The sequence below is a fragment of the Molothrus ater genome, chromosome 1 (assembly GCF_012460135.2).
Source record: "Molothrus ater isolate BHLD 08-10-18 breed brown headed cowbird chromosome 1, BPBGC_Mater_1.1, whole genome shotgun sequence".
Lineage (NCBI taxonomy): Eukaryota > Metazoa > Chordata > Aves > Passeriformes > Icteridae > Molothrus > Molothrus ater.
In genome coordinates this window covers 76,461,120-77,614,552 of record NC_050478.2, presented here as the reverse complement: position 1 = coordinate 77,614,552, position 1,153,433 = coordinate 76,461,120, and the positions used below count along the sequence as shown (strand labels likewise).

The 1,153,433-nt window shown below is 35.6% G+C and overlaps 1 protein-coding gene and 1 long non-coding RNA gene across 14 annotated transcripts; one reads left to right on the top strand and one right to left on the bottom strand.

Moving 5' to 3' along the window:
* Positions 1 to 83,084: 83,084 nt before the first annotated feature.
* LOC118701986 (uncharacterized) lies at positions 83,085 to 126,163 on the top strand. Its single transcript, XR_004982618.2, has 4 exons — positions 83,085 to 83,151; positions 85,253 to 85,310; positions 114,586 to 114,742; positions 126,082 to 126,163. It is a non-coding gene; the product is annotated as an uncharacterized LOC118701986 (long non-coding RNA).
* Positions 126,164 to 425,266: 299,103 nt separating this feature from the next.
* CDH18 (cadherin 18) lies at positions 425,267 to 918,549 on the bottom strand. 13 transcript variants are annotated; one of them, XM_036400351.1, is made up of 15 exons: positions 918,226 to 918,549; positions 812,586 to 812,683; positions 716,692 to 716,777; positions 607,452 to 607,531; positions 588,721 to 589,201; positions 554,946 to 555,240; positions 548,349 to 548,468; positions 490,578 to 490,745; positions 478,437 to 478,624; positions 474,311 to 474,564; positions 461,140 to 461,276; positions 448,756 to 448,877; positions 442,183 to 442,300; positions 431,457 to 431,708; positions 425,267 to 430,254 (listed from the first exon to the last, which is right to left on the bottom strand). In XM_036400351.1, exons 5-15 carry the CDS (start codon positions 588,946 to 588,948, stop codon positions 429,752 to 429,754), a joined length of 2,385 nt encoding a protein of 794 aa, XP_036256244.1. In that variant the 5' UTR covers positions 588,949 to 589,201; positions 607,452 to 607,531; positions 716,692 to 716,777; positions 812,586 to 812,683; positions 918,226 to 918,549; the 3' UTR covers positions 425,267 to 429,751. The 13 variants fall into 13 exon arrangements, with proteins under 13 accessions (XP_036256244.1, XP_036256318.1, XP_036256253.1 ...); XM_036400425.1 differs by having other exon boundaries at positions 425,267 to 430,242; XM_036400360.1 differs by having other exon boundaries at positions 607,452 to 607,528.
* Between the last annotated feature and the right edge of the window lie 234,884 nt (positions 918,550 to 1,153,433).

Sequence of the window (1,153,433 nt, the reverse complement as noted above, 5' to 3'; positions counted from 1 at the left end):
TTTTGAATAGCTATGGAATATGAAACTGGTATTTTCATTGAACCAAAGCTGTTAAACTCCCTATGTATCCTAAATGGTAGTTGCTTGCTAAAAGTACATTATATGTGGATCTTCTCAAGCTTGAGAGGTGGTCCCATGGGAACTTCATGAAGTGTGAGGTCCTGCAGCTGGTCTGGGACAGTCCCAAGCACAAATATGGGCTGTGCAGAGAATGGACTGAGAGCAGGCCTGAGGAGAAGATTGATGTGACCCAGCAATGTGCACTTGCAGCCCAGAGAGCCAAATGTATTCTGAGCTGCATCAGAAGAACCATGACCAAATGTCAGGGAAGTGATTCTATCCTTCTGCTCCATTCTCAGGAGAACCCATATGGCATCTGTGTTCAGCTCTGGGACTCCCAATGTAAGGACTTGGACCTGTTGGAGTGAGTGCAGTGGGGGGGCCAAAAAGATGATCAGAGGGCTGGAGCCCTGCTTCTGTGAGGACAGCCTGAAAAACTGAAGTTATTCAGCTTGCAGAAGACAAGGCCCTGGGGAGGCCTCTTTTCAGCCTTCCAGTACCTAAAAGGGCCTACAAGGAAGCTGGAAACGGATCTTTTAGAAGGACATGTAGTGACACAACTAGGGAGAATATTTAAACTTGAAAGAGGATAGATTTAAATTAGATATTTGAAAGAAATTCTTTACTGCAAGAGTGGTGAGAGTGGAACAGGTTGTCTGGAGAAGTAGTGGATGTCCTATCCCTGGAAGTGTTCATGGTCATGTTGGATGAGGCTTTCAACAAGCTGGTATAGTGAAGGTGTTCCTGCCCATGGAACCTGATGTTATTTAAGGTGCTTTCCAACCTAAGCCATTCTATGATTCTAGGAAATTAAGATTTTCATTTTTTTAAATTTTGTGCATCAGTGTGCAACTCTTAGGAATTTCATCTGCCTCTTTGCTTCTGAATAATACATCTTTTAGGCTCTTCCTGCAATTTTTCATGCCTGGTTTTCATTCTTCATACCCTGCATAATTCATTCATCAATACTTTTTTTGACATTGCTAGTGACTCATTTTTTTCAGGTTATCTAAAAGTTATTTGATGTATCAAAGTTATTTGACCACATGTCTCTGGGAAGGCCAATAGTGACTTCATCCACTGAAAGAAAAGGCTACGTATTCCTAAGACTGGTTCCTTTCTTTTTACAGATTATTTCTCCCAGTTGAACACTTTTGCTATTTTGACATGACTGCCTATTTTGCAGGAGGCTTATGCATACTTGATTCCTTTAAGATTATTTAATAAGTTAAGATTTCAAAAATGAACCACATGATAACCTTTATAACTAAAGTTTAACTTAAAACCAATTCATATGTTATTAGCAGGTAAATAGTAACACATGACAAGAAAATAAAGCCTACATTGTTTTCCTGCAGGTTTTAGGATGGTTTCCTCTTTTGTTTTTATTTTTCTTTTATTTTTTTTCTAAGGAGAAAGAATGGGAAAGGTAAAGGCTCCCTTAATCATTATTTTTCTTCCTCATGCTGATTATTGCTATCCCTTCCAAAACAGTTACTGCTAAGTTTATATTTTTAACTTTTATATCCTTTGCACCCAAAAGTCATTGTTGTGGGCGCGTTGTGTAAAATATTATGCCCTGACCTAAAAGACTAAAGACAGGGATAAATACTTGTATGTATTGTTACTTAAAACAAAAGAGGCACCAAAAAACAGAATTTACCTGAAATTTTTGCTTGAGGCAGAACTGGGAAATTTGTCTCTATAGAATCTCACCAATCACTGCCTTCCTGTTTATATTTTCTTTCATATCAAACTCAGTATCGTAATTATGTCAGAGCTTTAATATTGGGTGTTACTTCAGTTTTGTAATGCAGAAGCAAACCATAAATATTTTGAAGAGAAAGCAAGAAATAAAGTGAGAAGTGTAGTTTCTTTGTTATCTGATGATAATATTGTGTTGCATGCACAATCTGCCCAAGGCAAACTACTTTGAATATATTATTTTCAAAGAAAACATAATGTCTTGCAGCATGAAAACTATCATGAAATCTGAACTGAAATTTAAAATACTGGCAAGTAGCTCATTTTAGTTTTCACAGATTATGCACAATGCAACATTATGAGGAATTTCTTGCAGGTGAAAATTTAATTTTACTCAATGCATGACATTTTCTAGCATCTTCCCTGACATAGTATTTCAGCACTTGTTATTGTGTTTATTGAATCATTATACAATTTCCTTGGGTAGCTTTACAGCACTTAGTGAGAGCTCAGCAAGAATGATTCTGATGCTAGAATGATCAGACTACTAGAATGGATGCCATGGCAGCTCATACCAGCTGCTGGGCTGTGCCACTGGCTTGAGACAGTCACCGTGAAGTTGGTTTTATTCATCAGCATTCCTGTTGCAATTTTTCTTTATACTGCATCCCTGTCCTAGCTTTCTATGTCTGTTCTCAGTAATGCTTAATTTCTTTCCATGTTCTTCAGCAGCATTCTGATTCTTACATCCATCCATCTTGAACATGTCCAAAAGATGAGACATTAAATAAATGAGAAATTATGATGAAAGCACAATTTCCAGAAAGGCTGACCTTTCCAAGAACTGTCATGGTCATTCAGAAAAGGTTTCAGTAGATGTGACTGTCTTCTAAAACACTTTTTACTTTCTGAAACATTTTTTTCTTGTAATTGCTTCAAAGGTACTTAAAATTCAAGCGGACAAGGCATGGGATTCTGCTTCTCTCCAGTTCTGCAATGCATGTGAAAGAACCTGCCCTCAAAAAGAAGCAGTTTAATACATTATGTATGAGAAAATGTAGCAAAGTGGAAATTAGTGTATACAGTAGGAATGTTTGAAAATTAAAACACCTGGCCATTTTAATGAATAGGATTTTACATAGCTGTATTGGGAAAAGATGTATTAAACAGAATATATTTGTAATATTCAAGTACAAATGCATTTTATACAGTGGGACTATAGAATGATATGTTTCTATCTATTTTCTTGGTGGAATGCTATGTGATCACATGGCTCTGTAGAAAATCCCGTCCCTGATCAGGAGTCAGAAATATTTTTTGAAAAGAAAAAATAATTTTATGTTTAATAGCAAAATTTTTCTCAGGTAGAGGTTTTCTCATGGAAATTTAAAACTTTTGGAAGATTTAATACTGAAACAAGTCAGTGTTTCGACATGCTATAGATATAATGAAATTTTTTAGCAAGCCAGAAGGATAAGATATATGTAATTTATAATGCCTCTACAGTTCATCCCATCGATAATGTCTGAAATTTTGTAAAAGTATAGAAGCACATTTTCCACACATTTTACAAGGTTTTTAATGCATCTTGCCTAAAAGCATCTAGAGAAAGGCAAATTTTTGAGAAATATACAAGAATGTTTAATTTAAGTATAGCTGCAAATAAGAATGCTTCCAAAACAGGGCATCTTACAATTAATGTTTAAGAAGCCTTCATGATGACATTTGCTCTGTAGAATTTTTGTGGCCATATTGTCAGTAGTGTGTGAAGGGCTAGCATCTTCTTATCAAATTATTTCCTGAAGTCTGTAATTTTTTGAAGCTACAGTTATGAGCTCTTTGATCATAAGAAGAGGCCAGTTTTGTATAGCTATTAATTTATTTTTAGAAAGCAATTTGTGATCCTAATTTTCAATTTTGGTATAAAATTTTATGCTGATTTTTTACTTTTCATCTTAATTTCCTAGTTTCCTGAGCTTGTTGTTAGTAACATAAGAATTGTAGTAAAATTTGTAAAAATCAAATCACTGCTGAATATATTTAGTTTTATTACAAAGATGTGAGTATTTATTTTGGGGACTTTACTTTCTGAAAAGCCATCAGCCTATAATATTGTATAAAATTAAAATATGGTTAAAATTATCACTCCATTTCAGGTTATGTCAGTTTGTTTCCTTGGGAATGTGTGAGATTAAAAACATATCCATATATCTAACTGTTCTTCAGGAAGCTTATGAGAAGGGGTAACAATTTGGTAGTATTTGTCAAAAATATCTGTTGAAAAACACCATCTATTTCTTCCACGCACTCAAAACTCTCAGCAACGTTTGCACTGATTTTGATTGCCCTTTTAAATGTTTTTGGACTGAGATCAGATCTGGAACATATCAGCTGGAAAGTTTTTGCATGATAATGAAGCAGTAACTGAAAGAGTTTGATTATAATAAAAGATGAAATTCATCCATACTACATCCTTATTATCACAGACGCTATTGAGATCTGACTTACAATATACTTTAGAACTCAAGTGTACCTGCTAAACATTGCATTCATTACAAACTGCATATTACTAATTTAATTTGAAGGAGGACTGATTCCAGTTATGATACCAACAGCTGTGAATGTAAAAGTACAGAGATGACTACCTCCATTATCATTAAAATTCATAGGAGGTGGGTTAAGCAGTTCACATTTTCATTACATTGTTTTCCTGTAGCAATCAGAATACTGTTAGACTTGATGAAAATGCGATATAGTAAAGAGCCTTAAACTGCGCTCGTATTTCAAATTTTAAGGTGCCCAGTAAAATATTACAAAATTGATTATTTTTTTAATTCCTTTTACTTTTCTAGGCAGTAAATCCACAAAAGTCCCAAAATTCTTTAAATTGCCCAGTGTATGAGTGAAATGGGTCATCCTAGTAGTCACTGGTGAATATATACACACACACATATATATATATATATATATATATATATTGTTTCCATGCACCTTCCCTACAAAGTTCAGGTGACTGGCAGTGTTTTATTCTATCTGCATTGGTGGATATTTTACATGTTTTAATGTTGAACAGGACTTGCTTCAACAAGTCATTTGTATTAACAGACTGATTCATTAAGTTGGAAAACATCCGGAGAAAGCTATTTATTTTTGAAAGAAAAAAGAGGTGTGTTATCGCAAAACTCTTGATTCCTTTCACACAAGACAAAAGCATCCACACCAGCTGCTATTTTGATTTTCGCCATTCCCATAACATTGCTCTCCTTCTTTTCCCATTTGCATTAAACTGTTTAATTGGCCAGGGATCAAATCACTGTCTCTAGGTCTATAATGCTAAACTGACCATTCTCAGGATTGTTATCCTGTGCTGCTGTCATCTGGTGTGGAATGGCTGTCAGCCATGCTGCCAAGCTCTCTGTTGGGAATAGTCCTTATCTGTGACAGCTCTTGAGGCACAACCAGAAATGGTTTGAGAGAGTGCAAGCTTGTTTAGGATGAAATCATGACAGGGACTCTTGAAACACTCTGAACATACACATGCACATAAAAGTAACAAAAAAAAAAGTGCCTATTCTGGCAGAGTTTAATTTATTAATAGGGACATGGTAAAATAGAGTTGATGCTTATGGCACTGAACTTTAGTGTCACTTGATCCCAAACTGAACCTTGCAGCCAAGAGATTTCCTCAAAGAACTTTGTCAATAAGGCAGAGGTATCAAGTATCTAAGGAAACTCACTGCATTGAAAAAAGAAATCCTGAAGAGAGGAGCATCCAGCCCTGAGGACAGAAAAGATGCTTATTCACTGCTGTAGGTCTCTTCCACATTGCTTCCTCCTAGAACTAGATCATCATCATCTTTATCTTCCAAAGACAGCCCCTTCTTCCCATTTATAAACCATGGAAGCAGCAAGAATGAAAATGAACTGCTGTTAAACCTCTATATCTCCTGTTTCATACAGCAAATGAATACAGCAAAACTTTACAATAGTGATTTCATCCAAATCTAAGGCAGATCAAAACACATGCCAGTCTTTTAATTAAGCAGTGTAGATGCCTGGTTCTAGAACAGAAATACATGGGCACAAATTCTTGACCAAATTCTGCAGAGAGTAATCCAAAGTTAACTGGGTGGAAAGAGAAATCCCCATTAAGATACTCACATACAGAAAAGAGGGAGATCTGATACCTTGATTACATATATATATATTTTTCTTTTAATGACTAAAAGGTATAGGAATGGAGCATTTTAAGCTATGTAAAATTTTAAACTTATGGAAGCAACACATAGATTTTCAAAATATCCTTGCTTAGCAGAAGACAATAAATCTTCACAACACGTACAAATAAGAGGATGATCTATTGTAACTGCAGTGAAGTTACATTGCTTTCAAATTTTCATGCCCTGTTAATGAATACAAAAGATATTTAATGTGGGATGTCATTATATCAAGTACTGTTAAATTCTATCAACTCTTCTACTCTGGAAACCAAATGAGCTATTCCTCATTCAAGTTTAATCTTCCTACCCAGAATATCTCTTGCCTGAGACCTCTTCCTCCCTAAGGGAAGGAACAGAGACAACTCTTACAGCGCAGTTCCTGTTGTGTTTCTCACAAAAGATGGTCAAAACCCTTATTTGGCCAAAAATTAGAGCACCATCAATTAAGCCATATTTTTTGGCTTTATCATACCATGCCAGGGATTAACCAAAATGGAGTGATCTATTAAATCAGAATTATTGTTATATTAAATATCCAGCCAAGATCTTTGTTTTAGAAAGCAAGAGGACAACATTTCACAATATCTGAATAAATCCAGGATAGCCTACGCAGGCCTCCAGCAAGGAATTTGAGCCAATGACAACTGTGAAATTCATTTTCCTCAACCCTTCCAGGTTTGTCCTTAGTACTACACTTATGACCTCATTAGAATTAAAGAACCAGTTGTTAGAGATAGAGAGAAGATGATAGAGTGAACAAGTAGTGTCAGGCTATGCAATCACTGTATAATGGTGCAGGTTACTGAAAATCTGTAGTAAAATAATAATCAGCTTCCACACTTCAGAGCTACTACAGTATTATACATCAACTCTGAGATGAATTAGCTGATAAAGACAAAGAATTAGCAGTTCTTCAGTGTAGTCTGTTTGTTTATCTAAAGGAAATGGCTTTAGACCTTTTTCTTACCTTTATTTTCTTCACTTCTTGAGTCTAAACAAACAAGGCTTTTCATCTTCATTTCTGTCTCCTGTCTTCCTCAGAAGGGGAGTGATAGAGGGGATTAGTGGACACCTGGCATCCAGCCAAGGTCAACTCATATAGAACAGCTCTGCAGCTCTTACAAGGTGTATAGGTTCATTCTTAGAAAACAATTTCAAAATGTACTTTGCATGCTTGAAGACAGTGCTTAAATTCTTGACTGTCTTGGAATTCAGTGATAAAATATGAAACACTATTCTCAGAAATTTTCATTTAGAACTCTTAAAAAAAAATCAACAACCAACCAAAAAATCCCAACAACAACAACAACAAAACCAACAAATAACCCCAACCCTCCCCCTCAAAAAAACCCAATAAACTTAAAACTCTTACAAATTCAGAGCAGAATGTAAAAGTATGGAAGCTAACATTAGACCCTGAGATCAGCTCATTTGGTCTGAGTATGGTGCTTATGACACTAAGTTTGTGGGTTCAATCCTGTAATGGGCCATTCACTGAAGAGTTGGACTTGATGATCCTTTTGGGTCCCTTTAGGCCATTCTGTGATCTGATAAGAAGTCCAGCAGCAGATGGAGAATTTCTAAAATAATTTGCACTGTGGCTAAACTGAAAGCAAACATTTAAAAATCAGACACTTAGATTAACTTGAAAATTTATTCATAGATTTATAGAACTAGACACCAAAAGGATAAAGTTATTTTCATTGTGTTTGATCTTCTGTAGCTAAAGAATGACAATTCCTGACTTATACAAGGAGGATAATTCTTTGTTATATAAATTGGAGAACAATATTGAATTCAATAACTCATGATTATGGAACCTTGTGTCTTAATGCAATATAAATAATTTTGATTCTGGGAACATTTAATATAATTTATTTAATGCATAATGTTTGACAAGGGAAGATATCTTTTTGTGTCTTACAACTTTAGCTCTTACAAGTGCAAAAATGTATTTGCTTAGTCGTAATATATTAATTCATTTAGTTAACACATTTGTAAGTCAAAAGGCTCTGAATTTTTTTTGTGTAATGAGGGATGGAGTTTGCATATGCTGGACAACTTTTCCATTTAATGTTAACATCAGAGAGCTGTTCTATTGCACAAGCTGGTGCAATTGAGCTTTTATTAATAAATTACTTTCAGTCCAATATAACAGTTGTTTTGTTTGGTCTTTGGTAATCGATAATGAGCCCAAATAAATAATCTTCGGAACTATCTGAGTAGCACAAACACAATCACATAAAAATAAGACCAAGAAAATGCATAATGGATTATTAGAAAATCAATCTTTTACTAATTTTAAGTCTATTTCTGTTAAATATGTTACCAAAAGAGTTAACTTGGGCCCTCAAGTAGAATTGTTTAATGGACTGAATGGTAATATTCTCCTCTTATACAGTAAGACTTATAAAGAAAATTCAAAGGATAGGCCAAAAGCTTGGTCCAATATTATAGGTCATGTTAGGAGAAAAAAAATCCATTAACTGGATGGGGTAAAATGCAGTAAATTTAGTTTTATTCTGAGGCTAATGAAATTGCTGTAGGCAGTAACGCAGCAGGGAAGATGTAAATAGGCACAATGACCAGCAGAAACCCCAAGGTCAATGCTATTGTCCTTATTAAGGACTCATCCATAGTAAGAAGTCAGGGTACACTTGGGACCCTACATGGATGATGCAAATGTGATCTGGCTACCATGTGCCATTTCCCTCTGTACTCTTAACTATTTCTTACTGGAAAAATTGTACACAAACTTTTCATAGATAAGTGAATTCACTAGGACCATATTTACAACTCAGGCTGCAATTTAATGCAGGGATACGCAATCTAGCTTGGAATGAGCTGGCTTAATTACAGGAAACATTGGAGCATTGTACCTGGGTAGGTACAGGTCTGCTGTTAAAAGGGGAAAGTCCAAGGTTCTTAACATTTTCTAAATTCTCAGGAAAAAAAAAGAAAGAAATTGATCTTCAAATTGCCTTTGCTTTTCCACAGTTATTTTGTGGGAGATGTGGTGATAGAGGTCTTTAGAGAGTTAACAAAGTAGTATGTGGAAGGAAGATATGGCAGAAGTTTAATGGAGAATAGGCTAAACCATATTAAATCTGTTAAAAACAAGCACCCAACAAGTCCATGCCAATGAGGTAGGCCAAAGGTCAAACCACAAAATCAAGCCTAGATCAAGGACACATTAGACATGGATGAAGATAGAGTGGCAATGCAGCCTTTTCTTGTTCAAGAAATTAACTAATATATCTTTTATTCCTTTCATAAGAAGGAAAGGAGTGAAAGGAGTTTTTGGGTTCAAAAGCTCATCTGGTTGTTTTTGGTTTTTCTTTCTGTTTTTTTCACATTTCAGGTTTTGAGGTTTTGTTTTGTTTGTTTGGTTTTTTTTTCACTTCATTAGTCTTGTTTCTAACAGATGTTTGTTGGGCCTTCTCACCAACAGCAGAAATTTCAGAATATTTGCAGCTAATTATTCTGCAATCTTCTAGTCTCAGTGAGAACACTGGAATGTTCAACATCTTGTATCCATATTCCTGTTATATATACCATATCATATTTGCTTTGTTTTTTTTTTTTTCAGCATTAGGTGAAGTTGGGGACCCCCTACAATATATGTAGTCTTTTTCTTCTCCCTGCTCTGTATTAGCAAACTTGACTGTTCTAAGTGTATTAACTTCTCTCAGTTTCATTTGCAATACTCCCACCTTGTTATCCTAATGTTGTTAGTTCAGTGCTGAAAGTGGCTTTTTTCTTCAACTCAGGAGGGTGTAGGAGCCTCCTGTTTATGACTTAATATATGAGCTAATTTTAATTAGGAGGCACTATGCCCTGCTGATTCATAGGTTTCAGCATCCCTGAAAGATCTATGTTTTTTTTCTTGTGATTGATAATACTTCTAGAATGTGACAGAAATCTCATTTTCATCCCCCCAAAAATCAATTCCATTTAATTTTGCATACTCTATTTCAAGCTTTAGATAATTTTGAATTCTAATAGTCCTTTGATATTATTACAGTCCTCTGGTGCTGCTATTTCTAGCAATCATAATAAACACTCCCAGAAAGATGGAATGCATTATTTCACAGACACTGTGTGAGGCAATAATTCACTTGTAACATAAACAAACCCCTCAAAACACAATACCTTAACATCTGAACTGTATGACAATAACACAGATAGTATGCTGGAGGAAGTTTTAATGCACATTTTTAGCACTTTCTAGAGTGTTTCTGGAATATTGGATCTGGTTTTAGGTACCCCAAAAGAAGAAATATGTTAATAAATTGGAGTAACCTGCAATTTAGTGGGGCACAAAAGCACTGTTCAGCTTCAAGAAGAGATGGCTACAGAGGCACATATTGAAAGAAACAATCTAAGCTTTCTACTATGGTGCATTTTCAACAAAAAATATGAGACTACATTAGTAAATTTAAAGTAGTAGGTTCAGACTGGGCAGAAAAACAGATTGGATATGTTTTCCTGAGACTGGACTGGCTATTTTGGAACTTTTGGGGAATGCTGCACTTAAGACCTTCCATGTTCCCTTGTCTTCTTTACTCTTCAGTGCTGCTCTGTTTGATTCCACCTGCCTGCTTCCTGAACAAGCCTCAGGCTGTTTCCTTGAGGCCTGAGGTCTGGGATCTGCTGTTTTATTTCTTCTTTGCCCTTGGGATCTTCATATCAATTCTTCATGCTCACTATGGCCAAGGCTGCCACAGATTGCTGCAACCTCACGGTATCATTATTCAACTTTAAGCTGGAGCTCATCATAGTTGATGACCTTTGTGCTTTTAAAATTTGTACTCATAACAGAAGGAATATACTGAAGAGTATCTCCTGCACAGCTTAATATTAACTTATTTTTGGGGAATGTTTATTCATTTGTAGAAAATAGAAAAAAATGACAAAATGACAAGGTGACTGGAATCAAGATGTACACTTGTGGGTTTATTATTTTTTATTTGGCTTGTGATGGTTTGTTTTTTTTATTTTGTTTTGTTTTTGTTGTTGTTTTTTTTGTTGGGGTTTTTGTTAGGGTTTTTTTTTAATTGATGGAGGACACTAGATGAATATTTCTTGTAGCTGATGTAAATTTCCTCATCTTTCTCCAGCTTTTTAAGAATGAAGTAGTAAGGCTCATAACTGTATGCATGTGCTGTTTCAATGCAGGGGGTCTCTGGCTTCTACAGTCCTGTATCATCCTTAAATCATGTCTCCTTGAGATTGTGCAACCCGGCTCTCAAATAAATTGCTTTGTGTGGCAGGTAAAGCATGCTTGACATTGTTAATGATACATGGGGAGGCCATTAAAAAAGATAAGTGCTGTTAAATAGACTCATAAATGGGTCTGGTTCATCCCTCACTCCAATTTTATTAATGTGTCAAAGCAGGGAACAATCTCCTACATAAAACAGTGAGTCACAGATCATAGAATGCTAAGAGGTTGGAATGGACTTGAAGATCACCTGGTTCCCACCCCCCCTGCGCTGGATGAGATGTTCATTATGAGTAATTTGCTTTCCTGTTAGACAAAATTAAAACCATAAAATTATCAGAATAGAAAGGTTTGGGAAATTATTCATTATAATGAATATAAGGGGATCAGGGAATAGTATGTAACTAAACTAGCTTCATGGCCACTTGAATCAGTTCAACACCTTCCAGCAATGTAGACAAATTGAGGGCAAAGTTAAGTTTCTTTCTGCAGTGTTAGCTTATACTAAGCTGTAACAGATTCTCTGTTATATATTGAGGATTACTGTTGTGGTTTAGATAACTTGTATATCATTAATTTCCTACAAAAATGTACTCTATACAACTTTTGCTATTTAATTGTAGAATTTACTACAAATTCATGTGGAATACCCAGCTGATATAAGTTCTTTTATGGTACCAAAACATCTGAGCATTCCTGATAAGAGTTACTCCTTTAAAACTCTGGAAATAAACCAAAACTATTCTCATTTTACAAGGGAGCTTCTGACTGACAGAGAAGTAAAGGGACTTACTACATTTTATATTAATAGGCCAAGGATGAACAGCCAGCTAAGCCAAGTTTTCCAAGGAATTCCAGTGCTCAACAGAGAAAAAGAACGATCTTTGAACCATGAAAGAGTCCTTAGCAATATAAGAAGTCATGCTGCAGTAATTTTGTAGGTATATTGGCCTATATTTTCTGCATTTTGTTAAAAGTGGTCAGTGCCCCATTCTGCTACTCTACACACCTATCTAGTGGTTCAACTAAATGTTTGCTTATTATAGGAGTGCATTTATCTAGTGTAAAGGAATTGCACTGGTTTTAGTCATAATGTCCCCCACGAGCAACTCCTGGAGCAAAAAAGAATATTTATTTCATGGCAAAACACTCCTGCACATCTATCTCAGCTTGCTCTGAGTGTACTTCTGCCTTTCTGGACCAACATAACTAAATCCTTCTCTGAGAATAGCCTATGTGAAAATATTCTGTGCCAATTACCCTACTCCGTGGTGAATCCTTTGTGAACAGATGCTAAGTTATTCATCCGTGGGCAGCACTTTTCCCTCCAAGGTATTTCCTGATGATTTATGCATATTTGCTAGGATAATGCCACCTGCTTTCCTTGTATCCAGAGGGTAGGTAGGCAGGGTGGGCAGACCCCTAACTCTTTCCTCCACAACAACCAGGATATCCATTAGTATCACTTTTTTATCTATGTCCCTCCTTAAAGTTGCCACAGATGATCCAGAAAAAGTCAACTTGATGTTTAGGAGACTATTCATGGAACTGAATGTGAAGAATTCCCTTTATGTACAGGCTGCTGTGTTTTGCCTTGGTATGGCCAAAGGTAATAAATGAGGTAATTTTAAATTGTTTTCACATCATGGAGGCAAGGGGACTAGAATAAGCAACCAGTGTATAATAGAAGTTCCCAATTTTTATATGCTGTTTGCCACTGCCAAATAGGATGAGAAAGCATGTGTAGGAATGAGGTATGTCAAAACTAAACTGTGGTGTCAGAAGGTCATCATTACCAGTGACATATTCTTGTTTTTGAAATTTTTCAGGAGTGGAGAGTGGAAGAATGGTTCTCAGGGAACAGTAGCACTGCCAGTTATGGATCATGTGCTAACTGTTAGGCTGGAATACAAATATACTTCCATTGATGAAGATCTACGTGTTTTCATTCTAATACTTAGAGGTTGAATTTTCTGAGTTTTCCAAGTTTCTGAGTTTCATTTTCCATTTCTATCACCCAATTAAATACTCTTCAAGAAAGCAAATGGCTATGGTGGACTGTTGTTTTGCAGTTTTCCTCTAAGTTAGGCAAGTTCAATCTTCCAGCTGGGAAGGGAAAAATGAGGGTCACTGCTAATTGAATACATTATAAAGACAACCTCTGCTATGTCAGAAGTCTCTTACTTTGCTTCTAATGTCTCACATGTGCCTTGCTCCCGTGGGTTAATGAAAAAATTTTGCTGTAGTTGCTGAGCCTCAGTTGTATTTCTTATCACTTTTCTGTACAGTGTAATGCTTTATAACATTAAAACATGAAAATATCCCTCTAATGCTATCTGTATGCTTTCTGTTATCTGTAGCTATACTAAATTATTTTGTCTTCAGCTTAGAAAATCAGTGGTTTTGTAAATATTTCATAGCAGTGAGTTGAGAATTATCCGAATGCAAATTGGAATCATCCATCACTGGATTCAACATTTGTTATCTGTAGAAGCTGGCTGTCTTATCTGTGAACTTTAAGGAGTAAAAGAGTTTAAGCAAACTGCTTCCTGAGATCTAATCAGTTTCCAATGGAGCTTTCCAAATTTCAGCTCTGTCCTCCATTTTCTTCATTCTAATTTAGCTGTGGAAACTAGCTATACCAGAGAGAAAATAAGGACATAGATCCTTCTTCTATTACATCTCCAGCTCATTTACTGCTTCATTCACAAGACTATTTCCCCTGCCTCCTCTGCTATGTTTTGTTCAACTACTGTTCCTGGTTTAAAGTCCCTGAGAAGTGCATGTGTCAGAACTTTTGAAAATCAAGTGTTAAGTGGTTTACCCATCTTTCAGAGGAGCACAGTATCTACCAAAGTAATCTCAGAGACCAGCTGCATATTTTTGAAAACAAACATCACTTCCCATTTGAAGGTTCCTGAAGCTTATATCAGTGAATATTATCTCATTGGATGGCTGCTTTGCAATTGGTAATTGCCTCCACAAACAACAGAAATGTCAGATGAGGCAGAAAAGGAGTCAATAGAATTTTTCTTTAAAGGAAACTAAAAATTGAAATAAACTGTTACTGGACAAACTAGTCAACATCCCTTAACCCTTTCCACTTAAGATTAAGGCACTGAACAAATACTTTTCTTATCTTTCACAGTTATTTGCAAAGCTGAGTATTTTCTCTTGTCTTGTGAATATTGGTGTTATTAGAAGTGAGAAAGCAAAGCACAGGAAGTGAACAGTGTTTGCTCTTTAGATCTTATTGTTAAATATGTTGGGGTTTTTTTAATATAATGTTAAAGAGTTTTAAACAAAGGAAAATGTCTCAGTGACTATAGTATAGTTATCCCTGTCAGGGGAAGAAATTGCACTTCATCAAATACTTTCTCATGGATTTAGGGAATCTCTCATATTATTGTCCTTTCAGCCTCTTTAGCTGATAGTGAAATGATACATCTGGAGAGATGGATATTTGTTTCTAAGCTTTTCTTTAAATATGAAAACAGAGAAAAGAAATTGAAAGTTGCTTTGTGTTTCTGTTGTCTTCAACATGAAGGGCTACATCCTTTTTCTCTCCCATTTCAATTGCTTTCTACATGGAGGAAAAGCTATTTAAAAGCTGGAGACATACCAATGTTTTTGCTGAAGTAAGTTTGCATGGTACATTTGGCAAATGTATTCAAATTTCATTCCCTATGTAACATTCTGTTGTGTTTATCCTAACTAATATGTTATAATGTTAAATTTTTTTCTGAAAGTAGAATGAAAATGGTAGGAGAGGTAAATTAAGAAACGTGACAACTATTTATAATTTCATGTTGTTTAAGCATGAGGTAATTAGATCTTACTGTGCTTAATCCATCCATAAATGTGAGAACATTCACTGCTGATTAATTGCATCTCATAAGCATTCGGTTGCTGCACATATGATTTAAAATGTCAAGGAACACAGTAAACATTTGTAAGTTTTCTTTTTTTCAACATGTACGCAATCCTTTTATAGAAGCAGCCAGAAGTTCTCTTTCATAGATAAAAGGACTACATTAATTATGTTTAGAAATAATTTTTAACATTATTCTACTCCTATCCTCTTTGATTAGCATATTGAAGACTATACTTTGAAATATTTTCCTATTTTGTGATCGACAAAATACTGACTATGCTAATCTAATCTCCTTATATATTTTAATGAGGTTTTAGAGTGAGAGAGGTAGTAGACTAACATGGACATTCCTTCTTTCAGTTTAGAATAGCATATGAAAATGCTCAGATAGACTTCCTTATTGCGCTCTTGGGAATATAATCCTTTCTGAACATCTCCAGAAGTGGTGAAATACTGACTTACACATACATTCAACTCTTAGACAAACTATGTGTCCTAAGGTAATGGACTTCACTGTAGGAACTTTGTAAAATATTAATTTAGCTGAGAAGACTGAAAATTTATTGATTAGTGGGCATAAGGCTCAGGAATGGCTCTAACTAATTTTTAACAAGCTCTACTCAAGAACAAAGCTGTTTGCATATTAGAGAAAAAAGAGGTTTTTAGAGGAAAACCTCTGTGGAGGTTTTTTGGTTGCTTTAGAGTTAGTATGCAGTATTTGTGAACAATAAGGCCTATACCCTAGTTATAAGTGATGACTAGTACCCCACCTCTCCATTTCCCTGGTTCTGATGAAAAAACCCAGTCTTCTTCTGAGAGTGCTATGCATTAATGAAATCTAATTCAGAGATATAACTAAAAATAGTGATGAAAAATCCCTCTGTGGCCATACTTTCTTTACATGCATTCAAGGAAAAAAAAGTGTGCTTCTAGATTTGTATATATTGCCATAAACCCTAGAGTTATGGTGAAAAAGAATGCAGAAGCTGAGGTATTCCTCCTCATCATAATATTTAAGTGTGTGGAACATAATATTTAGATGTCTGATTATTTGCTAAAGACAATGTTTAATTCTACCAGACATGAAACTATTTTTTACTCTCAAATAACTTCTTTACACTGCTTTCAAAGATTAAAAATTAATGAAAAAAAGTCATTGGAGAGTTAAAATTGAATTTACAAAAGTAGTAAATTTAATTATCTGAAAGTATGCATGCTCTTGGAAGAAAGTATGAACAGCTCTTGAGGTTATCACTGATTCATATGCATACTTGCAATGAAGTTTTCAAGAAAATTAAACCAAATTGATCATAGAATTATAAAATTACTTGGGTTGAAATAGACCTTAAAGACCATCTAGCTCCAATCCCCTACTTTGGGCAATAACAGCATTCACTAGACAACGTCACTCAAAACTTTTAACCTGACCTGGAACATTTACAGAGATGGGGCATTTACAGCCTCTCTAAGCAACTTGTTCCACTGCCTGACCATCCTTACAGTGAAGAATTTCTTTCTAATACCCACTCTAAACCTGCCCTCGTTCAATTTTAAGCCACTAACCTTGCCCTATTACTATGTATCCTTGTGAAAATTCTATCTCCAGCCTTCCTGCAGGCCCCCTTTAGGTACTGGGATAGGAGACCACAATAAAGTCTCCCCAGAGCCTTCTCTTCTCCATACAATAAGCTGAATAAGCCCAGCTCTGACAGCCTGTATTCATAGAAGAAGTGCTCCAAAAGTTTGATCGTCTTTGTCATGCTCCTCTGGACTCACTCCAACCAGCCCACATCATACCTATGTTGTGGTTCCCAGAGCTGGACACATTACTCCACATTACTCCAGGTGGGGTCTCAGGAGATAGGAGTTGAGTTGGGAAAAACAGTTCCTTCACCCTGCAGGTCATGCCCAGCCTGTATTTATGCCTGGATTGCCCTGATCCAAGTGCAGCACCTCACACTTGGTCTGGCTGAACTTCATGAGGTTCATATGGGTCTACCTCTCAAGCCTGTCATGGTCCTTCTGGAAAAGGGAACATCTAGGATCTCATACACTCCCAGAAGACAGAACAGGTGTCAAACTATTTGGCATGTTGTTAGTATATGTTATATAAGAGATAAAATGGGAATAAAGCATGTCACTATATTCAGTCTGAAGTGCAGGACGTGGTCTCCAGACAGATGTTTCATATTTGTGCTACCTGTTTTACTCCCCAGTTTTCATGAAAGCTGTGTAAAGAGGGAGGTAGATGGTGGCTAGGTTTTCCTCCTGCTTATGATCATTGACAAGAGAAGCTCAACAAAAACACTTCTGGTGGTGTTAGTTTACTTAATACAGAAAAATTTGATCATGCAATAATGTGTTTGCACAGAAAATAAATATTTGTGGAAGATATTGTTGGTTTTGAGGTTTTAAGTTGGAAAAAAACCAAAACTGTAATAGATAGGGAGAAAAAGGAATTTGTGTGGATAAAAGAGAAAAACATGATTTTACATCTGTAATGAATATTACCAGTGCAAAAGGTTTTATGGATAATGCAGAAATATTACTTTTCAATGTGTAGGTTACTGCCAAATTGGAAACCATCACTATAAAATAATTTATTTTGAGCTAGCATTTTTTTATTTTTTAAGTAAATGGCTGAAGGAAATACTTTAAGAGAGTAAATGACAAATAATGTAAAAATACAGTCTAGATGGGTTTCAGATTTCAATGTGGATACTCAAAGTGTCTGTGGGAATTAAATCCGATTCATGCAAGCCTATAGAATAGACAATTAAAGTGACTAGGAGTACCTCTCTTTGCAGAAATCTTTATGAACATTTATGTATTTACGTGGAAGTTTTAGACTAACTCTAAAGTTAGTCTAAAACTCTCAGTTGCAGAATGGCATAAGAAATATCACAAAACTAATGGTACCTAGCAAAGTACAACCTAAACTGACAGTGCTGCTCTTCCTTAAATATTTTACTGCATCAAAAATTTTATGCAGTAAAGCACACATTTCTGAAGCTCTGAGTAACAGATTTTAAATCTGGAACTGAACACAAACATTTCCTTGAAGACTGCAAAAATCTTATTGATGTTTAGATCTATTCACGTTGAAAACAAATGAGGATGGAGAGTATGAAAAACATCATTTAGCTCTGGTTGACTGTTTGAAGTGTCATCCCTCTTAAATTATGCAAAGTGGTGGAAAAGACAAAAAAAAAGTCAGTGTCAGACATGTTTCATTATAGAAAAAACTTTTGGAAAAGGTGTTTGTGCCTTTCCCTGAGAATAAGAGTAACTGAGCAAGCTCATCTCAGATGGACAAACAGACTAATTTGGAGCCTGCAGAAGGAGTGAAGGAAATGGTTTTGTAGTAAGTAACATATTATCTGTGGTAACCAGACGGAGTGTGCTGCAAGCAGCAGGGACTGAGTAAAAAAAACCACTGTTTTTCTACACAGTTATCAAAGGATAGACTTGATTTTCAGGTTTTCTATTCAGTCTTTTTCACTCTCATTAGGTTTTGGTAGTCTCGGTCTTAGCTGTTTAATTACTTGTGCTGAAAATCCATTATCTTTGAAAATTATCTCACCCTCTAAACCTCACTTCTTGTGGAGTGTCCTGGAAGTTTTAAAGAAAGGCTCAGACAATTGCTGCTCAGGCCCTGAAGCTGTGAGTCTGTATTGCTAGGTCTGTTAGTCAAATCATCCAGAATGGCTTGGAGCAAATTAATAAATATCTCAAAAACAACAGAGGAATATTTTATTTATGTTGCTGTTTGCAAAGATATTAAAGAATTGTTCAGTGTCTGTCACAGACAGCAGTATGCACTTTAGAAGAGTAGAAGAAAGGGTAGTATCATCTTTAGCTTGGGGAAAAGCTTTAGGGAGAAGTGGAGAAAATCCTTCTTCGACTCTTCATAAAAGAAACAGAATTTCACAACTCTACTTTTTCTTGTCTAATCAGTCTTTCCATACACATAGTGCTTGTGGGATTTTGTTAACTGACTTATTATTTCATCAGACTGCTAATAAATTTTTTTAATAATAATTTGTCTTATTTCTGTTTTCATGTTGCGGAGTTCTCGACCTTGCTACTCTTTGTGGCTAGGTCTTAAATTTACAAGAAGTTAGACCATAATAGCTAAGCTGTCTTCAATAATGTTGAAAAATATTGTCTGCCACTTAGTTTAAAAAGTTGTTATAGTTTAAAAAGTTGTTATAGTATCTGTCCAGTTGTTGAAAACAATGAAGAAGTAGCTAAGCAAATAATAAGATATTGAACTCCACAGTGTTTGCTTTGAAACCACCGTGGATGTTTTTACCATCTTGGCTGATGGTAAACTGGATTTGATAAAAATAGATTTCCACTTTCCCAAACTTGGTTTGGGAAAAACATCAGCAGTATCCCTCACATGCTTTTCATTCACTAGGACTAACCCTAATTTCCAGCAGTCAGGGTACCTTTATCTGGAATAGCAGCAGTTTTTTTAACTCCATATTTACCTTGACTTCCCATGTTGTCCCTTCTAAAAATTTCCAGGTGATTTTGGGTAGGAAACCAAGATGTACTTTAACATTGTTATCTTCCCTATACTGGCAGTCTGGATAAAGAGCTAAGGACATTTTTTGGGCAGCCTTTCCCTCTTCTGACTGTGACAGTGGTCATTGCATACTACCAGTGCTCTTGAGGGATGGCTGAGCCAAAAGGTGCTACTATTTACCAAACTTAAGTATTTTGCTTATGGGCTTTTAAAGCTTAAACATAGACTTTTAGTCCTCAGATGTTTTAGTGCCTCTGCTAATTTCTGCAATTGCAGCAGCTGAATAATAGATAAAACTGACCTGTGAATACACAGGAAAGGGTCTTTGCCACTCTGCGTCACATAATTACCCTTTAAGTAGTTTCTGGAAGATGCGCGTCTTAAAGAAAAAAATAAAAAAGAACCCTCAAAAGCTGCACAAATAACTTAAACCTTTGTTAACTTGATCAAACTTTGAACTTTGATAAGTTGTTTTTTTTTTAAGTTCAGTAGAAGAGGAAATGAAATACAGTGTAACATATAGCAGTATTAAAATACGACAGAATAAAGATCTTTGAGGCTTAGTTAAGCATTATCTGTTTGTTTTGGAGATTTTTTTCTGATAGTGACAGCTGAAGTTCAACCTTGAGAGAAAGAATAAAAGCCGAACTACAAAGGTGAGTTTTTTTCTCTGCCACAGAAACAGTTAATGTTAGCATTTTGAAGTAACTGGTAATATGATGAAGAAAATAGGTAGAGTGCACTTCATGTTTACAAGGTACCCGTTCTCTAATTTTAACTCTGATTTTTCTAAGATATGCTTTCTATCTGTAACTTACCCCTATGTATTTGTAAGGTTTATATCAGACCTTGTCAAAATAAAGTTTTAGAAATGCTGTAAAACTACAGTATGAAATTAAACTCTTTAGGATGGCTGCAGTTTTACTGATAATGACATTTTTAATAGATGCATGAAATACTAGTACAGAGATATAACAGATGTGCATAGGAGGTCTGTACTTCTTTGACTACATCTGATATATTTGTGAAAATCAGGCATAGGTCAAGTGCTTTATACACAATAGATAATTAATTATGTATTAGCAAAACGTAGGTTTTCCATTTTGGCTTTCCTCACACAACTTTGTAGTGGCACAGAAATCTGCTGTTTTTCCAATAGGTCATTAAAACGTATCTGAAATAAAGTCTTAAAGGATGAGCTAAAAACTTAGTCTGTAATTTACAAGCCTACACATTACAAAACACATGCAAAGAAGAGAGGATCTCTTGTACTGAGTAAAGATTTAGTAGTATGGTCTTAAAGGTTATAAGGCGACGCTGGCTCTGGCACCTCAGGCAGCTTACTTTAAGTTGCAAGGATGCATTGTTGGTTGGAGTGTGCTGAAGTATTATTGAAAAAAACAGCAGAACACACACAGAGTACAAGAAAGTGTGTTAAAAGCAAGTAGTTAAAACAAATTTATTGCGAAGTCACTGTTTTACCATTACTGTGGTGTAAAGCCCAGTCCAGCTCCAACTCATGCCTGTGCTTCACTTTGGAGATCTGCTGCTTCTTTCAGAATAAATTCAAATAGGCACTCTGCATTAAGTGTTGTTTCATATCATTTTGCATCCCAATTAATGACCTAGACCACGTGACTAGTCTAGAAACAAAATACCTTTCTTAACTGTGCCTCTCACATGCTGGTTGAGCTGAAATATTTTATGTTTTCCCTCTCATCCCATTTTGGAAAGCAGTATTACTTTCCTGTATTACTGTTTTCCTTTATGAAATGATTTACCACACCTCAGTGAATTTACGAGAATCACTGAAAAGTGTGTGAGTATCCATGTATTAATGCTGACATAAATATCAAAAGAGAATTGTGCTTCAATTTGTAATATGGGTTTAAGTCATATGCTAAAAATATTGTAAAAATAAGGGCGGTTTTTAACCCTGTACTGGTGAAAAATTGCAAATAGTTCTGGGGGTCATTGTTTGTTTGTTTGTTGTTTGTTTGATTGATTGTAGGCCACTAAGAAAGTTTTAAAGGATTTTATTGGATTAACTTCTATTACCTTTCTAAAAAAATAATCAGTTAATTTACCTACTGATTAAACATCTTCTATGCCTCTCTAAATCATTCTTAATTACAAAGGCTGTTTCCATAGTTACAATTTATATCTTAATTTCATAGTAGATTTCTTTCCATTTATTCAGCTCATTTCATTTATCTACCTTATATTTTATTTGAATTACACATAAACTTCAGAGGTGCTTATCTCCTACAGCTTTTAGGAAGGAAAAACTGTATTAAGGCAGAGATAAAACTGTTTAGCATGCTGCAAGTTCAATTATCATGGATAGACTTCATTCCTTAATAGAAATACAGGCCTTTGAAGAGGATCTATAAGAAAATAAGCAAAAGAATCAATTAGATTCTCCTAGAATTGAATAAAGAGCCATAAGCAGCATTTAAAATGTGCTATAGTTTTTAATAAATAGCCATAATTTTTCCTGTTTGTGAAAAACAGATAAGTCATGAAGGCATTTAAAACATTTCTAAACAACTTTAATGATCAAAGAAGCCCATAAATATTTTAATTAAAGTTGAAAAATGTTGTTCTTTTCCCCTTATTAAGCACATTTCTTCACAGAGGGCAAATATATTGGGAGCAAATCTGAGGAGAAAGAGTTGAGGGTATTTGTTGACAAAAGCTCAACATGACCCATTGTTGTGTTGTGTCTGTATAAGTTGGACTGTTCTGTTCCCCCCTATCATGCAATGGTTCTGCCCTGGTTGTCCCTTCCCTCCTTTATGCTGCCAGTTATCCCAACTCCTCCCCAGTTGCCTTGGAGACTAGTGCGTCCTCTGTCCATCACTCGGCGCTCCCACTCTTCTCTCTAGAACTCTCTAGAAACTTCCAGCTAGAGCATCGAGTGAATGGCTCAGGGGCCGGGTCCCACCCGGGGCCCCACCCTCAAGTTATCCCCATTGGTGTTCTCCCTAAATCAATCTTTTGTATTCCACTCCCCTCTGAAACCCTATTCGTCCAAGGACTGACTCCTCCCTTGTTTCCCTCCCTCCTTATAAGCTGTTGCAACTTCCCTCTCGCTGTTTTGCTCTCGGGTTCCTCTGGGACCCAATAAACCTGGATTCACCACAGCTGGAGAGCGCTCTCTTATTTCTGCTGACTGTAGCCATAAGCCAAGCCACGTCCTACCACAAGGTCACGCTGCTGTCATAGCACAGAGTGTTTGCCTTAGGGGCTGTCCTGAACCACGGAGATCGGGGTAGTGCCCCCGTACTGCTAGCAGTGCTGGATAGCTGGCCGCGACGTCCGAGAAGGACAATATTTCTCCAGGTGGACAGCTTCAACCCGTCAAGATTCACCCACAGCCCAGGAGAGCCAATGGTACACTGGGCATGACCAGCAGGGTGAAGGAGGGGATTCTGCCCCTCTAAGCCACTCTGGTGACTCCCCACCAGAAGTGCTGCATCCAAATCTGGGGTCTTCAGTAGAGGAAAGACATGGACCTGTTGAAGCAGGTCCAGTGAAGGGACATGAAGCAGGAGCTCTACTCCCTCAAAAGATGAACAGAATGCTGGAGTAAATCTGCTAGATTGAGACTTTCTAGTCCATAAACATTTAATAGAAATGATCCAGCAGCTCACTTGTGAATAAAATATTTATTCTATGGCTGCACACGAAACCTTTAAAATCTGCTTCATCCTTATTGTTACACTATCATAGCCAAAAGGCTTTAAGGTTATTTGCTAAGTTTTTATACACTGAGTTTAGCTTTTGGCAGTCCCTGCTGTTTGCTATTGCAATGTTGAATTAGTCAAGAATGCTGGGAAAGAAGAGAAATGCCAAACTTGCAACAAACCTCCAACATTTTAAGTGATAGTTTATGACCAGTCTCATACTTGGCCAAAAAATAGACTGTGAAAACTATTTCCCACCATCCTTCTTAGTTTGAAAGTTGAATTGTTTCCCGGAATATCAAAACCAGCTGGGGCTAACCTTTTATCAATTTGTTGCTTCGTTAGCAGTGCTGAAATTACTAATGTCCTCCAGTATATCTGAAGGAGGGTCCAAAGTAACTCTTTGGTTGCAAAGTTTAAGGTGTGAATTCTAAATCTTCCCCTTACTGCTCAGCCAGTCCGTGGGGAAATCCTGTGCCCTGAAGCTTAAACTTTAGGAAAGGTACAGACTGAGCATTCACTGCAATCAGCAAACTGGCAAAACTGTGTAGTTCCAGAAGTCATATCAATCTAGCCGTAGCTAGAATGTATTCAAGCTGGATCGATAAATGGCATGCTAGATTTTTTGTTTTCATGGCATTAAGTGACTGCATGATGTCAAAAAGGGTTTTCTGCACATTGATTGCAGAAAATGCCATTGTGATGTTGTCTAAACTACTTCAGTTTCCAGCACAGCAAATTGTATTTATTGTCTCTTTCTTAATTTTCCTCTTTATTCAGGTAGTTCATTCTGTGACACATTTATGAGAGCTTTCTTTCTTTGAAGTACCTAGATTTTGCTTTAGGATACATCCCAATAAAAGAGTAAAGCAGTCTGATCCCTAAACTGCTTTCTAGACAGCAGGGAGTAAAGGTGAGGCAAAAGATTTTATTTAAGATTGGCCAAAGGCAATGAAGAAAAAACAGTGCATGCATATTTTGCTTTCACAGCATCCCTGGCATTCTCATTGGCACATTTGCTACTCTTTCATGATTTTGTGTCGACAATGATGTGTGTTCTAAAACTTTCTGGAGACAAATGAGGAATTCTTATTGGTTATGATGGCTTTTTAAATCCTTGCACTTTCAGTTATTCTTGTGATTACATCATGAAAAGATCATCTCCTTCTCCTGATCTTTCTTTTCTCAAGAAGGAAAAAGAAGTAGGTTTCTCCAAGGTAAAACCCTATAACTGATAACTTTCCTGAGTAAATCTTTGAAGCAGATATTTTTATTCTCAGATATTCATATGACCATTGTGAGTGTATAACTTATAAGTGAGGTTAAATTCTATTTAATTTCCTCCTCCTTGAGATTTTACTCCCAGATTTATTTTTTTTTTTTATTGATAGGATTTGAAAGACATTATATTGGATTGTCTGTAGCATGAAATGTAGGCAACACTCCACACTCTTTACCTTTCTAAATCTAGGTGACTTTCCATAATGAAGAGGCACTCTAAATCATCGTTCTTCATATATCTCCTCTCTGTGTGTTCATGTAATGTGCTTCTTTATGTGGATTCACATAAGAATGAGTGATGTACTGGCAATGGAGTATACCAGTGGGCAACAAACTACTTATATTGCCTGAGTCACCATCGAATATTGTGTTTATTGACTTGCAGTGAGGCTCTCTGATTGACAAAATGCAAGCTATGTGACTCAAATGTTCCTAAAATAAAATAATCCAATGGAGGATAATCCATGAAATAGAATATTTACTTTAAATCCTCCAGAACTTGATTGCTTTTGTTTTGGTTTTAAAATCACTTAAGAAAAACGAGGGAAGAGCAATATTCCAAATTTGTCTCTAGCACTGCAAAAATCCTTAGATTTGATACTGATTTCCATGCATAGCAATTACTATCATTCTTTTATTTTTTTTTGCAATGTAGAGTTGAGTTTGAATGTTACATGTGGAATACATATTAAGGTAAGAGCTAGCATCTTGAAATACTTAGATTTGATCTATAAATTTATAGCTTTCCAGCTTCCTTTTCATTATTGATTTTATGTAAGTCTAGAATGTATGAGCATTTATCTGGTATTCTAATGAAACTGAAAAGGGGACTGGACTAGAGAAAGTAGCAATAGCATTTTTGAAATGTTAATATGTGTTGTGGGTTAATCCCTCTGGCAATTAAAACCCACACAGCTGCTTGCTCACTCCTGCTGTAGGATGTGGGAGAGAATGGGAAGGATAAATGGGAGAATTTTGGGTTAAGGTAAAGATAGTATTTAATAAGGAAAGCAAAAGCTGTGTGTGCATCAAAGCAAAATAAGGAATTTATTCACTACTTCACATCATCATATAACCCCAAAATAGCAGGGCTTTATCATCCATAAGAGTTAATTAAGGAGGCATACGCCATAACTCTTAATATACCCCCCTTCTTTTTCCAGCTTTTATTGCTGAGCATGATGCCATTTGGTGTGTGATATCCCTGGAATAAAGCCTGTCTGCATAAATGGAAGTACTGAAGCATGATCCTAAAACAATGTAATTCTCCTAAGGGAAAGAAAGGTCACATTTGTAGTCTCCTCAACAAACCAGGTGGAGCCAGGTGGGCATCTGAGGTACAAAGTGTTGGGCTGAGTGTTGGGCATGTCCCCGGGGTGGGGGCAGAGTGTGACAGTATCCATGCTTGCAGGAGGTGTGGGCTGGCACACCAGGGCGCAGGGCTGCAGGAGCAGGTATTGAGCCTCAGGGAGGATGAAGGGCTCAGGACCAACACAGAGGCTCCGTGGAGATGAACTCCTTAACCCCCAGCATCACTGCACAGGCTCAGTCAGAGTCCTTGGCCCAGGTCCCTGCTGGGCTTCCCTGTACCAACTAAGCTGCAATGTGTGCCCAGCTGCACAGGCAGATGGAACAAAGGACCACCTGTCCCAGCTGTGTACTCTTCTAACTTCTTGCATCCCCCAGCCTACTCTATGATGGGGTAACATGAAAAATCAAAAAAAGATGTTGATGGTCTGTAAACACAGCTCAGTAACAGCTAAAATATCAATGTGGCAACAAAATGGCTAGCAAAGCCAAACCACTACTATATCAGCTGTATGAAGAAAACAAACTCTATCCCAGCCAAAACCAGTACAATCCTGCCCATAATATTGTATTTAATGTCTTGCAAGTAAAGTGCTTGCTTAACTCAGCATAACATTCCCAAAATTTCTACCAATTATGCCTGAAAAATTGCATACAGAGGAGGGCAACAAAGCTGGTGAAAGGGCTGAAAAAAATGTCCTATGAGGAGCAGCTGATGACTCTGAGCTTGTCTAGTGTGAGGAGAAGGAGGCTGAGGGGAGCAGTTTGCTCTCTGTAGCTTCAAGATGAGGGGAAGGGGAGACAGAAGTGCTTAGCTCTCCTCCTTGGTATCCAGTGGCAGGACACATGGCAATGGCTCAAAAAGGGGAGGTTGAGATCAGAGGTTCAGATTAGAGTATAGGAAACATTTCTTTACCTAGGGGGTGGTCAACTACTGGAACAGGCGTCCTGGAGAGGTGACTGATACCCCAAGACTGTCAGCCACCTCTCCAGGAAGCCCGTTGAAGAGGAGCTTGTTGAAGAGGCACCCCTAAGTAATGTATGCTGGTCAGCCCTGAAGTGTCAGGCAGTTGGACTATTTAATGTTTGTAGGTCTTCTCTGGAATTATTAAATTCTATTCTGTTCTGTGAGTTCTTTGCTTGGGAATGTCACCATTTAGTTTCTCATACGATGTTTTATTATTATTTATCTACACTATCAGAATGCTCAAAGCACTTCTATTGTAAAACAGTTCCCTCTAAATCAGCCTGAGTTATAATTAATGGACATTAAGGCAAAGACAAGTCTGCACCTTGGGTCTCAGTTTCAACTCTACAGGTCTGCAACACTCACTTCTTCCTGCTCTCTGGGGCTGAAATGTATGGAGTTACATGGTCCATAAACCACTGGTCTGTACTGCCACCTGATAAGGCAGGACAGGCTCAGGAAGAGAAAGTTTTCAGCAATTCTTTGTTTCTCAATTTAAGCATGTCTTAATGGTTTCCAAATGTATGCATTTGTAATGAAAATGGGGATTTCAGATGACATGAACTCAAGTTCAAAGGCTAAACTGCAGTCCCTATACCAAAAGCCAGATTTATTCTAATGGAGGTCTTCAAGTATTTATCAATCTTCCTTCTTGTTCACTCCTACTCAACCTTGTTCTTAAAAACCTGAACTCTAACAAATGAATGAAGATGAGTGCCCCTCTTTCCTTCATAGACCTACACCTGACCCCTCTTCCCCTGGCTGCTCCAATTTAGCTTAGTCAATATAAACGGAAGGGCCAAAATATGTCAAAGTCATTACCAAACACAAAAAAAACCCTGTAATGAAAAACATTAGACAATACTAAAACATGGTCTCGCTTCTTTTTTTTCCTCCTGCTTTTGGAAATCTATTTGAAAATCTATATTTGAACTGCTGTCTTATAGCCACATCACATTCTTCACCATTCTGTTATGGCTTCTTTTTATCTTTTTTTTCCCCACGGGAGTAAATGTGTATAATTCTATGTCCAGTTCTGTCAGTTCATTACTTTAAAAACAATTTATGTCAACAAGTTATGTATTTCAAAACATCAAGCCTCTTGCCTCAGAATGTAAGCACTTTTCTGGTCACAGACAGTTATCTTATACTACTTCCAAAGAAAAATCTGTCATATTGATCCTATTTGCTGTGATTGAAATTGAAATATTATCTGAAGAGGCTAAGGAATGAATATGTCCTTATTGAGTTGCAAGTAGCAATTATGAACTGTCTTTCCTTGTTTGAGTAGAATATATTATCAGAAGAAAAAACTGAGACTTATGCTCAAAGCAGCTATCATTAAAGTTTACTTCAATGAAACAAACTTTCTCTGTTACCTGCTTCAGAGTGATGGTTGTAGCCTTCATTGCATTTAACTGCAGGTCTTTCAAGTTCAATTGACAAAACTGACATCAAAATGACAAAGAGAGTACTTTATCTATTTTGAGATGTAAGTAAGTTTTTGGGTTTTTTTTTTGTTCTTATAAAAAAGACTTACTCTATGCTAAACGATCTCATAAATTCACTTTGTCTTATTCATCTTTTGCTATAATATTTTAAGCAAAGTGACATTTAAGGAGTCATATCTTACCTGCCAGCACAGATGAATTAGTTTAGAATGTACATTGAGCGGTTAATTTATGAAGGACTGCCTGTGTCACTGAAGAAAGTTGACTATCATCTAGAAGCTCTGTTCCCAGTATTAACCTGTACATGATGAAGTGTCTCATATTCTTAGCACATTAAGTTTCAGATATCATTCAACCTAATTCTCTTTTTCCTAACTTTTATAAGGATGTTTATAGGCCTTCAAGGTATAGCTGTCAATGTTCTCAGACATGCAGTGAATGGAAGAATAAAATGGAAATGTGTGGCTTGACTGAAATTTTCAGTCACTTGCACTGTTTTGAATAAGGATGCTGCAGCAGCTGGTGGGTCTGGGTCAGAAAGAACAATAGGAAGAATTGTTTAATTTTGCATACAAATTCCATATATAGGAAGTGCTTTTATATACCTGTCTTTTTACTCTGCCTTGTAGAATAGAAATTTGAAATTGCTTTTACTTGAGTGGTCTCTACAGCAATTTGTCTGCTATTTGGTAGGATAAACTCTGGAAGATAAAATGAACTAGGGTCATGCCTGACGTTTTTCCTACTCAAGTGGGAGGGTTGAAGTATAATCTTTTCTATATTCCAGACGTATTATATGCATATATGTGTATTAGAAATGAGAAAAATAGTCACAGTAATTCCAAAATATTTCATAAGTCTTTCAAACATGAAGTGATATTTATGTGACAACCATTTATTTGCTTTGGCTTACACACAATAGCTGAGCTGTTTTATATGGTCTTCACCAACACAAAATAAAACACGTTTATTTTAAGCATTAAATTTCAGCTGACTAGTAAAAACTCATTAAGATGCCTGGAACATTATACTTCATTAAGATGTAGAAAATTTGATACTTCATGGAAGGGGCTATTGGCTTAATGGAGTGATTGCTGAACTTCCTTATCAACTTACTCATCCTTATAAACTGTCATTTTTTCCTGTTATAAAAAAAATACTTCTTTCCAACACACCTTTTGCATGACTTTGAAAATGTGTTATGGACTACTAAATTCAGCCCAAAAGTGATCATTCCATAATTGAGCATTGTTTGCTGCCTCTCTCTTTCAATAAATGTTTTAAAATTATGTTAAAGGTCCCTCCTTCTCTTAGTGGGAATGGCTGTTTACACATATTACTAAAAGTAAAATTATTGTTCCAGAGGAATAACTGCTTAAGATTTTAAATTTTCAAAAAATGGCACAAATGCAAAAGTAAGAATTTAATGAGAACAATAAAAACAAAAGTTCAATCAGAATTGCAGGTTATAATTTGTTAGTACAATAATATGTTACTCTAACAGGAGAATAAGTGCACATCTTTGTAGTAAACCCAGTAAGAATTATATTATTTTTCAGGATGTCTCTGATATGTGTCAGTTTTCAAAGAAAAAGTGCCATGTGGGAGAGTATTATAAATAATTTTTTCCTAGGTTGTTAAAGTGAAAGGACTAGATACTCTACAGCATCAAGCTTTCATTTCATGTTAGCTGTCCCAAAGGGTTTATTTGTCATGCTAGGACAAATAAGGCAAGTATCTAGTCTAGCATTTGTAAGAAGGATTGTGAAGTCCATTTAACTCCTATTGCTGGTATGTTTTCAGACCTGAATTGTCTTTTTGGCTAGTTATTTCCCTTAACTTCCCACAGTCCTGTCTACCCACTCATGCACTTGGTGTTATTTTGGGTGTGCTCAAAAATTGTAGTGTTATCAACAGACAGAATGAATAACTGGACACTGAACAGAAAGTGAATTATTTTTCACCACAAGAGATACAAAATCACTTAAAAACTGATGCTTTATTTTTCTACCTAAAAGTTTTGAGTTTCACATAGGAAAAAAAATGTTATTTTGTTCCTAACTGAATATAATTTGCTACTGGCCGACAGGAAACCTATCTACTGGGAAATAAACCTATCTTTTTTATCTTATTCTCTGTTTTAGCCACACTACTTAATGGCAAAATCTTTTTTAGTATAATGAAATTACATACTAAATAGTCTGTAGTAATTAATGTTTTGGCAGTACATATTTTGAATGCCCCAAGAGAGGTCACATTGTTGGGTCACAGAATAAATTAAAACTAGAACAGCACTCTAATCAAACCACTTCAATATTGGCCTTCAACATAGTAATATTAAGTGACCAGGTTACTGAGACTGTAAATTACTTGTGCAGTCTAAATGAAGGCAGATGAAATTTTCCAGTGCAAGGTGCCATCCATGTTTTGGTCTCTGAATACTGCAGGGAACTCTGGGAATGCACCTGCCAGTGTTAAATAATTTATGCCAATCTGAACCTACACGGAACCAATGTGTGCCAGGCTCTTTCTGTCATTATGAAATTCTCCATGCAACTGCTGGCAGTGCAGTGTTGGAGGTACCTCCCTTAATTTCTAAGAAGCCAGCTCAAGAATGAGAAGCTACATTCTGTGCACAAAATCTGTGGTTAAATTGCCCAGGAAGTATGTTCAGACAGCCATGGATAAACTACTTCTCTCTTTCAAGCCATCTGGTTTACAGCAAACACTGGTATTTCTGTGCTACAGTTAAAATTACTGTGTGAGGCCATTAAGAGATGACAAGCTGAGCATTAAGGCAGTAATTTGCATCAAACACTGAAGAATTTTCATGACCTTGATTTTGCATAATACTACTTGGAACAAACTGAAAATAAAGCCCAGGCTATGTGAAATAATTAAGAAAAAAAGTGAAAAAACCCCCAAAAAAAAACAAATTAAAAAAATAAACCAAAAACAATGTTGTGTTTTACTCAAATCTCTCTATAAAATGCTATTTGTTAATCATCCCATTTTTTGCAGTTCTTTTGAGAGGCTTTACATTCACATGCATTCACATTTAATTATGAAATCAGTGGCATTTGATTAAGTAATTTCAGATTTCCACCATTTGACAGCTTCTCTTTTGCTCTTTGTAGAAGATTTTTTTTCTAAATATTCCATAGCTGTATTAGTGGGAAACTGCTTCTATTTCAAGGTGTGTAAAGGCCAGTCTGTGGATGCTCAGAAAGCTGGGATGGGTGCTGGCTTTTTAAAGGTAAGTTGCAGATGAAGGGATATGTATTGCTTATGACATTGACTGTACAGCCTGTTTAATGTATCATGTTTTTTTTTACTGTATAGGGTTTTTTTTTTCTGAATAGTTTTGTTTATTATCTGCATGTTTACCATACTTTCTGGAGTTGACTGACTGCTCTTAAATTATGTTTGTCTCAGAAAAATAAAGAAGCTTGAAGATAGTTAGAGACTCTAATTTCTAAACTGACAAGAATTAATTCTGTTTATTATAGCCCTGGTGCTGTATGTCACTTTTCAGTACTGGAACTGATGTTTCCAATGTTAGCAATGTTTTCTTTATATTTATTTTGGGGGCTTTTTCATTTTATTTCATTTGAGTCCTGTGCACTTAAAAACTTCATGTTGTAGGGAAGTCTATCTTTTGTTATGCTTATCTAGAAGCTGGTTTTCTAGTATCTGGGGGTGGAATCAACTTAGTATACTACCTTTATAAATCTAATTAACCGCTTGTCTGCTTGATGTGTACAATTACCAGGCTGATTCCATTTGTGAGAACCACAGTGGCCATTAGGTTTTTTGTTGTACTGATGTCTGTTGTATTTAGAAACATTAAAGACTTCTTCAGATAGATCTAAGACACCTTTCTTCCAGAGTTTCAACTCGTGTTGATTCCTATTAGTGTACATGAAGTGAGAAACAGCTTTTATTTTCCCCATGTTTCTAGTGTTTCCTCTTAAACTGCAAACACCTGCTCCTAAGTGAGGTTTTATAAACTGAGGGAACTGAGGGGAAGAGTGAATTTCATGATACTTATTTCTGGAAAGAACATTGCTGCTAAGTTCTTTTATTTATTTATTCATTCATTTATTATTTATTTATTATTATGTTGAATGGAATATAACAGGATATTTTGGTGGTTCCACATAATTCTAGGTGTTTTCAATTTTGTTTTTTAATTTTTATTTTAAATTAAACTGAGAATCACTGAATTTGGACATCTGTAATACACCATTTAGACTAGTAACTGACCAGCCAACCAACCTGGTTTTAAGGCAAAAGTCTACTTTGAGCTGTTCATTGATGTGTTTGACAATTGCAATTGCATGTTCAAAAACAAACCTTTTATATTTGGTGGTGATGACAGGTAACAAGGGAATGTTTTTCCACACAATTATTATTTGGAAATATATCGTCCACTCATCTTCTAGCAAGAGTCACATTTAAATATTTGACTGTGACATTAGGATACCGTTGAATAAACAATGTATGAAGCAATTAAATTATGGTGCCTGAATGTGAATATCTGTCCTATCTCCTCAGTCAGCTGTCTTTTTCTGGGCTGAAGAAGCTTTGATGATTTTATTTTTGAATGTACAGTGTTGCCTGATATCAAAAGACAAAAACTCTTGCAACAGTATTAAAAAGGTAAGACAAAAAAACAGTTATTTATTGGAAGCCCACAGGTGCCTCCCTAGTTATGGTTTGTGGGCACACATGACACTGGATTTCTACAGTCTTTATAAGTTTAACAAATTCGTATATTTTACAAAGAATTATCCAATTAGAACAGCACTTGGTTATGTAATTTGCCTGCCCCACTGGAGTTGATCCAGAGCTTCTTTGCCCCATTTCTTGTGTCTTAGACTCTGACTAGGAAACAGCATGTTTTCCTTGTAGGTTGTCTTCTTGAAAATAAGACTAAACAGTATTTCAGGAATGTGTTGGAAGGTTAACTTATTACTCTAAAATCTAAGAGAAAGGATAGGAAAAATACCAGCAGCTATGTAACCCTGTATTAATAATCTACAAAGCTACAAAAATATGACAAACATATAAAAGCAGAAATCTTTAAGCATCAACAGAATCTCTTCCAACTTTGGCTATCCTTTTCCACTCTTCTCTAAGATTTATCCACTCTACTGCATCCTTTTGAAGGCCGGGAAGAGACTATTCACAGTTTAGAGATTGCAGCCACTGGAAACTTGAGCAAGCCCATAATGATGTTCTATCTCTCACAAAGTTCCTTCCTAATTGTCCCTAAAACCTGATTTGCTTCTTAGACCACTGCAGGATCCAGAGTCGATATTTCCATGAATATCAAGGGCTATCTAAGAGATCATAATCTTATTTAAGGGTAACATGACTTGGTGTTTTGGGGTGTGCATGTTTCTTTCACATTTAGGTATTTAGTGTTCTACTGAATCCTACAGAAGTTCTTTGCAGTTCTTCAGGGATGACTTGTATTGTCCCTCTTTCGAACTACTTTATCAGCAGTCATGATCTTACTCTTCCTCTTTCTCAGTTTTTTTACAGTGTGTACGACAGCCCTGATCCTAGCAAAAATTCATAAATCTACTGGCGACTCTCTCTATGGTGAAATAGAGAGTTAACTCTCACTTTCTGTCTTTTAACCAATTACTTATCCATGCAGGATCGTTTCTTCGCAGGCCAGAGGCCCTTTACTTCCTAAAGAGCATTCAATGAAAGCTTTCAAGTACAGTCTCATAAATTCAGTCTGCCTCTAATAATTTTGATCTTCATTATTCCTAGACTTGCTGAAATATGCAGAGGAATCCAGTGATTCTGTGACAAATTATTGTTATTATCCTTTTTTACTAAAACTCATGTTCTCATCCCAAAATGTAATTTTTAGTCAGGTGACCAGACTTCTGGTCTTTTCGCTCATACCTTCTATTAGGATTTTCCCACTGAGAATGTCAAGCTTAGAAACCTAGTGTTTCTTGAGTCTCTGACTATTTTCCAGTTCTGTGCTCTGAAAGGGAAGAGGTTAGCTGTTAAGCTATTTCATTTTTAAGATCCCTAGGTGATTAACACCTGGCCTTGGCAGTTTGTTTCCTTTTATTGATTTCTTCCACAACCTCTCCTGCCACCACTTCATCTTCTATTCTGCCCCTGCACATAAGGAAAAGCTCAACAAGAACAAATACAGAAAGTACATTGCTGGTATGTATTTTCCTCTTACACATCAGCTTTTATATTGGGACTTTTTACTACTCTTCCAAGTTATTTGGTATGTTTCCCTAGCAATTACTCATTTTTTGTCCCACCTGGCAACTGGAAAATGTGTAAACTTACCCAGAAAAAAAAGAAACTTTAAACAGCCTCTGACATTTTATTCCAGGAAGGTGTAAGAACCATGACCAATACACAACTCTAATCTCTCCACTCTCCATAGTTACTTTAATCTTACTGATTTAAGGTACAAAAATAAGATCCTATATAGAGGTCTGAGAAGTTTATTTTGCATGTGTTGTGGTTGAACTCTAGCTGGAAGCTAAGTACCTCTCAGCTGCTTGTTCACTTCCCCCATCCTCACCCATGCTGGGATGGGGAAGAGACTCAGAAAAAGGTAAAACACATAGGTTGACATAAGAACATAAGTTCAACAATAAAAATATCAAAATCAGGAGAAGCAATAATAACAACAAGACAAAATAAGAGTTTCAAATAGTGTATTTATTGAAGCCCATTGGATTATATTTTATATGTGTTTAACAATGTAAATAAATTATTATTTGTGTATGACTTGGAGTATGTCTGCATAAGGAATTCTTGGGAAAAATATTTTAAGTTTAAAAAAAATAGGAAGCTAACAGAGGTGACAGTATTAACTAACAGAAGCTTTGTCATCTTGCAGGAAATCCTATTAAAACATAAGAAGAAAAAAAAACCCAAACAACCCTGGTCAAATACTGGTACAGCTTTCTCAGGAAGATTTTGGGATCTTCATCCTTGGACATATTCATAGCCTGAGTGAACATGGTGCTGGTCAACCTGCTCTGGATGATCAACTTCTCAGTAGCAGGACTGGACTGGATGATCTCCAGAAATCCCTTACAACCTCAACCATTGTGTGTTTCTGTAGCAGAAAGTGAGATTACATTTCTTACTACAGTAGGCACATTGTGTTGTTTGTCTGATTCCTGTTATAGGGACTCAGTTTCAGAATTAATTAAGATGAGGAAATACAATTGAATGTCTTATCAAGAGAATATATTTCCTGAAAATGAGAAGTCTGAGAGAGCTTACAGAAAATCCATTATTAATCAAATTTTGAAATCTAAAATATAATATGATTTTGACCTAAATCATGGAGAATTCATGTTTAATATTTTATTTCAAATACTGTAAATAATATTATAGTTTTGGGCAAAAGCTTTCAGTTTAGTGTTTTTATGCATGTAGTTTATTTTGGTATGGAAGTATAGATCCTGGTGTTATTTTCTGCCTTTGAGAAACCTGAAAGTTTGCTTCAAATATTTATTTAAGATTTATTTAATCAATGGAGGCTTTAAAATTATTTTTCCCTTATCTTTTTTCACCTCAATAAATCACCATGGACAGTTTGTATTTTAATGTGCCTTTCTACCAAATCTGGATTTGCGGGGTTTTTTAAGAGGAGGAAGGGAGAAATGTGCCTCTAAGAAGGAAGGCTAAGTGGATTAGTAATGATGAATGGTAGTTTTTCTTTAATGTTGTGCTGTTTTTGAAAGTAAAAGGAACAAGGCAAGGGAACTACCATGAAATAAAATAAAATAAAAAGTTGAAATAAAATAAAAGTTTATAATGAAAACACGGGAAAAATTGAGATTTTAATTTTTTTAGGTTTACAGACTTTTTTTTTACCAATCTTGGTCATAACTGATGCTGGATTTTTTTTTTTCTTCTGTTGTAGTGTCTGAAATGCACTTTGCTATGCAATTGATGCTTTATGTGTGCCCTCTGCCCTTACACAAACTGAAGTATTGAATTAAAAGCTTTGAGAACTGTCAAGTTCTAATGGCATGGCAGGAAACATTTTCTTCTTTTGCAGTCATGATACTTCTGTTACAGTGATAATGAATGCTTCTCCTAAGAGATGTTCAAAATTCAAATCAGAAGAATAAAAATTTGAAATCTTGTCATTTATAATTTAAACCACTTTGGCCATAAATATTAGGCAAGGGCTCTAAGCTTAAATAATTTAAATTCCAATTGAACTACGGAATTTGATTTGTTATGATAGTAAGCAGAGCACATTTGAGTGGTTTCTGTAGTTTTGCTTTAGATAATGGTGATATGCTTCACTTTTTTCCCCAAGCAATGGGAAATTTTTGAACTCCTTGATTAGCTGAGTAGGTGTCTATAATGATAAAATGGTAGGTGTTAAGTGTATATTAAATGTATGACAATTAATGTGTAGGAGTGAAGTAGATTAAAATATGAAATTTGGAATTCTCTGATGTGGAAAAATATCTTATTCATCTGTATTCTCATCATATTAACATCAGAACTCAGCTGATGGTGATTTGTTTAAAAATAAAGATCAGGAAATATTAAACTGTTTGAAGTCAAGTTCTAACATTCTCTCCATTTGCCATTTCTGTTCTTTAGACAGACTCTTGTGGGCAAACTCTTGTTTGCTGCAAGGTAGTAGAAAAGATGTGAAATGAAAGAAGAGAACACATCAGTGATCCTTTCCCTGGGCTAGGAAGCAGGGAAGAGGGCATCTGGTATCCAGGGGAATACTTTGTGTATACTTCCTGAGTGCTTTCCTTGAGTATCCTGTTGGTAAAGCAAACTCACTTGATACAAGAAATTTGGTGAAGGAACAAACCCACAAATCTATGTGTGTTTCTAGAAGTGATTTTCATTTCTTTATGGCAGGCTGTTAATATATTAAGATGGACAGGATGTCGACTTGGCTGTCAGTTCAGGACCAACAGACCTTTATTTTTAAAAGAGCCTTAGAAGATATTTACTGTCACATACATAATAGATTTTTATTTAACAGTATTTCTTTAGAGTCTCAATCCTTAACTGAATTTTACCTAATTCTTGAGTTTACCTTGACATATCTTGGAAAAGTTCAAACTTCACTTTAGCACCATGTAAAATTTGTCTGAGATGAAGTAATGCAAAGAACAAACACAGTCAAAATCACAGGCGCTTTGATATTTCTTGTTAGTTGCAGGCAGAGTAGCAGTGTACTTAAGTCATCATAAAATCTTTGGAAGTCGGCATTTCCCGTATATTAGGCACAAGTTTTGGCAGCAGGTTGGGCTCTGCCGGCGCTGCCCGGGCCGGCCCCAGGCGGTGCCAGCGGCTGCAGCGGTCCCAGCGCAGGGCACGGCTGAGCCCCTCAGCCCCGGGGAAAGCCTGGGCAAGGGAGGGCAAAACGCTGCCCGGCAGCCAGGGCTGAGCCAGGGGAAGCGAGCGAGAAACAGCCCTGAGAGCCCTGAGGGGACAGCGGGAGCAGGGCCGGGGGCAGGAGAGACCCGGCAGGGACGGCCCTGCGGCCTGGGAGAGAGCCCGGCCGGGCTGGGCTGGACCTGCGGCCCCTGGGACCGAGCGTGACCCCGGTGAAGCTGCTGCTGGCAGCCTTGTTGGGGGAATTCTGAACACACAGTGATATTCATGATGTGCTTCTGGCTGTTTGGAAGCTATGTGCACAGAGTTCTGTTGACGTAAACTCAGGGAACAGTAAAGTAACATGAAAGTAAAGCAAAGACCCTTCTTCAGAAATACATGTTTTCTGAGGAAGGGAGGATAAAGACCAAGGAGGGGCAGAAAATACATTAAATGAAACGTCAAAATAACATCTTGGGGTGTTTGATGACCATTTCAGCAGCAGCTGTATCCAACTCTCTGTTTCAAGGCAACATGCTCCCAGTGTCAATATTCCATTCTGTAATGCTTTTCTGCTGCACGTTGCACTGGTAAAAGTTAAAGATAACACATTTCTTGCTTATTATGTCAATTGAATCATTTGCCTTACTGTCTCTCTTGTGGGATGGTTATGACTAGTGATGAATTAATGGATTCTTTTCAAATTAAGCAGCTTTTTAAGAAACAATTAAATTGTAACCTTCACTCGGGAAGAAAGTAGAACATTTTCTGTACTGAAGAAAGTGTACTCAGTGCTTTCAGAGGTGGCTTTCTCTTAATACAAATACACCAAGGAAATTACATTTGCTTCAGTGAGGCTGGAATCCCAGGGGAAGAGGGTGTCATATATTAAATTTTATGGGAAAAAGTACCCCAAAACCAAAAAACCCCAAAACCACCAAATACCAAACCATGGCCAGACAATAAATAAAAACCAAAACAAGACTCAAGTTTTTAAGCTCCTTCTGGGAAAATTACTGTTTAAGCTTTCTCTTGTATAGTTCTTGTAGCTCTATGAAGAGAGTATTTGCCTTTCCATTCCTGGGAAGTAGGAATTCGGTCATTGAATATAGGCAGTATTTATGGTGGAAAGTCATCTGTTGTAAAATATGTACTTTTAAACAAAAACACTCCTATCTTATTCAATGCATGAAATGGATGGAATAACGACTTTTTGCATTTGGGATTTATTTAATTTTTCTGTCTTGGAAGGATGGCTGAAAAATAAGTTCATTATGGAAAGTTCACGAAAACAGCTAAAGACTTAGAAAATTTGTCTTATAATTCAGTCTTTAAAAATTATGTGGATATGTTTACTATGATTAGTGGGTTATTTGATGATAGTCAGTACTTCCATGGAGGAAAAAAAATCATTTAAGAACTTCCCATTCTACCAGGAAAGAACATAAAAGAGTCAGTAATGAAGCTAATGCTAGTTAACATTTCACATCAATATAGAATACAAAAATTTAAAGATGAGAGGAATAAAGAGAACAATGTTTAGTCAGTTAGATATCCTTTTGACTAACAGCTGATTTGAAGGAAAATACTGCATTGTGGCACTTGCACTGTGACATTGATGTCTGGTAAAGCAGAAACAGATCTCAATTCCTCAAGTAGAAATTAGTTTGGAAAAAAAAATGCCTTTCAGATATTTGTGCCAGAGGAATTTTTAAAATTTGATTATAATTACATCAACATAGCAAAAATAGATTAGTCACTGAGGGATCTTAGATTTCTTGCAAAGATAATAGTTCTCAAGTTAAAATTTTATTTTGCATTACTAATTTAGTAAAAATCTATTAAAACTGAGCATTCAGAATGGATTTTACTTTAAAACTGGATCAAGAGTTTCTGAACATTGATTGTGACTATTGTATCAGATAATGCTCTCCCAAAGAGTTGCTAATAACATAGCAACATTCTTTAAAATTATTCAATACATACATTTCCCCAAAACAGACATTCTGTGAAGTATATTTGTCCGCAATATTTTAATAAATCACACAACTAGTTAGAGTCTAATGATTTTACATAAGCAAATGTGTGCATGGAGGGTAGCCATGCAAAAGATGTTTGGTCTTGCTGAATACCAATTCTTCACCAGGAAAGCTTGGACTTCAAGCAGTGAAATGTAATGTGGCCTTTCCCAGGTGCCACTTGAAATCTACATTCCCTGGTACATGTTGGTGTCCTCAGCAACAAAATTTTTCTTCAGGATTTATAGTCATGATACACCCCCAGATATGTGATGTGCTGACAAAGTGTAATGTTGGAGCTATTCAGTAAATAACAATCTTGAAAAATGTGCTGAAAATTCCCTATTGCTGGTAAAAGTGGGCTCTGCAGTGCCATTACTGTGTGAAACATGCTGCTTGTCAGGATGTGTGAAGAGGACAATGAAGACCACTGAAAAAACTGAGAAAAACCATAAACTGAAAATACTTTTTGATGATAGTATTGAATCGTGGTCTCCTAATCACAAGACTAATTAGCAAAAATCAAAATCTTGACAGTGAAAGTGCCTTAAATACAAATGGAGAACTGCCATGGATTAAGAATCAATCAGAGAGATGGCAGAATATCTCTGCAAAATGAAGAATGTTCTCTTTCCCAGGATGCTTTCTGTGCCCAGGCAAGGAATTTGGAGCTTATGACGTCAGAAAGAACAATATCAGTGATCTGGTTTTACCTCCCGCATAATGCATGATATGAAAATGTCAAATACTAATTCCTGTTTGAAGCTGAACATATTTGAAAAGTTTAAATTTCTAGACTTATTTCAAAAGTCTGCAGCAGTAGAAAAATTTTTAACAGTCACTGCCAGATTCAGGATTTTATGAGAAGAGGTTAACATAACTATTTAAATCTGCCTTTGCTATCTCTTGATTCATTTGTTAGATCCTTTTGTTGGAAACATGTCTCTCCCTTCACTTAAGTTTGCCCCTGAAGCTCCTTACTGGCTCTATGTCTTGGAAAACAGAGTTTGTTTTTCTTTCTTTTCTGTTTGACCACCGATTAAAAGTAGGCTATTTTGATCTCTACCTCTAAGCAAAAGTGTAGTCGTACCAGTCATTGGTTTCCCTGGGTCTGGATTGAAGGCACTTGAGACAGTAGTTCATGTTCGGACTCAGGTGTTTATTATTTCTTATCAGTAAAACAGTCTCACTACTGTGAGTTTGGCAGCTTTTCATTAGAAGGCACAAAATGGCCAACAATCTCTTGTTACAAGGTCTTTTAAGACGAAACTATCCAATTAAGAACTGACACCTAGATTATTTTCCCTTTTAACCCAATAACTGATCCAAAGAGCCCAAAAATGCAGACTTTTCTGCCCAATTACAAAATGCCACCCAAACCCATGAAGAAGGAAGAAGAAGCATGAAGAAGAAACCCAGGACAACACCCTGTGCCCGCCATCTTGCTTCCATCCACAACATACTAAAAATCCAAAAACCTACATTTCTCACCAAGTGATGCACCTACGCTACTCCCTCTAATCTATTTCACACTTTTGTGGAGTCTAGTCTACCTTGAAGTCTAGGAAACTTTCTCCATGAATGAGGGTCAAAGTCAGTGCTCCCTGGGGGTCAGGGCACCCCAGAGCAGACAGAGAAATATTCCAGGTGCCCTGGGTTTCTGCACAAAAGAAATCATCAAAATGACACATTCTTTTTAGTAAAAACCTCATACAATTTTTATATTCTTTGGTAATGCATGAATAGCTAGTCATCTATCCATTAATGCTGGAAATCAGGTTTGAACATCAAATGAACTATTTTCTCTTTCATAATTAAAATTTCTAGACAAATGCTACCAAACAAGTGACATGAAGTTTTGTTTACATGGAATTAAAAAGAATTATACCCAGAGCTGTTTGAAAATATTTTTAGTTTTAAGTATAATCACTAGATTTTAGACATTTTAAGTAGATTTAGACATTTTTTAGTAGATTTTAATCAGTAGACTTTAGATTTTTACTGTAGAGTGCAGTGAGTATAAAAATATTGTAAACATACTTGCCTTTAATTAATTCTTTCAAATACAGAATCAGCAGAGAAGTGCATACATTTCTATCAGAAATACCAGAAGGAAAAAAAAAAGTATATTTTTAAGGAATGACAGTGATTTAGCACACTTTTAATTTATTAATATGAATAATAGAAATCTTAAGGCTCACTTAGACAAGATGTGTCATTTTTCTGACAAATAGTAAATCCTTAGGGTATAAATCTACTTCTCGTATCTGGAGAAGCATTTACGGCTAATATTAAACCTTTAATAGTTAGAGGGGCACAGTAGGAAAAGTGGTGGTGAAGTATATACATTTTAATCAGATACATTTTAATTGTAAGAAATTAGTACAGAAAAAATAATACTCTTGCAATAGAAAGAATAATAACAGATGAGAAAAAACTAAATTCTTTTTATGCTATTGCAAAAATATATTTTATAAGTAGTTTGGGGTCTGAATTCCAGGCATAATTAATTCAGAATATGTATTCAGATGAAGATTAGAGAAAATATTTAAAAGAATTGTAAAGATTTGAAATATTTTAGACTTTCTTAGATTTTTCTTATGAAGCCACATATAGATCTGTGCTAATTTATTGTGCTTTGACATCACTGCATGTGAAAAAAAAAAGAGGCAGAAAAATATTTGAGGTTATTCAGGTCCTGATTTTTCTTTTTTCTTTCTTTTAAGGATAGATATCTGAAATCAACACATAGGTATTGTTAAACTGAGTGAAAGAAATATACTAAATTTTCTTACCCCTGACCTGCAAGAAATGGCTGAAAAGCTGTTCTGCAGAATTCTTAGCAGACATTTTGATGTAAAGGTCAGGAAAGTTCTCAGTCATTATATGTTAAATAAATATTTAATATGTAGTATTTTGTGATCAAAATAGATTTAATTCCTCTATAATCCTAAGTTAGTCAGTCTTTCTAAGCCTTTGCATGCCACTTACAGAAGACAGCTTATGATTTTTATTTCTTTTAAAATTATTATTCTACTCTATCTCTCTGGCAGTTCAGAATAGGGATTATTAGTGCATATGAAGTGGAAGTGATCTTTTGATTCTAGTTTTCCAGCAATATGTCATTTAGCCCTCTTCTTAAACTTAGCAAATTCCAAGGAGCAGTCAGCTTTCTGCATGTCATTTACTCTTGCCTTTCTAGGTTAAAGGTTGCGTATATTCCTTCTGTGCTTAGACCTATTTCTGCCATATTTCTGTGTAGTAATTCTTTCCTGTCACCTTTTGTGTCTCCAGGTGAAAACAGTCCTATTCTTCTGGTCTTCACTTACAGGATAAGATTTCCATTTTTCATATTTCTCTTTGATGAACATGCATACGCACAGGTGGACCTGATATCCCAAATAAAACTCTCTAAGACCTCCTGCACTGAGTAATTCTTGCTCTCTGATGAAAATATTTATCCTAACATTAGGATTATATTCGTCTTTGCAACTGCACCAGAACGCTAATTTACAGTCATCCTATGCCATGTACCATGTTTAGTGCTTTTCTGTAATTTTCAACTCTAGAGCTTCATAACTGAAGGGTTTTGTGTTAACCAGAAAAGTGAGTTTAAATTTATTGTAGTAGTTTTTTCTTTATTATTATTACAGATGCTGACAGAAGGGGATACAAGAAATTTTGTGGCTTGACATTTTCCCCAAGCAAAGGAAGAAATGTTCAACACAAAGTCTAAATACATTTAATTGTTACTAGTGAAGTAATATGGAGTTTTACATTTAATGCTGTTGTGATAGACCAATAAACAAAATAGCTATATCTGATTAGAGATGAAGATTTACAAACTGAAAAATGCTCTTATAATATCCTATATCTTTATATCTTTATATATATGTAGAATTAAATGGTCCAACAATGCTCAAGTCTGGACCCTGAGTTCTTCTTTGGATATGAAGGGAGTAAATAATCTAGAAGAGTTTATTTGGTGCTGACAAAAAAAGTATTTTCAGAAACAAGCATCAATTCTCCAAGTTCAGGCTGCTGGGCAGCTTTGACCACTGACAGTTTTATGCTCTAGACCTACCATGGTTTGCTGATAAAGGTTTGGTTTTTTTCAGCCAATGTGTAATTCAAGAGCTCTAACAGATTAATTTAGCATGTTATATGTAAAGCCTTCACAAATTATGTTGTTTTCTAAATATTTGTATATTATTGTTTTCAGAATATGTTTGAAAATATTTATTGTCTTCAGTTTTCTCCTACTGCCCGTAATATTTCTTCTCCAAAAAAAATTAAGTATGGTGACAAGTTGTATTCTTTCCAGATTAATTTGTCAATGTTTGTTCCTGAAGCATGTATCCTGTGCAAAGTGAAAACTTGGTTAATTGATGTTTTCTTAATTTTTAATTGAAACATTCTTCAGTAACCAGCATCAGTGGTCTCCTCTTGACATTCCTGAATTATGACATTCTAAAACTCAGTTCCACATCCTATTAAAGTACTCATGTGTATCATCACTAGACATATTAAATAAGTTAATTTAGAAATAAGGCTTATTAAAGTTGGGGTAAAATGTCTTATCCCTTGACTATTTAGAAATGAGTGGAGGAGAAAAAAGAAATGATGAGTATGTCCATAAGTTTTTCCTTTGAGTTAAGATTCTCTTTAAATCTTCTGTAACAACTTATAACATCTTTATTTCATCTGATTTAAGATTTAATGTCAATATAAAATGCCTAAATGTCAAGTCATGGCCAACCATATTTAACAACTGCACAACTGACAACTGGAAGATATTCCTATTTGAGCTCATTCTGAATAAATGGTCATCTGCACATCATAAACCAGCATCTCAGCAGGAAACAAAGCAAGCGTGAATATATCTGTAACTGTATGCTTGGAAGGTTTTTGAATAAATAACAACACTGTGACAGAAATGTTGAATGTTTTCAGCACTTAAGAATGTGGTGTGCACAGTAACTGAATGTGTGTGTGTATGTATTTTTATATTTATATGTGTATATATATATTTGTGTGTGTCTATGTATATATACATCAGAGATTGTGGGATTGCCTTGATGGGGTGCCTGCAAGACTGACAAATCAAACCATTTAAAAAAGTTAAAACTGGATTGATGTTCATTAAGGGTACACATGAGCAGTGGTTTGTTTTTAATGACCATCAGTCATTAGATTCTCAGAGAACCAGTCCTTAACTATCTTGCTTTGATCAGTACTAAGTGAAGCTCACCAGGATTGATGCTGGCTCTCAATGCTGACTGTTGTCTTGGTCCTCATTGGTCTTAGCCATGAAGGTTGAGGTCATCAGGCCTGAGAGCTGGAAACAAAATGCACATAATTTTCCTTCATTTCCTTCCCTCAGCCAGTGTAAGGTTCTTATTTGGTTGGGTTTTTCCTTTTTTTTGGTTGGTTTTTTGGGGGTGTATTTTTGTTTGTTTTCATTTTGGGTTTTTTTGTTGGGTTTTTTGGTTGGTTGGGTTTTTTGTACTTCTTGCATCCTCAAAAGAATAGAGGAAGATCCACCTGTTCCAGGCGTTTTTTTGCTTTTGCCAGATGTCTTTCTTGCTTCTTCCAACTCTTCAGTTCTTAAATTCCACATTTTGCAGCATACACATTTTTCTGTGCTCTTGTGTAGCTCTAATGCTTTTTAATATGAGTTACTATGAACTTGCCTAATCAACATCTGCTTAGAGGGGCACCAACACCCTGATTTTTCTGCACTTGCTTTATGGAGCTCCTAGAGCTCATTCTCTGTGCCAAGGACAACCAGGGACTACTGATGTGCCCAGTATGCTATGCTGACCTTATCCCATCTCTCCCAGGTCACGGCTACTCTGAATGTTGAAACAGAGGAAACTTTCACAGTAATGAAATTAATATGCTCAAAATCATCCACAGATTTAGAAACAGGACAAGAATTCCTCCTACATAATTTCAGTAGAAAGAAAGAATTTTTTGCCTTCACACACATATCTCCTTCCATGCTTTTTCTTCTCAATTTGTTTTTGTACTTATGTATCCCTCCGGTATTTTAATGTCTTATGTGGCATTTGAAGAAAGTTGCAAATAGATCCAATATAGATATATAAGATATTCCTCCCTCAAAATACATTTCCTATTTAAGTAGTCTACTACTACTGGTATTAATGGTAGCTGTGTTTCCTCTTTTTTTTTTTTTTGCCCTTTTCTCTTGTCCTACTCCTAATGAGCAGTTTCTGTGGTTAGTGTCTGAGAAAGATTATGGAAGAATTTAGGAATGAATACACTACAATAAAGAACCTTTTACAGTAGAGACAGTAATATACATAAATATTTATCTTGATTTAAAGAATATTAGACTGATTAAATACTGATATAGTTTTCTTCACTTAAGAAAGCATAAAAAGCTTTTTATATAAGGCCAACTTTTTGAAAGTCTGCTTGAATTTCTTCCAGTCTAATCGGGTCCTTAGGAACTGTCTGACTCCTACAAGGAGAAATGTGTGTTGGATAATTTTTGCTTCCATGGTTCCATCTCCTCTGTAAAATAGGAGCGTTGCTTCTCTAGTGCTACATGTTGCCAGATCTTTACTTTTCTATGTTTTTAACTTGCTATGGTGCTACTCACTGCCAGAATTTTGCTGTGGATTTTAAAGACCGCCAGTGTCACTTGTGTTTCTAGCAGGTGATTATTATTTCATGAGTGAACATTAGAGAAAATGTTTTAGGTGATTCAGCCTTTGGAATCCAGTGTTGTTGGTATGCATATTGTGGTGACGTTCATTTAAGGTTACACTAACATTCTACAGAAAGGCACATGGATAGATATAGTAGATTGGCTAATGGGAAGGAATGCCAGGAGTTACAGTGCTCTAGATAAACAGAAAGTGAAACTGCCTTTTTCAAAATATACTCAGACAGCTTTCAAGGCTTTTTCAGGTATGTTATACACAGTAAATGCTAAGTAAAAAGCCTGGAGAATAAGAAGTCAACAATATTAACCTCTGTGGAAGATTTTGTGAGGAATCATACTATTATAATCAGATTAGCTGACAGTGACATGCTTTGGTTTATCCCAAGCTGGGAAAGGATGGGTTTAACCCATCAACGCTTCGGCGCTTAGGGCATTCCTGTTTGTCTTCTGTTTCAAGTAACAATTTTGCATCATGCATACTGTTGTCCAATCATCTGGATGAAATTTAAACATGGAAAGGAAAAAAAAAAGAAAAAAAAAAACAACTTTACCTGTGTTGTCATTTGGAAACTGTTCATTATTGGTTTTGGCAGACAGTGAAATTAATGTGTCAGAATGTTATCTGAATTTTTCAAAGCATAATTAAAGTGGTTTCTAGCTTTAAATTCCAAGATGCTGTAAGTAGTTCACTTTTAAAACTGGCACTTGGGAGTATGAATTAATTAAAATTCAAGTATACTGAGGTTTTCCATGCAGCCTGGAATTTTTTCCATTCTCCTATGAAAATGCACAAATTTCAGAGGTGATCAATAATGTTTGATAAAGGTAAAAATTAAAATAAAAAAGAGATAGGTTTGATAAATGAAAATCTAGCTGATTAAAATATAAAGACTAAGGATAAAATCCAAGACGGCTTTATTTCCCATTACCTAGAATTGTAAAGGATTATATGGAGAAATTCCTTTTCAAACTGATTTTTAAAGATTGATCATTCAGTCCTTTAGCTGCATTGTAACTGATTGTGTACTTTAATGACATCCCCACCTTTTTGCTGGTTTTATTCTTAGTTTTATTTACTGTTTCTTGTTACCCAGTGTACTTATTATCTCTTTCCTACAGAAACAGGCTTTTTAGATGAAATAGTAATCATAATTATTGTATGTTATCATAATCTATTATTCTTCTCTTAAAGAAACAGAATTGGAGCTACCATTGTTGAAGAGACAGTGGTTGTGTATTTCTAAAGATAACATCACAATGTATATACTTAAAAAACATTTATGTCCATAATTATCTACGAGACTAATCCAGAAAAGTATAGCTTCTTTTCCTCATCTCTGTTCAGAAGTATTCTCATCTGGAATATCTACAGAAATACCCTAAATAATGGGGGAGACATGTTCAGTCTGGATTATTTTAATCTCAAAGTATGCACTTTCTATTGTTGTCTTTCCAAGTCTTCACCCAGCATTTCACTGGTCATGCAGTGGGATGTGTTATTCAATGGTGAGACAGGACAGAGTTAACCATCAGTTTTAATTGCAACAGCACATTTGTCACATTTCTGCTGATAGCTCATTGCTCATATTTGTTTTCTCCTGATATTACTAAATGGAAAATGCAAAATTATATAAAGGAGTTTAGAAAATGGGCACTGTATGCTTAATGCTTCATTTTTTTATGACATGAACATGTAAAAAGTAACTAATATACATGTAAACTAATGAACATGCAAAAAGTAACTAATCTTTTAAAAAGTCTATATATTCTGAATGAATGCAAAATTCTAGATCTTCCTAGGTCTTAAAGTGAGATCTTAAATGGTCTTTCATACTCCATCTTCAAAAGGAAACAAATAGATGATACTGAGAACCCTAAAATTATTAACTGTTAACTGTAATTTCAGGTACACTTTTTTCTCAAACACAATTCCATACAACATATACTTGCATTATGTATGAGCCTAAGGAGTAAACATAACATTTGGTGTGTTTGGTAAGATTTTAAATCAGGAAAAGCAAACAAACAAACAAGCATTGAAATTTGTATTATTGGATGAGATATAATAGTGGAAGAAATGGATGCCATTGATGTCAAGTCAGGAAAACATCCTAGGATATATAGTAGATAACCATATTTTTATTGAAGTATGTCTAATACTGTTTTTGTTAAAACATCAGGCTTTGTATAATTGTCTGTAGTGCTTTTCCCCCTCTTTTAATGAATAAACCTCAAAAAGTATGCACTGTAACACATAACAGCTAGCAAAGTTTCATATAATTTCTTTTAAATCAGGGAGGTGAGTTTTTCAGAAACATACCTTTATAGTTAGAAAAAGTGTTGTATTTTCAAATAATTTTCTTTACATATTTGAGTCTCTTTTATTTAATACAGTTTATTGCTAAAAATGTCATTAACAAAAATATTACTAGAACCTTTGATACAATCATATACTTGCTTGGTTCATTTGAATTCTGACTGTTTCTAAATTCTGTTTTTCTGTGGAGCAGAAACCTCTGTTCAAAGTCCAAATCTGTTAGGTTTTGTTTCTTAACTACCGCCAAAAGTAATGCCTTCCCCCTTTAAAATAGTTTCTCTGTGGAATTCTATATGGAATTACTTAGGTATATTTCAGTAACATTTTCAGTCTCACTCAGTTGAATTTATTTGCAGTTTCTTTATAAAGTAATGCCTTTAAGGTAAAGAAAATCATTGGATATAAACTTAATTCTTAATCTCTCCATAGGGGTACTATATTAATTTATTTCCTTTAAAAATTATATTACAGTTATATTACAGTTTTACTACAGTTATACTACAGTTTCAGTACTGTTTATAACAATTTTAAAAGTACCATAATAAGAAAAAATTTTAAAAGGTATCTCTTTTACAAAAACTGTATCTGTCAGCTGTTGAGCTGATCTGATTTAGAGATCAGCACAGTTTGAAATTTGTTCAATATATTGGATGTATCAGACAACAAATGATTCAAGATTTACTCCATTTTCCTCAGAATCAGTAATTTCTATTTGCACAGAAGAAATAGATATTTTTAATAATATATGTTTCTCAATGGAGATTTCTGACTCAGGGTATTTAGGTAGGTATTACATTTTTGCAAATAATTGGCATGTATCTGAAATTATATCAGAAGGCTGGTGTGAATTTGCATGCATCATTATAGGATTAGTGAAAGTTTAGTGGATATGCAAGGCTCAGTTTTAAATAGGGATCCAATATACTGCCCTTGCTATCTACAGGTTGGATTGTGTTATCTTCTTTGTGTTCTTACTCCATTACCATTATCTCAATATTGAGGAAAATGCTTGTAATATGCATGCTACAAGCATCAAACTGTCTTTCTGAACTATCAGAAACTCAGTGGAAAACTCATAATTTTAAAAAATGCGATGGTTTACATCAGGAGGCAAAATGCAATTGTAAAGGTATTGTATGTTGTTGGATGTAATATTCAAATTAACAGAAAAATATTGCAACTGTTCATAAAAGAATGTTGAATAAATGCCTTTTAATGGAAACTGTCACTGACACATCATTTAAATTTTGTTCATCTTGAGGAACATGGAATCATAGAGTGCTTTGGGTTGAAAAGGGCATTAAAGATCATTTAGTTCCAAATGTTCTGCCACATGAAGGGGCATTTCCACTAGGTTGCTCAAACTCCCATCCAACCTGATTTTGAACTCTTCTGGGGATGGGACATCCACAGCTCTTTTGAGCAACCTGTTCCAGTGTCACAAATTCCTCACAGCAAAGAATTTCTTTCTAATATTAAACCTAAATCCATCCTCTTTCAGTTTACTATTTAGTTTATCCTCTCTCAGTCATCCTGTACAGTTTATTATTGTTACATTTTCAGCGGGTTTTGGGAAAGCCTCACAGGGCTGTTTGGTTTATTTGTGCCTGTTTGTTCTCTGAATGTTTTATACTGAAAATCCAGAGAGAAAGTCCAATCTATAGAAAAGGTAATAGAAATAAATTACACATTGAGCAGCTTGCTCTTAAATACTTCAAAGAATATTTTTCATCTAGTCAGAAACTTTTGCTTGGAAATGGTTCCCAACATCATTCTATTAACTATTCCAGCCTTAATACTCAGGCATTATTGCTCGTGGCCTTGCCACCTTTTATTGCCTGATATGACTCTTCAAATTTCTTTTGGATTTAGAGAACTACAGAGAATCCTAATGTCTTTGCAATTGGGAAGAAAATGATGAATCCCTGAAATTATAGTCAGACTCATGTTGTCTGCTTCTATCTTTTACTAAAAAAAAAAAAAAAAAGATTAAACATACATTTCTATAATGTTTCATGGTTTGAAAACTCATGGATAACACCTATATTGAGGATTCATATAATGCCTATATATTTGATTCTTTCAAAAGACAAAGTACTCTTGAAATTTCACACAAGACCGTGCCTCTTATATTTGTTAATCAGAGTATCTGTGAAAAAATTAAAATGTGTGAACAGGAGTTTACAGGCAGGAACCTTATCATCTACTTAACAACACAGAGTTTTAATCTGACAGTCTTCCCCTGAAAAAAAAATATTGCATGACTATATGTGTCATCCTTAATCTCAATTTGATCCAGGTGATGTCTAACAAAAATCCTAACAAAAATAGGATTTGTTCCACATGCAAGGTGTATTGTGTATCATCGTAGCCTGCAATATCTTTCTCTGTAAAGCTGTCATCCTATTCTTCTGATAAAGTTTTTAAACTTCTGAATTTAAACTTTCTATTCATTTCCACACCTTTGTTCTCTCCATATAAGTGGTTTTTATTGGTTTTGCATTTTCTCCTTGGACGTGTAATAGGTATTTTGAGATAGAAGTAACCATGAAATTGAAGCCTGATTTGGCTATTTTTTTTCCCTACTTAGGCCTGATTCTCAGAATAATTTGATTTGACTTATATAAAGGACTTCAAGGAAAATGAAAATTTATGAATTTTAGAGGAAAAGCAAATGTCTCCTAGGAGTGCTTTCCCCTCCAGATTTGAATATATTCATGGAAAAATTCTGAATAAATTACCAATATTCTATTAGTACTTCAAAATTTGAATGTTTTGATTATATGGGTTCTTTACCAGAAAATAGTGGTGGTGGGCAAAAACCTTAAACAGTCAAATCCTAAAAAACAAAAGCGGGAACATATCCTTGAGTCAAGAGAATAGATTTATGCATCTGTGGGTTTTTTTGCTGAGATTTAGAGATTCTGTGTCCTTTTTATTTAGGCACTTTAATATCTAAAAAATTGAGAAGCAAAGCTTACACTACTGAAGGTGTAGTAGCAAAGAGATTGCAAAAAAGAAAAAGTGTAAACAAGGTGATGCATAGTCTGTGACTCCACTGCTCTTCTGCAGTAGCTGTTTTCCTAAGAGAAAAATTGTAGTAAAGCAGTTTTATTCTAATTAGTTGTTCTATTACTTTTTCCTTGTACTGCAGTCAGGAACTGACAATTCTCGATTGTTTGCTCCATATGCACTCATAAGGCTTCACAGTAAGTACAGGGAACTTACATTTTCTGCGACCTTATGGAAGAAATTCAAGGACAGGAAGTCTGACATTTTCATTACAGGTTTTTTTTGCCTCCCCATTAAAATAATCCATGAGACTATAGCATAAACGTAAATCCTAAAAGGAGAAAATATAAGCAAAAGATTGTTAAAAATCAAACCCTCATTCTTAGCTGTATCCATATATTCTGTGCTGCTGTTGAATCTATACTATTCTCTTTTTCACAAATGCCTACTGATGCATATATAAATGCATTTGGACACACTTTCTTTCATTGTATTTACCTTTGCATCTTTAGAATCTTGACTGAAGCAAGAGACCTTTCAGAATATTTTGAAGAGGAAAAAAAGCTTCTAGGAAGCTCGTACACTAAATAGGTAATCAATCAGTCATATTGAACGTGGACATTTAGTATTAAACATTATTATTACCTATTGTGATGTAGACTGCATTTATATGAAAACAAAATATATTGGCTTTTCTTCTTGACACATAGGAAAAGGTAACGACTTTGGTGCTTCTTTTGGCTGTAGCTTTTTTATTACTGAATATCATGAGAAGCACCAATCCAATGCACAACTGAACTTAGGGGAAAGGAAGAAAAAACGGTGTTGTTTACAGTCTCTTTTTATTTCTTTCCTTGTTGAAAAATGTAATTTGAACATAGCTGTCTGTGTAATCTCAGCTGAAGGTATCTAGATGAAATACTCAGGAAACACTGAGTTTCATTTTGGCAGTCCATTCATGCAAGCTGACACAGATAGGTTATTTTTCATATAAATGAGAAACTCTCTGAGCACAGAAATATTTCCATTTTTCACGGGAATTCTCTAACTTCTGATTTGTAGTACAGAGTGGTAACATTGCACATTGTCTACTGTAAGATAAGCAATTGCTCAGCTTTGGCATGAAGAAGCATACTTGTTTTAAATTATCAAACCCCTTGTAAACTGCTGTCTATTTAAAGTTGTCTTGTGTGCATTAGCAGCATTTACACAGCATTGCCTATAATGACTTTCCCTTGGCATTTTTTTAAATTTTAAATTACTATTTAGTAATTCTCCCTCTTAACCGATTGCCAATGGCAGCTGTCATGCTAATTTACAGTAGATGTAAGCTCCTAAAAGTTAACTCTAAAAGGTAAGTTGGTTCACCTCCTTGAGCAATTGAACAATTATTCCTCTTCCAAGAGGTTCTGCACCTCCTTCCTGCAGTGGTAACTATCAACATCTAGGCCTGTGCTTTAAAACTACAGTGTCTGTGTCTGGTTTACATAAAATCAACTTGTAATTATTGCTTCCATTCTTACTTCTTGCTTCCATTCTTACTTCCATCTTTTACCTTCCTTGTGCTTTCTATTTCATTCTTAAAGTAATTTCCCACTCATCAGCTGAGTATTTTCAGCTGGGGTGGAGAGAAAGATATGAGGGAAAACCAGAAAAATTCAACTCTCATGCTGATCCAGAGAGGCATAAAATGGTGAGACAGTCTAAAATAGCCAAGACCAAAGGAGAAAGCCAGGACATCTCAGGCACTTTGAATTATACTTTTTTTTTTGCTTAGAATTGAAAAACTGCCTTTAGGTTGGTACAACAGTGTTATGAGGTTTTTAGTTTTTGTTTTCTTTTTTCATAATTTTTCCCCAGGTTACAAGAATTTGACAGTTTTTAAAGTCGAAATTTTGGTTATCTACAGTTTTTTTTACAATGGACTATATTGATCAATGTTTAAATGGGCAACCTGACTCTTCTGTCCTTCCTTTTAAAAATGACATGGAGAAGGCAGAGGAAAAAAGTACTGAGGGAATAGTTTAGGCAAATGTTTTATAATTGCTTTGGTGAATGACTTCAAATTATCACCTTCTCAGACTTAAAAATTTTCATGAGGACTCAGAATTGCTACAGCACATTAAATGCTGATTATATTTGCAATGTATTAAAGCTTGATTTCTTTTTGGTCTAGAAGACATTCTACTAACACAACTGGATATGTTTTAGGTTGGTAATCTTTGATAGTTACTAATATCCTTACTATTAGGATGAATTACTTTGCATCTCCACTACTCAGCATGAAATTTTCTGATTTTTTCTGATCATGTCATGAGATTTTCTGAGTTTTACTATATTACTGAATCTAGCATTACTTGTAATATTTCAGTAATGCTTCTACAGACATTTAAAGAGGGTGATGCATTTAATGTATTGTGCTGCCTTTGGAAAATTTTCCCCAATTATTCATTAATACTCATTGAGTCACTCAAAGGGCAGACTCCAAACAAATTTTTTGGTCAATTTTTTGCATATGTTACAAAGTTACATAGAGTTTAAGGAGCTGCAAGCAAGTAGTAAAAGTCAGCTGGTGATATGATCATGGACATTAAAAGTTGTGACTAAGGAAATGATTTTTATTTCCACTTTTACTAGTAGACTAGAAAATATTAGACTTCTTACCCAAAAGAAGTAATGGAGAAGGAATTTTCAGACTTTTCTATTATGCCAATGGGTATCTGTTACAAATTTCAGTGAAGTCAGAGTAGTTTCTTAGTCTTCTTTAGGTTTTCTAAGCTTCCTTCCTTACTATTTTCTTTGGCTAGGAACTGTGTAGGCTTTTTTTTATCTGCGTTTTGTAGTTAGAGATAGATTTTTTTGTTTCACCATGAATGAAGTCTGGAATAAAGAAACTGAACAGGAAAAAACCGAAATATGTTGGTAGTAATGTGGAAACCAGGTAGCAGGTAATAAAATTGAGCTATCAGCACCTATAAAAGTGGAAGAAATGTGCATGTTTTTCCATTACTATCAGATTATATTAGACTCAAGGAAATGACATGAGAAACAAAGCAATTATTAGCCTATAAAATCATATAGAGATGGGAAAAAATGCGGCAATGTGTTAATATTTCTGTTCAGCCTAGAGCTGAACAGTTTTTGATTGCTGCTAAAAGTTAAAGGAAGTTGATGAGAAAGCAGAGTACTGAAAAAGTTCAAATGCTTCGACAACTGACAGTCTACAACATGATGTAGCAGTGAGAAAAATGTGTTTGTTATGTTGCTGTACCTTCATCCTAGCATCCTCACTCCTTTGGTGACCCAGATGAAGTGTTAACAGGATGTATAGATCGTCCAGTAAACGTGTGAGAAGCCACACTGCATCTGTCACTGTCACTGAAAGCAAGTGCTGAAGGAAAGGGGTCGGGGGGAGCACTTGTTTTGTGGGCAGGCTCTGGACAACGGGTGAGGCAGCCCTGCCACACCGCTGCTGGCAGCTGCTCGGGAGGTTTGCTCCTCAGCTGCAGAGAGCTTTTCCAATCACAGCAGTGACAGCCAGCTGACTCACAATACAGACTTCACAGATCCTGATATCTATCAGCTTTGCAAAAGCTTGCTCCAAAATTCAGTGACCATTTATTTAAAAAACAACAAGAAACAAACTACCCCAGGAAGAATTTGTTGGAAGAGAGATTGCAGTTATCACAGGTATCAGAATGGGACATTTTGAAAAGTCTATCTGTGTCTCAAGACCAATATCTGATTCAGATGAACTTATTATTAATAGTTGCATCTGTTTTTCAAGTCTAAAAATCGAAAGATACTCAGTTTCTTGATAATTGTATATTAAGTGCTATTGGAATACACTGTTTTTCTGTAGTTGTCAACAGTGGAAATGGGTTTATTAATTTCATTCATTTTTCTAGTATAACTAACTGTAATCAATAGTTTTTTTGTATAAGATGCATCTATTGCTTTATATTATGATACCGAAGTTCATCCAAGTATTTTAGTTGTACATCTTTTAAAAACATCATGTTTTATTTTTTCAGACATAATAGAAATCCTTGTCTCCTCTGGAACTAATTCTGATACTGGATGTGAAAAAAATTTCTTCAGAAGATTGCCATATTCTCAGATAAAACTTTCTTAAACTCAAATTTTAAACAAAAAATTTCCTGGAATGATGGCATCACAAGAGACTTTAAAAGCTGTCAATCCTTATTAAGTTGAGCTTCTGAAGCTGATAAAAATGGGACCTTACTCCTACCAAAAAAGGCAATAATTGTTACCATAGTATTTTGTCCCACAAAATCTGCTTGATTGTAAATACTTGCTAGAAGACTAAATACATGTGGAAAAACCTCAATCTGAAATATTTACCACAGCTAAGAGAAGTTACTCAGAAGAGCAGTCCCAGAGTTTTGCTCCATATAATTTTATAGGTAAGACTAATCTTTTTTTACTGTCTGTGTGGGGAGCCTGCAAAGTCTGGGTGGTTCAGTAAGGTACATAAAATTGAGTAACATGAAACTCTTGATTAAAAGAAATAGGTAAAAATGCAATAAACAATGGCATTATGGATGTCACAGACACTTCAAAGTGTTTGATATAGCAAGAAAAAAAAGGAAAGGTCACTAATATAAATCAGTAAATTTGAATGGTCTTTTAAAATTCTGAGTTATAGTCATGAATAGTTCTAAAAATCCTTGAATCTTAGAATAGTCTGGGCAGAAAGAGAACCTTAGAAGTCATCTGGTCCAACTGCCCTGCAATGAGCAGGGACAGGGCATCCACTATTTCTCTGTGCAAAGTGTTCTGGTGTTTTAACACCCTCTCCATAAAAAAAAAAAAAACCCAACTTCCTTATATGTAACTATCTTCTAGTTCAAAACCATTACCTCTAGTGCTGTCACAACAGGCCCTGCTAAAATGTCTGTGCCCATCTTTCTTGTAGGCCCCTTTAAGTACTGAAAGGATGCAATTATGTTACACTGAAGCCTTCTCAAGGCTAAGCAATCCCAATTCTCTTAACATTTCCTTGTAGGAGAGGTGCTTCAGCCTCCTGATTATTTTACAGCCCTCCTCTGGACTTGCTCCTACAGATCTGTCCTTCCACTGCTCGGGCCCCCAGAGCTGGGTGCAGCACTGCAGGTGGGGTCTCACCAGAGCAGAGCACAGGAGAGCAGAGCAGAGGGACAGAATCCCCTATCTGGCCTGGCTGGCCACACTGCTTTGGATGCAGCCCAGGACACTTTTGGCTTTCTGGGCTGTGAGTGCACATTGCCAAGTCATGATCAGTCTCTCCTCCATTTTCATCCTCAAGTTCTTCTTGGCAGGGCTGCTCTTCATCTCTTCATTCCAGAGCCCGTATTGATACCAGGGATTACCCCAGACCAGGAGCAGCACCTTGATAAACCTCAAGAGATTCCCATGTGCCTACTTCTCAAGCTTGTCCAGGTCCTTCTGGATGCCATTCCATCCTTCAGGCTTGTTACCTGAAGCACTCAGCTCGGTGTCACCTGCAAACATGATGAGGCTGTGCTCTATCCCACTGCCAATGACACTGATGAAGGCATCATCTGTTCCAGTCCCTGTGCAGACACCACTTGTCACATTGGGATATTGCAATATTGACCACTATGCCCTGGATGAGACCATCCAACCAATTCCGCATCCCACAAGTAGTCAATATTCAACAATAACTGCTGATTCTTCAGTCATGCAGTGAATTGATATTTTTAAGCTTCCTTCCCTAAACAAAAGAATTGTCTCTAAAATATTGTTGTTCATGTCTTGCAAATTATATTTAAATAAGTACATTTTTCATTAATAAAGAATTGGTCTTACTTTGCACGGTTCAGAAGGTACTTCTGCAGGAACCCTTTTTATTTACATGTCAGGAGAGTGTTCCAATTTTTCTCATGTGTTCCAATGGCTTGTCATAGCTAACCCTGTCAGAGTTATGATATATTTGGATTTAGTCCTTGAAGTAATGTTTTATAATCTTTCAGGCAATACTGAAGAGTCCTATTGCACTTTTATTGCTTTCATGTCTTCATTGTAGCTAATACTTTTTGTCTTCACCCCTACTGAAAAGTACATTGCTCTGACAGTGACAGTAAAAACAGACATTGGTGTGTCAGTGTTGTGAATATGTACACTGTCTCGTTTGCTGCAACACAATTCTTAGCATGTCTTCTGTCATTTATTTTACATGCCCTTAAAGTAACCTGGGTAGAGGCTGAATTCTTTATAGCTCATGAACAGGGTGCATAAAAGAGTGGCTGCTATCCACACACTGCAGTCAACAGGAGAGGCAGAGAAAATGGAGTTGAGACACAATGCCTCTCTGACCCAAATCACAAAACAAGCACAGCTAAACTAACATCATAATTTGTGCCACTAGAGGTCACAGCAAACTTACTACCTGCCCAGAGCAAAAGGAAATCAGAGAAATAAATTTCAGAGACAATTATTTTCCTACTCTCTTTTCAGGACAGCACTGCTACTTGCAGACAATTTATAATAGGTTTGCTGCCATAGCCTCAGACTGATCATGTTGGGAAAAAATGAAAAATGAAACACGTACGTACCTTCTATTTCAGAACTAGAATGCCTAATTGCAATAAGAAAAATGTTACAGTGTTAATTGGGATCCTTTGGTATTTGGCCTTTTTTATGCAACTTAAATAACTCAGAACTATAATGGAAAAATTGATCAAGACAGTTTGCTTCATGACTTTATAGCAGTTTAAATTTTGACCTTAACTCTCTGGCTTTATTATAATGAAATGTGACCAGGCTGTTTTTCTGTAATATTTGAGTTTAATTATTATGGGAATCTGATGCAAAATAGGACCGTTCTAGGTACTTTAAAGTAAACTTGAAAAAAAGAAGTGTTTATTAAAAGGTTAACCTTTAACTTCAATTGTTTCTATTTGTTCTCTTCCATTCCTCCATGCAGTCTGGCAGGACCTGCAATAAATTAATAATATGTTTTCAGTTAATGGAAGCTCAGTATTTGCAAACTGACTTAATTTTTCCTTTGAATCAAAAAATAACCTGGGATGGAATTGGTTAACACTTCATATCTACTGCACACCAAAATTTCTATGTGAGCAGAAATTACAAGATGAAAACATCATACTTTGAGAAGAGACTACATTTTTCTGTGAAGCAGAAGCAAACAACTCTTGTTCTTGAGGTTGCCTAAGTTGCCCTTAAGGCCATGGATTTAGAGAGGTCTGAGTACTGTGCAGCACCACAAAAAAGTCACTGGACAAATGAAAGAACCTAAGCATAGAGGCTGTGCTTGAGAAGCTTATAATAACTAGCTTGTCAATAGGGAATTAAGCTTTGTTCTATTTGTCACTTTTAATTTTTTTTTAATGTTCATTTCAGGAAACCCTTACTGTGTGCCTCACCCTTGATTGCTAAATATCTGTCTTTCTTCTTCCCCACACCAAACAGATTTTAACTGTCAGATAAAAAAAAAAGGAGAACAATCCTCACACATTCAAAATATGTAAATATTTTATAGACAGATCAATATAAAATAATAATCAATCAGTCTAGATTAAGCGAAAGCCGAAGATGATAAACTTCCTGCCCCGCCACTGATTTTTTAGAAAGGGGTATTGTACATTCCCTTGTGCCCAGCCTTTTTTTTTTTGAGGAGAAAAACAGCTGACTTCCTCAGAAAGGAAATTATTTCCTTTCCTGATTTGAGAAAATGAAAAGAGTAAGAATTTTAAAGAAGGTGGAATTTGGAGATATAAAGTTCTGCTGCTTGTTCAAAATTTAGAATAGTATGTGGGCTGACACTGATTGACAGGATTTTTGTTTCATTTGGTGAATTTGCAACTTTCAAAATTGATAAAGTTAAAGGAAGAATGGAAATACATTCCTTCAGAGATATTAACATGGGATGAATGAGGCAGATTCTTTTAGGAGCTCTCTACATCTTGTTGCTTCTATGCATGTGAGCTTTTTGCAAAATTGTAGCTCATTCCAAAACATATCTATAAGCTTCCCTCTTCCACTTGCTTCCTCTCAACCCTTTCCCTGACATATATATCCTATATATGCAAATGCACTCACATATGTTAAACCCACATCTGCATTTCCAAGTTAGGTATTCATGAAGTAACTCTCACTGCATGCAGAAAGAGATCCAGATTGTTTGTAAACCCAAACAGATGACACTCAAAAAGTCTGTGCTGGGGAATTCTGCTTCATCCACATGTTGCCTGCAGAATAATTTCCTTTTATTTCCCTTCAGTTTGGATCTTACTGGCTTAATACAATAAATTCTACTATTAGATGAGAGACAGAAAACCAATTCTCTTCAGTCTATTGTTTATTTAGGATTCAGCTCTTTTACAGGTAGAAAAGTACAGTCCACTTAGCCATTCCCAATGAGAAAATATTCTCTAACTTTGATCTTTCTTCTTGCCCTGAATTTACCTCTCTGAGCTTTTGCACAAGTTTTCAGATGGAACCAAGCTACACAAAGTTTTAAGGAGGCAGGTAAATGAGGGATTTATTATAAAGCATAATTACATTCTTTTTTTCCCTCTGTCTTTTGAAATACTTAATAGGATTTGATTTGGGTGTTTTGATTGATGTTAAACAGTAAATTGACATTTCTCTTAGAGTTCTATTTTATAATCACATTTCAAAGGTGGTCTCAGAGCTGGCTTTTGCTTCATGAAGTAAATACTTTTTTCCCCCAGATGGAATTTCTTCATATATGATGACTTTTACTTGAAGTTTTATTGTGCAGTCCTTCACTTCATAAGTTTCTCACCTTAAGTTGTTCTCATTTGTTCTTGTCCATTCTGTTCTGAAAAAAAACAACTTTAGTAGAACACTTCTTCTGTTCCTCACCCTGTTTTTCCAAATGTTAAGCACAACAAACCAAAGTGAAAATTGCCCAGTGGCCCTTCTCCACTCCTGCACTTTACTTCCCTATCTCCTAAGCAATTATTTATCAATGCAGTGACATTGTTTTTATGAGAGGGCTGTTTCATTCCTTTCAAAACCTTTCTTAAAGGCATTTTAGAAAAACAGGTAGATGGCATGTAATGGATGATCTCTGTTCCTGTATCTGTTAGACCCCCTCAGAGAATTCTAGTAGGTCTGAACATTTCCTTTATGGCCATTTTCATAGCACCTGTAAAAGATGTCAAGCCAGTTGTTACATGTCTCTCATGTCTAAATCTAAGGCTTCATTTCATCTCTTTAACCTAAATATTTCCTTAAAAAGTCATTGCTGTTTTCTAATACTCTGATCGTCTCACTATGTTTATTACACTCATTCAGTTCAAATAGGATGATTAAGGTTCTTTTATACAGTTAAGGTTTCTTCTTTATAATTGAAGTCTCTTTGATCTGCCTACAGTAGAAACTCTTGCCCTTTTCAGTTGGGCAGTAAAGAAGACTATTGCACCTTTCAGTATTTCACCTTTCCCATTTAAGCTCAGAATTTTCATTCATATGGATTCTAACTTGCTTGTTGAGTTGTTAGTCTGCTCATGAACTTGATTTTAATCTCTCTTTTAAAATGCAACAATCAAATACTTAATGTATTTCTAGACTCTGTTTAGACATATAGTTTAACACACTAGCCCTTACGTCTTTAAGCGGGACATTTGTTCAGATCAACAGTCTGTGGGCTTAGTAAAAAGAAAAAAATGGATTTTCTGATGATTATTGCTTCTACTGTCTTTAAGATATAACAATTCAGTCATCACACTTATTGCAGAGAATTGGAAAACAAGCATTCCTTGTCACAGAAAACCCTCACCTTGTTCTCCAGTAACCCCTATCACCTAAGACCAAGTCTTGAAGCAAAGGTGGATTTACTTTTTTGGTGAAAGTAGGCTTATTTTGTTGATGAAGCTGTGCTATTAAGACTATCAGACTGATGGACCCAAAATAAGATTTGTGATTGAGTGATGTTTTTTCAGAGCATTTAGCCAGCAAAAGCCCTAATTACAGCATTCAGGCCCAGTGCTTGCTTACATACAGTGCACTTTACCCCATGGCTGGTAAGAACAAGATGCATAAGCACTCCCTGAAGCAAACAAATTTTTCTATTTACAGCAGAGATCCTGTCATCAGTGTGCCACAGAGTCAGGTTCTCTGCTTTTTGCTTCTCTTTCCTTGCTGTGCTTTGAAATGACTGGGGCCGCTTTTCTTATGCATGATACCATAATCTGTGTTGTCTTTATACACTAATTTTGCTCTGAATACATTTTCTAAATAGGGCCCTGTGGGGGACTTATCTAAGTGGAGGCTTGTTTTGTGCATTTTGAATGATTTTACTTATGCCTAATATGCTCAGAACAGCCAAAGTAAAATTGCTTTTGATATTTCCAGTAGCGAAGCTTTACTTGCTTACATAATTGACACAAATAGAGGCAGCAATGGTTTCTAAAGCACCTAAGTTTCCAAGAGGGGATTTTGTGTTTGCTTGTTTGTTTGTTTTCCCTTTAGACTTTGTCTAAACTCCCTATTAATATCTGTTGAAAATTTTTCCTATCATCATCAATTAAATTCAAGTTTAGCCTCCAATTTCCTGTTGTATTTTTGAAAACCTAACTTATTGTGCTTTGCTTGCTCATTTAGCAAATGAATGCACCATACAAATGCCCAGATTCTTTGCATGTATTTGTTTATTACTAGAATATAATGCAAATAGTAATTATGACATTTTTTCTTTTACACAATATAATAAATTTGATGGTTCTGAATTTTAATGCATAGTTTTTGCTGTTTAGAAAACAAAATTTATGCTAAAAGAAAAGTGCCATTCTATTAGTTTTTTCACAGAGGACAAAAGTGTCATGATGTGATCTTGAGGTGGACTTTTCCTTGTCTTGCACCAACAATTTCATAGAAATAGCTGATGTTGCAGAACCTAGAACACTTGTTTCTGTCCAGTATCTGTGCCAGACATCTCTCATATTCTTCTGTACACACATTTCTAGTGTTCTCTTCTCGTCCTCCTCTAATTTAAAACTTTATTCATACTCATACCCTGAATGGTCCAATGATAATGTGTTGATGTTTATCAAATTCATTGTCTCTTACATGACAATCTCTGCAGAAGAAATTGCTTCAGAAATTGCTTTTAGATGGTAGTGATTTTCTTTGTGCATCTCTCCCCTTGGGTGATCAAACATTACAGATGCTGTGAATTAATTTGGTGCTCTGCTGTGTGTACAACCACTGTGATACTACAGCACTGCTTTAACATTATTTTTTCTTCATCACAGCGTGAATGGAAAAACCCAAACTATTTTTAAAAACCTCAGGAAGAGAGTAAGAATAAAAACATGCATTAGATGTGAATCATGTGTTCTTACAAAAGTAACTATCCTTGAAGTTAGAGGAAAGCTAAAGGGAGGGACTTTAAAGCTTTTTTCCATGTTAAAGTTTCTGGATTAGTCTTTAGATACTGAGTTAAGATAAATATTTCTACACATCAAAAATTGTGGGCAATAGTAATACGAAGAACAAAATTATACTTAAGACAGCTCTGTGAGCTGATCTGTTTTCAAGTGTTCACCTGGCACATATTAATGTTGGGCTATGTAGTGCTGCATGAAAATTACACTGCTTCATTTTGAATGAGTTTCTACTTCTAACCCCAGGAGCAGGGAGGCATGGTCATGGTCATCTTGCTTCCATCACCTACATACTCACAACCACTGCTGGGGAATGTCTTTGTGATAATGTATTGCTGAGTGTGTCCTCGGACGTAATTTTTTCTTTGTGGTACAAATACGACTTATGGCCTTCCTGGCATTTCTCTGCCTTACTACAGATCACAATCTATTCTGTTTAATCTCTCACTCTCCTTTTGACTTCCTGTACTTTGTCCTCACTCTAGTGATGAAGGCTGCCATCGGCCTCTGCACGTGAAAGAGATGGTAAGAAGCAATGAACCCCATGAAGGTCTTATTTTTACACTTCCAAAGTGAGGATTTGCTGGCATTCGTGCCTAGTCTTTGGCTCGCCTCTGTCCCACATTTAATGGAATTCTCCTCAACCGATTGATTACCTTTAAAACTTGAATTTTCTCATCTGAATGGGAAATCACAAACTGTGACCTCCTAAAGGCAAAGTTTTTCCAAACATTTAAAGATGCATAGACACATAGATGCATACATATGTTCTTGTGCTTTTCAGACTAATGACAGACCAACCAAATTTCCAGAGTACATCAAATCAAAGCATAAATATAAAGGGCAGCTCATAGCTGCATCAAGATAGAACGGAATCTGTTTTATTTGGTGTCATCTTCTAGGGTTTCCATAATGAATTACCACCTTCATTGTCCCAAATTTTTCTCAAATTGTTGAAAATGAAAGGTACATTTCAACATCCAGTGAGCTACAGTGTTCCATTTAAAGTCTCAAGGTCTCAGAGATTAAGACACCATTTCTGCATGACTCATATAATTCTAATACTTTTTACACACTATGATAAAACAGAAAAAAGAGGAATGCATTCTCAAAAAATATGTATGACTGTGTCTGGGTACAGCCATATTAAGAATAAAAATTAACAGGAAAATATTAAATATTCTTGCCCTGAAAGTAAATCCTTATTGCTAGATTTTTTTCAAGAGGATTTTCTGTTTGTTTTTGATAAGAAGATAGTAAAACTATACAATCTTTTCCAAGAATTTCCTCTCTGTACATTTAAGAACCACACAGAAAATTGGCAAGTCTATGCTTTAATGCTTTGCTAAATCTGTATCAAAATCAGAGACTCCCTCATATGTGCAATCCACTTCCTTTTGCCCTGAGGAGACAACAAAGAAACAAAACTTTATGCACTTAGATTTCTGTTTGTTTTCAATTTTCAGTACTAATAATTGTCTACGATTCTCTGTCCATTTGTCCTTTATGAGTCTGACTTGATCGAAACATTGTTCCCTCCATCCTTATTCCTTGTAAGTTAAAGATGGATCAGCACTATTCTTAAATTTTTGAATACTCTATTCTATTGCTTCTTTTTCATGTTAGTAGGACAAATGCTTATAGATCAGGAATGTTTTTAAACTGTCTCTTTCATTTCTGATTGTAATTCTATATAAGAATAGAGAAACAAATACAACCAAATTAATGCTACACAGGCTGGATTCTTTTAAGTCCTAATTTTGCAGAACTGAAAATAATTATGGGTAGCCATCTAAAATCTGAAGCTGTCTGGAATAATGATACCTTTTAAAAGAATATTTACCTAGTAAATGTCAAAAATCTGCATTCTGAGGTATGACAGTAAGAGTGGTTAAACACTCTCTTGTGCATTCAACTCCAAAAAATCTGAAGAATTTGAAGGCAAAGGAAAATCAGAAATTAAAAAATAATCAGCATGATTGAGAAGAGCAGGGGAACAGTTATAAAATGATCAGAACAATAAAGAGGGACAAATTATAAGACTATCTATTGTTTTTAAATTTTCTGTTAGGTATTTCTTAACTCTGTTAGCTTTTTATCAAGTTGATAATAAAGTTTGAAAGAATCCTAATACTGCTGTAGATTCATTTCTTGACTGAGTTGAACAATACAATCAAAAGAGGGAAAGATTTTTCAATAAATTTTGATTTCGAAAAAACCAAATGACACTGTCATAATGAAAGGTCAGTCAATATTTTCTATTTCAACAATGTTCCAGAATGTTCAAAAGCAGTGGCTATGTATCAACTATATATATAGAAAAAATCAGGACACAAAGATGATTTCTATCTAAAGTGATTTAAACATCTTTATGATTAAAAAAAAATTGCAATTAATTAAAATTATTTTTAATAACTTTAGAAACTATGAATAACAAATAATATCTGTATTCCTGGTGGATGTCAAACCATGAAGTCCTCTTCTGGTGTTCAGATAGGATAGGCACAAGGAGACCTGAAATAAGGGAAAATATTCAATCCAGTGAATAGATCAAGAATTTCAATACTCTCAGACAATTAAAACTCATTTGCCTTGTGTTTAGTGCTGAAGAGATAAGTTTGGAAGGTAGGCTGAATATGCTAAGAGATAGCTTCTCTTTTTCTAGGATACAAAAGTATCACTAACAGGACATCAGTGATAGAAATAAGGTTCACCTTTTCAACTCTGAAGCAATATAATATTTGTCACAGCTGAATAAAATTTAGTGTGTTTGCAGTTTTCATTATCTACTGGAATAATGTTAGGATCCCACTCCTGAAATAATATTAGAGTCTGATTATTAAGAGATGCTTTTTCTGAATGAAGGTGTAAACAAGTCCTTACGCCGAAGTCAATAGTATGGATTTTATTTATCAGTATGTGAGAGAGGGAGATAGAGAGAGATAGAGATTATAGTCACCAGCATGTGAGTTTCATATCTCATGTATCCAGAGCCCTACATGAAGTTCTCACAACTTGGTGTGGCATGTGTGTAAGCAGTTGCTTCCTTTCCTACAGTTTGCCATGGTGGGAATTTTTGTATGAATATAACTGCCAGATCTGCTTCATCAGGCCTGGCATCTTCCTGTGTCTGAGCTTTTCCTACAGTCTGCACAGTGGAATCTTGTCCAGTGTTCTAATTCCAAACCTTTCACCTCCATATAGGCCTGAAATTAGCACTTTCCTGTTTGCCATCTGAGACTGTTGGAGTAGCTTTTCTTGTGGGAACTTCCTTCTTTGTCACTATTTGAGACAATTCATTGCATTCTTTAAGTTGTAAGAGTGACAGCTGTCTCTAGCGCCTTGCCAATGTCCTTCAGTTTCCATGAAGATTTCTTTTGTCCAAAGGCATGAGAGAATCATTATTTTTGTTGTTGTATTCTACCCTGATCTACTTTTTCTTCTTATGCCACCCTTCCAATTTCTTCTTCTCCTCTGTTTTTACTCTGCAGAAGCAGTACAAGATCCTGTTATGCAGAAGTCTCAATCACCCGCGTCTCTATAACTTTCATATCTCAAACAGAACCAAGAGTGACAATCTACTTCAGAGGAAATTCAAAAATTAAAAAGGATAGGTTTGCAGTGTCTGGTCTTAATTCAGCATCTTAGTCTTTTTTTATTTTATTCAGCTCCACCTGCTTACTTTGTTTAGATTTAGTACCTTAATTTTCTCAAAAATCCTAGAAGGGCGACATTTCTCCTATTTTGGATCACAGCAATATTGAAAATCATGGTTTTACAAACATCCTTTAAAATGAAAATGAAGAAAATATCTTGAAACTTTCACTGAATTCTCAGGCAATAGTGCTGAAATATTTATCCCTGCATTTTCCCTGTATCGTTCAGTAGGCTTTTTCTAAAAAAAAATAGGCTTTATTCAGTAAAGATTGCTAAGACACTACAGAAAAATTAAAATAGCCTATTAGGAGTTGCTGGTCATAATTGCCAGGTAAAGGGAGCATAGATAACTCTTACATTTTTGCTAGTTAACAATAATTTAAGACACACAATAAATATACTGTGCCAAGAGCACCATTTGGTGTGAAACACTGTGGAGAGGAGGACTTACTAAAGGCAATAGATAAACTCATGTCAGGTTTTTTAAGGTATAGATATTTAATTTTATTGCCTTGTCCTCATGAAGACTTTTAATCAAATCTCTGTTACAGTCTTCTTCTAATGGGAGGAAAATCCCAAAATTTTGAGGTTTGTACTTTACTTATCTTTTGGTCTTCCCTAGAACTGTTCATGGCAGCTTAAATAAGTGATTTATTTTTCCATTGAATCCCCATGATTTATTTTCAGCTTGGATTGAGTTTCTTAGCTTGTAGATTAACTGTAGGACAAAAAAAAAGAAAAAAAAGCAGCTTGGATTAGCTTTGATTATTTTTAAACCTCTTTTATCAGCTGGTTCTACTTTTCTTACATCATAGATCATATTAAAAAAACCCACAGGTATTGTAGATTAAAATATAAACTCACATGCCAAAAAAAATTAAGACGTTTTTGTCTTTTTCCATATAATTCATTGTTCCGCAATATTGTAGATCTTATTGTAGAACGAATTTTGCTCTTGTCAAACCTTAGGAACAAATTGGACTTTGAAAATTGTTTAAAATAATTTTACATAAGGCATTTATATATCTTTTTTTCTTCAAACAGCAAAAATATTATAAAACTAGGACTATATTTTTCCGTTTTCATCATCTTTTGCTTCTTCTGAAAACTGTTCTTGGGTTAAAGTAAAAAGCATATTATTAACATGGCATTTTTTGACAGTGAATACACTGTATCATTAACACATTATCAAAAACATCTATAAATTTTTTAAGAGTTAAAGAAGTAAAGTTCAAAGTCTGTGGATTTTTTGGCATTTTATTTCATTTTCCTGATTCCTTGAGAATTCAGAATGGAAATATTTGCATTTAAAAATATAAAATTACTTCTGAGACACTAAAGTCTTATTTTCCACAACACTTTCAATTTTTTTTCTTTGAAAATATGTATTTGCTAATCAAACCAATTTGAAATACATCTTGAAAACATTTTTTGTAGATTGTTTACCCATCTCTGCCAAGATGAATAGTCAGTTTGAAATAAAAAGCTCAGTTTACACACTTGGAAAAATGAAGTATATTGTAGGAAGCCATCTATAGGAGTTTTTCTGAATTATCAGAGCTCAGTCCTTGGTCTCCATTTTTTTTCAACCTGTACCCTGATATTATATCTTTGTTTGCACATTGGTGTCAGTTCTCACTTTGTTCTTATGACTGTTCTCTGCAACAACCTGGACCCATTTTTGTAGAACATATAAAGTAATATAGCTCCACCCATTTCACTGCAAGGTGAATGACACATGAGGATTTTCTTCCATCTGTCCATTTATTCATGCTCTTCTTTGCTTCCTTATTTGCACTCTGAATGTATTGGAAAAATCAAGCAGGTGACATTTTCAAAAAGTCAAAAATTTGATGAATATATAATAGCAACAGTAATTCTTTCATTACATCATCACTAGCCATGTTCATATTTTATTTAGCTATCAGAGGACTTAATCAATTCTCCCATTTAGAAAACATGTACATATTGAAGTCCAGTCTGCCTTAATTTTATTTTCCCTGGTTTGATCTCCACAAATAACCGATAATCATAGAGTCATTTGGGTAGAAAAAGAAGTTTGTGATTATCAGATCTAATCATTAATCCAGCACTGCCAAGTCCACCACTAAACTGCATCGCAATAGCCACATCTATGTGTCTTTTTAATACTTTCAGGAATGGTGACTCCACCACTTCCCTGGGCATCCTGTTCCAATGCTCAGCAATCATTTCAGTGTGGAATTTTTTCCTACTACTCAATCTAAACCTTCCCTTGAGCAGCTATACGTCATTTCCTCTTGTCCTCTAACTTGTTATCTGAGAGAAGAGACCAAACCTCACCTTTTGACAGCCTTCTTTCAGGTAGTTGTAAAGAGTAATAATAATAATAATAATAATAATAATAATAATAATAATAATAATAATACCCTTCTTTCCTCTAGGCTAAACAACTCCAGCTCCTTCAGCTGCTCCTCATAAGACTTGTACTCCTGATCCTTCACCAGCTCTGTCCAGAAAAGTTCCAGCACATCAACACCTTTCTTTCAGTCAGGGACCCGAAATGAACATTTCAGGATTCTAGGTGTAGCCTCACCCTATTAACAAAAGCTAGTGAATGTAATGCAGAAATTCTTTAGTTTGGCCTAGATAGTTTAGAGAAACAGGTTAAAACTGAAGATTAATTCTAAATTTGATCAACATACACAAATTTGGGAGTTACTCTCAACTGACTTAGGAACACTGGGAAAATTGAGGAGTGAATAACTACTGTGACACTTTGACTTTCTCGAATGTTCTTTACAGATCAATTCTCAAGCCTCTAAGAAAAGCTTTGTCCTAAAGGCTGATGTGCAAGATAAAAATGAATCATGAATACACTGTAGCTAAATAGAATCAGGGAAGAAATTATGACAAAAAAGAATAGTAGAAAATTTTCCTGAGATTTCAAAGATCATTTTAAATTGTGTTAGAATTGATTTCTAGTTCAGAACCTTTTTTCTTGAACTCATTAACTTGGGAGAAAATGAACCATGGGTCTTGAGAGTGATTACATAAAATTGTAGTGAATATGAACAAAAATCCCAAAATAAAACAGATTGTTTTTCAAAAAAGATATGTCAAGTTTTCTGTATTCTAAGTCAGATTGGTGACAGTCATGAGAGCACTATAGCGATAACTAAATACTAGAAGTAGAGGGGTACATTGATGTAATAAATCCTTCTGAGCAATGTAGGTTGATTCCTATTAGCAGTGCACAGAATTATTTTCTTTTTGCTGTAGTTTTTGAGATAAATCAAGTATTTTTTGTTATTACTTTAATTGTCCTGTATATGGGATTTTATATCTAAGTGACTGAGTGATTGGGTTCTCTGTTCAGAGTGACATTACATTACCTTGGCTATTTCTTAAAAAACTACTTTTGCTTTTTTGGTTTAGATTAGAAAAAAATCAGTTCTTTCTGTATAATTTCTGAGTAATAGAATATCTCGTGACAAAAGCTGTGATAACAGGTCTTATCTATACTGCCATACAAACCTAATTACCTGAAGAATGGTGATGTGAAAAGAAAAATGCGGGAGGAAACTGGCAATGGTTTTGCCCAAATGTTTGCTAATCCCTTGCTATAAGAGCAATGATAGCCTGGGGTAGATCTTTCCAGTAGGAAAAGTAGTACTGGGAAGCCTGGATAGCCTTAAAATTTGAGCTTGAGGTCTACTAATTCCCCAAAGTAATTTTATAAATCAGTCTTGCTGGAGCAGATTTCAAGGACTCAGGTGTTCTGGAATACTAAAACTTAATTTTCTCAAAAAACTATTTGGCTAATTACTCTCTTTTTATCAGAGATTTTTTTATTATTGCAGTAATATGGGAAGTGAAAAACACCACAGAAATTGTCCTGTATATCTATTTAATAGATATAAATATATCTCACAAAAACTATTTAAACAATTGGGAGACGGAAAATGAGATGATGCAACAAAGATACTTTGTAATCTCAGTTTTGGAGCTTACTTTATCTAAATTCTGTTACTAATGCTGTTCTCAGTGATCCTGAATGTCATCACTTTACTTTGATAACTAAGATTGGCAGTTCTAACAAAAAAGCTGAGAGATGCATGCTTAATGAGACTGAACTTTTCCCATCTCTGGAGGTATTCCTCTTCAGGTCAGGACTTAGACGCATGGATGGGTTAGTCTAAGAGTGTTTGCATTATTGTTTCTAATCTAGTATTCATTCTCTGGATTTACTAGTGCAGAAATTATTCTTCCAAGCTTTCAATCTGGCAAACCTCATTAGTACTAAAGATTTCTAGTATGTATAGGAAAAAATATAAACCCTTTGCTTTCATTTACCTTATTGGTAATGTAAGACAGGATAAGTTAAATACTGCAGAACAAGAATATCCTCCCAAAAAGTAACCTTTTCATGATAATTGCAGCTAGAATTGATAAGAGACTCCTAAAATCCTCCTGTTCCTTCCCGGTCAATCCTGCATCTACATCCTGGCAGAATTCTTACACATACAAACAATTTAATCTCTCTTTTTAATTATTAGAGACCAAGCAGTGACCTATGATATTATTTGCCCACCCAGTCCTGCCCTATGATTCCCACAATTGCCACCTTCTAGCTCTTGAGCATCTGAGCAACACATTCCTCTCCCACAACCTTTACAATCTACTTTCATGCATTTTGTAAAGCACCCCTGAGTCACTGCATGCTTTACTCAATTTACAGTGTCCTCAGCACAAACTTACTCCATGCAAATGTATTGAAACTGTTCATTGTACATTTACCTGCTTGAGGAGAACAGTTTCACCAAAAATATTTTGAAGAAGAAATTAAATGCATCAATTCCAGTTCAGTTCTGTCTTTAACATGTATGCTTTTATCCCTGAAATGTCTATAGTAGATAGAATGAGATCAGACATAAAAATCACATCTAAATTAATTTTTTCTCCATATTAATTTTATTGACCTAGGACTGCTTAAGAAGGGGTATGGATGCACGTCTCTTAAAAGCCCAAGAAGTTGGAGGTGTCTGGTTTCAGCCACAATTAGAAAACAAGGAAAAAAAAAATTCACTGATCTCTGAGGCTTCTGCAATGGAATGAAATTGGTTGACTGGTGTTGTCCTAACTAATCCTAGTAAACCCCTTCTATTCTTAGTACTGAGAGCACTGTGGGAGGGAAGCAGCTGTAGCGAATTCACCTGTGCGACCTGGCAGCCAATTTTCAATAGAAAGTCAGAGCAAGTATTCTCAACTATCCTCAAGGTAAACACTAATAATCACAGGTACTTGGCATCAGCTTACTGGCTTCATCTCTTCCAGTATCCTGTTGTAGCTGTGCCCAGAATCCCTTGTTTAAAGTCAGACAAGAGAAGAATGAGACAGAATTTGTGAATCCATATTGAATTGCATAGAGAAATGTCCTAACTGATCTAAGGTAGTGCCTGGCTACATCTAAAATATGTAGTATCTGACTGGGTTTATTTTTCTCTCACCTGCTGACAAATCCTTTCTCCTTCCATCACAAAGTACTACAAGTGTAGTATTAAAAAGGACACAGATTCATCTTGTCTGCTACTAGCTTTCTGTGAGTCATTTTTATGTATATGCTACTTTCTGATGAAACTGCAGGATTTGTAACATTCCAGTGGCAGTGGATAAAATCATTCAGTGCTACTATGTGCCATACTTATTAATGTGCAAGAGTATTTTAATGCATAAGCAACACCACACAAATTGCCTCTCCTAAGAAGTAGGACACCATTCACTCCATTTAAGCTTCAGCATAGGAGTAACAACACATTGAGATAATGGAGTAAATTATTCGTGTAAGTTGGGTTCCTTCCTTCCTTCCTTCCTTCCTTCCTTCCTTCCTTCCTTCCTTCCTTCCTTCCTTCCTTCCTTCCTTCCTTCCTTCCTTCCTTCCTTCCTTCCTTCCTTCCTTCCTTCCTTCCTTCCTTCCTTCCTTCCTTCCTTCCTTCCTTCCTTCCTTCCTTCCTTCCTTCCTTCCTTCCTTCCTTCCTTCCTTCCTTCCTTCCTTCCTTCCTTCCTTCCTTCCTTCCTTCCTTCCTTCCTTCCTTCCTTCTCCCCTCTCTTTTTGCTTATGAATTATGAGAAGTGTAGTTCTACGAACAAAACTACCTCTGTCTTAGTGCTGACTGTGCCAGATGCTTCCTAGTTTTCCATCTGATCCCACTGGGGGGAGAAAAAAGTAAAACAGTTGTGTAAGATTGCACTAGCCTCATTGTAGTGATGCCTTAAGTTTTAGCTTTCATATTTTCCAGAGTCTGTACTGCATTAATATATAACTCTGAACTTCATATAAAGTAAGTCAGGAAGTTCTCTTCACAATTTAATTAGACAAAAAAATAATTTTCCAGCCCAGTAATCAAGGACACCATTGCAGCTTTGATCCCAAAAAAATATAAACAACAGCAAATTGAGGAAAGCAATCTGGGAGGATGGGACTTCAAAATCTGAAGCTGTAATTGGACGATTAACCCCAATAAGTAAATGGACCAAAACTTATAAAAGTGTGAAAACTTGTGAGGCAGTGTCCGTCTTGGGTGTAGCCTTGGCCAGGCTCTTGTACTGAAGGTGGATCTTTTGAAGGCCTTTTTTAATACATGCCTACTTTAACACTGTCTAGCCTCTGTTCTAGGTAGCCTCTGAAGGCATCAGTAGCTTTCCACTGTATTTATTCTTTCAATTATCCTGTTATGGATTCCTTAGACTTTGCTGGTTTTATCTGAAAATTACAAGGATTTACACTATCTATATTTTTTGTGCAATGTCCTAGGGATTGCATTATACCAAACACATTTGAGAAGAGACAGTAAAGTTCAAAGTAAGATCTGGGGCTCAAAGAAACAATGGAGATTGTTGGAAAGCTAGATTTTGATAAAATCAAGGTCAAACCTAAAAAGACTAAAGCATGATGGAAATCAGCTGAAGAATGTAGACTTCAGAGTCAGCCTACAGACATACGCTTGCAGTCTGTGCTGCATCTGGATTTCCAGTTGTGCCAGTTAAATAAAATGGCTTAAAAACTCAAGAATAGACTAGAATAGTCTGCCACTTCTCACCTGTACAATTGTAGCTCATGTTCACTCATAAACATTTCCTTTAAATGTATCACCAAATCACCTACTGAAAATCAGTGAGTTGGTGAAAGAGAGGAAGGTAACCCTTAAGGAACAAATACAGGAAATGATGTTATGGAGTTCCATGGAAACTGAATGTCTCCATGAGCTGTGGACAGCAATACTGGGCAAGACCTGGGCACTGCTTCCTTCGTCCATTCTGTTCTCAAATCTTCTCAGTTCTGGCCATCCTGCTGCCCTCCTCTCCCCTCCCTTGCCTTCTCAATTTCCCCTTATTGTCTTCATTTCTTGAGAGGGCATTTAAATATTTTTCAAATTTTCCAACGTTTCCTGAGTATTCTTGAAGCTAGCCATCTTTGATGACATAGAACAAAGTAAACTTTCTGGTTTTTGAGTCAATATTGACTAATTTCTGTGGATACTATGACATTTTCCCTGTGTGTCTACATGCCAGCTCCCCATATGTGACAGGAGGCGCTCACATATTAAAAATCTCATCTGCCCTGCTGACAACCTATTTGTGCTGTATCTGTTACTGCTGAGCTTACTGCTTTGTCTTTGTGAGTCATTATTCTCTTTGATTCCTGTTGCTAAGAAGTGGCTGTAGTAACCAAGCTGTTTATGTACTTATGCTTTGAAAGGGAATCAGAACTGTTAAAAGTCTTTATTGCTTAAATCCTCCTGTGTAATATCATTCACGTCCCCTCATAATAGTGAGGATTATGGGATCTAATCATAACTCCATGGGCATGAATCTCAACCTTGATATATCTTGTAGCTGAGCTGCATAATGTCTAAGAAGCATTCAGCTCCTGCTGCGCTCAACATCTGAGCAACAAGAGAAGTCTTCCCATAACTCATACCTCTATTGTTATCATTATTGATATTAAGACTTCATTATTTTAATGCTCAGGTAATGACTTTTTTCATTATATTGCTGCTCAATATACAGTTTCTGTCATCATGGAGTTAATGTTTTTTAATCAAATAAGGGAAATGAGAAATTCTTTCTCATCTGCTGATTTTGGTATAATTAAGTAGTATATTTGTCTTTGGATGTTTTACTGCAAAAATGTGGCAGGCAGTCAAGTGTGCCATTTAGGAACATTAAATAATTCACTCCTCTGAAATTTTATCTAACAGCAGTCATTTTGAAACCCATTAGAATGGGCTTCATCAATAAATAAATAGCATATCAGCCAGTTTCTTATTATGCCAAAGGAACAATGTTATATTTAAAGTGTTCAGATATATCAGCTTTCTGAATTTCATACATCAGAGATCTTTATGCTTCTCCATAACCTAGACTGCATTTTAATTTATTACATTTCTTAAAAACAGAGTACTTTTCCTATGCTTTCTCATTTCAGACTCTTCCTTGACTGCTAGAACTATGCAGTTGCCATTTCCAAATAGTCTGTTTTTCATTAAAATCATTATTGGTGAAAGCAAAAATCTAACTATTATGGAGCCCCAGACAAAATAATCAAAAGCAACTTTGAAAGGTTAGCCTGTCCAGTCCTTCTTCACTAGGAAAAGGTTTTCATAAATTTTCACTGGTGCTCCTTTCAGTTATGAATTTTACCCTGAATCTTTACTGAAGCAAAACTGGACTTTTCATTTTCAGCAGTCTGCCCTTGTCCACACACACGCATGCACACACACACACACACACACACACACAGACACACAAAAACACAGATGCAATTATGCAATTAGTTTCAGAGGTTGTAAAAGAGCTGTACTTATTCTGATCAGGACCACAGCCTGGATGTCTGTAGCCAAAGCCTCCAGGATATGCTGTGGCATTTGTATGCCCTTGGTCAACATGCTTCTTGGAAAGGGCATGACAGAGTCAGATACAGCACTACCTCACACACCTACCATTCATTTTCTCTCTGCTTTGCCTATCAAGACAGTATAAGTTGTAAGTGAATATAATTGGGAGCTGGCTAGCCTATCTCTTTTTTTGCACTGGAAAATGATTTAATCTGGGCTGAGGTAAGGTGGGCAGCTCTCCTGTACAAGAAACAAATAAGGGAATGAAGAATATGTGACCACTAGTCCTGACTTGAACACGTATTGTCAAAAATTTAGATATCATTGGAGGAGGAGAAAACTGAATTAAGCTTGTCTACTTAATACTTGTCTTCTGCATTATGCTTCACCAGGAGATGTCCAGGTCTAGGGTATTACTTTACAAGTATTTTCAGTATGAAGTTGCAAATCAATGATGAACAGAAACTTCTATTGAAAATAAAGTGAGAATTTATAAGGTAAAAGGCAGATAGTAAACTTTGGTCAAAATTTGCACTTCTCTACCCTATCAAAATGATATACTATACTCACACTTTTGAAGATAAAGTTCCTTTACTTCTGTCCTTAAAAATGGTGGCTCATGAAAAATGCAGCATTCTTTTAAAAACAAGAATAAGATTTTGGCACCTATGACACATAATCTTGTATTCCTGCAATAATACCTAGAAAACTGAAATATGCTGAAAGTTTTTCCTTTCCCAAATATGCTGGTAGGTTTCCAGAAGCTGTTTATAGATTTTTGGGACTTGTACATTTTTGTAGAAAATCGAAGAACAGTTTTTAAAGTTTGTAACAGTGTCTTTGAAGTAAAGAAATACTCTGCACACTACAAACTGACAAGAACAAACTGGGTTGTCACAGCTTTTATTAGCCTTTCTCCTTGACAGCACATCTCACTGACTGTTAGGCAACCTCCAAAATAATTTTGTGCATGATCTGAGATGTGATAAACTATCTCTCCCTGTTACTGATGTTCTCTTTCTGCTCAGAAGGGTGGTATTAAATCAGATGGAATCTGAAAGGCAGGTTATTCTTTAGCAGTACTAACACTCGGTGTGTCAAACAGTGCAAATCATGAGTTATGAAGAAGAGCATAACAAAAGGGAGTAAAAAACATATGCAAGGGAGAGAAGATTTGTTGATTACTCAGTAAAATCTCACACACCTGCTGGTTTTTTTTTTCCTGTGGAGCCACAGAAAAGGGTATGAACTCTAAAGAAAATGACAATTATGCATTGAATGATGTTTTAAAGTAAAAAAAAAATTATAGAGCATTCAGGCTTTTTACTGGAGACAGCCTGGTATACATTGGCTATACATAGATATATATTGTAACTTAATGACCAGTCATCTCTATTGCTGTAAATCAAGTGTTCTTTTCAGACTCAAACTGATTGCCTTCTTTGGAGGAAACTGGGGGGAGGAAATCAGTTTCAAGGAAATTGATTTATTTCCTGTCTTCTCTTTTTTGGATGGTGGTAACATTTCTTCGCAACACTTTGCAATTTTATTCTCCACTTGTATAAACTGGTAATTCCCTTACCAATTTTCAGAAAGAAAATGTGCAAATGATCTGCAAGTTACCGCAATGTGATGGATATTTTGAAATTGGCCACGCTTTACTCCTACACTGAAGTCTGTGATTAGTGCTGCTTTTGCCATGGCTGTGCCATCCTTGCTGTGTTGGTAAATCCCTTTAGACACAGGTGGAATGCACCAATCAATGTCACTCTGCCAGTGTGGTTTATACCAGCTTCCACAGTGATATGCATTAAACAAACAATCTGCCTCACTTGTAAGCTTATCTCTTTACACATGTTTTCCAGAATTAGCATGCATGAACTTCTCACATCTGCAGTAGCTGAGTTTCATATCATCAAAATTTTATACTGCAGAGAGCACATTGCACAAATAGTCTTTGAGAAAATAGGACTCATTCTATTTGATGGATTGAGGCAGGAAATCCAGTGTTGACACTTCTGAACCCTTGGAAGGACCAGAAACACACAGTTTATGGTCACAAGTATTTACTTCAGTGAATCTGTTCCAGCACTTCTATAGCTGATAAGCTAAGATGTGATATGCTACTGTCTGCTTTTTTTTCTTGTTTAAATAACATTCAATTGTGAGATTATACTACCAATAATTTTGTTAGGAAAGTAGGGTGTTGTCTTCCTTAATTATTATTGACAATGTGATACGCTGTGTCATTGATTTTTGCAAAGATCTCCAAAAATAAGTTTTTGTTAAAATGCTCCATATGGCTGAAAAACTTCCCAGCTGCAATTAAAAAGGATTAATGGAATTTTACTGATATGATATTTTTAAATGGTAAATTTTTTAAATATAAAATTTTATTTTTCTTATAAAACTCCAAGGGATGCCAGGTGCAAATAGAATTAATCTAACCTATTAACATATGGTTCTTACAGGTCAAACTGTTTCCTGTTATGGCATTATTTTTTATCACATTAACAAAAAGATCACAGAAATATTGTAAATGCAACAGTGATTGAAAATGCCAACATAATCAAAACATGATTCTTTTTATGGCCCATTCTAGCTAAATTTCTTTCCATGTTTCCTTATAAAAACAGACAAAAGAAAATTAATCTTACTTTACTGTTTCTTGTGGCTAAGCAATTAATTAGAAATATCCATAAAATTCTAGACACCTAAATAAATCTTTTAAATACAAACCCATTTATTTTCCCAGTCTCTGTGACTATAATATATACTAGGTTGATATGGAAATGTGCATGATTTCCTAAATATTTCTGTTGTCTCTCTTCCTGTCCTGATGTGCTCAACAACAGGAAATGACAAATCTTCTTTTAAGATTTATCTCATTTAATATCATATTTGTTTGAAGATCGGTGGGTACATGTTAACTATAAACATATCTCCCCCATACGATCCAAATTTTCTATAATATTAACTTTTTCTTTGATCCGTGTAGGCAAATCAGCAAAATACCAGTCACTTGGGAGAAAATTTTGAGGAAAAAGAAAATCGGATTTCAAAAGCTATAATTCTCATGTGCAGTAATGCAATACTCCTGTACTGAAGGTTTTAGACAGCCTGATCCTACAAATCTGTCAAAACCAAAATTGCCAGCATACTCATCTTATGCTCAAACACTGGATGTATTCAAAATGGAAGTTTCTCTTGGCTGTGCAGTGGCTTATGGAAAGGCAGCAGAACTGGTTCTAAGAACAGTTAGGGACCCTGAAAGACAAGCTGGTAATGTAAATGGGGTTCTAGAGTGATTGAGTGCTACTCAGTGAGTGAATCTTTTCCTTTATTCTGTAGGCCTGACCATGCAAAATCATCACTTCAATGCATTTTTGTTGTGATTTCCTGCATGCAGCTAGTCACAACTTCTAGCAGTATGTTAACAATACACAACTGACAGCTGACTGTAATAAGCAAACTTAAAAAGCCTGAAAGATCATGTGTGGAAAACTGTACCTTTATAGCATATGTATCCATAGAGGGCACTTTATAAAACTAGATCTCAAGGAGGCAAATTGTTTTAACAAGGCATTTTGCAAGTATGTGCAGAGTCATTGACTTGCAGTATATCCTTAACAGATATTAAAGAAGTGTGTCTTAATTAAACTCTTTTTCATGACCATATTTGCATTTTAGTGTTTGTGTTCCTGCTTATGAAATAAAGCAATGGATGTTTAATGTATTGCAATTCTACAGATGCACTCTTGTAGCTGTTTTATATTCCTGTAGTTAAAATTCCATTACCAGTTTTAATGTAATCTTCTAGTTCATACAAATGTTCACAGAACAAAATGTTGCAGTCTAGTATGCTGTCAATAAAGTAAACACAAGCTCAATATAAAATGTAATTGAATTCACCAGTTACAAGCAGATTATTCCCATCTCTGGTTTTTTTTTCAGTAGTTTGCATAAAAATACAAGTATAGTAGTAGAGCTCCACCGTTAATATTGTTTGCCCAACAGTTTGAACAGTTCTTTTATGAGCGTGAAAAACAGTTGTCATACTCTGTTGTGTGATCCTGCTTATGTATGAGAAGTAAAAATGCCTTTTATTTCCAGGAATGCCAGAAGAACGAGAAGGCACTAGGCAGTTACTGACTTTGATCAACTGTTAATAATGTCGTCTCTGTCTTCTGCTTCTCTTCTTGTTTACAACTGTTTCTTCATGTTTTCTAGTGTCTTTCTCTATCAGACAAAGATTTTATCCCTTATAGAAATCACTATTATGGTGTTCATTTGAGGAAATGTACTACCTTGTATAGTACTACCCTGTCATGTTTATAAATAGTTTTTATTGCTCTGAGTTCATTATCTGAAAAGTAGTCAAAATACTTCAAGACTTTAAAGAGGACCATGATTCATTTTCAGATCAAAGTTAAGATAATTATATTTTTAATGCATACACTAATATATATAACATATATATTTAATATAATTATTACATATTATGTAAAATAAAATAATATGAATCATTATAGAAAAGGTATTGTAATATTTATTATGTTTTGTAAAAAATCATAATATGGCAGTGATAAATTATTCTTAGATACATTTTTATATGTGTTTTATATATCATATAATAATATATTATCAACCCTAAATTCCCAAGATGCTACTCATAAGATTCACACAAGTATATGAATTTTTGTAAGAAACTTAATATTGTAGAACACACACAAAAAAGAAATATATAAACAATGCTCTCTGATTATGATATTAAATATTTGAATAGTAATTTAGTTCAAAATGTAATATGCTTGATTATGACTCTTTAAAAACCCTCTCAGCCTTTCAGAGGAATAGAAAAAAATGTCATCTTTAGCCAAAAGATAATTAATTATTCAGAACTTAAATGAGGCAGCTATATTTTCTCTATATATATATTTTCCATATTTCTTCCTCTTTCTCAAATTTATTATATCTTTTAAAGTCCTCTGTTACATATGATTTATATGAGAAACAGTATGCCGTGATTTCAGAGTGTTCAGCTGCTAGATAGTGATGTGTCCTTGGCACTTTCATACATTTTTCATCCATTTTTTCATATCTGTGACTCATGTGTGTTTCCAACGCTTTTCTTCTAAGAGAGAAACAAACAAGCTTCTGTTTCCAGGGGAATGTGGTTCTCCTGTTTTCATTCATCTATTTCTTAAAAGCCATTAAACCCTTTCATGGGTGGCCTTTTTTTAAGCTTTTTTATCTTTTAGAGTGAGACGTATGTTTTCAACAGATATTCTCAGCAACTTTTTCATTTACATTGGTCTGTTCCAATGAAACCAGAGGCTTGAAATTCCTCTTATAAAAAATAAATTTTGTGTTTGGATTTAATGTGCACTTTTTAAATAAATGATAATACATATTATTTATTTTTAAGTAATAATTGTTTCACAAATGCTGCCCAAATGGCTAGATTCAGAAGACTTATAACTTATAGAGAAGTAACAAAAGGAAGAAAAGTATCTAAAGCATTTTTTTGAAAGGTTTCAAATATGGGATTACACATTTCAAAAGAAGAGAAGCTATAACTTCATAGGTGCGGAAAGCAAGATGCACACAGAAGAGTTTCACCAGGAGGAGAAGCAAAGAGGTCAGAGTAAAGAGTGCTAATCCATATAAGAAAATAACTGGTGGTGGCTCTTGTTGATTGTATTGGAACTGACTAATTCAGGTCTATTTTTCAATTTAATTATTAACCTGGTTTGTGGTATGGAATGAGAAAAAAGTTATTTTTTATTTCAGAGTTGTGCATTGCATTTCTATGAGATTCATCTGAGTTGCCAAAGCTCTTATTGATGTCTTTATTAGGGCTGCCAACATTGCTGCTTCCTTTGAAGTCTTTCAGGTTGATGGAACTCAGCATCTTTCACCTCTTCCTGTGTGCTGAACATGGGTATGGGTCATTCTAGTGTGGTGGTTCAGTCCTGGCTAACAGCCAAATGCCCACCCGGTCACTTCCTCGCTCTCCCCCTCAGACGAGCACATGCAGGAAACAAAACGAACACAGGAAGATCATTTAGCAATTGTCATGGGGAAAACAGGGTCAACTTGGTAAAATTTTATTTACTTGAACAAAATTGATTTAATTTATTGACAATTAAAATAGAGTCAGATGGTGCAAAACACCTTTTCCCCCACCCTCCATTTTTTTCCATGCTGAGCTTCATTTCTTCATTCCCAATTCCTCTACCTTTTTCTCCCAAAACAACACAGAGGGATGATTGAGGCTGGAAGGAACCTTTGGAGATTCTTTAACTAAATATACCACAAAAAAGTGGAAAAAGGCAACCAATTACTGAATCAATATTTGGTGCTTGTGAGTCATAAAAAGAGACCAAAACAGAACATAAACAGCTGTGGGGAGGGTGTGAGTTATTCTTGCTTGATTGGGGGTGTTTTGGGAGTGGGGTTGTATTTGTGGGATGGGTTTTGGGGGGATGGTTGAAAGGGAGGGGTGGTATTCTGAAAATATTAACAGCTCTGTTCTTCTATTTGCCATTTTTTTCTGCTTGTATTGTCCTAGCACCATGCTGACTTCAGCAACCACACAGTGCTTACAGTTCTTGCAGGAGATCTGCTTTGCTCTGTATGTTGCCATCTGGAATAAGACACTGAGTTTTTACAGTATCCACCCAAGAGATTTTCTTCTAAGCTGAATTATTAGAGGCTTAGCCATCACTGCAGAATGAAAAAAGGAGAAACTGGGAGCAGAAAGGTCGAAAGACAGTGAAATATCATGTAACTGAATGATAAACAAGTAGCACACCTAAATCTGAATAGTTATGTTTTGCAGATATATTGGAGAAAAGCAGAACTGGGAAGTCAAAAGCTCTTGGCTTTCATAATGAAATATTTCTGGGACAACATCATCCTGATGCTCAGGAAGAAGCTGATCTCAAGCCCTCTGGTTCTCAGGGATACAACTGGCACACTGCTGACTCTCCAGTCTCAAGCCATGCTGGGAGTCAGCTGTCAGTGGTTAGAAGAAAAGATTTCATACCACTTTCTGTGCACTGTGATATAACAAGTCATCCCCATGCAGTCCCTTTCACCATAAAAACATGAGTACTGATTTATATTACTAGTGGAGAAAGCAATTATGAGTGATGACCTCCCTAAGGCAACCTGCAAATGGGGAATCAATCAATCAAGACTACTGGAAGGAGAATGTTTCTTCTCTATTTCTCAGGAGGATCTTGCACAGAACAGAAAGAAAGAAGAAAGAGACGAGTCTCATCATCAGTCCTCTTTGTTTTGGGTTTTTTTTTTTTTAAGCAAGTTGGCTCATTTTAAATTGATGAGTCAGTTTCTCAGTTCCTTACTTTCTTTTTTCCCACATCTCAAAAACAGAGATGAGGAACCACAGCGCTGCCTGTGCCATACTGCAGGTTTGAGGAGAAGGAGGATAAATGAACAAAGACACAGAAGCAAAGAGATAGGAAAGCAAAGGTATGGAGTATATTTGATGTATGAAGATTAAATTGTCTGGGGTAGAGCAAACACACTGAATTAAAACTGTGGTGATTGTGAGACACATAACTTGCTATTTTCTTTAAGCATAAGACCAGAATAACTTTTCTCTAATTAGCTATATAGATTTTCATTTTTAATGAAAATAAATGCAGTAAATAGGAACACAGCCTTGAAACGAGACAGAAATTGTTAGCAACTTAATTTCTATACTTAGAAAAACTGATATAATGAAGAAATGAGACATTGGTCACTATATTTACATTTCTAAAGTAAGTTGTCCTGAGTCTCAGCAAGTAGCTTTTGCCTCTCAATGTTTTCAGTAGTGTGAAATTGAGCTGTTCTTAATCCTGGCTTGTCTTATTTTAAGCATCTAAGATATATAAGAAGAAATGCTGTGGAGAAAGCTTTCCTCTCAGGTGTCATTAAAGAAAGCACTGGGACAATCTGTCATAGTCTAACTTTTAAATGTCTAAGTGAATTGTGGTGTGATCCACTCCACCTCTTAAAGATGTTTAAGCAGACATCGAATTTTCTTTTCAGCTGGCTATTTCATTATGTACATTAAATCATTACCATGGGAAAAAGAAAAATCATAAAATTATTAAATTTAAAAAAAAGAGATTGGAATCAATCAAGAAGAAAATCTCCATAAAATCTTCAGTCTTAAGTAAATAAAAAGTTAAAAAATTGTCCTTGTCTCTAATGTTTGTTAGACATAGCTAGTGGGTGTCTGCTTCCTAAATTTTGTGTTGAGTTCTGATATAGTTCTAAAACAACTACCACCATTTTCAGTTCTGAGGAAAAAATAGCCTGTTAGGAGTTACTGCAAATGGGATGAAAGTGAAGACTTCTTTTTTTTTATCAATTAAATGCACTCTAAATTTTAGAAAGCTAAAAAACCCCATACTTCTCTATGACTAGCATACTTTCCCTTTTTAGCTTATTATCTTTTTTTTTCAATAGCATACAGCTGGAATTTTTAGCTTGTGGTTTAGATTTTTGCAACATTAATATTTTTAATTAAGTATGGGATTCATCATCAAGACATGACAGTCTGCCTTTCTTATGAGAAGTGATAAAGATTTATTTAGGTGTGTAGTTTTATATCATATGCTATCTTTCCAAAATGTTAAGGTAATTAGACTTTAATGTTTCTTTTAGGATGCACAGGATAAGAAAATCTGAAAAACACTGGCTTTTGTTCCCAGGAAAAAGACCTAGGAGGTCTCACAATAGACTGAAAATGTAATTCTCTTGCCCTACAAAAGTACATAGAGCAATAATTCAGATTCATATCCCTGAAGCCCTAATAAATTGAACACAAAAATCATTGTTTCCCTCACATTGCAGGATTGCAGATTTATTGACCTCTTAATAGTTAACAATCTTCTTGTTTTAGTCAACATGATAATTCTACTTGTTGATCTTGGCATGCAATATAGTTCTTCCAGGTAGATGATAATGAAAAGTTTCTCTGTCTTACTTTTGCTATATATATTTTTTTTATTGTGTATTCCAAATATAGTAGCAGTGCATTTAGCTCTGTATGGTAGTGCAAAAACCTAATTTGGTTGACTCAGTTTGTGAGTTATAACTCTGTACCACTTTATTGGATTTTTTTTTCTTGTCATGAAAGTTGGTTTGCTGTAGTAAGAATTCCTATTCTTGCAAGGGAGAGTCAGGGGCACAAAATAGAAAAGTCATTCACTAAAACAAAGCTCAGATTAGATAAAGCAAGAATAAAACTTGGTTTTGGAACACAACAAAGGGAACAATAATATATTTCTTCTGTGAAGCATGTTGTCTTTTTATATCTGTAATGTTTCTTTCCCTTTTATTTTTTTTTCCATTTTACATAGAAGGAAATGAAAAAAAATATGCAGACAGCAAGTGTGAATCCTCTGGCAAATCAGCAAGCAGATATATTTCATTTGGCATTTTAAAATCAAGTTTAAAAAGAAAGTAAAGACAAAATTTCTGTGATGATTTTGTTGGAAGCTGCATCAGAAGGACTTTGTAAAATGATATTTTTTAGATTGAAATTTACTTCAGTTTTTTAAGCCTGCTCTACTTTCAGGTTTCTTGCACAGCTGAAATAATAGAATGAGGATACTCTAGATTGGATACACATAAAGGTATGGATACATGTTGCCTTGCCTTTCTTTTTTTTCCTAGTTGATATTCCTATCCCCCTAACAATAAATTTCCCTTCTTCTGAATAAAGCTTAATCTTTTTCAAAGGGTGCATTGTCTGACTCCACTATTGAAAAGCTGAATCTCTGTTTTGAAATGCTTGAGTCAACATGGATATATCACAAGAAGTTTAAGAGCTGCTTCCACTGTGATTAATAAAATTAAAGCTTTCTGAAATGTGCTATTCTCTGTGCAAATCATCAGACAGAAAATGGAGAGAGGAAGTGGCAGCACCATCTGCCATGTTGCAAGCAGCATCAAATAAGGGTGACTAAAGAAAGTGAAAAGCAATTCATTTGCTCATCTCATCTTACCTCCCCTCCTTCTGCTGAGCAAAGTTGCTGGATCAAACTATGCAACTAGAAGATTTAGTTGAAAGTGTGGTCTTTTCTCACCTGTCTTCTATTTCTGTATAAATTTTTGATTATTTTATTTAGAGTAGAATTTGACATGGTGAAACCAGTGGGAATGGGCACCTTCCTTGTTGTCTGTTCCCATTGAACTTATGTTATTTTTTATTATTTAAGATAGGCCAGTCCTCTTAAATTAATGGCAAATGACTACATTTAATACAGACCTCCTTGGAATTTTATATACATGAAGTACTAGGAGAAATTTTGCTAATGCCTTAGAATACTGGAAGAAAGAATTCACTGATCTTGGAATTCATTATCCAGAAGAAAGGTTTTCAAGGGTTTTTCACAGGAAGATTTCACAGGAATCTTCCCAGGAATAGTTTATGCAATTTAAGTACAGAAGAAAATCAGGATCACATTTCAGGTAGGGCTGAAATGAGTCCTTGTATGTCAAATGTGCATTTGTACTTGCATATTTTAAAAACTGTTAAATTTTCTTAGGAATATAAGGTCTATGCAATTCTTGATTTTAATATGGATAGCAGGATTTATTGCAAGTAGTCTTGATTAATACTGGTGATCAGATCAGGAGGCATTTTTTAGAAGGGACACTTCTGGCTGGTCTATTACAGATATTACTGCCAAAACACTGTTCAGAAGCCTATCAACTAGAGAAATGATTGTGAGAGAGTGGGCATAAGAAGCAAAATAAATGTTGTTCTCAGATTTGGTTCAAGGCTTGAGATTCAAGGGAAGGTTTCTGTTGACATAAGAAATGAGAACACAGCTATTAGTATGGTTTATGATGAGCAGTAGAATTTTAAGGCTGACTGATAGCCTTGATGTGAAGCTGGAGGTTTTAAATTTAAAATCTGTCAAGGAGAAGGTTAAGGCTTATGCTTTATTAGGAGTGACAACAAGATACTAGAAAGTATTGTGTGTACAAATAGTGAGCCTATGCTTTGAACATGGTTTTCTGCATAACTTTTGCAGAAGTCTGACATCATGTTTTAGGGTAAAAAAAAAGTCTCAGTTATTCTTTTCAATGACAAATGACATAAAAGTTGTGAGAAAAGAATTAAATAGTGTGACAAAGATCATCTATGAGATCCCATTAGTTAACCAACTTTTGAAATTCCTTGTAAACTTTTTTGAGTTATTGTTATGGGATTTTTTGTTGTTTTGTATTTAGAATTTATTTTAAGAGTAATGCACTATTTTTTTCCATTGGTTGTCACTGAGTTCATGTACATAAATATACAAAAAGTGAACTCTCCACATTGTGCACTTCTCACAATGGCAAACTTGACTTAAAAATTTCTTTAAAATTCCTTTTGGGGACACAGCACATATAACTTTCACTGTCCATAATTAACAACTTTCACTCTTTCTCTTTCATAGAATTAGCATTTTTCATTGGTTGAATGCCAAGTAGTTGTGCTGAAAATTAAAATTGATTAGAAAAGAAGATAAAATATCTGAAGCTCTTCAGCCATGCAGCTGTCAAATCTGAAATCTAGTGGAAAGTATTGTACAATTCCTGCATTTAAAAGAAATAAATGAAAGAATGTTTGCATTGTTTGTTTGAATTGTCATCTTTACTGGTATACAGATGAGCAGACAGTATTTCAATTATAAATCCATTTCAACAACAATAGCTATTCATTTTTGCTCATTAAAATAAAAAAACCTTAATAACATATGATGTGACACTTGGATTTTTCTATAATTGCATATTTATTCATGAGGGACAATGCATATGCCAGATGTACAAAAAAATAGGACTTTTTTTTTTTACATGGGTTTGAAAAAATATTTCTAGAAATAAAATGCATGCCTATGTGTGTTTTTGTTTGTCACCTGTCTGTTTATAAATACAACATGTGTGAGAGTATTCCAGACACATTCATGTGTGCCTGCTGTCTGTTCACGTGTTTTCAAACTATTGTGATAATAAAGCCTTGTATATATTTAAGGCCTTATAAATACAGCTTTGAAAGCAGTTAGCTGGACAGGTGGCATAGCAGCTGAAAGGTGTTGTTATAGAATGTGAACAAACAAAGTGTTCTTCAAGTTGGTACTTAAAATCATACTCTAATGATCTATTGTGTTAACTGTTCTGAAAAAGCTGCGGTACCTATTATTTTATTGATCTTCCTTAGTGCTTCAGCCTTCTCAACTGTGATTCATAACTTTAGGTTGCATGTCAGATATTTAGAGTTGGTGAGAACAGCAATGAGTTTAAAAATCTGAGCTCACATTATCTATGTAGTGGCTAGTCTTCCAGTATACAGAACCTCACCCCTGACAAACCACACAAGAACTATAAAAAGCTGTATCATTCATGCCTTAATGGACTGTAAGGCATCAGAATAACAACATTAAACCCAGTATGCTTCCTGAGCAAATGGCTTAAGCCTTCACTAGTGGAATTAGTTCCTTTCACTGGAAGAGGAAGCTGCCCGTAAACTGTGAATTTCTCCTTGCTTTTTATAACAGATTTGTGGTTGTGATAGATTGATGGAAGAAACATTACAGATGTATATGGCTATGTTTTCCATCACTTTCACAGCAAGAAACTGGAAATCTGGATTCTGAACTTCTTTTCAGAATAGACTGCAGCGAGCCATCTTTGCTTCTTTCTCACACATTTGGTTTTGAGTGTGCCACACACAGACTGCTTAGATTTGATATTTGTCCCTTAGCCTGAAAGGATAAACTACAGAAATATATTAATATGGATATCATGAAGCAAGGTGTAAGATGAATACATTATGTTTTAAGAGTCTATGTATATTTGAAATTATTACAGTTCTTGTTCATCTGTGTTGTTTTACCTACAGAAAATGGGAGCAGGCATTTGGACATTCCTTAGAAGTACAAAAGCTCAACAGCTAAACTAAGCTTAATCCTTCATTTCACTGGTTAAGAATTTAACATTGTTTTGATTTTATTTAGGACTGGTCTGGATGTTATTTTAGACATTCTGCAAGAAGAGATAATCTTTGACATAATATAAACCAGCTCTTTCTTGTTCCAAATAGCTCTAAGATGTTGTTTCAGGAGTCTCTTAAGACTTCAGTTATTTCTTTCAGCCCTGGCTGATATTAGCAACTCAGAAAGATGTGGAAAATGTACTTGCAATATTTTTAATCCTAAATGCATTTTTCTTTGGTGAACTTGTTTTGATTACACATTAAATGATTCCCTAGCTTATCAGTAACAGTATCTTGGCTTCACCACCTACCTCTTGCTCATTTCAGGAGCTCCATAGACAAGCAACTACTGTAGAATATGTCTAAGTGTACCTGTCCTACACTCCTTCTGTGCCCCTATTTCTCACTACATATTTGCAGAGCTGAAGCTCTGTTCTCAAATGGGGAATTCTTTGTGATGTACAGTCTTTGATTTTCCCTGAAACATTACTGTCATGTTACTCATTAGGTTCCTGGCAGTCCCTCTAGCACACACACAACATATCTCTGGTGAACTGACCTACACTGGCATGAGGCATGCCTTGCTCAAGTACAGCTGAGTCTCTCACAGCTCCATCCAATTCGTTTTGCTTTGTGTGCAGCTGAAGCACTGAGTGCAGCTGTAAACACTCTCTGGACCATAAATCTGGACAGTGCAGCACATCCTGAGTTTTAATATGCATGCTTTCAACAGCAACATCCTTATGTGACTGTTTTCCATATCAGGTGCCAGCTGAGAAAAGGTAAAATTATCTTTAATAAGGGTTTGTTTACTTTATCCACATATTAATCTGCCTTCTGCAATCAAAAGAGTAGGTGAAGTTGCAGATGGACAGGGAAGGCTCTTAACTGCAAGGGTACAGAATAGCTCTGGGCATTTGTGATCTTTAAAGTACAGCCAATATTTTCCTCTGCAAATTTCTTCAGAGTCCCTGAGCTGTAACACCTTGCTTCACTGGAACCTCTGCTGCCAACCTTCCTTCAGCAAGTGCACAGAATATTATGGCAAATCATGGCTAATTGCCACAGAATGAATACTTACTGCTTGCTTGTTTTAGTGCTCATATTGAAAATCCTGTCTTGGATGTGAAAGTATGTTAATACCTTGTTAAAGACAGGAAATATTGCCAGGCACATATTTCCAGGTTATAAGGAAGAAGAGTAATTAGACATTTTTCTGTCACTGCAAAGTTCAGCATCAATAAAAGCTTTATCTGTGGTAGTTTACAGGCATGATCACATAAATACTTTGCAGGCTTATTACATTATCAGTTTCTAGCTGCTTGCACAGCCCTCTTACTGGTAGGTGGAGAGTGAAAAGGCAGTGGGATTTTTCTCATGAATTTCATTCCATAACCTGGAAGTTTACTTTGAGTTGTCACAAAGCCTTTGCTTTCTCTAACATAAATTTGCAGACTTCATACTAAGACGTTAAAAGGTAAAATAGATACTAGTTAATTTTAACGTAAAGCTTAAGAGTTAATGTTAGTAGCAATAAAATCCACCAGAAAGCCAGGATATGCAGCTATAGGCATCACCATGAGAAAATTTTCTGAGTTTGGAGGATTATGCAGCATGAAACCTGGGGATTTCTGAGTAGGAAAGCTGGTTCTGTTTAGTGTTTGTCAGTACTCAGGGAATCATTTCTCTGTGCTGCCTTTACTTCACTCCTCCTTAATACCTAAAACTGCCACTTGCAAAGAGATTATCTCCATGTATTAGTACCTTCTCACTTATTTTATAAACTATTCCAGGAAGGTGTCAAATATTGACTAACTTCTTCCAGGAGTAGCAATACTAACAGTTTCTTGTAACTAGCCAGGCAGAAAAAGACAGGAAATTGGCTTCCAAATAATGAAAAGATGGGGGTATTTCTAAATTTTCAAAAATATGACTGATTATGTCTTTTTTTCATCCAACCTATCCATGTAACTCCTCTCAATTTGAGTTATTTAGGTTTATATTTTTCAGGGGTTTTTTTCTCTAGAAAAAAAATACTTCTGTTTCATTGTTCCATTGCTATTTCATATCAAATGGAAAATATTATGTAATTTATTATTCTAAAAATATGGTATTTAAGATGCTCATATTTAGTTGTTACTACACACTATGTGAACAAACCAATACAAAGAAATCTCATTGACATGAGTGCTTATCTTTCATTATATTAAAAAAATGCAATCACAAACTTATTCTCATCTCATAACTTTAGGTACTTGTTAACACCCAGGATTATTAATACAGTGCCTCATATGCAGTTTGTTCCTCACATTGGAACATTGTCACTACCACTGTGTTTTATCACTGTTAAGGGACTTAAATTGCTTTTTCTTCTTGTGTTGTCTCATCTGTCAGTGCAAAATTTTTTATTTCTCTATTTGAATTTATTACAAATTCTCACCAAAAGAGCCTATAAAAGGTTTCACCATTCAAATATTTTTCTGTAAGTTCAAGTATTTGATACAAATTTGTTCTAAATTAGGCATGTTTTGGTGTTAAAGCTGCAGCCATCTGTATGCATTTTTTAATAGAACTTCTTCAACAATAAAGATTGATCATAAAATGTAAAACATGTGCTAAAATATGCATGATACCATTCTAAAATTAATAGTAAAATCTTATTTTTCTAGTCTCTGATTTATTAATCGATATTTCATCTCATCTTTTGTAAGATCAAAGAGAAAAAAATTAAGCAACAAGGGCTTAAGCAAATTATTTTCATTAATTTGCTGTATCTTTTGTTGGATAATAAAGCAATTCAAGCAGCAAGGAAGCAGAAGGTTTTTTTATGAATACCATCTCATGGAGCCAAAAAATTCTTTGTCATGTGAATACATGTATAATACATGTGAATACATATAAATATTTATATTCATTATTGATGCATTTAAGTTATGAAATAAACAAGAGAGATAAAACAAATTAAGAAAGGTAAAAACAAAGCCTATATATATTTTTTTTTATATAGATATTCTCTATATAACTAGAATTCATTGTATTTGGTTTGTCTCATTCCAGATATACTGCTCATTTTATTTAATTTGACAGTGTAAAAATAAATAAATAAATAAATATCAGTACTGCATTTTTGTGTTTGTGGATCATATCACAATATCTAAATGTCTTATGACCTTTTGTTGAGTCTTGTGACTCAAAAGAAGCTTCTCCAGATCCTGATGTGGTATGACAGTCATGTTACTTGAAGAAGAGAGGAAAGAGTAATTTTATCACTGACTATTTTACATATAGAATGAAAGACAGAATAGTATTTATTCAGATTCACATAATAATCTTATTATGTAACCAAATCTATGTACTTTGTGTCATCTTTCTCAATGATAGGTGATGTATAAACAAGGAACTGATTTATTCATCTTTTTTAATTCCAATGAAGCTGGTGCATGAATTTTTCTTTTCTTTCTTCTCAAAAGGTTATACATTAAAGAAAATGTCAGTAATCCTGGCTTGCAGGCATATGCTATTCAGCTTTGCCTCAAAGGTAATCCTTTCTTGTAAGCCTTCCTCCAGGATGCACAGACAATTAGTTTAAGTGATTTTGAATTGTCAAGTAATGAAGGACTAGAAGGTATTATATTTCTTGGAGCTTATTTTTCTGCTAGCTATAAAAATTCACCTTATATTGAGATTCAGTAGGAAAGATGAGTGCAGAAGAAAGACTTGAGGATATTTGTAGATGAAAAATTAGACATCAGCTTGCAATGTGGACTTGCAGCCCACAAAGCCAAATGTATCCTGGGCTGCATCTCAAAAAGTTGACAGCAGGTCAAGGGAGGTGATTTTCCCCCTTTGCTCTCATGTGAGACCCCACCTCGACCTCAAGTGATGTATCTAGTTCTGCAGCACAGGAAAGACACCAACCTGATGGAATGGATCCAGAGGAAGTCCACAAAAATAGATTTAAATTGAATATAATGAAGAATGTTTTTTGCTATGAGAGTGAAGAGACACTGGAAGAGATTGTCCAGATATATTGGGGATTTTCTTACTTTGGAGGTTTTCTGGGTCAGTCTGGATGGAGCTGTAAGCAACCTGGCATAGTGAAAGACATCCTTGGCCACAGCAGGGGGCTTGGAACAAAAGGGGACCCACAGGTTTGCCAGTGTGACCTTGGTGTTGGGGAGGGCCATGTGGCAGATGATCTTCCATGGCATCACATGGCACGTACAGGATAATCAGGTGATCAAGTCCACTCAGCATGGGTTTATGAGAAGCAGCTGCTGCTTGACTATCCTGACCTTTTTCAGTCACAGAATCACAGAATAATAAAGATTGGAAGATACCTTCAAGATTTTCTAATCTGACCATCAACCTAGCACTACCACAGTCACCCTTGGATGACCTACATCTCCCACATAGTGGATGAGAGTAAGGCTGTGGATGTCATTTACCCAGACTTTACTAAAGTGTTCTTCAAGAATAAGTATTGTAGGGTACAAAACTGTTGGAAAGGAACCATCCATATTAATAGTTTTTCTACTCTTCTGTGGATAATAACTTAGAAGCCAAAAGGAACATTTCCCTCACTAGAATATCAAATTCATATTTCAAACCATGAGTTTTTCTTTCCTGTGATGCCTTTCATAGTAGATGGGCACTTCATAAGATGTAATAAGGCAGGGTGCATTATATGAGGTATGTATATAATGTGCACCTTAGTAGATGTCATTATGTCATTTTATTTCACTGCAGTAGAAGGAAGAGAAATTGACATTTTCTTACTGATTGGGATCTGAATTAAGACATTGTGGGTTTCAATTTAGGTTTTATTTCAGGCTCAAGTTAACAACTATTTTCTATTTTTTTTCTTTTTTTTTCCTTTTTTTTTTTTTTTGCATTTATGCTGGTTTTCCATTTGGTTACCCAATGAGATACCAGAGACACCTCAATATGAATTTTGGAACCTCATCTACACCCTGTGAAGTCTTAGCCAAAGCTAACTGTACCAGCTCTGAGGGAGGGTGAGAGACAGCAGTAAAATGTGGAGAGTGAAGAGGCACTATTCAGGTTGAAGAGGTGGCCCATGTTTTATTTACAAAATATTCAGACCTAAACATTGCTTTGGAAAAGTGTCTATTTCCTGCTGAACTCCTTTTAAGGAGTATTTTATATTATATTTTATATTTTATATTATTTATATTTTTTTGATATTTTTTAGTAAGAAGCAGCTTTCTTGAACTGTGTGTTGAGTTGATCTTTGACAAAGAACTGAGTACTTTCCAAATTTTGCTTTCCTGCCGGTGAAACAAAGTAATATTTATTTCCTGCTGGTCTTACTGTTAGGTTTTTGGATACACATGTCTGAGTCATAAGCCAAATTTCATGTTTCTCTGCTACTACTTCAAAATGATAGTGCTCTCAATGACATGTACCCATCCTTCTATCTTCCATTTTCCACTTGCTCAGCATGTCTTCCAGTTACTTTTTTAAAATTTTCAGTTTATTCTCTTTTGTGCAGAAACGTTCATACCCAGGGAGAGTTGAAAGGTATTTAACAGCTGTGAATGTGTCTCCCTGCTGATGACAGAAAATCACAGTTCACTCAGTTAGGGAGGTGTTTCATTGACCTAAGTAATGCTGGTGTCCAGGCTAGCATGAAACTCCATGTTCCAGAGCAGTTCAGAAGCCTTAGGATTGTGATGATAGATAAAGCAGAGGACAGACAGACATCACCAGTGTCAGCAAGAGTAACAAATATGTTAAATGAGACAGACCCAAGAAGAAATACTGAGCAGCTCCAGCATGATCTTGCAGTGAAAGAGGCTTACAATTGACTGAATAGGGACTTTCCACAAGGGCATGCAGTGATAGGACAAGAGGAAATGGGCTTTAGCTGAAGGAGGGTCGATTGAGATTAGGGATTAGGAAGAAGTTTGTTATTTTTTCTGTGAGGGTCATGAGGCACTGGAACAGGTTTCTGAGAGAAGTTGTGGAATCCCCATCTCTGGAAGTGTTCAAGGTCAGGCTGGATGAGGCTCTGAGGAACTGGGTGTAGAAGTAGGTGTCCCTGCCCACAGCAGAGGGGGATGGAATTAGATGATCTTTGAAGTCTGTTCAAATTCAGACCATCCTACTCTGTGAAAGCTGAAAAGTCTTCATGGCTCTGACTGACTTAGGTTTAAGCTGGAGAAAAATTCTTCCCTGTCCCCAAAACTATTGATCAGGTTCTCACTGAAAAGGATACTGTGAGAGATATTACTACAAGTCCTATGTCTCAGACCTGTTCATATATCAGAGCACATGCATGTCATTTCCTGGTCCTTTATCCAACCGTGCTGAACACCCTTTCCTTCACAAGAAGATGAGAACTGATTTCTCTAATCTTCCCCAACTCATTTGAATAAATTGACATGACAGCTTCAAATGTAGAAGATGGGAAGGAGAATACCCTTCCTTATCTTTGTAGAAGCAGCTGAAATCTTGAAGTGTGACATGAAAATACAATTTCCTTTTATACACCAAGATGTTCAGTTTTCTTTTCCTGGGCTGGAATGGATGGGTGAACAAAAGAAATAGCACAGTTCTGTCTTTGTCATTACTTTACTTTGGTAAAAAAATTATCACGCTATCAAAGAGTGTACTTTATTTTGTTAAGAAGTTAATGAGTTATCATGGACCATTTGATGCTTAACAGCCAAAGTAAGAGTTAATAAGACTCCTAACTCAGTGCCAGACTTGGATATCTTAGGTATTATATTACCCAGTGCATTTAGCAAAATATAGCTAAAATTTGTACCCTCTGCTCATGAGGGCAGGGACCCTGGGACAAGGGAAATGGAAAGGGCTTAGATGTCTTTTGACTTCTTTGCCTTCATTTTCACAGGAAAATTGTACTCTCAGGCTGGCTGGTCAGAGCCTTTTGACAGAAACTGTGGGAATGAAACACTCCCCAGAGCAGCAGGACAAAGGGATAGAGTACCCAAGCAAGTTGAACATACACCTATGGGAGCAAATGTGGCGCTGGCAGAGCTCACCAAGGTTGATGTGAGGCTCCTGCTACTCAAAAGGTTACGTGTAATGAAGGGAAGTTTGTGATGGCTGGCCAAAAGCAAACCCCTCACCCTCTTCAAGACAGGCCAAGAGGATGGGCAAAGAGACTACAAGACAGGAAGTTTTTACACTAGTTTCTTTTCAATTCATATATTACCTTTGGCAGAACTAAATAGGTTTCCAAATGGCAGTACTCTTGCTACTTAATACTGGATATGTGTGTGAGAGTTAATATGCATGTATTCTGTTTTGCTCAAACACAAACTCAAGTAAACTAAACCTTGTGTGGTCTTCTGAAAATGTGCTCATTCTAAGCAAGACAAGGAGCATTGCTTTCTGAATTGTATTCCTAGCATACCTCTACTCTTCTTTTGGGAGCAGGGGAGATAGAAGGGTTGTTGCTAAGCAGCAGCTGTCACCAGAAAGGTCCATGTGTAATATTGTGGTAGTGGATTAAGTGCCACTGAAGTACCTCTCTTCTGAAGACTTTCTGTCTGTTAACTGTTGAAATAATTTATAGCCATGTTATTCAGCCTGATGTGTACATCCATTTTCCCCTTTCCACCCATCTATATTGACTGTGATGTCTGGTGACTTAAGAGCTGTCTATATTTCTTGATGTTAGTATTCTGAGGAAGTCTGGCCCTAGAGCCAGGCTGGACAGTGCTGGAGTAGAAGTCTACCTGTACTTACTTGCTACTCACTAATACGATCCCCAGTCCTACCATTTTGTTAAGAAAAACAAAGTTAGCTGTATGAGTAGCTCCTTAATCCTTGTCTTCTTTTCCCATAAAAAAAATCTATTTTCTTTCTCACAGACAGAGTTGTTACAGCCAACTCACAAAATACTGTTTGCAGGAAATACTTCTGAGAACAATTTTTTTCTGCTCATGAGAAAGTTATTTCAATAAATACATTTAATGAAAACTCAAATCAGAGCAAGTACCATCTTTCCCACAGGAAAATTAGTCTTGATTGGGCACCACCCACTTTTCTTAAACTGACTTTGAGGACTGCAACCATACAGGCATGCTAATGCTGCATAGGTATTTTTAAAAGCTACAAAAAATATGATGTTATTTCTTACAGAACTTTTGTTCTGGCTTTGAATTACTGCCTACAAGAAATTCAGAGGTTTTATTACATTCTGATGGGCAGAAATTACAGAAACACTCATGTAAGACGTAGTAATGTGCTTTGGAAAGACAAACAACTAATGCCTTCTCATGCATATGGATAGTTGTGACTAAGGAAAACCCTTTGCCACTTGGAGACTTTTTCAGTTGTATTCAACCTTGATATTTGGCAGTGTATTTTGAAAAGATGTGTTAGTTATGCACTATAGCACCAATAAAATCTTGGGAAGAAATGAAATATAGAAAAATATCACATCCACAGAGGATGTAGCTGCCTGAAATTTACCTGGGGATGTGGTCCAGATGGCTATGGGAGTCATACTGTCCTCTGACATGAAAAAGCTTTTCTTGCATTAATTGGTATTGGGTGGTACAGACTGCAGGTGTGAATCTGCTTTCTAGACACCCCCATATTATATATATTTTTTTAGCTCTGAATCGTTTCAACTATTGTTGAATTCTAAAACCCTCTTTATGGACACTTTAATGAAGACTGATTTTTTTGTTCTTCTTCTTCAGAGAATTTCTAACTTGATCAGTTTTATCCTGAGATATGTTAAATTGCAGTACAAATTCCTCTGGAGTATGTCTGGCCACTGAAAAAAACCCCACAAAATATGGATAGAACCGAAACCATGCTCTGAAATCTAAATTGATTTTACAATTTAGTGTCCAGCAGCAAGTGCATAAAAACCTTGACAAGAAGTGATTACAGTAGTTTAAACATTTTATGACTCTGGTCTGCTGATTGATTTAGTCAGAACTTGGGGTACTATTCCTCAGTACATGTTTCTGGAGGAAAATAGAAAGCAAGACCTGCATTTGGTTCCACTCCTGAGACACTGATACAAAAGGCGCAGTATTTCAGTCAAAGATTACATCCTAACATGAGTGCAAAATATATGTAAACTCTCCCATTTTTAATGTCAGGGCAGTGAGAAATGGATAAATTGCATAAAGCCCAAATCAGATAAAATATATGTTATAGCATCCATCCTTAGTTAAGTAATCAGTTATGCTGTCCTAAGGCAGACTTAACCTGACTGAAGGCAACTGTAGTTGTGCATATGTCTGGAAAAGGGAAAAGAGGTAAGGAAACCTGATGTGTGGAAAAATGTGTTAAATTACAGTTAGATTCTGCAGTCCCCAGAACATTTTTTTTTTCCATTCTGTAAACCAATTTCTATTAATCAAAGTCCACATAAACAGTTAGCTGATTATTTGCTTGTTGCAGCTTGTCTGTGCTCCCAAACATCGATCACCTTGACAGCCTTTAAGAAGATAGTGTGGGAAGTAAGGAACACTGAACAAAGTGGGTGTATTGACACCCAGTACCCTCCTTTGTGATCACTGGAGTGGCTCAGGCAGGGCTGGAGTGCACAGCAATAAGATCAAGGGGGACTGATACTCAGTGATATAGGAGATGTTTACTCCAATGCATATCCCGTTTTAGTTTGCAGTCCATCGTGCTTTAGTACAACTTAGCTTTTTTAAACACTCTGTATATCAGTATATTCACATTTTATTAAATTTGGGAAATTGTGCTTTAGTCAGTTTTTAGACCACAGGGACTCACAGACTATGAAAGCTTATCTTCGTTTATCTAACTTTTTATTGAACAGAACTTATACATTTCTTTTAATTTAAACTGTCACTAGTATTGGGATCATCTCGTCATTTAAATTTGAATTAAATATTTAAACAATTTCTCCAGCTGACCAATTTAATTTTTGCCTTAGGGATTGGGGGTTAAATGATGTTTTGGAACTTAAAATGGACAAAAATTGAGCTGAGCTCATGTAAAATAAGCTGAAGTTTTTACTTATGACTTAACTTTTGTATTTAAAATAGTATAGTTTTAGCAGAAATGGCTACAGATTTCTAATACTCCTTTTAGGGATTGCAGAGAGACATGACTAGCATATGAAAGATTGTCAGATTAAGATCTTTTGAAATTACAACTATGTTAGTGTGATTATTATTTATTTTGCAATGCACTATGCATATATATAGTAATCCTTCCTTATATTCCTTATTTTGTGCTTTAATATTTAGATATATAATTCTGAAGTTATTTAGTAACAATATATTTGTGTAGAACTGGAAAATTATTGACTAAAATATAAACCAAACTAGTAAGTTTCTCCTTTTCGACAACCAATCAAAATGTTTTTACTTTCCTGAATTTCAATAAAATCTTGCATCATTAAACTTCCTATGATTTTCTTTCTTCAGATTTGGAGGCAAAAACTTTTTTAATTCCATTAGAGTTTGTACAAAAAGCTTTCAATTAAATTAATTTCAATCATCCAGGAGCTTTGTTTGTCATATTGAGCCATTTAATGTTTACTTTTCTTGATTATTCGTTATTTATTATTATTGTTATTTCTTATTTTTTTTTATAAGTCTCAAATACTCAGACTTGGATGTCTAAATATTTGAGACTTGGAGCTCTCATATTGAGTATGTGATGGGGCTGTGAAATATCCTAGAGTATGTCTTTTGGTAGGGAAGGTGGGGCTAGAGGCTAGAGGTTACTAACATTTTGAGATCTGTTGGAAAAATATTGAAAAACCTCTAATAAACCCCAAAAAATGATTAAATGAAAAGTGTTTGGTAGAAAAAAATTAAATTCTTTAGTTGTTGCCAGTGATAGTTCATTATAATTTACTCTGGTATATTTTGATACACTTGATAAGGACAAGACCCTTACCTGTCCTGTAGTGTCTGGAATGTGGTGGTAAATCAGAGACATTGAAGGTTATTCTGTGAGAAAGTTTAAACAGCACTTAACAAAACCCTTCCTAACTGAAGTTTGGGAGGGGTGTGTATGTGGGTATGTGTGTGTGTTTATTATTAATAACTCTGCAATATCTCTATCTTTGCTTTACTTTCTCTGGAACCAGTGCAGCTCCTGGTAGTTCTGTGGAGTTTATTGTTGTTGCTTTTGAGAGAAAACCTGGGATAAAGAAGGCTTGCTGTGTGGTTCTTTTCAAGGAGATAATTTGGTTTGTTGCCAAACCAAAGTGGAAAATGACACGGTCTCAACACCATGTTGAGCTCATCAGGGTGATATAGACTGTGTTCCAGAATCAGACACATGTATCTGCCAATAAATGTTATTGAAAGCAAAAAAAATGAAGGTAATAATATTAGATTTAATTTGAAAAATAGTAACAATTCTTCTTCTGGTGTATTCACACTATCCAAGACAATATTAAGGTGCTCTATCCTAGCATGCAACATTGACACAGGATTCTAACAAAGCATCAAAGATATTCATTGCTCAATTTCAGAAAGATGGTTTAAAATAAGATAGATATAGCAGCTTCCTTGCTGTGCAAAATTTCAGCTATGATTCTTATACTCCTCTGTTTATTCCCAGCCCTAAAAACTCTTCCAGTGTTCCTGGAAGCCCCTGTATACTCTCCTCTGGTGCAGTGGGATCTCTGCTTAAGCATGGTGTCTCTCTCTCTTCTGGGAGAGGCACTTGTTTCTGCCATGACACCCGTTGATCAGGAGCAGCCAGACAAGATTCCCTGGACAAGAATTATTAATATTTTCACCTTCATCAGCAGATGGAAGGTCATGGAAATCTTTGGAAAAACTCTTGACTACCTCATGTGAATTAATGGTATATGGGCTATGGTAGTTTGACAACAGGGCATGGCACGGAGATTTGTAATCCTGTCAGAACTGTAGTGGATCATACATAGAAAAGATGCTTTTTTTTTTTTGTTGTAAAAATTAAGGAACTGACATATTAAGCTTGCCTTAAATAAATAAAGGTAATATATTGATTATAGACTGAGAAGGTGATTGGAAGATAGAGCAAAAGCTGTTTATTCCCATAGATGAGATCTGCGTACAGTTTATGACACTTCCAAATTTGGAAAAACTATGAATGCAACTGCTTAACTCAGCTTCAAAGAAACAAGTATGTATGGTCACTTGCACTTTGCTAAGATGCTATACCCTCTTTTCTGGTCCCTGGCATATTTCATAGTTAAATTCTCTCTTGCAACACTGTGCAACTTTAATTTAACCTCTGTGATGCATATGTTGATTTTTAACAGTGAAAGAAGACTCTTTCTCTGCAAGTACATTTTCCACAGATAAAGCAGTAAAGCTATCCTGCAAGTTGTGTGCTACCTGTTCAATAATTATCTAGATATCTGAAAATGTTGGTGTTTGAATAAGTCCTTATATATCAGATATCCAGCAGTTCCTTGTCTTTGATGTTTCTATTCGAGTCTGTGAACTGGACTGTGAATTTAAAAGTCAGTACTACTGGGCAACTGATGAGAGTTAGTGAAAATACCTTCCTAAACTCTTTGTGGTCATGGTCTCTCTCCAGGTGCTATAACAATTCTGTTCAAAGGTGTTATTTTTTAAGCCTGTATTCCCACGAGGTAGCATGTAGTTTCTGAGGGAGTGTTTTCAAGTTTAATCCCTCACCATGGAAAGCATTGTCATTCTTACATCTGACATTCAGAACAGATTAGGTGGTCTTCTTTTCAAAAATCTTCCAAAAAAGAGGGAAATTACCAAGGAAAAAATTTGCAGGATTAAGGAAAAATATAAAGGAGACCTGACAAGGATTAACAGACTTTATTATTTATTAACAGTAGGTCATTTCATGTGTTCACTTGTGTTTGCAAATGTAAATAAAAATGGTAGGGTTTTCATTTATTCAGGTTTGTAGATTTTTAAAGGAATGGAATGTAATCAGCAAATGAGTCTTTGAATTAATGTTTAGTACGCACAGAATACATCTGGAGACTTTGTACGCCTCATTCAAAGTAATTTTGAGCAGTTACAGAGAAAATAAAACCTTCCAAGAGTTTTTATATTGGCTTTGTTTATAAAATAAAATTATTAAGAAATGAGAAGAGAATGTGGTGCAGTGGGATATATAATTTGCATTTGTTTTTTTCTAGAAGCATTTACCAAAGTAGGTTGGTAACAAAAAAACAGCTAAAAATTTAATTATGTCTCAAGTGGTTTTCAAATTAAATATAGAGTACGAACTTGAAGTTGTCCACAGTACTTGTTAAGGTAAATACAATATTAAATATTGAAGATTAATGTCCCTACAGTTTTTTGATAACACTTTTTTTTTAACTAGGCAAGATAGTCTTTGTTTTCTTTTTCTATTTTCACTTTAAGATTTTTTCACAGAAACAGGATGAAGTGGAATTACATATGAGGTAGTTAAAAAGCAAGATTATTCCAGTTTAGAGAAAGCAAAAATGTATTAATATGCTTTATGTAGCAGAATTACTTGCTTTGTCATAAAATATAATGTTTCCGTTAGTACGAATTATATTAATTATATTAATAATGTCACTGACATGAATGACAGTGACAGCAGACAGTAAAGCAGATATTGGGTGCTAGACATTATTTTCAACCTATTCTCATGTGTTTGTTTTCATTGATGTGCTCTGGTGATTCAGGACAGACACCAATAATTGTAGCACCAAAGCTGGAAAGGGGGGAACTCCTGCTGCTCTTGGATGTAGAATACATCAGTGCATTGGGTCTGGCTGAGCTGGAGTTAATTTTCTCTAATTTTAATAATCCTATCTAAACTAAATTCCAAGATTAAAGAGTTTTTAAATTTTTTTTTTTTCCCTGAGATCACATTTAGAAATCCACTTTCTCACTTGAATCTTTAGAGTATTTACAGCTTTTGTGTGTCAATATTTTTTATTTTATTAGTAAAGGTTTCAACATTAATGCCAGAAAAAAACAATTCCTTGGTTCTTTCTTGCCTTGAGTAGTCTTTTGTTCACTTTGAGAAAACTTCGTTTTCCTCCTCTGTCTGTAATAGAATTGCAATAGAAGAGCACTGAACTGTCTTTCTTGTTTTGCCCATTGAATAGCCAATGTAAGATAAAAATTCACCTTATAGATTTTTCTCTTTCTTTGGACTATGTCTCTCTATTGCCTTTCAATGTTGAATTTTTATGAATGAAAACGAATCCCCTCACCTTTCTATGACCCTGTGTGTTTTCGTTTTCTTTCATGTAACTGCAAACACCATCTTCTATGTAGGGCCAAAAAGCAACCAACAAAAAAAGAAGTGGCAATAATCTCTAGGTAAAAACAGCAATACAAATGAGCTATACATGTAATTTTCAAATCCTTTTGACTAAGAATCCATTCAGACATGACTTGACCCTCAGCAGCACAAAAATTTGGACAAAACCGTACCAGCCCCCTGCTGCTTTGTGTTCTGGGATCCATTATGGCTGTACTTGCTTGAAGTCTCAATCAAAAACTATCATTATAAGGAAGTATTGGAGTTTGAATCTGAGATACATCTACTCTTACTTTGAATTCCAGAAATTCTTCATGGAGTATGTTAGCCAAGACAGTAGCTGTTGCACTATCTCCTTTATATTAAGTATTACTTTTGGTTTCCAAAAAATTTCCTGCAGTACCAAGGAAAGAAAAGCTATTAAAACACAAACTCATGTGTATTTTGAATATTATATTTCACTAATTTATTATGCCTTCAAAGTATGGAAGGAGAAATATTACTCCTGTCCTATTTTTATTCTTAGTTTAAAAGATAACAGCTTTTTAATTAAAAATCACAAATTATATCTTAGTTTTTTGAAAATCAAATAACTGCACAGAGAAAATATTTACAGTAATAAGCTTCTTTCCTCTACACAAAAATTTTGTCTGAAATGCGAAGGTCTGCTTTTGTCACATTAAAAGACACTTTATGACTATCATCCAGACACGGCAAATGACAGCTTCTATTTACAGATCTAAAGCTGACTGACCAAATCAGCTGTCTGAACAATTCTATTCACAGGAAAATCATTCCATTACTGCACATGACAACTCTTCAAATAATCAGTCACTATGAGACCAAACAATCCATAGGTGGGGGTGATGGACAGCAGAAAAGCATAATTATATGGACAAAATGAAAATATAATAATGGTTTTTGAAATAAAAGGACAATTATTAGTTGAACATATTTGTTTGAAAAAAGTTTTCCTAAATTTTTGAGGGACTTGAACAAAAGGAACAAGCAGTGGAGAAGCTGCATTAACTAGTGGATTAAGGTCACAAATAGATATATGCTTTAAGCCTACTCTTAGTCATGTGCATCTAATAAATAGATATATAAAGGAGGTCTTGTAGCTGAGAGAATGTACATATTATAATAGGATACCTCTCTTGTCAGTTTTTGTTCAATAGCACTGGCAATTAACAATTTCTGCTTTGTAAATTTCATAAAGTACTTGCTGAAGACAACTGCTAATGGAAATTACATATGAATATATGAAAACCTGAATGGCAACTGATACTTGTTAATAACAGTTCTTGACATTTTTCCCTCCCCAATTTCTCTTGCCTGGTTCTGAGGCTATGTTTCTATTTCTGAACTGATTCTATTAATTAATGCTTTGTATTATTACTGCAGAGTAACTTATTTTATCAGATGTAGGAAGCAAAATTTAAGGTACAGAGTAAAAACATGATTAAAAAAAGTCTTCTTCTTCTTCTTCTTCTTCTTCTTCTTCTTCTTCTTCTTCTTCTTCTTCTTTCTTCTTCTTCTTCTTCTTCTTCTTCTTTTCTTCTTCTTCTTCTTCTTCTTCTTCTTCTTCTTCTTCTTCTTCTTCTTCTTCTTCTTCTTCTTCTTCTTCTTCTTCTTCTTTCTTCTTCTTCTTCTTTCTTCTTCTTCTTCTTCTTCTTTTCTTCTTCTTCTTCTTCTTCTTCTTCTTCTTCTTCTTCTTCTTCTTCTTCTTCTTTCTTCTTCTTTCTTCTTCTTCTTCTTCTTCTTTTCTTCTTCTTCTTCTTCTTCTTCTTCTTCTTCTTCTTTTCTTCTTCTTCTTCTTCTTCTTCTTCTTCTTCCTAAATTCTCTATCATCATTTGCTGAATCCCCTCCTAAACTATGTGCAAAAATATTAGTAACTGAAAGTCTGCCGTTTTCTCTAAAGAGTCATCCTGGCTCAAGCTGCAACAGGGTTAATTTTTGCAGAATGCAGTCAGGGGAATGACCAGGAACCAGAGGCCATTTTATGCCACCTTGCATAATTTTCAGGGGACAGGGAAAGGCTGAATTCCTTCCCTTCTGAGTCAAGTACTGTGGAAGAGGGAACAGTCAGGGAATTTCCATGGAGGAGGGAACAATCAGGGAATTTCTGGGGAGCAGAGCCATCACATGTGAATCATTCACCTCTTTTCTTGTACACTGTCATTAGTGTCATTGCTCTTACTTGTGATTTTCTGAACTCATTGCTGTTTCCAGTAAATTGTTGTTATCTCAACCCATGATATTACCCTTTTCTGAGTCACATCCTCCCTTCCAGTCCACCACTGGGGGAGGGGGATGGGAGAACAGAGAATGAGCAAATGGTGCCTGGTTTTAAGTGTGTTTCAGAGCGAATGCTAAATTGGGGACTAGCATTCCTAAATCACGACATAAGTGGACACACTTAAGAACACAGATTTCATCTTTCTTGCCTAACGGAGCAATTTCTCCCCAAAACAAGTCTGATAAGGTCAGTTCAGTAAGGCATTTCTGAGATGCTTTTCATTCTCACAAGAGAACAAGCATTGTCATTACCATGGTCAGGGGTGGTGAACAATTTTCCATCAAAACTGTCTTTCTAAGGTCTTCAGAAAAATGAACTGCTTGTGTGAAACAGAATAATAGCTCATATACACACATAAAGGAAAAAAATACAAAATAACATTTTTTTTGTGTTTGGAAGTCAGTTTCTCATTGAACTTTTTCAGACTTAATTGCATCAAAAAAGTATTTGCCTTGCATGCTTGAGAAAGCTTATCCAAATCAATTGAGTGCGGAAATAAAAGGGATTTACCCAACATGTCAAAGTAAGATATAAATAAATGATCAACATGTTCCATTTCATTGCAAGACAATATCTTACATTGGACCATCTCTGGAGAAAGTATGCGAGCACAGGTAGCTGCTATTAAATAAGTAATTCACTGTAGGTTTTTTTTACAGTTTCTGCAGTCCCGTGCATGTTAAATGCTAAATGTGTTAAAATGTATTAGCCTCAGTGTAGACCCATATTCAAAATTAAAATGTCCCTAATTTAATTAAGCTTAATTCAGTTTGAAGTCTGAAGTAGACTATATGGAATTAAAGGCATTGAAAATCTGAATAAAAGGATCAATATGTGGCTTTAATTCATTTAATTACTCTACTTTAAAAGTTACTTCAGATTAACTTTCTTAAGTGTTTCTGCATTGACAAATTCAATAGGTCTTGAGTCTTTAGATGTGGCTTTATCATTAATTATGAAATTATCTGTTCCTTCCTTTGCAACCTAAAGAGCTTATGGCATAAGATGTAACTGTTCTGAAACCAACACAAAACATAGAGAATAAAAGCACAGAATTTTTTATACCCTGGCACTTCTTTTTCTCTGAAGCTTTTCTAATCATTGAAAAGTAAACAGTAAATTTATTTGACAATTAAAAATAATCTATTAGTAGTCAGAATGTTGCAAGTCATTCAAATTGTTTATTCTATCATCATTTAAAATGGACTGTGTTTCACATGAATAAAAGGCAATATATGATATTTTTATTATGATTTTCTCTCAGCAGATTAGGTTGTTTCTTAGTTTAGGGTAACAATGAATATTAGAATAATTAAAAGTAATAACAATATTTAGACCAGAGGCATAAAAGGGTCTTTTATATTATTTTTTTTAGGTACACAAGGATTTATTGTATCATTTCACATGACTAAACTGGAATAAAATTTGTGTTACTGAAGTAGTGTCACATGAGTAGCAGAAGAATTCAGGATCATACCTCTTTTCAGGCTTTTGTTTAACCATGATTTCAAGGAAACATATTTTCCCCTTATTTGAATTTATTTGAAAGGCCTCATAATTTAGTTAGGTGACAGAGATGAACCTTGTGTCAAATTATATGTAAAATCATTATTGTTAGCATCTGTTTCCCTTATGCCAAGGTAGGTCTCCAAAGGAATGGTTTAATGGAATTCAGCAGATAGGTGTTCATCAGTTTTTCTTGTAGGATGTCCTTTTCTGTTGTTTACACCATCATAAATCTATCAAATCTTGACCTTAAATAGAGCTCCTGAGTGTTTCAGAGGATGTTAAAGAAAGGACGTTTTCTATTTGTTGGCTTTATAGCATGGAGGCAGAACTTGTTGGAAAATGTCATTTCCAGAGAGATAATAGGTGTCACTGTTAAAAGAGAAGGCTATGTCAAATTCATGCTCTGCACATGTAGTTCAGAGCATGAATTTGCTTCATTAGTATTAGTTGGTCAGGTTGAAATATAAATGAAATATAAAATATGCTTACTAAATTTTAAGTTGAAACAAACCTGGAGAAAGGTGCAGGTGTGGAGGATAAGAAGATTAGAATTCAAAGCCATCTGGATAGTTTGGGAAATGGCCTGAAAACTGGATGAATGTACAAAGTACTTTGCACAGGAATAATTAATAGCACATATACAGAAACAGGAGCAAAAGCTTGAGCAACTGTTATTTGAAAAAAAAAATCAGAAAATTAGGATGTCATAAGGAGGTGAATAAATGACAGCTATATTGAAAGAGGCACAAAGATTGTATTATGAAAAAAATAAATTAAAAGATATGCGACAAGAAATTTGAAATAAAACTCCTATGAAAAGGAGATGTATGTAGAGCCCTTCCACCAACACTGTCTAGCTTCAAAAAGGCCTAGAAAGCCTCCCTTTAGCAGATCTCTCATCCTGAACTGACTGTGCATGGAGGCCATACATAGTAGAGCAAGATTTACTCTTGACTACATTGTCTTTGGCCTGCTCTGGATTGGTAATGCCTTCCTGAAAACACTACTGAAAATACTGGGGACTGCCCATTGAGAAGGAAGAGATTTGAACATTCCTTGGAAAATATCCAATGATTTCACTAAAAAGTATCAGGGCTTGAGAGCACATCAAGAAAAATTAAATTTGTTACAAGAAAAAGGGGAATACAGAAGGGATGAAGCACTCTTCAAGAATGTTAGAAGCTGATGCAAAAGGGAAGCGAAAGGTCTATCTTCCCTATCTGCCATACCTAGAAATATGAAATAATGGACTTCTGTTGCAACAAAACGAAGTCAAGTAAAATATTAGGAAAAAAAAATATAAATGAAACACTGAAAGTGCTTGGTGAAAAGGCAGTCACATCTCCATCACTAGTCATCCTAAGAAAAGGATGGGAAAGGATCTGCGAGTACTGATGATGCCTCATCTGGTATGGGGAAGGGAGTAATGCTGTCTCATTGAAATGGGAGGAAAGAGTAATGAAGTCCACTTGCAATTTTTCATGTAATTTACTGGAACTTGCTGACACTTGCTTTGAAGCATAAACAAAAATGTTTATATTATTACGTTTTTTAAAAGAATTTTTGTTTCATTCAGGAGTGGTATTCAGCATTTTCTTAAATTCTTTTACTCTTTTTTTTCTTTTTTGTACATTTTAGATACTTGGGATATATTCTCCATGTTTATTTATTTCAAATCCAGTGAAAATATTGATGTAACATAAAAGGGTTTTTTTTTCAACAGAGCCTCGCGTTATAAAGATGAGGTTTTTTTTTTCTAGGGTCTTTTTTGAAATTTTTAGATGAGTTCAACAGAAAGACACATTATTATTATTATTATGATTAAAGCAAAACATTAGGAGATCTATTTCAGGAGTAAGGATGTTCTGCATTTTTCTTACTCTTTCTTCCATCTTCATTTAGATAATTTAGATAACACATTGTCAGCTTTATTTACAAAATTCTTAAGCCATTGAAACAATTTTTCATTTGCAAAGTATCAGTGTTTGGAATGATTTAGTTATGGATGAAGTATTTGAAAATATATTACTGTTATTTTCTTGTGTTTGGATTGCCTTCTTTGACTCTGTCTTCGTTTAAATTAATTTATAAAAGTAACAGAAACCTCTTTTATACAAATGCCCATTTTGTTCAAATAATTTAAATGCTTGTACATCAAAATTATATTTTCTTGAGAAATTGGCTTTTATGCATAGACAAATTATTTTCAATACTTTTGCCTCAAATAACTTTTTTTGCATTTTATAAGTTTTAATTTGAAAGATCATTTACTTTTACTAAAAATATTATTATAGAGGAAATAAAAACATGTAGAAAATTAAAAAATGCAGTTATAGATCACCTGAAATAAGTATGGTTTCCTGAAAGGTATAAAGCACTGAAGTTGTGTCTGGTTGCTCTAAAGAGATTAACTTCTATTTCCTCGGATGTAACCCACAAGGTGCTTATTACATAGGAACCTCTAATGATATGACAGAGCACTATTTCTCTTGAAATTTTACTTTAATTTGAGATTACATTGTCGTCTATTGAAAAGGTATATTGGATCAGAAGGTTAGAAACACACAGTTACAAGGCACTCTTTCTTACAGAATACTTATACATGCAGAATACTTATACTTTCAGTTTAGCGATAATACAGATAAGTTTGAATACCAATCTGAGTCACAGAATCTCTAACATTGTCTAGGTCCTTTGTTTTCATCTAACCCAAGATGCTATCTGTCCATGAGAAAGACACTGGCTCTCCAACAGAAACCACAGATGTGATTATATGCCTCACTTTTCATGTTAGTTTTCCAGAAAAGTGCAAACCCAAATGCCAAACACAGCTCCATAAATATAAAGTAAATATCCTTCACAGAAATGCATTGTGCCACACAAAGCAACTGAAGAATTATGTCCTTGGTATTTTTATTTAGCAATCCATAAATTAATAAGCAGTTTTAGTCACAATGTTCATGAATCCATTCCCAGCCCATGAAATTGAGATGCTGCTATCAATTCATGCTTTGTACAGCAACACTCTTAAGTTGTGTGTTGATTGACTTTTGAATAGGAATTTTGAACAATCATTCACTTGTGGGGAAAAATGACACACGACCTTTTAAACTGTAGCTGTAGCTGCAATGAAGCTGCAGTGGAGCCATAACTCTGTCACCTTCTAAATGGCATTTCTTTTGAGTGTTTGCTTTACATCCCTCTTCCTCTGAAACACTTTTGTGTTCTGAACTTTTTTAGTGTTGTATATAAGCTGAATGTCTGCATCAATCATCCTGGTCAGAGGGAAAGGGTTTGAAAAGGCCAGCCAAATTAAGCATTAACCTTTTGTTTGTTAACCATTAACAAATGGCTAAAAAAGCCACAGCCAGGAGTTTGACTAATTAACCAGGACTTGCTTTGAGAGAACTGGTCTACAGCAGGCTGGTCAGGTTTCATCTGCCAGAGATGAAGCGTCTTCAGCCATGGGCTTGCCAAGTTGATGAAGTGGGCTCTATCCATCCCACTCCTACCAGTTAGATGTTACAGCCAGAAAGTGTTACCCTGAGCCTGGAAAGGGATCACAGGTCAGGAGGACAACACCTGAAGGGCAGTAGCAAAAAAAATTCCAGCCACCCCATCCAATAAGTCATTTCATTGGGAGCTCAACTTAAATTCCTCTATGCAAACTTGTATCATGGGGAAAAAAAAACCAAGAAAAGTTAGAGATGTGTATAGGGCTGTGATCTTACTGGCATCATAGAGACATCATGGAATGGTTCTTGTGACTGGAGTGTTGGGTTAGAAGGATACAGATTCTTTAGGAAGGATGGGCAGGGAGATGAGGAGGCAGTGTTGACATCTCTGTCCATGACCAGCAGAAGTGCATGGAGTGCTGCCTGAGGATAGATGAGGAGCTGACCAAGAGTTTCTGAGTCAGGATTAAGTGGAGGACATGGACAGGTGACACTGTGGTGGAGATCTGCAAGGGGCCACAAGACCAGGTATATTAAGTGGATAAAGCCCTCTATAGAGAGATAGAATCAACTTCACATTCACAAGCCCTGATCCTCATAGGGACTCTAAACACTAAAATATCCATTGTAAGGACAACACAGCAGGGCATAAGAAATCCAGGGGTTTCTTGAAATGCACTGAGGATAAATTCTTTCTCCAAGTGACAGAGGACCCAGCAAGGAGAGGTGCTATGCTGGACCTTGTTCTCATCCATGGACATGATGATGAGGAATGTGGAGCTCAGGGGCAGCTGACCACAGAATGGTGGCATTCAAGATTCTTAGGACTGGGAGGAAGTGCACAGCAAGCTCATTCCCTGGACTTCAGAAGAGAAGGCCTTTACCTCTTTGGGGTCTGTTTGGTAGAGTACAATGGACTAAAGCCCTGCAAGGAAGAGGGCTCCAAGGAATCTGGTTACTATTCGAGGAACACCTTCTCCAATCTCAGGAGTGATGAATTCCAGAAAAGAGGAAGAAAGGCAAAAAGACTGGGAAGCTTGCATGGATTAACAAGGAGCTCCTGGACAAATATAAACACTAAAAGTAAGTCTACAATGGAAGGAAGGACACGTAGTCTGGGAGGAATACAAAGAGGTAGTGTGAGCCATCAAGGATCAGGTTAGGAAAGCAAAAGTCCTATAGCACTTAACCTGGCCATTCAGGCAAAAGAAAAAAGGATAGACTTCTATAGTTGAGCTGGTGATAAAAGGAAAACTGCGGAAAACATAGGCCCTCTTTGAAAGAAAACGTAAGATCTGGTGAGCTGGGACATAGACAAGGCTGAGGTACTCAAGGACTATTTGCCTCAATCTTCACCAGTAAGTTCTCTAGCCACACTACCCAAATCACAGAAAGCAAAGGCAGGGATTGGAAGAATGAAAAATCACATGTTGCAGAAGATCATGCTCTTTATTATCTAAGGAACTAAAGCTGCACAAGTCCATTGCACCTGCTGCGATGCACTCATAGGTGCAATGAGATGTACCTCATGGTCCTGAGGGAGCAAGCTGAGGAAGTGGTTGAACCAGTCACCTTGATATTTGAAAAGCTGTGGTAGAACACAGTGAAGGACTTTTTTCCCCCCTTGTCTTGTGCTCTGCCATTGAAGAGGTGTACAAAAGAAACTGTAAGGCACCATAGCTGATCGGGCACAGGGGACCCAAACTTACCAAAAGGGATATTCCACACCACAGAACATCATAATGGACACTTTTATGTCCAGTAGTCTATTTTCATTAAAAAAATGTGTGATGCTTTTTTTGAGTTTCCTATGTGTTTTTCCAGTGTTGTTAAAATCAGCAGACATGAATACTATGGTAAATGGATGGATAGACAGACATGGTTTGATAAACAGCACATATAGAGAAAACACAAGCTTAACCTCCAGCCCATTTACAGACAGGAATTATCAGTTAAAGCAAAGTGGATTAAATTAATAAGTGCATCAGAATTTTAAGACAGCATGAAATATATTACAGCATACAAAAATTGCATGCCTTGCCGCAGTCAAGAATATCACTATGATTTCTGTCTTAGTCTACAGAAGTCATACAATTCAGTATGTTTTACTTCTGAGTAATACAGACCATTCCAAGAGAATTGTAATGAAAACTTATCATGCTATAACACAGAAATTCTTATTAATACTTTACTTTTTCAGTTTTGGAGGGAATATTTCATCTCACTTTATTCTATACCTTCAGTGAACTTCTGTGCAATGACCACAGGAGGTTTTGGAGAGTTTAAAATAGCTATTTTGTATGAGTGCTATTGTTTCATGTATGTAAGTGAAATATTTGGAGGTCTGGAAGGAAATCCTTTTATGAATTAATCAAAAGATGAGCTGTCTCTCCTTTTTCTGTAGGAAAGCTATACTGTACCAAGCAAAGAGATAATACATCTCTGGCTCAGAACAGAAACTTTGGTGTCTTAGGAACGCTCTATTTTTTCTGCTTGGTTGGTTGTTTGGTTGCTTGATTGGGTTTGAAATGCACAAAAAAGATAATAAATGCTCTTTTTGATTTAACCTGCTCTGGTAGTTGATTTGCTGTCAACTGAACTGCTCAAAATTACTCAAGTTCTCAGCATATCTCAATGCTAGGTGATGTGCCAGTGCAAAGACAGGGTTTCTGAGCAGCCTTCCACCATATTTATCCATTTAAATGTTTAATCCATTTATATGTAGATTGCTAGCCTGGTCATATTTTATCAGACAGACTTAAACCTTCATAAAAACATAACAAAAATTCAACACTGAACAATTTAGAGGAGATTTTCCACTGTGTGAATATAAAAGCAGGTAAGCAAATCTGTGCTTCCACATACACATTCAAATAATGCATCCCAGGATAGATCTGGCCTGAAACTTGCATAAATAAATTAACATTCCTCTGTCACTGAAACAGTTGTCACTTTTCAACATACTGGGCTTATTAATGTAGGTGTAATACCTTCATTTAATGTATGCTCTGATGGCATGACATTAATTTCCCACATTAGTTTTAAACTTTTCAAGGTGGATTTTTTTTGTTTTGAGTAAAAACTTAGCCTAGAAATAGATCAATATTATCTTTTTTGCATAAGGCATTATGTTAAAGGTACAGGAGTATGCAGGTTACAGAAAAGGGGTATTTACAGGACAAGAAATTTAATAATGAAAAATTTTTTTTAGATTTTGTTGAAGGTTTAGCCATATTTATGAATGTCTATAATATGAGAATTTATCCACTATAGTTCTTTCTCGGTTCATTTTTCATTTTATTAATTCCTCACGATCATCTCCAAAAAACCCTCCCATTTTGAAGAATTTTCCTTAAAATACTGTTTTCATTGGTGGTATTGTTATCTCTGATTTTTTTTTTAATTAGGTTTCTACAGGAGTTTAGATGATTTTTGTTTATTCAAAATTTAATGAGAATACTAACACCATTGCCAATTTTAATTATTAAACTTGAAAGGGCAAACATGATTTACACTTATTTTACCCTCCTCATAACTAACTAGCATCTCAGCCTTGCGGCTATGCTTTCAGACATCTTTGCATTTCCATTTGACAGCAGAAGGTTGTAAGTCACTCTCTGGTGTGAAATTTGTTTCTTATTTTCTGACATTATAAGAGGGTCTTATAATCTGCAGACTAATCAGCCTTAACTACAGATTTCATACTCTGCTCAGCTCAAAGCTTTAATTAAATGGCTTGCTAAAAAATATCATGCATCACTGAGATTTTTTTCTATTCCTCTTTGTATTGGTTCTGTGTTAGGCCAATTACTACTGGTGCATTGGTGAGGAATTTTATATATTAAAAAAATACTTGATAAAGATCACAAGATTTCTGTTAATATAAATGCATGTAGATGATGCAAGATAGCTTAAATGGCAAATAACTTTTTTTCAAATACCTTCATTTCTCACAGCATTCATGTACATTCTAGCAGAAAAGAAGTACCATGGACAGTTTCTGCACAATTAACCATTGAGAATTTGCTACTATTGCTTGCAAAAAAAAAAAAGGCAAAAATATGTAGAAAAAAATGAACTCATATTATAGGTATGATTTTAATATTAAGCATTAGAATGATGATAGTAGAGATGACTTGTGGGTAGAGATAAACAGAGATGTCTAATAAGGGGAAGGAAAAGGGTTAGAGCCTTAACTCGAGATGGAACAAACAAGAAAAGAATTGCATGGAAGCTGGAAATAACATAGTGCATGTGTGATAGCATAGCTGATAGTATGGAGAGAAACAGTGTATCTTAGACCCTTATTCTGATATGTGCATTTTTGATCCTATATTTTGGAGTAGCTTTTAGATGGGCCAGATAAAAAATGTTCTTGCAGATCTAAGATTTTTTTTTGGAACTGATTTCTTTTTTATCCTTTCTCTCCCAGAGAAGGTGGAAACTGGATGTCTCTGATTCTGCAACTGTGTCTGAGCTCATTTTCCCTTTTAGTGATACAGTCTGGGAATTCAGCATCTATGATTCATTCCTCTTCCATGGACATATCATCAATATCATCTTACCTATTCTTGGGAGGAAGATTTCAGGTATGGAGTAAGTATGACTTTCCTTAGGTGTTATAAGTTTCCTAGAACTTACGGTTATTGTTATCACTTCGTAAGCAGCAGATGTGACTAGGAATCCTTTTCTTTTATACCTTGCACAGGTAGCTCTGCATAAAAACCATTAAACCTGAGGAAATTACTATGAATGAAGTAGACTCTATTAAATTTGGCAATTAAGCATGAGTAACTGAGGAAAGGCATGGTGCAAAAGGGAAAAAAAGGAACTGAAGTCAGCTGCTAGTCTTTCAGATTAGCATTTGTGCTAGGGAGGGATATACTGACCTAATAACTCAATGATCACTTTATGATCTTCATAGAAGTCTAGTAATCTAAATAATAGACTGTAGCACTAAATCAATATAATCTGTAATTCTGCAATGTGATCTAGACTGCCAAGACAACTGACACATCAAGGTTCTTGGGGTTTGATTGGTTGGTTGGGTTTGTTTGTTTTTAATATTTATGAAAGAAATCCAATCTTTACATATGGTAAATAAATAATTGAAATAGAATGGTACTTACTTTGATGGCTGACTTTTATAAGTACATTTTCAACAAAAACAAGGACGTTTTCTGATGCAAATTCCTAGCACAGCTAACCATGTAATTAGGATATGGGAAAAATGAAGATTAAGGACCTTTAAGAGTATACAATTTTATTTGCTACTTCTTTTTATTTGCCACTCATTTTCTTAAATAAATGTTTCTGTCTCTGCACCATTCTCATATCTGACCATTTCTACCATTTATATTTATGTACTTATTTATTTTTACTTAAATAAAGATAGCATTTAAGTCCCCTCATATTTTCTCAACTCCTTCTCAATGCAAATCCTTATTTGCTTATTATTCCTTAATATTTTATTTTCGGACACTTTCATGACATGGTCTTGAATCACAGAATCTTCCTGATGTCACATTTCTGTGGTTTATTTAATCTTCAACTGCCCCTTTGTAATTTGGTCCGGTGTCCTGCTTTCTGCTTTGCTCATGTGTTTTCACAACTTCTTCTAACCTCAGATTCTCTCTTCTTCTCCTTTCAGACTCTTTCTCATCTACCCTTTCTCCCTTCCCATTGCCTTAATTTTGTAGTTTTGCTTTATTATTTTTCTTAGATACTGTCCCAAATTTCAATCATAGTCTTCATAGAAATTATGCATTTGGTAATCTGTGTGTAAAGTTTCGACAGACTAAAAAGTCTTTTTGAGAATGTTGTAAGATTTCTCTCTCCACTTTTCATTGTAATTTGCAGCCAATGGCAAATTTCCTAAGGGGGACTGATGCAGGGCTTGTAAGTTTATGCATTGTCTGTGTATGTCTTGCCAAGTCCACATCACTGATTTCGTGAAAGTGTAGAATCATAGAATTGTAGAATCATTAGGTTTAGATTATACACTCAGTGCCATGTACAGTCATTTCTTGAACACCTCCAGGGATGATGACCACCTCCCTGGGTAATCCATTCCAATGCTGAACCATCCCTTTCAGTTAAGTTGATGCCCAACCTGAACCTCCCTTGGTGCAACTTGAGGTTGTGTTCTCTTGTCCTGTTGCTTGCTGTCAGGAAGAAGATGCCGAAACTCAGCTCTCTACAAACCTCCTTTCAGGTAGTTGTAGAGAGAGATAAAGTACCCTCTGAGCCTTGGATTTTCTCCAAACTAAATAAACCAGCTCCCTCAGCTGCTCTTCATAGGACTTACTGTTACACCCCCATCACTCAAATCTAGGGCTAAACCAAGGTTCTTTTGCTTTGGATAGGTGCAAAGGAGAAAAATCCAACCAGATATCCTCAAGAAGTAAAAATACACAAAAATTTACTGGCAAATTATGGAAAATTAAGGAACTTTGGGAAAAGAATAAATACTGCATAACATCCCTTATTACAGCATAGACTGAGCCCATTTAATATAGAAAATCTTATCTTGAATATAGAAAATCTTATTATAAAATCTATCTTAATGGAGGACAGTTATCCTCCATTAACCTAGTCGATGTTAATGTTCTGTGAGAAGAGAGAAGAAAGGGGCAAAACCAGACAGATGGGAAGGCTATAGAAAAACAGATACATAGCTATTAACTCCTGGTTTAGGAGCATTGTAAAACTCCAAGATGAAGGTAGGGTTAAAGGACAACATGCTCACCTTGTGGTGACCCTTCTTAAACCTTTCTGGCCCATCCTGTGCCTTCCTCCCAGGAGGGACTTTCAGTCTCTTGTCCATTCAGGCACTGGGTTATGCAAATCTGGGGCTGTCCCCAGTGTGCCATGATTGACAGATGCTGTGGGGCTGGGAGGTATTGGGGGCTGGGTACCACTTCACCAGAGCAAGATCTGACTCACCCTCTGCTAACATTCCAAGACCCCAAGATGTCTTGAAACAGATCACATTTTCCAGTCTCTGAAGCTTATTCACTAGACCCTTTGCCAGCTCTGTTGCCATACTCTGGACATGCTCCAGCACCTCAAGGTCTGTCTTGCTGTGAGGGGCCCAGAACTGGACACAGGATTTGAGGTGTGGCCCCACCAGTGCTGTGTACAGGGGGGACAATCACTGCCCTGGTCCTGCTGGCCACATCATTGCTGATACAGACCAGGGTGCCTTTGGCCTTCTTGGCCACTTGGGCACATGCTGAATCATGTTCAGCTGCTGTCAACAAGCAGCCCCAGGTCCTTTTCCACTGGGCCACTTCCCAGTCAGTCTTCCCCCAGCCTGTAGTACTGAAAGAATTGTTGTGACCCAAATCCAGGACCCAGCACTTCACCTTGTTGAACCTCATTGGCCTTGGCCTATTGATCCAGCCTGTCCAGATCCCTCTGCAAAGCCTTCCTACCCTCGACCAGATCAACACTTCTGCCCTGCTTATGTCATCTGTGAACTTACTGAGGGTGCACTCGCCATCCTCATCCAGATCATTGATAAAGATACTTAACAGGACTCACCTAAACGCTGAGCTCTGGGGAGCACTACTAATGCCCAGACCCAACTGTATGGAAATACATTCACCACCACTCTCTGCCCAAGCAATCCAGAAAGTTTTTAACCTAGACAAGGTAAACACTGAATAAAAAGGAAGAGACTAGAAGAATCTTTCAAGTAAAAGTGTCCTTACAGGGCAGTATAAAAATCTAAATGCAAGAGAACATGGGCACTAAAATTTACAGAAAAGCTCTGTGTGACTGGATTCACATGTGTGCAAAAATCAAGCACAAATAATTCTATACAGTTCATGTGTCTAACTTACAATGGAGAAAGCTACAATCATTTATAGTACTTGTCTTTAAAGGATTTGCTGTGCTTTTTGTCATTAAAAGGATTTTCAACCTAGGATGCTGGATTTAATACCTATTTATGTCTTGTTATCAATATATATGACTAGTATAGGGAATAATTTTCTTAAGCTGTGTCAAGTTGTTCTGATGAATGGTTGATATCTGGGTAACTTTTTTGTGTTCTTAAAGATAACACTTTGATTTATCACTAACTGAAGTGGGTATATGCAGACACGCTGGAGAAAATTAATTTCTTTTTGACAAGGACATGTAGAACAAATTAAAACATGAGAAGAGCAGGCATATTTTTAAATATCTCTGTAAGTATTCTTCAAGAAGTATAATTGTAATCATACTTCTAAACCAATTAAAAACAAATTATGTATTTACACATCTGATACAGAGTCTATAGATATATTTTTCTGTATTACTTGACTATGAATTTGGTAACAGCTCAGTAAATATTCTCTTTTGACTGGTGAAACTGTAGCCAGTGCTGCAGAAAAGATTGGAACACAAGCAAAAAATATTTTTCTTTAATGAGGTTGTGCCTGTCTAATGAAAGACACTTCATCATTAATACAGATAGTTTCACATTCAGCTACTTTGTTTGTTGATTAGAATCTGTAGCTCTAATTGGTTGTGCAGGACAGTTATCCTCCATTAACATTAGCCAGCAGATTCTTCTGATATCCAGCATAAAAGAAAACTACAAGAGCTGCTGCTTCTTATCATCCTGCCTACTGACTCTAAATTGGAATGGGTTGTATTATTTAATAAATTGCACAAAGAAGTCAACAGTCCTCTTTCCCAAAGCTGGGTATATCTTCCATAAAGCTTTGGATAATTTGGTTTATCATTTTTGCGTGGATTTTGCATGTGCTGAAAATTGATTTTGAATTTGATTCTTATGCTGCAGATATACTCTAGATTAAAGTGAGGAGAAAAGTAGAAAATTATAGCCATCTAAAGGACTAAACAGTGAATATGTTTAATTTGTTTTTTTCTCCAACTGGTCAACATTCTACATTGATCCTACAATTGTATACAACCATAGCATTCTGTATCCCAGTCAAGGAAAAAAACAGAAGATTTGTTTGCCCCCTTTTGTTTTGCATTTGAATGCAAAACCACTGCAATTACAGACACAGATGTGTGCTTGGTTTTTTCAGTTAAAAAGAAGAACATCATGGTGTAAAAGATCCTTGTTGGGGGGAAAATAATAACAAAAACAAGTGTTGTCAATTTAGTCCATTCAACTTGTAGAATAGGTTGTTGGAATTCTCATAAATTTTTTATATTCCAAATCTTTTTTAAAAAACACTGTTTGCACCAATGCAAACACATGAATTTATAATTAGAATTAAAATCTTATCTGTATAAAATGAATTATTATTAGTTTAGTATAAAAAAGGATTATTAATAGTTTGCTAACAGTGATAACAGTGTTTCACGGTCAAATTATGTAAAGTTAAAAACAGATGTACATGAAGTTTCTAGTGAATTTTTCTTTCTCTCTTCTCAACTTCATTTCACTTGGGTGTGAGCCATCAGTTTGGGGGAGCTTTTTCATCATCCTACGTTCCTCATGAGTGGAGTATGATGATGCTGTTAGTGGTTTCTCCTCACTGCAGGACATATTGGAGGGCACTTTATTTTTGCTAGCACAAGATGTCTTGATCTTTATTGGTGTGTAAGTCCACATTATATTCAAATATACCATCTGTGATGTGTTTTTTTTTATGGAGACTGGTGCTGCAAGTCTCCCAAGGGTGCCTTCCTTTTACCATTGATTAGCTCCTGGTGAATTGTTTAAAACCCTGTAGACACTGTGTGCCTGTAAATTCAGATCCCCTGCTGTAATCTCATGCTGGTTTTCTTCCATATTCTATTTTATCAGCATCGTAGATATCTGTTCTCAGAATACCTGCTGACAACAAATAGGCCTGACATCACACAACTGTACAAATCTAAACAAAAGCTAAAGAAAAATAACAGTGAGCTGGTCATTAGATAACTGCTAGTGCAGCCAAAAATAAATCTTCTGGCACACACCGAAAAGTCTGGGTGAAACTTGACGAGTCCCAAGTCCTTTCTGTTAGCCTATCACATTGCCTGTGTCCTGTTACAAGCAATGTCAAAAAACACCATCAAAACAAAACAGAACAACAAAACAAACTACCTAACAAAACTCCCACAGACTTGGGCTATTTTTTAATTCATTGTCTACTTCAGGGCATTGTGAGCTGTAAATTTGCTTCTTCTCTTCTCCAAATTTTACAAGTACTGTCTAAACATCAAATTGATCATATTTTTCACCTGGGTGATGACTGGATGAGTGTTTCATCACTTTGCAGAAGCTGTGATGTGTACCTGACTGCAGTGTCAGCATAAGCTCATAAGTGGGTGAGGGGGGAGCATGAGGTACAATTTTCCTTTACTTTAGCTGGGCTTTCAACACCATCTCCCACAATTATTTTTTTAATCTAGGTTTTCATTATAGGGTCTGGATTGCTAGACAGTAAGAGGGGTAAAATTTGTTATAGATTATTGGCATCAGAGGGCAGTGATAAATAGGTGATGCTGGTGACACATAGAGTACAAAAATTACATATCCAGTTTCACAGTGTTATCAGGGACTTGGAGGGGGTTCCGGATAGCACAGTTACCAAGTAGGTGAAAAATTAGAAGTTCTGCCCCTGTGGAGCACCAGTGCAACAGCACAGGCTCATGCCTACTTGTCTGGGAGCTGTTCTGCTGGAAGGGACCTGGAGGCCTTGACCAACAGAAAGTGAATATGAGCCAGCAGCGTGCCCTGGCTACCAAATGGACAACAAACTGCATCCTGGGCAGTATTCGCAGGGGTACAGCCAGGACACTGAGAACTTTTTTTCTCTACTTGGCACCTATGAGATAACATCTAGGTACTGCATCCCATCTTGATGCCCCCATCCCTGTCCCTCCCAGGAAAGCCACTGACAATCTGAATCAGGCTTGGCAGAGAGACCTTAAACTGGTCAGGGATGGAGAAGTTTCCCTGGGAGAAGAGGCAGAGGCACCGGGACTTGCTCATTCTGGAAAAGAGGTAACACCAAGATGAAGCCAACAGCAGCTTCTCAGCAGCTGTAAGGAGTTAATCAGAGACAAAGTCAGGCTCTTTACTGTGGTACATGGTGGGAGAATGATAAGCAGTAGGCACTAGAAGAAACAGGTAAATCTTAGACTGAATGGAAGAGAAAACCTTTTCTGCTCAAGGATATCAAGCAGGAAAACAAGTATTCCAGAGATTTTGTACTTGAGACTCTGTCCTTGGAGATGTCAATATAAAGCTGGATAAGTGCTGAGCAATCTGTTCTGACCTCAGACCTGATGATGCTATGAGAAGGAGGTTGGACAAGACACCCCCTGAAGTAATTTCCAACCTGTACTTTTTGTGACTTCTGTATCTACTGTCTGAAAGAACAGAACTAGAACAGTATTTACAGAAAATATTGTTATTAAACCTTGTATTTTTAGCCAAAATCAAAGTTATATCCTTAAAATTTGCATATAGAACAATATCTGTTGGAATATCCATGGAATTCTAGCAATTGTCTGCAAAATATGTAGTTTTAGATGTGGATAAGACTTTTATATTCTCTTCAGTCACTATAGAATGAAGTAATTAAAATCCATGTAAAATACCTGAGAGTAAAATTCAATGAATATTCATAGCTTGATAATAAAGTCATTATATCTACTAGTTCTCAAAAGTATTTTGCATGTAGTAGCATTATGTAATTTTTGGTAAACTGGAATTTTTTCCTATTTCTGTGCATACATTTGAACTTTTTTCACTATTTTGGGGTGCTGCTTTAAGTAAAAACATTCTTTCTTCATGGACTGTTCAGAAGCAAGAACAGGTGATTTTTATACGCAGATTTCAGCTTTTCACAGTTTCAGCTTTTCAGTTTGCTGGATTTACAGAACTAGAATTAAATGCACACAACTACTATTAAGAAATGTACCTGGAGAGGTATTAAAGGCTAGGTATTCATTTGCCTGTGTGCCATTGTAGTGGAATCAGCTGTGCAATAGTAACCAGATTACTGCTGATACAGCTGTTGGGAGGAAAGCGTTAAAATGGAAAGATTTGGTGAGGAGGTTTCATTCAAAGGGGCCTTGCAGCTGGGAGGGCTAAGAATATCAGTGTGAGAAAACACGTATTGTGCCTATTGCTGATTATCCTCTGCCTGTTTTGAGAAGTAGAATTTCTGCAGAGATAACATAAATGTTATCAGATACTTGAAAGGCATTTTCACAGACAGGCTTGAGCCTCCTGCTGGGAGAGAAAACACAAAAGCCCAGAGCTTGTAAAAAGCACAGAAGTTTTTTGATACAATGGGGCAAGCAGTGAGTCCCTCCCCCCCCAGCCTCTGCTCAGGGCTAGGATGAAATGAGCCTAAGGGAGCCTGTGTCCCCAAGTGTCTCTGTTGTCCAGCACTTTTAGCAAGGTAATGAAAGAAATTTGCTCTCTGCTTTTCAGTTGTGCCTTGGTGATCACCCTGGTTACCTTCATGCATTGATTCACACAATAATCAATCAATCAGCTGAATGGGAGAAAGGACCTGGTATCAGACACTCACATAGGAGCCTACCTAAATTCATAAATACATGTATGTTGACTATAGCTTCACAAATGCATTTGAATATTCTGCTATATTGAAAAAAGACATTTTAAAGTTATCAGCCTTCAGAAACCTTCAGTAAGTGATGATATTCATGATCTTTTGAGTTGAAAGTTATTGATGTATTGAATGATTTTGTTTAATAGCTCATTGGCAGATATAAAAGGTAAGTGCATTAGGCTGAGGTGGAACTCTTGAAATACTTTGCTTGTGAACAGGGTTTGTGTTTATGGACAAATCAGTGTTGTAAAATCCATATGTAATATTCTTAGTATAATGTCCTTTATATATGTAGGCAGAATTCTTATTCAGCCTATATTTAGTCCATCACAAATGTAAGCAGGTAGTTCTTCCTTTCACAATTGTGGGCTGCAGGCCAGTGTTAAGTTCATGGGTCCCCAGACTTAATTAGGAATATGTCTGATCATAATAACTGTGAAGTTTATTTTGTCTGTTTGCTGCTGTGGACCACACTGTAAAACTGTCAGTGGAAACAGAGCAAATAAGCACCCTGAACTTGTTCAGTGCCAAGATTTGATCACAGCTACTGGGTGTTACTTCAAATTTTGCAGAAATCCTGCTGTTTAGTAGCCTATGCTCTAACAATCGACACTAACCATCCTCATGTTAAAGTTCCTTTATCTTTAGGTACGTAACTTATTTGCATAGAACATTTGTATGTTCTATGTGTTTCCCTCCCAGGAGCTATGGAGTACATCATTATATTAGTTGGAGTTGGTAGCATAGTTAAATGGAAAATAATGCTAGAGATAGACACAATAGCAGTCTTTTGTATTAGGGGTGACATTTACAGTTAGACTTCAGAATAAACAAACAAAATACTTTGCAATGCAAAATAGTCTAGAAGCCATTGTGTTAGAGTGTATTACTTAGTATTCAGGTACTGTGAGGCATTGCCAAATTCCTAGCTTTAGTTGCTAAGGGTACATCTGTTTTGGTGTAAGAAGTCACACTTTGTTTAAATATAGTAGTTATTCAAAGAGGTGTAGATAGGAAAAAAACCAAAATCTGTGTTACTCTGATTGTTTATTAAATCTAAACCTCAAACTAGAGGTAATTGAAGATTTTGATCATTACTCAAGAAGTTTATTGTCCAGTCCTGAATGAAAAAACTTCAGTTAGGAAACTAGTTTTAGCTCTTGGTTTCATAAGTAGGTTAATTTTCCCAAAATTAAGTGTCTGCAGCCTACACATAGATACCACCTTTGGCTCTCCTGTAATGGAATGAAAATGATATTCCAAGAGATAGTAATTAATCCTGTTTTGCAGTGAGGCCTCTGTGGCATGATGCACTTATTTTCCTGAATTAAATTTCAAGTCCCTGCTATTTTCTTAGCAAAAATCCTGAACTATTTTTTTTAGCATATCCAGTAGTACAAGTATTCCCAAACTGGTTCCCTAAATTAATTGTTTGTTCCTGCCTATTAGCTGTTTAGCCCCAGCTTGCTATACTAAAGAACTACAAACAGGAGTAGTAATGTAATCTGAGAGCTCATCTTTGGGTTTCATGGCGGGAAATGTAACCTTTAAGATCAAATAATGCCTCTAGGGTTTTCTTCCTAAGACAAGCCTGAAAGAGTAAACAGGTACAAAACAATCACTAAACTTGAAGTGATTCATGATCAAGAGCTGAAGACTCAGTTCAGAAGTAAAACACACACACACATTTACTTACAGACAGAGTATCAGTTACTTTTGACAGCTGAGCTTGAAAAATCACCGCACCAAACTCACTGCAGGTACTCGAGGCAGACACCTACACTGGGGTGCAGGGCTAGTAGGCTAATTTCTCTTGAAGAAGAGGCAAAAAATTATTAATTCTGAAGATAAATTGACGTATGCTTTGCTCACTGAGCAGGACTCATGATACAGTGCTCACTACTTCACATCTGCTGTGGCCAAGGAAAATCTTGTTGACCAAAAGCAGGGCCGACCAAGTGTATTTCAGTGAATACATTTCCTAGCATTACATTTCCGGTGTCTGTGTGATAAAGTATGCAAAATGATACAGCTTGAAAGAAACTAATGAGCAGACACACGAACTGAATTACAAAGCAAATTTCAGGAAATAACTTCTTTCAAACACAGGCGGAATTGGGTAATCAGTCACAGATGACAAAGGCAATATTGCTTTTCAGAGTATGTACTGCATTGCAGCACATAATTAACACCTAACATTACAGAGCTCTGGAGGCAATTTTGCTACAGTCAGAGGAAAAGAAAAAATTGGTGATTTCAGACCTGGTTTGTGAACCTGAAATCTAATAGTATTTCTTCAGTGGAATAGGAAAAAAAAAAAGAAAGCGAATGCCTACTTCCTTGGTGCTAGCTACTTCTTTTTCTAAACTTACTTAAAATCATGAAATTGTAATCCCTTCCAGTTCCTATTCTAATCTTAGAAGTTTCTATATACATTTTATATCTAATCTGTCTTTCTCTGGGCCATTTATATCACAATCTATAATTTAAGAAAAATGCTTCATTTTCTCTTCATTTGGACTCTGAAATTTGCCCATTTATTCACCAGCTTGATTCCTGGATCAGTTATGAGATGTCCCTTGGAAGGCTCCTAATTTTTAATAGATAAATTTGTGTGAGAGGTTTTCCATCCTACTGAAAAGAGAAGTTCAGAACTTCAGAGAAAATGGAATATCTATCAGTCAAACTGCAACCTAGTGAATAAGGGGTGAATTTCTCTAGTGTATTATTTCTTTAAATTTTTAATAGAAACTTACATAAATATGTGCCAAATGATGTTGATCCTAAGTTGTGATGGTCTAAGAGATCAAATAATTCAGACTGTTGATGAGGTTCGTTTGATATATGGCAATATCTTAAACTTGGAAAAGTATCTATTGAAAAATGGAAAAGTATGTTTTCTTTCTTGAAGCAAAAGCATATAATGCATGTCAACAGTGAGGTCTACTGTGAAATTTAATGACAATAGTCACTTGCATTTATACACCAACCCTCATTCTGAGTCATGAAGACTTATAGACAGAGACTCAAATTTCTGTACACTTCTTACGTTTACAAAGATACTAAAGATAACAGAATTTATGTCTTTTGTTTTTATTTAAGGTGATTTCCAAAATATTTCTAAAGAAGTTATGTTGTCATTAATTCTGTATAGTATTTTAAATATTTAAGATAATAATTTGAATATTTTTAATAGTTAGGTTTGTTAAGACAAACCCTCAGAATTCCATAGTATTTACATTTTCACATACTAGAAATGTACCTAGATCTGTCTACTCATGTATTTGGTCTGAATTATTTCAAGTTCTCAGAATTTTGGGTGTTTAGATGGCCATCTTGGGACTCATTCTTGTTTATCTAATTTTTTACCTTTTGTTTATTTCAAGAAAGAAAAGGCAAAGAAGAAAAATGAAAAATGAAAAAAGTTCCTGTCAGAATAAGAAGGCTTAGACATCCATTCTTCCTGGAGGGCAGGTAACCTCTCTCAAACAACTCTCCACCTTTTGCTGTCAATGTATTGACGTGTTGCCAATTGGTGCCAAAGGCACACCTCTGTAGTTAGCATCACCTCTACTACAGAACTGACTCTAAAGGTTTTTGTGTGAATGTTTACACAGCTATGTATGCATGTATTTAAAAACGTATGACCAAAATTACTTAACCTGCTCACCGTTAAGAGCTGGGAGACCACTTGAGAGTGTGATCTAGAGGCTTCTCCAATAGGTACTCAAGTGTGAATATTGATTAAAATCCTATTTAAGGGTCATTCATCAAACTACTTTTCTGTTTTATCTGTAGTGTTCCCAATGATATATGAACAGAACGCAAAGCAAAGTTCTGAAAAAAAAAATGAAAGAAAAATAAATCTATACTTCTGTTAGTATTTTATTCATAGAGTGAAGACCATGATGTGAGTGTAAGCTGCTTCTTCATTAAGTCCATCCAATCAAGGACCTTTTGCAGTGCCAAAGGCAACAAGTAAAGAGGGAGATGATAAACAAAATCATATGGAGACATAAGCTTAGTAAATCAGGGATAAAGGATACATGGTCGGATATTAAAGTCATCAGTTGCTAAGGGATAGGCCATCAAGAAACTCAACACACATCTTTGAAGAGGGCCACATGATAATTTTAACTGAAACGAAGAAGGAAATGAAGGGAATATGGGGGTTTGACATATTCGGTGACATTTGTGGGTCCATGCAAAACTTAGGAAGAAATTTTTAAGCGAATGGTCATGAGGAAGAACAAAGTTGCAGAAGTTTCATGAAACTTCTTATTTCTAATGCTGTAGCTTTCAAAGAACAACTCTTTTTCTAACCAAAATACCAAAGACCATACCAAATTTTTCTGGAAGAAGTATCTTTTCTCATAAGAAAACATTTTTTTTCTCATTTAATATATTTGGTAGTGAAAAATAATGAATATAAAATAATGTAGTGTCAACAAGAGAAGCAATATTAACATTCATTGAAAGCAAATATTTAATTATTTGACAGATGACAAGCATCAAAGGACTTCATCTCTTCCTACTCTCTTATTATGGGGAAAGTCATATATATATATGCAAAATATGCAATTAAAAAAGCTATATAACATCAGGGAGTTTTTTTCCTGTGTTGAAGAATAAATTTCTCTTTGTATTTAAGACTTGTCATTTGTTTCCTAGTGCAGGAATCAATAAGTTCTGTAAAATTTAGAATTTTCCTAGAAAAGAGCACTGTTCCTACTGTAAAATTATATTCCTGAAAGTTGAGACAAAGTTATTGTTGTAATATTTGGGTTGGAGTTTTTGGTTTTTTTGGTTTTTTTCGCTTTGTTTTTGGTTTGGTTTAGTTTGTTTTTTTGGGTTTTTTTTTTTTTTGGGGTTTTTTGGTGTGTGTTTTGTGGGGTTTTATGTTTTGTTTGTTTTTTGTTGGTTTTGAGGGATTTTTTTTTTTATTTGGATTTTTTTGTTTTTTCTGTGTTTTTTTAAACTTTTTTTTTACTTCTTTGTTATTAGAACTTCTATGTAGACTTTTCTGGGGACAAAGTGAGATAGGTAATGTTTTACATTCTTTCAGACTTTGAGCAGAACCTGTTGCTTGTAGCACATCTTTCATTCTTTGATTTTTGGTGTTGACTGCAAAGCATCCCAATAGAAAATTCTTTAAAAAGCATTTTCAGCATTAAGAAATGTCCAAGAAGATAGTTTATAGAAAAGATATGTCACATAGTATTCAATTAGAATTTTGAAACAATGGCTAGAATTTCAAAAATTTACCATTTTACTCCATCCTCAAACTCCTTTGAATTTGAAATCATTTCAAGTTTTCCTTATCTTTCTCCTTATCAATTACTTTGTTGATACTGAAAATCCACTTTCTTGAAGGGTTTTTTATATGTTATATAACACAAACCACTTTGGGTCAGAGTAGAATATCCACCTTTTTAGATTTTAAAATTGGTACATGTGTGAGGTAGAACTCTATCTATCTCATGTTCTTTGTCCCAGACTTTAGATGCAAAATGAAAGCTTTATTATAAAAAAAAATTCTCCTCCTACAGCTGTAACTATTTTTTTTTCTGGATCTTGTCAGTTACTGATGGCTTCATTTCTGAAAATGTTCGTGTACTTTATAAAGTGAATTACTACCTACTTACTTCTGCTGGTTGAACAAATTTGGAGGCAGTGAACAAATATCTAACATGCAATTTCTGTTGCAAGCACTTTTCTTCCACTATATTTTTTAAATATAGAAATCATTATTAATCCAATTGTGCAAAATTGAACTCCTTACAGAATCTTCCTGGAGGTTTCTTCTTTCTATATATCCTGTTAATCATGTTTGTGCAGAAAAAGGTGGATTGTGCCTACAACACTGATATTACTCAACCATGAGTAAAATCTGTTTCAATAGTATGAAAACAAATGCTCCCTTTGGAGAGTCAAAAGTGATCAAAAGTTAGTTTTCCTCATCTCTCCTGTTCTTTGTTGGGAAGTGGACTATGCTACTATGAGAAATACTAAAAGCAGTGAAGTCAATGACACAAAAAGGAATAAATTAAAAACACTGATAAGCAATGAAGTATTTACAATACATCTATTTTGAATGTCAGTTATACCAGCTGGAAAGATGAGGTAAATTCTTTGCAAAAAGCTCTTGTACATTGATTTTAGTATTATTGAAAAATCACTTAAATGTGGTAAAAAAAACACACCAAACCAAACCAAACTAAACCAAGCCCTTACTGTAATGAAGATTTTTTTTCTTCTATTATTTTTGATCAGTATTTTTCTGCTGTGAGAGAACTGGACTACATTAGCCAAAATATTTTGCTACTATTAATTATTTCTAAAGCTCTACAGCTGATTACATGGACAAGTAATTTTTCCAATTAAACAGATTTTTAAGTTTTCACATTCTCGCATTTCAAAGAGCATCTAGATCATTGTGAAATAAAAGGTAGAGATGGGATGAGTTACCGAGTCTGCAGATGAGTATTTTTCATATCCAAAAAGACCCATGAGATTCTCTCACTCTCTGGAATAGAGTTGCATACAATTGACAATATTCATGGTTACAGATCTCCAGAAACCTATGAATTGCAATTTTTAGTTTTGTTACAAATTTTCATGTTTCCCTGTTTTAGTGCCCCAAATTATAATATGGTGACAACCTTTAAAGTGCTTTGTGAGAAAAAGCTCTCTCGGTTATTAATTTAGTGTGGTACTGTGAGTTGAAATATATTTTGTTCAGGAGTTCCTAGTGTGAATGTTTTAATTGTTCAGCTGTGTTGAAAGGCATTTGATGTTTTAAGGGATTGAGGGAAAACTAATGAAATAACAGTAAGACTGAAGGAAGAGAAGTTTTAATTAGCACTTTTATTCCCACATTTGAGTATGTTCTGTCATGTTGTTGAATGTGACACTTTACCAAAAACTAGAATATTTTTGTTGAGTAAAATATGAATGTTCATTTTCATGCATCACCTCATGGCTTTCAGTCTTCTGAACAAACTGTGCACTGACTGGAGGACATTTATCTTTATGCATGCAGCATTTTCCATTGTCATTATTAAGCTTTACTTGTAGTTTGGCAGTGAGCCTATGGAGCAGCAGTTAATAAAATAACTTATTTCTTCAGTGTGACAATTCTAAATTCATTTTCTCTTACAGTGAACAAAAATGAAAGAATCAACATTTAGCAACATAATTCATAAGAATTATGAAATAGTTCATAAGAACATCCATAATTGTAAAAGATTACATGACGTACCTGTTGCTCACTTTCCAGTTATTATTGCTTATTCCCAGAAAATAGACTCCAGTTTAGAGTTTCCATTTAGAACCACTGTTCTAAATGTAGTGCTCACTGTTCTAAATGTAGTGCTCTTACAGGTGTATAATAAGTATAATTCCAAGTCAATATAATCAGTATAATTTCAAGTCTGTTTATTCACAGAATGAGTTCACTCCACTTCAGTGAAATATGAAATGGCTGATCATCTATTTTCATACTTATTTCAGTACTCAGGTTAATTAGCAATATGAGTTCTTGTGAACATTTTATACTCATACTTCAAAGCTGGTTTCTCACTGACATCCCATTCATGTCCATGGGTTTAGTGTCTACCTTTTCTAAAGCTATCTATGCTTTTTAAAGAGCTATTCCATCAGTTCACAGAGTCTCGTGGATTCCACAGCTACAATAAAAATGAAGCTAAGGCTCAGGTTTCAATTAATTTAAATCTCATAAACAACAACAACAAAAAAATCCTACTGGAGTGAAGATAATAAGTGTATAAAAGCAATTCATTTGGAAGATGGTAGACAACAGAGTGACAGCCCTTTGTGGTTGTTTTGTTTGTTTAACATGTAGACTAATGTTAGAAAATAATACAATTTGGAGTGAATATGTCACCAGAACCATATCTAACGTTTTGAAAAATGAGCTAGCACCTCTATAGTGTAGATCACAATCATTCTGTCCTGAGCAAAAAAAGGCCTGAGCAAAAAATTGGTCTCAAATTTGAAGATTCATCATGTTTGACTCAAGAGTGCTCAGATTATAGATGAATCACAGTATAAAACACAAGAACATATGTTAAGCTGAAATCTAACACACTCTTAAATATTTCAGAGAAACATATAACCATGAATACTTTCTGGTGCTTATATTTACTATCTCATTCCTCCTGCTCCATTACTTTGAGATACAGCCCTATAATAGGTATTCTGGAAAACAGAGCTTTAAGAATCCAGCATGAGCTACTTGCATCAGGTTATTACATTTTTTTCAGTAGCTCATTCCTTTCCAGACTAATGACCCCAGATTCAGACATTTCAGGTATGACTAAACCAAGGAAACAGGGCTAACACTCTGGGGGCACTACTTTGCATGCCCCTCCATGGCTGCTCTTCTTGCACTCACCCTGGGGTGATTTTAGTCTCTGTCAAATTGGTGCACTCTGAAATGATGCCCAGGCATGATTTCAGTGACCAGCATAGGACAGGGGCTATGTTACAATCCCCAGCTTGTAACATGAATTACTTATGTCTGTCTGAGAGAAAGGTATGTAACTATATGAAGACAAGCTCAATTTCATTATTTGGCTTTACAGGCAGAGAACAGTTGCTGACCTGTTGTACTCAGTACCATAATTTTCAGCTTTTGTGGAAACATTGATAAATTCCTTTGAGCAATACATTTTAGAGTTTATCTTTTTTGTCCCACAATAGATTTTAATCTGTTTGAAAAGATAATCCCTGTGCCCTGTGTATTCCTTCGTCCTCATGTTAAAAAAGAAGTCCACCCTTTAAAGAAGATGGTTTCCTTGCTTCTCTCTTCTCATTGTTTTCAAGGGTGGCACATCCATCACCTCTCTGGACTACCTGTTGAAATAATTCACCATCCTTATCGCAAAAATATCTTCATTGTATCAAATCTGAATCTACCCTCTTCTAGTTTAAAGCTGTTGCCCTTTGTCCAGTCACAACAGGTCCTGCTAACAGACTGAATCCTTCTTATAGGGCTCCTCTAAACATTGAAAAGACACATTAAGGTCACCCCAGAGGCTTCTCTTCTTCCCCCTTCTACCCTGACAGACAGGCCTAGTCTGTATACGAAGATAGGAAAGCCTACTTCCAGTGTGAACAGTCATTCTTAAGACTTTGCAGTTGAGGTAAAGAAAGCATGGACATGTTGGAAACTCTTTGAAAGAATCACTACTTGGAAACCTCCACTTTACGAAGACTTTGTGCTGTAGAACTGTTGAAATGCTAATTTGTTGCCACATTTCTCTTCACAGAGAAAAGCAAGGCACAATTCTTCCCAAGAATATTTCTGGGTTTCACATTCTCTGAATGTCAGAGAAAGGAAAAACAATTCTTATCATTTGCTGTGCTTGTGTTTGTGCCAAAGTAGAATGCAACATGGAGGTTGCTTACCCAAAGTGATGGTGTTTTGTTTCCTTGGCCTATCAGGGCCAAGTGTGTGTGTATCGGTGTGACCGTGGTCACAGGGGTTTTCAGGTGAAGGAGGAGACGAGAATGTTGACTTTATGTTTAGAAGGCTTGATTTATTATTTTATGATATATATATATATTACATTATAACTATACTAAAAAAAAAAGAAGGACAGGTTTTCTCAGAAGCTAACTGAGCTAAGAATAGAAAAGAATAATAACAAAGGCAACTCTCCCAGACTCTGTCCAAGATAGCTCAGGCTTTGATTGGCCATTAATTATAAACATCCAAGATGGGCCAATCACAGATGGACCTGTTGCATTCCACAGAAGCAGATAACCATTGTTTACATTCTGTCTCTGAAGCCTCTTAGCTTCTCAGAAAGAAAAATCCTAAAGAAAGGATTTTTAGTGAAAAGCTGTCTGCGACATATCGGGACTCTCAGCTGACAGTCACAGGATTCTGTGCAGTGATGTGCAGAGTTGAGGGCTTGGCAGATTCAGTTTACATGTAATGTAATATAGTGTAATATTGAATAGAATAATACAGTATAGTAAAGTAATTAATTAGTCTTCTGGTAAGATGGAGTCAGATGCATCGTTTCTCTCCCCTTGTCAGGGTTGCCTGTGAATTTGATACTCATTGACTCTGGTATTAAAGAAACAAGCATCTATAACCTGTTAAAGTTAAAACCTTTCTTTACAAAGTCTGATATGGATTATTTGATGGGTGTTCTTGCCATGGATGCACAAATGTAAAACTCCTATGCTTTGAAATTTGATCAAAGGAAATGTTCTTAGGTAAAACAAATTCTTTTAAATTGTTTTGACTGATTCACATGGGTTATAGGTAGTCTCATTTCTCAAGGAAAAAAAACATACCAGAAAACTCATGGGAGAGAGCCTTGAGGAAAAAGTAGTCACATGCTGATATTTATTGGACAGCAGCAACTAAGGAATTGATGAATGAATATTATGAGATAAAACTTCAGAGAGAAGAAGCAAATTAGCACAGAAAGAGGAAAATTAGAGAAATCTGATTATATAGTGCCCGAAGAATATATAGGCTTGAGAGAAGTCAAGATAAAAAACAACTTCTAGAAATAAATAGAACAATTTCTGAGCAATAGAAGCCATAGCATGTAAAGTAAATTTGAGCAGGAAAGTGTCTGAAATTAATTGGTCCACTTGGATGAACAACCAATGAAATCTGAGAGAAAAAATAGCCAAAATAAAATGTGTCATTGAAAGAAGCAAGACTAAAAACAACTTCAAAAAGCGAAACAGAGCCCTTAACTTGATTGTAGTGTCTAACCACATCAATTGGGAATGGATGCTAGCATTTCTGAAATGAAGAAAGTAGTTCTTTAGTTCAGTAGTAGGTGTGAATGAAAAAGCCAACCACTAATCTAGATTTATGCACTTGCATATTAGCAAATCAACTCATAATAAGGGCTATCGGTATAAGTATAAATATATTTAAATATAAATTTAAATATATATTTAAATTTAAATATAATTATGCTCAGATTTAAAATATACTGCATTGACTTCCACTGGAAATCAATTGAGAAAGTATTTAGTGAGCTGGAAAATTCTTAATATTTTCAAGAATTATTTATATTAGAAAAATTCTTTTCATCTGTCTAATATTTCTCTCCTGAGCAGTAGGCATGAAGAACACTGTAAAGTGTGGTGAGATGATACTGTTAGGATGTATTTAACTGCATAAACCACAAGCACATCCAAGACCCAGATGCGCACTCTATATACTGACTTTTGTGAGAATGGAATCTGAACATACATATTTTTTCTCTATGATTTAGAAAAATAAAAGTAAAAGCCAGCTAGGGACAAGTTCTCAAACATGGACTCCCAGAAATGTTTGAACATTTCTGAACAACATTGTTAAAATGGCTGTTTGAGCATAATATACAGGCTCCCTAGTCTTTGGTAGCAGTAGTATCCAAAATGTCTTAGTACATTAAATGCCACTTTATTAAAAGTACCTGGGAAATTAAAATTAAGAAAACTGACTGGGAATTCTTCAGCAATTGGATCATCATGTGCCAAACTGTGTATTCTCTTTTAAGTGACCCAGGTCAGGTCTTGTCTAACAAAATGATTTTTCTTCACAATCTTCAAAAGGACAAAAGAATGTTACTTTGCCTTATATTTACACTTTTACTTTGAAGTGTCTGAAGTTTTCTTGTTACTTTTATCCCTATCCAATCACTTTTAGAGTTCATGGACTTTCAAGTGGTACTGTTACATCTAGACTCAATGACCCCATAAACTTATAAAGAATTTTCCAGAATTCTTATCTCTGGTCAATGAATCTGTTGACAAAACCTACCATTCTGTGTAGTTCAGACATGCAAGAAACCATATTTTTTATAAGCCTAAAAATTTATTTCAGTGTGAAGTATGACCATTAGTTTTTGCCAGTTATGTTATAGGAGATAATTTTAATAGGTCAGAAGTTTGGAAAACCAAAATGCAACAAAAGAAATCACTATCTTTCCACAGACACACTTCAGGCTAAAGGTGGCCTTTGAGTAAATTCATTGTGATTTTTTTGTTCAGCTCTAATTAAGGTTTTCTGCTAGCAGGAAATGTTTGCTACATTATAAAGTCACAGATTACACAGAATTGAATCTTCAGCTCTAGTTAAATGCTATAAAGTTTTGGTTTATTTGATTTACACACCACAGAAACTTATTTTTCTTTGGTTTTCATAGTAAAGTATTTTAGTTTAATAGCAGTGGAAAAATGTCAAATGTTAGGAAGCTATTTTTTCTTCCTACTGTTTTTGATGACTCATATTAAAAAATTATTACCATATAGTGTGTTACATATCTATAAACTTTTAAATTTTATTCTTTATTTAGAGCTGCATAGCTGTTTTATTGATATATGGGAGGTGACACAACCTTGTTTTGTGGTGGTGGTGATAACTTGCCATTAATACAGCAATAGGAAGCAAAATTTATTTATCCACATGTTCAAAGACAGACCTTCAAAGTGAATTAGCAAAGGCAAAGTACTAGAAAATAGTAAACACTACACATACATGATACCTTTTCAAATATGATTCTATTTTTTCCTTCTAATGGCTATTGTTGTTAGGCATTTTGTTAATATGGACCAGTGAGAAATGTGTTAAAAAACTGGTGTCATGGACTTTAATTTATGAGTGCAAAATTTACCAACTTCAATAAATAGCTGTTTTAATTAGCAACTTCCCAAAATTAAAGCAGTTTCTCCATGTTCTCAGCATAAGGAAATAAAAGCATACATAAAAATTACCCCAAGAAAATTACAGAGAAGGATGAATTCTGAATACTTCTAGAAGAAGAGTAAAATTTTCTGTGGTGATTAGATGAAACATATAACCTACTGGGTTTTTTTGATTTTTTGGGGTTTTTTTTTTTGCAGAGGAACCAATTCCAGAGAATGAAATGATATTACTGTATCTTACCGAGCTAATAACACTCAGTATTTTTTCTCATTATTCTAGATTAGTATTTAACTGTTCTCAGAAAATTTCCGTCTTGCATAGACACACGTGTACACTCTCTCCTTCTTTAAAAGTGGTATGTGGCCTAGTTCTGATCCATCAACCTGCTTTGTGCAACTGCATCTAAGAAGAAAAACCTTCAAAAAGCAACACATCTGCCTACTGGGTTACTGAAGGATTCATCTTCAAAAAGAATCTTCAAATGTTTTTTACAATTGCCAAGAAATTTGTATCCCGTTAATTTTCCTGTTCAGTTTTTTACTTTCTGGCAGGTTGCCACAATCTAAACCACCTTTTGGTTAATGAGGTAAAGCTGATTTTCAAACATGGAAAGTACTCACATAAATATTCAAAAGAGAGAGATGTTGATTAAAGAGGAGTTTGGTAATCTCTTCCATTACCTCCTATTGGGAACTGTAATCCTAACATCCCCTTTACTTTTTTGAAGACCTGGCAGTTAAAGCTCAGTTAGTGACTTCAATACACAGGCTCTGCTGTCTTTGCTGTTAAATTAGGCAGCACATGAAGTCAGTATATTTTGAACTCAGATTATATTTTAGCCATGTAAGCTAATTAATAAAGTGACATTTTAGTGGTACATTTTTTTCTTTGTTGTAAAAAATGTCACATGAATCTAGAGCAAGGAATCAGCAAGACAATTAAGATAAAATTTTCAAATATAATTAGAAAATAAATTTAATTTCATAGAATGGTAGAATTGTTAGGGTTTGAAGGACCCTTAAAGATCATCTCAGTCCAACCCCCCATCTCCCCATGGGCAGGGATGCCACTCACTAGATCAGGCTGCTAAGGACTCCATCCAACACTCCCTTGAATACTTCCAAGGATGGGGCATCCACAACTTCTCTGGACAAACAGTTCTGGTGTTTCACCATCCTCTGAGTAAAGAATTTCTACCAAAATATATAAAGGCATGAAATCTGATCTCCAGTGTGCAAGTCCAGTGATGATTACTGATGTGGGGTAGAAATTTGTGTTTAAAGCAATTCAACCTTGAACCTCTATTGGTACACTATATTTAATATTATACCACTTCTAAAAGACTCATCCTAATTACATATTGCCATTCAAACTGTGTGCACTATTTTCTGTAAATCAATAATGTTCCTCCTAAAATTTATTTTATTTTTTTCTCATTGTCTGGCACAACCAAAAATGTACACACACATGTATCCCCTCCATATATATCTGGCTATTTTGCCTATTTCTAACTAGTAAATATCCCAAGCTAAAAGCACCCTTAATTAGAATTGAGGTTTTAAAACTAATTTCAATATAAGATTGATGTTGCAGCTACATTTATGCTAAAGTAATTATTTGAAATCGCACAAATTAAAAATTGCTGTTTAACAGTAGTGTCAAAGAAAGCATATCAGTGTTCAAATGTTAAATAACATTAGCTTATTCAATTACTTAGAGCCTGATTCAAAACTTTCCTGAAAAATTTCTTAAAAGTCTCAGTTAATCTACTTTGATTTATATTTATTTTTTGTTTTGTTTTGTGGTTTTTTTTTTTTTTTTTTTTTTTTGTGTTTATTTGTCTGAGGCTTTTTGGTGTTTGCTTTTTCTTTTTTTTTTTTTTTTTTTTTAATAAAGCAAGCTGAACATAATTCCAGTTGTCATAATTGCAGTTTGAAGTTTTTGGGGGAGTACATTTTAAGTCAGGTCAAAATCTGAACTCTTAAGTGTAGTATTGTATTTTCCGAATTATCTTGCTCATGAATCTTATTAAAACATCAGAGATTTTTAAATGTGTGTGTGTGCTGTGTGATATCACTAGTATTTTCTCCTTCCTTGAAGTCACAAATAATTTTGTTGAAATTAAATACATGGGATTTTATGCTTTTGAAAAAAATTGATCTATATCGCTGATGTATGATGATAATTATGCAGAAACATGGAAAAAGAATTAATAAAGGTGTTTATTAATTAACTGTGATCTTTGTGCACTTGTGTCAAATGTAAAACATCTAAAATTGCAATGTGTACAAAAAAGGAAATTTTGCCCAGCCTTTTGGAAATGTTTATGATAAGTAAATAAAGCTTTCTTAGTGTTTTAAAGTTGCATTTCTTCTGAAATAAAATTAAGTAGGTAATGTATTGGTCACTGACCTTTAGTTAGATATTAAATTTCTACTTAGAACTATTTCAATATTAACATTCTGTGCATTCAGTAGTCACATGCACATATAAATGAACATTTGGAAATGCAACACTTACAGTAACTGTATCTTTAATGTGTCTTTACATTTTTTGAGCTACCAGTTAATAAAAAAGCAATGTGTATCTGTACAGGGAATGACAGAATCCTGGTGACATCTTGAAAATCATTAAGATTTCTTTGCAATTGAAGCAGTTTTTTCTCATCTCCAAATACCTGTTTTCCTGACTCAAGACTGAACTGCATTAGCCAAGACAGATAGAAGCCAGATAGTCACCAGCTTTATATATATATATATAATGATACCTTTTTTTTTAGGCTGTAACTGCTGGTCAGATTGCTCTGCTCTGCTGAGAGTCATTTCTCTTCCCATAGCTTGAAAATCACCCCTTTGATTTTCAAGCAGTTCCATTTCCAAGTTTCAAAGTGACAGGAACATAGAAAAATGTAGGAATGGCCATGATTAAAAGTTTATTTTTCAGGTGGACTTACTAGCATTGGATCTGCATTTACAAATGGACCTGCATGATTCAGATCAGAAATGGTTTGTGCGCCACTGGCTCAGAGCACAGGTGACATTACTATGACAGCTTCCTCATAAACCTACATCAAGGTCTTTTTTCTTTTCTCATATTTGGCTGTAAATCTTTTTCTTATTTTCAGTGATTTCTTCAAGTCCACAGCATCTATTCTCTTCCACTGAATTTGTTTCTGCAGATAGCACAACACATTTTGGAAATAATATTTACCAATTTCAAATGAATGCACAATGGACATGGGAAATGTGAGAACTTTTAAAGTTTGAAAATTGCAATTTGTTCTCACTTTTGATCCAAGAGTCTCCAGTGAAAAAGTTGCACAAAGTTACTATTGACTTTCTAACAGCTCTCTGCTGAAATCCAACGTGTAGGCACTAAAGGCATGGACTGGTTAATTGCAGGTATGAAGCACTGATATATCTTGTGGTGTACAAAATTATGAATTTTTTTTGGGGTTTATACACAATTTTTTGATCAAAGAAATTTAAAGACATTGTGTACCTGCTTTTTCTTCCCAAAAATTTTTCCCTACATTGAAAAGCCAAAGGTATTTAGAAAATTATTATTACTCTGGATGCCTGGATAAGTGATAAAGTCATTAAATTCTGTGTATATTTTTCCCTAAGAACTATCATAACTGTTTTCTTGAGTTATGATGCTAACTATGAAAACATCTAAATTGCATCACAGGTAGTAATTATCCTAAGATTTCATTATTTTTAGCCACTTCTATATAAAAATCTTAAGTAGACAATTGCAATTGTATGCTGGCACCTCATTTTGTTTCATTTTTATTTTCTCTCTTCTCTTTCCTTTATCTGATTTTAAAGCCTCTTTCATTGCAGCATCTTACTGCTACTAATTTTTTGACACAAACCTGTGTTCTTGGAAGGTCACATTTTAAATTTTGGAGACATTTTTCTGGCCATAAATTGCAATCTGCCATATTAAGGAAAGATCATGGCATACAGTACTGTGTGATTTTTTTTTCCTCTTCATTATCAGTTAATTTTCTGAATTTCAGGGGATTATATCAGGTTCTGATGGCTCCAATTTAATATTTATCACAGCAGTAAAGGTGCACTGAAGTTCCTTATACATGAGAGGAATTTATTCATAACTGATTTCTGCCCTAATAAAAATGTTATCTGGTATTAGTACGCTTATATTTTGTATTTAGGGGGTCTAAAAATGCTTCCTGTGTGTTCTCCAAAACCAAAATGGGATAAACTAAGTCAATGGTTTTCTACATTTGCACAGAATTTCCTGAGTTTGTCGTCACAGAAGAATGCTTCCTCTTTTATTCTGTGATTATATTTGAGTATTTAAATATTTGGTGCTGAGGTATTGACTGGACCAAAACCACGCTCTGACTTACACCTGATGAAATGCAGTATTTCTGCCTATTTTAACTGACAACAGCTTTCTCTCAATAAAACAGCAGTCTACAGAGAGATAAGACCTTTTTTCTGCCTTGCCTCTTTCACCTCCCAGTGCAAAAATGTGATATCTGTGGAGGCTATGGGGGATTATGACAGAAGTAAATAACACAATCTCCATTTTAATAACTCCTTGAAGCAGGGCCTGCTGGTTTTCCCATGCAAGGCACTTTCTTTTTTGGATTTATTTTTTTATGTCCTTCTTATCTGAAGCTAAACTATCTTCAGATTTTAGTTAGTGATTTTTGGGAAATGGGAAGGATAACAATAGTTGTAATACACAGACCCGATTTTAAACTGTGTAGGAAAGTTGTGGTAGGAAAGAAAGGGTCGAGGGGAATGAAATTTGATTGCTCTGAAAAAAGAAAGGGAAAGGAGAAAGTAAGGAGGAAATTCTGCCCTTTGACTGTTATAGGTCATTTAATCAAAGTTGGAAAAAAGATAAATCTGCTTCCTAAATATTTGGTTGTAAAATGCACAATTAAAAAAGATCTTAAAGACTTAAATATCAGACACAATCCTCAAAACCACAATGAAAATCTTTACACATCTAATACCTACCTGTAGGCACTTGAAATTTTGTCAGTGAGTTAGTGTCCAGACAATTTGCTTCCAAATCTTTCAGTATTTGGTAGCACTGAGGGGCTTAAGGCATCCTGAATATTTGCCTTCAGCTGGAAACATCTGCATAGGCATTTCACAGAGACCAATCCAGAAAGTGTGTCCAGAGTGAGAGAAGCATTGTGCATACCTCCTTTTACTAAAAAAGCAAGTGGTGCTGCTTTCCCCACCAGAATATCTGCTTCTACCTATACAAAATATAGTAATGAGCATTTAAAATTAGAAACAGTTCTTGTCTACTGTTGTTTGGACATCTTCAAAAAATTTCTTTTTATTCTTAAATTGACTCTCAAGTGGCTTACAACAAAATTGAACTCTGGCTAATGTTAATTAGTCTAGCAATATAAAGACTTTTTACTGTAAACAATTGCTATCATATGTTTCGTAGTCACAAGAAAAAAAAAACAAAACAACTAATTCAGCTCCAGAACCTCTACCTAGAAGCAGTACAGTCTGATGCAAAATTATAATGTGATATGAGGATGGTTGAGATATGTGCATGGATGTTATTTATCTGAGATCACATAAAGCACAAAAGGATTTTACAGCATGAATGATTACTCTGACTCTGAATTACTGTTATTTACTGCAATATCCTCTTGTAAGATTTTGTGGAGTTCAAAGGAACATACAGGCCTTCAGAAAGGGCATGAAATGGAGAGTGATCTGTTATATGAACTGTAAATAATAAAATAAAATGAATAATTAAATAAATAAAATAAAATGAACAATTTTTAGTTGTGTTTTGATGTATGTGATTGCAGCTTATGAGAATACATAGCTTTTCTAACTTTCCTGGTACTTTTAGAGGCAGTTGCTCACATAATTGTTATCAAATTATATTACAAAATTATGTAATTTTATATTAGTACAGAAAATTATTGTTATTTAGATGGCTCTAGAGAATGGTCCTAGACTGTGCAGTTCATCCCCCAAGCTTGTTTTACACCCTTTGTACTCTGTTGACTTATTCTACCAGATGATTCTCCAGAATATCATCCAATTTAGATTCCAAGAGCAGGGATGGTCCAGAGCATGCCTTTATCTACAGTGAATCTTTGTCATTTCATATGCAAAGCTGCAGGTGTACTCACTAAAGAATCCCATGCATGGTACTCTACTTTTGGCTAAGGAAGAACATTATTTAGAGGGTAGATATTCCTATGAGCACCATCTGTGTTGTTGCTGGTAATTTCACTGTGAATTTGCAGAATGATTCTAATCAAACCTACTATTCCAAACTTGAAACAATTTTTAAATGGGAAATTAGAGAAATATGATTAGTAATTTCTGGTCATTCCTAAATTCTTCTGCTACAATTCATCATATTACATCAGCTTTTTATGCTTACTAACATTGGGGAAATCACAACCTCCCTGTCCAACTGAATCTTGAAGCAAATAAGAAGCAATCAAAATTGAGAAGAGTTCTCATGCTATTTTAAACTAGAAAAAACTTAATTATCACAAATTAATAACTTTTTTTCTCATTCCTTAGATAATTTATTGTTTCCTGTAATTTTTAGCAAATATGATTAAATATTTAAATACTGTCTTAGCTTGCTTCAATTTTAGTGTTTCTTTATTAAAATAAGTGCAGATTTACCAATCAAGACAATTCTCCTAGACTATGTTAGTGGTTTTAGTATTGAGTGTCCTTGCTACAGTCTAAAGGCATAATACTTAAACATATAAATTTACATAGTTATTAAGATAGATGCATCCAACAGCAGAAGTTTTTAATTTTACATATCTTAAGTATCTTAAAATTCTTTGAAATATTGTATCAGGATAGAAAGAAGAAGAAGAAGCAAGTGAAAAAATTGCATTTGTCTTTGTACCTTTATTTCACGTGCTATGTATGACAAATGTGTTTTGTGGTTTTGCAAGAAAATAATGGCATGACAAATAATTATACTCGTTCTACTTTTATTTCTGGTTTTCCTCTCTGAATTTTTCTTACAAACTCTTCTATTCCCCTGACCTGACCAGTTATGGTCATTTTCTTTTTCTGTGATGTAGCAAGCAAAGTTTTTGCAGTCGTTGTACAAAATATATCTCTTTGTGGTCGCTCTCAATGTAATTTGCTGCTCATGAGACAACACTGCCACTGAACAATGAATGGTTTGAGCAACACAGGGTTTAGGAGAACAAATTAATCAAGTACAGGAGCAGGGGTAACAAACTAAAAATAACCTGCCTAAGAACTATTCCCCAGATCCATCTGAATAAGTACAGTCTTCCAGAGCAATATAACCATTGGCAAGAAATATTTTATAATAGTTATGTGAAGGGTTTCCAATTAGCCTATTAAGAAATTTAGGAAAGTTCTGCATTTCTGCTTACTATCACAATGATTTCAGAAATTTTATTGCTTGTGCAGTAATATATGTCTATGTTGTTAGCTGGGTGTGCAGCTGCTGATTTGCACAAAGGACTCTACCTTGATAAACCCTGAAATTAAATGTGGGAAATGTGTTTTACCTATAAAAGCAGGTTTTAGCCAGTTCAGTATGAATTCTGGGTCAAGACTGACATGGTAGCACTTGAGTTTGCTCTACATTGGACACACAATTAGCATTAGCCCTTCTCTTAAATATTAATACAATTTACAGAATAACTTCTTACTAGTTATTTTTGTCAAGAAATATGTGTTCTGGATTGCAAGACTAAAATGCCATACATGAGTAGCAACCTGGGCCTTGTCTGATTTTGGGAAAAAAAAAAAGCATCTTGTTTTTTCAATAGGAAGATTTTTACTCTGTCTTAAGCTCAATATCTACAAGCATAGGCACCCAGTTACTAGTTTTATAATTTTATAATTTGGAATTACTTTATAATTTGGAGATAATACTTATAGTTTGGAGAATTCCGCACTGCTCATATTTGGTTTTTATTGCTTTTGGGTATATTGCTGTTGTCTTTTTGAGATGTAATTTATACCACATCACATCAGTAGTATTTTCATGAGCATTGGAACTATACAAAATGGAGTTGTGTTTTCTTTTAAGAAAGAAATCTGTCATCTTATTGTAATGAGAACTCAATATGAAAGGGAAAGACAGATTTTTGTGGATAGAAATAATGTTTTCTTTTTCTGATATATACCAGGCAAAGATTTTACTTTAATGTCATCTGCTTTATGTTTTAAAACATTCCTACGTGGGAAGAGATACTTGTACAGAAACTTTCTTTCTTTTATTTTGATAAAGCCATTGCAATAAACCTTCAGCTGGTGCCAGTAAAGGTTTTCTAATACTCAAACCCCTGACCAATTGCTGCATATTTTATCATTGAACTTCAGACCAATTAAACACTGGTGATATTTTTGCTATTTCTAGAATTAGTCAAACAGTGGAATTCTCCTAGAAAAAACTAACACTGGGAAGTTGATCTCAATCATCATTGAGAAGGAAAAATTTTTTTTTTCAGTAGTTAGATGAGCTCAAATATTTTAATTGAGTTTGGGGTGGTTTTTTGCAGCACTGTATGTTGGAATTATTTTAGTGTATCAGAAATTTAGACCAATAGAGAATAACTGCAAACTTCATAAAATTTCCAATTATTCAGTTCATATAATAGAAGATAGAAAACTATATAAGTAATAAAATTGAAAGAAAAATTATTTAGTTGTAAGTAATTACAATAAAATATAGTAATTTTTAGTACTGTATTTCTTTTATTTTCATTCATTTTTTGAAGACAGTTATTAAAGTGGTTCAAAGTGTCTAACTGTAAAGTGAAGTTTGTGTATTCAGACTCAGACACGTATACAGTGACTGTTCTGGGTTGCAAGGAAGTTTACCTCTCATGGGTCAAAAGAGACCCATGTTAACACAACAATTTTTCAAGCATTCATGAGGATGTAATCACGAATAAGACATGATCTCTGATGTCTATGTAAAATGAAATCAGCAAATCAGTTCTAGGGGAGCCATTTCTGAAGAGGAGTGAAATGTTTCCAACAAATCCCAAATTTTATTCTAAAAGTGTTAAAATAGGATTTTTCCCTAAATTTTCAGAACTGAATGATTTAATTTTCTTGGTCATTGATACACATGAATTCAGGAAATATAACTAAAATATTTTTTTAATTACTTTAAAATTTGAATACATGCAAATACTGAAATATAAAATGTATTCCAATAACAGTAGAAGGATAAATGGTATAATATAGAGGAAAACAGAGTTTTCGTCTATAAAACAGAAAGGACAAACAAATCTGTAAGCTCAGATCTCCAGGAGCTGTATTTCTTTATTTTACTATGTAAGGTATAAAAAAAGTAGCTTTAAATATTTTTTTTTAATTTAGCAAGAGATTCTTGTCATTTCCCTCAGAAAAGTAGTATTGCTGCTTAAATAGAACTTGGGATATGTTTGAAATAACCAGTTCAACTCTCTTGATTGTTATTCAACATCAAAACAACACTATTTCTTGTTACACTTTCTTGCATTCTTTAAAATAACAATTTTGTCTTTTGGGCTTTCATCCTTCAAACGCTTATTGATTTCTTGTTTCATTCCAGGCATTAGACAAGCCAAGATGTGTAATTTTCTAGAATTGTCATGGTTGTTTCTGAAGTCCCCACAGTTTACAAATATTTATCTGGAGGATAGTTTCTTGAACTGAATTCCATATTCCAAATATTACTCCACTAGAAATGCCCAGAGAAAAGTGCTGCCTGTTTTCTTTCTCTCAAGAAATCTCTGCATATTCAGCCCTGAATTGGAAAGAATTGGCTTTCCTTTTCCATCGTCTCACATTGAAAACTTACAGTTCATTATCACTTGAACAAATTCTGTCTTTTTCTGAGGCTGCCCATCAGGGAGGTCTCCCTATCACACTGATAATTTGTTCTTCACATGGTTGCCTCCTCTTACCCTTTCAGCTCTCTGTTTCAAAGGCTGCATCTCAAAATTTCAAACATAAAGTAAATTAAGAAATAACAATTGTCAGAAATCCCAATACTCTGCATCATATATTGCCATACTGTAGCCATCATATGTACTCCTTCACATAGTACATTGTAATAGCCTTGAACAAAAATATCTCTTGGGAAAAACTTTGACCCACATGCCAAAGAAAGAGATATTAAGCCCCATTGAGCTGGCTCACTAAACCTGGAAATTTCTCTTGCTAATCTACAAGATAGGTAAAATTGCTTTCTGATTTTTTCAGACTGTGGAACAGAGAAAACACATCCATTACAAAAATATAACATGATCTATGACAAGAATTTCTCTCACACAGGTTTTTGGCAAGCTAAAGTGGATAAGTAAAGATAACATCTTTTATCATATCAACTACTGGACTTATCACAAGTTAGAAGGGGTCCATAACTTTCAAAAGCATTCAGGCAGAAAGCAGTGATGGTAGCAAGATTGCACATTTGTTAAGGGATTTACAGGTGTTTTGCAGGTCTGAGTTTCTGTAAAGCATCAGAAACATAAACTTAACAGCAAACACCCACAAAGCATTAAGAAGCCTTTGACAGAAAACGGAAGTTTTAATAGATGGCAGGACTAGAAAAGGGCCTGCCTTGGTTCAATTTCTTGTGATGTATGATTTAACTTTGCTGATTACAGAGCACAGCCTAAACCCAGAGAAGTAATTTGTAGCTGTAGTTGTGACACAGAATGAAATTAAGATAGAAAAGTGGTGATGTTCAGGGGAAACTGAATTTAATAAATAAAATGTCTGAACCTCGATATCTCCCGTGCAAAAAGTTACTTTTTATCTACTGACAGTTGTGGGCAATACAGATAAAATTATCCTAAATACCAGAGATTTTGCAGACTTTGCTGTTTGTAATGTTGCCAATTGAAAAGAAATGCCAAGCACGGTTTCAGGCCTGTCTGAAAACACCAAAAAACAATTTATTGTTTAGTGTTATTTTCTACTTGCATGCTTAAAAAATTAGTAGCACTTAACCTTGTGCACCCTAAATGTATTTGTTACATGACATGTCTACTGAAGTTTTCCAAACTAATATTTCACTCTTTTTCACATGGAGAAATTTTATTTACATAGATAATTTTGGAAATTAAAGACAGATGGGTTTGCAAGTGGCCTCAATAAAAGAGCTATTTTTGACATGTAAAGTTTTTGTTAGATCTTAGCTTGTGTAAAACTGTATTTTGTCACCTTAGGCTATTGTGTAATAACCTAAGGTGACAAAATACAGCTTTATTTTGCAATGTTTACAAGGTTTTATCATGTAGTATAGCACAATCCAAAGACATCTTACTACCAAGAAAATATGAGAAATTAAACATAGACTTTTGTTCAATTTGGAAAGAAGATGTCATTTATTCACTGGAACACTGGGTGTGGGCAATGAGTACTAAGGGTCCAGTGTTAGACTCCCCCATTGACTTCAGGTGAAAATTTGTTTGTGATTTGCATTTAATGAGTTTCAAAATGAAAGTAGTGTAATAATCACATGTAAAAGTAAGGGTGAGACTTAATGCATATTTAATGAAATGTTTCCCCAGACAAATAAGAATTTTACACTTGTCTGGATTTGAATTAGTTTTGGGTTAGAATGCGTAGCTTAACAAATATGTGCAAAAACTCTGAACAAATTGCTTCTTGACATAAGGACAAAATAAAGATGACCCCTAAACTGCTTATTGTAAGGTCCTGTACTCTCAAGAGTATGGTTGTGACTTATATAAAAAGGAAATATTAATCCTCTTGACAAATATTTACAAACAAATCTGAATTTCTCTTTCCTTACATGTTAATGAGAAAGATTGATAGACATGAGGAGTTGAGCAGCTCTGTGCTTATCTCAGGACTCACGGAAGCTTTTTCACATTATGCAGGTGGTGATCTGGCAGCTTTTGTGATTGGAAGATCCCTCGCAAAGGAAACTGTAAGGCAGATAGAAAGGTTTTAACATCCTTCTGACAAGCAAACAGCTGACAGCATCCCCTGATGGTGTTTGTGACATAGATTTGCCAAACACTGTCTCATTTACTTGAAAATGTCAGCAGCTGGAACAGGGAACAAGATGGTGACTAATAATCCTGAATTAATTGTAGCCATTAATTTTAATTGGGATTCAAAATGTTCCTATTTGGTGTACATTTAAATTTTAAATTTAAATTACTAATTAAATTTCACTATGTGTATATATCATCTGAAGCAATTACTGATACTTCTCTCTGAGATAAATACCTCAAAAGCAAACTGAAGAAAGATCATAATTTCCATCATAAACTGTATGCATTTAAATTTGGCATTCCCTTTATTCCAGTAAGGACTGGAAAGATTTAAAAAACACCAAAAAAAGCCAAAAACCAATTGTTTTAATAAAATACATATTTTTATGAAAAAAAATACTCATAATTTTCAGTACACTACACAATAATGCTTAGAATTTTAGGATTCTGGGGTTTGGTTAGTTCATTAGTTTGTTTGTTTGTAAAACAATTTGGCACAAAGGGATATCTCCCGATTTCCTGAAATCACATTAGTATTTGTCACCATTTTGGAAAAGTCAACCATCCAGCCATGGAGAATTTTCTGTTATCTAGATGATTACTCCATGCATTTTGAACAATAAAAAAGGAGATTGCTAAAAAGGAATTGGTTTTGAACAGGATGAATTTTGCACAGAAAAAGGTCTGATAAAATATTTACATAAGAAGAAAAGCAATAGTAATTAAAAATAATAAACAATAAAAATATAATGGACTGTCATCACCTAAAGACTCCTAAGGTCCTAATAACATGTTTTCCAAAAAACTGTTGAGGTATAAGTAATAATACAATTTACCACTACAAGCAGCTCATCATATCATGCAGTAATATGGAGAAATGATCAACCTCTGAAAAGAAACAACTGAGAGTAAAAAAATCCATGTTAAAATGTACAAGGTTATGTGGTGATACGGAGTAGAGATAGAAAACTAAAGTCTTCCTTTCAGATCCTAGTGATCTAGTAGTAAAATCAAAATAACAGTCAGATGTTCTCTATGACAGAACCCATCATATAACTTGCATGTGAGATTTTTAATTTATAGTAATATATGTTAGTCAATCAGTTAGTCCTTCTCTTCAGGTGACCATCTACTCATTTTACTATATTGAAAACATTTTTTTTCCTTTTTATTAAAAAATTCTATTTTTGCTAGGACCTCAGTTAAAAAATGATGGTTGCCAAGCCATGTTATATATCCAGAAAATTTAACAATAGAAGTTGTTTGCTAGAGAGAAATTTACTTTAGATTTTTGGGTTTCGTTTTTTTTGCTCAAAAAGTAAAAATTAACTCTGTAACTATTCCCAAGTTGCTTATTAACTTTTTTTCTTTATATCTAAGTTTACTAGAAAAAAGGTTGCAGAAGCCTTACAGCTCGTCTTCTGATTCTAGGTTTCTTACATCTAGCAATATATTTTTGTTGTACTGGTTTTGGCTAAGGTGGAGTTAATTTTCTTCCCAGCAGTTGTTATGGGGCCATGTTCTGTGTTTGTGTTGAAAAGAGTGTTGATTACGAGAATGTTTCAGTTCCTGCTGAGCAGTGTTTGCACAGTGTCAAGGCCTTTTTGTCTCCTCACAGAACCCCATCAGCCAGGAGGCTGGGGGTGCAGAGGAGCTGGGACAGCCAGGACAGCTGACCCCAGCTGAGCAAAGGCATATTCCAGACCACAGGGCACCGTGCTCCGCATGCAGAGGTAGGGGAAAAGGAGGAAGGAAGTTCAGAGTGACGATATTTGCCTTCTCAAGCCACCATTTTGTGAGATGGAGCTCTCTTTCCCAGGAATGGCAGAACACCTGCCTGCCCATGGGAATTGATGAATGGATTCCTTGTTTCACTTTGCTTGTGCATGGGTTTTTGTTTCCCTATTATACTGTCTTTACCTCAACCCACGAGTTTGCCCACTTTTACTCTTCTGATTCTCTCCCCCATCTTACTGAAGGAGTCAGTAAGAATGAACACCTGCATGGGGTTTAGTTACTTACTGGAGTTAAACCACTTCAAGCTTTTAACAGGGATTTGTGCAGTTCTTTTAATCTATTTATTTTATTTTATTTTATTTTATTTTATTTTATTTTATTTTATTTTATTTTATTTGTGGAAACCCAAGGCACCTGGAATATTTCTCTCTCTGCTCTGGGGTGCCCTGACCCCCAGGGGAGCACCGACTTTGACCCTCATTCATGGAGAAAGTTTCCTAGACTTCAAGGTAGACTAGACTCCACAAAAGTATGAAATAGATTAGAGGGAGTAGCGTAGGTGCATCACTTGGTGAGAAATTTAGGTTTTGGGATTTTTAGTATGTTGTGGATGGAAGCAAGATGGCGGGCACAGGGTGTTGTCCTGGGTTTCTTCTTCATGCTTCTTCCTTCTTCTTCTTGGATTTGGGTGGCATTTTGTAATTGGGCAGAAAAGTCCACATTGTGGGCTCTGTGGGATCAGTTATTGGGTTAAAAGGGAAAATAATCTAGGTGTCAGTTCTTAATTGGATAGTTTAGTCTTAAAACACTTGTAACAAGAGATTGTTGGCCATTTTGTGCCTTCTAATGAAAAGCTGCCAAACTCACAGTAGTGAGACTGTTTTACTGGTAAGAAATAATAAACACCTGAGTCCAAACATGAGCTACTGTCTCAAGTGCCTTCAATCCAGACCCAGGGAAACCAAAAACTGGTACTGCCACATTTTATTTTATTTTATTTTATTTTATTTTATTTTATTTTATTTTATTTTATTTTATTTTATTGCAATCTTTTTTTTAATAATTATTAATGAAGTCATGATTATTTAATTCTGTAGTGGGCCTTCATGTTCCTTATTTTTCATGCTGTAAATTTGGCAAACCAGTTAGGAATATCATTGTCAACAGCTGAATTCATTTAAGAGCTTCTTATGCAAATTGTGAAGAGCACACTGCCATGTTTAGGTTCAATTAAAAAAAAAAAAAGATATTTTCTTTCCTTTCCATCTTGGGGTAGAAATAGAAAAATATGTATATATAAGTAGGAAATGACAATGCAGATCTACCCCTGATATATAGAATGAGTATTTAATAGACTGTGAGACTAATAACGTAGGCATTAAGGAGTGTAGATGTATATGACTTCACCAATAGCATAGAAGGTTTTGTGACTGCAGGAGAAAATCTTATTTCTATTTGCTTGCAACATAGATTGATAGTTTTTGTTTGCTTATTTACTTGTGGTTTTAATAAAGAAAATAACTGTGGTAATAAAAATGTAATGGTGGCATAATGCTGAAATTTCAGGAATTTGCATATTACTGGGCACCTAATTAATATGAATAAAAGAAATGAAGAAGGCGAGATGAGTGCTGTTGAGAGAATGCAAAGTGTCCAGAGAAATCTAGAGAGCACTTTCTGCTCCTAAAAGATAAAAAATATAACCAGCTCATTTGTCTGTGAAATTGAGTGGGTGATGACAGAATCAAATATAAAAACCCTGTTGTGCTACTGTGGAAGATGAAGTGTGTGCTCCAGGCAAAACTCATACAAGAAGAAGGGCAGGTTTGATGAGGCAGAAGAGATCACAGATCTCTCCCTCAAACTTCTTTGTCACAAAAAAATCCCCCCATGCAAGTGAACCTGAATTTCAAAGACGAAAAATCAAGGAAATACAGTGTTGAATTAGAAAACATACATGAATAGCACAACCTAAATATCAAACTTTGCATTGATAATATTTTAAACCAGATGTGAATAAATATTTCTCATTTTATCGTTATAATTCGTATGATTTGGATTTTTTTTCTTCTACACAGATTGTAAGGATCAGCTTATTATTATCATTATCGCTATCATTATCTTCATTCAGTCCTTTTCTGATGGGCATCAAATAAGAAAAGCACTTTTTCTAAGGACAACATTAAATTATGAATGAATCAATATTTTATAAAAGATATTTTGCACTGAGAGACATTAGGACCCAACTAAGTCTCCACTATAATTCTACATTTTATAGAAATTTTTGTATCTCCAAAATATTATACAAATTTCTATTTTCAATGGATAATTTTAGTTAATGAATTACCTTGGCTAAGCAGTCTCTGTCTTGGAATAGCTTCATTTCATTTATTCTGCAAAATTATAGCAAATATTTCAACATTAGTTGATTAAAAACTTGCAGGGATTCAGCCATCTCTGGCTTCCATTTGTTTTTGGGGTTTTTTTTGCATTAATCCATTTTCTTCACATCTCTATAGGATTTCTACACTTCCAAAATATTTTAAGACATTATAGAAATAATTTTTAATTTATGCAGTTTCATTGTGCAGTGTTCTAGAAACAGATCTTTTTGCCCATGGACCTAAAAAGTCTATTTAACAATATTTAACAAAAAAAAAAAAAAAAGGAAAATTATAGTTTTCTTATTATGATTAGCAAAAAGTTAGAGGTTGTAACTAGGCCACTGCAAAAATTATTTAGTTCAATGAATAAACATCAATAGTTACGAAAATATTATAGAAATATTAGAAAAATGAATAGAAATATGAATAAGTAAGAAAAAGCACAGTTTACTAAGTTTTCTCAAAGGAAAGCAAAAATATCTTGTGACCAGGGTACAGCGAAGGAAATAGAAATTCTCAAAACCTCTTTTTTCTTCCTCGAGCATCTTTCATAAAGGCAGTGTTCATTAGTTAGAACACATAAAATTGTTGGTAAGTATGAAAATGAGAATAAGAGGATCCATATCAATAACAAAACAATTTAGGTAGTTGCAGAATTTTTTTTCCACAGAATACCACAGAAAATAGAAATTCCAAACTTCAGAAAATTCTGGGCAATAAATGCATTCTATGACAATAATAAATGGAGATCACACTCACAATACCAAATAGAAATTTCCATATTTGCGTGGAAAGAGATGTGGACTGAAGTATGGTCTGGAGGAAGCAGTTTCACAGAGCCTAGAGGCAGATAAAGAATTATCTACTTTTATACCTACAGCTGAACTAAATAACAACTGAAATATTTTAGTGAGTGTTTGCACCAAAAAGTGATAGATGTTTCAGCTCATAAAATTATTTTTGTCTTGAGTGAACAATCCAACATAGAAAACTGCTAATTATTTCTCTGCTATACTCACCTGTAGTAGATATAAATTAAAACTAAATTAAATTAAAAAATTATTGGAAACCAGGGGAAAATAATGTCATATGAATTAATACTTCATTGTAACTGCAATAAGATATTCTGACACAATCATTATGTTAGATCAACTGCTGTTTATGAACTCAGAATAATGATGTAAGAATCAATAAAAAGGTTCTGAATAGATGCAGACCACATTAGGAAAAAAAACAAACCAAAGCAACCCACTGAGTACAATAGAAACTTCTGCTTGTTGCTTATTGCATCTGATTTAATTGCTAATTATAATAAATACAAAATTGCTTCTAAGTGATTTATATGTAAGAAGTTCATCAGAAGATAAATTTTTCTAGGACTTACAATGCCATAAGGTAAAATAGACCAAAATTGTGGTATTGGAACTAATTATTTCAAATAGTGACAGTGATGACTGAGAATGGATTTTTTCATCATTCCCATTTTAGAGTTCAATAAATTTCGTTTCATTATTGTGTATAAAGCAGGCTTTTAAGGTAGCATAGCAACCTAATATTTTCTGTTGTCGCAGGAGTTTGAAAATAAAAAAGGGAAGAAAAAGGAAAAGAAAGGCAATTACCTTTGATCAAGAATTGCAGTGCTTTAAATCTTAATAAATCTGCACTCAGAACTCTTGATTTCTTCAATAATACAGTGGAAATGGGAAGTCATTAAGAAAACTACATCAGAATTCTTCCAACTATAGATAGAGTTAATTGAGAAAAGCCATGGTCTCAATGATCCAGAAGATTATTGCTTCAAGTTTGGCACTGGCTGTGATGATCTTGAGAAAGACATTTAACTACTAAACAACTAACACTTGATGTTGGCTTTTCTAGCTTATATCACTTGATACTGAGAGTACTCTTAATTTATTTATATGATCATTGAACGTGTTGACTTAAACAGAAATAGCATTTATCATATTTTATTTCAACATATATATCAAAAAGCAGTCAGAATTCATATGCAGATTCTTCTGCTTTTTTATGGACAAAATCAAAATATTCTTTCCTGTGCACAAGAGGTCCAAGGAGATGTGCTGCTGACAATGCTTGAAGAATTTATGTAGTTCTTGGTTTGGTGCTTTCTAGTGTCTTGACAAGATTGTGCCTCCAGCAAAGCAAGGGCATGCCTTCTGGAGGGGAGAGCAGGAGTGAGGGGAAAGGCACACAAAATATGAGATATTAATATTTTAGTAGTGGGGTACTCCTGTGGTGTTTACATCTACTTTTGAAAAATATAATTTTGAAGTGCCAAAGCAAAGGGTGCACTGCCTTTATGTACTCAGATAAATATAGGATAACTCATTTTTAGACAAGTTATGGGCTATAAGAACCCTTCTGGCAGACCCAGCCCAGCCCAGACATCACTGGAAACATCTCATAAAAGTTTGTCTGTTGCAAGTAACAGCAAATTTACTGGGCCACAAGGTTATGTGTTCATTTAGCTCTGCTGTGGAGAGCAGAGCTATGAAGTTTTGTTTTCCATTTTCTTTGTTTTCCCACTGATTCATCAACTCTCAGGTTGTCTGTCTTACTTTTCCCTAAGTTCAGCCCTTTCCGTGAGACTTTGTTCCTCCCACCTCTCAGATATGGAATGCCTGTGCAAAGATGATCCTCTCGGTCTTCGAAATCTGCAGTTGGGATGAGAGACAAAATTGTTTGTAGGGATGATGCCACTTCTGAGATTGCCCTTGCCCACCTTCCAGGCAGGAAGATCATTTTCTGCCAAAATTTGACAGAATACTTTTGCTCTTAAACAGTAAAAACCTGCTTCACTTCCATAGGAAAAAAATCCCTAGGATTCATCTATGCATTAACTGCTCTTAATATCTCAAGCTTTAAGTTCCCTGATGGTCTCTTCCAAAGCTCTGAGAATGTATGCAACTATTTACTTCTTACTTCCTTTGGCAGTTTTCTAGAGTTCTAATCAACATGTTGAGTGAGCAACATTAACTAATTTAATTGCAATTCATTATTTCTTTTTCCTAAATTGTGGAGAATCATAAATTGAGAATTCAGTTTTAATTTTGATATTTATTTTCCTATAAGACATCTTTGACATCACTATTATTGATGGAATTTAAAAATAGAGATATATAATTTTTGTGGGAAGTGCACTTATTTTAGAAGACAGCTCACAACAGATTCGTGTATGAAAATATTGTGAGAAGCATAATAATTCATCATTATATTTCATAAATAACTGGCAGCAGGATGGAAAGGATGATAAAAATGCCAGCTGTTCCCAATTAAGCATTTCATATGGGCTTATTTTCTGCTGATTTCTTTATTCTGTAATTCACTTTTTTTCCTCAAATTTTGCAGTAACAGGAGCTGTAGTCCAACATGAGGAGCAAGGTCTGATTCTGAAATGCAAGGTTTCTTTTGTGGCTCTGAACCAGGTACACAGTGTGTCTCATGATAGCTATCATCTTGATTAAATTTTAATCCTCCAGCCAGGATCATACCTGAGGGTTTGAAATCCTTTCAAAATGTAGAGATATATTTGAGGATTTGATACCCTGTGGACTTTTTCCAAGAGGGTCACATTTTAGTTGCTGCTGAACCCCAAATATTTCAGATAAGGTAATGCTGTAAATCTATTCTTATTTAATGAAACAATTTAAATTAGCTGTCTTGGCAAAAATTAGTAAAATTCTTGAGAGTATTTTTTAATTTAGATCTTTCTGGTGGTTTATTTGGTTTTTTTGGGGTTGGTTTTTGTTTTTTTTTTTTTTTTTTGGTGCCTGTTTGCTTTGGATTTTTTAAGTTCAGTGAAGATATATAATTATGTATGATGTTTAAAATTTTAAGCATCCCTAACTTAATTTTTAATGGAGTTCAATGTACAAGTCTTGTAGAACAGGTTAATTGCATGTTTGTTGGGACTGAAAAATATATGTAGAGGTATATCTTTGCAAATAAGGGAATGCTCAAGGTGACCTACTTGGTGGGAAACAATCTCCTTCCCCCCCCCCCCCAAAAAAAAAGATAAACACCAAGTAGAAGAAGTTAAGAAGTAAATAAAGGCAAGTAATAACAAGATTTGAGATTCTGTAAAGACTCATTTTGCAATTTAGAAAAACAAATTTTATTTTAGAATACTGAAAAATTAATTGCAGTTTTGTATCACATCTGTAATCCATTCAAATTCCTCACACAGGAATTAAATGAAATAAATTTTTAAAATTATTTTAAAAATGCATTTCTGGTGTATGATGCCATGTATAGTCAAGACTAGTTTAATGGCTATCAAGTATTGTAAAAATACTTGACATTAAGATTACCTTCTTATGGCCTCAATTGGTTATAAAGCAAAATGATTTTGCAATAATAATACCACCTTCTTGACTAAAATTCTGCAGGATTTTTATGTTGAATGAATGCTAAATGTATAAGCATATTTCACTCATCAGTCAAGTTCCAGGCAGCTAATTCAACATTAGCTTTGTAATAGAATGTCACATGCTGTTGCTCCGCAGAGCCCTCTGCATTTCCAGTAGCGTAAATCATTTATATGTGCTGGCAACACAGTTGGTCAACTAACCAAGGCCCAGGTTCTTATTTTCAGGCAATGCCCTGATGTCTTTGCATGTTTACCAATCAAGTTTTTAGCACAGCATATGGTGAGAAACTACTGCCAGTTTGAGTTTTTAACTATTTAATTTATATGCTTTGGTTTTCTATTCTTGATTATATATTCATTTCCCTGTAGAACTCTCATCAAGAATAAAAATCCTGTGTGCTATCCAGTGTTCAGATATATTGCATGCTTGGTGGATAACACATTTGAATTGAAATCAGAATTGTTTAGTGTTATGTGCAACTTTTTCTGAATCCATTTCATCTGTATCAAAATTACTGAATTTTGTCTCCTATTATAAAGCACACTATGAATAAAAACATTTTCCAAGACTTATAATGACAGATGTCATTCTTTGTTCTTAAGCCAGTAAGAAAGAGTGGAATGCATGTAATGTAGGGATGAATGCACTGAGTCCATAGTCACACACTTGCTCACTGACAGAAAAGAGACAATTTTACCTTGCTCCTGGATTAATTTACAATAAAACTCACTGTACTTCTCCTAGATATAGAACCTTCTCAGAGTATGTCAAGACTTCTATTGTGCATTCTTCAGTAATACTTCTGAAAATATGTATGATTACCACTAGCTGATTACTTTACAATAAAAACAAAGATGGATATTTAGAACTGAAATGTTCTTCATATTTTGCAGTATTTGAACTTTGTCTCTTTCCAGCATGTGCATCATCTTTCAGTGATATTTTCAAGGAGATGCAATATTCAGTCACATTTTCTGGTGCCTTTTTGTTAGGGCATTGCTTCACTAGCAAGCACTGAACCAGCACATCTACTGTCCTACAGCCCTAGGTCTGCTCCTCGCACTGTCAGCTCAGGCCACAGATACCCATAGTTTAATGAGTTCTTTATAGCAACAGAACACATCAGCTTTTTCCAAATACTTTAATACTTCTGAATTCAGAATAGTATAAACTCCAGAAGATTTGTAGGGAAGGCAGGGTAGTCTCCAAGTATTTGATTTTTAAGTAAGAAGATGGTTTTCTCTGGAAGGGCGTTTTTAACTTTCCTTGGCTAGCATAAGGTTCAGAATCCCAGTCAACACAAAACCTCACATATGATGAAATGGCTGTCTATAACTGTTATGTCCACACACTTTTCCAGTGTTTTTTAATATTTAGATTTAATTTTTTTTTCCTTATTTACTATGTTCCTACTCCAAATTTAAGGTCTTAAGGTGAACTTTTCCCAATAAATAGTTGATCCTTTAAGCTCTTGAATGTAAACACAAAAAAAAGACCAAGTATCCTTCCTTGCATCTAGAATGGCAATTTCATTTGAAAGGGATATTTATATGGAGGAGTGATATTGAACTGTAAATTTCAGGTTATTGAACTGTAAATTTCAGGTTAAGTGACCATTTATCTTGTTTTTCCATCTACTTCTATTACTCATTCCATTAAATGTAATGCAGCTGCACTTGTTACATATAATTTATAATTGCAGTTTTATTTGGGTTGTAGTGGCCTTGCTATGATGTCCTCTATTTGGAGTTTTCACTGCATTGGCAAACTGATTAAAAAATTATAAGGAATATGAAGGTATATGAATTTATTTTCTACTTAAAATTTCAGTTTGGAAATACAGGAGGTGTATTTCATATTTTGCTAGGAAAATAGTCTAAAAGCTACTTAAATTCTTGTCCATATTTGTTGTCAACCAAAATGTATCAATAAAAATTGTATTTTTACCCTAAATACGTATACAGGTTTAAGCTAAGCAAATACTAATACAAGCATAGAAACAGTCTATTTAAGGAAGAAATAGGACCCAGATATTTTTCTTCTAGTTATATTGTTAAATTTCCAATAATTTGAACAATATTTTATACAAAGTATATTCAAGTACCAATTAGTTCGCTACTAGACTGAAATAATATTTATCAAAAAGCTTTTTAGTTCAAGAAATTGCAATTGGCTTTTTTAAAATAAATAAATAAATATTTTATCAATAAATTGCCTTAATGCATCAGCAGCTCATTGACTGCATTGTCATTTTTTGTGGAATAAGATGTTCTAATACAAAGCTTCAGGCTGAGCCAAAATTTCTCACCATAAAAAAAGCTTTAGTAGTCATTATAGAGTGTTAAAAAATTCAGTCAATGACTAGGTGATAGACCATCAAGGAGTAATAATATTAGATTAGAGGGCTTATCAAGCACCTTTTTTAACTTCATTTTTTATTACAATGGAGACCCAGCTGCTTTGCTCTGGCTCTCTCATGGTGTCATATGCTTTCTCTGATTCTCTTCTGTTTCAAGCAAGGAGATCAGAAAGGACTTTTTGGACAGATGGTGATGTTGTGTCTGAGCTGTAATTCATATACAATCTCTGTTCAGAATTACATTTGTGCCATATGCACTGACTTTTACATTCCCTTTGGAAATGCTTTTAAGAACAGGAACAAGCAAGATCTCAAAGTATGTCATTTCTCTTCCCCCTATGGCTATACTAAATGCACTTCTGCAAGGTGCTAATGGACAAAGTGTCTCAAACCTCACATCATATCTCCATAAGGGTGAGATCAGACACAACTGCTGAGGACAGGTCTCCTAGGATAAATAGTTGTGCAAAAGATGGAAATTATTTTATAGTGAGATTAAATTGAAATGAAATATTCAAATTTCAGCAAATATTTGGAGCCAGAAACACTATATCAATTGTCTTCCAAAAATCTGTCCCTCTCAAAAATAAAACTGAACAGAAAGTAGGGATATTTTCCTCTTTATGAGCTGTAATATAAGACTACTTCTTTACCTTTAAGCAACATGGAATGTGGTAGTTGTGCTAGTAGTAACTCATTATAAACAAAAATACAGAGGGGAAATAGGCAAAATACTATATTCAAATAGTGCATGTGTAGTGCAGTTTACACTGAAAGGGTAAAGGTTAGGGTTCTAGTAAAGCAGCAAAACCAACCATAAGTAGGGCAGAAAAGTTAAATTAATTATTGTAAAGGTATAAACAGGCTGCAAAATACAAGGCATTCATTAACTGGTGTAATCAGGAAGAAGGTTCCCTTGTGCAGATTATGCCATTTTTTACCTCTAGAGATGATTTTTCAGTTTCCATGAATCTCAACTGAAAAAGTAAAACCAGGCAGACAAGACTATCAGGTGAGACCTAACCTTACTCATATTTTTAAAATAGCACCAGTTGTTTTAAAAGAAAAGTGTCATTTGTTAAATTTTTTGCAGTTTATGGGTCGAGTCCTTGACTCTTAAAAGAGAATTAGGTAGTTCAATGGTGACAGTTTTATGGCCAGTCAAAGATTTCCCTGTTGCACATAAGCTTCACATGATAAGACTTAACTGCTCTTTTTCACCACCTTTTTTCACAAATGTCTCTCATAACAGGAATATAACTATAGCATCTCAGAGAGAATTAGCCAGGAATAATCTGTTGGAATTATATGGTTACACAAAATATCTTATTCATTTTCCAATCAAAAATAGCAATGCTATATTTTTTCTGTTAGGAGAGCTGAAATGATGGCCCCTTGGGTGTCTGCTTTGGAAGTCCTAAGTTTTGTACACTTTTAGAGCAAAAAAGATAATGCATTGGAAAATTTGATCAGGATCCAAGTTGTTTCATATTATGCAACCTATTATCTGATAGACCTAGACACAGAAAAGTGTTAAGTCTTTGTTTGGGCTTCCAGTAACATGCTAATGCACCATAAGCTGCAAAAGATACTAAAAGGTGCTGTCAGCATGTTAGTGCTTTCAGATAATTCTGTGCATTTGGAGACCTTTTTGCAGACTTCCAGTACCAAAAAGGGACATGCAGGAAGGGCATGCAGTGATAGGACAAGGGGAAATGGCTTCACGCTGAAAGAGGATAGATTTAGATTGGATATTAAGAATAAATTAATTACGTGAAGGTGGTGAGGCACAGAAAAAGATTGCCCAGGGAAGCTGTGGTTGCTCTATTGCTCTCCATGTTTAAGACCAGGCTGAATGGAGCTCTGAGCAACCTGGCCTAGTGGAAGGTGTCCCTGCCTCTGGCAGGAAAGTTGAGACTAGGGGATCTTCACAATTCCTCCCAACTTAAACCATTCTGATTTTCAAAAAGAAGAAAATGTATATAGTAATCTGAAGTGTAGTGGAATATTAAGTACTTCAGACAATGATTTAAAGCTTCTAGAAGAAAAATGTATGTGCTAAGCATGAACAGATGATGATAAAATAATGCTTTCCGTTCTTAGAAAAAGAAAAACAATGAACTTAATTCTGTCTTTTGTTTCCCCAACGCATGGATTTTAATTTTCTCTGAAAAGAGCAGATCAATATAAAGGAGAATACCATTTACTTTCTTTGAATATTGTAGGGTCAAAAAATGCTATTTGCAATGTCTTTTAGGATACATTCTACCACTGCAAAACATACAGCAATTTAATTATCATGTGATAAAACGTCAGGGCCAAGAAACATCATCCTGGATTCATCTAACAACATTTTTTTCTGGTATTCAGATTAAATGTTTCTTTCAGGGTCTTGCTGAATAGAAAATTTTCTATTTGCATAGCAGGTAAAAAAGAAATTAAATAAATAAATATTCTCTATGTATGCGATAGCAAATATATTCCATGGAAACTGCCAGACTATAGTCTATGCTATTTTTTTCCTGAGTGCACTGAGAAAGCTGAAACTTCTATGGGCTAAATACTTTTTGGGTGGCAAGGACATTCAATAAATCAATGAGAAGTCTCTAAAAAGAACAAATGGTAAAGTTTTATCAGATTTATAATCCTATTACAGTAATTTTATTTACTACCTTTTAATAATTTCCAGGATCTCTAGGGATTGGCATTTTTTTCATTTGTGGTCACATAATTTTTGGGCGGTTGTGTATTTATCCCTGATTTGTTTTTCTTATTTGTTTGTGGGGTTTTTGCACCAAACTGAGCACTAAGGACCTTATCTCACCCTGGCCAGCCTCATGGAATCTGATTTTCTCTCTCACTGAGTTGATATGTTTGAACTATTGCCAAGCCAACTTGATCTTTAATTATTCTGGATAGCAATGCTAGCATTATCCTGATTATGCATTTTGGGAGGAGGGATTGTGTATATATGTTATATTTAAATTACTTCAATTAAATGAAGAGAAAATGTATTCTTAATAATACAAACTGCCAAAATCTATAAAGACAGAAACAAAGAAGGAATAAAACAAGATGACATTACTTCTAGCCAGTCACCTTTTGTTATTCAGTATATTGTAAATACCATAGACTTTGCAAACATTTGTTTACATGTGTTTTGACTGCACATTTTCCCATCCCCCTTCTTCCTTCTAGGAAAGGAGAAGGAATTTTATATAATCTGATCTCTGAAGTGAAAATAGTAAAGCAAATCCATGCTTCATTCTTTTATACAAGACTTTCCAAATTTTTCAGTAGTGTTACCTGCAAGAGATCTGAAGAATCAAGGAAAATTAGGCCTTTTCATTATTTCAGGACACCATTTATTTTCCTCTCAAGTTTGAACAATGTGTTCTGTAAGTCTAACTATTCTCCAAGGTTGATAAAAATGTCCAACACAATTTCCCAAAAGAGTAAATTCATCATTGTACTAAGGATGGAGTTCAAACTAATATCTAATACTTTTTCTTCAGATGAAGAAAGAAAATGCTAGTAGCCTAAGTTTTTCAAAGCCACCTTAAAGTTATTTATTGAAAAAATGGCAAAATATCAGAGATATTGCAATCTACTCGATTGTTACTAGTTATCTTAAGAAAACAAAACTGATGCTAGTAGGGCACCTATAACTCAACGGTTGATAATATCACCAGAGACAATATTAGAATTATTACCAGAGCAATAATCTTAGCAGAGTACCACGGCTAAAATAGAATTTCTTGAATATTTAGGTAAATTCCACCGTCATTATTGGAAGCATGCTATTAGAAAAAATTGAGAGCAAGTACCTCATTGTAACAATGACATATGGAATAAGAAATTTGGGAACTGGGAGTAAAAAGTAATGAGAAGCTAATGAAGAAACTAAAGCTTAATATACATTCATAAATTGTGCTCCTGTGAACAGAAATAACCCACAGAAGAGTACGGTAAATGATGAACAGAATTACCTTCTACAGCATCAGCCAAATTGCCTTTATTTAAATCAGAAACTTTCTAAATTCAAGGCAATGTAAATAAAGTTTTCATTAGCAGTGTGTTGCCTCAGTCAAGATTAATTGATTGGCTGTTTGATGAACAACTGTTCAGAATTAAAATCATGAAGAGCTTGCTATTTCCTTTCTCTGTAGTGTTTCTTAGGATAACATACTGGCAGAATTAACACTGAGAATTGAAGTGGTAATGCAAGAAAGAAATGATGATTAATATAAACCCATGTGTTGTATTTTAGGAAACTTAGAAAGATATTTTTGATTAGGGATGTAATTGAATAGTCAATGTCTTGAATGTTAATTCAGAAGATTCATAAGCATATTGTAGCTGTATAAAGACATAGGTGTTGATAGGAATACGTGGATATTTGAGAGGTGGAGTGTGGTTTGTTATTGAATGCAATATTTTTTTTACAGCATTATCATATTGGGAATAATGATGAGCCATAAGCCTTCACACGTTTGTGGAAAAAAAGGAAGAGTATTTCTAATATGCATCTTGCTGTTTTTCTGAAGGAGAAGGAAGAATCTTAAATCCATAGTTTTACTTATTTAATATGTTGTTTATTTTAATCTGGATAAGAGTACATAGATATATATCTGTACAAAATATGTCCCACTTTGAGAAATTAAAATTTTATTTTACATTTTTCTTTCTCCCCCAACTTGTTTGTATTGAACTGTACACCTGAACAGCTCTGTCAGCTCTAAATAAATGTACAGAGTAAAACTTTTTTAGTCCAAATAAAGTTTCCAAATTATATCCTTTCTCAGTATTCAGGTTGATACGATACCTTGAAGGTAAGCATAAATAATCAGCTTTTGCCCCTTATGACTGGAAATTTATGCTAGACATGCCAGAGAACATCAAACTCTACAAAGAGACGAAGCAAGCTCTAGAAGGTGGTGGATATGTCATGGAATAAATGTTAGAGTAATTTGTCAAAACTTTTTTGTCACACTCAAAATATATGGATTTTAAGAGAAGGTCTCAGATGTGGGATGTTTTGCCAAATAAACAATCTTTAACTGTGGTACTTTATAGTCAATTTCTGCAGCATAGCAGAAAGACATTCCAATTATGTTTGGATAGGAAAAAAACCTACAATGTCTATTATTTCTCTTGTTGGCGCATATTAAAATATTGGTTTAAATCTGCATCATTTTAACCAACAAAAAACCAAACTTTTTGACAGACAGTTGCATAGGATATATAAATGATTGGAATATGAAGACAAGAAAAAACATAATAAGTGTTAGGAAACATATGAAATATCCCTCAAATTAATTATTTTTGATAATGAATAAATATTTCTACAAATGCAAGTATTTTAGACCTTTGATGTGGAAATTCAGTGCAAATAAGAATAGCAATGAAAAGGAAAAAAGGGAGATGAAATTAAGTCAGAAAATAAAAAATGTTCTAAGCAAATAACTGACTGAAACTAGCCTCATCAAAACATACATAAATATGAAGTCTTGAATAAAAACACTAAGGAAGTAAAGCTTATTTGGAATTTTTAGAATTTCACATCTCATTTGTCTTTGATATATTTTATTTTTAATTTTTAGAAATTTTTTTTTTTCTTCAGTAAGTCAGATATTGAGAAATTTCCCACTGTACCGGGTAAATTCTTGGACACTGAAAAATTTTGGAGATAAAAACATGTTTCAGAACTTTATGAAAAAAATATTCCCTCTTTGCCATCACTTTTGCTAAAATTGATATCTTTCCTCTGAGAACATGAATCTAATCATTCCTCTGATAAACCTGCTTCCTTTTTCTTATGGAGGGTTAAGAGGCAAAAAGAGTCTTTTTTTCTCACAGTGCTGAATATAAGCACTTCTGCCCATATGGACAACATTGTCACAAATGGTCCATTCACATATCCACAGGGATGATATCCTGCCCTATTCTAGGAAGAAAACCCAAAACCAAATCAACTTAAAAACAACAACAACCTTGCTTACAATAGTGTTTAGGTATGAATGGCTTGCTTCAAAAGGTTGAATATGATTTCCTGTCAATGCTTCTCTGTCACCAATGTTATCATTACATCTACAAAATAATTTCAATTAAGGCAGCACTACAGTAGTTTTTCTAAGAAGTCTTTGGCCTGGAGGAGGAGTTGAAATCTGTTGGAGATGGGCACATGATTGATTTTGTCTCTGAAATACCATACAGTGAAGCATACAGCATGGGGAACAAATGAGAGAAATTTGAGTTCTGCATGTTATATTTGCTTTGAGGTGAAAGAGATGTGGTGGGATAGGTCACACAACTGGAATGCTACCCTGAGTGGATATAAGATTTTTTAGAAAGAACATGATGAAGAAGTGAGAATAGGGAGTCAGTCACCCTTTTGGAAAAGAGCAGTAGGAATTAATTGAGCTCTACTTTGGATTGGATGATGAGCCACTTCAGAGTTCAGGATTAGTGGGCAGACCAAAATGGGTAGTCTTGCAGTGGGTACACCAATGTTTATTATTTCATCTGGCAGAGATTATTTAGGATCAGATGGTAAAAGATGCTCTTCTGAACTTGATATTAAAAAAAAAGGAAGTTCTGGTGGGAAATCAGAAGGTTGGGTCAGCCTTGGATAGGATGTTTAGGAGATGGTGAAATTCAAAATTCTGGGATAGTATGGGGAGATGGGAGTGGAAAATGAAGGTAACAAAAGCAAGATCACAGCTTTAAGCTTTTTTACAAGTAGGTTTAGGCCTCTTTGGAGAATTTCATTGTATAAATTTGTAAAGAGAAGAGGTGTCCAGGAGAATCAGATGGCAGATTGGTGGATGAATCAGTAGTTCTCACTGATTTTTTTGTAACTTTTGTTGGAAATTATGTATTTAATGCTAGAAGTAGAGTGCCAACTGCTTTGTAGAGATGAAAACATTACAGGTCAGAGTTTAAATGAAGGGCTATTTTATTTTGATTATGAGTTCCAAATGTTTGGGGTTTTTCTTAGTCTATTCTATCACAAACCCACGCATGGAAATAAAATATGCTGTGAAATTCAGTGACTCAGAGGTACAACCCAGTCTTATTTTAGTGTGTCATAGGGAGTGTACATTTGCTGTTTCATAAACAAATCAGAGAACTGCTGTTTAAACTTTGCATCTGAAAGAATGATAAAGGGTGAGTTGATGAACCTTTTTTTATGCATGATATTTATAGATATAAAATTCAGATACTTTAAACAGTTTCTCCATCATGATTGCAGATACACTTGGAGACTGAACTATTGAACAGAACAGGATTGTATATTCATAACACAATGAATAGCTGAATGTTACTGTACTATATCACCATTCTTCCACATAGCAATATTCTCAGAATATTGCTTTGTACTTCCCTTGCTGTTAACCAGACTGATCATATATGCATTGATTCTTGCAGTGCTCAAGATCTGCAAAAAATAATGGATAATTTTTTTGCATCTCGGATGACTAGATTAGGGACAGTATTCAGTAGAAAAGAGAGATTTGCCACAGTTGAAACTAACTGTCAGAGGCATCTAAGAGTACCTGAGAAATGTGAGATTATGTCCAGCAATCTCAGGTAGTAGCAATGATGTTGATACAAAAATTGGAAAAAGTAAAGTTAGCATTCAAAACTAAACAAAAAACTGCCCATACAAAAAAAAAAAAAAAATTACAGGACAGTGTTTGAAAAATCAAATTTCATCAAGAGTCTTTTACAATTAAAACTGAGGTCTTGATTTGAGGCAACAGTATTATAAACATGGCAGAGGATGAGGAACTCTTGTGATGGTGCAGAAAACAATGCCTGTCTGACCTGAAAATAAATTAATTAAAAGTAAAAATGATGATGTGACTATAGTCAAGGAATTTATTACAAGTTGAGTTAGTAATGAATAAAAAATGAGAAAAATTGAACCAAAATATACAAAGGAAAATATAAAGTGGAACTAGAACAGCATTGTAAAAGCACTGTTAGAAGTGATTTGAACAGTGGCAAAAATCTTTAGAAGGAAAGCACTTGTTGCTTAGGAATTGAAAAATTTCTGAATTGCCAAAAAAATTCTAAAGGGTTTTGAATGGTTTAAATAGTATCAGAAGTTCTTAAGAAATGGAAGTAAAGAGATCTAGTAATGGTAAAATATAAAGTCCGTGCTGTGACATTTGATTTTACAGACAATCACCAAGATGAAAAGTTATTAAGTGTCAAAACACACTTAAAACACACATATTAAAAAATCCCACCTGTCAACAGCAGGAAAAATATGCCCTTAGCATGACAGGGGACAAAATATGGGGCCATCCAAAAACATATGAGTAGTAGAGATGCTGAGTCAATGAGCATAGATTTAGCTAAAGTACAAATGCGTAAACTTCTGTAAAAGGAGAAATCAGAATTGCCAAGCTTTTGGCCCTAGTGTCACAGGCTGGTTTTGCTTTCATTACTCTGAAAACAAAGGAGAGCTTGAAAACACTGGTAGAGTGAGTCCATGGCAGCTTCCAGAATTTGAGACGGAGCCAATCACAAACAGCACCTGAAGAGTTCATCTCCTACTATGATCATTGTTTTGAAATCCTGTTCAAGTTTTCTTTAAAATTGTCATACTGGATGCCTGACTGTATCACTAAGACATATTCTTCAAAACTGAATATACATGATATCTTTACATATAGTGATAAAAGCCACAATACTGTATCTTTAGTTCACCTTATATTATCCAAGATTTTGTACTGGGGTAACTTGCTTAGTTTGGTGCAAGAACTGCTATGTTAGGAAAAGTATGTAGTCTATGGCTTAAAAGAATGGAATAAGCATATTTTTTTTATATTGAGAAGGTTCTCCTAACCGTGCTGAAAAATATATCAGTTGTTGAAAGTAATATACTCCAAGTGTCATTTCAGTTATATCTCTGAAGAAAATTTTCTATGTTTCCTGTCAGACAAAGAGTTTTCACATTGAATAGTGCTCTTTTGTTCTAGGGAGACACAGGGTTTCTATGTTCACAGGTAGTTTAATCTTCTTGCAGAATTCTGTGTCAAGAGAATTAGTTGTCATAGATATCTCCAGCAAGACAAGTTAGTTTCAAGTGCTCTGAGAAGCTTAGTTTTGTACACATCTTACTTCCCAAATGAAATGTTAGAGCCTGATTTTTATATGTATTCTCAATGAGCAAAGAAGTAGCCAATGGTAGAAGGGCTCCTTTCCCCTTGGGGTGGCAGTGGTCCCTGCAGGCACTGTGGCTTTCAACAGTAACAGCAGCAGCAGCACCAGTAACAGCAGCTGCTGTTGCCCTTTCTTCCATGACTTCAGCAAGAGCAGCAGCAATTGCAGCTTGATTCATGTCAAAAGGAACACTCTCTTTTTTCCCATAATGGAGGTAAGACTGACTCTACTTCTGGCTTCTGAGGAATTGGCATTTTCTCCTGAAACCACGTCCTCTGCCATGGTGATGTGAGCGGTATGGAATTAAACAGTGCTAGGAAACTCCACAACCTTTTTCGTCTCTACCCAGGACAACAGAGAAAAGTACTAATGTGTGATTCTGTGATTCAGTTTTTATAGTACTTCCCCCTTAAACTTCTATAATGGGACTGTCCAGTAGAACAAGACATTTCAGTAAAACAGTTCAGAAATATAAAGTGAAAGTTAGATACATTCCACATGTTTTGTACACTTGAACATCACCTAGAGTCTCTCCAGAAGTCACCACTTACTGCAATAAGAAAAGACTAATTGTATTGCTTCCTGGTCTTATACAATAGAGACTGTTAAAAAAATAAGCTCAGTTGATGAAGTATGCTCATTACATATAGAAATCAAACTAGTAGACAAGTAAATCTATGAAGAAAACACCTAAAATTTCTTTGTGTAACTACTCTTTTCTTTTAGGAGAAAAAGGGTATGCTCTGCTATGAAATGTAATAATAAGAAAACACTATTTTTCATTGTTCCATAAAAGAAGATTTCCGTCTTACCTGGGAGCCTCTGCCAGTCATGGACACAAGCTGTGAAGGGTCACAGATCACCACAATACCAAAATCTGAGCTCAACAGGATGAACGTATCATTCAGAGAAACAAACTCTTACCTTGCTCTCAAGAACTGTAGCTGTTGCAAACCAGCAGAATTTAGGGAGTGCAGAAATCATGAGATGTTCCATAATCTTATGGGCTCTAGGTCATGCCACTCTCACCTATTTACCAGATGAAAACAGCTTTGAACATATTGGTGGTACCTCAAGGCCCTGCTGCTGTAACTCTAACAACGACTTTGCTCTCTGACCCTTCCAAGGACTCAGAAACAGGCACCTGCTGAGTTACTGAGAGCATTCCATTTGCAACCAGAACCATGAATCAAGAAATAACCTGCATTCTGGATCATGCCATCTGATAAGGAAGCCTAACAGGTTTGTGGCTTCCTCCTGTGCATAAGGTCATCACAGATTTTTTTCCCCTCTTATTCTGGACTCCAGTGAGACATGCTACACTATTTAAACTCAGAATGTATTTCTCCACAAACATAAATTCTTTAAAGTGTCCTGTCTTTTTGAAGCAAAAGTAGATGGAAAAAAAAGCAGCAATCTTTATGCAATTGTGATGACCACATATTTTTTACTGCCTAAAGGCGTAAAAGAGCAATACATCTTTTGCAATTTCTCTTGAACCATTAAAACTAGCACTTCAAGAGCTTTTTATTCAATGAAAAGCCTTTGCAGTGTGAGCACCCAGAACAGCTCATGTGTTTAACTTACTCATTAGGCTGTGCAGGAGGGTGAGAAAAAGTGCTTTGGGAGGAAGATAAAGGCATTCCACAATCACAGCATAATGTCAGAATGTCCACACTATTGCTCTAAATGGAACTAAATTAGATCAAATTATGCTGTCAAAGTAAAATGGGACTCAATTTTACCTTTTCTTCTTTTTCAAACTATTTTCTTTATACAAAGTAATCATGAGTTCAGAACATTATTTAAAATTTTGGATTTTCCAGAAAATATAATTTACTGGAAAATGTTTGCAATCTTCAAGGTTAGGAAAGAATGAGTTCTTGAACATTTGGAACGCAGTCATTGAAAAGGAGGCACGAAAAAGGAACTTGAAGCCAGAGAGTCCAAACTGCTGCTAAAAGCTGATGAACTTGGGCCAGGTTGCTCAAGGCTTTATTTCCCTGGATGTGGAAAATATATATTTTATTTCTTTTCTCCTGTTTATTTCTAAATATTTTGAAACTTGAAAAGCAATCAGAATTTTAAAGACTTTATTACTCCAAGTTATACTGTCTTCTAGCGTTATCAAATTTAACTGGCAGACAAACCTTCAGAGTTTAGTTTGCCAGTTAACCCACCAATGAAGTTGAACTTCATTGAAGGGTTCTCTGCAGAATGGAGAGCTCTCTTAAACAGATATTCTCTACTAAAAAGAACCCCACAGAGAGTTGAGCTATTCCATTCCAACTGTCACAAAAAAACAAAAAAACCAAAACAAAAAACCAAATCCACCACCAACCCTCCAAAAAACCAAAACTACAATCAAAAACAAACCCTGAAAAACACCAGGAAATAATAGTTTATTTGAAAGAAACAAAGAAAACCAAAACCCACTAAAACATATATGTTTCCATAGATAAAAATTAATTAAATAAATTTTTTTGTTAACATGTTAAATTTTTTTTCTGCAGCAGTGCTTAATATGACTGCATGTCTACTATAGATAAACACATACAGTATTGGAAAAAAAAAAAACAACCCAACAACTTCTGGCATTTTACATAACTCTGTAGACTTGCCTCTAACCAGCTACTCTAACCAGCTAACCATTTGTATATTTTGAAAACATACAGTTAATTTATTAGAATAAAACTAGACTAAAAACAGAGTGAGCATAGCAAAACCAAACAATAAACATAACAAAACTAAACATCACCACTGAATTAATTCAGTAGTGACCCATACTAAGAATCTATTTGGGCCATGGAACTGACCCCCCTTTTAAGAGTTTCTTCTTCTTTTTGGTCTAAAATGAAAAAGAATTTTTTTTTTTCCTGTAGGTTATGCCATAAATGATCTGCAAGATACATGGCTTCTGATAATAATTTGTATCTCCAGTTGACAATCAGAGAAGTTCTGTGTCATGTAGTGGTTTGCCCAGTTGGATGGAAGTGATTCAGGCATGAAGAGTGGCTACCATTTGGGGTAAATTATGATTGGGATACATGGTTGTATGATGTGTGAACTAATGTTAATTCTCAAACGAAAACCTAAGACTTTGTTGATCGTGTATTTACTAAAGGTATCTAAAGCCATATGCCTTCTTGCTGTATTCATTTCAATTATTTCTTTATGCATGTATTAAAAGAGGACAAGAATTCACTTAATAGCTTGCTTGTCTTGATAGCTCATCAGTAAGAAATACATGAATTGAATTAACAGCAACCTTCATTGACATTATTTAAACTATGATGCACATAAATGAATCTACCCTTTCATTTGTCATTTAACATTTACCATTTTCTTTGATAGTTTCTGAAGTTGTTCCTGAATATCAATTATAACATCTTAAATATAATTTATATCTGTGGTAGAATGCTACTGTCATTAATATGAGCTTGCGTGAAAAGATTTTTTTCTTTCATTTTTACCTAATGTCCCTTTCCAGTTATCAATTGTAGAAAGAAAACACCTTGGGAGAAATAAGAGTTCAAATTGCCACTGTAGAAGACTGTATAGAGAATGAGACTTCTTTCCACCTAAAATACAAATAACAATTTTTTTTTTCCTGGAAAGTTTCAATCACATCTCCTTTGCACCAGTCCTGAATTTCCTTGGGAAAAAACAGTGATTTCCCATTAAATTTTCCTATAGCTCTGATTCAAGGATATTTAATAAGCCAGAGGGAGACCACTAGTATCTGCCAACACAGAAGAGGTTTGATTACTATTTCAGATAGAGGACGAACCATTTAGAATATAAATATGTTTGCTATACAGTAAAACTTTACAAGCATTATGGTAGACTTTAAAATTACATATATTATGAGCTTGATAATTGATAGAATCACTTGAAAACTTTCACATTTTTAAATTTTTTATTTTGACAGATTTTTTTTTTTTAACTCCATGAAGTATACAGCTTTCTGATTGTGAAAGTATTGTTGGTATCCACAGGGAAAAGAGAAATGTCTGTTTATACCTTTCACATGTGTTTCTAATAAAAAGTTTTCTTCTCTGTGAATTTTAGTCAAGAAACTGTCCCAGGGAGATTTTACGAAGCTTGCATCCCCAGTCATCTGTTCTGTTTATGCTGGATATTGAGTTCTGTGCTTTTAAGACTAGATCTGAGAGCGAAGTTGGGGGGGGAAGGAAAAACAGTGGAATTTTTTCACGGCTGTATTAAGAAACGTAGAGATAAGAGCTTCAGCTCTCTCTTCCTTGGTGTGTGTTGTCTGCAGCATGGACAGGGGGTGGAAGAGAGTTCTCCTTTGCTTTAATTTAGATTTTTTAGCTAGCTGAGGCAGAGAAGTTCCCTGGACTGTAGCTTTTTCTTTTCCTGGAACTACTCAAACCTGCTCTGGACTGAAAACCCAGAAAAAACACTGGGAGCTCACACCTGTGGCCCACTGGGGCCCAGGACACTGCATTCTAGCGCCAGTAGGATTGAGAGATACACAGTGAGCTGAGAAACACCCAGAGAGGATTCTCTCTGAACTACAGGACGTTCTGAATTTGCAGTGAGAGATTTCACTGATTAATATTATACATTTTTTTATGTTTGTGCATACTTTTCTTGTAAATAAACAGCTTTTCCACTTTTCTCACAGGAGATTTATGTCACCTGAACTGGTGGGTGGAGGGGCTTCTTGAATTTGCTTTCTAGAGGGACCCCTTTGGAGATTTCCTCCCAAATTTGTCCCAAACCAGGACAGAAACGTATCAAATTCTTTTCTTTCTTAATGAAGTACTACAAAACAATACCCAACTAATTAACTGCAATAATTTTAGAGAACATACTGACATCTCTCTGTGGTGCCTCTACATAAAAATGCAAGTCTATGGTCTATAATGTGAGAATTGTCAAGTAATACATTTGTCTTTATGAGAAGTTTGCAGGAAAGAGACAAGGTCAAAGATGAGGATCATTATTTTTCTGTGACATTGTTCTCTGCATAGTTCTTCACGTGTAACTATGACCACAAAAAAGAACATCAATTTCATTCCCGCTTGTGCCTGAAATGATATGCCCATTCTAATGGTAGTTGTACAGACAAGAGCTATCCAATATAAGGCATAAACATCAGGTAGCTGAATTCTGTGGGGTACTGGCTTATCTTCTGCAGCACCAAGGAGGATGAGACAAAATCATAAAAAATAGCAATAATTCAAAATAATGTAAAGCTACTAGAAACTAGATAATGTATGATTGTGTTAGAAGGAATATCCAGCTCAACAAGGTGAGTCAATCTCCTCAGATCAAGGGCAGACTTTTCACTGATTTTGACAGGAGTTAGTTGAGTAAAGTCTATATAGGATGGTTTTATTGCTGGCAGAAGTATGAAACATACAAACAAAAATAAAAGTAAGGAAAAAAGGTAAAAAGGTAAAAGTAAGGAAAAAAAGATGAGACTGTTGTGCCCATAGCAGAAAAAAGAGTGTCTCACTGAAACAAAAGACTGTATTGTATGATGTTAAAATTTGCTCACTTAGTTAAAAGCCACAATAGTTAGGAAATTAAGCCTTTGCTGCCCTTTCAATTGACTAGGTATTGCTGGATTAAGTACTTTAGAGAAAATAATTGACATAATTGTTAAATTAATGACTGGAAGCCAACATCTTTTAAATTAATGCACATAATTTGACAGCTACCTGTGCCTTGTATCTGTGTGTGTATTGCATTACAGAGAAGTTCAGTGAGTTCACAGCCTTCTGGGAGAGCTCTGCCTTCCATTTACACAAATGTGAGGACATTAGCACTAAACAGAAAACTACTTTGCCATTAATTTTTAGATAAGCCATTTTTATGTTTGTGTTTTAATATGCTTATCATAGTTTTGTGGTCAAGTAAGACTGGATAGTGCTAACATTATCTAACTTGAAAGATCATATTCAATGCAGAAGGAAGCATGCAGATAATTTTAAAATATTCACTGTATACAACAACAACAACAAACAAACAATAAAACCAAATCAAGAGACATGGATTACAAATAGATATGTTTAAAAATGGTTCATTTTTTAGTTAGAAAAATTCAGGTTTTGAAACTTGCAATCCCGAATTCTATTTTTAATGTAAATACCTGTAGTAAGATAGATTAACTAAAATCCTTGTAAAACACTCATTATTTACTTCAATTGTATCAATGAGCCTGTTTCTTCAAATGGCATCAGCATTTATCTATTTAATAAATATTATCAAAGAACTGTAGACACTGATAAATGAAAGAATTATTTTGACATTTATGGGAATTTCTGTTAAGTTTCTGAATAATTAATAGGAGCTTAAAAAAGCACAAAGATATCTAAATATAGGCTTCATTTTTGTATTGGGATACATGCTTTTACCATGTAGCTTTGAGGTGATTTTGTTATCTAGAATTTGTTTTAAAACCCAGCCAGGTCATTAATGACTAAAATATCTGCTGTCTGTGATCAGACTTTAGTCAAAGGACTTGAATGTGAGTATTTCCAAATCCTGACTTTTCCAGGGATTAAATAATGTTAAGCTAGTATGATCACTTGCTCTTTAAAGATAATTCCACTAATACCTCAGATGAATTGGCAAGACTTACAATGTTCTACCATTCCTTTTATCTCTTTTGTGAACAGATGTATAATTTCTTGCCTATGAGACAAGTGTGCTGTTTGTCAGGGCCACTGAATTCAGCTGAAATACAGAAACAGGGAAGTTCAGCACACATGCAGAAGTAAACCAAGGATTTTAATGTCAAATGTACTTTAAGTGTGTCTTCCTAGCATTTTAAGAAAGACATTGTAACATGGAAATAATTGAGAAAAACAGTCATTCATAAGCATATAATTTACAGATTTTGAAACTGATCAGTAATGTGTGTTTTCTGTGTAAAACTTTTTGATACTCCAAAGAAAGCAGATAACATTTGTATAATGTTAGCTTATGGAATATCCATTATAAATGTGGTAGTGGTAGTTCAACGTGGGGGAAGGTTGCATGTGAAACTGTTAATCTTGACCTAAATTTTTGAAGCCCCAACACTGGTAACATTAAAAGCCAGGTTGGATAAATCCTGGAGCAACCTTGTCTAGCGGAATGTCATTTTTATATTGTGGCACCCAAAACTGGATTAAAGAGTAGCATTTAAGAATTTTCTGGAGAGACAATCTGAATAGAACTGTGAATAGTTTTATGAGTAGGACTGCCCAGTGTGGAGAGAAAGAAACTTGTTATAATAGGTCATAAGCAAAGGAAGATTTCACATCCCACCATGAACCCTTACTGAATTACATGTTTGAATTTCTCACCAGAAAAATAAAGGTGACTACTTCAGAACTATTTTTTTTAATGTATATATATAAGCTTTTTTTGAAAATGTATATATATAAGCCTTCAGATCTAGTCTTGTAGTTGATACTAAGTCTTCTGGAATAAATCCTTTGCTTGTTGTACCAAGATTTGTGATGCTGAAGACACAGTGATGTGTGGCAGGATGCTGTATGTATGCCATAAAAACAGCCTGATGTGTTTGCTTAAGGAAACCAAAGGACACAGATGAAATATCATGAAAGGGATCTCCCAAGAGAACTATATCTGCTAATATGTTTAACATAGGCAGAAGCTGGGAAATAATTTGTGCCACACTTCAGAGAGTCACTGATGGATGGGAGAGAGATGGTATAGACAAGTATATGTGTTGGGCAGGAATTCTATTTTAAAAATGCATTAACTCTCACACTTTTCCAGCAAAAGCAGATGGCTGTGTAACATATTGCAGTTCAAAGAAAACTCAGATTGCCACTGGAGGATGTTCCCTTGAGTAATGAAGCTGGTTATATATTAAAAAAAAAAAAGTATAGCTTACCAGTTGCCTGAAATAAAGCAGAAGCAGCGAGCAATAGACCTTATAAAAGAGACTGACTAACCTAATGTATTTAATAATGTCCTAAAAAATGGCATTAAAGATAGTAGCGGATTGCAAACCTGCAACCCTGTGCTGTAATTTTGTCTGCAATTTAACATTGACTTATCTGATGCCTGATGGAAGCTGCGTCTTCCCCGAAATGCACTTTCAACTTACGTGTAATTTCTTTTTGAATAGATAAATAGAAAATAACATTTATTTTTTGAAAGACAAAAAATATATTCATAAAAATTCCATTATATTGAATTTAAGAGCAGGTGAAATGATGTGAAGCTGAGTTAGTAATTGAATATACAAAAGCAAGATTAATAAGAAGATTTAGATTGACAGCCTTGAAAAAACCAGAGCTGCGTGTTCACAATGTAAAGGGTCATTGGCTGTATTTATTGCAAACATAATTGTTTTGTTCTATGAAGCAAAGAAATAGCTTTGTTTATGAGTGTGTCCGCATATTTGGCAGCATTGTCTACAAGCATGCCAATAAAGAGCGTACAACACATGAATTCCTTTCATATGTAAAAACTTGTGAAAAAAAAAAACTTTTTTCACAAGTTTTTTTCATCTATAAGAAAATAAAAATATTGCTTGAGATAACTGGAGATAAAATTTGCCAGACAATATAAAAGAACAATGGTTCCCACATTTTCAGCTTCAAATTCCATGAGCATCTTTTGAATATATGTATCTGCAAAACTCCAGGATGCATAAAAGTATGGTGAATGACTTTTAAAAAGTCACGGCAGTCAGGTGGTACCCCCAATGACTGAAGAAAATGGAATACTGCACACATTTTCAAAAAGGACGATAAAGAGAACCCTGGGAACTACTGATCAGAAAGGCTCATCTTTGGACCCAAGAAACAAGTCATCCTGGAAGACATGCTGAAACATATGGAAAACAGGGAAGTGATTAGAGAGAGCCAAGATGGTTTCATCAAGGGCAAATCATGCCTGAGTAATCATGGTCTTCAGCAATGGAGTGACTATATCTGTGGACAAAGGAAGAGCTAGTAACATCATTTACTCAGACTTCTGTAAGGCCACTCATACAGTCCCACAAAAAATACTTGCCTCTAAATTGGCTCTGAAGAACTGTTAGATAAGAAATTGGCTGGATGTTCCCCATCTAAGTATTATAGTCAATGCCTCAATGTCGAACTGCAAACCCGTAGTGAATGGTGTCCCTCAGGTGTGTATACCGGGACCAACACTATTAAATATTTTCATCAGTGACATGGATAATGAAATGGAGCGCACTCTGCAAGTTTGCAGATCACACAAGTTGAATGGCACAATTGATTCACTTGAGTAAAAGGATGATGTCCAGAAGAATCTTGACTGGTTTGAAGGGTGGGCTGATGTAAACCTCATGAAATTCAGCAAGGCAAATTTCAAGGTCCTGAACCTGGGTCAGGCAATCCCAAATATTTATATACACTGGGTGAATAACTGATTGAGAATGGGCCTGCGGGGAAGGAGTTGGAGATATTGAGAGGTGAAAAATTATGTATGAATTGTCAAAGTGCCCTTGAAGCTCAGAAAGCCATCATACCTGGGCTGCATAAAAGAAATGTAGCCAGCAAGTCATGGAGCACAATTCTCCCTCTTTTGTACACCGCATGAAATGTCACCTGGAGTAACAAGTCCAGCTCTGGGATCCTCAATACAAAAGAGACATAGACCTGTTGGAATAGTTCCAAAGGAAGGATACAAAAATTATCAGGGGGCCGGAGAAACTCCTGTGAAGAAAGGCTGAGAGAATTATAGTTGTTTAGACTGGAGAAGAGAAGACTCCAGGAAGACCTTATTGTGGTCTTTGAATACTTACAGGGGGATTACAAAAAATATGGATAAAGACTTTTTGCTAGGACATCTAATGACAAGATAAAGGGCGATGTTTTTAAATGGAAAGAGAGTAAATGTAAAATAAATATAAGGACAAAATTTTTTATTATGAGAGTGATGAGCCACTGGAATAGATTGTCCAGAGAAAAAAATAAAAAGTTATTTGGGAAAAAATATATAATTGCTTTTCCTCTAACAGAATAGACAGGGAATTTCTTTTACCCTCGATAGAATCTAGACAGCTCTTGTCACAAAAGGTGATGGTTCACTAAGTGTTTAGTCCACTTAAAATGTTTTCATGACTGTTTATTCAGTAATTAAGCAGAAGTTTTACTTCTTAGCTATTTATTAACTGTTAATTTAATGCAAATTGCTCCAGTAATGTGTTACTATTTCCCGCAGGTAAAGTTGAGCATGGGATAAAGTGGCCTAATTCTTTATAAAGTGGTTAAAAGTTGTGTTCCATTTCTCTGGGGTTTGGTTGTGTGTAGGTTTTTAAACTTCATTAACAAATTCATTTTTCACAGAATCTGTGGTTACTCTTGGTTCATGTTTGTTCCTATTCACCATAGTTGATAATTCAATAAAATATGCTTTCCTATCTTGCTAGGTATTTGCTTTATCACTGTGTATATGGATGAAAAGCACTTCAGTATCATCTCAATGATTTTTACATGAATAGCTGAGTTAACAACCAGTAGTGCACTCAGCAGGGAATGCCATTTCTTGTTTAAAAGACAATAAATTATACCAAGTCAGAGGTATGACAGAAATTCACTAACATAATACAAAAGTCATTAACTCACACTGAGACCTGGCTTATTTCCAGCGATTTGAGTGGAATTTAGCCAATGCTAAATTTGGCCCATTAACTTCTGCATGGCTTCTGCTACACATAAGTTTGTTCATTCTGTATTCAAACATTTTATTACCAAGATTAATAGCCTCTTTCCCATTGCATTAATAATCCAATAGCATGACAAAGAATAGCTAGCACAATGTAAAATGCATAAACTCATTAAAAATAATGACTCTCACACAGTGAGTTGTGCTACTCAGGGATTGATTTCCTGGCTAAAGTATTTTGGTATACTGGCAAAACATCAAAGATTTGTGGGATCTACAACAGACCCTGTAAAACATCTGAATATCATCATACATAGTATCTGTAAAGGTTATCTACAGAATATCTTTCTAATTCTAAGAAATTACAACTTTTATTTATGTTATAAAAATTAACATATTGATATGACTGGATGGCTCCAAAATTCTTTGTTAGGTTATGAAATACTTCGATTTTGATGCTATTTGGCCCAAAAGCCAAGAAGACTTTAATCTTCATTGGAGTAGATGAAGAATTGCTTGAATTAAATGTCGGCTTTCCCTTCTTCGTTATATAATGTTTCTATTAATACTTTTTCACAAAAAGGTATGGTCCGTCTTGAGATAAGGTAATTGCTTAAAAAGAATTTCAGGAACATATGGAATATTTTGCCCATGTTGATATTGGTTTTCAGTACTATTACGTTTACATTTTATTTTCAAAAAATGAGTTATCTTAATTTAGTTTTGAAAATGGCTTATCTGTATTTATGCAGATCCTGTATTTCTGAGGAGAGCAATGCACAGCTGTAATGATTATCAGGGAAAGAAAACAACCCCACAGGGTTCTGCATAGGGTATGAGGTAAAGCATAGGGCAAAAATTTGTGCAACCAAAGCTCAGTTGGAGATGTAGCTGGCCAGAAAAGTGGAGTCAGTAAAAAGGGTTTTTCTCAAATATATTAACTGCAAAAGTTTGTGTAGAAATAACATTTGCCCATTACAGGAGGAATATTGGTACCTCACAAATAGGGACATAGGCAAGGGAGAGCTGTGTAATGCTTTCTTTGCCTCTGTCTTCAGCACAGATGCCAGGCCAAGGATGTCTCAGCGCCCTGAGCTGGCAGATCCATGGCTATGAGAACGATGAATTCCCAGTTGTTCCTGAATTTGCAGGGGATCTGCTGTTCCTCATGGATCCTTAAAAATCTATGGGCCCTGATAGGATTCATCCAAGAATGCTCAAAGACCTAGCTGATGGTGTTGAAAGGCCTCTCTCAAATGATGATTCTTAGTGATCCCTTCCAGCTCAGCATATTATATGATCATCACTCCTGTTTCGTATTAATTTTACTTATTTGCTTATAAAGGTCTCAGAATAAGGGAAAATCAAGTCTGTTTAATAATTCCTGATGACATTCTTATGCCACAGTCATGTTTTTAAGCACACATTTTCTTACAGCTCATTATTTGGCTACAAAGTAACTTTGATAGTCCCATTTGTGATATTGTAACAAAGGAAGAAATGTATGGATTTCTTTACCTGTCCACTATAGCATAATTTGTGAATGTCTATTCAATTGCAATAATGTAATGAATGTGACAATGCAGTTTATCACTGAGTTCTACAATAAGTGATTGCTTCTCATCACTTGAATGGAAGTAGAAATATTAAGATCTCAGCTAACAAAAAGACTGGCGTAGATTGTGCACAGCAGTTGACCTTCATGAACTTGTGTAGTAATTCATCAAAACCTCTAAAAATAATGGAATTTCTTTTCCATTTCCCCATTTTGTGGGAATAAAATACTTAAAACAGGAAGGCTTAAATTATATACTATAAATGCAGTTCTTTTGCATGCAGTCATCACTACGATTGCTTGACTTGAAAATTGTAACACTATATGGGCTTGTTTATTAAGGAAAGGGTTCAAGAAAGGAAAAAAGCTCAGCAGACAGAGAAAACATGACATGACTGCATAATACCCATGCATGACAGTGCTTCACTACCACTTAATAAACTATAGAAACAGTCAAAGGGTCATTAGTTTCTAAAAAAAATCAAATACCTAGCAGACAAGCCCCTAGATGACCTGCCAGTCTTCAATTTCAAGTTCTTTACTGTCATTAAAAGAGCTGAATTCAGCATGATTAATTTAAAAAGCATTCTAGATCACTGTTAATTAGTTGTAGTATGCCTTTTACTCACCTGTCAGTGTTTCTTTCTTTTTTGACTAATGCACTATGATGATAAGTAGTATGTTTTACCCCATGTTTTGCCAACTATACTTTTCAGAATTTTAGTAATTTATTATCATATATATCTATATTCCAGAGACACAGGTGTCATCTTGACAACCATTTTTCAGGATATAGCTTAGCAGGTAGACTTTACATTTTCAAATGTTTGTCCTCTTAAATCCATTTTCCAGATAAGATGATAACTTGAATCTGAACTCTTCTGAAATTCATGGGTCTTCAATTATGTCTAAAAAAGTATCATGTAGGATTTGTAATATCAAAGACATTCTTAAGAAATATAGTCATGTAATGTTTGTGTGGGAAGAATACAAGTGTCATATCTAGAGTTTTTGGCATGACTGAAAGCCCAATATATGTGTGAATAGACAGAGAGTCCTGCAAAATTGATTCTGATCCAACCATTGCTCTGTCTACTGTTGTTTGTGGGCACAAGCAGTCTGCATTAGTGACAGCTGGCCACAAGTATGATGAAAATAAGCTACCCGGTTGGAAGAACAGGGAATATTCTCCAAAGCAGGTCAAAAATGTAGTACAGGTTAGCCAAAATCATGAGTAACAAGACTGTTGAAATGTTCAGACATACTTTTGAACAGTGATGAGACTTTTGGCTGAAAAAATAGAATATGGATGACAGTTGGAAACAATGAATTTCTCAGTGTTTTGAGGCATAACTGACTGGCTTTGGTTAATATGAAGAACAGTTATTTTATTTAAACAGATTGTGTTAAAATATTTGGATATCAGTCAATTTATTTGCTAAGATCAGCTTTCTCCTGATTTTGACTTCCATGTATAATATGGGCAGAGTGGAATGGGTATTTTTGTGTTTCACTGGACACATTGCATTACGTTTTATGATGAGCGTTTGCACTTAAAATAATTTTCATCAAGTATGCTAGCTACTCTACATGTAAAGTTCAATCAGGGTATGTCTCCTATGGTGCAAAATCTATTCTGTTGAGGGGAATCTTTCGCAGTAAGCAGCAAAACTGCATTTAGAAATATGATTACTATTTAAAGAAATCTCAGAGAGATAAAGAGCATGTCTAATAATTTACATCTTTCTTACATGGCAGTGAATAAGCATGCAAAGCATAACTAAGTTAAGTTGACATAATGAAGACATTGATCATTGAAGGTTTTCTGTAGCCAGATGCTTAATTTGATTTTTTTTTGGTTTTATCTTCTAAATGTATTACCCTAATTAGACATCCAAAAATGGATTTTGAAATTGAGTATCAGAGAATAATTCAAGGTTGTTGATGAGTGTATTATGAACAGGTTTTGTTCAGACATTTTGAACATATATATCATTACACCTGTTTCTAAAAAACATAAAAAAGGGTAAAAAGAATAAAAAAGGAGGAAGACTCCAGGAAGTATTGACCAATAATCCTCACCTCCATGCCCAATAACACAATGGAACATATCTTTCTGGAAGATATATTGAAATATATGAACGATAGAGAGATGATTAGAGACAAACTTCAAACTAAGAGTAGGTTTAGATTTCACATAAAGGCAAAATTTTTTACAATGCAGGTGGTGAGACAGTAGAGAAGCTGTGATTTCCAGGTCACCAAAAGAGTTCAAAGTCAGGCTGGATGGGGCTTTGAGAAACTTAATCTAGAGAGTGATGTTCCTGGCCATAGCAAATGGTTGAACTAGATGATCTTTAAAGGCTGTTTTCAACTAAAACCATTCTGTCATTTTATACTATTCCTAAAAATTATATTTTTGTGTTGAAATAAATTGAGGAATTTAATTAATCTCCACTATTTTTACTACGATTTAATCTAACTGCTAAGCACTGTAAAATAGAGTCTTGCTATCACTGGGAATAAAAGGAAATTAATACATTATCTTCTACAAGTAGAGAGTGGAATAAAGAGTAATTGGAAGTTGTTAAAAAGAAACTCTTTCAGCTGGTCAAAATTAATAGTTTATAACATAATCTTTTCTAATAATGATTGAAGAAGTTACTGAGCAGCAAATAAAATGTAACCTCTGACTGCAATAGGCAGAAAAAGTAGAAGAATAATGGTCCCCTGATAATCATTTTGACATTGTTATTGTTGCAAATTAGGATTGAACTCGCTTTTCCTGGCACACCATTGCAGCTGTACTATAAATCCTTACACTTCTTACAAAGAGAATCAGTTTTTATGGTTTAAAAATTTATTCAATCTTATGAGGGAATGCCCTGAAATGGATTCAATACTGTGGTTTCATAAAGATTAACATTAAATGTCCTTTGTATGGTATGGCAAGAAAAGACAGACTTTAACCCTGAATAAAACCATAGGAAGAAACACATATATGTTAACAGACATAAAACAAAACTGAGCAGAATTTCCTAGTCTGATGTCAGGGCTCAGTATCACAGAAACATGGAATCATAGAATGGTTTGTGTTGGAAGGGACATTAAAGGCCATATAGTTCCCACTGCTCTGTTCAGGGACACCTGCAACTACAACAGGTTGTTCAGTGACCCATCCAAACTGACCCTAAACACTTCCAAGGATGGGACATCCACAGCTTCTCTAGGCAACCTAGTCCAGTATTTCATCATCCTTACAGTAAAAATTTCTTCACTCTATCTATTGCAAGCCTATTCTCTTTCAGTTTGAAGCCATTCCTCTTTATTTTGTCACTACATGCCCTTGTCAAAACTCTCCAACTTTCTTTTGGGCCATTTTCAGGTACTGGATAGCTGCTTTAAGCTCTTCCCAGAGCCCTGTCTTTTCCAAGCTGAACTTCCCCAACTCTCTCAGTCTGTCTTCATAGCTCTCTGATCATCTCTGTGGCCTTCCTCTGGACTCATTCCAAGGTATCCATGTCTTTCTCATGCTGGTAATCCCAGAGCTGAACACAGTACTGCAGAGTAGAGAGGGAGAATCACTTCCCTTGACCTGTTAGTCAGGTTTCTTTTGATGTACCCCAAGATATGGTTGGCGTTCTGGTCTGAAATCCTACATTATCTGGTCATGTTGAGTTTCTTTTCAAATCACACATCCAAGTCTTTCTCTGCAGAACTGCTCTCGGTCAATTTTCTGGCCAGTTTGGGATTTGTGACTGGGGTTGCCCTGACCCATATGCAGTCTATTGCACTTGCCTTGTTGAATTTCATGAAGCTCACACAGGCCCGTCTCTGAAGACTGTCAAAGTCCCTCTGGATGGCATCCCTTCCTTCCAGCCTGTCGGTGAACAGATTTTAGGACTGTCAATAAATCTGCTGAGGATGCACTCAATTTCACTTTCCATGTCAACAACATGGATATTAAACAGCACTGATCTCAGTATGGGTGGAACACCACTCTTCACTACTCTCCATCTGGAGACTGAGATTTGATTGCAATTCTTTAAATGTGACCATACAGCCAATTTGATATCCACCAAGTGGATTATCCATGTCTCTCCAGTTTACAGACAAGGATGTCATGCAGGACCATGTCAAATACTATGCACTAGTGCAAGTAGATACGATCAGTTGCTCTTCCCTTATCCACCAACAATTTCACCCTCCTGTACAAGGACATTAACAATTTCAGACAGAATATTTGTTGCAGACCAGCTTCTGTCTTATATATAGCCCTTTAAATACCCTGTTTTCATATGTGCAGACTCCTTCTCTTTAAGTGAAAAAAACATTTGTCAGATGCCTTTGAGTGTCAGATTCCTTCACTATACCAATATCATTCCTTAAGTACTAGAGACATTAGTTCTGTGAAGGATATTTTTATCAGTGTTTGCAACTTATTGAAACTCAAGGTGTACATTTATATGTTGGCAAATGTTTAAATAAGTGACTTCCCTATAGAAAAAATATTTACTTAAACACATATGGTATTATTGTTTTGTTCTGGGGGAAAAAATTAGTACAGTAATTTGGATTTTGCAATTGAAGTTAAAATATTGGAAGGAAATTGAATTTCTGTTATAAATTTGTCTGCATGTGCAGTCTCACGTCATGAAAGATGCATGTCCTGAAAGTACATTTCCTGAATCCCGTGCAAATGCTGTTCTAAGCACTATATCCCTTAACACTTGTCTCAGAACTTATATTAAGAACTATTTATTCTATATAGTTCTAAATACTTGCCTATACTGTATACTTGCTTCAGTATACAGTATAGGCAAAGTATATTAAATATTGAGTAAACCTGAAGTCAAAATTGGGAGATAGTTTCTGCCTTCTGGTATACATGATATGGTTTCATTACCTCTATGTGGATCATCTACATACATCTGAGGAGATTTTATTCAATCAAGTAACTTTACACAATATTGCAGGAAAAGAAAATTTCCAAAATTTCAGGTACCAGAAATCTCTGATTAGACTCAGAAGAAAAGGACCTGGAGGAAATAACAGAGAGGGAACATAAAACTGAGACTGAGATAATGTGCGAGTGAGAAGTAAATCTGATGACTAAGGGGATGCATTGACCTCAGTAAGCAAAGTTTCAAACCTGAAAACTAATGGATTGACAGCTTGGCGGTGAAAAAGGAGAAGAAAAAATATCTTGACAAACAGACTGCCTGATGCATGAATGCTGGACCTTATATAATGAAAGTCATTGGAAGGAAGTTTGGAATAAAGAGAAATCAATTGCTTGTGATGAAAGCATGGCAAGAATAGTTTGTCTTGATTGAATGAAGTACCTTGAAAATATTTTTTTATTAGAATCTGAGTGATGACAACACTATGTCAAACAGAAAAAAAAGTTTTATTACTCCTGAGGAACTGAAAAAAAATCTATTAAATACAATCTTCCAGACAAAGAATGACTTTCTGATAGATTTCCCACAAGTATTTTCAAGAAGTCACATACAGATTTTTACTCAACAGATTTTCATAAATTTTGAGCAACTGTATAGCTGTCTTTTGGCAATAAAAATGTACTATAAAATGTAATATTGGAATCTGGAAATACTTTTCTTGGTGAAGTATCACAAACTTGATAATATTTCTCCACACAAAAATTTCAAGTTCTTGCTTTTTGATCAACAATTAAAAACTAAATTGAGTTAATATACATAGAAATTAAAAAAACCTGTAAACAAACATATGCATACATTCTATTCTTTTTTATCTTTATTATAAGTAGCATCTTCTGGTTGCTTTTTCTTCTCTCTCTTTCAAAACAGAAGCAGTTTTCAGGCTGCTTTGTGCCTACATGCAGTCATGGTGCTTCATTCAACATCACATGCTTATGGCCTTATTCAGTCCTCAGTGAGCTGACACTCCTACCTCCATTTGCCAAACAGGGCATAATTTCCTAAATGTATGAAGTGCATGTTGCATACTGCTTTATCTTAGAAGAAAGTGTAGCAAATAATGTTTCTTTCAAAGTCTGTTTGACATTTTTCATCATAAAATATAATTTTCAATTGCTTAGATAAATTAAGCATCAGGTGAGTGCATGGATAATCACATTTCTAAGAACTTGGTAAATTAATTCACCAAAGCAATGTCTTCCTAAACAGGAGATCCAGATTTACAGAGAAATGGAACATTTCAAGGATGCAAGAATTGAGCAAAACTTCTCCTCTATTGACACGGATGATTCCCTGCTGAACTTTGCTTAAGTTCAGTCTTGTTTTTGATTGTGCCAACAGAATGTGCTGGAGAAGCACCAAAAAATAAACTCATCTCAAATGTGGGGTGGGATGAGAGTAAAATAATAAATGCAAGAGCTAGAAGTAAAAATAAAGAGAAGGAAGGCAGAACTGTAGAAAAACTGTGGGATGCCACTGGCAGAGACAGGTTGAGGAGCAAGAAGAGGGAATTTCATTTGATATGAAAGGAAAAAGTAGTTGTGTGGTGTTGATGTACAGAAGTTAAAAAGATAGCTCTGTGTCTTGGTATGACAACAAGAAACAGCTTAGGAATATTCACCAGGAATTAATTTTCTTACAGTATGTCTTTCCTCATTCCTAGGTGGCTATTTGTACAGATTGCTGTAGTATGTCTGTTTGCAGTCCTGAATGTGAAATATATTTGCAGATTTGAATCTATTCCAGTACCTGGAATACATTTTCATGTTATTTTGCTTGTATTGAGGAAATAGCTGTGAAATCCTTTTATAAAAGCATTCCACTTGCACACCCTTTAGAGGTCCAGTTGCGTAGAGAGTCTTTCAATGTCTGGAGGTATTAAGGTTTTTAATCATAAAAGTCTTCATTGTTGCACTTAAATTCTTAACCCTAATGACAACCAGAAAACAAACAAACAAACAAAAAAAAACAGACAAAAGTCTGGGTTTTTTGGTGCTTTTTTTTCTTTTTTTGAAATGTGTTTTTGAACACAAGAAATCACATTACAAATCTGTCATAATGAATTTTGAGATGATAAACTTAAGCACTCTAAAGATGAGATATAAAGCTACCTGTGCATTATAATTTTTGCTTTTTCTTCCTTGTAAAGTGTACTCTACTCTGAGAAGTTTCCGGTAGCTATATATCAGACATAAATAAAATACCTTCAGTATAAAAGTCTCACAGTTTTGATGCCTCGTAATTATGCTGCAGGAAAGAAATATTGTTTCCATTTTACAGGTAGCACATAAAAGTACAGATATAAGTGTCTTGCCCAAAGCTGCAGAGGAAATCTGTGCTACAGGAGATAATTAAATGTCCCAATATGGCTATTCTTTTGTTAACATTGTACAGTATAATATTGGAATAGGTTCAGACGTTTACACACAAATCCTTGTGCACATACAGACAGGACCTCTGGAAGGATTTATGTGCTGTTTAATATTGTTAAGCAAAAATTCAAAAAGTCAAAAGTTAAGTGTAACAGAGATATTCCATGCTCTTTATTTAATACAGAGGAACTTAATCTCTTGTCCTACTGTCCCACTTTTGAAATCTACGCTTTTTAAACTATGGCACCACTTAACTGAAAGTCTCCTGTTGAAACCTTATACATGAATGCTGAGGGATATAACATTTTAATCCATTTAGACAATAAAGTCAAAATTTGTCCATGAGAAATGTGTCAGGCAGCTACTTAGATCCTTCATTGTCTCAAAGGGAACAACTAAGATCAGTTTCTGAATTGCAAATTTGCAGTAAATATTACCAAGTTAAACTATAAATTTGTGTTTCTCGTATTTAAAGGATATCCTCAATTTCATTGATACAAGTTTTTTGGGGGTCAATATTGCTTGTTTAGGGAACAACTTAAGCATCTTAGAAAGAAGAAATTACAATAGAACAATTCTTAGTTCAAGCATTGTTACAGAATAGAAAATATATTGTCAGTTCTTCTTGTGTATGATAGTCTCTTGCTTATGTCATTAAAACTATACTGCCTCAGTGTTCAGGGAACAATTTTTGTTCACACAAAAGAGAAAAAACTTGTCATATTTAAAGCAGAGAGTAGTTCAATATTTGCTCTGCTCCCTAGTCTATCTTGCCTGGGAGATAATTCAATTAATTCTGCCCTTTTTTGTAGGAGGTGGCCAATATTGACTGAAACAAGGAGGCTGAGATTGAGATTCCATCACCCATGTTTATGTGTCTGCAGTGCAGGCAATTGCATGCTAGTTAATTGTGCCTAAGCTCCTGCTGCAGTCCAACAGCAATAGAGAGTTAACACAGTCAATGAAGCAAAGAGAACTATTCAAATATAGACATCAAAGTTATGGTGAGATAAGCAGTTCCCCATTGTCCACAGCTGACAAGATCTGCATCTGTAACAAGCAGCTAGCCTGCTGAAACTTAAACTGTATGTACCTAAACTTGTGTGTGTCTGGATATAGAGCTGAATACTGCTCTAGGAGATCATAGTTACCAGGGGGCAAAGATTCTTCTAGTGGTGCATACTTCAGTCTGTTGTTCATTTGTAGTCATCTTAGCCCATTGGCCAGCTGATTCACTGCCAGAAGAAGCAAAATTCCAGATGTTAGTCACTTTTGGAAGTTTTACATGAAATGTTACTGTTGTAGTATTAGAAAAGTAAAACAAGTCTCTAATAAGTCCAGGCCCAAGGACATCACATTATTTGATAGCAGAAGTTCATCGGTCTCTCAGGACTCAGGCCTTGGGTGACTTTTTCAGACAGTGGCCGGATTTGAATGCTGTAGACTGTCTTCAGAAGTCCAAGAAAATACTGAATATACCTGTGTCCCTTCTCATACGTAGTGTTTCTTCCTTTCCTAGGAGACCAAGACAGCAGACATCTGCACTTTTCAGCCATTTTTAGCCCAGATGCAGTCAATACTGAAGCATGATCTGTTGCCAAAGATCAGCATTTTATTACAAATATTCTGTTCCTTCTTCAAAGAAAGGGAATGTAAAACCTACTGGTCAAAACCAAGTTGGTACATATTTTTTTTATTATCTAACAGCTTTCAGTGCAATACAGTTAAAAACATGAAAGTGAATACAATCAAATCCCATTGATACATTAATACTAAGGGGTGGAATAGAAAAAGAAGAGGCCACAACACTCACTAAAACCTTAAATAGATATAAAAATACAACAGATTATTCTGTAGTATATATTATCAATATGAACACAGGAAATATTAAGATGAATTGAAACTACTGAATTGAATCTCTTTACACAAGTCAAGAGGTTTTAATCATCCTATTTTTATAACAATATAAAATCTCATTTTACTTTTCGTTTTGTAGGAGTATTCTAGAGAAAGGCCAAACATGTCAATTGCTATGTAGGCAGCAGTATTTTCAGATCTGAATATTTTATCTGGTTTCCTGGTCTTTATGTTTCTTCAGATCTGTTCAGCATGTAGAATTTATACTGAACACTGTGCTACTCCATCAAGATATCTCTGAAGTTAATCCAGTGTCATGCCATCATAATTTAGAGAAAAAAAATGCTTCACTATGCTCTCACAGAGGTTTTAAAAGGTCAGAATTCTCCATTAATTTATAAGAAATGTGGTCATTCTAATTTGTGCCAATAAAGGTCTTTTTATTTCCATGTCCCAGTCTTATGCCATACGATAAGATTCTCTGAGATGTGAATTTATGGAGTAATAATTTATGCCTATATACTGTCGTAGCTGTTGACCTTCAGCCAATTACTGGGTGGTATGTTGAGCTTTATAGTGATTCATTCCTCAGCCATGGTGGTGTAGGTGAGGGAAGGACCCAGATAGCATCATCACAGTAAATTATTTCTCTAAAGGAAATATTACTGCATTGTTCTAGTGAATCTTTACCATTTCTTTATATTACTTTATGCATATAGAGAATAGAAGAGAAGATTTGTTGAGAATATAAGAAAAGATTTGTCCCAATGGTAAATGAAATGTAAGACAAAATCTTTTTGTTTAAGACTTATATACCTGTTTTGATTCCATCTGGGAGCTGAATGCTTCTCAGTGCTGATCCCACATGGGAAATGTCTTCCATCTTTACAGTCATCAACAACAAAACCATTTTCTTTTTAAAAAATATGTTATCAGCTAGAATTTTTTAGATGCAACTTCATTCTCAAAAAGTAGCATTTCCACAAGTGCTCCAAACATTTGCATGACATTACTGAACTTTTAAAAGCACCACTGTAGGAATTTCTTCACCACTAATTCTGGAAAACTGTATTTCCTGCTATTTTATGTTGAATTATTTTGCTTTTATATATGAAGTTTCCTGAAATGAGTAATCATTTTTATATATTAACTACATTTCCAATTACAGTTTCCTTCATTTCCAAATTTTTTTGGTCTAATATGTTGAAGCATAAACCAGATTCACCATGCATCATAGTACTTTAGGCAATATAGCATACAGGATACCTACAACTGTTTCTGTTCTCCTGTGTGAGATTTGGAAAACTCTCTCTCATGGGTGAAATTTCCTCTATCTCCCCAGTAAAGCTAGTGGCAGGGCCCTGAGAGTGCCAACAGGCTCTGCAGACATTTTCTACTGTGGATTTAGCCACCTGTGCTCTAGGCTAGCTCTGACTTGGTGCAGCTATTGGACTCTGACTTCTGTGAAAGAGCTCTGAGAGTAAAATATTTGTCCCCATCTCATGGGGTCTGTACGGAATCAAGGGCTCTGATCTTTTTCTTGAACTGAGCTGGGCTGTGATTGTGAGCCTCGCTTTCCCATTTACTGCCCTGACCACCTACAATGAGACTTGCCTCATTCACATTGCTTCTCCTGGCCTGTGGCCGTTCTAGCTCAGGAGGCCTTGTTGGGACAGGATGAGACTACGTCCAGCTGGGCAGAGGAGGGGTGAGGTGGGCGTCTGTGTAGCCCTTTGCATGAGCCAAGTTAGCACAGCTGTTAGCATGGACCTCAGAGCTCTAACCAACACTTTCTTAAGCAGAAAAGACAAAATGTGACCAACACCTTTTCCCAACCATCAGAATGAGCCTTGAATAGATTTTGTGTATTCAGTGAAATAGAAAGATGAGCTATACAAACGACCTGGTGATCCTCAAGTCTAAACATGACCAGGAATGTCCTGATCATCTTGATGATGGTACTGACAATGGAAACAGCACATGAGGACACAACAGCACGAGCTGAAAACACTGGTCATGTGAGATCCTGGACTGCCAGTGTTCAATGACTCAATCAACCAAAATATTCTCAACTCAACCCCATAACTTAGAAAATTAAAGAGGACACTAAAAGGGGAGAGGCTGTCGAGGGAATCCAAAATCAAGGAGAACCTGAGAAACCTTGGGGGTTTATTATTTTTAGAAGCAGTTGTGCAATGTCTTTGTTTAGAGACTCATAGAAGATTTTCATAGTGAAATATAAAGAATTCCTGAGTAGTTTTAACCCCGCATTTCTTTTTCTTGTTGATACTGAGAGAATTTTTCCTCTAGAAAAATGTGACTTGTGTTGCAATAAACATTTTTAGTGAAGTAATGTTTTATAAATCACATTAATCTACATTTCAACTAATAGCTAGTGTGGAGCTGTGTTTCATTTAGAAATGCATGAAATGCAAGTACCGTTCTCCAAGGAAAGCATATCGCTGGCTTTAATATGGCTTAGGCTGTTATGTTTCAAGGGCTTTGAATACCCATTTTAATTCTTTCTACAAATTATTTTTCATAGCAAAGGATATTGAATTAGGCTATACTTAAAGCAAAAACCAGAATTCTATGTTTTAGAACAAGTTAGATATGTTAGTAGTAAAAGGACCTTTACATATTTTCAAATTGCTTAAATTGGATCACACATGCATTTGAGATACCATTTTGCAAACTCTATATTTCATGAGAATGAAATAAATATTACTCTACATCAATTTACCTTTGTCTTCTAGTAAAAGCAATGCATTTAATTGTCACAAGAAGTAGCAACCCCTGATTATATTTTTGTTTTAAGTGTAGATGAACTTGTAGATCTTCCCCAAGGGTCATGTGAGTATCAGCACCTTTTAAAAACTCTGCTTCAGTAGTTTGATGGTATCTTGCAGATATTGCATAAATTGCATAAATCTTATGCAGGCCTAGAACTTCCTTGTTATTCATTTAATAAGGTTCAAAGACTAGATTAGGTGATTACAGACCATTAGAAGATTAATATCTTTCCAAAAGGAGCAGTTTCTCTCCCAGAAACACGTCTGCGGGGACATCTCCATCCCTGCTCCCGCTGTCCCCTCGGGGCTCGCAGGGCTGTTTCTCGCTCACTTCCCCTGGCTCAGCCCTGGCTGCCGGGCAGCGTTTTGCCCTCCCTTGCCCAAGCTTTCCCCGGGGCTCAGCCGTGCCCTGCACTGGGGCTGCTGCAGCCGCTGGCACCGCCTGGGGCCGGCCCGGGCAGCCCCGGCACTGCCCCGGCACAGCCCCGGCACAGCCCCGGCACAGCCCCGGCACTGCCCCGGCACAGCCAGCACCTGAGCGTTGGCATTGGGTACAGAATCAAATGCTGAATGTCACTTGCTTTGAAAATCCAATTAAACTGGTTCAGACACCTTCTATCTGCTGCAAAAACACCCCCAGCCCAGACTGTCCCCGTTGAGCCCCATCTTGGGGGTCCTAGGCCTAGTTTTACTGTACAAATTCAAAAGTTTCCCTGGGTACATCATGAAAGCTGGAAATGGGGCTGTAGGCGATCAAAATGTTACCTAGTATAACTCCTGTCATTGATACCCAATCATAGACCAGCTAAATTTCTTCCTGAAAATCTGTGTTTTCATTTTCATTTTGAAAGACAGATATAGCTATAATTTCAGTCTTTAAATTTTCTTTATCATCCAATACCCAGCTGTGCCTGACACATTTCTACAATATTTTTTTCCCTGAAGGAGGCAATGAGCTATTCAGTGAAATTTCTTGATTTCACAGCAATGTAGCATAATCTCTGTAGAATTCTTCTTTTTTTCCTTTTCTTTCTTCTTTTTTTTTTAATGGGGAAAATCTCCTTCAGTACTCCCCATGGTATGTTTTGCACAAGAGATGCATTTACTGAAGAGTTTTGTAATTATCAATATTTATAAGACCATGGGAATTACTAACACTCCATGGGGTGCCTAATTTCCAAGTCCTTTAGCATTTTTTTAGACCATTTCAAGAGACTAGTGAGCTAGCTAGTGTGACTGGATCCAACTGAAAGATTTTTGTATGAAACAAAGCTGATATCGAAACATAATGTGGGCTGAACTACTTCCCCTTTTTATTTCTTCTGCATGATAAAAAGGAGTAAAACTAGAAGTGCTATCAATATATATGGGAATAATGAAGCTTAAAGGAGGAAAACTCTATCATCCAAACACAAGTAAATGTGGTTTTCTTACCAAGTGATTAATATTTGAACAATATAAATTAAAGACAAGAAGAGTTCATTTGAGTTACTCTCCCTTCCTGATTATAAATAGAACAGTCAAATAGAGAAGGTAATAGTGATGTCAAGGTGCAGTAGGAAAAATATTAAAGGATATTAAGCTGTCTCTGTGCTGAGCAAGTCAAAGTACAGCAAAATTGTGACATAAAAACCCATGCTGACACATTTCTTTTTCTCTTTAAGATTGGAATTGATGATGTCTTTAAAAAAGAAATCAGTTCTCTTTATCACATAACGTTGTTTAAGGGATTTGAAGCCCTGATTTTGTATTATTACAAACAGTTCTAGGTTACTTTTGGGAAACTTTGTTTTTTTTTTCAAAACATTTGGAAATTTAGAACAAGCTAAGGAAAGCCCACTCTACAGAGTGAGATTTTATATAGTTCTTTCAAGCTCATATCTCATATAAGTTATAAGCAAAAGAAGGCAGATACTGCTAACAAAAATAAATAAATTAATTAATTTCAGTTCTTCTGCCAGCACTAGAAGAACTGTTAATCATTACTATTTTTATCTTTGATCTTAATTGAATCCTTTTAAGGTTAATTATATTATGTTTAACAAAAACCAATTAATTACAAATCAACCCTTGTTTTTAATTCGTCCTCCTAAGGCTGTTGCACTGATTTCATTTTCTAAAAACAATGATTGAGTAGAGGTAAACTGACATTGAAGTGTAGAACTGAACTGAGCAACTGTTGGTTGTTCTGAAGTAATGTGAACTCCCATTGTGTATAGAAAGTACATCCTAAGATAAAGATTAACCTATACAGAATCATATAGAGAAATTGATGTTTTTGACAATGATTCTAAGTGGAAAGGTGGGCTCTTTTGTTATTATTTTAATGCAGCACTCATGCATGTAATGCAGCCTCCACTCTGAAGCCCTGGGGAGAGCTCAGAGTGTCTCCCTCACCCTCCTGGGTGTCTCTTGCCCCTCTTTTAAAGCCGTCCTGGGCCAACCACCTCCATGAGCCTGGGGTAACACATCCCAGTTCTGCTTCCAGCCCCTGGGTCTCAAAGAGACAGCGATGATCTTGGTAAGGTCAGCATAGGAAACATATAGAATACTATACACATTTTTTTGGGTTACCCAGGACAAATGTCCTTGATGAACAAAATAAATATTTTTAAGTGAGCTAAAACGCTATTTTTTTCAGTCCTCTATTGAAGTTTTAAGAAAATGAAATCTCTAAGAATTGTCTTTAATAGCATGCTTTCATCTGTACTGCAAAGTACTTACCACCTGGGAGTGAAAGCTGCCAGTTCTGTTAAAAAAATTTGAAATTCCTTTTTTGTTCTAGAGGACCTAACTAGTTCTACAGCTAACATGAAGATCAGCAGAATTTGCAAAGCACCTCAGATGGTGAGTTTCCTATGGTTTCCTTGAAATCTGTCTCTGGAGATTCCTTGAAAAATCACAGCCTTTATTTCAATGTACATAGATGTTCCCAGTATTTCATTAGATGTTTGTGATAATATCAAGTCTGAAAAAGAGAACTAATTTTGTTTTAAAGACAACATCAATTCCAATCTTATAGAGATAAAGAAATGCACAGACAGTGAAATCCTGCTACCTCTGTTGCTCTTGTAGGAAAACTCAGCAAAGCATCTGCCCATGTTACCATGACTGCTTTGAAAACACAAAACTGCCAAAACTGTCTGTTGCTTCTTGGACTTTTTTCCTTATTTAGGATAGACCAACTATTCATCTCTTCCACTTTCCTTTCCCAGTGTAGTTCAGACATAAAATATAACATTACTCTGTTTTCATTTTAATTCAAAGAAAGACAGAAGAAATGGATGTTATTTCATAGTTTAAGGTGTGTCATAGAGGACCCTGCCATCCAAAAGAAAAGTGGAGGAACAATGATTTCGAGTCAGTTAAATTCTCCCATTATCTGAGCTTTCATTATAGTATCCGAGAACCCACAATTTCTGCACTATCCTTTAAAGGATTATCATGTAGAGAATGAAAATAAAAATTATAAATATATATAGTAACATATACATTAACATTAATAATTTTCATTATTATTTTTTAAAGTATGGTTCTTATCTTCAGGGTGCTAATAGTGGCGAGCACATTGAAAAAGGAGCATGTGGTAGTGTTGAGTGCACTTCACGAAACAGCAGAAAACCCCATAGAGATCAAACCTAGTTAGATAAGATCTGAAAATTGTCACCTTCATCACTACTAGGGATGGAAATTCTGTTAAAAATCTTCTACAGATATGCTAACTTGCAACTTGTATTGACTAATTAATTTTCCTTTCTGTTTATTGTCTTGTTAGGTGTTCATTAAGTATACTTTCTAAAAAGATAACAGCTTCTATCTCTTTCAAAAGAAGTCTGATGTCTAAAAAGAGTTGCCTAAGTGGGAAATTGCCAGTTGTACTGAGATCCTCTCAAAGACCATAACTGGATGATTGCTACATCTGTAGATGGATAGATAGAAAGAAGAGAGATGTAATCTTTTCGGATTTAACCAAAGCTTTTGATGTTGTCTCTCACAGGATCTTTCAGGAGAAATGTCCAGCAAACAGCTGTAAAAACACATCAGGTAGGCGTGGAACTGGCTCATGGGTGAAACACAAAAGGCTATACTGAATAGGGTTCTATAAGGTCTGGCAGGCAATCATCAGTGGGGTTCTTCAGAGCTCTGTTTTAGGCCCTGTGCTCTTTAATATCTTAATAAATTATTTGGATGCAAAGCTCAAAGGAATACCAAGAAAATTTGCTGAAAATAATAAATCAGAGGAGCTGTTGATTCCCTTAAAGTCAGAGAGGTCCTTCAGAGACCTCATCAAATTAGAGGGCTCAGCAACCACCAACCACATGAAGTTTAACAAGGGTAAGTGCCAGATTCCACACCTGGAACAGGGAATCATGAATATATGGACTGATTGGGAAAGCAGAGGCTGATGAGTGCTGCAGATAGGGACCTGGAAATCCTGGTCAATGGCAAGTTGAACATGGTTCAGCAGTGCCCTGGCAGCCAGGAGGGCCAGCTGTGTCCTGGGATGCATCAGGCACAGCATGGCCAGCCAGGCAAGGGAGGGGATTGTCCTGCTCTGCTTTGCACTGTGGCACTCTCATTTTGAGTGCTGGGGGCAGTTGTCATAAATAAAAAATGATTGTAATGGATCTACTGTTACACAATAATTATGTATATATTGCTAATAGATATTTCACTTAGCTATTAAATAGATAATCAACCAGTCTGAAATTCTCTGGGATTCTATTCACTTACTTCCTGCCATCATAATTAAAATTTAAATGAATGTATGCTGCATGCAGGTGTTATATAGTTTGCTAAGTTACTGGTTTGTGTCTGTCTCTTGATCTGTTTTAAAACATATTTATTATGCTATGTCATATACTGGGGATTAGAAGAAAAGGCAGGATTACATTGCTGCTTCATGCCTCCATCAGTGTATCCTTCCAACTGGCCTGTGAGCCAGCTGCAATCTTTTTCTCAAGCAGCAACAGTCACTTTTGAATAATTGATCTACCTTGCCACAGAAAATATTGGGTGTAGATGCTGCTGTTGAGTTTAAAATAAAATCAACAACAGTTACAGTTTCTTCAGTACAAAGGCTGTGGGCTCACATCAGGCACATGAAGCAGCAATTTAAATACATCAAGGCTTTAGCTCTCACTGCAGGTATACTGGCAGTGCATTCCCTCTCCACAGCACCTATGCTGGCTGCCACACTCTACACTATAGAGAGGAACTGCAGTTCTAATGGACCTGGGAATCTGGCAAGCTCATGAGGTCATCTCAAGATCAATGTCATCTCCTAGTCTTTCTCCAACAGTGCTGTTTTCTTTTTGTTCTTCTTGCCAGTTTTTAAATGCCTGCAGCTTCTCATGATTTCTGTGCTACCCAGCTGAATTTCTAAAGTAGATGAATTCTTCCCTTATAGATGAATTCTTCCTATTATAAACCATTTCTCCCATCTCTCTGAGCATGTGGATGAGAAACAGAGATGCCAGAAGGCTTCAGATGAAGAGATGTATGCCAAAAACATGAATAGCTGCCTCAGCAAATGGGTACTAGGAACTGTGGTAGCAATCACAGGTTGACAGAAGCACCCACAGATCCTTTTAACATAATTTTTGGACTCACACATTTTTAGAAGACTTTGATACTCAACAGCAGTGCTATAATTTTTGCATATAGCAAGCAGCTTTTCCCATGAGCTTGGCTTTCTGTTTCAGCTCACAGACTCATGAGTGGGATCTCTTCAATACAGTCAGTGATGGGTTAAAGCTGTTCTGGACTGACACTACCTTTGGGAAAAAATATGATCTTCCTGACTCAGCATAGAAACCAAGGACAACAGAAACCAAGATCTTATTTAAAGCTGTAGATTAAGCAAATGACCACATTATATAAAAGAATTCCACTTGAAGTTAACCTCAAATACAGAGGATTTAGAATTATTTAGTTGAAATCTAAGTCATAAGATAAAGAAGGGCTTATAATAGTTTCTTTTCTGTCTGTGGGACTGTCTTTTGTGAATTGATTTTTTTTTTCTTTTAACTCATGAAACTTTAAGTCAATAGAACACCCAACCATGAATTTTGCAGAACATTGAGTATATAATAATGGTAACCTAATTTACCTTTTGACTTATACTTCTCTGAAAATATCTAATCTACAGTAAAACTGTAAAAAAAACTAAATCAACCCAAAAAGATCATAAGTAGAAATGTATCACTTTTTAAAGCATGACTGTCCCATAGACATATGTATAATATAAACCAAAGAAGTTCCTTTCCCATTTAGTACTCAGATTTTTAGACTCCATGCCATCTCATTTGAAAATTACTTCAAATATAATTAGCAATTATATTATATATAATAGCCCTTGCAGCCAGGATGGCCAACCCTGTCCTGGGGGGCATCAGGCACAGCACCACAAGGTGGGCAAGGGAGGGGATTGTCCCGCTCTGCTCTGAGCTGGGACGGCGTCTCCTCAAGTCTGGGGGCAGGTTTGGGTGCCACAATATAAGAAAGACATTAAACTATTTGAGGGTCTCCAAGGAAGGGAAAAAGGGATTATGAAGGATCTAGAGTGGAAACTCTGTGGGGAATGGCTGAGGTGAGTTGACGTTCAGCCTGGAGGACACTGAGAGGAGACCTCATTGTGGTCTTCGACATCCTACAAAAGGAATCAGAGGGGTAGACACTGATCTCTTCAACCTTGTGGCCCATGATAGGACAAAACAGCATGAAGCTGATTCAGGGGATGTTTAGGTTGGCTATCAGAAAAAAGTTCTTCACCCCTCTGGGGTGTTTGGGCACTGGAACAGGGTCTCCAGGGAAGTGGTCACAGCACCAAGCCTGACAGAGTTCAAGAAGTGTTTGGACAATGCTCTCAGGAGCATGGTACGATTATTATGGGGTCCTGCATAGGATCAGGACTTGGGCCTGATGATCCTGATCAGTCCATTCCGACACAGCGTATTCTTGTATTTTATGAATCTCTGATTCTATTTCAAACATGTAAGGATTTGACTGTTACTGTATTTCTTTCTGCATAAAAGAGATTGGGATAAAGAGGCCAGGAGAAAATTGTGGTTTTTTAGTTTTGGTGTTCTTTTTAAGTAGAGTTAGACTATAAATGAGCATGAGAAGTACAAGTGCTGACTCAGACTTTGTTGGGTACTGTTGACCAGAAGAAGAGGCAGCTAATTTTCCCTTTTCATAGACCGTAAACTTCAGCAGATACACTAATGTTTCCTTAAATTATGCACTTATGGCAGAGAAATATCGCTGTACAAATCTGTTCCTTTCCTAGTGTCCCTTGAATTCTTAGAATTGCCCCATTAATGCTTGCATCTGTCTTAAGCTCACTGACAGGGAGAAGGACAGCATACCAGCAGAGAGCAAAGAAGATTAATATTTTCTAATGAAACAACATGAAGGACTATATATAGGATGTATTTACCATATGTTCTGTAATGAATTTTTTTCACAACAATTTTTTTTCAAAACATGGAAAAGCTGAAATGACATTTTAATTTTTACTACTATAGAATTTGAATTAGCCTCCCAAGGTATGTCTTTTCAATATTTAAACACTTTAGTGTTTACACAGTAGACACAAATTAGGCAATTTTGATCTGTTAAGTTGATGAAGTTGTAGTGAAGCACACATTTTCATGTTCATTCACTTTCCAAATGCCTTTGGAAATTTCCAATTTCCAAAGGGAAATGTGGGAAATGTGCGAGATAATGGTTTTTCCTTCCCAGAAAAGTACCATACTCTTTTAGAGAGGGAAATTTTGTTGGTGCTAAGCAATTCTTTCATTATTTTTGTCTCAATTTCTTTCTTTGCTACAAGTTTTCTGTGTAATTTTGGATATGCCATATAAAGATAGATCAAAAGTTCTTCCAGCAGGAGCCCCTCTGGTGGAACTAGACTGTCTCCACATTCAATACAAAATTACGAGAGTAATTTTTTTAAGGAGTTCACCACTTCAGTTAACCATTAAGTAATGTTGTTTGTCCCTTAAGGTGTAGTATACTTAAATATCAGCAGTTGTGTTAGAAGGGCCGTATCTCAATGCAATGTTGTTAAGGACCTCTGGGATCTGGTATCAGAACAACTTTCTTGGGACTTCTCAGCTCCAAACTCCAGTTGTTCTCCACAAAGTCTCAATGACTCAAGGCAACTGTGACTTCAGAGAGGATTGCTAAAGGTTCCTGAGCCCAGCTGCAGTGCAGTTCTCCGCACTAATCCCAGTTACAGGCAGGCTTCTGCATCTTAGGCTAACCAACCTGAAGCCTCAGCAAATGTGAGTGCTCCACAGCTGCAGAGAAAGAAACACTAATTTTCTGGCAATGATGTACTTGATGAAAAATCCACATAGCATTTCCATGGATGTAGTTGAATTAGTCAGAGCAGTTGAAAGACAGACAGTACATGTTTATGATACTATAAAGGTGACTTCCTGACCTATGACTTCCTGACCTCAATAATTTTTTTTTTTCACTAGTTTAATTCCCAGACTGCTTGGTAATTTTTCTTACCTTCTATTCTTAACAAACATTATTGTTTCTTTGTTGTTCTGGGTCAGAAATGAACTCTTACTGGTTTTTTTTGGAGTATCATAATGGAATGTATTGCCTGCAGTTGTATTGCATCACTCATTTTAAAGCTTTTAGAACAGCTTTAGGAACTTTGTTCTTTATTAATAAAAAAAAACATTCTGAAGCAGTATTCAGAATCCATGGTAACAGATATTTATACATAAAATATGCAAGCGGTAATATTTGCTCATGAGACATAATCACTCATAGTTGATTACATTATAAGTAAAAACTTACCATTTTCAATAACAAGAAGTTGTTTATTATGAATACACATTACATTTTATCAGTGAGTTTATCACTGAGACCCTTATTTCAGTTACATAACAAAGGAAAATTTATTTTATGGGTAGAATAGAAACAGAACAACATTTTCTTTTCTTCCTCTATAAGAGAGTGTTCTTCTACTTTCCTCCTAGCTTGCTCTGACTTTGCCCAAAGATATCTTCTGCTGCAGAATTTGAGGTGAGTAACTAAAGAACAGACTTAAAAGGAGGAAGAATGATTACTTCAGAAGGCATAGTCTTTTGAGGAAACACAGAAGTTTTGCATATTCAAAATAGTTTTACAATTCTGCTTTTTTCAAAGTAGAGATGCAACTAAGTCTGTATTGTGGCATATCTAAAACTTTATGTTTATTTTGTATATCTTATTTTGGTAAAATTCATAGAATCATAGAATATGCTGAGTTGGAAGAGACCCATTAGGATCTAGTCCAGTTCCTGGCTCTCTGCAGGACACCCCAGAATCATGCCATGTGCCTGAGACCACTGTCAAAATGCTTCCCGAAATCTGTCCACCTTGGTGCTGTGACCATTTCTCTGGGGAACCTGTTGCACAGCTCAGACACCCCCTTGGGGAAGAACATTTTTCTAATATCCTGCTAAATGTTCCCCAGCACAACTTCAGGCCATTCCCCTGGGTTCTGTCACTGGTAACCACAGAAGAGATCAGTGTCTGCCTCTCCTCTTCCCCTTGTGAGAAAGTTGTAGACTTGATGAGTTCTCCCCTCAGTCTCCTCTTCTCCAGCCTGAACAGATCAAGTGACCTCAGTAGCTCCTCATACAGCTTCCCCTCTACACCTTTCACCATCTTTGTTGCTCTCCTTTGGACGCTCGCTAATGGTTTTGTATTTTTTTTTATTGTGGCACCCAAAACTTAGCAAATTGTATAACAACTGCATGCAGCATACATTCATTTAAATTTTAATTATGATAGTAGGAAATAAGTGAATAGAATTCCAGAGAATTTCAGACTGGTTGATTATCTCTTTAGTAGCTAAGAGAAATATCTATTAGCAATATATACATAATTATTGTGTAACAGTAGATCCATTACAATCATTTTTTATTTATGACAACTACCCCCAGCACTGAAAGTGAGGGCATCCCAGTGCAGAGCTGAGCAGGACAATCCCCTCCTTTGCCCAGCTGACCATGCTGTGCCTGATGCCCCCCAGGGCAGGATTGGCCCTCCTGGCTGCCAGGGCACTGCTGGCTCATGTCCAACTTGCCACTGACCAGGATCCTCAGGTCCCTTCCCATGGTGCTGCTTTCCAGCCTCTCATTCTCTAGTCTATACACACAACCAGGGTTGCCCAATTCCAGGTGCAGTATCTAGAAATTACCCTTGTTAAGCTTTATATAGTATATCCCTATTATTATGGAATATATAAGTTTTATATTAGTGCTGTAGTTTATACTTGGTGAAGATGCAAATGTAGAGAATATGATTCATGTACTATAAAAATTGAATGGCGCAGTGTGTTCTGTAAAATTAAAAAAGCGTATAAAGTTCAACTGAATTGTGAATGCACTTTTGATATTCCCCTAGTTGCAGCTATAACAGTGTTGTTAATTAAAAAATGTAAGCTGCAGGTACTCAGTGCCACAACTAACAGATGAATGTGTGATTAGAATCAAATGAAGGCAAATTGAATTAATTCCTCCTGGGGTAGTATGGTGTATCTGGCATATACTTCATAGTCCCAAAGCTTAGAATATTGTCTGTTGCACTCTGTGAGACATCCCTGAAATGAAAGAATGTTTGGCAGAGGACCAGAAAGCCACAGGAGAACTTCTAGATTTAGCACTCAAAGAATGGTTGTGGTGCATAACTTTTTAGTATGCTTAAAAATTCTTTTATGCTTATGACAAGGAGTGTGATGTTTCCTCTGAAAAATCTGTTCCAAGTTCATTGGGTTTTTTTGGTGTTTTTGTTTTGTTTTGTTTTTTTGTTAAGATGAGGGAAGGTGAGTAGAGTCCCAAATCTTTGCAATAATTCTGCTTAGCCCAGCAAACAGAAGAAATGTTGACAGGCTGAGTATATACTTTATGTCACTATGAACACATACTTTAAGCCACTATTCACATGTAGTGATCATAGTGGTTTGTGTGATGATGAAAAAGTAGGTCACATGTAAGTGCTGTTAAATCATGATTGATAGTGAGGCTACACAAAAAGATAATCTGCTGATAAATCTTTGCCTCTGTAAAGAAATGAAATGTGGCCACATGGCTGGTAAGACTTACAGGATGGTGTCACTCTGTAATCTAGTTCCCTATCCGGCTAAGCATCTTATCGCCAAGCTGTGTCTTGGAGAGTCTCCTTCATTTCTATCTCTGAGGTAGGGAGTATCTATTTTCTGGCTCCCAGCTAGACAAGATTTTAAATCTGAAAAGCTGGCCATCTTATTGATTCATTGATCTAATGAGATCTGAGTCAAATTCCAAGTTGACTCAATGCAACTCCAGTGTAAATTTGCTGAAGCACTGCTGCTACTTTGTATTTACAAGACATAGCAGAACATGACAGCATTATCATGTCAGGACTGAAACTTTGGTTGTATCCTGATAGTTTTCTGCAGCTTAGAATTAGCAAAAAAGAAAATACAATCATATGATGCCAAAGAAAGTAAACTACTTTACTAGTGTGCAATTTTTATCTTTTTTCTTTAAAGGGTAAGTCATTCAGTAGTCAATCAACCCATGATGATTTTTCAGCGTGATCCTTATTTGTCGCATTGGTTTCTTTCCATAGTTAAAAAACCGAAAAATGAAAAAAAAAATAAAGAAACAGAGATAAAAAGCCCCAAACAGTTAATGTTATGTATATTATAATAATATCTGAATATCACATGGCTGAGGTGTTCAAAAATATTTTGCCTCAGTATTCAATGGCAACCTCTCTCCCCACACTTCTTGAGTGGATGAAGAGCAGGGTGGGGGTTGGGGAAGCAAGGTGCTTCCCACTGAAAGTAAAGATCAGGCTCATGACCACCTGAAGACCCTGAAGGTACATAAATGTTTGGGACCCAGAGTCCTGAGGGAATTGGTTGATTTAGTTGCCAAGCCACTTCTATAATACTTGAAAAGTTCCAGTCATCAGGTGAAGTCCCAGGTGACTGGAAAAAGGGAAGCTTTGTACCCATTTTAACAAAGGGTAGGATGGAGGACCTGAGTTGGGGTAAACCCCAGTATCAACAAATGATGTGGCATGAAATGATCAAGAGCAGCCCTTACAAGAAGGACTTGGGGCTCCTTACAAGAAGGACTTGGGGTGGATGTGAAGCTGAATGTTAGCCATCAATGACAGCTTCCAGCCTTGAAAGACAACCTTGTTCTGGGATCCATCAAAAGAAGTGGGGCCAGCAGGTTGAGGGAGGTGATCATGTTCCTTTGCTCTGGTGAGACCTCACCTTGAATGCTGCATGCATCTCTAGGGCCTCAGCACAGGAGGGACATGGACAGGTTGGAGTGAGTCCAGAGGAGAGATACAGAGATGACTAGAAGAATAGAAAATCTCTCCTGCAAGTAAAGATGAGAGAGATGGGATTTTTCAGCCTGGAAAGGGGAACTCTTGGAGATAACCAAATTGCTGCCCTTCTGTACCTGAGGGAATCCTACAAGAAAGCAGGAGAGGGACTTTTGGCAAGGGTGTGTAGTGACAGGACAAGGAGGAATGGCTCCAAACTGAAAGGGAGTAGGTTTAGATTAGATATTAAGAAGAAATGCTTCACTGTGAGGATTGGAAAAAAACCACTGGAACTAGTTGCCTAGAGCAGTTGTGGAGGCCTCATCACTGAATTGTTCAAGGCCAGTTTGGATTGGTCAGTGAGAAACCTGATCTAATAGAAGGTGTTCTTGCCCACAACAGGGGTGTTGGAACTAGATGATCTTTAAGGTCCCATCCAAGCCAAGCCATTCTGTGGTCTCTTTCATACCTATTGATAGTATTTGGACAAACTACTACTGTATAAAAAATTTTTTTTTTTCAAGAACATGGGATTTCTATGCCAGTGAGTGATTTAATGCCTTGGTGACTGAAGGAAAGTTTAATTTTTAGTTTAATATATTTTTTGCCTCTGGCAGTTTGTTCTGAAATTAGAAGGCAGCAAATGTCAAACATACCTACTTGCCTGATTTGTTATCATGAGAGAGAATTGTGACTCGCATTGCTATCATTTTCCAGTTGAGGTTTTTCTTGGATTCTTATGACAACTATGAAAATGAACCAGTTATATGACGTGTAAGTCTAATGGGTTTGATAATATAATCCTGTGTAGTACTAATGTTCTATTGCACTTCTATCTATTCAATCTACTGCTGTCAAAATTCTGTTTTATTCCTAGTACATGTTTAGCTTCCACAGAAAACTCAGGTGGGTAAAACTGTATCTACGGCTGTGGAGAGAACTAATGTGTTGGCAAGATTGTTGTCTACAATCTTTGACAGATTATGGAGATCCAGGGACTTCTCAATGTGTGGAGGAAGGACAATATTGCCCACAGCCAAAAGGATGATCTGAGGATTTTTAGGCCACCAGCCTCACTTCAGCTCTTGGGAAAATCTTGGAGGAAGCCCCCTTGGAGGTCATTTCAGGGCACATGCAGAAGGGAAAAGTGACTGGGATGAGTCAGCATGGATTTACTAAGGGTTAATCATATGTGGTTTATTGTGTTCTCAGATTTATATTGTCTTTAGCAGGGCTGTTGCAGTCTGGAGAACTAGACAATTAGGTGAATAAAAGTCTGGGTGGATGTTTGGTCCCCAAGAGTACTGCTTAATAGGTCATACTAAACACCTTTGGCAAATGGAATACTATGGTGGTCTACACTGGAATCTTTTTTGTTCACTTTCTTTGCCAACAGCTTCTATTTTTTCAGCACAGAATCACTGAACCAGAAGTGGGTTTATTAATAAAGTTAACTTTATGGGTCAGAGAACATTCACATTATCAAGGACCAGTGTCTTCTCTGGTAAGTGTGACAAGTGATTTCAGAAACTGGTTTTACTGCAGACTATTAATTTATGGTATCAGACTAATGGGAGGTGTCTCACAACTCATAACAAATAGGTGAAAGTCAGGAAATCCAGCTGTTGTCTTTTGTTTGCCCAGTATCTTTTTTGAAGTGTAGTTGCTGCATCTATGATTTAGTGGGTTTCAGTGAAGTTAGTGCTGTCATATAGGACATTTCAAAGGGTTTAGGTGTGCCTCTTTTGCTCACGTTTATTTGTTAACTGAAAATAAAGTTGCAAAGTTCTCAGCAAGATTAAATTGCTGTCAGTGTCTGAGATGTCCAGCTGTGCAATGTGCCCAGACCTGCATCCTAAAGATTTTTTTTTTAATGGGAATATATTTTTCTTCACTCCTTTCTTTCTTTCCTATTGATTACTTTGAAGATAAATTACTTTTCAGGTACAGTCTGTCAATGCAGTGTGATGAAAACGAAGCTGCTTCAGCCAGCACTAGACACTACTGAAACCAAAAAGATAAATTAGTTAACAAACAGAAGGTTTTCTTTCTTTTCTGATATTCTAAGGCAGAACTATATGAGAGAGTCCAAACAGATTTGGATAAATTTAAGGTATTTCTTTTTCATGTCGTATGTTCACAGGTAAATAATCAAGAGACCTATCCATGCAAAAAAGAAATTTGAAATGAAATATTTGTTTTTTGTAGAGGAATGATTTTAGGCTATTTTTCTAACTCTGCATGAAAACTTATGACTCATTAACTTTGTACAGTGCTTAGCTACAAGTACAGTGACCACACATTTTGCCTTTAGTTATTTGTTTTGTTTCCTCATGAATTTTACAGATAACAAAAAAAAGAAAGGCTTTTAAGAAAGTTTTAATTCAAGGACCCCATGAGTTTAAAAAAGATGGAAGGTATAGACAGAAATTCACTAATCTATTTCTAAATCTCTGTTGTAACTATACAATGACTATAAGAAGTATATAATATTATTTCCACCAAAATAATATGTTCTTTTCCAGAAACATAAGCATCTTCTTTTCCATGCTTAGTTCTTGTTCTTTCAAAGTTGAGTTCTACTATTCTCTCCTAGTGATATCATCCATTTTCCATCATTGGTAGATTTTCTCACTACTCCTGAGAGTTCTTTTTTCAAGTCATGAGATCGAAGCTGAACAGATACTATCTTTAATACTCTTTTGGTACTACACTTGTAAACATGTTCCTCCTTCAGGTCACTTTCACTGACAAAATGCTTCTGCTTTGAGGTATTTAAGGTGTTCTTTTTTCCTATCTCTCTCCAACTTCTTCATTGTCCTAGATCTATTATACTGCACCACCGCTGCAGACTGTTTTCCATATCAGGAAAAAAATGCCCAAAATATGTTTCTGTGTCTTTTCTTCCAAGGTATATTCTAGGAGTGTTAAGACATGATAATCAGGCTTTAATAATGAATACTATATATTCTTATGAGGCTTTTAATAGCTTCCTTACTTTTTCTAAGAGACACATCATCTGTAGTTCTCACATGGATATGGAAAGATATCAAGAATAAGGATTTTTTCATCTTGCTATCATGAGGAAATGATAAAATATGTTCCTGGGATTTACCTATGGCAAACATTCCATAGTGCCATTACCTGCAGCTGCTGGAGAAAAGCCCTGTACTGCTTGAGCATACTTACCGTTATCTTCAAAGGCCTTGCTGGAGAGAAATGAAAACTCTGCCCCTTATTATATGAAGTAATATAGAGAAGTTCCTTCCCTAAAAAGGAACTGAAAAAAAAACAGATTAATTTTGCCTTCTCATTTAATTCATTGAAGTTTGTTTCATTCATTTAATTTGTTTCTCATTTAATTCATTGAAACTTGCACAACTTCTGTGTCTATTTAAGAGCTTCTTTGCCTAGTGTTTCCAAAGAAACAACTAAAGGCCTTCTCTTAATACTTACTAGTTAATTGTCATTGAGCAGTGGAAGTTTTTCCAGTAAGAAGATTTTCATATATTAAATTATGGAACATCACATTATAACTGTCATACTAAAAAAAAAAACAAAACCATGCAACAAAAAACCCTGTGATTTTAGTATGATTTATGTTCATTTATACATGAGTACCTGGTAACTGGCAAATGTTAACAGAGCAGAGCATAGCAGCAGCAAATGCTGTCTGCAACACAGATGCATCTATAGTCCACAGAGACTAGCAATTTCTTTGAGAAAACATCCAAACAGGTCAACATAAAAAAACTGCCAGATGGTCATGGCACTGGCTGCTGATGTCTGACACTCTATGTTATTACTTTTTTGACCTTTCCTAACTGGCACTTAAGAACAACTTAAGTTCTAAGACTTCTTGATCTGTTGACCTGTTTTTCATGTGAGTAATGCTTAACACCAATTCAGTGGCTGAAGAGCTCCTATACTTATACAAACCTTAGACAGCATAGCATTTTTTGTTTTGCTCAGGAGAGTTCTACGGCTTCAAGACAAATTTTATTTTCACAGAATCAAAAGTTCTTCCTCCTGCCCTTGACCTGCAGAAGCATATTTTTTTGAAATTCACATTCCATTGAGCCTTGAAACCTCACATTATCTCCCCTCTTTATGATTGTTATTTCATATGTAGAGATGCTTGAATATCTCCTGACAGATTTTTTTTTACTGTTAATACTACAAACTGCTCCAATGAAACTGAGATATTTTGTTGACACTAATAAAATAAATGAATAAGAAAATTTCAGGCAGCTGAAACAATTTTATAATTGTGGAACTGAGGTTCTAAAGATATAAATCAAAAGGTAAATTTTGATAGGTTATAACTTCCTGTTCACAGAAATCATAATTTTTACTAAATCTCCTCCATGCAAACAGATCTATTGGAGTGTTTGAAAGATCTACAAAATTATTTGATTTTTAAATTATTTTACGAGATTATAAATTAACTTGTGTGTTTTCCTAGGGCATAGATAGTATCCTACATGTGAAGTAAAATTAATTGTGTGTAACAATTTTACCATTGAGATTTAAAATCTACCAACTTCACAGGAAACAGCTACAAGTAAGGGCAAGACAACTGACTCTGAATGTCATGGCATTTCCCAGTTGCTGTAGACATTCTGAATACTAAGTTCTTAGCTCCATTTTATTCTTAATGAAACACATAACTTGATTTCTGTCAGTACTAAAAACTATGTTACATAAGAAAAGGGAACCATCTCTAAATTAGTTCATTTAATGGCTCACACTATTGTTTCCAAGGAGTCCAATTCAATGAAATTACATTAAATTTGCCTTTATCTCGCAATATGTTGTCCTGCTTTTTAGTACGTGTCTAAAGATTGTTGAACAATGATACAGTGTCTCAACATATCTATCCACAAGGAAACTCCACTGTTACAGGTGAAAAAGAATACATCAAAATGTCTATTTTTGGCATTTTTTTCCCTTTAGCATAATTTCTCCATTTTATTTTTATTGATTTTTCAAATTTCATGATGTAACTAAAGTCGTATGCCACAGAAGAAAAAAATTCATTCCTAGAAGAGCTGCACTGATTTCCACAGCTTTCCAATGGAGATATTAATGGTATTTGTTGAATTTATGAGATTTATCTGAGATGTATCTGATTTATGAGATTTATTTATTTATTTACTCTAACTTGTATTACTTTTTTTTTCTATAAGCAATATCAAAATTTGCTCAAAATATGAAAATAAACTGTAATTTCTGAAATATATCAGCATCAGTATGACTCAGCCTTTAAAGATGAACAGTTTTCATTGAAGCACATGCAGATGTCTACATAAAAAATAAACTTTAAAAAGTACAGATGTTTAATTTTGGCAGTATAAATTATGATTCAAATAATCTACTAGGTGAACTGTATTAAAGTGACTTTTAGACTTTTACTTTTCATAGTACAAATACTTAACAGTTCCATTTTAAGCAGCTCTTTGACTTTCCACAACTTGTCTTGGAAAGCGGCCTGTACATCAAAATAGTAAAGAGATTTTAAATATATGAATTCTGTCAGAATATGTCATAGGGCTTACAGTATGACCCAAAGTTGCATATCAAAGCAGTGAAAGACAGAGAAATATCTGCACCTTTAAAAAAGAAAAGTTTGAACTTTAATTAAATTTAATAATAATTTAAATTTAATAAAATAATGTTAAAAACTAGAACACAAAAGGTACTGAAAATCTTTTTTTTTTCCAAGAAAATTATAGGCAGAGCTAAAATAGTATGAAATGAAGAAGACCGGAGTTTAAAAAATAGTACACTAAACACATGAAAGGAGCTCAAAATGGTTTCAGGATTTATGTCAATGATTACAAAAATTTATTATGTATTTAAAAAATTTAAGGAGGAGCTCTATTTAATCCCTTTGTTGAGTGCTTATCTTCCACAGCATTAGTTTTAGTGTCCTCACTTGACTTGATGTTGTTTTACAGTGGTATACCATGCTGATTTCAGTAGATTTATTCTGTTTCATGCCATGGTAAATTAAATCGAAATCTATCTCACTAAGCTTCTTCATTGCAAGTAAGGCTACTAAAGAAGCAGTGCCCTTTTGCAAGTTATTTTATATTTTTTATCTAGCATCTATTATGTATGTCAGTAACTTTTTTCCAATCTGAGTGTCACCATTTATCTGTAAAAATAAATTAGGCATGTTGTGTACATTATTTTCTCATAGAATTATTAAACTGGTTGCATAAGATCAATATTGGCATCTGTTTCATGTTGCAGCTTAGATTTTAACTAAATATTTCTTCTTCATGTTTCCCTAAGGATCTTTCTGTACTAAGGAAATAACTAGCTTTATTAAGCATTTGGTTGGTAGATACCAATAGGAAAACCCAAATTGTTTATTTGAGTCAAGTCCTATTAATGACATGGTTTTTTTTTCTGATTATTTTATATGCTGTTGCCACTTTTGATTTCAGATCCAATAGTAATAGTGAACTAAGTAAATATTTGTATCTTCTAGTAACAACTATAAATTGCAATCTAATTATACTCTGCATTTATAAGACTTGAGAAGAATGCTAATGCATGCAGTTACACCAGACCTGTTTCAACAGAAACTTTTCACCACACAAATAAAGATTAGATTACAAAATCATATTTTTTTTATTTTATTTTGCAGGATTTTTTTAAAATAAATTTTGATGAAATTGAAATAAATGAGAAATCCAGTTGGGGGTGCATAGAATGATTCTACAACAATTGAAAATCATATTAGGAGACAAATCTTCACAGAAAAGGTGATTAAGCATTGGAACAAGCTTCCCTGGGAAGTGGTAGAATCACTATCCTTGAAAGTGTTCAAAAAACTTGTGGATGTGGCACTCAGGGATGTGGTTTCGTAGTGAATATGGTGGCTAATGGTTGAACTCAACAATCTCAGGGGTCTTTTCCAGCTTTAATGATTCTATGATTTTATGAAATGTACATCCGAAAGACCTTGCAAATATCTAAAATTGTGATAATTGGTATCATTTTGCCTGTAGACATAGAACAATTTATCAAATAATCTTCACTTGAGATTGGTTTAGACTAGATTTTGGCAGTTAATAAACACAGAAAACTTTACTATCTGCTTTCATTGAAGAGTCCTAACATGAGCTGTTCCCTCTGATTCTTTGATCTAAAGTGAATTCTAAATTACTAGTGAAATAAAGCTCACAGTATTCATAACAGAACAACTGAAGCTATTGAAGCTTTTTTTTTTAACTAGCTTTTTTCTTGTTTAGTTGGTTGACTTTTTACTGGATTTAGAGGTTAGAACATATAATTTTTTTTTTCATTTTCTCTTTATGGTCTTTGTAACATTACCTTTTGAAACATGTAATATGTAGTTGTAAATAGCTTTAATGTAAGCCTCTTAGAAATAGTGCCACTGTCATAATGGCCTGAATTGATATAAAAGTAATCCTTATTAAACTGGAAAGAAATCATGAGTCCTTGATATAAAATGATCTGAAATAGAAAGAATTAACAAGATTTCCAAGGGGTTTTTCCAGTTAACCTTTGTGTCGTGTTACATGTATAATTTTGTTTTCCATTGCAACAAAATATTGGACTTTGAGATTTTAATAGCTACTAAATGAGCACTATTTTTTCATAATGCACAATTGACTAGGTATATTTTAATTCTCCCTCAGAAAAATATTCTGTGCCTTCTAACCCTTTCTTTCTTTCTTTCTTTCTTTCTTTCTTTCTTTCTTTCTTTCTTTCTTTCTTTCTTTCTTTCTTTCTTTCTTTCTTTCTTTCTTTCTTTCCTTTCTTTCTTTCTTTCTTTCTTTCTTTCTTTCTTTCTTTCTTTCTTTCTTTCTTTCTTTCTTTCTTTCTTTCTTTCTTTCTTTCTTTCTTTCCTCTCTTTCTTTCTCTCTTTCTTTCTTTCATGGAAGCACTGTTTTTTGGGCACACCAAGAGAAGCAGACAAAATAGGCCAAGGTTCAGATATATGGCAGGTCAAAGTTTGCATGGATTTTTCCTATTTTTCTTGTCCAGAAATGTCAGTAACACAAAACCTACATACTTTTTATGCTATTCTTGATTTTTTTTTTCTGGCCATCTGAACCAGCAACAGCTCAGCTGGACTTACTTCAAGTTTAATCTGACCAGGAGTCTGACCCTTTGTTGTGGCTTAACCCCAGCCAGCTGCCAAGCCTGACACAGTCGCTCTCTCACTGTCCCACCAGTGGGATCAGGGAGAGAACTGGAAAGGAAAAAGGTAGAAAACTTGTGGATTGTGATCAAAAGCAATTTAATAGGGAAAGCAAATACTGCACAAAAGCAAAGTAAAACAAGGAATTAATTAACTGCTTCCCATGGTCAGGCAGGTGTTCAGTTATCTCCAGTAGAGCAGGGCTCTATCAGGTGCAACAGCGACTTGAGAAGAAAAAAGCCAGCAGTCTAAATGCTGCCCTCTTCCTCCTTCCCTCCAATTTATATATTGAGTATGATGTTGTGACTGCGGTCACGAGGGTTTTCAGGATGAAGAAGTGACGAGAATGTTGACTCCATGATCAGAAGGCTTGATTTATTATTTTATGATATATGTTACATTAAGACTATACTAAAAAGAAATGGAAAGGAAAAGGTTTCTTCAGAAGCTAGCTAAGCTAAGAATAGAAAAGAATGAATAACAAGGATCTGTCCTCAGACAGAGCAAGAGTCAGCTCTGCCATGAGTGGTCAAGAAATCCAAACACCCACAGGAGACCAATCATGGGTCTACCTGTTGCATTCCACAGCAGCAGATAACCATTGTTTACTTTGGTTGCTGAAACTGCAGCTTCTCACAAGGAAAAATCCTAAGAAAGGATTTTTCATGAAAGATGTCTGCGACATGATGTCACATGGTCTGGAATATGCCTTTGGTCAGTTTGGGTCACCTGTCCCAGCTGTCTCTCCTCCTAGGCACCCACAACTTCCTTGCCAATGTGGCAGTAAGAAAAGCAAACAAGACCTTGGCTCTGTGTAAGCCCTGCTCAACAATAACAAAAACAAATCTATCTTTATTCTGATTACTCTGTTCAAATCAAAAGCACAGAGCAATACCAGTCACTGTGAAAAAAATTGACTCTGTACCAGCCAGAAACAACACACCTGTACAATATACTTGGAGGTAACTTCAGTATTTGAGGATTTACTTAGACATACGGTACATCCAATGATCCATTTTACAGTATATTTAGATGAAATTTGTATGCCCAGCAAAATCCTATGAAAAAATTGATCTGTGGGTAACAGTCATATGTAGAGAGAATGATGAGAGGTAGTTGTAGATACCTTGGTTCTACCCTGGAAGAGCCTCAGTCTGGATTTTCTCAATTGATCTGACAGAGTCAGAGGATTTGTGACTTCTCTATAACATGATATTGAGAAGAGAGTCTTATAGTATAAACACCTGTTGGTCAGGTTTATTAAATGTATGAAGTTGTGTAACTTTTATTTAATAAAATAATTGAAAAAAACAACCAATCCATGCTTAACAAATATCTTCAGACTTCATTTTCTCTCATTTATGTTAATGAAGAAAGTGATAACTTTGTGCTTTTCATCTCAAGCCTGAAGTATTAATAAGCAAAAGGATTACAGCTTTGTAATTTTTATTAATAAAATAACTAAAATAGCTAAAATAACTTTGTCAATATTGAAAAATAAGGAGGATCAACCCCTAGGATTATATAAAATTCCTGATCTATTGAAAAAAGTATGAGCATTTCTTGATATGTTTGACGTCAGCATTTTTTGAAAGCAAATGAATGCATACATATGCAAGAGCTAAGTCTGTGAAATAGGTGACATTTCTGAATTTACAGAAAAGAGAAAGTACTAGTAGTTTGAATTCTGCATTTTTTCTATTTTTTCATTACAGCTAGTTTTGGCTTTTTCAATAAATAATTATGCTGCTTGACTCATAAAGCATAGAGAAATTGGAATATTTTAAAAAATCTTTGGAGAAATATTTGTATGCCAAACAGTAACACAATTACTTAAATTAAAAAAAGCCCTACTACTTCATAGTGGAGAGAAGGGGATCACTTTATTAAGGTAGACATAAGATAAGCATTGTTTATTGAGGGAAACTACCTACTGAGAATTTTGTTTTCACTCTGATAGTTGCACAAAGATTTGAGCTCAATGTGATGAGAGTGCCATTGAGAGATCTTCATATGGTAAAAATGATTAGATTTGTGTGGCTTTGCGATCATCAAGTAATAGTAACATTCTCTCATTTTCAGTGCCAGTTTTCAGGTTGTTGACTTTTCCAAGATCAACTGTAACATTATCAAATTAAAATATAAGTAGAGAAAGAACAACAAAACACTAGAAATTTATATTATAGAGCATAAATAAAAATACCTTTTTAATCAATTCAAAATTCAAATACTGGCTGGATGAAGTGCTTAGATATAGTGTGTAATAATGGACTATATATATAATATAGAAAAAAATCTAACTTTTCAACAAGACTTTGCAAGTTAAGTTTTTTTGAACATAAATACTATTTGGTAGACTTCATTGCAACTCAACTCACTTCTAATGAATCACACTTTCAGGTGCTCAGTTGGTCTCCCCCCTTTACTATTACCTTTATGAGCTAGCAGTCAATGCAGTCTCTCTTGGCTCTTTCCATCATGACAGACCATTGGATTTAACTCATGATGTTAATCACATGACCTCTTTCTAAGTTTTTGCATGATTATGTATACTGCAACATTAAATAGTAGATTAACTTGCCAAAATTGGAAATTACTGCCTGCTTTGCACCATGTAAACGTGTAGAATAAATATGAATTTTGCGTACATGACTTTGCTTCTTTATTTTTCTTGATCCTTGTGTTCTCTTTTTAATCTGTTTAACAATCATATGAATTCAGCTCTATGAATTGGGAAATCCTACTGAATTCTTTCAGAAGGAGAAAATAAATATGAATGGATTGCTACTGCATTCAGACAATGTTTTTTTAACTTTTTATTTATCCAATCTTAGAGGAAAATGAGTTGTTTGAATGAATTATTGAGTATTTCACATGAAGATCTTATATTTTCCCACTTTTAGTCTGTGGCCTGCTTTTATAGACTTGCAGCACTAGCAGTTCTCTTGGTGGTGATGTCAAATTTACAAGGTGTGTTATATTAATAAATATTTTACTTATTTTCCTTAATTGCTTATTAGGTATTAAAATAATAGTACCTCACTTAAGATTTGGTACAATCACTAAGTAGAATACTGAACCATCATATATAATTTTAATAAATAAAATTAAACACCTATATGTTAGAACTATCACAACTTGAACAAATACATGTCCAATCTAAATCAGACAACCTGAAAAATATACCTTGAAACTGATTATGGAGCACTTCTTTATTTTCCATTAATTTGAAAAATTTCTTTAAAGATTAGCATTAGAATAAAAAACATGGAAGATTTATCTTCAAATTTCTGTTTACTTCCAAATCAGGTTTAGTGAAGAGAAGTCAGACCTTTTCTATTTTGTTTACATCTTATTTGTGAATAAGTGGATGCTGTGGTCCAGCAGTTACCTTCACCGGAGTGCTGTTAATCTTCAGTAGCCTATGATAGTTACCAGATAACCAACCATCAATTGCTTGTTGTCTTTCTTGTGGAAAATCAACTTTTCTATAAGCTGCTTAGCTCTTTTCTTCCCAAGCTATAAGGCTGCCATGCTAAAACAGGACTGCACAGTCACATCAGTGCAGTTATATAGTTCATACTTAATTTAGAATTTAAGTGCTGCATAACAAAATGTGATATATGCTTTATCTCTGCTGCATCTATTTGTTCCATAAAGTGTTTGTACAATGTTTGCAATGCACTTGGTCTCTTGTTCCTACATATGTCGCAGGAATGAAAGAAAAAACATTTGAATGTCACAAGAAAAAAGCAGCACCAACCAACCAACCAACCAACCAACCAACCAACCAACCAACCAACCCACTCCTCAAAACTCCCCTCCTTCACCCTGCTATTATACCTAGTGAGAGTGAAAACTCTTTTTTCTGTGTCAAAGAGGAGCAAAATAGTAGAGATCCCTTACTGCAGAGAGAATGCTAGGAATTGCAAAGCTTTGTGGCTACCAGAAGTGCTGAATCAAGGTATAATGTATCGAAGTATAATGATGTATATGCTTTATAGTGTATTGATGTTGGAAGTTTTTTGATCTTAGCATCAACTTTCAAGATTTTTTTATAACAGTTTGCTCAGTGAAAGTCCCAAGAGCAAAGCCTTCCTTTCCTCTTGCCTCCTTCAAAACTACTACACTTGGCTTTTATTATTTTAAAGTATGTAACAGAACTGCATAGCATAACCAAAACTATTTTAAAAAAGATCCTACCATTGAGGATCAAATTCAGCAGTGTTTTTCTGTTAGTAACTCATACATTTTGCAACAGGCAATTGTTTGTGACGTTCATTTGCATACCAGAAAGACCGACATTCCTTAAAGCTATTCCATTTTCCATGTCTTTTATTTTTGTATTGCTACTATTGCACCTTGAGCGCAACTGGCAATCTGTCATGATTATAATCACTAGGTAAAATATAGCTATACCAAGTATTTTTGATTAAATAAAGGGGACAGAATGAAGACATGCATCCAAAGGAAGCTAAAAGAATAACTTGAAATTAACAAACTTGGAAAGTTTATTTTATACTCTGAAAAGAGTAAGCCCAAGGCACACATTTTTAATTTATAGAATTCATTGAGGCAGGAAAGACTTTCAACATGATTTCTCTCCTGACACCACATAATTTTCAGGTGCTAGATCCCTTCAAATTACAGCTACAAGGTTGCCAGTGTGCATATGCCCCAGGCTTGGAAATATCTGAGTAAATTGGGCATACCCTAGAGATGAGCTTGCACATCAAGTTAACTGTGAGGTTTCATTATTTATTTGTGCCTGACTCGTCTTTGCTCAACTGCTTCCCATGCCTGCAGCCTTTGCTTCAGTTCTCCAAAGCTGACATACTTATCTATGGCTTTTTAAAATACACATATTTTAACCAGAAGGGGAAAAAGTATTTTAGGAATCCATCCCTGGTTTCTAATATTGTGAAAAAGCAAGTGTGTGAAAAGTTGCAAAGATGCTATAGTGTGTTTTCTGCCTTTAAATAGGGAGGAGAAGGGCAAGAATAGTGCCCCGTCCCAGAGCATCCTCTCTTCTGTGTTTGATTTCCAAAAAGATTTGATCTGTCACCCTTTGCCAGCAGACATGGCCATAAAAAGGGCTTCTGTACAACTGCAGAACTGCAGAAGAAGGCCTAGCAGTTCAGTATTTTAGAATAACACATAAAAATGCTGTGGACATGACAGAAATTCAGGTTCAGATTTAAGCTTTGTTGAGTGCCAAATCATGGGAAAATAAAATCACATGCATACTCTTTTCCAGTAAAATAGACTGGGTTTCCATCTGCAGTCTCAGGATCCAGCTTAGTGAGCTGCTCAGAATACTCAAACATCCTTTTGATTAGGCTGCTCATCAGATCCACATGGCTAAAGCAAGTCAGCTTCTGTAACCAGCAGCATGCCATCAATATTTTCAGCATCAGGTATTTTTGCTGTCTGACAGATGAAGAAATTTACCAAAGTACATCAGCAGTAGAATAAATATGAGGAATGGTAGAGTTAAAAAAGGGGGATTCCCTATACAATTATCTTACTGCTTGTTTACTCAAATAAATGAGGATTAGCTTCCCATCTTGACCTTATGTCACAGCACAAATACCCACAGGAAGGAGATATAAAAGGAAAGAAAGGAATGGGAAGTCGCTCAGAAGGCATTACTGCCCTAAGTCTTAAAAGATGCCTTTAAAATGCTGTTCACAATATTTCACATCTGTATCCCCAAGTAGACACATTTCGTTTATTTTGGAAGTGGTAGAAACTGGGAATATTGATTTTTCCACAAAGCTGCTTTATTTTGATTCCCTTACACATAATTAATTGTTTAGCAGATGTCCTAATTTTTTTCTGGCTTTTGAGGAACAAACCTATAACAATTTTTTTAAGTGGAACCTTTTTGTTTCAGTTTTATTTGTTCTACAAATTCCTTTAATTTGTTAGGAATTTTTCTCTTTGCTATCCATGCTTGAATTATAAATTTATCCAACTTAATAACTGTTAGAAGTATATGTTTACTGTCCAATTCTGACAAGAAACTCTGGCTTAGTAAACTATAGGTCCTACTAAAGGAATACAAAGATCAAATAAGAAATACAGACCCACAGTCTGTGCATTAATGATACATTAGGACAAACTATTACAAAAGTCCATACAAAACCAAAATAATTGGAAACAACTCAAGGGTATTCAAAGATAAACAGTTGGAGAGTTTAATCCTTTTTTCCCTGATTGCTGTGAACCTTCTCTTGTAGTTGACCAGGTCCTGTTGAAGCAGAGAGTGCTATGCCTGGAGGGTAGCATGTTTCCTCTTTGCTTAGGAGTTCAAACTTCATGTACACCATCTGAGGTTCCAAAACTGAGACCAAAACCAGGAATCACCTTCTCCTTCAGACTCATATTAAATTTCAAATACTCAAATCTCAGCAGACATGTTTCAGACAGTGTGGCTGCATAATTCTCCAACAGCATCATCCCAAGAGTTGCCTTCTAGTGACTTGGTTGGATATAGCCTAGTAGAAACCTGGGCTTTTGACTCTGCAGCCTTTCCTTTATTGCTGATCTCTCTAACACTGGGAAAGATTGGAAGATCTGTGTGAGCCTTTTGGTTTGATGGATCTGTTTCTTTACACAGAAATTCTGTGTGATCATCACGTGCTTGCAGAAATAGCACATCCTACTATCTTATGCCAGCTTTTCTAGCTGAGAAATGTCACTTTGCAGCAGATGCTAGAAAAGGAGAGCTATAGGAATCTGAAATACTGGAAGCTTACTATACATGGTTTTGCTTCCACAGCAGGAGGCCTGACAGTCATGTCTGTGACAGTGCTGGATGTATTAACTTTCCTTTGACTTCCATCTCAGAAGCCCTGGTGGGACCAAAACCTCTCCTGCTGTATTCCCAGTTCCTTCATGATGCCAAGAACATTCCACAGCTTTGAAAGGACTCGTGGCTTGTGACTGGAATTTCAGATGACAGAGAAGTGTCAAGTACAAATTCACTCATAGGAGCCTTCCTCCTTTATAATGTTTATAGCCACACTTGGGAAACAGGACTTCAACCTAGACACATTTTACAAGGGCTACATCATGATCTAGAAAGAGGGAAAAAGAAATGTCTGAGTTTGGGATTGTTTCAAGTAAGTTTGTGTCCATACTAAGTCATTATGATAGACAAGCTTTTTTTTTTTTTTTTTTTAAAGTCTGCTTTTAATCCTCATTTTGTAATGAGCTGTGATTGAAGCAGAGATGTTTGAATAAAGATTTGTTAATTCCTGTCCCTTCCCTCACTTTTTATATCCTTAAAGAGCCTGAATTCTGGAGAGAATTTTGTGACAGTACCTTTCCTTTCTAAAGCATTCTAAATTTAAATTGGAGGACATGCAGTATAATGTAACATCAACTTTATGAAAAGCATGCAATTTTTTTTTTTGTGTTATAACAACCAGGTATGCTTCTATCCTTTTTGCACTGCCAGCATGAGTTGGAGAAATGAAAGACTTGAGATGAGCAAAAAATTTTCCTGAAGAAAAATATGTACACATATAGCAAAGCAAAACCCCCAAAATTTTATAAAACTAATTAGTTATAAAAAATCATTACCGAGCATAAATAAACTTCCTCCTCCATACACACCATCTTTTTAAATCTTAACCTTTTTACAAATAATTTTGAAGTGGGTGTATGTAGGAGTAAAATACGTTTACATTTGACTGCATATGACTAGCAGAAGCAGGAAATTATTTACTTTAACTGATCTGCTAATTATCTGCAAAAATTGCAAAACTCATGTGTTTGAAATACAAATTCCCCAGAGTAATTTTCTGGAGTTTAGGCCAATTATAAGCTCATTATCATTTGTCTTCAGTCTCATAAAACTAAGTTGATAGGTAAGAAGAAGAAAAAAAAAAGAGACAAAGAAACCAGTAAAGACAAAAATTTTCTTAGATGTGTGTTGGACTTGCTCTGTCAAATTATTAATAATTCTACACCTTCTTGTTCCCTTCTTCCCTGTCTCTCCAATAATTCTGATAACTGGTGATTATTTCTGTGGGAAGTCTAATAATGACAGAAATTATCTACAAAATCCTTTAGACCTCGTGCACTAGAAGCAAAATGAATACTGTGTAATAAACCTTGTTTTTAAGAGAATTCATGAAAAAAAAGTTTTTAATAAAAAACATGAACTTTACAGTATATATACCACTGGTAGGAGAACGTTAACATTTGTAACTGTAAAAAGTTACAAAAAAAAGCAAAAGTTTAACCTAACAGTATATTTAGACTAGTTTTTATTTTCATTTAGTAATTTTGTCTGTTTGCAGCAATCATGTGCCAGTTTGGAAGAACCTGTCTTATTTGCTTAGGCTAACTGACTAGCTGTCTGTAGATAGTGCCTGACAAGAATGAATCATTTTCACATAGTTTGATTTTAGTCTCTTAATACAATTTAACATGTTATTTCCCTTTACAAGGGAAATATATTTACAATTTATACCTGATCAAAGAGCAGTTAACTCTAAGGGATTTTTGATGCCTCAGAATATTTTTGACTGCATAGCAGTTCTCTCTATAATTCTGTGGTACAAAATATCATGTTACTAAGGAGATAACCCCCAATAGATTTGTTAAACCAAAAGAGCAGATTTGAAAAAAAAAAGAAGGAACAGAAACATAGTTAAAAAATTGAAATAAATTTCACTGTGTGTCACAGAATATTTCAGGTGGCAGCTTAGTTGCTGACAACACAGCATGAGAAATAAGTGATTTGATTTACAAAGGCCTGCAAAAAAGAAATACCTCAGCTAAAGCTTGGAATCATGTCGCAGACATCTTTTCACTAAAAGTTCTTTCTTAAGGTTTTTTCCCTTCTGAGGAGCTGAAGCCTCAGAAACAAAATGTAAACAATGGTTATCTGCTGCTGTGGAATGCATCAGGTAGATTTTTGATTGGCCCATCTTAGATGTTTATAATTAATGGCCCATCAAGGCCGAGTTATCTCAGACAGAGTCCGAGAGAGCTGCTTTTTGTTATCATTCTTTTCTATTCTATTCTTAGCTAGCCTTCTGAAGAAACCTGTCCTTCTATTTCTTTTTAGTATAGTTATAATGTAATATATATATCATAAAATAATTAATCAAACCTTCTGAACATAGAGTCAACATTCTCGTGTCTTCCCTCGTCCAAGAACCCCTGTGAACACTGTCACAGAATCTTTCTACCTTTTTATCTTTAAAAACTCAATAAGGTTCAGATTTTGCTTATGTGCTGGATGTAAATACACAAAAAAGCACAGTTTTTGTTCATGAACTGTATTAAAAGCACAGTTTCATAGCTTTCTGCATTTAGAATCAGAGGTAAAAGGTTTTGTAACATCACATGTTCATTACCTGTAAAAAAAGAGCAAAGCATAGCTGTATATCTATGAGGTTCAAGATGCAGAGTGACATTAACACTTTTCAATCAGGATTTGTGGAGAGTGAGGCCAGGACATGATTTTTACTTCTCAGGTATTTGGTTGACTGAATAATCCATTCTTAATTCTCTCTACCTGAAAAGTGAGAATTATTCTACACCTGTTGGTCTTCCTGAGTCTGTAGAATCCAAGTCATGAATGACAGAGTCCATAGGGAGGGGTACGCACTTATTGAGAGATAGACAAGAATTGTAAAGTACTGTGGACAGGACAGGGTAAATTGCTGTGGACAGAACAAGATCTCCCGAGTCTGTGGCCATTCTAAATTGAACTAAAACTCAGTCATTTAAAGGAAACAAATTTTTGCATATGTTTAAAATCTTTTGCGTTCCAGACACAGAAGAAATTTAAAAATGCAAAAGAACCTTTCCTCCTCTCTAAGTGAGCACTTTTCTTTCCTGAACACTTAGGAAAGTCAATCAGAATGGCACACTTGATTAGTTTAACAGTTTTAATCCCTTATTTCAAAATTTAGGGAGTTAATAAAGATAAATCAAATCTGTGTCCTCACAAAAGTTTAGTGCAGTTAACCAATGAATTTTAAATTCACCCTCCAATTTAATTCAGGCTGACTTCACCAAGTGTCCCTGAAGATAGTAGGGATGTTATAAATCCCTCTTAAGAACCCAAACTTCTGATATTTTCAGCTTATAGCAAAACAATATATTTAGACAAAAATCATGCTTGTTATTTTGACTGAGAGCTGAATGTTAAACTTTTGAGGGCCAAAGCCTTTTTATCCTGTTTGAACCCCCCCCCCAAAAAAAAACCCATCCCAAATAAAACAAAAAAAAGGCAAATCAAACCTTTCTAAGGTTATGAGACAATTTGAGACCACCTGAACATATAGCCTTTGTCTTTGTTTGCTTTGCCTTGTTTTTTAAATCAGAATTTTCTTTAATCTCATACAAAATCAATACTGGCTTATTTAAGAGAGGTCCTCAGTGTTTGCCACTCACTTGAGCTCTGTTGACTACACACTAGAAATGAAAGTTAAGAGTGTTAGGAAAATTAAAACTGTAGAGTTCAACTGTTGTAGAAATACTCCTTTGCCTATGTCAATTGAATTAGAAGTAATGATCCTCATTTTGATTTCTTATGTGCCCTTTCCCTCCTGTTGAAAAATCAATATTTCTGCCATCATGTAAAAATAAATATTAAATACTGTTTTCACATAGGATTCAATACTTCATTTACTAACTTGGGAACATGAAGACATATAACAGTAAGCTGCCAACTTACACACAGATGAAACTAAAACAGAGGTTTCTTAGCTAGTTTTGTAGGAGTAATTTAATTATTTAAATATGTGAGGGGGAGAGGTAGCTGTACATATATCTAGCTCACATTTCAATACAGAAAGCATAATACTAAATCCATCCAGGATTAATGCTCCAATTTTCACATTGTGTCATCTGCAATATATGACTGGATTTCTGTTTAAGAGAGAAAAAGAATGATTGCATCTGTAAGCAGAGGTGATGCTAAAAGACACATGGATCAGCAAGAAGATGAAAGGAAAGGAAGGAGGCTGTGCCATCAGGATATAGTTTCCTATCTGAGAAAAAATATGGGATATAGCCTTAGAAATTATGCCTCAGAAATATAACCTTCATGTGCATAAATAAGAATATTATATTTTCACTGAATTTGAAGAACTTCAGGAATGTGGGAGGATTAGGAAAGTGAGATAAAGATGAGAGAAATAAGACTGATTACAGGTATCCTTGCAGCATAACTGCTTTTATGCAACTCCAAACTTTCACCAAGTTAGCAACAGAAAACATAACCAAAGATACCATCTCTGTACTATTATTAAACATTGACATATTTGGTCATTTGATATTCTTTGGTCAAAAAGAGAAAGCATGAAAACTTTTCTATAAAACTGAAGCCAACCTTTACAAATTGAATTAATTAAAAGAAAAGGCAAGGGTAATTAATTAAGCAAAATATTCGCTATTAAGGAATATACTGTTATTTAAAGAAAAAACAACATAATCATTAAATAAAACAATCATTAAACAAAAATACCAATTCATCCATGCTCAGTGTCTCAAATTTATGTAGCTGTTGTTGAAGATGTTTTTGAAGAATCATAGAAAATTTAATAATGAAGCACTTTGAATCCAGTGATAAACTCCTAGTGAAATAATTCTTGAAAATAGAAATGTTTCAACTGCAAGAATCAGGAAATATCAAGGCTTCAATAAATGATGCTTGCTGATCCTTTTTTAGTTCTGCTATTTATGAACATTTCAACAGAAACCACTTCAGTTTAAAGAGAAGGGTTTGTATTACTTTAGTTTTACTTTACTAGAATGGTGAAGGTCTCCAAACATTAAAGTAAAAGTTGATAATAAAGTGCTTTCTGCAACCACAATAGTGTTCAGAAGTACTAGTAATCATTATGAATTTATAGTCCCTGTGTTCGATATATGAAATGTGAAGTTTATGTAGCAGAAAAATATTCATCTATGTGGTATGCAATCATGTTTACTATTTGCCATAAACTTTGTAGGAAATAACAATGCTTTTTAAAAAAGCAAAACAACATATGAGCACTCTGCAAGTTTTCTAAATCTACTTTTCCAGAAAGCTCAGAAAACTAGGAGTACTTGCCTAGCCTTGACCACAGAAAGGTTATAAAATATAAAGTGTTCTCGAAGAACAAAAGGGAAAAGAGAAGAAAGTGGTTTTTTTTTTTCTCCTTTCCATTTTCCTGGACTCACTAAGGACATATGCATTGGTACATAACCAAAGACAAGACATCTGAATCAATCAATGGTATGTAAATATATTTACACAATATTTGTTGAACCTGAGGAACTGATTGAGTGGCCAAGCATGGAGTCTACATCTCATTTCTTCCAGTTCTTACCTGTTTTTTCCATTGCTTTGTAGAAAGCCAGGCCTACTGGACTGTGAAATGTCCCTGAGAAGTGCTTTCACTTCTGAGGGTAAACTTTCACTGGAAAGCAAACCCACCAGTTCATTCCCCTGCACTCTAATACCACCACCACTACAAGAAATAAAGTACACATTCCACGTGCACATGGATACAGCCTAGACCACAAACTGTTGGCATTGTCATATCCCAAAAGACCACGGTAATGCAACTTCTGAAATTTCCTCACACTGTATGAAAAGCAGAGTTCCATAGCCTTTAGGTCTGCATAAAAGAAGACATCCTGAGAAGACTTGAGATAGGGTTAGTGACTGGTAAAACCTCTGAGCTTTTAGCTGATGATGGATGAGTGGAAGATGTAGAGTATGATCTGGATGGGTGGAGAGAGTAATGGCTGATGGGAATGGATCTCATACTTTGCACAAAACAGCAACAGAGAGAGAACTCAGTTCAGCCATGGCTTATAATGGGCAATCCAGTGCTATAAAATCTGTGATATTTGAGTTGTGGATGATGACTTTGGTTTTAAAACAGCTTGCTGCATTTCCTGTGATGATATGGATTTGTGGTGCAAGGCTTATTCCTTGGGAAATGAGGAGAATGATTGTATCAGCACCAGGGATGCACCAGAATTTTGCCTATTGTGCTCTCCCAAAAAGTTAAGTGAAATGCCCTTTTAAGTAGAGAGAAATGAGAATGTGTCAGAAGCTTCAATCCTAGAAGTGTGACAGTCCGCTCCTTCCTATTACCTCTGAAAGTTTTGATATAAAAACCTTTGTCAAATATTTGAGTACAAATTTGTTCCTCTCTCCAAAAGTCCTCGTTCTCTGGGAACATTGAGGTGAACTATTATTTTCCCAATTACACTAAAAATTATGTTGGAGTGGTCATGGCAGTATATATCTATTGGGGGGGGAAGAATAAATAGGAATCAGATGGTTACAGAATGTGCAGAAGTTGTCAGTTTTCCATTTTATCATTTTAATTGTTATCGATTGTTATGATTTATGAAGCAGAGGAGTATGCAGGAATCTGGACATAAATTTTTTAATCAAAGATATCCACGGATGTAATATTTGGAGTATTAAAGATTAAAATACTGAAATAGGGAATAAAGGTCTGGAAAATTAGCTTATGGAAGGACTATTCAGATCTGCTGCCGTGAAGCAGGAATAAGAAATCCAAAATGCAGCTAAGCCATTCTGGTTTGAGCTTAGCTGCACAATTACTCACAGATAAATGTCACAATAAAAAAAAAAGTCTTATGAGGCCTTTTGCACAGAGATTTGCAAACTGATTACTTCACTCAGCCAGTCTTAGCAAAAAGCAAGTTGCTTTTCTGTCTGCCTAATGTCTAACCCTCTAGAGGATTATTATTAATAAAATTTTTTTAAGTGTATCTGAATTTGTTCAGGTCTCTGCCTGAACAAATATATTAAAAGTAATATATAAGTTTTAAATTTCAACTCCTCCATTAGTATCCTTCATGTAACTTCTGGCCTATCACAGTTGTAAATTTCTAACAGTAATCTTAATCTTGCTCAAACACATTTTCTGCTATCTGAAAAACTGATACTCAACTGCTGCCGTGAAAAAGGACAAAGAATTGTCCCCATAGAATTCAAACGTGGAAAGGGTCATGTGGAAAGGGTCAAGGGGAGGGTTTTCTGCGTACTTCCAGCTTTTTTCTTTAATGACAATAAAACATTTTTCTTTAGAAGATTATGGTAATACACAGAGTTGAATCTGGGATTCTTTAGTATATCACAACTGCTGTGTAAATCAGGTGCTGTGAATCTCTCCCTAGAGAGGTTTATTTCACTGAATATGAGAGTATAAACTTTTAAGCATTCTAGTGTTAGGCATTTTAATACCACCACTGTCCTACCACCTCCCCAGTTCATTAAGTGCAGAGCAAAACTGAGAACAACCTGAATTAAATTGATGTAAACATGGTAGCAAGCAAAACTAAATTCTTGCTATGAATAGCAACATTTCACTCAGTAGCATCTTTGACACTTTAGAATTGAAATGTTCATCTGCTGCAAAGCCATTTTCAGAGTAACAAAACCAATGTTTGGTCTTTTCCAATCTGGAAGGGAATAACAATTTGCTCCTCTATCTTATCTCTTTGGATTAGTGCCCTGCATACCTCACTGGAAACAGTTAACACTTTTAGTCAAAGCTCTGTTAACCTACTGCCCAGGGTTTCAATGAGATTGAGTTTCCTATAACCTACTTTCTCACTCTCTTCCTCACACTGTACTAAACATGCACATCTTTCAAACTCTTCCTAAATATTTGTTTGGTTGAGAGGTGATTATAGTCATGACAGCAGTTGGAAGTCTTCTGGGCTTTGATACTACTACCATCTGCCTCAAGTAACAACAGTTTCTGAGAATGTTCACTTATTCATGCCATAGCAGCAAGCCCATTTTGAATAAATATTCAGAGAAGGCAGCTTAAGTTATGTGCCTGTATTTCACTCACTGATTTTTATTGAAGCAACAGGTATTCTCAAGAAGAAAATAGCAGAATGATGTCCAGATTGTGCTTTTATTGTTTTAAGTGAGTTTCCAAAACAATAAAAGTCTTCTGCTAGTCTGGAATGGTATAATAAACAAACACAATGGTTTGGCTCCAAACCTGACTGAAAAACTGAAAGTAATTCTGAGTGAGTGAGCAGCTGAAATTTAATCAACAAGCAAATTCAGCCACCATGTGAATCCAAATGCCACTCTGCATACATCTGAGGGTTATTGAGAATATAAGGAATAGAATGACAAGAATGACATAGGAATTGCTTGCAAAGTCAGTTGTTGAAAATTAAAAAGAATAGAGTAAGTAATATTTATTAAAAATACAGCTATCAAAAAGCAGTAAGTTAAAAACTTTATCTAAAGACTGACAGAGATGAGTACAGCTTAAGGATTCAGAACGGTTTGTGCAGGTCAAATAATTTAGTTCTCTGGGTGATATATCCCAGAGAACTAAATTATTTTTTGAGGTAATTTTAAACTATTAAAAACCTAAAACCATAAAATCATTGCCTTTTATTTGTATAGCAGCTAAGATCTGATGAACTTAGGTTCCTATAACAATGTACCTGCAAAACTAACTTGGAAATAAATTATATGAATAGCAGAAATTTCAAGTTTCTGTGTGCAGATAGAAGAGAAACAGTTTCTAATTCTGTACAAACTCCATTTTGGCTTGTATCCCCTTGTCTCAAGTTTTCAAATTGTATTTTATTTTATTTGTTTGTACGTTTGTTTAATTTTTATTTGCTGTTTTACAGCTTTTACATTGCACCTAATTCCTGCTGAGTTCATGAGCTAGATACCCATGAGAAGGCTCCTGGGCATCTAGGAGCCTACATGTCAATCTATTAACAGGTTTTCCTTTACAAAATCCTCAAAGAGTATTTCAGTCCTTTTTTGTCCATTGATGCAATCTACTTATGCTAGGCTCTTACACATGAAGATGGAACATTTCAGTGTTTGGGGGATTAGTCTGGGGTTTGGGAATTGAGGTTTCAGTTTCTTCCTTGATCCTGTTAATATCTGAAGCAAAGCAGCTGGTCTTCCTGTGACCCAGGGGATTAAAATAAGCATCTGGATGCTACACTCCAATCCTTTCATATTTAAGTGTCTCAAAGAATGGAGCCATTATATTGTGAGAATAATTCAGCATCAGATAGGAAATACCTAATATTTCAGAAGAAACTGATGATTTCCTGCAGAATATGTTCATGCTACAAGAAAGGATGCAGACTTCCCTCATAAACCTTACCTTCTTCTGTCTTTCTTTATCTGGAAATAGTATTAAGGGAAATGGTTGGGGGAATCCAGTGTGAAGAGAGAAAACAAAATTGTGAGCACGAAAATTATTTTTGAAAAAACCTAAGCCCTTCTGTTGCTTACAGTAAAACAACCCAGAAAGAAAGACAGTTATCAGAAGAGAGGCTTTGTGACACAAAGAGGGTCCAACTGCATTTCAAGCTTTCTTATCTATTATTTTATTATGGTAACCCAGGACATGAACAGAATTTGTGGACAACCTTAGCAGAGAACATGCTGATTTTATGCCATAAATAAGCACTGTAACATTTTTCATCAGAAGGTGAGCTGGACTTTCTTGGATTATAGTACCTCTCACCTGAGGTAATTTCACTGGAGGTCTGCCCCATAACCCAATGGCAGAAGTTCCCATTGTGTGATGATAGTGTATTTAAATTAAAAAAAAAAAAAAAAAGAAAAAAAAGAAGAGAGGAAGTCTAAGCCGTAAAAATAATCCACTTTGTTTCATGAAGGTCCAAATATTGTCCACTGCTTGTGTACAGCTTGGTCATTGCAGCTATACACTGGACAGCATGGTGGAGGGTAAATCTACCTCCCTGTCATAGCATGATTTTAACTTTTGTTGTCAAATTGCAGATTGCCTTTCAATAGTCTAGTATGGTCGACAATAGCAAAGTAGCTGAAAGATCAGAAAACTCAACATGAGATGAAAAAACATCTTTAGGATGCTGAACAGTGCCTGAGTATCTTGTCCCCATCAAGTTTGTGCTGTCATGTCCATACTGCTCTGGGTTATTGGGCCAGTTAGTGGAAAACTAATTTAAATATGTCTGTGCATTTTCCATTACATATTGAAATTTTCAGTCTGCTCATTCAGAAGAAAATAAATATACATAATGGTTTCTAGGAAGATAAAATTTACTTTGTCTCTGTTCTCTTAACCCAAATAAATTTCTAGCACTGCTAAAAAGAAAAAATAATATGTTGTCAATATACCATTTCTATGTTCCCTCTGAAGAAAATATTTCAAATCATTGTGCTCTCTCAGTCTGCTGAAGTATAAAATTAAGGAATGATTTGACAAAATATCCCTCCTAAGTTGGAGAATAAAGCAAAATCTGATGGATTGAGTTTACTGGGTTTTCTTTAAAAAAAAAAATCATTCAATATATTTCAAATGAAAAAAACCCATGTATGTAGTTAGATTCAAAGACCAAATGAGAATAAAGTTTAAGGGATTTTATGTTATATTCATTTATGCTCTCCATTTTACTATCTGCTAGCTCTCTACTACTTTTTTAGGTACGCTGCCTAATTGCAAACAAACCCTAGACAGAGGAGGAAAGGCATTAATTTTCTATTAGGTTTGTGTGAACAGGCAAGGGGAAATGGAAAGTCACACGCTGCAGAAAAGTTTGCTTCAGGAATTTCTTCTTGATTATATGTCAAGCAGTACACAGATTTCATCCTTGAAACAAAAACAGAGGGAAAATATGTTCACATGGGTGCATTTTTGACTTGAAAATGTATTTAAATGTTTACATTGAAGCTTTTTGCAGATATTTGTTGTATAATGCACAATCCCCTAAAATTATATCCATTTAAAAGATTACTCTTTAGAATAGCATCATTCTGATTTAACTTTCATAATTGCAGCTCTCTGTAACATTTCATGTTTAACTTTTTTTTTTAACAGCACCATGTTCAGTAACAGATTGCAGCGTAGATTGCACTGCTGCTCTACAGGCAGTTAAACACTGATAAGCACACAGCTGAAAGTTTTTAATAACATTTGCTCATTTGTCTGGTTTTAATTTCAAAAATAAACTGTGTGATTTCAACCCAATTATTTGCTTTTTCATGAAATATCCTAATTGGTTTAGAGAGCTTAATGTATTGGTTAATTGAAATATTATCTCATATTAACAATTCTATCAGATTCCCAAGAAGGCATCATTACACCATATAAAAACAAAACAAAATGAAGAAACTAAGCAAAGATCTGTGGAATGTATATTTTGTATCCTACAGATATTCCTAGGTCATTCAAACTTCATAAGAACCTTTCAGTCAAGCTATGAAACCTGAAAATTATTATATTCCTAGGTTTTCAGAGATCTGTTATTAGTTGTGACTAACTCATATAGAAGGTTTTTTTTTTTGGTTGCTTGTCTGTGTTCATGTTCTTGTTTCTGAGATTATTAGATTGTAAAAAAAGACTTGCTGTGTGGTTACATTTATGGAATACTAGGATCCAGGTTTCTGATCCTACAAATAAATGTGCAGTGCTGTACATGCCTGCTCTGCTGATGTGTAGCCCAAGAAGGCTTATGAAGTGCATTCCATACTGCTAGTAGAATGAAAATTCAATGCAATCCCAATGGTGCCCTGGGTTTTTGGCCACCTGGATCTCTTGCCCCTTCCTCAAGCATGGCTGGGTCAATAATGGACCAGTTTATTTTTTCAGGTGCAAAGATGTCAGTTTTTTATCTAAACACCAGAGTTTCACATACAGTTGCAATAGCAGAAATTTGTTTATGTTTTCTTTTAAAGCAATTGCAACTCCATAGTTACTTTAACTCCACAATCATAGAAAAAACTCCTGAGTTTAGGTGTAGTCCATATCAACACAGGTAACCAGGATTTTTTTTTCCCCTGCAGATATCCCTTATTAACTTTACTGACCTGACTGATTTCTTGATTTCAAATGCAAACAATTGGTAGGAAAATATTGTGGGAATCTAACAACTTCTGTTTCCAGAAATGTCCTATATAACTGCTGCACCCAAAGATATATTTCCAACAGCTTTAATCCACTTAATTCCAGGGAATAATGTAGGGGAATGGCATCAGCCTACTCATCCTCTGCCTAGCCAGTGCCCTACATTTGGAAATACCTGCTACAGTCTCCTGGGAAAACAGAATGTTTGGCTAAGAAACAGGCAAAATTTCTGTAAGATCTTTAGCTGATGGCATCTGATACAATAAAAAAATGAAGGGTGAATTTCTTCATGTTGCAGAATTAACACTATAATTTCCACTGATATTCAGCAAAATAAAAAGGAGATAAGCAGATTTTATTTCTCTGATATGAATATACCTTTGGGTTTTCACAAGTACTTTCAACCTTGAAATGTTTTTACCTCTCAGTGTGAGAGGACAAAAAGCAGAAATTTGTTAACTAAATCTATATGAAGATGCAAATGAGAAAAAAATGAGAGAAACTGCTGATTGTGGTTTGTGAGTGTTGAATATTTATAACTAAGCAAAAAATTAATAAATATTATAAACAAAATCATCCCCTGAGGAGAACATATGGAAGAAGGAATAGAAAGTCATAGTGAAAAAGGAGAGGCTGAGATACAGAATCTGATATATGCATTTAATCAATTGTCAAACAATGAGACCAGTACCCAGAGTAATTTGCAAACACTGATTTAGGTAACTTTTGCATAACTCAATAGCTATTTAAATTGAAAAAAAAAAGAAAAAAAAGAAAAAATATTAGGAACTGATTAGTAAAATTAAAGTAATATAAATTATACATATCACAATTAAGCCTCAATCCAATTATCATAACAAAAGAAATCTTGTCAACTAACAAGCATAAGAAAAGATTGAAATATCTCTCTCCGTCTTCAAGAAGACAAAGCACTTAAGTGATTTCTGTTATTAAACTAAAACTGTATAGTTAATTTATCAACTATAGGTTTATATAGTTTCAGCATACATTCAAAAATATAATTAAGCATAGTTCATATTTAAAAATCTCAAAGGGATATACAGACAGTTTTAAAACAGCATATTAATGAAAAAATATTTTAAAGTCAGTATAATTTGAATTTAATTTTTCTATATATATATCCCTTTTAAAGAACACTCCCATCTTTCTTGATAGCACTTACACTAAATCAGTATTGTGCTCCACAGGCAGAAAGGGCAAGAATCTCAAAAATAGAATCCTATAATGGGATGAAATATCTCCTTATTTAAACATGACCATTTTCTCAGTCTAAGGGTTTTTATCCATGTTCATGATCCGAAGTTTGTTATTGCCAGTATAGAGAGATAGACATTTATAAGGCAAGTTCATCTCACACTAAAAGAAATGTCTAAAGTCAGTCAGATGACGCATACCTTAACAACTTTTCTCCCTCTGTTAACTGTGACCTTTCAGATGTATATGCTTGGTTTACCAAGCATATACATATACAAGCAACCACCACAATTAGCCCATCTGTTAGGAATACATAGAAGAGCAGGACATATTATCTTCCCCAAAATCTTTTCTCAGTAATGCAAAAAATCCTGAAACTCAAGCAAATCACAAAAGCAGACAAATAATCCCAAAAACAAAAAGAAGGAAAAGCATATTTACAGTTGAGGTTTCTTTCCATTTTGATAAATATAGAGATAATATTTAAATTAGAGATAATATTTATCAAATATTTGATAAATATTTGATAAATATATAAAGAGAATAAAAAAATCCTGAGGCATTCAAATATAATACTTGTACATTGCTACTACTCCGCTCTTATATTTTCATTTTAATAATTATTTCTTCTAATTTTATTTTTTTTAACAGCATGAGTATCATTGTTAAAACATAAGATCTCTTATAGACACTGCTGGTATTGAGTGAATTTATTGACATTTTAAATAAACATTAAACATGTAATTTGTGAGTGACTGTGTAGGAAGCTAAGCATGAAAGAAACTTGTAGCCAAACACAATATAATATATGCTGAAGTATATGCAATGTTTCTTTATTCCCAGGAAAACATCACATTAAACAGAGTGGGCTTTTTGGTTGTTCTAGAGGAAGACAGGACTTCAATCTTTGGTGTTGAAACTGATGAAATTTGATCTTTTATGGCTCTGTTCCAATGAGATATTCTATGATTAATAAAATAATTAATTGCATGTATTCATTAGGTAAAAAAGAGGCATGACCACAACAAACTATAAAAGAATCTTTTCAAAATAATTGTTCGCCCCTTTATCACATGCTCTCAAAAGTTCATTCTTTTTGAATCCATATTTTCAAGCTTTTCCTATAACCATGAAGGCCAGAAATGTCTTTTTTCATTTCAATTCTTGCCAGCATGACAGGAAACAGTTCAGGAAGAGGGGCCTGTGAACCATGTTAAACTCCTCTCCACCCAACTAAAAGCTTTTTCTTCCAGGGAGTTTGTTCTAGAAGTCTGTAGGCACTGTTGGCACATTTTCAGTGGCTAATAATATGGTGTATTCCAGTACTTAATCTCCACTGTGAAATCCCATGATACCTTGAACACTCTTGATCACAGGAATGAGATGGGAATCAAATGAGAAAAACACAAAATGCAGAAATGCACGATGTTTTATTGAAAAGATTATTTTGCTGTAACAGAACAAAACAAGTAAATAAAAATAATATATAGATACACAGAACATTTAATGAAAGAAATAAAAACAGAGTGTCTGCTTTTAATTTTTTTTTCTTGTATTGACTTAGGTGTAAAAGTAGCAACAGTTAAATTCCAAATGAATTTTAAACTTTGACATGGCCAGCCCGGAAGAGATGAATCTCATTCAAGTTTTAAGCATTGAGTTGTGATGACTTGAAAACCTTCTCACATGTCCCAGTGAAAATTTCAAAATTAACTTAAATTTATTATTAGAGGAGCTAACCTCAGGACAGACCCCTTAATTTATTTTCTAACTGCATTGGCTACTGGCACGATGGAGTCTCAATGCAAGACTAGAAATCCTAGGAATTGCTAAAAGGTCAAGTCTTCAAAAAATCTTCCAGGGTGCTTATAAGCAGTCTGTCTCGAGGTGTGTGGCAGCATCCTAGGTGCCTGGCAGTGACTGGGTTGGTGGGTATGCTCAGAGAGCTGGTGTTCCCTCGGGAGCAGAGGGTGGCTCGGCAGCACTTGGATTGCCCTTTGCCATGCGCTGTGTGGAGCACATGAAGGGCAAATATACTACTCTGCTCTTAAATCCACTCTCAGGACACAGGACAGCACCGCCAAACTCACAAGTTCTCTTTACCAAAGCATCATCTTTCACACATATAAAAGTGAAAGATGTGCTTCAAGTGGCATAGGCACAGAGCTGAAAGCCAACCAAGTAATCTGGAAATGAGATATTCAAGCTGTCTGGGGGGGAAAAAAAAGCCAGATTAAAAAGCCTATACATAAATCAGGAAAGAAGGGGAAGAAGTGGACCGCAAAGGATATTATCAATAATTAACAAACATATTTCAATGGCACAGGCAGCAGAACATTAATAATTTTTTTATTTTGTTAGTGCCAATTTAATATTTTTTATTGATCCATAGATTTTGCATTGTTTCTGGCCATACATCAAAATTTTCAGTGTATACCAAAATTAAGTACCAGCTAGCCCCTTTAAGAACACAGTTAAAATCATATTCTTGCTCTAGGTGTTAGGTGGCACAAAGTGATAAGTGTGTCTTTATTTTTAGCACTTATGAAAATATATTTGTAAACAAAGTTATGTCTGGGAGCTATGTGGGCAAAAGACATGCAAACTGACTGATCTCAACTTCTTTCGTGGGAAAATTGCTGAATGCTGGTGAAGTGAAAAATTGAGAAAAATGCAAATGCTGTAAAATATTTCCTATCTGCTTGAACCAGCAGCAGAGCCTTCAGTGGTGAAAGCATGTCTATTGTCACTGAATGCCAATGGGAGTGCTCTGTAATTTGTTTGCACTAGTGAAATAAAATTTACATTTTCAGAATAAGGAGTGGATTCTATTGTTCTTTTAAGACAAGATCCCAGTTATGAATTATAACTCCACAAGGCGTAATTCTGCCTAGACTGTTTTCAATGCTGACATGCAACTCGTAAGAAATTCAAATGTACTGATTATAATAGCAACAACACAAACACTTAAACCTCTATATACACCTCTTTCTAGAGTACACAGCCTCTTTCTCAGTTGAAAGATACCAGCCAGTGGTTCTGAAAGAGATAGAAAACTGCATCCTGGGATGCATCAAATTCAGTGTAACCAGCTGGTCAACAAAGTTGATTATCCCTTTCTATCCAGCAGTGGTGCATCCTCATTTGAGTAATGTATGCAAGTCTGGGCCCCACAATTTAAGAAAGATGTGGAATTCTTGAATTTGTCCAGAGAAAAGCAACAAGGCTGGTAAAAAATTTGAAAAGAATTCCCTATGAGGAGCAAATAAGGACTCTGGGCTGGTCTAGTTTGGAAGAAAGGAGCTAAGGGATGACTTGATTGATCTCTGCAGCTTCTTGAGGAGGTAGAGGCGAGAGGGAGGTGCTGAGTTCTTCTCCCTAGTATCCAGTGAGAGGATGTGTGGATATGGTTCAAAGTGTGCCAGTGGAGGTTAGGCTGGACACAAGGAAACATTTCTATACTGAGAAGGTGGTCAAACTGTGGAGCAAGTTTGTTAGAGAGGTGGTGAATACCCCAAGTTTGCCAGTGTTGAAAAAGCATTTGGATAATGGTTAAATTGCATGCTTTAACTTTGGATAACCATGAAGTGCTAAGACAGTTGGACTAGATGATCATTGTTCTATTTCAACTGAAATACTTTATTATATTCTAAATTATATTAAGGAATATGATTAAGTTGTCCTTAGTCACTTTTGTTCTTGTATCTTTGACAAGAGTATTCATCTAAATCAACTCATTTCCTTTAAATAGCATGGTGTGCATGTAAAAGTCATACAAGGTTATAGTTAGTACTTATGTGGATCAACACTAAATTTTCACCCCAGGGACACATAATCTGACATTTTCAGTAGATTTATAACATTAAGAATTAGTTTATTAAGGTAGTATAAGATTGTAAGTCTATATACAGTATCAAAGTTTCATGCTTTGAAATGGTCTCAGCATCTGATGTTTCAAAGAGCTAAAAAAATTTTACTGTACGTAGAAGACAGCATGAAAGACTCATTTGTTACAGGGAAGGAGACACAGATTGAAGGATGTGTTGCATAATTAGAAAGAAATGTGATATCAGTGTTATGAAGTGAGTGGAAGTTAAATGTTCCTATTTTCATGAGGATAATGGTTCAGGCTTTTTTGTAAAAGACTATTCAGGATTTTTGGTATTAAATTAAATTAAATTAAATTAAATCATCATGCTTGCGCCAATGTTCTTTCATATATGGCAATCATATAAAACACTCAAAAACTATTTGAAGGAGATAGACTATCAGAGAGACACACAAAACCGTTAGTAACCTTTTATTTTATAGAAAAAAAAGAAGTAAATTTGTTTTATTATATACAAACTGAAAAATTAACCCATATAAGGTGATATTATGCAGGCTGAAGGCATGTAAAATGAAACAGTGATATCTTGACTATAGTGGGAAGCATAACTTACAAAAAATCTACTCTAACAGACAAAATGGGAATCTTAGCCCTTCTTAATGTCCTTTTGCCAGCATATTGAAAAATTTCAGCCATGGTCTATTTTGAAAAGTTCTATTTCTCTTTAGCTATTACAGCTCTGTTTCCTTCACTAGGACTGTATGACCAATAAGGATTTGAATTACTATATTATTTATTTCTTAGGACATCTGGCCAGGAGACATGTATACAATCCTTAAAGAACTGTAGGCTACTTTTTTTTAATTATTGGGATATTTTAAAACAGTTTAAATATTTAAGACTTCTTAAAATTAAGTATTTAATTATAATTTAGAATATATATATATTCTAAATACATATATGCATATTACAGTACCTTCATGTTTCCCAAAATAAGTAAACATTATTTTTATTATAGGGCTAAATTGTATACTTAGCTTGCTTGTTGCAATCCGAGAGGAAGGAAGAGAGCAAATACACACTCCCTAGTTGAACCATTCTTTATCAGTATGTACCTGTAGGCTTACCCTGTGTAGACTATGAAATCTAATCTTATTGTACAAAATGACAAATGAAAACCTGAAAAGCTAAGTGTAAAAGGTATTTTCTGTATTATGGGAGTGGAGATGGGGATGGAAGGAGAAAGGTAGGGAGAAAATGTAGGAGGGAAAGATAATTATAGTGTGTAGACAGTGAGGGAAATGTCAAAAAGCACACTATCAGTCCAAGATTAATATTTGTAGTTTAAAAAAACCCAAGCAACATCTCTCTTTTTTTCTTCTTATCACTCTTAGCTAGAAAGAGTTCTGATTATTTTCTTAATCTTGCAAGAAAAGAAGAAATAATTGTGCTCCTGTCCCTAAGAAGAGAGGAAAACAAATGCTTATATCACCCTTCCAAATGAGATGCTAGCAAGGCTGGAAAGCAGAAATACAGCAATCATGCCAGTACAAGGTTTACTGTGTTAAAAAATTATTTGCAGCAACATTTGGGAAAAGTGTAGCAGGCTTGTTTCAAATGGGTTATAGTAAGTCATTTTTAATTTATATCTATACTAGGATCCAATTCTCAAGTTTCACACAAGATATTACAATTATGTTACAAAACCAGCAGGATCCATGGTTTTGACTTAAGTCTGCAAGGTTCAGCTTGTCTTGAAAGCAAACTGTAATATATTTTGCTTCTACATAAGAAAAAACCCAAACAAACAAAATAAACCCAGATGACTCATATCTACATAAAGAGATAACTCATTTAACAAAAGTGATGAAAGCAGTTTGCATAATCAAGTAATTGTTCCACCAATATATGGATGTACACTTCTTTGCAAATGGATCTCAGTTTATTTGACTTACTTGATATGGGCATATTTGTGGAGTTGTTAGCATGTACATTGATTATAAACAGTGAGAGCATTTAGCATTTTAAATTATTTAATTTAAGCATTTTAAATATTTCAGAAAGATAATATGGGAATAGTGTTGGCTAATGATGTCTGTTCATTCGTGTGTAGCTTTTATTCCTTGACTGAATGCAACATGAAGATCCAGGAGGAAGTCAGAGCGTCTCTGGAGAGCTTGAAAATATTAACTGCAAAGGAGAAGGTCATTTAAGAAATATTCATTTTCTTTTCTAGGTCAAAATCAGAAAGGTCTGCTTCCTCTTTAGACATGCCAAGCTGTTGTGAACTTACCCACTTAGTTACATTTCACATCTTACCTACTTTGTCAATTACTAACATGTTTGAGATATAAGGATTTGAGATCTACTCCTAAAGTGCCTTCCTGAGGTCTTGGAAACCCCTCTGTTCGGCCCAACCTTAATTTCAGTCAAATACAGCCTCATCCTATTTCATGTGACAAAAATATTTATTTTTAAGGAAAGCATTGACATCTTTAGTTTCAAAATTCTTTTTCCAAGTGTCTGTGGTTTTGACTACATAATGGGCTTGTGAGTAATAAATATAAGCACACACACATATATATGTATATATACATATGTATATATATACATGTGCATAATTCATTCTGCAAATATGAGGGTATGAACTATTTGCCTTGTACATTTAGTGGACAGGCATTCAACGCCAGCTCATTACTTCTTAATGTGACAGGACTTATCTGGAAGAGGTGATTATTCAATGATCTCATGTTTGCAGCAAAAAAACCTGTGCTTCTTGAGCTGTCTTTCTCCATATATATATATGGATGGAGATACTGTGTACTAGGTAGCATTTATTGGCATATGGTGTGCTGTGTGCTGACCAGAATTATTTGCTGTATTATGGTCCCACATTTTCGTCATTCACAGTGTCTCTGAGTCATCTGAGCTGTAGTATTATCAGGAGATGTGATTTTGTTCAGCACAATAATCCTGGCTAACTGCAGTGAAGCACCTCACCACTGTTTTTGCAAACTGGTCCAACCTCAACAGCAGGGAGAGATGAATCTCAATTTTGGACTCCCCTCCCCTGCCTGAGAGGAGAGGCAATGCTTGAATCTGTGCCGGGCTGTGCAGACTCGGGAGGAGTTGTGCCTGCAGACCTGTGATGCCCACTCCTGTTACATCTGCAACTTGCTCATTGCCAAGCCATTCACAAGGAAAGAGATTTGGCTTTTAGTGTGAAATCTGCATTCCAAACACCTGCTCCAATTTTTTTTCCCCAGAAAACCAGCAGCCAGGTGGATGCTTATACCTTGTGGGTGGGCTACAGCCATCAAGTCACCTGATGGGTGTCACTGAAAAATACCAGCCCCTAATGCTCAGCAAAATATTCTGGATTTCTCAGAAGTTAAGAAATTCCTCCCTGTCTTCCTTTATTATCATGGATTGTGTGAACAAAAATTAAATAATAGCCCACAAAATTATGAATGTATACGAAGAAAATGGCTACTAATATTAGAAAAAAATTGATCCCAGCTTGTCAGTATTGTGGTCATTATGATGATTTATAGTGTAGGTGAGAAGAAAAGGGGGAGGTGTACCTACAAATAAAAATCTTACAGAAATGTGACCTCTGAAACATTTACTGTAAACAACTGCTCATGAACAGTCTTGCATGCATAACTATGAGGAGACAAGCAAACCAAAAATTATTACCATTTCAATCAGATTTCAATCAGTTTCAATTCAGCTCAATCTATTTTTGTATAATTATTTTGAAATCCACTCAACTACAATAAACGGTCTACTTGGTCAATTTCTCTGAAAATTGCCTTCTCTGCTCTTCCATAGTGCTGTTTGTGATCACAGGAATTATTTTCACATAAAAAAATAATTTTTAAATCAGATTTTCAGTGTTAGATTTGATTACCAGTGCAATTCCTACTTTCCTAGCCTGATCTCACAGACACTTCATCAGCTCTTGTGTCTGTCCTTCATTTCTCTGCCAAGGCAGAGAAAATCACAAGCACAGGAATGCTTTGCACAGCCACACCTGACAGCTCACCAGCAGTTTGCTTCAATCCCCCAACAGAAGCAACACCCAGCAAAACTAAAATAAACTGATACAAGACTACTTTTATTTCCCCACTTATCTACACTGAAATCATCTCTCCTGCTTTGAATTTTCTGGTTGCAGTGTGGGACGTGTTCCCTGTGGACAGGTGAGATGTACACGACGCAGAAAGCAAGTGTGATAACTCCCCTGTAGGAGCCCAGGCAGCTCTCTCGGTACACGTCAGTGAGCTGCTGAGCTGACACCTTACCCATGACAAGGGTGTGTCTTCCTACCCATTGCCTGTAGTCTAGTGCTTGCATTAGGAGTTTAAGGACACAGTTAGTGTTTGCTGTTCTAAACAGACTTCATACACACCCTTTATTACTCTAGAAGGACAAACACTTTAGATTAAACTCCCCAACTGAAACCTCAAGGTTATTTGGACAGAGAAAATGTCCTTTTAGCAGCTGTTGCATCACACACTCTGTTTTGAATCTCCCAGCTTAGAAGATGGGAAAAGTAGCAAAATGGAACTCACTCCAGCATATATGGCCTTTGTTTAAAGGTTTATTTCTTAACTCCAACTCTTGCTATTAAAAAAAAAATAGCATGCCACAGGACCAACAAACATCCATAATTAAAGTCCAAATGGTTTACAATGGGCATAGGATTTCCACAGATTAAATTTGGACAATACTCAAAAGAAAAAAAAATAGCTTAATCTCACATATACCTGCAAAATGCTGGCAATAGGGCCAGAAAACATTCCAGTCAACACTCTGCACAACAGTTTCCTATTTATTGTCTTATAACATTTGCAGAGGGTATATGCCATTTAATGTATTTTTGGCCTGTATTTAGGGCTGCTGACTGCTAACAATGTGGGGAGTCACATTCAACTCTTCTCTTGCTTAGTTGCATAATGTGCATTGCTCAGGGTGCAATGCACTTGGGCAACCTCCACAGCACACCGTTAGCATACCTAAAAATACACCAACTGGCAAAAAGATGTATTCTTGTCCTCTTTCTGTGCTCGTTGTTTATGACATTATTTAGAAATCTAAACATGGAAGCTTGCATTTTGCATTTTTTTTTCCGAATTTGCTGTATTACAGGATTATTATCTCCTATAGTATGCCAAGGAATCCTTTTCTTGTTCTGTATTTCTTTAATCTGGATTTGTTCCTGGCTCTCTCCGGAACAGAGCTTGCTTTCAGAAATCCCTCAGAAGACTTTGTTGCACCAGCCTTTTCTTGCTTATACAGAAAGGCTGCAGGTGTCTGTGCTATCACTTCACTGTCACTGACATGCCAGCAGACACATTCAGCCCATTTTGATATTTCTTTGACAGGCAGGAGTAAAATCCTTCAGAATAAAAGCAGCTCTTTCCCCCCCTTCCCCGACTGCAGCAAATTGATTATTTCTTTAATAATAGTGGTGAATTTTTTCCTTAAAATTTTTATTTTCATCAACACCACCAAAAATGAAGAAGGTAAATAAAGCAGTGAGGTTACAAATGCTGATTTTGGTTTTTTTTCTTTATTTTTCTTTCTTTTTCTTTTTTTTTTTTTTGTTTCTTTTTTCCCCCTACTAGATGCATTTCCAGTAAACACAAGCTGTGATACTTTTAGCTTGTTGGTAATAATCCATTCATGATTTGTTTGGATGAGCCAACCTATTTCTAGGACTTTCTGTCCTCACATACTCCTAGCATTCATCTCCTGGGAATTCTGTACTTAAAAAAAACTCTTTCATAGAATTTCATTAGTACACTTTTCACTAGAGATCTCACCTTAAGCATTTTTAATAGATAAATAGAAAAACAACTTTTCTATACACCCTTGAATTTTTCCCTATACCATATTTACCTCCTTTTGAAGCTAGATCTGGGGATAAATAGTGCCTTTGAATTTCTAAATCAGATATTCTGCAAATTAACCTGTCATTTATGATCCTTTTGAATACATCTGGGAAAATCAACTTCTGTCTCTCCATGGAATCTCAAAGGACTTAAACCACATTTGTATCTCTAAACACAAGCTGGAAACATAAGTCAGACTCCTTTGAAATCCCAGGTTTTTATAAGTTTTCCAGAATAGAACATTAAATGCAAAAAACAACTAAAAAAAAAAAAACACCACTAAAAAAGCCAAAAGCTTTCTTTGCTAAAAGAAAGCAACCTGTGAACTTATAGTCATATATACAATCTGATAAAAAAACATGATTCATTTGATACTTATAAAATAATACTCCACAGGCATTAATGCATTTCATCTTAGCTGGCACATTGGTAGAGAAAGGAAAAGACAAAATAACTCCTGGAGAAAAAGGTTTTCTTTTTGGAGGAAATGGAAATACAAGCTACTACTAAGAGTTAAAATAGCCCTTTATTTTGCCCAAAGGCTGCTCCTATTCTTCTTGTATTGTGTTGGTCCCCAGAGCAGGTAAAATGCTTTAATATAGGTTGAAAATCCAGTGCATGCCAAGCTGCCTATGATCCCCTGTGTCCCAGACAGGTAATGCACAAACTCACACCATGATGTCTCAGTGTCCATGCCCAAGCCTATGGCAATTGTGTGGAATAAGGTAAAGAAAAATCAGAAAACCAACCTGAACCTGAGCAGTCATTCAATTATCCACTCACACAGCTCACAGATCTTTTCACAGTATATTTTTCATGCTGAGTCCTGAAAAAATGCGATAGTTTTTTTTTAAGCATGTGTTCATTATCCTTGCCATCGATTGATACAACAAAGATGTGTGGGAGGCAAGGGTCCTAAAAAACAAGATACCCTTCACCTAGTAAGTAGCCACAGTCAGGCAAAAAGATGTTTAAAGTGCTAAAATTGCATGAAGGTTCAAAAGGTAAACCAAACCCAAAAAACCAAGTCAACAAAAAGATAAACAAATTGAATGAAACCAAATCATATGCACACATAGCACAAACAACCACCAGCAACAACAAAATATACAACAAGGAGCGTGGGGAGAAAGAATTATTAGATCACTAAAATGTGGATAGGATTCAGGCAGTCTCAGCCATAAATCACTAGAGACCAGCAAAGTACACTGGAGAATTGTCACCAGAGGTTTTCCAGTTTCCTTTTTCTTCCAAAAGGTGCTCATTCTTTGTGTCATAAATAGAATAACAGGCTGGACCTCTTCTCCAACATACTACAGCATGAGAGAACTAAGAAAAGAGATACACAGGTCAAAAATGGCAGTTTGGATTGCAAATATCAGCAGCCGGGGGCTATGTACAAATCACAAATGGGACGGGACTGCTGTGGAACGTGCCTTGAGCTGTTTTATTTTTCAGCATCAGTCTCATTACATGGTTATGACAATGGGAAGTGCCACCAGCTCACATCCCAGGCAGCAAACAAAGAACTTAATGTTACAACTTACTTTATAAGTTTTTTGACCAATCACACAAAACAAAAGCCTATTGACAGTAGTTCTATCCAACCACTATAAGCACGCCTACCTTTGGTTAAAACAAAGCTTGCTTATTTCAAATATAATACCTACTTGTAAGCCTTAAAACACAGTGCAGAGAGCTCCATTATTAAGCTTCAAACTTCCTAATATCTTGCTAGATAAACTTTTCTGTAGCTTATGGAGTTATCCTAGACAAGCGTTAATGCACAGAACATTGTTCTATTTGTCCTTGCTTTCTACTTTTTAAATAATTTTTCTGCTGACCTATCTCATGGCTGCTGCCTAGCTCTAATCACAGTTCTACTGTCTCTGAGGCCTGCCTTTTGCAGATTTCCCAAAACCCTCTGACTTTGTGGATTCCCACAGCAAACTGAGATTATTGTTTCATGAATGAAATCAGTGATAAATGATAATGAATGGTATGTGGATATGAAGTCACACTTGCTCTCACTGGTGTGTGCTACAAGTCTTAACCTCATCTATTTTAAGGTGTGCTCCTGGTTTTCAGGTGGAGCTTTGGTGTAAGGACTGTCATTTAGCTTTGAAGCCACAATTTATGCTAGAGACTTTTTTCTTCCCCTTACAACTTCAAAGAGGAAAGATGTTTTAAAGTATCTTGCATACCATAACAGAGGAAAATGAAAACACAATTTTATTTGAAGGTAGAAATATTTGGCAACAAATATATCAGATTATTTTCAAAACCAATCCAGAATGTATTGTAATTTTATTTTCCAAACTGAAATCAGTATTCATGGACATTTTTGCATCTGTTATCTATAAAACTTCTTGTAATCAGAATAATGAAATAAGACAGAATTTGGAAAGACAACCCAGAGAGATTATAGCATTTTCCCCAGAGTGTTGCCTGCTCTTAAAGACACTACCTGTCTTAGGTTACAATGTAAGATGTACCCAAAAGCATGTATTCTATCACCATCATCATAAACTGTTAAAACCAAGTAGAGCAGTGTTCCTCATCTCCTTGGTGAATTATCTTTGATAACTCCAGGGAGATATCTTCTGTTAATGGGCCATTGAGTCTCACTGGATGACTCAAAATTACATCATCCCTTTGTGAGATGCTCTGCCCATGGAGAGGAAAAAGCATCCCTACCTGGATATAATCTGAGAGCTGGAACATCACAGGCAGCCTTTTCCACTGGATTCCCAGAGGAAGACCAGACCTTTCTACAGGACCATTGCTTCAACAGAGCCACATCTATCACTCCAGAAGGACTGCAGCCACCATTTAATTGGACTGCTACCAACCCTGACCAACAGGCTGTCAGGTTGTTTTCTGACCCTGTCAGTATTTTTTACACTATTGCATTTATTTTAATTTTTGTATTAAACTGTAGTTCTGACTTGAAGTCTTTCACTGGTTTGCTATCAAACTAGCACACTGCCAAATATATTTTCCTCTTTAAAATACAGTTTTTTAACTGAAGCAACTTACTAGAAGCAAAAACATGTATTTTGAACTTTCAAAAACCTTAATTAACCACCTAGCTACTTAAACTGCACAGTAATGCTCACAGGAATCAAGAGGATTCTATTCTTATCAGGCGTGAGAGCAGTCATCTCCTCTATAGTATTGCCCTGTTCTACCTGCATATTCCATTCTTGCAGTGCAATGGAATTAATAGTTTCCTTAGTCACACAGGATGAAACACGAATCTGAAAATATGCTAAGAGTTTAGACTGTCCTTGCAATTTGGTACAACTGCTAACAGCACATAATTTTTCCCTAGGAAGAGTGTTCCCAGGTGCACTATTTAAAAACAGTTCCAATAGTTTATGTCATTACCATGGCTCCCTAAATCTGCTCGTTAGTTGGATCAAAAGGTTTCCAATGGCGAGAGCAAATCAAATTCTCTTAAGAAACTCATTCATGAGGCCAGAGTACTAGGTAAAGATCCAGCAATATATTCTTTATTTGCCCTAAATAAGGAAAGGTTAACAGGAGATTTCACAGGGCCAGAACTTCACTTTCCAGCTTCTTAATAGCTTAAAGAGCTGCTTTAAAAAAGGTGATGTTTTTAAAAGAAAAGTTATCACACAGAGTATCTTTCCTCTGTCTACTTTTTCAGCTCCATCTTCTTCTTATCAGATGTCACATATGAAAAATAGTTGTATGAAGATGATGACAAATGAAATCTTTGTCCTAAACTGAGGTAAATTGCTTGTCTTTTTCCTTAAAACCAGACTCCTTTTTTTCATAATCTTGACAGGAATTTTTATATTAGAAAAACTAATTCATGCACAAAAGGCTTAGCATGTGGAAAGATAGCAGAGAGGGGAATCAAAGAGAGATGCAGATGGCTGAGCTGTAGAAATAAAATAGAAGAGGAGTAATACAAAAAAATGCAGCAAGCATAAAAGATATGCAGTAAAACGAAATGCAAATATATAATCAAATGGGAAAGAAAAGGAGAAGTGGACCAACCCCTCTTCAAATATGTTTTTTTGGGACAAAATCTTCCTGGTGTGCCTACTTATTTATTTGTATCTCACAATATCAGACTGGATTATCTCACTGATGAATCATCAATGTACATAACTTTGTATTCACATACTCAATAGGGTCAAAAGGATGAAATACGTAAATAATTAGTATTAAAATTTACAGGTTTTTACAAAACCAGACTTATTGTAACCTACAGTACATTAAAGGGAAATTAGGGAAATCATCAAAAGGTGCTTTTTTGTGGTTGTTGGTTTGGGGTTGGTTTTTGTTTGTTTGTTTTATTTCTATTTAGTCTTTTTGTTGTTGTGTTTGTTTGTTTGTTTTTTTGTTTGTTTGTTAGTTTGGCCCACTAAGAACAGAAAAAAGTGTGGGAACATTTGTTTATGTGGTGATGCTCTGAGTGCTACCGGACAAGGAGTAACTAGACTAGCTGGAAAATAACACCTCTATTTGCACCTGTATGAGATCAGGCCTCACCTTGAATGCTGTGTCCAGTTCTGGGCTCCTCAGGTTAGGAAGAGCATTGAGATGCTGGATGCATCCAGAGGGCAGCAAGGCTGGTGAGGGGCTTGGAACACAAGCCCTGTGAGGAACGACTGAGGAATCTGGGGTTGTTTAGCCTGGAGAAAAGGAGACTCAGAGGCAACCTTATCACTCTCTACAACTTCCTGAAAGGTGGTTGTAGTCAGATGGGTGTTGGTGTCTTTTGCCAGGCAGCACCTGACAGAACCAGAGGACAGAGTTTTACAGAAAGAGTGATAAAGTTCTGGAATGGTCTGCCTGGGAGGTGGTGCAGCCACCATCCCTGGATGTGTTTAAAAAAGACTGGATGTGGCACTCAGTGCCATGGTTTAGTTGAGGTGTTAGGGCTGGGTTAGACTCAATGATCTTGTAGGTCTCTTCCAGCCTTGTGATGCAGTGTGAAATCCCCAGACTGTTTCATCATACCAGTACTTGTGTTGACAGCAGTTGATGAGTACTTGACAAAGACAGTGGTTGTTTAAACTAACACTAAAGTAGAAACTTACATGGAAAAACAGTTTTAAGATCCTAATTCCTTCATATTTGTGACGGTAGCATGATTTTATGTAGTCAACACACCTATATGTGTACAATCATTAATAGGGTCACTACAGAAAATTTATGAAATTAGTGAAGATGGATGCAAGATTATATTAAGTCCTGTTGGGTTATTTTATTCCTTTTGCATCATACTGCATTTTCCCTATTCTTATTCCTGTCACATTTCATTGCACTACATTTTAACATATTCAGTTTGTATTGTAACTGGTCTGTTTGCAAAAAAGTTCTCTGTTTAATCTCTAGAGATACCTGTTTCTTTAAAAGAAAATAAAATCCTGTCTAGGATTTGCAAAGAAATGAATAGATATTTTTATTTATTTAAAGATTTTATCAATATAGGAAAAAAAAACACTTGGAAATTTAAATTGCATAGGAAAGCCTGAACCACTACAGAACACAAAGATTTTGGATAACATTTATTGCAAGAGGCAAACTAAACAGATAACAGATGTAATAAAAGCAAAAATACACAAAATACAATTTATTCCTCAATGATTACATCAGACTCTTCTCTACAGTGCAAACAATAGCCCACAGATCAGGGATCATTAGGAAGCATTTAGCTAGCTGAAGTGCCTAAACATAGTGCCACTGCGATTCTCTGCACCCTTAGTGTACAACCAGCTGCTTCTCCACAATGATGTGGGTATTCTCTTGCCTGTGTCTGACAGCCCTGTGAGGATTTTTCAGACAACTTAGAGCACCTTAATTGGCACTGGATAGCTCTGTTTGGGCAAGAGAATTGCTGCCCTCTGTCATGAAGCATATCACAGATATGCTTTTACAACAGATGATAGTATCTAACCACATAGACTGGATTTGCATTCCTAGAAGAAGCAATGTAAACAACATCTGTGTTTATAGCAAATGCAGCCTTCATCACACAGCCTAAGCTAAGCTATATATTCTCAGAAATCTCCCATGTTTTAGCTCAGGGACTATGTCCCAGAGCCTGTCTAAGGTCTCCTTAGAAAGCTCTACAGCCCCAGCTACAGAAGAAATAGTCAAGAGTGGGGTACTACCAGAGGGTTTCTTACAAAACTACCAGTTTCTTTTCTGTCTGTATCCTCCCTTCTTGCCCTCACAGAAGTCTGCCCCACTAGTTACCAAAAGGCTTAAGGAAATAATCCTTAACTAGTGGGAGCAAGAAAGTGTCAAGTGTGAAATAGGGAAAGAATCAGAAAGTATCTAAGGTGAAAAATTGGAAAAGAAATGTTGTGGTGACTCTAACCTGTAGTAATTTGTTTCCTCACCCATGTGTTCCTATATATGTGTCAACATTTGTGCTTTTGATCCAATATAGCCTATTGCAAAAGGCTTGTGCAAACTTCTCTGCATCATTAAGCTATTTATATCAAGGGATGGATAAGAACTAGCAGCATCAAAAATGAATATTTGCTTCCATAAAGAATGCTGGCATCTTATTAATATTTTTTCTTTGGAGATCGTTATATTTGAAATGGATGTTCATTCAATATGACATTTTCTGTATGTTTCATTGTTTCTGGTCATTGCAAAGTATTTGTGCATAGGAAGAGTTTATTTTTCTTGTGTTCATTTGCTTCTACTGTCTCATAATCATAACAGAACAATAAAATAGACAAGCATCATATTTAGTAAGTAAAATAAATTTTAAAGTCTCCATACAGTTTCCATTTCTTCTTAGTGAAACATTCTGAAACACAGATGAACATACTCTTGTTGGCCATAGTAAAAGTATGGGAATGTTCACAGTCATTTTAGGGTGCAGCCCTTGGTGCTCTGCATGTCTGAATCTCACAACCCATCCAGGTGATTCATTTCCATAGCAGACAACACTGTGGTGTATGCAGGATCCTCCTGCTTGTGGGAACCTTTCTCAATCAGATGTGGTTTCCCTGCCTTCCTGAGCAGAGATTTCCATCCACTTCATAGCATTCCTCATAGCCTAAGAAGATTCCTTAAAAGAAAAGGAAGATGCTACAGTGGCACAGAATCAGCTACCAGTATGCTGAGATGTTTCTAAGTAGGAAATGTTTGTTAGCTCACTGCTGCTGGATCTCATGGAATCATGGCAAGCTGATGCTTCAAATATGAAAAGGAGAACGAGAAAATATCTGGGGAAGCTCATCAAATACTTTGTAATGTTGTAATCTAAAAATCTGAAACAAACTTTTCACAGAAAGAAAGTTATAGTGTCATCACCATGATATCTGTGACCATCTGGCTCTCAGAACTGGCCTGCATTCCAACCACAAATAGCTGAATATTTTAAAGAAAAACTCTGTATTTTGGGCTGTCTCCGTTATTTGGTGTCAAGGACAATCTGTGCTGAAGAGGCCTTCCTGCAAGACTGCTATGTGGCTCCTGAATTATTCTCTGTATACAAGTCAAATCCTTGCTACTGGACAGGAGCCAGCTCTGTGAATGAATGAATGAATGGCTCTGACAACAGCCTTCCAAACCTGAGAGCTGGAGCAGAAAGGTGAGTGTAGAGATATGGGTTATGATATGTGGACATAGGAGGGATGCTATTCTATGCTGAGAGAAGCATCACAAGTAATTTTGGTAACCATTCTAGATTAAGTTGGCTTTTGCTAAGTAGGAGTATGGACAGCGTCCAATTTTAATTTTATTTTAACACTGAAATTATAGTAGTGGAGTGATTAGTGGTTAAAATCCTCCCATCTCCAATACTTGAAAGATATATTTCTGACATTATTTACATAATCTAGCAGAGGACTGAAGATTTACCCCATAGCTGCAGTTTAAATACAAGTTCTGAAGTTCCTTGCCTCCCTTCTTCCTCAACAGTAGTTGAAGTAACTGACCACTAAATCTGGAGCTGCTGTTATATTTCAGCACAAGCACAGGTTTTTCTATCCATCCATCCTAGAGCTAGTATTTGAAAGTCTCATTATGTGCAACAACTGTTCAACTCCATTTACCAGTTAGTCCTTTGCTCCAGCCTTTCCACAAAAAAATAAAGATACTGATAGTTGTATGTGAAGTTTAATCTTCCTTAGAAAGAATAATCAAAGACATCCTGAGAATTCTTTTTTAAGCATTTAGTACATGTTATCCACTGTGATTGTGCTTTTTTGTAATAAAGCTTTCATTGGCATTAGTTGCTGACTTGATAATTACACAGACACAATTCCAGAGGTTGAACTTCACAGCATTTTGCTCTTATGTGATTTATGATCATTGATAATTTCAGTTAGCAAAGGCTGTTCATCTTGAAAGTGATCAGGAGACAAAATTCCAGTCATTTTAATCAAGGAAATTGTCAAAAAGAGAAAGAAAATTAACCTCCGTTTTTCATGTCTGATCACAAGATAACCACAGGGCATCAAATTTCAGGTTATCCTATGGCATTATTATCATCTTCATGCATCAGATTGCTTGGGCACCCTTGTGAATAACAAGAAGTCAGTGATGGTACTGTAATTTAACTTGTTTTTCATTTAGGTAGTAACTCAGAGTTACTTTTAGTAAATACTATTGTCCATTGGATTTCCATATAAAATGCAATAAGCCACATGCTGTTTGTGGAGAAAAAAATAAAGATAGGTTCAATAAACATTTTTATTACCAGACTGATTTGATTTATTTCTAAATGATTTTTTTAATATTTGCATAAAATGTTTCATGTTTGAAGTTAGCAATGTGTATAAAGTGGTGAATATGAGCTTGTGATGCTTGTATTTTGGGGGATTCTTTTGTATTTTCATTTTTTTATTTTTCTTGGGGCAGTTTTAGACACCTGTTCATACTGATTTATAGCCCCTCAAAAAACAATGAACTGTAATATAAGAAATTTTGCTGTAACATAAATCTGCATGTTTTTTAAAACTACATTGAAATGTGATAATTATAATGAATATTAGGTTAATTAACCTCCCTGTTCTATGTTTATTAGTAATATTTTTCTTCTGCAACTGTCATTATCAGTAAAGGCATAGCCAGTTCATCCGTTGAGCATCTTTCCACTTCAGTAAAAATACAGAGCATGATAAATTACACAAGACCAAAATGTTTTGAGCTATGATTTATAGACAATCATTTAAAAAGTAAGTAGAAATATTAAATAGTTGTGACAATTAAACAACTATGATTTAATTAAATAAGCGTCTGGATTGTTACAATTATCTTCAGATATTAATCCTCCTCATTAGACACCTGAGCCCAGAAATTTGGTTTAGAAATCTCCCCAAATTCAGATTAGTCTTCAGACAAGAATAAGAGAAGAGTGGGAGAAAGAGGAAAATTATATACAACCCTCCTATATGGGTCAAGGGCAACAGCAAAGAATTTTTTCCTCACATTTCAGTACATCCACTTACTCTCATGGTCAGAAAGAGATACAGCTGGATGAAAAACTGAGTACCAATCAGTGTTGTGGGTTCAGCTTTCTGGGTGTGCTCTCATATTTCAGTAAAAGAAAAATCTGTTGCAGGAGTTCTGGCAGTGCCTGAATTCCAGCATCTCAAATATTGACAAGTTACCAAATTTGGGAAAGCAGTACTATACCACTTTCAGGTATCCAAGGCAGCAGCAACACTGAGGGGTGCAGAGTTAGCCCCTGTGTGGAGCAGCTGGAGCTGCCCAATGCCTTACAAAGTTGATTCCAGTGGCTCCAGTGGCCCCACCACAGGCCACAGCTGAACATATCAGAAAAAATATTTGCAGAAACGTAATCATCACATTTAAAAATAACATACTCAACAAGTACAGGTATTCATGGGAAAGATAACTTTTCCTGTGGTTAGGATGTATTTTGATTGCCTCTTGAAGCACATTATAAACTTCTACCAGACAATTTTTATAGAAGTTCCTATCAAATTTGTCTTGCCACTGGGTGGTGCACTTTTTTTCTCATCTTTTAGGATTTATTAAATTTTTATGCAAAGGTTGCTGCTTAAGTAGATCTAAGAAGGTCACTCAGTGATAGAAAGGTCTGTATTCCTGCAATAAGGTAAGTGGGAGCCACTTTTATTTATCACAACAGATGAGCGACAATTAGCAGAATAAGCTTAAATATTTTCTTTGACATTATATTATTTCTTAATGAATAAAACATTTAAAAATAACTAGGAAATTGTTTAAAACCTTTCCATCCTAAAATTTAATATCGTAGGATGAGACGTTCATTAAATTTTGACCAAAATGAAAGTAGTCAGTGACCTGACAGGCAGAATCAGGAGCTGCTCACTGTAGACTATGCAAAGCCGTCATGTCCAGGGCACAGCTTCACATATCTCTTCAGGGTTTGCTACTGGTAGGTGGCTGTGGAGCTCGAGTGAGACCACAGGGCTTCTTTCACGATGATCATTGCCCTGGTTCACTTAGAACACCAAAACAATGCTGCACTGATAAGTGTCAGTTCTCATTTTTAATTGTTTTTACAAGCATCCAACTCTACACTTTCTTCAAATGCTTGCTTTCTAACTCTAACTGTTTATGATGCTCTGGGTTTTGGTTGGTTTTTTTTTTTCCCCAAGAGCTGTAAAATGAGAGTTGCAAGAGTGCTTGTGAGGGACAAGTTGACACACAAACACTGACGGTTTCTGAACCCTGCTTCTGTTCCAGAACAGTTCTACTTTATTTTGACAGCCAAATTCTCATTTTACTATTTTGATGGAATTTGTGTATGCATGTAATATATCCTGCTTGCTAGCAAGAGGAGTTCTTTGATAGAAGATATGCAAAGCATAAAGGAAGGAAAAACATTTGTCAGTTGTACTCTGCTAATGTAACTTTCACTCTTAAGTCTAAAATTATACATGATAGACATATAAAACCTTTCATACACGCATAGTACAGTTATTCATACACTATCCTCATCTGTGTTCAAGAATGTATAAATATTTGCACTTGTACTTTGCAATTCTCTGCGTATCTATCTATATCTATCTATCTATATCTATCTATCTATCTATCTATCTATCTATCTATCTATCTATCTATCTATCTATCTATCTATCTCAACATAATATTGACTATGTCCAAAACCATATATCAATAATGTCTACACCCACTTTGCCATTTTATTTCAAAGGCTGAGTGTAAAAACCAATACATATATATGTACACATATAAGTGAACAAAATACCATTTAATTAGTCAGGTTTATGTTTATCATGTCTAATTTATCTGAGCATGTACAAAAATTTATTTTGGTAACTCCTTCCCCCCTCAGAAAATCATGTGCAGCACTAAAATTTTCCAGAGAAAATGTTTATATTGAAAATCATTTTAAGGCTATGGAAATGGCAGTGTACCACTCTCATGCTTTAGCTCTGACTGACAGCTCAGTCTCATGATCTCTTTGTTCACTCTCCCCACAGTGGGATGGGGAACAGAAAGACAAGGTAAAACAGAGAAAATGTTGAAAAAAAGCAGTTTAATAGGGAAAACAAAAGCTTCACATGCAGACAAAGCAAATGAAGGAGTTCATTCATCACTTCTCATGGGCAGGCAAGTGCTCAGCCTTACCCAGGAAAGCAGGACCTAATCACTCATTATGATGACTTACGAAGACAAATGTCATCACTTTCAACAGACCCCCCTTCCTTCTTCCACCAGCTTTATATGCTGAGCAGGATGCTCTGTAGTCTGGAATGTGCTACGGTCTAGTTGAAAAGGCAGCATTAGGTTATACGTTGGACTCAATGATCTCAAAGGTCTTTTCCACCCTCTTTGATTCTGTGGTTCTGTGAATATCTCTTGGGGCATTTGGGGTCGGCTGCTCTGGCAGTGTCCCCTCCCACCATCTTGTGCATTCCTGGCTCCCTCAGTGATGGGTGGTGTGAGGAGCAGAAAAGGCCTTGACTCTGTGTAAGCCCTGATCGACAATACCTGAAACACCTTTGTGTTATCATCACTGTTTTCAGTACCAATCCAAAACACAGCCCCACACAAGTTACTGTGAAAAAAATAAACTCTATCTCAGCTGAACACAATACAGCCACAAAATTCTCTATACAGCCACAAAATTCTTACCTGAGTGTACCACATTCAGGCATGTGAGAGATGTTTTTTGCTTTAAAAGAAAATGCAAAGTTTGATAATGTTTAACAGGCAGGACACATTTTTGCATTTTAAAAATTCCAAGACTTTATTTCTGGGTGTCTAACTTTGAGGATTCTTTTTTCTGTCAGCATATTCCACTTTACATGGAAAAATCATGGACTCTGCAGTGTGCTTAGTGTTCATAAATAAACACCATCTACCATCAGTGGCAATCATGTTGAAAGTTGGATCATGAAAATGCTGACCAAAAAGAAGCCCAACTGCAATTATCAAAAATAAAAATAAGACATGAGTGCTGGGATTTGGTAAGTTTGGTTTCATTTTATTTGGGAGGGTGTTGTGCTTCTAGTTTTTATTTTCCGCAACAAAATCTACCTCTCAAATTTTTCAGTGGGAAAAATAAATAGGAAGGAAGATTAAAAAAAATAAATATGTATGTGTCCTTTTGCCTTCCAAGATCAATTCTGATGTTCCAAGATCACATTCAGTAAGGCACATTCTGTTGTCAGTGTAATGATATTTTTTGTTCATACCCAATCTATATTTTTTCTTTTTTTTAGTAAGTTTTCCTTTTTAAGTTGGGGTCAAAAGTACTTACACTGTGATTGAGGACTGGTTGGTTTCACAACTTTTGAATTTAATGATGATCCATGTGAGTAATTACAGTATAACATTTATTAATCGTAATTTGTTGTTCACTCATTCAAGCAAACACTGCAGTTCATGGCAGTGTCTCCTGCCCATTTCAAAATGGAAGAAGGGGATTTCATTGCTGTGGTGGTTCGACTTTAGCTGCATGCCAGTTGCCCACCAAGTTGCTCTATCCTAGCTCCATCTAACCCATCCACCACTGTCTATTTCAAGGAGATTTCACTTTCACGGCTCTCTCAATTGCAGCATGTTTCACTTTCATGGATAATCTGTGTGATGGCCTCCATGGTCAGGCCCATCTCTTGATCACAAGCCCATCTCCACGTGGCACAAAGTAAAGTAGCAGGAATGACATGAACCCAACAAAGAACGAATTTTGTAAGGAGCAAAGAGAACATGATGATAACCCCAGCTCGGCCAGTGTTGTTGCCCAAGGCTCAAGTGTGCTCTTTTCCTGCCCTGACTACCCATCCTGATGAAATGAAAGTCATGACCTGTTTCTGAATATCTGGTGATGTGGAGGAAGCTCATGAAATGGGAAAATAGTATTTATCTGTATAAGGATGCATGGTAGTAGTTAATGACAGTGTATAAATCTGTATGGTGGGTAGAGAATAAACCATAATAAACCATTTTTTCTCTTTTTGTTCATGTTAATGCAAATTTTGTTTTCTCTTTCATAAACTTCTTTATCCTAACCTATGAGTCATTTTCCATCTCTCCCCTGTCTAGCTGGGAAGGTAAGTGATAGAGCAGCTTGGTGAGCACTTCGTGTCCAGTCAAGGTCAAACTACCATAACTGTATGGAAAAGACTATCTTGACAGCATTTCCATTTGTCAAAAAGACACGTAAATTGATTTGGTTTTGGTTTTAAAATGAATATGCCAACCATATCTGATAATGTCTAATAAAATAACAATTCTTATTCTAAGGAAAACTAATTAAAATATATATTAAATTGAGGAGTTAATTCCTTTTTGTGAAGAACACAAAGTAGGATTCTGTACTGAAAAGGTTATATTTCTAATGAAACAGCATGTTACAATTTCTTGTGCATGTCTGTTGTGCAAATGAAGAAGAAACATTTAATCAACCTATAAATAATTAGAAAAACATAAAAATCATACCTGTCACTACAAATGTTAAGCATTCTGCCCAATACGTCAGGTTGCATCTAAATTGCATTTCAATGCCTGAGATAAAAAACCTTAAAACAAGGTCTTATTATGGGAATACATAAACAATTCTACTCTGTGCTGCAATAACAGGGTCAATATTTAAAGCCATAATTAATTTACAAATTAAATAAAAATTATGTATTGCTCATAAATGTGACAAAATTCTAGCCCATGCTGTTACATTTGAAAAGTAGTGTCCTTCTTGGGTTGATGAAGAGGATAGACTGGGGAAGACAGCTTATTTAGTCTTTACTTGTATTTTGTGAGCTCTAAGAGGGGCTACTTTATGTGGGTAGGGCATGCATTGAAAATCATGGTCTGCACTGTGTTGGAAATGCTTTTTTATCCAAATCCTCAGTAAGATGAAAATGTGAAATTAATATTATAGAGAAGTCTTGGAATCAGGCTGCCAGTCCTGCTCCACAGCAATTGCTTTAGCTCTTGGGTGTCTATTCCTGGGCCCTAAACACTTCCCAGAGAGATATTTTTCTGTCTTCTTTTCTAGGATATAGGTTAGGTTTTTCTCCAAACATACGTTCTATTTGCCTGTAGAAAATTACTAAGTAAGGTTTTGGTATGTGAGCCTGTCATGCTCCAGAACAAAAGAAAACATTTAGGAAGGACCTTTTAGGAAGTGAAAGGTATCCAGGTGGGACTCAGAACAACCTCAAAAAACAAAGCGAAAAATCTACACAGAGTGACACGCAATTGTTGCTTGACTCTAACTGATCTAAACCCAATCTTTTGTTTGCAGATATCAGGTCAGACTTCGCTTCAGTGAACTTCTGATAAAACAGCAAAGTTCTGAGGAAAGAATATTGTCAAGAGGCTGTTAAGATGCTCTGTTTCCAGAATGGGTCTCCTGCTTCCTGGACCTTTGCAAAGATTAAAGCTGATTACAGTGAAGTAAGTCAGTTATCTCAGCAGAATCAGTAGGAAAAATATAAACAAATGTGCTGGTTTGAGCTGGGGTAGTGTTAATTTTCTTCACAGTGGCTGCTCTGGGTCTGAGTCTTGGATTTGTGATGAACACAGGGGTAATAACACAGAGATTTTTGTGTTGTTGCTGAGCAGGGCTTACACAGAGCCAAGGCCTTTTCTGCCTCCCATACATGTCACAGACGTACATGTCAAGGATGTTGGGGGTACTTGGGAGGTTGGGAGGAGAAACAGCCAGGACAGGTGACCCAAAGTGACCAAAGGGATATTTCAGACCATATGACATTACTTTCAGTATATAAAGTGGAGGAAGAAGGAGGAAGAATGTTTGGAGTAATGGTGTTTGTCTCCCCAAATAACTGTTACACGTGATGGAGTCCTGCTTTCCCAGAGATGGCTGAACACCTGCCCACCCAGGGAAACAGTGAATTAACTGCTTGTTTGACACTTGCTTTACCTATTAAATTGACTTTATCTCAAACCATAACTTTTCTAACTTTTACCTTTCCAATTCTGTCCCTGATCCTACTGGTGGGGAAAGTATGTGAGTGATGATGTAGTGCTTGGCTGCTGGCTGGGGTGAAACCATGACAATAATAAGTCATAAAAATAATAGCAAATATCAAGAAAGACACAGAGATCTTGTTTTGAAAAACACTCTCATGTTAATGCAGAATTGCAGAATCAAAACTTGTATGACATTAGGTAAATTTGTACAGGTTAAAATATTGCAGCATGCAAATTTGAGGTGGTGAACTTTTTTGACGGACTGCCTAAAGAAAATATACAGAACTGTTTTCTATTACACTGATTAAAGTTTAGATTAATTAAATCATTAAAAAAAAAATGGAAACATGGCATCTCATTAAAGGCTGAGAAATAAAATATTTTGCAATTCAATTTCAAAAGCAGGCTGTTTTGATCGCCAAAGCTGTTCTTGAACTATTTCTTGTTGTGGCTTAATGCATTGCTGTGTAGGAGCTGAAGAGTAAATGGTGATTAAAGATGACTGAGACATTTTTCAGTTCATTGTTTTCCTCAGCAAAAGGTTATCACAGATAAGAGTTTCAGTCCTATGCTGACAGTCATGCCCAAGCTGGAACAGATGATCATTTCTAAAAATCAATAAAAGTAGAAATCTGGGCATTGACTAGACTAATATTGCAGGCTTGGCTTGCAGCTCCTTTAGTATTTCCAGTCGATTTATTAGCAGGTAATGGCACTGTACTCTCTGCAGTTCTCCTGAGCAATTTCACCATATCTCATCAATCAATCTGTCAATGCATTTTAGAAATTCTACATATTTCTCATATGATTGCCTTTCACAATAAAGTTGCTAGAACATTCATTCATTGTCTTCCATTAAAGTCTAAGGACGTCATTAGGATAACTTCCGAAATCCTTCAGGATATTTGCTTTCAGATAATGAGTATTAAATGCCAGCAGACATTCAACACATGATAAAAACTCTGGGCTGTGGAAAGAATGCATAGAGGATAATGAATTTTAGAGAATGATTCCTGTGAGCAGCGTTCATTTTGTTAGATTCTAATGAAAGAATATAGAGATAGCTTAAGCTGTTTTGTGTGGAACTTGAAAAGTTCTATTAAAGTAATATTTTCAAATATGTTGACTCTGCATGAATCAAAATACTGATTCTTTTTGAAACAATTTAGGAAATTATGTATATAATTTTTTCTGAACTAGTATTTTCAGTTAAAATTGGAGTCAACTTTTGGCTGCATGATTTATTTATATCTTTTTCTTTTTCTTTTTCTTTTTCTTTTTCTTTTTCTTTTTCTTTTTCTTTTTCTTTTTCTTTTTCTTTTTCTTTTTCTTTTTCTTTTTCGAGGAAAACAATGTTAGTTTAGGCAGTGTACCAGACAAATTTAATGACTTCTTGGCTATAACAGATTCACATTCAAGCAAGCAGAAGCTCACACCTGTCCCTAACTGGCCTGCATAGATGAGTCAATATTTCCCAGAACTATGCTCTATGTAAGACATCTTCTTCATTAATTATGAAGTCTGGCTTGCAGCCCTCATGGAGGCAGCCATAGTAGAGTACAAAGGTCTTTGTTTCCGCTCATGCTACTTTTCCTACAGATATAACAATACCAAGAAACACACAGCAAAATATTTTTTATAAAATATATTTGAAATTAAAAGGGACCTGAAAGTTAAAGATGTATTAAAAATGTATAAACAATGTATCAAGGTGTATTGGAGATATTATTAAACAATTAAGAGAAATTTAACCTAAAATTGGTTTCATAGTTTTTATGAGCCCAGGGATATAGCTTTTTAAGAATAATTTTTTTTACATTTATCACCGTCTCTGTCTTCTGATTCCCAAAGTAAAATATGATTATATCTTTTATTCTCAAAATTATCCTTATTGCATTAAGTAGCTATGAGCTGGTACTGTAAGTTCTTAAATATCTTTTTTAAGTTGTCAACTTACCAGTGTTCTTCTCTGGCAATTTATAAAAAGAGACATTCAGATAACCCACAGGTCAAACTAGTCCAGAAATATTTTCCCCCAGTTAATAAATAGGTCTCTCTGCATTTTCTCACTGGGACATGACCAAAACCCTGAAAATTACATTTTCTATAGCAGGTTGCCCTTATTAGCTCTTTTTTAATGACTGAAATATGTGATTCCTTGCTGAATAGAGACTCAGTGGTGAAAATGCTCTGGTATTTTACAGAATAGAGAGGGCAAATCAGTTTTCCTTTCACCTTGAAATCTTATTTTTTGTGTTATCATAGTTTCCAACACTTCAATAATGACACTGGTCTGGCATGCCTTAAGAGCTCACTATTTTTTATCTTGGATGAAAATTAAAAAGGGTACAGATTTACACTGATGTACACATATAATCCTGCAAACTTAAATACTGTCTTTACAGGTCTTCTAAATACAATATGATCATAAGGCTCTCCTTCTGCTCAGATTGTATTTATGCTTTTGGGGGGGGTTGTTTGTTTTTTTGTTTGTTTGTTTGTTTGCATGGAGGTTTTTTTTTGGTTTTTTGCTTTTTTTTGTTTAATTCAAAATAACGTTTGTTGGTTGAACTGAAGCATTTGGTCACATGTTTTGCTGAATGCAGTCATAATTAATGATCTGGATGAGGGGACTGAGCAGACCCTTTTTAAGTTTGCAGGTGCAATCTTGTTGTTTGGGAGTATTGATCTGCTTGAGGGTAGGAAGGCTCCACAGAGGGATCTAGACAGACTGGATCAGTGGGGTTGAGATAGAAAAGACCTGGAGGTGCTGGTTGACAGTGGCTGAACAGCATGTACATAGATGGCCAAGGAAGTTAATGGCCCCCTGACCTGCATCAGCAATAGTGTGGCCAGCAGGACCAGGGTGTGATTGTCCCCCTGAACTCAGCACTGGTGAAGCCACACCTCAAATCCTGTGTTCAGTTTTGGGTCCCTCACTATGAGAAAGAGGGACTACAAGAACAAGTCCAGGAAAGGGCAATAGACCTGGTGAAGGGTCTGAAGTTCAAGTCTGAGGAGGAGCAGCTGAGGGAGCTGGGGGTGTTTGGCCTGGAGAAAAGAAGGCTCAGGGGAGATCTTAGAGCTCTCTAAATCTGCCTGGAAAGGAGGATATAGTGAAGTAGGGGGCCAGTCTCTTCTTCCAAGTAGCAAGCAAAATGCCAAGAGAAAATATCTTCAAGTTGCACCAGGGCAGATTTAGCTTGGATATTAGGAAAAATTTCTTCACTGAAATAGTGGTCAGACATTGAAACAGGTTGCCCAGGGAAGTGGTTGAGTCACAGTAAGATAACTAACGTAGCAAGCTATATACCTGATGATAGGTAGGCCAGTTTTCATTTTACTGGAACCACAATAATACACTGGCCTCATATACCACAGAAAAAAAGGAGAAAATGGTTCTAAACCTTTGGGCAGAGAGTTACTTAATTTTCCCCTCTTAAAATACAAATGATTTCATTTCAAGTTACAGAGAGAAATTCAGTAACACAGGTTAACTGGACAACACTCAATGAAAATAACTACTGAGTTATTTTCTTGATATTTCACTATTTACAGCCCTCTTACCTGACTGTTTTTTTCATGGAACAAGTGCTGCACCAGCTACATGCTTCTGATTTCTATTAACAGCTTGCATGTAGAGAACTCTGACCTACTGTGCCTTGCTGAAGTTGAACGATAATTTAGAAAATAGTTCTCAGACTTGATGACAAGGAAACACTGCTTCTTGCTAGTAATTATGCCTTATGGGAAATGTATGTTTCTAAATTATCTGTAAAAGAAAACCTAATAAGAAGTCCCAGGACAATCACAATCACAATCACTGTGACTGTAGACCCATGTCCAATCTCTTTCTCAATGTGAAAAACATCCACTTTACATACTGAGTTTAGATTCCCCAATCTGTTTTTGCAAGCATCAAATCAATCCCCAACTCAATTAATAAATATAGCATTTGATACATTAGAAATCCAACATTAGAACAGCCTGCAAATAATAATTTAAAAGCTAATAAATTACTGGGATAAATTACAGGGTAAATTACTACTAATAAATTACAGGGATCCCTAATAAAATCTCTTTTTTTTATGTGTCTTGAGAGGTACAAACCTTTCTGAAATTCGTAAATCTCTGTTTCAAAGATCATTACTACCTTTAGCTTATAGAATAAAGTGTCTAATATTAAATTTTTACAGCAAACAACAACCCATTTAAGCAGACAGGAAATATCCACATCTGCAATTAGCCAAACATAGATATTTCAAAGTGAGTTCTCATGTTCACATGAATCTTTGGATGTGACAAACTAATAATGGAAAACATGATAGCAACAGTCATCACACCTCAGGAAATCAAACAGCCCATTAGAGAAGGACAGTAGAGGAGGGACATTAGCAGTGAATGATATGAGTGGAGGATTCCTGTGCTACAAGATCACTGAAGAAAATTTGGTGACACAGAAATGGGAACAGCTATTTTAAAAGAAGCAAATACCAGTAAAGGAATAAAGGAGAAATCAGCAGTATCTGCCAAGCTTGGGAGTGATTATTGACAGGGGCAGGGAGGACTGGGATGACACAGGCTAGTTGATGAGTGTATGAGCCCCCAGCTGCCAAAAGTCAGGAACTGACAAGTCATTTAAAGAACTGGAAGAAAAAGTATCAGGACTGAAATCTGTCAGGACTCTATTTGAACAGCTATTCACTTTTCATAGAATTTTTCTTTCTAAAGATAATCTCACCAAACAAAAAATGTGAAAGAAGCTTCCTTTTCCAAATAACTTAGATTTGTCACTTGCAACACAGACTGAATGACTGTGACCCTGTATGGGAATTCTTCATCATACTGTTCCACTTGTATAAGCCATTATTGCGTTCAGCTGGAGGATTCCAGCTAATACAGTCTCTGTTTATTTTGTACTTTGTCATAACAAAACATTTATTATTTTGTACAATTTACAAGATAAGGCATTTGAAAAAAAGCAGACATCATAAAACGTATCACAGAGCATGTGTAATATGTACTTAGCACATGGAATCAGCATAGTCAGGCTATATGTTTGCAAATATTTACTGAAGAGGAGAGCTCTGCCCTGATCCTGCAATATTTGATCACCAACTGATCCAGTTTTTGTTGACTTTTATGTTTTCTTTGGTAAGGACTACTCTAGCATAATGAAATACACTTTATTTGCCCTGAGAAAAATTTCACATAAAATATTTATTTTTGCATTTATTTTGCATTTCTATGTTAGTCTTCTATACTTAAAAAAAAAAGAACCTATAGTTTTGCATTCCTTTGTAAACAATTTTGATGAAAAAATTAGGGAAAAGAATGAAAGACAAAAAATATCAAGGATATGTTAAAAATTAATTTAAGAAATTAATTTGAGCTTTACCAATCGTAAGAGCTAGATTTAGAAATTAGTCCTAAGTTGGAACAAGTCTAAATATGACATGATGACCTCCAGTTAACACTCCTCAAGGTTTCCTTTGTGAATATTTAAACCTTTTTATTTTCAGGGGAAGATTTCCAAATGTTCTTCTCTCATTTATTCCCACTGTTACTGTTAAATCATGAAGATGTAAAGAGGGATGGTAAATGGTTTCCATTTTGCAAAGTATACTGTGATAACATGTATCCATTGAATAATGTCTATGAAAAATCTTTGGAAAAATAGTTATTTTAGTTTAATTTTTATTAGGTCCTTGGAATTCTGTAATAGAACTGACATGAAACAATAGTTACCATACAGCAAGTTATGAGGTTTTGAAAATCTTCCACAATTTCTTTTGTGTTTCGTATGACAAGTGTGCCTTACTGGGTTGCTCATAGAGCAATGATCATGAAGTGTCAGATATTGCTGGCTGCAGTATACTGTGATATGCATTACTCTAAACAAATCTGCAGTTGTGATCCTGAATTTGGTGCAGATTATTTTTTATTTATTAACAAAGGAATTTGTTTCCACTTTTCGTCATGACTTTTGTGTGATTTATCCTATTTATTTACAGTAAAAGGTATGACATACCCGAATAGCTATAAATAGGTTCCATTTAATGTGTTCTGTGCAGTAAGATAACACCATACATTCCAGGCAACCTGACATCAGCATTCAGAAAAGCTCCTAAAGCTCATATGTGCACTCCCTTGGAATCAAAGACAATACAGAAAAATTCTCGATGATTGAAGTGGTACTTGGTTATCTTTAGAAGCCTCCAAAATGAACATTCTTTATAGGTGCGTAGTGTTCCCTTCAAATTGACAGGCTGTATTTATGTTGAAAAGTTGAAAATGCTAATTTAATGTATCATTTCATGGAAAAATGTAACAAAACTGGTAACTGGTATAAAGCTGGGGGGGAGGATTACATTCCAAGAAGTTTAAAGCCATTTTGCTTTTAACTTATGTAAAGTGTACACAACATCCTACAACTGAGACAAAAGCTTGGTTCAAATGCTGCAAAATTCACAAGTCAAAGCTAGATGTTGTCTATAAACACAAAGAAATACTGTGCTATTAAGAACCACAGGTATGTAAGCATCAGATAATATACTGCATGACTGTGAATACACTCTTCAGAAGAACTAATGCTTAAGAATAATGTTTCATGGGTATATTAGGAAAAATAGTGGTGAGAAAACAGGCTATGTGTGGTGAAGTATTTAAAACTGATAAATACTTGCTGAGAGAATTGTACAGAGAATTCTGTGGAGCAGCAGAGATCTCTTATGTTTCATTTGTTGATAGGTATTGAGATGATGCATATTTTAATTTAAGAAAACCCAAACATTTTCTATTTGGGTCGTGTTTATTTAAAGACTCTTGCGACATGGAGCTTGTAATATCTGAGCAGTGCAAAAAACATAAATTGATATAAAAGTAACCTGCCTGAGAAGACTAACAAAGTTTCAAACATTGGTTCTTCTATGGCCATTTTCTTAAACTTGTTTTGTCATTCATAAGCATCATCATGAAACAAATTAAGTTAAAAAGACCAGGAAATAAACATGATTTCTAAGCAACTGAGACACTGCAGAATGCATAATTTGATCATTTATCCTCCTCGTCTTACTTTGGCAATAAATTGAAGCTTCCTGGAGTTACAACCTTCTTCATCTTGCTTAGCTGCTTGACACATATTTCTACAGAGTTAATAGGTGTTTGTTTGCAATATTTTTCTCTTTCTATGTAAGGAGAGGTATTTTTTGGGCTGTGTTTTGTTCCAGATATAAGGTACAGTAAATGCATGCTCTTAAATAATTCCTTAAATGAACTCTATTTTTGTAAATTGGATTAGTACAGTGAAAGTGAGGTAGAAGAAAACTAGCCAAAGGACAGAAAGGATTTCTGAATAGTTTCCAAACTGTTAATGCTTTTAAGCAGCCCAGCTGGAATTCTTTTTTTTTTTTAAGTACTGATTCCTAATCGAACCATTGGCCTTTCTGGTGGAAGAACCACGGGAGAAGACTGGCACTAGTAAGTCTCCACTGTTCCTTTTGATCTGAAGCACTGTGAATGATAACATTACACCACAACTCATTAAGTAAGAGAACTGTGAAATCAAGAAGTTGGGAAGACAAAGACTGGCTATCAAATGGAGTTTTATCACATAAGCACAAAATGGTTGAGATTAGAAGGGAGCTCTGGAATTCATCTGATCTGACCTCCCTTACACCTAGAGGCATTTGCTCATGACCACATCCAGATGGGTTTTTTTAATAAGGATAGTACCTCCACAACCTCTTCAGGCAACCAGTGTCAGTGCTCAGTCACCCCCACAGTAAAAAAAGTGTTCCTTATTCTTCATCAGGGGTCCCCCACGATTCAGTTTTTCATCCTTGAAAGTTCCAATCATAAATGTGCCTGGAGAAGTACCAATCACAAACACTCAGGAATTTACTCCCCTTTATAATGCAATTTTCCTCAGATATCTTTGATCAACATATATAACACACATATATACACAAACACACAAATATCAGTATATATGTGTATATAATATTGCACCTATATGTGTATGTGTGCATGCATATATATATATATATATATGTATGTATATTAGTGTATATATAGGATGCATGCATACATCACATATTTACAAATTTATACATGACTCAAAAGGTCCACAACAGCATGAGGCTAATGTGAAGGGGTGAACTGAAGACTGAGATACTGGTATTAGATTTTGAAGGAAAAGGTTTTTATATAAATTCCTGGGTACCCACACAGATTTTATGACAATTCATTTCTAAGACTGCTAGGTCAGTTTAAAAATATTTGATGGTATTAGAGTCAGGTGAAAAACTTTTACGTAGATGAAAATTCTTTAAAAATCCTAGATTCTTGTTAGCAGGGAGGTAAGAAAAAGTCATTGGTAACTGCATCTTTTTATTGGTAAATGCATCTTTTTATTGGACTATACAATTTATTTAAGCTATTTTAATTATAGTTAAATGATCACAGTATAAATATGTCATCAGTAACAACTAAGAAAAAGAAAGTCTGTAAAACTTAGTGAATTATGTTAACTGCTGTGCATTATTCTAGTACATTTACTTCAAAAAATAATCTATAAAATATTTATGAAATCCATTAAAATATATAAAGATGTACCGTGTGATATAAGCAGCAATAAAAGGAGGCCGCCTGTTGAAAATATATATATTTCAGTTTTATAAACCATATTTCCAAGGAGAAATTAAAAAATCCATAATAAGCATAATTTAGTTGCACTTTGTGAATAAAATTGTCAGTATTTATTGCTCTGTTGGTGACCACATTTGTTAAAATGCAAACAAGAACCTATAAGTATGATCTATGCAAATAAGTAATAATGTATTATTTAAACAAACTTGAGATCTCACTTTCATTCAAAATCTTTTTGCATTTTCTGTGTCTATATGAAGCTATATACTTAAGGCTCAAAAGAAAACTTATTTTTCTTATATGTTATTAATGAATTTGGTTTATGTATTACTCTATACACAGGAAACATACAACAAATTTCTGTGAAAAGTAGTCTCAGTAGGCACATTAAATATGAGGCTAAACCAGATCATTAACCTTATCTAGTTTTGCAAGATATTAATTAAATCATTAAATTAATTCTTTTCTATTTATGCTAGTGTCAATCACATGAAAAGTGAAACTGAATCCAATTTTTATTTTGTGTGAAGTAGAGTTTTTTCAATTTGCTGAAAACATCTCAAAGACTTGGTTCTCTAGAGGTCTGATTGCTATATAAAAAACCTTATTTGATTCTCCAAAACAAAGAGCAAAGACACTGAGAAATACTGAGATGCATCCAGCCTTTGAAAAATATACTAAATGTGACTTTTCTAATATATCATTAATCCAACTTCACGACACTTTAGCAAATCACAGCATTAGCCTGTTTCACAATAATTGAAATTATGCAAAATCATTTAAATGACCAAAAGTAATATAAAAACCAGATGGAAGCATCAGAAATGAAACACAGAATTCTAAGCTTCTGCGTAGAATCTCTGGCATCATTATGGGGCTTGAATCTTGCTGTGATGTTCTGCAGTTCAAAGATGCTTGGATTTATCTTGTCTTAAGGCATCAAACTCTTTGTCTGCTCCATATTTCTTTAACTAATCTTAACTCTTTAGTTTGACAAAGCTTTCTATAATACAGAGACATTTCAACAACTTTTTTTCTTGCATCATTATTTGAAATGTCACGTTTAAACCAGCATTTTACAGCTTCTTACTGTGCAGCAGTCTTGGGTCCAGCTTGGGTCCGTCAAGGCTACTAAATAAAAATAAAATCCAGACTTGCTCTTAATGTGATGACGTAAGCAGAAACAAGAATAATAGAAACTGAAGGCTTATAAAAATAGAATATAAAATTAGAAAAAAAATTAAAAATTAAATGCTTGGCCTGGTTCCCATCTGGATGTATAAGTGTCATACTGTTTAATGTTTTTTAAGACTGGATAATCTGTAGGATTTATGCAGATGCAATGATATATGTTTTGCTGCAATTATTCCTGCAATGACTGTTTGTCAATATTTATCAAAAGATCCAGCCTTGTAAGATGTTTCCAGCTTCTGATTGCTGTCTGAGAAACCCTAGATTTTGGTGGCGCTTTTCAGTGCACTCTGAATTGAAACATATTTTGCAGAGCCAGCAGGTAGCGCTATTTTTCAGTTTGGGTTCTAGGCTTTGGAAAACAAGTCAGAAGAAAGATGGCAACTTTGTAAATGAGGATGTGGCATCTGAATTTAATCTAACTCAGTGATACCTTAAACTAGAGCAAACCCACTAAAAACTGCAACAAGAGGGTAAAAATGTGAAAGACAAACTTGGCTGCCCATGGCATCAAAATAATTCTTTTGTTCATCTGGAAAAGATTATCCCTAGATCTCATCTGTGAATCAGGAAGTGATTGGTGAGGGCAGGAGAGCATTGTGGTAAGCAAAACTGAGAAAGTCTTGACATAGCAACAAAGAATGGCAAGAACCTGCACTTAAACAAACTACCTTAAATGCTGCCTTATTTTCAGTTGATGATGGGATAATTTTAATGGAAATTCTGTTTGTTGCTTATGAAATAATACATTAAGTAACTGGTCAATAATGTGTGATTTTACTTTAAAGTGTCAGTCTTCAGTGTTGGGATAGCTGTCCCCACCTCTTAAGAGAGGTAGTCCACAGACAGCACTAAGAGAGGTCCAAGAACAGACTAAAATTATTCTGAGATGATGGACACGCCCTCAGGCAACAAGGGTGATTTATACAGTTCTTACCTCATCAATCAGAGAAGTCTGAAATTCATCACAGATCCATTTACTCAGTGACAGGTTACTCTCTTGAAAACCTGTACCCATTTTTTGGGCTTCAATCTTTTTCTGATAAAAAGTATTATTTCTGAAGCAATCTGTGCTGTAGTCCTTTACAGCAGATACATGAGTACTCCAGGTAGAATCATACTGAAAATAGTTTAGATTTGATGGCAGTTGTGTGAACTTGAAATATTTGATGTCTCTATCCTATGTTGTATTATTGAATGTGATATGATGAAAGGTGGACAACCCCAGACACCAGTTCCTTCCTAGTTTATCCAATGTACTTTTGTACACTAGTTTTGTTACCTCCACTTCTAACTTAGTCAGATGATTTAAACTTACTGGTCTAAATGAAGAGCTCTTCCAAAGGCTGATTTTTCTATAGATGGAGGAATTTTTGAACTTCAAATTATTTTGTTTCATATATTTCTGTTTAATATCACATCAGTAGTAGGTTTTAATGTAAATAACTCATTTGCTTTGGATAAATGTTAAAATCAAAATGTATATAAATATGAAATTTCCTCTTTACATCAATTTCAAAAGACATACTTGATGATACACTGAAAAAGCATCATAAAATTTTACTGAGAGGAGACTTGTTAACTCTTAGCTTTTCAAGTTAAAATTAGATCATGATGTGAGTAAGGACTTTTCTTTCCCCATACAGTAGATGTAATCAATGATTATTAAATTAAACAAAAAAAGAACAAAGAAGGCACCTATTTTAATGACAAGTTGCCCTAAACACTCAGAATTTTCTTCACACTCTGTTTTAAAAACTACATTTCAGTACAAATCTCAAAAACTAAAATATGCAACATGTCGTGGTAGGAGAAGAGACGAGATAGCTTACTGACCTGTCATACACAGTAGATTGCATCAATATTTTCCCAGTTATTCTTCTCCGTCAATGCACAACTTCACCTGTGCTCAATGGAGCAGAGAGTACTCATTTACTTTTCAGGTTTTAAAAAGATGTGTATCTTTTTTATTTATGTATATATCCCATATAGATCTGCTTTGTACTACAGAATTGTCGCCTCTTCTTTTTTGTGACTGTCCATAGTGGTTTTATGTCTTGTTACATCTATGTGGTTTTTTTGATTATGTGTTTTTTGTGGAGGAATGTGTTCTGCTCAGAAGCTTCTAAAAAAGACACTTTTAAATAATTTTTGTGGGTATTGTATGGCCTCTTCATCCAAAACAAAATCTAAACATGGACACTATGAAGTCACAAGGCCAGCTGACATCTATCAGAATAAATCACATGAGACTCCATTTTCTTCATGGTGGAAAAAGCTCATTCTTTATTTACATAACTAGATTTTATTCAGTTTTAGAGACCTTGCATGTAACTCCAATTGGTTAGTAGCTTTCTTGACAATTACTTTATTGGTTAGTAAATGGTATTTTACTTGTCTATCAAATCTCTCTACTCTTGAATTGTTTGCATATTTTCTTCACTGGTTCTCATGGGATAGATTTAATGTTTATGCAGGTGTGAGTTGTTTTTCACCCAGAAATAGATTGTTATGTTAACGAACTGTTCACACCAGGATTGCTTTCACATGGGAACTTGCAGTGTTAGCTTGACAAAGCTAGCCACGGATATGACAGGGCAGGCCTGATTTTATAAGACCTTTCATTATCATTTTTCTACTTTACTGCACCAGACATCCCTAATTTTTCCTGCTATTTTGGTTTGTCTGTGAAAAGGTACTGAATTTTACTTGTCCTCCTATAAGTTTAGATGCTGGGCTGTACAGCAAGAACTGAGAATCAATCTCATTTAACAAACGAATAGACATTATTGAAATAGTTCAAGTACATTGTTGCAGTCTAATGGTGTCCAGTCTCTCTCTCACTCTTACCATTTTAAGACAGGGGAGAGAATCCAAAGTATAAAAGTAAGAAAACCCCATAAATTGAGAAAAGGACAGTTTATGGAGAAAAAATACCCAAACATGCACACAAAAAATCAAGATATGGAATTTGTTCACTACTTCTCATGGATAGGCAAGTGTTCAGCCATCCCCAGGATCCCACAAGGGTACATTATGGTTACTAGGGAAGGCAAATGCCATCTCTACAAATGTCTCCCTGTTCTTATTTTCCCAGCTTTGTATTGTTGAACACTGGGTATAAATAAACCTTTGGTCAGTCGGGGTCACCTGTCTTAGCTGTGTCCTTTTCCAACCTCTTATGCACCCCCAGCCTATTCCATGTTGGGATAATATTTAATAATAATTCTTCATTAAAATAATGCCACCATTCCACCATTTTGTTAAGCAGTAGAAAAATATGTGTGATATATGTGTCTGCCCCAAAATCTCAACCAAAATCCACGAAGAGCGCAAACAGTAAAAAAAAATTACAAATTAGTAGTCATCTATTTCAAGAAATTAATGAAATAAATAAAGATAATAAATTTGAACAAAATTATCAAGATTGATTCTTGGGTTATTAATGAATAAAAAAACTACAGCTCTTTTTTATAAGAAATCTAAATTATAGTTACCATCCTTAAACTATAATTACAACATAATTTGGAGGAAAATATTTTATAAGGCCAGTAGAGCTATGTTACAGACTACATTTTCTGTCTAAAAAATATTATCTCTATCTGAATGGCAATGAGCTTATGCTTTCAATGACTATGAACCAAATAATTTATCTTAACAAAATTAGTGATTATTTTTTAAGACAAAATATTTCAGAACTATTGCTTTTTCAGTTTGTACAGAGCTACAATTAAATTTCAAGCTTTATTGTGTAAGTAGAAGTAAACTTGAAAAAAAAAGAGAGCTGTGCAGCTCATTGTCTTTTCAGACTTGCCACCTCTTTGTGATTTCTGTGCATTTTCTGAATCAGTTATTTTCATGCAGTTGTGCAGGTGACTCACACCAACTTTCAACCTTTGAAGAATATTAAGAAAAACAAAGCCATCCCTGGATGTTCTCACAGTTTCCCAAAGAAAAATGTGCAAGGAGATACAGCAAAATGCTTTTACTTTCCATCACATCATGACTAAATGGAATCAGAAGTTATTTGGAGCATGCAGCATGAGGCTACTGGAATAAAAGTGAAGGTCTTCATCAAGTTCTGTGCTACTACAACTGGACTGTTTCTGGTACTTAGCATGACTAAATCTTTCTATTTTAAAGATCTATGGATAAAGGAGATATGCGTTTCTTATCATGGGTTACATATAACCTCCATCTTTGCCTGTATCTCTCTGGTGTACTCCATAGATAAAGAACAGTTAAAATCTTCATCTATGGAAATACATACTATCATTTCCTATTCCCAAAACTAAACGATTTTTTTTCCCTAAAGCAATGCAACATTATAAGCAAAACTAATCAGAAATTGAAGTATACTTTATATAAAATGTTTCTCTGCATTGCAGTACATATGCAGGCTTTCTGTAGGAGTCTCTGTGGCTAATAATGAGCTCATGCAGCAGCTCTACAATCAACTAGACACATGAAGTCTTTCTCCTCTGCCTAATTCTTATTTTCAGAAAAAATCTAAACTCCATATCTTTGTTTTATATGCTGTTTTTCCCCAAAAATTTCATCAATTAATAAAGTTTCTGGAAGGAGCTCAAAGGCAGAGAAATTCACACACCCTGGGTAGGCTAAGTCTGCATAAATGTAAGGTGCAAGGGTACTGTGTTCTAGATCTGAGATCAAGTACCACAGACTGCTTCCAAACCTTTCTTATTACTGTCTGGACTGCAGCCCAGGGAGCATTAACAGGAGTTATCTAATGCATATTTCTTTCTCTTCTGTCTGTATAATAAATTATTCATAAATCAACTGGGCAGTCCCTTTAAAGTAGAAGAAGGATCAGAAAAACAGATTGTTGCTAAATAAAAAGCTTAAGAAAATAAGACTTAGAGTCAGTACAGTCTCTTCAAACAGGAGGGAAACTGGCAAGAAAAGCATCTTCCTTCACTGCCTACACCCTGTGCTCAGGAGGGAGGAAAGACTACTGCAGTGGAGGTGTTTTCTGTCCCTATTTTAACTTACTGCAAGTGAAAATCAGCATAATAACTGCTATGTCCTGAACTGACTCGAACATACAGAAATTGTCGCAAAGAGGATGTTTCTTCTCTTGCTCATCATTTGAATATTGAACTGTAAAAAGTGTTAAAATGAACACTGTGTATTTTATTTCAAGAGTTGAGTCTTGAACACCATTTTTGTCTATTGGCTTTTGGAAAATTGATTTTGAGCACTAGAGCACTATTCCATGTAGATGAATATAGGCACAGTGAAACCATTTTTGAGGTTTTTAAAATATGCTGAAGCTATTCAGGACATATAGTTAAAAAGCCATGTTTTTTCCTGCAGCATGGAAACAAAGGTAAAAAAAATCCATAATGTATTTATAAAAGAAATAATGAGTTTTCACAGGTTTTATTTTGTGTACCAAAATCAGGGTGTCAATAATTCATTGTGGTTTCCACCGGGTCTGTGGATTGGTGTTCCCCAGTTTAGCATTCTGATTGAAACACTTCAAACCATGCTCTGTTCACTCACTCACCCTAACCCTTCTCTTCCCCTGTGGCGGGATGGAAAGAGAACTGGAGGCACGAAAGGTGAAGGTTACAGGTGGAAGTGAGAACAATTTACTGGAAACAGCAATGAGATAAGACGCTGAGGGTAATGGCAGCAATGTCAATAAAAGTGTTTACCAGAAAGGCTCCCCATGCAGAAATGGGTAATGCACAGAAGGATAATGTGCAAACTGCTGCAACTCTTCATGACCAAAGAGACCCTTTCCACTTCCCCCACCACTGATATAAGATTGTATAGGATAGGTCCTTCTGGCTACTTCAAATATTCACCCTGTCCTGGCTGGAACCAGGACAAGATGTTGTCCCGCACATTGTAAATCCAGATTCTTCTTGAAGACCTGCATTCTAGATGCTTCAAATATGTAGCCTATCTATTTCTGGTTTTGATTCCTATGGGATTAAAAGGAGGGAAAAAAAAAAAGTGACATTAGAAGGAAAAATTGAAATGCAAAATGTAATTGCAAATTATCTCTATTGTTAACAGTTTATTACTGATATAAATTTTAAAGGAAAGATTAATTTCTGGTAATACTTGGGAACAGAACAGACATGACACTAAAATATACACAAAACCAATAATTTTATAGAGCAGCCCATGGTTTGTTGTATTTTTTTTTAATTTTCTTCTTTTATTGAAATATTGTTCTTTTGTTTTCCTATACATTTTTCACCAAAAGCACACTTCCCTAGCTCCCTGGAGTATCTGAAAAAGATAATAAAATGCATCATCTGAAACAAACCTGTCACTTCTAGTTGAAAATCTATTATCAGTTTCTATAACACCTTTTGTTGTAAAAAAAAATAAAAAGATTCTTTCCACATCTCCCATATACACCTTTGTAAGCTATGCTCAATAAATTTTGTATTTAGCACATTGCTGTCTATAAAGAATAAATGAAAAAATCTCTATATATACAACCTTGATACTTTAACTATTTATCTTACAGAAAAACAGAACAAACTGAGAGAACTCCACTTTGCCAATTAGCTTCTCACAAACACATCCACCACAGCTATATCTTGCCTAATAATTCAAGAATTATATATTATTTTTATACCTCTCTAACTAACTTATTTCTGTATTCATGATCTGTTCAAGATGGTAGTAAGGAATTCTCTTCAGTGGTTTTTTTTTTGTTTTTTTTTTTTTTTTGGCACTTGTGAATTTTAGGAAAGTTTTCTACTTAACAGGTAAACAAGGAGCTATGTCTGTGTAATACTCATAGGGATATAATATTGTTTTCTTCTGTAAGGCTTCTGGTAAATAAAAAGTTCTGTTTGTTTGGAAAAAAAACCCAACAAAACCAAAACACATATTTTGTCCACAGCTTTCACAGTTATGTACTTGAATATCAAGTTATTATGGTGTCTTCTCAAAATAAAAGCTAGCAGTAGCAAGTTCTTAATGCATTCTGTATTGTATCATATATTGACAAGTGTTTTTCATTGTCTCCTAGTGAATTTGTGATTTTATTTCCCCATTTGTTGTCAGATGTTCAAATTCTGAATAATGACAGGGACTTGTCTCTTCTTGTAAAATGGTTAGTATGCTCTTCTTAATAAAAATTAGAAATTTCTTCAAATTCTTTAAATACCTGTGTTATACACCAGAAGACCTTGGCTCATTATTCTTAATAAAACTTTATTTACTTGGAATTCTTAGGAAGAAATTTGAAGTTTAACTGTACAGAGTGAAGAGTTCCACTTACAAGTTATATGCTTCTTTCCTTTCAGGGCCTGATTTTATTCTCAACTAGTAGGATTAGAAACTTTGCAATGAGTAAGGAGATGTATTAAAGGAAGGAAGCTGTCCAGGGCTATGAAGGTTATATTATTATGTTTTGTGAAAACTGAAGTTGTGCTTCTCTGTGCACTCTAATTTTAGCAAAATTCAAGCTACTTTGAAAAAGATAAAGAGAAAAAGGTAGCTGGTGACCACGGAGGTTTGCTTTCACAAAACCATTCTCTTGACTATTTTGTTCCTGCTGTAATTGTTGTTAGTACTGCAACAAATTAATTAGTGAAAAAGGTAGTTCTTAATTTCACAAAGGGAATTTCATCTTGTTCAATTATTTTGAGAGCTTTTTTAGCTTCTTGGGCTTTAATGATCCAAAGATGTAATTTTAGGATAGAGGTTGAAATCAGAAAATTAGAGCTGAATGGACTGTTTCAGAAAAATATGAGCTGATTTTAATAAGCCACAATTAATTCAGCTGAACAAAAGATAGATATCATTAATGTAAGTGTTCTGATTCATACTCCTGCAATATTCATGCCACATGCTAGGTAATCCCAGCTGTCACTGACACAATTTCACCACAAGCTGCAGGATGGGTGGCATGGCTGTTTTCTCAGCTGCCACAGCTCACAGTTACGCATCTTAAGGTAATATGGAATGAGTGCCAGTGCAAGCTGATATTCTGTTCTGGACTGTCATTTGTGTCTGCTGCAGATGGATGTTTTAACTCTTTGGCTAACATGGTCTGTTGTAGAGGGTGGGCAGGTAGGGAAATATACTGCTTATAAAGCCTTTGCAGAGATTGACTGAGGTTGTGACTGAAAACCTTTCATGCAAGAACAGGTTGACATTTGCATTATCACATAACAAGTGCAGCCAAGAAAGCTTTATCATCCTAAAAGCAGCCTGTTTATCTAGGGAGGAAACAGCCCAGGGAAGTAAACACAGGCAGAATACTGGTGATACCTTTGCTGAGCAAGCAGCAGGTCTCTGTATGTATGTACCTCCCTCTCCATTCAGAGCAGAAATTTGAAGTTAATTTAACTGAGACATTTATTTACTCATAAAATATACTGTAATCTCATTGACCGAAATTAGAAGTAATCAATCAGTATTTAAAGAGAATTATGTTAGTTATGAAGTAAGTTTAAAGTAAGCTAAGTGTCAAAGCTTAAATATATTTCATAGATTCATACCTCTTTCTTACTTCTGTCCCTATAGTACATGCAGTATGAAAATAACGAAGCTTATGTAACTAATGACTTTAACTGTTTTAATAGTATTTATTCCATTTCAATCTGACACTTTGAAGAGTGTAACAAGAGAAATACTTACAATTTGTCAGAAAATAGCAAAGAAAATATCTGTAGTGTGAAGGCAGAAAATATTAACCTTAAAAAGATGTTTGGGAGATAAAATTGTAAAATTATGCTGATGCAAAATTCTATTAAAAATGAATTGAAAATTGCTCATATTCAGTATGTAGAGCTGCTAGTAAGAGGAGAGTTCTGTAGCCTCATGCATTCACAAATTCCCCATTGCTGGTGGAAGAATCTGGAATCAATGTCATACTCACCTTCTGTCGTGATTTTTCTGGCTTCAGGCCAGTGGTGTTATAGCATGTTGTGTCTATTGAATTATTTTTAAATGGTGGTATGAATGACCATGTAATAAGCAGGAACTGTCAGGAAATGTTTGCTGTCTTCCTGGTATGCTTGAATTTTGAGGGGAACATAATTCTTATGTGATAAGAATATAATTCCTAATAAACAAGAATACAAACCTACCTCCATTAGCCATGACCCTTCAACTTAATTCATCCTTAAGAATTCCATCAGAGCAATTACTAACCAGTAAAGAGTGATAACACACAAGTCCTATGCTGCTTGCTAAACATGTTAAATATGTAACAAACACCATGATTACACCTTTCTGGAAACACATCTTCTGCTATGAATTCATACATCTCTCCTGCTTTGATTCTGCAAAAATTATCATGTTTCAAAGGTACATAACTGGAAACAATACATTAAAATTTGTACTTAAAAACATAATGTATATTCAGGCTTCAATTGAATGCAGCTTCCCAAAGTACATACATATAAATATGCATATATATGTATTTCTATATACATTGTATATAAAACATAGTTGGCTTCTTGACAGACGGTAAGTAAAGACTTAATATTACTGCACTCTTAGGTTTATTTCTAATTTTAAATAGTGTCAGTACAGCCTGAAAATGAAGAATAGGCTTTGGCCTTTGCAAAAGGTTTTTCTGTGTCTGTGGAAGCACTAGATGTGCAGTTCAGCAGCAGCTACTGGGAAAAATGTTGTTATGCTTTGCTTATACTTTCTTGCCTGAGGAGTACAGAAGCCTCTCAGAGTGGTGTCAACAGAATGGCTTTCAAGTTAATAGAAAAGTATAGTCAATCTGCTTGGTATTTCTGTCACAGAGCAAAAGGTAGAATTGCATTTAACCAAGCCTCTGTAGTGTTTTTGCATGGTGTGTTCTAAGTGTCATGTCAAGCCCTAGATGAAAAGTAAACAGAAAGGTAAATGAAAAGGAATTCCTTAGAAAGAGTTCAAAAACATTCTGATTAAAAGCATTGCCTGCAGAACCTGGACAATTCAGTGCTGGGATGAAGCCTTTTAGGGCTCCATTTAGGCATATTCAAATGTGTTCAGTTGACCTTGATGAAATTGTCATCCTCAGACACTTTTCTGGGCTGCTAGTTAAACAAACTCCAATCAAGTCACTCGCAGCATTCAAAGATCTTATTGATTTCACCGGTCTGATAAACTCATCTATCTTTAGCATTTTAGGGTAACTTGGGACTGCTAATATATGGTTGCTCAGCTACTTTTCACGTGCAGATATTTTGAATGACAATGAGCAAGTCATCTGATCTGTGTAATTGTTGAGGTACAATGTACCTCCGTCTAAAATTGTTACATGAATAAATATCCTTTCAGGTCTCTTTGAAGGTTGCATACTGCAGCTAGATAACAAAGAATACCTTGGTAAAATTCACCAAATAGCAAAGCCTCTGTTCTCTTTTTATCTTTTTTGTCTCCTATCTTATATAATCCAAGTAATGAGAGTCATACTAAATATTGCAATTTGAAATTTTTATTTACAGCCTTCAAATTTTAAGGTTATTCTACTTTTCTTCCACTAAAGCATGCTCTGAACACCTTAATTTTACTAGAATATAACTTATTTCTCTGAACTGTAATCAAAACTACTTCTTTAGCTGTATGTGCATTTACTTTTAATTCCTGTGTGTCTCTTTTACAAACAGGAATTGGGCTTTTTATGGAGACACAGAGTTTACCTCAGTAAAGTTCTACTTGTGTGTCTTAGCCCACTAAATCAAATTCTATAAACTGACAAATGAAATGGTCTTCTTGACAGCAGTGTATCTACTGTTCTACACATTTTTTAACAAGAGACATAAATGCAAATAATTCAGCCATTTCCTTTATTGTTATTAACAAAAGTATTTATTTTTGCTCATAAAATTTTTAATATCCAGTGCATTATTGGCTTGCCTTATCAAGCTTGAAGTATGGGAGGAAAAATCAGATAATGGGAGAAAAAAGAATATATAGGGGAGAAAAAAAAGAATATAAATTGCAAATAGGATATAATGATTATAGATCCAAATATATTGTCATAAAATTATGCAAATGGGTCATAGATATATGACAACAGGAATATGCATGTACAATGTTGAATGAAAAAAATTGACTTATACATTTGTCTTTAGATAGTTTTAAAATCTTGAAAATTGACATGGAAAGTACAAATGTCTAAAAAGCACTTTCTACCTTCTCCCAAAGCATTGTGGGTGACATCTTCTGTCCATATTTTACTTGAACTTGACAGCTGCAATAGAAAGTTTGGATCACTGCTGTTGTCTTTCTCAGGGAAAAAAATATTGTCTTCTGGCTGGCTTATACACTATACTCAAGGCAACAAGCAGTGGGCTATGACACAGATCAATAGAGAACATTTTATTGCACTCACCAATTGTCCTACAGCGTGGGAAGATTTATGCCACACAAAGGTATTTATAAAATAAATAAGTTTTGAAATACTGCTTTTGTGTATCTGTAGATACTCTTATTTTAATAAAGCAAAATTACTATTTAAATAAAAATGTAACCAAGAATAGAGGTGACATTTCATATTTATTTGGTTATTCACGACTCATAGAGCAATTGGAAGTGCACTGTCTTGCTTTCATCAAATTGAGAAGTTGTTTTGTCAAAGTAAAACATATATCATCCACTTACCAGAATTTTTACACTTGCCCCATTATCAAGTAGGTTTTATAGATTTTGCTAGCAGTGTAGTCTCCTTGGAACACTTTCAGAGTCTGTGAAGAAGAAATTTAAAAAAACAAAGCCTTACAGACTTTTGTAGGAATTGTTTCATGTGCACAAACAGTAATAAACCAAAGGGAAGAAGAAAACCTGCAGTGCAACCATTTAGATCTACATGACTGTAAGCTTGTACAATAAAAACAAGTATAAATCTTGTACTGAGCTAAATGACAAACTGGGCTAATGTCATTCGGTCTGCCTAGTGAATGTGATGTGTGAAATTCACAAAGCTCTCCATGGTACCTCTTTTCAAATCATTATTTGCAATCTTCAAATCAAGAATACTCCAGTGAGGCAAACAGGAATTATATTCACAGCTGTGCAATATTATATGTGTGAAAGACTTTATAGATTGCAGTCCTTACATATTGATGGTAGCTAGCTAATGCCTAGCATGTTGCTTTTTAATGCACTATGCTTAGATGTTTGCTGCAGTGCCTGAATGAATGCATCTTAAATGCACTTTAATGTTGAATTTACTAAAAACTTTATATGGGCATCACCATTCTTTGCACCCTATGACAGCTTGAGTTGCCAGTAGTAAAAAATCTGACAGGCAAGGCCAGTGTCAGAATACTTAGGGAAACTGCCCCAGCCAAATGAAGGAGAAAACAATGCAATGATTTAAGGTCTGTAGTCACCCAGGCTTTCTTAGGAGAACCTGAGGTACTTTGGATGATTTTCCTGTGCAACCAAGTTCATAATATTTGAATTTTCATAATCAAATTTGAAAGGATAAATGAATAAAACTAACAGTGGCATTTAATTTAAAAGATGCAAAGGAATTACTGCAAAGTAATTTAATGTGCTTGTCTCCAGCATGATAGAAAATTTGCTCAGTCAAAAGTGGGATTATGAGAAAAAAAAAGTGACATTTTCTAAATTATTTGATATAACAATGAAAGATAAGAACAGTCAAGTTCTGACAAGGAAAGAATACTGATGAAGGAAAAGCTGATATCTTAGAATCCATATTTTCTCTGTATATAAACTACTGATTAGGTAGTCAGGAATATAATAATTTTCATTATTTTGACAATGAAATCAAACTGAATTAATGAGGAGAAAAGAGTTGCCCTAGCATATATGTGCATGTGTGTGTGCATGGATTATCCCCCTGATTCCATTTTCAACTTGGAAATGAAACAACACACACTTTTGACAAAATACTAATATTAATATAGGAGGTAATATAAAAGTGGATTTTTATTGAAGGCCTCCAGGGGCAGTTATGGAAAGATGTCCACAGAAGCCCATCACCATAGGGGTGTATACAGTTTTATAAGTTTGGTAAATTAGCATAAATGACAAAAAGCACCAATTATGAACACAAGTGGTGATGGAATTCCCCCCTCCTCAGGTCAAGCACCTTCTAAGTCTTCCCCCTCTTGGATGGGACTATACTTTGTTGATGAAAATGTGGAGTTGTATTGCAGCCTTGATAGCCAGGGAAAGATATCCAAGATAGAATAGGGGCCCTTGGAATGTTTTGTCTTTCTGCCCAGGGAAAGGACATGGGAAAACTAGCTGGAATACTATAGTAGGCTACAGGACTCCAAATATATGTGTAAAGAATACAGAGAATACATAAAAGAAAAAAAGACAAAAATCAAAACGGCATCACCCCTGATGCCACTGTTATGCTTCTAGTCAATCCATTTCCACTATATTTGTTAGACATACAGCTCTCAAAGATTGCCAGATTTTCAAAAACTCCTTGGAAAGTTTCTGTAAATTTTTGAGTCAAGACAAAACCAAGTTCTGTTTATTCCAGTGTTCGTGGACCAAGTTGCTTTGGAAATATTTTTGTGTTTTAAAAAATTTGAATTGTGCCTTCAACACTAAATCAATTTGGTGGAGATATTGATATTTATAGGTATTGTGTATATGATTTGAAATCTAGAGCCTAGTATAAGAAATAGTAAATCATGTTAACTTCTTTGGTAGGGATTGAATAGCCTCAGTCTCAGCTGGGAGGCTGTCTATCAACAGCAGTGAATTTTCACTCAGAATTTCACACTTGTCTGAGAGCCAAGGCTCTCCAACTCCTCTGGGAGGGCCTGTACCATCTACCCTGGTGGCTGAACACTCCACCCAGAGGGAGGTGCTGAAGGGAGAGGCTGCAGTGGAGACCATATCTGCCTCCAAAAGGTGTGCGCAAGTGAGGTACCTTCTCTCACAAATGGCTGAGCATCAGGAGACAGTGAGAAGAGGGCTGTGCAGGACCAAGGAGGCTGAGAGGGAGTCGGATAGCTGGTTCCAAGAGCAGTCTGCTGGACTGCACATGGACACACAGCCCATGGCCAAACAGCCAAAACGTCTTCCATCAAAACACAGACAGGAGGAAGCCAATAACACAAAAGAATTGTAGCTTATAATGGCAAGGAGATGCAGGAGGGAAGAACCTCTTCACCACTCTACAGATGGAAAATTAAAGACCTGTCACATCAGGAGAGACACTGGAGCTGAATAAGGCAGCTCAATTTTCTCCTCCAGGTAACAGCCAATGCAACTAAGGAATGGTGACAGTTAATAGTAGCAGGCAACTCTTCTGAGAGGTACAGAGGCACCTATTTGCTGACCTGATGCAATTTCTGGAGAGGTGTTCTTCTTGCCAGGGTCTTGTATCAGAGATATCACCATGAGACTACCGAGCCCACTACACTCCACTATTAGTCACTGCTCTTGTTTTTTATTTTCCACTTCTCTTCAAGATACATTTGTACTGTAATGTACTTTTTCCAAATGTAAGATTATTGTCCTTTGCTAGTTAGGAGTGTTCCCTAAAACCTCCACCTGAAGTGTCAGAATTCATCTGACAAAAGAAATACTATTTAGCAGACAATGTAGGTTATGACATTTTGAACATTTAGGAAGAACTGGTATAAAAGGCACAGTTCCCATTCTTTCACAAGTCATATGACCTTATATTATGATGTGGTATCAGCTGTCTTCCACTCCTGAGCTGAAGGCAAAGTATATTTTTCTCGACTGTGCTCCATTTGTGTTCTGCCTTGTATTTAACCTAGTTAGATTTGATTGACATCTACCTTATTGGAGAAAACCCTGCACTTAGTTTAAATTTGCTGCAGGCCAGGCCAGGTCAATTACAAACGGTCCCAGTGATTTTCTGCCTGAAAAAGTCACAAGTCAAACCTGGAGTTTGAATTATTACCCTAAAAAAGTTGATGTACATCTTTGATGTTGGGAAGGAAGTGCTGGATGTTGACTTGTGGCGATGGGCAAGATGGTTTCTTCTTTGAACAACCATGGAAAAGTTAAGTGCAATAAAAAAAGGGATTGAGCTATGTTTACTAATATTTCTCTGGTAACAGATTTATCAACAATAATGTGTACAACCATAGAGTGACTTGGGTTGGAAGGGACTTTAAATATAATTTTCTTCCAATCCTTGTGTCATGGGATGTATTCAACTAGACCAGGTTACTTGAAGTCCCATCAGACCTGGTCTTGAACATTTCAGGAATGGGGTATACACAACTTCTCCCCAACAACCTGTTCCAGTGTCTCTATAGACCCACAGAGAAGGGCTATATTTAAAGTAAATCTATCAGTTGAAAACTATTGCCCTTCATCCTGTCACTACACTCCCTGATAAAAGGAGTGTAAGACCTTTTTTGTAAGAACCCTTTTAAGTACTGAAAGGATGTGATAAGGGCCCTACATAGCATCCTCTTTGCCAGGCTGGTCTACCCCAACACGCTTAGCCTTTATTCAAAGGAAACATACTCCAGCCTTCGCTCATGTTCATAGCTCTTCTCTGGACCTACTCAAGCAGATCCATGTCCTTTTTATGCTGAGGTCCCCACAGCTGGGTGCAGCACTCCCAAGCGATGTTCAGGAGAATACAGTAGAGAGGGAGCTGAAGGCCGCGCTCCATGATCTTCACTGTCTCCAATAGATGAAGAATCCAAATATCTCATGTTTTCTGATATTCTATCTTGAAAGTAATTTTTGTCATCATTATTTGTTATATATTGTTATTTATAATATTCTGATACTGACTTCTAATGTTTTCTGCCTTTGTAGCCTAATGTGAAAAATTAAAAATTCATTAAGGGCAGAGAAACTTTGTAAAAAGTTCATCAAGAAAACTCCAATTAACAGCATAAATCAAGTGAAGGGCTGCGAAATTTGAATTTAATTTCTGTTCTTTAAAATGTGTATGTACTCTCATCTAGGTGTATGACTTAGGCAGCAGTTTATGCAAGAAATGTTTCACCTCTTTGGAACAATATTTCATTGTTATGGAGAAAAATATTTTATCTTCAATGTATTCCCTATTGTCTTTTTCTTCAAAATAAAGTGCTTGTGATACTGTATATTAAAGGCAGCATAATTTTTTACAACAAGATGTGAAGGAGAGCTATGTCAATCTTCAATACTAATTTCTACAATAACTTTATGTTGAGCAGCTTCTCGTAGCAAAGAACCTACAAAGTATTGGTAACTGAAGTTGACAGATTCGTGTTGTAATGCTAAATCAAAATACAAGGAAATGGCACAGTACACAGTCAAGAAATTTGTGTTGAAGAAAAGCCAACACCAAACCAAACCACAACATACTCAAAAATATTTCAGCAGAGCAAAAAAAAACCTCTTTTCAGGCAGGCAACAGTTGATGCTCTTGCAATATGTTTATTGATGCACATGTGTATGACTGATATCCATGTCAGAAGAGTAGGTCTTATAATAGAGTTACATAATATTTTTTCTTTTAAGAACTAAAAGCAACAAAACAAATAAGTAATTTCTTATGAGAGGTGGAATACAGACTTCTGCATTCATTCTAAGTTGTGGCTTTCTAGATTTTTCAAAGTGACTCTAAGACAATAAGGATTCACACCAATATTTTAAAGGTCTCTTAAAATTGAGACCTTCATTTCTTATTGGATTGGATTGTGTCGCAATTTGCCTTGAAGGAAAAAGGATTATTTGCCTGGTGATTCTGGAAGATATCAAAATATTAAAAGTGTCAAATCTTCTGCCTGCACTAAGATTTTTCATAACTGGTGCAAAGTCAAAGGCATCATTAGTTTTTTCTATACAGGAGGGTTACACCAATATTTCACTGAAACACTTTATGTTTAAATAATCAATAACCTTTCTCTGAAATCAATTGACATTACTATATCTTTGTTAATGAACATGCTAATGTGTAACCATTCATTTAGATATTTAAACTGTTGCTGTGTAAATAAAGATTATTAATCCTCAGTAATGTAATTAAATTCTGTATGAAAATATAACGTCCTATTAACAACAACACAAGGAAACAAAGATCTCACTTTTGTATTTTTTCTTTATCTTCAAAAAGTGGTAATGGGATAAAAGATGCATTAGAATCTAAGGTCATGATTCTGCAAACTCAGATATAGAGTAAATCATCATTGAGGTACATGGCAAAAATTACTTTTTTTTTTTCATTTTTAATGAGTCAGAATGAATAGGTTTGTTTGGATGATCAAATCCTGAGAGTTTTAACTAATAAGACCCCATATCTTATAAATGCTACAATTAAGAAATGAAAGAATAAATGCATGAATAAATAAATAAGCTGCATAAAAACCCGTGTTCCTATACAAGCAAAAAGCTGTCACTCTAGATATCTAGAAAAAAATACTCTCATCATATGAATTGTGGAACTCAAATGCAATTTTTTCAGGCTACTCTGTATGCAAAATGACTACAGAATATGCAGCACAATTTCCTGATGTAGATAGGATATCTGCAATGCAGATCAGAGGAAGGAAATTCTGCCTACGTTTACTATATATATATATATATATATATATATATGTTGATGCATGTTTATGCATTACTTACATGCCTCCTTGCAAAGAGAGCATCTTTCACATAAATAGAGTATTTTTTATTTTATCTACACCTCTAAAAATAAAAAGTGTGATTACTTTGGCACATGTCCACAGCTAGAATCTCTGCTAATAGTTTCTACTCTTAGGTATTAAAGGCAGGGAAAGTAGAAACATGTATTCTTCTATAAAGCTTATTTGTTGAAGAGAGGCATAGTGTTTCACAGCTTCCCTTCTTCACAAGCTATTTTGGTGATAGCTAATGCTCCCTCTCTCTGTCTATCAATCCATTTAACTATCTGCTGTAGCTCTCATATATTCAAGGGTACTTGCAATTATTATTCCCTTGACTTACCACAAGGTTTCAAAGCTAAGGTGCCAGGCAGTTTTTTAAGTTTCTTGAGTATAACTATGCAAAATTAATGGCATCAAGTAGCAGATTAGGTTTCAGGATGAATCAAATCTAAGCGCCTTGTTTAGATTCCATTTCACTGGTTATCATTACAACGGTGACCTGAAACCCACCCCCCAAACACCAAAGTAAAACCCAACAAGAAAAATAAAAAAAAAGCCCATATCATAGGCTTGTATTTTCCCTTCAGATTTTCTATTCTCTTACAGAAAATTAAGAAATGCATGTTTCTGTCTGAAAAGTTAAAACCACTCAGAAAAGAGCAAAAGCAGCTTTTAATTTAGATTGCGTCCAGTGTAAAAGCTACAACAGAGAATCAATAATCTTTCAAGATTGCTGTGTCAGACTGGATTTTTTCATCCTCAAATTGGAGATTGAATGCAGTGGCATCCTGAGGATGCCTCCTCTCAGAGAAAAAGGAGTCGAAGTATCTTAATTTCTGTATTTTGTCTCTGGGTGAAGCAGCAGATCCCAGAGTTTTTTTGCTGAGTTTGGACCTCCTGGAGATCAGAAAAAAACCAACTATTTCTCATAGATGTCACTCTCCAGATATTATGCTTCAGTGTTCTACCTCCTGTTTTCATCAAAAAATCTGCCTCAGACAAATCCCTCTGTGCTGTCTTTGGCACCTAGACTGGCTGTTAACAGCCCCTGCTATGTCAGCTGCTTGAAAATTTTCTCATCCTTATATTTAAAGGCACGTAAACAATGAACTTTGTATTAGCACCTTTCTCTTATTGTTACCACTTTCAGATCCACTGGTACTATTATAAAAACATGGCTAAGTAAAGGAAGTTGTTGCAAGAAAAGCAGAGATAATTAAATTCAAATATTTATTTGATTGTGTTCTGTATTTTCTAATAATTTCTTCATTTCTACTATTTCCTGTCATGTCCTTAAAACCCTTTTGTTTCTCTGTTGCACAAGATTCACTTCCATTTCTCATTGAACAGAAAAAATGCTGGGTTCAAAGTTTCAAGTTTATTGATTAGGTAGCTATTTATTACATTCTGGAGGGAATACAGGCAAGATTTACATTTACTTTTTCTTTACTCATGTATGTCTACTCACTCAATTTTTACTAGATTAATAGTAATAGAATATCCTTGACAAGTCTACTCTCAGGAAGATTTAACTGAAATGACCAACAGATGCTAAGGAGATATTTACAAATATACAGAGGGAGAGACAATTTGGCTGCATGCATCTGATTTCTTCAAGAAACTAGGGTGAAAATGCTGTGTTAAAACAGTTTGATACTGCAGATGGTTTACAAACCTTTTCTCCAAATCCTATTCATGGGGTTCTCTGGTAAAAACCTTACTGAAAACAGTAGATCAGAGCAACAATGAAATGTAAAATTTATATACCCATACAGATCTATGAATTCCAATTTAGAAATATGCCTAGGAGACTTATTTCTGAGAGCACTAAAACTCTCCAGAAAGGGATAAAAGGATCAAAAATATCTTCTGCATGTTTTTTGAAATATTTGTTTATAGTCTTCTACTTATGTTAATTTATACTGAGTTGTTAATGAAGGGTAGTTGACCAAAGCCTTCTTCAGATTAAAGAAAATATTAAACTGTATGAAGGGAAGCAGAGCACATGGTGGAAAATATGTTCTTTCAAAAACTTATGTACAATTGATTGGTGAGATCAGCAGCTGAAAATTCTGATTGGATATTGGTGTATCTATTCTAGTAAATTAAATAATACCAGGCGCTGTTCCCAAGTAAAGGAAATATGTTGTTTCTATGTTTTGAAGTTATCAAAATGGTCTACGGCATTACTCTGGCTGATTGTGATTTGTATCCTTGCAAAAAATTCCTGATTGTATTTGGGGACTCAACAAAGGGTATAAGTAGTTGAGAACAGGCTTTTTTAGTAGAGCCTCCTGTAATGGAGCAATGGGGTTTGGTTTTGAACTAGAAAAAGGCAGATTTAGACCAGGTATAAGCAAGAAAATTTTTGTGCAATGAGGATAATGAAACACTGGAATGGGTGTCCCAGACCCATAGATGCTCCATCTATGAAAACACTCAAGGGCAGGTTGGACAGGACTCTGAACAACCTCATCTGGTTGAAGATGTCCCTGCTCACTGTGGGGGGGTTGGACTAGATGACTTTTAAAGGCCACTTCCAATTCAAAATATTCTGTGAGTGTATGTCTCTTAAAAAGTAACTGTCAAAATAGAAATGAAGTATTCTCTCAAAGAATTCAAAAAATGCAAACTCCAGTGATATGATTGTTTCTGGATATGCGTTACCTATCCATTATATGTCTGGATATGCATTACAACACTTCCCCAGTAGATTAAAGTAGAACAGTCTTGAAATATATGATGACTGAAGGATCCCAACACTGGAAAACTTGTTGGAAGAAGAAATCATTATGGGGTGCCTGTTTGACAGAATTGTGTAAAATGAAAGTGGCAATACTTATGAAATTAAAATGGCAGTAGCTTTGGGAAATTATTACTGACCTTTGGATGAGCCAATATTATCTCTGCCAATCTCTTCTAGTGGATATCTTTGGAGTGAAGGATGTTTGCTTTAACCATATTTTTTATCCTCTTAAGAGAGTGGAACAATGATTTAAGAAAGAAGGGGGGGTGCAATATAAAGATGATGCCCAGTATTACACCTTCTCAGAGGTGCAACTTTTAGAAATAAAAGCCTAAAAAAAAGTCATTAGCAACATGTTTGCAGCCACTCTGTTTTTTTAATAGTATAGACATGGGTCATTTTGTTGTGTATCTATCTATGCATGGATCAGGACACTGGTTTGACCTCTTTGACTCTATGGGCTCATGAGATAATCATGTGAGGAGCAGCTTTTTACTCACCACCATTTTTCCCAATTCAGAATGGCAGAAAAAAAAATTACTTTGAATAAACAGTAATAAGCAGCCATTATGCTTTCTTGCGTCATCATGTCTCTCTTTTGATTCAAAATAGCTAAAATCTGACTACTTTGAGTGATACTGTAAATCTTCTACATATAAGAATTGAAAATGAGGGAGGGTATTGTAATTAAATCCCAATATTGCCAGATGGAATGTGCCTGGGCTAGTCTGGCCCTTGCTGCTTGATCAAGGGCGTCAGCTGTGGTGTTTCACCTCAGAGACACCTTTGGCTGGCTGGATGTTGCAGCTGGTGCTTGGGACAAGTCCAGGCAAGCAGGAACTCAGGTTTACCTCTGGTGGAAAGGCTTTAGGTGATGGTGAAGGAAAAGGAGACAGGTCCTGCTGGAGGGTTTTGATCCAGAGCTTTATTCATAGCCCACAGACCTTTGAATGCTGCAACAGCTCCAACAAAACCTCAAACTGCATGGTCGCCGTGTCTTTTAAACCCGGGGAGAGGGGGAGGGAAGGGGTAGGTGTGCCACCAACCAGGTAGGAGGGGGGAAGTCTCAGGGGACAACTGACACCTGTCTGGCCCAATGTCCCCAGGGCTGAGAGGCATCTTTTGAACTTTGCCAATCATACGACGCCCTTGCTGGCATACTGAGATTGACAGGACAGCACTCAGCAGGAGGCAAGGGGAGGGGAAAGGAGAGGGTATTGGCACACCTGGGAAAGGAACTGGGATAGCTGAAACAGGGAATTACATCACGCTGCAACAGGGAGGTGAGAATGAATATTTATAAGGTTTTTAAAGATTTAGAGTTGTATTGATGCCTATTTCAGAAACAGGTTTTTAGTACAACAACAATATTCATATGCACCAATGGTTTACAAATTATATATACTGTGAGGTTTTTTCTAGATTTTGATAGATTTTGTTACAGCAATCCCTTTTAATAAATGAAAAATTACCTTCCTAGTACAGAAAGTCACATAGAACCTATATATAATACTCAGAACATAAATGATATACTAGCCCTCCATAACAGAACAGATTTTATGTATGATATGCTAAAGGAAATCAGTAATGTGTTAATGAATTTTAAAAAAACCCAAAGTAACAAAATCAAAGTAAAACCAAAACTAAAAATACCTAACAGAATGAAGGCCTTTGAGTCAATAACTCTTAGTCTTTACTTAAAAGTAAAATGAAGCTGCTTTGGCTTTGGAATTGAATATGCTATAGTTTCTAACTGTGAGTCAAAGAAATAAAAAATGTTACAAAAATGATGTCACTGTTTTCAAGTGACAGATCAGTATAACAAATTTGAAGTGGAGGATATAAAGTTCAAGAGATTTTAAAATGTTAACCATTGGCATTTGCTATCCATGTTGTTAAGGAAAAGTAACTTCCAAATTCATAAAAAATATGTATTTGTCTACTAAATTTATTGCACTGTGTTTGAACCCAGTACCTAACCACAGTAGAATAAAAAAGGGGTAAAAGCCTACAAAATATTATCCCTCTCTACAAGCTGAATAAAAACTGGTGCCAAAAAGAGACATCATGGTAATGCTTCTATGTGGGAACTGCTGAATTGTGAGGTCCTTTGTAATCCTCATTCATTTGAGTGCTAGTACATAGGCAGCCAGGATATATTTACCAGGCCAGGTAATTGTAAAGTAGCTTTACATCAAGGATATGACATTTACTTGACATGCAAAGAAAGGCATAGAGTAGGAAAACAGCTGGGGAGTGGCACCGAGACTGCTGGACTTGTGGAAGTGACCAGAGGTTACTAGGTCCTGTTTAGGGACCACAAGAAGGGATGCTTTCCAGAAAGGGTGGGAAGACTGCTCCAATATCAGTGACATTGCACAGTGTCTTTGGTACTTAAGAACGTCTTTAGAAAACAAAGCTTCATCAGTTCTGCTGTTTGGGGAGAAATTTTGGTTTGATATTGTTATGAACAGGGCTCAGTTAATAAACTGAAATACAGGTGTTCAAAATCAGTTAATTTTATGGCCATCTGGCCACAAAAATCCAGACTGAGTACCATGACTGCTTCCTAGGGATTTGGATGAGTTACTACTCCCACTCTTAATGCTGGGTGCTTGTAAGTTAAAAAATACTGTTGAAAAGTACATTGCAGTTGCTTTATCCAATGAAAGGAATTTATAGAAAATATATAAAAACCAAAAAAACAACATTGACTGGCTGGAATTAAACAAGTAGAGACATGAACACATCTGCAGGGCAACGATCTTACTGTCATCACTGAGACATAGTGGGATACCTCCTATGGATGGAGTATTGAAACAGAAAGATATAGACCCTAGGAAGTCTCTAGAAGTGACGATTCTTCCTCATCTTCCCTGCCTGATGATGAGGAAGAATCGTCACTCTCTATGTCAATGACTAGATGGAGTTCATAGAGCTCTGCCTGAGAATGGATGAGGAGTTGAGCCAGAGCTAATGGGTCAGCATTAAAGGGAGGGCAGGGACATGTGACATTGTAGTGGGGGTCTCCTATAGGTTGCCCAGTCAGAAACACTGAGTATATGCAGCCCTCTATAGAGATATGAGCAGCCTCATGTTCATAAGCCCTGACTTCATGTGGAATTTCAACCACACCAGTATCGGCTGAAGGAAGAATACATCAGGACACTAGTGATGCAACCCATTTCTGGAATGCATGGAAAACAAATTCCTTCCAAGTGAAAGAGATTCCCATGAGGATTCTATGATGCTATGCTGGAGCTTGCCCTCAGCAATGCGGAGGGATTTATGGGTAATGTGAAGCTTAAGGGCAGTCTTGGCTGAAGTGACAACAAAATGGTGGTGTCCATGATTCTTAAGGAGAAAGAAGGTCTCACAGTAAACTCACTGTCCTGGACTTCAGAAAAGCAGACTTTGGCATCTTCAGGAGTCTCCTTGGTAGAGTGCCATGAAATAAAGTCCTGGAAGGAAGAGAGGTTTGAGAAAGCCAGTTGATATTCAAGAGTCATCCCCTCCAACTTCACCTGGCAAAGAGGAAGTCAGGCAAAAACACCAGCAGGCCAGCATATATGAACAAGGAAATCCTGGAAAAATCCAAGCAAAGAGGAAGCCTATAGACTGGCAGAGACAGGTAGTCTGGTGTTAAAATCTGACTACTGAGAGATGATTCTACCCAAATTAAGTTGCAAACGAGACCATATGCCAAAGTCAATAGTACGGATCTTATTTAACAGGAAAATATCAGGTAGAGAGATAGAAAGAAAAAAAAAAGAGGGGGGTGGAGAGAACCCTCTTTGCCCAGGATTCTCTCCTGGGAAGCTGAGAAGCCTCAGAGAGGAATGAAAACAATAATCTGATTGCTGCTCCTGTGTTTGCTGCTTTGGAAAGTAGCTTGGACATTGTTTACCAAAAGGTGAATGTTTGATTGGTTTCATGTGAATTGTTTTCATTTCATGACCAATCATGGTCCAGCTTTGTCGAGGATCTGAGGAGTCACAGGTTTTTATTATTTATTCTTGTCAAGCCTTCTTATGTATCCTTTCTCTTTCTTTAGTATATAGTTTTAGTATAGCATTCTTTAATATAGTATAATATAATATAATAAAATAATAAATCAGCCTTCTGAGAACATGGAGTCAAATTCTCGTCTCTCACTCATCCTGGGGGCCTCACAAACACCACAGATAGCTCCCACCCATGGATCAAGTAGCATCCTGTTGACCCTTTTTCACCCCCATCTTCTTGGTGCTGTAGGTCCCAAAGTAATTCAAAACTTTTCAGTATTTATATATTTTTGCACAGAAAGGAATTAATGTATGTTGGCTACACACTTCTCTTATTCTATTGGTTAAATGATTCTGTTTCTTCTAATGCTAATTAGTCCTTTTGAGTCAAGGGGTTTTCTTGAGTCAGTGGGCCTCAATGTCCCCCTGACATAATCACTTTTTACCTAAAATGATTTCAGCACAGTTGTTGAGTAGGTTTTCCTTGTGGATTCTTTGTGTCCATGATCAGTGATATATTCTTCTCTCCCAGCTTTGTTTACCTCCCCATAGGATTGAGATAACACTTGGACAATAGTACCACCTTTATCATATCACAGTGGCTTAATTTACAAGTTTCAGGTATCCTTAGAGAAAAATTCAGCAGGCAGTGAGGGCTTCACTGGTCACAGATGAGCAGTTGCTTCTTTACACAGTTTTCCACAGTGGGAGTTCTTTGGTGGAAACAATGAGACAGGCAACTGTAATTTGAGACAGAAAACTCTGATCTTTTAAGTCTTTACACCAGGGAGGAATGGAGAGAGATTGTCTGAACAGGCAGGGATCCGGCATGCCCTGAAAGAATCAAACTTGGCCAGGGATATTAAGGTCAACAAGAAAGATTTCAATAGGTAACTTGGTGATAAAAGGAAGATGAGGGAAAAAGTGGGATCCCTTCGGAAAGAAATATGAGACCTGTTTACCGGTGACCTGGAGAAGGCTGAGGTACTCAATGATTTTTTCTCCTCAATCTCCACTATCAAGTGCTCCAACCACACTACTCAAGTTTCAGAAAGACAGGCACTGGGAGAATGAAGAACTGCACATTGTAGGAGAAAATCATGTTTGAGACCATTTAAGGAAGCTGGAGGTCCACAATTCCATGGGTCCTGGTCATATACACTCACGGATCTTGAGGGAGTTGTTGAAAGAGGTGGATGAACCACTTTCAATCATATTTAAGACATTTGGCATTCTGGTGAAGCTCCCACTGACTGGAAAAAAGGAAACATAACCCCCCTTTTTAAAAAGGGAAAAAAGGAAGATGTGGGGAAATATAAGCCAGCGAGTCTAGTCTCTGTGCCTGGCATGATCATGGAGCAGATTCTTCTGAAAACTATGCTGAGGCACATGGAAAACAAGGTGGTGGTTGCTCACACCCAGAATGATTTCACTAAGGGGAAGTTTTACCTGAAAACTTATTCGCCCTTGATGATGGAGTAACAGCAGTGTTGGACAAGGGAAGAGAGACTGACATCATCTATCTGGACCTTGTGCAAAGGAGATGATACTGTTGCACACAACGTCCTTATCTCTAAATTGGAGAGACATGGATTTAACAAATGGGCAATTCAGTGGATTAAGGAGTTGTCTGGATGGTCACACTCAAAGAATTGTGGTCAAAGTGGAAAGCAGTGACAAAAGGGATTCCTCAGGGGTCATTCTTGGGACTCCCACTTTTTAAATTCTTTGTTGTCAGTGACACAGGCAGTGGTATCAAGTGCACTCTCTGCAAATTTTTGATCATCATCAAGCTGAGTAACACAGTCGATGCACTGGAAGGAAGGGATGCCATCCAGAGGGACCTTGACAGGCTTGAGAGGTGGGCCCGTGAACCCTCATGAACTTCAACAAATTCAAGTGTGGGGTCCTGCACATGGGTCTGGGCAATCCCAAATACAAATACAGGTTCGGAAGAGAACAGAGGAGAAGGGCTATGAGAAGAAGGGCTGGGGTGTGTTGGTAGATGAGAAGATTGACATGATCTGGCAGTGCATATTCACAGTGCAGAAAGCCAACCATATCCTGGGCTGCACCGAAAGAGGAGTGGCCAGCAGGTCTAAGGAGGTGATTCACCTGCTCTACTCTACTCCAGTCTACTCTCAGGAGGCCCCACCTGCATTCAGCTCTGGAGTGCCAAACACAGGAAAAACACGGACCTGTTGGAGCAGATCCAGAGCAGAGCCACCAAGCTGATGAGACAGCTGGAGCACCTCTTCTTTTGAAGACAGGTTGAGTGGGTTGGGGCTGTCCAGCCTGCAGAAAAAAGAGCTTCTTGAAGAACATTATAGCAAATTTCCAGTACCTAAAGGGGACCTTACTAGACAGCTAGAGAGGGACTTTTTACAAGGGCATGTAGTGGTAGGAGAAGGGGCAGTGGTTTTAAATTTAAAGAAGCCATGCTTAAATTTAATATAAGGAAGAAATTTTTTACTGTGAGGGTGGTAACTAATTTTTTACTGTGAGACACTGGAAGAAGTTGCCCAGAGAAAGCCCTACTTGGAAGTGTTCAAGGCTGGTTTGATGGGTGTTTGAACAACCTGGTCCAGTGGAAGGTGTTCCTGTCCATTGTGGAGGGATTGAAATGAGATGATCTTTGAGGTCCCTTTCAACCCAAACTGTTCTATGCTTCTAAGATAACATTGCCACTATAAACTGCTGAAAGTCAACTTTCATACCCTGCATTGAGAGTACACCATGTTAACAATGGCTCTTTAATGATTTCTCACAAAATGGTCGGTATTTGTTTTTAAACATAGCATATACATAATGAGCAAGTTTCCAAGTTGTTTCTTAAATGATTCTGTGTTTATCACAATAAGATGGATTGAATAAAATTGAATATGAATTTTTAAGCAAGAGATTTTTATCTACTATTTAGTTTTTCCACATAAACTCAACTCACCTTGTTGAAAGCATGGGGACTGTTTATTGGCTCTGTATATAAGGTCTCTGTCAATTTCATATGAATAATCATCTTTTCTACCACTCATTTGATTATTGGACTCTGTTCAGGCATCAGGAACCTATAATATGTAAGATCACTCATGATCAGAGCCCAGTATTTGTCTGCCAGTGTAATCAACTATTCTTCTTATTATATATAAGAAATATTAATGGATACAGGCATATACTGGTGAAGTAAATGAGAGATTTTCCATGGAACAATTGGCCTGGGTGCAAAGTCTCATGATCTTGCCTAGAAATCCTAAAATCAAATTAAATCCTAAACCAAAACTGAAATCCCAGAAACTGATCAGTCATGTTCCACCCACATATAAAGTTATTATGGATAGCTCAACACAGCTGTACAAGCTTACACAGATTTATTTTTCAGCTGGTATCACAAGGTTTTAATTGTTCTTTTATATTGGGTGAAGAAATTGTTTACCTTTGTCTAGATAAAAGGGGGTTTTTTTATCAAAAAGAGTACAAAAATACCTTTTCTGTGAACTGTCTTACAAGCTTTAAACTCTGAATGTTTTTAGTTAAGACTGTAGTTTCTAGATGCTTTTACCAATTGCACAAAGACAGAAAACAAATTAATTACTTTATAAAAGAAGTAACTGCTGAATGATTAATATAATTAATATAATTTTTCCTCCAGTGTTATGCCATTCTAAGAACACTGACTGCAAGACATTTAATTAGCTTTAAGTTGAAATGAAACATTACATTTTGCTTATTAATTATTCATGTATAGTACTTATTTGTGTTTGTTTATTTAATTACTTTAGAAAGGCATCTATTAATGTGGCAAATGGGAACCTCACATTCAATTTGAGAACTTGTTTTTCCTACTGAGGATGCATTTGGTACATGGGGAAGATTTTAATCCATTGGAATAGAATAAGCTGATTTTCCAGCACAGGACTAGAATGTGAGTAGGATGTAAGAGAAAAAGAATAAGTGTAAGGGACGTGTCATAAACCAGTTTGCCATAAATCCGTCTCCTGAAAACTGGTGCCGTGACTGATACAAATGGTATCTGCAGCAGGAAAATATAGGAAAATCAATTTTCAGCTTCTTGTCAAAACATATGGCTTGGTGTAGCAAAGAGTTTGCTAAAATTTGACTCCTGAACTTTTTTTCTTAAATCCAAAAAGTACATTTGAACATACAGTTTTGCAGTGTGCTCCAAACAATATAATTTAAGCTCACTCAGCCATTCATGCTAATCAAGTTCTATAGAAAAGATGATAATTTAGATAAATGCTAGATGGATGCTCTATATCTTTTGCCACTTTTTGGAATTCAGCTATCAATTAATGCTGTTAATTGGTACCAGTATGCAACATAAACCCTGTTATTTAAGAACTTTATTAGAACTTACTCATGTTCTAAGTAGTCGTCTCCATTCCAAAATTAATTTGAATTACGTGGAACCTAATTTGCATAGCATTTCCAAGAAAGAGTTGTTTCCAAGTGGATGAAAAAAATGACTATCATTCAGGAAACTGGAATCTAGGAAAGTGGCCAGGAATGTAGGTAAGCCACCGAATAACTAACAAAAACTTCCCAGAGAATTTTGCATCAAGAGTTCTAGACATTCTCCTAACAATACAAAATTCTTAACAGCAAGTTCAGTAAGTGATGATGCATATACCAGTGGTCCAGAAAACCTATGGAAGAAGATGAAACAATTTATTTCCTTAAGATAATAATTGGAAAAGCAATGAACTTGAAAACTGTATTGGAATCTGGCCTTAAAACAGGAGATAACATATAGAATAGGCCTAGTAGCTGAGGACCATTATTTTACTTTTAATTAATATTAGCCTGTTATCACAGTAATTTCTTAAGCTTTCCATTAGAGTTTTAACTTCATTTGTGCTACTGTTTATTAACAGCATAGAAAGACCAAGGGAGAAAATAAATTTCTCTCATGTAAGAGTAATTTCTAAGTAACCTTGGGGTAGTTATCTTCCAAAAAGTACTTTTGTACAAAGCAAAGCAAATCGTACAGAGATTTAGTTAACTACTTCATGCAGCGCATATAAATACCCTTTAGCCATAAGTATAGACTTTAATGTCTATTATTGTCACTACAGAGCCCAAGAGCATGAGTTTGAAAGAGTTTTGATATGACAGACTACACACCAGGGATCCCTTCTAAGCATCTTTGTAAGCAAAGCAAGAGACAACTTTGTAGTTTTGATCAAAAATACAAACAGAAAAACAAGCCGATTTTTAACATCATGTTGAAATTTCCCTGTGGCACACAGAGAAAAGCTCTGTTACAGTATATTTGGTATATGTATCTGAAGCAGCAATTAGTGCAGAAAGAGAGACGTTCCACAATTTCCACAGCTTCACACTGCCAGCATGCTTTTCCCTGGCAATTAACAGCAAGAAATAATACCTTAAAAAGTGTCAAGGGGAGACAGAGACTTTGATAAAAGTGCAAACTATTTTTAAACGAGTTTGACACTATTGAAATAACCTTTCTCTTTTCCCATTTTCAATACTGTTATATTTTAATACCTTTTTGGTGTGCAACTGTGTCCTATCACCTTCAAATAACTAAATAAATCTTTTATATATTAAGTACCATAACTCAAACATAAACATATTTCCATCAGAAAAAAATTAGTTGTGGAATTTTCCAAACACCAGGAATGTATCCCAAGGAGGAAACTCATTCTTAAATGTTACCTAGAGCCAAAAAAGCTTCAGTTTATCTCCCTGTATTTCAGGAACAGGGTGCTTAACAGTCAAGAACATTTCAGAATTGAGCGGTTAGCTCAGAGAACTTTCTCACTATGGCTATTCACCATGAAAGTCTTCCAGATTCCAAAATATTCATTCTAGGTTTATCTCCTCAACTCTTTCTCCAACAGTGCTACCTCCACGTGGAAATAGCAAGATAGTAGATAGTAAGAATATGAAATATAAGTAAATTATTTTTGTGCTCAGTTCTTACACCACCATAGTCACTCTCTATGAGTCAGCTATATAAGATAAGGAGATATATATATATAATTTTTATATATATATAATATATAATATATTTATATATATAATATATATATATAATATATATATTTTATATATATATAATAAATATAATTTAGTTCATGGAGATCCTATGGGTATAGGCCATCATAATTATCTTCAAAAACACAGAGCTGCTCTACCTACTCCCTGCTATGCACCACTATAACTATAGCCCTCTTGACTTCACTGTCTATTAAAAATGAGTGACCCTTTATGCATGTTTAGGGAGGCTAAATTAAGAAGGAAAAGAAGGGAAATAAACACAAGTGACAGAGAAAGATCAGGGCAAGGCAAGGCAAGGGACAAAAATGACATATGTTGAGCTGCTGCATAGTATGGTAGCAGGACTCACTCATGTAAAAACTATATTTTCTGTCACATGCTGAGTTGAAATCACAAGACTTCAGGAAGAGAGGAGGTCAGGGATTGTAATCTATCAGAATAGTTTATTCAGCTTGCAAATATATCTGGAGGATCATGATAAGGGGTAACCAAAATCTAATTACATTCCTTCAGAAGGCTGTACCTAGCGCCATACTTAGCTCATCCTATCATATACTCCAAAGAATTATTATAAAAAAGGATAATGCAAATTTTGAAAAGAGCTTGTAATAGAGTCTCCCATTCAAATTGCTATGGATTTTGCATTCACATTCTAAAACTGATGTATATATTCCCTATAATGATGTTTATGTTAATATCCTCCCTTCAGTAGAAAGGAACTGAAGCTTGTACCCATATTTCACAGCATGTTTATTCTGAATGTAATATTGTTAGATTTAGTGTATTTTATTGTTAAATTTAGGGTATTTTGATAAAAAAAGGGAAAGTCTGTAGTTTTTTCAATCATCATGTGTTCTGAACATTTTCATTCTTCCCTGTTTATAAAGAACTTTTTTATCCCTTCACAAAAATAAGTAGACTAAAATATATTGTAACATTTTATTGACAACATATGTGTTCCTTTTTCAGTTCTAATAACAGGAAAAGAAAATTACACAGTGGCCAGTGTATTCATTATCTTTTTGTTTGGGTTTTGGTCTCTTTTTTAATAGGAGTAATTCCAAATAACATAATGAAGAATTTAAGAAAGCAATAAATTAGTATGTCTGATTTTTTTCTATGACATTTTAAATACACATGGGATAAATCAGGTGCGTCAGTAGTAATAGGAAAATATTCAATCATCCTTTTATGGATGCAAATTAAAGACTTTTGAAAGCACAGCAAAATGGGTTTTTTTCTGTTTTACTTGTTGATTAAATCATGGCTTCAGAATGCCTTGTATGTAAACCTCAGTTTTTCAAAACCATTAAAAGCTGTATATTTTTTTTCTTTTAGTTTAATGATATGTGTAGGTTGCCAAAGAATAAGAATAGAAGTCATAAATGAGAGTTTAACAATAGGAAAGAACATTTTCCAGCAAAAATTCTCCGAAGATATTTTTTTCCTAGACATTTTAGGGAGGATAATTGAGAAAAAGGAAAACAGGAACTATTCATAATTATAAGAATGAACAGGGGCAATATGATTGCTGAGAAAAAAAAAAAAAAACAAAACTTGCTAAGTTCAGGCATGTCTTCCTGAAGAGAAAGTAAACTAATAGTTTCTTATCCTGGTTTGTTGGTGAGGCAGAGAGCGGCAATGGAAGAACAAAATCAAGTCATAGGGGAATAAATCTATTTGCATTTAGATCCCTAAAGTCTAACTAAGCAACCTCTATGGGCCAGCCTTATTGTCAAAATATGAAATCTGCTGCCTTTTAAGAGATGGCAAATGCATTCTTGTGCATATGGCAGCTAGAGTAGAAAAAGAGAAATAGTAAAAAGAGCCAAGAAGGTATTACCATGCTAAACTTCACATGAGTATGAGAAGGGAAGATCTGTTTCAGTCTTTCACCTAACAGAAATGTACACCAAAAAAAATAAAATGAATAACGCAGAAAGTGTAAATCAGTATTTCTCAATCTGTATACCAGTGAGATAAGTTGCATCTCAAGACTGATTCTATCATTAGAATGGTAAAAGAATTCTGCAGTCAAGAAAAAAATTTCTTGACATTTTCATTCGGTCTGCCACTTAGTCTACAGAAGAATTGAGAGTCCAAGCACAGTCAAGTATAATTTTCCCATTTCTCCATGTAGCAGGATAAGAAACTAAGTCATAATATTCCTATACAAGTAGTTTTGATATCACACAGCCTGAAAACGTCCTCCAATGCCCGCTACTACTAAACCAATGTCCTAGGGTAACTCCTAAACCAAGAAAACCACTAAACCCAGGACTTTTAACAGATTATTTCTTTTCATTAGCTTTAGCCTCCCACTCTGTTTTCTCTTGGGAGTTCCTGGAAACTCCCTCTACATCAATTTTTTATCATCCTTTATGACTTGTTTTCCCTCTCCATTGCCTATCAATAAGACTAGTCATAATGAAGTAATGGAGTGTACAGACAGGATCCAGGAAGGAAATTGATATTCCTCTGAGTCTCTAATTTACTTCTGTACTCTTCTTCCTTCCAGCCGTTAGCAGAAAATATGTCTTTGACTTGTCTCACCTTTTTTTCCCTTCTGCCAGCTAATCTGGAGCAGTGTAGCCCAAAAAATAACTTCTCCATTGTATTCATCTGTGATAAAGTTGTGAGCGTCTCCTCCCCAGAAAAATTTAAAATGTTACCTGTACATTTGAAAGTACCTTCCTAAGAAGTAGCAAGTTGTGACTCCTCCATATACATTTTTTTGGGGTTAAAAAACATATTCTGGATGTTTTAAAGGTACCATCACCATTCTGGCAGGTAAAAACTTGTCAGTTTACAGTGCAATGAGAGAGAAAAAGCATGAAAGAAGCAGGAGAGACATGTAGAACAACAGGTGTAGAAAAACAAGGGCAGGATGGAGTGCAGAATATACAATGAATTACATGGGAGCATCTATACAGATAGAGAACTAGTGCATAAGAACGAGTCATCTCTTCAAACCTGGGAAATGATTAATTTTTTCAAACTTGGATTTGGTCTGCTGTATTGAATTTTGGGTAAATAACTTGTTTTCAGAAATTTGGAAGTAAAAATAAGATTTTGCACATTCATTTTTATTTCAGAACAGTTTAAGGAAAATCCTGGAGGCTTTTTGAAATTTGGTTTGAGATTCCAAAATGTGTTGGGTTCATGATCAGCTGGAAAAATGCAAGAAAATGCCAAAGCTTAGTGCAAAATAGATTTTACTATTTCCCTAAGGGATGGACTAAAATATGTTCCTGATGTTCTTTTTTTATTCCAGAGTACCTTTGTATGTTCTAAACTTATTTTTATCTACTATACCAAAGTAGATGTTCTCTCTTCTTTCCAATGGAGCCCTATAAAAAGAGACAAGGGGATATGAAACCACAAAACATGTGCCTAATGGTAAGACAAAATGTGTATGGGATGAATAGTACTGGATAGAGAAGTGACAGCTTTGTGACAGCTTGAAATGTGTCAACATGGAAATTAATTACACTGATAATTTCCAGAAACAAAGCAAGTATCCAGTACAGGGAAGTGCTTCCTCACTCCCCCTCTAGCTTTACTACATTCAGATATCTCAGTAACTACCAAATGGATTTTTATCAAACTTTTGAGGCACTTCACCTCTGTATTGGACACCAGTGTGAGAAATTTCCTTCTAAGAGTAAATGGCTTGGAAAGAAATAAGCAGCAGAAATTAAGCACTTAAAATGGAAATAACATCTTAACCACAAACTGCTAAACTTGTTCCTCTGTCACCTCAAGCTGTGAGTGCACATCTCAAAAAATATGTGACAACAGGCTGACTCAGTGCTCAGATGAGAGCCACGTAGGAAACACCCAAGCAGAAATTCAGCAGAGAGCAGCATTCCCACTGGGCTACTAGTGAAGTAGTACCTGTGACAGCTGTTTAACCCTATCCAAGACAAGACATAGAATTGTCTTATCTGTCTAGTGATGTAGTTACTCTGACTGTACAGATGTGAAACCTAGTGTTCTGGACTGAGGCCGACTTCCATAGTTTCTATCATCCCTCAACCTCATTTTTTAATGTAATTCTCTGTTTCTTGCTCTGGATGAGTCAAGGTTTAGCCATCAGTGGACAGACATTCAGTGGTCTACACTCTCATTTTGCAGCCATGCAGCAGGAGACTGCTAACTACAGAAGGCACTTCTCAGCCCTTGTCTGTGTCCCGAGACAAGAGATATCAAATGGAGTTCTTAGTCTGGTAGGCATGAAGTTAGGGTTTTAAACAAGACACTTCATTCTAATTATATGACCTCTTTGACTGAAACAGAAAGGCAGGTCTGCCTCCTTTAACAACTTGATTGTCCAATGAGGAATCACATTTACATACTAGTAGGTAAATGGTATGGTTGAACTTCAGTCAACCTGACTGATATCCTTCAGCCTATTAAGATGACATAAAATTACTTTCCAATTTCCAATGAACATTTTGATTTAACATCTGTGCACATCTTTAAAGATGTCAGATTGTGACAATTATTATATATGCTGCATATGTAGAAAAGCTGTTAAAACATGGAAAAGATCTGGAGATCTATTTGCCTGTAATTTATTTTGTACATGAAAATGTGTCAAAAAAGTAAAGGACTTTTATAGAGTCTGATTTCCCCAAAACACAGCAACTTCATCTGAAGTTAGTGATTTCTCTCTCTGAAAATTCAAGCTTTGATTATTTAATTCTGTTCTTGTACTGCTCCAAAACAGTCAATAGTAAATTCAATCTATGTTCAGGTGAGAGCCTTAAGGCAAAGCCTTCCCACATGCCTTGCCATTTGCCCAAGCACTGGGCTTTTTCATTTTTTTCTGTTTTGCATATGTTTTCTGTGTCCTCCGGATAATACTAGCTCAGAAGAACATTTCATAGAAATTTAATGGCCCTTGTCAAGTAGGTTGTTCCACAGACACACATACTCTCTTAACATGAACAAATGTTCATGCTGCTACTAAAACTCTTGGTTAGTATGCTCCTTAAATATCTGTAGACATTCTTGAACTTTGGTTTTCTGAGGAAATTAAACTTACACATTTGCATAGTTTATTCATCTGTCTATCTATCTCCCTATCCCTGATGCCTACTCTTTATTTAATTTATTGATCAGAGTTCAGCCACACTTGGCAACTGGAAAAGCCATTTCAAACATAAATAGAATTCTGAGCTCATAAACATTAGTCAGAGAGTAGAGCTGCAGTTACGGCAGCGAGAGATGAAGTCCTTGTTTGACTCTTCTGCTAGAGAGAAAGGAATGGAATTAATGCACCCTACAGTGTACATACCTCACCTTAATCTTCTATGGGTTCAGTGGTGAGAAGGAAATTGTGTTCAACAGGCCCTATAATTCTTCCTACCTCTTGACTGAGCAAGTTACACTCTGCTCTGCTGTGTCTCTGTCCATATTTTGCTCACCATCTTCACTGCAGGTTTTACTCCTAAACAGAACTGCACAGTGCTAAATAATATATGGGACCAGGGTGGTCTTTGAAACTGGAAAATGGACAGGCAACATACAGTAAGACTTTAATGCCCTGGAGAAGTTACACCTCTGATCAATATTAACAGGACAACCATTACTAACCTTGACTCCTCCTCTTGTGTAAATGATAGAGAATGAATTTTTTATGTATTTCATTAACTGTGCCACTTAAGCAAGTATAAGATACGAGAATTCTCAACCGCCAAATGCAGGACCAGCACCCACATATAGGATTCACAGTCACACTTCTGCTACCAGGGGAGGGTCCTATGGCAATAATGGTCTGTGTTCACCCATTTGTCATAGCAGGCTGAAACCCATATTTAAATAACTAAAGCAACAATAAAGAACTTCAAATATGAAATACAAAACAAATCAAACAAAAACAAATCCACCAGAGAAATTTAAAAAGGTAATCATCACAAATTATTTAGCAGGTTCAGCCAAAGCACTGTGGTGCACAGCCTGCATGTCAAAGCCATATGACTTTTTTTTTTATGTTCTGAAGAAAAAGTAATGTAGCTTCAAATTGCATAGCTTTTGTTACAAGGACTTTATCTCACCAAGTGGTCTCAGCATTTCAATTCCATCTTCTAAAACCTAAAGGGAATTTGATCAAATAACAAATTGATTTTAAAATCACTTCCATGACTTTCAAAAGCATTGCTCAATTTGGGATCCTCTGTTTATATTTATCTTCAGTTCCATTTCTGCACTCAAATTCATGTTGCTGTTTGAGAATAGTTGGCCATTCTAAATAAAGGTACACACACTATCTTTGCAGTATGTGCTGACAAAAGGAGTGATTTCTGGCTTCAGGCTGAAATACTCACTAGAACACAACCTAAACCTAATCCTATTTTACTTTTTGATGTTAGTTATTTAACATTATAGCAGAGTTTCCTTGGGTTTGTATTTAACTCTGCTAATCATGCTAAATGCTAGGTATTGTGGAAAATAATTTCATTACATATAAAAAACAAGGTTTTATAATGAAAGAAAGGACAAGTGTGAGGAAGGAAGGAAGGAAGGAAGGAAGGAAGGAAGGAAGGAAGGAAGGAAGGAAGGAAGGAAGGAAGGAAGGAAGGAAGGAAGGAAGGAAGGAAGGAAGGAAGGAAGGAAGGAAGGAAGGAAGGAAGGAAGGAAGGAAGGAAGGAAGGAAGGAAGGAAGGAAGGAAGGAAGGAAGGAAGGAAGGAAGGAAGGAAGGAAGGAAGGAAGGAAGGAAGGAAGGAAGGAAGGAAGGAAGGAAGGAAGGAAGGAAGGAAGGAAGGAAGGAAGGAAGGAAGGAAGGAAGGAAGGAAGGAAGGAAGGAAGGAAGGAAGGAAGGAAGGAAGGAAGGAAGGAAGGAAGGAAGGAAGGAAGGAAGGAAGGAAGGAAGGAAAATTTTTCCTGCAGCTTCTTGGTACACAGATCTCCTCCTAGTGAAGTTAGTGATACTGATGCAGTACAAGGAAAATTATAACAATGTAGAATCTTTGTGGAAGCATCAGTCAAAGGAAATACATTTCCAGGATCATCCCAGCTAGTAAGAGCAAACTTTCAGACAGAGACATTTCAAGGTATTATAAAAACTACAAACTCAAGGAATTTGATTTTCATGGGCCTAGTTAGACTGTTATGATAATAGTTCATTACTCACATGCTATGCAGGGATAATTTTCATGTTGATAGAAAGGTTCATGGTAATTATAATTTGCTCTTGAAATCTCAGTATTTTCTGATAATATTCCAGAAAGCAAGCATGCCAGATGGAGAAAAGAAAGTCATGTGCAAACATCATAGTCTTAATTTGTAAAGTGCAGTCTATACAGCAATAAAATTAATTTAACATTGCTCTTCCAAGAAGATTAAACAAAAACTTCAGTCTGTATCCCAAGCTACTATTTTCCTTTTAATACTTGAGTGAAATGAGTGAAATTAAAGGTATTCTCAGGAGAAATAGAAGGGCAATTAGAATGCACTTGGAAATAGCTGCATAGGTACCAAAAGACACAGTTCCTCTAAGTAAAATCTGATTTGAAGAAAGCTAAAAATTTTACAAAAAAATTCAACATCAGAAATGTATTTTCTTAGGCAAATAAAGGATATAGGGATTTGCACACATCCTGGAGCAAGAGTAAATTATGGACTCTGAAACAGTACCTAAACTCCTCTCTCTCACAATTGCTGCACAGAGTTTTTCACCCTTTCTTATATGTATTATGACCAAGGTGTCACCAGCCTTGCTGATAGCCTCAGCTTTGGCTACCAGCAGGTCAGTTTTGGAGCCAGATGGAATTGGCTCTGTACAACACAGGGGCAGCTGTTTCTTTCCACAACATCCACCTCTACAGTCTCTTGCTACTAAAAGCTTTCTGCATAAACTCAATAAAAATATCTGTCATTCAAGTTTGAAATAACTTTTTATTAAAGCCATGTACCTGTAAACAGAAACGTAACTTCATTTTCTCATGAGCAGCCTACACAGAGGAGGAGGAGAGACAACTGTTGTATTGCATCTGCAAAGTCCTTCAAGACAGAATAAATCAAAGAACAGCAGCAATGAGAGGTATTTTTCAGCCTGGTGGTTCTTCCTGTCTTCTTGGGGGCCAACGTGGATAAATGTTCTTCCCTCTGCATGTCTGTAGCAAGTTTCCCGAAGATGTGGACAACTCTGTAGGTTACACAAAAACATCTTTCTTTATTTGCTGTTTCAAACTCAGGGGCAATATATGCATCAGCTCTTTTCACTAAGGTTTCCTGCTAACTGCTTAAATATATTGTCTGGAAGATGAGACAATATGAATGAGCAACTATAAAACAGACTGTGCTTTTTGGTTTATTACAGTGGAGGGTCAAATGATACAGTGTGATTCATATAGCTGAACTCTATATAAAGTTAGACTTTGTTTGCTGTTAGGGCAGTAATACAGTAGACTGCTTACACAGATTTAATTGCACCCAATTGTAACAACAGCCCTCAGAAAGATATCATTCACATCTATTTTTTTTGCATATGTGAAGGATGATTATGAAAAAAAGTCAGAAATAGAACGATGTGTGAGAGCAAAACAACAGGGTGTTGTTGCTGAGATGGCTTGTATCCAGCAACAGTACACACTTTCAAGTTATTCTTAAAACTATACGATGCTATTTAGCACATGTAAATATAGATGTACATTATATTCAGTATTAGGAAAGCAATACAGATTATGATAACACAGAATCTAGCATACTAAAATATCTGTTCAGTGTATTGTATTAGTCCTATAAAGTTAGTTACAAGCCCATGAAAATCTCAGGCTTTTTCTATCACCTGAAAACATTTAATAAGAAAATTAAGGCCCAGGTTTCACATTATTGAAGCAAATAGAAAAGTATGTATTGACTTTGAGAGCATTGGTATGAATATTTCAAAACACTTATTTGAAGATCCAGATATTCAACTTTTTTGAATGACAATAACATTAGGATTAAAATATTTGATATCAGAGGAAGGGCTTATTTTTGGATTAGCCTTAAAAAACAACAATCTTTACTATCTGTTACAGCTGAACATACCTCAGTGTTGTTAATTACATTCAGAATTAATATTTTCAAGAGTCAGATTCTGTTTTGCTCTTTTCATGTAAGCTTGATTATTGATTATCAAGTGGATAGATTAGGAAGCCTTTTTGATGTTCATTCAAATTCTTAGCTAAATATCATTGTCTAAATATGATGTATTTTTAATATTCCATTAACGTATTTGGAACAGAAGAGGGATTCATATTTACAAAAATATTGAGGATTTCTTTTATTTTTAAGTAGACATTAATATTTAATATCTGAAGGTAGTCCTAGTGGTGAAAATAGGTATAATAATAATTCAAAATACTATTTGCAATGTCAGTTCCATTTTCAGTGGTGAGGGAAGTAGTGGGAAAGAAGAAAGAAGAGCTTTGTAGCAGCATATTTTTTACTTTTGTCACGCGATGCAGTAGTAGTGCATGAAGTAAGATTGCCATTGCTTCCTTAATATAATTCACCTTACCTTTCACTTGTACTTGCAGAAAATCAGTCTTGCTAAGTTACATAACACGCAATAAGTGCTAGGCTTTTTACACAAGTAGAAAGGATAGTGATTGTCTCAGAGAATTTACTTCCTACTATGTTTATTTCCACTGAAGCTAAAACAAAACTGATTGAAAAAAATAGAAGCTGGGATAATAGAAGAAAGGAAAGGAAACATGAATACCAAAAAAAAAAAAAAAAGAAAGTTAGCAAGTTATGTAGTGGAGAAAAAAATATAGTGTAAAAGAAAGACACAATCTCTAGGTAAAGAATAATTATGGTACCGTCTCTAATGACCAAAAATTAGACTTATCTCCTTGTCTATCAAAATAGGAGGGGAGGCTACAGAACTACCACAGAAGCAGTATCCTTTTTGTATTTTCTGCTCCTAGTAAGTGCTGTTCTGAGGCTTCACCTCATTGGTGTTTCACTCACCATCATTGGACAAGTCCATCTCCCACAGCCCCTGGGGGCTTTGCAGCATTATAGATACTTATATCTTCACAAGGCTTTCTCAACATCTTACAGATGTTCCAAAAAGCAGCTGGTGATAAAATCAAAAATTTGAAGGAATTTTACTATTGAGAGTGGTTGTTCTGACCATTTAGGGAGGGAAATATATTTTCAGAGGGCTACTCAGTTATTGTCTACACAGAGCAAAGAGAGTGAGGTGCATGAAGGAAGGGTGGGCACAGACAAGATGTTGGCAGCAGGTTATAGAGTAATGGTCCACTCTTTCTATCAGCTCACACTGCCCACATGGGCATCTTATGCTGGATTGAAGATTCCTGGATTTTGGCATTGGTAGTAAAAATAGATGCAGGGCACAGCCTTGTTTTCAAGTCAGAGAGAAATTTATGCGAAGTGATTAGTTGTCTTGAAACAATAATCACAGAAGATATCTGAATTTCTAATGATGCAAGTTCCTGAGGGTAATTTGAACTGGGAGCTTTTGGGAGTGAGATAAGGTCCCTCGTGTTGGGGGCAGAATGGGAAAATAGTGTTTCTATGACATACATTTCACTTAAATTTTATGATTTAGCCTAGAAAAGTAAAATAAAATTGCATCAATTATAAAGCTCAGGAAAGTTAGAAAAGCAAACTATCTCTCTGCAATTTTTCATTTCTTTATGAACTGTTATTGTGCTAGGAAGAGACACCACACAATAATCCACAAAGAAATAACAGTTTAATTTCCCTCTTCCTAATTCTTCCCTTTTTGGAAACAGAAGCTATTTCTGAACAAAAACATCCATTCTGTGATCTTAATAACACATGCTTCTGTCCCAGCATGAGATTATGAAAATTGCTTTCAATTTCAGTAGGAGCTGCAATCCTGAAGCACCTCTAAAAATCCATCTGTTTTTTAACCTTTAAAGTGAAACAAAGTGCCCACTTCTGAGCTACTGCAGTGAATTAAGTAAAAATCAATATTCTTTAAAGCAAAAAATTAGGGTGTCTATATTCTGTAAAAACCCCAAACAAATTCACTTAGTTTTCACTGTAAAAGAATAGGAACATGGGTTAAAAACTCTGTTATTAGGGAGGTTTACATTCAAAATTGACAGTCCTCCTTTTAATACCCCAGTCATAGAGGAGCATGAAAGGAAGAAAATTACTAATATTTTTATTTTAGAGAGAAGGCAAAGACAACGGTGGCTGATCTATTTTCAGTGGAGAGGAGATATTAATTATGAAGTCATGTTAGAATATCATTCAGGGTATAAAGGCTATGATTTTAACCTTGTCAGCAGAAGCACATGGTCCCAGGAAAGATAAGGAGCAAACATGTTAGAAGCCTGAAGCTGACCCTATGAATACAGGTTCACTTCTCCCAACACTGTTCAACCTCATCCAAGAAAGAAGCAACTAAAAAACTAAAACAATTATCTGGCATAGGAGCATTTCAGTAATCTTTTCTTGCTTCCGTATAAGTCATACTATTCTTCCAAATATGTCCTGAAATATCAGGAATACCCATCAAAAAATCTCCTGAAATACCTACACAATTGTTGGGAACTGTCTTTAAAGGTTCGACACTGTCGTGCAGTGAAAAAATGGCTGTGCTATGCAGAGCCAATGAAAGAAAAATTCTTTGTAAAGCTAAGAAAAAGGAACTCTATCTTCATCTGTTATGGAGTTATTTCAGATAATTCAGTTACATTCTGAACTAAAAAGGTTAAAAATATTCAGCCAAGCTACAGATCAATCCCAGTCTAAGATTCCCTTAACCCAGTCACACAACAAGATTTCTATACTTTAATTGTTACTTAGAACTGGTCATATTGCCCTAAAAGATTCACAAAATATCTGCCTCAGTCACTCATACACTTAGCTACTAGTTTAGCAACTACCCAGGCCTCAGAAATCAAAAGAAATGGTTCAGTCCCTTGAAATCCCAAAACTCAATCAAGTTGTAATAGCCAATATTGTATCTCGGTCTCAAATAGTATTGATTTTAGCTTTGAAAAAAAGAGTAATTACAACTTAAGAGAAAAAATGCTCTAGTTTCTGAACTTGATCCTCATTTTCAGCACTCAAGCAATAATTCAAGTAATATTTTCTTTCCATATATTTTCATAATTGGATTTGTGTGTCAAGGTTTTGGTATCCAGGGAAGGGGCTATGGGAATGACTTCTGCAAGAAGATGATAGAAGCTTTCACCATGTCCCACAGAGCCAATGCCAGCCATCTCTAAGATGGACCCACTGCTGCTCAAGACTAAGTCCTTCAGTCACAGTGATGGTGCCTCAGGCATAACATATTTAAGTAGAGTGGAAAACAGCTGCAAAACTTCAGAAGGACTTTGACAGGCTAGAAAGGTGGGCAGAGAAGAATTATCTGGAATCCAACAAATGAAAATGCAGGGTCCTGCACGTAGTGAAGGATATCCCCATGCACCATGACTGGCTAGGGCTGACCTGCTAGAAAGCAGCTCTGTGGAGAAGGACCTGGGTGCCAAGAGCCAGAAGTGCAGCCAAGAAGCCCAAAAGTATCCTGGGGTGCATTAGGAAGAGCACTGCCAGCAGACTGAGGAAGATTACCCAGTCCCTCTACTCAACCCTGGTGAAGCCTCATTTAGAATATTGTGGGCAGTTCTGGGCTCCTCAGCACAAGAGAGAGATGGATTTCCTACAGTGGGTCCAGCAGAAGGTGACAAAGACAATCAAAGGATTGGAGCATCTCTTTTGTGAAGACAGGCTGCGAGAGTTGGTCCTGTTCAGTCTCTTACAACCTGCATATCTGAACAGTTATTTTCAGCAGGTTCAAACATTAGCATAAGTTCTTCTAAGCTTAAACTTTCCATACTGAGCATTTAAAAGGAGGCTTTTAGACATTTTGTAATGGAATATGGCATTTCATTGGAAAACAGTCTAATTTGAGGAAAGGTTTTCTTGCTTCTTTCAGTTAAGACTATGTCATAGCAGGCCCTTGTTCTCTGATTTGTTTGTTGGTTTATTGTAAACCAACAGTGAATGGCTGAATATAGGTGAGAAAGCTACTCTTCTCCAGTAGATTGCAATTATAAATGCTAAGAAAATAAAATGCAAAGATAAAATAAAATAAATGCAAAGAAACCATATTCTGGGTTTGTCTCATAAGTTTGAAAGTATTTCGTACTAAAGGATCTCACATATATTCTAGCTAAAGTATGGGAAGAATGAGAATTATTAGCATAGTTGTCTACTCAGTAAATTGCTATGATGTAGCAGTGTGAATAGGCTTTCATCTTGATATCTATGGTATTAATTTGTCTTTTTAAATTTAAATAAATTAGTGATAGTGCTATTATTCATACAGCATTCATGGTTTCAAATGCACTACTGTACTTTGTTTTGTGTAAAAGTGTAACACTAGAGGAACCCTTTGGATGGAGTCCTGATATGCCATTGATTACAGTATTCTGCAGATCACTTTTATTAGAGGCCACCTAACACAACGTAATGAACATTAAAAGTGACTGAAAACATTTAAGCTGCAGAAGTTACTGCGTTCTTTAAGAATGGCTCTCAAACCCACTAAACATCTCTCAGCAGGGTAAGGAGGATGCTCAAGTTTTTTCCGTCAAACTGAAAAAAGAAATTACATTAAAAATATTTTGCCTATTTGTCTTGGCCTCTACAAACATTAGGTAAGTTTCAAAAAAATCTAAAACACTAATATGGCTTTCTAATTTCAGCTTGAGATTGATAAATGCTTTAAATGATTATTTTCTAATTATAAGATTTTACAAGTATTCTTTTGATGATTTAATTTTGTCCTTTTTTGGTCAAGTTTTGAGTTCAAAACATCTGGAATGCTTGTGAAAGATTAATTAAAAAATTTTGGTAAAGGTACAATTTCAAACATATTAAAAAAATCTAATACATCTTTCGATATGGTGTACGAATCAGTGGTGATTTCAGTAGATCAATCACATCTGACCAATATAACTTACATCTCTGGAATAAATACTTAAATAACTTTTCAGTTGTCTGTAGTACACTGAAATATTTCATAGAATTGAAAACAAAGGTATATACTGATTTTCATTTTTAATTCCTTACCTTATCTGTGGTAAATAAATATAGGACAATTGTCCTGGTTCTAGGAAGGACAGAGTTAATTTTTGCATGGCCAGGACCCTGAGGTTATTCTATACTTCCTTACCTCATTTGATGGTGGTGGGGGCAAGGGGTCCCCTTGGGGTCATGCAGTGTTGTGGAGGGAGCTGGCTGTTTCTGTGGGAATCATTTTCCTCTTTCTTGTACCCTCTGTCATTCATATTGCTGCTGTTAATATTCCTTTTCTTACTTATTGCTGCTGTTAATATTCCTAATCTCTTACTCTTAAGTATTACACTTAAGTATTATTTATCCTAATATGAAAATTATTCTTATCTTAATCTGAGATAAGACCTTTTCCTTTTGTGCCTCCAGTTCTCTTCTCCATTCATCCACAGGGAGGAGGAGAAGAGGAGAGTAAGTGAGCAGATTATGGTTTGGAACATTGCAGTAGGATCACTAACTTTGGGAACACCATTCTTAAACCATGGCACCAAATAAATAAATCAAATTCTTCATCTTCAGTGTTTTTTTGGAGAGAGACGGAAAGATGAGGGGCAGCTGAAAATTTCTGCCAGTATGAGAATGTACTTGTTTTTCCAGTAGAGTGAGTAATGCAATTTTCTGTCCTGCAATTGCACAGTAACCCTCATTAAGAGGTAACACAGCTGCTGATTTGATAAGAAAACCTGAATTAAAAGAATTAAAGGAAATTAATAACTAATGTAACCTGTCTACTAAATTATTAATATTAATATTTAAATTGCATTTAATGAATAAATGGTAGCAAAGTGTACCAAAACCATTTTTTAATAAAAGACGAAACAAGTCAAACTGGATCAGCAATAAAACAAACTCAAAACACCACTTGAAAAAAATCAAACACTATGTCACTATTTATTCAGTACACTAAAAATAATTAGTAAAAATTATTCTGATTTCAACACATTTGCAAATATAGAAAATTACAAGCAGTAAGTTCAACACCAACATAGAGCACCATAATGTATTTCATAAAATGCTGAGAGTTAATTGAAAAATCATGACAAGAAACAGAACTGTTGCATTTCAGCAATATATTAATATGATTTTTTAATAAGCAAGTTTTAAAAAGACACATAACTTATATTACAAGAGAAATGAAAACAAATAGTCACCAGCTCTCTAAGTTCCATGTACAGTTTTCTAATTCATAATCATCCTTTACAGTATCCTCAGTAATCAAACAGTTGTGCTCAGAACCGTGCCTTGACAATCATCAGATCTGAGCTCTTCCAGTGCTGGGGTGAGGGTTTATCCCAAGAATTTTTGCAGAAATCATTTTACTTCCTGCCTGCCACTAAATAAGATAATTGTTTGGCTTGTATACTGCATCTACTATGCCAACAGCGCAATGATGCCAGATTTCCGCCAATTTGGAAAACAAGGTACACTAATTACAATTTTCCTGGAAATTCATCCAAACATTTTGGTGGTGAAATCAATAGCCCACCCGAAGTGCACCTGCACCAATGCAGGAGGAAGTTGTAAGTGACCTGCTGTGCCACTTAGGTACTCACAAATCTGGATGGGATTTACCTAAGGGTACTTAAGGAGCTGTCAGAAGAGCTCATCAATCCATTCTCCATCATTTATAATAGTCCTGGTTAAGCAGGGAGGTCACAGATCACTGGAGGTCCCAGATCACTGGTCACTGTAATGTCCATCTACAATAAGGGCCAGAAGAAGGATCTGGGGAACTACAGGTCTGCCAGATTGGCCTTGGTGCCAGGGAAGGTTACAGAACAGATCATCTTGAGTGCAACCACATGGCACATACAGGACAACCAAGGGATCAGACCCGGCCAGCATGGGTTTCAGAAAGTCAGGTCCTGCTTGACCAGCCTGATCTCCTTTCATGAACAGGTGACCTGCCTAAGGAATGAGAAAAAGGCTGTGGATGCTGCCTGCCTGGACTTCAGCAAAGCCCTTGATGTTGTTTCTCACAGGAAAAGCTGTCAGCCCATGGCTTGAACACGTGCACTGTTCACTGGGGTAAAAACTGGCTGGATGGCCAGGCTCAGTGGTGGTGAAAGGAATTCCACCCAGCTGGTATTCAGTCACTAGTACTATTCCCCAAGGCTCTATATTCCACCCAGTGCTGCTCAATATACTTATGGATGATCTGGATGACGGGAACAAGTGTAACCTTAGTAAGTCCACAGATGACACTAAGCTGGGCAGGAGGGTTGATCTGCTGAAGGTTCTGCTGAAGGATCAGGACAGGTTGGATCAATGGGCTGAGGTGGTGTGCTGTTCAATAAAGTGAGTTGACAGGTCCTGACCTTGCTTTGCGAAAACATCATGCAGTGCCACAGGCTAGGAAGCAGCCAAGTGGAAAAGGACCTGGGAGTACTGGTCAACAGTGGCTGAACATGAGCCAGCTGTAGCCAGGTGGCCAAGAAAGCCAATGGCATCCTGGCCTATATCAGGAATTGTGTGGCCGGCTGGACCAGGAAAGTGATTTTCCCCTGTATTTGGCACTGGTGAGGCCACATCCCAAATCCTGTGTTAAGTTTTGGGACCCTCAGTTCAAGGAAGATACAGTGCTGCAGCATGCACAGAGAAGGGCAACAAAGCTGGTGAAGGACCTGGAGAATGAATTATATGAGAAACAGCTGAGGGAGCTGGGGTTGTTGAGGCTGGAAAAAAGGATGCTCAAGGATGACCTTATCACTCTCTACAACTACTTGAAAGGAGGTTTTAGCAGGGTGAGGGTCAACTTCCCAGGCAATTAGCAACAGGACAGGAGTATATATCCTCAGGCTACATCAGGGGAATTTCAGGTTGGAGATCAGGAAGAATTATTTCTATGGAAAGAGTGTTTAAGCGTTGGAATGAGCTGCCCAGGTAGATGATGGAGTCAACATCCCTTGAAGTGTTCAAGACACAACTGGACTCGGCACTTAGTACTATGATTTAGTTGGTGATGGTGTTCACTCAAAGGCTGGACTTGATCTTGGAAGTCTTTTACATCCTTAATAATTCTATGCTGATGTGTCAAAGATGTAACTTATAGCCTATAAAAAATTGAATGGCAAATCAGACATCATTAGCCTGCTTTAGTTATAGCTCCATTTTTTGTGTGCTTTCACAACAAGGAGAAGACAAAGAAAGAAAGGGGGCCTAAACACAAATCATGGTTATACTTTACTTGTTTATCTATTTACGTTCTGAGGGAAAGTGAGGAAAAGGAGAAGGAATGAAGGAAGGCAAAGCAGGCACCATTACTCTAGACTGAGAGCATTGTCAATTCCAGGAATCAGTGCATTTGGTCACCAAAATCCCCAAACATTCCTAGCAATTCTTACAAAATCTAAATGAGAAAAATATACTACAGTAGAACTTCTAAAATTCCGGAGTTAAAACATGCTCATTTACATGCCAAAAAGGAGCAAATATCATTAGCCTGCAAAAGACAATGGAAATATAGACTATAATCTTTTGCTTTATAATTTACACAGATTAAATAGTCCCTGACCTTACATGATACTTAATTGGATTAACACTATATATTTAAGAGTGATAATTCTGTGATAAAGAGAAAATATTCAACTTCAGTATCGTAGTGGAAATTAATTCTCTCCTGAGCATGACATGTTATGTCATCCATATTACTCTGCTCCCTGTTTTTTAAACTGTTCATCTATTCAGACATGAACCAGGATCTGAATAATTGCATTTTTCACTATAGTCGAGGTAATGGTATTATTCATTATTATTGGTTTTTTGTTCAAATGAAGAAATGCAATTGGATATGTACCTGGTAAAAAGAAGAAAAGGGAAGCCTTTGCCCTATTACTAAATTATTTGCAATAAGATAAGGAAATTTAGATAACCTAAATTCTCATCATTTATAACATGTAAATTATAGCAAATTGAATATAAAACTAGAAAAAATAAAGCACATTCTGGTTATGCCAGCTTAAAGAAAGAAAGATTTGTCTCAGCTAAATTTAATAAAGCAATCTTGGGTCTTCCTAACAAGTCAGACAAAGGAATATTAGAATATAGCCTTACTTCCTGAGGGTTTATGCAGGACATTGGACAGATTTTACATATTACTTGGAATCCCCTACTGTGAAAAACTGTTTTTAAAATTCCTTCATGCACTTAGTTTAACATTAAATCCCACATACCTATACAACCTTCAGATATGCCTTCAGATTTCGTTGTGTTAATATCTAAAGTATGATTATTTCAGACATTTCTAGTATTTCCCAAAAAAGTTTCATAAAGCCATCTGATTGCAACTATATATGGTTTCATCACATGTCTTTTCTCAGGATGATCATTTGCCTTTTCCAAATAACCTTGTGGGCTACTACTGATCTGAAAAAACAAGTTCCAGTTTGGCATGTTCCTCCATGCACACACCAGACTCGTCATAAAACAGTGATCCTGTTGCCACGTCCCAAATGAAAATAGCTCTTTTCCAGTAGGTTGCCCCACTGCAGAGCCCTTGAGTTGTTCAAGATCTTCTGCTTGACTAAGCTCTGAAACACAAGTATTCTCACAGTCAATACCATCCCCTTCAAAAGTTGCAGCTACCCACATCCTTTTTCTCAGTCCTTCCAGCCTGAGTCATCGCACACCTTGTCCTGCAAGAGCTTTAGGCACTTTTGGGAGTGCTAGAGCAGAAGTCAGGGTTTAATTTGTGAATAAACAACAAATCTGACCTCAGATTCTACTTTGTGCAGGAGCATGCCTGGAAATACGAGCCCATCAGATGTTGTTTAATATACATAATGGTTTCATGCCAGATATTTCATTGCTGATTTATGCTATAGCTCAACTACTGAGACTTCTGTATTGCTGAATACATTAAAGAAGGCCAACAAACTCCCTCCTGTTTCATAGCACCATTTTTATACATGCTTAGAAATACAGAGGTTTTCTTTCTAGAAACTAGGTTAGAAGTTCACCTAGCCACAAGAAAATTCTTTTTCAGATTTTTCCTCCTTTTACAGAGAAATAGTAAACATACTCTCACTGCTTCCCACCTGTTCTCATTAATGAGTCTAGCAATATCATTAGCTTCAGGCTTTGGATTCAAAACAGAGGCACTAAACAAATGCCTTGACTTGACTCACAATCTCCTCTCAGATTAAAGCTACATTGTTTTCAACATCTGTGTAAAAAGCAGTAAAAATCAAGGAGCTTGTTCTCTGAGCTTCAAACCAGTTCTGACAACACTTTAGTACAAAACCTCAGGCCCTTTTACTAGGGCTCCAATAGATTGCTGAAAATCTCAGTTATATCTCCTGTTCAATGTAAAATAGTTCATGACTCAGTGACCTTTTAAAATAATCCAGAATCAAATGCAATCCTATTTGTATATTATCATCAAAACCACCGTCAAATTTCAACTTTGCAAGGCTTAAATATGGAACAACAAGAATACTGTTGTTAAGGGGATTGTTTTGCCTGTAAGCCTATGATTATATTCCAATCAAAGCAGAATTCTCAGTCTACAAATTCATATAGATAAAATTTGACAAAGGATTTGCATGGACTCTTACCATGCAGGACTGCAAGATTTTGCATATCAGGTTCACAGGGTGTCATAGTGTGACTCATCAGTATTATGGGAAGACAACAGGCTCCTCATCTGCCGCAGCCACTCTTTAGAAGTGACAGCCTGACTGAGTCACGGAAGATACTGAAACCACAGCCTGCTTGGTAGTAACAGACAGGGTGAGTTGTTTGGGTGTTTTTGTTATGCTTTTGTGGAGAGCACTGCCTCCTTACATAAGACAAAGATACTCTAATTCTTTACTTTCTTTGGGGCTTTTAACAGAAGAGACCCTTCATCAAACCAAGAAGTCATCTGAAACTGAAACCAAAACCCATTTTGAGCTTTTCTACCTAGACTAATAGCTGAACCTAAAATGTTACTTTGAATTTAAATAATCTAATCATGTACTACCTTCTACATAAAGAAAAATCCCTTATCTGAAGATAAGAATAATTTACTTTGAACAAAACTAATAATTTTCTATAGTGCAGCACTGGCTAAATTGGATGTGTCATATTTTATTTGCAAAAACATGACAGATTAGAGGAACTTAATCTGAACTTCTAAACAATCTGAGAAGCACTTCTTCTTTTTCTAAAATAGAGCTGAACAAATTATTAATTTGAGGCATTTTGTAATTTAACCAGATATGACTTAAAAAGAATTCATTATTGTTAGTAAACCATAGTAATTATATGGAAACTTGACCTCTTACACTCCTAGAAGGGACCATATCCATGAAGTCTACATTATGAAGTAATATGGAGGAATATGTGTGCATCTGTGACCTGAACAACTGGCACTCAGAACTTGACATTTCCCATGCTTTAAATGATTTAAACCTAACTCAGATCAGCCTAGGTCTGGGGACAAAATGCCCTGAGGAAAAAAATGCCCAGGGTACAAAACCAGGTGCATTCCTGTGATTCATCTGCCAGTTTATTTTTTCCAGATGGGAAATAAGTCCATGTTCTTGAAGTTTATTTTATTATTGTGTCCAAAGTATGGTTCACAGGGGTACCTAGAATATTGATTTCTCCCAGTCCTAACTGTAGGTACAGCCACTATTTAGTAAAGTGATTCAGTGTTTCAGGTATTCTCTCCATTTTCTTTTTCACATAATCCACTAGCACTTCCACACCACTCCCATGAATATTCACTTGTAAATCAGAAAACATCACAGACTTCAGATGCACTAAACAAATGCCTTGACTTGACTCACGATCTCCTCTCAGATTAAAGCTACATTGTTTTCAACATCTGTGTAAAAAGCAGTAAAAATCAAGGAGCTTGTTCTCTGAGCTTCAAACCAGTTCTGACAACACTTTAGTACAAAACCTCAGGCCCTTTTACTAGGGCTCCAATAGATTGCTGAAAATCTCAGTTATATCTCCTGTTCAATGTAAAATAGTTCATGAATCAGTGACCTAAAATAAACTTGAATCTTAAAAAATTCTTTTAAAAAATGGAAAATATGAGAGAGATAGCAGCTACATCTTTAATTCAGGCTTTTGTTGGAAAACCTGGCCTTGCTGCTCACAGCTGGGTCTTGAAAGCCTTTTTTGAAACCATTGGAGTTTCAAATGGTTTCAAAATGGTTTCTGCCCAGTGGTAGACTGTGCTATAAATAAATATCTGTGTACACATTTATTTTTCTTCTTTCACATGCATAAAACTTGGCTGATGAGTTTTAGTATAACCTCCCTTTTCACTGAATTGTTCTCCTTTCTGCCTCAAAGCAGCATTTTAGCTCCTTTGCGTCACATGCCTTGGAGAGGTAAAGAAAAGTGGAAATATTGAGGCAGAGACAAGAAAAGGCACTGCTTCTACAGGGAAGAGGGAAACAAGGCTACACTCTCCTTGTAGCTGCCACTCCAGGCAGATGGACACCCTTTCTTAACACCGGTTTCTGGTATAAATCGCATACTGCATTGAATATAGCAAAAAAAAAAAAAAAGATTCAGATCTGAATTCTTTCTCAGACATGTTGGCATGTATTGACAGCCACGGAGCTGAGTGAAACAATTTCCTAAATGATGTAGATGGGAATATCATCATATATTTAATATTCAGCAGAGTGTTCCTTAATGCACAAAAGAACAGGACAAAATAAACGGTGATGACATGGAAATAATTGTCTGCCTGCAGGCAGTTAATAAACTAATTCAGTTTCTATTAGGCCCTTAAACTTTTAGCAAGTTTTTACTTAATTTAATTAATACTCAACAAATAGTCTACAGCTAGGCAAATCACATCCCAGTGCAACAATGCCAACTGGCATTTATTAATCTACTTTGCTGATGCTTACTTAACATCTTTAAAATGATTTTGGTAAAAAACCACAGTAAACATAACCATCACTTGTGGCTATTCTGATTTATCAGGAATTTTGATTCAGTTGTCCTATACAGGCACTTCTTTAAATGACATGTCTTCCAACTGGAAACTTCTTGATTCTGCTCTTACACCTGTCCACTGCTAGATATGGTAAAAACCTTATAAAAGTATAGAAATCGGAAAAATCTATATTAGATATGTTATATTTATATGATCATTTATTATAATTTCCTAGAAAAACTAGTTTTAAGTTGCTCAAACATTCTTAGAGTAGAGAACCTGGTTGGCTTTTGGTTTATATTATTTTCTGCTAAGAAGAAAACCACATAATTAAAAAAACTTACTTTTTTCTCTGTTCTTAACATCACTTTCCTGTAATGAATTATTACTCAATGCATACATTTGCATGTTGCAACCAACTATGTCCTCAATCTTTCCACAATTTCCTGCAGCATCTTGGTTAGCAAGACACATTTATGACCAAGAAATCACAGTGCCAGAGATGATGAAAACCTGCAAGAAGGAACAGCTAGTGCCTGTATACAAAAACCTGCCCTAGTTTAAAAAACCTTTTCTGTGTTTGTGGCAACCAGGCAAGTAGCTCTACTTAAAGTAAAAGCAAGTTCAGCACTTCAGCAAGGTTGTTTTTTTTTCCCTTCCTTGACTGATGTATGGCTTACCTTCACTGAGATGAGAGCTGAAAAATTGTGTTCTTGACTCAGCATACACACAGAAGTGTATTAGAGAGGGAAGAAAACTGAAATACATTTGGCAGATTTACCTCCTTTAGCCTATCTCTTGCAGTTACAAGCAGTGTGTTGCATTGAAATTATTTGGTGAGGAAATGATGGCCTGGATTTTGAGACAGCATACATGAGGTATAGTGCAAAGTACAGAATCTGAAGTTTGGAGACTATATGTAATATATTAAAGACCAGTATCCATAGGCTGAATATCTAAATAGATCAAATCTTTTTGAATATGCTATTGATATTTGTCTCCAGATACCACAAAAGTTCAACTGTTTCCACTAGTCCTGTCATTTGAAGTAAGAAACTTTGTGCTTTCATACACTACTTCTATGTGTATCTATATATCTATCTCCATGTGAATTCAATCGTTGAAATCCTTGACAGAAAACAGTGAGATCAAAACCAAAGAATATTCTGTGTCTTAGTTATAAAAAAACCACACAGTAATGTGTTACATTAAAATTCCTCTCTTTGCAGTAAGCACACTCTTTGTTGAATAAAGTTTTGCCAGCCTTTTTGTGATTTTCTTCAATCTTCATAGAATTAAATGGATCCAACTAAACATCTGTTGGATTTACTTTTATATGGAAGGTCTTGACAGCTGGCCAGCAGTAAAGCTGAGTTAATAGAAGAAGTAACAATTGATGAATTTCGAGTGTATCCATAGCAAGGAAGAAGACAAGCCTGTCAGCTTGGGAACAGACCAGAAAAGATACATGAAAATTTTTGTAAGTTAGACTACGTGCATAAATAGATGAGTATATGTGCCTTATTAAATTTCTGTAAAACTTTTGCCAATTTTATTGACACTAGTTTCTTTGCACCAATGAATATGATAAGTTATTTGATATAATTAATGACTGAAGATCATACTTTGTTAAGAGTACATGAGCTGGAGAACACGCAGAATAAAAACTTTTTCTTCTTGGACCTGATCATGTGTGTATGTCACATCCGACCTAATGATGACACTTTTATATGGTTATATGTATACATACAGCCTAAGGTGTCTTATACTATAGTTAAAACTTTTTTGCTGATACTCTTTTGGCAAAATATAGTGCTTACAGTAGCAGTTTAGGCAGCTGCACTGTGATGGTTCTGCTGAATAGAATTGCTTCAGTATGAAGATAGAGGTTGTCCTTTTCTTTCCTTCCTCCCACCCAGGCCCACACTTGCTCTCTTTAACTGTTAGCATACTTTTGGTGCAGATTTTATTTAGCATGAAGCTATGGCATAAAGAAGCTCCACCAATCTCCAGTGCTACTAACAGTGCCTGTTAGTAGTATGATGAATGCTAAAATCCTGTTGAAATGCTAGGATTTATCTTTTATTACTTTTCATTTCCTTCATGCAATATAAACCTATGGTGTGTGTATTCCTATCCAGTAGAGCCACACCAGAAGTCTAGCAGAGACATCTTCTGCACTTTGCACAGTCCCAGGATTTGATCAGGAGCTTCCAACAGGTTTTGCAACAGCCCAGCAGGATTTCTGGCATGTGTAACCTGACCAGAAGTCTTATTTGGTGTTGTGATTTAATCCCAGCCAGCTGCCAAGCACCACACAGTCACTTGCTCACTCCCCTATCAGTGGGAGAGGATTGGAAGGGTGAAAGGTAGAAAATCCATGGATTGATACAAAAACAGTTTCATAGGGAAACCAAAAGCCATGCAGGCAAGCAAAGCCTAATGGGGTGTTAATTCACCCCTTCCCATGGGTAGGCAGGTGTTCAGCCATCTCCAGGAGAGCAGGGTCCCGTCATGCATAATAGTGAAAAATTACCCTTGATTTTTATTTGCTTTCTTGTCACATAAACAAATGAAGTAAGAGCATCTCAGGATCTGTCTTGGCTGAAAAGGTGTATGTGAATCAACAATCTCTTCTTTCTCTCACTCCCTTTTGTTGTCATGGAAGTCTCTTTTAAAAGCACACTTTTGCTGCTTGACCTTAAAGACAAGCAAGCATGAAAATAAAGTAATCAGAGTTGCTTTGGTATTTACATTATCTGTAATAAATTATCTCCACATTTCAAAACATCCATGGCAACACATTAAAAACTAAAAGTTCAAAGCATTGGTCCTTTATATGTTCTGCATGCATGTGGTGGTTTGACAGGAAATATGTTTTCTGGGATGTTGGGGTTAGGCCAATGGATGTTCAGATTTTAATATTGGCACCTAATGTGGCCATTGGGACATTGTATCCGCCTCTGAGCACACGGGGCTAAAGCAGGGCTCTGCCCTGGGAGGCTCTCTTGGGTTCTGGTCAGTGGAAGGTTCAGAGCTCCCCTGCCCGGCTGCGGGCTGGGCGGGGCAGGGGCAGCCATGCGGCCGGGTGAGGGAGGCCGGGCCCTGGACAGAAGGGAGGGGAAGGCCCCTGCAGGATGGAAGGGTGGAGGAGGAGCACTGAGAGGCCCCTGCAGGATGGAAGGGTGGAGGAGGAGCACTGAGAGGCATCGGGCAGCCACCCCCCGCCCAGGAGAGACAGAGAGAGAGAGCCTGTGCCTGTGCTTGGCCGGCCGAGAAGGAGAAGGGGGGGTGCGAGAAGGTGCCAGGCTGGGCAGCCGTGGGAGTTCTGGACAGACAGAGCCTCAGATTTTTAACCCTTTTCTTGGATGATGGAAACCTTGCGAATGCTAATCCTCCTGGAGCTGAATGAGAAGAAAGATATAGAGGAGATAAGAGGAAATGGGCCACAAGAGAAATAGAGAAGAGCTTAGGTGGAAGAGATGATGGAGTAGCTTATGCTGGACTCTTTTTGTGTAGCCATGGACAGAGCCATGTTTCCTTGTGATACAGGGACTGCATTCTAGGGGGAGGCAATGCCTCAGGACCAAGAGGGTTCAGAGTGGGTACCCCTCGGTCCCAGGGGGTGAAAAATATGGGGGGGACAGATGTCCCAAAGTTGAGACTGTGCCTTTTTGGAGTGGGACGAAGCATCCTTAAAAGTCGACCCTAGAAGCAGCTCTGGTCCATGTTCAGTGGTGAGAGCGCTGGACATGAAAGGAAGAGGTCACCATTGGCACAAGAAGGACTCCTTCTCCTCTTGATGAACTGAGGATTGAGTATTCTGAAGGGTGGTGCCGGACTGAGAGTCGATGATTTGGGGGATGTATTGTATTGGGAATTTGGTAGGGAAGAGGAGGAGATGTATTTGTGAAGTTTTCATTTTCCTTGTTTGTTCCTTTTTTTTTTTCCTTTCCCTTGTAATTTAGTTAATAAATTTCTTTTCTTTCCTAAGTGGGAGCCTGCTTTGCTTATTCCTGGTCACATCTCACAGCAGAAACCAGGGAGAGAGTATTCTCATGGGGGCACTGGCATTGTGCCAGTGTCAAACCATGACAATGCATAATAACACACAGGTTCACCAAGACTCTACTTCAGGTACTTTAACAAATAGTAATGATACATGGTATCTATAAAACTGAATATTTCAAGCCAGAAAGGAACACAGTAGCTTGGACACATCTAAGAGTGTTGAATTCCAGGGATGAAAATGGAGAAAGAGACAATCTGTCACTATTTATTTTCTTAGCAATAGAAATACTAGTTATGAACATTTTACTGCTTTAAAAGGCACAGAATGCAACAGCTATCTCATGGGTTGTTATATTCTTCGGGAACTGAGAAGAATATACTTAATTGCTACTTGTTAAGTAAAAGATGACAGTAAGAAAGAAGCACTGCACATATTATGTCTGGTGTAATGAAAGGATTTCAGTAGAGGTCTTGCAGAGCCTTTGTGAAAGTTCAGAAGACTGAACTGAGAGCACTTGCAAAAATATTATACCATCAGATACTCTAACTAGACATTTGATCAACTATGTGGATTTTTCAAGACTATTTTAAAGGAAAAGGGAATAAGTTTTCTAATTGTTTCATCCCCTCCACCATGCCTTTTAAATTCAGAACTGCTAAGAAGCCAGAAAAGACAAAAAAACCCAAAAAACAAAAAAAAAACCCCAAACCAAACAAACCAAACTAAATAAAAAAAAAACCAACCAAAAACCAAAAAACCAAAAATAAAACCAAAACATGAAAAGAGAGATAAAGACAGGATGCTATCAAACAGACATCAAATAGTGCAACTTAATAAGAAGTAATATATCTTGGAAGAGAAGTAATAAAGTGAAAAGCAATGGAGAATAAAACAGATTGGAAAAGCATACCAGGCTTATTTTTAATGGCAACTTGAGTTTTCAACTAAACAAGATTTTCGCAAAAAATCTTCTTTCTGATAAAAGCTTAGCTTTTCCACTGCAAAGTCAAGTCTTTTCAATTGAAAATACTCCTTAGATACCTTATTATTGCAATTTATACTCTCAGAGAGAACAAAACACTGTATGTCATGACTGCCACAATAAACTCTTCTATCAAGGAAAGAGATGATGCAGCTTTGATCTGATTTCAATAAAGCCTCATCCCATAGAAGGGAAATGGGAGCATATCTGCTTGAAAATTCCTTCAACATATCAAGGCAGGACTTCCAAATAATAACATTCAATTTTCCTACTGAGTTTTTAATGAAAGGAACTTGGCTTTGAGAAAAGAAAGTTTTGCTAAATAAGACTATTTGCTTTAGAGAGCGTGAGATTATCAAGAAAGGATGCATAAAGTAGGAAACACTGTAAGTAAAACTAGGGTCCTCAGAGCTTTCACCATATTGTTAATACATTATTATTATTATTATGTAGTTTTACACAATTGGCTACAATGAACTACTATCACAACTACAAAGAAACTGTATTAAAGGCAGAATGTTGTACCCTTACTGGTGATTTTACTAAGGACCTCAAGCAGAGAAAGGAAGAAGTTTCTGTAAAAGATGGTAAGCAGAGAAGGAGAAAGAGAATATTCTTTGAAGGTCAAATCTGGAAGAATTTTAAGATAAAGATCTCTTATTGTTCATCAGAACAATATTGGACTTATTTCAAAGAAAGAAATTTCAGGACCTTGCAACATGATATATCATCTAGGACTTCTTTTATTTTTGTTGAAAGACTTATACAGTCTTAATAGTATTGTTATAGCACCTGAAATTCTAGTTGGATATAAGCATCCAGAAGCAGTTTTCAAGGTGAAACCTTGAAAAGCAAAATGAATACTCCTTCAAATGTTGGTAGAAAAATACTCGGATTCATAATTTGAATTTCATGCTAAACTCCAGAAATTGTTTCATGAAATAGAAGTTCTTTTCACCAATAGAAGTTCTTTTCACTTCTCTTTTTTTCTGCAAAAACAAAAGTACATAACCTGGTGACAGCTTCTGAGCATTCTAACTCTAAAGAGAGAGTTTCCACAGTGAAACTGAGAAGACAGTGCATTAATTTCCACTCCTTTTGTAATGTGTGGAAAGTTATTGGTTACAAAGGACCTCCATCTCTTTCTTCTATCTTGCTGTCACAAAGATGTTCTGAAAGTCTAACTCTCCAGACTGCAGCATTCACCTGTGTGTGAAGGAATGCCTGACTGACAGAGCACTTAATCTACAACAGCAAGTTCTGCTTCACTTACTGTTCTATCAGAAACTGCATGTCCTGGCCTCACCCAGGCCACTGCCTCTCACCTCTTATGCCTGTTCATAAAAGGAAGTCTGAATAAATCATGAAGCAGCTCCTGAGTCATCATGGTTTTCTTCTAGATTATGAAGTTTAAATAAAGATTGTGCACTGACATAAAAACTGTGCTCATTCAGGAACTGTTAAAGATTTCCCTTGGTCAATGCCTGAAAGCAGAGAAGAAAGCTTATATGAGCAGTAGCTATTTAAAGAGGAGGATTTTTATCCTCCTTTGCATCTGTAGGAGACCTTTCAAAAAGCTACTTTCAATAAGTATTCTCAGTAACTTCATACTCCAGTAAGACACAATGCTTTGTTCCTTCCTGCCATGTCAGCCAACTTAGCCACCAGTAAACTGACTGGCAATTTTATTTGTACCTTCCCGATGATTTATTGACTCAAATACTTTGTGTGTTTTTATAAATAAATGCTATCTACACTGTGAGTATTTCTGAGTTTGTTAAGAATACCAAAAGATCTTTTTCCTCAGTGTACAATATTACTGTGTTTTTGTGCATGGTTTCAAGTGGCATGCAGGATACAGAACAGAAAAGGAGTATATGAAAAGAAAAGAAAGTACATGGAAAGTAGAGAAAGGTTGAATTAGGGATATTAGGGCAAGATTTTTCTGTCTGCTTTTATTACAAGAAAGTCAAGTTTAAAAGTTCTTGTATTGCTAACAGCTCCAGAAAAATGTACAATTAATATTTCATATTTTTGAATATTATTTATAGAATGTATTCAAGTTTAACATCATATTGCCTTGTCAGTACTCTATTTGGTTTTATACAGCTACTAAATTTATAAAAATTAACACTTGATTGAAATTAAAGTATGGTGTAATACCATCAAGCCCCACTATATACCAATTTGGAAAAAAAAATAACCAACACACTTTAACTTCCCTTTCCTTTCTTCCCCTTCCCTTCCACCTCTTCTTTCTCTGCTTCACTCCTTATGCACTATACTTTTCCAGATTCTAAAGACCCTGAAAGTGAGAATTAGTTGTGAAAACTTGCCTCCTGTTGACATAGACAGGATTGATCAATAACTGGTTCTCCCAGTTGTAGTAATCTCAATAAATGCCTCTGTTTATGAGAAACTACATCTGTCGATAAGGAAAGATTTTCCTATTTTCCTTGAAGCATGCAAGGGAAAAAGAAAAACAGAGGGTTTTTTACGAGTAATTAACATAATTTGACTATACAGCCAGTGCTTTTATTTCAACCCCAAAGAATATAATTGCTTATATGACTAGCAAATCCTCTTCAGAGTACTTGGGTACAGATTGTAAATATAACAAAGACGTTCAAAGAGATTGATTTTTAGTTCAAAGTTTAGCACAATAGTATCTCAAAATTATGCAGATTTAGCAGTTTCATACCATCAGTTCTACAGCTGAATGAGTGACCTCACTAGGGACAGTGGTACAGGCCCTGTCTGTTAAGGCCCCTGCAGTGCCAGCCCAGGATTGCATTGTGGCAAGCAGCCTATAAGGAACACCCAGCCCTTGCATCATTCTGACACTAAAATATTAACTGCTATTAATATAAACTTAATATAAACTCCACTATCAATGTTATAAAATTCGTCACAATTTTCCAATATAATTTTCTTGCTCTTTTCAAGGAAAGTCAACAGTGGTCAGAGAAACTTGGCACTAAATTCTTGGCATCTTCTTGAGCAGTCAAACATATCAGGTAAGAGGTAGTATTTCAGAGATGTTTAAGAGGATTTAGCTTAACAGTTTCTACAGGCTTTATCTGCAAGGTGCCTGCATTAACACATGTTCTGAGTTTGAATTCTTGTCCTTATTAATATTTAGGTTATGTTTTACACTAAGAGCTCACAGGGTAACTGCTTACATAAAAGGCCATACTCCATTTATTTCATCAGACATTACTGGATATGTAGTGTGCATATTCAGAAACTGGATATGCCTTGTAAATTTGCAATAGAATTGGAAGAATGTGTAAGAGTGATATCAACATTGACATAGACTTTTTTTATATTTTCATGAAGGAATGTATCTTCAAATTTCTGAGAATATTACCTTATTTTTCTGATCTGGTTTTCAAAACCCCAAGTGAGCATAAACTCAATCCACAGAAGTTTATGTGTACTCTGGAGGAATTGAACTACTACCAACAAGGCAGGTAGAATTTTCCTGGCTAAGGAAAACAGCAATTGTTTCTCTTAGTTCTAGTGTTTGGGATGCTTCCCTGTCTGACCATCCAGGAGCCCCTCTGGCAGACACAGTCACACCAGCTCTGCTGGGACCAAGGGCCCTTCACAGCTACACAGGCCCACACTCAGTGGCACACCAGGTCTCCTTAATGGCTAGACCCCAGGTGTCTGAGAGCAGAGTCTCAGACATCCAGATCCTCCAGATGATTTAATCTTGGCCAAATAACAAAATAACAGCTCAAACTGAATGACTCCAAGGACGGAACCCGAATGAAGGAACTCCTGGGAGTTTATTCTCTTACAGTCTAAGCTTGGGAAATGCTGGGGGTTATTGGCTCCTGCCTGCCTTTGAGTGTCCAGTCACTTGGCAAGGCCACAGGTCCCTGGCATGGCAGTTCATGGCCCCTTGCTTGGGGCTCCCACCAAGAGCTCAATCTGCAGCTCCACTGTAGCAGCACCCTGAGCTACCTGCGCTATATATATTCCTCAACACTTGTCTGTATAGGAATTATGTAGTCAATAATTCATTCTGGTTTTTCTAAAACACATGACCTTTTAAAACCCTCATGTACCATGGTGGTAGGGCTAGAATAATATGTCTAAACCCACAGAACCTGTTGTGTTGCAGAGTGTAGATCTGCCAGAGGAGAGCACTTAAGTGGGCATTATGTTTTACTATCATTAGAAATTGAATTATTATGAACCTTTTTCTTAAGCAATTAACACCATTTATCACCCAAGAAAAACACACAGGGGTACCATGATAAAAGTTAAAACAAATATTCAAAGTTGGCGTTGGTGAAGTAAATCAGTGTGCTTAAGAGTTATCGCTGTCTTCTAAAGCAAGCAATTACCCAAAATTAAGAGCCCTACATGTTGTTTTTCTACAGAGAAAATGAAAGGATTTGGTATAATTTATATAAGTCTCCTTTTTAACAAATGGAGTATCGAAAATCCTAGAATCTAGAAAGAGGAAAATATATTGTTGCTACGAAATCCAAGCTCCTTTATACTTTATAGTTTTTCATGTCTACCATTTTTCCTTTCTCAGTCAATGCTGCTGGCAATTCAGACATTTCCCTGATATATTCCAAGGTGTTTGTTTTTCAATTTCATGGAGCAGTTACAAAAACATGGGTCAACAAAAGCGTTGTTGTCAGGTTTTTTTCTTTCTTTTGGAATTTTTCTCTTAGGTGATGATCACTTCTCTTTGGAATGGCGTCATCAGGCACTGTTAGCTTGTTACAGCTGTGATAAATAAGGAAGAGTAATCCTACTTATCTGTAAATAGTAGTCTTAAATCAAGAGCATTTTCACATGCTATTAAGAAGAAAAACTTGCAATAAGGAGAAGATAATGGTGTTGGTGATATTTTCTCAGACCTAATTTTTGAGAAATATTATCATTGAAGAAAGCTTAAAATACTTAAGCACTGACTCTCACAGTGATTTTCCCTCATAATGCACCTATATCTCACTAAAAATTTCACTTCTTCTTTGGGCTGGTTGCAGGCACAGTGTGCATATGTAATTATTTACATGACAGAGAGTCTGACAGAACATTAGAATTACCAACATTGTATAAATTATTCAGTAATACAGGCAGGAATATTTTACCTGACATGCTGATATTGTGGAGTCCTACAAGGAGAGTGTGGAGAGGAAAAGAAAAGCCACAGATCAATGTACAGAAGCAAAGATAGGACTGATTAATACCAGATTAATTCAGTAGGAAACAAGACAAGCTTTGTGTTCAAGAATGAAGAAAAAGCCTATTAAATTTATCTTCACAGTTATTTTGTGTCTTACCATCAGAGCATCTTGATGACTCAGACACCAATGCATTTATCCTCACAAAACCCCAGAGACAGGTAGACAATGCTTTGAAAGCCATACCTCAAATATAATGTAGAACATTTATGGCAAAAGGAGAACAGATCTGATATCACAGCATCTTCCTTAAAAAGACCACCTCTTCTCATCCCTGTCTACTTCCACACATGAATTAAAATACATGGAACTGACTATTTGTTTCCTAACTGCTTGACATTAAACTCTCTATTTATTTTCCTTGTACAAGTACATAAGTGACACGTGAACAAGTGAAATAGCTTTGAATTCTGAAAAAAATTTATTTTTTCTTCTATGTCTTTAGAGACAGCTATGGTAGTCATAACATAAAAACCATTGTACAGACTTTTTTCTCTAAAAAACACTTTAAATGAGAAATCTGATATGCTGTTCTAGCCTTGAGAAAATAAATAACTGCAGGCCTTCATGGGTACCAACTTCACTGTCAGACTTGTTATTGGAAAAACAAGTGTTTGAATAGCCTAGCAATGTGGAATGTTTTGTTTCTTCCTTGTGAAATTGTTCAGCATTGGAAAACTTAACCACAAATCCAGCTTCTCGTCTGCTGGAGATGGATCAGTTAATTGATGGTGTTCAGATTGTTCAGTGTGATGTTCAGTGGGAATGTTCAGTGGGACTTTTCTCATTCTCTTTCTAGGTGTCAAGTCCAAGGTACCTATACCTATGGAGTTAAACACTATGGAGACAAAATACAGCTGCTGTTTCCAACAGAGGCTTCCATTGCAGCAGCAGGACCTGATACAGCAGTGGCTACATACCTGAAAACTGAGTGCATGTAAGCTAGCACGCCCTAATTGTTTATTTTTTCTAAAAAACCCCTGCATTAATGTACACCAATGACTGTATGAACAACTCTGTGGGGGTGCAGTAATGAGTGAGTTGGTAGACAGCATGTTCATAGATCAGCTTCATCGTGTGCAATGGCAATGGTGGTAAACAAGGGGAAAGACAGCAGGGATATCAAGCAAGCTACTTGCTAACAGAAAGTTTTTGGAGTAAAATGCTATTAGATAAAAAGAGAATGCTATAACCTATTGACTACAGTCTTCCTTTTTAATCATCTAAAATATAGTAATTATAGGGGATACTTGCTCCACAGTGGAAAGAAAAACAATGAGCACCACAAAAACAATAACCAATATTTACTACACTATCCCTAAAAACAAGTAAGCCAGCAAATTGAACCCTCCAAGCACTATCTTATATTCAAAACTTCTTTTGGAATGAACAGGAACCAGGAGACATATCAAAGATCTCACAGCCAGGGAAAAAAAGCACCATCTGAAACCAAATCAGCTTTCCAATTCATATTTTCATTCATGGTCACATATGCACAAAACAAAGTTTGGACACATTTATATCCTTTCAACATTAGCAGAAGCATTTTGGTCACTTTATGTATAAGTTTGAACTCACAGATGTCTCAAAGCATGTGGTGTGATTTCAGCCCATCTTTACAAATATTTTCTAAGGCACATCATGCTGAACTGCATTGCTCACTGTATGAACTTCCCAGTCTAAGGGTTTCACACATTAAAAAGTGTATGGTTTTATTATGCTCTGATGAAATAATGCTTTCTCTTTGAGGTAAAATACTTCACAGTCTAGCTTCAGTTCTGGTTTAAAACCCTAATGAATACAGGAAGATCCTTTTGATGGCTTCTAGTTTCCTAGTCCTTTGTGCTTTCAAATAGAAAAAGAGATTGCTGTTTGGCAGAAATTCTTATTTATGGGGCTTGCATATAGAAATAGATATGGTTGTAAATTAGACACAGTATTACAATTAATTTCTGTTTTCAAGTAGAAAATCCAGATCTAGTTATTATTCATGTACATCCAATAAAAGCTATAATTTGTTTCAAATATAGCATAGCTGGGACAATTTACTATAATATTTGTTTTCAAAAATAAAACTGCTCTGTGCAAGTAAGAAAACTGACAAGAGATAAAGCCAGGTAAGTTACACAAAGTGCAATTAGATTAAAAGTGTATATTTTTTTAACTTTTTCATTATAGAATGACTATAATATGATGAAATCTGCTCATCAGATTAACTGACATGATAGTTATTGATATATTACCTCATTCAGAACTAGAAAAAGCATAAATCCAGGGCAGCAAATCTAGAGACTCAGAACTTTAAGTGGAGGGTAAATTAAAATTTCTCAATGTAAATCCTTTTTGTCCACTCAGCCATGTGTCAGAGCTAAAATCAGAAGCCCAAATGTCACACAGATTGAAATGTCAATGCTTCAGCTCATCTCTACTTACAACAAAATAAATGAATTTGATATTAAAAGATATGAGACGTTTTAAAAATCATATTTCACATTAATATGCACTCCGGACCTTTACATCAAAGTGTACTTTTCACTCTTGTTTACGAATCAGTGGAAATATTGATAATTCACAGAACAGAAAGAGAAAAAAAAAACAACAAAAACCACCTCAATGACAATGGAGAACATCAGTTGAGAATTTTACCAGCTATCTCAATTTTTGCTTTGACTCACTCATTCCACCAAAATAATTTGATCAAGACTCCACAGATCTTTCAAAAAGACATTTTTCTTTAACTTATTCCAGTGAAAAGGAAGAAATTTAGAATGCAATTATTTTCTAGTCCTGACTATTCATGCACAAGTTTGGGTTTAACAAAGTCTTAATATCATGAAAAAATATCATGAATCTCTTTCAGTAAGCAAAATGATGATCATTGGATTAGACAGGAGCTTTTGCATTTCTTTATACTTCTTGTGAGAGACAAACATCTGTGAACATTCTCCCTGTTATGAATCTTAAAAATTCAAATGATAGTAATATCACATAAAACTGAAGCGATTTAATACATTTGGACTTCTAAAAGACAAAAATACATCAAAAGCAGTGAAAGTAAAAATTATCTTGCAGTAGAAACTATATTTCTGTATATTTATGCACAGACAATGTAATTTATTTATGTATCAAATTGTATGCACAAAAGAAAACCAGATCATTGAGAGTATGAAGCTCATATTAACTGTAATTTCAGCAAAGTTCCAATTATGGACCTACAACTCGTCTACAAATCAAAGAGTTTGAAGCCTTTGAACCCAAAATATAGCCATAACCCTGTAAAAATAATTGAAAGGATAGAATTGTTTATTAACTCCATTGGTTAAGAAGGACATTGTGTGTTTTCAGTGACTCTGAGAGGATAAAAGTGAAAGTAGACAGGATTACAAGTCCACATTAGGACAAAAATTTTGGAGGCATCCATATACATATGTGTGTGTGTGTGTGTGTGTCTGTGTATGGTATTCATACATATCTACATGAATTCAAAAATGCAAATCACATTTGCTTTCTACTGTTGGAGGAAATCTATCTCACCTTCTCCAATAGACCCCTATTCCTTTATAGTATCTGTCCTGGAATAGAATTTTTTCTATTGAACACAAGGAGGAAATGTTTTAACCTGTGAGAAAAGTTCAGAGGAAAAGATGAAACACAAGCAAAAAAGCATTAGCCTCCACAAGCTCAACCACTGCTCTCTGTTCATTCCAGATCGACTCTAGGGACAACATCTTGACTTGCTACCACCAGAAATTGTCAACCTACTCTTCTTCTGAAGGAGACCATAATTGCCTTCTGTTCCCCTTTAGATTTTCAATATCTAAATGTGATAGCGAGAATAGCAGGGCAGTGATGTTTAAGATTCACAGAAATACTTCATATTTTCCTGGCTACTGTGGAAATTATATAAATGATCATACAATTAAAATGGGTCTCTGAAAAGTAAATTAATAATAAAGAACAAAAAATACATTTGAAAGCTGTGTTTGAATGTTGCAACACAAGGGAATGTTTAATTAAAAGATTCACAAACTATTTAACTAGTTCATGAGCTCTGTAAATAAAAAATAACAGAAATCCATTTAAAAAAGTAGCAAAAAAAATATTTTGAAGACATTCACACAGTTCACCTTAGTGCTATGTGGTTCAGGTGACTTCTGACCTGAAAGGTTATGAAATGAATGCTTGTCTTTTTTAGATAGTTCTCTTGCAGTTCTGTATTTCCCCTTTCACATTTAAGCTTTTAGTACATCTGGTGTAAAGGTAAATAGGGAAAGCTGTGAAAACAGTAGTCAGAGGATTAAATACCTCTTACTGGATTTAGTCTTAATCAGTATTTTCTAATTAATATTTTGCTATCCTTGTTGAAATCATAAACATCTGCCCTAGCCATTCCTCAGCTAAATTGTTTCTGATTCTCCTGTTTCCAGAAACAAATTAACACAATTAAGTATGAAATGTTACTATCAAATTAGATATGTTAGTTGAAGATAGGAGCAATCTGACAGATGGAGCAAGTGACTCACTGAAAGTCCCTGCCCCAGTTTTCTCAGTAACACAAAGTTTAGAGTTTTTCTCTGAATTTCTCAACCCTATTTTTGTCCTAAACTCAATTTATCTTTCAGGTTTCTACCAAATAACTTCCAAATCTCCTTCAGTCTCCCCAGTAGCTCAGAACATACAACAGATAATAATGTAGCCAATTACGGGATGGAAACTTTTTCTATTTATAAGCAGCTGAGACAAATTTCTGAGGAACTCCAGTCATGCCCCCTATCTAGAAAAGGCCAGATGCTCACAGTGGGTGCTGGATGATTATCTTGTTTCAAAGACCTAACCTCTATATAGACTTCCCTGGACTTTTGCAATAGAACACAGTAATACTCAAGTTTATTTTCTGTTTGCACAGCCATTAACAAGTTTTCTTACAGGTTTTATTCTTTCCTTGTAATTTTCATGCTTCACCTGGAGAATCTTATTTTTAAAATGTAAAGTCACAAATATATAGCTGCATCAATGGATGTCCTTTTAGGGAAGATGCTGGAATAACACAAAAAAACACCTGTACTCCCACCCTTTTAAAGTTTTATGTTTGGATTTCTGTTTTTTTGTTAAACATTGTGCTGAAATGTATATGGAAACAAAGGAGATGTAATCAAAGGTTGCTGCCTAACATTGCAAAATAAGTTTGATTCATTGATTTGACTTTCTTTTTGTTTATTTGATACAAAACAGAGTAAATAATTTAAAATAAAGAGTTAGTTGCTATTTGCCAAGAATTATTTAATTATTACTCTTTCATGATCTTTTACATAAAACAATATAGTTTTAAATGCAATAATTTAGATCTGCTGTTTCGTCTTAATATCTTTCATACAGAACTTGTGAACTTAAAACATGAATAGGTCAAGCATTTCATGATAAGACAAGCAAAATAATTTTTAGTTAACAAGAGATAGAGTATTTGACAGAAGATAAACCACTAATTCAGTTAAAAAAGATCAACTTACCAGATGTAGGAGACGAACTCTGCATCACTGGGCGCTAAGTTACAGCAAAGGATAACTTAGATAAGGAAGCAGATTACTGGAAAAATTAATGCTGTTTGATATATGGATTCAGTTCTCTGCAAAGAGAGCACTGGCTAGCAAGTATTTACACCCACATTTGTTGTCTTAATATTATTTTTAAGATTGAGTTTACTGGCCACATGAAATATATTCAAAATTCTTCAATTATTTGGAATTGTTACCTCACAATTACTCTTTTAGTGTTCTGAGCATCAAGTTAACTAAATGACATGATACTATTTTCAAAGAGCAGTTTGGGCCAAGCGCTTCTCCCATTTATTAAGAAACTACCATTCCTACCTGCTAAGCAAGTTAGTGTCCCCAGTTCCAGTTTTTTACTTAGATTAGATATTAGGAAAAAATTCTTTACTGAGAGGGTGCTGAGGCCCTGGAACAGTTTACCCCGAGATACTGTGCATACCCTGTCCCTGGAAGCTGGATAGGTCTTTGAACTGCTTGGCCTGGTAGAAGGTGTCCCCTACCCATAGTGATGCCTCATGTTTTAGCTTATACATTTTTCAGACTCTGTGCTGCTTTAGTGTGCAATTCTGACCCTCATTTTAGGGGATAGTAGGCTCTCTTCACAGAATAGGTAGACAAAACAATTCCTTCTCTAGCTGGGGACCAAAGACAAATTATCCAAATCTCAGGGCCAAGAGCATAAACAATGGCAGAATGAAGACAGAAAACAAGAAGGATGGGACTTCATAACCTAAAGCTGTAATTGGACAATTAACCCCAATATGCAAATGGACCAGAACCTATAAAATTGTGAGACCCTGTGACTGGTCATCCATTTTGTGACCATTTTGGGTTCATCTTGGGTGTAGCACTCATTGGGCTCTCATACTGCCCAAGGTGTAACTATTGATGCCTTTTAATAAATACCTATTTTATTCTTTAACTCTGTCTAGCCTCTGTTCTAGGTCAGCCTTCACAAGGCATCAATAGCAGGCAAGTGGGGAATAGGTGATCTTTAAGGTCCCTTCTAACACAAACCATTCTTTGATTCTTTGTAGTATTGATGGTAGCCATCCTTTGTCTCTTTGAATCATCCCAAGCAGGGTATAGTTAAGTATCTTTTTATTCCTCTAAATGTTATAATAGTAAATTATGCTCAATAAAAGAAGAAAGTAGTTATGGAATATTTCAAAGTATTTTTAGTGACTCATGAAAATCAGTGTGACATAAAAGCTTCAAAGTTGTGGGGTTTTTTAAAATATGACTACTTAGAGATATATAGGACTTTGCCAACAGTAATTCAACAAAATTTAAAAGAATTGTCAGCTCAAAGGTTAGCTCCCAAGCTGCTTGTTAAAAAAGGTATTTGTTAAACTAAATTCTCATGCTGCTCTCCTACCTTTGTTCTTCTTGACAGATCTTCCTCAGCCTCAAGATGATCCCACAACAGGTATGATCAGAATGTGTTTTCCTTCATCTTACTCTCCCATACTGTGACAGACCCCTAAGACTGGCCCTTCAAGTTTGCATTTCACAAGGTGCCCTTACAGGCAATGGCTGTGCAAGGTTTTGTTATCAGTAAATACTTTACAGTTAAATCTATTAAATTTATGATGATTTGATTCACTTTGGGTGTGATTTGTGTGACATTCATCATAAATGCTGTATGAAGAGAATTTTTCAGGTTTCCTAATACATATTCCTGAGAGTAGCTTTATACTTCCATTTAAAAAAAATGCCAGCTTAACAAAGAGAAATTTTGCCTTGCCTGACACTTTACTAATGGACTGAAATGGAAGGAAAAATCTCTTTTGTAAAGAACAAGCTCATTATCGAGGAAGTGGTTGGAGGTAGGATAGTTCAGATTAACTAAGGATCAAAACCAATTCAGAAAAGCTGATAGAGAGGAAAAGATGTTTCTGTAGTGCCTTAATGGTTCCCTCCTTTTTTTTGAAAAAAGTAACAGCAGTCATCACTTGAAGTGTGAGTCAAATACAGAGTCAGACTATGTTTCTAGTACAAATGGAGTAATTTGCATTTGACCCTGTAAGGAAATAATCTTCTTTTAGGATTCCCCAAAATTCCCAAAAGTGACTGCTGGTATCTGAGAATCTTTATGTTGGTCAGAAATATTTTGTTTGTATAAGCAGAAAAATAAAACAAATATGCAGATAAGAAAATGGGAGTCTAAAACTCTCAATTAGTTTTGTGGCAAAGAGAATATAAAATCTCTATAATTATGTCAATGCAGTCATCTAAGTTGAATACAAAGTAGAGGTACATAAAATATTCCAAATACTTTTTACTATTATCATCATTAGTGTTCCAAGCTTAATGCATACTTCATTATCTAGAAATTCATGTCATTTGCATTTTAATAGGATTTTATCTGGTTTTGCTGCATCCTTTCTTTGCCTATAATATTCAACAGCTAAAGAGAGTGAATAAAGATTATAGAATTCAAATATACTCACTTGAGTAACTGAGATTTCTTACTTCTTGTTAGTTAAATTTTGACACACCAAAATCAATATGACATGATACTGATACAGGCAATTGATCAGCAAAATTACTTTTCCAAATTTTAAGGCAATTTTCATCATTTATATTAGTGACTTAAATTTGTTTTCCTGAGAGTACACCCTACAGAAAAGAAATTTTTTTTGCTCATTTATACGTTATCTGTGTACAAAGAATACACAACAATATCTTAAAGAATTTGCATATTTTTAATAGACCTCAAGTATGCCATCAAAATATATTCATTAATGTCTGCTTTGTAAAAAAGGGGTGTTAGTAGGCTTGCATTTTTAATATCATCATTCACTTTTCTACTGAGAAGAAATGTATTTGAAGGAAATTAATGCTTTAAACAGAACTTTATTTTTCTATACTCTGATCCATTTCAAGATATTTCCTGTAACTCTTAAACCAGTATTTGCTCTTCTAAATCTACAACACCTATTCCTGATAATATCAGCAATCTGAGTTACGAAAAAAATACAAAATCTGCACTTTATACCTCTGGGCATCAAATTCTATAATTACAAGAGCTATCTCTGTATATGACTATTTTTATCTTTAAAAAAAATCTGACGGTAATGTACACTGTTACATCAAAAATATGTTTCATTAATAAAAGATTCTTATCTTAAAACGATAATCTCTATTTTTATCTGGTATCTTCTCTAAAATTATACAGTAGCTCTCATTGTAGATATAACTTCATAACAATGCTGAAGATGTTTTTTAATAGGACAAATAGATCTGTTGCCACTGTTTAAATTAATGGCCTTTCTTATCTAACTGTGGCTCTTCATGGTAAAGAGGCATCAAGGTCATTACACATTAGGGGAGTTATTGTATTCTCTAAAAGTTTGCATTATTGCAGCATTGCACCATATATATACAGTCAATATTAGTTATTTCCACCATAAACTTGGTGGAAAGCAAGACACAATTTTTCATTAAAAATCCTGAATACATATGAAGAAAATTTATCAAACCAACCACTGAAAATTAAGAATTATACAAAAGGTACCTTATTGTTTTCTATTTTTTTTTTCACCTGTGTTGAGTGAACATTAGAAGGACTTTTCATTTTCGCTTATATCAAAGCAATGTTTTGAAAACTCATTTCACACATTTCTTGGTGTGTTCTCCAGTATTTTTTCCCCTTCCTTAAGGAAGCACACTAGTGTCTTAGCTATGAAATGAAAGCTTATATTTGGGTGAATAATTTGAAAGTGAAGGAATATTTCTCTTCTCTAAGTAACTGTAGCTTTCAGTCTTGTGAGAGCTTCCTGTGTATTTTGGAAATCTGTTTTTTAAGCAGACACGATATCATATAAAACCAGCATCTTTGTAATTCTGTAAAACTAATAGTCTTCCTGAATTTGTTGTTAATGCATTGGTTACTGTGAAAATAGCAAAACCTTAGTCATGAAAGAATTAAAAAGAAATAATGCAACACATTTCAGACCATTATTCTCTGCACAATGCTTCTAGACAGCTTTCCTAATATGCTTGCTTCTAGGTTTTTTACCTAAAACATCTTTAACATAGATAAAAATATTAAAGTTATAAAAAAATCTGCAGATGAATTGCACGTGAACTCTTTATCTGTTTGTCTATTCCCTTTATAAAATTCAGGTATATCTATATTATTCAAGGTTTTTGGTTTTAAACCTTGGTACAAGATGCAGGCATTTTCTGTTTACCTTCCTAGTTTCATAGGCAGCATGATAGCGACTCCACCTCCCTTCTAAGGACCCAGTAAGCTATATTTGGGATTCAAATCAGTGGTATTAACACTGATTCAGTACTAACTAAAGGTTTAATAATTATAGAAACTGGACAGAACATTAAAGTGGAGCTTTTAAGCTAATGCACAACAGGAAAGAAGAGATTCCTGATATAAAAAATAAAAAATTATTATTGTTAATCATAATTATTATCATACCAGAACTTTTAAAAGCAGATGAAAAAAAGGAGCAGGCAAAGCCTCTCTTTTATCTAAATATTAGCCCTTGTTAGAGCATACCATGAAATATGTGAGGTTATTACCCTTTTTCAAAGGAAAGATTTGTCTAAAAATCGATTCTATGCCCTGAAATGGCTAAAAATAGAAATAACTTATTTGCAAAGCATTTTGAACAATAGAATGACCTTCATTCTAAAATGTTCTTAGATAAAATTTGAGAAACTTAAGACCATAATGTATCTGGAAGGTAGCAGAGGTACCCTGAATGGGAAAAAAACCTGGAAATATTTGGACAAATTTTGACTATCAAATGTTACACCACTTTCCAGTTCTGTTTATGCCAATTTTTTGTAATACTAAGGTACAGCAATATTTTATGAATTTGAAAGTAAATTTTGAATTTCACCTACTACTTCTAAGTGGTTTTGAATGACAGAACTCCTCATTGGAGAAACCCCAAAAAAAGAATGAAGCAAGATCATCCAGAAAGGCATGTTTGACTAGATCATGGGGATTTTTGGTGGTAACTTCTAATTGAAATGCTAAAATTGGAAATTTATTATTGTACTTTTTGACAGCAGTGAGCATCATTAGAACATTCCTCAACATCCAATCTCTTGGTTTCAGAAAATAATTGCCTGAGAAAGCTCAGTTTGACAACACATGCTGCATGGTATTTTATGTCAAACCTTGTTCTTCACGGAACTTAAAAGTGGAGAATATCGCCAGTTAACTCAGAATAACTTTCTGAAGCTCACAGATAACAGTATTAAAATGTTTTTCTTGAGATGTATATTTAATAGGAAGTAAGCAGCATGACTGTTCTGAGGAACATTCTGTGTCTGCAATAAATGGGTTTTTAGGAGACGGTGCTTCTATGCAGTACTTAGATCCTAATTCTTTTTTCAAGTCATAGCATGAAAATCTTGCCCATGGGCAAGTCCAAAGAGGTTTACATAAATTTAATTCTAAACTTTAAACATAATCTTTCTATCGGTATATACTTGTTTACTGTTTATGATGCATCAATTAATTTATATATATGGTCCTATTTAATAATGATTCTGAGCTTTCTACCTCATCACTGTGGAGACATGACTGGGAAAGGAATTGATTATACTGTGGTGTCTGACTTAGAAAATTTACATTATCTGTGCTCTCACAGCATTTTCTTTTAAAAGTAGCAGTATAAAAGCAAATAAAACCACAGACAATGGGATAAGCCATTTGTAAAGCTTTACACATGAAAATTCTCGAGATTTAGGTGTATAGTTATTAACTAACTGTAGCCATAGAAAATCACTTAAAAGTAGGTAGTTAATGGAGGACAGTCAACTCAATATGATGTTCTGTGATAGCAATTCTCTCTTTCTAGAGTTGCAAAGCCTGGTCTTTCTAAGTGGGTTAAGAAAACTGTAAGATCCCTTCCAGAATGAGAGAACAGCTGACAATTACAGCTGCAGATTGCTTTGCTTTCTTGAGGCCTCATTCAGATTTTACGGTTCTCTTGCTCTCTTGGTTGCTTTCCTTTCCTGTTGGCTGAAACTGACTGAAGTAGTTGGTGTGCTAAAGAAACAATTAATGCATGAGGACATATGCTGTGTGCATGAACCAAACCTGTGCAGAGCCCCACAGTGCTTTAGCTCCTTGTCATCCCCCAGTATGGCTGTGGCAGGGGGAACACTGGCCTGTGCAGACAGCTGTACTTCCAGAGAGCAACCAAAATGTGGCTGAAGGGCAGCTGTGAAGTTGTTCTGAGATGATGCCAGGACAAGGGCGTATCCCTGGGCAGCGCAGCATTTCGGAGCCCTATCAGGGACAACAGTTGCAATTTCATCTGCCTGACCCACCTTCCCCTCTACTGCTTGTGAAATATGTCAGCATTTATGTTTAAATATGATCGCTAACGAAAGACTTGTTTCTGGAGTCTTGAGTTTCTTCTCACCACTTTTTCAGCACACCTTCTTTCCACTCTCGCATGCTTTTTCCTTTCTTCTTTGAGGTCTGAAATCAAAGCAGCAATTCTATATTTTCTTCTGCAGGCAGCTGTAGGCATAAGGAGAGCCCCAGTCTCCAACTGTGAGCCATCCCTTATGATTTGTGACCCAAACGTTCACAACAGGGATTTAAATCTTGATCTTCCTATAACCCTGAAAATAAGACAGCCAATGCTATAGTTATGTTGGCTTTTTTGTGTGTGTTTATTTGTACTTTTCTTCCTGTGGCTCTTCTCAATGTCAAGAGAAATTGACTGCTTACAAATCATAGTCACCTAGGTTTATGAACTTGCACAGTGTTGTGCCAAGATAAATTTATTTAACTATAGTCTTTCTTCTTTTATCCTCAGAGTATTCCTGGCACAGACATAGATCTGGATGCTGCATTTGTAAGGCACTGAAGAGCATAATTTATCTTTATTTTTTGAAAGCATGCGCATACTGAATAAATAATGCAAAACTGCTTAAAGTTAAATTAGTATAGTCATATGTAGAAATCTAGCACATAAGCAAAATGATATTTAGAGTTTTGTTACAAATATAGTTAATAAAATTTGATTATTATTGCTTTAGAAAGAAATAGAACACTGTCAGAAATAAGATATATCCCAGAAAGCATGGATTTTATTTTTAAGTATAAATCACCTAGTAAGAATTTTAGTAGGTGAAGTTCAGCTAATAATTTATCATATTTTTTTGGAATTTTTTTCCTGAAGGAACTAGAATTACTTTACTTATCATTAATTCCTTTCTGTGCTATTCAAATAGTAAATTTAAGATATCCTGACAATAACTCAAACCCATGAATATTGTAAATACTCTGATATCTGATAAAAATACAGAAATTGTTAAGGAGAAAGCAAAAATTTCTCTACCTAATTGTTTCTTCAATCTTTTTCTATCTTATGGGAAATATAAGAATATTCAGAAGAGCTAAGGCTTACCAACAAAACCATTAAGAATCATGCATGTGATTTCTCCTCTTTTAAATTCCTGTGCTTCACTGTAAAGAGATGACACACAGAAATTAGGCTGCACTACATATCTATGAGAGTCAAATTGCTGGAAGATTTGCCATATTTGTTTTTGGAGATATTCCTATGTGAGCTGAAGCTTAAAAAAAGGTATGCTGTTATTTTCTTTCTATCCATACTTCTTTCTGAAGGTGATAACATTTCAGTCTCATGATAAGGTACTGCCACAGCAATTTACCACATTTTGTGTCCTTTATGATCAGCAAGAGAGGATGCAATTTGCTGAAATGTCTTGGTCTTTCTGGATCATGTCAGCAGAGTCAAAAGTTCACAAAAGCACCTAGCAATCTTCACAAAATCAAACAACTTATCCACAAGCAATTAAATACATATGCATCTTTTTGGTAATGAAAAGTAGAATATTTACCTTGAGAATGCTAGATGAATATATCAGACTTTGGATAAGAGCAAAAAGGTTAAAATTAATCATTTATTTCTATGATTATGCAAATTCAGGTAGCACTTAATTCACATGTGAATGAGAACACATATTATTGTCTATTTTTGGACTTATGCCTGACTGAAAATCTAAAATACTTCAATTATTGCAATCTTGTATTTACATATAAACTTTCTCTGGCATTGTCTTGAAATGCATATGCAGCATTTTTTTGGTAAAAAAAGGATCTGTGAAATTGCTCTTGCCCTTGCTACTAATGCATCAAGTATCTCCACATGTTTCTCACTTGTACTACTGACCTTCATGAGTAAAATAAAGATTAAAAAGCAATAACATTACCTCCTTTCAGTTCCGCCTTAAAATTCATCTCATGCCACACCTGAAAAATATGGTAGTAAATGCTCCATTGATTTAAAAAGCATTTGTCCAATAACGCACCCACTTAACTTGTGTATTTACTACATTAAACTCTCTATGTTATTCTGTGGTATTCATTTAACAATCAGTACTGCTCTTAAGTAATTTGTTGTTCATCTCAGAAATTTTTTCTATACACATTTCCTAGCACACTGGAAATCTCATTCCTAAAGTCCTGATAAGTATATTTTAGGATTACCACAGATCAAATAATGATTGGAAATCAATTTATTGAAATTAATTATTTAAATAGGGGATATAGTGGTATACAGTTATTGTACTCTCCAGAGTTTAAATTTTAAATATTACCCTCATCTACAAAAGGACTTGGTTACCTACTTGCATAAAAAAGGGAGAAAAAACCCAAACATATTAGTGCTCTGTGCCAACCATATAGAAAATAAGTAATATATACCTTTTTATTTTCTTAAGAAGTCCAGGATTTTAATTTCTTCTCTATGCTTTAAGTTCCATTACAGTACACATATCTGTGATCTGAATCTTTGTCATTAATAATTTTTATTAGCAGATTTATGTTTTATCCTCTTAATCAATATCAAAAACTCTGTGTACAAATAAATATCATCCCAGATACCAATCTGTGCCTTTGTAATCATATTTTTTTCCTGTAAGATTCATTTATGAAGATGTCATTGTAAAACCTTTCTTCAGCTCTACTAGAAATGCTTCCTTCCAATGGTTTGGCTTAAACATGTAATATCTGCCTGCAAAAATTATGGAGTGCCAGTAAGAAACCCCTGCTGCTGCTCACTTCATATGCATATATATACATATATATATATATATATATATATATATCTATTTATGCATGTGTTTGTGCATGCAACCCCACCCCCAAAACAACCCAATAATATAATAAATATTAGAAAGTAATTCAAATAACTGGGATTCTAATTTTCAGAACTAATTTTCTTCAGTTCTTCAGTTAGGCCACAACGTTTTTGAACATTCAGAAATCTGATAAAATAATGCAGTCTTACTGAAAATAAAGATACCACAATGTTGCATGAGGAATTGACATATATGCTTTGCTCTTTTCTTCAGCTAGCTAGCAGTAGCTGTTATTTGGAGTTTTAGATCAAAATGGGCTTTATAAAATAAATGTTGCCTGTGGCAGAGGGAGACAAGAGTAGTTTCTATAACCTCATTGATAATCACTGGTGATCTATTGGACAAGGAAGGAGAAGAAAGGAGATTTTAGAACTATAGACATCCTCTTTTTTAAATTCCAACACAGTATCAATAGCTCCATATATGATAGTCCAGATGATGTCTTTTATACAGATTCTGAATTCAGTTTGGCCTTAGCAGGAGATACTGCGTTCTATTTCCCTGGGTTAAACTTGGACTGCTCAGAATAATGAACCAGGACTTTTACAAAAGAATCCTAGAATACCATAAAAATGCCATAGGCCACCCAGAAGTAATAGATAAAAGAAAAGGAAAAAAGCATCACTTTTCATAAGTCTTTGCAATGTTGAAGATCTGACACGTAACATGTCCAGAATTCTCAATGCCCCTGTTACTTCAATCCATTTTTTTAAAAAAAACACTTTTCATTACACAGAAATCATGACACATTTTTGTCTTTTATCTCTTTAGCAGAAGAAAAAAAATCAGCTCTAACTCCTGTGAAGAAATAGATGGAAGCTCCTTTACTGGAGGCCAAGACACCCAGATCAAGATCTATTTCTAAAAACTGAGTCACTTGTTTGTCAGATCAGTGATAGAATTCTCGGAGACTCATTTTTTTTTCTTCCTTTTTCTCATATAATTTTCACAGTATGAGTTAAAAGACTTTAATAAATCTAAGGTACAAAAAGGCTTATAATGAACCTGTCAAGGGGCTTGCTTGTAATTTGCCTGAAAGTACATTATTTCCTGAGAATGTGATTCTGTCTTTATATAATTCTTCCTGAAATGCCCAATGCAGAACCCTGAAAATGGATGTTGACATATTTGAATACCATCCACTGGTAGTTGCTATCCAAATATGCTGCCTGAAATGGCTTAGAATAAAGTTCAAGTGTAAATAAACTTCATCCTGCAAAGAAAAGTAATTTGATTTTTTTCTGAAAAAAAAATCCTTTCTTCTGAAATGGTTGAACCTAGCAATGTATAAATGTATCTTTCTAATTGTTAGTAAGCTTTTAACACAGTTTAAGTACTACTGTTCAAGGTAATGCCATCATCGTTTAAACACTGATACTGTTTAAATACTAATACAAATACTGTATCGCACAATTCATTTTACATAGACAATATCCAGCTGGTGTATGGATCTGTGATTATTCTTCACTACCTCTTTCAGTGTGGCACTTTGTTCAGCACACTTTGTTCTGAGAGTTTCTGGGGATGAGTAAGGCTGGTGCTTCTCTCCCTAATATCCTCTGCAGGGAGTAGAATAATGGGAAGATGATCTGGTTGGTTTAGTGCAGCAGTCTTTACATTTTGTAAATCCCAAATTATACTCAGCAAGGAAGAGAACATGGCTGTTTGCCCTTGAAAGCAGTAGAGGAGTGATCTGTCTGGTTTCCTCTTGTTCCTAAAAGAGTAAAATAAGACAATACTTACTGTGTAGAAGTTCTCTCTTCACAGGATGCAGTGGAATTTAAGTTACATTTAACCCAATGACAGAGTCAATAGATCTAGTCCATAATTAAATTTCTTCAGTTAACATGGCTTCATAGCTGTTCTCAGCAATATGAATATATTTTCTTCATGTAAGATGTTTCCTTCTATTCTAAGTTTTTCTTGATTTCATGAAGAGACACTTTTCAAAATATTTTGACGGCTAAACACTTTTGATGGTTAATCACTGCTATTGAAAAATTATTGCTTCATAATCTGTATTCTAGACACTGAGCAGTCTCAAGCAATCCAATGGCTACAGTGTAACTATCCTCTTTTATTACTGATACAACTGAGATTTCATTTAGTATCATAGAGAATAGCAGAATTTAAGATTATGAGTAATAATGTACTAATAAAAAAAGGCTTACATGAGAAATCAAAATTAGGTGGCTTATCTGATCTGAACCAGAGCAAGATTTTTCAATACTTGGTGAGCATTTTAATCTCATTTCCTTATTCATAAACATGTATGAAGAATCATAGAAGCACATAATATATTGATTTCTGCAATTGCAATTATTTTGGTATTCATATACTAGTATATTAGTTTTTCATGTTGCTTGCTGGGCTCCTGGAAAGTGATCCAGCATTAATTATAAAGCATCTGCACCAACAGGTGAAATGTTTCTAAATGATATATTCTCTGCTACTTTTCTCCCCTAATATCAAAAGTTTGCCAACCAGTAATACAAACCACCCAAAATCTGTCTGGACATTAATGATTGAGCCTCTGGGAAGGTTAAATTCTTTCATAATAAGAGGCTTGATGGATGTCTCAATTCAGATAATATATCAAACACTATGTCTTAACACTGAACCAACTCTGCTGTGGTCAGAATGGGTCTGAGAATATTTGGAAAAAGATTTAGAGCTTCTAGTGCTTTAAGAAAATAAATTATTGTAAGGGACTACCAGAGGTCTTTTCAAAAATAGGTTAGAAATTATTTATTTATTTATTAGATAAGTAGTTGTGAAAGTTTATTTCTCAGACACCTTCTTGCAAATTAAAGAAGGTCACATGACTACAAATATGACAAGTCTATAGGACACTTGTGAGGAGCCAATTCAATTTCGTTATCCTCAACAACAGTTGTCAGAGGCACATCCAGGGAGTGTTGTACATGTGCCATGTCCAGGAGGCAGCCAGGAGAAGATGGAAGAAAGCCTTATCTCTGCGGGACTTTGCCTGGCCACCAGTTCATGTCTCACATGGGACAGGCAGTCGGCAGGGGAACACTGAAGGCACTGTAGTCCAGAGACACTCTCCAGTCAGATAGCAGAAGTTCTCTGCCCGTGGACTGTGCTTGGACATCTCCTGTCAGCAGGCACACTTCGGGAGGAGCCAGGGGCATAAAAAGGTAACTGCGCCTCAAGTTCCAGGGGCTGGTCTGTCCTTTGCCTTTTGACTCTTTGTGGGGCTTTTCAAACTTGCTTTTGGAGTCCTGCCTTTTGACTCTCCTGCCCTCGCTGCCTCCTGCTTGCCCTTGCATCCCTGACCAGTGCCCTACCTCCTTCATCCCAGTATCCCTGTTCCTGCATCCAACCCTGCCCTCCTCCTAGCCTGACCACAGCCCATCCTCCAGGCTCTTGGCCCTCCTGCCTGATCCCCCCTCACCTCGTGTCCAGCTGCTGCAGAAGCAGTGCCCAGGCAGGCACCGTGCACAGCCTTGGGACGTCAACAGCACTTGCTGACATCCGGGGTTAACACTCTGTCTCCCCTCTCCCTCTCTCCCTTACATTTTTATTTCTCTTGCTCTGTCTTCACTAGCCCTCTTTAGTAGAGTAACTCCTTTTATTTTGTCCTTTTTTGCTACCAATAATTGGTTCTCAGATACGTTTCCCTCATTTGGCTTAATTTTGTTCTCAAACATCCATTGTAGTAAACCCCATGGACCTGGGTAAGGCCCCATGGAGAATTGAATAGTAGGAACTGCTGAGACATCAACATAAGTTCCTGTTTTTCTGACTCCCACCCCAAAGCTTATCTCTGTAACCCTATAGGCTATGTTACCTAACCCTTACTCTTGGTCAAGTTTGGATTCCCCTTAACCCTATAAAAGGGGCCTACTTTAGCCCATCTGACAGAAGAAGAGCTGTCGCTGGGACCCTTCACAGACTCCCCCAATAAAACCATCGCTGTGGAACGCCAGGACCTCTCCTTCTCCTCTCTTGTGTCTGCTGCAGCCTCAGCCAAGGGCACCCTACCTAGCAAGCAAGAGCTGAGATCCTAAGAGAGCTTGCAATCACTAAAGAGCTGATAATCACCAAGCTTGCTAAGGGGGTTAGGCCGTGGCATCGGCTCGAGCTAGCCTAGCTTTCGGGCACCCTGTCTCCCTGAGGACTGGGCTCCCAGGCTATCTTGCACTGGTTGATAATAAGGCCAGAATAGAGGCTTTATTATAATCCATCATTATCCTCACAGTCCCCAACATTGGCATGCAACAGCATTATACTGTGGATTGGTGCAATTTTTCAGCTGTGATTTTTTGTCTCTTGTGTTGAAGGATATTTAAAAAAATGCAGTGAAACTATGGGAAAAAAAAAGCCTTAAACCCTCTTATCCAGCCAATAGAAGGCAGCCACACTTTTCCTCCCAGTTAGCCCTCTGCTGATCAGAAGAAGGGCCTGACAGACACTTCTGCACACAGATCTTTTTTATTAATTATGGTTTTTGCTGAGATAATAACACTGAATATCACTGTTTCCTTTTCCTGATACAAATAAAAATGACTGGCAAGTCTTTCTCACCTCCAATGCCAACTAAAAATGTCAGTTAGACAAGTACTAGTTCACAGAGTCTGGCCTGTCTGCTTCCTCCCACCAGCTGATCCATTTAAAGACTTAGATCCATTTCTAGAAAGTGGTAGTACCCTAGCTGTTTGACTTTTTTTTTTTGAGCCCCACTGAGAGCTGAGAGCTCTCAGTGGGCCTCAAAAATTGCTGAGAGCTACTATTGCCATGTCTTTAATATTTTATAAAGTATACCTTAATAATTTGTAGCTGAGTAGTTCACCAAACTCCTAAATATAGATTATTGAAATGATAACACAGAAAAGCTTACAGTTTTGGGGTATTTAAGATAGTTGTACCGAGATTATTTGTTTCATGTTTTTCGACATTGTACTGGAAATAATGATCTGCATTATTTACAAATCTTTCTAGTTGTCAAAGGCAAAAGAATTTTTTTTTCTTAGACAACATGTATACTTAATTTGAGAGACCAATGAACTCTCTTGTATCCCATCCATTTGCCGAAGATTAAAATTTTCTGAAAGTCCATAGTTCTTATAAACCATTAAGAGTACACCTAATCATCTTCTAGTTTATTTTGAAGGCTCAGATCTTGGAAGTCTTTTCAGAATGTATATTTTCCTCTTTCCGTAACAGCTGTTTCAAAATTTTTATTGTCCCAAAAGAAACAAAACTGCCTGCATTTTCAGTCCTAATCATATCACTTCGGGGCATGTGGAACAATCTGTTGCTTATTTTTCAGCACTAGCTAGTGGGATTTAGAAAGGATTGGAAAGATCTGTAAAGATGTTCACACAACCAAACTGATGGATTACTTGCACAGATATTGCAATACTATATAATAGTTCTTCATTCACAGGCATATTAAACAAACACCAAGTAGATCAAGATCACTTGGTGTCCAGTTCTGGGCTTCCCAGTTGGGGAAATATGTTGAGATGCTTGAACACATCCAGAGAAGGGCAACAAGGGTGAAGAGCATGGAACACAAGCCCTATGAAAAACTGCTGAGGGAGCTGGGGTTGTAAGGGCTCAGGGAGACCTTATTACTCTCTAAAACTACCTAAACAGAGGTTTTAGCCCAGGTTGCCACTGGTCTCTTCTCCCAGGTAACCAGTGACAGAACAAGAGATCACAGACTTAAGCTGCACCAGGGGAGGTTTAGGCTGGAGATTAGGAAAAAATTCCTTCACAGTAAGAGTAATTGGACTGGGCTGCCCAGGAAGGTGGTGGAGTCCCGCCCATGGAAGTGTTTAAAAAATGACTGGATGTGGCATTCAGTGCCATGGTTTAGTTGATAATGTGGTGTTAGGTTATAGGTTGGACTTGATAATCTCAAAGATCTTTTCCAACTTAGTTAATTCTGTGATTCTGTGATCACAACTTAGCCCAATCAAATATATGGAATTTAATTCACTGAATGTTACATTTTCATTAATACTTATTCTCTTCTTTCTCTTTGTAATGAGAGAAGCACCAAGAACAGCAGTAGCAGAACTCTACTGACAAGGGTCACTGCACAAGTCACATGTGGGTCAATATGAGAACTAGAATTCTCACAAAGGCTTCTTACCTTTTAGCACACACATAATTTGAAAATCTGAATACAGAAGTGTGTCATCATCATATGATGAAGCTGTGGATAGTGAAGTGATTAATGATAGCATTGATTCTGAAGCATTTACTTTTCAAATAAAACTTTTTATGAATGGAACTTTTTAACTTCAAAACAAGGAGTAGTGGAAATATTGTTACTGATGAGGCATCATGCATGTTGTAGAAGAGTAGATAAGCAGCCTCTAGTCAGCACTCCCGTAAAAACATCACCACTGTTTCTGTGCAGAACACTGTACCAGAAGAAGAGTCATAATTTCATTTGAGACAAAGAGCTAACCATACCTCGGGCAGATAAGATAGCAAACATTTTCATCACTTTTTCTGTGGTGAACTCATTGGAGCAAACATGTAAATTATGACACAGAGAAACACACTTTACTTAAAAAACACAGATGAGACCACTGCCTCAACTGAGAATCTAGAAAAAAATGCATTCATACAAAATTATATAAATAAAGAAAAAACTGCTGTGCATTTTTAACATCTAGTTCCTTTATTTTCTTTGTATTTTTGATACAATATGACTGTGGGTATAGAATGAAAAATGGGAGATATCTGTTAATGTGAATATCACACATCATCACAAGTGGTTTGCTTTTAAACTCTATTTGACCAAAGAGGGAGAGAGAAGAAACATCATCTTCAAGGAAGATAAATCATGTCTCAGTCCAAGGCATGAGAGAAGCGAGGCTGCTGCCGCTCCATGTCCACAGGTTCAACTATTGGCGCGGCTTACATGACTACAGATATAAACAATGGTTTCATTCTGCTCTCATCTCTGTATAAACATGAAAAAAATTCACTGGTGAAAATCCATTGACGTACAATGAGGATCTCTCCAGCAGCTGGGCTGAGTCTGTCCAGTTCCTGGGTCCTGCACCCCAGTATCCCAAGCTGTGCTGGCCCTGGGCATAAAAGGTCCCACTCTGTTGCTGATATGGATTCTTGTACACACACAGGCACACATAAACACTCACCTAGACCTGCCAGGGACTCCCTGGTACCACACCTGAGCCCCTCTGCTCTCAGCCTTAGAGACTCACAGGTGCTCTCTCACACACACAGATGAGCTCCTATGTAACCTAAAGCATTGTACCATGCAAATACTTATTTTAGCAGCAGGGAACATGAAAGTAACACTTTTGGTTGTTTGGTTTTCTTTTAATTTGGAGTAAAGCACCAAAGAAGATTCCTGGGAAATCAGATAAAGCATAACATTAAAGAAGTGGGAGACAGAACTAAAGTGCTTTCTGTAAAAATAAAGAAGTTTTAAAAAACAGAAAAATGTTGAGACTTCCATTTAAAATAACATATGCAAAATGTATTTGCATGTTAAAATAGTTTATGCAAATCTGGGCCAGTTATCATGTTCCTGACAGGTTTTTAATGTGAGATTAACTCAACAGCAATTCTTTGTACTGTTACATTGTTTTTGCTATTTGTTCAGTTCTTTTATAAAAAACTTGTCAGTTCCATTTCTTTAATATTTATTATTTTTAATTAGGTCATGGAAATCATTGGTTTCTTTCAATAATGCATTTTCCCTAGAGTTTTCAATAAAAAGATAAAAACTCGAGATTCGAACAAAACTGCAAGATTCGAACAATACCCAATTATACAATTCAAACTCTAAACTATAAATTCTTTTCAAAGTCAGGAGAGCTTTGATTTAGTCATTTCTGCTCTATATCACTCTTGATTGTTTAGGCTACTAAATAGCTACAAAGTCTCCAGAGAAGACATTATGCAAGTTAATCTTTTTCTTTCACCTTTGTAGCATGGCCTTTCACTGGTTGTTCACACATCTGCTAATTGTGGCATTCCTAAGAGGCAAAAAGGTGACACCTGACTTGTGTCAGGTAGTGAATAGAAGTAAATGTTGAATGAGCACTGTCTTCTTGTTGCTTTCTTAGAAATTCAAGCATCTTCCATAGAAAAATATGCATTCACTATAGTACAGCATAAATCCTCATCAATTGTCTACCATTAATTAAAGGTTTATTCTTTTAATTAGACCTGAAAGACATTTTTATTTTTTAAGTTTTAGTGATCATCCCAGAATAGCCCATCTTACATTTAATTTACCTTGCATTGTAAATAGACCTGGAAATTTAGAAAAACAATGCATTGAACTCACACTTCAGGCCATTTAAGCTGGATTTGCCATACAAAAAACATGCATAAACACAAGAATTTGTGTGATAAAAATTTCCAAAGCATGCTGCAACCTTCATCAGGGACTTCACCCAAGGACTCTTCTTCCTCAGAGTGCATCTTCCGCCTCAAGATTTGTTGCTCCTCATCACCATGTCAGAAAGGCTGAAAGACATTTTGTTAAAAGCCTAGCAAATCTTAATTGCTTGGGAGTACATCTGACTGGCTGACTTTCTTTTTTTTTAATTTACTATTAGTGTGAATTGATTACTTGTTTCAGAGAGCAATGCTAAAGGAAATCAAAAGATTTTTTTTAATAAATAAGTTTTTTGAAATTTTTTGAAGGAGAAAACTCTATTGACATCTGTTTGCATTAAAAATCATAACCTCAGTAAGCATAAAAAAGGACTTTTGAAATTATAAACTTAAATTTTCTTCTCAGTCTTGGGCCCACTTAAACTCAACAACTAGATTTATTTATATTTAATGTCATTTTGAGATGATGCTACAGTTTATGGTGGTTCCAGGATGCTTATCTGAGAGCAGGCATCCATCTGTCCTATGTTGATGAGGATAGCTTTGGAAGCTAAAGCAGAACAAATGCAGTATTAGAAAGGAAAGAAGCAGAGAAATACAAATTAGGTTTGGATATGGGTATGGGTTTGAAGGGCAAAGAAGGACAGGATTGTTTCATGGGGACATTATCTCTCTGTAAAACATGCTTTCTCTAGCTCAGGAAATTCCTGAGGAGCTGGGACTGACAGAAACACAGACAATAAGACAGATCGCCTTAATAAACCCATTTGTTTGTTGTACTCTTTTAAAATATCCAGCACTGGCTATTCTTCAGTACCTACAGGAGCAAGTCAAGGATTTGTTGGGCTTCATTGGGGTCTTACTGATCTGGCCAGTGGTCATCCATGTGGCTCAGACACTGGGCCCTGGGTTTGGCCTCAGCCCTGCTTGGCTGGCTGGAGAAGCCAAGGAAAGGACACATGAGTTTCCAGCAACCATTCCCAGACTCTAGGACAAAATGGGAGCATACTTGAAGAGATAGGGAAGAAGCATTTGTGTCTGGCAGAGTACAGCTCTGTTCAGAAAATGCTCTGCTCCAAACCCTGCTCTTCTCCTGATCAAATTCTGTGAAACCTGCCAGCAAAGCATTGCTTTGCATAAAGCTCTTCTTCTGATCTCCATGAACACTTGTTATCAGTGTAGTATATGGTAGAGATAATTCATGCTATTTATGTATAAAATATTGTAAAATCCAAGCTATGTCTCTGACCACCCCAGCCGGGACCAGAGCCTTATTTTTATTCAATTAGTTCCTGGACAACGTTAAGATAATATCAAGCCTGTTAATGTATGAATGGAACCTTCCTGGGCCATGATCACTGACTTCCTGGAATGTCCAGGCCACTCAAGAGTGATCTGCTCATCAGAGATTGCATCTACTACCGTCGGGCACCACCCTTTACATGTGAATACTGACTTCTCCTGAGTGCTCTGACATCATCTGGACGCCTGGAACCGGACTTTTGTCTACCCCTGCACATGTATGGCCCTGGTTCTGCATGTGAAGGGACACAAAGGAACATTCGGTCATTTCTGCCCCAGGCAGAATAAACTGTATATAAGCTCACTGCGAGAAGCAGTCGGGTTGAACCACAGGGGAGACCCTGACAATTTGTTGGTCTGATCCATGTCTGATCCAGGTTCACCCAGCCCCGATCTCGGGATTGACGCTGCCTTGGCTGTGGGGAGGGTTTTTTTTCTATCTCGAAATTCTATTTTGTTGACGATCTAATAAATCTTTGCTAAAATTTTCTTATAAATTTGGCTTCTGATTTGATCATTTATAACATCAGGTTCCTTATTAGACCAAGTAGCAACATTCTGCATGGAGCCAAGAACTATAGCATTGCTAGTATCCTTCAAGTATCAATGTAATGTTACAAAAAAGAAAATTAAGAAAACTGTTGTCTCAGTGAGGTTTTTAGGAAAAAGCTTATGAAATGGCACACAAATTCTTTGTGCTGGAGCATTCACCACCCAGGAAAAGAAATGAAAGATTTAAGATCCTATATATTCCTAATTCAGAGGCTTATTAGATTTGCATCTTGATTCAGTCTTAATTATATGGTAGCAATGGTCTTTTCCCCTGTGTTTAGTTCTGTGCACTGGCAGGATAATGGTTAGTTAGCAAACAGCTGTTCAATATTTTATTTTGGTCTTGTGCATTTTGTTGATCTATACTGTATTTATTGCACAGTTTTCAACCTCTTTATAAACTCAGAAATATTTATTTACCTCTGGGGTTTTGCATAAAACTAATCATTGCACTATATTTAAGTGTTTCACAGGTATGAAACATTTTCACAATATCCCTGTGAGATGAAGGGCTGTATTTATTACGCCATTGTTACAGATGGGGACAGACAACTTAAAATAAAAAAGTCTGCTTTTTCCTGGAGACCTGTCTGAGACACTTTGCACATGGTCTTCCAAAATACTCTTCCTTTTCACTGCACTTTACACGTTCAAAGCATAACCCCACTGACCTGGCCATATGTCAAACGCCCTGCTGATCCCATCAGTAGATGACTTCTACAGGAGCTATACCCCTAGTTCCTTGCCATCCCAATGTCCCAGGTTTTTGTTGGTTGTGGTTTTTTATTTTATTAAAATATAAAAATCTCATGTAGTCATATATCTTTCCCTCCCCCCTTTGTGTCATTTTTGTTGCCCTTCTCCTTAATTTCTGTTTTAGTATTCTTGAGCTAGGAAACTCTGAAATAATCCGATATTTTTCATGCTTACATCTATGAGGAAGTGCAATTAATTTCATCCATTAAAACCTCTCATTATCTATATTAGATGGTTTTGTTTCTCTAGCAAATGAATCAACAGAGTAAATATATATCTACTCTGCTGTCTTTTGCTATTTTTTTTCCTGCTGAAGCTTTCTAGATCACTTCACTTTCTCAATTTCTATTTATACTATATATTTCCCTATCCACCAAAATACAATGTAAATTGAATGATGTCTGATGCACTGTGTTGCATACTCATTGCCCTTTTAATCTTACTGCAAACGTACTTAATTGGTTGATAAAGGCAAACAGCCCTAAACAATTCACAAAATTACATATACATTTGTCATTTGTGTGAAAAAAACTCAATAGTAACAAGGTTTTGAGTGTATTCAAACTTTTAAAAATATGTATTTTACTTTATTACACAAGATTTGGCAAACTTCATATGGATAAACATTTATAGCTAGATATTTACTGTTTTTAAATGCTGACAATATGGCCAGCACCTGAGTTAAACCTTGAAGTCACTGAATGTTAGACTAACATGCTAATTGTAATAATGGCATTTGTAGAATCTTACCAGTAATTCAAGTTGAACATGTGGAAAAGTGCATTTAGATCTGGTCTTTTTTTTTAAGAATCATTGTGTTAAATATGCCTGCTGTCTCAAGTCAAATCCAAACAACTTTTCCTGTCATAGATATTTTGCAAGATGAATTTTTAGATACAGTGTAAGATGCCAAAATGTTTCACAGGGCTTATAGGATGTATGAAACTGGTTCTGCTGCATTTCAGGCAGGTTTTTTTTCTAGTAGTTCTTTACATACCAGAAAAAGTTTTAAATCTTGGTGTTGCAGTCTCCATAGGTTTACTACTGTGTGTGACACATACTCGTGTGCTCATTACAAAAACCTGCCAAAAGACAATGATGGAGTTTTCTTCACCCTTTTCACGAGTGTATTTGCCTACAGAATGTGTAAGCCATGATGAAACGGTCCTAGTGTGTTTGATGTGACAGTGTTATCCCATATCCTTTCTCTCGGTATGCCCTGCAGTTACAGAGCTCTGTTTTTTTCCTCATATCACCAGCAGACACTTCAGTGGAACTGTGTGCATACCAAATACACATGGCAACACAGGAATCTCAGCACAGTCCTGACACTGGCAAATTAAAGAAGCACAACAACACTTGATTCATGACAGGCACTGCATTTGCAGACAATATTCATGGTCAAATTTTGGAAAATACATTAACTTTCAAAAATTTCTCAGCTTCTGATTATTTTACTAGCCCTAGTTAACATAAGGATAATTGCTTCGAACCCAGACACCTTAAAGAAGTTAAAAATTTCAGAGAACACAATAATGTGTGCAACTGAGACAACATAAAAAAACCCCTGTAATATGGAAATACACTGGTTTAAAAAGGAAATAAAAATAATAAAATCAGAAGTGGACATTTTATTTGACATTCTTGAAATATTTTTTTCCCTGTGAGATTGGTTATCTGACATCTCAACAAAAAACTGTCTTGCATCCCTTTAAGAAAACTACTTGTACTCAGATATATAGTGACCTTCTTTTTAGTAGATCTGTACACATATTACTAAAGAGATAAACATCTTTATCCACAGATTAGAGATTAATAGTGAGATACAATAACTTCCCTTCTTTGTTTAAGACCTATATCCCAGCCTTTAAATATACTTGTGAAAGAAATTGCTCAACTAGCAATATTTGTATAAAACGTATTCCATATGCAAATAGCCTCAAAAGCAGATATCTGGCTTCCAGTGTATGTTGTTGTAAGAGGATCTATATTAATGGCAGCACCAAATAATCATTATAGGAAGTACTGAAGACAAATATATACTTGCAACATTTAAAGAGTGCTTTAGATTTTACATCAAAAATACTGTAGTTGACATGTTAATTACCTATTTCTATGAAAAATGGGTTCTCTTTTAGTTTCTGGCACTTTTTAAATTCTTTGATTTTTCTTACCTCATCTTCCTATTATATCTTCTTTTTATTGAGAAAATATATATAGCAGGATCCAAAAAAAAAATCAGCCCAACAAAGACATAAGAGTAGCACTTCCTGAAATGGAATGATTTGTTTATATTGCATACATATATTCATAGTTCAGCCATTAAATTATTTTTTCTTTTTTGCAGCTACCTGTAGACTGTTTGGGAATGGCAGACACTACTGTGACTTGATACTTCTCTACTGATAAAAGGCAGAGATTCTAACAATAAAATATTAAATACACATGTAGTATTCATTAAAGAAAAAGAATAATACTTTGAAATATATTGATATCAGATTTAAATAATCTAACATCGGAGAATTCAGTCAACCAACAAAGCTGTACAACTAAAGCCTCATTCATGCCCTTTTTCTTGGCCTGTGCTGGTGAACAAGTTGAAAGTGAATCAGAATTAGACAATTTTAATGAATACCTTAGAATCATAATTAACATTGATGTTAATTATTGCATCCATTTAATGAAACATTTTCATCCTCTAGAAATTTCTGAATTAGAGAGGTCTGTAAACCCCTTTTACACTCTTCAACTCCAATTCCTTTTTACCAGTAGTAAGAAAGTTTCACTATGACTTGACAAGAAGCCAGGGAGACTCCAATGGTGAGGAGTGTATATACATTGATAAAATGGGTTCTGGAGTCTCCTGCCTGATAACTGTGATTCATCTGCAGAGCTACACCTGATCAGTGTGTTGACTGTTCAGGTGTATCTCTGACAAGGGAGGATTTTTTTGAGTTAGCAAATCCATTGGATGTGTTTCTGCACACAGTGCCCTGCATGACCTGCATACAGGCGGTAACTGGAGCAGTGCTCAGGCTCAAGGCTTGGATTACTGATCAGCTGGACAGTCTCAGGTCATAAACATTCTAACAGAATAGGCAAGGGTATGCACTTGAACAGAAGCATAGCTTGTTCGTTGCCTCTGGAGAGTAAGGAAGGCAGATGTGAAATAAAAGTGTGATGAAACACTTTCAGCAGCTGCCATGGAGCTAAAGCCTGCTCAGCGCCAAGAATATCTCTGTTATTAATAATGCATGTCAGTGATGTGTGAACTTACCAATACCCTGACAAATTCTACTACCAGTGTTGATGAATGGAAAAAAAATTAAGATATTTAAAATTTTCTTATTAATCATGTGCAGGAAATAGCAAGTAAATATTCCTCCTCCTTCCTTGATTTGTCTTTTTTAAAGCTGACTATGCATACAGATAACAGCTGATTTTCTGGTTGCAAGCTCAGCAGCTGGAATATAAACCCTACCCATAGTGTGTATTTTCAAAGGAAGGCTTCAGAGCTAATAAGTTGGCAAAAAGGTGAGAACAAACATGAGACTGCCAAAAGATGTAATGTTCACTATCATACCCCTAGACAACCTACCAAGCAGTAACATGTCTGACATTAAATCACCATTACTGTCAGTATTATTAGGTTTAAATCTGAAAGATCTCTCAGTTAAATGGCTTTCATACTAATATGCATCCTGATTAAGTGGAGTCTCTCCCTACAGAGTCTGAATTTCTGTCTTTTTATGATCCTATCCTTGTAACAGTCTTGATCTTGCAGCTCGGTATGAAGGTAGGACATCACTGGCTTATTTATCTCTCTGTTAGGAATAAAACTGACTTGTTTCACCCAAACGTTTAACTATTTTTGTACATTTGTTTGTCTGCATTATTTGGCGCTTCACAGAAACCTTGACACAAAATTTTAAGCAATAGTAAATAGATCACAGGAAAACACTGCCCACTGTCCAATTTACGTGTCCATATCTTCTATATATTGTACCCAAATATTTGCAATAAAACGCTTGATATTGTTTAGCCATTAAAAAAAAAGGTAACTGTATCAGAGAGGCAAAAAGAAAGAAAGAACCTGGCATAATGTTCCATAATGTTTCTGTTGCTACCATAACATTTAAGAGAGATGAGGTCAAATAATATCTGCAGTGGTAGATATTGGAACAGTAGGAAGAAGAATCCTTAAAAATTTTAATTCTACATTACTTAGAAGAACTATTATCAGTCAGACTTCACAATGGCTAGAGAGATTAGGAGCCTCTAATGCAGATGCATTAACACATGATCTTACTGACTTAAGTGGGTCTGCACTGATATATTAAATAAAATCATTTAACAGCATTAAAAAGAAACTACGTAGTGATTAAAACATGACAGGTGGCAAGACTTTTCTGCACACTTCCTGGATTGCATTGAGCAAGTATTCTGGCCTACCTCTAAAAAGAAAAGTACTTTGAACTCTTGGAAATTATATCATTGCCAAAAGTTAGGAAGATTTGTATATAGATAACTGCTTAGTAAAAGAAAAATTCCTACTGCTGAACCAATGAGCCATTGGGATGCACCATTTTAGTCCAGAAAAACATTCCTTCTCAATCTATTTCCCCAATTAAATTTAAGAAAATGAAAAATGCTAAACCTTCAACTAGACGTAGAATTAAGTTTTTCTTTATTTTCTAGAGTTATATTCAATCCATGACATTACTGATGTAGAAACTAAGTTGGTATTCTATTTGAATGGACTCTGAGTGTTTAATTTCTTAGTCAATATACTTTGTTATCAACTATTAATTTACACAGATGCTTTGGAATTGATTAATTACAATAATAGTATTAATGGTTATTGTTCACATGAAGGCGATGTGATTTTGATGTTGTTTGAAGTTCTCTTTTGTTTTTGTTAAAATTTATTTTGGAGAAAAAATCATAGTTTCTATGATTTCCCCATTTTTAGCATTTGATTGAAGATTATTTGTTCACACTTAGAGATATATGGCATAGTTTAACAGTATCAGCACTTCTGATGTTTCCAGGGTGTGAATGATACATTGATGTTTATGAAAAAACCTGCATGATATGTGCTTGACAGCTTGGGTCTACCTTCTGTGACACTTTTGACAAAACAGCCTTTCTTAAGGCTTTTATTTTGGAAATGACATTGGGGTGTATCTAAAATAAGTAAATATAATTGAAATAGCACGCACATGGACTAATGCTCCATGCATTCTCTGAGCCAATGAGAAATCTGCTGACAAAGTAAGACTGACATTAGCAAAGTAAGTTAATTCACTACATTGTCCTCAGGGAGTAGCATTGATCCAAACATAGTCAAGTGGATTGAGAGATAAAGTAGTTACAGTAATAGGCAGAGATTTCCTGATGTCTCAAGACAATGAATTTTCTTGCAGTAATGTTTGACATAAAGGTCTTCACTTCTGCTCACATTCGAATCATTATTCTTCTGACTAGTTCTTTTCCTCTGCCTACGTGGTCTACTGGCTGGAATATTGCATAGATATTACTTTAGTGTGAATCTGGACAAATGCCACACTTCACACAAGGACTGTCCACTGTAGACCCATTACTGTAGGGAGCAGAAGCACAATTTGTATAGGAATAGAGTTGGTATAGGACTCATTGCTCACAGAGTTATCTGCAGCAGTCTCATAGTACATGAACAGGGTGAGCAGATCTAGTCTGCTCATAGTAGTCAGGTGTATCCAAGAGTCTACATCACCAGGCGTGTCCATCCCAGTGGGGCAGCTTTGGGTCAAGACAGGAATCTGAGCTGACAAGGGTCAGGATGTGCAGATCTAGAGAAGCAAAACTTACTGGTGAAGCATTATGCTGTAACTTTGTTTTTCCTTGCCTATTTTGAACATCAAAACCATAATTCTGCACTGAAAATAGAAGAGCGAGCCATGGAAAATAAAATCTTGCATCTATATTACCTTTTGACAACCTTCTTTGAGGTACACTTGCCCTGCCTTCTGCCCAGGCACAAACTGTTTATTTCCAAGGCCCTGAGCAGCAATCCAAAACCGCTGCAGTTGAAAAGCAGAGAAAAAACTTTCCATCTGGTGAGGTAGTCTACAGTCTGACATCTTCACACGACCTGCTTATGCTACAGTCTTGTATTATCCTACTCTTAAGCCCACAGGATGGGAGAAATACATTTTGGCCTTGCAGTGAGTGCATAAAAAAACCTCTGCATCTCTTGTTGTCAGCTTACACTTGACAGAACTGAGCTTTTTGCTTGTTAGTGGGAAATCTGTCTTCAGCTTCTGCTATTAGGGAAACCTGCAACCTGAGCAACCTGAGCCACTACAGCCTTGCCACCATGGACACATGAATAAGCAGCATACTCGCCACCTAGATGGGCAGTTTGCACACATGCCTGACATAATTTTATGTTTCAGCACTCACTGCTCACAGGTCTAGCTCTGCATAAGCTCCCTGCCTCCATGACCCCCATGACCCCCATGACGCCTTCAATTAGAGTGACCATCTCAACTAGCTGTGGTGGTTTTGGACAGGAAAATGTACAACTAACATATACACAAACAAGCAGAAAACACAGGCAGAACTTCTATTCTCTGCTTAAAAACTATTTCCCAGACTGCATGAACTTATTATTGTTACTAGTATCCAAACAAACACTGTCAAATTCTAAAGAGACAATACATGGAGCCTCTGACATGTGTGTACTCAAGTGTTTACAGTGTAACGGAGAGGTAGCCTGTTCTGCTTTCTATTTAGTTGGGTCAGGTCTTTGTATCTCAGTGAAACGAGCTCCAACATATGGGAATTGATAATCCCTCAAGCAAAGAGGTCTCACAGCTCAGTATTGAAGGCATTTTTTTAAAGCTGCTTCTCAGTCAAAATTGCCTCTTTTTGCTTGTCTTTTTCTGTAGCATTCTGGGAGATAACAGCCCGAGTCACACATTGTCCTGGATACAGTTCTGTGTGTGGCATCAACAGTGCTGGAATCAGTGATGGGCAGGTGTTATGGCAAGCAGGAAAATATGGTAAAAGTCTATTTTGGAAAAGGTGTCGTGATCTTCCAGGGCACCTCAGCCCAAAGTACTGTAGGATACCAGAGACTTAAAAGCATTCAGTGGGAAGGCTAAGCTCAGATTTTACTTTTAAAGTACTTTCTTCAGGCCAGAGGCATTTCATTACATGCAGGTTCTGTTACCAGATACACAAATTTGTGATCTGAAGGAAATGTATTCTAAGAGTGATTAGATAAAACATGCACTGCTCTTGGATGTTGCACCTTTAGCAACTCATTGTGAACTGCTCAGTCTAGTTTTCAGACTTCTGAGTTTGAAATGGAATACAGTAGCTGTTTACCTGTGGAATACGAAACACTTAAAAGTTCACCAAGGTCTGATGCATGATTTAATCCTTGATTACAAATATATTCTAGTCTTAAAAAGAGATGAATGAGAGAAGCTTTTAACAACAGATCTTAAGGCATATGTCAAAAGGATTGGGTGAGACTCATTTTTGTGGTGCTCAGTAACAGGACAAGGGGCAACGCGCACAAAGTGAAACACAGGAAGTTCCAACTAAATATGATGAAAAACTTCTTTATTGTGAGGTTACAGAGAATTGGAACAGGCTTCTCAAAGAGGTTGTGGAGTCATGGAGTGTTCTCTGGAGATACTCAAAACCTGCCAGGATGTGATCCTGTGCAACCTGTTCTGGGTGAACCTCCTTTAGCAAGGACTTTACTAGATGATGTCCAGACATCCTTTTCAATCTCAACCATTCTCTCATTATATGGAGCCTGAGAATATTACTGCAATCTATTTCAGAGGGACTAGGACTCATTAATTTATAGGCTGTGATTAGTATAAAAGATTCATTACTGCTGCTGAGAAGGAAAAACTGTAATTTAAAATCTAACAGTACAAAAAGCAGAGCAAATGAAAACATTTTCCCAAAGGTGCATGATTATAAGATAAACGTACCTTAAGACTGAAATCATGCAGAGTTTTCTAAAACTTAATTAAGTGAAAGTTCAAGTGGTAAAAGAAAACCCAAGTGGATAAATGACCTTTATTTTGGACCCTGCAGTGTTAGCCTACAGTTTCCTAAATATTATCATTCAGTGTGGTTTGTGTGCCAAAGAGGTGAAAATAGAGAAAAACTTCAACAAATCTGCCTTCACTTCTGCAAGCTAACTATATAAAACTTCCATAAAATCAGCTGATTTTTCTCTGTGACCAGTACTTTTCTGTTATGATTTATTTTTTTAATAAAACATAGCTACTATTTTATCTTCTCTATATGGTTTATTTAAATAATGAGAACTGTACAAAAGAGGTGGGGAAAAAAGGAATAAAAAGAAGGAAAATTACTTTTCCCTTTAAGTTCTAGGGGTCCCTAGGGTTTGCATTTCAATCTCCAATCGGAAAAATTGACTTCTTATTGCTAAGGGAAACAAGAGAATCCATTATCTTTGCTAGAAAATACGAATAGCTTAATCTTTTTCAATTTTAGCCAAGTGGTTCATTCTGACTGTTAACCAGTACATTTTACAGCCCATTGTTCTTTCTTGAAACTTTCTATCAAGCCTCCAGTTTTGATATTTTATATTCTGTCAGACTAATACTAGTGACAGAGTGTGTATTTTCTCATTTTCATCTCAAAATGTGCAAATAGTAGATAAGAGAGTATTAGCCACAACTCTGATGGTGTGTCTGGCTGACTATTGCTTTGGATATTGCTAATTTTGAAATCCTTGTAATTATGTAGGCATCTCCATGTACATTATGTTGCCATGACTTTGTTTCTCCCTGTAGCCTTTTCTTCTGTTTCCCTTTTTCATTTATTAATTATCAGCCACTGCATCATCCCATGCTTTTATTATACATTGAATATTATATATTGAATAAAACCATATTATAAAAGCATTTTAAAAATACATATATTTATAAGTAACCTGTGGTTGCCTTTGCTCCTTCTGTACAATTTTTGACATTGAATAAATCACACATGAGGCTCCTTTCAAGAAGCAGATGTTCTCTTCCATGCACATACCTCCAGTACCCATACATGTATCTTTCAGATCTGGTAGCTTCAAAATGAAGGAAGAAATTATTGAGGTGAAGAAAGAACTTCAAGAAAATCCTGGTCAACTACAACAGATCAGGAACAACAATAGTGATAAGAGGCCCCATTATAAGAGATTTCTATTCAGTGAAATTAGAAGTATGGAAGAACATGAGATATAGGATTCTTTTATTCTTATTTCAGATAGTTCATTTACACCAATTTTAGGCAGAAGAGGTAAATAATTCCCTGTATCTCTACAAGAGGTAAAAAATTCCTTGTATCTCTCAAGTATGTCCTTGACATGGGTGTAGAAATCTATACAAATATTCTACTTTTATCCAGTACCTTTCTTATTTCAGCGGATATATCATAATAGCTCGTTTTATAAGGAATAGAGGAAGAGCATATAATTATTTATGCAATAATGAAATAATCACTTGCCTCAGAACTCACTGAGAACATTCTTAATTTTCTTTTCTTAAAAGTTAGAAAACCTGCTTATTTTTTCCTTCCCTTTAGCGGCTTAACTTCCTAACAAATCTTACCCTTTTGTACAGTTTATCTTTTCTTCTTCATCTTTTTGTTCTCTGCTTTATATCTAACATCTAATGGTGACCTTCATTTAAAGTCTGTACTGTGTTTGGTCTTTCCCTCACAAATAGTGCTGAGAAGTGGATTTTAACAAAGTAAAGGATTTCCTTTGCAGCAATCCATTAACTTTACAAAGGACACAAAAAGCTGCTTACACTAATGAATGTCACTAAAGAGATAAAAAGAAAAATATTTTTTTTCGTCCAATTAATAACATATGTGTAGCTTTGTTATCTCAAGGCTGCTAATCAAGTTTCTGTCAGAGATACAAAAAAAAAAAGACAATTGTTTAAAAATGAAAATTGACAGGAAAAAACAGACTTTTTAGAAAGGTGATCTCTCTAAGGATTGGTATGAGGTTTACCTGCATGACAAGTATTTTGTTAATGAGGCTGTACCTTTTAGTATCAAAGGAATCTTTTGTGTGTCAAACCTTTCAATCACAGACTCAGGATCATTCAGGTTGGTAAAGACTTCTACGAGCACCAAGTCTAATGTTAACCGAGCGCTGCCAAGTCTACCACTAGGCCATATCCCTAACCACTACATCTATAATCTTAACTTTTAAATACCTTCACAACTGGTGACTCAACCACTTCCCTGGACAGTCCATTCTGAAGATTAAGCTTTTAGGTTGATTTTTTCCTAGTATCCAACCTAAACATCCACTGGCATAATTACAGTCTGTTTCCTCTTGTCCTATTGCTTGTGTTTTGGATAAAACAAAACACCTCAGTACAATCTTGTTTCAGGTAGTTGTAGAGATTGATAAGATCTTTCTAATATGAAAAATATACATGAAATTGTGCTCTTTTTTTTTTTCTGTCCAACTTGATCTGGGGAAGATTATTAGAAGTTACACACATATATAATTCTGATTAATATTTTCAATTCAGTATAGATAATAGCTTACAATATAAACATTGGTACAGTAAATTTCTTATTTTATTTTTACATGTGCAAGCAAGAAATTATTTTTGAGGGAAAAAAAACCCCAAAATTACAAAGGCCGTTACTTTGGAAAACAAACCCTTATTCCTACTAAAGCTTAAATTTTAGATCTTAGCAACCTACTACTAAATTAGTATGAGTACATTAAAAAATGATAATAAGACAAAAGTAAAAAATTCAATAAAGAACTTAAAGCAAACTTTTCTTTAAATAAATCTTATGTCCTCAGTCACTGAGAGCATTTTGTTTTAAGGTGTTCTGGTGACTTAAGTTGTCAGACAAATCTGTGTTATCTTTTGGATTCTTCATTCCTGAAGGACTGTAAACAAGGCATCACTTTTTGGATATGGAGGACATAGAAAAGAATGGAGGACATAGAAAAGTATGGATGGCATAGTGGTTGCATTATAAGCATGCCATTCCATACTAAAAAAATCTACATCTGTATCAAGCAGTTCCTCAATTTCTTACCATCATGTAAAAACTGAGCAGATTATACTGTATGCTGCAATTCTTTTTCATGCACTGAAATCCTAAAACTGCCTTAGGAAAGCCTGGGTTGGTTCAGACTCTAGGATTCTCAGCTTAATATCATCAGTTTAAATGTTTAAAACTATTGTCAGAATGAGATAATGAGGATTCCATGTTGATAACATAATGCTCTGTAGAAGGGAACAGGCTCCCCAGGGAACTGGCCAAAGCACCAAGCCTGGGTTCAGGAAGTGCTTGGACAATGCTTTTACATAGGACATTGCTTTTGCATATGGGGTGATTTTAGGGGTATCCTGCACAAGGTCAGGAGCTGGACTCAGTGATTTTGATGAGTCCCTTCCATCTCCGCATATTCTATGATTCCATGATTCTCTGCAATATTTTTCCATTGTTGATTGGTTAAAGTAAATGAGAAATTACCTGTGCTTAAATTATCTACCTAATAGATAAATTAGTTTGATTAGTGTTTAGCATAGAAAGGGGGAGAGAAGCTGAATCTACAATACAAATCCTTACTAACAGAAGCATAGGACAGTGCTTCCTGAGGAAGTGACATTCAATTTTACAAGAAAACCACATCCAGCACTTTTCATACATGCTTTAGTTCTGGCTTTTTTTAATATATTTTTGAATAGTGAACTAGACAGTGAGATGTAACTTGATCCTCACAGAAGAGAAGCATCAGAGTGAATAGTAAAAGCTGTAAATCTAGATAAAGCACCTTGTTACTTAAGGACATAATTTAAAAATTGTTTGAAAAAGCAGCATGATCTTTATGCTGGCAGGAAGGGAGGTTTTGGTTCATAGTAATGCTGGACTTGAATGGTTGTATGGCAGTTTCATCTCCTATTCTACACACTTTGTTCTGTCAGGGTGTGTCTCAGTCTTTCAGCATCCAAAACTATCAGAAGAAGAAGAAGAAGAAGAAGCAGATTCTCTTTCTGCTCTGACAGTTGCTTGAGTGGTTTCCAGTGATAATCTTAACTGGATGTGACATAAAGATTTTGAGTCTTGCTGGGTGTTCCCTTCCTTTTCTACAAGATCATTAATTTGTTTGGTAAGTACCCATAAAAAACTGTATGGTATATAAACCAGGGGTCCTTCATTCTGCAAATCAAGTTACTTTTCTAAAGGTGGTCAGAAAGGAGTAGAAGATATTTCCCAATCATTTCCTAAATGCAGGCAAAATTGCCTCTGTTTCCATAGGACATTAAAAAGGCTTCAGTATGTTATTCAGGTCATCCAGAAAAAGTTGTATTTTGGTTAGAATTGAAATAAAATGTGTTTGATCTCTTGAAGCTACAAATAGACCTGAAATGTGGAATTAAAGGAGGATGACTCTAAGGAAATTTCTATAGGATCTGTTCTATCATTCAGATGTAGTTCAGATGGAATCAATGGAACTGACAGTGGAGATGGTATTTTCCTACTCTTCTCCTCTATCCCTTTGTCTTAAAGCTCAAAACAGGTTTCCGTAGGTCCCTACAATCTATAAACTATTTGTAGTCAGTATCTGTAAAAAAATGAAAAGCACCTAGAAATACAGAGAAAGTGAGACAGAATAAGCAACATCTTTGTATTCCTCCCTTACAGAGAAGTAAAGACTGAAGTTGTTCCTGAGGTCCTGACTTCAAGGATAAAGAATAAAATCTCACACTTTAGAGGTCCAGGCACTTTTCTGAAAAGATTGAAAAAAAAAAGTTTCATCCACAGAACCTTAACTGAGAAGGTAAAGAGAGAATGGCTTTTCACCCTCTCTTGAAGTATCAGATGGGAATCTAGAGGTAGAGGCAGGGCACTGAGGAAGGCAGAATCACTGTTCTGGTGAAGTTCATTAAGTGCTATTTCTATATGACCCAAAATTTTGGAAAATGGATGCAAAGAAGACTAAATCATTGAGAACAAAACCTACCCTGTCTTCTCTTGGAAATATTTTTTTGAGGGTATAAATAAAGAAAGCAATTAGCTGAAAAGTAGCTTAATATGGGGTCATGCTGTCAGAATCCCTATATGTTAAACACCACTGTATCATCCTTAAAGAAGCATGAAAAAAGGTATCAGACACCAGGTACATGTTCATGTCCTGAGACCTCCTTGGGGACGAGGATAAATGAGAGGTCTTGTGGAGTCAAGCTGATGTGCCCTTAAAACTGAGCCATAGTCTTGATGAAGTTTCTGTGATCAGGCATGATGTATGCAAGGTTGTGAGTAGCAATTCTATCAACAGATGTTTGCTGAGTTCCAATAAAACCTTAAATGTCAACAGATTCTGAAAGATTATTAAAAAAATAATTGCATCATGCTAGGCATCTCAGTCAAAATAGTGAATATGGGCTGACATCAGTGTTCACCTATGTCATCTGCAAATGCATGTCTTACACAGGGCTTCCATATTTCAAAATGCTAGGCACTCCAATAGAAACTGATATTTTCTTTGATATTTTTATTCCTTCTGTAGGAAGAAATTTTGCAACATACTCAAACAGGGATCTATGCAGATAATTTATTTCCATGGAGAAAAAATGAGAAAACCTTAAAGGTTTTAATTTTCCCTAAAATGTTTTTATTCAATTGGTTTTGGTTTGCTGTCTGTTTTCCTTGTATATACAACAAAAGAGCTTCTCTTATCCAGTGATAACTTTATTCTTTGACTAAAGTATGGATTTTTAAAAAAATTTATTAATTAGAATTTTTTTTTAAATTCAGAATATCAGTCTTTTTTTTTTTTTGTCTCTCTTATAATCACCCCTAGAGCTAATAAACTAATTTTGTAAGAGGAGGCCAAACTAATCACACCCAAAGGAAATTGAATTTCTTCTCCATTTACAAAAATATATATGTACACACTTCTGGCATTTATTGAAGTTATAAGGTGAATTTTCCTTGCTGAACATCCACCACTCTTCCTACATTTTCTTCACCTTTTTTTTTTCTAAATTTTTGTGTACTTTCTCAACCAAGAATACCAGAAAAAATGCAATAATTATTCTATATATATTAAATGAGCTTCCAAAAGCTCAATCCTCTCCTGCAGGTGTTGGATCTAGGAAAATGCATCAGTTGCAATGCAGCTGCAGTTAGGCAGCAAAGATGCTGTATAGAAAATAATAGAAATGTTGCTTCAATTTCTATACTTTCATTTTAACAAAAGTATTTTTTGCAGGACTTGTTTTATCACTATAAACAGGTATTTCAGTTGGAACTATTAGGTCTTACTTATATTTGTTGTGAGATAAGATACTTAAAAAAAAATAGATTTGTCCATCTTTCCAGAAAAACATTTTGACAGTGTTCAATGTAAAGAGTAGTGCCTATAATTCATGAGAGATTAGGTATTTACTTATATTCTGTGGCTCATCACTAGCAGTGTCATATCATTATTCCAACTCCAGTCACAAAAAGCACAGAGGAAATAATTCTGCTACAAAACAAAGATTCTGCCAGCTTTGTCACAGAGAATCACTTACTGCTTCTTACCCTCAGGGAGAGCCAGATTCCTCGAAAGTGTCTGATGAATCCCATGTGATCTTTCCAAGCAGGACAAAACTCATTTATGCTTATTGCCTGTTAATTTTGCAGTGGGAACACAAGCCAGTCACCATGGGTCTCATAGACCTGCAAGAACTCATCACCATCATCCATGAACCTAAAAGAAAATTCTTACACTTGGACTGGAAAAGATACCATATAAAGTGCCTCAGCTCAGTACAGGGAAAAATACTCTGGGGCATAGTCACACATTGCAGCAGCAGCTTTGTCTCACAGGTCAGCAAAACCATAGATTTCCATATAAATACTTGTATCCAGGCTAAATAAACTTAGTTACCAGAACTGTAGGTCAATTATCATGTCTAGATTTGTAAAATACTAAGTGGATAGTGGAGCTATAGGAAAATTGCCTCAACTAGTGATCTCAAAATGTTTTAAGATCATTATGGCTGGTATTCATCTGGTGCTGATACTGGGACTGTTTACTATTAGAATTAATAGTCTGATGGAGAAGAAAACAACCTCTGGAAATACAAAGGTAAATCCAAGTTGAGAGTAGTGAATGATATGCTGAAAAATAGGGCTATTGTGCAGAAAGCTCTTAGAAGCTGAGGGTTGAATGTACATCACACAATCAAACAAACAAAGATATTTTTAGTTTTATCATTACCAATTTGATTTTTCTTTAGCATAAGAAAATTCTGAAAACTATTATTCTTTGTGTCCTAACCATAATTATCCTCATAAAGAAACCCATTTTATTTCTGTGAGATATAGCTTATATGATCTGCCAATACTTTTCCCAATAATTGTGAAGCATTTGTCCAATTTCTACCACATTTAGCACAGAAGTTGAGAGCTCAAAACTATTAAGTTCCAATAAGTCTCATGAAGACAGGCACAGGAATATAAAGATTATTGCCCCTAATACAAGAAAAAAGTTCTGTTTCAGCTCAGCAGGGTTGCCAGGCACACAGAACATAAAAGCTTTCATGGAGGAGAAAAAGAGTTGAGGACAAAAGCTAAGGTGCTATAAAGCAAGATTGGAGACAAAGTAGTAACAGTTAGAGAAACAGCTAAAAAGCCTGTGTAATACATTCATATGAAATTGGATTTAATCCGTTCTGCTCCTCATGAAATATCTTGGAGTTGGAAGTTTGAAAACTTGTAGCACAAAGTGAGGAAAAGAACAGACACAGACTAAGCTTACAGAAAATGTAAATAATTGACAAAGAAGAAACAAAGTATTCTCCCCCATCCACAAAGAAAAAAGTACAAAGCCACTGTCATAGATTGGGTATGAATCCTGATATTTCACAGAATCACAGAATATGGGGAGTTGGAAAGGACCCTCAAGGATCATCAGTCCAACTCCTGACCCTGCACAGAAGACCCCAAGAGTCACACCATGTGCTTGAGAGTGTTGTCCAAACACTTCTTGAGGTCTGTCAAGGTTGGTGCTGTGACCACTTCCCTGGGGAGCCTGTTCCAGTGCCCAACCACCCTCTGGGCAAACTTGCAATGTGTGATGACTGAACAATCCCAATCCTGGAAAATTTATTGGAAGAATAAATAATTGATGTTACTACAGGGGCTCAGTATGATAAAATTGTGTGAAATGAAAGTGGCAACACTTATACAATTAAAATGTCGGTAGCTTTGACAAGTTATTACTGACCTTTGAATCAGCCAATTTTACCTCTGCCAACCTCTTATAATGGAAATCTTCAGAACTGCAGAGATTTTGATTTAAATATGGTATTTCTACTCTTTAAAGAGTGAAATTATAATCTGTGAAAGGAATAGAATGTGTACCTGATGCATTGGATTCTACTTTTCCAAGATGCTACCCATAAAAATAAATTTTAAAAAAGTTAAAAAATAAAAAAGTATTCAGAATTCTGAAATTTGAAATCCCTTGTTATCTTTCCAGCACACATCAACATAGACTTTTAATCCTTTACATACATTATTTTCCTTCGCATGTTTCAGTTCTTTAGTCTGATGAGAGCAAACTTTCCTCTTTGTGGTCTACCGGAAATGACATAGCAGCTATGAAAATGTACTGCAAGTATCAGACACCCTTTCTGGTGAAATGAAAGTACAGATTGATTTAAGAAAATCATTGAAGTTTTTTAGCTCTACCAGTTCTTGTCCTTCCTCCCTGGTAATTTAATTATCGTTCATGAGGAGATTCATCTGGATTTTTTTAAAATGGCATTCTTGGTTCAGTGGGCAATTGCAGGGTTAAAGCTGCATCTGCATCTTCATTCTGGCAAATGTCTATCCATTTTCTGCACCCGTAATGAAGCATGCTTATTATTCCATGTTAGAAACACTGCAGCTCACAAGATGGGAGAAGCAGATGTTTTCAGAAAGGTCTGGGGACATGTAAATTGAGCAAGATGGAATTAGAGTCTTTGAAGAAGGAACCCAGAATGAAGATCCTCAAGTCCTTAAGGCTTTGTTTCAAAAAAATAAATATCAAGGCCATTTCTTAATTTAGTACTAAAGGGTTTGAGCCGCTACCCTTCTCCCTAGGTATTTACTACCATTTTGGCTGATGAGGTCACCACAGCTTGTGACAAGAAAATGTTAAGTGAAATAACAGATGAGTATATGATCAGACATAGCAAAATGTTTGATTGTCTCTGATTAAAACATTTTCAGCTTTCTCCAATCTAAAAATTTAACTTTTACTGGTTTGAATTAGTTCTCAAAACTAATGTTTGAGGCAGTCTATATGAAAGGGTAGGAGATATATTCAGATGACATAATGGACCACAGGATTTAATTTAAAGCTCCTATTCACCGGACTGGTTTGGATTATCAATGTGTAAAATTTCAGGGGAGGTTTCCTAATAAGAATCAACCTTAGACACATACTTGTCACATTCTCGACCATTCCTTACAAGCCTATCAGGAATATTTCTGTGCCAAATTCAAACACCATCTGCATTAGTAAGTTCACACTGGTGGAATTTACTTGCGGTTGTTCCACAGTGAACCTACACTGATATATTTAAAGTATGATTACCTAAGGCTTTCAGTCTTGTTTAACTCCCTCAGAACAGTATCAGAGCAGATTTCTTTAAAGATAGTAACAATTAGTATTCTACCAGCCTAAGCAGAATAAAATAACAGCTAGGAAAAAAAAGTAATCCTTGACAAAACCCCAGACTAAACCAGATGTTCACTGAATGAGATAGTAAAGCACGCTCATAATTCTGTCTTTGTTTCCAACACACCATGGCAACCTCAGTATCCAGTAGAGGGATGTGTTGTCACTGGACAGCAAATGCTCTAATTTTGGATTTCCTCAGTGCTCTCTTTACAGAGTGCATAAAGTCATGAGGCAAAGAAGACTCAAGGATGAATGTGTACAGCTCCCATGGTCTGTTCTACAGGCATTCTAGTCATGAACATGAGGCAGGCACTACATGAGTGCCAGGAACACAACTCTACAAGAGGGAGAAGAATGAACTTCCTGGACACAAACTTCTACAAATCATTCAGTGTGTGGGCTGCTCAAGGACTCAGATGAGTGTCTTTCCTAATACAGACATAATTTATTTATTTCATGCATTTTTAGATGTCTTTTGGAGATGAGATAGCTAACTCAAAATTGTTTTTCATGAAGTATTCTTGAAGACAGGGAACAGTGATTTTTTTTCTGGATTTGTCCAGATAAAGAGAATATCAGATGACATGAAAACATTGAAGACACTGACTTTAGGAAGAAAAAGTCAGATATGTTTCTAATAATATCTCACATCAAGGTATTTATTGTGACACAAATTAATCAGTCATTTTCCCAATTGATATCACATACTGGGGGTTTTTATTAAAGTTGTAATTCTGAAGGACAAAAGAATAAAGCAGAAACTCCCTAGACAAAAAGGTATCAAAAAAGAGAATTTGTGGTGAAGCAGTACAATCCAATAGTTGCTTGAAATCTTATGGATGAGGCCCATTTGGGAGTATCTCACCCAGAGATATTTGACATCCAGGCAATTTTAGTGTCAATCTTGAGTTCTAAATATTAACTTCCAAATTTGTTGTAAAGATAACTAAATTAGTATAACAAAAATCTAACATCTTCACCCTCTATTCCAAGAGTGAATGATAAAAAGGTTAATTAGTATCTACACCAATACTGACAAATGAGAAATAAATGCTTCTAAATGATGTGCCTGACTTTCTGCCCCTCCATTAAGTTACAAATTATATTTGTGTTAAAATACATTATGATGCATTAACATGTTTGTATGATTTTTCAAAGTTTATGAGTATGAGAGACTGAGTCCCAAGGAACAGTATTGAACAGTATTTCCTCTGTTCAGTCTTGCAGTGACAGAAATGGAAGGAAAAGGCAATCAGCACTGAAGGCATCATGGGGCTTTCAAAGACCTAGAGCAAGACCTAAGGAAACAGTCCTCTACCAAATAGCAGTTGGGTTTATTTTTTGGTTTTTTTTTTTTTTTAATTTAGTAGTAAGCAATTATTTCCCAGGAAATCCTGCTGCAGGTTGAAATTTTGGAAGCAGAGCTGCTACTGTTAGACTGGCATTTCCTACTCAAGAAAGCGTAGTGTTTCTTAGGCCATTTTAAAAGCCTCTTTTAATTTTCACCTGCTTCTTTCCTTTGCTCTGGAAGGTCTTGTGCTTGACTTGCAGGAGTCAGTTTACCCAAAGCCTAGTTTCTACACATAGGAATGACTTGCACTAATAGTCCCTGACAAGGCAGTGCAGATTCTGGACTCCCTCTTCAGTGAGTGCTAACCTAGTGTAGCTTTGGCAACAGATGGAAGAATGCTTCTTGGACTGCTGCCTACTTGCAATCTTATGCTCTTTTGCACGTAACACAGATTTAGAGAAGCATTTTATCAGGAATTTTGTTTAAGTGCTCATTCATGGTGTGAAATCATGTTCACTTGGTCTGTTCTCCCTCAGATTTGGTTGGCTGATTGTTTTATTCATCTGAAGTCCATATCTGTATGACACTGTGATGCAATTCCAGACCAAATACATCCTGTTGAAGCCATTGAAGGATTTTCAATGTCCTTGTCAGCCTAGGAGATCAATGTGAGAAAGGAAAAAAAAGGACACATAAACAAACAGAAAAATCCCTCTTTTTTACACCAGAGGTGTTTGAAGCATTTGCAAAAGGGAGCAAAATATGAAAAATTGAGACAATAAAAGTCACTGGTATGAACTGTAATAAGGGCTCAGTTAAGGCTCAGTAGTTGTAAATAATTGAAAGAATCTGCTAGTTTAATTTTGGTAGGTACATTGAAGAAAGTATAAAAGTATTAGGTAGTTAATGTGATCATCCTTTTTTTAAAGTTACAGGCAGAAAATTGTCTTGCAGGTCATTCAATATCAGGCAGTTCTGCTTTTGTTTCTAAGAAATTATGCCATCCCTCCTAAAAAGTGCAGTTTGGGTCTATTTTTGTTTTCTGTTATGTGGGTGGTATTCTCCAAGTAAGGGCTTCCAACAGAATATGATCTGAAATTGTATGTTCCAGTTGTTTTATATTTGTTTGCTCTAGTTTCGAATTTTAGTTAAATATTAACACATAAATATATTTATATCCACTTGCATTTGGATTTGAGGGGAAAGTTAAGCAGCAGGCCTTTTCAGCAATAGCAAAGAATGTATAAAATATAAAATCAAATATATTTTTTAAATTTCAAAAAAAAATACAAATAAAATTAACTGTAGACTTTTTAAAGTAGGTAAACATGGAATTAAATTCCACATATTTAAACATACCAACAGAAGGAATCTAGGACATACTTACTTATTTTCTATTTTTACATAAATAATTCTGATGTATTCCTTGAAGTTCTGACAAAATGACATGAAATGTGACTATAGGTATTCCACATCATGTGAATTAAGAAAATTTGCAAGGGCTCTTATTTTTTCTGCAGAAATACATGGCATTCAGTGTTCATCACTGTGGGCATGGTCGTTTTAAGAAGAATGTGTTTGCCCTGCTGTTAACATTATGAAAAGATCTGAAAGATTGTCCCATAAGCACGGATTAGTTACTTCTCTTATCAGCAGCTACTGTAAAAAAACCCAAACAAAACCAAACAAACAACAGCTAACAGAGAAAACAAAAGAAAAGCAAAAACCACCCCCAGATATTACTGTAGAGGTACCAGCGTATGTAGACATGTTGCTCCATATTGACAGAGTTCTTTCCAAAGCAGCTGGTAGGCATTGTCCTATCATGACAGCTACTGGCAACCATTGGAATCTGCCAATATGGATAAAAAACCTGCTGCAAATGGTGCTTAGAAGTGTGGAGATCCAGCAGGCAAAGGATAGCAAGCCTGACACTGAGACAGTTTGTTTCATGTTCCTGTGCATATTTGAAGTTACCTACTCCATAGCAAAGAACAATGTTTTGTCCATTTGCCCATTATAAATGGAGTCACTCTGGCAAAACGAGAGAAATCACAGGATATTTGGAGAAGAGAACCTTGGTGCTTGACCTCTGGGGCCAGAATTGCTATTGCTTCCAGCTGGCTCTCATTTTTATCACAAAATATGTGGCAAGAAAAATCCTACAATGCATGAAACCAGAGTTAGGTCAAGGAAGATAAAATAACTGTCCATAAGGCTCATCAAGAGAAAATCTTGCTGTGATTTTGAGAGCAGTGTGACCTGGCTGTACAAGTGAGCACATTTATGGCTCATTTATCAAGTAATGAACCATCATAAGATGTGATGAAGCTCCTTCTTCCCATCAACTCCACACAAATTGAAGAAGCTCTATAACAGGTCTTGTTTCCCAATGCTTTTTCTTCTTGTCTAAACTTTCTTTACTTTAAAACATTGCCTACTAAGCAGCACAAATATCTCCTGTGTTAAACATGATTACACTATTCATAAAATGAACGTTTCACAGACGGCTGCAATAGAAATCATATATTTAGATTTGAAATTGCTGCAATCAGACTGTACTGCAGTTTTAAATCCAACAGAAGATAGATGCATTTTCCTCCTACTCCTGAAAAACAGAATTCACCGCAGAACGAGCTATCTCAGTGAATGGCCATAAGTCTAAGTGCAAAGAACAAGTATGGTTTTGTATACAACACACTTAATTTCCCTTCAAAAACCAGTTGGAAATGTTGCTCTCTTTGATGGGTATCTGATCTGCTCACAGTTAATTTTTTCTAATAAAGAGCATGGCTGGGCAGAAGAACTCCTGTTTTCCTTGCTCTGCCTGCTAACCTCTGCATCCAGCAAAACCCTCTAGAGAGCAAGGGTTAGTAATACCTCTGCAGAGCATGCCTCACACTGCTAAAGTGGGTGACTCTCCTATACATACAGGGGACAGGCAGCAACAGAAAATGAGCAGAAGAAACTGTAAGACCTAAAGAAAGACTTTGGAGAACAATGGGACAAATAAATAGGCAAACGTCAGAAGTGACAGGATGGAAAAACTGTTAGAGAACTAGACAAAGGGTGGTATTTTTGCTGAAAAAATCGTTAACTGAATGTAGGACTAGTTAAAATATAAAGAATGAAGTGAGGAGACGGAATAGTTATTATCAAGTAATTTTACTGTTTATCTTCCCACTAATTTGTCTAAGTCTCTGTGTTTAGAAAAGTGAAATCCTTTGTTGCAATAAATCTTTATGTCCAGAGATGCAGAGCTGTAGTACATTCAATTTATGGAAATGTGTATGAAAATTTTCTGCAGAATTCTGGCATAGTTCTAAACCCATGAACTTCAATAGGAGCTATCCCTGATATGTTTAGAAGATTAAGTGACAGGAATATAAAAATCACTTCCTCTTCAGAGGAAAGAGTTAGTGTAAATGCTAATCTTGTTTCTCTCCCATAGAGGAACCAGGAATAATTGATTATGTCATGCTGCAGTACTCTCCCTCTCTGTCTGACAAGACAAATATCCAAGTCATTTCTCAAAATTTGTTATCAAAACAAACAGAGTGTCTGACAGTAATTTATAACACGTGACTTTAGTTCTGTAGTTTGGCAGCACATTCACCTTAAGAGTTTCACTTCCTTCCTCTACTTGCCTATACTTTACAGTTCCACTCGTTTTGTTAAAATAGCTGTAATCCAGACACCTGAATTGATCTTGGTTAAAAAACAAACTGTGAAGAACCAGGGATTGAGGATGGTTAGTATTACTGTGGTATTCTCACTAAAATATTAACATTCCCTAGGTATCCATTTGGCCTCTGACAAGAAAGAGTAAAGGGGATGCAAACTCCAGCGCAGAGTCAGCACTGAGAAGTGATAAGAATTTCTTTATTTGGTGCTGCTGTTGAGTCTCTTGGCTCATGGATCTGCACCTCAGGTGAGAGTCACGGGACACTCACTTTGCAGTTTGTGAAGAATTGATCTAGGGCACCACTGCTGGAATTCAATATCATTCACAGTATGGTTGTGTAAAACAGCCTGTTCATCCCATCCTGAAGTGACTGATGGCACAAATAGGAGATGGAGGGGGGATTATACACTATTTAGACAAATTAGAATTTTATGAGAAAAAAGAATGCTTCATTTCCTTATTCCATCTTAAACAACCCTCAGCTAAATAGCTGAACAGTTTTAAGAAGAGCTACTTCAATCTAAACTGTGATTTCTTTTCAGACAAACATCTACACTAATAAACCCCCATAGGTGTACAGTAAGGCTGTGAAACCATGATGAACAGTGAATTTCTTTTTTTCTTTTTTTTGGCACAGAAAAAAAAATACCATTACAAAGGGGTTTTTTATATGACCATATTTCTGCAGGGAAAGATTATATCACTTGTAATACAATTCTGTTCAGCTTTCCAACAACAAATCCAACAGTCCTTTCATCTTTCTCTCAACTAATTTTTATGCCCCCTTGGTTAGCAAGGATGTGCTTCAGAGTGTCAATTTTTGACCCTCTGTTCTTTTCAATTTAAAACAAAGTTTGGTGCTACTGGTCCTGGCTATTTGCGTTCTGTCCTTTGTCCTTCTACAGGCAAATCAGGCATCAGGTGTTCTACCAGCTGCTCCCCAAGGGAAGGTGAAAATATTGGCATTTTACCTGCCTTGGAAGAGGTTATGAGAAGTTAATTGTTCAAGATCCCATGCACGGAAGGCACAGTACAGATATAAATTATGAGTCAAGCTGCAGCAACAGAATGATAAAAGGCAATGGCAAGGAGGGAGTGGCTGCGCAGATGTCTAACTGCTTGTATGCAACAGCTGTTGTAATTGAATTTGTGACAAGACCCTGGCATTAATGCAATGATTCTAATAACTGGACACACAAATGAAACCTAAACGAGGAGTTCCCATTGGCAGGACAAACTGAAACAAAAACTGCAATTAAATAACACACCAAACAAAAGAGAAATACCACATGAAGGCAGTATTTAAAAAAACAAAAAGAAAAACAAAAACAAAACCAAGTTTGTGCTAGCAGCATCACAAAAGATTAGAATTTTCTTCAGTCTCCTGAGATTTAGAGTACCCTCCCATCATTTTGAATGAGTGTTCTTCAAATTTCTGAAAATCTTAAGTAGAACTCTGTGTTCTGGAACTGTTTCAGAAGAGGACCAGTCAAGTCCTAGTTATGTCGGTTCACCTAACCTTGCCCATCTTAATGTAAAGTAATCAATAGCTCCTTGCAAAAAATGTACATTTTAGATAACTTTCAGAAGGCTGTTATCAATTTTCTTGACAGCTTTGTTATAATGACAGTTTAGGTTTATTTTGAGTAACAATTCTGAAAGTAGTAACTGAAATATAAGAAAAATTAACTAAACATACTGTTTATAGAGGTATATTGTCTGATTTTCAGATTATTTTTCTAAAGGAACACAGTTTTTTACTTGATCATAATTGGAACTGCATTTCCTTAACATAAAAGAAAAGAGGGATTCAATAAAATGCAAATAAAGAGGGATTCAGTGAAATGCCAACAAAAAAGTATCAGTGAAAATGAATGAGCTGAAGTGTCCCTCCAGAGACAACATCTAGGATGTACCTAATTCTTAATATTAATTATTGTTGGTCATGGATTTCCTAGTAAATATTTGCAATATTCAACTATAATTTTACTTTGGTGCTTGATTTTGCTTCATTGTAAAACTTTACTTCATTTTCAAACTGTATCAATGCCAGAAGAGACAGAATTTCTTATGTATTTAAAAGAAAACAGGAAACCATATTATTGCCCCAAAAATAAAATCTAGGAATTATCGTTTAATACTAGCTTTAATATAATACTTTTTTCCTAATTTTTTTAGGAAGTAGTATCTATTATTATATCATTTTTCTGTGCAAATGTTTTATTAGTACTTAAACAGTAATGCCATTTCCTCTAGGAGGAGGGTGCAGCCTTACCCCAATGCTCAGTGATGTTGTGCAACAGTCAATCTACCAGCTGGCAGTACTGCTATTACACCTAGAGAGGAGCCCCAGTTTGTCCAGGTTCCTTCTCCAAAATGCTGTGTCTGGCATCTATTTTCTCATGACAATACAAATCTTACTGCAGAAAATACAATTTTGATTACCTAGGCTGTTTGTCTGCCAATGAGTAATTAATGCTGTTATCACCTAATCAGCTGTTGTTTAAATGCAGAATGCAAACTACCTCCGTCCTTGGCTTTGTTCTTTTCACTCTGAACACCAGTAAAGACAATAGGCTCTCCGATAAAAATTTCCCATAGCTCAGACTCCGAAGCTATGAGAAATTTCAAGTGTCAGTACACAGAGATCAGGAAGAAGGTGTATTGTGAGAATTTACTTCTTGCTGTACCTAAAGAATTAAACCCTTAAGTATTTTGGTGTATGCATTTCCAAAGCTGTTTTTTCAAGACCTGTGTGAGAATATTTTTATTTGCAAGAATATTTTACTTACTGGTAAAGACTCCTTATAATACAAAATTATTTTAGTAGACACTTCAAGGAACATTCAGCTCATGCCGGGAGACTGAATTTCTTCTGACATTATGCAGTTAACTTAGTTTATGCTGCAGTCTTCTCACTTATTTCACTTCAGAGAACAGCTGATGGATTGCAATTCCTGTGCCTTTTCTAGAGTAAAACCTAGTGCTAACAAAGCTGCAGTCATGAGGTCAATGACAGCAGCATTAGCCCTGGGGCAGCACATCCCAGACTGGACACTGTGCTCTCACAACACCCTCAAAGTATTTCCTCTGCAGCCTAAGACACTGCCTATCAGCTGTCTGCTCAGTTTGCAGCAACACTGGCCAGGTTTTTCACTGTGGATCATCCTCTTGTGCTCTAAGAAACTTTTTCCACTGACCTGATAAAAAAATTGATAGACAACACTAAGCTGTTCCTTTTCCCTTTTTTTCCCTAGAAGTAGAAAGACAATATCTGTACAACAAGGAGTCCTAGTTGGCAGTGTGGAAGACCCTGAGGGAAGATCATATTTTGAAGTTTTCTCACATTTTGTCTTTTATCTATTGATCAGTCAGAATAAGGTCATTCTCAATCTCTGATGCTAGGAAAAAAAAGTAAAAAAAAAAAAACCACCAAAATAATGAAAGCAACCTCTGTCATCTGAGAAGATCTGAGGCAGAACTTAGGTCTCCAATAACAATGACTAACAAATCTGTATGCCTTAAAGACAGTCTGTCTCTCTCTCACATCAGATCAATTAATTTGGCTCATTTGAATAAATGTGTTTTTATATAGTTTGGAATTTACTTATTAATTCGATTTTGGTTGTGTTTTTTTTTGTTTTGGGGTGGGGGTTGTTGGGTTTTTTGTTGTTTTTTTCTTTTTTTTTACAGAATTCTTGACTATTTCCATCCAAGCCTTTTCCAGAGGGATACAAGCCAGGAGCCTTTTCATCATCAAGCATACAGACAGTTACTGCTGGGAGCCTCAGATCAGATCTGTCTGGATTCCTGTACTACAGAGGTCTTTGACAGCTTTTCACAGTAAGATGCACTTCACCTCATGTTCAAAACCCTACTATGTGCTTCAGTGCAGGTAACTCAGAAGGTCAGCCACCAGCAACAGGGTGAATTTTCATTATGCTTGGCCATAGGAGGTGACAGTAAGAGCTGGAAGATAACAGTACCAAACCCAAGATTTAACTGCTTAGTTGTGTGTAAACCAGATACTTCAACTGAGCTTTTTGAACACTGCAGACTTCCTCAGAAAAGAGACAGGAGTACATTTCTGTTTAACTTCATTATTTATGTTGAGTTTACAGCAAAAAATTTTAAATTAGATACACAAGTTAAATATCTAAAATCAGAAATATAATCCCCGTCTCACTGCTCCTCTGCACAAATACTTTTATTTTACTCTCTTTAGTGAAGTAATGAATAGACTTCAAAATATTAGAAAAATCAGAACAATTCAACCACTGCAGACTCCCAGAGCTAACACAAAGCTCTTAAAATGGCATTGACCAAAAGGCCAGATTGTGAATCTTTCTGGAACCCAAACTGATATAATTTTCATTTTTAGAATCAGATTCGCAATTAGAAGAGCTCTTGGTGGTTTATTATTTTGGGTTACAAAAGAAACCAAAATTAAAAAAAACACCTAATTTCCCTATGCATGTAAAAAAATGTATCAAGTTAAGTTTCAGTTAAAACACTGGTGATGTTTCTGACACCTTGCTTTTCTCAAAGGTAAGTGTTTACACTTATTTTCCCACCCCTACAATATTGGAAATTGAAAGTAATTCCTGGTGGTTTGAGTCATATTTGGCAATCTTAACAAGAACCACAGGTTTTTCAGTCTTGAAACTATTGAATCTGAATTCACCCTTATACTGGCTGTTTCACATCAGATCTAGTTTTACATAATTTACATTCTTTCTGGATACATGTTTGAAGCCAGGTACGTACCACTGGGAGTTCCTGTTTTCCAAAACTGGTGAAAAAAATCAAAGCAGAAAGATAGGAGTGTAAAAGTAAGAGCCCACTTGTCCACATATACCAGATCAACAGTAAGAAAAGCCTACATCGTACAGATTTCTTTTCAAATTTCTTCAGGAAACTCCAGCAGTGCTATATACAACTAGCACTACCTGGAGCATAAAACAATCTTTTTTTCCAGTCAAAAGACCAAAAGAGACAGAATTGTTTCAACAGTTCAAGATACAATTAGTTAAAATATTATGTGCTGCAAAAGACATCACACGTAGTGTGGAGTACTGACTAGACACTATTGCCTTCTCTTTTGCACTGTATTTCTTCAGTGTAAATCAGGACATTTGCTTTTATTAACATAACATGGGTGCTAGAAATGCAGATAGGATGTTTTAACAGAAAGGGTTACATCTTTATTGGGGTTTGGATTCTGTTCTGCAAGCATACATAACAAGTGGTTTGGTAATGATAATAATTGGCCAAATTTCTCTTAAATAGGATCTTGCTTAATGTCCATGGGCAGTTATTGGAAGAGAAAGTGTTGAGGAACCTTATAAACCACAATTATGTGGACAAAGAAATAACCCCATAGTATCTCTATCCTTTCATTTTTTTAATTAGGCTTAGAAATTCATTCAGAGTTCAGTGCCTGATGTCTGTTAATGAGATAGACTCTATTAACCGTCTCCTCATCATTAATATATTTGCTTCAGGCAGAGTTGCTAAATTTGAAGAAAGTGTCATGTCAGAGTTCAACTTCCTGAATTTTAATTTTTCTCCAGGGAAGAAATGATGTGTGCCAGGCTCTTATCAGGTTTGATTGATAAGGATCCCTTGGTCAGTGTGCTGGAATGGTTTTTCCTGGCACAAACAAGTGGTTTGTGCCAGCAAAACAAGCATTTCTATGAACCGCAGGAATAATGAAGCCTGACTTGATTCGAATTTATGGTTCAAAGGATTTTCTTACACACACAAGAAGAGTCTCTATTGTGTTACAAAATGTCCTTATGCACCAGTGTTACTCTTTGGTGAGTTGGGATGGATTACTTCCCAAACAGGGAGAGTTTAGCTCTATTTAGGGTACCCTCTTGTATCCAGGCATACAGTTTGATAAAGGAACTTTTAACTCCGCCTGTTCACTTGTCAAATTTGGGTAAAAATCATCATCTCATATCTCTGATACCTGGCATGAAAGTGGTTGTGAGGCAGGGAAATGTGCATAAACATTTATCTCAACGAGGGATACAGTCTCGCTAGAGACTTGCTTTCTCCCTTTCTTAGAGACTCCAGCTTTAACCACCTAGCAATGACAAAGCATCTAATGGGATGCAAAAAAATTAACTTTCTCGAATAATCTTCAAACATTTCCTTACTATTAAATTGAATTTTAAAAAATATATAATGCTTCATTTTTTAAGTTTTCTTTTGAGTTCTCATTCAATTCCATTCTATTTCCTGGAATAACAAATCCTCCAAATCCCTGAGTCAAAGTTTTTTGCACAGTTAAATGGATCAAGCAAGTAACTCATTAAGCTAAAATTAATACTAAATATCATATCTTACAATCTAAGATCTAATTTCCTTATCCTGGCATTCACAGAAAAAAGCAAATATTGAGTCTCCTGTACCTTGTACCTCATTTCCGTTATGCTGCAAAATACTAATTTTCAGTTCTATAAAAATATGGAATACATAGACACTGTTGTCCAGTTTCACTAACTTAATTATAAATTTAACTAGAAATTTTGCAGTGTGTACATCCTTAAGATTTCATCTGCAAGACACCCTCAGAGATAGAAAAACTAAGGAAATGCCAATTTTTTAACCAAATGTTTAGAGCTAGCTGTTGTTAGTTTAGGCTGTTGTTCATTTTCAGTTTGCTAGATCTCAGCCGTCAGTTTCTGTCCAAGCCATCTTACTATGCAAAAAAAAGTATTATTATGGAGAATATTGCTTTACACCATAATTACCATTTGTTTCACCATAGATCTTCATAATCCAGCTACTATTTGATTAAATGTATCAACTCCAATCCTTTTCCCCAGCTTCTCATCTTGTCTAAGAAATAAAAGTTGCAAGTAAAAAAAAAACATCAAGCATTTTAAGAAACATGTGTCTGACTAGACAGTATGAATTGCTCTGGAAATTTCTGTCCCAAAATTACAAACAAACCAAACCAAACCAAACAAAAAATCCCTACAATCCCAACTGATTTTGAAACAAAAGATATAAACTTAGAACTAGAAATTCAAATTCCAAAACAGGAGTATTTCCAACATTCCTTTGACTAACTTGCTTGGAATGTTGTTATTATTCAAGAGTAGTCTGCAGAAAGAGCAATCCATTTAAATCCTTATTTCCTTAATTTTTTTTCTTTATATTCTGTTCTTAGGTTCTGCATTTTTCTTTCCTTATAAGCAGTTGTCTGCATGAATGTCAGCAATTATCCTTATTTCTTTAAATAATACATTTTACAACAGTAGACACAATTTCACATCCTCAGCTTACTTTTTTTTTCAAAAGCTTCTCAGGCTTTCATTAGAGGGGAATGTGCAGACAGATTATTTGAAGAAATTGAACTTAACATTTTATAAAAAATACTACAGCACACAAGAAATGTTGCAAAACACAATTTTAAGTTTTATTGTGACAAACCATAATGAAAACATTAGACTGGGGAATAAGAGGTTCACACCACCATATCTGTTCTACAGACACAGTATAAGAAAAGTGATTCTTGAAATGCTAAGCTCTTTGGCCAACTAATACTTTCAGCAATACATTTTTGCATGTGCATAAAGGTTCTGCTTCCCATTCCATCCATTAAGTAGTCAAGAGTGGAAATATATAGTTCATTTAAATTTTAAATGCAGTCACTATATCTCCATGTCCCTTAACCACTTTTGCCTCCTAACAAAGGCTGTGAAGTTCAGGACTATAAATGTATCCTGAAATGGATTAACCACACTCATGAGGAAAAATCAGTAAATTACCATGTCTTTAAGATGGAGGGTGTCAATTTTTTATGTGGGAGGAAGGTTGCACAGGAAAAATGAGTGAGGGGAAAAACCATGGTTGGGTGAATTTTCCTACAACTTTTATTTCCTCTTCCACATGATGCCCTAATAAAGTGGGATAGGTGTATCAGACTTTTTCTTCTAACTTGAAACATTATTATTACTACAAATACCAATGCAGGATTTTTTAGAATGCTAGAACTTGTTTTAAGCAATTTTTAAGATAATTTGCTTATAAAAATATTATGAAAGTTGCGCTTCCTTTACCAAAAACATCTGACATAAAGCTTAAGAATTATTTCAGTTTTTATATATTATATCTGTTCTAATCTGTATTTCCTCAGGAGGGCTTAGAAAGCCAAACTCAGCAAGTCCTTTTTATTTTATTTCAACTTATATTTACAAACTGTTGAGTAAGTATTACTCTCTGTAATACAGTCACTCAACTAGCAGAATGTACTCTTAAAAAATACTAAAACACTCCAGTTTCATTCCAACATTAAATTTGGGAAAATTTTATCAAAAATATCTGATTAATGGAAATAGTTTGTTAGCTGTATCTGAAATAACTTCACTGCTTGTTTAACTGCAATTTTTTGGTCAGTGACACTGTAAATATAGAATGAAGGTGCTAAAACATAAAAGAAGAAAACAAGTATGTTTCCCCAGTGTTTTTCTTTTTAACTTTATGCTTTCTGAGTATGTATTATATAAGATGAATTATTTGGTCTCACTGTAATAAACAGTATGTGACAGATGAAAAGTCTGCATGATCAGACTAAAAGTTGCATCTTACCCAGTTTCATACATGTGAGAGTGAACAACTAGAGTTAGTTAAGGAAATACCCTTCTCCTGTTTTATCTTTCTAACTTCTAGTTTGGGGTCTCCTAGAGCTTTGAATTTCACCTAGAGTTTTATTTGCAAAAGTCACCTTTTGGTCTCTCCTCCATGTATGTGTTTAGTACTTTTTCAAATCAGTTTAGACTAAGCTGAAAGTGGGGAAACAAACCTTACAGATTTTTTTAATATGCTCATAAATTATTCCTTACTGATCCTCTCTATGATGCTGCCGTTTCTTATATCTAACAAATATTCCACATCCACCTTCCATGCTGAAGACGCTTAGCCAGTGCAGGCTTTCCTCAAGAAATGTTCGTTAAAAATTTATTAATTTTGTTGCTACTTCCTTTTTCCATGCATAATTGAAATCAATTCATATGAGCAGGGAATTGTCATGCACATCATCAGTAAGATAAAATCACAGAATCATTAGGGTTGGAAGGGACCTCTGGAGATCATCTAATCCAATCCCCCTGTCAAGGCTAAATCACTTAGGGCAGGTTAAAACAGAAGGTGTTCAGGTTGGTTTTGCGTGTCTGTAAAGAGGGACACTCCACAATCTCCCTGGGCAGCCTGTTCCAGTGCTCTGCCACCCTTACAGTAAAGAAGTTCTTCCTCATGTTGAGGTGCAGCTTGTGTTTTCGTTTATGGCCATTATTTCTTGTCTTGTCACTGGGCACCACAGACAAGGATCTGGCACCATTCTCTCGGCACCTGACTTGGAGATATTTATATGCTCTCAGTCTTCTCTTCTCCAGATGACACAGGCCCACCTCCCTCAGTCTCTCCTCATCAGAAAAGTATTTCAGAACCCTCATCCTCGAGGGAGCCCTTCATTCGACCCTCTCGAGTTGCTCCTTGTCCTTCTAATATTGAGGAGCTCAGAACTGGACAAAGCAGTGGCCTCCTGGCCACAAGGACCTTAAACTGGATTTTACTCCTTTGAGCTCTGTATTCTATTAGTTCTTGACCCACCACACCATTCATTCATGTAACCCACATTTCCTGGCCTTGTCTATGAAGATGTTATAGGAGACAGTGTCAAAAGCCTTGCTGAAGTCAAGGTAGACAAAATCCACTGCTCTCCTCCAATGGGCAGAATTGACCCATTCTGCCATGACAGCCAGCCTAGCAGGCTGGACCTGGTTCTCCTGGCCCAGTGATTTAAGATTTTGTCAAAAGCCACAGTTGTTGGAACAAAGAGAAATGAAATGAAATGAAATGAAATGAAATGAAATGAAATGAAATGAAATGAAATGAAATGAAATGAAATGGGTGCTGAAGTTAACTGGAACTGAAGAGGACCTGTGGACAAACTGAGACATAATTGGTGGAGCCATCTATGTGCTAGACCTGAAACAAATCAGAGCAGAAACATGGGAGTTGTGAATGACCTGGAGGCAAAATCAAAAGCTGAAATGAGCTGGAGCCATCCACAAAATGGAGCTGCCCATGACCTGTACCCAAAACAAACAGGGGCTGAAACAACTAACTCAAAGCTAACACCTTGATGTCAGAGTTGATAACCAGAGCTGAAATCACTCTGAAGTCAGTTGTGATCATCATAAAGAAATGGTAGAAGTCAATTGCTCCTTAAATGCTTTTTCTGTTCTGTAAGCATCATGTCAATAGAAAGGCATTCCAGTGAGCCAATGGATGAATACAAAAAGCATAAACACTTGTATCTCACAGTCTGGGTTTCTTCCTGTGTAGTGGATATGTGAAGGAAAGTTCAATAGTGCTTATAGAAAAAATATGAAAAGAGATCATTAATTGTCTTAAAGAGGCTGTCAACTCGGAGAAGCTTATGATTCCTGTGTTTGTTCTCTAGGATCAGAATAAGCTACAGACTTATAAAGTTTAGCCCTTTTTATAACATCTATTTATGACCTTATTGAAAAATAGCCTATGATATTGATTCACTAAATAGAAATGCTTCATAAGACTATGCATTAAAGGATGTCTCATTTTCTCACTAGGAAGTTTCTTAGGGGCTGTTAAATGGTTGCTCAACTTTAAGGCTGCCCTTGCTTTGAATGGGATTTGGAACAGAGATCGAGGTAAATAGTTTTGTGACACTATAGGAGAAGACAACTGTTCTGTCAAACCTCCCTTTACAAAATTGGTTTTCTAGCAACTCCCAAAGATGGGAAGCTGTTAGTTTAGTTAAATGCTTCCCACAGTTCATCAACTGAATTAGAGAGCCTGCATATAGGAAACTGCATCTGCATATCTGTATGTGAGATAGAGAGCAGTATCGTATGTTCTCTGTCCACTGAAAGTTTTCTCCTAAAACTAGGTTGTTTACATGGAGAAATAACACAGAAGATATAGGGTACAGAGTCCCTGCACCAGTGGATTGGGACACAAATCAATCTACACAAATAAAAAACATTTGGGAAAGATCTTTCAGATCTAGTCTTGGTATAAAGAGTTTAAAGAATGATTTTCTTTCATTTCAGTTTCCAACTGTGTTTTTGGAGTATAACATTTATACTCAGCTGTCAAATAAAGGCTAAAATGCCAGACACCCTTGAAGTTGTTCAGCACATTATAGCTGCTGCTTCAACCTGTGACAAAACCTTTAAGGGGCATACAGGATTTCATCAGACCAACATTATGTGTAAAAACCACAAAAAACTGAGACTGTCAAATATTGTATGCAGACAGATAGCATGGCGTAGTGAGAATAGCAACTATCTCAGGAGAAAAGTTCCTAGAGGCTTTTGATTAGACAAAAAAAAAAAAAAAAAAAAAGAAAAATATTTCAAAAATCAAGAAAAACTGCCAGTGCAGATTGAGAATTGAAGTGTTGATAAATGTAATCTTATCAACAATAATTACATCTTTCAGAGGCTACAGTAAAAATGTATCAGTTCAATATACTACAGGCAACTTGAACTCTTTATGCTCATGTTGGAAAATGATGGGACACAAAACATTCAGTTTCTGAATACGATAAGACACTCATGGTAACATACCTCGCCTTTCAGCAAGATTGCCTTAGATTTAATGCCACTCTATGTGGCTTTTGAAACTCACACAGAGTTTGTTCAGGCATTTTTGTAATACAACATTTGGACATATCCTTAATGCCTTTCTCATGGGTAGTCTTCAAAGCAAAAAGAGCAGTCCAAGCAAGGAGATGGCTATGGTAAAACAATCAAAGGGAAGAAATAAGGAAGGTAACATTCTTGGTAAGACAGCAACAAAATACCAGACGTAACACAGAGAAAATTATAATAGGATTACACTGAGATTGAGTTTCCAGTAGGGGAGAGAAACAATGGTACAGAGGAAAGTACCGAGGTAGACACTATAGGCAGGCTTATGCCTTAAGTTTTAGCTTTCATATTTTCCAAATTCTGTACTGCATTATTATATAGCTCTGAACTTCATATAAAATGTTTGCAAGTTCTCTTCACAGTTTCGTTAGACAAAACAATCCTTTTCCAGCCTGACAACCAAAGACATCATTGCAGCTTGAGGCCCAAAAACTATAAACAATGGCAAATTGAGGAGAGCAAACTGGGAGGATGGGACTTCATATCATAACCTGAAGCTATATAACTGAGCATTTAAGCCCAACATGTAAACTGACCAAAACTTATTAAAGTGTGAAAACGTGTGACCTGTCATCCATATTGGGCCTGGATATTGCATTGCACTAAGCCTCGACTGGACTCTTGTACTGCCCAAGGTGTCCTTTGAAGGCCTTTTAATAAATGCCTGCTTTGTTCTTTAACTCTATCTAGTCTCTGTTATAGGTAGCCTCTCAAGGCATCAAGGCCAGAGGAGGAATACTTGCCCATTTGCTGGTGGTAAAGTGTCAGTTTACAAGGTCTGTGAGGATCTTTTCATTAATATTTGGAAATTTCTTTAAAAATAATATTACATACAGGAAATCAGACATACCTTAAAAGAATTTCTTTCAGGCAGGGATTAACAGAGAGAAAGCTTTGCTCTTATCCCTGGGTCCTGGCAGAACCCTGTGTCAAGAGATGAGCAGTACACATCTTGTATGTGCTCTTGCTCCGGCACAAGCCTTTTCCTCTTCCCCTCAATATGTCAGTAGTACAGTGTTTCTTTTGTGCACACAGCAGGCCAGACATGATCTGGGAACAGTGGTACTTTGGGACACCATGTTTCTTAAGGTAAAGGAATGAGTGCTGCAGCCAGGTGGAAAAAAAAATACCTAGAAAGACTGGCAAAAAATTTGGAGAATGTGATATAATTGAAATACTGATAAATGTTAGTATAGTAGGAAAAGCCATTAAAATCTACTTGTCCTGTTTGCTATTAATGGGTATTGAAAGCACATCAGAACATAACAGTTTGCTTGCTTTTGGAAATCTGTCAAAGGCCCTATCTGCCAGAGAGCACCAAAGCAGAGACTTTTGGGAGCTTTTAATAAAACTCAACTAGTCCTTCGGGATGCAATTGGATGAGTGGAACTTAATCTGAAATTGGTGCTTTGCTACTATACTGCAATGTAAAGGCTCTAAGATTTAGAAGACATTCCAAGCTTATCTTTTTTTTTAGATTATATAAAAAAACCCAAAAATAATAAAGTAAATATGAAATTTTTGAATTCTCCCTGCATTTCTCAGTTTAATAAATTTGAGAGTGTTTTCTCACTCTTGCCTTCTTACTTATTCAATATTGTGCAATACATACCATGAAGTCATGCTCCTATTCTATATTATTATTTTTATTATGTCATTGCATCTAGGTCCTCTTTAAAAATTCAGATTATAAGAAAATTTACAAATTTATGCGGGAAAATAACACAGAAGGAGCCTAATTGCATGATAGCTCTTCCTACAGAGTTAGAAATAGCTTCATTACATCACCCAAAATAAGATATCATGCAGTTGTAAATTGAGCTATATGGAGTTTTATCAATATTATGAGAAAGAATATTGATAAAACAGGAGAGAAACAGCAAGAAGATCACTCAGAACACTTGGTTCCCCAGATGGAGTGAAGAAAATTAGTTCAAGTTCACAGCTTATGAGGCAACATGGGTATTTGGAAGACATTGCCTTCAGACAAAGGAATGAAGAGCTACAGACAAAAGAACAGGCAAGCCTACATTTGTAGTGTCAATATTATGTTGCCTGCCACACATTAATTTAAAAATAGTTAATCCATGCTTTAGAGGTTTTACACTCTACCTGATAAATAGAGAGGATCAATAAACCTGTATTTACTCTGTTGTTCAAATCTTTTGAACAAAACAAGGGTTTTGAATGAGACTTCCTTTTTTTTCCAGTTTAAATTATATCACAAAAATGAGCCTCCACATACTGTTTCATATATTGTACAGATTTAAGTGTACCATAAAAATTTGCCAAAGCCTTTAAAAAACAGTGTTTCAACAGGACTTTTTAGTTTAACCACTTAGTTTGAACTCCTTGGTGCAAAATTTTTCAGTCTTTTATGCATCTATCTTTTCTGCTTCTACTAGTGTTATCCCTGTGCCTCTAAGCACTGCAAGACATGGAAATTAATAATATTAATTATTTAATGATAATATATTGCATCTTATTTTTCCCCAATCTTAACATTATGACCAAATATTCCAAACTTGTCTATTTCTAGCTGATGACTTTTTCTTCACTGATATTCACCCTTACAAAGCACAATCATGACAGGAGAGAAGCATCCTTTCTGTTTTCATAAGGTACATCTGAGAGCACCCCACTTTGAAATCCTAGGAGGAAAAACATCAGTGTTGCAAGGCAAAAAAGCATCTTATCTTTCAGAGAAGACTTTCTTTCACCTATTGACTGCTATTTCCAGATTGATATGAAGAATAAATGAATGAGCATGCGATTTTTAAGTTCTGCAAAATTTATACATATAATGGAACCCTACTTTTTTTGTTAATATATTTTATATGCTGCTTAATGTTTTCCCAAAAAAAGTTATCCAAACCCACATTTATCCTATCCACCAAAATACTTTTCATTCATAAGATACAATAGTAAGATTTTCTGCAGTTTTTGAGGATTTGAGTGATGCATGACAGTTTTTTTGTAATCTGTACTAATATCATTGTACATCAGAATAACTACTGACCCTTCTAGCAGTGGAAGTATACAAATGACCTATTTTTTTGACAGAATTTCATCTTCTTTTGATCTTGCAATGATCACATGATTTACATAATTTAAAAAAAGAAGAAAGCAACCAAAACCAAAAAAAAACCCCACAAAAGCCAAGAGAATAGCACCATTTTATATGTACAGTACTAGCAGTATAAGCACATTAATTAATAAAAGGTGCCTTTTTTACTAGTATAACAATATCAAAGAACAACCAGAAATTCTGCAGAGTTGGTTTAAAAAAAACATATGCACAGAATTTCTGCTTGTAATTTTGGATTACATTTTAAAACAGCAACAGGTTATATATAAATACATTATTTCTTTCAGCTCCAGACATGTCATCCTCAGCTACCAAGTTCACTTTTGAAGACAATAAATAGAAGAGGAAAATTATTATTTTTGGTAGCTCTTTTCAGGTCTCAACAATTATCTCTTAAGCAATCACTAGCTGAGACAGAAAGCAGCTTTAATGTGTTCCCACTAGAGCATTTAGTTCTGACTGCTCTGTGATCCACCTCAGTAAAAGCAGACATTCTTAGTCTTTTTCTTCTAACTCAAAATCAGCTGCCAAGACTTCATGACACATGTATTTAGAGAAGACATCTCTTTTCAGAATTTACAAAATATTACAAATGGATTCTTTGCCTTCTTGCACCATATTTAAAAATTTTGCCATTAGTCTATCTCTCTTGAACTCAGAGGACTAATGCTGAGATAAAACAGACACAAAATTGGAAGTTCTGACTAATTGCTTGTCAGAATTACTTGTAGCAGAAATGCAGCAGTTCTTGATTGTATAGTTTAATTTTAAAAGATGAATTGAGTTGTCTGACTAGTTGATTTCCCCTAGTGACTTTTTTGAGGAAAAGTTTTACAAGCAAGATAATGTAGCACAAAAAAGTTAAAACAGGAACTGCAGATGAAGAATAGATTTGTCATGGTCCCAAGAGGTTAATTGAGTTCTGTATAAGAACAAGAAGCTAGCATAAGAAAGTACTTTAATTTCATGAAGACTTTTTTAAAAAATATTTTTAGTTCCCTGAACTATGCCCTTATTTATCTAATGAGATATGGCAGATACAAAATGCATTACCTACTAATAGCTACATTTTTACAGTAGGGCCATTGGCTTCCAAATTCCAGTGGGAATTGCAAAACAGTAAGCTGTAAAATAGTGAGCTAGACAAGTTGGAAAATTTAGATTTAGACTCACCAGAGAAATCTGAGTGATACATATAGTCATTGACTGCAAAACAAATTCTGTTTTTTCCTCTGGTAGACAGTATTTGCTGCAGCTGAGAAGAATGAGATGCAATCACCCAACAAAACATGCTGTATAATTTATCAGCTACAAAAATAATGCACAAAAAGATAGCTTCTCAATAATTTTACTTTCCATTAAATAACTCATGCATCGTTGTTTTCTATTCTATAGCTCCAGGTAAGATCCCCTAATTACTTCAGAGACTTCAATTTGGACTCTTTGTCACCAAACAGAATCTTCTGTGAGCCACTCAGGAAGGACCTGCAATACATCTGCTGATAGGCTACCTCAGTTCCCTGCAAACTCTGCAAAATGCCATTTGACAGGAACATTCTAAAAGATCAATAAAGTCAAATACAAACAGAGCAAAGAGCTACATTTGTATTAAACTGAAGATCTTCCTTTGCAACGTAAACTTTTGCCATCTTTAAATACCTTCTGAATATACAATAATTCAACTATCTTGGAGAAAGAAAGCTCTTTTTGCAACAGAATTATTAACATTTTCTAAGCAGATTAAGAATTTTTCTACATGAAAGGTAGAATTTCAGGCTAAAGGCTAAATAAAATAATACACCATGATGAAAGAAAATGTAAAAAATAATATTTCCCACATACACACACAATAGATAAAATTTCATCAAGCTGATTTTTTTGTTTGATTACTTTGAAAATACTTGCTTCCCCCTTATGCCCTTGCAGTAGCAGAGCCCTGAATCTTCCTCTTCATCCAGTTGCATTAAAAAGTAAGTTTTTTGCTGCTTTATTGTTTGAGATATTGTATATCCCAAGGCAGTCATATATACAGTCCTAAAAATCTAGAGTCTTCAGTTCTATTTTGTTGCTGTGCACAGACTTGTCCTGTTCCTTATGATCATGATTCCTGCGCTGTGGCAGCCAGAAACTGAACAGCAATTACTCACCCACCTGTAGGCATGGAGGTGGAAGAAAAGAAACCTTATACTAGTACGCAGCACACTGTACAGTTGTCTTTGAGCAGAGAAGGGTTCAGCGTGTGGAATCTAATATAAAAAGGGTCAAGTTCTTGAATCAAAAGTTCTGTATGCCCTGGGTCATGACGGTTGGCTTTAGGGCCAGCTATCTTCAAGATATCTTGTCTAAAAATACTTGAACTCCTTTGTCTATAACTCACTAATATCAATTGATTAAAAAAAAAGAAATTTAACACCACCATAAAAATCCATTTTAAATGGATTAAAAACCACTAGAAATATTAAGAATATCTGCTGGGGTTTTGTTAGAGTTTTTTCTCTGTTCATTCACCATTGCAGTGGACATGCTCATTTTCTTTGTATTAATATATTTTCTGCTTTCTTTGTAACAGTAGCTCATCCTACCTCATAAATAAAGGCATCAGGAAAGCATAACATCCCAACCAATTAATATGCCTAGTGGCTAGTCTGTCTAGGACCTATGTATAAATAAGAGAAAGAGCATCATCTAGTGAATGATTTGGGACACATAACTTCAGCTCCTATCTAAAATTACTCCATAGGGGAGCCTCTCTGCCTTTCAGCAGTATCTGTGCCTGTCAGGCTCCAATCTCACAGTGATTAGAGTGAGCTCGTATGAAACTCCTCTATGTTTTAAAGCAATGCATGAAGCAAAAAACTTCTGCAATCTTAACTCTGCATTTCAGTTTCAAAACTGTTTTTTCTGATTTTTGATTAGTGGCTACCTAGGTTTAAATATGGGGCAGGGGAGTTATTTTGGGGAATTTTATCCAACAACTGCTGAAGTATGACCTGGTGGTTGCCTAATGCTGCTAGGCCACGAGTAGCCAAATGGTATCAGTCTATTACCTCCACATGATATGTTGCAAAAAAACCCTAGAAGCAAACCCTGCATTTCTGCTGTCAGTATCTAAAGAACCAATTTCAAAGGAAAATTGCACTTTAACCTGGTTTTGTGAGGTCCTCACTCATGCACAAACATCTAACCTATCATTCCTGTAGTTACTTCTAAGACTCTAAATGCCTGGTGAGTTTCAGATCACATATATTTAATTACTGAAGAACTGTTTTGTTCATTGACAGAGAAACGCTGCCTTTTCCCTTGATACACTTCAGTCATACTGAGACCTCATACAGAAAATGGAAAGGTGCATAGGAGTTTTTACACAAGCCGTGAAAAAATCATTATGCAGACACAGTACTGATCTTTTATTCCTTTTTCTTGCTGTTGCTGTCATTGTTTTCTATCTACATTTTTGGCTCAATTTCTTGTTTCTTGTGAATAATTGATTTTATGATATCACATAATTCCAATGTATCCTCATTTCCTGCTTTTCCATTTAGATGCTCTTTATTTTTATTGTTTTCTTTCAAAATAGTAAAAAGTCTTTTGCTTGTTTTTTTTTTTTTTTTTAATTTCCTTTTTCCTACAGCCTTTAGTACTGGCCAAATAGTACCAACAAGTACTGCTCAGGGATGCTTGGACTAGCAGTAAGACAAGGAAAAGAAATCTTGGAAGAAAGGAGATAAATGCATTTTAATTTTCTGGGTCCTGTAAAGTTTCACCTCTGCTCACATTTAATGCTCCACAGGCAAATGTATTTTATTCCCAGACTCTCTGCAAGCGTCTCTACACACAGTGAAGTTTCTGTCAAACATTCCAAGTGTCTGGCCTTCCAAACCAGAATGTAAAGGACACTTTGAAAAATTAAGGTCCTTGTCAGCCTACTTATTTCTAAAACATGTTTTGTTTGACTGCAAGAAAGTATTATTCCATCTCTGCCACTGATTGTGGATATGGCTTATTTCAGATGCAAGTGTTTTGGTATTATCAAGAATATGTAAAGAAAACCAAGATAGTTCAGTGTAATTGTGGGTCAGATAAATTGTTTATACATGTGGTGCTATCACATGAAAATCATTTTAATGTCTGAGTGCCTCCAGGAGTGCATAAGCCATGCATAAATGTTTATCATATTTACCCTCTCAGCTTCAAGAGTCTGTCCATAGAAATGTTGCAGAATGGGGAAAAGCACAGGTTTGAATTCTTTATGTGAGTGGTAGATACTGGGGATTTGTTTGTTTCTTTAGTTTTCATTTTTAAGAAAAATTCAGCGATCTTAAAATTTAAGATTTAAAATATTTTAGACTGACTAGGTCTGTCAGCCTAAATTTCACTTACTATATATTGTCTTCTCTTTCACATATTTAGTCAAGCAAAACTGTTGGGTCTATGCCTCATTTAGTTTTTCTAGAAAACATCAGGTCAGGCTAAAAAAAATGTAGGTATAACTTGGATATAAAAGTAGTTTTCAAGAAATGTATTCTGAGATTGTTAATATTGTATTGTTAATCTTTTAAGAAAGGAAATGAAACCTTTTGTGTCTCTTCACTGATTTCTGAAAAATACATTGTCATGTGTACATCCGTGTTTTAACTATAAGAGTTCATAACTTAGCTCATGCTGCTCTAAAGCAGAAAGCTCATTGAAAATGGACAATATATTTACTTCTATTTCTTTTAAGTGGGATGGTATCTCTCCAGGAACATGACATGCAGCTCAATTGAATCCTTTATGCTCTGCATAGCTAATTGTGAATAGTCCAAGTGATTAATTAGTAAACATGTCACAGGCCAAGATTTGCAATTCCAGATAAGTGAAATCTGAATATTTAGGTGCTCTCAGCTACTTAGGCATTTGAAAATGAGATTTGGACTCCTGTGTCAATTGCATGTTGCTGTTTAATTTGTCCTAAATATTTTTAAATCTTTTGCCTAGAAACAGTGTGCAGCTTTTATAAAGTATATATATACGTTTTTCCTTCTTCATTAGTATTTCAATATATTTATACATACATGTTGAAAGAATACTGAACTTTAAATTACAAATAGTTTATTAGAATTCTATATATTCATTACTTTACATAGATACAGCTTAATCAGTAATTGCTGATATTTTCTGTATTTCATATGTGTCACTGTGCTAACATAGGTTCTATATAATTACTTTTTGTTATGGCTGCTGACTATATCCTGACAAGCATGAATGTCATTTACTCATTAAAATTAAGAAAAAATAATATAGTAGTGTATCATCCGCTATCATTATTTCAATCTTCACACTGAGCTTTTAGGGACTCTCCTAAATGAAAGAGTTTTTATGGTGCTATAAAAGCCTCACTGTTTTTTTTCTGTTCAAAATATCAGATTTTCCTTTGTTGGGAAAAGCAATGGGATACATAGGTATGTTTTTTATATTTAATATAGGATGCTACAAGATTATTATGAAACATGCAAACAAAAGCCAGATGAAAACAAGAAATTTAACTGCCAGAAAGAAAATAAGTAAATTGTAGTAGAGTTCTTTCTATTTGTAAATATTCTCAAAAAGTCTGTATAATGAATCCAATTTCTGAGATGAAACTGAGTTGCATAATAAACTGAATTCTGGGACACAGAAATGCAAGTGCTTGCAGCTACAATTCTAGAGAGATTTTTGAAAGGTTTATGTAGTAGTTTACCTTTCAGGAGCTTCTTACCACATCATAGTATTGGAACAACACTCTGCAGGAATTTAGATGTAGTATGACATCATAAATCATAAATATTTAGTTTCCCAAACCTAGTACTTTCTTAAGAAGCCATATGTCTTTAAAAAGAAAAGAAAGTGTTCAATTTTTATACTTGGTAATCATGAAAAAATTGAAACACAGAAGTATTTTAGGGTCAGACAATCCCATAAGCATATTTTTTTCTTTTATCCTGTTTGATCTGTTCCTATTAGAGCATTAACTTGCAGGTACATCTGCTACATGATGCAGATATAGATGTAGCTGTAAAGAATTTTGTGTTGGTTTGTATCTTTAACCAGTGAACAAATGACTGAAATCAAGAGAAGGAGTTTTGTTTTATCCTTCTGTCTCACTTAAAGCTTAGGGCTTGAGAGTCTATTAGAAGTACACAGTAGGTGCACATGGATAGTGATGGGAATTTCACTGCTTTCACTTCCAATATGCCCACAAGCCAAAGGCTGTGGTCTAGCAGAAAGCCAGTCCAGAAGGAAAGGCAAGATAAAACCCTCCCTGCCAGCCAGCAAAAAGGTGAGTCAAACCTATTAACTTACAGTGCAGAAACATTATCCTAGAACAACATTACTGTCTTGGATGACACAGCCACCTCTCAGCTGAAGTTCCTCTGCTCAAGTATGAAAAAGCAGTGACAACTGAGTGAAACTAAATTCTGAGCTGCATTGGTGTTCATCATTAGGAAACCAACCCATTTGTTTTTTCATTGCCAGACACAGCTTATGACTCTGCATCATTATGGGTGACCTTTGCCTTGAAGCATTTGTGATTTTCTGCACACACACATATATATATACACGTGTGTGTGTGTGTATACATGTATACTATATATATATCTTGTGTGTATGCAAGTGTGTAGTAGAATAATTTGAAAAAGGAAAAGTCTGTTTGTAAAAGTTGGGCAGAATAATGTAAGAAGCAACACATGGAAGAAATTTTAATAATTAGAGAAAGCAGGGGAGACTAGGACTTGTTCAGATGACTCCTAGTGCAGTAAAGAATTGATAAAAGAATAAAAAATAAGATAGAGAAGGAGAAAGAAGAGAATGAGCAATCATCTTCCAGCTCTATTTACATAGACTTAGAATCTGTGCATAAACCTTGGATGAGATGATTTTTAGGACAAAAGCTAAACAATGAAACCTCAGCCTCAAGGAGGCTATAATCCTAATAACATTTTTGTTATTAAAAATCTTGAAGAGGAGAACATTCACAGATATTGTATGTTTCTTCATGTGGAAAAAAAATCACTTTTGCAAATTTATTGGATTTTGCTGAGTGCCAAATTTGAGATCTTTCTCTCAGCAGGATAAGAACAGTAAGATCAGAATGAGATTGTTGCACATTAGCACACATAGGTAAAAATATGTAGTGACATATTCATGTCTGATTTCTGAAGGTTCAAACAGTTAAGGGGGTTAAGGTCAATTCTGCAAGGTAGCTTAGAGAAAACATCTTACGACCTCTTCCTCCTCCTAGTCCTCTGAGGTATTCCAGACCTTCAAAATGCCAGGTGCTTCCTCCATGCTCCCTGGATTTATGTTCAGAAGTGTGTTATGAGCAAAGCCAGAGCATATCTCATATACAGAACCATGCATTTACCAGTGATACCAGTGGCATTATTATGGCTCATATTGCCATATGGCAGAAGCCATTACTTTCTGAGGCAAAGTTATACCTACACAACACACCAGCAACCAAATCACTCAACCAAAATAAGAGGGGAAATTAATCACACAGTTAAATGATTAGTAGTGTACTTTACAGAAGTCACTATTACCTGAACTTCTTTCTCACTTTTTGGTTGCAAATGGTTTTGTGATCCCTCAGGCAAGTGCAGGTGAATGGAATCCATAATGGTCGGTTAACTACATGTTTACAGAGGAAACTTCTTAGGGTCATCTTCAAAATTTTTTATGTTTTTCTTCTTTTTTATGTTGGCGTTTGTCAGTATGCATATTTTCCATTTGGTCTGCAATTCTATAGTGTAAACATGCTTTACCTATCATTGCTTGCTGGACCTTTGTGAGAAATGGTACAGGAAAGTACTGTCATATATGCTCTTGGTAAGCATTAGCTCAAACAATTAAGCATTGGATAAAGCCATTTAATAAAACAAGTTTGAATAAATGCAGGCAGTAATAATAGTGAACAAGGTCTGTAGTTTAACAACAATCACCATTTTGTTTTTTCGAGTTGACTTTAGCCACACAAGTGTTTCATAGCTACTGCAATAAAATATTAAAACAAATCAAGACAATTCCAGACTTCAATTTTACTTTAATGTGTTTGGCACTTTCCCGTGAGAGTACAGAATTTCAGGGAGGAGATTCATTTGAATTCACTCAGAGTTGTGTTTTGCTAGTAATATGCGATATTCTGTCCTAAAAATTAAAAACAAGTGGATGAAACTGTCTAAAGAAATCAAGATTTACCCGTAGTCTTTGGTGGGAATTGCCATTATACGGGAAGCATTAATGTTATGGAAAGTTTCTGCAAATATTTTGTTTGAGTATGATATAGTGTATCATCATCTGGACTTAGTAATAATATAATCAAATAAACATTCTTTTCTAAAAGGCCACTGCCATCTGGTGATTAATGCCTGTTCAAAGCACAGTGATATTTCTTGTCAAGTGAGCCTTTTCTAAATCAATAACACTTAAGAAAGCCCATCTATTATAAATAACAACCTTTTACTTATTCAGTGTTTTCATTCCATTGAGTTTGTTGCAACTTTACTTACCATTTTAGCAAAGCTGGTCTGACATTCCTAACATCCTTGCTAGTGCATGCATAATTAATAGTAAGCAAACAAGTTCAGGAAAATTAATAGTGACAACCAAAGCGCCAAGACATTTTGCTCATCTCTTTTGCCTGTACACATCCAGAAATCTTTCTTAGAGACTAATGTAGACATAACATGGTATCGGAGAATCTCATAAAAACAGATCTGTCTCCAAGAGAAGAAAAGATTGGAAGGACTAAATGGAAAGTTTGTCTATGCTTTGGGTTTATCTGTACCTAGTGCAGCTCTGGAATAATTTCAATATGAACTCTCTAAATAGGTTCTTTCTCTGACTTTCTGGCTTCTAGAAAGGAGCCATTGTTGAGATATGCATTTCTTAATGTGTTAAATTTCTTAAATCTGAAAATACATGGAATTTCCACAGGTTTTGTTTGTTTTTTTTTTTTTTCTGATATGTTTGCCTGTTTTGTTTTGGGTGGGTTTTTTTTGTTTGTTTTGAAATATTGATGGTTGTATCTTTAGTTCAAAGAGCAGTGAAAAGATGGAGGACAAAATAAGAACAGGAAACATTTCCAAAAATCTTAAGATGCTGCTTAACTGCTTTGTGGTTTTAATGGAAGTCTTAATCGAAACAAGTTTGGTAAAAACAGTTCATGTGACAAAATCTATCTGGGTTTTTGGAAAATGGTTTTGTGAAATATAAGATGACAGAAAACTAATAAGACACAAAGCACCAGGCATCCAAGAACAACTGCACTGGAGGCAGAGAATTTGTAAAGCCATGAGTAATGAAGAATCAGTAGTGAGAGTGAGAACTACAGAAGGGTAAAATCCATTTTCTACGACCAGACCCTTTTCAAGTATTTTTGCATTGAAATGAATGATTAAGGAAGGAATGGTGCCAGCAATGTCTGCAGTTCTATATCTAAATTCTCTTTGCCCACGGGTTCAGGTCATTAGCTCCAGTCAATAATACCAAAAATCGCATGGCCTCATAGATTAGAACACTAATCTCTAGTGAATATGTGTAAATTGCTGGATTTATTTCTATTTTAATATGATTTCTGGGCTATGGCAAAGTATTTAAGCTAATATATTTCACCCAGAAGTGTATTCCTAGAAAAGAACAGATGACTGGCAAATTAAGAACTTTAACCCTTCAGAAGTATGCTTCTGTGTATAAAATTATAAGTGTATAAAATTGTAATGCTTTTATTCACTTTCAGTCCTTTAAGTGAAAAGAATGACATGCCAGTATAGCCTGTATGGGTATATATATGCCTGTATTTCACATGTGATTTTTGTAGCTTTAGAAAACTGTATGAAAAGCGCTTCACTACAATGAAGAAGAACAAACAGGAAAACATTCACAAATATCAAGTTTAAAAAGAGCTTCTGGGGTTACATATTTGCATTGAAATATTCATCTATTCAGCTGGCTTGTTTGTTCCTTACTTTTGAAAAAAAGCAACCAATTTTAGACTTGATTTGGGTAGCCAAGTGAACATTTTATGAATTTTTAGGAAAACACTATAGTGCTTCTACAGTGCTTCAGAAACTTTTACAAGTACCATAAATTTATTTTCTGATAATTCTCTTTACACAATTTATAGCATAGATGTAATGTCTACATCATCTCTAAACCAGCCTTATTAGGCATTTTTTACACTTGCATCATTAATTTGACATTATTCTAGGAAAGCATCTCTGATCATCAATTCAGTATATCTGTCACACACACAGTTTCACTTGAGCTGATGACATTTAAATAAATGCACTTTGCATGATATAGAAACCATGACATAGTGTTCGTGTTGCAGAATAACTTATTCATTAGCAATTAGTGAAAACTTCTGGAGTTTAGAAAAAAAGGCAAGTGTAATACTAAATTTTATCTGAGTAAAAGTGCTCAGCTCTCATCCCTGACACAGACTCTAGGTTAGATCAGATGCATATCCTGCAGAGGTAAGCTAGTGCTCCTATCTGGCTCCCTAGGAAAAGATTCAATTTGCTATGTTAAATAAGAAACAGAAAATGTAGCAGCTTTGGCATGTACAGTTGGTCTTACTATAGAACCATGCTTACTATTTAACATTAATTTTGAGGAAATAGATGACAGCAGACCAATCCATGGCCAGTGACAACTGAAGCAACAGATGTGCCCAAAAGACATGTCAAACTGTTTGTGGTAGTCCGAAAAGGCAAGAGGGAAGCTTGCTGGTAGACCACAACGTAGGGTGAGAAGTAAGAGGGGCGAATGCTTTGGTCTGAGGGAGAAGAGTCTTGCTTTATCTTTCCTGTTCAGCTCATCAGCTCCCCTTTCTTCCTGGTGGAGGAGTCTTCATCATCTTTGTGTGACAGAGGTATGGTTGCAGATTTTATCTCTTCATATTGTTTTATCCTCTCCATCATTACCACCCACTTTCCATTTCAATTAAATTAATGTCTCTATTGGCTGTGTCAGAGATTTAATAACTGTTCACATTATAAAAGATGCTTTAAAAATTTTATTTTTACTTCTTTTTGTTTAACTAGCTGTGCTGGAAGCTGAACAAAAAAATGGTTCAATTGATCAATTTTTAAAAACTATCTTGTCGCCTGGTTTTCATTGGCAAATCACTGTAGCAGAAATAGTACACAGAGTAATGATAGATAGTCCTAAAGCAAGTATTTTAAATAACTCAGTCAAAATTCAATCAGTGACAGCTTAAAAACTGAAGCTTACCAAAATGTGGGTATGTCAGAAGGACAAGAGTGTACATATATCAGTTTTATCCACATAACATACTGAGCTCTTTGTGATTTGATTGGGTATAAGATATAGGGAGCTTCTTTAAAGAATATGCCACTGATTTCATTGTACTGTCTAAGAAGTTAACGGCTAATGATCATCCTCTACTGAGTCTCTCTACTACTTTGTTTCAGGTAACCTCTGTACCCAAGCAAAAAATGTTTGTTTTGGAGGGGACAGCGAAGTGGGATATAGGAGACCTAGGTGGAGTGTTTTTGGTTTTGTTTTATGAATTTTGTTTTTATGAATTAGTTATAAAGATCTTCTGAAAAGAGTTGATTGTCATCAATATTTCTACAGACTTTTTAAACTTAACCCAATGTCAAACTTATATCCTTTATATTCAAATTATTTTACAAAAAACACTTCTGCTTCATTTTACTTTACCTTATCTTGCAATAAGGGTATAGAGATTTGGCAGAAACTATATCCTTTTGCCTTACAGATGGTTCTCAGGCATCAGATCAGCCAGGGTGTGGCTGGGCCTAATTTCTGATTATAGCCAATTTATTACTACCAGTCTTGTTGAGTTTAATAAAACTTTCACTATCACTGATTCATGAATCATGCAGTTTACAAATCCAATACATAAGGTCTGGCCAAGTTCCATGAGAGTTTACACAATCTAGATTCATGAATAGTGCAGTTTATTGAAGAAACAGAGCAGCAAATGTTTCTAATTATTATGCAGCAGTCAAATTGATTGCTATAGAAAATTCTATATATTAGGTATTCTTCTTCCTTTTGCTGAAATCATAATTCCCACCAAGATTATAAACAATTTTTTTGCACCTCTATGTTCAAGGATATTTAGTGTTCTTTAAATATCACTGTATTTGTTATCCTGGCTCTCACCCACTGAAGAAGAATTTGCATCACCGAGATATCAAATGCTTCAACCAATCTTATAAAAAGCTCGTTTTTAATAACATTCTTAAATTACTCTGGAAGGATTTTCCCCACAATGTGGGCAGTTTCTTTCTTGTGACCTGGAGCTCTAGTTTCTCATCACAGATCTGAGGGGAGTGGTGGGTGACTACAGATGCTGCAAGCTGTTGATGGAAAATACATAAAGGCTGTAGTTATTTTCTACAAATCAAACAAATTTTATTTATGCAACAAATCTTTCAAGATCAGCCGGCCACTCAGGAGGTTAAGTGAATTAATTGTCTAGCTGTGAAGGAAATGAGAGTTATCTGTGTCTGTTCTCCCACAACCTCCCACTCCACTGGGGGGTCTGCTTTAAATAACAACTAGCAGGGGTTTGGTTGGGTGTTTGCTCATCCACTGAGGCTTCTGTCTGATTTGTTTATGACTGTTTTGCATAACATTGTGCAAAATATCACTTGCACGTCATTTTTTTTTCTCCTTAGTTGATGTTAAAATAGAAGTTAGTATGATAAATAGGATTAACAGAACACTAATATAGAGTCCTGCTGTTTTAGCTGGGTTTGCTTTAATATGAATTCTGAATATGAAGATACATGAAATCACAGTTGAAAAGAAGAACTCCATGAATTTTGATTTTTTTTGTAACACAAAATGAACAGATGACTATCATTACCAGCAGAAAAAAAAAAAAGAGAAAAAAATGTTATGGCAATTAATTTCATAAAATAAACAAAAAAAGATGCTAGGATTAATGAGTTTTTGTAATGCTGTCAATCACAAGCATTTTTTGGTTGCACTACATTTATGTAAATTTTAAATTATTCAGGCTGTGCAACATAAAGAATTTCCAGAAGAGTACCCAAAATATAATAGTCCAGTCCTACAAGTAGTTTGATTAGCCATGCATTATAGCTTATTCAATGTAAGTCCTAAGTTCCTATAAAACATATAAATCAGTTTTTAAAATTATATTATTTATTCATCCATGTTTAAGTTCACAAGCCCAAAATTTTTTGCATTTTCAAAAAACAATGATCCATTAATTTTTCAGCATTAAAGGTGAAATGAGAATTGTCTGCCTACCTGCATGAAAAGTTTTGTCTTCAGATAATAATCTAATCTGCAGAAGTCTGACTGCTTTTGGGAGTGGTGATCTTTTAAAGTGATATTTTAGACAGAATTTGGTACTGTGTTGCCACACAGCTGCATATTGTTCTTTTGGATGCAAGCAAAAGTTCCAACTATGCAGTGATGGTGAGACTGCATCAATCAGAAGTTTGCCTGTGTTCAGTGAAGTTCATTGTTTTCTGAACTTACACTACTTTCTTCATCGTAAGAAATAAAATAGCACTAATATTTTGGATAGATTTATGACTGTATAATGCTTTTACACAGATGCTTAATCTGATATGGGAAGGCATCCTTTAGTAGAATAGACACATTCATGTTATTTTAAACAGCAAATGATAGAATTAGCTAAACAAAACCAGTCATATGTCAGAGATATATCTGGAAACCAGCAAAGGCTTAGAAAATAATTCTTGACTTTATGATTTGGGAGTTACAGAATGAATAATTCAAAATTTGAACATTTTACTTACAATACGACAACTAATTTGTTAACTCTCTTGAGTTTATCAAGTAAATATCAGTTTTTAATTTTAATCAATTATAAAGAAGCTTTATAATTTGTCTTGAAATCAACCATGGCTAAGGTTTTCAGTGCTGAATTTTTTAGATTTAGTGTCCCATCATAAGTATCTGATGAAGCAAGGACTCTACATCGTTCTGAACACCCTCTCTACTGAGTAGCATTAGTCTTAGCCAGCCCCCCTCCTGCTGATGTGGGCCGAAACCAGGACAAGATACAAGGTTTTGTCTTCCAAAAGCAAATTTGGAAGCAGGCTATGAGCTTTGAAAAATGCAGGGGAAAAAAAAAAAAGACGCCATTTAAATTATAAAAAGAGTGATCAGTGCTGGAACAGATGTCTTATCCACTTCCAATCATGTTATCGTGTTTCTTACCAATACACCTTATGTTTTAATCTGAATCTTAATAAAATTAAAGAATGTATCCCCATTCTATTAAGTTAATGAAAAAAATCAGCTGAAATTCAGCTTTTTGAAGTGAAATTAGGGATTGTGTCCTGTTGCTAGTGGGATTTATATGTATTATCATATTACATTGTGAATTCAGTGCTAATATGAATAATAGCTTCCTTAGTAATTTACTTGGTGTTTTCTTCAAAAAATATCCCACAGTTAAGAAAAAAAATTAAAAGGTAATACTCTGACTTTCTTTTCAATGATCTATAATATTGAACAATAGGTCTTCAACTGCAGAATGAGATCTAGTGCCATGCTCAAATACTAGCATACAAATAGTATAACATAACAGAAAACGACACATTATGGTTATTGCTGGCTCACTGACTCAAAGAAAGAAAGAGGTGATATTAATTAAAACCACTTATGGTTTAGACAGGAGAGCTGCCAGGGAGGGGGAAAGTATACAGATAGATAATATCCAGAAGAGATCTAACATTGAAATGATTTCCTCTAATAAGAAAATTTGGTCTGTGACAAGAACAGTCCATTAGCTGACATTACTAGACTAGGCTTCTTCATGTTTCTAGCTGTATAATAATACAGCTAGAAGACAAATGAGAGGCAGAGAAGCTATGACTGCACAGTCAAGCAGATCACACCTGAGTGCATGTGCCAGATTAATACTTTTCACATTGCCTGACTAAAACAAAAGTCAAAGTTCAAGAAAGTCAGTCAAGCAAATGAGGGAATTATAGCTCAGGATGAAAAGATGGGGGAGAATAGGGAGGTATGGTGAATGCTGTTTTACCAGAGGAATTATAAAAAAGTAGGTTTTTTTTTTGATAATGTAATTAATTTTCCCTCTTGTCCCAGGTCATTTAACAAATGGAAAAAAAAGAGAAGTATGTTTTAAAACTACACTTCTTACCTCATAATTTAAGGTATGTGTCAAAACAATTACTGAGTTTTTTACATTTCCCTCAATATATGAAAAAGAATGTATGCTTTGAAATGAGTTGGAGAAATCAGTGGAGGAAAATACAATCTATATTTCCCTAGGACGGGAAAGAAAAACAATTACGATATAGAAAAACTAAGAAAAACTGTAACTGTTAAAACCTTTTTTCATTATTGATGCCAAATTAAAATCATATTCATAACATAATGCAAATATTACATAAATTGTTGTAAAAATCAAATTAGATTATTGTTTTTTCCCATTTAGACATGGAAGCTTTAAACCAGAAGTTTAAAAAACCACAGAGAACAGTGTTGTCAGCTTATTCATCAGAAGCAACAGACAAGAATCAGTGTATTTTTCTTATGTTGCAAGATTTTTGTAGTTCAAGATATGCTACAGGGGTGGTGGTCAGAGCTGCTCAGGTATACACCCTTTTGCAGGAATGTCCAGAATAAAGAAACAAGATTTTTGAAAAGTTCCTCAGAGTAAATAAAACTACACTAGAATAAAAAATTATCAGAAAAAATCAAGAATTGCTAAAAAGAAACTATATTAAAAGCACAGCTTCAAAGTACCCCTTTTTTAAAAAATATGGGAGCCGTAATGAGAGATTAGATGTTTTTTTCATGAACTGCAGATGACTATAGACAACTTACAAAGTGGATAATCACATCAACTAAGAAAAAATCTGCAGGATAGCATGCACATCAGGACCAAAAATCAAGAAAACCTCTTTGTTCCCTTCATTTGTCAGAATATTTATTAGGAAATTCACTGACTACTTTTATGAGATAAAGCTCTTCCACAGCTAATGGTTCTAAACGTTAATTTTTATTTTGAAATGAATAGAAGATAAGCAATATCTCAGAAAATTAGAAATAGTTCAGCTGGGGCGTGAACAAATTCACAGCAGTCCTGTTGAGAGGGATTTGAGGGTGCTGGTGGGTGAAAGGATGGACATGAGTCAGTTATGTCTTTTTGCAGCCCAGAAAACCCCTAAACCACTGGTGTCTTGGGCTGCATCCAAAGCAGTGTGGCCAGCAGGGTGAGGGGGGCATTCTGCTCCACTGCTCCATTCTCATGTATCCTCACCTGGAACACTGCATCCAGCTCTGGGGTCCTCTGAGCAAGGGAAGATGAGGACCTGTTGGGGCAGGTCTAGAGGAGAGTGAAAAAAATTATTAAGGGAATGGAAAACTTCCTAGGAGGATAGGCTGGGGCAGTTGGGGTTTCTCATCCTGAAGAAGGGGAGGCACCTGGGAGACCTTTTTGTGGCCCTTCAGACGTGGGAGTGGGCTTTAAAGAAACAAAGAGACAAAATTTTAGCAGGGCTTGCTGTGATAGGATAAGATGTAGTGGTTTTAAACTGAAATAGGATCAATTTGAATTAGATATTGAGGGTGGTGAGACAGTGGCATATGTGGTATAGGGAGACCATATGTGGTAGATGCCCTATCCCTGATTTGATGATTTGATGATTTTGCCTGTCTGAAACAATCAAACAAAAATACTCAAAATACTATGTATCAATCAGTTGAGGTCCAATTCATAGCAGAACTTTTAAGAAAATAGTCCTACAACTTATTTGTATCAGCCAAAACTCAGTTGGTGAAGATATTTCTCTGTCTATCCAATATTACACCTTCTACAATGCGTTGAGTTTGATGAATAAGTAAACACTGGGATGCTCTTTCATGTGATATTTGTTGGCAGGTTAGGGGAGCATAACCTGACTGCAGTCTCAATCAAATGCATGCAGAACTTATCAGGAAACTGTTCAGAGAATAGCAAGCTGAACATCACAGTCAAAAGTACAAATAATGGGTTGAGTGCTTTTATACAGAAATTGGACCATAATCCTTTATTATTCACTATTTGCAAGCTCCATAATGATGGAATAGCAGGTACACTTAGCAAGTAAGCAAACTGCACCAAAACAGGAGGTATTGAAAGCTGTGTTGGACAGTATCCATTTTGTTCTGTTGATTACACAGCTGTTAGATGCTCTGCTTACAATGCCTTCCATCGATGCTTTATGCACAGCCATGCCACAGCCACCGATCTGCAGACTGTAACCCTTCTTTTTCCTCTGCACTTTACTCACTGAATGCTCTTTCCATGTAAGCACTATACAGAAAACCTATCATTCTGCTTCTGTTTCCAGAAAGGGGGGATAAGGTATGATGCAAATCACTTAATGAGCTTTTACTTGAGTAATAGCTTGTTGGGCTTTTTCCATCTGGTTTGGTTTTAGTTTTTTTTGGGGTTTGGGTTTTTTTTCATTAAAAGCCTTTATATGGATTAACCTTTAACTGAAATCCATACTGAGTCACCATTTATTTTTCACTTGCATTCCTATATTTAAAAAATCAATAAAAATTCTAGAATTAGCACATAAGCATGTCAAATATATTATATACATGAAAATTCTGTAACTATACAAAGGGAAAAAAAACTTGAAACCTTTTAAAAGAGAACAACATGTGTTCTGATTTGGTTTAGTATTTAGTTGTTCAAATTGGGTAATGGCCAAGAAAACAGGGGGGGAAAAAGTACCCTGATGACTTGCTAATAAACTCTAGATCCTGAAATCAATGGCAGGCAAAGGGTCACTGTCTAATCAAGCCAACTACAGGATTTTAAAGCTTTCAGCTACATTCAAAAACATAAGAGGCCACCAACTAAACAGAAACAGAGTTTCAACTCTATTGACATAATGAGCAAAAACACTGTGTCTCCCTTTGGCGAACACATTAGTAAAACAGCAAGGAAATCAACTGATGCTTCAGCACAGAAAAATACTTAAGGAGCTGTAACTTTTCATGACTGTTCTGTGTGTCTATCTGACATGTAATGAATTCACAATGCCAAAGAAGAATATAGCAGGACAGAGGGTTTTTTTTCAATTTGGTCTGTGCAAGTCTGTACAATTAATTATTTAAAAAGGTACATTTGACATATTTGTACTCTTTAAGTCAGTTAACTTAAGAAAGTGGCTATATTTTCCAGAAAATGAAGTATGACTTAGGAAAATTGTCTAAGAAATATAAAGCAAGTTTTGAACTCTTATAGAAGTTTATTTTTAAAATTTTTAACAGGTCTGTACATATAACCAAGACAATTCTTTCTAACCTACTTTTCCCTTCAAGTCTACTTTTGTCTTCAAGTTTAGTTTTATTACAGTGGTCTTTTCAACAGTGAAGCAAAAAAATCCCAGTTAAATTAACTCAAAATTAATTACACTCTAAAAGCACAACTTAAAAATGAACTTGCTCCCATTCAAACTGTAGGTGAATATTTAACACTTTTAAATACTGAATATTACCTCGGTATGCAACTTGAACACTTGACTGGTAAAGAATTTCAGTTGTCCCAGCTGAATGTCTCACATAGTTATCCTAATAATGCCTATAAACAGCCTTAGATACCTGCTACTCAGAGACAGTGTTCATGCACAAAGAATGAGCACTGAGTATGGACACCTTCCTTAAAATGATGTGAGCTGAACGTGTACAATTGTCAGTGTTTTTTCATGGGAACTAACAGAACTACCAGTCCTTGGAAAGACCGTAATCTGAAAAACTGCAATCCTTTGTCAGCTGCAGGAATAAATGTGATTTGACAACATTCAACAGGTCATTTTAATGAGAACCCAAAGACGGGTAACAGTCTTCACATTATCACAGTCAGCTAAGGGTACTAGGATGAAGTAGGATACAACCTGCTGAATGAACTTTAGAGTTAGGGGGAGGGAAAGTATGTGAGTGATAAATGATGCATCTGGATGTCACCTAACACTGTCTCTCAGATATAATGTTCTGAAAGTCATTTCCTCTGTGGCAGTGGGTCAACCCTATTAAATGATGATTTAAGGTACAGAAAAGCAGCCTATATATCTGAGACTTTTATTTAGCACACTTGTATAAGGAAATTGAACTGATCCTGACAAAAATACTAAAAAATTTGAGTGAGCTGGAGCAGTTTTTTTTAAAATGAAAGTTAGAGAATTTAGCTTGAAATCTGAATTTCATCACTCGTGGAGCCAATTTACTATGCATCGTTGACTCTTGACAGTGTTAACATATAAAGCCTTTTCCCTTCAGTGCAATACCTGAATTCTATTCAGAGAAGATATTTTTTATTTATGAATCTTGTTCAGGGGGAAAACATGGACTTTTAATTCAAGCTTCAAATGTGTTGCATGACTACTTTGCTAACACAACACATGGGAATAGTAATATCCATCAAGCAAAGCAAAAATGACTGAAACTATCTGAAAAGTGTTGCAAGAGCTTCTTTGAGCCTTGATCACTTCTGTGGAAAATATGAGGTAAAGGAGGCAATGTTTAAAATAGACCAAAGAAAGAAATTTTTGATGTCTTGTTCTCTGAGCAAAACGATATGTGATTTTGTACAATATTCTAAGCAATTAGATTTAAAGGCACAAGAAAATATATCTCTTTCTCTGCCTGAAATAAAATTTATATTGTCTTATGGCAAACACCATTACAAATGGTGATGTACAGTAGCAACTTTCTCAGGAATTACACCATGTATTATGTTCCAAATACATATTATGTAATATTCATGATTTTGTTCTGCACATGCTGTGGAAGACTACAAAGAAATTTTTCAATACAGAAGGTTTTTTTCTTGTGGGTCATAATTTTTATCATGTTATGCTTAGAGGCGCCTCTATCTTCATGCACTCTGAGAAATTGATCACACTTCTGTTTGTGCTACTTCAGATTCAGTTTGAAGTTTATAGGAGTGGCAAAATCTAATGGCAAGGAGAGAATGACTTTTCCTCTCTGCAGTTCTCCTTGGCTTTCCTGCCAAGCAGAAAACCATTGAATATATTCTCTGAGCTAGATGTATTAAATCACATCTGCTGCCCTCAAGCTATGAAAAGCAACAAAATAAGAATAGCTAGGTGTTGGATGCCAGACACCCACCAAAGCATCTCTATCACTCCCCTCTGCAACTGGACAGGGGAGACAAAATATAAGGAAGGATTCATAAGTTGAAATAAGGACAGAGAAAGATCACTCATCATATACTGTCACAGAAAATAACAGACTTGAATTACAGATATTAATTGAATTTATTACTAGAAACAATCAGGATAATGAAAGCAAAATAAGACCTTAAAGAACTTTCCCCCTCCCACCCTCCCCTCCATCCCTTTCTCAGTGACAGAGTAGTAGTGGAGTAGTGGTTACAGACAGTTCATGGCATGTTGTTTCTTTCTGCTGCTGATGGAGGGGAGTCCTTCCCCTGCTCTGGTGGTTCTTCACAAACTTTTCCAATGAGTCCATACCACAGGCAACAGTTCTCCACAAACTGCTGCAATAAGGGTCACACTTCCATGGAATGCAGTCCTTAAGGCACAGTTCTTCAGGTCCATCAGGACCATTAGGTCATAAGTTCTACCTGGAAACTTTCTCCAGTATGGCCTCCACTGTCCACAGGTCCCTGCCAGGATCCTGCTCCAGCACAAGTGTCACACACATTCATAGACTCCTCTCAGGGATTCTGCTGCTCTGGTCTGGGTTTCCTCCATGAACTGCAGGTGTATTTCTGCATCCATGTGCTCCTCCATGGGCTGCAGGGGGACAGCTTCTTTACCATGGTCTGCACCACAGACTACAGGGGAATCTCAGCTCTGGTGCCTGAAGCACTTCCTCTCTCTCCTTCTCCACTGACCTCGGTATCTGCAGAGATATTCACCTTACATGTTCTCACCCTGCTCTGCTCCAGCTGCAATTACAACTGCACAATATTTTTTTTTCTTCTTCTTAAGTATGTTATCACAGAGGGTTTACCATCATTTCTGATTAGCCCAGCCTTGGCTGGCAGTGGCTCTGTTCTGGGACTGTCTGGAATTGGCTCTGTTGGACACGGAGGAAACTTCTAGAAGCTTCTCACAGAAGCCACCACTGTAGCCTCCCTGCAACCAAAACCTGCTCACACAAACCCAGTATGCTGGGCAAATGTTGCCTCATCCTAAGCCATTTCTTGTCTGATCAGTAAACAGGAGGTAGTTTACAGAATGCAAATTGTAGGCACATTTAATTAAAAGGGCAGTCCAAAAAGCAGCGACATTCTTATTGGCTTTTATAGAAGTTAGCCTGGGCAATATGAGATGAGACAGTCTTTTGGAAATCACATAGAAGTCTCTGCAAAAGGAATGGAAGGCATATTAGAATCATGGATGAATCATGGCTGTGATGATTCTGGCCCAGATGTCCAGACTTTGACAGCAAGGGTGGGCTGCAGGGTTGATCCCTGGGTGAGCTGGCCAGGATTTGGGCCTGAGAGTGGCTGCTTAGTGGTGCCTGTAGCCAGGAAGTGCTGGGCTGTGGGGAGATGGAGACCATCCCTGCTGCAGCATTGCTGGGACAGGGCTGACCCCAGTGCATGGTTGTCAAGTTAAATGCACAAGAACACATTAACATGAATCATTATGCAATTGTCTGCCCAAACTTGATAGAAAAAATTAATCATTAAATTTTTGAAAGCCTTTGAGTTGCTAATGGTTTATTTTCCACAAACTGAAGAATATAAGACAAACAGAGAATTTCAGGAAGTGTTTTTCTGCTCTAGATTTCCTATTTGCTCATATTTCTGCCATACCTGACAGTCAAAGCATACAGTAAGTTAAAATCAAGTTTATTACAAATAAAAAAAAAACAAACTAGCCAGTGGAATTGTATTAGTGGAGTCTGGACCTTGTCCATCCAGTCGTGAAACTAACAAATGAAATCAAGTCTTCTGTTAAGCAGAGGTCTAAGTGCCAAGCAACATAAACAAATACTTCAGCTCCAGGAGCGCAGGAAAGCAGACCTTCTTATTCCCTCATGCTTATATTCCATGATAAGACATCAACAGCCATGACTCCCAAGTGCTGAACTGTGTGACTTCTTCATACAGAAACCTCTTTCTCAGTGCTGTCTCTCTAACAACAGTGTGAATACACTGCAGTTGGATGTGTGACTTACAGCAAAAATTCATTTAGAAAGCCTGCCCTGCTGGGAAGCAGTTTCATTCCATCCAACAATATACAAAAGGTAGCTCATCATGCTGAGCTGCACAAAATTTAGACTTTAAAAGAAGAACAATTCTGATGTAGGTCAGGCTATCCCCGTGCTTCTGCAGGACAGAAGGACAAAATGCATCATTATCTCTTTTCACAGGAGAGCCTTGATTTATAGGCAATTATCTACATTTTGTCTCATATAGAGTGGTTAAAATAGAAAATTTTTGAACAAAAAATGTTTAAATCTCACACATCAGTCATATTTCTTGCATATATAATATTTTGTATGCTCTATAAGGCTCTTAGGTAATGTAGAGACATTAGTCATGACTAAAACATAGATCAGAACTATGGCCACCTCAGTTACTTTGTGCCTCTGAGCACACACCACCCACTGCCATTTCTACCCCAATATGCCCCCAAAATCTTGTAATGCAAAACAATTTTTCTCCAGGAGGAAGGCTATCAGGGTAGCATCTTTGAACCAAAAAAAAAAAAAAAAAAAAATTGAGTCTACTTCAAATGGAAACAGTAGAGCAAGGGAGGCATCCCAGGACTAAGTGCTCCCTTCAGTCTTGTGATTCATCCTAAAAAACAGACACATAAATATAAATACATCACACAGAAATAGTCTAGCTCCAATGTTATCCCCAATGGATAAGAAAGAATATCCCAGTCAGTTAGTATGTATCACCAATCAGAAAGACTTTTTTTTACACCTGATCGAAAAAAAAAAACCACCTTACTTCTATCAAATAAACAGAATAGTAAAGATGATGTATTGAAACTTTTTAGTACAAGAATAAAACCTGTCTGGTTTGACATGAGTGCACGAAATTTCTTGCTCTGCTATCAGTCTGCTTCTCTCCTCAGGCGACTGTTTCTTACTATTTATTCAAACCAAATTTGTAATTTTGCCATATATTTAATATGTTTAAAATTAAACAGTATATCAGGGGAAAGTATGTGTGATATGACTCTGTGGGAGGAGGGGATTTGATTTATTGAGTAAAACTGGATCTGTAAGCAGAACTCTAATATAAGGCTCTTACCTTAGGATACTCAAGCTATTCTAAATGAAATAGAGTTATTTATTTATATGATCAATATTTTCGTTTGCATTTTGTGTGAAGCACATTACATACCTTATGTCTAACTGGGTTTTATGACTGTTTTGGCCAGGATATTAGTGTGAGTTCTGTATAAATAAATAAGCTGTTAACCATGGGTGATAGCTGTCACATTTGCAAATGACATTGACAGAGCTAATAAAATGCTGTAAGCTAGATACAAGCCCTGGTAGAGTGATGAACTTTAAAGACAAGAAACAAATAAATGTTTTACTGATCAAGAAGGAAAGAAGAAATAGATCACTGCAAAACAATCAATACCCCAAAGAATTTTTGTGTATTAGCAGTAAACTCTTCGTAAGCAAAGAATGCAATCTTCATTCTGTAAGAGGTAGTCAGAATTATAAGTTTTAATGTATTTACTTGATATGTTTACACACAGGAAGGCCTCCATAGAGCCATTTACAGTCCCAGTCCCACATCTATTTTACCATAATCAATATGATTATACTGTCTTTTGTTAAATTAAATGCATGCCTTTTTTTTCTCAGTAAGCAACAGGGTTTCTTTGTCTACAAAACAGTCTATTTTTTACATAAGCCCTATAAAATTTTATCAGTGAATTTAACTAAGAGTGATTTTTTAAAAAAAATTAGGCACTGGAAAAAAGATAAGTTATTATAATAAAATCCCTCACTAATTCGCAGGTAAGTAAATGTGCTTTGGCCACACATGTCTTTTCCTTCTGCATAATATGAATAATTTATTTGCTTATTACATGGACAATGTAAAATTTATAAGTTCATATGCTTCAAATATTAATTTCCTTTCTCTCAATTTGTCATATTTGAAGAAGAAGATGTGATAGTTCAAAGTTTTCTTCTAAATTACCACTTTCAACAATGGATGGATTTAAATAGTTAGTTTGGTTTACTCTGAATTTCTCAAGTTTTAGCATATATAATTGGAATAATTAATTTCAAAGTTGGCTTTGAGGTATCCTAATACCAAAAAACCACAGAACTGAATTATTTTCTCAACAGGTATTTTGTCAGCTACAGTCTCATGCATAAAAGGGAAAAGCCCCCTGAGCATCACAGGTGATGTGATTAATAGTTGAGGAACAGAGTGGTTCACATTTCTGCTCTCTTTAAAAATGATTCTCTGAATATTTTATGTGGTTTGTCTGTAATCTCAGCTCTCAGTAATTTAATTAAGTAATGACTCACTTCAGAGCATTTTTAATGGGATAATAGAAGCCATTGGACTGTACAGGGTGAGTGGAGGCCAGCAGTTCATTGACTTCCATTTCATAAGTCATTGGACTTTAAATGAACTTGTGGATTCATTTTCCTGACTAGTGTTATCTACGGATGAGCCAAGTCAGCTGAAGAAGGTTCATGAACTACTTCTTGTCACTGGGTGACTGGCAGATTCAAAAGATGCAGAAGAGGATGCAGATAAGTATTACAGGGCTGGAAATTAAGTGATGGTTTCTTTGTATTCCAAACTGCTAGGCAGGACAATAGTTCAGGTCAACAACACTGTAGCTAAAGAAAAAAATGCAGCTGTGTGACTTCCAAAGCCACATCTGTGATGGAAAAAAGACTGTATCATCACTTGATTTTACCACTTGGTTGTATGCCATGTGAAAAGTGATCTCATTTTGTTTATTTCAAATCTGTTAACTAAAAGCTTATTTTATAGGTCCTAGTTTTTTCTTTTTGCTTTTCTATTGTAAAAAAAATAATAGTAGTTTTTCATTTATTTCCCATATATCAGTTGTAATTTTGAAATTTTTAACTTGTTAGATATTATTCCCATCACTCATTTCTTTTCCATATTGAAGAGCCCTAACTTTTAGAAAATCCTGATATGCATGCTGTTTTGCAATTATTAACCATTTTCTTGATTTCTGTTTGGTTTCTCTTGTTTTTTGAATGGCATTAGCCTGTTTTACTGAGTGGTTGAAATATGGGATCACTGAATTTTTGAAATAGCATAATGACATTTTTAATTGTTTTTTCTCTTATTACCTAAAACATTTTAAAACATGCCATATTTGTTTATATTGGTTTTGGTCCCTACCTAGCAGATGTTTAGTTAGAAATAGCAACTCAAAAATATTCTCCATGAGGAATAAATTTATTCTGAGTTCAAGGAGCAGGTGCCTTTTGGGTAGGTTTTGCTTTTGCCCATTACCTTGTATTTTTTCCATTTCAACCACAGCTTCAATTCATGCAGTAACGATCCACTGATTGCTTTTCAACTAGTCTCAATTGGGTTTTCTAGATTATCTTTGGCTATATCAGACAATTTCCCCCCTAAAAAATGCCTAGCAGTACTCTTTACACTGAGAAACCTTATAAAGTAGCCCTGTACTTTTTTCCTATTCTCAAATCTATCTTTAAGATCATGTAGTTATAAGTTTGATTAAATATTTTTGATTTTTATCAAAATCTTATTGGAAATCCAAATGAAAAAATCATATTACCTTTATTCAAAGGCTTATTGAGTCCTTCAAGAAAACCTAGATTAACCTTCTATATAATTAGGTTTACTCTTAACTTGCATACCTAGGAATTGCCCACTTGATTTTGCTGTTTGTGGCAGCTTCTAGATGTTTTCTAAGAATATTTTCAAAATAGAATGTGTAGGTTTTGGACCCCAGGTTCTTAAAGTACTTAGCAAAACAGGATTTTCAAAGCTGAATATTAAAGTTGAGATTCTAAATCACTTATATTTAAGGTTCCAGGTTATTGAGAAATTATGACTTGGAAGCTTCTGCAGCTTTTATTTTAGCATCTTCTTTTTAGAATACATTTATATATGGAGAGGATTGATTTCAAGAAAGCATATATGAACAATGAGGTCTAACAACTTCTGGACTGGAAAAAAAAATCAATGCTTTACTAATATTAAGGTATTTTCTTAGGGACAGATAGGGAATCAATTACAGAGACAGGAAAGTATATTTGTTTATGGATGCATCATCATTTCTTTCTCATGGAACAGAATTTTGCTTTTAGTATACTAAGCTCAAGAAATAGGGATTCTTCTACTGTACTGTTCTTATATACAAAATATTTGGCTTTGACTCTATATCAGTGCATATACAAAGAGCTTTCTTATCAATAAATGAACTGCAGTTTCATGTCCATTATTACTGGATCCATATGGCTATTCCTCTTTCCTGTGTGCATTGTGTACTTATCCTTTATCAATTTCAAAAAAGTGTAAGACAGACTTTTACTCATCCATAAATTTTCCATTGTGAATAGCTGGATATATCAAGCCACCCAGAAGCATCAAGTTATTTATTCCACTTCTCTCAAAAATGTTTTAATCTTATCTTTTCTTTAGTTCATCTGTCTCTTGGCCTTCAATTCCAAATCATCATCTATTTTATTTTTATTCACGTTGTTTCTGTCAACATTTGGATGTTGTCTACCTCTTGTAGACGTTAAGGTTCCTGAGGCAGCAAATTTCAGCTGGTGTTTGTTCAGCAGCAAGAAGTTCAGATCCTTATCACCCATAAATTCTTTAGTTCCACTGTAATCTGGGAACAAGAGCAGTGATATAGCAAGGGTGGAAGCTGGAAATGGAATGTTGAGCTGAATACAGACATAACTCTTTTACGTAAAATTTGGATGTGTCTGTTACAGGACTACTTGTCAAATCCCCATAGTCAAACAAGAGATTCAAAATAACTAGGGGCAGACAGGCATATGGTGATCATACTGAGTTACTACTTCTTTGGCACTGCCATCATGGAGGTTTTCTGTACCAACACCGAAGTGAGATTAGAAGCAAATTTCCTGTAAAGTAGTCATTTACTGCTACCCCTGTTTACATTTCACATTTCCATGTCAAATATGAACTTGTGACCTTGAAATGAAATGCTCAGACTTTCATATTAATTCCTTGAACCAAGGACATTTACCACCATACACTTATTAAAAGGTCTGCCAAGAATGGGGTGCTTCTGATCAGTGCCAGGAACCATGCAGCCTGCACCATCAACAGGAACTGCACAAGGTGCAAAAAGACAGATTGACCATCACAACCTCTCACATTCAGGATAAATCCTTTCAAGCAGTGATAATGTCTGTCATAAAATGCCTCAAAAATAAGGAGAGTCTTTTCACTTTCAGAGGCCAAAAGTTTTCTTTTCCACAGAAACACATCATAGGAGCATCTTCCTGGCTGTCAGAATCATGTGGAACTCTACCAGACACCAAGTACTCTTTCCACTCACTTAAATCAAGACGTTTCTGTCATTTGATCCATTTTATCAAAAGATATTCTTCCTTTCTAAAATATAACTTGACAACAGGCAGTTTGAGTTCAAGTGTAAACTGCTGTCCAAAGTCACTCACCTTTCAATTGACACACTGCATCTTAGCATGTACACATTAAAACTATTATTTCATTGACCTGACAGTTGAGAATCCAGTGTGGAGGTTGAACATTCAAGACAGCCTAAGATTTTGCCCCTTTTTCTTTTAGGGATAGAGCTTGGATAGCATAAGGTCATGTATGGTGGATTTATGTTCTGTGTTTCATGTAATGTCTATATTTTTTGTGGGTTTATTTTTTCACATCTAGATCTTTGGAACGTCCTTTTCACGCAAGCTAAATAAAGTGTGAGCAACGAAGTAATATTAGAATCACCTAACCTTAAATTTGGTTAGATTTGAAAGAAATAGAACAGAGTCAGCAACGGTTTTCTTATGTACATCATGACCACAGCTTTCTCCAATGCCTTCTGAGCTCTGACAATATTTTGTGTGGGTACAGGCAAATCAGGCAAAAAGTAATTGATTCCTGTAAGTAGGCACATAACTGTTTTCATCTGCAGCCATTTGCACTCTTTCTGCAATCTATAATCTATATCAGAAAAATTAAAATCCTGCTCCAGAAGTGAGGAAGTTGTAGCAGCTTTTCATTAGAAAAGTACAGTCCAAAACTTCCTGCAAAACAAATGAAATACTTTCAAAAATACATGTCGAATTGACAAGACAAAAACCTAGGCATACCAGTGGGAAAATGCTTTTGTATGAGTGATCCAGTATTGTTATTCACAATATCAGCAAAAAAAAAAAATTAGCATAACCTGAATAATATAAAGAAACACAATAAGAACCATATAAATAACTTTTAGTTATGTCCATTTTCCACTGGATTTTTTTTCTGTATTTCCTAACCTACCCCAATTTCATATCACATATAGCTTATGTTTGTATTAACTTTAGGGGCTAGTCATAAAATACTGCAATTTTAGTTCATGAAATTTACAATAAAGATTGTAATACCCCACTGGAAAATCTGACCTGTATCACTATGTACTTCATTTTGTGATGCATTTCTAAAAATTTCTGTGTAATCACATCTGTCCTATGGTATTTATTGTCTACTCTACTACCATTCCATTGCTCTTCGTGCCTCCTATAATTCTCTTTCCTCCCTTATAAGGCTTTACTTTGTAACACTGAAATCAGAAATCTTGCTTTTAAAGTAAGCAATTACTTAGGGAAATAATATCATTTTCTCTGTGACCTCAGACACTAGGGTCTTGGACAATATAAATGCTAAAAACCAGCAAGATTTTTTAAGTTATAATAAAAAGTTATTTGAATTTTGGAATATCATGCAGGAAAAAAAAAGGTAAGAATTCAGCTGTGATAAAGTCCAATCTAAATGTTTGCCCCAGGGTACAAAAATGAAGATTAGTACATCTGGCATCAGATACCACTGAAAAGTATTTCCATTTTTTCAGAGAGAGAAATTCTTAAATTCCCTGGATATTCTTAACTGAGTTATTATATTTCAGTGCTCCAAGTATTCAGTGCAAAAAGAGGGCCTTTGAGGGCAGGGAAAAAAAAAAAGGATCAATAAAGCAGGATACAAAGTGAAAAAATGTATAAGTCATGTTTTCAGGATCCCTCATCCCCACAAATCTTGACTGAAAACAGGAATGCTGTTTTATTAAAAAATAATCATTAAACAAATAGTAAAAATTCATTGAAACTTCTAATGGTATTAGAATTTCTAGTGGGATTATGATCAAGAAATAGCTGAAGTGGGAGATCCCCATGTAACATCCTGCTCTGAAGTCTATTTTGCATATCCATGATAAAATGCTTTGATCAGTTAGTTATTGATTAATCCTTGCAGATTTTGGTGAGAAGTTCTATCAAAGAACTGTCCTTCTGATACTGTTTCCATCAAACTCAACAGAATTGATTTCACAATATTCTGAGGAAATCACTAAAAAAATTTTGTCAAAAAATGCAATGAGTCTTACAGAAAAAGTAAAAAACCCCTATTAATAAAAACATATGAAATAGTCATTTGTAAAGGATAAAATATCAAATAAGCATTAGAGGCCTTTTTCTTTTAGCAGTAAATGGGATTGAATATGTTTATGTGGTGTTGGTCTCTGATACACTTATATAGCCTGAGTTTCTGTTTCACATACAAGATTTGAGAGTTTTACTTTATATTTAGTTTCCTTATCTCAGAAAATCACATGCTGTACTTGCAGTTATATAACCCATTTAGCCAAAACTTAAGGTATACTTTGGCATCCTGCATTAAAAAACCTGCTAAAAACATGTCAGAAAGAACAGTAACATAATTATTTTTATTGTTACCAATATCATATGCAAGAGACTTGTTTTTCAGAGCTGATAATTCCGTTTGTATCATAAAGAAATATATTTTCAAGTTTTCTTCTTTTAAATAGTTGGAGCAGCCAGAGATTTAAAAGATTTTTATCTCAATTACTATTCTCCATGTTACCATTTCTCAGATGAAAATTTGAAACTATCTGGAAAATGCAAGTTTGATTTTTAGAAAAGGTAATATGATTTGCAAGTAGTACAGGTTATGAGCTATGTTTACTTCTTTTTGAGAAATCCAAATGTGGTTTATATGACATAATCAGGATCACACACTTTTTCACTTCAAGCATTGTTTTTGATCAATAGACCTACACTAGCAGAAACAAAATAGTTTTAATAAGAGTGAGCTTTATTTTTCAAACACAAGCAATGTTTGATTTTTGCCCAGCTCAAATCCAATAATGAAGCTGACTGTTAGATGTTTGTGCTTGAGACTTCAAAACAGGACTGAATTTTAAATGTAGGTGCTTTGTACCCAGATCGGTTCCAGAAAATAAAGGGAAGAATTGCTTTTAAATCAAGGATATAATTCAGATTTAAAGAAACAATGCATAATCTTAAGAATAAAGTAGAGAGCAATCCAATTTGTTTCAAGACAGTTAATGTGGTAGGTAAAGTTGTGTGTAAGAACTGCAGAATATCTCATAATTATGTTGACATTGTTAGCCTGACAAATGTATTAAGACAGAGCCATTCCTGTGCAGAATTCTAGCAGAAGATGTAGCAGTTCTGATATATGAGCAGTTCACTTATTTACGTGTACCTGTAAAGAGCTTTCCATTGAGATCACCAGATATTCAGGCATTGAACATGCATGATGACAAAGTCCACTATGGTGGGAGTTCCTGTGGACCCTGATTTTATTCAGCTTTGGCTAGGAATCTATCACCTTCCAAGGTCTTTGTGCCCTATGATCCTCTAAGAGTGCTAATCCCAATGTCCATTTTTGCTTTGAGGGTATCTCAGCTGGATGAGTATATTTCTGCAGGTACTGAATGCCTATCAGCTCTGTTGCACGTACTTCCAGAACAGACCAGATTACGAGACAGATAGTGTGGAAATTCTGTTGGATCTTTGGAACTTCCTTGGTGGACTTGTGAGGAGTTTCAAGAATACAAAATGCTATCTGGAATTGTGAAACCCACAGAAGAAGTCTGCCAAACTCACAAGCCAAATGTTCTAGCTTTTGAAGACTCTCTCCACCTAAGTATAAATGATACATTTGCCACATATACATAAGTAGTATAGACTCCAAACAAAAAACTAAATCAATCAACTAAAAATCAATTTCAGAACCATATAAGATGATAGAAAGCATTGTTAAGACAAAAAAAAATCAATCTTGAATATAAAATATTATCTAAAATAATTCTCAAAATTCTTTTGAAAGTTTTAACACTTCAACTGAGGACTAAAACAAATACCACAAAACCTCCCTGAACTTGTTTTCAGATTCAGGCTGACAATATTTATCTTGCAAATACTATCTTACCATAATTTTTTTTTTCTCTGTTTGTGGTGAGGTACATGTGAAAATTGCATAGTATAGTGGTATACAATCTGAATTGAGTCATGGACAATAAAGTAGAGAAAGTAGGGTTCAACAAGAAAATTCTACTTTTGTTTCTTGTCCACCCTCACTTCATGTTTGAATTTTATGACAGTCTGGGAAAGACAGACTTGTTTGCAGCAAGTTTGTTGTGAGCTTTGGTGACATTATTTTCTGAGATGTCATTTGTTGATAAAGCCTATTAATTCCTTTGAGAAAGAATGATTGACTCCTGTGCGTTTTCATTACATGTGCCTGAGCTTGAGCATTGTAAATGTCCTTGTCTACTTTTGCCTTCTGTGTCAACTTGGGATAACAACCATGGCTTTTACCACCAATTTGGATTCATAGATGTGCAATTCCCCAATTCACTCATGTGGTTAATGTATTCATCCTACAGCACTGTATTTCAGTTTCAGGACAGTGATAGTTGGAGAGGAACAGTTGCTACAAGTAAAAGTAATGAACCATTTAGCAGCTATACTGCATCCTGTTGTAAAGTATCTTATGGTGTCTCTCTCCATCCCCATCCATCTGTAGCAATAATCATGTGAGACAGTCTTTGAAATAGTGGCACCACCAAGGGACAATAGTAGGCATTTTAGATCCAGTTCAAGTTCCCACACCGTTTCTGACACTGGCCTCATTAATACAACTGTGTCACACCTTGGTCATAAAGATGGAGTGTCTGCAGATGTTCTGGTTCCTTGGTGGGCATAAAATACAGGAGTGAAGGCGAAATAACACATTCTGGTTGTGATGCGGAATACAATAACCCATCACCATAGCAAAGAGCACATTTTATTTGAAAAATACGAATAAAAGATTTTGTCCCTTTTGTTTATTAAAAGAAAATGTAACAATTTTCTATCAGTAACACTTGCATAAGGAGGTATACTTTACATTACTCTTTTGTTAAAAAAAATATATATATTTTTGGAGACTTTGGAAAAATAAGAATGGCCCAAAACTTGTAACACACTTCTAATGTTCCTTAGAATGCACTGTGCCATTTATATGTACTGCAAGTACAAGATCTTAGCACTTTATAATCCACAAAGTAACGCTAGGCAGCATCATTTCATATCCTTCTTTGCATTCAGAATATTCCCTTAGTTACCCTTGTGTGAGTTTATGAGTTTGGTTAATTCCAGACAGGTCCAATACTTATATTTTTTAAAGGATGACTTAAAAAAATTTTTAGACCACAAAAATTTTGTAATTCCTCTTAAATACCATAAATAATACTCTCCCATAGATATTTTCTTTCAGTATTCACAATTTAAACAATTGCATCAATTAGAATTAAAACTCAAAAATGTTTGCAGTTATTTTAGTTTTCTAAAAAAACGCAAAAAAATAAAGTGCATAACAGAGTGAAGTTACTTTCAACTTTTACAGTATTCTATGTGTATGTAATAAAAGGTAACACTGATAAACAAATTAATTTGTTTTCAATGTATGAATCTTAATCTAAACGCCAGCTGAATTCAAGCTCTTTCTTGTCTTTAAAGTGCGTTAAACTACATTTTTGACAGATTTTAATTTGACAATTAAGTTTCACATTTTTCAATTCTTATACTGACCATTTTTTCAGATTATTTTAACTTGTTAAGATTACAGCATACCAAGTGCCCTCACCATTACAAGAAAGACAGTTTTTTTGAAGGAATGCAGCTAATTATTTTGGTGGAAATGTACTATTAGTTGAATGGTTGCTGTAGAAATCAAATTGTAAATAGAAAAGCCCTTAAGTATCACTTTGCATGTGCCATTTAACTTTACTCAGTATTTTCAGTTAAGTCAAACTGGCAGTTTTCAGCATTTAGTTGTTAAGCAGCAACAGGATTACTATTTAGGCTAATAGGAAAATATTTGAGAATATGAGTACATAAAAGATCCATGAAAGCTTTAAGCATTGTATATATAATCAGACTTAACCATAAACTGAGAAAAAGTTTCCCACAATACTTTCACTGAATATATGCTGTGTTTAAATCAGCAATGCTACAAAAATGATTGTGCCATCCAGTGTTAATTTTCTTCTACTTCAACATAGAATCTAGGTGAACAGCAAATTTCTCAAAAATAGTTTAAATTTGGTTTGAGGATATAAAGGACTAAAGGAAAAAAAAAAGAGATTGGGTTAATAAAATTTTAAACTTGTTATTTCTGCACTGTGAGGCCTTCTTCTGTGGCCCTGAAGATTTAACATTCTGTTATTTGTCATGCAAACAACACGACACTGTGATGTGTATTTGAATAGAACACAGTAAGCATAGCAAGCATGCAGACATATCATGATAGAAAAGCACATCTGGTGATCACTGTGGATAGGACGCACCAAACAGGACACACCGCAGCATCACAGAAGCAGCGTCTCAACAACGCTGCAGAGTTTCAAAGGATTCAGGTTTCCTGGGGTATGATGCATGTGCTGTATAGCAGCAAAGACAGCACCAGGAATGGCGAAAAGGGAAATATTATTTCTCTGAGTTATTATTAACTTAAACTGACCATTAGCATAAGGAATGACTATTTGCTTGTGTCACTGCACTTCTGTTGCCTGTAAGCCTGAACGTTCTGTGATGTAAATTAAAAAAAACAATGGCACAAACACTGCTTTAAACACAAAATACAATTGATTTTCCCTGCTTCAGTGTAGGGCCAGAGGGAATAGACATAAAGATAACTAATACCCAGTTCTCAAAACTATAATACAACAATGAATGCAATTTTCATGCAGCTGTGATACGAAGTATTATGGTAGTACTAATGCTGAAACATTTTGCTTTTAACACGCTACTCATACAGTATAAAAATTTAGATGTTGGCATAAAGCAAGTGTGACTTAAATAAAAAGAAAATTGATCCTAATAAAATCACACAATACTAGTTGCTTTATTTGGGACAAAACTGAAACATATCCTAGTTCTACCCCCAAAAAAGACAATAAAAGACAACCATTCTCAGCTTGCGTGTAACTCTTACTGCATCTAACTTCACTCTACAGTAAGAATGCCTCCTTAAATGCTTTTCTAAAAGATTCTGTATTTCATAAAAAGCATATAAAAAAATTAACACAAATTATTATACTACTTTCAAATTATCAGCAGAATATCTTAGGGTTCAGGTATTTTTCCCTACTAAATTTTCATGTGGGTTCAGATTCTGAAAGAAAGAAGAGTAATTACAAATTTTAAACAAAATAGTGTAGGAAAAAACAATTCTGGAACTACAGTACAACTAATACTTTTCAGAGTGTAAAAGTTGCTTACAGAGCTACTTGCTATTTTTTCCAGAAGGCTGTTTAAACCAAAAGCAGTCAACTACATCTCAGGAGAAAAAAAAATCTCTTCAAAGTAAACTGATCAGAAATTTCAGTCATGTCTAGGACCTATCCAACCATAGAGTAAAGAAAAGAAGGCTTAATTATCTAGTTCACCTGTGTGGCTCACAGTAGATCAGCAATATAGACTCTTCTTTACTAAGCTGAATATAAGTGGCACCTAAAATGTAGAGGGAGGAATCTAGTGCAGCATACAAATCTGTATCACTCTGCACTCCAAACCGCAGAGTAAGAAAAAAAGTACACAGCTTATACTCTGGATGGTTTTCCAATCAAATGCATACTGAAAGAAGTCAACTTGCCTAAAGTGGAGCTAGAATTAGGAGCAGAGGACTGTTGATAATGATTGTGAGTATTATAGGTCATAATCTCTCATGAGATATTATGAGTTCCTGGTCCTCTCACAGTATTATCACCAGAAAGACAAAGAAAAGGTTAAAATTCCAAACAAAGGAAAAGAAAAATCCAAGTCTGCAAGATGAGGTGCTAATCAGGCTGCTATGTTAAGCAGAACTGTTTAGCAGTTCTGCTGCTGCAATGCTAAAAAAAGAAAAAAAAAAAAAATTGCTGGATTAGGTGTTAAGCAGCTTGCTATGTTAAGGAGAACTATCATTTCTGCAATGCTCCAAAGTTACTAATGTAAGAAATCAATTTACTTAATCCATAGGAACCACAGTAATGGTATATTTCTTTCACTGACTTAAAATGCTCTTGTTTCCATGATGCTTGAAATAGGGAAAAACCATCTTGTTCTGCTGAGGTGGCAAATGCTCTAAGAGAAATAAATATCAGTAGATTGAATTTAAAAGAAAAATGCATCATCATCTTATTCTCCTTGCTTCAATTTTCACAATCCCAATGTCTTACCAGCAGCTCTATTTTGCTTTTAGTCACACACAGAAATAGAAAAACATTGTGATTAAGAACTCTGGGTTTTAAACAGACTGTTGTAGCTTCTGGACTCAGACCAGCAAAAGATTTAAAAATCTTCAGCTCTTGACATAAGTGAAGCACAGTGAACCAAAAAACCATGTAGTTTAATGGTGCTGCCATTGTTGTTTTTATTGAAAAAGCCTATGCTTCATCTGCTTTGCTGCATAAAGAGTACTTTGGGCCTATTCCATTTAGATGAATGATGTTCCCATGAAAAGACAAAAAGAAAAAGTACAATACTGGAAACAACAGTTCCTCTAGCACTCAGTAACAGAGCGGGTCTGGGGTTATGGGCTAGAGCTGTGTTTGAGCTACAGATAATGATGCCCTCCATCTGTTAGCTGGTTATGGATGACAAGATTATGAAGGACATAATGAAATGACAGCTTCTCAATGCAACCTGCTAAGCCAATAAGATTAAATCGTCAAAGGACCATTTATTTAAGAGGACAGGTGTGGCTTATCACCTCTGTAAAGGAAACAGACTGGTAGCACTTCTCACACTGATAGTAAACGTCATTGTCTACCTCATGTTGGGATCACAAGGCCTAGAGCACAGCTAGAAATGCAACATCACAACCACCTGCAAGACATTTGATCCTTTTTTAGCTCTCTTCTCAAACAGACATGACCATAAACTTACTGCAGCTTGGAGCTGTTACGCATATTGCAATAAAAATGTCATTTCTTGGCTTTACTTTAGGTATTGTTGCAGATAAGGTACCAGACACTTTAATGAGCAATTAAAAAGAAATACACAAGGGACAATAGATTCTTTTTTCTGTATTTTCCAAAATTTGACTTTCTTTCAATTGGAGAACCCAGTTTCAAATATGAAAAGGGCACTTGTTCTACAGTAACTGCATACAACTTACTCAGTTCCAAGTACTGTATTCACTTTTTTTTTTGTTACCATTGCTTTCATTATCTGTCCAGTAGTTTAGGAACTTCTCTGTTCTGGGAATTACAACTAAGTTGTTCCTTCTGGTTCTATTTCCCCATAGAGTTCAGCTAGCTTCTTGAACTCAGGTCCCCAGTCTCCAAGGTAATTATAATCCTGGTCAGAGTGTGTCGTTGCTGAATCCAGAGAGCTGATAGACCCAGCTTCTGATCTATGACCCTCATAGGCATATGTCTGCAGGGAGTCATATGGGGGCACACTGGGGTCCAGATCAGCCTCTGCCAGTCTTTGATTAAGGAATTCCTGAACATCTATACTGTCAAGGGTTGAGGAGGGATGATGCCTGGACAGAGGCTTCACTTCAGGCCGAACATCCCTCCGGTATTTTAGCTCTTCAGCAGCAGATGGATTCCGCAGTGCTGTGATGTCAAATGCTTCTGTGTCTTCCTCTCCACCTCCCTCATCATCGTATGTCACAACATTTTCCCGGACATCTTCTTCTGAAATGATCAAAGGCTCCTTCTTGCTACGTCTTAGGGTGATGAAAAGGACCACAATTGCTAAAGAGAAAACTGCAGATATTAGAGTAGGTTTAAAGTTTACATCTGAGTATGTTACAGAAATAGCAGACACTAAGTCAAAAATACAGAGGTGTAATATTTTCAGGCTGGTATTTTCAGTACTGGTATTTGGGATCATCTGCTACTTAGTTTATTAGGGATCTCATAAAGGAGATAAATGGAGATAACATTCTTTCAGGTAAATGAAAAATGAGCAACTAAAGTTAGCATTTTTCAGAAGCATAATCCAGGGCTTTCAGTGCTTCATTAAAACCAATGTTTAGCATATAAATTTAATTATTATGGAAAACATTTCTTTTTTTCTTATGAATATTCAATTTCAATTTTATTTGTAATAAAATACAAAATTACAAGATAAATGTATAACTATATATTTTAAAATAGCCTTCTGACAAGAAAATACTGAAGCAAGCTGTAAAGAAAGTAGGTCTTAGAAAATGTAGTCTTTGGGGAAAAAGTCCTCAAAATATCCTCTCAGTTACACTGCAATTGCTATTATCTCTTGCCATCTCTGTGCAGAAAATCACATGAGTAGCACAGAGTCATGCACGCAGCAAGTTGTGTCTCTGACAGGGAAAAAAAAAAACCAAAACCAACCGCAATATTAACTAATGGTAACATTGGAATTGACCTGGAAAAATAAAAAACCTAAAAAGAGTCAAGAGGAAACACACTTGTAATGGCATTAATCTTAAGAGTCTGCTTATAGTCTCCTATGTCCCTTGTCCCTGTGGATTGTGTTGTGCATTGCTATTAGTTTATCCCACAAAGGTAATTAAGAAATGGCTTTTGTAGAGTGCTAATGATGCTTCTTACAGCATAATGCATTTCAAAAACCTTTGCCCATCTATTTTCTATAATTTTCCACTCTGTTCAAGACATAGTATTAGAGTCCTCTCTTTTTGAAATCTTTCCAAATTATGGAAAAAAAAGATCTCCATTGCTAATTACTTGATGGCCTCTGAAAAAATTTTCTACTGGATTCCAGATATTCTAAAATGTACTTTAAAGGTACTTTTCCCCTATGCACTCTAGCTAAACCTTTACCTTCTAATCACAGCTTTGTGTGTCTAATTGCCTTCTACTACAGGGCAACCACTGTTTCAAAAGCATGCCATACTGAAACCTTGTGCCCTGCCAGATTCCGAGAGGCATTGGAGGGACAGCACTATTTAGTATTGCAAATGGCTCACCAAGAAGGATGACAATGCAGAGCAGGATGGCAATTAAAGCTCCCGTGCTCAAGCCAGCCGAGGAGAGGAAAGCTTCAGCATGGCAAGTTCTCACTCGTCCGTCCCTCTCGCAGGCACAAACCCGGATGGTGAGGGTGCTGCTGCTGCTGAGAGGGGGCACGCCACCATCAGAAATCAAAACGGGAAGGTAATAGATATCTTGAGTGGTTCGACTGTATCTCCTTCGTCTTGTCAGAATACTGGCCGTATTATCTACAATATCAAAACAAGAATAACAATTCAGTGAAGTAAAACATGAAAAAAACAAAAGTTATTTACTGTTTGTTTCCCATCAAATGGAAGCATGGGGCTTCCAAAAACTAGCAAGCCCTAATCTATGAAAATGCACAGTCTAGAATTAAAATTTGCCAAGAAGCCTTTCTGGTCAATAGATGAAAAAGGGGAGGAGTTGAAAAGTAACTAACATTATATAAATAAGAGTACTTAAAACTCTTGTATTTTTATTGGAATCAAGAGAATTTTGACAAACATTTTGGGCCCAATTTGCAAGTCTTTTCATCCTATGCTATGCTGTTGGTAGCATATGAACCCTTGTCAAATTGAATATCTGGAATTATGAGGATAACTATTGTAAAATTTTTGTGCAACGCAAAATCCAAAATCCTCTTGACACTCAGTAGAATATTAAAACTCATTTAGTAAAAACTAAAATGAGACTTTCATGTTTTAGTGTTTATTAAAGGTTTTAAAGTTTTAGTGAGCTTTCAGAAAACATCTGAAAGGACAGTGACCAAAGACACGTGATTTGAAGAGGTCTGGAGGAAGAGGAAGGCAAAGGAAGGCAAAGGAAGAGGAAAAGAGCAGATATTACCTGTTCTAAACTATTAGAGTTTAAAGATAAATAAGAAAGGGGGAGATAGTGACATAAGACATTTTCACCCTTCCATTAACTATGGGTCCATTTGGCATAGACAAGGAAAACCTCGTGATTTATTACACACATATTGCAAGAGCATTTGTAGGCACTAAGGACAGTGCCTACATAGGCCTAGGAAGTTGTCACACATATTCCTTCAAGTCCAAGAAATTAAGAGGCATAAAGAGCATGCAGGGGAAGGAATGTTGCAGCAATAAATAGTTATATGTGTATATAATAATATATATATAGTATATATTCATATGTGTAAAATTTATTTTCAGTTTGTTGCCACCACTATTTAATTACTAGCCTCTGAAAAAAAGTCCAAAATAAATTAAAAAAAATGGAAACAGTGAGAACTTGAAGCACAAGCAGTTGTAGAGAGAGAGAGATGGAGCCTGATAGATGCAAAGAGACTTTAGAAGAAAAGAGCTTTCTTCTTGTATTCCTTGTCACATGGTTTCCAAATTGTGGGGTTATGAGATTGGAGTATTTTAGCAAACAATAGAAGGGTGATAAGTACTGAATACTTCTGCCAGGTTCATCTTCCTATTATGAACCAACAAACAAGAAAATTTCTTATTTTTCCTTACCAGTGTAGTTACACTATTAAATGTCTTTATCATAATCTATGGAAAAATGAAATCCATGTAACTCTGTGAAAATCTAGTGCAAAAAAACAGCCAGTGTGGCATATATTTGCCCATTAGACTGCTGCACACACATTTGAGTGAAAGAGTTAGGTTTTTTTTAAACTGGATACAAGATCTGTTTCAGGTGGTTACTCTTTATGCTATACTTTCTGTCAAGCTCTGTGCAAAATTTTAAAACATTTATTTTAACCCACTTTTGCCAACATTTTATTTTGCATGGCATTTGACAGTGACATTTAGAAAAACTGCCAATATCATCCCACATCGGCATAATATCACAATATATTTGGTAACAGGCTTCACACAAGAAATACATATATTAGCTGGGAAGTGATACAATTGCTGATAAACCAAGAACTCAGCACTGAAGTTCTTTAGCTTTACTTCTGTACATAAGCAACACCCACAACACACCTCCACACTCCCCCCTATTTTTGAAATATGGAATATCCAGCATGGTGAGTTTGTTATAAATTCATTAAGTGTTGTTCTTTCCACTTGGAGTGGGTGCAATATAAGGTATTTATTTATTTACTTATTTGCTGTAGGCCTTGGAGTCCTGCTTCTACTTGTTTATATCAAGTTTAGCTGTTTACATCAAGTCTACTTCTACAATGCTGTATTTTGATGACTGATGACACCTGTCACTTATTACACTGTTATATATACTGTTATACTTTATTCATTCAAGTTACAGAACCTTACTGTAATGAGGTGATAATTCTTTAATCTGAAAAATTTCAAGAGAACATAAGACCATAATGCTGTGGAAGACTATAAAATGTCCATGATATAATATACTTTGCAAAGTTGTTACATATACATCCTGCCCCCAAAATATTTTGTGTTTTGTTGTTCTGGGCCAACTAGAACTCTCACATAACACTCAAGCACAGTCACTGTTATTAACATACACCAACAACCCTTCTCAGGCAGTATGGACAAGAGTGCACCAGGATTTTTTTTCCTGCCTCAACATTATTCCAACAGTCTGCAGATCCTTAAGCATTCCTAAATAGCCTCATGCAGGCACCATGACACACCGTGGCATGTAAATTCCTTCTGCAATATGATAACAGTATGCTGTTGAGCTGCAATACAACTTTCACATTATTTTGTAAATTCAAAAGAGAAAAACCCATTGATAATGAAGTCTGGGGTCCATTGGGTTCTACACAGAGTCAAGAGGAGGTGCATGGCCGAGCTCTGCCCTTGACTAAAATTTTAAAAAGAGTGAATGATCCAGTGCAAAGCTCCAGTATCAGTGATGAAAATGCTTGCTGGCAACAAAAACATCAGAGACTGAGCATAATGAAGAAAAACTGAGGATTCCTGATCAGGGATCTTGCAGTAATTTTAGCGCAGAGACTATTGGCAAAGATATGAAGGAAAGAACCTTGAGATGTGAGAATGTATGCTACAAGGGTAAATGTGGACAGATGGGAGGGAAATTATGAGAAAAAAATATTAAAGTTAAGAGAAAAAGGAAAGAAGAGAAAAAAACTGAAGGAATGGGAAAATTATACAATTCAATGTTACAGTGAAAAAAATGTGAAAAAAGCTATAATTAAACCTTGCTTATCTGGGAGGAAGGCCTTGTCAAACAAAGAACTGATAATTTTATACTGTAAAGAATAAATACACATTTAAAAATAGACTTTTCTTCTCTCAATATTGTATTTTTTTCACTCAATATTAAATTGTTTTTCTTGTACTTTTAACATTATACAACTAACTATAGGATACAATGAAATATTGGTATAAGACAAAATTAAGGAAAAAGGGAACCAGTACAAAATTTTTAATTTCAAAGAACTGCCATGGTGAATTTTTGTTTTTTTATATTCTCTTGGTTAGTAAATAGATTTCTGTAGAAACAGATGTTGCATGACATACCCAGAAGTTTCTGTAATAACATACCCCATGATAAACATTCTCAAAGAAACAGTGTAAAGTTTTTCCTTCAATGAAATTTTAAAAATTTTTAAATATTTTACTCAAATAAAGTATATAAGTAAAATACTGGAAAGTATCTGAACTCTCACATACTATTTTTGTCTCATTAAATTTCTTAAAACATTTTACAAAGAAGATATCTAACATTTTTTCAAAAAAGGAAACTGTGTCTGATTTTCAAAAGGTCACTGAGAATCAAGTATAGCAGATAATTACCAAAGCAAATCATATTGCCATAAGTCAGCGATTACATCTCTGATGCTCTTTTCAGAACTCCATTCTTGAGGACAATCATATGCAAAGGTATGCCAACATAATGAATGGAGAGAAAAAAAGTTTCTTGCAGCCAAACTGCAATATTGACTGCATCCTGAAAACCATCCAACATGCTGGTGTTCTGAGCTTTCAAATTTTAATTGCTTTTGTTCCTTGTCAAAAACCATTATAGAAATGTGTTGAGAGAAGAGCTAGAAAGACAGTAACTTTTAAGAGCTTTGCACAGAGCAAAAAATCTCTCCATCTGTAAAAGCTATAGGAAGCCAAGTATAGAGTCTGACACTGATGACCTAGAAAAGAGTTTATTGAAAAGGGGAAAAAAGTTATATCAACAGCAGTAGTTTGAAAGGGAGCCAGAGGGTTATGCAGTGAGAAATTTCTTTGGTATCTGAAAAAAGATAAAGCAAATAGTTGGGGAAGGCAAGCATATAGGATAGCAGCAATAGAAATAGGATGAGGAGCACCACAGATCTCATTCTTCTAGACCTGGAAGGAAAGATTTTTTTATCTCAATAGATTTAAATGGTGAACTTCACCCCTGAGGAGTATGATAAGAACCAGGACTCACTGGAGATTACAGGATTGACAGCTAAGGAAAATTAACAACTCTCATGTAGGGAAAAAATATTTATCTGATAGCTTGTGTTATACATTGCTCCATTTAATGATCTAAACTTTCTAATGATCTAAACTTACTCCTGTTTGGGCTGCTATTTGCAAATATATCAACTAGAAGCTAAGCTTTTTCTTAAGTGAGTTTGAGGTTACCCATGGGAAATGCTACATGGCTGTAACACAGCAACTCTTCACACTCTGAAGATGTCATAGTTTACTAATCCAGGCTGTACACTATATAAAAGGCTGTTATCACAGTCTTTTTTTCCATCATCTCTGCCTTTTTACATTGAGCTTCTAAGCTAAATAAAGAAATGAGGGCATAGGAAAATCAAGGAAACAGAGATACAATGGTAAGGCCAAGGAAGCTGACTGCTGGAGTGCATTGGAGGATGCTCATTTATTATTCACAATTTGAGAATTTTGTTGACACATTACGCATTAAATGCAGACACAAGAGAAATGGAGGTAAAAGAAAAAAAGTAAAATCCTGTTTATATCTTAAGGCGTGTTTCAATTTTCAGTTCTGCTTGTGTCAGCAGTTCAACTACTATAAATTTTCTGAGAAGTCATAAACTAATTAAAACCAAAGAAGATATATTGGAATGATTTGCATTTCTTACATTTCTAAAGTTGGAGCTGTTAATTTGTTTATGTGAACTACATTATATGCATTTCTGTTTCATTTCTTGATTGATAGCTCTTGTAAATATTTTTTCTCTTTTGCTGTCTTCGAAGCCATTGCCAATGGCCAAGAAGCTATCGTAAGTTTCTAGTTCAGTGGGTAGCAAAAATAAAAAGTAACATAGAACTCATTTTTGGTCTGAAATATAGTTATTTGCTTATAGTTGGTTTTTGAATCACCAACAAGTTGCAGTCCAGAAAAGAAATGCAGAACCTCTACACTATGCACTAAAATAACTTTACGATCAATCTTAGAGCTAAATTTTTTAAAACAAAAAAAATTTCAAAGACGTTCAGAGGCCTGAAGAGGGAAAATGTCTCCCATCTACAGTAGCTGCTCCTGGTTTTCTGTTATAATCATGGTAGAATTCCTTTTTAACTTCCATATGTTGATTCTGTGATAATACCTACTCAGACATTCAATCCATTTACAGTAACAGTACTTCTGTGGACTGTACTTCAGTCACCCTGTGTGATGTTAACTTTGCGCTTTCTCAGATATCATTTCTCTCCAGTTACTTGTCCCCTTCGCAGGATGTTATTTTACAGAAGGTCAGCAGTAATTCACAGTATCACACAACGAGAACAAGCACGACTCTGTGATGTAAATGAAAGCCGGAACTATGCAGGGCGTTTTCCTCTTGTGATGGGTTGCAATGTGGGGGCTTCAATCCAACCATTTTAAAGGCCACTTTAGGTGTTCTAGAACAACTAAGTCCTGGTCTGGTATCTGGCATATTCATTTGCAACTTGCAAAGCTCTGAAGTTCATTCACAGGCACATTGTCCAATATGGTAGGAAATAAGAAGGGCAGAGTGATAAAGAGAAGATTCTGTGAGAAATTCACACTGGGATGGAATCAGTTACTCTCTGGAGGCTGTTCTCTTTCTAAATAACAGCAATGATGAGTAAAATTGATCTTTTTTGTTTTGCTATTTTTTGATCTGTGACACAGGGAGAAAGGTTAATATATATCACAGGCATGGGTGGATGAATACATTAAAAACTTCATTTTATACAGATGCCATTGAACTCATCATGCTCTAAATTTTACAGAAAAACACATCTTCACTTCTGTGGGTGTTAATGAATCTTCTGACATAAAATTAAGAAAATTGAATCTCCAGAATTATAGTATCAGAAAAATGGCATACCTTTATTCCAATTCCAGAATATTCTCCATCACTGGGCAATAATCAAAGGGCCAGATCTTTGAGATAAGTGGGCAGAGGGGAAAAATAAATTGCAAATGCTTTTGTGATATGAAACCTTTGTCCTGAAGAAATAAAAGAAGAGGAAAACAAATGCTAAGCATTCTCTAGGGAGGTGTTCTTCATTGAAAGTAAGCTAAACTTAGACTGCTATCAGAAGTCAGCAATCTCAATTTATTGAAGTAAGAGAATGCACAGATCTCACTGGCAGTGTTGGGTGAATGTGTCCATTATCTGCATAAACCCTTCTTGTCTAGGAAATTTACAATACCACTAAGCATCCATGGAAAATTGTATAACTTGTGATTAAAAAATAGCACCAGCAAAACAGTGCTTTACAGTCAGAAATTTCTCAAGTGCTCACAGTGAACTGTTCTCTGAGGATTCAATCTTTTTTCATCTCTTGAAAAATATTATGTAAGTTCTGAAAGAGAAGTGACTCTACATATTAATGCTTGGAAATATGATAATAATGACACATTCAGATGCATTTTCCATCAGACAAAAAAAAAAGAAAAAAGAAATATATCCACAATTCCTTAGGCATCTGGAAAAATATTATTATTTTTAGGGTAAGAAAAAAAAAAAGTACAATTCTAGAATTCATAGAAATGGATCTACTGGGAAGAACTTCTGTTTTCTTTATTCTGATTTCCAAACAGAAGATGGTTTTAGCCCTATATAATTATGGAAAGATTTTAATGGGATATGCAAAAGTAGATATTTCGGATTATAAAAAGTATGAGTTTATTATATTAGAAAAAGGATTGCAAAATTGTCAACGACAATATCCTAAAAGAGAAAGCAAGGACAACAGAGACAGCAATTAAATGAGTTATGTAGAATCTGATTTGCAATATAAAAGCACAGCAGAAAAAGTACTTGGCTTTTCAGGTTTTAATAGAAATTGTAACAATTTTGTAGGCAAAATAAATTGCAAACAAACCTGTTTTCATTAAAAGAACTTCATAAGTACAATTCTCAAACAAAAAAGAAAGGCTTCTTCTCTGGGTTTGCTCTTTAAAGCTGCAGAAAATTATTACAACTTAATGCATTTTCTTAGTATAAAAAAGAAATTCTTTTCCAGCTCTTGTTCTACCTTGCTTACATGAGCAGAGATACTGCATCATTTTTTTGTCTGTCCTCTAGTTCATACTTGTAAGCCTTTACTTTCTCTGAACAGTACTTTTCAAGTATGTAATAAAAGTTAAATAGCAACAAAGAATCTCTTGTACCTTAAGAATACAGTAGAGAAAAACTATCATAGTCTGTATTTTCCTTTTTTTTCCTTTCAAATTAAAATTGTAGTGCAAACAGAATACAGAAGGGGATCGAGGAACTCAATTTTGCTGGATGTTATATTTGGTATAGCCTTGTCACTCTATCCTGACCTACATTTCCCTGAGGGTTTTAAGTTCTGCATTATGAGGGTGAATACTCCACAAATAGAGATTTCATATTGTGGAGGTTTTCATTTAGAAAATGCACAAGTTCAGGCCCAAGAGATAAAAGCTTAACTGGTCAAATGATCAATTACAGGGACTGAGACTTTAATACCTATTAAATTTGCTGAAGGCATAGAAGATTATTGAGCTGAATAATAAACATGCTGGGATTGTATATTGCTGCAGTCTATACAGGTAGATAGGAACAAAACTACAGAATCTTTCGCTTGTACAAGCCCTAGATTTCAGTCCAAGTGCATAGATATAAGCATAAATATTTTAAGATCCAGTGCATTGCTGTTGAGTATACTGATAATAAATGAATAGGGGTACGTTAATGCAAAAGTGTATTTAGGGTTCAAGAACAAAACTGTTGTTTTGTGTTATGAAAAAAAAGGGGAAAAAATGTCTATTGATATTTTTATGAAATGGAACCCTTTTTCTGAAGAAATAAAAGAAGAGGATGACAGAATTAGAAGGTGACTGCAAGAGAAATATAGTTTTGTAGAGACAGATACAGCTACTATTAACTACCCTTTTCCATGTGAAATCAAGAATTTGGGTTTTATCATTCTACAAAACATTATAAAAATTCTCTTAAGGCAATTTTTGTAGTTTTTTCTTTAAGAAACATAATAATCAAACAAATAAAATCCTTCCAAAATACCAGCCTTTATATAATTTGGAAATCCAGAGCAGCTGTCTTCTGTTCAGAGTATTCTGATTATTTTTAATGCCTGATGCTCAAAAACATGAGTTTTCAAAAGTGCAAACTTGTCAGAGACATAAGAAAAGCCTTTCCTGCCCACCTTCTTTCTGCTATTTCCTATAGTAGAAAGCAAAAGAAATTCTGTTTGTGAATAGAAGTAGATGAGAAATATGGAAGCTGTAAATGCTAGATAGCTGCATGTACTTCATAGGTATTTCACTACTATTTTATGAATAGATTGTGTCACAAAGAAAAGATCCCAATAAAAGACAATGTTTAAACAATAGATTCAAATTGCCTTTTACCAAGCAAAACATAACTATGTATTTACATTTAAGATAAATTTCTTATTATGTTTTGAGTTAAATAGTAATTTTTTAATTATATAGCCAATTTGGAAGTTGCATTTTTGGAGTCTCTGTATGTATAAGAATGTTTATGCAAGGTACTGTAGAAAGTGCATAATTTTATACGTTCTTTGGTGAAATAAAAACACAATGCACAACAGGCTTTTGTCTTAAAAGACACCTTTTTCAGTTTCTTCCTCTACCCTCCGCCCCCCCCCCCGATAAAATCCAATTTAGGGTAGTCCAGACACTGCTTTCTGTTGATTGCTAAGTAATTTCTCGCTGATCTTGGAAAAGTAAAAAAAAAAAAAAAAAAGCTGCAAGTGCTTAAGTGCTTTTATCCAAAGTTGAATATTTCTATCCAAAATATGACATTGCTGCATCAAATGTTTGTTAGAAGTTCATGCCCTCTTCTAAATCTGTGTAGTTAAATAATTTATGTAGCAATGAACAGACATAATACAGACCCAGCTTTAAATATACTCAAAACTATAAAATATCTACTTTGTCACAAACCACAGCTTTAGAAGAGCTATTAAAAAAATTCTTGATATAAATATCTTGTATTGAAATGAACATGCACATGGTCTTTTGCATGAGATCACAGTCTAATACTCAAGGAGTTTATTGGAAACACAGACTAAAATACAGAAATATTTTAGTACCCCTCCTTCATTTGAGGAACAAGTGTCTAGCTTTTTCTATAATGCTCCATCACAATCTGAGTGGGATTGATATATTAATCTGGGAAAGTGCTGGTGTCTCACTTAGGGAAAAGTTTTAATATATTATTTAGCCCTTCAATATTTATGATTATTTATTAATATTGATATATATTTATTGATCTCTTTTGGAACTTGAATATGAAATCCATTTTTATATGCCAAATAAATAGCATGATTCTTTTTCTTCTGTAAGCATAGTTAAACATTGGAACAAATTCTTTAGGAAGATTAGTCAATCTCCTTCCCTGATTGGTTTTACAAACAGATAAAAAATTCTGTAAAGAGTTGTTTCAATATCACTGTATGTACCAAATATAACAATGATGGAGCTAATGCATTACAGAGGACTAGTGATCTGTAAGATCTCAGAATGTATTCCACAGCAGTGCTACAAATACATAAATGTAAAACAAGGCAAATCCCATTCACTTCCACATAGGCATACAAAGAAAGCCCCACAATACACATACACAAAATATCAGGAGCATAATTTAGACAAACATTTAAAGTTTACTCTTATTTTTATCAGGTTGCAAAGTGGAGACAACAAGGTAATACTTGATCAAGAGCAAGGCTGAATTAGGTTTGGGTTTTGGAGGTTAGACAGTTTTTCACTCAAGTAATGTTCAGAAACACTTGTTTGGGAGTCTCCGAGGGCTGTTTTCCATGTGGGACTACCTGCTATGAATTTCTGATTGCAATGTTTAGGAACAGTTTCTTAGGAAGGCATGAAGAAATAGACTACCATCTATTTCTTCCACAGAAGGACCTGATCTTGATGTCATATCTGTAAAAGTAAGCATGGATTCCAATTTTTATGTCCCTTAAGTTTTTTTCTCCTTTAAGCAATAATTGGCAATAACCTTGACAGTACCCAATCTGGTGCTATTCACCTAAAAGCAGAACAAATTTACCCATTTTTCATTAATCTACTTTTCAAAAACATTCCTGAAAGTATGAAGTATAAATGCTAAAATAAAGTAGAATATAAATACAAAATGCAATATATTATTATTCATAGTTTGCAAAATATTGTGTACACATGTCCTTGATATCCAACAGCTCAGTGATGACATGCTACAGTTTTCTGTTTCTGTAAGGAAATGCATGGAAATTATTCTGTTCGATTCAGACAGCACAGACAAAACAGAAGCCCATTTCTTTGAGATTTATGTATTTGATTTACCTTCATTGTTCCTTAGAGTAAAGTTGGGATTCAAAGAAAGTCCTTCATCAAGAGAAAAATGGAATCTTGCGCCATTTGCAGAGTTATCTTTGTCAGTAGCAGTGATAGTCTGAATTACCTGAAATAAAAATTAGCAGTGAATGTGTTGAAATTTGAACTCGACCCACATAGTGCCTGACTTCAGCAGGATGCTCAAGTTTACCTTATTTTAATTTTCTACTTGGCTGCTGCTGAATTCAACAGATGCCGTGACTGGGTCATTAACTTGATTTCTCTAGCAGGAAATATTTCAGAAACCACACTTCAGAGCCAGGTAAAAGCATCTAAAGGATCTATATTTTCTGATCTTTTGATACAGTCAGGACCCAGTGTAGAGATTATCACCATCTGCATTGTATCCTGCTGACTTCTTGAATTACAGTTTTAGCTAAATGTCTGTTTTTATGGAGCCAAAATAGAGGCTGAACTGGGATGGTCTATGTGAAATGTCATCTGCCTGCTGTCCTAATAAGTGAATATACTTCAATATTGGTGAGGAAAAACAACTAAAATATTTCTGCTAACCATATCTCTGCTTAAAATTTCCTGTTAAGAATCAGTTTTAAATTGCCAGAGAACAGAACAGGAAGAACAGAAGCCACTCCTGGTTTTAGTTTAGTTTAGTTTGTCCAAAAGTAACAGAACTGGATGTAGCCAGAACCATGTCTGAGAGAGGTATTTTTGAAAGGTAGGACCTTTGCCTTCGAAAGCCCTGGCAGTGTTTTAAATTTACTTTCAACTAAAATTGATCTAAGTTCTTGGAATGTGGGACCAAACAGTATTTCTACCTCTGCTTTCATTTTCATGCTGTGTCTTGAAACTCAAGTGCTAAAGTGGAATCCAATAAAAGTTGTTCCTCTGATATAGGCAGCAGAGCCCACACAGACTGCTGCACAGAGCTGATAGATATCCTGAGGGAAACATAAAAGTGGGGAGGGAAAGTGCTCTTTTCATAAGAATTTTTCTGTTCAATGTTCAGCTATAGTCTGGACTGAACCCGAAACATACACAGCACAGACTCCAGTGGCTTGGTCTGTTTTAAAACTGAAAGACACCACAGAAATCTCTATGTCCATTCACATAAGAGAAGCAAAACAAATTTATTTTTTTAAACCATGCTCTGGTTTGGGCTGGGGTAGAGCCAATTTTCTTCACAGTAGCTGGTATGAGGCTGTGGTTTTAATTTGTGCTGGAAAAAGTGTTGATAACACAGAGATGTTTCTGTCATTGCTGAGTAGGGCTTGCACGGTGTCAAGGTCTTTTCTGTTTCTTGTACGGCCTCACCAGCAGGGGGTGGGGGTGCAGGAAAAGTTGTGAGGGGGCACAGCCAGGACAGTTGACCCCAAGTGAACAGATGGATTTTCCATACCATATGATGTCATGTTGACTTATAAAGCTGGGGGAAGAAGAAGGAAGGAGTGGATGTTTGGAGTGATGTTATTTGCCTTCCAAGTCAGCGTTGCTACACATGAGGTTGCTCTGCTCTCCCAGAACACCTGCCTGGCCATGGGAAGTGGTCATTTCCTTGTTTTTCTTTGCTTGCATGTGCAGCTTTGGCTCTACCCATTGCACTGGCTTTATCTCAACCCACAAGCTCTCTCACTTTTACTTTCCTGATTCTCTTCCCCATCCCACTGGTGGGGGAGTCAGTGAGTGGCTGTGTGGAGATGAGATTTCAGCTGGGGTTAAACCATGACAACTCAATAGGGTATAATGCCTACTCCATTTACTATATAGAATAAAATACATTGCATTGACTATACACATCTGAGACAACTAACTGTACTTATGATAGTTGCCAATAATATTTTACTAGTTTGTCATACTACTTTTTGCTGAAGTAGAGCAGAGTAAAATCAATTTGAAAAAAACCTGAAATATCTATAATCATGCATATGACTTTTACCTAAGTCATGGCAATACTGGTTGAAAATTTTTGCAAAAGCTAATTTTTCACTACTGATTTTTTCAAAGGTGGCACAACTGTTAGTAACATTATCATGTAAAACCGGAAAGATAGGATTTTCTTAACCGTATATATTTAGTTCATAATGTTGGAACGATATTTGGCACAGTAAGACAAAAAAAGGGGGGATGGAACACTATGTTCAAAATAATCGATTTTTGTTATTATTCAAATACTAAACATGTCATTAAATGCCATACACATCTGTAAAAACTTCAGGTAAGACCATAAGAAAAAATATTATTTTATTAAATATTTTTTGGAAAACCCAGTGTTGTTTCTCAGTGAAATATAAGTCAATTTTCCATGCAGCTTCAGCTTTTATTTGACAGCATGGTGGATAAATTTTCATCCTGTTGCCCTATGCTACATAAAACATTCAGTGACATTTTACAGAATGCTGCTTCAAGAGCATGCCATTCGGCAACAAAAATATCTTTGATCAAGGAGTCTGTGACACATGACTTGTGTAAAAATTATTTGGTTTTAAAACTCAAAATATACTGTCTATATTCCCTGATTTCACACATGTAAATACAAGTATTCCCTGAATTCATGCATATATGTAAAAAGTATAGCACCACATGGGATAAAAGTTTTGCTTTTTCACCTAGAAAATAAATATTTTATGTTTACTAGGATAGGTCAAAGCATTTTTAGAGGCCTGTTTTTAAACAAGAACTTCACACATTTTCAGAAAATATATCTAAGACATTCATTCACCAGTAAGAAACAAAAGTACACGTCATCTTGACACCCAAATGTACTATTAACCCTTTTCTAATTAATTGGCCAAGTACTTAATAGCCTGTTAGCAGACCTTAACATGTACCATGCCAAGCCTGATTAAAATAAAAGACATAATCTCAGCTTCAGTAAAGCCCAGATGACAACACTGATAGGATGAAACTGAAGGGTCATTATATTTTTTTAAAGGCAAGACACGACGAGAAAAGAGAATTTCAGGAACTGAGGAGAACTAATTGAAGAAGACAGAGAGCAGGTGTTAAATTCTACTCAGAATCATTTTAAAATTGAATCAATAAACAAGCAAATATACACATGACAAACACATAGCAGAGGCATTCCTTGCCAACTAACATTGATTTCCTTTTTAGAAGACGGCAAAATGTCATTTTCTTACAGTGGCTAAATTTCACAGTCAATCACAAAATCAGTATATGCTGAGAAGTCAGTATTCTCCAAGTCTAAATGTCATCTAAGATCAAATCACAGCTACTTTGTCTACCTTAATATATAATATCAACCAATATCAACCAAGCTTCTCTTGGAATCTGTTGCAGATGCTTAGTCTATCTTCCCAACTATATGGTTACAAAGTGACCAAAGCTGTCACTTCAGCCTGGAAATGATTGTCTCCTCATAAGCATTTTCTTTCTGACATGCCTTAGGTTTGGTCATTTAGATTTAAGGCTTAAGAATTAAAAAGTTGAAGCTTTTTTTTTTTTTTCCCCAAAAAACAGAGCAGTGGAGAGGAAAAAGCAGGAGACAGCTCTGTGATTAGATGATACTGTGAATTCACTCCATAAAATGGTATTTTGATAACAAATAAGCAAAACCAAAAAGTCCTTCAATGACTATTTACAGGTTAGTTTATCTTACACACAAAAATTTCAAAATAGATGTGCTGAGGAAAGAAATAGTGGATCTTATAGGACAGTGCAACATGGAAGCCCAAGTCAAGCAGATGTCCCTAGAAGTACTGAATTTGTTATTTAGGAATAAATCTTATGAAACATTTTCATAGGATGATGGATAACTTAAAGTTATACTGTCTTTTCAGTGATTCAGAGCCACCCAGCTGGGAACTCTTTATAGCATATGGAACATTTGTCTTCTTCTGCAATCAATTTGCCCCTCCCTAATATTTTTGAACACCATTTTTGTAACATCTGAGCAAGACACGTCCTTTTGTGTTTGGTTTTGGCTTCTGTTTAATGTTACAATTTTTCTGAAACCTTGTTGTGAAATGCAAAAAAAAAAATCTTTCATTACACATATGTAAAGGAGCCCTGTTAGTTGAAGAATACAACATCAAGCTGGTCCAGCCTTTGGTATTAAACTACAGCTTGTAGAGTCCCTCATAGCAGCACTAATCTCAGGTGTTAAATTGCAGTGTGGCTGAGGTCAGGGGTCATTCAGACATGCAACACTAGCTCAGGGAAAAGCACAAGGCTGGCCCAAACAGTGAGCAAATGTTATTGTATCTCTTAAAGATCTTGCCCATAAATTATCATTTGTAAAAATACTATTGGAGAATTAAAATTTTTCTACAAAACATTAGCTACTTACCAGCAACAACAGCCCCAGCAGCCCCAGCAAAAAACATTTCTGAGACAGCTTCAGATTTGCATAATTTACCTTATTATTTATTAAAAGAATTTAATATTTATTGTTTAATAATATATTTTTTTAAAATATCAGGAAAAGTTGAATCAGTTGCAACTAATGCTTAAAAGAGATTTTTTTTCTTACATTAGTTTTTTTGCAAGTTCCGATTATTCTATATTTGCATTTATTTGATGTTTTCAGAGCATTATTTTTAATTTAATAAGCATTTAATAAGAGATATTCAGTTGACAGACAGACATACTTGGATTTTCCAGTGTCTCAATAAGAGCACTAAAGAACACTATACAATCATTAGATAAGAGGGAAGGTTCTTGCACACATAATTGCTCTAAGAACAGGAAATAGGATCTCCTCTGTAAATTGCATATTACACAAGAAGAGAAAGCCACAGTGACTTCCTGCTTACGCTGGGCCACTTGTTGATCAGTGATCAATAATAAATGTGATTTTATAAAGAGTATGATTATCAGCCCACCAAATCTACTCGTGATATTGAATTGTTCAAAGAAGAAAAGAGGAAGGGTTGACATTAAAGACCTTTCAATACTCAGTAGCCAGGCAATACAAAGACAGAGGAAATTCATTATACATAACATAAAGTCTTAACTTCACACACATGATGGTGATCTCTGATCTGACTATTACCTTTAATGATATTGGTGTTATGGCATGCACAGTTTTGTGCATTCCATGCTCACTAGTTAAAAAGCAAAGTCATTCTGAGAAATTGCTATGAAAATACTAAAGATCAAAGCAAAGATTATCATATACTATGAAGCATGAAATATTATAAGAATTTTAAATCACTGCATACCTGCATCTTGAATCTTGATTCTATCTTAAGGTGAATAGAGAGGAATTGGAGAAAGTTTAAAGGCAGAAAAGATTAATGATCAAAAGTCTGGAAGGGCTTTATCACCGATTGCCCCAGTTAAGTAGGACTGACTCAGTCAGGACAAGAGACAGCTAAGGGACAATGTACTAGAGATTTATGCATGTCACAGTGATAATAAATAGAGACCAACTGCACTCTCTCTTTCTCTCCCAAGAGAACTGGTAAATATTGATTGAAGACAGTATGAAAAGATTAAAAAAAAAAAAGGTCTTATTGAAGCATGCAATTAAACTACAATATTTCTAGGTGCATGAAATAGTAGATTCCAAAAATTTATGTTTTTTGTAGGAAAAGTTTGACAGGTTCATATGAGATGGTTATTAAAGAATTATTAAAAATACACAAACCATATTTAGATCAGGAAATGCCCTGCAAATGGTCTCATACCAGGGAAGAATTTGTGGTAAGTATCATACACACTTGGTCTTTTCTTATATTGTGTTTTAGGTACCAGTTTTTGGCTGCTGGTGGAGTGAAGATAACTTTGATCAGGCTACAGTCAGATGATGTATGGCATTTTTATAGTCTCAGCTTTAAAAACAGAAATATGTCACTATGCATTTTTGTACACTCATTTTAAGGATTTGATGAAAATAATGTTATTACTAGTAATACATTCCTCAGGAAACATATCAGCTCATAATTGAAACATGCAACCTGTGCAATAATGCAAAACAAGCACAGTGCTGTGGGTAAAACTCAGTGTATGCAGAAAAGGAAAAGCACTTTGCAAAACTGTCAAACCCCTGGCTGCAATGACGTGCATCAATCAGAGGAGCAGTGGCTGGAGTACGATTCAGCTATTCAGTGGCAGTTCTGGCACTCCCCATCCTCATAGTTGTGAAAACCCATTCAAGATCTTTTGTGTAACAACCCTTTATAGGCAAGGGCAACCAACAAGCAAAGAGTGAGGGTGTGAGCCATGCTCACCAGACACTTCAGTGAGCTGCATTTGAAACATTACTACTATGTGGCACTTGGATGAGAGATGTTAAATCTACTTTTTTCACTTTGTTCAGGATAGTGGCTTGTCAAATTCTATCCCTTATCTAACAGGATTAAAGTTTTACCTGTCTTTACAGAAGATAGCTTGAGTATTTTTTTGCAGCAACAAGAAAGAGATATTGAACAAATGCCAAAATTTTCTCCCTTTTGCCTCATACAATTAAAATTTCAATCAAGTACAAAATGTTAAAGTAAAATCAGAAAGAGTTATGATATTTTCCAAACTTCTGACATATGTGACATTAACAAAGCAATTCTTCTTCATCACTGGAAGAAATATAGCTGTGAGAGTTACCTGACCAGGCTTTGAATTTTCACAGACGACTACATCATAATCTCTGGCAAGCTCGGGAGGATTGTCATTCACATCCAGGATTCTAACACCAACTGGAACATGGCTCACTAGATCAGGATTGTCTGCAAAACACATAGGATGGTATTAAGCCTTTTAAAATACTCAATATTGCATGTAATTCTCAATTTAAAAGTGGTTTATTAAAACAATAACTAAATGAAAACTGGATGCATCTACAGAAATTTAGGTAACAACATAATAAAGCATGTTTGTTGTGCTTCATTAACTGTTTTGAAAAAATAGCAATTAAACTGAGTGGGAAGTATGGCATGAGTCAAGTCACTTAAATCAAATACAAGCTACTCTGGAAATGAAGTGGGAGGAAGCTGTTGTACTTAGACTGTTGCACTGTATGGTGAAAAATGACCAATTTCTTGTTAATTTATGTTAAACTGTTATCATAGTATTGAATTAAATCTAATGCAAAAAATATGAAAGCATCTTTCTTTTTCACAGTTCTTTAAAGGGTTTAGAAAGTAAAACGCAAATATAATAAAAAAACACATAGGCATATAAACTTTCCCCAAAATTGAGTTCTGGTTTCTCACAAGTTGCTGTGGCATTTCACACAGTAGTTAGTAAGTATGGCTTTAGCAGAAGAAAAGAAAGAAAGTTCAGCAGAAGTGAGTCTGGTTTTTGCACAAAGAAAACAATATTTAAGTACCAATGCCTAAGGCTATGATTCGTACTTTCATGGCAGCTCACCCTCAGAAATATTACACCCTCAAAAAAGCACAATAAGAAGAATCCTTTCAACAAGAATACACTTTCCATGAGAAAATGGAAAAAACCACCACCCTATAATTTCTTTCAGTCCATAACACCCTTGTTATTACTTTTAAGTACTAAGGTAATTTTATTTGGTTGAAAGAATTATGTATTTAAACTTTTTATGATCATCTAATACATGCCTTCTGGAATCCGTACAAGTATCAATCAGTTAGATGACAAACTTTATCTTGCATTCACCAACTAAATGAAATTATCAGTAGAAAACTGTAAAGTCAATCATTCAAATGGATTAAAATGGAAGAATGAGGTATTATAGACTGACATTTTAAAAGTTCATGTGTGTGCTCATGAGGAGAAAAAAGAAAAATAAAAGAGAGAGAAAAATTAGTAGTCAAAGCTTCATTCACGGTGAAACTTCATTCACCATGGTTATTTTCATTATAATTAATCCCTACCATGTTTCTGTTAAAAATGGTCATTTAGAAAATGCCTAATATTTGTCACACATTTAATGATCTCTGCTCAGAATTCTGGAAAGCATTGACTTGACACATACTAGGCTTTAATACCACCAGTGATGTAGGCTCCCAGTGAAGAAATATTTGAGAATGTTAAAGTTTTTATGAAAAATGAAGAGATCTCTCTTTTTATTTCATCACATGGGATACTAGGCAAAGGATCTAGGTCTTAGAAGTTCCCTCAGATTTTTCATATTCTCTTTTTTAACTAATATGTGCATATTCACACAATGATTTTAATACTTTTGAAACCAAATAGAAAGGAGATAAAAAAGTCAACAGAAGACTTAACTAACAGAGGAATGCTATTCCAATTACCATTAGCATTAGAAGTTAGAAGAACATGCTCAGAAGACATGTATAGGCTTGCAAATGCCGTTATCTTGCTGAAATTTTCCTTTACTGTTCTTTCCAGTTTTATCTTGAATCTATAAATATCTTTTTAAGAGGTGAACTAAGAGACAAACTGGACTATCTCCACTGTTTTTATGCAATAATGAGGCTCTCTATTGCCATCTATAAAACACCTTTAGTAGAAAACTTTGAGGAAAGTTTAAATGCTGGGGATATATATAAGTGAGGGAGAATTACACTTGGCTGTCCACTAAGTATTTGGGAGAAGGGAGCTATTTATCTATCTTTGCTTTTTTTTTCTGAAGGAAGCAATCTTCTCTCCAGGAGAACATTCACAGTATGAATAGTAATACAAAAAGATGTTTGTTCCTTTATTGAAGGTAGATCAAAAGATTGTGCAGAAGAGCACAGGCAGTACAGATTTAACATTACTTACTGCTCACTTAAATTTAGCTTGCAACTCATTTAGGCAATGCCCTCTGTTAATGTAATCAGACAATGAAATTAAAAAATCCTGTAATTACAATGACAGAATATGATATCTATGGCCCAAAGAAAATTTCGTTTTGAGACTTTGTTGGGGAGGTTCTTGAACATAATTTGTAAGGTATATGAACTAGAAAGTGGTATACATGAAGGAAGGATAGAATACACACAAAGAGACAAGATTCATAAACTATAATGAAGAATTTGAACATTTTAATACTACAGAAGATCTGGAAGAGTTTTAGCAAGAAGGCAACAGAAGTTGTGCTCATCAGATAATCATAGGATTACTGAAAAATCTTAGTTGAAAGGGATTTCTGGAAGTCACTGGTCCGGTTTCCAGCTCAAAGCAGGGCCATCTTCAAAGGTATGAGGGGGCAAAAAAACTATTCAAGAGGATGCAGAAAAAATCAGAGAGGGCACAGAGTAGTGGGTACCACAGATAAAGGACTGCTCTGTAGGCCTGGCATATAGTTACTGGGGAAGAAAAAATCAAACTTTTTATTCCAGTGCATGATAAAAAGAGTTAAATACTTTTGTTTCAGTACAGTGCTGCAGACCTACTTTGCCTCACCTTGAAAGTGTCCTCTTGCATGCCTGTCACTACTACCCAGAGCAATCTTACTCAGTCAGTTAGATTTGCAGTAGTTTTGCAGAGATGTTTTATGGAGATTCAGAAAGTTTATTTCTTTTGCAGCTGTTTTACAGTATGAAGAATTTATAAATACCTCATCAGTTCAAAAGAGCTCTTTATGCACAAGGTAATATTAGTAACTCCCTGGAAGCCAGTACCTCATGGAATCACTGACATTTGTAGGCAATTTCCATACTGACAGGATACTCACTACAAAATGCTAATGGTACAGTATTAACACTACTTACCAAAACAGTCTTGAACAGTGTGCATGCCTAAATTTGCATGCAAGGCGACAGAAAAATTTATAATAGGGGAAGAGAACGAGAAGGAATTGAAGGAAATAAGTTTTTTTTCCTCTTTCTTTATTTAAGTTTTGATTTTGGGAATCAACATATACTCCAGTCTTTTTCAAGAATACAATTTACCTGCAATCTCCAAACCAATCTAATAACTGGCACTTTTAATAGTACATTTTTCTTAATAAGACAAATTTCTTGCAGTAATATGGCAGATTTCCAGTTTTAAGATAATCATTGCTGACATACATTTCAGGCCTGTGCATCACAAAATATTCTGTGTCCTATTAGCATTTGCCTCAAGAGTATATTTTTGGAAATGAATGCTCTCTGTTTTAAGGGGCAACTGAAGCAGAAACACTGCTCTGATTCACCTATGCTAAAGACTTATTTTCTTATGCTCGAGACTTTTCCCAGAATAAATAGTTCTTCCTCCAGAATACTAAACATCTGTAAAGTAAATAAATTTCATTGTCCAGATTCTCATATTCAGATCCTCCATTGGCAAGTCCACTGTAAACATACAGAAGACCCAATTAACAGCCAATGTGAAGCTTTGAATCTTCTATTAGTTTCTGTGGGCAAACTTTTAAATCCCTATTTAGGAAGAAAGATTTTTAATATAGTTACTTATGACTGAGAGTTTCTTTTCACACTAACAAAATTCCAATAGACTTCATAAAAAAATATTCTACCTGAATGACTTTCAGAATAGAAGTCCTGACATTAACAATATTTTGCGAGTTTGTTTATTTGCTTTTTGCTTGTTTTGTTTTCTTGGTTTTGAATTTATTTTTTTTTTTAGTAAGTTAGCTAACTGTAGACTTCATTGTATTCATAGTGTTTACTATATAAGCCCATTTGACATATTTTCAAGACCATACAATGCAAACCAATATTTAGGAAATTCAGCTAGCTCTCTATACCATTATTTCTTAAAGAGAAGTACAAAAGACTCATCACATTCCTCTAATAAAGGTAGTTAGTTAGTTTTAAAACATGAGAACAATAAACATAGATCTAGGAAAGATAAAATATACTACCACAAAAAAGCCTAAGTGATGGAAGAATATCCAACACACAAGTGGGAATGGCAATATCAATAAAATACAGGGTTTAATTCAGGATGATGTATATGTGATAAACTTAATATCCTGGCAAGGAGAAAATTATGCAGAATCTAAGAATAAGTTTAATGTTCCAGTCTTCATTTTAAGGAAGTGAGTACTTCCAAATAGTGTTACCTGAAGATGGATAACAAAAGTTTTTATTTTTTTCTTGTAGCAAAATTTAACTTTTTACTAATAAATATAAAGCTGAAGACACTGCTCACTTCTATCACAGCAGTAGTGATAGCAGCAGCAACTACAGAAGCAATAATGATAATCATAGCACTGCAGTAGATCAAAAACATTTAGAGTTTTCAAGCTGGAAACCCTCTATTGCTGTAATTCAAGCCAAATTCTCAGACGATGTTGGTGTTGACTGCCTGATTAGAACAGGGCACGACAAAACACACTGGCTCTGTGGCCAGAAATGTCCTTTTTGACATTTCTGTCACAAAGCTTCAAAGGGAAGTAAATGCCATATGATTCCAAACTCTATCCCTTCTCTAGAGCCTCACCTTGGTAGCTAAGAAGAGCCATGCCCTATCCCGCTTTCAGATGATAACATAGGAATATCTTCATTGTTGCTTTTCCCAAAGAAACAGGAGAAGAAACTCTAGCATGCCTAGAAGCCAATGACTAAGCCAATATAAACAGGGAATAAGCATTGAAATTGGAATTAGAAGCATAATTCCTTGAGCAGGCTAGAACTGCCTTTCAACAACTGTTAGATTTTTAAAATAGCTTTTTGGTAGGCTTTCTGTATTGCATTGGTAAGCACATTTGAAAAAAAAACCAGCAGATGCTGCTACATCCACATGATTTTTGAAAACATCCAGAAATTGTTATTCCACCACTTCTCTGGGCAGCTTGTTCCAGTGCCTGGCCACTCTGTCAATGAAGATATTTTTCCTAGTATCAAGATGGAATCTTCCCTGGTACAACTTTAAACCATTTCCTCTTGTCCTCTTACTTGTTACTTGGTAGAAGAAGCTAACCCTCACCTCGCTGAACCTCCTCTCAGGCAGTGGTAGAAAGCAAAGGCATTTTCCCCAAGCCTCCTCTTCTCCTGGCTAAATGGTTGGATTCAATGATCCTAGAAGTCATTTCCACCCTTAATGGTTTTATGATACTATAAGTTCATATTGCTGTGATGCATTAGTAGGCAGCTTGCCAAGCCTGAATGTAAACTGTGTATCATTGCTAAGTTTGGACTGGGTACCTGTACTGTGTCCAGCTCTCACCAGTAGAAAAGTAGCAGATATCCAGGTCATTGTCACTACACCATGACCAATACAGTCTCAAAACCCCATAGTTTTGTTTTTAAAATCTACTTTAACCTCTTACAGATTGAGGGAAGACTTTTATAGCAGATTCTATTTTCTGGAAAAAAAAAAGTTGCCAATACCAAAACTCTTTCTGAAACTAAACTAGAAGGCAGAATGCAAGTGAGGTCAAAGATAAAGAATGAATGTGATTTTTTTTTCCTTTGGTGAAGTCAGGGTTTATGGTAAAAATTTTTTTCTGGTTCTATGTGGTACCTATAGAAATAATCAGATATATAAAAAAACAATACAAAACACAGTATTTCCCTCTAATGATACTAAAAAAAAATAAAAATAGTGAATTTCATTCCTTAAGTACATTCTCTATTGCTACTAAAATTTACTAGTTTTGAAAAAAAAAAAACTGAGACCAAAATCACTATGAGGTCATTTTATATTTATTGTAAGAAAAAATTCATTTCAAAGAAAAACTGAGGCAGGAATCTAGCAACAAACTCACTGGTATTAAAAAAATCATCCTGCTGTCCACCAGATACAAATGTTTAGGAGTTTATAAAACTGCAACAGCATTTTGTTCTGATTTAGATGACTTTCTTAAAGATATTGTAAAGGAAACATTTTCTAAAAACTGATTCTTTGACACAAGCTATTAGAGTCATTCTTGGTTATGTGGAAAAATTAAAAATGAGAAAGCAAAGTGACATAAATTCTTGTTCTTTTATTTTTAGTGTTGTATGCCAGGAAGGTATCCCTCCAAAGACTTATTTCCTTCAGGCAATGCATATGTTTCTTTCATGTGTTTCAAAATAAGCAAAAAAATAATTGTGTATTTTTGTCTTTTGATTTCACTTTTTGTAAAATAAATCCGCTTGCCTCATAATAGTATTAACAGAAGTACATACTTTATGTCTCCCCTCTAGCTTCAGTTATCCTTCTCCATATGACAGCCTCATGTAGAGCTACCAGGAGTAATATATTTTAATACCCTACCCAAATCTTAGTAATTTCTTTTCTGCAAATATAAAACGTGAAAAAGAACTGTCAAATTATTCTCATAACTTTGCTATTTAATGATGGTAATATGGGTAGCAATAGCCCTGTGATTCTAAAGAACAGATATAACCACACCTCACTATAAGAATACACTTTATATGTTTATTTTTTGCAATTATAGGACTTGCATTATTCAGCAACTCAAGGGGGTTTATATTTCACTGCTGCATATTATTAGTTGTCTCTGTGGATCCTGTTTTCCTCTGAACTATGTACTGTGTGTTTCTGTTATTGTTTTTACCAACACTTATTAAAAAAAAAAACTACTTATGTTACAATTAGAAAAGACACTTTAATGTTTTGTTACTTTAAGTCTTGTAAAATGACTGCTCCAAACTTTTATTCTGGTGAATTATCCCAAATTTTCACATATTTAAATTGTGAGCAGGGTTTGTTGGCACTCTATTTAAGTGCATTTAAAAGTTATTTCTTTGAGTAGTTTTTTGCTGATTATTTTTTTATTAAAATTACTTTTTCCTGATATCCTTTCCATAGCACATAGGGTATTGCATAGTTTGTCAATTAAGTACTGCCCTAACTCAACACCTTGGCACATTTTCCCCTGAAGTTCATAAGGAATATGCATAGCAAAGTAAATACAGAAGATGTATTAACAAAGACAAATATATTTGTTTGGTTGGGTTGTTTTTTTTTCCAATATCTGAATTTTTTAACACCTTGGAGATTTATGGGCTATTTTTTTTGTAAAATCGACTGCATAATGATGTCTCTTCAGTATTTTGATTTCTAATCCATTATGGTGTCAAAGCTATATATATATATAGGTTCCTTTAACGTGATAATTTTTTGCTGACTCTTGATTGGATTTCATCAAGTCTGGGGGATCTGACAGAACCTGGCTTGAAACACCATTATTTCAGTTCTCCTCTTCTATACAGCCTCTCCACAGCTTTACAAATTAGGAACTCTTTATTGTCCCTTCAATCACAAGTTTTTGCACCCATTGCATTCAAAGTTGGTCCTTTAAGCAAATAGAGGAAAATTGTCTCATTTTCTATTTTCAGCCACTGCAAAGCATTTTGGAGACATTCAAGAGCACCACAACTTGATCCCCAAACTGCTGATGATCTATTAAATCCAGAAATACATTCTACACACTGATAAAATAACCAGCTGCATAAGAGAAATATGTGACAACTTCCCAGTTAAAAGGTACCTTTAAAATCTTTAAAATATAAGCACTTATCTTGCTTTTAAAAAATCACATTTCTAATTAGAAGCACAGTTATTATCCATTTAAATGTCAGTATTTTATGAACTCCAATAACCTTTTGATGTTAACATCACCTGAAAAACATCAAGAAGCTGGTTTGCTCAATTTTCTTCTTTTATTTTCTTCTCCATATTAAAAACACAGTTCCCAGTATCAAAAAATCACAGAATCATTGATTTTGAAGGTGCCTCCATAGATCTGCAAGTCCAACTCCTTTTCTCAAAGCTGGGTCTAGAGTGTACATTGCTCTTGGCCATGTCCAGTGGGTTCTGAATGTCTCTAAGACAGAGAATCCACAACCTCTCAACGTGACCTGTCCAATTTTTGATCAATCTCACAGTAAAGCAATTTTTCTTATTTGGTTTAAATGGAATTTTCTGTGCTTCAATTTATGACATTGCCTCCTGTCATTTTACCAGATACTACTCAGATGAGTCTTTCCTGATGTTGATCATCTTTAGTCACCTCTTAGACTCCCCCAACAGTTATTTAAACACATTGATAAGCTCCTGTTGAGCCTTCACATCTCCAGGCTGAATAATCTGAGCTTTTTCAGCCTCTTCTCATATGAGGTACTCCAGTCTTCATGATTTCATGCTCCTGCACTGGACTTAGCCCAGTAGGTCCATGTCTTTTTTGTATTGAGGAGCTCAGATCTGGGAGCATTCCTCGTGCAACCTCACCAGAGCTGTATGGAGGGGAAGGATCACTTCTCTCAGCCTGCTGACAGCAGGTTTTCTCAACCAGTGCAGAATGGCATTGGCCTCCTTTGCCACAAGATCTCATCACTGGCTCACATCCAGATTTCATCCACCAGGACCTCCACAATAACCTTCTTTCAAAAGCTGCTCACCTGCCAGTTGGCTGTGCATGTGAACTGGTGCATTGGATTATTCCTCTCCAAGTGCTCAACTTTGCATTTCCTGTTATTAAATATCTCTTCAAGATTTAATTTTCCTCTCATCAATCTCTCTTCATTTCCTGTTCAGCCATTTCTCTAGCCTGTTAAGATCTTTCTGGTTGTCAACATGACAGTCTGATGTATCAGCTTCTATTCCAGTTTTGTGTCATTTGCAAAGAGAGTGAGAGTGGTTGAGAAAGCACTCTATTCCACATATCACGTCATTAATGAAGAGGCTGTTGCATCCTGCGTAAGCCAGCAGGAATACTTCCTAGTGATTGGACCCCACCTGCTATCTGGGCTGCTGGTTGCAGCCCTTTGAACCTGCCATTTCAGACAGCTTTCCATCCACTTCACCCTTCAGTTATCTAGCTCATTCTTCTATGTGTCTTGTTCTTACATGAATTTCTCTCAATCTTCCTTAATTCTTTACAGCTAGGGAGGTAATTTTGGAATTTGAATCACTTCCTATCATTGAGTGCTATCATTATAATGAATTCTAATTGACAAATTCTGTTAGTCCTTAAAATAGCTCAGCTTAAGTTTTTCTACTTCCAGAGGGACAGACTATGTTCTTGGTATTACTATGCTATGACTGTATTTCTTTCCTCTAAATCAGTGTTTCATGTGTTATAAAACATTGTGCATTTGCTCTGTACTTTTCTATTCTCATTGCTCTTGTCAAAGACTTCTTTAAAAACCTTTACTAGAATCAATCAAACTATATGTTCTCCCTCTTTCAAATAGACTTTTCTAATCTTTTTTCAAAGAATTCTAAGTCAATTAAATGGTAATAATTCTATGTGAATCTGTATTTTAAAGTATTAGTACTACTGTTAGGATGACTGCTCCTTCCCCCTGCCTCAGATTTAGTCTCTAGATCCTTCAACATAAACTATAGTACTACTTTATCACCTTATTTCCCTAATACTACAAAGAGATTTCAGGAAGCACCACTATTGAGACAATCAAAGCAAATGCTTCTGGACACAAAAATGCTGCTGTTTAAGAACAATGAACGTTAAAGAAAGAAAAGGATTGCCCATTAATTTTTATAGTAATGGTGTGCCTTAAGAAATAAGAGCACAAACAGAAAAAAGCCTGTGGATTATTACATCAGCATTACTCCCACAGAGCAAAGTGGTAGGACTTCCTCAGATTTCAGAGGACACTTGACCAATGTAGACAGTATATATCACATACAGAGAGGAAAAGTGAAAGTAAATATCTTATGAAAGGTTGAGAAAGAATAAGGTTGAAGCATGAAGATATCACACAATTGGGGGTAGAAATATAATGTCGATTCTAAATTTCATTTATGTAAAATAAACCCAGTTACAAATAGTGGCCGAAAGGATGACAGGTGGAAACTGAATTCTATCACTGATATGTAGCACAAAGTGAAGAGAGGAAAACACTTCAAGAAACTAACTACAATCAACACTTTATACCCACAGAGCACCTCTTGTTGTTGAAGGAATACAATCTTTATGGTCCTTGGAGGTTCTGCTGTGTTCTTGGCCAAGCAAATGATGTCAGAAACTGCAAATGCCTTCTGCTGTGTCAGATAAATTTGAGGAATACCAGCCCCACAGCTAAATAACACTTTTGTTATAGCCTTTGACTGATATTTCAGCTTTAGTCTTAGTTTTGCAATACCTTGTGCTTGAGCTTAAAAGCAAAAACCATAAGACCAGACATGGGACAGATAGCACTTAAAGGAAGAGCTTTGGCCATGCACAACATATGCTCCTTGCTCCACCATAAATTCATTATTAAGTTCACAATGGATTTGGAAGAGAACAGTGTTTTAATTTCTAAAATGCTGCAAAAAACCAAAATGTTTGAGGAAGTAGACACAAGGAAAGGCTCTCTGTCATTTAGGCTGCCTGTCAGTCTGTCTGTTATCCATCTCTTCCTCACTACTATATCTTCCTTTTTTCATAAATGAATTGTTTTTCCAACTGACTCTATAGATTTACTTATTTTTTCAACCCCAACTTTAACTGTAACAAAGGCAGTGCAAGAGACAAAAAAATCAGATTTGTGTCTTCCTGTCAAAATTTTCACCTGAAACAGAGACTTCTAAGCAGAGCACCTAAAATTAAAAATAAAAAGAGAAAAAAAAAGAAAAAAAAGTATAATTCTTATAATTTATTCCATTCTGTTTTTGTTATAAACATAATACTCCTTTTTCATACTATTCTCAGCATGATACATGTACCAGCACTCTTTTGATGATGTGAACCAAATAATGTGGAGAAAGCTATGTTTAAGTTTTATGCTATTGCGATTTCTTTCTGGAAAATTATATTTCAATGGTTTCCAAAAAGGGACTCATGAATACTCTTTTTTTCAGTGTCCCTGTGTAGCTTTTAAATTTTGTTGTTTTTTTTTTTTTTTAATTAACAGTATGCACCTGGTTATGATTAAGCTTTAATTATATTTTATTTCATGCTGAATTCAGTTTTATGCTGAACTGAAATGACATTCTATATATGTCAAGACTGTCAAGCACACAGGAGTGCTAGTGTTTGCTTTTTCAAGGAGCTAATCATAAAATTCTAGATCTTATTAGTTACTATAGGGAAGTACTTAGCCCAAAATGTCAATTTATTTGTGAATGTTGGTACAATAATAGGAAACAATTTGTTGTCTTTATGAAATAAATTCATGCTGTTTATTGTGTAGCCTGTGCGAGTGCTGTAGTGGCAGAAGAGATTAAATTTTAACCAAGAGATGAAACAGATGAAAGCAGACCAGGCTAAATAATGTCAGTCGGACCTGTTAGAGGTAAAACCTGTGTTTTAGCATTATTAAAACAAAAAAAAAAAAAACAAAAAAAAAAAAGAAAATGAATATACATGAAAGCATTTCACAGTTTTGATCAAAATCACTGCCACTGAAAGTTGGTATCATGAACACTGCTTAGGAGGATTGAATCTATCAATCCAGAATGGGACTTTTTTTTTCTTCATTTGCCTTGTTGAATTTTTTAGATTTAAAACTTTGACCATGGAAAAATAAAGACCCTGCAATAAAAAAGCTAAAATGAAAAGTTCTTTAAACTCTCCTTGCCTCAAGAAGAAATAAATATTTTTCTCATGCTCCTCAGACAAATGGCTTTTGATCATTGCGGGGCTTGTCTGAGGCAATGGAGATTCACCAACGTTAGAGGACTTTCAAATGAACAGGTAAGTATTTATTATATCTTGGTAATTTGCCTATTAAAAGGCCAGAAACATAATCAGAAACTACTAGGCATCTGTGAAATATAAATTAACATGGGCATACAATTGGCATGCAATTCGCTAAAATAGTTGATAGTAGATACAAGAAGGAAAGATGAATTTCTCAGAAGTACTAAATAGTGTTAACTTCTAAGACATATGAATTGTGAAACATAAATGACACAAACTGTTGATTTTAGGAGAATGAATGCTTAGAAATGTTGCTGGGTAAGTTGGCAGCCTTCTGTCCCATGCAGAGAAATCTGGCAAATTTACACAGATGGACTCACATAGGCATGTGATTTTGTTTAATTGTTCTCTGGAGTTAGATATTCACAAATACACAGAAAACTCTCCTTTATCTGGACTACTTAAAAACCCATTGGTGTTAAAAACATAATATATTAATGTAGTCTTTCTCAAAATCTGAAAGTGATTATTTTCCTTTCTAATTTTTATTTTTCACACCATGTGCCAAATAAATTATTTACCTATCTCAGAAGCAGCCACTGTGATGTTGTACCAAGGTGTCTCCTCTCTGTCAAAGATCTTGGCAGTCTTAATGGTTCCAGTACTAGCATCAATGGTGAAATACCTATCTTCTTCTGTGTTATGATCAATGAAATATCTATGAAGAAATACAACAATAAATATATATTTGTTTTAGTATATATAATCCAAAGTAACAGAAAGCTATATAAGAATATTACTTTCAAGTTTTTAAAATCACAGACATTTAAAAAAACAACCTGAAAAAATCTATAATTTGGAGAAACCCAAAGTAATACTGTATTTAAGTTCTTTCATAATCTTTTATTTCTTTTGATATATAACAATATTTCCACCTTGAGTGACAAAGACATAAATTGCTAACAGGTGGTATTTTGCACAGCAGTATACAACCCTGTCAAAGGTAAGATACACATATATTTTGACTAAAAATCATGAAATGGAAAAGCAGAGAAGAAAGCAGAAACTAGGATATTATTATTCAGCTTATTTGCCTGTCACTGCAAAGCAGTGTGATCAGCCTTGGTTCCTGTTTCAAAGCATGCCTCGCTGACATTAACTTGATGACAAGGTGACACATAAGCCATTTAGAACATCACCATTACAGAGAATCAGAAACATCTGGTTCCCAGAGCAGCCATTGACACTACCCTAGAAGCAAAACTAAACTCCCCTGCATTGCTCCCTTGGCTTCTGGGCACTTTGCTTAGCAGGGAAGCTAAAAACCTTGAAGTGGGTAATGGAAGCAGAGGGAAAGAACACAAAAGAAAAGATTGACAAGACTTTTCTCAAAGCTGGAATTATTTACAATGGCTTTTAACGAATGAAACAATTACTCAACCCTTCCAAGCCTTCTTGACCAACTCCAGAAAAAATAATTTCCTTTAAAAAAGGAAAAATATTATTTTATATACCATAACTACTTTTCCTGATAATTTTTTATTCCTCTTTTCATTCTGTGAAATTCCATATATATCTAATATATGGAAGGCATAAAAAGGTCAAAATGATTTATTTGTCCCATCCAATTGCTCTTATTTTACATTACCAGAATGTAATTCCTAGCTAATAAAAAGAGTGGCATGCATAAAATTTGTGAAGCACAAAACATTTAAAAATAAGTTTTATTTTTCTCTCAATGTACTTATTTATACCAGTTGTGTAAACAAAAAGCAAGCAAACAAACAAGTACTTAATTGAATAATATGTTAAAGGCAGAAGTGATGTGAAAAAGTAAAAGAAAGAAAGCACTTAGGGAAAGCAGAAGTCTGAGTGAGTCACCTTAACTGGTCAAAGGATTGGAGACTCAGTGGAAAAGCCAGATAGGATTTGGTGACTTAGGGTAGATCTTCCTTACTGGAGAGAACCTGAATCCCCCTCTCCTACCTGCAAGAAGTATTTACATCTGCCTTACAGAGTGCTGACTTGCCTTTTGGAACTCCCGTTTTCTTGCCATGTCTCAAGTATTTTCAGCAGCTGAAGAACCACAGATCAGTCACTAGAAATCAAAGTATCCAAACCTAGGATAGAATATCTTTCTTTTCACCTGTTCTCCATCTTTCCTTTCAACATCATGAGGAGTGAAAGCCCTGCTGAATAACTGTTGGAGTTGTTGGAAAGACAGCAGACCTCAGTTCCTACCCATTTTATGTTTTTCTGGAGCAAGGATTGTCCTTGCTGTTTCCCATAAGCTAAGTCAGAAACTATTTTGCAGTTCATTATTAGCAGCATTTGAGAATACCTCATTCCAAAATTTACCAGAAGTACCCAATAAGACACTTTGGATGTGCAAGATGGCAGCTCAAGTTGCTTCAAACAAGTGGACTAAGAAGATCATGATTATGTAGGTGATGGGGCAATTTTTAAGAGTTTAAGTCAGGAAAATTTTTTCAAAGGACATTATTCACTGTATCGCTAACTGAATGGGAGAAAAGCAAAAACCAAAACAGTGAAAAAAACCAAAAAAGCTAGTGAATTTATACACAGCAGTCATTGCAGACACACTTCTGAAAGTTGGTGTGGCTCTCCATGTTTGGTAAACTCAGGAGAGGAATTAAAAGAAAACTCCTGATGAAAATTCATCAGTCACTGATCATGAAATGCTAGATGGTGCAGACATCCAAATAAATTGATTTTACTTTGAGGAATATTGGAATCCTCCGAGGACACATCACAAAAAAAAGAACTAAAATTAACCACACAATTATCCTCTTGGCATTATTTTGTGCATATTTATATGTGGTCCTATTTGTGCAAGCTATAATCACCTCTTTAAGACTGTGCCAGTCTCAGCAGAAAACTTGTATCTCCCATGTCCACAGATAGCATTGCCTTTAACTATTTATAAAAACTTCGAGACAGAGTAGTATCAACCTCTAAAAATCCACAAAGCTGCCATATTTGCTACAGAGTCATGTTGACATCTGAACTTTGTCCAGAAGATACATGCTTAAGGAAGAGAAATGCCCCCATGCCTTACACCTTATTCTTGGCAGCATAGGAAAACTGAACTAGGAAAAATAGTTGGAATGTTTTGATCATTCTACTATTAACACAGAAATAATGGATGTTTGGTTGTGTTGGTCAGTATAGATACACAGATACACAAGCATCTTGTACATGATGAACTAGAAGGTTAAAAGAGAAAGTGTGGGAAGCATAACTGTCCTTCAGTTTTCTTGGAGACCTTTCTCTGGTAGAGTTTACAATCAGTTATGCAAATATAAAATTTAATTACTTCTCTCTTAGTATAGCTTTGTTTTTCTTGACTCTAGGAGCCTCCTGAGAACAACAAGGATTATTTGCTGAAAAAAAGAAATCAAATATTCTTTCCTGACCTGTTCTTATGGAATATGTACTGCAAATCCAAATCTTATAATGCAAGAGTCTCATCCTGCAGATATTAATTACTCTGGACACTCTTTGCTTATTATCAACATCAGGCAGTGACTACAGTGACTATTCTGTTAGTCATTACTGTGCTGACCACAGGGCCATAAAAATAAGGCTTTGTATTTTTTGTAGACAGTAGCTTAAAAATAACAGAATTTCATATTGGGCTTCAATGAGAAAGAAACTTAAATCTAGATGAATGTCCAGCTGCTGTTGTGTGTATACAACTTATGAAAAAATGTTACCTCTTCCTCTGAGCAAAGTACAGAAAAAAAGAAATCTGTCCCAAAAATGAAGCTTGTGTAGAAAAGTATATGCTTGATTTTCTGATAAATTGTGATCATCTAACAATTCATTTCCATAGACATATTGTAAAAGATGGTATTTTTTCCTTTTTTTTAATAGGAACATCTTTTTCCTATATCAGTTATTTAAGTGTGTTCCACAGAAACTCAAATCCTCATTTAAAGAATTTAGGATTGAATTAATAACTTCAATTGTATTTTCTGTGTCATTAATGAGAACAAAATAATCCTGTAGTAACTCATTTTACTAACAGTCTTACTTCAATTTTCTAGAATAATGATTTTTTTTTTAATTTTTCCATGAAAGAGAAGTAGCACTTCCCTTTCATGTGCTAACTTTTACATACAGTTTGAAATATTCACAGATTAACAATTATTTTCTTCATCATTAATGAATAAGGGGGTGTACTTTCTTAGGTTTTCCCATGATTAAAATATTCAGCTCTTCTCCTCCACTCCAGATTCTTCTTTAAAACTGTTTTGTGCATCACATCTAAAGTAGCTATTTGCACTTCTGTTCCCCAACTTTCATTAACATGTCAGTAAAACAAGTTACAGAAGATATTCCCACACAGTAGAAAACCTAGAAATGCTAGTTCTGCTTCCAACAGCTTTAAAAATATTTTGCACAAGAACTCTCTTGGTAGGGCAACTCATTTTTGTCCTGTAAGAGGACATTTAGAACAAGTTTCAATGCTTTTACAAAGTGATGAACAATTTAGACCTTTATAAATATTAGTCACTCATTTATCTACATGTTGAGAATAGAGCACATTCTTGAGCCAAGGATGCTTAACTTAAGCTTCTGAATTTACTTCACCTGATTTAAAAAAATTACTTTCATCTGGATCATAATGGCAACAGAAAGTCATTCCCTTCTGCTCCCACCCTTCCCTCCACATCTACTGATCTGCTTTTCGATGCTTTTTCTAAACCACAAGAAGATATAGTGCAAGTTTTGAATTTCAAAGAGTGATTTCAAGAGAGATTTTTCACCTTAAGTCAGTTGATAGCTTGTGCTCACTTAGAATGCATTAATTCAAAAATTAATTTAAAATATCCATTTGAGATATTTATTTATAGACATTTGCTCATGACAATGCCACGTCATAGCATGTTTATAACCACTGCACATTAAATCTGCACATCAGAGCTGCATGGCACATGTTAATAAAGAGACTTAATAAAGAGACATGCCTAGATAAACAGCTCTCCAAAAACTGTTTACATGCAAAGCAGCAACAGAAACCAATCTAAAATAAACTTAATTAAAAACAATCATGAATATATAAAACTTAATAGTCACACTATCTGAAGATAATCTGAAAGAAATTAAATACCAAAACTGAATCCTGCTAATACTGGGAAATGCAACATATGCCATGTTTTTATTAGGCAATCTCAGTGAATGGAAGTGCATTCCCAGCTCCATCCATATCCTTCTGACCAAAGCAAGCCACTGACTCTTCTGGCTTCGTTCCTCACCTCCTGCCTTTTAGAGAAGCAGTGAGTCAGTGATGACAGATATTCCCCCATTTTTGCTGAAAACTAAAAGCATTTGCATCAATTAGGGTATAAAGAGAAATATATATGAATGATGACCCTTTGGCAGAAGGTCACTATGGAACATACAAATCTGCTTTCAGTATTCAACCTGTCAGACTCCAATAATGCAAAGACTGTTTAAAATGGAGAATTTCAAGGGTCCTAAAGTAGTATAGAAATATTAATGATCTCCAAACCTTTTAGGAGGGCTTCTGAAGCTAAAAGGCATAAGCATTTTCAGAATCTCTCTACCTAAATGGTTGTCTTAGTATTAACACTGGTCTATCACTGGATAGACAACAGTAACAGGTTGTTACTGTTCTGGTATGGCTCTCTCTACTTACTGTGTTTTTAAGGATGAACCTTCAGTTTGAACTTTTTAAATAGTTTTGAGATTGTAAGTTGTTTCTTTCTTTTTTTAATCAAATCTTTAATGTACTTATCTTTTCTTTATGTTAATTTTCATTTATTACCCTATTTATCAACTGCAAAAATGAACTCTGTTACATATTTACACCTTAGCTGCCAATCTCATATTGATAATAAACTTCCAAAGACAAATTTTAGCCAGATGTGAATTCAAAGATCACAGTACTTCCTTGGACTTTGGAGATATAAAAAAATAGTCAGATCTCAAATAACAAGGGAAGCTGCTTACAAAGAATTACTAAAAAAAGTCCATGGGAATGGAACAGAACCTTGTACAACCAATTATATCTTTAAAGACTTATCAGTTAAAAGTCAAATGCCACTGTAAGGAAACCTGTTCAGTTAAAGATTTAAGCAAGGAACTTTACCAGAGAGAGATAAAGTACAGAAATTTTTATTTCATTTTATAAAATGTCTTAGAAAAGGAAGAGTAAGCAACTCCATAGAGTGAGAAAAGGAGGTATACCATTACAAAGACTGGGAGAACCAACCAGCTAACACTCTTTGTGTTTGACCAGCTGGTGAACAACAAGAAATGGCCCATGCTGGGATATAACTTGAGTGTGTGCCTTTTATCTTCTCTCTGCCTCCAGAGAGAAGCAGACATGAGCCTGGGAACCAGCAGCAAAGCCTTGAAGCCAAATGAGGTGGTGGGGAGACATTCTGTTTCCATGACTGTCTTGCACTACAGTAGATCCATTCCGGGGCGAATTTATTTCCTCATAGTTCAAACAAATTCAGCCAGGAGAGAAAAGCAATTGTGAAGTATGAGTCAGAAGTCATGCCAATCGGCAGGTAACCAATTTTCTCCCTGCAGCATGTCTGGTACATTATGGAGACATTAGATGTTCCAGAGCTCCTTGGCAGAAGACTGCTACTGAGAACTACAGCCTTCAGCTGTGCTTGCCAGGTGTGAAAATTGAATACATTTGAAGATAGCTTGGAGAAGGTATCCCCTCTGTTTACTATTCCTTTGCTTTCTTTTCAAACAGATGTAGCGTAACTTTGAGAAAGATACTGTCCCTCTCACAGCATTTAAAGGAAGCTGATTCAATATGCTGTTCCTGCTGAGTTCTCTCTGGTGCTGGCTGCCAGCTGACATCCACCAGCTGATCAGCAGTACCTTGTTGTTTCCATACAGGACTCCTGGCTCTCATGCTGAAATCTCAGCTCAGCCAGAGTGGCAGTGTTCCATGTCCTGGTCCTAGAGATGTGAGTTGCAGGATCCCAGGGGACATAGGGGAATTCACAGCAGTGAAACACTGTCTCCTAGGAAAGTCCCTGAGAGGCAGCCACTGCTGGTTTGAATTTTATGCAGAAGTCAGCTTCCTGCTCCAGTTCTTATTCCTATCCTCTAGCACACTGCTCACCTTGAACACAGGAAATTTGAAACACTGTTCATTTGAAGGAAATAAATGTCTAGTTCTTTCTAGACACTCATCATTTCTAGCTAGCAGTTTCTGTCTGCATGTGTTAATCAGTGATCATTTTTCCAGCTAATTCTGCCAGTCAGAGTAGGCTAAGAACAGGCCACACCCTTCAAGGCATAATTCAGCATTCAAGGCAAAATAAAGGTTTGTCTTCTTTTCATGACTTTATGAATTTCTTCATAGGATTATGACTGTCCAAAATCATTTCAGGTAAATGTGTTGATGGCAGAACTATATTTTATAATATCTGAGTTGCTTTTTATTCAAAATTAACATTCAGATGCTGATAAGCAATAAGGTGCAGTGTTACATGAGAAACACTTTTATTTTCCCCTACAAGCAAGCTATAGCTACAGCTACTTCTTTAAACCTATGCCTACTTTTTTACCTACCAGCTAAAAAATGGTATTCTACTTACATACTATCTTTTTTTTTCCCTCTACATATTATACACTAAACCAAATAAAACCAAGACTGATAGATTTATGCCTATTTAGGCATAGGCATGACCTTATCAAAATGACTATACTCTAGAGACATATGAAGGCTGACTCTAAAACCATAAAAGACTAAATGTCTGAGACATTCTGAAGTCAGTAAAAATTCTAGAAACATAAAGATGATGTTCTGGTATGAAAAATCTGGTTTTCATTGTCAAAAAGTTGATCTGATGGCGTTTCTACTCTCAGCTCTCAGGGAAGGATGGAGGTGGCTCTGGTTGATGTGGGATTCTGACCACTATCCTAAGCTGGATTTTCCTAGTCAGAAGAGCTGTCAGAACATTTTACCAGTTCCTGCTTGAGGACATGGACATGCTTGTTACTGGGAGACCTAAGACACGTAATTTGACAAGAATCAAAACTAATTTGAGGCCTCAGGGGACAAAATAGCAAGACACCTCGCACCTCAACACTGTAAAGAAAGGTTTTATAATGCTTTCTCACTCTGTAATCAGGTGAAGCATTAGTGAAGAAATTGAAGAAAAATTCCCATCTCTCTCCAGCCATTCAAAATAGGGTGCTCTTCTTCTGTCTCAGTTTAATGACAATTTTAGAGAGAACACTGGAAGATTATGATGGTGTTGTGCTTTGAGGTCTCCTTTGAGGAGGGCAGATTTCTTCCTTTGTCTTTACCAGCACAGGCCTGGCAGAATCTGGAAAATCTCATATATTCTCCCCCAGGCATATGAAGGAGAGATTATCACTCTACATGATGGCACTGATCTCAGCAAGCTGCCCTAAGTACAGCCAAGAGAGAGTCATAGACTCATTTAATCATAGCCTGGGTTGGAAGGGATCTTGGATGTCATCCAGTTCCGACCTCTTTGACATGGGCAGTGAGACCTTCTCCTAGACCAGATTGCTCAGAGCCCCATCCAACCAGACCTTATACATTTCCAGGTATGTGGCATCCACAACTTCTCTGGGAAACCTTTTTCAATGTCTTACTACTCTCACAGTGGTGAATTTTTTGCTAATATCTAAGCTCTTTCAGTTTGAAGCCATTCCCTCTTGTCCTGTCACTACATGCTTTTGTAAATAGTCCCTCCCTATCTTTCGTGTAGGCTCCCTTCAGGTATTGGGAAGATGCAATTATGTCACCCCAAGCAGTCTAACAGTCCACCCATTCCATTCATCTCATCCCAGTTTAGAGAAAATTATGTTGTGGGGGACTGTGTCAAAGGCTTTACAAAAGTCCAAATAAATGACATCTGTAACCCTTCCCTTGTCCACTGGTACAGTCACTCCATCAGGGCCACTAGACCAGTCAAGCAGGACTTGTCCTTAGGGAAGCCATGCTGGCTGTACACAAGACAGCAGGAAACAAACTGATTTTATTCCTCTTATATGACATTCAAAGAGCAAGTAAGGCAAATTAAAAAAACTAGGAGAAGGGACTTCTGTATTTTTCAGAAGGGGAGCAGCCTTATCCCTTCTCTCTGCTGAGAGCATAGAGGCTGAATTGATCTCAGAGAAGGGGGAGGTGGGAGGGAACCTTAAAAATATAATTTAATTTTCAGCCCCTCCCTTAGATCCTTTCATGAAGTTGTCTTGCACATCCCTTCAATTTGAATCACAAGTTGAGGATTTACTCTACCTCTAGCAAATTTAAACTTTACATTAGAAAAGATTTTTTCCCAATACTTTATATCTTTAAGACTTTGAGAAATAATAATGAGAAAGCATAAAACTTATTGGTTTTGTTCTTTCATCTACATATAAGCATGCCTCTTAAAATACTGTTTACTGAAAATTAAGATTACTTTCTAAAATATTCACCTTCAGATGAATCTAAAAGATGACTATGTTTTACAATCAATACAGCAAAAGTTGAAATAAGTTTCTCTACTGAATACAGGAATTGAAGACAAAATTCCTATGCCACATTAATTGTTATAATCATATGCACCAGTAATTCATTAATTTTTTAGTATTCTTACTGAAAGAAGGAAAGAGAAGTTTGTCAATTTAAATCAAAGTAGGAGAAGGGAACTATGAATTTATTGGAGCCTCTACACACCAGGTGTGGTGTTGGAAAGTTTTTGCACTCATTAGTATATGCATGTATTTTAACCATTATGATATATCATACATTTTAAGGCAACAACATAAGACTGTTAGAAAAGTGGGAAGCAGGATCATAGCTGAGATTGTACTCTTATTCTTCACCAAACTAGCACAAAATTAAAAGTCAATTTTTAGGACAAAAAAATTATATATATTAAAATTAATTTTTGGTACAAAATTTAAAAAAGAAAAAAAATAAAACCAAAACCAAAACCAAAGCAACAGGTTTATTTTTTTTTCTGACTTCTGTTTCCTATAGCTGATCAATCTTTGTGAATAAAATTCATTATAGCAAGACATATTACAACCTGATTAGGGTCCAACAGAAAATTTACTTGAATTCCAAAATATTAATATAACAAATCAGTCTTCCAGGGACAAAAAAAAAAAAAAAATATAAAGCTGGTTTTAGCCAAGCAATTGTAGACCTTCTGAAAAGGGAAGATGCTTATCTTTCTTATTGTTTGACACTGCTGTCACAGGCAGAGTCCTGATTAGGATCTATTCACCAGAAGTTTTCTGTTAGATACCAGGAAAAGAAAAATTCTTCCCAGAAATGCAAGCAACCTAAGTGGGTGTAAAAAAATTAATACTGGAGGGTGCAGAGGTCTTATCGTTAATGCTCAAAACAGTGATTTACCTCCTGTATCACTACATGACAAAGTAGCACTCAAAGGAGTGGTCTGATGTTACTGTATTTCTATAATGGGATGTCTTATTTCTCAAACACTACTCTTAAGTGTATAAAGTAAGCAAAAGCAAAGGCTTTCAGTTCTTCATAGTACGTTATCAAGCCCGGAAGTTATTCTGGGGGAGCTGGTCTATATCATGGAACTACTTTCACTATTACATCAGAGCTGCAGAAAGTGTTATGGTCTTAAAACTACATCTGAGCTTTTTTCTGAATCACTGCCTTGGAGGTGGCTTGGGGAACAGCTACAGCATCACGTTCCCAAAAAACATTCCACTGGCAGCAGACCAGAGGCAGTTGGAAAGCTCCAAGGATCATGTGGAGTATGAGCTGTGCCTGGGCGGACTCACCACCCAAGGATCACCACCTACAGGAGGATGTCAGGGTTTCAGGAGGCGCTGCCCTGCCATGAGGCAGCACTAACAGACAGGTGCCTTGCCAATTAAAAGCTGTTTGCACCCCTAATCACCACACAGGTTTTCTATGTATGATTACAGAAAGAAAAAAAGATAATTTCTAAGTAGATATACAGGGATTTAAAATGAATAATGGACTAAGAAAATATTGTAATTAGAGCATTTAATAGTCATGCTTTCTTCTGCATTGTGTGGGAAGATACTTTTCAAGATCCACTTGCACATCAGATATTATTATAAGATGTGACTTAACGCTGACCTTTTCAAGCAACAAAAGATATGAGTATGGAGGCAGAATACTTGACACAAAGCAATGAAAGGGGATTAGTTTCTCATAAATGTTCCAACAGGGCAGTAATACTTGTGAATGAATGACAAATAAAGATGTTTTCTGTTGATTTAGACAATAATTTTTAGGTAAATTTTTAAGTGATTTTTAAACTACTCAAAACCCCTTTATATTTAAAATTAATACATTATGAAGTTTTACTATATTTATTTCTTATGCTTTCTATTATATCTTGCTTTTCGCATTTCAGTAGAATAATAATCTTATTCTAAAACAGAGCATTTTAAAAAGTTTCCCTGAAAATACATTTCTATATTTTTAAAGAAAAAAAATCAATCAGTTTGAAAAGAAAAATCTTTTTGAACAGTCCAAATGGCCAGTCAGAAAAGTACTGAATAAAAAGACCCCACTGCTATTAACTACATTTTTTATTAGAGTTCTGCTGGGGTTTAAAGACTAAAACACTAGTACAAGCCCTGGCAAAAAGTCAGTGCCTTCTGAAGACTGCTCAGCTCAGGAACTAGATGAAATCATTGTGATGAAATTGCAGTGAGGAAATAAGGACAAAACCCACTTTGTCTCCCTCTACTGATAGCAGTAGATGATGCTATTTATTTCTGTGTTCAGTTCAAATAACCTAAAAAGATTTCAGCACTATTAATTACCTTAACTATACTTCAACCATTATTCTGTACACAAGAATTGTTCCTGCCATCAAATTAGACTGTTACTTAATTAGGCAGTGAACAAATCAGAGCACTGTATCTCTTTCAGCAGCTGAATAGCAAAGTGAGATGGTTTCAACTGTGCCTAAATGCTTCATCAATCTCATACACGGCAGCGAGTGTCTTCATAAAGTGGAAAGGATGCACAAGTGGATTAGGAAAGGCTGATAAGCAAATCACTGCTCTGTATCTTGCCCTGTAGCCTCACAGTGTTTGGAGATGTATCAGAGCCATTTGGATAAGAAGTGCTGTTCTGTTACTCCCCTGCTACACAGAGATCAGCAGGTCAAGTCCTATCTCTATCTATCTTCCCTGGAGACAGTGGTATCTGCTTTCTATGAAAAGCCCTTGCCAAACCCCACCAACATGTAACTCAGTGAGAACTGGCTCCCTTTTGGTCTTCATGGTTTGGTATGTTACATTAGGACTATATATTTTTCTCCTCTGAGACATAAAGATATGGAAGAAACAACTCAAAAATATGTGTCAATTGAGGTAAAAACATGATTGACAAAAGTAAGAACAATTTTTTCTCTCAATTATATGAATAATATGGATACTTAATATTCTGTCCTCAATCACTGGTTACAAATCCAAGTTTGGAAAAAAAAAGAGGGCAAATACAAAAAGATTAATATTTGAAAATATTTTTCCTTCTGATCCCTCTATCTCCAGATAACTGCCTGCTTCACCCAGAAAATCTACTTCTTGCCTTTTCAGGCTTTGTACAAACTGCTGCTTTTTCCCTTTTGCCAGATTTATCTCTTTCTAGACAAAATTGTTATGGGCAACAGATAGATGAATTATGGACCAGTTAGTCAAATATGCACTTGCCCTTCCTACTCCAAATTTCCATGACAATAATTGGTCTGACTCTGTTAACAGCTTCAGAATCATAGTATTAGAGCTACAGGAATTTGGCAGCTATTTTAGCAAAATTTTATTATGTATGTTACAATTTAGGCACAAATACCATAGTGGAAATTTTTCAAGGGCAATAACTTGCCACTAAGAAATTGCATATATTGATTATCTGACACAAAACATTTTGAATTTTAGAGTATTATCACAAAAGAACCATAAAAATCTGATGTCTTCATTGCTCTGAAAAGATTGTTTCACCTTAATAAGACTATTACAACATACCCAGCAGACTTCAACTCAGTCAGGAGACTAAATCTTCCTAACTACCTGAAGAAAAACTGCTTTCCAAGGATATAATAAAATGATTTTTACAAAGACTATACTATTATGTCATGGAAAGGAAAAGCATCAAAAATGTTTTTGCAGATATTTTTTGGAAACTTTTTAGATCTACTGCCACCTTTGACATATAAAGTTCATATATTGTTCCACAAAATTCATTATTGCACATATTTGATTCTTTTGATGCTCTACTGAAGCTGAAGCATGTAACAAAATATTGGGCTCATCCTTAACCAACGTTTTACAAAAATGATCCTACTTGTCTCTAAAAGGAAGATGTATCTAAACCTATTACTGTCTTTCACAAGCACCTGGGACAACTACAGTGAAACAAGTGTGCAGAGGGCCAGTGCAATTTTGACAGCAGGGGGAAAACCATGCTATGATATTTTAAAAATTTACAGTAGGACACCACTGGAAAATCAGGCCTTTGCTCAGACCAGTCATGGGAATTATAGTGCCAACCAAATAAAGGATGAAGGTTATGTTACTAAATTTAATCTATACAGCCTAATCATGACATTGTTCTGACCTATGTTTCCCTTTATGTACGAAAATAAACCATGTTCCTACATTCCAGATCTCATTAACCATTAAGCTTGTGAAATTCAATGTCACAATTGAATAATTAATCCCTATAATTTGGATTTACTATACCTCACTAAACTGTTTGCAGCATCAGGATCATGTGCTGTTACTGTGCCAACAGGAGTCCCAATCTTTGAATTTTCATAAACTTCCATGACATAGGAAGGCATAGTGAAGAGCGGGGGTTCATCCACATCACCAACGATGACCTTCAACATCGTTACATCTTTGAATGGTCCCAAGTGCGAAAAACGAAAATCCAGGTGAGTATTTGCTCCTTCTATATTAAGTGTATATGATTTCTTTTTTTCATAGTTGAGTGGCTGTTGGAAGAAAAAAAAATTTCTCAGAGACATTCTGTTCTCCAGGTTAGCCTGCTAGCAATTTAACAACATCTTTTCTGTTTAAATTAAATATTTCTTCATGTCACTGGAAAGGGATGATATTCTCTGATATTCTGGCAGCCACTGTCATAGCTTGTATATAGAAGGATATAAATAAAGCAGGATGGTTTCAATTTTTCTCTGCAACAGAATATTGAAAAAGATACTAGTTTTGGAAATAGCCCATGGTTTAGAATGAGCCTCAGATTCTATTTTTCTGATAATGTAGTGTCTGAATTTTGTCACGTTTTGGTTTTAATCAGTAAATTTTAAGTCCTGAAAAAGGTAGAGACTGATGTATCCTGAATTAAAATAACTTCACATCTTAAATAAAAAAGTGTCATAGATAGTGACAGGGACATTAAAATTCTTTTGGGCATCTCTTTTATCCTCAAATGAATAAAAGCAACTTCTCACAGGAAAACACTCACTCAGTGTAAGAGAGCAGATGTAGACTGTCTATTTCCAACAGTTTCAAAACATAGTCATATCATTGAAAGAAGTTGCATATGCGCATATTTATTTTTAGAACAATAATTTTTATTTCATTTATGGCATGGCAGAATTCCACTGATACCAGTATCATTTTGTGTGGACATGATAGTCTATCTATCAAAAACTCTTCATCCAAGTTTAAAATGGTATTTCCTGTCACCCCAAGGAGTGGCAAAGTAATACGTTAGGCAAGACATACAAGGAACTCAATATTTATGGCTTTTCAGTGTCAGTGTGTATTTTGTAGATGAAATCTACAAAAAATTTGACTAATGGTGTATAAGAAAAATTGATCAGTATTTATATACACTTTATATATTTGTTTGATTTCTCCTTTGTATACTTAAGGACAATTAATTAATTCTCTGAACTCTAATAGTATAAGTCTTTTGTGACCTTCATATTCTCTGTTTCCCTTTCCTAAACGTAAAAATAAAAAGTTCTAAAGGCATGGAAATTTACCATAGCCTGGTAAATCTATTACTACACAAGAAAAAAAAGCTAAGTATGCTATTCAAGTCAATTCAAAAAGAAATATGCATTTAATAAATTCTAATTCAGATGTCCATTATTTTTTTTTTTTTTGTTATGAGCAGCCAAGTATTGAGTAGTGATTTTAATTTCTCTGCAGCATGCATATTTTAAGAATAAACAGGTTTAAAATAGGATTGCAACTTTTATCTTTGATGTCTTTTTGGAAAACTCAGTTTATATTGACAATAACTGAATTAACTTGTACAGGAAGACTCATTTCTCTCAGAAAACATGTAAGGAATGACACAAAGTCTTGTAGTTACACAAAGTCTTTTATCTAGTTCTTTGATTAGACAATAACACTTTTTAAAGGGAAAAATCTATGCAGATAATCGGAAAAAGCTGACGTTTTAAATATAGTCAGAGTAGTTTTTTGCTTTCATTTGTTTTTTTTTCTTCCTATAACATCTCAATCATTAGATGATTAGTAGATAGTAGATATAAGATGGGAGACAGACTTGTCTTGTGTCTCTAAATACGGAAAAAAATTCTGTATTTACTTAAAATTATCATTGTCTGAAGATCATTGTCTTCCCCAGAAAGAAAGCAAAACATTTATATTTTAGATTAATTAAACAGAATTTTTGTTCATATTTTCTATTTTCCCAATTAATGATTGTAATTGTAATATCTTTTCATTACAATTACCAACATAACTTCAGCATGTAGTCATTGGCTATTATGATTTTCATGCCAAACTGAAAATGCCAAATGTAGCTCAAGTGACCTGTTATAGGGCTAACTGGAAAATGCTGCTCTGCACTATACTGCAGTTTGAGTTTCTAATATGAGGCTCCCAAAAGGAATCTCATGTTAGGGTAACTGCAACTCCCAAAAAGAGTTACAGAATTTTATGGGAAATAACTATCTGTTTCTTGAACATTCCCAGTTTCATTATGCAAAATTGATGAGACGTGGGCTGTCAGACACTTTTTCTGGGAAACCTGAATCATACTTGCTGACTTGAGGTCAGGAAAGTTCTAACACATTTTTCTGAAAATCATGACAAAGGGGGAGCATGATGACCATTCTTTTTTTGAAGGATAGAGAGAATAGTAGCTTTTACTGGCTATTTGTTTCGGTTTCCTCCAGTTTCTTACTCAAATGAGGAAATGCATGAGGTAAAGCGGAAATACTTCATGACAGTTTGTAATCACCCTTTGTGGAAGGATCTTTGAGACTGAAGAATGGCTCCACAGGTTTGTCAGTAAGAAAGATAATGAAAGTACTGGATGTTTTGGGTCAGCCCAGAATGAGACTAAAAAAGATTCTTACAGTCCTAGCCTTTGCATACAAATAGAGGCACTGAAAAATTTTATTTATCCATCAGAATCTTACATAAGGAAATCTTTAATACTTGGATGCGGATTTCAGGTCATTAGACACAATAATATATTTACTTCTGGCTTTTCTGATGTGCCTACTGTAAATTCTTCTGGAGAAGTACCAGAAGATAAGTCATTCTATTTTACTGTTTTAGAAGGCACTGGTATCTGATATGCAAAACCAAAACACTTCTGTCCTCAGTTTAGATTATTTATTTTGGGTGGGGTCTCAAAGTTTCAGCTTGAAACCCAATCTAAATTAAAAGCAATTACAGCACACAGCATATAATATACTTATTTAACTGCATAAAAGATCTGAGTAAAAAATAAGAAAATAAAAGTAAAAAAAAAAAAGATCAATTTTTTAATACTGTACAAAGGGATAAGGTATACAAGGAAATAATGGAGGTATTGTACACAAATTTTTGTAACTTTCAAGTGCCAAAGTTCTGCTCAACTGGAATATAACATTTCTTAAGCAAAATTTACCTCCTCTTGTCTTGATGTAAAAATGACCTAAATTATTGTCATGTGTATGTAAAAAACAGGCAACGCATGCTATCATCATATTCTAAATAATAGTGAAAAATTTTTTGATGCTACTGTGCCAAAACCAGTAAAAAATGTGATTTAACAAAGTTTTCTATGTCTTTTATTTTGTTGGAAATTCTTCCTTTCTGCTTCATGTTTTGTATATTAATAAATGTTGTAGTTAATGAACAGCAGCCATGGTGAGGGTATAATGCTCATTTTAAAGAAGAAATACCAGATTATGTTTTTAGCTATAACAAGGCCATCATGAAATAAATTCAGTGGTATAAAAATGACAGTTTACATTTATGTGGTTGAAAAAGGTGGGTATTACATAATCTTTACAAAAGACACTGAGTTAAAGCTTTTTAAAATACTGAAAAAGATCTTTTAAATATTTATGAATTATAAAAATAATATTTCCTTGAGTTAGAAACTATTTTTGATATCTTAAATACATATATATCTATGCGGAAGCAAAAAAAATAAAATCATGGTTTAGGTAGTTTTTTATTTATTCTCTTCTTTCATATTTTCTCAGGATTTCATTTATCCAACTATTGATCAAGACCAGAATTCATATTAGTAATTTTGAACATATACTCACTTTTAATTTTTAGGGTGCATGGTTACATATAATTTATATCTACAAGACTCAATAACAACAAACCCACATAAGAACTCTCACCTGACTGGGACAAATATAGGAACTACATATAAATGCAATAGCTTGCCAAGTTACATGTTAAGTCTTTAGCACACTACTGGATCATTTAGATACCAACTGGAAAGTAAATCAAAGAATAACAGTGTATGAAAACTGAATTACATATTCATTGCCACAGATAAAATTTCTATGGCAAGATTTAATCAGGCTGGGGACAAAAGTAGAATTTTCACCCAAATTTTACATCTTCTATGGCTTACCTTCTTCAGAGAGAGAATTCCTTCCCTGGTTTCTTTGTCCGTAGATATGGAGAATACCCCAGCGCCATCACCGTTTATAATCGTGTACTTCATGTCTGCATTTGAACCAGTGTCTGCATCATTTGCTTTGATTTTGCCAACTGCTGATCCAACTTGAGCCGACTCAGGAACATACAGTTGATAATGTTCTGAGGGGGGAAAAAAATGCAACATAATAGCTTGGACATTTTCTAGTCAAACTAAATTAGAGAACCATTACCTACTTGATAGATGTCTGACTCTGGAAGAGTATTTACGTATTTCATAAAGTGACAACTGAAACCTATGCATTTATTTAGAACCCTGGAAGAGTTCAAAACTGAATTATATTTTACTTGGGATGCCTTCATTCCCTACTCAAGATTCAAATTACCTAATGTAGGATTTTAGTTTTCACAGCTATTGCTGTACATTGCATAATAGAGAAGTCACTTCATAATAGTATTTTTACAAGTTTATATTCTTCATAACCAAAATATATTTATTTCACCAAGTTACAACTAAATGCAGGGTCAAGTGAGTACTTTTGAATTGAAAAATATGTTGCATTTTTTCCCAAAATCGAAACATTTTTGCAAGATTGCATCAAAATTTTCAACACATGATTTTTAGTAAAGAAAAATATAATGAATCTTAATGTATTATCATTTGCACAAAAATGTCCACTGCCATCCACAATAAATAAAAATAAACACAATGGGTACAAAGATGTACTACACATTTGTGCCCAGAAACATTTTTCTTTACAACTCTGGACTCCTTTCAGTGTATGTGTAACCTGTTAGGTTAATAACTAGTTAGTGAAATATTTTTTGAAAAATAAGTTTTTTAACTGTCTCTATGCTTTTTTGTGAAATTTTCTAAAAGGTACAAAGTTTTCTGGTGGACAAGAAGCTGCCACATGAAAATAAAAGCAGCCAAGAGACATAATGCCATTATGTAAACCTCAATCTCTGTCTACAACTAGGACAGAAAAACAGCTTCAAGAAGATTTCTCCAATAATGCTACCCTTATAATACAGCAGGGATGATGAACTCTACCAGAACTGAAAAGAATAATTCACATCCAATAGAAGACATGCACATACCAACAACATGCTAATTTCCCATCTAAAAAAACCCAATCCAAATGCCTCCCTAACAGTCTGCAGAGTTTACATCACAGCACAACCACCAACATAGTAAAAAAAGAAAAAAAACTTCTGTCATTACAGATCTTCTGAAACTCTACCAGGTTCCTTTTATGTTCTTTGAAGGTATTCTGTGGCAGTCTGTGCAATAATGCAAAACTGAGTGGCAGGACAGTGGATCAGCAGATTTGAAAGGGGACATATAAAAGTTAACATATTGTTATGTTTTGCTGGGTTGAATCCAGGTAGCAGGACTGCAGAGGTGCCCTTGTTAAGCATGTAAAAAAGAAAGGCAAAATTTAAATTGAATTCAGAGATTAAACCTGAGGTGTGGCAGAAACCCACTACTGGTTGGATGGATTGAAGAAATTATCAACCTACAGAAGCTGCAATTAGAAAGGGAATAGGTACCATCACTAAAATATAACTGCCTTTATCGTCACCTGCTAGAAAACTGAAGATCAATTACACATTTATATAATTTCTTGCACAACGGTTCCTAAACGTATTTGTTGTTTTGAATTAATTTTTTCACACTAGCCAATAGTACTAATAAACATCTAGTGGTGTGACAAGTGCACTTATCTTTATTAATCTAATGGAAAGGAGATTTCATAGGAAAAAAAAATTAATTATTCATTTGGAAATCTTAAGGAAAATAAGAAATGTCCAACAGAACAAGGGAAAATTAGAACTTAACATGTAAAAAATAAAAATATCAACACTGATGTAACAGGACAATTACTTAATTCAATAAAAACTCATAGTTATTACTTTGATGGAATTCTTTGACATGCATGTAAAAGCCACCTATACAAATTTCCAAATAACTGCCCCGCAAAATTTAGTGCTTACAGATGATGTCAACTGACACTTTTGTATTGCTGGTTGCTTTATTTCATATATAAAATTATAATAATGGGATGAGGTTAATTTCAAAATTTACTTAGTGTTAAAATAAATGCAAAATATGGTTTTTTAACACTTTTACTCTTCCAAAAAGGAAAAGGTTGGGAATATAAGAATATTAAGAATATTAAGAATATGTTACATAATCAAGCCACATCAGGAACTGAATGTACTATAATTCAAATTATAGGGTGAACTACTTGGAGACTTTCAAAGAGTTGAGCTTGTTCAAATATATTTATCTACATGACACTATGCTCTGCTTTATAATCACACCCCAAGTGTTAGCCATCTGCTTCAGAAATTTTTTTTACTGATACCTGCTCAAAGATTCTGAAATACTAAAAACTTCAAGCAAAACAAATATTTGAAATAACTCATGAATTATGTCAGTTCTTGTAGAACTGAAATTTAAAAAAATATAGATAGAATTAAAAGAAAATTGTTGAAAAAATAAAAAACTCTTAGGTCAGAAATATCTCCCAACAGGTATTTAACCACTGCTTCATAGAGACAGGCTGACAATATCTCATACAGACATGACCCAAATAGATAAATACAAAAAATACTATCTAAAAAAACCAAACATATAACCACAAAAATGATCATATGTCAGTGCTTTTATTAAGAGCTCTGGGTGTCAGGGGTATTCAACCCAAATCTGACTCCAAATATACATCCGAGATGAACATGTTTTTATATTCTATCGTTATATAACTTTCATGTTAAGTATTAAACTTATATTGTTCTATTGTATACATAGATTTCAGCCAAGCATGGCTTCTCATGGTTCCCCCTTAAATTTCTAACATAGTTTCTCATGATTCTTCTTATGATTATACAATAATTATATTTAGTTACTAAAAAATCATCACATCTAACAATTATATCATTTATCATACTGCTTAGGCAGGTCTAACACAAAGCCTAACATTTCAGAGTCTACTTTAACATTTTCCCAGGTCCCCACTATCAATGAAACTGGAAATGTTAAACACTAAATAGTTGTAAGATATTACTAGCAAGAGGAACTGACAAAAGGCTCAATCAAACACTGGAACAGACTTCCCAGAGAAAAGATCACAGCACCAAACTTGTCTGAGTCCAAGATGGATTTGGACAATGCTCTCAGGCACACACTGTAACTCCTTGGATGCTCTCCATTGGGACTTAATGACTCACATGTGTCCTTTTAAACTCAGCATAATCTGTGATTCTGATTCTGTGTAGTTTTTCTTGGGCATTGGATAAAGAAAATTTGATAGGACACTGTAAAATATGGGATGTGTATACTGTGAATTTACAGTTCTGTATTGCAAACTATAAGTCTGTCTCAACCCTCTAAAACAATTGATTGGGAAGATAGGAGCCCTGTGAATCAGGTATTATTAGTTTATAGCAAAACTTTTCCACCAAATCTGACCATGTTGAACAGATTTTTCTTATTCTTCCAGCATTGCAGACTTCCAGGAGCTGTTGTGAAGCAGAAATCTTTTGGAGATGGTCTAATTTTTCTAGAGGAGCTAGCCTGTTTCTTACAGATCAAGAATCTTGGCTGATTCAGTTCTCAGCTTTTATCACATTCACTCACATGCTTTCCCTTTGATCATGATATGAGGATTTTAATACTCTTTTCCAGGTAATGTACTGTATAGGATACCACTCTGCAGGACTTTAATCTATGCTAATTGAAACATTTTCCAAATTCAAGTATATGATCTTCATCTTTCAATAAACTTTATGGCTTATCCATCATTATACTACAGAAATAATTTATTTGTCTTTAGAACAATATACTTTAATTTCAGCCTACAGGCAACCTCCAATGCTGTATCTTACTCTCAGAAAAGGGAGTTCTCTCTGTCTGAACCACTCAAAAAATAAGTGTAACAGTATGTAATGAAAATCAATTACTATACTATTGAAATTATTGTATTTGTTAATCTATTCTATTCTCTTGATAATTTTGATTTATTTTTATAGATTACCATGTTTTCTTGAACAGCAGACATTACCATATTTAACAATGGGAGGGAGAAAAGACAATATGGAACACCAACTTGGGAAAAAAAAACTTTATCACACTGAGGGCAGGGCTGCTTCTCAGAGGGACCTGGACATGCTGGAGAAATGTGCCAAAACAAACCTCATGACATTCAGAAACGGCACCAGGGGAGGAGTAGTGCCATTCACCAGTACATGCTGGGGCCAGCCAGTTGTAAAGTAGTTTTGCAGAAAGGGATCTAAAAAGGACCTTTCAAGGCTTTACTAGACAAGACTCTAAGTGACTTGATCTAACTGAACCTGCTTTAAGCTGGGCTTTAGGTAATTTTTCAAGTCTCACGTGAACCTATGATCCTGTGGTTTACAAAGGTATATCTCATGTTTCACTGCCTGCCATCTTTGATAAAACTAAAGCAGAGATTCAAATGTGGACTATGCTCAATCCTCCCTGGTAGCTATCTTTGAGAAAGCTATTATTCATTCACAGAGCTGCTTGTTTTCATTACATGTAATAGTTTATTCTGGATTTCTCTTTAGCAACTGCAGTCTTTTTAGAAGCCTATTTGTCACAGTATGTCTTGGGCATATGTCACATGTTCCTTTACTATTCTTATTTTTAATGTAATAAATCGAATTTTAATCCATCATCATTAGAAGTACAGAAACCTTTATGATTGCAGAAGTTCAGTCAATTTTATATCTACTAATTTTGGTCTGAATATTCTTTTTGGTGACAACTTCTCTTTAATGAAACTAAACTAAGAAATTTTCAAGAGGTATGTTTGGCTTACTCTTCTTCCCTTCCAAAATCCCCAATGCTATTGCATTTTCTAGATATATTTGAATGATGAGTGACATTACTTCTTATTTGCAAATATGACAATCAAAAAACTTCAAAACTCAAACCCTTCAAACTTTTGCTTGCCTTGAAAGTCTGAAGAACATAGAAACCTTGGGTCAGTTTAGGAAAAAAAACCCAAATATTCTTCTTTGATGCAAGAGACTTCTTTGGCTGAAACAAGACTTGTACATCTCAATGTCTCTGATTTTTACATCTCAGTATAAAACAGAAGTTATGATTGTGATTAAGATTTTAATCAGTGATGAGTTTATGTTCCATGACACTTTGCCTTCAGAGACAATAACTGAAAGTTCTTGAAAACTTTCTGACTTCAGAATACTGAACTTTCAGTCTTGGAGAACAAAAGTATTCTGTCTTCTGATAAAAATTGTAATGTTTATGCTGCTTATAGCTAAAAGCAGAAACATAAAGAAAACTGAGTTTCTCCAGGATTTTCAGATTTGCTACTTGCCTTTAGGTATTGAATCCCCAAATACATATTTTCTATGCAAATGACATGGGAAAAGCAACATATGCACTCCATAATAATCACTAATGAGGAACTTAATTGTTGGGTGTGATCTGTAGCAGTCTCTAGAGGCTGTGCTCTGTTCAGCATATTTTATGCTATTTAAAGGGTACATGGCTGCATCAGGCAGCTTGGAAAAGCAGAGAGCAATAGCAATACCTGTAAAAGGGTTAAACTCCATTTGGTCTGTGTTTGTTTTGTTGTTTGTATGCTTGCTTTTCCCCGGCACTAGCACAGCAAGGATCGTGATCACACTGGGGCTTAACTTCATAAAGGACATGAAAATTAAGGCTTTCCAAAGAATACTCCTCAAAATGGAGTGGTCCTGCTACCAGTTCTCTACTCTGAGAGAAAAACAAACAACATTCCCTCATTCCCAAAACCATTACAGTCTTATTAAAAAACCCATAGAAAAACAAACAAACAAACCAACAAAACTTGCACTTTTTTTTTCTGTCTAGAGTGTTTTGAAATTATTTTTATATATATGATATATGCAATTAATAATGGATATGATACACAGAAATTCTTATGGACAATATTCAATAAAATAAATAACACTCCATGGTACTGTTATGAGTAAAGTTGATGCACCTAGGTGGTGCTAAAACTTAGTATGTAGACCACATATTTATTACAAGCATTTAAGCTGACTTTGACATAAATATATTTTTCCCCCATCAAACTTCCTGTAATATTGAAATTCCGTAAACAATTCTGTCGCCAAATATTATTGTCATTAATTTTCATTAAAGGAGACTTTTACTACAAGATATTCAATACTCTTGAAAAGTATTATATTTAGTTAATTACATTTTATAGTAAAAACTGATTACAGAAATCACACTTATTCTGCTCAGGAAAGGGAACATCATGAGATTTCCTATGTGATCAAATGCCATTACATAACTCATGTCAGATTTCAGTGACGTATGAAATAATTTGGTAGCTTTAACTTCAAATATTGTGCAAATACCAGAGCATACTATTCTTCTCACAAAAAAAAACAAAAAAAGGAAAAAGACAATTAAACAAATCACTTTAGATAACATTTTCCAGTCTATGGAAGCATACACTCATATGTGTACATATACTTTTATTTCATATGTCTTAACTCCCTTTTGAACCTAATGAACTCATCTCAAGTAATGTATTTCTCATATTTCCAAGGCATCCCACAGATAAATGATTGATTCTAGCACTTTACAGAGATACAGTATCTCTTACAAAGAGAAAAATTTTAAAAAATCACTCAGCCAGGCTTGTCTCTTTTACCACTCCCTAAAACAACTTGTTGTCATCGTGTATCAGTCTTGCTAAGCAAGTGATTTTAAATACTTCTAGAAAATCAAGCCCAAACATACTTGTCTGTTTAAAATTAACACATTCACCAGGTAATATAGGCACACAATGGCAGCTTTCCCCTGTTACCTTTGCTCTTGGCTGTCTCAGTCAGGAGGAAGCTTCTGAAAACTGACAGAAAAAAAAACCTGATACCTGCACCTCATTCTGTTTCTAATGTAACACATTAGCTACTAAAAAAAAAAAAAGTCAGGGGCCTTGGGATAATTCCCTGTAAAGTCGGAAAATCAGTATACTGAGCACCAACTGTACTCACAAAGGAAGTGTCACTCACTAGGCATCCACTTTGAAACCTGAGCATGGACTTTGAAACATCAATCAATTCAACATATATCTACCTTTAAAAAGATGTAAGAAGAAAAATACTTTTCAGCATCACAATTATATTGTGCATCAAAATGTAATAGTCACACAAATAAGAAGTGATGAGCATGAAATAAGGAAAATATATTAGTCTAATTATAATGAAAAAATCTTAATATATAAGCAACGTTTAAAAGTAGAATAATTTCTGGGCTGAAATTCTTCCTAATAATCACTGGATACTGGATCATTGCTGGACGCATCCACATATAGAATCATAGACTCATACAATGGCTTTGGTTGGAAGGCAGCCTAAAGACAAACTGTGTTTAACTCCTCCACAATATACAGGGACACCTGGGTGCTCAGAGCCCCATCCAACCTGGCCTTGAACACTTCCAGGTATGGGACATCAAAGCTTTTCTGGGCAACCTGGTCCAGTGCCTTCTGATATCTAGTCTAAACTTATTAAATTGTCCTCCCTTCTGATATCATTACCTGCCCATGTAAAAAGTTGTTCTCCATCTTTTTTATAAGTCCTTCCTATGTACTGGAAGGCTGCAATGAGGTCTCTCTGGAGCCTTCTCTTTTCCAGGCCGACAATCTGAGCTCTTTCAGATTGTCTTCACCAGTGAGGTGTTCCAGACCTCTCTTCACCTTCATGGCCCTCCTCTGGACCCATTCTAGCAGGTCCACATCCTTCTTGTACTGAGGATTCCAAATCTGGACACAGCACTTCGAGTGGGTCTTCACAAGGGCAGAGTGGAGGGGGACAATCACCTCCCTTGATCTTGCAAGTCTTTTGATGTAGCCCAGGATGCAGCTGGCTTTCTGGGCTGCAAGTGCACATTGACTGTTCATGTCCAACTTTTCACCCACCAGAATCTCCAAGTTCTTCCCCTCAGGAGTGCTCTCACTGAGCTCTTCTACTCTGTTTTCATGCCTGGGATTGCCCTGACCCAGGTGCAGACCTTGCACTTGGACTTCTTGAGCTGCATTAGGTTCATATGTTGCCACTTCTCAAGCCCATAAATGGAACAATGAACAGGATCTAGATTATACTGGATATGCAAAAAATATAATTTAAAAAGGTACAGTTGATCAGATGTCAGCCATTTTACAAGAAACCAGTTATCGTGTCCTTATTTTATTTAATATCTGAGTTCCTGGGGAAACAAAACTTTTGCAATCCTTTTAACTCAATACTCTTCAGTAATTTTTAACCCTTGTCCAATATCAGGCAAATCTAGAAAGGACAGAGACCTAAAACTCATTATGATTCTAAAAGCCTCTTAGCAGCTACTGGCTGAAAAAAGGAGAAAGACCTGCCAAAAACAATCAGAGAAAATTTTTCTTTCCTCAACACATTGGCAGGAGCCAAGTTGTAAAAGAGAAGGCAGATAGCCATGGACTCGTCACCAGGTAGGACAGGACAGGCTGCAGCACACGGCAGTGAAGAGTGAGAGGATGCTGACTTTTCATGACAGGAAATCATGACAGTTCTCATGACAGGAAATAATGAGGACTAGATGTATTACGTGGAACTGGACACACAGAAGGGACCACACTGGAGTATGACTTTCAAAAGAAAATGATTAGCAGATACTTTTACACTATGTTAACTAATGAGTTATATTAACAAGGCCAGATAGTGGATACCTCAATAGCACTGAAACAGAGTTGATGTCTCCTTCTAGGATGTGAGTTTACTTTTTCAGAACTAACAGGAGCGTCTTCATATCACATTCCTATTTAAACATGGCTGCGCACTTTTCATACAATGATATTGTAAAAAGAGAGGCCAAACTAATTATGCATATACATAATTTCACGTTATGTTTACTATTGCCATGAAACTATCAAAAATCAAGCTTTATAAAAATTGTTTTAAGTCATGAATTGCATTTAAATTCTGCTTTATCCTAAGGAACTGAGCTATTTGTATCAAAAACCAAAACCTACAAATTAGAGTGTAGACACGGCAGCTCTAGATCTTCTATGCACTGGCCAGAATGTAATCATTAGCCCTTGATGTACCAAGAATGTCAATAGAAGCCTTTGCTTAGTATGATGGTCTTGATGCTAACACAATCTCTTCATATTAAACAAAGCACTGATAATTTATTCATCTTAAGCAACACCAGAGAGAATTTATGAAAGAAAATATACAGAATATTCTGATGTAGCTCAAGGCTGATAACAGTGCCATTAGAAGATGGAATATCTTCTACCAAATTAGGAAATAAATTTATGACTATGAAATTAGGGCCGTCAGTCATCAACCACACGGATCCATCAGTGATGAAACTAACAAGAACTGAGAGATGCAAAAATCTTCCTATGCAGAGCACTGTCTGTCAGCTTACATTGAATAGATAGTTCATTTATTACTTGTCTCTCAAAAGAAAGGAAATTTATGATGATGTAGGAAAAACAAATCAGTATTATACAAGAGGCACAGGAAGTAATTGATAAACAAAAAATATGTGAGGTTTCCAACTATTCTGCTGAATTCACAACCCCCTTCCTATTTTGGAGACATAGTACTGTTTTGCAATCAGAATTTTTCAGCTGTGTTTCCTATACCAGAAATCAGTCAGACTGATAAAATTATCCAGTCCTGTTTCATATTATTCCTGCAAGATTTTTTTCATAAATTGGAAAACTGTTGCTCTTCTGTTAGGACTTTCTTTGAAAGAAAGTCAGGACTTTTAAAATGAATGCAGAGAAAACCACAATAAACCCTTTCAAGCAGATATATTTATAACCTTTATTTCTAAGTTTTAAGTAGGGATTTAAAGTGTTTCTTTAGGGGACAATTCCTGCATATCTTACTGCATTTTGTATGTCTAATGAACTCTGATCTACCAAAGTCAGAAAGGTATATCTTTTAAATATATACAACAAAGTATATTTATAAATAAAACAAATAATAACAGCATCAATCAGATTTACTTCCCAGCACGTTCTCAAGTAAGGTACTCATACAGATAGAATCAGATTCAAAACTCACAAGTATGGTAACGGAGAAAAGGAAACTAACCAAAAGAAAGTCTGTGGTTTAGCTGAGGCTCAGCCTGTCCCAAGGGTTATACACTCGATTTAGGCAGTTTTGGTTAGCACTTCCCTTGAATTCAATTCTGAATGTGACAAGCCTCAGTAAGTCTCATTTAGCATTCCGTCTAATAAGGAAATTGAAGAGAAATTTAACTGAAAATCATGGCACACAAAGGAAACAGAGGAAAAATAAACAAAGAAGTTATTCCTTTTAGGGTAAGACTCGTATATAGTTCACAATGGTAAAACGGCCTTTTTAAGATCAACTGCATTTTCATTCTTTATTATTAACATGTAGCTACTGCTCATTGCAAGGGGTGTTCTTGAAAAGAGGTAAAGAAATAATGTCTCTCATAACTGTGTATAGGAATCTTCTGTAAGAAAAGAAAGCAGTGTATGTATTCTACAAGTCTTGTTTTAGAAATAATATTTTATGTTAAAAAGAATAAATATTAAAATGCAATTTTATTCTGTCAATAAATTTTCTTTAAATCTGAAATGTTTTGTCATTTTCAATGATATTAGAATCCTTTAGAATGTATAAATTGTAACATGAACATTTTGTATTTCTTTGATTTCTGAAAAAATAATAATACAGATAAATAGATATGGCAATGTACATTTCTGCCTGCCAATCAATTTGCCATCTAAGCCCTTCCATTCGAAATAAAAGAGGCCAGTTCTTGCAACCTAATAGATAGGGATCCATTCCTCCATCCATTGAGTTTGCAGAAAACTTAGGACATTCTTTCTTTTTAATTTAGCTCTTGTTCAAAGATAAGCTTTTCCTTTTGCCTTTCCAATAGTTAGGAAGTATTAAATATAATGATGGATGCAATGAAGAATTTGTGGAACATAAATCAAAAATATTTTACTTAAGGGTATATTTCAAAAGCTTTATGTTTTCAAGTCTTTATGAGGCACAGAGAAGATACTCATTTCTGCAACACTCCTAATAATCCTGCTTGCTGTTTGGCCAGATTTTACACAATGTGTATTGCCAGGGAGCTTTGTTTTTCCTTGGAGCCTTGAGATCTCTACTATTGTTTATAAATCTTTCAATTCAAACAGCTTAAAGCACTTCCTTGTGGATGTACCTTACCTACCAGCCCATTATGTTCTACAACAGCTCATGCAACGTCTGAAACCAGATTACAACATTCTTGTTGGCCTTGAGCCAATATGCAGAGAAAATGCATTTATGTTCCAGAAGATTTTTACATAAATTGTCCACTGAATTCAGAATTCCTACAAGATCCCAGCTACTGTGCCAGATCAATGTGCATCCAATGAGCTGAATAGAAATTAACTTCCTATTAGTGGTCACATTAAGATATTCTATTCTGGTATTTACTCTCATATATTCATGTGATAATATTGTTTGAAATCAGTATCAGCAATTCATTTAACTATGATAAAGTCAGGCTCCACCATTGCTCAACTATAGTGAGAAACATCTTAGATTTTGACCATCTGAAATGTAATAAATGACCTTAAAAGTTTAGTTTGGTATAGAGAAAGCAGAAGAAAAAATTTGATAGATACATATGGAAGCAGCCAAAGGCATGTTGGGTTAAATATTTTAATGAATTGCCTTTTACTGTTATCTACCATAGGAACATCACAATTACCTCATGAGATCAAAATCACACAATTATTGAAATATGCATTTAACAAGGGCTGGAGAATAACCCACATATGAGAACAGTATACCTTTGTAACCCATCTCAATATTATTCAGCGGTTAGACTGAAAGAAATCTTTACTAGTTTCAGTATTTTAGCTATGCCATCTCTGTGTTTTATCCAGAAATGCTGGAAAACTAAAAAATATTGGTGAATCCAAATGCTTTCCAAGCTGCCTTTTTGCCATGAATTTGACTACTAACTGGACTTCACTAATAGCTTCTTACTTCACTGAAAATCAACATGATTTTCAAATCAGTTATATGTTGAAATTGTACATACTCTGAGGAAACCTGGGTGGATTGTCGTTGACATCTGTGAGTGTGATATTTACAGTTGTTGACCCTGACAGCCCTCCGACCTGCCCAGCCATATCTTTGGCTTGAATGACAACGGAATAATGCTCTCTGGCTTCCCTGTCCATATTGTGCAAGGCAGTCCTGATGACTCCTGTGAGGGAAAGAAAACAAACAAACAAACAAAAGATCAGAATTAGCTTGTTCAAGCAAGACCAAAGGCTGGGCATAACCTTTCTTTAAAGGAAAGGTGGAGCTAAGTGGTTAGTTGTTTGTGTCATATATATATACATTTATAAAACACAACTTCAGATGCCTCTAGACAATAAACCTGCTGCATAATATGATACAATTGAAACAGTATTTGCTAAATCAATTATTATAGTATTAAATAATTAATATGACTTATAACTTTCCTGATCCAAAGTTACATTAGCAAAATAAGAGTGTTTTCTCATATAACTCTTCAAATAGCTACTTAATAGAAAAACAAATGAATTGGAACTCTTACCCCAAGGAATAAGACACAAGGTGTTTTCTAACCAAAGGTAATTTCTTAATTAATATATCACGTATCTCTTAAACTATCCAAAAGCTATATTTCCCTATTTGACAAATTTCAAAAAGAAGTATTTTTTGGTTTTGGTACATGACAATCATGTAGATTTTTTTATGCTTGACTTAATTAATAATTGTAAAGTAAAAGATAAGATTTTTACTGTTATTACTATATTAGAGAGAGAAAACCAAAATGGAATGATCCTAAAATTGTATTATTTTTTATCCATTATCATCAGAATTGCTTTTCACATTTAGTTTCCCATACATGTAGAAGCAAAGATTAAAATAAAAGTAGGGAGAGACAACTTGATGTGCACAGCTTCGATTAGGAGACATTTTCCACCTGTGATGATACCTGTAAATTAAACCCAGCTAATTTCTTTGATCACAGACCGACAGAAAAGTCATGGAATTCAGTAAAGAGAAATGTCAAGTGCAGTGGTAGGGAACTACTACACTCTGTGGACAGACCAGCTGGGAAGAAGCTTTTCATAAAAGAATCTGGTGTGGGCCTCAAGTTGAATGAGCCAGTGATGTGTCCTTGCAGCAAACAAGGCCAGCATCTTCCCAGGCTGCATCTTGAAATGCATTGTCAGCCAGTCAAAAGGAGGGGATCCTTCCCCTCTGCTCATCAAATCTGGAGTGCTGGGTGCAGTTCTGAGCACACCAGTACATGAAAGATAGTAATAGACTGGAGTGAGTTTCATAGAAATAAATAAATAAATATGTAAAATGCCCAATTTATTAACATTACATTTTTAAAGAGCTAAAATTTTAGCATAACTTCTATTGAACTCTGAAAGTGAGCTCTTGCCACCAATAAGTACATAGCATAACACCATCAGATGTTGCTTCTGGGTAAATTTTAATCATATAATAATTACTAATGCAAAGAATCTTAAGTAGAGCCTTACTCTACTAGGACAACTTTATATACAGCACAATTCTCAAGCTTTTTTGACTCCCAAAGTTTCAGATCGTGTAAAAAAGTATTTTCCAGAGCATTATCTTTCTTGTATGTTAAAATTACATTCTTCGCATTTCTTCAATAAAACCACTTAAACATTACTACATACAAAATGGAAAATTTAATGTTGTTTATACCATTGTTTCCATTCATTTCTGAAAGCAAATCATACAAAACCAAGGAGATCTGTGCACAAAGAATTTTTTTAAGCATCGACGAAGTTTTAGAATTATTTTAACACAGTTTTGCACTGTAAGTTTCTTTCCATCAGAAATGTAGATTGGGACAAGCTGGCTAAAAATAGTAGACAAGTCTGGTTTAGTACATCAGTGTTTTTTTCCTCAAAATGATACTGTTTGAAACAGATATTTTTTCAGAAATTGCAACATGATATATTGAAAATAACCACAACTTATACACATTATAAATTTAGAAAAGGAAATTTACAGAGTCATTTAGATAAAAGGAACTGCTGTAATTTAAATATGCATTTTCTTAAAAATAAATATGGTTTACAAAATCTGGTACTACTGTTCTGAAAATATATTTTGCTGATAAATAAGAATATGGGAATGTCTTAGAATTGAGAATGCCCTGCTTTGACTTTTCAAATGAATTGTTTTGGTTTTTTACATTGCTACCAAACGTATCATGCTTATGCATATGCATGTAAGAAATATGGGACTTTTTAAAAGAACCTTCCATTTCAACTTGTAACAGACCAAATGTAACATAGTAGAACATGCCTTCTACACTATCCTCCCTAGTACTAGCCACTTAATTTAAACAAACAAAAATTACCCTGATTTATGGTTACTTTTTGATGTTTGCTTCAAGGGGTATGACACTTAATCAAGGCTTGGAGATAGCTAATTAGGATTTGTGGATGACTAATCATGACTAATCATTTCATCTCTGTCACTTGCAGAAGATTCCTCTTCTCTGAAAACTGAGAAAATTAAATTGGGCCAGCTTTTAGTTTCAAAACCTTGTATGCAAAGTTCAGAGTAAGAAAACTAGTTTTAAAGTTTTGATGGGCTGAAGGCAGGGGGTGAGAGAAGATTTAGTTTCCTCTTTTTCCTGGGTTTCAGATCCATTTATACATCCTGAAATCATATCATCAGTATGAGGTATGTAACTAATGTGAGGACTCTAATGCTCTGTCCTTGTCACTAGCAGCTCCAACACTTCTGGCAGTGCAGCACTAAAATCATGCATAATCTCAAGTTTCACTATTGATCCAAAAATGTGTAAGGAGAACTTAGTTGCCTTTTCCACTAAGATAAAATTAAATGATCCAGCAGTTTCTTTAAAGCAGGAATTGCTCCTATCTTCTGTATGCTTGGCAAGGGTTGGTGTACATCCCACAAGACGACAGGAAGTTAATCTTAAGATATTTTCATGACTAAAACATTTACCAAAGACACTGAAAAAGAAAGCTGTCACAGGTTTTTTAAATTTAAACACAACCCTAATTTTGCCTCATATTTTTTAGGCAGCACTGTGACCCTGTTAAGTACTTCTCAGCTATGCCTTCAGTATTTATCCATCTTTGGTAGGAAGGAAAAAAAAATTAAAAAAACCAAAATGTAGACATCATTACAGGTACACCCCATACTATTTCTGGTATTAAGTAAAGAATTTCTACAAAAGTTTGCTATGTCAAAAATCAAATACAACATATGGAAGGGTCAATCTATTGGAATGGAGCTGGGAAGAACACACAGGTTTGGACTTCTGCCCTCACAAATACTCATACCTATTTCCATCTTAAAAATATGAGAGATGGTTTTTTTTCCCACATGAAAGGCTCTCCCAAAAAAACGCATTTTCTTCTAACTTCCTTTATAAGCTTTTTCGCCTCTAAAGCACACCAGTTTTGCTAGGGTTTTTTAATTTTAATCTTTTTTATTTGTTTGTGTGTGACAATTTCAATAGTTTTAGAAAGTACTTTTTCCAATTTGAATTTATATTTCTTGACCATGTATGATGAGAAACCTACTTACTTTCCAATTAAGATTTTAATACCATCTTTTTTAATTGCAACATTTTTATTTTTTATATGAAATACATTACATTGATGATTGATCTTTAATTGACTAATAAACCTATGGTATTTTTCCCCAGTGACATTTCCAAATGAATGAGATCAGAATTACTGTAGAACCATAGAATCTCTTAATGTGAATAGGACCAATAAGGATCAAGTACTACCCTCTGTTACTCACAGGAATAACTAAAATGAAACAATATGTCTTGTAAGTACTTTTACTATCTAATTCTCTTAAACTTGATTATGCTTTTCTTCCTCTTGCCCATAACCACATAAGCCTCCTTCTCAGTGCTGAAAGTTCTTCACAACCTATTGCAGTTAAGAAATTTCTTCATGATGGTCCTGTATTTATCTTCAAAGTATCAGATAAAACTGAGAAAAAAGAACTCTGAGATGAAATATTGATGTATCTACTATCTAGCTATTGTGGATAGCTCTTTGTCTTTCCTTTTCCCCAACACCTCTGGATTTCAGAAAGCCCTGAAAATGACTTCATTTTTGGCAAGTTTTACTTCCATCTCAGGCTCTTTGAATTTATTCTTATTACTGAATTGCAGTAAATGCCTTTTCTTTTATATGAAATTTTCTTAAAGATACTTATATGCTCTGCAGCATCTGACAATGTGTTATGTTGTCTTTTTTAGCATTCTGTGAAGAACCATTTAACTTACATAAAAGAAAAGCTACAACAGAAGGATCCACTGTAACTGAGACTGCAAAAATCAAGACTTTTTTAATTCAAGTGCAGACAAATACTAAGAAAATATCTGCCACAGGCAGGCGCATAGCTATGCATTTACTGAAGTATTTTAATATGTTCTTACCCATTAGTCTGGTACACTTTAAAGAATTTATCTTATTACCTACACAAAATAAGAAGTCATTTACATTCAGTAACCACCTCAGAATTTTAGTCATCTTTATTTTACAGCCTACTTCTTCATGATGTCTGAATTGCCCCAGATAAAACATGGCCTATTTTAATATTTCGAGCTTAGAGGTTTTCTATCTAGTGGGCAAAACAAAAAGAAAACAGTCATACAACTCCACTTTAATGGCAAACTGTTTTTTCATGGGGAAGTAAGTATTTTTTTGATTGAAAAATTTTCATTCTGTTGTTGAAACATGAGCATGGTCACTAGATATTTGATGAAGGGCCAGTAAGTCACATTTGATTCCCCATTTTCAAGTTTCTTATATATCTGTCTTGTCATGATCATAGACAATTATGATTCAAATGCAATTCTAAATATCTATTTAATAGCTAACTAAATGTGGGAGTTTACAATTTAGTGAGAGATTTGAAGTATTGCAGATGGTAATTTTACTAATATTATTCTTTCTTTTGGAATAAAAGCACTATTTTTATCACTGCTTTTTCTAGGGTATGAATTTAGCCTATTTTATTGCAACTTAATATTCTGAACATCTTGTATGTATTAAAACACATTTCAAATTCTAATATTATTCTACCTTGAAAGATAAACCAATTTTTTCCATTTTAAGACAGATATTGAAAAAGTCAGAAAATACATTTTTTTTACTTAAAATTTCAAAATAAAATCAAAATTTAGAACTCTCAATAGACATTGACTTGAATTTGTGATTTACTTCAAAATATAACTGTAAACAGAAATCTGCAATATAAAGTTTATGGTTCAACTCCACATTCTGAATTCTTCTTTAACAAAGATGTTTTTTAATCTAGCCCTTTGACTCAAAACTGCTTTATATAACTAACACTTTGTTCCTTTACAAAGACGTACCTACACACTTAATGGATGAAAGTCACACCACTATAGAAATGACAATTAGTGGCTAATTTTCTTCTCTGGTCATGACTATAGTACTGAAAGATGGCATATCCTTCCTTAAAGAAAATTAACATTGAAATGAAATACATGAATCCAACATTTAAGGACAACTGCTAAAAAAATTAGTACTGAAAAAATAAGAATATTTTAAAAGGCAAATAGTAAACATTTAAAGAAATAGGCTAGAATAGCATTGATTTGGTATTAAAGAAGAGTTGGGTTGACCAGACTGATTGTACTACAATGAATACCCCAAAAAGAAAAAAAATCTTTTAAAATAACTGTTAATAAAAATAACTTTCTCTAACATCTTTATGAGTAACAGACAGAAATTAAAAAATGAAAAAAAGTATTTTTCTGATGCCTCCTAAATTAAGGAATCTGAAGAAATTTCTCTACTGAGTGAAAAATACAGCAATTTATGTGGCAATTGCATGGATACCAACTGTAATCACAGCACCTCTCAGTTTTCATAATGGAATAATCACATTAATTAAATTGAAATTTGCTGCCACAACACCTCCAGAAAGAAGACAATAAACTCCAATGTGCAATATGCAAGTGCTGTAATCAAAGGGATATCTATTACAGAAATAGTCATCCGAAATTTTTGCCAATGCTTGTCTTTTGTTTACTTCTAGTCCACACAGAAAGAATCTTACACTGTAGAGTCCTGGAGGACTCTCTTCCTTTAATGACAATTCTGTATTGGTGATAACTTTTTTCCTACCTCCCAGGTAGCCAATTCATATCCATTTAATATGTGCCTTGTTGCTACTACTAATTGCTATCTATTTAAATAGAATTGAGTGTGGCATGGCAATTACCTTCTCAATATAACCCGTCATTTCACAAAACAAAGAAATAAGGTTTGTTTAGCATGGCCTATTTTCCAGAAAAACACATGGAAAGACATTATTGCTATTCCAATCTTTTTAATTGGCTAAATTCTTTCTAACCTCTCTGTTCTTTTTTTTCTCTTTGCCTAAATTTGCCAGCCTCAAATTGCAAATAAGGTTTGTTTAGCATGGCCTATTTTCCAGAAAAACACATGGAAAGACATTATTGCTATTCCAATCTTTTTAATTGGCTAAATTCTTTCTAACCTCTCTGTTCTTTTTTTTTCTCTTTGCCTAAATTTGCCAGCCTCAAATTGCAAATTGGTTTTGCTTGGCCTTTCAGAAAACTGAAACACATTTAAATTTTGCAAAATTGTTCATCTACTTTACTCTGGGAGAATCTCCTACCCTTCCTAGATTTGGAACTGGAAAACAATTATAGTTCCCCCATTAATCTAATTCTGTTCCTAAAAAAGTCAACAATTCAGAGTCGAGAAAAGTGGAAATTCTGCCATGTTTTATTCATGTGCAGATTCTGAAAAAGACTCCAAAAATATTTATTTCCTCAGAAACTATTTATCAATATGCTAAGTCTGGAAAATTTGCAAGTAGTTTCTTTTGAAGTACAAATTGCACATAACTTCCTATGATTTTTCAGATACAAAAATACAGTTAAGCATTCTTTCAAGCAAATCTCCTATCTGAGTGGTTTTGACCTCTTTTAAAATTGTTTTTCTATTTTTGAACAGGCATTTTTTCCAACAAAATTGCTGAAGATGTGGTATGGAGAAGGAGAAGAAGCCTAAAGACAGACTTAGAATAAAAACATTCATGTGTCTTGGTAACCTGACACTATATATTAATTCTCTGCATAATTGTGCGTGATTTAATAATTATATTTTCATAGAAAACATCTTGGTGATTTTGCACAGAGTCATGAGTTCTTTGGAATTGGAACCCAAATTATTGGCATTTCTGTAGTTCTGAAGAAACGTGGCTGGGAGCCAAAAGGGATAAATGGTCAGATCCTCCACCTTAACCAATATGATGCTCAAACTCTGATGTGTTCCTGCTAATGTAGTAGGCATGTGTCTGAAATAAAGCCTGCATAAAGTATGATACTGCTTCTCTGTTGAAAATGGGTTTTTTTGAGAATTAAATTAAAAATGTACTTAAAATAGCAAAGAAGAACCTGAACCTCAAGGGACAGGGAACAGAATAATTGTTTGCCTCAAAGATGGTAACAAGTGATGGCTGATTGTATAACAGAATGAAATGTTAGGCCAAGAGAGCTGTGGAACCTACCTAGGTACAGATATACATGATTAACATTTATCTTAATGCCATTTAGATATTGAGGCATTCTCCACAACAGTTTACTTCTCAGATATGCAAGCAGAGGAACCAAGCAAATGATATCACTGTGGAGGCAAGGGCAAAGAATGCTGGAAGAGATTAAATTACTCATTCAGTGCAATTTCCTCAGATATAAACTTCTTATAGGTATATTTAATCCTTTGTGAGAAGGAACAACCTAATGACACGTGACAAACAAAGCAATTAGGTAAAAAGGGGATGCATTCCGTAACCTCTGAACATAGCAGATTGGAATTAGTACATGAGTCTTCTCAAAGGAAATCACATTTGACAAGAAAGAGCTTAAAAGAACCAGAAAACTAACTACTTATATTCACAAACATGGAAATCCTGCTCTCTTGAAATAGAATAGACTGCTAGACTGCTAATATTGAGCATTTCTTCTGTAATGTCACACATCTTCTGGCTTACACAAACATATATTTAATCTACAGCTTGAATGAAAATTACAAAGGAAGATGCAGATGAAGATAAAAGCTGCTAATATTCTAGTAATAATCCAAAACTCCTTATTACTTCCTTCATAATGAAACAAAATAAAGATGAAGCCACAGACTTTACTTCATATTTCCCATCTACTATTAGTAAATTAATTTGCTTTAATGCAAATTAAATTTTTTGTCTTTAATAAGTACATAATAATATATCTAAATAATTGGAGATAATTAACATAATTGCCCATGATTTCAAATTATATTTTGGCTTTTTTTCAAAGTAGATCACCTTGATAAGAGGTCAAGAAGAGAGACAATGACTATAAGGATAAATCCCCCCTTTCTAAGAGGTTCAAAATAGTGTCCAGCTAATAAAAAAAAACAAAACTGAATTCAACATACAGTCCTGAAAAGATTCCACATCTGGATTTTTTTCTGTTGAATAATTTGATTACAACTGACTGATGAGGTCAAGACATACAATTCAGATTATCTATTAGTAAGGAAACCTGCTTAGCCAACACACCAAGCATTTACACATAGGTTGTGTTCTTTTCTCCCTGTGATGCTCACTGCTCACACACCCACAGAGCATTCTACTGAGCTGCAGTTATGACCTTTGCATAATATATTAAGGACAGCAGTAGAGCAGTATGGCATAACATATAATTTTTATGAGTCACTTAGGGTGCTACCTTACTGAGCACTTCAGCATGCTTATTTGCAGAGTGTGAATGAATTACATTGAGACTGGTGTCAATACACGAATGTGAATCATTTTTCCATCCATCCCAGGTACCTGGATTACAAGGAAAACCATGCAGCTAATGTCCTATGACAGTGGCCATGCAAGCTAATGGAACCATGCAACCTTTTCAAAGAAAAACTTTAATAAATTCAATAACCAGCAGAATTCCATTAATAAAAAAAACAATTCTTAATTGTGGGAAGTGCTAGATTTAGTGCATCAGAGTGTAAATATGTATATATGATACAACATCTGCCTTAAAATATGAGTAATTGGTTTCCATAGAGGTCCTTGAAAGAAAAATTCTATTTTTTTTTCTATATCTATGAAAAAAATATTATCATAATGTTCTCTTGAAAGCAAATTAATGACCAAAAAAATTTAGAAATTCTTTGAAGCTTCCATACTTGTATAAAAATCCTTATCTATTCATGCAATAAAAAATATTAGTTCAAACTCTGCATAAGAGAAAAAATATCTAAGAACTGTACTCTGGATAAACAGAAGGCTGACCAAGAAACCATGGCAGATAACACATAGATATTTTTGAATGCTGAAAATGTGTCTGTGGTAGCCTTAAGTGTACCACAATTTTCAGAATTTTCTTATGGATACAAAAATAATTGTGATATATAAATAAAATTTAAAGGAATCTCATAAAGGATGTGAAACATGTCCACAAATGTTATTTTCTTCCACAGACCTGACATCCACAAAATCTTTGTGTATTAGGTGACATAATAGGTAGCTATTGACTTCTGTAGAGATTCAATCAGGAATTATTGACCTGAAGTCAGATCGATCTAGTCAGAGAAAAGATAAATCTCTACCTGGAAGTACAATAAATCTTACAATTGGCTGAAAACAGCAGTCTTTGTTGTTCATTTGTTACAGTACACTGCTATCAAGAAAATGATTACTGGATTACTGAATTACTGGTGTAACTCGTCGAAAAGAGGTCCTGTCACACAATAAGTTAAAAAATTTCACAATAAGGTCACACAGAACATAAAATATGACACAAATCAATTTTATACAGCTGTTTCTCTTTCTAATTTGAGTCAATTCATTATTCAACAAAGTGCTCAACTTCTGCTGTACATATTAGTATTGAACATCTCTTGAAACAAGCATTGTCTGCATTTCAAATTATTCTGAATTTAGAAAAATAAAAAAAAAATTGTACATACTAGCTCTGACTGAGAAACTCTTACTGGAGCAAGACTTACTTATGAATAACTCTGCATATATTTTGTTATTTGTCCTGGAAAAGTCATGACTTTGTCACCCAGACTGAGAGAAGTTATACAATTTCATTAATCCAATTCCAAGTACCATCATTTCAAGCACCATATATTGCAAACTTCCAGGCTGGGTTCTGTAAAAAATAGGCAAGGAAAAAAAAAAATCGTCTTTCCTTTTCTTGTTCCTACTTACCATTCTCATTTAAATTTTCTAAAAAATACACCAGTCTTTGTTTTGTACCTTCAGGTTTAATTTTCTCTATGAGAAAAGTACAAAACCTACCAACTTAAGACTCAACATTCTAGCTCAGTCATCAATAAGCTTAATAAACAAAGAGCAAGAAAACAGATCAGTAGCAGTGTCAGACAGGTTTCTTGCTCCCTTAGGGTTCTATGTTGTGAAATTTCTTGCCTTCTGAGGACCAGGAATAATTTTTAAAAGTGGACCACAATAGCCTCAGTCTGTCCTTTCCAAAGCAAATAAAATTTTATTAAATGATTTTCAATTTCTCCATTTCATATAAAAAATTCAGAGTAGGACAACACAGATAGTAGGTCTACCTTGATTTACAGTTTGGTACAAAAGGTCAATGATTACTCCAAGTGCATGTTCCAAATAATGGCATGAAGATTCATTGAAACTTATTCAAATGTACTTGTCAACTAATCATTAAGAAATAAACTTTCAATTACAAAAAGCAAAGCCATATTCCTTAGCGTGGCTGACCTTAAATTAATATATTACTGTTTTTAAATATAAGTGAAAAATAATAAAAAAAACCTGATTCCCTACTCTACTAACATTTATGAGGAGTAAGATTATTTTTTAAAGTTCTTGAAGAAGGCTGTTTATTTAATATCAAATCACTCTCTGGTTTTAACTACCTATTGTCAAGCTAAATTATTATTTCTGGCCTAATTGTTCTTAACACCACTCCACAGGATATATAAAAATACCCTGTTTCTAATTCTATGACAAAATGAAACAGCAATTCAGAGCAGTATACAAATTTTCATTCTGAATTCTTTCCAGCATTCTTATTTAATTGAGTGAAACACAGAGACATTTTTACCCAGTGTTTTCTTTATATATGTCTGTATGTCTATCCTCTAAACTGAATCTACTATAATAAGTATTTCTCTGTAGGTGTTGCTCCATTTTCTAAATCTCTAGAATGACCTGAAATAATATAAAACAGCATAAGAAATCTACGTAGATAAGCATAAGATACCTACATATCTGATATGTAATTGAAAAAAAAATATTTCATGTATTAGAATAAAAAGTAAATATCCAGGGTACCAGGATAAATGGGGAGCCCCAAACAGAGTGAGCAGGAGGTTTTCAACTGCAGATATTGCACCTATTCCATGTTTGGAACTGCCAAATACTTTTCCTGTCCATCCTTAAGACCTTCTTAAAGTACATACCCAATGAGGGTGAGCAGGACCTCATATTGTCAGTTTTGATAAATCCAGATACTTCATAACAAGGTAATGAAGTTATGCTGATTGACACCAGTAAAGAATCTTATCTGCTATTTTTAGGCAAAAAAAGCTTCTTAATACGGTTGGGACTAAGTTGTAAATCCAGTAATCTAGTTGATGAGTTTTTGCTCTACAGGTGTTACTGGTGATGGAAGGTCATATCAGGGAACAGTGTCTTCTATGAGCAAGGTTGCTGTTACAGTTCCAGAGAATCTGGATAATAATTATGTGTTGTTTATATCATAGTATTAATAAAATCACAGGTAAAGAACAAAATACCTATTTGAATCAATGTTTTGAGATCAAGAATAGGATACAGAGACAGCAGTATTTGGGCTATTTGCTTCCTCTTAGGAGCAGGCAATTAAATTAAAATCTCTCTACCTCTACTTTCCATCTTACGTTAGACTCTCCAGAGTCTTTTACCATCTTGTCTTACTGGAGAAAGTTCAGCATGCAAGTGAAGCACATTAACTGGTACAGGGTCACCGTGATGCTCCAATACAGCATGCAATAATTACAGAAAGAAGCTTTGTGACTTGTGTACTTCTACCAATGAAATTGAACAAATGGAAAAATTTAGAACTGTATCTTTTGAGAAAATATTTAAGTAAACAAACAGTGTGAGTGTGAAATAAAATTCTGACTTCCTAAAACTCAGCTATTTTAAATTCAATCAAATATTGAAAATTAAATAAATCTAAGTCAAGAGACAACTACAGAGAACCATGTATTTCCTGAATCTAGGACAGTTATTCACAAAAATTAGTTGTGGCAACTCAGGAAACTGAAAATTACAATGGAGCATGAGTACTTTAAGGAATTTCACATTTGTACAAATGTTGTAGATATTTTTCTGCTATATTTAAGTAGCTCTACTGTTTCTGTAAGAAAACTTCTAATGTATAATTGTCCATTATGTGAAAATGGTACACGGTAGCTGTTTTAGCATAAGTAGACATTGCCCATTTGTGTCAACGATTATTCCTTAATTTTGTTTAGAAACTCTTGCTTATATTTTTTTTTTTTTTTTTGGTGACAAACATTCTCCTGTATATGGGAAAATCTACAGCTTGACCCCAGAGGATATACTATCCTAACAAATTACTTTGAATACTTCCAAAGACATAACAAAAAGTCGCATTCTGATTTTCAGGAGACAAAAAAGTAAACCTTAAAATTATATTTAAAATTATATTTTGGCATGCAGAAAACTTTCTTATGGTGATCCATAACAGTCATACAATATCACATAGGGTTTTTTGTGAAATGTGTTACAGAAGTCATTTACAGAAAGATTGAAGAACAGACTTTTAGTACCCTTTTCTAAAGATTTCATTTGTCAAAGGAAATGACACACATATCCTCAGGATCTTAAAATAATTTAATGCCCTATATATGCATAGTTTGGAAAAGACATTACTATATTTCTCTGCCTGTAACAAATTCTTTTTTTTTCAGGACAAGATATTTGAGGTTTCTAAATTTTTTCTCAGAGCATTACATCTACTATTTTTGTTCTAATTCTGAAAAAAGTAAAGCTTTAGGAAGATAATTTTTTTTACACAATAGCAAGATAATATAGATAAAAGGTGCAATTTTCAGCTGTAAATGCCTTAAATGGTTATTTGAAAACATGGCCTGCAATTAAGTGTGCCCACTTGTCTCTGAAAAATCAGCCCTAACCCTGGACAATGAAATTTCAAATAGTTTTCTTCATCTTTAATTTCTTGTATTTATAAAACTGATTTGCAGAAGAATAAAAAAGATTCTGTCTTTCAATTAGGTTAGGGAGAAAGAGAGGTTTGATCATTGATTATGTCCTGTCTAATACTGCTGCTTATAAACTACTGAAAATTTATGACGGCCGAAGTGATATTGACCAAATAGCAGAACATTTAAGGCCAAAGTTCCAGCAGTCCAATGTTGGTCTATTATTTGTCAGTCAGTTAATCTTCCCTATCAGTGCCAGGTGACAATCAAAATCAGGAACTCCCATGTCCAGGGAAACAAATGCATGTCCACAACAAACGCAGTGCTTCACAGACCAGTGAATGAACTGACTACTTAGGCACACACTTCCAATTTTTATGTGCAATACATATCATGATGCATAGCAAATATTTCAGGATGATTAGCAAACAGTCCAGGCCAGCTGGCTCCAGAGCAGCATCTTTCACCTGTAGCAATACTGCCTTCATATTTTCAAGTTTTAGAAAGGTGCTGCTCAGACTATGACTGTTGCATATTGTATGTATATAATTCAAACACAGATTACCGTTCCATTTTGATTTCAGGAAAAATGCTGTACTTGAGTGTCCAGAGGCACACAATATCTTCCCTTGCACTCTCTATGGTTGCAGCTCTGTGCCTTTTACAAGTTCTCACTATTTATTTGCGCTTTACAAATACAGCACATAAGGAAGATTTTTTGAACTCATTGCAGTTCCACATAAGCTTTTTTAAATACATTTTTGAAAGCTATTTCTAGCAAAGGACTGAAGATATGTCTGTGTATGACAGTCCTGCATAAACACTATAAATTCTCATAAATCTGTCAAAATGGAATTTTTTCTTTTCTTTTCTAAGACTATAGTTATTATACAGGCATATGAAAAGACTGACTTGTCACACCAAGGATGTATGAATTAAATTCATACTTAATAATGGCACAAAGGATATCTTGATAATTATATATCTGTTTACTGAATTTAGTAAACACTATATTCAAAGGGACATATTGAGCAAACAGTGAGAAAATATATGAAGAACTTAATCTTTTCTCATACTTTAAAATGTGTTTAATTTTTTTTTTAATGCCAGCCCTGCAATTATGAAGTCTGAAAGCTACATAATGCTTTTTTGTATTTGTGCCTTTTTTGTATTGTAGCATTATTAAGGCTACATTTTCTCTGGAGGAAATATGGTCTCTTTTTCGTGGTGCAAAATGGAAAACAAATATAATATACCATACAGATATTTTAATGAGCAATTCAAACCAAATGATGATGCCTGATGTTCTAAAGGTGCTTATGAAAATGCACATGAATTTCCAAAAATTTTCAGTGTCCTTCAGCTTTACACTGAACAATTCTTGATTGTTAATTGAAGTGAGCTTGTTTAGGAACACATCACATTTCAAGAAATCTCCTGAAATATTCTAAACATTTTAGTATAGATTTTTTTCACATAAGAACTCTTATTAAAGTTTAAACACTGCACTTCACCATCAGCTGTGAGTATTTCTGTATTGTTAAAAGGACTTTGTTTTGTTTTGTTTTTTTCCCCTGTGGCTACCTTAGTTTGCAGTGTGGTGATGTCCCCACTTCTCTGCCCCACTTCTCTGTTTATGGACAATAAAATGAGTTTAATACAATAAGCTTTTATGATCAAAAAGAGAATATTGGCTATAGCATAGAAATGCAAGAGTTGTCAGTGACTTATCCAACAAGGACTCAAATAAAAAGGAAGAAAGAAAGAAAACAAAAGAAGGATATTTCATGCTCCTTTCATGCTGTATATGCATGTGTGTGTACCTGCGTAGTGTTCAATCCTTTCCTCCCTCCTTTTGAACTGGGGAAACTAAGGTTATGAAAAGAATACGTTTATCATGTGACAACCTAGCCTCTGATGTTCAGATTTACATAAATTAGAATCTTACACTGTTGTAAAACTATACTAAAAACTTAGACCAAAAAAAAGCCAATTTCTAACCAGTGTTTTTATCCATCCTGGGTTTTTTTCCAAGGTACATTCTGTACAACCTGTCCAAAACTTTATCCTGACAGGCTTTAAGAATTCCGTGCATTTTTCCTATACACAGAAAATCTAACTAGCTGATGGTCTCAGTAAAATATATTGCAGTTTAGATTTACTGTTGAGGTAATAAATAGGTAATAAGCACCTACACAGCCAGTGTCTACACCCAGGGAGTAAAGAGATCTTCCACGGTAAATTGAGTCTTTAGATGCTCCACAGTTTGGTGCATCCTGAAAGTAAAGAATTTACTGACAATGGACAGAGCAACTGCAGTTTCTATACATGTAGGTGTCTAATACAGATGAATATATACTTCTGAAAGTACGAGATAGAAACAGGAGACTCCTCCCTCCAATGAGTGAGATCTGTGTTTACTGCCTCCTAGTATATCTGTGTTTTGTTCTTTAACTGCTTTTTCCAGAAATCTATTCAGCCCATTCATTAATTATAGCTCAGGAGCAAGTAGCTTCTTTCCAGGCTAGGCTAATTCTTGCATCTTGAGAGAATATTCATTAGTCTCCTCAATTGTTCTTGGATGATTTTCTTCTGATATGTTATAGACTTAAAAAAAAAAAGAAAAGTTTGAATTTCACATTTTTAATGAAACAGTTGCACTTTACCAGAAAAGAAACCCCAAACAAAATAAGTTTCACTTTTCCTCTGAGATGAGAAATAATCATTTTACTGTGAAAATCACTGTGGAAGCAATAAAATTATTATAGTCTATAACATTCCCTCTCCAATATATTTACCAGCCTGAATTAATCTTAAATTTCTACAGGAATACACTCTACAAGGATACCAGTTTAAAGTATTAAATCTTACTTCTATAAGTGTATCTGCCCAAGTATAAAGTAAAACAATCACAGAGAAACAGGACTTCCTCTCCTAAGGAAGGATCAGCTGTGTTTGAACTATTATTGGCACATGTTGATCTAACAGGTTTTAAAGACATCTTTTAAGAAAATTGGCATTTCTTAACAGCCAATGCATTCCAGTGCTTTAAAAATCCCATTATAATTTTTCCTAATGACTAGCCTTAACATGTCTAGTACAAGTTACAGTACAAGTTCATTGTCTCTTGTTCTATTTTCCTTGAAACTGAAATTCAGTGAGATATAGATGGGTTAAAACACACATTGCTGACTATAAATATATTTTGTGTGAGTGTTTTTTAATTTTTTATTTTCAATTTTATTAAAGTGAGATTCAGAAAGATTATTAAGTTTAAGATAAATACCTTGCTAAAAAAACCTATATATAAGCATACTATCATTAGATAGTATTACCCTCTTTTTAAAAAGTTATTTAATGAGAAGAAAAGCTATTTTTATATGTTTTTTTACAATTTACTATCTATAACTATATTTCACCCCATTCATGGTGGTATTAGCTGCCAAGAATTTACTGCACCATACACTAACTACGGTGTCACATACAGCTTTTGAGCGACATTGAAATAATTTTCCAGACCATTAGGTGCATTCCCCACTTAAAAGACTGAGATGCTTATAGTAATGCAGAAATAATTCAAACAAGTACACACAGCTGCAAACCTGTCAAATGGCAAAACACCGGAAGGAAAATGAGTTTTCAGTCATCACTTATATTCCTCTACTTTAATGCAGCGTTTGTGTTTAGTGTATGTATTTCCTGATCAGCTGACATAATATTGCTTGACAACAACAGAGTATTTGCAAAGCCTAAAGAATGGAATCAGATTCTGGTTAAATAAACTGACTTCAGAAGGAATTTTGAAGGGAAGCGAAGGAGGCGTCATCACATGTTTCAAGTCTAAATGATATGTTTTCTCTGGTTTTGTGGAAAGTTGTCAGAGTTGCTATGGAATTGCTTTAAGTTAGTGAAGAACTGATGAGTCTTTGCGGGAAAAAACATGAGCTGGGCCCCTTGGTGGTCTCACACTAGGCTCGGACCATGCCTAATGTTGGAAGGATATCTGGGGCGAAGAAGAGGCCTAAAAGCCTCTCAGTGAGGCACAGCAGAGCACCCACATACCTGGGCTAGCCATCAGCCTCACTGCCCCTCATGGGGCACAGGAAAACTTCTAAATCTGGTCCTTCAAGGAGATTAGGATGCTCACAGAGAACTCTGGAGAAGGTCAGAGAGCCTTTACTGCTGCTTCAGCAGGTAGAGGAGGACCAGTGTGTTTGTTTTACCTTTGTATGAACTGAAAATTCTGACTGAAAGTAAATAAGCAAGTAATAAAGACCCTCATTAAACCCTATTTAGAAATTAACTTTCACACTCCTAAGAATGCAAATGAAGAGAAAAGAGAACATGCCTTACATGTATAAGTCACAGTCACCAAAACCCCACCTACAGCATGTGATCATTCCATCCCTTTGGGAAAGGCCAAAAATTATAACATAAAAGAAGGAATTTGGGGTAAAAGACAGAGAAGGGGAAAAATAATATTTCTGCTGGATCAGTATGAATTGATGAACTCCATCTCTCCCTATTTTCTAAAATGACAACTTTAGGTGAGCTTTGTGCCTCCAACTGCATTGGAACAGACACAGGAATAGTTGTTACATACATATATATATATATATGTATAGTGCTAATAGATCTAATAGATCTGTTACTATATTTTGTCTCAAAACATATAACACTCTGTAGTTACTGCATTCATCACCAGCAATCCTTGACCTGCCATTCTGTTGCTTCAACAGCAGCATTTGTGAACCTGGATTCTGTAAGTTCTCATTGAACCTGGACAGACCTTTGGCATCAGATTGGCAAACTACACTATTTGTGAATCTGTGATTGCACAAGTTCCTACACGAGTTCCTATTGTATACAACCACACCTATAGTGACAAAATTGTGATATTTGTGAATCCGTGGTTGTGAAAGCTCTGACTGATCTCCAGGAGACTTACTGTACGAGATTGGCTGTAATCAGAAACTAAGTGCAGCTTCATACAGCCCCTCTCATCCCTGAGAACCAGCTGAAATGCAAAGGTTTTATTTTCTGCTACATTTCTAGACCCTTAATGCAAGAGGTATAAACCATAAGCTATTTTGTATGAATAAATGAATAAGAAAGTCAACTAGAAATGAAAATCATTTGTTTCATGCACAATTATGGCTTTTTGCCATTATCTCCATTCATCTCTGCAGTGATTTAAAACATGAAATGGAAGTGAAATATCTTGACATATACACTTATGAAGAAACAAAGCGGTAGCACTCAACTTTGTGTATGTCCAAAATGATAAGTAGTAAGAAATCCCCAAAGGCATGATTCCTCTGAAGCTTTCCCAGAGACAACAATTACTTAAGCTTCTTTAATACTAGGGGATTTACAGATTCCTCCAAATTTCTGAGGATCCAATAAATCATGTGCAAAACATCCTAATTATTATTTTGCAAGGGATATCACAGCAGATGAAACACTGAAAATTTTAGGCAGAAACCTTAATTTATGCCTTCTAAAGCAATTTGTTAAAAGTTAAAGAATAAAAAAAAAAAAGTTTTTAATGACTGTAGCCTTTACTCCCTTTTTTCATAATATGGTTTCTGCTGCCTGTAGGAAAAGAACCAGGGGTGCTGGTTGATAGCCAGCTGAACACGAGCCAGTGTGTGCCCAGGTGGCCAAGAGGGCCAATGACATCCTGCTCTGTATAAGCAGTAGTATGGCCAGCAGGACCAGGGCAGTGATTGTCCCTCTGTACTCATCACTGGGGAATACACACATCAAATCCTCTGTCCAGCTCTGGGCCCCTCACAGCAAGAAGGACATTGTAGTGTTGCAGCATATCCAGAGAAGGGCAATGGAGCTGGTGAAGGGTCTGGAGTGTGAGTCATAGGAGGAGCAGCTGAGGCATCTGGGCTTGCTCAGCCTGGAGAAAAGGAGTCTAAGGGGAGCCCTCATCTCTATCTACAACTACGTGAAGCAGGTTCTTCCTTAAACCATAATTACAAATGAAGCTGCCTTCTACTCAATTTCATTATTTTCTGCTCAGTAGGAAAAAATAGTTTGCTCCCAGATTCGGAGGACTTTCAATCCTCCTTTCTCATAAAACCTTTATATTACTTCTCAGCTATGCAAATATGTTTGCATGAAGCCATTAGGTAGATATGTCAGAATTTGCAAAAACATCAGTAATGCATACTTCAGTTACTGACAACTAATCCTTTGTGGACATTGAAGAAACATAGGAAAAAAAGTGTCTGGCTAAGATTCTTGATGTCCTGTCTGATACATCTCAAGTATATTTTAAAAATATTTTTCAATGTCTGTCAAAGTTTGAAACAGCGAAGTATTTCCCCATTTACAGTCAGGATGAAAAATAAAACAGCTTCATGAATCTTTATGAGAAGAAAAAAAAAAACAAAAACCCAAAGATGATTAATATTGAAGATGTTCCTATTAACTCCTTTTTAAAAATTAAATTGGATTCCCACTTACGAACATAAAAATAAAATATTACAAAGACCTTAAAAAAATTAAAAAATAAACCAAATTATTCACAGAAAGAGTGATTGGACATTGGAGTGGGCTGCCCAGGGAGGTGGTGGAGTCATTGCTTCTGGAGGTGTTTAAGAAAAGATTAGACATGGCACTTAGTGCCAAAAGCCTAGACATGGCACTTGGTGCCATGGTCTAGTGGACAAGGTAGTGTTAGGTCATTGGCTGGACTCAATCATATCACAGTTTTTTTCAAACAGTTAATTCTGTGATTCTGTGATTCTGTAACTGTATGAAATGTTTTGATTTCAGTTATCCAGGATTAAAAAACCAAAAACATATCTTCTAACCTAATCATTGTCAACTGTGACAGGAAAATTGTATATACCCAAAAGCTTGAAAGGGATTTTTTCTTTCACAAAATTTTTATTTTTACATCTTGATGACTTTGTGGGGAAAAAAAAAAGAAGTGTCAGTGTAACTAAAATGCTTGACTATTGCAATATTCTGCCAGAGGTGACTGTTGGGAAGTGTACAGATTTTTTATATCTAGTACAGAATATAGCATGCAGCCTTGAAAAACTGTTCAATTGTCATGCCTGTCTTTCAGGCTGACTGCCTAGAATGTGGTAGAATAACTTTATATTGTTCAAGTTATTTTTTGTTAAAAGCCTTTGATAGCATAGCTCCTAGCAATCTGTCATACTTCCTTCTTGAGTGGTGTCCTGAGAAGGAGCTGCTTATATAAACTTGCTCTCTACAGATCACAGCTAAATCTCCTACTGCATAACAACAGGTGATTTTATCTGTGCTGACACATTTGCTTAGATTTGTCATTCCTATCACTTCCACTTCCACTCACCCTTCCCCATCTTATAATTATAATAATTTTTGTTACCAACCATAGTATTTTTAATAAGCCATTTCTGACACTGAAGTGTGCTGATTGCGAGTTTTGCTTAGCTTTTAAATGGTTTGTTAAAACAGTAGAATCATCGACACATTTGGGTTGGAAGTGATATTTATAAATCATATAGTCCAATTTCTCTGCAATGAGCAGGAGATTTTAAAACAGATCAGTCTGTTCAGAGTCCTGCCCAAACTAACCATAAATGTTTCCAAAGGCAGAGCACTCACCACCTCTCTGGGCAACATTTTCCAGTGTTTCCGCACTCTCACTGTACAAAATTTCTTCCTTATATCCAGCCCATATCTACTCTCTTTCAATTTAAAATCATTGCCACTTGTTGGATTGAAAGAGTTTCTGCTTAGAAGTTTCTCTCTCTCTTTCTTATCAGCCTTGTTTATATACTAGAAGGTTGCTGTAAGGTTGCCTTAGAGTCTTCTCCTTTCCAGCCTAAACAGCCCTATCTAAGTCTTTCCTTATAGGAGAGTTGCCCCAGTCCTCTGATCGTCCTGATGATCCTCCTTTGGACTCATCTTAACACGCCCATGTCCTTCCTGTGCTGGGTATGCCAGAGCTGGATGCAATACAGCAGCTGGAATCCCACCAGAGCAGAGCAGAGCAGAGGAGCACTGTCACCTCCTTTCACCTGCCGGACAAGGATGGTTGGCTTTTTGGGCTGCAAGGGCATGCTGCCAGCTCATGTCCAGATTCTCATCCACCAGCACCCCCAGTTAGGAATACATTGCCAGTACAAAATATTTTTTTTTCTAGAGGTGAGACATAATAGAAGTTGCCCTGGAACACGCAATATTGGAGAAATATAAATTTATAACCAGAGCTTAGCTTTGCAGCTAGATCCTATTATTGTCTCTGATAACAAATACACTTCAAAGCCAGAGGTCCAAGACACAGTTAAAACCAAGCTGGTGCAATAGCCTTCAAAGTGATTCTATCAGGAAAAACTTCAGCATAAGTGCATAGATGTACAGCTGGAAAAAATGAAACAAATGAAAACTCAAGGTCTGCATAAGCTTACTGCTCACTGCAGAACTGGACATGAAGTGCTTTACAAATGCAAAAGAAAAGACTCTTCTCTGATCAGCCTAAATACAGTCTGTAGAAATTAAACCATGTACAGGCTTCAAGTGGGAGTACAGACTTGCAAAGCCATTTAATTTTGTTTATTCCATTATATAAGTCTAATTTCAGCAACATTTGGCTTCATTTTAACTTTCCTTAGTGATATATGTGTACTTAGTCAAAACCATCAATATTTTTTTGTCTTTTTCTGTTATTAGCAATGCTCCGATGTTATTTATTAGAATCTGGAGGTATGCTAACAAGAAAATGAATGTGTTGCCCTCCACCCCACCCTTCCCTCCCTCACCACCCCCACCTATGAGAACTGCATCTGCAGATAATGTTTTCTTTTTCATCCATTATAAGGGCAGGGATGAAGAAACCATAGGTATTGGATAACTGTGAAACACACAGCAAGAGAAGATGATTTTTTAAACCAGCAAGATCAGTTCACAGAACTCTGCTCTGTACAGTGTAGCTATTGTATGTTTGTCAGAGAAAAGGAGAAATGAAAAGGGATTTATGATGGACGGATGAATTTACTCATTCTCCACTAGACCACAAGGTACTGGAACTGAGTTTTTGAACAAGAAAAATTTGGTATTTGTTTACAGAAAACATAGCATCTTAAACAGGTCTTGGATCTTACATAAGCATCATTTGGATAATACGCAATATCAGCCACTGGTTGCTAAACAATGCTGACAGTGAATTTGCTTAGAAAGAAATGGCATTCATTTTTTAATACTGTAGTGATAGTTTCCAACTAACATTTAGTACTGAAGATAATTTTTATTTACTCTTTTTATTTTCTTTCATCTATCCTCTGCTTATTCTCCTAAGCCACTAATGTCTTTGCTCTAAAATCCAGTAAGTTAACCAAAGGCAGGCACTGGCAGATACATTCATCATACTAATTATGTTTTGCATGCTATGTTTCTCCCATCAAGTGCCTCCCACATATTTGACAAAAACCTTTCAAATGAAGAAGAAGAAAGAAAAGTTTCTTCTTCAAATGAAGAAGAACAATCTCAAAGCCAAGCTGTGTGATTGAGAAAATCACTTAACCTAGTGTCACTGAACTACAAAATCAATTAATGTATTCTATCATCTTCAGAAAGTGCTATCTAACAGGAAGCCTGCAACAAATTATACTAGATTTCAATGGAAGTAATTTCTTCCATTTAGGATTAGAATGTAAGTAAATTGACCCATTCTCTACATGTTCACAGCATAAGGAAACAGGTCAGTTTTCTTCTGCAAGCCTTTCAAAAAGGCTTTTAAATGGCATGCTAGGAGAAACCAAGGTATAATTGGAATTCTGATTCAGGAACACACAAAGGAATATTTAACTGAGGTGTAATTTCTATGTAAAGTAGCTTTCCCTAGATGCATTAGGGAAATATAATATAATTGAAATACATATACTTGAAACAGTAGAACTAACCACGCATGTAAACAGATTTAAAGAAAAAGTCACCCACATAGTGTCTTTTCAAGTAAGCAAATCTTCAGTTATTTCATTACCATATGAAGTATCTCTGGGTTTTTTCTGCTTTGGCTTTGCAGATATGAGCAATCATATTAGTATCAATTAGATGTCTGATTCCTTTTCCATACCACTTTGCCAAAATTTACCTGAAAGTGTATCTAAGCTTCACACATTGTATGGATTATCCCTTGTCCCTTTCCTATATTGATTTGTAAATATAGTTGTTTTTAGAGTAAACAGAAGCAGATTGTTATTATGTCTTTTAAAAAAATGGTCTAAAAGCCAGGAAAAGAATTTTATTGGACTCGCAGTGGGGCTTATGCTAGACACCTAGATACTTAGCTGCAAATTTTGAACATGACTGTACTTCTATTTTACTTTGAATATTGTTGGAAGGTTTTTTGTTTTTCACTTGTTTCTAAATGGAACTCAAGCAGATAATTTTTAGCTGTAACTCCTCACAGCAAAGGTACAGACTATCTAAAGAATACCTGTTTTTATTTAACATTTTAGTTTGCTAAATTATCTGACTTGAATAAACATACGAAGTTAAAAACTGGTAATTTTCAGTAGGAGATCTTGACTGAAAGCTACACAAGCCAAATGTAGTTTTGCTGATACATATAAAGTGCTGCAAAGCCACTTGAAATAAACTTTCCTTGGGTGTTACTATCTAAGACAGTGATATCTAATTGGCACAGTGAAGACCAATATTCTGTTGTACAAAAGAGAAAATATTTGAGCACAGACTTCTTTGCATTCCTTTCTTCTAAACAGGACCTACAATTTTACTTCTTGCCAGAACCCATTTTCTTGCAGTCATTTCTGTATAATACCACTGATGAGATAGATCGCCATTGAGAGGTTTCATGATGTTCTTTAGTCTTCACTCTCTTAAATAAAGAGAAATAAAATACCACTGCTCCATACCTTATCTTGGTAGGCAGGGCAAGGAACAGAATATGGATTAATTTCTTCTGCTGGGTCCTTAAGTGCCACTTTTGGGGATAGCTTAAATGTGTGATACACTAACATTGTATATGTCTAAATTCATTGCTAAATAAGGAAATACACCAGTCCGCCTTTGATTAGTTTTAAAGGGACAGCGACCTCACTTGGATTATCTAAACTAAGAACAGTAAAATTATTTCCAATATAATAAATACGTTAAATATCCTGATACAGATCAAAAATACATCCAAATAAGTACAAATTTAGCAGACAGAAAAACACAAAAAGGACAGTAGATTTCAGCTACCTTTGCATAAAAATTTTGAATATGTTATTTGTGCATTTGGTGTAGTTTCCCCTTGTGTAGACAGTACATTACTATCCCAGGAATGGAATATAAGCAGAGTCAAAACAACTTAAAAATTCTGACAACATTAGATAGTCTTGAAAAATGTCACAGGGGAGAAAAAAAGAAGACCGTATCCAAAGAAAGTGCAAAAGTGAAATTTTTTGCTTACTTCAAAAATAAACAATGGTTTATGGAGCTCTGTAATTCCTCCTTCATTCTCCTTTCTTCTATCCCAGAGGCCCCATATTACTGTGACCACCATCCTAGATAAAAGAGCTTTGACACAACTTCAGGTATCTGCCAGAAAAGAGTATTCCCAAGCTCCAAGGATAGATTCAATTTTTCCACAGTAGTGAATGTTCAAAGGGGATTTGCTGCAGTTGAACAAGGAGGGAAATACTGCTATGCATTTTTTTGTTTTTGAAAGATTTTTTATATTATGTCAAAAATGATGCTCACTAATCTGAATGAATCACTCAAACAAGTAATGCATTTCAATTTATACACAAGCTCTGTTCATTCATTTTAGTCCCAATCACTCCAGCATGAAAATCCTGTAATTACATTCCATCCTATTTTGAGCCATTGTATCTATTCTTTACATACATGCATACATATTTAGACACAAGTCTCAACACACTTCTTTTCCTTCCTTTTTATACTTTTAAGAAGTACCCTCTATAAACTTTTATATAAGTATGGAAGTGTGAAATGGTAACTGTGAAAAACTATATTAGGATTAAAATCCTTACATCTTTGTGTTTTCTATGTGAACATTTGCAGGAATGCAAAAACAAGGGATATGAAAAGTCTATGTGATTGATTGCTTAACTGTGAAGTGGATGCCACCCACATCAACAGTTGGTAATTTATTCTTAGTACAAATAGCTTGCAAGTCACATTTATGTTGGGCTGTTTCCTGTGTAGACAAACACTGTGCTGAGCTGATCTTGTTTACCCAGACCTAATGCCCCCAAATTTGCTTGTTGTTAGTTGTTTGATTTTTGTTGTTGCTGTTTCTATTTGTTTATTTCTTTTCCTTTAATTTTTTACACTGTGATAAGATATGAAGTGACGCAGTGGGAATCTTTATCTTAAGAAAACACTTTTCCTTGTCAGATGAGGCTCCATCTTTTTAAAAACTGGCTACTTGACACATTCATAGCCAGGAATGAATTCTTTACTCAAGGGATGTACACTAGAAAAAACAGGCAATAATCTGAATGCTCTCCCTTGATGTAAAGGGAAAGTAAAAACTCAGTATTAAAACATTAAAAGTAAAGTATTTACTTTTGTGTTTTTTATTAATGGTAAATGCATACATCTTGGATAGATTAGCTAAAGAGAACAGTGCAGCTTACTGGTCCTATTCTTTTTGCCAGTGAAGGTCTGGTCTCTAGTAAACAATCAACAAATTGACAATCTCATGGTGTAAAACTACTTGATGGATCTTTCATTTTTCCACCATGCTGATGGAAATGTTATCTTATTACTGTGAACATAAAACATCACTGAGAAAACAGAAACAAACATTGATTTATGAACTATTTTTAAAATGCCTATTGACAAAATACACTATTTTTTTCTTAAAAGCTATCTATTCAAATATTTATGTGGCCATACCATAAAGCTGAAATAAACATATGCTTGATAGAGACATAAAATATTTTTAATTTCCCTTCCTGTCCTGCCTTTATTGGCATAGGGTAAGGTGTGTAACACTTTAGGCTTCTGTGCAGCAGCAGAACTGGGCTTCTGCAAGAAAACTCTCAGTATAGAGACATCACTCATACTGTGAGCAGTTTAAATACTTATTCCAAGTAAACTTTTCCTGTATTCTTTATGACAGCTCAGATAAACCAGGAGCAACTGTGGCATTACATGTGAATAGCCTGCTTCTCATTTCTAATGCTGTCATTTCATGTGTTGCCTGATAATTGCAAAAAGCACCCCTACTAACAAGCTATGTAAACTGCATACAACAAATCATGTAGTTGTTGAATTAATTTAATTTACTAATCTTTCTATTCTATATTCTGTAACTTTTTTTAGAATTCTAATATCTTATTCTCAAATTTGTTCATGAATGTTGTTGTTAGTCAGTTTTTCCCCTCAATGCTGATATTATTGTCATATTAAATATAAATTTTAAAAAGTTTATCTAAATGTCAGTTGAAAATATTTCTGTAAAGAGCATGCCACTTTCAGCACAACAATATATATATACATATATATATATACACATATATATATATAAAGTTCTTCATTGTTTCTCCATTGCAACTGTGGGGCTTTTTAACATTTGTAGCAGAATGCCTCTTAGCTAATACTTTACTCTACAAGTACTAAAATCATAGAATCATTTCGGTTGGAGAAGACCTCTAAGAACATTATGTTCAACCATGAAGCCAGCACTGCCAAGTCCACTAATAAATCATGTTCCCAAGTACCCTATCTACATGTTTTTAAAATACATCAAGAGATGTGTTCTATTCAGTGAGGAGATTTTTCCTAATGTCCAATCTAAACCTCCTCTTGTGCAACTTGAGGCCATGTCCTTTTGTTCTATTTTTTTGTTAGAGTCTGACTCACACCTTCTACAACCTTCTTTCCGGTAGTTGTTGAGTGACAAGGTTGCCCATCAGCTTCCTTTTCTCCAGGATAAACAACTCCAGCAAGGTAGCTTGCTCTGCAGTTCCCCCACTAGCATCACTTTGAGCTTGTGTGCTGGTTTTATCTGGGTTCCAAACCCTTTTGAATAACATGGATAACTTGGATATTGTTTGGTTGAGAGGATTTTCTCTTCCATTTAAAACCTAAGTTGTTGCAGGAGTTGGTTTTGGATTTTTGCTTATTTGAGTTTTGTTTTGTTTTTCTTGCATGTTTTGGTTTTTGTTTGTTTATTTGTGGGTTTTGCCTCTTTTAAACTCATGGAGCCATAGAACAGCTTGGGTTGGAAGGGAACTTTTGCAAGCCATCTAGTCCAAACCCTACACAATGAACAGGGGCATCTTCATCCAGATACTGTCCAACCTGACCTTGAATGTTTCCAGGGATGGGACATCCAGCACCTTTCTTTGTAAACTGTGTTAGTATTCTACCAACTTCACTGCAAAAAAAAATCAAAAACTAAAAAACAACAACAATTAAAAAAAAAAACACACAAAAAACCCCCCACAATAAAAAAGACTTCCTTATAGCCAATCTAAACAAAGATGACATTTTATGGAATCTGGAAATCCACATTAATTAACATTTCCATATGCAACAGACACAGAAAGCAATTTTCCTTTTGCTACAGTCTTCTTTTGGACACTTGAGGACTCTTATGCTTTATTTTTCCAGTCACTTCCTTCTGCGAAAACAAGGACAAGGCTTTCAATATGTCTTTTCAGGAAATGTTCCCTGAAATCTTTATCATGCTTGTTAGCTTTACTGGACCCTTTTAGCCTCCGTAATTTTTTGAGTACCAAGAACTTTGTGCAAGACTCAAGCTGAGGATACATCAAGGTCAAACAAAGTTGAAAGATTATTATAATGGGTCTTCTAGTCATTTAATGAAAGCTTTTGTTAAGGGGAGTATTACTATGTAACAGTTGCAACAGTGCCCGTACATCTTTCAGTCAACATTATATTCTAAGTTTCTACTAAGTTAATATTTTGTAACCTCTGTATTATACACAGTATTGATTACATTTTTTTTTTTCAAACAGGAAATTTCAACTAAAATATAGCATCTTGGAAGATATTTATACAGGTATGATGAGAGGTAACTTTTAGACTCTCATTCAGATATGCAATCATGTTATCTTCTAAGCAATTAAATATCTTTTCAACTGATGAAGCGAAACCTTGCCTCTGGGATGCTGTAGACTTTTCAATGGGACAAAAAGTGACAGAAGTACCCATTTCCTTCAAAGAACCATAAAGGAAGTCAAGACTGAGTAACAAAGATGCAGAAGGACATATTTAACTAGATGAACATATACAAATAACAATTTCAGAAGAAAATCTTTCTATAGGAGAAGGAAAAATGGAATCAGAGTAAAAAATGTAAGCTATGCTGAATGGCTTATGTTTTTGAGGATTTTAATGTTCCCCAGATTCATCAACTTGGGCATGAAAGAGAACAATTTTTGCTTTTAAATATTTTTTCTTTTGGTATCTCTAATGGGAATTTTCTAAAGCCTTTCAAAATAGTACATTCTTCTAGTATAACAAGTAAATATGGAAAAGGAAAGCAGTTCTCCTAGTTAAATTATTAAATTAAATAATTTAATTTGTTTATCATCTAGGTCATATTAAAATTTCTTAAAGTGTAGAAAGCTAAGCTGTAAAGTTCTAGAAAAGCCATGGAAAAAGAGAAACTATGAGTTTGATTTGCTAACCAAGAGCAGGCTGGAGATCACTGTTACTCATTCATTCCTTGAGCTCCAGTAAATTGTAATCTATAAGGAAGTAATAATTTTTTTAATAACTCATTAAAGACTGTTAAAGGATAAAGACTGTGGGCTGTTGGATATCTCCAAGGTATTTTTTATAAATAAGGTTTGAATTTCTGCAGCAAATTTTGAAGTGAAAAACATTATACTTCAGTCATTCAAGTGAAAATACACCTGTCACCCAAACTAGGTTTGGACCAGTACATGCTAAAGCCTAATGTAATTCTCCTCTCCACGTTCACTGGGCATTTGTGTACTCATCTGATTTAACTTTAAATACCTTCAATAGTTAAGCTTGAGCTGGTTTGTCTAGATTTTCTATCAAACTAAAAGAATTAGATAGATCTAGGATTCTTTAGATGTTTTGATGAAACGAAAACTCACAGAAATTCCCATTTTCCCAAAACATAAAAGGATTTGAGACTGACTAGCTCAGACAAAGAAAGGTGAACTTGAACAGTATTTACATTCTGTGGTATTTTGGCATATGGCAATTTCTCAGCTGTTCCAGATCACTCTGTCAGGGTCCATTCTCTCTGTCATTTCCCACTCTGTTTGTTAGTATTAAGCAATATTCAATTTATTCAACCTACTGATAAATTTTTGCTAATTTACTGCAAAAGGATCATACATATAAAGATCTAACACCCGAACAAGATCCAATACCATGTTTTCAAACCTAGTCGACAACATCTGCTGCTACTGTACCTCCCAGAAACAGCTAAGAAAATCTGAAAGGTCAATAGCTGAGGTTTGCAAGAGCATTCTACAGCAGCAATAGTCTGCTAGGTGTAAATGTTACACTGGTCTGCTAATATGTCAAGAAAGCTGGGAGGTGAAAGGGTGGACTCAGTAGGCGTACTTCATGTTGTTATCAGGGATGTAGAAAAATGCAAAAGAGATTCTCTGGCAGATTGCTCATGGCTTCACAGCAAGGAAACTCAAGCCCTGGGTCTCCATGGAAAACTGCCCGGGTGATGTACAAAACCTGAGATGCAGGTAAGGATTTATGATCTCTCTATGTGGATGATAGTGTAGTGTAGGTAGGAAGAATTTTTCAAACTGGAAGTAGGGAACATTTTGAGACAAGAGAAACCTAAAGAAAACCATCCATGTCTATACTTTAATAGTAATGGAGCCAAGCTTCCGGTGCTGGAAACTAAAAAGATCACAGAACACCAACTTCTGCAAGAAGTTTTATAAAAACTTATAAAAACCTGGGCAGAAAGGTGAAAGATGAGCTTTAGTGCAGAGAAAGGTACAGTAATAAACTACAGAAAAATTACCTAAACTTTGCCTATGTATACTTGTGGTTAAAACTGAGGAAAGTAAAGATGTTAGTTAATGTTGGTGGGTTTAGATCACAGGAATAATGGCAGCTGAAAAAGAGAATTAAATTTTCAACACATTTGGATATGTATTGCGAATAGAAGAGAGGATGACATTGTGCCACTCATTAAATCTTGATGTATCCATATTTTAAGTACTGAAGAAGTTCTGGCCTTCAAGTACAAAAACACACATCTTACAGTCCAAGGAAAGTCAGGAACAGAAATGAAGCAGTATGTTGATTGTTCAGTGTAAGTACTTTACAAGGAGGAACTAGAGAGGCTTTTTTTCTTTGATCTATTGACTGAGAATTGCAGGAAGCTACACTCAAGGTTTATGAATGGGAAAGGTAATTCATTTTGCTGCAAAAAACTAGGATTGTTATATCATTTTGTTTGCTTTTTTTACTGTACTATTTTTCAGTATTTCCATCAAAGACAAAGGAGTGAAATCTCAAAGTCAGAAGACAGCACTAAGTTCTGCTGGGTAAGAAAATGTAAGAAAATAAACACTGAACTGTTGTTCAGCAAATTCAACAACATTATAATTGAAAACAGCATATGAAACTCCTGAGAGAGGCTGGTTTGAAAGAGGTAGAAATTACTTCTTTAAAATGCAGGTAGTGAACTTTTGGAACTTGTTACCACAGAAGAGTAGTAGCAAGTTTAGAAATTGCTTAAGTTACGGACAATAAATTCATAAAAAGATATTGTAAAGACTAGGGCAATGTGACAAACCCTTATAATCCTAATGCAACAGCTATGGATGCTGGGAAAGTATTATAGGAGAAAAAGGTGCCCAAGTTACCTCACTGACACTGTCATCCCTACTGTCAGTGGCAGGATACTGTGCCAGATGGACCACAAACCTAGAAAGCTTTTATAATATCTTGATTATTTAAGATGGCTTTGTTCAATAGGATTTTCTATTTTACATCTTCTCAGTCAAGACTGAATTATTCATGCATTCATGGTTCAAGTAAAATAAAATCAAATATATCTAATAAAGTACAGGCTTAGGTCTGAGAGGTAAGTTCAGTTCTAAGAGATTATGGCAACTTCTGCCAAAGGCAAGACTTACATAGATTTTCAATTCCACTCACTCATGAATCAAAAACTCTGTGATGTTTTATATTAATCTAAAAAATACTAACACAATACAAGATAAAGGAATACACACATACACACAAAGAGACGATAACTGAAGGTTTAAATGTCACGAGTGGGCAAATAAAGAACACTAGAATAATAGAAACGGAGGACAATCTAAAGAAGACTTTATCTAACCCTTTCCCTTGGGTAGCTACTATGTGTGAAATGATAACCCAGGAACTTTGTTTTCCAGAAGCAGCAGAAGCTGGTAGAGAGGCAGTTGAGAATAAAAATGCAGCACAAAATTACAGTAAACATGGCAGAGTTATTATATAGGACTTAAACACAGAAAGCAGTTATTAATTTTGTTGAATGGATTTGCTTGTTTAGTTCACATGTATTTAAGTCTTCACACAGTCAATAATCAATGCAAAAGACATCACCAGTTTAATCAGAAAGAAATTAATTTGGCTGGAGGTGAAAATCAGAGTGAAAGGATATTGAATTCAAAATAGAAATGAATTGTACTCTCTCCTTTTCCCTACATTTTTCTATTTACATGATTTAGTGCAGTACAATCCTATTACTGGGAATTGAAATTTCAAAACCTTGTTTTCTAAAACATATTTTGATCCTAGGAACCACTGAATTCATAACTTGAAGCAGTACATCTATCATGAAACAAAATCTTAGAATTTCTTGTATTCTACAGTTCAGAAAATTAGTTAATGAGAAAAGCTAAGAAATACTGAAAATTTAATATATCAGTTTTTGAATGTATTATAAAGAATAAAGATTCGTTTTTAATTATTTATTTTACAGTAAATTACTAAATTATTGATATGATGATTATGACTTTTTTCTGGAGTACTGCACCCAGCTGTGGAGATCTCAGTACAAGACATGGAACTTTTGGAGTGGGTCTAAAAGAAGACCAGAAAAACTACAAGAGGGTTGAAGCACCTCTCCTGTGAGGGCAGGTTTCTAGTATTGAGATTGTTCAGCCTTACTGTGGCCTTTCTTGAAGGAGGCCTAGAAGAAGGGTGGGGACACATATTTTAGCAAGACTTTTAGCAGTAAGATAAGTACATAGCCATGGGAGTTTAACATTTTCACAAATTCAGAAGGAATAGAGGATACAAGAGAATAAAATGGACTATTTCAGTTGGAAGGGACTTCTAATGATCATCCAGTCTAACTGCCTGACCAGCTCAGGGTCAACTAAGTTGAAACATGTTATTAAGGTCATCATCTAAATGTGTCTTCAATACTGACAAGCTTGGGGCATCAACCACTTCTCCCAGTCTAAAGCTTTCCTTGGCCAGTTTTGAACCATTCCCACACATCCTGTCACTGATTATCAAGGAGAAGAGCTCAGCACCTACCTCTCTCTGTCAACTCCTCAGGAAGCAGTAGAGAGCAATGGGGTCACTACTCACCCTCCTTCTCTGCAAACAAGATAGAATCAAACTCCTCAGCCGCTCCTCACAGGGCATCCCTTCCAGCTCTATCACCAACTTTGTTTCCTACCTCTGGGCACCTTGAATGACCTTCACGTCCTTCTTAAATGGTGGGGCCCAGAAGTTTACACCATACTCAAGGTGAGGCCACACCAACACTGAATAAGGTGGGATAATCACTGCTTTTACTGGCTGGAGATGCCCTTTCTGATGCACCCCAGGATGCAGGATCAGTCACCTCTGGACTGCCAGGGCACACACTGCTGACTCGTATTGAGCTGCTGCTGACCAGCACCCTCAGGTCTCTTTCTACAGGACTGTTCTCTAGAAAATACTCTCCCAGTTTGTACCTGTGTCCAACATTACTCCATCCTAGATGCAGAATCTGATACTTGAACTTGTCAAATTTCATCCCATTAACCACAGCCAAAAGCACCAATCTATCTAGATGACTCTGTAAACCTTCCTGTCCCTCAAGAGAGTAAGCAGCACCTCTCACTTGGGCATCATCAGCAAACTTGCTAAAGGTGCATTTATTGGAAATGATTGATAAACAGATCAAATAAGATTGGCCCTAGAATTGCACCTGAGAAACATCATTGGTGACCATTAATGAATCACCAGCCAGCTGAAACCCCATTTACCGCAACCCTTTGAGCTCTGGCCCTTCAGCCTGTTCTTCCCTCCTCACACTGTGAACTTGCTCATCCCACAGCTGGGGAACTTCTCCAGAAGGATGCTGTAAAGGACAGTATAAAAAGCCTTACTATGGACACGTGGACTTGTCAACATTCATTTGATGCAGCTGATCCCTTACAATTTCAGCGTCCACAAATGAACAGTCACTGTTCCCACACTTATTTGTGCCCCTCTATTCTTCTTTTGACTGCCCATTCTATTTTTCCTTTTCTTTTCCTTTTTTGACCACACTTCCACAAATATCTGTGGAGTACTACTTTTCAGAGGAAATGTTTTCTTTGGAGATATATTTTCAAGGAACTGTACTTTGAAATGTTAAAGGTGTTACTCATTGGAAAACAATTCCATTAAGGATACAAAGCAAACATACTAAATGAAGACCAGATCTTTTTCTGAGGGAGGGCTTTAAAATGATAAAAAAATTGCACTCCCTTGTCATAATATTTTTTTTAATTGCATTAAAAAAATAATTCCAATTTGCTGTCTGATAGTGGTTGTGTCCAATAAATCATTAATAATTCACCATTCGTTTCAGTGCTGTTTCAATAATTTAAAACATTTTCATTAAACAGTTAATTTTAAATGTAAATATTAACAATTTAATTAATATTAGATATTTGGCACTCTTTTTGAATATAGAAAATATGGCACAAACCTACTGCAATAATAACAAAAGGTTCTAGAATCAGGACAGGTTCTTATAAATGCCACAAATGTCCTTTTCAGAGAAGAGCTTTTCAGAGAGGAAAAAACAACCCCATATTTGCCTTTCAATATAAAATATTTCATGAACAGAGAGTGGAATGGGAATCTGAGTTGGGACTTCCATCACATGGGTATATTTTAGTAAACAACTTTTAGATAAACTAATTTCAAAATGTAGTTAAAAATTTTCTTTCTAAAGGTATCAAAACAATAAAATTGCACTGTAGAATATTTTCCTTCATTTTGGACAAAAACAATCATTGTCACTTCTAATTTTTTACCTGAAAGTGCAGCTAAACAATAACAGTCGGTCTTTTTAATGATATTCTTGGTATGCAAAGCATAGGCTCAAACACCCTAAGCAAAGGAAAATATGAAACTCCATCTCCTACCTAATTCCTACTAGATAGAATGGACAATGAAATCACCATCTTTCTATTGGCTCTATTGTAATTCCAGTCCTAGATTTCTCAACTTTATCATGAATGAACTAAAAGTAATTGTATATTTGGTGTCACAGGCTCTGAACCAATGACTGAAGAAAAATATTTGATGGTTTATTTCCACTGAAGAATGGCGTTGAAAAAAAATCAGTATTACATTAATTTCTCCCATCCTTTTCCCAACTAATTCTGCAATCAAACAAAATAAACAAATAACTCCCTTAATGTTAAATTATCAACATTGGAAGGACCAATCTTTTTTCAGGCTCACTGCAATGTCCTGCTGTGTTGGCTACACTCACTGCTGATATAATTTGGAGAAGCTAAACAGAGACACATGATCTATGCAAGTGTAAGAAGTATTCAATACGTTCTTTTAGAACTAATTGCACAAGATTTTTTTCAAAATTAAGCAAATGTGTAGCTAAAGGAAAGAAAGAAAATAATACATTATTGGTATTAACAAAGCAGTCAAGACAACAACTATAACAGCACAAAGTCCTGACTTCATAGCTGAGAAAAAAGGTTTGATTCAGCTCCAACTTGCATTGCTGTAATACTTACCATTTAACACATAAACTAGAGTTTTATCAGTATGACACCCCACTCCTACTGCCTGGGATGCACATCCCAAAATAAAGAGATTTCTTCATCAACATACAGTGATAGCAGCCAAAACCACTGCTCCATAGCAGAGCAGAAGGTTTTCATTATGTTAGTGGTATCAATTCCAAATTTGTTCTCTATTAGATAATTTGGCAAATGTGCAAACACTACAACATTATCTTTATATCAGTGAAATAAGAATCAACAAAGTGGCAAGCTAAAGGTGTATGTATCTTCATATTGAGCTACAAAAGCCCCTGAACCGTAGAATCATAGGGTGTTAAGGTGTTGGAAAGGGCCTTAAATATCATCCAGTCCCAACCCCCTGCTCTGGGCAGAGACACCTCTCACTAGTCCAGGTTGCTCAAGCCCTTTTCCAACCTGACTTTTAACACTGCCAGAAAAGGGGCAGCCATAACCTTCCTGGCCAGCCTGTTCCAGTGCCTCATCACCCTTACAGTAACAAATTTCCTTCCTAATATCTAAGCTAAATTTTCCCTCTTTCAGTTTGTACCCATTACCCCTTGTTCCTATCACTACAGCTCCTGACAAAGAATCCAAGCTATTGTTTTTCAATGGTCTCATTAAAATTACCAGTCATTCACCTGTCTGGTTAATAAGAGTCACAAGATGGAATCACCTACTATTAACATAAAATATGAATGTTAAAAATGATGGCTGTCATGAGGTTTTACTGAAGCATATGTACTATGAATAATTAAGAGCAAATATTGTGAAATCAGAGTAGTGAGATCATGCCTGGGATATACCAGCATGACTCTATTGGCTTTATTAGTATTGTGAGCTTTTTTCTTATTTGTCCATGTGAAAATGGAAATAAGTCAACTTTTTTTAATGCAAAAATAATTAGACCATTTTGTACTGGACACAAAAAAAGACCCACAGAAAGTGGTGAGTGAGAATGATGATGTTCTAACACATTTTCTAAGAAATCAACAATAAGTGATTCCTTAAAATGTCAGACAAAATCACTACCTGGGTATAATTGGTATACTGTATGTTCCAATCATACTAAAATTTTTCCTGACCCGCTAAGACGCAAAAGAGTATGCAATTGCTCATTACCACAGAGAAGAATGTCTTGTCCAACTAAGACCATTTCTGAAGAAATGACATTTGAATGATTAATAACAGGAAAGGGGAACATTTCTATAACACGTTTAACAAAAAATGTGCTGGGATTGTCAACAGCAACTCATAAGGTAAATGTCTGCAGTAAAATAATGGATGCTTGCATGGGCCTTCCCATGTTACACAGCCAACATAACAGTGTCCGCTCACATAGTAAGAATGAAAATCGGGTATCTGGATTTTTGCTATGTATTAAATACACTTCCTGTCATCAGAGAATAAGAATATGTCAGAAAATAAGATACCAGAACATTTAGTATGATCCACTTTATGTCCCTATAAGGACACCCAGAAGCAGGAACAAGAACATTTTTGGTGCCAGTGAGATATTTCTTTTGTACCAGTTCTGATAGGAAAAGATTTTGTGAGGGCACATGGTTTCAAAAACAGAGAATATTAATTTCAAAGAAAGGTATTGCTTATATAAATACAGTCCTAAGGTCCTCACAGATGTAAAAATCATAGACATTATAATGAAATACTACAATTCTACTTCCGATAACAACTGTCACCCATTATTTCATTTTGTCTTGCCTAGACTAATACAGTAATTTCTCTAATGGTTTTTGCAAATTCCCATTTTTTTAATGCAGACTCTTGAAAGACACACAGTTCATATCTACCCCCAAGATTATTCTTATTTTTCTTCAATATCTCATTAAAGATAGTTTCAGCTCTTGCAATCCGGAAAAGAAAAGCTTTCTAACTTTCTCAAAAAGTATTAGATGTTTTTTCCTATTTTCGTATTTGCCAAACACCATTTTGTTCTTAAATACGGTCATCTTGTTACTGGCAATATCTGATATTCCACCCTTTTGAAAGAGCTTTTGCATGCTTTTGTACCTCATGGTTTCTTTTTTTTATAAAACCATGCAGAGTGTTTTATCTCCTATTAATAGCTTAGAAGGAAGAAATTTCTAAGTCTAATGAAAAAAAATCATCTTTCACTTGAAGGACATCAAGACTTCACAAAGTGTAGGGGTTCACACATGTAAGACCACAGATTGAAACAGTTAAAAAATCCACTTACATTACCTTAATCCATTTCATATACATTAGGACATTAGCCAATGTAAACACAGGTTAGTATTAAAGCTAAGCACACATACAACTGTTTACAAGATCAGTTTTATCTTGGATTTGCAGAAATTAATATACACAAGGAATAACAGCACAAAAACAATCTACATTTACCAGTTCAAATAGGTCTGAATTATGAAAGTCATGAACTATGATTGCTTACCACTGATAATCAGAGATATTTTTTATTATATTTGTTGATTTATTCTATCATGCTGAGTGTAAATGTAAACACACAATCTCATTTGAGAGAGTAGTTCTAGGTAGAGATTTCATAGTAGGTATTATAATCACATTATATTGTATTGCACAGTCTCTAGTAAGGCCCTCTGATTACTATCTGTTATTGGCTGTTCAAGCCAGCAGCATCAAAATAACAGAGTAGTCTGAGGGAAATCAAAAGAGAATTCAGGGCTCTGAGACAATTGGTTGAAGAAACAGGAGCACAGATATCCTTTAACAAGGAATAATATTGATAGGAATAGGCAAATCCATCAGGTCAATGTGTGGCTCTGAGGCTGATGTAGGCAGAAAAATTTGGGTGTTTTTGACCATGGGATGATCTATTCAGTACAGGTCCACTGACATCATGTGGCTTTCTCAGAGGAGGAAAGGAGTTCTAGCACAAGAGTGGCAGAGCTCATTGACAGAGCTTGGGAGGGGGAAAGGGAAAATACCAGGCTTGCTAGTATTGAAGAAAAGGATGATGTGCCAAACCCCGAGGAAATGAGCACTGCACAAGGTGCTGTCTACAAAGTACCATACCTGAAATGTTTCTACACTAATGCACACAGCATGAAGAACAAACAAGATGAGCTCAGAGCTTTGGCCCAGTCCTTGAGATTTGATGTCACTGATATAAGTGAAACCTGTGGGTTTTCACTTATGAGTCCAGTGACTAGATTTCCCTGTTGGATGGTTACAGGCACTTTAGGAGAGATAGACAGGGCAGAAGAGCTGGAGGGGTGGCATTGTATGGTAGCAGGGTTAGCGTATAGGGAGCTCATAGTTGGCAATGGCGCAGTTGAGAGCCTCTAGCTAAGAATCAAGGGACAAACAACTAGTAATTTGGATGTCTTTGTGGGACCCTACTACAGAATTCCTAGCCAGAACAATGACACTGAAAAATTAACCTTTGAGGAACTAAGGGACACTTCCAAGTCAACCACCCTTGTCCTTATGCTGGACTTTGGGTTTAGAGTCTTTCATTAGCAAATTTGCAGATGACACTAAGCTGGGAGCGTATGTCGATCTGTTAGAGGGACGGAGGGCTTTGCAGAGGGACTTGGAACGGTTGGATGGATGGGCAGAATCTAATGAGATGAAGCTCAATAAGTCCAAGTGCTGAGTCCTTCACTTCGGCCACAATAACCCCCTGCAACGTTATAGGCTGGGGACAGTGCGGCTGGACAGTGATCAGGAGGAAAAGGACCTGGGTGTGCTGGTTGACAGTTGGCTGAACATGAGCCAGCAGTGTGCCCAGGTGGCCAAGAAGGCCAATGGCATCCTGGCTAGTATCAGGAATAGTGTGGCCAGCAGGAGCAGGGAGGTCATTCTTCCCCTGTACTCAGCACTGGTGAGGCCACACCTTGAGTGCCTGTGTCCAGTTCTGGGCCCCTCACTTTAGGAGGGACGTTGAGATGCTTGAGCGTGTCCAAAGGAGAGCAACGAGGCTGGCGAGGGGCTTGGAACACAAGCTGTATGAAGAACGACTGAGGGAGCCGGGGTTGTTCAGCCTGGAGAAAAGGAGACTCAGAGGTGACCTTATCACGCTCTTCAACTTCCTGAAGGGTGACTGTGGTGAGTTGGGGGTCAGTCTCTTTCTCCGGGCAACAACAGACAGAACAAGAGGACACAGTCTCAAACTGCGCCAAGGGAGATACAGGCTAGAATTAAGGAGGAAGTTTTTCACAGAAAGAGTGATCAAATACTGGAATCATCTAGCCAGGGAGGTGGTGGAGTCACCATCCCTCGATGTGTTTAAAAAAGACTGGATGTGGCACTTGGTGCCATGATCTAGTTGAGGTGTTAGAACATGGGTTGTACTCGATGATCTTAAAGGTCTCTTCCAACCTAGAAATTCTGTGATTCTGTGACTTGACATCAACTGGGAGCATCACACAGACTGGTGTAACCCAGGCCAGAAAATGCTTAAAGAACTTAGATTACAGCTTTTTTGGAGAAGGTCCTAAAGGAGTCAGTTTGGAAAGATGCCCTTCTCAACCTGCTGCTTGTCAACAGAGAGGCTTTTGTGAGTGAAATGGTGGTCAGCAGCCATCTTGGCCACAAGTGAACAAGCTTAAAATCCTTGGTGAATGGAGGAAAAGTGCCAGAAAAAGTTCAACTCTGGACATGAGGAGAACCAACTTCAGGCTGATCAGGGAACTAGTGAGTAAAGTCCCTGGGAAAAGGTTTTTGGAATTGCTAGGGTTCATCAACAGTGGTTACTTTTTAAACATCTCCTTCTAGGGGCACAGGATCAGGCTATTCCCAAATGTCAGAAGTCAAGCAGGCAAGGCAGAAGGGTGGCTTGGCTGAGCAGGAATCTTCTCTTGGAATTTAGATAGAAAAGGAAGATGTATGTCCAGTGAAAACAAGGTCAAGTGTAGGAAGAATAAAGAGATACTGCTTGTCACTGTAAGGAAAAAATTTATGCAGCCAGAGCTCAAATAGGACATTAAGCTGGCCACAAATGTGAGGGACAATAAGAAGAATTTTTCATATATGTTAATGCTGAAAGGCAGTGTAGAAATAACATCTGCCCATTACAGGATGAGGATGGATATCTCACAAATAGGGACATAGACAGAGCAGAGGTGTCTAAGGCATTCTTTGCCTGTCTTCCACACAGATCCAAGACAGCCAAGAGCATTTCTGTGCCTTGAGCTGAATGACCATGGTTGCAAGAATGACCAGCAAGCTGAACATGAGCCACCATGTGCCCAGGTGGCCAGGAAGGCCAATGGCATCTTGGCTTGTATCAGCAATAGTGTGGCCAGCAGGACCAGGGCAGCAATTTTTCTCTGTACTTGGCACTTTGAATCTTGTGTTCAGTTCTGGCCCCCTCACTACAAGAAAGACACTGAGGTGCTGGAGCATATCCAGAAGACAATAAAGTTGGTCAAAAGTCTGGAGGTAATATATGGAACAGTTGAGGGAACTGGGGTTCTTTAGCCTGGAAAAAAGTTGGCTGAGGGGAGACCTTATCAATCTCTACATCTACCTGAAAGGAGGTTGTAGCCAGGTGGGTTTTGGTCTCTTCTCCCAGGAAACCAGTGACAAACAAGAATAAATGGCCTCAAGAAATGGCCTGTGCATCATGGGGGGTTTAAGTCGGATATTAGCAAATTTCTTTGTGGAAAGGGTTTTCATTCTTGAGAACAGGCTGCTAAAGAAAGTGGCTGACTCACCAAAAGAAGTGTAGATGTGTCACTTAGGTCATGGTTTAGTGGTGGACTTGGCAGTGTTATGTTAATGGCTGGACTAGATGTTCTTATAGATCTTCTTCAACTTAAAGAAATGTATTCTAAAGGATTCTAAACAATTCTTTAATCATATACTAGTGTCTTTCCCATTTGGATTTTGATTTTAGTTTTGTTTTTGGTTTTTTTTTTCTTTAACAGTGGCAGAAGAGTTATTTTGAGCATTCTACAACTTGAGCAAGTTTGTACTGGGTAGATTTTGTCAATTTTTCAGATTCATCTCTGATTTCTAGAGCTGACCTACTGCAGTTTCTGAGTCATGGATAGATTTTTATAGATCTTAATAGTAAGCCTATAGAGCTTTTGCTGAAATAATACAATCACCAGACATAACAGCTATATAATAGACCATTTCAGCTTAAATAACAAAATGTATCAAAGGCTATATGCCTCATAGTGGAACTGTTACTTAACCTCAGTCATAGGTATTGTTATAAGCTCTTTTCAGAATACAGTACAAAAACCCCAAACATCTGAAAGCTGATCCTTTTTTCCAGTCAGGAGAATTTGTACCTTACATAATTAATTCAGAGTTAACAGCAGTCTAACCTACCACCTGCCACTAGCAATTTCTAACTTTAAACATATTACTTCTTATGTTCTCAGCATTACACCCACATTTCCAACAAGCAGAATAGCGAAATTAGATCATTACGTATTACTTCATCAACAGTTACTGAATCATGGAACATAAACTAAAAATATATATGAGAATGGCCAATAATGTAAGAAATATATTCAAAAGACAAACTATGAGCTTATCTGAAGGTTTTCTGTAGAAATTATTTTTCAAAGATAAATGCACCTTCTAATACACAAGGATGCTTTTCTGCTTTGTCTAGGGCAGGAAAGCAGGTGGTTGAGCAGAAAAACTTCCTTCTCACTTTTCTGCTAGACAGGAATCCCTTCCACTTAACATCTTACACTAAACTATCTAAAAAATAGCGACTGCCAATCTCAACAGAAATTAGTGCAAATCAGAGCTTTGATGTTGGATTAGACAAATATTATTTAATTATTTCATAAGTGAAAATTTATCCCTACTAAGCACACCACTAACAATTCCATTTTGATTCAGAAAAAATTTTTTTTTACCACTTCTTGTAAGATAGTTATTCAAATTATCCTCAGCAATAAACAGTTATCTTCAGCTAAAATTATAGGGATAAAAAAACCACTCCATAATATTTCTTCAAATATGTTATCATGTGATATTTATAAAGAGATTGAAAAAAAAGAAGGTTTTTAAAAATATTTCTTCTTCAAATAGACTTTTTTTCTATCTGTTGGTATTTCTAATGACAGAAAGGAGACACTGTAACAAACCAAATCACACATAAAGACAATAAAGTACAGTTAGATCCTGCATTTTTGTCTTAAAAATTTCTGCTTCAGTACTGAAAGGTTAGATTTGAGGAGCTTAATACAAATTTCACTGAATAGTAAAAGAAAATCCCTTTGAAATGAACAGAGTTTAATCAGATTTTCTACCACTGACTTCTGTTACAGCTAAGTCATTGAAGTAGGCCATCAATGGGAAATGAAAAAGGAGCAATGCCATCATATTATATTTTGGATTATACCACAGTTTGCTAAGCCATTCTCTCAGAACAGTATCATTATCTATCTATCTATCTATCTATCTATCTATCTATCTATCTATCTATCTATCTATCTATCCATTGCTGTGAAATTAAATCTATATGAAACTGATTTGGACTAGAAATCAGAAGACCTTGCTATGGAACCAGATGACATTACAGTGTTGCACAGGCACTGTGATGATTATCACTGGAGAGAAGACCCTTTTTACCATGGATATGAGGACCAGTGATCCTCAGACAGACTCCCTTGCCATTTGATGTATGCTGAAAGGCAGATGTATGCTGAAAGCTTCAGTGTTCATGTTAAGTAACTGGCCAGCACAAACAAGTGCTAACATGGAGTGCAAGAATCATGTAGGTTGGGAGACCTTTAAGATTAATGATCTTAAGACCTTTAAGACTGATGATCTGAACATGACCTGCTTCTTTCCACTTTGACAGGGGTTAAAAGAAAAATGCCATCAAAGCCTTTTTCTGATCTTTTGTTGACTCTACCAGGCAGGGTTCTGCAAGCAGAGAATGTCCACAAAAGCCCACTGCTGCAGGGAACACCAGTTCAAAGGCTGGTTGGTCCTTTCACAAGCCTCTGCCCCCAGATCCTGCTTGCTCCTGAGGACAGGAAGTACAGATGTGGTCAGGGGACATTGACTGGTTAGCATGTGCTGGACTGTCCTTATGCATATGTAAATTAAGTGAGCCCTAAAGAAAGTCCCAGCTATAAAGTGAATTGAGATAACTATGGCACCCTTGGAGACAGGTACTCTGATATTCTTTTGAGCCACAGGCACGTTGCAGCACAGCCAACATCATTGGCTGGGTTTTAAAAGTACCACAAAAGTTGCAAGTACTGCAAAAGGCATGTGTCTGGATATTCTTCCAAGTCTTACATCATGTAATAAAAAAATATTTTCCTCTCTATATTTGCACCAATGAGTATTTCAACTCATGCTCTTCAAGGAGACGTTATTTGTCATAAAATGAATGGTACAAGATTCCTAGCAATTGATAAAAGATAGATAGTAATACAGAGAAAACGTAAGGTAGATTAAAAAATCTTAAACCTAACATGAATTTAAAACTACTGCTACTTCTCAACCTATTTTTATGTTCTTACCATGTAGTACAGCCCTGTCAAAAATGAAATTTTTAGTTATAATTTAGAATCTTTTAAGTAAAATGGCTGACTTAGGAGAAAATGTAAAGGACATTTCGTTTTGATTTGTTATTCTGCTTCTATCTAGGAATATGTGTCAGCAGCTACATGAATCATTTTTAATTTCAAGGCCTTGAAATTCACCCTGAGGATTCCCATCAGAAAGGATCTTCAGAATGAAAAGAAGAAAAAATTTAAAATACCACAGCATTGTGGCTGTCATTTGGCAACATCTGTTAGTTGTATTATTAATTGCAAATGAATCAAGAAGAAAAAAAATCTTACTAGATTTTACAGGCAACCTAATGCAGCACTTGATGAATACAGTAGATAACCCACAAAAAAAGGTTTGTGGAGGTTAGGGCGTTCCTAAAGTCTTGCCAGGTGGACAAAATTCCTGTGAAGCCAGAATAATCCACTTTCAAATGAAATATATTTGTGGGCATTTCACCTCTTGTGTGGTTAGCTGGTCAAGAAAAATAGTCAGTTCCATGTATCTCAGTGTTTGTTTTGGTGGTAACGCGTATCTGATATATAAACACTACCAAGTTCCCAAACAAGGGAACATATAAACCCAAACAAGTTCCTACACCAGGAGGCCATTCCTATGAGAAACCAGAATTTATAACTCTTCATATCTTTAAAGAACAATGCATCCTAAGATAAACACATGGATGGTAAATATGTATCACCCTCTTTTCACCCTGTAGCAAAAAGTCACAGACTAAGCAACTATATTTAAATTTTCTTTTTTTTTTTAACTTATTTTATATCTGCTCTTCTCTGAAAAGAAGCAACACCAGAAATGGATGTTTCAAAATTTATTAAAATTAACAGATGCTGATTTTAGGTATATTTGCTTAATGTTTTTTCAGCACTCCAAATAAAAAATTCATTTGCAAGACCTTTAGCATGGAAAAACTATCAGCAAAAAAGAAGGTTCTACCTCAAGAAAAGCAGAAATACAGAATTTAAAAGAATGATGACTATCCAAAACCTATGTAAAGAAAAAGAATTTTAAAAACTGTTACACAAGTCAAATTAATTTGTACTACAAGTGCTTCATATTACATTTTACTCACTCTTAGTTTCCTGAATTAATGGGATATTAGCTGAACAAGAAGATGGTGTGATATGTGTTATTACATTTTTTAATGAATTGTATTATTTCTAATAGCTCAGCATACATTGTAACTGCTGTTTACCAGAGCATTTGAAACTCTTGGACAATGTATTGCACTACATAAATATGAGGTTAGAAGAAACAAATTGAGTACTTTTAAAAAAAATTGATTTAAAATACATCAATTTTTTTTTTCAGAATCAGAAAATGCAATAGTTAATATATATTATAAGGATTATTGAGAATCTCTTGGAGACAGTATCAGATCTGAAACAAATCTAATCTATTTACTAAAACAGAGGATTATAAGGAAAAATCCAGAAGCATGATTATATAGGAGTGCAAAGTTCTGTTGAAAAACTTAAAACTTTGTTTAAGTATTGCCTAATTTAAAGCAGTATTCTTTTTTGTATTCTCTTCAAAAGGGCAAAGTAAACCAGAAATTTACCATAACGGTGTCCCCTTTGAAAATAAAGGATTCCTCTTTAAAGCACAGAATATTTTAGCAAATGTGAAGGATTACACAAATAAACACACTTATATGTATTTCACTGATGCAGTTATTTTTATAGATGATTTTTACAGATCCATTTTGCTATGAAAGTAACTTTTAATCAGAACTGATATTAATTGGATTAAAGCCTCGACTTGGGACATCCATTGAAGTGAAAGGTTCTATGCTGTGATATCCACTGTTGCCATTTCAACTTGAAGACAAAGAAAATAGAGAAAAAGAAAACCTCATCATAAGAGAGATTTCTGAGGAAGAAACAGCCTAACCTTCTGAAGTCCCTCACTGTATTTTCATCTTCAATTCAAGTAAAGTGAAGTCTAACTGACATAGTGGTTAGATATACAGGGAATTGTTGCATTTTCTGTTTGGACACTTAGATGCAATCTATTGATCTAAAATGTATTTCTTGGAAGAAGAGTTTGGAAGAGAATAAAATCTCATTTAATCTACTCGTTTCCCTTAGGATTGCTCCCATGATAGCTATATCTGCTTCTGGGACTGCAAGTGCTTCACCAAATTCCAGACAGGTTTTTACTCTTGCACCTTTCCTAGTGCTGCAGATAGAGTTGAACCTTTCCTTGAAAACATCATAAGCATGTTTTGAAAATTCTATGTAACAGAAATACTGAGACTTAGAAAAGGAAATAGGAAGGAAATAAGGGCCTGCTAAGGAAATAGAAAGAGGATCAGCAACTTTAGAATACTTTAACATTGAATCATGGTCATAAATATAATAAAAAATTTCATGCTTTAATCCTGAAGACTGTACCAAGAGAAAAACAAGACAAAACTATGTGAAAAGAAAAAAAATACATCCTCAGGGACCTAAATTATAGACTGCAGACAGAGCTTTACTCCTCTGCAATGGGTAGTGAACACAGATCTGCTTCTGCCTCTTCTAGCATGAGAATTTTCAGGGGCTTTACCTAATGCTTAAAATATTTCATAAGGAATGTCCTGACTGCAAATTTGAAAAGCTTTGGGGTCTTTTTTTTTTGCTTTCTTTTTTGACTGAGGGATGGATTTTAAAAATTATTTTTAAAATGTGAAGAAAAACATCCACCTTACGAAAGTTTGTCCTTACAAAAGTTTGTTGACAAGCAGCACTTGCAACACTGTCAGGGCACCAGAGGGGCTGGCAGCTTCTAGGGGCCAGGTGACAAGAGGGTCCTAGGATGGTGGTGGCAGGGTCTGGCAGCCACAGCCTGTTCCACCCCCAAACAGGGGCACTGGAGCAGCCCCAGTCCCAGGCCTTGGCACCTCCTTGGAGGCAAGGACCTGGGGACAGGCACAGACCACCGCAGCCAGGCTGATACATTATGACTAATCTAATTCTTATAAAAAACCAAACCAAACAACTAACTTACTATCATTCACAAATCAAGTTACAGTATGTAGGTGTAAGCAAAGATAAGTTAAAAAAAATTAAAAAATAATAAATAAACAGAATCCTTTACTGGAAATACAGTCCCAGAGTCACAGGAAGTCTGGTTATAGTCTCTCCTAAATTTTAATTTTAGAAATATGATGGCAACTCATAAAGGCAGTTACAAAGGAGTGAATTTGCTGGTTACTGAGTTTGATCAGAGCTTATCTTCAGTCTTAGAGACCAGGGAAAGCCTATTTTTACTACTTCTGCTGCTGCTCCTGGGCTTGACATAGTTGGCAAGGGAATGAAAGCACACTTCAGAGCACATTCAGAAAAGATGGACACCACCAAGGGAAACAGACTAAATTTATTGAGAGACTTCACGTTCCCCACTTGCACAGGCACTGATGGTGGGAAGGCAGCAAAGTTGAATATTCAAGAGAAAAATATGCAAATAGAGAAGACACAACTGGCAAATGTTGAATTTCCTGGATAGATCACAAGTTTCTTGGTGTTTTCTGAAAGTAATTTCTTTTTCCCTTTCTTGTCAGATATGAACTGAATTATACCAGTCCCTAAATGTCATCTTGGTGGTTATCACTGTAAAACTGGTGTAAAGTTGGTTTATATACATATTGTACTTCTTTGTTCATGTATATGGCCAATAGATATGGAGGTTTTGTTAATTTTATCAAGCTTTTGTGCAGTTTTTCTTGAGAGGCATCTCAACTGCAGAGGGATTATTTTTTTCTGTTTAAGATTTCTTGAGGAGCATTTTCTTTATACACATTCTTTGGCAAATCATTGTTATCATACTAGGTTTTTGTTCTGTATGGTTTATTACAAGACAAAGTATTATCAGACACATTTATTCAAATTGTCACTGAAAATGTATGCATTGTTCTAAGAGATGAGACTGATGGCAAACCAGATGCATACATATTTATTGACCTAATGTAGATTATTCATGAATTCTGAGAGTAGCTATGTTTTTAAATCACAGGATTTGTAAGAATTAAAAAATAAAATAAACTTATTAATAAAAATTATATATAAGAAAACAATATCCTCAGTCAGTTATACATTTATTATTTCCTTTTCACATGTCTACCACCACTGGTCTTGTCCACTCTAATGGGAATTAGTATAAAATATCAAATATGAATGGCAAAAATGTGACCTCACTGAAGCTTATTATTAAAACAATAACATTATTAACACAATATATCTGAAAAAAACCCAACTAATAAGCCAAAAAACTAAAACAACATAAATCAGAACTTCAAGAAATTAGGTCCTTTAAAAATATATTTAACCAATGTATCACCAACCATAAGCAGACATTTTGACATTACCAAATCAGTAGATAACAGCCCCTGGAATTGAACCTCAATGACACTTTGTCTCATTTTCACTGCCACTGCAAAGTTCCATTGACACCTTTAACTGCATTTCTGAAATTATTATCCTCAACTACAGCAATATCTGTAACAGTTTACAAAAGGGAAAATTAAGCTGGAAAAGGGAAATGTGGATCAAGAAGGAGAGATAAGTATGAATTAGGATGCCTGTGTGAAGTTCAACTTAATACCTGGTTCTATATCTTCATTTCATCTCCCTAGCCAAAATTTCAAGGGTGTGTGTGGGGAGAATTTTTTTCAATGCCTTGGTGATTCTTTCTCTAGAGCTACATACGTAAATAATAACCCCTTGTCTAGAAAAAGGACACCTGTTACCTGAATTAAAGACAATAAAGTCACTGCCTTTTTTTTCACAACAATAAAGATTGATCTGTGAAAGCCTTGTCAACATGTGGACTGGGGCAGAGCCTTTTATCAATCTAGTGCATTAATCTTCTCAGTCAGTGTCCTGATTCTCATCCCAGTTGAGCTAAAAATTAAAGTAATGTATATTTGCTTTAGGGTGAAATTTTATTCATTCCCTTTCCCTAAAGTTAAACACATTTTATCACACATGTAATTTTCATACTTTGTTTGGATGAATAAGCTTTCTATGTTTAAAAACAGAGAACTTAAATTATTGGTTCATATCTCCTGTGTGTAAAGTTCAAAGACACAGAGCTAAACACATGTTTATAAAAATAGCTCTACTCTAGAAAAACAGACATTTTACAGGCACTTGAAATGTAATGTTTTCCTCATATCAAGATCTTTAACTTTTTCTAATAGATACAGCATTGTATTTTAGACCTATAAAATAGAGCAAACTCCTTACATCCCTCAATGCCTCTGAAAATATGCGAATGCCTGGAAGTATGAAAAGCCAAGCCTAACAAACATTAAAATTAGGAAACTTTTCCAATGTCTAATAGAAAGTAAAAGCAAAGATTTTAAATGGCAAACAAAGAGCAATTTTATATCTAAGAGAAAGACTGTAAAAGATGTGGTGACAGAATCTATCCTACATGATTATGGATGTCTCACTGCTTTCAGTTCAGGACTTGCAGTCTGGTAACACAAATAAAAACAGTGCTTCACCTGTGCACTGATCTTGATTGGGATAGAAAATTTTCTCCATAGCAGGTCATATGGTGCTGTTTTGGATTTGTGACACAAACAGTGCTGATGACACAGGGATGTTTTAGCCTTGTTAAGGAGTGCTTACAGCAACATGGACTTTTCTGCTTCTCACACCATTCCACCATTGACAAGGCTCAGGGTGCACAAGGAGCTCAGAAGGAATACAGCTGGAAGGGCTGACCTAAGGACATCCCATATCACATGAAATCACAATCAGCAAGAAAAATGGGGAGAAGAAGGAGAAAGAAAGGGCACTCATAGTTGTGGCATTTGTAGTCCCTGGCCACTGTAATGTGTGGTTATGTAATGAGCTCTGCTTTCCTGGGGAGAGCTGAACTACTGCCTGCCCATGGGAAGTGGTGAATCAACTCCTTGCTTTCCTTTGCTTGTGTACATTACTTTTACCTTCCCTATTAAAATGTCTTTATCTCAGTTACATCACTTCTTTTCTCTCTCCCATTGCATTGTGTAGGAAGAGATAAGAGGCTATGTGTGGCTGAGCTGTCTACTAGGCTTAGCCCAGATGAAGATATCATTATATTTTAAGTGGAAAAACATGTTTGTGTATTTACAGATGAAAGATTAAAAATATATACACATGTAAATAGAAGCATGTCTACCAACAAAACTACCAACTACCACAGTACAGTAGTCAAACTCAATCTCCAAAACACATGGTTCATCTCACAGGAGAAGAAAAACAAGGTTAGAACATCAGGCAATCTTTTTTCCCAGTTTGCTGCCTCTTATGCCTGTCCTTTTAAAGTATATGATGAATGCTGGGAGAGAAAGTATTGGTAGTATCAAACAAAGAAAATACAGTGCCAGAAAACTGTTCCTGATGAGTGACCGATCCATCTTGTGCCCTGCAAAGCCTGCTGCACAAAGTTTCCTGGAGGTGGATGCCAAAAATTGCATAAGGATATATAAGAGGGATGATATACCACCAAATATCAGCAATCCTAAGAGAAACTGAGCTAGACCTGAACAGAACATTCTGCCCCTCCTCTTTGTACACCTTTGATTAGCAAAGGACTTTCTGCATTGTTTTCATGATAATGGAAAACAAGGTCTAAGCAACAAGGTTTTTAGTCATACCAATGCCCTCACAAAGTCTCTAACTGTACCAAAATGCTGTCCCCAGAAACCTAAAAGAAGCAGTAGATCGTTCTGCTGTCTGATGGCCTGAGTTATTCTCCAAATGACTCTTGGAAAAACAGTAAGAGTATATCAATACTTTGAACATAAAAGAAAACTGTGAGAATTAAGTCCATTGTTCAGAGAAGTTTTTTTTAAAGTGTCAAAACTGTAGGTGTAGAAAATCCAATATTTACTTTAAACTGAAAGCAAAAGACATTACAATATTTACTCTTAACTGAGAGTTGACAGATGACACTCTCAAACAAGTGTTCATGACAATATTTTTAGATGATGCACATATTTCTGTTCCTTCAGGAATGGAGGAGTGCACTGTACAGTACCTGGTGGAATTAGAAAAACAAGGTAAGACTTTCAAATTTTGAGTTTGAATTCCTAGTGATCCTCTTGTCAGTAAAGTGTAGACATTGGAAAAGGTCTACACTAGAGATGTAATTTCTGTTAGAACATTTCAGAAATTCCTTGAGGGAAATCAAACCTATGAAAACCTGAATATGAAATACAGTTATTAGAACTTCAAGATAAAATTTCAGTACCTATGCACAAAATCATGTTATTTTAATCCTACACACTTTTAGAAAAATGTATCATTCATTACAATAACTAAACTTTCAAACTGATTCTTGACTGTGACCTCCCCTTGATATGAGTAGAAACCAATCACATATAACAGAGTTTTCATCAATAGCTATAAATAAGTGTTCTGCAATGCAAGTACATGTAAAACTCAGAAATTTCATCACAGGCATTTCTTTATCTAGCTCAAGCAGAATGCGTCCTTAGAAAATTTTATGCTTGACAACCCTTTTGGTGAAGAATTTTTTCCTACTATCTAACCTAAACCTTGCCTGGTCACTTTTTTCTGTGGCCTTTTTTCTTGTCCTATGACTTGTTACTTGTGAGGAGAGACAAACTTCCACCATGGTACATTCTACCTCCTTTCGGGCAGTTGCAGAGAGCAATCAGATTGCTTCCGATCCTCCTTTTTTCCAGACAGGACAACATAATCTCCATCAACTGCTCCTCACAAGACTTGTGCTCCAGGCCCTTCACTTGCTTCATTGTCCTTTAGACACATGGTGTCCAATTACAGTTTAAAAGCCCATCTGCAAAAACTGTAGTTAGATGAGGCAAAGTACCCTATAAGATGTCTACAGGAGCCTGGAAGTGGCTGCGGATTTTGGCATGGATTAGGCATGGATTAGGCATGGATTAGGCATGGATTTTGGGCGTTGTCATAAGATATTCCTTCAGAGCAGAAGCATTGAATTTATGTAAGATAATGCTATAGCACTGTAAGGTCATTTAAAAATTATTGGAGCCTCTGAGCAGAAAGCAATGAGATTGCTAAACAAAATTCATTTTCACATTCACTTAGCAGTCCAATATGAACTAACCTGCATTTCAGCAGGGAATCACTAACTCTAGTAAACATGTTCATTAAAGAGATGTCACTAAGATATTTCAACTAAAAAAGTAAGAATTCTTCACAAGAAAAATAGGGATGCTTGTTGAAGAATGTGGCAGGAATTGATTTTTTTATAGTATTTTCCTTGTGATATGATTTTCTATGTATGCAGGGACATAGGGTCATGAAATATCATTATTTCAATGAGGACAGTAGATTCTTATCTGGAATATCATGACAGGCTGTTCTACTAAAGCATAAAAAGAGTGCTCTTCTTTTTTGAACTGGAAAGTTTATTCAATTTGCCTTTATATAGATTATCTTGTCTATTATAAGGAGATGCAGTGGGCCTTAATTCATTAAATTAATTATTGATATCTCACCACTAAAAGAATTTATTTTAATAGAATAATTAATTATATTTTAAGTAGTTATGCTTATTTAGCAGTATTGAACTTGAGAATAAATTGATAAACAATATATTTTTCTTGTTTTGCAGAGGAGTGCACATGCAACTTTAAAATTACACTCTAATTATTACAATGCTATAAAACCTGCCATTCCCATATGAACCTTGACCAAGACCTTTAAAAAAATGTAAAAGAATAGTTACAGATGTGAACAAAAATCTTGAATTTCCAGGATGGGTAATTGGTGTTTATGAGGCTCATCTCTATGTTTGATAGCATCTATTCAGCCATTGACTGTGTTTATTTGCATTTGTATTGTGCTCTCAGTCAGGAACCAAACTAGATAATCAGTGAATAGGTAATTTCTTGTAGGGATCCTTGAAGCTATTGTTCATATCTTGTGAAGACAGAAAGCAGAAGGAGATTGACACTCATCTCACACTTCATGATTACCGCAGATTAATTTGCAGTGACATTCTTTAATAAATAGAAATACATATTTCTTTACTATTTAACATCTTAAAGTAAAACAAAAAACCAGGCAAACAATCTTATAAATTACTAAGATCTTTGTAATATTGTTGATGCAACAGCAGAACATTATAAATACAAATATCTGAGGTTTTTTCCATATTCAATTCAATGACTAATGAGTTATCTGTCCTACCAATGTCTACACTTAAATTCAAAACTGCAATGAATGACGGTTTTATCCCTTATTTTATAACAGTTGCAGCAGAACTGCTGATTTGAAAAGACATCTGCCCTACACATTGCTTCACTCTGTATATGTGGTTCAGAAAGACGGATGTACCTGCAAAGAGCTGGGTGGAAGTAACATACTCCAAATACGATTTACCATGTAAGCAGTCAAATTGGACTACAGGTTTCTCTTTCATTCCCAAAGCATGTAGCAATAGAAAGTGTGCTGCTATAGCTGCAACTAAAAGCACATAGTCTAACTTGAGGTTTCCTCAGAAAACAAAGGAGCTCCCGGGGCTGGCTTACCAGTCAAATGTTGGCTGCTGCTGTTTGATGAGCCACACTTCACATGAGCAAAGAACAAGCAAGGATCAATCCTAGATTAAGTTTATGGATCAAAAGACCTCATGATTTGGGAAAGGTTGAATATTGAATTTGCAGTTCAAACTCCCCAGAAAAGACTTCATGTGTATTTAGGCATTTCAAAAGATGCTCAAAGTTTGAAGGCAGGTAGTGGAGGGGCTGCATATGTGAAAAGGTGGGAGTAGGAGAAGGGAGAACCATATTAAAACACTAAGTACCTGAATAAATTATTTGCTCCCCTGTTAAATAAAAACTTTGCTTTTTTATTTTCTCTTTACAGAGAAGTTAATGATACTCTAAAAGTATAAGCATTTAATGTCTTCCAGGGTTCCCTAAATATTTTGATTTAAGAATAGATACAATCCTTTATGTATAATCTTTGCAAATGTACATAAGATCTAGACATTAACTCCTTCCCTCTCTTTTGCCATAATTATTAGAACATTCTTTGTTATAAAATTTCAGCAGAGTGCTTTTGCTGCAGATGGGGAGGAAAACAAATAGTAAACACTAGAGGCTATTGCAGGTAATTATTAATTACATAACTAGTCACTATTACACTCCACAGCTAATTAACAAAAGTAATTAATAAACACAAATACAGAGCAGTTAATAGAAAGCCATTCAATATCAAAGGATTTTGAAAGTCTTAAAAGTCTTTAGGTTATGCATGGAAAGTAGTTTTGACATTCACAGCCAAAATTACATAGTTGCAGCAAATTTCTATGCAGAGAATTCACAATTTTTCCCCAGAGGAAAACAAAACAAAACACAGGTCTTAGAGCAAATCAACTGATAAACTAGATTGTTGGCAGCCTGATGGAGATGAGGTTGCTGCACCTTCCTATTTTTAATCCATGATTAGAAGCAATGTGAGGTCAAGCGCTGTTCCCACAAGGCACATTCACAGATGCAACACGCAACGGGTGACACGCAAATGGGATGGCTCAGCACTCAAACACAAACAGCACAAACAGCCTCATTCTTCTCCAGCTGACCAGAAGGAAGGATGATTTACAATTGGAAATATACTCACAACTCAGCATGGATAGCTCCTGTAACTTGTCATATTTGGTCTATCCAGTAACCTTTGCACTCGGCACCATCTGGACATAAAACTCTGGGGCCTTCAACTGCCCTCCAGCTCCAGGTACAGATTCCCTTTTTATCCTCGGTATAGTCCGACATCTCCACTCAACCCAGTACACTTATTGATCCCCCACAGCCTTACACACTGAGTACATCCAGTAGCAGTGCCTGGACCCCTTGGGCCCTCACTTCCCAATGCTATCCAGCTGGCTCCTGGCTCCCTGGTCTCCCCTTGCCTCATGCACAGAGATACACAACTACAAACTGGACTACCAAACCACATACCACACAGTCACTCTAGACTGGTTGTGGCTTCTCCAACAGCTGACTCCTGAGCTTTCTGGTCTGGACATTGGACCAAATGGATATCCATCACCCAAACCACTCATCCAGACTGCTGACCCTGTAGTAATGCCATGCTGGCATAGACACCTGTGTAATACACTTATGGTCTGCATAAGTTTCCAGTTTCCTGACACCAGACACACACCAGACCCCTTTAACTCATTGTCCTGCTCCAGCTGCTAGCACTTAAATCTCTACTCACACAGGCATGCGAGAGAGAGACCTTTTACTCAGGAAATGGAGCTGGAAATGGAGCTGGAAATGGAGCATAAGAAAACACAGAACAGGCTGCTGATCCAGGGCAGGGCATGGCCAGATAATAGTGCTGAGCAAAGCCTGTTTGCATATGGCTGGCCCCTTTTATCCTCTTACCTCTCCATTTTCTCTTGCTTTTCTCTCCCCACTCCATCTCAATCATCCCTTTCCCTGTCTATGGTCCTTCCTCCAAATATCCAGGAGTAAGTCTGTATGATTCCCATTATCTGCAACTCATAATGTGTCCCATAGCCCTGTAAGCAGTAGCTTTCTCAATTGAAAGGGTGATCAGGGCAGTGCCTTTTGATTTGTCATGATGGGTTTCAACCCTGGCCCATAGGGCTGAGGCTGTCCTGGGTCAACCCTAGGAGGAGCTCAGGCTCTAGTCTATTTAGAGCAGGGGGTTTTACTCTCCCTGCACTGCTCCTCTGCCCCACTTTGTGTGGAGAAGAGCCTTTTATCAGGTAAGTTGACAAAGCTCTTCTGCCACGAACACACTTTTTTCCTGCTTCAGAGTTTGTAATTTGGTGCTGTTGCCTTATTATACTTTAAATGTAGGAATTTTATAGCCTTATTCTATAAAATTTAAACTATTTAAACTATTTTAAAAATTTAAACTATTTAAACTATTTAAAAAATTTAAACTATTTAAACTATTCTAACCTAAGCTTCTAAAAATCCATATCTTTAAAGTCTTCAGATATTAAGTTGTTTAAAACCAAGTATAGGCAGTACTAAGCTAGAAGTATCAGACTTTTTAAGATGAGTATTCACACTAGAGCTTGATATCTATTTCTGATAGCTTCAAGAAACTTTACTGATCATGATGCCAGATCCTTAGGCTGCATAAAAAACATTCAGTCATGAATGTTGGAACCTTTCTCTTTGCCACTTTTGGACCTCCTTTGTTTTAAAGGAAGTTTGTGCATGTAAATGTAAATTCAGAAGACTTCCAGATAAAGTATAGTTAAGCTGGAATTGAACAATTGAGGTGTTAGGAAAAAAGTCAAAGAAATGCTAGCAAATTCAGAAGAGTGATGCTTTAAAAAATGAGTCTTAAACCCCAAAAATTCAAAGTGAAATTTTATAGTGAAAAATGCTATTCATCAAGACTTTCCCATCTTTTCCAATATTCTTCTTCCCATTTCATCATGCCAAATTAAATTAACTGCTGTTCTACAATTATAAAAAGGCAACATATAAAATCAAAAAGCTTCCTGCTGTTTTTTCACTGTCACACTATTTATCTCATTTTCACTTTTTCATAGACTATGGCTTCAGAATAATTTTCATATTCTACACAAATATCAAAAAGACTTTAAGTTCATAAAGTGTTATTAAATCCCAGTCAAAGCCTAAGGCTTGAGGAGTGAAAATACACTACCATCTGTTGTTTCATTATACATACAACAATACTATTTCTTGTGTGATATAGACTTGATACAGAGAATTTCCATTATGATTCTTCACTGACTGAATAGCAGCTCCAGACTACAAGTTCTACACCATTATAAAAATAAAAAATGCAGGCTATTGCTTCAGAGTGCCTGAACAGTTTTAGAAATATGAACTAGTTATATTTCTAAGGGCAAGGAGAACGTGAGGACTGTACCATAGATTTTCTATTCCAGGCCTTTCTTACATGACCGCCCAAACTTATAGAAAATTTTAGGCTGAGACAGACCTTCCTCTGAGGATCATGGAGTTTGGTCTCCTGATTAAAGCAGCACTAACCTCAAAGCTCTCTGAGATGGCACAGATACACTTCTCTTGTAGTGAAACCAGGGTACATTTCCAGGTACCACAGAGACCAGTGTACAAAAGCCAAGAAACTTAAGTACAAAAACAGTAAAATGGAAACCATTTACACTATAGTTAATTCACTCCAGCACTCGTTATTATTCCCTACAGTTAACTAGGGAAAACTACACTGTTCTGTGTGCTCTATTTTTTCCCTTCAGTATTAAAGCTTTGATATAGACAGGGAAAAACAGTCAAAAATTTAAATAAAAATATACTCTCTTAAATTCTATTTACCAACTATTGAGGACTTTAAATACACACTTAAAATGTATAACCATGTTATTATCATTATCATAATGATGCTCTTCAAAAAATCACAAACTAATAAAAATTCCCATCCCCAAATGAGATTTTTCCTCTCTTTAAATACAACAGTTTGGATACGTTATACATGACTTACACTTTGTGGGAAAGAAAAAAAAAGGGTGATGCATAGAGTTTAAGCATAAATATTTCAGTTCATTCTACTTCTCAAGTCATAGAATGAATTTTCAGTTAAATGGCAGTCCTGAGGTTTTATAAAAAACACAAATTGTAACAATTTATATTGGCACATGTGTTGAAACATAGATCCAATAATCCTCCCAAGCCTATCCTACAGACAAAACAAAGCATTGAAAATTATGTGTTAGGCATACTTGAGTCACTTCCTAAACAGAGGCTTGAAAAGATGAAAGAGTGCTATTGCAGTTTGGCTGAATGGTTCACATCATGACATGATGCAGAATTAATTCTGTACACAGCAGGCTCATTTTAGTACTCAGCAAAACATAGCAACTTATAAATTTCATAGTGCTAAAGTAAGAAGCAGCCTACAAAAACACAGAGAAAAAAAGTCCACATATCATCATTGTGTACATTGCATTTCACCTACCAGACTTAATTAACTGCAACATAATAGATAAATCGTTTCAACAGAAATATAAAATACCCACCTGTTTTGGGGTCAACAGAGAAATATGGCTGTCCCTGAAGAATACTGTACACTACTCTGGCACTGTTTCCATATGTGGGGTCATCTGCATCTGTGGCTGTCACCTGTAGAACAGATGTACCTGTATATATAGGAAAATAAACATTAACTTGCTATAAATAAAATTTTCCAACAAATATTTTCAAATACATTTTAAAAAGCTCTAAAATCCTCACATTCTAAAAAATTAGAGATTAATATCATGCTATCATAATATAATTTTTAAGGAAAAATAGTTACACTAATTTGAAAAAGAATTGTCTTTATATGTGTATGTATAAATTGTTTACACACATACAAACTTAAACAGAAATTACAGAGATGTAAATATAAATAGTAAGTACATAGCATGCATATTTAAATATGTTCTGTACACATAGATCCCAAACTTGGATATTGACTTTTAAAAAACACAGATTAATGGACTTCAGGATTATCTTTATCCACAATACAAATTAACATTGAAGCATGAAAAGTAACTTGTATAAATGCTCCCAAATGAATAAAAGTTGCTAAATGAATATAAAAATCTAGCTATTGGAAGGCATCAAAGATCTGAAAATGAAATAACTTCTAGAACCTATTTGAGGATGCAAATTAGAAAGATGAGTTCAAAAGACAATTATTTTTTATGCTAGTAATAAAAACCACTAGAAGAATAAAATCACAGTTTCTAGCATATCACTAGGTGGGATAGGTTAAGAGTAACCCTTTTGAGAAAATGAAACGCATAAATACTGCACAGATAGAATGGAGACAAGTGATTTTTTTCATTTCAGTGCACTTTTCAAGGCATGTAATGATGAATCTTTGCTATCACTGCCAAACACTTCCCATAAGAAATCAGTGAGTGTAAGATTGTGAGTTAATAAAAGCTCAGACTTCATTCTATTTGTTTATCTTTATGCAGACACAGCTTTATACAGGCTCCCTGGTCCAGCATTAAAATACCGTAATGATAAAAGAACCGGCTGCTCTCACATAACTCTGCATCTGAAAGCAGATTCTCATCTAAATTAACCACTGAGGTATCACATCAACTCTAAGGTGTTCAATTTCACATTTAGTGGAGAGGAGAAGTGTGTTTCTGAATTGAAACCCTTGATCTCCTTCATTTGTTGCACTTTCATTTTCCTTATAGAACTGTTTCAGAGCATGTTACCTAGATTTCTTCAGATGCAACTAAACCAGATGTGCTTCAGCAGCACATCTGATTTATTCTGATTGCTAATAGGCACATAATCTCAGAGACCAGGCAAGAGCTAATCTAAAACAAGATTTCACAAATATATGTGGCATGGACATCAGTTTCCCTGTTCCAGTTGTTCAGCCTCTTAGATCAATTTCCATTGCACAGAAACATTTGTTAATGTGCACACCCTCAGTATGCTCTTGACTTAGAAGTATGTAAAGTCATGCAGTCTCACTTCCGGTGCAGCAAACTAACCATGCAAACCTTCACAGATTTGGTTTCTACCCTCTTTGAGAAACTCTTAATTCACTTTTACCATGTTAAAAGTGAATATCAAGAGCTGCTGTTTGTATCTCTACTGCAGACCTAGTAAAACTGTATGTATATTCTCTGCATACTTAAATACAGTGTCTTCTAGTCTCTGAAAAGCCCAAGTGTATACAGTCTCACAGATTAATGTATTAACAAACCAAGTATAAGGATTCTTGGATGACTTTGAAGTGGAAAATTGTAATAAAATCAAGCTGGAGTTAGTTGTATATTCACAATTATCCAGATGTTAATGTTACAGGTAACTAAACTACTGTGTTTGTGTTCATGTGGAAAGGTAAACAAAAATTTGAATGAAAGTTCATGTATTTTTTCTTAAAATGTTCTAGAAATCAGTTCAGGCCTATTTATTTGCTATCTAAACACAGAAAAAGAGGTCACTTCCAGGAACAGATATTTCCCCTTTCTAGCCCATTACATTGGAATGCTGTAATGATATATTTCTGTAGCCCAGTTTGCAAATAATGTCTAGATTGAGAGGAACTTGTATGGTTCAACCTTGTGGAATCACTGAAGATTAATAGGTTATGGATGCAGAATGATTTTATTTTGTAGTTGTGTAAAACAAAAGCATATCCATTCAACTTGAATAGTCAATCACCTACCAGAGTTTACTATCCAGAATGCTGGGCAACTTCTGTACCTTTTTGTCTATAGTTTTTCCTTTTCCAGGAAAACAGTTACCAACAGTGTGAGTTTCCATTAGCGATTTCCCCAGAATTCTAGGAAATCAAGATAGGTCTTGAACTTGATAAAAGTATTTTGGCTATTTCAGAAGAAAAAAATCAGAAATCTTGTGTTTTCATAATTCTCTCCTTCTTTGAAGACTTTCTTCTCTCTCCTTATTTTAAAATAATCTTAGTGCTTGTATAACTCATTGATGTGAGAGAAAAGAAACAAAACAAGTGAAAGGCAGCATCTCACATAAGCAGCCGACTGGTCTTTTTAGCATGAATGGAATGCCATTGTATCCAAAAATTTGCCACGGTGATTTTCTACTACAGCTGTATTTCTCCCCCATGAAACACCTGATAATAGCAATTTAGTATCAAATAGTGGTAAAAAGTGTTTTCTTTCTACCTAAAATAACCATTAGAGTCTCAAATTTGAACTCAACCCCCCAGTCTATCTCTCAAACTCTTATTCAGTGGAATGAAGCACTTCAGAAGCTTAACTTCTTCACTATCTCACACAAACACACACAGCATTTTATAAGATATCCCCATAGCAGCCTTTTGCCCAATTCTTGCCTGATTTGCTGAGCACTGAAGAAAGGCAGCAGCAAAAAAAAAAAAAAAAAAAAAAAAAAAAAAAAAAAAGGAAAGAGGGTACCTCCAACCTTCCAACTTTTCAACTATTCCTTTCAAAGTTACCGCTATTCTGCACAACAGGAAAATCACAATTCTGGATACATTTGTATCATTGAGATGCAGCATAATTTTTTGTTGTCGAGCTAGGTGTCATTAAGGATTTAGATAGAGAATATACTTATACAGTAGTGCTCTCTTGCTATTTTAAATGTTAAAAAGTTAAAAAAAAAAAAAGTAATCAGCTACAAAAGATAAGGATCTAGTTTCCCTGGACGCCACAGGAGAGATATGAACATCAGACCCATACCTTCTATTCTTCCTTTACTAACTTACTGAAAAAGTTCCTGTCAAGAAAGTTTGGCTATGAAAGAATTTTGTCACTCCAGTTAGGAAATAGAAATGACATTATTCCCCCAACTGGAGTCTCTGCTTATTCAGAGTACAACTAGCATTTCATATGCTCTCCAGTTACATTTCAGAGCTTACATTTTGGGCATTCTGTTTTCTTAGTTAATGCTTTATAAAGAGCTGTAAAATATGTCTGTATGCTTTGAATATCACTTTGTATGTTTTGTCAGTTTTTTTTTTTCCTAGTATTAAAAAAAAAAGATTATTCAATTGGGGAACAAAATTGTATTTTATTTCAAAATGTCTCCATTTGGTTTTTCTCTTTTTTTTAATATATAGTTTGCAAGAAAAAATTTGTGAAGTTATATCTCAAAAAAAAGCTGAAAGAGAATATTGCAATTGCTCTCTCTGAAGACAAATTTTTAATTTTTATTGAGGCAGTTCCATAAAATACATCTGTTGAGAATGTAAATATTTATGCATTAGTTTTCATAGTTGTCTTTACTATTGAATCTCAAATGGATCAATATTTAACAAAAAAATTAAAAGAAATTATAAAAAGGTGAAGTTTAATAAATGCAGGGATAGTCTGCCTAACTAAATGAATTCTTAGTACTGTCTCAAAACACTAACAAGTCAACAAAACGTGATTTAATTTCATAACACAGGAAGTCAAATAGGCACTTCTAATAAAAATCATATTTATGAACAACATTGTCTTCCAGATTATCTGAAATTATGACTACACTACATTGGAATACTCTCAAAAGAAGTTAGGAAATGTTCACTGTGCCTATTAATTTCTTAAGCAGAATTTATTTGCAATACTCTTCTTATCAGAGAATCACAGAATTGTTAAGGTTGGAAGGGTCATGAGGAAGTCATCTAGTCTCACTTCTAAACTATCTCAGCTAAAAAAACCTAAAAATTTTGCATGGACATTTTCACTCATTTTGCAGCTGACAATTAACACATCTGGAAGTCTTTTACTGACTGAAAAATATTCTTATTTTCTTTTAATTTACATAAAGATGACTTTCATAAACCTTAAAGCAGACTACAGAGATCTCAGTGTAACTGAGTTTTCCATACTACAGAAGAAGATAGAAATTTTGGTTCTTGAGCCAAATTTTACGGAAAAGATTCATTGAAGGAAAGGAATAGACATTTTCTTTCATCTCTCCCAGAATTGCACATAAAGCACAAATAGTATGTTTATTTTGTGTCACAGTGAAAACTGTGGTCTAATGTTTGCCAAAAAAATTAACAAAACTTTTCTCTACTCACTTGTCCGTGACTTGAAAAAGAAAAGCCATAAAGGTCCTACAGCTTTTACAACTAGATTCAGTTCAATTTGTGGGGAAAATACCAGCTAGGATCCTGAGGAGACAAACAAGAACCTGCTGCTGAAACTAAGCAAAATAAGGGAGATCAAAAATAATGCCACTTAGCATGAGAACTGTTGCAGAGATACAGTCTCTTTAAATGATAATATAAAAATCAGAAGAAATATTCAGAGTGAGACCTCCTTAGAAATTCACAGAATAACATCAACAAGTTCAGTTATGTATAGACTCCACAGCTAAATGTCAAAAAGTATACTAATTATAGAAAGGATAAAAGTGACAGAGGTATCTCCATCATTTGACACAAAGACTGTATCCTGTGGAAGTAGTAATAGAATTAGTCTTCCTGAAATTGCAGACAGTAAAAATGCTTTAAGAGAGGAGAAAAAAGAAAATTGATATAATAAATCCGCAATGAAAATATATTGTATACCTAGAAGAGAATGCCTGTATGCTAGGATATGAAAATTCAGGTTTATTCACACAACACAAAAGCCTTGTGGAATAGATATTTTAATGATTTGCCTCAGGTACAACCAGTAAAGTATTTTATTTATAAAACATTGTAGTGGTTTTGGTTTGCTAATTTAAAATTTTATTAATTTTGAGGTTTCCTGGTTAATGTACTAATGAGTGCGGTGGTTTTCAGCATCAACATCAAAATGTTTTATGCAAAACAGAAGCATCAGTTTTCTATTTTACTAGTAAAACTTCATTGGTTTACCATAATCCACTCTGTTTTACACCAGAAAATACCATCCCAGATAATTCAAATCATTCTTTGGAAAACAGTAACATGTATGATGTAGTTGAATAGTAATACCAGATTCTGATTACTGTAGAATTAAGACTTACATTTATGGAAGAATTCTCAATATTGAGAAGATGAAAGAAAAATAAAACTTTCATGAATATAATGCAAATAAAAAATTATTACGTCAGCTACTTTGATTTTGAAGATAATATTGATCTCTCTTCCATTATCTTTCCTCCAATTCAGAAAATAAAATGCCTCTAAAGGTGAAGGAAATAATCAATTAAAATGGTTTCCATTAAAGACAAAGAAAACCAAAGAAAAAGAAAGACGGAGTTACACATTTTTGGAAACAGTTGGTAAAGGAAATGAATTCCTCATTAAGAAAGCTTGTGGTGTAATGGGAGATAACTGAGATAAAAGCTTAGATGATACTGAAATGAACTGCAACTCTAGCAGTAAAGCTTTGTGCCACAGTGAATTATCAAAGACAGTTGAAGAGGTTTTGTACAGAGCCAGAATATTCTTACTGGAAGCTCTATGCATTCACTGTGGTAATTCACACAAACATGTATTGTTTTCATTGTCCCAGATTTATGATATTACTCACAGAAATGCTGCACTTTTGTCCTTGTAAAAAATACTGTTGGCAATTCTTCTATTAGAGGAAAGTTTTAAACTAACTTCAACACCAGAGAAGTCTTAAATAAAGAAAACTGATTGCATAAGGCAGCACATCATAGAATAAGAATATCTGAATGATGTAACAGAGAAAACCAAAGATTGGTATCTTTTTGAACTTCAGTTCACTTTATAAGAAACTTGATAAGTAAACATATGTCTAAAATAATCTAGGGAACTACTGTTCCTTTGTGTTTAATCCTGTGAATTATATAGACTGCTAATGTAAACCTAAGAGAATGCCTTAAAGTTTGCAGTTGAATGAGGATATATGAATACATCTTTTTTCTAGAATGGAAATTACAATTTGCCAAAGAATTTATGTTAAAACATACATTAAAACATATATGTTAAAACATTCAAGATTAATAGTGACTCTTCTCTTACAACCAGCATGTGTGTGTGCATACTGTTTCCTTACTGTGAATGTCACAAGTAACATATGGGTTGTATTTCATGTTTTCTTATCATCTCTTCTTCTCATCTCTTAACTCCAATGTATTTAACATACACTCAATGATGTGATGATAACTTTGACAAACAGTATGTGGCATTTGCCTTTAAAAGACTGTTGAATAGCACAGTTTGTTTTCCTTACCCATTTCAGACATCTCTGGCACAGTAACAATGTATGGTCCATCTGTAAATTTTGGTGCATTGTCGTTGATATCCTGCACTTTGATAATGAACTCAGATTCAGGCTCGAGTGGCTTGTTTGTCCGTCTGTCAATAGCTTGGGCATGAAGCACGTAGTGTGTCTTCTGCTCTCGATCTAGGCTTTTGGTTGAATGGATGTCTCCAGTTGTGTCATCAATAATAAATATAGTCCCTGCCCCTTCTCCAGTAAGAATGTATTTGACTGATCCATCACCTTTGTCAGAATTGGAATGCAGCTGTAGAATAAAAACACATAAAACCATATAAAATTAATTAAATATTTCAGAAGATATAAAAATGATAATATCACAGTCAGAACCCTTCTATTTTGTTTTTACCTTTCCCAATTCTTCCATAAATTCTCTATGATCTTTCTGGCAACACAGCCACTTTGTTGAGGGTAATTTTCCACCCAGCATAGTTAATTTCTTAAACTGGGATTTCTTGGTTATGCATCCATTCTAGAAAACTCCCTAAGTCAAGAATATTCTAGTAATTGTGATTCGTTTTATTTGGTTTTGGTTTTAGTCCTTCTGATCATTATTTTACAGCACTCATTGCTTGAAATCCTGTCCTAACCACTAAACCAGATGCATTTCCACTGAGATTGTCTACTGCAATGATGGTAATTCAGTCCCACCTAAATTTTCCTCTGTGGCCCCAAGGACAACATCATTTACTGTGAAAGGAAACTGCACACTATGCCAGTGGCAGATGTCAGTCCAGAATTACTCTATTCCACAAGAAAATATTGGCATTTTCTTTGGATTTAGTTTATTTTTAGCTAGAAAGTTATCTAACTTGCTTGTATTTAAATTATTATTGTTAAATGATGATGTTTGACAGGGACTTTCAGCATTTTTGTTGTTCATAACACCTTGTGCTATGAAATATAAATTAAATATATTATACTCTTCTTTTGGTATAGTAAAGTTTTATTTCGTTGGGGGAATGGAGGGTGGGTGGAAGGAAAACCCAATAAGTAGATTGGTAGGTTAAAAGATAACGTGAAATGGCTTCCCACTGCCTCACTGCTCCTAACGTGACTTTAAAGAATTGCCTGTTTATAACCAAATGAACATGTGTTCTTTGATAAGAAAGGTGATTTTTGCATAAACTGAGTTTTGCAAATTTGTTTTTTTTTTCCTTGGAAACAACTTTAAGAACATAATGTATTTATTGAGGAGCATTATAAGAACAAAGTGATAATGCAGAAATGAACAGCCTCAGGTATTGTGCAGTTATACTGTGATGGGAAATCAGAAGGGAAACTTTCTTATTTTAGTAAGATATTTTTATTCTTATCCTACAGCCCTGAATATTTTTTAATATCTGAAGCGTGTCATTACAAAATTTTGATATAGAACCTGAGCAAAATAGAAAGAAAATAACAGATATTTTTAATTCACAAGATACAAGGTGTTACTTTCCTGTTTTCATTCTCAGTTCAAAAACCATAGAGGGTTGAATAGAAAGAAAATAAGATTTCTCTGTTAGAAAACATCTTTTTTTTTAAATTTAAAACACATGATACAGAAGTGATGATATTTTCTCACACACAAGGTGTATCTTTTTTCTGAGTCTTCGTCTTGCCTTTGAAACTACCTTCCTTGTCTTTTGTAAAAGGAGTAAGCATAAGGTGCTTGATGAGATTTTTAATATTTTCTAATAAATTCATGAAATTATGGTGTTGCATATAATTTCTATATTTTATGGGAGGGGGCTTGGAAAAGGGAAATTTAATAAATTGAAGGTTTTCAACTCATAAAAATTTCAGCACAGCTTCAGTCAATGCACTATATACTTATCTGAGTCACATGAAGATCTGACTGAATAACCAACACAAAACTGGGTCACGACTGTGGACCCTTTTTATCCTTTTCTTAATCAAAAAAAGAAAGAAGTAGCAAAAGGGTCTATTTGTTTGGCATGCTTTTGTAGGGCAGCAGAACAGTCTTACACATTTCATTTACAGTAGTCATTGGCAAAACTAATTTCTTCCTAGCTTTAGAATAATAACGCTGCATTAACAAAGGAATAATTCACTCTATATAAAATACCAAGAATCCAAACTTCCTACAGTATAAATGTTATTTGAAGTGATTTATTTCTAAAAGCAAGAGTAGTGGGTATTCTAGTATTCTAGAATAGCTTTACTGATACTTTAATTTCTCAAAAACAATTAGCATTGTAGGATTCTTTTGGGATAAAATGAGCCCTCAATGCTAGTGATTGCAAATGCCAACAGTAAAATGACAAATTTGATAAGTTTATAAGGAGCCCAAAACTAATCCAAACTGAAAAAGATCTGAAGGTTTTCCATAATACTTCTTTCCTTTTACCTCTATAGGGATATATGTAAAAGTATATGCAGGTATACCAAATAGATCCCAGAAAAAATCACTGCATCTATAACTGGAATTATGAACACACGAATCAATTAAAAAATTGCTAGGTAAGAAATACACAGAATAAGGAATTGCTGTACAATATAAAAAGTAGGTTCTTCAAAACACTAAATATGAACATAGGCATGCCATTCCAATCCCATATGCAGAAAGGCACATTCAAAAATTCATTATGATGGCACAAAATGCATGGACTATTTAAAAAATTAATAACATTAGCTACTTTTTTATTGTGAAGAAATCACTCCTGTCATCAGTGAAGAAAATACAGATTTATTTTGAGTCAGAAGGTTTTTGCATCTAAAAGAAAAGTTAGGAAACACAAACGATTCTCAGCTGCTTTCATGGTCAACAATTTATATGTTAATCCTGCCAAACATTGTGTTACTCAATAAACTTCAACTGAAAAATATAGGCAAGAGTATCATCAGAAGAAAACTATCTGCATATTAATAATCACTGAAAGCCTTCCATTTACAACTAGGTATTTTAAACTGCAGTTGTAAGGCAACAACTGAAAAGGAGTAAAAGCCAAAAGAAGTTCCTGCTTCCTTACTTCCAGATATGTCTTATATTGTTTGAAATATAACACTTTGATTTATGCCTTTTAACTTTTAATGCTGAATTTTAAACTCACAAAGGAGGATTTTGCATAGCAAAATGGTATTTTCTTTGTCAGTTGTTTATATTTCAGTTTTCCTGCAAATTAAAGATTAAAGAACTGTTTGTCTTCTTTAATTCTTCCATCTTAGTACAAATTGGTCCAAGTGGAAAAATATCAAGACTACTCTCAAATGCTTATTTGCAATATGTGTTGTGCTGAGAGAGCCCCTGGGAATCTCTACTTCAGACAATGTTCACTAGATTAACTAGAGATTTATGTCGCTGAGCATGGTGCACTTCTCTCTTTTCTCTCTGTATTATGAAATCATCTCTACAACGAGAGGTTTACTCCACAAAAACATTTCCAATTAGAAGAAATGTTATTCACCTCTTAGGTTACAAATACATGGTTTGGGAGAGTGTATTTCTGCAGTGCTGCCCATAATAGTTTCTAAAAGACATTGAGGGGGCAAAATCCAGCTGAACAATAGTGGCCTTTCTCTCTGCTTGGAACTGCTATAGCTATTTCTCTTTCAGATTAATTTGGCACAGAGGAGAATGTCACTAAGCAATACAAATGCAAGCCAACCCATGTTTTGTTCAGACCTAACTTGTGTGACCTGGGGAATTCCTCTCAAACCAGATCCCTAGAAAGGGTGTGGCCCAGTTATGAACCACTGGGGGAGTCTCCAGTGTCCCAGTGCCAGGGAGCTTCCTGATTCTGCTGATCTCTGACAGCAATGTCTCCAATTCTCCAAACTGCAGTCAGTGCAGAATTCCCCGTGGAAATGTGAACTCTAGTCTAAGTGATGGGCTGGAAACATTCTGCAAATATTAGCACTGATTTGGTTATGCTTCCAACAAGAATATATCTGTTTAATATTCTGAATCTGTCCACAACCAGAAGCTGCCAGAAAGTATTCAACTTTCATCCCCTTCAGTCATTATTCCTGTCTTAATTTCTCTGATTTTTTTTAGGGAAAGAAGAAGCTGAAAATGAGAGCAAATGGACATATCTGGAATATCCCCTTTGTCAACCTGGTGGCCTACGCTTCGTGACATATTTAGTAGCAAGTTGCTTCCAGGAAGATTTATGATGGTTCCTCAGTCTTTAACTATCCCATATCAGCAGTGTATGACTTATTTTGCAGAACAGTAACTAAGGTGTTCCTGTTTTGCTAAGACTTCAACATTTTTCTTCCATCAGTCCATTTAAAAGCTCATTTTCTTTTCGAATTCCTGCAGAAACTGCAGAAGAGCTATATTAATCAAATGCATGATTTGCAGATAGATGCAAATATTTCAGTTAATAAGTATATTCTTTATATTCGTCTATTAATTTTGACACTATGAATCGTTAAATACTTTTTTTGATGCACTAGCATATTAACTGCTGTAAAATGAATTCACAGATTGAAGGCTAATTACCCACCTAGTAAAGTGTTGTTACTGTTTGTAACTGAAAAATGATCAAGTGGCTAAAGCCTAATCACAACCACAAATGTCAGGTGACTGCTGCTTAGTCACTGGCCTTATTCACTACCAATCTACTTCATACATCTGCATTGTATTGGCTGATGCTTAGCCATTTCATACATCCAAATATTTAAACTTGTCAAGCAACAGACCACACATAGGCAGAAACTATTGGACAATAGGAAAGAGGTCCGATGGGAAAAAAACACACCAAGAGGTACTACAAAACCAAAACTCAATCCAAAAATTGAGGAGAAAGCCAACATCCTACTTCCCCTGGGAATGCGGAATGTTAACAATTCACAGTGACCACCATGCTCCCCTGCACTTGCCTCAGGAAAACAAGCTGCAACCAGGAAACCATGCATGACTAGAAGAGAAAAAAGCCTGGATAAGAGGGGCAATTGTAAAGCAGAAGTTGTCTTTTAGTGATTTAACTGCATGACTGCTTCCTCCTGTTTGCTTAGTTGAAAATGTGCATTCTTGGAGTGTAATGTGGGTGGCATTTTAAGTGGACTGCTTATGACTTTTACAGTGCCTTTAATTGGACTACCAATAAATTCCTGATATATGATCTGGATATATCTTGTTCCGCAAGCAAAAAATATTATGAAGAGATTGCCTTATATGAACTAAATTAAAATCCAAGACTGATTTGAAAAAATCAAGAATTTGCGCTAATCTAATGAATTGAATCAGAGCAAAAGTGGTTATCTACATAAACACTTAAAGTATTTTGAAACAACTGCAGATAATTGAAATTATTGTTGCAAAATAACAAAAAATAAAATAATTTATACAGGATTCCAAGAGCAAGGCCTGAGTTATGGTAGTAACTCCCATAACTACCATTATGCCTTGAATAAATATTGTGTTCTGTTCAGAGAGCACCACATTCTTTCAAGGAAAGCAGCAGAATCTCCCCTTCTTAATTTTATTGTCCCTGTCAATAGTTTAACTTGACAAGAGGGACCCAGCACAACACTACTGCAGTAATGTCTACCAATGAATGCCCAGCCCAGAGGAATGACAAAATTAGCTCAACATGAGGTATGAGCTTTAACAAAACATAGAGGATTGTATTAAGTTACTTTGCTTTTGTTACAAAGAACAGTTTATTGCCTCACTAAACATCAAAATGTAGCGAGATATATAAAGAATTAATGGCAGAGCACTAACACACTGAGTAAAATATTTTATTCTTCCCTCTAATAAGAGCTACAATCATACTGACTTCCTTTGACGTTTATATAGACAAAACTTTTAATTTAAATGTTACAGTAACTTATTAGTAGTAAAAAGTTCATTTAAAATTTTTCTTGATGGTACACAATACAAAAACAGAGTCTAGCTGATACTACTGAAATGTTCATTGTGTCTATGCAGTAAAAACATTGTCAGATTTGCTGCTGACTTGCTTCCCTCTGTATGAGCTATAATATATATTTTAATGAAAGACACTGCTCTGGGCAATGTCACACATTTTGATGGAATTTTCAGAGGGAATCATTAGCCAAGGAGATAAGTGTACTATCTGTAGCAGTGTCCAAAAATTGACAAAAAGTTATTCCAAACCCTTGTCAAACAGAGGAAGAAAATAGAAAACCGCAATTTCCCCCATCTGCTGAATGAGTTTTCTGAGATAGAAGAAAAATAATTGGATTGCAATCATCCAAGAAAAACACAACTGAAACAATATTAACTTCACAATATAACACTATAGCACACAAACATCTGTTATTTCAAGATGTTTCTGTTTGCAAGCGGCTTCTCTGAAGTCTGCTCCTCTGCTGCAGCCATTAGGGAGACTGCAATGGCAGAAGTATGCAGGTGCATAAGCAATCACATCTGAAACAACATCAGGCATACTAAAGCAGACACAAGTGGTCAACATTAGCTTCTATTTTCTCTCTAAACAAAAGAACTCCAGGGAATGAAAAAGAAAAAGGAAAAAAAAAAAGTAATTCTAAAACAACACAATAATTTTTTATATATAAAAAGCCTGTCATTTTGTTTTCAAAGAACACTAGATATTTTTAAGAAAAATAGAATCCCAAATTGTTCTTTTAGTGTACTATGTGTCCATACTATGCATCTTCCATATGGAAGATAAATAATTACACTCCGGTGAAGTTTTTATCTGAGCTCTCTTCACAGCAGTAAGCTTTCATTTCAGACATCTTTTACTTAGGCAAATGCTGTGATGGGCATAGAATCTATTTATTTTTCCCCAGGAAATATGATTTACATAGTATATGGGTTTTAGAGTTTTTTAAGAATTTAAAAGATTTGAACAGAAGCAAATTACCAAAAAATAAGAAAAAAAAAATCATATTTGGTCTTCACTTTTCAGTGCTCCTTCACAATCACTGTCACTAAATCTCACTTTAAAATCAATAAATCTGTAATCATGGTGATAACTTAGATTCCCAGATCCATTCAGGAGGACCATAAATGTGACAGCTTGAATCCAAGTGCCTTGATGATACATTGCTACTCAAATAGGCCTTGACCACACATCATCATCATCATTGTAAAAAGAATGTTTAGCTTCTGTTTGTGTTACTAAATCATAATAAGGTGATGATAGGCCAGCATAAAGCACTTCTAAAAATCTCACCATCCCTACAGATGGGCACAAGCAGTAATGGGAAATAGAAGCTTTTCAGTACATGGAAGTACTCTTGGGCACAGGTCCTGCAAACCTCTCACTTACTTAGACCACTGAAGCTCTTTGTCTGTAAGTGCCTCAGCATTCATCTACACAGTCACAGATGCATTTAACCTCAAAGATGCCAAAAGCAGTCCTAGGTACCACTTTCATAACTTGCATTACCTGCTCAAGTCAGCCTGCTTTCACGTGAAAGGATGTTTGCCTAAGACATTGAAGAGGTCAAGGTCAGAAAAACAGTAAGTACATAAAAAAAAAACCAACAAAACAAACAACAAACTGTAAAATCCCAAGAGATGGAAGTTCGGGGCTTGGAATGTCACTGATGCAGTGAAAAGCTATTCTTCACTGAAAAACATTGTACATTTGTGACAATAATGGAGTAAATGCATGTATAAAAGCAGTGTGCTTCCACACACTCTTTCTGCAGACTTTCTATAGGTGATTTTGACCTTCATTTCTGGTGCTTCTTTTGTCAAGTTACTCTCATCACACTTTTTTTTTTTCATGTGTACAAAGAGAAAATCAAACTCTTATTTTTCTTTCTATTTCCAATACAGAAGGCAAAAAGGGAAAAAAATCCCTTGTAATAGGGTCTTCCAAAAAGAAAAGATGTATATCTTTTACTGAACAGGAATGCCAACCTAAGGATTATTTAGGATTTTTCAATATGTGAGAAAGCTGTTAGTTCTCTAAAACCCTGATCAATGAATTTTGTACTGTGTGTGATCTCCATGCATAGAGCTTCTCCTGATATTGAGAGTGACAGAAATAGCTCCCTGCAGCACATAGGTGTAAGTATAATAGTACTCAAACTCTTTTTGAAAGTACCATTTATTTGTTTGCTTGTTTGTTTGACAGTGCTACAGCTAATACTGTTTACTCTATGAAAGATCTGAGGACAGCACATTAATTTTTAAGCTGTGGGAAAACAACTCTGCTGTGTACTCGTGTGATATTCTAAATTACTTCTTTTTACTTTGCTCTTCCTAAGAAATACTAATAAGAAGAGAAAAAAAATAAATGTGTGATTTTCTGATGTAGTATTTGTGAGCCATGTAAAATCAGCTAGAAGAAATTTTTTTACCAGGGACCTGATTACTTGCTCAATTACAGAGTTTGATTAGGAAAAAAATATTATGTGGAAAAGATCAAGGAGAGATAATTAATTTACCAGCTTCCTTTTATCCCATTCTTCCACAAAACGTTCACACATTTTTGAGTTTGATGTCTTTGAAGCTAATTTGCTGAGAAATTTTTAAGATTGTGTAAAGAAAACAGGTTAGCTACTGTCCAATGGCTTCTATTTCAGGTGAAAAAGTTATTTCATTCTGAAGAAACTGAAAAGAATGCACTACCATGTGTCATCAAGGACTGCATATATCACTGTTTAAGAAGGATTTAATCTCCATATTAATCTCCATAGGCAGTTTTGTGAACTCCCTCTCAAAGCATAATAATGCATTTCCAGGTAAAATATATACATGTTTTTATTATTGAGATTTTTTTTTCTTTTGATCACTTTATTTGTTAAGACTTCTTTGTTATATACTGTTGAACTATTAGGAAGTAGTATCAGAATATTAACTTATTTCACTGCTTATGCAGTATCAAACCCTTAAAACCCTTAAAATCATGCAGTATCAAACCCTTAAAATCATAACATGAAAGAGACCACATCCCTTTCATGTGGTCTACAGCTTTTCTTCTTGTTGGGTGAAATTTATATTTGTAAATAAACTGCTTCTGTATAGAGTTTCCATTACAACTCTCATATCTGATCACTCTTCTGCATCTCTCTTAGAAGAGCCTATCTTTTTTTTTTTTCCGTTTACAGACACTTTTCTTCTTCCTCTAATGTAGAACGCTTCCTGTTTGCTAGAAACAAAAAGTACTACATGACACAGTAAAAAAAAAAGATCCCCAACATCATGTTGATGCAACGTTTCCATAAATTTAAAAGATCACCTGTGCCTCAAAACCCATTGATAATGAAAAATCCTAGCACTGCTACTTTGAATATCTTTGTTGTGTAAGTCAGAGGGTTCATGATCAGAGCAGAAGCTTATCACCAGCCCTCTCCACAGATATGTCGTGTAATGACTGCAATAACAAAGTGACAAAGTGATCCTGACTGTTACAAAGATGATTATAATTTCACCAGTAGGAATAAAAAAAAAGAAACATATCAATGCCAGCGAATGGGGATGTAAAAAACTTTCCTTAATTTTACGATGCTTTTTGTGGGCTGTTACAAAAACTTTTTGGATCCCATATGTATGTAAACTGGGGAAATTTAAGAATCTTTTCTGTGTATTTCCCTACTTCACACAAGCATTCCCAAGAATAAATACAATTTCTGAGCTCATGTTTTTTTAATCAGGTAATTCTTACTTTAGCACATTTTTTCAAAGTGTTACTGCTTCTTTTGTCTTTCTAAATTTACCATGACCCACCACAGTCCATAAAAACTTGAACTGCCACTATTGCAAGTTTTTGATTTTAAGATATAACAAACCCCTCATTTTCACATTTACTTCAGTACAACTTTCAGACTAGTAAAACACAAGTTCTTAAAAAGTTTTTAAAACAGTTTTATATTACAGTTATTGGCTGACTAATATTTTGAAACAGCACTCGTGTAGGAGTGGCATGATGTGTAAAGTTTTGCTGCATTTTGCACCTGACAATACACTTGCAAGTTCTGCATGAAATTTTTTCAGCACAGTATGGACAATTTCCATCTTTTCATGGACAGCAGCCATTCTTCATTGTGACTGACAACACACAGTTTAACAATGAGAATAAGAAAATATGCTAGACTTTTGAAATAGCAATCGAAGAGACCAAGCCATCCAAATTTCTAGAGACTCACTGTTAAATTTGGAATATACTTAATTCATCCTGTGTTTAATCCATGAAATATATGTTTTTAAAAACAGCTGTAGTATATTTTTCTATAATGGAATGTACAAGAAGTATCTGCAGATGACATCGTGATGTAAAATTGTGTAACATTTGGTATCCTAGTATTGGTCTAGTAAAAGCAATAACATTTACATTAACATTGTCCCATATGTTAAAAAACATGAAAAGTGTGCAGAAGAATTTATCTTACATAGCTTTAGATAAATGGATATTTAAAAATGAAATAATACCTTCTTCTCAAAGTTCTACTTTTCTCACTAAAAAATACCTATGTTCTTTGTTGTCTATTGTAAAGTCACATATGTTTCATGCTTGAACTTGTTTTCCTTTTTCTGTAGGACAGATATATCTAGACAATGGAATTGCCTTGAATTTAACACAAGAAAAATCTAGTTGAGAACTACTTTCTTCCAGTTACCCTTTGACAGTGTTTAACAGAAAGCATTTCAACAAAGTAAGTTAGAGGTTTATTGTTTTACTAAAATGAACAGCAATATAATCTATCTGCATATTACTTTCAACACAAAATCCATGTTTCTGATTAAGAAAGAACTAAACTATGCTCACTATCATCTAATTCCAATACGTAGCACCAATGTTCTCTTTCTGTACATGTAAAGAATCCCAGACATGATGTTTCATTCACTGCTATCACTTACTAAAGTAAGAGATGAAAAGACATCTGTTAAAATTTGATTTTTCTCCAGGACCAGTATTCAAACTGTATTAAAAGCCAGAACCATACTATTCACACTTCAAGGCAATATATTCCTCTCCTTAGTGTTTCTTATGGGTATGCTGGTACATCAATATAGATGTAATTTATCATGAACATTTTGATGATTTCTCTTTTGACAGATGCTCTGACACCTTCTCCCTTCTCAGAAAACTGCTCAGGCAGAATAGGATTACAATCCCTAAAGCTATTGGCTGCCAACAACTCTTAGGTACAAATGATTCTTTGAAACAAGATGTAAAATGACAGGGAAAGTAATATACAAATAGTTCATTCTGGGAGGCCATTAAAATGACCATTTATAGATGTCACTACACATTTTTTACTACACATTCCATTACTACACATTCTTGCTGCCAGTACAAGAGAGTGCCAATTCAGAGCACATATAGTCTTCTTTGGATGTATAGTTTATTCACTAACACATTTTCCATAACAGACTGTTTTCTTTACATTTAAGTGCCTCAGGAGGAAGTGCCCATATGTCCCAGAAGAAGATCCAGGGCTATGATTGTGATGTTCCAGTGTCTTTTTTTTTCCTAACCTAATACTGTAAGGTCCAAAAATATTTATTCTTTTTCAGGAAAAAATGAAAATAATAAAACCATATTGCTTGATATTTCAAACACCCACTGAATACAAGTTTTCACTTAGTCATTCTAAAGTGAGTAAATATTACTCATATTGCTAAAATCCTATGTATTCCATGTAAGGAATAATCTAGCAGGTTGCTATGTTCAGTGGTGCTATATAGTCCTAACATAAGAATTCAGGGCAACGAAGACGACTACTATTTAGGCAGCAGAAATAAAAATCTTATTTTGACAAGAGTACAACTTTTTCCCCCCCCCTCAAAATATAATTTTCAAATTACATAATCAACTGGAAATATGTTCCTTCTGACCCAAACAATGTTGTGCTCGTAGAACTAAAGAAAACCCAGACAAATGTTGGAAACATAGTAAATATCACTTTCTCTGAAGGCATGCTCAAGAAAACTCTGGGTAAAACCAGGAATGACTCCTGCTTCCCACCTCTTCTGTTAATATAAATAAAATTTTTGTTCAGACATAAATTCACATCTTGGAGAATTTCACATATGTGTGAAAGAAGCAAACTACAGAATAAGTATTCAACATCACAACAATACTGACAGTAGGAGTAAAACAAAAAAGATTGTATCAAAACAGTTCCCCTTTAAACACCAATGAAGTATTCTTCTTCTTTCCTAAGAAGGATAAATTCCTGACTTGATGTAACTTGTAGAGAGAAAAAAAAAATCTTCATTCTGAAGAGCAGACACTTGTCATTTCCCTTAGAGATTAGTAATACTAGCACTGCAGTGGTTTTACTTGGGAGTAACTTTTTCATCTATCTGGCTCACAACTAATTCCAAAAGAAATTATACTAAAAATACTGCATATGTCTTCTATGACTTGTCATAATGGGTTGGAGATTGGCTTCAAAACTACATTTTTTTTCATTAGTTAATGCCTGACTTTTTTACAATACATAAAATCAGAAAAAAATGATGTGTTTTAAATATTTTGTCTATATAATCATCAAAAAGATGCACCTAAAAAATCATACTAAAAACTTATTCATACAAATATCCTGTAGTCTGAGTTACAAAGGTCCTTTTGGCTTACATACAGGAGAAGAGTTGTTTCTTCTTTAGACCCAAGTTTAGATTCAAATTGTGTGAATATAAACAAAAAGAGATAATACACTCTATTCTGAAGATGAGGCCTATTGAGCCAACCAATGATACTCCTTCAGCTTCCAACGACATTTGCAGACATTACATAGTTAAAATACTACTTAGGCCATACCTAGTACAAGTCTCCGAAGTTCTAATTCACACCAGGTCATGAATGGCAGGGTAAGATGGCTTTCAAAATGGTTATTATTTAATGAATTGCTCATTTAGGCTCAGCTGTCAGTGTAAGGTCCGGGCAGGAGCAGTGAGCACTCAGGCAAGCTGCAGATTACTCAGTGGTACAGGACATCAAAGGGAGAAGCTTTTTGAAGACTTCCAATTTTTCAGACCAGATTTACTTTTTGGGTTTTTTTTTTTAATTTTATAAACTGGAGGTGGATTTTTTTATTGATCCTTTACTCCAAAGAGAGAAATCCCACTCCTCAGCCCAGAATATCACATCCTTATCTGATCAAGCTCTTTTCCTCGGGCTATCTTGCACCCCTCTATTTTTTAAAAAGTTCCACCATGCCTCTTCACTTTCCCTTTTTACGCTGTGTTCTTTTGTGAATCCTAACCTGTAACACCCTTGTTTGCATGCTCCATGTGCACTGCAGTTCCCACAATCCCACCTCCTGCAGCATTTACACTGAATGCACTGATAGACTGTCGTGTCAAGGCCATATGAAAATTTAAACATAAGATTTTGGCATTTAAATTTTTTGCTGAATGATATGGAGAATTTTGGAAGGATCATTGGGTGCAAAACTCTGCAGCGAATAGAGAGTTATAAAACATACATATGTTTTCAAATAGAAAAAAGTCCAAAACTAAAGCTGTTTGTTTAAGAATTAGGGCAGCCAATGTGGAATTTTCATTAGAGTAAGTAATTCAAAGTTAAGGAGACCTCTGTTTCAGAATCATCTGTGTTTCAGCCTTTCCTAAACAAATCCAAAGGCTCCACAGGCAGGCAAAAAAATGCATTTTCAGTTTAAAAACACAACCTGCCCCCTCCCACCAGAATATCCTCATTTAGATCTGTGAAGACAGGTGTACACATATTTATATATACAGCACACATACAATCTCTGTGAAGTTGAGAAAGACAGCTTAGATATCCAAGCATTTTAGAATAATTCTCTCCCATTTTGTGGGGTTTTTTTTGAAAGGGGAATTAAGACATTTTCCACAATTCTACATAAATTCCTAATAGAAAGAAGACAGATTCCAGCAGTCATCCTAAAGCATTTGATATGTCTGTGATAACAGCTCTGCAGAAAAACACCAAGGACACATTCAGTAGGGCATGAGTTTGCCTGCCATTTATTTTCTCTCTGGAAGCGGTCCTTTCAGTATCATGCTGTTATTCAAATTAACATGTGAGGGGAATAGTTGCTTGCCAAATTCTGAAAATGCTCAAGGACAAGTGAAGTCTTGTGAAAGCATAATTTAATTAACGATAACAATCCAGAAAATGGTTTCACAACCCACAGTTGGGATTAGTACACCTAGTTTCTGATTAATTCCATTTATATCTTACAGCAGTAATGCTGTTGCTCTACCTCTGTCTGTGTGGCTTTACCTCTTACACTACACAAAACTCATGCTTTTTTTTGTGAGTTTTTAAATTCTTTTCCTTCTCATGTAAATAATTATTTTTCAAGTTCCATTTGATCTTAAAACTTTTTCCAGGGAAAATTGAAGGCCTGTGAAATAGGAACACATTTCTATGTGATATTAAATCAGTAAATTTCTTTCTAGTAAATGTGAATTTTTCCTACTTTCTCTTGACCCACTGCAAGCACAGCTTACTCTATATGAATGCATCTAACAAAAGATTTCTCAGCTGGCCTTCAATGTCAGTTCCAGTATGTATTTAATAAGCAATAAAAGATTTTTTCCAGACTAGTCTGATCATGAAAATTACCAAATCTGGACAATCTCTCCAATAATAATGACAATATTGACAATAAAAATACTATTCTTTATGGTAGAGGAATAATTTTTTTCACAGCTCTGTTCCCCTGACTCAAGCAAAAGGAGGAGAAAGGTGATATTTCAAAACCTTGGCTGGTGAGGTACCCAGGCTAGATTATCAGAAATACTCCCTACTAACCAAGTATTTAAAAGAACTATTTTTGGACACTCTTATAAAGGACTTCTCCAAGAAGCCTCTGCATGGAAGAGGCACCTCTCTGTGCAAAAGATACATTGGGACAGGGGCTCCAGAAAAAAAATCAAATGGGCCTTGGAATGTCCAGCATTAATGTTACCACACCAGGGAATCTTGTGACATTTTCTGATGTCCTAATAATAACTACACACCTAAAAATCATGCTAAGATAGATAAAAGTTTCAATCTGATTAGTTATGAATATGATTTCATTTTAGTTTGCAAAGATTCTACTTATTCCCCTTATAGATCCCCAACTTAATAACATAGTTTCAGTAGTTAATATACAAGTGACTCTGGCTTATGGACAATTGCCTTAGACGTAACAAACAAAAAAAGACAACCAAAAAATAAATAACAAAAAAGAACCCCAAACAACCACCCAAAAAAAGAAAAAAAATCACCAAACAATGACCCCAAAATAGAACAAAAAGCAGAAAAACCCCAGCAGAACCCCACACACCCCAAAAAAATCCCCACAAAAACACACACAAAAATGAAAACATGAGAGAAAAATGAATGAAAAAATGAATAAAGAAATGAACAAGATGATGGAAAAGATTACTGATTAAATGAGACAGAGTAGACAAAACTCTGTTAGAAAAGGTTTGGTCTTAGCTGGTCCCATAACAGGCTATCATTATGGAATGAATGGTCTTTTGATGTTTTTTCCTGACCTAAACTTCTGTTGCTTTCTAATTTTTAAAAAGCATTTTGGCTATTGTATGTATAAATCATCTCCTTTCAATCTGTTATCCTTCCTTGATTAGGGAAAGGTAAAGGTTCAATTCTATGAATAAATTAGACTCTAACTTTTAAAGGTAGCATTTATAAAGGGTAGAAAAGGGGTCTATTTTTTTCAGGGAATCATTATTTCATTACACATCAGCAACACTTAATTTATCTTGCAGACAGCAGTGCTGAAATACTACCACAACATATTTTTGTGAATCAAACAAAATCTGCAAAAAAAAACACCCCAAGCATAGAAACAAGGCAGATAGTTTCTACTTCAAATTTCTAAAGAGGTGTAAGGCTTGAAAAGTAACAGACTTACTCATTTTCTTATAGTTGTTGAAACAGCTTTTTTATAAATAGAGTATTTAAGTTTAGGATTAGCCCCATATGAATAAAGGACTTAAATACAAAAAAAATGTGTGATCATACCACTAATATTAGAGAATTATCATGTGTTAGTTCTCAGTTAGAGAATTTATCATGTTAATTATTTGTCTTTCTGAATAATATATATGTATATATATCCACACACATATAACAGGCAATATTCTGCTGTAGTCTGCAAACACACAATACAAGGTCATCAGAAGAAATTCATCACTTGTGGAAAAGACAAAAAAACTTTTTACTGAGGTGACAGTTATGGTGGAACTTTTAAATAAAATAGTATATTTTGAACTCATAGAGTTACATACTTGTTATATGTGTAATTTTATCTCCTGCCCATCGTTTCAACAAAGTGGGGAAACTTTCCTAAATGCTTGGGGATCCTCCCATTTCGAGGAGTTTCATATTTTCTCATTTTTAAGCAAATCATAACAAAAGCTTCTTTCCCCTTTAGAGCTACACAGCAGAAAAGAAAGGAAAAAATCTAAAGCTCTTGGATATTTGTACACTGCTTAATACCCTAAGCCCAGTATTTTATATTTTTTTAATATAGGCAAATATTTTTTAATAAAGACAATACTAAGACTGTGAAAGGTAATGCAAGTCAGTAGAACTACTCAACTAATAGATACAATTGAAGATGTAACAGTACCAAGACTTAATTAATTAATAATCCTTTCCATTGTTCTGGAAATCCAAAGATCTCAGAGGCCTGACAGTGTAATTTAAATTATGGTTCAATTATGGTTAAATAATGGTTCAAAATTGCAGTGGGTAACTTAATGGTAAATAAATGGTGAAGCTAAAACTGACTTGAAGCCTTACTCTCCTTTCACAGTCCTCACGCTTCCAGTTCTGGCTTTTATTTCCAATTTGCCAAGTTATTTTGCACATAATTGTTCCTTGTTCTCTCTACCTGTCTTGTGCAATGACTCGCTATTGATCAGTGTGGTGTTGTTCTGGCTGCCCTGAGCTATGAGAGAATGCACTTTTGCACTGCTCCTCATGGCAGTCTGAGACCTAGGAGTCTGCTTAGGGACTTAGCAGTTCCCTTTAGCAGTGCAATCTGCTGTTCCACCTTCCAACTCCAGTTGCTGCCTCCCTCCACTGCCACCCTGTACTAAGAATACTGTACAAATCCTCAAGGCAGAGGAAGAGGAAAAGTATTAACAGGCAGTTTAGCTTATTTCAACATGATGAGCATTTGTGAAAACAAAGGAAGAAACAATAATAGTAAGCATCCAAAATTTAAAGACACCGAACAACAAAATAAAGTAGCTCTACAGAAGATAATCCAGTGTAAAAATGTCATGTCAGAACCTGACCCATAAAAATATTCTTCACACCTTTGATAGAATGAGAAACAAAAAAGAACAGTGAAACCTATGTAGAATGTGAAACTGGCCTTCTTGTCATACATGTCTGTTTAGTTTCAGCAGGAAAAGAAAAACTCTCCTCCTAAAATATGCATTTAATTTTGCAGTCATATAGTTAAATACAGAGTGGAATGAGGGCTTATTTCTCCTCCCTCATGTAGAGATTCACAAACATGTATGAACAAATGTCCTTGGTTCAAACAGGTTCCTTTGGTTCCTTATCAGGAAACAAAATTCACCATTAAAGGCCATAAATCAAGACCTTTGCAACTCTCCTAATCAACAAACGTGATAGTTAATTAATTAATCAAGTTCTATTTGTTGTATGTATCACATGCACAATTAATCCAGCCACACAGCTTCTCAGCATATCCTCTGCTGGGCATCCCACCTCTGCAGAATGGGTGAGAATTGTTCCTTTACACTCTGAAATTCCAAGTGTATGAATAACACAGATTCTTTTATCCATTACCTCATCCAGATCCTGCTACTGCCACATAACAAAGACCTATCGAACAAAAGTCAATTCCAAATTTAGCTTTTGACTGTCAGCTGAATGTTAACAAAAACCATAAAGCATTGATTCGATGCTTGGGAAATTTTCTGAAGTTAGTCAGGGTTCTGTGAAATTCTCAGAAATACTGATTATGATGAAGCCCAAAACTTTAATATTTTAATTTTATTATTTCAGAACTCTATTATCTCAGATTTGCAATTCTTTTGTTTTAACTTGAAAAGAAACAAAGAAAAAATAAATCTTAGTGATCTACAGATATGGGAACTTCAAAAGAATTACAAAAATTGTTCTCCAGAGATGTTAAATACAAGCCATCCATTTTATTCTCATAGGTAAACATTTTAATCTGTTTCAAAATTCAAACATCTCCTATAACTAATACAAAGCCTAAAGACATCTTCTGGCAAAAGAGACAGAACTTAAAGCACTGACCCAAAGCAGAAGGCAGTCAAAAAAAGTGATGGAGTATCTTAACCAAACAAATTCACTGTCATTTCATGCCTGAAATCTGGCTGATCTGAGATTACACTCTGCAGACACTCCATAGTGACTCCTTGGGTCTTTCTACCCTTGCACTTTGTCTTACTCCTGTAAGCTCTGTTCTGTATTTTCAATGCACTTTTGCTCCACATGTGATATTATTCAATGGCTAGCAGAAGAGAAACCAAACTCTACATGTCACCTTATAACCACATATGCTTCCATAAGACATCTTACTATACAAAGCTAAGTCATGTTTTCAGCTCTGGGAGAGCTTCACACACTTAATTAATAACTGGTTTCTGTCAAAAATTCTTCAGAGGATGCATGAAACAAACACCAGTTAGGACACGGATTTCAACATACAATTACATTGTATACATTTCCCTACAAATGTGTCAAAATCATACAATGCACTTTAGCGAAAAAATCCAACGATTTACATCAGCTGAGAAGCCAGTCTGTGACATTCAGATTATTGTCACATTAGGGTAGATTGCTAGAGTTTTCTCAGAAACTCAGTGTAACTGCATAAAATTCTATAATATGTTAATGCTACATTAGGTGTTATTAATTATCATAAGGGATGCTACACCTACTCTCTAGAAAGCTGCAGATCTCCAATACTTTAGTACTTATGTTCTCTTAACAAGACAATAGAGATACATCTTTCTCTCTGCACAAAATCTTCCCAAAGAAGAAGAAAACAAGGAAATGGGAGGTGCAGAGCTCCCTTTTATACTGCATGACTACCTATTAATTATAGGCTTCAGTGGAGTGATGAACACTTCAGGGTAAAACTCTGCTTGTTAAAGTCCCTTGTTTTGTGTTCTTGGTTAATGCCTTCAGACATATTAGAATAGACACAGGTAGCAAGTCTGCATCTGTCTGATGTAAAATACATTTGTCTGTTGTGGTGACAAAATCCAGGAAAACTGAAGCCACTTCATATGTACACTTTTTTTTTTTTCCTTTTAATTAATAGATGCTGAAATGGGGAGAAGGGGTTTCTTGATATAGATCTTAAAATTAATCTTAATCTTAATCTTAAAATTAAGTTTCAGAAAAATGCTGTGAAGGTGAATTAATTGATATCTCCCATGAATCTTTGGATGCAAGACTGTAGGCAATACAAACCACAATCATTCCTTTACCTATTCCTTTAGCCATTCCTGCTCCCCTTTAGCAGTACATGTAGCTTTAATATATTAATGCAATATATAGTCTTGAAACATACATTATCTTCCTATTCAGTACTGTTCAGAATGAAAAAGATTTGAAGAAAGGTGCATTGAATAGCTTTCCTTCAGCTTCTAGTGCCCACATACATAATGCTCACATATTTATATAATCTTCCATAAAGTGCCACAGGACCTGTAGTAATGTGAAGATTGAATCCTCTTAGTCTCCAAAGGGCCCACAAGTTAGAGCAAGGTGATCTTTTGGAGTTACACATGAAACAAGGCAAAGAAAGATAAGAAGAAGGAAACTGGAAAATGGAAACTGCAATGGGAGAAGTTTTAAGTGAATGGAATCCAGCTGAATAATGAAGGCTGAGGACAAAGCATTTCTGCAGATTATGAACAGACTTTTAATTTTGCCTCCACTTTCTTGATAGTACTGACAATGGGGGAGGTATGCAGGTGTTAGAAAATAAAGTAACTGGCAACAATTCAACAGAGGGGAATACCATGAGAAATTAGAAGCATTTCAAAAGAAGTTTATTCAAGGTAAATCAGGAGAGCTGACAAACTGGAACACTCTCCCACACAGAGAAGATTCCTTTTCTGCACTTGGTATTCAAGAACTGGAACATTACAGATAAATTTTTTGGAATAAGAGTCTTATTACAGTTGTAAATTCTCAGGTTGTTGGTTGTGTTTTGTTTTGTTTTGTTTGGTTTGGTTTGTTCTGGAGTTTTTTTGGTGTGTTTTGTTGGTTTTGGTTTCCTTTTTTTTTTTTTTTTTTTTGCAGGGGTGGGAAGGAGGGAAGGAGGATGGGAAGGATATTTATTATAGATATCAGAAATGGGTCTATCAATTTTCAAGAAATTTAACTTACTCATTACCTACTGGGCCAGAAGGGAAACTTCTACATTCCCTCTGGGTTGCCTGTGTGGCTTGATACTTGCATCACAATTCTACCTAGGGCTTTTTAAATCATGGTTTGCAACAAAGGGCTGACAGAGAAAAATATTTCTACTTAATAACTTTTTTTTGTGAAGGAATCAGAAACATTACTCTAACCATCTGATTTCCACTCAAGTACACTTGTATATGCTGCCTAATTAGGTCTTATGCATACCTTCTGCACCTGGAACGGGGAAACCCTGGATGTTTAGACAGACTAGGGAATGAAATTCTGGAAATCAGTGCTGCAGAAAGAGACCTGGGGGTCCTGGTCGATGGCAAGTCGGACATGAGCCACCAGTGTCCTGGCAGCCAGGAGGGCCAAGTGTGTCCTGGGGGGCATCAGGCACAGCATGGCCAGCTGGGCAAGGGAGGGGATTGTCCTGCTCTGCTCTGAGCTGGGGCGGCCTCATCTCGAGTGCTGGGGGCAGTTTTGGGTGCTGCAATGTAAGAAAAACATTGAACTGTTAGAGAGTGTCCAAAGGAATTTACAAAGATGGTGAAGGCCCTTGAGGGGGAGCCGTATGAGGAGCAGCTGAGATCACCTGGTCTGTTCAGCCTGGAGAACAGGAGACTGAGGGGAGACCTCTTTGCAGTTACAACTTCCTTGAGGGGAAGGAGGAGGGACCGATAGTGATCTCTTCTCTGTGGTGATCAGTATCAGGACCTGAGGGAATGGCCTGAAATTGTGTCAGGGGAGGTGTAGGCTGGATATTAGGAAAAGGTTCTTCACTCAGAAGGTGTTTAGGCACTGGAACCATTCCCCAGGGAAGTGGTCACAGCACCAACCCTGACAGAGTCCAAGAAGTGTCTGAACAATGCTCTCGGGTACATGGTGTGACTCTTGGGATGTTGCTGTGCAGGACCAGGAGTTGGACTTGGATGATCGTAGTGGGTCCCCTCCAACTCAGCATATTCTGTGATTCTGTGACTTTATTAACCAATGTAATAATTATCAATATCCCTACTGAAGTTAGAGAAGTGTACTTGAGGGATGCAGAGGTGTCACTTTAATAAAAACTATCACTTTCTGCAGTTGATTCACCAAGAGAAAAGTAATGCATAATAGATGAAAGACAGTATAGTCTAAGGTAATAGTTAATAGCTCTATAAGTAAGAAGGTAGCCAAAGTGAAGAACAAATTACAGATTTTTCTCCTAAAAGTGTTTTTATTTTGAATAAATATATAGAAGGAAGTGGATTCTCGGTGTCACTGGTTTAGGTTCATATACAGAGGCTTCTCAGTGGCATCTGATTTTCTGACAGTACCGACACCCTAAAGTCAAAACTGGAAAGAAGCAAATCAAACAAGATAACAATATGATTTAATTCATAAACAATGCACTAAACTGGAGCTACTGAGTATCACTAGCACTTGTGAGACAGAAGAGTTTTTTTGGTTTGGGTTGGACTTTTTTTTTCCCCACACACTGTTGCCAATACTTAAAAAAATACTACCATATATTGCACATATTTCAGCTTTTACCTGTAACCTACATTAAAATTTTACATGATCTTTATGATTAATGATTTAAATAAACTTTGAGTCAGTAAATTGTCAGTTTTCTTTAACTATGAGAACTATTCTTTGTTCTTGGAAAGAATCATGTGACTATGTTTTCATGCAATGTAGATAGAAAATCGAGAAACTATTTCTTCCAAGTAAAATGTAAAACAAGACTTGCTAGCAGTCTTTTAGACATGTAGAGGAAAGGTTTTCTAAGGAGGATGGACTGGAAATTCTGAATTCATCACTGATATTCTCTGACACAGTCAAGCTTGGAATAATATTTAGTATCACAACAAACCCTTGTGATACAGGTGTGTGACAGGCAAAAGTGCTTTTTGTTAACATTTATCTGAGCTATCTGTATTTGTGGACATACTGCTCTGATTTATTGAATGCATGGCCTTTCTGTCAATGTGCCATAATTTTTACGTGATGAATTGCCTCAATTCATTATTGAGAGACTAATTAGGAGCACTGATGTAGCATTAAATATCAAATAATGCTATACTAAGCAGTTTCACCACTTTCATACATGAACAACTGCATTGTTTCCTTTATTTTTAAGCTGTCACCTTTCTTTTTTTTCATGGTCTTTTTTGGTTTTTTTGGTTTTTTTTTTTTTTTTTTGCTTTTGGGTTTTATGATTTTGGCAGCTTAGTATGACTCTTTCTGCTTGTTGGAGAGAAGGGAAAGAAAGTAAAAAACCATTCCTGATTCATATTACTATATTACTTAAAACTGTCTAGGTCACTACCCAATCCACTTCATTTTATTTCAGCCAGAAGAGTCCTCCCCTATTCAGGTGTTTATTATACTACTTCCAAAGCCATAATTTCCCATAAAAAATCCTGTACCCAGAAAAACAACAGCTGTAAAAGAATATAAAAATTCCAGAAATGAAGCTGTTAATTGAAAATATGGATTTTATCAAATAATGTGCCTAATAATCTAATTAGTCTCTTCTCATACAGAGACTGTTCTATACTTTACATCAGCCTGGTAGCTCTTCTCTGAAATATTTCTTTTGCTGTGGAAAGAGATAAGAATATGAAAACCACGATTTGCATTTGGGGTACAGGTGCACTGTGGTTTTAAAGAGTTACTGGTGGGGGATTTTTCCCTTCCCAATGATTTCTAGTATTGAGTTTGTTCATTGGATTGTTTCCAAGCACTTAGCTGATGGAGTTTTATCTGAGAGATCGTAGAACCTCACAGTCCTTTTAATGAGTGGTAACTGTTAATGCAGTTAAAACTACTCAACTCAGTTGCTGCTCATGTGCCTCCATCTATCTTTATCTGTACTGAATTTCAGTCATTCTTGGAAGGTCTTCTGCTAGACTTCATTATGGTTGGTCTTTCCCTTTTTCTTCTCAGCTTCAAATAATTAATAAAATTTGTCACCTAGCTATTTGTCACCTACCTGCTTCCCACAAATAGTTTAAAATGTTAAGTGGTATTGCTTTTACTCACATGAAAGTTTTGGGGATTATTTTGAGATTGTTTTGTTTGTTTACTGTGTTGCTATAACTGCACACTTTGGTCCTCAGGCACCAAAGTAATTTTACATATCTATATGCCAAAATTATTTGGTTAGGTGTTTCTTCTTGGGTTACTGCAGCAGGTATGTGTGATAATTCCTGTTCATTTGTTGATTTTCTCCAGAGTCTCTCCCACAATGCCTCAGTTTGAGACTTCACCTTTGATACATTCCTCATAAAATAACTGTTCAAGGTCTCCTAAAGAGATTAAAAAGCATTCTTTTAGCTATTCTGCAACAGTCTTGTTTTGTTTTCTTTAGGTTTTTTATGTCTCAGAAGTGTCTTCTGTTACAGTAGCCTCTGGTAGGCTTCCAGATCCTCATATTTCTAAAGAATTTTTTTATTGCCAGTTTTTCCTCAAACTCACTTTAATGCATTTTTTTGCTTCAAAATTAACATGTAACATTTCTCAATCCTTTCTAATTCTCTCATTTGGAAACAGATTTTTTTAAAGGCTACACGTTTATTTGCCCTCACTACTGTATGATTTGGTCATCCCAACCTCCTTTAGCACTTCATGTCTTTGTGTCATGGGTATTTTGCATCAGCTTCATGCATTGCTTAAATTTTGATTTAGTTCCTCTTTTTTAGATTGATGACTAGATAGTTTCTGAGGCAGATATTTTTTATGCCTACAGCCTTTTGATATTAGGGTTCAAGCTCAATGTAAAATTCAACCTGTGTTCCAGGGAGTAAGTGAAGTCTCCCATCATTCTGCAATTTTCCTGTCTTAGAATCTAATCTGAACACTCAACACATCATCAGCAACTTTGTTATTTCAGTCAGCAGGATAATGATGATGTTCTCACAGTTTTAATACTACATCTGAAACAACCATACAGATGTCAGGTGCTGTTTAATTTGTTGAAAGTTATGTTGCCGGATTTCCATCCAAGGTATTCAGATAGAAACTATTCATATATCTAGAGTGTGCAAACATTGCTTCTGTAATATTTCCAAATTCAGAATTATACTTCTTTAAGCCACTATTGACTTTTAAAATTAAGATTTATAGTTAATACTAAGTAATATTTTATATATATATATATATATATATATATAAATAAATATATTTAAATATATATATAATATAAACACTTATTAAAAAAGCTTACTAAAAAAAAGGTAAAAATCGACCATACATTTCAAAATGGATTTTTATTATGGGCATTTATATTTAATGGAAATTTATATTAGTTATAAACATTTCTATTTGCTTTGCAACCGTACACAGAAACCCTTTCCTGAACAGGCTTTCTTAATATAAAGGAGGGTGTTTGTTTGTTGGATAGCACCTCTTTTATCAGTATCACAAGAATGTCTCAAGTGGGACCTTTGCATATTATGAAACGATCTCTTCAGTAGAACTGTAGTTATTAGTATGTCTTTCATATGAAACCTTGAAAAGCTCTCCTTTTTTATACTGATAGCTTAAGTATCCATTATTAAAATTCACAGGAAGACAATGAAAAACCCCACACTTTGGCAACAGTTAAGGTTACACATATCTGACAACAAAACAGTCAAGGACATGCAATGATCTCATGCCACACAATTTAATTGTACACTAAGCCTGACTTAAATCCAAAGTGTAAGTTTATGAATACAAACTATTAACTCTGATGATTGGAATTTTTTTTGTTTGTAATCTGATGAAAAATTAAAAAATATTAGAAGAGCTAAAATGAAGACCTGATACAAAGATATTTCTGTAACAGTTCTATCTCCTGTCTTGAATAGCTCCATACAGGCAACATATCTTTTAGAAACCTCAACAAAATTCTGGAGAACAGACTTTTTAGCAAATGGTACCAAGATCATGAGAATACAAAGATGACTTTAAAATTATTCTGCTCTAATCTCAGATGTGAAGATTTATCACTGCTCAGGTTCTTGACTGTAAACCATTGTGCATAATCTGAATGCAGACCTCATCTCTGCACTTTCTTTCCAAACAAAGAGGCTTGAGTTCTTCTTATTGTTATTTAAAGTATATTTAAATTGCAGATGATAAACTTGAGGGAATAACTATTTAAATGAGTACCAACTGCTTTCCAAGGACCAACCAGAGCTAATCCAGCTAGGCAAAAAAAAAATTAAAAAAACCATTCTGAAATCGTGCTTTCATTTTTTTATAGGCTGGAGTTTTCCACTACAATAAAGATAAAAACCTAGAGTATTTTAGAAACTAAACATTTACAAAAACATTTGATCTCAATATTCGTCACTGTGATTTTAGTTCATAGTACCATAGACTGTGTGTTATATGATTAGAAATGACAGAGAACTTTTAGATTTAAACCTTAGTTCTCCTGCTTTACTTGTTATTGTCTCACACATTTTTATTGCCATTAAAAAATGTGCATGTGTTGTAGAACAAAAGAAATTACGATTTGGCATTAGATACAAATTTTCTATGAGAATTGAAGGATAACATCTAGCCAGCGTAACTTCTAAGGCAAAGAAGCAATTGCTGAGAAGGCACCACATTCAAAATCAACAAAACTGAGTAATTATCTTTACAGCTGTACAGAATATGGTATACAAATCACCCTTGGCTACCTCAGCTGAGTCTAGGAATATTGCAGTCTCATAATTGTCTGCTTCTCAGACATTTTGAGAGTAAGTAATAAACTACTAGACCTGAAATTCTTATCCTGTTACAGCATCTTCATCTTAGAAAAGAGACCTAATTTTGATGTTCAATTTACTTCACCTTTTTAAACCTTTTTAGCTTGTTATACAGTAAACGAAATTATTTAGACTACAGTTTGAATCATTCAACAGAAGTATTCCTGTCAGTGTTTAAACAAGTCACATCCAGATAATATGTATAATATATAATATATAATATAATATATAATTTTACAAATATATCCTGAATGAGTTGATAAACTATATTGAATAGCAAATTGATGTAGCAGAATTTTTTAAAAGACAACAAGGCATGTGGGTGTTGAAAGTTACACAGACAATGAACATGAATGACCACCTCTCTTAAAATAAGGTCAAGAAGATACTTGAGAAGTAACTGGCATGCTAATGAACACTGGAGTTTATCAACATACTTTCAGCTTCATTATCTATTGATTTACAATTAGATGGTAAATATCCTTTAAAAACAAAGTTATTAAGATCATAATTAATATAAAAATTGCTTGCTACAATTAATATAAAAATCCTTGCTACATCTGATAGATCCAATTGGTGTAAAACCTCTTTTTAAAGTTTCTGTTTATTTATTTGTATTTCTGTTTCTGGGATTTGGTTTGTTTTTTGTTTTTTTGGTTTTTTTTTACAGACAGCAATTATATGGCTATTTTACATAGTTTTCATATAAAGACTGTCAGAGGTTAAGAGGCTATGCATTCAGAGCATGGCATGAGTTAAAGATGCAATTACAGAGCAGGCATGTTGTACCACATCAACTTCATGGTGAGTCAGTCTTGGCTGACTCCTAATCACCAGCCCTGCTGCTCTCTCAGACCTCTTTCTTAATATCACAGAGGGAGAAAATGAGATGTAGCAAAGTTCATAGGCTGGGGAAAAAAACTGAGATCACTGACTAGTACCTATAACACGTTTAACACGGGAAAATTGAATTAAATTTCCCGGCAATTAAAGTAAAGTTGCATGTTGAGGAAAAAAAAATGCAAAAAAATTAGAAACAACTTCCCCCCACACCCGACTTTTTCCCAAGTTTACGTTCAGTCCTGACTGGTCTCTCTCTTCTCCCCTGGGGGCACAGGAAGATGGGGAACGGGGGTCAGCGGGCAGCCCACAGCAGCTCCCCTCTGCATCCCCTCTCCTCACATTACCCTTGTTCCAACGTTGAGTCCATTCCCAGGGGCCGCAGGGCCAGCCCAGCCCGGCCGGGCTCTCTCCCAGGCCGCAGGGCCGTCCCTGCCGGGTCTCTCCTGCCCCCGCTGTCCCCTCGGGGCTCGCAGGGCTGTTTCTCGCTCGCTTCCCCTGGCTCAGCCCTGGCTGCCGGGCAGCGTTTTGCCCTCCCTTGCCCAGGCTTTCCCCGGGGCTGAGGGGCTCAGCCGTGCCCTGCGCTGGGGCCGCTGCAGCCGCTGGCACCGCCTGGGGCCGGCCCGGGCAGCCCCGGCGCAGCCCCGGCGCTGCCAGCACTTCGAAATGTTAAACCAATTAATGACCAAAGTAAGGGAAAAAAGAAAGGCGGGAACAAGGCCGGATTTTCTCTCAAAAAAATTACTGCTAAACCGTTTAAGTGAGAAGTGGCAGTTCCACAAAAAATATGTTGGTTTCATCAGCACCGTTGTTCAGTGTAAAGATTGGCTGCTGGTGTGGCAAATTCATGAAAGAATAGGAAGTAAAAAAGAAAAAGAAAAAAAGTTCTTCAGTCCATAATAACTTCAGGGAAGATTAGATCACCTTGACAAAATTATTTTGAACCATTAATTTAAATAACAGTCTTCACATTGAGAGCTGATGTTTTGCAATATAGAACTGACAGACTCTATAAAGCTTCCTTGCAAAAACAGTTATTACTTTGACATATTAGACTTAATGTAGCTGTTTTGACTTAAAAGAGCCAATTTCTTTTTGGTGCAATTTCATGTTGACTTAAATGAAGTTAAACAAGGTAAACACTTTATCCTATGTCTTTGGACTAGGACTGAACTTCAATATTTTCATGCTTTTCTGTTTCTTTGGTTGGTCTGTCAAGTCAAAAGGCCCCTGTCAGTGCCATGCTTCAGGAAACCTCAGATATAGCTGGGCACACTGGAAGAAAGTCAGACTGATCTGGCTGATGAAATGTGTCTGTTCTCTTGGATGTGATTTTCCCCCAGATGACCTTTATATATTTAGAGATGCCACTTAAAAAAAGCCCAAACCCAAAAATGTAAAGGTCCACAGCATTTTGTGGCTTGTAGAATTCAAGTAGTATGCCTTCAACTTTTAAATGTGAAACTAAATTAGATTTCTCAAATGAAAGTAGGAGGCAGCAAAGTTGCCTGTGCAAACAGAACTCAGGACAAAACAAGTACATACACATGCCTTTTTATTTGGGAAAGCTTTGGGTTTGGAAAGAATATTAAGTTCGCTTTTTTGTAAAAATTACAATAAAAAAGGAGATGGCTAATGTGATATAAGGCCATATAATGTTGTGCTATACTGACATTAGATTTCTTATTCATGTTGTTCTTGCTACTACATTTTCCCTAGGTATAGAGAAAAATTATTTTATATAAATACATTATTTGTGAAACTAGCAACCCAAAAGGTAGAAAGTGAGATGCATGTTATTTGAGAAGTTGTTTTTGCTGCTGATGACACTTGTCTACCTTACAGAGGCATGAAAATGGCTAAAAAATCATGTGCATATATTTAGACTATGTCATCCAAAATAACCTTTCAATTTTCTCTACTATAAAATAAATGTCCTTTTTATCAAAATAAATTTTGGAACTATGTGCTTGTGCTAAAAATGTTTGAGCGTCTGATATATTTCTTTCATGTAAACCTCTAAAATGGAGTAAAGGTGTTTTAATTGTTAAACTCCAATTTTATTTTTTTCTTGGCACTTATTCTAAAACATACATGATGCCCCCTTACTGTCATTAAATCAGAGATGGGAAAATCTCTTGATCTAGTCAGGGAAGATTAGATTCACTGTCTTGTATCAGAACCAACTTATTGCAATAACACATCACATATTACTTTGAAAAAATAATTTTGAATGACAAGTCTGTTATGCTGAATTTATGTTTTCAAGAATAAAATGATTAATTAAAAGAATTGCTATCTTGTAAATCCAATATAACACCTGGAATTCCTTTCCTAATCTAACTTTCAGTAGAAACATTTCAAGACACATTAAAAATCATTATTTTCTTCTCCCCTTTCCTATATTCACACTCATTTCCAACTGTTCCATACTTCCTTATCTCTATCAATATTAATCTGAAACTGTTTTTTCATTACAGGTAAACATGTAAGAACTAAGTGAAGTGTCATCCCCCAAACTAGGGAAGAAAAAAACACTTGAAAACCAATGCAGATCTGAATTCCTGAACAGTCATTCTTATTTACTCTTCAGAAGTCATCTGAAGTGGATTAAGAGGTGGTGGTTTGGTATTTCAGAGATCCAAAGGGTTCACAGATAAATTTTCAGTCTTGTGCATCATATTCCTCTGCTATTCAGTCCTAATAGCATGACTCACTCAGCTCCAAATCCACAGTGACCTTCATTTTATCACTGCTTATTTACTTCCCTCTCCAAAGAAAAAGCACAGCAAATGTGTAGTTATGACTTGCTTCCAGTACAACTGATTTTTAGAGATATCCTTTTAAGAAGGAGCAGACCCTCTGGAGACAGAGGTGTGAAGGTTCAAAATTAAGAATGTTATGGACAGAAACACACAGTCTTCTTCATTTATTTCCTAAAATTCTTTTTTTACTATTTTTTCCAAATGATGAGACATGAGTTATCTAACCTTGAAACATGCAGAAAATGCAAGAGAAATGTAAACTATATCAGCTAAGACAAATGAGAGACGTAAAAGCTTGCAGTACTATAAATTTTTCTAGATTTCTACAGGAAAATGTTCATTCCTCTGATCTGGTGCAGTAGGTACCTGACTCATCATCAGACCCTAGTGCATTCACTAACCTTGCCCCTTTCTGCACTCATGGCTATAATTTCATTCGAAATTTACATCAGTGACACACAAAAGACAAGAAGTCCCATATAACTGAAAGCTCAGCCTGTGCATTCAAGTTACTTATCTGAGGCAATGATATTTTATCTTCCTTACTCAAATTTCCACAGATTCTGCATTGCAAACACACCCCCCCCCACACACACACACACATACTTTCACCTGCAGGTGAATAGTCTCTCTGAACTAACACTTCCAGATACCGTGATCATTCAGAAGTTTTCCAGAAACCATCCACAAATAATTAAAAATTTTGGTAAAAGAAGTCACTGTGGTTTTAAACACTTTAAAGATACCTTTTTAAATACAAAACTATTTTTTTGGGTTCTTTCATCAGTGAAACATACTTTGAAACACTGCAGACTTGCCCTATGTACAACAGCAGGGAGCCAGCTCAATAATCTGAGAACCTCAGACAATATCTACAGAAGGATCATTTTCCATTTCTACAATAAGCTAATCTTACCAGGACCTGTGTCTCACCATGTTCCTGGAAAAACCTGGTGAGTATGGTTAATAGGGATTAATTCGATACAGAATTCTCCAAATAACATTTTCTCGGAGAAAAGGAAAAATGACTGAGGAATGGGGGGATGTTTGATATTAAAATATAATGATAATTTGTTGTCTTAACACTGTTTTTATGATGATGGCAGTGAATTAATCCATCCTCTTGACAGTCATTTCACAGTAAGAATGAGAAAGCTTACCATTTTCATTGCTGCTGACCTACCTTATTCTTGTTCTCACTGTGCATTTCCATGACAATGACTGTGAGCATTATAACACCATTGTACATAATGACTCTGCTTTCTGTGATGTTACTCCCAAATTGGGTGTGAAATATGTGAAAGGACACATCTGAAATGGAAGAACTGTCACCAGTGAAGCAGAGTAGTCTACAGAATTAATAATTGACAGAATTGACAGCATGCTACCACCCAACAGAAATCTGGAATTGAAGAGCACTGACTTCCTTTATAACTGAGGGGCTTTGTGTGAAAATTACTTGTCAAATTAAAGGCATGTAAAATGAGACCTTGATGAGGTGTGTACAATTTAATGCAAAATTAGTAAAAAATATATTTTTCTAAAATGTCTGGTTTTTTGTGTTAAATGACCACTACTGAAATTTTGGTAACTCTTGATATTATGACAGTCTCAGTTCAGGCTTTCACCCCCCCCCCCCCCCCCCCCCACTTTTCTTCTTTTTTTTTTTTCTTTTTAATTGAAAGTATATGATATGCCTGAGCTAATATAATAGATCTTTTCTTCATATCAGGTCATCAGAATAATCAAACCAAATGAAAAATAGAGTACAGTTGCTTTCAAGTTCCACAAAGCTTTTGCAAAGACAAGCTTACTAATGTTGTGAAGTACTCACAGTAGAAAATTATGAGCACCAGAGGGAATTATTTGAGGAAAATGGGAGAAAAACTGGTAAGTATAGAGGGAGAAATGTTCTCAAACAAGGCATGCAGTCACATTTTGACCACAAAGGATTGAAAGAAATTCTACTCATTGATCTCTGTAAATGTGGCATTAATAGAGTGGTCAGAGGATGAAAGGAAATATATAATAGCTTCGTAAGAACAAAAAATTGAAAGGGACCATGTTTAGCTCACTGAATCCAGGCTTCTGTTCTGGCATGCAATCATGTCTATAAATGCTTTCATAAAGACAAATATGCTGTACTTTGAAACACCTTCAGCTTTTATTTTTTTTCTTTTCCTGTTAGTAACCTCTTTCAGAATCTGACTTTTTCTTGTTTTCATTCTAAATTTACTAAACAGTGAATTCTAAATTAACTCACAGCCACCAAAACCTTATTTTTTCAAGTAAAATTGTAATCAACCTAAATAGCTTTCATTTTTCATTGTGGTTTATTCGGAGGTGTATTTATAGACTATCATGTGCCCACTTCTATTATTTATGGAAATAATTAAACAAACATATTTTATTCTCCATTACTATCCCAGCCATAATGTTCAATTCTTTCTGTACAGTTTCACATAGAAATCATTTTTCTTGTCTAAAAGTAACCAGAATAGCAAATAGGTCAACATTAATTTCCACAATGTCTTCAGTGCCCTTTATCCCTTTTTTCCTATATATCAGTTTTTGCAGCTTAATATTACATTCACCTTCTTTAAGAATTGACACTAGATCTGGTAACCAGCTCTTTCTCTTCCTCTCTCAATTACAGTAAATCATTAGTGTATAACAGAAATTCATTACGTTGTTCTCTATTCCCAAGCTTTACTCTTTATTTCTATATCCAAACCATATTCATAATATCTAGCTCTTTCCAGACAATGTTTTCATTCTTCTGCAAAGCTTTGCATCAACAATATTTTTGCAAAATTTTTTTCTATTCCAAAATAATTTATGAAAATGTTAATCAGTGTAAAGCTGTCTGAAGGCATATCTCCTCATCCCTTACCCCTTTTAAAAGCTTCTTTTTCAATGCAAATCATTATCTCCATTTAGAAAGGTCCTTTCTCAGTTTACATTTTCTTCACATAGCTCAATAATTTTTGGCATTCTGAAATACTTAATATTTTACAAAGTTTGGTATAACAGAACATTTTTTTTCAGCCTTTGAGTTAACAGTCTCTTAAATAAAGTTGTTCCACTTCCTATTTTTAGTTCAGAAGATACTGCTCAAATTTGGAAGCCCTCACTACCAGACATGTGTGATTTCAGAGGCTACTGGTTCCCTTGCATCACTTTCTACAATATAAGTTTCAGAATTCTAATTTCAAGGGAAACTAAAATGAATTTTTTTTTCCATGCCCTCTTCCCCATTACCCATCTTACTTTACCCCTCATATTCTATGTATTTCACTGATTTCATTAAGACTCATGTAGATTGTCTAATAAAAAAATTCTATCAAAATGCAGCAAGACAGTCTTCAAGGAGAGCAAAACTTCCTCTGTCATATATCATGGGTTAAAGTTATACAGAGAGTTGTGTGTTATTTAATGCAAGTTAAAACCCAAGCTCTACAGACAACATTACATATGATGAATCAGACTTCAGCTGCTCAGGCTTCAGTTCAGTTACATTAGTCCGAACATTATGTCTGAAGCTCACGCTATATATCAGAATATAAATGCAGAGCTTATTCTTACAGACTTTTGAGGAAATCTAAGAAGTAGCACACCTTGTATCTCCTAGTATGAAAAAAGCCACAGGGGATTTCTTTTTGGAGACCCTACACTTTTCCACCCTACACTCAGAGTGGAATGAATACCCTCTGGAGCTTAGACTGCATTTGCAATATTCCCTGAAGCATAACTGAAAATACTTCTGAAATAGTTTGGAAAAGCCATTAGCAGTGACCCCATGCATTTAGGATTCTGGAAATTGATGTAACAGGATCAACTGCACACACTCTGTTTAGCTAAGCTCAGAATAAAAACTATTTTATCATATTTTAAATTCATCCTATATACTTTTATTTATCCTTTTGATAATAAACAAAGTATTCACAGGCAACTGGCAAGTTCACTGTAAATCCATGTAGCAATCCAAGAGCTGTCTTCCCTTAAAAGAAGAGGTGCCATCTAAGGACATAAATGATCTGCCTCTTATCAGGGCCACATTTCTACGAATGGAAAAAAACAAACCAAAGCCAAAAGAGAACAACCACCTTACCTTTCCTACATACTGAGGATCTGGTCCCATGTGTTCTTCTAAAACAAAGAACTGATTCCATACCCATCCACGCTTTGGACGGTGATGCACTTCTGTTTCGCCTTCTATGTGTTTGGTTTGATTTCTGGTCACCTTGATGGAGCCATGGTGAGCAGCTCCATAACACCTCTGTACAAAACAGAGACAAACTAGGACTGGGCAGATACAAGATGTACTTGTAATTCTCATTGTAGGATAAGATTCCTGTTCAAGGTTTTCTTTCTCTTGTCCTTTTCAGCTGTAATCCTTCAATAAGTTCCCGAGAGAGAAGGTGAAGTCTGCTTCAGAAATACAGTCCAAATTAGGTTTTTCTTCTTGTTCATGGTTTAGCTGCCCATTTGGGAAAGCTCAAATTATATTTACATTATGAAAAGCAGACTGGAAAAATTGATATTTCTTCTGAGGTCTTCACAATAGAGTTCCACGGCCGACCATTTTCTATCTAATATGAAAAGGAAAGAAAGACACTTACTCATCACTAAAACCAGCAATTTTCAGTTTCTGACCTTAGATTACACTCAAAGTTGTACTAAGCACTCAGTCAAAGACTGCCATTGGAACTAAAATTTCATTTCAATGCTTCCTGTAAAAGCATTTCCTGATTGTTTATGTTAAAATACAGTAAGACAGCATGGCTCCCACAAGCTGTGAAAACACTCATAATTAAAACCTGGATGATTCAGAACAGTTCCTTTGGCTTTTACCTACAAATCGTTGACCTGGTCTGGCAGTAGAACAAAATCACTGCTACAGTGTCATTAAATAGTGATCTCTAAATCATTTCACATGAGTTTTTGATGTTCTATACACCACAAAGATATCCAGCTTGATGAAAAATATGTAGTCTATAATGGGTTTTGAAAGAATGCCACCAAAATGAGCTTTTAAAATTCTGAGTAATACTGGAGCATACTGACAGGAAGCTTCAGTCAAAATGTGCATTTTTACACATTTTATATAAAGCACACCTTGTGCTCTATACAAATTCAAACCAAAATCATCTAGGACATCATAAAATTATGTCATACTGACTGGAATTTCATGTTGTTTTGATACCAGTATTTTCAGTATATTGGCAATATTTTCTCAGCCTCAAAAAGGAAAATGTAACCTGTTTTATTACAATAATAAAATGTGAATATATGTGGAAGTTGATGTATGCTTAAAGCCAAGTACCTTGAAAATAAAATATTTCTTCAACCTTAGAGAAACAGTTACATTAAATTAACCATTTGTTCAGTTATCTGATGATATCAAAGATTATCTCCATATCAGTCAGTCCATCAGGAGTCTGAAAGCATGCAATTGAAACTACAAAAATTGGACTCTTCCTATATTGGTCTTCTTTGAGTATCATAAAGCTACATAAACACAAACATGAACTACATAAACAGAAACAAAATTAAACTAATTTTCTTTCTAGGTTTCATAGGAACCCAACAGAATAAATTCAAAATCCCTAAAGAAGAACCAAAAAAGAATTTAGAAGTCAGACAGAAAAAATACTGCAGTGGAAGAAAATGTATTAGGTGTCTTTTGGCTGCAATTTTTTTTGAACTTCTGTTTCTCTCAAGTCCATAATAATAATGGAATCCCAAACCTCTTAGCTGAAAACAATTCCTCATCAGAACAATGGAAGAATACTTCAAGACCACTGTACATTAGAAATAGACAGAAAGGACATATTTTCCATTGCTAGCACTCAGTTCAGGATAGTGGGTATTGCTGAAGTGAAGAAAGAATTTCAGTCTCTTGTGGTTGTGCAGGAACTCGAAACTCTATACATCATTTTCAACTGAAGAAATAAGTTTTTAGACATCTAGCATTCTCCTACTTGTTTCCAAAGCACTTTAGTCTCCCCTCAATCCTTATGAAGTCCAAGACACCATTCCCTTAAAATTCTGTCATTCCATCTCTGAAAAGGTTTATGCAACATGAATAATTATTATCTCTCGTAAGTTCAAATATGATTTAATAGGATTTTTTTTACACTTAAATGTTGTATGATGTCTAAATTAGATCAGGGATAAAATCCAGCCTTTCTGGGTCTCACATTTGTTTCTGGGTATATTTCTTAGTTTCCTTGCCTTTCTGCATTCTTTGCTGATTCATGTTAGAAATAATTTTTTACCTTGAGGCATGCAGTTTCCTTGTATAGATTTCTATATATACAGATGATCTATTTAAATAGATTAGCCATCATTATACTTAAGATGTACATTAAAATTAAGAAGTGTCTCACAAAATAGTAACTCTTTAGCTTTATCCATTCAAGTATTATTTTTCTTCCCTTTGTTTCCATCCTGAGAAATGCCTGGGAGCCATTCATAAGACCAGAAGCAGCAGGTAATAACTTACAATTGGTATGTAAAGTGCATTGAGATTTCTCAAAATAGAACACTTAAAATATATTCTAGATTATTACTACTAAACTTTCTTTTACAAAAATCTGTGGGAATAGTTGAGATGGAAAATTCTTGCCTCATAAATTGTGTGTATGAATACAGAAGCTACCAACAAATCAAGATTTACTAAACAGAACTTTATTTCTCTTCCCTCTCAGAAGTCATCCTTAGGAAAAAAATAAAACAAACAAACCAAAACAATCAAGATGGAGCCTTCAAACTGTTATGCCACAGTCATATATGAGGCAGAACAAATATTAAGGACATATTATATTAATAGATATATAGATATAGATATATGTGTATATGTGTATAATATATATTGTAAATAATATATATTTATGTATTATAATATAAAAGATATTATTCAAATATATTGGAAAAATAAGATAAAATCCTACTACAAAATATGAAGGGCTTTTTTCATCTTTTGACTAAAAAATGTCTGTTCATCTTAGCATTAACTTTAACAAGGAGGCAATACATTTTTATTTAGTAAAACCACTATTTTATTAAATTCAATTAAGAGATTTAATTTTAAGCATCTGAACCCAAAATTAAAGTTTTAAAATAATTTATTCTGAACAAATATACTTAATAACAACAACAACAACAACAACAATAACAATAATAATAACAACAATAACAGTAGCAGGAAAAAACATTGCAATATCTACTTCTTGTTATACTTAGAAGTTGATGCCTTCAAGACTTCCTGAATTGTACATGAAGCCTAAAGAATCATTTCCAAAAAGAAAAATTCAGCAATCAAAAGAGGAGGGGGTGTAAGTGTCAATTCTTTGAACTGTTACACCTCTGGAAAACATCTTTAAAGCCAAAGCCTAATTAATACTCAGTACAAAGGTCCTTATTCAGCACTCTCCTACTAAAGGTCTAGAATAAGCATTTAATAAAGACTTGACACCCCCACCAAAAGAAACCTCAAATCTACCTTGAAGACAGCAGTGTGTGTCTGCAGGGGAAAGTTCAGATGGAAACAGCTCACACAGTTAACACAGAGGAGACAGTAAAACAAAGACTAGGCAAGAAACAGAAGAAAAACAGAGGAGAAAAAAAACAGAAATGAACTTTCTGAAATCCTTTGAATCGAAGCTAACATACTGAGATGCTGCCTGCTCATTGCTCTTGTCTGCAGCTTCAGAGTCAGTGTCTTGATTTATGGCTTTTGTTATAAAGACTCATGCAGCTGCAGAGTAGACTTCTGTTACAGCCTTCTCCTGGGAGTCCTCATGAAAATGAGTTGTGTAACTAAAGAGACTGTCAGAGTGAGTTAAAATTAAAATAAATAATTAAATAAGGTGAGATGGGAAAGTTCCACTAACATTGCTGGAAATCATTACAGCATGGTAGTTACTGCGTAGTGTAAGAGCCTATAATGAATTCCCAGGAAACTAACAGGAGCATAGTGATGCAAAATGTGTATGTTTCACCACCATGAGGAGATGCATCTTTTGTAATGGATCTTGCCCTGAATCTCAGTGTCCTCTGTCTTCCATCAAATTGAATCCCATTTGAATTCTTCTGAACGATCGAGTTTTGCAGATGCACATTTAGCACAATTCCACATATCTTTTATACCTCCATTTTAAGTTCCATGGTGACAGAGTGACAATTAGCTATGGAGCTTGTAATAATTAAAATTGTTTATATGCTTTCTGACTTCTCTCTATGCCCTCTGCCCTGTAAATCTCCTCCTATCAGAAAAAAAAAATCAAAATCTGAACAGTTTCAAATCACTATCATTTTTATTTATATATATGAACACCTGAAAAAATCTTACGTCCTGGATTACCTCTGTTTATTGTTTATTGCCAATATTATATTCTTCAGCAGGGAAGAAAAAACTGTGTATTCACCTGGAGACCAAAGGCAGAATAATGCACTAGGGTCAGAAAGGAGAATTGAATGTGATTTTTTGTTACATCCCTTGAATAAGAGTTTGACAGATTGCCAAGAGAGCATCCAGTATTCCTGAAGATCTCAGGTAACTGGCAGAAAAAATAGTGACTTTTCTAGGCAGATGAAGGAAAGTTGTTCATCTGTAGTTGATCTCCCTTCTCTATTCCCAAGGCTGGTAGAGCTGAGCTATGGGAAGTTACATAATAAACGGAAGCACCAAGTTCTTCTTGGCCTAGGTAATAGAGGTAATAGAGAGACAATCCATAATTGTCTGTCTTCTGCACATGCTAGTCAGTCTGACAGAAGTAGTGACAAAACTGTCTTGGAATGCATTTAAAACTGTATTGCATGTGACTGTGTTGCCTTTTTGTTGTTTTAGTTGTACCTATGTGTATGAGATTGAAAACTAAGAAAACTCTAATTAAGAATTAAAAAACTCTAATTAAAAAACTCTAATTAAGCATTAAGAAAATGCTCTTGAAATAGTTAAATAGTGATTCCAGTAACCAAAAATGTTTTAACTATAGTTCTATGTTGGCAGACCTTCTAGAAATGGGAAACTGGACTCCTTTTTTACTTCAATAGCATAAGGAAATTTCCATTAATTGGTAAGATAATTGCATGAGATATCAAACTCCTAAATTATTGCTAAATTTATTTGTAGGCATATCACTATTCTAAAACATAGACTTTATCATTCTGGAAATTGATCAGTTTCCTAAAGAAACATAGAGAAAAAAGCATTGAATGCCTCTCTCCTCACCTCTTTAAGCCAGCAAATCTAGCTGATGGCTGTACAGTGTTGAGGGGGGTTATTTCTTGTACCACTCTTTCACATTTATACACAGCATTTGATAAAGAGTATATCTATTAGCAAAAACCCAAAAAGTGTCTGTAGTAATCTAATACCAACTATTAATTTACCTATAAAATTATTCTACATAAACTCCCCTTTACAAAATAAATAGAAACAACAACTACAATAAAAAAAATAAAGGCACCTCCATGAAAAATAAAGACTGTTCTTTCATATATGGCAACAGAAATTATCTTGTGTGAACAAAAGGTTGGATAGGGGAATAAAAAAAAAACAACAACAAAGAATCTGACATTATAAAAAAAAGAAAACAGCATGAGAAAAATTAAGCTATAAAAGAGACACTGAGAAATCACTAGAAAACAAATCAAGGCAGAGAAGCAGATTGGAAAGTTCAAGTGCAAACAGCTGAAGCTGTTAGTGAAGATGTAAAAAATCCAGCAGTACAATGTTTATGAAATATAAGAAATATATTTAATGCAGTTCAAGAGAAAGACAGTTGAATAAAGGAAATATGAATTGGGAACAAAAATCATGGAACAAAATTCCACAAGGAACATGGATTTCTGGGAATTGGTATGCTGAAAATGGCAAGGGAAGTACAAAGCTCATATATTTTTCCCTAGCATTTTTACATTGCATACCCAAAAAGCTACTTTAACTTCCACATTTTCACATATAATTCACAGATCAAGGCAACTGCTAACACATTTGATATCAAAAAATTAAAAAATATATACCATATAAAGAAATGAAACAGTATAAGAACAACTGTAGAGGGTTAATGACTACAAATTGTTATGCAGTATGTGAAAAAAGCTGGGATATTCTTAGATTCAATTTACAATCAGAGAAACACATTATACAAAATTAATTACTTAGATGAGTACATCACTCTTGCTGACATTGCCCAAATGAAAATCAAGAAGAGGAAAAGAAATGCCCTCCTCTTTTTTTATTTTCTTACCCATTATCTCCTATCTACCTACAAGGAAAGAAACAGTTATACTAAAAGCTCAGGAAGAAACAAAAATCAGCAGACGTATCCTGGAATACTGTTAAAGGGAAATCACATATTTTTGGGCATTCTAAAACGGCAAAAAAAAAACAACAGAGAAATCTTTCTCATGGGTAAGCAAGCTAGCTGGTCCTCTGAAAAGAAGTTTACATAACAGAAAGACAATTTGGCATTACAGATGTGGGTTTTACATGCCCTAATGTTGTAATTAGATACCAAAAAATAGTCATTGCAAAGGTAAAAATAGTCATTGCAAAGGTAAAAATCCCATGGGATTTTTCAAAGGTAACAGTAGCATTTAGCTGCAGAGTTTTCATTAAGTTGTTTTAAATTATTTCAGATAGCAAAGTGTGATGGATTTTTCAACACCATCCTGACTGACATACACACATCAAATTATCCACACTTGTGAGACTCCATTCCTCTTACTGCCTTGGAGCTCCAAGGAGACAATGTCAGAAGACTCCATTAATTCTACAGGTTGTAGCACCTAGGATTTCTTCCAAAAGTGTTCACAATCCAGGCTATTTTTTAAAGTGTAAAGCCTTTCTCTTTTTCTCTTTCCAATTTTTCTTCCATTTGAGGCATATACTATTTTCAACTATTCATTTTACCTTCAGTTACATATTACATAAGGTTTATTGACAATTAATTTTTTCTAAATTAATATTTCTTGTTTAGTGACTCAGCTCCAGTACCTTTGAAGGAACAGAAACTGATATATTACTATTCTGTAAAGATCACAGAAAATAAATCTTAGCCATCTTTTTGGTTTAACAACTGCTGAAACTGCTGAATAAGTGAGTAGCTTATAATTATTTCAATAGTTTTCAGAGGCTTAATTGAAAGATAGTGGAATTGTTCATATTTGCACTATATGTTTGGTTTTAGACAGCTTGTTCCTAAACCTTTAACCCAGCACAAGTATGGATTCTTCTTTATTTCTAGCACATAAGGTTAGTTAGATGTTTTCCTTTGTAAAAATATTATATTGTGTTAATAATATCTTGAGACTGAAAAATGAAGAAGATAAGACCAGACATGACTTTCCATTCAGCATTAACACCCTGAAATTTCTAGGGTGTTTTTGTTGTTGGATTTTTTTTTAAGTTCTACTTCATCAAGATGAAATAGAAAATTTCAAACTTTACTTTAAAATCCTAGCTGCAGCCCTAGCAATCAACCAGCATTGGTTTGATTCAAGTCCTAGATAAAAGTTAATTTTCTTTTTCTTTTATTTTTATCTCAAGTATAAGAAATAATTACACTATTCAGAGTCTAGACTGCCTGTTAACTTAGTAAGCATTAAAAACTTGCCTGGTTGGCTGGAACAGGTTGCATCAATTAAAGCTGGGGTCACAAAAGAAAATAGACATCATATGAATAAGAGCTTTTGCAACTTCATTACTGTCTACAACTTCCTCACAAGAGGAAGCAGAGGGGCAGACACTGATCTCTTCTCTCTGCTGATCAGTGACCTGAGAAAATGACGTGTGCTTGTGTCAAGGAAGGTCACAATCACCTGAGGGATGGTTGGGCACTGGAACAGCCTCCCCAGAGAAGTGGTCACAGCACTAAGCCTGTCAGAGTTCCAAAAATATTTGGACCATGCTCTCAGGCACATGGTGTGACACCTGGGGATGTCCTGTGCAGTGCCAGGAGTTGGAGTTTGATGGTCCTTTTTGGTCCCTTCAAACTCGAGATACTCCATGATTCTACAATTATTAGTAGAAGAATTATCACATTCCTTACAGAAGGAGGCATGAACTGTAGTTCCAATTTTGTTATGAAGAGAATTTTAAGGACAGCCTAGCAGCACCTGCAATTAAAAGAGCACAGAAATGCTGAACCAGTGCAAGCAGTTCTGGCCAAACCACTTCCCACCTGGATTAAAGGAGATTAGTCATGTGTTTTATCTAGTTGGGCTTCACTGGGAAAGAAAACCCACTGGAATCCTACCTAGAATCCTACCTTCGTTCACCATGAAGATGAACGAAGTGTGAAAAGCCAAAAGAGGCTTAGAAGATAAATAGTCACCAAAAAAAAACAACCATATTTGGAAGGTTTTTATGTTGGGAAAAGAAACTCCTGAATATTTACTGGGCTAGCATCTGATTTATCATTCCTTTTTTTGAAAAATAAGACAGTCAAGACTGTTGTTTACCAATGTCTTAAAATAACAGATTTAATAGGAGTTCACTGAATTTGTAACAATAAATGTGGAGTCATGATCAGGGTACTTTCTTCTGGGACTGTGCATAGCTTATCACTAAACACAAGCTTTAATGGATTTCTTAATGGGTAGCATTAATTGAAGCACCACTCACAAAAAGGAAAACCAGCCACATTACACTAGGTGACTAATCCAGCACCTTACATGGCCAAGGAGATTCATTCTAAATAGTCCAAATAAAGGATACTAGGCACACAGACTCCCAATATAATACAAAAATTAAAAACCAAAACAAAACAACAAACAAAAACCACAAAACCCTCTAAATATTTCAAAAAATGTTATTCAAATAAAAATGGTTTTGTTTTATTCAACAACAGTAATAAAATTTTTTTAAAAGTTGCGGGGAGGGGGGTTTCTAGTGTTTTTTGTATACAAAAATATTAAATTTTTTATACAAACAATCAATGCTCCATAACAAAACACTATCAGTCCTTGAAATTTTCATTAGAAGCGGGTTTATCATTGCCAGACCCAAATAGATGGGTCACGTAAGATCCTCACCTGCTGAAAATATATCAGAACCACTATGCAATCAAAGTTGTATTGTCGCAGCAGGATTTTTAAAAGTTTATCTAATTGATGCTTTGGTTCGATGATGCAAGACTTGCTTTGGAGCAAGATGAGCTGTGTTCTGCTATGCTGTCTTTTACACTAAATGTGAATGGTTAACTCTAGAGATTATTTAAGATTCCTTTATTTTTGAAAAAAAATATTGAAGATGGCTATTAGAAAGCATTCTTATATTCATAAATAGGTACAGGAAATTATTAAACACTACTAAAAATCAATGGATTTGATACCCTGATGACCAAAGACATTTTACGAGAGTTAAATGAGTTATGAAACAGATCTTTCTTGAACAAAAAGGGATTTGAAAAGTTTGCAAACAAGACTGTAAAAGTTCTTAATCTGCAAACAGCACTGCATGTACACAGGCAGATAATGAGCACTGCATGTACACAAGCTACAATGAACAGATAATCTAAACATGACATTAAAACAATATTAAGGCTTTCAGTGCCATCCTCACCTGACATAAAAAACTATTTTGCCTATCATAAGCAGGGATATGGAAACTACAGGATAAAAGAAGTGAAATGGCATAACAAATGACTGAAGAAATATTTTTGCAACTCTATCCAAGTGATTTGCACTGAGAATGACTGTCAGAAGCACAACACAGTAACAACACAATTAGTCAGATAAAATCTAGCCACTGTTTCTGTAAATATAATTGCACACACAGTCATGCTAGCCATTACCTGCTGTGAAAGGAACAACTGTAAAACACAGAGAGATGATTCATTAATCTGACTCATGTCTCTCTCTGTTCCTCAACCAGAGAGGAAACTTTCTACATTTATATCTAAGGTCCATGTACTAGTCAAGGGTAATATAGGGATGCAAGGTAGTGCAAAGGTCCCTTTATATTCCCAAAGCAGCAGAGGCTTTTCTTCTGTGCTATTTCTCTTCCCAAGGAACTTGCTAGCAGAAAAAGATCTCACTGATTTCTTGACTCATTCCTCCCATATATTAAGGTCAGGTCACCAATCAGGGAACAAAGCAAATACAAGAGACACTGATGAGCAATTACTTAGTTTAAATAGAAAGAACTTGCAATAACCCACTTGTGTATAGTCCACATGTACTGTTTGTCCTAACAAATTATTTCTCAAAAATGAATAGCAAGAGCTCCTCTGAGGAGTATGGTAGCATCCCATTGACTAGCAAAAAATAAATGGAAGAGAGATCTAATGCAGATGTTTCAGTCTTCAGAAGCAGTTAAAGGCATTTACCTCTTGTCATTTGCTAGCAGTTCGGCACTGCACTTTAAACTTAAAATCATGTACACTATTAATAATAATCTTGTTACAGAAATCTTAATAATACATAACATACAGTATTTTTGGGGGGGTTTCTAGGCTGCACACAACTGTTTAACTGCAGAGAAATTTGTTGTCTGGGTTAGGCTAACTGAATAAATGTTCAGAAAATGGCAAATATGGCAAAACAAGAGGCAACAGAGAAGTTAAAGACAGAGCCAAGAGGAATGGCTCAATTTCACAGAGACCTGTGAGAGAAGCAGATGAATTCCACAGATCATCCCAGAAGCATATGGGGGCTCTTTTGGACAGTCAAGACTTGCAAAGTCCACACCGCCCAGATGACTATCTGAGTACAACTCTTTACAGCTGAGACTACCTAGGTAATGCTACCAGAGATACTGAGCTTCAGTGTACTTGTACAAAAACTAAGGCAAATAAGGAAAAGGTAATTATAGGCCCTGATTATCACATAACACTTTAACTCAGATGTCCTTAAGTCTGTGATTGCTCCTGTGAAATTTCTTCGGCCAAACATACTAGAATCAGTGTTAACCACACAACTTCACTACTCTGATGTCTCCACTAGATATGCATATTGTACCTATGTGAACAAAATTCCTACAAGCTCCCATCTTTCAGTAGTCACACTGGTCTGTTTAACTTTAGAAATAAATCTTCCCTGATTAATTAATTTTTGCCCGGTTTTCCATTTCCAGTACCCAAAGCTATGGACAGGAAAAAAAAAAAAAGAAAAAAAAAAAAGAAAAAAGAGAAAAAAGAAAACCCCACAACCAAAAACCTCAATCATAAAAACTGTTTATAGGCACTATCAAGAAGAACTTCTTTATTGTGAGGGTGACCAAGCACTGGAATGAATTGCTGAGGAGTCTGTGTACTCTCCCTCCCTGGAGATATTAAAGAACCATCTGGAGAAAATCCTATGCAATGTTCTCCAGGATGACCTTGCTTGAGCTGGGAGGCTGGACCAGATGACCCACTGTGCTTCATTCCAACCTGGCCCAGTCTGTGGTTCTTTAATCTTGCATTTTTTCTATCAGAAAGTGAAAATTCTCTTGTATGCATGCTGGTTTGCATTGTATACATATATGCATATTTTTTTTCTTCAAGTGGAAGGGGATCCATAAGCAGGATGAATGGAATGTCTTTTCTGTCTTAAGAAACTGTGCATTAGACAACATGGTATTTGTAAAATAGGTAAAAATAACTATAAAAATGACAGTGTACTTGTTAAATGACAATGTTCAGTTATGAGTGGAAGTCAATATTGACATGAGGAAGACAGTGACATTTTCTTGTGTTTGTCTGACTATTTGATACCTTGTTTTTTCTAACATCTATGCATATCATCACAACTTTTATTCTCAGGAAAGCAAGATGACACCAAAACAACAACAAAAAATTCAACTCTCAATTTTTATTCATGTAACAGTGTCTATGAACACATACTATTTCATTATATTAATTAATGAATGCTGTTATAGTAATCTTTAAGAAATTAGTTTTGTGCTAATACTAAAACACACAAAATCATGTTCATTCTCACTCATCTTTTCAGAGCAGAAAGACTTATTTTTATTTCAGATTGGTTTTTACTGTTTTTCCTAAGCTTCTTTTCTGAGGCAGAGAGCCTGTTCTTCATTTCAGCAAGGTAGGCTTTTATAACTTTGTATTTCTCCTTTTTTTTTTCTAGATATAAGTCACCTCAGTTCTTCCTTAAAAAGTTCTCTGTTATTCTAGAAAAGTTATTTTTAATTTAAACAAAGTCAGACCTTACTAATGGTCTTAAGATTCATTTGAGTTTCACACAGTGGACAATTTTCACAAACTAGTTTAAGACTTAAATAGCAAACTATGTTAAATATAGTAATCCCACTGATGGCCACAGACTTTGTATAAGCAACTTTATTTCATGGTTGTGAAAATTTTAGGTAGATAAACAGAGATTTAATGTTCAATCCATAACACCAGCAAATCCTCAGAAACAGAAGGGGAAGGAGAATCTAGGTTAATCAGTAGGATCATGTCTTAGGTTCTGATTGAGCAAACAAAAAAAGAGTTACTTACATCTAGGCCTATTAAAGAAAAGCTCATTCACATTAATTGGCTTGTCTGACTAAAACTTAGCTTAAAACGGAACATTTTAAAAATCACGTTATTGGTGTTTTATGGTGCTAGAAGAACAGCTTTTATACACATAAGACTATATGCATAAATTCAGCAGGAAAACTTAAGAATGCAGAATTCAAATTTCAAAATATGTTTGTCTTCCATTGTCACAATAGTAGCCTAACAACAAGTGAAACCTTGTAAGATCATTTTGAAATTGTTCATAAAGGCATGATATCTTATACAAGACTTTCTACTGTGAATTGAAGACTTTCAAGAAATAATTTGCTTTCAGAGAGAGCCTCAAACTGTAGCTTGCATGTTTTCTGGAGTTAGCTTTGTTTCTGCAAGTGAGCAGGATGAGGGTTTAGTAATGTTGAGCATCACTAAGTGAGCCCCAGAAAAAGAACTGAAGGACTAGCAAAATTGCACTCTCACTTAAAGATGGAAAGCATTTCACAGCAAGGATCCATATCTGAGCAAGGACTTGTATCTCATTTCCAGTTCTTATGCTGTGTTCATAGAACTCTATTCAAGCAAGTCCTGAAAATCGCAGACTAAGATACCTAAATAAACATGAAAACTATCTTTGAGCAAGTTGTAATTAGTTATATCCTACTTATGAAAGTAGTCATTCAGCTGAGTTACTAGAGAGAGAATAATTTAAAGAGAGATAGGACAATGAAAAAGAAATTTTAATGTGAAACAGCTTCCAGGTTTGGTTTTGATTTTTTGTCTTTTCTTTTTTTTTTAATGAGGCTTGGAATATATAGAATGAAAACAATCAAGACAAATAATAACTAAAATTGTTCACCTATAATTTCATCTGTAACCTGCTACTTTTGATTAAAGGTAATAAATATTTCATTGTTAAGACTACATGAATTTCCACATATTCTAACATAGAGCTACTGTTACTACATATGGATTGGGCTGTTTGTGAGAGTAGTAGCAAAAACTTACCAGCCTTTAAGAATAAAAAGGATTCAGTTATCAACAAGCAACAATCTTCAGCAGAAGACAGATCCTTATAAAAAAAAAAAATGCCAAAACCAAGCAAACCAAAAACTACCCAGAGTGATTAGAAAAGCTTAAAAAGCTAATAAAAGTTCATAATCCTGATCTGATGCAGATTGAATAGCATTAAGGAAGCTTTAAACCTCTTTCTTCTTCATAGAGAAATTGTTTTCACAGGAGGATAAAGCAACTTAGCAAATAGGAGACTAAGGGGTCACTCTTTAACTTCAGCTGATCTTTAACCCCAGGTGATGGCTGATGGAATAAGACCCTGAATAGCAACTATCTTCCATCCCAAACCCTATCCTATACGGGGAAAAACAGCCATGAAATATTTTGTTTGTTTGTTTTCTGCGGCAACATCACTTTTCAAGGAGCAGAACAAAGCAGCATTTTTTTTCATAGTTATGAAATCACCTCCTACACACCATCCTCACCAACATCATCATGCAGCTTGCTGTAAATTTAAAACTTGAATATAAGTTTTGTTTCTAAAACTCTGAATTGTGAGGTGCTGACATTATTGGGTTTGTACACATCTTGATATTGAACAGTTTGTAAAAGATACCTGTGTCAGATTTAAGCAACACTGACAGGTGCTAAGCACTTGTGCCTGCCCCTTGCATGAAAATGAAGGGCTCTTATATGATTATTGCAATAATGCAGATTTACACATGAGAAGGAAAAGAGACACATGAAAAGATACACACACTGAACAAAATATCCAGTAAAGAATTTTACAGTAAAGAATATTCAGTGCTTAATACAAAGGCAATGAAAATAAATAATACTGAAGAATTAAAACAATTCTGAATTGACACTGATGAATTATTAGAGTAATAACATTTTGTAGTATTTCCCCTAAATAACAGAAAGCAAAAAACGAAGTAATCTCTTTTACCATTCCAAAGAATTAAATATTCTGGCTTTGTAATCTAGAGAACCTATTTCTATAAGGTATGAAATTTATAAAAGAGTGAGTTCTAAGTTTTTTAGATTACATTAGTTTTTGTAGTAATTTACTTAACACTTTCTACTACATTTCATGAAAACAGATATTCTTGACTTCCATTAGTTATATAGTTATATTTATAGTTATATAGTTATATAGTTATATTTATATTAGTTATATAAATAGAGAGAAAATAGTAAAAAGGAGTTCAATGTTATACTGCACTACAAACATTACTCTTAGAAAACACTGGGGAAAGGACTGAAATTCATTAAACTGCAGTCTTGTCTTCTACAAATGTTTTCATAATCAATTATATTGATCAGTTTGGACTCCAAATTTTAAATTAATAAAAAGTGTGTTGTGTGGGGGTTTTTTTAGATTTTGTATTTCAAAATCTGAGTTTATTTTCTTTAGAAACATACAAAGCCCAGTTGAATTACATAATGTATATATAATTAAAAAGAAAAAGGGCAAAAAATAAAGAGGAAAAATGTAATCAGGATTCAAAATACGTACAACATCACTTCTTGCCGTTTACATTTCCAGTTATTCTGTCTGTAAACGGGAAATATGTACCAGAGCAATTCTTTTTGTGAACAGCTTCTTTCCAGCTCTGACAGCAAAGGACAGAGCTTGAGCTCCACAATATGACCAGGCATTTGGGTTAAAGGCCAGTGCTGCCTGCATTGTGCTCAGACACCACATGTACGCTCATACATGTGAAAGCCAATTTTCTAAGAACTCATCCCAGTGTATTTGCACTATACCAGGGATTTTGTCAGTCAGGGACATCTCCCTCTGTAAAAAAAGGTCAGGAACAGACCAATATATTATCAAGAGGCAGAGTTCAACCCTGTTCATTTCAGCATGTGTTCAAACAAATGTCTAAGAAATACAGCTTGCTATGAGGAAACAAGAGTTTAATGCATGAACAAGGACATTTGGTATGTAGTTTTCCCATTTAAAAGAGATTATTAAAGGATAAGTATATGCTATATATAGACTGTAAGATGCCCTTAACGTACCTTGGATAGAAAATCATTCAAATATGCCATGTTCATAGACTACTGAAAGAAATAATTAACTTATTTTAGCTAAAATATAAAAACAAATGCAAAGTACTCATATATGTCAATAATATTTGGTCCTGAGCACTACCTAGCCATAACTTCTTCTAGTAAATATTCTATTAATTTTTACCATACCCTGCAAGTCTTTTGCCTTATATATACATGAAAGAAAACAAATTTTCTACTGTCAGTAACTAAATTTTACCAAAAACTCAATTATATAGCTAAACATCTTGTGGATTGTAGTGAGGTTTTTTTCCTCCCTTTCATCTTCTACCCTTCACTGTTTTTATTATATGGACTGTAATAAATCAAAATATTTTTTATGCAATCTGGTTATATACGTACACTATCTTATTCTAAATACAGGCATTCTAAGTACAGGGAAAAACTCTCTACATTTCTAGAATTCACTTTCTGATGCACATCTATTTTCTCTTGATAGCAAAGAAAAAAACCAAAACAACAACACCACCACTTCATAAGCAATATTTTAGAATAAAGAAGTTATAGACAGGAAGGGTTCCATCTCATCTACTACAGCTGCTTTTAGCAATGGTGTTATGAAAGTAAGGCACTAGAGACCATACTTTTTTCTAATCCATTTTTTACTGCATTTTCACCAGGGAGAAAGGAAATGAGACTCCAGGGAAGCTGACTATACGTGCTAGTGGTAAGACACAACCTACAAGATGCGGATCGTTTGATATGTACAAAAAATAAATGACTGAAAGCAAACAATTTATGGTACAGCTCTACTTCTATCTATTTTAACATTCGACCATAAAATCCAATGCATCAAAAATTTACATGTCAAAATATCATGAATCACCAGAATAACATCAACACACAAAAAATCCAGCTCATTTTAGTTTATCAGTATTTCTTAAATAAACACGGTAACAGCTATGTACTACTGATGTCAATATACTCCCACTCTGCACAATTACAGACCATCAGAACAACTGTTCATCACTGACTGAACACTCTCAGTAATCATGAACCTTCTCATATGCACAGACAAGGCCTCAAACAGCTAATGTCAAAGTAATCAGTCTTTATCCCTGACACAAACTCATCATACGTGTTGTGTCCTGAAAAATAGTCTTTAGGGAAATACAGGAGAAAATATTCTACAGGCCTATAACACAAGTACTTTGTAGCATCTCTTCAATTAAATTCTTTAATAAAAGCATAATTAGTGCCAAGTGCGTAGGAAAACCCTTAGATAGCAACTCCTCTGATCCTGCTAGGCAGGGCAAGATTTTTACAAGTAACCTAGCATCAGAATTTTGTTTCTGAAAATAAGATCATCAGCTATTTACTGCTCACAAAATTCTGGTAAAGGGATTATAAACCTTGCAATCATCATCATTCTCTCCGATATCTTACTGAAATCTTTTGGTTTCACTTCTACTATACTTGCAATTCAGTGACTGACTGCTGTGTACAACACAGCCTTGACATTGATTACTAATACAGTATTGCAGCTACATCCCCATGGTAACTTGCTTTCAGATAATTTCTATAAGCCATATTTCTACCAACCACAGGAGATGTCCTATAATATCACAGTAATTCCTAAAATATGCAATATTTATTAAAAAAAAAAAAAAGCAAAACACGCCACGTATTGTTCCATTAAAATCCCACAACCCTTCTAGCTTGTGTGATTTATCAATTTTCTCACTTTTTCAGTTCCGCTCTTCCTCTCTAGCAAACCAGTATTCATTACTCAGGAGCTGAAGTTAGCTTCCATCCAAAACCCAAGGAGACAGCAGGGGAAGATGTGCAATCCCTCAAAGGCAGAAGTATTGAAACTAAATTTTGTGGATGGAAAAAATTTGCAGCTAGACAAGACAGAGGATTTCTTTCAACACTCAAAAATGGTCAAATTTGTGGTCCACTTCCTCTGGTTTTCCTCTCATTTCCTGCCATCTCAATTCAATCTAGTTCACTTAATGGACAGAATACCCTTCATGTCTTTTAGCTGAATCAGTATTTCTCTGGCTATTGTGCTGCATATGACTTCCCAAGGAAATAAATGAGCACCAGACATGGTACAAAAATGAGAGAGAAACATAGCTGAGAGCCATAAATATACTAACAGTGAACAAGAAGATTGATTTGACTGGGTCTAATCTGCTTCCTAGGTACATCGACATTAAAAAAAAGAAAATACTCTATGCTCTTTCCAGCTAGTCCTATTCCGCTAAAACATGACACTGTTCTTTTAATTTCCTACATGCTGCTTGCTTCTGTAAAAGCATAAATATTTTGTGTATTCAAAAATATGCAGGGAGCAGTTTGTTCCACTGTCAGGGAGGTCTTATGGCATTCTCCTTCCCTGCACTTGTGTATAAACAAAATACACCAGAGTATATTAAAGCCATGTTCATATTTCCTCAGCTAACAGAAGTACAACCTAGTGCTATGAACTTCTGCCTCAGCTGCTGTAATATTTTCAATTGCAAGAAAAGCAAGAATTTCATTTTAAACTAATTTGTTCAATAATCAAATTTTTAATGTATTATAGACTAAGTGTAAGGTTTAAATATTTTTCTTGTATTACTATCCTCAAACAACAGTTTAAGTGCATAATACACTCACAAATACGTTTAAATGCTTCTAAGGCCGAGCCTCACCGATTAGAGTTCATTAGGATAGCTCAGCTTCTCACATCCAAATCTACCCTGTAATATTCATTATTATATAGTGCTTTTTGCTGCAGAGATAGTTTATGCTGTGGAGAAATTGAAAGCAGTTAACACCTGCATTTTGAAATTGAAATTTTAATTTGACATGAATCAAAAAAGCATTAAAATTAACAGACAAGCATGCTGCAAACAAAGCTGACAGTCATTTTTAGTATATAGCAGAGCAGCGTTTTTAATAGCATGCAAATACTGTTGACAGGCATGTCTTTATTCAATTAGTTCCTAGTTTCCAAGGGCAGAGTAGTGTGCACACATCTAAACTGTGTTTTCTAATTTTAGAGGCTTTGTATATTGAATATTTCAAACTACTTAGTATCCAAATCAATTTAACAGAATGCCACTTAAGGTACTTTTCAGTTTTGGCTTTCAATAATTTACATTGTATACCTCAAGACTGTTCATGACCTGATCCATAATTACATCCAAGCAGATCTCTTGGCCTTCTTTTTGAAGTATTTCAGAGTAGTTATACTTATAGGTGTGCACATTTTTGTATGCCTCTCAGTATTATAAGTTTCGTGCCAATCCATCTGCATATCCTGTTTCCTTCTGTGGCTAAAATAGCAGGTAAAACTGGCACTTACTGTTCAATGGTTACAGGGCACTTCTCCACTCCTCCTTTTCCAAATGGTTTGCCAAATCAAACCAACTGCCTCCTTCGCTGCTGGGAAACAAAAACAAAAAACCCACACACACGTCAGAATTCAAGGAACTGAGGGAGAGGGCATTTTACTAAAAAAATCTCTTAGGGAAAGGAAAGAGCAGTGTAACAGTGGTATTAACACCAACTTTTTCTCATAACAGCTAACAAGAATGTGGACAAAAGATCCCTTCTCAGGAGAGCTGTGGTGGGACACAGTCAACATTTTTAGGCAAAAAGAATAAAAAAATACCAAAAAATTGTATTAAAAATATAAAAAAAGAAGCATAAAGCCAGCTTAATTGTTTGTCTTTTTACCAAACTGTGAACTATCAATAACTCAACAATTAATTATATTTTTCTAATGCATTCTCCACTGGTCAACTGTATTAAAGGATTAGCCAAGGTTTGTCTACAACCATCAACCATATCAGTATCTTTTTTTTTTATTTGCAAATGCAAATGTTTACATCTGGATACAAAATAAAGCTTCTTTGAAAACACTTTTGCTTTTTTTTTTTTATATAAAACCTGAAAATTTCCACTGGAGAAAATTCAAAAAAAAAAAAAGGCAATTGTAAGAAACATATTTTCTGAAGTACCTGAAAGCTGCTGATTGCTTAGCATTCCCCAGAGGTCTGAGTAAGCAATGCAGTGCAAACATTGGCTATTCAACAGAGTTATTAATAGCTGTGATTCTAGAACAAATAAATTGTGCTGGTATTATTCCTATAACACTAGTGTGATGCAGGACCTACAATTTACAGTAAGCCTCATTTACAAAACACCAGATAGCATCTTAAAAAATTAAAGTTTAAAGAGTCATTTCAAACATAATATATATTAGACATGCCACTGTGTTGAGCACAATTCTGTTTCACAAGGTATGTAAAATGCATCATGACTAAAACATGAAATAGGAACAATTTGCTTTCTAAAAGTCAGTATCATTCTCACACTCTTGTCAAGACCACACCAGCTACAAAATGTTTTTCTATTCACAGCAGCTGGTGGCAATACTGACAGACAACATGAAGACCCCGTCATTTGTTGCACTGCACAATCACTCCTGCAAAGAGACAGCCTCTGTACTGCATAGGTGGAAATGTATTAAAAAATGTATTAAAATATGTATTTTTGAACAGAAACCTGCCCTGCATGAAAATGGCTATTATTTCCATATTATAAGCAGAAAAATGAGGCATGCCCAGTTTCATGGGGTAAAATCTAAATGCAAGCAGCAGTCAGATAAAATGAGATCTGAACCTCTACTCACTCTGCTTGAGTAACTTTGCACAGGACAGAAACAGATGAGCTGCTATCAACTTCATATCCTTGCAAAGCTACAATTAAATTTTTATCAAGAAAATAATTTTTAATTTATTTTTTATTGACAGTAATACTTTTTTCAACTTTCTGTTTTTCACATTTGTATTCTTGCACTGCAGGAAACCTGAATTTAGAGATGAGAGATCCTGTAAAAAAAAAAAAAAAGTCTCTTTTCTGAAGATAGAGTACTTAATCAAGTGCTTAATTAATTTGCCTTCCTCACCTATTTCAATTTAATGTCATAATTCTCATCTCCAGAATGACACCTGCCAGTACAGGTGTTTTACTTGGCATTTCTGTGTGTGCTCCTGCAAAATGAAAACCGAGTTGGAGTCTGGACAAAATGGAGGGGCACAAACCAGGATATTATTGGAGTTGTTCCATGCTCTGATTCCCAAGGCTAATCCAGGGAAAATAAAATATTATTGCTACAATATTTTAGAAGAGGCCTGGAAAAAAAGTCAAGGAATAGAAAGGGTGAAATATTTTCGTATCTTTTTTATCAGAACTCCTAAAGAGAAAAAGGCGAAGGAATTTGCAAATCACCAAAAGAAAAACAGAAGAGGCAAAGTAAGGCCATGGGGTTACTGACCAGTTTTGCCATTAGATCACAGGGAAAAGCACAAGTGAGATATGCTGCAAGACTCCTGTCTTCTACTGTAGATAACATTGGGTAATTATAAGAAAGGTGGTGACAAATCTTTTACTAGGGCCTGTTGATATCAAAAACGGGATGGTGATTTTAAACTAAAAGAAGGTAAATTTAGACTGGATGCAAGGAAGAAGCCTTTTACATTGATGTGGTGAAACACTGGAACAGGTTGTTCAGAGAGGTTGTGGACGCCCTACCTCTGGAAACATTCAAGGTCAGGTTGGATGGGACTAGTAAAAAAAAGCATGCCCATTCCATCAGTTAATGTAACTATGCTTATTTCAATCAAATAGAGAAACATCCACCTTCTCACAGTGACAGCAAGAGGTATGAGTTTATAACTTTGTTTACAAACAGTAGGGTAATTCCTGAAGGTTTTTTGGGTTCAGGTCAGTGATTTATCTGTTTGTTCTAAAATGAGAATGGGCTCCACAATTTCTACGCAATTTGACACTATTGCAGCGTCAAACATCATCTGTGTAGTTTTTAGAACAATCCACTAACTTTGCTTATTTCTCTCTGGTCTCCAGCTTGCCTTCCTCATCCTGCCTCCTTTCTTTGTTGTGTAAGAGTTTACTGATGTTACTGATATACTTACTAATCAAGACTAGGCACTTGCCTTCCAGAAATGGCTTAGCTTTACCAGTGTATATTTTATTCTTGGGCAGAAATAAAAATCTTATTAAATTATTTCAGATACCAATTACTTTATTTGAAAACATCCATGTGTCGCATCTCTTAAAAGATGCTGAATGCTCTGTACTCTTACAGATGTCTTTCATGATCTTGCAATTTGTGTAATTCTTAATGAAGAATATAGTTACTATGAACTGTCCATCTGCTTTGTATCATTATTAATATTTTCTCAATTGTTCTGTTGAAAATTACAGTGTAGCATCACAAATCCAGTTACAATACCCCTAATTATAATCTCTGCTGACAGAATGATCCAAAATGATCCTCTGGAAGTCTAAAATGTTTATAAAATTTGGGCACAGGAGAAAGGAAAACAGTTTAACTAACATGTATTTTCAGTGCTTGCTGAGGAAAGACTGGTTATGTATTCATCAGCCAGTGACTGACAAAAGTAACTTTTAGGAAACAACTTCTGGGAACCAAATTAAACTGCTGAAATGCTGTTTCTGAAAAGGTTATTTAGATTATTTCTTAAATCATGTCTCCCACTATGCAGAAGTTATTGTTACTAGGGAGAAACAAACACTGTATGTGCTTATTCTTTTCACTTATGATTAAAGAAAAAAGCAAGTGTCTGAAACAATTCAGTACATCTTTTGACCAAGTGCTGGATAAAATAGGGTGCAATCAAAGCCTTGACTTGAACTGTGAGAGGCTTCATTCCTTGAGTGGCTTCAGTAATTGCAGCGGGCTTACTGGAGAAACAGGCTAAAGCTCATTGTACAGAGCAAAACACACAGCACTAAATTTTGTGGTCTGCTACACACCCCTGAGCAGAGCAAGGAGTTATATTTAACTCATATTCCAGTTGTGCCAAGAAAAAAAGCTCCTGGCAGATTAAGAAAAGAAGTAAAGTTCAACACTACCTTCTGTGTCTTGAAGAAAATACAAGATACAGATAACAATTTAAAATAATATGACATATATTATCAAGTAAGTTTGAAGTGAGCAAGACAAGGTTTTTCATTTTTCTCTAATTCTTGCCTGAGATACAGCAGAGTAAGATCACTAAGATCATTTTCCTTTAGCAAAGCTTTAGGTTGGAAGCTTTCAGGTCTCTGTTAGGTGCTTACATCCCCCAGTGTGATGTTCTTGTTTCTATACTTAGCTGGAATCCCACTGAGCAAATGGATTGCATGTGCAAGTGCGGAACAAAGTCAGGCTTTTAGTGTGACAACTTTTCTCCCTCCACTGGCTGGGAGAAAGGAAAAAGATTTGAAGTATAAAAGAATAACTATAAATCATTTCAGGGAATATATTTACCATGCAAATGTGCAGCAGGGTTTAGAAAGCCATTATCTAAGGGTTACATATAATCAACATTAACTATACACTTTCAACACATAAAACCATTAAATTTCAAGTACAGGAAATAAGCAAGTCACTACAAGCTAAGTAAGTCACTTAACTCTCTTTTCAGTGTAGTTTAGTCACTGTGAGAACAGAACAAATAAAATTAGCTACCATCTGACATCAGTATTTTTAAATTCTCAGAGCAAGGGAAAAAACCAAAGTACAGTGATGTAAAGTAACCTCTGAAACCTTCAGGCTGTTTTTGCATTCCATGCACAGGAATCTTTAAACCCAATGGCACTTTGGTGCCTTATGCTATGACACTGAGACATGAACACATGGCATAGGCAGACTTCTAACTCCATGGATATAACACCCACATGGCCTGGAAAACCTGTGATTTACAACACTCTAATAGAAATTCAGGCAATAGTCTACAAAAACTTTCTATGAAATGACTCAAACCAAACATATTTCTGATTAAGTATTTTGCCTTGAGGCAAATATGACTTCTGCAGCTCTGTCTTTTTTGGAAAACTAGTCTTCAGGAATCATCGGCCTCTTTTTCCAATGGTAAAGTCTGGAGTAAGGAAGACATTGGTGGAAGAGAACCATATTAGGGAAATTTTAAATAATCTGAACATACATAAGCCCATGAAGTCTGATAGAAAGCACCCACAACTATGGTGGGAACTGACTGATGCTATTGTGTAGCAACCCGAAGAGGTTCTTGAAGACTGAAAGAAAGCAAATATCACTCCACAATTCAAGAGGGACAAGGGGAGAGATCCAGGAATCCACAGGCTGATCAACCTCACTTCCACCACTGGGACGGAGCATCTAATACTGGAAAATATTTCCAGAAACATGAAAGACAAAAAATTATCTGGAGCAGTCATCTGGATTTATGAAGTGGAAATTGTGGTTAACCGTCCTGATTCCCTTCAATAAATGAGGAGACCAGCTTGGTGGCTGAGGGGGGAGCAGTGGGTGTTGATTACTTCATCCTCATCAGGGAGGCTTTTGACACTGCTGTAACATCTTCACAGAGAAGCAGATGAAGTATGGGTTATGTAAGTGCAGTGAGGTGGATTGAAACCTGGCTGATGGGCCAGGCAGAGAGGGTTGTGGTGAGCAGCACAAAGTCCAGCTGGAAGCCAGTGCTGTACCCCACATGCCACAGCACTATTTAGATCTTCATAAATGACCTGAAAAATGGGACATAGTCCTCTCTTCTGGAGATTGCAGATGATATAAAACCAGTGGTGGGTGTGGGGAGCCGAGATGAACCAGATGGTTGTACTGCCACTCAGTAGGATGTCAACAGGCAGGAGAAATTGATAGAGAGCAATGCCAGGAATTTCAGCAAGAAAAAACACCAAGTCCTGCAACTGGGGAGGAATATGTTCACACAAATGACAGGTCATTCACAGAAGAAAAATATTTAATGCCCAATTCCCTTAGGTTGGTGTATAGAAGTGTGGTATATGCTATAAGTATGCTAGATCGTCTCTTGTACAGTCAACTGTTATGCTTGAATTCAAACACAGGAAAGTAATCTTGGTTTCTGCTGTTCTATGAGGGTTTTTTGTCACATATTGAAAGTTTTCAAGTGACCAAAATCCCTCTGGCAATGAATGCTAATGAATATAATGATTCATGTAATGACATGACTTAGCTTTACCCTTCAAGAGCCAGTGCTGCTCTGTCTACAGACCAAACATATGCATTCTCCTGATACAGAAATTGTAAACTAAATGTGCAGCCTTGCAGGGAATGCCAGGGACTTATCCACAGGTAAAATCTTCTATATAGCTCTGATGATGCAAAGCCTTAGTGAAAAATAGACTATATGGCTGAACTGAATGATTTCTCTGTATCATAGATTTTAAACCTTCAAGAAAATATTGTACCAAGAAAGGGATTGGTGAACAGTTCTGATATTAAGAGTACAGTTAGACAGTAATTCAATCAAAATGCTTCAGTTTCTCTGTGTAAGTTCTTCAGAATTAGACACCTAGCACGGTTCAGGCAGGCATTTTCAGCAGTATTGCCAATAAATAAGCAAAACTGGTAATTTCTTTATCAACTTTTTTGCACATTTTCATATATCATGAACACTTGCTGCTGTTTCTTGTGCTCCTGTTAGTTTACTTTCACATTATATGTAGATAGAGATGATCTCAGCACATAATACATCTGATCCCAATTAAATATTATCATTCAGTTATTCTACAGAGATCTTTGCAACACACAGTTTTAAAGTACAGATTATAAAGTGTTAACTTATATGCAAAGAAATGTAAGAGGCCACCAAGTGTGCTTTGTAAATTACCTTACAAAACTTTTTAAGCAAGTGTAATTTGATGTTTAATACAAACAGAAATAGTGTAAGATTGCCTGCCATTTTGACATCATATATATAATTCAGCTCAAGGAGTGAGGAACAAACAATTTGACGCAAGGCTTGTGCAACCAGGATAACTGCAATGCCTCTCACCTTAGCCTAATAAACTATGTGGTCTAGACTGTTTTGAATGCTATAGACAGATGCAAGCACTTGAATTTAACCTTAAGTTTGCTTTAGTTGGGTTTGATGAGTGGCAACTGAGTAACAGTAGCTTCAATGTGTCTGAAGTCTATGAACTGGGTCCTGGAACAGCCTAACAAGAACTCCAGACACAGATTTCTTCCTCCTTCTCTGGGGCTGCAGTGAGGAGGATGGGTAAGGAAGGTTGATACTACAGGCCCAATGGAAACAGAAGAATCTCCTGGTGACTGCTGTTGACCTTGAGGAATCTCTGGGACACAGTAAGATTTTCTGGTAAACACTTCAGCCTCTACCTTTATAGAAGTATTACTGTAATAGATTTTACATTGAGATTTGACATCTAGATGCTTTCGAGCAATAATGGAATTATAAATGGCAGTAAAGGTTCAAATCGGCTGCAAATATTATTCTTTTACACTAATCTCTACTTTCCCTAAAACAGGATTTACTTCAAAGAATTCAGAAAAAGGTAAACAAAAACTTATTAATGAACATAGTCAAAGCTGGCTTTCTAAACTAATTTCAATCTCAAATGCACAATTGTTCTGTTGACAGAAGCATTTCTACAAAAAATGTCAATCTGATACACAAAATTAAATATTATAATTTTGTGTATATAGCAGGAAAAAAATCTTTTAAAAATGTTCTTCAGTGGTGTAAAGTTTTCAAAGATCTTTGTGTAAATCCACAAACCATATACTTACAATCTCAAAGTTCTTAAATCCCACTTTTACAAGTGCTGTGATGCAGAAAGAAAGGACTACTCATATCAATACAGGCTTGAATAATTAGGGGACAGGCTCTAAAATAATTCAAGATTATTTTAATAAAGATCGCTTAGATAATAACTAAATAACATTATATAAGGTAGAGCTAAAAAATGCTTTCCTGTTGCTAGAAAAGACCATCTGCAAGGATAATTAACTCACAAGGGTGACTAACTGGGATAGTTAACTAAACACAATTATTCATTAAAGAGGTTAAATTCTCTTAGTCCTGCTTTCTTATTTTTCCTTATTATTTTATATTGTTGCACATTTTTCCACCAAACAGTAATCCTCATTAATTTTCCAGTGTTTTCCATGCAGTCCTAAAATCACATGAAAAATAAAGATCTGCAAGGAAGATAATTCAGCGACTTGACATGGTGCTCTTCAATGGCAGTCACCATCCTAATCTTGAGGATGTGGAAATAGCTCTTGTTTTTGTGTTAGGAAACTGCCATTTCAAACAACAGATGAGTTTCCTTGTATATTTACTGTATTGCTTCCCTTTTCTTTGCTACAGTTATGACACAACCTGTTCCTATTTAAGCAGTGTGCAAGTCAGATGGAGGAACCTGGTAATGAGATTTCTTTTCAGCTGAAGACAGAGTTGCAGCTGGGATGCAAACAAGATATTGGTTTGAATGCACACCTTGGAAGTTAACCTACCCTCCCTCTTAGTGTATATTCTAACACAGAGACAGCCCTCAAAGAAAGCAAATGCTTTTGCTCAAACAGTTTCACAAATAAGGAACTTTAGACATTATGTCCATAATTTATGATCAAAAAGAAGGGACAAAATGTTGACGAAAGACTTGAATAGCCAGTAACAAAATATGCTGGGGAAAAAAAAATAGAAAAAAGAAAATAGTTCCTTTTTTCAATACAACTTCTGTGGTGCTTAGAAGAGAGATATCTGCATAGGTACCCCAAATAACCAAAACCAAACCAAAACAAACCAAAAAAAAAAAAAACCCAACAAAACACTACCCTGCAAAATGTATTCATTTACCTCTGTATTATATACCAATTCACAATTGTTTAGTTGATTTTTAAGTTAACAGGCAGGGACTGCCATTCCTCTCTTGAGTATTTTAACTCCATCAACAATTTACCCCCAAGCCTGAAAAAAATAAAACACACAAAGCTTGCTCCAGCTTCTCTTGCTGTTTGGGTCTCTCCATAAAGTGATTCTCCATCACTGAAAATCATCATATATTATAATGTCAGGTCCCAGAGCCTTATAGCTCAACACAGTAAAAAAATTTCAATCTTAATTTCCCTCATAGGGCAGATTCTAAAGGCATTCCCTGTTTCTACCAAAAATTTAATTCTCTCTGATCCAGAAAACCATTCCTTGCCCTCAGCTTACATCCTTGTCAGAGCTGGACATTCCCATCTCTCAGTATAACTCAAAGATAAATGCCCTTGAATTGTACAGCCATGTTTTTGCATCTGTGACTGAAATTGTTCAGGAAAAGATTTTGACATTCTTTTGCAAAAGCCAGAGAGGCTGCTCGTTCACACAGCATGAAGCTGACTTGAGCTCAATGAGAAAATCGTCTGCCAATTTCAAAATCTTCCCAACCATCAACTAACTCCTCATTCCACCCTCAATGATTACTGCAAAGTAGTTGAGTCAATCAATCAAGTTTACCATTTTGTAAGAAGTTATTAGAGGATTCTCAGGTACACCACACCCTGACTATCATGTCTGAAAGTCATTAGCCCGCAACGTTTTGAGCAAAATAGTGCAAACTGAAAATTGCAGAATACATAATAAAACTGTAAAAAAATAATTATCACATGCTTCTTCATGTTAGAATAGCCCTCCAATATGTATAATTATAAGACTATTTCTTGTTTCATCTATGTTTAAATTATATTCATTCCATGGAGGGCATGTTCTTAGAAAATTTCCATTCACTTATGGAACTAAATTTCATTGGCTTCACAGTATTTATTTCCTCTCAACTCTATCATTACTTTCATGTAACTGTCAGCTGGATATGCTCAAATATGTAATTTTAGGCTGTACGATAAAGGAATCTGTAAATAGGACATCTTCCCAGCAGATTTTTTAACTGACAGCTAATGGGAAGTAAAATTATAGCTACAGTCTGATCCTCTGTCCTGCACAAAGTCTTACAATAAATCTCACAGTAAGGTCACCGCCCTCAGTCCATCTCAAGGTAGAAAACAACAACACCACAGCCATTAATGTGTCCCTGGCTATAATTTTGACAGTCAAGCCTCTAAGGTTTATCAAGATGCTGTTGAAGTTGCAGTTAACAACACATAAAAATTTGTATCTCCTCTACTTCAGTATCAAGAATTATCAATAAATTTCTATAAATAATTCTTTCTTTTAATTGGCATAAATAATGCTTATACTCCTTTACTGACATAATATAAATACATACGTGTACTTCAGGCACATTGAAAGAAATTAAGTTTTATCTACAAAATTGTTAAAGGCTGGACACTAAGTACAGTACAATCATTAGAGTTAAAGAGAAACAAAAACTGTTTTGTTCTTCATAGAGAAATAAACCTCTGGCTATTATTTATGTATTTCCTTAGAGCCCAGAATTCCTGGCAAATTAGCAGCATTGGAATATTTTGTCCAGATAAGAGTATATTACTCAGTTCACTGGATTAAAAAAAAAACACAACAAACCAAACCAACAAAAAAACCTTAATGCCTCTGTTAAAATCCATGTCAGCCTTAATTACTACTGGGAGTTTATTTTTTTATATCCTCAAATATTCAGATATTTTACTAGAAAGAAAATATACCGCTAGAAAAATTAGTGACTAAGAATGCTTACTGGAAATTCATTTTCAAGTTAACCAGAAATATTTTTGTTATTTCTTTCTGTTTAAATTGTGCAGTGAAATGACAAAATGATATTAAAGTCCTGGGTCTACTTCCAATAAAGTCATAATTTTATTTAATAAGAATGGAGGAAATGGTTTTCACTTAATGATGTTCTGACGTAACAAAAATATTTTTCATACAAAATGCTGTATTGATCTTTTAGCAACTGTGAAAAATCGAAATATGGTCAAAACCCGAGCACTGTATGATTAGTTTCCATTCCATTAATTTGTGGACCCATCATAAATAATTAGCAAATATTGAATTTTTTTGACAGTAGAGTGCAATTCAGATAAAGTCAGAAGCATCTCAGTGTTTATCTTGATAGTTCTGCATACAGCATTTTTCTGAAAAACAGAAGGTAAAAGTCAGGAGCTCCTAACAAGAGCTTTTCCACACATCTTCTGTTACTTATGCTAAAAACAAAGTGTCAGTGCTGCACTTCAGTTTCTATCTGGTTTCTCAGAAATACAGAAATACAGTAAAGTTTCACATTCAAACAATAAAGCAAACTTTAAGATTAAAAGTTAGGTAGTTTAAATATTTATTTTATACTCATGACACTTTGCTTTGGGTTGTTGTTTTTTTTACAGTCAATCTTATTTTAAGCAGTGTCCAAAGAGCAGTAGAGTTATGTAGTCTCATGGGACTTCTTTTCAGAGTAAGGACAAGGAGATCAGGTTATTCAGGTACTTGTCCAGTCAAGTTTAGCATATCTTTAATGTGGAGATTGCATACCACACTGGGAATCCCGTTCCACTATTTGACTGTTCTCATTATATTTATGTTTTTTTCTGACCAAAATTTCTCATGCACCAGCTGTACCCATTGTATTTTGCTATTTTGTCATGCACCATTAAGAATCTATCTCCATTTTTGTACACTTCTCTGTCATTTAATATCTGAAGAGAGCAATAAGACCCTCCCTGCAGCTTATCTTCTTAGGACTGTACAAACCCAGCTCTCTTAACCTCTTCTCATTCATTCTGTACTCCAGTCACCCCCACCATCTCAGTAGCTTCTTCAGTTTGCTCCAAGATATCAATGTATTTTATGTAAATGGGGTGCTCAAACCACACACAGTACTCCAGATGCAGTCCCACAAGTGCTTAATAGAGGTAGAGGTTTACTCCCCTCAGCCTACTGGCTTCTTTCTTACTAATATTCTGCAGAATGCAATTGTCTTCTTTTCTTGGCTTTCTTTAGCAAGACCTGCCCATGACCTTCTCTGCAAAGATGTTTTCTGCCCTGCTGGCACTGAGCCCATACTGCTGCATGGCAGATTATTCCAACCCAGATCCAAGACTCAGCATTCACCTTTGTTGAAATTCATGAACTTTTTGCCAGCTTGACCTTTTTCATGTCCTTTGTCATTAAATCCTCTGCCCCACTGAGCAATGGGCCCAATTTTTCTAGGCTGCCTTTTGCTGCCAATGTAGTCACAAAAGTCAGTCTTGTTTCTTTTATAGTTCTTGATCCAACTTAGCTACTGCTTTCCTAAACTCACCTCTATACACTTGGGCAACGCATCTGTTGGAAATAACCAGGAAGCCCATCCCAGATTCTACCTTCTGTGTACATTCTAGTTTTGCTCATCTTCAGTCAAGATTCTGCTGTTCACCCCTATGGGTCTTCTGCAATACCTGTGTGGCTTCTTTCTGCATGCTGGCATAGACCACTCTAACTGATGACATTGTCTTTAAAAGGTCAATCAGCTCCCCATGGTGCTTCTGTTCTCCAGTTCAGACTCTTACAGGATCCTGCCAAGAAGATTCCTGAACAAGCCAAAGGTGTTTCTCCCCAAGTCCATGTAATTCTATTTGCCTTGGTAATTTTGTTTTTTTTAGAATTTTAAACTTTGCAGTCTTGTGGTCACTGCACTTAAGGACCCTTCCTATCTTTAAATTGCTTGCCCTCTGTCATGCTGTTTCCCTTCCAGCAGATACCAAATTTGGTAAGATTTTCCATGATTTTCCTTAAGCTGGTCAGAGAATTTATCTACTCTCTCCTTTTGGGCATGTGGTTTGTAGCCGATGCCTTCCACTATGTAACCAAGGCTGGTCTGTCCCATGACCATTACTGATGCCATGGCACAGCTCTTTGCTGGCTTGTGACTGCACCAAGATGAAGCTCTGTGCTATCAAGCCACTCCTTAGCACAGATGATTACTGCTACTGCTAACATAAAATGTCACAGTGCTCATTCGTTATGAAAAGAACTATTCCTGCACTAATTAACTTGCCTGAACCTCAAAGACTCTTCTAGCTTCCAAACACTTCTGCAATTGAAACAATTCATTTTAATTCTACAACTCTATGGGAATAGAAACCTCAGGTGCTGAGTTTTTTCTTTCTTTTTGATCCACAGCTTAAATACCATGAAATCACATAGATTTTTTTCTTGTCTCTCAGTGGTTAAAAACATCAAAACTTTTAAACCTATTTCACATAGAATATGACAGGTAAAATTTTACTCAGAGGTGTCATATGGTTAAACACAAGTGACATTTGTATCTGCTTCTATGTATGACTAAAAGATACAGAACCATTCATTTAATCTAAACTGGTTTGTTAAATCCTACCAGGTACATCACTTACCTAAACCATCTGGCTTTTTAAAATTTGCTATACCCCTTTATTTTATTTTATTCACTCAACCCCCTCAAGTGGCAGGCAGATGGGCAGCTAGAGAAATAAAAAGGATGATGGAGGTTTAGTTTTGGTGGTTTGGTTTTTTTTCAAATAAAATATTTTTCAGTATAAATATAATTGGGATGAAAAATTTGGATTTGTATAACACAAGGGAATAAATAAAAGGCAATGTAAATGGCAATAAAATGGCCCCTCTTTATCTTTATACTGTCTCATACACTGCATGTGCAGATATTTTCCCATGAGAAGTGCACATAGATACTTTTTTCCAGCTTCTCTTTCATTCCCTTTTGCACAGTAATTTAAAAATACTGATGCCTTTTGAACAGAAATATGGATTATCAAGATGGTGACTTTGGATGCCTGAAAGTTTTTGTAACTCTTACAGAACCTAAGCTAACCCAGAGCACTAAATTATCAGAGGTCAGCTTTGGGAGCAAAAAAAAAAAAAAAAAAAAAAGACAACTACTTTTAATTTGGTTTCCGAGTCTGGAAACTACAATGAAATAATGTTTTAGATCTTTCTTGCATGCTAAAGGAAATATCCTCTTGCTGTTATTTTTAATTTTAAGCTAGAATTCTAAAATAATTTTTTTATTGCCAGAAACTGGAGCTTAAGAAAGCACACATAACAGGGGAAGGAAGCATTGATGGAATGTTTTTCTCTCACGCTTTCAGGAGCTGACTAGCCTATAGGCCAACTGATTCTTCCGGAAATGATATTTTAAAATAAAAAATAAGAGGAACAGAGTGACAAAATGGAAAAAGGCCACAAAAGTGAAAAAATGTTTATAAAAAATGTATAAACACATTAGTTCCTCTTTTATTCTCAGGGTTGCCCCATATTTAATTTGCTGTTCATTCACCTGTGCAGCCTGGAACACATAGTCTCAGTCTTTGCTGTTTGCTTTCATTCTTTCTTGGATGACCAAGACCCCCTGCATATGGATCTGCAGCTTGCTGCCATATAAATATTTGGTCTGTGGACTGGACTTTGCAGCTGGGCTAAAGAGATAGTGACCATGGCCACAGTTTTAACTGCACCCAAAATACATGTTTAGAACAGACAAGTCTACTCTGAACTCTAAATCCAGAATTGGTGAACCCCATTAAGATCCTCCCTGGGGTTCTGCAGCATCTTCAGAGGCATGGTTAGTGGATAAGAAGCATGAAGATCGCATTTGAGGAAGCTGGATTGATTCAGCTCAAAAATGTTAACTAGGGAGAGAAGGATCATTACAAGTTAGCTCAAATAAAGCTAGAACTGTAACCAAGGATGAAAGAAAAATTATTTTGCATGCTCTTCAGTGCACGTTTTTACCGTATCTGCCAAAGACATAGCCGTAAGCAAATCACCTCACAGTCACTTTTGAGTCCACTAGTCTTTTGATAGTCTTATTTATAATGAACATAACTTGCATGGCTTTAAATGTTCAGTAGAAAGCAGTGCACAATAATAAGCTCACAGAAGAAAATAAAATTATCTTGCATATACATTACTTGATGAAATACATTGACTTTTTCAAATAATAAGAAAGCTCATCAAATGTGAGATGAAAAGTGTAGCAGCCATGCAGAGAGGTCAAATTATGTAGGCTTAGCCTTCTGTGTGTTTGCGTCTTTGGACTCACTCTAAATTACAGAAATAAAAATTAATAATTTATTGTACCTATACAGGAATACAAGTTCTCATTCAGCTAAGCTAGCACACACTTCTTGTGGTTTGCTTTATTTTGAAAACGTTTATAAAATATTAACAAAGGCATCAAAATAAAATTTTAAAAAAAAGCAGTGTTATTTTTAGGTCTTTGATATACTCACTTGAACACTCCACAATAAGTAAAGGGTAATGCTAACCATGTTTTCCCTACTTAGAAAAGATCCACAGTGACTTGGGCATAATCACATCCATATGAGTAAGAAAATTTTCTCTTGTTCTTAAGGCTCACCATTAAGGCAAATTTTAGAAACAACAGTGTTCATTTGTCCTTCTTTACGGACAAATTTCACAATCTGCTGCTGCCATAATTCCAGAAACAAGGTATATGTAAAACAAAAAAATTCCTTCAAGAGATAGACGATATTTTTCTTTGCTTTAACTTTAGATTTTCCCTAGATTGTATCCTGTAACAGAAATAAATATTTGTTTTGTCATCATAATATCTCTTTAACATCTAACTCTGCATAACAGCAAAGTAAATAGTCATGTTGCAGGACAACACCTGAAAATACAACAGCACACAAGATTCTGTTCATGTATTAAATCTAGCTCACAAAATGAGTTCAAGACAAAAATATCCTCCATCAGAGAATCCATCCCCTCTCTGCAGCTTTTCTTATGTGCATTCATCATATATGACTTTAATTTGGGCGACAGCTGCTGTGAAATGAGGTTATTAGAGAAATATTCTCAGAAGTGATGCTACTTGCTGAGAGAAAACAGAGTGGTATTTTACTTATTTGGACAAAGCAAAGTATCTTGTGTGTGTAATACTAATTCACCAAAGTTACAAAACATAGATATAAATAACTATTTGTTTGGATTAATGTTAATAACTTAAATAGGCCTAAAGAGTCCTTCAGATTTGGCTGGACAGAACAGAGAGTACTAAATCAAACTAAAATTGGAATCTCTCTATGTACAACAGCACCTGTCTCCTTGTTGTCCACACAGATAATAGTGGAAAACATGGAAATGGGAAAAGGTCACAAGAGAAGGAAATAGTGCACATTTTTTATAATAAGCCACTTATTTATATCTTATATGCACAAGTTTCTATTCATCTATGGGTATCCATTATATATTCTACATCAATTTTATTCAGGTTTTGCCTTCAGACTGTATTTATATTCCTGAATATAAATAGCTTTTCTTTACCTTAGAGTGCTATTCTCAGTGGTCTCTCTCCCATTTCTTCCATTCAAATAGAGCAAAAAATATAGGGGCACTCTGCATTTGAATTGGAAGGCTCAGTTACAGGAATATGTAATTGAATTAAAGATACACTTTTTACAGTTAATTCTGATAAAGTGGTTCGGTTGGGACTGCAGCAGTGCATTTCATCCATAGTGAACCCTGCTGCACTTTTGGCAACAGAAAGTTCAGGACAGGGTTCATCGTGCTTCCTCAGGGAGCTGGGTCTTAAAATCAGAATCATGGATCAAAAGGGGTTCCTTCTACTGAGATCCACCTCAGGTCATTTAAAACCTGTCCATTGTTAGTCATTTCAGGAAGCTGAATGAGCAACACAGATCCTTAGCCTGCTTCAGCAGTGACCCTTTCTATGAGGGTGTGGGAGTCACTACTACAAAGGCCGCAGAGTGTGAGCAGACTGAAGCACAGACCTCTTTAGTACAGAGAAGAATTTTCCAATGTTCTTTTCTCTCTGAAAACAAAGCCAGCTGTTTTCATACTGGCTTAAAAACTGAATGGCCTTTGAAATAGTTTATTATTACTGCAACTTTACCTTTTTTTTCTTTTTTTTCCTCCTGTGACTTAATATTTTAAGGGAATTTAAAAATTAGAACCCCTTTTATACATGTACATCAAGGTCCAGTAGAAAAAGGTCTTTCTTCTCCTCAGGCCATTGAAGCAAACTCTTCATGTGTGAAATGCAAATGGAATCAACAAATTCAAGCATAGGATCAGTAAGTATCTGACACTGTCCTTATGAAAAAAGGATCAATATAAATCACATTCTATAAAAACATCTTTGATGACGGGAGAAGGTTTTGGGTTTTTTGATTTTTGCTTCTTTAAATATCAAATCTAAAATACAATGAGATAATCACACAGGCAGCAACTAATCCTTCAGCTTTCCCTGTTTACAAATATGCATTGCAGTTTGTCTTTTTACGTGTGTTAGACACGTAAAAAGTAGCAGAGAGAAGAATGGAAAATGGTAATAAATAAGGGTCTGTGAGAATCACATTTCTACACAACATCAATAAGCCTCTTAATGCCTCAATGTCAGAGAATCACAGAGTGGGTTGGGTTGGAAGGTACCACAGTGGTCATCTGGTCCAACCCCACTGCTCAAGCAGGGTCATCCTAGAGGCATGGGCACGGGATTGTGTTCAGACAGTTCTTGAATATCTCCATAATTTCCATAGTTTCTTGGATGGAGTTATGGAACTGCAAACTCTGGACAATCAATTAAGTCAATATAGGGTAAATAGAATTCCAGTGATGGGGCTGCAAAAGAGAAAAGCATCTCTTTAATGAAGGGGAACAGCAATCACAGACAGTCTGAGGTGACAGCTGTGGTTTTGATGCCTATAATACAGGGGGAATAAGGTTGTTTTGGGCCAATTAGTTTACAGGGTATTTGTATGCCTAATCATTGTGATTGGTATAATTTAGGAAGCATCTTCTTTCATCTTTTTTCTATATAGCCTGTAACTCCAAAGAACTCGAGAAATTTTTCTATGAATATTATAATAAACATGCTGTAAAAAGAGAAAAAATCTATTAATTTGAATTTTATGAGCTGGTGGAGAAAATCAGGAGTAAATGCTTGCCACGTTGTAATCAGTTTTATTGGTATGATTGACTTCTGTAGCATTAACTTAACATCCCTGTTTCTTGCAGGTTTTGTTTTCTTCCTCCCTCAAACAAATTCTGAAGAAATAGCTCACAGCTTTTTAAAAAATGGAGGAGAAAAGACACATCAGAGCAAAATAAGTTACTTGGTTAATAAAATCCTCGATTCCTTGAAGAAAAAAAAAATGCAGATGAGGAGGACCCCTTACTTTGTGCTAGTGACTGTCAAAGAAATTTTATGTGAAACTCAGAAAATATAGTATAAGTGCAAATAGCCAGTGAAGTCCTAAACATTTCATGGGTATAAAAGGAAATATTTTTGAGATTTTGCACAGGTAAAATCTCCACTTTGTCTTTCAGTCATGCTCACACTTCCCGGTAGAGTGAGGAGGGTATAGGAATGGGAGGGAAGAAAAAGAGTAAAATCTGAGAAAACCCCACGTATTATAAGGTTCTTCAGAGTTCTAGGTTAAAGGAAACTGTTCCTGTGATGCCAGGAATCTTGGCTCAATATCCATTGGTCCCAGGAATTTTGGAAATTACTCTTGGCTGACAGATAAGAAGGAGCAAAACTCAAGCCCCACTATAACCAAATTTCTGTTCATATTAACTAAGAAGGCAACCTGCTTAGATGTTTTCTTCTGTAACAGGTCCTGCAACTGCTTTATCACACAATGTGTGATTTCAAAGAAAAGAGGAAATGTTCAACGAAGCCTACTTTAATGAGCTCAGAGAACTTGCATAGAACTGAGCTGAGCAGATGGAACTTCAGCTCCTGGCTGAAGACAACATTTCAATTCAATGATCCTGTGTTCTTCAAATGTAAGTCTATAATATTTAATCTTGGGGTTCCTTGAATTGCAAAGAAGGTACCTTAAAACACAAGTCTGCATCATGCATAGAATTTTTGCACACACATATTAACACACATTATATAGCAATGATTCATGACTTTTTAATTGTCTCGTACATTCTCTTTTACTCTTATCTGCCTTGAAATATTTCTGATTCAATCTGGATTATAGGGACACAAAATCCAGAAGAGAAGCTCAAAGCATTACTACATAAAACAGCAAAAAGTACCTACCTTCCAAGACAAAAAGCTGTTTCATTTTAAACTTCTATTCATCCTTTCAATTGCCTTATTTCTCACTAACACACTAACACTATTCTAAAATTAAAGAATATGGTCTTTTAGAAAGAGTGGAAAAAAAAACAAAATTAGGAATGCACATGTTTATATCAGTAGCAGTTTTATCATTCCATTATGTTGATCCCTGTAATATTCTCTAATATTGAAAAAAAAGAATTGTATTAAGTGGAGTCTGAAAAAAAATTTTGCTTCTATGCCTGTGAAATTGTAAAATTAAAGGATTTTAGTTTCCTCTTCATTTGTCCTGAATTCCCAATTTTTTCACCTTCATTTTTTTGTGTTTTTTTGGTTTTTTTTAACTACTAAGCATTTGCATGGGGATACCATCAACCTTAATAGTTTTTAAATAAGCTTCTAATTTCTAAGGTTTTTTTACTAGTAATTAAATAAATGTTGTTCCATTTTATAATTTAAGATATTGAGGAGCAACAGCTTAAATTACCATGAAGGGTCATAGCCAAAGTAAATTCATGATCAGAACACTATGTATTTTGCCAAGGATAAAGGTAAATCCACCATCTTCAAAAGAAAATTACTACAGAGAATGGGTCCCTGGTCACAATGGGTCCCAGGTCTTTCTGTTTTCCACTCACATAGCCACCAACTGCATCAGGTGAGAATGTTTTTGCTGTGGAATGCTTGAATTATGTAGAAAATTGCTGCTACATTAGAATTTTACCTTCTTATTTTCAATTTTTTTTTCCAAAATGTTTGAAAATATATTTTTAAGCAAAAATCAATAATCTGATTGTTTCAATTACTAGAAGCTACATTTTCCAGTTTTCATTTCATTCAAAAACATTTTCCCATTTTGATCACCAAAAACAGAAAAAAAAATTAAAAATCTAATGGTTCTAATACCAGACTAGAAACCATGTCTAGTACCAGACATGGAAACTCAGAGTACAGATTTGACAATTGATAATAAAAAGTAAAATCAGAAACTTTAAATAACCACAAAAAAAAATCTACTTCTGTATAACATTTCAAATCTCTTGTGCTTGGAAAGCCCTTCCTCATTGAAGTCTTATATTACCAAGTAGTTCTTTTGTCACAGACTAGCAGCGAGGTTGTATTTATTTATTCAGTAATGCACAAGAAAGAGCAATAATTTTCAAAATAAATAGTTGTATTCTATTAGACCATTGGAAGTCAGAGAAAAAGGCAATATAATAATACAAGGTGGGAAAAATGTACTCCATTGTAGAAATAGCTAATCCTGCAAAACAAAACTCTATTATTAGGAGATGAATGATCAAAGAAAAAAATACTATCTACTTCCTTTGTTGTTTGTATTCGAAGCAAATATTTTATGGACATATATAAACTTAGAAAAAGAAATTATGTTCAAATATTTTTCCTATTGAGTGCTAAGATGTAACATTGTAAGAAATGTTCTAATTATATTGATGTTCTGATAAGAGAGAAAATTGGCTTCCATATGAAAATAATGCAGCTGTAGTTTTCTGTCAGGCTACAGGAAAACACCTATTTTTTCCATAAGTGACTCCATTGACGTTAGGCACCTCTACTACAGCTTGGGATTTTGATGGTGATCAGAGCACCCTACCACAACGTACAGTGCTCCATGCTCCAGAACGAATGGCCCAGGCTGGATTAGTGCCCAGAGTTTAAGGTATCTGATTTCTATCTTCATGATTAGTGACAAGGCATAAATTGAATACTTAAAGGAGTGAAAATGTTCTCAGACTGATTCTTAGTATGCAAAAATCATCCTACTAAATTATCTTCTTGGCTGACATTGCGAAATGTATGATCTGGCAGAAGGTACAGCTTTAGCTTTGCTTAAATGAATGCATCAACTTTCACAATGTTGTAGGAATGGAACTACTACATTCTGTGATGGTTCTGAAGATAAAGTGTGTCAGTGTCACTATGAGTTATTTCATGCATAGGATGCAGAACAGAACAAGACATTTGTAGAAAATACTCAGGTAATTGCAGAAAAATTTCCACTCTCCAAAACAGAACAGATTATTTATTATTTATTATTAATTATATTTATTGAGGAGGCAGATCAATTTTACTGCTGTGAAATAATTCACAATTTCTCAAATAATAATTTTATAAAGGCATTATGCCTGTTTCTGCTCCCCCATTTTGCTTTGGAAGGAAACATACCTGTACAGAACCATGCATTTCCTATGATATACTAACAGTCATAGTAATTAATCAACTCAGCTATGGATAAAATTGAGTTACACAATGAAGAGTTCACTTACAGTACTAAATGCATAGCCCAAACTATAACCTAGTTTAAACTTGAGAAGACTCAGAGATAGCATAAGGCTTTAGAAATACATATATACTTTAAAAACCAAAAGAAAAACAACAACAAAATAACACCAACAAACCAAAACAAAACAAAGGTAGAAAATGAAGCAAGTAAACCACTGGATATTTTGGCGCACATGATATGTTGGCTACTCTCTGCAGACGTTGTGGGTGAGAAGTCTTTATGAAAGCCTGAGAGAATATTGTAGAAGTGATAACTACAAGTTAGCCCCTCATGTTCCTGAAAAGATGTGATATATAATATTAAAAAAAATCCACAAAGAAGAATATCCCCTTGTCGATATCCATCCTTGTCTTAAAAGTTTCCATTGCCACTACAAGATACACCATGCAGACTACATTTTTGACTTAGTGTTAGCTTGGCTACCCTGTCATTCAGTAGAAGAACAGTAAATTGATGACAGGGGCTTTTCAAAATTTGGTTGAAGTGCTACAAGTAAAGGCAGAGTATTGGATCTCAAAAATGTAGCTGAAACACTCCTTGTACTTAATTCTCCTCATTTTTCTATGTTTGTTTCTATTACACTTCATGTAATACAGGACTAGCACCATGACCTGTCTCTGGAATCTCCTCTCTCACTTTCAGTATCAAGGACAATAACTCATAGAAGTACGAATAATTTTCTCTTTCTACAGTCCTGATAGTATTACAAAGAGCACTCAGGAAATGAATCTGTTTTGAAACACAGAAAAATACATTTTTTATATGTGTGCATTTTATAGAAAACCGTGTTCATAGTAAGTATTTAGGATATGAGGATTTCTCTTACCTTTATTTTTTTTACTAAATGAAAATATTGAATTTGACCTTACAAGTTAAACTCATGAGTTACAATTACCTAAGACATACTGCAGGTAAACACTTGTTTTTATTGGTTGCTATGAAAATTAAGTGGCAGGCTTATTTCATAGTCCTTTCTGATTGTTTGCTTCTTTGTTTTTTCTTCTTAATAGGAAAATTGGCCATAAATCACAATCGCTCTCTGCAAGCTTTTTTTTTTTTTCTTCATGTGGTGACAGCTTCTGGCTGACATAGAATTTACCTGTTTCCTTGTTTCCAATATGTCCATTTAGTTATGCTGGCCAAAAACCCCAGCAAATCTAGGACTATTCTTAAACTAATTTGTCCGAATAATAATTATTGTCGTGTCCTAGAAAGTGATATCCAACACGACTTATTCTCACACATATCCTCTGATCATCCTCACTTGCTAAATCAGAAGTTCTCCTTATCCCCTTTTACTTACCTATTAAGACTTCACAGTAGCTCTCACCAATCTATCTTTAACATATCTTTAACTGTGCAAGTACAAATCCAACATCCATTTCTCACTTCCTGAAAAGGAGTCAATGATACTACTCAGTCTGGTCAAGTAGAACTATAAGTTCTTTAATAATGGCAAGGAGAGGAAACTGAGGGAAATTGAAATAATGAGGAGAAATAAATAGTCCAAGATTTACAAAAATTACCTTGCTTTCTGAAGAACAAGGAAGAGTCTCATAAGATTTACTATAGCTGCAGATACAGAAACAATTTTTTGAGCAAGGGAAACACTTGCTTAAACTCCTTTCCTGTAACACCTTGCAGTCCATTGCAAATTTGCAGGGTACCCGTGTCAACAGTCTCCATGACAGGAGCTTAAACTTTGTGAGGCATTAAGCTCAACACTGTAGGATCCAGAAAGTATTTCATAAGTAGATTCAAATGCAAGTGTAATTTGGTTAATCATAGCTGGATATCATTCTGAAAGACTGGGGAATCACACATACACAATAATCCCTAACAGCCATAATGCTATCAGATAAAGTTTTCCATTAGTATGTTTTGGTGATAGTGCTATGTTATGCATGCTATCAAGACATTGTTAAGTAACTCTTGCCTATGTTAAGACAGAATATTTATAATTCATTGTCTTGAACAGAACCTTTTTTTTGTATCCAAGAAAAAATATTTTTAAGCAATACCTCCGTAAATAATATGTTTAAATAGGTATTTGACTGCAAAATTGTGTTTCACATGATATAAATAATGTTTCCCTAACATTTTTCATAAGATGTTAAAATTCTTTTTTTAACAGTCCATAAATTCTCATACCTCTGGCAGATTCCTTCTCTTATGTCCACATTCACTCCCTTCACCCTATTCTCTGGTGTCAAAGAATAAAGTTTTTCTACTTTTGCTCAATTTTGAGGTTTGTTTTCTGTATTTAAAGCACATTTTCTTACTGTGTTCTCATATCAGAAGGTTCTAAACACTTTCCATATCTAGAATTTGATTTCAGTTATCAGTATTCTATTCAGAATTATATTTTACTTCAGCTTCTGGATGATAAATTCTAATTCATTCAAATTACAATTCTAAAATTTGCTACATAGCTTTTCAGCTACTTCTAAAGTATAAACATACTGTAAGAGAAGAAGAAAATAATCACGATAATACTCCAGAGTTTCAGCAAAGTCCAATAAAGGAAATAACAAAATCTCCTTCCATATGTACTAGCACAATTGAGGAATAACTTTACCATTTTGTGGAAGCACTCTGGTATAACATTGAATGGCTTCTAGTCCAGGAATTAATAAGAAAGAAAATTCCTTTTACAATTTTTCACTGGCAAATTAAAAATAACAACAACAACAACAACAAAAAAGACAAAAAAAAACCAAACAAAAAACCCAAAACAAAACACAACAAAACCCCCCAAAAAAACAAACAAAAAAAACCAACCCCAGATATAGAAGATATTTCTAAAATCATACTTTTGCAGGAGGAATAGCAAAAATGCATAATTTGAAGTCCTTTTTAATTCCCAACCATCTTAACTTTGAAGACTGTCTCTTTGTGATGCAATTAACACCTTTTTTCACAGCAGCCCTGGAAAGATCAGAACTACATAGCTATATCATAATATATAGCTAAACCAAAATAACTCAAGTTTTTTTCCGATTGTGAGATATTTAGTAGAAGGTGTTATCACACAGCAATCTTTTCTCCTAGAAGTAGTACTTATTTTTGTAAACTGGATAGGATATTTTACATCTTTGAGCCTTCTAGCCATCTGTGAAACTTGGCAAGAACTGGCCAATGGTTTAAAAAGTTGTTAGCAGTGGAGGAGGGCAGGATAACAGATAGACATACAGACAGTATGTATTATTAGATTAGGTGTTAGACCATACCTGAATTAGTCTATGGGTGTTAGCAATGGTTTTATTACTTGAGAATTTTCCATGTCTGTTAGAAATCATCTCCATATGCCAATAAATCTAATTTTAACTAAAATACAGATTGCATCTCTTGCATCTGAGTGTCATTGTATGTGTGGTTCCCCTCTTTACAGAAGAAGCTCAAAATAAAATCCAAAAAGAAATTGAATTGTATTAGATTAACTCAGGTATCAACCAAACATATGGAGCATGCAGTCACATTGGCTGAATCAAAATTAGGTTTAGGTCTTTTGGATGCATTCCCTTTACTGATAAAACACGCTCCTGCGTGCAACTAACTACTGTCTGATCATTACAACTGCAAAATAATCAGAGTATTGCTAAGAACTGCAATACTCAATGAGCACCAAGGATGTCTGGTACCCAAAGCAGTCTGTTCTCTATTCAGTAAAGGACCTAATTATGGTCTTTATTATGCACAAGCTGCTTCTAGTAAGTGACATTTGGAAGTGGGATTAACTAGGAAATATATATTCAGGTCCTTGCCAAGAAACAGGTTCTGCTGGTAGAAGAAATATCACCTGAAATTGTATTTCAATACTGCAAAATAGTCAAACAAATGATACTACTATCTGCCTCACTTTGTTCATTAGCCAGTACAAACCTCATAAATTTTACACAGTTATTTGAGCAATCAGTTCACACTATCTCAAGTTATAATTACCCACTAGATATTAAGTTTCTCTGTTCCAGGCAATTTAATTGGTTGAATAATGTTGGCTCTCTTTCATAGTGACGATGCACAAAATTTCATCAAAATACATTCAGACAAACTCTGTTGTTCTTTAATGTCCAGGACAAAACGTAAAAACAAAATATAAGGGGATTACTATTTTTCTGTTTCTTGGAAGTTACGTACAGAAACATGTTGTATATATGGGACACCATATTACTGACAGTACCTCTTTTTTTTTTTTTTCTAAGAAAGATATCAAAAATGTATAAATGGAAAAATTTAAAAGTTATTAAGGAATAAGGAGGGTTAAGTATGTAAGGTGCTCCTCATAATTCAAGTCTGTATAAAGATGTACTACTGAATGACTTGAAGAAGATGCTAACAGAAGTTAGCACCAAGAGAGTAAGAAAAAGAGGAAGAGAGACAATCCATGCTGTATGGTTAGTCCAACAGCTCAGGTGCATAACCCCAATACAGATTTACACACAGAACTTTAGTCTAATAAACTTTTTATGAGCTGTGGAAAAGGAAAAGCAGTGTTATAAAAGAAAATAGGTTTTTAAAAAGTGTCAGGATATGCCTAGCCTTCAAAATTTCTCCATACAAAGATATGTTGAATCCCAAGATTCTGTAGAGGTCAGGAACACTGACTTTAACTAGTGTCTGGAAAATGCATGAAACTTCCCTCTAAAGTGCCATTTCAACAATATTTTATATCTACTATCAGTGAGAAAATATTCTTTGAAATAAACACTGTACAGGGTCATAGAGAAGAAATTTGCAGAAATAGCAACTACAGCAGAGCTAAGTTAATAAATTGGATGTTCCTGTAAATGATTTTTAAGTTTACACTTTCACTTTCCACCTCTGAAAACTGACATAATTTGCAAACTTTTTCTGCCAGGGAGCTTGTGGTGCAACTCTTTTCATATAGCAGCATTTGTCACAATCACAAGCATTTCAGGCAAAAAACAAACAAACAAACAAACAAACAAACAAAAAACCAAACTCCAGTCTGTGTGACAAATAGCAGGATATTTCTTGTGAAAAAACTGTAAATTACTTCCTTCCTGGATCTGATGACTCACAGGACACAACACAAAACCCTTTTCCCAAGCATAGGGGACACAGCAAATGGAGAATAGCAACTTTGAAAAGGTGCAAATTAAGTGTTTTCATTAAGATCTGCTTATCAGAAGTAGCACAGTACTAAATAGTAGCATAGATTCTGCATATCATTCACTCAGTGTCTTTTCAAAACTCACCAGTCTCTTTTTGAAGGTAACCAACAATGGATCAAGAGGAAATGGGCTCAGGTTGCACCTGGAGTGGTTTAGACCGGGTAGTGGGAAGAACTTTTTCACTGAAAGGGTAGTCAGACATTGTAACAGGCTGCCCAAGGAAGTGGTGGAGTCATCATCCCTGGCAGTGTCAGGGTAATGTTTTGAGTCAATGATCTTGAAGGTCTTTCCCAACATAAATGACACTTTGACCTTTCAAGCCTTTCTCTAAGAAGTTACACATGTACCATCTGTGACCAGAGGCAACACAATGAAGAAATATTTTCTATTAAATACAAAGAAAAACAAAACCAAAACATTTTTCCACAATCTTCTCAACTAATTCTCCCATTCACATATTACAAAATTCTGTAAGGTCTGTCTGACCAAGGCCAACCCTTCCAGAGACATTTCTATCCCTAGATCAGTAAAAGGCAGCCTGTTCCTTTCCTTTCACTGAAATTTTCATATTGCTGCCATGCTACTACGAGTGGCACCTTAAGGCATCATGATGACAAATACATTCAATTTTCTGTTACTCCTGATTCCATTGACAAACATTTGTTTTCTACACCAACTATGCAGGTGATTTGGTCTCACTCATAAATTTTCTTTCAAACTCAGAAAAATTAGAGTTTTGATTCATTTTAACACTGTGCTGTAATTATGACAATAATATCATGTCCAAATGAAAGCACTAGCAAGAGGAAATGAATGGAATTTTAAGTTTCCAATAGCATTTTATCTTTCTAGCAATAGGAAAGCTAGCAAATGATGCAATGTGGCACACAGAAATTAAATTATCAAGAAGCCACTATATGGCTTTCCATTAGTCATTTAACAAAGGATATGTTGGAAAGTTTCAGAGTTCTTATTAGCAGTAATGTGGCTGTTTATGAATATTGACATTATAAGCCATTCATTAGTCTCAGAACTAGAGGGTGTGGGATCATATTACCTATAAACTTACTTAGACTGCAAAATTTTGCTAAGAATTTTGTATGAATTAATTCTAAACGGTGTCTTTCACAGCTTTATAAAAGAAATTATCTTCTTTCTTGACTCCATTGAAACATATTTACTGAGCTATGGACTCCACAGCATGAAAAAATTAACTGATTGAGTTAAAATTACTAACTATTGATTTCTCTTGACTCTGAAAACATGGTGACATCTGTTGGCAGACATTTCCAGCTTGATAATATTTAAAGTGGCTCTGCAAAAGGAAAGACAAAATCCTGCAATATCATATCCCTATTACAACTATGTCGTTGTGTTGCCAGTAATGTTGAACAAGGTGATCGTTTCTCTCTACAGAACTGGAGTGACCACATCTGGACTTCTGGGTCCAATTCTGGGCTCCCCAGTACAAGAGAGACATGGACATATTGGAGAGAGATCAACATATTGAGAGACATGGAGAGAATTCAACAAATGACCAAGAAGATTGTGAAGGGACTGGAGCATCTCTCCTACAAGAAAAAGATGAGAGAACCAGCACAGGCCAGCTTAGAGAAGAAAATGCTCAGATTGGATCCTACCAAGGAGTATAAATAACTGAAGGAAAAGAATGAATAAGAGGGAAACACTATTCTGAGTGCTGCCTGGTGACAGGGCAAGAGGCAACAGGCACAGACTGAAAAACAGGAAATTCCAAATGAACATGAGAAAACACATCTTCACCGCAGTAAGGCAGGCTGTGCAGTGAGGTAAAAAATCTTCTTCTGTGGAAATATTCACCTTCCAACTGGACATGTTCTGGGCAAGATACTGTAGCTGACCATGGCTGAGCTGGGGGAGCAGACTAGCTGATCTCAAGAGGTCCTTTCCAACCCACATGATTCTTTGACCCCCTAAATTTAAAAGGTCTTCTATCAAAGGTATTTCCAGGTACCCATGCACACAGCACCACACTAAGAATTATATTTAAATAACAAATGCTTTAAAGAACTATGAGATGCAGCAAACAAAGGCTTTTTAATTTCAATTTCATCAGTACATTACCCCTCTCCTTGTATTGTACTAACAAGGGCCTGTAGGTCGTATCATAATGCAAACAATGTATAAAAGAAAATATTAATGGCCATAAGGTGAAATAAAATCTTGGTCAGCTTACCATCTGTCTGTGCATGTATAGAGGCAAAAGTGTGTGAATGTAAGTTTTTACATTATTTGAGTTTTCTAATTTTTTAAGAATATCTCTATAAAACTCTAGGCAATAATGATCCAATGATTATGAGCATGTAGTATAGTGAAAGAAAAAAGTCTTTAAATTTCTTCAGTATTATCAGAATCCAGGTGAAATTTCTATAAGCTTGGTTGGCATGTGCCAGCAGTCTTTCAAGCCATGCAAACATGGTTTAGAAGTATACTTCTGCACAATACTTAACTGTACCACAGATAAAACATCAACAACAGCTCCTTACTGTGAGATCCAGGCAATTAATTAGATTGTGCCTTTGGTATAATTAGGCTGATAGACATTATAGAGCAGTTGCACTAAGACTAATGCATTCTATCCCAGCCTAACAGAACAGGAATAATCATTCTGATAAACCTGACTTTTCAGACAAAAAACATTCCTGAGGTAAAATAAAGCCTGCAGCCCCAAAGAATCTGTATATTTGAGAGTTAGACATAAAATTCTCCCAGTATAATCTGCTAGATTTCAGGCTCCCATTTGCAGCTCTACTCCTATATCTCTAGAGGAAGACCTAGATTTCCTTTTGATCAGGTGACTATAAAATCTGATATATAGTTTTAGCAGTAAGTGATAAAACAAAAGAGAACAACATTTAAAATAAAGTGGGTGAACAGTGAAGATGTTTAGAGTTGTGTCTCGATATGTCTGTGATCTTTTGTGACTAAACAAACTTTTTTAGCATAAATATATCTCATTTGTATATATGTACATTGACATTTCCATATCTGAAATTCCATGCAGTCGTTGACATAATTTAACACCTTTTGTCATACCAATTAAAAAAGACAAGAGATTTAGAAGCTGACTCAAGATTCTATGCAAATATTTTACTCTTGAACGGGATAAATCTAATCATCTCAGACATTTCTGATCATGAACATACCCATTGTTTTTCAATTACAGTTTTACTAGACAGGAGGGATAAAAAAATCCACATAATTGCCATAACTACACTTTCAATCTTGTGAATCTATAATTAAAGCTGTATGTTTATGCAGTTTTATTATAAAGCCACTTCAAACATTAGCAGGTTTTCCTCTTTGGTGGGGAAAGAGAATTAAGTAAAACAGACAACTTACTTAGGTTACCACTTCTATGCACACTTGCAAAAAGGCCACTTCCTGAATTATCAGAGTAGAGCAAGTTATGTACTTATTTTCGGGCTTTTTATGTGTACACAAACACTACATCTCAGACACCATTTTGTGACAAAAACAGATAAAGGATGACATGAAGTGTTGACACCTTTCCATATGGTATTTACCAAAAAAAGATATGCTTTTATAGATATGGAAAATATATCACATATACACAGACTAGATTGCTCTTCAGCACCAGCAATCAGTGGGGCTAAGAAAATTATTCACTTTACATGTGCTTGCCATCCTAATCAGTAGTAAGTAAAAGATCTTGCTGACAACATATAAGATATTAGGGAATGAGAAGAATGCAAGATGTATTAAAAAATTAAAAGTTTTAAGGCATAATAAAATGTACTTCAAAAGCCAAAACATGTAAACAAAAGTAGAGTGATTAACAGAGATGACTTTGAACATTTGGTATAGACTGAACCATTTTGCACAAACTGGCCTTAAAGCAAAGTTTGTACAAATCTAATCTCAGTTTGTACATTAGAATACAACTTTGTTTTTATCTTAGTGTTTATCTAAACTCAGGAAACATACTTTTTTCAACTTGAAAAAAAGGAACAAAATGCAGGTTTCTGATATATGAGCACATCATTGCACTTTTGAGAAGACATAGTCAATTGTGAAGCTGTTAATGTGTTCTACAAGTTAGGTAAGAATGTATTAACAAACCACATAATTGGTTAAAAGGAAACAAATTGAATTTAGATAGACATCCTTTCCAAATGCCAACTAGTAAATCACATCAGGATATAATATTTTTTTCACTCAGAAAATGAGAGCAAGGTGCACTTTTGAAATGTCTGTCTTTGGCTGTACAGCATGTAATTCAAAAGAACTGTATTTATGACCTACATTCAAGTAGAGAGGTGAAAAACACCATAAATCATCACAATTCACAGTAGTATGTGTCAAACATCTGATTAACTTCATTACATAAATGCTGACTGCCTTTCTTTCAATATTCTGTTCATTTATTTGATAAAGTAAATCCGTGCAATAGGTAAACACTAGACAAGTTTACAGAAGCATTGACATATGCTACTGAATTGCATCACAGCTACATGACACCAACACCTGAGAGTGTTAAGCTAGGAGCTTGCCTCCTGTATCTCAGGCTTATCTGAAAAACATATCTCCATCAGCTTTACCCGTCCTTTTATGCAATGGAAAAAATCTACACAAAATTTAAAAATCTGCAAGAATGTCCACAGCCAAGATAATTCATAATCAGTCATTATTAACCCCAAATTTAAGATCTGCTGACAATATATCTGTGACACAAAATGCACCTCTGATTTGAAAACCAAAATGTTGCAATCAATCCTAAAAGGTGCAGTCACTTATTTAGATGTATCTAACAAATTTAGTATTAAATTATCCTTCTTTATTATCCTAATGAGAAATGTTAAATTTATTATTTTTTTTAAACAATGGTGGGTGCTAGTTACTCAAAAATATACTTTGAAGACTTTTGAAAAAAATAATCAAATGATAGGCTAAGTTTCCTAGATCCTCTCTCTCTCTCTTCTAGATCCTTTCTAACACATTTCAAACAGTGCAATGGTCTGATTGACCAGCACAATAAAGGAAGAGATATTTCAATGAAGAATTATCCTTGTAATAGTCTAATGTGTAATAATTTCATTTATCATTAGTATAAAATATTAATTACTTTAAAAAATAATAATTCAGAGTTATTTGGGGGATTGTTTTGTGGTTTTACTTTTGTTAAACACAAGAAGTCCTTCACAGAGTTACAAGAAAACATATCATTCATTGGTATTTCCCCTGGAAGTGCCTTGCACAGCAGGTCCTAAGGCCTACTCTAAGACTGCAACTAAAATACTACAATTTCATACCAAAATTTTAATCCCTCTGACATAGGGTATTTATGATAAAACAAAAATAAATCAGAAATATACTGCAGCCAAACCCTGAAATAATTACTGATTTTAAAATACTACGAAAAATATTGTTCCATGTATTAAATTGCTTTTATGCAGCAGTGAGAGAATACAACAAGGTTCATTTTTCTCCCTTTCTCTTTTTTGATTACTTTGCTGCTCTTACTGACACAGTATAATACATACTATATTAATGACCTAACCAAGAAAAATGTTCTACATTATTAGTTACTTTCAGATTTTGAGACATACTTCTCCTTTTTTGCTCCTTACACAACATTAAGTTTCAAGAATTTGGGTAGTTTGAATTTCCTTCAGTGTTAACCTTAATCAAGACATTTGTTTTCCTTCAAAATCTATATCACAAAACAAGTAAAGTGTCCCTGACACAACCTATGTGCTAATGTAGTGAGTCACATTCCTTTTTCTTGACCACTTTGACCAAAAATTAAGACAATGGAAGTGGATAGTTGTTTAAACATTTGAAGATTCTACAGAAATGTAAGAACTTTTTCCTATATCCTGAATACTCACACAGGTTTTTGCATGATTTGCACATATTTAGGTAGACTTAACAATCACTGCAAGACTCTTTTCTGCTGGTAAGGTTTTCATACAAGTTCTGAAAGCAGTCTACATGATGTTTTTTACCTTTGAAAGCTGTAGAGAGATCTCTTCTTGTGGTAATCTGCAATCCTGAGCCAGGACAACACACTCAATAAATCCAGATTCTTCTTTTTTGGTTTTACTTTTTAAATAAAACTTAAAGACAACAAAACCAAGAAACCAGTAACAATAAATCTAATTATAAAACTGTACTTGTAAAAGAAAAAATGCTTAACCTTTTTATGGCAAGGTTAAATCTGAACTACAGCTGACTTGCTTTAGGCTCTTCTTACATTGCTGGTTGTTTTTCTCAGACAAAACCTTGTCACTGTATAAGCACTGCTGGTTTTCACAGCCAAACTGTACTTTGGACTTAGGTCCAAAGAACTCAATTTCTTTCCCTTTCAATATGTACTCTTGAAAATAGCTTCTAACCTATCTAGAAGACATGCTTGACATTTTGACATTTTTCACTCTTTGGCATTCCTTTATCATTGTTTCACCTCTTCCGATGTGACTTTGTTTGACAAGGTTATCCTACAACAATAATCAGCTACTTCGGGATTTCTGATAATAAAAAAGGAAAAAGAAAAGCCTTTCTTCTAAAAGATATAACAACAAAAAGATCTTCCATGGAAGAACAAAAAAAGCAAGATTTAAAAAATAAATATTTCTTTCACAAGTTTTAGTTGCTAAACCACCTATAGTCAAGGAACCATCCATTTGAGAAGAAAATATGACCTTCCACTCTGTGCCTTTTATCTTGGTCATGCTTTGTAGGTATTTTTATAGATCTAACAACTGAACCTTTCCATTTCATGTCAGCTGTGTCACATATATTGTAAGGAAAGAAGCTACAACATTGAGTCTTAGATGCTCTTTTAGCCTTTGTCACCTACTTGCCAGCAGGTTACCCAGTTCTGATTCTCTGCAGGTTTGTCTGGATGTCCAGCACTAGAGACTGACTTATTCCACCACTGGAACAGAATTAGACACGCTACATAAAGTTAAGAATCTGTGAAAGTAGAGATCAATGCCTAGATCTTTCTCTCTTTATGATTTTCAGTAAGTCTATAACACTTATCAAGTATGATCAGTAATCACTTTTACAAAGGGAATCTTTCAGAACTCTGGTACGAAACTAAACTTGATCTGTATGGTAAACTTTCTGTGATTACAGTGATTGTCAAACATTTGTGTTCTGAAAAACTGTGACCTGAGTGCAAACATAAACATTGCTGTATCTAACTAAGGCATAAAACAGATCGGAGCCAGGAAAGAAATCTCTTATGATTTTATCAGCTTCAACCAGTTACCTGTATCTACTGTTAAAATAAATGAAAATGTTACAGTCTCGCAAAAGTGTACTTTTTTGAGCTATAACCTTTTTTTTCCTTTTCTTTAATAACTAGACTGGTACATGTAGCTACAATAACTTTTTCATTATTTAATGGGTCAGCTCTAGACCCATTAGAACATGGAAACTATACATACAGATTTAGTGAATTTAATTTAAAGGATTGTTGCATTTATTAAAAAAAACCAATCATTTGGTGAGATAAAGACACACAGCACCTGTGTCTTTCCATGTAGTTTTTGTGAGAGTTTATCAGAAAGTCAGCCTTCATATAAGCACATACAAGCATTTGTCCACCAAGGTTTATACCCTCTTTTATCTTCAGTAAGCATGCATTTCTGGAAGACATGCCAATGAACATTTAACTATATTGCCACCACAACATCAGTGGAAGCAAACCATGACCAGTGCCTCAATAACTTCTAGGGTAATATCTGACTAAATATTTTTTTGAGGAGAAAAAAAAATAAATCTTCAGACTCAAAATTATTTCAACTGCCCTGTGACCTACAGATTCAACAATGACTTTTGAAAACAATTATGCAGAATTTCAGGTAACACCAGGAAGTACCCAAAAGTAATTTAAAAAAAATCTGAAGAGAGATTTCTGGCCATGTTTTCAAGCAATTTCCAAGTTACATTCTATGCAGCTGTTTTGACCTCGCTGATGTTGCATCAGGAATTAATCAGCAAAATTTCTGGCTCATTATCTTCAGAGTTAATTTTTGGGAGACCTGTTCATTAAGCAGGGTTCTTTCCTTAGTTCTCTAAATTTATTTAAAATAAAACCTAATCTCCTATTGAGGCATCATTGCTCACTTGCTCACGGGATAAAATATAATGTTACAAGGAAGAAAACTTTCATTTGGATCCAATCACAGCAAGACAAAAAGCAAAAAAGAAAATCTAGAAAGAAATATTTTTATCATCAAATCTATGACATATTTTGCTCGTTTTCCACCCATCTTTTCACACTTCTAGAACTACACAGTTGTTGCTAGCTTTCTTTTTGGCTGACAAAGTCAAAAAGCAAAAAGTTACCATTCACAACATGCCCCAGTTGCTCATTAGCATCTCTCTTCTCATGGACCCTCAGGTCTACTAGCTTAACTTCATGCACAGTCAGAGCTGGTACTGATCGAAATGTTTAGTGTCAAATTAAACTTGGCTTTTCAGTTCAAGATATTTGACAGAAACACAGTAAGAGAGGCTACAAATACAATTCTACTGTCAGACAGGTGGCTATAATAATTTCTGGCAGGATGTAGTGAAGAGCAGCTGAGGTATGCTCAGAGCTGTAATCTTTCCACCAACCTTAGTAGCAACCAAGTCAGCATTTCAGACCACAACCTCAAAGTTTTGGAGACAGATGAGAGGAAGAAGTGGCAGATTATCACAGACAGAACCCTAAACCCTTTTAGAGATTGGCTATGACTTAAGAAAAATCTCTGTCTTATGAAACTAAAAAATGAGAACAAAAATCCTCAGTTTTCTATGTGAGTTTGCATTTATGGAATAATCAAAACCAGTAAAAATATGGAACCATGAGAATTCTCACAAGGCATGTAGCAGCATGTAAAACCTATATCCTTACAAGATAAGATTTTTTCCAGGACTGGCTACATTAATACAATGCTACAGGAAGTAGCTGATGTGAAGCATCAACTGGACCCAAGAGCATATAAAATTCACTTTGCAATTCTTCCCTTCCCTTGGTCATCTTATGGTTACAAAAGCCAGCTCCAGAGCTTATGCGTTGGGTACACACAAACCCTGTCTCTGGGAACCCAGGTGTTGCAAAGTCCCACAGACCCTGGGTAAAAGTCAGGCAGTGGTTCAGCCCCTTTGGACATTTATCTAACAAAGACCAATCATTAAACACAAGCAAATGTTGACTACAACACAAGCTAAAAATCTCTCTCTTGCAAGTAAGGAAACAGCAAATTCACTTTCTTCTTGGGCTCCAGACCCATGGTTTAGCCAAAACTATGTGCTTCCTCTCTGTTTACTTCAAATAAAATTTATTCTCTGCTAATTTCACAACACCTAAAAATAAAAAAGATCTTACTGAGATAGCACTGGAAATATTCATTTAACATAGTCACTTTCCAGAAACTGGATTAGGAGTTGTTTGTAGTCCTAGTTCTGTACAAGAGATCATAAATTTCAGATGGGAATATCAAAGGCACTTGCAAATGTTAGCTCACTAGTTTTAACCCTTCAAGTTAGATAAAAGACAGGCTGTCATTAATTAACACCAGAGAAATACCATGTTTCCTTTCTCCATGGTCTGCAGTCTGTAATATGTTCAAAAATAAAACACACTGCTTCCATGGAAAAGAAAGAAAAAGGCAAGAGTGAAGCTTTTACTTTTATAATTTCTGTCTGGATTGAATACCCTCTGATTTTTATGCTGGGAAGAAAACAAAACTCTAAATTACCATTCTCACTCAAAAAAGTAGAAAAGAAGTTAGGTGTCTCTAAGAGGCACTTAGAGGCACAACACCAAAAATTATATACTCCTGAAGGTATGTGGTCCTTCCAAGAAATAGAAACATTTTATTATTTTGAAGTAGCTGGCCAGAGCTGGCAGTTGAACTCAATTATGATTCTATCAGGTGCCAGCTAATACATTCAATATTATTTGAGAGAAGATGAAATACAGTAGTCCACGCAAATCAGAATGGAAAGGCCTCTCACTAAGCTGACACTGAGCGGCACCTTGTCCATGAATAGGTCAAACATTCCAGATTAAAAAAATCTAATGCATTAAAACTAAAGGATAAAATCCACTTAGCAGAATTATTTAAAAGTCCTTTGTTTCAAAAACACGCTCCTGCAGAACTTAAAGCAGAAAAACATACATCATAGTATCATTCTTTTTGTAAAAGGTCACAAGTAGTTAAAAAGATTATATTAATGTAATGTCTGCATTATTTTCTGTGTCCATCTGCGAGACCTATTTTCTCTACACTATTTAGCATATGCTCGGAAGAGATAATAATAAGGTTGTTTGAGATTTCTCCAAAGTTTGCACAATGTAGTACACATGTAACATTTATTTAGGATTATCAAAAGCTACAGTGAAAATTAGGAAATTATTAAATGTATAAAGAAATGGAGCACTAGAGTTGGTCCTTTAGGGCAGTTGATGCTTCCTTATGCTTAATGCCAGCTAGGCCCCAACCCACTAAAAAAAGCACTACAGATTAGTATTTTCTGCCAGGCCACGCTGTAAATTAACTCTCTTAATTGTACTGGCATGGTGCTTGAGGGGGAAAACTAATTCTAAACTCAGAGAAATCAGAAGAAGGACTTTAATTCTGCTCTACTAAGCAAGAGGGTTATCTTAGATAAGGAAATATTTTAAGCATACAAAGAATGTTCCTGTCATCATTATTTTCTAGAATGATCTGGTGTCCATCTGAGCAATTTTGTTTTAAGAGCTTAAACTTCATTCCTTCAGATAATACTCCAGTGCCAAACAAGTCTTTGATTGTCCTGGTCATCACTTTTTTTTTCTGTATCTTACCCCAAGATGATATAAATATTTTGTTTCACCTTCACAGGTTCATCTTTTCCTTTAGCCTTAATGATGTAAAACTCTATAAATCAATTCTACTCTTGCCATTATGACAAACAAGATACTTACCCTTCTTTTGCTCCAAGTCTTGAATTCTTCCATTCACTTATGCTCTTGCCTCTCTACAAATACTCTTGCCTTTCTCAAAACTATATTTTTTTGGAAGAGGGGTACTTGATTTAATAATCAGTACACATAAAAAAATATCCTTTAAAAAATGGGTCTATTTCTCTAACCTGGTTTCTCCAATTACTGAAGTTTGAAGTGGAGGTTCACATCCAAAGTGACTAGAAATGAGTACTTAATAGATTCAATACATTTCCAAGTCAGGCAAATATAGTCCTGAAGACTTAGAACTGAATTTATCCCTGTGAAATCACCAATAGCTCCACAGACCTCTAAAGATTGCTATTTCTAAAAAATAGCAAATGATAAAGTCAACACTTACTGCAAATAAGACTGCAGAGTGAGCAATAAGAGTAAAAATGTAGGTAGAAAGGACTTTTGGAGATCAAACAGTCCAGATTCCTCCCCCAAGGCATGGCTACCTTCTAAGTTTGATTGGGTTGCTTTTGGGCCATGTCCAGATGAATTTTAAAAACCTCTAAGTCTGAAGGTCTCTCTCTGAGCAACTTGTCCCAGAGCTTAACCTTGCTCCCTGTGAAAAGTTACCTCTTCAAATTCAACAGGAATCTCCTTCATTGACACTTGTGGCCACTGTCCTCTGCCCTATTGCTGTGCACCTCCCAGAGGAGCCTGGCTCTGACTCCTCTACTGCTGCAACTAGCCCCCTGCAGTGCCCTTTCTCTTGTCTCCTGGCAATACAACCTCCAGAAACTCAAGGCCTCCCACTCATCACTGTATTTTCTTGACCTTCTTCTTCTTTTGGAGCCCTACAAATTTGGCACAGCTGCTCCAATGCAATAGAAGAGGAGAATTCTGTGCCTCAACTCTACTGCTGCGCCTGCCCTTCCTTGGTGTAAGGGCACTTTCCACCTGTAACCCATATCCCACCAGATTCCCGTGCCTCTTTCCATGTAACTATTGGCAGCTAGGCTCTACCACTGCACAGGGAAATCCCAAATTAGATGCAGAACTTCTGCTGAGCTGTCTTTGTGAAGCATATTTACACAGTTTTAAGAAAATATTCCTGTCCTAAGAAACTTAAGCCTAAACTAGGTGAGACAGGATAAAAATTACCTGTTCAAGAAAGACTACTCATTAAAAAGAAGGCCGGTTAAAAGTTCTGAGATGGATTCTGAGGGACCATGAAGACAAACGAAAATTCAGGATCTTCTGTTTAAAGTGTGGGAGACAGATAACTGAGAAACTCAAATGCAAAAATGGGTGATAGAAATAAATAAAGCAATAATATTAGAGGGCTACCTGACTGTAAGGCATAAGAATAAAAGAAAGATTGAAAGTAAAATAAGATTATGTACAACCTTAGGCCTGCCACTCATGTCTTCATTCAGCTATTTATTTTTTTCACTTCTGAGATTCCAATTAGGCAACATCAAAGATACCACAAGGCACTTGAGGTACAAAAAGGTCTTCAAAAGGAAAAGTAGTACTGCAGTGTGTCTGTACTATCTGTCAAGGAAGAGTTCAATAAGCCTCTACTGCACTTGAACAATGTGGAGTGAAAAGTATGACCTTAAAATATAAGTGATGGAAAGAAATAAGCATGTGCCTGAAAGGAAATCTCAAATTCATCATCCTAAGCTTTCAAAGACAAACTTTAAACAAAATGGAGAGAGCTGAAAATACCTATTCATTTTGCTTGTGAGAAAAACCAATCTCTCATGCCTTTAGGCAGTACAGAATTATGTGGTCTTTTGAGCTGAAAAAGTGCAAACTGTAGAGGATCAGACTGAATAAATGTTAAGATACCAGTCTCACAGGGCCTTTGGGAATCTATGCAATAACAATATTTTTGAGATGTCACACACAGGAATGGTGTATTTGTTGTAGTTATATACAACTTGCAGAGTAACCAAATAAAAATGAAAGGATGTGTATGCAACAAGGAATAGAGTCAAAGACAAAGGAAATATCTGCATGGGAACATGTAACACATATAAAATGACCCATCATTTTAAGGTAAGTTTTAAAGAAAGAAGGCAAAACAAACAGGCAAGGAAAAAAAACACAAACCACCCAAAAAAACCCCACACCAAACAGGTACCTTTCAACTGGGCTAGGCTATAAGAAATACTAAGTGGAAAAACATTAATCTATTTCAAGTGTTGAAAAGTTGGTCTGGTTAGTAGGGCTCTTTCCCCCAGTTTATGTAAAGATTTGACATGCAGAATTCATTTAGTCCTTATAGCAAGAAGAAATTTCCTTATCATAAATAAAGCAGACACTAGCAACTGGATGAGGAACAGTTTCCTAAATCTGTAAATTTTTATACAGCACTACTGTTACAGGTGATACGGAGTTGTAGATATATATATATGTCTGAAGAAGGCTTTTTGAGTAAGTCCTCCAGTCGACCTTGTTGCAAAGACCTTCCTTCCTGAAGACAAATTTTTGGTGCAGTTTACTCAGGCTACAAGAATGGTGGCAGCTGTGCAGAAGCCCTTCGGTCTCTGTGATGGGAAGGTTAATACCAACAGAGTCCATCTCCATTGCAGAATTTCTTTCTGTGCTGTTAAGCAGAAGTATCAATAAAAAGCTGAAGCCCTTGGCTGAGGATCTCAGTACATCTCAAGGTTAAGATTCAGCTCAGTATGCAAATATATTTTGCCCTGGTGGGTGAGCCAAAATTAGGCAGACGATAGGTATAATTTTCAATATCTAGTATATTGCTTATAATATCATAAAAAAGTATTTACAAACCCTGATTATTTGGTCTAAGCCTGTAATCCTCTTTAGGAGTAAGATATCTACTGCATAAATACCTTCTTGAGGGGGAAAAAAATCAACTCCTTTATGTGGCAAACTGTAAAACTAACTACATCTTTTTGTGGAAAAAGAAGAGATAAGAAGGCATAAAGGAGCTGACTCTAATTGACACCTTTCCTACAATAATCTGGAACAATACTTCAAGAAGAGCAAAAAACAGGTTTAGTCATGCCCTTCTTTTTTTGTATCATATGCCAAAAAAAGGCTTCAATCTCTTTCTTTAATGACATACTTTACTTCCTTATTGAATTCTTTATTTCATCTCTTTTATCCTTTACTTTTTTTAATCAATTGCTAAAATTGGTCAGCAGAATTGCACATCAGGTACACAACACTTCCTTTTATTGGCATGAGATACATGGGAGACTGGAGCTGAAAAGGCCAGTCATTATGTGCAGTCCAGAAGCTATCATTTCCTGCAGACAATGTATGTTCACAGTTATAGCAGGAATGAGGCCAAATTTAATTTAAACTATCCATTTGAAGTTCCTTTTTTCTGCAATTATTCAAAGTCCATCTTTGTTCCAAATATAATGTTCTCTAATGTCCAGATTCTACAAAAAAGGAGCAAAAGAACTTGGACCTTTAATGTAGCTAAAGCTAAAATAAAGACAGAAGTAAAAACATAGAGTGGGCAGTAATGAAAAAGTCATTAAAAAGTGTAAACACATAATGGAAAAAGTGGGGAACGGGAAGATAAGAGCTCAGCAGGAATAACAAATGCCCCATCTTCAGATGCCATGGAGGTTCACCATTACCTTACTAAGTGGTAGCTGTCTGGTGTTCAGGGACTCAGCAGGACCTCACTCAGAAGTAATCAGGCATTATAACAGGCATTATAAGCTACTCCCATACTACCTGGGAGTAGCTTACCTATCTAATGTTTCTATCAGAAAATAAATAATTGCTGTGTACTCATAAATTTAGTAAATTTCTGCTTGCAAGTCTTTGGGGATGATAAGAGTTGTTCAAATAAAAGTGTCACAGTAGAGAAAGAGTATAGAAAAGAAAAGAATGGTTTGATTAAAGATTTATCTATCAGTTTGAATTTACTAACACTGCAGTTTTTAGAATAAGAAAATGAAGTTGACCTTCAGGTTTGCAAAAGATAAACAACTTTGCCAATTCAGAAAATCAGTTGATATTTTTAAGTCTCAATGTTGATAAAACAATATTTTTCAAACAGCCACCTCATTTTGAATCTGTCTTTTGTGGCAACATCACAAAAGCATAGAGAAGAGCAAAGTGTTTCCTTTAGGGCTAACACAGCATATAGATATTACAGAAATGTCATTATAAAAAGTTTTGCTGCCACAACAAGATCACCAGCAATCTACAAAGATTGACTAGACAGACTGACAGGCTAATTGACTTGTCTACAAGTCAATTTGTATGACATTCTTTTTCCAGTTCTTATTTTCCTAAACACAGTTATTGCCAGAATGTTGACAATCTTCAGAACACAAAAAACAATTCTACATTGATGTGCCTCTAATTAGTTTGCAGATGCCATAAATCTACTTAAATATTAACTAATATCTTCCAAAAAACATAAGCCTGAATCTAAAAATTTACCAAGTTTACAAGCTGCAATTTAATACAAAATGTTTTAATGAAAACACTCATCTTTCACCTGATATAAAATGTAAATGCTAAATATACAAGCACCTATATTTTGGGACTTCTCCAAAGTTAAGGAAAGTAATGTTCTGTTTTTAAAAGAAAAATTATAGCTGTATGTTGCAAAAAAGTATGTGCTTACAAGTCCCAAAACTTTTGACAAATCCACTTAAAGGAACCATGTGCATGGAGACACTCTTTGAGTTTTGCTTTGTGGGGGAGTCACAACAGTCATTAAAATATATTAAGCTCCACAATAAATAGAGCAAGTGCTCATTATAATATAATGAGTAAATTATCACACAATGGTCCTGTGGAGGAAACTCACTGCATTTAAAGAATGTTATACCTCTTTTTAATTTAAAACAATTTAAAAAACCAAAAAAACCCCAAACAATCAAACGAACAAAAATCCAAACAAACACAAATGGGGACATCTTCTGTCTCAGTTCAGAACTAGAAAACTTACAGGTATAGCCATGACATAGCATAGCAAACACACTACAATAGTATAACAATATAATCCAACTGGCTTCAGTAGCACAGTAGGTATTAATAGCTTTAGGAAATCAGTCATCACCTGACCTATATAGTCTGAAAGAGCTCAAGTTCATTAGCCTTCAAGTCACAATGCAAGGCTACATAGTCAGTTGTCTTCCTGCTGGCTTTCCTTGTGAGGTATTGATAAACCTCCTGAAAAGGTTTTCATCTAGGAGGCTACTTTTCAAAGGTTCTTACAAAGGAACATCCCTCTGGTCATCTTTTCCATTCATCTGCCTCATGGCTAAAGAAAGATTATCAAAATAATGGTGCCCTATTTTTCTTTCCCTGCATCCAGGCTGTTGTTCCCCTAGCTTTCTCTGCTTTAGATCCAGAACGTGACAAACCTTCCTATAAAATGACATAGCTCTCTAATCTAGCAGAAAATTAACTCAGGAAAGAAAAAAAAGAAAAAAATACTAGGGAAAAACAGCAGCTTGTTGGCTGAATAATTTTGCATACATTCTCCATAAGCTCCTTTATACTCTCTGAGGATCAATTCTCTGGTAACACATATCCATCTACTAACTCCTCCTTAATAGAGCAAGAGGTATCCAACATTATGTTTTTCCCTAATAGTTAAAAGCATGGTATTAGAACGATTCTGTTGATTGAGTGGCATCTCAGAAATATAAAGACCTCCTCCAGGAAAATATTCATGTAACATGATCACTCCCCCTAAGTCCTCTAAACCTAATGTCCAATTTATAGCACACAAATGGCATGCACTGTCAAGCCAATGCATTTCTGCAGTCCCAGCAGAAAGTTGGGGACTGAACCACAGCACTTGGCGACTGTGGAACCCACTCCCTATCTAAAAGCTGTGCACAGTCTGCATGCCCATAATGGGCCTGCTAAACACCTGGGAAAAGGTAGCTGCTGCTTGAAGGGACTTATGGCAGCAGGTCACATCACCTGTGCCAGGATCAGCAGCTATCTTCCCACTCTGCTGCCTCTTGGCACAATTCTGGTGCACCCACTCTGTCAATGCACAGGGAACTGTATGCCTTGGATAGCTGTCCTGAGAGTACACAACATAACACTGGAAGAAGCCCAACCAGCTAGAAATGTTGAGTTCCATTTGAAAACATGTTAGCTTGCTGGTTGTCTTGACATTTTCCAAAATCGCTTAGAAGGGTTTCTAGTACAAAGCTACACAGTATTTAAAAGTGTTAGTTACGCATTCATTGAAAATGAATGAATATAAGAACAAATATTATACTTTTCCACAAGTTTTCTAGAAGAAATTTCTTAGATTATTCATAACGTAAAAAAAAATACAAAAAACCAACTAAACATGCAATGATAAATGGACTGATTATTTTACACCTTCCCACCTGCAAATAGAAAAATATTTAAGATCTCTCTAGCCTGAATAGTCAAGATAATAACTCTGAGCTCAAATTCACTAATATGAATGCGAGAATTCATGCTTTAATGAACAGCAAATATATAACAAATTTTCTTCATCAGCAAAGTGTGTGGAAATTGCGTGTAATAAATGATGCGTAGCTTTTTTCTTGATTTTATTACTCTAGTAAGAAAGCTTATTATTTATAGAAAGACAAAATGTAAAGGATACAAGAAATAGTGATTGAGGACTGTAGTTCAGGCATCAATGACTTTTCCAGTATTTTTATATATTGGCAGTTGCCATGAGCAGTTAATGGCTAACATGCTACAGTACTCATATGCCCTAGTTTTATTTCACCTCTCCTGAAAGCCAAGATTTTACATTTAGAGCAGTCAGCACTTCCCAGGTGCTAATACAATACATCAGTGTTAAAAATACCTTTTTACAGTCAAATTAAATCTTTCTCACCATTGAATGAGCTAAAGGAGCTACCTCCCTTATAGGAACTACTGTTTTCTTCAAATATGCACAAACACATGCATATGCACTCCAACACCCCAAAAAATAATAGCAGTATTATTGGCCTGACACCATCGCTAACCTACCGAATTTTTCACTAATAATAGGAAGATTCTCTTCTGAAAGAACACTTGTATTTTACACCTAGAACAGGACTCACAGAGACAGTCTGAAACGTGCCTCAATTTGAATATCTCAAATACTTGCCCTGCAATTATAGAGATTGTATTCATGTTGCTATTTTTCAAAATTATTTGTTCTATCACTTGTCATATCATCAACAGCAAAGCAGGACTGAAAGTTTGAATATTGAAGCTTGAGATATGGGCTTTAGTATTTAACTCACCCCAACATGAAGCATCATCTTAAATCTCCTTCAAAGAGCTGCCCAATACATAAAAGTTTACAAGTCAAAGACAAAACAAGATTATTTTCTCCAGGCAAAGTATAATTACTGAAAATGAAAGCAACCATAGTGTCTTGAACCAAAAGGTTTTCCTTTACAGCTTTCATACCACCCAGCAAGAACAAGATGTAAAATAAACAGAATTCAAATCCAAATGTATGACTTTTGTAGGACAATATATTACTGATTTGGTTATGTTGACTAATCATAGAATTCAAATAAATCATTTCATATAATAATGAAAACGCACATTCCTATCTGTGACCATAAGACATCTTGCGCCAAAAGATTGCTCAGTCTAGTGCCACACAATGTTACTCATAATTTTTACATGCCTTTTGAGTATCAAACATTGTATTTTTTTAAAGTTGATATTCATTTCTTTGTACCTTCTCAAAGAATATGTGTATACACTTACCATATATACACCCATAAATGTGCTGTAAGAGCTTAATGGCAATTAATTACTAAACACCACAGTGCATGATGGAGACACTGGAACAGGCTGTCCAAGGAAGGTGTCAATGTCCCATCCTTTGCAATGTTCAAGGCTTTGAGTAACCTGGTCTAGTGAAAGATGGCTAAACCCATGGCAGGGCAGAGCAGGTTGGACTAGATGTTCTTCAAAGGTCTCTTGCAACCCAAACCATATCATGATTCTATGATACACCTGGAAATACCAAAATGAGGAGTCAATCAAATAGAGTTGGTTGTTTTCAACAGGAATACTGCACAGGGAGAAGATATGCTAGGAAGCATTTAGACCACCTATACTGAAGCATGTACTTCTATATAACTAGCAGGGAGAGGCAGATTTCTCCAAAGAATGGTTCAAATCAATTGATGTACGTGAAAACCTTGAAGATATCTGATAAGGAAAAGCCTGCTGGTCCCTACCACATCACTCATCCCATCTGCTAAGTCAAGGCAATGTGGCTGATCCCTCTTGTAAAGTACTTTCAGGGTTCAATATTACAGTAGACTGTGCAGTACTACCGTACAAGGAGAAAAGAACAAAAATCTCACAGATCCTTGCTACAGTCCTAGCGTAGAAATGCAGCTGGTGCCTCAGCTAGCTTGTGTATTTTTACACCCCACTTCACAAGCAGCCTTGATAATTTGGCCTTGTAAGCACTGGATAAATTGTACTGAAACCTAGGTAAGGTGAAGTGAGAATGGAATAATTTGTCTGTGACCTAAATATACTCCCTTTTGCAAGAAGATCTGCTTAAAAGAAGCAAACAATTTCACTAGGAGTAGGGAGTAAAGTAATGCTTTGTCTTTTCTATGATAACAAACCCAGCTTTACCTCTACTCAGATTTGAATAAATTCCATAAAAATACAAATGACAATTGCCATCAAGCAAAACTGTATTTCTTATAGGCCTCAAAAAACTGCTGAATGTATTTTCATTATATAAGGACTGCAGATGTGCAAATGCTACCAAGTTGCCTGTCGATTACTTATAAAGCTTCATGATTATGTTATTCTGATTGTGTTCAATCCACAAAGACATTACTTAAAAAAAAACCCCAGTCCCCAAAAGAAACCCCTGAAACAACAACTTCCTCCACATAAGCACAACCCCTAAACAGGAGTTCAGCCTTATTCACTCCTTTCAACCTCAAAATTTTTTATTTTAAATTCTGTTGATTCTTAAAACCAGTCAAAAAAAAAAAGTAATGGTACATTATTAAAACCATCTTTTAAAACATTTCAGCATTAACTGTTTTCTGGATAAAACCTGGTTTTGAAGGGAAAAAAAAAAAATCTTATCATGCCAATCTTTGTTGTCCCTTATATGATACATGATTTGTTTAGCCCTCAATTTAGAAGTTTCTTAAAAATTCCACTTTCTTTCTTTGACTTTCCAAATTCCATGTAGCTTCATTTGCTGGAAATGGATGGCAAAATTGTGTATAATTCAAAACAGAAGGAACAGAGTAATGGAGACAACACACGCAGTATTAGGTTCTGCAATTTTTTTTTTAAACAGGATCATGTAATATTCATTGTTCATTCTACAGTTATTATGCAATGCTCATGTCACACATGAAGTTATAGAGTGCTTTAGGGACTTGTCCAAGTCTGCCAATCAAGTATATGATGAAGTTTAAGCACTTTGCCCTGATTTATCACCAGATTATATACATACTATTTAAACTGCAGCTCTACTGATAATGGAAAATAAGTTTTCCACCATAATTATGCTAGTGAGATATATGTGCTGGCTTACATAGACCTGTGCAGGCTATGCTGCGGTTTTCATATGGAGTTTCTTCTCATGACCTTTGCACATGTATCATCGTCTTCTAAGAGAAGATGCATAGAATCTCTTCTATGAATGCAATCACTTTATGTTGTTGGGGGAGTTTTGCTACGTATTTTGTCTGCTTCCTGCCCTATCAGCTGCCACCTTTATTTTGCATTGCTATCAGCAATGAAACTGTGCTCCATGGTGTCATGATGGCTGATTTAGGCCCCTTTGAAGGACAGGTCTGCCAGGGCTAACTAGCTGTTAGCTGTCCAAACAGGAACTCAGTTCATCTGCATGGAACAGATGACTCACTGGTATTTAGCTGGTTTTATTCAATCTGATAAGACTGATAATTTTTAGCACTAATTGTATTAACAGAAATGCAGCTCTTAACCAGGAGCAGGAGCTATAGTTAACAGAATTTTTCATACCTTTCAAGTTTCATTTATCAGCCAGAGATAAAGGTTGAAATCTTCCATATGACCATATTGAGAACTAGTAATTCAATTGCTCATATTTTTAATGTTTAGAGCTCATAGAGCTTAAGAGTTCAGAGACAAAATTACAAAAAGAAAAAAAAAATTAAAGTCACTTTTAAGTACAGATTATTCCCTGAAGGGTATTATGTAAATTTTACGCACCACAGGAATGTCAGCTCTGGTGCAGTAACAACTGTGCCTCTCTGGCGTGCACACATGCACCCTCATACACTAATTTTGGATGTTGAAGACATTTATCCCCAGTTGTTTTATAACTTTGCATATGTTCACCAGAGCTACTACCATGAATTAGCAAAGCATGCACCAACAAAGTGGCTGAGTTACAGTCTCTGCATTGCAGGACAAAAACACTAAACAACATTTTTTAATGTAGGTAGTAAAGAACAATGCTCTCAAATTAAGCTACTTGAGGAATTAAACTAGGCAAAGTATAAAAAATTTTGACTGGCATTTTGTCCTAATAGCAGAGTCAACAATGTTATCCTAGAAAGTCTTTCAGGATCTTCAGTACCTGCAAGTTGAAGGCATTTAGTTTTGGATCTCATCTGTAAATGGTTCAGTCAGCAGCACAGTGCCCCCTAAGACATGCTTGTGCACTGAATTTGCTCCTATTTAAAGGAAAGTGTTGTCTGACACACTATTTCTCCAGTCAATTTTTAGAAAAAAGCAGGTAAAAGTGAATGTGTTGGTTTGGTTGTTTTCTTGATTCATTTTGTAGGTTTTTTGTTGGATTATTTGCTTTCTGTTTGATTGACATTTTCTAAGCAGAAATGAAAAAAGTTATTTATTGTGGTTCTTAAGTAGGATGATCAGTAACTTTAACTACAAAAGTAAAATATTACATTGTTTCCATAGGTATACATAACAAAAAAAAGAGTCATACCATAATTTGCATTAGGTAACTATACCATATTATGTCTTCTTCAGAAAAATATGAAATGAAATAAAATGAAATATTCTGTCAAAGGCAGTTGAAGTAGGTTAAAGAAGTCTTTTGGTTATTTCTCTAAATCTTCTTACCTTTACAGTTAGGTAAAATGCCAAACATGGCAAACTTTTAAATTAATTTTATATTTGCCCTGAAAACTAACATTTACTATTATTCAGTAGAAGGACAATTTATGCAGAAGGAAGGCTTCAGTGTTTTCACACAACTGTGTATGGTTGACTGCAGCACAGAAGTAAAGATTTGGAAAGGAAGGAGCTATGCCTAGTGTCTTGGAATGAAAAATACATTCTGTACCTTGAATATAGGAAGTGATTTTATCACCTGTATTAACTGAAGTCATAATTTTACCTGTGTCTTCCATTGTATTTCCTTTGATTGTGAAAAACGAATGGGGCATTGATGCGCATGAAATTGAATTTATCCCAATCCCTAATCTGAATGATAAACTACATTGAAATATAAGAAATGCTCATACTGTTTTACAGAGATCTAGTCAGAGAAATACATGCAGGCATCTGCGTTTGCCACATTTCATTGGCTTCTGTACCCTGTCCTCCTTGTATCTTGTCACTCATGTACACAAAACAGACTCACAGGCACACACAGACGCATACATACACACACACACACAGGTTCAGGACTATGCTGTTTTCAGAGACACACATTAGCAAAGTCATCCTAGGGAACTCCTTGCTTGCCAAAACACTCAGTTCCAGACCACTGACAGTTCCATCAGTCAAAATGTGGTGTGAACTAAAGGTACATGGTAGTTTTTGCTCATTAGGTGAGGTACTATTGGGGTGTGCTAGGAGGAGATGAAGAGAGGATTTATTTCTGCCTGTGCATTATTTACAGTGCCCTTTACCCAAAGTAAAGTTAGGTGACTGCTTAAGCTTTAACAAGCAGCTAAAGGCAAATCCGCAGGAGGTCTTCTTTTGCTGCAATTCCAATCCTCAGTTATCACACATAATGTTACAAACATGGGGGGGGGAGGGAAGGGGGGGGAACCCAAACCCCTGAAATTGCTATTCAAATACCAAGCCTAATGTTCTTCACATATAGTTCAACATGGCATGCGGTTTTATTGTATAAAAAGGCTCACATATGAGACTTGAGCCAAAGAATAATCTGTCTGCCGTCACCATTAAAATGCATCTGCACATTATCCCCATAAGTTAAGGAGCAGAACTGTAGGTATTACGAACACGGTCACACACAAACACATACACAGAGCGCCGCTACCTTTCTACGCCTGTATTTTGCAGGTCCCTTTGCAACTGCCTCGGATAAGCAAACACGTTCCTACAGCACCACAAGGGTAAGGCTTACGTACCAGCGGCAACTTTAACACAGACAAATTACAGGTTGTGCACCCACTACGACAGCATTATTGCACAAAATATTTTGCGCTACTTAGAAGTCTGTGTTAGCGGCACCGCTGTACAGAAATATCCATGTTGCCACATATTAAAGTGTCATTTTATTTAAGCCTTACCTTGGCTGACTTGCCCTAACTGGTGACAAGGCACTTTAATTTATAAGAAGCAAATGGGGACTTTTCGCAGTGCTGGCGGCACAGCTGCTCGCCGTCCTCAGAGAGGTACCGGGCCCCGGCTCCGCATCCCTCGGAGCCCCGAGCCCCGCGCCGCCGCTCCTGCAGCGCCGGCAGCCCGGGCGATTGGCCGCGCCGCCCGCCCGCCCCCGCCCCGCTCCGCGCCCGCCCGCCCGCCTCCCCTCCCTGCCCGCCCCCGCTCTTCTCCCCTCCCCGCCTTGTTTTCTCCCTTCCCAGCTCTTTGGGGATGCAGGCAGCCTCCTGCGCGCAATGGCAGAGCCGGGCTAGCCCCGGCTCTCGGGCAGATGCGCGATTCAGCCATCTACATACCGATCCATCCATGCATCCATCCATCCATCCATGCATCCATCCATCCATCCGTCCGTCCGTCCGTCCTCTCGTACCGATATAACCGGTGTGTTCGGGCACAGGGATATCTTTGTCCGGTAACTGCGCGGCGGCTGCGAAACCCCCCTGTTCGTGCTTGAGGTGCAGAAGAAGGACGGCTCCAGCTTGGTGACAGCTAGCCCCTAAATTCGGTGCCGGGAAGGGGGGCCGGGAGCCGGGAGGGTTGGGCTGCCGAGCGGGGCGGGAGTGCACAGAAAGGGCGCACCACCGAAAGCGGGCAGTACGGTACTGCTGTGGCAAGCCGGCGATAAATTTTCCTATTTCTGTGCAAAGTCGTCACAGCCTGCTAAACATTCCACTGCTGGCTCGTTCATCAGCCGTCCACACGGTCCGGCTGTAAGATTCAGATTGAATGATTCCCTTTAATGCCTCCTTCCAATACTGGTGGGGCACAGGAGGTGCCACGTTAGCAACCTGTCCCCTACCAGATCAGTCCCACTCCTTTAAAGATTTCCTGCCCTCTGACATCCCTATATTCATATCACTACACCAGTGACTGTAAGCTGGTGGATAATTTGTGCCCTTTCAGGCTGGTCTGGATCAAGGCAGGCTAGTTGGTGCAAAAGTAATTCAAAAATCTGGACCTTGTATAACATCTTTACTCCAAACACACCTTATTTGGAATTAAGATTAATGGCATTCTCCTGATTCAGGGTTTCAGGAACGGGGCAACCGTGTCATACTCTGCTTACTCAACCCGCTAAAGCAGCATATTAAAAATGTAATTAACATATAAGTGAAAGCCATGGCACATTCCCTGCTGGTGCAAAGGAGCTTTGCTTCCAGCCAGCAGGACATGTATCCTGGAGTGAGCCATGAAACCAGTGTGCCTGAGTCCCAAAGCTCCAGCAGGAAATGACAGGATGAAAGAAAAGAAAGCTACTGCCTTTTTTTTTTTTTAATGTTTTACAGTCAGAAGCAGCATCTGAAGTATAAATGAGAGGTACCCCATGTAAAAATGATCTAGATTTGAAAAGCAGAGCTGAAAAGAGTAATTCTACAATTTAACATAACCAGAAGGAAAGCTGTTACACCAGATTAGATGGAAAGAACAACACTGCTCACTGAGATCACTTGGGCTGCTGGATTTTGAGAACTTTTCAAACAAAATCGCTCTGAGCTGCTCAGTGACATACATTAAAAATGATTTTGCTAGCAGGATAGGGAATTGAAGGCAAGAAGCAGCTAGTTGTTTGAATTTGGGGGATGTAAGCTCTTGGAGGGAATGAAATGGAAGCTGTTTCAATTTGCAATTTATATCTCCTCTGGCTTGCAGCTGCAGCACATATGAATCAATGCTTTAATACACAGTCTTCAGAGTGTTCTCTCTCATGCAACTTCTGTTAGGTTGTGCATAGCTCTACATTCAGACAGATCTCATGATCTGGGGGATGGGTTGCTTCTACCCAGATGCTTTCACTATTTTACTGCACTATGGCAGAAGCAAATTTTTAATCTCTTTGCCAGGGAAGTAGTTGTATTAGTAACAAGGAGGGGAAAAAAGGAGTCAAAAAAGGAGTGAAAAGACACGTTTCCTTTCATTCTCTTAAACTCCAGACAATATAACATGAAAACGAATTTATGTCAAACCATCCTCCAAAGATTCCCACCTCAGTGCATAAACTGAAAGGGATAAAATACAGGGTTACCTTTCAGCCTACCTACCCTTGGATGACATGCTGCTTAGGTGTAACAACCCAGGGATATGGCTAGAAGCAAAACATTTTATTTTAAGGTATTTTCTCAGTAACTTCCAGTGAATAAGACAAAATTATGAATATTCACCAGATACTCAGAACATGTGTCATCAAATAATTTGTTTCTGCAATAAGATGTTTGACAAGCAGAGGGAAGTCTTGATGCTTCGAAAAGCATTTAGAAGGTGAAAATCTGCAATTCTTTCTTCATATATACATATAAATTAAATACATGCACAAGCACTTGTATTGACATATTTCAGAGACTTCTCAGAGGCAGGAGTAAAGAATATCTGTTTAAAGGGATTATATCCACTGTTGCAGGCTAATTTGATAGACAATGATCAAAGTTTTCTTAAGAATTCAAAATTATGCCATTTCAAGGAAAAAGCTGACAGTTTGAAAAAACTAGCCTCAATGAACTCTGACATTTCTTTTAAGCCTACATTTTAAGACTAAATACTGAGATTTGGTGTTACTGATGTTAGGTCAATCCTTTCATCAGTTTCAATGCTAAAAGATTTTGAATTTGTCATGGGGAAAAAAAGTCTGATGAAAAGAACCTCAAAATGAAGTTACTGTCTGGGACTCCAGCAGTATCCCCAAAGGGATTCCAGGGAAATTTGGATATAACCCTTGAAGTCATTGTATGCATGGGTCTTGCCTAAGGAATCCAGCAAACTTACACAATTCTAGCAATATAGCAAAATACAGAACATCAATCACGTTAAATAAGTTCCCTTCCCAGACTGAAGAGCTCCTGACACTGATTGCAGGGGTAGAAGAGAAGAAGAGGCTCTTTTTGTCCCTTCTGACTTCGGGACTTGCTATATTTAAAAGCAGTACTGAAAAGGACATAGACTAGTTATGAAGGAAATATACAGCTGTACCAAAAGAAAACTAGTTTCTGCAGATTAAAAAAAATTTGTTTTGCAGCTCCAGTTAATAAGTAATAGAATATGCTCATAAAATCAGTCTCTCTTTGGGGGTGTTTAATATGCTAAACATGAATTGATTGTCTTGCAGGTAACTGCTAGAGAACTAATCACCCAGCTAACAGTCAACCAATTAGAAAAACACTAAGTGGTTCATTTATACAAAAAGTAATGAAAATTCCAGCTCATTTATAGATTACAAAGTTTCTGTACACAAGACAGGTAGATGAGGAATGGCTAAGATCACATTGGGATAATGATGTTGCCAAGTTTAAGTCCAACTCTTTCTTAAACTTGTGTACTCTAATAGCTGCAGCTGAAGGAAATTTGCTCAGTTGCTGCCAGGTACCTCTGCTCACACACTGAGAGCAATTGCTCTGGGAATTTTCATATTCTTGTTCAAAAGCACCAGGGAATAACATAGTAACCCTTACTTCCAGCAGGGTCTTCTCAGTCTGCAGAAAATTACAAACCCCTTCCCTTTTTACTAGTTTTGAAAGAGTGAAAACAAAGGATTCTACCATTTCCTGCCACAAATTTCACATTCACTAATCATTATTTTTCTTCTCAGCTGCAGCACATAAGAGGTGGTCCCAAACATACGTCTAAGAACATATTTGACACTCTCCAGCAATATCTGTTTCTTGTCTTAGTAGATGAACATTTTAATTTGCTTTTATTAATAAATATTCTTACAGCTACTAATTTATGCAGAAATGAATTTTCTTAGAATTTGTATGTGGTTTACTAATGACAGTTCTTTGGAAATGGTCATCCAAAAATATATCACCAAGTGGAATTAATATGGGGCCTCAAGTTAAAAAGCGTTAATATGTCAAGTTGAATATAAAAATAATGTATATAGTTTGATGATGAATCACAATGAGACATAATTGACTCACCACACTACTGCTATTTCAATTTCGAAGAGGACTTAAATGTAGTAAAATATAAAAATGCAAAAATAATTTTGATATCAAATTGTTACATTGTTACAATATTGTTACATTCCCATCTCTAGATAGCTAACAGAAAATCATACCAAAATAGATCATGGCAGTAAAAATTTTCATATTCTGATACATAACAGTGGGACAGAAATTTTTAACTTGTCTAGTAAATGAACATACAACTGAGCTATCTTCATGCTCCTAATGAAGACTCTCTGGAGGTTTCTCATATCATGCCTCCATATTTTTAGTTTTAATTTGGTAATGTGCACAATATTCAGAGGAAATAGGATTAAGACAATTTATTTTGCATATGGTCTCCGAATATTCTGTAAGGCATGCATTTCCTCTAGAAAATTTAAATAGTTGATTAGAAAAAGTAAATTTTTAATACAGGTTAGTAAATTCTACACTATACTAATTGCAGAGGGAATGACACTGCTGATACTGCCTTGGCTCCTTTCTACACTAAGCATCACTGGAGTATTTTCTAATAAAACAACAACAGCTGTTCCTAGATATATGATGCCAATAACAGTTGCCAGTCACAAAAACTTGTGATAATATAGTCACTTGCCTTTAGTATTCCATGAAACAGCAGGCAAAATATACTGACAGGACTTGGAGAAAACAACATAATGCCTGGCATTTTGCTACCTGTTACCATAAAACTCTGAGCTAATCAGTCCCTTTCTGAATGCAGGAAAGATGGAAAACAAAGTAAAGGGCCACAAAAGAAGAGCATAGTGTGTCAATCTCTCAGTGTCTGCATGGAAATAGACAAGAAAGAAGGCTCAGCTGAAGGCAGTGAAGTAATTAACTTAGACATTAGTAGACCTTTCTGCCCATCCTGTGGAATTTCTCACTAATGTTTATAATAGACACTATTCAATCAAGAAACTTGCTTAATTGGGCTGTTTCCTGGGAAACTAATACAATTGTGTAATTGTGGATCATGCACTGACCAGTGTAAAATGGGATACGTCTTGGTAACTGTATAATGTTCATGTGTAATGGGTGACATTTTTGTAAGTTTAAATCTGTCAATGAAATTGTCTTGATGGCTTTGAAATTAATGTAGTCAAAAATAAACCTTTTTCATACACAGACCAGTATTAAATCCTCTCAAGTCAAGATTCCCACTGAATTCTTGCGAATGGTTATTCAGGTACTCTTTACAAAACATCAGATACAAATATCCCTTTTTCAAATAATGAACATTATATTTGGTGGAGTTTGGCTTTTACAGCTGGTAGTGTGATACAACCTTCTTTCCCACTGTAACTATAGCTTTAATAAAGTATTGCTTAGTGGTAGGAAAATACTAACAAGCAAAGATTTCTGGGACAATATAAAGACAGATTTTCATAATATAATCCAAAAGGACATTATTTCTGGGGCATATTATGTATTTTTTATCTTTACTAAGATAGAGAAATTGCTTCTCTTAGACTCAGTACACAGTATGCTAAAGGCAGATCATTCCATCTACTGGAATGCTTCTCAGGATGTGCTTTTCTTTTGCCATTTACTTATTAGTGCCCACTGCAATTAGTTAGAATTAAGAAAAATCAAGTTTATGACTAGTATGATCTGTTTAATAGGCTAAATAAGCAACAAGAAATAACCTCGTGTTAGATGGTGACAAACAATGAAGCAGAGACATATGTTTTTTCTATTCCCCAAGCATAAACAGAACACAGAGTTTCCCTGACTAATAGATTTACTTTCATTTTAATTAAAACAGAACATTTAGTTACATTTCCTCCGTTCTGTCAAAGAATTAAATAGATAAATGGCTAGCAGGAGAAAAAATGACAACATTTTCTTTAGTGCTCCGACTGCACTCATAACCGATTACTACCCATCTGTTCAGTAAAGGTGTAGGAAAGGCACATCATATAAAGTGTTATTCCCATAAAAAGGCTTACTAAAATACTTTGGTTTTGATCCCATATCTTCCAAAATGAAAAAAGTTTTTGAAAAAGTAGAATTCGTCAATTCTGTTTTGATATAACATTAGATAAGCTGTTGTCATTGTTTTATTCTTCTGATTCTTTCTACCATTAAATAAAAGCTCATGGAGAGTGGCTTCCCTTGAGGAAATGATTGCAATGGCAATTCTATAGATTCTAGCCAAGAAGGAACCATTAAGTAGGCAGTCACATGCAAGACAAGACAAAAGACTCCACTCACCTTCTCTGGTAGTAAGCCTAACAACTGAGGTTTGATTGATGCATATAGTGCAGGAAGGTTCTAATTTTGCTTTAAGAAACTGAAGAACTGAATTATTAGCCACTTCTCTTGGTATTCTTCTTTTCTAATTCTAATGGTTAACAGCTCCTGTATTTGGTAACTCAATTTACTGGCTTCAGGAGTTTTTACGAAAATATGTTCCATCTACTGATAGAATGCCTCATTCTTTCAATCATTTTAGAGCTGTGGAGGTAAACGGGAGAAGTGCAAAATGGGACAGGATACATCCAGCAGTGTTGAATGGAGTGACTGTTGTCATTGGGGAGATACTCCCTGCTACAGAATAACTGAAAGGTTTGGTTTGGAAGAGACCTTTAAAGGTCATCTAGTTTAAACCCTCCTGCCATGGGCAGGCACACTTTCTGCTAGATCGTGCTCCTCAAAGCACCACCCAAGATAGACTTGACCAATCCCAGAAGTGAGCATCCTCAACTTCTCTGAGGAACTTATGGCAGTGCCTCACCACCCTCCCAGTAAAGAAAAATCCAATTTAAACCTACCCTCTTTTCTCTTAAAGGCACTGTCCCTTGTCTTAGTACTACATGCCCTTGCCATAATCTGCAGGCGTCTTTACATACTGGAAGATTGCAGTAAAGTCTCTCCAGAGACTCCTCTCCTGGCTGAACAACCAAAACTCCCTCAGTCAATCTTCACAGGGGAGGTGTTTCAGCCCTTTGATCATCTTCATTTCCAAAAACAGTAAGAAGGAATATCCACAGAACCACAAGGCTGGTCAACCTTACTTGCATCCCTATATAATTTATAAAGCAAGTCCCCAAAAAGCTTTTCAGGACAGCAGCCTGACTTGGACTGGCAAGTATGGATTTACCAAGAGGAAATCTTGCCTGATAAACTTGTCCTCTCTGATGAAACAAGTGGATGTAGACAGCAGGACAAATACTTTCCTTCAACCTGAGTCAATCTTTTGACACATTCTCTCCCAATATCCCCATAGTCATACTAAGGACTTTATTGGTTGCATAGAACATAAGGTAGTGAAAGTCTGGCTGGACTTCAAGACTCTCAGAATCACATGGATCAAGAGTCAAGATTGGTCTAAACACTATTTAGCACCTTTGTCAACAACATGAGCAATAGGATAGTATGCAAGCTGACAGATGAACCTGTATTGGAAGTTTCTTTGAAACTGCAAAACTAAGCTACATATTTTAAAAACAGACCAGTAGTTCCTTTTTCCTTTCCTATATTGACAATAGCAAAAGTATTTTGCACATTAGTCACCTATAATAGCTTTGCATGCCAGTCACCCAATGAACCAGCCAGTCTTATTTCTCAACGTGGTAAGAAATTATACTATACATCAAGTCAAATTCTTATATTTATAGGATCTGCAATGAGAAAAAAAGCAGAAATTTTTATGTATTACTAAAAAGGCTAGACTTACCTGTAGGGATGCAAATAACAGACTATGCAATAAGAAAACTACTGGGTTTACAATATTCATTTTTAGTGCAACAGAAAAGCATGATCTAATCCCATAACACTATTTAAAATCATGATTGGCAAGGAAGAGTTAACCAGTTGTTCCTTAAAGAATTTTTAAGATAAAAATACTTAACACATTTTTCAAAGCTAAAGTTTATTTATTCTCTCTTTCTAGCCCTTTATAATATAGGGCTATAGATCCCTGATCCTTTCTAATTCTTCTGACTGACTCAATAGAAGTGGAGCTTTATTGCTGTAAATGAAAACTCAGTGTACACTATGCATAAATTTATGCATATAACATTTTACTGCCTGTGTTTTAACACTTACAGTATGTGGGCTATTGTATATTCAGATGTTTTAAGCTTATACTAGGTAATATTAATTTCATTTAATAATAATTTGATTTTGACCTTACCACAAATTTTTTTTGATTTTGTACCACATCTAAAAATATTTTTATCAGTGGCATTTAATGGAATCAGTGCATCACCATAAGCACCTAAATGAGTAGGAAAAATCGATCTCCAGCACTATTCTTTTTTGTCCCAATGCAATATCAGTATTAATAAGCAGACATTATTAAATTCCAACACAGACATTATTAAATTTAAAGTTTTACTTCCACGTTCAAGACCTAAGTCCTTTAATATGCCTTTTAATTAATAATGTGTTTTCTAATTTCTTTGTTTCTGCTGTAGTTTTTTTTAAGCCCATCTACTGTAAAAAGACTCTTAAGTATCACCAAAGTTGGAAGATAAACCACTCTTTATCTAATGTTAGTTATTAATGTGCCTTTGTTAATTTTATGGAAACCTACATTCAAAGAACCTGTTACAGAACATACATTTTCAAAACTAGTCAGGGGATAACTCAGACTTTTCTGCCTGGAAAGTGTTAAACTTTTCTGAAGTCCTCATATTACTAAGGGGAAAGAAGAAAGATCCAGAAGCAGAAACACTCCTTGAGAGCATCTGCCCTTCAAGGTTGTCCAAAACCTTTCCCATGCCTAGAGGGGGAAGCCAGATGATGTACAAAGTGCACCAGCCATCTGCACTGATGTGATCCTGAGGGGAGCTGCACACCTGAGGGCAGCAAGGCATGCAGCAATCACAAAAACTGCTGGCACTGCATGCATTACACCAACCACCACAAGCCAACCCAGGGGTAGGCACACAGGGGAAAGGTGCTTGAATACCTATAGACCATGTCAAGGGCTTTTACTTGCAAGACAGTAATTGATACACAGAAATTTTCTTCTACTTTTTTTCTCTTTTTTTTAACCTAGCCACCCTTCTACTTCCCATGAGCAGGGTTTGCTCCTTGTTTCTACAGTGGAAAACAACTCTTAAAACCTCCTGCTGAGCAGTGAGTTCAGCAGTACAACAGAACAGGGAAACTCACTGCCCTTAGCTTCTTTAAAGGGTGAGCAAGCACTGGGGAAAGATCTGGAAAGGAGAACACATCAGAAGACAAAACCATCTGGCTTTCAGACCAGCAAAAGCCAGCTCCAGAACTGATAGATGTGATAGCTTTAAACTGATGATAGCAGGGAGAAGCATTCATATAAATGCATGAATTTAAAAAGTATACAGTCAACTTAAAAAGCCTTGGTAGAACTTTGACAAGAGCTAGGAAAAGGGAATTTTTTTTTTCTCAAAAAAGTCGCATTTCTTTCACTATACTCTTCCCCCAAACAAAACCAATGATATATAATGCAAAAACTTTTTAGATAAAACCAAACACTAGTGCCTGATACAGGTAAGAGAACCATTTTATTTATAAAGCTGACATCATTTTAGCATTTTAAACAAATGCAACTAAAACAAAGTAATAACTGTATAATAATCACACACCTACAGGAAAATGTGAAAATAAAAACTGCCACTGAATAGTTTTAAAAAATTATTTGTTTTTCAACAAAAATTCACAGTAATTCCTGAAAACCAGGTTTTCTTCTTAGCTATACCTAAGACAAATCTTAGTTGTATTCTGCAATGGAAAGAAAGTCAATCATCTGTATACTGAAATTGGTTCTAGTTTGGAATGTCTCCTATGTTATATGGTTTATCAAAATAGGATCCCATGTCTTCATTGCTGATGTGATTTTGTGAGTTTTCAAAAAAAAAATCTAATAAACCTAGCTATGAAAAGAATGAGCAAGAAATGATGTCTATTGATGCATAATATGCCAAAATTTAGGACTGTTAAATTGATGACTCATGTCAGTCTACTGTGACTAAAAAATGTTAATTGACTTGTAAAACAGATACTATTTCATAATGTCAAGGAAATACCAAGAACCAGTCATGACTGATTATTTTTAGAGATTCAAATCTTATTAGTGGCTCAGAGATACCACCATTTTTGTGCACATGGAAGTTTCTTCCCATGCAGTTCTCAGGTAAACATAAAACATTTCCTGAAGACATTTCTGTCGTACCTTAAAGTAGATAAAGTGTCTTTATAACATGGAAGGTATCAATATGCTTTAAGCACTGGTCTGTCTTTTCAGCTATCACATTTTCTTGAAGACTAGCATGTTGAACCGATGTTTTGAGTGAGAGGCTCTAGAGAAAAAATGAACAAAATGCTCTTCATTCACAATCTCTTAAAGAACAAAATTTTGTTGATGATTTCAGAGATTATACTCCTGGCTTGCCTGATAAGTTGGATATTACTGCCAGTATAATAAAGTTTAGTTAGTGTCAATGATGACATCCTGAAAATTGAAGACTCTCTAGACACTCTCCCCCACGTTTCATAGCTGCCAGATGAAAGATGCATGATCATCAACAGTACACTTTTGCTTCTTCCTATTGAGATTGTCTTCAGACAAATTCTGAAATCAGTTTATTTCTTTCCTCTGATTTAAGAAGCAGTCAACAGACTGTAAAGTCTCCAATTATGAAATTCTTATTTCTATAGAATCTTTAGCTTCATTATGATCCTCTCCTTCTTTTGACTTTTCCCACCATTTGTTTTCTGAGTATCAGAATGTGGGAAAATGGCTGGGGGGTTCAGAGAAAACTGGGAAGTTATATGCACACTCTAACAGGAGTTAGTGTAGAAATTTTCAGGTGAAATGCAGTTGCACTCCTGGATGGGACGCAGTCATCATGAGTGACTTACCCCCACAAATCATGATAAGGGAAATGAAATGGAGGGTGGAGTAGAGAGGATACACTGCAGCCAGGCTTTGTTAAAATCCTTTCAAGGGAGGCATCTCGGTAGCACCTTGTAGCTGATAATCCCCGTATGAGGATATGTTAGTCAAGGATACTGTTAATAGCAGTATGAGGTGTTAATCAAGGGAGAAAAAAGATGCCTTGCTGTTGAACCAGCAACCATGGTGAGATCACAGATGTCATACTGATGCACACTTCTATACCAAAGCTACCTGTCTTCAAGGTTCCCACCACCCCTCACAGAGAAGCATTCTATATTTTATTGACTATATCTTAGAATTTTACACCAATCAGTGACAAACATATGTACTACTGGAGTTACTCCAGCTCCACCAAGACTTAAAAAAATAGTATAAAAGTAAGTTAAGAATGGGACAAAATTAGGGAAGACTCCATTGTAATTTTTGGAATCAGTTGATGGGCTGAACCTGTCTTCTTCCCCTTCTATCACGTAGGAACTGTACTCTTATGTGTGCTGAATGATTATCTCAAGCCAGCTTGTGTTAGGGATTAGAGCTTCTCATTATATTACTTTGAATACATTTTTCAGTCAGACACTACCAATGGCAACTCGCGAGCCTTAACTTGTCACAATCTCATTAATAAAGAGTGTTCTGTAAACTGTTGGTGTGGGTGCTTCATGGGTGCTGGCAGTCGCTGTCAGCAGGTAACATACTCAAATAAAGATGTGGAGACCTGGGAGGGGGTCTCTCTGTTGGCTTGTGACCCTGATCAAATCAGTCCAATCACTCCCTGATCCAGAAGACTGTTCAGTGAAGGGTCCCCACAGCTGCATGCTGACAGACTGGTTGGGCACAGGATCTAGGCTTTCTTGGGATGCTGACTGTCTTTATCAACACAGAAGATTTGAGGAAATCCCTTTTCAGAGTACCTTTGGTATCTCCTGTATTCCATTGCTAATGAGCAAATGAGAACTTCAATATCAATTTTTTCAATGGAACATGTGGTCGTTATTTTTATCACTTTGTGAAATTTTAATTTTTTTTAATTTAAATTCACTGATTTCAGGGCTATCATAAGCCACAAAAGAGACATTGGTGCTTTATACAGTTTTAGTTTTTGTCATAATTATACCAGATTAGCCCCTGGATTCTGAAAACTTTAATGTAGATGACTTAATTATTTGAGTGAGCAGCTTCTATGACTGCAGTGACTTTCCATGTGCTTGCAGGACCTCTAAAAGGTTTCTGCTGATCTGCTTGCAATAGTACACTTTTAGAACATTTTTATAGTTTACATTTTACAAATGTTATCAAAAACTTCAACTTTCAGTCACATACCACTATTTCCTAATTAGATAAAATAATGTTTTCATATTTTGCAGGAATCACTTGTGACAAAAACCCTTTTTGTTGGAATCTGTGTATTTCCAACTATGCTAAAAGAAAAATCCCCAGAAACAAACTGGAGATCATTTTGTAGTGAACAGTAGAGATACTCTAAAATAATTTATGTTAAATATTTTAAAAATTCAAGATCAAGTCTAGTATGGTATTACACTGAGAAACCCCATAGCACATTCAATTCACTATTAACGTCACTGAATCTACAATAAGTGAGAGTTTGCCGACTCTTTACTTCTCAGCTAAGATTTAAATCATCTACTTTGAAGTGTGTCAACATGATTAATTACAGAAAGAACTCATTAGTGGGACCTCTTAAAAATACAGAGATTAATGGAATGGGAATTGGGAATTAAATTCTGCTACTGTTAACAAATTTCACTGTTGTTTCACATGCCATTTAAAAATTTACATTATCATTGGTGTCCATCTAGCAGTTGGGTGACTATAGAAAGATGGAAATGTGTCAGCAGATTAAAGAGAGACAAAATAACACTTATATCTTCAGCATACAAATTAGAGATAAAATAGTCATACTGTGGGGATTTATTTTCTGTATGTGAAAAGTATTACGGTGTTCTAGAAGCAAACAACTGTCAGACAATGTTGCTCTACAAGGATACATGTGTATACATCTGATGGCCAAATCAAGAAAAAAATACTTGGGATCACATCATGATAAAATGAAGATACTGAGATGCACTAAAAAAAGTGACTCACTGAAATGATTTAAGGTAACTTCTCTCTATATCTGCCAAAGGATCTTATGCAATAAAAAGTATTTAAGGTTTATTTCATTATTTCTGTCTTATTGCTAGGGTTGAAACAGAGATGTATTTTTATTTTATTCCCTTGAAAAATTATCCCATTCAATTTCCTAGTCTTTCCTATACAGGCTACTTTTTGACAGAAATAGTAAAACCTTATTGTTAAGCCTTTTTGTCTGCCACCAGCTCTTGCACAATTTCAGTGAACTCCATGTGCACTTAATATTAGAATTTCATCTTTATCTTTATCTTTATTGATATTTTTAATAGGTGTTAAATAAAGTTAGGTTCAGAACTTTCAGATATTATTGTTATTCATACTATATCCTCTTTGCCTATTTTTAGTATCAATGTAAAAATTCTTCTCAATTGCTGTTTTTCATTCTTCCCTCTTTTCATTTTTTCCCTTTGTTCTCAGTATAGGAAATGCAAACTTGAAAATATTTACTGGGTTTTGTTGTTTTGTTGTTTTGTTTTTTTTTTTCTGTGGATATTTCTTTCATTTGCTCTAAGATTTTGAAATTCACACAACTTCTTACATGCATTTGTACTACTGGCACCTTATTTTTTTTTTTTTTTTACTGATTTAGGTTGCTACAGCGTTATTTTATTCCTTGAAGACCAAGAAAAGACCTCTTTTAGCTATAAAAGCTGTGTTGGAATAAAATTCATATTTTGGGCTCCTTACCTATGCTCTTTGTTTTCAAAGGAATGGGTAGATTAAAAAGTTAAAAGAAAAAAGTTCCATCCCTTTTCCCTCTTTGTAATTGTCACTTCAAACAATTGTTGCTGAATACCAAGATTCTTTAAAGTTGGCTGTCCTGAAGAGGAGGAGAATGTGATTGACAACTTTAATCCCCAAACACAATGGCCCATTCTATTGCCAAAGTACAGCAAGTTCTTTGTGGTCTCTACAGAGCTTTCTTGAGAATTGATGGGGACCATAAAGTGAGCTACTGCTTTCATTACATTGCACTTCAAATGAAAGCAGCTTCTGCCCCATCTTCTCTGATATAAATACAAACCTAAATTTACTTGTGCAATTCTACACAAAGTAGTACGTCACACAAATGGTTGCAAGATAATGAGTGACAAAACAGCAAGAATGAGTGCTCTTTTTGGCATAAGTGAAGGCTAATACCAACATAGATGCTTCTGAAATTGGCTTAGGGTGACTGGTCTTTGGGAAATGACCTAGCAGGAAGGCATAGAAAATTTCCATGAATTCAAAACACATTAAATAAAACTTCTCAAGGAAAATGACTGACTGATGAGGCAAGAATGGAATTTCTTTGTCTCGCAAGAAGGAAAGAAAGGGAAAGAAAGTTTGTTTAGGATGATCTGAAGAGACAGAAACAGATGAAGTCATCTCATATGAAACATTCTCTAAAAAAACCTAGAGAAACAAAGATCTCAGCCTCCTCAAATATTTTTTTAGTGCATCCATTTTTACTGAGCCTGACTGACCCCTCAGACTTGACTGTCTTGTTGCCCAATTTGCAGAGATACAACAAAAAGGATAAAAAGCTTACAATATAACAAATCATTCTAATTTAAATTGAATAACTGAGAAATTTGACTTTTTATACTGTGGTATACCATGTTCTTCAGATGAAATGATGCAAGTCAGATGTTTGGGATATTTATTATCTCTTATCCCCATATATAATACTAAAGCTCATTCCTTGAAAAAAATGGGATTTAAATATGTCTTTAAATTCTTTGATGAAAATGAATATCTTCTTTTTAAAAAATAAACCTAAGGGGGGAAAAAAAACAGGTAAGGAAAAGTAATTTATCAGAAGCTCCTTCATCAAAATGAGTGTTAATTCCTAACTAGTTAGACACAATAGGAGCTGATGAAACAGCAAAATTATACAGCGATGATGATACAGTCATACTTTTGTTAGTAGATCCCATTTTCTATGCTTCCAAAGCACTGGAGCACAAGGTTGTCTCACTAAGATACATATACAGTCTTGAAGGGAGGGTGCAAAGGGGAGGGAGCCCAGTGGTGCCTGGTGGCAGGATCAGAGGCAATGGTCACAAACTGAAATGCAGGAGGTTCCCTCTGAATATCAGGACACAGTTTGTCAGCTGTGAGTGCTGCGGTGCATGTCCAACCACCGGTGATCTCTGTGACACAGCTAGCAGCAGAGTGGCCGGAGATGGGCTGGCAACAACGCTCCAAGGGATCTGTGGGGCACACAGGGAAACCGTCTGGTCTTGGGAACACAACGGTGGTGTGGTTGTGTGGCACAGCCACAAGGAAGGGATGGGTACAGCTGAAGTGCCAAAAGTGAAGGTACTTATTAAATAAATAAAAAGGCTACAAATGCGGGTGCAAAACAAAACATAAAGAGGCTGCTTCAGAAGACCCTGAAGTGGAGCCCACACACACACACACACACACACACACACGCATATAAATACATACACACACACACATATATATATATATACAGATAGATATAGATATAGATGTAGATATAGATGTAGATGTAGATATAGATATAGATATAGATATAGATGTAGATATAGATGTAGATGTAGATGTAGATGTAGATATAGATATAGATATAGATAGATAGATAGATATACACAGTCCCTCACAGAATGTTCTAGAAGCCTTCTGGCCAACCACAGGCTGTTGATCTTCATGACCACCCCCAAATGGTCACAGAGTCATTTGCGAGTCCTTTGCTCCTCACTATAAGTTGCCTGGATGTCATTAGTTGAGGCTTCTTATTTCTTAAGGCCTGCTGTTGGTCGGCTGTGGTGTGGCTATATGGCCAGTCTCCGGCCCGTCCCCTCCAGGACAAGCTCCCACTTTGGCCGAACAGTGGCAAAGTTTTGCCAGAGAGATGTGAAGTAGCCATCCCTGTTAATACGCAAAAGTTGTCTGGACATGGTCTTGGAGAACAGGGTCTAGGTGTTCCTGCTTGAACATGGGTTTTGGATTGGGTGACCTTCAGAGGTCTCAGCAAGCTTGAGCTCTCCTAGGATTCTGGGATTCTGTTGCTTTGATCTAAAGTTGTTTCTGTGTGTCACATCTAATCAGTTTTCATGTTATATCAATTTATCAGATTTCAGCCATTAGCACATAAAAGGCTATCCTCATCTTGGACAGTTGCAGCCTCTGTGGTGTGTGGTGTGTGCCTGATTCCCCTCCTTGTTCTGATATTATCTCCCTCCCCAAAGTGTGAGGCAAACCTTCAGAAAGTATTCCATAGAAACTGGTAACTGCTACTACTTCCTGTCATTCCGAAAGTCTTGAGTTTTTCACTATGTTTGTACACCACTGCTGTTTTTTCAGTATTTATTATTTTCCTTTTTTTCCTTGTTAAATTTCCATCAGTAATTACCCATCATTTTCCCTGTAAAATGCCTCTTCTCGAGTCATTTAAAAACAAGAGGAAAACCAGAAATTTAATCAAGTCCATGTATCTGTTCTCATACTGTAAGTGAAATGTCAATACAGAAGTTATTTTACAGGGGGAATCTATCAACTAGTGCACTAGTTACTGCACTGGGGCAAGGAGGGCACAAAAAAACAAGGCTCTTCATTTTAAGTCTGCGTAAGTCAAGCAAAAGTTTGAACCTGAATGTTAGAGGTGAAACCCAAACTGTGAGCTTTTCCCCCATATTCTGTCCTACTGACCTGATGTTAAGAAACTCTGGTAAATGTTTCTGAGAAAGAGATGTGTTCTTAAAGTTTAAATTTGTTTCAAGGAGCAGACATTTCCCAGACTCTCAGGATTGCTACAGACAATTGAAGCTGTCAATTATCTTTCAATATTTAAATATAATCCATGACCTTTTTCATACTTTATCCATCAAATTTTTGAAATTTCAGGTATTTTAAATATAGTTCTATATGTTCTACACTATGATAGAACAAATATACTATACCAAAAATAAACAAGATTTAGGACAAAAGATTTAAAAGGGATTGTTTATTCAACAAATATTCAATTGCAAACATTCCCTCTCATCCAGTTCTTGAACAATTCACATGTTGTGGAAGTTCACACAATTTGAAAGGTAACCTGAAAGACAGCACTGGATCTTTAGTAAAGCTACCCTGTCTTCTAGCAGATGGTTCAAATACTTTACCAATCAAAAAGCCCTTAGTGCAGAGAAAGCATAGAAAATTTAAAAGAACACAGTATTTTCATCACTACAGAAGTCATCAGTATTCTGTATTTTAGCAATGCTGATGTAGTGACTATAAAGTGCAAAAGCTGCAACCCATGGGCTCAAGGCAGTAAAGGAAAAAAATAAATACAGTGGGAAAAAAATAAACAAGTGATGACTGGTGCAGACAGGAAAGTGCACATAGATATGCAGACTCTGAGCATGCTATGGCTGCTTTGTAGATTTGCATTATCAAAGTCCAGCAGGAATCATTAGATCTGATTCTCTGCTGTAAACTACAGGCCTGTGAGTGTAGAAGAAAGCTAATGAGATAAGTATTTTAAGGGAAAAAAAGGAAAAATACAAGATACCAACAAACAAAAAAAACACCTAGAACTCTCCCCCAATGCCTCAAACTAAAAAACACACCAAGAAAAGGATTAAAAATTCTCTTTTTGAAATCTACTTCATCTTTACAATAGTGATATGCTTTCTATTTTCCTTGCCTTTATTAATTCAGTTTTATTAATTATCCTGACAGCTAGAATGTGCATAGAAGTAAAATGGTAATTTTGGACAACTTTCAATCACGCACATTGACACACTTTGTCACTAAGGCTGGTAAAACCTGTAATTTTGAGCTATCTTGTCTATTGACACTGTTCCTATATCATGCTGGACTAAATTGAACTCTTCAACTCTCATTTCAAGGGACTTATTTTTCTCATCTTGGATAATTCTTTTACGTTCTTTTTAGAAGTGTTGCATAGCTCTCTTCACATTGTTTTTGGCAATAAGTTGACCTGAGATATACATTATATTTTAATAGTGGCCTTTCTATGTATGCACAGAAATAATATCACTTTTTCCTTTCTTTTTTTTGGTCCCATTCCTTCACATTCAAGGGCCAATTCAGGTTTTTTTCCTTTGTCATATTAGGGTAATGAAACTTATTTTTGAGGCAATTTTATGTGATGGTTCATTAGCAGTTTCCAGAGAGAGCAATTTTCAGAAAAAAGTGTGGCATCATAAGAGAATACTGGATCATGAAAGAACTTAATTTTGGAGTATTAAATTTCCTTCTGTTGAATTGCTCTACTTTCATTAGGAGATAAATTGGAGGATCATTCTACTAGCCTTACTCATAATTTACTATATAACCAATATATATTTTCACCTGCATGATCTCCCAGTATTTATTTGACCTGCAATTTACCAATACAAGATTATGGACAAATCTTAATTACTCAGACTTCTACTAAACATGAAAAAGTTGCCTCAATTCCTAGGTAGATATTTTTCTTTTCCCTCAGGTAATCCTGAAGTTCAATGAACAATTTAACAATTTCATTTTTGAATCTGCCTAATATGAGATGATACATAAAACAAGTTTTCTTGAATCAAAGTACTGCTGATAAAGCAGATAATTTAGACAATTTGAGTAGGCTGTATGAACTCAAACACATGTATCAATTCGATGTTTGACACAGATACCAGAATATCTTGTTTATAAACACATAATTTATGCAACTAAGGTGGGTTCACGTTGATGACAGACAGTATTTCCTAAACTCTATTATGACACTTAAATGATTTCCGGGGATCTACATCAGAGTTACTAGTCTATACAGATCCCAAAGCTTTATCTTTTTCTATACTATCCCATCTTCTAAGAATTAAACTTCTTTAAAAAATAATACTAGCAGTTTAAAATAATTCAAAACACTCTTGAAAGATGTTATCTCAAGTTTTTCACGGGTTCCTGTTTGAATACCTTTAATTTCAGCTGATGTTATGTCCTCCTTTACTACAGATGAAACTCTTCAGTCACTTGAGAAAGAGGGCATCTGTTCTTCTGTTTACAGAGGTTTCTGCCTAAAAGTAGTCTACATTTGGGGAGTAGTCTACATCTGACTACAGAATCTACAAAAGAATTGCAAAACCAGAACAGACTCTGGGTTTCCCTAGGTCTGTCCAGTGTCAGTGTAGTAAAGCAAAAATTAATTCTGGCCTTAAGGCAAGGAAGAAGACCAGCTGTCAGTACAGAGATGGAATAAGCATTTCTAAGCGGGAATCAGTTCCTCTTCTGCCTGAAGAAGGCTGTTATAAAAATATCCTAGTCAAATATATTTCTGTTCCAAGAATATATGGCATAAATTTTAAGAAGAGTCATCATATGAAATTGAGAACACAGTTTTTTACAAATTTAGGTAGGCAAGAAAATAATGTAATTAGCATACACATTTAGGATAAATTTTATGAATGTTGCATTTGTTTTCAAAATATGTTGACACTTTGCACGTACAAATTACAAAATTGAATTACCCATATGTATAAAAAGCTACATTTAGGAAAAATATACTTCAATCCAGAATTCACTGTATAAAGTGCTTCTTTCATAGGCACCGGAAGCAATGCACAAGATATAAGAAGCTGAAATAAAATTTACTGATGTCAAAAGTCTTCCCCCATGCCAATAACAGAAAACAAAATATTTTTAATATGAAGAGTTCTGTCATTTTTTGAAGGAGAATTCAATTCAGTCTTCAGTCAATCAAATTATGTTTAAAGGCAGGCTATGCAGTAATTTAAAAATTATAATTAAGTTCCACCTAATAAAGACTGTATGCACCAAATTTGAAAGAAATGAAGTATTGATATTCGTCCTATAGCTACAGAAATACTACAAAAATTGAATGTGACAGATCAAACTCTCAGAGTTGGTCTTCTCCCTATTCAACCCCCATTAGGCCAATTTCTGCCTGCAAAATATAAAGCAACCAAATTCAAATAGTGACACATGGCAGAGATCTCAAAAAGAATGCTGGCTTACTTATTCCTAAGTACAGACTCAGTTCTTATAGAAAATTAGACTTAAAAAAAAAAAGTATGAACTTGGATTTTAGCTACAGATCTATTTTATTACAGCAATTCTTAAGACCTATTAGTCTCTTCCAATAATTTATTTTCTTGATAATATCTTATCTTATATTTTACCTTCACAATAATTTTGATATTCTCTGTGTTGTAAGGAATAGGTACTTTCAGGCTAATTTGTTTTATTCCACTTGGTAAGGTGTACCATTAACTGGAAGGGTGTCAGTTCCTAATACTAACTCTCCAGTAGCTTGTGAGATTTCTTTTGGTAGATTCAGCTTTGATTTTTATGATCTGAATTGTCGTTACCTTTAATGCCTCTTGGGTGCCAGCATTTTTATTTCTAGTGAAGAACAGAAAACACAGCTATACTAGATGACTTTTTAGAGCTCTTTAAACCCTGTACTTTTTCATTGTACCAATCTAGTGGCTGAATGTTTATTATTATTATTAATGTGGAAAAGCAATAGAGGGCAGGCTAATTACCTCTCAGCACAGGTAAGGGTGGTTGTTATGTATTGTTAAGCACCAGATGGTAGATGACATTTATGTTTGTAGCCAAGTGAGAAATTATTAGCAGGACTGGTTCACTAGGCAGCACAAGGACTGTCTATCACTGCAGTGTCTACCTTCAGACAAGAAATAACACTACGATTCCAACTTTCCCATTTAGGCAGAAAAGGGAAAAGATATGATGAAATGTCCATAAGATCTGCAGAATGCTTTTTACTAAACTGTTCTGACCCAAGCAGAAGGAGATAGGGATATCTTTCTGGATAATGACATCAGGATTAAGAATAAAAAGAAAAAGCAGAAAAAGAAAAAAAAAAGAAGAAAGAGACAGAGACAGGGAAAGGTTAAATTCTTACCAACATAACAGTCTTCCCAATTCTATACTCTGCATTTAAAAATATGGCTGTTACCACTTTTGCATTTTTTGTAACTTGCCAAAGAGAAATATATTGTAAAAGGATAAGGATCCAAACAATGAAATATTGCACATATTGCAGAGTTGTCATAATACCAATGGGCGTCCATCATATCTCACACATGAATCTCTATACTACAAAGGAACAGGCTTACTAACATTCTTAATATAAGTTTATTTCTTCTCTTTTTCTTCCAAATTCCTGGATCCTCTTCCTTCTGTTATCTTGAAAATGTAGCAAGAAGTGAGGAAAGAGTATAACATGTAGTCTCAAAGCAAGAATTGCTGCTAATATAACAGCAGTAAACACATGGTAATTTGGAAGAAGACTGACTGGCATCTGCTGTTTTTGATTATACTACTCTGGATTGATTTGGATTTTGTTCTCTGTCAAAAACCTGCTGAACAATGAAGCATAGGTTCTTTGGTTTTGATCAGTCAATTACTAAAACGACAAAGGAAGTGTTTTGTTTGAAAAGGATTTTAATAGCACATTACAATTGTTACTCCCACTTTTTTATTATAAGCAAGATTTTTCTAATTTCCAAAATCTCAGCAGATACTCCCTTGGAAACAGTCAAAATCAAAGCACATCCAAAGTGAATAGGAGTTTAGAAATTAATCCAAACAGAAAATTCTTTTAGACATTCATTTAATCAAAAAACAATGTTTGTACTACTTATATGCAAAGCAACTGTACGATTTCCTTAAGTTCTGGCTAAAGAGACACTGCACTGGTAGAGACGTCAAAAAGTAAAAACTAAAACCAAGCACTAAAGCTCAGCTAAACATCACTAGTTCACAATTAAATAAAACAATCCTGCATATAACCCCAATTATCCAGACATCTGAAAAGACATAATAAGAAAACTTTAGATAATTAGAGAAGTCTGCTAGAAGGCCTTTAAATTCCCTGATCCCAAACACAGAGTCCAAACTTGTTAACAGCCTCTCCTGCTTTTTTGCCTAGGCTCAGTGAAGGAAGTTGCGTTTGACTCTGGAATGCATGCCTCGTAAAGACGATCAAATTCTGATGTAATGACTCAAGTTCATAAACTCCTCTATGGTCACGTCTGACTAGTCCAGTCTTATGTTCTGGACTAAACATAAAAACCCAATTTTCTTCCTTGGGAAATTAGGAATTTGAAGAGGTCAGGAAATGAGAGAGTTTAGGAAAGCAAGAGGGTGACAACAAATTACAGCCAAAATTATAGTGTTATTTGAATTGATGCTTTTTCTGACACAGACTCCGGTGGAACTGAAATTCCATTCCTGGCGATCACTACTACCATAACTGATTCACTACAATTAGATTTCCAGATGCGTCAGGTACCCACTCACGTCAAACACACTGACCTGCACATGATCCCTATTTCCATGTGCTATCTACTATCCTTAGAGTACTCTGTGTACCCCATTTGTACAAGACTCCTTCAGCCTACAAAGCTTTGCCTGTTCAATTTGGTTTGGAGGGAACTAGATGGCAGAGGAGCGAAGGAAAGCAGAGCCCAAAGGTCAAAAATGAAACCTAAGGAGATACTGTTCTATCAATCCCCCAGCAAGCCCATGAGTCACCAGCTGTCCAGTTTTGAGCTGAGACCGTTTGGCACCTCCTAAGGCAGATGGCTGCAGAAATGTTAGCTTAGACTTAAAGTTTCCTTCACAGTATAATCATCCCAAGCACTAACTTTCTGTTCAGTTTGGTAAATGTCCTCCATGTTTCAAAAAAAGTAGGCTCCTGTTAAAGAACAGAATTCTGCAAGCAAATGTTTTTCCCCTCCTGAAGAAAAGCCAGGGCTTTAGTGTTCCTCTGCTACTATCCAGAATCGATTTAACCTTAAGCCTCCCTTGCTCTGTCTGAATGATAACTTTTGATTTTTTCTTGAGAAGTAAAAAAAAAAAAAAAAATCAAAAAAAACCCCAAAAAAACACCTAAATCAAATGTGATTGAGTGATTGATAGTTATGTAGATTATTTCATACCACTAAGTTAGGATGCGACTTTCAATCCTAATGATATTATTGTATTAAAATACAAGGATGACAAGTTGCCATATGTACAGCACATTCAGTAAATGAAATATCAGTGGATGCTGATCTGCGCCACTCAGTGATGTAAATGTCGAGCACAAAATTCTCCCATTCACGTGAGGAAGATGCAGCCCCTATGCCTTGATACAGTTATGGTGCAGCTGAGACAGGCTGCATATGATGTTTGGGATTGAGGAATTTAAAGAAGGCAGCTGAACTGTGTTGGGAATAAATGGGCTGATAATATATAGCTCAGAGGTAGAAGCAGGAGGCTAAATCCCTATAACTCCTTCCTAAATTACCTTGTCCAGTAAAGGTACATCTGCATACAAGACATCAAACATGAGAAAATGAAGACTAAATTAATATCATATTACCTAGGTTTGCTCCTAAACACTCCTGGGATCAACACCAGACAACTGCCATATCCTTTCCCAAAAGAGTAGCAGACTTCAGCAAACCTATCACATACAACTTAAATCCCTGTTCCTTTCCCACATTTTTTTTTCTTAAAGTGACTGAAAGCCATAAACAATGCCTGAATAAAGTGATTTTTGTAAGATTTCAAAAAAATTAATAGAAATTTCTAAGAATCTTAATCTGAAAAATTACAAGAATGTTTTTCCATCTTCTTGCTATTTTCTTGCTATTTTTGTAGTCCTGAAGTTGGTAGAAACAACCCACTTGATGTATTCATTGTGAAGTTCACACTCAGTACACTTGGGTACAACTAACACTTAGAATTACCACTGCCAGAAGATTTGTATCAAATAATAAAGAATGGTATGTGCAAGATGTGATGTCTCTGCTTGCACAGAAACTTATTTACTGGACTAAGCCTGTTCCTGCTATCTCTAGAGAGAGCTGAAATTTAACCTGTGCCAAGTACTGGAGAAGATTACTTTAGTTTTTTTAAGGTGAACATCAAATACATTTTAAGATGCAAACTGTCTGAATCAAACCAGAAGCAATGATCTTTTTCTTCCTGCTTGACTGGGTCACTGTCAGTGTTAAGTGAATTAAATGCATAATTTATTAAATGGTCTCTCTGAGCACTGAAATCTGCCAGAATTTAAATAGATTCAGTTTGCCATCATTATATTATAAGGAAAGGATAATTTTAATTATTTTCTTCCTTTTTCTGTTCAATGCTGTCCACAGGATAATTTTTACAGACATCCTTCAACTGCTCTTTTATGAGTGGAAACTAGCGTGTTTATTCCCACAAGATCCAGGTTTTGCAAGTCCTACCTTATAGACACTTGAGGAAAGAGCTCCCAAACACTTTGTGGGCATCATGTATTGATTGTCTCATTGATAAATGGTTATGTGCTGAAGGATGAGGTTCAGAATTTATCCAAATCCTTATTCTATCCAACTCTCAAAATCAAATGATAGTCCTACTCCAAGACAAAAAAGGAAACTTCAGAGGAACAACTCCTGCAAAGCTATAGGTTTCACACTAAATACTATTGACTCTGACAGTGACAACATTCAAGAAAATGTGAGGCTGGCACAATGCACTAAGCCACAAATTGTTTTGATGTAAAAACCCCTCCATGAGATAAGTACTGGTCTTGCTGTTAGTAAGAAAATTAACATAAATGTTTATTGCTGGTTTTAAATTCTCTGAGATTACTTTTGTCTTGCTGTCATGTAGGTAGACTTGTTTTTCCCAAAGAGAACTCCCTGTCCCTGCAGAGCTGACATGCTGGGATCAGCTGGGAAGAGAAAAAGAAAGAAGGGAAGCCCACTAATTCAATTAGTGGGGGCAGCCAGGAGGACTGACACTGCCTTCCTTTGCTGAAATCTATCTTCCTCCTGTTGGTCTTTTGCCACCTCATCTGTTGGAAAGCAAAATTATGACCTCAGATCATTCACCTGTTTTCTAATGTCTTAAAGATATAAATTGATTTTTGATGTTTAATGCAGATGGTGAAAAAAGGCAGCCAGTTTGAAATTAAGTTTTGAGATTCCTAAGAGCAAGTTCCAGCTTTAAAGGGTATGCATACACCCATACATTCTTCCCATACAAATTTCAAGATAAAATTATTCTATATATGAAAAATGTATGTGAAGAGCATAAATGTGAACTTAATTCAGTGTAAAATTGACCGATTACACAGCTCTGTTTTCCTCAGCACATTTTAAAGAAAAGGCCTTAAAGGCTGAAAGAAAAATAGAAGAAGAAGGAAGACCAGGGGCTGAGGAATGTGCCTTCAGAGGTTGTGTCTTTCTTTCTTTCTTTGGGCTTCTACATGGCTTTCTTCCATCATCTGCAGCACTTCTAAACATCCTTATTAATGGGACAGAGCCAGTTCTTCAGAGTGGGTAAAAAATGTACCTTGTAACCTACCTGCTCCTCTGAAGCTCTACAAAGCTCTCTAAGGCCAACCCCCAGCCCCAACTTCACGGATGAAGAAATTTTTCTTGAAGACATGAAGCTTTTATGACTGAAGCCACATTATCTTGCTTTGCCATTTAGAAGAGCCACATATTTTGCTCCCATTGCAAGAACCCTAACTTTAATGTTTTGTTCCTCTTAATATGATGAGAATAAAATTTGAAATTTCTTAGCATATTGTTATTGGAATCAAAGAAATCTCGACTAGAATTAATTGTTAAGAGGTGGCAAAAGAATTAGAATTTCCTCTTTTTAATTTTTTTACCCAAAGAGATGCAACTGTCTTCTCCCACACTTCTGCCCCCTTATAAACACCAAGACATTATCTGGCATTTTGCTGGGAGGGAGATTTTGTTTCTTCTGAGGGTAGGAGGAAAGCAGAATTGTGGGATTTCTTTTCATGTTGATAAACGAGAAATATATAGAGATTTGGAAAAACCCAACAACCTTCACACTTGAAGATGAAAGCATCTCAGCTTTATGACAGCTTGCCAATTTTATAGAAGGAGTAAAACAATATCACGAGGTTATATTTAATTGGCTAACATGTAGTATGTGTGCACAAATAGTAAATGAAGTGATTTTTCGTTTAGGCAAATTGTAACTATTTATACCCTGTTTAATTCCTCTACAGAGGACAGCATCACATTTTCCGATCCTGTAGATCAAATTGAAGAAATTTATTTTCAACAGACAAATAAATAACACTTGACCAACAAAGTATAAGTAATAGCTCCTAAAAATAGGCATACAAATTGTAATATTTACACAGGATCTAGTCTTATCTCAATAAGAGTGAAAAATATGCTTCCTTTTAATTTTTTTTTGTGATGAGCACTTTTATGTCATTAGGCACACATCTCTACCACCATTTTCACATTTATGCTCCAGATGCAGGCAACCCTTGTCACTGTGCTTAATTAGAACTGCAGCTGTAAAGTGATGGAGTATCCAAAAGTGCAATTACTGTTAGAGCTAGGGGCTACAGTAGTCCGTGAAATTTTCATCTAGACACTGTAGCTGTTAATGAAGCTTCTGATTACCCATATTCTGAATTTTTGTTTGTGAGAAGCTGACTGCAGCAGGAATCAACATCTTTGCATGTCTCTATTGCTCATTTATTCTAATCCAAAGCTCCTTCCTTCTACCCCCTGCAGTCCTGTAGGTTTCTAAAACACCAAGACAATTGTGCTTTTTTCAGGCAAGGTTAACAATCTTTTCACAAATAGCATTACTATTATACTCTTCTGATATCATTATAGAAATGCAAATGCTATTATTCATTGCTACTAAGAGTGCCTTGCTGAACATGAGTAACTTTACAGGTGTTTTTCAGTTTGAAAAGGCAATATTGATTCACAATAGGGTTTAGATATCAGCAGTCTACTTCCAAGATTAATGAGAATATCAAGTTAAAAATGAACCCTATCTACCAGTTTAATTAAGCAAATCATGCTTGCTGATTTTCTTCTCCATTTCAGAGGAGAGCATGGCTGTCGTGCTTAATTTCACTTCTAGCAGCTATCCTCAGTCTGAATACTACTACTTCAGTGGGATTGTCTCCAGCACACCACATCATGCTCTGATATGAGGTCCATTGTATAACCCAATACAGTACAAAATAATTCAACTGCATTTACTGATTCTTTAGTAATTGTGAATGTATGAATACACATACCACCAGTCCATCAATTACCATGTGGGCCACACATTGCCTGCCCTCTCCACTCTAGATACAGAGCCCTGCACTGCCCATTGTAAAAGCCCAACTCTAGTGATAATTCCTATCACTTGCTTGTGATAAATCAAACCCTCAGTGCAGTGCTACTGAAACCCCTGAGAAAAACAACATCATGGCAGTTGCCTTTGACTTTTTAAATTTTTAATTATTTTAAGCTTAGTAGAAAGAGTTAATTATTGCTAGCTCCCTCCCCATCCGCAGCAGTACCTTTGCTATCCATTTATATTGCATTACTGTGACAACTATAACTCTTTACCTAGGAAAGGTGTGTCTACAACATAGAAAACAAAATTTAGCATTACTCATGTCAGACATCAGTACAAAATGAAATTTGTAATACCAAGCATTATCCTAAGAAATCTGCTCAAGAAGCCCTCCAAAAAAGAAATAGCGCTTTACCACACAATTTGTACAATGGATTAAAAAGTTTAATTCCTCTCAATTGTCAAATAGCAGAAAATCTGAAAATTAGCCATCAGCAATTGGAAGTGAAGGAATTATTAACAAAAACAATTACTATAATACAAATGATTCCCTGAACCTTCTGTGGTATTAGCATTAGATATACACTGACAACCTGAAAAATCATATTAAATGAAGATGAAAAAGTTGGCATGTTACATGATAAAATTACAGTGTAACTGAATCTCCATCCAGTGGATCAGTTTAGCTATTTTAATCACATTTAAATAAATTAATGAGATTTTGACCATAAGTCAGTGTTTCTATAAAAAGAGTCAGAAAGAATTACAAGAAACAAGAAACAACCAAATCCAGGCAATTATGTATTTTAAAAGCACAGTTTTGCAAAATATCTATTTTTAGAATATAGAGTGGCTATCTTCTGTGTAATATGAATTCTGTAGTGGATAATGAAGATATTACACAATCAATTAATTAATTGTCCTTTACATTTTTCTTGCTTGTGTGTTTATTTAACCCAATAAAGCATTTTTGGTGTGTAAAAATTGAATAATAATAAAAAATGTTAAAAAACAGTGTATGCCCTTTAAGATACAGCAATAATTTCCAGTATCAAATAAAGCAATGATATTGGCATGAATTTTCATAGACATTGATTCAATAAACAGCAGCATTCTGTATTCTGGATGCAGTGCCACAACTAAAAAATTAAGCAGTAGACATGAAATATGCTTTTAAATTTCCACATATAAAACCTATGGAATGTTCTTCAGAGATATCACACTATGAAGCTGTGCCCAGCAAAATTTGAACTTCAAATAGGAGTTGAGCCATTTCATTGCTTAGAGCTCTAAAGCAGCACCACAGTCTACCAATTTTCAACTCAGAAAACTAAATGCCTGCTCCAATCTAAGAAAATACTGAAATAAATTCAAAGCAGCAATTTTGTAATTGAGCTAAAATATACTGATTATTACTCTAAGATGCCATTTGGCAGCTTAACATAAATGGTCAAGATTTAGTAAAGTCCTTTCCTGGCAGTCAATAATCACACAGGGGAATTTTTTTTGCTGGCAAGGAAATTCTTATCTTTGGGCTGTTTCTGCTGCTGTTGGGTGGTTCCTACTATCCAGTTCTCTCTCTATTTTTGTATAACACCCAACAGCCACTACATGAAGTATTTTGACGTAGTTAACAGAAAATATCAAGGAAAAAAGAACAAAAGGGTGTGGGGAAGGGTGAGGGATGGGTGATAGGTTTTCATCTGTTTTCTGTTCAGCTTTTTAAACTATCCCATTGTGGTGCCAGAGGATTACCAATGCCAGCAATGAGGAAAGGAACGCAAGAGTGAGACAAGGAGAATAATAAACCACGCTTTTTCAGCAACATTCCACATTTCGCTCTCAGTTGTACTGTAAAAGTACACCAGAGAATGTTCAAGTACCAAGAGGCACATAAAGAGTAAGTGTGAAGAACTCTTTCATCTTAATTCCCTTGCTCTCAGTATTTCATTTTGCCATATTATGTTGCATATTTCTTTAAATTTTAATCACCAGAATGCCATATCTTTGCATTGGTAATTTAATTTTAAATAATCACAGTATTAAAACCATAAAATTATCTATATTACTGTTTAATTACTTCATGCTAAGTAAATTTTAAATACTCTGAGTACCAAGACACAAGTATAACTGTCTTTAAGATCTTGTATTACAGAGCTTTATATGAAGCTAGATATGTCAATACTTCATTTTCCCTACTAATTGATTGATATGACATACAAAGAAGAAAAATTTCATGGTAAATTAGATGAAGAAACTGCCTTGTAAGAAAAGAGTTAACAAGCTATGACTCTTCAGCTTGCAGGGACTTGAGAGGGGCACAACCAGGGTTTACTAACTCTTACAGTGGTACGAAGAACATGCAGCTCTTACTTATCCTATCCTGACAAAACCAAAGTACATGGTGCCTGACAAACTGTTTGGAGATTGCATAAAGAAAGGGAAGAATGTGCCACTCTACACAGCAAACACAGAATGGCTGAAATGTGGAGCTGTGGAAGCCTCTGAGAGAGACCTGTATTGGCATGCTCAAAAGCAGATCTGACAGAACTGGCAGAGGAAGTCAAAAAGTGTTAACACTGAGAGGGCACTGGTCCACAGGAGATGGCCAAATTCACCTGCTTTCCCCCTCTTCCCTTTCAAATATCTTCTCCTACGACCACTAGGAGAGCAGTGATGCAAATGCAGGAGAACATTTAGGTACTTCCAGCTTGTCATGGTTCCATCCTCAGAAGACAAAGCTCTGAATGAAAAGAGCACTGCTCAGACAAATCCCAGAAATCCTGCCTTCTCATCTTGTTCTGCAGTGATTGCCACAGCACTGAATTACTCTTTAATTGTTAGTTTTTCATAATACTTGAATTTTTTAGATGTGACAGAGGAAAGGCAAAGATTGCTTCAATTATTTTTAAGTAGAAGAGAAAATCTAAACTTTTCATTGTGAAGTTAAGAACACATCTGCATGACATGTTTCCTATTTGCATTAATTTAAATGGTTTTTTACTTTCATTCATTGGTAAGACAATCATACAGACTGATAAATTATGGACTGTTATACCTTTGTGTTTTTCACTGCAGTGCCATGCCCCAAACCGATATTCTTTTCCACTGCTTTAAGATAAGATAGCTCCTTCTAAAATGCAAACCTAGAATACCTTTACTGTTTTCATACAGATATAATTTGCTTATTTTTCAAAGTTGATACATATTCTTGTACAGTACTATTCGTTCACTAGTGGTTTTCTCTTAGACCATGATACAACGGAAAATATTTCCACGTTTACAGAATTATCTGCCTATTTATATATGTGGCACTTTTTAATGGAAAATTAGCTGCATTTGTTTTGTGGGACAGCATAGGCTATTACATTCCAGAGTGGGGTACTTTAAAGTTACAGATACCTGTTCACTACTAAATTTAAAATTTGAATTGCCTTTGAAGGAATTGGTTTGGTAAAACTCCTGGACAAATTGGTAGGTAATTCTAGTTTTTAAAAAGGAGGTATTTTCTCCTTCTAATTTTTGTCCTAGGAGTGATTCAATAAGCATACAAAGATAATGTGTAAGATCCCATTCTGATCCAAACATATTCTTCCAAATTCCTTCCATCTACAAACGTGGAGTTGTCAAATCTTCTTTCCATAGGATACTTTTTCTGGTCTTCCACAAATACTCAGAAAAGTGAACACTGTTTTCTATAGGCATGTTTATTTTTTTTCTCAGTTAAATTGATTTTATTTTTTAAAGCCAGGTACTTGTCAAAGCTAAACAGAATATGGAAAATTTAAAGTGCTACGAAAAAGCACTTGGAAATCTTCTTAGAATGATTCTAATATAATTGTTCCACTTATTTTATCTATGAAATTCTTAGCAACTGCAGGAACTGACCATAGTGATTGAAACATGGTGCTGTTCTGCAGAAGTCGCACCGATAAATGTGTTTAATTCTGACAAAAAAAGACAAGGAAAGGTGAAAGAGTTTTTTTAATCATGCTTTCCTCTAAGCCCCAGAGCCTAAAATATCTGGCCCAGGAGAACATGGGTGAATTTTTGTTTCCTAAAAGGAGTACTGCACATCGATTGTCTGCATACTTTTCAATTTAAAATATATTACAAAAGTAAAAATTCTGAAATATGATTTACATTCATCACAATAGAATGATTGCATTTTTGTGCTGCAATTGACTCCTTTGAAAATAATTGAAATCTTTAATGCAATTTCATAAGGAGTATTTGGCTCAGCAATAGGAATATAGACTAGACAAACTAACCAGGAGAAGAGGAGGAAATCCAGTAGAAGAGGAGGAACTACAAGAATATAGTTTCTGTGCTTTCTGAAGTTTCTATACAATATGACCACAGAAAGCTGTGTTTTCCCCCTTCCTTATTTCCCAGTGGTATTTCTAAGGACTATCTATTTCAAATCTGCATGACTCAAGGACTCTGCCATAGGTTAAGAATTATTTCTGTAGTTAATTCTTGACACTGTTTTAGAGAGTACACTTGCATGAATTGCAGCATGCAAATTTCTATGAAACCATAGAAACTCTGACAAACTGTGTCATAAATAGAACTCATGAGATGGATGTCATCACCATAAATGATAGCTGAACATTTGAACTTGCTTTCTGTACATATTTTCTTTTCCCCCGTCTTTGTTCTGCAGTGAATTGTAGTACTCAAGAAGATAAGCTGGGAAACCATGAAGCCCAAAGATAAAGTTTAGAAAATATAATTGAAGCAGACTATATTCTTCTACATAAGGTTATCCCATATAGAAAAAACTGTCTCCCTTGCCCTACGTCCCATGACAACAACAACAACATCAATAGCTGCATAGTAGAAATGGAGGCATTCTTATCTGTCTTGCACCTCCAGGAGAGGGGGAAGGTGGGAAGGGAAAGGAGGAAATGGTGAGGGAAAGGAGGGAGCAACACACAATACAGAACAATATAAAGAAAAAAAAATGAAACAAAAATTTGCTAGCAAGCTCAGCAACATGACTGACTATAGAGCAGATGCACTGATTTGACTGCACTGGTTTTAAACAAAATTAAAAAATAAAATTGCCAAAAGATACTCAATTATAATCCCACATGTTTAAAGAAATTACAGAAAACAGGTTTAATTACCACCACTCTCGCTCTTTAATAACTATGCTTAAAGATGTCCAAAAAGATTTAGATATTAACATCAAAATAAAGAAGAGCTTTTTATTAACAAAATACCAAAAAAATTGCCTCAAACCCCTGCAGACTTCTGGTTCCTTCTAAATAACTAACTAGATACGTGCTAGTAATCTGACACAGTTAATGGCATAAAAATAAATGTGTTCAAAATTTTATAACATTTTTCTAAATCTTTCAATAAAACTAGGAGCACTGACTTCTGATGTACCAACCAAAGTCTGTTTTTGCTGAGCTCTAAAGGCAAGTATTTGATTTCCATCAATACAGTGATTCTGACTACCAAAGAAATTTAAACCACGCTAAAGGAGATCAGAAAAACTACTGTCAGTGGCATTTCTTTAAACTTGTATTGATGTAATAGGATTAATATATCCTTGGGGATAGGATCACACCAGCTGTCTTTCACAAAAAAATATCCTACACAAAGCAATAAGCATAAATCTAATACCATCTGAAAGGACTGAGGTGTCCATTACTGTCCATTTTCTTCCACTTCTCCTGCCCAAATCACAAAACTGATTTCCAAGAGATGATTGCTAAAATACAATCTGCTGCAATGACAGTCTTTCTCCCATGAAATTATATGACTATGACAGAAAACAGTATCGTGCATGCTTGAATGTAAAGCAGTTTGATGGCAGGAGCAATCCATGCCTTCATTGCCACCTTCCAATTCACAAAGCTCTTTTGGTTCACATCCTGCGCTTAAATTTCACCTGTAAATCTAGGGCTGAATGATCTGTCTGATTAGTTTACATTTCCCCATCATCCTCTTGCCATTGGGGTCTCTGTGAGTGACATTCTCCATCAGAGGATTGAAATATTTCATTGCAATCAGCGCAGATACCTGCAGGCACCAACAGGCCCTAATTGCCCAGACCCATTTCAGCAGGGACCCTCATTAATGCATCCATGCACATGGATCTGGGGCATCTACACCAGAACTGAGCCAGGTGCACTTCTCAGAGGTACACCTTTTCGCAGTCCTGCTCCTGCTTGTTCCTTCACTCTCATTAGGATTTTCCTGGCTGGCTTCAGGCCTGACTTGCTAACTCAGCTTTTTTTGGATTGCTGACTGCTAGATGGTCTTGCCTGTCCACCAGAGGGGATTCACTCCCGGATTCCCCACTCCTGTGGACCAGTCTCAAAACCCATTTTGGAGCAACATGAAGAGGGCTGTTCCTCCAGTAAATATAGTCTTATCACCCATCTCATTGTGAATGGGATCTTTCTTGATTTTCAGATCCTTATTCACCTTTACATGTAAAAAAAAAAAAATTGAGGAAAAGAAAGGAAAATATATATAATTTTCAAAGTCTTTAATTTGTTAAAATATGCTTTTTATCCTCACTTTATATAAAATACTGATGACATTATATGACAACAAAATATCATATTTAAGTCCTTTGAAATTGCAAAAGATATTTTAAGTTATTTTTACATAAATCCAAAATGAAAAGGTATTGTAAGTCATTAGTGACCTTGTGAAAATCTGCATTAAAAGATTTTCATGCAATTGGCATAGTTATTACAAAGAAATATATCATCTTGGAACTTTTTTTTTATGTGGGCATGTTTATGGATAGCTTAGGAACATCTATATTCTACCTTCCAAATGAATCTTTTCATTAATAGAGTTCTAGTGAAAGAAAGAAAATGCTATTAATATTTGCTAGACTTGAAAACTCTTCATGCCCTACTTTCCGTTATTGCAACTATTTAATGTTACCTTCCAAAACTTAGACAATACAGTCCATGTAAAGATTCAGAATGAATCAAATTTAACTCTTAAGAAAACCCACTAATTGTATTCAGTTTACCAAAAACTGAAGGAGAAGGGAAAATATAGGTAAAATTGCTGAAGACTGATGTCATTGTACTCTGTACAAATACTCCTAAAACACCTCTATGGTTGTCTGGGTACTTTTATTGATAGCAGAAAGCTGGGAACAATCTTTAGATGATGCTGTCTTCCACTTCACAGGGCAGTTTCTCAATGCAATCAGAATCACAGTAAACTTCCCACTGTGATTAGGGACAGACAGACAATATCTGTAAAGTTTTCATATCTGTAGAAAAAAGAGCTTGGGTTGAGTAGGCAAAAGAAAGATCATATAAAATATGAATGCCCTTTGATGCTTACATTTCTTGGGAGGATGGGAGTGAAGCATATTCCCTATTTTTATCAACTAATGAAGGAATACATTTAAGACTGTAGGAAAATATGATGGTTTATGGTCTACTTATGTTTTCACAGATGTTCTAAATACCTTAAGGCTTTTTTTATAAACATGCTTGCTTAGAATGCCAGGAGTTGCAAAAATCTGATAAGATTTAATTAGCATTTAAAAACATCCAGAGAGTTATTTGAACCAAATTTTACAGTAATGGTAAGGAACATCTCTGAAAGCATAGACAGCAACTAGGTACCTAGTTCCTATTTATTGCCTTTGTAGATATGAGGAGTATGCTAGGAAACTAAAAAAAGAACATCACCATGCTAGGCTAAAAAATTCAAAGTGATATCTATTACCATCCTATCACATTCTAGTAGCTTTATTGCTCTTCAATCAGAATTTCAGTAATAATTTGTTTGGAATCTCAACTAAAAATGAGAGAAATTGAGATGGTCGAAAGTGCCTGAGTAAACAGATTATCCTTTCTCAGGTCATGCCATATTTTCATGCTTAAAAAACATCAAAACGTAATTCTGCATGAAGGCACAACAGTTAACCGAACCTTTGAATAGAGAGTTTTTACTGGAGCTCAGGTCAAAAAAAAGAGTTGCTGAGCTTTGAAAGAAAGAGCAGGAAAATGAGAACTATAAGGATGTCATGAAGGGGACAAAATATGTAGGGATAAAACTAAATACATAAATACCTAAAGGCCCTAAATAAAATTAAAAAAAAAATCTGTAAATTCTGTAAATACATCAGCAACAAAAAGGAGAGTTAAGGACAATCTTTGTTCTTTAATGGATGCAGAGCGAACCATAATGACAAAGAATGAGGAAAAGGCCACCTTCTTTCCCTCAGTCTTTAAATACAAAATAGTTGTTCTTGGAGTACCCAGTCCCCTAAACTGAAAGACAGGAACAGGGAGCAAAATGAAGCCTCCATAATCCAAGGGGAAATGATCAGCTACACCACTCAGACACAAACAAGTCTAAAGGGCTGGGTGGAATTCACCCAAAGGTACTCAGGAAGCTGGTGGAACTGCTCACAGGGACACTTGCAATAATTTATCTTCCCTCTTGTCTAAATGGGGAGGTTCCAGTGGACTTGAGACTTGCCAGTGTGATGCCCATCCATAAGAAGGGTCAAAAACAGGATCTGGAGAGCTACAGGCCTTTCAGCCTGACCGCAGTGCCGGCAAAGATTACGAGCATCATCTAGAATGTCATCAGCATAGCATCTGCAGGACACCCAGGGAACAAGGCCTAGCCAGCACGGATTCATGAAAAGCAGGTTGTGCTTGACCAACCTGTTCTCTTTCTGTGACAAAGTGAATGGATTAGTGGATGTTCTTTACCTGAATTTAAGCAAAACTTTTGACACTGTTTCCTGCAATGGGTTCTCATGGGTTCTCATGGCTCATTACACTTCACTGGGAAAAAAAATACTGAATGGCCGGGCCTAAGGTGTGGTGGTGACTGTAATTAAGTCCAATTGGCAGCTGGTCAAAATTATTTTTCCTCGGGGTTCAGGTAAGGGGACAGGCAGTTTTAATATCTCTACCAATGATCTGGATGAAGGAATTGAGTTCATCCCAAATCAATTTGCAGATGACACCAAGCTGGGCTTGAGTGTCGATGTGTTGGAGAATAGGAAGGCTCTACACAGGCTGGATTGACGGGTTGAGGCTTCAACAAGGCCAAGTGCTGCACTTGGGGCACAACTCCAGGCAGCACTGCAGGCTGGGTGCAGAGCAGCTGAAAAACAGCCCAGTGGAAAAGGACCTGGGACACTTAAAGGACACTCCAGTCTTAATTGGCGGTTTTGAGGGAGCTGGTGCTTCAGTTTCTTCATTATGTTCATATTTCTTCATCATTCATTAGATTTCTGAAACATGGCAAGGGGTAAGACACTGGTTCCCTTGCTGGTATCCGTCCAATCTCATTTCACTTACTGAAGAATTGCCTTCTGTTACTTGATAATGCACCTTAAAACAGTATCAAAAGTAAATTAAAATTCCATTTTTTAATGCAAAATCTTGAAGAAGTTCAGGGAAAAAAATAAGGTTTTTTAGAAAAATATTTAAGATTGCAAACTTTCATCGAGCACTATTTGCATTCCTCAGTATAATCAGGACACAGATTTTTTTTCCACAGATTTGTTTCTTGAAAATATATCCAATCCCAACTGCATGCAACATCAGAGTAAAATTGGAATATTGACAATTCCTGGTGGCCCAAACATTATTTGAGAAAATAAGAGGTAAAATCCCCAACCACTACCAACAAAAAAACCTCACCCAAGAGCACTTTGAAAATTTAATTATGTGTTAGCAACAGGAGAAATTCAAAATATAAAATTTAAAATACATTATTAGTCTCCAGCAAATGAAAAATTATCACTTACAGTATAAACTTCATGGTTTCAAATTTATATAAAAATTATGCTTTGAAGAGAAAAACAGACAAACAATATTTGCAAGCAAATTAAAATTAATAGAACTTTTAGTTTGAAGTTAGTCTCTAGACAATGTTTCAACATAAAAATGGTTGAAGATCTTTTTGCTATTTAATGCAGAAGACTAACCAGATCTACTTGTAAATATTCTTGATTAAAATATTCCTCAAGTAATTACATAGCAGAGGGTCACTTTTACTGTAGCACAGACATAAGCATCTCTAGCTGAGGATCACAACTAATTTTTGATAGGGAAGAAGTATCAAAATAAAATTAATGACTCCAAAGATATTTACATGAAGAAGTATGCAAGCCTATTAGATTTTTGTATGAAATGTTAAATAAATAAGCAATTCCAGAGAAATTTGGTCTGGACCAATTTATTATCATGCACTTGCACAATGCCCCTTGTCATTAGGAGATGGTCAAGGTCTACAAAATGTAGTTACCACAAGTGGTACTTTTACAAAACAACATTACTATCTTGTTGCTTGAAGCTCAATGTCTTATCATGCTCAAATTCCTGTATCCAGGAAACAGGAATAAAACTATCTCAAACTGCACATACATTGTGATTATAGAGTACTTTGAGGTCTATAAATCCAAATAGTTTTCTACAGCAATTTGGAGATAAAGTGGCTATGGCAAGGAAAAAATGTGAATGTTCAGGCTAATGAAAATCCACAAGTGTTATGAGAAGGAAATAGCCAGCTTTTGAGAGTTTGCAGCTTTATTTACAGACTGCATGCTGTGTTCTTAAGTTCTAAGCCCTCCTGCTTGCATGGCACACAAGCAAGAACTACAGATACTGGCTACATTAGGAAGTGGAGTAGAAACAGATTACAAAGAGAAGCTATTAGTGTTGTGGACTCTATAACCACAATGTACATTTTTCATGGCATCTACTTCTGATTTCATCCTGTGATGAAGCATCACAAAACAGCCACAAAATATGGGGCCAGGTGCCTCCAGGGAACACCTTTCAGTTTATTCTTCTCTAAAATGGAATACATGTTGAAAGTGCTCAGGTGATGCTAAACAAAAAGTGACAGTTGTTAAAGACAAACCTGCTTGAAACATACTCCCACAGATATTTTGCAAATAAACAACAGGTTAAATTTCAAATTGTTTAATTTGAATGTAAATATATGAATGCAAACCTCTTAAATTTCAGAACTTCTTGAACCCTTGTAAAAAGGTATAGGTGGGTAAGAATATCACCTTCATTGACTAAATTCTGAATGTCTTTAAATAGAGCTCAAATTTTTGAAATGTAAACTGATGTCTACATTGAAAAATTTATCTAAAATTAGACAACTGAGTTCTGATATTTACTTAAGAACAAAAGACTTCCTCTCTAGAACAGATCAAGATTACCAACCTATCAGTATATATGTACTTAAATTTAGACATCTGACAGTGAAATGATGAAATGTTATTTCAACTACTGCATCTAACCGGGTGGAAGGTTTGCAGATTTTCTATTCTATGACAATAATAATATAATAAGTAAAAGCTGTCAATTTATTTAATAAATTCTAGAGAAAGATTATGAAATATTAAGAATTATCTTCCTGTATTGTGCTCAGGTACATTAATAGATGTATCTGGGTTTTCACAAAAACTGAGAATTTGAATGTGGCCTAAGATCAAAAATGTCTACAATAGGAAAAAAAAAATTGAAACTATTCTATATAATTTTATGTTTTGTTTTGGTTTTTTTTTGATGAAAAGTTTAAAACTACATTAGAATACAATACTCAATTAAAAAATTAAGTCCCCTACACAGCAGGAAATTCTCATTTACTTTAGCACATACCTTTTGCTCTTTATGAGCTAACCTTAAAAGAAGAATGTAGAAACTGAGATGATATGCTTATTATGCATGTCAGAGGAGTCCAAAGAAGATCCAGGGGAACACAACCATTTGAAAGCTAAATTCCAAATTCTCCAGAATTCTTAGAAGGAGAAGAATAAGTCACAGAGAATTTCAGCTCATATCTGGTTTCTAGTTCCTGAATCACTCAGTTTTGTCTACAGTAATTTCAGAGGCATTTTCACTTGTCACATTTATGCAGTCTTGCATCTGTATATCTTAGCTGGTCAATAATTAAAAAAAAACCCCAAAACTATCCAACTATGCAAATTTGTTTTCACTGCAATTATACAAAAATATAAAACCTACTGCACTCTTATACCAGTTTTTTTGCAGTTATTTGTGAAAAACAGGCATTTTCACAAGTGAAACAGTGCCATCTTGTGTATTGTGGACTTTTTTGCTTGTCAAATAAATATTTTTCCCAAGGGACATTCATATATTTTTTTATTTTCTCCTGAGAATGATACCAAGTCCTGTAGATAAATTTTGAAATTTACTTATGAAAATAATAGTTCAAGTTGTTCAGCAAGCCATATTAAAATCATATCTTCCATTGAAGCAAGTAAAATGAAAACCAGTTTTCAAATGAAACACCACATGGAAGTTAGATTCAATTCTTCACAAACATATTTTAAACATGCAATTTTCTTAGACTGCAGTCTCCCTGCATAATAGTTGAGATTCACTTTTAATTAACAACTTTTAACTTTAATTTATATCAGATGTATCTCCATTTATTTGATGTCCCTAAGTACCTATGTAACTCCTTATCATACAATTTTGAAAGTATTCCTGGCGATCATTTAAATGACAAAGCTAGCCAAAAAAAAAAATCTTATTTTCAGTTTATAGGTACTATCCTAAACTCTTATTGTTGTATATAACTGGAAATATTATAACATTCATATAGCATATAAAAATGAGCAAGTAATAATTTTAATTAATGGTTCACATTTGCATTCCTTTGAATGTCAAAAAAAACTGAACCTCACAAACAAGCCCATTAAGAAAACTCTGTTTAAAAATATTAATATGGATTCAGAATATTAAATAATTCTAGAGCAGCTCTGAATGAATGCTTTCATAATTTTTAATTTTTGTGGTGACATGTACTGTCTATAATTTGGGTAGTCTTAACAGTTGACAATTCAATGCTTTTTTAAAATTTCAGTATTTCCTAAAAATCTTGTAAATTGGAACAAATATTAGAAAACGTTCAAAACATACACAGTTTTGTAATCACAGACAAACGCACTGCATTATCCATACTTCAAATAAAAACAATTATTGTCTGAAAGGAAGATTTCCGGGGAATAAAACAATAGGCAAATGGAAAGATTGAATGTCATGAGTTGAAATGTACCCTAAAGGTAATTATGAACTGAATCATGTTTAGATTAGGAAATAAAAACTGTCTATCACGGGCACAATCTCTGGAGTACTCCATGTCACACTTCTAACTTGCTGTGCAGAAACTGCTAGAAATGTAACTCTAGAAAAATTTGTATTCAAAGACCAAATATAATTTGACACATTGCATATCAAGGAGTTTACTGAGATTAAAGAATAAAGAATAGAAACCTTTATGTCTTCTCTCTGTTTCCCATGCACTGCATAATAGACACATTTCCAAACCAATGAAACTAAGGTAATCAAGACTCATTTTCTGTTCACACTTTACTTGCAAATCACAACCCTTAAGATATTCTAAAATTTTCAGACAAGAAATCTAGCATCTCACTAAGGAAAGTAAGCTCTCAAAAGGTTCAAACTGATATTAATACATTTCAAAATATTAAATATGTCACTCATCTCCTAGAAGCAATCCTGGTGATGGGAGTTCCAATCCCCAGAACTGCAGAAGAGCCCTGACACAGAGATGAGATTTCAAGTATTACACAAACTAACTTAATCTTCTCTGGGCATAGCTTGACACAAGGGGTAAAAGGTACTGAAGTAGAGTAACACTGAAATGAGCAGCAGTTGCAGTTAACAGGGGAGAGTGCTTGCTGTAGGTAAATAAAATTGCTCTGCATGGAGGTGATGATGAAAGCAAGTGTCTCTAGGTGAAAACTCTAGACCCATGGCTTGTTCTCATTTTTGCTAAATTTTTATCACTACAATTGACATACCCACTATATATTTCTACATATGCAAATGCATGTACACACACACACATACATATATGTGTGTCTTCTGTGTATGCATATTAGGTCATAATGTAAAAATGTTACAACTTAAAGACTTTTCTTTTTCAAGCAGAGGTAATCCATTTACGCAGAGAACCACAGATCTTAGGGTACAAAGTATTTTGAACAACTTGTTCAGTACTTTACCACACCCCTGTCCTACCTGTGCCTCTATTTTTCAAAAGTAGAAATAGGCTTACAAGTCCATATAAAGTTTATGATTTAAAAAGATGCAGTTTTAAAAGTTACTTAGGATATCACTAGACCAAATCAAAAAGTGGTCACTAAAAAAAGTATCCATTGAAAGAAAGCCAAAGCACACCTATAAGTTTGATTTTGCTTTTAAATCACATTCCAATAATTTCCACACAGGTCATTTTGTTGTTGAAATACAAAAATAGATCTTTAAGGATCAAAAGTCAATTATAATATAGGTAAACAATACAGATTTTTCTAGCTGTACTGCATGTACTAGAGGTCACTACATGCTGATATACTCTAGCTTCTTTGCATAGAATAAAAAAAAAACAAAACAACAAACCCTAAACTTTACAGTCACTCAGCATTAAAAAACATTTTGCTTATGTATATACGTTCAATATTAAATTGCATTTAAAATATATTATTAAAATATGCTTGTGTAGTTTGCATATTACTGTTTGGAAGTTGCAGAAATAAGAGTAATTCAATTATCTGATTATCTGTGATGACTAACATGACACACAACAGGCATACTTTAGAAAGAAAATAGGTGTAACTCCATAAGCATGTAGTGACTGTATTCAGATTTCAATCAAGCTCACGAGAAAGTGAGAGCTCCATGTTATTATTATAACACACCGTGTTTTCTGCATCAGCTATCAAATAAGAACCCATCACAATAATAAGCAGTAAACTATATTTTAAGCTTTAAGAAGCATGCAAGTGTTACTACAACCTCAAAACATGAAATTCTATTATTTGCATAAATCATATTCAGCCTAGTGGTTGTGTACCTGGGATATTTGCAGTGACAGGCAACGTCTTAAATAAAATTGTTTAAATGGATGTACAGGGACTATTAGGAAGCTCAAGAGCTGGTTTTACCTTTATAATTATATTATTTTCCTTTTATGTTTGTGTCTCATATAGTAATGATTTCTGACTGTATAAATTAATTTTGCAGTTAGAGGAATTTGTATATTCTTGCATTACCAAGGATGACTTATTAAAAATTCCTAGCTAAATCATTCACATATCTGTCTACTAGTCAAAAAAATCAATTTTGTCTAAGAAGTCAGAGTTGATTTTCAAAGAGTTTTCAAAACACTGCTGATTATTTCTTTATTTTTCTTTAGCTTTATTTTACTTTTTACATCTATGGCCTGAAAATTCAGGTTACTTGGAAATAACTTGTAATAACAAGGATATCTGTCTCTTTTCAAAAGTAAAAAAAAAATGATAAGACAAGAGGAAATGGTCTCAGATTGCACCAAGGGTGGTTTGGACTGGACGTTAGGAAAAAATTCTTCCCAAAAATGTTTTCAAGCACTGGAACAGGCCACCCAGGGAAGTGGTGGAGTCACTGTCCCCTGGAGGTATTTTAAAACAGTGTAGATGTGGCACTCAGGACTTGGTTTAGTGATGAACTTGGTAGTGCTGGGTTAATGGCTGGACTTGATCTTAGAGATCTTTTCCAATCTAAACAATTCCATGATTCTATGATACTAAGGTAAGATTGTGGCAATAGAGAAGCAAATGAGGCTTTATCAGCTAATAGATTATATCCTTTGTCTTGAGTAGTAAATTATTGGAAAAATACAGTTTAAGTATGAGAACTATCAGGAGAAATTCTTTACTTCCAACTAATTTACTATCTACATACATCCACTGTGTTCATTGCCTAAGGCAGACAGATGCTCTTTCACACATTTTCTAAGTCTAATCTCCAGTAAAAACAAATTTTTTAAAAGTCAGGTTTGGGCAGGAGGCTTTTAAGAGGGAACGGTAAAATAATTTTTCCATGTAATGGAAATGTAGTCTTTCAGTCACAGCAGGTAAGAGCTTGGTTAACAAAATAATACTGCAGATATTGTGAAAACAGATTTCAGTGCAGGCTGTCAATGAGCCACACACTTCAGAGGAAAAGGCATAATAACATTGAAACCCACTAGATTTAGAGGAGCGAGATATTGCCTGTAATCTCACCTGCCAGTAGATAAAGAAGTGGGTCATATCTAGTGTGACTGATTAGTAAGCTTCAGCTTTAACTTGTAGATTTGGTTAATTATTTACTAATAACTTTTCTAATTATATTATTTACCAATATTGTGTATAAACCATGTCTTAAAACTATTTTGTAGCTTGTAAAATGAGAGCAACTCACATACTTGTAATAAATAATGCACATCTAACGAATATGCTCATTTATTATTTCAATATTTTGTCAGATAAAATAACCATTGAGAGGACTTCTAAAATGGCAATAGAACTGGAATCTAGCTTCTCATATATGTTTCTTCAATATTTACTCTTTTCCCCCCTTATGTATCATAAAGCAGCAAGAAAGAATTAAACTCTTGCATGAAAACCTTATGTGAACTAATACTGTTGACTCAGTAATGATGCTGCTGAACCAGATTATATCATTTTCCCCCATTTCATTACCCAACCTTAAAATGTGTCACCATCTCACAAAAAATCAGACCATAACACCTTTAAATTTAGCTCATCATTCAGAATTAATGTGTTTTTTTTTAAATTAATAACAGAATCAGATGAGTTGGAAGGGATCCACAAGGATCACCAAGTCCAACTCCTGGCTCTGCACAGGACACCCCAAAAATCACGCCTGAGAGCACCGTCCAAATACTGCTTGAGTTCTGTGAGGCTTGGTGCTGTGACCGCTTCCCTAGGGGCCTGTTCCAGTACCCAGCCATCTCTAGGTGAAAAACTTTTCCCTGACATCAAACCTAAACCTCCTTCAACTCAGTTTCATGGTGTTTCTTCGAGTTCTGTCACGGGTCACAAGAGTGAAAAGATCAGTACCTGCTCCTCTTCCCTCAGTCAGGCTGTTGAAGACCAGAGTGAGGTCTCCCCTCAGTCTCTTCTCCAGGCTGAACAGACCAAGTGTCCTCAGCCACTCCTTGTATATCTTCCCCTGCAAGCTCTTCACTATCCTCACTGCCCTCCTTTGGAAGCTCCTTAGCAGCTTAATGTCATTTTGTATTGTGGCACCCAAAACTGTGCACAGAACTCAATGTGAGGCTGCTCCAGTGCAGAGCAGAGCAGAGCAAAGAGGGACCAGTATTAGGTAGTTCTGTTCTCAGAAATGGTTCCTAAGAACTCTGCTTGAGTTGGGAAAAATTGTACAGGACAGTAATAATTCACCTACAGAAGTACCCCAAACAAACAAAGAAACAAACAAATATTCCAAAGAAAACAAAATTCTAAGAAACCAAACAGAGATATTCTGGTTCGAATGAAAGTTCAGCCCTCAAATTTTGTGCTCTTTCATTTAATATTTTCCCTCAGGAATAATGATCAAATTGTTGTCACAACTCCAGTATAAACCAGTATAAACATTTCTTTATCAAAGTAAAATATGTAATAAGCTGTCTGTTCTCACTATGTTACTTGTCAATGAAGACTAAGTGTGTGAAAGCCAAGTGAACACGACACCTAAATACCGGGAAGCCCCACTTGAAGAATGATCAATCATTGTGATTTCTAGAGTGCAAGAGGGAAAGACTGGTAGCACTTGCAGTGCTTTGCTGGTGCAGGGACACGACTGGACCTTCACAGCCTTCCTAAAGAGCACTCACCTCAAGTAGTCCACTACATTTTGGTGAAGAGGACAACACTGAGTTTATGATAATGTCAAACTCCTCTTATATCTATTAGCGAGTTTTCCACATAAATATCTTTCAAAATGCTGAAGAATATGTATGTCAACCTAATTTTCTCTTTTTATCTGTGTTTTGATAACACAATTATCAGCCATTGCTATGGTGCGTTTGATCTGGCATTTTAAGGAGATTCTAATGAGATGCAATAAAGCTTAGACACTGCAGATGATAAACATAACTGAGCCCGTATTTCCAATCTCCTCATCTACCATTCACTACATATCATGTGCTAAGATTGCACAGCACTACACACATAAGTGAAATACTTGAGATCAAATTAGTTCTCATAACAAACACATACAATTAGGACAAATATGCTGATTATTGGAAGAACATCTGGAAAAAAAAGAAATAAAACTCTAGGCAATTAAATATTTAAAATATTCATGGAACAGGAAATAGAAAACATAAACACTAAGACCAGCATTGCTGTTGACTTGAAATATCTTCAACCCAGACTTGTGTGTTATGTCACTGAATATATATAGAAACAGTATGTCTTAGTTACTATCATTAATTTTGTATTTCATAAGGAAATTGCTGTTTAGATCTTACAATTAAGATAATGACCTACTTATTTTAGAAACAGGATGAAGAGGGAGAAACCATAGCATCTCTAAATACATTTGTGAATACAATTTTTTTTTGTCTCATATAAATATAACTGAACTAAACTCAAAGAATTTCTACTCTTACTGCCTGATCTATATCTTGTGCAATTATGAAACTGGTCCAGTTTCTCTAATCTCATGAAATTTGTTTCTCTACAAGCAGAGAATTCAAACTTAATTCTAGCCTCATCACTCATCACAGCACATTTCTTGAAGAACAGTACCAGAGGAGTATCTTCTCAAAAGGTATTTTTTTAATGGAAAGACAGAAATGTGAATGACAAAACCTTAAGCAAGGTATGAAGGGAGGGGGAAGTGATTCAACTTTTACATTAGAATAAAAGAGACTGGAAGCTCCAAACTATAGACTGTAACAAAAGATGTAAAGAGCTAAATGTTCTTCACAGTGATGTATTTAAAATACTCTCCTATTATACAATTTTATTCACTAAAGGAAAGCAAATTGGAGCTCTAGCTGATGTTCAAGTGCGCCTCTAAAATGGGATTCATGCAGTGTTATCATTCCCATTTTTGTAAAGGTTCCAATGTCTTGTTCATCTCACTTTATCATCTTCACATAGGATTTTTTTTCTGTGCATTTTAGTGGATAATGTTAATAATATAGGCTTTTAATATACCATAAAATTCAAGTTCTAAAAACATATTGAAGAGCTTCAAATGTGCCATAAAAAAAATTATTGGTCCAATTGTTCTACTTCCCAAGTAAAAGGGCTTCAATTATCTTACACACTATAGCAACCCCTGCTTTGGGGAAGTATTTCTTGGTATTTAGCTTTGTGTCTCCTATTTCTGCAGTGTGCCTCAGTAGTTAATGACAATTTATCATTTCAGGAGTCCTGAATGTTACATCTTTTATTAAAATTAGTGTTTGTTAACAGTCTGTTATCTAAATATAAATGCCTAAAATCATCCCTATTTATATCACTCATGCTTAAGACAATTGACAGCTGTCACTGGAAACACATAGTAGGTAGAGCTTTAATGAGACATGATAAAACAGGTCACCCATTCATTAGAATCCCTGAAAGTCAATTTTAAAATTCCCTGAAGTCTCTCACTATGTAACAGAATACAAGATCCACCAAATATGATGAAGACGGCTTCTCCAGAAGATTAAAAAATAAACTCCTCAGACATGTTCTGATGTAACTCATCCTTTACTATATATATATATGTTTAGGTGTAATAATTAGAGTATAAGCACACTGATCAATTTTATGAACTAAATTTCTGAATATTTAATGGAATCTTTCATACCAGTATTTCAGGATTAGTTAAATTTTGAAAACACAGGCTTTATCACCATTTGAACTATGCAGTGTGTCCTACAACAGCTGTACCAACAGAGGCACAATCACACACTGGACCTTGGGGTTCTTGGTATCTTCCTCCCCTTTGTCGAGGTGGACAATCAAGGGTGCCCTTAACAACACATATCAGTAGCTGAATGGAGTCCCAAGGGGTCAATGCACTTAAATACTGGTGAAGAGGGCAGTGGAGAAGCCTGCTCATCTCTGTGGTGCCCAGTGACAGGCCAGCAGATAATGGACACAAATTAAATTGCAATAAAATATATTTAAACCTAAGAAATAACAAAATTTTTCACTATGGAGGTTATTAAACACTGTTACAGATTCTGAAAATATCAATATCCTTGGAGATATTCAGGACCTGAGTAGACATAGCCCCAGAAAAACCTGACTTAGGTAATCCAGCTCTACACTTTCTACTACACGATTTTCTCCTCCTTATCCTATCTATTCTTTATAGAAATCCAAATATCTCAAGAGATTTGGGCACCAGCAAATATAAAAAAATTATAGGGAGGAAATTCCTTGCATAATAACAACGCCTGAAGCAGTAGGTTAACATTAGCCAGTGTAGTTACATTACCAAAGGACCTGGTCAAACTAGTGAAAAAATACTTTAGCACTTCTGCACAAATCTTCCAACACTGCTACCACATAATGTCCTTCAGATTGAAGAGCTTTACATTTAGATCTGCTGACAAAATTCTTTGAAAAATATGAAAAGTGCTTGTCACTTAATAATTGCCTTTATACTTCTTTTTCTCCTTAATACAAAAAGTCAAATGTCATTGTTTTGAACCCGAGTTACTAAGGTTTATTATGAAGTCTATGGCTCAAAGAAAGGTAGAACTTTCTTCCTGGATCTGTGAAAACAGCAATGTATCGTGTCAAAAGGATGTGTCTGTTGAGTGCTGCTGGGATGAGTGCTAGGTCATGTTTTAATTAAATTCCTCATTAACAATGTGAAAAAAAAAGTATAAAGACCATGCTAATGAGATTAACAGCTCCAAAATGGAAGGTACCTTATGGACCAAGCAACACAGGAGAGTGTGGAATGCTGCAAAGGAAAATAACTTGTTGATTTGGAATATTTTCCATTTTCTGGCAGAAATTTGAAAAATCAAGAGCAGAAATAAAATTTTAACTCAATGGGTTTTTTGGGGGTTTTTTTGAACCAATGTGAAAATGACCAAGAAAAAAAAGTAATTGAATGGATAGATAATTGAGATGTATGAAGAGCATAAAAAAAGTATCCTAGATTTAAACTGGGATTATTGAACTAAGAAAGTTTATAACACTCCAAGAGGAATTCTATTACAGATTTTCAACATACTTTTTCACTTACATCAGATATTTAGGAATTAATTCTTTGTCAAAATATGTTTGAATGCCTTAATGACAAAAATGCTATGGGAATAGTAAGAAAATAGTTTCAAGGTTTAGGTGAAAAACATGTTTCTCTCATGCAGAGATGCATCTAAGTAAATATATAAACAAAAATAAAAATATTTTTAATTTTATGGAAGAAAACAGATCTTCCATGTTTCCTTATTATAATATCATTCTATTACCCAAATATTACTAACACTTTTGTTGAATTTCATGTCTACTGAAGTTGAGGGCAAAGCTTGCTGGCCCTTTGATTTTTAAAACTTTTTGAAAGTGACAGTTTGGATGACATGCAAAATTTGGCACTAGAAGTAATAAAAGGCCACCAGTTTTTCCTGAAATACTGAGCAATTATCTTTAAATTTAGTTCACATTTAGAATTTTCCTTCAAAAAATAAAATTTGAATCAAAGTCCATGACAGTTTCATAAGTGTTTGAAATAATATTAACTGTTATACCAAATAAAAGAAAATACTTAACAAAATGCATGAACGTTATGTAAACTGTATTGATTTATTGAATCTTTCTTTTGCTATTGGTGTGCACAGATGATGAAAATGAATTTTGAATTTTCTTGTCAGTTACAGTTAAAGCAATCTGATTCATGTTACAGGAATGTGGTTTGTGCTTAATTTACCTTAAGCAGAGGCCAAATTCCTATAACCTTTGCAGTTCTGTTAACACTTTTTCTTACTCAGGAACCTTAATGAATTCCTCTTTCTATCACTAAATTACATGGATCTGCATTTAATTATGAGAACACTTACTAATTGAAATAGAGGATAAATGAACTCTCATTTAACCTTAACACCACTTGAAAACCATAGATGTCAAAGATGAATAATAAGTGTTCAAAGCTTAAACCTTCTTCCTCTGTAACTGCTAGAGTCACTCTATCAAGAAGAAACACAATTAGACTGTGAGGATTAGGCAGACTATGCAACTATGACCAAGTTACTTCTTGTTCCATAGATCATTGATCATGTAATGTAACAAAGTGTAAATTATAGAGGCAATTGAGAAGTATCACATCAGAGAATTTTCAGATCACCTGAGGAAGACCTTGTGGAAGGATAATTTTAATTTGATCCATGAAATGGAAGCCTGGACATTATATGCTAATTAGAAAACTCTCCATCAAGAGAATAACACAGAATTTTTAAGATGTGATTTCACTAAGTTGATTTAACCTTCAGAGGCTGTCCTTAGTACACATGCATTTCCTCTTTTACTTGCCTTAGCAGTAAATATAGCAAAAGACAGAATTTAAGAAATTCAACGTATCCCAGAAAAGGCAGAATGAAACAATGCTGCTCAATACCAGGGTTTTCATTATTTGATTTGTTTTATCTTCTTTAAGATATTTATTTAACTCTGTATCATGTTCTGATTGCAATTTATAGGCATTCCAGTCTTCAAACAAAACAAAACAAACAAAAAAAAACCAAACAAAAAACAAAAAGCCACAAACAAAAAAAAAAAGCAAAGACCAAATCAGACACCCCTGACTTGTTACACAAAAAAAAGTCAAATCTCATTCAATGAAACATCATACTCACTGTCAAATTCTAAACCAAATGACCTTTTAAAGAAAAACTTCCTGAAATACACAAACACTAACAAAAAGGTTTCAGTACAATATATCTGTTGTATTTCTCAAGTAGAAGCTATTTATACACACAACATTCCACACACTTCCAATTTAATATAGAAAAACATATGGCAACATGTTTCCTTCAAATTCTGATCCTTTCTAAATGAAATACCATTCTGCAATTTTTGGGGAAATGGGACTAGGAAGGACTTTGTGTCATGCCTGGAATATTACCAAACCACACGTTCTCAAACGAAAGGAAAAAAAAATAAAAACAAGAAAAACCAACAAAAGCCAAAGGAGATATAAATGACCCTCTCTTCTCAACCATCACTCACTGGAAGGAAACTTACCTATAATATATTGTCACTTTAAAAGAGTTAGTTCAATGTTAGTTGGAAACAGGAATTAATATATTAGTGAAAGATTTCTGGGATGGATGGGTTTTCCCCCCTTTACATGCTTTAGCTACAACGTTCAGTCCTCTGTCAATTATATATTATTAAAAACATAAGCTAGCTTGATTGCAGAAAGAGTTTAGGTATATTTCAACAGCAAAGTCATGTGCATACAGAGCCTTGAGTGGGTGCTTGTCTGAAAATGTTTACATTCTACCCTCATCTGCACCAGTGACCTTCTCTTTCTCAATTCCTGTATGTCTATTTTTCAAAACTCTAGTAAAGCGTTGCTATTATCGGTACTTTTTATTTTAGAAACTTACTCCTTTATTACCTTTTAAAATTAAGATTAGTCAGTCTCCCCAAAAATAGTCACTCAACCTTTGTCCCACAATGGTTACAATTGTAAGATGATATATGAATCACCTTGGACAATAAATAAAACACATCTGCTTTACTCATTAATAAATTGCATTAATTTTATTTTTTAATTTACTGCAAACATTCAGTGTAAAAAAAAAATTGCATCACATTAGGAAAGATCCTAGGAATAATTATGTATTGTGAAACTTGGCAATTCAGAAACTTAGCAATTTACACTAAAGGATCATATCCACTGCCAATGTTCAGTATAATTTTTTTTACTAGGGATTATTCATATCTATCAATTATTAAACCCTTCATGTATAATGCATTTCTTTTCAATTTTGGATGATGTATAAGCCTGCTTTTGAAAAAGTTACTTTTGTGTATCCACTTATTTGTGTATATTGAAACATGAGGTCCAGTTGAATTCAGTGGGACTAAGAGGGGCTAAAATCTATGCAGTTCTGTTCTATTTTCCAGGTATCAATAATTATTTCACTAGCGTAATATAGCACATTGCAGGGATACACAAAGCCTCTTAATTCAGACACCATGAGGAATTTTGGGATCTAAATCATGAAGAACTAAAATCCTCCATATATTCTGAAAAAGTTTGATATTAATGAAAATAAAAAGCTCCTTACTGCAACTATGTGCACAAAATGTAAACCAAACTGTTCATGAATAGATCGCTGGTTTAATTCAATTAGAAAAATTACTAAAATATTCAGTGAAAAGTTTGGCATGTAATTTTTTCAACTTAAAATTCTTCATTGCATCAAGTAGAAATGGATTAACCTATAGAAGAAACTCAATAGAAACAAGTCCTGAGGAGTCACGTAATTATTTCAAGATAAACCCTTACAAGTAAAAAAAAAAGAAAACAAAACCAGCATGAAGAAATAGTCACAACCATTGCAAAGCAGTCTGCCAGTCAAGGATAGTCTAGAAAAGCTAAAGATTTCTAGGAAAATAAAACTCTCCTGGGACTTGCTCTTTGGAGAGCTGTACTGATACCAGCCAAAGTCAGTGATGAAAAGACATTGGGATCCCTTTAACAAAACTTTACGCACTGCTATAGGAAGTGGGTTTAAAAATAACAAGCGTATACAGACAAAGACCCACTTATATGAGACTGCAGCAAACCTAAAAGTAACTGCTTAATTTCTGAAATGTTGGTACAAGTTGTCCTGAATAAAAGGTTTTAAGTAGACAAATAAAAGCTTGCAGTAGATGACCAGCAGAAATTTATTGGTAATTTTCAAAGACCAATGATTTTCTCTTAGCTGACACATGTGCTTCAGGAGTGGAGGAAGGTGAGAAAGGAGAGTGAGAAATCTCCTGTCCACATGTTTTAAAAAATTGAGGAAAACCATGGAAATTTCTTTTTTTCATTTGTTTTGTTTTGTTTCTGAAGGTGGTGAGGTGGTTTTGTTCTTAGATTTTTTTGTTGTTGTTGGCTAGTTGGTTGGGGTTTTTTTATTTTTGTTAAGGCGATCCTACATACTTCTGAAAGCCACAGGAACAGAACTAATGATGACATAGACTTATCTAGCTCTCATGTGAATATGTCTTCACAGCATAAAATAGAAATGTCCAAATATTTATATTCATCTCATTAAACTGCATGAAGTATCAAGCTTATCTCTCTTTTATCCATTCAAACCACTGTATGGCTGGAAATTTTGGACAGCAGCTGTGTTTTCACTCACCCCTCAATTTTTGCTCACAATTTTAACTCTGGAAGAAAATGAGATAAAATCCCTGGCTAATGACTATTAAGATGATCTTTGAAGGGTTGTTAGCATACAGTAGTTTTCTTTTTTAAAGTATAACTCATTTGTAGAGACACAAGTTGCAAAGAAAACAAGCAATTTTAGAAGAGACTATTTTTTGAAGCATGGGTGTTTACCTAAATTCATTTCTTCTTTCTCTCCCTCTACTTGATGAAAATGGCAGCTCATGAGATTTGATTAATTCAGATCTAAAACGGAGCCACAAACTAACAAAGAATTCAGTCTTACATTAGAGTTGAGCGCAGAAGAAGGCACTTAGGAAAAAAAAATATTCCAATCATTCTAGCCTTAAAAATCAAATGGATGCAGGTATTAAAAGAAACCCCAAAACTTTGAGACATGCATTGTATCTAATTTCTGCTTCTTCCCCTGTCAGATCAGGTGCCAGTAAGCCATTCATCTTGTTCATTACAGCTTCTGTATAATTTTGGATTAGAGCTTTTAGACTTGGATTAAGCCTATTCTTAGTGCTTCTAAATCAGTGTATTTGATTTTCTTTTTGTCAGGAGCAATACTGTAGCAGAATTTCATAGGGTATCCCTACTATTTTTTACATGTCATCAAACATGACACTAAGACTCTCAACAGAAACAACTTCAAAACTTACACAGGCATTAATTTGTCAGTGCATTTTATGATACTCAGAACTTACAAATGGCAAATAGGAGATGAAAACCTCTATGTATGGAACAGCATCGAAATGTTATTTACACAGTGTTTCCTAATTTATTTGAAAGCAAATATATATATATGTGTATGTATGTGTGTATTTATATATGTGTGTGTGTATATATATAACAGTCAATTTTTACTTCTTGCAGATGTATGTCTGAGGACTCTTGCAGGATATCAAAAGGATAAGCAAATTTTTATACGTGGCACACATGAACTAAGTTCTTACTCACAATCGTAATATAAATCTCTGGGATTATTCTCATTCATAAGTATCACCAAAAAAATTTACAAATCTTTATTCTATTCTCACACCCAGGTATTTATTTTCATGCTGCAGCCTGGTGCTATGATCAGGTATGAGTTCTTACAGCCTTGTTTAACTTTACTCCTTGTAGTCCTCTCAAGAGTAAAGGTAATCTTATATCACTCAGGGGTCTCTCTCAAACACAAATGTATCTTAAGACATAATGCTAAGAAAAATATACTTCCTTGTTTTTTCATTCTTAACAACAAAATTCCTAAAATCTCAAAAGTCACGTTTTAAATGTTTCATCATTTAAATTTAAATCAATTTTGAGTAATTACTGTCTCCAAAAAGTAAAAGGAAATAAAAAAAAAAAAGAGAGACTCCCTAGCAACAAAATAATAAAAATCACTAATGATTGCATCAATCTCTTTCAGCTGCAACATACAGCACCTCAATCATAATAGATTTTATAAGGATGAGTGAAAGGTTCTTGCTGTGTTTTGCAGCGTTACACAGAGGTAGCCTTTTATGTTCAGTTTAAATCACAGCAGATATTTTTAAATAAAGGACCATTCTAAGCTGTGTCCTTTGCTGGATTTTTGAGCTTTCTATGTATAGATATATCAGGAACTCATCTCATTATTTCTTTCTGTTGATATCTTTGAATCACATACTCTTTGGATCATGCCAAGATCTCTGTCCATTTGACCATGCATTATAACATCTCTCTTCTTGCTTAATCTCAAAGCATCTTGTCAGTATTTACTTAGTTTTTCTGCCTAAAAATTTTAAATGCACCATCATTTTACTCACAATGGGTCCTGTTCCAGACTAGTTCTAAAATAGTTTCTTTAAATTAGACACATGGACTGCAAGCATGTCTGTTTCCTTATGTGCTCTCTGTTCTTCCTTCCTATTAGTCTCCAGTTGGAGATATATTTATGTGGGTACAGACAGTGTCAAGTCTACAGCTTGTTTAATTAGTTACTTTTCCCAGTCCAGGAATCAAAATTTTCTATGTGTCAACATCTTAATCTCCATTAAGTAATGAAGCTGAGGGTGATGTAACCTAGGAAGCTACGTTCTGATATCAATCAGTCCTGTGACCTAATTACAGACCCATTAAAACTGACATAGAATACAGAACATAAAGAGATGCTCTGTGTCTAGTATATATTTCCTTTCTGGTTTTCCCTCTTTTGCCTCAAGTTAATTGTGTGCTATCTATAGATGGCTGGAACATAATCTCAAGAGCAGGGACTGATCAGCTTCAGCATTCAAAATTGATCCATTAAAAATAAATAGAAAAAATTCCCCAGAGCATGGGCCAAATCTGGACACTGTGATTTTAGAGTATTAGAAAAAAATAAAGCTAGTCCATATTTCTTTTCAGGCAACCTTACAACTTAATTTAAACAGTTTTGTTTGAACTTGAATGTCTTTTAGAATTAAATTCGCTTCACTGTAAGAGAAGGACAAACTACTCTTTCCATCAGAAGAGACATTCTTTCTAAAAGAATTTCAGATTTTGATAGAGTTATACTACACTATTTAGCTGTTTCCTAAGAAAACAGTGTAAGAAATCCCAACCATAACTGTAAGAAGAAAGCATCAAAAACCACAAGCAATTATTTGCTGGGAAAAAAATCATATTGCTAGTAAATCCATAAAACTAGAACACAGAAGTAATAAAAATTTTGGGTAAAAATGGATGTTTGTGGTTTTGTATATACTAGAATTCAAGTGCTGTTAGTGGCACTTGCTAAGCAGCTCTTATATATTCTGAATGAAAAAAACCCATATCTGCAATTTCTTCTCTCCCTGCAATTTCCCTGGAGCAGCTGAAAACCAATAAACACTTTGAGTTATATAGGTCAAGAAAAAACTGGTAATAGAAATCTGAATGTCTGTATCTTTTTGGATTTGTTTAAATAAATTTTAAATAAATTAAATTAATAAAAAAATAGATTTTAAATAAATTCTTTAAACCAAAGACTGTGAAAGCACAGACAGCAGATCAGCATGTGGCAGTGGTAGCCAATTAGAATCAAACTCCTGTATACAAACTGACCCCTGCTGATCAGATCAGATCACACCCAGTGTACACTTTGCAGGTGAGAAACAAGCCTGCCTTTCAGTCTCAAGCTGCTCCCAAGGGTACAGCTTCTGCAGCAGAGCCCAGCCGAAGCCATTACCAAGGGCCAGGATGGGACCCTGGATCACCGCTGGCTGCCCTTGGCAGCTACTTCAGCCCCAGTGTGGTGGAGCTGCACCCCTCTGCCTCTGCTTGAAGATACACCTCTTCTACATAGGCAGGTTGACATCCTGGCCATTTCAGGTGGGAATCATATGCTACTTACATTAACTGACAAAATAATACAATTAATTCTTCCCCTTCTTCCTGATTCCTCCTGCTGTTCACCCTTCACATGCAATTCTCACCTGCACTTCTGCTTCTTTAGTCCTAGAGTGGAAGTACGTGCCACCACACTTACAGAGGAAAGCTATCTGATGAGTATATAATGATTTTCTTTATGACTCCAAAAGGGAGCACACAGGATACTTTGAGCTGTGACTGATTTCACAAAATACCTAGCTTTTCTACTTTTAAACAAGAATGGTTGCAAAAAAGAAAACTGCAGACAGGTTCCAAATAATCCAGCTTCTTGTTCAAACCAGTCATAGTAATGACTGACTTTTCACTAAGTTGTGATCTAGTGTTTAGAAATTTGCCTTGAAATCCTTCTCACATATTTGGATGAGATGGTTGAATATCTACTATTTTAATGATTTTTCAAGAACACTTGCGTATTGTGGTTGTTACACAACCAAATTAATAATATTTTCTGACACACATAAGCAATATGAAATGGTCTCAAAATATTTTTTTCTTTTCTCAAGACATACACCGTGAAATTTTTTTTAATAATTCCTCTGCCTTTTACATTATTATCTCAAATGAAATCAAGTCCTTTTAAACCTGAGAATAATATGGATCAATTTATACTGATTTTGAAGCCAAAAAGAAGATTTTGAAGAGAGACAGAAATTTTTTTGCAACACAATTTCAGTTTTTAAATTACTTTCATAGTGGAAAACCTTGAAAAGCTCATATAGTCAAAATTGAGGTTGGCAGTTTTTTGTACACTTCAGTAAACTTCTTATTTAAAATATTTTTCAACTGCATTTCACAAAAGACTCAAAACATTTTGCAATATTTATGAATTTTCTGGGAAGTAATATACCAATCAGTCTTGCAGTAAGCTAAAATCCAAGGTTGACGCAAAGTACATTACTCTAGGCAATTAATTTCTTCATTTATATCTTGAAAAGGAAGGCAAACATCTAGCAACATCTGCAAGAAGGCTGAGTTCCTTTAGCCCCATCATAATTACACATCTGTCACAAGGTAGCTCTGAAACTTTCGTTTGCATTTATCAAGTCAGGCTTTTAAACAGACATGAAAATATAGGCTGCTCCATGTATAAACTACTTTCATGTAGTAATTTTGAAAGGTAAATATATCAAAAGAATACAGTAGGCATTCAGTACTTTAGCAAAATTGTACATGTGTTTATAACCATATAAAAAGGCAACATATGCATAAGAGCAATGGAAAGATCAGGTAACTTCGTTCTAAATCAGAGAAGTAAAATTGGATATCTGGGTTTGGAAAAGACAAATCTAAGTTGGACTATTAGGCATGGAGCAACATAACTGATATGTATAAGCTACAAACAGAAATATCAGTCGCCTGGTAGAGAGCCTCTGTGGCATTTGCAAGTTTCTATTTACTGAGATCATTAAGGTTTATTAAATCAGTAAGGCTGACACTTTCAAAAGCTCCAGTATGAACTTTGTTAGCAGTTCCTTACACTTCTTGTTCAAGGCCTGTATCACCAGGAGAAGATTTGAAATTATAGCTTCAGATAACCATAAACTCATTTTTTAAACTCTAACATGGTGTCTCAGAGAAAGATTTTATATATATACTTACACATATATATACACACACACATATGTACACCAATCGTTTGCTACTAAAACTACCTCTCCTTTATTCTGAATATTATACACAGAAAGACTCTCGCATGGGAAAGTCAGAGACTTCTCTGCCACCGAGGATAATGTTTACGCTTCTATAAAGAGTCAGCAATATTGAACTGCAGATTAAATAATCCACTCAAAATCCATTTGAAATCAGATGGTAACCTGTCCATCACATAATATCTAAAATGACAGAAATACTAAACTGAGTAAGATTAAATAATCTGGCAGATGGAATGAGAAAGGGCAGACATGATTTGCTTCTTTTGTTTTCCCTCATACTGTACTATTTTTTATCTGCTGTTTTACAATTATTTCTCTATAACTGAGAGAAAGTGAAGATTTTATAAAGGCTTAACAAACATATGATAACAAACACTGTATGCATGGGAACACTCAGGGATCAGACTAGACAAAAACATAAATATCACAAATAGATCTGAAGCTAAAGCAGACTGATTAAAAATTATTAAATATTTTTCTTGGTATCTTGTTTCAGACAGACCTAGTGAAGTGAGATCTATTTTTTTTTACACATTTTTCCTCATGACTCAATACAAAAATATTGCCTTACCATGCTTCTGAAAGCTACAAGTATTTAACACAGATATGATGAGCTTCTACCCTTAGACTACAAATCAAATACTATCTGCAAGACAAATTGTGCCCTGAGGAACAAGTATGTATCTCAATGGGAGTCAGGAAAAGGCCAAGGAGATTTTTCATTTATTAAAAAACACTTTTCTCAGATGTCACTGGCACATGTGTAGAGTCTCATCAAATTTTAACAACGGTTTTAAATTTCTTTCTCCAATACACAATTTAGGTGTGCTGAGAGATAAAAGAATAGTAGGGTAAAATACGTGAATATTTGCTGATTTCCCTCCTGCCGTATATTACTGTACTTTAAATATTGTTTCTCCAGGAAAAAAAACCTGACAATAAAAGAGAGGTATTTGTGGTTACAAATGCTAGGAGGCAAAAAAACCGGAATCTATTCACTGTGAATGATGTTACACAAAGATAGTGTACAGAACACAACTTCTCAATTCCAAAGGCTTCAAACCTGTTATTGAACATCTAAACATCTAAAGCAAAGAAAAAGAAAATAATCCTAGAGGTCAACATTCCAGCAGGTATGTGGTTTTAAAGGGAGCTGAAATAAATATTGTCTTTGAGGGAAGAGGAAACTGAGTTCGTGTTTGGTTTTTTTGGGGTTTTTTTTTTTGGGTTTTCTTTAGTAGAAAATTATTTTTGTACAAAATCTGTGCATCACGCTATAGGCTTGCAGAACTTAACAACCATGAGATGTTTGTCTCACTAGCCAAACTTCTACATGCTGCTTCTAAGAGGTCGAATGTGAACAAAATTACACAGAGCTGGTGGGAATGTAGAAGAGACAAGAGTCTATGCTGGTGAAATATATCTCCTGCAAAACAAAGAAGCTTCAGATGAGGATTGAAGTAACAAAAGTTAGAGGAATTGTGGTTTTGCTGTTATGAGAAAATACCTCTCTTGGGCAAAAAAAAAAAAAATCCCTTGAAATGTAATATATTGAATGAAAGAGAAAACTAGGGATGAAAGGCAGTCCAAAAAAAATAAACTACAAAAGAATATTTCCCAAATGTAATAGAAGTAATGCTTTCCAGGCCCTAGTACTTTCTGAATGTATGAAGACTGCAATTTTCTCTGTTTAAGCTCCTGAACATGCTAAGTGATAACTAAACCTAAAATGAAATTAGCATCAGCTCCATTTCCTTAGTTCCCTGCAAGCTTTGCTGGTACATTTACAAAACTGGAATCCAATTTACTGAGTTCAAACATTTTGCAACTGAAAAACAGTGTTAAATAGGCTATTTTTAAACTTGTGAAAAGGCAGTGATGAATTTCTTCAGTTTATCTTCCATTAATCTGTCCACTTACGGATGACTTTCTATTGCCTCCCTTATGGAGTTACTCATAATTTCTTTCTCTACAATCTCTTTAACATCTAACTGATGGAAATGTTTATTGTAGCTATTTAAAACAGAGTAATATGTTTTGCATATAAAATTTTTACAACTTTTTCCTGAACATTCATATTTGGAAATTTTTCTCAGTACCTATGGCACATAAAGAAAGCAGCAATTGTTAAGTCAGAAAGAACGTAGAAAGCTTCTAGATTTTTAACTTTGCAGGTAGGTATATCTAATTTTCCAGACAGAAAGATAGTGTCAGGTAAAACAGAAGCACATTTACAACTAATTTCCCATACTTATTTTAAAAAAACAATATATATATATTTATGTATTTTGGAGTTTCCTTTCAAATGAACTACATTGGAAGATGTGAAATAGTCACTAATGTTCAAAAGCACTCACCATTATTCTCATACATAGCATCAAGATTAATAAATAATTAACAACTTTTCCAAAATAAACATACCTCAAAGACACCAGTGTCTTAATTCTTCAGGAGAATTACTACCTCAGCTGCCTTTTTGTCTTCTTGCCTTGAATTTGTTTTGTAGCCTAGAAAAAAAAAATCTCAGCTTATTTTCAAACTGAAAGCATAAGGCTAGACCCAAGGAAAAAAAAAACAACACTTAATAGCATTGCAGTTAATTCTGCTGTAATCCTACCTCATTATCTTAAGCAAATAAATCTCTAAAAAGGATTACCTTTTTAAAAGCAAATTAGAAAACTGAATGTCATCTGTGCAGGGAGACATTCTTTTAAAATGCAATCAGCAAGGAAGCTCATAAATAGGCCACTATATAAAAATACTCATATCAGGCAATCCTTAGCAGATTTTCAACAGATGTGTATGTAACTATGATTTCACAAATTCCTAAAATAAAATGTGTCGACATCGTTTACCACAAACATTCAAGAGGCTAAAAAAAATGTACTCATTTAGATTCTAGAGAAAGAACAATATCATAAAGATATGTTCTTTATGTATCTTCAACTGCAAGTGCTCTTGCCGCTCCCATGTCAAGAATGGTAAATGCAGGGACTGACTGGGAGAATGAAAACCCTAAGCCCACTGTAGAAGAGGATCAGATTCAAGACCAAGGGACCTCAATGTTCACAAGTCCATGGGATACAATGAGATTAATTTGCAGGTCCTGAGGGAGCTGGCAGACAAAGCTGCTAAGCCATTATCCATTCTTTCTGAAAAAAAAGTGGCAGTCAGATTTGTGCTTATAGCCCACAAACCCAATGGAATCTTTGACTGCATCAAAGGGAGCGTTGCCAGTGGACCGAAGTAGGTGATTCTCACCCCCTACTCTGCTCTTGGGACACCTCTTGGGACACCATGTGTACAGTTCTGGTGTTCCCAAATTAGGAAGGACATGGAACTGTTGGATCCAGTCTAGAGGAGGGCCACCAAGAGGACTGGAGAACCTCCTCTGTGAAGCTAGGATGAGAAAGCTGGGGCTGTTCAGCCTGGAGAACAGAAAATTATGTGGAAACCTCATAGCAACATTCCAATATCTTTCCTTACAGTGAAGCTGGAGAGGGACTCTTCATCAGGAACTGTAGTGATGGGATAAGGGGTAATAGGTACAAAATGAAAGAGGTGAAACTTAGATTAGATATTAGGAAGAAATTTTTTACTGTGAGGCTGGTGAGACACTGGAACATGTTGCCCAGGGAGGTTGTGGATATCCCAACACTGGCAACATTCAAAGTCAGGTTGGACAAGGCCTGGAGCAGCCTGGTGCAGTGGGAGTTATTGGGACTTGATGATCTTTAAGGCACCTCCCAACCCTTTAACATTCTATGCTTCTATGCAAAACATAGCAAGAGCAGCTATTTAACTGTCACACTTCCCACTCCTGCACACCATTATAATTTTTGATTTACTGAGGAGAATTATAAAAAACCCAAATAACAAGCAGGGTTGTTATGTTTTTACTTTATTTCAATAGCCATGTAAAATTCAGGAAGCATAGCCACTAGGTGCATCTTAATACTCATTACACATTTTTAGAAATGCACATGGAGTATATAAGCAGCAAAGAAGCAGCAGACGCTATCAAGAGAAATCAAACTACTGAAGTCATTATCATTGTTAGAATGTTTTAAGTATTCTCAGAAAAAATTACCAATTTTAAGGTCTTTTTGATATATTTAAGTTAGAAATAGAAATCATGGGTTATCGTAGTCCTAAGAAAAAACATCAATACCATTACAAAATAAACTTTTCATTAAGAAGAAACCAGTCTGTGATTCTGTGATAGCTTTATTACTAACTTAAAAGAAAACAACAGACATTAATAAAATAAAATTGTCATTTGCATTTTTAGCTTAATTTTATATTGAACTTCTCAGTTTCACTTTAAAATACTGCTCTTATCTTGATCATCCTGAGAGTTACTCCTTTCTTCAAATGATTTAATTTACTTAACTAATACAAACAAGTTATGTTAAATAAAAACAACACAGAACACAGCTTCCTTGAAGGGAATGTGTATATAACAAATCTAAGTGAACTCAGCTTTGGAGGTTGATTGTGGTATATGTGGAAGAAACTAATGAAGAAAGTATTTAAATGAAAGTAATAAAAGATAGAAAAAAGCCAAGACAGAAATGAAAAACAACTAAAAAGGGTTAATAAGGCTTTCATTTGTACCCACAAGCCAGCAATGTAGTTAGGCAGAAAGAAGTCAGGAAACAATTTTCTGTCAATAGCTGCTTCAAAGTCTTTTACTTCAGTATTTCTTAAGAACAAAATATGTAGTCACACATTCATTTGAATGCATGAAAGCCAGTGCATGATACAGAAGGTAAAACAAGATATCCAGCATTCACAATAATAGAAATAGTGTATATTATGCTGTAATTCAAGATTCTCTAAGGGCTAGGAACTATGTACTTATAGTTTTCAAAATTAAATAATCACACTGTTACCATTAAAGAAAATCTTGATTTATAACTATTTTTATGTCAGAGTGGCCATGACTTGAGGGTTTTTGTATTACTTTTTCAATGGTAATATAATGGGGGTCTCATACATTTTTTCTTATTCCTCCTTTGATGACAATTTTTGAATTTTGCAACTTTCAAGATTAACTGATGTCTCTTCAATCAAAGTCTATTTTCATCTGAGTGCTAGAACATTTCTAGGAAACATTGAAAACAAGATAATGGAGGGACAGTGGGAAAAATAACGCTTGCTTGAAGGACGAATATTGCCTGAATATTGCTTTTAATCAATATTTAGGTGAAAAATGTCAACAAAGCAGATCTCTTCATACTTATATCTTTATTTTTTAAATACTAAAAGGATTCAAAAGAGTTGTTTCATGGAACAAGAGCACGTATTTTAAAGCAGTTTCTAGTCTCATAAAAATCCTTCTATCTTTGTATTGTTACAGTAGTTGGAGCATTTTCATCAGATTTATATGTTTTATGGTGTTTGCTGAGATTTGATGTTTGTAATGCCTCTGTGATTACATATTTAAGAAGAAAATCAAATCAAAGTGCATACAGTTTTTGTTCTACTAGTCAGAGAAGAGGAGGAGGAGGTGAGAGCATATGAGGGAAACCACATGGAGACACCAAGGTCAGTGAAGAATGAGAGGGTGGAGGTGTTCCAGGCACCAGAGCTGAGATTCCTCTGCAGGCTGTGGTGAGACCATGGTGAAGCAGCTGTGCCCCTGCAGCCCCTGGGGATCCATGGGGGATGCAGAGATCCACCCACAGCCCGTGGGGATCCATGGGGGATGCAGAGATCCACCCACAGCCCGTGGGGGAGGTGCCCATGCCGGAGTGGGTGGATGTCTGGAGGAGGATGTGATCCAGTGGGAGACCCAGTGGAGAGAGGGGCCCTGCTTCCAGGCTGGAGCAGCACATCCGTGGAGGACTGCACTCTGTAGAAGAGTGACCCACACCACAGCAGCTTTGGGAAGTCTCTGTGCCTGTGGGAGGGACTCACGTTACAGCAATTTTGGCAGTACTGCTGCTCATGAGGTTGGAACCATGTGGGAGAAGAAGAACCATCTCCCATGGGAGGGACACCACGGTCTCACAGGGGATGGACTCCTCTTCCTGGGCAGTGAAAGAAAACCTCAGGTTTTCTGAACTGACAAAAACCCGCAAGCCCTGTCTCCCTGGCAGGAAGGAGGGAAGGTTTGGGGAAAAAACATCGGTTTTAAGGACTTATTTCATTTCTCATTTTCATCCTCTGATTCTGTTAGTAATAAATTCACTTTGTACCTTTAAGTTAAGCCTGTTTTATAGGAAATGTGCCCTCTGTTGACAGAGTGACAAAACTATCCTTTGTCCCCTCAAAAAGGAAAGAAGCCCAGAAGTTTCCCTCCTCAATTAGGTGAAACGACATCCCATAGGGCCTGGGGGACTTCACCTCAAACTTAAGCTAATTGGACAGGAGCCAAAAAGTCTCACCTGGGCAATTTACTAGAAAAAGAAGAGAACAAAGAAACTAATTGCTTTTGTGAGGTGTTACCAGGAGCAAGAACCTCTTGCACCTGGCTCAGTTTTTCTCTGTTTGTTACTTTGCCTTTTATTAAACCCTTTTGTTTCCAACACTGCAACAGAAGCCATCCTGCTGATGTTTATGCCTCCAAGGGTAGCTGAGCTATCTTGGGTGTGTTATAGACCTCCAAGAGCTTATGAGACCTGGCTCGAGGAGGCAACTATTACACTGTTTTACCCTTGAAGTGTTTGCTCCTAGTCCTTAACTCATGAACCCTTCATGAAACTTTTTTTTCCTCCTCTGTCCAGCTGTGGAAGGGGAGGGTGAGTGACTAGCTTTCGTGGGTGCCTGGCATTTGGCCAGTGTAAAATCACTGCATTTGGTCAAAATTTTAAAAGCTGATATTTTGTACCTGCTGTGCTTTCAGAGATACAACTTCAGTACTACATGCATCTATATTAACCAAACATTTAAAGAAAAATATAAAGTAATTATTAATGATATAAGATTTTAAGAAACCCATGGATTTAATCTAGTCACTCTTGACATTTGAAGATCCATATTTATTGTCAGAAAGGTTTTACCCTTACAAAACCTTTTGGTTTCCTTTCTCCAGTCATTTTATTGCTGTAGTGCACAATTGTGTGCAAGGCTAAAATAAAGAATTACTGATTAATTTGTACCCTAACATTTAGAAAACTTGAATTTTAGTGACATCTGGAGTTCCTCTAAGGGAAATTTCTGCCAAATACACATACTAAGTGAAATGATTAAAAAAAAAAAAGGAAAAAAAAAAGGAAAAAAACTAACAAAAATACAGAACTGGGTCAGTTGTGTTATGAAGTACAGAAACATAATTTCAAGCATCATTGTGGTACTATGTTCTTGGAAAACATCATTTATTGGTTTCAGTAAAAAGAAAAATGAAGTACTTTCCTTTACAAATTCTCCAATGTCTTGAATCATGTGAAATGTCAAGTTATGGCTTCTAAGTTAGAAAAAACACTATGAGTAAAAACAGACTGATTAAACTCACAATGAATTTATGTCTACAAAGCAAAAAAAAAAAAAAAAACCCTCCAAACAAAACAGCCAGAAGGTAACAATGTTAATCAGACTATGGGAGTACAATTTACTATTTCTTTTATTATCCAGATTGTGAGATCTTACTAGCTAGTAGTGTCATCCACCCTTTCATTAAAGCTCAGTTTGTTTAATCACTGTGAATGTGTAGCATTGGAGTACACAGATGAAAAGGATATCCCCAAGCCAACAAAAACTAGGAAAGACAGCTTTAAAATCTCATTTTTATCTTGGTGCTCCTAAAGAGCACCAAGGCATATCTTTACCTACAGAAAAAAGCAAACTTGGAAATAACAGAGACAATAACTAAAGTCTTCAGCTATTGCTTATCTATAAACTAAAATCAATAATCAATTACTTCTTCTCAAACAATTCAAGGTACAATTAAAACCACAAGAAAATTCACTTTCTTGAGGCAAGAAGCTAAATAATTTTGCTGCCAAATATTTGGTTTATTATCACCTGGCAAAGGAAAGAGAAGAAGACCTTAAGCACCAACACAGAAGAACTATGTTTACATGGTGGCATTGACATCACTTAGATGTCTATATAACAAAACAAAACTAAACTAACCAAAAAAAGGGCAAATATCTTAAAAAAACAGTTTGATGTCATTAAAGGCAAAATAATAAAAAAAAAGAATGAAAATCCCTTCAAATAACTCTTGATCAGTAACATGTGCTAACCAAGACAATGACAGGTAGAGATAGTTTGCACACTTTATCAATCTAAATGCATTTACAGGATAATCTCCTGAACTATAGCCTATGTTCAAAACAGTACCCTCACAGATCTGTAAAGGATTTTAAGCTGAAGTGATGTGAAATATGCAATGGTTGACTATGTATATGGGGTTTTTCTTAGTTTCTGACATTATTTTTCCTTTACATCTGTTAAATAGATAGATTTCTAGTTGAACTCTTAAATTCTTTTATTAATGCCAGAGAAAGCAAAATTCATATGAAAATGTTCCCTGTGAAAATGAGGATAAAGGTTCTTCATACCTATATTTTTACTGCTATCAGCATAATTTTCCTTCTCTTATTTTCCCTTATAATTTGCTTTTCACTAAATGCAGAGCTGAATTAGACACAAATGAGTGTGAAGCAACTTAAAATCCTTCATTTTCCAAAGCTCAGGGAGGTGCAACTGATTCTTTCCATTTGTTTCCACTTATAGCAAAGAGTAATTTGATGCTGTTAGAAGGACTTCAAGAATATTTCAATTTTCACTCTAGATGCATATTTTCAGCCAACCTAATGAACACTTTTTTACACTCAAATGCACAATGAGGTGGCAGGTACCTGAGATCCTGAACAGTGAGTTCTGAGCTTTGCTTGCCACTTTTCAGCAGGTATGTTCAGTTTAATTCCCACTATAATGAAACATCTAAACATACCTAAGATAAAAACTTGCCAGATTTTAAACTTTATTTTACTAATCTGCTTGACAATAAAAGAACTAATGAACACAAATTTAGAAAAAAAAAAGGCAACAAAACACAGTATAGAGTATTTGAGTTGGAAGGGACCAGCAATGATCAAGTCCAACTACCTGACCACTTTATAGCTGGCCAAATGTTAAAGCATATTAACAAGGGCATTGCCCAAACATTTCTTCAACACTGACAGTCTTGGGGTATCAACCACTTTTCTACGAAGCCTGTTCCTGTGGTTGACCACCACCTAAGTAAAGAAATGTTTCCCAATGTCCAGAGCAAACCTACCCTGACCTTCCCGTGAGTCCCAGGGAGAAGAGATCAGCACTTCCTTCTTCTATTTCCCACCTCAGGAAGCTGGAAGAGCCACTCAGCCTTCTTTTCTCCAAACTGGACAAGTCCAAAGTCCTCAGCAGTTCCTTTCTTCCATCCCTTTCACCAGCTTTTTTGCATTCTTCTGAATACATTCAAGGCCCTTCAGAAATTTCCTAAATTGTGGGGCCCAGAACTGCACGCATTACTCAAGGGGAGACTGCACCAATGCTGAATACAATGAACTAATAACTTCTTTTGATCTAAGAACACATTTACAAATAGTTCTTACAATGCTAGTTCCACATAGCATTACTAACTATAAAACTTAAGTTTATTTTATACTTATCTTTCCTGATGAAAGTTCCTCTCTTTCTGCAAGTTAAATAACCTATGATGTATTTTTTTAAATTTCCCTCTTATTTTTGAAAATTTTATTAGATAGAAATTATAAAAAAATATTATAACTATTATATAATTGACAAGATAATATTTATGTTATAAATATAAACTTCCTTTCTATTAATAACATGTTATTTAGATTTTATAATTAAGGACATGCATTTAATAGGGAAAATCCTACCTGTCTATCATTTGATATCCATAAGGCATTAACATCTGTGTGGCCATGGAAGCATCTACAATGGAATACTGACATTAATTTTATTTCTTTACTGAAAAGGAATGAGGCATTCAGAATTTTTACTTAGAACTTCTAATCAATCATTGAAAATTTAGCAGACTTCTCATCATTAAGAAAAACAAATGAAGCAAAGGACTACTCTTGTTTTACGATATCTAATCTTTGTATTCACTTCTGAAAAAGCATTCTTGAAAATTTTTTCTCATATGTCTACTTCTCTAAAGATCCATAGAAATACTCATAAAATATGGAAATTAACTCTACCATTTCACCAATTAAGCTTAACTATATGAGATCAGGGACAAAATGTTGATGGATATAAATGCAACTGTATCACTGAAATGGATATGTGAGCATAAGAGGTTCTTGAAAATCGTGTATAGAGCTGTTCAAGAGAAAAGCTGTGTGGAAGTCAAGTGGACCAATAAAAAAAAAGCATTTTGAGTAGAAATTAGATCCTGAAAGTATTAAAAATATTAATTTTAATGTATTGAGTTTAAGGCTCTACAGCCGTACATATTGATTCACAGAAATTAGAGAAGTGCTACAATACTAAGGTGTTCTTTTCAGCTAAATTTTTAGAACCCAGATCTTTTCTTGTCAAGAACATATCCTTGCTTTTTCTCAAATTTTTGATATAATTATTTCTCTTCATATTGTATTAATGTATGATCTCACTTATTTGGAACCAGTGTAGCATCAGAAAATCTTCCTTGACTAAAGAGCAATTCAGTTATTTAGTGAAAGGAGAACAGATTCCTGCCAGAATTCTCTCTCTGCCACCACTGTGGAGAGGACAGCAGCATTGATTTTTCTATTTTGTTCCCATGCATAAACTCAAATTTATATTCAGAGGTGTGCAAAGGGGAAAGGAATTGAAAGGTGAAGGCAGTAATTGCAAATGAATTGTTGAGTCACCGTCCCTGGAGATATTTAAGAGATGTGTAGATATGATACTCAGGGATATGTAGGTATGATACTCAGAGGTGCATTTAATTCTCCTAATGATTCTATTACTCTATGAAGATAGAAATTAAACATGACTGTTACAATGTTTTTCCTTCTAAGCAAACATCTTCTTAAATTTTTAGTGCTTAGTAGCATTTTACTGTTTACACATTAATTCTCAACATTGAATGTAAAATGCCACCTACAGATTTAAATACATCTGTATTATGTTTGTTCATCATTTGATATGATTTCAAGACCTGAATGAAATATCCAGTTTTCACTTAAACACTTTGCTTAGAAAAGCAATTAACCATTGAAGTCCATACTATCAAAAACAACTCCTCATGGTCTATGCAAACATGCCCTGGAAGTGAAAAACTAGAAGCATAATGTGGGCATAGACACCAGGGTTCTGGTGTCTGTAATGATGACAAAATTTACTAGAACAAGGTCATTTTCACTAGTACTTACTCATATATATAAACTGAAAAACAGCATTTAGAGATCACATTAGAATTCCATTGGAAAATGTGACCCTTCACTTACTAAAGCTTTACATCTAATTTACAAGGAAGCCATACTAAATTAGTTATCTAAATCTCTGGCTGAAATAGATCATAGCTGTGTCTTACCAATTAACCTTTCAATGTACAAAACCCCAAGTGATTTTGAACAATTTTGTTTCCAGCTCATTGTAAATGGAAAGTGTTCTCAAACATTCAGTACAACTCAACTAGTGATCTCAATTCATTAAAAAAAAAAAATTCTTCCTTAATGAGATGGAAAAGAGAAAAAAGAAAACAGATTTTACTAATTTAAATCTAATTTCACTCACACATGTACAGATAACCACCATCATTTTTACATACCTTAAGTCCTTTATAACAAAATCAGATCAAAGTAAAAACATTCAATAGTGCTATTATCAGAACATTGAACAGCTTCCCAAAACAAAATTTGATCAAATTCAGTGAAGCTTACATACAGAAAGTTACATTTTCTCAAATGCACAAACAAATATACTCTGTTGTTAAAATTCAAGATTTGCTTACTCCCAGTTCAGTCTAAGATTCTGTCTGCAGTGACATTTTAATTTACAGTACCAAAAGGATACAATATCTAGCGTGAACAGAAAACCAGACTTACTAAAAGTCAAATACACAAGAAAGTGGAATATAATTGTATTATGCAGAAACGCAACAAAATAGAAAGCGAAGGAGCAGCTTTAGGTTCACCATATCAGCACCATAAATTTTCTTCAGATGATGGTAATGAAAGCAAAAACTGGTATGGGCTTATATTCCTGTCAAACAATCAAGAGTTATAGCATATAATTTCCCTTGGATATATAGAGGCAAAAGCTCTTCTTTCCTTCACACTACTTGAAGTCTGATAATGTTCATTGCATAGAAAGAAACATCCCAAGATAAAGGAAGAAAACACTTTTTTTAAGCCATGACTTAGAAGATAATTTCTGAGCTCACAGGAGGTCTCGCAGCATATTTTAAATTACACACTGACATACATTTCATCTTCATAAAGTGTAATTGGGTCTTGGTCTGTTCAGTGAGGTTAAAAAACAATTTTTGATTTCCCACAAATTGACTTGAGGCTGAAAACAATCTGTGACTTGAAGGAAAGGAAACAGCTTTGAACTTTGAACTTGAAACAGCTGAAGACTTTATTTAGTGTATGGTGCTGACTGTAGCTGTCTGCATATCAGGAGGGCATAGCAGCCTGTGCCTGTCTTAGGAGCAAAAGCAAAAAGATTCAAATACAGCAATCCTTGTACTAGGAGAACATTAAAAAAAAGTTTTGTTTTCCTCAGGCAGGTTTTTTAAATTTCAAAAATATAGTAGAGCAAAAATTAAAACTGTAAAGAAAAAATCTAGACTTCTCTGTCAGCTGGAACAAAATTTTGAGGTGAGAAAACTCAAGGATGAATAGTCTATTAATAATTTACTGCTGTATGATCATTAGTAGTTTTGGTAGACTTTGCTTCAGTTTTCTAACCTATCAAATGTGAATAGAAATTTCTTTTTCCCTTGTCTTGTATTCCCTTTTTTGGCTCATGAGGTGCTCAGACTCTTGCTGGGGCTTGCATAGGATGATACTAAAAGACTGTCCTTGGGATTTCAGCATACCACAGTCAGAAATGTAACAAACAAAAGATGATTGCTTATTGTGGCAGATAAAAAGACTGTACTCAAGGCTTATATGTTTATTAAGTCAAATATGAAAATTGGTTAAAAGTAATGTTCTCCTTCAATCTGACATATTCAAAGAAGAAAAGAACTGCAAGCCTGAGGCAAGACATTGTTCCATTAGAGACATCGCATAATGCTTAAAAATGTGAGAAATAGAATCAGACACAGAGATTCTTGTATTATATAATAAGCATGCCATCCCACCTATATTGGGAAGTGTTCTTGTCTTATTTGGAAAAAAAAAAATCAGGTGAAAGACAAAATATCCTCTAAGAAAGTACAAACTCATTTGCTTCACTTATTTTGCTTGGAATTTTCTCTCCTCTACAGCAAATGAGACATACACTATTCAGAAAATCTGAATGGTCTTGGATTGTTTCTGATTTCTAAAGTTTACAAATGCATCCTTCAATAAACCTGGAACTTTCTCACTGAAGAACACACACCTGAGAAGAAAGATTTCTCCATTTTCTGCTAATATTATTGAACATTGTTATTTCTCCAGCTGACCAAGGAAATGGAAAAGATATCAAAGCTCTGCATGCTCTAGCCTATCTTTTCTCTTTTTAGTTTGGGACAGTACATATAAGTATCTATACACACAAAATCAGACTTTGTCCTGAGTTCTTCTCAAAAAAAAAAAAAAAATTACATTGATTGTCAAGAGAGTGCTCTCAATACCACTATGGGCATTTTAGAGCAGTCAGAAATATAAGAAGAAAGATTTAATGTTTAGGAGACTACTAGTTTTATACCAATAGAAAAAGGTATGTCTATACAAGTAAACTATTAAAACAAAGTCACTTAAATCAATGTAAAAAAAACAAAACAAAACACTCCCAAACATAATTAAATACTTTTAAGAGAAAAAATTCTTAATTTTATATTTAAGACAGTTTTGTATTTACTCCTAATGAAACATTGCATTATTCTATGCTTCTGTGACCAGTGGAATCTTCTGAGTGCTCCTTTCTCCGAAATAGGTTCTATCTGTTAGCTCTGAATCCTTTCATCTGCTGGCTTTGTACTGCTTTTTATCTATTTGTACACAGTTCTTTTTATTGATCTGTTTATTTGGGTTGTCCAACTCTGCTGAGCAGGTTACACCATTTATCTATAACAACCCTCCTAAAACAGCCCAGGGCACCTTCGGCCTTTGTGTTCACTTTATATCCACCTCTGGTTCCTTCCAACCTGCTTTCCAGCTAATCAGCCCCCTCACATAGTCTTCCTCACTAAACTGCCTTGGTTTATTCTTTCCCCTGTGCATGACCTCACATTTTCCCTTGTTGAACTTAATGAGGTTCCTGTCAGGCCATTTCTCCAGGTTCCTCCGGGAGTCATCACTGCCTCTGGTCATCCACTGCTCCCTGTGTTGTGACATCAACAAACCAGCTGAGGTTGCACTTTGCCCCATCATCCAGATCTTAATGAAAATTGTAAGAACAGCTGAACCCAGCGTTGACCTCTGGGGTCCACTGCCAGCTACTGACCCCCAGCTAGACTTAATACCACTGGCCACTACAGTCTGGGCCTTTAGCCAGTTTACGGTCCATCTCAATGTCTGTTCATCCAATCCATTCTTTGTCAGCTTCTCTATGAGAAAGAGTGTAAAAAACCTTGTTGACACCTAGGTAGCCTTAATGACCACCAGTGCTCTACGCTCATTTTCTCATGTAAGGTTATCAGTTTGGTCAAACATGACCTCCCATCACAGCCCATGGACTTATGTATGTCCATTTGCTTAATCATTCACTGACCTGATCATCTTGCATGAGTACATTTTCCTTGCACCAGGGTTTTCCTTGACTTCAGTAATTAAGATTTCTGGAGAATGATTTTGCCAGTTAAAACTAAGAGGAATTCAGAACCTCAGCCTTTTCCATGTCCTGTGTCAGCAGGTTCATTCAATAGTGGGCCCACATATTCCGTATTCTTCATTTCATCACCTATGTACACATTGCAATCCTTCTTATTGTCTTTTGATATCCCTGACCAGATTCTGTTCAGTCCAGGCTTTGTCCCTCCTAACTGCATTTCTGCTCAAATGTTGCCTCTATACTCTTCCCAGATCATCTGCCCCTGCTTCTACCTTCTGTGTGCTTCTTTTTGTGTTTGAGTTTGCTCAGGAGATCCTAGCTCATTTATGAACGGTTGCTGATATTTTTGGCTGACCTTCTGATTTAGGTCTGGAGTGAGAACAATGAAATCTAAAACAGATAAAGCATTTATCAAATGGGTAATGAAATCTAAAACAGATAAAGCATTTATCACCTAAGGGTTACAGTCAGCAGTGTAACCCATAGGTGATAAATTCACAAAACTATGCAGACACCTTTTAATATTATTTAAGTAAAGCATGCAGGAAATCAACATAGGCAGAAGGTAGACTCTACCAGTAGCACCATCTTAATTTTATTCTCAAGTCACTGTCAGAGCAAAAAAACAAAATAAAAAAAAAATTTAAAAAAAGGAGTGCAGCTGCTGAAGAGATTAGGGAAATTTAATGTTCTGTGAAATACTATTGAAGTGTTTCCTCTTGTGTCTTCCAAAAGCCTTTATCATGGTATTTCTCTGTCACTTTTCTCCTGAAAATTCTTAAAAAGATCTCTCCAAGGACTGGTAGAGTCCAAATTGTGAAGCTTCCACAACTGCTGTACAATCCTTCTACCCAAACAGCTAAGAGCTTTCAAAAAACACATACTGAAAAAACTCTCTTATTAGTAATTCACCTTTGCTTAAGAGCACAACTTATTGCTTTTCAGACTGCAGGTAGTTAGTTCAATTCCCGATAAAGTGAGACTTTATGTACATTCAAGAAGTACTTAAACTAAAGCAAGTGATTTAATGCTGCTGTCTGAATCATTAGTGTGCTTGCAGGGGACTCCCAAATCACTAGTTCAAGAACTACTACTCAGTCATTAAGGAATTTTTCAAAGTGCTGCACCAGCACTCAGGGAACTTCAAAGCATAAAAAACTTTTTCTGTACCCAGCAAGCTTCTGACACTTTTCAATTACTGTGACATTTTACTCATATTTTTCAAAACTGTGAGAACTGAACAATGTAAGGAAGAAATAAACCACCAAAGCTTCAGTACTCATGTAGATTTTTTGATTATGTATTAAGTTTTGCAACAACTGCAGTTACCCATAATATTATTCAGTTGTGAGCAGAGTTTGTGACCCCCTCGTCAGGGATATTCAATATAGCAGTAGAATGAATTATTACCCTAGCCAGAGTACTAAGTCTGATTTGTGAAAGATATGTGTACAAGAGGGGCACAGAATAGTGCCAGTGATTGTTTTCTGACAGAGGAAACTTTTCTCATTTTACTATTTCCTCTCTTGAAATCACATTACAAACATGAAAAATCCAAACAAACTGTTTTCTGTTTGCATCCACGCACATTTTAAAACATATACTCCCACACTACATAGACAGCATGCTGATAATTTTGAATGAAACAGTTATGTTCTTAGCATCCTTTCATTTCTGTAGGTAGCATGGGTCTGGCATCCATTTTCACTAAAAATCTTTTAAAAAATAAAAATCATTTAAGCTTGGGAAAGCATGGCAAAAAAATTCATCACCACCACCTACTGCATTCAACTCTCCCACTTAAAAAATGATGCCTTCAAACAGGCATTTAAATGAATATTACACCTTTTCTATCTAGTTCCAAATTTATATGCTATTTGTATAGCATAGAAACATCCCAAAGGCCATTTTTACAAAGTCTCCCTAAAATCCTTATGCACTCTGGAAGCTGGTCTTATCTTTTCTAAGATCTTACAAATTCCAAGCACAATGATTCCAAATAATTCTGCAGATATGATGACTGTAGAGAGAGAACATATTTAGTTTTTTTTTTTTAATTAGCAGTCTGAGTTATTGTAAGAACTGCTATTTAGGATATCTCCTGTATTTCTACACTTGTGCTTCTGGAATACCCCTAGCAAGTAGGAATAAAAATTAGGTTAGTTATTAATCACAATATTCTTGCTGAAAACTTCTTAATTTTCTATGGAAGAAGGCAAAAATTGTAGGCCAAGAACTTGCTACTGTTTTGCTGGGGTTTTTTTATAATGGAGTAAGAACTTATTGAGAAAAATACAGCAATGCAGCTTAACTTTCATCTGCATGGTAAACGGGATGCTTTTCATCTTAAGGACTGTCAAGATAGTGGACACCATATGAAAACTGGTAACATAAGTCCTTCTCTTACCCCATGACACTGAAAACTATCAAAAGAGAATGTGAGAACTATCAAAGGAGAATGTAAACAAAAAGTACATGAGAACTCAAAAAATATTGTGCATCTGTTAAAAAAAAGCAAGATCAAAGTCTAAATTCATTCTGGTTTTACTAAGGGTGTAGAACTCTCAGGCTACATTACAGTATCCCCTGTTCACATAACTCAGCACCATAAAGATTTATTAGAGTCAACGTCTCAAAATTCTCACTGACACTGAAACAATGGAAAATATCTATACAAATCTTAACAAAAAAATTAGAGTGAATTTTTCTAGTGATTGATTTTCTTGCCATTCTAGCTCCTACATTTTGTATTGTGTTAATCTTGGTAAGGCACTTCTTAAATATAACCTTACTAAGTACCTGCATTTACTCATAACATTCTTATAATTACTAGCACATTCAAAGGGTTTGGAAAATAGAATCTGATAAGGGTTATGTTTACACACGCTCTTTCAGTCTCCCTGAAGTAGCTGAATAGATTAAAGATGGATTAATCTGACAAAATTTAGATCTTTAAAATGCCTTAAGCAGCTAGTTATTTAGACCCCCCCCCCACCCTTTATGTTCAGCAGAGGGAAACAGATATCTCTAACAGGTCAGAAAAACTGTTTACATCTTTCCATCAAATATAAAAGCTCAGCCTCTCCAGCAAAAATGGTATTTAGGTAAACATTCTAAACATCCTCATAGTGGACCCTGAACACCTTTTTAACTTGTGAAGCTGAAGTTCTAGCTCTGCCTCCCAGGAATTTCAGAAGACTGTTACCCCTACAGTTCTGATATTCTGTATTGCCTCACAACAGGTGGAAAGGTTCCAGAACTGAATAGCTGAGGCGTATTCTCTCAAATGTGCTTTACTGCAGCTGAATTCAGTCTTGGAAGACAAACCATACATAGACAAATTCCTCCCCTAATATCAGATATCTTTCCCTGCCTCTGAATGACACATATTTATAGAGGTTTTCACTAGGTAGTGATTCCTCTTTCTTCAATTTTTCTCTCCCTAGAATTATATTGTGTTATGTACATTTTCGGGTTTTTTACAAAACGCATCTCATTCTAAAACTCTGCATGCAGACTTAAAAGATCTTTCAGAAGAAAATTTAGGTCACCTGCCCATTATTTAAGATAGAAATAAAAATTTGTTATAGCATGCCAATTCTGTAGGTCTGTTTTCTTTAAAAATTATGTGGTGCATCCAGTGAAAGCAGAAGAGCTTTTTGATACCTGTACATTAGCAGTCATCACTAAAAACACAGCATGAACAAGTTGTTTCACAAAGAAAAACATCTAAATTATTCTCCCTTCAGATTTGTATTTGTTCTTATTTTTATGACAATGCCATCAGCTCCCCAACATCCCTACTACATCCCTTCTAAACAAAAGATTGCATATGCTGTGCCTGCAGCTATTTGTGCACTGAAAGGGTAGTTAGAAAAACTACAGTGACCGGTTGATTAGCTGCTACAAAGTGTGATGCTCAGGTCCTGTCCTGTCTGTCCTCCCCTCAAGGGAACAGCCAAACTACTCCCACATTCAACCCATTAATGAGTTTCCCCACAAACCATGTACAAACCTAATGACCCTCGAGACTTCCTTACTTTGACCTTCACTACATACTGGCAAATCAATTCACCAGGGACTGGCAGGCAGAAGCAGGCAGCCTTACTAAGCCACATTAGGGAAGGAAAACAGGCCAGGAGCAAACGAAGCATGCAGTGGAAGTGTGGATGAAGAATTCATTTTCTATAGAAGTTGTAAAATAGTCATCACAAACTGTAGGACAATGCACACTGATGGAGTATAATCGCTATGCAGATCCTGTTCTGCCACTCTACCGAGATGGTGTTGATTGACTGAGCCCAGCACAGCACTGTGCATGAGAAACAGTTACAAAATTGTTCTTCACACTATGCTTGCCATATGTGCATGCCTTTTTCTTAAATAAGCTATATGAGGTGTCAGTACAATTTTAGCACACTTGAAAACAGAATGAAAATTCAAAGCCTACGATTGCATCCGTATGACCATATGGCCATAACTATAGAATTTATAGGGGGTGAATGCAATAGGTAATTCAAAATTTTTCCCAGAACTCTGACATAAGTTTAAAAAAAATAAGCTTAATAATTTCTCACTTTAATTTTTATCATTCAGTGTCTTTTTAATGAAATGGCATATGAGTAACATAAAAAAATCAATACAGTGTGTCTTAAGTAACAGAGAAAAAAACTAAAAAAACCAACAACTACAGATCTCAGCATTTCTCAAAGAAAATCTAATAAATCACAAAAGTTTAAATGAAAAAAAACTTCACTTTTCTACTTAAGAACTCATTACAATTCTTCTTAGATCATATCTGTAAAATTTATTTTTTCCCACCACCAACTGAAGCTGAATTTTATTCTGTCATAAACATTTAAGGCAAAATAAGTTATTTCAAATAATCTAAGATGAATTTTTTGGATCAGCATTCTCATTTTATAATTTAATGTAGAAGGTAATAAAAGTATATCAATTAGTAACTGAAATGATTTTCTTTCACTTGAAGAGTTTACAAATTATTTTCCGATTGAAGTCAATATGAAGTGCATATTTTTAACTGACTGCAGGTATACCTGTTCTGAATTCTTCAATAATTAATATATATCACTTTTTTTTTTCTAGCAATAAAAAAGTTTTTTATATATTTGACCCATCCTTGCAAAAAACTGGGCAAAATCTAAATAATGGAGTTGGAAGTTGAGCTTTTAATTAAAAAATAATAAACAAAAATATGCTAATAATATTTGATAATATGCTAATTTATTCAGAGAAGATAATTATCATCACAAGCTTACAATAATAACACTGAAATTAAAGAATTGGCTCACTGAAAAAAAATAGAAATATAGGAAGAAATATCTTGAACAGCATACCAGAGTATAAGATGTATAAATGCAAAAATACATTTCTAACACATATTAGAAACTTTAAAACAACATGCTTTTTTAATATATTTCTGAATTAAAAAATACTACTTTTGAGATCAATACAAATATATCAATTTATAGCAATCAAATAAATTCCAATTAATTGTCAATATCATTTGCAGACTGTGGGAACATCCTAGCAAAATATATTAAAAACTATATGCAATTAAAAATGTACTGGTTTCTCTCCTTAAAGTGTTTATATAAATAAAAAAATTATAACAGATAATGAAAATTACTCTTCAAAACCACTGAGTAATCAGCTTGTTTCAGAAAACACTAAGAACATAGATTGCATTTCTGTATGATGACAGCAGTCCTACTCTGGAAAAATAAGGCAGCTCTGCATTTGCTTCTTCTTGATTTCTTCTTCTAAGAGGAAATTTCTCCAAACTGTCTCCAACATCTTGTCATTAGATCAAAGGTGAAATACTGACTTATTTTCTTCTTCTTTGAGTTTACAGCGCTTCTGAAAGATAGCTGTTTACCTTTCTAAACTGATTAATCAATTCATTGAAACAAACAAAACATCCTAGTTTTGTTTATAACATCTGATGCTATAAGAAGAAAAATACAGTTTGCCAAACAGTCTTGATATTCTTGACTTTATAAGCTAAGCAGATTTTCTCTTCCAGTTCCAAACACACTTATATCAACTTGTTAGACATCACTACTGCAGCATCCTTCAAACTTCAGGTGCTTCTTGGTCAAAGATAATTACCTTTTCTTTTGGGAGGAGTACTTCATACACCATTATCTCACAACCTTAAAATAAATAAGCAATTCACAGTGGTGAAGGGAAAATTAAGTAAAAGAAGAAGCACAGCTATTAAGAATGAGAGGAGATCAAAGAAACCCCAACAAACACAAACACACAAAGAAAACTCACTTTTGTCTTGAAACCAATCCAGAAAACTGAGTAGTGCTTTCCCCAGAGACAAACTATGAATAGAATAATGAATGCAATTAAACCAATTCATTATCCAGGCAAGTACTCCATTTTCTAAGATGTGATACACGTGTCAATTCAAGTCTAGACTGAACTTCAAATCTATGCCTTAGGTAAATAACTTCATTCAAGGTGTGGAAAGCACACCCTGAATTATGCTACAAATGATACACAGCTGGCAATAGGATTAGTAACAGCTGCAACCAAACTGGTACAGACGATGATTTTATTTTATCTTCCAAATGAATCATACTGATAGTCTAACCAGCTGCAACAGTTAGATTCCTTATTTTGTAATACCACCTAAATCTCAGTTTCTAAAGTTTTTAGTAAAGAGTATGTGTTCCTGTATGCTTGGCTGAAATTTATCAGCATAAAATACAACAATAATTAAGTGAATGAAGCCAGGGCATTAACATCAATAGCTTGCATTCTACATTCGTAGTCTCATGAAGGAAACATTAATGATTGTAGTTAGTGAATGATTGGAACTCAAGTAACATCATGGCCTTTGAAAAAGAAAAACATTCTCATCAATACCTATGATTTCTCTGATAAATATAAGGCTGAGTCAGAGCAGTACTAATGGATTACTTTCCATGGATCATTACTTGGTAAAAAGGTAATGTGCCAGACAAGATACTTTTTTATAAAACATGTTCTTCATTAGAAAACACAATTAAAAAAAATATATATAAAACAGAGAAAACCCAAAAACTTCTTAAGAAATTAAATGGAATAGCATCAAACTCTCCCTTTTTCCTCAATAACAGCAAAAATTGCTTTTGCATTTCTTGCTGTTGCTCTGCTCAGTTCTGATCACTTTTAAATTTAGTAACATATCACTGAAGAATATTTTTTGAGAATTAGTAATTTATGCTTATTCTTGTATTTTATTCCCAATTTTGAGACAAGGGGGGAAAACCCCAAATGCCAAGTTTTGGTGAGTATTTCTATTCTTAACTTCCAATTAACAGGTTTCACTGGCAGGTTTTAAGTGCTTGACTAAACATAGAACTAGTTTGTACACACAGCTGATTATTGTCACTCAAAAGCTCCTCAGACCCAAGATGTAGATGGGTAAAAATTCTTCACATAATCTTATGTAACAAATACTGGCTATTGCACAGTTAAATCAATTGATAACTTTGATTTTTACTAATTTATTTGTCCTCTTAGAAAACTAAGAAATAAACAAACAATCCCATGTAGCTTACTGAAATCCTTTATACCCAAGATGGATTTTTAAAAAAATATAATCCTAAACCTGTTTTTGGAGCTATGACTTCAGTTTCTTAATATCTGCTTTCTAACTGAAGCTTAGCTTAACATTCTACTTACCTAAGAAAATTCTTACCTCTCCAGCTAAAATCTCAAGGTTTGAAGAAACAACATGTGCTTGACAGTGTTATGTGGTCCCAAATTCATCTCTTTTTTGTCATTAATTTTTCTCTAGCTATAAAATTGTATACCTCACAAACTTGGCATTATAGAACGGCCTGTGTCTGATATCAAAATTTCTTACACAAATTCAAAGATACTGGGAGTCTACCTCTCCAGGCTAATTTTAAGACAGTATATTCTTTCCCGCTCATCATAGATACCAACAGTTATTTTAATAAATATCCTTAACCCCATCCAGCAAGCAGAAAGCAAACACAGAATTCTCCCAGAAGCCAGGGCATCTCCAAAACAAGAAACACTCCTGAACTGCACTTTTTAATGCTTTCTGTGTGGGATGAAAGGGAGGGGATGTTGTAGCAGCTTGTTTTGCTATCACAGGACACTGGGGCTGTGGAAGACAGGCCAAGGGGAGCGTGCCACTGTACCAACATTGCTCTCTCCAAACCTTTCTCATCTGGGCCACCCACAGGAACTCGGCCTCAAACGCACCTCAATCTTGCATCCAAGCTGCCATTACAGTTAAGAATCCACCAACTCTACAGCACCACAGACTCCAGGGCTGAAGGCTTTTGCCCTAGTGTCCCTGAATCTGTAGGTTTTGTGACTTTATGAACCCCAAACCTAGTGCATTTTAAATTACGGGTTAATTTACATGGCTGGTAAACAATCTTTGAAATAACCTAAACAATAATTTTAAAATGTAAAGAAAAGATAAAACTAAGAAAAAACTATAATACAACCCATTTTATGAACCTAAATTAATTCCCTGCCAAGTAAATTAGTAAAATATCCATTTTACACATTTATAGATATTTGAAGATGACATGAGTGGGAAAAAAAATTATTACTATAGCCAAAATAAACATGACATCTCCTCCCAATCTTCGAGTTGCTCTCACTTGACAGTTAATTACACCTAAAGGTCTTTTTCTAAGTATTTTAGGGATCAAAATTTTAAAGCTGGTAAAAGTAACTTGTGAACCAGAACAGAATTAGATTAGTTATCATTTGATTAGAAAAAAAATCCAAATAATTTCTTTAGATATTAGTTCACACTTTAATTAATTCTAAATTTACCACCTGTAGACTTTTTGAAGATGCCCCAAGCAATCTGTTCAATTCACTAGTTCCCATTTCTCTTCAAATAGCTGTTTGCTTATTGCAGCTGCTTCATTTTCAGAAAGCAGTGACACTGAAGTTCTTTTAAATCCACAGTGTTGTACCACACAAGTTTCTGGTGGGACAAGCATTCCTCCTCCTCCATTTTTTCCTGTCACATTACAAGCAAGCAACTATTAACAGAAAGAGAGGAGCTACAGTTAAACTTTACAAGGTTCATAGAACAGATTGGCATGGATTTCAAAGGATCCGGATTTCTTTTCTTAAAAGAAATGCCACTGTTGAAAGAGAAGGAAGGGTCTCTATTTTGTTCAAAAACTCCACAAAACTGCCAAATTGAAACAAAAGGTTACATAACAGAGCCAGGACGAAGACTTTGAATAAATTTATAGGTCTGTTATGTAGACAGAAAAAAAAAAAAATTGACTTGCATAACTCTCCTTAACCAAATACAGAGGTTTTTGCAGTTCATATACAGTCAGATAAAGTAGTCTAGAAATTTCTGAGAAAAGAGCAAAAGTCATGGAAATAGAGCTTAAAGCTTTCCACTTCCTCCTATATGCAGACTTTCAGACATAATTATTCAAACACTTCTGAATATTTAAGTGTATGTATAAAGTAACCTAGTGGTCTGACTGTAGAAAACAAATCCTTTGCTGAAATGATTAATCTTCTCTCAAGCTGATACACATTATTTTGATTCACAACAAACTGTCTCTTGAAATCTACTCTTTTGAGATTCACATATGCAAAGCTGTTGTAATGACAGCACAGAGCTGTGTATCAGCAGAGCATCAAATCAGTAATCACATTGCTTGCCCTGATGAATAAGCTGAAGTTCTGCAGAAATGAACTGGATACACAAAAGCAGAGAGACAGAAAATTAAGCCAAAATTAGCTATTCCAGTGAAGGTCATTCTTTACCTTATAAATGAAAAAACACCACTGAATATCTAGAATTATTTCAAGACATATTTCAGTAATGATTTGGAAGAGAAGCAAAAATGTATAATTTTCACTGTGTATAAAGGAATAACATATTATTCTACCTGAGCATAACCTGACAGTACTCTCACTAGTCAGTTTGCAATATCATTCTACTGGGTTTATGATCAGTTCTCATCTTATGTGCAGCTTTTTTTAGAAGAAATTTGCTTCATTTTATTCAAAGATACTTTTCCTTAAAGAAAGAACAAAGCATACCAGCAAAAAGAAAAAAGGGTGAAAATTTTTTTTTCTCTATGCAAAACACTGTTGATCTTTCACCAGTGTTTTGTCTAGAATAACCTATAAAATGTTGGTCTAGCTGTCCAATGCATTTGAACTCAAGGAAAAGCCTAGAAAAACTAGTAACATATTGATGGAATTGCAGGGAATTTACATAGAAGAAAACTAAAAGAACTTAACAAAATCAAGGCCAAGAGGCCTTGATTACTCTCCAGAATTGCCTTATTGCTCTCCAGAAATTTGTTAAATGTTACAGATTTGGGACAGCAGAAAATTGCTCAAAGTAAAAGAAATTAAAGATAGTTAAAGTTAACTTTAAATACAGATTTTAAAACTCCCAATCTCTCACAAACAGAATCTTCCATTTCTGGCCAGCAGCCATAGTCCATAATGCTAGGGATGTCACCATTAAAATACACTTCCAGTAATCCACTGGCTAGGTAAACTTCTTGGACACCTACAGACAACTTATTAGTGTTCTTGATTAAACTGATATATTCCCATATCCACCTGAAGCCACATCTAGTTCAGACTTGAGTATTGACTTCGCAGTTCTCACTGTGTGTTGCTCACCCATTGACAGCTTGCCCATGTCTGTACAATAATGAAAAACACTTTTCCTTGGCATTTCTGCTCTCTCTTCCTTCTTTTCCCACCGGCCTTGGCATACAAAGATTGCTGTGTGCTGCCCTCCAGCCCCACAATCAAACACCTGCCCTGCCTTGCCGTGCATGAAGTGCACTGGGATAACTGTGGAATCCACCCAGTGTGCTTAAGGCAAGGCCTTAAGCCTCTCCAAGGCTGCCCACAAGAGCCCTGGACACAGATCGGCAGAAAAGACAAAAGAGAGATAGGTCTTGCAATCATCTTCAAAAAGCATCAAAAAGAACAATCCTTGAAACCTGTGAGCTCATGAACCCCAATCTCATGCCTGGGAGAAATCACAAAGGGTGTCCTCTTGATCTGCAGTCCTTCTTCAGCCCTGCAGAGTGAGCCTTGGGACACCAAAGGGCAGGGCAAGGACAATGAGAACATCAGAAAAAGGGATATATTCTTGCAAATTTTGTATGTATCTCATTTTAACAGAATATACTGAACTGAACCACAAGTTTTAGCATTTTCATAACTGGAATAATAATAATAATATTCTTGTTAGATTAAAAATTATAGTACTCAACAATACTGTCTCCAATTGATGGAAATTGAAGCTTGGATTGGCAACAATTTTATACTTATCATTTTCACTTCCCACTCAATTGTCTTCTTACAGAGATAAAAAAATAATTAAACTAAGTAATAACATGATGATACTGAAATGCTTTATCTATATCTGATAACTTCTCTTTTTGTCTTACATTACTGTCCTATATCAATGCTATTCTAATGAAGACCCTTTCCTACTGATAAGCTAAGGACATAGTTGATTTGTAATAGCTTGAAATAAGCAATTAATTTAAATACTTCTAAAATGTTGATCATTACTAACTGTCTTATCATACAGTCACTCCTGCATATTTGTTCCTATGCTGCTCCAATCACTTAGGGAACTAAATATCTGGTTATGCTGGGAGGTGGAGAAAGACAGGGTTTCATTTCAAAACTCGTTCTCATAGGGGAAGGATACCACTAATAAGCTGAATGATAGAAGCTGAAGCAAAAGCTTGAAAATGGGGTAGAGGCATCCAAACATTTCTGTATTCAGAAATCGTCTGGGCAATGTGCTGCCAAGGACCACTTCCCAACAGACGCAAGAAATTCTTAGTGAGGTGACTGCATTTTCAGGAACTTTGTGGAAGCAACACTTCAAATTTTTCATAGTCACAATGAGTGAGCAATTTTCCATCCTGGAAAGGAATGAATTCACACACAGACCACTTCCCAGTCATTGTCACAACAAAAAAAAATTCAAAAAACCTCAAAAAAAGCCCCCCCACCAAAACAAAGAAATCAAACCCCAAAACTAGAAAACAAACACAAACAAAGCAAACCAAAAACTTGGGAAGAAAGATGATGTGGCCAAAGTTCAAATACTGTAAGGATGAACACATATATACTACATATATAGTCAACTTTCTTTTCATCTGTTATTATATTTTAAAAAGTCAAGAATGAGAGTTCACTGAGCTTGAACTTTTTATCTGGCATCTGGTATATCTTGTTTCATTTACCTCATAATTCCATATAAACAAAAAATCTCTTTGTTTTTTTATATTCAGAAACAATAAGACTACTGTAAAGAGACAATTTTTTCTCAATAAATGTCATAATTTTTCACTGGGGGAGATTCCTGTATCTTCATACTAATTAAAAAACCCCAAACTAACTCAGCAATATCTAACAGCAAAAACACCAAACACATTGTTTCAAATGAAATTATGGAAATGCTCATGAATATTTCAGGCAAATTCAGTGTCAAGGGATAAAAGTTCATAAAATTTCACAGCCTGAAGACATGATTAACTTTTAGAAATAGCTCCTCTTTACTAAAACACAAGAGATTAATTCAGTGCTGCAAAGTAAGAACTTTAATGTGAGAACTGGGCTGTTCAAATTACAGAAAGGTACCCCTCTGAGATCACTAACAAAGGCAGTTGAAGCCAATGGATGTGTCATGTCAATAGTTAATCCTTCACTAACAGCAGTTATTGAGAGACTCTACTGAGGATATAGGTTTTCCACCCTTAGTCCCTATCTCTATGGTGAAAAACCCAGATGCTAACCAGGTGTTTATCTCAAATCCTCTAAAACTACTTTTAAAATTTAAAAGGAAAACTATTTAAGCAACAGAAAACCATCGCACCAAGGCAACACTGAGTTTTAGGTTTGCAAGGCAGTATTAAAGGTTATCTTCAAATAGAATTTGTAATGGTTGCACTCCGTATGAACAGGGACACAATGAAGATTGTGCAACCTGCTTCTTTGGCAGCAAATGCTGCAGCCCCTTGAAATAATAATATGATAAGGAGTTTGGCTGCTGTGAACTCAGAAAATCAGACTTTTTCATAGTGGAATAAAATTTGCTGGTTTCCTGTTATGGATTGAAAACAACCCTAAAAAACCCCAACGTGAAAAACAACTAATATTTTCTTACATATTCTACTCAATGAAACCTTATATGTCTAAGCATCTTCAAAACTGGTACATCATAATGCTTCTTTTTCCACTTAAGATTGGCCTCTCATCAGAAACTTCAATAAATCTGCAACTAAAGAAATGATCAATGCCTCTGAAGAACTGTGACACATCGTTGAACAAGGCAATAATATTTTATTATATGCACGTGTAGGCATAAGATTTAAAAGAAGTTTGGGTTGCAATGTTGGTTTTCCCCATCCCGATAGAAATATGTTTCTCATTTAAGCATTGTGTGATTTCTTTTCTTCAGGGATGTACTTCTGCCCCGTGAAATTCCTTTAACAGATTTAAATAATTGGGTTCTAAAGTTTAGATTTTGACTCTTCCTTGACTGTGTGTGTGAAAGGTACAAAGCTAAATTGAGTGTGCTCAAATGCTCAAATCCAAAGTTTCTTTTTTTTTTTTACTTTTGAAGTATACATGATATAAAGGGAGATTGTATTATTGATCAGAACAGATGGCAGTTTATTTTGCCTTTTTAATGTATTAATATTTTTATTACAATTATAAAGTCAGATTTGCTCCATAACTCTTATAAAGAGAACAAATGAGTTTTAGGCACAGAAGTTCACAATTTGTAGGAAAAAACAAAAATAAATTTAGCAATAAAAATATGATTTTTTTAAAAAAACCCATTTCCAGTAAATTATGTGTAGATACATTTAAAATAAGTACTTTAAAACCTACATGTTTAGTATAAAACAATTGCTTCTACAATTAAATTTAGCTTTTAGAAAATAAGTGCAAACCTTATTTATTTAGAGAGGTTGCTTTCAGTAAAAATCCTTAAAAAACTTTTCAGTATTTTTTTTTGCAACATGCCATAACTATTTTAGTTTTATTCCTTGTTCCAAACTCTCAGGAATATGTTTGAATGCCCTAATGGAGTTAGTTAAAAAGGAATGCATGCAGTTTTGGGAATTAATCTTTAAAATGGCCTATCCTGCTTGAAGTGTCATCAGTAATAGGTACTTTTATGGTTAATGATATTCCCATTGTTCTCCATTTATGGTTCCATTGAAATAGTCTTTGGGTTGTTTTCTGTACTAGAAAACAATAGTGCTTATTACATTTTCTCTGCTCCAGAGAAGAGCCATTCTGTGATATGAGCTAGTTCAGATGAAAGTTCTTTTCTTTATAGTGGTTTCATTTTAGGATAATTTAGTATTAGAATTTTATTGGGTTTTTTGATAGGAAAGTATTCAATCAACAACTCTCCATGTTAAAAGTACATCTGCAAGAGTAAAAAGGAAAAGATAAAGAACACATAAAATGCAGAAAAATAAAATCCCTAATTGTTGAAAATAGCATCCACAGAGTGGCATTGCAGCCATTTAATGACTTATATATGATGTTTAAAAAAATGGAAAGTGAAGCATAGCTCAATTGTGCTTCTGCTGTGCTTGTTTTGTTTTCCTACACACTGACTCACATTCCACAAGAATTCCTATCCAATATGCAGTGCCAGTACATAAGTACAGTAAGACATGAAATAAGACAGTACATAAGACATGAAATCAAAACTCACATTTCACTGAGCTTAAGTATTCTTTTGAGCCTGTGCCAATATGGTTTTCAGTCTAAATTGATAGGATGCCAAACAGCCTGATGAGAGGTGGACAAAATATTTTTTCTATGACAGCAATCATGTCCTTTATATGACAGAATATTTTACATGTATTTTGAAAGCTATTTAAAGTTAAATATTAATTTTAAAAGATCTTGTCTTTACTGGGAAAACAAAAAAGCACCCATTCTGTGTTGAAATTAATATTTTATCTCTCTTTGAACCACTCACTCATTTAAATGGCTTTCCCTTTAAAAGTCTGAAAATCTGTCCTAAAAGCAATAAAATCAGGAATTGTTCCAATTCTTCTCTTGTTGCAATCTCTAACTATAATCACAATCTAAATGTAATAAAAACTATGATGATACATTCCAGGAACACAAAACACAGCACTGGTCTGTGAAACACTCAGGGAGGAGTAAATGAACATAGGCATGAGCATGAGGTCCAAAACACTTTTTTGATAAATTCCTCCCTGAACTGACTAGATGAAGTTTTATGCTTTCATTGTATGAGTCCATAAGAAGCTCTCTAAACACTTTCTTTATTCATCTATTATGATTCAATATCCAAGATAGATGTTTGGTAGAAAACACACTAATTATAAGAGAAAGACCAGGTACTAGAGCTGATGTATTTTATATACTTTGTTTGAAATTCAGAGTAAGATAGTGTTACACACATACACATTGATGTTTTGTGAAAATGTTCCCTTGTGCAGAGCCAGGTACACATTTGACAAGCTGAACTGCATTTCTTCTGTTCACAATGAAAGCAGATAACTCAAGATTTGGGGTAGGTGCCCTGCTGTCCCATTAAACTCACTGTGAAATAAAACTAACCACATAATCAAGAGAGTAAATTTAACCTAAAATACATGTGCCAGACCCTTAAGGATGTGTCCACATATTCTGGATTTATTTACTCCCTGCAAGGGCACGTATACAGAATACAGTTGTTGTATGACAAAAGCAATGCAATTTTACAAATTCTTAATTAAAAGACAATGAAAAATATTTTTTTTCTCTTTTCAGTATGAAACCTTGAATGAAAGAATTTAGATGGATTCCCTTTCATCTAGATTTCTTGTCTCTCTTTTAACCAATATTTACTTTAAGATGTAAGACATTCTTTTCCTCCGATTTGTTTTAATTAACACCTTTCCAGCCATACAGCATGGAAGTTATGCAATACTCTACCTTCTCCCTTTTTTTTTCATACTCATTAAATCTTCATTCCTTAGAACTATTTATCTAAAACTGAAAGTATATATAAATTATGTAAGGTGCTCATAGAACGCATATTTATGTCAAGAACTAGAAGCAGCACTTTATGAGAATCTAAAATCCTAAGTCCTACACCTGTTTTAAAACTATTCCCTTGTTGTTTTAATGATTTTTCAACCTCAGAATATTTATTTATTTTATGCCTCTGTTTCATTAAGTATGAAATCATCCCAAATTATTGTGATATTTTATAACCCATATTCTAAAACATACATATCAAATCCTGGAATTTACCAAATATATTTGACAATCTCATACTGGGTTTATTCTAGTTATCAAGCTGCAACAGAAGGCACTGAAACAATGAAGCAGCTCCAGAAGAAACAGATTAAATCTGAGATTGCTAATATAGGTTATCATTGCCACAAGATATTTAGGGGGTCAAAAGCACAGATGTGTGCAGCTTCATAAGGACAAGATTATCCTAAAAGGGGCAGATCTTTTTCATAGAAGCCTAAGAGTGTATGAACTACAAAAGTTAGTAGAAGCTAAGTAGTAGAAGACAATATATGAGGAAGATCCCTTAATCCATGCTCTTTTCTTATATTCTTCCATAATCACTAGGAACTTGTCGCTGCCAGAGATATGATAGCTGCTCACATGTAGTATTAGTTTGACAGTGTCTGACCAATCTTAAGCTGCATTTCTACTCCTGTGCTCATGTCATGTCATGTCACTTTCTTACAAACATTATTCAGCAAAATCACAGCCTTACACACTTTTAACTTTTCAAATGGGAGACCAACACAGCCACATTTCAATATAAACCAGTTTAGCTCCTCCCCAGGTTAGTAAGTTTGTGTATCACCAGCATTTCAGAGCTCTCTGAAGGAAGCTCAAGATGGACATGCCAAAATAATATTTTAACTTTGCAGAAGGACACATTTACAGGGAGTCAGACTATGATTCAATCAAGAAATACGTGTTTTTTCCCTGAAAAACCCTCTTCAGTACTCATCAACAATAATGAAAAGTTAATCATAATCAAACTATAAAAATAGGATTTTCAGTCTATAAAAATTGTCAGCCTTAGATGTTTTGTGGTCAGTAGGTGTCCTCATTATTAAAGTAACTAAAGTTTCTGGAATAAAGCCACAGATTTTGTCAGCTGAACAGAAAAGTTAATATTACTTCTGAAATACTCAATCCATATACTTTAAAATGGATATCTAAAGAGGCTTCTAAAACTTCCCATTACAGAGAGAAAATAACAATATTATTTGAAGTTTCTAGTCTATCCTGTCAGAGCAGTTAGCAATTAAAATCAAATTAGATTTGACAATCAGGATCTCAACTGCAAACTCATTTTGGGTAATTAATGTAATTAACAGTCTGAAACACAGAAAACAATGTATTAGCATCATGAACATATTGTTTGCTCAGATGAAGCATTTTCACTGTGCTGTTTAAATGCTGTGGCTTTTGCTTAATATACACTACAATAACTGTGTCATGTTACTGATAGAACAGGGGGAGGAAAATGTCTAGACTACTGTCAATTTTTTTAAAGAACAAAAACTTAATTAACAGTTATACACATTCAGTGCTTAATATTGTGAAGAGCTACACACAAAGGTTGACCATCTACATCTAAAACTCTCTCATTGCAGTATGGAAATACCAAAGCTTGATTATATGCCAAACAACCCTTATTGTAGACAGTAAAACCTCAAAGATTGGCAAGGACAATCACCCTTGTGTAGAAAGAGCATTTCCTAAGAGAAAAGTTCTTTTAAGAGACATATGATTCAGAAAAATGGAACAAGAACTCTGGAGCAATGTATTGATACATTACAAAAATACATATTACATTAATTATAAAGGCATAACAAAAGTTGTTGCCACCTCATTGTTAGTCAGTACAAACTCCCAGAAGTGTGGTAACTTAAAAATGTAATGCAATGTCTAAAAAAGTACCTGTATCTCATAACACATTCTTTTTGTTTCCCTTTTTTTTCCTCAAGAAAAGAACATAAAGTACAAGCTGAATCATATGAGGAACACGAGTAAGATTTGCTTTCAGCAAACTTTGTTTGCTTCGGCAAACTTTCAGAATACTGTGTCTGTTTTTACTACCACTTACTCCACAAATGATAACTGGGAATAAGTCAGTCATTGTCACAAAACACTAAATATCTACAGTTCAAGCTAAAGAAGTTATGTGTCAAGATCCAGTATTATATCATGAGAAAGGGCCAGGAGACAACATAATCAAATGAAATTAATTAGCTCTGTCTAAAAACCAGCTTTGTTTTCTAAGCAAAGGTCATGAAAAGTATTGGCAGTCTATTGGAAGAAAAGGAGATGGCAAAACTGAATGGAAAGTTTTTCTTCTGAAGGAAAAACCTCCAGTATTACTGTTTCAGTGGTTCCTAAAAAGCGTAAATGCTTTTTCTAAACATGGATAAAAACAACATTTATGTCAAAAACGTTGCCCTTTTTTCCCCTTCCCCCTTATTTTCTTTAGTTACCTTGGCTGGTGTAGAAAATGTAGATGACAGCAAAAATCCAGCAAAACAAATCCATTAAATACATATATACTTTTTTTTTTTTTGACAAGGAACGGTGAGCACTCTAGGTATTTTTCATTAAATTTCAGAGAATGTACAAGCTTTTGTTCTAAATCCAAATGCACTATAGAGAGTATCTTCTGCCTGGTTTATATATGGATTCTTTCAGCATTTCAGGGATCTGTGTTGCTTTGAAAGTCTACTTATGTGAGCTTGAGTGTTTCTAATAACGTTGACGCAGTTTGCTAGCTAACTCAAGGGAACACTGATATGTTTAAACATGATACTTTATTTTCATGAAGCCCTGAATTTCACAATACTTCCCTTTATAGAAATAATCCTGCATACTGCTACAACACACCATCACTCTGCAACAGCCTCCTGAATGGCCTTCATTGGCTTTTAATTTCATTACTACGAACAGGAAGCTGAAATTAGTTATACAAGCAGCTATCTTCTTACAGCTCTACAACACGTACCCTGGTGACCTTGATTGATCACTCAGCCCCAGAATTGTGCAAAATCTGCCCTCATTTCATGCAGCAGGAACCCACCCTCAGGAGGCTGCACTGGAGCAGCTTACAGGAACATCTCAATTTCCTTGCAGAGTTATTTGCTATCACAGCCCTCCATGTTACTGATGTGTTCCACTCAGAGCAGAGATCCCTTCAGTGTGGCCAGCTAGTTCTGCATATTGATGATGATGATGATTTCAACCGTCCCAATCTTTGATCTCTGTTCTGATAGTAAATTCCATTTAGAGATTAAATGTTTTGCTGGTCTGAGTGAACAGGTACAAAATGAACGCTTAAAAGCTACTTTGAGCTATTTGAATTAAAAAATGCAAAGAGCAGTGCAGATGAGGCAGGATGCAAGACAATGATATAAAATGGTTTTATATTAGTTTTAGTAGCAGATCAAGCATTGCAGAAAGTAAAAATTAAAAAAAAATTAATTCAGTAGCTTAAAATCAACAACTACAAAACCATTTATGATATTACAGAAAGACTGGGGCTTTACAGCAACAGCAAAATGAAACACCCTACAGGAACTGGAGAGATGAAACACTAAATTGGCTTTTCCCAATGTTGGCAGAAGCTGATTTTCATCTCTTCATTTTACTGATAAAGAAAGAGTAGAAATGCCTATTGTTTTCCACCCACAGCTTGGAAAACAAGGCAATTTGAGACTCTGAACTCAGTGATTTTTCTTCCTATCACAAATGATCTATAAGTTTCATTACTCTATGATCTTTGAATCCTCAGGCAGAAGTTCTGTTACATAAAATAAGCCTCCTGGAAACTGAAACAAAACCAGACATGCACAGAATTCCAAGGAAACATAAACATCTCAATAGAAAGCATTATTGAATTTTTTTCTACTTATCTGAGCTCTGCCTGTAGAGCTGCTACCCATTGTCAGCTTGCCAGCAGGTTCTATAGTCATACAATTTGTTCATTCTCAAGCACAAGTACTTTCCGTAAAAGCAAAACAAAACAAAACTCAAGCAAAAAATCCCCAGCTCTTCACAGTGAAGAACCAAGCAATCCAAACAATTCCCTCTGGCAGTGTAAACCATTCTCTTTTCAGTGTCTGTTGTGCTGGAAGCTGGTTTTCATGCTCCTCATATGCTTATTGTCTTACTTCACTGGAGGGCAGGCACAATGATGTAACTTAATGAGGATTAAGGTAAAAAAATTCTAATATTTGTTGTTCTCATTATTGAAGGGTCATAATAAAAAAAAGGAAATGTCTAAAACCTTGAGATGAGCTGATTATTAGCAGAGACTTATTTCACTGAGGCCTCGTTCGCAGGTCATAGTCATGATTAGTAAAGTAGCTAATTTATTGTTCTTTGCTCTTTAGGGATGAATAAAATAATTCAGTAGTTAGAAACATAAAAATGGTAAGTGTGGCACAACTGTCGAGTTACAGCAGAATCACTGGAAGCTGTGATTGCTCCTACAATGGTTTTGTTTTCACAGTCTTTGTCAAGTATACTGTGCAAGTCAGAGAAGAAGTTCTTTTAAAGAAAAGTATGAGAAGATAAAAATATTGAAAAGGAAGGGTTCCTAGTGACTCAGATTATAATTTTAGACATATTTCCATTATAATATAGAAAACCTTCCATGTAGCAAGAGCAATTTTTGCTAGACAGGGAGACAACTCAAAATAGGCATACAGGGTTTGGTGCTTTTTTTTCTGTTTAAAGTACAATATGTTGTAACATAAAGCTTATGACCACAGCAAGCAACTAGCACATCCAATTGTTGGCCATATCCTGAGGTAGCTCTAAAATTCTAGCTCTTTTTTTTTTTTTGTTCAAAAAGGGGAAATAAAACACAAAGCAAAACAAACAAAAAACCTTAGAAACTTCTGAATTTTTTATTTGCAAAAAGTACAAAAGTGAAGCAATTCCAGAAACTGACAGGGGTCGAGGCAGTAAAGTGTCCTGCAAAGGACTCTGATTTCAAACAGTTGCCTGATTCTTTTGGTATGCCAAATTCAGTAGGCATCTTGATTACTTTGGGAATTTCTTAATCACTGGAACATAAAGTTGTGTCTTTTTCCTGACTATTGCTCAGTATAATTATTATAATGCTATACAAAATGAAAAGGCCAGAAGCAAGAACAACTTTGATGGAAAGAGCACACAGTCTTGTATGAAAACAAGACTATGAAAACCAAAATTGATAAGAATTGAAAAAAACTCAGGTTCTGATCCTCATTCTCACTGACTCAGTACAGAACTTGAGACTCTCTCTGAGATTCCTGCCTTGATTACTGACTGGTTTTGTGTCTCTGTGCCTTCCAGCTGCAACCTGCAATGTTATGTCCAACAAAACCATTTTTATCTCTCTGCTTTTTCATACTTTTAAGTACCTTTTTCCATCTATTTATTTTATCTGCTTTCCCCCCCCCAAATTTTCCTACTCAAGCAAGGAGAAGAGGAAAAAGAAAACAAAAACAAACAAAAATACAAAGATCAAACCCACAATGTTAGGAATAATGTAAAACAAAATACTTTTAGGTTTTTTTAAAGACAAATTTTAAACAAGAATTCTTGCAATAAGATACAGGTTATAATTCTAAATATCTAATTGTTCATCTGAAAAATTTTAAAACCCCACCCAATCAACTAAGTTTCAAATTACTTTAAACATTACCCTGAATTGAAATGTAATATCTATACTGCAGAAATAGTAACATAGAAAAAAATTTTGACTATATTACATTCTCTTTCTATTGGTATATAAGAAAGAAAAAGGAACATGGACACAGATTATGTAAATTAGAATTCTGTCTCTATATTAAGTTTTATCATGTATTTTACACAGGACTTAATATCATATCTAGAGCTACTTTCTTATTTTAGCTGAAGGGTAAATCAACTGAACTTGTGTTTCAGTACTTCTGTTTTAAAGGTGGCTTTGTCCTGGCCCTCCACACAATCACTTGAGAGGTTTTCCTTTTAACACTATTATTATCATTTTAAACAACACTGTAAAAATGTTAATAATCAGACAGAACAATATACAGTTATGACACCAATACCAACCCTCTAATTAAAAAAAAGAAATTGCTTTTCTGTCCATCAAAAGCTTCATGATGACTTTCAGGCTTGACATGCTCACTGTGAATATACTGCTCTCTTTATTACTATATTATAATAATGGTGAACAAAGTGATTTCATAATTTCATAATAAAGAATACTAACATCACAAAATTGTTTTAAAGTTTTACATTCATATTTTAAATTATAAGTATTTGAAGCTCTGAGCAAAGTCCTTTGAAGTCTAATAAAATAAACTATTCTGGTATTACTTTTATTAAGCAAAATAAGTGAAAATTTAACTTTTTTTTGTTAAATGTAAAAAAATGCAGTTATGAAAAGAATATGTTGGAATAATATTGCATTGTGATATTGAGAAATACATTCATTACTCAGTTTATGTTTCAAAAATTAATTCAGAACATAGCACACTCTCAAAGATCTCTGAAAAATTAGTAACGATAATATTTCCAAATGTTCATATCCATGAAAAATTTTCCTTGGTGAAATGGCATGTATGGTGCAAGAAGGTCGTGGCCCATAGAGACAGTACTCTTTTGTAAAGTGAGAGCAGCTAACTGCATAAGTGAAGAAAACCATGTCCAGCTGCAGACAGGCGGGCAGGCAGTGCTGGAGAATGAGGGCAACAGCAAATGGAAACGTTCATCTAGAGACATCATAAGGCCAACATACAAAAAACACTCTGGAAGAGCAGACAAATCCTGCAGCAGTGAAAACTGAACTGTTGGGAGAGCTGTTTCACCAGAAGACAGTCATGTACACCCTGAACTTCCACGATAAACACCTAGAGACTAACTTTTTTCCATTTTTTAAGAGTTTTTTTATTTGTCTACCACTCTATTACTGAATGGAAGAGAAGGACCACAGACATGAAAATCAAGCTATACATCATAGTGTTGAATCTAGAAGAAACAAGACTTCACAAATTTTCAACTGAAATAGTAATAGGATTGAAGCAGATCACATTTTTATCCATAAACTGGTAATGTCTCACAATCTCTAGTCTATGAATATTCAGAGGAGATCTGAGAATCCTATTTCCTATAGGAGCTATAAGGAGAACTGCAATCAAGCCTTTTGTACTCAGTACTGCCAGATAGTCCCTACATTTCACATAGCTGCAGACCAAAAAAAAAAAAGGATGCCTCAAAAGATGGAGAGTGCAAAATTTTATCTAACAAACTATTTATGTCCTCTCCAGTGCAACATTAACCATTAAATGAAATCAACTAATCAGGTGTCCTATACATCTTTCAGTTAGATAATTTAATGATGGGCAGGGAGCAAATCTTTCCAAAATAAATTAACTATAGAGACCTATTTGGTAAATATATCTCTTTTAATCAAGTGTAAACCTCAAATTCACTAAATATCAATCCAATATTCAAAAAGTCATCTATTTTGGTAATTTACAACCATATGGGATGAAGTAAATTCTGCATCTTTTTGAGTTTCTATATCTGACAAACTTCAAAACAAGGACAAAGATGAAAATATGATGTAGAATTCTTAAAATAAAAAATATATACTCTAATATTTTATGTATCATATTGTGTTGAACTCTCATTCTTAAATTTTCTGTTGTGACCATCAAATTATCAGTTACAAAGCAAAAATTAGATAATCCTCTAAAAAATATCATTATGTTTTACATCTGAGGAACAATAGGGCAAGGAAAAACCAGCATCAGATGTGCAAAGTCTGGTTTAGGAGGCATTTTCTGTTCTATTTATAAGAATATCAATTAATAAACTATTAATAAACCAACAGAGCAACAACCTATTTCATATAAGATATCATCTAACTCAGGCAGTAGTTACACCAATCCTAACACTTATTTCCATAATTTCCATAAAAGCTGGGATGTGAGACATGCAGTATGGGAAAGATCAATAATGCATATAGTACTGAAAAAATTAATAATACAGAATAGTTTCAGAAGGTAATTCCAGGAAGGAGCCCATAATGCATTCGACAACCACACATAGTTCTACAGCTGTAATCTCTTCCAGCTATCAGTGATGCAAAAATTTATCACTCTCCACACAAAGACTGGCAGAGCTTTTTTTAATTTCACTCACACAGGTCCTTGTATCTACTTAGAAATCTACTAGGTGTTATCACCTGAGACAGTGACCCACCCACGCAGACCAGTTTACATGCTGCCTAATTAAACACTTTCATTTACTTGAAATATGATATATTTCTTGGAAAGTAGCCTGCCAATAAAGCATAAAAAGAGGGCTTGCTTTGTGGAGGGTTTTTTTGGTAACAAATGACCTTTTGAAACATGACTATAACCTCTGTATGAAACCCACAGTATTTAATATTTCAGTAATAACTGCAAAAGTAAAATTTTCCTAATTTTAAAAGTTATGAAAATAAAGAAAATAAAAAGAAGAAAATTATTTCATTGCCAAAAGAGTTCATGCGCAAGTACCTTTCCATGAAAGAATACAACTTCTAATACACGAGTTATAGTTTAAGATATCTTCATCTCCAAAATGTAACCATCATGGAGGGGCATGTCTCATTATTTTGTGGCATTCAATGCTTTCAAAATGAAATATCTCCTGTAAGTTTGTAACTGTTTAAGCAGGAGGGGAAAAATGATTGAAAACTTTGATTACACAACCTTCAAGATCAAATGATGAATCTCTTGTACTTCCCTCTACTGTGTATTATAGAAATTGAGCAATTAACTGTAAGCAAATATTCATTATAGTTCTCTGGTAATTTATATATGGAGTAATTTCTCGTGAAGTCAAACATATCAGTTTTAGGCTATTATCACAAATCTTATTCATATTCTCTCTGTGTTTTCATTGCTGGTTTGAAATTTTTAACCTATATTCCAACATAAAATAGTCTCTAACATTTTGATAGGTTTTTAGGAAACCTCAGTGACATGAAACAAAATTATGCCCTTTTTCAGTCAGATCTGTCATTCTTTTTTGTAACTAAAAGAGGTGCTAAGATTCTGTTGGTAATACACAAAGCCATTTCTTTCACAACCAGCACCACCAGAAGGTGTGTCTTTCATAGGTAAATATCAGCAAATAACCTAGTTGTCTTTCCACCTTAATCAAACAACTTGTGTGGCTCTGTGACCATGGATCACACTGTTGTATGGTTTAATTGTGTCTGCAGAAGACACATTTTCTTCATTTTCACATTTCTTCGAAACAACTGTAGCTTTTACCATTGTTCAATTTTAAAGATACACCAGAATTATTTTTATTACCTAATGCCATCTTAGATTCCAAAATGCTGGCTTCTTCTGGACAAAGCACAGAAAAAAGCCTTAAAGAAGCTATTGTTTTCTTAACTGATTTACTTTTCCACTTTTTTTATGGTTCAGTTTTGGGATTTTTTTTTTCCTTTTTTTAAAAGAAAGTTTCCCATTGCTACATTTTAGGTGATAGAAGTAGATGAAGGAGTGGGAAAACAGGTGGAAAGGAAGATGAGGGTGGAATGTTTCACGTGGAAATGCAATTTAACCAACTAAAAATGAATAAATTTTAGTCTCAACTTCAGCTTAGGATCACAGCACTAAACATCTTTCATGTAGGAGGATAATACAAAGCACTTTATTTGTTTGCATTCCACCACACAAATACTTATCTGTGAAAAACATGCAGTATAAAATAAAAAGCCTGATCATAAAAAGCAATGCTAATTACTATTCTTCTAGATGGAATAAATTTACTGGAAAATTCACTTCAAATTAATTTTTCATTTCATTTAAAGATTGAAAACACTTCCTCTTGAAGTTTCTGATGATACAAAGGAATTTTTGGTTTTAAAACTACTTTGTAATCACTGTTTGAGGTCTAAGACAGAAGGTGATCTAAACATCAGCAAGAAATTCTTGGAAAAGAGCAAAGTGCCTCATACTCATTTATTCAAAAGTCCTCCAGAAGTGGTAAAAAATTGCAGCATTTTTCTTCAGTATTCCAATTTCTTTACATCACAATATAGCTTTTTTCAGTTTACAAGCAATGTGTCCTATTTAGAGCATGAATCAATCTCTACCAGTCTTTGAGAGCGTCCTTCAACTCATTCTTTCATGTTTTAAGCAATTCTTAAGCTGAAAGCAAGGTAACTTATTTTCCCAGTTCTACTCTGTGGTTTTAACCCCCTCCTATGTAAAGAACCCAGAAAACATTCAGATCACGTAAGAGTGATACAGGGTAACATCCTTCTGCATTGATATTCTGCTGAACCTGAAAGAAATTTCACAAAGAACTCTGATAAGACCTTCACCTGGAAAATTCCAGGGTCTGCTATGAAAAGTTGAGTTGCTACCCACATTAAAAATTCCACTCATGAGCACTCTATTCACTTAGCTTAGTGTCCTTATGTAGAAAAGTATTTATTGATTACAAATTAATTAATTTTAAAAAAGAATTTTTTTGGCATGCCACGTGCTTCTCAAGCAAAATAAGGTACTCAGAGGAAAACATACATATTAAGAGACAAAGAATAAAACATGAAGCCACTGCCACAATTTTATTTGCAATATAAAAATTGTTTGGTTTTGGGAATATTAAATGAGAACATTCTCTCCCTTTTTTTCCCCTCTTTGCACTTTGTGAATTGTATGTTTTGTTAAAAAGCAGTTACTGCAGACATAATTACATGCAGAAAACCTTTTTCAGTCAACAATTACAGTGTTCACTGTCACTCTTCAAAGATTTGATAATCAATACAGCTTTCCCTTATTTTTGAAATGGATGAAGTAAGTAAGTTTTTTTTCTAAAATGAAAGAGGCCTAAAAGAACTGAAGAATTTAGCACCCATCCCAGATACCAGGAAAAAAGTATTCTTTCAGCAGATCTTAGATCTGGCATGAAAGGAAAATATAAGAACGTGTTCCTCAGTTCACTAATAGAAGAAAACAAAAAAAATTACTCAGCTCTTCATTTTTTTCTGTCTTTTCATGTCTAAAGCCTTACACTGGTGTTCTCATTTAAAAAATTATACTTAATAAGTTCTCAGCTTTTCGTCTTCCCAGTTCACCCAACTTTTTGATGGCATTTAGGGTTCTGTATCATTTCCCAAATACATCAGATGCAACTCCTTTTCTGATGACAGTCTTGTCCAATACAAATTATTTCTTCTTTTCCAAAAGCCAGCAGGCCAGATAGTCTCACCTCACTATGCCATGTCTTATTTATGCCCATATTTTCTTTTATTGATTTTGTATTCTTTTGTGTGAATTGGGATTTGACCAGATTCTTTCAGAATATACTTTCTCCTCAACAATTAGAGCTGACAGCTAAATAAAATGTAACTCTTTCAGGGTTGAAATTATGGCAAGAGATATTTTTTTGCTGCGCGCTACAATACAAAGAAATATGAATAGAAAAGGAAAATGTGGACTTTTTAAAAAGTGTTTACATTATTTTAAAGTGAAAAATGCCCCAAAACCAGTTTTGTTACACTATCCTTGTAAGGATATGCTTGTACAGATGTAGTGCATTGGGTGTTTACAGGGCAAGTCTGCTATAGGACTTGGTATGCAAAGTAACTCTTTTTGAATAAAAAGGGAATCTTATGTGTTAAAATATTCATTAAATAGTAATTAAAGCAATCATAGAATTAGGCAATGGTTTGGATTAGAAGGAACCTTAAAGATTATCTAGTTCCAACGGCCCTACCATGGACAGGGACACCTTCCACTAGACCAGGTGGTCAATGCCACATCCAAGCTGGCATTGAACACTTCCAGGGGTGGGGGATCCACAGCTTCTCCAGTGTAACCTGTTCCAGTGCCTCACCACTTTCACATTAAAGAATCTATTTCTGATATTTAATTTAAATCTATCCTGTTTCAGTTTAAAGACATTGTCCTTTGTCCTAGCATACACACCATTGTCAAAAGTCCCTCCTCAGCTCTCCTGCAGAGTTCCTATAAGTACTGGAAGGGTGCTGTAAGGTTTCCTTGGAGCCTTCTCTTCTCCAGGCTGTACAAGCCCAGCTCTCTCAGCCTGTCCTCATAGGAGGGGTGCTCCAATCCTCTGCTTATCTTCATGGCCCCCCTCTGGACTCACTCCAATGGGTCCATGCCCTTCTTGTGTAACAGTAGGTTATGATACATCTCAATCAATGTGGACATATTGCTTGCAAAGTTCTTTCAGCCTTTGACTAAAGCATTTTCATAAAACAGGAGTAAAATCACATAGCAAGTCATGAGTACTGCTGTATTCCCTCTGCTTACTTAAAGCAAAGAATAGTATCTCTATTCTCATTTGTCACAGCTCATAAACTTGTCATCTTCAGGATTAGCTTCTGTCCTCTGTAAAAGTTAGTTTGAATTAATTTCTACTCAAAGAGAATTACCTAGGACATATCAGAGGTCATAACTGTTGCTTGTTCCTTCTTATGTGAACAGTCTTTTGTTATTTATGTATAAACTCCATTTCTAATTAGTAGATTCCCACATAAATTTCTACTTGGTGGCAAAGCTACAATAGACCATTCAGATAAACTAGAAAAACCAGCAGATATTACAAACTGGCAGTTGTCATATAGACAGCTGTGCAGCACTGCTTCACTCAGCAGACTTTCCAGGGGTTCACAATCAGTTATTCACTCTACTTTCTTTAGAAAGAGCAACTTCTGAAGTTATGTGCTATTCTCAGACAAATATGTTGTAAAAGGCAGGAAGATTTAATATACTCTGTCATCATTAGTATCGATAAAGATTTAAGAGGCTGAGTTTCAGAGAAAAAGGTGGCTGGAAGAAACTAAAACAACTGTTGTGCTTCCTTCAATTTAACAAAGAGGAACAAATTCTAACTTTGGTGGTCATTAAAGATATCACACTGCCAAGTATTTAAGTTTCTCCTGAATACTTAGATTTATGCAATATATATATATTACTGAATTTAATCGTATTTGAAAGTATTGCCAAAGTTGTAATCAGAATCAGTATTTTTCTAGCTTGATGGCCTGTGATAGATTGACCTTGGCTAGCTACCAGACACTCACCCAGTCACTCTCTCACTCCCCCTGCTCAACAGAACAGGGAGAGAAAATAAACATGAGAAATAGTTGGTTACACTCAAGGTATCAAAGGAGAGCAAATATTTTGACCCTTTGCCATCATTTTTCTATGCTGAACAATATAAGACTCAAATGGAAAGACAGAAGTTCAATTAATCTGAGAATCATTTTACAGTGGAATATAGAGATAGTAACACCTAACTTGGACAGGAAGGTAAGCATTGTCTTTCTCTACCTTTTCTGCTGATATGGTTGACTTTTTAAAAATGTGATTGTTTCTGCTTATAAAAAGCAGAACTTTTTTTTCTCCTATTCATTACACTGGAGTTGTTTCAAACTCCAGGGCTGGGCTATCACTTTTCAAATTATATCCCAGGCCAAACTTATAGGCAAAATATCTGAAAATACTTTACAAACATTTGTTCACGTTTCTTGTTTTGGAGGCAGTCATTAAATATTAATGATCTCCTAAAAAAGGAACAGTACTATTAACTTCATTCTAGAGTAGTTATTCTTAAAGCATTTTGCCTCACTGTTATCCACTTCTATCTATTTTATAACATTATGATTTTTTTTTCCTACTAATTGTTTCCCACAGTACATTGCATCAAGTGCATTGCTGACATAGAGACATAGATCTCTTGAATTTCTTTTAGGTATCAGAAAAGAAGTCAACATCATGTAAATCCTTGCTGCATTTAACCTGAAATAGGATTTATGCCAACTTTCCAACCAATAGTTCATTTTATTGCTCCCAGTTATATCTGATGTTTCAGAGTATATTCATATTTAGGGAAATGTGAAAATTTTTAAATTTATGAAGCATGTCTTTGTGAACAGTTTGAAAATAATATTTTCTTCCCATTATCTTTTAAATTTTGTCACAGAAGGACAGTGGACTACTAAATAGAAATTAAAATGTTTTCATATTGAGAATCTGACATTTATAGTAATAAATTTCATGACAAGAGCTAAAATTGCATTCAGTTCTTTCATTATTTGGTCTAATAAGGCCTTAATTTTTTTTTCTCTTAATGAGCGTGGTTGTTTTGCAAATGAAAGTATCAAATTCAAGTCCAACTTAGAGGTAAAATGTTTAAGAGCATAAATTTAGATCTGTAAGTTAACTTTGTCTGTGTCACATAAAAGCATATTTGGGCTTGACTAAGGACTGTCCAATAGTGATTATTAGATATCAATTGGGAATTGCATTAAAACTTGGCACAAACACAAGTTGCTCAGAAAGAGTCTGAAGAAGTAATAGGTAATTTGCAGGAATATGTATCCATTTGGTTTCCCTTAGAATTTCCACAGCTGATAGCAAAACCATTGAGTTCAAAACCAACATCACTTAAACTGGAAGATGAAAGTAAGCAAATGTAAGCTGATGGATCAAAGTGTTGTCTTCAGTTGCTTTTGTTTTTCATTCTTGTTATCCTTTACAGACATTACTGAACAGCAAAAATATGTTTTGTTTTGATGGGATTTTCTGGAATAGACAGCGTTAAAATAATCTTGCACTAGAATTAGAGCTAAATATTTATTTCAAAACAAAAACTAATTTGCATCCAAAAATAGTTACTTTCAAATTATGAATGAATTTGGCTAATTTTTCTCAATTCTGAGAAAAGGTTTGAATAAGCTTTGGCATAATTCTGAGTCAATATTAATTAAGTTATTGCTTTATTTAAAAAATCCAACCAAAGAAACAAAATTATGAAGGAACAGGTAAGTAGATGATACCTTTTTTGACAGTGATCCCACCATCATCAGAGAAGCTGACAAAATAATCATAGTTCTATAAATCAGAAAAAAAGAAAACAAAATCTCACTTCCTTGCAGAGAAATGGCTTACCCATTTATTTTTAAGTCAAAACATTCAAACAAATAACCAAAATTTCTACAATAAGTTGTGAAATGGCCTAACAAAGTGTCCAGAGCAAAAAGGTCTAAAATGATCAACTTACCAAAAGATAATTGGTAAAATAATTCAAACAGCACTTTGAGTTTTGTAATTGATATCTTTGACAATGTATGCTGAAATAAATACAATGAGTTGATGTAGTGAGATATTTTTACTTGATTTCACCCCATTGTCTCAGAAGCACTTGAAAATCAAAAAAAACCGAAGAAATTATCAGAAAGTACCAGATCTAGCAGACATAAACTATTGCCATTCAGAGAATGTAGCATTGACAGAACTGATACACAAGATCTAAGAACAGCATTATAAATATTTCAAAAGAAAAATAGACTCAACATTAAAACTAACAATCAAACCCCTGCTAAGTAATGACCATTCAGAAAAGAAGCATTCATTCAGCACCTTACAGTGTTGGAGGTCTTTAAAATCAGAACAAGATGTAATTTTCTCTCAATTTTGCTAAGGCAAACTCCATCTAAGTCTTGAAAAAGTATTCAATTACTTCTAGCAACAGTAGAGGAGTATAGCTAATCTTTGTCTTCCAAGGGAAAGCCCAAACAGTAAAATGGTATAAAAGCTAGGACAAAATAAATTCCATGTATATAATTCAAGTGCAAATGTTATCACTATCTAGAGCTACAAATCACTGTAAAACAGCATAAAACCCATGAATTTTGAATAAGTGAAGATAAATACTTGACTCGAAGAAAACAAAATATTATATTCATCAATATTGAGTGGATACAACTTGAAAATATGTACTGATGTCTTTATGATAATAAATTACCTTTCCAGTAATTAATTACAAATTTGTCCATATAAATGAAACAAGGGAAAAAAAAAAACTTCAGTGAACAGGATTTCCACAGTCTGAAGCAATGGAAACTGTAATAATGCAAGAAAGTTCCTCTGCCGTTACTGACTTTCTGTAGTATTTGCAAAATATGATCTTCATGATAGAGAGATTTAACTACAGGAGAGACTGTAAATAAACTTTTCCTGTCATGGACCTGGTATATCAAGGCAGCATTCCAGAAATCAGGCACATTATCTGAATTACCCCTAAATGGGATCTGAATGTCTGTTGTCAAATAATGCCTGGAGTCATGAAGACTGCAGTGACTGCAAAATGGTCTTGTTGCTTCTGGTATTTATTAGTATTTATTTTGTGTGGTCATGAAAATCTTTCTTTAGTACTCCCAATGTATTTTTAATAAATTAGTGGTCCCAATCACTTTCTCCTATTTGTAGGATCTACTACTGCTGCTATATAACCACAGATATTCTTATCCAGTTTGAAAAAAGTGAAGTTGTGTCTGCATTAAATTTAAAGACCAGACAGTTTTAACAATTTTACAGCTTTTATACAGTCACTGACCCACTGCAACCAACTTTCTTCTGTATGTTGCAATCACACATTGAAATGAAATGTGAGGAATTGACTCTTTCCAGTCATATTGCCATCCTACTCATTATGGAACAGCATCATTTTTACTCCTTATTTTCTTATGATTACATACCAGTCTCAATACTCAGAAAAGGCCAATCGATATTGTTGGGTGCATGTTTACAGATGAAAAAGAGTATCATTAATCTTTTTCTTAAAGACAAAGTCACCTTTTTTTTGTTATACACCTGCAACCACTACAAATTAATATTAATGAGTGCACGCATATAAATGGAGACCCCCAATGACTACTTAGGGTTTTTTTTTATCTGCCTGACATTTCAGAATTGGATTGAAAGATACACTTCTGACATAAATAATAACCATACCTGGCAATGTTCTATTGCCACAGAATACAAAACTAAAGGGGGTAAGAATCCCTGAAAGCAGAGATGTACCAAAAGCATATTTTATTTTTAAATTCTTCATTTATCTCGTAATAATTTTTACAGAAATAACTTCTTTATATTAAAAAAAAAATCAGCCATCCTTAAAAAAATTACTCTGCAATTCTATAATACACACCCATTTATATTTTTCCTAGATTTAGTTAATAGGGAATTTATCTATTCTGTTGATCTGATTCTCATCTCCCATCTCCCCATAGCATATTGGTACTTTTGGCTAAAAACATGCAACAAAATATGAACTTAGACTAAAGTTTTAATTTAAACAAAATGAGAAAATTTTGAATTAATGGTGTGGTTGATTTTCAAGGATGGTGATAGTGTCATTTTATGTGGGTTTAATTTTGTTTTCAACAAAATGTATTTCTTTCTGGGCAAGATACATTGTCCATATGTATCAATCAGAGATTAATCAATGATTGGTTACTGGAATACTTTTTTACTGGAATCTTACAGAATTTCTGAAGAAACAGCCTCTTTATAATTTCTTCAAGAACAAGCATAAAAACAATATATAATTTCAACATTAATTCATATCCTCTATATATATTTATCCCTATGCATAAATTTCTGATTTTTTACCCAACAAAGTTTATTTAAACTTGGTGCTTTCATTTGTAGAAATAGATCCTTGGTATATATCACAGTTGGACCCTAAGTGCTGGGAATAATCAGCTTTTTTTTTGGATAAAGTCTCCCCCCACCCACATTACACAGGAAAGTTTTCAGCCATTTCAGAAATACACATGGAAGATTTCACAGTATCAAAGAATCTAGATCCACCACAGCATGTCTCAAGAGGTAACACTATCAGGAACAACATTAATACTTATGAAGGGGAACAAAAGTTCAGATAACTAATTAAAAGAGGGAACTTTTAGGGACTAAAAAGAGAAATATTTTATATATAGATATATTGTACACAGTTTTCTCCCTGTCTCAGAACACAATCTTAATAAAAAAGTGACAATTCAATGTGACATGAATTCTGACATTTCTATGTAGCAGGTTTTTGGTTTTTTTTTTAAAAAGCAACACAAGCAAGTCTAAAAAACTACTGTGTGGGAGTTGATGCATGCCTCTGGTGCAAACTCTATGTAAGTCTGTCTGCCACAGACAGCTATGTGAGAAGCCAAAGCTGTGAAAGAAATATTTTTACTTTTTGTAAAAGAATGGGTGATAACTTTTAGTTCAAAATTTTATTCAAATATGCATAAATTATTCAAACCACATACACAGCAAGAAAGGAAGCAAAGCATAAACTAGATTTACTGACACACAAATAATATGTATAAAAGAGTTAGACAGTGACCACTTCATTCTCCCACACTTGAACTAACCTATTCTACTTATGACATGTATTTCTCTATAATTTCTGTCTTGTAACTGCACAAACCTCTCTGATAGTATGAATACTGTGATGAGTCACTACCCATTTTTATGAAAAAAAAATCAAACCAAACAAACAAAAAAACCCACCAAAAAAAAAAAACCCAAGACAAATCCCAAAATAAGAAAACCTTTTAAAGCATCAGAACAACTCAACTCTGTCCATGTGAATTTTGCCACTGTAATTTTATTGTGTAATTGAATGAGACCACTGGACGCCACTGGTAAATTTTTCATGTTCTGATGCTGTATTTCTTTTTGCTTACATTTTAAAAACTACTGTGTTTAAACAGATCAGAACATAACAGACTACTTATGCTGCATAGTACCTTTGGTTTTCAATAGAAATTAGAAAAACATCATCTACATTAAGAAAAAGTTAGGTTGAACTTCTGTCAGCAGAAATAAATAATTCTGGGAAATACAGGAAAATTAAAAAACTGCCTAAGAAGACAACAAAAGTTCTTTGGAGGCATATTAGTGGGGAAAGTGAAGCCCAAATGCTCAAACATGCATATATATGGCAGTATTTCACATGATTCTGAAGTTTTTCACCTGATAGATATTGAATTACATAATGTTCTATGTAGTTGTGTAATAAGCTGTTTTGAAAACTTATGTACCAACAGGAAATTCTTGAACAGACTTCAGGAGTGGATTAAAGAACAGTCTGAAAGCTCTGAATTCATGAACAGAATTAACCAGCTTGACTTCGAATCACATTGAAGACAGTAGAAAAAATAATGATTTTCCTTCCTTTTTTTCCTCAGGTAAGCAGAGCTCAACAGTGGACTGTTTTGAAAATATTACTGCCTCAGGCAGTATTATCTATGTTTATAAGTTGACTTATTGAAAGACAAGGTTATAGGGGAAAGATAAATTTTATTTTTTGAGGTTCTACAGGTCTGCAAACTACAAGTAATTTAAAGCATATGAACATCTGCCACCATGTCTTGGGTTACAATGTAAGATGCAACCAAAAGTATGTATCATCCCACTGGCTCTTAAAACCAGGTGGTGCAGTGTTCTTTGTCTCTTCTATGACCCATCACTCATAGCTCCCTCCAAAAGAGTATCTTCTGTTAATGGGCTCTTAATGAAGCCTCACTGCATGACTCCAAAATTATATCATCCCATTGTGAGATGTGCTACTCAGGGGAGGAACCAAGCCTTCCTACCTGGATATAGTCTGAGGTTTAGAACACCACAAGCAACCTTATCCACTGAATTCGCAGAGGACAAGAGCTCTATAACCACCACTGGATCTTCAGAGGAAGATCAAAACCTTCTACAGGCTCACTGTTTCAACAGGACCACATCTGTCACTCCAGGAGGGCTTCAGCCACCATTTAGTCAGACTGCTACTGACCCTGACCAACAGGGTATCAGGGTGTATTCTGACCCTGTCAGTGTTTCTGCATTACTGCACTTATTTTAATTTCCCTATTAAATTGTATTTCTGATTTGAGATCTCCCACTTGTTTGCTTTCAAACTAGTACACACCAAAAATTAATAAACAAATAATAAAAAAAAAAGAAGCATTTTTACTGGTTACCTAAATGCTCATCTGATTTGAGTTTTAAATTTCTTTCTCAAGAAGACCTAGATACTGTCTGTAAAAGCAACATCTTGAATAACAACAAAAAACAAGTCTAATATTTAAAATACTTTTTAAAAGCAAAGTGCCCATATATAGCCCTAACATTACAAGTAATCAGCTATAAAATTTAATGAAACTGATACAAAAGAGATGCATCCATTAAACTTAAAAAACATATTATCAGAAGTGAATTTAAGCAGCTGCCATGCTACTTAGGACAAGACGACCTACTGGGTAGATTTTGATCTCCAGCAAAGAGGATTCCAGCCAGCTTCTAGAGAATGTGAGTGAATGTTCATTATTATCACACTGAAAAATAATTTTTTCCCTTGAAATTTTAGTTCATTTTCTCTTGTTCTGTTATCAGTAAATATGTAGATTACTGATAATTAATTTTTTTGTACCAGCAGTTCTCAGTAGGTTGCTGTGCACCAACATGCTGTGACTACCAGAAACACCAACAGTGGAAATATTAATTTCATACCTACATTTCTAAACATCCCTATTATGTTCAGTTTTAAAGGCTTTTTTACTTTACATTGAACAAATGCAGGTCATCCAACTTTTTCTTATCAACTGATTGGTATTTAAAAACTTTCTCGCTGTGTTCAGGTGTATAATGTCTAAATTGCTTCCAGCTCTTTAAAGCACGATGTTTTGTTTCATATAAATTTTATGGTCTAACTTTCCTGCTTTCTGCAGATTTATTACACTGACTTTTGCAGTGTATGTGGGCCAAAGAAACCCACTTCCTGTGAAAGGAAGAATTTAATAGCGGATGAACTTAAACCTTAAGACTGACCAAGTAACTATGATTACCCCAGATTTTATTATTATTATGCAGAAAAGACTGCTGTTACATAAAAAGACCCCTAAATAATGAAATAGTGACACAGTGAAACTTCATATGCAGATACTTCCTTGCATTCTATCCCTTAGTCTTTGACATTAAGATCATTCTTCCTCTGGCCCTTTTGAAATTATGGAAATGGCTTCTTCCTCCTCACTGTAGGACCCTCTAGGGATTATTTCTGTATAACTCCTAATTCTATACACCTTGATTTATTCACTGACCCACATTTCTCTATGACATCCAAATGTACACTATAAAGCATATTTTACATACACTCATTACTTCCCCACATTACATTTCTGGTTTCCAAACCTGTTTTTTTTCCAAGACTACATTCCTTAAATGGTACTTAATGGCCCACTGGTGAGTGTTTCATAGCTTTGGACACTCAATTTCATATCTATATTCCTTTATCCTGAATTTTTATTCACAGGTCATAGAAAAAATATTTGTCATGAAGTAACTTTTGTTACTATTACCTATCAACTATAGAAATCTAACTACTTTATTTACAGTACATACTACATTATTAGCAGTACATTTTACACCATATGATCATTTAAGGCTTAGTTAAAAGTGAAAAAATTAGTACAGTTTCCTGACTATTAGACAATATCTAACATAGTAAACCAATATTCAGGCAAGCCTACAGCAAGTCTAGGCAAAGCAAGCCTGCAATTCCTAGCCTAGAGACCTTGCAGACTGAACATAAAAGGCTGTAATCCAACTATTAGCAATAGTAACCCCTGCTGTCTTCATAACACTCCACATAAAATATTATTAGAAATAAGAAAAGTCATATGATCATCACTTAGGTGTATGAAATAACTATCACATTGTATTAAAGAAGAGAATCACTAATGAGTTACACTCACTGTCAATCTGAGAGTTTTTAACCCACAATGATGTAAATTACTCCTCCCTAGAATGCATAACTCATAAAGGAGAACTCTCACCTCTAGAAAGGAATGACATTAGGTTTAAGTAATATATATGCTAGAAAAAATTGCATCACACACTGGCTACAACAATCTTCTCATGCAAAAAATATGCCAAAAATGCGGGCATAACTTTCAATAAAGATAGAATTTCTCACCAAGTACTTTTAGGATTATCATTGAGAGATCTTTTAACTAGGGATTCTCACCATTGTGGAAAAAAAAAGTCACAAGCAGTTGCCCTCCCCTGCCAAAAGCATATAAAACCCCACCTGAAATTTATTTGCTAATTTTTTTATCTTCACCAATATGCCTAAATAAACATAGATGTGAATTTCAGGTAAATTGTATCTGATCATTAGAATGAAAACAAACAGGTGAGCACTATCTTAATGAGGTTCAAATTGTATTATTCACCTACCAAAAACTTAAGGGGGAAAAAATTGTCCAACTGTTGAATTGAATGTTGTAAAAAATATCCTGTATTAAAGAAAAATGCCAAGCTTCTATCACTTTATCTTTTAATCTGGAATGAATTTTACTCTCTAATGAGTCAATTTAGCTCCTAATGGTACTGTTAACAACAAATAAATAGTGTTTTGTTCCCACATTTTTCCTCCTAAAGTTAAACATCAACTCTGACAACTGGATATTAGAAAAAAATTTATCTTGCAGATGCAATTTGTAAAAATCATCCACACAAAAATGCGTGGATGATTTTTACTTTGTCTTACATTTAACAAATCTAGCAGTGCATGATGTTTGTGGATTGAGGTCCATTCATGATCTCTTCAGCCCTTGCTGCTTTCTTTCTGTACCACAAAATACCCATGACTTTTGCTGTTTTGTTACAGGTCTTATGTTGCTAACAAAATTCCATAGTGCTATCATTAGAGTGTATTTTATGTTCTGTGGATGGTGTTCAAGTGACCTAGTAACTTTGCTGAGTTAAACCCTTAATGTGTGTCTGCTGAAGATTGGACTTAAAAGGCCATTCAGTTATTAAGTTTCTCATATTATTTACAGATACTTCTGGCCTTATTTTTACATTTTAAGCCCAAATTACTTAACACAAACATAATTTATGCTTATTTAAATGCTGTCCTTAAAAAAATAATGAAATAAAAAACTAAGCAAATAACACATATAAATAGAAGCCAGCTACCATAGGAAAATCTAGTGCCAGATTTTAAGTTTATTGAAAATATTATTAAGAATTATTTCAGAATTATCTATGCACTTTTAAAATTTATATCTGTTTATGCTACTAAAATTCATATTGCTTTATAGAAGCTATAAATGCTGCACAAAGTCCAGACTCAAAACAAAGGGCAATATGGAGAAAAAGCAACCAAAAAACCAAGTAAAAAAAATTGGACACTTGGCAAATAAAGAGTGGAAACAAATAAAAAGAACCTGCAAATATTTTCATTAGTAAAAAGAGTTTACTACCTTTATGTACAAGAAAAAGGGTAAAATATCTACAATGCCTTTATTATATTTTACCCTAGGTTTTACCCAATACTGCCAAATTATAGCATCAGAGAATCATTAAGGTTGGAAAAGACCACTAAAATCATCAAGTCCAACCATTAACAAACCATTAAATTATTAATAACCAGTAGAGCCGAGCTAGGGAATGGATAACCTGCATTCTCAGGCTAACTTCTGTCCTCTCTACAGCTGCATTTTGCACGTAGCCAGGTGCTTTTTTTTCTAGCATCTTCCTGAGAGCTGCTATTCCTTCATCATGGCATGAGGCTGAGTCAGGGCAGGTTTAAGCTGGATACCAGGAAAAAGTTTGTCCTGCAGAGGGTGGTAGATGAGGCTCCCCAGGGAAGTGGTCCCAGCACCAAGCCTGACAGAGCTCTATCTGTACCTAGCTCTATCTCTGTCTGGTGTTTGAACAACTCTCTCAGTCACATGGTGTGACTCTTGGGGATGTTCTGTGTTGGACTCAATCCTGATGGGTCCGTTCCAACTCTACAATTCTATGATCTTTTTTGGCAGAAGTTCCAGGTAACTGCATATATTAAAAATCATATTGCTTTATGTCAAGTAAATTTTACTTATATTATTACTAAGTAAACATGAATTTAACCTTCAATTGTTTTTTAAACAATGGAGCATTATGGGTTCAAATCTACCTTATAAACTGTATGGATTTAACAGATTTTTCACTGTTAAAACACACAGGACTGAGCTATAATAACCTAACAGTAATAACCTGAAATATAAGTTTAAGTTTAAAAAACTAGTGCTGCTTTGGTACTCCTCTTTGAGAGGCATATACCTAAAGGGGCTAAAAAATCCAACATGGCTGCTCTCTACATAAACATAGTTTGAATTCAAAAGCATGTTTAGAAGATAAAGGAAAACTACTCATTTAAAGGAAAGTAATGGGTAAAGTGTTATTTTTATCCAAATAAAACCAAAACAAAACACCTTGAAGAAAAATATATTTCATGAATAATCACAGACTAAGTTACACAGCAGGGAAAAAAGAGTCTACTGACTAATTACTAAAAGGCAGCAGAGTCATCCTTCCCTAAGCAATGGGGACTTTGGGGATTCACAAAAATCCTGGGGTGCGATGCAAGTCCCAAGGCCTTTGACACTTTATATGTTGTGTTACTCAGAGCCAAATGGGCTCAGATACATGGGGGATGAAGTGCTTTTGGAAAGCAGGACCAGGAAGAATGGAGCTATGTGTGACTTTTCATCACTTGATACCAGTAAACTTTTATCACAATGATGAAATTGAAATCACATAGTGTGTAAAAATTTTTCCCATGATCAGTAAGTATTGGAAGACAGCACAGACATCAATAGCAAATTTAGTTAGCATTTATATGTCCTTTATTTAAAAGTAAACTGTTAAAAATCTGGCAGAGAGTAGCATTTTCTTGTCATCTTTATGGCCCCCCCACAATTCTTGGTTATCTAGTAAGAGTTTTTTTTCAAAGGAATAAAAGTCCTAAAGCAATGCACACAATTCATCATCTCAATGGGCAGTCATAAAGAAAATACTCAGAGAAACATTAATATGAGCTATACTTCTGTGTTGTATATGACAATTAAAACAAAATAAGTGGTTTAAAGAAAACATATTACATTTCCAATGAACATTCACCTGTAGAGAAGATAAATTATTTTATTAGAGCTGTGTGATTTTAATTTTTTTCTGCTACAATACTTGACTGATATTCTGTATGTAAACTGACTACCACTGGATAATTCATTGTCCTCTTTATTAATTCTTCTAATTATCAATTAAGTACTAAGCATGTTAATTAAAATTGTTTACTGTTATGGAACAGACAGCATAACCTTCTCAGAAAAATAACTGAATTGCAGCATGTGTTTCACTGGAAATAATAATTGTTTTCAACAGGGACAAAACATTCAGGAAAAACAAAATGACGAATGTAGTACATTTGTGATACAACAATGTAATTACTTTACTTAGCAAAACATTACAAGAAGATTTACTTTTTGCTCCTGAATTAAATATCCGAATGAAGTTATATTTTACTCTAAGCACTTCATTAATTTTGGTAATTATTTACTTTATTAAATTCCTTCAATACTCCTGTTTGATTCTGCATGTTCAGTAGTGTTTGCTACTTAAATATCACACGGTAATAAATCTTAAAGGCCAACTACAAAGTAGAAAAACATTAAGACTCTTGAGTGTATTAAGCTTGTCATAGACCATAGAGCTCAACATTATCTTATGTTAGTTATGCTCAGCTAGACATACCCACATTGTGATTGTGTTACATTCACAGTTCCCAAAAACAATCCCAGTCCAGATAATTTAAAAAGCACCACAAGAAATGAAGAGCCCTTAATTTCATCCTTTACTATTCAATATTGGACATTTGTAGCCATACAAATCCATTTGGATTGTGGATATTTGTAGATCAAATGTGTTTCTTCCCTCAAACAGTATTAATAATGGAATAGCAAAATGGGACAATGATATAAAAACTGGTAGAAAATCTCACTTCTTTAGATTAGGTGCAGAACAAAAAGGATAGAGAAGGGTATTTTGTCATTTATATCTGAGATTATATTTGACAATAAGCTTCTCAGTTTTCTCAACAGAAAACTGCTCAACCTCCATAATTTTAAGAAAAGTCATAAATTATGGATACTGTGCAAAATATATAAAAAAAGTTTTACTTTGAATGGCAAACTGAAGAAGACTGTAAGATTCTGGACTACCAATATATAAAATCTCTTAATATTTTTTGTGTTTCTCATATGAATGAAACATTACTAATTCCAAATATCTCTGCTAGGAATCAGCTGATTAGGAATACTCACAAAATGCTGTCATGTGTAACTATGAATACACAGTATAAAATCATGAATAGTGAATTATACCATTTAGCCATGAAGAGCTATAGTTGTGTGAACTAACCACAAAAAGAAATCCCATGTTAACCTACCCACCATGACTATTCTAGTATCACAACATGCAGAAGAAGCATTTGCACTGTATTATAGGTTTTATCCATAATGAACTTACTCTTTCACACCCAGGAGATACTTCCTATTCCAGCAAAGAGATTATTCTGTCTTTCTTCAAGTTTGTAAAGAGTATGAACTTTTCCCCTTTCCTCCTTGTCTCCTCTGCCCATCACATTTTCCTTCTTCTCCAGAAGGTAAAAGATGTTCATCTTTCTTTCAGGTAGGACAATGGGTCTCTGATGCTCTTTCTCCTCTCTCTTCCCTCACCCCCACTCTGGCTCTGGTGCAGGTTCTGCTGTGACATTTTAGTGCTCTATCTCCATCACTTGATTTTCAGACACAGACCAGAACAGCGCACAATAGTTATAGTTTTAAACTGCCAAAATCTGAAATAGATGTGAAATGATGTTGCCTTGCTCCCAGACATGCTCCTACATCATGCTTCTGTTATCTTCCTTGATGATGTCCCAGATTTTGTTTCCTTCATTCCTACTTGATTAAGGAAAATCTTCTAGATGTATTTTCTCTCTACTAAGTACTTCAAAGCATTCATAAAAATCTAGTACAAAGCAGTTTTGGCCAAAGTGTTATTTTCTACATAACAACCCTAATAAATCATTTAAGTAAAAGAGAATGCTATATACTAGGCTTACATATATTTTATCTTTATTTTTGTGGTGGTAAATTACAGCATTTAAATTCTGAAAGTATATACTTTCCTTTGTTTCCTACAAATTTAACCAAAAATACTTAAATTTTCATGTTGCTACTGGGATGAAAGTAAATGTTCATCTGTCATTTCCCATATGGAGAAAATATGGTGACTTTAATAATTTATAGAAAGTGAGATCCCATTAATTCCTTTCTTTCTGCCCTGAGGTAAAAGAAACCAAAAAAACCCCATGTATTTAATTACTCCATAAATGTGTATGTATTTTTCACCACAGTATGATGCAGTAACAGAGATGCTCCTGACATCAGTAGCTTTAAATGTGTTTTATTTTTAAACCCAAATATTTTTAAAGCTACTGTCAGTATTCTCTGAACTGTTTCCCCTCACATTTAACCTTGCAATAGCCAAAATTTTAATCTTTAATTTTGTTTAAAGAAAAAGGGTCTGACAAAAATCTTCATTTTTAAATACAACCAGAGGCCTTCTAGATAAAAGAACAACCTTTAATCTCTGTTATTCCCATCTTTGCTGTTGAGGGAAGGAGCTGCATGCACACATCTGTGCACATATTTTAGAATGGAAACTTGCTTTCTGCTCAACACAACAAAATTTGTGGGCATATTCAGTATTACAGCAGCCCCAAGCCTTTGAGAAACTCCTTAATTCATATAGATGAATCCTCCTTGATTCATATAGACAAAGTTGAAGCCATGCTTAAAAACAACAAAAAACCCACCTAAAATAAAAAAAAGTAAAACAAACCAAACAAACACAAAAAATAACAACCAAAAAAAACAATCAATGAATCAAACAATCCTGAACAAAACAACCACTAACACTCCATTTATTGGAGCATCACCTCTTCTGTGCAGAAACCAGACACCAGAAATATTATTTTTCAGGCATATTTTAGAAGCCATGCTAGGAAATAGAAGGAAATTCTGGATAACTGGTTATTTCATTCTGCAGATGGCCTAGAATGATGTCACCAGTGGTCTACTCCATGTATCCTAATATTTGTTTTGTATTTATTTATTATTTTAATTCTTGAATCTACTAATTGGTACTGATTTGAACATAAATATACCCATTTCTCTGGAGCTTTAATTCTTTAGACTTCACTGGATACTAAAACTCTATATTTGCCAGCTTTTAATTTTCCCTTTCTCTGCAGTTCCTACAAACAAGTTAAAAATTGTCAACACAAAACTCAACTGCACAATAAAAATTGAGATGATTAATTTAAAAACAACTAAAAAATCAAAATAAATCTGCCTTTAGTAGAATATTCTGGGCAGGTTTATTTTAGCAAAGAGTCAAAACCTAATTTTAAAAGGCCACAGAGGCTGATACTTTTATTCTGTAAGACAATTTACACACATATAATTCCAAATATGATTCAAACAAGTACTAACATCACATCTCCAATGTAGGTTATTATATGCAAGGCACTAGAATATTATGGCAGTGTAGAAAGACCCAAATCTTGAGGTGAAAGTTCAGACATTATTTCTCTGTGCTCCCTTCACACCCTGTAGTTTTTTACAACAGAAACTTGAAAATAATAATGAAATCACAATCTTTTTATTTCAAAAGCATCATTACAACTGTAGAAAGTGTTTCAGATGCTAAAATGAAGAAAAGGGTTTATATATATATACACATGCATCTTTGTGTCATACAATCAACAGTATTAACTGATCATGAATCAGTAATGAAACTATATTATAATTCAAAGTTCCCTCCAATGAATTCTCATAAATGAACACATGAATAGTGAGCACATCACTGTACAATCCTTTGGGACCCCTGACCACATTTATGCCCCTGGTTGCAGTCTGCCACTCTGCTGGAATTGTACCTGGTATGCAAGTTACCAAAGAGGAGTAGGCAGCACACTGAAGCTGGTGACTGTTTCTCTCTTGATTAAAATCCTGCATCACTCTGTCATGAGACTTTGGAAGAGAGTGCTCTTTGTGTCATCATGCAAAGTTAGGTGAGTTCTCTTGAGTGTGAAGAGAACACACTACAGCATCACACATGAACTCATAGATACACACTTCACAAGCCTACACTGTCATCTGCTTTCACAGCAGATCAACGTGTCCCTGTGGGTTTGTCAGACAAAACTCTAAACTGCTTCCATTTGCAGTTTGTGCTTTTTCAGACCCTAAGTTTTGACTTTTTACAATGCATAAGTGAGGTAAAGATAGCGCTTATTTTGACTTTTCTCAGAGTATAGGTCTTCTTTAAAATTATAATAAGCATTTGAAGCAACCAGCATTTAAAGCAGCAAATAAATTAAGACACTTATGAGATTAAACAGTCTTATTTCAGTATAGAAAGACATGTCTGAATTAATCCAAGGTGGCTTTTTGAGACTGACAAAATTGTACCCAAAAGGACTTGATACTTCATCTCCACTTTCACATCTTCCTTTAAATAAATTTCATAGAGTTTTCTTTAACATTTTCAGAATAATATCCGAAAGAACATACCAAAACACTATTAGAATCATTATGCATAATCCTCTCACCTTAAAAGAAACCAAACAAAATAAACCCAAGTCAAAATATACTTATGTAGATCTTTAATTGTTGTCAACTTATTGCAAAGCTCCCATACCTTCTTGGTGATTTCTCATGGGCATCTCCTTGCAGCATTAACTCATTTTTCCTCACAGCAACAAACTGCAACTCCCTCATAAACTGCCTAACCCACTTTTTTATAGAACTCATCCTTATTGGACACAGCCTGTGGCCTGTTAAGGGCAGGCCTTAACAGGTAATTAGTACAGCTGCAACTCTTCAGGGGTGAGATTACCTTCTGCATTATCTTTATTTTCTTACATTCTATGCCCCCACACTTAATCATAGCTGTTTTATTCCTTACAATATAACATATCATAGTTCTTTCAATCCAACTGTCAGTGTATTGGAAAACAATTTAAAACAAGGAATTGGATTGCCCACAGGAAGATGTTATATTTTCTACTGTAGACAATAATGAGTACCATAGCAGCAGTTACTATAATCTATTGTCTGACTGGAATCATTACTTGGAAGAAAAAGGTCAAAGAGGCATTTAAAAATATAAATTAAGAAGCATAAAGTATTTTTTTTTTCGTTAGCAAACTATTTGCAACTTCAGAAAAACTATTACAATAGAGTGGTGGTTCTATGCTAGGTAAGGTTGTTGCAATATAGAAAACAATAACTGACTCAGAAAATATGTAATTTTTCTTTTATAAGTGACCCTTTAGTGGTGTGGGTATTCAGGAAAGTGCAGCAAAAAAAGGTCCACTAAACGTTTAATAATTTCCAAAGACTAAGAGGAATGCCTAGTATTGTCCATTAAGCCATGTCACAATCCTGCAGTAATTAGTCTTGCACAACTAAGATGCTTGGAGAAAACTAGCCATAAAAATTAAATAAAATAAGAATATTTCCTTAAACACAAAAGAAAACTGAAATGGCTGCCAAAGGCTGGTAGTTCCTGGTTTCCAATATAATGAATACCACATGGACATGAATGCACAGTTTCACAATCAGTCTTACATTTTTCTGCGAATCAAAAGAATGGGGAGTTCTGCCCTATTAGGAATAGCAGGAAATTTTAAGTCTATGCTCCTCATGTCAAAGAGGGGTGCCTCAGGCTTATCAGGAGAGCTGCCCTATTCATTAAGAAAACTGCATGAATGTTTTTCAGAATTGTCAGTTGGGTGAGAGACCCCTCCATCTTTTGAACCAGCAAAATCTTTACTTTGTTAGTTCTTAACTGTCCCTAATGCAGAGGACACTGTGGCAGCAGAACCAAAAAAAACCCTATTCTGAATTAAAAAAAAAATATATATAAAAGTTCAAATCAAATAAACATCATTAATGAAAACCTACTTGAAAGAATTTTGATTCTTAAAAATTTCTACTGCACCGCAAAAATCTATTTGCTAGGGAAGACCATCGTGCACAGTGTTATAAAGATCTCAAGCACACAGTTACTCCACCATTCACATTTCTTTTCATGTATTTGATATAGAGAAGCCAGTTTTGCACTCATCAATTTTAAATCAGAAACCTTGGGAAGTATAGTAATTATATCAGGTTCTGAAACAAAGTCCCTGGACATCTGGAACAAGAATTAGGGCACTTACTGTCAGCTGGCTATTCACATGCTGATGTTTTAGAAAAGAACAACTTTTGAAAGGCCACTCTTTCTCTGACCTATGTTAAGTTCAGGATGTTATCCAGCCAGTCTCTCCTCCACCTCCTTCTTCAACCACTATCAAAATAAAGGATCAGTTTTTGGGAATGGCAGCCCCTCTCATTCAGCTGTACAGTGGCAGTAGTGCTGGTCAGGAAGGAGGCAGAGTAACAGTTGAGAGCAGGGAATATCCCTCTAGGTTATGTTTATCTTAAAATTTAAACTAGACATAGAAACTTACAGAAGATGATTTATTTTTAGGCAGTTAAAAGGGAGTCCAAATTCTGCTGTATCCAGGATGTCATTATTGATTGTTCATTGCTATTATTTAAACGATTGTCTTGAAAATGTCAGGATGGGAAACCTTTGCAGTGATGCAGAAGTTTGCCAAAGAGTTATCAGAGAAAAGAATTTTAAAAAATTTTAGACTGAAATGCTTAATTGATTTTGGTTGATTAATGGCAAACACTTCAGAAAGATTCAAAGTGATTTTAGAAGCTATCTTTACAGGACATACATGATCCATTTTGAAGTTCCTCAGCAGATACATTGATTTCATAAAACTGGCATGATTTTGTAGCTAAAAGAAAGTATTTCTTGCAAATAACCTATTAATAGTTTTGCTATTTTTTAATTGCAGTCATAATTTTATTCAGAATTCAATACTGACAGCTGCGAGATTCCAGAAATACAGGACAGATTTAAGTTTTTAGACAAAGGCACCTCATTTCTCTTGAGCTCTGTTTTTTATTAACTAGTATTAGTTCATATTTTCAGTCAGCCAGAATCTAAGACTTTTTATCTTAAATATAAGTAAAATGGGCCTAGGATCTGAAATTTAAAAATGTCATTTTGAGGGACTCATGATTACTCTTGAAAGTTGAATGAAAGATCAGAACTGCAGTACTAAGATGTGTATTTACTTTGCAATGAACAGAAATACCCAGACAAACCAAAACTGTTTTGCAGTTTTATGTGCACCTTATAAAAACAAAACAAACAAATCCCCATGCACATGTAACTCTGAAGAATCAAAGTGCTTTAAAATTAATTGCATAAAAATATGAGTATCTCTGTAGAAATTATTACCAAGTTCACTGACATTGCACACATGGCACAGAAGAGGGCAAAAAAATTATTTTCCTTCCCATGGAAACCTAGAACTAGTAAGACTTGTCCAACATTTCATATAAATTGCATGTTTGTGAGAAAATCAAGAAAATCTACAAGAGTTACATGGCTAAAAGTCATGCTTCTAAATATAAATATTAATGCATGATTAATTAATCTGTCATTCAATTTTAAATGCAATAAAGAAAAGTCTGATGAAGCTGTATATGGCAGGCTTGTAAAAGTCAAATATTTTCCCATAGGACTGGTGTACTCTCTCAAAATTTTTTTTTTGTTTGCTTTCCCAGTGAAACAGTTACAACAGGAATGTGAGGGAAAAAGTGTCAATTGAAGACAAATTATGTAACAAAGAAATGTTTTCACATACTATAAAATCAGTGACTGACAACTGAAAAGTAATTACACGTTGCATGGTACAGAACCAGAATCACAGTCTCTTCCACCAGTCTTCCTTGGCTGGAACAGGGAATAGCCACTTGCAATAATAAAAGTAATTTTTATATCTTAACTGTTTTACATCTGTGCTCAACAACACTTTTTAAAGTATTCAATACTACAGTGTTCAGATCCTGCTACTATAGATTTAATAGAGAAAAGCATGGGGAGAAAAGGCTTATTCATTGCAGAAGGATGTACTTTTTTTCACTTAGAATTTGTCATGTGTAATTGCCAGTAATTTTAGTAATGAATTTGGGAATGCAAGGTCTGTTCAGAATTTATTTTACCTTAAAAAGAACACTAAGCACTTGTTCTTCAATCAATGTTTAAAGAAAAATATCCAAAATGTATTGTTTTATAATAATGAAAATATAAACTGTATCACTAAATTACATGAATTGGTAAATTTGACAAAAAAGAAACTACACAGCAAAGTGTGAAAGTCTGCTGTTGACACTGTTACCCACATAATTAGGACTAAAATTGACTGCAGAGAAGTGCAGAAATACTGTACAAATCCACATGATTATCATAGAACCAAAAGTGAATGAGGATAAATTTAAAATGTAAGTTTAAAAAAAAATCAATCCCAGCTTCACAAATAAAATAATCTATGCTGAGTTACTCGTTAAAAATTTAAGACCAAGTTCATGAGTTTTTAATAGAAAAATTTCCAGGAAAAAGTTTTCTTTTTAACAATAATTCACAATTCTACTCAAACATCAAGAAATACAAGGATGTTATAGGAGAGGGAAAAAAGAAAAAAAAAACAAGAATAATATGATTCCTTCATGCATGGGAATTGTGGATTTCATAAAACTATGCTGTTCAGTTGTGGTCCCTATCTTAAAAGAATGTAGTATAACAAGAGAGAAAAATGAAAAAGATTATCAAATTATATAAAAATTTATACAGAAAGAATTAGTTTAGACAGATATGTCACACTATGTAATAAATGTATGGCTTTTAGGGGATAGAAAATGACTGATTACGCAGTCTTTCAGGAATGAAGGTTTATGAAATGAGGCTTTTAAGGACCATACTCCAAAAATATAAAAGTAGATGCTACACGGAGTTGACTTTAAAAAAAAAGTAAAAAAATTGCTATAGATAAATAAAATTTACATGGATTCAATAGAGGAAATAGCAGAGACTTACACTGATGATATCAAGGTACCTAGATACCACGTCTAGTAACTGAGAACATCTTAAGGCTGAGATAATAATAGAAAAAATTAATATAGGCCAAATATTTATGTATTCCCTCCTTACACATTTGTTTACAGGCAGTTTTGGACACAAAACATTGAGCTCTCGGAACTTTGAGGTGTTGTCAGAAGTAAAAACTACAAGAAATTTTTTTTTTTTCATGTTAGAAGGTAGCATCTGCTGAACTCTAAACATACTTACAATTATTACCTTCTTTGACTATATGCCCAAGGCCAGCGTTGGAAAAAATATATTCTGCTTTGGGTCTGCTTAGTTCAGAAGTTATATGAAAAAGTTGGTAATCATTGTTTTCTCCTCAGTAATTGTAATAACTTTCTTAAATTTTTTGAATAGAAAATGAAATCAGATAAAAAACCACAAGGTATTAATAAGAAATGTCAGGAAAACAGGTGTCTGCTGTAAAACCTTAAATTGACTCTAAATTTCACTGTATCAAAGCATTTTTATTCATTAGCTCTGCAAAAATTCTCAGACATCAAGAACGATGATATTCTGCAAAGTCTTAACTTACTACATTTGAGAAATTACTGATTTCTCAGTCTAGTTTTTGTTTTATGTTATCAAGTACCAGATTTTCTGGTCTTAAGCCAAGATACAACAGAAATACATTGATGCAGTCAATATATTTCCACAGAGCATTTTAACTTTGTAGAATGAGTTATTAATCATTATAAAGAGCCAGGAATTTTCTTCCCGACCTTTCTCAAGCTATTACCTACGTGGTTGGATAAATACTTCTGCAATACATAATTAAATTGTTGTAAGATACTATAGACTAACATGATCAATTGAAAGTCACATAAATACTGAAAATAAATATAAAATAAATATTTGCCCAGTCTCATTTCTTTCTTAACTTTTTGCACAGTACGTTGGTCAGAATATGAAAAGCCTTTATGCTATTAAAAATAGACCCTCATAGACATATCTAACATTTCTTACTATTTGCTAAGTAAGATAAGAGGTTTTGTGGTTCTCTGCTGTAGAAACTTATTCCAGGCCATTTTTGTAAAAGTACAGACTTCCATCATTTATACTTGGATCTAGTTACTTTGAAAGAATAAGGCTTGATGTTTTTAATTCAATAATATATAAAAGGTAATAAAACCAAAACAAACCAATCTAGAGTAAAATCAAAAGTTTCTCAGTAGTTTCCAGGAGAAAGTAGATTAGATGAAAAATTGGTTGCCACTGTAATTATGTATCTTTTCATAGATGGCACCCAGCCTAAAAAGTCAGCTTACACTTTCATCATGGTGCCATAGTTAGATTACATTGAATACTTCATAGTCATAATTTTATATAACATACACAGTGTAATATACACTTCTAACATGGAAGCAATTTGAACTGCTCAAGGAAAAATTTCTGAAGAAAGAATACTCAAGAAAAAGTTAACATCAGGCACATAGCCCTATTCATTTACTATATTTTTCAACAGATAATATTCAGCCTTTTAGTCACTTTTAGTGACTCTACATATATCACAATGGCCTTGAAAACATATGGTATCCTTTACTATAAAAATTATTAACACTGTCAAGGACACAGTAATATATTTAAAAGTCTAACAGGCCCTACACAAAACATACTAGGCCTCTTTTTTATTTCCTTTAGAACAAAACAAAAAAAAAAGCCCAAAAGAAGCTATCAAAAACACACATCCCTTAATAATCATGCTAACTTTAAATGTGTCTATATTGACACAAGAGATTTTAATTTCACTAATGTCTTTAATTATAGATTAGAATCTACCCAATGTAATTCAAGTGTACAACTTCATGAGCTATTCTATCAGCTACAAACTCTCTCCCCACAAATTTTCCCAAACAAGACTTTTCCATGCATCCCATAACTGAAAAACAAATAGAACTAATTCTTTTCATAGGAATGGCTGATGAGTCATGGTTAGGAAACTGTAGCTAAACCTCCTCTTTTTAAAATATTGTCTTGTATGTGATATATAGTACACATGAGGGAAACAAATTGACTCTAAGGAAATTTAAAGTATAAAAGATCATAGATATTGTAGCTTGGGTTGGGAAATAATACTACATGCAAAGAAAGTGCTATGGTGTAAATGGAGGCTCTGGTCTATGTATAAGGTAGAGTAGAAGTCTTTTAAGAATGACTGTAAAACAAACAAAAAATATGATAATATTAATTTATAATTAGAACATTAATATTGCAATTAGAACAATACCTGTGTTACTGAGGCACAAGCACTGATGATATTTTTAGAAATGTTCCACTGTGTGTAATCAGGGAAAATAATTTTCTTCATACTTGTTTGCAAATCACAGCCACTTTTTTTCTTTTGCAGAGACTTACAGGTGTTCCCCAGAAAGAACCACATTTTCAGCATAATGGTTCCTGTCACAGTCTATTACTCTCACCATGACATGTCTGGTAGTTCCATTTGATGCACCTCCACCAATCACTCCTATCTGGCAGGAAAAGGATACAGCATTAAGCTGTTACTGAGATGGTTGTACTTAACAGGACTCCTTCAGTTTTCCCTGGAATGCGTGTACACACTCACAGACACAATGTGGCATGCATGTACACACTCACAGACACTGTGGGACACATACATACTCACACACACTCTGTGGGATACATGTACACCCTGTGGGATACCTGTACACACTCACACACTCTGTGGGATGCATGTACACACTCACCCTGTGGGATGCATGTGCACACTCACACACATTGTGAGATATGTGTGCACACTGTGGGGCACATGCACACACTCATACACACTGTGGGACACATGCACACACTCATACACACTGTGGGATACATGTACACACTCACCCTGTGGGATGCATGTGCACACTCACACACTCTGTGGGATACATGTACACACACACACACACTGTGGGACACATACACACTCACACACGCTGTGGGACACATGCACACACTCATACACACTGTGGGATACATGTACACACTCACCCTGTGGGATGCATGTGCACACTCACACACTCTGTGGGATACATGTACACACTCACACACACTGTGGGACACATACACACTCACACACGCTGTGGGATACATGTACACCCTGTGGGATACCTGTACACACTCACACACTCTGTGGGATACGTGTGCACACTCACATACACTGTGGGACACATGTACTCACTCACACTGTGGGATTCGTGTGTACAGTCACGCTCTCCCCTACTGGCTCAGCACAGCTGAAAGAGAGATTCTAGGAGCATATAATGCCAGTTCCTTGATAACATTTTACCTGATCTTCATAGCTTTTATCCCATGAGTCAGTGCTTGGAAAATGGAGAATGAAAATCAAAGGTCTGAATCACACAGTTCAGAATCATTAAAATAAAACTTTCTAAAGCCTGTTATGCATTCCTATTTTTTTTTCACTCTGTGTTAATGCATTATATAACATGAGCCATTATCTGACTGGCATAAAATTTCTTTATTTGGGTTTCCATTAGCAGAAGATGATGATTGAACAATATTGGTCTGGCTCTTCCTCTGTCTCAGTGAATATGTTAAGTCATTTTCATTAAAGATTTTCTTTATATCTTTTTGCAAAGAGGCATGTTCTGAACCGTATTCATTGAAATCTTTTTCATAAATAAGATTACGATAATACCTTTTTCTTTTTTTCCCAAAAAACCCCTACACTTAAGAGTTGAAGTGCTCATGAAATATAATTACTTCATATTTTACAGAGAAACTAGAATGCAATATGGCAGTTAGATGAAATAAAATGAAATATAGAAACATTTTTGCATTCTTAATATTCAAATCTATTCTGTGCAAAGCAACAGTCTTTCCTTTTCATTTCTTAATATTACATAGTATTAGATGAAAGCATTTTATTGCTGCTCCTTTTTTTTTCTTGCAAACTTCTTTCCAAGAAAGTCTAAAATTTAACAATGGATGAGCATTCAGAGTTTTTAATAAAAGAGAAGTCAGAGTAAGTTATGAGAGATATAGTATATATATTTGTTTAAAACAACACTGATTTCCTGGTTTGTATGATAAGCATAAATTTTTATTTGAAACCAACAGCCATTTACATGCAAAACTCTACTTGCCACAGAGAAACATTTTGCTGGTTTTCACAGGCAAATACATTTTTGCTACATAAATATGTTTAGTCTGAAATTCTGAACAGGTATCTCAGCCTTCATTTTTAAACAAAAGGAAAATGTGGATCCTTGGCAGCTGTAGTTCATGCAAGAGGGACAAACAAAAACTAATTTACCTGAATTTTAATCTATTGAAAACCCATTTCAGTACATAGACTTTTCTCTTGTGAGACCTCTCACTTTATAACTGTTTCAAACTAAATCAGACACCTGAGGTTTTAATTAACTCAGAACATTATATAACAAAGTACTTCAGAAGAAAACAGACGTTATTTTATGAATTAATAAAGCCTAATTATTTATAAATGTGTGTTCTACATCTCCACAGTCCCTTACATTTCCAAGATCAACTGGTTTTCTGACTCCCTTCAGACTGTTCTTTCTCCACTAGCCATTCCTCTACATAAGAATTCCTTGACTGCAGGCCCTGGCTTCATTACATTCGTCTGTCATACTGGGGTTTTGAGTTCATTCTGGAAGGTACAAGAGTGGGGAGAAAAGTTTGAAAATCAGTATTACTGCGATTTCATAAGTATTTTTAGAAAATTGAGGTAAAATGAGACTCAAGTACACCAAAACCCCCAAAAAATTACAAAATATACCTATGAAAGCAGAATGGTAAGTGTTGTACCACTAATTTTCATTAAGTGTATGAATCATTGCATATGTGTTAAAAAAAACTTTATTGGGAAGGACGCTAATGTGGGCATCTGAAATAGTCACACATCATTTTTAGTGTCTGATTCTCACATAATCTATATAAATTAGGATTTTAAACAAATAGCAAAAAACTAAACATGCTTAGTTTATAACTATGGTAATTTATCTAGGTTTGCAAAGTAAATGACTGAATCACTTCAGGTAATAGGACTCATTCTTGTTAATGGACACTAAATCAGATTTTAATTATGATACTTAAAATGTCAATATCATTAACCTTGTTAATTCTTTCACTGTCAAAGGAGGGGTAAAAGCAAGTATGTATCATACTAAGAATAACAAAAGCTACTCTTGCAGACTGCTCTTTAGGGACAGATTTAATAGTAGATGGTAGGGCTGAAGAAGCAGGTGCCACATTTTAATCACCCATCCTTAATTTTCAAACAGTCTTAAAATATTACTATTGAATTTAAAGTTAAAATAAATTTGTATCCAGAATTCTAATTAGAAATCTTACTAATTGACTTGTTTATTAAGGGGACAAGTAGACTCATTCAAGGAAAATTGTGTTAGTCCCAAAGAGAGCAAAGTGATCCCACTGTAAGCAATGATCAGGTTCATGACCACCTAAGGAACCTGAACATACATAAGTCTATGATGAGATGCCTCTCAGAGTCCTGATGAAATTGGTTGATGTAGCTGCCAAGCCACTCTCCATGATATTTGAAAAGTCATGGCAGTCAGGTAGAGTCCCAGGGGACTGGAAAAAGGGAAGATTTGCACCCATCTTTAAAAGGGGTAGAAAGGAGAACCCTGGGAAGCCAGCAGCATCACCACTGTGCCTGGGAAGATCATGGAACAGATCCTCCTAGAAGCTTTGCTATGACACATGGAGAAGAGAGAGGTGATTCAGGACAGCCAGCGTGTCTTCATCCAGGGCAAGTCTTGCCTGACCCAACCCAGTGGCCATCTATGATGGAGTTGACTACCTCAATGGACAGGGAAAAGTTTACAGATGTCATTTACCTGGACTTCTATAAAGTCAATAATATCCTTCTCTCTAAATTGGCAAGAAATGGGTTTGATGGGTGGATAAGCTTTGTTTGGTGGATAAGGAATTTGTAGGACAGTCACATCCAGAGGGTAGTCGTTAATGGCTCAGAGTCCCAGCTGACACCAGTGACAACACAGGGGCCCATACTGGGACCAGTGTAATTTAATAGCCTAATCAATGACAAACCAATGGCATCAGGTGCACCCTCAGCAAATTGGCAGATGGTACCAAGATGAGTGGTGCAGTTAACCCACCTGAAGGACAGGATGGCATCCAGAGGGAGCTGAACAAGCTCATGTTCACTGAGAACATGGGAATCTCATGAAGTTTAGCAAGACTAAGTGTGAGGTGATTAACATGGCTTGGGGCAACCTCCCAGTATCAATCCAGACTGGGAGATGAGCAGATGGAGACCAGTTCTACTGAGAAGGACTTTGGGGTGCTGGTGGGTGAGAGGCTCGACATGACCCAGCCATGGGTACTCCCAGCCCAGAAAGCCAAACAAGTCCTGGGCTGCATCCAAAGCAGCGCGGGCAGCAGTGCCAGGGAGGGGATTCTGCCCCTCTGTTCTGCCCTGGTGAGACCCCAGTGCAGTGCTGCATCCAGCTCTGGGGTCCCAGCACAGGAAGGCATCAACCTGTCAGAGCAAGTCCTGAAGAGGGACACCAAGATGGTAAGAGGGATGAAGAACCTCTTCTACAATGAAAGGCTGAAAGAACTGGGATTGTTCTGTCTGGAAAAGAGAAGACTTTGGGGTTACCTAATTGCAGCCCTACAGTACCTGAAGAGAGCCTACAAGAAAGCTGGAAATGGACTTCTAACACAGGCATGTAGTGACAGGACAAGGCTTGAGAGTACAGTTGCAAAGACTGATCTTCTGAAATGAGAGTGGAGAAAGCAGAGCTGTCTTTTTCTTCAGATCTTGATCAGTGGACCTAGTCAAGACACAATGGAGGCAGAATAAAACCAGAAAATGCTTGAAAGACTATAAAAGATGGAATGTGAGGAACGCTAGCCTCTCCATGAACTGTGAGGCTCCCAGTCAATCTCAAAATTCAAATCTGAAAGCCCTAAATCTCAAGTAAAGTACTTTTTTTGACATTTGTCTGGGAGAAGCATGTCATGCTCTGGGTCAACAGCAGTACAAGATCAGCTAGAGTGGTAATGCTGCAGTGCTAGCCTTGATAAAGTACTCCACAATTTTCTATGGCATTGGCACTTCATGTACTGTTGGAGCTACAAGTAAAAGTTACTTTCCAGTTTTGGAAAGTAACTGAGCCTAGAAAGAGACACCTTTTGTTCTGTGAAGAATAAAGAACGACAATGCACAGTTTTACAAGGGAAAGGCGGCATTATTCTCCATTCCTAATTTTCAGGGGAAAAAAAATTAAAGTATTACAAGGTTGCTCACACTCATAGAATACATATCTAACACTTCTATTCTCTGTGCCAACTCCTTATCACCAGGTATTCCAATAGGAAGTAAAGAAAATAAATAACCTCTCAGGATTCTCAAATCTACTATTATTAAATATAGGTTTAAAAACAATCAATCAGATGAAGAAAAACCCACACCACCCAGGTGATTACAGGTATACTGCCACTATGCATTTTTTTTTCATTTAGTTATATATATGGGATTAATTTTGAGATCAGATTTATTGTAGTCACAGCTATATATATAACTGTTCTTAAGAGATCTGCAAAAAAACCTGTTTTCATACATTACTGCAAGTGACTTGACTCTGTAACTGTGCAGAACTGTCCGTGAACAATATTTAATGTTGAGAAGAGTCAGTATCTATCTAGATAGGTCTATCAACATATCTATCTGTCTCAGCGAAAAATACTTCATGGATGAATTCCAGAATTACTAGAAATATCATGATCAAAATATATTGTGTAAACTTCTTATTCTGACTAGATCCAGGATATATCTTGGAGTGCCACTAAACCAAAATCAATTCACTTTCCAGAAAAAATAACCAAAAAACCCTCCACAAAAATCCTAGTAGCGTGTAGGTCAGATGTCAATTCTATGAATTTCAAAAGAAAGAGGCATGACAGTTGAACTTCAATTAGTATGTACAACATTAAAACAAACAGAATTACAGAAAGACAATCTTATCAGATTCCTCAAAGTCTTAGAGGAAATACTACATCCACATATAGTTTAGATTATCATTGAGTAAAATTAGGCATAAAAATGCACAGGACATATATTTGCGAGTTTGCATTTTGTAATGCTTGCTTCTCTCTATTGGTCTACACTTGGACTAGGTCTGTCCAAAAAACAAAACAAATCTGAGTGCACAGAAAAAGAGATAATATCTGTTCATTCTTCACTAGCTGTGGGTCACGATGGAGAGCCAGAGTATCAAGCTAATGCCAAATCTGCTAAAAAAAAAAATCTATATCTGAGTTATTCACAATACCTGAACTAACGGTTCATCACACTTTAAGAATCCTGCCTTCTTCCTCATCCAGTAATAAAAATTAGTAGGAGGCTTTTAAAGCTATAGGTAGCACTGCATGCACTGTTTGTTAAAATGGTACAATAATTAAGTAATTTGTTATTACTCTTTGAGGAGTCATTCAAGTATTACAAGAATTTTTTAGTCAAAGTGTTTAAAAGTCACAAATTGTGCAATATGCTTCTGGACATTTTATCTAAAAAATCACCATTCTCAGCAATCCAACCAGCATCACACTAATGATCCACACAGCTTACAAATGAAGCGGCTATGCCAACAGAAACTTTTGAGTGAATGTGGTGCTCTTTTGTAGGAATGCAGAGTAATTAATCTTAGAAATCCAAAATTTTAAATTAAACCAAGCCTTTGGTTAGAATTCTTTGACTTAATTGAGTACTACTTTGTTATTAAAGAGAAATAGCCCAGCTATCAAGAAAACAAAGTGGAGAGAATAACTAAAGAAAAGAAAAAGACCTTCATGTTATTTTCCATTTATAATAAAAAAAAAATCCATTTACAAAATGAGAATAATAAAATTTCAAGGCAAAATTCTCTGCTGCTTAATGAAAAAAAATTCTTCCACATTCTCCTTTATTTTAAAGACTGTTCCCAGCACTGAAACATGGGGTCACCAGAACCCAACTACTTGAACACAGGAAGTCATGTGAGGAGACAAAGGTTACTAGAAATCCTTGCTGTGTATTCTTGGAGAAAAATATACCCAACTGAAATCTTATAGATCCTGAAATAACTATACCAAACAGGTCCTTCACTGAGGAAAGAAGAAAAATATTAGGAGAATAAAATAAACAAAAAAATTACAACAAATGCCAGGTGGCTGTCCTTTACCTGATATTGTTTACTAAATGTCTAAAAAGAAATAACTGACCTAAGTTTAGTAAATATAATGCCACAAAAAGCATCCTCATTAAATAATATTAGCATGATTGCTGTATAGATAAGATTGAATTGACAGATGATGAATTTTATTTACTTCCTTTTCAACATACGTATGTGCATTAAATCTTACTTGCATTTAATCAAAAGCCATTAAAGGTGTGAAGCAAAAGAATACTTTGTATTTTGGAAAAACTGAAACAAAACATTGAAACACGGTCCAAGAATATTGATTTCTATTGACTTCAGTGATTTGGAGAGTGACTACCTAATGTCTTGCTTGTTTTGCAACCAATGTGCATAGAAAATGGAAATTAATATAAAAAACCAGGAATGTGCCCCTACCAAAATGTAAAATGCTTATATGAAGAGACACTGATTTTTTTTCCCCTTTGGAAAGAGATTAATAAAAAAAAGACTGATAAATTAAGTATCAATTGGTGTATAGATGAAAGATAAGAACCTTCTGTTCTCAAGGTCTCTTAACTCAATGAAAAAAAGACATTTAGGTTCAACTCATGAGAAATTTACTTATTGGATGGCTTGAATTTTTTCACTTTTTCATACGTATGCATATATTTGCTTTGCCTTAATTACCATAACAAAGTGTTTGTACACAAGAGTATTATGCACTTTCATATCCTAAAAAGATACAATCTCTTCTGTAATTGTTGTGTATATATTAAAATCTTTCCAGAAAGCCTTAATAAAATCTACAATTAAAAAAATTAGGTTTTTTTTCTGAATATTTTTGTTATAACACTGAAATTCCAAATATGTTCTATATTAAGTTATGACTGACATCAAATGCTAAATTATTCACTCAAAGTATTAATATGTACCACCAGTTCTAATTTACATTTTTCATTTACCTGAATGATTCACTTAATTGTGATTACAATCAACAGAAAGCTACCTGAATTATTCTCTTTTTACAGTAGTTTTTTAGCTCTGTCTGGATCATTCTTTATACAGATGACATAAAGGTAGAATGTCCAATGGCATCAAGATTGAAAAAAAGAAGGTTCTTATTTTGGGAATAAAAAACATGATGTATGAAGTTATTTAGCAAAATCTCCATATGTAATTCAGCCCTTAAAATTTGATTATCTGGTCTACTGGAATTTATTCAATTGCAGTCTAATGCTGTTACTAATCTATGTAATTTTGATTCAATTTACTTTGTTTATTTTAAGTTTGGTAATATACTGTCCCAATTTTATGTTTGCATTTTCAACTAGTTTTTTCCTAGTTTTTATGTCACTAGTCAGACGTATCCTGAAAATTTTCAAGTGGTTGTATAGTTTGGTCTTTTCTATATCCACACCCACTTTCAGAAGGTCTTAACTTTAGTTACTTATTATAAATAAAATAAAGAAATAAATCAAAATAATGAAAATATGAAAACAATTCACATACAATATAATGCCAGCATACACAAGAAAACAACTTTGAAGAATCTTAATGGTAAACAATAAAGTCAGAAAACTAAGTGAGAGAAAACAGATGTCATTGCAAAAAAAAGACGCCCATTTTGCTCCATTGCATGAGGAAAAAAGAGTGAAAGGAGGTAGCAGAAGAAAAAGTGGAGACACAAGTGAGATGCTGCAATTTTCCCACACAAGATTTTCAGAACATTTAATTCCCCTTAATCTGATCCATGTCATAATCTTTGGTTGCTGTTAAAAATGATGCTAGTACCTATAATGTGTCAATCTTTGGGTTTGTCTAATCTACAACTTCACAGTCACAGCTGTTCTCAGGAACTGCCAGTGTAGTAATAAGTGGTCCAAACTAATAACAACATATCCTAATATTCAACCTTGTGATTTTTCTGCCCCCAAGTAAGTTTAATTCTAGTGATACATTCTTACAGCAGTTGATTGGCTGGCTTATACTCCAATGAGGAAGCAAGCGCTAGACACTACTTCTGTAATAAGCCAGAGAACTTGCAGCCTTATGTAAGTTAAGTGTCTCATTCATAATAGTTTATTTAAATACAAATATGTCTGTGAAATCATGATTTGTGGTACACATTACAACTATTGACTGTGGAGCCTTTCAATTTAATCAAGGATTATTTGTCTTCCAGCTCTTCTTAACACCATGTCCAAAATTCAAGAAGTCTTTTCAATCAAAAGGAGAATGGAACTAATCTAAGCCCTCACAGTATTTCTGCTGCATCTCATTACTTCAGATACAGCACCAGTGTTCAGGCTCTCTGGCAAAGGGGCAAGAAATTACATGTTCTTCAGTGCCTTTTGTGTCTCCACAGAAGACAGCTCACTCTGATGCTGCAGCACCCACCTGGAGCCACCCTATATTGCTAACAAATTACACCGTGACATCCTTCTTTCTATGTGCTTCCTCTGTTAAGACTGACCAGCAGCCACAATATTCCCTCTTGCTGGGTATGATCCATAGATAATCTGAGGGAAGTCAAAGTATAAGAATGGAAGTTTCCATAGTTGCTTGTAACCAAAACTGCCTGCTATAGACAGGGATTTGTTGTTTCTGCTACACTTCTGCACCGTCCTAACCAGGAGTTACAGTCCCACTCACACTATTCCTGTGCCAGTGGAAATAACAATGAGCACAAATCCCCTTACTAAATTCTAGTCTGCATTACAGCTTAAGAGTGGGAGAGAGAATGGAAACAAAGCTGTTAAATATGTGTGGTTTGCAAACAAGCAGGCTGCTGGAAGAGGACAGTCTCTGCTAAGACAGCTGTTTACTATTTAAAATGTAGAAAACGAATATATAATGAAAAATTCTTTCAGAAAAGACTTTGTTATTAGACAGTTCAAACTCTGCCACCATACATAATTTCTTCTATTAATTTGTAGCCAAATCACTTGCTAATATAGTTAAGTTATGCAAAGCTCTTGAAAAGCAGTTCTACTAGCGACTTCAAAAGCTGAATCATGAAATTTCTTGTGTAGTGATGATGAAAACATAACCATTTTCCACTGAGAAATTGAAGTAATGCAAACATGACAATCAATTCCCTTTCTTATACAGTTCCAGTATTATGGAATCAGAGAATGGTTTAGGTTGGAAGGAACCTCTGGAGGTCATCTGATCCAACTCTCTTCTCAATTTGACACACTTGGAGAAGATTGCTTAGCATTGTGTCCAGTCAGTTTTTGGTTGTTTCCAAGGATGGAGAATCTACAATGTCTCTGGTCAACATTTGCCAGTACTTGGTCACCTTCATAATAAATAAGCTTTTCCTCGTGTTCAGATAGAATCCCCAGTGAATAGAAAAATAATGATATGGTAATATATTTTCATAGATTAATTTGAATTATTTGCTATAAAAGAAAAAAGAAAAAAAAGACACTGGAAGTTAAACAATTTGCAAATTACCTATCATTAAGGAATTTCCCCCAGGAGATCTAAGCATGATGGCCAGAGGAGATGATAATCTACACTTATGTTATTCACTAAAACTTCCCTTGTGTGTATTCAACAATAACGAAATCTAATTAACTATACACAATCTAAGGTTTACTTAAGGTTTAAAAGAAATAATATTCTCTTGAGTAAGATTTATTTCTCTTGAAATTTCCAAATCAAGCTCAGACTACCACAACATATCCAAACATTGAACAGTAAGAGTTCATAACTAAAATAACTTGCAAGAACTCATTTGACACATAAGCAGCTAAAGACTTATCACAAAGAGTAGCACTAAGTAAAATTCTGGAGAGCAAGGGCTGTTATCAGGCTTTTCTTATGTGTCTAATAGAATCATGCAGAATGTAGAACACACTGTCCCAGGATGGATCTTGTCTTCTCTTCCACATTTGTTATATAGCCACAGTTGTTATTTAGGTTTCCTGCCAGCTTAAATTGAATACTAAAAATAATTCTTGGTTATTAAAGGCCTCTCTTCCAATGTCTTAGCTAGACATATGCAACAGAAAAAGGTTTGCTTACTGATCAGAAACACTATTAAGTCACTTTTTTTTCTAATTCTAGAAGTAAGACATAACTTTTGAGAAGATTGCTTTTACATTTAAAACAATGTAGATATGTAGATAAGGCTCTTGGAATATGATCTAAGTTTATCACTCCCATTTGCAAAGGAAGAAAAAATGTTGGTCTTCTACTGTAGCTGTTACAGTCATGGTGTATTTCTTCAGCACAAAACAAAGCACTGCAAAATGATGATGTGTACCTCATGTATGCTCAGCAGAACTGTAAGATGAAGAGTGGTGAAGGTGAGATAAAATATAGTTACCTTGTGAACAGTGAGAGCAGGTAGTTTTACAGGCTGAAATATTTCATCCACTAAGAGCAGAGTCCCTCCATTAACTGCACCAAAGAAGGCTTCACTAAGGCTCATAATGCAAATAAACACTTTGAAAGGGGTGTTATTGTTAAAGAGTGAATATATCTCCAAAAGAATTGCTATCCACTAAAATATTCACACTGGTAAAATGCCATTAGCCTATACTTAATATCTGTATGCCTGTATTTTACAGGATAATTTACATATTTCAAGGACACTCATTCCATAGCCAATAACACTGATCAGGAGAAATTAACTTATTTGAAACTGTGTTACAAAAGAAATCCCAACTCATTAATTACATCAAGAATGACCTTGGTATTAAAGATTAATTCACTATCCTCTGTGACATTCAGATAAAGTTGACTGCACTATACATCAAGCACTGTGATACTCTGAAGTGCAGAGTCATAAATCTGTACCTGTTTATATATTTACTGACTCATATGCTAGAAAACCCAAGTGCTTATTACTTCCAACACTGCTATGCATAAACAGACTCAGAGGAGAATGCATTTATGGTGGACTGCATCTAGTCAGCAAGAAGTCACAAAGGAGAAATAAAAGGTTGCCAGAAATCATCCTGACTGCTCTACAGGACACAAAAGTAATTTTCTTGTGGGCAAAACAGCATTTTATGCAGACCATATATTCCCTATAAATTCTTTCACCAGGAAAAAGTAGTGTTTTATATGCAAGATTTGAAAGTCATTCTGCAGAAAAAAACCCCAAAAAACAAAAAGAACCAAAACACTGAATTATGTTCTAACAAATAGTGGTAAAGGTTGTTGTTAAATCTGTATTCAAATGTTATCAGTCCCCCCTGAATTCTTCAAAACAGAGTCAAAAAACAAGTCAAGAAAATAAAGACAAGAACAAAGCATAGCAGTGGTAAGACAGTTAAGGCAACAGCAAAGGTAGAAGAAGACTATTACCTTACATAGACTGGGCAGATAGTAAGAAGTTCTGAAAAGGCAACATATTCAACAGACAAGTAACCTAAAACAAATAATGTTGAAAGCTATGACACACATCTGCATATATGAGTTGTTTGTTATTTCTCAGCAACCTACAATAAGGAGCCAAGAGGCAGACAAAAATTACAATTATTACACTAGTCCCAAAAATCCATCTTTTCTGACATAATTTGTTAATGAATATGAATGAAGGTCATTGTGCTCCCTTTATGATTCTCCTTAGGATACAAAACAAAAGAAAATCTCCCAACACAACTTTTTTGTCTGAAGAGCTAAAACTTGACCAGTTTAGAAATGTCACCACTGCTATATGGATAAAGTATACAAGATCTTTATTTGAGTTCCACAGACATGTGGAGATATCTTCCACACAGCAGAACTCCATCAAGCAGTAGCTGCACAGTTTTTGACATTAGACTTATTATTAATTTGTAAAACTGTCTATCTGTAAAAGATTTGCAATCAGGCATAGTTTATAAATCTCAGAGCTATTAACTCACACGAACTACATGTGTATTCCCAGAGATGTTGGTTAATTTTCTTAAAGAAAGCAGGGCAAAAATTTGCCTAAGTTTCTGCCAGTTTAATGTTGGAAACAAGGCTGTAGGAAGCAGGAGAGTCTTATTTTGGAATTGAAGAAACATCTGAGATAGAAAAGAGATCTTCCAGGATGCACTTCTATTTGTTTCAGCATTACATCACATAATTTCCACAAAAGAATGATTTGATCTTCACTGTAAACAACCAGGTTTTGTGTCCCTCATTATTCTAAAAGCTTAATCAAAGTAAGGACACAGAGAAGAGAAGTAAATGAATGAAATAAAATCGTGGCCATCTAACAAATGTGTTCAATTTAAAAGTGCCAAAACATATATCTAAAGAATAAAAATTTACAGCAGAGTTGGACCAACCTCCAACTCTTCATATGCATGCAAAAATGTGCATATATGTGTATGTACACATATATGCATAAATGTACACAGACACAGACACAAATATATGTCATAGTAATATGGAGGCATGTTTTTCTATTATCAGAAACACCTGAAATGCAGGAAACAACCTGGTTCCATATCCTCTTTCTCAAAAGCAACTCATGCAGTTTTCTGACTATGCTCTGCTACCGTTCATGTTCAGGAAAAAAAACCCCAAAAACAAAACCAAAACCTTCTGTTACATAACTCCGTACATTTACCTATTCAGGTATGAATATTTTAGTCCTGTGTTCTACTTCTGTCATCTGCCAGAAGCTCACCTGTCTGTTCTGTTGCTACATACTTGTTGTTCCTCTGTTTCCATTTATCTTACCATTGTCATTTTTATTTTATTCCTTCCCTCCCAAGTTCTGCTCTTCTACATAGGTTGTTGAACAAATTTAAGGAACAATGCAGTTGTTTTTAGAGATTTTCACATTTAATTCTTCATTGTTTCCAGTCAATAACCACTAACAGATTTTCCTACATTCTGTCTTTTAAAGTAGTAAGTCGTCTCTCTCTCTTTCTTCTTCTTGCCCTTCCTTTTTTGCAGTCTAAAATGCAAATATCCTCCTTTATTACTTGGACTTGAGAGCTGTTACTTCTTATATTTTTAAGGCTTTCGCCTTGACGCTTCTCACTGGCAGTGGTAAACAAGATCAGTACATATTTCTCATGCCTTCAGCACTAATGCTCTGTCTATGTATATATAACATGGATTCCCTGTAAAACAGTGCCTAAACTTTAAGCTATAACCAAGCTGAGCATGATCAGAGTTACTTCTGGAGGGAGACTACTTGCTGCTATTTCCTCAAGGGCAAAGGTCTGACACCTGCAGTTCAGAATTTACTAGACTAATCTTCATATGCAAAACATCCAATGTTTTGACAGTGAAATAATAATAATGATAATAGTAAAGTTAATAATAATAAATAAAGCATCCAAGATATTGTTACAGCATGCATGCTGCCTTTTAAGACCTTGCAGCAGTTGTATGGCAAATAGAGACAACTTCCTCCACTAGCTTGTCTGAGGATTCTTTTACTGATCAGTCTTCTTCTCTGGGTGCATACTAAATAGAACACCAAGATCTGATCACCTTTGTAAGCAGAGAGATCCAAAGCTTAACATTAGAGCTTTACTTCCTTTATTAAGCTCTAGGACAAAATTATATTTTTAGCAATTGATTAGAATTATAGAATAATTTACGTTGAAAAAGACCCTTAAGATTTAGTCTAATTGTTAACTCTACTGACCTAGTCTTACAGTAGCCTGCTCTTCTGCATTATATAAAATTATATTAAAAAAACAAACCAAAACAAAACCAAACCACGGTCCTTTCTTCTTTTTGTACTTGTAAGATATAACCGTAGTAATTGTCAGGTCATTTTGTTCCTTGCCTTACAGTAAATTATATCCTCCTCCTGCTGCTGCTAAGTTGCATGATCCCTGCAGTGTGGGTGATTACTCTCTGTGTGCTATTACAATGTACGATGTAGAGAAACATTGAGAGAAATCATAGGAAATGCAAGGTCTTTTTCAATAGAGTTTATATTAAATTTGTTAGTGTGGTTGAAAACAGACAGAAATGGGATTTAGCCACTGTGGAACAGATTGCTATAGGAAATCTGAGATGCCAACTATAACAAAATTTCCAATTTACAGTAAACACACATGAGGAGATCGAATGGGACTCTGGGACACTTCAAATAATGTGATTATTACACTCCATTGGAAGAACAATTCATTCACTGGACAATAACTTATCTCTTTCTTTACAATAGATACAAAGCAGTATTATACATTTGCATTAGCACCTCTGAAATGATAATGCAGCAGCAAGATCAGATTATTCTTCACAAATTTTTCATTAGTCAGTAGAAGAAAAGAATTAAAATAACTTTAAGTGTTCTTTTCATAACGAGAAACATCAATCTTTCCTCTCACATGAAAACCATCTCTCTTATGCATGTGTTTTTTCCATTTAGTTGTGAAATTAGTAAATAAATATGTGCGTAATATTATCTAAACACATATTTTTTGAAATTAAGACTAAGGCGAGACAAGGGATATGATGATGTTTAAGTATCTCTGAAAATGCCTAGGAGAATTTCTGTTGGCACACTACTTTAAATACTGGCATTTCAATTATCATGCTAAAATTTACATGTCCCCTGGAAAAATTCACTTAAATGGTCTAAGTTTACTTTGAATACATTTAAACATTTAGAACAGAACCATTCTGAGAAGTTTTCTTCTCTTTATTCCCCTAAAGTAGTTCTGATGCAAGTCTTGTGACAGTAGCTAGAATTTACTACAACTAGCATAATGCATCCAAGTAGCTGAAGTGGTAGGTTAGATAAAGTTCAACTTCTAAGCCACATGATGATTAAAGTGAGATGGTTAAAGAAGCTGATTGAGTATGTGAGATTACTTTTATCATAGAATAAAATCATGGAATGGTTTGGGCTGAAAGAGAGCTTTAAAAGTTGTCTAGGCCAACCCTCCTACCATGGTCAGGGACATCTGCAATTAGATGAGGTTGACCTTGAATGTTTGCTCGGATGAAGAATCTACCGTGTTTCTGGATAGCCTGTTCACGTCCTTCACCACCCTCATCATAAAAAAATGTCTTCCTTACATCTAGTCTGGATCTAATATTGTTTAATTTAAAACAATTAACACTTGTTCTTTCACAACCAGCTCTGCTGAAAAGTTCATCTCTGTCTTCCTTATAAGATCCCTTTAGGTACAGAAAAGCAGCAACAAAGTCTGCCTGAAGTTTTCTCAAGGCTGAACAAACCCAGATCTCTCAGCCTATCCTCACAGCAGAGGTGCTTCATTCTCTGTGATCATTTTTGTGGCCCTCCTCTGGCCCCACTCCAACAGGTGCATATCTTCCTCTTCCTGGGGGCCCCACAGCTGGATGCAGTAGTCCATGTGGAATCTTATGAGGGCAAAGTAGACAGGAACAATCTCCTCCCTAGACCTGCTGGTCACACTTTGTTCTCTACAGCCCAGGATGCTGTTGGCTCTCTGGGCTGAGAGTGCACATGGCCAGCTCATGTTCAGCTTCTCACCCACCAACCACTCCAAGCCTGTGTCTGCAGGGCTGCTCTCAATCTGTTCATCCCCAGCCTGCATCAGCTGTGCAGTTTGCCTTGACCTGGGTGCAGTGCCTTGTACTTGGCCTTCTTGAACATTATGAGATTTCCCACTTCTCAGGCTTGTCCAGTCCCCTCTGGATAGCCCATTCTTCAGGTATCTAATATTCCCCACTCAGCTTGGGGCCATGCAGCTTGGTTTTCTTCAGGCAAATAATTGTGATAGCTATTGTTTGTCATTGTAAAAAACAGTAAGCATGGTATACAAATGGGGATTTTTCCATCTATTTTTAAAATTTTACTAACCTTTCATTAAAGTGTCATGTTCTAGTTTAAGTGTGCTATTTTAAGAGACACTAGGTTTCTGTCTGGTTTGAATTCCCCCTACCCCCCAGTTTATACTTGGCTCTCTTTTTTCCCCCCTCTGTTGAGTATTTTCTACTGAAGTTTTCATCAGACCTTCAAGATCACTATGGCAGGTTACCTAATCTGCATCTTCTTTAAACTAAATATTTTATCATAATCTTTTCTAATCACAGCAAAAGTCAAAGAAAGAAAGCTGAAAAATTAGTAGATTGAAACTGTAATCCCTTGAGCTAAATTCTCAACATCTTCAGTGGAAAGAAGGAATACTCTGTCATTTCCACACCTGCTTTCATCTGCTCTCTCAGGTTCTTCCTGCTGTGAACACCCTAAAGGCTATTTCTCCTCTGACTACATAGATCTCTTTTTAAGCTGCCATTTTATACACTTAACATTCTGTGCACTTGAGTGCACTTACCATTTGCTTTTTGCTGCAGCTATAAATAACACTAAGAGAATATCACTGTCGAGGTGCCTTATCCACACATATGCAATGGGATCAGCAGGTTTTACAAAACATTTATCAACATAACATTTGGAGTTTTCACTCTGCTTTCATTTGAAAAAACAAGTGCTGCTACGAAGGGTTTGCTCTAGACAAAGTGGTATTCAATTATTCAAATTACTTTAGGCTATATTAATTGTACTAAGCATTGCTCATTTTATTAATGTTGAACACTGTTAACATCTAAACAGCAATAATTCACTGCCTAGACAAAGATTTGTGAGTAAATATAATAAAGTAAACAAGAAGATACAGCTAATTTATTGGACAAATAATATACATGGCTGGCTAAACTGCTAAAGTCCTACTTGAAGTGAAATAATTCTTTTGTAGTCCGGACCACACATTGTATAATATAATTAGATGCTAGTGATTAGTGTTTTTAGTGATGCTAAAAACAACAAAAAAAGTAACTGGCAAAATCCTTTTAAAACAAATAATTTCTGCAGGGGAGAGGAGGATGGAACCAGTTATTGCAAACAGAAGAAGGGAAGAAACTTGAAAATTAAGTCAGGGGTTCTGTATCCTGCCTAAAATGGAATTTCTACATATCTGAAGTCATAACCCTCCTACCCTTCAAGATGCCATGGACTTTTCTGCAAAATTCAAACAATGAGGATGTTTTTTACTATCAAAGCTTAATTAAGGTTATGGAAAACCCTATCTTGAAGCAAATAATTCATTTCTTAAGGTAGTTTAAGTTATCTAAGCTTTGGATTTTACTATATTTACTCAGATGGCAGTACCTTATGCCCAGATACCTGGCTTCTGAAGTCTCCTAATTTCTGCTGTTGTTTTAACAGACCCAAAACCCAGCTTTAATTAAATGTTTTGCTTGATGGAACATTTGCAGATCTTTCTGTAATTCAAAATAAAACCGGTCTGTGATTTGAATGGGGTTTTCAAAAAATGCCTCCCACAGATTACCATTATTTATACAATAGAGTAATCTCCTGGAAGATACCAAGCTTTTTTTGACTGTCCATATTACTACTCGAGTCTTTTGCAAGAATATAAGACTTAAAGAAGCAATGAAACTCCCATTTCCCCAAAAGATTACATTCACACCAGTATAAAGAAGAGTGAAGATGGATAATAGTATATAAGAAAGTAGCTGACACTGCCTCCTCTTCCCAAAGGAATAAATGAGCATCATATTTTCATTTTTTCTTTAGACTATAACCTATCAAACAGAGGCTTGCAGCCTTCAATATCTAATCTTCTGAATAACAATATTAAATATATTTAAGTATACATTTAAAAATTGCCACAATCCAAGCTGAAATAGCTCTGAAACACAGAACAGGTGATTAAAGAAATCAAATTGTTGAGAAATATTTATTTCTATTGTGTGTGCTAATACTAAAAATATGTTAATAATTCTTTCAATAATGCAGCTAGTCAAATAGTGTGTATCCTTGACTGCAGTAATAACCTGATATTAAATTTCAGTTAATCATCCTAGCTGTACTTACCATGTAGTTTAAAGTGTAATGGGTCTACTCATTAAAAAAAGAGAGAAAGCCCCAAACCCGAAAAGCAATATTCTGTACTCATTCAAACATTATAGACATTTTCCATCATTTTTCTTGTACTGAAGTTGTTTAAGACTACCGATTGATTATTTCACTTCACCAGGATCATAAGTAGATTTTTTATCTGTATTTATTCTGAATCATACAATCATGTGTAGCTGGTACAAAAAATGTGATTCAAGGACAAGTATCTAGAAGAGATTTCCCTGGAGTTGTTTGCTGATTTTATCAATAGACACAGCGGTATTATGAAATAAATGACAATGATAAGTGTGTCCCATAAGAAGCAACAGATGAATAAAGTTTAAGAAGAAAATCAGTGGTGACATTCAGCAATTGTAGCTATGTGAGGAAGTTCCTCTACAGTAATATAATGATACAGATAAGCTTTGTAGAATCTGATAATAAAATAGTTTTTCAACAGAAAAAAAAATTTAAAAATCTGGGGAACCAATACATCTCACTTTAAGCTATTAATGCTATGATAATTTGGGATAAACAGCTGTGTTAATTTTATTTAATAATTCATCTTCTGTTCCACAATATACATTTAATTGTCTTTGATTTTATTTAAAATTTTCACATACAGTTTTAAAAAGAAAATTTTAAAACTGTTGTTAATCCCGTATGAAAAATAAAATGTTTCCTTTGTCTTCATGGAAGACTTCTTATGCAGATCTTTATGCAGAAAAATGTTGTAATTTCTCCAAGTTAGACTTCTTTAGGAAATGACTACCACTAGCATATCCTCTCAATCCCTGGCATAAGAGTTGCATATACATGAAATTTTAGCCTGGGAAGTCTGCCCTCAGTAAATGTATTTAATGTGTGGTCATGGTCTTCTCTATGCTTTCACTCATAGCCATCTGCTAGGTGGGCACTGTTCCCATTCACAAGTGAATTGGAAATTTTCCTTAGAGTATTCATGGCAAGAAACAGGAATAATAAGCCAAGGCTTTCCCCTTCTACCAGAATCACTTTTTTTTCTGTTTATAAACCACTGTCATAAAGGCCTCAGCAGACTGAGAAAGTATGTCTCAGAAAACAATTTCTGAAAAGTAGAAAAGCATGTAATGAGAACCAAAAGTCCTGCTACCAGAAGGTTTTGTTGCAATCGCACTGTAGAGAATAACAATAACCAGTTATGGTGAGAAAAGATATAAATAAGAAAGTATCAATATGATAAGACATTCTTCACAAATAAAATTCTGTGGCAGGAAATAACATTGGAAAATAAACTTTATTCTAGAGATAAGGGACATTCTTCATTTATGGAAACACTCTATGAGTACCAGTGTTTCCATAAATGAATTTGCTATTCTGAACTCCTTCATATCTGTGTAATTAGACATCAGTGTAATTAGATACTGTGTAATTAGACCAGCAAATAGATTCCCAAACACCTTTGAATGCAGGGTCTCAAACTAAGCTGAGTAAAATAAAACTATGGAAAACAAAATTAGCAGGGATCTGCTTGGGAAGATTTTGGTTACAGTGCTAACAAACCAATAGGTCTGAATTCACCAGTGAAGTTACAAGGAGGAAAGTTGAAGTTTCAGTGAGTATATGGTAAAAAAAGGAGCTTATGGGAGAGCCCTGTACCTTTCTTCCTCATATACAAAATTGCTATTTTCTTTGCTGTGAACTATTTGATTCTGTAAGAGGGTGATGATGACAAATTTTCTAAACTATTTCCATGGCTTTTGTCTTGATATCTTCCAGGCAAAACAGAGAATGAAGTGAATTAGTGTAGCTGTGATTAACTTAAGGGGGCAAAACTGAATCTTCTTTTTTTGTAAAGAGCAAAAAGAGGTTAAATTACCTTTTGATAATGAAGGAATACACAACTGAGGCAAAACCAAATTATAAAAGCAGTGATGGCTAGGAAAAAAACATGAATAAACCTTCTAAAATGGTGTTGTGGGAATTGGTTCTTCAACCATGATTTGATGACACAACATTTTCATTGCCTAAGAATACATACTGCCTTCAACACTGTTCTACTTTATTGCATTTTATATTCAAAAGCCAAGCAACTTATTCTCAGAGCACTGAAGAAGAAAGCATTACTAATGTTAATACTATGACAGATTATTTAAATCAATTTCTGCTTCTGGGAGTCAGAATGGACTCACAGGTTTTGGGAAGCTCTACATTTCCAAAATGAACTACCCCACACAGCACCTTATGAAATGAAATGCAACCATGCAAATGGAAAACAAAATGCTATAATTTTCCTTCCTTCCTTCCTTCCTTCCTTCCTTCCTTCCTTCCTTCCTTCCTTCCTTCCTTCCTTCCTTCCTTCCTTCCTTCCTTCCTTCCTTCCTTCCTTCCTTCCTTCCTTCCTTCCTTCCTTCCTTCCTTCCTTCCTTCCTTCCTTCCTTCCTTCCTTCCTTCCTTCCTTCCTTCCTTCCTTCCTTCCTTCCTTCCTTCCTTCCTTCCTTCCTTCCTTCCTTCCTTCCTTCCTTCCTTCCTTCCTTCCTTCCTTCCTTCCTTCCTTCCTTCCTTCCTTCCTTCCTTCCTTCCTTCCTTCCTTCCTTCCTTCCTTCCTTCCTTCCTTCCTTCCTTCCTTCCTTCCTTCCTTCCTCCTTCCTTCCTTCCTTCCTTCCTTCCTTCCTTCCTTCCTTCCTTCCTTCCTTCCTTCCTTCCTTCCTTCCTTCCTTCCTTCCTTCCTTCCTTCCTTCCTTCCTTCCTTCCTTCCTTCCTTCCTTCCTTCCTTCCTTCCTTCCTTCCTTCCTTCCTTCCTTCCTTCCTTCCTTCCTTCCTTCCTTCCTTCCTTCCTTCCTTCCTTCCTTCCTTCCTTCCTTCCTTCCTTCCTTCCTTCCTCCCTCCCTCCCTCCCTCCCTCCCTCTCTCCCTCCCTCTCCTCTTTCTTTCACCCGACCCCTTTTTTAGATTCCACTGCTTTGGGTTGATACTATAAGAAAAGGGACTGGTTTATACCAATTTCCATATTGTGTGTATATGTTTTAATAAAATTTTTTAAGTATTTATGGACCCTCTGACTTTTGCCATTGCTTTTTGACCATGGACATCTGCAAGTCTTGGGTTCTCCCTTCCCCTACTGGCTGAAATGCTCCACTGCCTACTGCTCATTACCATACAGCATCCCTTAACGCATACTACTGAAAACACAGAAAAAAAAACCATTTTAACATGCATTTGGGAGAAACCAAATATAGAAGGCTAATGAAAATATGTTTGAAATTAGGTCACAGCCTTAATGTTGTGTTCAAAAGGCAGTCTCTGCCAGAAACAGGGCTCTAAAGAAAAATATATATCCAATGACTTTTTCAAGAAGACTCTGCTTAGGAACTGTTCATACACATAGGCTTGTGCATGCAGCCTGGAGTAAATCTCATCTCATTTAAAAAATATTTTGCACAAGGTATACATCTCTAAACAAAAGTATACCAATATAATGAAATAATTCTGGAACTTCTGTCCCTTTTTTCTCTGTCCCAGAACTTTTCAAGAACCAGAATGCTTCTTATTCTAAATCAGAAAAGTGATTTCATCTGATATATGTTGCAATTATTGTCCACAGAGAAAAGTTAGATTATTTATTCAAATCTTCATCCAGTATCTAGATGTTGGATGGTACCAATTTACCTTTTGGAAGCATATCTTTATTATGTTGTCCTGGGGTGACTTTAAGATGCTGAATTGTGTCCCTATTCATCTGTTTAGCCCAGAAATAAGTTTTGCACCTTTAAAACTAGATCTGAGAGTGAAGGGAGAGAGAAGGAAAAGCAGTGGATTTTCTGAGGTGGCTGTATTCAAAAACATAAAAATAAGAGCTTTAGCTTTCCTTCTTACAGTCTGTGTTGCCTGCAGCATGGACAGCAGGAAAGAGCTCTCCTTTGCTTTTAGTTATTTTTTTCAGCTAGATGAGGCAGAGAAGTTCCCTGGACTGTGGCTTTTCTTTTTGCTTGGAACTGGTCAGTCCTGTTCTGCACCCAAACCCAAAAAAATCACCGTGAGCTCACCTCATGGCTGTGGCCCACTGGGGCCTGGGACACGGCATTTTCCAGCACAGTAGGAACTGATAAGAGATTGGGTGAGCTGAGCTACACCCCATTAAAAGGACTTTCTGAGTTTGCCATCTCTGCAGAACAGCAAGAGGTTTTATTGTTTAATATGATTCATTTTTTATTCTTGTGAATACTTTGTTTGTTAAATAAACAGGTTTTTTCCACTTTTTCTCGAAGGAAATATTTTCCTGAACCAACTGGAGGATGGGCTGCTTGAATCTGCTTTCTAGAGGGACCCCTTTGGAGGTTTCCTCCCAAATTTGTCCTAAACTGGAACTTACGTATATTTATATGACTAAGGATTAATTATTTTCTTGTCACAATGTTTAGACAAGACTAAGCACATACCACAGTGAGCTGTAACAATCTCACAAGAATATTTTCAGCAATTATCATAACTAGATTCAACTCAGGAGTCCATCAAGGGATACTTAATTGGTCTGAAATAATTATCTAATCATAAAGACTGTGCATAATTAATAACAAACAAAATATGCAAATAGTCAGCTGTCTCTCATTAATCAGTACTGTGCAAATCATCTGTATCATCTACATAAAGATTGTGTGAAGAGCCTGAGGAAATAACAGAATTTTACAATGATATCTTGTGTTAAGTACTCCTTCAGAATCAATAAACATTAAAAAAAATCCATGATGATATGATAGTGCAAATGGATAGCCCTCTTTCAATAGCAGGCAGGTAGAGTAACCTAGCTCACTTCCATTCCTCTCATTGGACTCTTCCTGATTGTCCAAAAGATCGAGCCAGGATCAGTGCTAGGAGGGAAAACAGTGGCCCTTCTTTGCCTGAAATTCTGTTAAACTCTGCCTGGAATACAAAGACTCACAAGGCCAGAAAAAGCATGAAAGAGCACAGATGACATGAAAAATATCCTGACTTAAATTTGGGGTAATAAATTGAGTTTTATCCTTCTGTGATTTTTTTTAATGTTTCTCATGGCATTAGAGAAGGTAAGATCAAAAGAGGCAGATATTCCTTAGAAACACAAAAACTACAGGACCTGATTTTCTATCATATTCACTTACTTTGCTCCTCTATTTTTTCTAACTGCTGTTATTCCTCTTCTCTTGATTATACATTCTAACAAGAACATTCCATTTCTAACCTCATTTAAAAACCAAACAAAACAACTCTCCCAAAAACCCCAGAAATTTGCTTTCTGTAACTCTAGCTGAAAAGCCAATAGAGTTATCATGCTTTAAGAAGCACACACATTCCCACTAATCCATTTCTAACAATTGTTTAAAAATATAGAGTATTCTTCACATTCCTGTAGGAATTCATAGTGCAGACAGATTTTTTGTCAGTAAAGACAGAGGGAATGTTTTAAATAATCAAAACTAAGCTTCTTCTGAAATGCATTATTTTCCCACTCCCAACACACATTGCAAATCAATATTCATTCTGTGTGTTTTTCCCAGCACATCCTCTGCACAGTGTTCAAACAATCTTTAATGAATCCTGTACTCTATACTTATTCACTATGGCTTTCTTTGTGCATCCAGAAAGGGACACACGACTGAAAATTACAGCAGACAGAAATATAAGGTGTGTTAGGAAGAGATAAGTTATTTTCAGAAAAGTAATTTCAATTATTACTAACAATCTGTGCCAGTGTCGCTCTGTAGGCTTCAAAGAGTTCTTGTAAGAGCAAAGACAATGTTTTACTCACTGTCAGCAACCATAGTTATGCAGGAATTAGCTGATATGAACCACCATATAGATGAAAATAGCATTTATACTGGGAGTGTAAAAGAAAATGAGATGCTCTGTTACCTAAATTAGTTGAATTAAATTTTCATTGCCCTCACTGAATATTAATCACTCACACAGTTTGTCTTCATATTGCACCCAAAATCTTCTCTAGTTCTTATACATGTGTACCTCAAATCCCTTTCCTTTTACATATATAAAGAATCATATATCACAGAATGACAGAGTAAGCTAGGTTGGAAGGAATCCCCAGGTGAGTTCATCTCCTGGCCCTGCACAGCAGCAGCCCCAAGAGTCACACCATGTTCCTGAGAGAATTGTCCAAATGCTTCTTGAGCTCTGCCAGGCTGGTGCTGTGACCACTTCCCTGGGCAGCCTGTTCCAGTGCCCAAACCCCCTCTGGGGTGAAGAAACCTCTTCTAATATCCAACCTGAACCTCCCCTGACACAAAGTTCAGGCCATTCCCTCGGGTACTATCACTGGTCACTAGAGTGAAGACTTCTCTTTATCTTCCCCTCAAAAGAAAATTGCAGACTGCAATGAGGTCTCCCCTCAGTCTCCTCATTTCCAGGTTGAACAGACCAAGTGACCTCAGCTACCCCTCATAGGGCTTCCCCTAAAGGCCTTTCAACATCCTTGTTGCCCTCCATTGGACATTCTCTAACAGTTCAATATAAACTGCATGTATTATTCAAGGTGAGGCTGCCCTTGTGCAGATAGAGTTTAAGCTTAAACACAATACATTCTAAAGGAAGAAGGAATGATGCTGTCAAAGAGAATACTATAGTATATATTATTGCAGTTTACAATTCTAACAGTCCTTGTACATTACAGTTTTACAGAATGTGTAAACTCGAAGCATGAAAGTGCTTTCCTAAGTACAAACTTTTATTTTTTTCTGTTTAAGCCAAAAAAGCTAACCCTGAACAAGCCAACCCCTAATCTAAACAACACATCCTTATTGGTCAAAAAAGATTGCAATTTCTGAAGAGTGTACCTTATGGTGGAGAAATACAATGTTATTTACTTTTTAAAAAAATATTAACCGATAATTCTTAGGTGCTAAAAGTTAGAGTTGCCTGCCTCAAACACTGTTAAGGCCACAGAAGGGAGGAATTTATGATAGGAAAGTACCAATTCCAGGCCTGGCAGAGGGTTGGCAGAGACCTGGCTAGCTCATCCTGTTCAAGGAAATCAGACAAAATTCCCCCAGTGATGGACTGTGAGAAGAAGCAGCTGCTCATATGCATGTCATTGGTCGAACAAAGGTCCCCCGAGTTATGGGAGAGATGGCCTCTGTGACCACCAGTGACCATAACAGACCCCCAGACTGGCCTCTGTGGATACATGGAACTAGGGCTGTATAAAGGTGGTATTGTTGTCCAAGGGCTCAGAAGAAAAATTAAATTATCTCAGACCCAGGGGGAGGTTAGCAAAACTTGGAAAGAAGGATACGTGACTGATAATGGGTACAGAGAATGCAAAATTGAAGGATCACAAGGATATTTGGCATAACTCCCAAGATAAGAAAGAAACTAATAAAACCATCTCAGCAACTGTGCTGAAATCAATTCCAGCTGGGTAAAAGGCAATTCCAGCAGGGGGAGATTGCAACCGCTGAGTCAGGGACCACGGACCCAAGAAACCCACTGACTCAAAAGAAGAGTAAGACTGAGCATGCAGATTAATTACATAAGGAATGAGGGAATAATTTAACCAATAGAAGATAGAATACTACTTAATAAGGAAACTGTGTAACATGTAGCCAACAAACATTACTTTCTCTGTTTGCTAAAATTTATAAATAGTAAAAAGATTTGATAGTGGTGGATTCTGTGGACTCAGCACCTCTTTCTGCAGAGAACGTACCAGCAGAAGACTGAGCTGAGTCCCTTGTCTCACCACCAAGAACCCCAAAGGAATGGAGAACACCACTCACCTCTCTCTCCCCATCCCTCTTTTCCCCATTTCTGTGCCTCATCTCCAGCTCTCCCTCTGCTCTCTCTCCCTCCCCCACACCCTGCCAGGTCTTCTGCCTCTCCCTCTCCCTTTTCTAGTTCTTTCTGACTCTCTATCTCACATTTATTGTTAAAAAAACTCCATATGGTTGATTTTGGCATATGGTCTCGTTTGCACCTTAATTTGAGCAGAGGCATCTCCTGCTTGTTGTATCTTAGGATTAGTGAGAAGAAAAATTCACTCTGTCATTTTTTATGCCTAGAGGTTTGCAAATGATAATATTTAGCATCCTAGTCAGTTGCTTTATAAATGCTTACGGACAAAATCCAAAATTGTACAAAATTATTTCTCATTATGACTCCTAAGAAAGTGGAAAAGTTTCATGGATGCCAAGCATGAGAGTTGCTATCCATTATTTCTGTGGAGGAGATTATATCCAAAATGTAGAGCATAGGGTCCTAATGTTGATCAGAAACTATGTTAAGTCTTCTTATTTTTTTAACCAACTGAAAAAGAGGTTAATGGGTATATTTCTTCAAAGCTTAAATACATTTCTACTAACTACTTTTCTTCATAAGTTCATTTGCTGAATATACTTTGTAAAGTCAACTGATGAGTTTTGGACTGTTCCTGGCTCTTGCAGTTCATCATCAGAAAGAAGCAAATTAGAAAATCTCTGCCTGCATTCCTTTAATGCAAACTGGTGATGCAGTCTGGGTAGGAACTATTGTCTTCTGTCTCTGTTACATATATCATTCAATTAAGTATTCACTATGTTTCTGTGGAACTTCTATGTCTTTAAAGACATATTTATTTCTAGACATAAGATTCTTTGCCTCATTTGTTTTCATATACAACAAGGTACTAGTTCCTAATGTAGCATCCTATGACACTCCTGTGACAATTCAATTGAATTGAAAACACATATTAAAAGTGCTTCCATGCATTCACAATTCACCCATTGCATTTTTTAAATGCATCTTGCTTTTTAGACCATTCACATTTCTTCAGGATGCATCAGAGCAGCTGAGCTACGCACCAGTTCATGGCAAGATGTCCTAAAGAATCTCAAATTATCTGAATCAATACCAAAAAGCCAAGATAGCTGTCCAGAGACTAACTCATCCTTCCTGGCCAGTCAAGGTCCTTCAAACAGAGGTGATATAACATTTCTTATAACTATAACAATTCTTCTGAAGGTACAAGAAACCTACACCATAAAAAGTTGTCTTCATTTCATTCATGGCCCATTTGCCTTCAAACTAAAATGAGTGAATGGTGGCCAACAGCTACTTTTCCTTTAAGTTCAGGAATTTCAAGTACTGCGGTAGTGCAGCTAACGCTTTATTTTCTCATATTTTAGTATAAACTTTTATTTAAATGTAAGAATGTTTTTACTAAAAAAGCAAATACTTGTGAGAGATGGATTATTTATTTCTTTCCTAAAAACACTATGACAGGTATTTACTGAGCATTTACAACCGATTTTTGGTTCACTGAGTATCCTATCTGTAAAACTATGTACTAAAATTAATAACATCAATAGAAATTTTAGCACTAACTTAGATGGAAGTGGTTTTTTTGCTTTTGCAACTAGTAATTCAAGGTCACAAATCCAAATTTTCTTATTTTCTTCTAAGTAAAAGGAACAGAAAATATGGACCACAGACAAAGTACTATCAAAGATACATTGAAAACTTTTATTAAGTGTTCAGGGACTCAAATAGAGAAAGAAATTTATAGATTAAAATGAGACTGCTAAGACAATATGAAAACTTATACTGATTACCTATTATATGCTTCATTACTTAATTAATCTACTACTTGCCTAAACATACTTTCAGAATACATAGCACATCATAATAAAAGTGATCAGGGTCTGTTTTGCTCAGTAAAAAAAGTATGTGAAAGGAAGCCAGCTAAATCTTATTACAGCAAAGCTTGTCTCCTGCTGACATGAAAGGGAACTGCACAGCTAAAGCTCTTCAAAGGTTTTGAAGATGTACAGCATTGTAATAGTAGTCAAAGAGATCGTGAATTTGGGAATGTGTCATCTGATGAGTCCCTCATATCTGAATGCTTTATTCCACCTCTCTGTGTTACACTTTAACCTACTCAAAGAGATCCTGCCAGTGTCACACCACTCAAGCAGCAACATCTTTAACCATGAGTCACTGACATCAATCACTCTTGTTTTTTAGCACACCAGAAAAAAAACCAACTGGCTTTGTTCCCTATAAGAGATTTTTCACTTTTATGTTAATGTGATAAAAGAAAATACAAAAGCAAACGAAAATTATTCAACATTTAAAAGAGTATAAAAAAACTTTTTGACATTCAATGACATTGAAAAAGACATCTGTAACATTCAGATCCTTAAAACAGTCTTCTCTAATTTGGCCATACATAACTGACACAATGAACACTGCCACTATTTAGACACAGTATAAACAAAATAATGGGATATAGTAAGAAAAAAATTAATATTATCTATATTAGATTTCTCAGTCTATAAGCAGGTGTGTTAATAAAGCCTCTTATTTGGCCTTATCATAATGCAGAGCACTAGGGCTCAGGAGCTCAGTCCCTGGGTAGGGACCGGGTGCCCGAAGCTAGCTCGCTCATGCCAAGGCCGCAGGGCTACCATCTAGCAAGCATGGTGATTATCAGCTCTATAGTGATTGCAAGCTCTCAGGATTTCAGCTCTGCTTGCTAGGTAGTGGTACCCCGGGCTTGAGGCTGCAGCAGACGGAGAGAGAGGGGAAGGAGAAGGCGCAGGCTATTCCACGGAGATGGCTTTATTTGGGGAGGTCCGTGAAGGGTCTCTGCTCTTCTTCTTTCTCCCCTAATGGGGTACAGTATGCTTCTTTTATAGGGTTGGAAAGGATCCAAGCTTGACCAATGGGTAAGGGGTTAACATGACATTGCCTTATAGGGTTACAGAGGTAGGTTAAGGGGTGGAGGACAAGAAAACAGGAATTTTCTTTTGCTGTTTCAGCATTCCTATTGTTCATATCCTCCATGGTGCTTTTCCTAAATCTATGGGGTTTACTACAGTGTGTGACTGAATGTGTTCCTTTTTTTGTAAGTTTGGAGATGGGGCATATGTAAGCATTTTGTGCAACCTTTTGAATGACACAGATGTGCACTCTAATATAATAATTCTGAACTTATAAATTGATTTAACTTGTTACAAAGCAAGAAAAAATACGTAACTTTTAAATCTATACATTCAGACTGCATTTAAAGCCTTAGAGGCATAAAAAATCCCAAGAATCCCAAATTAATCCAGGGCAAGACTAGCTGTGCAAAATTTTCTAGATAGGTCAGCTGGTTAAAAAACTTAAATTCTGTTTCTGTGGTTTCTAGTACTTGAATCCTGTTTTATTTTTTCACTGAGTTTAAGGTAAATTTTGCTTCCAACTTTAGGTTAGATACTGCCTTCAATGAGTGCTAACCAAATTAAACATCTGAGTTTCATCATCCTTCCTCATAATTCAACCAGTTCAATCAACATCTATTTTTGTTAGATTAAATTCATAAAAGAGCATTAAAATGAGGACATAATTCTCACTCTTGTATTTTATAAGTTAGGCAGCAATGAATGACACAGTCAGTCAGAGCTATCAAATTCTAAAATAAATAAACTTGGTACTTGTTCCTTATAGAGGAATACTTCTTTATTTTTGATACAGCCAAGTGGTAAAATAAGATTATGTTTTTGGACTGACTAATTGGAAATTATTTCCATCACAAAAATTTAATTTTCTGTTTCATCAAAGAGCAAATAAATAAAGAAGCATTGCTGGTTTTCATGGACTATGATTTTTTTAAAACGCAGAATATTTTGTAAATGGATTCAAATGCATAATTTTGAGACAAGTTCAAGCATTGCCACTCAGACTGAAGCAATTTTTAACTGAAATAACTAACATTTATGCATTCTTTGAGAAAAATCAAAATCAAAATCACTACATTCTGGTGAGAAGTGACATAAAGAGTACATTAATTCTCTAATCTCCATCAGTATAATTTTTAAAACGTTATGTCTGTAATCTGAGTAGAATATGTAAGTATAATTTAAATGTTACACTTAGCTTCCCCCTATTTTGCAGTTTTACAGTTTGTGGTTTTTATTATAGCTTTCCTATTTAAAATGCTTTCTCACCAACTCAATTTTTTTCTTTAGGTTTAGAAATGAAGTGAAAGAATAGATATGAAAAACCATTATGCCAGACAACAGGAATAAGAAGATGTAAGAGGATCTGCTTTAACTGAGTCTCTTACTCTTCATCTAATTGAATTAAAAATACTTAAGACTATATGTATGAAGAACAAAGTATGTGATATAGTAAGAATAATGAGACAATCAAAAAGTCAGTCAGGTGGATGATAATAATAGAACCTGACTGTTTGAATACCATTTAACTGGCTTTATCTACTTTAGTAATTGATTGCCAGACACCATTCTTGAGCACTTTTACCAGCTAATAGCACAACATATTTAGATAATCCAACCAATTCTTAGTTCTCCTTATGCTTCATAGTCTGGAGTAATACAGATCACTGAATAGCATTCTGAGAGATACTGAAAAGAATACCAAGAAAATGTTCCTTTGGGCTTTGTTTTTTTTTGCTAAAATACTTATAAACACTGACTTAAATGGTTATGGACTGCAAAGGAGCATCAGGCATTAGAGAAAAATGGTTTTTATAGAAAAGAAAGCCAAAATTATGGTGAAATAATTTTTGTTATTTACCTAAGACAGCACAAACACTTCATTGGACCTGAATGAACAAAATACATATACGAAAATACAAGATACTTACTTGATGACTAACCAAGACCTTAGAAATATGTTTTCCACCAAACAGTCTTGCAAGCCTCCACTGAAGACACCAAAATCCTGATAATTCAGTAGCTTTCACTGAAACAGAACAACAAAGTTTTAAACATGGTCAGAAAATATTGTTTTTCTTGGCATGATACTGTAGCAAACAAAAAACAATATAGACATTGGACTTTCCTTTGCAGAAGAACATATAGATGTTAAGATATTTATCTGGTAAACCCATAGTCTGAATTACAGTAATGCATGGATTTTTATTCTTAAGCAGGTGGTCAAAACTGGAACTCTAATTGAAATAATTAAATGTACAGCAACGATATTTTCAAGGTTTGTAAGTAGCTTGGGAGTAATACACAAATTCATATTTCATGCCAAATACCAGAAAATGAGTTAATTTGAAAACCTTTTGAATACATCAAATTAATTACTGTCTTAGAGAAATAAAGAGGAATTGCTTCTGAAACTTCAGAAACCACTAAAAGTACTCAAACAATAAAAATAATCTAGTCCTGATTTTGGAAAAAATTAGAAATAAATCTGTTATAGAGATTCTTTTTCTTCATTTATATATGTTGCTTACCAGGCCTCCTCGAATATGCCCTATATGAATGTAATCTCATTAAATATTTTTCTTAGTTATTGTCACTTAACTAATCTCACAGTACATTATGCGAATAATAATGAATACATCATCCAAGAAAAAGATAAATAAAGATCTATTAAATCACCAAGAAATTATTTGGCATTGTTTCTGTAAGGACCCTATCAGAATATCCAATGATATGTATGTACATTCCTAGTTAATGTTAATCCATAATTGGAATCTAGTTATACAATATAAGAACTGAAATAAACTTACCTTTTTTTTTTTTACTTGATAAGCTTTAGTGTCTATGGATGTATGACACTGAAACAATCTGCTTCATATGGAGGACAAGTCAGTTTTAAAAAAGCATGTGAGACAGAGAATTACTCACTGTACTGTCAATTCTACCAGTAAAATATGTGAACTTCCTTTACCAGGAAGCTTTGTTAGCTTTATTAAAATGCAGTGCTTGCTTTAAAATACTCATGAATCATTCATAAGAAATAGGAAAACTACAGGCAAGCCTAACCCTTGGTTTCATATGCAGGTGTTTTGTTTTGCCCCCCAACAAGGTATCATTTTTCAAGTCAAGAAACCTTGCTACTGACAAACAAGTTTTCAAATATACCCTGAAGTCTGTGAACAAATGTTCAGGTCAAGGTATCATCAGAAATTGCAAAAATGACTCCACAATAATGCCACTTCTACTGCCTCTCATTTGCCTCCTTGTAATATAACTGGTAAGTATCAGAAATCTGTAGTTACCCCAGAGAAACTACGAATCGTAACAGCTAGAAAACCAGCAGCACCTACATTGCACAGTGTAAACCATTTATAGATAAAGTGCCAACTGTCCCAGAAAAAGACTGCTGATACTTGGTTATAACTGAAATGTGTTACCAGTGACATGGCTTAATTGCATGAGAGCCTGTAATTCTTTCATACAAGAGAAAAAGTATCAGTTTGTAATAGTTTTTCCTTTTAAAGTATTATAAAATTTGCAGTCCTATCTGGGTTTTTTCCACATTCTCTTCAGAATTTGTAAATTCGTTCATTGCTAAATTCGGTTTTAACCTTTGCTATCGTTTTCTGCCTTACTTCCACTGATCTCTCCCTTAATATTTCTTTCAATATCTCACTGGGATAATTGATCTCTGGCTAGGGTTAATCTTACAGGAACTGTTATCGATATCTTTATGAATTATAATTCTATTAAGAATGACCGCTGAGTTGTTCTTTGATCCTGATGTGTTTCCTATGACTATTAAGGTTCATCATATCATTACTAATAATATATTAAGTTCATGTGATTGCCATTGTGATTTCAAGCAAATAATACATCGTAGTTATTATTAATATTAATATTATTAACATTAATTTTATTGTCAATACTAATCATCAATTGCTGTTGTCATTATTAATTAGTTTTAGAGCTTTTTTCCTCTAAGCTACAGTATTCACAATGACTGGAACCCAATACATTAAGCCATTGTGATGTATTTATTTTTTTTACTTCTATTAGTGTGCTTTCTTAAGATCCCAAATTTTTCCAAGAGTTTTTCTTCCTGCTCTACACTATTTCTGGGAATTCACAACCATTTTTTTTTCCTTTTGATGTGACATGTAATTAACTACCTGGTATTAGACTGGTAATGATATGCAAAAGTCTATTTTTTTTTTCTGGGTTTGCAAATGTTCTGCTCAATGGCATAATAAATAAGCTTAATATGCATTATAAATACTGAAATGTATCATAATAGGGAAAGAAAAAAAGCTCTTGGTATCTTGGAAATATTGGAAAGTTTTGGTTCAAAGGGCAAATGGACATTAGTGATCAGCTACCAACGTCTTTTAGACAAACATTCAGAGTGAGAACACATTATAGGTGAGACTGGCTAAATATGGATGCCTAATGATATCTAAATGGGACAGTCAGATATAAAAGTGGATTCTACTAGCTGACCTTTTGAGGTGGTCATCTGGCCATGACTAAATATCACAAGACATCTAACATGACATTAAGGCAGCTAAATCCCACTCAGCTATGCCGTGATGTTTTGAAACCAGATTTGAGATGAGTCCTGAGTATGCCAAGAGCAGTGAAATGAAATCACTAGAAGAAATATCTGTCCCTTTTAGAGGACAACTCCAGGAGGTGGAGTGTCACAGATTCTCAAGAGGAGATTAAAAATTGGCAGTGAAATGCTTGTGATTTTGAGACAATAGAAAAAAAAAAAGAAAAAACAGTAATAAATAACCCCAAAACTCAAAAAAAACCAAAACCAAACCACCACCACCAAAAAAACAACTAAGGGACATTATTAACACAGCAAGCGTGCTTTCCCAGACTAATTTCCCCTTGATTACTCAACTGAATAATATGCTGAGCCCTACTGCTAGCTCTGCACTCTGCTGCCCAAACCCAGTGAAGAATGCAAATCTCCAGCTTCAGGGTGAGATGTTCCTGCCCTTTAGAGCATGGGATACAAAAAGATAATCTTAGATATGTCAGTTTGGCAGCATACACAAAACAACTGGTGACCTGAGAGGAGGTATACAACCACAGACTTTGTAACTCCTCCCTCTTCATTTGCTTTGAAGTGCTATACATTTGAAGATACTTTTTGTTCTAGAGCTCTTAATATTAAAGGGGGTACTTATCTAGAGAAGACAGCTTAATTACAGAGAATTCATATTCCAGGATTATTCAACATTATTCTCAAAGTAAGTGAGATTAATACTAAAGAACACACAATAGGGTTTTTTTTTTAGTTCTGCAAAACACCTACCAGACTTTCAAAGAAAAATTACCTCAACTCTTACCTCTCAGAAGCAAAGCAATCCTCATTGTTTTGTGAAATTCCTCATCAAGCAACACCATATGATATGCTCAAAATTGTTAATAAACTAAGGTAATAAAAAATTATGTAGCAAATTTCAGTTGCACACTTCAGTCTATAAAGTTATTTACACTCAGTGAATTTCACGTCTAAGTACATGGCCCTGTAATGCAGTGCTGCCATTGCCACTAAGCAAGTAACAAGCCATTACCTCTCCACAGAGCCTGTGCAATCTCCATCCCTAGAATTTTTCAAAACCCTGGTTTTTTTGAGGGGTTCAGCCATCTGCTCTCAACCAAGTGATTTGAGAAACCCATTGGTCTACATGACCTCCAAATTTCATTGATATTAATACAAATAAAATGTACACACACACCAGGCCATATATTGTCTCTCTGTCTATATTTCCTTATAAGGGATGATAATAATGAAGTAGTAAATATTTTCCTTTTCCTTGTTTTATGAATTTTTTTGGCTGACTTCTGAATTCCATGAACCTGGATGGGCAAATTCCCAGTGAATTTCATGTGAAGAATTTTTATCCTGTTTGCATTAGACAAAGCACAAGTTGAAATCGGGATTTTTAGGTTTTGATCATATAAGTTCATGTGATTGCCACTGTGATTTGAAGCAAATGTTTCCATATGCACTAAGGCATGTACAGGCATGCCTAAACTGAAGCACGCTGCGTACCTGAACTTTAGTAAGGCCTTTAAAATTATCTCCCACAACATTGCCCTTCAATACAAATCTGTGAGGAATGGCCAGTACTCCAGAGTCCTGTGGAGCTTTTCAGACGTAGCTTGCAAGTTGGAGACATGGGCAGAGAAGAACTATCTGAAGTTCAACAAAAAGAATTGCAGGTCCCTCACTTGGAGGACATGTGGACCAGGATAGGCTGGGACCTGACCTGCTGGAAAGCAGCTCTTTGGAGAAGGACCTGAGTGCTGATAAACAACAAACTGTCCATGAGCCAGCAGTGTGTCTTTATGGCCAAGAAGGCCAATGGTATCCTGGGGTGCATTAGGAATAGCATTATGGGTCAAGGGAGATGATCCTGAATCTCTACTCAGCCCTGGTGAAGCCACTTCTGGAGTGCTGTGCCCTATTCTGAGCTCCCCAGTACCAGTGAGACATGGGGCTCCTGGAGCAGGTCCAGCAGAAGGCTGTGAAGATGATTAAGAGATGGGAATATCTCTATTGTGAGGAAAGGCTGAGGGTATCAGGCCAGTTCAGCCTCAAGAAGAAAAAACAGATGGGACTGTATACATGTCTGTAAGTATCTGAAGGGAGGGTGCTGAGAGGATGAAGCCAGGCTCTGCTCTGTGGGGCCAAGCAATAGGGCAAGAGGCAGAAATAGATGCACAGGAAGTTCCACTGGAATAAGAGGAAAAACTTCTTTATTGTACAGATGACTGCACAGGAGCAGATGGCCTAGAGAGGTGGTGGAGTCTCCCTCACTGGAGATTCTCAAGAACAGTCTGGATGCAACCTTGTGCAATGTGCTCTAGGATCACACTGCTTGAGCAGGGAGGTTGTATCCCATAGGACCCACTGTGGTCTCTTCCAACCTGTCTCATTTTGTGCTTCTTAAAACTGGATACTTGTGGCTTGGACAGAGGCACTCATCCCTGGGTAAAAAGCTGGCTGAATGACTGGGAGCAGAGAGAGGTCGTGAATGGAGGTGCATCCAGCTGGTAGTTGATCACAAGGGCTCTGTACTCAGACCAGTTCTGTTTAATACCTTTATTGATGATCTGAACAAGGAGATTGAGTGCACCCTCAGTATGCAGATGACACCAAGTTGGACAGGAATGTTGATCTGCTTGAGGGCAGGAAAGCTTTGTAGATGGATCTGGAGAAAATGGCCTCAAGTTGCACCAGGGGAGGTTTAGATTAGATATTAGGAAAAAATTATTCTCTGAAAGATTGGTCAGGACAAGGCCTGGCAGGAATAGGCTACCCAGGAAGGTAGAATCACCATCCCAGGAAGTGTTCAAATGATGTGTAGCTGTGGCATTTGGGGAGATGGTTTAATGGTGCACAAAGTAGTGCCAGATCCTAAGGGTATTTTCCAACCTTAATAACTCTATGATTCTGTGTGGATGCCTAATACAAGAGAGGGTGTTAACATGCTCAGCATTAGCTTTGGGATGAACTTGGATTCAACAGCAGATGATTCAGAAGTTTTATGTTTAAATAAAGTTCATATTAGGAGATCTGATAGAAAGCAGAGGCGTCACCTTCTGACTAATACAACAAAAGATTTCAAATGTTTCTGATTTCTATTCTATTTAATGTGAAACTATGAAAAAGTCAGTGCAGACAAAAAAAGAGAAGTTATTGACAGCTGTATCTAGTATTTCTTTGCTTAAGCTTTTGTTTCTACTGTCTCAAAAGTGAGTCATCTATTAAGTCAACATTAGAACTCAGTTCTCATTTGTATCTGCCTTTCTTTAAGACTTGAAATCTGAACAGGCCAGTATAAGCTGCTCTATCTGCAGGGTATAAGAAGGAATTCTTAGTATGTCTTTAGCATTAACATTTCTTACAAAGCATCTACCGACATCTTACAAATCTTCAGTGCTAAAGGTTTCCTAAAATAAAAACGATAATGGATTTTTACACACATTACCTTTTAACTCTTCTTTTGTGTGGGAAATACTGTCTGCTTGACATCTTAAACATTGAAGAAATGGTGCAGTGGAGAGCATTTGACAACTCAACAATCAGAACAGTTTAAAAGAGTAGTGCTCAGAAACTTGCTGAAATATCTGAATATGTTGTTGTTGTTTTGTTTGTTTTTAGTATTGTTCGAGATGTCTTATCAGAACAGAGAAAAAAGACTGATTGACAGAAAAAATGGCCCTAAAATGGAGGCAATGGCAAAAGTTAGAACAGGCTTTCTATATGTCTACAATACATACAATTCTCCTTCAGTAGAAGCCTGATGAATACCTTTTAGGAATGGAATTAAACCTGAGCTTACATACTGGATATGATTACAACAGCTTTTTCATAGTGTTATTTCAGATAGGGATCTGAGAACTGAGGAGAAGAAAGGAAGAACATATCTCAAAAAAGTCTGGGAAAAAATGGCTCCAACACAGGACCAGAATAGTGTAAAAGAACATCACTTACAATCAGTTACACAGATTCAGAAAGGTGATGTTGACAGATTCCCAGCAGTTCCAAAAAAAGTAAGTCCTGTTTAAAAGGTTGCAATTGGACAATCTGCAGAGTAAATCCAGAGGGCAGAAGGGCACTTGATCTACTAGGAATGTGTAGGGAAAAAAAAGTCTAGCAGCTTTAAATTGTCCTTTTAATTGTAAGTGTATTAAACAAACAAAAAAACCCTGCTGTAAACTGGAATATAGACATAGTTGAACAATACAAACAACAACAGCGTGTTTATATGTTTCAACACTGTGATAGCACAACCACAGAATAGGCAAGCATTTTGCTTAAGTGACTAATTTGTGTAGAGAGTAATTTACTAACAATTACTTACACAAATTAGGAGGAGAAGCTAAGGGAGTTGGGGTTGTTTGTCCTGGAAAAAAGGAGGGTCACAAGAGACCTTGCTGCTGTCTGGCAAGGTGGGGATTGGCCTTTTCTGCCACAGAAGTAATGACAGGATGAGAGGGCATTGATGCAAGTTGCTCTGGGAGGGGAGGTACAGCTTAGGAATTAGGAGAATTTCTTCATGGAATGGGTTGTTAAGCATTGGAATGGACTGCCCAGGAGGGAGGTGGTGGAGTCACCACCCTGGGAGTGTTAAAGAAATGATTGGACACAGCACATAGTACTTTGGTCTAGTTGACAAACTGCAGATCAGCCAAAGGTTGGATTTGATGATCTTGGCATGCCTTTCCAGCCTTAATGATTCTGTACAACACTGAAATCAAAAATCAATTTATCTACCCAAAGAAGGAGCTAAAGAAATAAAAGTGAACTTTGATGGCATTCTAGTACTTTCTAGAAACATGAGGCACACTATATAATAAAGAAGCAAAATGTCATCTATAGGACAATATCTAAAATTCATCACAAAACCAGAAATTTATCACAAAAAGGGTACTTTTCCAGACAGATTCTAGCAAAGATTGAAACAGGTATGAGTAGTAAAAATATTAAATCAACAAATAGAGGTAAAAATTTTTCTGGAGTCTAAAATTATATCAACATCAAATTTTAATCACTAGAAGGAGAAGGGGAGTTTAGCAAGCTTAATGAGAAAATAAATGGATCTAGAACTGGATTAACTGCCAGCAGTGAAGAGCAAATTAGTATTACAGAAAGAGGGATTTAGGCCACTGGTACACTTAGGGAAAACATTGAAGTGATCTCTCTAAGAAAAAAGATATTGTCAAGAAAAATAGCACATAATGTCAAGAGTTGTTTATACCAGAAACCTAGACAATGTAACATAAACGCTTTAAATATTAGTGCGAAACAAACACACAAAGGGGCCAGAAAAGGAGGAAAGAAGGAAAGAAAGCAAGAATATAAAAAAACATGGTGCAATGGCAATGTTACTACAGAATTGTTATTGAATAATAAATAACATTAAAAAATGAAAACCAAATATAAATAATTACTATAAAGTAAGAAGAGATCATGTCAAAATATGGATTATGAAATTCAGAACAGTTCATATGGACAGAAGAATCAAGTGAATCAAAGTAACTTCAGAAGGAAAAAACAGGGGTTTACTGACAGCTGTATTGTTGAAACCTTCCCTATCACATATTTGCTTTGGATGACTGAGTGTTCTCCCCATGCCTTCCTCCTGCATTGTGTAGAAAGCAGTGTAGCTCCACAGAGATGCAGCCCCACACACTCTGGAGGCTGAGACAACTGCACAAAGTCATCTTGCCAAAGCAAGCAGGGCTCAAGCATTGGACCCAGCACTTATTAGCTCACAAGGATGGCTTTAGACTTCACTGCAGCTTAAATGGTTACTCTTTTAAGCTGCAGTAAAGTCTAAAGCCATCCTTGTGAGCTAATGGATGTTGTCTTTAGCTCATACATACATGAGTGAGCTAAATGCAGTTGAAATTTTTTCCAGTAAGTTGACACTAACCTTTCCCAGGAAATGGAATTTCTTGAAATACATCACAAAGTTCCTTCAACTCTGAAAACAACAGCTAGCATTTTATTTACCTGTAAATCACTGAATCAGTAGGAAATTTTTTCATAAATGGTTTTGAAGAGGACACTAAGGAAGACTTGATTATAGAAAATACTTCCACAGCTGCCTTGAAAGCTTGAAGGGACTTGCACTGTGAGGGATGTTGTCGAGGACATAGTCTCAGTGTCTAAGTCAAACATCCTTACATCTCATCAACATATAAAATATACATCAAAAGTATGTGTCAGAAGGATGGTTCCAGACATTTTCAGTGGTGCCCAGTGACAGGAAAAGGAGTAATGACCATAAACTAAACCACAAATAGTTCCCCCTAAACACAAGGAGGAACTTTACATTGAGGGGTGGCAAAGTACTGCCAGGTAGCCCAGAGAGGTTGAGGAGTCTCCCTCTCCTGAGATATTCCAAACCTGCCAGGTGACCCATTCCTGTGTCACCTGCTCAAAGTGAACCTGCCTTGGCATATGCTTTGGACTAGATGGTTTGGACTAGATGACATCCAACATTAGGTACCTTCCAACACTAATGATTCTGTGATTTTGTGATCTCAAGCAACAGAGAGAGAGAGAGACTGAATGAACTACAGCTTAACTGTATATCAAAATTGAAAATAAAAATCATCTCTGGCCATCAGAAACCATAGGTCTAATGAAAGCACTTTCAAAAACAGCAATAAATTTTGCAGCTGAAATAAAGGCAAAAAGATTCAGAGCAAAAACTTGAGCGTCATCAATAATGACAGTGGAGTACCAATTAAAAGCCATCTATGTGTTCTGAAAACTAGATTGCACCTGGTCTGTTTGAATGCAATTAATGAAGCAGACCACTATAAGTAGCAGGAAGCAGCAGAAACTTTGCAAGATAAAATGAGTACTAAAATTATCAAGGTTCTCCTTTTCTCATTTCAGAATTCTGAAAGAAATACTATATTAATAAACCCAAATTAGACTCTATTATTTTATCTCAATAGTTTCCTTTGATAAGGCAATTGATTTTTAAATTGGAAAAAATACAATTGGTCTCACCTATCTAGATTTTGGTGATTAGAGTGATAAAATGTTGTTAGGAGTTGCTACCTAAATCTAAGAATATGTATCAGTGAAAGAATTTTAAAATTACTAAGAAGATGGTAAACAGAGAATATTAGGTTAGTGGTTAAAATTAAGGTTAGAGAAGAATTCCTACTCTGCTACCTAAAGGACTTCTAATCGGACTTGTCTTTTTCATTAGCCTTGCCTGAAAAATCAGGATTTTTGAATAAAATGCAGTTTAAAGAAAAGTGCAAGCAACATATTTAGGATTTACTGTCAGATGACTGGAATATCATAACTGGAGAATTTTACAATTTAAAAATATATATTTCATCCTGAAAAAGACATTTGGCTTCTTTCTTCTACAGACTTTCTAGTTTCTTTCATTGTTTTACAACAGTTCATATTTGTTTTTACAGTTACACTTATATTTTATTTACAGTTTTTATTTGTTCTGATGAAGTTTTACAGTCCTGCATCAGAACAGAGAAAAAAACTGAAGAACTGCCTTACAATGTGTCTACAAATCCTATCTCCATTTCTGGCATATATCCCCCAGAGGTTATTTGCATTTTGTAGTATCTATATGCCAGAACTGTGCTGGGTTTTGTCCAGCAATGAAATGACTTGAGAGTTATGACACTTTATCCACAAAACTACACAAACTGCAGAGGTTTGTTAATAGTTAATAGATAGTTAATATTTCAGGTATGCTTTCTTGGGGAGACCTGTCAATGGCATTTTTCTCTTCATTTCACTGCTGTTGCTACACTAAACAAACTTGAGCAAAACTCTTCAAAAGGGATAGTATAAAAATATGACATCACTCTTCTATGCAAAATCTTCTGCCATTGTCTTGCCTTTTTCCCAGCCTGGAAATGAAACTCGAGACAATTTTAGTAAAGAGGTAATAATACAAGAGCAGATCTTTATTTGAAGGCCTTCAGGGGCAGTTACGAAAAGATGTCCACAAAAGGCCACCCCTACAAGGGTGAGTACATTCTTATAGGTTTTAGGAAATTATCATAATTGATAAAAAGCACCAATTAGGAGGACAAGTGGTGATGCAATTCCCTCCCAGATCAAGCTCCTTCTCTGGAGGCCCCCCTCAGCTCTAGCTGTACTTTGTCCATGAAATGTGTCTCGAAGAGTTGTTCTTGTCCTTGGTTCGCAGGAAGAACAAAGATAGCACTGGGGCCTTGTACCCTCTGGGGCTTGGAGCTCTGGAAATTTTCTCTTTCTGCTTAGGGAAAGGCCATGGAAAATTACTGGGAAAACTAGGCACTTATACAAAAGGCTACAGAGCTACAAATATATGTGTGAAGGATACAGAGAACATATAAAAGGAAAAAGAGGCAAAAAACAAACGGCATCAATTGCAGGTTTAAATTACTTGGGGAAACTAAACATTTGGTCAGTCATGATGCTTTTATTTTAATATGGCAATGAAATGTTCCTGGTAAAATTTTTAGTTATGAGTAATGGCAAAGCCGGTTTATGATTAATTTTCATTACCATATTATTTAGCTGTATGCTGCAAAAAATTGTACCTAATTTTATATCTAAAATCAATATTCATCTCAACTAGAAAGGACAAGCAATAAACACCTGCAGCACTTGCTCAAGGACAAATGAGGCAAATCAAACTTATTTCTTTTAACATGATTCAGACTCAATTTGTATCAGAAAGCAGCATCAATATATCTTACAAGCAAACACATCCTCTGAACAAGTACAGGAGAGCCTTCTTAAAAATCTAATATAATTTGGAGTTTTTACAGTTTTTGGTAATAATGGCTCACACTGTTATATAAAGACTTTCAGTAGCCAACAAAAGGTCATAATTTAAGATGAAAAATATATTTATGTAGGCCTACATCATCTGAATCTATGTATTTCAATGTGCATGGAAATATTTAGGTTTTAGAAAGTACCAAGAAGAATTGTGTCCTGAACGATCAAAGATTTAGCCTCCTTATTGAACAAACAACAGACAAAAAAAACCAAAACAAAACCAAACATCCACCCCAGTGTATCTGAACAACACAGTATTTTATTTATTTGGTCATTTAATAGGAAATCTAACCTCTTCCCCATGAAAAGCTCTTAAGAGCAAAAGACAGGAATCTCATTATTTGGACTGTATACAGAAAGAAAGGAATAGTTAAAAATGTGATGAGGCTTTGTGTTATTCAAAAACAAAAGCACTGTTCTGCAAGAACATTTTTCATTGTATAACTAGATTGTTGTTTGCTGCAATGACTATATAGTAACATATGAGAGAGTAAGTGCTTTCCAAGTTGTTGTTTTATAGAAACAAAGCTTTAATATTGATTCCTACATGAAACACCAGCTTATTTACAGAAGAGTGCCAAGAGATTGGTTTTCTCTTTCTCCCTATCTCTGTTTCTCCTTCTTTCTTGGTGTTGTGATCACTGTATATTTCTATGCAAAAACAAGAAAGAATAGAAAGTGAGTTGATACAATTACCAGAAAATTCTGCTTTGTACAAGTACTCAGGAGAAGCAGCTGTTTCTAATAGGCAGGTGGATAAACTATAATACTTTTTTGTCAGGAGTAAATTGTAGTAATGAGAATCTGAGTGGAGACTCCTTGTTCAGACAATGCTCATTTTAATCATAATGCCAGCAGGCCTTATAAGAAATTAGGCAAATGAGTATGCTTGAGTGCCTTGTGAATAAATTACTTACGTAATTCACTTATGTAATAATATAGTGAAGCTGAAGTCACCTAAACTGCTGAAGACTATGGAAGATTAGAGAGTCCTTTCTACTGGAAAGAGTATGATCTTTCCTTTGATTTACCATGCAAGGAAAATAGTTTTGTGCCTGTGAATTGAAAAACAGAAACTGGCTGCCCTCCATATTTTAACATATCAAGTAGTATTTTCTGACTAAGCAATTACCAATTGTTCCAAAAGAAAAAGAAAAAATATCTTTGAAATGAAATTACCAGTATATATCCCTGCTGAGTGTCAAGGAAATTTCAAGTTTGCACTGTAATAGGGCTTCATGGCCATAAAAATATGGCTTCATTTTCAGTTCCCTAGGTGCAACCATTTACTTTATAGCTCTTACAAACTCTTTCGAGCACCAAAAAGAATTGTCATGGATTAATCAAAACACTAGGTAGAAAAACTCATTAGAATGGCATACAGAAGAAAACCCAGCAAAACCAAAACATGAAGAGGTGTTATTGCAGTGTAATGGCTCAAATGAAGAAAGGAAAAAGCTTCATTTTGGCAGTATGGGTTGAAAACTGAGTTCTTCAGTAAGGTCTCCTTTCTTTCAGTTTAACGAGATTCTTAACACTGATTTCAGTGCGACAAGCATGCCAAAAGAGAATGCTGTACGTTCAGGAATCATATTGTTTGGTATGTACTATATTTTTCCATACCATAGAGATGAAAAAACAAATCGAATCAGTAGTTTTCCACACTGTTATTATTGCACTATCAAATACTTTTAATGAGAAAGTTTATTTATCATTTATTAAACTTTCATAAAATATTATTAACTGGAAAAAAACATAAAGTCCTGTAACCCTTGGTGAACTAACTTTTCCCAGACAAAAGGGTATTTGCAATGCTGCTTTAGTACTATTAAATTACACTTAGTTAGTAAGTGTAGCTGAAAGATTACAGTCCTATTGTCTGAAGCATGCATACATGTGTAATCCTGAAAGAATATGGAGAAGGGTTCACTTCTTAAATGAGAATGCATATAATTGTTATGTCACATGACACAAACCTGTTTAGGTAAATCAAAAATAGTACTGTTTAGATATAAAGACTCAGTAAAATAAAATGACACTAAATTTTATTTAAAAACTCACAGAGCAAAAAGCGACCTAAGTAATTCTACACTGAATTTACATAAAATGCAAAGAGAAGATACCCCACCATTCTTTTCCAAGTTATCTCCTCCTTGGTGCCCCGGAGAAGGGTCTCGTTACCTTTCTTTTGCACAAAACAAAGGTGTTGATAAGGAGAAAAGCAAGCACGTCATACCTAGACTATCTTCTCTGCTTTTGAAGACTCAGGTTTAGCAGAAAACAAAAGCAATTGCATTTTTTGTGCACCAGTGTTATCTTTATAAGAATACATGATAAAACCATGCACGTTTTTAAGAGAAATACTTTATATAAAATCAAAACTGTGTAGTTAACTAGATTTTTACAAATTATCATTTAATAACAAAATATTTCATTTAAACTGCACTGACAGTAATGAGAGATCTTGCTTTTCCTCATTTGTTCCCATGCTGGCTATGACAATTATCTTAAGGAGTTTCAGGTAAAGTTACAGTTTTACTGGATTTGTTAAAATTGTATGTTAACCTGTAACATCCTTTGTAATTTATATATTTCTTTATCTAATTGGTAATGTTTCATTATCTTACTTTGCAAATGATCAATTCACTGCTACACAGAAAACAGTCCCTTTGTGTAGCAAGCAGTCAAATCTATCAGCATAGAGTATTTTAAGCAAAAGAATTAAACAACTAAACTGTAACTATGAAAATTATTTGAAAATTTGATTAAGATTGTCTCGCAGTACTGATACTCTCCTCATGTTAGAAGGGGGGTGTGACTCAAGCTGACTTCAGTTGCAGCTACCATCATTGAGTTCCATGTGCAATTAGACAAATTAAATTTAAACGTGGCCTCAATTTTAATACTATAAATTTTAAAATACTTCAGATAATATGTGTTGCACTTTCACAGAGAAAATGCCAACGCATCTCTACAACAACTGCAGAGCCATCTGGAAGATCGTGTTCGTGCTGTAAGCGTGCACATCTACTGCACATCTACTGCCTGATCTTTCCTTATATAGAGCTGCAGCTGCTTCACAGCTGCTGAGGCAGCAGCTTCATCAGCACACACAAGGTCCCCAGAGGTCTTCACCTGGTCTAATGTGTGGCATGTTCTATTTTAAAGCCTAGGCAGAATGCTGTTGGCACCAAACTCTATGTCACCCACAGAGTGTTTTCAGACTGTCTTGGCTTCTTCTTTCCATTACGGTGATCAGAATGGAAAACCTCCTGGGCCTTTCTGCTACACAGCTGTAAAGAAGCCTTTTGACTGCTGAGGCCATAATCTGCTGATAACAAGGCTTGCAACCTGCTAGCAATCCTCCTGAAATTGCACCATTTATTCTCCTCCCTGCATCAACATTAACTTTAAAATATGAGGTATCTTGAGTGCCTATGCCTTGATAACAAGTTTATCAAATGTATTTTCCAAATCAAAAAAGGAAAAAGAAAACAGAAGCAATTTATTGACACATATACATATAGGGGAAAGGTTTTAGTGTACATGCTGGCTGCATTTCCTACCTATTATATCACACCAGGAAACACATCTGTATCCTCAGTTTTTTCACTGCATGGCTCTTACTTGCCTAAGGAGGCCATATGTTATATATGGTATTCCCAATAACCACTGCTAATGGGAGGTTCAGGTCTGGGACAGGAAGCCAAGTGAACTAAGCTGCACTGGAAACCTTCCCAAATGCCAGGATGCTCACATGTAAGCCATCATTTCCCAGTATTAACCATGTAATTTTCATTCAGTTAAACAAAGTGAATGCATATACTACATTTAATAATTTTCTTTTCCATTAATAAATATAAAGAAACCACTTACAAAATAATTCTCATTCTTTAGAAAGGAAATACTGCAGCAGGTAAAGTCTTTATGATGCCTGATTTCTTTCCAAAATGTGAAACTCTCATCCACCACCCAGCATCCTGTAGACTTCTCTTCCTCCTCAAAACCACCTTTTTCATTCTTGCCTGGGATTCTTATAGAGCTCAGCTAAAAATCCATACTGGTAATCTTCTGCTGAGAATAACCTATGTATTTACCATCTGTGGTCTCTACAAGTGTCATACCAATGTGACAGCAAAGTCTAAGTCTAGATGCAGTGCCTGTTTCTAAACTGGATAGTAAAAGGTTTATGTCTAAACTCTGCAATTCCTTATTATATAAGGGGCTGTGAAGTCATTGCCTGTTCACTTCTCTTTCAAGTAAACATCATGCCACCTTACAGTAAGATACTCAATATGAATATTAGTGTTTGGACTCAAAATATCTCTGGAATAAAATGATTAAACTTTTAATTAGACATTAAAATAATAATCAGCTCCTGAATTATTATTTATTATTATACATTACTTAGTGTTCTAACAAACTACATCATTATATTTTCCATCTGCTTTTCTGCCTTATATTAGAGGGAGCACATAAAGTAACACCTGACAGTTTTGGGATCCATTGTTATGAAAGGTACTACCTAGAGACCTGCAGTATCCGGAAAATACTTTATTGAAATGTACTCTGTCACAATTATTTGATTTGTTTAAACTGATGTTTAGATCAGGCAGCATGACTGCTTTCTTTTTCCTATCTCAATCTGGATTTTAGAGTGCTGCCTATGGTGCTCTATCATTTAAGCTAAAGTAATGGAAGTGTGTGTAATACACATGATAAATCAGATTGGGCAAGTTTTAGACAAAATTTGTTTTAAAATTGATATGGAAATGTTTTCTCTAATCTTCCTATTAAGTGAAGGGAAAAAACCACCTTATCTTAACTCCTGCTAGTTAATTCCAATTTAGTTCATTGAGCAGTAATGTGAATGAGTAGATTGGCTCACAAAACAGAGAAGAAAAGAAGAAATCATCAGAAGAGATTAAAGAACAGGAACGTCTCATGGTATTGTTGCAAATAGGTAAAATCTTACAAAAAAGGTCTTGTAAAATCGTGGGTCAGGCCTGCTACTTTGGCTAAGAACAGCTAACAGCTGGCCTGACAAGTACCCAGGAGAAAAGGAATTTGTACCTGTGGGAATCATTCTTTACCCATGAAAAAATAATGCAAACATCTTAAGGGAAAAAAGTTTTTGGTGAGCATGTATTCTAGCAACAACTACCCAATGAACTTGGTAGCAACAAGGAACTAATTAGAATGAAACATAATACGTTTAGAAAACAGATAAATATGAGCTGTGAACAAGAAAGATGGGCTATCGTTGCATGAATGAAAGGTGTCTTATCTGTCTCAAGTGCAACAAGGTATCATCACTGGGTTAAATGCAGACTGGAATAATGCTATCACAACAACAATTTAGACTTGTATATACAATGAAAATGTCAAAGATTACAAATGAACAAGTTTATCCCAATTTTTCCCTGAAAATGCAAGAATGGAAAATGAGTTGAATTGCCAGGTCGATTTCCAGAATTAATACTATAAAACCTGACTTAATTTAAAAATAAAAAAGGAAAAATTTACAGGCCTTCGAAACTTTTAATGTTTAGGTAAAATACTAGTACAGAAAGGAGAATACTAAGCCCTGGCACAAATTAAAAGAGACAATTAGTGGTTATAAAAATGAATTTTAATTATACTTTGAACATGTATAGAAGAAAACATGAAGAAGATTGCATTTAGTTCATGAAATAAAATCATACATGTAGAGTAAAAATACCTGTAGAAGTCTGTTGATAACATACTTTGAAGTTAAGCACATTAAAGACTGCACTATATTGAAATTAAATCATCACAAAAAAAATTTAAAAACTTAGAACTTGAGCAATGAAGTCCTAATTGTTATAAAAATCTTGTTTTATGATACTGAAGTATGATAATATACTAACAGCCAGAGAGTGTTGAGCAGCATCAGCTAACAAACATGAAGTAAAATATTTCAAGCACTTACTGGAGACCTTTCCAATTTTGCCAACATAACAAATCTGTGCAATCTCTTTGACCTGACAGACTGTTGATGAGTTATTACTAAAATAAACCAAACCAAACCTATCAAAAAAACCAACCCAAACCTAAACACCTACACAAAAGCAACACATAAATGTCAGGAAAGAACACAGCAAAACTTCCCTAATCAAATAAATCTACTTTCCTATTAAACTTGAGAGTTACAAAAGACTGATTCTAGTTACATCAGACAAAGTGAAGAGCCTATTCTTTCACAGAATCACAAAACTGAATAGGTTGGAAAATACCTTTGAGATAATTGAATTCCACCCATGAACTAACACCACTTTGTCAAATAGACCATGGCACTGGCTGCATCAAGTCTTTTCTTAAATAGCTCCAGGGACACCGACTCTACCAGCTCCCCAAGCAACCCATTCCAATGCCCAATCACCCTTTCTTTGTGAAGAACAAACATACACACAAAGCTCAGCTAATTTTGGATTGTCTTACACAATGAGACATCTTCCACATGCAGAAGGAAAGAGAATGAAAAATTCTTCTGCTGTTACAGATTATATGTTGCACAGACCTCTGAAAAGAGACTAAATTTCACAGCGATTCCTAGTGCTCCCAAATCTGAATAAATTCCCCATCAACAAAACCAAATATCACAGGATATAATCAATTCATCTTTTGAATCTGTGACTTGTCAGCTACAACTAACTTGTCATGAAATCCATAACCAAGACAATGAGAAATGATTTTGGGAACAAACTGGAGGTATATCCCAAGGATAGGTATTCTCTCAAGACAATATCAAATGAAACAAATCTCAGAGATGTACCCAAGACTCAATTCATTGAGTTTGGAAAACCAAAAAGCAACTGTGTCAGATAAATTTATTAACAGCTGAACTGAAAACCAGTTGTAGTTCTTGTACCTATCTCCCCATTTACCTGTATACTACCAGAAGCATGCTATAAGAGCCTTCTACAGAAACCTAAAAACGCCTGGTTTTACAACACAACAAACAATAGAATCTGTGACAGATTGAGAGTGTGAACAGTCTTCTTTCTTTTTACTTCAGCCTGCTCTCCTGGTCTGCCTTTGAGCCAAGGAGAGCTGTTAGGAAAGCCTTGTACCTGCCTGAAAGACTATTTCCTTTACTGATCTTGGCATTGAGATGAGCTAAAGAGTTCATAATCTGAAGTGTCAAGTTTGAAATATTGCAGGCCATTTTCATTGCAAAGACCTTAATTATGTTTCTTCTTGGAGGTATGAATTAGTCTAAATCACTATCTTTTTTCTAAATTATTTTCTTTTATTCTGTAGGATGTAGATAAACCTGACATAATAATTCTTGTAGAGATTTGAAATAAGACATAAGGTACAAGAAAGGCACATTTAATTGCAGGCATAGTGAACACAAAAAATTGAACCATCAGATTATATGTGGGGACCAAAGAAGAAGCATTATGTAAATCTCTGGATAAATAAGGGGCACCAAATAGAGTAGAAAATAACAGACAGTTTTATGAAACACTGGAACAGTTTGAACACTAAAATAAATAAGGCAATAAACTTTTTCAGAGGACAAGCTAGCTTAGAGATAATTCTCTCCTGCTGTGAACCCTTTACAAGAAAGTTAAAACTAAGCAAGGTGAAGTAAAAGGCAGAGCAAGATCAATTTCATTTAATTTCATTTCCACAAAGTGAAGCAACATTTCAAATTGTCATAAACCGCTTGTTGTTAATTGCCATTATTGATCACTTTAGTTGTGTGGCTGTGTTCCAGATAGTCTCTGCTACTCAGTTGGGCTGTAACATGAGACATGTTTTGATTCATGCATTCTTAAACTGAAATTGAGCTCCACATTTTCAATATCTGTGTCCCATACCTAGCCCACAGTTAAGGTCTTAGTCCAGCTGTTTAGCTGCTTTGAACCCATCCTGAGCAAATGTTACCTTCTCTATTTAGAATAACCCACCAGTGAAAACAAACAAGCCACATTTGGTTCTCCCTTTCTCAGGGACATTCTGAAACACCCTGAAGATTGATGCCTACAGAAAAACAAGGTGACAAGTCAGTAATGACATTCATTTAAGAATGTTTTTTCTTCATGGAAAGTTGCTTTGAATTTTTTGAATGATTTCACTTATTAATATAGAGTGGTGGAACTGGAAGGCTGCAATACATTTTTTCTACTTGATTTCTAGAAGCAAAATAGACTTGGAGATGTCAGAAGTGCTGCACATTTTCATGATCTTTCTGAATACATTAGCACAAAGCTAAGGCAAAGCCTGAGTTTTTCAAGATCTTTAAAAAATCATTCTGACAAAAAAGAACTTACTGAATTGAAATTTAGATATGCATTCAAAGCTTAAACCTCCAACAAACATCCAGTATAAGCAAACAGAAAAGACAGGGTTCTTATGATTGAAGCAAAATTCACATCAAGTGAATCATTATGCAGAACATGCTTGTGCAAACAGAGCGCATTGCACTGACAGTTATGAAGGCATTTAAATACATGCTGAGATACTTGGGCAGAAATTCTGTCTTGGATTGCCAACAAAAAGCAGGGCAAAGCCTATAAAAAGAGGCATTGACACATGAGTAAAGGACCAGTTCCTAGGTGAGGTACACATCCAATGTGGTTACAAAGAAAATGCATTACCTTTCGATCAGATTTTGCAAAACAAGAAAATGTCCCTTGAACTAGCACTCAATAGAACACAAATGACTGAATACGTTTTTCCTATCTAAATGTTACAAATGAGCATAATTTTTGGTGATAAGATTGAAGCTACATAGAAAACAGGAAAAAAAAAATCATATATCTCACTAAAAATATTGAGAATTAGGCTGATCTCCAATTTTGACATTCCAGAGTATCTGAGGAGGAAAACACACATTTTGGGTTGAGGACTTAAAACCATTTTTAACAGTGGAAAAAATGTTTTCTTTTCAAATATTTGTGTAAAAATTGTTTCATATTTCCCCAAACTACAAGAAAACATGCAATTGCCACATAAATCTAAGTGTGTAAGGCATTTTTATTTTGGGGTGGGTTGACTTCATGGCAAAGTCAGGTATGTTTTGGTATAACTTTCCAGAGTGGTTAAAAACACTACTAACCCTAACAATATTTCTCTTAGAATTTCTCACCAAGTCATATGACTGTTGCACACTAATAAGTGAAGAAAGATTAGAGATTAACACTGACATGCTGGTGTACAAGGACAGCTTCTACTTTTTGTCTGTACTGAATGGCAAACAGCTCACCGTGCTGAATCAGAGATAAGTTTAAGTTGGATATTTCGTACTAAAATCATCAAAATTGCTTTTGCCATGAGTAGCTGTACAGACCTAAGAGCCCAATGTCTCATCTCCAGCCTAATCTGTAACATAGAAGAAGTGGAGGATTTCAGCTCATGGTTCCAGAAATAATCAGAAATGCATAGCTATGTGAAGCAGAAACCAGACAAAATGGAAGGACATCTCTTCAGTAAAGTTATGATTTCATGCAGAGGACTTTGCCAGGACTAGATTAACCTACCCATACTTTGCTTAATTATCCTACCACCATGCATGGAAAGAATACTGTTCAATAATGGTTATTAGTCTTCATCAGTTTTACCTCAGCATCCAAAAACCCTGAAAATCAAGTGTCGGCTTTAAACTTTAAATGTAAATGAATAAAGGTTGCTTACAGATGTATGAGTCCCAACTTATATAAATAATTCTAATTAAGTCATACATTAAGCATTTCTTTCTCACCTTTCCATCTTTAACATCAAAGACAGTGTGAGTATGTGTTCAGATTGTCTTCATCAGGAATCAGAACATACAGACATACATTTTTTGGTATTTAATAACTTAACCTCAGGGTGGCATTTTCTCTTCTGCTTTCACTGTGTCACACAGAAAGCTGTGTATGCAATGTACTGCCACAGAGCTAATCCAGAATCTTTAAGCCAGCATGTTATTTTAATTCATAAATATACTCCATAGACTGAATGACTGCAGCTGTCTTCTCAACACCTTCTCTTTTTTTGATGTCTAATGCACAAATACTTAATTTAATTTTTGATAATAATAAGAACAAAATGTCATTGTTACATTTTCTTTTCCAGAGTAGAGGGATATGTTGCCATACGACCAGTATAGATGAGTACATATATTTAGGACTGTCAAATAGCTGTAGAGATAAAGGAACTCTTTGCAACACCGCTATGAGGACACCATTTACATGCAAGGGAAAATGCAGTTTTCAAGTTAGTCAGTGTCAAACTAGTTTTTAAATTTAGTCATCTAAATCCAGTGTTCCTCTAGTCTATGAGGATGTAGGAAATTTATCTTTTACTGGTAGCAGTGAATTTCAGAGCTTGTTTTGCAGGATTTGGCATTTTTCTTACACATAAAAACAACCATGTCTCCCATTTTAAGAAGAAAATGAATTTTCATTCATGCTTCATGTGTAAGAATTTTTTCTAAAGTTTCTATTTTTAATGAGGACATATCAATTACCAGACATAGAGCTGTAATCCATGTACTGAACTGAGTTCTAGCTTTTCAAAGAATAAGAAATATAAATTTTTTTCCCTAGTTTCCTGCTGTATTACAAGTTCTCTTAAGAGCTGATCCCTAATAGGGAAGAACAAGGTTAAATTTCTCATTAAACATTAATTCAAGATTTAGGTCCCGAATAAAATAATTCTTTATTCTTTAGCAAATTTGTGCATTGCCCCTGAGGTATCACAGCCCATTTAAACTAGAACTAGTACTAATAGCTTTATGTGTATATCTGCATATCTATATTATTACATTAAGGTCAAATTACAGTATATCAAGTGCAGTATATCAATTAACTGTGGTCCTGATCCAGCTCCTCTGAAGTAAATGCAAGTCTTTGATGATTTAAACAGGAAGTTGAGTGAAGTAGAAAGTTTAGGATAAATGTACAAAAATACACAAAAATAAAAATCATTGTGCTTGAATGGATATAGGGATAGATTTTCACTGTAGTTACTTTGTAGATACTGTGTGAGTTTTCCTAAAATGTATTATTATTCAACTACAAAAGGGTCTACTTTTCATTTTCAAATTCGGAACTAGAACTATCATACCACAACTATCAAAGGTACTTTAAGTCCCTATTTCAGTTTATAGCTGTTTACTCAGCCTCAGCTGCAAAACACAACATAAAACTACTCTTCATATGCATCCTTATTTAAACTGCCTTGTTCTCTGGGGACTGTTCAATTTATGTTACCCATATGATGTATTGAAAAGCCTCTATGTTCACAGTGAGTTTAAAATATAAAGATGGGAATTAAGTGGAAAAATAATGTATGTATGCATCTGTTTCCTGTCTACAGACATAATTGGTGACATTTATGTATACTTTTTTCAATGATGATCTTAAATGTCATGAAGTTGTGCTGTGTCCCCCATATATGAACCTACAGGAATCAACATAGTTTTAGTTTTATAAATACCGGCAAGTAGGTACATACCATAAACCCACTCCAATAAGTGACAATAAGGAGAAAACATTGTTAATGATGGGCTGAAGAAATTAAAATCCTATATTGAAAAGGCACAGGAAACACCCCGTTATGCACATAAAAAAAATAAATTACTACCTATTTATATATGAAAAGGAATTGTTGCCCATCTTCCCAACTCTCTGGTCTTCCCTTTTATTCCTCAAACCCTGTAGAACAGATACAGTATCTCTTCAGACAGGAGTGAGACACTTGTAATTCCTATAAGACAGCATAAGACTTTACTGTTTAACATACACAACTTCAAGATAATGATTTCTCACCTATTACAATTTAAACAGGTCACAGTAAATTCCATACCTTTGCATAAATATCACCCATTGCCATTTTAGCAGTCATATATTCCAACCTCTAGCCAACTGTCTCATATGAATTTCATTATATTCACTCATCCTGTGGGCATACTAAATGCAGTAGGTGTGTTGTAAATGTACTGATCACTGTCCCACTAAATCATAAATGATAGCGGACAAGTGTGAATGCAGTCAGGTGCTAGATCTCTCCTTGTGTCAGCCATTCCTACATTTTTTTTTTGACACTGAAGATGCTGGTGAGCCAAGACAATGCCTGAATCCATCATCCAGGCACTTTGAAAAATTCCTGGTCTGGTTCACTCAAATGTTGTTTCACAATAATACTTGCTGCCCATTCTCGTTTTACATGTGAGAGAGCACAATACCATAGAAGCACAGAAAGTGGGGGATAATATCAGGCAGCCTTACAGGCATCCCAGAAAAAGACCAGTTAGCACACTTAGTCTGCGTTTTGAAGTTCCAAATCAAGAGCATCCCAGGTCTTCAATGACTTGGAAGGAATTCAACCTCTGTAACAGTTATGAGACTATGCATTGTATTTTCATTACTAACCACACTGAGAAATTGTGCACTTCAGCACTTACATTTTTACAGAACTTCAAAGATTCAGGTTCTTAATATAGAAAGTATTCAAGCTTAATTACTAATTTTAGTGTGTTTAGCTTAAACACAGTTAATTTTGGGGTCATTCTGAGAGGTTTGGTAAAGATAAAGAATTTTTGAGGCTTTCTAGCCTCAAAACCTTTTCCAGAAGACCCTAATGTTGTAGGGTTTTTGGTTTAGATTGGTTTTGGGGGTTGGTTTTGGTTTCTTTTGTGATACAAGCTAGTTTAAGAGAAAATTTAAAAAATGAATGGACAAAAAGAAAAACAAAAAAGAAATAGATACCACATTCTACTCCATACTCTGTTTTGAAGTGTTTGTGGCTTGTGAGCACTTATGGTTGTGTGTTGTGAGAGTTAGAACTTATTGAAGTGTACTGTATACATTCAAGGGCTCATTAGCCAATACCCTGTGAGTCTAAAGCAGTGGGCTGGCTGATGGGGTTATGGAGACTGTACACTAAAAGACTGACACGTGTCTGGTGTCTTTGTTCAGCCTGAGAAGAATCCATAACAAACATCACATCCTCTACCAGTGAGTTGTGACAAATACTAATAAATGAGATAGGCTTCCTTATTTTCTTAAAGGGAACCAAATTTACATCTCAGACTAGCATTCTCTAATCAATTTATTACAAGTAATTTCAGGGTCATCAGATTAAAAGATTTCATATAGAAGCTCTTCCTGTTTGGCATTATATCTTTGTATACCATAAAGGAAGAGTATAGAGATATTTATGTGTCTAGAGATGCAAAAAAATAAATACAGGCTACAAGAAATACCATTTTGTAGCTCAGATTGTGTGCAATGCCATATACAGAGAGAGAGAGATGACCAAATGTTAGATTCTAGAGACTAGTGGCAGTGAGGTGCAGGTCTGAGTCCAACCCCTTTTCTTGGTCCTTCCTAAAGGGCCAAGACAGAACAAGCAGTTACAGCATCTCAGTTAGATTTGATGAGTTGGGTGTGGATTTAAAGTCTATTAGGGACAAAAAATAAACTAGTTTTCACTACTTACTAAGATTCTAAATCTGAAAATTAAATAAAAAGCGATAATAGGAAAAAAACCCCAACCAACCAAAACAACAAACCAAAACTCCTTCCTTCCCATTCTCACAGGTAGTATACAAACATAACTCTTCACCCTGTTTCCTTTCAATGAAACTCTTAAATTATGAATGGCAAAAATTAGTTCAGCTTGCTTATCCTTCAATTCAGCAGACATGGCAAAGAAGAGTAACTGTCCTGCACTGAGTTGAAACTTATTTGATTCTTTAAATAGACCTTAGTTATTACTCATATTGAGCAAAGTAAAATTAAGCTTGTGTTAATACAGAAGGCTAAAATTTATTAATTATATGTTATGGAACAAATCTTTCTTTTTATCTGCTAAAAATTATCTACAGCCATAATTTTTGTTAGTGACTTCTCTCTGCAATAATTCCTTGACTAAAACTCATTTGGAACACTGACTTTAATTCAAGGGGTTTTTGTCTGGATAGAAGTCCACATGGGAGGTCTGTTCTCTGACTGAATCACAGTAGCTCTGAGAATTGCAATCCCAGCGTGACTACTCCAATTGAGAATGAGAAGATAATTTGTGAGAAAACATTGAATTACTTTTCTTTATTCACTGTGTTTAAAAACAACCCAAATAAAACAAAACCAAAAATCCAAAACAAACAAAAAAGGAAACCCAAAATAAGTTAATGTGCATAGCACATTCTAATTTTAGAGCATGTGTCTGGAACATACACTGTGTCTTATTTTGTTTCTTTAGCTTTTCCTAAAGAAAACAACTTCCTAAAGTCTACAGCTTCAGAATACCTTGGGAAAAAATTCAGTTGGATGCAAACAGTCAATAATTTATTAAGGTACTTCAGCCCTATACTGTGAATGCTACAAATCTAAAGCAATGAAAAAAAAATAAACAAAACAAAACAAACAAAAAAAAAGAAAAAAAAACAAAACAAAACAAACAAAAAAAACCCCTCAAGACTCTTGGAAAAATTACTATTTTTCTGCCCATCAACTCTCTGCACAGAGACTATATTTTCTTAACATATATTTTTCATCCCTGCATTGTATGTTGCTCTAAAAATACAGTTCAAGTTCACACTGAACTTTGTGAATCACCCATATCTGTATAGCCCATTAAAACTACAGTTGAAATGATGCTACAAAATATCCTTTGCTAACGAACAGCTAACACATTGAATTAATCTAATAAGGAAAAAGCAGGCGAACACTAGTAGATGGGATCATGAATGAGGGAGGAATTAATGTGCTTTTGTGATGGGAGCATACCTCTGCCCCACAGGCCAACACCTGATAGGTGGGACCTTCTCCCACGTCCGGAAGGGCCAGTGCCAGCCAGCTCCAAGATGGGTCTGCCACTGGCCAAGGCTGAGCTCATCAGTGACAGTGGTACTGGGAAAACATATTAAAGAAAGGGAAGGAAGTTACTGGGCAGAAGCAGTTGCAGCCAAAGAGCAGAGTTAGAACATTTGGGAGAAGGACCTCTGCAGACACCAGGGTCAGGGGGGAGTGAGGGGGAGAAGGCTCTCCAGGTGTTGGAGCAGATTTCTGTGAATCTTGTAGTGAAGACTGTGGTGGGACCCGCTGTGCTCCTGCAGCCCAAAGAGGTCCACAGTGGAGCAGAGATCCTACAGACCCCAGAGGAGCCCACACTGGCACAGATGGATGCCCAGAGGCAGCTGTGATCCTGTGAGCAGCCAGTGCTAGAGCAGGCTCCTGGCAGGAGCTGCAGACCAATGGAAAAAGGAGCCCACGCTGAAGAGGCTTTGCTGGCAAGATTTCTCCATGGGTTCCCATGCAGAAGCAGTCTCTTCCTGAAGGACTGCACCCTGTGGAAGAGATAAATGCTGGAGCAGTTTGGGAGGAACTGCAGCTCACGGGAAGGCCTCATGCTGGAGAAGTAAATAGAGGATTGCCTTCTGTGGGAGGGACCCCTTGCTGGAACTGTTGATTGATTAATTGTTTATATCCTTGTCTCTCCTTTTGCCAGGAAAGAAAAAAAAAGCCAGACACATTCTTTTTGGTTTTTCCTGTACTGTTGAATTTTCTCAGAATTGTTTTGTCAGGTGTTTGCATGATAGTGCTACCTACACATTAAATTTTCAGCTTCATTAGCTACTAACCAAACTCATACAAAATACATTTCCTACCTCAGGACAATACTCATGAAAAATGAAAAGCATTGGCTTGAGGTAATACCAGCTAAACTATTCTTCATAATTAGAGTTAAAATTGGCTTATGCTGTGTAAAGTAATACAATAGAATATTTTCACCAAGAAGTTATTTGATCATGCAATCACAGGGAAAAAAAATCTTATTTTCAATTTTTAAGAGTACATGTGTAAACAAATTGGAGATGTTTCCATATGATTTTTTAAATAATTGTTTTCATACTAAATAAAGTGAGGTCTTTATACAGTCAAAGGTAGTCAATCTCCTGAAAACAACACAGGAAGGAATAAACTACTGCTATGAATATAGGGTAGTTAGAATTCTGAGTCAAGCACCTCATAAATTACTGTAGTAGCAATGGTGATCCCTCCATAGTAGCACCGGCTTTGGCATTGACATAGATTTAGACTGGCACAAAAAGCATTAAATTACAGTGTTCCTTATGTAATTTTGGCACCAGTGACTGAAAAATTTAGCCACCACCAGCCTTAGGATAGAGGAGATGGGTATGACCCTATCTGTTTCCATAGAGGACAAGTCTTTTTCCTCTGAAGGAAAATGTTTGGTTTAGGTCATTGTGTAATATACAAAACAGCTACAGTAATTGAATATAGTACGCAATTCTTGTAAAATACAGTTTAATTTGAAAATGTGTTACTTTAAAAAACAAAAAAGTGTTATTCTTTTGTTGGCAAATGTGTTGGTTCCTGGAGCTTGGTACAAAATGACCCAGTAATGTTTCCTGAAAGGTATTTAAAGCAGATATAAGTTTGAAAACAGTTTTGCTTAGCTGAGACATTTCAGTCAGATCAAGTCATCAGTACTGAAAAATGAGACTGGCATGAGGATTCTTTGGTAAACATTGTCCTATGTATGATATAATGGTCAGTAATGGCCAGTAATTTCCATGAGCTCAGTTATAGGACAATGATACCATGTTATTTAATATCCGTACTTGTATAAAGAACTAGATACCTATTGTGCATGTATTAATATTCTGCAAATTAATAGAGAAAAGAGAACATACTGAATAAAGAACACTTGCATAAAGGCTTGAAAATATATTACCATTAATAGTATTTCATGGGGAGATATCAGGTTTGTGCTTTTAAGGAATGGAACCCAACAGGGAATTTCACTTACCCCTCTTAGTGTACTTTTCACTGTGTTTAATTACATTTGCATGTAGTGCTTTATTATTCATGATAATCAAAGTGTAGCGTAAAAACTTATGAGTTAATGTAATAATTACAGATCTAATCAAGCCCCAGTGGTCAAGTAAAGGGAAAAAAATGTAAAATGAACTTTGATAAGGATGAGCAGTGGTGATGCCAAAAGGCATCATTGGTGTGAATGTCCTATGAATAGGTTCCTAGATATTTGGATGGAAAAGCCTTTCTGGAAATATATTTTGGAAAGGTAGTTAGCCAATGACTGATAAATTCTGCAGGGTAGTGGCTGGAGAGCAGTACTGCAGAAAGGGAGCTGAGGGTCCTGGTTAATCACAAGCTGAACGTGGGTCAGCAGTGCCCTGGCAGCCAGGAGGGTCAACCCTGTCCTGGGGTGCATCAGGCACCACCACATGGCCAGCCAAGCAAGGGAGGGGATTGTCCTGCTCTGCTCTGCACTGGGACAGCCTCACCTCGAGTGCTGAGAGCACTGTCCAAATGCTTCTTGAGCTCTGCCAGGCTTGGTGCTCTGATCAAGGAGTTTGTTCTGGTGCTCTGACCCTGGGGAGCTTGTTCTGGTGCCCAACCACCCTCTGGGTGAAGAACCCTTTCCTAATATACAGCCTAAACCTCCTGTGACACAACTTCAGGTCACTCCCTTGGGTCCTGTCACCAGCCACTACAGAGAAGAAATCAATGTCTGCTCATCCCCTTCCCTCACAATAAGAAAATTGTTGACTGCATTGAGGTTGCCCCTCAGTCTCCTCTTCTCCAGGCTGAACAGACCAAGTGACCTCACTGCTCCCCTTATGGCTTCCTGTCAATGCCCTTCACCATCCTTATTGCCTTCCTTGGTACAGTCTCTAATAGTTTAATGTTTTTCTTACATTGTGGCACCCAAAACTGCCGCCAGCACTTGAGATGAGGCTGCTCCAGCTCAGAGCAGGGCAGGACAATCCCCTGCCTTGCCCAGCTGGTGATGCTGTGCCTGATGAGCCTCAGGACAGACTTGGCCCTCCTGGCTGCCAGGGCATGCTGACACACATTTAACTTGTGATTGACCAGGACCCTCAGGTCCCTTTCTGCAGTACTGCTCTCCAACTTCTCATTCCCTAGTCCATATATGTGTCCCATTGGTTACCTCATTCTGGGTTCAGGATCCCTTGTTGAATTGTCTCACTCATGGCACAGAGTGAGAGGTGGAGGACAGGGCAAAAGGGAAGCAGGAGAAGACAAAACTAGTAGCTTTGCTAAATTTTCCAGTTAGCCACAGGCTAAATAAAATTAATAGGAGCAATATGTTCCAAAAAACAAGCCAAAGGAAGATACTCATTCCCTGTATTAAGGGATAAACTAGAGACTGAATAGGATCAAATCTCTGTTGTCCAGTTTATTTCTGCCCTTTAAACAGGATTATCTGGTTTTATGTATTTTAGCCATTTACATGACCAGTTCTTTGGTACTTGAGCATCTCATAGCAATAATTAAGCATGCACAAAAGTGATATAAATGTGGCAGTACTAGTAACTGTGTTTCACAATTTGAAAATTGTGGTTTGTGCAAATTCCTACAGACTCTATGCAGGCAGAAAGGAGAGCTGACCTCTAAATGCCACATAACAGGCTGATCAGTAGGTCATCCATCCTCTGTATATTGCTAGAGACACACCTCTAAGTGAATAAATATTTAAAAACTAGTCCAAAGTGTCAATGACCTGTAGTCACTATCAATCTGATCCTATGCTTCATGTACTTGAAAAGGCCTTAACACAGTCACAGTCCCCTGAGAAAACCCAAATCTTATTTCCTTTCATTCCAGCTGGCATACAGGTTAGACACATCTCTATACTTCCACCAAGCATACACAGAGCAAGCCTCCAAGCATGGAACAATGGCATGTGTGTTTCATCCACAGCCAATTTAACTGTACTACCTTCATTTAAACATCTGTTTCCTTCTAATTAGAAGTAAAGAAAATTCCATCAAGAATGAAAATATCCAAAACATTTCATTAGATCTGAAAGGGCTTCTAACCTCCATCAAGCATGTCAGAGACACTTTCCATTTATCTTTTATGCAAAATGACTTGCAGGTAATTACATTCTCTTCAACTAATATAAAAGTATTTTCACTAGAACTATCTATAGTGACAAGGGCATCATTCTCAAAAATTATTTTTGACAGCAATTCAACATCACTTTGAGAAAGCAAATTTAAAATAATCCAGAGGCACTGGTAGAAAGACAGAGTTAGAAACACTTAATATGAAGCAGTCTAACATTCAACTATGAAGGATATACACAGGAAAGACACACGGAACTGATTCACATTTATTGTTTAAATCTAGTGACAATTTCTTCTTGACTTCAGTGAAAGAAAAGCCAGCTCAAAACCAGAGTCTTCAGCAGAAATTTATTTGTACTGTGCAAAAACAAGTCCCATAAATCAGAAGCACATAGAGAACCAAAAAGAAAGCAACATTTCAAGGACTTTTGAGAAAGAGATGATAAAGCTTTCTGACCATGAGCCAATAGATTCTAATACACAAATTCACCCTACTTGAGGGTACCTCCAGTAGGACCCTGGGATACAAGAGATTACTTGAGAATCACTGTTAAAACATCAGTCTTGGCTTCATTATTCAGAAGATAGTGTGTCATCGTTGCATGTCAGTAAATTTCAACACTGGCCAAAAGTGTTTAACAAATATTTAACAAATTCATCCTGTATTTTTTTTTTTAAGAGCAATGAAGCTATGCTGCTTTGAAGTCTTCTCCAGGTACTGGGAAACAGCGAAAAAACCTATGGAGATATTTTCCATGGACCTATTCTGCCCCTATCATCCTACTACAAATTCTCAGTATATTAAACCACATTCTCAAGTGTTTTAGGGTCCCTGTTACCCTACTGAAGTGTCTCTGCTTTACAATCCTCAGACTCAACTTCATACAAAAGTATGGAAATGATGTATTTTTTTTCCTGATAACTCTGAGAAGGAGCTGCATTACATAGTAGGAATTAAAAAAGATTTCATTTGGATTGAGAGAGACAGAATTGGCAAACACTCTAGGTTAGGAATATTCTTACAAGAAGACTAAATTTTAAAATATCTATTAGTCCATTTAAGTTACAGTGAAATCCAGCTGAGGTCAATAGAAATACTCTTGTGGATTCCAAGCCTTTGGCTTGGATTCACAGCATTTTTCTAATTTCTGAACTATACACTACTGTTTGGTTAAAATAAATAACTAAATAAATCTTAGGGAAAAATGGAATATTTTTCCTCTTTTTATAGAAAGATAATTTCTCGATTTTGGTTTCACTGTTAACACATAAAAAGCCTGATTCACTTAAAAATAATCAATACTTTTACTGTCAGCTTAGAAAAAGCCACAAAGTACAGCTACTTAACATGTAATTTCTTAGTTTCAGACTAACAATTCATGTACAAAGATACACTGCAAAGCAAATTAAGTGGTGAAGTAAAATATAATATAATACTAGGAATATATTTTTTCAATTCAACTAAATAATCACGTAATTCCTTTAAAATATTTTTCCTGTTTCACCTGAAGACTCCCTGATTGGTTTTAAGTCAAGATACTTTGACACTGTGTACGAGCAGCTACCTCATTAAAGTGCAGTGGGAGCAAAAGTGTTCATGTTTCACTCTTCTCAATTGATCCCTTGACTGGCTTCCATTCCATTTATTTCAAATCTAACACTGACATTTTACAGGTAAACTTCAAATCAGGATATTCTACTTTTTGAATCCCATGCACACAGCTATTTAGTGTTCTTATCACACATGATTCTTTCCACCTTGGCTAGATTAGATATGTTTTAGGGATTTTTTGGTTGGTTTGTCAGTTGGTTGGTTTGCAAGGATTTCTTGAGTCAGATCTGTGGAAAGGAAACTACAGTTGTACAGTTCTTAAAATAGTGCAATTATCATAGTTTTTTTTAAAAATTACCATCTTACATGTTTCAAAGATGCAAGCCTATTCCTCAGTTTCTCTTGTAATTTGAAAGAGTGGAAAGAGACAATACCTTGCCAACATTTTCCTGAAAATGGAAAAAAATGACAGAAGTTAACACCTGTCTAAGAATTTAGGAGATTTTCTAGACTAGTGTCACCTTTCATTCTTGTTCTATGCATTTTCCTCTTTATTCCACTCCAGAATCAATAATTTTTTGTTGCATTTCATCTGTCCTCAAAGTGTGTGATGTCTTTCAGGGTGAAGATATGAAGGCATAACAAAGACTATAATACATTTCACTGTGCCTTCATTTTATACAGCACAGAAATTTCTCATAGGCATATTTCTGTCTTCTTAGAAGAAATACTAGATTCACTTAACTGCAGCTACTAGAACTACTTAATTTTATGAGGCAGACATTTCTGTGGAGGAAAAAAATCTGTGAGGTTCTTAGGAGCAGCAATATAATATCTTGTACACCCATAACATATCTGGGTTTCGGCAGAGCTAAATTTAAGCCCTTCAAGGCTCTTCTTGGAAGAATCCCATGGTAACAGGCCCTGCAGGGAAGAGGGATGTGAGAAAGTTGGTTGATATTCAAGGATTACTTCCTCCAGACTCAAGAAGGATGTGTCCCAATGAGCTCAATACAAGAGAGACATGGAGCTCCTCTAACAGGTCCAGTGTAGGGTGACAAAGACATTTAAGAGATTGCAACATCTCTGGTATAATGAAAGGTTGAGGAGGAGGAGCCCTGAGGAGCCACAATAGAGAGAAGAGCTTAAAAATTACCATAAGAATCTGAAGGGACAGTGTCAAGAGGATGAAGCCAGCCTCTTCTTGGTGCAGACAAGCAATAGCATGAGAATCAACAGGCAGAAACTGATGAGGAGGAGATTCCACTGGAATAAGAAAAATATCTTTGTTACTGTGCAGGTACCTGTGTGCTGGAGCAGATTGCCCAGAGAGGCTTGTGGAGTCTCTCTCACTGGAGATATTCAAGAGCCGTCGGGACACAATCCTGCGCCATGTGCTCTAGGATGAACCTGCTTGAGCAGGGAGGTTGGACCAGATGACCCAGAGGGGTCCCTTCCAATCTTACCCAGTCTCATCAGAACTTTTTCCAGATGTCAGTTTTTGCACACACATGGGAAAATACTTCTTTGACATAGTTTGCATTCTGGATATAGCTGTACATTATGGTAATTTACTTAGAAAATACAAAAATCAAAACAAAACTAAATTATCCCGCAACATAAAAAATTGCTCATTTTATCCCAAGGAACAAACACACCCTAAAAACATTATTACAGCTTCCAGACTTTTTGGAAGTTTGGATTTTTTGCCCATCTCAATATTAACACTGGATATGATATTTACTTTTTGATGGGAATGGCCACAATTTATCTTCAACAAGAAAATCAATGTTAACTTTTTCATAGTAAAAGGAAATCAGATAGAAAAGAACATAGAGGAGAAGAGATTTCTCCCTTCAGGCAGTTTAGAGTAGAACCATCTACCAGTCTGTTACTGTGACAGAAGAAATACAATTAGCTTTTCAGGCTCTGCTTGGATTTTATGTCAAGTACTAAATTTACGCCTGGTATACACTTGAATAGAAGGCAAAAAGAATAATGCCTTGTCTTTTGTTTTAGTTTTTTTTACTCTCCTGTCCATAAAACTGGACCAGTTAACTATTCTGTAATATCACCTGAGGGAGAATAAACTAATCTGAATTTCCAAGAGAAATCTTTATTTCTGCTCAAAATCGCAAGTGCTCTTAGACTTAGATTTTAAATGTTCTATCAGAATGCAGATTGAATGAATGCCTATTCCTTGCATTCTCCTCCATTGCACAGTAATGATATCAAACTGGTATTTACTACAGCACTGTATGCTACATATTTCTTTCCTAATGAAGGGCTCTTTTCTGTTATCATGGAAAATCTTGTAGACTTACCCTTTTAAAGCCAAACATTTCATCCAGGTTCAGTATCAATAACACTGTGCATGGTTTTGTCTTGTGACATTAAATTCACTATAGAGGTATGTGCTGCTTTTTATAATTTTCATCCTTGTAACAAGTGAAACATTTTTAGAAAGTATTTGCTAACCTTTAGGATCAATGATGCTTAAAGGAGCACAGATTAAAAATCGGCTGCATTTCAACCCTTTTTAAAACATCATAACATCCTTTCTGTTCTTCCTAAATACTCACATGAAAAGTCCAACCATTTTGAGAAATATAAGCTCCACTATTTCTACTTTATCTTTTGCGGACTTATTTTTGAATTATAAGAATTGTGTTTTCCCCTGTATAGAGGTGTTACTGACTTTAAAATTTGATTTTTGGGGAAAAAAAGTCCTCTATTATATTTTCCATTTCGTCCAACAAGCAAAAAACTAAAAAGCCAAAACAAACAAACAAACAAAAAAACCCCAAACACACCAAAACCCAAAACAAGCAAAAAGTCTTTCTCTTTTAAGATAACTGTTTAATTTTATGATTGATATTTTGCAGAGAGCAGTTTTATCGCAGGCTTAACCATTAAAAAAAAATTCATATACGCTGAATGACCATAAATATTTGCATAAGTATTTAAAAAATTTTGACTTTTCTCTTTCATTCAAAAATATTTGCAACTTTGAGAATCCCCACTGCATGTTGCTTGCAAATCAGTATTACTTATAAGATACCAGGACATTGTCAGTACAATGTTAATACAATGAAAGTTTAACTTTGGAATACTGCTGAATTCATCTCTTTTGTAATAGACTTCTTGAACTGAGTCAGCAGAAGTTGGTTAATTGTAATAATTAACAAGCTGTGACCCTCAGCTCTCAGCATAGACTTAGTTGGGTCTCCAGAGAAAGTAAGGAGTGAGGAAAAAAAAAAGAAAGCAGATAACCTCTGAACAAGCACAATTCTCAGGAATGTGAGGTCAGAGTGAGAGTTATCATTTTTTGCTGGAGAACCACTATATGGCAACAGTGAACTGTAAGAACAAATATTTTTATCTGTCAACAAGCATAAGTATATTTTGAAATTTTGATATGAAGTCAGAACCCACTGTCTCAAGTCTACTTCATTATTAATTTAGATTCTCCTCCTAATTTTAAAAACTGCCTAAAGTAGATAATTTGGATTATCACTCAAGGAACCACTATTGGGTTCTCTTATAAAAAGAATATCTTATATTTAATTTGTTTTAATTATATTTATTTAGATAGAGTTGTGGAGAAGAAAGCTCATTTTGTTATTTCTTACATTAATAGTGCCTAAATTCTCCCCAGGACAACAGCTTCTAGGTAAGTGGGAATGCTGCAGTCATCCTGAACATCTTTCTTTTTGAGCAGCACAGTGACCATGGCTGGAAGACTATTGTGCACCAAGGAGTCATGATCAAGATACCATTTGAGTCATCCCTGGCTCATGCTGTGCCACATGCACAGCCTGGCTTTGAGGTGATATCTCATGGGCACAATATAAACTTCAGCTCCTTGTTAGTACCAGTGATTCCACTTCCAGAAGGGAAGCCCTTTCAAGGCAGTACACATTAGGGTTACCAGCATCAGAAGGAATGTAATGTTATTGATACTATTCTGTCTTTATAGTTTTATCTCTAATAAATGGCATTTTAGCAATACTTTACAGAGTCTGAATGTCTTTCTCACTTGGATGATCTCTTGAGATTATCCAGTTCAATCCCTTTGCCAAGGCAGGGTCACTAACAGCAGGTTACAGAGAGAAGCATCCAGGTGGGTTTTCAATGTCTCTAGAGAGGAGATCACATCAAATGTCTGTGTGCTAATGGTACTAGACATGGTATGAAGGAGGGAAAAGAAGGGCTAAGAGTCCTTTTTATTCCTTCTCTTCATTTAGAACAAGAAAACTCTAAGTATGACAGCTTCATGTATGGGCCAGGTTGTTTCTATTTTTGGAGGCATCTGGGAAAAAGTCACATGAGAGAAGTCAGAATGATAAAAGATACAGTCATACTAACAGTATAATGAGGCTTAAAGAAAAGGAAGAAATCACATGTTACCATGAAATTAATGATCACTAAGGATGGGACAGTGAAGACAAATATGATTGCAGTTTCAGATTCTTTAATAACAGCAGCATCAGGGGAAAATGCACCAACGAACACCTCCTCCTCCAAACTTTGATATATAAGATTGCATTTTTCAGCAAAATTCCTATTGCTGTTTATGTCATACAAACTCCCTCTTCCCTCCTATGAACACAATATCTGATTTCTCATTACCATTTTTCAACAGAAAGCCTAATCCAAGTGCCTTTCCCAGGGGCTGGAATGACCACTGCTCCTTTCTCCGCTATGTAGTGTGCCATAAGGCTATTACAGGCAGCCCTGAGAGCAGACCTCATTGCCCCCAGGCTTTCACCAGGTAACCCAGCTGTTCAGAATTGATTTTTAGTGACTAACACCAATGACCTCTGATATAATGTTATTCGTAAGTCTTAGATACTACAGTTCATAGACTGAATGGAAAATTAGGATTAAAATGCAAAAAAACCCCAAAACCCAACATGAATGTCTGCTAAGAAAGTGTTATCAACAAGACTTCAATGTGTGTTTTCAATATTAGTGTTCCAAGGGATTTATTAGCTATTATATTGCTAAAAAATATTATAAATTATAAATGTCTTTTTTTCTGGTATTTCATAAAGCTGACAAAGTTTTATCATCAGTTTTGGAAAACTATTTACATGTGTTTTCTCTTTTAGAAAACCCAGCACACATTTGCAAACAAGGCAATTGCAAGTACAAAACCATCAAGTAAATTATTATTTTTATTCAAGAATTAAATACCTGAATAAAAATTAATTCTTCCAAATATATTTAAATTCAATATGAATGTAAATACGTGCACAAAGGCTATTTAGCAGGACACATATTTTTCACCTCACAAGCATACTGATATTCATAGAACCACTGAATAGTGGAATGGCCTAAGTTAATGAAATATTCTTGTCAGGATCCTACATGCCGTATCCATTCACCAGTTCAGATCTTGGGTCTTTGAAGATGCCCTCTTCCTCTCTAGGTAGCCTGGCCTGAAATTTGTTAGCAGGTCCTATCTCTGCTAGATACAGAATGGAGAACAAGGGCACATAGAACATAGACAGGAAAAAATTAGTAAGAAGGGAGGACAGACTACAGTAGTCAGGCACAGGACTTGGCCTCACAAGCAGACTGATCAGCAGCTTATATGCAGCTGCAACTTTTTCTCTCATCACCTCTTTTTTGCTCATTTCTCTCTGATCCAACTCAGTTTCTACCTTTCCCTGCCTTTTCCCTTTACCTTCTCCTAAAGATCCTGTAATAGTTCTCCACATGTACACAATGCCCTCAGAATATCTATAGAAGTTTTATAAAATCCCTCAAACATCCTCAAAATTCCAATAAGAACAAACTCTTCCCCAATAGTTATCTTGTTTCCCTAGTTACTTCCCAACTACAAAGTTCTGATTGAACTTCTTCAAAGGCCTAAGTGGTTTCTTCAGTTTTCCCTTGATCAGTGACCAGAGATATGATCTTTGTTACTTTCTCTGTTATCTCATCTCCCTTTTGGCTTACCTGTCTGGGTATCTTATTTATTACTTATTCTGTCTCTTGTCCTTGCCTCTTACACTGATGAGCTATCAACTATGTACTGATAAATCCCATATCCTTATGTTATCTTCAACAGACTAAGTTGTTCATCTTCATGGAGTCAGACTTGCACTATAAATATCACTACAAGATTATGTATTACAAAGTTTTTCTGACAAAAAAAAAATGGAAGTGATATACATATCAATAAAGTCCAAATCTGTGGGAATTAATTAAGTTTCACTTATGAGAGTAAAACAGAATACTTCTGCTTTACACCAAACATGCAAATGAAAGGTGCAGTCTACTGCTTTGTCAAACCTTGCTTTACTGATATGATAAATCATTGTCAGTGCCAGGACAGGTGTAATGAAAGATGAAAAAAAATCTGTTATTTCTATTGTGCAGCTGTGTGAGAAGGCAGAATGTTATCTTGCTCTTAGTCTAGATTCGCAAATAAATTAAATATACAGGATTTTTAAGTAAATCGTTAATTTAATAGTTTTTGATCCTTCAGGTTATTATCAGTCAACTTTGGGTGGGTAGATAATTCAAATCCCAGAATTTGTTTGAAAAACTGCTTAGTAGTTACATATTGAAGAGAGATACAAATCACTGTCCTTACTGAAGAAAGGTAGGAAAACCACAACTGTTTAATACTCTTAGTATCTGGCTGTTGAGTTAACCTGTGGTTAACAGTCAACCTGTCATAAAATACCTGGCTTATCTCCCCAGAAGTCTCAGCTTGTATCTTTTCCCTTGTGAGAACATCAAAAGACACATGGGTGATTTTGGAGTTGATACAGCACAGGATAGAGGTAAAAGGAAGCAAATTTATACCAAAAGAAGTTCCACTGACTTTGGAGATCACGGAATTCATTTACAGTTAACAATCATACTGAGAAAAGGCCAAACAAAAAGCAAACAAACAAACAAACAACAACAACAAAAAACCATACAAGGAAAAAAACCCCAAAACCCACAAAAACCAGCACAAAATCAAAACAACAAAAAAATCCCAACCAAAAACCCTCAACAAACCAAACCACAAAGGAAAATAAAAAATACAACCCCCCCAAAATACTTCTTGCTTTGCACATTTATCTCGAGGGTTTGTTTGTTTTAGCTTGGGAGGTAGGATGGAATTTGTTTGTAAGTGGTTAAATCACTCAGTGTAAGTTATTGAGTAGCTTATCCACGACAAATTAATAAAAGACAACATAAGATCCATTTCCATCACCTTCATTATTACTCAGCCTCCAACATTCTGAGACCAATTCAACCATATAACCCATCTGTGTAGATCTACAAAGGCCTTTTTCTGTTGTAGCGTTATTGCCTCTTTGCCTTCAGCTACAGAAAGGGTAGAGGAAAATAAAATTACTTCTCACCATTACAAATACAGTTGTTTCTTCTCTGTATTTGTACTGAGATATAGACAAGGTGACACAAAAAATTCACTTATGTAGCTGGCACAATAAAAAATGCATTGTCTGGAATGTCTAAACACTAAAGAAATCAAACTTTAATTTTCCTTTTATCACCTGGAAAAAGAAAAAAGGGCTTGCTGTCATGAAGTATAAAATTCATTATCTGATATGATCTAGGTTTTAAAAAACCCAACAACACATTTCACAGTACAGCGCTTGGTTTATTCAGGAAAATCAGGATTAGAATATGTAATATTTGCTTGAGTGCATGACCTGTCTCTTTTGGTTACAATGATGAAATGAGATCTAGATCTCTTCAGCAAATTTCCTTTTCCTGTTTAAACTGCCAATCTATAATGAAATGTAGAAGGCTTAAGCACAAAGTTTGTTGTAAAGAAACAAATCAGTGTATTTTCTCCAAGTACACCAAGTTGAGACACTCTAGGGTAAAATATGGCCCCACACAGAATTATTCAGGAAAACAAAGACATTTGAAATAGTACAATTTATTACAATTCTGCAGTTACATGTCCTGAAGCTGTATTATACCAAATTGTGGTTTTAAAAAGTGCTGATTTAAGCAGCATTTGAAGAGGTTCTGTTGATCATGTTTTGCAAGATCTTAAGGTACCTAATAAGGCATCCACTTCTAGCTTGTGAGAATTCTTTGGTACGGCTTCTATATTTTGGGAATAAGACTTTGAAGCATTTTGCTGTGTTTTATGAAGTACACATATACTGAAATATAATTCAGTACAGAAATAAAAAGAAATTGTGAATTATTCCTCTGAAATTTATTAGGTGATAGATGTTAAGTGTTTTCAGCTGTTGTGGCACTGAGTCTAACAGACCTACAGGAAATCCAAATCACCTCATAAGTTACTTTGTTCTGCATGGATTTATAGCACACAATTATAGCAATGCAATTTGTAGTTTTGTGGCATTTCTCTCACCATGTTAAGCTCTCTCTCAAGTGGCCTGAGACATGATCCACATTATGTCCTACATATTATATCTCCCTAGCTGGCCTTTTCCAGACAAGCCCTTACTACTCATAGTGCCAATTCACCCAAAGCAGAAGCCACATCAGGGCACACCACAAGCCAGTGGTATCTGTTCTATTTATTGACACAAACTTACCCATATTATGCTAGATTGTAATTAATCACAGATGCTGTATGGGCAGAAAGATGAAATGAAAGTGCACAATAGAAGAAAAATAATGTTGCTTAGAAATTTGAAGCATTAAAAAGAAAAGTTAACCAGGGAATATAGAAAAGTTTCAGTCAAAGCTGCAGGTTACAGTAAAGCTCAGAAAAGAAGGCAAAAATCATCCTCACACAGCCAGCAATTTGTGATGCCTTTCATCAAATCAAATGACCATGTTCTGAAAATATTAACATTTAATTAGCAAAAAAAACCCAAAAAACCAAAACCATAACAGAAATGGTAACGTCCTAAAACTGCTATATTTTTAAGTTGAAGGAAGTCCTAGATTTTGCAAGAAAACATTCTTCATTGACATTCAATTTCAAAGGAGTTCCATTTGCACATTGCTTTTTGTCCAGTCTCAGTCCCTTGGACCCTCTTTGTAACCAAAATTGTTCAATGAACACTCAACTAAAGAATAGGACCTGTTGCCACTATAATAATTCATGGCAACTTAGTTCTTCTTTTACAGCAACTTAGTTCTTCTTTTCATCCTTCCCAGGAGAAAAAAAAGTGTCATCTTCTATTTCCTGTATTTTTCTAAGTGAAAGAGACTTACATGAGGTTGGACTGATCTTGCCAGTTACCTGTATACAGGCTTAGGACTGCCTGTTGCACTGTGTTATTTTGATGGATGTTGTAGCGGAGACAGAAAACAAAACAATTACCAGGCAGTACCAAAGAAATCCATTACAGTTCACAGAGAGGGACAGAAGCAGCATAACTCAAGCTAAAATTGTAAAGCAACTTCAAGCCTGAACACCATGTCTTGGGCACACCACCCCCAGAGCAGACTGAGAAGACCTCCTTAAAAACACAGCAGGGATATATTGAAAATCAGATCCTGTAGCAGCAAGGGGAGATTAGCAGCTCAGGCCATATGTGGGTGCTGCAGGCAGCAAGGGAGGATGTCTGTGCATGAGGAAGAGAACAGCTGCATAGTGACCTGAAACAGAGCATTTTGGCAAATGTCAAGGTGAAATTTCAGCACGATAGCACACGACTGAGCCCAGCAAGGAGGAAAAGATATGTGGCACACGGAAGAGCACAAGCAAGGCACCCTGTCAAATGGTGTGTGGTATGTTATGCTCAAATGAGTACAGTAAGGAGCAGACCATGTTCTGTAAAGAAGACTCATTTCTGATGTTTCTGCCACATTTGTAAGAGAACCTTGCTTAATTTCAAGACACAGCTTACTGTTTCACACACTTTGACAAAAGCATATAAATGACATAACTTACACAGGATAAATATGGAGAGAGGGAGATTTTTCTCTCATTTTGTCTCTCTTTCTCCAAACACCTATTAAAACTAAGAAAGATAACTCCTTCTGTCTAATTATTTAATATTTTGTTGATTAAAATATATGAGATTGAATTACCATATGTGCAAATGTGCAGATAGAAATGTTCCAGCTGATCAAATTGAATGGTCACAGTGGTGTTTGGAGATCTAGGCTAGTTTGGAATAAACCCTAAATATTTAGAAAATAAAAACCTATGAGTAAATTTCTCTTGCTATTGAGAGCCTACTGTATCTAAAACATATTGCTAGACTCCTGGTGCCAATGTCTTCATTGAATGTTCTGTGTTTTGTGGCCCTCCCCATCTTTAACTGGTATTACAGAAAGTAAATTACATTCTTTATATTATATTTCACTCTCTGTTTTACAGTCATCTTCTCCAGTAGTTTTGAAGTTCTTTTGCATAATATGTACTATAACTCATATCCATACTACTTAAAATTTAAAAATCCAGCTATCCAGCTATGCAGTTTTTTAAAGCACTACAAAAATTTTTAAACATATCTGTCAGTACTTCTGTATTTAGAAAACTGATAAATACACCACATGCAAAGGAAAATTTAAAAAAAAACAAAACAAAGCAAAACAAAAAAGCAACAAAACCCAAAAGGGCACATGCATATACACTTTCAAGTTCTATAAAAGATCTGCAGGATTCATTCAAGTAGTTTCTGCTCTTAATTCCTCTTTGTATCAGCTATTAAACAAAAGGTAAAAAGTTATCTGTTAATAATTACAGTATAAGTGTGTATTAAAAAAATTATACTCGTAATATATTGTAAATGCATTAAAAATTTGAAAGTTCAGATATTTAAGCTGCCTTTAAATATGAATTTAATAAAAAACAAAACAGATTTTCTCACTCGTAAAAATATGAAAACGTTGCAGTAAGTTGGCAGAACCATTGAATTTACCTAACTGTGCAGCTATCAAAACCAGAAGAAATTAGTCAGCCAAAGGAAGTCTATATATGTTTTATACAGAGACAAAATTCTGTGAGGAGCACGCATGACCTCTTGCACCTTCAGTGCAGATAGCTCGGGGTGCAGCTGCAGTGGGAGCAGCAAGCTGAGCTCTGGGTGGGAGCCCCAGGCAAGAAGCCGAGAAGGGCTGACCCTGGGCCTGGGGACCCTTGGCCCAGCCAGGGCACTGGACACTGAGAGATATCAGGAGCTGAAGACCCAAAGAATTTTCTACCCTTGAACTATAAGGGTAGAAAAGCCCAGGAGATGCTTTGTTCTAGGTCCTTCCTCAGAGACACTAGATCAAGCTGTTATTTGCTAATTTGTTATTTAGTTTTTGGACCAAGATTAAATCATCTGAGGATCTGGATGTCTGAGACTCTGCTCTTGGACACCTGGGGCTGAGCCAGTGAGGAGACCTGGTGTGCCACTGAGTGTGGGCTGTGTAGCTGTGAAGGGACCTCAGTCCCAACTCAGCTGGTGTGAGTCTGTCTGCCAGAGGGGCTCCTGGATGGTCAGGCAGGAAAATTTCCCTAACACTCACTAAAGTGTAAGGGAAAAATCCTACAGCCAGCATTTTATGGTCAGAATTTCTTTTTAACCCAGGAAAAGCTACTTCCTTGGTGTCACATTCAATTTTCTAAGTAGTCACCAATAAAAGCTCAAAGATATTCCATGATTTTGTGTAACAGTAAGGGTACAAACTTTGCTTGAGATTTCCAGAAAAAAAACAAAACAATTCCTCCACACATAAAAATAAACAAACAAGGAAAACCCAGCAATAACCCAAAGGGTGTACTGATTATCATTTAATCAAAATTGAAAAAACAGTGTTTTACCTAATATAAAAGCATTTATTTCAAGGCCAGTAAAATTCAGCTAGCAATTCTGTCTCAAGTGTGGATACCTTTCTGGCTACACAGAGACAATTATGTCAAAGAGAGAGCAGAGACCATTCTGCTGTAATCATGTTAGTTCCCCACAGCAGTGTGATTTTTGCAGACTGCATGGACTGAATACCAAGTGAGCCCTGATGCTCTAGATACCACCAGTGTGGAACCAGAAATGGATTAGAATAACAAAGATTAGAATACCTTCTGGCATTCAGTACAAAATTTATTTTGCCCATGTTGCCACATACAGCTCTGTCACTGAATAAGAAAGGGAAGTCAATTCAATAATAATGTTAAAATTACTGTCATGCATTCTACTTATTAGGTAGGAATAATATATCCATTTTAAAGTTCTGGTGTTTTCTGACCAAATTAATCCTCTTTGTACTCTAGGACCAGTGAAATAAAGGGCATAAAAATGAGACAAACATTGCTAGACATACTAGCAATTCTGAGCAGAACATGCATTATACTGCCTACAACATGCACGCCTTACTAGAAGTAGTATAAGCACACTAAAAGTGAGTGATACCCTTGTTTTGTGCCCAGTAGGATGAAATATGTCCTTTGCAATATCTTGCAAGAGGTAAATCCCAGAGCTGTAAAACTGTACTGCCAGACTTCACTTTGGGTGAAATTCCTGCTTGGAAGAAATCATTATAAATAATTTCAGTAGATTTTTAAACTCCTTCCCAATCCTTGTGAATGATAAGGAAACAAAAGCATTATCACTAGGTCGGGGGGGATATTTTAGATTGCCACTTAATAATACAATACATATTAAAAGTTTGGAAATAAATGTATTATTTTGGAAGAATATATATATTTCAAGTACTTCTTGCTTATGGATGCAATTTTGGGTAGCAGAGGTAAAATAAAATGTTAGGAACAAATTATTTCAGTTAAAATTACTCTAAAGTCATTACAGTGGCATGAGTGCATGAGATGTTGAAACGGTAACGCCAACAATGATTTAAAGCCTTCTAGTGGTGAGCTGAGGTTGCTCCAGGACTAAACATTTTGATAATTTGCATCCTTTGAATTTTAAAGATGTAATAACCTTGAAATAGATCAACAAGATAAAGGTAAAACATTATGTCATGGAATTTTTTACCAGTTGATCATGTTTGAGCAAATTCCTCTGTTTTGCAAGGCAGGATTTTTCCCTTACTATTACTGAGATATGGCAGCTATTCATGCTGATAAACACATTATGAAAGATGAGTCTCCTCCAGAAATGATTGCTAATTTTCAGAAGAGTTCTCCAACTCTCAAGGCTAAGTACTTCTTAAAATATAAAATATTGTGAAATGTCTCTTTTCCTGTTTCACAGATATTTTTCAAGTGTTCACTAAAAACTGGAGAAGTCAGAAGTGGGGTGGAGGGGCACAAGCACAGATTAGTGAGGTAAATCCCTGTTAGACTTTGAACTGCCTTTAAGGAAGCTCACTGAATAGTCCTCACCTGGTCCACAATAGTGCTTTTGAAACTTTTCACTTGAGAGAACATCTTGCTCAGTCAGAGCTAGAGGTTTCCAATCATTATGCTGTTAAGTTTTGCTGAATGTTGCATCATCATTCCTTGGAAATAATTTCATTCAATTAAGCATAAATTGAACAACATTCTCATCCAGACTAACAGCCAAACTAGTTTTAGTCAAAATTGCAGAAGCTCTACTTCCTGCTGTTCTCTCTCATTTGCAAACTAGTATGAAAGATGAATTAATATTCCCTAAAAAACTTGCTTCATTTCTTGAGCCTTTGTGTTGTGTTGCGTCTGTACAAGTTGGACTGATCTGTTCTCCCTATCATGTAATGGTTCTCCCTGGTTATCTTCTCCCTCCCTTGCGCTGCCAGTTATCCCAACTCCTCCCAGTTGCCTTGGAGACTAATGTATCCTTTCTCAAATCCCTCCCCAGTGCCCTGTCTGTCACTCAGTGCTCCCACCCTTCTCTCTAGAAACTTCCAGCTAGAGCATTGAGTGATTGGCTCAGGGGCTGGGGCCCCACCCTCAAGTTACCCCCATTGGTGTTTTCCCTAAGTCAATCTTTTGTATCCCACTCCCCTCTAAAACTCTATTCGTCAGAGGACTCCTCCCCGCTCTCCCTCCCTCCTTATAAGCTGTTGCAACCTCTCTGATCTCTGTCTTCAGCTGTCAGTTTCTCTTGGATCCGATAAAGCTTGATTCACCACAGCTGGAGAGGGCTATCTTATTTTTGCTGACTGTAGCCATAAACCAAGCCACGTCCTACCACAAGGTCACGCTGCTGTCACAGCACAGAGCGTTTGCCTTAGGTGCTGTCCTGAACCATGGAGATAGGGATAGTGCCCCACTACTGCTAGCGGTGCTGGATAGCTAGCCGGGATGTCCAAGAAGGACAATCTTTCTCCAGCTGGACTGCTTCACCTTTGTATTATTTATTCTTCAATATGGGTGACAACCTGCATGAATGTAGCGGATGTAGCAGAGAAGACCAAGTAAACAAACTGCTTTAGATGTCCTTGAGAGCACACGTATCCTGTAGACTCTGCAGTGAGGCCTTGCCTTCCATGATGCTCTCCAGTTTTCATGCTCACAATTTTTCCAAACACAGATGGTGGGGAACAGGGGCAGGATCTGAATGCTTTTCAGCTCTTTTCCCAATGTGCTGCGACAAAGTCAAACTTGGCAGCTGGAGTGTACTCCCCAGTCTGAGTCCAGATACAGACACAGTCTGAGACTGCAACACAGAAAGCTGCTAATGAGTTCTGGAAAACCATCATGTTGCCTTCTTCTACAAACTTATCTAAAAAATAGGTGTCATTTTTCATGAGGTAACTGTAAGGTTAGTGAGGTATTCATTACATATTTATAGGAAAGAAGTGTAATCACCAAACACCATACCTAAACCTGTCATTATTTTTTTTTATTATTGTGTTGATGATATTTTACTAAGGGCTTGGATGAAGCAAATATGGTCCCTATGATTTTGCTGAGGTCTCCAAATTGTACGAATATCATGTGTATACAGAGTATAGAACACACTTTCTCTAACTACTTATCTTTCATTCAGTATCAGACAATGGGCCAAGAGGGAATGTACATAGACAGTGTCTAAGCACAACTGTGCATTCTTCTTGCAAGGAGTATAATCATTTTTCATTAACAAGTGACATGGGTACTCCTTGTCTAACCATATAACAGGCATTTGTTCCATATAATTTATTGCAGATGAGTGATTAAACAGCAAAAAAACCATGATTTTTTAATATCTATGGTGGAGAATTTTTATTGGTAGTCTGAAATTTTCCACTATCTCAAAGTTCTTCAAGTACAATCTTTTTGAAAGATTAGCCACAGTTATTTTAAACAGCAGCTGTGGTATTTAGCTGCATTTGGTTTACTGAGTCACATGGTATTGGTTCTCTTTCCTAATTCATCAAGGCACTTAGAGTTTTCACTTCAATGACAAGACTCATTTGCTTAAAGTAGTCAAGTTGTTAACTGCAAAATATCCAGCTTTTGATGCAATATAAAATGCATGAATGTGCATTTTTTATATATATATTATACTGACATGAGAAGAAGGAAGATCCCAAAAAGGTGACCCTGTTACTACTGGAGGGGGGTAGCCACATGGAAGAGGCTGAGGTACTCAATGCTTTCTTTAGCCCAGTGTTCAAAGATCCATATTCCTCACATCCCTCAGGACACTATACCAGAACACTGAGTTCTGGTATAGTGTAAAGAAAAAGGTTGAGCAAGCTAACTAGCCTTTTGAGGTTTCTTCCTACCTAGATTATTCTGTGATTAGAAATTTCTGTCATTATAATGTACAGGGCTTTAAAGTATACATCCAAACTCTGAAAGGAAATCCATAAGAGTTGTGGTAACTGTATGTACAGCTTCTGTTATAAATGACCATGATATAAATTGTAGTATTTATTATGAATTAGAAGAGTATTCTTAGTGAAAGAGCTGAGCTTTCGTTAATGTCGGTCTGACATTTGCAAAATTGATTTGTTTTGACATTTAGAGCACTTCTGTTGTAGTGTGGGCTCATGTCTGACATTAGGCAAACTAAATTACGGCGGTTTTGCATAAAAGCTTCCCATAAAACACTGTTATTATACAATGCAGGTGACATCTGTTCTAGCAGAAGCAGTCATGTTTTACAAGAACATAGCAGGTATACTGACTTATGTGAAAACAAAATCCTCATGTGAAGAAAATTCAAAGCATTAAATGTTGGCCACTGAAAAGAAATGAATATTCACACAACTTGAAGGTTTAGTCATAAAACTTGGAATTCAATTAAAAGTTTGAGGTAATATGTCAGAAACTTTATCTGAAATTTTATCTTAAGAGAAAAAAATTGGTTTTATTTTAAGAAGAAATACGAATAACCTCAGAGGGTGTGGAATAGAGTAGTCCAGATATTGGAATTCTTATTTTAGCAGTATGCAGGTCTTTCACTCACATTGGTTTATATTTGTAATACATAAACAGATCAAGTTATAAGAGATGGCTGATTTCCTTCTGAGTGAATCACATCTAAATACTTACTGATTATTAATTTTTTCTGATGGTTTATATTAATTTAAATGTTATTTTGGATTCTGTTATCTATTACATAATCACAGTCTATAACAAATCATGGGGTTCTTCTGGGAGTTGTATTTAAAAGATACACAACACAGGATCTAAAATGGTAAATCTCAGTGTTCCATCCTTTTTTTTTTAACAGATTAAAACTCCATAAAAAATGTTCAAGTAATCTTTATCTTTAATCATACATGCATGGAAAATTCAAACAAAAAAGAACTAGCATGCCTTCTTTTTTACCTACTTTTTCTCCTTCCATGGTAAAGCTGGACGATGGCAGAGAAGCACAATTGCTCCTAAGAGTAACCATATGGGAATTCCCCACCCCTGGGTGGGGACCACAGCGGTACTGGGTATGACGGCAGGGCACACTCTCTATCCATATGAACCAGCACACTCCATCCCTACCTTTCTGTCAGCTCAGGAGTGACAACAAAGCCCAGTGGAGCCTTTTCCCTCCTTTGCTTTTGGTATTCCCTCCCACGTTATGGTACTTGGCTTGTTTGTCAGTTACCTGGGATTTACAGGTGGTCTCCCAGTACTCTGCTAGACAGATCCAAAATTGTTTCATTTCCAAGATCTGTTGAAATCAAACCAATGTGGCAAATATAGATAGTGCACATGCAGATGTGAAGTGTCTTCACTTGCTCCTTTCCTAATGTTTTGGCTCAACAATGTCAATATCACAGAACTCCATGAAGAATTGTGCCAAGCTGGAAATGTACTTTGGTCTTTATTTTCCAAGCTAAACATTGCAGCGAGTGCCTGTGTGCATGTTATTCTTTCACATAATGATCTTTTTCATGTCTTATAACTTATCTCTGTTACAAAGTGCACTCATTTTATATCTCAAAATGGGTTTCGACATTAACATGGTATTCAAGGTGAAGTCCTGTAATCAGCTCCATGACATTTACTTTCACAGCTGCTTTCCAAAATGTTGTCTTCAGTATTTATCTGCTACATTAATGAACTGTCTGCTTTGACATACAGCTCTTTTGCAGTATTACTGCAATTAAATTTAAGTAACAATTTAAATATAAATATAATTAACTGAAATTATTTTTTCTGGAGCAAACTGCATACTACTGTCAATCATACACACTACCACCACCAGCTTGTTCTCTTTCCTGGATCATCTTTTCCCTTAATCTTTTCCAAATTTTAGTGAAATCTGTGTACTTTTTGAAGTCATGACTTCTTCCCCCTTAGCCTATTCTCTTTTTGTTTGCAATCTCATAAAAGGATATCTAATATTAAGCTTGTGAGAACACAAATGTCATTTGTTTTATTCTGATCGACATTTCTGGAACCTACATTATCTATAGCCTTGCACCTTTAATACCCTTAGTAAATGAAACAGAAAGATCCTAGCAGTTTATCCTCATCTAGCAGCCTCACCTTATTTTTATGTCAGTACATTTGCAGTAGTGTACTTGTATTTTAAAAGCGCATGCACAAAAAGATAAAATTAAAAATAAAAGATGAAAGACCTGTCCTATTAAAAATTGAAGTTAAGCCCACAATTAAATTATTTTTCCCATTACATTTACTTAAATCATGGTTTAATCTCTGAAATATACATTAAAAAAATTACATTTTAAGCACTGTTAAACTTGAAAATCAAGCAAGATAATCAGATTATTCTTAGATGATGGAGTAACAGTTTTCATATCTGGTAGACTATTAAGATTTGATTATGATGATTATTATTATTATTTATTTTAGGGATGGAATAAACAGTTCAAGGGCTGAAATACATGAATTTGCATTTTAATGCATTTCTGCAGATTGATATGTCAAGCCGAGGACATGGTACGTTTACTCAGGCAGAGTGAACCAACATTTATTTATGAAATTTCAGTTTTAGAGGAAAGGACTTCTATCAAAGATGTTTTATGTACTGCTCTTATTTGATATTTTTCACTGCTAGTGACATGACAATAACTGAAGTTTAGGGACAGTTGAAAACTCAAAGCAACATTATGAAATATCATTCGAAAACTCTATTAAATTTACAATTACCTGTGTCAAGAGTAGCTTAATAAAAGACTTGGTTTTTGTTCTTCTTAACCTGCAGTTTTCATCTTACACTAATGGAGACATAAGAAATCAGTAGTCTCAGCATCATTTCAACTGTGTTAAATCATTGTCCTCAGAAGACAATTATTGTAGTAATTAATATGTGCCTTTACTGGTCTGAAAGAGTAATACCACTTACATTTTCTAACCATGCTAAGAAATCAATAAACATTTAAAATGTTCCAGATGATGCACTATTGGTTTCCTTGCCATTTTCGCTTCCAGTGACTAATGAACATCTAAAAGCAAAGCGATAATTTGAAAGTCCACAGGTAATTACTGGAAAGTAAACTGAAATATTATTCTATGACTTTTACACCACTCACTATATGATTCCCATTGTTACTCAACACCTGTAGTTGCTTTTTCACAGAACCAATAAGAATATGCAATCTATCAAAATGAGAAAATTTTGGTAGCCTGATACCATATAAAATGTGTATCAGTATTCTAGAAATTACATATAATTTTGTCTAGTGAAGTAGCACATTTACATTCTCTTAAAAGTTTTGTAAAGAATGAAATGTTAATGGCACTAGCTCTTAAAAAACCCAAAAGCCCCACAACATCCCCCCCAAAACAAAAAAAAACAAAAAACCAACCAACAAACCAACCAACCAAACAAGGACAAAGGATCTTGTAAGTACTTGCCATTCCCTAAAGTCAAACATTTCTAGGAAGTGTCTCAAATCTGGTGGTGCAAATGCTCTGAAGTGAACTTCCTATCAGCAGATTTTGTAGCAAACACTTCCAGAAAGGAACATCTGTGGTGCTTCCAGTAAACAAACAGAAAAGCTGAGTTTAGCCTTTGCTTATACTTGCCATCACATTGCTAGTCATTTCTGTTCTCTTTCTCCCACCACAGATTTTAAAAATGCCAGTATTACTGAATTCAAGAGAAACTGAAAATCAACTGACAGTGTGGATACTCATGATAAAATTCCACTTAAAAGTATCTTTCTGTTGAAAAGCAGAGGTTTGAAAAGATTAATTTACCAAATTCAGAATGTGGGGAAATCTCAATTAGCTTTGACACAAATAAAAGTTTGATATTATTCCATATCATATAATCATCATATTAACATATTATATTTTCATTTCTTCATTTCCCTATTACCATTGCAAAAAGGTATACTTGCCTGTAATAGATTAAGTTCCAAACATCTAGAGCTGCTAATTTTTCAGCTAAAACACCTCTGTAACGAGATGCCACTCTAAATATTGTTTTAGAGAGATTACCACAAGTTAGTAATCTCTGAATGCACAGAGCAGAGGCACACATGGATCAACACAGGCTCCATATATATATCCTGCTTGAGTTCCTGGCCTTCTTTTCAATTTGTTTAGAAAAAGGAAGGTAAATCGAAGTATCTCCAAGTAAAGAATCTTAAAAGAAAACAAGCCCCCAAATCACTACCCACGCTACCAGTCACAATATTGTCTCTGGAAAATGCTAATAGGTCTCTCAGCTGTCCACATGCACAGCGGCAGTATTCATACTAAGTTACTTCTTATCAAATCATAGCTTATTCACAAAATGACAGCTTGGTATCTAGAAAAATGACAGCTTGGTATCTAGAAAAGTCAATAGAGCCAATTTAATGTCTAAAAGAAGTTCCAAAATTGTTATATAAATTGCTCTAGACACACACTAATAGAATACAGGAAAAGAAGACTGGCAAGCTCACATTGTCATCATATGAGCAGGTCATCCACTAAATATATGTATAGATAAAGCAAGAATTTTTAGTGTTATAAAAGCTGAATGTAAATGATTATAGAATTCAGAAGGATTAGTACTTTTTCTTTACATAGTTTCAAAAATAACCATTTTTCTTAATAGTTCTTCTAAATGCACAAGCAGTAATATCTTATGTGCCATGTGAGAAGTTCACTACAAAAAAAAGAAGAGGAGACATGAGAAATCAGCAACCAGACGTACTTCACAATGATCTATTTCGCTCTGTATTATGAAACCTAGAGTCAGGACTGCAAATCCCAATAGAAGAAAAAATATTTTAAAAAATATAATTAAAACCCACTTTGGAACAAAATTTTGTTCTATTCCACTGGGATTATTTCTTAATAGAAACAAAGGGAATGGTTTTAAATACAACAAATTTTATAATAAAACTACAACTCTTGATTCTTCTGTACTTTCCTTTGACAATTGTGTGAACCATTAAAACTGTCACTCAAAAGCTTTCAAGAAAAGCTGCTGATTATGTTTACTGGGATTTATACAAACACCAGGCATGTATAAATGAAGTTGCATGGAATAAAAAAAGTAGACAGAAAAAGATCTTCTGGCTTGTCCAACTGAAAAGCAGTGGCAGCTGCTATTTCCAAGAAGACAGTTAGTACAAAATATAACAAGTACTTCAATAAAGCAATAGAGAAGCCATAGTCAGCACTTTTCTGACAGCTGGAGGGCTTGGGTTTATTGTCAGCTTTGTGGGACATACAGTCCTAACAGAATTCAGGTATGGCTTCTCACAACCAACACCACCTTCTTTTTTCATTGATGGGCTTCAACAAGTTAAGAACAGAAGCAAAGAAACAAAACCTGCAAAACCAAACAAAAGCAAAAAAAAAATCAGAAAACCCTCTATCACCCTGCACATTACACTGCTATTACATTTCTAAAAACAAGGCAAAATTATTCTTCTGCATTTTGACTCCATCAGACAATATCTGCTTCTTTCTTGGCATGAGAATGCAATCAGAATAAAATAACCCTATCAATTCCATATGACCAATCTGGTGTTGAACTTCAAATTCAGCAAAATCAAGGCAATGAAATCCAATTCCCATATTAATTTCATGCTTGTTTTCTTGCCTGAAAATGTCTGCTAAGATGGCAACTAATGAGTATCTCATACTGAATTTTATCATAAAGACACTTCTTTTTTCTAGAGGGTATCTTAAGATAACAGAGAGGTTATTTTTTACTTGATGGACATGTATGGAGAGGAAAGTAAATTTTTTTCCCTAGAGAAAGAGAGTAGAATAAATCAATATTACAATAGGTGAAACTATTATACTGATTTATAAAATGTTGATACTTTGTACAATTCCGCATAAGAACTGACAGTTAAATGCATTACTGAAAAGGAGGATATACTGATATGTACATAATGTGCTGGGGGAGAAAATTGACCTATATTTAAAATGTGCACATTCGGTTTCTAGGAATTTGGAAAATCAAGTGAAGTAAAAAGTTTTCACATTACTATGTACATGCAGAATCAAAACCTTTGGAATAAACTGATCTGATCTAAGCCTATAGAGTTTTTCATCCTACTCTAAATTAATACAAATGCTTTTAATTTAATACATTATATTAGGTGAGCACTAAAAATACAGGCTACTCGGTCAGAAAAACAATGACCAAAATATGGAACCAAGGAATTGATCCTAATGGCTTGCTGTGCACTGATACTGAAATAAAAGAAAGATATGGAAAAAAATAATCTATACACAAAGATGCAGGACTGGTTCAAAACACATGGAAACAGAGAAATTACTATTATGGAAATCCTTGTTTGGCCCATAAGGAGCTCACTCTACGTGCAACTTTTTTTCAGTACATTTCCTGAATAAATCTATCTTCTGAAAATCAGCTTAGGACTTCTTCCACAATCTCACTTATTTGCTGACTTTTCACACTCAGCACTTCACTACAACACAATTTACATTTTTATTTACATTTCAGGAATTCTAAAAGATGGACAGATATTTTAAAAGTCACTCAAGAAAATAGTATAGTCTTTAATGAAAAGTAAGGTTGCTATAGAATCAATGTAAAATAACTGACACTAGGGGCCAGATTCAAAGCCCATTGATGTCAAAGAAAGGTCAGTCTTTTAAATCTTTTTTTTATCACTTTAAACCTCAAAATACAGATATCTCATAATATCTGACTAAATATATAAGGTTTCAATTCACTTAGCAAAATTAAAGTGAAACATTTTGATGAAGATAATTAAACAGCAGAAAAAAATCACTTTGCTAAGATATTTATGTATGTAAATTTTTAAAAATAGTTATATAAATAGCTGAGACATGATTTTCTAGAGATGGAGGAGTGGTTCAAAGAGCCAAAGAAGCTCTAGACTTCTCTCAGTGTAGTGAATGAAATCTGAGTGACCACTGAGTAAGAAAACAACAAAGAAAAACCAGCATCCCTTTTAGACCCTTCAGGAGGGCTGCAGAGATGTCTTCTCAGACTCTTAGGAAGATAAGTATATTTTTCTCTGCTCACATTCCAACCTAGCAGGAAGGACACCAGCCAACCCTCCTCTAAAAAAGATGTACACAAAGCTACTGAGACATCAAGACACAGAAAATACAGTTTCTCTTACAAGCACAGTGGCATAGCTCCAGTAATCTTTCACATCAGATAAATCTAAGCAAACATGATTGCTGCTTCTGTTAAGCCAGTGGGCTCAAATTCCAAGTATATATGAATAGACTGTGATGTAGCTGATATCTCATTATGTATCCCTTTCCAAAGCCAGTACAAATTCTTTATTGCTAACTGTGTGGCAGACTGGGATTTTGAAAACTCATTTGATTATAATGTGAAAATTCCTCACCACCAAGGGCAAGCTTGCCCTACACAGAAGGAAACTTCATGATCTCCTAATAGCTAAACACAAATCTGTTGAACTTTTCATCATGTAACCAGGTCTTCTGCAGCTCATTAAATTGGAATTCCTACAGAGAGCAACCTCTGGTTATGTTGGGTAAACTGTATAGGTTTTAACTGTGTTTCTTTCTGAAGTGTCAAAAGTTACTTACATAACACTCCTATTACCTAAAAAAAACAAACCATAAAACAAACTATTAAAAATCACAATCCCAAATAAGCAAACAAAAAATGAAAGCCAAAACACAAACAAAAAAGGAAGCCACTGTAGCCTCAGCAGAACAGATAGCTTGTTTTGCCTTCCCTGTATGCATCATGCATCCTCTCAGAATAATGGATGCACTTGAGCTGCTGGTGTTAGGACACATTGTTAACCATTGCCAATTATCTTCATTTCCACTAGAGGGAATGGGAGTTGAAAGCAGCTGACGCTGCAAAAGACTGAATCTTTAAATTAGGCATAAATTGCAATGCAGTAGGCAGAAATTGCAGTCGTAACAGTCTTAATAAATACTGGCATGTGTTGAAGTGCATGCTACCCACTGCCTTCCACAGTGCAAACAGCCTGGCACTCCCTGGTCACCATGGAAACCACAAGATGCTCCCATTTTAAATTCTGCTGCAGTGCTGAGGCATCATTTCCACTGCACAACAACACGTGCTTATTATCGAAGAATTCTGCTACCACATCATCATATTGCAAGGTCACAAAAATAAGGAAATTTACAGCACACAAAATTCTGTTCAATTTTCAAGTGTCTGCCTCATGGATACTAATGCTAGACACAGAGTACTATGAATAGAAAATGTGCCACCAACATTCTGAAGTAAAAAAACCCACATGCCATTCCTTCTTTGCTTTTCTGTGGGGAAAGAAAAGATATTTTCTGTTGTTTAATACATAAGATTCTATGAACTGAAATGTTCTATACTGCCCTGTACAGTGTCATTCTTGCACAATTGGAAGAAAACCAACAATCTTTCTTGGTTTTCTTTGCAGAATATTACTAAATACTTTGCAGAAAGTTATTAAAAGTGACAGTGCAAAAATAGAATATATGCTTACTCTCTGAGATCCATGAGACCCACATATGCAATAGCCAGCGTGTCACATATTCTGTGGTTGTGAACTGCTGTGCCTGTGACTGCTTGAACAGAAAGGTTGATCTCCAAGCATAATATTATCTTAGCATGCCAAAACAGAGATTTTTGGTCAGCATACACCTTCCTGTACACACCCGTGTGCATAATCTTGACAATGTACACCATTCATTCATACAGCTCAGAATTTATATGATTTTCTTAGCAAATTCAGGCCATATCCAATTGCAATAATGATTGTGCATGAAAAAAACATGCCTTTGTCTGGAAGTATTTCTAAAGTTTCATGAATTGCTATTTCCATTCTTACATAATTGTAAAACTACTTCTGCTACTGAGGGCTAAAGTCTCCCTTGGTCTTTCAGACAAAAACATAAATATGTGTGAGAATATGATTATAGTTTTATCAGGGCTTTAAATTTCTTGAATGAATAGACTGCAATATGTAGCATGAATACAAACTTGGATAACAAAAACACTGTGGCTATTCTTAGTTCTTCTCAACAATTTTGTTTTTCAACACTTCAGCATATACATTAGATGCATAAAATGCTTATTTACTTTTTCCAATCTATCCCTCCACTTCTAATGGGACTTTAACTCCCCAAAACAGTATAGTTGAGCTCAAAACATTAAACATTACTAATATTTACCAATTTGACATGTTTTATCGTCCCTGCACTCCCAGGATACCTTAGATGCTTGCTGCTTCTCTTAAGTTCATGTGATGTTTGATGTTAGAAGCCACTTTACATTATAACTCTTTGATGATGTTTCTCAGAGATAAGGAAAAAATTCCCAGACAGTCTCTAGTTAAGCCACCTCAATGAAAAAATCTTATACAAATCATTTACACCAGAAATGCAGCATACTTTTTAAAAATTGACAAAAAAATGGCTAATTTTGATTGATTACCTTCTTGGTGTGAAAATAACTAAATTCCTCAGAAGACCAATCCAAAAAACAAACAAACAAAAAAAAGGGGGATCCTACTTTCACATAACTAGTAAAGCATGAAAAGCATGAAGAAAACATATGACTCCTAAAAGTCTTATCTTCACAATCTTGTTGCCTCCAAACAAAGACTTAAATCATCCATTTTAAAAAGATATTTTAAAATTCATTCAGAAGCTGTCACACAGAGGTTCAGATGCTTATTCAAATGGTAAAAATTCTGGATTTGAATCCATTCTTCAGAGAGATTTTAACCAAGTAGATATTCTACCCTCATATCTAAGGGAGCATGATATTTGCTATGGTGAGAGTTCTTTTTACTCCTGCTTCATTTCTATATGACAGAGGTAGAATTTTTTGAGTAGTACTCTCTAAACAGAGGTCTTACAGTATTGCTAGTATTCATTTGCACAAAATTATTTATTTTATATAAATAATACATAAATATTATATAATATTAATTTGCTGTAAATTAAAGAATAATCCAGAGACAACCATTTTTACACAAGCAATGATTCAAAGCAAATTTTTAAAAAAAAGTTGAGTCTTGCCTGTCCTAGTTTGTAAAAGGGCATAAATGCTGAAGCAAAGAAATAAGATCTCCCATCTTCTGTGGAGGTGACTGATAGGACAGAACACTCTATCACAAGTTCAAATATTGGATTTGTTGCTAATCCCTGCAATGTACAGGGACTGCCCCAGCTCAATCAAATGCAGTTTCAAATGTCATTGAAACCTCTCACCCATCAGAGAATGACTCACCAGATGCCAAGGCTCTGAAAACCCGTCTGCAATCAGCAAAAGATTAAGTCCAAAGATTCACCTTTTACACATACAAGGGGGACAGAAGGGTCTCCCAGGATAATGGCTCAATTATCCTCACTATCCTCTTCCCAATACACTCCCTCACACCAAAGCACTCTGGCCATTTGTCAGGTAAGTGTTAAGAAAAAGCTGGTTTCAGAGTAGAAAAGCCTCACTTGTTTCTCCAATGTGGAAGACTGAAAATTATGGTACAAAATTGTCCATTCCTATCACTGTGAGACTGAATACTGAATATTAAAAAAATAAGGGTAATTTCTTGTAAAACGTAGCTTAAATAAACATGGAAGAATAGCCTCCTAATGTCCTTGAATACATTCTTTTTTTTTTTTGATGAATTACTATATCCTTAGTCTGCTACATCATTTTTTATTAATAAAAAACATGCTAGAACATGAAAAATTGTTCCAACAGTAGTTGTGTACTGACACCCAAGATACAGTATTTTCCCTGTCATTTTCTGAAGCAAACAACAGTAAGAGTGATTCTGTAGTCACTGCTTATGGGATAATTTCTATAAAAGAACTAGTAAAAGATTATGTTCTTTTATGACTGTAAATGCATTTGGTTATGTATGCCCTAATTATTTTTAAAATGCTGCCTAGGAAAGTGATGTTCACAGCTTTAAATGGGAAAAAAAAGCCACTCAAAACTTATTATAAATTCAGTGTTGGCTGTTCACTAAAACAAGAAGATGTCCCTGCTAATCTCAAACTTTGTGTCAAAACTTCAGGAATTACTTTTGACATGTTAAGTAAAACATTCACTAATACAAAACTAACATCTCAGTTTATGGTCCAATTGATCACTGCTTTTATTGTGAGACTTCAACTGTAAATAATTAACTCAAATGCCAACTACAGGTTTCCTTTTTCTACGTGTTTTGGTCTGTATGGATAAAATTCAAACAAATTGAAAACTGAATGAATTTCAGAGTGCCTTCTGAAGGCCTCTATCTTCGATAATTAAATAGTGATGCAAAGGCCAAAAAAAAAATACATATCTGTGCAAGTGAAAGTGTCCTACTGAACTATTCCTCCAATGTATATATGGTTCCAAGAGTTAGAAACCAGTTATCTAATAAGTAATCAACAATGCAGCAGTTTATCTTAAGGTATCTTAATTTCAAGATGCTCTTTTTCAACCTTTTAAATTTACATTCCTTCAAGAATTACCACATATAAAGCACATCATAATTGCAGAGACTCTGCAAAAGCTGCCCTCTAGCAAGACATCAATAAGAACAATTTTGCATGTGTTTCCAACTATTTGAGAAACGGTACAATGACTTCAAAGTTTAGGAAAGTCAGAGTAAATATATCTAGTATTTGTAGATGAGACAATAGGCATTGACCAGAATTTGCAGGTTTTATTCCTGTCTTTCAAAAATGCTCATCCTCACACTAGAGTTTCTATAGCGTCATCATTATCACACAATAGAGTGTGACAGTGATTTATCCTTAAATCACTGCTCCATATATTCTTCTGCAGGACAGAGTGAAGGAAGCAGACGAAATGAATTTTTTTATTTATCCTTAGCTTCTTCTCCAAAGGAAGAGTGTGTTTGTCTAAAAGTGCCAGATACACAGAAAATCCTGCTATGATCACGGGCCACTGTGGAAGATTTCAAGCAGAACAGACTATGACAGCTTTCATTTACCCCAACTCTCAGCCCTCAGAACTGTATCGGACTCGACAGGCATGCTCACAGACAGAAACTTAATCTGAAGTAAACTTTAATACCTTCAACTTCTCAATTTTAATTCATCAGATTTTAGTTCAGCAAAACGTTGCATGAGCTACCAAAATATAGGCCATAACATTGGCCTAGGGCTGGTTAGCTTCACAGGCCCTTCTGCCTCTGAAATCCATGCACACTCTCCATCTCATTGTAATATTGGCTAACTGTACCTCTCTGTTACTATATCTGCTTTCCTCAACCACAATATTCTCTCTCTACTGTCCAGAAAGAGAGGAAATCTGAAAAAAACCACTTCCTGGAAGATCTTTTATTCCCAGAACAAGCAGATGGATCTAGACGTGAACTGTGATAATTGTAACAAAGTGTTCAGTTTCGTTATGCAGAATCCTGCACAGAATTTACAAGTGTCCATAGATCAAATGGTTTTATAGGAGCTGTACACATATTTCCACTCACAAATAATCTTCCGTATCTCCTGTTTCCCAGAAAAAAAGATTTCTTCCCTCAGCTGTGTAGGTGACCTGAAAGCCAACAACAAAGATCAAATAGTACCATAAAGTCTCAACTTCATAGTCACCTCCCATCTGAAGAACTAGCTTAATTTATCCAATGGAACAAAAGTAACTAATACATTTCCAAATGAGACTTAGAAATTATGTATTCTTAGAGATTATCTATGTAATCATATTTTAAATGTACTACAATGGCTGACATTATGTATTCAAGAAAGAAACAAAACAAATGGCACACTTCATAGCTAAAAAAAAAGGCATCAGGTTCCAGCAGTTTTGCAAAAATATCAGAGAATTCTGATGTAATTAATTTTTTATAAGATGGTAAAAAATGTGCTTCTGTTCTTGTTATGATTTATTCTGCCCTCCTGCTGTTGTCTCCTCTTACACATTTCTCTCACATCTTCTTTACAACTCTTTATCCTTTTCTTCCCCCATGGTTTATTTCAAGCTATTTAGAGTGTCCTACTCCTCCTGCATCACCACTGACAGCTCTTGTAAAGTCTTCAATTATTACATTATTGTAAAAGGTCTGAAATATTTTAACAAGAATTTAGATTTTCCTGTTTAATTATTTATCTCTGATAAACGCAAAAATAATGCAAGACATTATACTTCAAGAATACAAAAGCTTTCTATGCATTGTAGTTCTTATTTGGAGTTTATCTTAAGTAAAATTGTCCTTAAGAAGCCCTTTTTACTTCTACGTAAGTGACTTAAAAGTCACTAGAGATATGACTTCCAAAATCAGCAATGAATGACTGAATGACTGACAAACATACGGAAGTTCAAAATTGGGAGGCCATTTTTCTCTGCCTTAGGCAGCAGCGAGCATGCTGGAAGGTGAACACACTTGCTAAAGGGGTTTCAGTATTACAACATCAGATTTCAGTCTTCCTGAAAACTAACTTGTCATTTGGATATTAAAAAAACCTGACCAAACAAAAAATCCCAGCAGTTTATAAAAGAAGCAAAGACAAAAAAAAAAAATAAAATACAAAAGCAATTAAACTTAGAAAAGAACCTGATGTGCTTTTTTTTGCTGAGGTTAATTTTCTTCACAGTAGCTTGTATGGAGTCCCATTGTGCTGAACACAGGGTTGATATTACAGAAGTGTTTTTGTTATTTCTGAGCTGAGCTTACACAAAAACAAGGCCTTTTCTGCCCCTCACACCATTCCACCATCAGGGAGACTGGGGGACCACAAGGACTTGGGAGAGGGACACAGCCTGGACAGCTGACCCCAAATGACACAAGGGATATTCCTGAGTACACGGATGTCATGCTGAGTATGAAAAGCTGGAGAAAAGAAGGAGGAAGGGGGACATTTAGAATGATGCTGTCTGTCTTGCCAAGTAGCTTCTACCTGTGACAGGGCCCTGATCCCCTGGAAATGGCTGAACACTTGCCTGCCCATGGAAATGGTAGCCCATGGCTTTTCACTTATTTATTAAACTGGCTTTAGAAGTGGAAAAACCTGTGGGTTGAGTTACTGTTCTGATTCTCTCCCTGATCCTGCTCATGGGGGAGTAAGCAAGCAGCTGAGGGTTACTTAGTTGCTGTCTGGGGTTAAACCATGATAACTGATCAATTGCTTCATTATTTATTAAAGGTCCCAGCTGCTCTCAGTGCAATATTTACCTTGAGTTGAACAGGGCTGTTTTTCCCCTGAAAGTCACATGTAAAATTTAACACATATAAAATTTGAGAATAGGAAATCTAAATCCATTGAATCTGATAAGCTATGACCTCACACTTTTGTAGCTAACCTTTCTTGTACATTTGTAGCTCTGCACAAAAATAGGCCTTTTCTTGCCCAGGGAAGCCTCAACTAACTTAAAAAAAAGCCAACGAAACAAAAAAAAAAAAACAAAAACAAAGAAACCTCAAAAACAAAGGAACAAATCAACAAAAAGATACAAATTTTTTGATTAATCAGAATCTTTTAACAGAAAACAACATAATGATAAACTGCATCATTCTTTATCATCATGTGGTGAAAACTAATGTATCCTTTTGGGAACTATGCACAGACCTACAATATAAATAAGGAGAGGTTTTCTACAGTAAAATAATGGAACATACCATAATGTACTTCATCCTTTATCTTAATAAAGATCTTTCTTATCTCTTTTTGGTTACAAAAACACCAATACGTTCAGAAACAAGTCCCTCTGGAGATACATCAAACGCATTAGCATGTGACAACCATCCAGCATCTTTCATCCAAGGCCCTCATTACTGATGCCCACGTGAAACAGAGAATTTAGTTATTCCCATCCACCTGATGCATTCAAAATCCAAGATCATCTGAGTGATGGGAGAGAACCAGAAACCCTGACAACCATTTGTGGAAGTTAATCAAAAGACTTTCTTCTTTAAAATCAGTTATTCTTTACATAGTTTTTCACATTCTTTATACATCAAGTAACAAAAAAAATTAATTTCAGAAATAAAGAAATATTTAAAAAATAAAGAAAACATAAGTGGAAAAGAAATTTCTCTTTTACATTTCTTACATTTCTGGGGTTTAACCCATAAATTTAAGTTTCAAGTGTTTTTTCAACTTTTTTCTCAAACAAAAGCAAAACTACTTTTTATCTAATTACACCACAGCTATTCAAAAGAAAAAAAACCAACGCTTCAAATATAAAAATATACATTTTATTGTTGGTTTAAAAAAAAAGATAAAAAAAACCTTGTTAGTTTAAATTACTCAAAGATGTAATATTATACTGACAGGTCTAATGGCACACTGTGGTAGCAGAAGATCAAGAGTATAATACATCTTCATAGTCAATAATTTAAAACAGTTAGGCTGATTTCTTATTTCTCATTTCCTTGAATCTTTTTGTCTAATTTTTAAAATTCTGTACAGAGACAATGTAAGGGATAGGAGGAAGAAAAGGCTGCTCCAGCTTTAGACTGCAAAGCATAACACATATTTTTATTTAGAAAACAGGTTTCCATGTCCTTATCTCATAAATATAGTATAGTAATTGTCCATTCCATCTAAAATACTACCAACCTTTTACAGTCTATACTGAAGATTATTCCTTTGAACTCTGGACTATATTATTTGCTCTTAAAACTTCACTTTTACAAACAGTCACAGTGGTTATCACATAACAGTAAATATAAATATTCAATTATGCCCTTAGAATTGATAGAATTAAAGTAAATATTTCCACCCTTCACCTAAATCTTCCAGGCTTAGAATAGATTTATATACTTCATCTTTTTCTTTTTAAGCAGATTTCACTTGAAAACATTTAGGGAAAAAAGTCACGCAATGATGACTTGATATGTCTAAACTTTTTTCTCTATTCAGAGAATTGATACTTGACAGCATTAGTGAAACCTTTCAACACAAACAAGCAAACCCCAATCCTTGGGCTGAATTAATGGTGGCTGTTAATGGTTTCCAAACACATTAGAGGACATGATGATATTTTAATGCAGCAGGGGCTGAAGTAAGCCTTCCCTAAGTTGTTTTCACTGGGTAATGTTGCACTTGACCTTTTCTGTCCTAATACATCAAACCTTTATTTGTATTCCTTCAAATTTTACAGGTTTTTTTTCTTTTTCACATTGTTAGACCATTACAAAAATCCTTTTATAGTGAACTTGAGAATTTATCCTTTATGGTCATTAAAAATACAGATATTCTTAAAGCACACATCTACATATGCAAGGAGTCATATTTCTGCCTTCTGGTGTAGTGATTTAGGAAGTGCCCTCAAGAAGTAGAGAATATTTTTTATTATGCAGAAAATTGCACTGCATATCAATTGTATAAGTAATTTCTTTTGAACTGACATTTCATTATAAAATCTTTATTTTTCAAGAGTTCCAAAAACATTTGAAATTATCATTTCAAATCATTGAAATGGATGTTTCAATGTTGGACATTGAACATCATTGTTCGACTACACAATCTATTCATTAAGCAGGAAAGTTTAGGAAAAAAAAGGGTTTCAAATTCCATGTGAACTGGAAGAAACAGCTTTTTTTACAAACCTCTCAGAATTCTGAAAGATCATGACATATGGGTTACTGTCATGTACAATATTAAGAACTGGTTACAGGTTATGTAGCAGCTGGATCTATGTGGAAGATATCTATTGTCATTTGTCAAAATCTCTAAGCCAGTTAATCTCATAATTCAGTTAATGTCAACAAATATATATCCAATATCAAACAACTAACAAAATCTGCTTCCTAATATTTGCATAATGGATATTTTCATTATTAAAAGCATTTTGTAATATATTATGCTCCAAAAATAAAGAATAAATAAACAAAGCAATACACTACCTAGAGACCACAATGGATACCAAATACCTCAGCATTTCTTTGATTTAATAAGCTGTATTAACAGGATGTACACAATTTACTGGGGAGTTCCGAAAGAGAACAACACATGCAGAAGAAGTTCTTATTCACTAGCAGGAGATTGCTAGGGCTTCCAAAACAGCTCTATACAGGAATCGTATTTGATCTTTAATGGGCAAAATAAATTTATACTGGGTCTTCTATTTTCCTGCCTCTGAAGAGACAGGAAGGTGACCAATGGGGAAAAAGGGTTGGAAGAAGGCAAATCACTCAGAGACAAACAAGTACAAACCAGGGGTGAACTTCATGTTTTTTGACTACCTCTAATTAGAACAAAACATCTTTGAAGACTTTTCTTTCTTCCTAGAATTAAACCCTTGGCAAGGGACATCAGTTTTGTGCTGAACTGTTACTACAGCTTTTTGGCCTTATTGCCAGCAAAACTTAAACTAAAATCCAACTCCCAGTAATGGTATCTTAATTTTCGAGCTGTGCCCCACTTCACATGGTAAACTCATTGCTCAGTGTGCAGTTATATAAGGCGGAGTCTTCAAATTCACATTCCTGGAAAATAATCTGGATAAATAATTTTGTCTTATTTCAAATGTGAAAATTGATAAAATTATAATTTTGTTGCTTTTCTTCCTAGGTATAATAACAAAAAAACAGTGAATTCTTCCAGCGTGATATGGTCTACATTTCTCTCATCTCTTCTTTCATTCTATTGCTGCTGCTTACAATGAAAATAACTATAATGAAATGGTGTCTGGAAACTTCAGGATGCACAAACAACTGCAATCACTTTTTTACAAGTCAAGTTTTTTTACAACTTTCCTTTGTTCAAGTTAATGAACTCACTATGGAAAATGAGATGCAGAGGAATGAACCATGCAGAAGTTTAAAAATTTGATGAAATAAATGGAGAAATTAGTTTTCATAAATTACAAAGATGACAGACATGCTTTACCTCAGAAGACTGCTAGGTTGCTAGTTTCATATAATTGGAAAATACTTCACAACCATTTTGAAAATAGACAACTAACTATTTGTAAAATGTTGTAAGACAAAAATAGCATCTTTGAGCAGAATGATTGGCCAGGAGATTATTTTTTCCATTTTGGCATATGCATTAATATGCTCTTAAAAATATAACAATGAAACAAATAAATGGATTGCTTGCTTTGCTCCCCAAGATAGCATTGGCCAGCTAAGTCACAGAAAACCACCTCTCAGATACATTAGAAACCAAAGACAGTCTCACAATTAAGCATTAAATTAGCTGAATTTAAGAAATTGTAAGAAAATAGAGATAACAGTGAGAAAGACTCTAACACTGACAAATTGTCCTTTAGATATTTGCTGACAAGCTTCAACAGCCTAAAAAATCTCCTTGGTTCTTGTAAAAATGTCAACTGTATTTGTATGCTTCCTGCCTCCAACCCAATTAACAGTACCACCTGTGATTTATCTGTATAGGGGTAAACTCAGCCCAAGGGTTCAATTTTCTTTGTTGTGGGGTTCTGGTTTATTTTTAAAGGGTTTTCAGTTCGGCATAAAGTGTTTTTAGTTGGAGGGGGGGAGAGGGTGCTGGGGGTGGTGATTATCAAGTACCATTACTAGCACAACAGGTTTTTTTAGTATTTACATGTATATTTAAGGACATATACATATTTAATGACCTATATATTTTTCCCTCCAATACGCAGAAAATTCCTTCTTTGAGAAGTTCTGCTACTCATTGATGTAAGTTCCACATCGTAAAATAACTCTTAGGTCAAAGCTTAATTCAGTTATGGAAAGCAAATTAAAAAAATAAGAACAGCAGTCTTTCCAAATGAATGAATAACAAGACCAGAATGGATTCTGTCATCTAGAGAAAAGTATAAAATTCTATTTGTCTTCAAACTTACACATTGCATACAAAGAATAATTTATGCAACTTAATAATTTACAGTATAATAATGATTTGTAAAAATGAATCATTGATGAAAGAATGCTAGTCTTTAAAGGAATACTAAATGAGAACATTCACTCCTGCATACAGCAATTTCATCTTATTTACAGAATTAATACTAGAATCAAACCTCTCTCTTAGAACAGTAATTACCCCAGGAGAAGGCTCTTCTCAATAAATAAGGGGCTGTAGCTGCCTGTAAAATAATGTCTACTTACACAACAAAATATATAATACACTATATTTGTTTTCTTTTCCTACTCCCCAGTGTTCACCTACTTCCATTGTTGTCATTGATGTTTCTTGTTCAGATTGGCTCTTTATACTTCACTCCATGCATTCAGACAGCCCCTAATGAAAGTATAATTTACCCTACTCTAGAAAAATAAGTTTTCTTATAGATTAATTGTGATTCACTTCACCACAAGATTGTATGCTTCAGAAGCAGCAGAATATAAAAATTCCCTTGGGAGCATTGGCAAAATGTACATGTTGGCATATACAGTCATGTCACCATGAACTTTATCTTTGATAAACAGACAAAAAAGTAGAAAACATGCCCCGTTCTGGAATTACCATCCCTGAGACCATTCAAAAAATGGGTGTACATGGCACTTGGGGATATTGTTTATTGGTTAACAGGACTGTTCTGGGCTAATGGTTGGACTTAATAATCATAGAGGTCTTTTCCACCTCAACAAATCTATGGTTCTATGATTCAAAACTAGTTTACTGGTTTGGAAATTTCTCTTAGGTCTTGCTATGTATTCATTTATATGGGTGAGGAAATGACAATGCAATCATGATCTGATGCATCTCCCCATATCCAAGGAATGGAAAGACATAAACAAGCAAAAAACTTTCAGGACAGGACCTCTGTGTTTCCTCCATCCTGTCCATTCTGTTTGGTTTTGTTTGTTAATCTGAGAGAAGCCTACAAAAGGAAATAAATGCAATATTCATAGATTTCCCAACACTGTCAAGTCACAAAAAATGAAATATAGATGACACATTTTCTGCATGTGCAACCTTTCTTGGTCCCAGCAGTTAGGGCTCACAACATGCTTGCAGAACTACATTAAAGTGAATATGCACTGGCCATTTTTCTGGCATTTTTCAGGAAAGAATCTATGTGCTAATGAAAAGATAAAGGAGGGAGTGTGGTATAATCCGGTTAAAACAACATATAAATGCAAAACTACGTACTGAATCTTTAACAAGGTTGTAGCGGAAAAGGTGTCTGAGGTCAGGGATGTGCTAATTAAGGCATTTATTTAAAAAAATATTCATTAGGTGGATGGAAACAAATAAAGGATATTTACTTCCCTTCCCACATGCTATCATATGGTGTCCAATCACAGCAACTAAAACATAAACCAGATTGTTGAATTCTATTTTATGACAACACTGAAGTTTAATTTTATCCTCTTACCCTCTTACTCTTCTTACTGAGCAAAGATAGTCCAGCTAATGAAAATATATGGAAAAATTGTCCTCATGTTATCAAAACTTACATTTATAGTAAACTGCAAAAGGAATTCTAAAATGTTTTATATTTATGTAACTCCTTCATTTCTGCTTTTAAGTAAATACATTAATTTCATCTTTAATACAGCAGGATGAGGATGTTAACTCCAAATGATTTCTTTTTTAATATTTTTCTCTCCCAGAGTGAAAATCCTTGGCAACTGGGCCAGCGGAACATAAACGATTGTTCAGTTCCCCAGTATATAATTTGAGCATCCAGAGAATACACAGCATAGCCCACTAAAAATCAGACCGCTTTGAAAACTGACATCAAGCAGGCTCCAAAAGGAAAAAGAATATTTCAGGAAGATATCACTTGGAGTGACTTGTCCTTCATCATTTCTATTACCCAGCTCCTACCTAGGATTGAAGAACAGAGTAGGAATGAAACAGAATTAACACTTGAAAGAATAGCTTAGTCATTATTTCATCATAAATATCATCACAAAAATGTCGACATGAAAACACATCTCCACAAAATTATACTTTCAAATGCATTTTTTTTGACTAAATATTTTCCCACAAAGGATTCTTGACTGAAACAACCAGTTACAGCCAACCATAAAAAGAGTGAAGTTACAGCCTTTCTTTATGCTCTCACCACTCATTTTCCCCTGAAGCATGCATCCCTGAGTGCATCAAGCCCAGGGAAGCAGTGCCACACATCAGCCTATTATATCATGTAAACATAAGAAAGCTAATGATTAAACAGCATGTCCTCTAACAATTCAATTACATGAAAGAGTAGAATAAGCATAATATTTTCTCTGCCTGAATGATTTATAATTGGAAGCAAAAGAAAGAGAAACTTCATTTTGTAACCATTATTTGGTAGTTTACAGAAATGTCGCACTACACAGGCAAAATTGATCTGCAATTTTCTATGAAAAGACATCTTTCCAAGTGGTTCTGAGCAAGGTGATAATACATAGTATAATGAGGAACAAATGATTTCATGTAGTTCTGGAGGGGCAAGCACTCTTCTCCCCCTTCCTAAATCAGTTACACCATTCGAAGTATGTTGAAACCAAAATGATATTAGCACCCTTTTTAGCTGCTGATTCATCATGGAGATGGAGGATATACTAGAAGATATTGGTGAATTTTAACACATCGATCTGTTATACAGTTTGAAAAAAAGGTGTAATACTTATGAGAACACACATTGTGAGCATCATATCCCATCTCCACAACACAAATTCAAAAGTAAAAGGAACTAACCATAACTGAATACATTTGCAGATTTCACAGTATTGTAGAATCATAGAAAGTCTTGGGTTGGAAGGGATCCTAAAGATTGTCTTGTTCCAACGCCACTGCCATGGTAGCTCAGCGTGGCATCTCAGCTGGATGGCATAATTTGGTTTAGAAAGAAAATAAGAAAATAAGAAAATAAGACACAAGGGGTGCAGACATAGCTGACTCCTCTGATGGCATTGTCTGCTTTAATACATTTATTTAGAGTTTTAGTTAGTAACTAACCATTTGCATACAGAATTAGATTATGGGTATTCTTGGGACAGATAATAAACTGAAGTTGCACAGAAAACCGATTGGTAAGCACAGAGTTTAAAATTCTGACATTTTATAAGTTATTTTAAAACCCTGCTCTTAAAATTAACACATCAAAATCTGCTCAAGCTGACCAACCAGAAAATAGATCAAAAAAGTAAGCATTACAAATTTTGAGACCTGAATTTGGCATATTGCAACTATTCTGTCAATTCAATTGCAACCAGGCCTTTTATTTAAGCAATCTTTATAATCTACTCACAATAATGTCTCTAATTTTCTTAACATCATTTCCAACATACAAGTGAAGACCCACAGTCACATGAATTTCCAGATGGCTGGTAATCACCCAAAACAGAGAGGTGTGACTGATAGACCAGAGGTTGTGTCGCTATCCTAAGGGACTTGGACAGGCTAGAGAACTGGGCTGACAGGAACCAAATGAAGTTCAACAAAAGAAAGTTCAACAAGACATTCATCTGGAGAAGACCAGCACAAGCTGAGGGACATCTAACTGGAAAGTAGCTTGGAAGAAAGGACCTGAAAATGTTTTTAGACATACAAAACAAACAAGAGCTAGCAGTATGTCCTTTTAGCTAAGCAGGCCAGTAGTATCCTGGGCTGCATCAGGACAAATGTTGTTCCTAAGTTAAGAAAGTTGATGCTTCACCTCTACTCTGCACCTGGAGTACTCTGTTCACTTAATAGAATCATAGAATGTTCTGGGTTACAAGGGACCTCCAGGGTCTCCCAGTGCAACAAGGACTTGGACAAACTGGAAAGAATCAAATTAAGGTTCACAGATGACAAAGGAATTGGAACATCTCACCACAAAGATAAGCTGAATGGACTTCCCAAGGTCTTAACTTCAAATGTTAACTGGTACTGAAAATAAGCAGCAAATATTTTCTACAGGAGTTTCAAATTCAGAATCACCACCATGGAAGAAGCAGAGGACTTCTGCTCTGAGAGGCCAAGACTAAAACTTTCCAGGAACATCAAAACTATCAAAACACTTGCCAGAGATCTCTTTTCAACCACCTTATCTTTTAGTGGCCAATCAGCCTTCTACCCAGTTTCTATGGGATAGCCTCTCACTCAATAGAAATGTTAGTTGTCTTGCTTCTTCATTACTTATACACACCCATACGTCCTCTTCAAAAATTTGGAAGGGGTTTGAGCAACATGTAATAATTATGCCTAGTAACTTTAAGACTACTGAAAAGCATAATAAATATCTTAATATTTTGAAGTAAAATAAGCATTAACTACATTATAAATATGTTTAATAGATTTTCATGCAATTGCAGATATTTATGTCTTGATTATGTACAAAAAACTTGTATTAAATGGCAGATAATCTTCAAATGTATAAGTATGGCAGTATAAGCTGCCAAAAAATGGAAAAAAAAACCCCACCGGTATTAATCTTGTTTCTAACTACAAGTGACTTGCTATTTCGCTCAGAATAGCTTGTCTTGTCTAGAAACACATCAGGTATTCCAGATGCAGACAGCAAGACAGAGTTGATACATTTTTGAGGATACATTCTTCTTACAGTCCTTAATCTTGTGAAAAGGTGCTGTCATTTCCCAATCTATGACTAGGCAAGAGCTTCCATGTCTGCAGCAGAAAGAATACTCTCCTAGTGCCTCATAGAGAGTTGTTTAGATTCATTGTTTTCACATTTCATCCTTTTCCTTTAAGATTTGAAACATAAAAAAAAAAAATTGATCATGGTATGCAGCTTATGTAAGTAATTTGACATGATCTTAATAGATACAATGATGTCCCTGAAGTTGCTTGTTAAACAAAGTCACAGGCTCTTAACATGGAAGACTTCTTTCCCAAAGAGATTCCTTCACAATTGAGGACACACTTATGCAAATTTTACTCTGTTTTAATACCAAAAATTTCTATAATCTAAAGCTACAATGAAAATCAGAATTTATGAGCACTCTTTTTTTTTATTTTTTCACCTCAGGGGTGGCCATATAACTATGGCATTTGCGTGTGGTCTTTGATCACAGGATAACAGAAACTGCATACTGTGCTAAGAAAATGCATCAGAAAGAACCAGGGTGCTGTTTCCTCCAGCTCTTTGATCATTTTGATAGATTTCAGAATTTTTTAAAAAAGACCTTTGGAAAGACTCATTGCTAACTCCAAATACATTTAGCTGACTTCATTAGCCAAATAATGACTATTTAAGAAAACACATTAAAAATATGAACAGTAACAAACAAGAAAACAAAATTCTATCAAAAACCCCTGAAAACTATAAGAAACGTAGAAAAGACAAAAGAAAATTCCTGTTTGCTTGGGTTTTGGGCTGTCTTTCCTTTTTGGTGCTGTTTTGTCAGGTTTTTTGCTTGTTTTAACTTGAACTATGATTTAATACCTTTATCACCTGAGAGTATTGCAATTCATTATTTCTGTTAATGGTTAAATTTAATGAATAAAACATATGGCTATACAGGAAGAAAAAAGATTTAACACTACATTATAAAATAGTAATCCTTAATAGTTTCTCTTAAGAATTGTTGTTCTTTACAAGTTTTATTTAATCTACTTGAAATGGAAAGACAAAGAGAAACCAAGATCATGTATGTTACTTTCTTTAATGCCAGTATTGCAAGGATCCTGTTTTTCACATACCCTATCCTAAAACGCATCAGGTTTTATATGAGGAACTTGCAATTAATTAATCCAAACAATTGTTTAATCTATTTGTACCTATACTTTGAGACAACAGATTATTTTATCAGAGACATACACATATGTATGCATACACACTCACAGACACACAGACATGCACACACACACTATCAAAAAGGTCTCTTTGGATGTATATGCTTTAAACCCAGAAATATGCACTGCTGCCATTTTTGAAAACAGCAACTTATTTCTAGGTATGTTCAGAGTCAACATCTTCACACATTTCCCTAAATATTTTATCAAAAACTCTTTTGCTATTACCTCTACCCACCTGAGTGACTTCTGAGCTTTTTCTTTCCCAAATTCTCGATTAGGAATGAGCTCAAAGAAACAGATTGCTATTCATGATCTAGGTAAGGTCCAGGTATGGTACAAGTGTTTACAAAATGCATGCAATCTTGTAAAGGCAGTATTTTCTTTTGTGTAGTATCTTTTACTGTTTCCTAAAGGAAACTTTAGGCTACTTCTTTCTGAGACATAATGCACAGCAGTTACAGCAGCTGTATTTCAGATGCTACTGGTGAAAATACCTGTTCTATTATTTCCCATATTCAACTTAATACTAAAACAATTTAAACTATTTATTTGAGATTCATTGGACCTTTTGTATTGAAGCACTGCACCTTTTATTTCACAGACCTGAAACATGAAAAATCCTAATTTGTACATGAGTTAAGAATATATTCTTACATAGAAGTCTACCTAAGTGAATCTCTTATAAAACAATTTGAGTTCACAGTTCTACTCATATTGACTAAGGCAACTTATTTTCACCAACACTAACATACAATTATTTAGACTTTATAACTTTCATGTTTTCATCTCATAACAGGCTTCAGAAGTCAGTGAAACAATCACATATATATATATATATATATATATACACATTATATATATATATATATATATATATATATATATACACATTATATATATGTATATACACACACACACACATATATATATAAAACACCTTAGCTGGCGTCACATTTTCTTCTGAGTACAGGGCATGGTATTTCCTCTACTCCATGTCACTCCAAAACTACATGTTCAAACACCATAGACTTTGATTTCTTATTTGCTTTCTAGACACCTTTATAAGGTGCAGGCTGGCATTCCTGGGTTTGGTGTTTCTCTTTTCAGCAATAGAAAAACCTGCTCCCTTACGCTATGCTAGGAGTGTAGGTGACCTATAAGTTTTGGTATTTCTTGTCTAAGTAAATTTGGTGTTGGATAAAACAGAAATTAACCCAGACTCCTACAGTAAAATTTTACAGTGTAAATGTTGCAGTGATTAATGTTCTAGACAAGTAATCCACTGTTTCCACAGTACTCCTTCTCTTAACTCCCCTAGAAAGATCTTTTGTAATAGAATCAAGTTAAACTTCAGTTTAGTTTTAATATCAGTGCCTATGACATTTGCCACCAAATATGGTAGTTATTGATATCTACATGTTGGAAAAACAAAGAAAAGATGACTGTCTTTTACTAAAAGTTTTGCATCCCTAATTATATTTATTCAATTACTTGTAATAAGGAAAAAAATCTCTTTTTAACTAACAAAAAAAAGCTTCAGAACTTTCAGTTATAGAGTTTGTGCAATGCAGTAACAAAGATTTAGACTTTTAAATTAGGCATTTTGTGTCACCATAACTCTGAGCACATGTCACATTTCTTTAATAATAAATTACTGCAGCTTGGTGACATGAAATTTGTTCTTTTTAGTCAATTTCACAACCTTTTCTTACTATCATAGAAATCAATAGATTTGGCTTAACATGGCCCAGACAGACAGAAGACTGGGAGACAGAGAAAATGAAAGTTGAACGTGGGCAAAGAAGAAAAAAATTAGGATCAGGAAGAGGAAGGAATAAAAACAGTGTGGGGGGAAGAAGAAATAAGGCTATGCTCATTTCTGATATTCATTCATATCTTTACCTTGTAAACTTTTAGTTATATATTTTATAAAAATATATAGGTTGGATCAATTTGCTCCATCTATTACATGTAAAGTAACCCAATGTGAACCTCAAATTTGGTTGATTTATGTTTTTGGGGGGTTTAGTTTGCTTGTTTGTTTGCTTTGTTTGTTTTATGTTTGTTTTGTTTTATTTGTTTTGGTTTGGGTTTTTTTGGCACAACATGAATGTTTTGGGGAAAGTTTTGCTATAGTTAGCATAAATTCAAGAGGAACAAAGCAGGAGAAATAAATACTTCAGCAAACAGCCACTCACCAAGTACCCAGAGTATTGACACAGTTGATAGAACTGGTGTTGTCTCAAGCCAAAATTAGGAGAGGTGCCAATTAATAATCTTGAGCTAACGAAGTCCAGTAATCCAACAGTTTACCTTTCCTCCTTGAAAAACATGAGAAGTTGTACCATCCTTATAGTTTACACAATATCTGGAAATTCATGGCACCTCTGTAAAGTAGAAGAAAAATTCTCAGTCTTGAAATGTTTTTATTCCTCAAGACCAACTCAATCAAGTACACCTAAGAGATGCAAATGGACTTGGAAAGTAAAGCCATATCTTTATCCTTAGCTCTCTTTGCCTTGTCATGTCTGCTGACATTCACTACGTTTTTCTTAGTGAATAGTTTATCAAACACAACCAAATTTGGAAAAAAAAAAAGAAAAAATCAAACTACTTTCACTGGTAGACATTGACTTTGAGCAGTCTACAGGCTTTGAGGGGTATAAATGATAGTATCATTTAACTTCATTTTCCAGAGGAACAGCAGATTGCTAGTATTACAATTCAAAACTGGAAAATTCTACACTACCCAATTTTTAGTTCATATTAAATACTTTATCATTTCTGCCATGCTTAATATGTGGGGTGTTGCAAAAATGAAACCTTTCCCAATCATCACTGAAAACCCTGGCTCATCTGCTTTTTTTAGTCATAAATAATGAGCCAGTTCGCATGATTAATACAGGAAGAAGACTTTGTACAAGCTGCATAGTTTAATTGAAGCATAAATCATGCAGCTGGTTATAACTTAGAACTATTATAATAATAAATGATTATATTTTCTCTACTTGCTTTGCATGCTTAATGTAAAACTAAATTAATGCTCGTCTGGTAGCCTCTACATAACGGTGGTTGTAATCAGCTGCCAAGATGGCATTAATCTAGCTGACAGGTGGTTCAGAAAGTTGAAGTACCTATGCTTTTTAGAAATAATTATTAGTCAAAATCCACAGAGAATCTCATGTTCAGTGAATAATTTCAAATCTGTGGTTAATTCTAAACATAAAGGTACTCCTACTGTTTCAGCATTGACTCAGACACACAAATAACTCCCTCCCTCCAAATGCTTAGAACTGCTATTTAATGATATGGTAAAAAAACCCAAACAGTTACTTAGTCTTGAAATTCAGTTTTTGGAATCAACTATATTCAATTCCAATCTCTATTCTTAATCCAAAAGCTATCACAAGGTATGTTTCAATATAGGCCCTACTTTCTGACAGTTCAATGGGGCTTTTTTAGCAATTAAAAAAAAAAAACAAACCCAAACCACAAACAAACCCATACCAAATTGTTTGCTCTGGGAATTGTTAAATGTTAAAGGAGAAAATTCTTAAATTCACCCACTATAGTGCCCAGTCACTTAGTAACTTTTTTCTAAATACAGGCATATCATACAGAGGAAAAATCACTACCTTTGGCAGTGTGAAAATTTTCCTTTCTAGCACAGATAAGCTTCCATAACCATGCAAAAATCTCTCTTAGAAAACTGTTAAGAATAATTTTTACATGTTACACTCACTCTTTACGTGGGAGTTACATTCATGTTTCACACTAGAAACCCCAAACCAAGAAAAGTTTTTCTCCAAAACATTTCAAGTTTTCATATATGCTTATTAGTGTCTGTAACACTCCTGCAGCCAATCTTCCAAGTTAATTTTTTGCCTTCATCAAAGTAACACCAAAGATCTTGAACTGGAAAAACCTGAGAATTTTAGAAGAATTCCTCAACTTTTCCTCTTTTAAGAGGACAAGTAGGTGAAGTAATGACTGTGGTATGTTGACCTTGGCTGGACACCAAGTGCCCAACAAGGCACTCTACCTCTCACCTCCTCAGCAGGAATACTTCCCCATGTTGTGTGGGAAGTGGGAGAAAATGAAATGGAGAAAACCTCTTGTGGATTAAGATAAAGACAGTTTACTAAACAAAAGCAATGGTTACATGTATGCAAGAAAATAAAAAAATAAATCTCCATTTCCTGCCAGCAAGGAATGCTTGTCTATTTGCTGGCAAGCACAGCTTCAGGATGTGTAGCAGTTGGTCTGGAAGGAAAATATTGTAAGTATTGAATGCCCCACTTCTGCCTCCTTTTTCTTAACTTTTGTATTTGAGCTGACATCATGTAGTGTGGAATATCCTCTCTGGTCTGACTCGGTCAGCTGACCTGGCTGTGTCCTTTCCAAAATCTTGTCCACTATCTGGACGACTGGTGAAGAGACAGTGCTGGTGCTGTGCCAGACTACTCAACAGAAGCCAAAACAGTGCCATTCATCAAAACATTTCTAGGTATTAACACACAGCATTCTGAGGGATCCCATATACCAGTAACAATACCCAATTGAATTAAAAGTTTGAAGTCCTATTTAAATGGCACAGGAAGAAATTCAAAATTCTACAACTACTAAAACAAAGAAACACACTACATTAATTTTGAGGACTTGCTCTCCTTTCTTAAGACTCAAGTTAGGCTGGACTGCAAAGGTTAAGTAAGACCATTTCAAACTTAAACACCATGACTTATTAATTCCATTAACACCTATCTTGATCAGCTTGGCAATATTTTGCATTATTTCTACAGAGCTCATTCCTCATTTTTTGTCCAGTGCCCATAAAATTAAGCTGAGAAAGATTGGGTGGCTATGCCTACTTTCTAGCATTTTGATTAAGGTACTTCAGACAAAAATCTGCTCCTTTAAAGAGAGCATCCTGTTATTTCAAGAAGCATCAAGAAATTCCAAAGTTCGCCTTAGGATGCTTTGCAAGGATACCGCTGCTAGCTAGAACTGAGTTGTCAAAAAATGTTCGGCATATACCCTTCCTTTCAAGGAAAAGAAAATAAAAATTAAGCCCCCAAAACATTAAAAATCTAGAGTGTGTGTACTGCACAGGAATCTTCCTAAGTCAGAGATGAAAAAGGTTGTCCTTCCAATATTTTTAGCATCAAACACAAGCTTCCCAGTGACATTTCTCACATTTCTGTCAAGGTTAAGAGCTTCTTCTGTTACTATCCCTTTTACAGGATCACTAAAGACCATTTGCAGGGTACCTGACTGCAAGGAGCAAGCAAACCTTATAACTCTCACTTGGAGACTTCTTTCCTCATAAGCCTAATGCACATAAATCTTAAATAAAACAGACTTCTTTGACCTTCACAAGTCCTTTCTAACCTCATCTCCAGGTTATTATTACATGAGAAGTGCTATTGAGTAAAAGAACTATCTAACTTAAGCTTAGTGATGCAAGACTACAAAAAAAAAAAAAAATCCCCAGCAATTAAAACAAACAGACCAACAGAGTTGTTTTCTAAATATTCCTATGACTACAATTTCTTTGATGAAGGTTTCTTTGGCAAGCTATAAGGACTTGATTCAACTGATTTTTTTTTTTTAATCAAAGTTGAATAAAATAGTAACATCAAATTGCTAAAATAAACTAAGATTCAAGCATGGGACAAATAACACTCTACACACAGGTCAAAAATATCTACTAAATGATAGCATAACAATTGGCTAGAACTAAAATTACTTTTTCAAAGTCACATCCTTCAGATATCAGGATTATAATGTTGCCTTCAATCCACTTTCTAGATTATTATATCATTTAAATGTGAGAGACAAAAAGAAATATTTGATTTGGATTGCAATACTAATAGAAATAGTATAGACTTTTTAATGCACTTATAAAATAGAGCCAACAACCAAAAGGATGATTTCATAAATGAAGTCATTATCATGACTAACATATCAACTTCTAGAAACACTGAAATTGATGAATGTGGGAAGTTCCCAGAACATATTTCCAGAATATATTACTTCCTACAACTACCTTCAGCTGTAGGGGCAAGAAAATCTAGGACAATCACTTCCAACTTTCATCCAATTTTGTCTGAACTTCCTCATGTCATATATCTATTGACTCAATAATATCTAAATTGTAATTACAAATTTTCAGCCTTCAAAGTCAACTTTTCCACAATATTCTCTGGCATAATATCAATCAAATATATATATATATATATATATTTAACCATACTTTCTTCAGAAAGCTAAAAGAATTTCTGCAAGTAATCCCTGCAAGTTTTTAAAAGTATCTGTGACTAGAATAGACTAGAATAAACTTATATCCAGTTTATGTTCATGGAATTGTCCACAGTGCATAATAAAGAATGTCACCACGTTCTCAAAACTTAATTTATTGAGCTAAGGATAAAATTTATTGAACTTGCAAGTGAATATTGCATATATAAACCTTCATATAGAGTTTGTGTGCATTAACTTTTTCATTTATTGTCACTAGAGGCATCCTTCCTAAGCATCATTCACAAGGTACATGGCAACATTTTCAAAGCACCTATCATTTTATCAACTTGCATATATATTGCAGATAAGTAAGATTTCTCCAAATTAGCTAATGACCAAGTTGTGATATATCTAGAATATTCCCTCAGAAAGTAATTTATTTGATTTTACTATTTCCAGAGCCATAGCATTTACTGTAAATTGTCCCAGTCTTCATTGACACAGGTAGTCCAGATGAACTCCATGGGCACTACCATGTTATATTGTAACCACCAAGGGCATTAAATAGAACCAGGCAGGGTTCAACAGAGTTCAGATTATATCCTAATCATCACAGCAATGTGAAACATGCATAAGTTATGTCACACATCAAGTTGCATTGATTGTCTAATCCTGTGCCAAATGCATGTTAACAAATTATTGTCAAAAAGGTCAATCTTGTATAGCAAATTAGGTGATGTTCCCTGTAAGTGGCGCTACTTAACTAAATTCACTTGGATGGATATATATCTACAGGCTTTTTTGGAATGTTGCTTTGAAACATCCTCATTTGCATGCAACATCATGTTGGGCCTACTCAAATTTGGAGGTCATCAGGTAATGAAAAGAAATGGAACTCTAGAAATAGACTTTATCTTTTCAAAAGTTTATCTGTGCTCCCAGATCTTTTTCTAAGGATGCCAGCATTGGCAACAACCTCATTTTCCTTCTGGGTAACAAAGCCTGAATAATTTTCTGACACATAAGGCTCTGCAAACACTGAATGGTGTTTCTAACTTCCAAGAAGAAAGAAAGGGGATTCAGAATTGCTAAAAAAATATTTTCAAAATATTAGCTAGATGTGGTAGAATTTACTAACATGAAATAACTGGGGGAGGTAGTAGGAGAAAAAAGGTTTCCCTTATAATACAGAGAAAAAGGAAACAAAAACAAAAGTCAATACAATAAAAAAAGTTTTCTTTATAAAAATTAATTTAAGTTTCTTTGAAGCATGCTACATACAATAATGCTGATTAATGGAAGCTCTGATGCTCTAAGGACATATTTCAAAAACAAATTTCTACTGGAGGATTAAATCTGCATTCACTGATATAATAGTTTTTATAAAATGTCTTCTAAAAGTGCATGTATTAAAAAAGTAGGAATTATAATAATAATTATACAGTTGGATAATATCTTTATGCAATTCATTTAAATATTAAAAGTCTTGATCATTTAAATATTAAAAGTCTTGATCAATACTATATGAAGAAAAAAAATTCAAAAGTATTGTCTTTAGGATAAGAGACAAGGCTGTACCAAAACATTACCACTCCTAAACCCCATTTGCTCCTGAAAAATGGTGGCAGCAATATGTTGGAAATAAGGATAGTTCAATGTATGTTTAAGGTTCAAGGAAGATCTTGGTAACCTTATTAAAAGTACATGAAATCATCTTTTTCAAGTGCAGAAATCAATGTTTGCTTTTCAAGGAAAGAGTCTGTATCAGCATAAACCCATATTTTGTGAAGCACTATCTGTAATAGACAATACATTTTTAATGGAATTGCAAATTGTTTATTTCCAAAAATGTATCCAGGTATTTAAATAGTTATTATTTGTATAATTAAAAGCACACTTTGTTTTGTAATAAAAGCTGCAAAAATAACCAGTGTATTAATAAAAAAAATAATGTAATAATTGTAATAACATCGCAGAGAAGGGCAAGAATAAATTTTCCCCATAATTTGATTGTGTAAGTAAATTAAATTAGCATATAAAATGTACTTGCAGGCAGAAAAATGCTCTGCCAAAGAAACCAAGGTATTTGGTTGTTGGTTGGGGCAACTCTCCTATGAAGAAAGGCTGAGAGAAGTGGAAAAAGTCAGTTCAGAAAAGAGAAGGCCTCAGGGAAACCTTATTGTGACCTCTCAGTACATATAAGTTGGGCTTATGATAAAGGCACAGACACATTTTATCAAAGACTTTAGTGACAGTACAAAAAGCAACAGTTTTAATCCATTTATATTGAACATGAGGATGAAAATCTTTTAAGATAAAGGTGCTGGTAACCTATGGAGGGTTGCCCAGAGAAACTGTGTTCAAGACCAGGGTGGATGGGGCTTTGAGCAAACTGGTCTAGCAGAAAGTGTCCTTGCCCATGGCAGGGAGTTGGAACTTTACAGGTCTGTTCTCACTCAAATCATTCAACCATACTATGACTTCTTGTACTAAAGAAGTGATTTATTTGATTTCACAGCTAAAGACTGAAAGAATATGAAAAATGAGCTTTCTTCAACAGAGTAACTTAAACAGATAGTCTTTTAATGAGTTCCCTATTAAGGAAGCATCAAGGAAATTTGTATCATATATAGGGTTACACACAGGACTTCATAACTTTCAAGATTTTTTTCCTTCTTTAGTCCTAAAACATGATTAATTTAAAAAAATCATAATCATTTTTCTAGACATATTCTGTGGCAATTGGTATGTGAATCACAGTTCTGTTTTTCCTGTCAATATACACTAATTGATTTTTAAAAATTAGAAATGTAATAAACTATATTCAAGCTAAAAGGTTTTATTTCTATTTATGTCTGTGGTGGATTGACTATGGCAGACCACCAGGCCCAACCCAACTACTCTCTTATTCTTCCACTTCAGCAGAGGAGGGGAAAAAATAAAAAAAATCTTGTGGTTCACAATAAAAACAGAAAAAATCACCATAACACCGAAAATCAAGGAAACTTGAGGGAAAATAATTTAATTTACTAGCAACTAAAAATAAAGCAGAATGCTGAGAAACAAAACAAAAACTAAACCACATTTTGTCCTCCTTCTCTCATTTTCCCCAACAAGGATTGGGAAAAACCTGGATGACTGAAGCTGGAAGGGACCTCCTGAGATCATTTGGTACAGCCCTACTCTTCTCAGACAGGGACACACATTGCTGGTTGCTCAGGACAATGTCCAGGCAGCATTGAAAATGTCCAGTGGTCGATGCCACACAGCCTCCCTGGGAAACCTGTGCTCACTCATCCTCACAGTGAAAAGTGTTTCCTGATGTTCAGAAGAAACCTTCTGTGTTGTATATTTTGCACATTGCCTCTGGTCAACACTGAAGAGGGAACTGGCCTCTGCTGCCTTTGTAGCCTCACTTCAGGTGTTTTATGCACATTGATGAGGTCTCATGGAGTTTTCTCTTCTTCATCCTCAACAATCTCAGCCCTCTCAACCTTTCTTTGTAGGCAAGATGCTCCAGTCCTTTCATCAACCTTGTGAACCTTTCCAATTAGTTCATGTCCTTGCTGTTCTCGGGAGCACTGAAGTGAACAAAGAACTCCAGGTGCAGTCCCCCCAGTGCCGAGTAGAGGGGAAAGATCACCTCCTTTAATCTAGGGACAGTACTCCTCTTACTTCAGCCCAGGATGCACAAGTTACACATTCGGCATTTAAAGTGCATTTGTGAAAAAATAAAAAGCTAAAGGTCAACCTCTAGGTTTTTAGCAAGCCATATGGATGAAGGCATATGTGCTTAATGTAGCATCTTATCCAGAGTAATGACAGAAGAATCATTGGGGCATGAAGGCATAACCTCTAGACAGTTAATCACAATCATTAATCACTGTACCACATTCTTTTTTGTTTTCTGTCTTCCAAGATGGAAGTGCTGACAGAAACAGATTTCATTGTTTGTTTACTGCATAAATTAAATTCAAAATACCATCACACCTTGCTGGTGATGGGGAAAGAAAAGCTAAATAGTTGATTTTTCTTAAAGAGTGAATGTCTCACAAATCTGTTTCACAAGATAAAAGAGCATCTCAACTCAAGGTTGCTGGTTGACAGTCAGATTAGACCAGCTAGCACCAAATTTATCATTATTCCACACTTCTAAAGTAAGACTGGTGATGAATATCCAGGTCATAACAGAAAGATGTTCTAGTTGACAAACACATCCTTTAACTTGCTTAGTATTCTTACAATCAGCAGCAGAGGACAAGGAAGAATAAAAATGGAAGCCTCAACATTCTCCTTGATAGAGGTGAACTGACTGTACAGAGACACTAAATTGTCGTTAATCTTGCTATCCTGTTTTCTGAATAATGAAAGGAATCAAATGCATGCAAAGGCACGGAAAAAAAAACCCAACCCAAATTTGCAATTTCTCATCTCTGCCAATAACCTCTCAAACCAAAACTTTACTTGGAAAAAAAGAAAAATATGCATAATTCTAAGTAGTAATAAGAGCTGTCTTTGCATAACTAATTAAAAAAAGATAATGCAATATTGTAATGACTATGCAGTTTTAAAAATATGTTCCCTTTTAATTTAAACTTTAAAAGTTTCTATTTTGTGCAGCACACAGTGGAACTTATAAAACAGGAGAAGGGGAGATTTATTTTCTTTTACAAATAACGAGGATTGTTAATTGCATTGCATGAATGGTGGTAGCTGCAAGCTTCAGATGTGCTGTGAACACCTTCAGAAAAGGGCTGTGGGTGTGTGCGTGCAGGAATTACGCGGCGTGTTAATTGTTGGGTTTGTGGGGGGGTTTTCCCAGACAATGCAGAGAGCTAAATAACCAAATAACCATCTAGATACATTTTATAAGCTAAGAAAATATGCTTGGTAATGGCTTTGCCAAAAAGCATGCCCTCAGTCCACCAGTGTGCCTGTGTTTCAGATAAACAAATGAATTTCAGGCCAAGCCTAGGAATCAGCAGCACTGATCTTTTTAAGTGAAGAATGAGATACTGCAGTACCAATTAGATCACTTTACTTCCTCTCAAAGTGTCCCAAATATTTCACTCCCAAATTCCACTTGTCTTGATAAAGCCCTCTGTCTCTATGTTCCTAAAGTTACAGCACACTTTCTTAGTAGATCAACTTGGTCTGACTATTGTTTTCTTACTAAGCAGCATCCTTAAGACAATAGCTGAAGGAGGATTCAAAATAATTTTTCAAGGTGAATTTAAGCACTGGTTCTTCTGTTGATAACTAGCTAGGAAGTAAAAACTCCTTTGTTTACATGTTCAAAAGTAGACCTAAAGCTTTTGCCTTTTAGGAAAGTAAACTGCAGGCACTCATTACTACTTCTTTAATATGGTTTAACAGACTTTTGGCACTAGACAGCACTTTTCTTCTCCCAGTACATAATGGTCATTCATGAATTGGTTCAATGTACTGCAATACTAAGATGACTGCAGCCCTCCTCTCTTTGTTAGACATTTCTTAAAGGTCAACTATAAATAGAGGAAGGACAAAACACTTCTCAGATCTATAGTTTCTAAGAAGTTTGAGCCATCATATAAATCAATAAAGATTTACACCTCTTAGTATCAAAAGTCATGCATTAATTATGACATCTTCAATATATTTAGTTTTTTTCAATGTTTATGTGAGGTTTGAAGAGAGATTACAATTTTGAAAACATGTTACTCCTGTGGCTAATTTTTCACTAAATACTCAGAATAAAAATCAGATGATTTTAAACTGTTTCCTCCCGTTCCTTAATGGTTATTTAAATTCCTATTTTTTTTTCCTTCGTAAACTTTAAAAAATATTTAAAATCTTTTCCTCAATGCTGAGTTATGCTGCTCCATTTTGAGACTGTTACAGTCTCAGCTGGGGAGTGGAGAAAGGAAGCTATGTGGGGGAAAGAAAAATAAATAAAAAATTCAGAATTCCTGCTACATCACTGAAATCTTAGTCTAATTAATGTGTAAAGCATATACAGAGGATAAAAAAGGACATACGTGATTAAAGGAAGATGAAATGCAGGCTGTTTGAGATGTCAATGATATCTGTTTCCAATTGTGAAGGACTTTATCAGAAATAGGAAATTTTATATTATTTAAAAATGCATATTTAAGTTTCCCACATGGAAATATTTGTCAGTTGAACATTCTACTGAGCAACAGGTAAACATGAGCTTAAAAGAATTGTTTTGCACTTTATTTCAAATTTAAAAGTGACATCAAGACATCACAGAACCTGAAAAAAAAAAAAAAAAAGAATTCTGCAATGGGTTTCTTAGGACTTAGGACTAACTGCGTGTGTCACAAAGCAATTCCAGAAAACAATATCGTGATTATTAATCATATTCTTTCTCAAAAGATTCAGAATTGACCAGGCTTACTGTTTCTTTGAAATTATCTTAAACATACACAGTACCACTGGACATTTGGAAAGGTGGGGCATGGATGTGGGTCCAATACACAACACATCAATAATTTGGGCACTAAGTGCTTTTCCAAACCATTTCCCAACATTTTCCAGATTACAGTAACTAGAGACCAGATGAGGACAATGTAAGAGCACGCAATTGCCAAAGAAATATTAAACTGCTATCTAAGTTTATGCATAAAAAGATAAATGTTTATGATTAGACTTGCCATCAGATTTATCATTAGGAAGAAATACTCTCCCAAAATCTAACAGCATGTTTTAAGCATTTTTAGTTTTCTTCTGTACCACAAATTTCCTGCAGTTATTGAAGATTTTCACCCAAGACAGGCACATGCTATGTTTGAGCTCTGCTGCAAAGTACAACAGCTGCCTTTTACAGTATCTTTCTTTTGACTTCTAATTTGCTGCAGAGGATTCCAAAGTATTCTTGGATCATTCGTAAACTCTGTTAGATTGAACATCTCTTGCCTTCCTGCTTGTGGTACCACAGGACAGGATGAGACAGCGAGGTCCATATGACAGCTAAGATGTGATCAGAAGCTCCAGAGGACTAGTTCATAACAAGGAAACAAGCCATCTGAGGATCTCCCAGTTTTCTGTCTTCTCTATCCTTCTATGTTGGATCTATGTCAAGCTCTAAGTGATACATTTTTTGAGAAAAACTGAAACAATATCTTGTAATTTTTCATGTTTATCTACTTATTAAGGCAGAAGTGTAAACAATAAATTATTGCAAAGCTCCTTGTCACTAGAACACAATTAATTAATATTCACATTAGCCATTTTCAACCCTTCAGGCACCATCCATGGGGTTCAGAATAACTTGCTCTGAAAAATGAAACCCCTGCACCTTAATACTGATTTTGCAACAATGAAATTAGTTTCAGCAAATGTTTTAATTAAACACAAATAGGAAATTGTATTCAGTTTCAGGAAATTACATTTCTTATTTTACTGTCCATCTTCTGCTTTCCTTAATATGTAGAATGAGAGGAAGCAACTGCACAGGGTCTGCAAGTGAAAGCTGAAAAAGTAGGCTATAAGGTACAGGTATGCAGCACTTTTCATACCCCCTCCCTTTAATTCTCATCTCCTAACCATGCTAGCTGTTGCCCTGACACCACAAGTCATCTTTATATACATGTACATGTGCATGAAGCATTTATCAAGCCATTTCTAGTAAAAATTCCACCTTTAACAAGAGAGGTCAAGATTCACAAACACATGGGGTTAGAGAAACAACTATTGCAGCTGGCCCTCTGCAGCAATAGGACTCTATTTATTTTCTATTTCTTCTTTTGTCTTCCAATTTCCTTTTGTCAACTGGGGCCAGCTTTCCTCTAACAATTTTGTGCATTTCCAGAATTTTGATATCTCAAGATTTGTCCCTGTGAAAAGAAAACTGTCCAGGGAATATGTAATCCCAGACTTGTAAAAGCTGCAACTGTTACTTTATGGTGTAGACACAATTTGCTGTACAAAAGTAGTAAAATGTCTTTGAAATGGAAGCAAATAAAACCTGTGGAATGAGTCAGGGATCATAAACACAGGGACAGCTTTACTCACCCACCGTGCGTGATTCATTTTGTTGAGAACTGACAACATAACCTGAAAAGAAACCTTTTTCCTTGCAGCAGTTGCTGTAGCATACCTGTTACATTCCTAAGATATAAAAATGCTTGGTTATACTCTTACAGTAGTTACAGCACAAAGCCAAACAGATAATTTTAAGCTTTTGTTTATTTGTGCACAGCTCTTCTGTTTGCTCTTAATTACTTCTGATGGTGCAAGTGTTCACAGCCATAAAAAATATCAGGCATGAAATGCACAATATCACATTTATTGGGCTGCTGCACTCGAATTCATCTTGCAAGTTTTCCTCCATGTGTTGTCATTTCTGGTGGCATAAACAGGCCTGAGAGTGAAAAGTACTTCAAAGAAAGCCTGTTGAGTCTACCAAGGGCATCTGGTACAACTGAGGTTCTCCTTCGCCCTAAAAATTAATATAGGACATCATCCTGTGTTCCTTCTATATGATTATAAATATTTTTTTGCCTGCCTCTTAATGATCACCTTAAATTTGCCACCAGTAAAATTCATGTCTAGTTTAATAGCAGAAAACCCCCATATTTTCTCATTGAAAACATATATAAACCAGTTTCTTCAATGGTACATGTCATACAAAGAGAAAAATAGTTATTTTATGGTGCACTCTCAGAATTTGTCTAGATTTGAAAAACTCCTGAAAGACAAAGCAGCTCAATATATTTTTTTTCTGGGCAAAATACTTTTTTTCCCCTGGTAAATTATGCATTTCTTTTCCTGTCAAATACTTGATGTCTGATGATGTTAAACTCCATAAACGTATCTTTTTAAATTAAAATTTTCATAAGAAGTCCTTCAAACACCAGGAGACAGTATTTCTCAAATATTCTCATTATTTAGAAGAAAATCTGAATAAAAATTTTGCAAATCAGATTAAATAATTCATTTAAAATACAAAGAAGTCTGCCTTCAGAAAGGACTCAATGTTCCTTATGAGACCCTTCCAAATCAGAATATTCTGTGATTCTGTGAAGGTACTTTTGCACATGTCTTCAATTGCCTTCCACCTTCAAGAAAATGGTATGACATAATAATATTGCAAGTACATTGCATTACCTACCTTCGATGAAAACAGAACTCATGGGAAACTGAATAACAGTTGTGTTTTTACTGTCCACAGTCTATTCTAGGAAAGTATTTTAAGGCTTTACTAAGCTAGAAAATTTTCTTCATACCCCATACCCCAACATTTTGGAGTGTTAAAGGCACAGTGTAGACTTATGTTTATTTTCCTCACACAGAAAAACAGACATGATAAAGAAAAATCAACATTTGACAGACACTCTGAGCTACCAATTCAGAGTCCCCACTCCAGCTTCCTGATTTTGAAATATGTACTTCATTTGCTGATAATATATCTTGTTTTGCCATAAAGCACTGATACAAGCAGCTGAACAGTAGTAAAATAACAGTGAAATTTTTTATCTGATCCAATGAAGCTTTTAAAAAAACTCCTGACTGACACAGGGCTGAGCATAAAAAAACATTAAAAAATCACAGGATCTGATCTATGAAGATATGAGAGTAACTATATTTTAGTCAAAAAATTTGTGAGTTAAGAGTAAGAGAAGATCATCATGATTAACTTGACTGATCCTCTTGCATAGCATAGAACCAAAAATCCCAAACCAACCAAAGAACCAAACAAAAAAATCAGAGAATTTAATCTATTATTTCTGCACATATCTCCCAATATTTATATAAACTGTAATATTAAACTCGAAAGGTACTCAGTCTTTATATAAAATTGCCATGTGATGAATAATCCTTCACCATAGAAAAGTGACTTAATTTTAACTAATTGTAATTAGTGTTATAATTTCAGTATCAGTACTTGCTTCCATATTTGTATTCTACACATAACTCAGACAAGGTTTGAGCCTAAGGATTAATGTGACTGTAATGTCACTAATGCTGATACCAGTGACACAATAGTGCAGTTTTGCCTCAGAATCTGCTGTTACTTTGTCAAATTTTCAATCCTCCTGATAAAGGGAAATTTGGCAATGCAAACTGGCAAATGTTAAAAGCTTAACATATCAAAATAATTAAAAAACAGCATCTCCTCAAGATCCCCTCATTCATGTAGTATAATTCATAAATTATATTACACTCTGATATAGATTAGAATTTAAATACTAGGTCTAAACCATTTTGGAGTTTGTACTATATCAGAATAACTCCACTAGTTGTAGAAATTGTAGCCTATTATCTTATGCATGTCCAATAGAATATTCCCAGGCACAGACAGAAAGTTTTAAGAGCATGTAAAAAAAAAGTCAGATTCACTGTGGGAATTTTTCTAAATAGCAACTTCTCTTCCTTATATACATTCATATGTCCTACTAACTTGCAAAGAAATCCCTTGTTCATAATCCATAAATTTTTCTATGCATACAATTCAGGATTCTCTCTTGTAGGCTACCACGTGCATCCCAGACTGGAAAACAACACTTGGGTTGCACTGTTACCAAAATATGCAGAGATTTAGCTGGAAAGAAAAAAGGAAGTATTCTACAACAACACAAATATATGGGCAAGACTTCAGTCCAGAAGAAAATTATAACAGGCAGCTGTATAAAATGAGACATAATATGGGTAAGTAACAGCTCCTACACTGACCATGGCCCACTTGCCATTTTGATGGCAGAGCTCTACGTATTCCACCAGCATTTGAAATAATTCACAAGGTAATTTAAAAAATTATCATTTGAGTGCTTTGTAATTATATTAAAATACAGTAGGAAAATTAAATGCTTTTAAGAATCAAGTCCTTTATCATTTAGCTCACAAAAACCTCCTAGACTGCTGGCTTTTTGAATTCAGTGAATAATATCACTTGTTAGTGAAAAAAAAATCCAAATCCATATAAATATTTTGACAGCCTGTAAACAACACCACAATGAAGTAAAAGCTCTGCTCTCACTTGTCAAATAAAAACCTAAGAGTCACAATTTATATTTAAGTTATGGACCCTTTGCTATATGAAGTTGAAATGAAGAAATATGAAAAACTGAAGAAGTTGATCTTCAGATAGCTGACTTTTCATTTGGCCCAAGGTAAGAGATGACACAAAGTCTGAAATTTCAGTTGGTTTTTGGTGTGGGGTATTGTTTCTTCGATTAGGTTTGGATTTTTTGTCTTTAGAACAAAGAAAGGAATTTATCTTTGATTTACCTAAATCAGGTGCTTTCTACTAATATTGAGTCCATCTGTGATACAACAATTATAGAAAGTTATCCATTTGCATGTATACTTGAAGAAACATACAAAACATACATTTTAATGGCAGCAGAGCAAAGAGATTGTGGTTTTTTTTTCTAGAAATCTTGTTTCACTGTCCCACCACTGATAATATTTTTTTACAGATTGCTTTATAAGGCTCTGTTGAAAAAAAATTGAGAACTTTAGTGAACCAGAAAATATTTAGAGATTTAAAGTCTTATATATATTTATAGGTGACTCAATAAAGACAGAAATCAAGGAGAACCAGCATATATTTTGAGTGCCTTTTAAGTGGTTTCATCACCTGTCCACAAATCTCCAGTTAGAGGAAAACATGACAAAACTGTATTTTCCCAATCAAATAATCCTAAATAATCCACTGAGATTTAATCTTGGCTATTTCTTTTTTTCAGTTTAATATTCGATAAAGAAGAGGGTAAATTTGTACTATGTGTAAGCTTATGTCTAATATAGGTTTGTTCTTTTTTTTTTTTTCCAGTTATCACAGCTGATGTCACTCAGTATTACTAAACAATCATTTGAACAAAACACAGAATTTAATTAATCACTTAAATGTGAGTCTTAGGCACTAGATTTAGGGAGTGAGAACAAAGAATAATGTTTTCACTCCCATTATACAATTTTGTAAACAGTATTTTCAAAACAGTTCAAATGGCATCAGTTGAGTCCATTAATTCATTATCAACCTTCCTGGATCCTTCCCCCTGAACCTGGGAATTGCAGGAAAGCTCTTTCTCTAGTACAGGATAACCTTTTTTTCAATCAATATGACATATTGTGCTTGAGAGATGGGGCAAAATTAATCTCTGAATGTGAGCCTATGCCATAAAGTCATTGTCATTTCATGAACTGCCTATCATTTTTCTACATTTTTGTAAGAGACTGACAGCTTGAATAAAAAATACAAACAATTTTGGAAAACCAAAGACTTCTGAAACGAGGAGGTCATGGATAGTTACCAAAGTGCAATGGGAATTGCTGGCACCAGGTCTGGCAGCAATGAGGAATGGCAGCTTGTCCAAGGGCTACTCTGGCCACTGTCAATGGGATGGCAAGATTAAGTAAGGTAAAGGCCAGAGACTCCCTACATCTGCCAGAAGCCTTGCTGAATTAACTCAGCACATGAGTCTGTGAAACATACATCAGCTGCACATCTCTCTGAGGCTCTCTTGATGTTGTTTCCTTTGGATTTGCACACTGAACAAATAGCACTCCAAGCCTGAAACACTCAGATTAGACAGGTTTACCAGCAGCATCGGAGTGCCATTCAACGTGATTTAGTATTTTGGTAAAAAGAGGAAAGGGAAATGGAACAGAATCACCACAACTCCAGCCTTCAGAGCTGGATACTTTTTACTTCCTTATCATCACCCAGAAGTGTCCAAGATACAGCACAGGCCTCAAGCCAAGAATGCACAATATGGCCTTATTTAGCAAATAGTATTGGTACTTGCAACTCTTATGCTACAAGTCTGGTCCTCTAGCACTCCTGCATTCACCACCTCCAGGGTCTGCCCCTACCTCTTCCCCTTTTCTCCTAAATCAGTTCTTATCTAAAATAAGTTAACCTTAGTGACTGGCATCTCATCCACCACAAACAGGTGATGGTTGCAGTTTCTCAGGAAAGCTTCCCTGAGAAACTGCAAAAACCTCACTCTTTGCCCATCCAAGGCTGGCTGTCCCCTCAGCAAGTGCAGCCAGGACCACCAAAATACTCTTCATACAGAAAACCCATCAGCAAACCAAGACCCGCACCCTGGCACCAGGGCAGGGGATACAAACAGCAAGGTATATGGCCACAGCACAGTCCTCTCAAGGGAGGGCCCCACAAGAGACTGGAAAGCAAAACAAGCGACTCACAGGGCTCTCCCCACCTCCTCACAGCCCCCTCTTTGCCACTCCTTTCCCTCACAGGACAGGAGATTGCTCCCACAGCCACGCTGTGGCACAAGACTGCCCTCCATCCCCCTGGCCCCTGCCCAGCTGCCCTGTGCATGGCATGAGTAGCTCCTTCCCACACCAGCAGCAATGTTCCAGAAGGTTCTATAGGCAGCCCCAGCCTCGACCTCTGTCCCTCAGCCATGTCAGGGTGTTACTCTCCCCACAGAGAGCCTTTGCAGAAGGCTGAAACAAAGCAACCCTTTGCACACCTGCAAGGGACATTCAGCTACAGTCAGTGAGATGAGATAAGCATGGGAGATAAAGCTGTATTTTGCTCTCTGCTTCAGTAGAATGCTGGCCCTCAGTTTGTGCATTGCTTCCAACACATTTAAGGGAAGTAGTTTTCCCTAACTTGAAGCCATCCTAACAGCAGCTTCTTGTATCATTAAACCAATTATGTTATTGATGAACACATCTATCAGAGTCTCATAGGTTAAAAAGAGATGCTTCTAGTTATTAAGCTCTATTCAAGCAAAATCAGTTTCAACTACAGCCTCTCACTTCTCTGTGAATAGAAAATGTTAGAGAGACTGGTGGATTTTCTCTTTGGTGAATATTTACCAACAGGGGAACAGATTTCCTCAGCTAGAAGAAAACAGTATAGACTAGTTCCTCCCCTGGTTTGCCCAGAAGGGTCATCTGTATAAATTACCTTATTGACTGATGGCTCTGCACAGCACCCTGTGTGCTTCAGTGGTCTGAGTAATCAACATGCTAAATGCAGGTAAGGGGGTCATTTGCAGCAAAATGTTACTGCTGGACAGGCAAACTGTTTTATCCAAATGCAGAGTTTGTTTCCATTTCAGTTTTCTTGGTGGATAAATTTTAATTTTTAGAGTCCTGGGCATTGGGACTTTTCAATTTTCAAACAGAAGCTTCTGAGACATGGTTATAGGGACACTGACATCTATAACTGTAGATATCTATATACATTTGTGTGATTACTTGTAAATAAATTGTAGCTGTAATTCCCACGGAAGTTATATCTTTGCATGTCAAATGCAATTTTCAGGCTAGATAATACATAGGAAAAAAAGGCAAAGTTTAAATTGAGGCATCTAAAACCTTAATTGAATTTGATTAAGATTTTATTTTTTCAATACATTAAGGGCAGTATCACCTAGGTAATTTTAAAACTATCCTTGAATCATTCATTCTGGAATTGGCAAAATCACCAACATTCAAAGGAAATTTAAAATGAGTCTTTAGGTTTTGCTCTAAGTAATTTTTAATGTATGTCACTATGTTGAGAAACCAACGCTGTATGATAAAAAAGGAGCATTCAAATTTAGGCCTTGAATTTTTTCTTGGTTGATTTACTCCATACTTTGTAGTATGGCAAAAATCTTACATCTCTGATGGCATAGAGACATTAAATATTTTTTCACATTCTGAAAGTTTTATGCTGTTGTAGAACATTTTAAGAGTGGGCTTTTTTGGAACAGAACAGAACATTTTTTAACAGGGGCTTCCTGAATTTTATGAGTTATATCTAGAAGAATTATATTTAGATCTATTCTCTAAAAGCATAATACCTCTAGCACTATTTTCTTCCAGAGAAGAGAATGGGAGAAAGAGAGTAGAAATGTCCATTAATACAAAAGGATAGCATGCAGACTTGTAAGAAAATGTAATAGGGATGGTGGCATTATTCTGTGGTCCTTGTGAAGATTAACAATCCTATGTGTATGGTTTGTATTAAAGGATTGATTTATTGTTTGAGAAACCATTGTAAGGTCAAACAACAATAAAAACTAGGGCCTTCTTTACATCTTCCTTTCCATTTCCTAAACAAGGAGCTTTATAGAGAGATATTTTTTAAAATTATTTCTTAAAACTGTGTACAAAATTGTTAAGAATATATATATTTTTATATCTAATAGTGTGAATAGTGCACAGTATTAGGCACAAGGTACAGCACATGTCTTCATGATTATAAAAAGACAGTGCAAACACCTCAGTGTGGTACAAAATCACAAAATTAAATTTCTGATGGCTTCAATACTTTAAAATATTATGAACTTAGAATAATTAAAAGTCATGGAAATTATTATGACAAAATATCATCTGACATATAGTACACTAGCCAAAATTTCTATGCCACTTTATGCCAGAAATGTTTTTCTAGCTCAGAGGAATCAACCATTCTGATTCTTGGAACACTTAAACAAATGATTTTTAGGATCTGATTTCAAGAGAAGTAGATTGTCTGTGAGAATTAGGGACTTATTTAGGTAATTTAATCAATGACTTTGATTATTCATGCTAATTTTTGGAGGATATGGATGAAATTTCCAGTGTACTCTGCATTTTATCTGAAATAAAACTAAGAGTGGTGGATCTAATGATTGTTTGACATCTCAAAAAGAAATTTTGTAGTGACCCTGTGCAAACATATGCATCTAAAACAAAAAGAGACATTTTAAAAATGTCATATAAAACAGCTCTATATCTTATTTAGGTTCAAGATAATACTAACAAGACATTATTTGTGAAATGTGTTATAATTTTGCTTACTATTGTCTTTATTAAAAGGTAGCTTAATTTTAATTTTTTAGGTAGACATTATAGTGTCCCAGTTCATCCACTAGCTATAGTTTTGAACATAGTTGTGTTTTTTTTATTCCCAAAAGATTATACCTTAATGTTTTTAAGACTTTATTTGTACTGTATTTCCAAATGTTATCATTACTGAGAGTAGAGCGCATTGGTCATGTTGAATTTTCATAGCTGACACATAATGAGAAAGCACAAAAGTGCAGCTCAATCCAGAGTGGTTCACACATCATCTACAATAAAAGCATGCTACAGGGTGACCTAATTATATTTCATTTTATACCCAAGTTGATAATTTATTGAAGGGTGTGGAAATTAAACAAACTCATTAATAAAATAAAGCTTATTCAAAAGGCAGAACAGTATATTCTGCCCTCATGAAATATTTACCTAAGTGTAGAGCACCTATCATTTGAGTGACTAGAGACTCATCAGCTAAAAAAGCAATTAAAAAAAAACCCAAAAAAAACCAACAAAAAAAAACCACCACAAACAAATATAACCAAACCCCTCCTATTCTTTCAACATTCTTATCCTCCCGAAATTAGAAATTCCAAATAGCTACAGACTGCAATGGCTGACCTTATGTACTTTTCCTAATAAAAGATACTGTTTCCTGCCCTGCCCACTTTGGCCCACCATCTTCCCCCAAAAAGAGAAAGGAAAAAAAACATCCTCTCAAAAGAGGGGAAAACTGGAGAAACTGGAGAAACTGGAGAAAAGTGATGCAGACTTTGATAAACAAATTTCCCAGGGAAGGGATGGGAAGGGAACTTCAGGGAAGGGAACTTCAGGGAAGAGAACTTCAGGGAAGGGAAGGGAAGGGAAGGGAAGGGAAGGGAAGGGAAGGGAAGGGAAGGGAAGGGAAGGGAAGGGAAGGGAAGGGAAGGGAAGGGAAGGGAAGGGAAGGGAAGGGAAGGGAAGGGAAGGGAAGGGAAGGGAAGGGAAGGGAAGGGAAGGGAAGGGAAGGGAAGGGAAGGGAAGGGAAGGGAAGGGAAGGGAAGGGAAGGGAAGGGAAGGGAAGGGAAGGGAAGGGAAGGGAAGGGAAGGGAAGGGAAGGGAAGGGAAGGGAATGTTATACAGCTTTCTAGTCCTGGATACAGGAGACTTGCAAAGAAGTTTTAGTTTGACAATAGGCATCTTTGGCACAGAACATTTGAAACTGTGCCATCCAAGAAAATGTTAATTCTTTTTAGCACAAATTCTCCACTTGCAAAATTGTGTAAAATCAATGGCAAAAGTATTAGGGACCCATAGCCTCTCCAAATACAAAGGTGCAGTGCTGGCACATCCCTCCTACATGGACGCAGCACCGCATCCCGCTGCAGCTGGGTTGGAAGAGGTCAGGCTGAAAGAGTTGGTGCTGTCAGTGTCAGGTAGGGGTTTTTTTTTACCTTTAGATACATACCCATTTACTACAGGGAATACTTTCACATACTGTACAGAATTTCTCTCTGGATTTTAGCATAAATCTAAAACATCTGCAGCTATCTTATGGAAGTGAAGATGATGAATAGTTATAGAAGTTGGAAAAACTGATATTCCTGATATATGCATAGATAGAAAGATTGGTCCACGAATCACTGTCTGAAAAATGTTCATGGCTAAAGTAATTTTGGTTCCTCTTGAGAATGTTAATCTATGACAGAGTCAAAGAAAATACATGATGGTAAACCAGAATGAAGATTCACAGTATATAATTTCTTTCTTAGTAAATATCTATTGGCATTCTCTTATGCCAAGATTTATTCAAAGTATTGAAAGATACCTCTCCTTGATGAAAAGAATTTGAACTGTTTTGCATGATAAAAGCTTGTGGATGAGTTAATCTTGACGTCCTGTAAATCTTGACATTCATTCCTCCAACACTCTAGTGTAGATCAACCACACAAAGTGACAGCAGTTCTTGCAGTAGGGCTTCTATAAAACTTTTAGGCAGGAATACTTAGTTATAAAAACAGGTGAAGAAGTTAATGAGTTTCAGATACATGTGTGTATATATATATATACACATGTACTACAACCAAAAAAAAGTAGAAATCTAGATGCCTAAGAGAATTATAGAATCATCAGACAGGATTTTGGTTTAGATTGATATGTAATATTGTTGGACAGGTTTTATGCATGTTTTTTTCTCTGTGTAGTATAATTTCATTTCATTCTTTAAAGTTACTAAGAAGTTTGATATGTCCCAGGCATGCTTCATTTGCTGCACTTGGGCAAGTTATTGAAAAGATGAGCTAGAGTGAGGTTGAGATTGAACCTCACATTGGAGGCAGGGATGTATAATTATTGTTGGTCCCCTAGAAAGAAACCCACTAAATTGTGCAATTTCAGAGTAAGGTACAACTCCAGTTTGAACAATTTTCCTAAACAGTACAAAAATTGTGACAGGAACTATTGTATAATTGTATATCTGCATCAATTCAATAATGTTGTCTTCCTGATCCCATCCATCCCAAAGAGCTGTAAGCTTTTTACCAAGGTCTTAAAGATATTGTGGCAGCCAAACAGTATATGGATACAGAGTGCAAAAGAAACATCTTTTCCCAAATTGTTCTCCCTGATCTTCAGAATAATGTCAGATGTCTGACACCTCTGCTTGATCATGCTCCCAATCATGCAATTCAGGGACAATTTTCCATTTTTGATGGACACTGTAGAGCTTTCATACTTTGCTCCAGCTTTGCTGGTAATAAACCACCTCATAATAGCTGTAATCCCAGGCATTGATATTTGTTTTATTGGCATAAGGTAATAAAGAGCAGGTACTGATGACATTGCTGTAATTTTGCTGGTTAGATTGGGTAGATTCTGTACATATAGACAGATGTATGACAGTGCCTAGAATTAATGGGCAAACATCCAAGACTCAGTCCCTTGAATATCATCCAAGCTCACCTGAAGCTGCCTCATATTTTCTGTGTCTCCAAATAGGGCAGGGAACTTGAAAGTATGTTTCCCCTTCAGAAGTTACTCATGATTTTATTTAAGAAGATAGGTTCAAATTCTGGTTCTACACACAGTATTAAAAAGTTATAGTCTGTTATAAGATAATTTTAAAAAGCCCCAATGTGTTTATATTATTTAATCCAGTTCAATAAAATGCATCAGCAGCAGGATTTTTCAGATGAGCTTGTTCTTATTTACACATTAATTTCAGAATTTCCCTTACACATCAGTAGAGCTCTGATGCATAGAATTAGGAACTATTAATGCATCTTAAGAAGCTTGGAAGAGCAAAACACTACAATTTATTTTCAGAAGTTTTTAGAAGTTGGAGAAGTCCATGTACCCCTATGAAGTAGACTTCTAGAACTGAAATTTACAGAATTTAAAGAATATTATATATTTTTACTTTCTGGTATAGATAATTTCCATATGCTGCAAAATATTTATACTGTCATTGTTAAGTAGTCTGGGACACAAAGAGTTTCTACCTTATTATCATTACATAGTATTAAGAACAAAACTATTGTTTCACTATGTTCAACAAAAAAAAAAAATATTATCATATACTAATTTTTGATGGTTCATTTTGTTTACCTTAACAGCTTGTCCAAAAGTGAATTTGACAGGGGTTTTGATATGGGATATTTTTTGGTGTTTTTTGTTATGGTTGTTTAGTTTGTTTGTTTGGTTTGGTTTGTTTTTCTGTTTAATATCTGATAGTTGGAGGGAAGGAACAAAACCTTCAGTTGTACATCTAAATCAGTCACAAAACGTTCTGAGGGTAAAAAAGGTGTATAAATACTCAAGGTGTTACCATAGCTTTGTCTCTGCTGTAATATGCTGCAAGCACATTAATTCTCAGTGTTACAGATCCACCAGAGGACAATGAATTACTTCTCTCTATCAGCTGCTCTGCAGAACTTTGTTCACTCACTTGATGATCCACAGACCATTGTTAATAGTCACTGATCAGACCAGGATTTATTCATGTCTTTTTCCAGAGCCAAACGTAATCAGTGTTTTGCAAAGCAACAACACTTTTCGTTCACTTCAAAATATTTTGAAATTCAAACAAACCAAAAAATTTAGAGTGTTTCTCAAAACTGTACCATGTGTTTTAATGATAGTTTGTTGCATGCTGCTCAGCAAAGCCATCCTGTTATCACATGACAGCATTCAAGCAGATTATGTGAACAAAGTGTTTTCAATATCAGGGAAAACAGTATTTTGTTAGGATCCTGGTATCTGATGATCTGCATTTCTCGGTGACACCTGTCTTATAACTTGTACCTTCAAGTGGCTTCCCAACCAACAAACCCTTTTCTTTTATGGTACTCAAGGAATATGTTTGGGTTTTACATGACTGTATGCCTAAAAATTACAAATTTTCTCTAACAGGGAAACTATATACTTCTGTATATACTTATATAAACTATATATTTCTGTGTGGAATACAGACAGTAAAAGATAGGATTTAATACAGGTACATGCACACATGTATGCACATATGTAATAGACTCATTTAATTTAATGACTAAGGTTGGAAGTGACCCTAAAGATCATCTAGCTCCAGCACCCCTGCCATGGGCAGGGATGCCATCATCTATATATAAATAAATATATGTATATAGGATTGTATATAAATTTGAAGAAGCTGCAGGTGCTGTTTCAGTGCAATTTCATTTGCTTTGTCATTTTTTTCCAGTAAAAAAATTAAAAACAAACAAAAGATTCTGCTTTTCATTGTATTATGAAGTGTATTTTAAATTACATTGTTACTGCTTCTCTTTAAAATATTTTTACAGTACATCTAATAATTGTTTTTGCAAACTTCTCTACTTCTAAAATCTAGTAATTTGAATTATTGCCTTCATATATTATAGAAAACATAAAACCTAAGTATTTCTTATTTGACTACATGTCTGAAGAACTGTTGTTTCTGTCTTTAAACTTTCATCAGAGATTAATTATTTGTTCATACTTAATAAAGCACCAGACTCTTGCAGTTTTCATTAGCTGAAGTGACTTCTGTCAACTTTGAGTGACTTCTGTTTGCCATGATAATACTTTACATTTATATAACAGTTTTCATTCAAAAGTATTTCAAACTGCTTTGCTTAATGTGTTTATATAAGGGATAAATTAACCAACCAGTAAATTAGAGTTACCTCTGTAGTGAAGCTCTGCAGAAACTTTGTGCCAGACTCTAACATGGGTTTAATTTTTTATCTTTTACATAAAATTTCACTGATTTCAAGGAAGCAAAGCATACAATTAAATTAAACTGTGTTTTATAGAGGAGAAAAGAGTCTTGCTACTAGGGTGCTTGACTCCAGCCAAGAAGTGGTCTCTGCTCCTTGCTTCTGCTATACACATCCTGTCATTCCTCCAGCAATTTGTTTGGTCTCATTTGAGCCTTTAAAAAAGTCACATGATCATAGAATGGCTTGAGTTGGAAGAGAACCAAAAGAATCATCAAAGTTCAACTCCTGGTCCTTCACAGGACAACTTAAGAATCACACCATGTGCCTGAGAGCATTGCCCAAATGGTTCTTGAGCTCTGCCAGGCTTGGTGCTGTGACCACTTCCCTGGGGAGCCTGTTCTGGTCCCCAACCACCCTCTAGGTCAAAGACTTTTTCCTAATATCCAACCTAAACCTCCCTCGAGAAGACTTCATGTCATTCCCTCAAGTCCTGTCACTGGTGACCACAAAGAAGAGTTCAGAGTCTGCCTCTCCTCTTCCTCTCACAAGGAAGTTGCATCTTCAGTAAGGTGTCCCCTCAGTTTCCTCTTCTCCAGGCCGAACAGACCAAGTGACCTTAGCCACTCTTTGTGTGCCCTCCCCACCCATCCACCTTTCACCATCTTTGTGGCTCTCCTTTGGATGCTCCCTAATGACTTTATAACTTTTTTTACATTATGGTACCCAAAAATGCACACAATACTCCAGGTAAGACCACCCCAGTGCAGAATAGAGTGGAACAATCACCTCCTTTGACTGACTGCCAATGTTGTGCCTGAGGAATTACTATTAATAATGCCATCTCAGCTTCCATGACTGTTCATGTGTACATAATTAATTACTTGAAATGCAAGCAAATCATAGTTAACTTTAGCCACCTTTTAGTAATGAATAAGCCCTCTTCTACAAACAGAAAGATAATTTGTATGATGCTGAATTTGCAATGTGCTAATAATATATCTAATGAAGATCATCTTAGAGTTTGAAGCATCAATTATATATCTAAGAAATAATACTTGATTTATTCCATATTGTTAGCAATTTCATTATATTGGATGAACTGTTTATGTACATGTCATGGTTTGACACTGGCACAATGCCAGAGCCTCCATGAGAATACCCTCCCCCTGGTTTCTGCTGTGAGATGTGACCAGGAATAAGCAAAGCAGGCTCTCACTTAGGGAAAAAAAAAGAATTTATTAACTAAACTACAAGGAAAAGGAGAGGAAAAAAAAAAACACACAAGGAAAATGAAAACTTCACAAATACATCTCCTCCTCTTCCCTACCAAATTCCCAATACAATACATCCCCCAAATCATCGACTCTCAGTCCGGCACCACCCTTCAGAATACTCAATCCTCAGTTCATCAAGAGGAGAAGGAGTCCTTCTTGTGCCAATGGTGACCTCTTCCTTTCATGTCCAGTGCTCTCACCACTGAACATGGACCAGAGCTGCTTCTAGGGTCGACTTTTAAGGATGCTTCGTCCCACTCCAAAAAGGCACAGTCTCTCCTTTGGGACAGCTGTCCCCCCCATATTTTTCACCCCCTGGGGCCAAGGGGTACCCATATCGAACCCTCTTGGTCCTGAGGCATTGCCTCCCCCTAGAATGCAGTCCCTGTATCACAAGGAAACACGGCTCTGTCCATGGCTACACAAAAAGAGTCCAGCATAAGCTACTCCATCATCTCTTCCACCTGAGTTCTTCTCTATTTCTCTTGTGGCCCATTTCCTCTTATCTCCTCTATATCTCTCTTCTCATTCAGCTCCAGGAGGATTAGCATTCGCAAGGTTTCCATCATCCAAGAAAAGGGTTAAAAATCTGAGGCTCTGTCTGTCCAGAGCTCCCACGGCTGCCCAGCCTGGCACCTTCTCGCACCCCCCCTTCTCCTTCTCGGCCGGCCAAGCACAGGCACAGGCTCGCTCTCTGTCTCTCCTGGGTGGGGGGTGGCTGCCCGATGCCTCTCAGTGCTCCTCCTCCACCCTTCCATCCTGCAGGGGCCTTCCCCTCCCTTCTGTCCAGGCCCGGCCTACCTCACCCGGCCGCATGGCTGCCCCTGCCCCGCCCAGCCCGCAGCCAGGCAGGGGAGCTCTGAACCTTTCACTGACCAGAACCCAAGAGAGCCTCCCAGGGCAGAGCCCTGCTTTAGCCCCGTGTGCTCAGAGGCGGATACAATGTCCCAATGGCCACATTAGGTGCCAATATTAAAATCTGAGCATCCGTTGGCCTGACCCCAACATCCCAGAAAACATATTTCCTGTCAAACCACCACAGTACAGCAATAAACAAAGTATCTTGAGGTTCTGGTTGGAATTTCTAGATGCTGTTTAGTAGAACAAAGTTCTTCATTGATATGTCATAAGATAGTTGCTATAAGAGGATGCAAAACTAGGTAAAACCCAGAAATAACTTTTTTTTTTTCATTTCAACTTGGCCGGATCATACTTCTTCATTGTGAATGTCAAACATCACAAAGTGTGTCAGTCTTTTTATTTTATTTATTTTTTTCTTGAATGGAGTTGGTAGTATTGGAATCTCCCTAAGCTAAACAATTTAAAGTAGCAAGTTGGTTTAGGGTGGTAAAAAAATTTACCAATGTGGGATTTTTTTCATTCAAGGATGGGCAGGAGTAAGAAAATTCTTCAAAACTGGAACAGGGGGACAATTATTTTGCTTGCCTTTTGACATTCATGTTTCTCCTGGCCTCACCTCAGCATGACATTGCAGTGTAAATGTCTTTTTAAATGTAAATGTCTTTAGTACAGAAACTACCTTTCTGTACTTTAGAACAAATTAAATTCTTTTCCTTAGCCTGCAGTAGACTATTCTATGGTCCTTTCTGAAGAACCCCAAGTATCACAAGTAATTGTACAAAGTTTACAACCCACAAGAAATAGTACAAACTTCTCAACTGGTTTCATGTCCAGTGATGCAATGAATTTACAGAAACTGAAGGGTAATAGGCAGAACAAAGATGTTGAATTTGGCCCACAGTAACTTCAGTGTAGTTGCTCATATGAGTAAATGTTTTCAGAATTGGAACTTTTTCATTTTGCGAAATAAAGAGTGATTCAAAAACACTGGTCACAAAACAAGCTGTGTAAGGGAAGATTTTGTCACTTCTAGATACTCTATATATGTATAAGAACCTATGTACTCTAGGTTCTTTTTGGTCCAATATAACAGCGCCCAACAGAATTTTTTTTTTTTTTAAGCTACTTGCACCATTATTCACAGTTATTTGGATAAATAGACTTTGGCTTCTTGGACATAAGCGATGATTCATGTTCATATTAGTAATCCCAGGGATTACTTCGAAATTTTTGCTGAATGTGTTTCCTGCTTCTCCTTTATGGGACATAAAGTAACTTCTACACATAACCATTAATTGATAGTAAAAGTTTTCGATTATGTGCAATAAAAATACACAAAACAAACAGAACACTCTCCAACAAATGAACAAAAAAATAGAGAGATTGTTAGCTGCTCTGTATTATTAAAATAATCTACACTCAAAATAAATTAATTCAAGAATAATTTCTTTTGGTAAAAAATCTAGGAACTAGCTGTATCTTTGTGTTGCAGCTTGCTGTGTGATAGCATAGGAGGAAAGAGCCCCCTAATGGCTTTAAGTTAGCTAGGAAAAACAAATTTTGCATTCTGTGACTTCAAGCTGGAAAGGAATACAACATTAATTTCCAAAAGGTCAAATTAATCTTTTGAGAAAAAGGTGACATAACTGAATCAGTTTAAAATGTTGCAAAAAGTCCAGATTAACACTTACAACATCAAAGACCTGAAAGAAAATGCACAGTTTGTAATATACAAACTCTTAACTCCTTCTCATTTGTGTATTTTTCATGTAGTTTTTCTGGATCTGACAAAAGAAGATGATTAAAATATTTAATGTGGAAATGAATAATGTATCTTGTGAGAAGAAAAATATGAATGTAAGTTTAACTAATTGTTTGGGTTTCTGATTCTCTTTTGAGCTTTAAATAAATAAATTTAATGTTCAAATTAAATATTACCATTACCGTTGCAAAAAACCCCGACTTTTTAGTGTTATTTGGAGTTTCATGGCTTAGATGTAACCTGACTAATAACAGACATTAATCTTGAGGGAAAAAAATTGCTGTCTTGGAAATCACAGAATTACCATGATTTTTTTTTTCTAATCAGAAAATTCTAAGGTGTATTTAAAGAGAACAGTATAGTGAACAAAACTTTTCAGAGAGAAAAGAGAGATGTTATAAGAGCTGTAGGAAAGCTTTTGAGCATAAAGGACTTCTTTTGCTAGTCAAACTGCACATGAAATATACCGAGGCAGGCCTTGAGCTTTGTAAGAATACAAAGTGAATTAGACATTCAATTATCTTAGCTCTTTATAAAATACTGTCTATGCTCGGTAAATCTAGCTTTCAATACCCATGTCTTTGTCTCAGTGTTACAATTTGCAGTCAGATAATTAAAATATAAAGGGTTTCCTTCCATTATTTATGGTCAGATACTGCACTCCGACTCCATAGTCAATGTAGGGAGTGCTCACCTTTGGCAGTATTTTATGGAGTAAAATACCACACAATAAAGCTATGGTGGCAAAATGTGCCCCCAAGAGAATGTCTGGCTACCTGGAAAGAGTTTCAGAGGAAACATCAAAATTGCTGACATTTGTGTATATAAGAAATTACATAAACCCAATTCATGTAGATGATGCAAGGTATTAAAATAGCACCAGTGCTATAGTTTAAGTAAGCCTTTAGTTTGGGGTCATCAGTTTAGTTCCTGTTTTGCCAATGCTTATTCATATGATACATTATAGCAGACAAAACTTTCTCTTAAGCATTGTGTATTTTTATCCTTGTGGTCACTTAGATACCCCTTGAAATAATTTTTAGTTTGTAAAAAATCTTTACATATCGAAGGTCCTCAATTCTTATATGTCTTTTAAGAATGATAAATAATCATTTTGACAACTCCACTTCTCATTTGGGTTTTTGAGAAGACATTAATTATTTCAGTATGGTGTTTTATGGAAATTTATTAAAAATTTTTTGGCAAAGGAAGTGAAGAAAGTGTTTTTGTGTAGTTGTGATTCTTTAGTCATTGGATAAATTGGATTACACATAGGTCCACCTCCTAGCAGCAAGACCTTGCTATAGGCGGTTTCCTAACTGGCCAAAGCATTGGAACATTGTACTTGGCTGGGTCAAAGTTTACTTAAATGCTTGCATAAATAGATTGATGCCTCTACTTCACCCAGAGGGAATAATCACAATATCTGGCATACGAAAATCTCTGCAGTATGGAACAAGGAGCAGAGTGCACAAACTGATGAGGAAGGTGGTGCACGTTGTCACAGCTGGAAGCAATGTGCTGCTAATGAAGGAGCTGTCTTAGCGTTATGCTCCTGTGGCCTGTAAACACCCAGTCAATCAACTTCCTGACATACTTCAAATCCAAAAGCTGGGTTATTTCAGATATAGTCTATCACCTTCAAAATCACAGCAATCTATCAGAACCTATCACCTATGACAGCAAAACCACTTAAAACACAGCTGAAGGAAATAAATAGAAACTTTATATGGAGCTCTGCAGTTAGGAGACAGTAGAGTCAATGTCATAGCAAAACAGGCAATCAGTCCATGGGATGGCTGCTTCAAACATACAGTACAGTGTAACAGAACATCCTAGGTTTCATATTTCAAGTCATAAGCCTTGATCTTTGCTTTGCAGGCAGAATGATAGCAATGAGTACTATAAAGATAAAAAATGGCAGTCTAATGATAAATTATTTAAGGCTGACCATATTTGCTCAGCAGTGGCATGTTTGCAGTGAAAAGACAGATAATATTTCAAACTGCTGACAAGCACTGAGAAATCCTTCAGGTAAATTCTCTCTCTACCTGGCATCACAATATGTACACTAATGGATCAATAATATGGGAGAGCTTGTGTGCCATTATTACTTCAGACTGTTTAGCATGTGTGGGACAAGTTACATTAAAACATCATCCAAGTAGTTAGAAATGATCTTTTCTGTTTCATTCCATTCACCTTAAGGGTTAAGCATGATAAATGCAATGCACAAACCATGTCCTGTGAATTGTCTTTAGGGGTACATAGCAATTGTTACATACAGTCTGCAAGTGAAAGAAATACAAGTGCAAAAATGCATTCTGAGAATAAATGCCAAAGCTTGTATTTAACATGCAAGATACAAAAAGAATAATTCCTTTCTTATCTGCTCAGAAAAGCAAATGATATTATCCTTACCTGGAAGATCAAACTCTGTATATCATCAATAATATGTGAGGTAAGGGGAGAGAATGAATTTTTGTCTTCCGTAATAAGCCTTTCTTCAGAGAAGCAGAACATGAGAGATGTAATTGTAAGTGAAACGAACTATTCCAAGATCCAGTCTGTCATCAGTTGCACTGGCTTAGAGCTGGCATCCTCTTGCAAATGAAAAAAGGGTAGCTCAGCAAGTTCTCCACTGAAGGAGCTCAGTATCAGTGTTATCAGGCACCAGCTGTCACACACTGATGCTACAGTGGGTACGGTCTCCCTCTATTGCACGCTTTCTCTCGCTTGCTCTCCCTCTCTCTCACCCTGACGTTCACTCAGCTCTGAATCTGAGCTCCTTCTGCTGCTGTATAATCAATCTAGCCTGTCTCAATCTAATAGGCCTCTCTTTAACCAGCCAATCAATAGCACAGATTCCGCTGCTGCTCCCCAGGGTCTTTACCAGGAGCAGTACAAACAATAAGAGTTTGGCCAGCAGTTTAACTAAGTATTTTTTCTTTATTTTATCTCTGTTAAAGAAAAATTGTTTAGGAGAGCCCAGATCCAAAGCTATCTTTCTCTGTGTTTTTCGTGATAGTTATATAAACATGCACATTGCATGCAGTAGCATTCTGAACACTTTAAAATTTTTACCCATTTTACATGTTTTAGAATGCATATTTAAAAAGAAAGAAAATAAACACACACTCCCCCCACGGTGCAGTCTAGAAATGAATCTGCATGCCGAGCCTCAGGCTTTGTGGTCTGAAAAACCCAGTTGTGTGTTTTGCAACTGGAATTGTTTATGGCAATTGTGGAAATTTAACATAAACTAAGAATCAGGAGAATTGGGCTTCACAGACTGTGTTCCTAACCCCTGTCAGCTTGAACTAACTTCATCCTACACTATCTGTGTTTCACCTCGTGTGTCTTGTAGGAGGTTATGTGGGTTTTGTTCTTTGTTTGTTTGGGGGTTTTGTTTATTTCTTTGTTTGCTTAGAGGTTTGTTGTTGTTTGGGGTCTTTTTTTTAAGAATTTGTATGGAAACATCATAAATTCAGATACAGGAGGTGAAGATATAGAATCTATTCAGCAGATTCACATGGGACTGCTAGAATAGTGGTCAGAGTTAACTGATAGCAGCAAATATCTGCAGTATGCTACAAGCACGCCTTATCTTACTCTGCATTTTACTCCCCACATATGCAAGATGTACACTATCACAAAATTTCAGGAAGGATATTGTGCAAAGTAAGTATTTTTATGCAATAGACTTGCATGCTTTTTCCATTTTTTAAAATTTAATTTTATTTCATAATTCAGGGACACTAAATCATCAGGACTTGATTTAAGGCCCACTCACTCAGGTTGCAGGTGAAAATTATGAACCAAATCTCATGCTCAAGCAAACTGTGGGAGAGTACCAACCATCCTCTGAAGTCCAGAAGGTAGGTTACATCAGTCACAGGTGTTTCTGCATGGCAGAACATTGACACTATTGTGTCACAAAAACATGAGTTCAATGCATTCAGTGATTTTCCAGAGAACATACTGTCCCATCTTTGCTGGTTCCCTCATATATGATTCTTGCAGAAATTCATCTGAATGTGGAAACAAAAGGACAGCTTTGATTTTCTACCTTTTCAGTGTTTCGATTATCCATCAGTCTTAGGATCTCTCAATAGTTTTATTGCATTAGGACTTTGTCACTCTGGTCCTGTCCTGAGAACAGAAACTTGCAATCCTGATGTTTATTCCGTGGCTAAAATTGCCTCCTTAGAGAGCTAGCATACTAGCTAGCATACTTACCAAAGTACGAACACTGTAGCCTAACATCAGAGTCTGGCTTAAGCATAAGGAGGTAAATGTACTGATAATTAAATAAGATTTTCTTGTGACAACCTTGTTGATAGGCATTTCCACTTAACTCGTGGGATTTCTTGTACAATCTTTCAGGAATGGTCAAAAAGTGTTTCTCCTTTCCAGTCCCTTTATCAAACAATCTCTTACTAAACTCATATCAGGTAGTTTCTGCCTTATATAACGTACCTAGCAGACTATCCAGACTTCTTTGATAAACAAAAACTGGTGCTATTAAGTCATCAATTTTCTGTAAGTGTCTTGAATTACTAGTCAAAGACTGAAGAGGAAAAACAGCAAGAAGAAAGAGACCAGCTATTAAACTGGAGTTTGCAATACAAGAAGGGAATATATGGTGCTCATAAACAATAAGAGGTATCTCTAAGCCCATTCAGAGAAATGGAGCTACCAGGAAAAAATTCCATTTATTCTGAGTGTTTACACAAGAGTGTGTGTAGGGTAATGTGATGACAGAAAATATCAATACATTTATGCACTTGAATCTCTTTCAATGCACATAACAAAAAAAAAAAAAAAAAAAGGAGACAACCAATGAAGTCGTATTATTCACAGCAAGTTCAACTCATCCATTCTTCATGTGAAATATCACAGTATCAACTAACAATCTCTGATTTCCCAGATGCATATGGAATACCTCATTAATTGCAGCCTACAAAACACATTTAACAGATGTCTCAAGTGTTTTGAGTGCTCTGGATCAGCTAAGTGATTTTCATGGAAAAGATTGACATGAGAAAATAAAATGAAGATCAATAGAATTGTATGAATGTAGATGTGGTGGTGAAAGTGTGAGAGTCTGTACAGGCCTGCAGGATGGAAAAGGGACAAATAGGGTGTTCTGCCCTTGAAGGGAGGGTAGGAACAGGGAGGTGTAGGACAGGACTAAGTTTTTTGTGGGTCTCAGAGAAAAAGGTCCAATAACACATGGTGTAATGAAATAGCTGTTTAAATAGGAGATTATGAAGAAGACTATAGATCCTTGCATTCTTTGAGTCCTGACAACCCTTCTTTCATACAGCACAGACCAAAGGCAGATCCTTTCCTACAGCATCATTGCCAATTCCATTCATTGAGAGGTCCTTTTTTCCCTTCCATGTTGGTGAACCCTTTATTTTGCATAACAAAGAGAGCCACATACCATCTCCTGATATTTTGTAATAATATCTCTGTCTGTCCTAACACTCACCTGCACAGCAAAAACTGATGGGGGACATGCCAACAGGGGACAATCCCTTAAAACAGCTGCTCACATTAGCATTAGGGCTGCTCAAGCTCTAAGCCTGGGGCCCAACAGAGCAGGCATGGATTATCCAGAGGCACTGTGTAGAATGCAGTGTTATCCACAGGGCTCCCAATACAGATGGGAGGAGCACTGTTGCATGTATTGGAGTAGGAGCTCACTTTCCAAGTGAGCTGATATTCTTCTTTCTGACTCCGTTCTGCAGCTAATCAAATCTACTGCATGCAAACCAAACAGCAATTATATGTGAGCTAGGTACTATTGCAAAATTGTGCATTGTGCAGTTTGATATTTTAGTGTCTGGTTTTTGTTTTCAGGCAAAGGCAGGATTGTCAGGGTCACATTTTTAGAGGATGACTGGGAATCTCAGCAACTGGACTTTTATATAAATAATAAATTAATGATTTAAAAACTATTTACTGAAATAATAATTGCATTTTAAGAATACAAATGTTATCACAGAGTTGTCCAAAGGTAGCTTTAGATTCTACATAGCTCTGTGGAACTTTCATTTATACTGAATGTATGTGAAATATCTCTTTGGCCTTCATGTATGTTGTGAAGTATGATAAATTGTTTCAAGAATGAATTGATTCAACATATCACATCATGATGATTCTAGAACTGCACTTATTTATTTTCAGTGGATAAAAGAAATGGTTGTTATCTAGTTAATATATGTTTAATACTGAAGGGATTCATGTTGAGAAGCGTGTGAAACATTGAGCTAAACAATGTCAAAGTACCCAAAAAAAAAAGGCACACTTTATAAACTTTATTAAGAAGCTCTGGGCATCCATCTGGTTTTCATTTTATTTTGCTTGTTCTGGGGAAAAGTAAGAAGCAATTATGTCATAGAACACTTCTATTTGCAATCACCATCTTATCAAGTATAATTCTGTATGAGAAATTGTTTTTTCAATATTTCAGATTCAACTAACAAGAGGAAATAAATGTGGTTCCTACAGCATGATTCCAAAAATAATCAAGGTAGTTCTTCTCTATCCAATGATCAAAGGAAAGTCAGAATATTGAATATGCAGCTTCACGAGACTGCATCTTTTGAACATCTAATAACAAGTAGCAGATTTGCCTATAAATAGAGATGCCTTTGATAAATTCCCTCAAAGAAAATAAAAAGTCAGGATTCAATATTTTGCACCTTTCACAGGAAAGAATTAAACGGGCTTCCTAGATTGCACATAAACACTGATTCTATTGATTCTATTGCTGAGTGCAGCATTCAGGTTTCAAGTTCTGCCAAGCTTTAACACATTCTTAAAGTTCTCAGGCTACTCACAGGCTGGAGATTAGGCACTGCATATTCAGCTATTCAATGTAGAAACCTAAAGTATTATTAATTTTTACTGATGCTTAAGAAAAGTCTTTTTCTGACAGTAGAGGGAAAAATACTTGTTTCAAATTCTCAAATGTAAAGGTACAAGTGCTGAAAGACAAATAAGATAATGATGCTTAATTGTTTGTGTTCTTTATAGTATTTGTCATTATTCCTCAGTGATGCCAAGCAATAGGACAAGAGACGACGGGCAGAAACTAATGAAACCTGAACATGAGGAAAAACTTCTTTATTGTGAGAGTGATCGAGCACTGGAACAGGTTGCCCTGAGAGGTTGTAGACTCTCTCAAAGTAGAGATATTCAAGAACTCTCTGGACACAATCCTGTGCCATGTGCTCTAGGACAACCTTGCCTGAGCAGGGAGGTTGGATCAGATGACCTACTGTGGTCCTTTTCTTCATAGAATAGGAAACTGTTACAATTTAATTAGATTCTTTTTTTTCTATTTTAAGATATAGAAGCTAGTATTTAAGTTTTAGAGATACTCAATTTGGTTTTGGTAAATGTGCTGGTGAATTAGAGAAGGTAAATATCCATTTATTAAAGACTGACTTCAGCCATGAAAGTTATGTGTATCAACATGATATAATGTAATGCATGTCCATAAATCACAATATACCTTATTTTCTATCTGAATGCTTTAGTGAACTTCAGGGTGAGCATTGTTATAAAAGTGCAAACCAATTTAAATGAAATTTTTTGCAGTCATCGCTGTTAATATTTATAATATCATTGTTTTCTTGGTCAGACAAATAATTCACTAAAATATGATGCAAAACTAAGTATGTAACATTTCTAGGACTGTATTTGCCTTCTCTGTGTAAAGGTCATCCATTCCATATTTTTGAACACTTCTCTGGGAATTTACCAGACCTACTTTAAATTGATGTCTCTCTATGATCTATTTAAGACAACAGAAATTGATCTTTTTCACAGAATTCAGAATCTTCAAAGGGCCTCACTGATGTTAGTGAATGAAATGGGCTGTGCTATTCTCAAAGCCTGCTGAAATGGAAAAGCCCATAACCAAACACCTAGGGGTTTTTCTTCCTCAGCAAACATCTAAATTTTTTTCTTCCTCTGAGCATCATGTCCATATCTAATCTACTTCTTCAAATGTTTGTAATAATTTCTGAATGTTGCATAAGCATTGTTTGGAAGAGTTAGCCTAGGTCAAGACTTTCTTAGACGTTTAAAATACAGGCAATTGTTGAATTCACCTATGTAAAAACTCCTGAGTCCCAGCACAATAGAATTAAATTTCTCTGAGCTTTACAGTAAAACACAGAAAAAATAATTACTGTATTTAAAAATAAAAGGATCTTCATGAAAATTTACAATTGCTGTAGGGCCTGTAGCTTCAGAAATTAAATATTGCATGGAGACCTAATTCACATTGGAAGTAGTTTCTGTTCCCTAAAACACTGATAATAGTGAAGTCAGAAAGTGACTTATATATAGAGAGAGTGACCTTTATAAATTACTAGGATACATTAAATCTCCCAGTACAACCTTCAGCCACTGACTGAAGTTTTCAGCATGACAAATGATTTTTGTTTGTTACTTTTTTTTCAAGTTCAGAATGTTGTTAAAGGGCAAGAATTAAATGCTCTCTCTTCACGTCAGTCTTTGTCCCATCTCTTGGTGTCCCATGCCCATATTTTGGAGCCTCCTAGGGGTCCACTTCTCTAGGCTCTCTTGAGCCATCTTGTATCATCCTGACTTGATCAAAAATACCTAAGTCTAAACAAAATAACTATTTGAGGATACTATGCCTATAAAACTAAGCTTGCCCTATAAAAAGGTAAGTCAAAGAAGTTATCTGGGGAAGGAAAAAATTCTGCAGTAGTTAACCTAATTAAAACAAAGCTGAGGTTCAAAGTCACACAAACCTAAGTTCTGAGGAGCAACAGGTTGATATAAAATCTGAGACCTGCCTCTAGCAATAGCCACAGTATATGATGGGACTGCCAATTACATAATTTTTCTCACAACCCATATTCTGTAGTTTTATTGTTCTTGACACTGAAGTTTTCCAAAATATAGGCAAATTAAATGTGCTGTTATTATATACAAGACCAGCTCCCCAGTGCAAGAGACACACAGTGAAAGACCTTTGCCTAACACAAAGTATCATGCAGCAACCTCAGAAAATTGTAAACTTCTGACCCTTAATTTTCACTAAGGGTCAAAAGATGGAGGGTATTTCAGTAGCAGCAATCTCAGAAAATTGTAAACTTCTGACCCTTAATTTTCACTAAGGGTCAAAAGATGGAAGGTCTTTCAGTAGCATTTTGCTAAGTAACATTGTCCTGCAAGTCTTAAATGGACCAAGCTGGGAAAAAATTGAAAGGACAAATGCAATAGTACAAATGTTGAGTTTGCCAGGAATTTTGAATGTTGCTTTTCCTGAAGTAGTATTCACTATTGGACTGTGTCCTATGTCATCTTGAGTCATTGATGACCTTTGCCTGCACACACTCAATTCTCCCCTATTATGGGCTGTGCTGTCAAAGAAGATTTGTGTATTTTTAATTATTAAATTCTTGTTATTTGGAGCTTGATAAGAACTATTATTTTGTTTTGAGTAGTGTATTATGTACATTTTCATACCTTTTCACAACAAATTCTTAAAAGCAATGTGTTTATCGACTGCGTGGCTGTCAGTGTTCAACTTTTTCTGATTTTAAAAAGTATATCATAGTTTCTTCTTGGTAATGTACACATTAAATTTCAGAAGAAAATCTCTATGGAGGAAAATTATTTAAATTTCCTTATCTTTTATAATCATTAGTGGCACTGCAGTAACGGTAGTCAAAATGCTATGCACTGTACAATGCATAGAACAGTCTAAATGATGATTTTAAGTTGAAAATGTACATACTGCACAAGGAAGACCAAAATGTAATTAGTGTTATAGCACAAATAATATCTCTTCCTGTGCTTCTGTGAAGTATTTATTGCAATTTGTCATTGAATTAGGCCCACAGAATGTTGCCTATGTGCATCAAAAAAAGAGATGCCTTAAAAGTTTTTTTTTGTTGCGCTTTCAAATTCTGGCAAACAGGCCTATCAAAAAGACTTAACTTTAGCCTGTGATATTCCTGTCATCCAATATTTAAACTCACAATATCCAAATATTTATCTATTGAACAATGCAGACAATAGAAAATGCTCCAGGCACAAAGAGCAAGAGAAGCTGATAAAACACAGCTAATACTCAGAACTGAGCTCCATATTATGTCATCAATTTGAATAGGATATATTATTTTTCCAGTGTATGTCAAATAAAATGTAGAGGAGCTAAGTAGAAAATATAAACCAATTTAATTCTTTAAAACAGATTTTGAGTTTATTTCTCTTGCTTGCACAGAGAAAGCCCAGGGAAACATTACCCTGAATTGCTTACTGTGGAAGTCAGGGTTCAACATGTGAATGCCACACTAGTAGTGAAGCAAAAAGATAATGTGCACTGAGTCTCAGTGTATTTCCTAGTGCAGAAAATTATGTGTCCTGTTTAGCAGACAAGGCTCTAAATGGCACGAGAGAAACTTATCCTCTGTCATGCTTCATTGCAAGTACTCACTGATTTTTTTACTTCTTGGAGTCATATTCATAATCTTTCAGATTTAAGGCAGTTTAAGTTTTCCTCAGAAGTTCATAGGCAAAAAAACACCAAAACTAAAACAAATAAAAAACCATAACCAAAACAAATTAAAAAAACAGGAAAAACTCCAAAAAACCATAGCATGCCAGTCATCTTTAAAATAGAACCGCCTGCCAAATAGAGTAGAAACTACCTAGCAAAGAGGTCAGATGATAATATATTTCAATATATTTGCAAATACTTATTTAATGTACTTAATACAGAGAAACAAATGTAAGTTTGCAAATACATCTAAACCACATCCAGTGATTGCTGTCATTGAACCTGAAATACAATTAAGAGTAGTGAGAACAAGGTTAACAGAATTTTGATTAGCAGAATAATTTTCAATCTTAATTAGTCATCATGTATATTTATTGTCAAAAATACCTATTTTTACATAATCAGGAATATTCAGCACAAGATTAACAACTGCCCATCAAGAAAGTTGATTGAAGTTTGGTAGAGTTTCTGGGCTGCCTAGATGTCTCTCCAGGGTCTTAACCCTACTCAGTTATGATGGATTTAGATTTTGATATAAAGAGAGATACAAATGCTTCTTCTTATGCAGTGAAGGGCAGACTAGCAATTAACCCAAATGAGTAATAGGGAATAAATAAAAATGGAAGAGCAGCGTAAAATATGTCAAGTTCTCTATTTCTTCCTTGGAGACAAAGAAAACAACTAAACTCGCTTGTATTTGGTTTTGAGTCTGTCTCATCAAATTCTGCTCAGCTGTCTACATTTTGCTCTCAGAAGGTTAGAATATGTTATCTTGGAGAGTTCTCTCCTTGACTGAAGAATCATTACCTTAATGGGAATTCCTATGTTATGTGTCAGGATCTGGAGTTCACTTCCCTCCTTCTGTGAATTTAGCTGACTGCCAGGCTGACATGTAGAAAGAGCTGCTGTGGAGCTCTGGAAGAAGCCTCAGCAGATGTTCCCTTCCACCACCTTTGCTTGGGACCTGCTGCAAGATCTCCTGTAAGCTGCACTGCGCCTTCTCTGCTTCAGATGCTTTTATGCCTCCCTGATCCTATTCTGAAGGCTTGATTTACTTTTAAATCTTGAGCTTTTCTTCTTACTTTGATCTTACTGAGTGATTGCTAATCCTGCATATTGTCTCAGAATAATTTTCCTTGCTTGGGCACTGTGGACTGTGTCCATGTTGGTGTGGTCGCTGTCCTGCTGATTGTGAGAGGGTTCTCTGTGCCTGGCTCACCTTGCTTTGAAGATCAGTCCCTTCCTATTGCTCTGTGACAGATAGTTCAGGTGGGAGACAGGAACAAAGACATCAGCTTAAAAACAGCAGAGCTGAGCCCCCATTGAGGTTTTTTCTGGCTTTTTGCAATAACTTTAATCATCAAGCTGACCCTGAGTCTGTTGCAGTGTGATGCCCTCTGTGTGCCAACCTTTCCCCCTCCCCCTTTTGCCCTCCTGCTAAGAGCTGTCCATCAATCTTAACATTCCAGCAGGGTCGTGGTGTGGTTGGCAGAAGTTCAAAAGATGCGCCTCAGGTCCGGGCTCGTTGGCCTGTCCAAGCGTCTGTATCCCTTGAGCCTTCCCCTCCTCCCACCTGGTTGGTGGCCTCACTTGTCCCTTCCCCTCCCCCTGTCCCCGGGGCTTAAAAAGGATGCGAGACCATGCGGCTGGGTTCTATTTTGGGAGCTGTTTCAGAGGTCTGCCATGCTGAAATAAAACTCTCGATTAAGACTCTACAATAGAACCTGCTCCTTTTCTCTTCACCGTCGCCTGAACCTTTTCCACCAGAGGCTAAACTGAGTTCCTACTTTGCCTGGATTTGTTCTGAGTGCCTAACTGCAGCATCCAGCTGGCTAAAGGTATCTCTGGGGTGAAAACACCACAGCTGCAGCCTTTGGTCCAGCAGCGAGGGCCAGATGAAGCCAGGCACCCCACACCCGGAAACATCGGGATTAATATTCTATATGAGTCCAGCAAGGTAATCTTGCTGAAGGGGCAAGTGCACTTCTGGACCTGGCAGTATGTCACCCCATCTTTTCACTGGAGACAGTAGCAAACAAATACTCTGTTTAAAATTATTTTTAAGTTTCTTTCTTTTTTTTCCCAAAATTTATTTTTTTTATTTTCAACTTTCCTTACAGTTACAAAGGGCGTATTGTTTGCTATCTGATTTTTTATTTCTTTTTCTTCATGGAGACTGGTAAAAGGTTTTTTCTGTTCTCCTAGTCAAGGTCATCTTAAAGGTATTAAAGGTTCCATCCTGGTGAGGTTTATTTTGGTTTGTTACTTTGGTTTGTTGCCTTTGGGTTTTAGGTTTTGCTCCCAAAATGAGAAAAGCAAGGAAGAAAATTACTGTAATAGCCTTATCATCTCTTTATTTCATTCTTCTCCCTCTCCACCTCTCCAAGGCTCATCCTCTGCAGGCAGAGTTGTCCCATCTCTTTCAGTCTCTCATGCAGCCCTTTAACAATTTTTATGGTCCCTTACCAGACACACTGCAGTGTGTCCATGTTTTTTTTCATACTGTGAAGTCCAGGAATGGACCCAACTCTAGGTGTGACCTTATCAGTAAACTGGAACAGTCACCTCCCCTTGACCAGCTGACAGTACTCCTGTAGTACAGTTCCAAATGCTGTTGACCTTCTTGCTACTGGAAACATCACTGGAACATGTTAAATTTATCATCTTCCTGGATCCCGATGTTATTTTCTTCAAGGCTGATTTCCAGCCTATTGTCCTCCAGCCCGTACTGCTGCAGAGTCTGAATTGCCCATCTGAATGGCAGCACAACCATGGTGCATGAACAGCTCCCTAAAGTTTTGAATCATCCATAGACTTGATCATCACCTAGGTCATGAATAAAGATCTTTAACTTATTGTTCCCTTTATTAGTCCCTGAGCCACACTGTCTCTTCTAACCTAATCCCTGCAAGCTTTGAAAATGTCTTTATATTTATCCTAACTCACGTCCCTGCCTCCATATATGCTTAATTTTTACATTTGTGTTTTGTTGAGACCCTCTTGTTTGTAAACATAGGCATATCGTTTATGTGATTGTGAAGGTAAAATCTTGGCCTGCCAATTCTGTCTTGTGTTTATTTTTTGTGTCTCCTCTGATGGAGATGGTACTTATAGGAGAGGGGTATTTGACAGTGCTGAAATGCATTTTATCCTAGGGTGAAGCAGTTGATCCCTGGGCAAGAAGCGATGTAGTTATTTGTAATTCATTGAGAAGGATATAGTGCAAAACATTAATTTACTACTTTGCCTGGAGTTTGGAGATAAAAAGTCAGTGCCTTAACATTAAAAAAGGCTTAGCAAGCTTCAGGGGGAATGGGGGAAAGAATGCTTGAGGTTCACTTGCAAGAACATCTCCTTTTCTAAATTGTGATTCTGCAGGACTGCATAGAAAAGGGCTGTTAAGTCACTCTGACTGATAACCTGGTCTGTTAGGGAAGGAAAGGACAAGTCTTTATCTGATATATGCTCAGTCTCACAGAATAGTCCTTTTTCCTTATTGCCAAAGGCAACTTAATGATTTCCCTTTTTCTTGTCTTACTGTAGGAAACAAACCACACATTTCTTGCCCTTCTCCCAGCTCTCTACTTAGATTTCAATATGATACACAAAATGTCTCCTATGTGAGGTCCATGACAGTACATTTTGGTTTTGTAAGGGACATGTTTCTTCATAATATTTTAATAAAATATGAAGCATTGCCAAAAGAAAGTAAACAGGACACTTCAAAACTAACTTGTTTCTTCTTTTAGCTAAAGTGGTGATACTCTGCAATGCCTAGTATGGTTTAATGCAGATACAGTTGTGACATACAAAAATTGTCAGTAGGTCTGCACTGTGAAAGAATTATCAGACACAGTATGCCTGATGGCTACACTGTATTGTTCTCTGATTGTGTCCTGGAGTTCCTTGAACCATTTCTATCAAATGTTTCCCTGTGTTGTATCAGGTCATTTAATACTGAACCTCAAAATTAGAGAACACTGTCTCAGTTTAGAAACACATTTAGGAGAAGACACTCTGGAAGGAGTTGTCTCCTCTAAAAGGGTTCCACAATCCCTTTCCACCAATAGGAAATGAATACTAATAGTGAAAGTGAAAAAAAAAAACCCTCAAAATAGTTTATTAACAGAACGCCCACAAGGCAAGGGGCGAAAAAGTAATTAAATGCTAGATATTAAACTGTCAGATATTAAACCTAATAGCCATGCACACCGGAACAAAACCGCAGAATTCCAGGGATTAAAACTGGCTTATGTCATGTCGTGGAAGATGGCACCAGTGTCTCTTTCAGGGGAAAAAAAAAACAAACAGGAGTTTCATGCAGCAGTTTGGGCAACAGATGAAAATCTGGTGGGTCTCTGGCATCAACCTCCTCTCCACAGCAGATGAAGCAGATGGGCTAGAACCTCTGGGTGTGCTTTTGCTCCCTGGCTTGTCTTTCCTGAGGTTTGGGGGTGGAATGGAGTGGTTCTTCTCCTGCTGATCCTGACTGACTCCTCACCTGCAGGTCCTGTTCTCTCTGGTCTTGGACTAACAAGCTCTTACCTCAAAAAATTGCAGAAGAATTACTGCTGGAAAGGAAAAAAAAAAAAAAAACAAAACAGGAAAGGAATAAAGCTTCTTGCCTGGGCTAACAAAACCAAGGAAAATCCAGACCGCACCACATCCCTGAAGCCTGACGAGTGAGGTTTTGGGAAAGCCGCCAAAGAGCTTAAATCTCCCCTCTCCCCCAGCCACACCTAAAAGATACAGCAATCATTTTCAGGCATAAAGCAGAGGACCAGCTTAAACATCATAAATCACCCCAAAACAAATACATAGACAAAGTTGACATCCACAAGTTCATAGGCTTTGAGGGGATGCATACACGACTGCAGAGAAAGCTGGTGGACATCACAGATGAGTGACAGTGGTCTTGCAATGTCACCAGCCAGCTTCCTCAGCACTCATAGCTGCACCCCATCAGGGTACATGGACTTATGTATATCAAATTTGCCTAAATATTCCCTGACATGATCTTCCACCAAGGCTACATCTTGGGGTTTGGGTGAGAAAGATGCATGAATTTCACCTTTTTTATATTTAAGTAATTTTGGCATCTTGGTTTTGGCTTTTTGGGGTTTTTTTTTTTTTGGTTTTTTGGTTTTTCTTATGGATACACTTTAGATAAAGAAATTCTACCAGCAGCTGCTTCTTGTCTAAGTATTGGATGCAATATGCATGTGTTCTAACTTTCAAAGTAACCTCCAGAATCCTGAGAATTATTGGAAAAATTACAATATTTTCATCTCTTAAGGAAAATGCCTATTTACTTGAGAACCTGTGAAGACCAGGGTCAAAAACTCCAACATTGTAAAATCTACACTACAATTTCTCTTGAGTGTATGTCTTAAAAGAGAGCTGCATCTTTCAAGACAATTTCTCAAAGTCTTTCCACTATTTAAGTGTATTAAAACAAGATTGTTAGAGAAAGGATTCTGTTGCTGTTTACCATAAATGAAGAGGAAACAAGTATTACTGCATATTTACAAATTATGGTACTCTCTCTATATACATTTGACAAAAATAGCATCACAGTACTATTGAAAATCCTTCACTGGCTTTCATGCTCCAGTGTTCATACAACTATTTTTATGCTGGTATCATTAGATCAGCATTTTCTCAGCTCAGTTTAGGCTAGTCAAAACCTGTCTTCCTTATTGTTCTTTACTGCAATAATTGCTTTCCCCTTTGGGTCATTTACTTTAGAGTCATGTCATATTGCTGACAACACAAAGCATGTATATAACAACATTCCAAGTGTTGTTTATTTATTTATTACATTGCATTCATGAACATTACTCTGCCTTACCATTGTGTTTTAATTGCTGAACAGTGTATTTTAAAGAATAAATAGGAGGTTTTTTTGCAGGATCTTTCCATGTGTTGTCACTGCCATCTGTATTTCGCAAACATATGCAAACACTTCATATAAGAAAATTTATATTCTCCAGTCTACAGTTTAAAAAAATCCTATTTCTGAAATCAAAGAAAGCAACAAAAGTATAAAGTGCCAAAATGTATTAGAAGAGATGAGAAAAACTTGTGATTTAGTTTTTGCTTAGAAAAATCAAGAATACTTTACCTTTGAACACTGTCTTTCAAGGATTATTGAAAATATCAAAACCTGTTAGAAATAAAGATTAGATTTTTTTTAAATCTAAAATAACCTTCACACATTAGGAAGATACCAGTTCTTTACTGGAACAAGAGACTAAGTGAGGAAGAGGGAGGAAGAGAGCAGTTAATTTAAGAACAAAAAAAGAATTCTCTGTCTTCAATTTATACAATGAATGGGAAAAATAATCAGAAAGAAAGTAAAAGTTTCTGCTATTGAGATTATGAGAATTTTGTATAGTATTACACTAATGATAGTTTACAATAATTTGATTATGGTTAGGCAGATGGTGCTTCTAGTACCATGTGAAAGAACCACATGTTGTTCAGGTTGGGAAGGATAGAAATAATAACATACTTGTAAGGATATTTGAACTATTTCTGTGACTGTGTATCTTTGAAATTACTTAATATTTCCTGTATTCTCAGGAAAAAAAAAATCTGTAGAGAGTTCATCTTAAAATTGGATCAGAATAGCAGTCTTAGACCTGAGCCCTGTTAAATGTTTACTAAGTTCTTTACACATAAGGCAATAATATTGTTCCAGTTTTTTCAGAGGAGATGGAGATGAGACAGCAGCAGTGCACAAACTCAACTGCAGAATTCTATTCTTATAGAAAAAAAGGTTAATGCATTTTAATGTGTTTCTCTGGTAAATGGCACAGAAGTAGTGATAGGAATCTATCCTTTTTATTTTCTGAAAAATGTGAGACGTGGAATATTGACAAGGACTCTTGAAAAAAAGTGTCTATATGAGTGGTATGAGGAAAGAAAGAAAGGTGGAAAAGAACAGCAGTGAAAGATACTCTGAGAATTGTAAAAAATTTTGCAGAATCTTCCTAAGGTGTGGTTAGGATAGCAAGAATTTCTAAGGTTTTTTTAAGTTTCTTGAGGAGTTATTGGATGGTCGTAGTTCACATGTTTTTATCAGGCAATTTTTTGCACTATCTACTGCAGGAAGAGAGAGCAGCAGAGAGTCTGTAATGAAAAGACCTTGAGGATATCAAGAATTTGCTCTGAAAATAATAGACATAAAAGGCAGAGTGCTACTGACATTCCTCACTGGAGTAAATTGTCAAAGGACCAGACACTGTAGAAATTGTACATATCCTCAAAAGTAACAGCACCATCAGGATCAACCACTGGAGAGTTAGAAGTGTTCACAGGTTTTTAAGAAAAAGAACATGAATGGTTTTTGTTGTGGTTGTTCTTGTTTAAGAAAAACTTCAGCATGTTGAAGTTTTCCCAATGGCTTCTCTGAGAGAATGATGAACACTAGAGCAATGCTGATGTCTTCCAGTCTGAAAAGGAAGAGGCACTTGATATTTGAAAAGAGCATTCTTCTATATCAAGGAGAATAGAGAAATCACCCTTCATTCTTCCAAGAGAAAAAAAAAAAAAGAATAAAGGATAAAAGTACAAATTTTCAGTTCAAAGTGAATGTTTGCAAGAATTACCATATAAACACATTTACTATTTTGTTGCCATATGGTCACTCTGTGTTTCTGGTGATTCTGGATTCTATGCTAAATTCAAATTCTCCCTCAGAAACATATAAAAAAATCAAATGTCATAACTCCCCAGAAAAATGTGAGATAAATTCTTAGTCACCTAACAGGGTGGGTTTATTTAATTTATCTATTCTGGAGCATATTACACTTTCATTTCCTGAACTATCACCTCTTCATTGGAATGAGTTTTTATTGTCCAGCTCTTCCTGACCATTATATTAAATACTAACTGTTAGAAACAAAACACACTTTCACGATTGATCTCTTAGGCACCCTCTCATACGTAGTTCCATTCCAGGTAACTGAACTGTGGAAATCTAGGACTGCACAAATTCAAGAGTCATTACTTCATCATGTATTTTTCAGCAAGCAAAAAGTAACTCAGTTATAGAAGTGGGTTTGTTACAGGTTGTGCAGCAAAGACCATCCAATAAAAATCTGACTTAGAAATTGGATTAACGCTGTGTAACCTGTTCTGAGGGTAATATTAAATGCAGGCTTATGTGAACTATGCAGTATAAATTGCTTTAATGTGACACTGGAACTGACCATGTCTCTCTGAATTACAGTTGTGGTTGAACCTTTTTACTTTTAAATTAATTATTTTAGTGACTCTGAACACAGGAAACATCTTTCACTTCATACTCTCTCGTAGAACTTGCTTCAGGAGCTTGGCAAAGAGGAGGGATTTTCAAAGCCTTTTAAATATATTGCGTACTTTCTAGATACAGTGTATCTTTTTCTTGGCTCATTTCAATTGGATTAGACTTCTCACAGTTCTTTGATGGGACAGTACTGACCCAAGAATGTATTGATAAAAATATTTTGATGTTGATTGATAGAACAGTGGAGCTGAAGAGAGAAGCAGATGACCTATTTTCATAAACAGACACTGGAACAGTTTCTCACATTCTTTGTTCAAGTGTTTCAGGAAAGGTATATGAAGTAGAAAATGGAGGCAATACAAGTTTTAAGTATTCATAACATATTTGTCCTTGAAAGGAGCCAGGGCAGAGGTTCTGCAGTATAATGCTGGCTGAACCCCTGGGTACAGCTGCTGCACTGCAGAGAGGAGTGCAGCAACAGCAGAGCCTGTAAAAATAAACACATGTGAAGCCTAAACTGATGAATGCTCTAAAGATGACAGCAAATTTTATGTGGCAGATATAACCTTTGCCTTGAAGCTGTTCAAAAGAGGAATGTCTAGCAACATCACATGCCTTTGCAAGTTATTTGGAAGGCCAGAGATGGAAATACAGCAATTTAGATAAATTATTTTCTAGCTCAAATGAATGGTGGTAAAATGCATAATCAGTACATCCTCCTGAGACAAAATATGATCAGAACCCATTGAGACAACTAAAAGCTCTTTTCCTGTCAAATGAAAAACATTGACTTTGATTACAAGTGTTATTTTCATATTTGTATACTAAGTCATTAGTACTATTTAGCATTTTTTACTATTTGCTTTTGTCTGGATTCCCAAACACTGGAATGAAAGAATGGCCCTGGAACCCCTTTTTCCTGATAAAAAAAAAAATCCACTGAGTGAGTGTGTGTACTCTCTTCATCTGTTGTGTGATAAAAATTTCTGATAGAACAGTGGAAAGACACGTTTTCAAGAAGACATCAATTAAAAAGACACACCTTTTTTTTCTCAAATAATTATTAATTCCTTTTTTATTTTACCTTGTAGTATTGGTGCAGATTTAGTTTGCTATTTATCAGAGTTTTTTTACAAGACCAGAATAGAAAAGTAGAAAATTAAAATTTCTGTATGTTAATAGCACTTTAATTTTTTACTACTTCCCTCTCTAGCTGTCTGGATTTCAAGTTGCTACACACCACAAATCAGAGTAGTATGCACTTTAAAGAAAATGTCTTTGAAACAGCAATTAATTTGTACAGCAGTAGGCCTTCCAAAAGACTAAATTACTCATACTAATAGATTTTAAAGGGGGTTTTATGTAATTGTTTTTGAGGGTTTTATTGAACTGTGAAAAATTTTTAAAGTTAGTCATAATTCTTCATTTTAATCAGAAAAACTTGCAGCAATTTGGCATCTCTATACCAGATATATCCAGATAACTTAAAGACTTTTAGGAATAATAGAAAAGGTATTTAGTTGCATGGATATGACTCCTGATTATTCTTTCCATCTTCTTGACAGAACTGAGTTTAAATATTGTTGATAATCTACTTGCCAATATGGTATGACGGCAAAAGACAAGGCCTGAAGAGGAAAGGGACCAAAAAATTGCCACATTTATTGTAAGGAACTTGTGAGGGGTCTGTTACAAAATGTGGATACAAGCAGGAGTATGTCAAATTCAAATAGTCTCTTAAGATTACAACCTGAAAAATCTGAATCTAGTATTTTCTATAGTGATGCAAACCTAAGTATCTTATTTACTTTTCTTAGACTTTCAGTTCAGACTAGAATCCTTCAATACTCTTAATATCTTTCTCAATGTAAACTTTTTCTGCTTAACAGTGAGCATATGTCAGAATGATAGCATAAATTCAATGTGAATTTCTCTCTGTTTTTCTCTGTTTCTGGTAATTGAATGAACATTTTTGAATTTTAATGAACATCAGAATATCAACACAATAACCAGAGTGATTAATAAAAACAACTTTTAAGTAGATTTTAAAGAAATCACCAAACTTAAGAGTACTTCCAAAGTTATGACTATAAAATATAGGAGGTTTTATCTGGAAAAAAAATAGTAATAAATATAATTTTTTTTTTAAACTTACTTTTTATCAGACAAGAGGAGCATCATAGGATTGGAAATGAGTCATTTTTTCAACTGAGAGAAAAAAATACCAACCATCATCCATTTTCTAGTTACAATCTGAAAATCTATAGTAATTTTTTAGACAGAGGAAGATGCCCTAAAATGTTAAAAATATGCTTTCAGATTTGAGGACTATATTTTGAAATTTCAAGCAGTGGTTTTTGGTCAATAGCCTTTTCTACAAAAATTGCAATGGATTAAATTACTGTCTAAATTCAAAAGGGGAGATGGGCAAGGCCATCTTATTAATTTGTGGAAAACATTTATAAGACATCAATTTCACCAACAAAAGATTTAAAAATCTGGTCATGTAGTGTAGCATCATGCTCTGTGTTCAAGTTCACAGAGTTATTTCATTGTAGATGAATTAGAATTTTTTGTTGTTGTTATCAACTATCATCATGAAAAAAAATCTTGAACACATGATAATTGCAAAACTCAGGCTCTCTGCTTGCCAGCAAACTAAGAAATTTTTGTCCCTATGCTGAAGGCAGCCAGCAGTGTGCTGAGAAACTTCTGGAGGAGTATCTGCCAGGCTGGTGCTGTGACACTTCCCTGGGAAACATGTTCCAGTTCCCTGTCACTCTCTGGGTGAAAAACCTTTTCCTGATATCTGACCTAAACCTCCCCTGATACAATGTCAGGCCCTTCCCTTGGTAACCACAGAGAAGAGATCTGTACCTTTGTACCTGCCTTTCCTCTTCCCTTCACAAGGAAATTGTAACTTCAATGAGGTCTGCCCTCAGTCTCCTCTTCTCCAGGCTCAACAGACCTAGTGACCTCAGTTGCTCCTCATACAGCTTCCCCTCAAGGCCTCTCACCTTTCTCATTGTCTTCCTTTGGACACTCTCTAATACTTTAATGTCATTTTTATATTGTGCAACCCAAAACTGCCCCCAGCACTCTGCCCCAGTGCAGAGCAGAGCAGGACAATCCTGTCTCTTGCCCAGCTGGTCATTCTGTGCCTAATGCCGCCCAGAACAGGGTTGGCCCTCCTGGCTGCCAGGGCCCTGCTGACTCATATTCAACTTGCCATGGACCAGGACCCCCAGGTCCCTTTCCATGGCACTGATTTCCCCAGCTTCTCATTCCCCAGTCTGTACGTACATCCAGAGTTGCACCATCCCAGGTTCAGAATCCAGTACTTGTTTTTATTAAACTTCCTATAGTTGATGATTGCTCAGCCCTCTAGTTTGTCCAGGTCTCTCTACACAATCTCTCCACCCTCAAGGGAGTTTTTAGAAATATAGTATCATCAGCAAATTTAGTATAAAATTTAGTATAATTACTTATTATATAAACATTTGTTTTCTCTTTTAGTTTCTCTACCTCTTGAACTGCAGTTAGTCTGTTCTTAATGCAGCAGAATAGTGACTAAAAAGTGTTTACAAGTTCCATTAAATGATGCTCACACTTTCTCATGGTTTGTTTTGGAGGATAAAGTGTTCTTTGTTTTCAGCTCCTTTTTTATGCCTGCTATTTGGAAGTCATGTTTCTGTTAGTGGATTAAAATACCTTCTCTTTAGTTGCACACCTCATTAAATTTATTTCCTTCTTCTCTCTACAGATCTCTTTCTCTCTACCTACCATTCAGTTTCTCATGGGGGAAAGCCAATTACTTACACTGAATATTGGCAGGATAAAAACTGTTTTCATACCCTCTGATTCTTTGTCTTTTATACTGACTTTTGAGTTCAAGAACACATGGTCTTTTTTCATGTTTTAAGAGCATCAACTGATGAGCAGTCTGGCAGCTGCGTTGAAATCCTAACTGCATTAAAATCTATGTCAAGTGCCTCTACAATTTAAAAGATGGCACGATTTCTCCAATATGTTGCAGAAGTATATGTCTTGTGAAAGGCCACTGCATTATCCTTTGTTGTCCTGAGCATTACTCATGACTTCATCTGTTTCCAAAGAGTACTGCAATCTCCTAAATTCTATTCCCAAGTAAAATTCCTATAGTAGGAGATACAGTGTGCTATTGAATTTTAAATGCATGCTTATGGCATTTAATAACCTTATTTCAGGTCAAAATAAAGTATTCAAAACAATAATGGTTTACACAATACTTTACACATATTCCTGGTTTTATTGGAACTTATCAGATTATTTCTATCCTACAATATTCAGCTGATATCAATGTTTCCAGCAGCAAGAAAATATAGGGGAAAAATTTCAATGACACCACATATTATTGAGGTAAAGATATATGGGAGAACCTTCAGCTTTGCAGTCCTGCAGAACAGTGGCTCTACAGTTGGCCTTGAGTCATTAAAGGGAGGGGCATTCAGCCTCAAAATCTATGAAATTTCTTTCTTTACATGGATATGTTATACACAATATTTTTTAAAAGTTAAACAATCAAAAGAAATTGAATCTGCAGTTACTCTTGGGTACTCACTAGTAACTGCAGCCTGATAAAGTACATGTTAAATGTCAACTATTAAAATGAAAGGCTGTGTGTTTTTCTTCGGTACGATGCCTAAATAAATAAATAAGAAGTTTACATTCAGCTGTGCTTTATGAGGCAACTGTTTTATATTCTGTGATGATATGTTGAAACACCATGAACACAGAAAACTTAATTAAATACCAAAGTAAAATTAAAAGCAAAAGAAACACTGAGAAAACTTAAAATAAAAGGGAAATGCATTCTAAATAATATCAAGTGATACCAATTTTCTCAGAGGTATGTACAGTGCAAGGAGGGATTTGTCCTCTTTTTTTTTTTTTTTTTTTTTTTTCACTTGTCCTCTAAGGGGAGTAAGAACAAAGGACAAAAACTGAAAGTAGTTGACATCACTTTCCTGCTCTGTACTTTTTGATATTTAAGCTTAATATTTTTAATTACAGGTTTAATTACAGGTTCTCCTTGCTTCTGATGTAAAAATACTTATTTTCTGTAGAACTAAGTAAAAATGCACATAAGCATTAAATAACCACCATGTTTCTCAAACCAAAAGTGAAATATTAGGACTATGTGGAATACATGTTTGCTACATCTAGTTCTCATCAGACTTTATTTTTGCAGGTGTCACTGCAACAACTGATTATCTACTAGATGGGAAATCATTAATGTCTCATTTTCTAATTCATTTCCTGATTTGGATAATTTATTGCATTTTCATCTACCTCCTGCTTATCTTCCTTGTACTCAGAATGTTAATTTCTGTTTCAAATCAACTTCTGTTGAAGTCAGCACATTCATAAGTAAATATCATTCTTTTAACAATTGTGTTTCCTCTAGAATTGATTCTGATTTTACTGAAATGTTAAGACAGTAAATTTCTTCATCTATGTATGTTCTAATGCATTTTTATTGACGACTTTTGCTTCAATATATGAGCAGGGTCATTGCTATCCAAAAACAAGAGAAAATTTTATCTGTAACTACTGACACAAATTTTTTCCTTTAGATTTTCAAAGTTCTTCAAGAGAATCTAAACTAGAATGATGCTTTAATTATTATTCTGTGCTTCTTTTCTTTCTAAAAAGATTGCAAGCGTAATACTTCATTTCTTTTGACTAAGCCAAAAGTCATCATTCAAAGTCCCTTTGTAATGAAGACAGGAAATGTGCCTACATTAACTTTTATTGGTACAACAATTTTTTTCATTAAATTTCAAAACTATATTCTTAGTTCAATTAAGGATCCCAAAAGCACATGAACATATCTTTCTTAATGGTATTAGTTAGCAAAATTATATTTACGGAAAGCTTGGATTTTGATAAACAGAAATAACAATTGGTGCACATTTCATATTCTAGGCTTGATTCTTATTTCATCTTTTTCTTTTTCTCACAGTAAATAATGATGTCTGAAATTAAGCCTCATGCAAGGCTTAATTTCAGATGTGTCTGGATGTTTTTCCCTGTTTGCTTTTTGATGTTTATTTAAAATGCTCATCACATTGCAGAGAAGTTGCAAAAGGAAATGTTTGTTCCTCAAAGCTTTATGTTTTACTAAAAAGAAAAATGAATCTGCTTTTTTTTTTCCAGCATTCTGATAATGGCATTACAGAAGGAAAACCATGCAAAACCAGATTTTGAGATTAATCCCTATAGATCCACAGTGTTGAAACACCATACCCCATCATCTTACTCCCTAAAATTAAATGGCAGGCTCTCAGCAAATTCAGATCTGTGCTTTGTCATTTTTGACATTCCGGCATATAACATAACCTTCCAAAATAAGGTTTGCATATACATAAATCTTGTATTTGTCATCAGCTTCCAATAGCTATTGCTCCTCAAATTTACCTTCATCATTTTTGGCATACTGTTAATTTTATGGTCTTTAAGATAATCATTGTGCTGTGTTACTTTGAGAAATAATTTTAGTTGCAACTATTTGTACACATCTCAATTTCCCTGGGATTTCATTTCCCAGGTGTTTCAGTTTCTATAAATGATAAATGGACATTCATACATTGTGTTCTTCTTTGGACAGACAGCTGCCATTTTCAAAATCTCTTAATGCTACTTTCTCACAGTCTTTGCTTTTACTTTGTGCATTGTGGCTGTTGCCAGTGTCTTGCATTATTTCACAGTGCAAATATAGCCTAACTGGAATAGCTGAAAAGAGTTTACATTTATAGATTTTGCTTGCGTTTCCTGATAAAAATGTAATCAGTATTTTTTTTTTAAATTAGAAATTCTTTGTTTTCTTTGGGTTTTTTGTAGCAACACAATATGTCCTTGATTCCTTGTGGCCTTTGTGTCTCCCTCCTCACTGTGCATATAATAAAAATAAAGCAGTCATAGTAATTTTAAAGAGAGTAATATATATATTTAAGATAGAGCTAACATGCTTTAAATTAATACCAAAAAAATTGAAATACTAACATACTGTTCCTTTTTCACATTTTCAGAATACATTTCAGCTTTATCATGAGAAATTTAATCTGTCTTAAAACCTTCCCCAAAAGTTTTCTTGATTCAATCAGACTTTTTTTTCTTTTTTTTGGTCAACATGGATATTCTGGAAGTCCAAGTCAAATTCTTGAGAAAGTGGTGAAGCAACAGCAATGGGTGAAGATAAACTCTGGGGTTTTGTTCATGGTAAAGGAGAGAAAAAAATAGAAAGAGCAACAAAACTAGTAGAAGGGTATACGCAGAAGATTGTTCTTGATATGTGAAATCGGACATAGGCCTGAACTGCCCTGCTTGCATTCAGACTGGAATTATACAAAATACTGTTTAAGGTAAGCTCTGCTCTAGTACATGATTTTCTAGTTTTATCATGCATTTTTCTTTGACAAGTTGTCTCGAGATTTTTAGCATTCAAATTATTTAAACAACAGAAAAATATTTTAAAAGTATTTCAGTAAATAGATATATTTTTTCTAGTTTAATAATGATTTTTTTAAAGAGAACTGCTTACAAGATATCTAAATCCACTTCCTCTGGTTGAATTTTTTAGAGAAAATATAGCATGACACATAATTCAGCTTTGCACTCTCATGCATATAGTGCCTAATGCTAAAGACGTTTAGCAGAGGAAGACTGTTTAAGGTTCTGTTCCTGAACCCACAGAACTGTCAAAGCCAATCTTTTACATAATAGGATTGCCCTGCAGTATTTCAAGGCGTTACTACTTTCTTCTGGTAACTTGACATTGATTTTTAAGAGATACACTATTATTTTATTTCTTAAAGCTGTGGCATTAATGGGCTACAAACCAAGGCGCTACTAGTTTAAGCACAAGATTCATTAATGAGTTTGTACTAGTCTCTAATCCTTTAAGATATTTATACTGCTCTCATTTCATTGCACTTCAATTTATTTGCAGCATTTATGAAACAATTCTCAAAATCTGTACGATTTTAAGAAATAAGTTACAGTGATACGGAGCAAAAGAGGACACAAGATGCAAAGAAATGAAGACTTCCAGAAGTTTTCTCTACTTAACAAACAGCTAAATCGTTACTTTTTTTAAATGTTTTTGTTTTTGTTTTGTTTTGTTTGTTTGTTTGTTTGTTTTTTGTGTGTGGTTTTTATTGGTTTTGGTAGGGGTTTTTTGCTTTTTTTTTTTTTTTTGGTCTGATTTGGGATTTTTTTTGGCAGTGGATTTTGTTTTTCCATTTCTTTTTTTTTCCCTTCAAAGAATCAAAGCTGGCTAGGGACCTAAATATACTTCAGATCTGATTAGCAGCTTCATGTTCTCCATAACCACAAGACAATTAGCACCATTGACTTGAATGCTCACTGCAAACTCACCATGCATATTTGCTTGGTATTAATAAGCCTGGTGGTGGAGTCTTTAAAAATTAATCCCTTGACTGCTAAGAAGGAATGTTTTTCAAACCTGGCTGAGAAATAAAGAAGTGAACAAGAGTATAGACCTTAAACCTGCTCAATTAACACTGGACATTTGTAATTATGCATCATAAATTTATATTTAAAAAGTAGTTCTGCCATAAAGTACAGAACAATATCTAGCTCAGACAGTACACAAAACTGGGGAAAATATATCTAAGCATGCCTGACCTGAAAGGTACCCAAATCATAGGAATTAGTATAAAAAGGAGGCTAAAGCCATTGATTCTATGATTTTGAGGGCAGAGGAGATGAGCCATTAAAAAAGACAATTTAAAAAAAAACCCAAAACATGATGGGCAACAATGTTTTCTATTCTGTTTACTGTTACTAAAACCCAAAAGTAACCACAAATAGCAGCCAGTGATTTGTGGTGATTAGGCAGAGCCGGTAGTGGAGCAGAAGGAGCTGTTCTTCCTGCGGCATGAAGATTTTGCTGCTGGGCAAAAAGATTTAAATATTTTTTAAACAATTCTAAGTAAATTTTTCTGTTGTACATTATGGAATGAATAATTACATATTGGTCTGTACATTTCAATTTTTATCTTTTTCTTTTCTTCTGAAGTTCTGATTCAATCATGCCTGCAAAGACCAGTCTTTGTGATTTATGAGTTGAATTAGTAATATTCTAGGCAGCATTACAGTATGCAATGGTGTATTGTGAAGTTTCTCTCATGACTGTGCTACACCTTATTTGTCAGCTGTCCTGACCAGCTCTGTTCATAGAATTTAAAGCCTACAGACAGCACAAGCATGTCAAGGTTGATATGGAGCTTTTCCTTAAATTTACCTGCAACCACTGATTTCTCACAGCAAGTGGCCAACACTTGGTGTTTGTCTGTAACACAAAGGAATTCCTGTTGTTTCATCCAGTAAAGTCACTTTACTGGGGCCACAACTCAAGGCCTCTATGCAAAAGCATGCAGCATAAGGTACAAGTAAAACCAGTTAGAGATGTGCACACACCTAACTGGTTGTGATCTTACTGGCATCACAGGGACATGGTTGGGTGGCTCCTGTTACTGGAATGCTGGAATGGAAGAACACCAGCTTTTCAGAAAGGACAGGCAGGGAAGATGAGGAGGTTGTGTTGCCCTCTCTATCAATGACCAGCCGAAATGCATGGAGCTTTGCTTGGATGTAGATAAGGAGCCAGCCTAGATCTTATGGGTCAGGATTAAAGCAAGAACAGGGACAGGTGACATTAGGTGGGGAAGAACTACAGGCTCCCTGTCAGGATGGCTAAGTGGATGGGGCCCTCTATCGAGTGATAAGAACAGCCTTGTGTTCACATGGTCCTTCTAGTCCACATGGGGGACTTGCACTACCCAAATTATCTGTTGGAGGTGCAATACTGCAGGGCTTAAGCAATCTAGAACGTTCCTGGAATGCATTGAGGATAAATTCCTTCTCCAGATGATAAAGAAACCAATGAGGAGAGGTGCTGGAAAACAAGAAGAGACTGGTGGAGAATGCAAAGCTCAAGGACAGCTCAAGGGCTGCAGTGACCATGGAATGGCACTAATATCCTTAGGGCAACAAGGAGGGTTCACAGTAAACTCATTATGCTGGACTTGGGAGTGTAAACTGTGGCCTCTTCAGGTCTCTTCTTGCCAGAGTACCATGGGATAGAACCCTGGAGGGAAGAAGAGCGCACTAAAGGCATTTAGTATTTAACGGTCACCTCCTCCAAGCCCATGATGAAGAAGTCATATCCAGGAGGCCTGCATGGATATGTAAGGAGCTCCTAGACAAACTCTCAAGAGGAAAGCCTACAGGGGTAGAAGCAAGGACAGGTAGGCTGGCAGGAATATTAACAGCCAGAACCTTGTTAGAAAAGCTGAAGCCCTGCTAGAATTAAATCTGTTCAAGGACATCAAGGATAACATGATAAACAACTATAGATACATTGGTGATAACAAGAAGACCAGGTAAATGTGACCCCTCTCCTGATGGAAACAGAAAACTTGATTACTTGAGATAATCAAGAGCTTCTTTGTCTCTGTCTTCCATGGCTCCAGCCATGCCACCCAAGCCCAAGAAGGCAAAGGCAGGGACTGAGAGAATGAAGAAGCACCTGCTGTAGGAGACCAGTTTCGGGACCCTCTAAGGAAACAGAAGGTGCACAAGTCCACAGAACCTTATGAGATGTACCCACAGGTCCTGAGGGAACTACTGGAGAAACTGGCTAAGCTACTATTCATCATATTTGAGAAGCTGTGGCAGTTGAGTGAAGTTCCCATCCTGTGGAAAAGGAAAACATAGCCCAGTTTTTAAAAAGGGAAAGGAGAAAGACCCATGGAACTACAGGTCTGTAAGTCTCATCTCTTTTCCTGGCAAGGTAATGGAGCAGACCCTCCCGTAAATTATGCTCAGACATATGTAAAATAACCAACTGCATCCTGGGCTACTCAAAAGAAGTGTCACCAGGAGGTTGAGCGAGGTGATTCTCCCCATCTACTATTCTTTCATGAAATCCCACCTGGAATGCAGCATTGAGGTCTGGTGGTCCCAACAAAAGAAGGATGTGGACCTTTTGGAGTGCATGCAGAGGAGGACCACAAAGATGATCAAAAGGCTGAAGCACCTCTATTATAAGGACAGGCTGAGACAGTTGGGGTTTTTCATCCTGGAGAAGAGAAGGCTTCAAGGAGACCTTTGTAGCAGCTTTCAGTTTCCTGAAGGGGGCCTACGAGAAAGCTGGAGACAGACTATTTACAAAAGCATGTGGTCTTCTGATAAGGGGAAATGGCTTTAAACTGAAAGACAGTCAATTTAGATTAGATATTAGGAAGAAATTCTTCACTGTGAGGGTGATGAGGCACTGGAAGGTGTTGCCCAGTGAAACTGTGGATGCTCTACAATGGAAGTTTTCAAGGCCAGGTTGGATGACCTCTGAACAACCTGGTGTAGTGAAAGGTGTCCCTGTCCATGGCAGAGGTGGTGGAAGCATATAATCATTAAAATCCCTTCCAATTCATGCCATTCTGTGATTCAATCAAGTTTTGATTTGACCTAGGCACAAAGAAGGAATTAATTGACAGCAAATTTAACTGGTTTTGCAACCATAATTTCTCCCCTAGATAATATTGCTTTTCTGCTTGTAATTCATGGAGAAGCAAGCTCTTTCAAATAGCAATCTGTTGTGTCAGCAGCTATAAAGGAAGAAAGCTGCCACACATGTGCAACAATTTGTTTCATTTTCAATTAGCTTTGATCAAAAACTCTGAGATAGACTTTTCTTAGTTCACAAGTATAAAGTTTCCATCTGCTTAATAAGAATTTGGAGAAAATGACAGTCACAGGAGAAGTCACTATCTACTAAGTGTGTCATCATCCCAGTTACTCTGTGTACAATAGATTAATTTTAATTCTACCAGACTTGCAATCAGCAGTAGTTTGTTTTCAGTTTTACAGAAATCTGCGCCTGAATGCAGTGTTGTAAGTTAGAGAAGAGTTTCCAGGGGAATAATATTTTGGCTTCATCATGTTTTCCTTAACAGTCTGCTAACAAATGTTAAATCATATTTGCTACTTCTTTATGGCCAACTCCAATCTAAGTTGACATCTGAAGTGTTGGGCTTCTTTTGTTTTCTTTTGTTTCCCCCCTCCATCATCCTAAATTCCATTTTAAATTCCATTTCATATAATGTCAACCCATTATGGTATTATGTATAAGGGTTGTAACCTGAAACTTGAAGTGGCAGTGGTGGTGTTAGAAGTGCAATACTTAACATCTGAAATGCAGTCTGTTGCTACTGAACATGAGCAGCCTGCATTGAAAAGATACCATACTTTAAGCCTAATCTGGTTCATGTGCTTAAATTCTAGTTAATAAATATGGGAGTCACATATGCATGATTAACAAAGTGGTAGATTTTACTGGACAGATAGGAGTACTCCTATGAAGTTTCTTATTAAAAAAAAACCTAATTATGATATTTCCTATAAAGCAATGTTATGCAACACTTCCTGGAGATTTTGCCATGGACAGAAGAGTGATTCTCAATTTGCTGAACTATGTGGACAAATATATGCAGGCAATGAATTTTCAGAGGTAACATAGTATATCTCAAACATATCTCAGCACAAACTGGCAATGTGAAAACATTTATCACTTATTTTTTTCTAAACAATCTAAAAAACACTATACACTCCCAGTGGTTTCTCAGAGAGAAATACCTGTGCAGGCATCCTTTGTTTTCTTGCTTTATGCTTTTAGGTCTTGTGGTTCTGTTTGAGGATGATTGACATAACAAATAATGCACAATGAGGTATGTATAATCTTTTACATTACAACTATTCCACATGTCAGTTCTCAGCACTTCCAGTTCAAACACTACACTTATCTGTTGGTCTTCATGGATTTGTGTGTCATAATGGATTTTATTTTGACAAAACAAAATCCATTATTATATGAAAAGAAAATTATGGACAGAATGATACAGTTAATAATTGAAAATGTCTTGAACCTAAGTATTTTATCAGCCATAGTGGAACTTTACCAGCATGCACCAAAAGCATAACAAACATAAATAGTGCTCATTTGTGGATATTGTTATTGTTATTATATTTTGGATTTCCAAAGAAATAGAAGAAAGAGTGTAGGACAAAAAAGACATTACATTCATAGGCAGAGGAAAGTAACAAAAGATAACTATCAGGAGCAAGCACTGTATCAACATTTATCAATAAAATCTAAGCTGGAGGTTTATTTCTTGAACTTGATATACAATGAATCACTTTCTTGAAAATAGTTACTTACATGGCCTCAAATCTTGTTATAATACATGCCACATCTTGCTGGTAACATAACAGCTAAACCCATAGAATAATACAAAGCCTTCTGAAGTCATAATGTTTGGCTGTACAGTGAAGCTAAAATAACACAGGAGAAAGGTATGAAGGGAAGACTTAATGCAGGCTGGCAAGCACATTCCTCAGCCCTTGAAGGATTCTAGTATTAGCCTTTCAGAATCTTTCCAAGGGCCTTGCCTATATTATGTACAAAAAAATTCCGCTAAACCCAAATAATCTCTGTAGACTATTACTAATTTAGTCATAAAAAAGAGATAATTTTAGTCATAAAAAAAGAGATGAATTCTTCCTACGTTATCTTTACTATGTTTCAGATAATTATGACAGTTTTGGTTATGTTAATTGCTTTGGGAGTTAACTATTTAATCATAGAATTATAGAATGGTTTGGTTTGGAAGTGACAGAGAAAGGGATGCTTTTCATTACACCAGGTTGCTCAGAGCTCCAGCCAGCCTGGCCTTGAACACTTGGGGATCAGGCATCCACAGCTTCTCTGGGACATCATGTTCCTGTGCCTCACCACCCTCACAGTAAAAAATCCCTTCCTAACAACCAATCTAAACCTACCATCTTTCAGCTTAAAGACATTACCACTTGTTTCAGAAATCCATGTCCTTTCGAAGAGTTCCTCTCTTTCTTGTAGGCCCCATTCAGGAACTGAAAGGCTGCTATAATGTCTCCCCAGAGCATTCTCTTCTCTAGGGTAAAATATCCTGACTCTCTCAGCTTTTCCTCATAGGAAAGGTGCTCCAGCACTGTGATCATCCCCATGGTCCTCCTCTGAGCTCCCTCCAGCAGGTTCCTGCACTTATGTTGAGGGCTGCAGTCCTGGATACAGCACTCCACCTGGGACTTCATTAGGGCAGAAGGGCAGAATCACCTCCCCCACCTGTTGGTCACACTTCTTTGTGTGATGCAGTTCAGGATTCAATTAGCTTTCTGAGACGCAGCCACACTTTGATTGCTCATGTCCAAGGCAAGGTAACATTAATTACATTATGCTTAGTAAGTTTCTAGTTCATGGGTAAAACAGATCAATGCATTCTCTACAATTTACACACATTATCTCTGTCCTCTCTTCCAAATACACTAATTCTTTTCCTAAAATTCTGATCAGTATAGATTTTTCTGTAATGCTTCTCTTTAAAGACTTTTCTAATGATCCTAATAAGTTCAGAAAGACATGGATTTTCCTCTGCAAAATCCAGTTTATATATATACATATGTATATGTATGTTTTTCATGGTTTTATGCTTTAATTGCAGTTACTCTCAAAAGTAGCAGTGACTCCAGTACTTGGATTTCAGTGTTATGATTTTACTAAGGCTCTGAGTGCCAATTATCAATTATTGAAATATTTTTAAAAGTTAACAGGTAATTTTCATAATTATTCTATAAACTTCAGCAGGTAGTTAATTTAACTGTCATAATCTATTTGTGATAATCTTGTGATAAGATATCATCTTACACTTCTAAGAATCAAAAGCACTAGACCAGTCCCCAGCTTGCTTACAATAAGTCAGACTCCAGCCAAATTCACAGAATTTGATTCCCAAAGGGAATCAGACCTGGTTCACAGACTTGGAATTCATAGTGCCACAGCTCCCTGGTGCTCTTCTGCACAATTTGTGTAAAACTTTTTGTTAATACATAGTTTTTAAACCAGTCATGATGCTAGTTACTGTTTGATGGATTAGGCTTTGAGGACACATTCATTAATTGACTGCTAAGCACTAATTAAAGTCTAACTAAGGTTTTTTCCCATAACACTAGGGATTTTATGATTTTTTCCACCTCTCTCATATATGAATAATTTTTAAAGCAAATAGTTTTATACCACTGGTGTTTGAAGAGTAGCTTACTGAATACTAATTGCTAATTCTGTTACATAGATAAAATATTTCTTAAAAACTCCAGCAGCAGAGAATATTTCTGAACATCTGGCTTCCTCTCAAGTGGCAAATAATTTACTACTAAGACCCTGAGCTTCCCCCAGTAGAAGAAACTACAAGTCAAATATCTTCTCAAATGCTGAGTGCTTCAAAGATATTTTGACAAATTGTTTTCAGAGAGAATATTTACTTTCACCAGCTTAAGGGAAAATTACAGATGTTCAATTCTGCCTTTTCTGAATCTATATAAATGAAAGCCTTGCTAGGAAAGGAAAAATTATATTTTACTTTGTATCTATTTTGCTATAAATATTTGGCTATAAAAGTAGCATGATGACAAAATATACTTTAAAGGATAAAGAATTAATGGAAAATTTCCTCCCTTCATAACATACACAAGTATAAGCATAAAAAGAAATGCTAATTATTTTTTGTAGTGGCATTAAATTCTCCCTGTTTCAGATGTATATAATTGGGGCAAAAGACACTCTCTGGCAAGAAACAGATTTTCATTGTAAATATGAAAGAGAGAGTTTTTCATAGATCTCAGAATGAAGAAAGACATTATATTCTGACAAATTACATAAGTGGCTATATAGATTTTTAACCCTGTACAGAGGCATTCTGCAGACAAGAATTTTAGTTGAACGTACAAGGTCAGAATCATTTCACTATCTTTGGATTGATGAAGATATAACTTAAATGATTTGTCTAAGTTCACACAGTAACAAATCAATGAATGAGCATAGAACTCCTGAACATTTCATCATTTAAATATTTTTTTCTAAATATGTAACTTTTGCCTAACTATATATTGTTGATGTAACTTCTGAAATCAAATTCCTTTTGGTGCAAATCAAACATACATTGTTTTCTTTTTTTCCTTCAACATCTTAGAAATACATGCAATGCCTTGGACAGTATCCACACAAAAATGAAAGCCTTGCTCTCTTACAGACAAGTTTCATCTACATGAAATACAAAACTTTTAAGAAGAATGTTTTAAATGTATTATTTTAAACCTTTCAAAATGGTTCCTTGTGCAGTATAGGAAGATGTTCACTGTTGCTAAGATTGATTCTTACTCCTCTCATATGATGATGATTCACCAAAACTTGATGGATTATAGGGGAGTTAAGGGATTTAATGTAGGATTCTTTGTGGGGTGATCCTTTATTTCCAGGTTTTTCTTCAGTCAATTCAATGGCTTCCTAAATTCCATCTAAACCTGTATAAGCTTCTCTGGTGGCTAGGAAGAATGTTAGCCAAGCCTGGCCATCTGCTGCCCTCAGAAGACTGTGCCTGCAGAAGATTGTGCTTGTATGGAAACTCTCAGATCTTCTGAGACTTTCGTCTTTTTACCAGATTTCTGGCCAAGTGCATTTGACTGAATTTGAGACATATGACTCCCTTCCTTTAACTGGCAGACCATAGGACTCCTAGAAATTTCTTTGCTTGAAATAGATAAATTTCAAAGCAGGGAATGATGATTTTCCTCTCCTTTCAGGGATACCACATGACCCAGCATTTCCTTAACAGAAATGACCATTTATGACATATACAGCTAGGAACAATACCTAAATATATTTTGTTTACTAAGTGGATGATTTCTTATTTAGAAGTGAAATAATTGGGTTAATTCATCTTCTGAAAGACAGTGTGTAAAGTGTTGTCATTTCAAAGTTAAATTGAAATCTGCACAGTACAAAAGGTGGGAGACTGTGAAGCAATGCTACACATGCTTCTTTTACTTCCAGATAAGAAATGCCCTTTCTGTTTTGAAGTTTGCATGAACTACATGGTAGAGTTGGTATAGACAGAGTCAATTTCATGTTTGTTCCTTTTCGATTTTGGTGAACATATATCTAGTATCATTACAAAAATCTGTTGGTTGAAGCAAAATATTGTGGGTTTTTTTGGTTGGTGTTTTTTTGTTTTAGTGTTCTTTTGTGATTGCACCTGTGTGGATGATTCCAACAAAGACATTCCAGTGCTCTGTGTTATCTAATAGTAACACAACTTTTGAGGGAACCTAACTGCTTGTGGAAGATGAGTGAGCCCTTGGACTTCCCCAGAATGATTCTGACCAGTATGGGTTACCAAAGGGCTCTGCAGATCTTAGGATAAGTCCAGTTTTCAGAGGTTAAAAACCTATTTCCTGTGGGATTTTTTCAGAAAAAAATAATGTATTGATGGTACTGTAGAGACAGAAATGTCAAGAATATCTGGCTAGTACCAGCTAAGACGGGCAATCTAGTTCTAAATGCACTAATTTGGATGTAAGAAGTAGTACAGCTAAAATGGTTCCTAAAATAAACTTGTTCTTTCAAAAAACAAAAGAAGGCACTTTCCGAGTACAAGAGAGAAAGGTTGCCTGTCTCTGTGGCCATTAACTCATCATGAGACTACTCTGTTGTGATGATAGATTAACCCTTTAAATACAGGTTTTGCCTCTGATCTTTCCCTGCTACATTTGTGCAATCTGATTATAGTTAATTGGGAGCCTTGTCCCTGGATTTTCTTCCCCTTTGATAGCAGTACGAAAACTTATCTTATTTGAGACAGAGAGATATTTTGTCCTAGAGCTGGTGAGCCTATGAGTTTACCTTAGTTTCACAGTCTTCCATTTGATATGAGATTAATAAAAACATCTTATGTATAAGTCAATTAATATTAATTTTAGTTCACTCCAAATCAGCTCCATTTACTCAAGGCTCCTGTATTCCATGGCCTTCATTTCTTGAACCTTCATGGCTTACCAAAACAACCATAAATAAAATAACATCAATATTGTTGAATTTTATTGTCTGGTCAAGTAATGTAGGTAATCATGTTTAATATTTGACCCTATTATTATTATAAGTATTTCTTCCCATATTTTCATCTGAGTTTATAGAGATTTAGAAAATTACATTGTTTTCAGTCTTATTGAGGGTCAACATATGGTTTTACTATGGTTGCCTTTTAAATTCACGGCCCAATTCTAACTTAAAAACATAACATTGTTGTTTGTTTTTTTTCCTTCTGAAAGTCAATATTTTATTTTATATTTATGATTCAATTATGACTTTATTATTTGATCTGGTGAATGATTGGTGATTTTTTATTTACTGATACACTTCATCAGTAACTCTGTTTTATTGACCCAAGATCCTGGTTTTAGCATTCAGAAATTTTATTTCCTTTTTTTTCTAATCACTGCATCTTATTTCCATAAGAGTTTGAAATACCATATTACTACCAACTATATCACCAACCTGAGTACTAGATACACTGAAATGACACATTTCTTCACCTTCATTATCTCTGGGACACATTTTTGAAGAATGGTCCTGCTTAATGTGGATTCAGACCCTTCTATGACTGTCTTCCACATTATCAAATTTCACCCTTGATCCCTTCCACTGGCAATCTGATAATGAAGTTTGCTGTAACATGCAGAAATCTAGGTGGATTATCTTCCATCCTTTTGGTGTTTTTTCTTTTTTTCCATTTTCACTTTCAGCTTGGATTTCTTAATGTCATCAGGTATGTCTCCATATACCTGTTGAGATACAGGTCTCAAAGTGTTTCCAGTGACCCACTTAATATAATCCTATAGCTGCTAGCAAATTTTGAGAAACACAAGAGATCTTCAGCAACTTTTCAGAAGGTAGCAGGCTTGGGTAATCATGTAGATTCTGCAAGTACAGTGTCTAATAACAATATTTTAGGTGGAATTTGGCTGCAGGCTTGATGTAGAAGACATTCTGTCTAGAATGTAAATTTTTTTTTTCTAAAGATATACCAGTATAAGAAATACAATTGCTTTTTAGTACTTTGCAATGTTTCTTTTTTGTTTTGATTTGTTTTCATTTGGTTTTGCTTTTTGTTGAATCAGTCCAAGTAGAACGAGAATTCTGCACTCTGTTTTCCAGAGCATATGTCTGTAATCCTGTTGTTGTTAACTGATTTTTGTTTTGTTTAGGGCTGAATAAGATTTTTTTAGCAGTTTACTTAGTTACTAGAATGGTTGGTATTTCTCAAATTTTCAGAGGTAACAGATGGATTTATAGGTGTATGATTCAATCCTGATTCTTTGGCAGACCTGAGAACAGTAGATACTGTGAATTTTCATAAAAAATTTAAATTAAAACCTGATGTCCAATTACCTTCCATGCTTTCTGCTAATGAAAATGTTTCCATTTGCAGAATCCCAAATTCTTGAAAATTAGAATCTTAAATCTGGTAATATTTCTAGTTTGATAAATAATCTGCCTATTTTTTTTCCCTTTGAAAGAATCATCATTCCATAGATTCGCATAATATTTCTTTACATTATCATTCTTTAGTTACATAATCATCACATATATAAGTTTCCTAAATAGGTCTGTAAAAAAAGAAATTGCCATGTCATATGGGGTTTGCAAAGTTCTTTGGGGTTTTTGGTGCCATTTGCCTGTAAAGTAAATTCTTCCTATTCATTATCATGAAATCCTGGTCTAATTGTGTTGGGTACCTTGAATTTCTATGAATTCCCTACTAATACACGAGTTCAACAGTGTTCATGCAAGAATAAACACAGCATGCTTTACACAGTCCAGTTTTGTTCATATAGAAGCCATGACATTGCTAAGAAATGTCTTGATGATCAGAAAAATGCACCAAAATATTATTCTTCCCAAATTTTGCAATTTTATTCCAGTTCTTTTCATCCTCTGTACTAAAACACTACACTTTTCTATGGGATATTCTGAGGTTATGCTTCTGTTGGTCACAGGTCTTCTAAGAAGTTTCTGGTTTGAACTAGATATTTAATTTCAAATTTACAACTTTAAATATCATCTGAAAGTAACCTGGTAGTTTAAAGTGGACATCCCAATTTCAAGTTGTTGGCATAGCTAATATCATAATTTTTCCTTACAAAGGTGTAAATTCACTTCTTTTACCTGGTATAAAATGACAGTATTTGTCTTTCAATCCTGCATAATGGTCAAAACAGATATTAAAATACCTGAATATTTAGGTAATATATATGTAATTTCCTGATTTTTTTTTTACTCAGTATTTTGGGAACTTTTTTATTCTATTTGGAAAAAGAAAACAACCAAAAACAAATGGGTATGATGGACAGGTACAGGGAAAATAAGCGTTACCCAAACAAAATGAATGACCAGATCAAAGTTTATTTCAATTATATCAATGAAGGAGCTGAGTATTTCCCATTTTGTAATGGGAAACACCTGTTCTGAAACGTCTACAGCCTAGATATAATGAGTAGGTGTGTGAATTGACACATTCAGGTAGCCAGGACAACCACCAAGCCACAGCTGAAATGCGAAAAGCAGATTTATTTCATTACCTTGCCAGCAACACTGGGCATCAGAGACATGTGGAGTCACAGGCTCCATTAGGTTTAGTTCATCCTAAAGTCTGGGGCAGGGAAGTCCACTGCCTGCCCCAATACAACAAAAGGCATCTGCAGCTAAACACAAGGCTGTGCTTTTGTGATTCCTCTCTCCCAGCAGAAGGCTCACACATGTCTGAGAGAGTGTGTTGTCTCTACAGAAGAATTCTACCTCTCAAAATAGGCAGAGGATGAGCAACGTTGGGAATAATAAATAGAATTTTCCCACACCAATATTATTAGCATTGCCAGCTGCAAGGTCACTATGAGCTAAAAGTATTCATCCCCCCTCCCTCCCCCCCAGAAATTTTCTGGTTTTAACCCTTTCCTTCCAACAGTAGAGAAACAGAGAAAACTGTAGGTTAACTTGGAAAAGTGGTGCAGAGCTGTGGAGGCATCATAGAGGGACAGATGTAATGAAGACTAATGGACTCAGAAAGTAAGAACCATCCCTTGGAACTGGCTGAGAGTCTGTAGATGCAGGCTTTGTTTTTTGAATCAGGGGACATAGCTGAAACCCAAAGGGAAAGCTGCACCTATATTTTTCTGCCTTTCCTTCTCCTGCAGAAATGCAAATCAGAGTTCTTCATGGAAGGGTTTAAGGGCACATTAACCTACACAGGGAAAATGCTTCCTCATAGCATACAATTTTCTAAACCTTGAGCTTTACTTAAGCTCTGTTGAGTATGAAGTTGGGGACCTAAACTGACAACAATGACAAAATATAAGCAGGGATGATGGACTATCAAGCCTAAACAAAGTGAGTGCTCTCTGCTACCATTATAAACTGAAACAAATCTTTTATAGGTCTTTGTGTCTTCCAATATCTAGGGACTGCAGGGCATCTATAGGTCAAAGCAGCAGTCCACTGCTTTTCAAAGCACTTTGTGTTGAAACCTGTTTTATCTGCACTACTAAGGGAAACTGAAGACAACTGACAGGGGTAGTGCTTCCACAGAGAGTACACGTCAACTATAAAATGCACCACTGGTTTAAAATGAAAGCCTATATTGTTCTATATCAATAAATTGATATGTTTATCGGGGCTCCATTCATCACAGATGGGGCAAAAATGATAAAGTGTCTGTCAAACTGTTACAACTCAGGGCTTGAACAAAAGCAAACACAAAAGGTAATGGCAGAAGAGGTGGAAAAATAGAAACTCAGAAAAGAAGCATTAAAGTGACTCAGACAATAGAAAAAAAGATCCAGTTACTAAGACTGCTGGAAGGTTAACAAAATAGTGTATATCAATTAATGATTAAAGCATGTGAAATCAGAACACTGTAAGAAAACAACAGGAGTAATTTCTCTGACCACTGATAACCCTACTTTGTTTTGATAATAGTATGTAAAAGAAAGTAAGTGCAAAGGGTACAGAGTTGATGTAGCCTGAGGGAGAAGATATATTCCTGTCTTTAAAATATTGATCAAACTCATAAATTCAACTGCTTTACATTCACTTTAAATCTGCTGGTTTTCATAGGTTTTAAGGAAGTTTTATTTAATTTTAACAGATAAAATTCTATATAAACATGAAAAACATCATTGTAATTTAGTCAAAGAGAAAAGTGAAAGTTAATTAAAAAGATTTCCAAAATATGTGTTTTGACAAAAAAGAGAAATAATTATCTTCTGTATAGAAAGAAAAAGAGCTTAAAATGTGGAACAATGTAGTACATAGAACACCTACTAAAAATCTGACTTTTGCAGGAATTTTGAAACAAGGAACATTACTTTCCTTCACGCACACAATTTAACCAACAGAACAATGACTGTGATGGAAAAAAAGGCCTCACTTGTTCTCTGTTTCAGCAGAAAATGAGCTCCAAGGTTACAGATGAATGAAGTATAACCTATGACATTCTTAGAAATTTACTTTGACTACAAAGTAGTAATTAGCTGATACAGTCCACACATCAAAGAATGAAAACATGCATTTTACTTTAATAGAGCTTTATATGTTTTAAAAAAAATTAGCAAGAATGTAAGACTCATGTCTAAAAGCAATAAAACATTCTGTCATGTGTTCTCTCTATTACTCAGGCAAAATGAAAAGCCAAAAATTGTAAGCAATTCATTCATGCCTCTGGGGAAATAAAAGAAACTAAAGTGAATAGGGGTTTTAAATGAGTTTATGTCCTGCCTGACCTTTACAAAAAACTCTTAATAATATCAGCAGAGATGATTATCAAATAAATTAGATTTTTCCAAACACAGGTGCACAGTTTTGAGTTCCATGTAATTATAAATATAAGATTCATTGTTACTAGAGACTGGTAGTAGTGACGTTTGGTCTGAATTAAATCCTCTACCTTAGGCAAATGTGCACCTTATCAAGAGAGCATTCTTGCCTTGAACTGTTTACAGTCTAAGACCTACATCCCAGAAACACTCATGTGGGAGATTAGCTGCAAGTGTCTGTGTGGTGCCATTGCTCTTCTCATTTTGCACTTGGTGTCATTGCAATCAGACATATTTGCACTTACAAGATTTGGGTTCACATAGGCAAGGAAGATAAAGAACAAGGAGAAAAATGTATTTTCCTCCTTATGTAAAGAAGTAGCTGAGAAGCCACTCAAGGCATAAGATTATGGTTTGGCTGTAATCATATTGCCAGGAAATTCTTGGAAATCATAACTGGAAGCAAAATGAAATTAGCGCATGTAACAGCCTGCATCTGTTTTGTGTATTCAGGTTTCCTTTTTAAGCCTGAAGCAAAAAAAATAGCTGTGTCATGTCTGTTACAGAAAGAGGACCAAGCACCTGGATTCCAAGGTTCTCAGAAAACTTCTGGGTATGGTAATTCAAATATATCCTCTAGTAGCTGAGGAAGGAATATGAGTTGCAGCCTCACCAAATGTCTCTCTGTATTTTGTGCTCTGGTTAAGCTCTGGTTAGACCCTGGGAATTCAGAAACTGGATTTAGTTATGGAATTCTGCAAACAGTGAACTATACATAGTACAATAATTCTGTTCTGCAATTTTTTGGGGTTGGTTTGTGGAGTTTTGTAGTTTTCTGGTGTTTGGTTGTTATTTTTTTCTTTCTTTTTTTCTTTCTTTTTTTTTCATCTTTACAAATGTTGCACAAAAAGAAGTACCAATTCAATAAACTCTGGAGTTGAGAGAAATGTAAGGGATCCAGTTCAACTAGTAGAAATCAAATGCTGAAAGCTTTGGAAAAAAATGGAATTTTTACCTAAGACAAACTTGCTTCTTAGATATGATTAAATACACCGTCTTATTGCAGACAAAGAGGAATGGGATAAAATGAAAAAAAAAAGGCATCTTTATGTCTGTTTTAATTGCCTCTAGTAAAAGTAGAAGACAGACTGTGCTGCATATTGGAGGGAATTTGGCCTTGAAAATACCCTCTGAAAACATCCTTTAGAGTAGGAGCTGCTTCTGGTGGGCTCAGGTTTCTTGAAATTGCTTCATTGGAACTGTGGGTGCAATGATGTTAACACAGCTTTCAAGGAAATCAAATAGAAATCAAATCTCTAAGCAGAAGTGCACTGAGGTCCAGATTCCACTCCAGCTGCAGTGCCCTTCTATTGACTTGCTCCAGACTTTTAGAAGTACTAAACGAGTAGAAGACTGCTGGAAAAATCCCCAGGTGGAAATTAGGCCATCTGAGTCTGCACCACAGACTGCAGATGACTGCGTCACAGCTGGTGATTAATTCACTGTCAAAACCCAGCAGCAAACAGACAAAAAGGAAGAGCTTGCTGACAAAGGAGAAAGTGAATGGAAAGAGTACTAAAGATAAAATATTTTCTTTTGTTACATGTGTGTAAGGTACATCACTTGCTGTGGAAATATTATTGGAAACCTTATTTCAAGGCATTATGTCCGTAATGAGCTTTTATCTTTTCCATCATCACAGATTTATATTTGGCCCTTTTGTCTCCATCTCATCAAGTGCTCACTCTGTGAATAGAAGAAAGAAAGAGAAATATTTTTGCAGGTTTTTTTGGATGTTTGATATTTCTGTGGTGCACTCACTATAAGATCCAAGGAACTCCAGGGAAAGAAATTGTGACAAATTTAATGCTGAGGACTAAAACATGCACTTGTGACTAATTCATTTAATTTGCCTATAACCAAACCTGAATAGTATCTTTACCTTTTCAATTTCCCTTCCTTTTCCAGTATTCTTAAGCCTTTGAAAGAATGTGAGTCAATTTTGAAATATTCTAAAACAGAAGTATGAAATCATAGCTCACAGAACTAAAGGGTTTGGAAAATGCTTCCAGAGGTCACCTGTTATGATAAAAGCTGCACCAATACATAGAGGTTTTCTCAGTCAACTGAGCTTTTTTTTATCTTTTTTTTTCCCCCAGTATACCACTACATGTATTTCTGTCTGTCAGCGAGTTTATGGTTGCAGTATACAAGAAGAAATGCTAACTGGATATTAATATCAGGAAAACAGTGACAGACAGGCTAACCCAAATGGAACACAAACCTGTGCATCATCAATATACAAAGAATTATTACAATTCATATCTGTGTTTCTGAGGCTTGGACAGGGTCTTTGTCCTTTCTGAGATGAAATATGTGAGGGTAATAATGGAATACAATAAAGTTTAAACAATTAAATTTGCTAATTTAAACTAGTAATTTTCTTGTATTACAGGATAATTCTTTCTTCTTCCTATTTTAGTGTTTTAAACTAAGAAATTATTTATAATGTACTGGGGAAAGAGGTGTGGGAAAACAATTTTGTTTTATTCACACCACTGACTTGTAGATTCCTAAAAGTCGTTATTGTTATGGAATATTAGTGTTAGTTGCCTACTTCTTCAGGTGAATTGAAAGCTTCAACATGAGTATATGTTTGAATGCAGCAATACCATAGTTTTTGCTGACTGATATGCACATGGAAAAAGAACTGTTTCAAAAGTAAAATATTCTTAGAGAACACCTGCCTTTTGAATGGAAGGTAGCAAGGCTTGTCACCACTAAAATACTGGACATCTTGTTATCCATGTATTTCAGTTCCAGCATCAAGGAGGATATAACAGAGAAGCTCTCACCTTTGCTACAGAGGAGTAGCAGGTGATATATATAAGGGTATTAGGAAGGAGATGAATGAATAAGCTGAATAAACTATCTTCAAGCTGTTCCCTTAAATGTAAATTATGACATTTACATTTACAACAACTTTCAAGTTTCTTGTGATCCTCGTGAGCTATCATAACAGCTGGTAAATAATAAGATATTGTACAAGTTTTATGTCCCTTACTTCTCGCAGTAGAATAAGCAGTATTTCCCAATCTGCCATAGTCCATGGGCAACCTTGTTGAAAAGGTATCATACTGGGTGCAATACAGTATTTTGGTCCTCATTTGCCTTTTATTTCCTTCTTGTTACTCTTCTTTGGCTCTTGAAGCTAGCATGTTGAGCTAGCTTGTTGTTTATAGTCTTGGAGACAGGGATCACATTGGTCTGGAAGTTTCTCTCTTCTTTTTCTCTACTGTTTCAGCTACATTTGTTGAGATTGGTATTTCTGTTCAGCTAGGTCTGCTGGAGGGCTAATATGAAGTAGTGGTGCAGTGCTAAATTGAAGCCTACAGCCAAACAGCAGTGACAAAAAAAAAACCCAGAAAATAACTGTCTCTACATTCTTAAAAAATAAAAAAAAGAACCAAAATAAAACCAAACCAAACAACAACAAAAAAAAGTGGAAAAATAAATATATTTGACAAGAAATTATGGTTTGTTCTCAGCTTCCATAAAAATTTGTCCTTGTTCCCTGCTTGATGTCAATTCTTTACACTGATATCTGAAAAAAAAACTGCAAGGTACTGCCTACTGATTATTTATCTGTACATTGGTATATTCTCCATATGCAAACTGTATATAGATAGAAACAGGCTGTTACACAAATATTTATCAATAGTTTACAAACATACTTTGAGGAACACCTTGAATGGTTGCACGCAATCCTCTAGTGATAAAATATTTATTTTAAAAGACTTTTCATCTGTAGAAACAAGATTAACTGTTCACCAACCTACAGTAATAATTTACATCTCTCAAACACCACAAATTGTTATGGGATCTAATTAAGCCACCATTACCCTACAGAAATCTTCTAAGGAGTGTCATGGTTTGATCTGGTTGGACATCATGTGCCCACCAAAGCCACTCTAAAGTATACTCTAAATTCCACAGGGAAGAGAGAATACAATTAAAAGCTCAGTGGTTGAGATAAGGACAAGGAGAGATCACTCTGCAATTACTGTCATGGGCAAAACAAACTCAAGGAAATTAATTTAGTTTATTATCAAGCAAATCAAAGCAGAACAATAAGGAGTAAAATCAAATCTTAAAACGCTTTCCTCCCAACCTTCCCTTCTTCCTGGGCTCAGCTTCATGTCTGACTTCTCCACCATTACCCCCCAAGTGGCACATGTGCATGGGAAATCGAGGTTGTGGTCAGTTCATTACATGCTCTCTAATGCACTCCCCCTTCTGCATACTCTCCCCATGCTCCAGCATGAGGTCCCTCTTGTGGGACACGTTTCTACCTGAGCTTCCCTAATGGGGATCCTTCCCACTGGCTGCAGTTCTTCACAAACTGATCCAGTGTGGGTTTCCACAGGGTCACAACTCCTGACAGCAAACTTGCTCCAGTTTGAGTTTCTATCTCTCCACCAGGCCACAGGTCCTGTCAGGAATCTGCTCCATCATGGACTTCCCATGGCTTCCTTCATTCATCCACCTGCTCCAACATGGGTTCCTCCAGGGGCTGCAGCTGGATACCTGCTCCACCATTAACCTGCACGGGACAGCCCTCCTCACCACGATCTTTACCACATGCTCTCTTTTGTGTTTGGCAGTTTTGTAACTTTTTTTTGTAGTTGAAGCAGCTTCATAATTAAGTCAAGCAAAAATGCTTCCTTAAATACCCATGTATTCCGAGAAGCTGAAACTACTTTACAGATGTAAAAGGAAAGAAAGACAAATAAAAGGCTAGCATTGACCTTTGTTTAAAAAAAAAAAAAAAAGATTACTAGTCTTGTACCCATCTATTCAACTTATTGTGAATTCAGTTGTAAAAAGAATTTAGAAATGTTCATACTTATTCCATATGGTCAGAACAGAAAAGTCCCACTAACGTGTTTTGAAACACTAACAAAAACCAAACTAGGTATTTTCCACCATATTGAAGAAAGACAGGAAAGATTCCTTGGAAATTTTCAGTTAAGAAAAGAAATATTTAATCATGATGAAAATGTCTGTAGTAGAAGAAGCAGACTTTTTTTTGGTACATCCCTGCAAATTGCACTCCAGTCTATTTCAATATTTCATATTTGGAATTCTTAATAAAGCTTTTTTCAGTTTTATTGTACCTGATTATCTGCTCATCACTAATAGAGGATTTCCAGTAGAGGAGACATTCTAATTAGTTTAGAATTATTGAATTAGTTCCAAAGAGTGTGTATCCCATAGATCCTCTTCTTTCTTTTCCTTTTAGATTTTTAATTCATGCTAGTATTTCAGCTTTTGAAATGACAATTTGGAAATTCCTTCCATACACATAGAAGTTTTGAAATATTTATGCCCAGAATTGTTTCCATGTTATTTCCATGTTATGCTTAGCTTAGACTTGCCCTTTCATTCAAAAAAAATATTTTTATTGACCAACAATTAATATTAGCTTATATGAGATAGTTAAAGTACTTTTTCTCAATTTTTCAGACAAAATTTCTTGTGAAGATGTTGACTTTTGAGCAAGGGTAGGCACACTCATTTGCTCCAATTTGCTCACAAACAAAAAAAAAGGGTGTAAAACATTACTAAATGTGTTAGGACTTTTGTCTTACTGTAGAAGAACTCTACTTTAATGATATTTTATTATGAGGAGCTTTTTATCTACATTTATATGAAGCTATCTAGAATTGCTAAACTGTGGCAACAGGTGGTAAAATTCTATTATTACTGAGCTGCCCATTAGGTTTACCCATCAAACACAAATAAAGTTAAGAAAGATGTGTTAAAGTACTTTTTCTCAGGAAAAAAACCCAAACATGTGGGCATGTGTCGCAGACATCTTTCATGAAAAATCCTTTCTTAGGATTTTTCCTTGTGACAAGCTGCAGTTCAGCAACCAAAGTAAACAATGGTTATCTGCTGCTGTGGAATGCAACAGGTGATTGGTCTCCTGTGGGTGTTTGGATTTCTTGACCACTCATGGCAGAGCTGGCTCTTGCTCTGTCTGAGACACAGATCCTTGTTATTCATTCTTTTCTATTCTTAGCTTAGCTAGTTGCTGAAGAAACTTTTCCTTTGCTTTTTAGTATAGTCTTAATGTAACATATATCATAGGGTAATAAATCAAGCCTTCTGATCATGGAGTCAACATTCTCGTCTCTTCTTCATCCTGAAAACCCTTGTGACCACAGTCACAATTGGTGACCCCCGACTGAGGAGGACAATCATCACTTGGTGAGACCACCAGAGGAGCATTGCTGCACTGGGTAAACCCTGAATGTGTGGCATTGATGGTTGCTTCACAAGTGACCACAGAAGTGGATTCTAGCCAGGAGCTGAAGAACTGAAGATCCGAATTTGGACAGAGTTCACAGCAAGGCTGACCACAAAGGGAACCTTCTGAAAAGCCTCCAGGAAGATGTTCAGAAAGCTCAGCAGAACCATGCAGATAGCCAGAGAGTCCTGGACACTGTCACAAGGTACTGTTGGTTTTTCCCCTCCTAAAGATGAGGTCAGTCGCAGTTTGTGGCTGCTCATCTGGAGGACTCCTCCCCTAGAGGATGAGGTTCCATTCTCCCCTTCAGAGGAGAAACTTATTGCCCTCTGGCAAAAATGGGGTGAAGAGGACAGAATTCTCCTGTTGGAGACAGATCTCTATGAGTTTTTTCGATGGGCGAAGCTCTTTGGGTTTTTTACGAATGTGCTATATGCCCTCGATGTGTTTGTCTGGGAGTGTATGGGCTCCATTTTCCAATTCTTTTTATACCGGGGGTTCGGATGCCCCTTGATTTATCCAACCTTTTTGAAGCTCTTTCTAGTCTTGAAACGGAGAGCAGCTGTTTTTCCCTGGATTGCTAACTGCAAGGGGAAAGCCCCGTTCCCCCCAATTCCGGGGGAAGACCCTTTGGAGGGGGACGATCTGCTGCTTTCCAGCCCCCCCGAACCACAGTGGGGGGGCGAAGTTTCGCCCGCAGCCGAAGTTTTTTTTACTGCGTCTTCGGAGCATGCTCAGACGGAGCCGTTTGTTCCCCCCTCCGGTTGCTCTCAGGGGGGATGGGAGTGGGCGGCGCCGCCCCGGCCAGCGCCGCGAGCACCGCCCCGACCAGCGCCACGGGCACCGCCCCGGCCAGCGCCACGGGCACCGCCCCAACCCGCCCCGCGGGTGCGGGCGGTTTCCCCCGCGGCCCGTCCCGCGGCCGCCCCTCCGGGGGAGCCTGTGGGCGCTCCGGCCGCGGTTCCGTCGCCTTCCCTGCCTGCATCTATCTCAGAGACACCGCTTCCCGCGGCTGCGCCGATGTTGCTGGGCAACAGCGATCCACCGCTCCCCCCGGCCGTCCCGCCGCCTTCTGCGACTGCGGTTCCGCGGCCGATGTCAGAGTCCGGCGCAGAAGAAGCTGCCGACCCCGTGCCGCCCCCGCCGCCCCCGCTGCCTCCCCAGGCGGCCCCGCTGCCCGCCCCTGCGGGGACTCCGTTCTCCATGTCTGCGTCAGAGGCTGCCTTGGAGCCGGCGGCAGCAGCAGAGGCGCCTCCTGCATCCAGCGTGACTTCCTCCCCGAGTTTTTCGGGTTGTCCCGGGGCTGCCCCTACGGGGGGAGCTGGGACAGGGGAAGAGGGCGTCAGCCTGTCCTTCCGTGGAGGAGGCATGGCCCGACAGCTGGCTGTGGGCGCAGCGCGACTGCCTGTTTTCAAGATCAGCATTCTTGGCGGGTTGGGGGGTGTTTGGTCTGGGTTTTCCCCCTGGGGGATGCGAATCTCTCTGCCGCCCCTCGCGCGCCCCAGCGGCGAGGGGGAGGTGGGTCCCGAAAGTTCTGCCCCTGGTCCCCAGCCCAGAGGGGGTGGCGGTGGTGCCGTGAGGCAGATGGGAGGAACACCTGGTGCATTTGCATTGCAGAGGCAGAGGGCACAGCAGGAAGCGAGCATCGCTTGTCTGCTGTGGGGAAAGGACATCCCCAGACCCGAGACGAAGTTTCTCGGGACAGCTTCTGTCTTCCCATTGCCGGCATGCCTCGGTGGTTTTGGGGAAAGGAAGCGTTTGGTCACCCCTTCTGCCATTGTACTGGCAGCAGGGTGCGGGTCTGTGCCAATGCAGAGCCTGCCTCGGGGGCTGGGCCTGGGCTGTCTGGCTTGGTTGCTTGGGCCAGGGCCACCTCCCGGCCTCCTGTTGAGTTTGGGGGCTTTGCTTCCCCCTTCTGGTCCTGGGCCACCTTTCAGTGGGCCAGGTCTGGGGTTCCTGATCCTTCCACATGGGCCAGGGCCCCCAAGGGCCTCTCTCTGGCTCCCCTGCTGCTGCTGCTGCTCTTTCCGACAAGACAAAAAAAAAAAAAAAAAAAAAAAAAAAAAAAGAAAAAAATTAAATTGAATAAAAAAGGGTGAAAGAGCTGGCAGCAGCTCAGAGGCATTGAGGAGCCAGGGATTGGCTTCAGCCCAAGTTGTTCAATGAAGGGCTGTGACAAGACATTTCAGAAATTTTCTAATTTTCTCAAAATTGTTTGAAGACTGTCAATGGACTTTTGATAACTATTGATGGACTTTTCTGTAGCAAGCCTGTTTCAGGACCAAAAGAAACTTTCAGATATGGCAAAGAGGAACATCTTCAAGCCATGGACTTTTCCTGAAACTCAGCTGCTTGGACTTGAATTTTCTTTGCATTGTTTTTGCATTTTCTTATATTATAGAATTGTTTTAGTAATATGATAGAATTTTATGTTCTACAGGTGAAGAAATTCCCAGTGCATTCCACAGGAGCACTTGAGTGGAGTTTGATTGGCAACAGATAACCTGTCAAGTGTTTGTCTTTTTCTTCGGCATGAGTACAGCAGAGAAAATTACAAACACTTTTTCCTTTTAATTTAACTAAATAAAAAAAGGTGACATGTCGCAGACATCTTTCATGAAAAATCCTTTCTTAGGATTTTTCCTTGTGACAAGCTGCAGTTCAGCAACCAAAGTAAACAATGGTTATCTGCTGCTGTGGAATGCAACAGGTGATTGGTCTCCTGTGGGTGTTTGGATTTCTTGACCACTCATGGCAGAGCTGGCTCTTGCTCTGTCTGAGACACAGATCCTTGTTATTCATTCTTTTCTATTCTTAGCTTAGCTAGTTGCTGAAGAAACTTTTCCTTTGCTTTTTAGTATAGTCTTAATGTAACATATATCATAGGGTAATAAATCAAGCCTTCTGATCATGGAGTCAACATTCTCGTCTCTTCTTCATCCTGAAAACCCTTGTGACCACAGTCACAGGCATGGAAGTTAAAAGCTTTTAGAATCCTGTGTAATAGGTATGTCCAGGTGAGGCCTCAAGCAGGTTGATGCTGACTTAAACCAGTAGGAGACATTTTGGCTGGTGTGGCTGGGGCAGGGCCAAAGCCACTTTTTGTTGCAGCATTCAAAAACGAAGTTCAAGTATTGTCTATTGATATTCTGTGTCTTACAGACACAAATCTGGTGATTTAGTCTTACAGGTAGGACAAATAAGAGTTCCTTGTACTTGGTCTAAGCAAACTTTCGGAAACTGCAGCGGGATACTATGCCTCATACAGTCTTAAAAACACTAAAGTAGAATCACTTTAATATATTTCCATGCATATCTCCTATAAGGTAAAACATTGCATACACCAGGTGTACACATCAGTCTTATTTAAGCATAGTTCAAATTCAAAGAAAGCGGTTTTGGAATTTTATCTGTTTCACCTAATTCAATATATAGAATGACCAGAAAAAGAGAATAGCAAACTTAAGAGGTCATTATAGAGCAGAGAAGCTTTAAGAAACGTGGTGGTCACTGCAGCCAGTGATTTGGTCCTTTCAAAGACCTACAACTTTCCATCTGAGTAGCTGAATGCATTATTTTTTTCTTGAGACTAGACTACAAGAAGGCACAAATTGTGATTTTTGTAGAAGCAGATCCAGGTTTTCTAATTTGTAGGCCTGCAGGCATCTGCCACTTTTGAGAGCCCCATAAAGAATTCAAACAACATCACCTCAGGGCTGTTTCATCTTGAGTAATTTGTGTGAATCGGAACTACTTGACTGCTCTTGCTGGCTCCAACTGTGCTTTTCCTGTTTGCATTCAAGCTGTATAATACCTGAAGTAGAAGCTAAATACCTGTGTGATTCCATGTTAAATATAAACTGTATGGGAAACCCCTCAAAGCACCTAGTCTTACAAAACCAGTAAGAAGATGAATACTACCGAAAATTAATTAGATTAACACTACTGAAAATGAGATTAACATGGAGAATTAGTGGAAGAAGGCAAACTGCTTTCACCATATATAACATGGCTGGTAGAATTTTAAAATTCTAGGAGATTTCAGTTCAATTAAGGCACTGAAAATATTGAAAGTGAATTGCTTGTGGGTATTATGTTCAATACATTTGCAAAAGTACTTTCATAATTTCTACCAAGCTAAAGATCTTTTTAGTATGTAAGTTTCCCAGCCTTGCAGCAAGGGAAAGAATTGCAAACCAAAATAAGAGGTTCAGAATCATAATATAATCCAAGGTGGCCCAAACTGCCCTTCAGACATAACAGCCAAGTTAATAGCCAAGTGCTAAGCATTCCTTAGAGCTATGGCTCAACTTTATGAAATAAACAGTCATAAAAATAATTGCATTCATTTTGACTGTCTTGTGCTAAATGTCCCTGTAAGTCAAAATGTATATTTGCCTAAAAATGTAAATAATAATAATCTGATTTTGTTATTAAGGATTGTTTTCTTTTCTTTTGTTTTTGTTTCAAACTTTCATTTTAAATATAATTACTCCCTTTTATAGTTTAATTGGACTTTGCTTATCCCTACATATTCCCAAATGAGAGTTTCTCATTTGTTGCCATTGAATTGGTGCTGTAGCTCTTAGAGCATTGCTGACTTGAGATGTTAAGCTTTACATGAAACAAACAATACACTTTATTTCCAAAAGTGTGATCATTGTTAAATTGATAAAATAGAATATATGGTGCTGAAAACATTTCTGAGTAATACAATTCCTGGTTCATATTCATGGCATAAAAATAAATACCTGTGTGATGACCTGATGGAACATAATAGATTGTAATAATAAGGATGGATAACTTCATGCTTTTTCAAAATAAACTAAATACATGTTAGTGCTACGTAGTTGGAATTCTAAAACAGTTTTCTCTTTGGAAGGAATGCAACAATGCTCTGAAAATACTAAGAAACACATAATAGTGCACTTGAATAGTGTATGTGGGAAATGGTGCTCAAGTACTAGTCAGTGAATATGCTGAGATGAATGCTTTTTTATAAACTCCCTGTGAATGACACTTTCATGTATGATACTTTTTTATAAGCTGCCTTTGAATGATACATAATTATGATACTTTAATCTGGGTCCATATATTGTATAATTCCAGAGTAAATATAAATGTCTTATAAAGAATTGATCATTGAAAATAAGCCTCACACTTGTATTTGTAATTTGGCCTTTTAACTGCCTTAGTTGTTTTGAGCATCACATGACATCTTTTCTTCCTGTCTCAGAACCTAATTCATATGTCTGATATCCCATCTAAGTCCGTATTGTTTACGTTATGTTTATCTAAAGGCACTTGTTGCATCTCCTTGACCTACAGAGTGATTTAAGCAGATACTGGAAGACTAATAACAAGTGTGAGATTAAATTAAATTATCCAGTAGGGTCAACACAAGACTTGGACCTATTGGAATGAGTCCAGAGGAGGCCCACCAAGTTGATCCTAGGGCTGCAAGCACCCCTCCTCTAAAGACAGGCTGAAAGCATTGGGGTTGTTCAGGAAAAGAGGCTTCTAAGGCTTCAGAGTGACTTTATAGCAGCCCTCCTGTACCTGAAGGGGGTCTACAAGAAATGTGTAGATGGAATTTTTCACAAGCGCATGTAGTCATAGAACAGGAGGCAATGACTTTAAGATGAAGGAAGATAGTTTGAGATTAGATATTATGAATTATTTTTTTACTGTAAGGGTGATGATGCACTGAAACAGATTACCCAGGGAAGTTGTGGACTCCTCATCCCTGGAGGCATTCAAGACCAGGCTGGATGGGGCTCTCAGTAATGTGGTCTAATGGAAGGCTTTCTGTCTGTGGCAGGGGATTTGGAATTAGATGATTTTTGGTTGCTAGATTTTGGAACTAGATGATTTTTGTCCTGCCTTGGTCTCTTCCAATGCTGGACATTCTATGATTCTATGATTCTATGATATATAATTAAGGTTCACATTTAGTCTGTTAGAACACAGATAAATATTAAAGGCATCTCCAGATTTTTTTATAAGAATTAAAAGACTTAAATAAGAATCTTAAAATTTACAGCATGCTGAGGAGGGTACAGCATGGGGAAGGGGCATATTTCTGAAACACTATTAAAATTTCTTGTTTAATTTTCAATTATGTGTCAATATCTATCATCTAAAAAAACCTGGTTTCATTGCTTCCATTCAGTTTGAATTTATAATACAGAAAGACTGACATTCAAAAAGAATACAAATTGTCTTAATACACACTAATTATGGCTTAACCAGGTTTAAATGCATTCAGCTCTATTTTGATCACACAGTGCTTTATTATCTCATGTGAATACTGTTCTTGTGTAGAAACCATTTCACCATGGCATCACTGCTTTCTCTTAAGGTAGAAATCAGTCTGCTTCCTACTCACCTGGGAATCATTACCAGCAAACTGGTAGCTGCTTCAGGAAAATAAGAATTCTCCTAATGAATTGCTGTGCTGTAAACAAGTGAAGAAATTTCCTAATTTGCCTCTTTTAAACATATTTTCAACTTTCTCTGAATCTTTTCCATTTTCTCAATTCTCATTTACTAAAGGACCTCACATAATTGTCAGTAACCTTCCTATGCTTAAACAGTCAATGTTTGTCATATTTTTATGTTTCCTCCAGAAGAAGGTCCTCTATCACAGAATCATTTAATGGTTTGGGTTGAAAGAGACTATAAAGATTGTTTAGTTTCAACATCCCTGCTATGGGCAGGGACTCCTCCCATTAGACCTGTTTGCTCAAAGCTCCATCTAACCTGTCCTTTAATGCTTCCATGGATGGGGCATCCACAGCTTGTCTAGGCAACTTCTGCTTCACCATCCAAGTGAAGAATTTCTTCCTGATATCCCATGTGTCATGGTTTGACACTGGGACAATGCCAGTGCCCCCATGAGAATACTCTCTCCCTGGTTTCTGCTGTGAGATGTGACCAGGAATAAGCAAAGCAGGCTCCCACTTAGGAAAGAAAAAAAAATTTATTAACTAAACTACAAGGGAAAGGAAAAAAAAAAAAAAAAAGAAACACACAAGGAAAATGAAAATCTCCTCCTCCTCCCCACCAAATTCCCAATACAATACATCCCCCAAATCATCGACTCTCAGTCTGGCACCACCCTTCAGAATACTCAATCCTCAGTTCATCAAGAGGAGAAGGAGTCCTTCTTGTGCCAATGGTGACCTCTTCCTTTCATGTCCAGTGCTCTCACCACTGAACATGGATCAGAGCTGCTTCTAGGGTCGACTTTTAAGGATGCTTCGTCCCACTCCAAAAAGGCACAGTCTCAACTTTGGGGCACCTGTCCCCCCCATATTTTTCACCCCCTGGGACCGAGGGGTACCCACACCGAACCCTCTTGGTTCTGAGGCATTGCCTCCCCCTAGAATGCAGTCTCTGTATCACAAGGAAACATGGCTCTGTCCATGGCTACACAAAAAGAGTCCAGCATAAGCTACTCCATCATCTCTTCCACCTGAGTTCTTCTCTAATTCTCTTGTGGCCCATTTCCTCTTATCTCCTCTATATCTCTCTTCTCATTCAGCTCCAGGAGGATTAGCATTCGCAAGGTTTCCATCATCCAAGAAAAGGGTTAAAAATCTGAGGCTCTGTCTGTCCAGAACTCCCACGGCTGCCCAGCCTGGCACCTTCTCGCACCCCCCCCCTTCTCCTTCTCGGCTGGCCAAGCACAGGCACAGGCTCGCTCTCTGTCTCTCCTGGGCAGGGGGTGGCTGCCCGATGCCTCTCAGTGCTCCTCCTCCACCCTTCCATCCTGCAGGGGCCTTCCCCTCCCTTCTGTCCAGGCCCCGGCCTACCTCACCCGGCCGCATGGCTGCCCCTGCCCCGCCCAGCCCGCAGCCGGGCAGGGGAGCTCTGAACCTTTCACTGACCAGAACCCAAGAGAGCCTCCCAGGGCAGAGCCCTGCTTTAGCCCCGTGTGCTCAGAGGCGGATACAATGTCCCAATGGCCACATTAGGTGCCAATATTAAAATCTGAACATCCATTGGCCTAACCCCAACATCCCAGAAAACATATTTCCTATCAAACCACCACACCATGTGAATCTACCCTGTTTGTGTTTGAATCTACCCTTTGTCCTATTGCTATAGGACACCTTTGCAAAGTTTCCATCTTGTTTTGTAATGTCTCTTCAGTAACTGGAAGGTGATATGAGGTTTCCCCAGAACCACCTATTCTCCAGGCTGAATAACTTAAATTCTCTCTGCCTCTCCTCAAAGGAGAGGTGGTCCAGCCTGTTGGTCATCTTTGCCACCCTCTTCTGGACTCAGTCAAGCAGATCTATGTCCCTCCCCTGTTGGGGAACCCAGAGCTGGATGCAGCACTCCAGGTAGGGTCTCACAACTGCAGAGTAGAGGGGCCATTCCCACCCTTGCCCTGCTGGGCACTCTGCTCTTGATGAAGCCCAGGATGCAGCTGGCTCTCTGGGCTGCAGGTGCACATTGGTATGTCATGTTGAGCTTCTCATCCATGAACGTTCCAGAGTCCTTCTCCTCAGGGCTGCTCCCCATCCACTTTCTGCCCAGCAAGGATCTGTGCTTGGGGTTGTCCTGACCCAGGATCATGGCCTTACACTTGACCTCATTGAACTTTGTGAGATTTTCACAGGTTAGCCTCTCAAACCTGTTAAGGTCCCTCTGGATTTTGCATCCCTTCATTCCACCATGTGGACTGCACCACACAGCTTGGCGTCATCAGCAAATTTGCTGAGAATGAACTCGATCCCACTGTATATGTCACTGACAAAGATGTTAAAATGGTGCTGATCCTAATATCAATGCCCAAGGAATGTCACTTATTGTTGGTCTCTACTTGGATATCAAGCCATTGACTGCAAATCTTTGAGGCAGCCAATTTCTTATCTACCGTGTGTCCCATCTGTCAAATTCATGTGTCTTCACTTTAGAGACAAGGATGGCAAGCAGGACAGCATCAAATGCTTTTCTTGAGACCAGATAAATTAGGTCAATTTCTCTTTTCTTATCCACCAGTGTTCCAGTCCCATTGTAGAAAGCCACCAAATTTATCAGGTGTGACTTTTCCTTGCTGAAGCCACACTGACTGTCCCTAGTCACTTCCTTATTTTCCATGTGCCTTCATTTTCTGTTGTAATATGTACAAAGCAGTGACAAATCTTCCAAAATGCCCATTAAAAAACTCTCTATCTTGAGCTTTTTTGAACTGGGGGCACTGCAGAACTCGGCAGAACTTGTTGATACAGTAGAACTGCAGAGACTTTGGAAATTTAGAGTTCTGTCACTGGAAACCCATTTCCTTTGGTATTTTCAATTAATAGTGAGTGAACTAATTAAGTTTTTGGACATTCTATGCTTGCTACAAATCTACTCTGATTTAGTACCACTGACATGAAAGCTAATTTTCAACTTCATATCACAGAGGAAGAGTTATGTTTGCAACATATTTAATGGGGAAACAGTGGCAGTATACTTTATCACAGCAGTATTACAGATATTTTTTCCCCTTTGGGTCTGACAGAATGTTGTCCTTAATCATGGACTTATCAAAGTGAATAAGGAAGGATTTCTCATATATTTCAACAAAATTGCATTTGGGTTCTTTTTCTGTCCTTCCTGTGCTGCTTTTTGTAGGAGAGCTTTCATCCCAGCTATATCAACAGTGAGAATTTTTTAGAAGTCTTGATAGGCTGAGAGTGTGAATTTTGCAGTCAATGCAATTTATGATATCCCATTTTGACATATTTTTTCAATAAAAATGAATTTTATTTAAGGCAATTTATTTTAACCATCTGGGGAGAGGGATTAGAATTTCTCTTTCCAGGCTTTGATACAACATGCTAAACATTTTTGCTTTTATTTTCTTTCTTGTGTGTTGATTAGGTAATGGTATGATTCACTGAAAAACATTCCTGTGTAAATTATGATACTTTTCATGCTCTTCCAGTGATGAAATAACCATAATTTTATTCCAATATCAGGTATTTTCATGTACTTTATGAGTACTTTCCTAATTTACTTGACTAAAATCTTTTACTATATACTTTTTACAGTCTCTAGTTTGCTGAAGTAACTGAGTCGCTTTCATTGCATGGCTTCTCTGTGTCATCAGCACATCATGATTGTAGATGTGTGGATGTCTGTTGACTCTCTTGTTTTCTCAATACAACTGTATGAATGATTATCAGCCTGGAAAGACAACAGAGACATTTCAACACAGTAGAGACAAATGGGAAAATAGTACAGTTGGTATTATAAAGCAGTAAACTGGAGTAATTTCAGATAACACTATTAATGTAAGTGAAAAGCAGTAGGATATGTGACTGAAGAAACACTGTATTAGTAATTCATAAAGTTTATTCACCAAAGTACACATCAGTATATTAACATAACTAGGGAAAAAAATAGATATACAAAAAAAATAGATATATAAAAAAATTTGATATCCAAATATATGTGCTACCCAGCCTTCATTTTCTGCTGTAATATGTACAGAGCAATCAGTGATTAACCTTTCAAAATGCCCACTAAGGAACCAACAACATATCAATAGTTAAGAAGAAGCTGGATGAAACCCACAGTAATATGGGATGAAGAATTACATTTCAGTCAGAGTAATATTCAGAGCAGGTTCTTGGGAATATATTGCCTAACTACTGCAAAACATGCATAGAGTTTCTATTTCTTCTGCTGGTACACCTCAGCAGACCAGGCTTCCCTAGATCTATTGAGGTTCTGCTGGAATGTCATTAAATCGCAGCAATTTCCAAACCTGGCAACACCGCTTTAGCTTTCATACCCTATTTGTTACTGGGTTACTCTTCTATTCTACTGTTCTTAGCTTTAAAGATCAATTTTTTGTCAAATACAGTATAATTTATATAGTTGTTTAAGAGTGCTTCTTTACTTTTTATTTCAAAGCTTTTTTCCTTAAGCTTCTTCGAATCTATAAATATTTTGTTAGCCTTGCTCATCTCTGAATATAGGCTATATTTTCCTTCAGCTTCTTCAAATCTATAAATACTTTGTTAGCCTTGTTTATGTCTGAATATAGGCTACATTTTTAGTCATTCCATGCCTTCTGTTTACCTTCAAATGTACTGAAGCTGTATTCAGTATAAATGAAAATATTTGTATTCCTGATAAATATCAGGTTTATGAATTTATGCCATGCAATGGAGAATTGACAAATTTGAATTTATCCCTGAATGGCCAAGATGCTGTTTTGGAGTTTTCACAAATGGGAATAAGTGGTCTTAAAGGAAATGGTCAATAAGTGATGAAGAAGAAAAACAAAAAAACAAGCAAAAAACCAAAAAAGAAATACCAACACCAACAAAAAAGAGCTACTGGCATGTATAGGATTTTTCCTTCTCTTTTGAAGTGCCTGTTTCTCTGAAAAAAATTAGGAAGTGTGCTGAAAGTAAATCACAGTAACTCTTCTTGAAGTATTTTCATATTAAATCTGAAGATTTTTGTAACATTACCACCACTCCTTCAAAGATGCACTATATTTTCTTTGAAGGTTTAGCTTTTGGACTCCTTTAAGTATGTGTAAGTTTTATCTTTTCTGAGGAAAAATACAATCTAAATATCTTTTTGCTAGCAGACTGAGTCATGACCCGAAGCCTTTGATGCAATGGCAACCTTGTGTTCCAGACTTTCTCTAATAGAAAAAGTTTCTACTAAAAGAACAAACGGTCAGACAGAAAAACCTTGACTGCACATTAAATAAGTTTGAATTAATGGATTTTTAAAAACCTATGGATCAAATCTTCATCCAGAGGTGAAATGTGGTGCCCGAAAGTGAAAAGCAATAAGCAGGATTAATGCTTTGATTTGTCAAAGTATTTCTGACAGCAACCCAAAACCAGCTATTCTACCAACCCTCTTTTTTTGTGGTCCTATCATACTGAATGAAAACCTCAGTTACTTTCCTGGGGCTGTTCCCAGGGTTAGTATGGAGCAAGGGTAATTAACTCAGTTTGTAGCATGCAATTTCATTAGTCAGACAGAAGATGAATGGAGTCTGAAGAATGTTGTATTTATTCAGGTAACAAATGTGTTGAAGTAATGAATGCACTACATAGAGATTTTCTTCTGAAACCTAGTTTAGTCTGCCTCTGTTTATTTGTAGACACTTATTTAATTAGCTTGTGGATTTAGTTTCTTTTTGATGTGTTTAGTGACAGTCTGTGTATCCTCTCCCTCTTTAGAGATCAGTAGGTCATTGCTTCTTGTTTAACAAGCAGCCTTTTGTGAATCCTAGGAAGACTCTGAAGGATCATCCTATAGCATGAATAAATAATAAAAGCTTTAAATATGTTGTGCATTAAGAAAGCCATACCAGTTCTGAGCACAAAGCTCAAAATTAAAAAATGAGGTGTTCTTTAATGACTTCCCTCTAGCTTCAGTATGCTTTTGTACTCACTTTGTTAGGTTTTTTTTTTCCTAGAATAATCCATGAAGACATCATATATTCCAAAACATTGTTTTACTACTTATTGATAACTGCTGCAAGAAATAGGTCTTTAGTTTTGGCCAATCACTCTGCCTGCATTGTTTTTCCTGGATAACACATCACTGTCATTTTACTGTTCTTAAAAGTTATTACCACTCCCTAATAAAGCAATTGTCCTGGTTGTAGTAAAAGCAGTATCTTTGAATCTGTCAGAAAGTGACAGTAAACATGGAAAAATAATACCCGTTTGATAGCTGAAGAATGAAGGATAGGGTAGGCATGAGCAAAGGATAGGGGTCAGAGGTTTTATATGCCAGTATGCAGAGCAATATCATTCCTCATCATTTGCTTTGCCAGTTCACAGAGAGTGAAATAAGCAGAGGCATGGAAGAAAGAACATATATAACAAGGTCCTCTTCCACATTATCACTTTGAGAAATAACAGATGCATGAAACTTGCCACATTCCCTTATAGAGTAAGCTATAATTATTTTACTGCTCTCAGACTACCTTATATTTTAGCAATGTGGTTTCCTTATAAGTTAACACTGCCACTTTTGACACTGATACTAAACCTCAGAAGGACTTTACCATTAAATGTGATAATAATTGCCTGCTAAGGCCACAGAGAGGTGTTTTTGTCAGAGCTGGTACCCATAATTTAGAATTTAGGGGTTGCATTTTATATGTTCGTTTTCACATAAAAGTTTCCATTAGGGAAACCTAGACCATCTACATTTACATGAAATAGACTGGCCTTTGGAAATAACAGAAAATTTTATCAATTTTACTAGCTTGACATTGGATCAAATAGTCATACAAACTACATTCCATGGATCATTTTGCTGTATGAGAAGGTTTAGTATCTTTCAGTTAAGAATCTTGTAAAGAAACTGTATGGTGTGGGCTTTTATTACCAGGTGATAAAAGATAGAAGTAGAATCACATTTTGTGATCTGCTGCTCTGCACTGAAATTGCCTTCTGGCTAGTGTGAAACCCAAGAGCACCAGAATTTGAAAGAAACTTCACTGTAATGCAACATTTAGATAACAGTATATTCCCCAGTAGCTGTAGGCATTTTGCAGTGAATTGTAGTCACAATAGAGGTGATAATTTTTTAAAGAAAATAACATGCCCAAATATTTTTAGCAACAGAATGTATTGCTTCTGTTGAAAGTCGCAATGCATTTGAAGTCTATCCATCCCCATGTGTAAAATAATTTTATTTGCTTGTATATCTCTTTTCATATGGATATCATTCAGTGGAGCAGAATCTATATGTCAGTTATATATTTATATATGAGTTGAAGGGAATAAAAAATAGAAACCAATGCCAAAATCAAAATCTTTTACCAATGGGCAGTAGATTGGGAAAATAAGCTTTTTCCTTGTTTATTTGTTTAGTCTGCCATTGTGCTTTTTATAAGATCTCTCTGAGGCATAGAATTATTATTTTCTTATCACTCCATGGAGGATATAAATGCTTGATAAGGTCATTCAAGTCTTGGGAGGCAAGATATGTTCTAATGATCAGAGTGAACTGCATGTGTAACAGATGGTTCCTTTCTTTATAGAATCTTTTAATCTCAGTTTTGCTTTTTTTCTAGGTTTTATGTTTTCTGATTTTTTTCTTTATTTTATTTTTATGACGGGGTTAAAATGAAAAAAGAAATGCAGGTTGGGGAGGCAATTAAATGCCATGGTGAAAACTGGGGAAAAGAAATGCTATTCATCAGGGGGTTTCTTTTGTTGTTTTTTTTTTCTACTTTTGCTTACATTGATTTTGTTTTTCTGAAACACTGAAGGAAAGGAGACAAATTACTCTTAAAAAACATGTTGGGCAAAGCCAAAACACAGATGAAATTCATGACATTGTATGCTGGTTTTGACTGCACTAGAGCTCATTTTCTTCAGAGTGGCTGGTATGGGGCCATGTTTTGGATTTTTGCTGGGAACAGTCATGATAATTCAAGGATGTTTTAGATACTGCTTAACAGTGCTTGCACAATAGCAAGTCCCTTTTTCTTTCCCATGCTGCCACACTGGTGAGGAGGCTGGGGTTGTGTGGAAACGTGGGAGGAGACATCTAGAGTACTGTATATAGTTCTGGGCTCCAGCATTTCAGGCAGATGTAAAGGTTTGGAACAAAGGGCAGCAAAGCTGGTGATAGGGCTGAACAGAATGTCCTGCAGGAAGCAGTTGAGGACTTTGGATTCACTCAGTTTGGAGAAAAGGAGGCTGAGGCATCACCTTATTGCTCTCTACATCTTACTGAGGACGGGATGTGGAGATGGAGGCTCTGATCTCCCTCATATCCAGAGACAGGATGTGTGGAAATAGAAATGGTTCAAAGGTGCACCAGGCATGGTTTTGACTGAACCTTAGAAAGCATTCTTTTACTAAGAAGGTGGTCAAACACTGGAGAGGTGGTCAATGCCCCAGACGTGTCAGTGTTGAACTGGCATTTGGATAATGCCCTTTATAACATGCTCTAGATTTTGGTCAGCCCTAAAATGGTCAGGAAATTGGACTAAATGATCATTTTAGGTCCCTTCCAAATGAAACTATCCTATCCTATTCTATTCTATTCTATTCTATTCTATTCTATTCTATTCTATTCTATTCTATTCTATTCCATTCCATTCCATTCCATTTCATTCCATTCTATTCCATCCCACTCCATGTTATTCTCTTCTACAGGACTGGAAACAGGTATTGCTTCTTTTATGCTTTTATGTACTTTTTTAAAAATTTTGGGGGAGAAAAAAATGTAGAATTTCAGTCATAAATATTTACTTTTCACCTTACTACTGTTTTCTGCATTAATGCCACTTGTTAGAAAAAGTTGAATGCAAAGCCTGTCCTAGGAGACAAATATTAAAATCTTTTCTTGGATTGGAACTGGAGGGAGCTTATACTAAATAGCATCCAGAGGAAAACCCAGTGTAGCTAGGAATGCAAACCGATCTCAAAACCAAACTAAACAGATAATGGTCATTTCTGAGAATAAAATCCTTTCAAATAAATATACAGTAATTGAAATAAAAATATTTCTGCAAAGCAATGCACCAGCTATGAAAATGCAGTATATATATTTTTTTTTCCTCATAGGAGATAAAAAATGGTGACTCAAACTCTCATAAAATGGCACAAGAATCCATATTTATTACTCAGTGAAACTAATTATAGCTAAATCCTTTCTTTATTTTCCATGGTTGTGAACCCAAAAGTTACACAGGAAAAAAAAAACTGTGTCTTTTGAAGTTAGGTACTGTGAAGCCAAAGTAGCTCTGCTGATTTTTTCAAACATCTGATTGTTTCAAACAAGACAGAAGCATATATTTTTAATTCTTACTTTTGGTCCAGACATAGTCTTATCCCATTTTCACTGCTATAACCTTTGAGTCATTTTATACAATGCATTAAATGGTAAGACTAAAGCTTTGCCATATATGGTTTGATCTTTTCTTGTTTTATGACATGTGTTTTTTTCATATGCTCCACTGATGTCACAAGATGATTTCCTTTCCAAATTTTTCAGCATTCTATTTCTCAAGACTCCACAAAAATAGAGTAGTTTTGAAGTTAATTCCATATTAATTCCATATGGCTATTTTGGATGAAAATGTTGAGTTTTTCAACAAAAAATTATGTTTGGTCTTTTGGTTTTCAGTGGTGTGGGTTTCTTTTGTTTGTTTGGTTGGTTGGTTTGTTTTTTGTTTTGTTTTGCTTTGTTAATGGTTTTTATTTTTTTGGGTTTTGACAGCAGGTTGGAGTCACACAGTCACAAAGTCATAAACTGTTCTGATGGGTTTTTTTTGTAATACAAACATGAAGTTTTTGAGCACTGAAGAGTAATTATAAATTTACATTAAAATGGAGAAAATAGCTTTCTGAAGATATTGTTAACAACAGTAGTCCAAATAAAACCTTAAAAAATCTCTATGGAATTAGATACATCTGAGAAATCTGCATCCTGTCAAGGCCATTAACCTTCTCTGAGTGCACCAGCTCAGGCCTATATGAAGTTGCCACCTCTATCCTACATGCCTACTATGCTATCATCTCTCCAAAGAAACTTGCAAAATCATCCTTCCCCCTCAGGGAAGGTTTGTCCCCAGGTGAGTGCCTGTGAGTGTTTGAGGCATTTTTCTTTTTGAATCATCCCCTTGACCACAGTGCACTAATGACTGTGAGAATTAAACTGGACCGTACAGGGTGCTCTTCAGGAAACACTGAGTTATTGTCTGAGGAAACAAATTTTAAAGCTGAGAAAAATCATTAACCTGTTTTCATAGTGTACCAGAAGCATTATATTTTACCCAGCTAGCCCCTAATAGATTTCTGAGATTAAACATTGATAAAAGGCAAAGAAGCCCCACTGTTCCAGTTGTAAAGATCTTTTTAATACAGATAGTCTCTGCATGGTCCTATTCAACTTCTTAGTTAGGAGGACTATTTTTTACAGCATGGATCGAAGTTCTAGTTCACACAGAGCAGGCATCCATAGATGCTAATTAAAACATGAATGAACATAATTAAGCTGACATCTCCTTTAAACTGTCAGTAGTTTTTATATAAACAATATATCCTATCTTAATTAGAAGTTGCAATAGTTCGACTATTACTAGCTGAACATTTTCTGTGTTGTGTGGAATATCCTATTAAATTATCATAATAGTTTCTTTGGCTGTAAAAATAGAAGAAGCTGCAACTTCTGTTACTGTTACTAGGAGAAATCAAGATGTAGCTTCTGTTCATTCTCCAGGACAAAAATTTAAATATAGTCTAATTAAGCTGTAATCATTTTTATCTCCAATCACTTTGGTAGCAAGATAGTAATGTTAAACCATAAACTGTGAACCATATGTTCACAGTTAGGATGTTCAGGAAGGGAGCTGCCTCTATCAGCAGTTTGTACATCAGCTGTACTTGTGCCATGTTTTGCCACCTTGCCGGGTGAAGAAATGAATGCAAAGAAGAGTCATCTGAAGATAGTGAGCAGCTGACTAAGCATCAAGTTTAATGAGAACATTGAGAGCTATCAGGAGCAGTTAGAAGGGAAAAATGGCACAGATGAACTCATCCACTTGATAGTGGGGCTCTGGAAAAAGATAGACTCTGAAAATGTTAGGCTTTGTGTTTTGCCAGATCATTGCACCTGCGTAAGCAGTATGATAAATGATATAATTGTTAGATGTGATGACGGTTCAGTAATTAAATATAATTATTGTATAATCATAAGAAGAATCATGAGAAACTATGTTAGAAATTTAAGGGGGAGCCACAAGGAGCCATGCTTGGCTGAAATCTATGTGTACAATAGAACAATATAAGTTTAATAATTAACATGAAAGTTATATAACGATAGAATATAAAAACATGTTCATCTCGGATGTATGGTCAGAGTCACATTTGGGTTGAATACCCCTGACACCCAGAGCTCTTAATAAAAGCACCGACATATAATCATTTTTGTGATTATGTGTTTCTGAACTAACACACTTACCTCCAAAATAACTGTGACAGTAAATCAGAAAGAAAGATGGAAAATGTTTAGACTATATACCTAGAAATAGATGAAAAAATGATAAGACTAAATGCTTTAGTCTAGAGACCTGAAAGCCAAGGTGAATTATTTTACTTTCTGGTATGCCTTTCACAGTAAATCAAGACAAAACATGATAGTGTTGGGGTAGACTTAATATTCTTCATGGAAACTAATATTAGACTATGTTGTGAAATTGTACTGGAAAACCATGTATAATACAGAGATGTTTTTGTTACTGCTGAACATGGCTTACATAGAGCCACAGCCTTTTGCTTCTTGTGTTGCCCTCCCAGTGTAGAGGCTGGTGGTGCATAGAAAGATGGGAGAGGACACAGCTGGTACAGCTGACTCCAAAGGATCAAAAGGATATTCCACACCATATGGAATTATACTCTGCATGTAAGCCTGAGGGAAGAAAGAGCAATAGGGAATTATTTGGCATGAGGGCATTTGTCTTCTCAAGTAACTGTTACTTGTGACAGAGTCCTTGGGTGATGGCTGAATACCTGCCTGCCAGTGGGAAGTAGGGAATGAATCCCTTGTTTTACTTTATTTGTGTGCATGGCTTTTTTTTTCCCTATTAAACTATCTTAATCTCAGTCCACGAGTTTTTCCACTTTTTCTTCTCCAATTCCCTTCTACATTGAACCAGTGGAGGGGAAGTGAATGAGCAGCTGTGTGGTGCTTGATTGCTAGCTGGGTTTAAAACATGACACAGAGGTCTGTATTTGTGGTTATAAATATAGATTGTATTTAAAAAGTAATGAAATAAGGCTAGAATTCTATATTTTCATTTATAATAAAGTCTTTAGAAAGCATTTGGTTTCCAGTTTGCCCTTTCTCCTAATGTCCTTCCCTTTATCTTACCTGAAAACTTCATCATGTGGAACCCTACTGCTGAAATAGGGGATTAACTCTGCAAAATGCTGCAATTTGTATTCATGAAGTCACAGAGACTTTTAGTTTGTTGAGTTTTTGGCTTTTGTGGGTTTGTTTGTTTTTTGTGGTTTTTTGTTTGTTGGTCTGTTTTGTTTTTATGTTTTTTACTTAAAGCGTGGGAAAGAAAATGTGTGCCGATGAATGTAAGATTCCTCCTATGTTACCTTGATATGCTCCTTTTCCAAATGGTTTCCATCTGGTCTCTTTTCAGCTATAGTTCTTACCTCAGGGTCATACTCCTTGCCTCAGTAATTTTCAGACTTTGGATATCTCATTTTGCTTCCTCCAACTTCTTGTCTGTTTTTTACTCACATAGGCTAGTTTGAGCATATTTGACGTATTTTCTTTCTCCCATAATCCATGTAAACTTTCCTTTAAGTTTCTCATGTAATTGTTAATTGATATAGTTTCTATCCTCCTTATTCTGGTCTCATCAAACAAAAATTTTTTTTTTTTTGCTTTCTGCATGTCTTAATACCCAGGTTCTTTGTACAGCCAGTCCAATCCAGCTCCCAGCACTAACTTCTTTTTCCCAGTGATGTGCTCTGATGTAGCCTAAGACCTTTTCATCAGTTTACCCTTGTCCTCTTTTTATTCACAGTAGTTATTCCAGATACCTTCTTTGGCATGTTCCTTAGTCCTGAGAGAGGAAAGTCTTCTTAGTGTTTTTGAAGTATTCAGACTGTTCACAAAATGTATCATTTCGGTGCTTAAAAGGAGATTCTAAATGGTCATGTCCTTGAGCATGTTCCTGTGTAGCAAATATACAGGAGGATAGTGTGAAATACAGATAAATTTAGCAAAGCATCAGTCTTCCACTTTTTTTTTTTTACTTTCCTCTATGCAGTCTGACACTATGTCTTACAATAGGTGGTGGGAGAAAATGTTACATTCTTGTCTGAATCAAATTAAGCAAAAAAGATGTATTGCAATTTCTGTGTAAAACATTTCTGTCATGTTATGTGGGAGTGAAAATTTAAGTTTTGTTTCAAATGTATTCTAATAATGAAACAATCATTTATTTTAAAAGCTGATTTGAAAGTTATTGTGTTCAATGACATCTAACTGGGGTTTAGTTTTTCTTTTCTGTGTTCCCTGTTAATCTTAGTATCGCAATCTGTATATTTATAATATCCTGAAAACTTTGTCTATGTTTGTGTGTGTGTGTGTGTGTGTGTGTGTGTGTGTGTGTGGTAAAGTATACTGGTGCCAGTTTGTGATAAGACAAATTCTCACTAAATTCATTTCGGCTAAACTTGTATCATATATTCTAAATTAATAATTTTTTTATGCTCTTCATTATGTTATAGTTCATGAAAGGAATGGAATGATCTTTCTCAGAAATTAGAAATTAAGAACAATATAAGTGATTACTGAGGCTGGTTATCTTAGAAGTGGTTTGTGGAAATCACAGGGCAAAATAAGAAAAAGTAAAGTAATCCCCTAAATTGAACTATGTGAGGCAAGTCAGAAGGATCCTTTCATAAAATCCTTGCTGTCTTTGTAGTCTTTGCTTGCCCCTTATTCCAAAGGTGGTAAACTGTCTTCAATTGTGACACTCCAGCCAAAACTCTTTGTGGATCCAGGATGGTTTTCTTCCCTGCCAGCTTGTTTTTCAGCACAGGGAGAATACCTGCTCCTGTGACATTAAGATTTCCTCCATGAAGGATATTCAGCTTTTCTGGACTCCTTTGCTCTTCAGGAATGCTTCTCAATGGGCATTTTCTCCTAAACAGTTTGCCCTCTTGAAGTCCAAGGTAGCAGTTCTATTAACCAACATCTAACCCTCCTACTTAGATTTTCATGGTTTTTCTTCTATTGCATTCTATTGATCTACAGAATTGCTTATTTATTTTGAAAAAATGTTGTTCAACAGATATTCTGAAATAAGATATATATTTTATATATTTATAAAATTTGTGAGAGTAAGGGATAGATATAAAAATATGTAAAATTTCCTGATGTGAACCTGTATCTTTAATGGCTGTTAAATACATCAAGGAGACAGTAGCTTCTTCCTGGCAATTTTTTTGTTTAATTCACTCATTGTTCTGTGATGGTTGACTATCACAGGTACATGTTAATTGCTATTGTTACTGCTCAATTATTGTAACTACAAAATCTATTTTTTTAATCATACTTATTATAAATAGGCTAGGAAATTAATTCCTTAGATAGAGTAAGTTCTACTTTGAGTTGAAATGACTTTCACTCCTGTAAAATAGGCTTACTCAGTTTCTATAAAACATGTGTTAAAAGGATGAACATGCCTGCTTAGACTGCCTAATGCTTAAGGACACTATTGTTTCATGTTTTTCTTTAGAGATAATACAAAATAATATAACTAATATTAAAAATTACTTATTTGAAGGAAAAACTGCAAATACACTTATTAGCTGTAGACTTAGCCTGCATTTCCTATTAAAAGTAACTTCAAATTATAAATTTATTTTTTAGCTAAAAAAAGCCAACCAAAAATGTTTCTTTTAACTTGTTGCTAAGAGAGCAGAGACAACATGCCTTATAGCTTACAATATTATATTCTGCTAAAAGTCTGTGGCTGAGATTTCTCCCTCTTCCTTTTCCATAATGTTATTGCCTAATATTTAAGTTCTGCTTGCAGATATGAGCAAAGACTGTTCTGCTGTTGGGTGAGTTGATGAGGACAGACTACTTTATGTGCTACTTGTGCTACTACTTGTGCTTATGTTTTGTGCAGAGAGGGCTGGAAGATCTGATCAATAGCCCACAATGTAACTTGTTGTGGGAGAGAGTTTGCTCTGAAGAGTAGGATCTTGGCATAGTCAGGCTATGAAAAGAAAGGAGAATATTCAGGAAATCCAGTGGTCTGTGAGGATAAAAGATATGATGTAGCAAATGAGGTCACAGCAGGGTAATTTTCAATTCCATTATTTTTTTCTGTCTGATAAGAATGGAGATGTACATTTTTAAAAGTTTGGGATTTTTTTCAGTTATAAGTGATGAACCTAGTTCCACAAGCTCTGTCATGGTTTTTTGGTGGGTTGGCTCGGTTATGAAGCTCCAACTTGTTCTAAGTTTATTACTAAACCTAAACTTTTGTAAGTGCTGTGTATTTTACTTTCATGTCTTGTCTTGTATTGCTTGCTCCCTAATAGGATGCTGTATTGTCTGTTGATATTTGTTCTCTGTGAGCTGAAAATTTATTTTCTTTAGTAGAGCAGTAGGTATGGTTTTTCAAGCTGAGTTTGACTTTTGGCTGTTAACAGGAAAACATTTTCCTCTTCATCCATTTCTCTTCAACAAAAAAAAAGGAAAAAAGGGAAAAAATATAAAAAAGTTTGATTAAAAAGAGATGTGAAAATGAAAGGTTTAACATCTATAAATAAAAAACAATTATACCTTTTGTATTTACTCACACTAGCAGTGTGCAATTTCTCAGTCTTGTGTGACTGCTTTTGTTCCCTCTGGCAAAAGGAAAAGACTTGAGTTCTGCATGGATTGGAGGGCTGAGTCTCATCTGTTTTAGAGGGACTTTGTGCAATACTGAGGATCTGTCTTTATAAAAATGTTTTATAGAACTGAAATCTCAGGTCAAGGAGAGGCTCCATTCAGTACCCTTCACAGAGATGCTCTTACTGCTATTAGCTGATTTCAAGTCCTCTTAGATATGAATTCAATATTCTGTCACTAATTATATCTAAAAACTGTGTTACAGTTTAATTTGTTGGTGGAGTCATGTTGCAAGAAATGCCAAGGACAATAAGGTCAAATATAATGTGCCTTAGTATGACAAGAAATTACCTGTTTGGGAGATGGGCAGCTTTATTACAGAATCACAGAATATGCTGGCTTGCAAGAGACTTGCAAGGATCATTGAGTCCAACTTCTGGACCTTTACAAGACAACCCAAATATAACATCATGTGCCTGATAGCATTGTCCAAATGCTCCTTGAGCTGTGCCAGGTTTGGTGCTGTGACCACTTCCCTGGACAGCCTGTTCCGGTGCCCAACCACCCTCTGGGGTGAAGAACTTCTTAATATCCAACCTAAACCTTCCCTGGAACAACTTCAGGCCATTCCTTCAGGTCCTGGTCAACATAGAGAGGAGTTCAGAGTCTGCCCTCCTCTCCCCCTCATAAGGAAATTATTGAGTGCAGCGAGATCTCCCCTCAGTCTCTTCTTCTCCAGGTTGAACAGACCAAGTGACCTCAGCTGCTCCCCATACAGCTTCCCTTCTACACTCTTCACCATCTTTGTTGCCCTCCTTTGGACATTCTCTAACAGCTCAATGTCTTTCTTATACTGTGTCACCCAGAACTGCCCCCAGCACTGGAGTTGAGGCTGCCCCAGTGCAGAGCAGAGCAGGACAATCCCCTCCCTTGCCTGGCTGGCCATGCTGTGCCTGATGCCCCCCAGGACAGGGCTGGCATTCCTGGCTGCCAGGGCAATGTTAACCCATGTTCAACTTTGTGTTGACCAGGACCCCCAGGTCCCTTTCCACAGCACTACTTTCCAGCATCTTATTCCCCATGTTATGCAATGGTTAGCTGTCTCTATCTTCTGTGGTGGACTTAGCTTGTGCCATAGTATGGATTTACAGAATGTGTTTACAAACATCCACAAGTCTGTTAAAAGACAACATAACCTAAAATGAAAATAAAAGTAATATGAACAATTTATAACCAGAAAGCATCAATACAAATAAAGATGTTATCATAAATATTCATATCATGCAAAGCCTATTCCTCCATCCATTTGATTTCTGCTCAGGGATAAGGATCAGGCCTTAAGAGGATGGATTCCTGGTCTCTTTAAAAAAAAATAATCCATTAAAAGACTCCATCTCAGTTCAGGTCAGAGTAATCAGGCATGGCCTGAATTACACTCTAGTTGTGCCATGGTCTTATCCTGTCTCAAGCTCTCCCTGAGGAGTCACTGAACTTTAATGGATTAACCTCAGTCCTGAATTGTTGACCTTGCCTTTGGTTGAAGATCACAGGACTGTTGTTGGAACCTGTTGTTTTTGCCATCTGACATTACTTATCCTTCTCAGGGGCTGCAAGATGATGCCCTGGCAGGGAGGGTATTGCCTGTGCTGTCAGAGTTGGCTCCTGCCTTGTGATTCTTTGAAATGCAACCTCACTCTTGCGGCCCTCTAATAGAAGTTACCAAAACCAGATCCCAAGTACACCTCTGCAATGAAATCATTAGCTAAAGCTCATGAAAGTCAACACCAGAAGCAGGAAAAGGCATGGGCAACAGTCTGTGACCAGTTAGAGCTTTATGATGCACATTCTGCTCCTCCTGTGAATAACTTACCATTAGAGTGGTACAGCACTGCACCTGGCAGATAGCCACAAATTGAAGTGAGAGGCAGTGTAGGAGTCTCATACCCTCTGATAAGGTCCTTTTAGATACTCCATGCATAGAGGATAAAATGCTTATTCAAAGTCAATGCTAAACAGTGAATTTTTGAAACTCAGAGCAAAAGTGATAGTTAATTTTTTGAATGCATACAGAATTTATAGGGTGAAATTTTGGTTAAGAAGAATTTTGAAACAGGAAGGAAAGAAGGTAGAGGCAGGCAGTGTCCAGGTTTACTGAAATTAAACACAGTATGGACATCTTTCATCTGGTGTTCCTTCTAGAAGTTAATTACATCAGTGTCTCATGTCTTGGTATCTTGTCCTGGCAATCTTCCATGCTGAATGACTGATATTTGAATAATTCTGAAGCCTGCAGTTCTGACACTACTCTTCAGAGGCAGGCTCTGGCCCTGCTCTTTCTGGAGTCCTGCTCACAGAACGGTCTGAAAAGGATGGCCATGAGGAGTTCAGCATCTCTCGTCTGTTTGATTTGGACTTCTCAGTGCAAGAAATACAGCGATGTTCTGGGGTTGGTCAAGAAGAGGGCCACAAATATGGTAGTGGGCTGTAGTATGACATGAAATTGGAGACTGAGAAAAATGGATTTGTCCAATTTAAAGAAGTAAAAGTGAGGAGGAAATTTTAAATCTAACTACAACTCTCTGTTGAGAGACCATGTTGAATACAGGGTCAGATTTTCTATGGATGTTCACAGTAGAAGGATGAGATACCAAAAATACAGGTTGCAGAAAGAGGCTATACCTGCTTGATGTAAGGAACTTTTTACCATGAGGATGTTCAAACACTGGAACAAGTACCTCAGGAGGTTGTGAGATCTTTAAAATTCAACTGAACATAGCCCTGAACCACATGCTCTGACTGGTCTGACTTTTAGCAATGTCTTGGACAACAGGAATTCTGGAGGTCCCTTCCAATATGTGAGACTCTAATCCCATTTCCTTTCTTGGATAAATGTTACATTTCAGAGGTTTAGTTGATGTAAATTACAAACAACATTATTCTTAAAAGGAAGAACTTTGAAGATTTGACATTAGGAAAGGATTTGCCTATTTGATAAATTGTGTGATTTATGAAGATTTTTAGTCTCAATAATGGAAAAAGAGACAGAGTTTTAGGGGGAGTGTTCATCTAAGATGAATACATTGAATATTTAATATAAATATTTAAAACCTGCAAATTTTAGTTTTAGTAACAGTAAGATGTAATAAAAACAAACTACAATATCTGTGCTGGGTAAAAATATTATGGTTTTCTTCAAGATGCACTCATAATATTAGTCTCCACAAGCTCCTTATAATTTTACATCAACTGAATTTATTCTTCACTACTCTATTTACTATATACAAACCTTAGTTTACATAGAATGCTTTTACCTGCTTTTTTTTGAAAAAAATGTGTGAACAGAGCTTTTGTAGGGCCTTATGCTTCAAGAATGATGATGAAAGTAAAGAACTCTGTCAGTTATGAATAGTAAGAAACAGTCATGTCTTATATCAAGTAAATAATTTACTGCAATATGAATATTCTTTTGATCATGTACTTCTGATAATGTACTCCATTACTGACTTGCATTATATCAAACCCAGCTCTCAGGAAATAATTTGTTTTACTATTGAGAACATTTGGGTATGCAATAGTAACTAAGATAGAAATACTACATTTTAGTGAAGAAACTCATGCATGAGATCTTAAGAATTTTGTCCTGAGGTACTTTACAACTTTTTGTGACAGTACTAAAAAAGGAAACAGCCACTTTTTTAGGGAGAGGAAGTGCAGACTAGACAAAACATTTAAAAAATAACAGCTTTTGCACAATTATCTCTGCTGCAATGTCTTGAATGTCTCATTATGTCAAGTGCAGTGATTTACTGAACAAATATTTACATTTTTTCCATCTCTTTGCTAACAACAACATATTATGTTCTGATTAGCTATTCTCTATTGTAACAGCTGAGAGATGTTCTATTTCCACTATTTTCATGTTTCAATGGTTAGACTATGTAAATCAAGAAAAAAGAGAAATAATGATTAATTTATGAGTCTGCATATTTCTCAGAAGGAAAATTTCAGGCACCTTATGCAGAGTTTTTATTGTTTAAGTTTGAAATATACATAAGAACAAATTGTTCAGGTATCATTTCAAAGCAAAATTATCAATGGAATTGATATTTGTACAGTTGTATTTAATTTAGAATCCTGACTACTTTACTTAAGGCTCCAGTTCTTTACCTAAGTACCTCACCTGCCTACCAAAGCTGTGAGGCACAATGGAGTATTGTAAGCAAAATGTTGATATTTCTCAGTTACTGAATGCTATCACAGGCCTGAAGAGGCTTAGAATACTTACTTTCAATCTTCAGTCTAACTCTGAAGATCCTGTCTCTGAATTTTTTTTGAAGAACAGAGGTGATAAAGTATTGTTGTGTTTTCATCTAGCTTTTTTACAACCTCCTTCTGGTATTTTCTCTCTGAAGTAATTATTGTAAGTACCAAAGAGGGAAAATTAGTCATGTAGTAAAATGTGACTGAAATGGGAACAATACTTAGTGAAAATTAGAATAGCAAGCTACTAGTGGATTTATAATCTACTGTAAACAATATATCTACATGTTGTAATGGCTTGGATTCTATATATTTCTCAAAAAAAAAAAAAAAAAGCCTGTATATATGTCTTGATTTGAAGGACAGAGGCCTGTCAAGGAAGGTGTGAATCTCCCTTGGAATGGACATGTCACCCCCTTCCCTCCACATCATTATAACTTTAAAATTAGGAGGTTTTCCGGCAAAGCCTATGGGAAAACGAATAACAGTCCTTTACTAGTATCTATACATGGAAAACTGTCGGAACCCAGGACATTGCTCTGACTGCCCTGGAGGACTTGAGACCCTGGCAGGGGTCTCAGAGACCTTGGCACAGAGTCAAAAACACCTGTGCCTTCAATCTTAGCCCATGGAAACAATTAACAAATTTGTTTGAAGAGTTACAAGCCACAAGGGTTTGAATAGAATGATAGTGAATTTAGCACAGGGTGGAAATGTAGAATTTTGGGGTTTTTAGAATGGAGGTTCAAGAGCAAGATGGAGGAATCTGGGAGTATTTTGTCTTCTTCTTCTTAGCCTCCATCTTCTGCTGTGATGGTGGCACTTTTGGATTGATTTAGAGTAGAGACAAACTGTCTAATATAGGTGATAAGTATTGGAAAATTATTGTAAATAAAGTACATGTAGTTTTTAGCATAAAAAGATAACACCACCCTGTCAGTGCCTCAACCCGACCTGTCAGACAGACCTCAGCAGGTCAGAAAGACAATGTATTAGATAAGAGCAAATAAACAACCTTGAGAATGAGAGCCAAGGAATCCCGTCTTCTTCTTCTGTCTCGGGGCTGGGAAAAAAAGACTTACTAACATCTTGGGGTCATCTCAACACCAGAGACCTCGTCAGCAAACAAACAATGGCAGTAAAAACAAAGAAAGCACAAACCCAGCCCCAGCCTTCTCTCGGCCGCAGGCACTCACCCGTGGGTGCAGTTCTGGTCACAACCAGCAGGGGTGCTGGCGGCTCCTGGTGGGCAGGGTGGGTGCAATGATTCCTCCGCGCCTGCAGGGGGCGCTGTGGCGCGAGTTCAGCCATCTCGCTCACATGGACAATGGCGGGGGCGCAGCAGAAGAGATGGAAAAGTGGCTTCTATTAGAAACCCACAGGGGCAGCTGGTCCCAGTGCCCCTCCGAATGGGCTGTAGCAGGAACCTCGGAGCAGCATCCAGAACGGCATAAGGGAGGGTCGCAAACAAAATGCAGTGGAAGTTCCACAGCCATATCAGGAGCCGCGAGGATCGGGCAGACACAGGATATCAGGTTGAAGTATAGCAAAAAACCTGAAGCAGAGGCAACAAACAACAGGGCTTTGCAGCAGCCATGCAAACAGCTGGGAGATACTCCCCGGGAGGAGGGAGAGGATCCGGGTCCCAGGTTCTCCCCTGGTGCACCCGAGTAGATGGTGAGGGTCCTTTCCAGTGCGAGCAGGTGATCTATAAAGCCTCAACGACTGCTCTTACAAGCAAAGCCTCACTCACAGTAAGAGAAGCAGTAAAAGGGCTGAACTTCACACTGGGAGAGAATTCTCCCCACAGCAGCAACAGCCCCATCTCCTCAGTGCTGAGAGAGACAGAGAGAGAGGAACTGAGACCAGCCCTCTTACCCACCCAGCCAAAATCTCACAGTATGAGAGATTTTGTATGTCTACCCTTCCCAAGAGAAAATCCCCCAGCCAAGATAGTGCAGCCAGCTGCACCCCTTCCCCCTATCTTGGCCACTTTTGTCTCTTAAGTATTGGTTCTTCCCATGTCTTAGGCAACAAATGAAAGAAAATTCCCTGAGAGAAAGAAAAGGGGAAAAAAACCCAGAAAAGATCCTAATCTCCAACAATACAGTGATATGAATATTGTGGCAGACATTAGTGTACTTCTCTTTCTCCCTATAACTGTGTAATGATGATCATCAGCATCCAGACTCCTTCACCAGGAGGAAAGTGGGTGTGTTACATAGATGTTGAGTACTTTTGGGAGGTTTGCTACCCTGGAAACTGTTTTTGCCTACTCCCATGATTACATTCCTTTAATGAGCAGTGAAGGACCATTGATGGCTTGTTAACAGCCATTGAGTCTCCTGTGTTTATCTGTCTTGCATTAGATTTTAGGGTCATAATAGAGATTTCATTCTACACCATTTAATTAAGCTATTGTCACACCCCGAGCACAACCTCTTCTCTCCACCTTCCATGGCTTTTGCAATCTGGGCTCAGGGCCAGGTTTTGGTGCTATTGTGAGGTTTAGCACCTGTCTAATGGTGATAGGACTAATTGTGCAAATGTTCTGGGAGAAATTTGTACTGAGGAACCATGTCAGACCCCCAGCCCATGGCCCACCAGGGCTGCCTCAACGCTTGTTACTACAGTTAGTTGTACATGCAACAACATAATTGATAAAGCCAAGAAAAAGCTGGACGTATAGAAGGGTGAATTAATGAAGCAGTGGTTTGATGACTGCTGTTACATTTAGAAAAGCAAAGACTTGGCTACAGACAGGCCAAGATGAGTACAAGTGTGTCCTGACACCACCTGAGGGCCATGAGCCTGACAAAAGCCTTGTGGTCTCTTACTGGCAGTCATTGCCATCTCTTGTGGGCTACTCAGCTACACTACTTTGCTCATCTTTCAACACTTTCCCATTTATTGATCTTTACTATAGTCTGTGTCTTTTCTGTTAACCAGATAAAAAACATAGAAAACTGCTGGGATGAAAAAAAGGCCGTGTGTGGGGACTGCTAGAAGAGTGACTACCTTTTCTTTCTGCATGAAGACTAGAATTATAGTACATTTTGACCTTTAGAAATAATGCTCCCTTGTTAGAAAAGGAAAAGGAAAGAACTACACTGTCATGTCTATCCTTAAATGACTAGGAAGACTTCTATTTAGATTGGTCTCAACAGAAGCCTAGGGCTCATTTCATATATTTTATACATTTTCTAATGTTCTGTCCAAATAACTTTGGTTATCTTTCCCTCAAGTTGATATAGTTTTTTGCCTTTTTTCTCAATATCAATATTGTTGACGAGTGATTTTTTTCTCTACAGCTCATGCTGTATTCTCTCATATCCTTCCTTTTTTCTCAGGATTAAATCTAAAAGGCAGAAATCCCAGGTAAATACATCTTGTGGCTTCACAGGGATGATTCTCTTAATTCTGATTTGCAATGCATCATTTTCCTGAGGGTGACTATCAAATAACAAGAATGGTAAATGTACACTTTAAATTTGGCATGTTAATTCTCTTATTTCTTACAGGTATTTTAAAACCTTTCCGAAGAACAACTAATGCCCTGACCTACTGAAATTTTAGGTAGGTGAGTAAACATCCTAGCTGGTGCACAGCTATAATTACTTAGGGAATACTAGTTATTATAGGTAGAGTTTTTGAAACATGGTATGGATGCGCTCAGGTGGACTATGGCATCCGGTCAGCAAGCCACTTGTACCTTTCAAGACCATTCATCACAACTCTGTTGTTACCTGATCTGAAAATCGGTTTGAGCTATGGTTTATCAATTTCTAGGAGTACTTTGATAAAAAGGTTTTTGGTACCAGTACATGGAAGTCTGTATGACCTGTATGATCTGATGATAGTGCACTCTGAATGTGTATTCTTCCTTTTCTCTTGTCAGCAGCCACGCACATATCTGAATGTGAACATATTTTCTCCTGCATGTCCACCACAGTCTTCACTACAAAAGGTTACTTCATTCAGTTTTCTTCAGTGGCAGTTGTGAGAAACATTCTTCTATTGATGCTTTTCAAACAGGTTTATCTTACTCAAAATTTAGATTTCAAAAGTATTCAAAGTATTATACCTGAGGATTGAATGAGATACAGTACTGTTTATTTTCCCAGTCTTGCATCTATCTTGGTTAGAACACTGAGGCAATACTGATTGCAGCTGATCTCATGTCTTGCTCTTCTTCATAGCTTCACTTTCCTGAACAGCTGCATCCTAGGATATTGTTCCTTATCCTATAATCATGCAGTTGATTGTTCCTGCTTCAATACAGTGTTTTGCGTTCAAATTAATTTTATATAGTTTTTTTCTCCTCAGAAATCTGAAAAAAAAAACCAACTTCTAGACTCACATTTGTAGTCATATATGGGGAATTAGACCAAGTTATTTTGTATTGTGCTCTGTGCCCAGTCTGACATGCTTGAATTTTCAAGACTACCGAGTACATTTTAACAAGTTGTGTTCTCTTGGGAATGCCTATTCCTGTCACAACTTGATAAGCTTCCCATGAGGTTATCTTCTTTATATTTCTGAAGAATATATTCACCTGATATTGTAGTGATTCTTTAAGTCCTCTTTTGCTTTGGCTGCAAAATCCTGAGGTTCTATAGGTTTTATACATGCTTAAATCGCATATAGGCAAAACACAAGACAAGTCTGCAATCAATTCAAAGCAGTTGCTAATTTCCTTTGTTTTCATTTTGAGATTAAAAATGTCGAGTGTTACATGCAAGTGGGTTTTTGCCTCTTTTCTCTGAATACAGTTTCTCAGTCTTTCTGAAATCCTATTGGTTTTGTTATTCTAGGCTTTTAGGTAGACATAAGAAAAAACCTTTCAGCCTATGCTCAGTGCCGATTTCCAGAGGTTTAATGTCTTTTTTTTTTTCCTTGTCCCAGTCATATAACTTTAAAAAGTTCCAACAGCAATGAATGCAATGTTTTCTCACCACAAATCTGCTAAATTGCAGTTGCCAATCAAGTCTTTGCTATATGAGAAATTTTTGATTGGTCATAACACAATTTCTTTTACAGTTATCCAGTATTAATGTTTAACAAGGGTACTCTTTTTTGTTTCAAGAATTAAATTCATTTATGTTCAGTGTCTTCTGTATATAGCCAGAAGCCTTGACATATCATTTAGAAAAGGTTTCCTGCTATACAACCTACTAAAATAACTAGTTTTGTTTTTATTATAGGTTATTCAGTATCCTTTCCAAACCTAATTCTGTTCTCTGAACAGACTTTTGGGAAGGTACCACACACAAAAGTTTAGATTGATCTAATGCACATCAGTTAATTACGAGACCAATTATAATTATATTCTTAAAACCAAATAATTCCAGTAAGACATGAGCCATTGAAAGCATATTATCACCACCGAAGCAAAGTCAAGCCTATTCTGTATATAATTTTCTTCTTAATTGTGATTACTGTACAATTCTTTCAAAACTGCTGATTTAGTGTTTCTCTCTCTTACTGCAGTGAACTATCTTTTCCTAAAAATATCAACAACTGTCTACCCATACATTTTAGCTGAGCCTATTGCTTTATTTATTGCTCAGCTTCATTCATATAAGGCATTGTCAAATCTCTTTAATCTTGGAACTGACCAACTCGATTTCAAAGAGAATATTGAATTGTGGTTCTTTTGTGCCTGATTAGCTGCAATTCCTTCAAGAAAGTTGCATAGTATTTCTCCTATTTCTTGAATTGAGTTTTCTCCTTTGTAACGTTTGGAAGACTTGTGAACATTTGGCCTATGAACCTCTGAGAAAGGAGTAATTTGAACACAACTGATAATTTTATGTAGTTTTAAGTTTTTCCTTTCAGAGCCTAAAAAGCTGTCTCTCCTAGAGAAAAACAAAGAGGAAGTTGTCAAAATCAGAAGTAGATTTCTACACCTTTATTTACAGATCACCTCCTTTATTTCAGTCGGTGGTAGGTCACAATAGCTGCTTCACCCAGCCATGAGATGGAGGTATAATTGCATGCACTTGATCAAAGTACATGTAGAAGTAGGAATATGGATATTACTCACATTTTATTGCTACTCTGCCTGGTTTTGAGTGCTTGGTTTTGGCCAAATCTGTGGGATACACATGCTTTTTTACCTGGACAGCTGTGAAAACTTTGGAAAGTAATGCCAGAATCTTGGTTACTCTACTATGTTAGTTGGCACCCTCTGCCCTACTTGACTTCTGCAGAAAATAAGGTCATGAGGCCTCAATGAAACTGGGCAACTTCATGATTTTAATAGTCTATGGAAAGGTGGTTCAGTAATACAGTCCTGAAGATGGTTGAGCTAAATATTGAGGAAGCTGAGCCTTCCAAAGAAATCCATGTCCTTCACATGATCTACAATTAGTTGTTCATGTCTGAGAGAACGAAAAACTTCAGTTTTTCTCAAAGACAACTCCCTTTGCAATTTATATATTTCATTTTGCCATGGAACAATAGTTACTGCTGTTAGTGGAAATTAAACAAAAGACTGTTGTTGGTCTCCCAGGTGTGAAGAAGTGGCTGTGAAGATATTATATGCACTAGGTGTCTTGTGTCTAGAACTCACAGTGAAGTGCTTGGAATACTTTTGAGAGAGTGTCCTGGCTTAGGGCAAATTTTGTGAGGAAACTTCTGTTGTGGCCTTTTCTAGAAAGTAAAGTCAAGCAGCCCTTCTTCCAGTCAGTTTGGGAGGTAAACCTCTTTCAAGAAAAGTAGACTAAAACTGTTTATTTAACAAGAAAAGTACTCACAAACATGAAAAAATGAATAAATTATAAAAAATAAAATCTCTTGCTATACTGAAGAGACAGTAAATTCAGAAAGTCCTTGTTATGGGCTGTAGCTTGGCTTCTCATTCTCTTATCTGTCCCTCATGCGCTGGAAAATGCTACATCCTGGGCCCTGGTGGGCCAGAGGTCCCAGTGAGCTCCCAGTGTTATTTCACGTTTTTAGTCCAGAGCAGGACTGATCAGTTCCAAGAAGAATAAAAAGCCACAATCTGGGGAACTTATCTGCCTCAGCTAGCTAAAAAAACTAACTAAAAGCAAAGGAGAGCTCTCTCCCACTGTCTGTGCTGCAAACAACGCACACCAAGAGAAAAGGAATTCAGGGGAGTGAAAATGAAGTTTCTGCACACACAAAACTGCATGCCACCGGTTCCTCCTCCCTTTGCTCTTGGATCCAGTTTTACAGGTGCAGAACTTATTTCTGGGCTAAACAGACAAATGGGGATTCAATTCAGCATCATAGTCACCCCAGGACAGAGAGAAAAACAGGAAATCAAGGATCTCCTATAAGAGCAGTGATGACATGGTTTTAATCAGCCATTGAGGGACCAATGCACAATTCCTTCATTTTCAGGACTGAAATTGGATGTAGTCTTTCCATAGTTGTGCAGTGTTTAAACATTCTGAGAATAAGGAAAAACTGCAGTTAACCCCAGTCATGTCTGAGGAAACAAAACTTTGCAAAAAAGCCACCTTTTTTCCTGTATTGTTGAAGTGCATATACATGGTGCAATGAAATTTAGCAAGTCCTAAGAGAATATTTCTCCATCTGTTTGACATGAGAATGACTTGCTTTGGATACAAGAGAGGCGTTAATATCAACTACTTGAATTTGAGCAAATGGCAGAAAGAATACTTAAGGCTGCATTCTGAATAGAAACACTGAAAATAGAGCCACACTTTGTGACATACCTGAATGAACTGAAAATAAAGAGGAAAATCCTACTGGCTTCTGATAGCTATATATTGAACTAATCAGTCCAGGTATTAGAATAACTCAGCAGTCTGTGCAGCTTCAAAACTTCTACACAACTAAAATTGGATCCATGGTGTTGTTGAGATTGAAGTGCAGGACCTGAAACTTCACTTTATTGAACCTCGTACCACTGGCCTTGTCCCATTAATCCAGCCCATCCAGAACCTTCTTACCTTCCAGCAGATTAACACTCTTTCCCAGCTTAGTGTTGTCTGCAAACTCACCAAGGGTACAGTCAATCCCCTGGTCCAGATCATTCACAAAGATGTTAAACAGGACTGGAACCAATACCCAGCCTTGGGCGGCACCATTGGTAACGACCCACCAGCTGGATTTAACCTCTTTCACCAGCACTCTTTGAGCCTGACCATCCAGCCAGGTTTTTACTCAGCAATGAATCTGCTAATTGAAGCCATGAGCAGCCAGCTTGTCCAGGAGATAGCTTTGGGAAATGGCTTTTACTAAAGTCTGTGTAACCAAGATTCCAAGCCTTCCTCTTCTGGAGGATTTTCTTCTCTCACCTCTTCCTGTATAATCTTCTTAGCCCTTTCAACTTCTTATACTTCACTGTGCCTATTGTGTACATATGCCCTACATATAAGCAGACAGTGTTAGAAGGTCCTTCAGTTTGGAGCCATCTGGGAGCATTGTGGCAGTACTTCCCCTGAGCATTTTTTATTACTGAAACCAAATGGTTGTATGCTCTTCTTTTTACTTCCTGACAATGCTCCTGGGTTTTGGAGAAGGAAAAATGGAGATAAAAACTATGTAGCAGAAAGGTTTGCAAAGAAAAAAATAGATATTAAAAAATATAGAGAAAAAGAAAGCCTTCAAAAGAAAATTCAGTTGACTTATGGTGGTAGCAAATGTAATATATATCTTAGAGTTTATGTAAGATGGTGAAAAGCAGCTAAATAGAGTGTGTGTCTGAAGATTCAGTTAATCAGAAGGAAGGTTTTGGAGTTTAGATACACAATGTTTTTATTGAAAGCCAAGATTTAATAAAATCTGAAAAAAAATTTATACAGCATGAATCAAAATAGAAGATAAAGGTATTCTGTATCTTTATATGTGCAAATGATAATCTCAATTAATATTCAGAAATGCTTTGGATTTACTCCATTCAGTTGCTCTTTCAATTTTGCTATTCACCTTTCCTAAAGAACTGAGATTAAAAAAACCCCTCTAATAGTACTCTCAGATGTATGACCATCGTATCACCTTTGGGAACTTCAGAATCTACAATTTCGCTATCTGTAAGTATATTGCATATCCTGTCCTTGTGTGTATTCCTCTGGGGTTTTTTGAGAGGGAGGATGTGCTCATTGAACTTTATGGTATTTCTTGTTTGCTATTTAAGAAATTTAGTACTGATAATATTATCCCGGTTTTGTTAAGCATAGAAATACACATACCCATGATTTTTACCTGCAAAAGGAATTCATCCAAGTCAGGCAGGTAAATTTTAAAAATACAATAATACTCTTATAGCTGTATTTATCTTTACCTCTAAGGATTAAATGTCAACATTTTTAATGGGTATTTTTAATAAAATTGTGAGCAAGGTATATCGAGCAGAAGGGTTGAAGAAAGTTATTCTCCTCTTTTATTCAGAACTCATGAAACCACCTGGAGTACTGCATCTGGCTCTAGGGCCCTCAACATAAGGAGGAGATGGACCTGTTGGAGAAAGTCCAGAGGAGAGACACTGATCAGACATCTGGAGCATCTCTCCTATGAAGACAAGCTGAGTTGGGGTTCTTCTACATGGAGAAATGAGACCTTATAGCAGCTTTACGTTACCTAAAGGGTCTACAAGAGATCTGGAGAGAGACTTTCAACAAGGCCATGTAGTGATATGGCAAGGAGGAATGTCTTTAAACTGAAAGACTGTAGGTTTAGATGAGATATTGGGAGGAAATTATTCACTGTGAAGGTGGTGAGGTACTGGAACAGGTTTCCCAGAGATGTTGAGGATGCTCCATTTGTGGAAGTGTTCAAGGCTAGGATGGATGGAGCTTTGAGCAACCTGATTGATTTGACACCTTGTAAGGTCTCATCTAGACTAAGTTCTCAAAAAAGTAGAGCGACTGGCTTTCTTATCTTCCTTCTCTCTCATCTGAAGCTCCTAGCTGAAGAACACAGGAGCACTAGGCTATCAAGTTCTTGTTACAGAAGAGATATGTAAGAGGAACAGCCTATTTTCATCTGTAGGAAGTAAAAAAAAAAAAAAATAGACAAATAGACATTGTCATTTCACCAGTGCTTCTGTAAGAGCTCTTCTACTGCTGACTCTCTAAAAAGGGGTCAGGGAGATATTTCTGGTTTTGCTTTACCCAGTTGCTGCATCTTGTTGCTGGCTGTTGCTGAGCTGCAAAGATCAGAGTTAGGTGATTTCTGTACATTGTCAGTGTTGGTCCCATTAACAGACAATCTCTGTTCTACGTCCTTCATCTCTTGTTTAATTGAAGTTCCTAAATGTTTCTCTTGTTATGTGAACCCTAGATGTCTTCATCACACTAGCTCTTTTTATTTGTATTACTTTTGTGCTTTTGCATGATTTACATATAAAATCTGTGACATTTTTGTACTTCAACAGCCATAAACCAATGTTACAATAATAGAAAATAAATCTATACTTGCTGAATGCTGATTTAAGCATACTTTAAAAAAATTCATAAACCACTGGTGTGCTGATTTGTTGTATCAGACTGTTGATATATTCAAAGCACACAGAAGATGAAGTGAAGGTGAAAAGAAGAAATTATTTTTTCTTGAACTCAGCATGACAGGCATAATTTTTCTGTTACTCTTTCAGTGAGCTACTGACACAGTTGGTCACTAAAAACTTTGAGCCTGAATCCAAATAATAAAAGCATTGACTTTGAAAAGACCTACGCATGCAAATAACTTTCATCTCATGAATACTACTATTGATTTTGATGAGACTTTAAAAGTTCATAAAGTCCTGTGGCAGCATAAGCTTTAGGATCCAAGCCCCAGGCCGGAGATGATCTCATTATTTTTGTGTCAGAGATTCTATAAGACAACAAAGAACATATCTCACAATTCAGTTCACATTTGTCAATGGTACTTTCTTTTTATTATTTTTCTTTCCATGTATAGAATTTCATTTTTAGCACAGATAGAATGAAAACTGGCAAAGGACCTAATTTTGCCTTTGGCTAAGAAATATAATGAAAATTAAAAAAGCTCTTAGTCATGTCAATACAAATATGCACATAATGAATATGTCAGAATATATTAATTGTGTGCTACTTAGAGAATTGATAATAACATTACTAATCCTATGATCACAACCTATGGAAAAAAAGATGTGAATATCTTTTCAAGTACTAGGTATTTTTGAAGTAAAACTAAGCTGTCTTATGCTGTTTCTTAATAATTGAAGTATCTGTGAAGGCAATTGTGTCAAAATCTGGTGAGTTACACCACTTTTTGACCCTGATAGATCATAATCTGAAACATATCCATGTACTGTGTAACTCAGTAATAGCTGTCTGGAGGACTTCATCTTGTTCCTCAATCATAAAATATAAATGAGAGAGGGAAGGCACAGGGTTCCTTGACCTTAGTCAGGTTTTGTAAGAATCCAAGGGACTGTGTATGTCTAACAGCCATATGTCACAGTCTCTAACTCAGACTTAATGGCTGACAGGTCATATTTATTTATAATATCTAAAAATACTGTACTAGCTGAAAATAGGCACACTACCAAAGCATACCTTAAGTCATGAAACCTTGATATATATTTCTTATTTTTGTCTTTGCTGCATCAATATCACAGTAGTCTGTACATTTAGACTGTCTAAAATATGGAAAGGGAAAACAGAGCCATTTTTCATGTACTTCATATGGCTTCCTTATGTAATAAATGAGGCCAGGAGACCAGCTCCTTTAAAAGGCCTTTATTAAAGACAGCTCTGGGTGGGGAACCCGAGGGGTCGCGCACACCGCCGCTGCTCCCACTGGACAACGCTGAGGAGGAGGAGGAGGAGGACTTCATTAACATCAACTACCAATTATTACTCTGAAAAAGAGCTCTCATGTCCAGGATTTCATTCCTCACACCTTGGTGGTTGGTTCATTGTGTCAGTTTCCAGTATAAAATCAGGAATGTAAAATCTGAAGTGTATTTGGAAAACACAGCTGGGCAAGTATGCCAGTTGACCATCTGTAAATGTCAGCATGAATTTAAACTGGCCTTGGTCATAACTAGGTGAAGGTGATGCAACTTAGAGAACTTGTTTCTCCTCCAGAAAGGAAAGAAATTCTTGAAAGTACTGCCACAAAAAGTCTCACATCCAATCTTATACCTTCATGAATGGTAATCAGAGGAGATTGTTTTGTCTGAGCTCAACTAAAAGAGGGTTGTTTTCTTACAAACCAATCAAATTCTTTATTTGCTTGTCTTTTTTACTGGAATAACTTGATGCGGTTGATATAAAAGCTCTTTATGTGAGTTTGTTCTTTTTTTTTATGAATGGTTTTTAGAAAAAGAGAACACTATAAAAGCTGGCAAATTATAGGACTGAAAGACAAAATTTTGAATTTTTCAAAATTCTGTTCTTGTGTTTAACTCCCCATTTGATAAAAATGGGTCTATTGCATTCTTAGCAGCAACATTTACTAGTTAGAACACAAGTTCTTCATATTTCTTCTATAAACTGACCTCAAAACATTAAAGTAGTTGCCAAAACCACTCTTATTCTTCTTGTACTGAAACCTTGGATTCCAATGTATCCTTGTTTTGCTTAGTTTTAATGATTATCAGAGTTTTCAAGACTCATGGTTGAAATCTTTTAACAAACTGTTTTGCTTCCTCTTTTTCTACATTGCTTCTATTTTTAAAAACACTATTAATATTTCACTTTGTTGAGAATTCCTATTTCCAATTGACTTTGAATAAAACCATCAAGCACATTTCAAATTGGTGAATGAAAATTAATACCTTAATCCCATAATTGATAAGTACATTAAAATGCTACAAAAAAGTTGGATACAACAAGTACTGCATTTTTCAATTTGAATACTTATCTTTCTTTGTCACCTAGTGTGGGGAACTTAGTCTTACAGCTTTTTTTTTAGTTTGCTTTCAAGCGCTTACTGCAGATTTTTACTGATCTGAAAGCTGATTTCAAATTTGATGGGTAACATTTAGTCACACTTTTTATTATCACAAACCTTAACTGTGCCTTTCAATGGAGAGCCATGCCCTTTTGTCAGATGATCTTTTGCTGTCATATCATTCAAATAGGTTGTTGCTTCCAGATGGAATTTGAGTCAATGCAACCACCTGGTGTTTAGTAATGATAGCTTTTGTACTGGTTCAGATACACATTCCTAAGAAAATAACTTCTCCGCATGACAGGTCACAAAAAGTGATCACTGCAGTCCTTGATTTTAATGCCTCAGGTACCTAGAACTGCCAGAATGCATGTTGAATGTGTGTTGAGTACAGGGAGCTAGACCACAAATGGAATGAGAAACTAACTTCTTTCATAGAAGCAAAATAAGAGAAAATTATCAAGTTTTACCAAAACAAATCAAGCAGTCTTCCTACTGAAAATCCTAAGGGTTTGTATGAAAGTATTGTAAATCCTAAAAAGGAATCACTAAGATTGTTTTCATGACAGTGCAGTATCAAAAGGAATGCTATCAGCAGGCACAGACAGTACACATAGACATGTGCATCTGCATTAATTGACCAACTCTTTCTGCTGAAGTAGGATCAGGCAATTAAAAGATTAATTACAACAGAGAAGGGTAATGTATTCAAAAGTCCTATAATAAGAGCCCCACATGAATGCTGAATTCTATGGATGCAAATTGTTAAGCAGCACAAAGAAATAGTAACAATAAGTAGAAGGCATGCTGCTGACCTTGTAGAGTATTAAAAATATATCACATTTGACAATGACCTATTACAATATGAAAAAGAGTGTGCAGGAATTAGTTTGACTTCATAAAATTATTTTTTTAAGTACTTTTGTGTGTGCTCTTCACCCAGTATCCCTCTCCTTAAGGTGTACTTATCAACTTGGTGTTTATTAGTTCTAGTTTAGGACTTCAATTTAATGTACCTTATTAAGAAACATTCAGTACCTAGAGAAAAACATGAATTTGCCAGTGTAGTTCAGTTCAGATTCAGTTCATATATTTTTCATGTTTTATTTTCTTCATTATTTTAACTGTTTGGGGTTTTTTAATGCAACTTCTATTTTCTTCATAATACTCATGTATTGGAATATGACCCCAGTATTACCGGGTTGAATGTGCCTGGGCTCTTCTGGCCCTTGCTGCTTGACCAGAGGTGGCAGCTGTGGTGTTTTCACCTCAGAGACACCCCTGGCTTGCTGTATGGTGCAGCTAGGCACTTGGAACAAGTCCAGGCAAGCAGGAATTCAGTTTTTACCTCTAATGGAAAGGCTTTAGGCGAGGTGAAGAGGAAAAGGAGATGGATTGGATTCTGCTGGAGGGTTAATCCAGAGTTTTATTCCATGGTCACAGATCTCCCAATCTTGGTAACAGCTCCAACAGAATGCAGACCGCATGGTCCCGTGTCTTTTTAAGCCCGGGCAAAGAGGGAGGGGAAGGGACAGGTGAGCCATCAACCAGGTGGAAAGGGGGGCAGTCTCAGGGGACAATGACACCTAGACTGGCCAATGACCCCAGGGCTGAGGGGCATCTTTTGAACTTGACCAACCAGACAACGCCCTCGCTGGAATGTTAAGATTGACAGACAGCACTTAGCAAGGGGGCAAGGGGGACGGGAAGGGAGAGGTTGGCTCACCTGGGAAACTGGGATAGCTAAAACAGGATATTGCTTCACTGCAACACTCATGTTATGCAATTCTTTTTAGCATTTTGTTATTGTCAGTGTACCATAGCTGGGAAAAAAATTCCTAAAGATTTTATGGATGGATTGACTTTAGAACAATGCATAATACATTTTTAATTTCCAAGACTTACCTTTTACTTCAGGACCTTTAAAATGTCTTATATGTGTCTACCACTATTTTTTTATAAAGATATTTAAATTTGCATGACTTGATGTTAATTAAAATCCATTTGTAGTGAAGTTGTCTATTGGTTTTGGCTGGGGTGAGAACTATTTTTCTTTATAGCAGCTGCTGTGGAGCTCTGTTTTGGATTTGTGACCAAAACAGCATTGATAACCTAGGGATGTTTGAGTTGTTGCTGAGCTGGGCTTACGCAGCATTTCTGCTCTTCCCAACACCCACAGTGAGGAGACAGAGGAACACAAGAGTTTCTGAAGTTTAATGTCTCAAAACATTTGCCCGTTTGTGGAGGCACCAGGGTGATTTGCTGAGGCCAGGTTTAAACCTCCCAGGGGTAGGAGGTGAGTTTTTGGGTGTGTAATGGCTAGTGTACCTATGAACCAAGGAGCTGAACTGGCACTGACTGGAGGCTACAAGGCACGCTTTGAGGCACATGAGAGGCAAATCACGCAAGTCAAGATGGTGCCTCTTATCATGCTACCTGCCCTCCCTTATACAACTCAGTTGTAAAATTCCCCCCTCCTATCTTCAGGAAAGGTCTGATGGGGCATAACTGACCCATAACATGAGAGGCAGCTGCCATGTTTTTGAAGGTGTCAAAAACCATCAAAGACCCCCAAAGCATCTCCAGACTAATTTCTGAGTCCTTGCACCAGAGGGGTGAAAGCTTCTGACTTCTAGAGGAGGCACCAGAATGTTCCCAACTTAGCCTGAGTGTAATTTAACTTGCCAGACTTTGTATTTTGTGAGCTTCTTACCCAGTCCTGATGGACCACCACTTGACCAAGGGAAAGCTAAGCTGCCACAATCAAGTCTCATCAGAAGATCAATGGTGATTGTGTATCTTTCCACTCATATCCTTTCTCTCTCTTCCTTATACTTTTTCCTAGGTAATATTTTTATGCTTCATATTGCTATATTACTATATATAATAGTAACCAAAAGGCTACATAACTACTTTCCATTGCAACGAAATTGTTCTAGAATAAACCCTACATATATATATATATATATATATACACACATATATATATATATGTATACACACATATATTTATATATATATATATATATGTATGTACAAATACTGATCATTCAGTGTATTTCACTTTAATACACCCCAAGGGATCTATTAATAAAAATCTGGGTTGCTGTCACCACTGTGGGGACAACTTATAGCAGTAGGAGGGTTGTCCAAAGTGATGGCATTTATTTCCCAAGTCATTGTTTCATGTGTGATGGCTCCCTGCTCTCCCATGGATGGCTGAAGGCCTGCCTGGTGAGTCAATTCCTTGCTCTGCTTTACTTGTGCACTTGGCCTTTACTTTCCCTATATCTCCATCCACGAGTTTTCTCACAGTTACTCTTCCACTTCACTTCTACATCCCACCAGGATTGAGTGCATGAGTTGCAATTTGGGGCTGGGCTGCCAGCTGAGGTTAAGACAAGACAAGCTCTAAAGGAAGGATGAACATTTCAGGATTTGATTCTTGAATAATTACTAAAAATTATATACAAAACCATCCTTCTCTCTACTACTTCTATTCATACTATCCATTTTTATGAATTCACTGAATTTTGCTTCAAAGAAACAATAATAATTAAAAAAAAAAAAGCCCAAGTCATTGGTATAATAAAATGTTTTTATTTTTCTAATGAATATGAATGTTATGACATAGGAACAACCTAGGAGCTTTCACACAACTATTAAGTATGTCTCAGAACTTTTAGATTGCATCCAGTCTCTACAACTTTATTTATAATCTCATCAAATGAAGGCATAGACATGTCCTATCTTTAACTGTCAGTAGAAGTCAATAATTAATAAACCATGCCTAAAAAATCCTAAATAGTAATAAAAAAAAATAATAAATAGTTATCTGAACTATTCAATAAATTACTGTCAATGAATTGTAGAGATTTCTTCAGCTTCATATCACATCAACACATGGTTGTTTAAAGCTGTGGAATAGCTAAATCAAAAAAATTAATAGCTTTGCATATTAATGTCATTTTTTATCCTCATTTTTACATACCTGCATTAATTGAAGTTGTTCATTTAGTCTATGAGAAGATAAACACTAGGTAGTGTTCATCTCAGGTCATGACAGCTTTTTAATTACTTGAAAAATTTAAAACAGGGACCTGCACAATTAAGGTCTGCATAAACCTTTTTCCAAATAAGCAGAATAAACCTAACTAAAATTAAATCCTAACCAATATTTCTTTAGATTAAGTTGTTCTGTTGTGTCCCTTACATACATGTTCAACACATCTAATGACCCTTTACCAACATGCAGGTGCCTCAAAAAGCTAGACCTGCGGATGAAATTATCTTCAGTTCTGTTTATCCTCAGTCCTTCAGGTGTTTACATCACAACAAAAATAAATAAATTAAATTAAGTTGAACACTGTAATGAAAAAAACTGGTTTAGTAGCAAACAAAATCTAGACTAATTTTGCTGATATAATGCAAGTATATAGTATCAGGTAAAACTTCTTTTCTTCAGTGTGCTAGTCAGTCTTGTCACTTCTCTTTGTTGATTATTGGTGAGGAAAAAGTAAACCAAGTAATATTTAACTGGTGAGAACCCTGGAGTAATGTATGCTTTGTACACAGATGTATATGTGACCACTGCATCTCTTGGCTGTGATAGCAATATCTCCTGTAAAGTCACTGTGTTGTTGGGAGTGGCATTTCCTATCTCTAGGAAGATACAGTTGGTGAGTTTATACTTCTGGTCCTTATTTCTTTCAAGTAGTTGGCCTTAGTGGTTACTGCTTCTCTTCTGCCTGTGATTCCAGAAAACACCTGAAGTGCAGCATGTCTTGTATCTTTATTAGATATTTTTAGTTTAAATGTTCTTTTCATTAATGTGTGGGTTTTTTTGTTCATACATTCTTCCCTACTACTAGACCCTTAAACTGAATAAATGGCAATGGATCTCAAGGGCCCAAACATGTTTTCACTAGACTCTCAAAATTTCACGTCTGTACTTGGCAGTTCATAACAAATATAATCATTACCTCTTTTTAAAAACACAATAAGGGGGAAAATTTCTCTGCTTTGTTTCTTAATGGCACGTTCAATATAGAAAATGAGATATGTATTAAAAGCTATGCCTCTGAAATTCTGATATCATATGCCAGAATCTGATAAATTTAATCATCAAGTCCTTTTGCAGAAGCATACTTTCACATGGCAAATCAAAAATATGCTTTAGAAATTGTAGAAAAAGGCAAGTTAAGAAAGATATCTGCAGCTCATGATTCATACATATTATTGCAGGGAAAATGTATTGCTTAGGTGAAGCAGTTTAATAACTTCATTTAACTCATTAAAGTTCTTTAGCATCTGTCCTCCAGATGTAAGACTTATGTTTTTTTTCTAAGATTTGAACTTTCTGTAGCATTCAGGCTTGAATCCAGCTTGGTTTTACCATGGTCCAGGCTTTGGCAGTACGTCCTGGAATTCTGTACTGAACAAAAAAAAAATTATGTCTCAGTAGAAAAGTAAATTTTCTATACTGGTACATTGTGCTGAAGCATACTTTATTTCATTTTTTTCTCTTTGCATCAGCACAGATCCAAGAAAGAGATGGATTCCAAACTCTCACCCCCCCAAAAAAGCTTTCTATGACCCACTTAAGATGGTACAACTTAGCCATGAACTATCTGGAAACCTGTTTATGACTTCTGTACCATACATATTACTGAAAAACAAGGCTCTTTTTTAAAAAGTTGCTATGAAAGCCAAAGTGATTGTTCCTTTTAACCTCTTATATTTTAAGGAAACTATGATAATTTTTCATTCACTACTGTTAAGATTGCTACTTGCTACAGCCTGTCTGTATGATTAGTCAGCTTAACAAATTGCCTTTCTAGCTGTTATATGGTGGTTTACTTCAAGCCTGACTGAGAAACAATTAGCTGACTTGGGGTTTTATTTAATCTCACTAAGTAACCTGCTTAGAAAATGTGTTCAAATTCAAAGAATTTCTCAACACAAGCAGAACAGCCACTCACAATATGTTTGAAGGAGTCAGAGAAACTAGGCATTCAGTTGCCTGCTCTCTGATTTTGTAATTGTGGAGGCAGTTCAGCTTTCAGGAGGACAAATGAATTATGTCTTCACCCTTCAGCATGTCTTATCTTCCTCTGAGCCAAAATAACTGTAAGTAAAACAGTTTGTTGCTGAAATGGCAGACAGAAAGTGAAACCCCAAATATGGTTATTTTGATAAAATAAACTGCATGAAAATAGAGTGCAACTTATTTTCATACTTCTAAGTTCCTTATCTAACAGAAGATAATAACAATATGTTCCTGCCTTTTTCAAAATCATGCATAATAAATAATTAAAAATAGTTAATATAAATAATTACTTTTAAAGTTTGGGAATGAAACATCTAGGGATTTCATTTCCTGCTGGACTATTTGCAAGAAGCATTTTGATACCATTTTAAGAGGAACTTGACAAGAGGAGCTTGACATAACCAATCTGGACTATTAGATGTCCAGAACAGATTCAAATGTAGATCTAAGTAATTATGAAAATTTGTATAAGTTATGGAAAGGTAATTTAGATCAAGAAGTTAACATGTATCTGGATTCCAGAAGTACTATCACTTTTTTTCCCCTGCCAAATTGATACTTGAGATTTAAAGCTAACACTTCTTATTGTATATCAAATTCAATAATTATCATTAAAGGTTTCTCTATTTCAAAGTTTTACTAAAACATGTTTTTCCTTATGAAGAGAAAGGATGGTACAGAGAAAACATTCTTTAAACTTTAAAAAGTATGAGTTTCAAAATTATCTGTGATCTCTCTGCAAGAACTTGCACGAAGGAGCAGAATATTTCATTGTGGGCAATATTTCTCTTTCTTGAAGTCAGTCTTCTTCCAGTTTATTATTCCTGTTTTATAGAAAACTATTGAGAGATAAGGTAAAAGAATGCAAGTTCCTTGGCTTTCTGTGCAGATGGCATTCCTGTTTGTCCCTTAGACAAAGTGTATATCTTATCCCAGTTTTCACAGTGTCATACTAGAATCTGAAATTTCGCCAAAACTGAATGCAGGGGAGGGTTAGGATCATGGTATTTGAAGGGAAGAAGCAATTTGACACAAGATCACTACATCAAAACCCTCCTGTTTCTCTATGGTGATTACATGCTGATAGTCTAGACTGCACAATGTTTTTTTGATATCCGTTCTTAACAGATTTTTGACTGTGCTCGTATAGATAGATGGTTGGTTTGGTGGCTGAAATAAAAAACCTAACTATTTTTTCCTTTTCTTTAAGTCACCCAGATTATCTGAATTGACCCAAATTAAATGTATCATTTGCAAATATTATACATCTCTATTTCTTCTGTGAGTAAATCACTCTCAGACACAGTTCAGATGACTTTGATTTTGGACAAAGAAATTATTAATCTGAAAATTTTCTCCCAATTCTGACTAGCATTGCAGAATATTAGACTCCTGAAGTCCAAACATACTGATTTCTTTGATTCATACCTAGTGAATAATATATATTCCTGGGAAACTGCTGGGTAGAAACACCACATCCCCATTTTTTCACAAGCAGGGTTAAAATGGCATTTAAAGTTCTTTTTTCTATACTTTGGTGTCTCTCACAGACCCTGTAGAGAATTCTCCCTTCAATATTCAAAGCCCTTTATAGGACTACAGTGTGCCATTTCAGACTGGATAACATTTTATTTTCCTCAGGTTAACCCTGATTATTGGTGTGACCTGATGATAGATGGGTAGAAAATTGCAGAAATAATGTAATGAATGTTAATTTTGGCCTTTCTTCTCTACTGCAATAGTCTGTCTATTTTATCAAGCAGAACTTGTGAAGGTTGAACAGCTTTTAGCGGATGTAAAGAATAAATGCACGTTATTTGTTTGATTTTGCACACGATATGCAGCTAGTGCTTACAACATCTCTGACAAGCATCAGATTTTGACAACAATTTGTCAAAATATTAGGGGGAAGAAGGTAGTAAAATGTGTTCTAATTTGACTACTTAGGTATCCTGATGTGTTGTCTGGGAATCCAAGCAAGAATTCAGTAATTTTGTCTTTCCTTGGAATAACAGATCTATTAGAAAACAATAGGAGTCAGCTGCATTCCCTGAGGCTTCTCACACATCCGATTTCCCTCTCAGTAACCTTTCAAAATCAGTCACAGATGGTCTTATTCTAGATTATACTGGCATCTAACCTTTGTAAACTTGGACACTGGAGAGAATTAAAAAAGCAAAGTGTAAAAAGAGATACAATCTTCCATTTCAAAATGTTATCATTTCTGAAAGCAGCAACGATTTCATGACCTATAAAGTTCAAAGTTGTGCTAGCTTACTTTGCCCTTCACTTCTCTAATCTTTTAACCTTGATCGTTGTTTATGCTTGTCCATATTTTTTCTTAATTTCTTACTTTTTTTTTTTTTTAATGTGGAATACATATTTGAATGTAGCTTGAGACGTTATGAGTTCATGGACTAAGAATTCAACAATATTAGTTAGGGATATAAAGCCCTGTTGAAATACACTGAACTACTCTAATTAACTGCAGAGGGCTATGTGGCCCCTTACTACAGAGTTAAACTTGAATCTGGTAGATTTGGTCACCATAACAGAGTTCAAAGTCTGATTCTAAAATCACTGCCTTCCTTAAGCAAACGATCATAATAACATATCATATTTAGCAGATAGCCAAAAAGAGAAAAGTTGAGAAAACCTTCTGTGTATTCTTAAAGATGTTAACCTGTGATAAACTGTGTTTATCTCAAGCTGAGCGTTTTTTCCACTTTCACCCTTTCCATTCTCTTTCCCATCCCACTGAGAGGCAGTGAATGAGCAGCTGAGTGGGGCTGAGCTGCCTACATTTGGACAGTAGTAGACAGAGCTGCTACCATAACTACAAAAAGGATAGAATAGCCAAAACATTGTCTAGATGTCAAAAAACCAAAACCCTCAAAACCCAAAACCAACAAAAACCTGCTATAACTGTTAGGTGATAATATAAGCATCTCAAAGACAAAGGTCTAATAAAAGAAAATATGCCTTCAGAATCCAGCAGAATTGTAATTTTCCCAGATAACTATCACTTGATATATATTTTAAAAAGTAGAAGCATCCACAAAAAAAAAAAAGAAAAAGAAAGAAAAAAAAAACCACCAAAAAACAAACAACCCCTCCCCACCAAGCAAACAAACAATTCCAAACCACAAGCTCATTTCTGTTTAAAATTTTTCTTGTAAAATAGGAGAGGAACACAGGACAGATGGAAGAAACTGCTTTTTTCTTTTGACTGGTTTCCATTGTGAGCAGATTCATCATCTCTTCCTGGTACCATGGTCAGCACATCTAGAGAGTTATAAAGTAGAAGGAGCTCACGTGAGACTGAGATTATTTCCTTGGGAAGAGACTTTCTGAGCTTCAGATATTCTTGTTGCACTGTGTTACCTGACTTTAAAGGTCTCTCTGTCACCTTACAGCTATACTGGTGCTCTGTTCTATTTCATACAGTAATAAAATGGGGAAAGAAAATTACTCAATTACTGTCATGATCTCATGAATAGGGGTTGGTCCAGACAGAGGACAAAGATCGACCCAGTAGCTATCTTTTATCTCTGTTTTCATTCTCCTTTCTATGGCTTTTCTGTAGTTTTCATTCCAAAGTTTAATTCCATAGTGTATGGATCATGATGAGGAGAGGTGGAAAGAACTGGTAGAAGGTAATCTTACACATACATCATGCATCCACTGCTGCTTCTAAACTTTCACTTTAGAATTCATTTGCAGTATCTTCTGCAATTCCTATAGAAGTGGTAAATGATGTATGAAATGAAATATTTTTGTTGACTGATTGTACTGAGAATTCAGAGAATAGTGTTATAGCCACTGCTGAGGCATATTTATCTTATTTGCAATAATACTTGATATTAAGACAAGCTGTCAAGAATTTACTTGGCTAAAAAGTTCTATAAAATTAGGGCAAGGCAGTTTTAAAGCAAATAGACTGTTCTCAGGAAAATCAAGAGAAAATAAAAGCAGTATTGTCACTGAATAACCCAATTGTTAGACTTCATCTTGGAAGTAGGTCACTTTTTCTGAGACAAGATGAGATTGCCCTAGAGATGGAGTAATGTAAGGTTAAGGGAATGATTCAGGTATTAAAAATCCTTATTAGAGGTAATCTTGCACCTATTATGAAAGGCAGAGATCAGGGACTATAATACCGTCTAATAATTATTATGATTACAAGAGAAATAGAATTCAACCAGATGAAGAATCAAGTATTTATTTCTTATATGTAAATCTGTGTTCTGTGATTTACCTGTTTTTCTTGAATAGACTCTTAAAAGGTTTTCTTTTGAAGTACTGAGAGAAGAAGACTCAAAGTAGCCTATTAGATATAGGTTAGCGTGACTTCATCAGCTTGTGTGAACTGGTAGGGCTAGAGTGTATGAAGAGTAGGTTTAAAATAATTACTTTTCAGTAGTCTGTCTTACTCTTAAATAGCAACAAGAATAGCAAAGTGTTTTCTATTAAGGTGAGTGAATACACACACGTGCACAAATACTGAGATCTACAATTTTGTGATATAATCTGCTCACTTTAACGTCTCAGATTTGCTTTCATCTTCACAGCTGCTGTGACCTGTGTCACTGCTCTTGAGGTCCTTAACTTACTGCTCTAACTAGTGCTCTCTGGTGCTGCTCTTTTGACCTCTGCACTTGAAACTGTCAGCGCTGAGAACTGACAGGTTTTTGCAGAACTAAAGTCAAGCACTTATTTCTCTGCTTTAGATGTGCACACCTTGTTTCACCTGCTTTTCTAATCTCTAATTTAGAGATTATAAGAAGAAATAATTACATCACAAACACTGATGCTGGGGTTTTTTATTCCCTTTCCTGAAGATTTTCAGTAGAACTTCAGTGACTTCACTTTTGTGTCCTTAAAGCAGTCAATACATCTTATCATGTTTTAATGATACCTTGAATGCTTACTGTGGTAATTGCCTACCTAGTTCCTTGAGTTCATGAGAAAGATCTAATTATAGGATAACAAATATTGTTAAACATAGAAATGTGGAAATGTTCCCACATTTCTTCCAAACTGTAATTTTTTGGGGGTTGGCTTTCTGGAAAATGCTAGTTGCCCATCCTACATATTTTCTGGAGTCTCAGAGTATAAACTGAAATCTACCATCAAAGACATGGTGTATTACCCAGAATATGGTTTCCAATTTAATTTTTTTTTTGGTCGCTTTTCACAAAAAAGTGAAAATATATATATAGACACCTACTCTTAATTGTTCTTAATCATACTAGTCAGAACTAAAAGGAAAAATGCTTTATAAATTCCTAATTTCTCTTGTGTAATAAAGCAAATTTTTTAAAATACAGTACTCACCCTTCCAAGTAACCAGACCATGACACTTAAACTTATATCTTTTTTATCTGTGATGAAGACATAATTACTTAACATCAGAAAAGAAATTTTAAATAAAATGTTTATAGTTGAATTCTTCTTGTTGTCCCACAGCTTCATCTGGTTTTTCCCCCTCTTTTCATTTTAAGGCCAATTTTTCCTGTTCTTCACTTGGTAATAGCTGATGCTGTACTTTGATAAACTTGGTCTCATTAAATGTTAGTGTCTGGTACAGCCCCAGTAGCCCTCAACAAGACTCATCGGAGGCACAGAGCAGATCGAAAAGCAATTAGCATTCTGGCTTGTGATAATTACCCACAGTATGGGAGGCTTATCCAAGATGTAGTTTCCACTGTGTCTAATAATAGGATTCTTTAAACACTGATATATTTTCATGGAGACACCAATGCTCTCATTTCAATTCTGTCACTTATCTCAGATAGGGGAAATAAACATCCCTCACACATTTTTTTTCATCATAAAGAAAAGTACACTGCTGCTCTGACAACTTGTAGTGTCACCTAAAAGTCACCTTGAATCATGTTTTAATCAACTGGAACAAGGCAACATCTCATTTATTTCTGCAGTTTCCTTGCTCTGCAATGCACTGATTGCCGAGACAGAGAAATCCAAATTGAGCTCTGATTAAAATGGAATGAGGATGCAGATGCTGCCGTTGGTTCAGAGGGGCACTCTGCTCTGTACTAGGAAAGGTCAAGGTGATTCGAGTTCCAATTAAAACAAAAAGATTTACTGCAGTTTGTGAATATGTTGCATTGAAGCAACTTCGTGCTGTGACAGGTTGAATAATTTCTGAATCATTTGCCTTTGATCTATTATCTTTTATTATCACAAGAGCTTGCTTAAAAACAAAGTCAGTATTTTTACATTCTTCAGTACGATCCAATCCTGTTCTCATGAGAGTATTGTTTCAGAATCTTTCAATCATCCATCACTTCTCATTTGTAATCTGTACTTTAAAGTGGTTTGACATTTTTGTCAATTTTAATTTACTGTTGATTTTTAACATCTGTATAAATAAATAATTAGTTCAAATGCTTTTATTTTTAATTTAATCAAATGATACAATATATAAATGAATCTAGTTGTCTAGATGGGCTAGAGATGAGACACCCATGTTGTCTTCAATTCCTAGCTAAATATAGCTAAAGACCAAGTGATTACAATAATAATTCACATCACACAGAGATTTTAAAAATAGACATTGATGGTTGAATTGCAGTATACTGAAATTATAAGTCATTTTTACACCTGGGCTGTGTCAGTTACATGACAATCCATTTATTGGTAACATTATTGGTAACAACAACATACAATGGATGAAGTTTCCTATTAATTCAAGTGCACTACAGTAAACTCTATGCCCATAAATATGAAAGAAACAACATGATATTATTCCTAGGTACAGAAAGCATGTTTAGAGTTTGGGAGAACAGTTCTGCCATATTATTGAGCTAGAAAGTGTAATACTGTCTGTAACCTTCCAGGAAGTAGACAGGAAAAGACTGAGGAGTGAGCTAATTTAAATACTACTCCTACCTGGACACTAATCTGAACACTCTGGAAGAACATGGTAGTTACTTTTTAGTTTTTTTTTTTTTTTTCTGAGAATATTGACAATACTGACAATATTGTGATGAGACATTTTTCTGAATTAGTAACTGATATGAACAACAACACAGTCTCAGTGTGAGACTCCCTTACAGTCTCAGTTCTTACCCTTACACCAGAGGAAACTGCGCCTGACAGACCTTCATAAACTGAGCATGAGATTGGAAGTTTGATGACATAAGAAAAGTGTGAGAGTTACTCCATTTGTGAACCTATGCAAAAGTACTAAGCAGGAAATTGTTGAGACCAAAGAAAAGGTCTTGTTGGAGACACCCGGGGGGATGGATTTTGGAATAGTAGTACTTACTGAAAATGGCACAGTGACCCAGTTACAGCCAGTGACCTCTGAAGGAAGGGGAGTTTGCATGCAGGGGCAGAAAGAGCCATGGCATGTTCCCACAGACTCTTTTCTCCAGGCAGCCAGGGAATCCTGGCTTTCTGACAGCCTAGCAGTATAGCCACAGACACGTGCACCCCTGTCCTTGGGAGGTGCAGGGAGACTGCTTACTGGAAGAATGAATCGAGGCCCTGTTAGCCTCACTTACTCTAAGGATGCATCATAAAATATTTCTTTTCTCCCACTCCTTTTGCTCATTTGCTGTTTTCTTTCTGACAACATGGTAAATCAAAGGTTCAGTCTTTCTGTATGACTTTGTTTGTTACGTAGCTTCGCTTTTATAGACTAGGTGTGGTGAGATTGCAGACTTTGGCTCACTTGTAGTTTTAGTCCTTGACCTAGACTATTATTCAAAGAAAACAGTATTTATGCTGTGTTAGAAAATTAGGCTTATCAATCAGGCATTTGTCGAGTGGTCTGTCATTGACACAAACTGCAGTCCCCAAATAACATAAATAAGCTCTGATCTCCATAGACTTGGGAAGATACATTAATTTAAGTGGTGGAGGTACATGAAGGTAACAAGTGTTCTAATGCCCATTGTGCCTCTGAAAATCTTTCCCTTATACTAAAACTACTTTTTTACTTTATAACCCATTTAAAATTTCCTGTTGAAATATTTGAGGATGTTACATTATATCTCATTTTTCCAGAGGTCGATATAGATTGAAATGGATTGCTTGAGTCTACTGACATTAGCAAGAGGAAGTCCACCCATTTTTAAAATAGAGGTTTTCTTATGCTCTACTCAAAATTTAAAATATTTCTCAGCCCAGTTTTACAAATTCAGTGGAAAATGTTTACCATACAGGCATTAGTATTACATATTTCTATCCATATTTGAATATTACTAATGAAAAAATGAGAAATGAAATGTATTGAATATAGTGACTTAATCATATAATCCAAAAATTGACTAGCATGATACCTGATATTTTAATTCTATTTAGGGGCTTTAATTTTGAGGCTGACTTAATACTCTTTGTAATTCATTAGATACAGGTTTTTAGCCAGGTATTTCAATGTTTTTTCACTTTACTGAGGCTACAATTCTGTTAGTAAATGAAATTGTCAAGAATTTATTTTCTGTTCTGGCAGCAAGGGACATGCTACCATTTTGGTGTGCCCCCTTTCTGTGATGCATTACTTTAGGTTCATATGTACACCCTCATATCTTATTGCATGCAAAGTTCTTTCCATGTTACAAAAGATGCTGGGGGATGTGTCTGCTTCCCTTAGCCCCAGTGCCATCACCTCTTCACCTGTCCTATTCAGCTTAAATTCAGCTACCTTTTGGATGCTTTGAATTATAGGAAGCTCTAGCTCTTTGGGACAGTAAAATATTCCAGTCTTAGTTTGTACATTTGGCATGCCTTTGAGGAAGAATTGTATTGGTACTAACTAGGCATCTTAAATCACTCTTGGACTAACCTAACTCAAAATGCTGTTGACAGCATATAAAACCAGGCAGAAGATACAAATATCTAATATAGGAAGAAAAAAAAAAGAAAGAAGAAACTATGTTTGATCTACTTGCACTAAGAAAGATTTCTCTCCTCCTCCTCCTGATCAATTTCTGTTTCTCTGTCTTAACTGAGACAGACCTTGCTGCTAGTGAGCCGCTCTGAGCAGTGGGGGCTTTGAGGAGCCTTTCTAAACAACTTATTTTTCAGGGAAATCATAATGCTGGCTTCAGAGTTTAACTCACTTCCCTTAGAAAATCAGGTAATGTCCTCCAGGTAGGCTGCTTCAAGAGCCCCTAGCCCATGCCATTTCCCAGTCTTTGTACAAGTGTTGCCTGGGAAGGTGCTCATTTGGTGTGTTCCATGCCAAGGCATAGAAAAATATATACAAATATATGTCAGCACTCAAAGTTAGGACCTGGCCAGGTATACTTTACTAGCAAAAGCAAAGCCTCAGGGTACAAAAAATGTAATTATTTTTTTATCATCATGGAAAAGTAATAGCGTTACACTTGGAAACTCAAAAATCTCGTGGTTGTTGGTGTTTTTTTCTTAAATGCCTTTGAAACGTTTATTTTATTAAAAGGATTTATAATAATCTACCTCATAGCCTGGAACAAAATCCATTCTCCCTCAAATACTGTCATTATCATTGGCTATTATCAAGGAGGGATTATATGGACCAATGTCACACTGAGTTTCCTCAATATGCTTGTGAAAAGTGTGTTTAAAAAAGAATATTTAATTCTGTAGTAAACATTTTGTGCTTCATTAGCTAGTGGGAAAAGGAGGACATGAAAAGGCTGACTTCAATTTTATTTAAATTCAATTTTATTTGAATTTATTATAATTTATAAGTCTGGACAATCTACTTTAATGTTGGTTGTACTAACAATTAGTACAGATGGTGCAGTCCTCCTCTGCTACAGAAAGGACCTATATCTGAAGAATTAACAGCAGCATTGATTACTTATATGCTGAATATTCAAAGTTTCAGTTACTTAAGAAAGTAAAAAAAAAAAGCCTAAAATTTTTAAATTGCCTAAAAAATTGCCTCATCTACCACTCTGCACTTGTTGCTCTTTTATTTGCAAAAGCTGAATTGCATCTTATAAATTAGGAAGCATAATTTTACTTCCTACAAAAAAGGTTGTGAACTAAAAGCTAGGTTAAAGTGTGTGTTCAATTACAGATTTTGGATATTACAGATTTGGGGTTAGGAAGAACTTCAGATTCTCAGATGATTTTTTGTGAACATCCACTGGTAGAAGTTAAATTTGTTATGCACTTTTTATTATAGGCCTTAGCCTCATCAGATATTTTTAGGATATTGCTTAAAATGTGTGTCTTGAGACTGAATACTGGTGTAAGAAATTAAACCCTGAGATCTGCAGGAATTTTTTTTTTCTTTCCAACCTGCTGGAACATTAGCCCTGTTGTATTTGAGTTCAAAGTGTCTTTGCTGCAGAGAAGCCCAGATGAGCTTCTGATGCTTGTTTCTGCTGGAGTTTATTTTGTGTGCCCTTGGCCATTGTGCAGGTTCCACAAAAGGTGCAGTCTTACACACTGAGGGTGATAATGATTTTCTATGGTGAAAAAATATGGCTCATGACTCTCCAGTGCATATCCTTGTATTAAATGGATGCTGAGCACTTGTTGTCTCTTAAAATATCTGTAATTTTATTTTGCCAAAGATTCAGGCCCAGATTCTGCACCTCACAGCATACTTGCATTTTGCTGAAGCAGAAAAGTTTCTACCTCCTTACATTACACAAAAGGGTCTTTCCTATTTGAAGGGAAAATGTGTCCTTTTGTGAAAATTTGTGCTGTATAAATGCTATTTTTTTTTTCTTTACAGAAGAAAATTGTTTCATACTGTCTTGGAAACTGCGAACTGATGATTTAATACATATGATTGCTGCTGTAATTTTTTCTTTCTTCTTTGACACTACTCTAATATAAGAAAGGGCTAGATACCTGGTTCTTTTATATTTCTTTTAGGCTGTCAGGAGCTTTAAGATAGAGCTTCAGTAATTTAGTAAGACTAGATTGATGTGAAGCAAATCTTAACTTTGATTATTTCAGCCTTGCACACTGTCCACAGTAACTACATATTTCTGTCTTTCCTTTGAACATTGATAAAGTACAGAGAATATAGAACGAGTTTCTACTTGCAAAGATGATTGTTAGCTAATTCAGTGTGTAAATTACATGATGACTGAAATATTTCAGTGGGATGCTTTGAGTAAAATAATAAACTGCCACCAATAATGTCAAATATCTGCTCTTGTAAGACTCAGACTTTTACTTTATTCTTCTAAAGATTCAGAGAGAACAAAGACGTACTGTTGGTATGTTTACTGGGTAAACATAAAAAATAAGGCTATAGATCACCAGCTGATATAAAGTAATAAAGACCTATTTACCTTGAAATTTTAGGATGCATTTAAACTTAGTTGAGACCCTGACCCTGTAATTTTTTCTGCTTTCCAGTATCATACAGTATGACCTTGCATAAATTTGTTCTCATGAACAATCCTTGAATGAATTAAAAAGGAAATCTGATTATGTGTTGAATACACTGAGATGAATGTGTAGAATTTACTTCTTTACAGAAAATCTATGCCTCTTAAAAGTCTCTCTTTCTTTCCTTTTCCTTTTCCTTTCCTTTTCCTTTTCCTTTTCCTTTTCTTTTTCCTTTTCCTGGAACACTCAGTTATGGCATTACTTTACTCCCGTCCTATGGTCAGTGGCTTGAGTTGGAACAGAAATAGTTTAGTATTACATACCTTGGAAATTTTGTGTAATGTATCTGGTTATGCTTTTATTATTGTCAAAATTTTCTAAAGTCCCTAAATTTCCAAAACTGCTTTTATCTAACAGACTTTTTGCCTGGGAGTATATCTGCACTTCTACTACTCCTACAGAGAAAACAGAATTATCTAGAGTCATTTAAAAAACACAAAATCATTATTTCTAGCCATATGTTTCTTTCTTTCAGACACAATTAGTTGTTCAGTAATGTACCTAATTATTCTCTCACTTTTAAGAAGTATCAGTTTTAAAATGTGACATGACCCAGAGAAATGGAAATAATTTTAAACTAAAGTTTTAGATAAAATTTGGGGTAATTAGATATTACAAAATAAAAAAAATCAGAAGCAAATTACTTAGACATGCAGAATTACTAAGTTTATAGTGATTTGCTTTGGCAAATCCTTTATATTTTCATGCATCAGAAAAGAACAAAGGATGTTGAAACAAATGGACAGCTGAGGGAGGGAAAGGAGAAAATTTCTTCTTTGTAGTATATGTATATCAGCCTGTGATGGATAGACTTGATGTCTAACATCACAAATTTAATAAAGGAAAGTTCACGCTTCATGTCACAAAATTATCACCTTCTAGGGCAAGAAAGCTTTTCCCCTTGTGTAGTCTTGTAAAAATTGGCTAGCTGGACACCTGGGAAGAATTAAATCACTAATTACCCTTCAAGTATAAAAACATGGATTTTCTCCTTATTATGCTGTTCTCAAAGAATGAATACCCTGAATTGTTTAAAACCTCCAGAAGATCTACAGTGAATCATGGTTTTAGGAGAAGAAGGATGTAAGTGGTGGACATAAACTCTACCTCTGGTCTAAAAATTATCTTCATAACAGATCATCTGAGTCTCATGGGATAGGTCAAAATGTGATCTCACATTTGTGATGCAGTACTACTTATTAAATAATGTCTTGGGTCAAAGCTGGGTTTCTCATCTTCTTTGGGGTTTTAACGATGTTATAAAAGTTTCTGACAAGAAATCTTGGTTTATAAACAGCAGATGTCAAGATCCATTTTTGGCTACAATGCTGCAATATTTTCTGGTAGCATAGAAATATGTTTTAAAATATCTTCAAGCAATGTTACAGGAATTCAGAATGACATGCCAAAAATAGCATTTCTGTGAAGAAAATTGGTTTTTAAACCAAAGCATTGCATAGAAAGCTTTCTGGTCTCCAAGATATTTGATAAATTGTTGTCGCATATTTGGTGAGTCAGTCAATAAATACCATTGTTGAGAACAGTCATATATTCTACATCTTGTCACTTTGTAGCCTATTTTTTTATTTGATAGCTTTGTTTCTTGAAACTCATTGTAAACCTCTTTAAAAAAGAGTCATCTCTTTATCAGCTGGAAATTGGGAAACTGCCATATATTTTTTCATATCCTTTGCTATCAGCAGATCAAGTTCCCATTAGAAACACTTCCAGTTGTTTATTCATATGTATGAAAACTAGAAAATGAGCAGAAAAAAAAGTCAGTATTAGTTTTCACGTTCCCAATGGATATTCAGCTGATATGCAAATAAATATATATATCTAAAGACATGCAGGTATCTAAATGTGTGCTTATGTGTTTGGGTTTTTTCCTTTTTTTCTTTAGGAGAAATTCTTTCCAAAGCTCTTGGTTTCTTGGTTTTGTTTCCTTCAAAAATTGTAGCATTGACTAATGTAATCTTCAGTCACACAGAACTACTATTTATTTCTATATATAAAGCCTTAATTAGGGAGAGAATGCAAGATATTTTTTCTGATGATAAAAATCATTACAATTTTTTTAGTCTTATCATTTGCAACTATCATGTTTTTATACACCAGAATTAGGATATGTTTTTTTGAGTAGTTGTTTAATTTGACTTGCTCACATGGTATTGTTTTATGCCAAACCACGCCACTGAAAACACCTCTGTAGTTTAGAGATGCTTAAAGAAAGCCATATTTAACACCAGGGTGTGATGAGATATTCAAATGATGGTCTTTTTAATTTAAAACGGAAATTTCATTTCTTTCCTCAGTGTCAGCATTTTCAACTCGGAAGTACAAATTTCAGAGTACAAATTTACCAATTTACATACAAGAGCAAGATAATCCAATGCTTATTAAATTGAATGGAGATATTCTTCCTGAATTTAGTAGAAAGCACTGAGACTAGAACCAGTAGAAAAGTCAGGTGATGGGAGAAAAGTACAAACCCCCTTATTTATTGGAAAGTAACTGGTGAGCTAGTGATCAGTGCTGCAACATGGAAAGGTTATTTCACCATAGCTTTCCTTATTGCCACCAACTCAACAGTACATGAGTGAGAGAAAAATGTTTAAGAAGAACATTCCATCACCATCTGGCCTATAAATCCCAAGCCATATCTCTGAAAATTGTCTAGGTCACAGCACACACTTTCTTGACAAGGCTTCTATAAATTTTTATATTTGCTCCTATTATCTACCTCTGCATAGGTTCTTCTGAGTAAACTACAGGTGAAAGAATTTTCCTGACTCCAGCTGGAAAAGACACTTTGTAAGAGGGCAACTGATATAAAGAGCTGCTGGCTACTGAGGCTGTTTGTCTTCTAGGCTGAATGCAGCTAGGATCAGAAATCGATACAGATAACAAAGCCAAGTGAGAAAACTTTATTGGGGTCTATATGGTTCCAGAGGAGATTCTGGTTCTTCCTTCAGTGATATATTAAGGGTCTTGATGTAAATAGTTTTAAAGAAGCATTTATAAATGCTTCCCCTGCCAAATAAAAGTAGATTTAAATGCTAGCATAGCTAGTTTGCCTTCCTGGAGACAACCTTCTTGTTGTTATTTTTTTGTCTATTATTTCATGAAAATAATGACTAGAAAAGAGAAGGTAGCTGGGGTCTGGGTTAAAAGCTAAACAGTGAATAGGGATCACTTGGAACAGTATTTCTAAATGAAAGAGAATATAATGTTCTATAAAGAGTTATAGAATATTAAAAGTGTCATTGGGATAAATAGAAAAAAAATTACTCAAGAAAGTGACTTTCTTTTCAATTCATGGAAGATGAGGTCTGAAACATGACAGAATGTTGCTAACACAGAAGAAGCCTACGAGTGTTTGCTACTTACTGTAGTAATTACTCTCTACTTTCTCTAAGATTTCTTTTAAAGTAATTGAAATCAGGATCTTAACACTTCTATATGTCAGTAAATGAAAATTCTTCCTTTTCCTTTGTTGTTCCAGATCTTCACAAGATGTTCTTCACTTTTCCCTCTGTTGAATTTCAAAAGCAGCAGCTTAAATTTTGGCTATGAAATAAAGCAGTATTAAAAATGGCTTGTCTTGACATATATGTGTATCAGCACATTTAGATAATTTCTTTTCCTTACCAGACTGTTTTTACTGTTGCTTTCAACTAGTCTGAATGAAAGGAAAATATTTGGGCATAAGCAGCTGGTGTTGGCTGGTGAGAACTACTTACAGTGATAACGTAATGTTAACAAGCTGAATGTCTCAGTACATGGAAATTGGAGTAAATATTTTTAATATGAACTATTTTTAGTGTAGTGAGCACTTTATGCTGAAGTAACTGAAGTCGGTGGCTATCCCACTCTTGGCAATGAAGCACTGATTCTTTGTAACTGTGGGTGTGCATGCATAATTAGTTCCATCAAGATAGTGACTAAGTCTTAACTAATGATGGAAATTCTGTCATTTTATCTAGTTATACTTGGAGACATGCCTTACCCTGAGAGTTTACAGCTTTAAAGAGACAGACAATCTCACAGATGACAGAGAAAAAAAGAGAATTACATAATTACGTACATTTTAGAGATAAAAGAGAGTTTGTTTTGAGTTAATCATAGATACAGAGTTATTGTGCGTTTTAAACCCAGCTAGCAACGAACCCTGACACAGATACTTGCTCGTTCCCCCTCAGTTGAACTGCATCAAAAGGGTAAAAGTGAGAGAACTTGTGAGTTGAGATAATGACGGTTTAATCAGTAAAGCAAAAGCCACACACACAAACAAAGCAAAATAAGGAAAAAACAAGGAATTCCTTCACAACTGCCCATGGGCAGGGCGGTGTTCAGCCAGAAAAGTTATCAGAGCTCCATCATGTGTAACAGTGACTTGGGAAGACAAAAGCCAACACTTCAAATGTCCCCTTTCCTTGTCCCCTTTCCTTCTTCTTCCCCCAAATTTATATGCTGAGCATGACACCACGTAGTGTGGAATATCCCTTGGGTCACTTGAGTTCAGGTGTCCCAGATTTGTCTCCTCCCAACTTCCTGTGCACCCCTGGCCTCCTCACTGTCAGGGCAGCATAAGATGCTGAAAAGATTCTGTGCAAACACTACTCAACAATATTGGAAATATGTGCATTTTCAACCTTGTTTCCAGCACAAATCCAAAGCATAGACTCATATTAGCTACTATGAAGAAAATTATCTCTTCCAAAACCTGCACAACTGGATTTATAGCTTAGTTGTGAATGGCACATAAGCTTCATACATTGCAATGGCATCTACAGTTCCATCTGAAGCTCTCATGAAGTCCTTACAGAGAGAAATGGATTGGATTTCCTGTGGGTCTGCCTTAGTAGACCTTTGCTATAGATTTTGATGCATTCATTTTTGAATGAATAATTAGAAAGGTCAGAGCTCAACAGAGACCTTAGGCAATGTTCAATATCTTGCCAGTAGTGGACCTAAAACGTTCCTGTGAATGCAGAATGTGTATCTGAACTATTTTGAAGAAAGTAGGTCAAACAGTAAGCTGTTACCTCAAGACACTTGAATTCAGAAAATTTTATTGAATTCTAACTCATTCCAAGTGCTGACTGAAAGAAAGGCTGACAATTGCTCTAGAAAGGCTGACAATTGCATAGGATGCTTCCTGTGTGTATGACTAGATTAGTGAGACATGCCTTTTCCTGAATTAAGGTGCAAATGAGACCACATGCCTAAGTCAATAGCATGGATTTTATTTAACAGTAAATGTGAGGTGGGAGGAGAGATGTGCTTATCTTAAGTTCCCCCTGTGGTGGTTTATCCTATGGCAATTTCCTTCTGTACTGACAGGGCACACTGCTGTCTCACACTGAGAGCTGCTCACCAGCATTCCCAGATCCCTTTCTGCAGGGCTGCCCTCAGCCACTCCTCTCCCAGTCTGTAAATATGTACAGTGTTGCTCCAACCTAGGTGCAAATCCATCACTTGGACCTGACAGACTTTTATCCCTTATTGCTGTTATCTCCTTCATAATTGGTGAGTCCTTGATTTTTCATCTGTTTTCTGATTGTTGGGTTGCTGTGTAGAAGGGGCCTACATGTGTATGCCAGGTGGAGGCTCTCAGCCTGGCTGGTATGAACACCTGGAGACAACAGGCAGCAGCATCTGGAGGCTGCTCCAGACTATGTAGGAGTTCAGGTGGTGATGCTCCAGAGAGCATGGTGTCCTGTCTGGGCATGATACCTAGGCACATCAGAGGCTCTGACCCAGATGAGGATCATGAGAAGATGATCTGGATCTGGAGCAGCTAGGTCTGCCTGTGGAGCACAGTGGTCTCACTTGCAGGAAGTGAGTGGTGGTAAAAGCCCTGCATTGTTGGGTGGAAATTTGTCACCCACTTGGGTCATGACAACCCCAAGCAATGCTACAGACTTGGGAAAGAGTGGCTGGAAAAGTGGCCAGCAATAAAAAGACCTGGAGGTGCTGGTAAACAGCCAGCTGAATGTGAGTAGCATGCCCAGGTGGCCAAGAAGGCAAATGACATCCTGGCCTCTATCAGCAGTAGTGTAGCCAGCAGGAGCAGGGCAGTGATTTTCCCCCTGTACTCTGTACTCGTAAGGCTGCACTTCAAATCCTGTGTTCAGTTCTGGGCCCCTCACAGCAAGAAAGACAGTGAGGTGCTGGAGTGTGTCCAGAGAAGGGCAATGGAGCTCATGAAGGATCTAGGGGGTAAGTCTCCTCAGGAACAGCAGACAGAACTGGGGTTGTTTATCCTGGAACAAAGGAGCCTCAGGGAAGACCTTATTACTCTCTAGTACTACCTGAAAGACTGAGGTGGGATGATCTTAAAAGTCTTTTCTAATCTAAATGATTATGTGATTCTGTGAAATATTACAGGAGACAGATGAGTAGGCTGTGTGCTATTAGAAAGGAAAAACCAGGGTTAACTGAGGCTTCATAGAAACCTCAGAGAGAAGACCCTAAGTTCTTCCCTCACTGGGAAGATCTTTTCCTAGAGAAGGAAAGATATATAGAGAGGCTATGTTTGAGTGATTCATGGATGGAGACCTACAAGATGAGATAGGCTTGAAGCTTTTGATTTCTGGAGTAAGAGAAAGGCTTCTCTGATGTCAGATATGATCTTATGGACATGGATACTGCACCACAATAGCCATACTGAGGAACATGCTCTCCTAAGGAGGATCTATGGGAGAGCTGGACCTTAATAGACTATCAGCACCAAGACGGAGATCCTCTTTTGAAAAGAAGCCCTTAGCTGCTCAGCAGACACACCATCACAGAAAGTTTACTGCTTGCCATAGATTTAAAGTCCATGTTTTTGGTGTGGCAGAGAGACTGCAGAGGACCTGAGACTATTGTTAATGAGAAAGTCACAGACATAACTTGTGTCATTGTGAGGCTGTTTGCTATCATCTACAGCTGGTCATGGAACCAGGAGAGGCCCTTGATGACTGGAAACAGACAGAGAGATGTTGCACTTGTTTTAAAGAGTGAGTGGGAATGTCGGTGGAACTCCAGGCAGGGGCTGATGAGCCACACTTCACCCCTTGTAAAACAATTTTGTGACTAAAACATACACTGGCTGTATGAAGGTGGTGGGTATGCATGAGTTTACCAAGGGTAAATAAATCTTCACTAACCTGACTACCCTTTAATACAATTTAGCATTTGCAAATGAGTTTATGGATGTCAGAAAGTGGTGCTTTTAACCCTGTTCATCAGAGCATCTCTGTGTTTCAGAGAAGGATGTTACAGTGTAGAAGGGTGGATTAGTAGCTTGTTAGAGTGCTGGCTGTGGATGAATCTGAAGAAAAGGGGTTAACAGTGTGTACTCTGCCTGGAGGTTAGTTGCAAGTGGAGCTCCTCTGAGTATTATCTTGAGGGCTATCCTATTATATGTTTTCATCAATAGTCTAGACAGGGCGAGAAAATTCACCTTTATCAAGTTTGTGCATGATATCAAACTGGTTCACAGCTTGTGTACTCCAGGGCTGGGATCTGAATGCCATCTCTGAATGATTGAATATTATTATCGAAGGTGTAAGCGGGTTGACTTGGCATGGGGACCAATGCTGTTCTCTGTTGTACTCTGAAACTTTTTTCTTCTGTGGCAGTTAGTCCAAGGAAATTTGCATAAAATCTGGACTGAACTTAAGGTAACTTCTGATGGCAAGCTTTTATGATCATGACTGTGAGTGTTGTTCATGGAACATTTGTACTTTGATCTATAGTTTAGCTGTATGTACACTTACACACACAGATATACATTTTGACATAAAGTGGTGTGTCACTCTAAATCATAACAGTTTAGTGATATCTGCTCTAGTTTTTCATTGCATCAGTCAGTATTTCCAGTTAACCAAGCTGTGCTGATCAACCCTGTTTTGATAACCTGGGCTTGTTAGGTGAAGAACTGAGTATGGCATAAAGCTGTCTGAACTACTGTTCAGTGCGTTGCTTCATCCATAGAGTTCAGGGCAACAGTGTGGATGTTGCACTAAATTCCAGAAACAGTCCAAACATGTTAGCATGATTTCTGCATGCTAGTCTGGACTTTCAGTGCTGTCCTGAAGTAAATCCATTGCTTTCAGTTCCAACATGACCATAGGCATTAATTGCCATTGTGATGACACTATCAATTTCCCATTATATAGATGCGATGAGCTAAGCATGAGAGAGTAAGGCTGCTAATTCTGTTCAGAGCTTTACAGTGGCATGACTTAGAACACTGCAAAATCTGGTTGGAGATCTGAAGTTGGTTTTCAATTCCATTACTATTTTTTCAAAATAGCTCTGTATAATTATCTCTGTAGAAAAGAAGCTTTCTACACAATTAAAAACCTAAGCTGATGACTGCTATAAGGGATTTTTTAAATTGCTTTCATCAAGCTGGGCAAATTTCACATTACATTTTTAAAGTCACTGTTTACAAAAATCTCATAATTAAAAGCACTTGGAAAAATGTTAGTACTCTTTGAACCAAGGAGTAAAGTGCATGCAATTTTTTAAATAAGTGTTGAAGCTACACTTCCAATCTGGAAAAAGCTGTTACATTTGTAGGATAGGACTCATGCTGATTTTCATAAGCACTTATGTTAGACATGTATTCAGTGGTTCTTAAAAATCAAATCACGTGAGCTGGATAGAGTGCTGTGCTGTAAACTGTAATGATTAAGTGCCTGTAACTTATTTATTGCCTGGTTACAGATACCTGGCATCATATGAGATGACAAAGTTATTCAGACAGGGTTCTGGAGACTGTTCAAAAAGAGCCTAGGTCTGCTGCAAGTCCTGAAAAATACTAGGTAAAATAACTTGGTGAAATGCTCTGCTGATTTATTTTGGCTGTGATAAGAGTAAATGTTTTTCATCGCCGCTCATATGGTACTGTGTTTTGGATTTGTGACCGAAGCAGTCTTGATAATACAGGGAGGTTTTAGGCATTGCTGAAGTGCTTTCCTCCTTCTTCCCTCTTCCCACCAGAAAGTATTCTGTGGGTGCACAAGGACTTAGAATATTCCCTCAGCCGCATGTGCTGCCTATGATTTCATATAGCATGGAATATCCCTTGGGTCAGTTGGGGTCAGCTGTCCCAGCTGTGTCCCCTTCTGAGTGATGGTGTTAGACTTCACAAGTAACTCCTAGGCTTGATGAAGCCTGACATTCCTCGGATAGCTAAACACCTACCTGCCAATGGAAAGCATTGGATGAATGCCTCATTTTGCTTTGTTTGTGCATGGCTTTTGCTTTCCCTCCTAAAGTGTCTTTGTCTCAATCCAGAAATTTTCTTGTTGCTATCCTTCCCCTTCTCTCCAATGCCACTGCGGGAAATGAGTGAGCAGCTCTGTGGGGCTGAGCTGCATGCTGAGCTTAATTCATGAAGAATTATTATTGTTTAACACCCAAATTAAGTGTGCATGTCCATTTACTGTGAAACAGATAGATGGGGGAAGTGATCTGAGTCACAATCTCAAGCAAAATTTCCTATCTTCAGGAAAACCCTGGAGAATATTCAAAGTTCACAGGCCAACTTATACCCTCCTTGATAGATGATTCTTAAAATTAACATGAGTACAAATTTAAAATCCAAAACACTTACCTTTAATTACAGCTATGAGGCATCTAATCAAATTTGATAAATAATTATTAATTTTCCTTGTTGACTGCATACAAATTGTAAATTATAAGTAGTAATTTATATCACTTTACTGAGATTTATTTGATTCATTCTACCATATTTTTATTGAATTCCAGTTCAATTGAAAATTAGAAGGATAACTTACACGTACAACAATGCAATGAATGTCATTGTATGTAGAAATAGAGTGTTAAAAACATCAATATGATTTAATGTTTGTTTGTGCATGTGGTTTGAAACCTCAGATTGAAAATCTGAGGAAAATGTAGAAGCAGCTTCTGCTTTAATCTTTTTGTCAGAATGCAAGTCCAACTGGGCAAACACTGGTATGCAGAGGAGCCAGCAAAGCTGCTGACAGTGTTGAAACAAATCGTAGCAAGAGAGACAAGCCCTGAAGTCAACTGAGAAGAAGTGGGAACCATGCAAAAGGCCCAGGGTTGCTGCAGTAAAGTTTCAGTGTCTGGTCACAGTCTGAAGAGATCAGAGATATCTGCTTCCAGTTCTCTTTTGTGACCTTTTGGAGTCCAGGTGTTTGGTCTCTATGGCAGATTTCTCTGTGAAAGGGCAGAAAGCCAGATACAGCTGTAGGGGAGACTAGGAATGAAAAAAAAAGCAAGGGAGGATGTCTGTTCTGCTGCCCTTAGGGCTGAGCTGAATAAAGGGATTATACACTGGGAACCAAAACCTGAGGCTGGGCTTTTGGCACACAGGGTCCTGCAGTGTAACTGTCCAGAGCCTCCACTGCAGGTTATTTAAAGTGAGGGAGAAAAGAATGTGACATGGTAGAAAGGCTCCATTGTTGCCAGCAAGGGAAGGGTCGGGGGGAAGGGTTGAAACAAAGGACAAGTGCCTTTGATACAGTAAATGCTGCTGAGTGCAATGGAACAGAACTTTGCAAATCAGGAGACATGGCAAATGTTATTGCCATTGATTATTGGCATCAACCTGTATTAAGGACTGTGAACTCTTAGGCTGTGAGTGAATCAACCATACTAGCAGTAGGTTTTTGGAGTCAGAGGCATCAGAGGTACACTTTGCCTATACAAGGACTCTACTTTTGGAAGTTAGAGAAGAATGAAGAATAATATTACAAGTGTATTCAGCACAGGAAATCATAATTTCAGTCTGTAGCTCTCTACCAGCAACACAAATAAATTGTGCTGTTGGTATCCTGCTCTTCCCAATGATCTTACTTCAAATTCTAATTGTTCTTGTGGATATCAGTTTTGTTAGAGGAGTAGTTTTGCCATGTTTCCCTTCCAAGTAGGATGCAGGAACTTTAGTGAGGTGTAGCATAGATTTTCACAACTGAAATGTCTGGATTCTCTTTATAGGATCTGCATGTACAAATAATTAAAAAGTAATTAATCAGTTTGGGATGTTTTCTGGGTTATGTGGCTAAATATGTTATGTGACATTTGTCTCAAAAAGTAGTTTGGGCAGCTGTCTGCAGTGTATACACTAAAACTAGAATATCAGCCACATTCCTGATGTCTTTGGATTTTTATCTGATATTGCCAGATCAAAAGTTCTCCTGTATTTCATTTTTTATGTCCTGTGCAAATTGCAGTAAGTCAGTTTAAATCAGGTACCCATCCCATCTCTTACTGACACCACATCATTAATTTAATTAAAAAAAAAAGATAAAAGTCAGGATGAAAAGAACATGTTTGTTTGGTTGTTTTACAAGGACACTTCAAGAAATGGGTAAGTAGAAAATTTTGAAGTCATACCTGCTCTGTCTTAAAAATTATGACCTTAAGCTTTATTTGACATGTAATATATTAGCAAAGATCAGCTTGCACTGAAGTCCCAATCTAAGTCCAGAACTCTAGCCTTATTCCATAATGTGCACATTCCTAAAATTACAGTAATTGCTATGTTATATTAATTTCTAGATTTGCTTCAGTACAAATTTAATCTGAGCCAGAGGAAAATTCTTCTCTTGGTGGAATCCAGATTGAAGATCTTTAGTTTTGGAGGACACTAAATATACAAATTTGTGCATGAATTTGAAGACTGAAACATCATGTGGGTGGAGGGTTGTGTGATATAAGGATAAGCTGTCAGATGTTGGGTGAAACAAGCAAGCAAGCAAGTGAAATCTTAGGCCACAACTAATCTGATGAATTGGCTACTCACAGTAAGTAGTTTGATATAAAAAACATGTGACAATAGTTATTTCTTACTATGATAGTTTCAGTAGGTCTCAAATAATTTGGAGTTCTGTTCTCATGCAGCAGAGCTCATGAGACAGACTTCAGTGGCAGCAAATTTCTCATGCATTTACTATAACAATCTGCTTCCATCCTGATGCAAAAGAGATTTTCCTCTTTACTGACCATCTGCTTCATGTTTGGAGACAATGCATCTCCATCTATGTATCTTGTTAAAAAACCCAATCCCATTGTGACTTTGAATATGACAGTAAGTGAATCTTAGAAAAAACAAGAGAACATACATACCAATAAAAGTGTTTCTTTACAATATGTTTAAAGAAACTGTGCAGCTTCTTGCTGCAGAATATTCTGATTAGCTAAAAGTGAGGTCAGGGAAGTGATCAAAATCATAGAAGAAAAAGCATTTAAGTTATAGAATGTAGAGGTTTTCTACATCTGACTTATTTCAAAGTTCTTCATGAAAAGAGACAGAATTATAAACCATTTTATCCAGGACAGCCTGAATTTCATGAAGAAATGAGGTGACTTGTTTAAGTCCGTGAGCACTTGGAACTAAAAAATTAATCTAGTCCTAGTGGTCTTTGTAGTATATCTTTGTTTTGTCTATGTTATATCTTATATCATCTAAATCAGACATAATCTGAGTGGTCATTCATGTTGTCCCTACGTATGTATTGGTCATATGGCACCTCATAATTATTCCCCTTCCCAATATTAGAACTGTTAAGGGTATTGTTTCCGACGTTTGTTTACACTGCTATGCTATACTCATAAGAAAGTATTCAGTTTATAATTCAAGAACACATATGGTGTGCAACCCAAAAAAAGGAGTTTGGCCTGTCAAATCTCAGGGTTATTTAAGATGAATTTCTGGACCCTGTCTTTCCGTTATTCAATCCAGATTCCTCAGCCAGATGATTGTGGTTCAATTTGAATGGTGAGAGGGAGCCAGCAGTAGTTGTCTGTGTCCAAGCCTTAACATAATTGGAAGCTGGCTGATGATGTTTTAATTTGTCCATTTGCTTGCTAAAACCTCCCGTCATCATCACTACGTCTCTTCGTAATGGGAAGTCAGAAAGTCTATAAAGTGCTGAGGTTTCCATTTCGAAAACTGCAGCTTTTGTCATGCACATGTAAAACTTAACACTAAAAATGGCACATTAAGTTCTTAGCTGAGGAAGGATAATATATCTTCTTTAATTCTTTTCATTAGGGTTTCTGCCCATTGGTGTATTTTTTAGACATACATATATAAGACACATCAAGTTGAAATTTGAATGGACAAAATTATGAAGGTAAATAAAGTCAGTAAATTACTTTTACTGAAATTCCTCTCTTGCTTAAGGAAGAAATTGAGCTCATTAAAAATCAATTGTATATGCATATTGGCAGACAAAGAAACCCCAGTCTTTCATTCATATTGACCTTGAAAGTCAAAGATTAATTTTTGAAATTCCAAGGATTTTGTGGGTTAATAATTTTGATAAAACATCACAACATTGGGGTAAATCTCCCAATTAGATAGAGCAACTAACCAGAATCTTCAATTGACTCTATGGTGCCAGGCCAAATTCTCATGCAACTTAATATGAGTGGCCTTGAACAGATGCCAAGGGAGGAGGAAAAGAATGTGGTGATTATCTTCAAATTCTCTTGACTCAGGGAATAGGAGCATGTAACCTTTACCATAGAACATAGAAATATTTTGAGTAAGTTAATTTCTAGATCTAGCATTCAGCATAGAGACTGATACTGTTTGGTTTTTTTGGGGTTTTTTTTTGTTTTTTTGTTTTTAAATATGTCTCTGTATTCTTCACACATGTATGTGTAGCTCTTTAGACTATTGTATTACTGACTAATTTTCTCAGTAATTTTCCATGGCCTTTCCCTAGGTAGAAAGACCAAGCAAATTCCAGAGCTCTAAGCCCAAGGGGCTACAAGGCCCCAGCTCTATCTTGGTTCTTCCTGGGAACCAAGACCAAGAACAACTCTTTGAGATACATTTCATGGACAAAGTACAGCTAGTGCTGAGGGGGACCTCCAGAGAAGGAGCTTCACCTGGAGGAGGAATTGCATCACTATTTGTCCTCCTAATTGGTGCTTTTTATCAATTACGATAATTTCTTTATTCCCTGGAGGGGGTGGGCTTTTGTGGACATCTTTCCATAACTGTCTGTGAAGGTCTTCAAATAAAAAACCCCCTTTTATATTACCTCCTTACTAAAATTATCTTGAGTTTCATTTCCAGGTTGGAAAAAAGCAACAAGGTGTTAAAAGAAAAATTGCTTAAAATTTTGATTTACTAACTGAAAGTGATATTTTGAAATCACTCAAAATAGAAATGTGAATAGGGAAATATGAAGCCTAATTTCTCTTAAAATGCTTAAGCTTTCAAATACAGTTTCACAATTTTCCTTTATCCTTCTTTAGTTTAAATTACTGGTTTTGTTTCAGGTAGGGAATTGTTTCTGTGAATAGTTATTAATAGTGTAAAAATACCCTGATACTATTGCTTGTACTATGTTTGTGCTTAAAGGAACCCACTGAGAATGTTCGCACTACTCTGCGATACCAAAAAAGATGGCTCCTGCTCTTCAAATACCTTCTAGTTCAACAAGAACTGTTATAAATTCATATTAAAATGACAGCATAGAGTATGTGCACTATGACACTTGAAATGCTAGAAATAGTATGATATAAAGTATGTGAGCGTCTTAGTCCTTGGGTGACTTTTACAGCCTTTGTCAAGTGGATTGACTAGTTTTTATGTAAAGAAAGATATTTTTTTAAAGTAAGACTCTAATCACAATTTTAGTAAACAAGTCAATAAAGTTCAACTTTTTCAAAATTAGTTGTGACCTGTTTTCTTAGAAGATTTCATTAAACTGTTGAATTGACTATATTAGAACATTTTATTTCACTGCCCCTTCATCCTACTGTTTGCACTCTTAAGACTTATGGGAAGCCTGAGTATCACAGAATTTTAATGCGTCACACCCCACTTTTACTGTGACTCATGTAAACTGTGATATCCTCCTGGGATTAATGCTACACTTTCACACCTGGTTTTATTTTTCTTCTGATCATTTTGACAATGATCTCCACGTAACTGTAGTGGATACCTGATATTAGCTTGTTCTTGGAACACATTTCCATGTTGGTGCAGATTCTTAAAAGAACCATAGTCTAGCCTGTGTGCAAACCTTAAACCTTAGTTCCCATTTGTTGCAGACAGTTTACTTGGAAGTCTTAGTCTTTTTCCAACTATTTCTACCAGACAGACTGTTTCTACCAGATATCCTCACTAATAATGCTTGCAATTTGCCCTCAGTTAACTTTTCTGATTTCTAGGATTGGCTCAGCTTACTCTTGTTTAATGAAACATGTTAGTTCGTGCTACCAGTCCCCCTGTGAATTCTTTCAGAACTTCAAGGGAACAGTTCCTTCTGAAGTTTAATCTTTTCTGTCCTACTGTAAGAGACAGCCTGGTTATTTTAAATTGTTTCTCTTAAGTATGCAGATTCATCTTTGTTACAGAAGGAGCCAGGTACTCAAGTTACTAGGCTAACACTGAGCTTCCATCCTGAAATGCCTTTCTTCTCTCCCACTGGGAGATTACCTCACAGTGGGGAATGTGTCTTAAGCTTGCATGAAGCTTTTCATTCTATATCAGTCTGGTAAGTTTTCTTAGTTTATAAATGGGATAAATATGTGTACCTACCACTGACTCTTGACAGAACACAGACATGGTTATAATTAATCACTCTGGGGTAGCACTGGATTAAGGAATATTGATCCCTAATGTCTTTAGAAGGATGTTATACATGCATGGCATTGCCTCGTTGACTGTAAGTTTTATAATTAAAGGATTATGAAATAAGATTACAGTTAGAGTTAATAAGAAAAGGTTTGAATGACAATGTACTTATCTCCTAAGCAATAATACTGAATTCTTCTTGCTTGAGACATTTAAAAACAGACAAGGCAGCTGACCTTTTCATCCATGACTCCTGGTTTGATTTCAAACAGCCTCATCAAGCATTTGTCTTCGATATTTTTATTTTGAGAGATGATTTTTTCTATGTGTTAGAACTGACTTTGCAGAGAATACACAAAGAAAAATTTTTAACAATCTAATATCACGATCCCTTTTGGTTGAGGGCATTATACATTTAATACATGTATCCTGAATCAGAAGGGGCAGTTAATTGAAAAGACTGATAACTTAGTATCAATATTTTTATTTCCATACTGTTGCCTTTCCTCCAACCTGGAAATGAAACTCAAGATAATTTTAGTAAGGAGGTATATAAAAGGGGATAAGGGGATCTTTAATGATTTAAAGGCCTTCAGGAGCTGTTATTGAAAGATGTCCACAAAAGCCCGTGCCCCCAGGGGTGAGTGCACTTTATAGATTTTAGGAAATTATAGTAATTGATAAAAAGCACCAATTAGGAGGACAAGTGGTGATACAATTCCCGCTTAGGTCAAGCTCCTTCTCTGGAGCCCCCCCTCAGCACTAGCTGTACTTTGTCCATGAAATGTGTCTCAAAGAGTTGTTCTTAGCCTTTTTATCCCAGGAAGAACCAAGATAGCTCTGCGGCCTTGTAGGCCCTGAGGCTTGGAGCTCTGGAATTTGCTTGGTCTTTCTACCCGGGAAAGGCCATGGAAAATTACTGAGAAAATTAGTCAGTAATACAATAGGCTAAAGAGCTACACATATATGTGTGAAGAATATAGAGAGCATATAAAAGAAACAAAAGGCAAAACCCAAAAGTATACACCTGTTTTTATTTATGGCATCCTAAAATTCACAGTTTACAAGAGAAAATAGATCTATAGCCTTTAATTGCTTTCAGCTTCTAGCTGCAAAATTTATCATGAGAGAACTACCTCGTGGGGAAGTATAAAGCAAAAAAATGTATACGTTTGAGAATGGATTCTAGAAGAATTGCTTCTGAGTAACATCTTTCACAGAACAAGTCATTCTTCTATTTTGGGTGGGCTCAAGTAAACAGGGAGGACTATTAAAAATCCCCACATTTGCAACATCATGGTATATTATCTTAAGATGTCATTTTTTGCAAACTGAGATTAGTGGTTTAAGAAGAGCATTTTTGAGTATGTTTGTAACAGAGGAAAATATTGCCATATAGAAGGTAAGAATTTCTATAAAATGCAGTGAATTAAACTGTTAAGTTACAACTGTAGAAACTGTAGAACTCTTAGAAACACACATAAAAGTGAGATTCTTTGTTATCTGTTGAAGAGTAGATAACAAAAGTATCAGCAAGAAGTGTAATACTCTTTTTTGCAATTGTTATCCCTCCTGTCTCCTGTGCATTTGCAAAGATCTGCCCAATTAACTCCATGTTTCAATAATGAATAACCCCAAGCCTATGAAATGTCTCAAAGTTCATATTAAACATGTGTGCAGATTAAGAGGGCTCATGAACTTGATGAGCAAGGATGAGTGTCTGTCAACAGAATCTGCTGAGAATTAAGTATGAATAGCTGAACAGACATCTTAAAGAGATTACAAGTGGGATCGATGACTGTACAGTGTAAGGACAGATTGTTTAGGGACCCTTTCTTCCCTGAATAAATTAATCAAAAGCAACAGTGCTCCAGCTTGCCAAATTAAATTAAACTATAAAGTTGGTTATAGCCACAAAGTCAGCAATAAAGCAGAATGAAGTCCTGGAAAGTGTTGCCATGTATTTTGTGAAATAGGAAATCCCTAGACTGACTTTCAGCTCTCCAAGTATCCAGAAACATAAAATGTATCACAAAAGGTGCCTCTGCAGCCCCCTCTTTTGTGGGCACCCTGCCATGCAAATTCAAGGTAGAGGATCATTGAAGTCTTCTAAGGCTTGAAAACTTTAGAGTGTGGCAACTGCATGAATATTCCAGCTATGCTATTACAGGATGAAAAAACTTAGATGTCTCCTTGTTTTTCTTCTTACTCACTTATGAGCAGAGTCTACCCATGAGAAGCTCCTTATTTGGGCAATCATCTCCCAGGCTCCAAAGCAGAAAAGCTCCAAATCTGATAACTCACAGAGCTTTTGAAGGAAAAGGGTGTCATGTGCTCTTAGATGCTCTTAAATTAGCACCTGGGTGAAATTTATCCTCTTGTAGGAGCTACAAATGTGGACAAGAAAAGGGATAGAAATTCTAAGTGCTCAACAGCCTGAATAGAAGTCTGCAGGCTAACGTAAGCTTGCACAGAGACAGAACGTCCAGCAGCAAGAAAGGGCTAAAACTTGAAAGAAAGATGTTGAAATAAAATCAACTGCAATGTGCTGAAAATATAACTGATCCATTCCCAGGGCCCTAGTCCTCCAAAGAAAGAACCTGAGAAGTGTGGCACTTGGTGTACATTTAGGGTGCCTCTGTTACTTTTATATAAGAGTTACTCTGCATTGTTTGTATGTGTCAGAAATAAGAGGTTAAACAAATGACAACTACTCTGGGGTCGGAAAACATAGATTAAATGATAAGATTATTAAAACACTGAGGACAGAAGGTCTTCAAAAATTTCAGCTTCAGTTTCAAAAGTATTGGTAGGCTTAAATTTTAAGAAACCACATGTGGTAACTTTCCTTCCCTCCTTCCATCCTTCCCTCCTTCCCTCCCTTTTTTGATTTGTTAAGGGGTGTGGTGTTTTTATGCTGTTGAAAGCATGAGCAGTGAAGAATACATCTGCATTTATCTTGCATATAAATGGGGACGTTAAATGTCCCAATTACATGGTAGGATGATATGAATGGGGGGAATTACCAAAAGGATTTCCTTCATACCTTTTAGGAACTTTCAAGCCTTAGTAGAAAATAATGGGTCTGGTTTAATTTCTGTGATTAAGTAGGTCCACAACCACTGTTATATTTAAAAGTGTTGCATGTCAACTCTAACTCATTCCTTCTATTAATCACCTGCAGCTGAAATTTCTTCTTACTGTAAAATTAATGACTGGCAAAATAGTCCTTTTCCACTTGTTTCCAATTGAAGGTAATAGAAAATGTAAATAAATAAGTGAAGAGAGAGATGAAGTCTCTGACTAATGTGGACAAGAAAAGTTCTGCTGAATTTGGTGGAATAGTTGCCAAGGGTGGGATTTGGGATGCACCTGTGAGATGCAGTCAGACTTCTGTTATGTCTGAGCAAGTAGCCTGCAAAGTAGTTTTACCACATTGTGTTTCCTTCTCAATAATTTTTTCATTTATAAAAAGGTCCAATTCACAGCAATTCTTGCCATGCAGGTTAATTGTGAAATTATTGTACATCTTACATGAAAAAATCCTGTCTGACTTTATTTCCTAGGTAAATCTTAAAAAAAAAAAGAATTTACGTTAGAGATATTAGTGATTGCTGTCAGATTAATTTATTCTGCTGTAACGTGACTGAAGCCAAAAGAGTCAAGTAAGAGATTAAATTCACCCACAATGTTGCTATTTTTCCCTATTGCATGCTGTGGCTTGCCATGCAGCTAAAGAACATAATTCAATCACAGTCTTTGGGTATCCTTATGCATTTTTTTTTCTGGGGGGAAGTGCACACTTCATGCTTATTCTTGTGGCATTGTTACTCTTAACCTATACACAACCTTGTTATTTAAACAGATAAAATAACTTGTTGCCTTTCCATATGAAAAAACTTTCATTCTGCCCAACGGTATCAGTTCTACTTGGTCAGGGTTTTTGAGTCAAAATAAAAATCTCTTCAAACACAAAAAAGTCCTGTGTGAGTTAGCTTGAATTTGTGGAGAGAGAGAGAAGGAAGAGGAAAAAAGAATGCCCATGATTTCCTATTCCCAATGAGACATGGAAATAAAAAATAAAAACAAAACCACCAACTTTTTAAGTGCATCATCCCAGCAAGATGAAGGAGAGAAAAATACAGGGAAAAAAAAAGGAAAAGCTTAGCAATCACCACTGTCCCACAGGAGACATATAATCTTGAGTGTCACTTTGGATTTGCTCCTCAAAAGAACTGTGTCCCTGTGGCAGTTCTGAGCTTGAAAAGCTTTATTCTCAGCTGGAGTGACAGACTTGGCTTTATTATTGATGTTCAAATACTTCTTTGCAACTTGAGAGAATGATTCCTTAAGAATGTTTGTGGGGGCTTGCTGCTTCTTGAGAGATGTATCAAAAATGGCAGTCACACAAAAGTCTTCAGTCAAGTTTCTTTTGTCATTTAAAATTTGAGAACTGTATAATTATGAATCTCCCTGTATTTTGAAAATGTAAACAAAGCCTCTGTCAATATAATTGTGGTTGAAATTCTTGAGATGCAATTGCAGATTTTCAGACAAGAGCAAGTTTTTTTCCTTAAAGATCTAAAGAGAGAGAAAAGCAATGTTGATATATTTTACTGTGCCTTTACAATAAGACAAGTACTCTCTTTCTTTATCTCTTACAATAATATATATTTATTAAGCCCTTTAAAAATCATGCCATATAAATAAGCAGCTGGACAACAGGAGAGGGAAAAAGCTCAACATTGTTCCCAGCTCTTTGTGTTTTGAAAGAGTGCTTCCTTATGTTTCCATACTCTTTTTTATGTAGAAGAGTTGCAAAAAGCAAATATTTACTTTGATGAAGGTTCGTGATACTTGTAATGGTTGAAAGTTTAAACTTCACATTCTAACAGTACTGTGTGCTTTAATTTTTACCGAACTCTTTGAAATGATATCTGTTAATATGTTTAAAGGTAATAAAGCTTATTAGGTTTGAAATTTATTTTGAATTTTGCAATCTGTCCCTTGAGTGGAAAAAATGCATTTCTGTGATCTGACCACTACAAATGAATAACTTGTACTCAAGTGTTTTAAAATAATCTATTATACCAAAAGCAGAAGACGTTGGCACACTGCCCAGAAAAGTGGTGGGTGACCCATCCCTGAAATTTCAAGAGTGGGTCAGATGGGGCTCAGAGCAACCTGGTATAGTGAAAGGTATCCCTGCCCATGGCAGGGGAGATGAAATTAGATTATCTTTAATGTCCCTTCCAAGCCAAACCATTTTGTGATTTTATGACTTCAGAAGATAAGTAGGCAATGCGCACATAATGCATTACATTGTTGTGCTGTTTTTTGCTGGGATGGAGTTAGTTTTCTTCATAGTACCTAGAAGGGGGACATGTTTTAAATTTTTGCTGGAAACAGGGTGGATAACAAAGATATGTTTTTGTTATTGCAGAGCAGGGCTTACACAGAATCAAGGCCTTCTCTGTTTCTTGTACTACCCTGCCAGTGAGGAAGTTTAGTGTGAACAACAATCTGAGAGGGGACATGGGCAGGACACCTGACCCCAGCTGACCCAAGGGTTATTGCAGACCTGTCATGTTCAGTATATAAAGCTGGGGGAGAGGAAGAAAGTGTGGGATGTATGGAGTGATGATGTTTGCCTTCCCAAGTTACAGCTGTGTGTTAGGGACCCTGCTCTCCTGGAGATGGCTGAACACACACCTGCCTATAGTAAAGGGTGAATAATTTCATCACTTCACTGTGCTTATGTTTGTGGCTTTTGCTTTACTATTTAAACTGTCTTTAAATCAGCTCACAAGTTTGTTCATCTGTATCCTTCTTATTCTTTCCCTCACATAGGTGGAGGGAGAGTGAGCAAACAGCTCCATGGGGTTTGTTTTCTAGTTGGGGTTAAGCCACAAAAATTGTATAGGTGACATTGTTTTGTTCCAGTAAAATGGGGTTCCATCGGTATCTTTGCTCTTCAGTCATAAATGACATTTCATGAGACTAACAAAAAGTTCTGGTGGTTTTCTTAAAAAATTTTCTGAAATAAACCTTCATGTTAAGCAATTGTACATTTTATTCTGAGCTATTTTATATAGTCTGTTTTCACAGATTTCAGTCTTTTCTGTGGTATCTTGTTCTTCTGTTACAGACTCAAGAAGCAGAGAGAAAATGAATTCTGTCCTTAGGCTGTTACCAGACTTACAGATATACCGACTTTTATTTTTTAGCAAAAAAAGCAAAATAATCTACAGTCTCAAGTGTTTAAAGTCCATATTTTAGGGAAATAATCTCAAGTAGCATTCTTAACTGTGTGTTCTGTTGTTTAATTCAGCTTGTATGTGTCCTTCTGTGACATTTAAATTATCCTTTCATTCAACTTAAGATAATTATGTTGAAAATCATGCATATATAAAATGAAAGGGTCTAACATTTTCAGTTGTGTCCAAAGGGTTATTTTCAGCTATTTCAGGAGGTAAATATTAGCATGATAATTTTGAAATAGGGTAGCTATAAATGCTTGTATTTTTTTTAGCTGTTCATATCTTAGAGGGTGCACTTGGTGCTCTCATTTATATAATTGATAAGGATATTAGATAGGAATGGCCCTAAGCATTACATTGGGCCTGGTCATCCAGTCAGTTTTTTACCCACTGAAAAACATGCACCTCTAATTAATGAGTAGGCAGCTTCTCCTGAAGAATGATGTGGGATCATTTAACTAAATGGCTTTCAAGCAGCATTTTCAGGCTAGCCAAAAAAAAAATTGTTATCTTACTTCACAATCTTGACCATTGTAGGAAACAGCAATAAAATGCTGGTACAAGGGATGGTACATTAATAAATTAGAGGAACTTTAAACTTTTCTTCTGTACAGCAGGTAAAACTCAACAAAAGTAGTATACTTTTAATATATAGATAAATGAAAAAAAAATATTAGCCAGAATTCTATAGCACATCAGTTTTCTAAAGCAAGGGATAGTTCTGTCAGTACAGCTGACTGCTGTAGAGGATTAGAATCCTGCAACAGGCCATTCAACCTCAATATGTCTGCAGCTATAGCAGTTGTCATTAACATTCTACTAGAATGAAGTAGACTTGATTTTGCAGTGTGCATAAGCTAGAAGCAGTGAATATTGGACAATCAGTGCTTTGTCAGCATAGCTTGGCACATTTTTCTCTTAAGTTAGGATATTTGAATAGAAGTTCTTCAAACCAAATTTAAAGGAACAAAACCAAAATACATTTCAGATGTTTATCTACAATTGCAAAGAATGAAAGCTGAATTTTCTAAAAGGTTTGTAACTTTTCTCATGCTATTACTTTAAAAATTAATAATATTGCTTCAAATATTTGTTATACATAAATAGTTTGAAAGAAGAATGGAGATATTTTCTCTACATTTCCATGTGTGCTTTTCATAAAACAAGGAGAGGTGCGTGGACATGAATTAACCTGTTCAGTCCTAGAGGGTTCAGGCACATGATAGGTTACCAGAGGTTGTAGAATGGCAAAGCACAAACTCTCCATGGTGACTGCATAATTTGGGTGTCAGGTAAGACATTCAGGATCAAACTTTTTTCCACAATAATGATTTGTACTGTATTGGGCGTGCATGGCAATGTTTTGATAGTGTATGGGCGCAGGAGTGGCTTCTGTGAGAAGATGCCAAAAGCTTCCCATGTCCAGTTCCAGCTGGTTCCATGACAGACCTGGCGCATCAGTGATGCTAGTAGCCCCTCTGTGATTTAAGAAGAGGGAAAAAAAATCTGCACAACAGCAGCTGGAAGAGTGAGAATATGTGAGAGAAATAGCTCTGCAGACAGCCAGATCAGTAGAGAAGGAGGGGAGAAGGTGCTCCAGCCACCAGAGCTGAGATTCTCCTTCAGCAAGTGGTGCAGCTCCTGCAGTCCATGGAGGTCCATGAGGGAGCAGAGATCCACCTGCAGCCCATGAAGGACTCCACGCAGAAGGAGGTGGAAGTGCCTGAAAGACACTGTGACCCTGTGGAAAGCTTGTGCTTCACCTGGCTCATGTCAGGACCTGTGAGCCAGTGGAGAGGAGCCCATGCTGTAACACGTGTTACTGCAGGACCTGCAACCCTGTGGGGGACCCACACTGGAGCATTCTATTCCTGCAGGGCTGCACCCTGTGGAAGGGATCCACACTGGAGCAGACTGTCTCCCATGGGAGGGAAGTGGGCAAGGCAATGTGTGATGCACTGACTGCAGCCCCCATTCCCTGCCCCCCTGCATCACTTGGGAAAAGGAGGTAGAGAGATTCCAGAGTGAAACTGGGCCTGAGAAGAGAGGGGGGGATGGAATGTGTTTTAAGATCTATTTATATTTCTATTATTCTGCTCTGATTTGATTGCTGATAAATTCAATTAATTTCCCCAAGTAGAGTCAGTTCTGCCCATGACAGTAATTGGTGAGTGATCGCTCCCTGTCCTTATCTCAATCCACAAGCCTTTAATTATATTTTCCCTTTTCAGTTGAGGAGAAAGAGATTTTGAATGGTTTAGTGGGTTAACCTTCCCACTAAAGGTTAACCCACTAAAGGTTAACCTACCTCACATACCCACAGTTCTTTCCTGCATAGGAAACATTCTGTCTCGCTCTTATAGAAACAGAACCAGAAGAATAAAGCCCAGGCTGAGTACACAGTCTGAAGGTTTTCTTGTCTTAAAGAGTTAGTTATTCTCTTGCTATTTTATGCATTAAAAAACCAATGAAAATATTGTGTCAAATTGAAAAGTATTTCAATTCAGCATTTTCTGTGGATAGAGAAGCCCTGAAGAAGGTCTGAATGCACCCCATTAGTTTTCTCTGTCCAATAAAGTATAACAAAACTTTGTGGACTTATGCTATAGAGATTGAAGGTAGCAGCCTTTCAAAATTAAAAGAGGACAATAATTGTTCCAGAGTATTGTGAATACTACAACATTAATGTCTCTCTTTCTTAATCTTCTTTCTTACTGCAAAAAGAAGTAACTGGGATAATACATGTCTGAAGAATGTGGTAGGAGAATTTTCCTAATCCAGCTGTTCAGTAGCCAGTGACTGGGGTTTGCTATATCTTCAAGACTGAAGGAACAAAGGTTTTTTTTTCTTTACGTCTTTTCTCCTTTCTCCTTGAATTTCCAAGAGCTTAGCAGAATCAACTCCTTGATCCTTTTTGCTTAAAACAATTTTACTATAGGTTTCTTCACTCTGATAAAGGAAAAAGTATGATCTGTTTTTAAGTACTCTAAAAAGCATTTTACAAATGGTTAATGTGGAATTAATAGTTTTCTGCTTTCGTGTGGTGCTGTGTTTATACTTCAAGAACTCATGACACTGCCAAGGAAGAAATAGAATAAGTACAAGAAAATTTTTACAAATTTTAGAGATAAAGATTATTTTATATTTATATAAAGTTTTTTTTTTTCCTTTCATAAAGAAGGCAAGCCTAGTGGGAGAGATCCAGCTTTACCTTAGTCCACCTGTCCACACTCGTGTTTTAAGTGTTTCTTCTCCTTTGTTGTTCATTGATAGCCATGCAGTGGGAAAAATCACATGATAAATAGCCTCAGGATCAGCTTTTCAAATTATCAAAAACAGTAATTCTATTTTTTCCCAGAAACTATTTATTAATCTATTTACTTCTTTCTGAAGATTGTTCATAACCTTTAATTCTATTGATAATGACTTAGAAGTATCTCTTTTGAAAAGTGATGTTCATGTATAAATTGTACATTAACCTTGGAGTACAGTAGGGAACGTAATAATAATGTCATCCTCTGAACCTACTATTATTCCTCACAAATATGAAAACATATTTGTGCATTCACTGTAAAGCCTGGCTGGAGACCATCACTCATTTCAGGATAACTGTAATTCTGTTGCTCTGTATGGCTGTCTGAAATTTTATTGTGCCATTTTTCTGACTTTTGTTCAACCACTTTGTTTTGAAACTTAGACTGCTGTGCTTTGCCTACCTTTTTTCCCAAATTCATGGTGAGAGACTAGGCAGCAAAAATGGAGTTCACAGTCATTAGATTTGCTCCAACATAGCTCCAATACAGCTACCCAGACTTGTGCAATCACTTGTGCTGTACAGAAAGTATTTCACAGCTGTCTGCTTTCCATAGCCATGAAGAATGTACCATCTCTTGGGATGTTCACAGGCCTACCTGGAGCAATAGCTAAACATAAAAGCTTTTCATAATGCTGTTATGAGCAAGCACAATGGGAATATGTTTGGCTGTTAAGGCAGTACAACTGAGCAACTTTTAGGTTTTTTCCTTTAAGAAATGTGTACCAACTGCTTTCAATGCATGGCCTTCTCATTGGACCTCACCAAGTTCCCATGCATTATATCAGCTTTAGTGTTTTTTCATGTTTTAGATCAGTTCTTTGATATGAAATTTAGATTTTGTTTTCTTGTGTGGATTTACCAGAAATAATAGTATAATTGAGTATATTTTTCATATGAAATAAACATGTGATATTTTACTATTCAGGTGTTGAAGGTACTTGTAATTATCCAGTTGACTTTTGCTATAATAAGCCTTTTTTTAGCTGATAGATAGTTGAGTTCTGTGAAGAAAAACATCACCAGTCCTTGCCTTTCCAACTCTGCATTGTAATTAGGGATAGTGAAATAACTCTGCAGTTCCCTGACTTTGTGTATTGTCTTGCAAATCTCTTTCACAGCCCGCTTGTCAAAACCAGCAAAGCAGGAAAACTAGCTTTGAATAGTGTTTCATGGTGCAGAAAGAATAGTTGTTCTACCAGCTACAAATATTATAAAAGCTCTCAGTGTAGAGCCATTTGTGCAGTAGTTTGGAAGTCATTGAAATTGGTTTTAGAATTATATTCACTGTTGGCAAGAACAATGAGACTTTTACTCGTATTTATTCTTTTTAATAAACATTCTTATTCAGTGAAAAACTTTTTATTAGGCATTTCATTCAGGAATGATTCATTATGGAAGTATATCCAATGCAAAAGTATCAATTAATGGGTCATGCTATAAACCTTTTAGTGATTGAAGTCTGAATGCACACTTTTTTTTTTTCAAAACAATGTAGATGTTTTTGTGTTATATATATAAAAATATGTATGTGTGCACAGCTTTCTGAACTTTGGTTGCTGTTGTTGCTGTTTGTGTGAGGGATAAGCTGGAATGCACGAGGCTCTCCCTGGCAACTGGTGATGAGTCAGACAAGAACAAGTAGCTGAGGATTAAAGGGTAGACTAATGTGTAAGGCTGTAAAATCACCAGATTAGGAAGTTATGTATGAGACCTTCTTCAGAAAAAAAATGGAAGTAACCTTGTGTTTGTAAACCTTTGGGCCTTACGAGGATTTTCCTGTCACAGGTGATAAAGGAGTTCATGGGGCAGATGCTCTGCTGTACCTGACACCTTCTGATCAGAGAATGGAATGAGAGCAGCTCTGTGCAGAAGGACTTGGGCAATCTCATGGAGGAGAAACTACATGAGCAAGCAATATTCGCTTATAGCCCAGAAAGCCAACTGTATTCCAGGCTGCATTAAAGGAATCATGGCCAGCAGGTTGATGGAGGTGATTCTGCCCCTGTACTTTGCTCTTGTGAGACCTCGAGTGCTGTATCCAGCTCTGGGGGCCAAAATATGTGGCCATGGACCTGTTGGAGTGCATCCAGAGGAGGGCACAAAGATGATGAAAAGGCTGAAGTGGCTCTCCTCTGAGCACAAGCTAAGACAGCTGGGGTTTACAGCCTGGAGAACTGAAGGTTCTGGGGAGGCCTATAGAACTTTCCAGCGCCAAAAGAGAGCCTACAAGAAAGGTGGAGCAGGACATTTTTACAAGAGCATGTAGTGATAGGACAAGGGGAATGTTTTTTATCTGAAAGAGAAAAAGGGGTAGGTTTATGTTTGGTATTAGTAAGAAATTCTTTCCTGTCGGGGTGGTGACACTAGAACCCACAGAGATTGTGGATGCCCACAGAGATTGTGGATGCCCCATTCCTGGAAATGTTAAAAGTCAGGCTGGGGAGGTCTTTGAGCAACTTGGCCTGGTGAAAACTGTCCCTGCCCATGGCAAGTGCTTTGGAACTTGTTCATCTTTAAGGTCCCTTCTAACCAAAGCCTTTCTATGATTCTACAATTTTGGGTAGTCCCACACTTAGAGACTTTTGTACGTACAGTTTCTCAGAAGTTCTGCACTGGTCTGGAACCTCAGTATGTACAGAGTTTATCTCCCTATTTTTTTTTCTTCTCTGGAAACAGTGTGTCTTCCATGGTATATGGACTTTGAGGCCAAAAATTCCTTGTCTACAGATTTTTTCAAAGTTTGCTAGCATCATGTATAGAACTTGAGATTTCAAGGGTTTCAATTTTGCCCTTTAAACTACTCATTCTTTTAAAGTGAACACAGAAAAGTTTTGTTTGAGACCTACAAAACAACAGTGGAGGAGTGTTCTTAGTTGGCAGAAGACTGCGCTTCAGGTGAGACACTCAGTCTGGTGGAGGCTTACAGGATGCCATGGCATAGAAACCAGGATGTTTCAAGAAGGAAAGTTTGAAGAGACATTCCACTTAAGCGACAGTGTTAAGTAGACAGGCCATTGCAGAAAATCAGGCATTGCACTGAAGTATATTGCAAGTGTATTGAATGAAAATAATTTCATCTGTAACTTTTAAAATAAGGTCTGTTTTTAAGACTTTACAGACTTTGGGGTTTTTTTGTGTTTTATTCCTTCTAAAAAGATACATAAACACAGAGTCTGACTTTTGTTTTTGTTACTGTATTTATTTTGACAACCTATTAGTAGACTCTGAGTAGTCAGTGAAATGTGACTTTCAGAGATTTAGAGTTTGCGGGAGATAATGAAATGTGAAGGAAGTTGTCCATGACAATCAGTTATGCGTGCCTGTTTTGAAAATTAATACAAAGAAAACCTTCTGGTCCTCCAGGACACACAAGTTTCATTGGGCACATATAACAGCATACGCCTTCACTGCAAAGATCAAAAAACAGACACAGACATAGGTTACAGAGCACAGAATGTATATTCCTTACACAGGTTGGTATAACTCTTGAAACTTGTCCAGTGCTTAGTATTGTTGCCATGTTAATCAACTAGTTGAAAGGAGTTCTTCTGGGAAAAGATACAAGAATATCTGTTAGATGAGGAAGCTGTCAAAATAATGACTCAATGGGCTCTCTTATAAAGGCTAAGTCTAAATTTCAGAGCAGATGCCCTCTGTGCTGTGCCCTGCATATTTTGTGTGAGTAGGATGTGGACATGCTCTTTTGCATGTCTTGATTCACTGATTATTTAAAACTGCTTTTGTTATATTTCCAAGCCTTAAAATCTATTATAAGTTTAACTTGTCTTTATTTAGTATGGTCCACATGTCAATCCATACCCACTGAAGCTCTCCTTCATCAATGCCAATATGTAATGCCATTGGCACATTTTTAAAGAGTAAATATTTGTTGTCATGCTTACTGGAAGGTACACATCAATATACTGTTCTGCCTGAAAAATAGCTCATTTCAATTGCCTAAAAAGTACTTTACTTCTTTTGTCTTACTGTTTTGTTTTCTTTTCCAATTTGGATCACTGTTTTGGTGCCCACCAAGTGAGAGTGTTCTATTGCTCCCTGGCTTCTTTCTGCAGTCTTGCAGACAGGTTTCTTCCCAGAAAAGGGAAGCATCAGTTATAAAAACATATGTATATCAGGTATCTATGTAGCCTTATCATTATGGTGTGTTAAAAAACGATTTATAGGTTGTATTTGTTCAATACTTTTAGAGTTTGCATAAGGCTCAGAAGAGTGGTAGCTCTTGCTGCAGTCTACCTCAAGATGGGTTGTAGCAGAGACATATTTGCCTTCACAAATCTGCCTTATTCTCTGTAAGTAAACGAATATCATGCTTAAAATTGTAGTGTAACAGAGCAATCTAGAAAAATAAAAAACTGCTAAAAAACCCACTTGTTAATAGCCATCATAAAGTGCCCTGATCACATTGAAATAAAGGGAAAGTAAATGTGCTGTATAGGATGTGCTGATTTGTCAAATAAGTTTTGCATACTGCATTTGAAATACACCTTTCTTTATCTGACAATACTAACATCAGAAGGGACAGTTGTGATATAAAACAATTTAAATAAGTCCTGTTTCTTTGCCATATGTATTTCCCATGTAAACTGATTCAATTTCACCTAAAATTCTGGCATCATGAGACCACCTATATGCCTGGGGACAATAGTATATGCAAGTGAGTTAGAGATGGATGAATAGGACTTCAAATAGGGGATTTCTAAGACTTGCTAAGTACAGAGAGTAAGACAGACCTTATGGAAACAGGAAAGGTAATGTTTGAATAATAAATCAAATATTGTATTAGTGATTATTTGCAGTGTTGGAAAATAAGAAAAGAAATTAGGGGAATCAAAAAATAAATGGAAGACTTAACCAAAGTAAAAAGGAATGAGGTGTGTAGGTAAGGTAAAATGTTGAGTAAAGAGAGAGTGTGGGAATGCACAAACTAAATTATACCAAATTATACTTTGAAAAGGCTAACTCACAGTGAAATGTTTTCTCATCAATAGTTTGTTCAGTGTGGCCTATATTAGGTTTCAACAAAGGGGAACTGAATCACTATCTTAATGTCCTACTGCAAGAAGCCAGTCCCTTTTCTGGGTAATGTTAATTTATTGATTTATTTTATTCTTAAAAACTGTTTGAAAGAATGGATTTTTGAGGTTTTGATAGATTACGTCAGTAAAGCAGCTGATTTTTTTTCCCCATTACATATAACATATGCCAAAATGCTCACAGATATTCGAAGTTTTTTTCTGTAGTTACTCCTGTTTCAAGATATTACTTAAATCATAAAAACTTTTGAAACTCTTTGGAAAAGAACCAAGATCTAGGGAATAAAGTTTTCTTACTGAGAGTTTGTATTTATTTATTCATTCCATTAAAATTAAACCTCAAAGTATATTAATTTTCAGTGTATGTGTTTCATTATACCTCAAAGATATAATATAATAATACTTGATATGTAGCAATGGGACATGACTAACACTATTGGTTCCTGTTACCATGAAAATGAGACTACTTCAGATAATAGAGCTTTGCTTAAATAGCCTTGAAATAGTTCCAGTTTTTGTTGCCTTCCTAGCTGCCTTTGGCAAATAGCAGACTTCAAATATTAATCTTTGCAAATGAATGCAAACCAAAAATAAAATATTTTAAATGTAACATAAGTCATGATTGGCAACTTTAAAATTTATAAATGAGAACATTGAAAAATTGCAAGTGTTTCTAAGGCCAGCAGATTTAGGTCAAATGCAACTTTCGTACAAATTATCTTATTATTTACCTATGTCTACCTTCACATCTACTAAGGCAGCTGTTTGAGTGACAAAAAGGATTTAAAACCATGTACTTCAAATGAAATAACCATTTACACAGTCAGTCTTTTTTTTAGTTATCAGATGAGACTCTTAACAGTGTTTTACTGAAGGTGATATAGTGATTTTGTTTTCAAAAAATAACAATTTGCCTCTATCCAGTAATGTTAAATGGTACATGAAAGTTACCTAATCTGAAAATAAACTGAACTTCCACCTATCCAAGATTTGTTTTGCTGCCCATTCTGTGATGACTGTGTACTTAGAAAAACTAAAGACATTTAGAATATTTTCCATCAACAGGCTAAAAAACAGTGACTTAGTGAGCATTGTAAAGAATTATTCAACTACTGGAAGCAGACTTCATGCAGTAACACTAATATCCTACATATTTCTTGGGTATAGTTTGGTGTCATTGAAAATTACAAGGGACTAAAACAACAAAAAAAAACCCCAAAACCCAATGTCTACTGAAAATTTTAGGATTGCAGATAGCATATATTTTTGTATGCATGTTTAAGTAACTTTGATTGAAACTTCTCCTTTTAATAAGTATGGTGGGGATTTTCATTTCTAGTGTCAGTGCAATTTTCTCATCAGTTTTCCAGAAGCCAGCTTCACCTCATACACCACTTTGGCTTTCAACAGCATTAAAGAGGCAAATAGCTCCTGGTAATCTTTTCCAGTTTGTATTTCTGTGCTTATATATTCAAACTGTGCTCATTTAGATTTTTATGTTCCTTAGACCTCTGGGTATCCTGGAGAAGGGTCCATCTTCAGATTGCAGAGCAGTCTTCGCCTCTTGGGCAATCTACAGGCCGAACATTGAATAAAAAAGTGAGTGTCTAGAGGTTTTATCTTCTGCATTGCTTTCATTTATGGAATATCACATACATTGTGACACATAGCTAAATTCGGTTATCTCAGCAGAGATGAACGACTTCCTCACTGCTATAAGAAATGCAAAAAAGCTGAAAAACACATTTTCTCCCTTTGTCATTTAAGTGGTTTTATGGCCAAACCTCTCTTTGTTATAATAAGAGAACATTTAGTGCAATTTTGTGGTGCAACAAAGTTGTAGGGGAATTTTTCATTTCTCCTAGCACCTTACTGTGACTAAATTACAGTCTGGTACCTCGGATGTGGGGTAGGGGAGAGTGCAAATCTATCAAATGGGGGGCAACATTCCTCCTCTGGAGATAAATGTGATATAATCTCTTTCAGAGTTTTCTGTATGAGAATGATAGAACACTGAAATAACTGAAGACCTACTCTGAAAAAATTGAAGTAGGTCAATGTTTGTAATATATAGGCCCTGTTAGTTTTTTTTTAACAGAAAGTTAATGCTATAGTTATGGTCATGTTTCTGTCATTCAAAAGTAGCCTTTTAGAAACTCAATATTTCATTATTGGTTATTAACAATTTACATAATAATATTTTTTCCTATTAAACATGTTAAAAATTACTTCCTGCTAACAGAAAAACAACCTATTTCAGTTTGAAAATGTTTGCATTTTTAAAATGTGTGAGATTTTAAATGAGCTTTTAATTATGGTTTTGAAAGTTTGTTGGGGTTTTTTTAATAGATATTGCAATATTCTAGTGTGAAAATCTGTCATGGTTTCAACCCAGCCATCACCTAAGAATTGCACAGACTCTTATTCACCCTACCCTCACCCTAGTGGGAAGGAAAATAGAAGGAAAAAAGTATACCTCATGGCTTGAGATAAAACCAGTTTAATAATTGAAACTTTATAAAATATAACAAAAACAATGATAATGAAAATAATATTAATAATAAAACCAGCAACAACAATAACAATAAAAGTAACAAAAATTCTAATGAAATGGGGAGAGAGGGAGAGAGATAAAGAGAAAGAGAGAAATAAACCACAAAGAAATAAGAAATTCACAGTACAATTGCTTACTACCCATTGAACAATGCCCAGCCCATCACCAAACAGAAATCGGCAGATTCTGGCCAACTCTCCCCAGTTTAGGTACTGTGCATGACATTCTGTGGTATGGAATGGAATGGAATATCCCTTTGGCCAGGTCTTTTCAGCTGTCCTGGCCATGCTCCCTCCTGGCCTGTGCACCTGCTCACTGGAGAGCCTGAGACACTGAGAAGTCCTTGAATTAGGGAAAGGAGTACTCAGCAACAACAGAAACGTCAGTTTTTTATCATCATTGCTTTCATACTAAATCCAGAACACAGCCCTGCATCAGCTACTAAGAGGAAAATTAACTTTATCCCAATGGAAACAAGACAAAATCTTTTCAAAACAATTGCAAACATTCATTGAAGCTTGTTGGCTGGTTCATGTCTCTTCTACATGACTAGAGTTTGTTAAAACAAGAATTCATCCCATTTGGAGCTCAAGACTATGTGAACCAGGTTTTGCCCCCAAAACCAGCTTAGTGCAGCTGGTTTAGGCTTTCTAGATGACTCCATCACTTCCATTGTGCAACTTTTCCTAACTAAAAAAAAAAATAAAAGAAAATTAAAGGAAGATAATTGTCTTGGGAGAAGGAAGAGTGAACCTACAAACATGTTCATGAAGTTTAAACTAGCAGTACATTGCAAAAAGAGGTTGACAATATATTTTTTAATAATATCTCAATTTTTTTTTTATCCAAAGAAAAGAGAACCTCTGTGAACTGTCTGGTGAAATATATAAGCTTCATACAATCTGTAATTTAATGCAATACTAAGCAGAAGCTAATGCTTTTGCTGAGAGACAAACTATAGCAGTTACAAGTATAGAGCCTGGAAGCACTTGTTTATACAACTAGGAAGAAACGTTTGTTGGAACTATTTCAGAATTTAGGGTTTTTCTGGCTCTGCAATTTTGTGAAATAATGAGGAAAGATCAAGAATTGAGCTATACTACATTTCTCGGATCCCTTGTAACCATGCTTTGAATAAAATTACAAAAGAATGAAAATGGTAAAGGAAATAACTGTTATACTTAGTTACAAGTGAAGGTTATCAACAGTAATGCAGTCAAAAGTAAACAAGAGTCTAATGGATGTTTTTTAAGTTATTATTTTAAAATAAATTGCTTGCAATAAACCCTCTTGCAGGCAGTGTTAATGGATTGCATTTACACAGTGGTCTATTCAGAGCAATTTTTATACCATAATATGTGTGTTTCTGTAGTTCATACAGAATACAGAATGAGCCCTAGCCAAGCTATCCTCCAATAACACTGTATTTAATAGCTCTGTTCATTATTCTACTTTGGCATTTGCTGTAATGCATTACCTGCCTGAGCTATAGCTGCTTTATCATTCAACCAGCAATCTTTAGGGAAGAATCAAGCATCTTGAAATGTGTACAGTAACATGTATTAGAGCAAGAGATTTACAACTTTCTGTTTCACTAGAAGCCATTCAAGCAGCAGAACCCTTTAGCCTACTGGAGATGAGTGCTCATGCCACTAACAAATGCAGAAGTTAGTAGAACAATTTAATACCTTAAAATGCTTCCTTTTTGATTTCTGTACAAAAATTGTTTAAAGCAAAAATCCTCAGCAACCTTGTACTGCTGGTTTATGAAACTAATGCCATAATACATGTGTGCTAGGATGCTAAAGACTGCATTTGTTCTAAGTATAAGGATTGGCTTTGAACAGAAGTATAGGACTTGGTATTTTAAGCCACTTGCACTTGGGGGCTCCTTCTGTGGTCATATCATTACACTATGGCTGCACAGATCTCTCTGACAGCTTCAAAAAGCCAAAAGGAAATACACATACATGTTTTTGCTGGTTTCTTAAAAGATTGGCTACCTCACTGCTGATGTTCATGTCAGTAATGCCATCGGCTCATGGAAGTAAAATTCATGTTGTTATTTCTGTTGTGAGGTTATTTTCCCCCTCATTTTTATGAGTGCAAAATTGTACGTGTAGCAGGATGCTCCAGAAAGGTTTTAGAAACTATTCACGACATGGTTAGCTTCAGTGAACTGCTTGTTTCATAATGTACATGTAGGTTTTTTTTGGCATAGCTGCAGTCACTTATTTTCATAAATTCTGTGTAGTAGCATAACCACCAAATACTCTTTTGAGCTCAAATGATCACAGAGTTTGTTTAATTTATATGTCACTCTATATAATCTGACTGGCACTCTTTTTATCATGTATTTTTATGATTCTGTTATGAACTACATGACAGTCTAATTACATTTAATCTTTTAATGACAATGCTTAGGATTGCCTATCAGAAGCATGAGCTTTTTATAATTCTAAATCTATTCTAAATCAATCACAAAATAAAATAATATTTAAAAATTCTTAGTGATTCTGAAAAAAACAGGTTAGGCCATCAGCTGTACAGAACACAAAATTCTGAGAACACCTATGTTCTAAAGTGATATCGAGCAACTGTCAGAATAATGTGGATTTCATGCTATGGTATTTAGGAACCTGATAAGCACACCATAATTATAAAATATCTGGCATCGCTGTTATAAGTAGAGATTTCTAATAGAAGAGAAAGAGAAATTTGTTAAATTGATATGAATGGAGAAAAAAGGGATATGTCTAGTTGTGCAATCATCAGATAGACAAAATTTCAGGTATGTTTGGATTTTGATGGTACCTGGATAAGCAGAAGTGGATAGCTCTTGTCACTTGTTATAACTGTAATTTTTAATCTTTACTAGACCACAGGATATATGTTTCAGTGCTGTAGGCCGGACTACTTGGACTCAATTATTTTTGGTGGTTGATGGTGATGTAACAGTGTATGAGTGTAAGTGAATGTTTTGTGCTAAAACAAACTCATCTTTCCCTCTTGTTGGATCTTACATAGAGTTTTGCTACATCTGTTAGTCTCACAATATTTTTATGGGCATCAAATTATTTATGCCTCTTAGATTTTCTGCACTTAAATTTCTTTTCAAATGAGAAAGTCTCCATATCTGCAGAAGGCTCTTATGACAACTGGATAGGTGTGTGAATTGCTCTCTTCCTTAGGAACTGTTAAAAAACCTAGAGTTCTAAACTATTAGAATTGTTGGGAATTAAACTAATTTTAGTCTGTAATAATCCTAAACATGTTGAGGCTGTAATTTACCACAAGTCAGCATTTTATGTAGCTGGATACAGATTCCACATGAAATACTTCACCTTGACGTGGGTGCTGCGTTTTTGGCTTGTCTCTGTAAATATCCATCTGTTAGACTGTCTGTATGCTTGGTCACCAGGTGATAAAGAAATTAAAGTGTTGCCATGTGTTCATGAGGATCCCCTTGGTGGCAAGCAGTCTTAAACCAGGAGCACATTTGTGACAAATGAAGACATTCTGCTGCCAAAATCTTGTTGTTCCTCCCAGCTCACACTCTCTCACTGGTGTATCATTTCTGAGAAAAGAGCACAAGGGGGAAATATATTTTAAATATTCCCTTTGAGAGAACCATATGATTTTTAAACTCTTTTGAGGCTTTGCACTTTCCTACAACTTCACTATCAGAAGTTTTAGATTCAGTTGTGCTTAAATCACAGGGCCTTGTCACTTTGATCTGATTTAGAGTTTAAAATGTTCATTTCTGTTAAATGTGCATTTATGTTGCAAAGTTAATGTGCAGGTGAAGACTTGAGAATACTTGTTATTAGGTGAAGCAGAAAAAGAAATTTATTTTTTTTTACCAACCTTGTGCTTGTAAGCCATAGAGGAGTGTATTATTCTGCAAACTCTTTTCATGAAATGAATCAGTTTCCTAGGAAGATAACATAGGTCCATAAAAAGCAGCAGAAATTGAACTATTTTATGGAATTTTATTGTTAGAAATAATAGGTTCTGGATGAGACACAATTGAATCATACGGTGGTACATCATTACTTACTAAATAATACACTTTTAATTTAATTTATTTGTCCATGTCCCTTTGTTTCTTTTTTGATAGAGATGGTGTATGAAAGTTCTTCAATGATATCAAAGACTTCATATTTGTGACATTTACCGAAAAAAAGCTTATTCATTTAAATTAATGACTAAAGGTTTTATTGGACCAATATTATTCAAGGTTGAGAATAGGTGTAAGTTAGCAAGAGAAAGACTCCTAGCTGGTCACAGAACTCTGGTAATGGTGTGAGTATGCCAGATGTATGCTCTTATTCCCCCTTCCTTTCTTAAATACATTTTTAAGCTACTGTACTTAAAAATCTCACTGCCACATGAAGTGTACCTTCATATCCTTAAGTACAGAAGTCTCCCTGTTTTCCCCAGTGTTTGCACAGAATTGTGCAGCTGAGAGAGGTAACTATCTAAGAGTCCTTGAAAAGTCTGCCTTCGTTTAGGAAAGTAGATATGCAGTGATTATATGCCTAATATTAAACCATCTTTTTAGGAAAAAATACTTTCCAGATGCCTCACTCACATCTACACATATCTAGAAATGATGACAGGATAGCTTGGAAGCTGTGTAGAGACAAAGCTACACAGCTACTTGATCCTCTGATCCTTGCCTCCTGATATTTACAGTAATCTGAAGAGCTGGTAATCAAAATAATTTCTACACTGTTTCCATTGTGACATTTTTATTTAGATAGATCTCAGGAAAAGAATATAAATGAGCAGCGGTAAAAAGAAAACAACCATCACATCAATTAAATGAATACCACTTGTAGATATTTTCAAAATGCTAAGTTTCAAAACTATGTCAAATTACTTCTTTTATACAAAAGTATGCCTGTGTTTTTTCTAGGAGAAAGGAAGGTGGAGAGAGTGGGAAGAGGGGAAAAAACAGAACATAACAAAACAAACAAGAAAATCCAAATACAAATCTTTTATAATGGCTTTCTAGACTGCATGCAAAGTCCCAAGTAATACAAAACTTACAAGAGGAATGTATTTTAAGTAAATGAAAAGCTAAGACCACAAAAAACCAGTGAGAATGGTTGTTGCATAACTTGAATAAAATTTTGGATAATTCTCTGATGAGTTAAAAAAAATCAACTAAAGAGAAACTATAATCATAAGATGAAACAGGAGATTTCTGGTGGAGGGAAGAAAATGTTCAAGTTGTAAAGACAATTGAAATGGCATTACAAATGCTCAGCTTGATACTGGCATAAATTAATGTCCTTACATTCTATTTGTTGGCTAAGAACTTCAATAGCAGAGAATGTATTAGAAAGCTACGTGAAAACTTCCAGTTCAGAGACCTTTGGTGAATAAGATCAAGAGAAACCTTTGTACTTGCATGTATTTTATTCCTTTTTGCATTTATATTTCCAAAATCTTGTTCTAGCATCCAAGATTTATTAAGTTTTTCTTAAATGCAAATCTTTACTGAACCCAGAATGGTAGAACATTTAGGTCACAATACCAAAAATAGATGCAGAAAATTTAAAAAGTCTCTTAGTTAAGTGTCAGAAATCAGAGTGCACCATGCCATATTAACTGTCCTGAGTAGTGTCCCTTGGATTCTGACTGAGGGTCCAGGACCACATTTCAGGCCAGATGGCCCCTCCTTGTCAGAACCGTGCTGGAGGTGTGCTTTCTCAAGTTCTGTCTCTGGATGAATAGTTTCCAATCATGTTTCCAATTATGTTTCTGGCCCCATCTCCTGACTAGATTCACCAGGTGGACTCTGAACTCAGTTGAGTGTTTTAATTTGTCTGGGACAGGCAGTGCAGCCTGTCGCCTTGCCCTGCTCACAGCTTTCAGGTTTGTGCTGGTGAGCTGGGATCACTCATGGCTTCCACCTCATCCTCCCTCCCACGTGAATGGGTCCCACTCACTGACATTTAAATTATAATTATTATGTCAGCATTTTAGCATTAAAACATGTGCAATATTTTAAGTATATAGTTTAGTTATTGAAGATTTTAATATAATGTACCATACAGCAATTTTGGGGTTTTTTTTTAATCTATAACCTACTTGGAGTTCTATTTGGGGAAAAAAAAGGTGAAATGCAAAAGGTTTTTCTTTTTAATTATGGAGTGAGGACTTCAATATCAGAGAAGGCTTACAATCCATATGATACTAAGACCAGATATTTGAAGAAGAATTGGGAATGATATCATCAGCTGCCAACATGGGTTTAAAAAGAGAAAATCTTGTCAAGGTCTCTGGAAGTGTTTTTGGAAAAGTTTTCAGAAGTAAATCTCAGGAAGAGAGAAAAATATTTTATAGAATTTATATTTTATAGATTTTATAGAAGATATATTTTAATATATAGTCTGTTTTATTTTATAGAGTTCTTTATTAAGTCTTTAAAAGATTTATATATTTTAATGTATAGAGATACATTAAAGTATCCCTTGGCCTAATCTAAACCTTCAAAAGAATGAGTATTAATTTTAGTGTAGAGTCCTTGGTCAAAGGTTTACTAGAAGTAAGAATCAAGATTGTTATAATTAGCCATATCTAGCTGTCTTCTGCAAATGTGAGCATTGGCAGTAGCTTTACTGAACACATATGTTCAAATAATGATTTTTGAACCTGGTGTAAGCTGTTATAAACACTCACAGAAAGTATTAAAAAAATGAACACGCTGCAAAGTAACATACTTCAAAGTTCTGTAAAGGAGCAAATACAGAATAAAACTATTTCAAAATCTAAAGCTATTCATGTTGGCAGCATCCAACAGCAAGTGAAGAGTAGAATAAAAGAAAGTAAAAAGATTTTCTGAGAAATTATATATATATTGAACATAATGTGTGATACGAAGGATAGTTTGTGTCAAGTGCAGAAAATACAGCTAAAGGAATTGAGTTGAACGTTAGTCAACAGCAGTCATCAAGTTTTATTTATGGATTTTTTTCCTCATCTAGGTATACAGCCTCTGGGATGAGAGGCAGAATAAGTGAAAAATGTGTAGATTTAGAGAAGACAGAGTTATAGCAACTTAATTTGGAGCTGAAAATAAAGAGAGAAATTTCTTTAACATCAAGTGTCTGTACATTGTCAGGTCTAAAAAACTATTTCTAATGTGACGTCCATAAAATTATATTCAGAAAATTATTTTGTTTGTACTGAGCATCAGGGATAGCAGACTGAAAGCTAACCTGCATCCTTATTTTGTCCAGATCTCAAAGGAGAGTAGATTAATGCCAAAAGGCATTTGTTTTCCTTATGATCTGTTTCAGGACTAATGTGAAGGTGTACGTGATGTGGATGTTTTCCCAGAGAAAACTGATGGAAGTATTTTGGGCGTGCTATGGATATTTAAATTTTCACTAAGTAAAATGAGCAGTTTATAAAGGTTTGGCATTCTTTCTACTTTGAGTTTTCAGTTGTGGTGGTTTCAGTTTGTAACTGGGCAGAAACACCAATTATTTGTAGTGGTTTTGGTTTTCCAATCTGAGCTTTCCCACTCAATGGACCAATTTATGTAGTGGGTTTATTGATGGCTAAACACCAGTGCATCCACTAGAATATATTTACTCATTTTCTGCTGTGAGATCAGATTAGGAAAAGAGCAAAGCAGGCTCAAAACTTTAAAGGGTATTAAGACAAATTCATTAACAGAACTAAAAGAAAGAATAGTAAGAATCAGAATAAAACCTTCAGAACACTTCTCCTTCCCCCAAACCTTATTTTCTCTCTCACTGACAAGGTAAAGAGAGAAAACTTGGGATTTTCAGTTTACCACCTTTAGAGCAGTCTTTTTTCATTTCACTTAGGGAGAGGAGTCTCTCTCTATGGAGACTTCTCCACAAGAAACAGTTCTCTCGGGGCTTCAATGACATAGCTAATCAGCTGTCCAGGAGATGGATATCTGTTCTCTATGGGAACATCTTGACTTACAGCCTTCCCCACAACAATGGTTTTTAAGGTTTCAATCTTTGGCTAATAGGGTAGACTTTTAAGGATGAGCTTCCATAAGTAAGGTTTCTCATCATCTATCTATCTCTGAGATCATCTTCATCTCTGGGAACAGAGGTCATCTTCTTCCTTCTCTGAGGGCAAAGGGTCTTCATCACTCTTATCTCTCTCTCTGTTCAAATTTCTCATTTGGATCACAACTACTTCAACATCTGCTATGCTTCAGCATAGGTGTCTTTGCTCAAGTCTACAGTTTGAAATCACCCCCATGTTTTTTTTTCATTAATTACAGGGATATTCCATTGTGTCATAGTCCATCACCATGGCCTTACAAAAGATTTTCAGTCCAAGACTAAGGCATCTCGTCATTCTCCCATCTGGGATTTGATTCCTTCTTTATTGACCTTGGTGTCTTCATATTGTCTTCTATGTGTCTTCACTGTCCTTTTCTCTCACAAGAGAGAGGATTGAAGGTCTGCAAGTCCCATCTGTGCAGTAAGAGAGTTAATATCTCACCTGGGCCTGTGCATGGCTGTGTGATCCCTGCCGGGCAGCCGAAGATATTTACAGTGGAGGATTCTTCAGTGGCCACGCTGGGAGAGGTGGAAGAAGTGGCTGGGATCTCAGCAGCCCTCACTGTGGCCCAGCCCAGCCTGGAGCTGCTCCCAGGGACCAGCATACCCCAATTTGTCCTGGGATGGCAGCAGGGCAGGGCTCAGTGTTGGCAAGATGTTAATGGCCACTGCCTGGCCCTGCCTCAGCTGGGGCCCTACGGCCTCCGCTCTCCAACCCGGCCACCAGGCTGGGAAGGGTGGTGGGGGGAACTTCTCTCTTCACAATCAGAAAGCAAGAGAGCTTTCCTGGGCTTCTTTGTTTTAAAATGTGAATGTCACAGAGGTGTGTTCAGCTCTTTAATTGGTTTATAAGCATGCCTATTCTCTGAGCCAGTCAGCTATTGGCTTTACCAGGCACGAAGGAAGCTCTTAGCAGTTTCTCTTAGAACATCACCTCCTTCCCTCCTCACCAAAAATCAATTAATGCAAAACCAGCACATCAGTTTACCTACAGGTCAAACTTGCCTACATACAACTTCACTATTTTTATTGTATTTTTTGTGACTGTAGAGCTGCTCTTGAAGGAAAGAGTGAACTCCAACTGTAAGAATCAACAACTTTTTCAAAAAGTTAATACATGAAAACTAGGTAAAAATAGCACTGGCAATGATTAAGTGCATCAATATCAGTTTTGTTTGTTGGTGCATTAAGCTGAAATGGATTACATAAAAGGTTAAATTCTGAATATTCAATATCTCTTCACTGCCTCCTGAAGTGAAAATAAGAAAATGAATCTTATGCATTTTGCTGGCATAGATTAATACTGACAATAATGATAACATGGAAAGAAATTGAACTGCTTTACCTGCAGAAATTTTTTCAGTCAGTGCAGTGACTCACTTTTTTGCTTCCTTTGGCCAATTATGCAACACTAAGGTACTAAAAGGGACAAAGCATCAAAGGATAACAAAATTCATACAGAGGACTATTTTAAAAGCTTGGAACAACTAAAATGGAAAATATTTATTTCTTTTTCCATTAGAAAGGGGGAATTAATGCTTTAAGGTGCTTTTCTTTTAATCTTGTGTTTAGTGTATGATACAGGATGATTCACATTGAAGTAGGATATGGCATTATAGATTTTATACCGCAATTCTGCACTGTTAGGATGTTACTGGATTGGCTGAAGCATATAAATTCAACCGCAAATTTGAAAGGATTTGGAAGGAAATGGTACAAATCAAATATACCAGAGACATAATTTCAGATTCTCCTCTTCTGCTGCTTCTTCTGGTTTTGACCAAGCTACATTAAACACATGCAATCCCATAATTTATAAAACATCTGGTATAGTGTCAAATGAAAGGTATTGGATTAAAGTGAGGAATTATTACTTACTCAATTGCTGTGTGAATGCCAGTTTGAAGAACTGCTTATATGAGACAACAAGAGTTTGTACTTAAATGGAAAATAATAGGGAAAGCTCTTACTAATGTGGCTTTTTTTAAATTTACTCCTTGGGAAATGTATTTTCTGTTTAAAATCATCACAGTAGGAAAAGTAGAAATGGGCTAAAGATACCTGCAGGCACAAAGGTAAGAAGTTTTAAGGAAGAAGGGAAATAATAGTATCAGTGAGGAAGAACTAAGGAGCCTGAATGTTTATAACAGTACAAGTGGCATAACACTGAGCATTATAGCACTTAGAGAGGAATAACAATAATATTGACTCCACACTGGGACCCTGAGGTGTGTATTAAGGAGGAAAACATCTGTGTACTTCTGTACCACATCATAGGTCTAGGTCATTAATATGATTAGGTTATGAAGAGAGTAAGATTCATCAAGTTATATCCTGATTTAGAAGGACCCACGAGGATCATTGAGTCCAACTCGTGGCCCTGCATCTCCCTAAAAATCACACCATGCGCCTGAGAACATTGTCCAAACATTTGAACTCTGTCATGTTTGGTGCCGTGATCACTTCCCTGGGGAGCCCATTTCATGTGTTTGAGCACCCTCTGAGTGAAGAACTTCTTCCTAGTATTCCACCTAGACCTTCCCTGAAAGCTTCATGCCGTTCTTATCACAGGTGATCAGAGAGAACAGCACTCACCCCTCTGCTTCCCCTCGTAAGGAAGCTGTGACAACAATGAGGTCTCCCCTCAGTGTCCTCTGCAAGAATGAAACCTTAGTCTGTGTAAAACATTTACATACAACACAAGGAAATATTAATACAAGAAGGCACTAGAATATCTTGGTGTGAAATAGCATGAAGGATTTCTGCCATGTGAACTCTTAACATAAGACAGTACATAAGTGTGTGTGTGTGTATATGCATATATGTATGCATGAACAAAAATTCTACTGGGTAATGCCAACGATCTTGTCCCATGTTTTTACTTATGTCAGCAGAATGAGATTAAAAATGCATGTTTAGTTAGCACACCAGACTGTGACATATCACACCAGTAATGAATCTGAGTAGGAGAACAGCTCCATCATTAAATCACTGGTGAAAAGTAAGGGAGTGGAATGTCAGAGGGAAAAACAGTTTAACCAGAGGAAAAGAGTAGCATGCAAACTGACATGGATACTCCAGAGAAAGTTCAAATGTATTTGACTGTTTTCTTCCTTCTAATGGAATTTTCTGCTCGGAACTTAGAAGTACAGAGTGCATGCACAAGGACTGTAAAATGAATGAATTTGGTAGATTGATTCAGTGTGTTTTCTTTTGCCACGGTGTCAATGCATATATGCAAATGTCTAGGGAAGAGCTCTCAGAATTTAAAATAAAGGTTTGGATTGAAAATTCTAGTTCACACAGCCATCCAGCCCCCCTCTAGACAAAATGAAGGAGCAAGGAGAGTTTGTTGAAAGGGGTTTTTTGACTTGTTTCTGGATAAATTGAAATAGGGTAATGCAATAAACCCTAAACAAAACAAAAATCCAAAGACAGATTCCATATTCTGAGATGGAATATGAATATTTTGAAAACAATAAAAGTACAATTGTTATGCAAGTGAAGAAAAGAGGATATATACAAGCAAAGATTGTGCTAGAAGAAAAAAAATAGACCACATAAATAATCCTTGTACTGTTCATTTCTATGTGAACAACACATATATTCTAAGATAAAAAACACAGTTGAAGCTAAGACAAAACAGTGGCATTATTCAGAGTATGAATCTCACTTAAAGTATTTAGTTTAGATTCCTCCTAAAAAGAACATGATGGGTTACACCATAAGACAAAAGTATGTCAGTTTTATTGAATGGAAAGTTTTAAACCTACTTCTGCTTGAAAGTGTTGTGTTTTACATTTTAATCACTCCATCCTTCTGGAACTAAAATTCTGCCTCCTTTCCTTATTATATTCTAAACCCAAAAATTATACAGTAGTGCAGTTTGCAGGCAAAGAAATTGAGATAGTCGCTTCAGGCCTTTGTTTTTCATTAGCTGAAAGATCATAAATTGTCAGTGTGACAACTGCCTCTGCCTGCCTTGCCATGCTTAACTCTTCATCTCTCCCAGAAGCCACCTGCCCTTGTTGCTGCCTGATTTATGCCTGATGGTATATGGCTCCTTATATTTCACGCTAAGGAAAAGTACATATGAGATTATTCAGAATGATTCCTTTATGATCCAGAAAAGGAAATGAGCCTCCCTTATGTTGGGTAGACTATAGGACTAAGAAAGTTACTAGTAAATTCAAAACACCTTATTTTTGTTGAAGACTGGAATTCTTTAGGCTCCAGAAGCTCTGAACTTACATAATATAGCAGTGTAAGATTCAGTTCCAGGAAAAAAGATCTTATCAGAGTTGAGTTACCACCATAAAATCATTCATGCAATTTATAATTCTAGGAAGTAAGGCCTACATGTTGTACTGCTGGGATCACAGAACCAGCCCTAGGAAGGACTTGGCTTTCTGATACATCAACAGAGGTGATTTCAGAGCAATGGGTAGGATACTCTGAGTGTCTCTAAAAGAAACAAACAAGAACTCCTTAGGTTTTTTCCTTCTTAAGTAGTTGCTTTGCAGCTTTACATGAAATACGGGAAAATATCAGGCAAATCAAAGTAATTCTCCAGTGTGGCGTGTACAGATGTTGGAAGGGAACCAAAAGAGCAGAGTGACATCTAAAAGGCTTAAGGGAGTTAGTAAGATATAGTGGCCTGATAGATAAAAGTGATATTTAGGAAGAAAAAAAGGAAAAAAGGGCTGCTTTCTGTTAACTATATTTCAATTGCTATTGACAGTTGACACTGTTGACTTTAATAACAGAATGATTTGATAAAAACTGGAAAATTACTTTCAGAACCTTTCAGGAATAAAAGGAATCTCACATAACTACTTGAATACAGAAGGCTTAATGAAGAGGGGAAAAAATTGCTTAGTATAATCCCTAATAATCTAAAATAAAGATATCAAGAAAATAAATAAAAGAATTCAGGTGAGAGATGCCTGTGGAGAGCTACTATGACCAGGCAAGTAAATACAGTTGCTTAGTACTTTACTTCCTTGTTCTTAATATCCAATCTCTTGAAATACCCTGAAATTGTTCAAAATGATAGTTAAAATATATTTATAATCAAAATAAATTAATCATTAAGTTTCTGCAATCATTCTTCTATAAATGAATTGTAAATACATTTGTTTTTAATTAAAAAAGTTCACTATTTTTATTAAAATATATGAATTTGTATATATAATAGGAACAAAAAAATCTGTATATATAGTAGGAACAAGAAATACTTCTGAAAGCCACTTTTTTTTGAGAGAGATCTTCAAGGGATTGTTGATTTTTTGAGGGAGATCTGTTCAGTTTGAGACTATTAAATACTTAATTTATTATTTTGGTCATTCACTAGTGAGAATAAACAGTATGTTAATGGAATTCAGAGACTAAACTAAATTTATGATGCTGAAATTACAATAAATAGTATTAAAATGAAAAGAAAAAAATCTAAACCATAGTTTTTAAATGGCTGTGGTAACATGGTCAACAGATTGAACATGAGATGCAATTAAATAAGGTCAGTACAATGACCAGTATCATTGACTCTGCTTTACTACTCAGTTGAAACAATATTCATGGTCCCATTTAGCATAGGAATTGTAGCATGTGATTAATATTTATTGAGTAGTCCATTTGATACTATGTAAAATAATTCTACTAAGGTCTTTGATATGCTAAGTTGTTGTAATCATTAATAAACACTACATAGAAAATGCAAAATTATTACCTACTCCAAATTTCTTGAAAATTATGCTTGTCCTTTCAAGTTTTGCATGTGCTGCAGTTGCTTGAGTTAAAATCAGAACCCTCATGAGACAGATTAGATTACAAATTTCAATAAATGTAGTGTAGGTACACAGTTTGTGGTAATTGGGAGTGTGGCTGTGGCTGAGCCTCATCCCTAATGGGCTACAGCTGTGAAAAGCAGGTGAGCAGCATTGAAAGCAATGAGACATGGAGTGACCAGGTGCACTGACCAATCATGAAAAAGAACAGAAGGCACACAGGTGTAAGGCATGTAGATAGAGGATATAAAAGTTTGGGTGGGCGAAGGAACAAGGAGAGCTGGTACTTGGAGCCTTCTGGAGTTGTATGGTGTTACTCTCTATGGGGATACTCTGAGTATTGTGGGTGTCTTGGCTGCAATGTGTGCTGTGGCAATATAGTGTTTATAATACTCCAGAGCTTAAACACTGGAAACATATTAGGAATAACTTTGATCGGAAGGTTTAAAAGTTACAGCAATGTCATTTAATAAAATGGTTCTATCTCATCTACAGCAACATCCACAATGATCTTGTTCTGGAAACATTTCTTCTCCTTTTCTTATAGAGGTTTCTGTATCTGATAGCAACAGTGTTACCTTTTTGTAGAAAAATCATACTTTCAGTAAAAATATTGCGGGTGTATTAGATGGCTAACTGATTCTACCAGAAGGAACACTTCTTAGCAAATGTAATGACCCTCTTTACATAGAACTTTTCATAATTAAGTGAACACAGCCTTTCTTCTAGTTTAAGCAGCACCTAGAAATGTGCTCATGTGTTAAGAGTTTGGATAAAGTCATGCAGCCCAGAATAACTCTTCAAACTGTGTGAGATCCAGAGCATTTAAAAGCTTCTAGCTAGATCCCGAGACCAAAAAATTACATGGAATCCTGGGAAAAATCCTTCTGAGGTCTTTTGTACGTTTTCCAAATAACCACTTATTGCAAGAAGCTTAATTTCAGGAACTTTTCTCCCATTGTTAGAATCCCTCTGCTTGCAGTCCAGGAAATGGTTAGAGGTTGAGTGAAAAAGTAGCTTCAACCTTCACACCCACCCCACCCCCTCCTCCCCATCCCAATTAGTAGTCTGGAGGTGAACAAGATCCTGGCAGGGGACAGAGCCAGGCCAGTTGACCCAGATTAATGAAATAGATATTCCATACCCCATGACATCAACTCAGACATAAAACGTTAAGGAAAAGAGGGCATTTGCTATTTACAATGTTTGCCTTCCCAAGCAAACACTATGCTTGCTGGAGCCCTGCTTTCCAGCCAGCCAGTGGCTGGACATCATTTCCTGGTGGGAAGTGGAACACAAAATTTTTGCATTTTTTCTTTGCTTGTTCTTTGATAAACTGCCTTATCAGAAACTAGGAGACTTTTTCATTTTAGTTTCTCTCCCTTGTCCAGCTGAGAAGGGGGAGTGATTGAGCTGCTTGGTTGGCACCTGGCCTCCAGCTAAGGTCAGCCTACCACAAGTGTGTAGTTAGTTACTCAAGATTAGAACTGTAGTCGTAAAGTTAGATTTTATGCTCTTCTATTACTAAGTACATGTTTCTAAAATTAGTCTGTCCATGTAGATTAGCTAAAAGCATTGGAGGTCAAAGTAATTTCACAGAGATTACATCTTCCAAGATTTGTTTATCCACATCAATCTGAATAAGTGTTGTTAGCTTCTTTTATTAATAGTGTCGTTTGGTAATTCACTTTATAAATCAGCATTAATTTTCCACTTATTTTTTCCCAGAAGTCTGCTTATTGTAAAAGCTTTGCTTTTTTTTTTTTTTTTTTTTTTTTTTAATGAAAGAGCACTTCCATGTTTGGGGAATAGTATTTACAAAAAGATTTTTTTCCCCATAAATTTTAATGATAAAATTTTAAATGTCCCATTCCATATCACTTGATATAACAATTATCAAAAAAATATTTTCCTGCTGGAACTGTCTTCTGTTGTACAGCAAATTGTTTAAATTGAATTTTTCCATTCCCAGGATAGAGTTTTCATATGTCAACTCTCAGGTTATTTCTGCCAGCATTTTGAATTTTGAAATAATACTGTACTTCATGTCTATTGATGCCTAAAGGAATACTTTTTATATTGTTTTGTAATTTTCTAGATATTGTCTGTTACTGTAACTATGGTCATCAAATCTATAATGTAGGTAAAACATTGTCCAATACAATAATTAATAACTAAAACTTCTTTACCTTCATGACATAAATATGCAATTAATGTGAGAGACAACTTTTTTATTCTCTATTCTGTCTAGATTACTGCCACATATTTCTTTATAACAGTATTGGTTTCAGCTTAAATTTGGGCTTATGCTTGCATATAGACTTTTGACACAACAGATAAATGCTGTTTTTGTGATTTCAAATTCAGGTGGAAACTTCTATATCTATGGTAATCAACATTTAGCTGAATATACAGTTCTGTGTCTTCCTTCTGCCCTTCACATGTTCTTATCTAATCTTGCATGAATTGATTCAAAGTATTTTGAACTTTGCAACAAATATTCTAGGTTATTTGATATATGTAGATTTGTCTTAACCATTAATGTGACCATTCAGAAGGTCATAATTATATATTCCTATCTGCAAAGGTACTAATGATATTAAACAGATGTGCTTGACATTTTAAAATGTTAACTGGTGTACAATATTATCCAGTGTAATGAATTATCCTGCCAAGAAATATAAGTAGATTTTATTTTTGTTTATTTAAGTGTGAATAAGACTGTATTATCTTAGAATCATAGAATATCAGCTGGAAGGGGACTTCAGGGATCATGTGGTCCAACCTTTCTTGGCAAGAGCATGATCCAGACAAGATGGCCCAGCTGAATTTCCCAATGTTCTTCATTGGGGAATCCACCACTTCCCTGGGAAGATTATTCCAATGGACCATTGTCTCATTGTGAAAAAAATTTCCTTTTTTGTCCACTAGAATCATGCCAGGAGTAACTTGTACCTGTGACTTCTTGTCAAAAGGGAGTCTCCATCTCTTCTGTAGCTACCCTTTGAACACTGGAACATGCTATGAAGGATTTTTTAAACCTTCTTTTTCCAGATTGTACAAATCAGGTTCTCACAGTCTTTTCCTTATAAGGCATGTTTCCCAGACATTTGATTATCTCTAGTGCCCTTCTCTGGACCCTCTCCAGACTGCCCATATCTCTTTTGAATGTTAGATACCTAAACTGAACACAATATTTCAGGTCTCCTGACAGGGGAATTAATAGAGCCATAGGCGAATTTATTCACACGTGTTCCCTTGTTCTAAGGTCATTAATAGTTCAGTCTAAGTATCTACTATTTATAGTGATGTCACTGCTATGTTCTCAAAATGTACATATTTTACATAAATGTATAAGGATGTATCATTCCCAGAATTCTCCCACTGATTATATATCAAACTTCAATATTCTTCTTTCGCTCCACTGCAGAACCAGCTCTTGCATTATTCTCTCTCAGATTAATTTCAGTATTTGCCCCACTCTCACCTTTCTGTCTTTTCTTATTTTTCTAATGTTAAAATAATTTATTGGAATCTGTTTTGTAACCCCTTAGCATTTTAGTTTCCCAGTAAAAAAGATGGTTTCAAAGCCTACATCTACTGCATCTCAGTTATGCCTGGATTTCCTTCTCTGTTTCCCCAGCAATTGTTTTTTTTATATAGATGAGAGCACACTTTTTTTTCTCATTGTTTAATAATTTTTCCATTAATTGTTTTTTCCCGCTCTTCTTTAATTTCTAACATTCTCATACCCCTTTATTATTGTGTTTGTTTTGTGTTTTGCCTTGGTTTTAGATTACCTTTTAAATTACAACATCATATAAGTATCACTTTTTATGTGGCTGGATTTTTTTTATTTTGGGGTTTTTTGTTTCATATAAATGGATCTTTTACCAAGCTTTTCAAAGAAACTTTAGTCAGCATGATATTTACAGGCATTTAATTCACAAATAAATTTGCTTTATTAATCACATCATGAATCAAATTAAACCTTTTATTCAGTAAAACATGTTTTATAAATTCTGTTTAGGTCCTTTAATAAAATTATATGTTTATGTATTTTTCCTGATTTTAATGTAACACACCATCTTAATATGGAAACTTTGTAACATGTGAAGAGTACATCTCATCCTCTAAATCAGTTTCTCATTTGAACAGCCTGAAGGCAATACATATGCTTTGTCCAACATTTCATACAACTAAAGCTGCAATTATTATTAAATGCAAAGATTTTTAAACTTTGAAGTGTTTTTAAAAAATGTACCTCTGTGTCCCTATCACTAAAACCAAGAAAAACTGAATTCCTGGGCATACTCTCCTGGAAAGTGAAGACAGTATATTATGTTCTATCTCTTAACATTTCCACATTTCATATTTGCTTCTGACTGTCAAACTAAATGAAATTTGCTATGATAAATGTTTTAACTTCTATCTTCATAAGTCAGTTCTAAATCTCTGACCAGTTTCCTCATTGAGCCCTGGAGACTTATAGCAATTATTGCTATCATATTTTTTTCTTGTCAGTTTGATCTATCCTCACAGTTTGGGCAGACTCTGCCTTTCTGATCATTTTGTAGAACAGATACTCTAGATTTTTTTCTTTGTATTGTTTTTCTCATCAGAACTGTACATTGGGCTAAACTGTATCTCTTACAAACAGCTTCCTGTTAGGAGTGGCTTCTAGAAACAGCTCATCTCATGAAGCTTTTTTGAGTTCACACACAGGCTACCCACTCCAACTTACTGAGAATGCAACAAAATTCATACTGGGCCAGACAAGAAAAACAGTTTCCCAAGTACTTTCTCTCTACACATCACCAAACTTCCCCAGTTTCAATTGCTGTGAGGATTGGGTACACAAACGGAGGCACTGCAAAATTTCAGTGCAACCCGGACTTGCCAACAGTGAAGAAAACAAGGTGTAAAATGTATCAGGAAATACATAAAATTACTCCAAATAGGTCCAGAGTGAGGAGGAAGAAACCATCAATATGATAAATAAACTTTAACTTCCCAGGAAAGGATGAAAGGAATACTGTGTTTTAGTCCAGACTTCAGTCTTCCAGAGTGAAGACAGCCTTAGGGTCTGGAGAGCAGAGGAATGACTATAATACTAAAAAGATGCAGTTTTTGGGAAATGTGAATAATTTAAACTATATTTCTATTAATTTTATCAACATTTTTTATAGAATAGCATTATTTTCTTTGAGATTTTCTTCCTCTATAATTAGATCTGGAGTTCTCTAATTCACTGATAAATTAGGATTTCAGTAACTAAATCTTAAGATAAGTGGGGATGGGCTTTTTTCCAAAGAGCAGTCCATAACAGTGTTTTAAGTCTTATGTTAGTTACTTTCTGTTATTACAGAACAATTTCAGATTTGACCAACCTGAACTACATGTTCTGAAAAATTCAGTTGCAGCATACTGACTTGGTGGGGATAATCCTCTTGTTCAAGAAAAAAAAGGCTGATTCTCATTTCTCAAACTGAAGATTTTTTCCCAGTCTTTACCAGTTCTTTGTACTCTAAATGGCTTAGATTCACAATAGCCCAGGATCATTATCCATTCTTACTTCTGGCCTTTGGTTTTCACATGGCACTGAATGTATTTAATGAGCAGGTGTTCAATGACATTCCCAGTTGCAGTGACAGCAAGCTGTAACCTTCAGCCTGTCACTTCAGACCTCATTTGGCACAACACAGTGGTGTGGTCTTGATTCAATTTTATTATGAAGTCTGTTGCTAAGGAATGAGAAAGGACATGAGCTAAAGCTGTGTATGACAATAAAAGGGAGAACGCAGAAACAAAATTGCTGAGATGGTGACAGCAGCTCATGGATTCAAGAGGAAATAAGAATCTATGAGATACAAAGGAAAAGGCAGTCAGCCTGCAGATAGCAATTTGGTTAACATGGGATTTGCCCATTATGAGAAGAGGTGGAGATGGCCTTTTCCTGATTTTGTCAGTCTGGCTGGCCAGCAGGGACACTTATAACCTGATAGCAGAGTTTTGCTGCAGGATGTGAAAAATGCCTGAATAAATTGATACACTGGTAAAGGCTCTGATTCCTAACTGTCAGATCCATGTCTTGGTGACTGACTGGTAAAGGATGACTCTTTTTTTTTTTTTTTTCTCCTCCAAACAGCTAATTGCATGAACAAAACCACAGTAATTCTCTGTTCTCCAGCATCTAGCATGGTCAGCAGATAGAACTCCTAAGAGCACTATCGAAGTCTACAGCAGCAAGGATTTTGATCAGAGTCATCTCCTCTTTATACAACAGCCACCATACACTGAAAAAACACCCTTTTGTTTCTTGTTGGCATGAGAGTATCCATTCTCATCACCTGTTGGTGCAGGAAGTTGATGTTCAAATCTGGTACTACGTAGACATTATTTAGTTAGATGTTTGCTCCCTGGAGATGTGAATCCATGCATAAGTCTATACACTGGAAAAAAAGACCTGAACAGTGTATAGAAAGTATGTCCTTTCATGGAATTTCTTCCAGTCACAGGCTCATCTCCCATTCATCCATACTTGGGCAGGGAGCACAGTTAGAATATGTTGCCCAAGGTGTCTTTATTGTGAAGACTTGACAATCATATGCTGGTAACATTCAGAAACTCAGGCTGGTCAGGGAGATGTATCCCACCTTTCCTCCAGACACTGCAATTTCAAGTACTCATGAGAATTAGTACTACTGTTTTCTGTTACTGGAACAGCGCATGAACTATGCCCTTATTTTTCAGCTGAAGAGCCGCTGTTTAGAATTGGTGTGTGGGCCAGATAATCCATCATCCAAATCTACCTCTTGAACAGCACAAATCAGCTATTGCAGACTCCAATATAATGATACATGGACAAATGTCCTGACTCCAATAGATGAGGATATCACTGAAATCACACTTTTAACCTCAGAGTCCATAGAGGAGCATTATATATTTTCTGAATCTAAAATGCATTTGGAATGGATCGTTGCTTCGAATACATATTGATAATGATTGATAATGAATAGGAACCATGCACTGTCAACATGTATTGCTGTTGAAAATCAGTCTAGTAGGTATTTTGAAGGATGGAAATAATCTGATTGTTCAGTTTCCTAAACACTGACATAAATGTCTAAGTCTGTAACAGATAAATATCTTTTTAACTGCATTCATTTGTGACACCAGCAAAACACTTCACTAGAATTTCAATGATCATCATCCAAGTTCCAGGATGCTGATGTTTCTTGGGATTAGACAGTTGATCTTCCTGATTAGAAAGGAACCCTTTTTAATATGAAAAAACTGTTTATCACATTGATCTGGAAAAGTGAATGAAAGACATTTCTGCTAGGAATTTCTCTTGGTTTAAGTTCCTCAGGATCAAGTTCTTCCCTTCTTCTAGATCAAAGAAATATGGCTTTTCTGTTTGTTCTGTAAGCAGTATTTCAATCCTGTTTTTCCAATGAAATGTTACAGAACACCATTCTGTTGTCTTCATCAAAAGTGACTTAAGACTAACTAGAATTCACACTTTGGGATCCTCTTCCTTAGCAGCACTTGCATATCCTTCCTGGTAAGCATAGCCTTTACACTTATGGATACTTTTTTTCCTGTCATAGTTTTCTCTGTATTTATTCCTGTATTTATTATTCCTGCAAGACATCTTTTTTAAGATTCAGACTTACCTCCAAAATGCTTTACATAACATCATCCATTTTTGAGTTCAATTAGACCATGAAATTGACTTTACTTCTTCCCCCACCCCTAAATCTGTTATTTTTTAAGTTTTGGTGTGGCATACTAGATGCTAGCAATTTACTATATTGCTGTATGGTACATTGAAGAGAAATTACATTAATTGGGTTTGCAATTTAATTATAACTATTCAGTTTTATTTCAGAACCCTTGGGGGAAAATAAATAAACAGAAAAGAATGCACAATTTCAATTAGAATTTTGTAGCCTCTTAAATATTCTCATTGGATTATTTTTATTCTCTTAATTTGAAGGTTATGTTGATTGTCTATGCTTGAATTTTAAAAAAAAATTATATATTTAATAACTGTAATAAACTGTATTTTCAGCTATTTGGTCATTAGTTGTCCATTAGCATTTATCTGGTTAGGATAACTTATGTAATTGTTGTCACTTATGTTTGTTATTTGTCAATGATGTATCCTGGAAAAACCACATTCAGAACTTCCATCATCTCATTGCTCATACCTTTGTGTGTACATTCAGTACAATTTAATGCTTAGAGAAATAAGAGTCCTCTCAGATTTTAAGTTTTAACCTAATAGAAAAAGCTTGATACTTGTCATCTCAGTTTTGCATAGTCAGTGTGTTTGAATAGTGACTGAGAGCCTCTTAACTCATTAATTTATTTGTTCATGTTCAGCAGCACTAGGGATTAAGCAGTGGGCTGAAGAAAGCTTGATTTTTTTAAAAAAATATTTTTAAACCTTGCAAATATAAACACAGCTGGGACCTACATGTCTTTGATGAAAGAAAACTAGGAAAAGAGTTCAGAAATGTATCTTGATTTTAATAATGGTATTTTGCTGGTTTTAGATATTTATGTTAGTAAATCCCATTAATTTAAATAGTGTGTTATAAAAAACAGTGTTACCAGCTTGTAAAGTTTAATATGTTTTATTGGTACAGGCATGAGTGTATATCATCATATTTGCTCTATATACTTATTTTTACTTTCTCATCTAAAAGGATTCAGTTCTTGATATTTTTTTTAGGGGAAGCTTATTATCCAGCATTGCCCTCAGGTGAAGCATAGCCAAAGCTCAGCATCTCTTGAAGAGAGTGAGGATTATAGGCATGATATTACCGATTCTAGCCTGAATTCACAACAGGAATGGTTCCCAAGTACACCAGTGTGCTTTCCTCCTGCATCTGACCTGGAACAGCAAAGCTTGACATCTCATCTGTACAGCAAGGCTCAACAGAAGCATTCTCTGCAAGAAGCTGTGAGTTAGCAGGAGTTTCTCCATGTGCTTTATAAGAGATGCTCCAGCCTGAGGATCATCTGCCATCTGTGTCTTCTGAGGATGAAGCAGTTCTGGTTTGAATTTCATTTGTGGAAAAGCGCTTGATTAAGCTAAGGTTTTTCAATCTTGTTTGGCTTGATTTTACAGGCTGAATATTTGTTTCTGAAAATGTTCCTTTCTAAATTAAATTCTTAGGCTTGCCTTTTTTTCCTTTTTCACTCTATTCTCCTTCTGGCTTTGCTTATTTTGTATGTGAGTGTTTGTTTCTAACTGTTAGCAGGGCTATATTCCAGACCTTAAAGAACTTTTCTTCTCAAAACCTTACATTTTTATCTGCAGCAGTGACAGGAAGCCTAGTTGTAAGGTTGGGATGGAAGAGAACTGAATGTGTTATGTGGTCTGACATAGTTTTCTGTGGGATCTGGAGAAAACCTCTGTAATTCCTTATTTCTTCTTTCCTTATCTTTAAAATAGAGAGGTGGACCTGGAGTTATTTTGAAGATAACCATAGCTTATATACAACAGTTTGAAAGTGGTAATCACTTTCATAAAGCTAAATCTGTACCTGACTTGGTAATAATGTGCAAAACCATATTATAAATTAGAAATCCATACCTAGGTGCAGAGATATGAACACATTCATGCAAGTTGAGCTGCTGAGTAACAGTATGTGCTACTTTAATAAATGAAGACTAAAACCAGCAAGATATTGTAGAGTTCCATAATGTCTCTTGAAGAAAATTACTTTGGGAGATAGAAGACATTGCAGAAAAAATACAAACATTGCAAGTTTTTTTTATCATGGTTATTTCAGAAGAAGTTTCATCACTAATCTAGACATATAATAGATTTCTCCTTTGTTCTACTAATGGATAAAGAAATAGAGTGCCATTGAATGCAACTAAAAAGATATTGATTGAGCTTGTTAAATACAGAGTAGGGATATTGCATTTTCTGTGCTATTGGATCAACTAAGCCTAGATGCATTCAAAGTGTGAACATTCTAAAATGCATTTATTAATGAAAACTTTGTGCAAATTTTTTTCCACTGATATAAAGGTCTATAGAATTTAAAAAATATAATATTTTATATTTGAGAGTGGTGATTACTGAGTAGAACAAAGAAGTTCCAGCCGAAGTTTCAATTAGATTTCTAAACTGCTAGGACAGTGCAAAGAAAAAAAAAAAAAACATTTAGCATACTCTTTCATAACAACAACTTTTATTTAGCTTTTTTTTTATTTATAAGGACAACACTTAAAAAAAATTTCAAGGAATCTAGGGGAATGTCGAAAAAACTCCCCAACCTGGGTATGTAAGCTGATGATAAAACAGTCTGTTATAATTGCTTTTAAAAAATATTATTTAAAATAAATTCAATACTCTTAGCAAGGCCTTAAGAAGTTCCCGTGCTGTCTTGAGCAACAGAAATTCTTTATGTAGTCTGTTCTTTGCATCATAATATGTGCATAATTGTTCACAATGAAATGGATATGATTAAGAACCGTCATCAAAACTTATGCAGACTTTATTTTTAAAAAACTTTGTAAGGGCCGATATATTTATTTGTTTGATTACTTTGTTGTGTTCCTACACAATAGATAATCACTCTCTGATGCTAACAGCATATGTGTTTTTGACTGTTTATTCATGAGCACTGCAGCCAGCAGCATTACTTTTAAGTTATATATTGTAAGTAGAGTGTGCCTTTGTAGAGACAGGAGACAAACTGTTTCAGCTGTGAAATGCTGTCTGTGCAACAGCACTGCTGTGGAGGACATGACAGAACAGGGGGAGATTTAACTTACTCATATTTATTTCTTGAAATATGGAGTGTTAGTCTGTGACACTTTGTATGTAGGTAAAAATATGCAGCAATCGGGTTTTTTTCCATTCAAAGGGTGAAGTAGAATATAGCGGAAGAGAAAAAGTATTGGGTTTTCTAGATGGAAACCAAAAGTTTTTCATGGTGCATGAACAAATTGGAGGGGAAAGTGTTAATTTTCTACTTGAAATAAAATATTGAACTTCTTTCAAATATCCAGGCTGAATATTTGTTATTTGTTTAATTGTTGCCCTTAAAAACTTAAATGATATCAAACATAAACTATTTCAGGATCAATTTTCTTGTTGAAAAAATATATTTGCACAATATCCTAATAAAGGAGTTTTCAGTTTTTTATTTAAATAGAATTAATCAAAAATTATCTAGATAACTTTTCATATAGGTATGAAATATCACATTTAGCTAGTAATGTATTTGCCCAATCTTACTGAGAAGGGAGATTTTCTCATCAAGTGTATGTCTGTTAGTGAGAGAAAAAACAAACCAAAACAAAAAAAAACTGTGTGTGTCCACAGTTCTAGAAACTGTCCTTTCTTACACAAAATGTCACATGAAAATCTGACTCAAAACCAAAATGCAGCTGTAAGGTAAGAGGAGGACCTTCCAAAAACTTAAAGGTATGGAAAGGGTTATTCTCAAGTCTGCAATTTGCTGCCAGTTGTGCTCTGAGTTTCTCCAGTTGCTCAGCCTCCCAAGGGTGCTGTAGCTAAAGGAAAATTCCTGTTAGGAGGTTAGATGGGTCTTTAGGTTATTTGCACTAAGAATTCTTCTGGGAATGGTTGCACCAAAACTGTTTGCAGCTGGCTATTGACCAATCCATGTTTTATAAGGCAAGCCCAGAGGACTCAAGATGCACTTGTGAGAGAGCTGCTGGCGATAGTCAGCCTATTCACACTGGAGAATATGTGATTCAAACATGCAATAGGAGAAATACTTGATTTTACTTCTCTGTTGTGACACTGCATTTCAGAGAGAAAATCAGTTTGTTTGTGTTCCTGTGACCAATAGCACTTTATTCTGTAATGCTGCCATATCTAGAGTCCATCAGTAAAATTATTTTAATTTTGTCTTTTAATCGTCTACATTTTTTGTAACTTTTTTCAATATAACATGCCATCCAGATCATCCAAAAGATAGAAGCATAACAAGTTGTGTTTCTAATACTATTGAAAATACTTATTTTATATAACACAAGATATGATAAATAATCTATGTTGTACTGTGCAGGTTTATTGTGAAACTGCAAGTGCTGCTGAATTGAATACTTTATCACAGCTTGAAATTACAGTGGGACCTTGTACAGTAGCTACATATTAGTACCTACTTTGTAGCAGCTAAAACTAAACATGATTTATTAGTAATATAGTAAACTGGAAAATAGATGTGATTAACAGCTGGGGAAAGTGGGGGAGGTTCAGCAAACAAATGCTACAGTATGTAAAATAATTCCTAAAGGTCTGCTTTACTAGTCTTGGAGTTTTTACTTACCAAAAAGATTTTGGTGAAAGCCTTGGAGGTACTTTGTTGCGAACATTTTTATCAGAAAAGAAGACAGATAACCTGTCAAATGGGCAGCATCAAACTGACAAGTAAGTACAGCTGTGTGCTTGCTCCCTAAAACAGTGTAAAACTCAAAAGGGATTTTTAGAGTGTGCCATGGAAAAATACCCAGGCAGTAGAAGGGTTCAGTAAAGCATTCTACTGTGTTTTAAAATCCTTGAAAATCTAACAATATCTCTTTTTCATAACGTCTATTTACATTTTAAAATATGACTGTAGCTAGTAGAAATGTACAGAAGCAAGAACACATATTTTCAAATCAGCAAATTTTAAAACTAGAGTTTTATTCTTGTGCAAAAAGAACTTCCTCTCCTTCAGTCCAATGCTACTGAGATAATTGAGTCTTTCTATAGTAGAAGATTAACACAGTTTAAGTTTTATCAATATAATTATTAATCAGCAACAAGATAATTAAATGATCAATAAATCTGAACACAGTCATGCCATAAAAAATTATAATCAAATAAAATATTCCAACAATAAAAAACAAAGCAGTTTTTTTTCAAAGTGATTGAACTGCATGATGTTAGTATAAGATGTCATATATTGATCATGTTGCTAGAGGGTTATTTTTCTAACTACTTTATTGAAATTTTATTGAAATTTTAAAGAAGGGTTCAAATTATACCTTTTTTTCCTAGAAAGCAATAGAGTGGAGAAAGATTCAAATGAAAAACAGGAAACAGTAAGTAGCATTAGGAATGAAAACGACAATCACACAAAAGTAAACACAATTCAAATAATTAAAGGGTAAGAGAAAAAGATCCAAGAAAAGCAGATATGACAACACTTACTTAAATTGCCAAGCAAGTTTCTTCCTTTTGTATTCTCTTTTCTCCTTTTTCACATTCATTAAGAGAGCAGGTTTGCCAGACTTGAACAATTGCAGTGAATTATGCTTAGTTGCGGTCAAATCCTTTGGATTCAGTGTAGAATCCAGTATAGTACAAAGTGGAATTTCACTCGTTCCAAACTTCCTGTTGGTGTACAAAACATTGTCCGTGATCCTCTGATTCTAATCATTCACCTTTTACTTGTTCATCTAACAGTTCAACCATCCAGACCTTAATGTGGGAGTGTCGAAAGACTTGTTACTGTCAAGATAGTTGCCATCCATAGCTCTTCCCCTTCTCTACAATTCATTTGACAAGTCATTTTATTATGGAAGCACAATGTGAGCTTTTAAGGAAGAACACTTGAAGACCAGGACACCTGTAGTATCATTCTCTTAAGTTCTCATAGTAGTCAGTGCTGTTTTGGAAATCCTAAGGAAGGCAGATTTTTTAGTGTCTGGTTTTGAAGGGAAGTAAGCAGGAATTCACGTTCTTCAGAGACTTGAAATTCCTCTATTCTATAGAGGGCCTATACAACAGAGGTGCACTTAATTTGATTTAAGAGGTGGAGCTTTTGATTTTGAAGCTTAACTAGCATATATATTAATTTATGAACACTGTAAAGTCAGCCACACTGAGAAACAATTGCTCGGCGTGGAGGTATCTGTTGATGCTGAAATCACAGAAATTCTTTATCCTTAAGCAAAGATGCAACAGGTCTGAATTTTTCAGTTATACGGCCTCTCCACAAGAAAAAAAGCATGAAGAGTTTATATTCAATGTCACTGTAGATTCAATCAGAAATTACTGCATCTCTGCTCAGTTTCAAAAAGGGAAACTGCGTGAAAATAAGATAGGCAAAAAATCTCTACAACAGTGAGTAGCTATTCCAATCTGATATTCCATGACAATCCCAAATACAAATACAATGACTTGTAATGTCACTAGTCACCTAATGTGCAATTTATTACCAGCAGCTACTGAATATACTACATATATCAAAATAAAATCTGTTACAAATAACAGTATGGTTAGATAAGGTCTAATCCAATTTACACAACATGCAGGGGACTGAAAACTTTTGTCATTTCTTGAGCTCTGGAGGTTCTTCCCAAATACAAATAGATCAAAGCATTTGAATACTTTCTCCACTCTGCTAACTCCATGAAGACTTTTTATAAGTTAATGTGTGCTTTCTAAACGACATGAGATAGGATACCTGTGGTGTTTTTGATGCTGAAGGACTCTGTGAATAATGCCATATCACATAGATTATGTCAAGTACATTGAAACTTGTGGGGTGCACTGAAGACTTTTGTGAATCTGTCTAAAATGAAACCTTGGTTGTGTGACGAGGACCAACTGTGATGAATTTTAAAAAGTCTTACAAGTGTAAGTGACCAGCTAATAGCATGGAATTCAGTGTAGATAAATTTGAAGTGATACTGATGGCAAAGGGAGTGGACAAACCTTAAACTGCCATTTAAAATAGATTTGCAGTCATTGTAGCCAGATGGTAGATTTAAATTACAAATGAGGGAGCCTCAAAAATGTAAGCTTCCTCATCACTGGCAGTCACAAAAGAATTGTTAGGTTTTATTAGGAAGGCAGTAGAGATCAGAGCAAAGAAAATCAGCAAACCATAGTATAATTGCATGCTTTTCTGGAGGATGTATAGTTTGTACAGTTTTCCTTAGCTTGAGAACAAAGTGAGAAAGTTTAGGGAAGTACAACAGTTGTAATAAAAGATATGGAAAAAGTTTACACCTGAGAGATATGTAGGCTACACTAGACTAGACTATTCTTTTCAAGATTCTTCAGTCTTGAAAAATTATGTCTCAGAAAGGATATGACCAAGAGGTTTATTGAGTTTTCATATGGTTTACATGGGAAGACTAGAAAGGAATTATTATACCCTCTTTATTCTGATATAAGAGCTTGGCTACCATTCTAAACTAATTAGAGTCACATTTGCAGTAAATGAAACTGCCCTTCTTGTATTGGTTAGTCTGACATTGGAACTGGCAGCCAAAGTACATTGGGGCTCCTAAAAATATACAAAGATTGGGGGCAAGACCGAAACAATTACAAAACTTTTCCTAATGCAGGTTTTACTTTCTGGCATCCAAACTGAATTGAGTGATTTTAAAACAAGCTAAACATATATAACTCATTGACTATTCAGGGTGCTTTGAATATTGAACACTGATTTGAGATGTACCGTTAATTTTCTAAATATGATGTGAAGTGGGCATTGAGAATAAACTTTTGGAAATTGTTTGTTTTGAAAATTATTTATTATAAACTTCTGTGAATTATTAGGCACTCTAAGGCAACCAAACAATTTTTTTTTCCCCTGCTAGCTTCTCCTTCAAAGACCACATGCAGAAAAGCCAATGCAATTATCTGGCTGCATTTTGCATCTTTTGACTGTTCTGGTCATCTGAATTGCCAGATAACTAAATTTAAATATAGTACAGAAACCATTGTTATTACCTATTTCAATTGCCTAATAAATATAGTGACAAATTTTAATTTGGGCTCCCCTTGAAAAAAAAGAATGTTCTGAGGTCTTAGTTTTGCATTTTTTGTGTATTGAAGTCTTTCTTCATAATCCCGCTCAAACACAATAAGATTGCAAAAAATCTGAGTAAGAATTCTGATGAATGTTGAGTAAAATAAACCTTGCTTGCAAGCTTTTGAAGTTCAGCATATAGAAGGAGGCAGGAAATACAACATAAATAGAACCAATTAAAGAAACAGTCAGGAAAGTATGGACTTACAAGGGAGAGAAGTTTTGTTTTATTTATTTAATCCAAATCCTTCTTTTTCTTTGTTCATTCAAAGACATGACAGCATTTTTAATTTAAAAACAAGAGGCTCTTTTAAATAACACAATGGTTTAGAAAGTCATTATGATGCACTGGTAATTCAGAGCAATATAAAAATTTTAATTATTTTTTGTTTTAAATAAAATTATTCCTTCAAACATATTGTTTTGTTTAGTAAGTTCTTCTGGTAAAGGTCTAAAAATTCATTTTACGCTTTCTCCATCATTCATGCTTCTGTGTTTTATCCTCAGAGTTCAGTAAGAATTTAATCTAATTGAAAATTATTAAAAAATATATGTGAGGTAAAGTGAAATCCTAAATTTTGCAACTGTTTTTCATAACCATTAGGAGGACAGTTTGAAAGAAATTAAGATTGCTGTTCTGACTGATGAGTCATGCTCTCTAATGTAAAGGTTATGATTTAAAATTACCAGAAATTATTTAATTAAAGCCATATTCAGAGTTGTATGTATCCATTATAACATTTCATTCAGACAAGAGTCTATTTATACTTTTTCATTAATAATATCAGTGTCAAACATTGAGCTGTAACTCAGTAATAATATTTTCCCTGAAAGTCTAAATTCAAGAGCTTCTGTTTAATAAATATTTTTAATACACTACCCTTTCTTGCCTGTCACTAGTAAGATTGGTAAGTTATCCGGCATATGCAAATTTTAAAAATACTAAAATCTGTTGGGTTTCCATGGGGTTTTTTTGTTTGTTTGTTTTGGCTTGGAGATGGTTGGTTGGTTGGTTGGTTGGTTGATGTTTATTGTGCAGCAGAGAAGAGAATTGAGAAGGCAGAAATTAAAAAAAAAAGAAGTTTAGTACTACAGGCATTTTAATGTTACATTATGAAATTATTTTACAGGCCTTTATTTTAATAATTATTGGTACTTGGTTTATGTACTGTGGTATAAATCAAAGAAAAATATTTAATTAGCAGGAATAGATGTATTCGTATAAAAACACTGCTTCTGAAACTTAGAATATTGGTAAATTTCATTGACATCTGCTTTTATGATTCAGTATAAGATCCAAGGTGAAACAGAATTTCTTGGTGAGTAAAATTTCTTGTGTCTAGCCTGATTGATCATAAAAATACTAAAGATGTAAATGCTACAAGCCCATCCAATTTCCCCAAGGAGTCAAAATTGGACTATCACTTGTCTCTCCTATTTAGTCTTTGAGTATAGGTGCAACTAAGGCTATCATGTAGTATCAAGCTTTAACAGCTTTTATTTATGGTAAGAAAGGAGCAGTTATTTATCCAGTATTCTCTGCCTGTTTATATCCTCACTTATTTTGAGATAGGTCAGCCAGAATATGGTTTGACTTAATTTTGCACATTTGGTTGTGCTAAAATAGCCCGTTTCTGTGCTAATATTGTGATGGGGTCCTGAAGCATTTTTATTGCTTTCTTAGATTTGTTCTTCCCAGAAACTTTTGTGTTGACATTTCAGGTGCCAGTCAGGTCTATTGAGCTTTAAGGTGTTTTGTTATTTGCTCTGCTAGTCAGGGGGGAGCTGCTGCTTCTGCTTAGTCTGGAGGAAAGTATTGCATGTGTGAACGGATACACATGGGTGGATTGTGCTTTCATTTTAATTTAGTTCTTGGTTCTGTCATCCTTTGAAGTGGAAAGCATGCTTGATATCTCATTGAGGTGACTTGTGAAGCTGAATATCCTTTTTCTCAGTTGCTCGGCTTTGGAAATTGGTGTGATACTAGCCTGCAACAGATATTGCTTGAGTTCTTAGTCACATCAAGTATTTATTCCTAGAAATGCAAATTTAGGATTGACATGAAGGATTTGTTCCAATCACATTAGCCTGTAATTAAAACAGGAACTTAGGTTTCACTCTGTGGTGGGTTGACCTTGGCTGGAGTCAATGTCCAACAAGCTGCTCTGTCTCTCCCCATCTCACTTGTTAGAGGGAAGAAGATATGATGAAAGTCCTGGAGAATGAAATAAAGACAGGGAGAGATCTCATCACCATCATGGGCAAAACAGACTTGACTCAGACAAAATAATTTAGATTATTGCAAATTAAATGACAGAAAATGAGATATAAACCCGACTCTTGGGATACCTTCTCCCCACCCTCCCTCCCTTCTTCCCAAACTTAATTTTACTCTGGATTTTCTCTATGTCCTTGCCAGATGGTGGTGCAGGTAGAAGGGAAATGGGGGTTGTAACCACTCTGACATGTTGTCTCTGCCATGTTTCCTCCTCACACTCCCCACCTGCCCCAGTGTGAGTCTCCTGTAGGGTCACAAGTCCTATCTGCTCCATCATTGACTCCTCTACCCTCAGGTCTACAAGCCTTTCCAGAAGCCTGCTCAAGCATTGGTTTCCCTCAGAGTCGCAGTTTCCCCTCTCCAGCTGCAAATGCTCTTGTGCAGGTTTTTTCCAGCTTTCTGAAATACTTTATCCTGGGCTTGCTACCACCATCACTGATGGACATAGTCTTGGCCAGCAGCAGGTCCATGCTGAAGCTGGCTGGCATTGGCCCTGTTGGAAATGTAGGAAGCTTCTGGAAGCTTCTCAGAGAAACCACCCCTGCTGCCCCCCTGTTACCAAAATCTGGCCACTCAGACCCAATACACACTCCTTGCACATAATTATTCTTGCTTATGTGAGAGATTTTTGGTAGTTTTTAGATAAAGGATTGATGGTGGGGGAAGCAAAATGAATGTGGACGCTGTCTTTTTGTTTCTTGCAGGGTTCTGTTTCATTTTCTGTTACTCTGTGACTTAACAGAAAGCTTGTAAAATGATGAGTGAGGACATGTATTATTCCAGCAGTTTCACCTTCTAGCACTCTGGAGAGTGTTGTCTTGGATAAATCAAGACTGAACAATGAGACTTTTTTTAATATCTGAAGCCTGGGGTATGTTCGTCTAGTTTTTTTTTTTAAATGCATTTGTCAATTAAGTGCTTATGCAGCAAGAATGAGTGGCATTCTTTCACTCATATTTTTTGTTGATTTCAAGGATCACAAAGTAATTTTAAATATTATTGCTAATGCGTATATATCATGATGAATATCTTTACATGCAGTAATACTGTAAGCATTTCCAAGGTAGTGTCCAAATTTAAAATATAAATTATATCACTTTTAAGGAGTAATGCAATATTTTCTTCTGACATTCTATTTGATATATCCTCAGGTTTGCATTAACTTCCATAAGAGATATCTGAATGTTTTTCTTCATCTTTTACAGAATTATTAATTTCTTGTAGGTATTTTGATAGGTTTTAATAGTGGTATTCAAATGTTGCTAATTTTTTGTCAAGATTGGTTTTTGGACTAAAGTGCACAGGGTTAGGCAATGCTACACTGCCATTTTTCTCTCTAAAGATCAATGGAGTTATACTTGTTGATTTACAGGTACAGGACACAGGCAATGTAGTAGGACCCATCTCCTCAATTACAGATGTATGTGTTGAAAATCCAGGTATAGATTTTAACCAGTAAGTGATGAAGAATGGTTTTTGTGGGATTTTTTTTTCTTTTTTTACTCCAAGATAATTCTCCAGATAAACTGCAGATTTAATAGGGATGGGGGAAGGAAGTATGGTCAGAATGAGTAAGAAGCATCTGTACTGTCCCTCTTCTGGACAGTGAAACTGGTTAATCTGGCAAGATCTTCAGTGAAGGCTCAGCCCCAGTTCTTCTTGTTGCCTTGCTTCTTTTTTTCTGTAAGCAAGGAGTAAGTCTTGAATGCTGACTGCTGAGACTGAGGCATGGTGTGTCTGAGCTGGTTGTGATATTAACCCTCAGGTTATCTGACTCTGTTCTGTGGAGGCTGCAGAGTAGTCTGTATGTCTTATGGAAAGGAATCCTTCCTTTATTCTGGCTAATCCACATGATAACTGTGATTGTTCAGGTCCCTACAATGGGCTTCCCCGTGGGTGTGTAAAATGGAAATTCCTTCCTCATCTTGGTGTGAGGGAGACATTGTAGCCTCAGGACCATCTTCCTCATCAGGTGTATCTGCCTCCTGTCACCCAGCAGGACAATACCAGCTTCCTCTGAGCTGGAAGCAGAATACGAACTTCATGATGATCCCCACTGGTACCCCTCCCTACGGCTTTATTAGCTTTAAAGTTTATCCATTCGACTTACGGTTGAAGGAGCTGACATCTATTAAATATTCAATTTGTATTTCATTATTTTATTAATTTCTGCAGATTATTGTCTATAGAACACAGATTAGTAATTCTATAATGAAGTGGTAAAACCACACATGCTTCTATACAAAATAATATTTCTCTCTTGGTTTTAAAAAATTCTCTCTATTTTTAGGACATAGAAACTTTTATGTAACATTTTTCAAATGCTTATGTAATATTTTTTTATTTAGGATGCCTATCATTTTTGCTCTTTTGAATTGTGAATGATTGCTTTGTAGTTGGCTGATTCTTTAATAGAAGTCTGTTTCATTTAGGGTGCTAAATGATGATCACTACAGTTCAAACGAATATAACTGGATTAGATTCCAGGTCTTGTGCATGTAACAGCTCAGATGATCTTACAAGTTCCTTCTCAATTTAGATCTGATGTAACTTTGTTAAAATTATTAAAAATCAAAGTGTGATTAGTGTGTCACTCACTGTCCCCTTTCACATCAGCACTGGTACAGTGCTGTGCAAACCAGCTCCCTATGCCTGATGCAGCAGTAGTTGCACATCATCATTCCCTTTGCAGTTGTTTGTTTCCTTATTCCCTGTATTGTGCTCTTCCTTAGGTTTTGCTGCTTGAATATTTTCATTTAGAAGCTTTATTAGACTGTAAAGTTTGTAGTGTTTCCTTTTTTGGTGTTATTAAGGGAAGCCAGTAAAAAACTAGTAAAATGTAAATAATTTATGCATTCTGATGAGCAAGTTCCTTAAGGGTTAAAAGGAGCTTCAGCTTCTATTCATTGTAGCACTGTGACAATGAATCATTAGTAATGCCCAGTTTGCCAAAGTCCCAGGTATGTAGCTTCCAAAAGCAACAGACACAAAAGCAGCAGTGGGTTTGTTTTGTTTTTTTTTTCCATTCATCAATTTTGTAAAGTCAAATTGTCTTTCTGGAATCCCCACAGCAATTTACAAATGATGCATGAAATCAAATATTCCTACCTGCAAAGTGCACAGGGAAAAAAGAAAAAACAAATAGCTTTCCAATCAGTACTCTGACATGCTATTTCACTTATACTTGATATCCAGTCAGACAATGCCAAAAATAAGATATTAGTTCCAGATGCTGGGAAAAATCCCATTTACAAAAAATCTTTGTCACACTTTTCTTCTTCAGCTTTCCTGTTTGTTCTCTCAGAACTATTAATCTTGATAGTTTTTTCTTTTAGAAAACATATTTGTTAATTCAAGATTTGTTGCAGTGTGATGCCATTTCCTGTTTCACCTATCCCAACCCCCCAGGTGTGCCAACCTCTCCTTTTCCCTCCCCCTTTGCCCTCCTGCTAAGAGCTGTCCATCAATCTTAACATTCCAGCAGGATCGTGGTGTGGTTGGCAGAAGTTCAAAAGATGCCCCTCAGGTCCGGGTTCATTGGCCTGTCCAAGTGTCTTTATCCCTTGAGCCTTCCCCTCCTCCCACCTGGTTGGGGGCTCACCTGTCCCTTCCCCTCCCCCTGTCCCCGGGGCTTGAAAGGAGATGGGGCCATGCGGTCTGAATTTCTGTTGGGAGCTGTTACAAAATTCAGAGTCTATCATCCTGGAATAAAACTCTGGATTAAGACTCTAAGATAGAATCCTCTCCTGTTTCTCTTCACCGTTGCCTGAACCTTTTCCACCAGAGGTAAATTGAATTCCTACTATGCCTGGATTTGTTCCGAGTGCCCAGCTGCAGCATCCAGCCAGCCAAAGGCATCTCTGGGGTGAAACGCCACAGCTGCAGCCTTTGGTCCAGCAGCAAGGGTCAGACGAGGCCAGGCACATCCCACCCAGAAATATTTGGATTAATATTCCATAAAGATTGTTTTCAGAAATTTTGAAGTGATTTTTTCTCTTATTTTTCTCACTGATCATAGCTTGGGGAAGTGTTGGATGATCTCTCAAGGTATATTTCTCTACTCAGTAATTCATTTAAATTGCCTATGCATTTTTTCTCCCCTGTTTTGCTTTCATTGTATTTAGTATCCTAGATATTTTTCATCTTTCTCTGTAAGCAGAATAAAAACCTTTTTCAGTGCTAACTTGTCTTGTTTCCATTGTTCTTTTAATTTAAATAGAAAATTTACAGGTTTTCTTTCTATTTGATATGGAATACTTAATACAGAGAGGGTATAATTGGTATACTGTCTTAGATTATATAAAACTCTGCATTTTATGACTCTCTTTTTTAGTTAAGAAAATAATTCTGTTTTGCTCAATAGGATCAAAGGTGAGCTGGTAGACTTAAATAGGTGATATGTTAATTAACTTATGATAGGTTTCCAGAATTTAATATCTGTTTAGATGCTCTTAATACAGACTGTTTATTTTGAATTAAGATATGGAAACAAACAAACAGATAAAAACACCAATAAACAATAAAAGACCAGGAAAAGAATATGGTAAATGCTGTGTGTTCATCATAGAATCACACAATAGTTTGGCTTGGAAGAGACCTTTACAGGTGGAATGACATCAAACGAAGCACATTTTTTTCATTTGAGGTTTAAAAGGAATTCCTTTATAACATGGTAAGACCCTTATCTTCAGATTTCTGTGCACCAGATCCCTGAGAACTATGAACACCTTTGGAAAGACATGCCAACATAATGTACTAATGAATGAGGTAATTTCTACATCTCACAAAATTGTGAAAGTCATTGGACATCAGTGGGTGTCTTCTTTCTTTCCAAACAGTTGGGAAACACTCTCTGGAGTGATTGACCCCACTATCCACTCTCTGGTGGATAGTGGGGTCAATAACCTGCTAAGGCAGATATTCCTTCCTGTCACCAGCTCTATACAGCCAAGCCAGAAACATGGTGAAGTTAATGTGCAGATCTCCACACAAGCATAGCTATGCTGTTGTATAACTTCTGATACCTGAGGAAGGATGTCTTAACATTTCTCAGATAACTCTTCATAGCACCACATCATACAGTGCAATAGGAAAAAAAAAGGACTGTGATAATATTCTTCTTGGAAAGTCCCTGTCAACCCTTAAGTATATTTATCCACTTTTTTTTTTTTTTAATATTCAGCACTGAGGGAGATAAACATCTTTGAGAAGGAAAAATATTCTTGTCTCTCCTTTTTCTTCAGGGTTAAAGATATTTACTTACCCTAAGGTTTTAATGACAGAACTGTTTTTTATCAGGATTTTATAATTTTATACCAAGAATTTCAAGACGTGACAAAGAATATCTATAAGTAAAAAACTCTATTGATGGGGTTTGTTAGACCCACTATTATCCTATCGAAATAAAGCATGATTAGTTATCCTGATGCCGGATAAGGTGTAATGCTGTCCTAAACATGTTCTGGGGCACTTCTACTCTTTCCTGACTGGGTATTTGATGTCAGAAGAAAACTGGCATATGAGTTCAGCAATTTTCTGAGTATAGGCAGCTGTATATCCTCTCTTTTCTGCCAGGCTTCCTGGTTGCATGCAGCTGCTAGGAACATAGTGTGTGAGATCCCAGCGCTTTTGGCAAATAGTCAATTTTTCCATAGGAAAACCAGCTAAAAATATTTGCGGGTCAAACTTTGGTTAGAAGTTATCAAAAATACCTTGTGACAGATATTTATGCCTTTTTTTCCCCAAACTCCTTCTTTTCTGCTTCTTTTGAGACTCTGGTTATCCATGCCCATGCAAAAGTAAGCATCCCTTTAAACTGAATCCTTAAATGGATATTCAATTTGATCTCAGTCAACCACAGTGCAATTTAGTTTATCTTCCTGGTAGTAAACTTCCTCTTCCACTGCATGTATCAGTAATGGTCTTTATTTAAGGTAAGATTCCATGTATCTGACAGATCAATAACTCAGATCAAATTAACCATGTACCTTGAAATTCGATTTCCAACCACTAGAGTATCTTTTTTAATCAAAGTCACAAAGGCATTTCTGAAACACTCTGTATGTTGTAACTCACTTACATGGCGCCCTGAGACAGTACAAGGGACAATGGGCAGAATTGAAACACAGACAGATCCATCTGAATATGAGGTATAACTTCTGTACTCTGAGGATGACAGAATAGGGGCACAGGCTGCCCAGAGAGGTTGAGGAATGTCCTTCTTTGTAGGTATTTGAAACCTACAAAGTATTTATATAAAATTCATCAAATTGAAACCCATCTGGATGCAATCCTGTGCAACTTGCTCTAGGTAAAACTGCCTTGCATGAGTGGTTTGACAGGATGGTCTCCAGAAGTCCCTTCCACCCCCAACAATTCTGTCATTCTCACTCATCCCAAATACACAATGCCTGTTTGTGCACTCTCTGCACTAAGAAAACTGCAAACAAAGCTGTAAAAACAATGAATGTGTGGTCTCAATACATTATTTATTTTAAGCTCACCCATTATACTGGGAAAAATCTTGGCTCTATTTATATTCTCAAACTCTACTCTCCATCCCTTCTGGGGGCAGATAGAGAAAAATCTGCTGAGAATTAATCCACTTAGATTCAGATTTTACTTTATGTGGTCTGTGTAGCCCACATAGGAAAAAGGATAGTTTGGGATTTGACTGTCTATAGCATGGATTGAATGGGTTCAGGAAACATATTGTTATCATAAAGAAATTTATTTGCCACAGATAAGAAAATTAGCTCCTGCTGTGATTTTCATGATGAAGTAAACGTTAGAAGCCATAGATAGATGAATTTATATAAAATTCCTCATAGATTAACCTCATACACCTCTTGGGGAGAAGAAAGAAAATAAAAAAAGATCTCTTTATATGCCACAATGGCTTGAAGTTGCATCTAGAGATAGTTTCAGCTTGATTAGCTCATCTGCTTTGTAATACATTAGATCCTGTGTTCTCTATGTGCTTTCTATATCTACCCAGACAGACATTTCTCTTATGTAGCTACCCACACCTGCTGCATAACTTCTGTCAGCTGGCAAACCCTTTCACATAAGGAACTATCCTTTAGTATATATACACATATTATATAGTAAGATGGGATTACATTGTGCTTGAGTAAGAAAAAATTAAAGGTTCAAAAAGCATGCTGTGTCAATCCCACACCCATTAGGTAGTGTATCTAGTAAAACAGTAACTTTTGTCCTGTGAATATGGGGGGATTTCTTGTTTCATTTCATTAATGAAAGGTACAGAGAAGAAATTTTCATATGGCAGATGTAATATGAACTTTGATTTGTCAATGTTGATTTTGTTTGACTACAATTTAAGAGCACAAAGGAGATGCATTACCTAAGGTTCAGAAAAGGGCATTATTATAAGAGAAAAATGATTGTTGTGGGTCAGACCGAAGATTTATCTGTCCCACTAACCTGTGCCTGCCAGAGCTTATAGATCACATGTCTAATAATAAGGACAGGGCAAATAAGGGTTTTCATTTGAACTGTTTTCAATTTTGAAGTAGTTTTTTTCTCACAGGACATTGTGAACCAAATGTGGTTTCACAGTGTTTTGCTTCCATGTAATGTAACCAGCCTCCAGTTTACCCTGGAGGCTCTGTAAACTCAGCATTTGCAACATCTTGTGGCACTCTTGCTTTGCCTGAGCCACTGCCTCCTTTGTTTTGAAACTAGCTTATACTAGTTTCATTTTATGCTCCCAGTTCTTATATTGGAAGAGACAGTGTGAAATTTCTTCATGTCTACTGTGTCTATGTCTGTTTGATTTTATGGTCCTCTGTTATCTCTATCTCTCTTTTCAAGAGACAAGAGTCTTTTGAAGATGCCAAGCCAATCTGTTGCTTTTCATGTGGGAATAGGCAAGCACTACTGAACGTTCTCACCAACATGCTCAGGACCTTTTCCTGTCTTATCAGATATTACTTTGAAGGACTTAAAAAGCAGCATAATAACATTTCTGTTTCATTCGTTGTGCCTTTCCTAATAATTTCTCTTTGGGTTTTCAACTACTACTGAGTAGTCAGCAGTGAGCTGCTGATTTAACAGAGCTGTGATAATCCCACAGTGCCCAGCTAGTCAGCTCAGGGCTCATCATTTCATATGTACATCACTTGCATATGCACACTTCCCTTGTGCTTCACTTTACATTTACCTATTCCCTTGTATTTCTGCTGCTGCTCTCTCTGTTCCAGGTGAGCTTACTTGTCATGTTACAATAGAGCAGAGAAATCACAAACTTGGATAGCTTGCTTGTTCTTTTCTTCTCCTGACAGGCAATTAGAATTCCTAGGATTTGAAAATGTTGATTTAAATGTTTAAATGTTAAAATATTGCCTGTAAACAGACAATGTATAAATAACTGATGCTGAAACTTGAAGGTTGTTATTTCTAAAAATACAGGCGTCAGATGCCTTGCCTAGTATTTCTTGCATCAATCCTTTCCTGTCTTTGGCAAATCCACAGAGAAACATCATGCACTATACACAGCCCCTACCTGGCTCCTGAGTGTATGCTCCAAAGTATGCTTCAAGCAATATACATTTGGCTCACTCTGCATTTGATGGATTGTCTTTACTACAGATATTTTTCCATGTTACTATGATGTATATATATAAAATTAATATCTTTAGTAAGATTTAATAAATTAATTCCTCTGTGATACTTTATTTTACCTTTTTTTGCCTATTTTTTATTTTCTTCTTTTCTTTTGGAATACTTTGCCACTAATATTGTGCAAGGAATTCTGGCCAGTTTCATTGAGACTTTCATCACTTTCATTCTAGCACTTCTTTTACAAATTGGTGTTGTTAGTAAAAATTATTTAGGTGCTCCTAACAGCTCACCATCAGTGCTTTTTAAGCTGATATTTACGGCTTTGCCTGAAGGCATAGAAAGGTTTTAGTGCTGTTTAAAATACTATTAAATTTCTCAATTGGCACAATACTATGTGAATTGTACAATGTCTTCAGGGAGAAGAAAAGAATGATTTATCTAGGTCAGGTCTTATAGTCATTGATTGATTTTTAGCTTGAGTATTAGAAAAATTATATCTGTTTGAGGAAGTAGGTGCTTTGGTGATTCAAAAGTCTCTGATTGAAAAACAGATCTATTATAAAAACTGTGCTCACCTCATATAAGTTGTTCACAAGCTATTTATTATAGCTATTGAACTTTAAAAAATGTTTACCACAACTCTAAATATTATGTGCAATCATTCACTTTCTCCCACTTAAGCTCATAAATTACTTTGAAAGGTATATCTTTAGAGCTCAGAATCTTCAGCTTTCATTTTTTTCCCAGCTGTGGAGTTGTTCAGAACTCCTTTCATCTAGGAGTGCACATACAAAGTTTTAAAATAAAGAAAGTAATTATATTTGCACAGTGTTCTATCTGTTGTGTTGTAAAGTTTTCATCAAACTTATTTCTTTGTAAAAGATAGTTGCAGAACAATTTAGGCTGGAAAGGATTAAAGAGTTCTCTAGTCCAACTTCCCATGCAAAGCTGGGCCTGCTACAACGCCAGATGATGATGCTCAGGATTTTATGCAGTGGAGTCTTGAAAACCTCCAAGGACGGAGATTACACAGACTCTCTGGTTAACTACTCCACTTTCCTCAGGTGACTTTTTTTCCTTATGTCCACATTTTACCTGCCATGATTCATGTGCTTCTGCCAGGTGCGGGTATGAAGAGGCAACTTCCATCTTCTCAGTAATCAGCACACAGGTATGGGCAGGGTACCATTGCAAGCAAGGCAAGTAATTCAGCCTTGTTTTTGTCTGCTCTCATTTCAGCCAACTGCCCCATAGAATAATACAGCCATGTTTTCTCTTGATGGGTTTTTCCTGCTAATAGAGCACTTGAAGCTCTAGTTGTGTTTGATATCACTTGCAAGAATCAGCTCTAGGCGAGCCTTGTGTTTCCTCACTCTGTCCTTGCTTGTCTGAGCAATAGTCTCCCTTGTAAACTGTTCCTGCTTCCCCATTCTGTGAACTGTGCCTTTGCTTTGAAACAGTCATGAGTTCCTTGTTAAACTGATCTGCTAATCTGTTTCTTTTCCTGATTATTGTGAGGGACCTTTCCTGAACTATGAGATTGCTCTTAAAGATTCGCCAGCTTTTACAAGCTCTTTTTCCCTCCAGAGCTGCCTCTTTTAGGGTCACTCATACCAATTTCTTTATTAAGCCAAATTTTTTACTTCTAGAACCCTGAAACTATAGTGTGGTACTTGTTACCTTCTCTTCCCTCCCCTGGGGATCTTGAGCTTTTCCATTTCATGGTCACCACAGACAAAGCTGCCACAGATTATTGTGTTCCCAATCAGTCTGTCCCTGTTAGTGAATATCAGACCCACTGTGCATTTGCCCGTATCAAGGAATTATCCCTGATACCTACCCAAGAATTCAATTACTTGGTTCTAGCTGCGTTGTCCTTCCAATAGATTGCAGAAAGATGAAAATCCATCCTAAGAATCTGGCTCTATGATTTAGAGATCTTCTTAAAATGTTTAAAAAAAGACATGTTCTGATGAAAGGTGGTCTGTTTCTATCTCCTGCCACTACAGCACCCAATCTGGTACCTGCTTTGATCCTGACCTAATTCTCCTTTGAAGCTGATCATTATAAAGAAGGGTAGAAAAAGTCTTTCAAAAAAACCAGAATCAGTAGACTGCCTAATTATCATTTGTATAATTTGACAGTTAATCTTTGAAGACTAACCACGTACACTAACAGTTTGTAAAGTTTTTTCACACTTCACAGTATATATTACCAGCAGACCTTAAACTTTTAATAACATATTTTATCTGTCTATGAAGCAAAACTCATATACCTTTATAGCCTGTGCCTAACATGGTTTTGGAGGAAATTCTGAAAAACCTGGTCTAAGCATCTGCCTTAAAATATAGGCATGCTTAAGTATTTTATTCATTTTAGGCTTTCTTGCCTCTCTTTCAAAAGCATCTTTCTTTTCCAACAGCTTTCTTTACGTTTCTCTTCCATAATTCCTCTTAAAAATTCACAGAAAGACACATTGAGCATTATTTGGAATAGTCATTGTAGTAGGATGACTCCTTCTATGTCCTTTTCCTATATATTTTAAAATAGTTAAAGAGCTATTGGGTTTTTTGTTAAGTAACAGTGACTAACAGATAGTGGCATAACTGAATTTTTCAATTAATAATAGTGAAATGTTTTTGATAGTCTGAAGTTATTTGAAGATAACTTGAAGAAGCACTGTGTAGATTTTTCACATTTTTGCTTATGCAGAATTGTTCTTTTGATTCTCAATACTGTCAAATCATCTAATTCACACAATACAGTGATCATCATGCCTTGCTATTTCTATTTGAATTTGTCATCACTTAGTTATAATTCACATTTTAGCTCATCTTTTCTTGACAGTCTTTCTAAAATTGAAGAGGAGTTTTATTTGCAGGGAGGATTTTCACATGACATCTTTGTGTTCTCTTCCAAACTTGGGGGGAAAGAAGAATTAATAGTTGTGGTAGTTTTCCTCTATATGACAGAAGAAGCTAATATCTTTAGAGATCTAGATTCTGCTTATAGCAGTGAATTACCTTTTTTTTTTTATGCAGTTCAATTTAAACTCACTTTTCTATAATTCTCCATTTTATGTTTGTAGATAATTGCTATGTGAAAAATGAACACATAGTGGAGAATTGTTAAATAAGCAATCTAATCATGCATACAAAAGGTCTACACTATATTCTGGTGTATACCCTGGGGTGCTAGAAATCTATTGGCATCCATTTATTTAGTTTATTTAGTTTCTCTATTAATTTTAGCAGACCTTGGTGTTTCATAAGTTTGTAAGCTTTCTGTTTAATCTGAAGAACTTGATTGCCCAACCACCTTGATGTTTAGCCATTCCATAGCTGAGGAGATGAGAGTTGCTAACCTTCCTCTTGAAACAAACAGCCTGAAACTGTAACTTTCAGGAACAGTAGACAAGTAGTAGATAATAGAGGTCTGAAACTGATCTGCTGTTAGTAGTCTTAACAGAAGTGTAGTGCTGAAAAATACATGTATTTTTCAGCATTATACAAAAAGTACAGAGGCATGTAATTAGCTATTTGCTGGATTTCTTTTATTTTTTTTTAATAGATCTTTAGTGTCAAAATACATTGGGTAAACAACAAAGTAAAATTTGGCTGGGAGAGGTAAGAAGTCTGCAGGGGTAAAGTTCTGTTGGATTTTGCAGAATTCTGCTGGAAAATAATTCTTTATAAAGAGAAACCTGTAACTAGCATTATCATGTTTCATTTTGAGTTACCAACATTATTAAGGAATCTTAATTATGACACAGTTTAATATCTCTGTGAGATGTTAAGCCTGTGGCTTTATCTCTGCTGAATCTTCTGGTGTTTCTTGTACAGAAAAACCTTTTGTCAAGAAACAGAGAAATGTTATTTTAATGAATATACAAGGTTGTGATATTGTAAAATTCATTTTCATTAGGAGAGCTGCTTTTTCTGAAAGACCAGCTTCTCAGAGTTTTGAGGATTTTTTTTTTGAGAACCCAGCTGGGCCTTCACATTTGTGGTTGCTTTTCAAATTAGCGACACTAATAAAGTGATAGCATTTTTAACAAACCAGGAAATTTAAAATTAATCCAATATACCCAAATGCATGTAACAAGCAGAACAAAAGATATTTAAGCTTCTTCCTAATATCCGCTGCTACATTCTATATGTGCTTTACTAAATCAGGATTGAGTTAAAAGAATTGCTACTATTTCTGTTAATTTTTCTAGAACTAATGACTGCATCAGAATTAGACAGAAGACTACCAGATGTGATTTATACTTCATTTTAGAAAAAAAAAAAACAATTTTTTTTTGGTTGTTTTTTAAATATAAGATTATAATCTTTTAGTTCAGTACTGATTTTTCATTTATGTGCTTATTTGGGGACATTTAATATATTATTTTGTTGTCATCAATATATTGTGTTCAGCAAAAAATGTTGGATTTTTAATTAAAATTGCCTGATTCTTTATAGGTCCCATACACCAAAGTAGTACTAAAGAACTGGTCTGTCCTTGATCCTCACCATTTGCACTTCTAGATGATGGGAAGAGGGAATTTCACCTCTGAGGCTCAAGAAAAAAAAAGTGTTTACTTGTAAGTTGAGGATATTTTGTTGTTGTTGTTTTATTGCTGTTGTTGTTTCCCCCAAACACCCTTTCTTTCCACTGCTAGAGAAAGAGAATTATTTCTGGCTATCATAACTACATGTGGATTCTGAATATGTTGTTTCTAGAGTGGAAGAAGCTCAAAAGAGATTTCAAGCTACAAAGATTTACCAAGATTCTGAATAGTTTTAGTCTTTTATCTTGAAATGCTAAGTGCAGTAAAAGCAACAAGAATTTAAGTTTCTTTATTTCAGAGGAGGGTTTCCTGTAGTTTGGGTTTATTGGGCTTTTGTACCCTTTTTTGTTTTAGATATGGTGTTGTGAAAAGCTGTATATTTAAAAATGGCCTATGCACTGGTTGTTAATGCTTCACTATATTTGAGTAGCTCTAGAGATAACTTCCTTTCCCTAGAGTAATACCATATTCTCTAGTTCCACTTTCCTTTAGCAAAATATGCTTAGAATATGCATTCACTAAAAGAAACAGAAAACAGCTATTTTTTTTGTTCTGAATACTAGAATAATTGGCTCAGTCACTATTTTGATTTGCATCTTATATTTAATAAACTAGGAGGCATCAAAAAGATAGTCATTACAGGCACATCATTCTATACTCCAGTTCTACACCACGAATGAGAATGACACAACCTTGTCAGAATTTTTTTAATTTAAATAATTGTATTCAATTATCATATTTATTTTATTAAAAATGTCTTATACTTTTGAAATGTTTTATTTATTCATATACTTTGGATAAATACTATGTTTTCATGCACAGAACTGCTGTTTCCTCAACCTTAACACGGACATTATATGCACCTTTAGAAGCCAATGAAATAGTCTTGGGATTTTGTGTAAGATTTTGTTCTTTGATATTACTGCTCTTCAGGATTTTGTGGTAGTGTTTTGGTGTTTGAATCTGAGTTGTTTTTCACTGATTTTAATTACATTTTCCTACAGTTCCTTTCTTCAGTAGATCTTAGCAAATATCTTTATTTTGCTAGAGAAATAATTTTTTCCTCTTTTTCTTTATATTTCCTATTTTTCTCTTCACTTTGTTCCAGTGGATTTTTCAAACACAGAAATGACACAGATATATTAAGTCACTTTAAGTTATTAAAAAAATCTTGAATGTGATCATGAAAGCATAAAACAGGTCCATTCAATTTTCTTGCTTGTTTGGTTTTGCTATGTAAAGATAGGATATTTATGTTTTATTGTTCTTTTGATTTTAGTGTACCACTGCAAAGATTAAAATAAAATAACTTAAACCTCTTACCAACAACTCTCTGAAGTCCTACTTCCAGTTATTCATGAAATCAATAAAGTTACAGCTCCTGAATATGTCAAACTTAATCTTGAATTTTACTTTTAATTTTGTCTGAAAGGTTAATGTGGTGGAACTGTGCTGTGTTTTTGGTCTTCTCACATATATTAAATCTGCATAGTTTATGCCTTTTAAGTATAGCATTAACCTTGTGATGCAATGAAACCTCCGAATATCTGAATAAAAGTACTCTTTTACAAAAGAAAAATTAAAGGGAGCACTTACTGTCATAAACCAACTGTAACACACCATTGAGCTTTTATAGCAAACCTTTTCATGGTTGGATCTCCAGCTCTGTGTTAGACTGAGCTATGCAGAAAGCATATTCTTACTCCATTCACAAAGTGCTTGGTTCTTTTCTTAGGTTCACATAGGCCAATATCAGTTAAAGGGGAAGACAAAAAATAGTGACAGCTCAACAAAAAAGTTTTTATTTCTTCAATAATCTCTGGATTATTCTAGATTCATTAGGATGCTAGGAAGGTAATCCATGGGGGTGGATGGGGGTGGATTGAATGTCTGACCTTCAAGAGATAGTCACTTTCATTTGGACACCAGCAAGGAACAGTAGTCTAGGAGAGAAAAGCATAAACTCATATAAATCTACCTTTGTTGAACTGACATATGGGAATCATAGACTAGTTTAGACTGGAAGAGGCCTTAAATATCACTTAGTTCCAAAGCCTCAGCCATGGGCTGAGACATCTTCCACTGGACCAGGTTCCGTCCAATCTGTCCTTGATCACTTACAGGGAGAAGGCATCCACAACTGCTCTGGGAAATCCATATCAGTGTCTAACCACCCTCAAAATAAAGAATTTCTTCCTAATGTTTAATCTAAATCTCTCATTCAGTTTAACCCGTTCCTCTTGATCTTGTCAATACATGTCTTTATAAATGTGGGAATGTGAGAAGCTGTTTTGAGACATCCTGAGCCCCTTCTGTAGGAGTGTTTAAAGCAAGGTTTGATAAGTACAGTATTACATACACCTCTAATGTTGAAATACCAGATGAAGGAGTCTTACTCTACTTGCTGTGGGGATACATCCCATTCATCTTTGGCATTTTGTTTAAGCATATGTTAACTAGGGACATGAAGTAAGTTGTGAACATGTTTAAGTCCAGGGCTCTGTATATCTACATGTACAGAAAAGACATTTTAAGGTGTATTTTAAAATTATTAAAAAATTGCCAAAACAAACTTAGAAAAATTCTGTTTCTTCTGTGCTTGCAGTTAACTTGCTTTATTAGATTACAACAAAGAATGTGTGTGCATGTGAGTTTATTAATTACTGCTTGTTAAGTGTTTTGCACATAACTGCATATTATACGTAGATTTAAGATACTCCTTTCAGGAAGTAGAAATATAAAAAAGCATAATCAAGTTAGAAAAAATGATTTAGCATTTGAAAAATGCTTGGTCATGTCAGTGAGCAATGAATGAACTTGAACTACCCCTTCCAATGACTTCAGAAGTTTGCCTGTGGAGTTTTGACAATTTTCTGTAAGCTAACAACTAAGGAGTTACCTGAACTTTTTTTTTAATATGGATATGAAAATTGTATATAAGATAAAAGGTACACAAGTCAAATGATACCTCTGTCAGAAATTTAGTAATTGCTTAAACAATGTTGAAACAGGGACTTACAACATGTTGCAATAGGCTCTGTTAAAGAATCTTGAATACTGAAGAGAAATATAGTAAACCTGTGCAAAATAGCATGGATGACCTTGGTAACAATCTTCGTTGTAGTTCTATCCTTGTATGGTGTTTACTGCACACTACTTGTGTTCCTCAAGTTTGCAGCAATTTAGCAACGCTTACCTATTGCTACTGGTGTAACTCAATTTTGGATATTGAAAATCTCTTTGTGGGGATCATAAGCTTCTTCAAATTGCAGATGATACTGTATTAGGTATTAGAAGTTTCTGAAGTTAATCTGACTTAAGAAGTGCTTTTGCTTTTTTTATTTTTGTGAAAGAGAAATTTAATGCTTCTGACATTTTTTTCTCTCTGCTTATAAATTACATGATATGGGAGAAGAAAATGAGTAGTCATATTGCTCTCAAATGGAAAATATTTCATGTTCTGTGATGGAGTCATCAAATCTAAATATGTAACCTTTCTGCTAACCTAGCTTTCAATGATAATTGTCTGACATACAGGTGAATCACACTGTCTTAAAATAGAATTAATGAGCATCTCCATTGAGGGCGCAATCTACTACATTATTAAAGAGCATCTGTGTTCTTTCAATTATGGTAATTTCGCTGTTTTAAATAGTGTTTTGCATTTCCTGATGGGGATGTAACTATACCCAGCATATGCTTATTAAGCCGCTTAGCAAACAAAGTTGTATTAGCAAAATCCAAGGTGTGTAGTTTCCTCCCAAATTTTCAAAACCTGCAAAATATAAGTTCCAAGTACAGGAGCAAAATCCCAGATACAGTGCACACTGTTCACAACAAGTAACGTCCAACTACTTGGAAGTCTACATGAGTGTTTTTCACCCCGTATTTCACAGCCTGCCTTCCAGGGATTCACAAACAGTAGCCAAGGATGAGTGTATATGTATGTATAAAGCTTTTTCTCTGTATGTGAAATTTTAAAAGGGCTCTAGCTAGTCATTAAAAATCATCACAAAACTATGTATCTTTTGGTTTGCAATTGTATTTACTAGAGGTGAGCAGTAGTTATTCTATTATTTTCAGAGTTACTGGCTTCCCTTGACTCAGAAGGATCTGGAAAGTTCTTCAATACCTTGAAAGCCAGTAGTGTTTCAGAAAAAAAGTTAAGGGATCTGTCCCAAGAAGCCTGGGCCTATGACAAAGTCTCTTCTCTAGTTGAAATCATGGCATAGAAACCTATCTATATCTAACAAATGCCATCTGGAGCTTGGTAGAGTTGGAGACTGAAAAGGAGGATATAGCCTCTCAAGTAAAGGAAATAACCCATCTTTTTATATGATACTTAGAGGCTGTGAAGAAGATCTGCATAGTAAAATTCGAAAATGAAGAAAGGCCATTTATTTTCTAATTAAGTCATCCTATTACTGATGGTATTTAAATGGATCCTGACAGCTTATTATAGAAGGGTGTTCATATCATTGGTGCCTGGGACTAAATGATATTAGGGTATGGCAAACTACATTGTTTGGACTGTTTGTTTATTTGTTTGTTTGCTTGACATGCATTCCTGAATGGTAGAAATTTGCTTTCAAATACCCCAAAGAGTGGTTATTCAAAACAAAATAAATTGTAACATTCAAGGAAGGAAGCTGCAATAAAGAATCACAGCAATATGTGAAATATAGGCAGTTATTCTGTATATCCTTGTGGAACTGTATTGCTTTGAAAATGTATATCCTAAATAACTTTTTTCTAAATTATAACAAAGAATAAACAGTGATTTGATTTTTCAAATATCTTACTAGAAAAATTGAAGTGCCTCAGCTACTATTACATGGTCTGGACAGCTTAGCATCTTACTTGAAGAAGCAGTATTCATTTCTTAGTGCAATGTAGAGAACCTGCAGGACCCAAAGATTTTATTAAGTAATGTTATAATTGCAAGAAGACTCAAAGTTTTGTCTATTTTTTTTTCATGTCTTCAGAGATACAAACCATCCTTTTACTTGGTATGCGCAGTTCAGTATTAAAGTCTATGATAAGATAATCAGCTTGTAGAGATAAACAATTCACTTCAGATTTATGGGTATGATAAGAAATGTTAAAGTGGCCACTGAAGCCAAACAAGTGAAAGAAAGTGTTCTCTTTGATGAAGAGCCACAAGTTCCTATCACAGTAGTCTGTATCATGAAAGGTGTTAATATAGTCCCTCTGACCTTCAATGAACCTGACATATTAATTTCACTTTCAAGAATATACTAAATGTTGTCACTTTTATCCTGAGCTTCATAAAACTAAATATGACTTCATAATAATTATCAAAATATTTTTAATTTTTGTAGATATATTTAATCAGTATATAACTGGATTTCAGTTTCTACTGAAACTGAGTAATCAGAGCATAGTATGACAGCTCTTTATTTAACATAGGAAGATTCAATGGCATTCACAAAATTATAGGAGATGTCATCATAGATATGACACTAGATCTTTTAAAAATCATTTGGGTTTGTCTGTTAACAAAAGGATTCTGTATATAATATCTCAGTTCTTGCTGTCTTCATTTGATGTAAATCCAAGGAAATAATTTAGAGTTCTTGTGTATGATAGAAACCAAACTTTACCAGACCTCCCACATTATTGACTCAGAATAATAAATTCATCACAGAGCATCAATAAGTTTCCTTTAAATAAAAAATACAAACTCTACTGCTGTGGTGTGGGTAGTTTTTTGAAAGCTTTAAATATTTACACCATATAGGGAAAATATGATACCACGAAGAAGCCTTTCCAGTCTATTGAATAAGAACTTGTGTATAGTTTTAGGCCACATCTTTCTCTGATTTAATTAATTAAAAATAATCATGACACCTAAGTCACTTTAACATAAAATTGAATGAAGATGAATACAGATTTTTTCTTGTGATACACTTGATATAACTTCATAGTCTTCTGTTGGGGATATTTCTGTTGTTCACAGTTCATTTGAACAAGGTTATCAAGCAGCTTTGAAATGTATAGCTGACTGTATGAAAATTTATGAAATACATCTATTAGATAAAAATTTTTACTTCCAAAGTGTGGATAAAATCTTTCTGTAACTAGAAAAAAAATGGTTACCACATTTTATTCAGGAGTATTTTTCTATGTTCTGGTCAACTGTTTAGTTTAAGCAGATAGAGTACTGTGAGTGCATGATGCAACAAACTTTAATCCAAAATTCTTTAAATAGCCTGGCAGTGCCAGAATGGTTTTCAACAGACATTGTTATTTCTACAGCCATAAGTCTCCACTCTGTATTTGGGTGACCTGAAAATAGATTTAGCCTTTGTAGCCTCACCTACCAAATATTCGAACCTATAGCTAGCCCTCGGTACACATTGGATTTTTCTTCAAAGGAAAGGAAATATCTGCTAATTATTTTAAGTTAGATTTATAAAAAATAGTCATCCATATGGAAGAAGGAAGGTCATTTTAGGTAGTTCAGCAAGGGCTCATTATAACTTGTCTTGCTGTAAACATACACCAGATATCCAAGTATATGCTTAACAAAATCTGTCCCTCTTTTGCCTTACTGCATTGTTATGTCATCATAATGTTAGTGCTGTGATTGTTTCTATCATGAAGCACAGTTAAAACTGTTTCCCTTGAGAGGAGAAGGGTTTTTGAATCAGAAGATCAAACATGGAAGTTAGAAAAACTGGTGGAAGGACTTGTTGGGAAATACTGGCAAGGTGTAAAATGTGATAAACAGGTGATTGAAGTGCTGTAGCTAAACCTGGAATCAAAATATAGATACTATCCCAAAAAAAAGAAGCGAGGAAAGTTAAAGGTCTCTCTTAAGTGGGTGATGCTGTTGGAATATGACTTGTCTGCCTCTGAATATCTACCATTTAAAGGTAATATGAATTTTTACAGAATTTTGCTAATGCTTTATATAGTTTGCCTAATCATCATTCCTCTAGTAAAAGTGTTCTGGGTTTTTTTTATTCTTTGTCTTCTTGTAGCTATAAGGTATAGTATTAGCAAGGTTCCTGATTTAATAAGTACTCCTTGGTGACTACTGTGAGGTGGATGGCCAGCTGTCCTAAGACAAAAAGATTTTTAATATCAATATTATTATATGTTGATATTAATATCAATCGATTTGACATGTTAGATGTTCATTGGTTTACAGGTATTCAAGCATTCTTTCTCATCCTTCTCTCATTGTTCTTGGAATGTTGGAAAAATAAGGATAAAAGCAGAGCAAAGCAACATGCTATCTCTAACTAGCAAATTAACAATCCCAATGAAATTCAGGACTACAAACCCTTTTCAGAATAAGGAATAGGAAATTGTTAACATTCAAGTTCTGTTTGCATTAACTTTAGCTGTTTAAATTTTATATAATTTAAGATAAAATTTTATATAGCTGTAACTAGTTTCTTGCAGAGTAAAACAAATAGAGGCTTGGTCTCCTGGATTAATATTTAACAATATAAGTGCAGTATATGGTTAATGAAAAGTAAGAACCAAATACATTGCTTAGAATTTTTCATGGACAGTTGGACAAACATAATCTTATAACCTACAAGACAACATAATTTATTATTTCTATTTTACAGCTGATTAAATTAAAACATTGGGGAGTGATATTAGAGTTGTTACATGAATTGCTTCACCCACAGAATACTGGAAACAATAAATCACTGTTATTAATGATAAAATGCTGAAGGTTTTTATAATCACAAAAGCAGTACTACGCAAGGATAGTTTACTGCTCTAAATATCTTACTATGTGTTAATGTAAAAAAAAGGATGAAAAATTAGAGGTGGTTGTTCAGAATGCTGAGGAGCTAAAAATCTGTTTAGTTGTTTTGTTGATCTTTTCTTCAGAGTGGCATGGTGAATATTAAATGAATGCTTGTTATGAGCAAGACCACAAGGGTATAGCTTACCTACATTAGAACAATTGAAAAGAGGAAACAAACTTTCTCAGCATTTCTCAACAGAGCCACAAGTTTTGAATTTGGCCCCAAATAATTCATCAATGGGCTTTTGTTACAGAGTTCATATGTAACTCATAATCCATTATAGAATAATAGAATATTCTGAATGGAAAGAAATCCATAGAGATCAGAGTAAAACTCCTGGCTCTGCACAGGACAGCCCAAAGATTGCACAGTGTGCCTCACAGTGCTGTCCAAGTGCTCCTTGTACTGGTGTGTGACCACTGCAGGTTAAAACATTGAAGAGACCTGTCTCTAAAATAGAGCCCTGTAGAACCTCACTAGTGGCCAACCTGATTTAAAGCCGTTTACTATAATATTTTGTCCAGAAGAATGCTGTGAGACACAGTACAGAAAACTTTACTGAAATCCAAAAGAAGTTTTAACTTAACTTTTTCAATATATAATCTTTGTAATTTTCATCCTATTTTTGAAAACTATCTTAGTGACTTTAACCACATTATGATAAGGTTCCTCTTAGAAGATTAAATACAATACCAAACTCTTTAAAGTGCAATTTTTAAAATTTTTCTTCATGACTTGTACAAGTACTATGATTTTTTGAGTTGTGAATGATTTTGTATATTCCTGTGTCATAAAAAACACCTATACACAAACAAATAAACAAACACCAACTACAAACACGCAAACACTTCTCTTAATATCAGGAAGATAAGATTTTAATTTTTTAAGTTTTTTTTGCTACAGCAATTTCATATATTGTTTATTTTCAGAAACTCATGCATGCCATCTGGTATGCAGTCCATAATGAAAATTTTACTCAATACTTTTGGAGACAAATGCTGTAGGAGCATTTATTTCACAGCATTTATATCAGGAAAGAAAATTAGTTTAAAAAATAGGAAGAGTCAGCATGGGAAGGAAATTGGGCAGGAAATTTTGATGACTAATTGAGGAACTAAGAGATTAAGAATGTGAAAATCTGCTGCTAATGAGAACTGAAAAATGAGGGGATAATATGTTTCCAACAAACTAACACTGCTCTTCAATACTATTAAGACTTTTTTGAAATTTTGTGAAGATTGTTTCCAGTAAATCTAGGTATGCATGACAAATGAATCTTTGTCATATATACTTAGATTTAGTGGAAATTATATCCAATCCAATTATAGCCTTCCTTTCTTGTTTGATCAATGTTATTAAGCTTTGAAGATTTTTTTTTAAATACGTACTAAACCTTTTGAGGCCTACATTGTAAACTGATTGCAATGTTTCATTACATCCAGTCAAATTTGGAAACCTCTAAATGTTGTATTGTGTCTGATGGTTGCTTAAGTGCCACTTCAGAAGGTGCTAAAAGAAATAAGGTTTTGTATGGTTTTTCAAAACATAGTGCTATGTTTTGAAATATTTTATTTGATGCAAATTTGCCTTTGATCATCTCATAAACTACATTACAATAGTTTAATTTTCAGTGATTCAGTGCACAGTGAGACCACTGAATAAAGTAGTCCTCCAGAAACTTCAGCTGTTATTTCCTTGATTTTCAGCTATTGATAAACATTATTATGTATTTACTCAGATTAATCAAGCATTTAAAACACTCAAAATTCTTTTCTGTAAAAAGCAAGAAAAATCAGTATCAAAAAATTCAGCAGAAATTTTAAGTACAAATTAATCCACTAGCCATATTTATTTTAGGTCCGTCCATATATTACAAGAATCATGAAATTTTTCTTGAAAGTTTGTGGTAGTGAAAAGCTGTTATGACAGGTGCAGCTCTCCAAGAGAGACTTCTTTACTGTGAATCAAGTCCTGTATCCTATAGTATCTAATACATCATTTTCTAATGACAGCACAGTTGCAAGTTGAATGAGAGGAACATAAAAAAAGAGTTAAAATTACAAGTTGAAGACATGAAAGTTTTCTCAAGTAGGGGAATGACTGAAATCAGCTCATTGGTTGGTCTTTTCTTTCTATAGCAGTCAGTTCTGTAAAGCAAGTCTGCACTGGGAGTGGAAGGGAAAATGAAGAATTCTGTGGATGCCACGCTCCACCTTCACTGCTTCTGTGATCATATCCATCACAGCAGCACGTTCACTTTGGGGAAAATGACATATACTACCTGATTATTTTACTCTTACGCAGAAATGTAGGTGCTTTTTTTTCTTCATAGAACTGCATTTGGCCTTTTACATATTTGTAAAAAATACTTTTACGTACTTCTTCACAGAACTGTATTTCACCTCTTATCTGACAAATTGAAGAGATTAAATGTACTTGATATCATAATGAAGGAGGGAATTTACTTTTCTAGGAAAAATGGAGAATATTTGGTTTAATTCCATACCATGTCATGGTTTGGTTCATTTGTATAATGTGTAGCTCAAACTTAAAACTAAATCCTTTAAGTGGGTAAAAGCTAAGTTATATGGGAACATATTGGGTATTCTTCTGTCTAAACATGTAAATTTCCATAAAATCAAAACCTGTAAGCAACATAAATCCAAAAAACTTTTGTTAAAAATCTTTATTTTCTTGAGAACTATCAGCTACAGCATTTCTTTCCTCTGTTTTCCTCTTCCAGTTGCAGGCTGAAGAAGAGGAAGAATGGGGTCTATTTTAAACTAAGATAGGAAGAAACTAATGCAATATAATACTATTTCAAATAGTATTATTTTAATTGTGCCAGTTGTTATGCAATTAGAAAACAACTATTCATGTTAGAGGAATGAAAGACATTCATCTTAGAAAATTAGTGTTATTTGTTTGGTTTGAATTATTGCTTAAATTGGATTTTCAGATTGTGAAAAAGAACAACCTTTGTATTATTTTTTCCCATACCAGAAAACCAAGAAGCCATAAACTAGATCTTTTATTGAATTTATTTTGTATTTAAAGTAAAGCAGTAGTATCTTGGAAGACAAGGATTTGATTTAAGGCAAGAGATTAACAAGAAGGATAAAACTATTAGTAGATATTTCATGCTGCATTGATATTTCTTTCTTGTTATAGAGGCTATTAAATTGCAAATTTCTTTAAAAGAACAATTCAGAACTTTATCCCTTGCTCCTGCAAATATAAGATATTTTTGATGCTATCAACAAATACAAAAATATTCTTATTTAAAAATGCAGGTTATTTTCCTTTCTTTGTCTCTAATGTTACAGACTTTGGCTGTTGTAAATTAAATTTGTTTCACTAAATTTAAAAACTGAGGAAAAAACAAAAGGAGAAGAAAATCTTCAGGAATTTTGTTGCAAGTCAAATATTGTTTCATTTAGACTGAAATAAAATTAATGATTTAAGAGACCACCTCTATTTAACAGTAGTCTCTTGAGATGTGTATCAAAAAACATAGTGGTTGTAATATCATATATCATCTTCAAATACATTAATCTCTAACACACTAGGAAGCATAGTGCTGCCATGCTTTGCAGGCTGTATTCCCTGTTTCATCAGAGAAATGTCCTTCCCCTTTGCACCGATCCAAGTAATTGATCACTACATGGGCAATACCTTCCATAAACTTTTGTGAAATAGTCTATATTGCTTCATAACAAACCAATTTTTTTTCCAAAACTCTTGAAGGGACGTTTTCAGTTCAAATTTAAATTCAGGAGATGGCTGAATGGCGCCTAGAAATGGACATCCCTTAGTTTATCTAAAAGGACTTTTTGAGCTTTGGTAGATTTGGTACTTTCAAGACATCTGACTTCTCAGATAACTTAAAAGTACCAAATTCTTTCAAGGTATTTTCAATGATCTCCTTTTGGCTTCCTAGGAGGTACTTGAAAGGAGGCAGCACAACTCCTTGTGGTGCCATTGGTGAAGGAGGCAGTTTTCTGGATGCCATACAGCAAAAGCTATTTAATTTATCTTAATTATGAAGTTTTTAAACTGGCAGTCTCTTACTGAATTGTTCTCCTATTGTAAGAGACTGGGAATCTCTTAGTGTTAATTTGTGATGGAAAAATGTTACTAAAAAATATTTTTATTGCTAGTTAATATGATCTGATTCTCCAGTTAGCACTGGAATGAACCAATTATTTTTGTTCTTTTATTCACATGTTAGAAGGATGCAAAGAATTAAATATAAAGGGGTTTAGCTACTTGCATTTTAATGGGTAAATAACTGTTTCTCTGAACATTTTTGACTGTCAAATAGTCTAGTGATTACCAGACCTCTACATATATTGTATGTAACCAGGGTTACATATGCTAAACAGTAAAATTGAACATTTATGGAGTGCTGTTTTGTCTATAAATACAGAAAACTTTTTATTATCACTAAAGACACTCGTTAAAGATACTTGTTATTCAGAGATGAATAAATCAATAGTAGCTTATATATAGATATTTTCTATGTTTTGTTTTTTTTTTACTTTTTAGTTAATTCTGCTGAGGACCTGACCCAGGCTGAGTCTGACTCACCTAGAAATCCCATCTCTCTTTACAGCAAGCCATAAAGGGCCTAGTACTTGTAAGGCCTTACCCAATCCTGTCTTTCTCATGTGATGTAAAATAGTGCTAGCATATAGGTGGCTGTGCTGGACCCGGCCCAGGCTGTCAAGTTCTCCAGTGCAGAGTGTACATCCATAGGGATCATGCTCATTATAACCATATTAAATTTCATTATAACCATATTAAATTCAGCTCTGCCTTTTCTCCTGCCCAGCAGCTGATATGGATGGATGGTAAATTTGGCCTCCAGCCTGGACCAGGAACTATTCCTTCAAAGCAGTGCAAATGAATCCACTAAACTTCAATTCATCCTCATATTATTTGTTTGGTTTTTGTTTTCTTTGTCTTGTTTTTTTTTTCCTGTTACATAAGTGATACTTAATTTAGCCATGTAATTTGTATTCATGTTATATCTTTTCATAGTGAAAAATGTATTTAGAATTAAATCTTAAGGTTCATTATTAACTGCATAGGAGGCAGCTCACAGAAAAATTGAAATTCAAAACAAGCTTAGAGTTTTACATGTGAAACAAGAAAATTCCTAATTTTCTTTTCACTTGATTCTAGGGTATATTGTTAGTTGTCTCAATTAATTTGGGAGTTTATGTCATGAAAATGTCCATCCATCTGATTTTTTTACAGTCTAATTCAAGAAAACTTGTGTTAATTCATTTCTATATACATATAAAAATATTAGAGCATTATTCTGGAGTGATACTCTGAAGTAAAGGTTAAATTGTTAGTGCTGTCAGTTAAAGAAAGACTTTATGAACAATGTTTGAGTTAAAATATTTTAGAGTCTTAATCTGTTCATTCCCATTGCTTTTTAATATGGTCATGTAAATTATTTTTTGCATCTTTTTATTTCTATCCTCAAAAAGGTTTTTATTTGTAACAAAACTTTGCATCTCACAACCTGAGAAATTTTGATGCTAACAACAGTCCATTATTGATTTATACAGAGGCATTAGTGATTGATGTTAACAGAGATAAAAATGAAATCTAAGTTATTTTCTGTATATGCACTAGTCTCTGTAATATAGGAAATATATCATACATTTTGACAGAAACTAGTAAAGTTGGAATAAACTCTGTGCTGTTTATTAAGGATTTTCTGCTAGTTTTGGGTGAATATTAGGGTTTTCCTCAGAAAATATGTTGGCAAACTTCTAGCTTAAATGATAGGGAAAATTTTTAAAATTTTGTTCATTGTTTCTTTAGGAAAAGAAAAAATAATGGTGAAGAATTTAATTTCTCCCTTCCTCACCAAGTTATGTTTTCTGCAATAAAAAGCAGCTACTTTTTCTGCAGTCTGGTATACAGAAGGAATTATATATAGTGTCAAACAAAGCCATTATTTGTATTTTCAAAATGGTTTCCATATGCTCTCCCCTGGTTTTTCATCTCACTAATTTAAGAGGGTCTCATGGAAGCACTTCCCTCATTTTTGGTAAGCAACATCATTCTTCTAATTATGTGTGTTTGTGCCCACGTGCATGCACAGGAGAAGCTAGTTAGTGCTCTGACCTTGGGTTTGCTAATCTTCAACAGACTTTTCAATTGCATGGCCAAAACTTGCTTACAGCTTTATTCTGTGAAGGTGTGTGTTTGTTTTTTGCCTTTTTTTTTCTTTCTAATTTTGTAGCGCTCATTAAATAAAGGTTCTGTTAATTGTTTATCATCAGCTCCCCTAGGCAGGCAGCTTTCCAGATCAGCAGTTTAGAAAAATTGAGTGACCATTAAGTCTTTGTACTTTGCTGCCGAAATCTTATGAGCCAGAAATAGTAAGTGTCTATTAATCACCGAAAGTTGTGCATTAGTGCATCCTTCCCCTGTGGTGACCTTTCTCAACTGGAGAAGATGCAAAGGTGACCCATAATATTGTCATTGACACTTGCAATTCATGTGAAGTGTGGTGCGTTGATCCTGTAAGCTGTTCTGTCTTAAATTCCTGATGAATTTAGTGGATCCTTATCTCTCACTATTAGGTCCTTCTTATCCTACCTTAAATATTTCAGCAATGCAAACTTCTATCATCAAGGCCCATGCTTCTGTGATTGATACAGGCACAAGTTGCATCTGTAATTCTCTTGACAAGTTACCTGAAACTAAAATTATATTCTGTTCATGGAGAAAGAACTTAGTTTTTCCCATTTTTTTTCCCCATTAAGAGAAACCCAGGAAAAAAAACCAAACCTCTATTCTCTTCCTGTAAAATAGTTATATTTGGCACATTTTTATTCAGGTTTTCAAGGTAAGATTTAGCAAATCAGGTGTTCTCCATTAACTGGGAAAAACTGTTTGGGTGGGAAAGTCTTACTATTAGACTTTAGATGCTGTTTTGTATATTTCAAGTACAGCCTGTGCTTGTGTGTGATGATGTAGGGTGGCTATTTGTGCTATTTTGAAAAACAGCAACAGACAGCAGCATATGATTGGTAGCAATTTGACCAGGATGTCCTTGCAGAGAATAAATGTCAGCCTCTAATACAATACATTTCTTCTACTCCTTTTCCAAGCACAGTTTCTGATGCAGTTATATCTGATTTAGAGACAACCTAAGGGATGAATTGAAGTTCAGCCTCATATCCTGGCGTTGTTCATGCATCTTGTTTTAGTGGACATCCTTTTGCTCTTTTGGCCTTTTCATTCCCAAGAGACAGATCCTAGGCCATTCCCATTTAGAATAACTTGGAGTGGAATAGTCTTTTGAGGTGCTTTTCATGAAGCAAACTCAAAGTTTCTGGTCTTCCATTCTACAACACACAAGGTTAATGTTTTCTATTCATATTCAATCTCAGTAGTATCCCAAGCATTTTGTATTAGATGTATAGTTTTTGAAGGAAAAAAAGGAATATAATACGTGTTTAAATTAGTAGTGGCTGTAGCAGAACATGCTACACAACAACTAACTCTATAAGAAATACTGTAGCATCATTTGTCTCCCAAAAGGGTAAGACATGCACAAAGTACTATTTACAAGATCATGTGATCTAGGAAGCAGAAATGTATAATTTAAACTTCCCTCATATGCATTTAGATTTTACTAAATTCTGTGCTGTATGATAACTTGCTGCAGTTAATGCTAATATTAATTAATACCAATACTAATACATATTAATACTAAAACATGCCAATACCAATATTAATACTAGTAGTAGTATTATAATGATAAAAATACTCACCCCCAAAAAAACCCACAAATCAAAAAGGCAGGTGAAACACTGCTTTATTTTCCTTAAGTTCCAGAATTGTTAAATATTTGGGTAGTTTGAGTCTTGGTATACACAAAAGCCCTTAAACGACATTTTCTTTTTTCTGCCTTATCTCAAATTGAGCTTCTGATACAATCCATAGAGAGCATATGTTATTGAAAACTTGTGAGCCAGGTGCCTGACACTTTGGGCATACCCATAAAAAACTTCTAATGCATTCAAATGGGACTGTTTAAAACACGTTCTTCTCTTTCCCATGTTTTAGTTGTTTTGAACTGAACTAGATGATGTTAAGGTGAGAAATAATTATGAGCCCAATCTCTCGGGGCACTCAGTGTATTTAATTTACGCTGACTTCAGGCCATATTGCCTGGAAAAAAAGCCAAAGAAGCAAAATCTAATGAGATCTGAAAACACTAATTAAACATCCCAAGCCAAAGGGTTGATATTTATAAACAACTGTTATATTTGAAGCAACTCTATTTTACTATTGTTTTTCTAAGTATTTCTCTATATTCCTTAGTGGCTTTCAAGTCACCTTTTAGTTCTGTGCTCTCAATAATGCTTTTTTGAGGGGAAAATTCTTGGGCTATTGTTGCCCTTTTTCATGGGTAATGATACAATTAACCTGTGCTGAAACAACCTTCAAACTTTTAAAGATGTTTTTTTTCTTATCAGGTCTAGTAATTCACTTCTATGGAACCTTGATCTATGTGCTTGATATTTTCAATAAAATGGCAAGTCCATGTGGAAACAGATGCAGTGAAGCATCCAGTCATGAACTTGACCTTTTTTTTTATTCTTCTGGTTTGATAACATTTTTACAATACGGGAAATCATTTTTAACTTAGCCAAAGTGACATTTTTACTTTTTCCATGTACAAACAAAGGTAGAAATGTAATTTCATTTTGCCTTACTTTTCCCACTGAACTGGTCAGACCTTTTCAAATACCTTTTTGGATTATTAAAAGAAAACAAACATTGTTTTCTTCATTGCTGGGCTGTATTTCTGTACTCTTACATAGATGGTGGTTCTATAATTTAAAAAGGTACATAAAAATGTGACTGGCCAGCTCTTTCTCCCAACACAATTGTGACAATGACGAAAGTAATACCTTTTTGTATTATGAAATATTTATTAAGCATATTTTGGAGCATATTGAACATATTTTTGACAGGAAAATACAGAAAAGTATGATATTATACCAGCCTTCTGCAACTAAATTTATTTGGTTTGTTTTTCCTTTTTGAGTTGCTCCTCTGGGAACACCTTCAAACACATTTTTCAAAGTCACAAAACAGCTGAGGTATGCAGTGATCTTTGGAAGACTCTTTCCCCTGCTCCAAGGAAGGGTCAGCTAGAGTCAGTTGTTCAGAACTTTGTCCACCCAGGTTTTTAATATCTCTAAGGATTGGGATGGCACAAATTCTCTGGGAAACATGTTCCAGTATTTGATCATCATCATGACAAAAGGTGTATCTTTCTTTTTATTCTTTTGTTTTTAGATGCAGTTCTCTATTTTTTCAGTTTGTGTCTGTTACATCTTGTCCTTTCACTGGGTACCAATGAGACAAATCAGTCTCTCTCCATTCTGGGGTGTATAAATACACAGAAATCCTTCTTTAACCTTCTCTTTCACATGCTAAGCAGTCCCAGATCTCTCAGCCTCTCCCTGTTTGATAGAGGCTCCAAAACTTTAATTGACTTCATGGCCTTAAGTCATGCTGATGCCATTTTGGGTTTTGCCTTTTTTTCTATTATATGATCTCTGTATTCTTTGCACATATATTTATAGCTCTATAGCCTATTGTATTAGTTGCTAGTTTTCCCTGCAATTTTCCATGGCCTTTCCCTAAGCAGAAAGACCTAGCAAATTCCATAGCTCCAAGCTCCAGGGGCAACAAGGCTCCAATGTTATCTTGGTTCTTCCTGGGAACCAAGGCCAAGCACAACTCTCAAGACACATTTCATGGACAAAGTACAGCTAGTGCTGAGGGGCGGCTCCAGAGAAGGAGCTTGAGCTGAGGGGGAATTGCATCACCACTTGTCCTCCTAATTGGTGCTTTTTATCAATTATGCTAATTTCCTAAAAATGTAAAAATATACATTTTATAAAAATGTACTCACCCCTGGAGGAGGTGGGCTTTTGTAGACATCTTTCCATAATTGCCCCTGAAGGCCTTTGTTAAAGATCCTCATTTATTATACCTCCTTACTAGAATTATCTTGAGTTTCATTTCTAGGTTGGGAAAAGGCAAAAAATGCCATAGAAAAGAAAGCTCTTTCTAGGACACAGATGAAAAAAATTCATACTTCCTAGAGGACAATATATCTCTTATATGTATTTTGTTCACTTATGTTCCTGCACTATCTACAGAACTTTGTTACTTCTAGTTAAAGCAAGAAATCTGGATCTGGAGTCTCTATATGGAATGCCTAAGTGTTGTAGATTTAGTTCTTATTGTGTATAAATAATCATAATTTGTGGTGTAAGGAGTTCCTATCATGTTCATAGGTAGAGGTTAAAGCATTATGCCTAAAGTGCTACCAGTGTTTCCTTTGGGCTTGTCAAGGTTTGACACTGGCACAATGCCAGTGCTTCTATGACGATACTTTTTCTCTGGTTTCTGCTGTGAGATGTGACCAGGAATAAGCAAAGCAGGCTCTTATTTAGGAAAGAAAAGAACTAGAACTTTATTAACTACTCTACAACTACAAATAAAAAGGAACACACACATACAGGGAAAATGAAAACTTCACAAATGCATTTCCTCCTCCCCCCACCAAATTTCTAACACAATACATTTGTTCTTCAAATCACTAACTCTCGGTCCAGCATCACTTTTTAGACAATCAATCCTCAGTTCATCAAGAGGAGAGGAGTCTTTCTTGTACCATGGGCTTCCCCTAGAAACACAGTCGAAGCTTCGTGTGTTTCTGTGTCACTTGTAGCACCGTCCAGAGTACATCTGCTGTCGTGACTTCTTCTTTTCTATGTCCAGTGCTCTCACTACTGAACACGGACCAGAACTGCTTCTAGGGTTGTCTTTTAAGGATGCTCTGTCCCGATCTAAAAAAGGCACAGTCTCTCCTTTGGGACACTTGTCTCCACAATCTCTCCTTTTGGGACACCTGTCCCCCCTATATTTTTTCACCCCCTGGGGCCGAGGGGCATCAACACTGAGCAGTCTCTGTATCACAAACAATCTCTCCTTTGGGACACCTGTCTCCCCCATATTTTCACCCCCTGGGGCCGAGGGGCACCAACACTGAACCCTCTTGGTTCTGAGGCCATTGCCTCCTCCTAGAATGCAGTCTCTGTATCACAAGGAACATGGTTCTGTCTATGGCTATACAAAAAGAGTCCAGCAAAAGCCACTCCATCATCTCTTCCTACTAGGATTCTTCTCTATTCTTTTACTATCTCTCACTCGCCCAGACCTCTCTCACACTGGCCTATTTCTTTCTTCATTTTCCACTCTATCTTCCAGGAGAGGTCAATGATCTGTAAAGTTCTCATTCTCCAAAAAGGGGTTAAAAGCTCCTACAAGCGGCCGGCTGAACCCCCCCCTTCTTTTCCGTCCCAGCCGTGCTGCCGGCACAGGCCCATGTTTATCAAGTCTCAAGGTTACAGTCCCAGGCAGCGGCTCTCTCTCTCTTTCTCTCTCTCTCTGTGTCTCTCAGGGGGGGGCTGCCCGATGGCTCCCGGTGTCTCTCTCTCTTTCTCTCTCTTCCACCCTTCCACCCCGGGGCTCAGGCCTACTTCTCTCGGCCTCATGGCTTTCCTCTCCCCCTGCCCAGCCAGCAGCTGGGCCGGGGGAGAGACCCAAACTCTTTCCCGCCGGAAACCCAAGAGGACCCTCCCAGGGGAGAGCTCTGCTTTTAACTCCGTGTTCTCAGAGGCGTGTCCATGTCTCAATGGTCAGGTTAAATGCCAATATTAAAGTCTGAATATCTATTGGCCAAAAACACAGCATCCCAAAAAACACATTTCCTGTCAAACCACCACATTCTACCCTTCGCCTCTGAGAACACACTCTCTAAATTTATTAACAAAATTACAAAACACTTCAACACTCTTACAAAACAAGAAAACCTTCATCTCCAGATTTTACTATGCATCTACTTTAACTCAATACATGCTTTGTTCTTATTCTTCTTTGGTCTCATCTCACAGCTTTACTCACAACTTTATCTTATCATTCTCCCAAAATTCGATTCCCGGTCAGGGAACCAAAAATGTCATGGTTTGACACTGGCACAATGCCAGTGCTTCCATGACGATACTTTCTCTCTGGTTTCTGCTGTGAGATGTGACCAGGAATAAGCAAAGCAGGCTCTTATTTAGGAAAGAAAAGAACCAGAACTTTATTAACTACTCTACAACTACAAATAAAAAGGAACACACACATACAGGGAAAATGAAAACTTCACAAATGCATTTCCTCCTCCCCCCACCAAATTTCTAACACAATACATTTGTTCTTCAAATCACTAACTCTCAGTCCAGCATCACTTTTTAGACAATCAATCCTCAGTTCATCAAGAAGAGAAGAGTCTTTCTTGTACCATGGGCTTCCCCTAGAAACACAGTCGAAGCTTCGTGTGTTTCTGTGTCACTTGTAGCACCGTCCAGAGTACATCTGCTGTCGTGACTTCTTCTTTTCTATGTCCAGTGCTCTCACTACTGAACACGGACCAGAACTGCTTCTAGGGTTGTCTTTTAAAGATGCTCTGTCCCGATCTAAAAAAGGCACAGTCTCTCCTTTGGGACACTTGTCTCCACAATCTCTCCTTTTGGGACACCTGTCCCCCCTATATTTTTTCACCCCCTGGGGCCGAGGGGCATCAACACTGAGCAGTCTCTGTATCACAAACAATCTCTCCTTTGAGACACCTGTCTCCCCCATATTTTCACCCCCTGAAGCCGAGAAGCACCAACACTGAACCCTCTTAGTTCTGAAGCCATTGCCTCCTCCTAGAATGCAGTCTCTGTATCACAAAGAACATAGTTCTGTCTATGGCTATACAAAAAGAATCCAGCAAAAGCCACTCCATCATCTCTTCCTACTAAAATTCTTCTCTATTCTTTTACTATCTCTCACTCGCCCAGACCTCTCTCACACTGGCCCATTTCTTTCTTCATTTTCCACTCTATCTTCCAAGAGAAGTCAATGATCTGTAAAGCTCTCATTCTCCAAAAAAGAATTAAAAGCTCCTACAAGCGGCCGGCTGAACCCCCCCCCTCTTTTCTGTCCCAGCCGTGCTGCCGGCACAGGCCCATGTTTATCAAGTCTCAAAGTTACAGTCCCAAGCAGCAGCTCTCTCTCTCTTTCTCTCTCTCTCTGTGTCTCTCAGGGGGGGGCTGCCCGATGGCTCCCGGTGTCTCTCTCTCTTTCTCTCTCTTCCACCCTTCCACCCCGGGGCTCAGGCCTACTTCTCTCGGCCTCATAGCTTTCCCCTCCCCCTGCCCAGCCAGCAGCTGGGCCGGGGGAGAGACCCGAACTCTTTCCCGCCAGAAACCCAAAAAGACCCTCCCAGAAGAGAGCTCTGCTTTTAACCCCGTGTTCTCAGAGGCGTGTCCATGTCTCAATAGTCAAGTTAAATGCCAATATTAAAGTCTGAATATCTATTGGCCAAAAACACAGCATCCCAAAAAACACATTTCCTGTCAAACCACCACAGGGCTTTAGGGGATGCATCAGCAAATATTTTTGCTGGTGATCCAGCAAAACTTGCTTCCAAGTGCTTTAATCAGCAGGGTTAAAACACAGTCCAATAGCCAGTGATATGCACGGCTCTTAATGCAGAATTTTGCTGTGAGTGTAAAGCATTGATTAAGAGACTGTAATGACTTTGTTTTGTTAAAAATATTTGTAAATACTTATGAGACTAAGTGCCAGCGCAGTAATAAATCTGAATATCACAAAACTATCTTTTATTCAGAAATATTTAGCAGTTTTAACATTTATTACTGTTACTGCATTAGTTCATATGTTCCTACTGCCTAGTAAGTATAAATTCCATGTTGCAATAGAAATTTCACATCAGAATACTGACACTTCTCTTAAAATTTCTCAAAGGATGCAAAAAATAAATAGAAAAATAGAAATATTGAAATTAACACTTTCTATCTCACAGGACTTTATTTTAGAGGATATCAATTGACATGTAAATTTTACCTCTACTATTTAGAGTTTGTGCATTCATATGCTGATTAAAATCAGAATTTTTGGTTTTATATGGAGAGATATTATAAGAGCTGGTTTGGCTTTAGTATTTCTCAGTGTTTTATTTCAATGAAGACATCTAGTTTATTGGAAAGTTTCTGCTGTTGAGAACTTCCTTGTCCAAGATCTTTGCCAAAATTTCATATAGGTTTATTGTAAAAATATTGAAAGAACAGATTAAAATCTATAAAGATGAGGAGAGAAATGTGCTTTACTTTTTCTTACACATCTTTTTGTGATTATGTTTTTCTCTTTAGCCTCTGCTTTTCAAGGAGTTAACAGCTACTTTCTACCATAATCTCATTCTTTTATTTCTGTTATCTTTTTTTTTAACTGCAATGTGTGTCTTTAGTATTAGTGCAAAAGGCACTTGGTGTAGATTTTTAGTCAACTCAGTGATATATCTGGCCACAGCTCTCTAGAGCTGCTTCTATTATTTTTCTAATAAATTAGCATGTCACGTAAGTTATAATAGACTTATATCTGTTTAATTAGATGTCAGATGGTTACAGATGCCACTTACAGCTCCTCATGTTTCTGAAGATGTAACAGCAGAGTAAGATGTGGGCTTGTGAGAATTTCCTTATTAGGATTAGTTTTTGGCACTCCAGCTTGAATCAGGGAAAATGGATTGTTTGCAGCTCTCACAAAAGGTTAACAAGGCTTGGGACACAACTTGAACAGAGGGCTAGTAGGTGCTTTTTTTGAAGTTATTTCAGTTGATATCATACAGATCACTTGATCAGCATTTGAAGGGGTGTATAGCAAGCCATATTTTAAAATTATTTCCTTTTCTCTTTCAATAATTCCTTTCACCATTATTTCCATATCCCTTTTGAGATACAGCAGCATATCTCTTCTCTGCTGAAAATAAATTTACCCAGTATATACTACATTACACAAGATGTCTGTAGTTAGTCTGAAAGAATATTACATTCAGCCATGATTTGCATTACACAAGTTTTTAATTATCCAACTCTTCTAGTATATTCTGACCCTTTTAACACCTATAATCCCATTTAAACACATTTATTTTCAGCTGACCAACTGAAAAGAGTTGTGACTGTTTTTAAGGAGATACAGATTTCTAATACACAGGCAAAAATAATCAGAAATGTGAAATTGGATCTGGTTTTCTTTCAAATCACTTTCAGTTATTGAACTTTTCTGTAAAATTCCAAATTTAATAAAATGTCTTAAGGCCAACATTTTAAAATTTATATATAATTTAGACATTTTAGCAGAAGAGTATGCAAGACCTTTTATAAATTAGCTAATTTCAGAGATTTTGATCTTTTGTTTTTTTTATCATTTTGAGTTTTGTTCAGTCTGAACGATTTGTATATGAGAATACTAAATTCACTGCTTAGAATTCACGGCTGCTTCCTTTTTGGTTTTGGGGGGGGGTGGGGGGTGGAGGGGAGTGGGAGGAGGGGAGGAGGAAGGGAATCCAGATCATCACATTTCTAAAAGCATTGTAAATATCAATGTCTTAATTGCCATATTTGAATCTTCCTCTTAAAGAGAAAAAAAAAACCACCTCACTCTTTCTTGTGCAGATTCTGAGCAATACAAAAATCCATGTTTTGATAGCACTTCTGATGAAGAAAGTCTAAGGTTTAATGTGAATATTACCTTGCTGGTTTGCAACTGCAGAGGGTAGCACTGCATTTTAAAAGAAAATACACATAAGATTCAGCAAACACCTAAACTTGTTTAGGAATAGTATGACCCTATGCCATTTATTGCAGACAAAAAGCATTAGGAAACTCATAAATAAACATGTCCTCAAAAGATTGCTTGTCCATTTGAAATGACTTAGTTCTTAATTTTGCAGGAAAAGAGACTGAATAGTCTACAAAATGGTAGAGCATAGGGGAGCCTCTGGATTATTATATATGGTTTGTGACCACATGAAGGTAGGGCCTGTGTTTCTGAACCATTTTCTGTCTTGGTCTTGCAATACCAGAGAATCCACAAAACTCCAGGAAACAGCTCCAAGGATTTATTGTAACCTGTAAAGACAAAAAGATGACATAGATAAGGGTATCATAGATGACATGGCTGAGGATATTGTCATTAGCAAATTTGCAGATGTCACTAAACTGGGACCGTGTGCCCATCTGCTGGAAGGAGGGCTCTGCAGAGAGACCTGGGATAGTTGGATAGATGGGCAGAGTCCAATAAGATGAAGTCTAGTAAGTCCAAGTGCCAAGTCCTGCATTTTGGCCACAATAACCTCCTGCAATGTTATAGGCTGGGGACGGTGTGGCTGGACAGTGCCCAGGCAGAAGGGGACCTGGGGGTACTGGTTGACAGTCAGCTGAAAATGAGCCAGCCTTGGTGGCCAAGAAGGCCAATGGCATCCTGGCCTGTGTCAGGAATAGTGTGGCCAGCAGGAGCAGGGAGGTCATGATTCCCCTGTACTTGTCACTGGTGAGGTCACACCTTGAGTGCTGTGTCCAGTTCTGGGCCCCTCAGTTTGGGAAGGACGTTGAGATGCTGGAGTGCGTCCAGAGAGGCAATGAGGCTGGTGAGGGGCTTGGAACACAAGCCCTGTGAGGAATGACTGAGGGAGCTGGAGTTGTTTAGCCTGGACAAAAGGAGACTCAGAGGCAACCTTATCACTCTCTACAACTTCCTGGAGAGTGGTTGTTTCCAGGTGGGATTTGGTCTCTTTCTCCAGGCAACAACTGACATAACCTGAGGACACAGTCTCAAGCTGCACCAAGGGAAATTTAGGTTGGATGTTAAGAAAAAGTATTTACAGAAAAAAGTGATAAAGTACTGGAATGGTCTGCCCAGGAAGGTGCTGGAGTCACCATCCCTGGATGTGTTTAAAAAAAGATTGGATGTGGTACTCGGTGCCATGGCTTAGTTGAGGTTTTAGGGCTGGGTTGGACTCGTTGATCTTGTAGGTCTCTTCCATCCTAGTGATTCTCTGTGATTCTGAGTGAAATTTATGTACTTTTATTTAATAGCTTTCTGTTGCTGTGTCACATTATGTCTTCATCTGTTCAATTATGTGGTCCTCTATTGAAGTAATCACATGTAAATTTGGGCTGGGAAACCATCTTTACAGAAATGAGCAGATTTTTATTTTTGTCTTACTAGAGATTAGCTGTTTCAAATAATTACCAATTCTTCCAGCTTGCTTCTGAAACTAACCCAGGATTTTCTTAAAACCTTTCAAATAAAGGTCCCAGAAATTCTGTATGTGGTAACTGATAAAGTTGGTCATCAACTTTTACTTGAGATTCTGACATTAATAGGCATGTTACATTTTGCTTTCAAACTTGATGTTCTGTTTAAAGCTAATACTGAGTTATTTCTGAACACCCATGAGGTTATCCTGAATTAACACCTAAAATAGGTGGAGTTGGAACCATCAAATCACTGGTGAGATATCCATATTATGTGATCACTGATCTGTATATACCCATTATTTTAATCTTTCTGATTGAAGTATCCTTATTAGCCAACACTAACTTAAAGTTTGGAAAATACTTCTGTGACAATTTTCAATATGAAGTTTGTATTTTGCCTAAATGAGAATTTTATAGGAAAATTCCAAAGCATTACATAATTATTCTTAAAATGCTTACCCAAAAACTCAAACCAAAAAAAAACATTGGAGATTTAATTCTTGTGCAGACATGCACAATAGCTGACACAATTCTTTTCACCAAGTAGTTTATTCTCTTGAAATGTAATATCATTCCATCTGTTAGAATGGGGATGCCTTCATATGGTAGTACCCAAAATCAGACCATGTTGAATGGTTGCAAGCAAATCCTTTTGGCTTTGAAAGTTACTAGTCAGTGGTACCATGCTAAGTAATGCCATTGCCCACTTCAGGGCTGTAGTTCACATCTATTATTCCTGCTGATGAGTGTTTATTTATAGAGGAATTATTAACTTCTATATGTTATTTAGAAAATAACTGTGATGGTAACTTGATCACTTAGAATTGAATTCTGGAAATAGCTTCTCAAATAAGCAAGACCAGAAGAACTGGAGTCCCATCAGTAAACACTTATTGTTTACTTGCATTTGAATAAAGGACTCTTCAGCCCCAAATTTACAGTTGGATACTTGTCATCTAAGCTGCTTTTTCTATGACTTTTCTCTATGGAATAGTGTATCTTCCCTCCTCTGCTCATGTAGCAACTAAAATAACCACAGGCAGTAACTTTGAAGTAAGAAAACAAAGCAGCAAGAGGCAATCCTTTCCTATAATGTTTATATGCAGGAGGTATGTAGCTGTGCTAATTCACTTGTTGAAACTGCGTGACTTAAGACAGAGTCAGAGTGGTAAAGATTTGCAAAGCATGGCAGGGACAAACTGATTTCTCTTGCAAAAAACCCACCACCTTTAAACCCTTGAACCCCAAATCCCCAAATTCTGAGTGTCAATTGGGTACTTTTAAACAACTCCAACTATAATAAGATCCACAAAATGCAGAGTACAATTGGATTTGAATACATTAAACAGATATTTCAGTTGTATCATTCTGGATAGTTAAAAAGGAAGAATTTTTCTTATTTTTAGCTCTGTTTTTCTTTGTGTAGATTGGAATAGGATAAGATTTGGAGCAAGTTATGACGGATATCCTGACTACACAACTTGCCACAGCATAATAATTTATTGTGGTACCAAGGATTGCATATTTGTACTACAGAATAAACCAGCAAAAATAATAAAGATTAGAACAGACAAAATGTCTACTAGTGATATAGCAAATCCAAAAATTCTTTAGCTACTTTGCTGTTCTTTAAATTTGTTTTATTAACTTATCCTTTTAAATTATGCCTAGGTGAAGAGATGCTTTAGAATAGATGTAAGAGATGAGATTGATGATCTTAAACCAAGAAAAAGACAGAATGAAGTAAAAGTTGTAGGAAATTCCATCAAAAAGTCTGTGATTTTCCTATGCTTTCAGACTTTTTGTTATTTATTTTCCTAACTTAAATTTCTAGTTATCTTTTGAAATCATATCACAAGCATGGGAATAACTGCAAACAAGGAAAAAACTGCACATTTATGGGCTTCTGCATGTTTTTTCTGACTAATAGAAGCATGCACTGAAGATGTTTGTATGAATATTTCACATTGCTTTATTAAAGTACTGGAAGTTTTCATAAATATAAAGTCCTCAGCCATCAGATCTATTATTTTGGTCTTTTCATTCCACTCTCTCTTATATTTCCTCATGAAATTACATTTTAAACACTTTATATTTAATAATTGTAATTGTCTATCCTGTGTTTTATTAAAATTTGGTTATCAAGTCTATTTAAAAACTTCAGGTGCTCTTTGTGAAAGAGACTTTACTGAAACCCTTTTCTCATACAAGAAGCCATCTGGAAAATTGTGCAATACAAAAAAATATAAAATTGGTAGCCCCTCACTACGCCTAGTTTTTAAACAGATATAATATTTTAATTGGCATATGGAAGTAAAAATTGAGAGGCAATTTGAATGTAGTTGTCAAGAAAAAAATATTGACGCTCCTGGGATGTGAGCATGAGAGATGTACTTTTGTCCTGTGTGCTCAATCAAAGCTCTGGCTGAAAGCATTGGCCATTCATGTGGAAGGAGAAGCAAAAATAATGGTGAAGGAGTGTGGGAAGTCAGCTATCAAGAGATTTATGACTTTGCACAACAATTTAAGATAATAAACTCTTTTTCTATTTTCTCCCCCACACACACTTCTGTTGTTCACCATGTTTATGCAACAGCATGAGAGCTGCCAGGTGTACAAAGTCACAGATGAAATAAACTTATAGAACTCAGTGTGAATGCATATGTTTTCACTGGTGGTGTTTCTACTTTTTCTTCTTTTTTTTTTTTTTTTTTTTTTTTTATTTAGAAATCTTTGTCATAGGCTGTAGGGTTGAAGAAATCCAGTTTTCTCCCTTCACTTAATAATGACCTGGTGCCAAGTATCACAGGATGAAGTAATATCTGTATAGTACCAGACTACCTCTTGCAGTAAATTAAGCCAAAAGAAGTTCCTTGCATAGTATTACTTATATTTTGAAATCTTATCAAGTACTTATGAAATTATTCATCTAGATGTTGAAGTTTGTCTCAATGGCTTAGAGATAGAAGTTCTGTCCCCCAACCATCTTTTTTAGAGGGATTGCTAGCTAATAAGTACAAGAGGAGTGACCTTTAGGGTCACCTGTGCTCCTGTGAAGTACAAAAGTACTGCCACTTTGCTGCATCTCACACCCAGACTAGGTTAAAATCCAATGTTCAACCCATAGGAGGATAGAGAATTCCACTCAGTCCTGTGCTTTTTCCTAATGGATGTCATTGCTTTTCCACCTTTGGGGAAGATATGGTATGGATATAGTCAGTGGTAGCTCAGCATGAAGGAGCAGCAATCCCTGCCCAGCTGTTGGTGTCTGTGCTGCCTGGGTGTGCAAGAGGGAGGCCCACTGGCACTGTAAACCACTCCAGTGTTGAAATCTTGGGTCACAGTGGTTTAAATCTTGGGTCAGGTAATAAGACCTCCCTTTTTAGTTGAGCTGATTCAATTTTCATGTTTGAATGAATAAATGAATGAATGAGTGAATGAATGAATACTGTTTTCCTTCCTTGGTTATCACTTCATTCTATTTTTATACCCCAAACAAGCTCCAGCTCTCAAGAATTCATGCCTTTAGCCACTGGTAATTTGTCTTTGGAGGGTTGTTTGCAGCCCTGGTTTTTTGTGCCTGTTTCGAAGTCGCTGCTGTCATCCCATCCTTCACATTGTATTTTTATTTCTCAGAGATTAGTTTATTCTACAAAGAACTTGTTACTATTGCTGATCAGAATATACATTATATGCATTTCACCCTGTAAATGAATTGCTGACTTCCAACTGGATTGCATCAAATGTAAGAAAATAATAAATAATTATATTCCTCTAAGTGAAATAATCCTAGAATTGTGTTCTTCTTCCCTTAAGTGTGCACTTCAGTGTGCATCCATGTTTCTTTTATTCTTTTGTTTTGAGGGGTAAAAACATTGTGTAAAGAAAGAATGAGTTGAAGGTTGCCAGACGGTACAATAACAAAAAAGGTCCCTTTCCATGTTTCCTTCCGCTCCTGCAGGCAGCATTTGCAGACACCAGGAGGGGACTGTTAACAATATCTATTCTTCCTACAGGTTTAACAAACAAATCATCCCCCCTCCTTTCATAGTCACAATATTATGGTGACTACAAATTCCAGCAGGGAATTCAGAACCAAATAATTGCATGCAGCTGGGGAGGCAGCAGTGTGACTTTGTAGGTAGTTAGACTAAAGAACTGAGCTGGTTTGCTGTTGATCTCCTACATCCCTGAGCAGTCCAGAGGCTATTCCATGGCAGTAGGAGTAGGATAGGCTGAAGTATCCTGGTTGCTAATGGCTACAGTGCAAGCAAATTAAATTACTAACCAATTAAACTGCCAGCATCTATCTTTTAACCTTTTGAATGGTTCCTCTGTCAATACTGAGGCTCTGTTTAAGTACTCTGGAACAATTTGGTGGAAGTTTAAAATTTTTCTATAGTAGCCCAGGGGCTTGTGCGAGGCTTGCCTGGAATAGAGTTAATTTACTTCAATTTACTTCATAGTAGCTGCAATTGTTCCATGTTTTGGATTTGTGGTTAAAACAGTACCGTTAACATAGGAATGCAAATACTATGAAAAGTGCTTAGATGGTGTCAAGGCCTTTTCTGTTTCTCACCTGGCAGCTCTCAGTGCCCCACCACCAAGCAGAGGGTGTGCAAGAAGCTGTGAAAGGACATGAAATATCCCTGAACAAAGGGATATTTCACATCATATGATGTCATGCTCAGAAATAAAATCTGATGGAAAGGTGGAGCATGGCACACATAGAATTATAGCATGTGTCTTACCAAGTAACATTATTAGTGATGGAACCCTGTTTTCATGGAGATCACCAAACTCCTGCCAGCCGTCAGGAATTAGTGGATCAATTCCTTATGTTGCTTTGCTTTTGCGTGCAGCTTTTGTTTTAATCTCAATTTACAGGTTTCTCACTGTTATCCTTCCCATTCTCTTCCTAATCCAGCTTGAGTGAGCAGCAGAATGGAGCTCAGTAGGGTGTTGGGGTTAGCTCACAACAGTGCTACAGCATGAAAATAAAGAAAAATCTATCTATATAAATATATGTTAGATTAAGGTAATGATTTGTAATATATATACATCTTTCTCTCCAGGATTAACATTAGAGCAGGTTACAAAATGGTCAGATTTTTCACACAATAATTAATAAGGAACTGCCACTTTCTCAGCCACTCTACAGCACTTTTAGGTTTTTAATTTGCTTAAGTGTGGAAAGTTTCCTGCAATTTGTTCACTTACTTCAAAGTGGACTTACTTCCTGTTCACTTACTTCAAAGTGGACAGGAGTTTGTTTTTGGTTGAAGGCTTGCAGATTAACTATTGGGCTCTTGCCACTCACTTTCCTTCAGACTTGAGTGTGAGACTGGAGTATTAAAAAGATTTAGATGTGAGATTTGTTCATTACTGATGAAAATGAACGTCTTGTTAAACAAATCTTTGCAGAAAAAAAACCAAGCAAAACATTCATATTTCTCTATATGCTTAAATCTCTAGCTAAGTAGAGATATTCTTTTTTAATGATAGCTGTTGGGGAAAGCGGGGTGGACACTAAAGCAAAATCCACAAATACGGGAAAGCAGAACAAAAGGCATATGATGCTAAAATACACTTTTTTTTCCAGAAATTTTTTAAGCCCTGTGAGGTTTTCTGACTATGCCTAGAACGGTGTTCTACAAATTCAACTTCCCTTATTTTACCCTCTACTGTGTTGGTATTACTTTATGCAGAAATGTGGGTGTAAAGGTTAATAGAATTGCTCAGTTGGTGATAACACTCAAATCAGAAACTGCCTCTGGATCCTGAACAGTACTGAAATTATACTACTGACATCAGCTTTAATGCTAACTTCAGCAGTGGTCACATTTTTCCCCTAGAGAAATAATCAGCAGAAGAACAAATTGGAGATGTATTTGCAGATTTAAAGGCTTACCCCCTACAAATCCCATAACCAGCTGAATTGTGGTCAGGTGGAAGAAACTGTGTTGCCTTTTGAGTACCATCAGGCAGTATTTCCAGGTCTGATCCGAAAATTCTAAATTTGTTTTTGTACTTTGGAGTTTTTTCCTTAGGAATCCAGTCCTGCTTTGTGGAGGAGTGAAAAACAAGTCAGGTTCTCTGCCATATTTGCTGCATTTTCCTTTTGCATTTATTTGTTTAGGAGCTAAACAATGCCTGACCATTGATAAAAAGGGCAGTACAGACTGTTTCTGTTCTTGGAGTTCTTTCCTGAAAAAGTAATTGGAATTCTGCAGTAAAATAGACCGCAGAACATCCTTGTTTTTTCTAACTCATTTGCATACCTTCCTGAAAAGAAAAATTCCTGAATCTGTAAAAGCTTTATTTGAGCAAAATTTTAGCAGTCATTGGCAATTTGAAATTTGAAGAATGGTTTAATCAATGCTCTGATACCAAATACATAACAAGGATATTCATTGTAACAATTGTGATTGGAGCTAGACTTCTTATTTTTGACTTTAATTTTGGCAGTGAAATCCTGGTCCAGTTGAATACAGTGACAAAATTTCCATTAACCTCAGTAATGCAGAACTTTGCCTGAGGAGTTTCTATTGCCATTACTAATAGAGGTATAAGCTTCCAATAATGCAATCAAGGTCTATCGAGATCAGATTCTGTGTTGTGCTAAACTAATAATATTCAGGAAGTAGATCACAATATATAAAACAGTGTAATGTGCCAAGGCTTTTATTCTTTTCACATCTCCATTAAATTAGAACAGTAATACATGCTTGTTCAGTATGGTAATCCCATTCTTCAGTGACAACATGCAGCTTCACCTTTCAGGAGGCTCAGAATGACTGCATGATCACTCCAAAGACTCAGTATTGCAGTGTGAAACCATGGCAGTGCTTTTCTCGCATTCAGGTTACGTTCTCACTCCTAACTAATCTAGCTGTGTTCATCAAATAGCAATCTGTTTCTGCATCTGAGTGCTGTGGAAGTAAAATCTGTCCTTCAAAATGGAGAATTAGTCTCATTTCTCTACCAGCCACTAGAATGCTCATAATAAAGCTAAAACTAACTCACCCTTGACTATATGCACTAATCAAAAGTGATGTCATTCCAGGCAATTGATATATATGAGACTGATTTTAAAGCAGGTGTTCCTGTCTTCAAAATAACCACTGTGTTGCTATTTGCTGGCTTTTTCTTTCTGAATTAGTGTTCTAATAGGGAGTAGAGAATGTACTGAAAGATAAAATAACTAGCTCCAAGCAGTAAATTAAAACAGAAGATCTGTGTTTTGGATTAACATTTTCGTGGTTATTTCCTTAAATTCCTACCACTCGCATTTAAGTATATTAAATCACTACAGCATCTTACTCTGCAATATGTTGACAAAAGGGGTCACAAACCTTATTCTGTAATTGCAAAGAATCCTGCCATAGTACCTCTAAATCTGCAAAATCATCAAGGGCAGTACATGGTAGATGAGTAAGCAAGCAGAAAACAAATAGTACTGAAAATTGAGTATGACCTGATTGAATTTTTTTTTTTTTGAGATGGTATCTACAAGCAAGATGTGAACAGAAAACACAGCATCATTCTAGAGCTTGAAATGAAAGGCAGAGAATTACCTGTTTTTATTAGAATAAATCATCAGATAAGGTAAAGGTAAGCACAAGCTACCAACAAAATATTTGCTGTCAGACAGCAACAGATTTTAATTTATATAATAGAAACAATATATACTTGGCCAGCACAAGCAAGTTCATTTTCCACAACAACAGCTTTTATGTAGAGTGAGATTTAGTAGAGATCTCATTTTTTAGCACATCTGAGACCCTGGCTGAAGGGTCCAAACCCACACGACTGAATACATTTCTCGTTGTGCAGAGAGTCTGTACAGATTTTGATCTGCATGGAAATTAAATAATGAGAGGAGATTGTGCTTGCAACTGACTGCCATATGGGTCTGTGTATTGGGTTTGCATGGCCAGATTTTGGTAGTGATGCGGATTACAGGTGTGATTTCTGTGAGAAACTGCTGGAAACTTCCCCTATGTCTCACAAAACCCATGCCAGGCAGCTCCAAGACAGACCCTCTGCTGGCCAAAGTGAAGCCCTTTAGAGACTGTGGTAACACCTTTGGAATAAAGGTATTTTAAGAAGGGGTAAAAAAAAATATACTGCACATCAGCAGTTGGGAGAGAGGAGTGAGAGGACCAGTCTTACAGGCATTAAGATCATGAAGAAGGAGAGGGAGGAGTGCTCTGAATGCTAAAGCAGAGATGCCTCTGCAGCTCATGGGGAGGAAAACTGTCCCCCTGTGACTCATGGAGGTCCATGGTTGAGCAGAGATCCACCTGCAGCCCATGGTGGTCCCCACACTTTAGCAGGTTGGCATGCTCAGGGTAGGCTGTGATCCTATGGGAAGCCCATGCTGGAGCAGGCATCTGGCAGGACCTGAGGCTCTGTGGAGAGAGCAACCCACTCTGGAGTAGCATATTCCTGAAAGTAGCACATTCCAGGATGGGCTGGAGCACTTTGTGAAGAACTGCAGCCCACTGGAAGCATTCACATTCCAGAAGTTCATGGAGAGCTCCCATAGGAGACACCTCATGGCAGAGCGAGGCAAGAGTGTGCAGAGGTGTCCTTCTGAGGAATAAAGTCAGGCTGAGACAATGTATGTTGAAATGACTGCAGCCTCCATTCCTTGACACTAGTTACATATAGGGGGAGGAGGTAATGAATTCTGGAGTGAAGGTAAGCCCAGAAATGATGGAGCAGTGGGCAGAAGATGCTTTTAAGATGTGGGTTTATTTCTCATTATTCTCCTCTGATTTGATTGATGATAAGTCAAACTAATTTCCTCAAGTTGAATCTGTTTTGCCTGTCACAGTAGCTTTTAAATGATCTTTCCCTGTCTATCTTTACCCATGTGGCTTTTGTTACATTTTTGATTCCCTGCTCAGCTAAGGGGAGTGACAGAGCAGCTTTGGAGGGTACCTGGCCTCCAGTCAGGGTCACCACAATATAATATGACACAATGTATTCCCTAGGTAAATGCCGGGAGTCCTATCTCTCTCCAGTTGATGTGATAAATGGAGAGCAAAGCTACAGAGCAAAATAGGATGCCTCTGAAAGAAGAGCAGTGTCCATAATATCTCTCACAGAGCCAGTTTCCTTTTTCATCTTGTTTTAATTTTAAGGGAAGAGAAAAACTTGGATACAAAACTGAATTAATAACTTCATTGCTGTGAGTTTTTACTTGCAAATCGTCTGATATGGCTCAAAGAACAGTAGGAGGGTTTCAACCCTAAAAGACTACATAGGTAACAGACATTTTCCAGTATCTTCCTTAGAATATTCTTGCCTTAGGACAGAAAGCAATTTTTTCTCTACCACCTATATAATCTTTTGGAATGCTCTGGGCAGGTATTTCCTGCCCCCTCCATTCTTTGAAGTGAATTTTCTGCCTCCTCTGTTCGTGTATTCTGTCCCTTGTAGTCATAGGTGAACAGCCAATATTTTTGTCATTATTTTTTCCATTCAGACTCTGTTCCCTCATGCAATTCTATTCACATTCTTATGTTCTGTAATGTTTCATTCTCAGCAGTCAGAATAAGTTTTGTGACCATCGGCCATCTAATACCCATTAGACCCAGAGAGGAAATATAAAAAGTGCTTGGAAGGCATCGATGGTGTGAGTATCTACAAAGGGAATTTCTCCATTGAAGGCTTATCTGAGATAATTAGCACTGGGATCAGAGTGTTCCAGTTAGCCTAACCTGAGTATAAGAATTCCCACAGCAAGGCCTTCTGTGCGTTGCTGTCCCTGAACCGATGTACGTGTGTGCCCAGGAGAGCAAAGCCCTGCTGCTTTGTGCTGCTGGGCTCTGGGATTTGTTCCTATGCAGCTGAAAAAAAACCTGAGAAAAGGTTTTGCTTTGGAAAGGACAGTGCTGTGGCAATCCATGCCACTCTTGTTGCTGAAGACAGGTTCTGTGCTAAACTAAAGGACACAGTAGCTGTTAGTTCATACAAATAGCTGAAATCCAGTGTGCCTAGGGTCAAATAAGCATATAGTAAGGTTGTTAATAGATAAAATTAGGGGGGTTTTAAGATTAAAATCAAGTTCTGTAGTGGATATATTCTGGTTTACATAATTTATAATCTGGTATCTGGTCATGTATATGACCAAATTAAAATGCCTCCATGTAGTTGAACTGTCCACCTTTACACTAAAGAAAACCAAGTAAACATCTACATAAGAATCTATTCTATTGCTATATGCACCAAATCTTATGGAAAGCCTAGTAAATGATATTGGTTTTATTTATATTTTTTCATTTATAATAATGAAGAAAGTTCAGGGTAATATTTAGTGAAAGCTGATAGGTATTTGGAACAAAATTAAATATGATGATGCTGATATACTAATTTATTGACTGGTGAAACTTTTTAATAAGCTGATAGTTTCTAGTCACTGGCAATTAATCATCACTTATAATGCTAAATACCTTAAGAGTAATCTGTTTGCTCTCAAAATCTAGACAAAAAAATTCACTGATCTCCTATCTCCAAATGAAATTGTGGAATAGTTGTGTTTGGAAGGGTACTCTGGGGGTTATCTGGTCCAATCCCTTCCTGCTCAAGCAGAGTTACAAATACCTGGATACCTAGGATCATGTCCAGACATCTTTTGACTGCCAGTCCAGTTACTCTTCAAGGAAGGAGACTCCATAGCCTGCCTGGGAAAACTGTGCCAGGGTTCACTCATCTGCACAATAACAAGGTGTCTCCTGATGTTCATAAGGAACCTCCTGTGTTTCAGTTTATTACTGCTGATTCAGATCCTGGGCACCACTGAAAATAGCCTGATTCCATTCCATTTCTGCCCTTGCTTCACTGACATACAGTGAAAAGATCCCTCCAGAGACATCTCTTCTCCAGCCTGGACAGTCCCAACTCTTTTAGTCTCTCCTCATACAGGAAATGTTTCAGACCATCATCTTCCTGACTCCTTGCTGTATGAGTGTGTCCATGTCCCTCTGGTGCTGAGGAGCCCAGAGCTGGACACTTCCCCACCAGTGCTGAATAGAAGGGAATTATCCCATCCCTCAGTCTTCTGGCAGCACCTCTACTCATGCAGCTGATGACACTGCCAGCCTTCTTTGATAGAACAGCATATTACTGACTTGCATTCAACTTGAGTGTCCACCAGGAATTTTCTGCTAAGCTGCTTCCTAGCTGGATATCCCTTCACATCTCTTGGTGCATGGGTTTGTTCCTTCCCAGGTACGGATTCCATACTCTCCTTTGTTGAATTTCATGTGCCTCCTGTCAGCCCATATCTTCAGCTTGACCACGTCCTTCTGGATGCCAGCAAAATCTTCTGGTGTATGAACCAGATGCCAGCACAATCTTCTGTTGTATGAATTCCCTCAGTTTCATGTGATCAGCACAAATGCAGTTAATGAAATTGCATTAATTAACCAAAAAGAACTATATAAGTCTTACGAAGCATATCCTTAATGAGAACAATAAGATATAAGGGCTATCTTCTCATAACGATGAATGTGGTCAGTAATTGTACATTTTTCTTCCTTCACTTAGAATAGGATATTAGACCCAATAGAAAAGTCCCAGTTTTACCTGCAACTATATGAGCCATTATTTTTGTCAGCATTGGGAGTTTTCTGTATGATGAAACATGAGCAGAAAGGAAAGAAAAAATAATACATGTGTAATAGAAAGATTACATTAGTAGAAGTTGCTCAAAAGGCCTTTTGATAATAAGTGAAAAATGAGCTTTGCTATCATGAAAGGAAATACCAGATAGGAGTTTCTAGTTATTACCCTATTAGAAAATACCATTGAAATGAGAAGCTGGCAAAATGGTGGAAATGTCCATTCTTACAATGACAAAGGCAGCAGCTTTTAATTCTAACTGCTTATCATTAAAAGAAAAATCGGAAGAAGCTAACTGCCCTGCCTGTAGCTTCCATGCAAAATGGTGTTTAATGCAATACAGATAACATTTCAGTTGACAATACTTATATTAAAAACTCTCAAAAACTGCAGATGACTCATGATCCAGTTTGAAAATGGCATGTTTGATAGCAGAAAGATTGCTGTCAGGTTTCTTTGCTCGGAACAGGAGCTTGCTCCTGATATGTAGGCGAATGGCTCTAGGCACAGGCTCATATTCCCAAACCTCCTTATATTTGGACAGGCAAGCCTTCTCCTCAAATAGCAATGATGTTCATCTAGAAGATTTAATTATAATAATTATATCTATGGGTTACTTAAAAATGGGAAAGTTTCTCACATTACAATCAAATGGTCAGCTAATTTAGGGCTCAATTTGAAATTAGAAGGCAATGCAAATAAAGCCTAACACCAATTTGAAATTTTCTATCAACCCCCTATCATGTTCAGGATAAGAACTGAATTTAAGGCTATACTTTTTAAAATGCTTTGAGTGCTTGAGGATTTATGCAGTAACCAAAACTTACAGCAACCTCAAGTTTAATGGAATGACTTATATAATTTTTGTCTAACTAAAATTGCATTTGAGAAAAAAACATGGTGCAAAAGAGGGTACTCCAAATTTATCACTTCTGAGAATGATATACAGTTAACTTTTTTGGAGTCATTAGTCAATAAAATGTCTGTAAAATATCACATTATTATTTTAGGACAAAAAAAATACAGGCTGGGAAAAAAGGGTGCAGTCACATATGCTCTGGGTTTAACAAAAAGGAAGCAATGGGTCTTAGTGCTTGTCTCAGTCTACCAGAGAGCTTGACATCCTCAGACTGAGATGAGTGAAAAAGGTAAAAAAATGTAGAAAGTAGGGGAAAAGAAGATATTTCATGGAAAAATTAAAAATACTTGTCAATCAGTAATTCTAAATTTTACCATAATCTGCAAAATTCAGAGTATAATGATTTAAATATAATACTACATTTTAGACATATCTTACACATACATCGCATACATTGTAACATACATCATAACGCCATGTTTACTATATGAACAAAATATTGAAATCAAAAGCTCTCTTTAGACAAAGGCGAAAAGATTAGATTTTATATTGGTTTTTGTAGCTATATGATAAGCAAATCCACTAAACTATATTCTTCAAATGCATACAGGTTGAATTTCTTCAGTCATTCTTCATGTCCCATAACAGTTTATGGATTTTTTTAACATATGAATTCTTTATTTTATCTCATGAACCTTTTTTTTTTATCTGAACCTTGAAATTGTCTAAGTAATTTGCAGTCTGTAACATTTCCATCCCACAGTGTTAGTGGCTGAATGTGTTTCAAGAATGGTTTTCAACCTCATCATTACGGCATTTAAGAACACATTTTATGTAGAAGTGATTGACAACAGCAAAAGGTAATAAAGTTTTGGAGAGAGAAGGGTGTTCACACATTTGGCCTCTAAACAGACCCATATCTCAGGATATTCAAAAAAGAACCTGAAACCCTTATGGGTTCATCTCTGGTTTAGGATGTCAATTTTAAGGTTTCAGATCAAGAAAGGATCAAAATGAAATATTTCTAAAATGTATAGTGATGCTAACTTGTTCATTTTCAGGACATAGTAGACAAATATTACAGCAGATAATTTTTATAAAATCCACAAAGGGGAGGCCTAATTGATATTTTTTTCAGAAATTTCTTGATGGGATATCTCTGCATGAATCTCAGCTACAACTTCACATGTCATTAATTTAATCCCTTCCCTTCCCTCTCCCTTTTCCATAATTTTTCACCATTAATTCCACAAGTCACTGGGTCTTAGACATAGGTAAACAAAGATACCCAGTGCTTTCAAAAGTTGTGGTTTATGTTGCGAAATAATGCAGTGTTTTCCAAAGGGGAAAAAATGTTCTCTCTTTAAAGGCACACTGTGAAATTCAAAAGTCTTCATAGTGGGTATTAAAGCTATTAAACAGCCTATAGCAAGTACTGTTATGTAATCTTATAAACCACCATTTGTGGCAAGCTGGTTTTCCCTAGGGTGCATAGATAAATAGGTTTCTTTAATGCTCTCATGCAGGAAGAAAAAAAAACACCTTATAATCTGCAGATATAAAGCCTGGGAAACTTTTTTTTTTTTTTTAAGCAGTAGAGAGAGAATGTTTGGTAAGGTGGGAAGGCTTCACACATCTGATGATATAGTTCTTCAGAAATCCTAGATATGCCTATTGACTTTAAATTACCAGTCTGGATAAAAAGGTCATTTATAAAATTCATGTTTTGAAATATTTTTTAACTTACTAATGAACATTATACTTTCCCTGCTGGAGTTCATGGTGGCCATCAATATTATTAGGAGAAAATCTGAGCTACTTGGTCTTGTTGTGGTATTTTGAGTTATTTTTGTTTTGTTTTAGGATGGGGTTTTTGTTGTTGGGTTTTTTTGGGGCTTTTTTGTTTGTTTGGTTTTTTTTTTTTTGTTTTTCCTTCATTAATTTAGCAGTATTTTAATGAAGAGCACTATTCTAATGAAGAGATATCAGATACCATTTTATATCCAGTATAAAACTCTTCTGTAAAGGAAGAAAGCAGCTTCCTGGTCTATCGTGTCTGTCTAGAGGTTTTCTAAGAATACTTGTACAAATTCTGTACCATACCTCAACTTTTTATGCATCAGTATATCTGAAAGTAGCTGTAAAGATTTCATCATATAACACAGAGCATGCAAACTAAAACTTTCATGGAGTACCATGCTGTCATTTTCAAACAGAAATATTTGAATTTTATAGAAGAAAAATGCATGCTCTTGAGTTACAAAAATTGATTTGTTAACTTTACACAAGTGGGGTTTTTGGGAAAAAATATTTATTCCAAATAAAGGATGAATAAAATGATATATTTGATCAAATAAAAAAACCTCTGATTTCTGAGGGAGTGGGATAAAGAAACATACCAATTGATGTCCAGGAGTGTTTGCCCTCTATTGGTTTTATGCATTTAAATATGCTTCCCTAGAATATGCTTGGTGCATTCCCAAGTGTAAGGATGCCATTTTTTCTGCAGCTATTTCTTTCTGATGTTACTTAAAACTGACAATCTGGACTATACTGACTCAGGGAAAAAAATATATTCTTGCTGTGAGTACAGATGGACTGTCAGACAGTGAGTGTGAAAGTCTGTTATATAAATGTATGCTTACACTGTGGTAATATCTGTCAGCTGATTTTTCAATTGTTTTTTGTTGTTTTGATTTTTGGGTTTTTTTGATGTCTAGCTCATTATGGCTCTGTTGGTTTTGTTCATAGTTGCTTTCTTCTCCCTAAATACCAATTTTCCACTTTCCTTCGATTAATATATCACAGTTGTCTCTTTTTTATTGTGTTCTTCTCTCTCAGTTTCAAAGAGGAAAATGATAATCAGCTGAGGGATAATCAACTCTCTCTGCCTTTGCTAGTGGAGAGCATGATGGAGAAGAAATGGGATAAATCTTTTTCTCCTTCAGTGTAAAGCAGAGGTTACCCTAGGGCTGAACAGAAACTATGCAGAAAAATATTGTATTTTTTGTGTTGGGAACTCAAGGGAAATATAAGTTCATTTTATGCCAGATTCTTCTTCCACAAAATGTTTGGTTTAGTTTTTTTTTTTAATTATTTTGGTTTAAAATGGTAGCAATAATAGAAAATAGAGGTTTACCTGTACGTTTATGCTAATGCCTTAAAGCTTTAATGTTGCACTTCAAACTATTAATGTTTCTGAGGTTGTAAACAGAAAAAACCTTTTTAGTGATTGCCATTTTGGTGTTGGAGGGAGGGTAAGTCAGCCCTTTCTGACACTTTATTATGAATCTATAATGGATTGATCTCATTATTTCATCCTTGGTAAATAACTAGACTTATTCCTCCTAAACTAACAGTTTGTATTTCAAACACAATACAATTTGGCTTTTGGAAATATATGTCAGTATTTAATGATGTATGAAATGAGTAATAACAACAAAGGTATTATTCAATCTCACACTTTTACTATAAGTGCATTTTTTTAAGAATAGCATATAAAATGCCAATAGGCAAAAATCCAAAATAGTCTTTTTTGGACAGAAAATAAACCAAATTTCCACTTTACTTTCCAAAAAAATTGTTTTTGAGAGACAGAAAAATTATGAACAATTAGCAGTACAGTGTGTCAATCTCTTCTAGATCCCACATATGCCCCAAACGGAGAGTTTGGGTGTGTAAAACCTGCTGGAACACCATAGTAGAGGTATGTATATATATGCTGTAGGAACCAGATCTTAGTGGAATACTGCTGGTGGCTCAGTCTAGCAATGGAACTATTCTCTATACTTTATGTAGGCTTTGTCTTGGAGGGCCTGGGAAGATGACTGAGGGTAAAGAAAGATAATGGTGCGGAAATTACTGGGGAAAATTGATTGCTACTCCCTGGATGGAACACAGTCAACATATGCAGCCTCCCACACATTATACTAAAGGAGACAAGATGGAGAGTGAAGGGGCGTGGAGACACCACAGACAGGTGTTCACAGGGGTTTTCAGGTGAGGGAAGAGACGAGAATGTTGACTCCATGTTCAGAAGGCTTGATTTATTATTTTATGATATATATTACATTAAAACTATACAAAAAAGAATAGAAGGAAAAGTTTCATCTCAGAAGGCTAGCCAAGCTAAGAATAGAAAGGAATGAATAATAAAGGTTTGCGTCTCAGACAGAGAGTCCAAGCTAACTGAGCTGTGGTTGGCCATTAATTGTAAACATCCAAGATGGGCCAATCACAGATGGACCTGTTGCATTACACAGCAGCAGATAACCATTGTTTACATTTTGTCACTGAAGCCTCTCAGCTTCTCAGGAAGAAAAATCCTAAGAAAGGATCTTTAATGAAAAGGTGTCTGCGACAGACAGGCTCTGTCAAAACCCTTGCAGAGGAGGGAACTCAGTGGTGCTTCACAGTTGATAAACTTCACAGCAGCTGACAACCAAGGGAGATAAAGGAAAATGCCCTGCTGCTGAATCAGCAGCTGTAGTGAAATCACTCTCCTTGGACTGATGCATGTTCTCATCCCAAGGTTACCTCAGGTATTATCCTGAGACACTCACCCCAAGGTACAATGACCCTGCACAAAGATGTATGACTAAAGTAACTCAAGCTCCTCCTAAACACAAATAAAGAGTATAAAAGTGAATTAGGAATGGGGAAGAGTTGGAGAAGGCTCCACTGTAACCTTTGGAACCAGTCAACAGGCTGTCCCTGTTGTCTGTCTTTTCCCTGGTTGAGAGCCTATTGGATAAGACCTACACTCTGTAAGACCTGAATTATGATCTCATTCCAGATTTTTGGGGGATTAGAGCTTTTCTGCATAGTGCTCTGAATTAATATATTGCTTTGAACATGTTTTAGAAGTCAGACATGATCATAGCAATCCTTTACCCTTAACTCATCAGAAATTTATTGCGTTTCATTCTGTAAACTGTTAATGTGCATCCTTCAAGAGCACTGACAGTCGCTGGCAGTAGGTAAAGGTGTGGAGAACCAGTAGGGCGTCTCTTCTGGCTGGAGTGTGACCCTGAAAAAGTTGGTCAAGCTACCCTTCAATCCAGTGAACCACTCAGTGAAGGCTCCCCATAACTGGTTGCTGACAGATTGACTGGGCAGAAGGGTCTCAGCCTTCCAGGGGCTCTGACAGACTAATCAAACATGAAGGGTTTGTGTAAATCTCCCCCTTTGATGTAACAGAGGGGCAGGAATTTACTTCACTTGGACAGAAGCAAAGACTGAGCTAACTAATGTGCATTATATTTTATATGGAATTGATATTTAGGAGAGAACAGAAAAAAAGAGCTGCTTTTCTGTGTACATGTAAACAGAATATATCTTTTAGAATCATAAGTAGTTGTTCACTGTTCTTTTAGGCAGTCTTCTTTAAGGGGAAAGAAGACAGAATCTGATTGTCTGAAATCCATGAAGAATTAGTAGAACTAGATGTAATTATTTTCCACATAGATGGAGATTTTGTGCTGTCAAGTATTCAAGAAGTAGCTGTGACAGATGCTATTACACATAAAAAAATACATTTTTGTAGAAGTACACTTAGGACACATCTTGAAGTTGCACTCAAAGATTTTAGCATTGTGAAAAGTCACTAACTTAAACTTATTCCACATACATACAACCTTCGTAATCAGGAAGGTTTCAAAATCTTTTTAGGAAACTTGTCTGAGATTCTTTTTTTTTCCTTCAGTGATGAATGACATGCTTAAATATTTTCCTTAGAAAAGTTAAGATCTGTTACTATACTCCTGGTTTTTAACAACATAGCAAGTGTAACATATCTTGGCAAAATGACGTAAAGTAGAAATCCATATAGCCAATATATTTAAGGTGGAATTTACTTTTGTCACATTTAATTATTTAACATATGTGAACTTTCATCTCAGTTACTGACTTAAATGGTCTCCAAAGCACTCTAAGTGTTGTCTTATTTTTTACTTTAAAAGTAATCTTCCTGTCATAAACTGAAGCTGGGAAAAACTTGTACTAAATCCAGAAACTTGCTTTTTTAAAAATAATTTGCTAAAGTTTCAAGGTCTTTCTTTTTTCATTTTCACTTTCTGATTTTCATTTTCTGGTGAGCAAAGCTCTCCTTGTAGCTAAAAAAGACTGTCAGAAGTCTCCTGTGTTTCTAGTAAACCTGTGGCTTATTTTTAAATTGAATGACTGACTTGCTTTCCAGATTATTATGGCTCTTTGTTAGTTCTGTGATGTAAATCAACTTAGCAAAAGGGAACTGTCATGATTTGTGAAAGAATATTTCACTTCAAGGGCTTTGCTCCTTGTTGATTATTTCACTATTGGGATTTCCAGATTTTTTTTTAATAATGAGTATGTAATATTTAGGTCCAATATGTTATCCTTTTATCTGTTTATCCTCAATATCAATTTCTGCTTTCTGCAGAGCTCTCTTGTATAGTTGCACACATTTTTCCATAAGTGTTGCTCCTTCCCTTGCAAGTCAATTCTCCCTGTGAAGTCCCTGGTCCCAGTGATGTCAGTAGGACTTAATTAAAAAAAAAAAAAATTAGAAGCAGAAAAATAATTTGCATTAATTTGCGTGCTTGTGATGTTTTCCTGGAACTATCTGTGTAAGAAATATGAAATCAATATTCATTTCACTACCTATACCAGCTGCAGGGACTAAATACAGCCATTGCAAAAATTAGTAACAGACATGTTATTTTGTTTGAACCAGGTTATCTGAAGGTCAGTGTATATAACTACTGTATTTCTTTATAAATTGTTGCTGTGAAGAAACACCATGGTATGGTACAGGAGAAAAGGAAAAATGAGCTTCCTAAATTCACTGACTCAAATGAAAAGTTAGTTATAATGGAATTGAATTCCTCTTTCCTAACACAGACATTTCAAGTAATAGATGATAAGTTTCCACAGGATATTCTTCTGATTATATGGAATTTTATTTGAAAAGTACAAGGAAGAGAATGTTTTAGTTTAGTCTACTGTTTCCATTTAAATAGCCTAGCAAGTGGTGAAAGACCTTATGAAGGGAGTGTTAATATGTAAGTGTGAATTTTCACCCATGCAGATCAGCCAGCTGACTTTCTCTGATCCCTACCCAGTGCTTCCATTCCAGTGCACGTTTCTACTTTTAAATGTGTCCACGGAATGGACACATTCAAAGCCATGTGTTTGTCAGCCATGGTCTGTGGAGTCTGTGCTGGAGCCAGGGAGCTGTGCTTTAGCATGGCCAGTTGGAGCTGAGGTGAGTCTACCTGTACTGGAAATGACTCTTCTTATCTTTAGATCAAGTACTTTTCCCTGCAGCTCATGTTCTCCCTTTCACTTAACATTCAAAGTGAATGTTTCTTCAACATGTGAAGACAATTTGCTAACATTATGTTTTTATTGCTGGTAAATGACGAGCTTCCTAACACATTGATTGCTTTAATTTCAGCCCAGTGATACGTAACAATATATTGTAATGCTTTGTTCCTCTAGATTCTCTTTTACAGTTCATTTTCAGTAATTCCGTGTGAATATCAAACTTTCATTACAATACCTAAGCACATCTCAGACCATGCCAGTCAAATCTTGTAAGGACAGCAGTGCACTTGTTCCTGAATGTCACAAAAACTTTATGGCTTTTTTGTTGTATCTTCTATGTCTAAGTTTGATATACAATAAAAGCTATTAGCTGCACAGAACAGGAAAATGAAGATAAATGTTCAAATTGTCCCTTCCTTTAGTTTGATAAGTAGCCTACTGTAGGGGCACTGCAGAAAGCTATGGAAAGAGTATGATCAAGACTTTACAGGTCAGGCTTCCTCTATTACTTGGTGAATGTCCTTACAAACCATTTTGATGGGCAGCATTGCTAACTGAAGGCAGCCCAGCAAGGAATGATGAAGTATTCTAAATTTAGGGATAACTATGTATCTCACTTTTTCATACTGCATAACATACCAGTACAATGTATCTTGAATTTTATGTTAATTGCTGCATATTGCTTTAGCTCTTTCTATCCATAATTCCAGTCCGGGGTGAGGCACCTGCCTGTGGCTGAGGGGCACAACCATGCCCTGCACTGGGGACACTGGAGCCACTGGGATCAGCTGTGCTTGGGCATCCCACAGAGAGACAGCCCCTGCAGACCTCCCAGTGCTGCTGATGGTACCTCGTCAGGTAAACCCAGTACAAATTAGTATTTTTATTTAAAAGTCTGAATCCAATTTTATCCTCTGTGAGACAAAGAAAAGGGGAGCAACATCTTTCCCCTGGCACTCTGTTAAAAGCCTCTGTCCAGAGAATAAGTGCGTTGCTTCTGTGCGCTCATGGTCCAAAGGAAATTCTCATCAAAAGGAGGGCATTAGGAAGGTGTATCCCTAAATGGTGGGAGAGGGAGGGCAGTACTGACTGAGCTGTGTTGTTTGTGTAATTCTATGTAACCTATCATCAACCAAATGCCTTATCACGCATAGCAGCTATCTACTTCCAAATGTTCAGTGAGATGGTTCTCTAGGTGTTATTACTGTGAAGTACAAAATCACACAACAGTAGAGCTACAGATCACAGTGAGACATGTACATTTAACTTGATCTGCTCTTTTTGCATTTGTGGATTTACTAGACAGAAGCCTCAGAAATTTAGTATTACTAAAATGCTGATTCTCTGTACTAGAAAAATCATTAGGCAATGTTCAAGTATCTCTGATGCTCCTAAATATCAAAATATCTGCTTTGCATTGTTGCATAGATGGGCTTTTTTAGCTTCACTTTTCAGCTGTTGGGTTTAATAAACTCTTCTGTACTCTGCAATCAAACTTCTTTTCCCTTGGAGGCTTTTCCCACTTGTAAAAGAATTATATTTTTATTCTTTCTGACATATTAAATAGATTGAGCTCCTGAAAGACTATAAAGCATGTTCTTCAGCCCTTTAGTTATTCTTTTCATAATGATTTTGTTCTAGTTTGCCAGCAGACTTTTTGAAAAAAGTATCCTCTGTCATACTCCAAGATTCCTTTGTAATAACTTGTTTGAGTTTGATACGTCCTGATTTCTTACCTAAGGGCAGATAGTTAGACTTGAAATACTTTATAAACAGATTTTTTATAATTATTATTATTTGCAGTCTTACAGAGTTTTTCTTCTCTAATGTAGGATTTTTGGATTTTTTTAATCTGAAGCTGTGAGATGATGCAGTAGGCATAAAAAACCCCAGTACAAACATCTCTCAAAATACCCCCAATACCTGAAAAACCCCTCTCAAAAGCTCTTCACATTGCCAGATTTGCCTGCAGGTATCCTCTATTATAGACCGCAAAAAGCATCCCTTTGTCATATGTGATCTTTCTGCTCCCAAGTGTGTCTTGAATTGAGGAACCCAGAATTGAACACAGGATTTGAGTTGTGGCCTCATGAGTGCTGAGTAAAGAGGGAAAATCACAGCCCTGTCCTGCTGGACACACTATTGCTGATACAGGCCAGGATGCTTTTGGCCCTCTTGGCCACCTGGGCTGGCTGGCTCATGTTCAGCTGGCTGTGACCAGCATTCCCAGGTCCTTTTCCACTGAGTCACTCTCCATCCACGCTGTCCCCAGCCTGTAGCACTGCATGGGGTTGTTGTTGTCAAAGTACAGGCTACAACTTGCACTTGGCACTTGGCCTTGTTGACCCTCATACCACTGGGCTTGGCCCATCAATCCAGCCTGTCCAGATCCCTTGCTGAAGGGCTTGCCTTCAGCAAGAACTGGGGAGGTCATAAAGGAAGCATTGCCACAGTGTAACGCTGTAACACTGCTAGTCGGAATCCTACCGTCATAGTATTATTCTTCAGCTGCAAATTTCTTGTAGACTGGAGAGCAAATAATTGCATAAAGACTCTTTACAAATTCTAAGCTGATATCTTGAATCTACTTTCAAACTAAATTGGGAAAATTCTGTATGGAAAAGTGTGTTTACTGTTTCATGATAAATATCTTATATTGCCTGTCTGTGCCTTAAGTTGGATCCTCTGATACTTGCTGAATGGAGAGAACATAAAAAGAAAGTAATACTTTTTCAGATAGAGGCAAAATCAGTGTAATGACAAAAAATGCTTGCACACACAAAGTTGTGCATTTATGCAAGGATGTCAAATAGTTGTGGGCATAATTACCGCTTTACATTTATGGTTGCCAGGTTTCTGTGGACATTTCTGGATTCTGATCTCCAAAGTGGGAACTCATACAATATCTAGATTTACACTTTGTCTGATGGAGTCAGAGTGATCTGAAACATGCTGTCATCCTCTACAATGCTCCCCACACTGCTGGAGCTGGGCAAAGTACATTATACACAATGTACTTGCAAAGCATGATCGCTTTTTAAGAAGAAATGTCCTTTTCAGAAATGTAAAAAAAATACCAAAGGAAATCCAAGAAAACAAAGAAAACCAAAACCAAACCAAACCACCCAAAACCCCCCAAATTCAGCAGGTGGAGGAAAGGATAATCTTGTCATAAACTTTTAAACAAATCATGCTGAGCATCATTTAAGTAGCAGAAACCATTAAAAAAATTGTGCTGTATCTTATTCCCTTTCATTCACTGATTTTAGTACAGAAAATAAATTGCAAAGAAATTCAAGCATAGGTAAATTGGATAATACCCTTGAGTTTTAATAGATTATTTTGGTTTGGTTGTTTTTTTGGGTTGGAGGTGGAGATTTGTTTTGTTGTTGTTTTTTGCATGGGGTATTGATAGCCTATCATTAGTGCTGAAGACTGAGGTGAAGAAAGCATTAAACTGCTTTGCTTTGTCTGTGACCCTGTTGCTGAGGTGACCATTCTTATTTCTGGTCTCCTTTTTCCTCTAACTTAAAATTTCCTTTTTTTCTTGTCCCCAAATATAGCATGCACTGCTATAATGAAAATTCATGACAGCAGTGCATGGTCATGGCTTTTCTTTTGAAAGTTTCAGTAACTTAATGCCAAATAAATCAGATAATTCTCAAATTGGATAAAAGACTGATAAAGGTGCGTTATCCAGCCAAACTGCTACTGGCAATTGGGGGTTTTTGCCAGTTACTGATAGCTAGAAGTGGCTTAAAAATGGAGATAGGTAAATTACATGAAATGTGGTAGCAACTCTTACTTCAGGGAATTATGCTCTGAAGTGCTTTGGAGATTTCTCCCCCCGCAAACAATTTGGGAATGTTTGCTTGAGAAACTAAAAACCTGAAAAGTAAATATTTCAAACACTTGACAGAAAAGAAAATGAATGTTACCATGCCAACAAGATAAAACCCAAAGAGGGTCTTGCAGAGGCAGGATAGTATTTTTCTGGGGCCAGCTTCCTTATCCTGGATAACAACTATCTCTAAACCCAAGTTTGAGACAGCATTGCACTTGTATGTCTGACAGAGAGAGTGGGATTGAAAATAAAAGACTCCCCCTGTCCACTTCTGAAAAATTTGAAAATAACAAATTGTGCATATGCAAGGGCTAACCTATAAATAGCACAAGTGAGAGGGGCTGGATGTTCACTCACCATCCAAAGGAAATGAACCAGAGATGTCTCTGGAACCCTGCCTAGTGATCCTGATCTTTTCCTCTATTTTCTTATCTTTCATTCTTCTTCTCTTCCTCTCCTATAAGTATAAATTGCTTCTGTGGTGGGTTGTTCAGCCTGGCATAAGGTTAAAAGTATAAACCACTGCTACTATGGGCTGATCAGAAATTGTTGTCATGTGCTATTACGAAAAGTTAAAGTCAGAAAAGTTGGAATTGCCCTTCTGCTCAGGAAAGTTTAAATCATTGCCACCATGGGCTATTCAAACTACCTTAACGTTTAAGGTTTAAATAATTTCTGCTGTAAATAAAACTTTCTAATTGATCATTGGGCATTGTTTTGCCTTAAATTAGCACAAGAGTTTCCCATGCCTTTGGGACTGAACACATCACTGTATGTCTAATCTGCAATATTTTGAAAATTATTGTTTTAATCTCACAAGTAAGAGTCTGGAGGATGTGACATCAAGTCATGTACAACCCATTCTGTACTTGTAATGATCTATGTTCTGTTTACTGATTCTGCAGGACTATAAGAGGCTTTTTTTCTGCATTCAGTAATAAAGAAACACAAATATATTCCTGACAGAAGAGCACTCATTTCAACAAAGCCATCACATCCCTCCCCCAGGAAAACCAGGGTAAATCATCCAAATCTCTCATAAAACAAAAACAATGACATATTGCGAGACCATTTTATAAATTGTTTATATTGAGGAATACCTTCTCTGATATGTGAAAATGTGTGGGGCACATCTGAGTATTATTTCTTTCTATTTAAGACTGTTAATCAAAGTGTCAAAATAAATCCTCTATTTTTGGAAGCTTTTTTTAAGCTTAATATGTTTAACACAGATTTCTGCATATGCTTAATCGTATTCTAAGTATTCAGCAAGGCCATAATTTCAAAGAAGTCCCACTACTATTTGTGGCATATGATCTGTCATGCACTGACAGTTTTCTATGACAAATACGTGGTCCTTTCTCTTGGAAGAATGTTGGGTACCCCGGGGATAGATGTGAATATAGGGATTTGAGGCTTTTAAAATTTAGAAATTAAACAGCATCACTGAATTTAGTGACTTACTGGTGAGCATCATGATAAGCATATTTTTGCATGTAGGTTTCTTAAATAATTTTTATAATCAAATTTTACTTTTAAGCTTGACAAGCATCCATGAAAAGGCTAATAAAATTTAGGGCTCTTAAATAACACGTCTTCTCTTAGAATGTATATCTTTGGTATGAATCACACAGAACTCTTAGAAGATGCTGGAAATGTGCAGCTGCGTGCATATTCCCAGACTTCAATAAAGGTTTGAAAGAATTTGAAACTGCAAAAAAATTTTGTGACTAAAAGTCAGAGTTTGCATACGTACATGAAACACAGATATAAGCTGGAAGTCTGCAGATGCATAACCTCTTCTTTTGGAAACATCCAAGTGGTTCTGGAAGGATGTGCATTTTTGTCATTTTGTTCAAATTCGACTTTCTCTATCATGATAGGAAGCCAATAAATTTAATCTGTATTTAAACAATGAAGATCTGAACATAAATTCTGTATAAAGCTTTTCTGGAAAGACAGAATCTCTTAGTCTTTCCTTCAGAGTATGAAGGTTATTGAGTGAGAATATTTCTTAGAAAACAAGAGAAAAACACAATTAGGAAAACCACAAAACACTGGATCCTTCTTTCAAATTTCTAAAGCATATTTTGAAGGATGGAAAATTCTTAAGGTAATAAGTGCTCAACACGTTTCTCTAATTCTACAGATGGAAACTGGACAGTTGTTTCAGTGGCCAAAATGAAAAAAAAAAACAAACCAACAATAGGGTGAGTGAAATAATATCTTGGGCATTTACAATAGAATCACTTTGAAATTGGCACATATTTATTTTATTTTATTTTTAGCTGAGTTGGGAAATAGCAAAATTAGTGAAACCTCTTTGCTCTGTGGATTGGAAAACATCTGGATTTTCACGGGGAGGACAGACCAGTGTTGTATACATTTGTAATTTCTTTTCATAGTTGTTGGAAAAAATGAAATCCTGCTGAGTCACTTCATTAAAATAATAGAAATATGCATCTGAATTTCCTCTTTAGCCAAATCAGGATGAATCCTGCTGCCATTATTTTGAAGTAATGCACCTCACCCTGAAAGTGTTCCATGGAAAACAGTGGAAAAAAGAGTAAAGTAACCTTAAAGCAACGTCAAGCAATAATTCAGATGTGGGAATGAATTAATTTCTTGAACAGTACTGCATTCAGGTTTTAACTTTTTCTAGAATGAGTTTAGCAGAACCTGATTCTTGGCAGTAAAATTAAATGGGGGCAAAATATCCGAAGCCTGTTTTGTATAGTATCAGATGCTTTTGGAGTTGGACTCAGTGGTTCTTGTGGATCCCTTCCAAATCAGCATATTCTACAGTTCTATGATTCTACAGATTCTACTTAATTATTCCTGCTTTTTTAATGCTTTCATGCATTATTTTTGTACTTTGTATTCAGCCCTTACTGATATTGACAATCTATATTTCATTGCCGGAACCACTTGTTTATTTTTTAATACACCAAAAGATATCTCCTCACACACATGCATTTTATGTGTTGCGATAATATGGTAAGAAAATAATTAAAAATTGTTACTAACTGGTAGAACGTCCTATTTGAACTTTTGAACTTCTGGAATGGGTGCTGTATACCATGTTGGAATAGAAATATATGATGCTATTTTCTAAGGCTATCCAAAATATGCTTCCCACACCTAAACAAACTGAATTGAATTTTAGTAAATTTCCTTCTAAATTGACTTTGTTGAATAGGTACAACTCCGGTTATTCTGAATTAGAGTGTATTCATTTAACTTGTTAGAGAATTAAACTAAATCAATATAATTCACTTATACTGATTTAAGAGAGTTAAATTAATGCAATTCCTTGGTGTGTGGCTTTTTTCAAGTATTGAGAAGAAATGTATAGAAGTTCATGTCAATTTTATGTGTTTATGAGCTTATAATTAGTTTTTTCACACCTTTAATTGGAATAAAACCAGCTAAAATGGGGAACTGTCTTAGAATAAAGTAAGAAAGAGAGAAAAAAAGAAAGCATGTACTATATTCATGTTTAATATGGGAAATTCAAGCCACTTTCTTAGGGCTGGTGTCTAGTCTTAGCCCATGGCAATCATAACTTATTCAGTATTTCTCAGATAAGCTGTTTCACTATCCCAAGGAGCCCCACCACTTGCAGAGTGTTAGTAATCATAATCTATGTTTATCTTAGATAATACAGTTTCAGTTGTCTGTTGATAAATTTCAGTGTGGGTTACAGAAGGCAGAGGAATTTACTGAAATAATCTAGCATTTGGGCATAAGATGAAATAATATGAAGGTATTCCATCCTTCATAATAATCTCATGATTTATATGGTGTGTGAAAATTTAAACCTAGTAAACTTGGATGTTTAGTGAAGCACTACAAATTATCAGCTTATTTCTTCACTACCTCTATTGTAGTTCTATTAAGGATTTGGTATGCTTTCTGAATTTAGGCTCTTACTTGTAATTTGCCTTGCAGGATAACAGAATTGTAATAATCAAGACAAATTACCATTACATTCCTTTAAAATAATTATAATTTTCATCTTTTATTTGATTTCTGATTAAAAGCATACTTGACCAGCAAAACTAAAATATTTAAAGCAACCTTGATGGCATCATTTTTATCTTTGAATTTTGTCAATCACAAGACTTTCTCTAAACAGCTGCAAAGAATATTTGCTCAAAACTTGTATTTCAGATTTAGGACAATTATTTTCATAACAGGGTGGTATAAATAGATGTTTTTCTACTAAATAATTTAAATAAAGCAAATTATATTAATTTCATAGAAAATTTAAGTGAACTCAGGTTTTTTGGCCTCTACTCCATGTTAATTTAAGAAAAGAGGACATTTTTTAATGGATTAGCCACTTAACTGTTTTCAGTTTCTTTATTGTTCTTTTGACATTTGGCTTTGGACTCTAATTCATGGTTTCCTCCAGCTTCAGCAAATTATTGCAGAATAACACAGGAAAATATGTTAGATATTCATCTATTGTAGCTAGATGTCTGAAAATTATAGTATTTTACAAGATGAAGAGACATTTCATTTTTTGTCCGTACTAATGCCTACTTATAAAGTGGATGAAGTAAATTGAATTTTTAAGCACATTAGTTAGGAGGGACTCATTTGACCCTTCCAACTCCTGATTTGGCAAAACCTAGACGTCACTTAGGGGACAATGAAGCAATGATCTGGTTGATCTCAACAATATAAAAGAAATGGATCATATTAGTAATATTACCTAACTTTTTTTATATTGTGCATACTTCTACTACTTCCAAAATTAATTCAGTGTAAATAATTCACTTGATATCTCCATTCCTATAATTAGGGCCTAAAATAAGTTAAAATCATATTACCTGAACTATGCATTGTTAGTACACAGTGACATGCCTCACTTACACTTCCTTGCAAAGATGAAAAACATTCAGCACATTCATTTTTTTGACAGCAACAAGTACATGTTCTTGAAAAAAAAAAAAAAGGCAAAAACCCAAAACCGAAATCCCATCTGAAATAGGTAAAAGGATCCTGTTGAGTAAATAATACTTGATATACTTGATTTTGTTACAGAGCATGGCTGCTTTCTCTTTCTTCATATTCTTTTCTAAATATTGCAGGTATAAATGTTGCTGTTCCTGGCATAATAAAAGAACATTCCTGGAGTTTCTTTGCTCTGCAGTGACATTTAGATCATTAAAGCTTCTTTGATGGATGCTTCCTAGTGGGCAAATCTGTTGTACTGAAAACCCTGATCATAGGGTTTCTACAGCATATATTATTATCCTTTCTGATGTTTAGAAACTTCACTTAAGCATGAATTTCAACAATAGTTATTTTTGTCTCAAGAGCAAACACATTTACTCTCCATTCAATTTTCAGGCTTCCTTTAAGTAACTTCCCCCCTCCCCACTCTCGACTTCCCTCTCAATCAGGAAAGTACTTCTGCCTTATAAACTGAAAATAATGTTCTTCCTTGCTGACTTCTGGGGAGATGTGCATCCAAACCTAATTTTGTGGCATCAGACAAAATCCATGCTGAAATCAAAGGAGAGGCATAGGACTTATGCTTGAACATTAAGAAAAATACTTTATAAGCTAAAATCCACTTTAGTTGAGATTTAGTTTCTATAGACTGATCTTCTGTGTAAGTGCCATGAATAGTGCAAGCCAGGTGGAATGATTCTCTGGTTAATTAACTGCAGTTTCCAGAAGAACAAGCATTCATTTTATTTCAGCTTGAGCACAGGGTGTTTTGCCAAGACTCATACATTGTAAATACTTGGCTGTTCTGATAATACAGAATTTCTGATTTGTGTTTGCTGATTGAACAGTGAGCAGACTTGGCTGTGAGCCCTCCATCTTGAAGGGACTGTGAGCTCTTTTCCTATCCTTAAAGGAATACCTAGTCTTATTACAGGTAAGTGAGATGTTTTGTTTGGCCACTGCCTTTACACTCTCAGGACTGTCTGAAGGACCCCTTGAGTTGCAGCATTTCATTGCTACCTCCCATGTTTATCCTCCTACAGAACTGTACACTTCACACCTGGAGTACACTCCATGTTCTCAAGGACTGTTCATCCCCTCCACCTCAAGGATATTTAAGATAGCTATTCACTGGCTTTTGCTAACATGATTCATGAGAGATAAAATGAAATTTTCTGTGATTTCTTGATGCAAATAGGAAGCTGAGAACAGTTGATCTCAATGGCAGAGGGAGTGATTTACACCCCCACCCCCAAAGGCTAACAGAGCCATATCACTTGATTTAAAATAAAGATTT

Bases quoted from the DNA above. Each gene is read 5' to 3' on its own strand.
- CDH18 (XM_036400351.1), bottom strand. From the start codon at position 588,948: ATGAGAATTACAAGTACATCTTGTATCTGCCCAGTCCTAGTTTGTCTC. The intron at 555,241-588,720 runs GTAAGGTGGTTG...TTTATTCTACAG, and splicing joins ATCCTCAGTATGTAGGAAAG to CTGCATTCCAATTCTGACAA. The intron at 478,625-490,577 runs GTATGTACAATT...TTCCCCCCTCAG, and splicing joins TCCACCCAGGTTTCCTCAGA to AACATTATCAACTGTATGTT.